The sequence below is a fragment of the Penicillium soppii genome (genome assembly GCF_028829465.1).
Source record: "Penicillium soppii strain IBT 18220 chromosome Unknown utg000005l, whole genome shotgun sequence".
Lineage (NCBI taxonomy): Eukaryota > Fungi > Ascomycota > Eurotiomycetes > Eurotiales > Aspergillaceae > Penicillium > Penicillium soppii.
The window spans coordinates 4,051,553-5,103,857 of NW_026643235.1; the positions used below are offsets into that span (position 1 = coordinate 4,051,553).

General features: G+C 47.1%; 356 protein-coding genes across 356 annotated transcripts; 168 read left to right on the plus strand and 188 right to left on the minus strand.

The window, feature by feature from the left end:
* Positions 1-436: 436 nt before the first annotated feature.
* On the plus strand, positions 437-3,210 carry N7529_007008 (uncharacterized protein; the record flags this gene model as incomplete). Its single annotated transcript, XM_057242535.1, has 3 exons — positions 437-548; positions 602-2,891; positions 2,940-3,210. 3 exons carry the CDS (start codon positions 437-439, stop codon positions 3,208-3,210), a joined length of 2,673 nt encoding a protein of 890 aa, XP_057097894.1.
* A 1,884-nt stretch (positions 3,211-5,094) lies between these two features.
* N7529_007009 (putative extracellular SCP domain protein Pry1) lies at positions 5,095-5,990 on the plus strand (the record flags this gene model as incomplete). Its single annotated transcript, XM_057242536.1, has 2 exons — positions 5,095-5,424; positions 5,481-5,990. 2 exons carry the CDS (start codon positions 5,095-5,097, stop codon positions 5,988-5,990), a joined length of 840 nt encoding a protein of 279 aa, XP_057097895.1.
* Positions 5,991-6,405: 415 nt separating this feature from the next.
* EifCb (translation initiation factor eIF3 core subunit b) lies at positions 6,406-8,818 on the minus strand (the record flags this gene model as incomplete). The annotated part of the gene is made up of 4 exons (XM_057242537.1): positions 6,406-6,834; positions 6,893-8,426; positions 8,497-8,689; positions 8,746-8,818. 4 exons carry the CDS (start codon positions 8,816-8,818, stop codon positions 6,406-6,408), a joined length of 2,229 nt encoding a protein of 742 aa, XP_057097896.1.
* A 1,140-nt stretch (positions 8,819-9,958) lies between these two features.
* On the plus strand, positions 9,959-11,070 carry N7529_007011 (SWIB/MDM2 domain protein; the record flags this gene model as incomplete). Its single annotated transcript, XM_057242538.1, has 5 exons — positions 9,959-9,965; positions 10,048-10,184; positions 10,273-10,722; positions 10,778-10,828; positions 10,885-11,070. 5 exons carry the CDS (start codon positions 9,959-9,961, stop codon positions 11,068-11,070), a joined length of 831 nt encoding a protein of 276 aa, XP_057097897.1.
* Positions 11,071-11,573: 503 nt separating this feature from the next.
* N7529_007012 (E3 ubiquitin-protein ligase HEL2) lies at positions 11,574-14,174 on the plus strand (the record flags this gene model as incomplete). Its single annotated transcript, XM_057242539.1, has 3 exons — positions 11,574-12,152; positions 12,229-12,467; positions 12,530-14,174. 3 exons carry the CDS (start codon positions 11,574-11,576, stop codon positions 14,172-14,174), a joined length of 2,463 nt encoding a protein of 820 aa, XP_057097898.1.
* A 334-nt stretch (positions 14,175-14,508) lies between these two features.
* On the minus strand, positions 14,509-17,386 carry N7529_007013 (MutS family protein MSH4; the record flags this gene model as incomplete). Its single annotated transcript, XM_057242540.1, has 6 exons — positions 14,509-15,932; positions 15,981-16,068; positions 16,120-16,239; positions 16,288-16,437; positions 16,487-16,846; positions 16,895-17,386. 6 exons carry the CDS (start codon positions 17,384-17,386, stop codon positions 14,509-14,511), a joined length of 2,634 nt encoding a protein of 877 aa, XP_057097899.1.
* A 159-nt stretch (positions 17,387-17,545) lies between these two features.
* N7529_007014 (uncharacterized protein) lies at positions 17,546-19,202 on the plus strand (the record flags this gene model as incomplete). The annotated part of the gene is made up of 3 exons (XM_057242541.1): positions 17,546-17,770; positions 17,834-18,909; positions 18,959-19,202. The coding sequence occupies 3 exons, from the start codon at positions 17,546-17,548 to the stop codon at positions 19,200-19,202; spliced, it is 1,545 nt and encodes a 514-aa protein (XP_057097900.1).
* Positions 19,203-20,276: 1,074 nt separating this feature from the next.
* On the minus strand, positions 20,277-20,821 carry N7529_007015 (putative IgE binding protein; the record flags this gene model as incomplete). The annotated part of the gene is made up of 2 exons (XM_057242542.1): positions 20,277-20,600; positions 20,663-20,821. The coding sequence occupies 2 exons, from the start codon at positions 20,819-20,821 to the stop codon at positions 20,277-20,279; spliced, it is 483 nt and encodes a 160-aa protein (XP_057097901.1).
* Positions 20,822-22,548: 1,727 nt separating this feature from the next.
* N7529_007016 (velvet factor family protein) lies at positions 22,549-23,763 on the minus strand (the record flags this gene model as incomplete). The annotated part of the gene is made up of 4 exons (XM_057242543.1): positions 22,549-22,822; positions 22,876-23,361; positions 23,421-23,500; positions 23,557-23,763. 4 exons carry the CDS (start codon positions 23,761-23,763, stop codon positions 22,549-22,551), a joined length of 1,047 nt encoding a protein of 348 aa, XP_057097902.1.
* A 4,724-nt stretch (positions 23,764-28,487) lies between these two features.
* Positions 28,488-30,582, plus strand: N7529_007017 (glutaminase family protein; the record flags this gene model as incomplete). The annotated part of the gene is made up of 2 exons (XM_057242544.1): positions 28,488-28,620; positions 28,670-30,582. 2 exons carry the CDS (start codon positions 28,488-28,490, stop codon positions 30,580-30,582), a joined length of 2,046 nt encoding a protein of 681 aa, XP_057097903.1.
* An 846-nt stretch (positions 30,583-31,428) lies between these two features.
* N7529_007018 (uncharacterized protein) lies at positions 31,429-31,983 on the plus strand (the record flags this gene model as incomplete). Its single annotated transcript, XM_057242545.1, has 1 exon — positions 31,429-31,983. One exon carries the CDS (start codon positions 31,429-31,431, stop codon positions 31,981-31,983), a length of 555 nt encoding a protein of 184 aa, XP_057097904.1.
* Positions 31,984-34,119: 2,136 nt separating this feature from the next.
* Positions 34,120-34,680, plus strand: N7529_007019 (uncharacterized protein; the record flags this gene model as incomplete). The annotated part of the gene is made up of 1 exon (XM_057242546.1): positions 34,120-34,680. One exon carries the CDS (start codon positions 34,120-34,122, stop codon positions 34,678-34,680), a length of 561 nt encoding a protein of 186 aa, XP_057097905.1.
* Positions 34,681-36,760: 2,080 nt separating this feature from the next.
* N7529_007020 (3-deoxy-7-phosphoheptulonate synthase) lies at positions 36,761-38,019 on the plus strand (the record flags this gene model as incomplete). Its single annotated transcript, XM_057242547.1, has 3 exons — positions 36,761-36,803; positions 36,863-36,918; positions 37,012-38,019. The coding sequence occupies 3 exons, from the start codon at positions 36,761-36,763 to the stop codon at positions 38,017-38,019; spliced, it is 1,107 nt and encodes a 368-aa protein (XP_057097906.1).
* Positions 38,020-39,002: 983 nt separating this feature from the next.
* N7529_007021 (cytochrome c oxidase assembly protein COX14) lies at positions 39,003-39,915 on the minus strand (the record flags this gene model as incomplete). The annotated part of the gene is made up of 2 exons (XM_057242548.1): positions 39,003-39,481; positions 39,609-39,915. The coding sequence occupies 2 exons, from the start codon at positions 39,913-39,915 to the stop codon at positions 39,003-39,005; spliced, it is 786 nt and encodes a 261-aa protein (XP_057097907.1).
* A 447-nt stretch (positions 39,916-40,362) lies between these two features.
* N7529_007022 (DUF2458 domain-containing protein) lies at positions 40,363-41,291 on the plus strand (the record flags this gene model as incomplete). Its single annotated transcript, XM_057242549.1, has 3 exons — positions 40,363-40,790; positions 40,846-40,885; positions 41,004-41,291. The coding sequence occupies 3 exons, from the start codon at positions 40,363-40,365 to the stop codon at positions 41,289-41,291; spliced, it is 756 nt and encodes a 251-aa protein (XP_057097908.1).
* Positions 41,292-41,379: 88 nt separating this feature from the next.
* Positions 41,380-42,319, minus strand: N7529_007023 (uncharacterized protein; the record flags this gene model as incomplete). The annotated part of the gene is made up of 2 exons (XM_057242550.1): positions 41,380-41,429; positions 41,626-42,319. 2 exons carry the CDS (start codon positions 42,317-42,319, stop codon positions 41,380-41,382), a joined length of 744 nt encoding a protein of 247 aa, XP_057097909.1.
* Positions 42,320-43,473: 1,154 nt separating this feature from the next.
* On the plus strand, positions 43,474-45,145 carry N7529_007024 (fungal specific transcription factor domain-containing protein; the record flags this gene model as incomplete). Its single annotated transcript, XM_057242551.1, has 2 exons — positions 43,474-43,479; positions 43,544-45,145. 2 exons carry the CDS (start codon positions 43,474-43,476, stop codon positions 45,143-45,145), a joined length of 1,608 nt encoding a protein of 535 aa, XP_057097910.1.
* A 1,241-nt stretch (positions 45,146-46,386) lies between these two features.
* N7529_007025 (uncharacterized protein) lies at positions 46,387-47,134 on the plus strand (the record flags this gene model as incomplete). Its single annotated transcript, XM_057242552.1, has 3 exons — positions 46,387-46,665; positions 46,715-46,973; positions 47,028-47,134. The coding sequence occupies 3 exons, from the start codon at positions 46,387-46,389 to the stop codon at positions 47,132-47,134; spliced, it is 645 nt and encodes a 214-aa protein (XP_057097911.1).
* A 503-nt stretch (positions 47,135-47,637) lies between these two features.
* Positions 47,638-48,629, plus strand: N7529_007026 (cytochrome b5 reductase family protein; the record flags this gene model as incomplete). The annotated part of the gene is made up of 3 exons (XM_057242553.1): positions 47,638-47,899; positions 47,949-48,026; positions 48,079-48,629. The coding sequence occupies 3 exons, from the start codon at positions 47,638-47,640 to the stop codon at positions 48,627-48,629; spliced, it is 891 nt and encodes a 296-aa protein (XP_057097912.1).
* A 1,096-nt stretch (positions 48,630-49,725) lies between these two features.
* N7529_007027 (uncharacterized protein) lies at positions 49,726-51,784 on the minus strand (the record flags this gene model as incomplete). The annotated part of the gene is made up of 3 exons (XM_057242554.1): positions 49,726-51,423; positions 51,479-51,652; positions 51,701-51,784. The coding sequence occupies 3 exons, from the start codon at positions 51,782-51,784 to the stop codon at positions 49,726-49,728; spliced, it is 1,956 nt and encodes a 651-aa protein (XP_057097913.1).
* A 1,313-nt stretch (positions 51,785-53,097) lies between these two features.
* N7529_007028 (putative lipase) lies at positions 53,098-53,858 on the minus strand (the record flags this gene model as incomplete). The annotated part of the gene is made up of 3 exons (XM_057242555.1): positions 53,098-53,507; positions 53,535-53,714; positions 53,738-53,858. 3 exons carry the CDS (start codon positions 53,856-53,858, stop codon positions 53,098-53,100), a joined length of 711 nt encoding a protein of 236 aa, XP_057097914.1.
* Positions 53,859-57,236: 3,378 nt separating this feature from the next.
* N7529_007029 (class I myosin myoA) lies at positions 57,237-61,249 on the plus strand (the record flags this gene model as incomplete). The annotated part of the gene is made up of 5 exons (XM_057242556.1): positions 57,237-57,243; positions 57,306-57,541; positions 57,616-57,661; positions 57,724-60,783; positions 60,831-61,249. The coding sequence occupies 5 exons, from the start codon at positions 57,237-57,239 to the stop codon at positions 61,247-61,249; spliced, it is 3,768 nt and encodes a 1,255-aa protein (XP_057097915.1).
* A 271-nt stretch (positions 61,250-61,520) lies between these two features.
* Positions 61,521-62,479, minus strand: N7529_007030 (uncharacterized protein; the record flags this gene model as incomplete). The annotated part of the gene is made up of 2 exons (XM_057242557.1): positions 61,521-61,652; positions 61,712-62,479. 2 exons carry the CDS (start codon positions 62,477-62,479, stop codon positions 61,521-61,523), a joined length of 900 nt encoding a protein of 299 aa, XP_057097916.1.
* Positions 62,480-64,252: 1,773 nt separating this feature from the next.
* On the minus strand, positions 64,253-64,776 carry N7529_007031 (uncharacterized protein; the record flags this gene model as incomplete). Its single annotated transcript, XM_057242558.1, has 2 exons — positions 64,253-64,623; positions 64,671-64,776. 2 exons carry the CDS (start codon positions 64,774-64,776, stop codon positions 64,253-64,255), a joined length of 477 nt encoding a protein of 158 aa, XP_057097917.1.
* Positions 64,777-65,082: 306 nt separating this feature from the next.
* Positions 65,083-65,793, minus strand: N7529_007032 (OPA3 family protein; the record flags this gene model as incomplete). Its single annotated transcript, XM_057242559.1, has 1 exon — positions 65,083-65,793. One exon carries the CDS (start codon positions 65,791-65,793, stop codon positions 65,083-65,085), a length of 711 nt encoding a protein of 236 aa, XP_057097918.1.
* Positions 65,794-66,663: 870 nt separating this feature from the next.
* On the plus strand, positions 66,664-69,020 carry N7529_007033 (uncharacterized protein; the record flags this gene model as incomplete). Its single annotated transcript, XM_057242560.1, has 5 exons — positions 66,664-66,876; positions 66,925-68,098; positions 68,152-68,263; positions 68,315-68,488; positions 68,834-69,020. 5 exons carry the CDS (start codon positions 66,664-66,666, stop codon positions 69,018-69,020), a joined length of 1,860 nt encoding a protein of 619 aa, XP_057097919.1.
* Positions 69,021-69,718: 698 nt separating this feature from the next.
* Positions 69,719-70,662, plus strand: N7529_007034 (uncharacterized protein; the record flags this gene model as incomplete). The annotated part of the gene is made up of 2 exons (XM_057242561.1): positions 69,719-70,106; positions 70,163-70,662. 2 exons carry the CDS (start codon positions 69,719-69,721, stop codon positions 70,660-70,662), a joined length of 888 nt encoding a protein of 295 aa, XP_057097920.1.
* A 1,100-nt stretch (positions 70,663-71,762) lies between these two features.
* On the plus strand, positions 71,763-72,107 carry N7529_007035 (uncharacterized protein; the record flags this gene model as incomplete). Its single annotated transcript, XM_057242562.1, has 1 exon — positions 71,763-72,107. The coding sequence occupies one exon, from the start codon at positions 71,763-71,765 to the stop codon at positions 72,105-72,107; it is 345 nt and encodes a 114-aa protein (XP_057097921.1).
* Positions 72,108-73,353: 1,246 nt separating this feature from the next.
* N7529_007036 (uncharacterized protein) lies at positions 73,354-75,140 on the plus strand (the record flags this gene model as incomplete). Its single annotated transcript, XM_057242563.1, has 3 exons — positions 73,354-73,665; positions 73,721-74,163; positions 74,219-75,140. 3 exons carry the CDS (start codon positions 73,354-73,356, stop codon positions 75,138-75,140), a joined length of 1,677 nt encoding a protein of 558 aa, XP_057097922.1.
* A 26-nt stretch (positions 75,141-75,166) lies between these two features.
* N7529_007037 (uncharacterized protein) lies at positions 75,167-76,903 on the plus strand (the record flags this gene model as incomplete). The annotated part of the gene is made up of 1 exon (XM_057242564.1): positions 75,167-76,903. One exon carries the CDS (start codon positions 75,167-75,169, stop codon positions 76,901-76,903), a length of 1,737 nt encoding a protein of 578 aa, XP_057097923.1.
* A 1,824-nt stretch (positions 76,904-78,727) lies between these two features.
* Positions 78,728-80,614, minus strand: N7529_007038 (uncharacterized protein; the record flags this gene model as incomplete). The annotated part of the gene is made up of 4 exons (XM_057242565.1): positions 78,728-79,864; positions 79,912-80,222; positions 80,279-80,354; positions 80,402-80,614. The coding sequence occupies 4 exons, from the start codon at positions 80,612-80,614 to the stop codon at positions 78,728-78,730; spliced, it is 1,737 nt and encodes a 578-aa protein (XP_057097924.1).
* Positions 80,615-82,623: 2,009 nt separating this feature from the next.
* N7529_007039 (uncharacterized protein) lies at positions 82,624-84,474 on the plus strand (the record flags this gene model as incomplete). Its single annotated transcript, XM_057242566.1, has 4 exons — positions 82,624-82,821; positions 82,889-84,008; positions 84,068-84,168; positions 84,247-84,474. The coding sequence occupies 4 exons, from the start codon at positions 82,624-82,626 to the stop codon at positions 84,472-84,474; spliced, it is 1,647 nt and encodes a 548-aa protein (XP_057097925.1).
* Positions 84,475-85,056: 582 nt separating this feature from the next.
* N7529_007040 (uncharacterized protein) lies at positions 85,057-86,264 on the minus strand (the record flags this gene model as incomplete). Its single annotated transcript, XM_057242567.1, has 4 exons — positions 85,057-85,553; positions 85,607-85,921; positions 85,993-86,198; positions 86,248-86,264. The coding sequence occupies 4 exons, from the start codon at positions 86,262-86,264 to the stop codon at positions 85,057-85,059; spliced, it is 1,035 nt and encodes a 344-aa protein (XP_057097926.1).
* Positions 86,265-87,723: 1,459 nt separating this feature from the next.
* N7529_007041 (uncharacterized protein) lies at positions 87,724-89,549 on the plus strand (the record flags this gene model as incomplete). The annotated part of the gene is made up of 4 exons (XM_057242568.1): positions 87,724-88,023; positions 88,082-88,433; positions 88,535-88,577; positions 88,628-89,549. The coding sequence occupies 4 exons, from the start codon at positions 87,724-87,726 to the stop codon at positions 89,547-89,549; spliced, it is 1,617 nt and encodes a 538-aa protein (XP_057097927.1).
* Positions 89,550-89,676: 127 nt separating this feature from the next.
* N7529_007042 (GNAT family N-acetyltransferase) lies at positions 89,677-90,366 on the minus strand (the record flags this gene model as incomplete). The annotated part of the gene is made up of 2 exons (XM_057242569.1): positions 89,677-89,909; positions 89,982-90,366. 2 exons carry the CDS (start codon positions 90,364-90,366, stop codon positions 89,677-89,679), a joined length of 618 nt encoding a protein of 205 aa, XP_057097928.1.
* A 469-nt stretch (positions 90,367-90,835) lies between these two features.
* Positions 90,836-91,750, minus strand: N7529_007043 (uncharacterized protein; the record flags this gene model as incomplete). Its single annotated transcript, XM_057242570.1, has 1 exon — positions 90,836-91,750. One exon carries the CDS (start codon positions 91,748-91,750, stop codon positions 90,836-90,838), a length of 915 nt encoding a protein of 304 aa, XP_057097929.1.
* Positions 91,751-94,146: 2,396 nt separating this feature from the next.
* Positions 94,147-95,444, plus strand: N7529_007044 (D-isomer specific 2-hydroxyacid dehydrogenase family protein; the record flags this gene model as incomplete). The annotated part of the gene is made up of 4 exons (XM_057242571.1): positions 94,147-94,294; positions 94,371-94,437; positions 94,492-94,775; positions 94,861-95,444. The coding sequence occupies 4 exons, from the start codon at positions 94,147-94,149 to the stop codon at positions 95,442-95,444; spliced, it is 1,083 nt and encodes a 360-aa protein (XP_057097930.1).
* Positions 95,445-96,776: 1,332 nt separating this feature from the next.
* N7529_007045 (DUF1295 domain protein) lies at positions 96,777-97,866 on the minus strand (the record flags this gene model as incomplete). Its single annotated transcript, XM_057242572.1, has 2 exons — positions 96,777-97,104; positions 97,163-97,866. The coding sequence occupies 2 exons, from the start codon at positions 97,864-97,866 to the stop codon at positions 96,777-96,779; spliced, it is 1,032 nt and encodes a 343-aa protein (XP_057097931.1).
* A 292-nt stretch (positions 97,867-98,158) lies between these two features.
* Positions 98,159-100,949, minus strand: N7529_007046 (putative DNA mismatch repair protein; the record flags this gene model as incomplete). The annotated part of the gene is made up of 2 exons (XM_057242573.1): positions 98,159-100,050; positions 100,100-100,949. 2 exons carry the CDS (start codon positions 100,947-100,949, stop codon positions 98,159-98,161), a joined length of 2,742 nt encoding a protein of 913 aa, XP_057097932.1.
* A 131-nt stretch (positions 100,950-101,080) lies between these two features.
* On the plus strand, positions 101,081-102,742 carry pfa4 (putative palmitoyltransferase with autoacylation activity Pfa4; the record flags this gene model as incomplete). Its single annotated transcript, XM_057242574.1, is given in 6 exon segments — positions 101,081-101,156; positions 101,167-101,578; positions 101,629-101,800; positions 101,852-102,151; positions 102,201-102,279; positions 102,330-102,742. The coding sequence occupies 6 exon segments, from the start codon at positions 101,081-101,083 to the stop codon at positions 102,740-102,742; spliced, it is 1,452 nt and encodes a 483-aa protein (XP_057097933.1).
* Positions 102,743-102,776: 34 nt separating this feature from the next.
* Positions 102,777-103,720, minus strand: N7529_007048 (class I SAM-dependent methyltransferase; the record flags this gene model as incomplete). The annotated part of the gene is made up of 3 exons (XM_057242575.1): positions 102,777-103,278; positions 103,336-103,625; positions 103,676-103,720. The coding sequence occupies 3 exons, from the start codon at positions 103,718-103,720 to the stop codon at positions 102,777-102,779; spliced, it is 837 nt and encodes a 278-aa protein (XP_057097934.1).
* A 2,304-nt stretch (positions 103,721-106,024) lies between these two features.
* Positions 106,025-107,566, minus strand: N7529_007049 (purine-cytosine permease family protein; the record flags this gene model as incomplete). Its single annotated transcript, XM_057242576.1, has 1 exon — positions 106,025-107,566. The coding sequence occupies one exon, from the start codon at positions 107,564-107,566 to the stop codon at positions 106,025-106,027; it is 1,542 nt and encodes a 513-aa protein (XP_057097935.1).
* A 1,383-nt stretch (positions 107,567-108,949) lies between these two features.
* On the plus strand, positions 108,950-109,783 carry N7529_007050 (DUF202 domain-containing protein; the record flags this gene model as incomplete). Its single annotated transcript, XM_057242577.1, has 1 exon — positions 108,950-109,783. One exon carries the CDS (start codon positions 108,950-108,952, stop codon positions 109,781-109,783), a length of 834 nt encoding a protein of 277 aa, XP_057097936.1.
* A 1,322-nt stretch (positions 109,784-111,105) lies between these two features.
* Positions 111,106-112,410, plus strand: N7529_007051 (Gfo/Idh/MocA family protein; the record flags this gene model as incomplete). Its single annotated transcript, XM_057242578.1, has 1 exon — positions 111,106-112,410. One exon carries the CDS (start codon positions 111,106-111,108, stop codon positions 112,408-112,410), a length of 1,305 nt encoding a protein of 434 aa, XP_057097937.1.
* Positions 112,411-114,108: 1,698 nt separating this feature from the next.
* N7529_007052 (uncharacterized protein) lies at positions 114,109-115,960 on the plus strand (the record flags this gene model as incomplete). Its single annotated transcript, XM_057242579.1, has 5 exons — positions 114,109-114,347; positions 114,404-115,063; positions 115,134-115,395; positions 115,443-115,672; positions 115,729-115,960. 5 exons carry the CDS (start codon positions 114,109-114,111, stop codon positions 115,958-115,960), a joined length of 1,623 nt encoding a protein of 540 aa, XP_057097938.1.
* A 362-nt stretch (positions 115,961-116,322) lies between these two features.
* On the minus strand, positions 116,323-119,435 carry N7529_007053 (putative UDP-glucose,sterol transferase; the record flags this gene model as incomplete). The annotated part of the gene is made up of 7 exons (XM_057242580.1): positions 116,323-116,525; positions 116,586-116,724; positions 116,786-117,422; positions 117,472-118,239; positions 118,294-118,530; positions 118,586-119,222; positions 119,279-119,435. The coding sequence occupies 7 exons, from the start codon at positions 119,433-119,435 to the stop codon at positions 116,323-116,325; spliced, it is 2,778 nt and encodes a 925-aa protein (XP_057097939.1).
* Positions 119,436-121,317: 1,882 nt separating this feature from the next.
* On the plus strand, positions 121,318-124,574 carry N7529_007054 (uncharacterized protein; the record flags this gene model as incomplete). The annotated part of the gene is made up of 7 exons (XM_057242581.1): positions 121,318-121,499; positions 121,563-121,680; positions 121,865-122,116; positions 122,165-122,268; positions 122,341-122,678; positions 122,737-123,394; positions 123,443-124,574. 7 exons carry the CDS (start codon positions 121,318-121,320, stop codon positions 124,572-124,574), a joined length of 2,784 nt encoding a protein of 927 aa, XP_057097940.1.
* Positions 124,575-128,504: 3,930 nt separating this feature from the next.
* On the minus strand, positions 128,505-131,700 carry N7529_007055 (40S ribosomal RACK1 domain-containing protein; the record flags this gene model as incomplete). Its single annotated transcript, XM_057242582.1, has 2 exons — positions 128,505-130,277; positions 130,324-131,700. The coding sequence occupies 2 exons, from the start codon at positions 131,698-131,700 to the stop codon at positions 128,505-128,507; spliced, it is 3,150 nt and encodes a 1,049-aa protein (XP_057097941.1).
* Positions 131,701-131,951: 251 nt separating this feature from the next.
* Positions 131,952-132,374, minus strand: N7529_007056 (uncharacterized protein; the record flags this gene model as incomplete). Its single annotated transcript, XM_057242583.1, has 1 exon — positions 131,952-132,374. One exon carries the CDS (start codon positions 132,372-132,374, stop codon positions 131,952-131,954), a length of 423 nt encoding a protein of 140 aa, XP_057097942.1.
* A 1,808-nt stretch (positions 132,375-134,182) lies between these two features.
* N7529_007057 (uncharacterized protein) lies at positions 134,183-136,591 on the minus strand (the record flags this gene model as incomplete). Its single annotated transcript, XM_057242584.1, has 2 exons — positions 134,183-135,575; positions 136,317-136,591. 2 exons carry the CDS (start codon positions 136,589-136,591, stop codon positions 134,183-134,185), a joined length of 1,668 nt encoding a protein of 555 aa, XP_057097943.1.
* Positions 136,592-138,471: 1,880 nt separating this feature from the next.
* Positions 138,472-140,110, plus strand: N7529_007058 (uncharacterized protein; the record flags this gene model as incomplete). The annotated part of the gene is made up of 2 exons (XM_057242585.1): positions 138,472-138,838; positions 138,888-140,110. Coding segments are annotated over 2 exons (1,590 nt in total), but the record flags the coding sequence as incomplete, so codon positions are not given.
* Positions 140,111-140,290: 180 nt separating this feature from the next.
* Positions 140,291-140,665, minus strand: N7529_007059 (uncharacterized protein; the record flags this gene model as incomplete). The annotated part of the gene is made up of 1 exon (XM_057242586.1): positions 140,291-140,665. One exon carries the CDS (start codon positions 140,663-140,665, stop codon positions 140,291-140,293), a length of 375 nt encoding a protein of 124 aa, XP_057097945.1.
* A 2,110-nt stretch (positions 140,666-142,775) lies between these two features.
* Positions 142,776-143,060, plus strand: N7529_007060 (Chitin synthase; the record flags this gene model as incomplete). The annotated part of the gene is made up of 1 exon (XM_057242587.1): positions 142,776-143,060. One exon carries the CDS (start codon positions 142,776-142,778, stop codon positions 143,058-143,060), a length of 285 nt encoding a protein of 94 aa, XP_057097946.1.
* Positions 143,061-144,263: 1,203 nt separating this feature from the next.
* N7529_007061 (uncharacterized protein) lies at positions 144,264-146,543 on the plus strand (the record flags this gene model as incomplete). Its single annotated transcript, XM_057242588.1, has 1 exon — positions 144,264-146,543. One exon carries the CDS (start codon positions 144,264-144,266, stop codon positions 146,541-146,543), a length of 2,280 nt encoding a protein of 759 aa, XP_057097947.1.
* Positions 146,544-148,765: 2,222 nt separating this feature from the next.
* On the plus strand, positions 148,766-149,569 carry N7529_007062 (class I SAM-dependent methyltransferase; the record flags this gene model as incomplete). The annotated part of the gene is made up of 1 exon (XM_057242589.1): positions 148,766-149,569. One exon carries the CDS (start codon positions 148,766-148,768, stop codon positions 149,567-149,569), a length of 804 nt encoding a protein of 267 aa, XP_057097948.1.
* A 1,079-nt stretch (positions 149,570-150,648) lies between these two features.
* N7529_007063 (zinc knuckle domain protein) lies at positions 150,649-151,890 on the plus strand (the record flags this gene model as incomplete). The annotated part of the gene is made up of 2 exons (XM_057242590.1): positions 150,649-150,837; positions 150,898-151,890. 2 exons carry the CDS (start codon positions 150,649-150,651, stop codon positions 151,888-151,890), a joined length of 1,182 nt encoding a protein of 393 aa, XP_057097949.1.
* A 32-nt stretch (positions 151,891-151,922) lies between these two features.
* On the plus strand, positions 151,923-155,777 carry N7529_007064 (uncharacterized protein; the record flags this gene model as incomplete). Its single annotated transcript, XM_057242591.1, has 2 exons — positions 151,923-153,373; positions 153,791-155,777. The coding sequence occupies 2 exons, from the start codon at positions 151,923-151,925 to the stop codon at positions 155,775-155,777; spliced, it is 3,438 nt and encodes a 1,145-aa protein (XP_057097950.1).
* Positions 155,778-156,229: 452 nt separating this feature from the next.
* N7529_007065 (uncharacterized protein) lies at positions 156,230-156,439 on the minus strand (the record flags this gene model as incomplete). The annotated part of the gene is made up of 1 exon (XM_057242592.1): positions 156,230-156,439. The coding sequence occupies one exon, from the start codon at positions 156,437-156,439 to the stop codon at positions 156,230-156,232; it is 210 nt and encodes a 69-aa protein (XP_057097951.1).
* Positions 156,440-157,421: 982 nt separating this feature from the next.
* Positions 157,422-160,844, plus strand: N7529_007066 (uncharacterized protein; the record flags this gene model as incomplete). The annotated part of the gene is made up of 1 exon (XM_057242593.1): positions 157,422-160,844. The coding sequence occupies one exon, from the start codon at positions 157,422-157,424 to the stop codon at positions 160,842-160,844; it is 3,423 nt and encodes a 1,140-aa protein (XP_057097952.1).
* An 87-nt stretch (positions 160,845-160,931) lies between these two features.
* Positions 160,932-161,423, plus strand: N7529_007067 (uncharacterized protein; the record flags this gene model as incomplete). Its single annotated transcript, XM_057242594.1, has 1 exon — positions 160,932-161,423. One exon carries the CDS (start codon positions 160,932-160,934, stop codon positions 161,421-161,423), a length of 492 nt encoding a protein of 163 aa, XP_057097953.1.
* A 3,413-nt stretch (positions 161,424-164,836) lies between these two features.
* N7529_007068 (uncharacterized protein) lies at positions 164,837-165,687 on the minus strand (the record flags this gene model as incomplete). Its single annotated transcript, XM_057242595.1, has 3 exons — positions 164,837-165,291; positions 165,329-165,527; positions 165,673-165,687. The coding sequence occupies 3 exons, from the start codon at positions 165,685-165,687 to the stop codon at positions 164,837-164,839; spliced, it is 669 nt and encodes a 222-aa protein (XP_057097954.1).
* A 1,802-nt stretch (positions 165,688-167,489) lies between these two features.
* Positions 167,490-170,636, minus strand: N7529_007069 (NRPS-like enzyme; the record flags this gene model as incomplete). Its single annotated transcript, XM_057242596.1, has 1 exon — positions 167,490-170,636. The coding sequence occupies one exon, from the start codon at positions 170,634-170,636 to the stop codon at positions 167,490-167,492; it is 3,147 nt and encodes a 1,048-aa protein (XP_057097955.1).
* A 1,884-nt stretch (positions 170,637-172,520) lies between these two features.
* Positions 172,521-173,880, plus strand: N7529_007070 (aminotransferase class I/II-fold pyridoxal phosphate-dependent enzyme; the record flags this gene model as incomplete). The annotated part of the gene is made up of 3 exons (XM_057242597.1): positions 172,521-173,181; positions 173,257-173,399; positions 173,461-173,880. 3 exons carry the CDS (start codon positions 172,521-172,523, stop codon positions 173,878-173,880), a joined length of 1,224 nt encoding a protein of 407 aa, XP_057097956.1.
* A 997-nt stretch (positions 173,881-174,877) lies between these two features.
* N7529_007071 (uncharacterized protein) lies at positions 174,878-175,168 on the minus strand (the record flags this gene model as incomplete). The annotated part of the gene is made up of 1 exon (XM_057242598.1): positions 174,878-175,168. One exon carries the CDS (start codon positions 175,166-175,168, stop codon positions 174,878-174,880), a length of 291 nt encoding a protein of 96 aa, XP_057097957.1.
* Positions 175,169-176,082: 914 nt separating this feature from the next.
* N7529_007072 (uncharacterized protein) lies at positions 176,083-176,268 on the minus strand (the record flags this gene model as incomplete). The annotated part of the gene is made up of 1 exon (XM_057242599.1): positions 176,083-176,268. One exon carries the CDS (start codon positions 176,266-176,268, stop codon positions 176,083-176,085), a length of 186 nt encoding a protein of 61 aa, XP_057097958.1.
* A 950-nt stretch (positions 176,269-177,218) lies between these two features.
* Positions 177,219-178,400, minus strand: N7529_007073 (BTB/POZ domain-containing protein; the record flags this gene model as incomplete). The annotated part of the gene is made up of 3 exons (XM_057242600.1): positions 177,219-177,767; positions 177,842-177,968; positions 178,018-178,400. 3 exons carry the CDS (start codon positions 178,398-178,400, stop codon positions 177,219-177,221), a joined length of 1,059 nt encoding a protein of 352 aa, XP_057097959.1.
* Positions 178,401-179,994: 1,594 nt separating this feature from the next.
* N7529_007074 (uncharacterized protein) lies at positions 179,995-180,228 on the plus strand (the record flags this gene model as incomplete). The annotated part of the gene is made up of 1 exon (XM_057242601.1): positions 179,995-180,228. One exon carries the CDS (start codon positions 179,995-179,997, stop codon positions 180,226-180,228), a length of 234 nt encoding a protein of 77 aa, XP_057097960.1.
* A 978-nt stretch (positions 180,229-181,206) lies between these two features.
* Positions 181,207-182,494, minus strand: N7529_007075 (uncharacterized protein; the record flags this gene model as incomplete). The annotated part of the gene is made up of 2 exons (XM_057242602.1): positions 181,207-181,829; positions 182,308-182,494. The coding sequence occupies 2 exons, from the start codon at positions 182,492-182,494 to the stop codon at positions 181,207-181,209; spliced, it is 810 nt and encodes a 269-aa protein (XP_057097961.1).
* Positions 182,495-185,017: 2,523 nt separating this feature from the next.
* On the plus strand, positions 185,018-185,296 carry N7529_007076 (uncharacterized protein; the record flags this gene model as incomplete). The annotated part of the gene is made up of 1 exon (XM_057242603.1): positions 185,018-185,296. One exon carries the CDS (start codon positions 185,018-185,020, stop codon positions 185,294-185,296), a length of 279 nt encoding a protein of 92 aa, XP_057097962.1.
* A 1,652-nt stretch (positions 185,297-186,948) lies between these two features.
* Positions 186,949-187,845, minus strand: N7529_007077 (uncharacterized protein; the record flags this gene model as incomplete). Its single annotated transcript, XM_057242604.1, has 2 exons — positions 186,949-187,354; positions 187,418-187,845. The coding sequence occupies 2 exons, from the start codon at positions 187,843-187,845 to the stop codon at positions 186,949-186,951; spliced, it is 834 nt and encodes a 277-aa protein (XP_057097963.1).
* A 4,104-nt stretch (positions 187,846-191,949) lies between these two features.
* Positions 191,950-195,244, minus strand: N7529_007078 (DUF3723 domain-containing protein; the record flags this gene model as incomplete). Its single annotated transcript, XM_057242605.1, has 3 exons — positions 191,950-194,418; positions 194,478-194,776; positions 194,827-195,244. The coding sequence occupies 3 exons, from the start codon at positions 195,242-195,244 to the stop codon at positions 191,950-191,952; spliced, it is 3,186 nt and encodes a 1,061-aa protein (XP_057097964.1).
* Positions 195,245-195,543: 299 nt separating this feature from the next.
* Positions 195,544-196,696, plus strand: N7529_007079 (uncharacterized protein; the record flags this gene model as incomplete). Its single annotated transcript, XM_057242606.1, has 2 exons — positions 195,544-196,273; positions 196,326-196,696. 2 exons carry the CDS (start codon positions 195,544-195,546, stop codon positions 196,694-196,696), a joined length of 1,101 nt encoding a protein of 366 aa, XP_057097965.1.
* Positions 196,697-196,981: 285 nt separating this feature from the next.
* Positions 196,982-199,175, minus strand: N7529_007080 (uncharacterized protein; the record flags this gene model as incomplete). The annotated part of the gene is made up of 6 exons (XM_057242607.1): positions 196,982-197,291; positions 197,342-198,446; positions 198,507-198,654; positions 198,702-198,755; positions 198,807-199,001; positions 199,050-199,175. 6 exons carry the CDS (start codon positions 199,173-199,175, stop codon positions 196,982-196,984), a joined length of 1,938 nt encoding a protein of 645 aa, XP_057097966.1.
* Positions 199,176-199,403: 228 nt separating this feature from the next.
* N7529_007081 (uncharacterized protein) lies at positions 199,404-199,643 on the plus strand (the record flags this gene model as incomplete). The annotated part of the gene is made up of 1 exon (XM_057242608.1): positions 199,404-199,643. One exon carries the CDS (start codon positions 199,404-199,406, stop codon positions 199,641-199,643), a length of 240 nt encoding a protein of 79 aa, XP_057097967.1.
* Positions 199,644-200,098: 455 nt separating this feature from the next.
* N7529_007082 (uncharacterized protein) lies at positions 200,099-200,563 on the minus strand (the record flags this gene model as incomplete). The annotated part of the gene is made up of 3 exons (XM_057242609.1): positions 200,099-200,199; positions 200,253-200,442; positions 200,498-200,563. 3 exons carry the CDS (start codon positions 200,561-200,563, stop codon positions 200,099-200,101), a joined length of 357 nt encoding a protein of 118 aa, XP_057097968.1.
* Positions 200,564-200,573: 10 nt separating this feature from the next.
* On the minus strand, positions 200,574-201,893 carry N7529_007083 (ferric reductase family protein; the record flags this gene model as incomplete). The annotated part of the gene is made up of 2 exons (XM_057242610.1): positions 200,574-201,353; positions 201,405-201,893. The coding sequence occupies 2 exons, from the start codon at positions 201,891-201,893 to the stop codon at positions 200,574-200,576; spliced, it is 1,269 nt and encodes a 422-aa protein (XP_057097969.1).
* Positions 201,894-204,975: 3,082 nt separating this feature from the next.
* On the plus strand, positions 204,976-206,778 carry N7529_007084 (uncharacterized protein; the record flags this gene model as incomplete). The annotated part of the gene is made up of 1 exon (XM_057242611.1): positions 204,976-206,778. One exon carries the CDS (start codon positions 204,976-204,978, stop codon positions 206,776-206,778), a length of 1,803 nt encoding a protein of 600 aa, XP_057097970.1.
* A 1,911-nt stretch (positions 206,779-208,689) lies between these two features.
* On the plus strand, positions 208,690-209,428 carry N7529_007085 (uncharacterized protein; the record flags this gene model as incomplete). Its single annotated transcript, XM_057242612.1, has 2 exons — positions 208,690-208,917; positions 208,955-209,428. The coding sequence occupies 2 exons, from the start codon at positions 208,690-208,692 to the stop codon at positions 209,426-209,428; spliced, it is 702 nt and encodes a 233-aa protein (XP_057097971.1).
* Positions 209,429-210,226: 798 nt separating this feature from the next.
* On the plus strand, positions 210,227-211,766 carry N7529_007086 (glycoside hydrolase family 18 protein; the record flags this gene model as incomplete). The annotated part of the gene is made up of 6 exons (XM_057242613.1): positions 210,227-210,370; positions 210,429-210,800; positions 210,849-210,908; positions 210,953-211,022; positions 211,076-211,611; positions 211,668-211,766. 6 exons carry the CDS (start codon positions 210,227-210,229, stop codon positions 211,764-211,766), a joined length of 1,281 nt encoding a protein of 426 aa, XP_057097972.1.
* A 167-nt stretch (positions 211,767-211,933) lies between these two features.
* On the minus strand, positions 211,934-212,259 carry N7529_007087 (uncharacterized protein; the record flags this gene model as incomplete). The annotated part of the gene is made up of 2 exons (XM_057242614.1): positions 211,934-212,114; positions 212,231-212,259. Coding segments are annotated over 2 exons (210 nt in total), but the record flags the coding sequence as incomplete, so codon positions are not given.
* A 38-nt stretch (positions 212,260-212,297) lies between these two features.
* N7529_007088 (uncharacterized protein) lies at positions 212,298-212,667 on the minus strand (the record flags this gene model as incomplete). The annotated part of the gene is made up of 2 exons (XM_057242615.1): positions 212,298-212,456; positions 212,515-212,667. The coding sequence occupies 2 exons, from the start codon at positions 212,665-212,667 to the stop codon at positions 212,298-212,300; spliced, it is 312 nt and encodes a 103-aa protein (XP_057097974.1).
* A 636-nt stretch (positions 212,668-213,303) lies between these two features.
* Positions 213,304-213,969, plus strand: N7529_007089 (uncharacterized protein; the record flags this gene model as incomplete). The annotated part of the gene is made up of 1 exon (XM_057242616.1): positions 213,304-213,969. One exon carries the CDS (start codon positions 213,304-213,306, stop codon positions 213,967-213,969), a length of 666 nt encoding a protein of 221 aa, XP_057097975.1.
* Positions 213,970-215,624: 1,655 nt separating this feature from the next.
* On the minus strand, positions 215,625-216,358 carry N7529_007090 (long-chain-fatty-acid-CoA ligase; the record flags this gene model as incomplete). The annotated part of the gene is made up of 3 exons (XM_057242617.1): positions 215,625-215,965; positions 216,027-216,294; positions 216,317-216,358. The coding sequence occupies 3 exons, from the start codon at positions 216,356-216,358 to the stop codon at positions 215,625-215,627; spliced, it is 651 nt and encodes a 216-aa protein (XP_057097976.1).
* A 17-nt stretch (positions 216,359-216,375) lies between these two features.
* N7529_007091 (class I adenylate-forming enzyme family protein) lies at positions 216,376-217,583 on the minus strand (the record flags this gene model as incomplete). Its single annotated transcript, XM_057242618.1, has 3 exons — positions 216,376-216,781; positions 216,864-217,047; positions 217,232-217,583. The coding sequence occupies 3 exons, from the start codon at positions 217,581-217,583 to the stop codon at positions 216,376-216,378; spliced, it is 942 nt and encodes a 313-aa protein (XP_057097977.1).
* Positions 217,584-218,966: 1,383 nt separating this feature from the next.
* Positions 218,967-222,543, minus strand: N7529_007092 (uncharacterized protein; the record flags this gene model as incomplete). The annotated part of the gene is made up of 2 exons (XM_057242619.1): positions 218,967-221,503; positions 221,565-222,543. The coding sequence occupies 2 exons, from the start codon at positions 222,541-222,543 to the stop codon at positions 218,967-218,969; spliced, it is 3,516 nt and encodes a 1,171-aa protein (XP_057097978.1).
* A 2,176-nt stretch (positions 222,544-224,719) lies between these two features.
* On the minus strand, positions 224,720-226,117 carry N7529_007093 (uncharacterized protein; the record flags this gene model as incomplete). The annotated part of the gene is made up of 1 exon (XM_057242620.1): positions 224,720-226,117. The coding sequence occupies one exon, from the start codon at positions 226,115-226,117 to the stop codon at positions 224,720-224,722; it is 1,398 nt and encodes a 465-aa protein (XP_057097979.1).
* A 1,071-nt stretch (positions 226,118-227,188) lies between these two features.
* Positions 227,189-232,289, plus strand: N7529_007094 (uncharacterized protein; the record flags this gene model as incomplete). Its single annotated transcript, XM_057242621.1, has 3 exons — positions 227,189-228,402; positions 228,455-229,937; positions 229,992-232,289. The coding sequence occupies 3 exons, from the start codon at positions 227,189-227,191 to the stop codon at positions 232,287-232,289; spliced, it is 4,995 nt and encodes a 1,664-aa protein (XP_057097980.1).
* A 509-nt stretch (positions 232,290-232,798) lies between these two features.
* Positions 232,799-233,902, plus strand: N7529_007095 (uncharacterized protein; the record flags this gene model as incomplete). The annotated part of the gene is made up of 1 exon (XM_057242622.1): positions 232,799-233,902. The coding sequence occupies one exon, from the start codon at positions 232,799-232,801 to the stop codon at positions 233,900-233,902; it is 1,104 nt and encodes a 367-aa protein (XP_057097981.1).
* A 229-nt stretch (positions 233,903-234,131) lies between these two features.
* On the plus strand, positions 234,132-237,899 carry N7529_007096 (uncharacterized protein; the record flags this gene model as incomplete). Its single annotated transcript, XM_057242623.1, has 1 exon — positions 234,132-237,899. The coding sequence occupies one exon, from the start codon at positions 234,132-234,134 to the stop codon at positions 237,897-237,899; it is 3,768 nt and encodes a 1,255-aa protein (XP_057097982.1).
* A 3,925-nt stretch (positions 237,900-241,824) lies between these two features.
* Positions 241,825-244,573, plus strand: N7529_007097 (uncharacterized protein; the record flags this gene model as incomplete). Its single annotated transcript, XM_057242624.1, has 3 exons — positions 241,825-241,927; positions 241,993-242,269; positions 242,575-244,573. 3 exons carry the CDS (start codon positions 241,825-241,827, stop codon positions 244,571-244,573), a joined length of 2,379 nt encoding a protein of 792 aa, XP_057097983.1.
* Positions 244,574-245,659: 1,086 nt separating this feature from the next.
* Positions 245,660-246,373, minus strand: N7529_007098 (Hly-III-related protein; the record flags this gene model as incomplete). Its single annotated transcript, XM_057242625.1, has 1 exon — positions 245,660-246,373. The coding sequence occupies one exon, from the start codon at positions 246,371-246,373 to the stop codon at positions 245,660-245,662; it is 714 nt and encodes a 237-aa protein (XP_057097984.1).
* A 957-nt stretch (positions 246,374-247,330) lies between these two features.
* N7529_007099 (uncharacterized protein) lies at positions 247,331-248,000 on the plus strand (the record flags this gene model as incomplete). Its single annotated transcript, XM_057242626.1, has 3 exons — positions 247,331-247,400; positions 247,451-247,899; positions 247,935-248,000. 3 exons carry the CDS (start codon positions 247,331-247,333, stop codon positions 247,998-248,000), a joined length of 585 nt encoding a protein of 194 aa, XP_057097985.1.
* A 1,284-nt stretch (positions 248,001-249,284) lies between these two features.
* Positions 249,285-249,640, minus strand: N7529_007100 (uncharacterized protein; the record flags this gene model as incomplete). Its single annotated transcript, XM_057242627.1, has 2 exons — positions 249,285-249,398; positions 249,452-249,640. Coding segments are annotated over 2 exons (303 nt in total), but the record flags the coding sequence as incomplete, so codon positions are not given.
* A 676-nt stretch (positions 249,641-250,316) lies between these two features.
* On the plus strand, positions 250,317-250,745 carry N7529_007101 (ankyrin repeat domain-containing protein; the record flags this gene model as incomplete). Its single annotated transcript, XM_057242628.1, has 1 exon — positions 250,317-250,745. One exon carries the CDS (start codon positions 250,317-250,319, stop codon positions 250,743-250,745), a length of 429 nt encoding a protein of 142 aa, XP_057097987.1.
* Positions 250,746-254,885: 4,140 nt separating this feature from the next.
* On the minus strand, positions 254,886-255,323 carry N7529_007102 (uncharacterized protein; the record flags this gene model as incomplete). The annotated part of the gene is made up of 2 exons (XM_057242629.1): positions 254,886-255,011; positions 255,069-255,323. 2 exons carry the CDS (start codon positions 255,321-255,323, stop codon positions 254,886-254,888), a joined length of 381 nt encoding a protein of 126 aa, XP_057097988.1.
* Positions 255,324-256,819: 1,496 nt separating this feature from the next.
* On the minus strand, positions 256,820-257,522 carry N7529_007103 (uncharacterized protein; the record flags this gene model as incomplete). The annotated part of the gene is made up of 2 exons (XM_057242630.1): positions 256,820-257,365; positions 257,418-257,522. 2 exons carry the CDS (start codon positions 257,520-257,522, stop codon positions 256,820-256,822), a joined length of 651 nt encoding a protein of 216 aa, XP_057097989.1.
* A 2,249-nt stretch (positions 257,523-259,771) lies between these two features.
* N7529_007104 (uncharacterized protein) lies at positions 259,772-260,040 on the minus strand (the record flags this gene model as incomplete). The annotated part of the gene is made up of 2 exons (XM_057242631.1): positions 259,772-259,881; positions 259,947-260,040. 2 exons carry the CDS (start codon positions 260,038-260,040, stop codon positions 259,772-259,774), a joined length of 204 nt encoding a protein of 67 aa, XP_057097990.1.
* Positions 260,041-265,449: 5,409 nt separating this feature from the next.
* Positions 265,450-267,642, minus strand: N7529_007105 (uncharacterized protein; the record flags this gene model as incomplete). The annotated part of the gene is given in 3 exon segments (XM_057242632.1): positions 265,450-266,661; positions 266,723-267,129; positions 267,147-267,642. The coding sequence occupies 3 exon segments, from the start codon at positions 267,640-267,642 to the stop codon at positions 265,450-265,452; spliced, it is 2,115 nt and encodes a 704-aa protein (XP_057097991.1).
* A 1,216-nt stretch (positions 267,643-268,858) lies between these two features.
* N7529_007106 (uncharacterized protein) lies at positions 268,859-269,804 on the minus strand (the record flags this gene model as incomplete). The annotated part of the gene is made up of 2 exons (XM_057242633.1): positions 268,859-269,751; positions 269,798-269,804. The coding sequence occupies 2 exons, from the start codon at positions 269,802-269,804 to the stop codon at positions 268,859-268,861; spliced, it is 900 nt and encodes a 299-aa protein (XP_057097992.1).
* A 2,270-nt stretch (positions 269,805-272,074) lies between these two features.
* On the plus strand, positions 272,075-272,518 carry N7529_007107 (uncharacterized protein; the record flags this gene model as incomplete). Its single annotated transcript, XM_057242634.1, has 1 exon — positions 272,075-272,518. One exon carries the CDS (start codon positions 272,075-272,077, stop codon positions 272,516-272,518), a length of 444 nt encoding a protein of 147 aa, XP_057097993.1.
* Positions 272,519-274,312: 1,794 nt separating this feature from the next.
* Positions 274,313-274,973, minus strand: N7529_007108 (uncharacterized protein; the record flags this gene model as incomplete). The annotated part of the gene is made up of 2 exons (XM_057242635.1): positions 274,313-274,582; positions 274,641-274,973. 2 exons carry the CDS (start codon positions 274,971-274,973, stop codon positions 274,313-274,315), a joined length of 603 nt encoding a protein of 200 aa, XP_057097994.1.
* Positions 274,974-277,488: 2,515 nt separating this feature from the next.
* N7529_007109 (uncharacterized protein) lies at positions 277,489-277,968 on the minus strand (the record flags this gene model as incomplete). Its single annotated transcript, XM_057242636.1, has 2 exons — positions 277,489-277,909; positions 277,955-277,968. The coding sequence occupies 2 exons, from the start codon at positions 277,966-277,968 to the stop codon at positions 277,489-277,491; spliced, it is 435 nt and encodes a 144-aa protein (XP_057097995.1).
* Positions 277,969-280,139: 2,171 nt separating this feature from the next.
* N7529_007110 (uncharacterized protein) lies at positions 280,140-280,565 on the minus strand (the record flags this gene model as incomplete). Its single annotated transcript, XM_057242637.1, has 1 exon — positions 280,140-280,565. One exon carries the CDS (start codon positions 280,563-280,565, stop codon positions 280,140-280,142), a length of 426 nt encoding a protein of 141 aa, XP_057097996.1.
* A 726-nt stretch (positions 280,566-281,291) lies between these two features.
* Positions 281,292-282,058, plus strand: N7529_007111 (uncharacterized protein; the record flags this gene model as incomplete). The annotated part of the gene is made up of 2 exons (XM_057242638.1): positions 281,292-281,364; positions 281,424-282,058. 2 exons carry the CDS (start codon positions 281,292-281,294, stop codon positions 282,056-282,058), a joined length of 708 nt encoding a protein of 235 aa, XP_057097997.1.
* Positions 282,059-287,997: 5,939 nt separating this feature from the next.
* Positions 287,998-289,099, minus strand: N7529_007112 (uncharacterized protein; the record flags this gene model as incomplete). Its single annotated transcript, XM_057242639.1, has 4 exons — positions 287,998-288,102; positions 288,149-288,342; positions 288,406-288,505; positions 288,590-289,099. The coding sequence occupies 4 exons, from the start codon at positions 289,097-289,099 to the stop codon at positions 287,998-288,000; spliced, it is 909 nt and encodes a 302-aa protein (XP_057097998.1).
* A 1,266-nt stretch (positions 289,100-290,365) lies between these two features.
* Positions 290,366-292,140, plus strand: N7529_007113 (uncharacterized protein; the record flags this gene model as incomplete). The annotated part of the gene is made up of 4 exons (XM_057242640.1): positions 290,366-291,034; positions 291,084-291,682; positions 291,746-292,046; positions 292,102-292,140. 4 exons carry the CDS (start codon positions 290,366-290,368, stop codon positions 292,138-292,140), a joined length of 1,608 nt encoding a protein of 535 aa, XP_057097999.1.
* A 3,126-nt stretch (positions 292,141-295,266) lies between these two features.
* On the plus strand, positions 295,267-297,147 carry N7529_007114 (flavin-containing monooxygenase; the record flags this gene model as incomplete). The annotated part of the gene is made up of 8 exons (XM_057242641.1): positions 295,267-295,454; positions 295,549-295,883; positions 295,939-296,003; positions 296,063-296,285; positions 296,339-296,385; positions 296,435-296,569; positions 296,624-296,829; positions 296,883-297,147. The coding sequence occupies 8 exons, from the start codon at positions 295,267-295,269 to the stop codon at positions 297,145-297,147; spliced, it is 1,464 nt and encodes a 487-aa protein (XP_057098000.1).
* Positions 297,148-297,902: 755 nt separating this feature from the next.
* On the minus strand, positions 297,903-298,347 carry N7529_007115 (uncharacterized protein; the record flags this gene model as incomplete). Its single annotated transcript, XM_057242642.1, has 2 exons — positions 297,903-298,289; positions 298,336-298,347. 2 exons carry the CDS (start codon positions 298,345-298,347, stop codon positions 297,903-297,905), a joined length of 399 nt encoding a protein of 132 aa, XP_057098001.1.
* Positions 298,348-305,370: 7,023 nt separating this feature from the next.
* On the minus strand, positions 305,371-305,996 carry N7529_007116 (uncharacterized protein; the record flags this gene model as incomplete). Its single annotated transcript, XM_057242643.1, has 2 exons — positions 305,371-305,802; positions 305,874-305,996. 2 exons carry the CDS (start codon positions 305,994-305,996, stop codon positions 305,371-305,373), a joined length of 555 nt encoding a protein of 184 aa, XP_057098002.1.
* A 1,966-nt stretch (positions 305,997-307,962) lies between these two features.
* N7529_007117 (uncharacterized protein) lies at positions 307,963-308,712 on the plus strand (the record flags this gene model as incomplete). The annotated part of the gene is made up of 3 exons (XM_057242644.1): positions 307,963-308,127; positions 308,188-308,285; positions 308,355-308,712. 3 exons carry the CDS (start codon positions 307,963-307,965, stop codon positions 308,710-308,712), a joined length of 621 nt encoding a protein of 206 aa, XP_057098003.1.
* A 3,333-nt stretch (positions 308,713-312,045) lies between these two features.
* On the minus strand, positions 312,046-312,725 carry N7529_007118 (uncharacterized protein; the record flags this gene model as incomplete). Its single annotated transcript, XM_057242645.1, has 3 exons — positions 312,046-312,268; positions 312,326-312,343; positions 312,400-312,725. The coding sequence occupies 3 exons, from the start codon at positions 312,723-312,725 to the stop codon at positions 312,046-312,048; spliced, it is 567 nt and encodes a 188-aa protein (XP_057098004.1).
* Positions 312,726-315,477: 2,752 nt separating this feature from the next.
* On the minus strand, positions 315,478-316,229 carry N7529_007119 (uncharacterized protein; the record flags this gene model as incomplete). The annotated part of the gene is made up of 5 exons (XM_057242646.1): positions 315,478-315,576; positions 315,711-315,819; positions 315,929-315,946; positions 316,010-316,073; positions 316,130-316,229. The coding sequence occupies 5 exons, from the start codon at positions 316,227-316,229 to the stop codon at positions 315,478-315,480; spliced, it is 390 nt and encodes a 129-aa protein (XP_057098005.1).
* Positions 316,230-317,280: 1,051 nt separating this feature from the next.
* N7529_007120 (SANT/Myb-like DNA-binding domain-containing protein) lies at positions 317,281-317,744 on the plus strand (the record flags this gene model as incomplete). The annotated part of the gene is made up of 3 exons (XM_057242647.1): positions 317,281-317,483; positions 317,541-317,655; positions 317,709-317,744. 3 exons carry the CDS (start codon positions 317,281-317,283, stop codon positions 317,742-317,744), a joined length of 354 nt encoding a protein of 117 aa, XP_057098006.1.
* Positions 317,745-318,712: 968 nt separating this feature from the next.
* N7529_007121 (RlpA-like double-psi beta-barrel domain-containing protein) lies at positions 318,713-319,384 on the minus strand (the record flags this gene model as incomplete). The annotated part of the gene is made up of 1 exon (XM_057242648.1): positions 318,713-319,384. The coding sequence occupies one exon, from the start codon at positions 319,382-319,384 to the stop codon at positions 318,713-318,715; it is 672 nt and encodes a 223-aa protein (XP_057098007.1).
* A 2,637-nt stretch (positions 319,385-322,021) lies between these two features.
* On the minus strand, positions 322,022-322,765 carry N7529_007122 (uncharacterized protein; the record flags this gene model as incomplete). Its single annotated transcript, XM_057242649.1, has 1 exon — positions 322,022-322,765. The coding sequence occupies one exon, from the start codon at positions 322,763-322,765 to the stop codon at positions 322,022-322,024; it is 744 nt and encodes a 247-aa protein (XP_057098008.1).
* A 7,475-nt stretch (positions 322,766-330,240) lies between these two features.
* N7529_007123 (uncharacterized protein) lies at positions 330,241-331,197 on the plus strand (the record flags this gene model as incomplete). Its single annotated transcript, XM_057242650.1, has 1 exon — positions 330,241-331,197. One exon carries the CDS (start codon positions 330,241-330,243, stop codon positions 331,195-331,197), a length of 957 nt encoding a protein of 318 aa, XP_057098009.1.
* Positions 331,198-334,009: 2,812 nt separating this feature from the next.
* On the minus strand, positions 334,010-334,643 carry N7529_007124 (C2H2 type zinc finger domain protein; the record flags this gene model as incomplete). The annotated part of the gene is made up of 2 exons (XM_057242651.1): positions 334,010-334,485; positions 334,541-334,643. The coding sequence occupies 2 exons, from the start codon at positions 334,641-334,643 to the stop codon at positions 334,010-334,012; spliced, it is 579 nt and encodes a 192-aa protein (XP_057098010.1).
* An 838-nt stretch (positions 334,644-335,481) lies between these two features.
* Positions 335,482-336,027, minus strand: N7529_007125 (uncharacterized protein; the record flags this gene model as incomplete). Its single annotated transcript, XM_057242652.1, has 2 exons — positions 335,482-335,708; positions 335,769-336,027. The coding sequence occupies 2 exons, from the start codon at positions 336,025-336,027 to the stop codon at positions 335,482-335,484; spliced, it is 486 nt and encodes a 161-aa protein (XP_057098011.1).
* Positions 336,028-337,453: 1,426 nt separating this feature from the next.
* On the minus strand, positions 337,454-338,747 carry N7529_007126 (uncharacterized protein; the record flags this gene model as incomplete). Its single annotated transcript, XM_057242653.1, has 3 exons — positions 337,454-337,762; positions 337,814-338,329; positions 338,385-338,747. 3 exons carry the CDS (start codon positions 338,745-338,747, stop codon positions 337,454-337,456), a joined length of 1,188 nt encoding a protein of 395 aa, XP_057098012.1.
* An 871-nt stretch (positions 338,748-339,618) lies between these two features.
* On the minus strand, positions 339,619-339,990 carry N7529_007127 (uncharacterized protein; the record flags this gene model as incomplete). The annotated part of the gene is made up of 1 exon (XM_057242654.1): positions 339,619-339,990. One exon carries the CDS (start codon positions 339,988-339,990, stop codon positions 339,619-339,621), a length of 372 nt encoding a protein of 123 aa, XP_057098013.1.
* Positions 339,991-343,163: 3,173 nt separating this feature from the next.
* Positions 343,164-345,343, plus strand: N7529_007128 (uncharacterized protein; the record flags this gene model as incomplete). Its single annotated transcript, XM_057242655.1, has 3 exons — positions 343,164-343,202; positions 343,253-343,435; positions 344,717-345,343. The coding sequence occupies 3 exons, from the start codon at positions 343,164-343,166 to the stop codon at positions 345,341-345,343; spliced, it is 849 nt and encodes a 282-aa protein (XP_057098014.1).
* A 1,899-nt stretch (positions 345,344-347,242) lies between these two features.
* Positions 347,243-348,028, plus strand: N7529_007129 (uncharacterized protein; the record flags this gene model as incomplete). The annotated part of the gene is made up of 1 exon (XM_057242656.1): positions 347,243-348,028. The coding sequence occupies one exon, from the start codon at positions 347,243-347,245 to the stop codon at positions 348,026-348,028; it is 786 nt and encodes a 261-aa protein (XP_057098015.1).
* A 3,536-nt stretch (positions 348,029-351,564) lies between these two features.
* N7529_007130 (uncharacterized protein) lies at positions 351,565-351,933 on the plus strand (the record flags this gene model as incomplete). The annotated part of the gene is made up of 1 exon (XM_057242657.1): positions 351,565-351,933. The coding sequence occupies one exon, from the start codon at positions 351,565-351,567 to the stop codon at positions 351,931-351,933; it is 369 nt and encodes a 122-aa protein (XP_057098016.1).
* A 411-nt stretch (positions 351,934-352,344) lies between these two features.
* N7529_007131 (uncharacterized protein) lies at positions 352,345-352,572 on the minus strand (the record flags this gene model as incomplete). The annotated part of the gene is made up of 1 exon (XM_057242658.1): positions 352,345-352,572. The coding sequence occupies one exon, from the start codon at positions 352,570-352,572 to the stop codon at positions 352,345-352,347; it is 228 nt and encodes a 75-aa protein (XP_057098017.1).
* A 1,390-nt stretch (positions 352,573-353,962) lies between these two features.
* N7529_007132 (DUF2841 domain-containing protein) lies at positions 353,963-355,629 on the plus strand (the record flags this gene model as incomplete). Its single annotated transcript, XM_057242659.1, has 4 exons — positions 353,963-354,016; positions 354,071-354,272; positions 354,329-354,709; positions 354,767-355,629. 4 exons carry the CDS (start codon positions 353,963-353,965, stop codon positions 355,627-355,629), a joined length of 1,500 nt encoding a protein of 499 aa, XP_057098018.1.
* Positions 355,630-357,538: 1,909 nt separating this feature from the next.
* Positions 357,539-358,153, minus strand: N7529_007133 (NUDIX hydrolase; the record flags this gene model as incomplete). The annotated part of the gene is made up of 1 exon (XM_057242660.1): positions 357,539-358,153. One exon carries the CDS (start codon positions 358,151-358,153, stop codon positions 357,539-357,541), a length of 615 nt encoding a protein of 204 aa, XP_057098019.1.
* A 2,120-nt stretch (positions 358,154-360,273) lies between these two features.
* On the plus strand, positions 360,274-361,374 carry N7529_007134 (uncharacterized protein; the record flags this gene model as incomplete). The annotated part of the gene is made up of 2 exons (XM_057242661.1): positions 360,274-360,657; positions 360,715-361,374. The coding sequence occupies 2 exons, from the start codon at positions 360,274-360,276 to the stop codon at positions 361,372-361,374; spliced, it is 1,044 nt and encodes a 347-aa protein (XP_057098020.1).
* A 2,375-nt stretch (positions 361,375-363,749) lies between these two features.
* On the plus strand, positions 363,750-364,778 carry N7529_007135 (uncharacterized protein; the record flags this gene model as incomplete). Its single annotated transcript, XM_057242662.1, has 1 exon — positions 363,750-364,778. One exon carries the CDS (start codon positions 363,750-363,752, stop codon positions 364,776-364,778), a length of 1,029 nt encoding a protein of 342 aa, XP_057098021.1.
* A 445-nt stretch (positions 364,779-365,223) lies between these two features.
* N7529_007136 (uncharacterized protein) lies at positions 365,224-366,427 on the minus strand (the record flags this gene model as incomplete). The annotated part of the gene is made up of 2 exons (XM_057242663.1): positions 365,224-366,138; positions 366,233-366,427. Coding segments are annotated over 2 exons (1,110 nt in total), but the record flags the coding sequence as incomplete, so codon positions are not given.
* A 1,588-nt stretch (positions 366,428-368,015) lies between these two features.
* Positions 368,016-368,640, plus strand: N7529_007137 (uncharacterized protein; the record flags this gene model as incomplete). Its single annotated transcript, XM_057242664.1, is given in 2 exon segments — positions 368,016-368,479; positions 368,499-368,640. The coding sequence occupies 2 exon segments, from the start codon at positions 368,016-368,018 to the stop codon at positions 368,638-368,640; spliced, it is 606 nt and encodes a 201-aa protein (XP_057098023.1).
* Positions 368,641-369,929: 1,289 nt separating this feature from the next.
* On the minus strand, positions 369,930-370,360 carry N7529_007138 (uncharacterized protein; the record flags this gene model as incomplete). The annotated part of the gene is made up of 2 exons (XM_057242665.1): positions 369,930-370,197; positions 370,317-370,360. 2 exons carry the CDS (start codon positions 370,358-370,360, stop codon positions 369,930-369,932), a joined length of 312 nt encoding a protein of 103 aa, XP_057098024.1.
* A 3,541-nt stretch (positions 370,361-373,901) lies between these two features.
* N7529_007139 (uncharacterized protein) lies at positions 373,902-376,266 on the minus strand (the record flags this gene model as incomplete). Its single annotated transcript, XM_057242666.1, has 5 exons — positions 373,902-374,645; positions 374,696-374,796; positions 374,842-374,845; positions 374,897-374,938; positions 375,109-376,266. Coding segments are annotated over 5 exons (2,049 nt in total), but the record flags the coding sequence as incomplete, so codon positions are not given.
* A 1,537-nt stretch (positions 376,267-377,803) lies between these two features.
* Positions 377,804-378,016, minus strand: N7529_007140 (uncharacterized protein; the record flags this gene model as incomplete). Its single annotated transcript, XM_057242667.1, has 1 exon — positions 377,804-378,016. One exon carries the CDS (start codon positions 378,014-378,016, stop codon positions 377,804-377,806), a length of 213 nt encoding a protein of 70 aa, XP_057098026.1.
* Positions 378,017-380,223: 2,207 nt separating this feature from the next.
* On the minus strand, positions 380,224-381,888 carry N7529_007141 (sugar porter family MFS transporter; the record flags this gene model as incomplete). The annotated part of the gene is made up of 2 exons (XM_057242668.1): positions 380,224-381,739; positions 381,791-381,888. 2 exons carry the CDS (start codon positions 381,886-381,888, stop codon positions 380,224-380,226), a joined length of 1,614 nt encoding a protein of 537 aa, XP_057098027.1.
* A 1,923-nt stretch (positions 381,889-383,811) lies between these two features.
* On the minus strand, positions 383,812-385,855 carry N7529_007142 (putative manganese ion homeostasis (Fr); the record flags this gene model as incomplete). The annotated part of the gene is made up of 2 exons (XM_057242669.1): positions 383,812-385,452; positions 385,523-385,855. The coding sequence occupies 2 exons, from the start codon at positions 385,853-385,855 to the stop codon at positions 383,812-383,814; spliced, it is 1,974 nt and encodes a 657-aa protein (XP_057098028.1).
* Positions 385,856-387,201: 1,346 nt separating this feature from the next.
* Positions 387,202-387,776, minus strand: N7529_007143 (uncharacterized protein; the record flags this gene model as incomplete). The annotated part of the gene is made up of 3 exons (XM_057242670.1): positions 387,202-387,333; positions 387,399-387,554; positions 387,630-387,776. The coding sequence occupies 3 exons, from the start codon at positions 387,774-387,776 to the stop codon at positions 387,202-387,204; spliced, it is 435 nt and encodes a 144-aa protein (XP_057098029.1).
* Positions 387,777-388,371: 595 nt separating this feature from the next.
* N7529_007144 (Major facilitator superfamily domain general substrate transporter) lies at positions 388,372-390,195 on the plus strand (the record flags this gene model as incomplete). Its single annotated transcript, XM_057242671.1, has 6 exons — positions 388,372-388,582; positions 388,648-388,681; positions 388,730-388,894; positions 388,957-389,428; positions 389,489-389,816; positions 389,882-390,195. The coding sequence occupies 6 exons, from the start codon at positions 388,372-388,374 to the stop codon at positions 390,193-390,195; spliced, it is 1,524 nt and encodes a 507-aa protein (XP_057098030.1).
* Positions 390,196-390,595: 400 nt separating this feature from the next.
* N7529_007145 (GFA family protein) lies at positions 390,596-391,112 on the minus strand (the record flags this gene model as incomplete). The annotated part of the gene is made up of 2 exons (XM_057242672.1): positions 390,596-390,786; positions 390,836-391,112. The coding sequence occupies 2 exons, from the start codon at positions 391,110-391,112 to the stop codon at positions 390,596-390,598; spliced, it is 468 nt and encodes a 155-aa protein (XP_057098031.1).
* Positions 391,113-392,211: 1,099 nt separating this feature from the next.
* On the minus strand, positions 392,212-393,756 carry N7529_007146 (cation diffusion facilitator family transporter; the record flags this gene model as incomplete). The annotated part of the gene is made up of 3 exons (XM_057242673.1): positions 392,212-393,555; positions 393,617-393,703; positions 393,754-393,756. The coding sequence occupies 3 exons, from the start codon at positions 393,754-393,756 to the stop codon at positions 392,212-392,214; spliced, it is 1,434 nt and encodes a 477-aa protein (XP_057098032.1).
* A 3,187-nt stretch (positions 393,757-396,943) lies between these two features.
* N7529_007147 (2,4'-dihydroxyacetophenone dioxygenase family protein) lies at positions 396,944-397,568 on the plus strand (the record flags this gene model as incomplete). Its single annotated transcript, XM_057242674.1, has 2 exons — positions 396,944-397,287; positions 397,337-397,568. The coding sequence occupies 2 exons, from the start codon at positions 396,944-396,946 to the stop codon at positions 397,566-397,568; spliced, it is 576 nt and encodes a 191-aa protein (XP_057098033.1).
* Positions 397,569-400,875: 3,307 nt separating this feature from the next.
* N7529_007148 (putative MFS multidrug transporter) lies at positions 400,876-402,561 on the plus strand (the record flags this gene model as incomplete). The annotated part of the gene is made up of 3 exons (XM_057242675.1): positions 400,876-401,058; positions 401,117-401,934; positions 401,991-402,561. The coding sequence occupies 3 exons, from the start codon at positions 400,876-400,878 to the stop codon at positions 402,559-402,561; spliced, it is 1,572 nt and encodes a 523-aa protein (XP_057098034.1).
* Positions 402,562-402,833: 272 nt separating this feature from the next.
* Positions 402,834-404,744, minus strand: N7529_007149 (putative ab-hydrolase associated lipase; the record flags this gene model as incomplete). Its single annotated transcript, XM_057242676.1, has 1 exon — positions 402,834-404,744. One exon carries the CDS (start codon positions 404,742-404,744, stop codon positions 402,834-402,836), a length of 1,911 nt encoding a protein of 636 aa, XP_057098035.1.
* A 1,664-nt stretch (positions 404,745-406,408) lies between these two features.
* On the minus strand, positions 406,409-408,175 carry N7529_007150 (putative oxalate decarboxylase; the record flags this gene model as incomplete). Its single annotated transcript, XM_057242677.1, has 8 exons — positions 406,409-406,539; positions 406,591-407,095; positions 407,151-407,271; positions 407,328-407,395; positions 407,456-407,627; positions 407,684-407,699; positions 407,749-407,838; positions 407,893-408,175. 8 exons carry the CDS (start codon positions 408,173-408,175, stop codon positions 406,409-406,411), a joined length of 1,386 nt encoding a protein of 461 aa, XP_057098036.1.
* A 1,080-nt stretch (positions 408,176-409,255) lies between these two features.
* On the minus strand, positions 409,256-409,468 carry N7529_007151 (uncharacterized protein; the record flags this gene model as incomplete). The annotated part of the gene is made up of 1 exon (XM_057242678.1): positions 409,256-409,468. One exon carries the CDS (start codon positions 409,466-409,468, stop codon positions 409,256-409,258), a length of 213 nt encoding a protein of 70 aa, XP_057098037.1.
* Positions 409,469-410,645: 1,177 nt separating this feature from the next.
* On the minus strand, positions 410,646-412,584 carry N7529_007152 (putative MFS alpha-glucoside transporter; the record flags this gene model as incomplete). The annotated part of the gene is made up of 6 exons (XM_057242679.1): positions 410,646-410,716; positions 410,786-410,956; positions 411,022-411,484; positions 411,532-411,957; positions 412,019-412,318; positions 412,369-412,584. The coding sequence occupies 6 exons, from the start codon at positions 412,582-412,584 to the stop codon at positions 410,646-410,648; spliced, it is 1,647 nt and encodes a 548-aa protein (XP_057098038.1).
* Positions 412,585-415,312: 2,728 nt separating this feature from the next.
* Positions 415,313-415,636, minus strand: N7529_007153 (uncharacterized protein; the record flags this gene model as incomplete). The annotated part of the gene is made up of 2 exons (XM_057242680.1): positions 415,313-415,458; positions 415,537-415,636. 2 exons carry the CDS (start codon positions 415,634-415,636, stop codon positions 415,313-415,315), a joined length of 246 nt encoding a protein of 81 aa, XP_057098039.1.
* Positions 415,637-417,117: 1,481 nt separating this feature from the next.
* Positions 417,118-418,043, minus strand: N7529_007154 (uncharacterized protein; the record flags this gene model as incomplete). Its single annotated transcript, XM_057242681.1, has 2 exons — positions 417,118-417,923; positions 417,974-418,043. 2 exons carry the CDS (start codon positions 418,041-418,043, stop codon positions 417,118-417,120), a joined length of 876 nt encoding a protein of 291 aa, XP_057098040.1.
* Positions 418,044-420,297: 2,254 nt separating this feature from the next.
* Positions 420,298-421,702, minus strand: N7529_007155 (uncharacterized protein; the record flags this gene model as incomplete). The annotated part of the gene is made up of 2 exons (XM_057242682.1): positions 420,298-420,538; positions 420,591-421,702. 2 exons carry the CDS (start codon positions 421,700-421,702, stop codon positions 420,298-420,300), a joined length of 1,353 nt encoding a protein of 450 aa, XP_057098041.1.
* Positions 421,703-422,290: 588 nt separating this feature from the next.
* N7529_007156 (hydrophobin family protein) lies at positions 422,291-422,799 on the minus strand (the record flags this gene model as incomplete). Its single annotated transcript, XM_057242683.1, has 3 exons — positions 422,291-422,332; positions 422,390-422,451; positions 422,508-422,799. 3 exons carry the CDS (start codon positions 422,797-422,799, stop codon positions 422,291-422,293), a joined length of 396 nt encoding a protein of 131 aa, XP_057098042.1.
* A 1,628-nt stretch (positions 422,800-424,427) lies between these two features.
* Positions 424,428-426,282, plus strand: N7529_007157 (eukaryotic translation initiation factor 3 subunit D; the record flags this gene model as incomplete). Its single annotated transcript, XM_057242684.1, has 2 exons — positions 424,428-424,632; positions 424,715-426,282. 2 exons carry the CDS (start codon positions 424,428-424,430, stop codon positions 426,280-426,282), a joined length of 1,773 nt encoding a protein of 590 aa, XP_057098043.1.
* Positions 426,283-426,946: 664 nt separating this feature from the next.
* Positions 426,947-428,367, minus strand: flbB (the record flags this gene model as incomplete). Its single annotated transcript, XM_057242685.1, has 4 exons — positions 426,947-427,409; positions 427,464-428,033; positions 428,083-428,170; positions 428,220-428,367. The coding sequence occupies 4 exons, from the start codon at positions 428,365-428,367 to the stop codon at positions 426,947-426,949; spliced, it is 1,269 nt and encodes a 422-aa protein (XP_057098044.1).
* A 256-nt stretch (positions 428,368-428,623) lies between these two features.
* Positions 428,624-428,803, minus strand: N7529_007159 (uncharacterized protein; the record flags this gene model as incomplete). Its single annotated transcript, XM_057242686.1, has 1 exon — positions 428,624-428,803. One exon carries the CDS (start codon positions 428,801-428,803, stop codon positions 428,624-428,626), a length of 180 nt encoding a protein of 59 aa, XP_057098045.1.
* An 848-nt stretch (positions 428,804-429,651) lies between these two features.
* Positions 429,652-430,689, plus strand: N7529_007160 (uncharacterized protein; the record flags this gene model as incomplete). Its single annotated transcript, XM_057242687.1, has 1 exon — positions 429,652-430,689. The coding sequence occupies one exon, from the start codon at positions 429,652-429,654 to the stop codon at positions 430,687-430,689; it is 1,038 nt and encodes a 345-aa protein (XP_057098046.1).
* Positions 430,690-431,055: 366 nt separating this feature from the next.
* Positions 431,056-433,826, minus strand: N7529_007161 (putative arsenite resistance protein Ars2; the record flags this gene model as incomplete). The annotated part of the gene is made up of 4 exons (XM_057242688.1): positions 431,056-431,282; positions 431,326-431,626; positions 431,676-433,675; positions 433,727-433,826. The coding sequence occupies 4 exons, from the start codon at positions 433,824-433,826 to the stop codon at positions 431,056-431,058; spliced, it is 2,628 nt and encodes an 875-aa protein (XP_057098047.1).
* Positions 433,827-436,074: 2,248 nt separating this feature from the next.
* On the plus strand, positions 436,075-436,863 carry N7529_007162 (uncharacterized protein; the record flags this gene model as incomplete). Its single annotated transcript, XM_057242689.1, has 1 exon — positions 436,075-436,863. The coding sequence occupies one exon, from the start codon at positions 436,075-436,077 to the stop codon at positions 436,861-436,863; it is 789 nt and encodes a 262-aa protein (XP_057098048.1).
* Positions 436,864-436,891: 28 nt separating this feature from the next.
* Positions 436,892-437,173, plus strand: N7529_007163 (uncharacterized protein; the record flags this gene model as incomplete). The annotated part of the gene is made up of 1 exon (XM_057242690.1): positions 436,892-437,173. The coding sequence occupies one exon, from the start codon at positions 436,892-436,894 to the stop codon at positions 437,171-437,173; it is 282 nt and encodes a 93-aa protein (XP_057098049.1).
* Positions 437,174-438,488: 1,315 nt separating this feature from the next.
* Positions 438,489-439,577, minus strand: hapB (CCAAT-binding transcription factor subunit HAPB; the record flags this gene model as incomplete). Its single annotated transcript, XM_057242691.1, has 1 exon — positions 438,489-439,577. One exon carries the CDS (start codon positions 439,575-439,577, stop codon positions 438,489-438,491), a length of 1,089 nt encoding a protein of 362 aa, XP_057098050.1.
* Positions 439,578-444,364: 4,787 nt separating this feature from the next.
* N7529_007165 (uncharacterized protein) lies at positions 444,365-444,886 on the minus strand (the record flags this gene model as incomplete). Its single annotated transcript, XM_057242692.1, has 1 exon — positions 444,365-444,886. The coding sequence occupies one exon, from the start codon at positions 444,884-444,886 to the stop codon at positions 444,365-444,367; it is 522 nt and encodes a 173-aa protein (XP_057098051.1).
* Positions 444,887-445,748: 862 nt separating this feature from the next.
* Positions 445,749-450,713, plus strand: N7529_007166 (kinesin-3 motor protein uncA; the record flags this gene model as incomplete). The annotated part of the gene is made up of 2 exons (XM_057242693.1): positions 445,749-445,812; positions 445,879-450,713. The coding sequence occupies 2 exons, from the start codon at positions 445,749-445,751 to the stop codon at positions 450,711-450,713; spliced, it is 4,899 nt and encodes a 1,632-aa protein (XP_057098052.1).
* Positions 450,714-451,226: 513 nt separating this feature from the next.
* N7529_007167 (uncharacterized protein) lies at positions 451,227-452,596 on the plus strand (the record flags this gene model as incomplete). Its single annotated transcript, XM_057242694.1, has 2 exons — positions 451,227-451,598; positions 451,655-452,596. The coding sequence occupies 2 exons, from the start codon at positions 451,227-451,229 to the stop codon at positions 452,594-452,596; spliced, it is 1,314 nt and encodes a 437-aa protein (XP_057098053.1).
* Positions 452,597-453,660: 1,064 nt separating this feature from the next.
* On the plus strand, positions 453,661-455,224 carry N7529_007168 (zinc-dependent alcohol dehydrogenase; the record flags this gene model as incomplete). Its single annotated transcript, XM_057242695.1, has 5 exons — positions 453,661-453,772; positions 453,853-453,948; positions 454,022-454,249; positions 454,314-454,894; positions 454,946-455,224. The coding sequence occupies 5 exons, from the start codon at positions 453,661-453,663 to the stop codon at positions 455,222-455,224; spliced, it is 1,296 nt and encodes a 431-aa protein (XP_057098054.1).
* Positions 455,225-455,910: 686 nt separating this feature from the next.
* On the minus strand, positions 455,911-456,522 carry N7529_007169 (cupin domain-containing protein; the record flags this gene model as incomplete). The annotated part of the gene is made up of 1 exon (XM_057242696.1): positions 455,911-456,522. The coding sequence occupies one exon, from the start codon at positions 456,520-456,522 to the stop codon at positions 455,911-455,913; it is 612 nt and encodes a 203-aa protein (XP_057098055.1).
* A 2,075-nt stretch (positions 456,523-458,597) lies between these two features.
* N7529_007170 (uncharacterized protein) lies at positions 458,598-460,140 on the plus strand (the record flags this gene model as incomplete). The annotated part of the gene is made up of 3 exons (XM_057242697.1): positions 458,598-458,939; positions 458,990-459,654; positions 459,718-460,140. The coding sequence occupies exons 1-3, from the start codon at positions 458,687-458,689 to the stop codon at positions 460,138-460,140; spliced, it is 1,341 nt and encodes a 446-aa protein (XP_057098056.1). The 5' UTR covers positions 458,598-458,686.
* Positions 460,141-460,313: 173 nt separating this feature from the next.
* N7529_007171 (ankyrin repeat domain-containing protein) lies at positions 460,314-461,416 on the minus strand (the record flags this gene model as incomplete). Its single annotated transcript, XM_057242698.1, has 2 exons — positions 460,314-460,694; positions 460,787-461,416. The coding sequence occupies 2 exons, from the start codon at positions 461,414-461,416 to the stop codon at positions 460,314-460,316; spliced, it is 1,011 nt and encodes a 336-aa protein (XP_057098057.1).
* A 1,069-nt stretch (positions 461,417-462,485) lies between these two features.
* On the minus strand, positions 462,486-462,683 carry N7529_007172 (uncharacterized protein; the record flags this gene model as incomplete). The annotated part of the gene is made up of 1 exon (XM_057242699.1): positions 462,486-462,683. The coding sequence occupies one exon, from the start codon at positions 462,681-462,683 to the stop codon at positions 462,486-462,488; it is 198 nt and encodes a 65-aa protein (XP_057098058.1).
* A 449-nt stretch (positions 462,684-463,132) lies between these two features.
* On the plus strand, positions 463,133-464,266 carry N7529_007173 (bifunctional triacylglycerol lipase/ester hydrolase; the record flags this gene model as incomplete). The annotated part of the gene is made up of 4 exons (XM_057242700.1): positions 463,133-463,645; positions 463,855-463,880; positions 463,929-464,158; positions 464,208-464,266. 4 exons carry the CDS (start codon positions 463,133-463,135, stop codon positions 464,264-464,266), a joined length of 828 nt encoding a protein of 275 aa, XP_057098059.1.
* Positions 464,267-464,511: 245 nt separating this feature from the next.
* N7529_007174 (Dcp1 family protein) lies at positions 464,512-465,495 on the minus strand (the record flags this gene model as incomplete). Its single annotated transcript, XM_057242701.1, has 1 exon — positions 464,512-465,495. The coding sequence occupies one exon, from the start codon at positions 465,493-465,495 to the stop codon at positions 464,512-464,514; it is 984 nt and encodes a 327-aa protein (XP_057098060.1).
* Positions 465,496-466,024: 529 nt separating this feature from the next.
* On the plus strand, positions 466,025-469,189 carry N7529_007175 (phosphatase family protein; the record flags this gene model as incomplete). The annotated part of the gene is made up of 1 exon (XM_057242702.1): positions 466,025-469,189. The coding sequence occupies one exon, from the start codon at positions 466,025-466,027 to the stop codon at positions 469,187-469,189; it is 3,165 nt and encodes a 1,054-aa protein (XP_057098061.1).
* Positions 469,190-469,453: 264 nt separating this feature from the next.
* On the minus strand, positions 469,454-470,823 carry N7529_007176 (uncharacterized protein; the record flags this gene model as incomplete). Its single annotated transcript, XM_057242703.1, has 2 exons — positions 469,454-470,387; positions 470,486-470,823. 2 exons carry the CDS (start codon positions 470,821-470,823, stop codon positions 469,454-469,456), a joined length of 1,272 nt encoding a protein of 423 aa, XP_057098062.1.
* Positions 470,824-471,770: 947 nt separating this feature from the next.
* Positions 471,771-473,252, plus strand: N7529_007177 (pheromone receptor; the record flags this gene model as incomplete). Its single annotated transcript, XM_057242704.1, has 1 exon — positions 471,771-473,252. The coding sequence occupies one exon, from the start codon at positions 471,771-471,773 to the stop codon at positions 473,250-473,252; it is 1,482 nt and encodes a 493-aa protein (XP_057098063.1).
* Positions 473,253-475,019: 1,767 nt separating this feature from the next.
* On the minus strand, positions 475,020-475,810 carry N7529_007178 (single-stranded DNA-binding protein; the record flags this gene model as incomplete). Its single annotated transcript, XM_057242705.1, has 2 exons — positions 475,020-475,149; positions 475,524-475,810. The coding sequence occupies 2 exons, from the start codon at positions 475,808-475,810 to the stop codon at positions 475,020-475,022; spliced, it is 417 nt and encodes a 138-aa protein (XP_057098064.1).
* A 1,947-nt stretch (positions 475,811-477,757) lies between these two features.
* Positions 477,758-483,521, plus strand: N7529_007179 (uncharacterized protein; the record flags this gene model as incomplete). The annotated part of the gene is made up of 5 exons (XM_057242706.1): positions 477,758-478,248; positions 478,306-478,354; positions 478,416-478,803; positions 478,859-481,408; positions 482,386-483,521. 5 exons carry the CDS (start codon positions 477,758-477,760, stop codon positions 483,519-483,521), a joined length of 4,614 nt encoding a protein of 1,537 aa, XP_057098065.1.
* A 668-nt stretch (positions 483,522-484,189) lies between these two features.
* Positions 484,190-485,640, plus strand: N7529_007180 (AP-2 complex subunit mu; the record flags this gene model as incomplete). Its single annotated transcript, XM_057242707.1, has 2 exons — positions 484,190-485,568; positions 485,634-485,640. 2 exons carry the CDS (start codon positions 484,190-484,192, stop codon positions 485,638-485,640), a joined length of 1,386 nt encoding a protein of 461 aa, XP_057098066.1.
* A 611-nt stretch (positions 485,641-486,251) lies between these two features.
* N7529_007181 (uncharacterized protein) lies at positions 486,252-487,025 on the minus strand (the record flags this gene model as incomplete). Its single annotated transcript, XM_057242708.1, has 1 exon — positions 486,252-487,025. The coding sequence occupies one exon, from the start codon at positions 487,023-487,025 to the stop codon at positions 486,252-486,254; it is 774 nt and encodes a 257-aa protein (XP_057098067.1).
* A 3,281-nt stretch (positions 487,026-490,306) lies between these two features.
* N7529_007182 (putative C2H2 finger and ankyrin domain protein) lies at positions 490,307-492,292 on the minus strand (the record flags this gene model as incomplete). Its single annotated transcript, XM_057242709.1, has 2 exons — positions 490,307-492,192; positions 492,244-492,292. The coding sequence occupies 2 exons, from the start codon at positions 492,290-492,292 to the stop codon at positions 490,307-490,309; spliced, it is 1,935 nt and encodes a 644-aa protein (XP_057098068.1).
* Positions 492,293-495,129: 2,837 nt separating this feature from the next.
* N7529_007183 (ankyrin repeat domain-containing protein) lies at positions 495,130-496,197 on the plus strand (the record flags this gene model as incomplete). Its single annotated transcript, XM_057242710.1, has 1 exon — positions 495,130-496,197. One exon carries the CDS (start codon positions 495,130-495,132, stop codon positions 496,195-496,197), a length of 1,068 nt encoding a protein of 355 aa, XP_057098069.1.
* A 1,082-nt stretch (positions 496,198-497,279) lies between these two features.
* On the plus strand, positions 497,280-502,230 carry N7529_007184 (ATP-binding cassette glutathione S-conjugate transporter YCF1; the record flags this gene model as incomplete). Its single annotated transcript, XM_057242711.1, has 6 exons — positions 497,280-497,567; positions 497,641-501,419; positions 501,474-501,628; positions 501,694-501,762; positions 501,819-501,910; positions 501,970-502,230. 6 exons carry the CDS (start codon positions 497,280-497,282, stop codon positions 502,228-502,230), a joined length of 4,644 nt encoding a protein of 1,547 aa, XP_057098070.1.
* A 4,263-nt stretch (positions 502,231-506,493) lies between these two features.
* On the plus strand, positions 506,494-506,769 carry N7529_007185 (uncharacterized protein; the record flags this gene model as incomplete). Its single annotated transcript, XM_057242712.1, has 2 exons — positions 506,494-506,584; positions 506,636-506,769. The coding sequence occupies 2 exons, from the start codon at positions 506,494-506,496 to the stop codon at positions 506,767-506,769; spliced, it is 225 nt and encodes a 74-aa protein (XP_057098071.1).
* A 5,562-nt stretch (positions 506,770-512,331) lies between these two features.
* Positions 512,332-514,023, plus strand: N7529_007186 (uncharacterized protein; the record flags this gene model as incomplete). Its single annotated transcript, XM_057242713.1, has 4 exons — positions 512,332-512,421; positions 512,478-512,679; positions 512,738-513,133; positions 513,188-514,023. 4 exons carry the CDS (start codon positions 512,332-512,334, stop codon positions 514,021-514,023), a joined length of 1,524 nt encoding a protein of 507 aa, XP_057098072.1.
* Positions 514,024-515,652: 1,629 nt separating this feature from the next.
* On the plus strand, positions 515,653-520,423 carry N7529_007187 (uncharacterized protein; the record flags this gene model as incomplete). The annotated part of the gene is made up of 5 exons (XM_057242714.1): positions 515,653-516,240; positions 516,317-516,496; positions 516,549-517,509; positions 517,682-520,133; positions 520,195-520,423. The coding sequence occupies 5 exons, from the start codon at positions 515,653-515,655 to the stop codon at positions 520,421-520,423; spliced, it is 4,410 nt and encodes a 1,469-aa protein (XP_057098073.1).
* Positions 520,424-521,588: 1,165 nt separating this feature from the next.
* On the minus strand, positions 521,589-521,921 carry N7529_007188 (uncharacterized protein; the record flags this gene model as incomplete). Its single annotated transcript, XM_057242715.1, has 2 exons — positions 521,589-521,849; positions 521,898-521,921. The coding sequence occupies 2 exons, from the start codon at positions 521,919-521,921 to the stop codon at positions 521,589-521,591; spliced, it is 285 nt and encodes a 94-aa protein (XP_057098074.1).
* Positions 521,922-521,951: 30 nt separating this feature from the next.
* N7529_007189 (UPF0075 family protein) lies at positions 521,952-523,398 on the minus strand (the record flags this gene model as incomplete). Its single annotated transcript, XM_057242716.1, has 2 exons — positions 521,952-523,130; positions 523,201-523,398. 2 exons carry the CDS (start codon positions 523,396-523,398, stop codon positions 521,952-521,954), a joined length of 1,377 nt encoding a protein of 458 aa, XP_057098075.1.
* Positions 523,399-523,989: 591 nt separating this feature from the next.
* N7529_007190 (damage-control phosphatase ARMT1 family protein) lies at positions 523,990-525,430 on the plus strand (the record flags this gene model as incomplete). The annotated part of the gene is made up of 3 exons (XM_057242717.1): positions 523,990-524,207; positions 524,259-524,375; positions 524,434-525,430. 3 exons carry the CDS (start codon positions 523,990-523,992, stop codon positions 525,428-525,430), a joined length of 1,332 nt encoding a protein of 443 aa, XP_057098076.1.
* A 524-nt stretch (positions 525,431-525,954) lies between these two features.
* N7529_007191 (uncharacterized protein) lies at positions 525,955-527,172 on the minus strand (the record flags this gene model as incomplete). Its single annotated transcript, XM_057242718.1, has 1 exon — positions 525,955-527,172. The coding sequence occupies one exon, from the start codon at positions 527,170-527,172 to the stop codon at positions 525,955-525,957; it is 1,218 nt and encodes a 405-aa protein (XP_057098077.1).
* Positions 527,173-528,132: 960 nt separating this feature from the next.
* Positions 528,133-529,916, plus strand: N7529_007192 (putative MFS monosaccharide transporter; the record flags this gene model as incomplete). Its single annotated transcript, XM_057242719.1, has 4 exons — positions 528,133-528,273; positions 528,349-529,298; positions 529,352-529,607; positions 529,662-529,916. The coding sequence occupies 4 exons, from the start codon at positions 528,133-528,135 to the stop codon at positions 529,914-529,916; spliced, it is 1,602 nt and encodes a 533-aa protein (XP_057098078.1).
* A 2,331-nt stretch (positions 529,917-532,247) lies between these two features.
* On the plus strand, positions 532,248-533,504 carry N7529_007193 (uncharacterized protein; the record flags this gene model as incomplete). The annotated part of the gene is made up of 5 exons (XM_057242720.1): positions 532,248-532,426; positions 532,481-532,604; positions 532,641-532,694; positions 532,796-532,888; positions 533,283-533,504. The coding sequence occupies 5 exons, from the start codon at positions 532,248-532,250 to the stop codon at positions 533,502-533,504; spliced, it is 672 nt and encodes a 223-aa protein (XP_057098079.1).
* Positions 533,505-533,535: 31 nt separating this feature from the next.
* N7529_007194 (uncharacterized protein) lies at positions 533,536-534,274 on the plus strand (the record flags this gene model as incomplete). The annotated part of the gene is made up of 3 exons (XM_057242721.1): positions 533,536-533,571; positions 533,717-533,948; positions 533,997-534,274. The coding sequence occupies 3 exons, from the start codon at positions 533,536-533,538 to the stop codon at positions 534,272-534,274; spliced, it is 546 nt and encodes a 181-aa protein (XP_057098080.1).
* Positions 534,275-535,841: 1,567 nt separating this feature from the next.
* On the minus strand, positions 535,842-536,132 carry N7529_007195 (uncharacterized protein; the record flags this gene model as incomplete). Its single annotated transcript, XM_057242722.1, has 1 exon — positions 535,842-536,132. The coding sequence occupies one exon, from the start codon at positions 536,130-536,132 to the stop codon at positions 535,842-535,844; it is 291 nt and encodes a 96-aa protein (XP_057098081.1).
* A 10,951-nt stretch (positions 536,133-547,083) lies between these two features.
* Positions 547,084-547,894, minus strand: N7529_007196 (uncharacterized protein; the record flags this gene model as incomplete). The annotated part of the gene is made up of 2 exons (XM_057242723.1): positions 547,084-547,678; positions 547,737-547,894. The coding sequence occupies 2 exons, from the start codon at positions 547,892-547,894 to the stop codon at positions 547,084-547,086; spliced, it is 753 nt and encodes a 250-aa protein (XP_057098082.1).
* Positions 547,895-549,210: 1,316 nt separating this feature from the next.
* N7529_007197 (uncharacterized protein) lies at positions 549,211-549,942 on the plus strand (the record flags this gene model as incomplete). Its single annotated transcript, XM_057242724.1, has 1 exon — positions 549,211-549,942. The coding sequence occupies one exon, from the start codon at positions 549,211-549,213 to the stop codon at positions 549,940-549,942; it is 732 nt and encodes a 243-aa protein (XP_057098083.1).
* A 297-nt stretch (positions 549,943-550,239) lies between these two features.
* N7529_007198 (cytochrome P450 monooxygenase) lies at positions 550,240-551,834 on the minus strand (the record flags this gene model as incomplete). Its single annotated transcript, XM_057242725.1, has 5 exons — positions 550,240-550,563; positions 550,619-550,886; positions 550,964-551,108; positions 551,301-551,746; positions 551,806-551,834. The coding sequence occupies 5 exons, from the start codon at positions 551,832-551,834 to the stop codon at positions 550,240-550,242; spliced, it is 1,212 nt and encodes a 403-aa protein (XP_057098084.1).
* Positions 551,835-553,822: 1,988 nt separating this feature from the next.
* N7529_007199 (bifunctional terpene synthase/polyprenyl synthetase family protein) lies at positions 553,823-555,821 on the plus strand (the record flags this gene model as incomplete). The annotated part of the gene is made up of 7 exons (XM_057242726.1): positions 553,823-553,977; positions 554,026-554,635; positions 554,695-555,013; positions 555,073-555,174; positions 555,231-555,291; positions 555,357-555,450; positions 555,501-555,821. The coding sequence occupies 7 exons, from the start codon at positions 553,823-553,825 to the stop codon at positions 555,819-555,821; spliced, it is 1,662 nt and encodes a 553-aa protein (XP_057098085.1).
* A 263-nt stretch (positions 555,822-556,084) lies between these two features.
* On the minus strand, positions 556,085-556,505 carry N7529_007200 (uncharacterized protein; the record flags this gene model as incomplete). Its single annotated transcript, XM_057242727.1, is given in 3 exon segments — positions 556,085-556,234; positions 556,247-556,345; positions 556,464-556,505. 3 exon segments carry the CDS (start codon positions 556,503-556,505, stop codon positions 556,085-556,087), a joined length of 291 nt encoding a protein of 96 aa, XP_057098086.1.
* A 1,515-nt stretch (positions 556,506-558,020) lies between these two features.
* N7529_007201 (uncharacterized protein) lies at positions 558,021-558,380 on the minus strand (the record flags this gene model as incomplete). The annotated part of the gene is made up of 2 exons (XM_057242728.1): positions 558,021-558,236; positions 558,306-558,380. The coding sequence occupies 2 exons, from the start codon at positions 558,378-558,380 to the stop codon at positions 558,021-558,023; spliced, it is 291 nt and encodes a 96-aa protein (XP_057098087.1).
* A 14,028-nt stretch (positions 558,381-572,408) lies between these two features.
* On the minus strand, positions 572,409-573,978 carry N7529_007202 (uncharacterized protein; the record flags this gene model as incomplete). The annotated part of the gene is given in 5 exon segments (XM_057242729.1): positions 572,409-572,546; positions 572,640-572,932; positions 572,980-573,111; positions 573,385-573,892; positions 573,907-573,978. Coding segments are annotated over 5 exon segments (1,143 nt in total), but the record flags the coding sequence as incomplete, so codon positions are not given.
* Positions 573,979-580,378: 6,400 nt separating this feature from the next.
* Positions 580,379-581,484, plus strand: N7529_007203 (uncharacterized protein; the record flags this gene model as incomplete). The annotated part of the gene is made up of 2 exons (XM_057242730.1): positions 580,379-580,404; positions 580,443-581,484. 2 exons carry the CDS (start codon positions 580,379-580,381, stop codon positions 581,482-581,484), a joined length of 1,068 nt encoding a protein of 355 aa, XP_057098089.1.
* A 33-nt stretch (positions 581,485-581,517) lies between these two features.
* On the plus strand, positions 581,518-584,151 carry N7529_007204 (uncharacterized protein; the record flags this gene model as incomplete). Its single annotated transcript, XM_057242731.1, has 2 exons — positions 581,518-582,643; positions 582,731-584,151. 2 exons carry the CDS (start codon positions 581,518-581,520, stop codon positions 584,149-584,151), a joined length of 2,547 nt encoding a protein of 848 aa, XP_057098090.1.
* A 39-nt stretch (positions 584,152-584,190) lies between these two features.
* On the plus strand, positions 584,191-585,693 carry N7529_007205 (Ty1/Copia family ribonuclease HI; the record flags this gene model as incomplete). The annotated part of the gene is made up of 1 exon (XM_057242732.1): positions 584,191-585,693. The coding sequence occupies one exon, from the start codon at positions 584,191-584,193 to the stop codon at positions 585,691-585,693; it is 1,503 nt and encodes a 500-aa protein (XP_057098091.1).
* A 4,546-nt stretch (positions 585,694-590,239) lies between these two features.
* Positions 590,240-590,524, plus strand: N7529_007206 (uncharacterized protein; the record flags this gene model as incomplete). The annotated part of the gene is made up of 1 exon (XM_057242733.1): positions 590,240-590,524. One exon carries the CDS (start codon positions 590,240-590,242, stop codon positions 590,522-590,524), a length of 285 nt encoding a protein of 94 aa, XP_057098092.1.
* Positions 590,525-597,102: 6,578 nt separating this feature from the next.
* Positions 597,103-597,966, minus strand: N7529_007207 (DUF2841 domain-containing protein; the record flags this gene model as incomplete). Its single annotated transcript, XM_057242734.1, has 5 exons — positions 597,103-597,134; positions 597,187-597,369; positions 597,427-597,663; positions 597,727-597,844; positions 597,904-597,966. 5 exons carry the CDS (start codon positions 597,964-597,966, stop codon positions 597,103-597,105), a joined length of 633 nt encoding a protein of 210 aa, XP_057098093.1.
* A 6,876-nt stretch (positions 597,967-604,842) lies between these two features.
* On the minus strand, positions 604,843-605,262 carry N7529_007208 (uncharacterized protein; the record flags this gene model as incomplete). Its single annotated transcript, XM_057242735.1, has 1 exon — positions 604,843-605,262. One exon carries the CDS (start codon positions 605,260-605,262, stop codon positions 604,843-604,845), a length of 420 nt encoding a protein of 139 aa, XP_057098094.1.
* Positions 605,263-606,280: 1,018 nt separating this feature from the next.
* On the minus strand, positions 606,281-606,703 carry N7529_007209 (uncharacterized protein; the record flags this gene model as incomplete). Its single annotated transcript, XM_057242736.1, has 2 exons — positions 606,281-606,500; positions 606,537-606,703. 2 exons carry the CDS (start codon positions 606,701-606,703, stop codon positions 606,281-606,283), a joined length of 387 nt encoding a protein of 128 aa, XP_057098095.1.
* Positions 606,704-612,164: 5,461 nt separating this feature from the next.
* Positions 612,165-613,784, plus strand: N7529_007210 (uncharacterized protein; the record flags this gene model as incomplete). Its single annotated transcript, XM_057242737.1, has 1 exon — positions 612,165-613,784. One exon carries the CDS (start codon positions 612,165-612,167, stop codon positions 613,782-613,784), a length of 1,620 nt encoding a protein of 539 aa, XP_057098096.1.
* Positions 613,785-615,672: 1,888 nt separating this feature from the next.
* Positions 615,673-616,848, minus strand: N7529_007211 (FAD-binding domain-containing protein; the record flags this gene model as incomplete). The annotated part of the gene is made up of 1 exon (XM_057242738.1): positions 615,673-616,848. The coding sequence occupies one exon, from the start codon at positions 616,846-616,848 to the stop codon at positions 615,673-615,675; it is 1,176 nt and encodes a 391-aa protein (XP_057098097.1).
* A 1,028-nt stretch (positions 616,849-617,876) lies between these two features.
* On the plus strand, positions 617,877-619,040 carry N7529_007212 (uncharacterized protein; the record flags this gene model as incomplete). The annotated part of the gene is made up of 1 exon (XM_057242739.1): positions 617,877-619,040. One exon carries the CDS (start codon positions 617,877-617,879, stop codon positions 619,038-619,040), a length of 1,164 nt encoding a protein of 387 aa, XP_057098098.1.
* Positions 619,041-619,438: 398 nt separating this feature from the next.
* On the minus strand, positions 619,439-620,896 carry N7529_007213 (flavin-containing monooxygenase; the record flags this gene model as incomplete). The annotated part of the gene is made up of 1 exon (XM_057242740.1): positions 619,439-620,896. The coding sequence occupies one exon, from the start codon at positions 620,894-620,896 to the stop codon at positions 619,439-619,441; it is 1,458 nt and encodes a 485-aa protein (XP_057098099.1).
* Positions 620,897-626,883: 5,987 nt separating this feature from the next.
* N7529_007214 (uncharacterized protein) lies at positions 626,884-628,256 on the plus strand (the record flags this gene model as incomplete). Its single annotated transcript, XM_057242741.1, has 2 exons — positions 626,884-627,017; positions 627,077-628,256. The coding sequence occupies 2 exons, from the start codon at positions 626,884-626,886 to the stop codon at positions 628,254-628,256; spliced, it is 1,314 nt and encodes a 437-aa protein (XP_057098100.1).
* Positions 628,257-630,030: 1,774 nt separating this feature from the next.
* On the minus strand, positions 630,031-631,821 carry N7529_007215 (uncharacterized protein; the record flags this gene model as incomplete). The annotated part of the gene is made up of 5 exons (XM_057242742.1): positions 630,031-630,273; positions 630,326-630,430; positions 630,488-631,588; positions 631,642-631,715; positions 631,767-631,821. Coding segments are annotated over 5 exons (1,578 nt in total), but the record flags the coding sequence as incomplete, so codon positions are not given.
* Positions 631,822-633,079: 1,258 nt separating this feature from the next.
* Positions 633,080-634,631, minus strand: N7529_007216 (Zn(II)2Cys6 transcription factor domain-containing protein; the record flags this gene model as incomplete). The annotated part of the gene is made up of 2 exons (XM_057242743.1): positions 633,080-634,501; positions 634,560-634,631. 2 exons carry the CDS (start codon positions 634,629-634,631, stop codon positions 633,080-633,082), a joined length of 1,494 nt encoding a protein of 497 aa, XP_057098102.1.
* Positions 634,632-635,399: 768 nt separating this feature from the next.
* N7529_007217 (uncharacterized protein) lies at positions 635,400-636,241 on the plus strand (the record flags this gene model as incomplete). Its single annotated transcript, XM_057242744.1, has 2 exons — positions 635,400-635,683; positions 635,746-636,241. 2 exons carry the CDS (start codon positions 635,400-635,402, stop codon positions 636,239-636,241), a joined length of 780 nt encoding a protein of 259 aa, XP_057098103.1.
* Positions 636,242-648,763: 12,522 nt separating this feature from the next.
* N7529_007218 (uncharacterized protein) lies at positions 648,764-649,806 on the plus strand (the record flags this gene model as incomplete). Its single annotated transcript, XM_057242745.1, has 4 exons — positions 648,764-649,172; positions 649,224-649,528; positions 649,587-649,712; positions 649,762-649,806. 4 exons carry the CDS (start codon positions 648,764-648,766, stop codon positions 649,804-649,806), a joined length of 885 nt encoding a protein of 294 aa, XP_057098104.1.
* A 1,824-nt stretch (positions 649,807-651,630) lies between these two features.
* N7529_007219 (GMC family oxidoreductase) lies at positions 651,631-653,370 on the minus strand (the record flags this gene model as incomplete). Its single annotated transcript, XM_057242746.1, has 1 exon — positions 651,631-653,370. The coding sequence occupies one exon, from the start codon at positions 653,368-653,370 to the stop codon at positions 651,631-651,633; it is 1,740 nt and encodes a 579-aa protein (XP_057098105.1).
* Positions 653,371-655,353: 1,983 nt separating this feature from the next.
* Positions 655,354-657,414, plus strand: N7529_007220 (catalase; the record flags this gene model as incomplete). Its single annotated transcript, XM_057242747.1, has 11 exons — positions 655,354-655,387; positions 655,448-655,580; positions 655,636-655,659; positions 655,723-655,933; positions 655,999-656,091; positions 656,146-656,153; positions 656,205-656,328; positions 656,376-656,663; positions 656,712-656,796; positions 656,852-657,280; positions 657,341-657,414. The coding sequence occupies 11 exons, from the start codon at positions 655,354-655,356 to the stop codon at positions 657,412-657,414; spliced, it is 1,503 nt and encodes a 500-aa protein (XP_057098106.1).
* A 506-nt stretch (positions 657,415-657,920) lies between these two features.
* Positions 657,921-658,224, minus strand: N7529_007221 (uncharacterized protein; the record flags this gene model as incomplete). Its single annotated transcript, XM_057242748.1, has 2 exons — positions 657,921-658,162; positions 658,215-658,224. 2 exons carry the CDS (start codon positions 658,222-658,224, stop codon positions 657,921-657,923), a joined length of 252 nt encoding a protein of 83 aa, XP_057098107.1.
* Positions 658,225-660,441: 2,217 nt separating this feature from the next.
* Positions 660,442-665,805, plus strand: N7529_007222 (uncharacterized protein; the record flags this gene model as incomplete). Its single annotated transcript, XM_057242749.1, has 1 exon — positions 660,442-665,805. The coding sequence occupies one exon, from the start codon at positions 660,442-660,444 to the stop codon at positions 665,803-665,805; it is 5,364 nt and encodes a 1,787-aa protein (XP_057098108.1).
* Positions 665,806-669,133: 3,328 nt separating this feature from the next.
* N7529_007223 (uncharacterized protein) lies at positions 669,134-669,379 on the minus strand (the record flags this gene model as incomplete). The annotated part of the gene is made up of 1 exon (XM_057242750.1): positions 669,134-669,379. One exon carries the CDS (start codon positions 669,377-669,379, stop codon positions 669,134-669,136), a length of 246 nt encoding a protein of 81 aa, XP_057098109.1.
* A 393-nt stretch (positions 669,380-669,772) lies between these two features.
* N7529_007224 (basic helix-loop-helix domain-containing protein) lies at positions 669,773-670,609 on the plus strand (the record flags this gene model as incomplete). The annotated part of the gene is made up of 2 exons (XM_057242751.1): positions 669,773-670,301; positions 670,356-670,609. The coding sequence occupies 2 exons, from the start codon at positions 669,773-669,775 to the stop codon at positions 670,607-670,609; spliced, it is 783 nt and encodes a 260-aa protein (XP_057098110.1).
* Positions 670,610-671,418: 809 nt separating this feature from the next.
* Positions 671,419-671,811, plus strand: N7529_007225 (Proteinase inhibitor propeptide; the record flags this gene model as incomplete). The annotated part of the gene is made up of 4 exons (XM_057242752.1): positions 671,419-671,433; positions 671,494-671,534; positions 671,589-671,657; positions 671,718-671,811. 4 exons carry the CDS (start codon positions 671,419-671,421, stop codon positions 671,809-671,811), a joined length of 219 nt encoding a protein of 72 aa, XP_057098111.1.
* Positions 671,812-672,446: 635 nt separating this feature from the next.
* N7529_007226 (putative extracellular cellulase CelA/allergen Asp F7-like) lies at positions 672,447-673,677 on the minus strand (the record flags this gene model as incomplete). Its single annotated transcript, XM_057242753.1, has 2 exons — positions 672,447-672,857; positions 672,907-673,677. 2 exons carry the CDS (start codon positions 673,675-673,677, stop codon positions 672,447-672,449), a joined length of 1,182 nt encoding a protein of 393 aa, XP_057098112.1.
* Positions 673,678-674,253: 576 nt separating this feature from the next.
* On the minus strand, positions 674,254-678,023 carry N7529_007227 (exocyst subunit SEC8; the record flags this gene model as incomplete). The annotated part of the gene is made up of 5 exons (XM_057242754.1): positions 674,254-676,074; positions 676,131-676,241; positions 676,305-677,290; positions 677,344-677,517; positions 677,579-678,023. The coding sequence occupies 5 exons, from the start codon at positions 678,021-678,023 to the stop codon at positions 674,254-674,256; spliced, it is 3,537 nt and encodes a 1,178-aa protein (XP_057098113.1).
* A 530-nt stretch (positions 678,024-678,553) lies between these two features.
* ampp (aminopeptidase P) lies at positions 678,554-680,991 on the minus strand (the record flags this gene model as incomplete). Its single annotated transcript, XM_057242755.1, has 10 exons — positions 678,554-678,801; positions 678,858-678,902; positions 678,953-679,037; positions 679,088-679,919; positions 679,975-680,020; positions 680,073-680,294; positions 680,352-680,413; positions 680,470-680,635; positions 680,695-680,754; positions 680,811-680,991. 10 exons carry the CDS (start codon positions 680,989-680,991, stop codon positions 678,554-678,556), a joined length of 1,947 nt encoding a protein of 648 aa, XP_057098114.1.
* An 829-nt stretch (positions 680,992-681,820) lies between these two features.
* Positions 681,821-685,100, plus strand: N7529_007229 (putative importin 13; the record flags this gene model as incomplete). The annotated part of the gene is made up of 4 exons (XM_057242756.1): positions 681,821-681,883; positions 681,935-682,128; positions 682,203-682,704; positions 682,776-685,100. 4 exons carry the CDS (start codon positions 681,821-681,823, stop codon positions 685,098-685,100), a joined length of 3,084 nt encoding a protein of 1,027 aa, XP_057098115.1.
* A 2,256-nt stretch (positions 685,101-687,356) lies between these two features.
* Positions 687,357-688,103, plus strand: N7529_007230 (ankyrin repeat domain-containing protein; the record flags this gene model as incomplete). Its single annotated transcript, XM_057242757.1, has 1 exon — positions 687,357-688,103. One exon carries the CDS (start codon positions 687,357-687,359, stop codon positions 688,101-688,103), a length of 747 nt encoding a protein of 248 aa, XP_057098116.1.
* Positions 688,104-688,405: 302 nt separating this feature from the next.
* N7529_007231 (FAD-binding oxidoreductase) lies at positions 688,406-689,905 on the plus strand (the record flags this gene model as incomplete). Its single annotated transcript, XM_057242758.1, has 1 exon — positions 688,406-689,905. One exon carries the CDS (start codon positions 688,406-688,408, stop codon positions 689,903-689,905), a length of 1,500 nt encoding a protein of 499 aa, XP_057098117.1.
* Positions 689,906-690,708: 803 nt separating this feature from the next.
* Positions 690,709-691,593, plus strand: N7529_007232 (uncharacterized protein; the record flags this gene model as incomplete). Its single annotated transcript, XM_057242759.1, has 1 exon — positions 690,709-691,593. The coding sequence occupies one exon, from the start codon at positions 690,709-690,711 to the stop codon at positions 691,591-691,593; it is 885 nt and encodes a 294-aa protein (XP_057098118.1).
* A 177-nt stretch (positions 691,594-691,770) lies between these two features.
* Positions 691,771-693,255, minus strand: N7529_007233 (fungal specific transcription factor domain-containing protein; the record flags this gene model as incomplete). Its single annotated transcript, XM_057242760.1, has 3 exons — positions 691,771-691,942; positions 691,994-692,267; positions 692,361-693,255. 3 exons carry the CDS (start codon positions 693,253-693,255, stop codon positions 691,771-691,773), a joined length of 1,341 nt encoding a protein of 446 aa, XP_057098119.1.
* A 295-nt stretch (positions 693,256-693,550) lies between these two features.
* Positions 693,551-694,069, minus strand: N7529_007234 (Zn(II)2Cys6 transcription factor domain-containing protein; the record flags this gene model as incomplete). The annotated part of the gene is made up of 2 exons (XM_057242761.1): positions 693,551-693,619; positions 693,677-694,069. The coding sequence occupies 2 exons, from the start codon at positions 694,067-694,069 to the stop codon at positions 693,551-693,553; spliced, it is 462 nt and encodes a 153-aa protein (XP_057098120.1).
* Positions 694,070-695,502: 1,433 nt separating this feature from the next.
* On the plus strand, positions 695,503-695,861 carry N7529_007235 (uncharacterized protein; the record flags this gene model as incomplete). The annotated part of the gene is made up of 2 exons (XM_057242762.1): positions 695,503-695,760; positions 695,820-695,861. The coding sequence occupies 2 exons, from the start codon at positions 695,503-695,505 to the stop codon at positions 695,859-695,861; spliced, it is 300 nt and encodes a 99-aa protein (XP_057098121.1).
* A 2,268-nt stretch (positions 695,862-698,129) lies between these two features.
* On the minus strand, positions 698,130-698,918 carry N7529_007236 (uncharacterized protein; the record flags this gene model as incomplete). The annotated part of the gene is made up of 1 exon (XM_057242763.1): positions 698,130-698,918. One exon carries the CDS (start codon positions 698,916-698,918, stop codon positions 698,130-698,132), a length of 789 nt encoding a protein of 262 aa, XP_057098122.1.
* Positions 698,919-701,559: 2,641 nt separating this feature from the next.
* N7529_007237 (cytochrome P450) lies at positions 701,560-703,375 on the minus strand (the record flags this gene model as incomplete). The annotated part of the gene is made up of 6 exons (XM_057242764.1): positions 701,560-701,716; positions 701,774-702,057; positions 702,116-702,400; positions 702,460-702,691; positions 702,744-703,056; positions 703,117-703,375. 6 exons carry the CDS (start codon positions 703,373-703,375, stop codon positions 701,560-701,562), a joined length of 1,530 nt encoding a protein of 509 aa, XP_057098123.1.
* Positions 703,376-704,089: 714 nt separating this feature from the next.
* On the minus strand, positions 704,090-706,215 carry N7529_007238 (uncharacterized protein; the record flags this gene model as incomplete). The annotated part of the gene is made up of 4 exons (XM_057242765.1): positions 704,090-704,248; positions 704,305-705,385; positions 705,460-705,816; positions 705,878-706,215. The coding sequence occupies 4 exons, from the start codon at positions 706,213-706,215 to the stop codon at positions 704,090-704,092; spliced, it is 1,935 nt and encodes a 644-aa protein (XP_057098124.1).
* Positions 706,216-708,253: 2,038 nt separating this feature from the next.
* On the minus strand, positions 708,254-709,338 carry N7529_007239 (pyridoxal 5'-phosphate synthase subunit PdxS; the record flags this gene model as incomplete). Its single annotated transcript, XM_057242766.1, has 3 exons — positions 708,254-708,883; positions 709,001-709,183; positions 709,237-709,338. 3 exons carry the CDS (start codon positions 709,336-709,338, stop codon positions 708,254-708,256), a joined length of 915 nt encoding a protein of 304 aa, XP_057098125.1.
* A 929-nt stretch (positions 709,339-710,267) lies between these two features.
* N7529_007240 (uncharacterized protein) lies at positions 710,268-710,840 on the plus strand (the record flags this gene model as incomplete). Its single annotated transcript, XM_057242767.1, has 2 exons — positions 710,268-710,621; positions 710,688-710,840. The coding sequence occupies 2 exons, from the start codon at positions 710,268-710,270 to the stop codon at positions 710,838-710,840; spliced, it is 507 nt and encodes a 168-aa protein (XP_057098126.1).
* Positions 710,841-711,010: 170 nt separating this feature from the next.
* Positions 711,011-712,687, minus strand: N7529_007241 (origin recognition complex subunit 2; the record flags this gene model as incomplete). The annotated part of the gene is made up of 1 exon (XM_057242768.1): positions 711,011-712,687. The coding sequence occupies one exon, from the start codon at positions 712,685-712,687 to the stop codon at positions 711,011-711,013; it is 1,677 nt and encodes a 558-aa protein (XP_057098127.1).
* Positions 712,688-713,403: 716 nt separating this feature from the next.
* On the plus strand, positions 713,404-714,840 carry N7529_007242 (bifunctional ornithine acetyltransferase/N-acetylglutamate synthase; the record flags this gene model as incomplete). The annotated part of the gene is made up of 2 exons (XM_057242769.1): positions 713,404-713,858; positions 713,916-714,840. 2 exons carry the CDS (start codon positions 713,404-713,406, stop codon positions 714,838-714,840), a joined length of 1,380 nt encoding a protein of 459 aa, XP_057098128.1.
* A 1,772-nt stretch (positions 714,841-716,612) lies between these two features.
* N7529_007243 (uncharacterized protein) lies at positions 716,613-717,986 on the minus strand (the record flags this gene model as incomplete). The annotated part of the gene is made up of 1 exon (XM_057242770.1): positions 716,613-717,986. One exon carries the CDS (start codon positions 717,984-717,986, stop codon positions 716,613-716,615), a length of 1,374 nt encoding a protein of 457 aa, XP_057098129.1.
* Positions 717,987-719,679: 1,693 nt separating this feature from the next.
* On the minus strand, positions 719,680-721,387 carry N7529_007244 (translocon subunit SEC61; the record flags this gene model as incomplete). The annotated part of the gene is made up of 5 exons (XM_057242771.1): positions 719,680-719,761; positions 719,817-720,892; positions 720,956-721,123; positions 721,186-721,286; positions 721,378-721,387. The coding sequence occupies 5 exons, from the start codon at positions 721,385-721,387 to the stop codon at positions 719,680-719,682; spliced, it is 1,437 nt and encodes a 478-aa protein (XP_057098130.1).
* A 592-nt stretch (positions 721,388-721,979) lies between these two features.
* N7529_007245 (uncharacterized protein) lies at positions 721,980-723,326 on the minus strand (the record flags this gene model as incomplete). The annotated part of the gene is made up of 1 exon (XM_057242772.1): positions 721,980-723,326. The coding sequence occupies one exon, from the start codon at positions 723,324-723,326 to the stop codon at positions 721,980-721,982; it is 1,347 nt and encodes a 448-aa protein (XP_057098131.1).
* A 528-nt stretch (positions 723,327-723,854) lies between these two features.
* N7529_007246 (putative cyclin) lies at positions 723,855-724,807 on the plus strand (the record flags this gene model as incomplete). Its single annotated transcript, XM_057242773.1, has 2 exons — positions 723,855-724,106; positions 724,163-724,807. The coding sequence occupies 2 exons, from the start codon at positions 723,855-723,857 to the stop codon at positions 724,805-724,807; spliced, it is 897 nt and encodes a 298-aa protein (XP_057098132.1).
* Positions 724,808-726,530: 1,723 nt separating this feature from the next.
* N7529_007247 (putative L-serine dehydratase) lies at positions 726,531-727,756 on the plus strand (the record flags this gene model as incomplete). The annotated part of the gene is made up of 3 exons (XM_057242774.1): positions 726,531-726,622; positions 726,675-726,728; positions 726,793-727,756. 3 exons carry the CDS (start codon positions 726,531-726,533, stop codon positions 727,754-727,756), a joined length of 1,110 nt encoding a protein of 369 aa, XP_057098133.1.
* A 1,179-nt stretch (positions 727,757-728,935) lies between these two features.
* N7529_007248 (glycoside hydrolase family 32 protein) lies at positions 728,936-731,063 on the plus strand (the record flags this gene model as incomplete). The annotated part of the gene is made up of 4 exons (XM_057242775.1): positions 728,936-729,100; positions 729,165-729,246; positions 729,307-730,130; positions 730,200-731,063. The coding sequence occupies 4 exons, from the start codon at positions 728,936-728,938 to the stop codon at positions 731,061-731,063; spliced, it is 1,935 nt and encodes a 644-aa protein (XP_057098134.1).
* Positions 731,064-733,759: 2,696 nt separating this feature from the next.
* N7529_007249 (uncharacterized protein) lies at positions 733,760-735,664 on the minus strand (the record flags this gene model as incomplete). The annotated part of the gene is made up of 1 exon (XM_057242776.1): positions 733,760-735,664. The coding sequence occupies one exon, from the start codon at positions 735,662-735,664 to the stop codon at positions 733,760-733,762; it is 1,905 nt and encodes a 634-aa protein (XP_057098135.1).
* A 1,244-nt stretch (positions 735,665-736,908) lies between these two features.
* On the plus strand, positions 736,909-738,086 carry N7529_007250 (ATG3/ATG10 family protein; the record flags this gene model as incomplete). The annotated part of the gene is made up of 2 exons (XM_057242777.1): positions 736,909-737,468; positions 737,543-738,086. The coding sequence occupies 2 exons, from the start codon at positions 736,909-736,911 to the stop codon at positions 738,084-738,086; spliced, it is 1,104 nt and encodes a 367-aa protein (XP_057098136.1).
* A 408-nt stretch (positions 738,087-738,494) lies between these two features.
* On the plus strand, positions 738,495-740,122 carry N7529_007251 (Zn(II)2Cys6 transcription factor; the record flags this gene model as incomplete). The annotated part of the gene is made up of 4 exons (XM_057242778.1): positions 738,495-738,907; positions 738,961-739,480; positions 739,541-739,937; positions 740,082-740,122. 4 exons carry the CDS (start codon positions 738,495-738,497, stop codon positions 740,120-740,122), a joined length of 1,371 nt encoding a protein of 456 aa, XP_057098137.1.
* A 1,042-nt stretch (positions 740,123-741,164) lies between these two features.
* Positions 741,165-741,887, plus strand: N7529_007252 (opsin family protein; the record flags this gene model as incomplete). Its single annotated transcript, XM_057242779.1, has 1 exon — positions 741,165-741,887. One exon carries the CDS (start codon positions 741,165-741,167, stop codon positions 741,885-741,887), a length of 723 nt encoding a protein of 240 aa, XP_057098138.1.
* A 685-nt stretch (positions 741,888-742,572) lies between these two features.
* Positions 742,573-743,337, minus strand: N7529_007253 (putative cell wall protein; the record flags this gene model as incomplete). Its single annotated transcript, XM_057242780.1, has 1 exon — positions 742,573-743,337. The coding sequence occupies one exon, from the start codon at positions 743,335-743,337 to the stop codon at positions 742,573-742,575; it is 765 nt and encodes a 254-aa protein (XP_057098139.1).
* Positions 743,338-744,465: 1,128 nt separating this feature from the next.
* Positions 744,466-745,749, minus strand: N7529_007254 (uncharacterized protein; the record flags this gene model as incomplete). Its single annotated transcript, XM_057242781.1, has 1 exon — positions 744,466-745,749. The coding sequence occupies one exon, from the start codon at positions 745,747-745,749 to the stop codon at positions 744,466-744,468; it is 1,284 nt and encodes a 427-aa protein (XP_057098140.1).
* Positions 745,750-746,806: 1,057 nt separating this feature from the next.
* N7529_007255 (uncharacterized protein) lies at positions 746,807-747,607 on the minus strand (the record flags this gene model as incomplete). The annotated part of the gene is made up of 1 exon (XM_057242782.1): positions 746,807-747,607. One exon carries the CDS (start codon positions 747,605-747,607, stop codon positions 746,807-746,809), a length of 801 nt encoding a protein of 266 aa, XP_057098141.1.
* A 1,321-nt stretch (positions 747,608-748,928) lies between these two features.
* On the minus strand, positions 748,929-750,280 carry N7529_007256 (dolichyl-phosphate beta-glucosyltransferase; the record flags this gene model as incomplete). Its single annotated transcript, XM_057242783.1, has 3 exons — positions 748,929-749,273; positions 749,343-750,080; positions 750,170-750,280. The coding sequence occupies 3 exons, from the start codon at positions 750,278-750,280 to the stop codon at positions 748,929-748,931; spliced, it is 1,194 nt and encodes a 397-aa protein (XP_057098142.1).
* Positions 750,281-751,807: 1,527 nt separating this feature from the next.
* On the minus strand, positions 751,808-754,008 carry N7529_007257 (uncharacterized protein; the record flags this gene model as incomplete). The annotated part of the gene is made up of 2 exons (XM_057242784.1): positions 751,808-751,972; positions 752,038-754,008. The coding sequence occupies 2 exons, from the start codon at positions 754,006-754,008 to the stop codon at positions 751,808-751,810; spliced, it is 2,136 nt and encodes a 711-aa protein (XP_057098143.1).
* A 2,433-nt stretch (positions 754,009-756,441) lies between these two features.
* N7529_007258 (putative NUDIX family hydrolase) lies at positions 756,442-757,444 on the plus strand (the record flags this gene model as incomplete). The annotated part of the gene is made up of 2 exons (XM_057242785.1): positions 756,442-756,819; positions 756,929-757,444. The coding sequence occupies 2 exons, from the start codon at positions 756,442-756,444 to the stop codon at positions 757,442-757,444; spliced, it is 894 nt and encodes a 297-aa protein (XP_057098144.1).
* A 138-nt stretch (positions 757,445-757,582) lies between these two features.
* On the minus strand, positions 757,583-758,545 carry N7529_007259 (MutT/nudix family protein; the record flags this gene model as incomplete). Its single annotated transcript, XM_057242786.1, has 4 exons — positions 757,583-757,821; positions 757,886-758,126; positions 758,308-758,400; positions 758,498-758,545. 4 exons carry the CDS (start codon positions 758,543-758,545, stop codon positions 757,583-757,585), a joined length of 621 nt encoding a protein of 206 aa, XP_057098145.1.
* A 486-nt stretch (positions 758,546-759,031) lies between these two features.
* On the minus strand, positions 759,032-759,790 carry N7529_007260 (HAD family hydrolase; the record flags this gene model as incomplete). Its single annotated transcript, XM_057242787.1, has 1 exon — positions 759,032-759,790. The coding sequence occupies one exon, from the start codon at positions 759,788-759,790 to the stop codon at positions 759,032-759,034; it is 759 nt and encodes a 252-aa protein (XP_057098146.1).
* A 1,625-nt stretch (positions 759,791-761,415) lies between these two features.
* On the plus strand, positions 761,416-763,180 carry N7529_007261 (initiator tRNA phosphoribosyl transferase family protein; the record flags this gene model as incomplete). Its single annotated transcript, XM_057242788.1, has 4 exons — positions 761,416-761,686; positions 762,057-762,229; positions 762,289-762,943; positions 763,026-763,180. 4 exons carry the CDS (start codon positions 761,416-761,418, stop codon positions 763,178-763,180), a joined length of 1,254 nt encoding a protein of 417 aa, XP_057098147.1.
* An 87-nt stretch (positions 763,181-763,267) lies between these two features.
* On the minus strand, positions 763,268-764,178 carry N7529_007262 (aldo/keto reductase family protein; the record flags this gene model as incomplete). Its single annotated transcript, XM_057242789.1, has 2 exons — positions 763,268-763,603; positions 763,666-764,178. The coding sequence occupies 2 exons, from the start codon at positions 764,176-764,178 to the stop codon at positions 763,268-763,270; spliced, it is 849 nt and encodes a 282-aa protein (XP_057098148.1).
* A 1,158-nt stretch (positions 764,179-765,336) lies between these two features.
* N7529_007263 (Winged helix-turn-helix transcription repressor DNA-binding) lies at positions 765,337-766,993 on the minus strand (the record flags this gene model as incomplete). Its single annotated transcript, XM_057242790.1, has 5 exons — positions 765,337-765,402; positions 765,481-765,897; positions 765,957-766,072; positions 766,162-766,343; positions 766,416-766,993. The coding sequence occupies 5 exons, from the start codon at positions 766,991-766,993 to the stop codon at positions 765,337-765,339; spliced, it is 1,359 nt and encodes a 452-aa protein (XP_057098149.1).
* Positions 766,994-768,623: 1,630 nt separating this feature from the next.
* N7529_007264 (Zn(II)2Cys6 transcription factor domain-containing protein) lies at positions 768,624-769,339 on the plus strand (the record flags this gene model as incomplete). The annotated part of the gene is made up of 3 exons (XM_057242791.1): positions 768,624-768,852; positions 768,935-769,112; positions 769,168-769,339. 3 exons carry the CDS (start codon positions 768,624-768,626, stop codon positions 769,337-769,339), a joined length of 579 nt encoding a protein of 192 aa, XP_057098150.1.
* A 633-nt stretch (positions 769,340-769,972) lies between these two features.
* Positions 769,973-770,479, minus strand: N7529_007265 (uncharacterized protein; the record flags this gene model as incomplete). Its single annotated transcript, XM_057242792.1, has 2 exons — positions 769,973-770,115; positions 770,347-770,479. The coding sequence occupies 2 exons, from the start codon at positions 770,477-770,479 to the stop codon at positions 769,973-769,975; spliced, it is 276 nt and encodes a 91-aa protein (XP_057098151.1).
* A 1,025-nt stretch (positions 770,480-771,504) lies between these two features.
* On the plus strand, positions 771,505-773,262 carry N7529_007266 (MFS transporter; the record flags this gene model as incomplete). Its single annotated transcript, XM_057242793.1, has 1 exon — positions 771,505-773,262. The coding sequence occupies one exon, from the start codon at positions 771,505-771,507 to the stop codon at positions 773,260-773,262; it is 1,758 nt and encodes a 585-aa protein (XP_057098152.1).
* Positions 773,263-773,780: 518 nt separating this feature from the next.
* On the minus strand, positions 773,781-775,789 carry N7529_007267 (signal recognition particle receptor subunit alpha; the record flags this gene model as incomplete). The annotated part of the gene is made up of 2 exons (XM_057242794.1): positions 773,781-775,499; positions 775,565-775,789. The coding sequence occupies 2 exons, from the start codon at positions 775,787-775,789 to the stop codon at positions 773,781-773,783; spliced, it is 1,944 nt and encodes a 647-aa protein (XP_057098153.1).
* A 243-nt stretch (positions 775,790-776,032) lies between these two features.
* N7529_007268 (protein transporter YIF1) lies at positions 776,033-777,218 on the plus strand (the record flags this gene model as incomplete). Its single annotated transcript, XM_057242795.1, is given in 4 exon segments — positions 776,033-776,329; positions 776,386-776,496; positions 776,507-776,950; positions 777,015-777,218. 4 exon segments carry the CDS (start codon positions 776,033-776,035, stop codon positions 777,216-777,218), a joined length of 1,056 nt encoding a protein of 351 aa, XP_057098154.1.
* A 909-nt stretch (positions 777,219-778,127) lies between these two features.
* Positions 778,128-779,103, plus strand: N7529_007269 (60S ribosomal eL14 domain-containing protein; the record flags this gene model as incomplete). Its single annotated transcript, XM_057242796.1, has 3 exons — positions 778,128-778,520; positions 778,640-778,903; positions 779,047-779,103. Coding segments are annotated over 3 exons (714 nt in total), but the record flags the coding sequence as incomplete, so codon positions are not given.
* A 728-nt stretch (positions 779,104-779,831) lies between these two features.
* On the plus strand, positions 779,832-780,663 carry N7529_007270 (nascent polypeptide-associated complex subunit alpha; the record flags this gene model as incomplete). The annotated part of the gene is made up of 3 exons (XM_057242797.1): positions 779,832-780,056; positions 780,225-780,283; positions 780,339-780,663. The coding sequence occupies 3 exons, from the start codon at positions 779,832-779,834 to the stop codon at positions 780,661-780,663; spliced, it is 609 nt and encodes a 202-aa protein (XP_057098156.1).
* Positions 780,664-781,055: 392 nt separating this feature from the next.
* On the plus strand, positions 781,056-781,837 carry N7529_007271 (F1F0 ATP synthase subunit d; the record flags this gene model as incomplete). Its single annotated transcript, XM_057242798.1, has 4 exons — positions 781,056-781,064; positions 781,148-781,543; positions 781,608-781,694; positions 781,762-781,837. The coding sequence occupies 4 exons, from the start codon at positions 781,056-781,058 to the stop codon at positions 781,789-781,791; spliced, it is 522 nt and encodes a 173-aa protein (XP_057098157.1). The 3' UTR covers positions 781,792-781,837.
* Positions 781,838-782,646: 809 nt separating this feature from the next.
* Positions 782,647-783,690, plus strand: N7529_007272 (uncharacterized protein; the record flags this gene model as incomplete). The annotated part of the gene is made up of 1 exon (XM_057242799.1): positions 782,647-783,690. One exon carries the CDS (start codon positions 782,647-782,649, stop codon positions 783,688-783,690), a length of 1,044 nt encoding a protein of 347 aa, XP_057098158.1.
* Positions 783,691-783,957: 267 nt separating this feature from the next.
* N7529_007273 (uncharacterized protein) lies at positions 783,958-784,212 on the minus strand (the record flags this gene model as incomplete). The annotated part of the gene is made up of 2 exons (XM_057242800.1): positions 783,958-784,131; positions 784,192-784,212. The coding sequence occupies 2 exons, from the start codon at positions 784,210-784,212 to the stop codon at positions 783,958-783,960; spliced, it is 195 nt and encodes a 64-aa protein (XP_057098159.1).
* Positions 784,213-785,582: 1,370 nt separating this feature from the next.
* N7529_007274 (uncharacterized protein) lies at positions 785,583-787,154 on the plus strand (the record flags this gene model as incomplete). Its single annotated transcript, XM_057242801.1, has 1 exon — positions 785,583-787,154. The coding sequence occupies one exon, from the start codon at positions 785,583-785,585 to the stop codon at positions 787,152-787,154; it is 1,572 nt and encodes a 523-aa protein (XP_057098160.1).
* Positions 787,155-787,363: 209 nt separating this feature from the next.
* Positions 787,364-789,430, minus strand: N7529_007275 (aldehyde dehydrogenase family protein; the record flags this gene model as incomplete). Its single annotated transcript, XM_057242802.1, has 3 exons — positions 787,364-788,810; positions 788,903-789,084; positions 789,155-789,430. 3 exons carry the CDS (start codon positions 789,428-789,430, stop codon positions 787,364-787,366), a joined length of 1,905 nt encoding a protein of 634 aa, XP_057098161.1.
* Positions 789,431-789,741: 311 nt separating this feature from the next.
* On the minus strand, positions 789,742-791,306 carry N7529_007276 (endonuclease III domain-containing protein; the record flags this gene model as incomplete). The annotated part of the gene is made up of 2 exons (XM_057242803.1): positions 789,742-790,163; positions 790,202-791,306. 2 exons carry the CDS (start codon positions 791,304-791,306, stop codon positions 789,742-789,744), a joined length of 1,527 nt encoding a protein of 508 aa, XP_057098162.1.
* A 1,087-nt stretch (positions 791,307-792,393) lies between these two features.
* N7529_007277 (amidophosphoribosyltransferase) lies at positions 792,394-794,257 on the minus strand (the record flags this gene model as incomplete). Its single annotated transcript, XM_057242804.1, has 3 exons — positions 792,394-793,604; positions 793,663-794,115; positions 794,173-794,257. The coding sequence occupies 3 exons, from the start codon at positions 794,255-794,257 to the stop codon at positions 792,394-792,396; spliced, it is 1,749 nt and encodes a 582-aa protein (XP_057098163.1).
* Positions 794,258-795,206: 949 nt separating this feature from the next.
* Positions 795,207-797,634, plus strand: N7529_007278 (DNA cytosine methyltransferase; the record flags this gene model as incomplete). Its single annotated transcript, XM_057242805.1, has 6 exons — positions 795,207-795,593; positions 795,665-795,736; positions 795,806-795,868; positions 795,939-796,512; positions 796,574-797,135; positions 797,199-797,634. The coding sequence occupies 6 exons, from the start codon at positions 795,207-795,209 to the stop codon at positions 797,632-797,634; spliced, it is 2,094 nt and encodes a 697-aa protein (XP_057098164.1).
* An 834-nt stretch (positions 797,635-798,468) lies between these two features.
* On the plus strand, positions 798,469-800,283 carry N7529_007279 (putative 2-methylcitrate dehydratase; the record flags this gene model as incomplete). Its single annotated transcript, XM_057242806.1, has 4 exons — positions 798,469-798,726; positions 798,784-799,561; positions 799,617-799,801; positions 799,849-800,283. 4 exons carry the CDS (start codon positions 798,469-798,471, stop codon positions 800,281-800,283), a joined length of 1,656 nt encoding a protein of 551 aa, XP_057098165.1.
* A 121-nt stretch (positions 800,284-800,404) lies between these two features.
* N7529_007280 (putative extracellular exo-polygalacturonase) lies at positions 800,405-801,672 on the minus strand (the record flags this gene model as incomplete). The annotated part of the gene is made up of 2 exons (XM_057242807.1): positions 800,405-801,212; positions 801,272-801,672. 2 exons carry the CDS (start codon positions 801,670-801,672, stop codon positions 800,405-800,407), a joined length of 1,209 nt encoding a protein of 402 aa, XP_057098166.1.
* Positions 801,673-802,335: 663 nt separating this feature from the next.
* pmeA (putative pectin methylesterase) lies at positions 802,336-803,429 on the plus strand (the record flags this gene model as incomplete). The annotated part of the gene is made up of 3 exons (XM_057242808.1): positions 802,336-802,775; positions 802,838-802,950; positions 803,002-803,429. 3 exons carry the CDS (start codon positions 802,336-802,338, stop codon positions 803,427-803,429), a joined length of 981 nt encoding a protein of 326 aa, XP_057098167.1.
* Positions 803,430-803,567: 138 nt separating this feature from the next.
* On the minus strand, positions 803,568-804,537 carry N7529_007282 (uncharacterized protein; the record flags this gene model as incomplete). The annotated part of the gene is made up of 2 exons (XM_057242809.1): positions 803,568-804,054; positions 804,110-804,537. 2 exons carry the CDS (start codon positions 804,535-804,537, stop codon positions 803,568-803,570), a joined length of 915 nt encoding a protein of 304 aa, XP_057098168.1.
* Positions 804,538-805,218: 681 nt separating this feature from the next.
* N7529_007283 (uncharacterized protein) lies at positions 805,219-805,494 on the plus strand (the record flags this gene model as incomplete). Its single annotated transcript, XM_057242810.1, has 2 exons — positions 805,219-805,253; positions 805,296-805,494. The coding sequence occupies 2 exons, from the start codon at positions 805,219-805,221 to the stop codon at positions 805,492-805,494; spliced, it is 234 nt and encodes a 77-aa protein (XP_057098169.1).
* Positions 805,495-805,789: 295 nt separating this feature from the next.
* Positions 805,790-806,905, minus strand: N7529_007284 (zinc-dependent alcohol dehydrogenase family protein; the record flags this gene model as incomplete). Its single annotated transcript, XM_057242811.1, has 2 exons — positions 805,790-806,686; positions 806,738-806,905. 2 exons carry the CDS (start codon positions 806,903-806,905, stop codon positions 805,790-805,792), a joined length of 1,065 nt encoding a protein of 354 aa, XP_057098170.1.
* A 417-nt stretch (positions 806,906-807,322) lies between these two features.
* N7529_007285 (uncharacterized protein) lies at positions 807,323-808,743 on the minus strand (the record flags this gene model as incomplete). Its single annotated transcript, XM_057242812.1, has 3 exons — positions 807,323-807,947; positions 807,997-808,393; positions 808,443-808,743. 3 exons carry the CDS (start codon positions 808,741-808,743, stop codon positions 807,323-807,325), a joined length of 1,323 nt encoding a protein of 440 aa, XP_057098171.1.
* Positions 808,744-809,149: 406 nt separating this feature from the next.
* N7529_007286 (ATP-grasp domain-containing protein) lies at positions 809,150-810,112 on the minus strand (the record flags this gene model as incomplete). Its single annotated transcript, XM_057242813.1, has 1 exon — positions 809,150-810,112. The coding sequence occupies one exon, from the start codon at positions 810,110-810,112 to the stop codon at positions 809,150-809,152; it is 963 nt and encodes a 320-aa protein (XP_057098172.1).
* Positions 810,113-810,467: 355 nt separating this feature from the next.
* On the minus strand, positions 810,468-811,973 carry N7529_007287 (uncharacterized protein; the record flags this gene model as incomplete). Its single annotated transcript, XM_057242814.1, has 2 exons — positions 810,468-811,430; positions 811,485-811,973. The coding sequence occupies 2 exons, from the start codon at positions 811,971-811,973 to the stop codon at positions 810,468-810,470; spliced, it is 1,452 nt and encodes a 483-aa protein (XP_057098173.1).
* A 1,286-nt stretch (positions 811,974-813,259) lies between these two features.
* On the plus strand, positions 813,260-815,706 carry N7529_007288 (non-ribosomal peptide synthetase; the record flags this gene model as incomplete). Its single annotated transcript, XM_057242815.1, has 2 exons — positions 813,260-813,754; positions 813,820-815,706. 2 exons carry the CDS (start codon positions 813,260-813,262, stop codon positions 815,704-815,706), a joined length of 2,382 nt encoding a protein of 793 aa, XP_057098174.1.
* Positions 815,707-815,819: 113 nt separating this feature from the next.
* On the minus strand, positions 815,820-817,475 carry N7529_007289 (uncharacterized protein; the record flags this gene model as incomplete). Its single annotated transcript, XM_057242816.1, has 5 exons — positions 815,820-815,929; positions 815,954-816,127; positions 816,185-816,985; positions 817,054-817,299; positions 817,370-817,475. 5 exons carry the CDS (start codon positions 817,473-817,475, stop codon positions 815,820-815,822), a joined length of 1,437 nt encoding a protein of 478 aa, XP_057098175.1.
* Positions 817,476-819,531: 2,056 nt separating this feature from the next.
* On the minus strand, positions 819,532-819,994 carry N7529_007290 (aegerolysin family protein; the record flags this gene model as incomplete). The annotated part of the gene is made up of 2 exons (XM_057242817.1): positions 819,532-819,844; positions 819,894-819,994. 2 exons carry the CDS (start codon positions 819,992-819,994, stop codon positions 819,532-819,534), a joined length of 414 nt encoding a protein of 137 aa, XP_057098176.1.
* An 838-nt stretch (positions 819,995-820,832) lies between these two features.
* Positions 820,833-821,042, minus strand: N7529_007291 (uncharacterized protein; the record flags this gene model as incomplete). The annotated part of the gene is made up of 1 exon (XM_057242818.1): positions 820,833-821,042. One exon carries the CDS (start codon positions 821,040-821,042, stop codon positions 820,833-820,835), a length of 210 nt encoding a protein of 69 aa, XP_057098177.1.
* Positions 821,043-824,395: 3,353 nt separating this feature from the next.
* On the plus strand, positions 824,396-824,802 carry N7529_007292 (uncharacterized protein; the record flags this gene model as incomplete). The annotated part of the gene is made up of 2 exons (XM_057242819.1): positions 824,396-824,643; positions 824,700-824,802. The coding sequence occupies 2 exons, from the start codon at positions 824,396-824,398 to the stop codon at positions 824,800-824,802; spliced, it is 351 nt and encodes a 116-aa protein (XP_057098178.1).
* Positions 824,803-826,254: 1,452 nt separating this feature from the next.
* On the minus strand, positions 826,255-827,984 carry N7529_007293 (uncharacterized protein; the record flags this gene model as incomplete). Its single annotated transcript, XM_057242820.1, has 2 exons — positions 826,255-827,502; positions 827,562-827,984. The coding sequence occupies 2 exons, from the start codon at positions 827,982-827,984 to the stop codon at positions 826,255-826,257; spliced, it is 1,671 nt and encodes a 556-aa protein (XP_057098179.1).
* A 401-nt stretch (positions 827,985-828,385) lies between these two features.
* Positions 828,386-829,696, minus strand: N7529_007294 (non-ribosomal peptide synthetase; the record flags this gene model as incomplete). The annotated part of the gene is made up of 1 exon (XM_057242821.1): positions 828,386-829,696. The coding sequence occupies one exon, from the start codon at positions 829,694-829,696 to the stop codon at positions 828,386-828,388; it is 1,311 nt and encodes a 436-aa protein (XP_057098180.1).
* An 11-nt stretch (positions 829,697-829,707) lies between these two features.
* On the minus strand, positions 829,708-830,106 carry N7529_007295 (Nonribosomal peptide synthetases (NRPS); the record flags this gene model as incomplete). Its single annotated transcript, XM_057242822.1, has 1 exon — positions 829,708-830,106. One exon carries the CDS (start codon positions 830,104-830,106, stop codon positions 829,708-829,710), a length of 399 nt encoding a protein of 132 aa, XP_057098181.1.
* A 111-nt stretch (positions 830,107-830,217) lies between these two features.
* Positions 830,218-830,619, minus strand: N7529_007296 (uncharacterized protein; the record flags this gene model as incomplete). The annotated part of the gene is made up of 1 exon (XM_057242823.1): positions 830,218-830,619. The coding sequence occupies one exon, from the start codon at positions 830,617-830,619 to the stop codon at positions 830,218-830,220; it is 402 nt and encodes a 133-aa protein (XP_057098182.1).
* Positions 830,620-831,065: 446 nt separating this feature from the next.
* Positions 831,066-833,775, minus strand: N7529_007297 (non-ribosomal peptide synthetase; the record flags this gene model as incomplete). The annotated part of the gene is made up of 4 exons (XM_057242824.1): positions 831,066-832,478; positions 832,508-833,176; positions 833,408-833,707; positions 833,731-833,775. The coding sequence occupies 4 exons, from the start codon at positions 833,773-833,775 to the stop codon at positions 831,066-831,068; spliced, it is 2,427 nt and encodes an 808-aa protein (XP_057098183.1).
* A 70-nt stretch (positions 833,776-833,845) lies between these two features.
* N7529_007298 (uncharacterized protein) lies at positions 833,846-834,661 on the plus strand (the record flags this gene model as incomplete). The annotated part of the gene is made up of 2 exons (XM_057242825.1): positions 833,846-834,306; positions 834,388-834,661. 2 exons carry the CDS (start codon positions 833,846-833,848, stop codon positions 834,659-834,661), a joined length of 735 nt encoding a protein of 244 aa, XP_057098184.1.
* A 742-nt stretch (positions 834,662-835,403) lies between these two features.
* Positions 835,404-835,955, plus strand: N7529_007299 (uncharacterized protein; the record flags this gene model as incomplete). The annotated part of the gene is made up of 1 exon (XM_057242826.1): positions 835,404-835,955. One exon carries the CDS (start codon positions 835,404-835,406, stop codon positions 835,953-835,955), a length of 552 nt encoding a protein of 183 aa, XP_057098185.1.
* Positions 835,956-836,254: 299 nt separating this feature from the next.
* N7529_007300 (uncharacterized protein) lies at positions 836,255-836,707 on the plus strand (the record flags this gene model as incomplete). Its single annotated transcript, XM_057242827.1, has 1 exon — positions 836,255-836,707. One exon carries the CDS (start codon positions 836,255-836,257, stop codon positions 836,705-836,707), a length of 453 nt encoding a protein of 150 aa, XP_057098186.1.
* A 1,214-nt stretch (positions 836,708-837,921) lies between these two features.
* On the minus strand, positions 837,922-838,840 carry N7529_007301 (RING finger protein; the record flags this gene model as incomplete). Its single annotated transcript, XM_057242828.1, has 3 exons — positions 837,922-838,177; positions 838,475-838,654; positions 838,752-838,840. 3 exons carry the CDS (start codon positions 838,838-838,840, stop codon positions 837,922-837,924), a joined length of 525 nt encoding a protein of 174 aa, XP_057098187.1.
* A 960-nt stretch (positions 838,841-839,800) lies between these two features.
* On the plus strand, positions 839,801-843,219 carry N7529_007302 (cation-translocating P-type ATPase; the record flags this gene model as incomplete). The annotated part of the gene is made up of 4 exons (XM_057242829.1): positions 839,801-840,043; positions 840,100-840,365; positions 840,439-842,509; positions 842,563-843,219. 4 exons carry the CDS (start codon positions 839,801-839,803, stop codon positions 843,217-843,219), a joined length of 3,237 nt encoding a protein of 1,078 aa, XP_057098188.1.
* A 2,360-nt stretch (positions 843,220-845,579) lies between these two features.
* N7529_007303 (aminotransferase class I/II-fold pyridoxal phosphate-dependent enzyme) lies at positions 845,580-846,950 on the minus strand (the record flags this gene model as incomplete). The annotated part of the gene is made up of 2 exons (XM_057242830.1): positions 845,580-845,906; positions 845,961-846,950. 2 exons carry the CDS (start codon positions 846,948-846,950, stop codon positions 845,580-845,582), a joined length of 1,317 nt encoding a protein of 438 aa, XP_057098189.1.
* A 415-nt stretch (positions 846,951-847,365) lies between these two features.
* Positions 847,366-849,889, plus strand: bioDA (adenosylmethionine-8-amino-7-oxononanoate aminotransferase; the record flags this gene model as incomplete). The annotated part of the gene is made up of 4 exons (XM_057242831.1): positions 847,366-847,544; positions 847,606-847,699; positions 847,749-849,079; positions 849,139-849,889. The coding sequence occupies 4 exons, from the start codon at positions 847,366-847,368 to the stop codon at positions 849,887-849,889; spliced, it is 2,355 nt and encodes a 784-aa protein (XP_057098190.1).
* A 183-nt stretch (positions 849,890-850,072) lies between these two features.
* N7529_007305 (uncharacterized protein) lies at positions 850,073-850,765 on the minus strand (the record flags this gene model as incomplete). Its single annotated transcript, XM_057242832.1, has 3 exons — positions 850,073-850,440; positions 850,492-850,551; positions 850,618-850,765. The coding sequence occupies 3 exons, from the start codon at positions 850,763-850,765 to the stop codon at positions 850,073-850,075; spliced, it is 576 nt and encodes a 191-aa protein (XP_057098191.1).
* A 1,685-nt stretch (positions 850,766-852,450) lies between these two features.
* On the plus strand, positions 852,451-854,254 carry N7529_007306 (uncharacterized protein; the record flags this gene model as incomplete). The annotated part of the gene is made up of 2 exons (XM_057242833.1): positions 852,451-853,402; positions 853,452-854,254. The coding sequence occupies 2 exons, from the start codon at positions 852,451-852,453 to the stop codon at positions 854,252-854,254; spliced, it is 1,755 nt and encodes a 584-aa protein (XP_057098192.1).
* Positions 854,255-855,537: 1,283 nt separating this feature from the next.
* N7529_007307 (uncharacterized protein) lies at positions 855,538-857,065 on the plus strand (the record flags this gene model as incomplete). The annotated part of the gene is made up of 4 exons (XM_057242834.1): positions 855,538-855,706; positions 855,762-856,166; positions 856,221-856,579; positions 856,634-857,065. The coding sequence occupies 4 exons, from the start codon at positions 855,538-855,540 to the stop codon at positions 857,063-857,065; spliced, it is 1,365 nt and encodes a 454-aa protein (XP_057098193.1).
* Positions 857,066-857,652: 587 nt separating this feature from the next.
* N7529_007308 (putative isoamyl alcohol oxidase) lies at positions 857,653-859,458 on the minus strand (the record flags this gene model as incomplete). Its single annotated transcript, XM_057242835.1, has 3 exons — positions 857,653-858,910; positions 858,963-859,163; positions 859,220-859,458. The coding sequence occupies 3 exons, from the start codon at positions 859,456-859,458 to the stop codon at positions 857,653-857,655; spliced, it is 1,698 nt and encodes a 565-aa protein (XP_057098194.1).
* Positions 859,459-860,731: 1,273 nt separating this feature from the next.
* Positions 860,732-861,973, plus strand: N7529_007309 (uncharacterized protein; the record flags this gene model as incomplete). Its single annotated transcript, XM_057242836.1, has 3 exons — positions 860,732-860,875; positions 860,952-861,448; positions 861,499-861,973. 3 exons carry the CDS (start codon positions 860,732-860,734, stop codon positions 861,971-861,973), a joined length of 1,116 nt encoding a protein of 371 aa, XP_057098195.1.
* Positions 861,974-864,223: 2,250 nt separating this feature from the next.
* On the minus strand, positions 864,224-865,270 carry N7529_007310 (sterol desaturase family protein; the record flags this gene model as incomplete). The annotated part of the gene is made up of 1 exon (XM_057242837.1): positions 864,224-865,270. One exon carries the CDS (start codon positions 865,268-865,270, stop codon positions 864,224-864,226), a length of 1,047 nt encoding a protein of 348 aa, XP_057098196.1.
* Positions 865,271-866,173: 903 nt separating this feature from the next.
* Positions 866,174-867,411, minus strand: N7529_007311 (biotin synthase; the record flags this gene model as incomplete). Its single annotated transcript, XM_057242838.1, has 2 exons — positions 866,174-867,139; positions 867,205-867,411. 2 exons carry the CDS (start codon positions 867,409-867,411, stop codon positions 866,174-866,176), a joined length of 1,173 nt encoding a protein of 390 aa, XP_057098197.1.
* Positions 867,412-871,053: 3,642 nt separating this feature from the next.
* On the plus strand, positions 871,054-873,124 carry N7529_007312 (putative very-long-chain acyl-CoA synthetase family protein (CefD1); the record flags this gene model as incomplete). The annotated part of the gene is made up of 4 exons (XM_057242839.1): positions 871,054-871,063; positions 871,127-871,255; positions 871,310-872,651; positions 872,707-873,124. 4 exons carry the CDS (start codon positions 871,054-871,056, stop codon positions 873,122-873,124), a joined length of 1,899 nt encoding a protein of 632 aa, XP_057098198.1.
* Positions 873,125-874,372: 1,248 nt separating this feature from the next.
* Positions 874,373-875,895, minus strand: mcsA (putative citrate synthase Cit1; the record flags this gene model as incomplete). Its single annotated transcript, XM_057242840.1, has 3 exons — positions 874,373-874,576; positions 874,634-875,776; positions 875,848-875,895. The coding sequence occupies 3 exons, from the start codon at positions 875,893-875,895 to the stop codon at positions 874,373-874,375; spliced, it is 1,395 nt and encodes a 464-aa protein (XP_057098199.1).
* A 1,132-nt stretch (positions 875,896-877,027) lies between these two features.
* On the plus strand, positions 877,028-880,438 carry N7529_007314 (putative mRNA-nucleus export ATPase (Elf1); the record flags this gene model as incomplete). Its single annotated transcript, XM_057242841.1, has 2 exons — positions 877,028-880,324; positions 880,388-880,438. 2 exons carry the CDS (start codon positions 877,028-877,030, stop codon positions 880,436-880,438), a joined length of 3,348 nt encoding a protein of 1,115 aa, XP_057098200.1.
* Positions 880,439-880,867: 429 nt separating this feature from the next.
* On the minus strand, positions 880,868-884,131 carry N7529_007315 (beta-glucosidase; the record flags this gene model as incomplete). Its single annotated transcript, XM_057242842.1, has 3 exons — positions 880,868-883,275; positions 883,333-883,501; positions 883,562-884,131. 3 exons carry the CDS (start codon positions 884,129-884,131, stop codon positions 880,868-880,870), a joined length of 3,147 nt encoding a protein of 1,048 aa, XP_057098201.1.
* A 1,690-nt stretch (positions 884,132-885,821) lies between these two features.
* N7529_007316 (putative IgE-binding protein) lies at positions 885,822-886,486 on the plus strand (the record flags this gene model as incomplete). The annotated part of the gene is made up of 2 exons (XM_057242843.1): positions 885,822-886,064; positions 886,121-886,486. 2 exons carry the CDS (start codon positions 885,822-885,824, stop codon positions 886,484-886,486), a joined length of 609 nt encoding a protein of 202 aa, XP_057098202.1.
* A 496-nt stretch (positions 886,487-886,982) lies between these two features.
* N7529_007317 (malate synthase) lies at positions 886,983-888,602 on the minus strand (the record flags this gene model as incomplete). The annotated part of the gene is made up of 1 exon (XM_057242844.1): positions 886,983-888,602. The coding sequence occupies one exon, from the start codon at positions 888,600-888,602 to the stop codon at positions 886,983-886,985; it is 1,620 nt and encodes a 539-aa protein (XP_057098203.1).
* A 1,068-nt stretch (positions 888,603-889,670) lies between these two features.
* N7529_007318 (glutamine synthetase family protein) lies at positions 889,671-891,382 on the minus strand (the record flags this gene model as incomplete). The annotated part of the gene is made up of 5 exons (XM_057242845.1): positions 889,671-889,701; positions 889,776-890,465; positions 890,523-890,575; positions 890,631-890,887; positions 890,953-891,382. The coding sequence occupies 5 exons, from the start codon at positions 891,380-891,382 to the stop codon at positions 889,671-889,673; spliced, it is 1,461 nt and encodes a 486-aa protein (XP_057098204.1).
* Positions 891,383-891,791: 409 nt separating this feature from the next.
* N7529_007319 (putative short-chain dehydrogenase/reductase family protein) lies at positions 891,792-892,847 on the plus strand (the record flags this gene model as incomplete). The annotated part of the gene is made up of 4 exons (XM_057242846.1): positions 891,792-891,856; positions 891,951-892,490; positions 892,549-892,732; positions 892,791-892,847. The coding sequence occupies 4 exons, from the start codon at positions 891,792-891,794 to the stop codon at positions 892,845-892,847; spliced, it is 846 nt and encodes a 281-aa protein (XP_057098205.1).
* Positions 892,848-893,315: 468 nt separating this feature from the next.
* Positions 893,316-893,699, plus strand: N7529_007320 (uncharacterized protein; the record flags this gene model as incomplete). Its single annotated transcript, XM_057242847.1, has 3 exons — positions 893,316-893,398; positions 893,448-893,479; positions 893,533-893,699. The coding sequence occupies 3 exons, from the start codon at positions 893,316-893,318 to the stop codon at positions 893,697-893,699; spliced, it is 282 nt and encodes a 93-aa protein (XP_057098206.1).
* Positions 893,700-894,813: 1,114 nt separating this feature from the next.
* N7529_007321 (Amino acid/polyamine transporter I) lies at positions 894,814-897,393 on the plus strand (the record flags this gene model as incomplete). Its single annotated transcript, XM_057242848.1, has 17 exons — positions 894,814-894,911; positions 894,961-894,994; positions 895,046-895,115; positions 895,293-895,321; positions 895,373-895,375; positions 895,659-895,773; positions 895,822-895,900; positions 895,957-895,991; positions 896,040-896,068; positions 896,129-896,161; positions 896,217-896,241; positions 896,297-896,498; positions 896,549-896,626; positions 896,687-896,815; positions 896,865-897,012; positions 897,071-897,149; positions 897,212-897,393. 17 exons carry the CDS (start codon positions 894,814-894,816, stop codon positions 897,391-897,393), a joined length of 1,368 nt encoding a protein of 455 aa, XP_057098207.1.
* A 2,648-nt stretch (positions 897,394-900,041) lies between these two features.
* Positions 900,042-900,707, minus strand: N7529_007322 (methyltransferase family protein; the record flags this gene model as incomplete). Its single annotated transcript, XM_057242849.1, has 1 exon — positions 900,042-900,707. The coding sequence occupies one exon, from the start codon at positions 900,705-900,707 to the stop codon at positions 900,042-900,044; it is 666 nt and encodes a 221-aa protein (XP_057098208.1).
* Positions 900,708-901,073: 366 nt separating this feature from the next.
* Positions 901,074-901,734, plus strand: N7529_007323 (uncharacterized protein; the record flags this gene model as incomplete). The annotated part of the gene is made up of 2 exons (XM_057242850.1): positions 901,074-901,384; positions 901,440-901,734. 2 exons carry the CDS (start codon positions 901,074-901,076, stop codon positions 901,732-901,734), a joined length of 606 nt encoding a protein of 201 aa, XP_057098209.1.
* Positions 901,735-906,244: 4,510 nt separating this feature from the next.
* On the plus strand, positions 906,245-907,966 carry N7529_007324 (sugar porter family MFS transporter; the record flags this gene model as incomplete). Its single annotated transcript, XM_057242851.1, has 3 exons — positions 906,245-906,427; positions 906,486-907,222; positions 907,279-907,966. 3 exons carry the CDS (start codon positions 906,245-906,247, stop codon positions 907,964-907,966), a joined length of 1,608 nt encoding a protein of 535 aa, XP_057098210.1.
* A 937-nt stretch (positions 907,967-908,903) lies between these two features.
* On the minus strand, positions 908,904-909,095 carry N7529_007325 (uncharacterized protein; the record flags this gene model as incomplete). Its single annotated transcript, XM_057242852.1, has 1 exon — positions 908,904-909,095. One exon carries the CDS (start codon positions 909,093-909,095, stop codon positions 908,904-908,906), a length of 192 nt encoding a protein of 63 aa, XP_057098211.1.
* Positions 909,096-909,500: 405 nt separating this feature from the next.
* Positions 909,501-910,915, plus strand: N7529_007326 (intradiol ring-cleavage dioxygenase; the record flags this gene model as incomplete). The annotated part of the gene is made up of 5 exons (XM_057242853.1): positions 909,501-909,750; positions 909,805-909,960; positions 910,013-910,155; positions 910,220-910,385; positions 910,485-910,915. The coding sequence occupies 5 exons, from the start codon at positions 909,501-909,503 to the stop codon at positions 910,913-910,915; spliced, it is 1,146 nt and encodes a 381-aa protein (XP_057098212.1).
* Positions 910,916-916,153: 5,238 nt separating this feature from the next.
* Positions 916,154-917,253, plus strand: N7529_007327 (uncharacterized protein; the record flags this gene model as incomplete). Its single annotated transcript, XM_057242854.1, has 6 exons — positions 916,154-916,260; positions 916,320-916,520; positions 916,576-916,740; positions 916,800-916,943; positions 916,997-917,151; positions 917,216-917,253. 6 exons carry the CDS (start codon positions 916,154-916,156, stop codon positions 917,251-917,253), a joined length of 810 nt encoding a protein of 269 aa, XP_057098213.1.
* A 174-nt stretch (positions 917,254-917,427) lies between these two features.
* On the minus strand, positions 917,428-917,694 carry N7529_007328 (uncharacterized protein; the record flags this gene model as incomplete). The annotated part of the gene is made up of 1 exon (XM_057242855.1): positions 917,428-917,694. The coding sequence occupies one exon, from the start codon at positions 917,692-917,694 to the stop codon at positions 917,428-917,430; it is 267 nt and encodes an 88-aa protein (XP_057098214.1).
* A 9,839-nt stretch (positions 917,695-927,533) lies between these two features.
* On the minus strand, positions 927,534-928,124 carry N7529_007329 (uncharacterized protein; the record flags this gene model as incomplete). The annotated part of the gene is made up of 1 exon (XM_057242856.1): positions 927,534-928,124. The coding sequence occupies one exon, from the start codon at positions 928,122-928,124 to the stop codon at positions 927,534-927,536; it is 591 nt and encodes a 196-aa protein (XP_057098215.1).
* Positions 928,125-932,070: 3,946 nt separating this feature from the next.
* Positions 932,071-932,718, plus strand: N7529_007330 (Zn(II)2Cys6 transcription factor domain-containing protein; the record flags this gene model as incomplete). The annotated part of the gene is made up of 2 exons (XM_057242857.1): positions 932,071-932,481; positions 932,587-932,718. 2 exons carry the CDS (start codon positions 932,071-932,073, stop codon positions 932,716-932,718), a joined length of 543 nt encoding a protein of 180 aa, XP_057098216.1.
* Positions 932,719-932,758: 40 nt separating this feature from the next.
* N7529_007331 (uncharacterized protein) lies at positions 932,759-933,154 on the plus strand (the record flags this gene model as incomplete). The annotated part of the gene is made up of 1 exon (XM_057242858.1): positions 932,759-933,154. One exon carries the CDS (start codon positions 932,759-932,761, stop codon positions 933,152-933,154), a length of 396 nt encoding a protein of 131 aa, XP_057098217.1.
* A 939-nt stretch (positions 933,155-934,093) lies between these two features.
* On the plus strand, positions 934,094-934,999 carry N7529_007332 (uncharacterized protein; the record flags this gene model as incomplete). Its single annotated transcript, XM_057242859.1, has 1 exon — positions 934,094-934,999. One exon carries the CDS (start codon positions 934,094-934,096, stop codon positions 934,997-934,999), a length of 906 nt encoding a protein of 301 aa, XP_057098218.1.
* Positions 935,000-938,442: 3,443 nt separating this feature from the next.
* On the plus strand, positions 938,443-939,019 carry N7529_007333 (uncharacterized protein; the record flags this gene model as incomplete). Its single annotated transcript, XM_057242860.1, has 2 exons — positions 938,443-938,455; positions 938,502-939,019. 2 exons carry the CDS (start codon positions 938,443-938,445, stop codon positions 939,017-939,019), a joined length of 531 nt encoding a protein of 176 aa, XP_057098219.1.
* A 723-nt stretch (positions 939,020-939,742) lies between these two features.
* N7529_007334 (uncharacterized protein) lies at positions 939,743-940,438 on the minus strand (the record flags this gene model as incomplete). The annotated part of the gene is made up of 1 exon (XM_057242861.1): positions 939,743-940,438. One exon carries the CDS (start codon positions 940,436-940,438, stop codon positions 939,743-939,745), a length of 696 nt encoding a protein of 231 aa, XP_057098220.1.
* A 1,344-nt stretch (positions 940,439-941,782) lies between these two features.
* On the plus strand, positions 941,783-943,159 carry N7529_007335 (putative secretory lipase; the record flags this gene model as incomplete). The annotated part of the gene is made up of 1 exon (XM_057242862.1): positions 941,783-943,159. The coding sequence occupies one exon, from the start codon at positions 941,783-941,785 to the stop codon at positions 943,157-943,159; it is 1,377 nt and encodes a 458-aa protein (XP_057098221.1).
* An 8,527-nt stretch (positions 943,160-951,686) lies between these two features.
* Positions 951,687-952,873, plus strand: N7529_007336 (major facilitator superfamily domain-containing protein; the record flags this gene model as incomplete). The annotated part of the gene is made up of 2 exons (XM_057242863.1): positions 951,687-952,791; positions 952,854-952,873. The coding sequence occupies 2 exons, from the start codon at positions 951,687-951,689 to the stop codon at positions 952,871-952,873; spliced, it is 1,125 nt and encodes a 374-aa protein (XP_057098222.1).
* A 242-nt stretch (positions 952,874-953,115) lies between these two features.
* Positions 953,116-954,220, minus strand: N7529_007337 (bifunctional methylenetetrahydrofolate dehydrogenase/methenyltetrahydrofolate cyclohydrolase; the record flags this gene model as incomplete). The annotated part of the gene is made up of 3 exons (XM_057242864.1): positions 953,116-953,232; positions 953,301-953,928; positions 953,991-954,220. 3 exons carry the CDS (start codon positions 954,218-954,220, stop codon positions 953,116-953,118), a joined length of 975 nt encoding a protein of 324 aa, XP_057098223.1.
* A 989-nt stretch (positions 954,221-955,209) lies between these two features.
* N7529_007338 (uncharacterized protein) lies at positions 955,210-957,336 on the plus strand (the record flags this gene model as incomplete). The annotated part of the gene is made up of 1 exon (XM_057242865.1): positions 955,210-957,336. One exon carries the CDS (start codon positions 955,210-955,212, stop codon positions 957,334-957,336), a length of 2,127 nt encoding a protein of 708 aa, XP_057098224.1.
* An 11,131-nt stretch (positions 957,337-968,467) lies between these two features.
* Positions 968,468-968,758, minus strand: N7529_007339 (uncharacterized protein; the record flags this gene model as incomplete). The annotated part of the gene is made up of 1 exon (XM_057242866.1): positions 968,468-968,758. The coding sequence occupies one exon, from the start codon at positions 968,756-968,758 to the stop codon at positions 968,468-968,470; it is 291 nt and encodes a 96-aa protein (XP_057098225.1).
* An 82-nt stretch (positions 968,759-968,840) lies between these two features.
* On the minus strand, positions 968,841-970,508 carry N7529_007340 (F-box protein; the record flags this gene model as incomplete). Its single annotated transcript, XM_057242867.1, has 1 exon — positions 968,841-970,508. One exon carries the CDS (start codon positions 970,506-970,508, stop codon positions 968,841-968,843), a length of 1,668 nt encoding a protein of 555 aa, XP_057098226.1.
* Positions 970,509-971,095: 587 nt separating this feature from the next.
* Positions 971,096-972,254, minus strand: N7529_007341 (uncharacterized protein; the record flags this gene model as incomplete). Its single annotated transcript, XM_057242868.1, has 3 exons — positions 971,096-971,301; positions 971,409-972,044; positions 972,104-972,254. 3 exons carry the CDS (start codon positions 972,252-972,254, stop codon positions 971,096-971,098), a joined length of 993 nt encoding a protein of 330 aa, XP_057098227.1.
* A 1,390-nt stretch (positions 972,255-973,644) lies between these two features.
* N7529_007342 (glycoside hydrolase) lies at positions 973,645-977,969 on the plus strand (the record flags this gene model as incomplete). The annotated part of the gene is made up of 3 exons (XM_057242869.1): positions 973,645-976,480; positions 976,710-977,033; positions 977,110-977,969. 3 exons carry the CDS (start codon positions 973,645-973,647, stop codon positions 977,967-977,969), a joined length of 4,020 nt encoding a protein of 1,339 aa, XP_057098228.1.
* A 686-nt stretch (positions 977,970-978,655) lies between these two features.
* On the plus strand, positions 978,656-978,945 carry N7529_007343 (uncharacterized protein; the record flags this gene model as incomplete). Its single annotated transcript, XM_057242870.1, is given in 2 exon segments — positions 978,656-978,850; positions 978,868-978,945. 2 exon segments carry the CDS (start codon positions 978,656-978,658, stop codon positions 978,943-978,945), a joined length of 273 nt encoding a protein of 90 aa, XP_057098229.1.
* Positions 978,946-980,307: 1,362 nt separating this feature from the next.
* N7529_007344 (uncharacterized protein) lies at positions 980,308-980,684 on the minus strand (the record flags this gene model as incomplete). The annotated part of the gene is made up of 2 exons (XM_057242871.1): positions 980,308-980,428; positions 980,488-980,684. 2 exons carry the CDS (start codon positions 980,682-980,684, stop codon positions 980,308-980,310), a joined length of 318 nt encoding a protein of 105 aa, XP_057098230.1.
* Positions 980,685-982,240: 1,556 nt separating this feature from the next.
* N7529_007345 (uncharacterized protein) lies at positions 982,241-983,975 on the plus strand (the record flags this gene model as incomplete). Its single annotated transcript, XM_057242872.1, has 5 exons — positions 982,241-983,018; positions 983,049-983,243; positions 983,308-983,635; positions 983,658-983,853; positions 983,958-983,975. The coding sequence occupies 5 exons, from the start codon at positions 982,241-982,243 to the stop codon at positions 983,973-983,975; spliced, it is 1,515 nt and encodes a 504-aa protein (XP_057098231.1).
* A 218-nt stretch (positions 983,976-984,193) lies between these two features.
* On the plus strand, positions 984,194-985,312 carry N7529_007346 (uncharacterized protein; the record flags this gene model as incomplete). The annotated part of the gene is made up of 3 exons (XM_057242873.1): positions 984,194-984,375; positions 984,469-984,495; positions 984,553-985,312. 3 exons carry the CDS (start codon positions 984,194-984,196, stop codon positions 985,310-985,312), a joined length of 969 nt encoding a protein of 322 aa, XP_057098232.1.
* A 3,194-nt stretch (positions 985,313-988,506) lies between these two features.
* Positions 988,507-988,776, plus strand: N7529_007347 (uncharacterized protein; the record flags this gene model as incomplete). Its single annotated transcript, XM_057242874.1, has 1 exon — positions 988,507-988,776. The coding sequence occupies one exon, from the start codon at positions 988,507-988,509 to the stop codon at positions 988,774-988,776; it is 270 nt and encodes an 89-aa protein (XP_057098233.1).
* A 2,877-nt stretch (positions 988,777-991,653) lies between these two features.
* N7529_007348 (NACHT nucleoside triphosphatase) lies at positions 991,654-994,800 on the plus strand (the record flags this gene model as incomplete). Its single annotated transcript, XM_057242875.1, has 3 exons — positions 991,654-992,620; positions 992,732-993,575; positions 993,660-994,800. The coding sequence occupies 3 exons, from the start codon at positions 991,654-991,656 to the stop codon at positions 994,798-994,800; spliced, it is 2,952 nt and encodes a 983-aa protein (XP_057098234.1).
* Positions 994,801-996,936: 2,136 nt separating this feature from the next.
* On the minus strand, positions 996,937-999,204 carry N7529_007349 (uncharacterized protein; the record flags this gene model as incomplete). The annotated part of the gene is made up of 1 exon (XM_057242876.1): positions 996,937-999,204. The coding sequence occupies one exon, from the start codon at positions 999,202-999,204 to the stop codon at positions 996,937-996,939; it is 2,268 nt and encodes a 755-aa protein (XP_057098235.1).
* Positions 999,205-1,000,805: 1,601 nt separating this feature from the next.
* On the minus strand, positions 1,000,806-1,002,506 carry N7529_007350 (uncharacterized protein; the record flags this gene model as incomplete). The annotated part of the gene is made up of 1 exon (XM_057242877.1): positions 1,000,806-1,002,506. One exon carries the CDS (start codon positions 1,002,504-1,002,506, stop codon positions 1,000,806-1,000,808), a length of 1,701 nt encoding a protein of 566 aa, XP_057098236.1.
* Positions 1,002,507-1,005,317: 2,811 nt separating this feature from the next.
* On the minus strand, positions 1,005,318-1,005,650 carry N7529_007351 (uncharacterized protein; the record flags this gene model as incomplete). Its single annotated transcript, XM_057242878.1, has 2 exons — positions 1,005,318-1,005,401; positions 1,005,468-1,005,650. 2 exons carry the CDS (start codon positions 1,005,648-1,005,650, stop codon positions 1,005,318-1,005,320), a joined length of 267 nt encoding a protein of 88 aa, XP_057098237.1.
* A 498-nt stretch (positions 1,005,651-1,006,148) lies between these two features.
* N7529_007352 (uncharacterized protein) lies at positions 1,006,149-1,006,397 on the minus strand (the record flags this gene model as incomplete). Its single annotated transcript, XM_057242879.1, has 1 exon — positions 1,006,149-1,006,397. The coding sequence occupies one exon, from the start codon at positions 1,006,395-1,006,397 to the stop codon at positions 1,006,149-1,006,151; it is 249 nt and encodes an 82-aa protein (XP_057098238.1).
* Positions 1,006,398-1,007,819: 1,422 nt separating this feature from the next.
* N7529_007353 (uncharacterized protein) lies at positions 1,007,820-1,008,435 on the minus strand (the record flags this gene model as incomplete). Its single annotated transcript, XM_057242880.1, has 3 exons — positions 1,007,820-1,008,128; positions 1,008,201-1,008,355; positions 1,008,423-1,008,435. 3 exons carry the CDS (start codon positions 1,008,433-1,008,435, stop codon positions 1,007,820-1,007,822), a joined length of 477 nt encoding a protein of 158 aa, XP_057098239.1.
* A 315-nt stretch (positions 1,008,436-1,008,750) lies between these two features.
* N7529_007354 (uncharacterized protein) lies at positions 1,008,751-1,009,938 on the minus strand (the record flags this gene model as incomplete). The annotated part of the gene is made up of 1 exon (XM_057242881.1): positions 1,008,751-1,009,938. One exon carries the CDS (start codon positions 1,009,936-1,009,938, stop codon positions 1,008,751-1,008,753), a length of 1,188 nt encoding a protein of 395 aa, XP_057098240.1.
* Positions 1,009,939-1,010,601: 663 nt separating this feature from the next.
* On the minus strand, positions 1,010,602-1,015,277 carry N7529_007355 (uncharacterized protein; the record flags this gene model as incomplete). Its single annotated transcript, XM_057242882.1, has 3 exons — positions 1,010,602-1,011,003; positions 1,011,197-1,014,240; positions 1,014,302-1,015,277. The coding sequence occupies 3 exons, from the start codon at positions 1,015,275-1,015,277 to the stop codon at positions 1,010,602-1,010,604; spliced, it is 4,422 nt and encodes a 1,473-aa protein (XP_057098241.1).
* A 1,588-nt stretch (positions 1,015,278-1,016,865) lies between these two features.
* Positions 1,016,866-1,017,144, minus strand: N7529_007356 (uncharacterized protein; the record flags this gene model as incomplete). Its single annotated transcript, XM_057242883.1, has 1 exon — positions 1,016,866-1,017,144. The coding sequence occupies one exon, from the start codon at positions 1,017,142-1,017,144 to the stop codon at positions 1,016,866-1,016,868; it is 279 nt and encodes a 92-aa protein (XP_057098242.1).
* Positions 1,017,145-1,021,458: 4,314 nt separating this feature from the next.
* N7529_007357 (uncharacterized protein) lies at positions 1,021,459-1,021,695 on the plus strand (the record flags this gene model as incomplete). The annotated part of the gene is made up of 1 exon (XM_057242884.1): positions 1,021,459-1,021,695. One exon carries the CDS (start codon positions 1,021,459-1,021,461, stop codon positions 1,021,693-1,021,695), a length of 237 nt encoding a protein of 78 aa, XP_057098243.1.
* A 10,650-nt stretch (positions 1,021,696-1,032,345) lies between these two features.
* N7529_007358 (uncharacterized protein) lies at positions 1,032,346-1,032,819 on the plus strand (the record flags this gene model as incomplete). The annotated part of the gene is made up of 1 exon (XM_057242885.1): positions 1,032,346-1,032,819. One exon carries the CDS (start codon positions 1,032,346-1,032,348, stop codon positions 1,032,817-1,032,819), a length of 474 nt encoding a protein of 157 aa, XP_057098244.1.
* Positions 1,032,820-1,033,391: 572 nt separating this feature from the next.
* N7529_007359 (uncharacterized protein) lies at positions 1,033,392-1,033,784 on the plus strand (the record flags this gene model as incomplete). Its single annotated transcript, XM_057242886.1, has 1 exon — positions 1,033,392-1,033,784. One exon carries the CDS (start codon positions 1,033,392-1,033,394, stop codon positions 1,033,782-1,033,784), a length of 393 nt encoding a protein of 130 aa, XP_057098245.1.
* A 2,152-nt stretch (positions 1,033,785-1,035,936) lies between these two features.
* N7529_007360 (HAT dimerization) lies at positions 1,035,937-1,036,209 on the minus strand (the record flags this gene model as incomplete). The annotated part of the gene is made up of 1 exon (XM_057242887.1): positions 1,035,937-1,036,209. One exon carries the CDS (start codon positions 1,036,207-1,036,209, stop codon positions 1,035,937-1,035,939), a length of 273 nt encoding a protein of 90 aa, XP_057098246.1.
* Positions 1,036,210-1,036,572: 363 nt separating this feature from the next.
* Positions 1,036,573-1,038,744, minus strand: N7529_007361 (zinc finger BED domain-containing protein; the record flags this gene model as incomplete). The annotated part of the gene is made up of 2 exons (XM_057242888.1): positions 1,036,573-1,037,277; positions 1,038,178-1,038,744. Coding segments are annotated over 2 exons (1,272 nt in total), but the record flags the coding sequence as incomplete, so codon positions are not given.
* Positions 1,038,745-1,041,682: 2,938 nt separating this feature from the next.
* Positions 1,041,683-1,046,064, plus strand: N7529_007362 (uncharacterized protein; the record flags this gene model as incomplete). The annotated part of the gene is made up of 4 exons (XM_057242889.1): positions 1,041,683-1,042,727; positions 1,042,792-1,044,172; positions 1,044,358-1,045,979; positions 1,046,048-1,046,064. The coding sequence occupies 4 exons, from the start codon at positions 1,041,683-1,041,685 to the stop codon at positions 1,046,062-1,046,064; spliced, it is 4,065 nt and encodes a 1,354-aa protein (XP_057098248.1).
* A 239-nt stretch (positions 1,046,065-1,046,303) lies between these two features.
* Positions 1,046,304-1,046,821, minus strand: N7529_007363 (uncharacterized protein; the record flags this gene model as incomplete). Its single annotated transcript, XM_057242890.1, has 2 exons — positions 1,046,304-1,046,352; positions 1,046,421-1,046,821. The coding sequence occupies 2 exons, from the start codon at positions 1,046,819-1,046,821 to the stop codon at positions 1,046,304-1,046,306; spliced, it is 450 nt and encodes a 149-aa protein (XP_057098249.1).
* Positions 1,046,822-1,052,305: the final 5,484 nt, after the last annotated feature.

Genomic DNA, 1,052,305 nt, shown 5'->3' on the forward strand with positions numbered 1-1,052,305 from the left:
GTTGTTCTACTATTCCGAAACAATACGTATGATAACCCCTCGAGGTATTCGTGAACTATATAGCCTGCTTTGTCCCTCCTCTCAGATCGGAATGATTGGGAAGCCCATTGACCATTGACACTAAGTATACAAGTGCGTCAAGCGGTGTAATTCTGCCACCTGGGGGGCGGCGGCGTTGGACCCTGTCTGTGCGTGGGGATGCAGGAATGGGTTGTTGTTTTTGTTTGCAGTTGAGCAAAAGAGTCGAGAAGTATTTAGATGCTGGCAATGTTTATGTGATAATTTGACATCAATTTGACCTAAGTGACACCGTGTCTGTTCACTACTAAGACAAAACGGAGCTCCGCGGGGCCAGCCTGGAGTGAGTCCGAGGCTGTCTCAAACTACGGGCTACCTAGTGCCTTATCTATCCCGATGAAGAGTCCAAGAACACACGATGCCAGGTGCAAAGAAAGGACCTATGGCCACGGCCGGACCACGCAGAGATGTGTTGGCCTCGCTGCGCATGGCATCAATGGAAGACATCTCCAGAGCTGCTCTTCCAGCAGGTGAGTGAGATAATATGGTCATGCTGGGGAGACAATTATTGATAAGAAAACAGAAATCGTATCCTCGATTCTCGACTACCTCGGTCCCGTTGATTTGATCCGAGCAGCACGGTCCTGCAAGCTTATGCACGAGATGGCGTATGATGACACTCGATGGGTACACAAGTTGAAGCGGATCGGATGCTGGGACGAAGTGGATGCCAGAAAGCATGCCGAGCTTCTCTTTGGAACGGTTGCCAATATGGAAGCCGTCCATCAGCAAGAGGAGACCGAGACGGGCGATGGATCCGTTCCTGCAATCACAATTGGCAACAACCCTTCCCATGAACTGAATGATATCTCCGATGGATTCGATAAGATAGAGTTGGTGAATACGACAACGCAATCAAGTATGTTGGAGGAGCTCAGCACCGACCCTGCCTTGGTGGTGTTGAAGCAAGCAAGGTCAATACGAGGCGAGGCTCGCCAGGAATATGGGAAGATCCATGCTGCACTGGCACCTTTCTACGAGGACATTGCTCGAACCGGACCGTCGGATGCGAATCTCGTCTTCACAAAATACAAAGACCCCCAGGACCAAGCGCAAATACTGGCACAACTGCTCTCGTTCTCTAAATCTGATTTGACACCTGGATGGGACGAGCGACTCGAACGCTTACAGGGTGCAGTGTCTATGTTTGAGACTGCTGCATTGAAAGAGTTCCGCCAAGGATATGAATCTGACGATGTCGACGGAAATATGCGCAGATACGCCCATATCCTGTGGACACTCAATGGTGGACAATCTGCCGTGGACCTTTTCATTCACCACAACCACTTAATGACCCAGAAGTCTGACCTCGGAAACGTTGCTGATTGCATAGACTTAGTAACTAGCACGGTTAAAATGGAGCAGACCCAAGCGTTCTTCACACGTCTCAGTGTGGCTTTCAACGATGAGATCTCCATCATGAACCGCGTCTTCCCCCCGGCCTTGGAGGTATCATCCGCTTTCATGGAGAAAGTCGGTCAGGATGTTCTGTCTCCCTTTCTCACCGCAATATTCGATGAGTTACATCGCATCAGCGTCGAGTCATATCTCACCGCAATCTCTGCGACTTTTGTGCAATGCATGAACCTTTCGGAATCTTTACTTCCCATAAAAAGCTCGGATGCCAAATTTGACGAGTATCTGGATAATGTTGTGATCAAGATTTACGAACCACACATCGATCTCTATTTGGCAGAAGAGTTGGCTCATTTCAAAAAAACTTGCGAAGCCACAGTAAGTGAGTGGGACCGGCAATTATCCGAGCAAGCGGCATCAACGGAATCCTTCTTGATGTCAAATATCAATCGACAAGCCGATAAACGAGACTTCCTCACGTCGTTCAAAAAGGTAATCATGATGCCCGTGAACATATTGCCGAGTTTTTCAAGTGCAAAAACAGAGGAAAGCAAAGAGGAAACAGAGACAAACAGCGACAACCCGTTGCAACCTCCCATAAATCCCAATCGGTTCTCAACGCTATCATCACCTGCCCCAGTGACTGTCGAGGAAGTCCCAACCACCGAGCTAGCAGCAAAAGCAGCCATAATGAAGACTAAGATGGAGGGTATCCGCTCCCTATTCAGTATTGAAATTGCCCTTGGTCTCGTCCACGCCGCCAAATCCAGCCTGGAGAGAGCAGCTCAATTCGTACGGCTTGGCGGCGAGCACGGGCGTGCAGCCAAGCAACAGTGCGAGGCGATCTTCGTAACAATGCTTCGCATTTTGGGACACCAGCACGTCATCGTTGGCTTTGACAAAGCCGTTAGCCATCTCTCCAATTACCGACCGCGCGAACAAGGTGAACGCGACCAATCTGGTGTCGAGCCGTTGGTCACTTTCCTGGAACTGGTCAATGTCGGCGATCTCATTTTGCAAATGATGGATGTCTTTTACGAACAAGAATTGATCGGCACACGTTTGACCGATAGAAATGACTTTTTGGACCCTGCAAATAAAGAGAAGAAACGGTTCGAGCAGATGCTCGATGAACGTGTCGCTGCAGGTCTGAATAAGGGAATCGACGTCCTCATGGAAGAAGTGGATTACATCCTGGCAACCCGCCAGCTAGCCACAGACTTCAACCCGGGTGTTTCCTCAGACCCCCACCGACACACCATGGACGTAGGCGTCAGCGAAGTCGCCGCCGCTGTTGTCGACGTGGTCTCCTCGCACACACAGATGCTAGTAGGGAGTACAGACAAGAGTACCCTCGACGTCTTCAACCAAGAGGTTGGTCTCCGCCTCTTCACAGCTCTATGCAAACATCTCAAGCGACAGCGCGTGAGCGTAGAGGGCTCACTCAAGCTGATCAGGTATGTATCACGATCCATCAGTTTGAACTATACTAATTGACGACCCAGCGACATGAACCATTACTTCAAATATATCCAAACTCTGCGCAACAACGAGCTTCTTTTATACTTTACAGCGTTCCGCGAGCTCGTGCAGATATACCTAGTTGACCCGTCCGACGCCAAGGAACTGGCAAACCTCATCGCCGATGCAGATCGCTTCCATGGCATCTGGCGTGTCGAGGAAGTTGTTGAATTTGCCGAGCGCCGCGCTGACTGGTACCAGGTTAAGCGGGACGTGGAACGTGCTATGTATGGCATTGGCTGCAATGTCATGTAAATGGATACCGATACCCCGGGATTGCATAGCTAGTTTTGTATAGATCTGGATATTATGATGTCCTAAAAGAGCTGGAAATACACATATTTACTGGCTTTCATACCCTAGACCCCTATTTTTTTCAATTCTGATGCGCACCGCTTGCCGTTTGATCTCAGAGTCATATTGAGCGTTAGCTAATCTTGTGCTCAGATTTGCCAACAAACAGGCTCAGAGATCTCCATTGGTTTAAAGCATTGGTACCTAATGCCACATCCTTGCACTCATTTAGTGCCTGCTTTTTGACTTAACAGCCTGAGCTATTCCTTCGAAAAGAGATCTCAAATTCTTAGCACAAAAAATGATAATAGATATACTGGAACCTTCCAATTGAGAAGGCCCGTACAAGGGGTAGCCTGCATACAATGGCAAGCTCCACAGCTACAATAGTTGGATGTGGCTGGGCCATCCACCAAAGGCTGTCATAGTTATAGTGCAATTTTTCCAGGGCATTTGGCAGACGAATGTTTACTTGGCCTTCAACGCACTGATGGTAGATAGGTTTCCAAATAGCGCTGGTACGGCGGCTGCAGCTACAAGCATTACTCAGGGCGCGCTAGCAGCCTCCGGTGTCGTTGTGCTGCAGCCATTGCTTATGGCTGTTGGATACCGCTGGTGTTTCAAAGTTCTGTGGTTGTGCAATTGTATCTTTCGGGCTGGAGCCGTGGTACTATTGCGATTGAGAGGGATGGAATGGCGTCGCGCTCTTCCCAACTGAGTTATGGAACCTCACCATGAAATGAGTGCTGACAACCTACAATTGCTAAGTAATCCCTCTTTAAGGCCTCAAACTAATACATTTTCAAGCACCTGCAAATATGACTGAGATAAGTCCGAAGTTCTTATCTCTAATTCTTCTCCAAGACACAATGAAGCGAAACCAGACGAAACTTGATAGTGATAGCGTTGAAGGTGCCTTTGGCTTTAAGTAATAAGTAATAAGTAAATCTTTATAAAATTCATTATCTCACCGAAAACACCTTGGAAGTACAATGTAAATTGTGTCTAAAAAGTCTTGTGTTATACATGCACGTTCAGCCCTAAAAGGATGTGACGTCAAGCATCGGCGGCTGCTGTAACACTCCATTTGCGTCTGAAACGACCATTTTCAGTCACCAGCTTTGGTTGCATTCTAAAACGTCCATGTTACTAAATAAAATGATCGGGTTTATTTCGATGGATCTTGCAACTTTCTTCACCTTTGCCGATCCTACGGTGTTGATTGTGTGCCTCGCCAACTAGTACTTTGCAAAAGATCATGCATCTAATCTCTTGTTTATAGTACATTGTTCCTACAAGCTGAATGGGGCCCAATAGATGAATATCGTCATAATTGAATGCACAAATACCAAAAAATTATTGCATTACCGTCAATATCCCGGCAACGCATTCATCGCCGCCGCTGCCTGAATCGGAGCGGAGCCCTAGTGCTTCTGGTACTGGGTTATTCAAAGACAAAGAACTCTCTCTGTTCACGACCACCAGTTCTCTTTCGACAAATCTACTGGGAATAGTTCGATCATATCTTCAGGTTTTCTAGCGACTTCTTGCCGCGACTGCATGTAGCGACTTCCGCCAGAAATCCGTCTCCGCGACTCGAACAGGTAATTCACTGTTTATAAAAGCGCGAACAGGCACAAAAAGGAACTTCATCCTTTTCAAATTTATCAAGTCCATCAACAACTTCTACCAAGATTGCATCGCCTGGATCTATCAAGACTTCCAAGAACACCAACCACTACTTCATATCGCATCCTTGAAGACAACATCAGCAACCAGGCTTACAACTCCATCTTCTACATACATCTATAACTCAAACAAGAACGCCATATTCACTACTCCGAGATGGGACCCAATTCCAACACCAAAATATGGTTGGCCATCTTGACCCTCCTCACTCTCATGATCAGCGTAAGCGATGCCGAACTCACCACCATAGCCCTCAAAGCAGACGCAGCAGTGGAAACTGTCTGGGTTACAGTGGAGGCTACTGCACGCGCAACACCTACTGCACCAATGCACCCATCCTATACAGACCCCGCCATTCTTCAGAAAGAAGTGCTGGAAGTCTCAAACGAGTACCGCAAGAAACATGATGCCAAACCCCTGATATGGAACGACACCCTCACCCAGTACGCAAAAGCATGGGCGGAGGCTTGTATCTGGAAACATTCGGTACGTCCCCATGCTCACTGGAAAAAGTTAGAACATCATACTAAAGATATCTATAGCACGGCGCCTTCGGCGAGAACCTAGCATATGGATTCGGAAACCTTTCCGCCGCCGTCATCGCCTGGGGCGAAGAAGGCAAGCTATATGAATACGATCCACCGATGGGCAGCACCGAGGAAACGGGCCATTTCACCCAGCTTGTCTGGAAGGCCTCGAAGCAGGTTGGATGCGCCGCTTACAACTGCGGGTATACCGAGCCGGGGAAGAAGACCGGCGACAAAGGCGAGCTACGCGCTCAGGGGTGGTATGTTGTTTGTGAATATTCGCCTCATGGGAATATCGTTGGGGATGACAATAAGTATTTTAAAGAGAATGTCTTGCCGATGGATACTAAGGTTGCTTCGGCGTTGGAGGCTTCGAAAACTGCGGCTGCGACTGCGACTGCCAATACGGCTGGGGCTCAGGGTTCGCACACTGGTGGTGCTATGCGGTTTGGAATGGGCTCGACAGTGGGGGTGATGCTTGTTGCCTTGGGGACTGTTTGTGTTGAAATGGTGATTTACTTCTGAGACATGGGTTGGGATGATAGATATACTTGGGATTTTGAGTTTCTTTATTGGTCTCTTGAACCACACTATTGTTATTGAACATTATTGTTATTGGGAACAGGTGTTAGCATGTAGTTTACAGATCTTTGTTCTCTACAGATCTTTTTACACGAGAATGAAACAAGGTTTAACATCACTAGGAACTGGTTTCGTAGCCATCTTTCATGCTTATCCACATTGCACATTTCGTCGATAGGCGCACCGCTCGATCTATTGAATTTTGGAATGTCCCGATCCTCACAGGGCTTGCCCAGGGAACCTAAAAGAAACACAAGGGGACAGAAGGCTGGGTTCTGGCGCGAAACGCCAGCGTCGAAACAGGGGAAAAAGAGGAGGAACAAAAGGAAACACATTATTTGCGAGAATAAAAACAGATTCATCCAATGACCTCCTCGGTCTCTTCGACGATCTCTTCGACAATCTCTTCGACCACGGAGTCGCCCTGGTCCTCGACAACAGGGGGGGCGTCGCGGGCCGCCTTGGGTGTATCTGCATCTTCGGGCAATCCGAAGACCTCCTTCTCCTCGGCCAGGAGCTCCTTCTCGCGACGGAGCCAGGCGAGCCACTCGCTGAGCACGCGCTTGCGGGTCTCCACAACAGCAGTGTTGGCGATGTCCACGGCGTACTTGTCCTCCTCGTCGAACTCCTTTGAGTACTCGCGGAGGTTCTTGCGCACTTGCTTCTGCTCCTCCTTGCTGAGGAGAGTGGCGGGGCGCGGGCGCCAGAGGAACTGCTTGAACTTTTCGGTGGGGTTCTCGGAAAGGGTGGTACCGGAGAAGGTGTGCATGTTCCAGCCGTTCTCCATCTATAAGGTAGTTAGTATCATGGAAAGAGATTAGAAATGAATCTAAGTTAAATCTTACAGAGTGTGTCCAGACACTGGCGCTGCTGACAACGTAGCGACCAGTGGAATCCCAGTCAATATCGGTGACACCATAGTGCTCAGCGGTCTTCATGAGCTGGAGGTTGGCGGCGAGATCCTTCTCGGCCTCAACCTTCTCACCCTCGAAGTCCATATCCCAGAAGTCCATATCGAAGCTGGTCTGGGAGTGGACGGTTGCGACAATAACGAAACGACCCTTGGGGGACCAGTAGATACCGTTGCTGGTCTTCTTATCGACAGTGCGCACCAGCTTGAAGTTACCGGCTGTGTAACCCTTCTTCTCAGGTGCGAAGAAAGAGACGGAAGTCTTAGGGCCAACGGCGGCGCCTTGTGGTGCCTCGCCGTTTGTGATAGCAACGAATCGGGATCCATTGGGCTCCCAGGCAAAGTTAATGACGGTATCCTTCAGGCTGTCAACAACCTCAACGGGAACACCCTTCTCGCGAACGCGGAAAATCTCCAGGTTGGTGGCCATGGACTTCTTGGACTTGGAGTGACGGTCGACCTTGACGCAGACGTAGGCACCCTGGGATTGCCAGTGCAACTTGACATCGGAAACGTTGAACAGGTTACGGGTACGGACAACCTCCTTTGAGGGCACGCTCATCATACCAACACGGGCGGGGTTGCTGCCGATTTCCGGGGTCCAGAAGCAGAGCAATTGCTCGTACTGCTTGACACCCTCGCGGGTGACGGTAGCGGGAGACCATTCGAAGTCCATAACACCCTCAATCTTGACGGAGGTCTTGTTAAGGAGGTTCATGTTGGGGAGCTCGTAGATGGAGATGGACTGGCCCTGGAGCATACGAGCGACGTACTTCTCATCTGAGGACCACTTGAACGCGGGCCATTGCACCTTCTTCTTGGGTGCAACGTCGCCCTCGATGGCAGCGGGGGCAGCGAGGTCGTGTGAGACAAAGGAACGGAGGGGCTTGCCGGTCTCGATATCCCAGACAATAATGTTCTTGCCATCCTCCTCGTAGGTCAGTACGGGTTGGCCTTCCTCGACCTGGATAGGGCGTGCGGACCACGTCGTCAAGTAGCCCTCGAGCGGGGAGAACTCGATCAACTGCACGAAGGGGTGGGGGAACTGCTTTTGCTTGGAGAAGGACTCGCCTCCCCAGAGTTGGACACCCTGGGGGTGGACGGAGGCGAGGAAGGTTCCCTTGGGGGACCATTGAACGAAAAGTTGTGTCCAGTGGGCGCGGTCCACAACATTCTCTGGGGGGTTGGTCTTGTTGTTCCAGAAGACGCCAACCTTGTCGGCGCGGTAGAGGGCGAACTGATCGCGGGCTTTTTCGTCTCCCATCCACGAGCGCAGGTGCTCCTTCTCCTTGTACGGTTCCAGGGCGGGGGCCTTGTATTCTTCGTCGATCCGACCTTCGCGACCATAACGCTCAATATCCATCAACTTGTTCACGGCCAGGGTGTGCTTCTTATCGAGAGGAACGCCGTGCAGCTGCTTGACGGCGGCCACAGCCTGCTCGGGGGTTTCGTACTCCACAAAGGCAAATCTGTATATCCCCAACAAATATTAGAATATATCCACTGCCCTCCGTATCTCGTTTCAAATCCCATACGCACCCTTCGGTCTGCTTCTTGTCGTTGACGGGCATGAACACCGCATCTTCGGATGTGCTGCCGACGGAGTTGAGTTTTCTCAATAAGAACTTCACGAGCTTCTGTCGGCTGTCTTCGGGCACAACGGGGAGGCCGTCGATGACGATAAATGTGTCCAATCCTTCCTCAACCTGAACTTCATATTGCGCCTTGAGATCTACACAATAACATGTTAGAGAGGGGCACACAGACCATGAGAAATCTTGCACTCACCGGAGAAGTCAATCTCCTCCTCCTCTTCCTCGTGGAGGTCCTGCTCAGACAGGGTATCGAAACTGGGCGCCATGATGGGTATGTGGTAATACCGAGGGCGTCTATAGGTTTCGGAGCAAAGATAGATCGGTGTCGTCCGCTGATGGATTTTCGGGCAGAAACAAATCGCGGACGCCAAGCAATTCTTTGTGCGGACTGACATAATCTCTGAGTCAGCATCGTCCTGCGCGGGCGGGCCCCCGGCGCCTGCAGCCTCACTTTGCTTTGTTTGTTTAGTTTGCACCAGTTTGTCATGTTAGGATTAGTCTATGTATTTCCAGCCAATGATAGATTGCAGGGTCTATAAAACCCATTTGACCTTACCTTCGGTACTCTGATCTACACATGTTACACTGGATGAGTAAAATTAAAACTGTACCTAGGTAAATCGTAAGTGAGATAATTACAGCAAAGATATAGAGGTCATATGGACTGTTGGCAGACAGACTCCATTGATCTATGGCACAACTAGTTATGCAAGTCGTGTTCTATAGTTTATGTCTTCCTACCACTTGAGATTTGACCACTAGAGGATTGATGGAACCATAAAGCAGAATTTAATCAGCCCCAAAAGTTCTTCGACATGACCTAGGAAGAGCTTTCTATAGCAGCAAGTACATATGTACTATATCAACGGACCACCCAACCTTTAGAACTAGCCATATATCTGCAATTTTCTATGTATCAGTGGCTAGTCTTTCTAATTTTATCTATACGCCAAATTCTCTTATGTATCTACCTATTTGATTTAGTTGTAGTCTGCAATATGCCGTGCAGTTAGAGCACTCCAAGCTGCACGTGACCCATTACATAATTTCCCCAGCTTGAGGTCCGTCAATCATCATAGATGTTTCTGGAGAGACGCTCAATTGTATTTACAGTGCTTTTTACTGCATGTCCTACCATCAGCTCTTTATTTGATCCAGGCTTTGTCTATCATTATTCATAAAAAACCTCGGACTGCCCTCATTCTGCCCAGCCTTCTGCTTCCAATGCCCCGCCGGTCTTAAGCGCCAGTGCGACTCGAGTATAGCCCACCTGACAACTCCGAGCTCTCCCTCAGCCAGAATACCCTTTTACACTCCCCGCGATATTCTCAATTGCACCCTGCAAACTTCAAGAATTTCAAAAATTGCGATACAAAGAGCCGACCTTGGTGATTTCTTGCAGCAAGATGTCGTGTAAGCTACCTCGGCGTTGCCCCGGCGCTGACTGCCGGTGCTTCCCAAAGCCTGCTAACCAATCTTTGATTGTGCGCATTAGTATCATTGGAGATTCGCGAAAAGTACACCGCGATTATCGATGATATCTTGGCTAAAAGTGACCTCACCACCATCTCGGAGAAGCGGATTCGCAAAGGTCTCCAGGATGCCGTCGGGCACGATCTCACGCCGCAAAAGGTCAGTCAACCACAGCAACCTGTCGCGCGAGAATTTATTTAAGCTCGCTAGGACAACAAGCGACGAAATATGACTGACATATATCAAGGCTTCAATCAAACAGTTGATCATGGAACGTTTCGACCACTATGCCGAGCAGAATGGCGTTGGTGATTCACCCGAGGAGAATGCTACAAGCAATGGCCAGCGCGATTCTGCTTCAGCCTCGGCTGCAGTGCCATCTCCACCTCCTTCTTCGTCCCCTGTCAAACGCCATACCACCGGCGACGGCGCCTTCGATCCCCCGAGCGCATCGCCGCCTGCTAAGAAACGGAAGCCAGATGATGATGTCGATGCGGATGCGGTCTTCGCCGCGAAGTTACAGGCCGAGGAAAATTCACGCGCTCGACCCACTCGGGGAGGTAACACCCGTCGTGCGGCTCCTTCTAAGAAAAAGAGCAAGGCCAAGACCACAAAGAGGGTGAAGGCTTCTGATGACTCGGATATCGGTTCTGGCGACGAGCCCAAGAAAGAAGTGAACCGAAATACCGGCTTCCACGTATGCGACTCCAAAATCCCCTCTCAGTTTTCTATCAATTCTCATCGTTCTACAGAAACCGCTGAACCTTTCCGAGCCTTTATCCGCACTTCTGGGAGAAGTCACAGTAAGCCACATCACTGTCCTTGGTTATTGGGCCTTCCTTGCTAATGACCGCATTAGCTCTCGCGACCGCAAACTGTCAAGAAGGTATGGCAGTACATACGTGAGAACGAGCTTCAGGACCCGAGCGATCGTCGCCAAATCCGATGCGACGATGCCATGCGTGCTGTCTTCAAGCAAGACCGCGTTCACATGTTCACCATGACGAAAATCCTCAACCAGAATCTCTACAATCCCGATGAATAGTATTGGTTTGGGAGGGTTGCTTTCGATCATACTGGAAGAACAGGCTCCAACCCAAGCCCTGTTTCCTAACGATTCTCCTTGGTCTTTCTTGATAGGTCTTTTTGCGATGCATGGGGATGCTGGCGCGAATTTTGAGCAATTTCCATTCGCCATTTTTTTCTTGTTTATTCCTGATGTCGACATCTGGACCTAACCTTCCACAGATGGTTTGATCCATAGTTCTCAAGGTCCTCGACCCTACTATCCACAGACTCCCCAGATCCTTTGTAGATTGAACAGTTGTAATCGGTAAGAGGAAGTCACGCCCGCGGGCGATGTAACTAATGTCTACTACCCGTGGCCATTGTAGGGGTTATTCCTGTGGCGACTGAACTTTGGGCGAATATGACCAAAATGAACAGAATCAATTGATATAGAGCAGGTCATTTGCTTCATATTTTCCACAGAAACAGAAAGTGACCAGGCTCACTATTGTACATATTGTATATGCTTTGTCTCATCCAATGCGGCATGCGGGATCAGTCAGCGACATCTCACTTTTTCCCGCAACCTCTCCCCCGCCACTCTCCCCAAATTCAGAGCTCTGCAGCTCAAACACGCAGATTATCGGTGCCAGCAGTCTCGACCGTGCCATCCAGAGCCTTTATCCGTTCATTCCCGCAATGGCCGACAACCAGGTCGCTCCAGAATCATCCAGCCAGGGTCGTGGCGGGCGTCGCCGCGGCCGCGGAGGAGTAGCTCCCTCCAACCGTGGAGATTCGCGACAAAATACAGATGGAGAGAAACGTCCTAAGCCTCGCACACGAGGCGGTGGTCGTGGGGGAGGTGATTCCGGCCGCCAAAATCGCACTACCAATCAGACCAACAACAACAACGACACTCAACCAAGAACTACGGTGACGTCTGCAACACAAAAACCAGTCGAAGCTGCCACCGACGATGCAGATGATGGAGAGGTGTGCTTCATTTGCGCCTCACCCGTCGAACATACCTCGGTCTCTCCTTGCAACCACCGAACGTGTCATATTTGTGCGCTGCGGCTGCGGGCACTGTACAAGAATAAGGCTTGCGCTCATTGCCGGGTATGGTCATCCTAAGATTATTTAGTTGCAAACATAACGACTGTTGGCTGGAACTTGAATACTGATTATATATTAGACGGAGTCCAACTATGTTATCTTTACAGATGATCCAGAGCGGCGATACGAGGACTTTCAAAAGAAGGACTTTGCTCGGACGGACGAAAACCTCGGCATTGAATATGAAAATGATGAGATTTTCGAGGACACAGTGCTCTTGTTGCGATACAACTGCCCGGACGAGGACTGCGATGTGGCCTGCTTGGGGTGGCCGGATCTGCACCGCCATGTAAAAACCAAGCATAACAAAGCAATGTGGTATGTCAAATTGACAGCATGTGCAAGTTCTGAATCAGCAGCTGACCACGTCCCCTCCAAAGTGATTTATGTACTCGTAACAAGAAGGTATTTACACATGAGCATGAGCTCTTTACTGCAGCCGAGCTGCGCAAACACGAAAGGGCTGGTGACGACAAGCCTGGAGCGGTAGACCAAAGTGGTTTCAAGGGACACCCCGAGTGTGGCTTCTGCCGTCAGCGATTCTATGGCGACGACGAGTTGTACGCTCACTGCCGTGATAGACACGAACGCTGCCACATTTGTGACCGACGCTCCTCCCACCGCCAGCAACAATACTACATTGACTACAATGCTCTCGAGAAGCACTTCCAAAAAGATCATTTCACTTGTCTTGACCGAGAATGCTTGGAGAAAAAGTTTGTCGTTTTCGAATCTCAGATGGACTTGAAGGCCCACCAAATTGAAGCACATCCGGAGGGTCTCTCTAAGGACGTTCGCCGAGACGCAAGAATGGTTGACCTGGCCGAGTTTGACAATATGCGCACGCCATATCAACAGCAGCGCCAGCGCCGCGGTGCAGGCCGAGGCCGTGACCCTAACGCCGAGCCACTACCACAATCCAGCGCACAGCCATTAACCCGCGCCGAACTTGCATACCAACGACAAATGGCTATCCAGAGCTCTCAGTCTGTCTCAACAAGAAACTTCGGTGGCCAGCTTACCCGAGAAGACGTTCAGCCAGTGCGTGCTCCGGAGCGCTCTGCCGCTGCTACTCCAGTACAGTCTTCCCCCGCGTCACGTCAACCTCTTCCTACTGCAGCATTTGAGAACCTCAACCTGGCAGCCAACTCTGGACCAGCTACTCCTCAAGACCAAGCCCGCCGGATGCGTCATGAGGCCGTGGTTCAACGTGCCTCTAGCCTTCTCAAAAATGATGCCACCAAGCTCTCTGAGTTCCGCAGCAGAGTGTCAAGCTACCGCGCTTCATCAATCTCAGCAACCGAGCTCATCGATTCCTTCTTCTCATTGTTTGACACTTCCAGCACCGAGCTAGGTAAGCTCATCAAGGAACTCGCCGAGATCTACGAGGACGAGCCCAAGCGCGCCGATCTCCTACGAGCCTGGAATGACTGGCGTGCCATCAACGAAGACTATCCGGCCCTCCCAGGCCCCGGTGGGCTTATCCCCGGCATGTCCCCTAGCACCGTCAGCACGGGCGGCAAGCGTGTCTTGCGCTTGAAGTCATCAACTGCCCGATCCTCCCGTTCCGCTGTCGGCAGAAGTGGCGCTCTCCCAACAGCCCCCTCCAACCCCTTCCCCCCTCTCTCAGCTGCGGCCGGCTCTTCATCTCGTCGTGGCCAATCTTCCGCTACCCCTTGGGCAGCAGCACCTCCCCCTCCCCCTATATCCCGCCCATCGCCAGCCCTATCTAGCGGCCCCTCATACTCAGCTCCATCCTCCAGCCGCGCTCCTGCTGCACCCACCCCTCGTGGCGCTGACGCATTCCCGGCTCTTCCGGCAGCGGCCAAGCCTAACGTTCTTATGGCTGGCAAGACTCGCGGTACTGTGCGTTGGAACGATAATCGTGGCCCTGCGCCGACGGCATGGGGGTCAAACCCAAGTTCTGGTACTGCGTCTCCGGCCGAACCTAATTATGACAATGAATCAAGCGGTAAGAAGGGAAAGAAGAACAAGGGAAAGCAAACCCTGTTCCACTTCGGTTAAATAGATTTTATTTCTAGATAGTATCTTATCTTTGCTCCTGTCGCCGATCGACTATTATAGTTGGGAGCACGTATGATCGATCTCATATGTCGGCTTAAATCTGTTGTGGTTTTTTGTTGTACTGCGACTGCAGATACAATGTATTGTACAGAGGTAAATTATGTCATTTTATTTTCTGTGTCTTGTATCATATATCAATCAGGAAATGATGTAGCTCTCATACCGTCATCCCATCCAGTTCACGCCATAAAAGTACAAACGTCAAATATAGAATCTAAAGACTGGAATCATAATGAGACCGATTAACTTACCATCCGCACTACTTTTAGTCTGCTCAGACCAAAACCACACTATCATTTTCGCCATAATCAGACTCCGAATATGGCTCTGATTGCGAGTCAATGACAATCGCCTCAGGAGCACGAGCCTCGTCCATCGCAAGACGATCATCTCCCGAATTCGAAGTTTGAGCTTCGGGCTCATGATCCGACAAATCAGAAGCATGTTCAATACGATCCTCACTTTCATCACCGGGGTTTAGCTCCATCTCCCGGTTGATAGCAGCCATCCTCAAGACGAAGTCATCCTGCAAATTGATCAACAAAGCCCTCAAAGCAGCACCATCCATCGTCCCCTGGCGAGCAAGAATCAGCTGTTCCCGCAAAGATAAAATCAACTTTCGCTTCCGCGCAATAGCCACAGCCCGCGAAGAGCTATTCCGCCGACTCGCCAGCTTATCCATAGTCTCTGAGACCTCACCCGCCCGACGCAACACATCAGGAGGGAGATCAGCAATCCGCGCAAGAACAAGACCATACCGACGGTCCGGGACAGGTCCCTCGGCGATACGATACTGCATCGTCATTTTAGATGCGTCAGACGCAATATCAGCAGCTAGATGGAGATTAATGACGCCACTTCGCTCGGCGAGAATCTGCGCTAGATCGTGGAAGTGCGTGACGAACCAAACCAGTGCATTGCTGGAGATGAGTGCTTCGGCTAGCGCAACGGCAATGGCGAGTCCGTCTGTTGTGCTGGTTCCGCGGCCTAATTCGTCAATAATGACCATGCTCCGCGGCTGGATGTTGCGCAGGATGAATGCCATTTCGCGCATTTCTGCGGCGAAGGTTGACACGTTTGCGTCTAAATCGTCCGATGTTGCTACGCGGGCGAAGAGCTGGCTGGAGATTGGGAAGGAGGCGTACTGGGCCGGTACGAAGCAGCCTATTTGAGCCATGACGGTTGTCAGGGCTAGGGAGCGAATGTAGGTTGATTTGCCGCTCATGTTGCAGCCTGTTATTATTTGGAATCGTGTTTGGGGTGTCGCATATGCATCGTTTGGGATGAATTTGGCAGAGTGGATCTGTTCTCGGATTGGATGCCGTCCTGCTTTGATGGCTAGGGTGTCGGTTAGCTCTGGTCGGGTGTACTCATGTCTCGATGCTAGCTGTGCGAATGCGCTTAGCATGTCTAGCATTGCAATTGCTTCGCTGACTCGAAAAAGTCCGGATACTTCGTTGCACACATCGCGCAGCAGGTTTTGGATGGCGCGGTCGCTCATATTTATTACTTCACTGTGTGAGTCCGTGATCTTCTGGTTGAGTTTGACTAGATCCAATGTCTGACATTCGATGCGGTTTCGCTTGCGATACACGTTGATAAAGATATCTGGCAGTGGACCCGGCTCTGTAGCAGAGATACAGATGTAGTACTGCCGTGCTGTGTCAAACTTCAGGTCTAAAGTCATGTCGCAATTTTCTGGAATGCGTTAAGAATGATTCAAAAGAAAAATTTTCCAAGGCTTACCTGATAGCTTCTCGATCAGTTCTGTGGCATCTGCATTCGCCTCTTTGTAGGTCTGTCTGGCAACATCGAGCAGACTATTGACACCGGCCTGTCTTTTCTTAGCAAAGTTCAAGCATGCCTAATGTTCAGAGGTTTCAACCTTGACACAGTAAATGCGTTGGTTTCGCAGATCAAGTGGCCGAGACTGGTAGGTAACATGCTCATTCAATGTTGTATCAATTAGCTCCTCGATCGCGCGATGACCTTCTGGTGCGCACAGCTAAAGCGAGTCAGTATTGACTGCGATCAACAGCAAATCGATGCCTACTTCGCGTATTGTGAGAAGTAAATCACTTTGCGCCGTTGCAAGGGCCTGGAAGATTTTCTTAATTGCAGACACATATGTTTTGAGCATAATGACATTGTTCACAGACTGCTCGATGTATTGGATGGTCTGTTTAGTAGGAACCAAGATAATCTCGATAACAGTCAGCACAGCTCTGCAACTTTGTTTTCAAATACTCTACCGCAGTCAAGACTTTATCGGCATCAATAAACCCCTTCAGCGTTTGTCTCACAGAGACAAACATGTCTTCTTTGGTTGTGAGATCTTCCACAGCATTGTACCTTGCTGTCAGCTTGCCTCGTTCTGTTGAAGGTTGGAGAATACTAGCCCGGAGCAATCTTGCTCCCATAGGTGTTAGTGTCTCATTGAGCAGTCCATATAGGCTCTCCTTAGACTTCGCATTCTGTAAGTTCTGGATGAGCTCGAGGGATACAATAGTCGCGAGGTCAATTGTCATAGAACCTTGGGATGGCTCGAATCGAATGCGCAAAGAGTGGGACGCAAACGATCGCTGGAGTTCAACTTCAACATATTTGAGAACCTAGTCCCAATGTCAGTAATTCTTTTCATTTTAAACGAGTCTTCATACTGCCGCAAAGCAACAAGCTGCGAAATAGTTCCCACCCAGCGTCACCTTGAGCGAGTCGAGTTCTTCTGAAAAGGAGAGTCGCTCCACATATTCATGTCCTGTTTTTTCGGACCACCGCCTGCGGTCTAGGAAGGTGAAAATAGGTTCAGGCAAGTTCTCCTGGATGATATAGCGAAACTTGGACTCTTTGGCAGTGTTCATAAACAGAATCTCGCTGGGCTCGAAGACCCCGATTTTGATAATTGTCTTCACATAAGTTTGGCTGTCACATATCTGACAAAGAACTGCTTCAGCCGTTACAAGATTGACGAATGCGAGACCAACAGTAGATGGAACACCGCGCGATTCGCTGACAGCACAGATAATGTCCTGGGATGCGACACTGGTGGCTGTTGTGGTTGGTCTTGCAGTTGGGCGTCTACTAGTGCCCCTAGAAACCAATCGAGAAATAGAATGTAGAGACTCCACTGAGTTCAATGAATAAACCGACATTGTGAACTTCACATTGACATTTGAGACGGTTGTATGGAGTAAATGGCCGTAGATGGCTGTAGATGGATAAATCGATAGCGATAAGATAAGCATCGAGATAATTTTGCCCGTCAAAAATTCTCTCTTCCCCCACGACATCAAACAAAATCAAAATCAACCATGGCGACCCTCTATCCTCCTCCCAGCAAGCGTCAGAAGCTCGCTCAGGCTGAGAAGGCCCGTGAGCAGCAAGAAATTGAAAGCATTCCGTCCGACCTGGGCAGTGTCCGAGTCCAATTCTACGATCAAGCAACCGGCCAGCCCACTGGGCCTGCGGTCTCTGTTCCAGTCGCTGATGCCAATGTGAAGAACCTCGAAACTTTGCTGAACACATTACAAGGAAATGTAAGAACTGGAATATGTTACTGATTTGCAATTGGTATTGGTCCTGACAGTGATTGTTTCTAGGAAGATGATGAGCGAGTACCGTACCGCTTCGCCTACCACTCCGAAAAAGAAGGACAAACTATTGACATTCTCCGCGATGTGTACCACTCCTTGCTCCAGCCCGGAGTCAAGACCACCGAAGATACAGTATCTCTTTTCTACACACCACAGGCAGTGTTCCGAGTGAAAGCCGTTTCACGATGCGCTGCCTCAATCGCAGGCCACGGTGAAGCAATTCTCGCAACCTCTTTCTCCCCTATCAACTCATCCACCATGGTCTCCGGAAGCGGAGACAACACTGCACGTGTATGGGACTGCGATACTGGAACCCCGCAACATACCCTCAAGGGTCACACCAGCTGGGTGTTGGCTGTAGCATACTCGCCGAACGGCGCTATGATCGCGACCGGTAGCATGGATAACACCGTGCGGTTCTGGGATGCGAAGAAGGGTACTGCCCTGGGCGGCCCGCTCAAGGGTCACGCGAAGTGGATTACCAACTTGGCTTGGGAGCCTTACCACGTGCAGGAGTCTGGGCGCCCGCGTCTGGCCTCCGCCTCTAAGGATTCTACTGTGCGAGTTTGGGATGTTGTCTCGAGAGTAATTGATCATGTGCTCACTGGTCACAAATCGTCTGTCACTTGTGTCCGGTGGGGTGGTACCGGGAAGATCTATACTGCTTCCCACGACAAGACCATTAAGATCTGGAACCCTAAGGACGGTACTTTGCTGCAGACTCTAGCAGCGCATGCCCACCGTGTTAACCATCTTGCTTTGTCGACCGACTTCGCTCTTCGTACCTCGTATCACGACCACAGTGGCAAGGTGCCCGAGACTGAGGCCGAGAAGCGGGCTGCTGCTAAGAAGAAGTTCGAGGATGCGGCCACCGTCAACAACACCATCGTTGAGCGGTTGGTGTCGGCCAGTGACGATTTCACAATGTACCTGTGGGAGCCATCTACTTCGAGCAAACCTGTTGCACGCATGTTGGGCCACCAGAAGGAGGTGAACCATGTCACCTTCTCGCCTGACATGGCTTACATTGCCTCAGCTGGATTTGACAACCACGTCAAACTGTGGAATGGTCGGGATGGAAAGTGAGTGTCTTCAGTATATCCCTACTTGATGCGTAACTAACCAATTTAGATTCATCACCACCTTCCGTGGCCACGTAGGTGCCGTCTACCAGTGCTGTTTCTCTGCCGACTCACGCATGTTGGTGTCTTCGTCCAAAGACACCACGCTCAAGATCTGGGACGTGCGCACCGGCAAGCTGCGCATGGATCTTCCCGGTCACAGGGATGAGGTCTTTGCCGTCGACTGGAGTCCCGATGGACAAAAGATCGGCAGTGGAGGTAAAGACAAGCAGATCAAGATCTGGCGCAACTAGGTCTACCCGCTTGCTCAAAACTTGCTTTCACTAGCTAGTCTCGATGGCTAGCTATATTTACATTGGAGACGACTGATTAATATCCAATGCGTGGTTGCGACAGACACTTTATATACCCCCTGGGAGTAAAATCCCCGAAGATCAACCCACGTGGGTTCGCTTCCTGTCAAGATTTGGTACGGTGATACTTGGCTGTATACTATCGTGATCATAGACAGAAGCGAGCCGTGGGCCCTTCGAAGTATCTCTGTGTTAGACGGACCTTGCAACAAAAGCATGGAAGTTAGATGACATTTAAACGTCAATTATTGATGACTGTCCAACCTGCCGGGCAGGATATAGAGAAGGACACTTTATGTATTTAGCTGCGTCTCATGAATATCATTTCTTGCACATTCCTCAAATTGATCAAAAGTCGACTTTCAAGGCCTACAGTAGCTTATTGAATGGTGTCTACAGCCCTGGAGATCTGCCATACATAACACGAGGCTGGCATGTATGTACATGTAGGCACTAATCCTTCTAAATCTACCGTTATGTCGAGAAGCTACCATCACTAGGGCATATGGTTTGAGCAGACCACATGTAGCGTATAAGTGTCTATGTAGGAATCTTCCTTTATTTTAAATCAGCCCATGGAGGATATCACTTAGAATTAATTTTTCAGAGTTTCTTCCAATCCCCTCGGATACCTTTTCCGATTATACTACGAAGTACATTAACGCTACTAATTTTAGAGCTGCGTTCGATCTCCCCATTAGCCGATGGTGAGACAAGCGTAACCCTTCTTCACTGCCCCTGCAGCCACCGACGACAATTGTCTTTAACCTATTTTCCAGACTCGAGCAAAACCCAGTTTCTCGAAGCTTGCCATCCCACAATCCTCCTATGATGTACATACACAGATAACTGACTATGACTACCTCACCCACGATGTACTACATACATATTAGATATGTACATATTTACACCAATGTTCAATTCATCGAACCCGAATTAAATCCTTCATTAATTACCAAGCTGATCAACTATGATACACACCGCAAATCCCCACCAAACCATACATAATCAAAATCAAACATATTGCCAAGCAGGCACATCCCCCTCATACGTCAACGCAATAGCCGAGAATCCCAAACAAGCACTAACATCACCCCCAGGCACAGTAGCATTCTGCAATGCCGCGAAAACCTGCCATCTCGCATCGTCCGTAGGACAAGCCATGAACCCACTCGCACCCCACCCGGCAAACGAGTAATGCGCCCACGGCTGGTCAGCAGCGTACTCGAAGGGTCCCTGTGAGGAGCCCGGCGGGATATTCATCGAGTGCGCCTGTGTGAAGCTCAGTGCGCCGTTAGGGTCCACGTAGACCTGCTGGCCGCCGGGAACTTCGGTGTCCTGCAGTGTGGTTATTAGCGTTGCGCTCTTTCCTTCTCTTTGAATGGGGGAGGGGAGCGTACCAGGGCGCTGCCGCCGGGCGCGAAAACGGTCTGGTTGCCTGGTGGGCAAGAGGAGACCATGCTTGGGCAGTAGGAGGAGGTTTCACCGCCGAGGTAGAACTTCTGGCCTGCGGCGTTCATTTGCAGGTAGTGGATTGGGGAGGCGGAGCGGACGGCCATTACGCTGAAGGGGGGTTGGGGGTTGGGTCACTGGCTGGGACGCTGGCTGGGGCTGCGGCCGCCAGGAGGGGGAGAGAGAGGGCTAGGGGGAGGTATTTCATATTGGGTGGAGGTTGGATTGATATTGATAGATTGGATGCGAGTAGATGGGATGGTAGAGATATAGGTGTTGTGGAAGATGAGTGATTGAATTGGATTGGAATGTTGTGATATGGGAGCGGTGCAGGCCCCATTTATATATTCATCCCAGGACAATACTATATAAATATAGATCCGCAAGTAGGAATGCAATTCATGGGCCATCGGATCAGGAAACACGTTCATGAATTTCCGTCATGACTGTCGGGTTTGGCCGCGCCGAGTGGCGAGCTCATTGGACGAACATGTGGATGGGCCTGGTATAGTTTGAGACAAGCAGGTCCCCGGACAGGTTCTACTGAAGCATTTGTGATATAATTATCTCTAGCGAAGTGCGCGCATGCAACGGTGGAGAGTTTGGTCCCTGCCGAGGGAGCTGGGGTTCGCTCTCAAGCGAGATATGTGAGACATGATGGAGGCCAAGGAGGCGGCCAAGACGCGGAGGGGGAGCCCTATGGTGGTTTTTGGTGGTTTGCGGTCGCGGATTGTGGGTTGTTGTGGATTGAGGCCGGGGGTTGCTAGTGGTTGGTTGTTGCTCGGGTGGTTTGGGATCTGCGGTTGTCTCACCATACGAGTACTCCGCTTCTTTGAAGACTGTAATTACATAGTTAGTAACTATAGGTAGTATATTTTTGTCAATGTCTCGGCTGAACTCGCATTCCGGCTAATCTGCAGGTCTTGTAGAGAAAAGAAGAATGTATTACTACTTGCGTCCTAGCGCACGCATACGCAGTCATACCACTGAACAAGCACACTTGATCTAAGAGACAGACATTCCCAAATCCGCAACGAATCCCAAATCCAGCAACACCACCTCCAATAAATGCTACATATTTCTTCTAACAGCCGCCACCGCCACCCCACCATCGACGTACACCAGCACCGGTACATATCTCACGCAACCCCGCGGCACCGGCAGCAGCAGGAGCTCCATACAATCAGCGCGAGTTCCTACAACCGAAGCCTGGCACGTGATGTTTACGAGTTCTGTCGAACGGCATGCACGATGCCGTCTGTGTGCATGGGTGGTTGGATATGGTGAGAGAATGAGGTCAACTGTCACACAGACGTGGCACTGTGCATGTCCGACGCGGATTGCGTGTTGGGGTGGCCAGGGACGGTGTGACAGATTCAAGGTCTAGTGTCGTGTGCCTGGCGTGGAGCCGGAGATCTACAACGTACTGTAGAGATGGTGAGATGAAGTGGGCCACCCGATGGGACTAATACTGATATTCAGGAACGATAGGAATCTGCAGCGATCTACAGGATACGTATCGGATACAGTGGAGATAAGGCACGTCCCCGACCCCACTACCGGGATAGAATTGGATATCAAAACTTTTATTCTAACCGAGAACATTCGATTGGTATGTACGCGCGGGTCGGCCGCGAAGGTATGAATAACATGGCACAAATCCGAGAGCCAAGAGCAATATCGCGCCAGAACACCGTAGCCACGCGCCGATTTTCCCCGTCTTAAGTCATGGCCCGAGCAAGGGAATTAAAAGAAAAAGAAGAAAAAGAATAAAAGGAGAAGAAAGAAAGAGAAAAAGAAAAGAAAGGTAAAAATAGCGATACGCAGAGCGCGTTCAGTAGTCGCCTTCATCCTCATCGTCGTTGTCTCCGCCTCGGCCGCGGGGCTTCATCCCGTCTTTTCGGATGGGAATCTTGATGCCCTGCAACGCGAAGCATTTGCTGAGTTGGGTGCTTTCGATGACACCGGGAAATTTCTTGGCAGAGAAGACCTGGAATGGCTCTGAGAAGACTGAGGCAAGGACGGGGGCTGTTCCGTGGTTGATGACTGGGGCGCCGTTGGTTGATTCAGCGGACTGGGTGCCTACGTCGACGAAGCTCATTTTCAAACTGGGATTTGTTAGCAATTGTTTTTCGTGTGCTTCGCTTCGGGTAAAACTTACCGGAAAGTGCCTTCGGTGCGAACACTCAGATCTTGCAGGATGAACCAGACGCCGATTTTGTTGTCCGGGTCTGTCAGGCGGAATGCGCTGGCGCTGAGACTGCCGATCAGGTTGCGAGTGAACATCCCACCAGGTCCGCCTGAGACGGCGGGTTGCGTGGCGGCGGGCGACATGGCGGGTGGGACTTGGCCTCCGGCGTAATATTGTTGTGGCGGGTAGGTGACTGGCTGCCCGTATTGGTTTGGGTAGGTCATATGTTGACTGCCGTAGTAGTTGTTCATCTGGGGATACCCCGCGACGGGGTATTGACCTTGGCCGTAGCCTGTGTAGGTTGGAGACATGCTCTGGGGCGGAGGAGGATATGAGGAAGACATGGCGGTAGAGATGGAAGGGGATGTTGCGGAGTGCTTGACGAGGTTGACTTCATTGGTGCCGTCAGCATTCCATAGGTCGACGGTGAGCACGTAGAAAGAGGTATCGATCTCACTAGAGGTAGGTATTAGTAAATGTGTGGGGAACGCGCGTGGAGGAAAAAGCAAACATACTTGATATCTATTTCTTTATTTGTGAGCTGATCACGCACAATGAGACGAATGCATGGCGGGGGAGTGATCGGTCTCCGGTCCTGTAAGTTGATTAGAAGCTGGGGGGCACACAAAAATGGGCAGAAAAATCACCCACCTTGTCACCAAATCCGCACATGCGAGCTCGGATTGGTTGCTGGACCACCTCTAATGCCCAGAGGCGACCGCCGTATTCATTCTGGATAGGGGACAGGTGATCGGAAGGCCGCATGGAATTGGGACCCGGCGGGTAGGACGGAGCAGAGATGCGATCCATTGAGAGGGGAGGCGGGACGGGATGATGTCTATCTTCGACGGCATACATGGTATCGGTTGGGAAGGAACCGAGGGTAACTGTTTCTGGATGAACGGTGGAATACAGCTTATACAGATCTGCCAGATCCTATAGCTGTCTTAGTGTTCGAAGGGAGGGGCATATGCGATATGCGACCCCGCGGATGTTCAGACGTCACTGCTGGAGCATCGACGAGCTTGAGCTGGGAAAAAGAGTCCGCGCGGGCGAAACGAGCTGCAGTGTTTTTTGTGTTTTTTTGCGGCGGAAGTTGTCCAATCCGACGTTTGAATATAATATCACGAATGGGATCCGGTGCGATCGTGAACTGGTAGCGGAAAAGCCGAAGCGAGGATCGATTGAGGTCAGAGAGAGTTTTATCGCGGAACCGTAGAATGCGCTCAGGGCGGGGAGTGGCGATATCGAAGGGTTTCAGGGAACGGTCAGAACAAGGACACGCGATCTATCGAAATCCCTGTGACTTGGGTTAGGATCAAGTTCCCAAGTTTCGCGAGTCTTGCAAGTTTCGCAAGCTCCAAGCTCCTCAATGAACGGCACGATGACGCTGTCCAAATGCGGGAGATTCGCTGGGCTTCCACGGATCACCCTTTTCGCGGGAAATTTGTACCAGGTAGAACTCACAAAGAAAGGAGATTGAAGATTATTTAAGAGAGAGAAATAGAAGAAGTAAAGAAAATAATAAGGCGGAAATGGAAGATTGGCAGAGAAGAGTTCAAGGTGTGTTTCAACTCATTTTCTCCCCAAATGAAGAGACGATCCCAGACACCAGACACTCGGGACTACACCATTTGACACACTGTGAGCCTCGTCCGCTTTCGGTCTCCCGCAAACGGTCATCTGCATTCGACTTTTCATTTCTTTTTCATTCTTTTCATTCGTCGAACAAGTAACAAATTTTCACTTGACTCCATTTTGAACCAGACATTGAGAGTATTCTGCCCTGCTGTAATTTCCCTTGCGGTGGGTGATTCTTGGTGTGCACGGACTTGGTTATTCTCTGAACATCGACTCCATAGCTAACGAGCAATTTACTCAATTGTATAAATCTGGATAGAAATGGTATGAGGAAAATTGCTAACTACTCGGTAGAATACTTTATAGATAGTCACATTTACTATTTGTTTATTGTTGTGTTCAGAAACCCTGGAATCACCCTTGAGGGATGACCCAGAGGAGACCGGTCCATGTTTAACAAAGAAGGCACGGATCTTTATTTTATTTATACCAATGTACATACTTGTATAGAAGTGACAGTTCCCCGGTCGTAAATCCCAGTCGTCAGTGAAGTTTTAAACTGCAATCCTCATATGTACGGGGGATCCCGACTCCCACTGCCTGGGTAATTCCGAGGGTCTGGTCAGCTCGTCTAGATCTCATCCTTGATCCCTGACTTGGCCATATGGAGTACTCCGTATGTATAATGTATGTATAGTTAATCTGGTATTGCGCACGTCCCTCGATTTTACATATTCTGATACATTGGAAACATTTGATATATTTGATATATTTTTTGATGGAGGTGAGAATGTCTTAGGCACCTTGGACTTACTTGTCTTGATGAAAAATAGTTACCCCGCACTCACCTATATCACAAGTTATTGTACAACTGTACATAGTATAGCATTTATACGACTGGACTATTGATGAAACTTTTGATCTCATTATGAACACTCTCCTCTAAACTAGGCTCACTCTCAAATCATCGCTCAACCTTGCATTCAATTTGTTCTTCAATCATTCCACAGTCATTCTATGCTTTCCTAAATATACCTACACTACCCACACTCTGACGAATGACTACCCCGCCTTAAATATAAGTCAAATGTACCTAAGTAAGCACCATGGCAAGCTTATATCATGACGCCATTACCGAAAGACTTTGCGAGTCGCTCGGCTCTCGCTTATCGACTAACCACCTCCTTCAACTGAGATCTGATTGCACTTTGACTGATTATCGGTTGAGAATCGGTTGCATATGTTGTCAAACACATATGCACTATGTTACTGCTGAGCGCGGCGGTCTCGATCTCGAACCAGTCTCCGCCGAACAACAATACAGGTAAGCTGGATTCGATTTGATGGATTTTCAATGGAATTACCTCTCTACTAAAATCTCAGACCTTCGTCTGTCGTCACACTCTGACCACGAATTGAGAACCATATGCACGAACTTATATAACCCAAGTGATGAAGTCCTCGTTCAAGGGTAACCCCAAATCCTCAAAATTTAAAGGACAAGAGCCGAAAAGGGTAAGTTATCTGAATTACATTATCATCAGCTTGGAGCTGTTCCTTGCTTCTGAGACCTCGACCTCTATATGGTTCCTTCCATTTTTACTTGCCGGGTCATCGTCGATGCTTCTTTCTCGCTTTTCGCTTCGTTATTTCCAATTTCATTTCATTTCCTCTACTCAATCTAATCACTTTCTACAAGAACCCCAAAATCAGAACACAAATTATAACTCCAATGGGTTTCTTTGGTGTTCAAATCCCGGACCCAGGCAGAGACCAATCTGCGTGATTTGCAACCGCGCTTTTCTATTGCTGAATTGCGACTGCTGCGGCCTATTCATTCCCCGCCCCAGAGAGGACGGCCGTTCGGTTCTAATCACGGTCTTGACTCTGCTTTCTATTCACCTTCCGCCTGGGTCTAAAGGAGTAAAGCAGCACTGCCCAATACCAAGGTGTCGACATCAATTTCAATGGGCAGAGGAAACAGGCAGATATGGGCTGGAAGCCCCGGGAAGACCCCCTCGTGGCTGTCACAAACAAAACAGAGAAATGTGCCAAAACGCGATCAAAAAAGAAGTCAGACTTAACATGGCAATGTCAAAGAACTGAGAGTCCAAGAAGGATGATGGTAAGCCAGCTAAGGGACGGAACGGTCGAACCGACCTCAATTTGATGATAAACTGGAAACTGTGCAACGCGATCAAAGACCCTGGAAATATTACGAAAAGCTGGAACGACATCATACAATGATTGGGCTTGGAATCATTGGTCCGACGATATATATCATGATCAACAGCGTAAGCTTAGTCCGCGGTTAACGGCTCTTGGGCTTTATTCAGATGCACGGTAGTGCCGCTGAGCAAGTGGAGCAAATAAAGGACGAGGAGGCAGAGGCTTCAGTCCATTTTCAAGTCAAATTGATCTGATATGATGGAAAAATGGTTGGATTATTGCAACAAACGCGGCGAGCGGGGGGCCACAATTACTCGAAATGGCTCGACCCTGAATTTCTCACAACGGGAATACAGCACACGGAACAGTAGATCCCAAGTCAATCCATCATCCTTGCATAAGGTTGCCGAAAGACATCTGATCATCGCAGATACGACTCGCCACCAAGTAACCGTCTCCCATTGCACGATGAGATGGCAGACCATCAATTCAGCGCGCATTAAGGAGGATGTTGCCTGACCGGCTCCCAGCATTGATCCGAAACTCTGCCTTGAAGGATGAATGCGGACGGGGTATGATATAGTAGACTTTTCGCTGGCCATCAGCAAGTTCTGTTACATCCTCCTTGACCATTGCCACGCCGATGAAGGACTCAAATTACAGAAGGAAGATACCTGAGGCAGAGAGCCCTGCAATGAAAACCTGGCTGGGTGCACTACCAACGAGGTTTAAAATAAAAAGGGGTTCGATATGTGAACGTCTAAACCTGGGACATCGCAGAAGAACCCGGGAGCAAAGATGCGGTAAATCATGCCAGTTCTATAGAGGTTGAGATGCGAATGGATCCCAAGGGAGAATCCCAACAGACTGGGCCGCATGTTTCCCTCGTGCATCAGAGGCGAAGTACATCGTGCTCGACACATACTTACTATCCTCGTCGCCGACTCCTACTCGAACTGCCCGGAGTGACCCCCGTGATTTTCTTTTCAAACGAACGACAAAAAGAAAGAGAGAGAATCGTGGAACATAGTGATGGCCGGTAATACTAGTTCACTGTACAGCTCACAGGTCAGGGCTTCTGATTGTTGCCGAAGTTTCCATATGATCCATACCGCTGGTGCCATCGATGGCGCCAGAAAATGAGCCAACGAACAAAAGCATTCTCCCAGGCTATTAAAATAAGACGCTCTCATTTTGAGCAAAGCATGCACGATCATTCCAACTCCAACAAATTCGGACTAGCCGTCGGGCTTAGATGAGGGCCCTCTCACTACAGCCGATTTGTCTGAAATCATGGATCAGCCGGCAGATGGTCTGTCTAGAATCATGGATCAACTAGACCGGTATCGACCGAATAACCTAGCCTAGCTCTCCTTTTTTCATCATAATAATATGCATCATCGCCATCTCAAGGAACGAAAGTTTCACAAATCCCCTCCAATATAAGTATTCAATTGTAGGGTTGCGAGATGATCTTCAAAACAGCATCATGGGCTCACTATATTGCGTGCTTCAAGGTGGAGATGGAAGTGTACAACTACACACTGATTTTTAGTACGAGATGTATACATACATCTGTACTTAATCTATAACCAGCCGATTGCCGACTATCGACTTACATCGCACATCAAAGCCCCCTTGCGCAAGGCACACTTGTCATGTTGTGATCGAGGCCACGCCCATTTCTCCATTTCTCGCGTGGTATTTGAAGCCCTGGACTCCCCGGAAACAAGGAATTTTAGACAAAGCAGATTATATATTCAGGAAAACCCAACATATTTCCGACCTTAATTTGTATATATAATAGTCGCGTTGTCGACCGCAAATTGTCGATGTGGTTCAACCAATCTGCCCTGGCAGCACTGTTTGTTGTGATATCTTCACTCTCTCCATGCCAGGCCATCACATACTCCCCAATTAAACCACCATCATACCCACTGGCAGTGCGCAGTCCCTACCTCTCAGGTACGTAGGCCGATCACCCCGAAATTCAGCAATTGACAAAGATCGGCAGCGTGGATCCCCGGAAACTCCGTCGCGTCACTCGGGTCCAGCAGAGCGCAATTCTGGGCCGGGAATGACTTGATCTGGTCTGTCAGCGCGCGTGTTGATGGCGTCGCGTACAATCTCTTCGGCGTGAAAGCGCCCCTGGCTGGATCCAAGGCTGGGACTGTCACAAAGGCCGCATACACGTCCACCCATTCCACCTTCACGGTGGAGGCAGGCGCGAGGACTTTCACCCTCGATTTCTTCTCCCCAGTCTCGCCCAAGAACTACCTTCGTCAATCGCTGCCTTTCTCCTATCTCACTGTCACCCTTGCTGCGGGTGACTCGAGCTCTGTGCAGGTTTACTCCGATATCGATGATAGCTGGGTCGGGCAGGCGAACGACGTAAGCTGGAGTTACTCCACCAAGAACTCGACCCGCATCTTCCAGATTAAAGGCGTTGACACGGCAACGTATTCGGAGAACGCTAACGGTCAAGCTCTGTGGGGAAGCGCCGTCTACGCCACCCGTCCCCCGACCGGTGGCTCGCTCTCCGCTGCCTCTGGACCGTCGGCGTCAGTGCGCCAGAGCTTCATCACGAATGGTACACTGTCTGGCAAGCACGCTGAATGGTCTGCCGATGGCGTCGTTGGGTTCGCGCATGATCTTGGGACGACCGCTGGGGAGATCGCTGTGACTTTTGCGGTTGGCCATGTGCGCGAAGAATCGATCAATTACCTGGGCGCTGCGCAGACGGGCTACTACCGTGCGAAATACGCAAGTACCGTCGATGCAGTCTCGTACTTCTTGGATGACTACTCCGATGCGAACGAGGAGTCTACAACATTTGACAACCTCATTCAATCGACTGGCGTCTCAAGCTATGGATCTAACTACTCAGACATCCTGGCCCTATCCGTCCGCCAAGTCTACGGAGGCATTGAAATCACCATCCCGAATGACTCCCTGGACATAAACAAGACATATGCCTTTATCAAAGAGATCTCCAGCGACGGCAACATAAACACAGTAGACGTCATCTTTGCCACGTTCCCAATCTTCTACCTCCTAAGCCCAGACTACATCAAGCTCCTACTAGACCCAATCCTCGAATACACCGGCAGCACTGCATACGACAAGACCTACGCCGTCCACGAAATCGGTGCCAGCTACCCCAACGCAACAGGCCACCCAGCCACCGGCGAAGAAATGCCCATCGAAGAGAGCGGCAACATAATCCTCCTCACACACGCCTACCAACTCGCAACAGGAAAAACAGACCTCTCAACAACCTACGCGTCCCAACTCTCCCAATACGCAACATATCTCTACCAAAATGGCCTCTACCCGGCCTCCCAGCTCTCCCTAAACGACGCCCTCGGCGAACTCTCCAACCAAACAAACCTAGCCGTCAAAGCCGCCGTCGCGCTTGCCTCCTACGGCGGCTTAACCAACAACGCAACATACACGGCCTACGGCCAGTCCTTCGCCTCACAGATCTGGTCCGACCTCGGCACCGCCAACGGCTCACACTTCCTCCTCCAGTACGGCGTCCAGCCCTGGTTCCTCGTCTTCAACCACTACCCCGCCGTCCTGTTCGACCTAGACCTCTTCGCCGAAGCATCCAACGCAACAGCCGCCTTCTACCCGACCGTCCGGCAGAAAGCTGGCGTGCCGCTCGACGGCGCGCTGGGCTGGGGCCAGACAAATTGGCAATCATTTGTAGCGGCCACGGTCGGTGGCGCGACGAGGGAGACGTTTGTGTCGGATTTGCATGCGTATCTTTCTAACGGGCTCAATGGGGCGCCATTCTCGGATCGGTATTGGGTCGTCGATAGTGGCGAGTATGTTGCTGGACAGGCGTATTCTTTCCGTGCGCGGCCGACGCTCGGGAGTCATTTTGCGTTGGCAGCGTTGGGTGGGGGGGATATTTGGGGGTAGTGGGATTTGATGAAATTCGACTTGAGCTTAAATTTGATGATTGGTGTGTGCAGGAAGACAACGCTGGCTACAATATGTATTTATACATGCGTACATATATAGCCATTTGACACATTTCCAAGACCCATGAATAACTCAAACCCCCCTCCATCGAGATCTAACTAAGCGTCAGAGTCAACCAATATTAGCATGATGTTGTACTATCATCAGCTGGGCAGATCTATACTTGACCCGACAAACTTTAAACTCTCAGGCTGCTACCAGTGGGTCTGACTCTCAGGCGTAACCTAACCTTATTCAGGTAGCGGCCGTTGGAAGATTAACGACAGCGAACTCGAGTATCTTGTTTCTTACGTAGTTGAGAGTTAAAAAACTGAAATGAGTAGCTTACACGTTTGAAGCAATTACGCGTGGTTTTCCAAGAAGAGAAATTACGAGATGAGTAGGGTAGAGCGTCAGGAGATTTGATGTGAGATAAATAGTTTGATGTGGTTTTGGCCCGTAATTTTGATAGTGTTTCTGCTTTGAACGGTAAAATACAAACGAACAAGAGCTGTAATATGATACGTCCATTTACCCCCTGTAAAAGAGTACTTGTTTTCGTTTCTGGCGAATCGTGAATTTGGCAAGATACCCCTCCCTCGTGACCTAAATGTTTAGGATGGTTCCAAGTCGATGCCGACTCATTAATCTTGCCTCCAGCTCATACTCAAGCTCTCTGACGAGCATTTAATCAACAATCTATATTATTTGCTCTATATATCCACCCGTTTCTGATAAACAGCAGACCCGTATCTCGACCTCGCTCCCACATTATATGAACGACCACTCCAACCACGCCTTATGATGGAGGATAACGAAACCTCATCGCACTCTTCATTCGATTCTGTAATGACACCGATGCATACCAGTCTACACGAATCCTACACTGAGCTCGGTTCACCACCGTATCCCGCACAGAAGATAGGGCCACCTTATAAAGGAGCAACTTTCATCATTCGCGATCTTCAGAGGGGCTTCGTTATCGCACTTACGGATGGCAATCTGTGCTTGCTACCTGACGGAAATGGAAATCCATTGTTCAATCGTGGTGACGGGCATGGCAATCACTGGCGCTGTGTGGAAAACAAGGACCGCTGGTTGGGCTTCAAGAATACGGTTTCAGGGGAGTTTATTGGACATGACAATAACCAAAAGCACTGGCGTTTCATAGCAAAGGTAGAAGCCCACAATGAATGGGAATATTTCTGTGTCCGCCATCATCCGAATGGCGGCTATGAGATGCTTGTGAAGCATTGGCATGGCTTTCGTGCTATGAAAGTAGGCGGCACTGACGATAGGGAGCTGATGGTTGCTGGAGAAGGAGAAGATGGAACAGCATGGGAGTTTGTGAAAGTTTAAATGGGTGTTGCGTGAAGTATGAAGAAAACTCAGGATATCATCTACATAGTGTTTATAACTGTAGTCAACCTGATATATGAACCGCTGTGCTCAGAAGAGAGTGGATCTTTTGCTGCTTAAGATGTTGCTTTGCTTGTACCATTTCTCGCCTTTGTTTGCACCTTTCGAGCTTTGGAGGTCTAGGCTTGGGAGCATATGCTCTTGAATCGCTCTTAGACTGTATCAGAAGGGACGAATATTGTTACGGGTGAATACAGAACGTTTTTGGTTACGGTATCATGTGATTAGGATTTGAAAGAATCTTTCTGTGTCAATATCAAGAACGGCGACCCTGAGCGGGACTATAACAATTCCCAGCTATCAGTCGAGGACTTGCATAATAGCGTAGACGTGCACGTCTAGATATGTACATATAGTATTTCCCCGAAATACTCCACATCTCGGGCCCACAGATTATATAAACGTGTAAAAAATGTTTGGCAGACACATCGGAAGATAAATCAATAAGCTTCAATTGTGTATCAATCTTGAAGTTCGAGATGTGGGTGAAGCCTATCACTCGTACAACGTAGACAATGAGATATAGCCGGCGAGCAAAGGAGATGATTAAAGATGATTAACAGTTATATTATCTGTAGAACTCCTTGAAATCTTTACATATATAAGTGATGAGAGATAGAATCTCAAGACATTAAATATACTAGTATCTAGGGATACATGGACCCGCAGACCCGCTTCCCCGGATTCATTTTTCTTTTCCCCACTGGATGTATTATCTCCGATCGCTAGTTTTTCTCCACATCTTCCCGAGAAATTCTTCAGCTTGGAGGAAGCCTCAATGTACGAGAGCAGGGAAGCATTGTTCAAATGGCAGCTCTAAGCCATTAAACTTCCGGGTAGAAGGGTCAAGTCTGAACAATATAGTGGCTGGTTACATTGCACTTTTCCTGGAGGCATTGGACTTCTCAAACGCTCTATCAGCTCCGGGTCAGGATGACCGTTTTAATATCCTTATAACTCTTTTTCATATGTCTTTTTCATCATTTTACGTCAAGGTGATAAACAAATGACTCAAACACGGCACAAACTTCATGGCTTGTGAACACCTTCAATTCTTAGCTTAGTTGCTATCAGCCGTGAGCTCAGTTTTTATCAATCGTGAGGGGTAATAGACCTCCATCCTATTACGAGTCAATATCGGTTACGAAGTTCAAAAGGTTCTGGGTCGAGGCATATGACATCGAGGAGAGGGAGGTACACTGCCGAGATGAGTACGGAGACTTGACAAGCTGGTGAGCAGCCGTCTGTCAATGTCTAAAATTTGTTTGGACGGAGGGTCCAACAATCGACAGGCGGATTTCACAGTTGCAAATCTCAATGAATTCAGAGCTTACAAAGAGGTGGCTTACATGCAACAGCCTACCAAACCCCTTGACCGACCTCTTCCGACACGCTCATCCTTGGACCCTGACTACCTCAATTACAAATAGCATATCCTATCTGACGTCGTTGTGACTGACCAAAGTTTTAAACCCGCAATTCACTTGCTGAGGTTTGACCCTCAGCAACTGCCTTGGTGCCTCAATTTGAGATCGAGTCCGCTAATATTCCCTCCTGCAATCTTCAGGAGCTAATCAACCTCATTAGCCGTCGCAATTTCGCAGTAGATTGCTTGCCATCTGACCTCGTTTTCCTTGATTGCGCCCCGCCCCCTTGCGTCTCACTTCTGCCTCCTATTCCTCTCACTTCTCTTTTACTTCTGTTACCTCTCATATCACTTTACATCTCTTTTACATCTCGTCCGTCTCTCCCCTGAATCCTCTTCACCGGTTTCGCCATGTCTGACAAACGCTTGAAGCTCTCAAAATGTGTCCCTACCCTGGAAGGCCAGTTCAGCTGGCACGAGTGGACCCAGTCCCTGCAGACCTTTGCACAGGCCGAGAACAGCAAACTTTGGGACATCATCACCGGCAAAGAGCCTCGCCCTGTCAATACCACCATCCATGAAGCCAAGTCGGCCATCACAAAGGTACAAAATGTAACCCACTGGAAGGCAAACTCTTCGCCTGCCATCACACCACGGTACCTAGGTGGCCTCTTACTCCCCACCCTCCCCACTCGACTACCAACCCAACCATGAGCACTGCCGCTGATACCCTTGATAACCAGTCTACCTCTGACGCCCTAGCACCTCCGGTTGAGCAAGTCACTGCCGCCACCTTCATCACTCAAATCGAACATCGGCAGCAGGAATGGGACGATCTCAACGCCATGGGGCAGGCAATTATCTGCGCCACCGTCCAAAGATATATGATGATCTACCTATTCGAATGCAAAACTGCATTCGAAGCCTTTGACATCCTTCGCTCTGTTTTCGGCCAGGACCTTCATCAATCCACCTCCGCCAAGCTATCTCGCTGGATTCAGTGCACCTACGATCCTAAAATGAAGGCCCAAGACTTCGTCGATAAGTGGCGTCAAAATATGTTGGAGGTGCAGATGGCTTTTGCTCCGAAGGATCGTCCATCCGCCTCGTTTTGCTACCACATATTTTTGAGCGCAGTTTCCGCTAATCCGACCGGTGCTGCCTGGGTGAGTGCTCTTAATACCAACGAATCGCCCCTGTCACTTTGCGAGCTCGAAAACGCTTTTCGCGACTTATTGGCTTTCGTTCCGCTACAAGAAGGTCATAAGTGATTCTCATTAATGTCGCCTGTGGTCATCGCATTGGGGAGTCTTGTACGAATGAAAACGATGGAGTATTTGTCTTGCAAATGTCACAGGCATAGCGAAGAAGCCTATGATGTCGTAGACAGGTGAAGGCCTGCTCTACCGTAAAGAATCTGGGCCAAGCACACCGCTGATCCGACCGGGAAATGTCTTGTACGCCCCCTTCTCCCCTGATTTCGAAAACTACTTAAACTATGGATACCATATTATTATAGTCGTACCAATGAAACGATGTCGTTTTCTATGAGCCCACGTTCTCTGACCCAAGTAAGTGATTGAGCTGAGTAAAACGCAATATTAGAATTGGTTCCATTGGGCCATCTGACCTCCACACCTTCTAACTAGATAGAGTTACCGCACCCTGCTTAGAGATCGATACCCGCTTTTTATCCCGACCTCGGCGGCTGGAACTTGCTTCGAGAGAGAAGGGTGGACTTTGCGAATCGCAATTTTCAGAAGTTCCACCTACTCCCCTGGGCAGCTTTGTGGCCGATCAATACTCTAGACCCATTGAGTTGGTGCACTAAATATTATCGAATGGATACCAGGTTATTCGTGCGGCTGAGACAGGCGTCCAGTGTGAGATATGATACGCATGCAGCTTGACAGATACTAGGGAGAGCGAAGGAATTCTGCTATCGCTGCAATAAGTACAACGTATATGATGTAAAGGAAGTAAGCATAATTCTCGATACCGGAATGGTATAGCTATGTGCCGCGAGTGGAGTCATAGGTTTGGCAATAAAGTTTTCGTCCGATCGGATCCATTTGCTGTCAGGGGTGACCACATGTAAGTACTCCTACCATACGGAATATTGTTGTAGCATATGAGAATAGTAAAATATTCAGGCAGCCACAAATAGCTACGGAGTTCGTCAAAAACATGGTGACCCACAGTTACCCCGAGGCAAGGAGGTGTGTATAGTTCCGAGATAAACAGGATGACTGGACATGCTTAAAGCTGACCTCAGAGCCGGGTTAGCAGGCAATACTATGATTGTACAGTATTAGAATAGACCTGGGCAATATTGCCGCTATTGCAGCTATTGCAGCTATTGGATTATTGTCCGATCTGAAATTGATTGAATTGATCTCTGGATTACATATTTCACCGATCCGAATGTAGATCAGATCGCCAGATCGCGTGGATCTATATGACACATAACCCTAGGGCGACTTACATCTCATAGTTCATTCATGATATGATTCAGGGGAAATTGTTGTCCAATCACATTGTATGTAAGATGATGTTTGCTCCATACTCAGGGATACGGTGAGTTCAAGTCTTTACGGGCTGTTTATCTTTGCCCGAAGTACACAAAGACCGGCGAAGACCGAGGGATATAGCTACAGTATTGTATTTTTAAGATTGTATATTATAGTAAGAAAAGGAGGTCTCCTTATAATGTAATTTCTTCTACATATGGCTCATACTCCACTTAACACTATCGCCGCTTTACTTTCTACTCCGTGCTATAATTTACATTGTACAGTAGTATACAGCGTAGATACACTGTTGGCGATAGACCGTATCAGTTTCAGATATGACACGAAGTGCAGGTAAGAAAGAGTGGTTTAGTGTCATATACTATAAAAAGGTGATACAAACAAGTACACCATCGTACGTTGTGTGTGGTCATCCCCGGCACGGTGATTGGACTATGGACTTTTAGTATTTAAGGTCGAAGGTACGAGAAATGAGGGGGAAAAGGGAAAAAGGAAACAAAATGCGGAAAAAGAAAGAAAAAGAAAAAGAAATGTATTATACAAGTCATTTAATAAACGAATCAGCCATCAATAGTTTTATGTCCTTGCAGAAGAAGAAAAGCTCGTTGAAGGACTACAAAAGATCAGCCCGCGGTCCCACTTTTGCCTCTTATTTTTTTGCTTCGCTACATTTTCTTCCTTTTCTCCTCGGTTCATAGCTTTTCTTTGTGAGTCATCTTCTTTGGGATATAAATTCTTCTCAATTGGTTCTTGGTGATCTTCATAATTCTTAATACTAATAATTTACAAGACATTCTTTGTTTGTCAAGAGTCCTCAGTCATGCCTCTCGTCAACACTACTGAAGTCAACGAGGACACTCGTGGTATGTCCTGAATGATATGCTTCCTGTGATTTTACAATTGTTAATATTATCATCTCCAGTCCTCGGATACGACCCTTTGTTGTCGCCTTACTTCCTGCAGAACGAGATCCCCGCGGTGAGTCAATGAAATTTTTCCCGTCACCCCACTCTCCGCGCGCAAATCAACCTATAAGGCCACAAAAGACCAAAAAAACTGATAATTTCACAGCCTGCACGCGCCATCGAAGCCGTCCGCGCCGGCCGCAACCAGGCCGTCGAGATTATCGAGCAGCGCGATGACCGTCTCCTCGTCGTCGTGGGCCCCTGCTCCATCCACGACCCAGACACCGCTCTCGAGTACGCCCGCCGCCTCAAGGAGATCTCTGTTAAACTCGAGAAGGACATCTGCGTGATCATGCGCGCCTACCTCGAGAAGCCCCGCACAACCGTTGGCTGGAAGGGCCTCATCAACGACCCGGACATCGACGAGACCTACAACATCAACAAGGGCCTCCGTGTCTCCCGTAAGCTGTACACCGACCTGACCTCCACCGGTCTCCCCATTGCCTCAGAGATGCTCGACACCATCTCTCCCCAGTACCTTGCGGATTTGATTTCGCTCGGAGCCATCGGCGCCCGCACAACAGAGTCCCAGCTGCACCGCGAGCTCGCCTCCGGCCTGTCCTTCCCCATTGGCTACAAGAATGGCACAGACGGCAACCTCACCGTCGCCGTCGACGCCATCGGCGCCGCCTCCCACCCTCACCGCTTCCTGGGCGTCACCAAGCAGGGCCTGGCTGCCATCACCAAGACCGCCGGTAACGAGCACGGCTTTGTGATCCTGCGCGGCGGAAACCGGGGAACCAACTATGACCGCGCCAGCATCAAGCAGGCGCGCGAGGCTCTCCGCTCCAAGAAGCAACGCGAGGTCGTCATGGTTGACTGCTCCCACGGTAACTCCAACAAGAACCACCTTAACCAGCCGCTCGTGGCCAAGGAGGTCTCCGATCAGCTGCGCGAGGGCGAGACCAGTATCATCGGTGTCATGATCGAGTCCAACATCTACGAGGGTAACCAGAAGGTTCCCCCGGAGGGACCTGAGGCTCTGCTCCGCGGTGTCAGCATCACTGATGCTTGCATCAACTGGGAGATGACGGTCGAGGTGCTGGAGGATCTGGCGGATGGTGTTCGTGCCCGTCGTGCGGCTCTCAAGGCGCAGACCAATGGCTCGCACTAAGTTCCTTTCTCTTGGTTTGTCCGAGAGGGTGTGGCATAGATACCTATTGGTACTTGTTGTTTTTCTCGGGTTTTCAGCGGCTTCCTTTGTTATTTTTTTTTCTTTCCTGGATGGATCATGAACATGAGAGGTGTTAAAAATAGGAAGGGTTCGAATGTTTCTGGGAAGAATTCCATTAGTGTGTGTGGATGAAAACCACTCAAGAAAAAAGTTTTAAGATAAGAATGGCATATGATCAGCTTCTTGAATCTCTTTCTTAAATCTTTTCCAAAAGATTTTTTTCCAGGGTGTGTCTTTCTACTTATAAGATTCTCGTTTTTTTGGCTGCTCCACCTGATTCCGCGGCAAAGCGCTCTGCCGGAGCAACGATGGGTCACCTCCCTTTTTGGGGATTAGTGTGACTCAGATAAAAGCGAATAGACAATCTTACTTGATTTATTTCAGCGAAGATCAGTTGTACATTACAATATTGTACAGTATTAATTCACTGGTGGAGTGAGTGGTATGTGTCGTTGTATGTCGTTGGTTGGTGGGCTCTTGTACAAAATTATACTGTATTCGTTGTGATACCTTGGATAGGGTGGAAAGACATCTGGATATAGGAGTTGAAATAGAGCAGATAGAAACAGATCTATGTACTGTACACGATATACATTGGAGGCCAACCCGATCATTCCTTTGGAATGCCAGAGGACCATATTGACTAGAAACACATTCCAGAAAAAGAAAATGAGAAGATATAACGCCGTGAACCCCCTGGGACGATGGAAGCGGACCACGACAAAACTGTGGCTAGCTATGCAAGAGAATAAGTATTGTAGATGGCAAGAAGAGAAGATCGGCGGAGCAGAGGATGGGCCCAGACATCTCTGGTCTGTCCAGTAGATGGTCCGGTCAGATCAAGTCAGCATCAGCGGACAGGCCATGCCCACTCCCATCCAGTCCAGCCATCTCGTTTTGTTGTCGAGTCGGTCATTTTCCATCTACCGCCCCGTCAACCAGGAAGTCCAACCCTTCGTCTTTGTCTTCGCGGCCTGCTCCGCACTCTCGGCAAGAACATCCAATTGACCAGGCGAAGGAGCGCCGGTCTTCGCCGAAGCGGCATCCAACGCCTGCTTAGCCTGCACGGCCGCGGTAACACTACCCTGCTGCTCCGCACCCTCAACAGCCAAAGCCGGTGCAGCAGCACCGCTGTCTTCCATATTCAGCTTCTCGAAGAGGAACCGCTTCGCCTTGGCCCACGGCCTCTGTGCCTTATCTTCCTCGCGCTTCTGCTTGATAATGTCGCCGATCTTCTCCTTCTTGACAAGCTCCTGCTGCTCCGTAGTCGCAGTGCCGTTGGCAATCGCCAGCTCAGCCTGCCTGAGTGTCTCGAGCTCCTTCTCAATCCAGAGCGTGCGCTGGCGCCGGTTGTACATTGTAAGCGAAACCATCGAATAAATCGTAAGGACTCCACAGACACCTAGAAAATACACGAATTAGAATTAGCATAACTCCGAACCGGATCAACGGGGATGCATCGACATGAACGCGGATGGGCCGGTCATATATCGTGCCATGTCCGAGCCAGAACATAGAATCAAACATACCAGACGCAGCAATCAGCGAGTAAACCATTCCCTTGTGCGCTTTGTTGGCAAATCTCCGACCAGACTCAATCCATCGATCCGCGCCGCTTCCCGCAGCCTGTGCCTTCTTTGCAGCGCGAGCCTGCGCTCGCAGTCTCTCCACCTTCTCCTTAGGCGTCTCTGGTTGTCCATCCGGGCCGAGCTGTGGTGGTGCATTCTTCTTGCCCTTTGGTTTTCCGGCTCCCGGCACTGAGAACGCGCCGGTCTTCGAGCTGGCGTACGGCCCTGTGGCCGTGAACCGCGTGGCGTCGGCGGCTGATCGGGACATGCTGTGTGTGTCCGCGAGATGGGGGAGGGGTTTTTAGTGGATTGACGACAATTCGCCTGAGGCAATTGGAGGTTTGTTGTGGGGATGCGAGCTGGCACGTTGAAAACTGGGGTTCTTGAGGTTGGTAAATTTTCACGGGAATTGCGCCAAGACATTCAAACACCTTATGATATTGAACTTCATGATTACGAGCTTTTCTGCAAGAGGGTTTGTTCGGGGATCATTTTATACTAATTAATTAAAATTTCGTCTTCTGCTTATTGTTGTTTTCCACAATCACTCTTCTTACACGTCTATGTCATCGTGGACGTTCTCATCTACATCATCAATCTTCACTCTCCGCTCTCCACCGCTTATCATCTATCCCTGGGGTTGACTTGACAACTCGATACCAATTCTGGAAGCTTGATACCTCATCATATCAGGACATTCTACTGGCTGTCAAATATGAACAACAACACATACAATGCCGAGGACCTGAACTCAGTCCTACAGACTCTCTCAAGTCTAGCACCTCAGCCTCAAACTCAAATCCCCCAGCATACACCCACGCCTAATTCACTAAATTGTACATCTTCAAGTACACATGTACCAACAAGTCGCACTGAGGATCCCCGCCAGTCACAACCTAGGCCATCCTCCGTGCGCCCTTCAGTCTCTAAATCTGGCACCGATCCATCAACCATCACTACATGGCCCGCGGCGCTACGCCATGTCATGCGCACCGTTAGCCAGAATGAGGAGACTCAACTGCGCATTCGTGGAATGATCCGCAGCCAGCACAGCCATGAACGAAATTGGTTCCAGGCCCGCGAGGCTTTGATTAAACAGCAACAGGGCCGCCCGCAGAAGCAGAGGGAGTTGGATGCTGTTTTGTAAGTTTGGATGTTACAGGCTTATGGAAGAGATTTTTGCGCTAACTCTCGATAGGCGCTCGATTGGTGCCCCTGTCAAAGAAGATGATGGCTCGGTATGCTTTCCTTTTATTGTTTTTGCCCGTTCTCTTCTGCCTTCCTCCCATCTGGCCATCATTTCATTGGATTTCTTTCTGGCTCATGGCTTACTGACCATTCACTATCTATATACAGACAGAGCAACAGCTTGCCGCAGAGATATCAGCCTACGATCTCAAAGTCCATGCAGCTGCTATCAAGATGTCAGACGCCCTTTTTGCTGAATTACGAGGGATGGGCATTCCGTTCTTCACGCTCCGCAAGGATCTAGTGCAGGATTCGCCAAGTTCCGAAGGGTCTGGAGGTACTCTACGACAGAACCGGGCTGATTCCACTGCAGCTTCGATGCCAATTACCAAGCCTGAGTTGATGAAACTGCAGCAGCGTATGCTAGAGCTACTGGAGGATTTATGCAAAGAGTAATACATTGTTATGGCTGCTGGACTTTATGATCTGCCCATCCTCTGCACCACTCGACCTGAATAATACTTGCCCAAAGACAAGATGGAAATCAAGGGTTCTTGTCGATGATCTCCAAATTCTTGATTTCGAACAGCGTTGCTATGATTCAGATTAGCATCAGAGTCAACATGGCACAAACGCGAACATGAAAGAATCCATCTACTTCATCGCACACAATATCCAGTTCGCGTGGAACTCCTGCCCAGGTGTTTTCTAATGCAAGCCTCTTGGCGAGGTTGCCACCCGGCCTTCCAGCTTTCCCCGCATGTGATGGAAAAGAAAGACAAAAACTTACTTCCTGTTGGACCGGGACTACCACTGCTCCCCTCCATCTGCAAATCAATAATCAAGTTCAACGGCTCGCCAACCAAACTCCCAGCGTATTGAGTGGTGACCAAAGTGCCATCGAGGTAGAAATTAACGCTAACATCGGCACCATTCTCATCCCGCAACTCAGCTTTCACAGTATGGAACTCGGTCGGAGACGGGTACTCGACGTCCTTGGCCTGCACCTCGCTCGAGGAATTAAAAGTATTGAAACTAATATCTCCAGAGCCCTTCCATTCCGCAATGTCAATCTCCGGAGGCCACGAGTTCACGCCATTCAGCCAGAAAGCAGGCCACGTGCCCTGGTCCACCGTCGCGATGAAATCGGCTGTTAAATCCAGCCCGCCGCCCGCTTCAACGGTAAATTGCTGCTTGGCGTACACCGTGCCGGAGTCATAGGCGTAGTCCGATGCCCCGGTGTATGTTGCGTTCAGGGTTAGGGTCCCCGCGGTCGAGATTACTGCGTTAGTCTCTTTCATTATGGCCGCACCGTTGTGTGTGTCGCCCCATGGATAGCCGTAGTTGAAGTACTGGGTCAGCGAGGCGGTCGTATCGAAACATGATGTTGGAATAAGCGTGGTGTCGCGTTTGGTGTGGCTTTGGTGGCTTGGTAGTGCCAGAGCCAGGTATGGGAGACTTGCAAGAATGTATGAAGAATACATTTTTCGCGGTATCTTTTTTACTGGATAATCGGTGTTACGTAGGATTGCAGGAGAATTGCTTCAACTTATACTTCGACGTAAGACACTCTACTGCGTTTATAGAAAGATCTGCAACGGCATAATATTATCCGTAATCAAGCTAGATGTGCAGGACGAATAATTCTCCGAGTCTTTGCCTGTCGGATCGTCGTGATTCAAGACAATTCAGCTGTAGCGACATGCGCCGGATACTAGGATGTTCATTAATTCGACACCCCGCTCGGAGATGTATACCCATTAGGAGAGGGATTTGCACCCCACCGGAGCTACCGTGCAGATCTTAGATAGCCAGGTACCCGAACGTTGGATAAAGCAAGTTGTTGATTTCTTGCTTAAGGTGAATTTCCCGAGTTGAAGAATTCCCGGGTGCACGTCAGTGGCTGTAAGAGCGAATCTTCCATATGTCAGGGCCTCGCTTCGGAGGATTGCAGATCTACAGGTTTCGACAAGATCATCACGGCCGATCACCCGTTGTTTCAAAGATGTTGTGAAACGACTACGAAGTAGGTCCCTTCTTGGGGACCAGGCGGTTGATCATTTCTTATAGTACAATCATCAATCATCACATGTCGCGGGGTTCTCTCGCCAACAGAGGTTTGCTCCTGTTGCAGCTTTTATTGTCTTGGTGTACTTGAAGGATATTTCAAGCTTATTATGCGTGACACCTTGATGCTTGCTAGGTGCGGAGGTCGGGACTTCGCTCCGGATGTTTCAACAAATGCTAACACCGGCAATTTCCGTCTAAGCTTCACATTGTTCCAACGTTGATATTTTGTATTAAAATATCATATAGTAAATCGGAATGAGAAAGCGTTGTCCAGTACAAAATGAAATTACCAAAACGGAGAGTATTGGATGACGTGCGGGCGGACATACCGCCCGCGTCAATCGCCGACCGAGCCTTTCTTCATTCACCATGACTCCAAAAACGAAAAGTGGCCTGGCATCGCTTGCCTGTACTGAGTGCAGAAAGCAGCACTTGAAATGTGATGGTGATAAACCATCATGTACGCGATGTGCACAAAACGGGCTCCTCTGTCAATATCTACCCTCCCGGCGAGGCGGCCGTAGGAAATCCCGACATGAGAGCCCATATGCACGCAATCCGAATATCAATGTCAGTCATTCATTGTCCTGGAGAATAACTAGGTCCCTGGAGAATAACTCGAACTAAACAAATCACAGACCAGATTTCAGTCCGCAGTCCCTGTCTTGCCAATCACCCCTGCGCAGGCTGCGGAAAATCCCCCGGCGCAATCAGGCAGTGAGACGGGGCTCACTATTCCCTCTGAACCAGTTTCTTGGCCAGTGATTCTCTCGGGAAATGCTCCAGTTCAGCAACCTATAGAGTTGGTTAGCAAAAATTCGCTTTTTGACGAGCGGCTGCCTCGGGTCTACTATGAGAACTTCCATGTCGCCCACCCGGTCTTGGTGCCGAGCTCCATGTATCATGACCGGAATTATCCCCGCTTCCTACAACTGGCAGTGCACTTCGTGGGCTCTCATTATATTTCTTCCGTTGACAGTCAGCCTTATAAAGACCAAGTCACTGCTGAGCTGAAGACCAATCCGGACCGATCGGCTTGCATGGTGCAGGCTTGGCTTATCTATTCCATCGCTCTATATGCTCGCGATGAATGGCAAGAGGCTCAAGAAGCCCTTTCTAATAGTATTGATATTGCTTTGGAGCTCGGCATGAATCGCTGGTCATTCGCTTCATCTGCAAGCTCGGAACGATCTATTGAAGCCGAGAGCATGAGACGGACATGGTGGGAGCTGTATGTCACTGATATCTTCATGGCCGTGCCATTGAAAACCACGGTTTTTCGATGCAGCACCGTGACGCCGGAAGTGGCTTTGCCATGTGAAGAGTCAACATATAATAGTGGCAGCGAAGTCCCGAAGCCTCGCATGATCATCGAATTCAAACGGAGGATCCTCGCCGCAGAGGACACCGTCTTCTCGTCGTTCAGCTATCGTATTGAGGCTACCACGATTTTATGTCGAGTTCTTATCCTCAATCGCATGCGCGACTGTCATCGAGATCATCTCCAAGCCGTCGAGAATGCTTTGGTGAGCTGGATCAACCACCTACCACCAAAAAAGCTCGATATTGTCGATTCATACGGGAACGTCGACGAAATGATGTTCCAAGCCCATGCAACTATAGCCTACGCCGCCATGCTCCTACATCTTCCCCGAAGCGATCTCCCAGCCGTCTTGTCCCAATCCCAGCCAGACTACAGATTCTGGCCCGGTCTGACAGGCCAACTCTCATCAACATTCAGCCGTCTTGTCCATAGCATCAAAGCAACAGAAGCCTCAAGACGAATTTCCGATTCCATCTCCATCTGCCCAAACGTCTCAAAACACACCCCCTTCATCATCCCCGCCCTGGCCCTCTGCGGCCTCATCCAACTTGCAACCTCAACCAGCCACTCAGAAGAATGCTTTGACCACCACTGCAACCGCGTCACTCTCATCTTAGGCTGTCTCAAAAGCACCCAGCGAACATGGAAATTAACCGAATCTGTCTACCACGGCCTCCGATCTTCCGCAGCAGACGTCCTATCAGACTCCATGGCAAAATGGAACGCAGAACCACTCCACCGGTTCACCCCAGCAGCCACAACCCCCAGCGACGACCGTCCCAGCAGTGCAAATCCAGCAGCCGCAATGCCGGACGGCCACGATTTCATGCCGCTGGAGTTCGCTCCGGCCTTCATCGATCCCTCTTGTTATAACGCTTCCTTTTTCAGCGCTATCCCTGACTTCGATATCAACTAGTTCGCTTATACCCGGTGGGTTCCAAAAAAATATGGATACACTTTTCACCTAGCCATTTCCGTGAGTGTCGATCGACTTCATCGTGCAGTAACTGTGCATTTTGGCCGCGTCCAAATGCTAGATACGTAATTATAGGGGTCTGGGCATGACCTCTCAGATTCTCGCGCATTGCTTCAAACGCCGATCGACCGTTCGGTCGCCGACTGTACCTTGTTTCAATGGCTGTGATTGGTTCACAGCGGTGATAGACTCCACCCGGTGCTTCATTCGGAGCATGCGCATGCCTGTGCAACAATTGGCGGTGCCGGTAGGAACTTTCGTAGATAGTACGTTGGTGGTTGATGATACGTTGGCGAGTACGTAGTTCTTGATGAATGGGCATTCTGTAATCAAATTAGGTATTGCAAACTGTTCCCATTGGGTCAACTCTCCCCTGTATTCTGCAGTCTCGCGCTTTGCCCCGTCATACTTCAGCTAGGATGAAGAATCTATGTACGTGTTGTTTCACCGACTATTCCTCCATCGGGATGTATGTGTATCTGTTATCAAGTATCCGGGGATAACCGTGTGTCTATATAACGGACACTGATATGATGCTTTCCTGATCGCCGATGGATAGCAAGTGAAGATTATGCTTGGGCCTGGGATCGACTAAGTTATGTATTTGGACTGCTGATATCCTTACATCATGGGCCACCTGGGCACACGAGACGTGTTGAACAAGATGCATGTCTATTGCGTTAGAATTTGACGCGATGGCGTTATGGAAACAAATTTTATAAATTTTATAAATTGACCCGAGGTTCTTTCGAAATGATTGGAAAATGAGAAGAGAAATCAGAAAATGAGCAGGATTGTTCTTAAAATTGTATTGGAAAATTTTCTAGAACTGTTTTGGGCTTCCAGCCAATTATGGTCTCCAGGGGAGCACAGCATATACTACACGATAGAAATAGTCCAACGGCTTTGATGTGTATTAATATTGGTTATTTTAGATTAAAATAACATGCTTAACGTCATTAGTCCTGGCCGCACACTCTCAGGCGAGACTGTAATGTATCTGGAGTGCTGGAATGCAAGGCATTGGATCAATCGGCGATTGAATTCCCAATTTTGCGATTGAGATCGCACGGGGAATTCAGGGGAATGAAACTCATGCACGGGCTGAAGGATATTTATCTTCGCATCTTCCATCTTCGCGTTTGGTTTCAAGTTTATTTTCATTCTCAACCTTGCTCACAATGCCTGCCGTCGTCCCTCTACTCCCGCTTAGCACCGGCCTCCCGGCCTACAAACACTACGAACCCCAATACAACCTCGACGACCTGGTTCGGGATATCAAGACATATCTAGGAGAAAGTGGCGGTATCTCCTCGGCAGATGTGGATAACGAGTACTTGATCTCGCTGGCACAAAAGTATATCTCTGATCCGAACGACTGGGCCCGTTATTTCTACAACGATACCAGCAAAAACTACACCCGCAATGCTATTGAGAATATCAACCAGAAAGCAAATATCGTATGTCGCATCTAGTGTTCATGCTTGACTTGAATTTAACCCGTCCTAGCTCCTCCTCGTCTGGAATCCCGGGAAAGGCTCTCCCGTCCACGATCACGCCAATGCCCACTGCATCATGAAGATCCTTGCTGGCACGCTTCAGGAAACCGTTTACCGTATTCCTGACCAGGAGTCAGGTCCTCCTGGTCCGCTGGAGATCAAGTCTGACACGAGGCATACCATGAACGACGTGGCCTATATCTCTGACGATATCGGGTTACATCGTGTATACAACCCCAGCAGTGATCAGGTTGCTGTCTCTCTTCACTGTAAGTAGTTATAACTTTTCCAGTATGTGAAATGGATGACTGACAGCTCTTTAGTATATACCCCACCTAATGCCGCCGATTATGGGTATAATGTCTACAACGAAGCCACGGGCAAGGCATGCTTTGTACCGCAGGCTAAATCTGTTCCTCAGAAAGAATGAGGTGGTCAAATGCATTGATCTCGTCTAATTTGTTCTTTTCTTGCATGAGCCACCAGCCTGTCAACTAGATTGATATTTGGATTCGCCTGCCGGCGCTGGCGCTGGAGGCTGTTTATTTAATGAAATAATGACTTCTTTTACTTGTTCAGAATTGGAGTACAATGTAACCATAAACCACATTCAACCAATAAGTTTCTTATTCGCTTTTTCCGGCCCCCATCGGAAGTCTAAACACCCGATGCCGCTGACCGAAGTTCAATTGAGGCTTGAATGTCGGTAGTCGGGCCTCGTTGTCCGTCTGGCTTTTGTCGGATTTTGGAGATCGGGAGGCGGGCTTTGGCGTTGTGGATCTAGAAATGTCGGTTTTGAGCTTATAAGAGATGAACATGCCACTTCTGAGTGATTCTGTTTCGATTCATTCTTCGTTGAATAGATCTACTTCCAAAATCAACTACGTACTGATTCAAGCCCTCTAAATCGCGACCTATTTTTACATCGCAACCATGTTCAGAACACGACTCCCTCGATCCATCGCAACGAAAACAGCCACTTCAGCCATCGCCATACTAGGTGCCGGCGCCTACTTCACCCAATCCAGACTCCTATCATCTGCCCATGCAGAGTCAACCGAAGCGCCCAAGGTCTTCTCGGGCTTCGGCTTCACCACTCTACGCCTTCACAGTACAAAAGAAGTAAATCACAACACAAAAAGACTAGTCTTCGAATTCGCAGACCCATCCGCGAAAAGCGGACTCCCACTTACATGTATGGACCACGGTATCTTAACCAAAGACAGTATGACTAACATCCCCAGCCGCCCTCCTCACAATCACTCGACCGGAGGGAAGATGGCTCCCCGTGCCACGGCCATACACACCCATCAGCGACCTAAGTAAGACACTAAACACCCAAACTCGCTCAACAAAGAAACTAACAACCAGCAGATCAAGAAGGCTACATCGAGTTCATGGTCAAAAAATACCCCAACGGCAAAGCAAGCACACACATCCACTCCCTAGTCCCAGGCGACACCCTCACATTCGCAGCCGCGCTGAAAGGACACGCCTGGACGCCCAACCAAGCGCGTCAGGTCTACCTCATTGCCGGCGGAGCGGGCATAACGCCCATCTACCAGCTTGCGCAAGGAATTCTCAACAATCCCGCCGACAAGACGAAGATCAGGCTTGTTTTCGGGGTTAATACCGAGCGGGATCTTTTGCTTAGAGAGGAGTTGGAGGCGTTCAAGACTAGATTTCCGGATCGGTTTGATTACGTTTATACTGTTAGTCATCCGGAGGATGTGCAGGTGGGTGGAGATTTTAGGAAGGGGTATGTGACTGAGGAGCTGTTGAGGGGGGTTGTTAGGGCTGATGGTGATGCTATGGTCTTTGTTTGTGGCCCACCTGCTATGGAGAATGAGCTGGTTGGCCCTAGTGGGAGGGCTGGGATCCTGGCGAGGCTTGGGTTTGAGAAGGGCCAGATTGTCAAGTTCTAGACTCGGGTTGTCTGGGTAATTGTATAACAGTTGTATCATTATGGATGTGGTGGTCCTAGCGAAAGGCAAGGTATATAGAGACTATTGGTTGAAACCAGCCTTCACAATGTGAAAAATGCTTAATCAATTCAAGTCAACTCGAATACCTTGATTGGCCTTGTCAGACATGAACTAAAAACGCCACAAAGATCGACTCTGCATCCACGTCAATGCAGACGCGGCCTGTTTGGGGCGTCCTCATACCGCACCACCTGTATCATTCCCGAGGCGCAGTTATATTCTTTGCGCTGAAAATTGTGTAGATGCACATGCAATCTGATCAGCGACCTTCAACAAATGGCTCGATCCCAATTTCCTGCTCCCATTCCCCACTGTTCTACCACATTTACCCGTTCGCCCCGCCCCGATGCCTCAATTTTGCGACGATCAGATACCAGCGGTGTGTAACAGAGGCTCGCTAGCAACGGATCTGGCAGGTCAATGGAATGGCCCTGTTTGAAAAATGCAGACCCGCGATATCGTTCGTGGATTGCTGTCTGGACCGAGAAATCCATCCGGCTAGGTATCAGGTTAGAGGGCTGGGGTAAGCAATGAGCGTCTCACTAAGAGTAGTTTCAACTATTGGGTGTGGATCTAAGTCAGCGATCGATTCCTAGAACGTTAGTGTAGACGGATGTGGTTCTCGAATGGCACTACTGCGAATCCGAAACATCAGACCATGAACCGGGGTATCAGGATAATTTGAATTTGAGGATTGTGCACACTATATACAGAGACATGGGATTCGTGAACGAAAGGGAACCCGGGTAGTGATCCCGAGTCAATAAATTACAATGCAGAGGTCAGCTCGAGTCCCCAAACCGAGAGAAAAAAAATAATATAGACATATCTCAAGCACAGCCTGAAAGTAAACAAAAACGCCAAATGGGGTATGATATGCATAGAACGATCATGACCACGGTAGTATATACCGATAGCCTCAGCCATCCCTCTCTTGTTTTGTTGTGTATCGACTTGTCAGTCCTCGGGCGTACCCGGTTCGATATAATGCAAATGCGAAACGGTAATGCTAATGGAGTGAAAGAAAGGCAAAACACTACTCGCGCACTGTGGACGTGAGCCGGATTTCCTCCGTCGGAAGTCCCTCCTCGCTGGGGACGTGCTGGTAGCTGCGCTTGCGGCGACCGCGGATGAATCGCCAGATGGCGAAGCCGGCCCCGCCCAGCGTGCAAACTACCAGCATGAAGATGATGAGGCTGCCGATTCCGCGGATGATGTCGTACGCCTTGTACACGGCTTTGGCAACTTCCTTTGCGTCGGCGTATTGCGCTGCCGAGTGGTCGCTGACTCCGCTGGACCCAGTGGATCCGCTGGAGGTGCTGTCATTGATCACCTCGGCCGTTTCGTCATCGCTGGCGGTGTCGGAAGAAGCCAAGTCTGTGACTTCGTTGGCGGCGGCGATGATGGACGGGTCATCGGGGCTAGGACCAGAGTTGGCGCCTCCCCAGCCGGCCGCTTTCCAGTTGCTTGGGATGCCTGTGCGCATCACGTTGGAAGTGTGCATGACGTTGCCGTCGGCGTCAATGGCCTGTGCAGAAACCCAGTCCATGTAGCCGTCGGCAATAAACATGGTCTCGAAATCTGTCTTGTTGGTCGACCCGATCAGCACGGGCTCGCCGCGATCGTAGGACTGTGCGTAGAACTTCCATTGAACGACGTCCGTTGCACCGTTCCAGCTGACATGGATGAGGGTCGTGGTGTCCTTGTCGTCAGTGCCGTAGACATTTGAGACTAAGTCTGGAGGCGCGCTGGGGCGGCCGGTGAACTCGCCTTTGTATGAGCGGTAGGTCGAGTACCGGTCCGATGCGAACCGGGCAGTCACAAGAAGATCGCCGTTGGGCGCGTGTTCGCTAGAATAGCCGCGCTCGCTCCATCCGACGAAGTAGTTGCCGTTAGGGAGGGGGCGGAAACTTCCACGGAGCCTGGTGAGTCCGCTGTCGGGGCGGTTGATGCGGCGGATTACTCGAGCGGTCATGGGGGTGACGGCGGTATCCAGCTCGATGATTAGGCCGGCGGAGGTGTTCTCGTCGTTGCCGCGTTCGTCGGAGGCATTGTTCAACACCGAGATAACGTGACGAGTGCCGTTTGACGAGACGAACTTGGCATCATGCTGCTTGGAGAAGGTAAAGTCCTGGTCGAAGTCGCTTTCCAATCCGCCCAGGCGCCACAGGATGCTTCCATCCTGACCTGAAATCAAATACAGAGTGTTGGTGAATCGCAAGGAGATCAGGTAGTCACCTGCCTCGTTCTTGTCGACTGCGTTGATGTGCACATAATCCCAACCTGGCTCTCCTCCGGCCGGATCATCCCACGCGTGGAACATGTTCGACTCATGAAGGGCGATCTTGTCGAAGGAGTCCCACTGAACCAAAACCTCGCTTGTGGCGATATCGAGCTCGACAAACCCACCAACCGTAACCCAACTTTCTTCCGTGGGGCGTCCGAAATCAGCCATGTTAATAAGCGCATTGCGATAAGTGCAAGCTAAAGCCGTCTTTCCACCCTCCAAAATATTGAATTCGTGCATATTGAAATCATGAAGGTCATTAATCACCTGAACTTCTTTCTCCACTTCATAATGTTGATTCACAATCGCACCATGGCCCTTCTTCGTTCCGTCGGAGGCCCATCCAACAATAAACGACAGGTGGGGGTTCGAATCGATGTTGTACACCGGCTTGAAATCGAAGGTGTTCTCGTTATCGTACAAGGGCGATCCCGCCCAGATAAGAATCTAGTCAGAATTCAGTCAGCATGGTAATCCTCCGAGTCTTGGAGCCTCGACATACGCCACTGTCATCGTAGATATAGGGTCCGACTTGGTATTGTTGGTATTTCTGGGTGGGCCTTTCGGGGGAGATTTGTCCGTACGGCGCAACGAACCAGTACCCAGGGGCCATGCGCTCACGATCATGGTATTCGATTTCCCATTTCAAGGCCCGGACCTCGGGGAGCTGGATAGGCTATTGGTTAGTGTTGTACAGGTCTGAGGATCTCTGGGTTCAACATACCGTCACAAAGGACATCAAGTCCGAGTCATGACGCTCTGCGACAACATTACTCGATAAAAGGAGTAATAACGCACCCCAAAACATATTGAAGGAATGACTAGGAAGGTAGATCTTCCAGCAATGGCAGAATGCAAGTGAAGGTGAGAATGAAGGGAGACTAAAGCGCCGACGCCAGAAACGACATGAAAGCAAAAGAGGGGCCCGCTAAACAATTAAAAAGGGTTAGTATAAAAAGACAAGAATAAAAGAAAGTCCAATCAAAAAAAGAGCAGTCTTAAAAAGACCGGCGAGAGAAGAGAAGAGAGGCCACGCCGAGTCAACGAGTCAACGTAATGATTTGGTCTTGGCATTGTTTCGAGTGGAGAAATGCACACGAAGTACACGAATCCGCCCTCTAGAACGGTAGTAAGACGACAGTCTTAGCCCCATCCACAGCGGAGTTCCTCTCCTCTCGTATATTTTCCTATTTTCACTTCCGTATACTGCTCCGTAATTATCATTCAGGTTCCACAAACTCCGACTTGGTTAGACCTCTGTTTCGCTGAATCCCCTGCATTCGGGTTCGGTCTTATTTTCCTCAATCAGCCCACACATCGCCCATAGTATAACGCCCACACAAACAACCCAATAAGCGCTATAACCAGCGGAGATTGCTGAAGTTCTTTCCCGGATGCCGTTTTGCCGCGTGTGATTAGCAGGAAAAGATCGTCCAGGGGAAGTTCTTGGCACTTCATCTCGGGTGCATCGTGGAGTCGTTATGGGTGATGTTTCCCCTGACAGTGTCCGCTGCTCCAGTTTTGAACTCCAGTCTGGAATAAGGATTGACATGGACGGCTGAAATATTTTTCCGTGGCTTCAACGACAAGAAAGTAGGAAGATTTTCAAAGAATCTGATATCTTTTTGAATTGTCGGGTTCGGCAATTAGGCGATCTGTCTCAGATCCACCTACGGAGACAACTACTAGAACACTTTTACCGTTTACAATAATAATTTCCGTTGTAAGCTACTATATACAATGTATGCACTGCTTACATGGAGTCAACGGTGGATAAATATGTATTCTACCTACAATTCCACAATTTAGTCTACGTGAGCTGAGGCTTCGCCCTGACTCTGATTCTCAAGCCGTGTGGCTAAACCCCCGCGAACCACTTTTATTATTTATTTATTCAACTTTACTTTAGCCCCGAAGACGCGTACCCCTTGATAGGTGGCTCACCCGTAGCATGAGGCGTATATACCAACAAAGCATTAACAGCAATAAGCATCAAGCCCTCTGTTCCAAACAGATCCTTCCATTAAAAGCCGGCGCAAGCACCTGCTGGCAAACCCGACCAAGATCAACACGGGAGACATTCACAGGCCCGTCATGCGTGATTGAATCGATGGCCAGCGCCTAAGCAAGCTGGTTGTACAACACGCCCTCGTGGGTATAGACGGCACCGGCGGGCTTCGCCGCGCACTCCTTCTGGAGGTGGACGTTTGTCCCGCCGACACTACGCACATCGCTCAGGATGGCTGACGCACTGGGTCCGGACATTGGTTGGACGATCTCGTCGAAGGTCGAGTACGCGGTTGTTGTGGACACGTAGGCGGAGTCGCCTCCGTCTGCGCGTAGCGTGTGGATAAACGAGCTATCCCATCCTTGCTGGAATCGTGATGGTGTGCATACTACTGCTTCTAGGGCTGGGTAGACAAGGGAGCCAACTAACGTGCCGGGGAAGTCAGGACTTCTTGTGATGAAGTCTATCACGACGGTTCGTGTCGATGGCCAGTATCTCTGCGCCCATTGGATGTCTAGTCCGCCTTGTGATCATGATATCTCGGCTGGACTTTGGCCGATGAGTGTGGCGATGTAGTTGATTGCATTTGCGGCATACTCGGCGTTCACTTGGGCGTCGGATACTGATGCTTGTGAAAGGTTCACCCATGCTGGGTCGACGGAGATGGCAGAGCCTAGCTTGCCGAAGTTGAAGTGGAAGGTCTTTCCGGCGGGAAACGCTGACCCTTCTACTATATCACTGGTGTTCGACTACTGTAGCCAAGCGAAAATGAATCTGGGATGTAGATTGCTGCTCGGGGTATATCCTGAGCGATCAAGTAGGGTGCATCCCCTGAATCCTTTGAGAGATAAACCTCTCGACTTGGGGCTGGCATTTGGTCATCGAGTAAGCTCAGCTTGCTGTCCAGATACACATCCAAAAGCGAGTTAAATTTGGAAGGTAAAAGGCCGATCTCCGTGATGCCTTTGGCTACATCGACGATATTAGGTACTTTTCGACACAATATCTTCGAATGCCGACAATGCAGACTGAGCAGAATCCTGTATGGCGATCGAACCAGTTTGTTCAAGCTGAAGTACAAGATCTTGTATGGCATCTGATCTATCTTTGCCTATATACAAGTCGTGCGCGGCATTGGATAAAATGTCGACAAGATTGGTATTCGCCAAGGCGGAATTTTGACGGACGGGTAGCGGAGAGCTAAGAGATCCATATATAAGGCTGATGCCGACAAAAATGGTTTTCATAGCTGATTGATTATCTGGCGTGAGAGCCCCCTCAATTCGCATGACCAAAGTCCCGTCTAGCCAGGAGACGACACTGAATCGTATACAAGACTCGCATTATTGATGTGAACCCCCTCCTCGGCTACAGCTGCCAAGCATTGAGTCGAATCATTGTCCATTCACAGGTTTTATTTGTGCTGTCGTTCTGCATTGGTTGGGGGATCATCGAAACTATTGGTTTGCTTTCTCTTGTACCAAGGTCTGGCACTAAGGCGTCCGCAAAGCTCTGGCCCGTGGCTTCCCGGCTTTTATGGGGGCTCATGCACGAGTTCGAATTTGAGAAAGAATGACCTTCTTCCCGCGTCGTTCGCGCCAATCATTATTTTGTGGGGGTTGATTCAAGGGAATCTAGCGCACTGACAAGACTCTATAGAAAGCCGAGGGAGGAAAAAATGTAGGTACGATAGGACTACTACTACACATTCAATGTACTCGTTTTTACTGGATATTAATGTCATCAATGTCAAATTGCATCTCGAGCCTGCCATAAACAAATATGCTACCGATCTTCCAATAAGAGTCCCGAACAAACCCTGGAGCTCTGCCCCTGGGCAGTATTTTCCTCCTAAACGCACTGTGCCTTACAGGTCAACCGAATTCAATGTAAAGATCCAGCTGTTTTTTGACAAAAGACAGCGTTCCACTATGGATGACGTTACAAGGGTGGATGTACTTGAGTCTTTCCATCAGATAGGTGTTCTAATACACAGCCTGTGAGGTGTCCGACTAGCATTCTTAATGTGCTCTGCGATCACTCCGGGCAAATATGACCGCTTCTTCCTAAATGTCTAGTCTGACAGATATATACTTTTACAAAGCTCGATAGATGTTTTTGATTGGGAGTCCTACCTACATCGACAACTTTCTTGAACACTTCTTCGGGTGGAGAAGTGAGACCTTGTGGATTATTCCCCTTCTTTGGACCTCTAAGTCAATCATAGTGAGTCAAAAGGGGCGAGTTGGGAATTCTTCCACGGGGACATTGATCCACCTCTCTCGAAGGGCTCCTGTAACGCCATATTTCGATAAGGTTGGGGGTCATGGTTTTGATCGTGGGCCTTATGGAGCGGAGACGTAGTCTATCCATGGGTCATGGTATCTCTAGGACCGTGTGTCTTTTTCGTCTAGCAGTAACTAATTGCAAACCGTAAAGGGCCAAAGGTAGTTGTTTGGAAACAATAGAAGGAGGAAATATACATCAGAACTCAGTAATTTCTATCTGTTACTACTTTGTCTGGAATCAGGCATTTGTCCCTCGGAATAGAAGCAGAACAGAAGCAACGATAAGAATTTCGATATTGATATATATAGCTGTAGGCAGCAAAATACGGTGAGTCTCAAAGGGACCATGACAATAGGATCACCTCCACACTCACTGGAACTTATATAGTAGAGCACACTCCCACAGAGCTCACACTGTAACTTCACTTAATAGTCGATTTGTTATATAAGAGGAATAATCCGATAAAAAAAAGGATCGAAAGAGAATTCATAGATCGATCTGGTGGGAAAGAATAAAAAAAGAAATGCGACACCTGCAGGATTCGAACCTGCGCTTCCGAGGAAACGGGCTTAGCAGGCCCGCGCGTTAACCACTCCGCCAAAGTGTCACGTGACAAGAGGCATTATACCACTCAGCCAATTGGGCTGATTTGTAATACTCATGACAGACAAACATGTCATGACTGAGGTCAAATTTGAAAGTAGCAATCTAACATGTTACTTCCAAGGTTCCCTTCGTTGTTTGTTTAGTTTCTTCACCTCTTGCCCTTTAAACCATTATTCTACAACATAGGCAGGCTGAATCTTGCTATGCTGTTGACTCAACATTTTGAATCACATTAAAAATCTATAACCTGGATACAGTGATCTCTCATACACACATGTCAAAAACAAGCGATAGCATCATTGTTGATACATCAATAATGATTGAAGGTAAATTGAAGACCATTCAGCTAATGGCCCGAAAATTCATGGGTGATCACACTGAGCCTCATTTGGATATTGAAATATCGAATTGAATCGAGCTCATGAATGGTCGATCTGAAGCTCTTCTATAGTCAGACGTATAAATAAATGGCAATCGCTAAGCTTTCGCTGAACAACAAGGACAACACCTGTTTCTTGGAAGTCCGTTCAACATCGGTCTCATTCAAAAATGAGCTTTCGTGCCGTCAGACCCCCTGTTGTCGATGCTCCCGAGTCTGTCTCGTTTGCAGTAATGTGTTTCAAGTCTGAGACTTCTTCTGCGGACCAACCCGAGCAACTTGATCTTCCTTAGAATTTCATTCTATTTGATCCTAGACCATGGCTCATCAAGCTGTAGGTTCCGTCCATGATACCCTTAAGACTCTGCAACAATCCGTTCAGCATTCATACGTTGACCCCGTAGAGGTTCCATTCATCTCTGGTTTCTTTGCGTCGGCCCATTTGCGATTTTTCTTAGCTCTCGAGTTTAGTTCAAGCAACTATTGTTTCCACTCTAATGTATATGCTACCAATTAAATTGTAATCAGATGCAGTTAGGCAGTATAGTTCTGGATATGCCCAATGACGTCGGTGCTTCTATTCTTGACCACACGAGCCACAAGCCGTAACGCGCGTGGCTGACATGAGATTTAATGAAAGAAAAAAAGAATTTGTGATAGAAATTGAGCAATAAGAATTGAGAATCACGTTCTTTTATTATTAGTCAACCACTTGGCGAATTTACCAAGCGGATAAATGATACCCAATTCGCCCCCTGAGGCAGCAACGGACCCTGTGTGGCGCAGCTGTTTGCTTTGGTTTGACTTGTTGTACGTAAGTCCCCCCCAGTCACTTTCATTCCTACCTACAGCATTGGTTCTAGACTATTCACTTTTCTTGACTTTGTCTTCCTACTTATCAGAGTCTCCCAACTACGACTCGGTTGACAGGTCACAATTACGAAGCTCGGGCGCGAGAACCCGACAGATTGATACAACATGGTAGGTAGCCTACTCCGCGCGGAATAACCAGATAAGGTCCAAACTGACCCTGCGATTGTGATATAGGGTCAGTCACGACGCCCCGTTGGCGGGGAAAAAAGAGCCGTTTCGGGCGCTCCAAAGCAGTCGCCGATGTTGGCGATGGCCGGCAAGCGGGGGGAAAACCGCAAGTCAAGAAGGCCACCTTTGAGAGCAGCAAGAAGAAGGAGATCGGTGTATCAGATCTTACACTACTCAGCAAGATCTCCAATGAAGCCATCAACGATAATTTGAAACTCCGATTTGAGCATGACGAGATTTATGTAAGGGATCGCTCTCGCACGCGGACTGCGGGGTTGTGCGCGAACACGAGCACGGGCTAACGGGAGAATTATAGACCTATATTGGCCATGTGTTGGTCTCCGTGAATCCTTTCCGAGACCGTGAGTTACTCCGCGATGAGGATACGGTGGTCTATTTGCTAACAGGCTTGCGATCAATACAGTGGGTATTTACACCGATAATGTCCTCGACTCCTATCGCGGCAAGAACCGCCTTGAAGTCCCTCCCCATGTGTTCGGAGTCGCCGAATCCGCATACTACAACATGAAGTCATACAAGGACAACCAGTGTGTTATCATTTCTGGAGAGTCCGGTGCTGGTAAGACGGAGGCCGCCAAGCGGATTATGCAATACATTGCCAGTGTGTCTGGTGGCAATGATTCGTCCATTCAACAGACCAAAGAGATGGTGCTAGCGACCAATCCATTGCTGGAGTCATTTGGTAATGCCAAAACACTGCGCAACAACAATTCATCGCGATTCGGAAAGTACTTGGAGTTGGAGTTCAATGCCAATGGTGAACCGGTGGGAGCTAACATTACAAACTATCTGCTGGAGAAATCGCGAGTTGTGGGCCAGATTACCAACGAGCGAAACTTCCACATTTTCTACCAGCTCACCAAGGGCGCCCCACAAAAGTACCGCGATAGCTTCGGCCTACAACAGCCACAGTCCTACCTCTACACGAGCCGATCCAAATGTTTCGATGTACCCGGGATCGACGATGTTGCCGAATTCAAGGATACATTGGATGCCATGAGAGTTATTGGAATGAGTGACGCCGAGCAGGATAATGTCTTCCGCATGCTGGCAGCTATCTTGTGGATCGGCAACGTGCAATTTAGCGAGGACGATTCTGGAAATGCTGCCATCAGCGACCAGTCAGTCGTTGATTTCGTCGCATACTTGCTGGAAGTTGACGCCGAGCAAGTGAACAAGGCCCTCACGATTCGTCTGATGGAGACTGCTCGTGGAGGCCGCAGGGGTTCTGTCTATGAGGTACCGCTTAACAGGGCTCAAGCTGCAGCCGTACGAGATGCTTTGGCCAAGGGAATTTACTTCAACCTCTTCGATTGGATTGTAGAGCGTGTCAATCAGTCTCTGACTGCCCGAGGATCCATTACCAACTCCATTGGTATTCTGGATATCTACGGATTCGAAATCTTTGAAAAGAACTCATTTGAGCAACTTTGCATCAACTATGTCAACGAGAAGCTGCAACAGATTTTCATCCAATTGACTCTCAAGGCAGAGCAGGACGAATACGCTCGCGAACAGATCAAGTGGACTCCGATCGAGTACTTTGATAACAAGGTCGTGTGCTCGTTGATCGAAGACAAGCGTCCTCCCGGTGTCTTCGCAGCCTTGAACGATGCCTGCGCAACCGCCCACGCCGATCCCAGCGCGGCTGACCAGACTTTCGTCGGCAGACTGAACTTTTTGTCTCAAAACCCTAACTTCGAGGGTCGCCAAGGTCAATTCATTATTAAACACTACGCCGGTGATGTGAGCTACGCCGTCGAAGGAATGACGGATAAGAACAAGGATCAGCTGTTGAAGGACTTGTTGAACCTTGCCCAATCCAGCAGCAACCAGTTCGTCCATACACTTTTCCCCGACCAGGTCAACCAGGATGACAAGCGCCGCCCCCCAACTGCTGGCGACAAGATCAAGGCTTCTGCCAATGATTTGGTGGCTACGCTCATGAAGGCACAGCCATCTTACATCCGTACGATCAAACCAAACGACAACAAGGCGCCCAGGGAGTACAACCATAGCAATGTTCTGCACCAGATCAAGTACCTCGGTCTGCAAGAGAACGTTCGCATTCGACGTGCTGGTTTCGCCTACCGTCAGACTTTCGACAAATTCACTGAGCGATTCTACCTTCTTTCTCCCAAGACATCTTACGCCGGTGACTACACATGGACTGGTGATGTGGAATCCGGTGCTAAGCAGATCTTGAAGGACACCCGCATCCCCCCCGAGGAGTACCAGATGGGTATTACCAAGGTCTTCGTTAAAACACCCGAGACGCTGTTCGCACTGGAAGCCATGCGAGACAAGTACTGGCATAACATGGCCATTCGCATTCAGCGTGCCTGGAGAAACTATCTCCGTTATCGTATTGAATGCGCGATCCGTATCCAGCGATTCTGGCGCCGCATGAATGGTGGACTGGAGCTCATTAAGGTTCGTGACCAAGGACACCAATTACTCCAGGGCCGCAAGGAGCGCCGGAGAATGAGTTTGCTAGGCTCTCGTCGCTTCTTGGGCGATTATCTTGGTGTTGGAAATTCTGGTGGTCCTGGTGCAATGATTCGCAGCGGCGCCGGGATCAGCGGCACGGAAGACATTGTTTTCTCTTGCCGTGCGGAGGTCTTGGCTCATAAATTCGGTCGTTCCAGCAAGCCTGTTCCTCGGATTCTTGTGTTGACCAGTCGACATGTCTTCATCGTCGCGCAGAGTATCGTTAACAACCAGCTTGACATTTCATCAGAACGTACCGTACCCGTCGGAGCTATTAAGAGTGTCGGCACATCGAACCTCAAGGATGACTGGTTCTCGTTGGTCATTGGCGCCCAGGAGCCTGATCCCCTGATTCACTGCGTCTTCAAGACTGAATTTTTCACCCACCTGTCCACTGTTCTCCGTGGCTCTCTCAACTTGAAGATTGGAGAGACCATCGAATACAACAAAAAGCCTGGCAAGTTGGCAACAGTCAAGGCAGTCAAAGATCCAGCCGCTGGAAATGTCGATAGCTACAAGAGTAGCACAATCCACACCAGTGGCGGCGAGCCTCCCAACTCTGTCTCGAAGCCTACTCCTCGGTCGAAGCCTGTTGCTGCTCGGCCAGTCACAAAGGGCAAGCTGCTTCGACCTGGTGGCCCTGGCGGTGGTCCTTCAAAACTCTCCCAGGCTGCTCGCAGACCTGTCCCCGCCGCCCAACCTCTTCCCCGGTCGACCCCCCAGCCCGCTGCAGCACCTCAACCCGCCGCACAGCCCCGCGTCGTACCTGTACCTGTTGCTGCAGTCGCAGCGTCGCACTCTCGCAACGAGTCTACCGGCTCCGTGAGGGCTCCCCCACCACCCCCTCCTGCGGCCCCCCAAGCCTCAAAGAAGCCCACCGCGAAGGTCAAATACGACTTCAACAGCGACCGGGCCAACGAGTTATCCATTCGTACGGGCGAAATTGTACAGATCGTGTCCAAGGAAGGAAACGGTATGTTCAATGATATTTCTCTGATTTATTTTTACTAACTTTTCTAGGTTGGTGGTTGTGCATGAACACAACAACCTCTACTCAAGGATGGACCCCGGAAGCCTACCTTGAAGAGGTCGCTGTGGCCGCCACAGCTAGGCCCGCTCCTCCCCCTCCCCCTGCGGCGCCCCGTGTAACCTCCAGCCCTGTGCCGAATGGTGCTGGAGCCGCTGCCGCTGCAAAGACCAAACCCGCCCCTCCCGCTCCTCCTGCCAAGCGACCCAACATGGCAGGGCGCAAACCCGCGCCCCCTCCTGCTCCTCGCGATAGCACCGTGAGCATGAATTCGGGCGATTCATCCGGCGCTAGCGGTCGCGGCACACCCAATAGTGCATCGAACGCTAGTCTGGCGGGTGGCTTGGCCGAAGCACTAAGGGCTCGGCAGAGTGCGATGCAGGGCAAACATGATGACGATGACGAGTGGTAGATTAGATAGTACATGCAGATCTGTTTATGGTCGGTCGCGGTGTTGGACATTTTCTGCGCTTAGCGTTGGCCTTTTTGAGTTTTTCATGCGAGGCTATGGCATGTGCATTGCATGTGCAGGTCAGCGAGTCATTTTTCCCCCGAGTTTCGGGCTTTCACTGTAGAGCCACAGTTCATTATATACCGTTATTCGCGAGTCTAAAATCAGAAAGTCATCATATCATTCTGGATGGTCATATCTCAAAAGTAGATACATTGCGATCACATAGCATTTACATGAACTTGCTGGCAAGGCTCAAGAGGCTACTGGCACCGCCACCGCTGGAACCACCACCCTGGCTCTTCATGTACATCTTCAGGGCCATCTCAGCAGCAGAGTTAACAGCAGACTGCTTGTCGCCAGACTAGAAACAATCATTAGCATAGGCTTAAACCAAACCTTAGAATGCCATTAAAAACATACCATGTTACCACCACTACCCTGCTTCTCATCCCACAACTTTCCAGCCTGAGCCATAGCAAGCCCAATAAGCTTGTTCTTATCCATACCACCAGAGCCAGAGCTCTCGCCAGAACCACCACCAGCGAACATCTTCAGAGCCTGCATAGCAGCACCAGCACCAACAGTCCCGGAATCATGAGTCTGGCCCTGCGAGCTACCAGACCCATACATAGCCTGGTGCGCATTGGCAGCCTGTTGCTCATCAACATCGCCAGAGTACTGCCCCTTACGCTCTTGGAGGAAGTTCAGCGCAGAGCTGAACAGTGACTTATCCTCGCTGCCGTGGTGCTCCTGCGCGTGGTCCGCAGCGCTGCTGAAGTCATCGTTCGAGTTGCTGTGGCGGCCGCCCTGGCCTCCGTACGATTGTTCCTGGCGACCCTCGTTTTGACGCCCGTAGGATTCGTCCTGGCGTCCGTACGATTGTTCCTGGCGGCCCTCATTTTGACGCCCGTAGGATTCTTCCTGGCGTCCGTAGGACTGGGACTCTTGTCGGTGTCCGTAGGATTCTTCCCGGCCGTAGCCACCCTGGCTTCCGCCGTGGGTTTGTTCACGACCGTATGACTCCTCCTGCCGGCCATAACCGGCGTTGCCTTGGATTTCTTGGCCGTAGCCGCCTTGGTTGCCTCGGTGGTGGCCCTCTTGACGGCCCGAGAACTCTTGGTTGTTGTTTTGGTTGTAGTAGTCGTCGCTGGCGCCGCCGCCGCCGTTGCCGTAGTTATTGTAGGACATTTTAATGTGTGGATTTATGAAAGATGAAGAATGATAAAACTGGAAGATGGCGATGATAGATTTTGAGAGCTGAAAAAGAACAGAATGGAATGGAAGAGCTCAGCTGAGGGGCGTGGAGGGGTTGCGGGGCATTGTTTACGCTAATGTGGATACGTTGTACAGCATTAGCTGCCTTTAGTAGCCTATAGCTTCGATCTGAGATCGACAATTGTCTCTTGATTTTTGGTTTAGAGAAATTTTGCCCAGTTCTGTCGACTTTTCGCAGGCTATGATGTCCACATAAATGCTATATAATCAGCGTCTAATCTTGAGATTTTCTATAACTACTCACTGTAGAACTTATTCCGGCCAATTCAGATTTGTTCACCAAAAATATGAAGTCCGATTTGAAGTGGATCCAAAGACCCTCCCTCTAGGGTTTATTTCGGAATATCCCCGTGAATACATACACAATATGTTTGTCTCGTTATATTCTTCAAGAGGAGCACCTGCTTCTGTTGATGCCTGCAACTCGGCATTCGGCATATGTCAAGCAATGTGTGCCCTTGTGTTACTAGCGCTATAAATATGAGGACTGAGGCTCTCTAGCCTGTCAATAGTTATAGGAAACTTCAATGAATCGCTTTGCTCGCTTAGACCTATCAAACCTGTGTTTCCCGCCAATGCTCTGCGGAAGCGGAATCAGACCTAGAAGCTTATAGTTGATCTTGTATAAGAGACTTGATGAATGTATGAGTAGCAAATACAATCGGGTGTATTGTGGAAAAAGGATATACCTTTGCATAAAGCTACATATGGGAAAAGCTGATGGAAGATGACATTGAAGAGGGCTGCCAGGACAAGCTTTTGAAAGCGACGTTATGCTATATCATGACTCTCTAGATTAGAGTCAGTTATATGAAGAGGGCTACGCTTCAATCTCAGCCAAGTACTTATTGTAGATTGAATTATTATACATAGATTGGACTTCTTATTGAGCAGCAGGTATAAAGAGATATCTATGACGCTAATTTGGTAACATGTTACCCAGGTGGGTATGATGAAAAGTAAACGTCAACACATAATTCTGGTGCTCATGACAAAGATCTAATATTATGGCCGAAGAATCCATTGTTCCACCAGTGTGGTAGCGTCAATTCAATTCCTCATGGCGCCTAGAAAAGGCCATTCATTTGCTTTCATTCAATTCTTCACTCTTCACTCATTGTAAGAGCGCACGAACGCGTTATTCCCTTCGCTCTTCATGAAATTTTATCCAGTGAGGCATTAGTAGACGATAGAGGCAAGGTCAAGAGTTCGTCTGGGTACGACGCACCGGACTTGCAGCGCGAATAAGAGCCTTCGGCACATTGGTGTGCATGGATCTCTATCCAATGGCGTGTCAGTATATAACAGGATCAAAGCAAGACAATGATCCGGAGCTCACCGGATTCGCACGCGAAACACTCTTCATGTACCCTTCAATGCAGTCGATCAGGTATGAAGCATCAGAAACCACAAGAACTGGTGGTTGTTCAGAAACGCCCAAAGACAGGCAATGGTGAAGTGCACCTAAAGATTGTACGGCGTCCACCTGTTCCTCCCCAAGTGACTGTGCGTTCATCAAGTAGACGATGACTGCCAAATATGACAAGTTGCATGCCGCGAAAGTTTGGATTGCTTGGCCCGTCTGGCGTTGATTTCTGCCAGAAATCGAGAGGGGGAAAGGAGTAAAATATTTAAAGTTAACCAATTCATTTAAAGGGTGGTATCAAGTGTCCGGATTGGCTGGGTTTAATAAATCAAATCAAATCTGCTATCGGTCGGAAGTGCGTTGGAAACTTCTTCTACATAGCCCAAAGCCGAGAGAGTCGGTCCCATAGGGGTCCATTCTTCGCGGTTGCGAAGTGAAGAGCTGTATCGTCCCCGCAACCCGAGTACAGGAGCAGGTTCCGCTTCAGAGGCGGCGGAGGAAGATGCTGCAACAGGAATTTGGGGCAGAGATGCAACAGGAAGAAATGAAACAGATGTTGGCATCAAACTGGGCTGACCAAAAGTACTGGCTGCACGCGCGGCAGGATTCGAGAAACGAAAACTCGAAGCAGAAGGACCGAAAGGATTTCTAGGCTGACCGAAAGCGCTCGTTGAAGTTCCGAATGAAGCAGCTGTGAATGATGAGAGAGAATCAGATTGATAGGACTGTTAAACTCACCAAAGCTCAAGCCACCGGTGAAAGCACTGGGCAACACTTTCCCGAAAGCAGGAGGCCGAGCAGATGGGCTCGGGGGACTTGTATTTGGAGGCCCAGACGGTTCCATAGCTGCGAAGTAGATAGATATAGAGAATTGGTTGGTTAAGATATGAGAGGGAAGAAAGAAGTTGAAAGAGGAGAGAAAAGAGTTGATTATGAAACAAGATAGGTTTGCAGAAGAGGAAAGAGCGGAGAGAAATATTGACAGATTCCGCCTTGTCTTTTCTGGTGTCTTTCTCCAGTTAATACGACATGGAGCTTCCAGTCTTTTTGATATGTAAGGGTATCTAGACCGAAGCAATCAAAAGCAAATGCACGCTAAACCCTCTATAACCGGATATCGCTAGTAATGTAAGAACGAGCCAGACAGAAATCACTGGCTCTTCGTCGCAGCCGCCGGAATTTGACTACCCGAGGCAGTAGGCGGTTTAGATTCTAGAGTTGTTTGAACAGACTTGTTATCAGGCTCTGACTTCGTTGTAGTCTCAGTGCTCTGACCAAATGAAAGATAAGACGAAACCCGCGACAACCAACCCTTTGCAACTTCAGGTTCATCGTCTTCTGGAGCTTGCTCGTATATTTCACGGGGCAAGATCCTCTGCGATGCCAACTTGGGCATGTCACCGTGCTTCGCTCTTAGCTGGAGCAGCTCTTTCTCCAACGCGACCAAAGCTCCCCGCGCAGCCTGTTCGGATTGTTCAAGCTCCGCTAACCTTCCCTCAATACCCTCTCGCCGTGTGCTCTCCTTATTGCGTGACCGCCACGACTCGAAGAGGATCAGTCCTCCAGCGACAACGAAGAGGAATGATTCGGAGATGAAATTGGCACCGGACTCAATAGCTTTGGATTCGGACAACGGTCGGATGCGGTAATGTTGTGGTTTGGCTGCCTCTTCCGCTGCAGCCTTTGCTTTTGCTTCTGCCTCCTCTGCGGCTTTGGTCTCGGAGGCGTTCTTAACTGTCGGCATTGACGGTTTGTGTTTGCGGGCTGCGGCTTCAGCGGCGGCTTGCTTTTGTGAGGCAGCGGTGTCGCGGAGAGAACCTAGCCGCAGGCGCATATCGAATCGATGGAGAGCTTGCGCCATCGAGACGCAAACTTTGCGGAATCGTTCATGTTCTCGAGCTTGGGCTTTTATTTGCGACTGTGGGGGTCAACTCGGAAGTTTAGATGAATGAAGCTTGGGAGCAAGCTTACTGCAATGGGTTTTGATAGGGTTCGGATCACTAAAGACGACAGCTTTAATGTCAGCGACATGGCTGGAAAACGAGATGACGAAAATCGAAGGCTGTGAATCACTTCATTGTCTCCGTGAGACATCCAGGCACCGCCCGAACATGATGACTAAGTATACAACCAACCCCACCTTGGAATCACGAGCCAATCACGAGAGAGGAACCCAGATTTCAACATCTCCAGGATAAAAAGAAGCTCTCGGGTTTGTATCGATGTTCTATATTTCTGCCATTTCAAAATTGCCGTTGGTCTCTGACTACCTAGATAACCCATCTACTTATCAGATCACAGCTCAATTCGCATTCATACACATCTCGAGGTGGCTCTCCCTTGGCAGTCGATCTGCTTGGCACACGCCAAATAATAAAATTTGAGCCCACAACAGTCCACAATAGCTCGGAGAGCTCCGAGTGTACAACTAGAGATTCATTCAAGATTCGTTTTGCTTTCCTATCCAATACTTGATATGGCGCAATAAGCTGCAGCTAGGGACCAATCACATCATGCATGCATTTTACCACAATTTCTCCCAACCTCGGAAATTCCATTGAAATGTCCAAAAGTGTCTCAGGCAGTTTACGCTACGCGCAATCAAATCACACCTTACCCAGATAAGCAAAAATAGCCTTCCCTCATTAGCCAGTCAGATGATGTGATTTAGACTACCACGGTTCAGTTTTTACCAAATTATTTTTTGATCTTTGCTTTCTTCATATCAGCCATGGCAGGGGTATTTGAGGAAAGCTCTCCCAAAACGGGGACTGGATACATCGTACAAGATGTACACGATGTCGAAAATCAACCACATGCGGGTCCTTTGGATCCAAGGGACATCACCGAGGACGGGCAGATCGTGACCCAGCATGAACGGCAGAGTTTGATCCGGGGCCTGGGGCAGCGCCATATTCAGATGATTGCCATTGCCGGTGCGATTGTATGTACAACAAATCCGGACAGCGAGTCACCAACTAATCTTCCGTAGGGAACGGGTCTTTTTCTCGGTCTCGGTGGCTCTATCGCCACGGGTGGTCCGCTAGGTGCTCTTCTGGGCTATATGTTTGTCGGCCTAGTCGTCTGCAGTATTCAATTTGCACTGGGTGAGGTTTCAGCCCTGCTACCCGTCACCGGATCCTTTGTGCGACACGCAGAAGTCCTAGTTGATCCCGCGCTGGCATTTGCCGTCGGCTGGAACGTCGTCTATGGCTGCTTTATCAGCGTACCTAGTGAGATCTCTGCCAGTGTGGTTTTGATCCAGTACTGGACGGATATCAACGCCGCTGTCTGGGTGACCATCCTTATTGTGGTGTCTGTGGTTGTCGCCATTTCATTTATCCGCGTCTATGGCGAGATAGAGTTCATATTCGCCATTCTCAAGATCTTGTTGGTTGTCTTTGTTGTTATTCTAGGTCTCGTCATTGACCTGGGTGGTGTGCCTGGTGTACCCAGGCGCGGATTCCACTACTGGAAAGACCCCGGTCCGTTCGTCGAGTATATCTCTACTGGGTCTTGGGGCCGTTTCCTCGGATTCTGGGCTGTCATGACCAATGCAGTGTACTCGTTCGCCGGAGTGGAATCCCTGGCCATGGCCGCTGCTGAAACCAAGAACCCGCGACAGAATATCCCCAAGGCCTGCAAGCGTGTCTTCGCACGTGTGTCGATCTTTTACCTGGCCGCTGTGCTGGTTGTGGGTATGCTTGTTTCCAGCGCTGATGAGCGTCTCGGCTCAGACTCTGGCACAGCTGCTACCAGTCCATTTGTGATTGCTGCTGGTGACGCAGGCATCAAGGCTATTCCATCTGTTGTGAATGCAGTTTGCTTGACCTCTGCATGGTCCGCGTCTAACCAGAGTATTCTGGCGGGAACGAGAACATTGTACGGTCTTGCGATCAAGGGCCATGCTCCCAAGATTTTCTTGCGGACGACAAAGTGGGGTGTGCCCTACATGTGCGTGCTGCTACAAATCTTGTTCTCGTTGCTGGCTTACATGTGTGTTTCTAATGACGCGATGAATGTCTTCTGGTGGTTCGTTGATTTGACCGCTGCTGGTACTTTGGTCTCGTGGATCACAATCGCATTGAACCATATTCGTTTATTGAAGGCAATGGACAAACAGGGCATTCCGGCCTCTGAGTTGCCGTGGCATAATCGTATTACCAGTAAGTTCTGGTCCGAATTTCTTGATTATAATCTCACAACTAACACCTTTTAGGATATACTTCCTGGTTTGCGTTGATCTCCTGTGTCCTCATTCTTCTGACTGGAGGCTTTGAGGTATTCACGACCGGAAATTGGGATCCTGCCTCATTTGTTTCGTCGTATCTGTGAGTCCAATCTACACGTTATATGCAACCTCAGTGAGCTAACCGCAATAGTGACATCCCGCTTGTTCTTGGCGCGTACGGAGGATACAAGTTCTTCCGCCGGACAGAAATCATTCCCTTGAAAATGGTACCGGTCCACCAGGCACTTAACGAGGCCAACAATGACCCGGAGAACATTCCAATCAAGAAGGATAGCATCCTCGCGAAGATGAATATTCTCTGGGGGTAACCTGGCTTGTGTTATATGCGCAGTGATTGTTTTTCTACTAGAGCTTTGATATCGAGACACGAATCAAATAATTTGCATCGATGACTTCTTGCTAAACCATCGCGGGACGTATGATAATTGCCTTCCAGGGACAAGCAGAGCTTCTATTTCGTACAACGTTCTTTGTACAACAACAAGGTTTCCGAGCACATATGTATCATTTCATGGACAGTCAACCCTCTAACCATCACAGTTACAGCCCATCTTGTTATAGTAATCAATAGCATCCTCTCCGCTCTTTGTTTGACCGTGCATGTCTCCGGTACAGAAATTACCGTTTAAACACAGTGGGCCCGACCCAGCGACACCGCCATTGCAATTGTCTCCCTTCCAGGGGTTCCCCAAGCAGAGCTCATCAATAGCTTCCGGATGAGCAGGGCAAGCCAGGACATCCGAATGCTCTTCTCCGTCGCTGCCGGCGCAATCTCCATTCCCGTCGTTGCCGGCAGGCACAGCATAGCCCTGAGGCATGGGTTTGGCCAGGCCTAGGCTGATCATGGCGCTCACGCCGAGAAAACCGAGGAATTTGGTGGAAAAGTGCATGGTGATTTGCTTCTGTGGTTTGGCATTAGCTATGTTTCTTCTCGTGGGCCAACAAGAGCAGTTGGTCATTCAAGATTGTTTCTCACATGTTTATTCTCGTGGGTTCTTGTTCTGGGGTAGGAAATGCGAGGTATATGGGGCCCCTTTTATACATGAATACCAGCGCTGCCGGCTACTTCGCCCCTCATCAGAAGAGATCATGAGGCGAAAAGTCGCGGGTAAAAGATCGTCGTCGCTACATTCACATGGAGATATCGCTTGTCGGGCAAGTTTCAATCCAAAAATGGCTCATAGGATTGCAGCCCGAGCATGATGTTCAATGACTAGTGTCCTTTGTGCCCTTTCATCTTACATCATTGAAGTCGAGTCGATGAGGGTCGATAGATATTTCCGAGGCAATTCGATGGTTTATGTGGACTCCATGGGGGCCATCATTAGCATATAGGGGGCGAGGTGCCACTTTACGGCCCCAACAACACTTTAGTTTGAGGCGACGCCGATCATGACGCGTTGGTTGTAGATTACAAGTTGAGATATCTGTAGTAAACATAGATGGAAGGTGAGGCGAAAGAGAATGTCTCTGTTCTGTTTTCTTTCACTTCCCCAAGGTATATTCGTTTCTTGAATTATACCATTATCTCTCTATGGCTTCGCCAATGCATTCTTCGCCAAAATACTCCTCGGTTCCGAGTGACGATATCGAGAATGGAAATAACATTGAGCCGTCATTAGAGAAGCCAAAGCCCAATGTCAAATCATTGTTGGCAGGCGTCGTGGCAACAATATTAATTGTGGCCGGTATGTTTCTGGGGTTCGAATGGAGAGTAAAGAAGAACGAACCAGCCTTCAATCCACAACCTTCCCCATGTACTGAGCCTGTTCTACGTCGTGAGTGGCGGCAATTGGCTCGCTCCGAGCAAGCTAGCTATATCGAGGCTGTAAAATGTTTGAATAAGCTGCCATCCAAGATGTATTCACATGGTCGGCTTAGTGATGATTTCCCTTGGTCACACCGTCTCATTGAGCATTATGGTTAGTTTGAGCCATTTGTTGACGATCAGTGACTTTTGCTGTTGCTAACAAGTAAGCAGCCCATGATGCCGCCCCCTTCTTACCCTGGCATCGCTACTTTATCCATGTCTATGAGCTGGCTTTGAGGCAGGAATGCGGATACAATGGTCAACTAACATACTGGGACTGGACTCTGGACTGGAAACACCCTGATAGGTCCTCTATCTGGGACGCTGAAACAGGGTTTGGCGGCAATGGGGATCTCAATGGTAATGAGACCGTATTCTCCGGTCGTTGCGTGAGTGACGGCCCATTCGCCGATTACACTGTCTACTATTCCAACAACACGATCAAACCACACTGTTTATCCCGAGGGTTTGGGTGTATGGAGGACTCAGGGAACTTTGATGGAACATTTCTCTCGCCTCGGGCTGTAGAGAGATCCCATAATAAGACAGTCTACCTTGACTTCCTTCTTTCTCTTGAGATGGGTCCTCATAATGCTATGCCCAATGGGGTGTGTGGTGACTTCTTCTCATTTGATGCTCCGGCAGGTAAGCTGAAAAGAAAAAATTAGTTTGCTTTTATTCGTCAGCTAACAAATGCAGACCCCGTCTTCTATCTCCACCATGTACAACTTGATCGTCTCTGGTGGTTATGGCAACAAGAACAACCGTCACGGAAAATGGAATATAATGGAAGAAAGAGTGGCCATTCTGAAGTCCAGGCCTCTCTCAATGATACACTTCCCATGCATGGATTGGCTCGAGAACCTCGAGTAGAGGAAGTGATGGACACACAGGGGGGCTTATTATGTTACAGATACTAGCATGCATACCAGTGAACATAGATTAATCACATTTTCTCATATGTGAATTCATGCCACAAGAAATAGACAAAGCTGTTTAGCTAATGTATCTCAATGGTTAGATCTACTTGACATCAAAGCCTTCAGCATCAATTCAGCCACAGTCGATATTCCCGGACTTGGATGACAAATAATGACTTTGGCGCAAAGAAGCAAACAGAGTGGCGTCTTCCAAGCATTTTTAGGCAATGCTTGTTCTGATCGAGGAAAGTATTCCGACGTAAAGGATCTTTGGCGGCTGAACGAACTTAGTGCAATTTTGATTCCGGTCTCTCGGAATCCTATGATGCTTGTAACACTCAAATCTAGTATCTGATCAAGACTATCCCTCTAGATCTAGTCTGGGGGCAAAATCCCCTCCTTTTGGCCCCATTTAGCCCCCGGGTCTCAACCCCCCTCCGAATCCTGCGTGGGGGTTGCACTCGGTTAAATCGAGTGTATGGGGGCCAAAAGGCCTCTACAGGCTTGGCGTAGAGCTTGGGATGAGATAATTTTAGAACTATGACTGTCGCCTGAGTCATTATGTTTATGGGGTAAATCAATCAACTGGCACAGAATGACCGCAGAAGCTCCGGAGACTACGATCTTTCGCTGTATTACCCAGGCATCCTTGGAAATCTCTAATTTAGTAGAAAAAGGACTAGCGTTGTTAGAATTTATCTCTAAATTTCAAGATATTTCCTATATAAGGTCTTTTCTATCCGCCAGTCATTCACTTGTTCAGCATCCAGTCCTTCATTTCCAATCAATATCTAATTCCACCTCTCCATTGCTTCAACGTACCATATCACTCTCATACCACCATCAAAATGCATTCCACGTGGTACACATTTGGCGCCCTCCTCGCCTTGGCCCAGCTCTCCTCAGCTGTCCGTGTTCACATCGAGAACACCCAACCCCCAGCCAACAAGTACGTCACGCACTGCACGCTTATTGTCGATGGCGACCTTTATGGCTGTGTGGATGGGAGCTCCGAGCCTTTCGACAAGGGCTGTGGTGGTAATTCGGGCGTGGCTACACACACTATCTGTGACTCCGCTGCTGTGGTTATCGACTGGGATACTCTGAAAGTGACGTTCGACAACAATGCAGGAGATCACTCTGAGTGCACTTTGGACACAGATCAACCGGGCGGTGAATGTGACATGCCCTAATTTGGGCCGTTTTGAATCATCTTCCTTGCATATACGCGTTTTCTAGAATTTACTGTGAATTGTTTCAGGAGATATCTGCATTGCTTGAACATTCCTATCGGTGTAATTAGGTACCTAGTGCAGACCAAGTACATGTTCACTGATATTTATATGCACAGATCTTGATATATCCAACATCATAGTATAGCACACAACTTATAAGAAAGAGACTTATACCTATGTAACTTGTGGATGTTCGAACTGCCTTTTTTCGATTTCGTATCTAATTTCTGCTCTTGGCCTACAGTTATTCAGCTATACGGTGAGCTAATTTTGGTGTAGTTTAGATTCTTAGGTTGCTGTTGGAACCCAGACGGGTAAATATCGACGTCGAGTGCGGATATATATCGTCAGAAAAAGAGCGTAGTTACGTATGTGCTAAATAATTTACTTGATTAACGATAATGTCAGACAGTTAAACAGCAGCTTGACGTCCAAAATTATACCCAGGCTATACCTTACATTCTAGGTGTAATTTTCCAAGGAGAAAAGAGAGAAAAGAGACAGATTCCAGAGTTATTGCTTCTGCTCCTATGTAAATCCCTGAGTACTTTTTCCTAAGTCCAGGTGGGCCCAGTGGGTTCAATTTTTTTATTTTCCTTTTTCAAGAGTAAACAAAGATATATTTCCCAACATCACATGGAGATCTTCATGGAAAACATTCAATAACATATCCATGATTCAAATAGACCTAGAGTATATGAATGAAATTTTTTTGTTTATCAATTTATATAGGAATGATTCAGACTAACAAGAAAAAGAAAAAAGGAAGTGAATATCTATGAGCACACGTGACCTCACGGGCCAACGACCGTGTTTATCGATTACCGTTTTGAGCAAACTGTTATGGTCCGGCTCTTGCTATTCTCCATCTTCACCCCAACCCTCAATTGAGGCGCTGCTGTTTGCTTTCGGAGAGCTCTGTACAGTTTTGATTTCTCTTTTTTAGCGCCTTGCATTCGGGTAAGTTGAATCTTTGAATTTCTCTTATTCCATTCTAAACGGGAACCGGCGTCGGGTTGCCGACTGTTGAGCGAATTCTGACTTGATTGTTGCAGGGATACAAAGCCTGCAGAAAATTGATACCCTTTGGAACAACAACACTTAATCACTGTTTTAATGATCTTTACGCTCGATACCCCCTTCGCTGCCCATGCTCAAATTACTGCTACTATCTTAATTCAACGATAAAGTCAACTCGCCAAGAATGGAGGCCCTCTCCCCGCGCTCAACAAACCAACTGATAAAACCAAAGCTGGCCATGGATCGCAAGGCTTTGGAGAAGAATGTTGCACCACCGAGTAACCAGCAGAAGTCTGCGCCGTCTAAGAATCATGCCGACCCACCGCCGCCCATAGTCACAGAGCCCGAGGATGGCGGGGAGCAATACTCGATGGGTGGATTCCTGGGCAAAGGTGGATTTGCTGTGTGCTATGAGGGCACATTGGCACGAAATGGGCGGGTATATGCTATGAAAGTCGTGAAGTCGGAGATGCCTCAAAAGAAGATGGAAGAGAAGGTACGCCGGATCTCTGATTGTCGACCGACTGACGGTAATTGACTTATTATCCCAGTTTCGAACCGAGCTTCAGATTCACTCGAAGATGCGCCACCCTTTCATCGTCCAGTTTTATCGCGCGTTCGCTTTTGAATCAAGCACATATGTTGTCCTGGAGCTATGCCCGAACGGGTCAGTAATGGATATGGTGCGAAAACGCCGTTGTTTGAGCTTACCAGAAGTGCGTCGGTTCATGATTCAGCTCTGTGCTGGTGTTAAATATCTTCACAAACGATTTGTCGCCCACAGAGACTTGAAGATGGGTAACTTGTTCCTCGACCAAAACATGAATATCAAGATCGGAGATTTCGGACTGGCTGCGATGATTCTGTCCGAGAAGGACGCTAAGCGACGGAATACTTTGTGTGGTACACCTAACTATATCGCTCCAGAAGTTTTGGACAAGAGCAAAGGTGGTCACACACAAAAAGTCGACATTTGGTCCTTGGGTGTGATATGGTAAGAGAAATATGAAATCGGAATGTAATTTGTGAAACTGACACTATTGTTCTAGCTTTGCCATGCTTACTGGATACCCGCCATTTCAGTCAAAAACACAAGAGGAGATATACAAAAAAGTCAGGAACTTGAATTACGTGTGGCCCAAAGAATCGGAGACAAACAATTTCATACCCGAGGAAGCAAAGGACTTGGTTGCCGGTTGTTTGAATTTAGTGGACGAAGAACGGCCGGATCCAGATGATATCGTCGAGCACGCATTCTTCAACATGTACGACGGTTGTATTCCCCGTCAACTGGACCCCGCAACTCGATTTAATAAGCCGCTGTGGCTCAAAGACGCTTCACCAAGGGGTGATGCTGTGGTAAGCGGTTACGGACTGGACTCCGATGAGAAACTGCGAGCCTATGTGTACCAGGTGGATGACCCCACCCAGCGATACTATTCCTGCAAGGCAGCATTTTACTCCCTCTGCGGGGTGGGAAGGAAACCCGATGGAATGCCACGGAAATCGGTCGGTAGGAATTGCTCCAAGTCAGCCTTTTCTGAGTGTGATGTAGAGGATTCCAGAGGCTTGCGGCCAGTAATCCCCTTGTCACCGGACTTTGTCTATCGATGGCCACATGATCTTGACGGAGATTGGTGCTTGTTGGAGACATCTCGGAAGGTAGTACGGGCCGACGAGTCGATGTTCAACAGTAGCACGATGTCTACGATGTCTGCACGGAACGTCTCGTCTCGGCCCAACCCCATTGCAGCCTCGCGCACCAATGCCGCCCTCGCTGCTGCCCAACAGCGCCGGATGGAAGGACAGAGCCACGCTGCAACACTGCGACAACAGGCCCGTGTACCCCCCCCTCTCTCCCCCGAAGAGCCCCTGGAATCAGCGATCCCCCAACCTCGTCCAGGCCTTACCGTGATCTCCCACCCCCAGAGCCAAAGGCTTCAGCCGCAGAAGTGCCAGCGGGAGGACTAGCGGATCGTCCCATTCGCACCCGAAGAATGGTATCTGCGTCTCAAGCAACCACACTACGCAGCAAGGATAAGGAAATTGCCCCACAATTGAGCAAGTCGACGAGCATGCCAAATGGCTTGACTGTAGGCAAAACACGCTCTCAGTCTCGGAGATTGGCGGCTGCTGACCAGGAGTTGCTGCAGCCTTCTATCTCTAGCAGGGATCGGCAACCCTCCACGAGGCCAGAGGAACGTAAAGCGATCGCTCGTCAAACATCCTTGCGGTCCACTTCCCGAGCAGACCTCAAAGCTGTGCCAACTCGTGTTGAAAGACCAAGGGACAGCCCGGCTGAGGAAAACGCCCCACCTTCATTAGCACAATCGAGGTCTTCTGGCGGATCCGATGGACTGGGTCGGTCGAACTCGAATGGTATCAGTCGATCTAACAGCAAGACAGCTGGCCGCGCACGTTCGAGCTTGGGGTTGAGTCCACTGTTCCACTCCGAAGATCCTTGTGAGCTTCTACCCAGGACTTCGTTGACTGAAGTCAACACCGACTTGCGTCTTATGCTGTCCAATCTGGTCAACCACGCACCAAGTCGGAGAAGAGGAGGTGCACGCAAACAGCCCCACGCGTATGTCATCAAATGGGTTGACTACACCAATCGTTATGGTATTGGGTATGTTCTGGATGATGGAAGTGTGGGCTGTGTTTTCAAGGGTGAGAACGGGCAACCGGCGACGAGTGTTGTGGTGCGCGATGGCGAGAGACACATTCGTCGGAAGGCTCGCAGCGTTGAAGATGAGAAAAGCGAACAAAAACCAATCTATTATTCAGAGGCCGACCAACTAGTTCCTAGAACAGGACCCTCGGTCGAGTTTTATGAAAATCGGGATGATGATCTACTCGGTTGCCGCGGTATTCGACGAGCATTAATCTCGCCTTCCCTTTTCGATATCAAAACTTCCAGAGCGATGCGACTTCGCAGCAATACTGGAAATGAGTCTGAACGAGCTGATGCCGAGAAAATCAAGCGCATGAAACTAGTCGACCAATTCGGTAAATACATGATCGGAGCCCTTGGTCGCCATGGCGATGAAGGTATCATGGACGCAGACCTACCAAATCATAACAGCGCCCAGTTCATCAAGTTCTATCAGCGTCTTGGCAACGTCGGCATCTGGGGTTTCGGAGATGGAGCCTTCCAATTCAACTTCCCAGACCACACAAAGCTAGTCATCTCGCCCGGCCGCACTCGCAGCTCTTCTCCATGGATCGACTTCTACCACCTCTCACCCTCGGCAGCTCGCTACTTCGCCACAAAAGGCAAAATGCACCCAGCGGGCTTCGACACCCGCGCCGTCGCCTCAGACGAGGCCGCCACGTTCCTCAGCATCGCGAACGGTGATTCCCTCAACTCGACCGAGGACCGCATTCGCGATATCCTCGACGCAAACGCGTTCATTCAGAAAATCGCCTTCATCAAAGATACCCTCAGAGTCTGGATCAAGTTCGGCCGTCTAGGCGGTCGCCCACCCTCCGTCGACTCCTCTCCCGATTCCATGCCCACCGAAGCATTTTGGCAAGGCACACAAGAGCGCCCGCAGCCGAAATCCCCCGGTGCAAAATTCGTCTGGGTCACTGTCGGTGCGCCGGATGGAGATGGCCATTATAAGTCTGTGATGTTCCAGGATGCTCCTCGGGAGGCGGAGAAGCGTGTTGGGATGGAGTATGATAAGGAAATGGATCGATTGAAAGATCGGCTTCGTGCGCTGGGCCGTTGATCTCTTTTTCTTTTGCTATTTATGTTTCCCCTTACGATGTCATGACTTGCTTTTGGTTGTAATGCTTTATGCTTATTAGTAGGATGAGTCCTCGAATGTTTCAAAGTGCATTGGTGCTTTTAAGTGTCAATAATTTTCTTTTCGGTTACTTGCAGTGTATATGCACCGTCCCGTACGCCTAACAGTGGAGTAGTGCTCTATTTTTTTTTTTTTAATACGAGTAGCAAGTAGCTATACTATAACTATAGCAGGCACATACCCAAAGTTGTGCGTGGTAAAGTTACGTTGGTCGGGTTTGTGACAAACGATGCAGATGTGTCAATCTGAAGCTAGTCACGATCCATCAGTAAGTTTCTGGCTGATAGGTGGAGACATGCAGACCCTCAACAACCAATCCTCTGATAGCTCAGCTGGAAGAGCGCCAGACTGTAATTGAGTTTGTCATCTGGATGTCCCTGGTTCGATCCCGGGTCAGAGGAATTTTTTACTTTTGGTTGGAACGTTTTTGCTCTTGCCATCTTTTTGTTACTAACACAAAATCGGACACTAAATTAAGGCCGTTGACCCTAGCATATATACACCTTTGTATGTATCTTACAATATTGTATATCATAAGGTGTATGCTTTGCAATTCTGTTTTAGGAATGAACCGGCCAGGCAGTCGTGAGTCTGAGTGCACTGATCACTTTCCCCATCAACATCTAGACAGCTCTTTCACTTACATTTCATTTTATTCCTTAAGCAAATTTTCCGTAGACTATTGTATACTGAAAATGTTCACACAGACATTTCTCTGACTGTTCATCCACTCTCGCCTTCTTTACTCCCATCCAAACGCCAGGTTCACTAGGATTTCCTTCATGATACGCCCTCTTCCAACGCGAAATTCATCAAGCCAGCATGAATAATCCTGAAATTGCTGACTTCCTGTGCGACCTAGAAGGCACAGACATCACTCTCGATCCACTTCTCCTACAGATACCATAGTGCTGATAATTGAACGTCCGGGAAGAAATCAAGGGTGCACGCCAGCCCAGTCATCCCAGCTGCATTTTTATCCATCTCGCCAAGTCTGAATGATCAATAGGAAGCTCTCTAAACGATATTAGCTAATGAGGCGGCAGGATGTTACCGATGGCCTTGGGCTTCCGTTCGAGGCTGCTAAGTTTCTCTGCCATCGCAAGGAAAATCCTAGCAAGATGGCTTTGATGCGGACCTATTCTCAAATTCCAGTCACTGGCACTCAACTCCAGAGTCCTGAGATACGGATAAGTACTACGGTTTTTTTGTTTGGTCAAGCCATCTCCGAAGACGACAGACTGGGCCAAGGATACCACAGAATGGACTTGGTCAACAGCGAAGTGACACTCCCAAACTCAGCAAGCCTTCCGCCTTGAAAATGGAGAAATCGGGCATCGAACTCTCATCACCATGAGTACAGAATCTACTTGACTATGTTCACTACATTTGGACCGTACCGAATCCTAACCAAATCAGACGTCACTTTCCCTCGACCTCTTCAGTTTGCGCGGAAAATAGAGGAGCTAGGTCTTCGACACAATACCTCTTGAATACCGCAACCGAGGCGATTTCATACTTATCACACGAATTCTTTCTTTGCAAGGATGTTACCAAGGCCTAGAAAACTGCCAAGAGGGAATAGAGGATCAAAGCATTGCTTCGCGGTGTTGGTTTTGTGAGTACAGTCGTCGAAACGAGCTGAGCCGAATGGCTGAGTGTAATGAAATGAGATTTCAATTATCATTATGAGTAACTGTCATTACTTTGTACAGTGTAAACCATCTCCGTGTTGACGACCGCTGCCTACCAGGCCCAAGGCCGAGTCTCCGGAACCATTGCTCGCTCTGCGCGCATTTCTAAATCCTTCTCACTTTCAACAAAAGATTCATCATCCCCACGTAGCCCCTGGTTCGTCTCCAGCTCACGGTCAAGATCATAATGCTCAGTCAACAAGCTCATAACCATCGCGACACCTGAAACCGCACAACAGACTACCCACACCGTACGCAGACTGTCTGTGTATGCTTCCTTTAGATTTGCCTTATCTGCACCATCCTCCATAGCTTTGATAACTTGCACCAATCCCGCAGCATCCTTGCTATAGGCCCCGGCCATAGGAGCCAAACCGGGATATCGCATAAGGTTGCTAAACATGCGATTCTGGAAGACAACGCCACCGACAGCAACACCGATGGCTTGGCCTAGAGCACGGAAGAAACTGAACATGGCGACTGCAATGGCAAGATTTTCGGGCTCCGACGAGGCCTGCACGGCATAGCCAAGAGCAGGGAATAGAATGCCTAGTCCGAGACCAGGAACGATGTTCAAGAAGATCCACCCAACAGTGCTAGTGTGGACTTTGATGAGACACATAAGACCTATTCCGAGTGTCGATAGGGTCCATCCAAGCCAGACAGACCATCTGTATCGACCTGTCATCGTGATCAAGATTCCAACCACCATTCCGCTTGGTGCAACAGTAAACGTCTCAGGGAAGAGAGAGATACCGGAAATGATAGGACTGAACTCCTTCACTGCCTCGTAATAAAGAGGAAGATAATAAAGCGCACACCACAAGATCAACCCCTGCAGAACACTGCCAATAAAAGAAACAGTTGCGGTTCGGTTCTGGAATATCACCGGTGGAATGATCGGATCGGTTGCGAAGCGGTACTCGTAGTATGCGAAAACAAGTAGACCAACTCCACCGACGATCAGAGGTACCAATGTCCGCCACGAGTCCCAATCATAAGATATGCCACCCCAGCTAAGTGGAATCAGGAAAGACGACATACTTCCGACAAATATGACAGTTCCGACATAATCGATTCGACGAAGTTTTTCAACCAGCGAGCTCGGTGCGAGTTTAAGATTTAGGAATAGGATAACGAGTATGCCACCCACTCCGATGAAAGGGAAGTTGATATAAAAGATCCATCTCTGATTTTTTTAGCAGAGAAATCCAGAAATCGGATACGTTGACTTACCCATGAAACCTTCTCAGCGAAGCCGCCTCCAAGGATAGGCCCCGTCACCGACCCAGCACTCCACATTGCACTGAGGATACCGAAGTACTGACCTCGCCATCGTAGAGGAACAAGATCTGTTATAATGACTTCACTCAGCGATATAATTCCGCCTCCACCTACACCTTGAATGGATCGACCGATCAGCATATAGGTGAAATCATTTGCAATAGCGCAGATAACGGCACCAGCGGTAAAGAACAGGAGAGAAATCAAGATCATGGGTCGACGGCCAAAAATGTTGGAGAAGGAGGCGAAGCTAGGCTGGAACACTAGATGAATGTAATATCAGCATCCTAAACGTTTGAAATTTGAGAATCAGACTAACCAGTTGAGCACAACAAAAACGAGGTTCCACTCCAGAATGCTTCGATAGCTGTTCCATTAAGTTCTTGCGCGATATCCTGGCCTGATTAGATGGAGGTTGTCTGAGTCTCTCGTGAGAACTCACAGGTAGAGCCACAGAAAGTGAAGTGCCATCTAGAGCGGCCATCAAAGTGAGGACCGAAAGAGTAAAGAAAACCAAAATTCCTCTTCGGCCCAGAGCAAACTTGTCATCGTCGCTCTTCTTCTTCTTCCCCTTTACAGAAAATGATGATCTGCTCACGCTGTCTTCGTACTCTGACCTGCCAGGTCTATAGAATGGGAAGCTTGAGTCCGCCATGGCGAAAACCAACGACTTTGATGATGGAAAATGAGGTGAATCTGGATGACCGACCTAAGGTGATGACTGAGATCCTACCTCGAAACAAAATCAAATCAAACCGAGAGTCTGCATTATGGATAGATATATAGAATGTTATAACACATGTCCAGACTCCAGTCCACGCGGGATTAACAAACCTCCATACAGAGTTTTGAACAGGACGAAGTGTTGCTCCGTTTCGACCCAGAAACATGGTTTCCCTCAGTTGTGGTTGGTATCTTCATATTGTACTCGGACAATCTGAAGCTCCAGGGTCTCCATGACAGCCCTAGTTGGAGTTACAACCAGGCTGCAGAGCCTTAGTTAGGAAATCGACTTGCCAAGAGTCGGCCTAATTCCACGCCGAGCTTCTCGTCAGCCGGTGTTCGGGATAACTGCATGTGTTTCCAGTATTTTAGATCGGTTTCAAGAGCACCATTCGTTCGCAATTGATGTTTCTTGGTTCATTGGGACTCGACTTTGAGTCGGTCTGTCAATGGCCCAGGCCGATCTCGCGACCGAGTTTACGCCTGGGTTACAAGGAATGTAATACGCTGCTATTTCGCATTGTTTGATCCTATATCCTCGTGTCTATGAGTAGCTTTTGGGAAGAGATAAGTATTTAGAGAAAATCGACTAAATTTAAAATCGTCGGAACGCTGCATGCTGTTGCAGTTCTTTTTCCTTTTCGACCTTCAACATCCAACTGTTGACCATATTGGAACCCTATGTTCTCGTTTGCTATGGATTGTTTCTCCCAATTGAAGAAGACCGGCAGGTCTACAGTAAACGGTGTCTGGTGATTAATCATCAGAAAGGTTGCGGTGCCTATATATCCAGATCACCTGCATCACCTGAAAACTTGGAGCAATTTCCATTCCTAGACTCGCTGTACTCCCCGATTTCATGCGCAGACTAGATAAAACTTTCTGTGAAGTTCGGTAGACTAGAATAAGCTGTAGTGACTTCAATTCTCATGGGAAACCTCCTGTAGTGTCTGAGCTAAGCGGGAGCAACCAATTGCTTTTAGTTTATCCATAAGACGATCACGATTCAGCCCGCAATGTATTATCCAGCTCGATTTCCAAGGCTTACTGAGATTTGCGGCCAAATACATAAAACTAAGTAGGAATTTGTGTAATGTCGATGCTGCCGAGGTCAAATATAACATACAACCAGTAGTTGTAATAAAAAGTGATATGTGGGGGATGTTAAGCTTACCCAGCTACTAAGTTCAATCTATTTCATTTTATCACTTGGTAGCACGGGAATTTATATGCAATTCATACAACATGTGTAAAGCCGGATAAATAGGGCTGCAGGTATATCAGGCACTTGTTTTCCCCGGTTAAACCCAAACTGCCTTGGACCCTGAATCGCGGAGTCAACCTTTCTCTACAGTTGAATAACAAGGATCCAAAATGGAGAAGATTATGATCTTTGAACAAATTACACGAATGTATATCAAACAATTACGCGAAGACTGTGACGGACAAAAACAAAGTATCGTGAAAAATGGAGTGTGTTGTAGTGGCGCAATTCCACACCAGATGACAACATTCTTTTCCAAGGCTTAGCATTGAAAAACGCTCGCTTTGATTTACCCCGCGATATCTAGTCAACTGGACACTGTTCTTCCGGCTTCAACTTTCCGTGTTATAATCACTGTGTACAGACAACTTTCTTTATGGCACCTCCAAGCCAACAACCACTTTCGCCCCTGCATGATTCACACCATGCTAAGCATCTTAATGTTCACGGGACAACAAGATAGAAGTGCTTAGCTTTTGCCATGAGATGCCAAGCATGGAACTCCCGCTATAATTTCTCCGCGGCACGGCTTTGCGCTACACCACAATCAAGCTGGCTTAATGTTGGCCGGCCGCATTGCGCAATTCTAGGCGCAAGGCACGTCGTGAAAAATAACACGATATAAGAACATTCGAAATCCAAAATATGAGCTCTACAATCCAAAGTCAGCATCGAAGATGTCGGGGACAAGCACACCGTCGCTTGAAGCAAAGGAGGCATTTGTCTCAATTGTCCAGGAGCCGACCCAGAAAATCAACGGATCAAGTGGAGTGTTAGCCGCTGGCGGCTCAGTAGAGCTATATGCTCCAATCCCGGAGTATGAAGGCAGACATCGATATGATCCAACGGCGGAATGGACAGAGAAGGAAGAAAAAGTACTAGTTCGAAGGGTAGTACCTCTCCATCTCGTTATCAGCATACACCTTTCTGACGACAATATAGCTGGACTACAGAATTTGTTCCTGGGTTTGCCTGATGTTTTTTGCCCTTCAGCTGGATCGTGGCAATATCTCACAAGCACTATCTGACGGTATGCTGGATGACCTCGGACTGTCGACGAACCAGTACAATTACGGCATGACGATATTCTATCTTTGTTTCCTGTGTGCAGAAGTACCCTCACAAATGATCTCAAAGAAACTCGGCCCGGACAGATGGATCCCCATCCAAATGGTTCTTTGGAGTGTCATCGGTATTTGCCAAGGTGCAGTTACCGGCGAGAAGAGTTTCTACGCTACCCGAGCGCTTTTGGGCCTGGTAGAAGGTGGCTTCATTCCTGATGCCCTCCTCTACTTGTCGTACTGGTACACTAATGCCGAGCTGCCGATGCGGGTCGCCTTCTTCTACTGCGCATCGAACGGTACTGCTATTGTTGCTGCGTTTTTGGCCTTTGGAATCCTCCACATGCGCACAGTGGGCGGCTGGGCTGGCTGGAGGTGGTTGTTTGTCCTCGAGGGCGCTTTGACGTGCATCATTGGCATCATTTCTTGGTTTTATCTTCCCCCGAGTCCCACTGAAACCAAGAGCTGGTTTAGAGGTAAGGATGGCTGGTTCACAGAAAGGGAAGAGATCATTATGGTTAATCGAGTACTGCGTGATGATCCGGCAAAGGTATGCGAAGATCGGATTGAAACCACCGGTACACATACTGACTATTCTAAGGGCGGCATGCACAATCGCCAAGGTCTTACATTGAAACTTCTCTGGGACGCTCTCATGGACTATGATCTTTGGCCGATGTATCTGATCAGTTTCACAATGCTTATTCCGCCCAATCCCCCAACGGCCTATTTGACCCTCTTCTTGAAGTCGCTTGGCTTTGATACATTCGAGGTGAATCTCCTGACCATTCCTGGATATGTGCTGTTTTTGATCCAGCTGGTCTTTTGGTCTTGGATGTCCGAAAAGATCAACAACCGCATGGCTATTGTTCTTTTCTACTCCTTGTGGTGTTTCCCTATTTTGCTGGCACTGGAGCTACTGCCTTCCAGTGCAAGTGCATGGAGTTGGTACGCACTTACTGTGCTGATAATTGGTTTCCCTTACATCCATTCTATCAACGGTCAGTATTTATGCAATCCTCGCATCATTTTACAAAATCTAATTCGTTTCATCTTGCAGTTAGTTTGATATCTCGCAATGCAGGTTCAGTGCGCACGCGAACTGTGGGAAGTGCAGTATACAATATGATTTGTCAAGCAGGATCGATAATTGCCTCCAACGTGAGTCTCTCTCTCTGAGCTTGAAGTGTCTCACATATCGACAATTTGAATTGTGACTGATGAGTGATTTTGAAAAAGATCTATCGAACTGATGATAAGCCTTACTACCGGAGGGGAAATAAGATCCTACTCGCACTTGTGGCATGGAATGTTGTTATGACCATCTTCATTAAATGCTACTATATCCGGCGAAACAGAATCCGTGCGGCAGCATGGGACATCATGAGTCCTGAGCAGAAAGATCATTACTTGGCAACTACCAAAGACGAGGGAAACAAGAGATTAGACTTCCGTTTTGCTCATTAGGTGGAGAATGTGAAAAAAATACTGCACGGTGGTATATTTGGGGAGTATTGTGACGACAATGCTTTTGGTGGAAAGTTGACTAGATGAGTCATTCAACATCAATGTACTCCAATTCTGCATTCTTTTGGCAGCAAAAGCAATTATCTTTTTAATTTTGTGCTCGAATACTGCCATAGATGCAGATATTGGTAAACCAGTGATAAGACAGGCAAGCATGAACGATTTCATTAGGTTAAAAGTCAGACAAGAAAGGCAGCAAGAAGAGCGATTTTGATTTCATCCATATCGGTCTCACCTAGATACTTGTATCACACCAGCAGGTCGCAAGGCTTGGTTGTCGCGAGGTTGAAACATGTCTCAATTTCGTGCATCTGGAATATAGACCAATTTCAATTCCACCGGTCCATACGAGAACACCTAGACCTCGCATCAAACTCCTCATTCTCTGCTGACCGGAAGTATAAGACCAAGTGAAAGACCACTGAATCGTTTTACACCACAGTTCACCGCAGCCCAGCCACCACGTGTCAAATTAGAAGGCTGAAATTTCCCGTCACACAAGAATCTACTCGGCCCTATATCCTAAGAAGCATTTTGCAAACGCTGCCACTCCCCGCGAAGAATTTCAGGCAGCTCTTCCACAATACTAGGTCGAAAGGGTTTCCACCCCAAAATCTCACGAGCACGCCGCGCCCGACCACGAGAATTCATTCCCCAACTGAGAGATTCAAAACCCGCATACTTTTTGGCGCTTTCCAAGTCGATAGGCTCTGCCTTGGCCTCGGGGATGTATCCCAGTTTCGCCGCGGCCTCCGCGGTAGCTTGAGACAGTTTACCCCAGTGGTGTTCTCCGTTCTCGGTGAGGTAGTAGGCTTTCGCGCCCCAGAGTCCGTCATCATTTCGACCCGCGATTGCCGCGTCGATGAGTAATGCGTATACGTCACTCAGATCGTGGACGTGTACGTTGTTCCAGATTGACTGTCCAGCGCCGATGATGGGGCCTTTCTTCAGGCGGAGCGTAACGTTCGCTAGCTCGTAGACTTGACGCCCACGCTGGGAGACTGGCCCTCTTCCTTTACCTGTTGGATAATGAGATCGTTTTCGCATTTGACCTAGGGGTTTAGACTCGTACCGTAGATTGTTGGCGGGCAGACCAGTGCCGTTTTGAGAACATCGGCATACTTGGCCCCAGCATTCAATACGAGCTGGTCGACGTTTCGATGAAATGCGTGGTCGGGAAGGCTGAGTAATTCGTCCACGCCTTCCCAGTCGTTATAAATATGCTCGCTTTCATTGCCGTATTCGTTTTTATCGCTGTCTTCCCACGTAAGGATGCCGGTTCCGCCAGTGTGAAGCAAGTAGCCTGGGTTTTCCTTGCTGTGCCCGGTCACTAGGCCAGCAATGATAGCCTTTGCAGCTCCAACATGGTCGGAAGCGTCTGCGGTGTCTGTTCCGCGAGAGTTAATAATGATTAGCTATGAGTATGAACCTAGGGGTATTTTGTAATCGAATACTTACGCAGCACGATGTCTGCGACGGCACTTTCCCGTTCCAGCAGGGCTGAATCATTAAGATCTCCGATGACCATACGGATAGATGGATACTGAGCTTTCACTCGTTCGGCTTTCTCAATGCTGCGAATAAGAGCTGCGTAGGAGAAGTCTGGGTGCTGAGCAACCAATGTGGCCAGAGAGTCGCCACCGATGTATCCCGTAGCACCAGTGCTTCAGAAATATCAGACTTTGTTTCTTGAGTGATGCACTCCAGACTCACATAAAAACTTTGGTCATGTTGATTTTATCTGGAAGGTGAGACGTGACGTCATAGGATTGCGTCTTTGATGATTGAGGGTCTAATACAACAATCTTGAAAAAGATATGGATTTTGCGTAGCGAATTAGAATGGCTTCTTTACCGTGATGAAGTGACTGAATCTAATGCAGTATGTTACAATTGATCTTGATTTGTCTTCTTTTCAACCCCGCATGTATAGCCGAGTGGACCTATTTATAAGCATCTCTTCATCTTCAAATGAACTCATGCGCTACTTGGCTTTTGATTGATATCATCCCAAAGAAAACATCCTTACATAGAGCAAAGAGATGTCTTGGTCCAAGTATTGACCGAGAGCAAATCTTCCAGGTGATATCTACATAGGTAATGGTCATCTAACGTTGTCGTTCTGTTTTCGAAAATGACAATCCTTCTACCACTTTTATATTTCATTATACATCTCTTTTTACCTCCGTTTATATCTCTTCTAGAGCATAAAGGTGCCGTCTTACGCACATATATAGAAATGGGTGGGTGGGTCACCTTATTGATGCATGAGAATATATCCTAGGAGTAGTGTATGCTATTAGTTTGTGAAAATACCAAACTTCTAGGTTGTGTCTTCGTTTCATTCAGCTTAGTTCTTGATTCTTTGATTTCCGAATTCCAAGTTAGTGCGGGAACCCTAAAACAGAAATCTGCGCCGAGTCTCGGCCTTAGCAAATTCACTCTTTATTCATGATATTCCTTGCTGTCAAATTCCCACAAGACTACAACTGTAGTCAGTTTACAAAAAAGTAAAGCTATGACTGAGCAGGCTGACTCGATATACTACCTCATCTATGGATTCTATATAGCTACACTATGAAACGAGAACATGGATCCAATCTCAAGCCAAGGCTCTATGAAGGTGATGTTCCCCATGCGGAGTCCAATCTAACCAATGGCCACGTAAACGGTTCTATATTTTCCCAAGCTACCACGCTAATCAATCAGCCGATTGATCTCAATCCACGCTGACCTATCGCTCGCGTTCCGAGGTGCCTGGCCCCTTGGAGAAAGCCCTCAAGCCTTATCGAAGGCATGAGTCAAAGGTTTCCATTGATAATTGCCTCTCTTGGCAGCAAGCCCGCGGATCGTAGCGCTTGCAACTTCCACGGAGAATGATACTTATTGCTGCTCGGGCTGCCTAATTCGGTGACTTCCTCGTGCAATTTTGAGTCTAGATGAGTCGGATATGCAATTCAATGGTCCCATGGACACGGAATTCTCCGCTTCCCGCGAGAATGTCCCCATATATCTTTATACCAAAGCGGGGGTTGAGGAATTGGAGGTTAGTTGCTTGAACTAGTTCATAGTCGTTAATACATAACCCAGCTGGGTCCCAGGTGGGGTGCCTTCAAGACTGAGGGCCTCCATTACTGATAGCATCAGTTGCACACTAATCGAGCTAATTAAAATTTGACATCAGCTCATAATGTCGAGCGACAGTGACTGCATCAGACCTGCCAGGAATTTTGAGGCACAGAGCGCATTTGCGTCTACTCTGGTGAACGATGTGGAGAAGGGAAGGCCATCCAAGCCCAGCGAAATACCACAAGAAGAACACAGGAGCCTGCTTGGTCTTGCAATCAAGACCCCTAAGACCCATACCGGAAGCGATGCCGTCTTCGCAGCTAAAGCACAGCTTCTTAATCAGGCGCTGTTGGATATGGGAATGGGGCGTTATCAGTGGCTGCTTTTCTTGATGACTGGCGTGGGCTGGTTTCTCGACAGCGTAAGTTCTCCTGCAAATGAAGGGTGAGAATTCATCTGATCAGAACATTGTCCTGCAGTTCTGGATTATGTCTTTCCTAGTCATCGCCCCATCAGCTGGCAATGAAGCCCAGTTCTTTTTTACGGGCGATAACACGGATTATCTCTTCATCAGCCTTGCTGTTGGACTCACAGTTGGCGGTACAGCCTGGCCCATGATGTCAGATACACTCGGCCGAAAGTGGATGTTCACTAGCACTGTTGTGTTAATGGGAATGGGCGGTCTAGTCGGTGCGGGTATGCCCTCGTTCACTGGACTAAGCGTTGTCGGTTTCGTCGTTGGATTTGCAGTTGCTGGCAACCAAGCAGTGGATGCAATGATTCTACTGGAATCACTACCGGCATCCCATCAATACCTTGTTGCCCTGCAAGGTGTGTTTTGGGGACTGGGTCAGCTGGTTTCGGCAGCAGTTGGCTGGCAAGCAATTTAATCCGAACCCTTGAACAATGGAGATATACTGACAACTTCTCAGGGCCTTCATCGGACTTTATACATGCGGCACTGGCCCGGATGAGGTTAGCACCTCCCAATCAATGAGCAGTAGACGGGCTCTCGGCCATTCCAGCAGTGCCAGTTCCAGTTCATCCAGCAGCGCCTCATCTTGTCACTACGTCAGCAACAAAGGCTGGCGGTATGTATGGTGGATATTTGGCTGCATTACTCTCTTCTTGTACTTGTGCCGATTCGCCTTGAATCTCCATGAGACACCCAAATTTCTTCTCTCGCGTCGCCGTGACGCAGAAGCTACTCAGCTGGTTAAAGACATCGCTCTCTACAACAGGCGCCAGTCATGGCTTACGGAGGCATCGTTCGCGCGGATCGATTCCACGATTGACGTTTCCGAAGGAGAGCTGCGTACCAAGTCTCGATCTAGGGCGCTGTTTTCTTCCCTCGGTCTCTCTGGAATTGCCTGTCTTGTTCTTCTGTGGAGCGTCACGGGATTGACGTTTGTTCTTCACCAAACCTATATCGGTAGCTATCTCGCAGCGCACGGTGTGTCCCAGGTCAACGCTACGACCGTTACTAGATCTTACCTTTATAGCCGATACCTGTATATTGCCCTATGCGCCATCCCAGGTCCGCTGTTGGCGGCACTATTGGTGGAAGTCGGGGGTATAGGGCGCAAACGCACTGGAGCCGGTATTGCAATTTTGACTGGGTTGTTCATGTTTCTCGCTACTGTGGCTCGGTCTCACGATTCCGCGCTGGCATTCGAGTGCATGCTTAATTTCCTTCGTTTCGCCGGGTTGGCTACCCTGATTCTTTATACAGTCGAGGTCGTGCCGACCACCGTGCGAGGGTACAGTCTGGGCATCATGGGGTTCTTTTGGGGAGTTTTTAGCCTGATTGCGTACATCATCACTACTTTTGACAACTCGGCGGGTTCGAGCGGAGGACCAGTTTGGTTCTGCGGCACCGTTTGGATTCTGATGGCTGGTGCGTGGTTGGCACTGCCCGTCGAAACACAGGCCATGGCGGCAGCATAGGCGATGAACCATGTAATGCTGTCGGGGACGTTGACATCACCCCTTGCCATCGAAGAAGGTTCAGTGAGAAGAACAGTACAGCTCAGGGCTGACAAGAAAACATGTTTTCGATGAATCATTCCGAGTCTCATTGGCTAGTAACCGGGCGTATCATGACTTCTTGTAAATAACCGGGGAACGGTGAAAACGTGTAAACACTTTTGAACCCATACTTTTCATACACGGGCTTTCCCTCTGGAGATGATGACAGGTATGCCTCTACGCCCTCCGCATCGGCACGGTCAAGACCCCATTTTAGAAGCTTCGATGCGAGCCCACGGCCTTGATAGGAAGGGTGAACTCCCAGCATACTCAAAGCTACTACAAGTCAGTTATGCGCCATTGATTGATCACCGGCTTCCAGATGTATAATCCGAAAATGGTCAAACATACAATAATGAGGCCTTTCCCCCATCCGCTCCTTATGCTCTGCGTCCATTCTTGAGAAAAATTTCTCGCAGAGCTCCTTATTGCAACTGGGTGCCCAGTCCTCGGGTTCGTGTTTCTGCAGGTCGCGATCGGCAGCGGATGCGGGGCACTTCCAATTCGCGAACGCGACAACTGCACCATCTTCCCCAGTTACTTTGAGGAGAACCTCGCGCCCCTCGCCTGCCTGCGTGGCTCTAGCTTCCTCGCTGAATTTGCGTTCCCACCATGCGGTCACGTCGGGCGTTATCGGGAACATGGTTCTGTTGAAGTCGCCCACAAATGTGGCATAAAAGACTTGCGTCAGTGCGGGCGCGTCAGCAGGGGCCGCCAGCTGAATTTCAAGGGACATCTCGGATATATGTGCTGTATAAAATATTTAAGAGTTGCAATTGGAAAGAAATCGGACACCAGGGAGGTTCAAAGGTTCAAAGACAGGCATCTGGTTTGTTGGCGAACGAGTCATCGCGGGATAATTGTGGAGTTCTGAGGTAACATTTGTTGTGGAGACGTATAAAGATGTTGGGTATAGCCAACTGGAAAATTTTTTCTGAGGCCGATTTCACAATATTATTGCATGACAACCCTACATATCGACGATTGTGTCAAGATCATTTGATGCATTGTGATATTGTTCTTCTGCTCTCAAAATAATGGCTGTCCAGTGAAAACATCAAGTATTGGCAATTTAAACATTAGTGATAAGTACATTAGAGATAAAAATTATGATGGCCACATAAAATGTCTTTGGTGCGCGCGTCATCTGAAAACACAAGGGCAAAGGCATTGTGTCGCGCTGACCGACTTGTCTACAATCGCAGTCACGCACGACGGGTATCATCATCCCATTGCTTCTCCTTATGCAACGCAGTGTGAGGAGTGGTAATCGGACTGACCGGGTCGGACTCACGCCTCGAGCTCACAGCATCTGAATGGGGCATCGTATCCCCGCGCCCAGGAGCCACAGGCCCTTTATATGCTGACTCGTGCGAAGGCGGCAAGACGGAACGGCGAATACGCGGATCATCAGGTTGCTGCGTTTTGTTGTCTGTGCTTTTCGCCGTTTCCATCTCAGATTTGACACTCTGGTACATGCTCTCCACAATGAAGACTTCTTCCTGCACATCGAGATCGCACCCGATTAGACAGAACTCGCGTTCGCGCTGCTCAATGTATTCGCGAATATTCTTCCATTGATTTTGGTAGTTCTTCAGGCGATCGGGAAGTCCAGAACCACGAAGGTAGGTTAGAACGCCAGCCATAATTGTGTTGATAGCGCCGAATGCCGTGACTGCAGAGTGTGGGCCGCTCGCGGCGCCGAGGGCCGTGACAGCCGCAGCGACCACGACCTGGATTCCGAGACAGGTGTTGATGAGAAAGTTGAAAATTTTGTATGCGCGCTGCGCTTTGGTTTCATTGTCGACGACGCGCGTGTAGATGCCTACGTTTGGCGCGCTGCGGATAAGATGACCGGCTTGTGTGAGCGCGGGGACGCTGTCAATTCCGGTTAAGGCGCGGAAAACGAGAAGTTTGTCGTTGGTTGGAATGAGAGATTCCATTTGCGTGGTCGTTACCCGCTTTGGCGGCGGCATCTCCCCTCCATATCCTCCATTTTGTATCCCCTGGGCTTGTGCTGCCGCGTGTGCGGACATTGGTGGGTAGCCTTGTTCTTCGCGATCCAGCGCGGCTTCAATAATCCGGTGAAGGAGTCTTCGGTTAGGTTTCCTTTGGGACATGGCGGGTATCTATTGAGAGGGAGAGGGAGACCGGGGAGAGAAAAATAGTGCGCGCCGCAAACACAGGGGGGAAGTCCTTCATTTTTGTAGCAAAGGTGAAAGCGGGACCGGTAATGTCTTTCGATTGTTTTGGTGCAGATATCCGACTCGCTGGCGATGCCAAGATTAAGCAACTCCCATCCGACAAGGGCTAGAGCGTGGTTAGTTGGACCACAACCGACCTCGACGTGGGATAAGCAAGCTAATCTTCCCTTTAAGGAAAAGGTTGTACACAAAACCTGCAGGGTTCGGCGAGTGGCGGGCTTCCTGGGGCTGCTCCCTATTGTGACAGGTTGGAAGACAGTGGCGGATATTGGCCCGCGCGCACGGCGCAAAGCTAGGTCCAAGAAGAGCCGATATTGTCTCCTTGGACTTGCGTTTGACTGAACCTTGGGCTTGCTGTGGCTTGCTTTGGGTGTGGATCAGCACGGAGCACTCACAGGAAGCAGTCAAGAACGGTGGGGTACCCTTCAAGACTCGAGGAATCACAGATCATGATCGCGATCCAATCCCGTGGCAAGCGATGATCTCTCACACTACTTCTGCAACTTGCTGTATCAAGCAAGCGAAATCTTCCGAACAACACTAGGGACGGGCTATGGATGGAGTAGATTCATACTCGACAACTAGGATCTGGGCGGATAAACACGACCATTTGTCACTTGTGCATGACAGGCGCAGAACCTTGGGTCCGGTGGTTTGAATCGAGATTGGAACACTGCAGATCTGGCATTGTTTCAGCAAGTTCGGTGGACCTTGTTGCAAGGGGTGATGACTCCACATACACGTTCATCTGCCAAAAATTACGCGAATTGCCGATTGTTCACTCGATATCATGGTCGCTAATGGAAATCACCTGAGCCAATAGTTTTGGATTGTCAGGGACTCCTTGGATGTATCAAATTTGGCTCATCGACCAAGCAGCGAATTATCATGAGCGTGGCGCTGGCAGTGAACATCTTTCTACACCTGGATTGGTGGGTCAGCCCCTGAAGAGAGTGTTGTGATGAGTTGGGGCCCAAGCTTTAGTTTGAGATGCACTGTGGATGAGAGGCCGGGTCATGATTGGCCTGTTCGACGCACTTTTGCTTTCAATCTGGTGTTCGCGTGGCCAGCTGAAAGTTCGAAAAAGAGGTCGAAGGCAATTAGTGGAAAATAGAGCTTGACTCAGTGGTATATTGCAAGGGTATCGATATGCGGCGTTTTTTTTTGGTTAGGTTGATCAATTCTTCTATTGATTTTGGGTAATTCTACTCGAATACAACCCCGAGGCTCATATTTGTTTTATCAAAGAAATCAATGGCCATAACCAGGCTATCTTGCGATAACGTGCAATTGATATCAAATCCTGACTGACTGGGCGATCGACATTCCAAGGTTGTTGTATCCATGGGTCAGTTGACTTGACGTCTCAGGCACCAAGGCACCAAGGCAACCATCTGACGAACTGTCGAAGTCTCCAGATGCACGAAAAAAATACGTCCTAATACCCCCATGGCCCTGTGGTCCTTCCTGAGCTTAGTCAAAGGTGTATATATTTACCCATAGATGTATGCGCCTGTTTGGCTGAGCGGTGAAAACAGGCGTTTTTTACCCGACATTTATGAACCCAACAGGACTCTGAGCCACAAATTACAGAACTCTCCTACCTCCAATCCAACTGAGCTCAGCTCAAAGCACGATCTCAAGAACCACATATCCAGAGACACTAGCCCTTCAACACACGAAATGAGTGCTAGAAAGAGAGTACTTTCCCCTAGGAAGTACCTCTGTTGAAGCCAATGACCATAGGAAATCGACAAGAAGCATCACACAGCCAGAACGAATGATAAGCACAGACAACCCACCAAAGCTTCATCCTCTTGCTTGTTAGCCGACCTAGCTACCTGCTCCAATGGCAACAGCCAGCTGATGAGGTGTGTCAACGCAAAAAATCGTCCTAATGGAGCGGCCCCCTTCATAGCCTAGTCAAGAAAGGGTGCACCCGTGAACTTTTCTTTAGTTGAGTGATGAGAACAGGTCTTGAATATCCAACACTCATAGCTTTTTGATGTTGTCAAGTATTCAAATTTATTTATCGTGGTTGTTCTGAGACCATATCGGGGCAAAGTGTCGTCATACCACGCCATTCCCTCTAAAAAGACAAGTTGAGCCCAAAATCGGGGTTCTATTCCAATAAAAAACGTCCATTCGACCCATGCGTTATAATTGACGACCTCGGGAGACCTGGAACTGCTTGTTAAGCCAAAGTGGGGAAATTGATAAGGAAAACCGTTGCCCGCGCCCTACGCCCGCTCCTCACGACATTTTAGACTTGCTTCAACCCAACTCTCTCCAACATCTATCTGCAACCAACGATGGGCGGCGAGAAGGAACTAGAGCGGGTGCTCGTCATTTTCTATCAGCAGCACATGCCTGAGAAGCTACAGAAGGACATCGAGAGCAAATTTCCTGATGCCGAGGTAACAATTCACAAGTCGCAGCAGGGTGTTCCTGTGCCCCCTGGTACGTTGAGATGCATATAGAGATCAATGAATAGATGATCTCATTTTCAAAATTCGATGACTAATTTTTGAATCAGAGGTATATCAAAACGCGACTGTGCTTGCCACCTTCTTGGATCTTCCAGAACTCAAAGATGCGAAAAAGTACGCTGCGCAACCCCCAAATATCAGAACTGTTTGCTGATAATTGAGTTCTAGCATCAAATTGATTCACACTTTCTCTGCTGGCTTGGATCACTTGTTGCACCATCCAATCTTGCGTGAAAGCGACATTGCAATCACTACCAGCTCAGGCATCCACGGCCCTCCCATCGCGGAATGGACTGTGATGAATTGGCTTGTGGCTTCGCGTAAATATGTTTCCACATACGAGGCGCAGAAGTCACACGAGTGGCTGAAAACGCCTGCGTCTACGCGTGATATGCATGACCAAGTGGGCAAAAAAGTGGGTATCCTGGGATATGGAAGTATTGGACGCCAAAGTACGTTTTCAAACACGATAACGCGAACATCACAAACAACGCGAATATTTCAAGAACAGTAGAAACCCATTCTGACAATCCACAGTTGGCCGTATTTCGCAGGCATTGGGAATGACCGTCCACGCTTACACAGCCTCCCCGCGACCAACACCAGAGTCGCGCCACGACAACGGCTACATTGTCCCTGGAACGGGAGACCCAGATGGCTCAATTCCAGCCTCATGGCACCACGGAACAGACCGGAACTCGATCCGCGAGTTCCTGGCCATCGGACTCGATCATCTGGTGATCTCCCTCCCGCTGACCCCTCAAACCACCCATCTTCTCGCAGCCGAAGAAATCACCATTTTGTCTGAAAACTGTCATCACTATGCCAGCAAGCCATACGTGACGAATATCTCACGAGGCAAGGTTATTGACCAGAAGGCCCTCGTTGAAGCGTTACACTCTGGTGTGCTGGGTGGTGCGGCACTTGATGTCACGGACCCCGAACCTCTTCCTAAAGATGATCCTCTTTGGGATGCGCCGAATGTCCAAATCAGTCCGCACGTTAGTTCTCATGGAAATGAGTATTTCCCGCGTTCACTCGATATCCTCAAGGTGAACTTGGGGCGTATGGCTAAGGGGGAACCATTGATCAATGTTTATAAACGGGGCAAGGGCTATTAGCTTTGTCCATGATGTCAAGAATAAAGAATCTGAAGGTTTCTCCTCATTTTCATCAGAGGATCAGAGAGTGAAATTCAAAACGTTTTTTTTTTTGCTTCAAGGTAAGTAACTTCGCACATTGACTGCCTTTTTTCAATAATTTGTTGGAGACATGAACAAGAGAAAAAAGGGAAGAATATGAGAAGAGTTGAGATATGGTTCGTTTCTGCTATCAATCGGGCCTTGAATATTCTCAGTCGTACATTAGCGCGTCCCCAATCTTTTCCGTCCTTTAAGCTATAATCAAACTCGGAGTTCATCAGTTGAAGATTGAGAAGCATGAAAGTCGAGAAATAAGGAAAGCCCAAAACCGTCCGCTCGCGAAACATCTGCTGACAGGATATGTACCCGACAGCTTGTTTCTCGGATGCAGATGCTCACGCATACATTTGCGTCGCACATAAGTTAGATATCTTCGGGAGGCAGGCTGTCATCGTCTTGATCCTTACATGGCCAATTACGTCAAGCGATCTCCCACTCTCCGACATCTGCTTACTGAACCAGTTCCTTACGAAATTGTAGATTGCCCTTCATTGCCCTCTCAAAGTTATCTGACTCGGTCCCGACTTCCAGATCAATACTAAGTTTGTCTATAGCCCGGGACAGTAGCTCTACAGACTCGGTCTAGCCCTGCGATTCTGCGATGGCAGTCTCTCGTTCTTTATCACTCAACACAACCGGGAAAACTGCTGAGGAGATACGGCTCTATACCGATGGGGCCGTGATGCCTACTAAGGCAGCACGTAGGCTGATTAAGTGTGCGTCCTAGGGAAACCCTATCTAGTTGAGGAGATACCACCGGAGTCCGAGATAAGGAAGTTTCGGTCGTACGAAATAACCACCGCGAGGCAAGACTCTCCCCCTCTACCCGCTCCATCAAAATATACTCTGCTCCAATAGGATTATCCGATGTTGTGAAGTATGCTAAGACCTCCGGCATGGGTAGATTAAGGACATCTCGCGAAGAGTCCATCGTAGCTACCTCACCAGCGGTCATATAATGAGGAGGCCCGGCAACAGGAGTGGGATTTCGTTCACGGCCAATTTTTGCACCTGATTTGACTCCAATCGAGGCGTTTTTCTCTGAGTTGAAGGCGTTCATTAGATTTGAATGGTGGAAAACTTAAAGATAGAGAGTGGTTGGAGGAAGGAAGGAAAGAAACATGAGATTACTGGGGCCGGGCGAGCTTTTATGTCAGGGCAACATAGGGAAGACGTCAAGAAACGAGGTATGGCAGCGTTAGACTAAAACCAGTAAGACTAACCGCATGTAGTAATTCACAGGTCCGTACTTTACATATGAAAAGTGCCTCGCAGTGCTTCTTCAACCACCACTCCAATAAAACTGCAACCCGCCAGAACCAATACCCATGGATTCGCCAAGTCTCGGAAGCCAGGCCAAAAGCTGTTATTATCCCTCTGCCATTGCTTAAACTGCTCGTACTTTGGAGGGTCTTGGTACTTGTAACGTTCCTCCTGGCTAGCCTCAGTCTGCTTATCGCCGCCCAAAACACGAAGGAATAGGTAGTTTGTGATGGGACCAAGTAGCACAATCGGGTTCCAGAACCCGGCCATGTTAAGCAATGTAAAAGAGAAATGAATCAATGTGTCGCCCAGATAACTGCACAATCATTAGCAAATCCATATAGCAATTGCAACCTCCACGCCACAAAACATACTTTGGATGCCGCACCAAACCCCAAACGCCATGTCGACACAGATCTGTTCTCTCACGACGATGCAATTCAAGCTGCGTATCCGCCAATACCTCCATCGCGAGCCCAGCGCCAAATACACCAACGCCCAGCGCCCGAACAATGTTCCGCGCATCCTCTCCAAGCGCGAGAGTATTATTGTCCGTATTGAATGGAAGCGTAAATGGAAAGGAAATAACGCTCAAAATGAGAGCTTCAGGCAGGAAGATCTTCACAAACGCACTCTTCCAAAATCCAGGCTCTTTCTTCACAGCCTCGTACCGCGCATCGTCCGTGTCCCGGCTCAAGGATCGTGATGCGATCCGGGAGAAGAGCCTAGTGCCCCATATAGTAACACAGCTCAGAAGGACCTGTTCTGTCCATGGTAATGCATCCCAGGCTGCTCTAAATGGATGGCCATGTTTGTACATATTTTGGCCGATGGCACTCCACCATGCATTGAGGACTTGGGCGGAAGGCCAGAGCCAGTCTTTCAGCTCAACTCGATTGGTTGCTTCCGCTGCAAAGTATGTTGCTAGAGATAATGAGGAGTATAGTCCGAATGAAGGCAGGAGGGTTGATTTTAGGATTCCCACATCGCCTGGTGTTAGGTTCTTTTGAAGGGGCCGGGAGTGGAGGGGGCTAGATACATGGGATTGCAGTGTTGATGAGGGGATTAGGTGTGCCATTTTTAAACACACCGGAATTCATTGAATGGTTAATCGGAAGCCTTTGCTGTTATATAGGTCCTGGACAGGTGTTGATGTCAAGACTATGTAATAGTGGAAATCGCGGTGCCAGGTTTTAGGTTTCAATAATGGATCATTCATTTTCTGGGAAATTAGCAAGATAATCAAATCGAAGGCATAAGAGATGCCGGCTAAAATATATAGCGTGGGTATAGTATGCAAAATTGTTGAGATCGAGAACAAGGCCCAAAACATGGAAGATTCTCATTGCAACATGTCTGGGCTGTTGGTCTCATTTTTCATCAAAGTCCCTTAAGTGTTGAGATATAATGGATGAAAGATCGATTTTAGAGCTTGGTGACAGCGAGGTATCCTTAGATTGGTATTGCTGTTTCAAGATAATTGCCAACCGTTCATTCCAGAGGGGCATACACTCCTCCATGTCGGATGACGAAAACGCAGTAGCCTCATCACCAGTTTGGATGTATAAATCCTCCCATGTGTGCGTTCTGAAAATTTCAGACTCGGGAGACAAGTCAACTTGGCACGTTGTGCCTACATCATGCAGGTTTGAGCCATCGGGTATCCGTTCAAACGGTAGTCGGTTGGTGAGTGGCCTTCGGCCCTTGGCATCATTCGCCGAGGTTTCGTCAACCGAGGAAACCTCCTGCTGGCGCATGAGATACGCCCGTGAATCATGAGAAGATATCTTGATTGCAGAAACAGGCTCTCCTACCAAGGATTGCGATGATGTCAACGCGGCTTTCGCGGCGAGATATCGACTGCTGTGAGTAGGATTCGATATTTGTGTAGGATGCGAGCTTAACGGTCTTTCTCTGTTTTTCAGTTGCAAGCGCTTGTTTTGAATGGCTTCTTTCTTTCTCTTTTCGAAATCTAGTGCTCTTTCTAAATCAGTTGGTTCCTCGTGGTTGTTGTCCCCGTGAAGCTGGGCGGCCCATCTCTCAAGGACCGGGAATCCTCGGCCACTATCCATCGACACGGGAGCCTCTGCATCTTGGTTATTTGAAAGGAAGGTATCAAGCTGAGCAGGTTCGAGTGGAGAACCTCCCATGGAATGAGCCTCAGAGCAAGCACTGCTCCGTTCATCATCATGTCCGCCCTCATGTGACGCGATAGCGGGCGAGCCAAACCGTTCTTGGGCGAGCGAAGAAAGTGACAATTCAGACAAGTCTTCACTCGGGTCTTGGCTTGGAATATGCTCAACGGGAGTTTGCTGCAGTGAGGTTTGCGTGGTTTTCTGGAACCCGGTGTCAAGAGCTCCATTCCCATATCGCTCTCGAGCACGCTCCCTCTCAGCGCGCCGGCCACTTGACATGCGCCTGCTTTCCGGGGAGGAATCAAGCGATCCTTTTACTTGTTGCCGACGGTGTCTCACCGGTGATCCGAACGTTAATCTAGAAGTGGGAGGGCTTGGCAGGTTTGTGGTGTTGGGCGAATGCTGGAGACTTCTTGGTTCGGTCTCTTTTCCCATAGACCCTTGCAGGCTGCCACTTGATAGACCAACGGGACTTGAATTATTGAGCAAAATTTTCTCGCTTCTCGGCGTTTGAAACGAGGCATTAATTCTGGAGATAGACCATGGGTTGACGAAGCTAGAGCGCTTTGTTTTTGTGGTATCTGCTTGACCGGAATTTTCAAGCGCTTCACTGCTGGAGATCTCCACAGGCAAGATGTCATTCTCGGAATGAAGCGATCTCTGTGAAATTGATTTATTTCGTATATCATCCCTGAAAGGGGTTGCAGGATCACGAGGGAGTTGTGTAGCTGGTTTCCTCGCCATCAGCAGCTCGAATCCGGCAGAGACTTGGTCGCAGCTGGAAGCAGTTTCTTTGATTTGTTTAGGAAGGCTCTTCGCTGCACCATCCAATTCTCCGTAGTATTCGCGAAACAACCCATTTATCAAATTTAGAACCAAATCTCGGTCCTCAAACAAGACATCATCCTTTGCCGGCTCAACATTCACATCGTAAGTTCCCCGAGGGCAAAGAATGTGCAAACACATGAATGGATCGCTGATTGATTTGCTTGTCTCGGATTTGGAAGCGGCCACACGAACATATTGCTTGAAAATTTTAGCAATCTCATGTGCAATCCCTCTGCTGGTAGACAAGGGACGGCCATCCACGCTAATATACTGGCCTGCATTGTTGATCTTGGAAGTCTCTAGTTTTATTAGTCGTTATGGAAAAGAAATTCTGAAAAACAATCTCACCGAATTGTGTATTGGGAAGAAAGGCGACTGCTTCATATTGTTCCCGGTCCAATGATTCATTTTCTTTCCCGCTCGCACCTTCGGAAGAAAGCCGTCTCAAGACGCAAGAAGAAGATATTTCCCTGCCGACTACTTTGAGAGCCGCATCCGAGAACGATGGATCTGCGCTTGGTGCATAGGACCAATTGTTGTTCTCATTAGTTGCTTTAAGGACTTTGAGCGATAGCCTCTTTGATGGCTGTGATATGGCATATGATTGGAGAAGCCTTTTTATCCTCGCCAGGGTTTTTGCAGCGCTCTTCAATGTAGACTGCTTGCGAACAGGGATGTGTTTGAGAAAATCTGTGACCCGGACAGTTGTTCCCACTGGGTGGGAGATCCGCTGTGCTCTGTTTGTAAAAGTCAGAAAAAGCCACGAGATCAAAGTTATTTTGTTTGCTTGCCCTGTGACTTCTCCACCCCTTCCATATTTCATACATTGCCCAACAACCTCGGATTTAACTCGCGTGGTGACGCTGATGACTCCGCACATTTCTGCAACACTAGCCAGGGCTTCCCCCCGAAAGCCTAATGATGACCCACCAACTTTTTTGAGGTCATCTAGAGTCTGTATCTTGCTCGTAAAGGCTCGCTTGCAAACAAGCTTTTGGTCCTCTAAAGAGATTCCATAGCCGTTGTCCTTCAGCTGTATGACATCCACCGTATTTTGGGATATTTCTATTTGCAATGATGAGGCTGACGCGTCCAGTGCATTGTCAATAAGCTCCTTGACCACAGAATAGGCGTCTGAGATAACAGATGTAGAGCCGATCGCCCGAATTGTGGTCTGAGGAAGGGCCTCAATCGGCATCATGCACATGAATATCAGAGGTTCATCACACAAACACCCAAGGCACACTCTCAATCTAAAGATCGGCCAATCAGATAATACAGAAGATTCAATCTCTTCTAATGAAGACGGGATGTAAATGTTGATGTAGAATGAACCTGGATTCGACTAATTCCACGCACGAAACCTGGAAAGCTTCCCGAGGTCCATGGGTCCGCGTTTCCATTAGTCAGCACAGCCACGACAAACAACACGTCCAACTTGACTCCTCTCAATGCAACAGCATCGCCCATCAACGCGGCTGAAGACATTGAAATGTTCAGCAAGGGCTTCTCAATATCTCAGCTGGCAATCCCCGCTGTGAGTGTGTTGATCGCTTTTCTCGCTTACTCGTCGCAGTACTTCTTTCTGCATTTCGAATCTGTGCCTCTCACAACAGAGGAGACATGGAAAATTAACATATTCGCTGCATGCATCTGGATATGTTATTATCGAACATGTTTCGTAGATCCAGGTCGACTTCCGAAGACCGAGCATCGACCAAAGCCCAAAGAGCAGGACAGTGACGAAGTCACTGGCCGCCAGCGATGGTGCCGTAGATGTGAAGCCTACAAACCTCCACGGGCTCATCACTGCAAAACTTGCAAGAGGTGAGACAAGATAAATCTCGTTGGGGACTCACGTGCTGACCTTGACGCAGATGCATTCCAAAGATGGATCATCATTGCCCCTGGACCTCCAACTGCGTCTCTCATTTTACCATCCCGCATTTCATGCGCTTTCTATTCTATGCAACTGTTGGAATGTCGTATCTCGAGACCCTAATCTGGGAGCGAGCATCATTTGTATGGAAAAATAGCCATTTGCCCAGCGTAAGTGAATCGGCACGCCGCCTAGCATTTCGAGTTGCTAAAAATAGATAGTACATGGGGCCCACACTGGGACAGCTCATCCACCTGTTTATACTCATGGTGGTGAACACTCTTACTACTTTTGCACTAGGTGTTCTCCTGCTCAGAAGCCTTTGGGCACTAGGATCAAACACGACCACTATTGAAACTTGGGAAATCGAAAGACATGCTACTCTCGTTAGACGCGCTCGTGTGCTCGGCGGGTATCTTGAGGGCCCCGGCGGTATCCGAGTGTATATAAAGAAGCAAGAGTACCCTTACGATATTGGAATTTGGGCCAATATCAGGCAAGGCATGGGCGGGAGTTGGAATGTGAGTGGGGATATACATATCTTTTACATCCAAACTAATGCATCTCTAGGTAATAAGCTGGTTCTGGCCATTTGCTGCAAGTCCTGATCGTCGCAGTGGCTGGGAATTCGAGACAAACGATTTTGAGGGTGAGCTGATATGTCACAAGGACCGGCTTCATTGCTGATCATTTATCTAGACCCTGGTGTTTCATGGCCGCCTCCGGATCCAGATAGGATTCCGATGCCAGCGAGTGCAAAGCCACCCAGTGACTTCCGCATGCCTCAATATGCAACTATACAAGATGAGATTGATGCCTTCAATCGCCGCAAACAAGAAGACATGAAGCGGTTTCAACAGAGCCCGGGGTTACAACGTCGCAAGCCATTCCATGATCGACACAAAGTAGACCATTATCCCGATAGTGAAAGCGATGAGTCTGGTGCCGGCTCTCATAGCGACTCAGATGAGGGCGAGGAGTCCTGGCGAAATGCTGAGGGTGAACGCCTCCGTGATTTCGGGGTGGATGAAGAAGCAGAATTCTACGACGAGGAAGACATTCCTCTTGCAGTCTTGATTCAACGGCGCAAGCAGGAACAATCCTTGAACTGATTATACGCACAATATGAACATAGCATCGAAGCCTCTAGATCTTTTTCGCAATGCCCCTCAGCCGCACATATCCCAGCCACTGGCTTCCATCCTCGCCACGAGTCACCACAGTCTGAAGCACATCACAAATCTCCTTGACAACCGCATCCCGATTGTCCTCGGGGAGAGCCTCCAGGAACTGGGCGCCCATAAGTCTAATCCAACCCTTCAGCCCGCCCTCAGCATCGGTGGTCAGTTTGGTTGGTCGGTACTCAAGTTCAACATTTTCAACATTGAACCCGACTTCTTCCAACGCGCTCCTCATCCAAGTGTCAGATGGGAAAAACCAAGGACTAGTATCTCTAGCCTTTTCGATAGAGATGCCTTGCTGAACCAGTGCATACAGAAGGGCGGTCTTGACCTCTGCGACGTTACCATGTCCACCCATCTCAAACACATATGTGCCCCCCAGCTTCAGGCATCCGTGAATTGCACGCAGTGTCGACATACGTGTGGTTTCATCGCGCAGGATCCAGTGGAGTGCTGCGTTGGAGATGCTGTAAGGTCGTCAGCAGGCGGTTCATAGGAACAATGTATCATAAAGAATTACATACACTTTATCCCATGAGCCATCCACAATCGAGGTCTCTTTCTCCAGATACCGACAGTCGACAACGCGGAAGTTGGCTTTGGGACTTGCGTAGTCTTTGTTGGCCGATTCAATCATTGATGCCGATGAGTCGATTCCTAGCACGGAGCCAATGGCAGGAAGAAAGTTTGCCGTGAATTTCCCATCGCCGCAGCCCACATCGAGAACTTTGTCTGTTGGCTTGGGGTCGAGAGAGTTCAGGAGCTTTCCGACGATTTTCGCGGAGTATACGAAGGATGCAGAAGCAGCGTATGCCTGATTTAGTCAGTCACTGTAGAGGCGTTTTGCCACAGCCGCCTACATACCTCTTCGGACCAGTTGTCATTTTGTGCCTGGGCGTTGGCCGTCATATTGGATTTGACAGATGGATGTATGGGAAGCGGAGAAGAGGTTGCTTGGCGAAGATGATCTCTCAAATTGCGGGACAAAAGCGGTCGATTTCTAGAGCTGCTTTTTAACTAAATTATTGCTCGAGGTATGAAACTCTTGGTGAATTTGAATCACAAACTGGTTCTTTGAGCTCTCTTATATATTTTGTCTATAACTGTAGAGCGGCAAGGCTGCAGGAGAAATGAGGGGGCCGATATCGGACCGGACCTATCGGACGCCTGTTGTATACATAGTTGAGAGCTTTCTTTCTGCGACTTCGCATGACGAAGAGTCATTTCTCTCCATAAAAAAAGATCTAGAAGCCAAAATGAATTTCATTTAGCCAATAATTCCATGGGTATTGGTGGTCAAGGTGGTAATGCGGGGCCATACAGTCGGCGAAAGGCTCAACATATGTTCTTACTAGATATAGTACGATTGCGCAGATTGATTCAAAATTTGGGATGTAATTTGCTGTTCACCGACGTCAACCAAAGCTTTGCATGTCCATTTTTTCTTATCATGTCATCTCAACACAACGACCATGATTGCAGAGTGAATAAACTTTGATGTTGCGTTGTTGTTACAATCATTCTGTGCTTGTGACTGGCTCGAATTTTCGTTTTCAAAGTATTGCATGTCCAGGCACTATAAGCAGCATGGTATTCCCAGGTATATTCTATCGCAAAAGTGGACATTCGATCTATGCTGTAGTTCGAAATAATATGATATCGACCATCAGGAGTTGACGTCACGTAGCTGTGGGGCGAACGGCAAGGGCGGAATTAATCATTTTGATTTCCGTCATTATCACTGGATAAAACCTTTCCTTTGCTAGAAGATATAACGTCGATTCTCACAAGGTTGCTGCATCTTTTGCATATACCAGATCAAATTTTAACATGTCATATCAGGGTCATTGCAATTGCGAAAGTGTTCGCATCACCCTTCCGCAGCAGCCCCCGAACACAATTGTTTGCCATTGGTATGGGATTCACAGTTATTGACAAGGCCGGTATAGTTGCTAATCATTAATGCAGCGATTGTTGCAAGCGGGCGGGTGGCGGTGGTTCGTTTTTTGCCTTGGAACCTATTGAATACCACGACTCTTGCTAACGCTTTCTTAAGCTTTCTCACTTAACTACTTCATCGACGAGAATGAAATGACTGTTGATGATCCTAATTCGACACTGAAGATATCTGCCGATAGGAAGTCACTAACTGTAAATCTTGTCAAGGTATATATTTGGCTATGATCCTCAACTCACTTGACTTATGTTCCAAACAAATGCTGATCAGTGGATCTGAGAACAGCGCCATTTTTGCTCGAATTGTGGGAGGTATGAAACGACGAGGACCATTTGATAACAAAAGCTGATATTTGACCGCAGTCCTGTGTATACCAAGACCCCTAAAGCTCCAGGAAAGGTTTTTTTGAAGGCAAGCTTGTTCCAAATTGTCTCTCCTCCTACCACTGAAGTTTTTGTCAGTAAGCGACATCAGTGGGTAAGTCTTGGAGACGTCACTGAAAAGCATGCTTAAGGGCTAGCGTGTGCGTGATATCAAAAACAAGAAGTGTGACCAATAGATCTTTCCCCTTTGTAGTAAAGACGTGGATGGAAAATATGGCGTCTAGCATAACATATTGGGAGAACATTTGATCGCTATGTAGTTGCGAGCTTGGGATTACAGGCGAATACCGGTCGTCAGAAAAAAAGATGGCAAAAGCAGGGTGACGTCCTCATGGCGGTGCATCGCGTTGTTGGAGTATCTTCGAAGGGCATATCTGGCAACTGGTTTCAAGTAAAACAGTAAGGATGGTTACACGAAAAGTGATTATGATAGGTCAGAGGTATTTGAGTTTGAAGTTGGTCTTTCACTTACCACACTTCAAGCCCTTAACAGACCCAAGAGCCAATTCCATGTTGTAATGAAGCCACTAATATCATATAGCCTGCTCCCGCATGACTTAACGAGCTTCTAGGCAATGACTATTCCATTCCTTTACTGAATAATCTAAGAAAGTATAGATCCGTCTGTATCTTCGGTCACTAGTGTCTTTGAAAAGAATAAAGATAGAGCACGTAGATCGCTGCCAGAATTAGATGTGCATCCTTGCTGACGATGGAGTGCTTCTAGACTGACCCTGAAGCAACGACTGCAGATGCCCATGTCTCACGTGCAAACATAAATTTCCGAGCAGTTTAATTTAAAAAAATTAATTCCATCTTGATGGACTGAAATAAAAAGCCCACACCAACTTCTTAGAGTTCTGTACACGCAATTTATCGACCGAAGTACTGAAGCTCCAAGTATCTTGCCGGTAAATAAGCCAAAGCCGTCACAACGAACGTAAACTCGTTGGCAACGTCACCCCCGTAATCTCCAATCACCGCAGCAAGGGGACCAATGAACCAAGTCTCATCCATACCCAGGCACCACGCCACAACTCCGAGCGAAAAGGCCACACTCGCGCCAATTCCCAACGGAAGCCTCGCCGGGTCGTTCCATCCTTCGAGATCATAGTTTTCAAAGTTGCCCTTGCGGAAGATATAGTGTTCCTGGAACAGAATAACGGCATAACTTGTGCACCAGTATCCCAGCAGACTCAAAAAATCTTGAAGGTATTCGTTCAGCTTTTGCCGACCACCAATTGACAGGGCGAGGATGCAGGCGAAACAGAACAATGTCCAAAGAGACCGAGGAATGCGAGCTAAGGGTCGGGCAAGTTGCTGGAAGGAGATGGCGGAACTATAAATGCTGATGACGTTGACGTTGATACCGGACAAGACGAGGAGAGTAAGTAGGAACTTTGCGAACCCGCGAGGATGAAGCATCTCTTGAATGAGATAACCAATTCCTTTCTCGTATGCGGCGGACCAGTCGGGCTTAGTGTTTAAAGCAGACGCAACCATGCAGCCAGCCACCATGCCGATCGAGGTGGGAATCGAAATACCAAAGGTTGTCATGAGGAAAACCTTCAGACGACTCGTGTTGGCAGGATAGTGGACATAGTAGTCACTAGCCATTGTGCACCACGAGGCACTGGAACCGTAAACAACGGCGATTAGACTGAGAACGGCACCGGAGAAAGAGGAGCCAGTCACGGTAGCCGGAGCCGCATTGTCTGCATATTCACCAGTCTCGCCGTAGATGATCAGGAAAATAACTAGAAAGACCATCCAGGCCCATCTCTCGTAAATCAAAATTGCATTTAACCCGACGCAAGAGATTAACAGGGCCACGACAGCCAAAATAACAATTCCAAGAATCAAAGAGACGTGACCATCGGAGACCGCCGTCAACGCAAGACCTCCAGTGATGCATGCTACAGCAGCCCAACCCATTTGTTGAATACCGTTCAGCAAGGCGACCAGCTTGTTAGGCCACCAACCAAAGCTGTACCGACTAACACTGATTTGACGCAAACCAGTAACAGCGCCAAAGGTCGCGCAAAACCCACTCAGCGATGCAGCCAAGATTGAAACAAAGATGGTAATGAGGATCGATTGTTTCATAGTCAGGCCGAATTCCCAGCCGAGGAAGCCAGTCGCAAAGCAGGAGGTGTTCATCGTGCCACTCGCCCACAGAGCCGCCATTGATATCTCCTCCACCCAATGGACCTCTCTTTTATCCTCAGCACGCTTGCGCTCGATGGCATCAGACTCTATACCGAGTTTTTTATCCAGCCTAGCTTCCAGGGCGCGAATCCTAGCGAGTATACCGGTCTCGTGAGGAGCAGCATCATCAACTGAAATCACCTCAGGTGAACTGTGTTTTTCAGTTGGGTGGCCTGTTGCAAGGCCTTTCTCCGGATCAAAGGCCATGATTCCTGGTGGGAAGCAGCGATTGGAAAAGAAGGGGCAGGCATACTTTTTAAGAATGTGAGTGTGGGGAAAAGATAAGGCTTGTATGGGGGGACGCTTCCCAGCTCCACCTCGGCGCTGTTTCCCAATTTAATAGTTATCGGACTTGTTGAATTGGTCCTATGTAATTGGTTAGTATAACTATTGGCTTCCTGTCGGCTGATATTTCCTACCCACATACGCCACACGGGCCCCTTAATTATTGGGTGGCCACCGGGCTATCTACGGACTCCGCTTATCGACGAATATAATAGAAAAATGGGCGTGAGATTCCACGAGGTAATGTACACATACTATTTGTCTTATTAGTTCTATCTAGCAACTAGAGCACGGGTATTATCTTTTAGAGCTTTCCTACGATTCTCGACCATTACTGTTAGTTGAAAGTCCCTTCAGTTCCCATCGACTAGATATCTGTGGCCATTGATGAGTTGCGGAATTGATTTTCGTCTCCAACGTGGAACGTGAAATCTCAGAACAGATAACAAAACAAGCCTTGCCCAGAGCCTTGGAGCCTTGGCTCGGCTAAGCTAATCTCACCCGCTCTATCTGACGGGTGAAGCCACGTGATAGGGCGCGTGTGATACCGAACGGCACCTTGGCATGAGGAACCAGTTCAGGGCTAGGTGATCAAGCTGATGTTTAACTTGATATAGTTGTGACAGGTGGAGTGTGGCAAATATTGATAGTAGTTCATTAGGCACTTCCTAATAGTCATATGGCTCAACCCGTTCATTATATGATCTAGAATACCTCAGCTATGGTAGACCTAGTTCATAATTGGATCTGACTGATATCTGATTCCTCCTATGAGAGTGCTCAAATCATGTAGTATTCATCGTATCTACATGATTCTATAAAAACATAAAAGTGGCTGTAAACATCGCTGCAATCAATGCCATAAGGCCCTGTGCACAAGTCAATTTACCGACAATTAATGTTGCGGTAGTATATCCTTGTCAGTAGATCTTCGGTAGAATGAAGACATCAAAGTAAAAAGCACGTTATACTGTCATCAGAGGGGCATATAACACCATTTGGACTAAAAGCTTTACGCACTCTGATTGGGCAACATTGTTTCTAGAACACACACAACTCTATTTTAGCTGTATAATTTATGTCATATCGTTTATATGCACCATCCGTCCTGTTCAACTTTTGTTGTGGTGATATAGTCGAAATCCAGACCATGACCAAGTCAACTTGCGGTTGGGGGGAGAAAAGTGTCGATCCGCGGAGAAACTGCCAGCCAACAAATCTGCTTTGACCACCTCAGATAAGCCGATTCCAGCGAAACCGACGAGAACAATGCTGTTCTGCTCAAGTTAAAGATATCGCGAGAAAATGGCAGCCACCGCCCATTCTTCAGATCCAGAGAGACCCTCCGGCACCGTGTTACAGGAAGTCCGATCGCGGCACTACCCGACCGACGTGGATCCCCGCGAAGCGCTCGAGCTCCAGGAGATTCAAACGCATGAAGATAACGAGCTCAACAATTCTACGCCGTCAAACTCGTCTGGCGATGAATATCGCGTCGTAACGCGTCGTACCACATCGCGCGCTCTCGCGGCGCATGCAGATGCCCGACATCGCCGCCAGGCGCGGAAGGGCGCTTGGGGCAAACTCACACGATTTTGGACGCACCATGTTACTTTGACGGTTCCGCATAAGAGTAATCGTGATTATTTTGGTGGGTGTTCACCGCCAATTCCTATTATTCTAGCCCATGTTAATTGTTTTATAGCTTTAGAGAGAACCTTTCTGGCTTATATACGTACCTCCCTTGTTATCACACAGCAAGGAGTCCTTATAGCGCAGTTGTTCCGTCTACAGGCGGCGGAGGCTTTGGCGGATAAGCTTGGATTCCAGCAGGTCGGTATCCCGCTCTCGGTAACTTGTCATAGTGTGGCTATTCTCGTGGCTTTGGTTGGTGCCTATCGATTTTGGAGACAACAGAATGCAATTGCCCGGGGTAAGATCCATGCTGGGGGATGGGAACTAAACTCTGTCGGGATCCTTCTGGGCTGTGTGAGTTCTTTGTGGGATGTAACTGGTAGATTTGAGAGCGTTGCTAATTTGGTTCAGATTATTCTCACAACTTTGATTATATCTATTGCGATTACCGTCGAGATCGGTACAGATCCGTCGAATTTGATCAAACTGATATTGCGCGGATGAATGTCCATGTGAAATATTATGAGACGTTTGTATAATACATGCCTTGGCAACCTCTGCCTTATGGCTAAACGCTAAATAATGATAGTAATGGGAAAATGAATGCAATGCTCGATATCAAAAGCCTGTTTAAATGCTAGCCTTTGACGAGTAAGTATACTGCCCACACCGTGCAAAGTGGGCTGCATCCACATAAAATTGTCAAAAAAAGAACGATGGGTCCGTAGAGCTGAGTTGGCCTTCGTCGCCGCCTTGCCAATGCTGCGATCTGTTGCCATTGAACCATTCGAAGCTATTTGCCAAGATTCCTGGACCCACGAAAGTAGAGACTCTTGTTTCTCAATACACTTCAAGATTCGTACACCGAAATCATAGCGAGCTGTAGATTTTATTCGGTGATTTCCGAGTTGCTTAAAAGCATGAGCCATCCTGCTAAGTTGCTCGATTTCATGGCCTGACTATGGCGACAACTCCATTTAAGTTTATATAGGCGGGTGGCAGAAGCGAACGGTGCTCTGATTGTTGTTTTTAACAGATTTTTCGGGTTTGATGCGTCAGCTTTATTCCATCACTCAATTGATGTGATTTTATTGAACATAAAGAGGATATCAATTCGGGACTACCTCCGGCTAAATGAAGGTAAAGTCATTTAGGCTATAAGAATCCAATCATACGCCAGTATTTCACCGACGAGCCCCCAGAACCCAATGTCAAAAGTCAAGAAACGCTAATCTCACCTAATTGCGCTTTGTTGAACACCAATGCTGGTATTGGACAATTGTTCAAATACGAGATGGGTCGAATTCTCTTATGCTTAATGATTGGGCCCCGCCAATTGGAGAAACCTTACGCGGCTGTTGAGCGGAGATGGAGCCCTTGGCACGGAAGTCCCAGATGGTCTAGCAAAACCAGTTCAAAGTAAAATACGGCAATCCTTTGACCTATACGTATCCCAGTGCATATCCGACGCAGATCCGTGAGGCGGGGTACAGATCCCGTGAGCAGAATATAGCTACAATTAGATCAACGGAAAATCATTTTTGAACCAATTACACACTATCGCGAGTTGGGTGCAGTTTTTCAGAACTTTTGGGGGTGCCCAGGTGTTTTGACCGGCTTAGTCCAGGAATTGGATGGGTGAACTTTTGTGCCCAATAGTATTTATAGATCTGTATAGCACGAGCCACTTCACTTGTTCTTCAATACGTTGCTCACAGGTCAACAACCTGCGTCAGTTTTCATTCGCTCCATTCTTCTGACGTGAAATTCATTTTGACTCTCCAAAACTATCTCAAAATCTGAAGATATCGATCATCTTTGCCAATATGGGTGATCTGGTAGTTCCCACAAAGAAGCGTTACGCCCTAGTTGGCACCGGCGGAAGAGCCGGTCTCTTCTACACCAGCATTGCCAAAGACTTCGGCGAAACTAGCACCTTAGTCGCCATCTGTGATACAAACCAAACTCGGCTGAATTATGCGAAGTCCAAGATCGAAACTCTTACCAGTGGTCAGATCCCTACTTATCTCGCCAAGGACTTTGACGCTATGATCAAAGAAACCAAGCCAGATGAAGTTATAGTCACCACGATTGACCGCACGCACCATACCTACATCGTGCGCGCCTTGGAACTTGGCTGCGATGTCATTACCGAAAAGCCAATGACCATCGATGTTCCACAGTGTAAGGAAATATTCTCGGCTGTGGAACGTACCAACCAAAGAGTCAGAGTTACCTTCAACTACCGATACGCGCCACACAACACGAAGATCTTTGAGCTTATCCGATCTGGTGCAATCGGCACCGTTACAAGTATCCATTTTGAATGGATGCTCAACACTTCCCATGGAGCAGACTACTTCCGACGCTGGCATCGTGATGCGCGCAATAGCGGCGGTCTCCTGGTTCATAAATCAACCCACCACTTTGATTTGATCAACTTCTGGCTTCAATCTAGACCAAAGACTGTGTATGCGCAGGGAGATCTCAAGTTCTACGGCAAAAAGAACGCCGAGGAGCGCGGTGTCACCAACTTCTACTCCAGGGCCCATGGTAGTGAAGCTGCCAAAGATGATCTCTTTGCTCTTCACTTAGACCAGAATACACAACTAAGGTCTCTTTACCTTGACGCCGAGCATGAAGACGGATACTACCGTGACCAGAGCGTTTTTGGTGATGGAATCAGCATTGAGGATACGATGAATGTGCTCGTCCGATACGACGATGATACTGTTTTGACCTATTCACTCACTGCGTACGCCCCGTGGGAAGGCTTTCGCGTCAGCTTCAATGGAACCGGTGGAAGATTGGAAGCCGAAATTGTGGAAAGCAGCTATGTCAATTCTGGCGGGGAGCAATCCCTGGAAGGCGCAGCTGAGAATATCACACTCATGCTCCGACCTCTGTTCCAGGAGCCGCAAAAGATCGAGGTCGTGCAAGCAGCAGGAGGACATGGAGGTGGTGACAATGTGATGCTTCGCGATCTGTTTGGAGAGGTGGAACCGGATGAGCACATGCGAGCTGCTAGTCATATCGATGGAGCTGCTTCCATCCTGACTGGTGTCGCTGCAAATCGCTCTATTCGTACTGGTCAAGTGGTTACTGTCAGCGATATCTTGAGCCTTCCATAGTCAAGTTTAGATTGCCTGGTTTTGTTATAAGTGGAAAGAGTATTTTATATAATAATTTATTCAACGACTATATATAAAGCCTTATTGTCACAGTGCATTATCTTTGTATACTATATAGGCTTCATTATAAAATAGATAATCCCCCTTGCTATTATTCTCAATTTGTAATTACATAACTGTCAAAGTATATATATTTGATAGCAAGGGTAATAAGCCTGGCAACCTTGTGCATGGGTACTGGACTTGTTTCATCTTGCTCCCTGGTTAGGAAACCATGACTTTGTCTTCACTTCATTTCCTTTCAATTGACTTTTTGCTTCTCACTCTGCCTCGTCTTCATTCTCAGAATCTCACAGGATACAGCCAAGTAGGTAATTCTCTATAAGATGCAAGCCATGAAATACTAATGATTATGCCTAACACTTCATAGAAGAAACATTACTTCTTCTCAAATTGATTCCAAGTTATTTACCAACTGTGAGTGAATTCAAGTCCGAGTGGTACGGGCCGCTTTTGAAACAATACTCACGAAATTAATACTGGTAGGAACCATGGACGACAATAATCGCGCTGTACATATCCCGAGCAACGACGATCTAGACAGTTTAATTGTACTTCGAGAACGAGCCGAACGAGCCGAAGAATGCGAGGAGCGACGCCTCGCTGTTTTCCGCGAAGCCCGGCGACTCTGACGTCGTTACCTGCGCCTGATCAACGGCGTGGGTACCAAGTTGGCTCACAACGGATGGCGGCGGCAATCTACGAAGTTCAAACCTCAGACTAATAAACGCGGGTGGGCTCTGATAAGCTGGTAAGGCCATTGGCGGCCTAAGGCCACCACAACAAATTAACTAAACAGTTAAGCAACTTTGACTTGCAAACAAGAAAAGCAGATTGGCTTTCAATTGTGATTTCAACCACCCAACATGAATCTTGGGTCTTTTTGGGCCTCGGGGTTATATATACCGATGGCAGCGGATAGACACGCGAAGGGGTACTAAAGGCCGCCACGTGCGGGGTTAGCCATCGGCACTGATTGATAAAACACCGCGAAGAGGAAAGATAGCGACGGATAACTGTCACAAATGGTATCGGAGGGATAACCGGAAAAGCCGGGGTATGAGCGCCAAGCATTTAGCGTGGGGGCCAATAGCAGATCTGGGGAAGGCGGGTCAATTGGTTGCTACATATCAGAAAAGTCATGAGCAATTTGTGTTGACGCTAGGACAGCTAGGAGCGCCAAGATGCGGTCATTTTAGCACGTTCTATTATCCCTTCTGTGACCAGACCAATCATTACTTGTACAACACTGCGCCGCCACATTTCTCCCCGCATTCCAAGCTAGCACCTTGAAAGGATTTGCTCATCTGACCAGCAACCTTGTTTCATTCTAACTTTGGCTAGGATTCATTGGTGTAAAAATTGATCTGGGGCTGGTATTCTTGTCTCGAGCTTCGGCTCGGCGCCGGTAACCATATTCGTATGTTGATCGACGCTAATTATGTTCAGCCTAATATCCTCTACGAATGGGTGGGCTAGTTTGAGAATAATAAAAAGATAAGATGAGTAGTAGGGATAGATTTGAAAGGTATCCTATTCCCCAAACAACAAAGAAGTAACAGAAAGCTCAACACTGCAAGCAAGCTGTATAGCCACGAAATTATTCATGCTCTGCTTGCATTATAAGCTTCGCCTATCATGACAACCCGCAAAAGCGATGATATTCAAATCGCCCATGACGAAAACCAGGACCTAGGTTATGGTGCTGGGCAGGAAACATATTCTAAGGCTGTGGAATTTTTGGCCGGCCATTCAAGTGAGCAGCCCGATTTCACCTACGAGGAGGAGAAAGCCGTTCTCCGCCGCATCGATTTGCGGGTTCTTATTCTCGTCTTGTGGGCATACTTTTTCCAACAACTAGACAAAAGTACACTAAGGTATTTACTTATTCAAAACTTTTGTCAAGTACAAACACTGATATACCTATTATCAGTTATGTCTCGATTTTTGGAATCGCCGATGATGCCCACCTGGTTGGCCTTCAATATTCCTGGCTTGGGTCCATTCTGTATCTCGCCCAACTGGTGATGCAACCATTAGCAGCCTTGGTTCTCGTCAAGCTTCCAACAGGAAAGGTCTTGGCTTCAGCCATCTTCCTCTGGGGCTCATCACTTGTAATTATGTCGTCTTGTACCAACTTCCCGTCACTGCTTGGACTTCGTTTTGTTCTCGGATCTTTCGAATCTTTGATTGCACCTTGCTGTGTGGCTATTACGCAGATGTGGTGGCGTCGCAGTGAACAGACGCTACGTGTTAGTTACTGGAGTGCAATGAACGGCGTCACATCCATCATAGGCAGTCTCCTAACCTATGGCTTAGGTCATATTCATAGCACCGTTTTATATCGCTATCAGACTATATTCATGTTCTGTGGGCTGTTGACGGTGGCTTACTCCTTTTTAGTTTTCTGGCTCATGCCGGATTCCCCGGTGGACGCTAAGTATTTGAATGAGAGGGAGAAGTTCATCGCCACTGAGCGACTTCGGGCGAACCAGATGGGCATCGTCACTCAAAAGTGGCGCTGGGACCATGTCCTGGAAGTGGCGCTTGATCTCAAGACATATTGCTGGTTTTGTGCCATCCTTTCGATTTCGTGAGTTTCTTCTATTGCCCCAGTAGTGCGATATAAAGAGAAAACACAAGCTGATGGGCCTTCTGGATAGTATTGCGAGTGGTGGAATTACCACTTTCGGTTCTTTAATTGTCAAGTCCTTTGGATACAGCAGCTTTGAGACCATTTTATTCAATATTCCCTTCGGTGTTGTCCAGGTCATCGCCATTATAGGTGCTGGGTGGATAGCCACTCGAACTCAGCGCAAGGGTCTCGTCATCTCCGGATTGAGCATACTTCCCGCAATTGGGGCCATATTGATGCTTACAGTCCCACGAAAACAAAAGGGAGTTCTGCTTTTCGGCTACTATCTGGTATGGCTGAGTTTCTTTGATTGATTTTTTTAAATGGCAGCTTACAGGCGCTGCAGGTTTCCACTCTAGCCGGCATAACCCCGATGCTATATGCATGGCAAGCTCAAAACACGGCAGGCGATACCAAGAAGAAGTGCACCTCGGGCGTTGTTTTTGTTGGCATGTGCGCTGGTAACGTTATTGGACCTCTGCTCTTCTCTACCGAAGATGCACCATTGTACCGAAAAGGTCTCATAGCTGATCTTGCTATGTTTGTTACTGTTGGAGTCCTCTCTGGGTAAGTAAATGTTTATGATTCACATCATTCACCAGATGAACTAACAAAAGGCGCAGTCTCATTCCAATTTACCTCGCTTATCTGAACAAGAAGCATGAGAAAATGCGAGTTGAGCTTGGGAAGTCGGGTCATGTTGCCGACATGTCTATGCTCCGGAAGAACCAACTCAAAGTGAACAAAGCAGCCGAACTCGAGAATGTCCCAGAACAAAAGGCCTCTGTGGCGCAAGACAAGGGTTTGCTGGATGTGACAGATTTGAAGAACGAGGACTTCATTTACGTTTACTAGGCTGATGAACCTATGGCTTTAATGACTAGTACATATATCAGAGGGAGCTGAACGATATTTCTTATATGTCCGATATATCCTTTTGAAATTTCGTGCTTTCTCGGTAGCCACTACATTCTGACTGCAGTTCGCACACCATCAATATTAATTAGGGAATATTAATGGATCATATCCAACAATTCTGACAACTTTCAGCCGAGCGATTGAACAACAATTTGACTTGATCAAATATACACTTGCATTTGTTATATTCTTGAATATGTATGCATACACATACATATGCATGCTATTAGATTTTAGAAGTTAGGTAAATAATGTACAAAGTCACTCATCATAATACATGACAGTCGTCCCCAAGATACTCAATAAGAAACACGGAGATCTTCCTCCAGAAGAAGCCATTTCCTGGCAATTTCTGCTCGTTCATCAGCAGATGATTCCCGCATCTCATCGAGTCCCTGCATTATTCGAGACGCCACAACAGCACTCTCCTGCTTCTTGCCTAAGGAGATTTGCAGTCTCCTGCGAAGTCCGGCTAATGGGTAACCGGCCAGACCCCAGAGTCCTGTTGCAATGAATTAGAATCAATCTTAGATATTGATCAGTGTAGTATTCCCGGACATACCTGCGGGTGGCTTGAGGACAACACCACCAATACCTTTCCCGATACCCTTGGCCATCCCCTTCGCGCCATGGTGCTTGAGACCCTGTTTTGGCTGAGTGACCAAGCCCGTAACTCCGTAATAGAAGCCATCTCGAAGTTCCTAACTCCTCTATCAGCGATCTTCATCACCTGCAACTTTCTTTGGTTTGTCATTCACATACCGTGCCAGCAGCCCTGACTCCACTACGGAATCCGATGACCTTCGGCGTTGCCTTTACTGTCGGGTCGTTGTACAACTTCGGCGCATTGTGGAATCCCTTGGATAAACTAAGAGTTAGGTCCGTCGGGAGCCAGATAACAGTTTTCAAAAGCTTCAATGACATCCGTCTGCCATGAGAGCGCATCTCAGTGAGAGCAGTATTCCGTTGCGGGGAGTCTATACAGCTCATCGTCTGGGCCTTTTCGAGTTGTAGGCTGCGTGTTCTTTCAAGACTGGTTGCGGCTAGCGTTTCGCTCAGCTCGTCATCCTCATCGAGGCTCGTTCCATCGTCGTCATTTGATTCGTCGGATTGGCGATATTCATTGGTTTCATGGAACTGCTCCTCTCCGCTTTCTTCGCTGGACTCCTGGCTTCTTCGGTGGCGATTTCTCCATGCGCAAGCGGCCGCAGACACGGGGTCCCTTTCGCTGTGTGGATGCCCAATTGCACGGCCAGCAGAAATGAGATCCGTTGCCATTTCATAAGGTAGCTCGCCAATTCCGGTCACGAAGTTTGCAATGGCGCCGACGAGTACCTGTGCTCCTGCACTGATTGGGCCGGCGGGGTCGCGCCAGGTGTCGTATTCCGATGAACGATTTCTGGAAAATAGTTTAGTAGACTGGAACAGCTCGCGGTTGGTGAGCTTACAAGACAAGATCGTGAGGTTTTATTTTCTCCATTTCGACCAGCACCGAAGCAGCTAAAGCACTTAGACCAATTTGGGTGTGTTTCACGTGCCATACAGCAGGACGGGATGGGCATATAGCGCATCGAAGAGATTTCAGATCGAGATGTCGGTGGAAGCTGCGTACCCCGTCTTTTACACCGGACTCTTTCTGCATTTTGGCTGCGATCTCCTGTGCCTTCTGTTGGGTCGCAGGTTGAAGCGCGATCTCAATTGCATTTTTCAGTTTTTCAACTGTTAGTTGTTTGTGAGGAATTGGAGCTGGTCCAGCTCGCGCCGTGGCCACTATCCCGCCCCAGAATTGTTGATCGCCAAAGAATGGAACGATGATTGTCGGCCGCCCAAGGGAAAGGCCTGCAGCAGTTGTACCAGCACCGCCATGATGGATGACACATGAGACACGTTGGAAAAGCCAATCATGCGGAACACTTCCAACGATGAGAATGTTATCAGGGACATCCACCTCTTCGACTCCGAGATTTCCCCAACCCTTTGAGACAATGGCTCGCTGGCCCGCTTTTCCGATCGCTTCAAACACAATCTTTGTTAATTTTATCTGGTCATCCACAACAATAGAGCCGAATCCAACATAAATTGGAGTTGGGCCAGCTTTGAGAAAATCGTCGATTTCTTTCGGGGGGTTGTAGTCTGATTTGGCGGGAAGGACACTGAACCCGCAAATGTCAATGTCAGTGCTCCAGTCGCGTGGCTTGGGGAGTAATGCGGGCGACCTGAAATTTCATATTATTAGCACAAGTTATCCTTTTGTGGTCGCTTGATCTTACCAGAGGTATGAATATGGAACTCGGAGGCGATGTATCAAACTGGGCGCTGTGATCGAATCCAATGGGTCCAAAGCGAGGTACTTCTTCCGCCATGAATTCACAAGGTCTCCCAATCCCTCCCAGATCATCATGTCAACAACAGCATAAGAAACAAAATTTGCGACTGTTGGTTTGCAGTCTTGCTGATGGAGGACAGCCAAAGGATGTGGAAATGATTGAGTGGGCGTCCACGGCATTCTAGCACAATTACATCAGCATATAAAACAATGAGGGTCCCATGAGTGATACTCACGTAAACATCATATGTAGCGGAATACCAAGCCGTTGTGCGCAATGAATATGGGCCAAACTCGGCGGGTTGGCAATGATAGCATCGGCAATAAACGGCCGCCGACGATAATCCACAGTATCGCTCCAAGGATCCTCCTTAATTTGATGAAGGTTTGTTCCATCACCAGTCTCAATGCACGATCTCCAGCATCCGTATATAATCTCTTTCATTTCGCGCCGGCGTTTTTGGATCGCCCCGCTTCGAATCGTACTCAAAGCCGGTAGGAGAGACGGATTCTTGACCATGAACGCCATGAGTTCTGCAGGATCTCCGCCGATACTGAAAAATTCCAGTCCGCTCTCAAGAACAAAGTCCCTGAACGCTAGATGCGTTGCTAAACGCACCCGGTGTCCATGCGCTTTTAGCTCCTTGCCCAGCGCGACGAATGGTTGTATGTCACCTCGAGATCCAATGACTTGAATGACAAGGTTCATTTTCAGTGGAAAATTTTTCCCTTCATCTTTTGGTATTGCTTCCTGGCTTTCTTTGTGATGGAGATCCTCTATCTCGGGTTCCCGTTGTGTTCTGTGAATGCGATTCAATAACCCTGCGATACTCGGCTTATGTTCATTGATGTTTATATCAAGCCGACCGTCACCTGCATTGTTTCAATTATCAGTCTTAATTCGCTAGAGACTCCAGTTGATCACGAACTCAGGACTCGGACTCCAGTATTGAGCCCATCTCCGCTGAATTGGATCCCTTCCGGACCCTGGGAAAGCGACCCGTTGACCTCTTCAGGCCAGTCCTCCGAATTTATTGCCTCATGTCGATGCGACCTGGTCCTAGCAGTCGGTGCTGCTGTGGCCATTCTTGGGAGATCGGCTGGCTGACTAGAGCAACGAGCCCGTTCAAGATCGGTACTATGGGTGATAGATCTGTGCGAACGAAATTAAAGTATAAGCAATAGCCGTCGTAAATATTAATATCAATATGCGCTTTTTATTTGATTAAGAATCGAATGCGACAAGAATATTTTTGTGTGTAGTCGATGATGTCAGGGCCTCTCCCGAGCTTCCGGCTTCCCGGTGCTTCCACTGCGGGTCTCGGGACCAGGATCAGCCCTGCGGGGACATGACCCTGTTCAGCTAACGGTGGCCCAAAATACGTACCTCGGGATGGCCACAAAAATCGCTTACTAATTCTTGTTGGCCACCCTTAACTGGGGCCCACTGGGACGCTGTCCATGATAATGATAAATTCAGATTGGATGATCAGATCCAATCTTACCGAGGTAGGGAACTAAGTATAGTACAATTTGGGCCCAAGGCTGAGCTGGGACAGAAAGGCTATATCTTACCTCGGCACTTGATCCATGCATTGTCACATTCTGTTCTTCGACCAACATAACGGTAAAAGTACCAAGGATTTGCAAAAATACACTCTGCCAGTTCCAACCTATGGTGGTAGTGGTACAGATCTGCTACTCGGCGGCCGGGTCTTTGTCAATTTGGATATTCAGTAGGATACATTGAGGGCATAGACCTTAATGTAGTCACCGAAGAGAAATTCGCACCGTTAACAAATCCGATATATGATGTTGGGAAATTTGTTCACATTACTCTGTACGGACTTTTGCCTCGGAGACTGAGTTCCGATAGACTGATTATAATTGCTAGCTGAGTCGTGGTGGAGACCTCGGGAAATAATGGAGCTTCACCCTATACCTTACACCTCTAGTCCCATTGCAGGGAGGTGTGTGTAGATCGATCATGCGATAAAAAATAGTCACCCCGGATGCTACGTATCTCGGAATCACTCCATGCAAGGTGCTTCGATATTGCACATGTTTGTCTTCCTTGAATGATAGTCAGTGACAAAATTTGGGCGATTCGGGATTCGGAGAGCGCTCCTAGAGAGCTTTTATCTTCACGTAGAATGCAAGCCCTGGAGGAGGATCAATGGAATTGAATATATTCCTGATAATAAATTGTGGGAAAAGAAGAGAGAAGAGGGGAGAGCTACAAACAGATCCTGGACTTAAGCGTGGGAGATCACCTGATCCACCCAACATAATTATTGCTTAGAGAATTTCGATAGATATCTATCTTCACTACATACCTAGGTAGCTGTACGTACCATTTTTCCTCTGCCGGGTGGGGCTTTCCTATCTTAGCTGCCGCCGCTTTTACGAGGGCGCTCAGAGTCAGGCTCACTGAGTAAATTTCAGTCCGGGCTCAGACTCAGTGAGCTGCTCATGAGCATCACGTGACAAAGGCGTGAGGTCCAATGGGCGCTCAGTGAGCGCTCACTGATTGTGATTGGATGCTCACTGATTGCTCACTGATTGCTCACTGATTACTCAGACTGATCAGAGCCATCTATTGAGCACTCAGTCCACGCCCAGTCCATACCCAAAGGAGCACTTTGCCCCACAATATTGTTTATTTTGCGATCACTTCTTGATGGCCCTCACTTCTCACCATGCCCCGATTTCTTGAGGTGCGCGATCCTCTAGTCCCGTTTCCCCCTTGAAAAACAACGCACTAAAACACGATGACGCAAAATTGGAAGGCACCGAGCTCATCTATAACGGGGCGATGCAGGAGCAAAGTTTTGGGTCAATTCAAATTACTGAGTTATAAATTGGAACTATTTCCTTGCTCTAAACCTACAAGATAGCTTTATCTATTTTCTACTTCATCCTTTCAGCTCGTCGCCTTTTTTTACATTTTGTGGGAATCTATCAAGCCATGGGTAGAAAAAACTTCTTTGCTCAACAAGATGAGATCGTCAAAGAGAAGCGCTACAAACAACTGCAAGAGAGCAGCTATGTTTTTGGCGCTCATACAGATGAAGACTCCATCCGAGAGAAAGATAAAAGAATACCTAAGACCAAGAGGATGTACTACCATGCTGTTAATCTTTGGATGAAGTGAGTTGACATTCACTTGTACATGAAGTGTATCCGACGAATGAGTTACTTACTTGCTGTTAGGTTCGTTACGCTGCATCGAATCGAGGGCTACAAATTGGGGCCTGGCTGTGCGGTTCCAGACCACACACTCATCAAAGAATTTCTCCGGTGGTACAGTCATTCAGCGCGAGGAAAAAAAGTAAGAATGGACGGCCGGTGATGACATCGGTTCTCAATTGTGCGGAGAGGCTGTTTGGTGGATTTGAAGAAAAAATGCAAATTAAAATTGTGTTGGAAGACCGGAAAGAAATAACCAGTGTAAGCCACTTCATGGATCTTACTTTCTATGTTCCGGAATGGAAGCCAAACTAACTCAGGCACAGTGGGTAAAGAGAACATTAACAGAAAACGAAGGAACGATTGAGAATGTCGAGGATCCAGCTCACAGCTTTACCAAAAAGGATTTTCTCCGAGTTTTATCTTCTATGTGGCGAGCGGATCATCGCCGGTTCATGCCCGGATTGCTCAAGGCTATCATAACGCTAGCTCTTCAACTATATCTTTTCACCGGAGCAAGGATTGGAGGTTTCATCCCACCTCATGAGGATAGAAATGAAAAAGGCCTAAGATACGAGGTGAGAGCACTGCGACGTGGAGATTGTGCGTGGCTAATTGCTAAACAGGACATCGATCTATTTTTGTTTCCATCCTCTACGGCACCTTGGACGGTAGAGTGCAAATTCAACCAAAAGTGGCTCAAAGGGAATCGAAACCCAGACTACACAGTGTAAGTTAAATACAAAAAAGCCTCGAACAGGCTGACTTGAATTGAGAGCTCACTCGCTGACCAAAAGTTAAGGTTCGGAATAGGCATTCGTGACACCAAGAAACCACAATTCGCATCTGGTTATATTCTCCTATCTATTGCCCTCCAGCACGGTGCTCTGTTTGGCATCGAAACGGTGGAAGACTTTGCCAAGTTTGACCTTTCAAGTGGAAAGCCCATGAAACTACGTTGGAAGGATGAATATATGAAAAAGCCTGTTCTCAGAAATGTCACGGCTGAGGGTCCACAAGACGTTCCACTCCATAAGGAGCGGTTTTGTGAGTTGCTGCGTGGAATAGTCACGACCGCTGGATACAGCAAGAGTGTGACTGTTCATATGATTCGGAAGTATCTTGGAAGTGTTGTTGAAGGTAGGGTAGCCACGCTCACAGCTTGTTCAAGGGGCATATTTGCTAATTCCTGACATAGGGAGCCATGGCTCTGCCTTGGTATCTCAGATTTATGGACACAAAGATGCGGGGACATACCCCAAAGAGTACTTGTTACACTGCTCATCGATTGATACCGTCTCGGCCGTTTTGGGAGAAAAAGAACAGTCACATCATATTGAGTACTTCCAAGGTGTCGAGAAGTTCTATGAGCGTGGACTTCCAGGAGAATTGCCAGCTGAAATCGAGGCGAGTATCCTGCAGATGCCAGAACTCGTCGATATCAGACGTCAGATCGAGAAACTTAAGGAATCAAGCGACGACAAGGAGTTTTTAGCTGCCGAGAAGCTGAACTACAGAAAGGCCTTGATTCGACTTCGTCTTGCAGAACTAAAGCAATACCAGAACCGCTGGGTACGAGAAAGACGAGACCAAAGGATCCTCAACAGGGGTAAAGAAGAGCCAGTGATTAGTGACAATGACGTTTCCATGCGGGCTCAATCCTTACTTATGCCCGAAACTGCCCGGATTTCAACCTTGATGTCTTCTGACAGGGAGCTTTCGTTCAATGAGATGCTTCTTTTCGTGGATGATCTAAAAGCTCATTGTGAACGCGATTTCGGGGTGGCTTACCTTCCACGGGAGAGCCCCATTCAAGGTCGCTGCCCCGCTGGAGATTGCCACGAAGATGTCAAACGGTGAGTTGCCCCATTAAATAATGCTGAAATGAATGCTGACATCCTCAGGCTGAAAAAAACCGACAGAAGTGCTCATATTCACAACTGCGTTCGACGTGAGATTGCTTTGGGTCTTCAGATCTCAGAATCAAAGTTGAAATTTTGTTACGAGTGCATGGAATGGTTGCAATCAAGTCAATGGCGAGATCACTGTTTTTCTCATCTCCAGTCATGGAAAACACAGCACTGTGAAGTGATTGTATACCGCCACACAGTCATCCGGCCGGGCTATTGCCCCTTCTGCTTGTGGGACATGAATCTGGATCTCGAACCGGAAGACCGACTGAATCAATGGTCGAAAAGCGGAAATCTGAAGCAACACATTGAAGAGAAGCATATGCTTAGAGACCAGGGGTCCGCAGCGAAGCCAATCTGTGGGTGTGGCCAAGCTTTCGCGGATGACCGTGGCCTTCGACATCATTTGCATGACACCCACAAGCTAAACAAAGCCATATGGTTAAATCCAAAGCTTCCGAGAAAGAGAAAGCGTGCCTGCAAGGCAGAAGCGCAAGTATCTTCCATGGATCCGGAGGAGCGGCCTAAGAGACTCCGCTTTTACCACTATCCGCTTCCGCGCCACGAACGGTGGTCAGACCACATATTTATGCCTGTTCCTGCATTGCTTTCGTACGCTGAGGAACATCCCGAGCAATACTACGGTTCGGGACTCAGTGATACTTCAAGTGAATGCAGCAGAAGTAGCTCAGCTGCATCCTACTTTTCAGCAGCAGATTCTCCATTCAGCTCCCCGCCAACCACCCCCGGTCTCGATGTCATTGATCCTCGGATCCTCAAGCCTATTGGTCTCGACATGGAGGACGGAAGCCAGCCTTACGAACAAGCACCTATTCAACTGAACTCATCCGATCTCTCTATGGATGAGCTGGAGACAAAGAACGAACTCTTCACTTGTTCCAATTCTGCTAAACGATCTAACGAAGATTGTGCCGGCGACGAGGCAGATGAGAGGCCAAGCAAGGCTTTGCGAACAGATTCTCTCATCCCCCCAGCAATCAAAGGCCAAAGAGGAGGCGCGAAGAGCACCATCATACGCAGGCAGCACCCGAAAATAAACTCCCTTATGATGATGAAGCCGGTGTCCCGCTCACCAGAGCCAAGACAAGATCAAAGCTACTTCTGAATCATCTGGGTGATTTGAGTACTCGCAAGCCCCGTCAGAAGCTTAATACAAAAGAGAGACGAAAGCTGCTTGAGCTTAAGGGCCAGAAACTTACCTTGAGGCAGATTGGGCCTCAGTTTGCAGACATAGATACAGCCTTTCTGCGACAGACCTGGCAGGATTTGGAGCTTCCCCAGCGATCCACCAGATCAGGGGCCAATTATAGACCAAGAAACCATGCTCTTTGACAAATCCTTGCCTGCAATGTCATAATGTCACTACTCAAAACTCCAGCGACAGGCTCGTCGCTGTAGCTAATTCATGAAATGGGAGCATTACCTTTGCAAAATTCTCTAGAGGCATCTATCCTAGAAAAAGTTTTTAGTCAGAAAGAAAGTCGTCTGTGCTAGATTTGAAGTTGAGCAGATTCAGGACGGTGGCGAGTGGTAAATGCAACGTGTTCTGAGGAAAATCGATTACAGCCAGCTTGTCACAGTGTAAAAAACTGTTACATTACCATTACATGATTGCACCGCCACACTTGGACCTAGATATCCAGCAGGTATTTACTGAATGTAATGTACCGTAAATGCTATGTCTACGTTTGTATGATACGACATAAATACTGACGTGATCTACTACGGTATACTCTATTTACCTCAAGCTTTTATTTTTTTTTTCGATTGATCGGTATCGCGGGACCATAAGAACATCGAACAGTCGCCACTAAAATTTTGTTCGCCATATCAATAGCTGCCTAGCTGCATTATCCCAGTGGGAATGGTTCCGTTGGTCCCTCAAAGCTAAATAATTCTCTGGTTGGAGCCTTGGAAACAGTGATATGGTCTGTTGGAGCATACCGAAAGTTCGTTGTTTGCTTTCAGATATTATGACCCGACTCTTCTCTCCAGGAAAGTCGCGTGAGACAGTTCTGTTCGGAGGTCCAGACCCCAACCGAAATTCGTTTAGAGATCTTTTGAAAGCAGATATGCCGACCAAATGGCAAAACCGGAACTCAAACCCCGTTCAAATTCTCCTCTCCTGCACCTTATCCCCTATCCCCTATTCCTCATCCCCGGTTCCGTGTTCTCTGCCAGCTTCCCTGTTATATGAGTGCCCAAAATCAGTATTTATTGAATTGTTCATCACGGGCTAGCCACGCAGTTGAATAAGACCCATGTCCCAGCTTATGAACAACTCGATATCGACCGTGAAGGTGATCTCCGATTTGAATGGGGTGATAGCCCCCTAGTCGATAGTTCTCAAGTCTTTCGACTCCCTCAAGAGGCTCGTAGAGGAGACGCCTGTCAAATTCTTTGTTGTTCTCCATTAATTTGAATGCGGTGAGAGTCAACGCGCAGCGAGGTTGCTTATGATGAAGCAGTGGCATATGCCCCTTACGAAGGACAGGAGAAATGGCTGAGGAACATAATAATGCGGGCGCAACAACCGAATGGCCAATGACAACAATTGACTCGTCGCCGTATCACGCGAAAAATTTTGAACCAAAAGTAGTTCTATAGAGGAGATAAAAATATATCACAATTTTTTGAGTTATGTCGCCGACGTGAGACGAATGCTCATGATGAAACGTCACGTGACAGGCGCTAACCAGCTTCGAGAAGGTTCTGGTCAATGATTGGGTGGAGCGGGGTATGAGGGAGTTCGAGCCCGAGACAAAGCGTTTAGCTGTTGGCTGACAGGCCAGCATTCAACAGAAAAAAGCCGCCACTACTGCAACATAGGCACACGTCTCGCGTCAATACCCGCCAAAATTTGATACCATGATCACGTTATATGCATGCTGCGTGGCCTCTACGAGATGGACTGGTGCCTAGACTCACCTATCTGGTCATTCCTGAAATATCGAAGTCATCATTCGACGGAATTTACGCGCCCTTGGCGATTGCCAGTAATGATATTGGCGCACGAGGCAGGCTGTGGCTTTACTATCAGTGAGGCTATAAAAGCGGGCACAGCCTAGGATGAAATACAACGCAGCTCCATCTTGCGATTATTCTCCCTTACTTCAAAGCTTTGAAGTATTGCCTCAGCAGCGACAAACCCATTCGAGAGACCATCTTAGCAAACATGTCTACGGTCAACATGGTGAAATATTATTTTTATAAGGGTATGGTCCCGAAAGACCAAGACCGACTGCGCTAGCTTGTGGCTCTGGCATATCAGACAGCAAGAGACAGAAAACTCTACCCCAAGGCGGTTCTTATTAGGTGCGTACACAATGCATTCGAGCAAGGCGATACTTATATGGCGTTTTTTTTTTCTTGAATCCCTACTAGATGCTAGCTGATGTCTGAATAAATTTGCAGGTCCGAGGTTCATGATACAACCAGTATCAATGGCATACACCAGAAAGATCCTTTGGGTCCACACGTGACTCTTTGCTACAAAGACGAGAATCAACTCCTACATGGGACTCATGTCGCTAGCCATGGCTATGTTCGTGGGAAAGACGATATTGGGTTTGTGGGCGCAACACATGCTGGAGAGAAGACGGACTCGGCCAAAAGGCAACGAGGCAAAAAGACAGTATGGCCATCTTCCAAGCAACTAGAGTCCGAGTCATTCCGCTGAAGTGTATTGGTTGATTAAAGCGGTGATTTGCTCCTGGGGAGTACTGCAAAGTTTAGTGCTGTTTATTGAATCTGATACTCAAGAAATTTTGTCCATTTCTCATAGTCGCCGGGATCTCAGACGTTGATCCACTACTCTGGCCAACAAAGTGGCTGGGAAGTCAAGAAATTAATTTTTGGCAGGAAAATGCGGATAGCTAGTCAAGTTAATTAAAAAGTTGATTACATGGAGCAACTAGAGAACTGTAATAATATATCACAATCTGCACCTGCATCTGCAGAATTGCATAAATCTACTGGAAAAGTGGTTCTCTGATAGTGCTGTTGCCATTTTCATCCCTATCCCTGCATATCAAATAACCTGTAGCTTGACCATTTCCACCAGTACAGATGGCAGAATGCGCAAAGCACCAATCGAAACAGCCCTCAATAAAGCACCATTTACCGACTGCGCTCTTGCACGATGGGCTAAACTCCTCTTGTCAGCATTCGTCTTGTTACAGTCGTTCTCGAAATCGGCTTGACAGATACACTCTTCGTCACTCTTTCTGGCCCCACCGCCAAGGCCTTAGCGCAGATCAATCATTGAGCGGGCCGCAAGAAATTGAGGAATACCGTAAGATGCCCTGAGTATGGTATTGTATTTTGCTCGTAAGATTACACAATGCGTACGAGAATTCAGTGGAATTCCATGGAAGCCGATGTGGGCCTCTGGAAATCATCCAGAGGTGGCCGCCTCCCACCTGGTTCCTGGACGATCTGCTAGATGACTGGTGCTACGTGGACTTCAATTACAAATGGATGAGCAGACAGGGCTTGCTCTTGCAGCAACAGCATCATGCGGACTGCAGATAACGAGGGTATAGTTATTGCCATATTAGTCCGTCCAGCGCGTTTCGTCTTATGTCCTTGAAAATACTACCCACGGATAACTAATATGAACACCTAGCCTTACAACGTTTAACATCCAGCTGCACTAAGTCTAGGGTGCTATTGTGTCGAAGTTGGGCAAAATTTCTATGGCTGTAATTGGATAGATTAATACGAGCTATATCACCGAAAATATAAAACCTTAGGCCCAAATTCAGACTTGACATTGACCTAGATGATATCAGAATGCTGCGTAGGGAAGTCTTCTGTGGTTACCGCACGTAGCGATTTCTTGACTAAGCAGCCTCTGTGGCAAAAGCTAGTTAATCACATGGATTGGCGACTATGTCTACTGGAACTTTATGGAACTTTATGGAATATTCCGCAAGCAGGATAGGGCCGTATAAATCATCTTCTTCTCCCAGGCCCTTCTTTTATAAAGGGATTAGAAAATAGAGGAAGAGGGGAAACAAAAAATCATTAAGTACTACATACAAAACCCAACAAAGGAAATCCGTCCTGATAAGTGTCCCAGGGCAAGTACATTACCGTTTATCTTGAAACAGCTGGGCCGAGACTCGATCGGAAGCCACAGGACCCTTCTACCATTCAATGCTATCCATTGGCTCTGCTCAATAGAGATGTCTGGAGTTGCATGACGTGGATCAGACTTAGGAATGTCACACCTAGATTGGATGTAAAGGGCGCCTAAGTTGGTGTGGAGATATAAACCGCTATGGGAAAATTCGAGCGTAGTGACTTCCCCTTCAACTTCGAAGGTCTGGGTGAGCGCGCCCGTCGCTGGGTCCCAGAGCCGCACTGTCTGATCACTAGAGCCGGACGCCAGCAGGCGGCCGTCGGGCGAGAAGGCCACTGAAGAAACCCAACCGGAATGGCCTTCGAGGGTCTGGGTGAGCGCGCCCGTCGCCGGGTCCCAGAGCCGCACTGTCTGATCACTAGAGCCGGACGCCAGCAGGCGGCCGTCGGGCGAGAAGGCCACTGAATCAACCAAATCTGAATGGCCTTCGAGGGTCTGGGTGAGCGCGCCCGTCGCCGGGTCCCAGAGCCGCACTGTCTTATCCCAAGAGCCGGACGCCAGCAGGCGGCCGTCGGGTGAGAAGGCCACCGATTGAACCAGACTGGAATGGCCTTCGAGGGTCTGGGTGAGCGCGCCCGTCGCTGGGTCCCAGAGCCGCACTGTCTGATCACCAGAGCCGGACGCCAGCAGGCGGCCGTCGGGCGAGAAGGCCACCGATTGAACCAGACTGGAATGGCCTTCGAGGGTCTGGGTGAGCGCGCCCGTCGCCGGGTCCCAGAGCCGCACTGTCTTATCCCAAGAGCCGGACGCCAGCAGGCGGCCGTCGGGTGAGAAGGCCACCGATTGAACCAGACTGGAATGGCCTTCGAGGGTCTGGGTGAGCGCGCCCGTCGCCGGGTCCCAGAGCCGCACTGTCTGATCACCAGAGCCGGACGCCAGCAGGCGGCCGTCGGGCGAGAAGGCCACCGATCGAACCAAATCTGAATGGCCTTCGAGGGTCTGGGTGAGCGCGCCCGTCGCCGGGTCCCAGAGCCGCACTGTCTGATCACTAGAGCCGGACGCCAGCAGGCGGCCGTCGGGTGAGAAGGCCACCGATTGAACCAGACTGGAATGGCCTTCGAGGGTCTGGGTGAGCGCGCCCGTCGCCGGGTCCCAGAGCCGCACTGTCTGATCACCAGAGCCGGACGCCAGCAGGCGGCCGTCAGGCGAGAAGGCCACCGATTGAACCAGACTGGAATGGCCTTCGAGGGTCTGGGTGAGCGCGCCCGTCGCCGGGTCCCAGAGCCGCACTGTCTTATCCCCAGAGCCGGACGCCAGCAGGCGGCCGTCGGGCGAGAAGGCCACCGATCCAACCCAACTGGAATGGCCTTCGAGGCTCTGGGTGAGCGCGCCCGTCGCCGGGTCCCAGAGCCGCACTGTCTGATCGTCAGAGCCGGACGCCAGCAGGCGGCCGTCGGGCGAGAAGGCCACTGAAGAAACCCAACCGGAATGGCCTTCGAGGGTCTGGGTGAGCGCGCTCCATCCTTCCTCAACTTGTGGTAACTGACATATCCAAGTAGGAAGCGACCGCTTGAACTCTCTACGGATTATCCCCGTTCGGGGTGCAAATATAAGTCCTGCACAATAAACTTGAAGGGGGGCCTGATCAACTATCTGGTGATTTTTCAGAACAAAGCGCTTTGCATCGTGAAGGAAATCCGAAATCAGGGAAGAGTCGTTACCCTAAAGCTGTCAGTGCATACCATGTATGATTATCTTCGGAACTTACCGATGTGGACGTTTGAAGGCGATCAAGAATACCTGATACTTCTGACGTAAGGCCCAGTAGGCTCATTGCTTCCACCCAGTGCAAAAAGTGCACCTGGAGAAATAAATAAGCATTGTGCATCATGCCAGACAAGTCCGTGCATTGTAACAGATGATGCGCCCAGTATCGACAGGCGTATTTCAGTGGGGGAGGTATATAATGCTGAATCGAACCATCGCTAATTTCATTCCTTTGCGTGCCTTCGCTTGGCAGTTTGCAGATGTTTTTCTCCAGGCTGTCCTGCATGATCTGACGGCATCGTTCTGCAAGACACTGGTTTGTATATTTTTCATCGATCCAGAATTTGCTTTTGTCTTTGTGGCGATCCAAAAGAAAATCTCGGAATGACAGATGGAGGAGCCTGACTGGTGTGTCGAGATTGTTTGGTACACTGAGCACCGAGTGGAGCTGGTCTAATCGACATTTGACATCATCTGACTCTCTGTCTATTAGGTGGCTTAGGGAGTTGATCGAGAGCGGAGTGGCAAGAATAATGATCACCCCAACTACCTCCTTGAACTCTTTAAGTAATTCCCATGACTCTGTTTTATTCTGTCCAGTGAGAAGTTGCTTTAGCACGGGAATATATGTGCTGTCCATCTTGGACACATAGGTTGATTGGTCTGTCAATATCGCTTCCAGTCGCTTTTGAGGGTTCCATTTTGCATCACCGATAAAACGACATACGGTAGCAGCTGCAATGAACAAAGGGACGGCCCTATCAACCAATATCTTGGTGGCTGCAGCTCCGGGCCAATCTGGTGGCAATGAGCGCCTCTGCTTTAGGCGCAGGAACTGATCCTCAAAATACAAGGATATGTCATGCGCTATCACTGGCTCTTCGATCTCGTGTAGGACCAAATCCTGATGGGCATCGGTGATCCCTTCGAAGCCCAGCCTGATCGGCAACTCAGGTCTGCTTGTCAATAAAAACCGTAGTTGTACGGAAGTTGACTTTTGAACTCGTGGCAAGAGCCGGAGAATAATCCTTATATCGTCTTCTGAATCGCATTCATCTAGAGCATCAATCACGATCACTCTTCTTGTGATCTCTTCTCGCTGCTCAATTCCAGATAGTGGATCCAGTAGAAGTCGTTCAAATTGTTCCCTCAACACCTTTTCCGAAATATTCGGGTCATCCTCAATTGCCCTCTGAACTCGAGGCAGCATTTGAGGTATGCCGATGACCAGTTGCTCGGTCAATGTTGGAAAAAGCTTTTTTGCTGTTTCTCTGTCCTCTTCGCCTCTCCGAAAGAAGAAGCTCGCCCCGAGAAGCTGCTGCGCTTGAAGACGGCTTGCAACTGTTTGGGATATTGTTGATTTCCCTGTCCCTGCCATGCCGCTCAACCAAAATATACATTTTCCGTGTGGCGATTTTGCCCACTCTTCGATTTCTCGAAGCAGGTCAATTCGGGTCCCTGGAAGACATTCACTGTGTTGATTGTCGTAAGAGTCGAATGCTGCTTGTTTTGCAGTCTGTAGTCTGCTGAGGTCTATCTTTTTGTGGATCGAATTGGTAGATCTCCTGAGTCAGCGTCAGAGTTGGCCCTTGATATGAGTAATTTGGAGACCGGATTATGGTCCGCAGCCTACGTTTGATCAACCTGCAAGGACAAAGCAAATGTTGTTTTATACCACTCAAGCTCCATGATAGCAGAATCTACCTCCGACCGTGCGAGCGGCCATTTCAAGGCTCGAAGGCCCCATTTCCTCATCCGTCTTTGCGTCGTTTCCGGATTGATTTTCTCTTTCAAATATGTAAGTGCTGAGGAGCATTTGACAATATTGTCGACCAGGTCTTGCGTAGCAGTAAGTTCATTGCCATCAGATCCACGGATCAGCCCATCGAGAGATTGAAGCACTTGGGCAAGGGCGGTGATCTTCTCTTGGAAGCGCTGAATATCCTGCGTCGCGTTCTTGACGTTGTTAAGATATTTCCCACATATTTGCACGATAGCTCCGGTTAACTGGATAACTGCGATAACACTTGCTGCACCCGAAAGAGGTTCCATGGTAAAAAAGCCTTCCACAGTATGAATAATATCAAAAGTAAAAAGATGCCGCAAGGGATGACAGACAAAATGGAGCTTATGCCCCTCTTTGAGGGGAAGGCGTCAAAGTGAGGCTGAGAGCAAACTTGGACCCTGGTTGGCGCTTGCCCGATCCGATGAGCCACGTGCCTACCACAAGGGGCCGTTCACTTCTGCCCAAGAGGAAAACCATCCAACGATTAACCACGCCCGGAACAACTCAGCTCAAAGTGGCATTTAATAATATATTACGAACAAGGGACAGTTGAGAGAATTGGAAGATCGGTCGAGGGACCTGTGAGTGTGTATTGGGGACTTGTTCTGGACCGAGACGCCCCTTATTGGGTTGACGGCTCTGCCGCCCACGACCAACGCACTTCACCCCAGACATATCACATCGCTTAGGGAACGTGGTGTCTAGACTCGCGGTTCGGAGACCCACGTTTGTTCCATGATATTCTACGGAAACATAACAACGCCAAGGTGGACCTCCGGGTTCGACGGCCGGATTAGTGGGTCTTCGCAAACACCCAGAGGGTTGCCCTAGCAACTGGTTCCCGGAAGATCTCCTAGATGGCCTCCACTTTTCCCCTCAACATAGACACCATAGATTCCCTGTGCCGGTCATCACTCCTGAGGAACCTTATCCCGGATAAGGGACTGACATAGCAAGGTTTGTCGGCAGGATACATCCCAGACCAGGGTTCCGTTGTTTGCTGGCGCCAGTGGAAGACTGTCCCAAAATATTCCAGCAAGCAAGATGGCACCAAACCTGAAACCCTCCCAACTGGTGTTTATTCATCATATGATTTAGAGTAACTCACTAACGACGTCTCAAATGGCCCATGCCGCTGGTTGCAGCAGGCAGTCAATTGTACACATCCGCTCCAACATGCAAGCGTTCGGAAACGTTAGAGCCCCCCGAAATGGTGTCGGACACCCACGAAGTATTACGCCCACCATGCTGGAAGCTCTCTGTGAACATTTGAAAGAAAAGCCGACTTTATATCAAGACGAGATGGTTCTCTTTCTCTGGGACGAGTTTGGGAAGCATGTGACGACTCAAAGTATTAGCAGAGCGCTTGCATCAGCGGGTTGGTCCAAAAAAGCAGCTCGACAGATTGCGAAAGAACAAAATGCGGATTTGCGGGACTACTATATTCACACAATTTCTGCTTTTCAATCATACCAGTTGATCTTTGTGGATGAGTCAGTTTGTGATAAAAGGGCTGGGTTCAGACGAACGGGATGGTCTCCTCTCGGTGTGACTCCGGTTCAAATATCCAAGTTCCACCGGGATAAACGCTATCAGATACTACCTGCGTATGCTCAAGATGGAATTGTATTGAGACGCATTTTTTAAGGCTCTACCGACGCCGATGTCTTCGAGGATTTCATCGAACAGCTTCTTTAACACTGCACCAGATGGCCTGGTCCAAAGTCTGTTCTGATCATGGACAACGCATCTTTCCATCGTACCGACAAGATCCAGCAAATGTGCTTAGATCGCGGTGTTAGGTTGATCTATCTTCCACCTTATTCACCGGATTTGAACCCGATCGAGGAGTTCTTTTCCGAGCTCAAGCAGTACATCAAGCGAAAGTGGAATGAGTATGGTGTAAATCCAAGCCAAGGTTTCGACAATTTTCTTGAGTGGTGTGTTGACGTGATTGGTTCAAGGGTTTCTAGCGCGGAAGGTCATTTCCGAAATGCAGGTCTGATGATTGAAGAACTCTAATCTTTATGCCACAAATATATCAAATTATATATACGCCTTAAAAAACAGACCGTCATAACCAGTTCTCGTATGAGACATTACCTGTCGTATCCACACAACCATTATAGTTGTCAACCCAAAACCTAATGTCCTTCACAAAACGGCGAGCAATACCCCACTTGACACCGCGCTTCGTGAAGTAGTCAGGGTCTTTGTCCTCATCAATCTGGGCCAAATCTAACCCATCATCCAGGGCGACATCACACGCCTTTTTAACCTCGGTCTTCAATTCCTCATCACCTAAGCGTGACTGCTGCCAGGCACTGTATTCTCTTACAGCAACGTCAAGAAAGCCTGAGACATGAAGTTCAGGCATATGGACAGGAGAAGCAGTACCATTCTCTGGAGATGGAAGTGCGGGTAACTCGGCTGTCTGCGGAGCTTGTGCTGGAAGGACATTCGTGATAGTAATAGGTGGGCAGCTTGACTCGGCATTAGGACGGTTATTAGACCTTGGCCTATCAAGCCGTTGCCTCTCCGCTCTATATATTTGTTCGCGGATCATACCGGGGACATCTTCGTGTGATTGCAAAAGCCCTCCACACTGCACGTATTTCACCAGGCTCTCCAGCTGGTCGCGGTACAGCTTGTAGTGCTTCTTTCCATAAGGATCTTGCCAACAATGAGGGCCTGAGTCACAAGACCCAGGACAGCGCATCAGAGCATATACCATCTTCCAGGCGGGAGGTTCCCCCAATATTTCTTCCTCGGCCCCGATCTGTTGGTCTCGCTCTTGGAGCATGCGCTGAGTGGCAGAAGAAGCACCTCGTTTATCAGTCGTCGTGCGGTTGGCGGTGGAGCCCACTGTGTTCTCTGTATAATTGAACGAGATACCAAGTCTCAGCGTCTTGCCAGCAAGAAAGAGATCTCCCCAATCAAAGAGCTGTTTCTCTATAGAGGACCAGTCAACATCGGTCCTGTCAAATCTCCGGGTAAGGCCTTTCTGCCGTGTGGCTGAAACCACAACAGAGGTGTCATCCGATTCGAGTTTCCGATGTGGATACTTTCGAATAAGCAGCTCTTTCAGCTTTGGCTGCAGAAAGAGCCTCCAGTAGAAGCGAGGGGCTAGGACAAGATCTTGCTCAGTATCCTTTGCCACTGTCCTGTTATTGAGTGTAATTTTCCACTCAATTAAGTAGTGAATACAGGCTGGTGGATCCTCATCATAAGTCCGACCTTCCTCCCAGTCGCCGAACTGGAGTAATGGAAGGCTATTATCTTGCGCAGCCTCTTCTTGTGGAGATGCAAGATTGGAAGGAAATGTGCGTTCGGGCGAGGAGTTGGGTGAACGTTGGAGATTGCCAGGTGTTGGTGCATATTGCGATGTATTGTCCCAGGGATCTAACGTTACACCATGTTGGACGTCACAATCATCATTGCTAAAGAGAGAACTTCGCCTCATATCTCTGAGCAAACTGTAGCGAAAGACTTATGGTGAGTGACTATTAGTTGCGGCCTACGCCATTGGCTGCCAAAAAGGTTGTTGTTCGTCCGCGACAGGGTCCTGGTCGAGAGAATGTATTGCCCACGATAATAGCTGATGTTCACTACGGCAAAGAAACACCTGTCAAGATTAATCACCGGCAAAGGGATACAACCGATGCTGCACATGGAGGAAATCTGAAGTCACCTAGCAGAAGACCAGGAACCGGTTGCTAGGCGACCATCCCGTATGGTTTGCAAAGTCCCACAATAGATTTCTACGGAATTCTTTCCATATCTCGTAAGCCTTTCGTAATTTACATACCAAAATACAGTACCATACTGCGCACCTTTTTCGATGTCCATCAATTTGATGAGGCCCGCTCAATGATTGATCTGCGCTAAGGCCTTGGCGGTGGGGCCAGAAAAGAGTGACGAAGAGTCCATCTGTCAAGCCGATTTCGAGAACGACTGTAGAACAGACAGAATGATGAAAATCATCAACCGACCAGGTCTGCCCCGCGACATAAGCTTCAACGTCGTCGACAGCTTCATGCGTCCTCTCTCGCTGTTCTTGCTGATCGGCTATCATCTGATCCTTAAGATCCAATGTCCTCGGTATAGGTGTTCGCGTAGATACAACCTGCTCGGACAAGCTATGAAGCCAGCGCGGATGTTTCGTTCGGCTCATGACGTTGTCCAAATTCTTGACTTGCTCCACATACCTGTCTCCGACGGTGCTCTCATTGGGTAACGTGACGCTAATCTTCTTCCAGGGCCTGATGAAGACCGCATCCATACTTGCCACTTTGGCTTCAATTGTGCTCAGTCTCCTCCTAAGCTCTATGCTGTCGGACATGAGGGTATTCACCATGCCCTGCAGGCTCCGGGCCGTCTTTGTGATGCTAGGGTCGACTGTCCCATTGTCGTTAGACTCCTTGACTGCCACTGGCAAACTGGCACCCCCAATAGCCTTCTCAATTATGCTGAAGTCATCCATTATGTCAGACAGTGGTGCTTCCTTAGAGGAAAGTTGTAGTTCAGTTATTTGTTAATCGACTGGGAAGAAAACTATTAAGAGACAATGGGTGCTGCAAGGGGCAGAGGAGTTTTTTTCAAAATGGTATGTTACAGTTTAATTACTGTATTGATTGGAAGTACTCTTTTCTCCTTGGAGTTGCAAAGCGCATCCTTTGCTTGCAGCGAGATTTTGTCACAGAATAGCTAATGCATGTGATATAGCACCCGTGACGTGGCTTCCTCGCACGCGCTGCAACTGTAGGTTGCTCATCCACCTCCTCTTTTACGTCCTGATTAGAATGGCATGGTTCCAAATTTTCACTTGCAAACAGCGGCGTACCATCCACGTCCACATAATCGAGGCCATGACCGTGGGTCTTGTTGCAGAAATATCGCTCGGTACAAAATTGTGCGTCCTTTCATTGAGTCTGGTTACCGGTCTCCCGACGAGCCGCTAGTTGGGCAGAAGGAGAGAAAGTGACTTGGCTGAAGCACCGTTTGCGCCCTGCCCCATGGTGCAGGATTTTCATCGATTATCCTGAACTCTAACCTAGATATCAGGAAACGACCGACAATACATTCCAGTTGAAAGACCATGATCCACATTTTATCGAAGCCATTTTCCACTTCATGTATGGCTTTGATTATGATAGCAGCGGTGACGATCTTAATCACTTTTCTTCTATGCTCTTTAATATAAGGCTACAACTGGTTCATCACCTGGCAAGGCCGTGAGAGCCTGGTCATCTTCCACGCGTGCGTGTCTCCTGGTCTGGCCCGCTGATCGTTGCCGTGTTCTGTATGTCTTCGGCAAGGGCTGAGGAAGCCCCGTGTGTAAGTCCGCCATCCGTCTGGCATTAGCTCCCATCCGGCACACAACACAATAAAGTTATATCGCAATAGTATCAACCACAACGTCCCAGCCTTTGATATATTCGCGTCTACAGTCAGCTCTTTTTGATACAGTCCCCATCATACAGTAGATCTCGAAATCGGATTCTCCCATGGACACTAACGCGTTATCTCTCGGCGTACCCGAAACCACTCTTACCTGAATATAGCCTCAAATCGCCATCTCCACCTGATTATATTTACTATACAACACACCTAAAACTTCCGGCCCTCCACCAGCCGTCAAACCCCCAGGCAAAATCATCCGCCTCCTCAGTGCCGCATGATCGTTCTAACAAGTAACAAAGAGGATCTACATAACGTGGTACCAACATTACACCTATCAAAGCTATACTTTATAATAAGCTACTCACCAATCCCGTCTTCAATAGCTGAGATAGCTGAATGCAGCGACGGTTGACTAAGCACATCCGCAGGAATTTGCCATTGTTTTGAACCGTGCATGTCCCCTTCATTCTCCCTCAAATTTGTGGAGGCCGCAGGAGAAGCGAATGTACTCAGCTGGCCCCCTGTAAAGTGTGACTGATTCTGGCCAAACCTCGGCAACCCTCTATCCTCATTGGCCAACTCCTTATCGAGACCAAGCTTGATAAATCAAAATCATCGATCTCAATTTCTCATCTCACCCCCACCCACCCAACATTCATTTCAGGATATGGTATTCCAACTAGACTCATAAGTACGGTGTGGTAGTTTGCATCTCGTGTGACCCCTCACCAACGCCTCGGCGATACATAAGCTGCAGGGTCTAGGCGGGCCTAATTCTGCCCCTAATCTATGCCAAAGAGGACCCCATCTTATCGTGCGTGAAAGTGTGTAACAAGCGCGAGCTTCATCTATTTGTAAAACTCCAGGTGCCTCCCGTCAGCTTATAAATTCAGAGTTTCCCTCTCCCCCTATAAAGTGCTCCGCCCTGACCCAGGCAATGTTCTTCGATCGTCGAATTTCATGGCTAAGACAAGCCAAGACCCCGCCACAGTGTGTGCTGAGCATATAGCTCTCAGCTCCTTCTTTTATCAGGTTCCTGCCCCAGTCGTCCGAAATGAAATTAATCAGTCGTCAGTCGAGCAAGGAAATTATGTTTTGCCTTTTTCAAAAGAGCGTGGGCTAACCGAAGTTCTTGCATTCCTGGCAAAAACTAAGGATGGATGGGATCATATACCTGCAGTTTGTGTAGAGCAAAACTCACCTGGAACAAATTTGAATGTCATCCTAGCAATCAACAAAAGAACCTATGCTGATGGAGATGACCTTCTACAAAAGATGAAAAGCAGGTTTGAAGAAATTTTCCACGTACTTCATGATTCAAAATATGGTCAGTACTTACCAATTTGCATCTAAGGATGAACTTTGACAATTTTCAGAAGTTGTAGAGAAATCTGAGGTCCAAAGGGAGATTTTTGCGTCAGTCATCTCAATGTGCTCACCGCGGGTACTATGCCGGTTACGACTCGAGCGGAAGGCAAATAAGAGGCCCGTTCAAGATCTACTGCAGGAGGCCATATTTAGTATTCGACGGATTGATTCTCAGAAACTTCACGGCAAAGGCTTATCACTTACATCCTCATCATTCATCTCAGAGGCGAACAAGGTCATACAACTAGTTGATCGATGGATGAGGCACCAAAATTCGGATGAGCTGGGTGATCTTGTGGAAGGAATACATCACTTGCAACAAACAGCACCACGCTTTTACGATTTACTAGATCTTATCTCGAATCATGACATGGATCCGTGCTCAAGATCCAGTTTATTGAACATCATCAGAAAGGTCTCAAGATACTGGGGAGCCGCCGGACAACTGTATCGAACAGCAAAGGAATTTCCACTGGTCCGTAATATGAAAATTCAACTAGCAAGCCTACCCCAAAAGGCATTCGAAAGTCAAACAAATTCCAGCGAGCTTTCTGAACTATCTTCATGTTTATCCAGGCATGGATTCGCTAAAGGGCAAAAACATAGTTTGTCTCAATTGTGCCGCAATTTGAGAATTGATGAAAAGGCTGCTCAAGCCAGGTATGAAGGAGCCCAAAAGGCTCTTTCAGCACCCAAAATCCACGCAGAAATTCAAATCATCGCTTTTTGCGAACTACAAGCCCTTAATTTGTTTCCACGAGTGGTTAGTTCAAGCAAAGACGCTTGCTTTCTCTGCAACACTTTCATTCAACTATACGAACGAATGCATACCCCGAGAGCCCATAATCGGCTTTATCCCGGCTGGAGGCTCCCGAGTCTGCCACAATTTAGAGTCATTCAGCAGAGACTCAATAAAAGTCTTATTGAAAGTCTTCAGCACAATGTTTCATTAGGTTTGGCTCAGGGGAAGCTGTCTGTTCATCCGTGTCCTAATGAAAGCAATATTCTTACCTCATCGGCTTCGGGAACAACGATGAGTATGCCAGAGCCGGTGTCAGAGAGCCCAGAAGGACATATTTCTTCAATTGCCCCGTCGTCTTTTACTTTGTCCGATGATCCACCTAAATGTGGCCCTTCATTGTCAATCAGCCGACTTTCAAGCAATGAGACTGCATCCGGTAATTCCATTGATACCGTTTACCTGCTTGAGGGAGAACCAGTCTACAATTTTGTGAAATACAACAGACCTTTTCATCTTATTATCACTGAATCTGTTGAAATTCATCTTGGCCTCCAGGATGAACCAGCCTCCACAGCTAGGAAAAGCCCGCTGAGGTATTATATCGAAAGGTTCACACCCGACAGTATCGGATATTTGAGTGAGACATGTTCTGTTGTTGATGTGCGGCAGCTAGAGGGCGAAGTTCAATTTCCACTGTCCGAAGATAATGCATTTTGTCTTGTCGCTGGGGATGTGGTGTTGAAAATCAATACTCATGGATGAGCTGAGGATGAACAGAAAGCAACTTGTCAGGCGCCACTGCGCCCGTAATGGCTTTCTGCTGAGCTTTTTTCTGGTATAGCCAGCCCGAGAAAGACCACGTTGGATGCTGGATGACGACGGTGATATGTTGAACTCGTCCCATAGGAAGTTAGCCATCTCTTCGATATTTAGGCCGGGTGTTTCGGCGAGGTGGTCACAAAGGGCGTCCAGCTTCACAGGAGTAATGCTTGGTGGTGGACTGGGAGGGATTGTGGGAGGATTGGGACTGCCGAACAACCGCATATTCTTGCAATGGAACAGATCATTGAAGGCATCGCTTCTGGTGGTTCTGGTAAGACGAGATTACCAAAATGTGCGATTTTTTACCCGTTGTCTACTTCCCTTCATGATTAAATGTTGTAATGTTCAGCTAGAAAAAAATACCTTGGCCAATAAGTGGGTCAGCTGATCACCATAAATCAACCACTCTCAAAACGACACTGGACTATGTTGCACCAGTCACTTTTGTCTCTGGGATCTTACTATCTCAGGAGACATTTTCATTATTGAATGAAAAAGGGAGGGGTGTACCGTACGAGCAGTATGCCGAGGTTGCCTAGATAACACGGTTCGAATGAACAAAATACACAGAGAGACAAATTTAAAGGAATAAAACACAAAAGCAGGGAGTCAACAAAGTGGCTGGAAAGTCAGAAAGTTGATTTTTGGCAGGAAAATGCGGATGGCTGGTAAAGTCAATTGAAAAGTTGATTGCATACATAATAATAAACAGGTAATTAAGTGATGGCAGGGAGAGTGGAGTGTAGATCCGATGAAATGAACGATCTGCTCAGCCGAGGTTTGAAGTAGACAGTTGTTTGTAGTTACTCGTTTCGCACACCATCACAATTCTCTAAGATCTCAATGTTACCAAATAAACCAAATTGTGAGGCCAGGCCGGTTGAATAACTGTACAAAAAATTGTTTGCATAGAAATTAGTTGACTAGGTTAACTACCCCGTCGAATCACACCCCCCCCTCAGCATCTGGCTAATAAACCTTTTGAATTACCAGCCCGCAGCATTTTCTGTCAGCAAATCCTACTTTTCCTCCAGCCATAACGAAATGTTACTCTTGGCCAGGATAGCCATTTCCCAGTATGTATTTGTTTAATCCATGGTATGTCCGCGTTCCCACACGTCAAAGATACGTAGGCGTGACCCTCCAATGCACGCAAACTCTAGTACATAGACCGACGGCGACTCCCTGGTCACCACTGTTCCCGGCTACCCAGCCAGTCCTAAAGTCCTAGTCGAGTATGTATACAAAGGTCGGCGGGAGATTGCGCATGACAGTTAGGTTAAAAAAAATAGAAGCTGAAACATATTTGCACTACCTAATCGCCTGTTGACCATCCGATTTTTGGTATTCGTAAAGCCATTGGCCGGGCCGGCACTGCAGCGACATCGAAGCGGGTCTGTCAGAGGTTAATTTGGTAAATATAACGCACGAATCCGAGAGCTAATGGGAGGCTATGATTTTTTTGTGTGTTTTCATGTTGTGGCTCATAAGTTGAAGAGTACACCGGTATAAGTAGGGTCCGGTCGCTATCAAGTAAATTGGGAAACATCGCCGGCCATATTGCACACCTCTCAGTAGTGGTTTGAGGTGCCTGCTATGATTCTGGGTTCATCATCTGAGCGTCAAGCGCGAACAAAAGCCATATCTGTATCATCCATAGACGAAGAATTATGCGCTGTGGTCCAACTGCTGTCTAGCCTAGACTCTGGCTCGAGATTTCGGTAATTGAGTTGATAACGGCGACGCGTCTGGCTGGCGGCGAATGCCATTAGTAGACTTTTCTTCTCCGTTTCCGATATGACCTCTTGTCTTTAGCCCAAATCGAAGCTCCATACGTATGAGTCCCGAAAACCTTGTTGTAGCTGTACAAGTCCACTTCCACCTGTCTGCAGCACTTCTCAGTAGCGATCTCCCGTTGCGCCGAAGATAACATTTCACCCATGGTTGAGCATACACCCAAGGCAAGACTAGTAAAATTGAGACAATGAGATTTGATGTAGGTACAGTAGCAGCGATAGATGCAAAGGTATTTTTTGCATAAGTTTAGGAAATGTTGTAACCTTCTATCACAGACAGCGACTGAGTTCCAGTATTCGCAAGAAATGAAGGAAATAAGCAAGAAGGTCAGCATCGCGAGGAGGATCCTGATTTTGTTAGAATTGTTGAAATGGTCCCAAAGACGCGACTGACGACAACGCACTCGAAAAAGTGATGTGCGATTGGATAAAATAAATACTGAACGATAATGTCTCGAAGATAAAGCATCGACTATCGTGACGAGGGAGCTCCGGGGTAGTACGTTCGAAGATTCGCGTGGAGAAGTTGCGGACACATGGCTGTTCTCGCTGGTATTCGTGCTATCGGCTCAACTGCCTACGCTATCCTCCACCTTGTTCACAAGATTGTTGAAGCAACGACGAAGTTCGATGCCGGTAATATGAGCAATTTCGCCCCTAGCTCCTACGGTGGATCGAGTGTCGGTGCGACTTCCGAGTCTAATAAAAGTGCGGCTCGTCCTGTGCGCTACGGTGGTGGTACATCGATTAAGGATAAGCTTTCTGAGGCTCAATGGTCTGCTGGTCGCGCGGTCAATAAAGCTATGTTCTGGCGCAAGTAGATTGCGATTTTGTTCACTTTGAGTTGGAATTCCCCTCATCTTCTGTTGTTATCTTTGGCGTTTTCATCCACGAACTTGGGAGGAATGATAAGAACATCGGCATGGGGTTGTTCGACTCGATAAAACCTATTTTTCAACTGCAGAGAAATTGATTCCAGTAAGCTTTTACTTCTCTGGCTCCCAAAGATGAAGCTCTTCCCTACTCTCTCATAGTTGACCATTATGGTTTTTTCAAGAGCTTCACTAAATATCCAAGAGATGACTTAATAGTAAAAGAAGCCACCGCTTGCGCCGCAGCACGAGAACCACCTCATGTGAACGCAAATTGCAACCCGGAGAAAACGGAGAACGGAGTAGTACATGTAGTGAGGGCATGACTCAGGCCATCAAAAGAATTTATGGTAGGACTTTTGCCCGTCCATGAAGTAGAGGGCCGAGAGTGTAGCCAAGTTGCCGTTAATGATCGCTTTTTTCGACTCATAGCATCGATATCCCCTATTTTAGGGTGCGGAGCCTAGTCTTTTTGCGATATCCGCCATGTAATCTCTCACTTTGCCGAACATGCCAACTGCCTCGCTTGATTCTACCGTTCAAAGGCCTGCAGGGGCCGGAGTGTCTATCAGCCACGCCGCGCTGCCTTTGTCAGCGGGTGCTGATTTTGTTGAACCCATCCTATGTAGAGCCCATTTCCGGCAAGTTTGAGTAAGTTAAACACAATCTCTGTGTCTGTGCATGGTATAGAACAATATACCGAACCACCAGTCAATTTTGGGAGAACACCGTGGCTCGCTTCATGCAAGAGTGATCTAGGGGCCTGAAGCAGCCGCACGTAGTCTCCCGGAGTGCCTGAAATGAGCTTCGCGAGGACCGCAAAATCATACTGAAGGTCGGATTAAACCGTGATAGATTCGCGGGCTCCCGCCGAGGGAGCCGGTCGAGTGGGCGGAGCACCAAAAGGCGACGCCTACTCGACAGAAGAAATCTGCCGCTTGAATCCTTTGAATCCCGAGTGAATTGCCGCCCGGGTGCGCTGAATGAGATAGGAGAGGCGGGGAAGTGAAAAGCTCACGAGTCATGACTCAAGACAGGGGTATATCACGTGATAATCACGTGAGCCACGCGTAAGGTAAACAAGAACTAGACAAGGACAAAACAAGGACCCCCGCACGTCGGAAATGTCTTTGGCAACACTTTAAATTCAAAATGTCCACCGAGGTTGACAAGCTACGACGCCTTCTTGAAAAGGAGCAACGCCTCCGGAGAGAGGATAGGGAAAATTTAGCAGAAGAACAACGTCTTCGAAGGGAAGATAGGGAGAGGACGTCTAAGAGCAGCCTTCCCACATTTCTCGACGGTCTTCATAAGCACCTCTTCCTCGGTCTTGGAGTTCAGCAGGATAAGACACAATCCACGCGTGGGGATCCCTCTAATGCGACCAACAAAATTCGCCCCAGGAAACTCAAAGCCTGGGACTCTTTCGAGAAAGAACAAGAAGAGATTTGGCGATTGCTGATGGACTCTTCGCTCGTCGAAGACAGACTGTTCACTTCTCTCCACACCCTCGAAGAAACAGGAGAAAGCATTCGGCGACAGCTTGTTGGCTCAGAACTTGACCTTAACCATTTTCTTCGCCAAACCGTTGAGGACCACGTTTCGAAAATCATCGAAGAACTCTACCGTGATCCAACACTGCGACAAACATTTGGGTTGAGAGGGTCGATACGATTTGAGAACCACTCCAATACTTTGAGCCCCGAATGGGAACTTGAGGAGGGAATGCAGAATATTGATATTCGTGGTCGGCCACGACGGCGTTCACCACGTTTAGCTGCCCGGGAACAAAGTGCATCAAGCATCGCAGCGACGCGTGGCCCGCGAACTCCGCCTCCAGCGCGAAACAACAGGCCTCGTGCCGATCAGTTCTGCGTTTACAACATTCCCAGTCAATCGTCTGAATCGATCCATCGCGTTGCAGCTTATATCAAGGAATACAAATCTCCGCACAAGGTGACACTAGGCCACATTTACGAAGGGTTGGAGGATATGGACATCGATGAAGTGGTTGAGCAAAAAGAAGACGAAACTTCCAAAGCTCGGTTCCGTCGTGCGATTGCTGGGCTTCTCGTGCAGCCACACGACTACATGGTTCGTGCTGGGACGGAAATGGGAGTGCTGAGTACTGGCGAAGCTGATATCTATCTGCGAATTGGGGAAGAACCTGGGACGCTTTTGTACCACCTCTCGGTTCCCAAGGGAGATGTTGGGGAATTCACGGGCTGGGATCCCCATTCGGACGGCCCTAATCGTCTGCATTTGACCGCCGTGGGGCAATCTCTCGCTTTCACTCTCCAGGCGCTTAAATTGCGGCCTCGGAACCAAGCCTGGAGGCAGCACGCAATCAACTCATTACCCAAGTGGGAAGTTGTAATTGCGGATATTTTAGACAGTATCCCGGATGAGGAGGTGCCGACTTCCGAGTATCGTCCTCCGCGGACGAATGGGTTTCTTCGAATGTCTCCGGTACAACTACGTTGCAGGCGAAACAAATCCAGCCTTGGTGCTTGCCGACCAAGCGGCACACAGGGTGATACTTACGACGATCATTCTGACCCCGATACGCCGAGCCGAAATCCACGGATCTATCAGGACATCGGACGAAGACAGCCACCGTCGACCCATTCAGCACCCGCATCAGCTACTCATGGGCCCTCCTCGGGAGAGAACCATCGGTATTACTGCACATTAAAGTGTCTAGGTGGAATGATGAAAGGGGGCGAGTTAGATCAGACTTGCCCCAATGTTATCGATCATGGAAAAACGCGCCATGTCATAAATGCAACAGCTTTCATCAAACGGTTGCAGCGTCAATTATCTGAGACCGTTAATGCAGATTGCGAAGTGCTGGGTATACACGGTTCTCGAGGTGCTCTTTTGAAAGTTACGCTATCATCACACGGATATACTGTGCCTGCAAAATGCACTGTACCAGAATTTGCGGAACACTTTCGGCATGAAGCTACTGTATACGCCAGACTGCGTCCAATTCAGGGCATATACATTCCTCTCCACCTCGGAAGCATTGACTTGGCTCATCCGTACAGCTACGACGGTATCGCGTATCTCAAGCACATGATGTTATTGAGTCCGGGTGGACAGCCTCTCGACCTGGCACTCAAAGAAATGAGTCAAGATTGCTTAATAGCCAAGATGAAAGAGTCACTCTCGCAGATGCACCGCCTCAACGTTGTCCACAGGGATCCAGCTCCTCGGAATTGGTTCTACAATGCAGAAAGCAAAAAGGTTGTCTTTTTTGACTTTGAAAGGGCGGAAATCCTTAGTTTGCGGCCCGTTCTGCGAATGATCTCACCAAATCGCAAACGAAAAAGGGTATCCCGTGATGGGCTTGATAAATTGCTCCTTGAGACAAGGTTTGCGAGAGAAACAAACAGGGCAGTGCAGGAGTTGCGAGGTTGGACAAAATGAGTGAGAGTCCAATGAACGTTGTCGCAATGTGTCCTGCCATCGCGCATTTGTCTAGCTGAGACACCACATAAAATATCGGATACAATGCAGACAGGTACTTAGTTGGCCATTACGCTCAGACTGGTTCCTCTTTCTTTTATCTTGGAGCTGTTGAGCGTCTGCTTATTCATCAAGCGCTTGTTGTTCCTCAAAATTACTGCTTCAGAGGGCAAAATCTTCCTCCTCTGCCTCGAACCTTGACGCATACATAAACAACATGAGGTCTTGGATGATGGTAGGATTTTGTACACATCGGGTGCCATTTTTGCGAGTGCTCGAAACTTGTATTCATTCTCTTCCAAATTTTCCGCGGAGCAATTGGAGCCGTTGCTATCAGGATGATTAACAAAAGAACAAGCGTTGTTTGAAATATTATTCATCACTCATCACTCTCGAGGTACAGCGTAAGCTCATCGTCTTTTGCTGATGGAAAGCTAAGAGAGTCAACAGTTGGTGAGCGCGTTGGAATTCATGCCGCTAGCTACATTCGAAATCAGGCGCTTCGCTGTTCGGTGTCGCAATACCTAACAGATTCCCAAAGGAGTGACCGTGAAGCGACAAAGCTTCTGAAATCGGTGGCCGATCACCTTTACCGAGACTGGGAAGCAACTGATTCAATTTTAGTGACGTGGCAAATGTCATTAGATTATATACGCCCAATAAAGCCATCTGCTGCGAAGTTGCTTTGTCTTATGATCTTTTTCGATCGGCAAGGGATACCAGAGAACATTATCCGGCATCATCCTAAGGCCAACTGCATCTTAAGCTCAGAATTTCTAAGTGACTTCAGTGACGGGGAAACATCTGAATCTAATTTTGGTCCGGATACTGAAGATGACGTCGCAACACTGAGGGATTATTCATTTATATCTTCAGACGAGAACGGCACTTCACGATGCACCGGCTGGTGCAACTGGCTACGCGCGCATGGTTGAAATCTCATGGACAAATAAACCAAGGAAGAATAAATTCATTAGCACCCTGTGCGACGAGTTTCCCACCGGGGAATACAGAATTGGGAGAAGTTCAGGCCAGTCTTTCCTCATGTCAAATCCGCAATGTCTCAAGGGCTAGCATCACCTGAGTGTCTATAAGAAAGGGCTACGTTGCCTGATAGAGGTGCATGGTATACATGGACAAGCGGTAACATCGCTGATATAAGAGAAATGGCATCAAAGTCAAGAGATCAAAGAACGGCCTTGCTATGTGAGAACCATGAAGAAGCCCTTGATAGCACAGGCATGCTAGCAACAGCATACTGGATTGAGGGCTGGTGGGAGGAGGCCGAGCAGCTCGAGGTGCAGGTAATGGAGACTCGCAAGACGAAGCTCGGCGAGGATCATCCCAACCCGCTGACCAGTATGGCTAATCTGGCTTTCACCTGGAAACCTTCAGCTCACAATGCCGAAGCCATCAATTTGCTGAGATAGTTTAACCATACAGAAGAAAACATTCGGCCTGAACCATCCCACTACTTTTTCTAATTTTGAAACATTGTTAGAATGGGAAACGGAGCGCTCAAAAATGATATCATAGGAAAGCTGGATACTTCAATATTACATATTTACCCAGCTAGTTCTGCTAAAAATGTTAAATTCTGAAAACAATCTTTCTCATACATAATAGATTGACTTATTGCTCGCTGCTCAACATGGAATTGACTTTACGACTTCAGTGAACATCGATGCGAAGAGATTGAGGGAAAGCAGAAGGAAAGTCGTCGACGAGCGAGCTAAGGGCCTGCGAGACGCCCGTAATTTTAGCGGAAGCATTACAAGTAATTTATACACCTATATCACGTGATTATGTATTTCAATGCGATTCAATACGGAAACTGCGCCAAGCCAGAAATACATTAGCGTGTTTCATATTAGGGTTCGAGAAGGATTCTATGAGAGCAAAGTGGTGAAACTGATTTCGATCCACTCTTCGTCGTTTATCGGTCGAGATTTGAAGATGTCTGCCCCACGCAAGACAATTCTAGTCACCGACGCTACCGGCAAGCAAGGCGGCGACTGACCGCGGTGAGTCACACGCAGTCACGCAATCGGACGCGTGAACGTGCATGTGCTAAGATATGACCAACTGCAAATAATGTTCATTTCTTCTGTTGGAACATTTCCACATCGTGCAGGTATCTTTGTCTCCAACGAAAAGCGATACTTTTGCGCGTTAATTAGCCCATGTTGTGTGGCATGGACGAAGAGCAAGTTTACAGCAGACATGCGGACGGCAGCGCTGGTGATGCAGACTACGGCGTGATTGGGGCAAGCTACGCACACTACCGCCAGCCGGATCCTTATATCGCCGAGTTCATTTTGAAGGCACTTGGAGAAGCCAAGACGGTGCTAAACGTCGGGGCAGGCGCGGGCTCCTACGAGCCAGTCGATCGCGACGTGACGGCTGTGGAGCCCTCAGCATCGATGCGGTCTCAACGAGCCGCTGGTCTTCCAGCGGCGATCGACGCAACAGCTGAACGACTACCATTTGCTGATAATAGCTTCGATGCGAGCATGGCGACCTTTACGGTGCATCAGTGGTCGGACCTGAAGGCTGGACTTCGAGAGATGCGGCGCGTATCACGCGGACCAGTGCTCATTCTCAGCTGTGATCCAGCTGAACTCGAGCGTTCTTGGCTGTATGAATATGCTCCTGAAATGATTGCCGTCGAAGCCCGCCGATATCCCGCCACAGATGTCGTCAAAGCCGCCTTAGGAGGTACTACCGAGGTTTTAACGGTACCAATCCCGCTGCACTGCATCGACGGTTTCAGTGAAGCTTATTATGGGCGACCCGAATGTCTGCTGGACCCGGGAGCAAGGCTTGCCAACTCGGCTTGGAGCTTTACCAACCAGGGCATCATTGAACGCTTCGTGAATAAACTTACGCGCGATCTTAACGACGGCACTTGGGATTCACGTTACGGCAAATACAGGAGTCAGGCTTTTTTTGAAGGATCATTGCGGCTGATTATAGCTCGAGCGTAAGAGCGATGACTTTGAGTATATGGTGCTGGCTGGGTCGGACGTGAATAGACCGTAAGTGATGCCCTTTGACCGAAGAGCAATGACTTGGATCACACAGTGCTGACTGGGATGGACATCAATAGGGTGAAAGTGATGCCCCTTGACCGAAGAGCGATGACGTTCAGTCCACACTGCTGAATTGAAGGGGCCTTTAGTGAGGTAGCCGTTCGAAATTCCTACCAAGGTGTACTCCCTTCGAAATGGCTTGATTCTTCAAGTATTGGACACCATCTCATAACATTCGCGCTATCAATCTCCGATTTAACAACTCATTATGTCGGTAGTGTGGACTCAACCTTCAGCTCATTTGCTCTTCTTTTCTTTCTGCCTCGGTATAGGTTTTCCCCGATTTAGGTTTTCCTGCACTGTTATGCAAATGCAAAGGCTTTATTATTCAAATCTTCATCTAGATTTCCCTTCTTATTCACGTAGTACAATATACTCAATGAAGTCATAACTTAGATACGAAGATGTGTCAGCACATTTCGAGTGTTCATGGGGGTAAGCTTCTCGTCGACCGACATGGCACGAGTTGTTTGGGGGCCTGTTTCTATTGGCGAGGGTCGATGACTGGACGCTTACTGTATCCAGCGCTTGAGTAGCTTGTAATATATTGGGTAGCTTGCGAGTGTCAGTTTACGAATGAGATTAAAATCCGAGAGGGGGGGAAAGAGGACGTGAGTATCCATTGTATTTAGATTTCATGTACTTTACCAAGTGGAGCAGCATGTGATATGTCTTACAATACCTTTCGATAATTCGAAACATCCTAGACCGGGAATAGATTAGCCTGTTTCAAACAAGGATTTGGGAAAGAATCTCAGAGAATAAAGTGGTGAAACTGATTTCGATCCATGCTGTACTGTATGGATCCATCCTGTGACTATCGCGTCTGTACATACTGAGTTTCGGAAAGTGCTGTACGGAACTGACGGAACTGATTGGAATCGAAGACGGAACTCATTGGGATTGACGAAAGTCCGATCGATCGCGACTAAAAACTGTTGAGGGTGTACCAAGCGGGAACTAACGACGGACCGATGGCGGACCCACCGGTGGAGGGCCGCCCTCCCACGGGCACGCAAGGATCGACAGGGCCTCCCCCAGCGAAGAACGTTGATTCGCTGACCCTCCCGCGCACGAGAAGACAACCTCATCAGAGAGATGAGACAACAACCATAACACGACCGAGCGCCGAGTCGGCGGGAACGGGATCAAACAACGGGCGCGTCACGACTAGGGAGATCTGACAGCTTATCGACGATCTGAAAGACATTATCACCAACCAGACCACCCTCATCGAAGCCACAAAATCCGAGCTATTTGAAGTTAAACACGACCAAAACGTTCTCCGTGCTCAGAACGAGAAGCTCCACGAGGAGGTACGAGCGCTTCGTTCCCAGATCGACGCGCTTGCGGCAACGCCTCCGACCAGATCATGGGCGGCGGTCGCGGCAAACGATGGTAACCCATCTCCCCAACCAAATTCCCAACGACCGGACAAAGATCAGAACTGTGTCCGAATCAGCACCCAGCGATCGTTTGTGGATCCTAGAGACAATGACAACAGCGATGGAAATACTTTTGGCAGATATCTCCCCACAGAGTCTGCCAACGGCTACATCCGAACGGCCCTATCGAGCGCACCATCTACACAAGACGCCCAGGTTGCTGGGGTAGGCACCACCAAGACTGGATACGTGATTCGGTTCAAAAACCAAGAGTCGGCTAACGCAGCCCGCAGCAACCCTGAATGGCTGCATGAATTGGGTAACAATACAAGACTGGTTAAACCGCGTTTCGGAATCGTCGTCCACCGCACTCCAACGGAGTTTTACGACTTAGAAAATTCAAATGCGCACGCTATCGAGAGAATTATGGCGGATAACGACATGGCCGACCGAGGCTTCGGTATCGAAGACGTAGCATGGTTGAAAAAGAAAGACAAGGCACTATCCAACTTCGCGTCACTGGGCATCTGGTTCGACTCGGCAGAAGGGGCTGATTGGGTGTTGAGCAACGGCTTCCTCGCCGGCCAGAGATACATCGGGAGCGTAGAGCGGTGCGAGATCAAGAGAAAGAGATGCTTCCGATGCAATAGGTTCGGACACTTGGCGTGGTCGTGTAAAGAAACACCGCGATGCGGACATTGCGCTGGCCAGCACGAACGACAGCGGTGCCCCCCGGGCGTGCGAGCTCGATGCCTCGACTGCAGTGGTGAACATCCAACTGGCGATCTCCAGTGTCTGACCCCCGCGACTTCCAACCCTGCTCAATGTTAGAGACGAATCTCCGTGTGCTACAATTAAACATCATGAAATCGGGGCCGAGGATGGAAGCGCTCATCGATGACCGTCAGAGCCAGAACCTGGACGTTCTGCTAATCCAGGAACCTTCCGTCACCGCGTATCGAACACACGTTAACCATAGCGCCTGGCGGCTCTACCGGCCATCCGTTGAAAGCGACACGGCCCGGTATCGCAGCCTGCTATATGTCCATCGAAGGGTCTCGACGTCTTCCCACCGACAGATCCCGTGCAACCACCCAGACCTCACGGCAGTCAAGATTTGGACAGCCGACTCCCAATTCCTTCTCTTTTCAGTCTACATCCCTTCTGTACCGATGCACACGCCCGAAGAGGCATCGGCAGAGCCAGCACTTACAGCTATTCAAAACACAATAACAGATGCTCTCCAGGACGACCGAAGGTTGACAACCGTCGTGCTATCGGGAGACTTCAACCGCCACCACCCAACATGGGGTGGCAACCACATACAACCTAGGTTTATAGAAGACGCAGGCGAACTGATCGACTTCTTCCAAACTAATGGCCTACACGGCTGCCTTCCCCGGGGGACGCCGACATTTTGGTCTTTGAGCCACCCGGGGAGGAACTCCACCATCGATCAAACTGTAACAAACCGGCCAGACCTGCTCGTGAAGTGTCACCTCTACCACGAAAATTATGGGTCGGACCACCGGGCGACTTACTCAGAATGGAGCCTAAGAAACCAGCGCAACCCTACCACTAACAAAAAGAAGGCGTATGATCGCGCAGACTGGGACAAGATTGGCGACGAAGTACTTCAACAGATAGGACCGTGGAACGATGTTAAAACCAGACCGGCGCTAGACGACCTAGTCGAAAGGCTCACGGAGGTAACTGCCACAGCAGTGGATAGATATACACCTAATCTACGACCAACACCGTACTCTAAACGCTGGTTCACACCGGACCTTAAGATACAACAGACCGAAGTCAATCACCCGCGCCGGCAGTGGCAGGACAGCTGCGCGGAGCTCGGACGAGATCACGTCCGCTCCACGACCCTCTTTCAAGACATGCGCCAGAAACGAAGGACTTGGACTCGGGCTATTGAAAAAGCCAAATCGTCACATTGGAAGCAATTTCTAGACGAAGCTGGGGAAGGGAAACTGTGGAAAGCTGCCAACTACATGAAACCACGCGAGGCTTGGGGGTGCACCCCGGCTCTGCGAGTCGGCACCGACGAGCTCACTGAAAATAAGGATAAGGCACAAGCGTTCTTAGACAGTTTCTTTCCCGAGATGGACGAGCCCTACGAGGGCCAGCCAGCCCAGGTGCCGCTACAACTCCCATGGCATCCCATCACCGAAGTGGAGATACAGCGGTCTCTCAACACCGCAAAAGGCTCTACTGCACCGGGCGAGGACGGCCTTCCAACGCTCGTGTGGAAACACTTGTGGAAACACCTCGGAAAGTTGGTCACGCGAATCTTCGCCGCGTCCATCTACCTAGGATACCATCCGAAACGATGGCGGAGCGCAAAGATAGTGGTGTTACGAAAACCAGGCAAGCCAGATTACTCGGTCCCTAGAGCTTATCGTCCGATCTCACTCCTCAACACCCTAGGAAAAATTCTCGAGGCAGTAATGGCTCGACGACTATCATATCTCGCGGAAAAACATGGGCTACTACCAGACACCCAGTTTGGTGGGCGGCCGGGAAGAACCACTGAGCAGGCCCTGTTGGTCTTATCCAACGCGATTGACCGAGCGTGGTATAAACATAAGGTGGTGATCCTCGTGGCCTTCGACCTTAAAGGGGCCTTTAACGGAGTCAATAAAGTGAGCCTAGACGCTCGTCTCCGGGCGAAGAAAATACCAGCAGTGGCAAGAAAGTGGATCGCGAGCTTTATGAGCGACCGCTATACTAGTATAGGATTCGACGACTTCCGCACAGAAGTGGCGCCACTAGGGAACGCGGGATTAGCACAAGGGTCGCCCCTTTCACCCATTCTGTTCGCATTCTTCAACTCAGACCTAGTCGACCAACCTGTCACCATTCACGGCGGCGCATCTGCCTTTATCGACGATTATTTCCGCTGGCGAGTAGGTCGTTCAGCCGAGGAGAACTTAGCCAAGATCCAGGCCGAGGACATTCCCCGCATTGAAGCATGGGCTCGTCAAACTGGGTCCTGCTTCGCAGCCCAAACAACTGAGCTCATCCATCTCACTAGGAAAAAGGGCGAATATCTTCTAGGACAAATAGTTATGAATGGGAAGCCGATTAGTCCATCACCGACCGCGAAGCTGCTTGGCGTGGTTTTCGACCAAGAGCTACGATGGAAGGAACATCTCCAGCAGGCTATCAAACGCGCAACCAAGGTGACTATTGCACTATGCGGGATGCGACACCTACGCCCAGAACAGATGCGGCAGCTCTACCAGGCGTGTGTTACGCCGGTGGTTGACTACGCTTTAACGGTCTGGCATGACCCGCTTAGAGAAAAAACCCACCTACGACACCTAAACACAGTACAGAGGACACCACTGATTCGCATCCTGTCAGCATTCAGAACAGTAGCCACCACAACACTTGAAGTGGAAGCACACATACTTCCAACACACCTCCGTCTCCGCCTCCGAGCCCAGAATACTATCGCACGACTCCACACCCTGCCCCGTGACCACCCTATTTGGGATATACTATCGCGAGCCCAGAAGCGTAGGAACAATGTCGGTTCGTACGCTCGTTTCCCACTTGCAGAAGCAATGAAGACCATGAACTTGGAGAGATTAAATGAACTTGAGACGATTGACCCCCGGCCACTGTCACCGTGGAGAGCCGAGCCGTTTACGGAGATTGAGATCCAGCCAGATCGAGAAACGGCAAGGGAACGGGCCGAGGCCATACGGTCCACGGCCGGAATTCTCGTATATTCGGATGCCTCCGGAAGCCAGGACCATCTAGGTGCCGCAGTCGTAGCTCTCGATGACGATCTAAAGGTCATTGAATCCCAGCAGATTCAAGTGGGACCGATGGACCGATGGTCGGTCCACGTAGCCGAGTTAATAGGCATTTTCCACGCCATCAGCTCGGTGCTTAAGTTAGCACATCAAACCCCATGGACAGCAAACTCGAGGGCGGCGACGAAGACAGCGACGATTCTCTGCGACAGCAAATCAGCGCTACAGGCTATTCAGAATCCCGGTAATAAATCTAGACAACTGATCATCCACGCCATACGGCAGGCAGCAGCAGAAGTTCAAACACAGGGAATTAAGCTCCGCCTCCAGTGGATACCAGGACACTGTGACAATCCAGGGAACGACGCAGCGGATCGACTGGCCAAAGACGCAGCAAGACCGGGCAAGACACACCCCTTCCGTCCTTTGATCACAAGGGAGAAAGCGTTCATTCGCGGTAACATCCTAGCCCAGTGGGAGCAGGAGTGGCAGTCCTCTGCCAAAGGCAGTCACCTTCGAAGAATCGACACCACACTACCGGCGACCTACACCAGAAGGCTATATGGAAGTCTGACCAGAAACCGGGCGTACTTGCTGACGCAACTACGCACGGGCCACAATTGGTTATCCACCTACGCCAAGACCTTTGGCTTCCGCGACAACGATCAATGCGCGTGCGGCGCGCAAGAAACAGTCACCCACGTGCTGGTGGACTGTCCGGACCTGAGGGAACTTCGAACAAAATTGAGGAAAGAAGTTGGCGATGCGTTTAACAGCGTGTCAAGTCTGCTGGGAGGCTCAAAACAAGGTGAGAGAGGTAAACTAGACAGCGTGTCGCGGGCTAGGGCGGTCGAGGCCGTGCTGGACTTCGCTGAGGCGTCACAACGGTTTCAAAGTCGCGCGCCACGGGGGCAGCCTAACATTGCGAACGGCAATTAGGCCAGGACAGGCCTTGACGAGGCTCTAAGTTCGTTTTCAGGAAGTGGAACATTCTACATGTACGTTCTACTTTCTACTATTCTACTATATATATATAGATACTTGACAGAGGTCGGCCTGTTCTGGGTTTAGCGCGACCCGCTCTGCGTCAGTTCCTGGCCCTCCCATTCGTTGGTCTGCTCTGTTTGTCGCTTTACCATTGGTTATGCGAAAAACTGCATACCCATCTTCGGTTTAGCCTATTCCAATCTTGCCCATCTTGCCCAATAGTCCTTCTTGGTTTGCCTCTATAGAGTATATCGCATGCTGTGCCTTTTTTGAGATGTTGGTTTGGTATACTGCCAGCTTTCTTCAAGCGCTGTTGTCTTCCAGCATCTTCAGCCTCCCACGGCGCTTTATATATGTCAAATCTCGCCCATCCGATGCCACCCCGTGAACATTCTGCCGCTGATTTAAACTCCCGTCTGTCTACCAAGTGCTGTAGCCGCTGCCATAACATTCGACCGTTGGCTACGTTCATCAACGACAGAAATATCGAGCTTAGAACCTGCCACAGATGCCGTCGTCCCCAGCCGCGACAGGTCGAGTGCGAGACTACTGCGTCTGCCACTGCCGGCGACACAGACGATTCTTTGGTCCGCTGCAGTCGGTGCATGCGCCATCATCCGCGTTCTATGTTTCTATCTGCCGCCGGTAGGCGCTTTAAGACATGCTTCAATTGCCGAGTGTGTTCTCTATGAGGCCCGCTATTTGAATATACTAACCGCAATAGGAGAGACAACGTGCTGTGCCGATGATATCAATCTATCCGGATACCCCGGCCCTGGCCCAACGCCTAACAAACTCAATAAACACCCCTGCTTTTGCCACTATACCTACGGGTGCCGTTAGTACTGCACAACATGACGTGACACCGGAGGTGGCCCAGACTCACCAGTGCACTTGCTGCGGCGGCATATACCCATTATCAGTTTTTATGGATCAGTCGCGCCGCCCTGAGCCCTTCACCAATTGCGCTACATGCAGACTGCAGATTGGCCGAGTCCCCTCACCAGGCCGCACCGGTATGCAATCATGTTCACGATGTGGTGATCTGCTCCCTCTAGCCCAGTTTATCGACCTAGCACGCCGCCGCCAGCCGTTTAAATTATGCCCGTGTTGCCGACCCGCCGTACTGACACCGGTTGGTTTTCGCTCCCAGTACCGCCCCGGCACTATACCGCGACATGATCTTGGCCGTATGGTACACGCCTGCCGTTGTTGCATGGCTCTTCATTGGCTTGCTGAGCGAGATGTCAACTCATCCCACGAAAATCCTCTATTTCTCGCTGCTGCAAGCAAGGGGCTGTTCAACTAAAACCCATCCAGCCCCCACCACCCTACCTACGCTGGCTATTAACAAGTGAAGATCCTCGCGCAGAAGAGTTCCGGGATCGGATCCGCCAATACAACTCGGTTTTCGCGTTTACCTCTATCTCCTACACTCCGGACCAGCGAATTGAAGGAGGTTATAAACCCTTTATGGTGGCTGGAGAGCTATTTCATATATATGGCCCATTAGAGCCTCAGGGGGGCGTATCTCCCGCTTTTGCTCAACTATGGATGTTAGAGGACCAGCAGGCCACCATCCCAATCCGTAGCGCAATGAAGCCAGCGCGAGGCCAACAGCGGCCAGGTGCGGGTAATAAGAATGGAAATCGGAGTGCGCTTTCCACGTCAGTCCTAGCGCAGCTTACAGATGAGCTAAACCGCTATAACCCCTTCATCAGGATCTACAAAACCGCCCGGGAGCAGCTCATAGAGGCCGCTCAGCACCAGACCCCTATGGATGTGATACTATCCCCAGATCTGCGTATCATTCTGCAGGGAAAAGTCGATCCACGCACGCATAACTTGCCTGCCCGGACTGAGGTAGCGGCGTTTATTCCAAATGCTCCGCCAGACTTCGGTCACCGCACGTACCGGGATATGGTTTTGACCTTACGGGCCCCAGGTACGAATCGTAGCGCACTTCGCAGGGTGGATCCTAGCCATGCGGCGTATCTGCCTCTGCATTATGTGTTGCTTTTCCCTCATGGGGATACCGGATGGTGCTGGGGCCTCCGTTTGACGTTCCGTGACCAGGAAAATGCCGCCCAGGATGAAGTAGACGACTTGGGACCTGACGATGACGAAGTTGTTCCACCAGCTATCCTACATAACATGCTGGATATGAATGCCGACCCGGAGGATAACACTATGGCTTCTAGCTCGGACTGCATCACAGCCCGTCAGTATCATGCTTTTCGTGTATTTACTCGGTCTGCTGACTTCAATCCAATCCACCACGCCTGTCGCCTTGGCCATCAGTACTGGGTCGATGCGTATGCTACTATCGAGCAATCCCGGCTCCGTTGGTTCAGTGGCCATCAAGAGGATATCCGGGCAGATACCTATCAAGGTCTTACAGATCACCTAGCAGGAGCCGTTATTGATGCTGCTACTGAGGGCACAGACACTATGGCAACTCTTCCGGTCGGTCAGCGCGTGATATTACCCTCATCGCATATAGGCAGTCCACGCTTTATGCAAAAGATCTATCAAGATGCAATTGCATTGATCCGTAACTTTGGGCCCCCAACACTATTTATTACTATGACGGCCAATCCAACTTGGGATGAGGTTATACGGGAGCTATTCCCTGGCCAAACTGCTATGGATCGTCCGGATTTGGTCAGCCGTGTCTTTGATCTGAAGAAAAAAGACCTTCTTCTGCAGCTCTGTAGAAAGGGTATTTTTGGTCCTTCCACTGGCCGGTTTTGGACGATTGAATATCAAAAGCGTTCCCTTCCCCACTGCCATATATTGCTCTTCTTGGAAAACAGCGGCCAGTTCTACAACTCGGCGATGATAGATGAGGTGGTCTGTGCCGAGCTACCTGATCCGGCGATAGATCCAGAGCTCTATAAGATTGTCCGTGGCTGTATGGTCCATATATGTGGCGAGGGCTTGCAGGGCCCCTGTACTTCAAGTGACACTACAACAGGCAAAAGTACCTGTAAGAAGCGATTCCCGAAGCCATTCACCTCCGAGACAATCCCGAACGAGCATGGATACCCCCAGTATCGCCGCCGTGACCTCCCTGATATGGCATTTACGAACCATGTCAAGGGCCGTGAGCTTATTATAGATAATAGCCGAGTGGTGCCATATAACCCGTATCTCACGGTCCGCTATAACTGCCATATCAACGTTGAGCTCTGTCGCGGTGTCGAGGTCGTTAAGTACATTACTAAATACGCGTACAAAGGTCCAGACCAGGCTACAGTCCAACTCACCCTCACCGATGAGATCACGGAATATCTCGAGGGCCGCTATATCGGACCGTCAGAGGCTATCTGGCGGCTGCTTGGATACCGAGTCCATGAGGAATTCCCGCCTGTGCTAGCGCTTCCAGTTCATCTCCCGGGTCAACAGCCTGTCCGCTTTCCGACTGGCGCTGATGCTAATGAAATTCGTTACCGGATGGATAACACGCGCAGTCCACTGATGGCTTACTTTGATTACAATACTGTTGCCCGCCGGGAAGGGCGGCAGACTTATCTATATCAGGATATGCTGCGGCACTGTGTCTGGAACCGGTCCCGGGGAGCTTGGCAACCACGAAAAAATGGTACTGTTATTGGTCGCATATACCATGTGAGTCCCCGCGACGGTGAGCGCTTCCATCTGCGACTGCTATTAACGATCCGGCATGATGCTGTAAGTTTTGACGACCTAAAAACCGTAGGCCCTGGCCCCCCGGTTCGAACATTCCGGGACGCCTGTAAGAAACTTGGACTGCTAGAGGATGACAACCACTGGCGGGCCGCATTCACGGAGGCAGTGACTTTCGCATCTGGCAAGTCCCTACGGAATGAGTTCTGTGTGGCTGTCGTGCATGGCGGTGTCACGGACCCGCTGGCGCTCTGGGATGAGTTCCAAGTGCATCTGTGCGACGACCTCCCGCGTCAGTTACAGTTACACGCAGACGCTAACAGAGAACTACCTGCCACTTCTAGCAGAGAACAGTATCTAGACTTTGGTCTGTTTCTGATTGGCCAACTGCTAGCAGCGCAGGGTAAGACGCTAGCGGATTATTATATGCCATCACCGGACGCTGATTGGTCTGCCTTCCAGCCATCATCCCGTGAGGGTCTGCATAATATGCCTTTAAATCGGCTAATCACCGCGGCCGCTGAGTTACGGGATCAACTCAATGATGGCCAACAGATTATCTTCTCCGCTGTGGTATCCGCTGTGATTGATAGTCGGCCTGCTGCATGGTATCTACAGGGCCCTGCCGGTACTGGCAAAACATTTCTCTACCGGGCGATCTATGCTGAGCTGCGGTGTTTAGGCTTCGACGTGGCCCGTATCGCGTCATCTGGCATCGCAGCGACGCTACTACCAGATGGGAGCACAGCGCACAGTTATTTTGGCATCCCGCTCGAGCTACATGAGGACTCGATCTCGAGTTTACGGCCAAGGACTGCAAAATTCCGCCGCCTGCGGACAGCGGCCCTGATCATCTGGGATGAGGTCCCGATGCAGGACCGGTATGCAGTGGAATTGGTGAATCGTCTCCTACAGGATGCCCGTGATAACCACTGTCTATTTGGTGGTCTACCAGTCTTGATGGGTGGTGATTTTGCACAGACCTTGCCAATAGTGGTTCCGTATAGCCGAACTAGGACGGTAGCTGCGTGCTTACAACGTTCGTCAATCTGGCCACGATTAACGGTTCTACAGCTACATCACAATATGCGTCTCTCGCCAACCGGCGTCAATGCAGACTACGGACAATATCTATCCACAATGTCCTATCGGGAGGAATTACAGGGCTCTATCACCCTGCCCCAGTATATCCCCCGATCTGATACAGTAGAGGAGCTCTGTGATACTATCTATCCCGCTACAGCGTTGTCGGCAACCACCGGAGACCTGGAGTTCTTTGCTAAGCGGTCCATTATCACCATCCGTAACAACGCGGTTACAGTGTTCAACGACCAGCTAATTAACCGCATGCCCGGCGATTCGAGTGTTTAGTGGTCCGCAGACCGCGCCCAGAACCGCCCTGGCAGAGATCAACCGACCCTTACAGAACACCCTCAGGAGTATCTACATTCTATCAATATGCCAAGCCTACCGCCATCGAAGCTGACTTTGAAGGTCGGTACACCGATTATGCTGATCCGCAACCTACGCCAAGAAGACGGCCTCTGCAATGGCACCCGTCTCATCATTACAGGTCTATACCAATGGAATATCACCGCCCAGATCATCGCTGGCGACCACAAAGGGGCGGAGCACACAATCCCCCGTATCCCGTTGGAAACGTCCGAAGGCCAGCTATCCTTCACTCTCCGCCGGGTGCAATTCGCTATCCGCCTCTGCTTTGCTATGACGATTAATAAGAGCCAGGGACAGTCATTGAAACAGGTGGGCGTAGACCTTCGTGTTCCAGCCTTCTCCCATGGGCAGCTATACGTCGCGCTCTCGAGGGTGACAAATGTAGCCAAACTATCGATCCTACACGCAAAGAGCTTAGATGCAACGGAAAATGTTGTGTTTCCAGAGGTCTTACAACGCTTCTGTACTACAGCATTGGCGGTAGAAGTTAGTTAACTATCAAATTGTCATCCAGTCACCATCATTGATCGATTTCCAGAAATTATTACGATCGAAATGCACAGAACTCTAGGATAGAGTATCAAAGGAATATATCTCCTGTAAGGTCTTTATATTAACGATCTTCGCCTCTCACCTGATCAAGAATTCATCTTGGAGATGAATCGTTTGAAAGCTCACGAACAGAACACAACAAGCTTGGCAGACTGACATAATGTCCAGTAGCAAAACATATCTATTCCATTAGCTTCAGTACAACTAATCATTATAAATCCATAAACCCACATATTACACAGATGTAACCCTGTCATTCCCTTCATAATAAGAACCGGCCCTGAAGAACCACTAATATGCGTCTATTTAGTCCTCTGCCCTAGCAATCTGCGGCACTAAAGACATTTTACATTCGTACAAGCGTGTCTAACAACCTCTCTTATTAGCTATGAACGGACCCATTACTTTCTCTCCGTATTATAACGCCTTGAATATTCGTCGCTTTTTCTTCTTATACCCGTACTAAGAAATAAATCCTTTATTCGCCTTTCTGCTCTATTTCTACTTGAATCTTCCATATGCCGTCAAATAAAAGCTTTCCTACAGTTTTACATATTCGAGATTTCATTGAACAAGTCGAGCAAGACCCCACACGACCCGGAAAGGGACTTGCTTTACAACTTCGTATTTCACTCAATATTCCCGAGAAAGACACTCAATCAGACGATGTAGAGCAACAAGATATACCGACTATGATCCGTTTCTTCTCCGACCATGGACGATCCGATATATACAACGAAAATTGCTTCGTTTATGCCTGGGGTTCTTTCTTAACAGCCACGACGCAAGACCAAGGATTCCATATCCTTCTCCACGCTCACACTGTCGATCGGTACGTAACGCTCAGTAGTCTCCAAAACACATGCTGAATTTCGCTAGACATCCTGGGAATCATGAAGACTCTGATTCATACTTTATGCACTGTCCTGAGGCTGCACAACCAACCGTAACCTTCCTAGGCGTTATTGATAAGCACGCAGGGGAACTCAACAACGGTTCAACGCTACTCCACTACTGCCTACAAGTAACGGTCTATAATAGTTCTTCTCGAACCCAACACACATTTCCAATCACTATATACTTCAAAAATGGTCCACGGTGGGCAAACTTCCCTTTATTAGCGCCACAAACCTAGATATTCGTTACAGGACGCATATTCGGCACTACTAAAGAAAACCAACAACTGGCCATACTAACGGACGATATACATTTCCTACCCAGTATATCACCGCCTATACCACCAAGTCCAACTTCAGCAAAGGGTAAACGAAAGCGACCCAACCGTTGGGCCCAACGAGCTGGACCCAGCACGCCGTCCAGCTCATCCCAGTTCCATGGTACAATCTCCACCCTTACATGCCAAGATGACCCGTCTACCACTTCTACCGACCCGGTCACTCCTGACCATACGGAACTTGCAATCTTAGAAGATGATGAGGCTCCAATGACATGGCCAGATACGGATGATCATGAACACACTCCCACTGTGACACGACGTTCACGAAGAACGCGAGAAAAAGGCTTACCATAATATGTATACCTGCTCGAAATATACTTTTCGTTTTCACCCTTTTCAGAGCTTATTAGCTTCCTGAGAAACCACCCGAGCGAAGCGAGGGTTGACGGCTAGTACACGGATATATTTAGTTGCTGTAGCCTGCATATCGCTTTGCGAGGGGTCGGGGTAAATGAAATCATCCATCCATCCATCCACCCATCCTGTACCCCTCGCAGAACACTCGCATTCTCTCTCGCATTATGGCGCTCCCTCCGACAAGCATGGCACGGACAAGGTCGGAGAGAGTTGGTACTACAGCAACGAAAAACATGATTGGAATCCCAAGCACAAATGGGATCCCGAATTCAACATGTACCAGGTATTTTACAGTATTATACCCTCAAGAATATATGATATTTTGTCTGGTCACTGCACAAGTTTGCGAGCATTGGAGGGTCACGCCTACATATCTTTGATGAGTGGGAACGCGAACATGCCGTGGATTAAACAAATACATACTGGGAAATGGCTATCCTTGGCCAAGAGTAACATTTCATTATGGCTGGAGGAAAAATAAGATTTGCTGACGAAAAATGTTGGGGGCTGGTAATTCAATAGGTTAATTAGCCAGATTGGATGGGCGATTGAGGGGAGGGGTGATTCGATGGGGTAGTTAACCTGGTCAACCAAGTCCTTATGCAAACAATTATTTTTTACAGGAATTCAACCGGTTTGACCTCACAATTTGGTTTATTTGATCATATTAAGATATCAGAGAATTGTGATGGTCTGCAAAACGAGTAAATAGAAACAATGTTTACTTCAAAACACGGCTGAGCAGCCTGTTCATTTCATCGGAATTACACCCCACTCTCCCTGTCATCACTTAATTACCTGTTAATTATTATAGTTCTCTAGTTGCTCCATGCAATCAACTTTCCAATTAACTTAACCAGCTGTCCGCATATCCCTGCCAAAGATTAATTATCTGACTTCCCAGCCATTTTATTGATCAGAGTAGTAGCCAGCCCTGCGTTGGTGTTTTATTCCTTTGACTTTATCTCTCTGTAACGTATTTTGTATCTAGGCAATATCGGCATTCTGCTCGTACGGTACACCCCTCCCTTTGGCATTTCAATAGTGAAAATGTCTCCTGAGATAGAAAGATCCCAGAGACAAAAGTGACTGGTGCAACATAGTCCAGTGTCGTTTTGAGAGTGGTCGATTGATGGTGATCAATTGACTTAGACTTTTGTCATGACGTTGAGAGATGAAGTTGTTTACTATTTTATCAATACATGTACAGTCGCTGACAAGTTCGGCTTCTACATGATTTACACTCTTTCGCTCTTTCTCAGCGCCACTTTCGGGGACCAGTCTACTAGGAGCTTAGCTCGTTATTTTAGTATTTTACATTCTGTCTGTGACAGGACTATACTATAAATACCGTATTGAATCTCTTCTAATTATGACTAAGCATTCACCTACACACGGAACGGGTTTAGGTGAATGCTTAGTCACAATTATAAATATCCCTTCTTCCAGAAAGTTCGCTGCAAACAAGGCAAACTGTATCATACCTGTGCCTGAACAGCCTGGCAAACCATCTTCTTCTCTCCTCAAAACCCCTTCCTACTTTTCCATGTGCTGTTACCGTTAGGATCATACAAAATGTACAAAGACGCAAGTTCCAAAAAAACCCAGGACCTGCGACCGCTGGGCGAAGGCTTCAATACTAACTTGATAGACTGGCCTGTTACCGATCACAATAATGAGAGTATATCTGTGCCTTCCAGTGCCCCCCCCACCGCCTTCGGGATGGGGGTGCACCACACCGTAAGCCCAATTCTGAAGCCATTCACATTAATTTCTGCTTTTCACCCTGAGTATCTATCCAAAAAGACTCCCCTCCCTGCTGCATAGCCACCACACTATCTGACAAAATAAAACTCTCCCCAGTAGGCGACTTGGGTGGCGGTCGGCCGTACAATTTTGTCCACTGTTTATCCAACATCTTCATCTCTTGTATAGCTTCTTTCTCTCTCCTGGTCTTCATTGATCGATTGGCATCTTTTGTACTGAGTATACCAGAGTCTCCGATCTTAGGAATCTCTCTTTTGGTGATTTGTCGCTTCCGAGGGGCCTGTATCTCCCTCATTCGACTAATTGTATCGCTCATTATCGCAAGCTCTTCCGCCGTACGTTTATGATGGTAGAACGCACGTTGTAGGCCTCGTTGGAGCTTCGGTGTGGGACCCTCTGTATTGATTCTTCTCGAGGTCTTGGGCACTCTTTGGAGGGGTGTTTTCCACGCTGGAAGAAGATATATTCGGGGGAGGTGTTGATTCACCGTATGCACGAAGATCGGGCGCGAAGAGATCTGGTATCGGTGGAAGTGCATCTTGAAGTTTTTGAATAATGGCATCGCCATTTGGAGGGTATATACCACGCTCTTTAAAAGAATTGCGGATAATTCGTTGGTTGAAGGTCTTGTTTCGGACACTCACGATATCCTTGAGGAAATTCGCCTTCCCCGTGGGGATCCTACCCTACTGAAAAATGAGGTTATTTGGCTTGTAATTTTTACCCAGTAAAGATTTTCTTGTCGAATAAGTGAGTCAATTGATTAATTGACCACCCTCGAAATGACAGTAGACCGTGTTGCACCAGTCACTTTTATTCCTGGGATCTTACTATTTTAGGAGCCATTTTCATCATTGTAAATGCCAAGGAGGGGTGTACCGTACGAGCAGAGTGCCGAAGCTGCCTGGTTAACACGGTTCAAATTGACAGAATATACAGAAAGATAAATAAAAACAAAGTCTGAGTTGTGCGGTTTCATCTACCTAGCCAATTGGGTTCTTTATTTTAGGTCCACATCCATTTTTGTGTTGGTTGGTAGGAAAGCAGTCACCTAGTCAAAATAAGTGATATATCTCTTGTGGGCACTTACCGTTAGCGTAGCTCAATAGACCACCACCTTGGACGCTCTTGCTGAACTAGTGGACCATGAAAGGGTCATGAATATGATACGTCCCTTCGTTATTCACTTTAACCCCTGTAAGGTCAAGAAGCGTCAAGTCAGCCTCAATCACCAGTCGATAAAAGCGTTCAACATGGAAAAATGGACATTGTTTCCTCATCCGCAGGAGTCGACATTAACAAAGCCTGATCAGAAGGTCTTTGATTCACGCTTTGAGGGCGTGGAGGCATTTATGTTGGATATTTGCATGAGATACTTTCTCTTAACTGATATTGGAAATATAAATTTGTTCTCGGATGAAAAAGTGGCATTTTCAGAGCTTCCCCAGAATACCAATTTATTCGATGATAACCATGATTCTGACGAGTATACCCTCGATTGCTCGTGGGAAAAGTGGGAAGAAGGCATGACTCACTTTGATCCATCTGATCGTGGGTTTGACGAATTCCTTGTTTATGCATCGTGCTATTGGTTAGAGCATTTGGCTGCTGTCACAGCCCAGACTCTTCCTAGCCTATCCAATGTGGAGAATTTATGTCAAACAGGCTCTACTCGTCTCAATAATTGGATTGAATAAAATAGTCGCCCCGGCTGCGCAATCTTAGCCAGATTCGACTTTCACATTCAATTATATGATCCTCTCGGCATAGTTTCGCTCTAGGGTCAGAAGATATGCTGCGTCATCTTCTTGATAAGTCGAATTTTAAAAATGACGAATGTTTGGAAGAGCCAGTCATGAGCGCAGTTGATCAGATTCTTCAGTGGGGAGATCTCGCTGTCACTTCGCCACCAGCCTGGGCAAGAGTTGCCTGTGCCTGTTGTAAGGGGGTAGAAAGCACATGCAGTTCTCGAAGATTGCCGAGGATAGTGCTGTAGGCGGTGCGTTGGGGGTGAGATCGCGTACCTGATAGGCTGCTTGTGCCACCCGATGAGCATTGTCGAGCTTTTGATTCCCTGGGGGGGATAATCCGCGTCACTCGCCCGAAAGCGGTCTCTTGAGGTGACATGCCTGCTGGAACATTTGAAATACGAGGGTTTTCTTTTCCGCATCGGAGGATTATCCCATCCTACACACTTTAGTCTGAAGTATCAACTTATCAAAGGTGAACAACCCAAGGAGATCTCTGGTTGTTTATCAGGACCAGCGGCACTTGTTAACCACAAAGGTACATCATACACTGCTTCATTCATACCTGTGGTAAGATGCGGTGAAGACCTTAGGTCTGAGGGACTGCTGAAGTATATGAGGTAGACCAGGAGATAGGTGGAGAATACCAGACTTCCCAAACCCCCGGGGATGACTCAAACTGCCTCAAAAGGATCGTATATTCATACGTGCTGCAAACTTATATCTCTGCTATGTCTCGCGGTAGCAAAGGCTCTTTAACTAAAAGCTTTCATTGATCGAAGCAATTCTAAAGCAGAAGTAAGAGATAACTAAATAAAATCTGAAATGGGAGTGAAAGATAACAAAAGTGAAGATGCCTGTGGAATTGAAATCCAGCTAGGGTAATCTCAACATATATGATCAATCCATGACAGGTACGTTGTAGAAACCCTTTCGATTCCAAAACTTGACAAACTGCCGTACCATATTCCCATCTAGTGAACGATATGCAATATCCGGTCGACCTCGCAGAGCCTCGACAGCTTGATCCGCTCGATACCACGGGGTATATTGGCTGGCTGTCCAGCGTGTGAGTGGCCCCCGAACTGGCTCCCGGAACATTGGCATCAGCGGTGCCAATGGTCCATCTGGCTCTTGCTCTTCAGCAACCTGCGCCACCCAGTCATCATAGTCTACTAGGCGCACCGGATACCCAGCATCGTTGAGCACTCGACAGGTATCTTCAACCGTGACTGAATGAGCTTGATCTGGCGAAACAAGGCAATACGAACGACCGAGATTAGCTTTATCCGCAGCGATATGAAGCATCGCGTTGACCACATAGTCAAGCGTCACATATTCCAGTCGTTGAACCAGGCTAGGCCACGTCCCCATCTGAATGCATCCTACCAGAAGTCGTGACATAAAGTCTGATGGATTACTACAACCTGTATCTGGGTCTCCGATCACAAATCCAGGTCTGTAAATTATAATTGGTAATCCGCGGTCTCGCATGCGTCGCACCATAGACTCTGCGGTCCACTGGCTTTGCGAGTAGCCTAAATCAAAGCGGACACCCTGAACATGGGGAAGCAGCGGCCCGTCTTCTTCCACGGCTTCCGTTCCAAGCGTATACCCCGTTGTACCCCATACATCGATTGTGGACATATAGTGGAACCCCTTCCGGCGACCAGCGGCAGCCAGCCGGAGCATATTGCAGGTACCGAGGACGTTGGATGAACGGTGTTCGCGATATGATTCGCAGAAGTTGATCTTTGCTCCGAGATGAAAGATAACGGACGTCCAGTTCGCAAACCAATCGAACTTCTCCTTCCCAACACCAAGGGTCCGGTCAGAGAAATCACCTTCAACAAACATCAACTTCTCCCGCGCCTCTACTGAGTCAGGCCACAAGTCATATTTCTCAAGAGAACGTTGCACACGCATCGCTGCAGACACTCCTTCTTGACCACGAACCAAGCATGCGATCTGCTTGACCGTGGGACGGATCATTAGATCGTGCAAGACACGTCCGCCCACAAAGCCTGTGGCCCCCGTAAGTAACACCCTTCCTTCATCTGGAGCATCCCACTGCGGCACCATTTCAATGTCATCAACGAGGTCGATATCGCCAATCCAGACTTTGCTGTCGTCGGGGGCGTTCTGACGCCTGTGACTTTCTGCGGCTTCGGTTTTGGAAGTAATCACATCACACAGGTCTGAGAGTCGGGAGTTCCGGTTGAGCTTTTCCATCGTAATAATACAGTCTAAAATTCTTTGGATGTGGCCGATCAGCGCCGCGGCCTGGAGTGAGGTTCCGCCGAGGGCAAAGAAGTCATCTTCGTCTTGGATGTGTGGCTTGTTTAACATTTCAGTCCAGATCTTCCGAATCTCTGCCTTGATACGTTCATTCTCATCTGACCCCCATTCTTTCGGATTCAACTTGCTTGTAGCAGTGTGGGATTGGTTGCCGGTCTCTTCTTTGAGTGACTGAAGCTGTTGCTGAAGCAGCTGTTTGTAGTTCACTTTACCTGTCGCGGTGAGTGGGAGCTTGCTGACGAATTCCAGAGTGTTTGGGACCATGTAGGCTGACAGCCGTTCTCTCATCAAGCCAAAAAGGTCCTCTTCGCTTGGGGAAGGCGATGTACCATCTACCACAACAAAAGCTACCAGTGCCTCTGCGCCCTTTGTAGAGAGAGGCGGCTGCTGAATGACAGCGGCACCTTTGATCCCATCAACCAACTGGATAATGCGCTCGATTTCGCCCAACTCAATCCTAAACCCATTGTGTTTGACCTGATTATCCTTGCGGCCGATGAAGTCAAGAATACCGGAGTCAGATCGCCATTCGGCTAGGTCACCTGTTCGATAAAGTCGTACAGTGCCGCTCTGATCCTTATCCAGCCCCTTTGAGGACCGCGGGTTGATCAGATGTTCTCGAGGAAAATCGACGAAGGATGTCATGTTTTCTTTCTCTCGCTTCCAATATCCGAGCGACTGCTGCGGTCCTGCAATGCAGATTTCGCCCTGCTTTCCTGGCTCGTAGATGGCACGATCCTCCTCAAGTAGGTAGACCTCCATGTCGCCCACAGCTCGGCCAATGCTGATTCGATCTCCTCTTGTCTCTGGCGCGGTTACTTCATACATAGTGGCCAGAGTAGTACACTCCGTTGGGCCGTAAGTATTCCACAGATGTTGTGGGGGGCCGTCACTCTCTAGAACTCTCCTCATTGCTTGCACATTTGCTACATCACCAGCAGTAAGCACATGACGGAGAGACCGGTAAGTATCCGGGGATGCGAACGCCGTGACTTCAAATAATGCGGCCATCAGAATAGTAACAGTTATGTGGTTATCTCTCAGAAAACGGTGGAAGGCTTTCGGGTCTGTCGCGATATGTCGGGGAACAGTCACGATCGTAGCACCGGCGATGAGAGTTGCCCATATTTCAAACAAACTGAGATCAAAGCCAGGATTGTTGAACTCGGTAACCCGGTCAGTCTGTTCCAGTGGAGTCATAGGTGTCCGGGTTGCCAGGTGCATAATCCCCGATGCTCGGATCTGCACTGCTTTTGGCTTGCCCGTCGAGCCTGAAGTAAAAAGGATGTGACTCCGGTCTGGAGGGGGGTCCTGCTGCAGGAGCTCTTCCACAGCCACCGATGGTCCGTCCGAACCAAGAGAGATGGGGATCAGCTTGAATCCCGAATCAATCAGCGATTGACGCCATATCTCGGTGGTATTGTTGACGTCAACGATCAAGCGTTCAACTTCGACATCCTGAAGCATATCAAACATACGCTCCTCTGGTAAAGAGGGCGAAGGCTCCATTGGAACGCATGTTCCACTGGCAAAGCGTACTGCGAGCTGAGCCACGACTTGTTCGATACCAGGGCCGAGTAAAATTCCGATAGGCTCTTCTACGGGGGACTTGGTATTGTTTTCAAGAAGTGAGTGCGCTAGGTAGCTTGATTCACTGACAAGCTCAGCGTAAGTCAATGACTTGGATTCGTCGAGAACGGCCAGGGCGTTGGGGGTACGCTGAGCGTGGGTAAGAATGATATCTTCCATGGTAACTCGAGCAACGGTAAGTTTGGATCAGGATTGGTTGTTCTGGTGTTCTGGTATTCTGGTGTTAGCACATGGTGAAAGTGCAAATAGGAATTTGAATAATGAAACCAGAACTGACAGAATGCCGCCTTTTTTAAAGGTTTCTTCAGCACGCGGCATATATGATGATATGAAGTTCTGTACAGCAGCATAACGTTGATGATATCATATAAAAAGCGATATTGCCCGCAGTATTTCTTGTTTTTGCAAAGCACCAAGGGCATATTCCGTGGAAAAGATTGATCATTTGTTGGAAGAACTTATTGTGAACAGGTATAACACAAAGATGACACAGTCAATAATCGTGGCAACTCGTAAGAAAACCTTAAGGTACAATTTGATGATTATGATGACGTGCAACAGGCGCCTAGGCTTCGAGCGTAGTGTTCGTGCGCAGTGCATTTCTTTTTATTCACCTCCAAGTACAAGGATCGGCAGTCAGAACTCGCAGGAAATCCACATATGACCTGAAATAACAGACATTTAACATTTGTGAATCAAACAAAGTAAAAGACGCTACGCTTTGTCCGCTGGGAATATAATTCCAACATACATATAATTGGCGGGTAGACTAAGGGAGCTAGATGAACAATCTGAAAAACCTAGCAAGTGGGGTGAGTTCACAGAATTGGACATGTGCATATGCAAGAGCATCTGAAGTTGGTATAATCATCGTTCGTAAACCGATTTCCACTCCCTTCTCTGCTTTCATTTCCTATCTTGATGCTCCGACTAAACTGAAGAGGTTAAGCTGTTTAATGTGGGAGAGAACTCCAACTTTGTAATTCCACGACCGTGCTTCTCTGAGCGTCAGTCTGCGGCTGTTCAACACATCTAGTACGAGTCTGCTCTTGTTTACATCCTATCCATTAGAAAAAGGATTGAAAAGGTGTCATTCATACCTGATATAGGTCGATCGGGGTTCTGTAAATCCTGAGTGGCAGCCTGCTATTCCTCCGTAGATGTCATTGCTCCGTTGGACACGTTGCATTACAACATCCACGATATCGCTTGCTTATCTTATCCATTTCAAGCTCGTCTGACATCATAAAATATTGTATCTCTTGATAGTCCTGGTTTCTTTGGCAAAGTCGTGCGCATAGCCCGTTCCACTGTGTCGGTAGTCTGCTTTGGGCCTATATTGGGTAGTTCACCATGCATACACATCTTTCCGCTGCAGAAGGGGACAATATTCCGCGAATGAAAACCTGCATTCTTCAGCATCCATGCGACATGATTATCATGGATCGTTTCACATGATATCTTCTGTCCGTGGCTTACTGTGATATGATGAAGGTGTGCCTCATGGGCCTTCTCTCCAAACTAAGATTAATTCACATGATGGCATTAACAGGGTACTTTCCAAGGATTTAAGATAACCGATGACATATCAAATATTCCCGAATGGAGCAGCATACTCCATGCTGGCTCCAGTATGACAACCGATTTCTGTATGCCTTTAGGACTAAACTTCGTGGAGAAAGCGGATAATAGGGGCTTTCTGAATCACATATAAATGAATAATACAGTATCTGCTGCTGGTTATGTGAATTATATCCTGAATAAATTCAAGGCCGAACTGCTCTGACACCATCTCATATTGCCGACATGTCCGTCAATCGCCCTTTATCCGCTCTCCTCAAGACCGTGCTATCACTCCATCGGGCCACCCTATGTTCGGTGTCACAAAAAAGCCTGGGAACCTCAAATACAGTACATTGCTCTTTTCATCGGACATCGGGGCACTCTGGACATGCCCTGACGAAGAAGTGCCAGGCGGCTCTAGAGAATCGTCACCAGAAGGGAAGATTAATCGAGCCGGCAAATCCACAGAGGACTGGTCAGATGGTAGATTTTGGCTCCAACGACACTCTTTCCCTTGCCTCCTCAGGGGCACTGCGCCAAGCCTTTCTTGATGAACTTGCCCAACATCCTGATTTTGAAATTGGTAGTCGATCCACGCGGATCTTTGAGGGGACTACCCCGTACCTTCTGGACCTGGAGGAACACATGGCTCAATTTCACCGAGCAGAATCTGCGCTCTTTTTCCCGTCTGGATATGAGGCCAATGTAGCCATCTGGTCGACGATTCCCCAGCCTGGTGATGTTGTAGTTTACGACGAGTATATCCACGCTAGTATTCATGATGGGATGCGTCAGGGAAGAGCAATGAGTCGGATGTTTTCTCATAATAGCTGTGCATCCCTCCGAGAGTGCCTATTGAATATATGCCAGACAGACCCAGCAGTGGCAAACGGAGAACAAATGGTGTTCATAGCTCTCGAATCGATTTACAGCATGGATGCCGACATGGCACCTGTGCATGAAATGCTGAAGCTGACGAAAGAGATCCTGCCCCATGGTAATGCGGTTTTCTCGATTGATGAGGCCCATTCTAATGGCGTGATTGGCGAAAATGGATCAGGCTACATTTGCCACTACGGTCTCGAGAAGGAATTTCCCATCCGACTGCACACGTGTGGAAAAGGACTCGGCTCAACAGGAGGTAAGCCCGTCGGTGTCGAAAAAACTCTGTGAATGCATTCAATATTTAAAACTTAATTTTCTGACCCATTGGCAGCTGCTGTACTTGCCAATCCCGCCATCCGTTCTTATTTAATCAATTACGCGAGGGGCCTGATCTTCTCTACCGCACCTGCATTTCCATCGCTGGCGGCCGTGAAAGGAGGGTACAGAATTCTGGCCAGCAAAGAAGGCGAGGAGGTGAGTTTCCATGGCAATGGGTGGAGATAGGCTTGGGAGATTTCCACTAATGAATGACTAGCGCCGCACTCGTCTGCAGAATAATATTCGCCGTTTTTATGAGAAGCTCACTTGTCATTCAAAATGGGCAAAATGTGTGTTCGGCGGGATCCTGAGCCTCCCTACGGAGAAAACCTGGGATACTGGTCCATACCTTGTCCCAATTATCCCACTAATTACGGATCTTGGACAAGCAGCGAGCCTTGCTCAGAAATTACAGGACGCTGGTTATCAGGTGAATCCGGTGTTCTTCCCTATCGTGCCTCGAGAAAAGGAGCGAGTCCGGTTGGTGATGCATGCAGACAACACAGCAGCTCAGATTGACGAAATTGTGGATTTGATAATGGGCTGGTCGATGGAACGTCTTGCGGACCAGCGCAGGAAACCAGCTAGTCTTGTGTCCGGTGGGGACATATATCAGAACACACCTTTTTCTGACTGAACATTATCCGATTTTCTTCTAAATGTTGGTAAACTCATCATTAAGAATCACTTCGCTCTTTGCCTTTCCTTTACAACTAGCATCCTCGTCCGAGGCCAGGGCAATCCTTCATAAGGAAAGTGCCTCTAGCTATTTTAAATACTTTCTCAGTCAGATAGAACGGTTTGCAGATCATGAAGATCATACATTGACTTAGGAAAACAATACTTGTTCTTATTATTTCACATGACAAGTGAAGAAAATAAGGCGTGAGTACTGTCATAATCAACAACCCGTTGTAAAATAATAGTTGGTCAGCTTCATAACTATCACCCGATTGTTCAGAATAGGATAAATTAGCGAGTTTTATGCTGGTGCGGATTTGTACCATATCCATCGATGTTTTTAGTCGTGAAGAAAGTCGTCGTTTGTGCTAGATTTGAAGTTGAGCAGATCTAGGACGGTGGCGAGTGGTGAATGCAACGTGTTCTGAGGAAAATCGATTACAGCCAGTTTGTCACAGTGTAAAAAACTGTTAGATTACCATTACATGGTTGCACCGCCACACTTGGACGTATGTAGATATCCAGCAGGTATTTATTGAATGTAATGTACCGTTACGGCTTTTACTCGACGGTCATTAGCACCGTGGTCGTGTTGCCGTCGACACGATGAATGCAGAACTGGTCTGGTCGCGGGTGAGGCGTGTTTGATAGCTGGCTTGTATTCGCTTCAAAGGTTTCATTCTTGCTCAAAGAATTTGTGTGATTGCTAAACTAAATTCCATCACCGAGGCCGAACTCGTCACATGCCGCTGGGAGTTTGCATCATTCGGCTATTATATCATGGACGTGTTCTTCCACCCCAAACCGCTCATAGGCCTCGAGATCTTGCTCACTACTGAGAGGCTTGCGGGCAAATCGACGGCCAAGTCCTTCTAACTCTGATAGAGACGAAAATAAGCGTGGCGCCTGCCCTAGCTCCGACTGTAGATGTTGGCAGACAGACTTGTAGACCCTTAGCAGCTGCTCTGGGCAGTCGGCCCAATGTTCCAATCGAGTTGGGCAGTATTTTCCAGTGGGAAGGGGTATTTTCCAGTGGTTGAGCGAGATGGTGTCTCGACTCGCAACTGGCGGGAGAGAAGGTCATGGCAGTTCTGTAAGAGCTCTGTGAAAGAGGTCTGTTGGTTGCTTTCCTCTGCTTGTCGCCTCCTTTCTGCTTCCTGCCGTCTCCCTTCTGCTTCCTGCTTCCGTCCTTCTTCTGCCCTAAGGTAAAGATCTTTGTAATTTGGAGAGCTGTGGTCGGCCATCGATTTGTTGGAAAGGGCAAGTCATGCTTTAACGTAAGTGCGTCAGAGCCCGGCTGACGATCTGGTCCGATCAGCTTTCTGCCAGTGAATCCCGGGTTTCGGAAAATACTTTCTTCCAGAAAATCAGGTAGGTATACATACTAGCCCTAAGCGGTTAGCGCTTGTCTCTACTCTAATCAGAGTCGCCCGCGATCATTTCCGAGTCAGTTCTCGAAGTACTGATTCATGTGTCACGTATGTAGAATCATGCTCTTAAGAGGGTAAAGAGACATACCTGCATAGTTGAATCCCTCGCCAAGAATAGGCTCTGTGGGCGATACAAAAACTGCCTTCATTGATAGGAACGGCAACGGTAATTTGTTTAGGCATTGCCAGAAGACCCGACGTCGGGTTGAGGTATTTATAGGCAAAGGGCTTGCGTGATCGTGGTAGTCTTTGATTAAGTTCCCGGGTTTCGGCGGGCGTTGATGGCAAAGATGATGGGCACGATCAAGCTTCCCAGCAGAAAAAGAAAAGTAAGTCTGGTTCTTCAGATCAAAACATGCCTTTTTTTACCATCAATCGAAACTTGCTGGAACACCCTAAGGTTAAAACAGCCGCACTGTACGCCTTATTTTCAATGCCCCTGCATAAATGCCTCAAATTTCTGCCTTCACGATAAGCTGGTCTATGTAAAAGATACAAGACATCATTTGGATCAAAAGCTACTGTATTGCCCTAAAAAAAATAGACCTTAAGACCTCCTGATAGAGTTTAAGACCTCTTGCTAGTGTTATTTTTAGAATTGGGTAAGGTATAGAAACAATCTTGAGTTAGTATAAAGAAACCAAGATTTCAAACCTGGCCGCTACTGGGTTACCTAAAGCTTAACAAATTGTCCTTTACATTATTAACCCCAAATAACATCATCTAGCTCAAGCAGCCTGATTTAATTTTGTCAGGCCCTCTAAGACGGAGCTCTTTCCGGTGGATTGATCTCCGACAACGACCAATTGCGGTAAATTGATGTGTTCTCCCACATTGCAAGCGAACAATTTGTCAATTTTTTCAAGCAGAGCAGGGTCCGCTAGCACCACTTGGGCTTCCTGCTTGATCGTCATGGTTTATTTGTTTTACAAGATTCACGAGCGTGATCATACACAGTCGTGATCATACACAGTTATATATAGCTAAGAATATCACATTCCTCGGCACACATCTTATCTTTCTCGTTGGAATGTTGGATTATGTAAGGCAACATTGTACGTCCCTTACAGGGGCGTAATGGGAGCATACTGAGACAGAGCTTTATACCAACTCTTCTTGCAGAAAAATTGCCTTCAAAATGCTACCTGTCATCGTCCTGACCTTGAAAAGGTGGACGACGATTGGTCAGCCTACCTCTTTCTGTCGCCCGGGCGATCAGTGGGTCACTTTCCGGGAAAATTCTAATCGATAAAAAAAAGTCTATCCCTCGCCTCCTCAGCAAGCACGAATACCGGGAGCATGAGGGTTCCTTGGTACTAACAAATGATTCCCAAGGGGCGGGCATGAGGGATCGAGGAACGCCAGTGGATATCCCATGGACCTGAGATAACTTTCTGTCTTCTCAGGAACTGGCAAAGAGATCCATAGTATCCTTAATACTTTCGATGGTCTTCTGGCGCATTGTGGGTGCTCGGCTTGTACCGTTACAGACGCGCTCGAAATCAGTTTCACTACGGACTCGGTACTACTGGAAAGCAAGAAGGAGAGATAGATACATGGGTCACCGCGGCTGTCACTTTTTGGGGGGATACTAATTTGCAACAGTTCGAAAAATGTGCTGTAACTTGGCTCCATCGCCGAGCAAAAACATAGTTTAGGGCTGAGTACATTTCTGTGTGTATGTATGTGAAATCATTTATGTAACTTCCCGTTGGTTCTGGTTTTGATTACATTCTGTTAAGGTCAAGATTCAGTGTTTCATCATGTTTTGTATTGTCTGATCAGTACTAAGTAATAATTTAAAGTCAGGTGCAATTCGTACCGGCCAATGAAATGATAGTGAAAACTACGCAATCTTCTTTCACTAATTCTGGCATTTTGTATGTGCTTCAAGCCCATTAATTCTTGCCAACCTCTCATCGCATTTTTTGACTGCTTCGTCGCCCAGATACATTTTTCCGATGCCCTCCAATTCTCTTCTAACTGGACTGAAGAACAGCAGGTCTCTGCCAAAATGCGGTTCATCATAGAGGTCCTCGATCCAGCCCCAGTCCCAGAGTGGAGACCGGATGATAGACTCGAACAGGTTTTCGACTAAAACTAACCTCAATTCAGTTGAGTTGACCCTTTGGGTATAAGCCTTGCGGACCAATGAGACAAATACATCCTGTTCGAGGTTCTCCACGAGAGTGCGGCAGGTCAAATCGATGGCCATTAACATCAATTCTTCAATATCGAGATAATCGGCCACTGCAAACATGCGTGCATGAAAAAAAGGTATGCTCTTTGTTGGGTGTAAGAGGCCGACGGATATTTCTGTGTATCTGCCTTTGTACAAAAACTCCAATGCGTTTTTCACGAAAAGGGGGTCGTGATCGTCCAGCTGAATCTTTCCGGAACTCTCCGAAGCCTCCTAAACGAACAAAGGGCGTGTCAGATTAGTGAATGCGCAAGAACCTCACAAGCTGTCATCACTCCACCCCTTACCTTGAGATTACCATTGCAAACATCAAGGAAATATTTTGAAGAAGAGCATAAAATAGCCCTGTGTGCAGGGAACTCGTGCTCACCACAAACAAGGGTTACGTCGCTGTAACTCGAATTCAGGAATTGTCTAGTTTGCGTAAGCGAGCACATCAAAGAGCATTGCAGTCGGGTCTTACTCTTCAATTGAACTCAGAATGAAATTTTGGTTGATAAAGACACTACAAGCATCTTTTGGGTGAACCTTATGTGGAGTCGCCCTCGCAAAGAAGCAATCACATGCTCCACCCGCACTCAACTGACTGATAGTGGACTTCTTGCGGCAATTGATTTCCATGAGTGTCGCCAACAAATGATCTCGAAAGTCAGGGACGTTGGCAAGAAGCTCATCATCAACGAGAGTATAGTCATTCGCTTTGAATGTCTGAAGATTGGCTGTGATAACATCAATCGCAGGGGCTCTTAGTGAGCGATAGGTATCTTGCGCATAGAGCTCCTGAATGAATGCTGCAAACTGATCGTGGTCGAAAAGCGCTCCCATAGAAGCAATCACTGCTCTCATTGCGTGATCTTTGAGTCGGTGGAAAGATATCTCCACAGCTGCTGCATACACTCTCAAGTGTAATATGGATGGATGGAAATTGGTCCAATGTATTTCGGTAGATGAGCCTAAAGGTAGTGGAAGGCGCTTCCGCTTCCTCGGGTTGCGGCCAGAACCGTTCAAATCATGGGCATCGGTATAATCGTCCATTGACACAGACTCGGACGAATATTGGCCTTTGTAAATGAACTCCAAAGCTTTGCGCACCACAAATGGATCAAAGCTGGAGAGGGGGCTTTCTTCGGGTGTTTTCTAGGGATCATACTTTGCTTAGCTGGAAAGAGGCTAGGCAATCCAGGATGGAATGTTTCATGCGTTACCTGTATATTGCGCAGCTGGCTCAGGACAGGCTGAACGAGAATTTTATGCACAGGAAAAACCTCCTTGCCGCAGAAAATCGTCAAGTCGCTGTGATCTGGATTGAGAAAAAGTCTATTTTATTTCAAATTAGCTTTCAGTATCTCGTTAAGCCTCACAGCCAAGCTAGAACACAAACTTTGCAACCCGCTCAAGGATAATACGCTTCCGCTTCTCATGCTCATGTAGCTCGCACTTCATCATGTTTAGACGTAAGGTGGAAGTGGATTGAGTAACGGAGGACGAGCGAGGGAATACCAGCAATAAGTATTCCAACTTTTAACTCTGATTGCTTAGCAAGCCTACGGAAAGCTCAAAAATGTTAGCGAAACTGTTATAGTCTCGGCTCCTAGGAGCCATATGGTCCTGGGGTGGGTATCATTGTTTCTGAGTCTCTCATAGATGTATATAAAGTTGGAAACGGTTGTGAATCTGCTCATGATGTGTATCACTCCTAGGACGTACTCGTGCGCGGGAATTTCAAATAAAACGCGCGATGGGTCTTGTCTCGATTTTTACATGCTTATAGGCTCCTGGGAACCGGGAAGTAGATCAGATAAACCGATGGAATCGTCATTACAATTGACAATTTAGGAAAAGGTCCTACCTGTGTGCTTCGTGTATACCTGTCAGGGATATACATGAAGTATACAGGATGTTTGGAGAAATGATCTGCGGGACCCACATGGTGTATATGGGTGCCCCTGAATGCGAGGAAGCTACCTTTCTTTTGCTTCCTCGCGCTACGTCTTGTATCTAGAGTCAACTATAGCCTTCTTTAATATTGATTACTCATTTACGGATACGTGAGACCCTCACACCATGTCCTGGGAACCCCATCGCTCCTAGGAGTACGTCCTCACGATCCTAGGAGCCTGTGATGCTATACTAAGTGGACGATCTCATTTCGGTGATGACCCCAGCATCACATAAACAGTTTCTGGGATTATGTTTTAAAGAGGCATTGGACTCGAAAACTTGTGGCAGTCAATCCTTTCAAACAAACTTCCGAGATGCCTCCACAGAGAAGACAACTGGCGTCGCATCGCCCGAGCCCTTTACCCTTTTCCAGCATCCATCGAGGTCAGTCTGGAACAGAAAAAAATGCGAGTTGCAAACTAACATCGACACAGGCACACAACACCCGGCACAAAGACTTGAGCGAATTTTTACAAGTATATACGCTGAAATGTCAAAAATGCAACATCAACAGGACGAGGCAATCGTTATGCTACGAAATTGCGACGCCATTTTACGCAAACAAGCGACGGACAAAGCTGGATTGGAGAAGCAAAATCGATGGCTCGTTGAGCGCATCAAGATAGCTCATCAAGAAGCTTGCGATCTAGAGTTCAAGAATAGAGAACTAGAGTACCAGCTGGCGAAGGAAAGGCAAGATCGCCCGGAGCAATCCGCTACCAAGCAGAGTTGAAGCAGAGTCGAACGCCTTCTCGACATACCGGAGTTGCTATTTTCCTCCGTTTATGTTTCGATCGTACTCTGAGTTATCCAGAGAACCAGCTTTTAGGACCAATATTAGTAGATTCGGGTCTGGTTGTTGGCTAGGTGAAAGGTACTGCACGCAATGGCGCAAGAAATATATCGAAGGATTACTTAAATGAGGGAACTGATATCACCGACTGGTTGTGCGGGCGTTCGTCGGTACATTGCTGTGCTTGAGCCAGCAAGAAAATGGCCGGTTGGAGATAGAGCCGACTTGTGACCTCTAGAACTGCAGATAATAACTTTTATTGCTGGCCTCAGAAAAGAAATATAAACAATGATATGCTCAGCCTGCTCTATAAGTAGCCTCGTTCTCCTTTCTCTTCACAATCTGCCAGTAATCAAGCAGAATGCCCCCTATCGGGTCGGACTTATATCGAGGGGTTGCTGAGACTTCTCTCCCTAACTTATATGCCACTTGTGTTGCCTCAATCCTAGCATCCTGGTTGATCTATTGGATTGGACGTGATGTGTGGCGCTGGGCATGGCAAAAATCAAAATGTCTTGTTTTTCAAAAGCACTTGACCAGAGCAAGATTAGGACTAATGAACCCATAAATTGAGAGAATCGCTCCGCTAATTAGCACCGAGTGGATTCGTAGGAAGAAGTCACCCTTAGGTAAGCGGACATAAAATACCGGCGCCTTTAACTGCCTTTCTTTAGCAAGTAATCGAGCACTTGAAATGCGCCGCTCAAGGCTATTAATACTTTGCTCATAATTGAATGGTGCCATGGTAATCCCGATGGTGGCGTATCAGGCTTGATAGATTTCAAAAGGTAACTGGAGAGGCTTGGGACACCTCAGCTACAAACCTGATGTTGGACAAGAGGCGAACTACCTGGATGCAAGTGGCAAAAGCCGTATTAATTGTCTAAGCCAATAAGAGCTCATCTAACGCAATAGCGCTCACGGCCCCCAGTTTCCTACAATATTTTGCACAAAAAGCTGTGGATCAAGCGATGATACTTGCATGGAAGGGTGGATGTAAGATAGAGGGATCGTACCCCGCATAGCAGATTTCTCTGGACTCTCAGTCCGTGGCCACATAGACAGTTGAAACCGGATTTCTCCAACGCTTTCCACGTGGTTACCCCGCGAAACGATATCATGTATCTGACCACGCGTTCTGGGTAGATTCCCCAGCATCGATTCAACCCGTGGAAGAAAGAACGGGTACTCTTCCACGACCTCTTTGTTTCCTATGCTGAGTTTGCTGAGCCGAATTTCTATCCAGTCCACGAGCTCAAAAAGGAAGAATGCCGACACGTAGAGGAATATATCATCGGCGCAGGTGTCAGGGGATAGAGGATCCGGTCCGGTCCAGCTGAAGGAGCACCTGCTCTCATAGCTAGGATAGAATAGGCATTCGATGAAGGCAGGCCTCCCGGCCCCGTATCTTGCATGCTTTGGCATGCTATTAGGTTGGACTAAACGGAGACTGTGGTGGTTGGCTGCGAGACAAGGTGGTGGGGTCGGCATATTGGGAAATTCTCTCCAGATTGAATCAAGGTCCAGATCCAAATCGTGGTCTGAAGAGATTGGCTGTCAGCGCCAACACTAGTCATTGAAGATCATACAACTTACCCATTATATCAAGGTGTCCCATTCTTCGGGCGCCGCACGTGCCAAACTTAACAAAGTCGGTTTGTGAAGAAAAGATAAATCGGAGAGTGAAGACAGCATTGGTGATTTAAAGTCTGTATATATACCAGAATGCCTGACAGGCATTTCGCCGGCGTCACCACACGAGGGGAGAAAAGCAAAAAAGAATTAGGAATTGAAAGTCGGTATATTCGACCAAAATCCCTTGTATGTGCATGACTGGTCTCTAGATTGATGCAGACATGATCGAATTATGACGTTCGTTCAAAGTGAACTACCCATTTATTGACCGTGTGCCTGGGAAATGCCCCACCCAAGACCCACCCCGTTCAACCATCCCTTCCTATCCGTTCATTGTCCGCCCATCTAGTTCAACGTAAAACATACAAGTTCAGCGTCCATCACCATTCTGCAATGTTCCAAGAACTCCCTGGTGTACCGAAACAAAGGCTTGACGACGATCCCAAAGCAGCAGCTCCTGGTTATTGCACCATTGCTGGAGCTTTTCGTTCTCTTTCACTAGCCATTTATTGGAGTTTTGTAGGAACCGGCGTTCCTCCTCCAAGCGTATTTTGCCGGCAGACTTGATCATGTAGCATTCCACAGACACAGATAGAGGTCCAAGAGGGCTATTTTAACACAATCTCTGTCAAGTCAGAAGTCAGCGAACATGCACCACCGGTTCATAAGTGCTGATGGCATATGGATTGTGAATGAGGGACATAATGTGATTTGGCTACCTCCGCAGTATCGTCCGGTGGTGTCCGCAGTAGCAGATTCAACAGTGGCCTTAGCCTGTCGATCAGGTTGTATCTCTGTGATGCGTTTTTCACCGGATGTTAAAGACCCCGAGAGCGCATAAATCATGCAATACGAGGCGTTGAGACACGTAAATGGTTCCGTTATGTATCTTGATATTTTCATGATTTCTTCTAAATCTGTCACAGAACTAAGGGCTTTATCCCTGGGGCTCTGCTTCAGCCCTATACTTCAACATTAAGCCGTATCATCGGGTCTAAACGATAACCCAACTTTGACCATGGGCCCTACTTAAAATCGGGATTTTGCGTTCAAGATAAAACTTGTTTGCTAGACTTTATGGAGTTTGTGTGCGTTCAACAAACTCTGGAAATTAGGAGATCTTGAGTCGCCAAATAATGTGGTAGATGCCATGGTGAAAATTGCCTTTCCGTAGGGTCAACATAATTGAATATTGAGTTGAGCAATATGCCCCACCATCGAGTAACAATTGTATTCTTAATTCTGGTTAATTACAGACCCACTAGTCGTGTGTTTATTGTTACAAAGAATTTCAAGATCTAGCAACGGGCTAAGTCAAGGATTGACTAGCGTAGTTCAGAATAGACTTCAAGAAAATATTGAAGAGGAGAAATAGGTGAAACTGATTTTGAGCGGGTCTGTATCTAGTTAGGTCTAGACAGCGCTCATTTATCTGGCAGATTTGAGGAATGACTACTTGTGCATAATCTCCTGTTGTTTGTCTTTGCTTTTGGTCCATATTTTACTCGCTTCGTGCTATTCCATATTCAAATTTAGCACATCAAATACAGCAACAAAACATCTCGATCAGCCATGTTAAAAAGGCCGCGAAGGAAAATGCTACTGCTAGCCAGGTTGCGGTAAACGAATGAACCCCCAAGCTTACATCCGCTCCGATAGTTTTTACAGCACCTGTAATCAGCCCGTAGATTATAGTAACGCTGATGGATGCGCCGGTGATAAAGATAGTTGCAGACTAAGTAATGGTCAGCTCATCACGTCTAGAAACAATCTACCAGGGACCTACCAAGGAAGAAATGATAAGCAATAATTTTCCCCAAGAGTAAAAGACTGCAGTGACGCCGAAGACAACAGCCAGAAACGTGGAAGCGATACCCAAGATGTAAGCTGAGATGGACCATCGAGAAACGTCATGGTACCCGGCAAGGACCTTGTTATTGTCGTCTGGTAGCACCGCCTCAATAGCTGGGGAAACTGAACCAAAAATGGCCAACAAGTCGAACGAGAAGGAGGTACTTGGCTGTGAGCAGTTGGACACTGTTTCCTTCTGGCCTTGGCAATATCCCCAAAGTCCCACAGAGTAGAAACCTGGAAGATGTGACTTGATTTCGTCGGATAATGATTGAACCTTAGCAGTGGCCTGACTCACTGCAGTCTCTGCGGCACTAGAGGCATAAATTACGGCAGTTGAAGCGCTGCTTACAACGCTGTTCGCCTCACTACTGGCTGTGTTTGCGACATCGGATGCATCCACTCCGGCAATACTGAGGGAGCGACGTAGACGAAAGCTCCCAAGCTCTGGGAGATCGGTCAAGTTCACCTGTTATTCTGTCCTAAGCTAATAAGCCGTTGAGTCTATGGGATGTTGGCTTACCCTTAAGAAATACAATTCATTTGGAGATGAGGTGGAAGTGCATCCTACAAAGACGATGACGAGGCATATCAATGCTGATAACGAAAACACCAAAGGAAGTAGCTTTCCTATGTGTGACAGCATCCTTTTCTACCAGAGCGATGTGCCCAGGAGGGGTTTGAATGTGATGATAAATATCCGTGATGTAAGACTCCCGCAAGCACGTGGAATACGCTTTTTATAAGAGCACTAGCGTATGAGAATTGAAACAAATTACAGGAATTCCCATCGAAAGCATTCATTGAAGGGCAGCAATTTTTTGAGCGCCGATCGCAGTTGAGAACAGGGCCCTCAACAATTTGTCTCCAGCTACTTTCGGTTTCATCTGACAGATCGAGCCAAGGCGAGTGACCTCGCGTTGTAGTAGGTACCCTAGAGATATCAATGCCTTGATCAGCCTGGAAATTAAAAAGTGAGTAGCATTCTGGTTTACGAGCCGGCTAACCAGGGCGAAGAAATTATCTCCCTCCACTTTCTCTGGGAAAATAGACCACCACTCACTTTTTATGTCACTAGAGGAATCCCATCAGCACATCATATTTATGTTGGTGTCTGCTTCCAAAATCTAAGTCGAGATGTTATATTGTACACAGAGAAAGCGCTTTATGCCACCAAAGCGTTCAAGTGGTCCAGCGCGCTGTGGAAGTCGGCCCCAAATAAACCCTGCTCGCTAAATCCAACATGCCGCGCTTCACTCAAGCTCAACTGGAAGACGACGAGGGCAAGTTGTTTGCCTATAGTGAGGAACATTTCAAGATGGCCGCACTTATTGATATTTCTCGCCTCGTGTTAGACAAAACCTTCAAACGGCAAATGAGCAACCGTCATAATTGCTTGACAATGATTACTGACTTGCAGAGTAGTGTATACGAAATTTGGAATAGCATGGACTTCGAGCTTACTCGGATTTATCGCTGTCCTACTGCTCCCCATTCCTTGAGTTATCTTTATTGGAGGTGAATGCTGGAGAGCGGAAAGCCATCAACTATCAGTCTGAAGTTGAAGATTTCTGGGGAATATTCTAGTCTGAGATCAAGCCGTCATTTATGATCAATTGAGTAGACTAACTCTACGTCGAACTACCACGCTCTTGCTCTTCCATGAAATTCAGTTAATAAACAAATTTATATTACCAGCCCCAGCTTTTTCTTCCACAAACCTCACCTTTTTAACCGCTTTCCGACCATATTGAGATATTCCTCTTGACCAGGATACAGTAGAAAACTTTTTATCCTTGATGAACATACACTTGATTTTTAGTCCGTACCCAAAACAAGCAGAATATATCTTATGATAATTGGATACTTGTTGGCCACTAATGAACATATGGCATTTACGACTTAGCTGAATAAGAAAGCCATGTATTGATTATGGCGGGAGATCAGATCCTTAGGGGTCAAACTGTTTTCGAATTCTACGTCACCATTTTTCAGTGTGCCTTAGTCTTCAGAGGTTGTATATCACATTACTGGAAAAGGTCCACTCTTAGGTAAAGCCGTGATAACTTCTAGACGGGGACTTGTTTGTAATAAATATGCATGAACTCTCGTTCCACAATTGTACTGTAAGCGAGTGTTCACGATGACAATGACGTCTTCATGATTCTAGAGGCCGAACTACAACGAGGCTGTTTTGAAATCAATCAACCAGATTATCGTCTGTATCCATGCTCTGTCTCGCATCCTTGCCTTTTCTGAGGCCTACTATCGTGAACGAGACTACTCGGAAACCCACTGTGCTTATGTAGCCAATGAACTCACGGCGTTGAACACATCATTGCTCATCTATCAGCAGGCGAAGAACAGAATCGAGACTTGGAATTTAGCTTCAGTGAGGCCCTTCGTGGCTCTGCACTTATATTAAAGTACCAACAATGTCTCAAGCTTCTGGGGCTTTCTATACTTCCCACGTTACAGCCACGCTTTCAATATATATTGACAAGGCGAAAATCAAGGTAAGTGAGACTATCATGCCTTTCCCCCAAAGATGAGCTGCATATACTCTTAGAGCGTGATTGTATACCAATGATCTCATTCGCATTCGTCCCAAATAACGTGCCGAGAAATTGAGTGGCGTCAATGTCTGTGGGATGCAAATTTCGGACCCCACTGTAGTAGACATAAGTTGCTTGATTGAATTAGTGTTTGCTCTATTCCGCGTGAAAATACTTCGATCTACGGCAGAGCACTTTACACAATCACGAGAGAGAAAACAGAAAAGGCAACCAAGGGTGTTCATCTCATTTGCTAAAATCGTAACATCAATGTATGCTGATAGCTTGATAATTTGTAAATGTCGCGGCCGTTACGTACCACATTACCCCTAATGAGCTTCTCCTCAACTACCCAACCGCAAACCAACAAGCTGATTCAGCACTCCGAGTGGAAAGCAAACAAGCCAGAGGACGAGCTTCCAGCAAGCTTCACTTGGTATACTCTCGAGTGGCAACGAAAAAACAGTACATATAAACCATGAAATAGACAATCTTGTAAGATATCCTGACGAATGATAGTATGCACCATTATATGAGGAGTTTGATTCAGATAGCCCATGAGAATCTTGGTATAGATACCCAGAAATTCACACTTAGACACATCGTAACCCAAACATGATCAGTCCTTGAACCAAGCATTTATGTCGAACCCTTTAGCAATGCCGACTATACCGTTCCCATCCACTTCAACATTCTCGATCCTTTGGTATGTTTGACCGGAACCGCGAAAAGGTTTAGTGGTGCCCCTAAAAAGCCGGCCGTTGTTCTGGGTTCTGATTCGCTGTCCGGTCCGTAGCCAATGGATCTCCGTGCGAAGCACATCAAGGAAATTCTGCGAGTCTTCGATTTCATCAGTCTGCTCGAGAACCTCACGAACGATGCCATTAAGCATTTCCCACTTCTCCCGAAGCACGTAATTGTCCCAGTCCATTTCCTTAATCAAGTTTGACATATCGCTCTCCATGGTCCGAAGTACGGTATTTTGCTCCTGGTTGATGTTCTCTGACATAGAGAGGGAACGCAGTCTTGAGAAAAGTCCAGATTGTCAGTTCGCTATAATAGGAATGCAAAGGTTGAAAATAACATACAGGGAAAATTCCACCGCGTTAAAGACAAGCTTTTTCCACCGGTCGAGCCGTTTACTCAGCAACTGCACTTGAAACTCTCCAATAATACCGAAGCTAACACGGTCAAATTCACGCGCTGTTCCATCCACTGGCTGGTCAACAAATCCCCGAAAAACCTTTTCGAATTCATCGCATGCCCTTGCGCAGTCTGACATGTTCGAACAAAGATAGCTTTGAACTTCCTGCGTGGCCCTGGCTGGGGTCGCGTCAGAGGCGGGTAAAAGGCGTTGTAGAACTTCTTCAAGAGAATCCAGTCGAACCAGAAGAATGGCAAACACCTGAGGCGTGTTTTTGGCTAATTTGATATGCTGTTTCAGAGCACCGATATTTATTTGGGCGTCTCTTGCAGCTAGTGCAGTAGCGTCGGACACAGTGATTGAGTTGGCCATTTCCAATGATAGTGAAGCCAATCGAAAACTCGATGAAAAGGGATCAGCTTGAGGTAAAAATAGATTACGTGACAAGATAAAGACGCTGTTTTTCTTGAACGTGGAAGAGGAGGGATGTCCGCTAGGCGAGACCAATCTTAAGTAAAAGTGACTGGCTCAATAGGAGTTTCGCTTTGAGGTGACAGGCGAGGACGAAGGAGGCAATGATAATTCAGCAGACGGGGTGTAGAAGCGGCTTTATAGACTTCTTCCTCTCATATGTTATCAAACATATAGGTCACTAACTTACAGGTTATCCATCTAAGCAAGTTTTGGCTCCGCTCCTGGAGCCTACTACTGCTCAGAGATACCCAATGGCATCCCGAGAAACAAGACCCGAAACAAGCATGCTGCACTTGATGGGCCCGCCCATCATTTGCTCCTAGGACCCATCTACGAGTTCCTAGGGCTCAGCAGCCCTTGAGAATCTATGGGGCGCTCCTAGGGTACTCAATTGGTCGAGATGACTCATGACGAACATAGAGCAAATCACAGGCACCTTGAACCGCCTATCACTTTGTTTTAAATATAGTGCGAGTTAGATGGCTGCGTGATGTCGAAAAGAACAATCTATGCAGCAGGGACTATCTAGCAGGCACCGTAACAGGCGTTCTGAACATAAAGGTAAGCTAAATTCTCTATTATTTGTTCCTGGGAGTCTGTAATCTTTCTAGGATTCTCTACGCAACGTGTCAGAGATCGAGCATATATAGTAGCTTGGGTATTTGGTTGCTGATCAACCATTGCGCCTTTTTGGCCAGCTGGCGTAGTGGTACAACCCAAGCACCCGCGATCCGTCATTCAACATTAACTAGTTGTTCCTAGGAGCAACAATAGCATCAATACAGTATACATTTAGTAGAGGTTTGCACATTCATTCCACATGTCATGTTGCTCCTAGGACCCATTGCATGTGTTCTGGGGTATGTGTACGCGCGTCGAGCCTGGTGATGCTAGGAGCGCTGTATGTCGCCTTCTGCTACAAGACTGGCTGTTGTTAGGACTATTCCATCGACCACCACTTCCAAGATGAGCTATAAATACTGGTTGGATACCCGTAGAAGTTAGATTATCACGAGTTCCACGGAAAATGAGCTATTATAATAAGTCGGCTTTTATTTTTGCTCTGGCTGAGTCCTCAAGCTCATTCAGCGCCCAGTTCTAATCTTGAGATATGGGTATGTTTCTCCAGGGTTCCAAGACGGCCAGTGGGAAACACGAGTCTCGCCAGGAACTCTTCTGAGAGCGTGCCATCCATAACAAGCATGAGGGTTCTGCTAAGGCCAAAGCCCTTTATCATAGGCGCGTGAAACTCTGGATCGGGTACATAAGTCGCCACGACATGTTATTCAATTTTCCGTATTTGCTGGCCCCACAGGTTTCTTGTTGACACCGGAAGGGTTCTAGATAGCTATGAGAACAAAAAGGGGTCTACTGCTCCCGATGCTGACTTGATCAAGGCTTTCATCCGCTGGTAGAGCACGGGTCGAAAACAGTTTCATTATTTTGTTCTCTTTGATGAATTTTCAATCTGTATTATTAGCGATACCAGGGTTAATATAGTTAATCGATGTTGGTAGGTTCATAAAGGTCCAAGCCAGATATAGACTAAAGCGGGTCTGGCCAAGATTTTAGAAGAACAAAAGTGGATAAAGTGGTGAAATTGATTTCGAGCGGACCTGTACGTGTTTTGTACAAGAAGAGGTGCTCGCATAGGCGTGTTGCCCATCATAAGAAGCTTTTTGGTATGTATCGAGGGGTCATATGCTAGGCTTCAGGCAATCGTATGGAATTCGCTATTGAAAGAGAAATTGTTAGAGAAATTTGGGTCAGTATAGCGAGTTGTGAAGGCTAGACGATGCTATTCTCTCACAGTGGATTGATCAATTGACCACCCTCAAAATGACACTAGACCGTGTTGCACCAGTCACTTTTATTCCTGGGGGCTTACTATTTTAGGAGCCATTTCAATCATTGTAAATTCCAAGGAAGGATGTACCGTACGAGCAGAGTGCCGAAGCTGCCTGGTTAACATGGTTCAAATTGACAGAATATACAGAAAGATAAACAAAAAGAAGCCGGGCTAGCTACTGCTCTGGTCAAGAAAGCGGTAGGAAAATCAGAAAATATACTTTTTAGCAAGAACACGCGGAGAGCTGGTTTAGTCTATTACACTTTATTTTTACTTGAGAGGATTTAAGTAATAAACAGGCAATTAAGTGGTGGCAGGGAGATTGGAGTGTAGATTCGACGAAATGAACAATCTGCTCAGCCGAGGTTTGGAGTAAACATTGTTTGTAGTTACTCGTTTTGCACACCATCACAATTCTGTGAGATTTTAATATGACCAAATGAAACAAATTGTGAGGCTAGATCGGTTGAATAAATTAAAAATATGATTGTTTGCATAGAAAACAATTGACCAGGTTGATTACCCCGTCGAGTCACCCCTTCCTATCTCGCCTATGAAATCTGGTTAATGAATCCATTTAATTATCAGCCTCTACCACTTTCTGTCCATAAATCTCCCTTTCCGCTTTCCAGCCACCTTGAAATGTTCCTCTTGACCAGGGTAGCAATTGCCCAGTGTGTTTCTGTTTAATCCTCTTAAACCTTTGAGGCTGATTATTCGGTTCAGGCGTTAGCACACATCGAGAATAACCTTTCTTTTGCGGTTTCAATAGACACACCGTCTGCTAGATCTTATGATTTCATCTTTGAGAGCTCGCAGCGTCAAATTAAGGCTGGTGAATTGAGTGATCATTTAGCTATGCCACTCATCTACTAATGTAGGTCTGCCGATATTTTCCAGTTTCAGAACTCTTATCATTCCTACATATCTCTTCCGGAAAATGAAGGAAAGGGTAAGTCTGATAACGCTTGGCGTGTCAGGACGGTGGACGCCGACTTAGATCTCGCGGAGGCATGCCAACGGTTTTGAAGTCTCGCGTCACAAGGGCAGCAAATATAGCCGGCAACTAGGCCACTGCAGGCCTCGATGGAGTTCCAAGTAGTACCCGTTTTGTCGACCACCAGCTTTGTTTCGAAGATCCAGTATTGACAGGACGGTACTGTACTTGATACTTCTCGAAGAGAATTCTCCTGTGCATTCAGGTCACTGGGCTTTCTCACCTCATACTTTACCACATCAGCAGAAGTGGAGGTGCACCGGTAGATTTTGCGTTGCTTTCCCCCCGATCTGCGCTTGTACCTAGCCATAGCAACGCCTTCTATTTCCGTCTTATTTGGTGCTTCATGGAATAATACACTGGGGTCTCCCTATATTGCGTAGTGCCTGGCGAGAAGGTATTGGAGGATTTTAACTTGGTAATTGAGTTGAACCATGAAAATCTTTCTACCGAGGGAGTATATCTTCATTAAACAACGAGGATGAACTAGAAATTACTAGTTGAACTCAATAAGCCAATGTGGCCTTTATGGTGGCCCCCCAGACTAGCTCACAGACCGACTCACAGACTAGCTCACTATTGGGTTGCTGTCTAACGTCCCCAGAGCGCTGGATACTGACATCCAATAAAAGCCACCGTAGAGACCCGCTGCTACAGCAAGTAGATGATCCAATGAATACAATCATCACTGACCAGCGTCCGGCTAAACCGCCGGCCGCAACCCATGGTCACCTCTAGACCGTCTCAGGACTGGTCTGGGCTTAGAATGATTGGGCTAGAAGAGAAGTGGTTCGAAGAGCCAGTTCATATGACGTGTGGCCCTCTGTGTCCCCTGTGCTCTTCAGCAGGCCATACTGTGACTAATTTCCTCTCAAGAGGATTCTCCTATGAGCCAAATCCTCTTGAGAGAAATCTCTTATTTTCTGCCTTCCAAGCAACTCCTAATCTTGAAATAAGGTAGCTATGAATTATCTGTTGTCAACCCCCTTTCATGTTACCACTTCCAGTATACTCTACATAGCTTTATCATAGACACAAAAGCAGTCTCTCATCTAAGTACCGCTCCTATTAGATTTCTCTCGGGCTGCCATACGTCTTATCTGTAGTAAGCTCTTGTTTCAAGCCACATAGGTATTCACGTGGCCTAAGATGTATCTCATGAGCGCCTAGGATCCCTTCCATCTTCTACCCGGTCTAGTACGCGAGATGCCATCCATAGAAGGTTCTTCTCCTTTACAAGTCGACCTTCGGTCGCCAGCTTCTTTTCCTCGTGCTCGGCCACCACAAACAAGGCGTTGCTACCATCAGCAGTCGCTGCGCGGTAGCATTGGGCCGGCCTTAAGTTGTGTAAATCCTTATCGTACAGTGAGTAATTTTTCCATAAATACTTCTGCGCCACTCGTTCCATCAACGATGGATTAGAGGGATCTATGTGGAGACGGTCAGACCGCCTCCACTCTCCTCGTTCAAGGGACCAGACCTGGATCTCAATGTAATTTTGAGGGACCTGCTCTTCGGCCATCCTTAGTGGCATATGATTGGCCGCGCGGGGTGTATGGGCACGCAGATTTTCAACAACTTGCGGAAGGGGTGGAAGATCTACAACGGGGTCCAGCGATCCTGACCGAACATGTTCTGCTGGTGTCTCATCGGTGATGGTCTCTGAAGCAGCTGCAAGATCGAAGGCTTCCCCAGTCACAGACTCCTGCGGTCGATTTTCAGAGCTCGACGATGATGGATCCTGTCTGTTTTCTAGTCGAGAAGTCTCCTCGTCAGGTGGCTGCCCTGGTAAGCCAAACTCTTCGTTCAGCCGCTCATTTTCCAACCTCTGTTCCAATTGTTCCTGTTCTTCCTGAGCTCTCCTCAAGCCGGCAAGGAATTCATCTAAATTGACTTGTGGGAAATGGTTTGCCTCTGACTCTGGATAAACTCGCCGTACCTTACCATCGACCCATGTCTGTTCATCAGGAGCGTCGTTTTTATCAGCTTCTTCGACTATTGTTTGCTCTTCCTTGTCCTCGACGAGCGGAATTGCGTCCAAAGAGACTCTTGTGCAGTCACTCCTGCTATCTTCAGCATCCAGCACAGCAGAGACATGGGAAGATTGCGTGATAACCATCACTGGTTCGACTGGCTCCGGCTGGCTTTGAGGCCTGACTGACATAGAATTCTCTTCAAGCAAACTGATTCGGTCTAGTATAACCTCGTCTTGATTTTCCATATTTGGAAGTTCCGATTCCGTTGGTTCTTGGTCCATATCCTCCGCCGGGCCCAAGACAGGTTGGCGTATTTGAAGATTTCGCCTTCGTCGACGCCTGGCATCTTCTTTCCGGTCTGTCCGCAATGGCCGCTGGCTCTCACTACCTCGTTGTTCTAAAGCAACTTCAGCCGTCTGCTCCTGTGGTTTCTCCTGTGCCTCCTGAGGATGAGAGTCTGGTGCAGGGGTATGAGTAACAAGGGGGTCATCCTCTTCAACGAACATTGGCGAAGGAGGCATATCCCCCATTCCTTGGCCTGGGTAAGTGTCATCCTCTTCGACGAACATTGGCGAAGGAGGCATATCCCCTAATCCTTGGCCTGGGTAAGTGTCCTCAGCTTGGTTGAAAGTGCTAGTCGCAATCCGTGCAGACTTTCCAAAAAATGCAAAATATACACAACGACGGACGAAAAAGCTGGTGATATTGTCGCCAACCTCAACATCAGCGTGCAAAGGGTCCAAGAACAGCAAGGGTCCATCTTGCTTGTGGGTCCGTGTTTGTGGCTCCCCAGAACGAGACTTTAGCTTCATTGCGCTATCCGCCAGAAGGCCCTGAGGCTGCTCTGGTCGGTCGGGAACTGCCTTGGCGAAGCAGCTCACGATCTGATTGACCAAAAGATCAAAATCCTGATCATCGTATCGATACCGGTTGGGCTTTCGGGCTTGTAGGAGAGCTGATCGTGCGATCTGATGATCGGGTGAACTCTTGATCAGTGCATCGATTTCAGTGGATTGAAAGCCAAGCTGGTGGGCCAGTTCAGCCATCTCGTAAATCGCTCTCTCATCGGGCTTGGCACGAGTTGATTTTGCCAACAACTCGTCATCACTCTTTGGGTCCGGGGGCATCAGCGTATAGTGCCTCATTGCATAAAGCCATATTTGTAAATATCCTGTCTCGAGGCGTTCCATATCAGTTGCCGGCTGGCGTCGGAAAGTAGATTCGGAAGTCTGGATGAGGGAATCCGCGGCCCCTGGAGTCGCGGTTCCCTCTTCTGAGGGTGGAATGAATATTGAACTCATCGTTCTCCAGATCGACATATTGATCGGACCACAGAGCCGCTTGATACAGTGGGCACAGGCCTCCAGGTACTTGAAGTCTTCGAAAAAGGTATACAAAGACGGGATAAGGCCATCATAATTCTGTACTCGGGACCATATGATCCGTCGCTCTTCGTCGCTGAACTCAGCAAATGCTTGGCCGCTCAGGATCATTCCACAGGCTGTGTTCCCATCCGTCCGTGATTTACCGGGTGCCAACAGCTGCAGGAGCTCCACAGTATTCTGGTCGATCTTCTTGAGTGAAGCGTGGTCCGAAGCAACCAAGGAGGACCAGAAATCCCAGATATGATGCAAATAATTTATAGACTCCTACGATGGACAAAGCTTTCGATTAGTACGGTGGAAGAAGCCAGTTTTTGGAAACTCACTTCAACACAGCCGGAGGCTATCAGTCTGTGAACTACACTGATCCTCATCCCACCCGGCCAAAGCCCAGGTATCGTGAGTAGCCTGTCAAAGGCACCTCGAACACGGCGATTTTTCTTGTTATCCAGTTGATTCAAACGCTCCTGGTTGTTGCGCGATAGACGTACAAACCATCGCTCTCTAAAGGTCTCATCGTAATCACCCTCGTATTGTCGAATCTTGCGATAGATTTCACCGTCCGTCGGCTTTCTTTCATTTGCGTATTCCTCCACCAAGGAAGTTCTGAGCTGTGCGCCAATGTCTACCATGACTGTCAGCACATGATTAGCCATCTTTTCTCGACACAGTCACCATCTGAGTAAAGATCCACCGTCCACCAACGATCAGCGGGAGGTAGCACCTCAGCTGCGGCCTGGACGCGGTGACGACCATGAAGTCCAAGAAGCTGCCCTTCCAGAAAACTAATTCTGGGTAGCTGACGAGCATCCGTCGTCAATAGTGATTGCTGTGATAAGTTTGCCTTCCTCAACGCATCGGCGAGATCATGCGGCGATACGATAGCAGGAACATGATTGTCAACATCCAGGCGGCGACAACGATTCTGGCGGAAAACCCTACGAAGTCGATCCAAAGTTTTTGAATCTAGATCCCGAGGCAAAGGAGGATCAAATTTGATGTGGGTAATGCTGACTTTCGCAGTTCCAATATATTTCAGTCGCCGCTCACGTGCCAGTTGCACCTCTTCTTCAGTAAACAGAGCGCGGCTCATTGCACGATAAGCAATGGGAGATAATAGGATCTCACAGCGTAACTCGGGATTGAGCTTCATCTATACTTGTTCGACCAAGTCCAGCTAATCTGCCTGTCGTGGTACTTTTTTGTTGCCACACCCCTGCAGGGCCCTCAGTGACCCTCAGTGACCCTCAGTGACCCTCAGTGACCCGCAGTGACCCTCAGTGACCCGCAGTACATCACTCCGGGAGCCATTGAAAGAGCACGATAAGTAGTGCTTTGCAAAACTATCTTTCTTCACTTTTCTACCTAGATTGCACTATGAGAAGCTTCATCATGAAGTCGAACGCTGACAAGCGAGCCACAAGAGTCCAGCCTTCTAAGGTTGCACTGCTACCGCAGCTTCCACCTGAAAATGAAGGAGTATTGCAAATCTCCAACCCGGAATCGAAGTATAGCAATCACGTTCCCAGTTCCCACCCACACGCAACTAAACCCCCTTCATCCTCACCCCAAGAGCTTTGCGGCAAGGTTATCAGAGATACATCACGAGCCTTGGCTCTTCAAGCAAACAGCCGTTCTGACTCGGATTTTAATGTACGGAATGAGTCTCCTTGGGACACTTACAAGAAATACTACGAATGTGATCTAGCTGGAACAGTCATCGTATGTGTCCAAGCTTCCGATGGGTGTGCTGCACGAGCAATCCGTCCATTCTCAAAAATGGACCGTGACAAAATCCTCAAAATTCTCCGTTCGACAAACCATAAGAATGTTGCTTCCGTCTGGGAATGTTTTTGCACCTCAGATTCCTTGTACACTCTAAGCGAATTTGACCCGCTGTCACTGGATCATATTGTTGCCTGCAAGGCTTTCCCAGACCAGCAACAGCTGGCTGCTATTATGTCCCAGGTTGGTGCCTCAGATGTCTTTGAACAAATCGACCGAATCGTTGACAGAGTGCAGTTTCTGGAAGGACTGGCTCATTTGGTAACCCAGGGCTTCCGTCATACTGCTTTGGATTGTTCCAGTATTCTCATGAGCCTTAGTGGGGAGGTCAAGATTGGTAAGCTGAATGCGTGAACATTTTTGGGACTGTTACCTGACGGAATGAATAGCGCGGATTGACTGCTGCATTCCCCGGCAGACAGACCACACTCTGGCGAAGGATCTTGTACCTGCATCGAGAATCATGATGGAATTGATGCAAAAATACGTCAAGGACGACGGGGCAGTCGGGATTGATGATCTTGAGCGCTGGCAAGCTTGCCCGGCTGCTATAGAATTTCTTTTCGCGATTACCTCGGCCAGCTCATTCGAAGAACTAAGAAATGTTTGTGGCCTGCCCAGTAGCCTCGCTCTGCAATTACTTACTGCTTTTCAGGAACCGTTTTTGACAGAAACTCAATGGTGTCTCGGCGACCTTATCGGCCTTGCTTGGTTTGCTCTGATATCCGCCCGTACGTTCTACTCGTACACGCCGAATTGAAATGAAAATCCAGCGCAAAGAATGGGGGCAGGGTGCACAGTCTTAGGTCTTTGGAAACAGTTGAAACGGAAGAGGACATTCGGACAAAGCGTTTATCTCACACTATAATCAAGCTTTAAAAACAAATTGATTTTCAAGTGTATGACAGCAGGACAAAATATCAAGTACTGACAAATTACCCGGCTACAATAGAACATGCGGGGCTATCAACGAATAAGCCTTCATTTGGTAAAGTTTCACGACACCAGGAGTCCCTAGTCCCATTAGTACTACACTGTCGGAGTTCTAGCTGAGAAAATCTGTCATTTTGCGCATTGCGTCATTTTCTGCGTCTACCGCTTCCCAAGAGTCCTGGGAGAGTTGAACCTTTAATGCTTGTTCGTCCTCATTCTGAATGCGCGCCAATTCCTCGGGCCGGAGAAGACCGACATCATTATTGAAGAGAAATTTATGAAGATCGTCTGTCACTTGTCCAAACATAAGAGATTTTACCATAGATTCCGACGCTTTGAATGTACGCACAGTCCCCGAACGTGTCTTTTGAGAGAAAGCGACGAAAGCCTTTATCTGAGAATTAGTGAACGACTTGCTGCGCCTATTGACAAAGGTCAGCCGAGTCATGCGATGAAACAAAAGGATACATACATGCTGTTAACCAAAGAAGTATTGCCCAGCAAGAGTATGCCGACTCCTAGAGTACTTGCAAGCCTCCACCACCATCTGCCGTGGCGTACATGATAGCCTGCCACCCTATCGCGCCGGCACTGCATCGATTTTGAGTAACGAGGATCGTCCTGATAAGCAGCAAGGATGCTATTCAACACTTGAGTTGTATTGGCCTTTGATGAGGAACAGGAAGGGTGTTTGTTCGGGTGTCTGCAAAGCTCCTCGTAATTGAAGTATAGTAATACCTGCCCAATACGTTTTGCGATGGGGTTCAAATAAGGTGAGTTCTCGTCATCATCAAGTATTCGAAGGTAGTCCGCAGCTGCATATATGCCTCTCCATTGCAACGGAAGTCCTAGCGCCGGCAACTCAAGTGACTTATGAGAATTCCAATGGTCAAATAGGGGATGTAGTATTTGACCGAGATCTTCCGCGAGGAGAGAATGAGCACTGGCGTCGAGAACTCCCTGGGCTCGATTTTCATCGAGCGTGGCATCGCAAGAACGCAGTAGATATTTCAAAGTTTGCTCTGCAGAACCAAGCGTCATTGGAGCGACTGGATGGTCTCCTCGGGTGCTGACAAGCTCGTTCATGCTTTCTGCTTGGATAGCCGAGAGCCGTCCGGCTAAAGAAATAGGTTCCTGCCTCACACCGAGTTCTTCAAATCCACAAAAAGGCGGCGTTAGATAGCATGAAAGTCCTCTATCGACACCAGACGTGAAGAAAGGTGTGGGCGACGCTATCGCGGTGTCTCGCTCCGAACTGGGGACCTTGCTTTCATCTTTATTCAGACAGGAAATAAGAGGCGTCGAATAAGATGGTGCCTCATCACCAGGTGTAAATGTGTTTGCGGGACAGGCAAGAATTAGTTCGCTCATGGGAGACGCACTTTCGGAGGGAGTATCGGTGGTGGAGAATGAGCAGTCCGCAAGGCCAATGTCGGTGTTCTCCGGTGAATTCAAATAATCTCTCCACGATGAAGAATCAGCGCACAATGATGATGCGTCAGGTATCGGACAAGGGCTGGTAGGAGGCTGAGGTGGAAGAAATGGAGCGGGTTGAAAGGCATCAGTGGAACAGTTCTCTTCGTAGACGGTGAACAATTAGATAAGGTGAGAAAGATAGGGATCGAAGTTAGTCTTACCTGATGATACAAAACTATCTTGGATGGCTTCTGATACCAGAAAACCATCCACAAATCCAGCTGACTCGAGTCCGATAGCCACTGTGAGCATCTGAGGCCTCGTCAACTTCCGAAGCTGTTCCAAATCAGCCCCGAAGCGCCGAACAAACTACCGAAAGTTAGAACAAAGTATAGTCACTGTAGAGGGTAACTCACAGCGGAAAGTTGTTTCCTATCCAAAATGTGAGGGTGCACTGCCCCATCGCGTTCCTGATACGTCAGCTACCAGCTCCTGCGAGTGCCTAGGGAGAGAGTGCTCACCTCGAACTGGACCATGACATTAAATGAGGTGTGGCAATCATTTCGAAATGTTGACGAATAAGACGACCCATCGAGGGCAGTCAGCATGTGCCATCGGGTAAAGCCTGCCCATTTAGCGCGCTCCAACACTTCCGCCATCTGCCTCTTATGTAATTGTCCGACCTTTTCCAGGTTTTTGCCTAAACGGTTCACTAGCTATTTCTTGGATAAGTACCATTCACAAGCGATCTGAGATTCACTTACATCGGAGGAGTCATCTTCAGACCACTCTTGACCGCATTTCGGGTAAGAATCCTTGAGAGAGATGTGAGAGAAGTTATTGAGTAAAGGACGAGCATTTACCTTGAGACCGACGTGGAGAAACTTCATTGACGGTTTGAGAGCCCAAAATAGCAACCAATTATTACAGATGAGGAAATGAGGGCGAGTTGTTGCTAATGAACGTAGAAACAGGAGGAGAGGATGCTGTTTGGCAGCTGAGAAGAGAATGCCAGCCTGACCTATTAAAACAAGAGGGAAGCAAGAGGTGGTGAACAGGACTTATAAGAGCTTCGGGGGCGACCAACCCTCCAAAAAAGCAGGGTGCCTAAAATAACCATGATGAAATCGTTGAAATCGACGCAATCGTGGTCCGCAAAGAAGAACAAGGGTGCAAGCGCCGGGTCGCTGCAAGAAAGACTCACGATGCATGCGCCCAGAAAACCAGCTCACGATATTTCTCAGAGCGAGCAGAAATTTTTCACCCAAGAGGAAGTTGAGGGTGAAGAGTGGGAGACTCCGAGAAATGACGGAAGCATGGGCAATGAACCCACCGGTGTTTGCCCCGCTCGCACTTAAGATAATCTCGCCCTCGCGGCACCTCTTCGCTGTACGATCTTGAAGCATATTAGGAGATTTATTTATATTCCAACTGAAGGTAAGTCAATCTCCTTCCGTATCCCGTCCGTCTACAAACTCAGGCTCTGGTGTGGTCGCGTCGGAATCAAAACATGTGGCTAATCAGCTGGCACTACCTCAGTGGCTGAAACAGAACACGGTCAAAAAGGAACACGACCAAAAAACGGAACACAATCAAAAGAGGAACACAATCAAAGAAGAAGCCTTGTGAGAGGATTGAGGGGAGGTTGTGTCCTGCTAGCCAATACTCGTTTCTAGCATCAAGAAAAGGAATGACACTGCAAAATTTACAAGTAAAAGTGATATTCATGAACCAATCAAATAGCATCCACGCATCCGCTATCGAACGTTTAGCTTTCTACGCAAATTCGTAATCGCACATCCGCTTCATCCCTCTACTGAGGCTGATATTCTAGTTCTAATAGCGTAACTCCCTGATGCAGAAAGCCTCTTGCAAGGTCGCGTAAACGATCCCGAAGACCATCGGCTGCGGAAACTACATATAATATTAGAATTAGCAACGGCCAAATGACATGGAAATCTTCTCACCCATTACGAGAGTTCTGCCTGGCTCATCCGGGGTGTTAGGCAGTCTCTCTATTTGGCTCCCAGAGGCTTCGGTTGAAATTATTTTGCGATAATCAGGAACACCCTGGTAATAGCATATTCTTTCGTGCTTTCCAACCGGTGTTCTGCTATTTGCAAGGCCGTGCTCCACGTAAATGGATATACTGAGTATCTAGTAGAGTCTTTTGTCAGTAATTAGTATGAGCTTTGAGGGAGATGCAACCGACATAGCCCTTATCTATTATATCGTCTTCGAGGATATCATCAAGCTGCTCTTCGGCCACGCTCACCATTTCTTCATCATTAGCTTGGGTCTAAGAAGGGATCATAGTAAATGCACACACCGATTGAATCTACCTGCCAGACTAGATGAAGGCGACGAGTATGGGACGTACATGTATTGTAGCCATAAATGATTTTCTTGAGATATGGAATCGATGTCACGATGCCGAACTCGGTCGCAATGATCAGAGTGGTTTCGTACGAATCCACGTCCTCGGTTATTCCATGAGGCCCGGTGAATAAGGCCAAGAATGATATCAAGCTATCTGTGGGCAGGGCACCACGACGTACGAGATTTGCAGAGAAGCCTTTTCGAGGTTGCACGAGTAACTTCAGGGTGTCCTGTTTCCCCTTGGACCAAGATGTGACGGTGAAGGGATGTGTTTGGGTCCATGACCACAAACTGACCGCTGGCATCCAGAGGTTGATGTATTGGCCAGGCTCAACCTGCACTGGGCGTGGTAAAATAATTTGAATATTTGCAGCTGTTGTGTTACAAAAGCTCTCCCTTCGTATGTTTCTGCTTGAGAAGGATATAAAGGCTCGAGGAGCACCCCGGCCAGAAAAGATCCCGTTGCGGTATAAAATAATCACCAATTCCAGAAGTGTCGTTAGCCCTAAGATGCTTAGTGTAACATAGACGTACAGTCTTGCCGAGCCGCTATGGCTCGGAAGATGCTGCAAGGTACCATAAACAAAAACTCCGGCAAATATCTGATGGCTTCGAAGAAAAATTTCGTAGGACCAACGACGAAAGTATGGAATAGAGAAGAAAGCTAGGATTCCGAGTACAGATGCACCCTACGCCTGTCAGCTAGAGTAAATTAATTCTGTATTAAGAAGGGTGCTTACGATCACAGTGAGCAGATTTCGTGTCTCACGGAGAGGAAAATTTAACGTTTGGCCTAGAAGTTCGGCGATGATGTGAAATGACAGCAGAGCAACAGCCATCCAGCCCGTTGCTCGATGAATCTTGCAGCAAGAGCGCCAGGAGATTCCAAGTAACCCTGCCAGAAAACTAAGATGGGCAGCTGATAGAGGAAATACGATGTTGATGAGGGCCAGCTCACTTGCCCTGCGGCCCGAGTCTACGAGCGACTCGGTACGGAAAAATACCAGAGCGATGTTGACGGCGATATAAGAGACATGAAGGAGGACACCAGCTCGGGACCATGGTCCAAGGATACGGTGCCTGCGAACGAGGTCAGGAAGGGTCAGATATCCGGAAAGCAAAACAGAAATTGATTCTGTCCAGTGAAATAGGACATGACGAGTCTGGATCAGAAATAGAGCCAGAAATATACCGCCCGCAGCAATTGCGTAAATGGCAGGTACTTCCATACTCAATATGGATTCATCTGACTGCGAAATCAAATGAAGAAAGGAACAAGCGAGCCCGAGGGAGACGAGAGAAAGAGAGCCATTTTATATTATGAACAGTCGCTGAGGATGGCTTCGCTGCGGTGGGTCTCCCTATGGGAAAAGGGTCGCAGGGGAGATGCACCTCAGTCCTTCAGTTGACTGCGCTGGCCCTCAGGCACCTGGCTGGGAAAACATGATAGCCTGTTCTAGCTTCAGCAAATATAGAGAGACGAGCGAAGTTTGTTCAAAAAGCGAGGGAAATTGTCCTGGAATGTGAATCCGATGTCTTTGTGGCTGTCCCAACCCGTAAAAGTGGGCAAATATATATTTAACTCTTACATGCAAAACCGGTGGCTTAAAGGCCTTTCAAACCTGATACATACACTTATTTACCTTTTTCAATGACCAAGTGACTAAAAAATGGTACAGGAGTTTCAATATCCTCGTCTCATCCGCGAGATCGGGTGAAAACCTAGAAGAAGCTTGGCCTGGTAGCAATTCCCATACGGACGAATCGACGTCCCAATGAGCTCTAGATTATGAAAGGCAAGTTTCGTGTTATTGGAGGCATGCGCGAAATTAATGCGGCAATGTTTAAACTAGAGATTGCCAGAAACATGCCTGTGGTGTCTTTAGGATCATATCAAATGGCCCAAAACGAGGCTCCAACGATTCAACTGTTGCCCCCAAATGGTGATGGCCGCGCGGGACATCGAAAAGTGTGGGTAGCATATGGCTCGGATTGATTATTTCGAAGATTGGATCGCCGTCCCAAAACAGTGGAGGCAGTAGAACAAAAAAGAGTGTCGCGGAGTCTACGTACGTTCAGTACAGTTACGAAATTGGCCATTTTTGTGTCTTGCACAATACTTAGGGCCAACACAGCGCGATGTTGCGGATTTTCCAGTCCCTGGGTAAATTCTGTCACTCAACAGTGCTCTCTAGAAATGTTTATGCTCACCATCGATAGACCATGTGTGGCCAGTTGGCTGTGGGCATATCACAACAAGTTTTGTTGATGTGCCACTACAAACAGTGCGATCCTTTGTTTGAGGGTTAAAAAAAATAATTAATAAAACTCCAGATGTACACTGTCAGACAGATATCAATGTGGTTGATTACTGCGGGACGATTATGATGAACCCTTCAAGAATTTTGCCCAGCCGGTCAATCTCCATTGCGACGAATATTGATCTGATTGCAAAGTTCTAGCCTAAAAGACAAGAAAGGCCGTCAGACATGGGTTCAACAGGAGGGTCGACGCATGGAGAACGCGAGCGGTGTAATTGCAATCAAATATTCCACAACCTTGATGTTTAAACAGAAGCCGTGTAAATCACATTTACTTGAGGTAGAATAAAAAGTATTTTTGGTCAGGAAGTAGCAAACTCTCGACCCAGACCTAAGATTCACAAGCACTCCTTGATACCTTGATACGTCTTAGCAGACCTCGCCATATTGCTTTTTTTGGACCAGGAGTTCACCCACGACCCGCCAAGGGCCGATGAGCCTGTATATTACAGAATATCATTGTAATACAGCCTATGCCACATAGAATCTGGGGTAAATTTGATATTACTGTCATTTATTTTCTTGGGGTCGACACCTGACCCGCGGACTTTATTGAGGTCTACGTCTAAAACTCCCCAGATCATGGGATTTTATGCACTGCTCCTTCATCGTGAGGTGGGTTGGCATTTCTATGGGCTCAAACATCGCAGATTAAAGCTTTCATAGTTTCGGAGACAGGCACAACGAAATCTCGTAGAGTAAGGGACGCTGAGCTCGTGGAGTTCAATCTTCGCAGAATTGGAAGCAATTAACAAAGTACAACGTTAGGATATAAGTAGAAAAGTCGCCACACCACAGGGAATTTAGGGATTCAATGCAAATCTGGGAAACAGGACGACTGTTCGGTTGGCAATCTGAGACTTTTCTTCACTGCTTCCTGCAGTTACTTGATTGCAAAGAGCCCGGTTGTTTAGCTATTGTTAGGTTGCCATGCTTTGCTCTTTATGACCTCCTCACACAGCCACCGTAAGCGTCGCGTGACTTTCTCATAGCTATCCGAGCTAATAGGAGCAGATGGATAAAGAACATCAATATGGGACCAGTCATGCTTTCTCGTGGAGAACAGGGCCCCATCATACTTCCTAGGAGCTTATACCCTTCATAAATTTTACACAAGACCTTCTTCCACTGCCGGAACAAAGAACGCCTGTTTTTGCCCGTTCGGCCAAACGGGTGCACACCTGCTTAGATAAGCCAAGAACCTACGGTGTATCTGTGCGTATGTATTCTTAAACTTGACATGGGGTCGAGGCCTGGGGAATATAACAGAATGGTGGACTTGCCACGGGTCTATCAAGAGGATATTCTGGGTAGGCAGAGTGAATCATTCTTCTAGCAGACTTGGGAGTTTCTGTGTATTATGAAATGGGTGTGATCTGGGGTGGAGGGTGTTTTTTGGCTCATTTCTTTCGGCGTTCAAAAATTATTCTTTTCAACCAATTTGTAATCGGATTTCTGAGACAATCCAATTGTTTAATCACCGGCTGCAAATATTCTCTTGCTCGTTGACCTTCGTACGTTAACCATTGATGCATTGATTCGCCAGTGAATATTGCCTACATTTTGTAAGCCACAAGGCTCATATATTTATCAATATAATTGTAACTAGGTATGAAAGTTCAAAATATCGTAGGACGGCATTTAGTGCCTGGCATGATGCACATTTTGAGGTTTATGACTTGAATTGCAGTTCAGCTCAACTTCCTGCCTGGGATCTATACAGCAACGAATTGGACCTCTGAAAAATGAGCTGTCTTATTTAAATTTAAAAATACTGGTATCTTCGAAGAGCATGATTCGGCTCTTTTGTTCTATAAATTGATTCATGTCTCCCTCATCTAGGTTTCATACCCTGAGAATCTCTCGAGTTAAACCCACGGTACTTTCTATTCATTAATCTTTACAAATCTTCTTCGCTGGAATTACGGACGCATTTATAAAGGCACCTCATACAGTAGTCAATCCACCACTCCGACTTCCACGGAAAACTATGGCGCCGAACGCGCCAAAAGCAGACAAGAAGAGGAAAGAAAAGCCAAATAAAGGCGTTTCCAAGTCAACTAGTAGGCGAGCAGCCATGGATAAGAAGAACGAATTGAAGAAGAGAAAGATCGATCAATCTCAAAATCAGGAGTTGCAAACAAAAAAGCTCAAGGAGCTCCAGAAAAAGATCGATGCGGCCAAAGCACTCATGGAAAAGGAAGAGGATGAGGAAAAACAGCGTGAAAGTGAAATATCAATGAAAGAACTACTCTTGAGCAAAGAGCGGATCGAAAGCGATTTGGCGGCCATCGCTTCAGATATCATGGAAATTGACACAGACATCAAAAACATTGAGCAAGGCGGGCCAATGGATGTCGATGACACTGAAGATAAAAACAGCGGGGATGGTACAGATAGCGGAAATGAAAGCAAGGAGAGCCCAGACCGAGATCAGCAAAATGACACTGCAGACCAACCAGAAACAGAAGGAAATTCATATGGTTCGAGTACGTCTAGTACCGCGGATCCCAAGCACAAGAACCTCAATGACACCAATATTAGCCAAGATGGCTTGGCAAGCCAGCAGCGATCAAATGAGAGCCACCCACTTCCTGAGGCCAGGGTGAATTCTAACGAATTGTTTGTTGGCCAGAACGAGCGACCTAGTGCGACCCAGAATGCAAGCCAGCAGGATCACGAAAGGCCAAAAGATTATAAAGATTATCCCTTTATTGACCTGACTTTGGACGACGACGAGGATGGACCAAATGAGCCACTCTTTGAGGAAGGCACAGTCACGTTGAAGAAGAACCGTGGCAATGGATTTGACTACCTTAACTCATATGGACCCTTGAACTGTGCGATGACCATTTGGAGCTCGAATGGGGCTCCAAATGAAGTGGAAGAATGCACGTTCCTTAAAGGTGATCCTCATAACAAAGCTATGCTCGAAGATAGGACCGGAAAGCTTTTGTACAAGGGCATGATTCGCAACATCAAGAAAGTAGCCTGGCAACCCAGGCGGGGAGGAATTACGATGCTGGATCTACTGGAGTCAGTGGAGGAGCTAAATCCTGAGGTCAAGAAGACAAAGCCAGAATATGTCTTCCCATTTAGTACCGTACTTGTCGACTGGAAGCAAGAGGCCAAACTGCCGCCTCTTTGGATCAGCCGCTCAAACTACAAAAGACTCAGTAGTTCAGCTAAGAAAGAAAGCCTAAGAACAGATCGGAGAATCTACGCGGTAGCTTTAGTTCAGGTGAAGAACTACAGGAACTGGGCAGGAAAGCTACTTGACAACAAGTGGACAGGAGAGCAAAGAGTAGGCTTAGCACAAAGCCCTACTCCATTCCCAGAAACATCAAAGACAGAAGACATCTTGCGTCACGGACGAGGCGACCAAGTCCAGAACAAAAAAAGAGGTGACTACGAAGACCAGAGAACTCAAGGCCCAAGCACGGAACTCAAGACCAACCAGAGCCAGAGCACCCGGAGCCAAAGCAACGAACGCGAGCACAGCCAAGCCCAGAGCAGTGAGATTGAAATCACCCAAGACCAGAGCAATGCAGCAAGTCCTACAGATCCTCCTCAGGTTTCGAATGAAAACCCAGTGGCCCACGAAAAGAAACCCGAAAGCTCTCAGCAAACCTTCAACCGAAAGAAGTTTTTGAACGACATCTTGGGTATGATTGATGATTTCGATACTCTTGAGGCGGAAAAACAAATGCAAATGCGCACTCTTGCGCTGGCCCAATACGATCTCTATAAGCGAAAAATGGAAGAAGGCGGTGCTAAGGAAGAGACGGTCTAACTGAGATCGTTCTTTGAGAAGAAATTGACTCGCGGGCGGGTTAACTGCTGAATCTTCAAGAGTAAACAATGCTTCAATCTGATCATTATATGCACATTGTTTTTGTTCTCTATTTTCTATTTTCTGTTCCGTGTTGTTGATTGAGGACTACCTTAGTTGGCCAAGTTGTTGAGCCTGAATTTGCCATAGAGGCCAAAGATTTTTGTTGAAGTATATGTCTTTATGTACGTTGCACTTTTTCTGACCGTTAATCAAGAATGAAATTTCTGACGCTGTAGTAGCATGGATGGGACTCCATCATTTGTAACAGGGAACATGTAGAGAATTCAATGGTCGCCACTTCGCCGACAGCTTAGAAACAAATGAAAACAAGATCGGGAATATATTGAAGATCTGAAGCCAGCTGTGAATCTTTCCAATTGCTATAAGCTCAGTGGTATATGCACAAGTGGAAGGGCACAGCAGCATCTATCTGGCGTCAATATGCCGATTTGTGGTAATATTCACTTGACCCCGAGAAAGATGCAAAGCTCCTGCGAAGTTTCTTTCGCCAACCTACCACAAGGCCATCGATGGGCGCTTTTCACTCTTCTAAATCTACTGAGTTTTCTGAATAGCTATCTCAGAATAGAAATTTTCCATAAAATACGTTGTTGACGCCGGTAATACTCTATCTTCATGAGCACTGTACATAGTAACAAGAACTTTGATTCGTTTCAGACCATGGAGCAATATCTTTTTCGTCGCCATTGCGCTTAGGGGGATGTGTGGGATATGGATCTTGGCGTGGTGCAGCTGTTATATACTCCGGCGTCTGTGGCCGATCCAGGGCACGTCTGTAATGGGGTGATCGGAAATGAGCGGGTAAGAGGAGGTCCTTGTCTGGTCGATCGATATTCGCGCGGACACTAGACGTTAAGTGATTCCTGTAGCGGTGGCCAAATCTTTCTGCGAGTCGTTCACGAGCCAAAATGCCTCCTCGTTTGAATTTGGCGTGCTGTATCATTGGGCCAACATCTTAAATTTGCTACGTAGGTGCATTTGCAACGGGGTTATACATAAAGTCTACATTGAGGTTCTTGTTAAGACGCTTTGCTCTGGGCATGACTAATGTAAGGATTGATGTTGTTTATACACAATAATGCGCATTCTACCGACACGCTCGAAATCAGTTTCCCATCTTTACTCTCTTCTCTCTTTCCTGAACTCTAATCCAAAACAGGCTGGTCCTTTTAAAATTTAGTAAGTCACAGGAGTTACATGATCTTGAACTGTATTGTAACCATAAATGACAGCATTGTTGGGGCTGTACATAGAGTCAGTTTTCCGCCTCAACTCCTGGTCAGGCCAGTACGTCTAAAGTTACTAGTTCCTAGGAATTATGGGGAACCGTGTCAGAGATCGAGCATATATAGTAGCTTGGGTGATTGGTCGCTGACTGAACATTGCGCCTTTTTGGCCAGCTGGCGTAGTGGTACAACCCAAGCACCCACGATCCGCCACAAACCGAACGCATGGTCCCAGGAATTAATACCCACTCCCAGGAGTCTTTGCATCTTCCCAGGGCTTTCAGAGTTAGCAAGCAAGTGGGGGTATGGACGCGTGACTCGCCGTGAGTGTGATTCAGACCTAATGCATACGCTCACGGGGTGTTGTACATGAACTTGTCTAGTCCAGAGTAACAGCTGCACTGCCCCCTTAGAACTATTTAACGCGGTCCGGGGCAATTTTCATCTTCACAGCTTAGATTAACAAATTGGCGCCTTGTTGTTCAATTGGTGCGCACTATTTTAACATAAAAAGCCCCATCCCCACTGTTCAACCTTTATTTGCAGTGGAACTTTCTCACGTCTTTCAAAAAGGCCTAGCCTCTCACCAGCCGTTTTGTTCGACTCGAACTTTAAATTCAGAATGGCTTCTCACTCAGCTCCGGTTTCAATGCCCTTGAATGGCCCTGCTCTGCTGCAGTGCTTTTTTGGCGACTTTGATTATGTCAAAGCTGTGATGGAGGAAACGTCTGCCATTTTGGCTGTTGAGCCCATAATACAGAAACGATCTACTGTATACATACTATCACCCGTCTCCGCCTTTCTTTGGCACCGTTTTTTGACGACCAGGGCCTTTTATGAAGCTACAGACGTATGAGAAACAATCCTAGCAAGTTCCATTATTTTAGGTTGACAAAACTTTGCAGGAGAATTTTGGATCCTCTTATCGGAGACTCACAGACGGAAAGAGCGTCACTGTCAAGCTATTAAACAAAGCTAAACTTTCTTTCTTTGCCACCCATGAGATATGTATAATTGACAAGAGAGGTGTATACTTGCCTTTCATTTCTACCTCAAATGCAAAGAACACAGTTGTCTGTGGTCCATTGAAAGGGCGCTGGCAGGTCGATGAGCTTGACACCCTCAGACGCCGTGGATGGACTGTCCATCACTACGCCGCTGGTGAGTTGCTTGATGTTACTTCAGATTTGAAGCTGGAGGCGGAACTATCCCTAGAAAATGGCCGTTCATTCCTCGATGAATACAGCGCTGTAATTGAGTACAACGCTGAGGAAGATGACGCGCTGATATCTACGAGCACAAAGCTGAGCGTGAAAGACGACACCGGAATTGAAGTCGATTTACTCGGGCTTGAATTTTAATGCAAGATTACGGGATACACAGTTATTTGAAATGAGATTTAATCTTCAGGATCGAAAGAGTTTCATTGGTCTACAAGTATGCCTTCTAGAGAGCCTCTACGGAGAAAGGTAAGCTAATAAGCCATATGCTAAAGTCCCGGTTGTTCTTTATCTCGTCGTCCAGATACCCATTCTAAGATCTGTGACTCAAAGCCATTTCAGGCAAAGCTGTGTCCTATAAATTAGCTTTCAAGGTCTATGTTGAGCATACGATATTAGACTATGGAAATTGGAGAGAGAGAGAGGGAAAGAGTTACACTACATTTATAGGACCTTTGTTTCACCTGATTCTTTGTACAGAGTTGCTAGTGGTGTCTTGAAGTTGGCTCTTTCAGTTGTTGGCACGCAACCGTGCGCACATTGTGATGAGAAGGGGTGCAATTGGGTGCGTATTTCTTCCCCTTTTTCCGTCATGTAGAGAGATAACCAGTGGAATAATAAACAGAATCCTGGTTAGCTATCCCCTGGTCTAAAAAAAGTGGCCGGGAATGTTGAGGGATGATAATTGATAGGGTCGTCGAACGCGGCCACCAGTATTGGTTTAAAGTATGTACGCCGCAAAGTCTCATCTGTGAACTATATTGAGGGGTTAAATAATGACTTATTGTATGCTACAATGACCAATAAATTGTTTGTCGACCTCGAGTACAACTAATCTAGCTTCTCACTGCCTCAGAGTTATATAAAATAAGACCTTCCCTTTCCGGCGCTTGCTGAACCGACCCATCTCATCGGATATAGCCTTACAAATCCCCCGTCATGTACTTTGCCCTTCCCTTTTTGTTGGGCCTAGCGCGGCTGGCCAATACTGCCTACAATCCCTCCTTGACAAAGATCAATTCAACCGACATTGCTACTCGTGATGTTAACGGATATCGCTCCGTGGCCTACTTTGTGAACTGGGTATGTGTCATTTATATACGCCATTACTGGACCATAACAACTAAGTGAACATGGCTAGGGCATCTATGCTCGTAATTTCCACCCTCAAGATATCCCCGTCGAGCGACTGACCCATGTTCTCTACGCGTTTGCCAATGCCCAGGCCTCTGGTGAGGTAATCCTGTCGGATGACTGGTCCGACACTGACAAGCATTACTCCACTGATTCCTGGGCTGATACTGGAAACAACGTTTATGGCTGTGTTAAGCAGCTTTTTCTACTGAAGAAGAAAAATCGCAATATTAAGGTTCTTCTGTCGATTGGAGGCTGGACCTATTCTTCCAACCTCAGAACAGCCTTTGAGACAGAGGCAGGACGCCAGAAGATTGCTAATAGTTCTATCGAACTGCTGAAAAACTTAGGCTTTGACGGTATTGACGTAGATTTTGAGGTGAGTATGTTATCTTGTTTCTCGGAATTTGACGCTTATATCAGATAGTACCCTGCCAATGATAAAGAAGCGGGCCAATTTGTAGATACCCTACGCCGTCTTCGTGAGGTATGTTTACGCTTATCTTTTGCTGACTCGGCTAAGTATTTCAGGCGCTTGATTCGTATAGCTCAGTCAATACTAACGGCTATCATTTCTTGCTCACTGCTGCGTCCCCTGCTGGTACGTGTATTTCTCTGAAACAAGCTAACTAAACTAGCTAACCCAGATTCTAGGCCCTGCCAATTACCATAAAGAGCATCTCGCTCGGATGGATCAGTATCTTGACTTCTGGAACCTGATGGCCTATGATTACGCGGGAAGCTGGGACACCGTTACTGGACACGACGCCAACCTCCACCCATCCAACGGTAACCCAGGAAGCACTCCCTTCAACACGGACCAAGCAATCGATTACTACACCTCGCGCGGAGTGGCCTCACATAAGATTGTTATGGGTATGCCTCTGTACGGCCGGGCCTTCAGCGACACCAATGGTCCTGGCCAAGCTTACGATGGTGTTGGTGTTGGTAGCTGGGAAAATGGCGTTTGGGATTATAAGGCTCTGCCTCGGCCCTGCTGTGCGGTCACAAATCTGGATCAGGAAGCTGCTAGCTACTGTTATAACTCAAGATCGCGGTTGTTCATCAGCTATGATACCCCCGAGATTGCGCGTAAGAAGGGTGAGTATATCAAGTCCAAGGGCCTTGGCGGTGGTATGTGGTGGGAGCTCAGCGGTGACAAACAAGGTGACGAAAGTTTGATTGCCACGGTATGTCTCACTCATATATGACTTATGACCTTCGAACTAACTTGGGAGTTTGGCAGGTTGTGGATACTGTTGGAGGCACTGGCGCTTTAGACAAGAGCGAGAACCAGCTGAGTTACCCTGCCTCCAAATATGACAATTTGAAGGCTGGCTTTTAATCTTTCTATTGTCTTTGTTGGTATGTAATGACTGAGTTACATTATGGACCGAAATAAGTTTCATCGCTTTGCTTTCATAGAGTCTTTCTCGAATCCTGTTCCGAAAATCCGTTGCGAGAATTGACAGTTAATGGTCATTGCACTGATAGATCTGATTATTCGTTCACATGTCCACTACCCAAGCGATTTGTCCCACACACAAGCTCATGCACGAGATTTCGGTTATGCCACATTCCTTGTTCATATACGTCGATTTCATAAATCATGCGTTTGAGTGCCTCTCGTCTGTACATCAACACGTGTTGCTTCTGACTAATATCGAGATCTGCCAGATCTAGCTCTTTCCCTCTGCAAAGATAGAGTCCATGTCGGGGAGAGTTCTCGAGGTAGAGATGCTATCAGTCCTTTTGGAGATAATTAATTTGACGGTTCATCCACTATTAGAGGATGGAGTTTCCATATACAATATTGAGTCTTCGACTGCCATAAGCATGGTATGTTTGAACATATGCAGCCGTTCGCTGATCAAGCTCAATTCCATTTCTCGGAGATATCAAAATCGCCCGAGTCCGATTCGTGCAAATAGTGTGACAACGAGTGGTTTGTCCACTCTTTGAAAGAATTCAAAACCTGCAGCATGTATCTTAGGTGCTCAGAATTGCCATCGTTATATAAATGTGGGCCAGGGAACTGAGATTGAGGTTGCAAAATATGCACCCTCTTTCTTTCCCGTAATACTTTCCAAAACCCCTTCGACGGAAAGCAATCGACGGTAAAGCTTTTTCGCGTGTTTACCTGTGCGCCCACTAGCTTGTATAACCTCGAAAAGAGCAAGCATGCCGCGCTGTACAGATTCTGCAGCTTGGGCAGTATGTACACCAACACTTGTGAGGTCAGACATTGTGCGTGAAAGAGCTGTACGCGGCGAGATCAAAATCAACTTCCTAGTTACATTGGCATAGGCAAGCTCACTGTATCAAAGAGTATATGTTGCTGTTTATGTCTTAAGACATAGTATCAACGTCGAGAAATAGAAGTCGATACTAAGTTGTAGAAAAAGGGGTTATTTAAATAAAATATACACAATCTAATCCGCCAAAAGCATATAGGCCACTTCATGAAAGGTAACTGGCCTTTTTGCTCCCAGGAGCCAGTCCTACAAATGTAATTTGCCTATTCATGAGCTCGCAAAAGTCCTTTAGAAGCCAAAAGTTCCCAGGAGCTACAGATTCCCCCTGGGAGGTTATATATTATCAATTTCTGGATCCACTATTCGTCATTGATATTTTTACTCACCCAACAAGACTTGATTTCAGATCAACCTCAACCAGGTTCCCGCGTATAAATATCTCGATGATAGAACCTATTTTCTGACCGGCCTATCCCACATAGATTACACGATCTCAGCGTAGAAATTCAGGTATAGACTTCATCTCCGTGAGAAGACTAATTGCTAATGAGCCGAAAGACCACAGTGCCTTGAGCGCATAAGCCTAGCCAATCAGGCTATCTACATCGTGCCTCAAAGCAAGGCACCATGATCAATCGCGCGCTTTTGGATGATGCGTCCAAGAAAACAGGCTCGGCCTCCAGCCCTGTCCTAATCGGCATCGGCAACCACGACAACTCTGGCAGGCAGGACACATCAGAAGAGGATGATTCTGATGGAGACACTGTGCGCTTGAGTACGCCAGAATTCTATGAAATTCTGAGGGATGGAGGCACTACCAGTCCACAAAAGAAATTCGAACTCACGAATTCGCCTCTCATTGTGACACTATCCAAAGTGTATGGCCAAACGTTCGATTTTACTTGTTCCCCCGAGCCTGAATCAACAGTTTCCGCCCATCGGGAAGAAAAAAGACCTGAACTCACGGGAGCTTCCGAAGGTAAGAAAATGGTGTTAATTCGAAGTGGTAGAAAGTTCTTTGAACTAACCGAACTTACCACAGAAGCTTCAAAAAGAAAAGATGAATGTGCTACTTTGACAGTAGAGTCTCGCATAGCATCCCATGGCCAGCCCGGCGTCTCTAGACCCGGCCAAGATGGCGTGTTGGAACCATCGATCAATATTAGGCATATAGCGAATGACAGTCCACCTCCATCCTGTCAACGAGGCTCCGTCAATCCCAAAAGAAAGCTTGAGAGAAAGGCTAATCCTGGAGTCAGGCGATCAAAGCGTCTCATGAGGGAGAAAATTTGAGTGGGCGAGCGGTGTACTGAACAGAACATTTCAAATCCAATTATAACCTCGAACTATTATGATTTAGTTTTCGAAGATAGATTCGACGCTTGGATATGATATTCGTGATCCGTTCCTCAAACCGCTTGCTAGTATACTATCTGCATTTTCCAACCTGATTAAGAGACATGGGCCCCCATGACCAGAGACTGGCGAGTCTCATCAACGCTACTCATCAATGCTTTCATGAACTATTGAGGCTGGGAAGCGGGAAAGCAAGATTTCTGGGATGAAAGCAATGGGGCTGGTAATTGAGTTAGGTCATGGAACAATTGTGATATTGGTCAATCGCAGGCAAATGAGATAGAGTATGTTGGGTTGAGTGTAAAAGTAACTGAATAATCCTTTACTTCAGTTGTTGCTTAACCATATATAATGCCGTGGGGTGCCCCCTTTTTGTTCAACGTCAAAGATGCGGTACTTATTGTCGCTTCTGCGGGAACGTCTGTAACAAGTGGAGAAGGTTGTCAGTCCACCTTGGCAAGCACCTGGAACAGCTAGCCATGCCTGTCCTCCAATTATCAAAACCTAGTACCCCGATCCCTGTCGTCCCTGTCAACAATCTAGTGGGGCGATCGGCAACACCCCTCGCTCCATACTCAACATACGAAACGTCTCTGCAGCCGCAGTATGCACCTCCAAACGCTAGCAGTATGTCTAGGTTGACACAAGAGGCACTTGGGACTAAGGCCTATTTATATGAGCGAGATAACCTCACCGGCGTATGCTGAGTGTCTTTATCGACGGATCATTGATACAGGGTCTCAGTAATTTGCAGCTGAGAGTAGAAAGAGATTGGTATTTGTGGGGGGCTCGAACATAATATGATTGGTGCCATGCTGCACCAATTGAGTATAACGAGGTACTGTGAGATAGTGTTGTCTTTGCTCTACCTTCCTCTTCCCGCTGCAACCACCAAATGCTGCCACTTTTCGTTATGAACAGAACCATTTTGACCTTGTTTTGCTTGGAAATCTTAATAAATTTTTGCCATTTACAAACAAACCTAGTCTCCACCTCCGTTTCTGCTCGGCACTTGAGATATTGATGGATTTTAAACGGTGGATTTGGAATTTCTTATAGGATGAATACTCTAATACATTCCCCTCTCAGGACCTGAAAACCCCCCATCTGTTTCTGTTTTGAGATCATGATAGGGGATCATTTGAACTTCTAGGATTACATTCCAATATACAAAAGCGATCTAGGTGGCCTACGCAGCCCCTTCATTGCAGTATTCAGGCTAGAATATTTGCCTCGCTTGGTTTCCTCTTGATGCCTGATTCAGCCTTCTCTAGGTCTTCATCTGTAACAAAAAACGGGCCCGGATAATAGAAGAAACTCCATGGCATGCTACTAGATTGACCATTGCGTTTATCTGATTGCCGTAATTTGATGGTGTGTTCACGTAGACAGATCGACGAAATTCAATAATACCAGTGACCCCAGTGGCATAGAGCTTGAACATTCTTAGCGTTTGTTAAAGCTTGAAAAGAACCAGCTGGCGCAATCAAGTACATAGCTGCTGAATGGCAGGTTTTTCAAAGTCTGGGAAATGGGATTCCGAAAGTGTGAACAAGACCACTATACATTTTTAACGTCACTAGTACCCATCTTCAAAGTCGGTGCTGGCGAGCTGATTGAATCAATCTATTCCCTATCACTTCCAGCTCGTTCTTCTGGACCTTTCCACTTTCAGTCATTGGAAATCCATCTGGAAGTCCTTTGCATCCCATCCAGAAAATCTGACTAGGACATTTGTGGGCACCAAGTCGAAGTCGTACCCACAAAGCTACCTCAGAGTCCGATGGCCGCGGTGTTTCGAGCCGCTGTTGCAGGAACGCTGCAACGACCTGACCCATAACTGGATCACTCAGCCCAACTACTGAAACACCTGATACGGCCGGGTGCTCAAGTAGGTGGTCTTCAATTTCGCCAGGGTATATATTTTCTCCTCCTGTAGTGTTATTTTAGCGATGAAACCTCTGATTGAAAGTAATTCAGTATGATTTGCTCACCTCGTATAATCATATCTTTGATTCGGCCAGTAATTTCAAACTCCCCCTGACTATCAATCATAGCCTCGTCGCCCGTTCGCATCCACACTGTGCCTTTTTCATCTGTAACCATTGACTGATTGGTCTTTTTGATGTCTTTGTAGTACCCTTTCTGCAATAGATACCCGGAAACATAAAAGTTCTCCACGTTGACCTCGAGGCGCGATATCTCCGGAATCATTGATGACTTTTGTTGACGTATAGGGAAGTATTCGTAATTTGGGAATATCTATCACCTGGCCTGTACTCACATTAGGATTCGACATCAAGCTCGTCGGAGAAGTTTCTGTCATTCCTAAAGTGATACTGGTTAGTCAAAGGCGTCATCCAGCCGATGATGTGACAAACTCCACTTACCATATGCATGGACGAGGTTCTCCGCTCCAAACTCTTCTCGAATATTATGCCAAAGAGATTTGGAGTAGGATGATCCGCCAATCAAGCCTGTCCTCAATCGAGCTGGACATAAATTCTGTGCTCCCAGGTTTCTTGCTTTTAGAACCAGGGAAAACATGGTCGGTGAACCCACTATCCCGGTACATCCTTCCGCGGCTAGACATTGAGAAACAGCAGTTGCATTGAAGATAGTTGAAGGAAAAACAACGCAGGATCCATGCGAAAGACATGCTATCAATCCCAAGACCAACCCTCCGCAATGGAAAAGGGGAAAGGACAACAAATAATATCTCTTTCTGTCAACAGAATCCCTTGGCCCACTAGGTATCCATTGTTGACGATATTACTATATTGAAGTTAGGATAATGTAAGACTTGCAACCTTTGTTAGCAGGGAACCTACTTATGGGATAACATTGCGACCTTGGGAGATCCTGTGGTGCCGCTGGTAAGAAGAAAGCAACATAGTGAGTCTTTTGTAGTGTTCTTTTCCGCTCGCATTAACTGCGAATAGTCAACGGTATCTGCACGAAGCAAAAAGCAATTGTACGACTCAGAGAGCCATTTGGAAGAGGAATCGTTCTCCACTACCACGATATGCCTTAGACTTGATAGCTGATTCTAAATGCTACTCTAGTCAGAGGTATCTAGATAGTCAAGAAATTCCATTGACCCCCGAGTCCCCCTAGTCCTAGAGGTGAATAATGCAGAACATTCTAAATGCCTCTAGTCAGAACTTCGCTACTGTGTGATCATGAGAAACGGTCGTACCAGTCACCCGAAGGGCCTTTATTGCCTCGTGGGCAGTGTATGTACCATTCAGTAGCACAGCAACTGCTCCAATGCGCACTATACCCAGAAACATCTCTGCATATGTCTCACAATTTCCCATGAAGATCCCCACTTTGTCGTTTTTGGCAATTTGGAGGGAAAGTAAGGACCGGGCAACAATATGACTCCTCTTATCTAGCTCGCGGTAAGTCAACCTAGTTGCACCTCGAAACAGAACCAGTGCTTCTCTGTCGGAGAATAGGCTGACTTGTTGGCCCAGGAGCTGCGGTATCGAACATGATGGGGGTATAGGATATGGTAGTCCATGCACAATAGAATTAGTGGAACACATTTAATTCAGAGGCGAGAGGTTATCATTTGCGTAGAGGAGGGCCTTTATGAAAACTTCAAGTCAGGCGTGTAAACCAATTTGCACAAGTAATTATACCGAGAGGCTCACTGATATCGCTTTATAAGTCGAGATACATCTAGAAGTCACTTCGGACGATCATGACAACTCAACTTCTCCAGCGGGCTTCTTGCATGTAATCTGGAACTGCCGAACAGGATCAGGCCCACGACACCCTTGCGCTAGTGAAGATCTCGTGCTTCCCCCGTTTTAGGCCAGATACGGACTCACGCAATAACTGGATGGTATGTAGCGGCGCTTGGCTCGGGATAACATGTGCATATTGTATGCTGATTATAAGTCCCAAAGGGTGTGCATGCATGAAGGGACCAAGCCTCAATTGCGTCTTATGTGCAACCATAAGATAGTAAACATCGTCACTCAAGGGCAATCAATGTATCACAAGCACTGAGACATAGCTTGGCCGTCCTAGAACATCACTTTGCTCATGTTTGTGTAAAACAAGCATGACGGGACATAGCGGCCGATGGGTAGATAGGTGCCTTGATGAGGTATCTTAGTTAATGATACCTAATAACTAATGTATGATGAAGGTTTAACTAGTATAATAAGGCACGTGTCATTGTAATTCAGGTATTTGATCTATGTAATTTTTGCCAGTTAAAAATCAGGCATCATCGGGCATCATCAGGCATCAGCATCTTATGAAATACAACTTGGTGCTGGCCAATCAGGTGATGTCAATAACTCTGGTTTCCATTACCCCTAATTCTGGCAATTTATATATAATTGTGACTAAGCACTCACCTACACCCTGGAGGGGTGGAGGTGAGTGCTTAGTCACAATTATGAGGTCAGAAAGGAGGCTGAGAACCATGTTTGTTTTGTTTGACATATTTTCTCCATAAATTGCTACAACTCAAAGGTATTGTATAGCAATACAGAAAGCTTCATATCTATCTGAGGATCCTGTAAGATCACCTGATTCGATCTCCCTCATATGAGTCCACAACGTAAGTGGGACAAGACAATAGACAGCCGGCCCAATTAATGAGAGGAAAGGTCTTTAGTCTACTGAGTGATACAAAGTGAAAAGACCAAGCAGGTCTATTTAGTTTTAGTGCTTCTTATTCCATTATTGTTTAAGGCTGGATCAAGGATTATGGATCATGGGCAAAGAATTTCAGTATTGAGAGTAAGGACTATAGCACAACTACCTAGGGAGAGAAAACCAATCAAGATATCGGGTAGTGAAAAAAACATTAGTTGAGTATGGTAATGTGGGATCATGGTGAAACTTTAAGCCTCTTGGAAGGGGGGGGGTTGGGAGGTCGAGTGATCAGGGCAATGATGTCCCGGGAGAATTTACGCTATACGGTGGTATCCTCCCCAACGAGCAGCCTGGAGGGCATTTCCGTAGAGTCCACCCAGGGCGTTGACATCGGCTCCTCGCTCTAGCAGCATCTGTGCGATATTGTCGTGTCCCCCGGCACAAGCAGCCTGAAGGGCATTAACGTCGCGTCCACCATAGGCGTTGACATCGGCTCCTCGCTCTAGCAGCATCTGTGCAATCTTGTCGTGTCCATCGGCACAAGCAGCCTGGAGGGCATTTCCGAAATGTCCACCCTGGGTGTTGATATCGGCTCCTCGCTCTAGTAGCATCTGTGTGATCTTGTCGTGTCCTCCATAACAAGCAGCCTGGAAGGCATTTCCGAAATACCCACTCTGGGCGTTGACATCGGCTCCTCGCTCTAGCAGCATCTGTGCTATCTTGTCGTGGCCTTTGTAACAAGCAGCCTGGAGGGCATTTCCCCAGGTTCCACCCTGGGCGTGGACATCGGCTCCTCGCTCTAGCAGCATCTCTGTGATCTTGTCGTGGCCTTTGTAACAAGCAGCCTGGAAGGCAGTTCCGAAATGACCACCCTGGGCGTTGACATCGGCTCCTCGCTCTAACAGCATCTGTGCGATCTTGTCGTGGCCTTTGTAACAAGCAGCCTGGAGGGCATTTCCGTACTCTCCACCCTGGGTGTTGACATCGGCTCCTCGCTCTAGCAGCATCTGTGCGATCTTGTCGTGTCCTTTGTAACAAGCAGCCTGGAAGGCAGTTCCGAAATGACCACCCTGGGCGTTGACATCGGCTCCTTGCTCTAGCAGAAGTTCCACGATCCTATCATGTCCATTCACTGAAGCCCACATAACCGGGTATGTTATTGAATCATCAGGTGTATTGACATCACTTTTATCTACACCAAGTATAGAATGTACCTCCTGTTCATGGCCATTAAATGCTGCTAGATGAAGTGCACTCATTACAGGAGTTTTGTCGTATGGCCTGGCTGCCTGCCAAAAAATAGGAAACCACATTGAGAAAGGTTTCCCACTCATGTCGTATAATCGATGCACTCGGTAGCTTTCTTTTTTGGTTGAAGTCAAACCCATCTTTCGTACGTGATCAGGCCAATGTGCTGCTGAATATTCCAAGAAACTTCGAGTATGTGAGCGCGAGTCGTCTTCATCGTATTCTGAATCCTCCATCAACAAGTATTTCAAACAAATCTCAGCCATCTGATCTTCCGCATCAGTCAGGCTGTTCCAGTATGCGGAATTGGGATTGCTGGAATTTTCCTTCTCAATGAGAAATTCTCTAGCTGTTTGATGGATGAGATAGATTTTCGAGTTGTTCGTAAAGACAAACAGGCCACACCATCGCCGAAGCTTGCCATCTAACCCAATTGGGTCTAACCCAGCCTGTATAGTTACTAGTGATCTTGAGCTAGTGGCAATGCCCAACGCCATAGCCATCTCTTGGATTGTCAGAGGACGCCGTGCCGCCACGATGATCTCTAGGATCTTCTTGACTCTATCCATTAGACCAGCTGGGACTCGACATAGTATCTTCTCATACGCTGCATTCACAGAAGGCGGAATCAGCGTGATCGAATCCTCTGAAGGCTGGAGACTGTCTTTAAAGGTAGTGCGGATATCATCAATGGCTAGATGTAGCCAAAGATATGTACGGTGTTCCATTTGAAGCAGCTGCTGTTCGATTCGATAATGAAGCTCTGGCGACAGTGGCACTGTCTCGGCTAGTTCTCTCACCCGAGTCCTCACCACCTGATCAATCTCTTCATGGATTTGTTCATTCTGCTCTTCCCCCTTTATATGTATATGTGGGAAGGAATCGGTGATGACTCGAAAGTGATCTTGTAAATGATCGTAGGGACGACTAGTGACCAGGAATTTCAAACAGGTTTCCTCTGTTGATGGAGATGGCTGGCGATGAAACGCGTGAAGCTTTTCGACTAACCGGCGCTGATCGGTTTCACGACATTCATCAAGTGCATCGAATATGCAAATCGTCTTGCACGATGTGTCAGCTGATGTTGCCGCCATCAAGATCCGCCAAAGCTCGTCAACTTCTTGTCGGAGCGACCCCCCATTCTTTTCCCAGGTCGGGATGGCATGTGTCAATAGATCAGACTGCTGGCTGAAGAGCTGATGAAGTACCGAACATAGTGCCGTAGCAACATTGTTTTGGTCATCATTGTCTTTGAAGAAAAAGTAGCATATTCTCACAGTTGGGTGAGAGCTCTCTAGGTAATCATCGATTATTGATCTGGCTAAGACAGACTTGCCACAGCCTGGGTCAGCCGACACCCAGAGAAGGTCGTTGCACTTGCTCTCCCACCAACGGATGTACTCAGAGCTCTGGAAAGCCCATCGACAGGTTCCCTCAGCCCGTTTAGGGTTTATGTTTTTTTGCTCCGCGTAGTTGACGACCTTGAACACTTGGTGACAAAGGCGCTGTTGATCCGTCAAGACTCTTGCTTTCTGTTCACTAAAGTGCCGTTCGTTTTGACCGTATGCTTGATCTAAGCGATGTTGGATGTCTTTCAGCTCCTCTAAGTAGTGCCCAGGTCAATCTTTGCTAACGTAATAATAATAAGACTGCGCTAGACTAACCAGACACAACAGCACTTATCCTCTTCTCGGCTTCAATTCTGTTGAGAGGGATCCTCTGTAGAAGGTCTTTGGCGTATGCAGCTGCCACCATAGCTGCATACCCTTGCCACTCTTTGTTCTTATGTGAGTCCGAGTAATCGCAGATACCCCTGATGACTAGACATGGGAAAGTGTTCACCAGCCCCGCTGCTTCCATTTCAAAACAGAGAACGTCTTTTTCTGCAGCTAGTCGATCGCGAATCAAAGCATCCTTCATTAACTGGTTGGCAGATGCAATGAGACCATAGTGAATTGCAGGATTATCTTCATGATCGGACCGCTCACGCCGCGGAAGCCAATTTGAGGCATCGTTTGCACAGGATGCAGCACCGCAATCTAATTCATGGTTGACAGAGGGCTGGAAGAGCCTATCTGTGGTTGATTCCGGACGTTTATATTCGCTGCGCAGCCGAACATTTGTGTCGAGAATAATGTCAATGGCCTCCGTAAGCTTATGGCCCTTTCTCTTATATTGTGCCTGTATTCCCGTCATCGCAGTGCGAAGTGTCGTTGGTGGCTGGTTTAGAAACCGCGTATGTTGAAAACTTTGCCCTTGGATCGACTTGCCAAAGTCGTACTGGAAGACACCACCCTGATTGCCACGAGGCGCACTGACCACGACATCGCCCAGACGTACATCATGCTTTTCGCTTGGTACGCCGCCACCGATGCCGACCATGAGGCCTACCCTGACGTTGTGAAAGGTATTCAGCATGTTCGTCGCTACATTGGCCGCGGAAGCTGTGCCATATTCACCATCCGGCAAGACGGCGATCACAACGTTGTGCTCGTGCATCTTGCCTAATGTATAGTCGTTGGTGTCATTTGGCGACACAAAGCTGGGTTTTTCGTGCTCTTCATCGAGGAATTCTTGTGCGGCAACGTATTCCACGGGCAAGGCGCATATCCAGCCCACAGTGTAGTTCCCAGGGTCCGACATGCTTGCTACTCGAGCAAAAGGCGTCGAGGCTTGCTATACTGCTTGGTTGAGTTTGAGTCAGGGATACGATACGATACACCGATCGCGTATGGTTCTTGAACAATAAAGGTAAAAAGGAGTTTGAAGGGAAGAGAGGAAAAGCTCACAAGGTTTACATGACGGAGACAAACAGAAACTCATCACCACCCCAAAAAGCTCAGCCTCACAGTGGACACTTAGCGCAGCAGCGGGCGGCAAGATGGAATATGCTATTGGTGGGAGGCGCCTTCTCTATCTCCACTCAATCAAGAACTAACACCGGGATGTCAGTCCTTACACTCATCGCGGGAAATATTGATTGCTCTACAATACATGGTTTGTGGAACAAATGGCCAATGAGTAGGATGTTTCTTGAAGTCCCATTTCTGGTAGTGTATTTGATCGGCTATATAATACGAAGCGCAGCAGCGAGCGGCAAGAAGAAAAAACACTATTGGCGGGAACCGCCGCCTCCTTGTCTCCACTCAAGGAGAAAGACAATCACCAGGATCTCGATCTCAAGAAAGCACTCATCCCTCATCTAAATTATCGCTCGATAGATTTCACGGTTCAGAAGATGAATTACTTATCATTACTAGCTTTTCTCATCTTTCATTCCTTGTCCTCGCAGTTATACTATGACAATTGTGGGTCGTGCCGTACCGAAATCTCCTCCCAAGGCATCGTAGACCCACCTTCACAGACGATCCACCAATAGTCAAGCATTTCTCGCCCAGACCTACCAGCCTCGCCAGATCACGTGCATTATCTAAGAGACCCAAAGTAGAATCCAGCCTATAACCAGGCCTATTGAGCATCAGAGTGATCCGACCCACTATACAGAACAGAATGTTTTTAGTTCCACGCTACCAGCAGGATATAAGTCTTTGCAATGTTAAGCAAAGCAAGATTTCCGTATATATAATACCTGGGAAGGCATTATCGTACAGACTAATTTCAATTTATATCAATGTTGATGTTCAGAGAAGAAGTGGCTGAAGGAAGTTCAGACACGTGACAAAACTATGGGTCTGTGCTGATGCACCTCATGCGGTGTTCCACAACAGACCACGTCCTCCTGTGACGCTGTAGTGGGACAGATATGGCGCCAAGACTTGAATCATGGCAGCTCGACCTTATTCGTGACATGATCCAGGATAGCGAGCCGTTCACTAACTCCCAAATTGCCGAAGCCGCCCACTGCACCCCACGGTCCATCAGAACCATCCGCTCGAACTTAAAGTGCTTTGGAAATGTCCGGGCACCACCCAACGGCATCGGCCGGCGACGAACCATTACTCCTCCTATGCTAGAAACTTTGCGCGAACATCTTTTCGAAAAGCCGGATTTATATCAAGATGAGATGGTGGTGTTTTTGTGGGATGAATTTCGTGTGCTTGTGACCGTCCACAGCGTAGGCAGGGCACTGGCATCGATTGGCTGGTCCAAGAAAGCCACACGGCGGATAGCGAGGGAACGGAATGCCGACTTACGGGATTACTAACTTCACACAATATCATCTCTTCAATCATATCATTTAGTGTATGTCGATGAGTCTGGATGTGATAAACGAGCTGGGTTCAGACGGACTGGCTGGTCTCCTTCAGGGGTGACACCTGTCCAAATTTCTCAATTCCATCGCGGAGAGCGATACCAGATATTACCCGCATATGCCCAGGATGGGGTTATCCTTTCGCGGGTTTTCCATGGATCAACGGATGCGGATGTGTTTGAGGGTTTCATACGGCAGCTCCTGCATCACTGCGGTCGGTGGCCGGAGCCGAAATCTGTCATCGTCATGGACAATGCATCTTTTCATCGTACAGAAAGTATCAAGCAGATGTGTTCCGCTGCTGGTGTCAAACTAGTGTACTTACCACCTTACTCTCCCGATCTCAATCCAATCGAGGAGTTCTTCGCTGAACTCAAAGGGTTTATAAAACGACACTGGCAGTCATATGAACAAACGCCGGACCAAGGTTTCAATCATTTTCTCGAATGGTGCGTTGATGTCGTAGGGGCGAGGGAAGAAAGTGCAAAGGGTCATTTCCGACATGCAGGCTTAGCTATTGAGGAGATTTAGTGACTGAATAACTATATTGTTGTTGCTTGCTGCAGATTATACAAGCCAGAACATCTTTCAAATACCTAATAGCGATCATGTGCTTTCAACGAACAAGTCCCCCGCTTCCATGCTACATTTATTGTTTTTGACCCAATATATAATGTCACCAACAAAGCGCCGAGCGATTCCTCTCTTTACCCCATTCTTGATGAAGAATTCAGGATCCTGATCCTCATGAACTTGCAGCAAGTCTAGTCCATCCCCCAGTGCAAGGTCACGGGCTGTACGGAATTCTGCCTTCAATTTCTCATCACTCACTTGTGATTGCTGCCACTCACTATATTCAGCAACAGCAAGGTCACGTAGACCGGGAATATCAAAAACTTCAGCGATATTCTTTCCAGCAAACATGGCCGGCGTGGAATTCGGTGTAGCTGGCACAGGAGAATGAGAAGACGGCGCAGGGAGTACGTTTGTGATATTGATAGGCGGGTAGGTCGTTCCAGTCGTGCAGTGCTTAGATCCTTTTTGCCTCTCAAGTCGCTGTTGCTCCTGTGTATATAAACCTTCCCGTATTGTTTCAGGGACATCATAATGGGAGTTCAACACTCCGCCCTGCTCCACAAAATTGACAAGGCCCCTCAGATTTTGCGCGGTAAGTTTATAGTGCTTTTTGCTGACAGGGTCTCTCCAACAGTGCGGTCCCAGCTCGCATGGTCGCCCAGAGCAACGCATCAAGCTATAAACATGAGCCCAGGCAGCCGGCTGCCCATTAGCCTCCTCTTCAGCATTGATATCTAGGTGTCGATCAAGAAGCATGCGCTGGGTAACTGATGTAACGCCTCTTTTATCGGTTGCTCTGGAGCCAGACTTCACGCCTTGGATACCATCGGTATAGTTAAACGAGATATTGAGAGTTAGCTTCTTCCCAGCTGAGAATAGATCACCCCAGGAGAGAAGTTGCTTTTCCACAGTAGGCCAATCTACATCAGTTTGGTCAAAACAAAGAATGAGATCTTGCTGGGTGCGGCGATTCACAGATACCACGATAGCTGTGTCATCTAGTTCAACCCTCCTTTGCGGAAATTTCTTGCCCACAAGTTCGTTCAACTTTGGCTGCAGGAACAGACGCCAATAGAACCGAGGAGCCAAAACCAGGTCTTGCTCTGTATTCTTTCTGACAACCTTGTTGTTGAGAGTCACTTTCCACACAATCCAGTAGTGCAGATAAGTAGGTGGAGATTCGTCATACGACTTCCCCTCCTCCCACTCGGATAGTTGAAGTAGTGGTATCTGACTCGGCTCCGACTGCCTATCTGGCAAGGCAGGTGATTCATCACCCAGAACGTTGTTATAATCGATAGAGCCAATAACGGGTGGTGTTCTGGGTATATGGTATCCTGGGGTTGGTGCGAATAGCGAGGATTGGTCCGATTGATCAAAGGTGTCAAATCGTAGGTCGTTTTGAGTATCATAAGGGCTGCAGGCCATGCTTCCGGAACTAATGTATAGCTTCGTCAGAAATACTCATTGAGAGATACCGCGGAGCCTGGAGTCTTGAAAGTATCATTCCTGCGAAGCGTACCTGGAGAGAGCGGTGGTGTTGAACACGACAGAGAAACAAGGGACTTGCGTTGTGAGTTGACAGGTAGTGGGAGACCATTGTGCCAACATCAGACATTGTTGCCGCGGGCCCACTTACTCACCCCAATGCTCAGTGAGCATGATCGTGTCGAAGTGTTTTGATAGTTGTAGACTCGGGGGCATTGGGGTATACGGAATTGCACGTGACAGGGCCAGGCTTGGTTGGGTCTCGGCTACCAATCAGTAAGTTGCGGTGTCAGGGGTCGTCTCCTTCACCAGGTACATGCATTACGTTTGTTTTGTTTGCACTATGATCTACAAGGTTCCATGGTATTCCATTCAGGATCGACAATGATTCCCAATTAGGATAGGGCAGAGTACCTTAATCTTGAGGGCATCCCTAATTTATCGGTTCAACTGGTTTAAACATCAAGTCAGGTGTCAATTTACCATTTTGGAAAATATAATGCGGGAGAAAAATGCTCAGCACTTTGTAGGCTGAACTGTGCACAGTACTAGTCTATCATGACCAATAGAATATGATGATTTCTCAATAGTGTCACTTGGATGGTTTCACGTATGCATTTTATTTAGTAATCATTGTGAACTGTACAGTATCTTGAGTAAAATCACAACTGTAACGATACCGTAAGTACTATACAGTACTTGAAGCTGTTGGCGGGGCCTGTCAAATAATTTCCTACACTAACACCTTGGCAGTGGGGCCCGAAAATAGAAAAGCTATGCTTGGGGCGGAAGCTGATTTCGCTGATGACTGTATTCATACCGGGAAGCAGATTTCGCTAGTGACTGTATCTTCCACAATATATGGGAGATCACTTGGAGGTTTTCGAGTTCTACTGTAGAAGAGGTTAAGCCCGAGTCAACGACAAGCCGCACACGTCGAGGAAAACGACTTTAGAGCTTTGCGGAGTGCCACGTGGCGACAATACCGATTTCCTGTACTGATTGAGAGTGATGGCGGGACGGGCCGCGATGCGAACCCCTGAACCGCCCGACCGCGACGAACGCGAAGCTTCGCCACCGCGACTGGCAAGACCGAAACGCATCACCAGACCACCCCGAATCTATGCTCAAGAACAAGAAATCGACAATGAACAGAGACAGACGCGACCTCAGCAAAAGAAGAGGACTGGACCCGAATCTCAGCCTGATAGGGCAACTTCGGATGACTCCGCGACCGAGAGCGACAACCTCGATGTGAACGATTTGGTGAAAGAGATCGCCAAACTCAGGACAGAAATCAGACTACGAGACGAGTTGCACAAGGAAGAACTACAAACAGCCAAAGCAGAGTTCGGTGCTGCCCTCGCCGGGGTCCGGCACGAGCTACAGAACCTGACAGACAGGACCCCGACATCGCAGTGCAACTCCGAAGCGTGCGCCCAGACTGGTCACGATGAAATCCTCCGAGAAATCCAATCCCTACGTGAAGAAATTAGCGCTCCCGCTTTCACAGGTTCCCCGTCCTATGCCGATGTCGCCCGCACTCCCCCGCTCAGCCACCCGAGTAATATACGGAGCCTCTCGACATCGAACACAACACCAACCACGTTCACCGACACACTCTATTGCACAATCGACACCTCCAGGATGGCAGAGAACGAAAACGAGAGGATGTCTGCAGGCTCTATCCGGGCGGCAGTGGAGACAGAGATCCGAGCGACGGCAGACCACACGCATTGGCGTTGTCGCGCCGTCACTGTGGACCCGAAGAACACGAACCGGATTAGAATAGCGTGCCGCGACGAAGCCGAGCACCAGCTGATCAAAAAAGTGGCGGAATCCCAAATCGGTGCGGGGGCACGGGTGCTTCGGGATGAGCTTTACCCTATCAAAGTGGACAGCGTTAACAAAGCCGCAGTTCTGGATGAAAAAGATGAGATCCGTGCCGGAGCAGCAGCCGCCTTCAGCGAGGAGAACGAAGCCACCGTTGCGAAAGTCGCATGGCTTAGCAAGAGGGAGAGCGCAAAAGCATATGGGTCAATGGTCGTCTACCTCACTAAAGGTAGTGACGCACGGAGACTGCTAGCCGACGGGTTCTTCCATGCTGGGGGAGAATCCGGCGTGACCAGCACCTTCGAGCATCGACCACGACCGATGCAATGCTATAAGTGCCAGGAGATTGGGCACAAGGCTTTTCAGTGCAAGAATGCCCAGAGATGCGCAAAGTGCGCCGTAGAAGGCCATCGCCACAGTAGCTGCGACCAGACAGTTCCGAAGTGCGTTCCATGCGGGGGCCCTCATGAATCGTTCAGCAGAAACTGTCGGAAGCTCTATCCGCCACGCAATGAATAAAACGCTCCGAGTGATGCAACTGAACGTGAGGAAACAGGGTGAAGTGCATGAAAGCCTCATGAACGACCAAGATACCGCAAACGCAGTGGCACTAGCGATCCAGGAACCCCAGGCGAGGAGGATTCAAGGCCGGCTCTTGACCACCCCGATGGGACATCATAAATGGACTAAGATGGTCCCCTCCACGTGGAGCGAAGGGAGATGGGCGGTTCGAAGCATGCTGTGGGTAAATAAGGATGTGGAAGCGGAGCAAGTACAGATCGAGTCGCCGGACCTAACAGCGGCTGTCATTCGGCTTCCTGAGCGACGGATTTTGATAGCATCGGCCTATGTGGAAGGAGGCAATGCCGCTGCGTTGAACGACGCTTGCGATCACCTCAGAAAAGCTATCACCAAAGTACAGCGAGACTCGGGAACGGTGGTGGAGATCATGATCATGGGGGACTTTAACCGCCATGATCAACTGTGGGGAGGAGACGAGGTGTCCTCGGTCAGACAAGGCGAAGCGGATTCGATCATCGATCTCATGAATGAATTTGGACTCAGCAGCCTGCTTAAACGAGGCACGAAGACATGGCACGGCGGAGGATATTCGGGAGACTGCGAGTCGACGATCGACCTCGTTCTCGCCTCGGAAAACTTGACGGACTCGATGATCAAATGTGCGGTCCACGGAACGGGGCACGGCTCAGATCATGTTACCATTGAGACCATTTTTGATGTGCCTTGGACAGCTCCAACGCAGACAGACAGACTGCTGCTCAAGAATGCACCGTGGAAAGAGATCAATGCCAGAATCGCGAGCACGCTAACTGCCACTCCGGTGGAAGGTTCCGTGCAGCAGAAGACCGATCGGCTGATGTGCGCGGTGTCGGAAGCGGTTCGTGCGTTGACGCCGAAGGCCAAACCGTCACCGCACGCAAAGCGGTGGTGGACGGCGGACCTGACACAACTTCGTCAGATATACACACATTGGAGAAACCACGCCCGCTCGGAACGACGAGCAGGACGAAAGGTGCCACAGCTGGAGGACATGGCTGCAAGCGCGGCGAAACAATATCATGACGCGATTCGGAAACAAAAGAAGAAACACTGGAATGAGTTTCTGGCCGACAACGACAACATTTGGAAAGCTGCCAAGTATCTCAAATCTGGGGAAGATGCAGCCTTCGGGAAGGTACCACAGCTCGTCAAAGCAGATGGAACGGTTACCACCGATCATGGGGAGCAGGCGGAAGAACTACTGACTCAATTCTTCCCGCCGCTGCCGGACAGCATTGATGATGAGGGGATTAGACCACAAAGAGCGCCAGTGGATATGCCGGCCATCACCATGGAAGAGGTAGAACGGCAGTTGCTTGCAACGAAGTCCTGGAAGGCACCAGGCGAGGATGGCCTGCCGGCAATAGTGTGGAAGATGACCTGGCCCACGGTCAAACACCGGGTTCTCGATCTCTTCTAGGCGTCACTGGAAGAAGGCACGCTGCCGAAACAGTGGCGACACGCCAAGATCATCCCGCTGAGAAAACCGAACAAGGAAGACTACACCATTGCCAAGGCATGGCGGCCGATCTCACTGCTCGCCACATTAGGCAAGATCCTGGAATCGGTGGTGGCAGAGAGAATCTCCCACGCGGTAGAGACCCACGGCCTGCTCCCGACCAGCCACTTCGGAGCCCGAAAGCAGCGGTCCGCGGAGCAAGCACTCCTACTCCTGCAGGAGCAAATCTACGCAGCGTGGCGAGGAAGACGGGTGCTGAGCCTGATCAGCTTCGATGTCAAGGGGGCCTACAATGGGGTCTGTAAGGAACGACTGGTCCAGAGGATGAAAGCGCGAGGTATACCGGAGGTTCTGCTTCGGTGGGTTGAGGCGTTCTGCTCGGGACGAACGGCGGCCATCCAGATCAATGGACAACTGTCGGAGGCTCAGGACCTGCCACAGCCTGGACTGCCTCAGGGCTCGCCCCTGTCTCCAATCCTATTTCTCTTCTTCAACGCCGACCTCGTGCAGAGGCAGATCGACAGCCAGGGAGGAGCAATTGCCTTCGTGGATGACTTTACCGCGTGGGTGACCGGGCCAACCGTGCACAGTAATCGGGAGGGCATCACAAGCATCATTAACGAAGCGCTCGACTGGGAGAAGAGGAGCGGAGCAACTTTTGAAGCCGACAAAACAGCGATTATACACTTCGCACCCAAGGCTCGCAAAGTGGATCAAGAGCCGTTCACTATCAAAGGACAGACGGTGGAGCCCAAAAGCAAGGTCAAAATCCTGGGGGTGCTGATGGACACGAGACTGAAGTACAAGGAGCATATTGCAAGAGCAGCGTCCAAAGGTCTGGAGGCAGCGATGGAGCTTCGACGTCTCCGAGGTCTCTCTCCAGCGACAGCGCGGCAGCTGTTCTCATCGACGGTAGCTCCAGTGGTGGACTATGCCTCGAACGTCTGGATGCACGCCCTCAAGAATCAAAACATAGGACCGATCAACCGGGTGCAAAGGGTAGGAGCGCAAGCAATTGTGGGCACATTCCTCACCGTGGCGACCAGCGTAGCGGAGGCCGAGGCCCATATCGCCGCGGCACGACACCGATTCTGGAGACGAGCCGTGAAGATGTGGACGGACCTCCACACACTACCTGAGACCAATCCTCTCCGCAGAAACACAGATCGGATCAGGAAATTCAGGAGATACCACCGCTCACCACTGTACCAAGTAGCGGACGCGCTGAAAAACATCGACATGGAATCGCTGGAAACCATCAATCCGTTCACACTGGCACCATGGGAAGCACGCGTACAGACTGATGATGAGCCTGTCTCAGATTGGTCAACTGTACCAGGCGGATCAATGCGGATCGCGTTCAGCAGCTCGGCACGGAACGAGCTGGTCGGATTTGGAGTGGCGATCGAGAAACAACCACCCCGCTATCGGAAAGTGAGACTGAAGACCTTGTCCGTCACGTTGAGCGCGAGGACAGAGCACAATCCGTTTTCCGCGGAGCTGGCGGCAATGGCGCATACACTCAAGACACTCGTGGGATTGAAAGACTTTAGGATCACGTTGATCACGAGCAACAAAGGGGCAGCTCTCATGCTGAAGAATCCGCGACCACGGTCGGGCCAGGAATTTGTCTGTCAAATCTACAAGCTGATGAGAAGACTGCAGAAGCATGGAAATCAGATCAGCGTCCGGTGGATCCCCACTAGCGAAGACAACAAACTACTAGGGCTGGCGAAAGAGCAGGCGAGAGCCGCGACGAAAGAAGATGCCATCCTGCAAGGACAGGTCCCCAAAATGAAATCGACGACTCTAAAGATCGCGCGTACCCAAGCAATCCCCAGCAGTAAGCTACCTGAGAGCATCGGGAAACATTCGAGACGAGTGGATAAAGCCCTTCCGGGAAAACACACGCGACAGCTGTATGACCGATTATCGTGGAAAGAAGCGAGCGTGCTGTCCCAGCTCCGCACGGGGATGGCAAGACTCAATGGATATCTCTTTCGAATCAATGCCGCCAAGACAGATCAATGTGCATGTGGACAAGCAAGAGAGACGGTAGACCACTTTCTCTTTCGATGTCGGAAGTGGACCGCGCACCGGACGGAAATGCTGCAATGTACCCACACTCACCGAAGTAACATGTCCTTCTTCTTGGGAGGGAAGTCACCCTCCGATGATCAAAAGTGGAAGCCGAATTTGGAAGCAGTGCGAGCGTCAATACGATTCGCCATCGCCACGGGCCGACTTGAGGCCACCTAGACTTGCCGACGAACTGATAGAATACCTCTTTTTACTAACCCCCAAGCCCTTGTGGCAGACGATAGACGCGCTTCAACTGCCGAGGATAGGATGTTGAACACTTGGAGAAGCGCCTTCAAGCCAGTCTACTGACCAATACTAACCCACAGGGACCGACTATGAGAGTGGAAGCTAAGATATCAAATACGGAAGGAAGTACTGTATGGGCTCCAAGGAGACACGGCGTATACCCAAACATGCATGTATTGGTAGATTAGTGATAGTTGCCCTCTCGGCTCAGCCGCCGGGCGTTAATGAATTGTGTGTGTGTGTACAGAGGATAGGACAAAAACTGATTTCGAGCGCGCCTGTATAGCTTCCAAATTGGTGAAACTGATTTCGAGCGCGTCTGTACCAGTTGAGATATAATCGCTGTACAGGTCTTTGTACGTTAATAAGGACTACTGTCTGTATGACCACGGGCTGGACGAGCCACGTGGCAGTAATACCGACGTCTTGTACTGTGACCAATGGCGGAACGGGCCGCGATGCGAACCCCTGAACCGCCCGACCGTGACGAACGCGGAGATTCGCCACCGCGACTGGCGAGACCGAAACGCACCACTCGACCACCGAACAACTACGCTCGTGAGCAGGAAATTGATACTGATCGGCGGAAGACGCGTTCCCAGCAAAAGGAGAGAATTGAGCTAGGAGACCGGCGTGATGAGGCAACTTCGGACGACGCTGCGACCGAGCGCGAAGAGCTCGACGTCGGCGGTTTGGTCAGAGAGATCGCCAAACTCAGGCGAGAGATCAGACTCCGTGACGAAATACACAAGGAAGAAATTCAGAGAACCAGAGAACAGTTCGGTGCCGCCCTCGCGGAGGTCCGACACGAGCTACAGGCCCTGACGAATAGAAACACGACGCCGCAATGCCACTCTGAGACGTGCTCTCAGAACAACCACGATGCGATCCTGCGCGAAATCCAGTGCTTACGCGAGGAAATCAGTGTACCCGTTGTTGCAAGCTCTCCTTCCTACGCAGATGTCGCGCGCACTCCGCCGTCCAGTTACCCAAGCAACATACGGACCCTTTCAACGCTGAACACGACGCCCACCACCTTTACGGACACGCTGTATTGCACGATAGACACCTCGAAGATGGCAGACAAAGGGACAGGACTGACCTCCGCAGGATCGGTCAGAGCAGTGGTTGAGGCAGAGATGCGGTCAACAGAGGACCACGCGCACTGGCGCTGCCGCGCTGTTACCGTTGACCCGAAAAACGCCAACCGGATCAGGATCGCCTGCCGCGATGAGGATGAACAGCAGCTGGTCAAGAAGGTTGCAGAACAGAAAATCGGGGAGGGAGCTCGGGTCCTCCGTGACGAGCTCTACCCGATCAAAGTCGACAGCGTCAACAAGACTTCCGTGCTAGACGAGAACGGTGAGGTCCGAACCGACGCTGCAGCAGCGTTTAGTGAGGAGAATGAGGCCACCGTAGCCAAGATTTCATGGCTGAGTAGAAAAGAGAGCGAGAAGGCCTACGGTTCAATGGTGGTTTACCTGACCAAACGCATCGACGCGCGAAGGCTCTTGGCCGACGGATTTTTCCACGCGGGGGGATAATCTGGTGTGACCAGTGTCTTCGAACACCGACCGCGACCGACACAATGTTACAACTGCCAAGGGATAGGCCATAAGGCATTCCAGTGCAAGAAGGCCCAGAAGTGCGCGAAATGCGCTACAGAGGGCCATCGCCACAGCGACTGCAATCAAACGGTTCCAAAGTGTGTTCCGTGCGGAGGACCCCATGAATCGTACAGCAAGAACTGCCGGAAACTCTATCCATCACGTCATGAATAATTCTCTTCGAATAATTCAGCTCAATGTGAGGAAGCAGGGTGCGGTGCATGAGAGTTTGATGAACGACGAAGACACTCAAAACGCGGTGGCGCTAGCGATTCAGGAACCCCAAGCGAGGAGGATTCAGGGCCGGCTCTTGACCACCCCAATGGGGCATCACAAGTGGACAAAGATGATGCCCTCCACCTGGAGGGATGGGAGATGGGCGATTCGGAGCATGCTCTGGATTAACAAAGAAGTCGAAGCGGAACAAGTCCCTGTGGAGTCTCCGGACATCACAGCAGCGGTGATCAGGCTCCCCGAGCGGCGGGTCTTTCTGGCATCAGTTTACGTTGAAGGAGGCAGTATCTCAGCTTTGGACGATGCGTGCAACCATTTACGCGACGCGATCACAAAGGTACGACGAGAGACGGGCACCGTGGTAGATACTCTGATTGTGGGGGACTTCAACCGACACGATCAACTCTGGGGTGGAGACGAGGTATCGGTGGGAAGACAAGGGGAAGCGGATCCAATCATCGACTTCATGAATGAGTTTGCACTCAGTAGCTTGCTCAAACGCGGCACCAAGACATGGCATGGCGGTGGACAAAGTGGAGACTGCGAGTCTACCATTGACCTCGTCCTGGCTTCAGAAAACCTGACGGACTCCATGACAAAATGTGATTTACTCGAGACAGACCACGGCTCTGATCACTGCGCCATTGAGTCCGTGTTCGACGCCCAGTGGTCGGGCCCAAAGCACCAAGAGCGACTTTTACTCAAGAATGCACCATGGAAGGAGATTAACGCCAGGATTCAGAACGCTCTAGCCATCCTTCCGTCGGAGGGCACGGTACAGCAGAAAACGGATCGACTCATGTTGGCAGTGTCTGAAGCGGTGCACGCTTTAACCCCGAGGGCGAAACCATCACCACATGCGAAGCGATGGTGGACAGCTGACCTCACTCAACTCCGTCATATATACACGTACTGGAGAAACCGCGCTCGCTCCGAGCGACGGGCGGGGCGAAAAGTCCCCCGGCTCGAAAAGATGGCCCAGGATGCGGCCCAACAATACCACGATGCCATTCGCAAACAAAAGAAGAAGCACTGGAACGAGTTTCTCGCAGACAATGATAACATCTGGAAAGCCGCCAAGTACCTCAAGTCGGGAGACGATGCCGCGTTCGGGAAGATTCCGCAGCTCCTCAGAGCCGATGGAACTACTACGAACGATCACAAGGAGCAAGCGGAGGAACTGACATCCAAGTTCTTCCCGCCTTTGCCAGAGAACATCGACGAGGAAGGAGTGAGACCACAGAGAGCGCCTATAGGCATGCCAGCTGTCACTATGGAGGAGATAGAACGGCAATTGTCAGCGGCCAAGTCGTGGAAGGCGCCCGGTGAAGACGGCCTACCGGCGATCGTGTGGAAGATGACCTGGCCCACAGTCAAGCGCCGGGTCCTCGACCTCTTTCGAGCCTCACTACAAGAGGGCACACTGCCAAGACAGTGGAGACACGCGAAGATCATACCGCTCAAGAAGCCGAACAAAGGTGACTACACCATTGCAAAGGCATGGAGGCCCATCTCACTCCTTGCGACACTCGGAAAGGTACTGGAATCAGTGGTTGCAGAAAGAATCTCACACGCGGTGGAGACGCATGGGCTGCTCCCGACGAGCCATTTTGGGGCCCGGAAGCAGCGTTCCGCAGAGCAAGCCCTGCTGTTCCTGCAGGAACAAATCTATGCGGCGTGGCGCGGCCGGCGAGTGCTGAGCTTGATCAGCTTCGATGTCAAGGGAGCCTACAACGGAGTATGCAAAGAACGACTGATCCAGAGGATGAAAGCCCGAGGCATACCAGAGGTGCTGCTTCGTTGGGTCGAGGCCTTCTGCTCTGAACGAACGGCGAATATGCTGATCAATGGGCAATTATCTGAGACTCAAAGCCTGCCGCAAGCTGGACTGCCGCAGGGCTCGCCCCTGTCTCCGATTCTATTTCTGTTCTTCAACGCAGACCTCGTGCAAAGACAGATCGACAGTCAAGGAGGAGCAGTCGCTTTTGTGGATGATTTTACCGCATGGGTGACTGGGCCCACCGCGCAGAGTAACCGGGAAGGGATTGAAACCATTGTCAACGAGGCGCTCAATTGGGAAAAGAGAAGCGGAGCGACATTCGAGGCCGACAAGACGGCCATCATACACTTTGCTCCCAAGATGCGTAAATCGGACCATTCGCCATTCACGATCAAGGGGCAGACGGTGGTACCCAAAGACCTCGTTAAGATCCTGGGTGTCTTGATGGACACGAGGCTCAAGTACAAGGAGCATATCGCGAGGGCAGCGTCCAAGGGTCTCGAAGCAGCGATGGAGCTTCGGCGACTCCGAGGCCTGTCCCCAGCAACCGCGCGACAACTATTCGCATCGACGGTAGCACCAGTCGTGGACTACGCCTCCAATGTCTGGATGCACGCGTGCAAGGATAAAGCCATGGGGCCGATCAACCGAGTCCAAAGAGTAGGCGCGCAAGCCATCGTGGGGACATTTCTCACGGTCGCGACTAGTGTCGCAGAGGCGGAGGCTCACATGGCTACGGCACAACATCGATTTTGGAATCGAGCCGTGAAAATGTGGACAGACATCCACACCTTGCCGGAAACCAATCCCCTTCGCCGGTGTACAGATCAGATCAGAAAGTTCAGACGATACCACCGCTCACCACTATATCACGTGGCCGATACGCTCAAGCACATCGACATGGAGACATTAGAAACGATCAACCATTTCACGCTATCCCCTTGGGCAGAACGCGTGCAGACCGATATTAATGGGCAGCATGGATCCCCGGCCGAAGCGGGCGGGTGCATGCAGGTCGCGGTCAGCAGCTCTGCACGGAACGAGCTGGTGGGGTTTGGAGTGGCCATCGAGAAACGACCACCTCGAAATCGAAAGCTCAAACACAAAGCGCTATCCATCACCTTGGCTGCAAGAGCAGAGCAGAATCCATTCTCTGCGGAACTGGCAGCCATGGCACATGTGTTGAGCACGGCGACAGGACTGAAAGACTACAGGATCACGCTGCTCACAAGCAACAAAGCGGCGGTTCTCACACTCAGGAACCCCCGACAACAATCTGGCCAGGGGTTCGTGTGTCGGATATACATGTTGATTAAAAGGCTGCAGAGAAACGGAAACCATGTTCAATTGCGCTGGGTTCCTGCCAGTGAAGACAACAAGCTGCTAGGTTTGGCTAGAGTACAGGCAAGAACCTCGACACAAGAAGATGCCTTCCTACAAGAACACGCCCCGAGAATGAAATCGACCACACTCCATCTCGCACGGTCTCAAGCAGTCCCTCGGAATACCTTACCGGCGGACGTCGGAAAGCATGCCAAACGAGTAGATGCCGCACTTCCAGGTAAACACACGCGACTGCTGTATGACCGCTTATCGTGGAAAGAAGCGACTATGCTAGCCCAACTTCGGACTGGCATGGCGAGACTGAATGGATACCTCTTTCGAATCAACGCGGCCGACACGGACCAGTGTGCGTGCGGACAAGCCAAGGAAACTGTGGAGCACTTCCTCTTTCGATGTCGGAAGTGGACCGCACACCGGACGGAGATGCTACAATGTACCGACACTCACCGAGGAAATCTGTCCTTTTACCTGGGAGGGAAGTCCCCTTCCGAGGATCAAAAGTGGACGCCAGACTTAGAGGCAGTACGGGCCACAATACGATTCGCCATCGCGACAGGCCGACTCGAGGCCACCTAACCATGCCGACGAGCATAAATCACCCCTTTCACTCTCCTCTCACTCTAGCCTCACCCACCAACCACCTCGTGCTACCCGTGGTGGACGCGCTTCAACTGCCGAAGATAGGATGTTGAACACTTGGAGAAGCGCCTTCAAGCCAGTCTACTAACCGCATTACTAACCCACGAGCATCCGCTGCGACACTGCATGCTGAGAATGACAAATGCGCCAAGGTCTTGTGTATGGGCTCCAATGAGTCACAGAATTGTATATAATGTGATATGTATAGTAGTTTAGCGATAGTTGCCCTTTCGGCTCAGCCGCCGGGCGTTAATGAATTGTGTGTGTGTGTGTGTGTGTACAGAGGATAGGATATCCAACACTCACGAAATGCTTCATGTTCCACCGCCTTGAAGTTAGTCGATTAAAGATATGACAGCCAAATAGAAAGCCTGTTCATCAACATGGCGGATAGCATTGAATTGTTTCAATCATAAGGTTTCCATTATTTTCATTATAAGATAGTTTTATTCATCTTTTCTACGTAGCCTGTTCCGCCCATTATTAGAAAGGACCTAGCGGAAGGTTATCTAATGCGGACAGTTCATTTTGAGCAAGACCCACTGAAAATTTCGGGCAGTGGGTTTCTAGTTAGAGCGGGCTAAGAAGTGCATGGTCTTGGAAGATTTAGTGTGCAAATGAAGAGTAAGCAACAAGCGGATGCCCAACATTTTCACATCTTGGCAAAGTTGATGGCGTGACTAACCATCCTAACAGGACTTCATCGCCCACTCGATTCTGAGCCATTCAATACCACCAGAAAGGGGAGCCATCTGTAGCTCGAGCCGATAATGCAATATATAGAAATGCAAAACCCTCGAGTGACAATGACACCTTTGAGATTCTACCTTCAGAAGGCCTACGATATATCCCCTAAGCGATGGAACTCTCCACCGCTGCTACTAGTGCAGCAGAACCTTTCATCTCTTATCAAAGTCTTCCAACTCCCAGTTTGAACCGTGCCTGTAAACCTCAAGGCACCCAGACCACTAGCCAGTTTCTGCATTCGGGCTCTCTGGGTTACTCCAAAACTACACCTATAGGCCAGATATCATCTCCATTGATGTATAAAGCCCCAAGTAAATCGCCAGCTTCGAAAACTAGATCTGTGAGGCTGAAACACACCGCATTTCCGAATGCGTTGAGCCATACACCAACAACACCTAAGAAGGCCATATCGTCCCTTCCTTCTCAACAGGTGAAAAAGAGCCCCACTAAATCATACCAGAATGTCCCAGGGCAATCCAGTTCATTGGGGTCTGTGACCAGCCCATCCTCAGGGAGCAATTCTGAATTTAACGGCGCAGGATCAGAACGCGGAAACATCTCTACTGTGACAGCTATCATCGTCCTCGTCTCCTTTATTTGGCTTCTATGGCAGTAATTCCAGCTCTGGTTATTGGCAGTACGCCTGTATACAGTTTGCTAGTACAGGGAGAAGTTAAATGGCTCCAAAGCACTCGTAAGTCCACTACAACAAATGTATCGATCAATTTGCTAATATACAATATAGTTCGGAAAGACAGCTGCAACATGAGAGAAGATCAATGATCTTAGATTCAAATTTCTCAACCAGTGCGGATGCATATTCATGTTTTTCAAGTTCTGTATCTTTTCCAGATCTCGGTTTGAACCTGTCTCTATTCCGCTTTTATCTCGCTAGGAGAAAGGTCAATGATACAAAGGATTGCGATATCTACACTGGCACAGACCATGCGCATAGGAAGGCCTCCTGTAGTCTGGAAGAGAATTTTCTTAACTCTTATCTATATTGGGGTCTAGTCTTTACGATATTCATAGGGGGTTCAAGCAATAAATCAAGCTCAGAAAGTAACGATGAATCACCACTAGGCAATGCTTAAATTAGTCAGAGTATCGTGGTATACAACAGAAATTTGACCAATATTGTAATATCATGCTCTCTAACTATAAGAATGAAGTTGCCACTTTTTAGGACATGCTGACGAAGAATAATGGTACTCTTAAGTGAAGTTTCTGATTCCGGTGTCCTAGGAGAGTCTCAGGTAAATACCCAGAACTATCCATGCAGATCCACCATATATCTGACATTATAGCCCACCGTCAGGGCGATCTCCAAGACTCAAACAGCCACAGTGTTGAGATACATGAGCCTTTGAGATGTCATTGTCTGGATTATCAGGCCTGGCACCTCATGAAGCTCGCTTTCCATGGAAGTCTTCATAAAAGGGGACCACAATTCATCTCGCTTATGAGTGAGTACACAACACCATGTCTATGAATACTAGATGAAAGAGATAGTATAGATAGATAGAATTAAACAATTTCTTTCAGAGTATATGCTTAACATAGATATATGTCATATTGTTTGACACACAGCAGCGCACATACATACAATCGGCGTGGGACGAACGCTAATGAAAATGTTGAGATAGGCTTCTATTATAGCATCATAACGTTTACTACCGCGCTGGTAGATTCATCATACTTCTCATAGCCTGCAGAATAGGTCGTAATTCAACATTATTGTCGATTCGCGGCTGTGAAGCTTGCCGTACTGGCGACTGAGAAACAGTATGACCGAAAAGGTGAATACGGCGCACATCACCGGATTTAATGCGGCGGTTGCGGACAAGATTTGGCTTGTAAGCTTTGGAGGATTGGGCTAATGTCCATGGAACGGAGTAGAAAACAATGGGTCAACTTCCCATAAGCAGATATGAACAAGTGCGACTGCTGAGGCTCAATGCAACATATAGAGGATATATTATTCTGAAGTCTTTCGGCTTAAAACGGAAAGAAAAGGGGTTGTGATCTTCATTTTGGATACCAATCTTGTAGCACGGACGTTGAGTGTGGCTTCGGTGGGAGGTTGACTTGAAATGCACTTGAGGGCTTTTCTGGCTTGCTGCTTGTTGCCTACGAAGTTCTGTTGATTATCTCTGCTTAGAGATTACAAAGTTTCCAACGAGCGTAGGTGCCAGTGCGAAATATTTTCATGAAATAGCCGACTGCATGTTAACCCAAAATATTATTGCTGCTTACTTTTTTTGCTTCGTACGAATCGCCGATTATGGATTTATGGATACTTTTGAACAGCTACAATGTATTTTTAGCTTGACTCACGGCGTGTTAAAAAAAAGAAAAGAAAGGAAAGGAAGAGAAAATAAACGTTCATGCCACCGCATATATACACTTGAGGTGATAGTGAATATAGGCTCCAGGAATTGAAGAGTTTCTAGTTGGAGGCTCTTCCCACCTGTCATACTGTAGCAATAACAGAATTTGACTGAAGTATCAATAGGTTTAACGATTTGAACCTAATGAGAACGATCAAAATCGGCAGTGGAGACTTCACTTTTCAGAATTTGATGGCTGAATGTTGTACTCTAGGGTTCATGAGAACATAATTGCCATTTGAAAAATGAACATTCCGGTTATGAAGATGGGATGCTGCCACCTAGTCAACATAGTTGTCCAAGTATTAGAGTATCCTTCATTATGCGACAGACATTTCGTTTCCAGAGAGACTCCTCTAGTAGTATAAAATGCAGTGGGTTCCACTTCAAGGAGCATATGATGGGTTCACAAGGAAATGAACAGGGCATCTGACACTCGATGCGACTGGAATGTATCTTTTACCGCAAGATGGTCGTAGGTGGTAAATTAAACAATTATGTTATTATTGCACAGTTATTCGTCTCCACGTGTAGACCAGTGTTTTGGTAATATTGACCTGGTTTATATGGCCATAACAAGCTCTTATTTTCTTACAGTTATTGTATCTATAAATGCCTGAAGCGTAGGCTTTACGGCAAAAATATCATTGCCATTAATAATTTGCCATTTGAATCTTTAATCTCATGTACCACTGAAACATTTGGTTCCATCCGACCTGTCAACTATGGCGGAAAGTGACCGTGAAGAGTTCATTTATGGAAAATATGGCCAGGGCTACTCTGCCTCTACGGAAGTCATCCGAGAGCAAGAGTACCCTAATTTGAATAGTATGTCCCCCTCCTTGATACCATTCCATCCACCTGTACTGACCATTATCCTATACGGGATACAGAGACAATTTATCTTGATCATGCCGGTACAACCATTTATGCCAAGTCATTGATCACGGCGTTCTCGCGTGATATGAATTCGAGTCTCTTTGGAAATCCCCATTCAATGTCTGTATCTTCGCAATTGTCCACACGGCGGACAGAAGAGGTGCGAACTCGGGTCCTCCAGTTCTTCAATGCTAGCCCCGAGGAGTTTGATGTGGTATTTGTGGCAAACGCGACAGCTGCTATTAAATTGGTTGCCGACTCGTTTCGGGATTGTGATTCTCGGGGTTTCTGGTATGGGTATCATGTTGACTCTCATACCAGTGTCGTTGGTGTGAGGGAAGTTGCCGAGATGGGCTATTCGTGGAGATCATACAAGGGCGATGGAATATGAAGATGTGAATATTGTATTGCGGACGGAGGAGAGAAGGAGAGAGAGAGAGAGAGAGAGAGCGAGAGATATCTATCTATCTACTCCATGGGAGACTATCCCAATGTGGGATGTCACCTGACATCCCCAACAGCTATCAATGCTTCCAAGATGTCGATGTGGATGCTTGGATCGCCGAGATAGGCACAGCTCAGTCAACAGCGCCCAGGCTGTTCGCATTTCCAGCCCAATCTAACATGAACGGTCGACGTCTCCCAATCCGCTGGTGTGAGCAGATCCGTTCCGCTGCTAATGAAGCAGGGAATGTATTCACTCTTCTTGATGCTTCCTCGTTTGTGTCAACCGCTCCTCTCGACCTAGGTAAAGCAACTGGTGCACCTGACTTTACGGCATTGAGCTTTTACAAGATCTTTGGATTCCCTGATCTCGGAGCGTTGATTGTCCGAAAAAGCGCTGCCCGCATTCTCGAACGACGAAAGTTCTTTGGCGGGGGCACAGTAGATATGGTGATAGCATCCGGAGCGCAGTGGCATGCGAAAAAGGAAACCTCGATTCATGCGCACCTTGAGGACGGAACTCTTCCTTTTCACAGCATTATCGCGCTGGATGCCGCCATTGACACTCATAAACGTCTGTACGGGTCAATGGCGAATATTTCTGCCCACACTGGGTTCCTCGCTAAGCGAGTCTATGATCGACTTTCTGCAATGGTACACTTCAACGACGCCAAGGTCTGTCAGATCTACCAAAAAGGTTATGAAAATCCAGCTTTGCAGGGCCCGATCATCGCTTTCAATCTAAGAGATAGTCGAGGGGAATGGATTCCTAAGACCGAGGTAGAAAGACTAGCCACAATGCAGAATATACAACTGCGTTCTGGGTCAGTGTGCAACCCTGGAGGAACAGCATTCTCTCTTGGATGGACAAGTCAAGAGCTGCGCCGTAATTATGCCGCGGGTTTACGATGCGGCGATGACCATGACATGTTGGGCGGCCGGCCGACTGGCATCCTCCGTGTCAGTCTGGGGGCAATGACCAACCTGGACGATATTGACTCGCTCACTGATTTCATCGAGAAGTTCTATGTTGAGAAAGTACCTCCATTGGTCTCACTACACCCTCCCCTGGATGAAGACAACCTGGCCGCTCCTCACTTTTATGTTGACAGTGTGACTATATTCCCCATCAAAGGGTGTGGCGCATTCAGGATCCCTGAAGGCAAGAGTTGGGAAGTCAAAAGAGAAGGAATCGCATGGGATCAGGAATGGTATCTCGTTCATGCTGGGACTGGTGTTCCTATAAAGCAGAGGGAGCACCCTCGGATGACTCTTATACGTCCCTCTATTGATATCGACCGCAACATCCTTCGCATCACCTGCGACGCCAAGGCTGCAAATGACAAACTAAGCCTCGAAATACCTCTTACATGGAGCCGCACGTGCATGGGTACGATGACTACTCCAGTACGTTCGAGATGCCAAAAACAGCCGGTCAGTGCCTGCGAGGATCAGTTGTGTCTTCGCGCCTACGCCTCACCAGTGGTTTCGTCGTTTTTTACCGATTTCTTAGGCGTATCTTGTACACTCGCACGGTTTTCCTCACAAGACACAAGTCTAGATGTGCAGCTCCCACACCTTGCCAGTACCTGGAAAGATCGGCTTCGGAGATTCACCAGGTTCGGACTCTTCTCGCCCAGTGATCAATTCCCCCGAGAGCGTGGCCAGAAATGTCTGGTCGTGTCCAGCGAAACGTCCCTTTTGATTGTTTCCAGATCTTCTGTCAATTGTTTGAATGAAACCATCAAGGCCAACACCAAGTTGACATCTGGCGTTAGCAGAAATTTTGCTGCAGATGTATTCCAGGGCAACATCGTGATCGCGGAGCGGAACTCTCAGCCAGGGCACGCAGAACAGCCCTACGTTGAGGACAACTGGACGTCCGTTTCTATCGGGCAGGACGACCTTCGATTCGATACTTTTGACCCGTGCCAGCGCTGCCAGATGATATGTGTCGATCAAGCTACGGGCGTGCAACGCATTGAAATACTTGCTGCTCTTCCCAAAAAGCGAAAGGTCGATGGGAAAGTTCTGTTTGGTAGATATGCGGCCATTTCCACAAAGGGAGCCAAGGGTGTTGAGTCAGGGGTGCCCGGCAGCAGGTCGATTATGGTGGGAGATGTTGTGCTGCCATCATATCAGAATGATTGAGCTATTAGAAAGTGGTTTTTACATCTATTGGCTTTCCTGTTGATCCTCCGGCGCTTTGATTTTGGACATTTGTAGTCAAGTGATCTACGACCGGCCTCTGAAGAAGTTTTGAGAGCCGGAGAGTCTATCTGCCTTGATTAATGTGTTGTTTGGGTATTTGTACCGACTTCAGGCCATACAGTATGGAATGTATCTTTAGTGGGCAAATAATGGAGTTTTGTAATCTAGACTAGAACTCACTTTGAAGTGCTATTTACAGATTGCTGTCATTGTAAGTGGTTGGTACTCCTAGTCAACTGGCTTACTAGTCACTGTTCCTTCTGGAGATTTTGGGCTCGAGTCCCAGCGCCGGTACAGCAATAGCCACCCTCGCACCTCTATGGAGAGGCACAACAAGTTGGGATAGTTGAATTATCAGATTAAAGTGGGAACGAGGCCCTTACCGGTGAGGCTCAAAGCTCACTGCAGGAAGTTTGGACTAACTTCAGTCGATCAAAAATCATGTATTTGCACAGTGATGGTAGCCCCGTCGAAACTAAGTCGTCAGGGTAAATGAAACCTCTTTGTATCCCTCCATATTGTAGGAAGTATTTCGTTTAACTATTCTTATCATACTTGACGAACATAAACTTGCGTCTTTTGAGAAGAACAAAACAGTTGAAAGTAGGATGATGAAAAACAATATTTTTGTCGAGCAAAATCTCGATACTCTGCGTGTACAAGTACGAAGGAGAGAAGACCTGAGAACTAAAAGCGAGGCAAGGATTTAGAAAATTCCTGACGATATATATGACCGATTATCAGTCTAATTGAAGTAGCAGGACACCGTGATCTAATATAGGCTGCTGTTTCAACGACATAAAGATAGAAGCCATTCGGTACATATATTACATTATACGAAGGCACCACGCATCGGGCTATCAAGAGAGGATCAGGAGTGCAATTGGAATTGGATCTAACAATCTGTGATATATCCACTATTACCACAATCCTTCGCATTCAAGCTACACTGGAAATATTCGGAGGCAGAATTCATAATTTCCAAGCTCCAGAAGACATGCGGTACAGTGGATTCTGTGTTTTCGCTCAGGGGGTAAGCCCTAATGCCGTTTCCAATACAACTCTAGAGTAACGAACAGCAGTGTATGCCAAAGCCAAGTGCATCATGTAGAGGCTGGACCTCCAGCTACCAAATATGCCTATAGTCTCCAATGGTTGGATCATGTAAACTACAGCACCGAGAGTATTGCATATCGCGAAGCGACCGATGTGAACGGCGAGCAGCGAAAGAGTGGGTACCGTCCCAGTCAGGGCGTGGATGGTTGGAACCAGTGAAAGCAGTCCCAGTGAGACACAGTGGTAAGGGAATCTCGTTCGTGCCGTAGAGATGCTGGGATCCCAAATCAAAAAGTCCACTAAGTTCCCAACGGCAACCAAGGTGAATGCAAACAAATAGCCAAGCTGGATGGAAGGCTGTGCGGGGAATAGCAAGACCACGGCTGGAATCGTTGACGCCCAGATAAGGATCAAAATCCCCCCGAACTCAAGCTTTTGCCAGTTGGCTGCGTCGTCTCCCTGGAACGCAGATATTAATCGGTAAACCAAGCTTGACAAGTACCACAATATTCCGCCGCCGCAAAAAGAGATGACGGAGAGTGAATTAATGATCGCATCTGTAGTTGAGGGGAAATGGAAGAGCAGATATTGGAGAACAAAGAGAGAAAAGTAGGTCAAACCGAAAAGGTCGATGACAATGATGACTGCAGAGTCGCGCAGACTTTGGACTTCGGGGTTGGACATAATAATCCGCTTGCCAGGAGCTTATGATAGCAGGTGATCTAGTGGGTTGCAGCAATTTATAACTCCGGTCGGCGGTAGGTTTAATACAATAGTAGGACCAGTCCCGATATTTTTCACACAGTGACCCGCACAAAAGGCTCTAATACCCTCAAAAATGGAAAAAAGAAATACTGAACGCAGGTTTATAATGGCTTGTTTTTTATGGTCCATCTTCCACAATGAACGATAATCATACCTCCAGAAAGCGTAGCGGGTGTTAGTCCAGCAATTGGTCGGATTCATTCCAATTCAAGGCTTTTGTACAGTACTCCGGTTCAGCGGGGGAAATCTACATATACTGGTTATGGGATACCGCTATATCACTCCCTCGTTTCATATGTACAGTACGAAAAGTAGTGTTCGTGTGGACGTGAATAGATAAACAAAAGCTATTTGCATAGCCCAAGCACCCAGGACCTCCCTTCACCCAAGACGCCCCAAGTGGCCAGGATATGAGTTATGTTTGTGAGTATGATGGTTAATGGCTCTGTTAGTGCGTCTTGGGCACAATAGCCAAGTGGCTGCACGGCACCAGAGGGCTCTGACTGTACTGTTGCCATGTCGCAAGTTGACCAGTTTTAACATAGATGATGACACTTAGTTGCGTACAGCATGATATTTGATGGATTGTGAGAGTCCTAAACTTTCTGCTCCAAATAACCACAAGGGAGGGGCTGATGACCTTCTGGTCTGCCCATAGCTTGTCTGGCCAGCATGTAACTACCGTATTCGAAAAGGCCAATTTCCATTTTCAGTAGCTAGAGGTGTTCCACCTTTTAATCGATAACTGTGTAATATATAAAGCTGGAGCTTATAGCGGTCTCTAGGATTCGAGGCCAATTGATCTTTCGATTCCAACGCTTGAAGATACGATGAAGTCTTTATCCATCAAGAAAAGCGTTTACTAGAACCTATATCATGCCCACGAAGCCCCGCCGCCGACGTCCAAGGCTAAAGCCAGCAACTTCGATCCCACAGTCTGAGCATGGTATGTGTTTTTCACCTCCCCCGAGTCTCAAATTTAATTTATGAACCAAGAATCCCGAACTCTCGCTTCCGCGTTCGCAAGTCTACGATTGCCTGATATACCATTCCAAGCACAACACTATATTTTGAAAGCCTTGCAGTGTCGTTTAGAGCAATGTGGGTTCGAATTCCTCCAGCGATGTTCATTGAGCCAGATCCAACCACTTGAGTGGGGGTATCCGGAGGAGATGGAGTTACCCAAATTCTTCGAAGTACTTCGAAATTGCTTTGTGCTCTTGAACTCAAAAGCAATCATGAGCTGGAAGCATAAAATCACAGAAATTCGCCATGCCGCAGTTCACCGAGTTGCGCAAAACCGGCATTCGATTTGCAAAAAGCTTGACGCCGCCGTCGCGTTCGCGAAAAGCCTTGAGGATTCTAAATGTGCCGAAGATATCCGACTTTTCAAGTTGAGCTTAGATGGCCTATTAGCTGATTTGGATGCGCGTTCCAAACAGCTAGTATGTCGAACCAAGGCACAGCTTTACCTTTGCAGATGCCATCCTCTGAGGCTGAGAAGAAGATTCTTGTTGTTACCAGAAGCCGTCAAAAGAATGGCTGAGCATAACGAGCGTCACTTTAATTCCCTCGTTCAAGGCGCGCTTAGAGACTGCCTTTCCTCTAGAGGTTGGATTCTTTAAATCATTGATTCCCAAGGCTTTACATAATGAATTGTGTACTCATCATCTGCATACATTATCCACACACGACGCCCAATTGGAGGGAGACCCCACTCCCTTTGCCGATCTTTATAGGTATTCTACATATATACTCGGGTCGTCGAACCCGGACACCACTAGAGGAATAGCAAAGTTTGGTTATTATGGGCTTTGTGGAGTAAGGGCCAGTTGCTGATTGTTTCCACATTTGCCGCCAACATCAGCTGAAGAAACAAGGAGCCAAGATATGCGGAAAAATGTTGTCCACAAAGCCCCATTTATACTGCGCACAATTTCTAGATTAATTCTACTGTGAGGGGAAGTTGGCACCGTGTGATCATAGATGGATGCCTAATGTGCCGGCATTGCATTTTTCCTCGCCGAAGTTGATCATAAAGCACTACCATCTAGACCGGGTACGAAATTTTGTTTTGGTCTAATTGCATATCCAATTCCGAAGCGACCTATAACAACTATATATTCTCTTTACGCTTATGTACAATGTACCTCACATAAAGGTGCATATTTACTATTTGTCAGCATGTCTTACAGTACAAAATTGTCAATTTCATGTTTTTATTAAGTTAGAGAGTTTGATCTTACAGTGTAATGATATAATTATGTAGAATGAGATCTTCTTCCGATTTAGACTGGAAGTTGTGTGACTCTTTGGTCAGGTTAGATCTTATCTGGTACAGTGTGGATGGATGGATGGGTGACGTCATTCACCTTGACCCCTCGCAAAAAGAAATGCACTTCGTGTTGCGATGCAAGTATTGTACCAATTGCGTGGAGACCACCTTGGGCTTAGTGACTGCGTCTCGATTCTCAGCGTCCGGATTGATTCTCAAACTTTTTACCACGTATTAATCACACATTGTGCAGATAGAGCGAAGATGCATCAACTTATGTACCACTTCATGAAGTAGACTTCGGCAAAGGGGTTAGCTCAAGAACAGTGTCAGACACGGCCTATCTCTCGTCCTGCTTTTCACGTTCGGTAGTGAATCGTTCACGTTCAGCTCCAATCAGAAGCTATTTAAATTTCGCAGCTACAACATACTAGCACTCTTCTACAAACTCCTACTTGCTTAAGACGAAGCTCTAGACCGTCGCCCTATGTACAAGCCATATCCCATTGAATCTAAGTTGCCGAAACTTGCTCATTGAATTAAATGTTTCCACACTTTTTGACGTTCTGGAGTGTTGAATACAGGAGGTTTGGGGAAGACCAACTCAGCCGAAGAATCTAATATATAGTCTGCGGGGGTTTTGTGGACTGCGGGCTGAGGACGCTCTTTCTAAAATATCATTAGTTTCCAGACGTTGTTCTGTTCCTCAATCCGGAACCTACCATTTGCTCCCTAGTCGGAACAGGCATCTCGGGATGGGAGCTGTATGTATAGATTCGCTTATTGGGCATTTCCATTACCAACCAACTTCGAATCGCGTATAAGCGCCAGAAGTCATTGTGGCGCCGAAGAAGATTGTTGCACCGTTTGCGGAGTTGCTCTTGCTTGACACGACTCAAGGTGGATGTCATTTACGCGGTCTGTGGACCTCGGAGTCCTGAAACGAACTTTTTTAATAGCTTCCTGTGATAAGAAAGAAGAGAGGGCTTTCTCAATTTAATATATCTCCATCATGTACCGGATATGAAAGCTGTTCACTTGGAAGACCCTGTTAAGTCCTCAAAATAGCGACTGCTTTGGCTAATGTTGGGCCGTTTATTCTCAATCGTTGCTTCCTTAACCATGTATATTAGTGAGGGCAAGGTAAAAAGATGAACAGGATGACACTTGATACGTGGAATTATTTTCTGCTGGTGGAGATTTAACTGTCATGATATTGATCTGTACCGGCACCAAATGAAGACCAAAAGCCCTGGTCAAAAGCAAGTTTTGACTTGTGCATATTGATGGCAGAAAAGAAAAAGTGAGTAGCGCAATATTTCGAGCAAATATTTATCTGCCTATGCAAGCGGCAGGGGGAAATAGTGGGCGTTGATGTCTTAACAGGTAGTCCACGCGTTTTACACATGCGTTAAGATATCCCGTTCGTACCTCTTACCAAGCATTGCACCACTCAATTATACTACGACATTGTGCCACCTACGCCACATTCATCTATTTGGCTACATTCAGTGTGTTCTATTGGGCGTGGTATACATAGAAGCCCCGAATGTCTAGAAAATATGTATAGATTCGGACCATATGAGAATGAAACCCACCCCTGGCTGTTCAGACATTGTCCCCGAGTTTGACCGTCTGAAAACCATCAGGGCAATTTATCTCAATGCAGAACTTGTGGCTTTTATCGAAAAGGCTCACTCATCGCTTCGGTCACGAGGACGTTTCAAGCAACGGGATTGTCACAAGAGATCTCTTCTTCATTACGCTGCCATGGGGAACTGTACAAATCTCCTTTTAAATCTCCTGCAAAGCAAGTCAAATGTTGATTCTCGTGACCAGTGGGGGCGGAAATCACTCTCCTGGGCTGCTGAGTACGGCTCATTGGCTGTTGCGAAAATTCTACTGGAGCAAGGAGCAAACGTCAATGCATTGGATTATGAGGGCGGCTCACCGTTGACATGGCTGATTCACGCCGGCAACCCTAAAACGACAAGCCTAGCGGCTACTGAGACTTAACTCAAAGAGAGGGGCGCGAAAGAAGTCAAAGTGAGCGGCATCAAATGGGCCTGTATTTGGGTTCTGACTTATTCTCGCTTACTCCGATACATTCGCCCGCGTATCTAAAGCTCCCGATAACATGCAAAAAGCTGGTTGTACACTACGCCAATACGTATATCAGACGAAGGTCATGAATGGGGCATCTGATTTTCTTGTTTTCTTTCTTTCGTGTATATTTAATCTTGTTGAAGTAGAAATGCAAAGCAAGTTGAATTCAGCACAATGAATTTCCGAATTTATTTTTCATTATTAAAAACTCTAGTCTTGCCTGGCGATCCAAAACTGTAGGCTAGGGAATGTATGTTCTCGTTTCCACTTTAGCCCGTAAAGAGGCTGGTACATTTGACCCCGGATTGTCTAATAGAAGGCTTCGAGTTCATGATTCTTTGTATTGACGATATAATTGAGCGTATCAAGTAGCACTAGGTCTTGCAAAATTTGTTTGGTATGGCCAAAGCCCTGGGCGATGCTTGGAAGCAGGATAAGACGACATATTCATTTCTTATTCTCTTTAGGGGGCAGAGGCAATCTAGCTTGTATATGCTAGATAGGATGCCATAATGCCCTGGAGCCGGCTCCGTTTACTAGAGACTACGTCACAACTCTCTGAGGTAGGGTACAGTAGCGACTAAATACAAAGAAACATGATATCGCTCAAGTTGGAGATTCTTAGTAAACTCGCAATAGAAGCCCGAAAGTGATCATACGTTACAAAAAAGTACAGGTCCGCTCGAAATCAGTTTCACCACTTCATTCTCTTTGGTTATTCTCAAATCTTGGACAGACCCGCTTTGGTCTACATATGGCCTAGATCATCTTGAAAAGTCGAATAGGAAATTGGTGATCAGCGTTGACTAACTATATCAAGCCTAGTGCCTTTATAATTAGAGCCAGAGAAATAATCAAAGAGAACAAAATGGTGAAACTGATTTCGATCCGCCGTGTAACCCTTTCGTAACATCAAGGTTTTAGAGTATTGGTTTTTTCATAGTCAATTACCTGCAAAACGAGGTCGCGAATCATGAAAATGCCGACGTTTGCCATGTAACCTTCTAGATACCGGAATCCTAGAGGGATAGGCTATGTGTAGGACATTGTCAGCTGACTATCGTAGTAAAAACATGTTGTTCATAGTTGACTGACCTGGCTTCGTATCCGCGCCGGCCTTCCTCGGACGAAGATTAGCAGGAGAGCTAGGATTGGTTATCTTCGATGCTGTTAGCCGAGAATTCTTGATATGCAATCGAGAAAATCTGATAAGGGGAGGTTAAACTAAACCATAGGATTCTTTTGAGTCTCAAAAGGCCTTGGATGGATTGCAAGACCAAATATCTAATATTAAGATTAGCACGGCCTTCGATAAGGTATAGATAACAGAACTTACCAAGCTGACAGCTAATGCTAACGTTACCCAAATAGCTGTTTTAGAGATCATGTCTTTCAAGGTCGTCCGATACTCGTGACAACTCAATAGCTTTCTGTCAACGGAAAAGTATTCAGAAGTTAGTACGTCAAGGTGTTAATCTTTGATATTTATATTTTGGGAGACTTTGGCCGTTTACGTTTAAAACATAATTTTTTTCTGGAGCGTATTGTGTGACCGGGCTTACAAAATGAATGTAATCAGTCAAATGGCGGTCTATGCTATTGGAGTTTGAATAACGAAAAATGAGCCAAATGTTAATCTATTCAAATTGAAGCCTTTCCTTCTGAGTATTCAGGAATCGAATGCGGTGCGTAGCTTTTGCCAGGACACAAAAAATTTAAAGAAGCAAATTCCACTCATGTGTGTATGATGACACCAGTTTTCGGATTACATACCGTAAAAGAGAATTTCCGAAGCCAAAAATATCAATTGCTAAACTGCATAAAGTGGTTCATGAGGATCATTGAACCTGCTTTCATCCTTTTGTGCCGGGGCAACGTTGGTACTTTTGCGAGCAGTTTGAAAGCTGCTTACGATACCGAAGCCATAAAATAAATGTGATGGCCGATAGGGAAAGCACGAGTACACTTTTTGAGGGCGTAATAAGTTTCCCCACCCCACCATTTACTTCACACACTTGCATTCGTCGCGCGCTTCCCATCCACACGCGATAAATATGACTGACACCTCTCTTTCCTCCAAATTTCATCGGGGTAATGGCTTTGCTACCTTGCTTTGATTTTTTCCACTTTATTGTTTTTTTAATCAAAACTACGCCATTGGCGGTCATACTTGCTTATTCGAAGGCCAAATTGCGTCGCCAACAATGGGTCTTTGGTCCGCTTGCTGAATTGTAGTACTATAATTAGGGACATCTGCTATGCGAGGAAAATAGGAAAGCCTCACAGAATGAAACTAACACCGTCTGAGTTTCCAATACCTTTTGTCTTATGATCGTTATGCTAATCCATTTGTAGAAGCCAGTTGTCCCATATATCTCTGGGGTTGGTCACGAATCTAGTAGATACTCCATTACTTTTGCCGTCGGCATCAAGAGCTGGAACAACTGCGATTACGGAGACATTCCATGTCCACAGTATTTTACAAAAAGTGACACTGGAACCTGTCGTCCAATCCACTGGTACACGATCATCCTCTGATGAGGAGATCTCCGTTACATTTCTGGAGAAAGGTTTAGAAATTGAAAGCTCAAAACAGACTTTCTCGTTCTTAGAGCTACTACCAACAAATCAAAACAAAGCACCAGCAGTCACCGTTTTCAATGACCACTTTGCCAAGCAGACGATAGCAACAGATGCGCATAAAGCTTCTGGATTGTCTATGAAGTGGGAAGGCAGCCATGATGTGAACGAAGAGGCCGAACCATTCATCCCATCATCATCCTTCGTTACCGCCACAAAGGATATATCGTCAGTTTATAATGCGGCTGATGCTGTGAATGACACCACAATTATATTGTGGACGAGTAAAACTGTCGCCCCCCCGGCAAGCTACATCATGAGTCTCACAGAAGATTCTAGCACGCCTTCCTATTTTCCTCGCCTTCACATGTCTGTATCAAAAATAGAACCATTCAACCTTTTTCATACACCTCCTCACTCAATGGAAGAATTGATCAGGCCGATGAAGCAAGTGCCTTCGCCAGACAGCTTTTTACATAAAGTAGGAGAATCATCTTCGCATGGGTATTACCATGCACAGACGGTGGCGAAGAAACCTCCACCGATCTCAGAAAAAGTGACACACGCTGGAACAACTTCTGGTTATCATTCTGCTACCTCTTCCGAGGGAAGCATCCGGCTAGCATTAGCATCCGCTAAGCCTTTTCCGACCTACATCGAGACAAATTCTGTACTCGCGAGCCTGTCGGGATACGGGACTTTACAAACCGCTTCCCCAAGCCATCAGATAGTCATATCAGCTTTGTCATCCACATATTCTTCCAGAGCGATTCCTTTTACGAGTTCTTCATTACCTGCCTCTCCAACTCTCCTAGCTGCAAACGATGTTGAGATGGACGGAAGCAAAGCATCGCAAATTCTTCCGAAGCAAAGTCTGAAATATATTCTGGGAGTCGTGTCCGGTGCTTGTGTGGTTGCTGCGTGCATTGCTTTCTTACATAAGCCCTGTTATCGGTGGGCCCGTCAAAGCAGAAGAGGCACAATTTTGATTGCACATGTTCCAGAGAGATATGATGCAAAAAGACAGCTTCCCTTCCAGGGTTCTGACCAGCTGGAAATTTCACGTTTCTCTCTAGATTCATGATACTTTTGATAGATAGAATTTTTTCTTAGCGGGATCATGAACACTTTTTTAACCTCAAACCTCAGGCACTGGTACTGTCATATCCAAACTAAACCGTGTTCAAGACAGATGAAAAGGGTGAGGAGGATAACGAAGATAATCTGAGTCAATGGCTGTCTTCATAACCTTGTACCTGAATATAGCATGGTAAGGTGGGGTTACGGATTCCAGTATCTATCTGATTTGGATTCATGAAATTCTTGTCGACCAAGTTCTGCAGCGAACAATCATTGCCTTGGTCTTCTCTAATCAAATAAAAAGATTTATAATAGCTATTTTGTCCCAGACTAAAAGGTGCAAACAAAATAACATTCAGGATGAAGAATTCCAGCGAATTGGATTGATTCTCAGTGGGGGGCAGTTTCCGCGGTTTCCCAAGAATACCAAAGGACCAGGTATTGAATTACTTGGCGACCGTTGAGATTTACGGTCCTTTTGGTGACTGTTTTGAGAGCTTTGATGCCTTGAATACTCTGTTCTTAAACAATTATGTCAAAGTCAGTATTACGTCGAAATGGATGCTGGCTTACCGTTGCGACATCCTCGATCTCGTCATTAAGAATAGTGTAGCCTGAACCTTCAGGGTCTGAGGACTTGGTTGAAACGCCCGAGAGGCTTTCAGAGTCTGATACAACGAATTCTCGATCTTCGCTCGTCTCTGACGGGACATATTCAGAGTCAGGGTCCGAATGCGTGGTGTCCTCGACATCGGATCCACCGGAATCCAGAGCGGTGCCGCTGTAAGAAGACTCATTGTCTTTTGGTGTATACTCCGGCAGTTTCATTGCGGTCAAGTCACGTAATGGGGAAGAAGCTACTAGAGGAAGTTACTGGGGGAAGCGTTGTGATATATAAACCCAGGGTCTCTGTCCTTTTTTCCTTTACTTTGTACTGCATGGAATTCATCATTTCGATGGCAAGTTTAACGGGGGAGTCATGTCTCGTCAATCTGCCATCTGTTGAAACCCATCACAAAGGCCATGCAAGAAGTAGAAACGGAGGGCTTTCTTCCACTTCCAGTACCATCTCTTTCTCGGGCCTTTGAAGCAATCGTCTAAGGGCTATTTGTAAAGTGAGTCGAAGCCAAAAGCCTATGGAGGCTGCGGTAAGACAAAAATACAATTTGAATATATGAGTCAAATCTAAAGTAGCCAGGCAATTCAAATGGCCAACGATCCAAATACTTTCTCTTTCAAGACTGATAAAATAATCCACAAGAAATTTCATCATTACCCAAACCAGGAGGCATAATCCAATTATGCGATAAGTAATCACGGAGGGCGTTGCCTTGACGTTGTAAGGGCTGACCGTTAATTTCATATTCAACGATGATTATGACAATGTCCGCATGTACTATGCAATGGATTCAGTCTGATCTCCGGTCAAACTCTCCAATGAGCTGTCTTCGGGTATTTGATTTTGAAGTAAGTAACATTGATACTGGGGAGCAAAGGAATTCACCGGATATCAATCGTCTGTAGTTACTCGTTTTGCACACCATCACAATTCTCTAAAATCACAATATGACCAAATGAACCAGATTATGAGGCCAGACCGGTTGAATCACTGTAAAAAAAATGGTTTGCATAGAAATTAGTTGACCAGGTACCCCGTCGAATCACCCCTCCCCTCTCGCCCATGCAATCTGGTTAATAAACCTATTTAATTACCAGCCCCCAGCATTTTCTGTCCGCAAATCTTAATTCTCCGCCCTCCAGCCATACTGTAATGAAACGTTGCACACACACACACAATTTATTAACGCCCGGCGGCTAAGCCGAAAGGGCAACTATCTCTATTGTATATTCGTTTAATCCATAGCATGTTCGCGTGCCCGCTCGTCCAAGATATGTAGGCGTGACCCTCCGATGCTCGCAAACTCTACTACGCAGACCGGCGTGGAAAGCGACGGCCAGTCCCTGGTCAGCGCTGTTCCCAGCTGCTCGGCCAGACCTACAGTTCTAGTCGAGTATCCAAAGGTCGGCGAGAGATTGCGCATGATAGTTAAGTTCAAAAATAGAAGCTGAAACATGTGCTAAATTTTGTGTTCTATATAATATATCTTGCGTTTAATCTCCAACTGTCGCCACTTCTTTCTCTGAATCCCAATTTGATGTCTCTTTTGAACGTTTGCCCTAGATCGGTCGACTGCACATATTACAAGAATATATCTCCGGACTTGAATTCTATTCTTAGGGCACTAGTAAATTAACGCGAGAAAAAGGAAAGAAAGAAGAAAGCCATGCAGGGTCTCCAGGTTCTGTTCAACATCACATATGGGTCACTTACGCTGGGGATGGCACGACATGGAAAAGTTTCCAATTTGACCTTTAGCAAGATTAAATCCGATTCCTCTGATTTTGCAACCATCCTCCCACTTGCAAACCCTGATCCGATCTCCCGACTTCCACGGCAGAAAACTTGCAGAAATCTGTGGGCCACAAAACTCCTGAGGTAGAAGAAAAGTTTCCTGGTGTTTTGGCTCTGAGCCAATTTTTTTCAGAAACGTAGAAGGGATGCGGCCAAAAGAATCATTTACTTCATTGTAACCCATGGCTTCGTTCCCTTGGATCCATGCATGGACGATGATTGAGTCCCCGGGCCTCGCTGTAAGAAATTCGTGGGTTTTACCAGTGTATGGTTTGTTCACGAGGAAAATCTGAGGAACGGGTGGAACCTCCAATTGGTTGACATCAGCTGTCTCTGGAGGTTGAGCCGACTCATTGTCAACAGCGTTTCCAGGGAATTTTTCGGTTATTAGAGATGCAAGTCGTTGGAACTCAGGGTTCTCAAATTGAACATTTTGTTCTGCCAGGTACTCAAGTTCCTATGAAAGAAATGTTAGCAAGGAGTTGTATCGAGAAATGGACTAGACTTACAGCATGAAGGATGCGTAAATGCATCCTGGCTTTGCTCATAACGACATCGGTATCACGGCCTTCACGAAGGCTTTCGACATCAGCGCCTGGGATAACGGACGGCATTGTCGATTTGTTTGGGCTCCGGTCTCTTTCAGTCGAAGGACTCTTGAAGTTCAGGCGAAATAATCATTGAGTGAACGGGACTGGGGGATATTTATCCCCTTCCATTAGCACAAAATCAGAAAGGCCTAGGCTATGTACTCCAGCCAAGGAATGGTGCATATGCAGTAGATCAGCTTCTGAATATCAACATTCCAAACCGTGAATGAGTTGGAATGTAGAGTCCGTGAAAGATATTAGGCCCGAGGAGATCCCCTTGCGTCTGGAAACCACCCTAAGTTTTCACTTCTTCCACCAATCCTAATTTCGCATGCTCAGTATTTTGTTCCAATATTTTAGTTTTCTCCCATAGATTGTAGATTTTAATCTCTGAAAACGAAAAGTTTCACCCACCTGGCTATGCCCTATTCTAAATCATTTACCCCCGGGAGGTCACCCGAGCCACTAAAATTCTCTAAGCGGGCTGGAGGGCGGAAAGCTCGCCGTTGCTTATGAAAAGCCCGCCCTCGAAAAGTCCGTTACTGTGACCATTCAGGTTAATATATAGTTCCATACACACAGAGAGTTTCTCTATGCGAAAATACAATAGGTAACAATATGGAGCACTTAGAATCCTGTCATAGCCGCATGTGTCATCGTAGGCGCGAGCAGTGCTGTGGTTTTCGCTGCTCCCAGCCTCGCAACGCCCTAGTTTTATCGAGTATGGGATTCACAACAGGCGGAATCCACGCAGGCATGTAAAAATTCGCAGGAATCAACATATTAAATCTTGTTTTCCGCACCCCGAAGCTCGAATGACCATTCATGCCTAGGTTCAGCAGCAGCAGTCGCTCATGGCTTGATCGGAAATATTGCAGCGGGGAGTGCGATGGCCATAGGACAGAGCGCGGGTGCAGGAGGAAGTGGCCTTGTGATTGTCAATGGAGCTGCACAATTGGGGGTGCTGCGATGACTGTGGTCAGTGCTAGTTTAGCGTGGATCAAAGCCAAACTATGAACATACCTTATACAATGCAAGACCAGGATTCAGGCTATACGCATGGGGCCATTCGTTCGTTGGATTCGGGTAGTCTCTTTTTGTTAAAACTGGGTTTGGGCGCGCACGATATCCAATTAAAATGTGCGTGGTTATCTCCAGGTGAGCTGACTAATAATAAGCGACGAATCAAAGATCAACAGCCCAGGAAATGTGAGGCGCGGGAGGGCCCACTGTCAGTAAAAGACAGTTCAAGATGCTACTTCCATTCCAACGACGCTGTTGGTGTTTTTCTCGTGAAAAATCCCAAGTCGACTAGCAGGCCCCGAACGGCCTGTACAAGAACTCCCCAGCTGGGTAAAGGAAGAAGTGCCCCATAAATACTTACCGCTTAGAATTACTGGCTGATAGATAGTCAATGCTACTGAGCCTAGTAGGACAGTCCAGACCGGAACTCCCACCACGGCCTGTGAGAAAACGTAAGGCAATTCGAGACGGATTTGTACAACGGAAATTAAAAGAAATTGGCCTGTTAGTATTGAAAGAACTTTTCCTCGACCAAGCTCTTAAGTTGTCTGAACGTACGCGGGGCCACTTAGGCGTGAGCTCTACGAACGAGTATCACATGACTGGTCAATGAATAAGGAACTTGGCGATTTCGCTTCAAAGTGGTGACCTGGTTTGTCACCTGTTTCCGGAAAATCTATATGGAGGCTAATTGTGTAGTCCTATCCATGCACGACTTCCTATTCTTTGCGCCGTTCATACTTAGACCCTTTTCAAGTAATATTATAGTCTACGAAGAGTTTTTTTGGTAACCATTTTCCGGACACAGACCACTGTTTCAATGTTGAGTAAACTGGCAAGCTTCAATAGATACCTAGTAGCCGATTTCGAATAAGCGCAGTATGTATGAAGTATATTATGAGGAAGCCGCCCAAATGCTCCACCTTTTAATCAGCAAAATACCAAGTTTCATGGTGTCTGAGCTGGTCTTCGCCATGAGTCCCTTTTTCAAATTATCTGGAAAACACTTTGCCACCAAAGGAAGGGCACGAATAATTCCAGTATACCTCGGATGCTTTTCTGAGAGCCCTTGCAAAATCGCCTCTTGGGTTCCATAATTTGGCAGATCCATCTGCTCTTTGAGATGATGTTGTAGCAGTTGAAGCTGCCTTTTTATGCGGTTTGTTGGATTGCCCCGAGAGCTATGATTGAGTAAGGGCTTTCGAAGTGTCTTCGTTATCGCGTTGCGACCCACTGGCCTCATGAGGTGGTTAGGAGTCACCGAAGAGTTTCCTGTCATAGCTGGATTGGCATTTTGCAGGACGCGATGCTGCTGCTGTAACGTTCCATTGTCTGAATGCGCCGCTTTGCTTTGGCTTAACTGGAGAAAATAAAGGACTTCCTCGCTGAATTGCAAAACTGACAAGTGCTGCAGCTGTGTCTTACCCACATGACTCATGGCACGGTATATGGTGCCCTCTTGATTCAGTGATGGGTGTAGCAGTAAAGCATGGCCATTACAGCCAGCCAAAGGTGGCATTAGGTCACTCAACTCGAGAGACGCAAGGGGGCTGCCACAGTCATCAAGGCTTTGGGTTAACTTATAGTTTGCCGAAGAAGCACTCGGAGGTGCCGGAATTTTGGTAATGCGTTCCATCGGAGATCGTAATAAAATTATTTCACCAAGTCTCGAGATAGCCCTATAGACAGAGCCAGAGTTGGTGCTTACCAACGGTTCTGTGGTTCCACTTGCAGGGATTTATACGGTAGGCTAGTGTGCTCATTATATCTGTTAACCAAGGGAGTTTGATCTCTCATAAGAAAAAGCCCATCAAGAATTCAGCATTTCTTTGAGTTGGTTTGGCGGGCGATTAGTTTAAAAGGGACAATGAAGATTTTGGTGGGGTCTGCAGGCATTGAAGACAACCACCACAAAGATACGTCGGCTTGGTCTGCAGACTTATGATATTTGCCAGTCGCAATTCTGACGACAGTAATCGTTATCTCCCGGTTAGGCGTAGTTATGGCTGAGCTATCCTTGCAGCCTTTCCTCGTTTTCGTCTGCTAAGACCATATCCCAGGGTTTGTTCCAGGAAGTTCTTCGTTTTATCATTTTCCCTTTATCTATTGTTCGCAATGCGCCTAACTTGCTTTTTCATACAGTACTTGGTTTCGCCTGTATTGTACTTCCCTATTACGCACTGGAGTTTGATATGACAACGTTTATATATCACATTTATGTTGCGGGCTTTCTCCCCGCAGCGTATTATATAGGCTCGGTTTACAAGCGAAAGGTTTCAAACACATGGCGGGAGTTATAGAGGGATTGTCAGGATACCTACGCGTACAACATGGATACTCAAGACCATCCAGCGTAGCAATTGACACATGTTTCCTATGCTTTTGCGAGCCAGGATTTGAATACAGGAAGAGGGTGCCCTCCTACACCGATCTTGAAACACTACAGATTCTTAGGATGAGGTTGAAACTAATGTTTACGGCTCCATCAGACAGCTCTTCCTGCATATGCAAAAAAAAAACAGAACCTCAATATGCTTTTATCCATTGGTGGATGCGCCTTTTCCCCTAACTTCGCCCAACCGCTTCACATCGGTGCTGGGTGATAGATGTTCGTTTATTCTGCTATTTTTCTTATTCAAGACCTGGGCTGCATATCAATTGGCAGTTATAAAACTGTTGCCGTGCATGACGCAAACCTATAGTTTGACATACCTTTGACATGCGCCTAGAGACGAACCAGTCAAAATTAGAAAAGAGACTCATTATGCGGTGACATTAAATTGAATTCAAACTGAATCGAAAATGGACTTATCATCAAATTTTCAACACGAGTGCCAACAAGTCAAAACTTTCTCTACATTTTACAATCTGGGGAAATCCATATTCCTCCTTATTCCTACAAATTACTTATTGGTAGTTATTTCGAGCGCAATCTAGGTGAAATCAAACCTGTATATTCGCGATGGAGGAACCTACTTATCTATCCCCCATTTCCATACACTCCACTTTCTTATTTCCGTGGTCGTTGGAACAAGCCGATTTTCGAGGTGAGCTGTCAGAGTATAGCGAGGATCTACACTACGCATCAGATCCGACTCTCATTCCTGAGACCCAAGTTGGAGATTAACGCGAAGACGACGAAGGAATGGCCCGGATAGTATTCTCCAAGAAAGAGAATGCAAGTAATGTGTCAATGAAACTTCTTCGAGACAATTGGGCTTTATTCAAAGATCTCCGCCTTGAACATTGGGTCGAACACGTGATGGAAATGCCCTCGGCAGCCATTAGTCTGTTCGAATCTTATCACCACAGGCTTGGCTTTTCCTTATTCTCTTTCCTGCGTCAAACCCAAGGAGAGACAGAGAATTTTTATTTCGTGGCAGAGGTTTGTTATCCAGTTGAAGCTCTTCTGTGGCTTTCAGTGCGGCAGGTTGACGAGACCAATAGAAAGTTCGACTGAACGATCGCTTCCTTTATGACACGATCACGCATGCCCTTGTGTGCTTCAAGAATGGCAAGCTCTACAGCAAAATGGGCCTGGATGCCTTTGTCATTACCTCTCCCCTCAAAGCTATGCTTTCACACCGGATAAACATGTACTGCGGCGATTGGCTGTACTCAGAAAACGGTATAAGCGCTATCAAACAGGTACCGATATAGCGTAGGGCCGGGAGTTTCAGACCGATACAGACTTTTTCATGGCCTTGAGTGAGAATAGCGCTGCCAGGATGGCTTGGCTCTTAAGTCGAGATACATTTGCAGAGTTTCGCAAAATAAGCCTTTACAGTATACACGAGATGATTGCCACCTCCAATGCCTGGCTTTACGATGGGACCAGCTACACTATGATGTAGAAGATGTTGCATCCACCAAGGAATTTGATGATAAGCTAATGGGACTCGCGGAGGTAGATACCTTGTTCATTTTCATTTGCGCTGGCTAACTCGGGGCAGAATCTAGCAGTAAGGTGGCTGTCATGGCCATCAAGGACTAGAAGTCTGAACTTCCCCTTTGTCTGGCTTGTTGTATGCGGAATAAAGTGTTTTTGAAGCCAATCCAATCCAATTTCATTGCTAGTCCAGCCTTTAGGACTAACATTAAGAGCCCACTGCTTTGGAAGGTTATCGAACCATCTAGCCATAAAGTTTTTGCCCTTAAAGATCATGTATGGTGGAAGGACCCTCCCAGACGCGCAGATAGATTCGATAACAGTGACCCATTCACGATTCCCAGCCTGCAAAACACCTCTCCGACCATGGAAAAATGCCTGCGTAATAACCCTTGTAGTCGCATTGATCCCCATAGCAAAGCCAGATTCATCAAAGTTATAGATATCATCCGAAATAATGCCATTTTCTCGGATTGTTTTCTCAACCAATTTAAACCACTCAAGTATTATGGCTGGGTTCTCATTTTCGGCCCTCTTATAGTCATATTTGCGTGAGAAACGAGTAGTAAGGCCTGGATGCCTCTTAATGAACTCCGTTGGCCAATTTTTACCCACAGTTGGAGGGGTGAAATAGGAGCTAGAATCGCGGGGTTGTAGTAGTAAAGTAGCCATATCTCTTAACATAGAGATTGTAAGAGCTGCACCTCTCTGATCCATAGATATTAACCAATCCTGAATAGATTCCTCTTCAAGCTGAGTAAATTTATACAGAGCTGAGCGAGTATCGGACTGATTTGTTCGCCCTTTGATTCTAGCGCTCAGAGTCGTACGTGGAACATCAAAAGACCGAGCAGCAGCAGCGACCGATGTAAACCTGCCATTTTGAATAGCTTTTATAGCTAATAGGATACGGCCCTCCTGTTCAATGATTTTTTGTGCTTTTTGCGAGCGTTTTGTAGGCATGGTGATCGTTTGAAAACAGAGGGTTACTACGGAGACGAAATTTATGAGGGGGTGACCGCGTAGCCGGGATGACCGCGTAGCCGGGAATCACGTTAGTTATAAATTGCCAGAACCAGGGGTAATAAAAGAAAGAGCATTCTTACATTCTTATTGGCCAGGGCAAGTAGGCATTCCGACACTTTACTATAATATATAACTTGCTGTCAGGGTGGGACATCAAGTTTCACATAAGCGGTATGCCTCAACTAAAAATTTACACATTGTGCAACAAAGCTGAGCCCGCTATATTTAGGTTTTGTGATCTCGAAAATGTCCATTTATACCTTGAAGAGTTTAGTTTCACTTAGGATGATGATACCTGGATGCCGTACGCATAATAAGGTATCTCATCACTCTTGGGCTGCATAAATAGTCAAAGCTTGAAGACAGCCTGGACATAGAGAAATCTGTGAGTGTTAATCCCCGACTTCTGTTATGAAGAAGCGTTCAAACTTACAGGTCTCGCCTAGATCGCAACGTTTGGAGCTTCAGTGGGATGCGTTTGTCCCCTCTCTTCGAAAATGGAGTGCCTCAATTCCAATGCACCAGAACGTCTTATCCAAGCGAATCACCTAATTGAAATTCATCGTCACTTATGGGAGTCGTACGTCTCAAAATCGACGGAATGTCGACTCCTTGGCGAGACACACCAACAACTCCAAATCATCAACATGCAGCTATGCCAAGAACAAAAATATTTAAGATGTCGGCAGGCAGATCAAGAATTACTTGTGGCGTTCTCTATAGATGCACTTCAGACGGCTAAGGGAATACTGAAGAATCTTTTCGAAATCTGCGATAATCATTCTCTTGGTGCCAAAAGTTTGGTTGGATAGATGGTATGGAGGAATGAGGTAAGTCGGGTCAATATTCCATAGAAGTTTGCTTCTGACCCCCTGCCACAGAAGAAGAATGAAACTGATATTGACTAGCACCAGTTCAAATATTAGTGTACCAAGTATCAAATTCCAACAAGTAAATATAAGAATTTCTTCAAATGCAATACTAGGAATATAGTTACTAGCTATACAGTATGTAGGTAATCTTCGATTTCCCTGGCAATTTGGGGAAGCGGTCTAGTTGCAATATTCATTTTGGCTGCTAGTTATACTTTGCTGTACGTGTACCAAAGCTCCTGGGTGAATATAACCCTCAAGAGCTTGTCCGCAGGCGAGGCTATGATAATTTTGTCATTCACGGACACTTGACTCTGGGGCCATTCGGCCTCTTTTCCTATGAGGTGATCAAAAGGCATTGAGTAACTTCTAAAAGCCTGCTTTATAAATCACTATCCAGTTGTAAATCCCAGTATCCGTGACCTATACACTGCTCCATTAGCATACATCATAGGAAGGTAAGCTAGGACGACACCGCTTCGACTGACTAAGATCGGTCCTAGTCTCCAGTGCAAGCAAAATTCAATTCCGGTTATTGGTACTCCGATAGGCGCATCCATCCTCTCGGACCAGTCAGAGAGTCCCTTCACACACCCCGATTGTGCCGCAGTGGCTGTCTTTGTATTACAAACCCGGCTTTTGACTACGAGTGCGAGACGGCTAGTAAATTATCAATAAACGAGAGGACATTTATATCCTGCTTTCTCGGAACTGGAGCGTTGGCAAATGTTGAGCTCTGCTGTTACTCAACCCTCATGTTGCACTTTGAGGTAATTGGAGAGGATAGCCGCAATGAATGTCCCATTGGAACTATCTGACGAACGATCTATTTGCCAATTATCTCGAATGTAACCAATTGATGTTCACACCGACCCGATATATAGCTCCATTGTTGTCACCGCAAAGTAGCCCTTAATTCGGCCGGTATTATTTAAAATACAATAATATGTGAGAAAAGTCGAACTGAAGAAGCTGAGATATGTATCACCCGATGCTTTCAGAGCTCTTCTTTAGTATCAAAAAGAGATGAAGGCAGCATATTCCACAAGAGAATTTTTTCCTCCTCGGAGAACGGCTGTCTGGAATCTATCTTCATCCGGAAGGGCGGAGTCATTACTTGGGCTCCCCATTAGTTTCCCTGCTAGAATGGATAAATCCTGTATTGCTGATCCCAGCTAGCTGGCTCCGCATAAGTGGTTCTATCCTCCATTGGGATATGGGGTACGCTAGAGACCCCCGCATATGACGCCCATGCAAATTCGCCATCTGCGATTATGCCATGGTCTCTTGTCTCTGTTCCCCACGCGGCTTCGGTATCTGTAAGGAGGATGTCGATTTCATCTGGGGACGGCTCGGCTGCGACATTACGTGGAGATAGAACCGGACTGTCTGGTATTCCAGCATCAAAGTATGCAAAAAAGGCATGAAAGACAGAACGACGCACAAAAGCTGCGCTGACTCGCTGGTAATCGCTAACACTTCTCAATGACTCCCTTGAGAGGGCGAACCGGTCAGCGTCTACTGAATCTGTAAATGGCTTTCCGCTTCGTCTCTCCAGACCGACGTCTCCATTGTCAGGTGGAAAATCACTTGGCATGGCTCGAGGAAGTTCAACGGGTTGTAATTGGCTTTCATTGTTGGCGGGAACTTCGAACCCGCGATTACTAGCCAGCCAGAGGAAATGATGCCGAAGGTCCGCCAAGTCATAACTATTATGGCGCTCGTGGAGGCCCAGGCTAATTGCACGCTCAACATCAACGTGTTTTCGCGGGACACGGCGGCGGTGCTCCTTAACTGTCGTCATCTCAAACGCATACTGGAAACTGAAACGCCACAAGTCGCAAAGGTCCCTTTTCAGCAATACTTCGATATATGCGCTTGAGATAAGCCCACCTTCAGAAATACTGTTATATTGGCTTCTCAAACTTTCGTCAATCGTAGGAGCTGGTCCCTCTGCTTCTTCTTCTTCTTCTTGGTTGTCTTCCTCCTCGCTGTTTCTCCTTCGCTTGATCTTCCTCTTCGGCTGGTTGATACATAATTGTCGCATGACATTTTGACATACGTCGAGGTATAGTATGTCTTGAAAGAATGTCTCTAGTGTGGGGATGGGAAAGTCAATGTTTCGCAGATAATGCAAAATGCGATCACGATCCTGAGGAGCGACAATGGCAGGAAACAGATCCTTTTTTTCCATGCCCGTCTCTAAAAATTCAAGATCTCCCTTGGAAACCTTTGGCGCCAGTGATTTGATTTTCTTGATTGTCCCTCCATCAACGGCTGCCAAAATATCATTGTCATTTCCCGCCAGTTTGTAGAAAGTATCTTTAATTTTCCTCAAGTAACATATGATTGGCTACAATTGAGCATTATTAGCTTACCCATGAGCATAAAGGAAGAATTTTGGACAATTTTACCTCGTCACACTTCATCGCCAACAGCTTGTGTAATACGCCGATACTCATGTCGTCCCAAAGACCATCAACTGGAAGAAGATCATCAAACCTTTCGCGTAACAACTTATGTTTCAGTAATGATTTGAGATAACCTCCTTTCCTACTTCGACCCCCTTTCCTACTCCCTGGGGAGCTTTCCAAGACAGCCCACCAGTAATTCTCCGCTGCCTTATTAGATGATTGTCTGTGAGGATATCCTTGGTAAGAGCGGATTTTCCGATAAATTCGACCGTCCGGGGGGAATCGATCGTTTGAATAACTCTCCTGGAGGGTGCGAATGAGCTCGTCACGTTGGCCACCTGAGTACCAGTCAGAATATACAAAATCCTGAATGTCCCGATCTTCATCATAATCCAAGCGGTCATGACCTATATGTAACACTCACAGGCTTCTTCAGCTTCAGTCACGTAGACGTCGACCACGCACCATGGGTCTTCGACATTCAATTCTTCGAACCTCTTTTCAGCTGCAGCGATGACATCTTCGTGATCAAGTACAAATAAATGACAACCGTGAGCTACTTGCAATTCTGGCAGCGGCACTTCTGGTGCTAAGCTTTTCGGGTCTTGCCATTTCACTCCTTTTTCCCATTCGGAACTGTCAATCATGACGGGTATGTGGTATTTCTCATCTAGACGTAGGAATCCATGATAGTCAAAGAGTTGCTCCAGGCGAGCGATATTGGGATGATTCTTAGTGTCTCGGTTGAAGTTTGTGTCAGACTTAAGGTCGCTAAGTCTAACGATAGCGGCTCCCTGGAAGCAACTTTTGCGGTATATGGAGAGTTTGTATTCTTCTACTTCAATTTCACGCTGCTTTGCCAGCTTTTTTCGTATCTTGCGCGAGATCGATACTCTATTTGAAGTGGAAGTAGACGGCATAGTCTCCTTCTTTCTTGCCTTGGATGATGATGTTCTTGTGAATGAAATAATTGCTTGCCAGCCGGGGAGACGGAAAGAAATACTAGGGAGTTGTATATTTATAACATGTCCACTCTTCCTTAATACCTTCACAGAAGCCGCAAAATCTTCGCCAAGGCGAAAGCTCACATTTGAGGTGGACAGCATCCGTCTGAACATGTATTGTTAAAAATGCTTTGCCATCATATCTCCGAATCTGGTGTATTCCAGAGTATGGGCTGCCTCAATTTATCACAAAAATGGGAGGGGTGACTATGAAATATATGACTAAGAGCCAAATGAACACACGAGAGCTCTAAGACATATCTGCACCTGTATTTTGGGGAACTCATAGCTGATGAGAAAACCCAATTGAGAGGCTAGTACCATCATGTTATTATGTGAAAACTGATGGGAACTAACTGATGGCTTCGGGGGTTTGATCCCTTTTATAGAGGACCACAATGCATTCCATTTCCAAGTGACAGTTCCCATAAAGACTGTTAACCCCCTTTCGTCTGGCAAGACGGTAGCCTTTCCGTTACACACTTTATAGCCAACTTGGTTTCTTTCTTTCAATAATATAAAATATGCTCTGGCACACACTGAAACTTCTGGGCAGGTTCTGCCCTTTAGCGCTTTCAGTAGCGGGCTTGATTTGTCTCTCCATAGTGTTTGCCGGATGCACATCATCGTCCTCTCCTTCGGGTTTTAATTTCATGAAGGTACAGTAATATTCGAATTCAGTTATACCTTCACACTCTTGCGACTTGGTTCCCAAAGATTAAACCCGACGGTCGTGAGACCTGATTGGATAGGCGATGAAGGCCCCACCTTTTAGACCGCTTTCTAAACTAGTAGGTGTATCTTACAATACAGTAGTATAGCACCACTGGATGTATATCACACGAAAGTGCTATACGCATGCGAGATTCAGTGTCCAAGATCAGGCGAAACGACATGACTCCTAGGCTTCCTACTTGGAAGCTTCATCTGATTCGTAATATGATAGAAAGCCAGTCCTTTACCACGAGGATGTGTAAACTCAGCAAACACTAGAAAGTTACAGTACACCACGGAAATCCAGCAAAAAGCTCGATTGTTCGATTGGCATTTCATATAATCATCTTCTGTCTAGCATTTCGCAGTTGTTTTACCACGGACACCAGGCGCTCTCCCGATCGTTGATCTGACAAGGCTAAGCCCAGGTTGCAGGTGCTAAGGCCATATGTCTTCCTTTGCCGTTGTATGTCTCGGATTTGGAAAGCCGCACACGTGTCTTCACTTCCAACTCTACTCTCGCTGCCCATTGTCGAGTCATTCGATGATCATATTTCTGCCATAACATGGGTAAAAATTGTACGTCCTGCGCACAGTAATGTCGAATTTCATCTGGAAGGGGTCGAGTGTTGAAAACTTCGTAAGAGCCTCCACGTTCAGGTGCAAACAATCTTTTCCCTTTGTCTTTGGCAGCTTTCCAACTCGCTCTTTCATCTGCAGTCATTGAAGCATCGTTTTCTATGCATTTACCTAGTCCATTCACGTATCTTTTCGAAATTTTGCGCGTTGCAAGCTCCATTAACTGAAGATCTTGCACGCCTTTTAGTTCGATCTGATAGTGGCTGAAAAGAGCATCTGAATCGTTGCGGACGTCGAAAAACACCTTTGGAATAGAAGGTGACTCAAGGATGGCCCGAAGAGTAGTTCCGTTCAGTCCAGGATGAGAGAACGCTTTATCCTTCAGGACGTATATATCAATCAAGAATATTGATTTTTTTGGGAGGACAAAAATTTGCAGAATCGAGATTGTTCCATGTCGAGAGAGGTTGACACCTTCGAGGTCGATATACAAAGATGGGGGCTTTGCCGGCAGACCAATCAAATCTCCTATCAACTCAGCCACCCCTGCACAAGTATCGATAAAAGTAATAGAAGCCTTGTCTTCCAGCGCTGAGCTTTGGAAAGCCACCGTCAGTGATGCCAAGGCATCTTGATCAAGATTCACCGATACTGCATGTGGTGCCTGAGACTGCTCGGTGGTCGGTGTCGGCGTCAATTTTTTTGCACTTGCGAGTGAAGCCGCGGTGATAGCTTTCAATGTCAGCGCAGCTTATCTTCCGTAGCAAGACCAACTCACTCGACATCTTGAGGCTAAAGGCGTCCGAGTCAAGAAATTGAGAGTAGTCAAGATGGAACAGGCAGTAATATCACCAGTGCAGCAACTACTGGTAAAAAAGGGGGAACGCGAAGGCTTTATGTCCAAGGCTACAAATACGAGGCAACCTTGCAGATGAATGAGCGATATCTTGACTTAGATTACTTCCACTCGCGGGCCCTTTATTGGTCATTCATGTGCGCATGCATTCTCTACTCCTCGTTGGAGTATATTTTTCGGCGTTATACAAGTCAAAGAGTCTAGACTAAGCGACTTCATAGCTCACTTGCGACAAAATGATTAAATTTAATACGATGGCAATCTAAATAGCCAATCATAAATATACACGTACTGCTTCGATGGTCTAAGTCCAGAGGAAATACTGTACTTTGTAGCCTGCAAAAGCCGCTGCGGAGCGTGTTCCTGTTTCAATTATGGCCTGCACAATGTGTCGCTCTCTCATTTGTGCTATTTGGTTTTCTGTACGCCGCTCGAAGCGCAATAATTTGTCTACTGAACTGTATTCTGTGGTCACAAAAGCACGTAGGGTTATGGATCAACACACCTTGCATATCTGCAAAGCAAGAGAATAGTTGGCAAGTGAGGCGGGGGCAGACATGATATGGACGACCCCCATTGCGTTTCTCGGTCCAAGGCTTGGCAGGCTTTTTTGTTGTGAATCCGCCACCACGGAGGCAGCAAGGCGACTTTTGGATTGCGATGTGACGATCGTCGGGGCCCAAGGCTTGGTTCCTTGTACAACTTTATAACGCTCGTCCAATGCTGGGGAAGTTCGTGAATTGTGCGCTGGCAGCGGGAACGAAGCTACAGTAGATGATGGCGAGAAAAAGTCCTGGCTTCAGAAAAGATATGAGAAGGCTGTCTAGCATGCCGCAGATTGAATAGCAAAGCGGGGGTGGGTCATCTAAGTCGTGGACTCGTGGCTGTCAAAGAGTGGAATCACACGCACGATAAGGCGATCTCAGGAAGCAGTTCAACTACTGTAGCTGGACCCGCAATTTTTGATTGCCCCTAGCATGTTTCCTTACCACTCATCAAATATTTGCCTTGCAAAGCCCACTTTATCTCATCACTGCGTTCTCAGTATTTATCTAACGCTCAATTTAATTCAAAAGTGTAAATTACCGTCTGTAAATTTAGTGTCTTCGGGTATTTACATTATGTAAACGGGAAATGTGACAGTGTGGGTTCTTAATGATAAGGATGAGGTGCTTTTGTTTTATTCTTTTTGCATTGGGATTATAAAATACACCGCCAGATGGTGCACCAGCGCCCAAATGAAGACCAGTATAGATTAAATGATTTTTAGAACAGGTATCGCGTTCTTCACGTTCTGAACCCTGATACTCCTTAAAAGCTGTCTGGGCGTTTGAAATGTTGACAAGCAAAGCAGCAGGCCAACCCACCGAAATTTCCGTATGGTTGGTAGTGAAAGTAGTTTTGGGTTAATTGGAGTGGGGTGACGCCATTGAGCAATTGTCCTCGGAATGCCAGGGCTCTGGTGGTGATGGTGGAATGGGCGGTTAAGGTGAAGAATTCTTCCATGACGGTACGTTGCGGGGAAGGTCGATCGGGTGGAGCGGCAGGGTTTGGGGGTTCAGTGGTAGAAGGGTGGCAGCGATTGCGCAGAGGGTTTTTGCCCGCCCTGGGGTTTGGAAGTTGAGGACTCATACCTCAGTCATGACCCCTTCAGTATTGGTTCCTACTGTACGGTTTCATTATTTAGATCATATCATCAGTTATGGCTCAACGTGCAGCTAGCAGATTTGTGAGGGTTTTTCGTATCGCGATAAATCGCCTGCGCATCATCATAATATATAATACTTTGATCTATTTCGACCCAATTTTGAGTACTTTTCGATATGAGAAGCATAAGCGGAGTTCTCATCGATTTAAATAAAAGATGCCTCCGAAGTCGCTTTTAAACATGTCCTTGTTCATTGCGCCCCACTGTGTAAATCGGGTAGGGGATACTCCCTTCATAGTCAGCCATAAAGATCCTGGTCATTAGTTGTGCAATAGTGAAATTAAAGAAGATTACAAGCTTATATCTATTGTACTTGATAGAGCATTCTCCTATCATTCCCATTTGCTCTATGGAATCAACCGCCAAGGCGTCTAGACTCCCATTAAAGTCTGGATCCTCTGTCTCCCATTATTCCTTCCTCTTCTAATCGCTGCGCTTTCGTTTCCTCTTTTTCTTTTGAACAATTTTCCCGAATATTTGCGCTCTACGGCATGTCGGAAAGGATTTATATCCCCTGGTCTTCGGCTGAAGAGGTCAATCTCTTGGTTTGGCTGTCGCAGCACCAGCATTTGTCATGGGATGATAAGTCCAATGAGTACTCAGATACCTTTGGTCACTACCGAAGTCCCGAATCACTTCGCGGAAAACAGAATCAGCTGATGAAGGGTATCCGGCGGCAACGGCTCGTCTCAAAACGAACATTATCAGAGCTTCGCCATGTGGCCATCAGCCGGACACGACGCCGACGGCGAAGAAAGTTCTCGGATAATCTTGATTCGCCTCGTACCCGTCTTGGGGATCCTGATTCCCGGGAGCGCCTGCAGCAGCAGCAAGACCGTTCTCACGGATCATCCAGATCGAAGTACCCTCAATTAAGTGAGATACTTGCGCGCGAAGTACAATGCCAAACTGGACGACTGACAAATTTATGGTAGATCCCGCGGAGCGGACACATCTCCTTCAGAACCCTGACGGAACACGCTCTATTTCACGAAGACTTTGGGATATCTTTGACCGAGTGAAAAAAGCATGGTGACACTTGAAATAGAAGACAGAATACGGAATCAATTAAAGTACTGTACACAGTAAATTTTCGAAATCAGCTTTACCTCCAGTCCATTTCTCTTTGTTTCCACTTAGTTAACATCCCTAGCCTACATAGAAAAAGAAGAAGGGCCGCACCTGAGGTGTAGTAGTCCGTATTAGATATCGTTCCGCCAGCCTTGCATTGTCGATGTACCTCCGATGAGCTCGTTTAAATCACAGTAATTTTACCTCTCTGCAGCTAGTTCTTGTCTCTCTTGTTCGGCATATAATGTTACAGTGCTGTTCAATCAAAAGTATGCAGCAAAAAGCAGTCATTAATGTACATTTGCTCCCGCATTCGCGTAATGAGCGTGGGAAGACCCAGTAGGTAAAGCACCACGTCGGAGCAGTCCAAATTCACTTTATCATGCTAGGTCACGGAGGCTTTGCTCTAGAGCGACTTGAAGCCGACGGGCCTCGGAACGAAGGTGGCCAATCTGTGTAGACTCGATTGCTCAGTTAATAAGCTCCTCCTATAGAAGCTGACTGTTATGGGACTCGACGCATCGGCCAACTTGGCAAAAATATGTCGCTCAATGACTTGACGACAGGCATTACAACGAACGTCTTCCGAGCAACCTAGTTTCATGATCAGAGGATATTCTATTAAGTTTCATATGAAACAGACCTTGTAATAAGCAGTCAAGTAGGTTTTTGCTTCAGAGCATGCTTGCTCCTTCATGGAAATTTGGCACAGTCTCTTTCTGTGTTTTCCCAGGGGAGAGTGCCGTTGCAATCGTCTCAGATCGCATCACGCACAGAGTTTTCAATGAGGCCCTTGTAGGCTTCATTTCATGCATTTTGGATATTTTCAGTGTAATAATGATTGTACGTAATTGACTGTCATGTTTCACCTCCAAGAATTTTTTCGAGTTCGTGTTCTTCTGCTTCGATATTTGCTTCCAGCGTGGTGTGGTGCTGACTAGGCGACTAATGTTTTTGCGAACCTTCCCATCTTTGATAAGATACGCTAATACGGCATTCACGAACTAAGAAATAATCTTCGCGACCATCAAGATATGTTCTCGAGCAATTTAGGCCTATCGCAATGATTGCAGATAGAACAGCTCTGTAAGGAGACCTTATTTATAGTTGCCTGGTAGCTCTTGGCCCCTCATTTGATCATGAATCTGTATTGATTAAGTATCGCAGTAATTTCTCTCGCTAGCGGAAGTCATACCTGTCGAATCCAGTCAAGCATTCCCTATTTCGTTACAAATTTTTGTCCACTTTTGTCTTTACCGCCATCTTAGGGGTTCGTCGGGACGATGTTTCTTTTTTTACTATACTGTCTAATGTAGTCAGAGAACTTTTCATTCTCTATATAGATAGGAGCACAGAGACTAACCGAAAATTGTCCGTCTTGTAATTCGAAGAAGCTCGCGCCACGACCTCCGTATGATCTATTAACGCCGGCTTAGATGACATTGTAGTAATTGGTGCCGATATTTGTTAGAAAATGCGTATCTGGTTTGGAGATTTTCGTTCCGTTCCAAGTTCATCAAGCTCTTCATTTACGACGTATATCTTCACGAACTTTAGGAAGCGCACGCTCGATATGTCTATCCCAGTTTTCTTCTAGAAAACATCGCAATGTATCAACTCCAACACGTGAAGGATCCAGTCCCTGCTTCTTCTAAGGTTCAGTGGAAAGATAGGCTAGTTCCATTTTGCGTCGCTCTTCCGTGGTCATACCCGCCTTGAGCTCCGTCGCGTTGGGGTTTTTCAGGACCAAAATCCAAGTTTGAGTTTGGTGCAGTCGTATTGGCAAGCCGAGTGATACGTGCCTCCGTACCAGTGTTGATGGGATTTAGCTTGGTAATTATTCCGACGGTTCGGAGACCATCCTCGTCAAAATGTCGTGCACGCTGGATGATACCCTTGGGTGTCAACGTCGCTGATGGCCGGTATGACTGCAAGGATGATGATCCGAGAATGTTGCAGATAGGAGTCTACTAAATTCTCAACTACCTTCACGTCTTCTTCATACTCCGCGAATAATTTTAGCCCAGGGAGGTCAACAATGGTTGGGTGGGGACCTGAATTTCCAACTAGCTCAAGCCTGAGAGCGTCCACTGCAAACGGCGCGCAAGAGACAGTCACCCACGAGCTGGTGAACTGCCCAAATCTAAGAGACATTCGAAGGGAGTTAAGAAGTGAAGCTGGGGACGCGTTCAGCAGCGTGTCGAGTCTACTGGGAGGCTCAATTGAAGGTAGGAGAGGTAAACCAGACATCGTCTCGCGGGCTAGGACTGTCAAGGCCGTGCTAGACTTTGCTGAAGCCCCATAGCGATTCGAAGCCATGCGCCATGAGGGCAGCCTAATAATGTGAGCGACAACTAGGCAACAATAGGCCTTGACGAGGCTCTAAGTGTTTTCAGGAAGTGGGACATCATACATTACATACACGGATATATATAGTTGCTGTAGCCTGTATATCGCTTTGTGAGTTGATCTGCCGTCCAGACTAAAATACGGATCCGTACCCAGCCAGCCTAGTGGGATGTGGTTTAGATCCCACCTTTGTGAGGGATCAATTCTACTATTACTACTGCTGCTACTGCTTTATTTACATATTGGGATACAGTTCTGTAGCACGGTAATGTATTGAAAAGTTTGAAGTTGCCACAATACTCAGATAACAGAATGTGGCTCTAGCTAATCATGAAAAAATGGCAATGCAACTTAATCTTTTCCAGAACGGCAAATATGATTTGAAACACGATTTTCTCCAGCTAGGACTCGTGCTGTAGGAAGGACCCATACGTTGCACTTCAATTACAGGGTTTTGGCCTGATGAAGAGTGCGTCTGTCTTAATAGCATCGACCCAGTCATGAGGCGCTTTTCCAGGGATCTGTACAGATCCTTTTAGAAAAATTTTGCGACCTTCAACTTTTTGTGGCCAAGCACGGAGAAGCATTGGCGCTGAAGGTGGAACGGAATGAATGAATGATGTGTTGAGGTAAGCAGTGAACGCTGGTTTGTGCTTGTGTTTGCAACAGTCGGCGAGAATATGGTCCATCAAGAGAGCAATATATCCGCCGAACAATTTACCATCGTAGTAGCACATTTGCTGTGAAGGAGTCAGAAGCAGAAGTGATTCTGCCTCCCATCCTAGCCTATGGGGCTTGAAAGTAGGACGGTAGCCTTGAAGTAGAGAACGCATCATTTGGTCAGAAGGGTCGGTGACGGAATGCTGAAGACACAATAATCAGTATACTACAATAAATATCTGCGTCATTGGCACTCACAAGAGGTTGATCTGGTAATTCATTGCATAAATCAACGGGGGATGTTTGATGAGGTTGCGCAAAAGGTCGGCATCCACGAAAGGATTGGGAGAAAAACGCAATCAACGAACGCTTGTACATGTCTGTCGCAAAATTATTGGAACAATGCGAAATGATGATGGGAATGTTTTCGTCAAAGAATAGCGCGCTATATATATTTGGTGGTATCCGCGGGCTATCCCAAAGTATGTTTTCTGTCTTCTCAACTAAAAATTGACCTGGTAATGACGAATTGAACGATGGTGACACTTGGGTAGGTGGAACTGGGTGTTAAAAGATCGGCATATTTAACATTAGGTTTAAAGAGGACCAACTTCTCCATGATCTTGCTTACAAGTATATTATGGTTATCAGATCAACCAGGTCATGTTTATTTTCTTCATGAAACCTAGTTGGAACAGAGGCTACTCAATAGAATAGTTATTTACGGTGTATAAAACGCTGGTCTCACCATTGAGAAGATAGAAATATACAATGATATTTATTCCAAAGGCCGTTTAGCAGGGTATGATACGAGTTCCTAATGAGGTAGGGGTAAAATGACAACATGTTTCAATCAGCTCAGTGCTGAGTAATGCTGCTTCTGATGTTTTACTTCACCGTTTCTATGACAAAGGGAGGATCAATATATATAATAAACCAAACTGTTGTTCAACTGCCCAGAAGTCGTTCGGTGAGAGTTGATTTCGGGGATTAGTAAACTGGTAATAACACCAATCCAATAGCTGGTTTACAAACCGCTATGGCTGAGGCAAAAGCGATTCATGCATTGACTTATAAAGCTATACCCATCAGTGTCTATTTCTCATCGTTTCTGCACTTCTACTTGTCAACGGTCACAGGCAATCAATACAGCCGCCGAAGTGTTCTTATTCTGCACTATAGTATGTTTCTTGTGAAATTCAATAGCAATACTAAAAGATGATCCCTAATAATTCAACAAAGTCCACACTCGATACCCAAAAACAATACCATAGATTGAAAGCCGCTTTGTGTGTGTCTTTGAGAGCGCTAGCGCTAATAGCCATGTTACTTGGCTCTGTGTTAGCTGCACTCATGGGTGGGGGCCATCTTCCGCTTTTTGGCAGCTGGCGAGAGAGAAACGTCGAATGATGCGCAAGAGGAATGCTTTTACAAGTATAATATCCATCTACTTGCGAAAGCTCACCAGTAGAGCTCTTTGAAAGACTAGTTGGTTTTTTTTTTGTGTTGACTACGAGGCTTGCTTATTTGATCGATTGTAAAATTTTTTTCAGAAGTCATGCAATCTATCATCAGCCATGGAGTTGGGTACTTGAACAAGAAGCACGTTCCTGCGTGAAATTAGCGGCTCTCTTACCCTGAAAGAGATGACAAGGGCACCAAAAAGCGAAACTCTGCCTTGAAATCTTGAGTTTTTACGCCCAGAAAAATTATGGTTATTGACAGCACATTCTGGTTATTGACAGTACATTGCATTATATGCCATCGTTCGTTGATGTTAGTACCATCTCGTATGCTATATAGCCAAAATCTTAGGGACAACATTTTAAAGACCTTCCTCGTTCACTTGGGTAGGTGTCTCACACATCGGTGCCGAGGTGCAGCCCTTTGAGCTCCTTAGGAGCCTACCAATACCCGTGCCAAGATTGTCAAAGGCTTGTCTAAAATAGGCCAGTTCTTGTTCTTGTTTAGCGTGTCTACTTTTCAGGTAGTCACGTTCTTGGCACAATTGAATGTTTGCTGTGCGGAGTTCCCCATTCGCGCTCTCAAAACGTCGGCTTTCGGACTCTTTTGCGACATAGGATTCATACAGCCGTCGGTAAAATCTCACGATCTGGGCAGCCTGGTGGGCGAGTTGCGGGTCATCTGGATTCAGTCGCTTCAGCTCCTCGACGAGCGGCTGGAATGGCTCAGCGTCTGAGGCCTGTACCTCGTTTTGGGGCAGTTGTAGATGTGGTGGCTTTAGCCTAGGGTTAGTCCACAGCTGCACGGTGGGCAAAATTGCTGCTTACCAGCTGCTGGCCATGGTCCTCTCTCGCTGGAAATACCGAAGGCTCATTCACGTGTCTTGGCTACCAACCAGTACTTATCAGAGGGGTTCAAGATCTGACAAAGGTGCATGTGCAGACCTTGGACGTTGGTTTGCTCAAGAATATCAATGCCCTCGTTCAGCGGAATGATCTTGATGAGTAATTCATTCGGTTGTCCAGTGTTCTTTTTGGAGGGGTCGGGATGCTGTAACCTGTTTAAAGGTAAATGCACAAATAGGCGCTCTCGCTCGAGTTAAACCAGCTCAATTTAAACAAACTTTTTGGACAACCTGAATAAAACGGGTGTTCTATTTGTCGGAATGATGGATGGGAGTTACGTGTTGGTTCACCAAACCATGCATTATTTGATTGCTAGGTTGAAACGATTTCAAGGTGAAAGAAACGTGACCTCATGTTTATTTTAATTCCCTTTATCTGCTTGTCCGATCTAGCGGAATGCGTCAATTCGGTTGGTGTTATCTTGCGATACTGACGCTCTCAACCGCATGGGAAATCTATATCGCATTCAACCCTGCCAGGCACGAAGTATGGCTACGATAGTTGTGGATCGGCTAAATCCAAGATGTGGCATCTAAATTACATACTTGATCTAGGATAAGAGAAAAAGAGAAGAGTCAATAGTCATAGTATGTATCTATATTGTTCAACCTTTGCAGTCGTTGTCGGAAGCACAAAGATCGTGGTCGCGTGAATTATATCTCGGAGTTTGTTGATGACATCTATTGTAATTCAGAGGCATTTTGATTAATTATCCTATTCCAGAGGGAATACGTGGGGCTATAAATACAGTCCGAGCTCCAAGTTGATTTCGGATCAATTTGCTTCTTCGTATAAACAGGCTTTGTTCCTGATCTGCACCAGCACCAAATCACCACAACAGACCGAATTTTAGGATAAACAATTTCCCGAGCCTTTTCTGACACAGTTGAATATGATCTTCACTTTTTGATACTATTACATTTCTGTAATAGTATTAGAAAATGATGGATTTGAATGGTACTATACGAATTGTGATTCTGATGTTGCCATGTACACAGTTACCCATGTGTCAGCACCAAAGTGTGTTTGATTAGATCGGAAAGGCGGGAGTTTGAGCCCTACGTATTACTTTCTTCCTCGGCCTTTTGTTCGAATCATCTTCCAAAACATTGTGTTATGATCTCTCCTAGATTGCCCACTCAGGGTCCACACATGCAATTCGCGTTCCCGAACGGCCCAAATAGACCGATGATCTAACTTGGCGGCGTCGTGTCGTGTCGTGACGTCCAAGATCTTGCGTCTCGCTCTCGAGGTCTTTTCTGAATGCTTTTTGCCTTGTTTTCAATTGAGGAATGCGCAAGAAATATTTTGGGCTCAAAACTAGCTTGGAATAAACAAGAGTCACCCATCAGGAAACCGGACCATGTTGCCCAAGTCGACTCCACGAGGCATCCAGGCCTTGCCGACGCGTCTCCACGTGAGTTGCTCGGCAGGGACAATATAACAACTATACGCGTGAAAAATTAAGTTCTAATTCTTGTTTGATGGAAAGCTTCCTACTTATCCTCTGCAACCTGACAATCTTCCGACCCCGGAGTCGGATATAGTCCTTCGCTCTGCCTGCCGCTGGCTAGATCCCAAGGAAGGGTGTTTTTATGATTGTACTCCAGTTCGAGTGCTCTACTCTGGTGAGCCGGTCCAAGTCAGCCTCCACCACAGAACTAGAAATTCACAGGGAGAGATGTAGTGACTTACATCAGGGACCGTCCGGCAGCTGACCATAATATTCCTGTCGGGAATCGCCGCAATCAAGACCACGAAGGACAGGAGGGCGAGTCTGGATAGATGTGGTGCAAACATTATAGGAAGAAAAAGTTGATGGGCAAGAAGGCCCAGGACTCGAGGGCGAGGCACTTCTCTATCGAATCATCAGTGCTCAGAAGATGGAGGAGGCCTTGACGTAGATCACTGTTCTTCTGGTCGGTAGCTTGCAACGGCCTACATACACGGGCAGAGGTTCAGCCTCTGTGGAACTACTCATGTGTAATTCGAATCTGAGAAAGGGAAAATGACCGTATTGATTGGGATAGCTACATAACCGCTCTCGTGGAACCTTGGTTACCACAATAGCCCACCCTCGGCGTATTGACTGCACTTCTAAGTCCCACTAGACCTTTCCGCCGCGTATGCGCTTCCGCACCTCACTGGAACTGACCGGTGGAGATTGATGAGTTGCTCTGGGGCGCAGCCGCCCGTGCCAGGCTTGCCGAATCACCTCTTTGGTAATGACTTTATCCTGCTTTTGCTCGTCGTCATCCTGGTCGAGAATTTTGGGAGAAGTCCACCATGCGGACTCAGGGCCCTGAGACGGCTCCTGGCGCATTCGAAGGGTGATACGGGTTTGTTGACGTGACGGGCTGATGTGGATTTCTCCCGTGGTGGCTCTTTCTGCAATCCGGTGCGAACGACCGAGAACTCTCCCCTTCCCCGTGGTCGACGTAGATCGTGCATTAGGCGGGTGGCCCAGGAGGCTAAGTCTCTCCGGGGGAATCTCTTTGTTCTGGCGCGTTCGCTTGTGAGAGATTCGCGCCATCTGTACTAGGCAAGTTGAATGAATATGGATTTGGCACCTGTAGGTTGGATCATGAGAGGTATTTATCATGTCGGAAAGTGCTACGGTTAAACCAACTTCCCCTCATGTTTGAGACGATGGAAGCCACCCTCAGGTTTGCCCAAGTACCATTCCGAAAGTTCTTGTGCGTGTATTCCAAAAATGATCATTTACCATATTGCCTGGCATCGTGGTTGAGAGACTGGCAAGTATTGTTCCACATCGTGGTCGGCCACTAGCCTCATTTTTTAGATATGGTTCCTGTAATCGTTACCCGATTCCAGCAGGTGACGGTGAAGGTGCGGGGCTCTTTTCGGGCTGTACATTACTATGCACCACTTTAGGTTTAAGGCATTCTTTAATTGCGTAGCGTATATTCAAGTACTTGATCCAGATGTGGGGGAAATCATGCGACCCATTGAATGAGAAATTCAACTGGGCTTACCCAAATGATCTTCCATCAATTAAGTTTAGGTCTTACCGGGTAGCAATCTATTATTTAAATAAACAATAGCCAATGTTGTTTTTTTTGACTGATAAACAGGGATGGTTGTGAGCCTCATGCTAAATCATGCGAAGAAAACACTAGTAAACATTTGTGAGTATCTACAATAAACGTCAACACCTAGTCACGGATATTTGAAAGACCATATCAGATATGTATATAGGACACACTACGGTTGTAGGCCAGCCGCCAAAAACGCTCCAATGATACTCTCAAGCAACGAGAAACGTGCGCTGCTAAGGCAGCAATGCCGGGAAGCACTGGCAGCTCATATTCGTAAAGTACCCCAAAATCAAAGGCACACAACCCCAATGGCAACTAATGGTGACATTCAGAAGAGCGATTAGGCCTTACTGTCGCACCGGGTCGGGTCCGATTACAGCCCTCCGCAGCAGACGGCTATGCATGGTCGGTGTCAAAGTCTCAAGAATACTTGTTGAAATCAAATTTGAGTAATGGGACGGTCGGCTTGTACCAGGCGATCCGTGATGCACTCGGGTGCTCGATCGAAGCTGTTAGTCCCCAGATGTTGCGGGAGTCTGATGCAGGCTCCGATAAAAATATGAGCGACGAGGTGAGCCACCAATGTTTGCTGGGTTTCCCAAATGCTGAAGACCCCAAGCGGCCAAGTTCATTGAAGCTTTCTAAGCCATTCGGAACGGCTTCCGAGAGTGATTCTTTCACGGCCACTATTCGACGACTGGAAGACGCAAACCAGGTACTTACTGCCGAACTTGAACGCGGCCAAATATATTCAAAGGAATTACTTGAGGAAAGGCGACAGTGGGAGGCAAAGTATCGCGGAATTTATGAGGAATTCGACAATAGCAAGTCCTTGGTGAAACAGCTGCAGAAAGACCTGAATTTTGCGCACATGGGGATTGCAAAAGCTATGGAGACATTAAAGAACTACCAGCTTCCAGAAAATAAGGAATCGTGCGCACAAGAGGATGCTTCAATTTTACCATAGCGCTCCGTCAAGTCGCTTAGAGAGCTGTTGCCTCTCTCCGGGCAGTCGGTACTCCGGTTTCATGCTCCTGAGCCCTAGTTTGCAATTATATTGGTGAGCTACAGTCCTTAATCAATCTCAAAGTATTCTTAAACTCGCCCTTACCGTTCTGTTTGACTGCTCAATCCGAGTGGTTGCTAAACCCTATGGATCGCCCCCAGAGCCCATAAATCGAACTTTGCGGAGAAATGCTTAGGGGTTGGGTGTAGCGAGGGTGTAGAGAGTGCCATATAACACTCAAATTTTTGGATCCTCTTGATCAATGTCGACAATGTACCGCTGACGCAAGTGCTAGTCGCAAGTTCCCAATGGCTTGTTGAGCGGCAGCCCTGCCTACAACTCTATGCAGACTTTTACCGCCCTTAGTGGGCTGGCCCAATATCTTGACTCTGGAAATTGGGCTGGAGAGTCTACTATGCCCCGCAAAGCACCCTGGTATATCGGAATTTGTCTGCAAAAGATAATATTGAAAAGTGGAATTCTGATGAGGGGTGTCAACTACTTAGCTGAGCGCAACGCACGGCAATAAGTGAGCCAAGGGTCCGGTCTTCCATGCTACCATTCTCTCTTCGATCTTGAATTAACGTAGCCTATCACCCATGAAATGGGTAGGCAAAGCCCAACCGCCCCCCCCTCCCCAACCGCGCTGAATATGGTTAGGCAGAATGCCAACCGCACCGCACCGCAAAACCGCATGGTTAGACCGCGATCAACCGCAGAGAAACCGCAAATACATAACTAACCTAATTAGGCTATGGTAAGGCGCATAAAAGTGCTGACTGATATCAATCCAACCATTTGTTTACAACTGTTTTGGTTTGCAAGATCTAATTTGGCAATTCCTGGTGAGATTAATATATCAGGTTAAGGAAATCTTGTTTAACTTGATTGCATTGTGTAGAATCTAGATCCGGGATTATTTTTTTATCCGCTTCTATACTATCCAAGTGTCTTGGTTTGCTAGAGCCAGTCTAATTGGAACGATAATGAATAGATCGTTTTTCTCACGAATTATTGCGCATAATAGATCAAAGTTCCCAACAGGTTGAACCAAGCAAATACACTGGGGGATCGAAAAATAAAGCATAATTCAATGTATGTAGACAGGTCAACTTTTTTGCTTTTACGGGTTTTAACGGGTACCCGTTTGGGTCTTGGGTCGGGCTCCCAAATCGATACCCGCCCACGGGTCGGGGCAGATCTTAATCAGCAGACCTGTGGGCGGGTTTTGGCGAGGCCTACTTACAATACATTCCGAAATCTTTTGATTGGCTAAATCAAGAATAGACTAGCGTGTTTTAGGATTGAGTTTGGGAAAGAATCAAAGAGAGTACATAAAGTAGTGAAACTGAGTTCGAAGTTCGAGCGCGTGTGTACAGTGACATTTGAAATCAGTTATACATGCAGATATCCACTTTCTGAGTCAGTATCCAATACGACCGACTTCAACCAAAACGGTTTTTCATGGGCTGACAGGAACAGACTGGATCAGATTGTCGTTCGAGCAGGCGCTCAAGTATGTCAGTTACAGACAAAAGAAACCAGTACTGAAGCGTGAGATATTGAGGCAGTCAGAGAGCATAGGTGCATCAGAGAATGCCCCGACACAGTATATGTCCCGGATGGACGTTGACTCAGGACTAGAACAGACCCGCGGGAGTAAAACCACCCTCCGATGCCATTAGTCAATGCCATAAAGATAAAAGCCGCCGTCAGTCGAGAAATACTGGAGAAAACAGCGTTATAGAGCGAGACGCTGCATAAAGCTAATGCTCCAAACACCCCAATGACAAGCACTCGTTCTCCCTTTTCTCTTGGCCAGATTATCAAATAGGTGGCACACACCACCCCGGCCAGTGTGACTCCCAGGATCATGGAAGTGCTTGTTCCACTACTGGTATTTTCTAAAAGCAAGACCGATACGGATGCCCCCCATATATGCAGAATAATTCCAATGTGGTCCAACAGGAGAAAGAAAGGAGGGAGCTGCTTTCTCGAGTCAAGCACGTAGTGACAAAAGGTAGAAGTGCCAAAACAAAACAGATTAGCTGAGAGAGCAATCAAAGCTGCGATCGCATTGCTTGAGGATGAAGAGTACCGAGATAATCGGGTCGTCGAACGCGGCCACCTGGCGGTGTCCGGGTTCCCGGGCGTAATCTCAACCCGGGCGTAATCTCACTTTTCTCCATTCCACCAAATAATTCATTGAATTTAACTAGCATCACCTTCTAAATCAATACAATAAAGATCATCAATCCATTCCCGAGGCCTCTCTTCATCATGATCTGACTCAATTTGCCCTATATCCTCGATTTCTCCGTCGGCAATTGCTTTTAAAATAGCTGCATCCCGCCAGGCTTTCTTCGAACGATTGAATGATTGTAGCCTTTCTTTATCAACCCGGTCATTTATGTGCTTTTTACAATCCTTAACCAAACGAGGGCCTATTTCCGGAAGCCTTCGCTTAGTCTTAGCCGTATCAGACCGCTTCTTGCGCCGTAGAATTCGCACGTTGTCTTCCGCAAACTGAGCCCCGACCTCAGCGAGAACGAGGCCACCCGCTAGTATCTGAGAGAGGCTTTGTCGCACCTTCGGGGAGATTGTCGAGTCATTTTGAATATGCTTTATAACCTTAGTGCTTGCCTTTCTCAATTTTTGTACTGTCTCGGGCGGGGTATTAGGCAATGAGCTTGATAGTGGTGGTGGTGTAGTTCCGGAAGTAATATTATGAATAATAAAACCGGGCATCATAGGTAGATCATTATCCTCGGTCGAAATACCAAGTTTTGTGAGGCCTTTATTAGAATCCACAGGCCAAATACCAGTTTCGCGGAATCCATGTCGAATAGTGCGCGTTGTAAGTGCCGACGTCCGGACATCGTGGATTCCCGCGAAGAAATTTGCCTTTGACCGCGCATCACCACCCCAAAAGGCTTCCTCATTATTATACTTCTTATAATAATGCTTTAGCACTTGAAATGGTGTATCATCGAGCGGTTGGCAGCCATGTGTTGTGTGTGGGATAAAACAATAGGGGATAATTCGTTTTCTCCAACAAAATTCAATGAAATCATAGGTCAAGTGTGAACTATGATTATCCATTAAAAGAAGACGATATTCCCCTTTTTTAACACGGAACGATGTAAATTCGTCGAAGACCTGAATCCAGGCAAAACTAATAATCTCATCGGTCCAGCCGTTCGGGGTTGGCCATATAGTATAGTCGTCGGGTAAGTTAGTGTTGATAAACCAACTCTCCATATGGAATTGACCCTTAACTAAAAACCACGGTGGCATAACCCAACCATCGGCCGAGACGCATTCGATACCAGTAAGGGATTCAGCTTGTCCGCCGGTATTATTTTTGGAATTTCCCCGGGCTGAAACAACGTTCTGGGCCTTGCCTTCGCCAATTCGAAACCCAGTTTCGTCGAAATTATATAGATTCTTCTGTGCAATTCCGTAGGTTTTGAGCGTAATTTGTAGGCGATCGTACCAAGAAACAATATAACCAGGTTCACAAACTTCGTATCGTGCTTTTTCCATCGGCTTTTGCTTAATAGTCTCAAAGCGTGAAGGTAGACGGGCGATAAAGTCGTACGCCCAGTTTTTTCCGAGCGTGCGGGCGGGTTCATGACGTCGAACAATTTGTAGAGCAGCAGCCTGAATTTGCCCTGCGGTCGGGGGAGAATAGGCCTGGTCTAAGGTATCAATCCATAGAATTAATGCCTTCTCTTGCTCGGGGTCTAATGCTTTGTTGGTTGGGATGCGATCGTTTCTAGACTTATGACCTTTGAGGCGGCCCCTCAGTATGCTAGACGTAATGCCAAATTCCCGGGCGATCGCTGAAACGTTAGGTCTCTGGGTAGCAGAGCATGCTGATAAGGCATTGGAGATACGTTCTTCTAATTCTTGAGACATGATATAGAGAATTGGGGGTGTAGTGAATCAATGAAGAAGGTGGAATGGAGAAAAGTGAGATTACGCCCGGGTTGAGATTACGCCCGGGAACCCGGACACCGCCAGGTGGCCGCGTTCGACGACCCGATTATATAGAGAATACAACAGAGAAGGATTGTACTGCCGCAGAAATGGAACTTCGGGTTGACAAAGCCGTTGGTGTGGACGAGCTTGTGTTGCAATGCGCGTCGGGGCTTCGAAGAACAATAGCCGGCTTCCATATCGACAAATAAATAATCACTGAGTATTTTATTGCAACCCAGGTAGGCGAGAAAGCTTTTCGAAGTAGACGGGAAGGAAGGTCTTGAGACCGGTCATAAGGCTCGGGCAAACAGAGTCTTCCTTGGGGTACGCGCCTTCATTCCTTTATTATTCAAAAAGATGGAAGCCCCTCAACTCCGGCACTATTATATCGGAAAATACCAATCTACTTTTGCTCAGGGTGGTGCCATCAAATAAACAGCCCCACAAAACTTGATTATGTTTCACCTGTTCATGCCTGTCAGACTAAATTATGACTAAACTTTACAAGCAGAAAGTATGGATGGAGAAAAGCACACAGATTCTACCACAGGGAAATTAGACGATCTTCACCGAACATACAAGGGGACTAGGAAGTCTCGTCAATGATCAATCTAAATACTACATGCCCTTATCGTCAGGTAGATTGTAGACCAATTCCACGCTTTCACGATATCTCAAGTTATTTATTGACAGCCTTTCTTTATTGAAGACACTATTTAGCACACCGCTTCTGTATGTTCATGAAAGTCAAATGTGGTGTCGAATTTTGTAAAGTGAGCTTTGATCCACATCGCCGTGTGTACATCCCCTAATAAGTAAAGACTGTACATATGATCTAACTAGAGACAATGGGATCATTGTGGGGATAGAAAAGATCAATCATTATACTGGTGGCTAGGTGGGCCAAATGACCTCGCTCGCTCAACTTACCACCGACAATTTGATATCCGGCCATGGTTCACTAGTCCCTTTTTTTCATGATTTACTAGGTAAAAAACACAACAGTATGGCTACTTACACTCTTTTTAAGAACATGAATGGGAAGCCGAGAAATATTATTTGTTTGAATGGAAAAATCGAGGGCTTGTAACTGTTGGTGGTCCTTCAGAATTGCATAGGTAGACCGTAGTCGGACTAAATAGCCCCATTTTGTTGGAGTATCAAATTGAATTTGATGGTAAATCAAACGTATTAGCTTAGGGAATGTCAACGACTGGCCGAGGGCACTGGTTTTGGAGATTGAATAGAAATAAAAAGGCAATTGAGTAATGGCAGGAGTGGGGTGGTAGATTCGACGAAATGAACAATCTACTTCCCCTGACGTTGTTAAATTGGTCTATAATGAAAAGCCTTCTTTCGGCCACCTACACGGGCGTAATATACAAGAGTCTCCAGTGCAATCTTTTTTTGGGAGAGAGACCAGAAACTACGGAAATCTTTCGAATGCACCGGAGAATCATGTATCTGCAGGTAGATAGATGTCTTCGGCGATTTCGGCGATTCCGGTGATTTCGTATTTGGTGGTCCATCCCAAGGAGTAGGTAGCCCTCTGTGTACGTGCGCTATGCAATCTCTATTAAAACTTGTTTGATCAAGTCGGCAGAATATGTACGTGAATGACTTTTCTAGATCTGGTGTAATCGATGCACAGTAGGCTTAGCCATGTGTTAGACAAAAAGGAAATATGCACACAGGGGTGGATCCTGTCTCTAGGTGTACTGACAGGACGGTAGCGCAGATGCCTTCCCAATTAGAGGGGAACGTAAGGCACTCATATACTTCCATAGACACCGGAGGTACCGCCACTGAGAATGCATGTAAAGGTGACGCAATTTGTGATACCCCTCCTATAATACACCCCTCACATCGCAATGTGCAATTATGAGCATATTAAAAGACATGCCGCAAGTCCCAGTTCAAATGCGTGTCGGAAAGTTGATATCGTAATGCGAGGTCTTGCATACAATGTTCACCATGAGCTTTAGTTCTGCCTCACCTTTCAAAGTGGCAAAAAAGCCGTCCTATTTGTTCAGCTTGAATCTTCCTCTGTAGGTTAGGCCAACTCACTAGCATCAACTCGTCTAGTCCAAACGTGTTTAAATTTTGTGGCAGATCTCGAGCTTTTGGGCTCCATGGAAAATCAGGATGAATTTTCTCGTTCTTTTTCATCAACATTTTGACCATCTCCGACAATGCCGTCAGCTTCAGTGTAGCTGCATTCATGTCTTCGGGATCGATACGACAACTACGTTCCACACCAGCTGGCAAGACACTAGTATTAGAGGCTGCAATGACCACACTGCCCAATCAATGGGCTGACCTACCGATCCTGACCCCACCGGATCCCGTAAATAGGACCTCATCATTGGTAAGTGTGGCAAGCGCTCTATCGCAATTGCGGAGGTATCTGATTCCAATAAGGATCTATAAAGCTTCAGTATTGGCCTCGAAATGGGCCTGTGTCTCCCAAAAATGCGAGAGATGGGTTAGATAGATCACTAGACATACTGGCCATACAATGGAGGCGATTTCGTTTTCTGTAAGGGCGTACCTAGATTCTAGGACTTGGGACAAAGAGCATTCGACCGATTCCCACACCAAAAACGTGTGATCTTCATGTTGGTAATGGCGCAGAAGTTGTGGGAAACTGCGGTAAGAAAGGTCGTTGACGGTCTTCACCAGAGACCGTATCGACCCTGGTTCCGCTTTGAGCTGTTGAATATGGACCAACTCCATTATGTCCTCCCTATTCTGGGCCAGGAGCATCCCCTTTCGCGGAAAATTCTCGATGCCTTTGACATATGCCGCCCAAGGGTCTTCGTTCAATGGCTGAAGAGTGGAAGTTTGTACTTCTGAAGTTCGCCTTCGCTTCCGAAATGGTTTCAAAGGTGGCCAAGGGTTTGTCATTGGCTTGGGCTGGGGGAGTAGGATCGGGGTAGCCACTTCTTTCCCTGCAGTGTTGGCTATCGTGGGAAAGAATATCGTTTCCGGCCAAGCGGCCTTCTGATTGGCATCCATCGTAGAAATATCGGTGAAGGGGTTTGAGTTTATTGGGCGGTTTTATAGCGGAAGCTGATATAGCAGGTATTTATCTTACTCCTGCACCCGGTGCAAAGTTTGCTTTTGAAATACCATGCACTAGGCTGATTTGTCCAAACAATGATCTCGCGGTGTATGGTTATCTGAAAAATAGGCCTGATAAATAATGAAGCGTCATTCGGCCGTTCATTCTGGCATTTCACGTGAAAGGAAAACATGCTTCACTCTGCTCTTTTCTGCACATTCTGAGAGTTGAGGAGCCATCACTGGAAAGGCGATGGGCAAGCTCAAATATGGCTTAGCTGATTTTGATGGTCTTGGAAAATATCATTTGATAGTTTCTACAAGTCCGCTTTTCTAGGCTTGTTTGTATTTTTTGCGGCCTAGGCAGCTTAGCAGAGGCAACGCACGGCGTTCATTCCCTGCTACTCGATGGTTGAACTAAGCAGTGGAAGAGTTGCAAAACAGGTTTAGCCTTCTTTCAGCGTCCGCTTCTTTCTTCGAAAATGAATCCTTGTAAGCGTTGAAAAATGGTGGCTATTATTTAAAATTCCCATGGAGCTTGGTCATTCTTGTGGTTAATCGCAGTTGCGGTGGGCGGGCGATCCGGGTGGGTCACTGGAGGACAATGTGCAAAAAGTGGCCAATTTGGCGCTGCCAAAGCACGGCCATGTCTGGGTGGCTGACACGGTCAAATCTGGTCAATAGGCGTATAGAGTTGGCAGATATTAATTTTCCACGCTGGCCTTCTGTTCAATTAATTGAGGGATAGATTGTTAGGTGGTGTGGATTTTTACGCTTTGCTTACTGCGGTGTTTATTCTCGACTGCCGTGATGAGATTCAAACAATTGGACGATCGCTTTTTTGTGTACGGAATCTGCGACTGGAAGATACGCAAAGAGAGAAATTGGAAACCCCCACATTCACTGTTTTCTAGGGATCAGGTTTCCCATTATGGGGATATCCAGCGAAGTATGGAACAGGTGTACCATGGCTGTCATGTTCAAATGTAAATTATGTGTAAATAAACGTGTTAGAACAAGGTTGACAAAGTAATACATTTTACGACCGTGTAATATGAAGTTGAACTAATCACTGCGTTCAAAGAGAAACACCGCCAAATTTTCATCATGGTTGCTTGCTGGTTCCCAGCCCTGCTAATTCATACGCAAATCCGAGTTCCTCACTTAAATGCATGTCCTCACCTGCGGCTGTTCATCCGCTTCTTTTATCTCAGATTGTGAATGTGCAAAGACGAAATGGCGCCCTGGTATATTCTTTCCCCTCTTCTGCTCTCTCTTGTGGTTCGTCTGGTGCTGGAGAGGAGGGTCGCATTGGCTTTGGCTGAAAACATTCTGCTCATTGCTTCCATACAGTATGCAAAGCTCTCTTGGGTGAGGGTTCTGGTAATTGCGGCTATCTTTGTCGCATCTGCTTTCTTGCAGACTCAATTAGAGTATCTTGATTCGGCGCAAGACACATATTCGCATGCAGCTCCGCTACAATGTGCAGCCAAGTCCAGGATTAGCGGGTGTCCTGCGCATACCAGTCGTGATCAAAAGACAGACTTGAATTACCGCACATCTCGAGAAGCACAAGTTCCAAACGTTACTGGCAATTGCCAGGCCGAGAAGACTTTTCACGGCCGGGCTGCGATGTTTCCATGCGATCTTCGACACCTGCGCCGGTCCGGCTTCAAGGACAATTATCACCATTCGTATCTCTATGTTGGTTATCCAGTCGGCCTCCGTGCCTGCTATAGTCCCTTGATCACTGTTGAGCCACCTTTTCGACCTGGCTTCTTGCTGCCCATCAAAAAAGCATGGTTCAGTATCAGACCAGAGGATCACGCCTTCAACGGCGGTGCAAACCTGTCCATGACTCAAAAGTTAGAGGAGTTCCTATTGTCTGAGGTGGGACTTCGGCGGAAATGGATAAAGATCACAGACTAAAGCTTTATAGGGAGAAGATCCTGCCGAGTGGCCTTATGCGTACCTCTTGACGCCCCCGAGTGTCACATGGCAGTTGAATAATCCACTTTCGTTCTGGTACCTTTACAACTCCAGAAGAGAGCTGACTGCAATGATTGTCCAACTTCAGACGTCGTATGGCGAGCGCAGGCTGTGGTTAACGCGAAATTGCAGAACTGAAGCGCCCAGAAATGGCCCTTATTGCTTCAAAGGGAAGTTCGATAAGGATCTACAAGTCTCACCCTTCACGCCCATCGCGGCAAGCTATGTCATTGACTCGTCTGATCCATGTGCGGCTCCTTTGGATAAGCTCAAGATCATGGTAACATTGAAAAGAGGAAGAGAAACAGTCATGAACGCCGTAGTCAACTCCACCGGTCCGCCTCTTGATGCTGCCTCGGCGAGCCTCGGTTCTTCTCTGCTCTTCCTTGTGAAGTGGTGGTGGGTTCCCATGTGCAGCGTGGTAGTTTTCCGGATTCTCTTTAAAGCTGCGAAGATTTACCTGACGCACAACGAAAAGGAACTTAACATCCAGACGAGAGCAGAGCCTAACACAAAGGCTATCGCAAAGTCTGCACGAATGTCTGAAAGGTAAGCTTTAATCCTCGTTCACCCTGCCCCCGGAGACAAGGACAATGATTGACTGCTTTGTAGGGCCTTAGAAAAATACTTTTCTATGATTTTATCCTCTATCGTCCAAAGCCAGTCTCGCATAAAAAGTGTGAAGTACATCACTCCAGGAGAGCACTGTGCGCGAACTCGGGTCATGCACTCACATCAGCAACATTCTGGTGAGAAAGTTCCACACCGTCCTGATGAAGAGGCAAGCAAAGAAGCACTCGAGGTTATTCTCTTTAAAGTCAACACTCCAACCTTCTACTCAAGATTTTTTCACTACAAGTCGCCATTTGCGGCCATGCAGAGTGAACTACTTGATGATGAGCGGACCCGCACGGTGTGGTCGTCACACCCACAGGAGCTTGCCGCTTTGTTTCCGCATGATTTGGCAGACACCTGGCATGGGCCTGTGGATTGGCGTTGGAGGATAATATCCATCCTGCGGACTGCTCCTACAAAGACCAACTTTCCGCGTCGAATCACGTACGAGCCATGCAGAGGAACTGCTTTGACCGACTATTTGATAATGCAACAATGCCCGAGCGACCAAATTCGTGATTATAGACGTACCTTGATTCGGTTGTTCTTGGGGCACTGGATAGGGGGCTTCCTGGTGGGTTCTATTAGAGAGGGAGATTTTGAACTGATTGGGTTAAGCCGGGATGCTATTCTAATGATCTATGAAGCGTTTCTTAAAGCTGGACTTGTTTCATTGGGTATCTTCCTTGCTGGGAGTAGTGCCACCAAAGCGACCAATATTGCCAATCTACTTTTTGCAATTCTTAGCTTGGCAGGGTTAAACATTTGGGCATGTTTGAGATCTGTATTTTGATCCTCGTCAGCGGCATCCAACTGGTTCTTCAAAGACGTGGGATCTCTTGCTGGCGCCCCTCATTTCCGACCGAGTGGGCCGTGGACGATTGGCATTCTTTTTACGAATCTTTGTGGTGTGATTTGGTCGGCGCAAGTCGGCAATGCGAGGATTTACCCCTTCCTAAATACAGTACGGGTGCAGTACCGCAGTACTCAATTCCTTGGTGAAACATTGACAAGTTATGATTCGGGCGCCATGGCCACGTGCCACTGGGTTATCTGCATAGTGCAACAAAGGCCTTGTTACTCTTTATTTTGGAGTGCCAACAAATGCAGCCAGCTCAGAACGGAGCACGAGATGGGCGTGGGGACGAATATGTAATATCACAAACTACACATAATCAGCTAAGTAAGGCAACCAATGGCAGCCAGCAGATCTGGTTAATGTATATTATGCTTCCTTCTACTCCCCGGAGCCCTAGGATTAAATAGTTTAGCCCGTCCCCAGGGCAGTATACATAGAACTGTTATGAGGGGAAGTCCCAGCATTATATCTTGTAAAAATCACAGACAGCATCATGAGAGATGGTCACAGAAAGCTAGCCATGAATAGGTGCCTGAAGAGCCACATCTCAGCAACCAATTACCTTCACCTTTTCCCATCTTCCTCGCGCTCATCTTGACCCACTCAGAGGACCACTAAAGAATTGTCCGATTTCTATTATGTGAGGTTTGCAGGGTTTATGGAACCCGATGTCCGGAAATTGCTCGACGGCTCGGGGAAAAGTCGCAATTGTCTCACTCATTTGTATTATGCGGCACTCGGCTGTCCCCCGGTCTGGCAAGGTATCGAGCTCCCAGTCAATTATGACGTACCCCATCCAAAAGAGTATCACTTCTCTGCTCCTCCAGCCAGGCCTACATCGGGATCTCGTACTCCCGAACGACCAGATGACTATAGCTGGAAGCGTAGAATGACCCCAGACTGGGAGATCATGTCAAAAGCTTTACAGAGTGCAATAGATCAAAAAAATTTATGATTTTATTCATGCCAGAGGGCCGTGAAGTGCCATACATAGTGAACGGCTAGTTTCGATTGACCAGCTTCTCTACAGTCAGCCCGACCTAACACAATGCTTCTGTCAATGCACAGCCCCGTACGTATATCTGAATTGCAGCATAATTCTCCTGGTATTTTCGAGGTACCCTTCTAGAATTCATGCAATCTCCTTATCTTTTCATGTCCCCTGAATTGAGCACATCACCACGTCGTCTGAAATTAAAGAGCCAGACGTTTTGCAAAAGCGGAAGCAAGTCTAGCCTCTTCTTCACAGCCAAATAGAGAGGTTAGAGGTGCGATCTACTCATATGATTATATCAGCCCCATTCACAGTCTTTTGCATGGTCCGAAACTTACATCGGATGATGTAACACATCTTCTCGTGCTTGCTTTTTCAACAAGATCATCATCATCAAAAGCGGATTCTAGCAACGTTTTCTTCGGGGAGCCAGGCCCGGGGATATTCTTTTTTATTGAGTGGGAGGGCGGATTTTCCAAAGCCATCTGTAACCTCAGAGTGAGTCTTTGTGCGTGGCACAGGCAGGCCGAATCTGCCATTTTGAAGTTGACGAGGTGATTTTCTTGTCAGCAAATATGCTGAAGTGAAAGAACGAACAGGACTGCAATGGCAGGAAAGCTCGGCTTTATATCCTGCGGGTACCACGGCAGCGTCATGAGAGACGATGAAGCAAAGGTAGTTACGGACAGACAGCTAAAGAAGTGACGTAGCAAATCCCATCAACCAATGATCTTCAACTTGTCCAATATTCCCACGCTCATTGGTGGCAGCCATGTGAAGGTGAACAAGAGCCCTCGTATCATTTGCCACCATGGTTGTTCTTCCCAGGAACAAATCTGTGATTAGCAGCCATTTACGGTTATGCCTGTTTATGCAAGGGCTCTCAGCGTTGGTGTTGGGAAGACTGCTGTCGCTGTATAATGAAACCTGCTGGCATAGAAACTCGGTCGGCACTGAGGTACCATTTCTCCCGAGCACAACAGGGGAGGCCAATGGCTTCCGAGATGTTGCTTCTCAGGATGCTGGCATAAAGCCAACGTTCGATTCTTGGTTGCAAAAGACGAAACACATAAACAGCCAGGGGACACTTGCAAATTTTACCTATTGAGGGGAATGTTCTCTGCAAGGGCAAATGCCATGTTGTTCTGCAGCCGGATGGAATGCTAAGGTCAAGAACATGGAGGCAGACTCAGGATCTTCAAGAGTGCCACCTTCTGCAGAGGGACACGTCTGGGATGACTCTGGCTGGACTTGGGTTTTGAACGAAAGCACAAACCACGAGGTATGTTTGAATGAAAATTGTGATCCCACTGAGAGGCTGACTAAATTCTTGTTCATCAATTGAAAGAACTGGGCTAATGAAAGAGACCCGCGGTAACTTCCCAAGAAAAGAAGTAAACAGTTCAATTGACCGCGATTTGCTCGGCCCCGTACTGCACCCGTTGCCCCCGCAGTGTCAATCTGTGGCTGTTGATCTTGGGACAATTTTGTTTATGTTTAATAGCTCTGATTGATTATCTTTTTCTTATCATGTCCTGGCATATCTCATCGATAGAGACAGACCCCTCGGGCAATTTTTATGATAAGCTCATGGTGGGCCCGCTCTTATAAATTGCATACCATGATATTTACTACGCTATTTGGTTCACACACAGCAGGTCAGCCATGGAAAAACAAAACAGATTCTACAGCGACGTCGTTATCATTGGAGCAGGCCTGTCGGGAATCGACATGGCATGCCAGCTCCAACGGCAATTATGTGTCAGCGACTACGTGATTTACGACCGCGCTCGAGAATTGGGTGGCGCGTGGGCCGCCAACAAATGTGATTTTTCCGCATCCCCTTCACAGTGGTACTAGCTTACAAAGAGCAGATCCAGGATGCAGTGTTGATATACCCGGAGCTTTATATTCGCTGTCATGGTTCCCGAACCCAAACTTTACCAGCCTTTTCCCGTCCCAGAAGGAGATTTTATCCTACATCCAACGCGTCGCTCGCACTAACCATGTCACTGAACATGTGAGGTTTCAGACCGAATGGAAAGGTGCCCAGTGGGTGGAAGCATCTGGTACATGGCATGTCTCTCTCTACAATTTGAGGACAGGAGAGGAATTTTTTCACGAAGCCAAGGTACTGGTTTCCGCTGTCGGAGGCTATACTAATCCCAAGCTTCCCATTCTGCCTGGCTTGGAGACATTTGATGGCCCCGTGGTGCATACTGCTAAGTGGAATAAGGAGTACGACCTCCGAGGCCTCAACGTGGCCGTGGTGGGTAACGGATGTTTGTTCACACCTATGACTCGCCTATCAGGGGCATTGAAATAACAGTCCTACAGGCTCCGGCTCACAGGTAGTTCCTGCTGTGATCGATGAAGTCAGCAGCCTGACGCAGTTTATTCGGGTAAGTGTTTCATTGCAGCGAGCTTGCTCGATTGATCCTGACTCTGTACGTGGAAGTAGAGCCCGCAATATTATGTCCCGATGCCCATGGGCAATTATCGATTTGGAAAAGTACTGCGCGCTTGCTTCTCCTACATTCCACTCACTTTGCTGCTTATCCGTTGGCTGGTCTTTTGGATCCTTGATACCACACTTGGGCAGTTTTACAACGATTCCAAAGGAGACAAATTGAGAGAGGAGAGAGCTTCGCGCAGTCGGAAGTATATTACGGAGAACGCCCCTGGTTAGTATGTGACAAAATCCGTCGCCACCCTAATGCTGACTGAAGACTTTTAGAGCGATACTGGCCTTTGCTTACACCTGGCTATGACCTTGGATGCCGAGTAAGCGATTGCTTGGACTGTGTCAGGCCGCTACTAACATTGTGTGCAGCGAAGGATACTGGACAATGACTATATCCGATCGCTTCGCAGCTCTAAAATGAAGCTGGTCAAGGACTCGATTTTACAAGTCGACTCGAAGAGTGTGGTGACAGGTTCAGGCGACAAATACCCGGTTGATTTCATCGTGAGTTGCATGTGAAAAGATCATTTTATAGCCCATGCTGACCATAGATCGTAGATTCTCGCGACGGGATTCGAGTTCACTCAATGGAAGGCCGATTCAGTCATAGGCCGGCGAGGAAAGTCGCTGAAACAGCTCTGGGATGATCGAGGCGGCATCGGCGCTTACAAGACTGTGGCGATGAACGAGTTTCCCAACATGTTTTATTTATTAGGCCCGAATTCCGGCAGCGGACACACGTCTGTCCTTTTTGCGATCGAGTGGTGAGTATTATCCTCCAGCAATACCGCCGGAGCTGTGCTAATATTTGTCACAGTTCGGTCAACCTCGTTATTAGGATTGCACGTCCTATACTTCAGCGACAAGCATCGATAGTCGAGGTATGCAAAGGGGCTGAGATTGAGTGGTGTGACACCATACAGACTGCTCTCAGCAAAACGGTGTTGACGCGCAGCTGTTCCAATGTAAGTTGTGTGCTGACCATCGCAATGAACCATGAGCCTACTGACGATCTCCAATGTAGCAATATACCGACCCAAAAAACGGATGGAATTTCTTTTCATATCCTTTCAGCTCATTGAGTTTCTGGGTTGGCACGCGGTTTCCTACAATGAAGCACTGGGAGTATCGGTAGTCTTTATACTCAGTCATCTTTGACTAAATGCTTCGGTGTATATTTTCAGCAGCCTTTGGTGGACGGCATTTCTTTTTTGTTTTGTTGCTCCAATTAGGTTGCGTCATTTTTGGCTCCTTCCCAAAACCACCAATAGTGACATTTCCTCGTGTTTCTGCCAACTTGAATAAGAAATTGCGATACATGATGCACTAAGTAGCTGCTAGGTGTTCCATTTAATGTTCATCTTGTCCACAAAAAGGATACCGATGTATTTCTCAAAACGGTCTCAAGCTCAAAGTTGCTTGAGCGAGCGCGGGCCTCTTTCCGACACATATCATTGAGACACATTGTTGTTTGGTCATGGCTAGATCGAGGTAGCTATGTTAGTTCGAGGTAGCTATGTTAGTGGCAAACAAGAGGCGCAATTCCCGGTATATGAAAAATACCCTATCAATCGTGTGTTAGCTAGATCGAGAAGCAGCTGTAATGACCTGGGTGTCTGTGACAGGGATTTGAACACGAACGGCAGATACAGTGGCTGCCACACTCCAGGCTCACCTTGGCCACCTAAAACAGGGTTTTCCCACTTCCTGGTAATTCAGATCCTAATTACCCTTACGCAGATTATGCTGATTTGGTTCAGGCGGAGTGCGATGTGATTTATTCATGCTATTTGATTGGCTTTGTACGGCGTAATATGGAGACCCACACGAAACTGCATCAGTTCAAACCACTCCCACTACTCAGCTCTGCAGGTGCAGAGACACGGCTGTCGATGAGGTCGCCGGCTTTATCGTCGCGCTTGGGAGGCTCCCCTGACTCCTCCGCCTCCAGCCGCTTCACCACCAAATCAAACATCAAATCAAAAGACTCGGCATCCTCATAACCATGCTTGATACCATGCTCTTTGAATAGGTAGTCCATCATGGATCCCATTCGCCGATTGACCTCATAAAGAAGCTCGGTTAGCCGGACTATTTCCTCCAACTCGCTCCTGGATTGACTGAGCGTTTCCCGTATTGCCACTAGCTCCTGTTCGGCTCTCGCTTGGCGGCGTTCTGCCTGGACGGTGCGTGTATTGAGTGCACTGATAATCCGAAGAGCTTCCTTAATACTGGTCAGCGATATCGCGGCTAAGGGCGAAGAAACTTACCGAGGCATCCATGCCTGCGAGTGAATATTTGGTTTGGTCAAAGAAGGAATATGGGCCAAAGAAGGAATATGGAGCAAGTGACAACTTGGACACTTAGAGAGAAACGGTGCCTTGAATCGGTAAAAGAAGTATGACTCCAATGGCTATACTTATAGGCTGCTTGTTCTTCTTCATCAATTGAGAAGCTAGTATACCTCTTCTCTAATTCATGCATTGATCTTGAGGGTTGAACTTAATAGACCATGTGTACTACCACACGCTCATGATGGCATTGGGCGAGAAGCGTATTTCTGAACGGACCTCACAGAAAACACTGGACGCTATGTTTAATGAACGAACAGAGATGGTGTGGTTAATGTGGTAGAACATTAACCATCAGTAACAAGGCTTGATTACAACTTTTTGAGAATGAAGGAAACTTTAATTGGAAGAGCAGCACGTTGAAATTGGCACCGGTCTCTTTTTCATCACCACAAATCCACCCCAACTTTGCCACATTTGGGACACCACGAAAAATAGCACTTTCGGTTTATAAATACTTGTTCAGTAACTGAAGGCCCTCGTTATAAATTTAGGACAAGAAGCCGCCCTGCTATTTTTGAATCATAAGTGCTTGATCTCATTCTCTCAGCAATTGCTGTCAACCGTATTCAGCATTCCAGATTTCTCTTTACCTATCAACCTTCCCATTCTGCGTCCAGACATACTACTAGCGACCATTTCTCGAATTATGCCTGGTACAATTTTGAAGGTGGCAAAATGGTTTGGGCTGGAGGTGGTACATGTCATCGTCGTTCGTCGGTCTCGTCATGGAGATCTACGTCTTTTCCAGTCTACATTTCCTTCGGACCATCCAACAGTAGGTCTCCTACTAGCTTTTGAGATATCTACTAAGTTGTGTTAGAATATCACTTTGACTCTTGAGGAAGAAGAGGCGAGCTCGTCGAAAGAAGGTATTGAATGGTAGATGGCTAGCTAAAAAAACGCTGGCAAAATCGGCCGCCGCTGTACGTCTCTGCGGAGGAGCGGAGTGGAATAAATATGGGATTGCAGTCTTTGAATAGAACTATCGTACCTTGCAAGCCCAAACTCAGGTTGCGAAGGAACTGAACATTGATTCCCTGAATTTAATGGACGTTGGTGAAACCGAAAACAACAGATTCAAATGGACTACGGTTACACAACTGTCCAGCTGTCTGTGTTCATTTTGGTAGAGACCATACTGCATGTTTGCCCAAACTGCCGCCTGAAGGGTAAACCGTGGGCCGGTCAAATGACAGCCTTCGATTTACGTGCGTAGGTATTAAACAGACTATGATGTTCATTCAAAATACCTGTAGCAGAAAGATCACTATTGTCCGGAGAATTACCCACTCAACAATACAATTGTTTAGTTAGTTGTCCGCTAATGAACATAGAGCTCTTGATCCACCTTCTCCACCTTGCTCATGGTCGAAATGAACGCTCCACGGATGTGAGAGTCACTTCAGTCACGTCTCGATTGATGCCTTGGATATTAATGAGGGTATTCTATCATATAAAACTTCGGAATACCGCACGTTACCGCACCTTCTTTCTTGAGTTCATTCTACCCTCATTCACTTTCCCCATCAGCATGTACATCGGATTCACGATTGATCGCTCGCAATCTATATGAAGTCATCTGGATACTCTTTATTCAAAATTCGGCCGGCTCGATAATCTTTCATTGCTCGATATTCTGCCAAGGTATTCCCACCACTGTCAATCCAAAGCGAGTAATCTAGGCATCAACTCTTCCGTCAACTTTAGCTAACTTTCTCATTCAATAGATGTATTCCGGAAAAGGAGTGCTACGACACCAAGACCATCGAATAAAGGCAACCTTTGGTATCCACGGAATTCTCTGTTCTTTCAGTGGTGCCATTTCACAGCCAGCACCTTCCTTCCGTTGCTCAGCCGTCTCTCTTACCTACAGCGCCATCGCTGAGATGACTGGCAGAACATTTTTTGAAGGGATAGTTGGTCCAAAAAATATTCGAATTTCAATTGGCAATGAAGTCATCGTCTCGGGACAACTCGATAGTCCCATAGATAGTGCGACTCGAATTTCTGGTAAAGTCTCATGGGTTCAGATCTAATGAAACTTCTCATGATATATATCACCGGCAAGTGAACATGCCAGGTCGAGAAATCTGTATATAATGCGAATGTCACCTTTCCTTGCGGTAGGCTTCATAGTAGAGGCTGCTTATGTAGCTTACATTGTGAAATTAGAAGAATTTTGATATTTCCTCGCCCATGGGCAAGCTTAGGGAGCCCGGCGTGGGCTATCGACCTCCTTTACAGTAGCTCTTGCTTGCATGTTTCCCAAGATGAAATACATACATACCTGGCAAGAAAGAAACTCATTTCTACTCTACCTACATCCAGCGGAGTGGTTAATATAGGCTTCAATGCCCAACATTCATGGGTTACCCCTCATCTATCTAATTAAAGCCCCGGGGAAGTAACAGAGACGAACTTGCACATTGGTGTAAGGTGGGAATAGGACTGTGTCCTTACGGCCAGATATTTCAGCAGCTCCAAATTCAGGTCCGGCCGTTCATGCAAGAGATATGCAAGGCTTGGCCGGCACATAAAAAATTGCAGACGAAACGGTAAGTAATGAAGCCCCATTATGAATACGTCGCTCTCTATACCTGACTTACTAGCGAGCCGACATAGCTGTACGATGTCATCTATTCGATCTTTATCCATCGGAAGTTCGGTGAGCGCATATGGGAGCTTGTCTAAGCCTACGAGGCTAAGCGCAGTCATCCCATGCTACTCTCCAAAGAGTTGTCATCGCAGATGCAAAACCAAGTTGTCGGTGTGTTTGCATAAAAAGTCGCATTTCCCGCATGAGGGACTGGCCGGCACTGGTGAGAGACTCATTGTCAACCCACCGATCTTGCTGCTGGTTCAGGATCAGCATTAGTCTGAGTGCTCACCGCGTAGGTCGAGTTGACAGAATTTTAAGATCATCGTGGAAAATATGCAGCTCAACGTCTAGCATGGAAACTGCCATCGGTGCCATCAAAATTGCTTGGAGAACACAAAGGCAAAAAAAATTCTTTGTATTTGCAGGTTTCAAATGATTGAGGAATAAGACGCAGAAGGAAGTAAGCACTGGTCAGTAGGATAGAACCCCTTCGCGGTGATAGATTTCGCCAGATTGACCAGGCGGCCCGGGCAACTTTTTGCATAGACAGGCAATTTCGATGAGTAGGCCGAATAAATGGGGTGGGGATACATCTGTGACCCTTGAGCTCGAGAGCTACGCCCCCAATAAACAGTATCGGAGGGGTAAATAACCGGTATTGGGCTCCTCGTTTGGGAGTCGCAGCTTGACGCTGCTCATGAAAGTTCAAGAGGGAAACATCTACTGCCCATTCTGTTTATTTGATAAAAAAACGGACTTGGCCTGGAGCTTTCATCTCCCGTGCTATTATTCAGCTGGGAGACTTAAACAGCACTTATCCATTTAGTCGTTTTCAGTTCAACAGACGCATACAGTGTTCTTGACATGCTGGTGTTTATTTATTGTGAGGTGGACAGGTCATTGATCGATTAGCTTTTTAACATTTGGATTGCACCAAGCCAATCGACTTCCTAGTGTTCTCATCTAAACGCAAATATGGTTGACTTTTTGGGGTCCATTTATTTGTTGTGTGGCAATGGTTGGTCTTTGGGCTTTTGACGAATTCTTTTTACAGTATCCAGATCCCCGTCATTTTCTCTTGGTTCGAGTGTCCACTGGACACAATCAATGGCGTTCATCGGGATCGATGGCGGACTCTAGTAATACGGTCGTAATACTAATGAACGATATTGGAATATGCATGTCTGATAGTTATACAGTAAACGTAACGCCCGCTCTGTTTTTCGGTTTTCAATTCTGGTCATTTACTCTCTGGCCTTTCTTCGGCCATAAGGTATGGCCAGCAAGAGTCTTGTTTATCTCTACTGACCAATCAATTTTAACGTTTGTGCGGTGTAATTCAATCGGCCTGGTCACTGCCACAACTCAACACTATGTGAACGGCTGTTACTCACTCTTGAAGGTCAACACTTGCGCGGGATGGACGGTATGCAATATGATGGGTGAAGACATTCAAGTGATAAACAGTAATGAGAGGCTACTATTAAAGTACATATAATATTCAGTGTTTATGCTCAAAGTAGAAATTGTATATATGAAAACCATCTGAGAATAAGTGTCTTCCGTCGGGCTGTACGTTTCTAGACAATACAAGGAAATGTTCATGTTCCAGCACGAACACACTGAACAGCTAGACTATGGCCAAAAAAATCTAAGTACAAGGCACAGACTTGGACAGATCTTGGTTTCATCGAACGGCTGCGCGTTTTATTATTGATCTCCAGCACCACGAAAGGTGTCTGTCCGATTGCTGGAGGCAACTACAGCATGAAGTGAGCCCAACGCTATAAGCTGTGGCCTCTATGTGCTTCACGGCGAGCCACGCGAGCAGATAACCTAACGCTGAACAGCTGTGGCACTCTATAAGCTTCACGGTAGACAACGCCATTGTTGATGATCTAGGTGTTCAACACCCCGATGGAACCAAATCAATCGACTTACTCCCCGAATGTACTCATTTCAACGCAGGAGCGGTATTTTTATACGTATGGATCATCTACCGTCTTCATTTTCAGTGAGGTCGTGGCCGCTCTTTGGGCCTTTGGTGAAATATTCCGTCTACCCAGATCAGGGTCCAGTAGACCCCAATCAAGCAACCACCACGTCGTTCATAGGATCGGCCGTGGACTCCAGTGATAATACAGTACATAATAAGAATGAAAGACTATGGTGGTATGTATGTCTCGCAAAAATAGACACAGTGGCCGCCATTTTTTATTTCTATCTTTTTTCTGATTGGTCAACTCTGTGGCAATGACGCATAATCAGCAAATTGGATGACGTTTATTAGCTCGAACCGACCAGTTTCAACGCGCTGTGCTACAGCGCCAGTCTGCAATTAAGCAGCAGAAATGCCTTCAGTCGAACACTCTTTCAAAACCTTCGTTATCTATTCAACCCAAATTAGGAGAAGGGCTAAAACACTGAGCTCGCACATCGTGATCTCGTCCTCGAGCAATCCGAGCGGAATAGAGGTTGATGGAGCACTGGCATACGAAGGCGTGATTCACTTGACGGAGAAACCACAGTGAAGAATAGGCGAAATGAAAGCAATGTGGGCAAGGGTGTGTGTGGACAGTAGAGTTTCGGGCAAATCGAGGAAGTTTTATTGTTAACATCCAGGTCCAAATGGAACTAAGATGGGTCTACAGAAAGACCTGGTATAGGATAGCAGGCATGAAATAAAATAGCTCGGACAGATCTTAGCTTCCTCGGACGATTGCACGATTGAGTAATGATCTCCAGCACCACGAAGAGGTGTCTGTCCTATCGCTGGAGGCATCACGGTAAGTCACGGCGAGCAGAAAACCCAACGCTGAACAGCTGTAGTCTCCTATAGGCATCACGGTGAGTTACGGCGAGCAGAAAACCCAACGCTGAACAGCTGTAGTCTCCTATAGGCATCACGGTGAGTTACGGCGAGCAGAAAACCCAACGCTGAACAGCTGTAGTCTCCTATAGGCATCACGGTGAGTTACGGCGAGCAGAAAACCCAACGCTGAACAGCTGTAGTCTCCTATAGGCATCACGGTGAGTCACGCGAGCAGAAAACCCAACGCTGAACAGCTGTAGTCTCCTATAGGCATCACGGTAAGTCACGGCGAGCAGAAAACCCAACGCTGAACAGCTGTAGTCTCCTATAGGCATCACGGTGAGTCACGCGAGCAGAAAACCCAACGCTGAACAGCTGTGGCCCTCTTTTGGCATCGCGGTGAGTCACGGTAAGCGAAACAAATTTGAGACCCGGGGCAGACGTAGGCTTTATATTTCTTTGTACGGTACTCGAGAAAAGCCACGTACGCAGTTCCGAGTCCAGCCTCCCCAACTCCGATCGGGTACGGTGACTCACTGACATTAGTAACACTTTTGACTCGCAATTAACCACAACACTTTTATCATCTCAAATCCCCTTTGGCACCACCATGTCCGCCACGAGGCATTCTTGGGAGGTTTTTTCGTCCTCGGGCAAAATTCACCAAAGTCAAGTGACTCCAACCAGGTATGGGAAATGAAGCAGATTACTGCAGTTAAATTTTTTATTTTTTTTGCACGTGATTAAACAAAAACTTAATGCGGGGGTGGGAAAAGTCAGTCAGCAATACTCCAAAGGTAAATTGCAATCATCATCGGTCATGAGTGCGTTCGGTTTTCAGTAGTTGTCGTCTATCCTAATCAACGCACGCAATTTGGTAAAGTGTAAACCCATGCCCGTAAGGTGTTTGGTGATATCAATCTCTAGTGTTGATCGCCTAAATTTGCTCTGGTTATTTCTTTTAGCACCTCACAGTCGTTGTTCAAGTGGAAGGGCGATGGGCTCGACCCACCACACCCTGAATATCAGAATGGTTGTGGTTATATTTCCAGCATGAGATACTACGTGTCTTGGGTATTTGAATTGAAAAGCATATTCAGGTACAGGGTACAGGATCAGACCTCTCTGGGGAGCAATCATTGAACAAGGCAAAAAAATGGTTGTATCATTAGCAATATATATTGTGATTGTATATGCTTGCTTCACCGCATGTTCAAATTCATTTACACCATAATTATTTGCCAATTATCATTATTATAGTATGAGAAGTATACCTTGACTATATGGATATCATTTTGTATTGATTCTCCGCTTGTTCCATGAGTAGTTGTTGGAATACGGTGACTATGATAGACGGAAAATGGTGGGATAGATTTGAAGTGGTTGAACCCCCCAATTGGAAAGCTTACATAAGCCAACTAGTTGCTGCGGGCGCCTCGGCCTATTGTTGATCGCCATGGTCGCTTCCCACCCTTTAATGGTGAAATCCAAGCACGACTTCGCCAGTCTAATCATGCCTCCGTGACTTGAAGTGCACAATTCACATTGGTGCTTTGTCACGCGCCAATTGATGCTCGTAACTCACAGGTTCTGGTACACCTCTGGGACGCGTTGCGCAATCTGATAGGAGAATATTGACTGATTTGACAAGAGAAGAAGCTTCGACATGACAGTCGTGGAAAAACCTTCGCATCTTTGCCTCATAACGTCGGTGAGATTGCTCCTGCTGCCACAGTTGCTCACGTAGGCCCTGGATTTCAATTTGGGCCTGGGTGTGTTGATATACAATCTTCTTGTTTTGAATTGCAAGCTGTTGCGCTTTTTCCCTTCGTCTCTGTCCCCTTTTTTTATTGTCTTTCTTGCAATGGCCTGGGCGGCGCTGGATGGCGGACGCTGCTGTAGACTGGTCGGACGGGGTCTCTGGCCATTCTGAGCTTTGCGTTTCTGAGACACTGTGTGCCGTGACTGTCGCCTGTTGGATTTTAGTCGAGAAAAAGTTAACAGCGTGACCAAACCAAGGCGAGCGATATTAGAATGACTTACAGGCATTGATTTTCCGTGCACGGTGGCAGGCAAGCGCGAGGGCTGAACATGAGTGGAGCCCATAGAGTTCCTGAAGCCAATGTTGAAAGCCTGTGGCCGGAAATATGGTACGGGACGGGCCATTGCTGGTAGGCTTGCGCTTCAATCGACTGAAGCACACGGAGGATGGGAGGAGAAGTCTGAATCCCGACGAGGAGTGCGAAAGCCAGTCGATGGGGTCAGGCACGTGTTAAGCAGTCAATCGGACCGTACGCGAGATTCGGAGCTATCGATATGAGAAATGGTCGAGATTGAATGAACAAGTACAAAAGTCAATATCTAACACCGTGCCCACGAGGCTTGCAATAATGAAGCCATATTACTAATTATCCAGAGCTCATTGGATGGATTTGGTTTAGGTAAATTAGGCAAGTGAGGCCTTTCTGTCAAATGAAGCAAAACAAACGGAGTGGAGGCAGTACATGTGAGTTTAATAGTACATGAAACAGTACCTGAACGGTAAATAAACAGTTCTATTGATGACCTTGTTTTAAGATACCTGACCTGGAGCCGACCATTAGGAGCGCGAGGTCAACTGCCGGGGTTTTTATTTTGGGTAGAAAGCCTCAGTTGTGAACTTTGAACCGGGCGTCAGACCTCAGCCTGTTGGATCTCAGGCGTCGTGATTCGCACATTCAATGCCTCTCTCCGGCGGACGTAGGCCCCCTAAACCCAGGTAGAAAAGATTAGAGTCCGCCAGTCAACTTTCAACAGCTTTTCTTCTTCTGTTCCTTGCGTAAGGGGCTTTCATATAATACAAAATTAAGAGAGCTCCTAAAACCGGCTATGATTATATTCATGCCATAATTTTTGTTTAGTGGGCTGTCAGTAAAATACAAATATGAAGACGTAATAAGTTCCATCGGGGTACAAGCGGGGCAGAAATTCAATAGCCGCAATATTCAGATCCACCTCCAATTGTTTGCGGACCGGAGATGGGGCTCCGGAGTATTGATCGACGGAGAGATTTAATTGCTATATTGCTCACACCTGGTAACTTACTCGCATGGCTTCTATCAGTCGATGAAGCCCCAGAGTTATGAGGACAGCTACGGACAAATAGGAAGCCGGCGGGTCGCCCTTATGTCTATTGAATCCCGGAAAGTAGTGCTAGAGCTCAGTGAAGGTGGTGGGGTTGTGTAGAATCAAGGCTCTTTGGCAAATGACACTGGCTATTTCAAAGCTCCGTCTTAATTATCTTGTCGCCATCCCTGTACTTTTCTATTCTGGACATCTTTTGCGACAAAGCTCCCACAAAGGGGCTAGCACGGGAATTCAGAGATGCCAGTCGCAATTAAACCTACTAGTAAAGGTAGCTTTGCCGGTAGAATCCGTCAGTGTCTCATTTCCTGCCACATCTTTGCACTACCTGCCCCCTTAGCTCGCGAACGAGGACGAAAATGGCAATGGCATGAGAAGCTATTGTTAGCGTACCACCGTGTCGTCTTTTTCTTAGTCCTCGGTGCTCGGGTATTGGCCGATATTAATTTGATTCTCTGTCTTGCGTCTGTGGAGATTTCTCAACACGGACACGAATTTCGGTTTCTCGTAGCTTGGAATTTTGTGCAAACGAACATGCTTACACAAGCTCACTCGGATGCCACGGGATATCCTCAACAGATAGTGTTTAACTTCCTCGTTCCGAATCGATTATTCGCAAATACTCGAGCTTGCTCCAATGCGGTCCTCATCAAGATGAGTGACTTGACCAGTTCATTTCCCACAGGTCAAAACACAGCCGTGGGTGCAGCACTCCCTATATTTTGCAGAGAGTGGTTGAGCTTTACTGTCTCCACCACTTATTGTGGATCTGTGAAATGTCACTTTCTATATCCGGTCAGCTCTAAAACTGAGGTGTTGGGGTGTCATTAAACGCGGTGATAACATAATTTGCGTACGTTGACCTGTTTATTATCACGATTGCATTTGTATTTAGATCTGGTTTTGCCCACCTTAAGCGAGCCGAAATACACCCGATTCCTTTTCTTTCTCTTTTGATCTGTTCAGTGCGAATCTTTGTCTTGCGATTTCCGTCGACTTATCGCTCACTATGCCGGAAATGCCAACCGCATCGCGTAAGCCTGCCGTGCCAGCTCCCACCAGGGTTAGAAAGACCAGAGCGTCTGCCACTCGCCCTGTGCGACCTTTGCCGGCGAGCGCCGACAATACTGAATCTAACCCCATCCCACGCGAAGCCCAATTCCGGCAAAGATTGGTGAGTCAACCCCATTACCTTCCAAGGATAGTGATTTGCTGACATGCTCGTCCGATATAGCGGGCACATGCCTCCCGGCCAGAAGATCATGTTCAATGCATCAAGTGGCTTGAAGCAGCCGAACAGGCCCACCAGCAGAATACCGCCCACCTGAGCGAGTGAGGCCAGCAACTTGTTGCGGAAAAAACCCGGTTGTCTGCAAAAGTCCAGCAGCTTACCGCCGAAAGACATAAGGCTGCGGAGGAGGTTCGCCAGTTGAAGAGCGAGAATGTTGCCTTGAAAGAGAGCCTGGAAGCGGCCACCTCTCAAGACCATATGCCACGGGAAGAATACAAGCAGGCCTTGAGGGAACTTCAGAACACCGCTTCGTCCTTAACCGGCCAGATCACGGACAAGATGAATGAAAGCGACCAGGCATACTTTTCCACTCTCTTGCCTTCGTCTGATGTGGCACAAGACTGGCAAGACCAAGATGCAAGCTATCTGCTTGATCCCTCGAATATGCCGCCACAACCTCTTCCGGGCTACTCCTCGTCCAACCTGCCCACGATTCCCCAGCTCGATTCATATACGCACCTGCCATGAGGCATTGCGGTCTCTCTGAGCGAGCGGACCGTGGTGTATGGCTGTTTCTAGAGATAATGTTATGTGATCGGTTAATATTAAATCCTAAATTCAAATGTGTCCTTACACGTAGATTGGCTCTTTAGTTCAGGTATACCGCGTTATCACTGCGACGTAGTCTCTTAGCAGCGGTCGGAGTCTACGGGGGCCGATCCAAAATCTCTGCTCTTAAAAACCCAAGAATTCGCTAACGGGGAACCAATCACTACTTCCGTGATAATCGTATATTCCATCGTACGTCTGCGATCGGATGTCGATCTCCGTCGAGCCGAATCTGACCAAGCATTAAGTCAGTGGAGTATTGCGTTCCGATTGGCGCGAAAGCCCCCCAGATGACATGGAGTTAATTTGCCGTGTTCGGGCCTCCACCAGATACGGCTTAGAGGGTATTTTATCTTTACCCTTATTGGCTCGAAGGATCACTCAGACCCCATCAATATTGGCTGGCAAGCAGGTTTTCAGGGGTTGAGGGAAAACATAGAATTCATTTTCCTTGCGGTACATCCGCGAAATGGCGACAATTATACTGGCAATTCAGAGTGAAAGGGTAAGAGCTCCCGAGGGGCGACCGTTGAGGTATATGCACGAACAAATAGAGTTTAGGTCAAGATTAACATGCATAAGCCCGTGCTTGATCGATCTCACCGTTGCGCCGGCATCTCCCGTGTCTCATCCTGCATGCTTACACGCGATGCCGCATATAGTTTGGTTTCTTTCGCGCGGGCGCTCGCTTAGATTTTGTAATTGCAGTACAGATAATTTGTTGTGTACCATGATCGTTACCTTTTCCCTCTTACTGCATCTCCATCGACGATTGGGGACTTTTCCACGATACCCAATGTGCGCGAAAGAGCTTGAGTTACCTAATGAAGGAGATCGGCGGAGATCGTAGCCTGTATTGGACTTGGCCTGTTTACCTTCGCCTATATCTTACCCAATCGGGCACTCCGACCGGTGACGGTAGATCCGACTATGGAAAATTGGGTAGGAGGGGCACATCAAGTAGCAGATAATCCACCACGAGAACCATGGATCCAAGATTATATGACCCGCAAATAGAACCACACAATTTATAGGGGTTTTCATGTCCCTGTCTTGGTGTCAGCTATTGTGTGAGGCAGGATACAGGAAAAAAGGAAATCAAAAACCCAGACTTTCGATTATTGCATAGTTGGTAGAAGCTGGATTGTATGTCTTCTACTGCAAGTTCTTTATATGGCTACGAAATTGACACCACAAGACATAAGATCGACGGTGCTCTAGCCGCAGGCCGATCAGGCAGGATCTCCACCATATGAGGAAGTGGGCCCAATCAACGTTACATGCTGTCATATCAGCCAATGGAATTAAATAGGCCAAAATGACGACGAATTGACCTTTGGGGGTGCGGTCCTCATTCGGTGGGGACTCGTAAACTCGTTTGGATAGTTTGGATTTATTTTTTATAAACCATCTTAGCCTCCATGTTGGACGGATATGCTAGCATAAGGACCGACAAGGTACTTGGAATTGCCTTTCAGAAGGTTGTATTGGCTACACTGCTGAATGTTTTTCCTGTCATCGTGCTTGGCATGTGTCAGCGTCGATAGCTAAGATATTTGCCTTTCGGGGTCCTCGGAAGGAATGCGGGCGGGAGGGCTGATCAGGGCTGTCGAAGATAGAGTTTGAATTGGCCGCCCTAGCCACAAATGTCTCGGCCGCGGAAATTAGCCGCGCTGTGCTCTACCTATAGCTGATTCTCCGGAAAAAGTATACCTCACGAGACCAAGAGAAATTATTTCTTGACTTGAAAGCCGAGGTTCCTGGGTTCTGGGAGTAGAGATCACTCACTGTCTAGCGACGTTCCTCGAAATGGGTCAAGTCTAGACGTACACAGCAAAAACGGAGTCTGCCTCTCTCAGGGGCTGTTTCCTATCATAAAAAAATGGGTATAGTATGGGGCATGGGGCGGGGCTCGCAAACCTGTAAGGTCCATGCTCGAAGACTGGTGACTAGCTGGAAATTCATTAAAATCGTCCAATGAAAATTCAAAGTCGGCAAAAGTCAAACAGAAAAGAGACATAAAAAAAGACGGGTGGCTTTGTGGAATTCGCCGTTGTATTGCATACTTTAGACTCCCCACGTCTCGTGCGTACGGCATTGGCTTTCCTTTAGGCATTTTTGGCAGCCACCAGGCGCAGCGCAGATCGCTAGTCGGTGAGACATATCGTCTCCCGCTTCTCTCTTCGATTCCATGCGACAGGTAAAGAAAGCACTAATAGCAGATCGGGTAGACGAGGCAAATCATAAGGGGGAACCAGCCTAGCCGAGACTTCCCAAGTGTACCATGGTTCATGCATTGGTATTACCATCGTAAGAGATGTGCAAGCCGACAGAGACTCTACCCCGTTTTCTCAGGATCAGTCACCTCTGGCAGGTGGGCCACAGCGGTACGGGACGGACCACAGGCAGAGTTCCAAGGCAAGCGGATCTGAGAGTCTCTATATACAGTCGACAATACTGCGGTGTGTTGGAGGTTTCAAGATCTTGAAGAAACTAGTTTTTGCTCGGAATTGAAGACAGCAGTTCGCAATAGTAAGCGCAAAGATGCATGTGGAGTGGGAGCAGGAGGAGGCTCACCATGGATTGAATCTGGTGGTAGTCCAGCCTAAGCGATCACTGCATGACTCCCGTCCGAGACGTATTCGCAGGACTGCCGATATACCCGTCACGATGCCCGCTAGTGAACTATATTAGAGGAAAGATTTTCCAAACACGCAAGCGCAAGGATCGAAGTGGGTTGGAAAACAATAGCTTCGCTACACCCTTATGGTTTTCTGATTTTGTGCTTAGCACGCACCTCGTTTAGTTTCGTAGTTGGCCAGTATTTCCCATGGATACAGACACAAACGGCAATGATCTGCGGGCCCTGCACGCGTAACAATCCTCCCCGATCAATGTGGGCCGGTTGTTTTGTTTCCACCTCTCCCCAGTCCAGGTATCATCGTCTCCACAGACGTGCGTGAACCCTTCCCAAATTGGGTTGCGGAGCTCAGTGGCGCTCTGACAGTGATTTGTCACCGAATTCTCAAATTGCATTAGGTTCCTAACGGCGTAGATCTCGGGCCTGACCCGCACGGACCTGGTAGATCGTGAAGCTCTAATGCCGATAGGGGTGTGTACGTATCAAAGTGCGTTGAAATGATCGCTATCGCTTGATTGCTAGGCTCGAACTATCTATCTTCCTAGAAGCGTGGATGAATGATTATGTATGTGTCGCGAATATTGCGATCTCATTCCCTGCTCGTCCTGCCTTTATTCTGCGTCACGCCTAGGGCGTCCGGGTCTTCGCACAGTGACTGGGCTACCCTTGGATAGAGAGTTAAGTTGGCCTCTTAGCATCGCCACCTCTTTTTTTAGCATAGCCGAGTCTTCTCGGAGCACCGAGATTTCCTGGTACCCGCCCTGCATGGTCTTCATGCCTCGTGCCATATCGTCGTTCCAGAGATTTTGTTTTTCGAACTGATGTTCCACGGACCTGGAAAATTTCCATTAGCATCTAGATATCTGGAGCACGTATCAATGGTGCACCCACAGAACTCGGCCGTCTAGACTAGAAAGACATTAGCCTCACGCGTAACTCCCGCATGTAGGGGCATATAGACTCACTCTCTCAAACAGCTCACACACTTGCCAAGAGACACGGGAGCATCAACCGCTCCATCAGGCTCCGCTCCGGGACTATGATCGTCCGAACTTTGGATCTCCATAGCCCAATCGGCCTCTGCTCCATCTCCTGCGTCTCCATCTCCTGCGTCTTCATCCATCGGCACATAGCTTTCTCCCGCGTAGGATTGTGTTTCCATGTCATAAAAGCAGTCTTCGTCTTGGGGAGCTACATCCGACTCGGGAATGCTCCAGACGTCGAAAGGCTTGGAGGCAAGGGCCTTGCGTAGTTGGCTGGAGAACCGGCCAGGATCCTGCAAGATACCCATAACTCAGGTCTTGTGGAAAAAGCGAATGAGAACAAATAAGATAGAAGGAAGAATGGGAAGTTACGGCCAGACCTTCTCACCGATGATGGCGGTCGCACTTGATTTATAGCCCAGATGGGGACGACGGTGGAGAGCTTGGACCAATCCGAGGACTAAAGCTGTATGCCCTGCGAAATTCGGGCGCCATTTGATTTACATGTATACAAAGATATAGTTAGCTAGAAAGAACTTCTACGTCCAGTTCTAGACCCAAGACGGGGGCCTAGAGGAAAAGCTCGATACTACCTTGTGGGCCTTCGGTAAGAACCATTAGGCCTGCAGGCAAAGCCCTTCTCTTCTTGTCCCCAGATATATTTGCGGTGGATGATATTAGAAAATAGCTATCGACCGGGAGAGCGTAAGCACACGAGTAAGGCCTTTTGCCCTTCGTTCCATGGGACGTAGCATTGAGTTGATACAGCTCGGCTTGACTGGAGATCAGAGGTCTAAACTAGCCGTTCCCCTCCGAGAAATTGAAGGACCGGTAAATAGCAAGGCATGGCCAACATTAATTTGGTGACTGTCGTGTAAAATGTATAAAAAAACAATTAATCCATCAAGTGTAGCCTTTTACAACTTAGTCGACCTCGGTATAACCGGCCCCACTTGAGCAATTCGAGCGGACATGAAGCCGATTACCCCCCACAACTATACTATCCTTTTGACCATTGTGGCCAAGAGAAAGAAATCGCGAAAAAAATAAAAAAAAACACCTTTCAAACGGTCTGCATTAAATTCGCCTCGCCAAAGTTGAGGTCGTATTAATTTAATAACCATCAAATATATCTGGGCAGATTGAATCGGCAGATTCCGCTTCAATTTAACTCCTGGCAAGGAGCATCCACCCCAAGAATGGATCAATGACACACTTGTTCAAAGTAGGAGTGGTGACTTTGAGTACACATCAGTTAAATTGGTGCCGTCCGTCGTTGTTCACCCTATGTCTTCTAGTGCCCTCACTGCTTGATTTCATCGCCTACCTTGACGTTTGACGTTTTACTTTTACACTGAACCTAATTACCACAATGTCGAAAGGTGCCTACATTCCTTGGACCGCATCCGAGGAAAACAATCTCGAACGATGGTTATCTGAACATCGCTGGATGTCGTGGGAAAGAAGAGCCGAGGAATATTCCAAGCAACACAATAAAGACCGATCATTCGAGTCGCTGCGAGGCAAATACAACCAGCTTCGGAAAGGGATTAGAAGGCGGCGTCCCATCTCTGACAAAATATCTACACGCACCCGTACGGCGGCGCGTAGGGCACGGTACCGGCGTCAGAGGCTTCCGGAGGGCTTCCCTCCTTGCCCTCCTGTCCTCAGGCTTAAGAGGCCGGATCCTTGGGCTCGCCGAATCTTGCAGCAAGGGCAAATATCTGAAAGTTCACGCCCGCAAGCTTCTGTAGTGGCCTCGCAGTATCAGAATGACCATGAGTCCCTATACCCAGCATATCATGCCCCCCGGGTAGGTAGTTGTGAAGCCAGCATGAACATTGCATTGATGATTGCTGATTGCGCCTTTAGTTTACATTAGCCCTAAGCCAGTCTTTCGACGACGTAAACAGCCACTGTCTGTTACACAGCTTTGGCAGATGATTCGCCGCATCCGCATCTCAACGGGAGAAACGTGAAGTGACTGATACAAAGAGGATGGACAGGCAATATCAAATGGACATGGTGGTTTTATTGAGGGAATGAAGATGTAATAATGCGGATGGATATATACAACATCCTACGATATGAATACAAGTATTGGATAAAGCTTCATTACAGTACTTTCTTGCCCAGTCTTCTCCCATTCTCAAATTCGGCGCAGGGCTTTAGGCCAGAGTTAGTGATGGTGATCTATCCACGAAGGCAGAAATACAGGTAGTGACTTCATGGCAATGGAAGAGGACTGGCCCTAGACCTGCTTCCTGTCCTCCTCCTCTGACCTGTGCTTCTGGATCAGGGCTAATAATTTTGCGTTATGTCGAAGCTTGGTCTTGGTAACCTATATAGCTTCACCATGAGTATCATGCCTCTGTAACTCACGTGATCAATCCCAAACACGCGAGAAGGGATTGTATCTTGTCCGGTATTCTCCCGAAGCTTGGAGCCGAACACCTACTCGAGCTTGGGCAACTCAGATTCTTTATTTTTTCTTTCCAGATCCTCAACCAAGGTAGTGAATTGGATAGTCCGGTCGCTAATCATGCATGCAACCAAGTTGGGCTGTTTGGCCGCCAAGGGTAAGAAAAACGGCCCTCGTACGTAATTACAGGTACGCCTGGAGTGGGCCACGCCAAACCCCGAGGGGCCCGCAATTCAGCATTTCCACGGTTCGTCCCTATGGTTGCTCCATAATATCCCCACCATGATGGGGTATATGACTGGAAATAATGGTCTGGTCGGTTGGAAATCCAAAGCCGAGCAAACATGAATCTAGACCAAACCAAAATGGCAGGTTAATGGAGCCAGAATTGAGAACAGTGGCAATCATCCATGTGACAACTGGAGAAAGTTATATTGGCCTTCTACGCCGTTTGTCATAAAACCTACGAACTCTAGTATACGAATTTAATGACGAATCCTGCGTCTGAAAACTGACGTCAAATAAAAACTATAATCCGCTCAAATAACATCCTCGATATTGCCACCAAGATTCAGATTTAACAAAGCTCGATCAGGGGAATCCTACAGAGATTTGTTTTCCATGGCCTACTTTTCCCACTAGCTGTTGAAAGAAGTACCCATAATGTTGTCTTTCAAGAATTCCTCACTCTCTTCCTCTTCCGTTTCGGTTGAGCGTTCTGGACTGAAACGTGATTGCTAACTCATATAGAATTAGGTTCTGACTTGACCCTAGCACGCCTCTGGCGCGCCAACTTGGGTAGGCGAGCCAAATTTCCTTGAACAGTCCAGACTCCCAACGATTTGCATATGCTATCGACACGTGTTCTCACGCCGAATTCTCTCTCTTTCAAGCCATGAACCTCATCGCGCAGCTGTTCCATTACTATCTGTACCCCAGCGTTGTACGCTGCATACTCTATGAAGCCATTTTCGATTTTTCTGTTGAGGTTTTAGATTAGCAGCATATTATCTATAGTGCTAAGCAGCAACCCCGACCAGAGCCAAAGGAAGATTCCACGGGATGTGATAGCGAGAGGAAGGCACTCACTTGGTTCGCTCATCCAACCTAAGGATTGATTAGTTAGCCAACTAGAACGTGATTTATAGGGCGCATAGATGATGAACTCACTCCTTGACATATGCGACCAAAAGTTCAATTGTCTCACGTTGAGAAGTATTTTGCTGCGAAGACTCTGAATCGCAATCAGCCCTGACCCTGGTATTAACGGCCGTACCCCTGGGTACTCACGGCAAATATTCTCCTCGCTCAATGCAGTGATACCCAGTTCTCTAGGGCTATTTTCACTGGGAGGGGTGCTCTTGAAAGAGGGGTTTTCTGTGTTACCCATTTTGAGAAAAGAAGACGAGTAAAGGTTGCCCGAGTAATACTAAAGAAACAAGGTGCCTTTATAGCGGGCCCTTTGGCACGTGACGAGGGCCGTCAGCTGGTGATCCAACGTATTTCCATCTGTCATACATGCTGGATAATAATGAAAGAAAATGCAAAAGACTTTCTGTTCAAGTCATAGTTGTATATATAAAAAATCTCCTGACAAAACCCCGCAAAAGGTAGGAACAAATTTCTCCATCTCTGCATTATGTTCTTCTTTTCTCCCTCCTCACGGTCAACACATGCGGTCTTCTCAACCAAGCCATCACAGATATATTTTAAAGCTGTAGGCAAGCCCAAGGCACCTGTAGCATTCATATTAGGATCTAAAATTGGCTTGGTAGTGGGCTAGAGAGCCCACTATATTCATTTGGAAAATCTCGCGACCTGGTCTCTAATATCCCCTTAAGCTAAGATTTCTTCTTCAAAAATACTTTCAGCAAATAGCATACATGTATCGATTCTCGCCGGGTAAATGCAATGCTTGGTGAGTGTGCTAGCTATTTGTTTATTGTCAGATTGATTTGTTCCCACTCAATAACCAGACAGACGCAAATCCCACTGAAACTAGCCCATTTGTTTATTAAGGTACCAATGACCCATTGCTGTATTAGCTTCGTTCTGTTCAAACCCCGGCTATTAAAGATCATTATTTGAAAAATAATTTATAATGAAAATTGGACAAAGTAAACAACAATATTCACGGATGCTGCACGAGCCCAGATGTCCAATGTAAAGTTATAAAGTTGAGGAACTCCGTTCCTCCAGCCACGCCAGCACTATACTGTCCAGTTAAAAATCTCGATTTATCAATGTTTGAGGTCATTTAAATGTATTACAGTCCATGCAACTTGTATCGAGGGAACCATCAATTGCTGCCAGGTTCGACTGGTAACCTCTTTCCTGCCTCAGGCTCACCACCATACCCGATGGGCACCCTCAATGTGCGAAATGGTTCTGGTATACGTTGCCAATTCTCGAGAGTACAGAAGCCGACATGTCAGACTCTCATGGCCTCAAAACGGATCTGGTTACCAGAGGAAGACAAAACAATTGTTTACCTCCGAAACCAGGGGAGAGGGTGGCTCGCCATCAGCAAGCATCTTAATGAGAGAAGTTCTACTGCCTGTCGCCTCCGATATCAAAACTACTTGGAACGTTGGGACACTTGGGATGATGATAGCAAGACTCAATTAGCGAAACAGTATCTTAGGTATGCCGTGAGTCTGTCCCCGATAATGTCATTATACTAACAGCTCCATTGCATTAGACACAAATCGGAGCTGTGGTTGAAGGTAGCCAAGGAAATGGCTGTTCCTCCGCGCGCAGCAGAGGGCATGTTTTGGGAGCTCGCGGAGAAAGAGATCGCTAATCGCACTGGCATCGTACATTCACATCGTCTTCGGAATCCTTCATCGAGCTTTGAATTCCATTCTAGGAGCGTTCTAGTCAAGGATGTATCAAAAAGAAGTGAATCGGTCAATTCCACCAAGAAAGCAACGATTCAACTTCCATCGTTAAGGGAAGTTCTTTCTAGCCTTTCTGCATGTCCAATGGTGGTGGAACTTCCCGCAATGCAGTCTTCGTTCATCTGAGAAAACGTCTCAGAAGAGCTGCCATCTGTTCATTCACGCGAGAAAGAATCCATGATGCCAGGCTTCCACCTCAAGGCTTCTGGGGATTTGGGTAAAGATGATAATGGGTATTGGGAGAAGAACAGCCGTTCGATGATATAGCGTTTTGCTCAACGCATCGTGCAATAGTTGAATCCCAATCATTGTCGGCGTTTTGATTTCACCGAAGACAACCGCATTTTGTAACGAAACAACAGCTTGAACATGTTCGATGTTCACGTCGCTAGTCTAATTTCGCGCTGTTGGCTCCGGTGTATTCCATAATCGACGTTACAGGCTCCATTTATTTCCGATTCTTGCACCGGTTTGGATTAGCTCCCATAGAAGAACTTATAAAGGAGCGCGGGCCAGGACAATGGAGGTTTTAGTTTCAGAAGCCTTCTACCTTGTGCTACTTCAAGCTACCTGTCTATCTTAGTTTCGAATACCTTTCATTGAGTCTGTATCACGGCAGCTGATCATGATCAGGACTCTATCTCCGAGCAGCTAAGGATTAGAGACTACATTCTGACATCTTTCCTGGACTGCGATAAAGATTTGAGAATACTACATTTTCTTCCTTCGCAAGATATGCTTCGTTCAGTTCTTGGACTCTCCGAGTCTTACTGGAAGTTACTAGACGAGAATATGAATCTTGTCCGATACCTCGAACTTCCTCTCATGAGCAATACTGTACACAGAGTGCTATCAAATGTCATAACATCTACAGAATACTGCAAACCTGGTCTACGGATTATAGATTGATGTTTAATCCTTATATTCGGTCACCTTTATATGTGTTGTCTGCCGTGCAGCTCAAGATCCTCCTTTATCCAATGTACCAATTTACACCAAACAGGCGACCCTCTTCCAATGAAGATAACTTCTGGAACAGAGCCCTGGAAACATCAATAGACTGATTATCACATCCGGTGCACTTATCAACAACAACACCTGTATGCCTTTTCCCTTTGTAGTTAATATGAACGGCTCTTCTACACTCGGCTCTTGTCATAATACCCTGTGGCAATGCAAGAACTAAGTCACTCTCCCCATTGTTGGTTACTCCGCATGCACTGGGCGAAAATGCATCAGTGGCAGTATCGTAAAATGTCACATCGCCATTGCAAGGGTTTGATTCAGAGCATGGGCCATTGTAACCGTGGCCGCTGCCATCATGATTAAAGGGACTGGTTGTGTGTAAGGAATAAAGATTTGGACTCTGGCTTTGAGCTAGAGAAGTCGTCGGATTCGAGTCTAAATAAGTAGGAGGCAAGAATCCTGACTCTTGGGTCTCGAAGCTTCCAGTTTCGGATAAGGGATGGTTAGGCTGGTTTGTCTGCTGAGTTGCAACTTCGATAGCCGGGGAGCTTGTTGGAATGACAGTGATAGTGTATGTTATGTCAGTCGTGCTCCAAACAAAATTAGTGAACGCTTCAGACACTTCGGCACAGAGGTCTAGCGGAGCCGCTGCAGCAAAATTCCAGCCATAGAGGGCCATGAGAAGGTTGGTTAATACCATTCTTTCCTTTGGGAATGAAATTATAGGTGGCGCTCCTTATAAGCTGAGCGCGGCCCATATGCCGGATAATTAATCCAGAGATCTGCTCGACTTTTGTAATGAACTATGACCTTTCAAGAACCTCATTTTCTGGTCGCCTGCTGTCCCATTTAAAAAGATATTGCATGAGATCTCAAAGCGGGAAGCGACGATAAAAAGCCTCATATAAGTAGACAGAATTTCATTTCAATTCCTTCATCTTTCTAACCTCAATTTGTGGCAGTACCAGATACCATTATTGCGGTCTATCCACCAGACAGTGATGAGGTTTGATGTCTTGCATATCCTAAGATTTGGCGTGAGTGGCTAGAAAGCTATGATTTGACCCATGTCGAATTGATCACTAACCTTTCGAGGCGGAACAAAAGTGGACTGTATCAATCGATCATGGAGGCAAATCAATATAGTAGCGAAACCCCTAGTCCCAAACTTATGAATTATGTGGTAATTCGAAGCAATTGGCAATATAAACTACTTGAGAGGCAGAACAGAAAATATATGTTTGTATGGTTCATGTAGCACACAGGTCCGTTCGAAATCAATTTCACCACTTTATTCTCTTCGGTTCTTCTTGACCCTTGGCCAGACCCGCTTTGGTCTAGATATTGAGGTTGTCGAATAGGAAAAAGGCTAACAGCAAGCACTAAGTAGATAAGGCCTGGCGTCACTAAAAATAGAGATTAACAAATAATCAAAAAGAATGAATTGGTGAAGCTGATTTTGATCCGCCCTGTAGGAAGCCAGCTTTAACATACTCTGTCCAAAAGGCCGTGACTAGAGTAAGAGTTGAAACTGATTACCGCGAACCGCGTACAGTGAATCTATAAAATCAATTGAATGGTATCCTTGGAAGCGTTTAATGCCATACCACCCGTGATCTCCATCGGGACCGGTCCTTAGTGCGCGGGAACTTCTGGGCAGTCCCTGCTATACAGGGTGTGTGTGTGTGTGTGTGTGTGTGTGTGTGTGATATCATTTAACCTGACCCCTCGCGAGTTGCTTTCCCAGCTAGACTATAATACGAATCCGTACCCAGCCTAGTGGGATATGGTTTAGAATCCAACTTCGCGAACGATATGCAGATTACAACAACTATATGTCTCCATGTACGTACATCTGGAGTGTTCCACTTCCTGAAAACGAACTTGGGGCCTCGTCAAGGCCTCCCGTGGCCTAATTGCCGTTCCCATTGTTAGGCTGCCCTCGTGGCGCGCGACCGCAAAACCTTTGTGACGCCTCAGCGAAGTCTAGCACGGCCTTGACCATCCTGGCTTGCGGGAAGGTGTCTGGTTTACCTCTCTCACCTTGTTTTGAGCCCCCTAGCAGACTCGACATGCTATTGAATGCGTCTCCAACCTCTCTCCGCAACTCCCGTCGAAGTTCCCTCAAGTTTGGGCAGTCCACCAACACATAGGTTACTGTTTCTTGCGGGCCGCATATGCACTGGTCATCGTCACTGTAACCAACCTTTTTGCGGTAGCTAGGCAGCTAGTTGTGGCCCGAGCGCAGCTGCTTCAAGAGGTATGCACGGTTCCTCGGTAGGTTCCCGTACAGCCTCCTCGTGCAGCTGGCTGGTAGTGTGTTATCGACCTTCCGTAAGTGACCACCCTTTGTGGATGATTTCCATTCTTACTCCCACTGAGCGTAGATGTTCCGATGAATGAGCACCCTCTCTCTGGTGAGGAGCGGGCGGAAGGGATGGGTTTTTCCCGGACTGGCGGCGTTAATGGCCAATCCATCTACAGTATCGTTGCCAGTATTATCGCAATGCCCTAGCATCCACTGAAGGCGCAGTGCGGTTCCCCCTGCTAGAACGTCGGTGGCAGTCTGGAGGATGCTATACAGGGCGGATCAAAACCAGTTCCACCATTTTGTTCTCTTTGATTATTTCTGTCTCTAATTTTATAGGCACTAGGCCTGATACTGTTACTCAATGCTGATCGCAAATTTCCTATTCGATTATTCAAGATGATCTAGGCCATATGTAGACTAAAGCGGGTCTGGCCAAGATTTAAGAAGAACCAAAGAGAATGAAGTGGTGAAACTGATTTCGAGCGGACCTGTATCGTAGTCTAAGGAGGCACAGCATTAGCTAAGGCATGTACATTTAGATCATGATAGTTGCCCTTTCGGTTCAGCCGCCGGGCGTTAATGAATTGTGTGTGTGTGTGTGTATCGTAGTCTAATAATCGTATCATACACTTGCAAAGTACCCAGGCATCTGGCAATTTGAGTACCATATGAATATAAATGATATTTATGATATTGAAAAACCGAAATTGAGAAACTTAAAACTTGCATAGTTGTAAGAGACCACATCATAAAGCCTAGATAGATGGCGGCCACATTCCGCGGTATACATGCTGAACAGTTTGGCCTTGGACACCCAGCCTGGCGCTCTGCTAATATTTGTGCTTTCTGCCTTGATATCACCACATACCGTCTTCACTCTCATTGCTTTGGGGCCTCTGTGAAACATGTTTTTTTCTGTCTGCATCTCGCGCGTGTGCTTTGACCTTCATTGTATCTGTCTTGTTGGAAAATAAAGGCATCCAATGGTTTGCTCAGATTGCCGATTTATCGTTTGTGTGGCAGTTCAAATCCTATCCGCGAGCAGATTAATGTGCAAGTCTCTTTTGTAGACGGACTCGTAAAGCCACAGTTATGTAGGTCATAATGGCTGTTGCCAACAGTATCATCAGGACCAGTCGAAGAAGCTCTGTTTGTTGTTGGAATATAAGCTTTTTGCTCATCCTCAACAATGCCAAAGCTGCCGTTGATTGTATGGGGTATGCTAACGTTTTTGGATTCTGTAGTGGCAAGGGAGAACGGATAATGAGGTATCGGCGTGGATCCATGATCTTGTGGCTCTGAATAGCCTGATTGCCAGGGTATCTCCCAACCCTCCGGCGGATCAGCGTATCCTTGAACCGAAGCAGAATTTTGATATGAAAGCTGGGACAAAGGCCAATTTGAAGACACCAGCTCTGGTATCGTAGCGGCGTCATAATAGAGAAATGATGGATTTGCGCAATCAGAATCAAGCGCATCACATTTGTCCCAAGTGATCTTTCCCATCGTGGTCATGTCGATACTAGGATCCAGGTTCACTTCAGGTAGGGTGTCGACAATGGTTGGATAATCGCGATTTCGGCAAACATGCGAGCGTTCGGGGGGAATATCGCCAGCAGAAAAACAACAGTGACTGATCCTAGTCGCCTCATCCGACTGTGCTGACCGGTGTTCGATTTGGGAAGATAAGGACAATTCATTTGGATTGCAGAAGACTGTTTCCGAAATTTGGGTGCTTGATGATGACATAGCTTTGGAGATGCCAGCTGGCCCTACTAGAGTGCGTTAATATCTTATTAATTGGCTTTTTCCTCGGGAAGACAATTCTCACCATTGAGAAAATAGTCTTCAAGCCCAAGCAAATTAAAGGCCATCTGAGGTGATAATGCCTGCTGGTCCGGAGACTGTTGCAGATAGTTCTGGGAGTTGTCTGGTGTATCCAGATCAACATCGTTCCTATCATAATACGATTGATTTGCGGTCAAGCATTGATATTCGAAATAGTCCCACACAGAGGAAGATACACGAGCCGGTGAAGAGCCCGGAGGCGAAGCTTCGTGTGTATTGAGCTCTGACGGCGGATGTGTATCGAGTTCCGAAGACGGAGTAAACTCCGAAGTCAACATCGGCATGTGATAGTAACGCCCTGGATCTCCAGTGACAATAGTCTCCGGCATGAGAATGTGTGAGAACACGCACGGTAGTGTATTCAGAAAGACAAAAGAGATGTGTTCTGTCAAATAAAAAGCCGTTGCAAATGATGGAAATCAAGAAAAGCTGATAAAGGGAATGTTGAGAATTGACAAGATAAAATAATTCAAAAATGCAGGGGCATATTATAAGTGGACATCACCTGTTTATCTAAATCGCCTCATGGAAGTAGATGTTTTTGCTCCCAGGAACCAGATTCAAGTGAAAGCTCCACTTCCTCTCATAATTTCCATTTTCCCGTAGAAGTGTGATTCTATAAACATTAAACTATCAATACCCGTTTCATATGCCGTTCCCAGGAGCATAGGCTTCGCTTGATCTCCCTTCACACAGTCTGTCGAGTAGCTCACGGTTGGGTGAGATTTCATTATTTATTTGGTGACTAATCAAGTTCTGTTCTATCCGTGTCTCACCTTCATTGTTTACATAGTTATAGTATTACCATAATCAATCACATCAGAGTGGAGAATCGGGCAAACACTAGCATCCAAGAGGCTTGAAATGATTATGATCTCCCATCATATTACTCTAGGCCTTGTTTTGTGATATTGCTGCGGGATTTCTCGTAATAGCACCCTGTGTCTATGTTTATTTCCATTGTGAGGTTCGTGACTGAGCGATACGCGGCTTGTCAAACCCCAATTATTCTCATATATTTGGTAACACGTATACCTTTCTTGAGGTGCAATGTACTGGTTCGTGTAGACTTGACTTCTGGCGTTCTTGTTTTGTCCTCTTGCCCTCGTCTTTGTTTCTGAAGATACTAGGCTCCCTGGGAGCCAAAGGGAAACTCCGAATAGGATAATTTATGGTGATCAGACCAGGCCGGACTACAAACTCGGCACACAATTGCTTGCGACAAGATACAGGTAGCGTATGCAAGTGTTCTTACGTATCACATCGGTCAGAACTAGCCCCAACAATCACTGCAGTAATTATCCACTGTTTATTTGCCACCGGTGAATCCCGGCCCATTGATCAGGGTAAATTTTGGTTATTATCAGTGTTAGGCCCTGAAGCTCGACAGCCATGCCCGTTTTTTCTAATTCTCAATCTTTACCAGTTCCAACTTGAACACACTGTCTAAGCCGTGCTGGCCGCCTGGAGATTGGGCCATCAGGACATTGGAAATGAGCTAGTTTTTCCGCTTGAATGGACACCATAGCACTATTCGGGATAATACCACTAGAAGGCTGCTGGAATATCCATTTTAAAATACGCTCAAGATCTTTCCTTCGCCCATCCAGCGATAATAGCTACACAGCTTGCCATGCCACTCAGAGCGATAAAAAATGGGGCCCGTTCTATGGTAGTGGGAGGCTTGAGATTATCAAAGACGTTGAAGAACCCGAAAGAGCGTACGTCAACAGAAAGGATGGCGGTAATGTGGCCTTCTCAAAATGGCTATCTGAGACCAAAGGGCACAAAAGAGGCTTCAAGGGGAAAATCATCATCGAAATCAACATCAATAAGGTGATGTGGGAGCAGGTGGAAAATTGTCAATCTGGGAGTGACATGAACAGATAGCAGACAGAAATTATTAATCTAATTATTAACTGCGAATGGCCAGCCAAGATAGTAAAGGTCTTCTCAATAGAATTTACAACAATCAAATAGTAACTATACTATAGAAAAACCAAGAAAGTACCAAGTAACCGCTTTAATAGCTCAGGAGCGGCAATTACATCCTCTGCGCTGTGTGTGTAGAGCCTGCATTCAGAGCACATACTGATTCAATATGGCAAGTAGCTAGCCTCAGGATCAAGCATTCGTAATAACCCTATTTGTATAATGGTGCCTGACTTCAAAACTCCAGCCGATCGTTGGAAACAAGAGCTTTTTCAGACTTGTTTCTCTACTCCACTCTTGACTCTCCTTGAAACTTTGAGCAAACTCTATTTTTTATATGAGCTTTGAACGCTGTCGTGCGACTAAACCTTGTACCACAAGCAGTGCACACCGCATTGGCGTCTAGGCCTCTTCTTTCACGTTCATGACGGAAAAGGTTGCTCAAAGTTGAGAACCGCTTGCCGTTACACCCATGATCCCAGCATTCGACCTGTGCACTGGTAATGCGAGGCTCATCATTCGACTGCGAGACAGAAAATAGCTCTGCAGTGGTCTGCTCACGGCAAGGTTGGCGGTTGAAATCAATATCGTGGTGGTAGTGATGCGCAACTGTCTTTGAAGAAAATTGGGTGGCAAGATTCCCCTTGGGATCGTGAGAGCACAGGAAAGACATTCGAGGCCGCCAGCGTGGAAGTCATGGATGAATAACCGGTTGTGGTCTGTGTGGAGGTTTGTGCTTCCAACGGCCTGGTTGAAGCTTGGTGCTTGGACTCGGGGGTACACGCCGATTGTAAATAGTATGCCCGGCTATTCATCAACAGAGCCGGCTTGCGAAAATCTGCGGACGAAGAGTAACCCCTGCCGTTTCGTTAGGTTACATCATTGGCATGTGATATGACTGAACTCACGCATCGACTAACATTCTAGATGATGATTGAAAGAGAGAGGGAATCTGGGGCCGTAGACCCCGCCTTGGATAGTAAGCCGCTAACTGAGTTTGCTCTCGGTGACAGATGTATCGCTGTTCAGCTAGATTCTTGTCGTAGCTGACCCATGAGGGACATTGAACTCGAGCGGCCTCGAGTGGAGAATTCATGGATCCTGGCGGATGCGACCAGTGCAGGCCTACGAATGTCAGCTGCAACTCGAAGTACTGCGGGTGGGCTCTAACGGGGCATTGAACTGTGCATTAGATGGGCGGGCAACACATTCCGTGCTGCTGCTGCGGCTCCATTATTTCCTACAGCAATGTAGTTACTAGAAGGAATTTCAATCAAAATGAGGCCAAGATTGACGTAACTTGAGGTCACTCCTACTTCGGATCATCTGAGCTGTTATGTCTAACGCTCGTCGGGGAATGGCTCTGGCTGGGTATCTGGCTCCAGCCTCCAAGGTTCTCTTGGTCGATCAAGGTGGTGTCAAGTCGGCTTTCGGAATTGGAAATCCTGGTCTCACTAGCGACCGGGCAAAGACACGCCGAAAGAACTCTTTTGCACGCTGAACAGCAGCGCGGATCCATGTTGAAAGTATAGCTCGTAGGTCTCAGACAATTTTTTTCTCTGCCAGTAGAATGATTTCCGGGGCCCTGAGAATGTCAGTATCATTCGTAGGATTACTCGAGAAAGTCAAAAAGAAAAGCCGCAGAGCAGACGAAATTTCTGGCAGAATAGTGATGATTGACTAGCCGATATCTGACTCTCAGACATGACAAACGGATTGAAAGGGAATATGAAATTAAATCCCCCAAGTAGCGAGGCACTAGGAGGATGAACTACTATTAATCGAGCATTGACATCAAATGAGTGGGTTCTGCCATGACTGGGTCTGATCCACATCAATTTTAACACGAGTACGTAAGTAATTTTGGTACTTTTACGGAAAACATACTGGAGCATCCTGTAATTAGTATGAGACTATCATTTACCCCTGCTTAGCGGAATGGAACTTAATGAGAGAACTGACCCTTCAATCTTTTATTTAAGTGATTCGGAGTTGTATCATGTAGTGATGCCTCTGTCAGATCACAATTTCGCAAAAGCTTATTGGACCAGAAACCTTTTCAAAGTCCAGGAATCTCCTATTCGACTCAAGCTCAGTCCTTGTCTGATATGACGAGTTTGAGACCGATACTGTGAGTCTCCACAGCGCCGGCCAAGGAGGAATGATACTAACGAGCGCAGGCTCAAACACAAGCCTCTTTATAACAATGGACTCAAAAAGAGAGAGGGGGTGCCTAGCCTGGACGATCATTCACGATCTCTTTCCGAAAAAGCCGCTGAATATGCCGGAGTGAAGGCAGGCTTAAAAGTATTGTTTGCATGAGTAAGGAGAACTTCACGCGTGATTTGAATGTGGAGGCAACCGATGAGTGCGAGCACATCAGAATGTGGCGGTTTGCCTATCCATATGGTGGTGACATCTATATCTTCATGAGCTGTTGTCAATGCTCAAAGAAATATCTGCAGCGAATCACGAATCTGAACAAGGTTCTGGAAATGACAACAGTAGTGACTGAAAGACTGCTCAAGGTCTCCAGAGCCAGCAATGTATCCTCATCTTTACAGGAAAGTAATTGCAATCTGGGGAATTGACGCGAAAGGAGTCATCGTTTTGCGAGACGAGTGTGACCTGCAATGTTGAGAAAACGTAAGGACGTTAGATTTCCGCAATCTTGTGAGCTTGTTGATACAGAAAGAAAGTATGCCTTCGGGCATATAGTCCTTTCTCCCGACTGGTGAGAGTTTTGGGCACGTCCACTTGATATACAGCTCATTTCAAACCGGCTTCGATCGTCGCAAAATAAAACTGGCCTGTGGCAAATATCGGAAGTTGAAGTCATTGGTGGTAACGCACGGCAAGGGCTCGGCTTCTCTTTTGATTACTATAGATGTCAAAAGGCTTGTATTGCTGTCTTTGTTGTCTTTTGTCATGATTTAAAAGCGACAGAAGGCTTGTATTGAGATAGTCGAGAGGGGAGCCGGGGGGAATTGGAAGGCCACATGTATTGCGCGTTCGGTGCTTCGGGTAATCGTGGTCTGGACAGATATCATCTTTGTAGAAGAATCGTCAATTCAGGAGACTATTAATTACCAACCAATTAATAGAATGGATGAGGGGGAAAGAAAGACCCTAACCACGAAAAGATCACTGGGACAGAAAAGGACGCAGAGAGTTGAAGCCCTGTAATTGAGCGAGAATCATTCTGGAAGGCCACTTTTCTTCAAGCCGACTCCCTTGGTTCAGTCTGTTGCCTCCTCGAAGCTCCGGTGAGCACTGAGATTAAAGGAGGGATTGAGGGTAGCAGTCCTCGAATTCCGAGATGATCTGATTCTGCAAGCAAGCAGTGATTTTTTGATTCAGCTCAGTAATGTGGTAGTAATTCCCATTGCTCTGTGTATGATGCCTTGGTCGAGTCGAAGCTTGACGCGAGGCATCAAGGAGCATCGATAGAGTGAGCCCTTCCTGGTCGGCCGCTTTGGAGGTTCATTGTGTAATGTGCAAGGGTCATGCTGTGGGCAGATTGATGCTTTTGTCGGATCCAGGCTTTATGGCAGAGAAACATTAGCTGAAATGACAAAGGGTGAGAGTTCGTTTAGTCGGGACGGCGAATAACAGAAACTAAAACTTGCCTGGATGAAGAAGATAAAGAGAGCAGTGTCCTTCTGAAGTGCCTTTACTTTGCGTAATCTTCTCAATGACTTAAAGCTCCATGCGGTTTTGGCTGAGCAGGATTGATTGAGTAATCCGAGATCTAGTACTGGAGGGGGCAGCCTGTGGCAGCCGGAACATCTTTGTCCGTCCCGATCCAGACTTCTACCCGAGCAATCAGTTGCAGGGATAGAGCACCGACTTTCCTTACTGTTGGCCTGATATTATGGTCAGTGGCTGCAATGAGCTAACAGAGGGACCGTTTTACAAAGTGCGAGAAGTCGTAAGCAATCAATGCTGTGGACGACCTAACCGAGCAGATATGAAGTGTACAGCCCCGTCTCATCTTACTAACATCGAGTCACAAAGCAGACGTCTCAGAAGTTGCCTCTTTCATTCTCACAGTTTCCCCATCCTCCACGATCTATAGGTTTAGACGGCGAGCGGGGGATGGGAAACCAATCCCACCGAAATCAAGCACAACTACCTGCAACGGATCTGAGTGAGAAATTTCCCTCTTGTCACCAAAACGGAGTTCAAAAGCTCTGCCTGTATAGTTGCTGACAACCTATTACTTTTGCATAGCCCACAATCCTCAACACCTAACGAAAATGTTTCCCCCGGTCGAACTCCCTTCCCATAACGATAAAGACTGAGAGTGCGGCATCCTCCAAATCAATGTTAGTCGATTTAAGCACCTTTGATAATACCCAAGAAGCCTTTCTTGCCAAGTAAAAGCACAAAGCAGTGGTTCTGATTGATACCCTTGTGGTAAAGTGTCGGGGATTAGCCTACGGTGGCTCGGGAAAGCGCGATGATAGACCCTTATTCGGGAAACTCTCCGCTTCCTCCTTCTAGAGACGCTAGCGTGCAGCATTCTCTGCATGTGGACCAGAAGACAACAAACGAGCGTACGTTCAGCCGCCAAACTTCCTACATCGAATCCCCAACATTGTACGGGTTTACAATACCAACCTATATGTTCACCCGGGTACCAGTAGGTAGCATGCTGGGCACAAGTATACCTTTTGATTCATATAAACTCAGAAGCAAGCGTTGTCTGTGCGAGGATAAAAATCGTAAACGTGTAACTGTTGTAGTGCTGTTTCCCATGATATTGCAAATTTGACCCCCTTTTGTAGCATTACACAGATGCTGCAACTGCTTCGGGCTAAGGTCTAAACCTTGTAATGGTCTTCATAAGAGAACAAGGGACAGTGGGAAGGTCAGTGGCTCCCCTGGGCCTCAAACGGCCGAACAAAGTGAATCGACTCGAGACTTCGTTCCAAAAATTTGCACGCCGAAAGAAAATAAGTATGTGAGGCTTGCTCCCCTGATCAGCTAGTGGAAGGATATACCAAGACAGACTCATTCTGCCTGTTTTTCGGTCACAGGACACCGGATACCGCTCAGTTTCCATATGTGGAGGGATCTGTCTACCTACCCTACCACGCGCTATTGCTGCTCTCATTTCATTCGCGCGAGGCTTCTAATTTGAATCCTGTGCGAGACACTTGTGGCTTTAGGCGCGCCATGACCCAAGCTTCAAAATTACAATAACACAGGCCAACCCCTGCCTGCATCCTATTACGGGGTCAAAAATAGTCCCACTTAGCGTCAATACAAGGTTTTTCAAAACGTTACCGTGTTTTCGAAAGATAGTGCAATATACCAGGCCTTTTAGGGTAACATGGTCGAGGAAGTGGCTTGGTAACCGTTGATGATGCTTCCTAAACCACCTTACTTGAAGCCCGGCACCTATTCATCGCAAAATACCCCTGAGAATCAGATAAAGCATGCCAACTACCATATTGCCCTCTTCTGCTGCAGCCTATACGCCACGAGCGCCGCCCATAGTGGTGATGAAAGACAATGTACCCTGGCTGAAACAGACTCTCAAGCGAGTGAAGCAGGCTAGGCGACCTTTGAACAATCTCAAACAGCAAACCAGCTACCTCATTGAGATACTGACACCAAAGAGCGCAATCTGGGCATTGTGCTCGGTCATGTTGGAGAACACACTTGGGATGACTCACACCAAGCCACCGTGCTCTGTAATGTCAGAAAGCCGGCTCTCAATGATCCACATCGAGGCATATGTCCTGTATGTTGACATGGTCTCACAGAGCGAGGTGGCTTTCAAGTTAACTGGAGAGACAATCAATGGCCTCATAGGATTCTATGAAGAATTTCAATCACTTGATGCAGCTACATACAGGTTGAAGTTGAAGTGGCCACAGAAGCAAGCTCAGCTGGACAAATTACATGACGAGTTTTCTGAAGCCATCAACAAATTCGTTTACCGGACCGATGTCAAAGCTCTGGAAGGATTAGAGAAAGACGGCTCCGGAGAGCTACTAGGTGGTTGCAGCGTCGATGTTAAAGCAGCAATTCTCAACCTTTTTGTGCCATTGACGCCTCCTCCACATGTGGTACATTTTTTGTACCCAGTAGTTCCATGTCCCGATGGGACTGAGCTTGGTATACAAAGACCTATCCACCCGTTTGAGCAAAACCAGTCGTGGAATACTCAGTCAGACGTTGGCACGTCGAACACCAAAAACCACCCAAACTTGGGCGATGGTTTGGACATCATGTATGCCGCAATTTTCCCGGTAGCTTCGGTTGGTAGCCCGCTTTACACTACCGCACCCGTCTTAGGGGGCGAGCCAATTCCTCATACGTCAATGTATAGCTCACTCGCGGCAGCAGACGCGGAGTTTTTTGGTGGAAGCTCTTCTTTCTTTTTTTAAGTCTTGGGCTGAAAGTGGTCCCTGCTGCCTGCGTGTCTTGGATGGTCGCGTTCGAGGCCGTTTGTCAGATTTTTCCGAATTGAACAGGTCTCCATCAAGGAATGGACAGGGAGCAGACTATCCGCTGATGTTGTTGGGATCAATGGACTAGTCGTGCTTTATACGGAGACACCGGAGGTGAAAGAGGAGGGGTTTAATGGGTTTGTGCTTCGTGGTCGGTATGTCAGTGTATATATGCAAAGCTAGCAACTTCATGGCAAACAAGGTATGCGTTGCACATATTACAACGCTCGTGAGGTGACGGTCGTGTTTCAATCAAGGCAACCAAAAAGACTGCTCTTGTGGCATGTCTTGTGTTTACTTGGTTTGCGCAAACGGGCAGATGCGAAGCACGATTCTGTTTGCTCAGGGTATATCAGGTATACTGCCCAACTTGGCCTAAAATTATGTCGTAGACTTTTTTGGAAGGAAATTTGAAGCAGTATCCATAGCATCGCCGGGGTAGAAGGGTAGAGTGACAGTAGGCGGTAATTAAAGGATGTTCGATGAGCTGACGGGCTAGCTTAGATGCAAGGCATATTAGCAGTCGAACCTGGTGGATGCAACGTTTCCAAGGAATGACTCACTGTCGTTTATCTGGTAGACTTTATGTACGGTATGGATGCACAACAGACGGCTTTGAGCATAGCCTTCTTTTCCCATGAGTATTTTGTGATTTTAGATAACAGCATTGGAGGCCTTCGGTGGAATGTGGAAGCGCTTCTCTGTTTTATTGATTCAACGGCCCAGTGTTACTGTAATATGTCCGTTACCTGCGGCTTCCATCGATCATTTGGCAGAAATATCGAGCCGTCCTACCATTCATGTATGCTGGATCCATATCCAAAGAGAGTCTCAATCACGGCAAGAACAGGTACCTGGTCACTAGGGTAGGAGGCGTTGACGCATAGATGAAACGGACCCGCGGAAGAAGGGGAGTTCTGTTCGGAGGGAACGGACGCAGAAGAGGAGGAGGCTAATGGATTCTTGGGGTGCGGTGGGGTGGTGCCTAGTTTTGTTTCAAGATTAGCAAGTTACGGTCTTTTATTATTTTGAATTTCCTTTGCGTGCATTGCAAACGCAATTTTGGTGTTGGTGTCATGATAGTTCTCTTTTAACCATCGCAATCATCGAAGCCGGTCTTTCAAAAATTCTTATAGTGTCCCTCGTTGCAAGTAGTGACAGAAGAGGAGAATAATATCACAGATCCAGTGCATAGCAAGTCAAGCGGGGTTAAGGCTGCGTTGTGAATTATGTAGGTGGGAGGTAGGTGGATGCGAGGTGTGCATGATTGGGATGCTAGTAGCAAATCTCAGCGGCTCAAAGGTGGGTTGATGGCGAGTTGCAATGGAGGATCAAACAAGGGTTAGGCGTGGGCTAGGCTCGCTGAAGATGCTTTGTTTATATCTCTTATTTGTCAATATCTTTGGCTCAGTGTTTTGTTTCATGAATCAACTCACTGTACTACTCTTTATCACAACACAGCTGACGCTTTTCTTTTGTTGCATCTTGGCTTGCCACTTACTTCGAATAGACGGCTTAGAACCTGCCTTTGAAATCCAGATTTGGCTTCTATCAACCTGTTAATTAAAATTCTGAGGTCGAGAACCCAACTTTTGCAGAAGTGATGGCGAGGCATGTGGCGCAAAGACCGACTGATGGTGACGCGAAGAGGCAACATGGGTCTAAGTCTAACTGAAAGTGTCAAATCTCAGTGCAAAAAACACGATATCAGAACCTTCCATCAACATGATTTGTAGAGCTTTCAAAATTCCAGACGCCCAATTTTGGTGGTGCCAACTGACGTGCCGGGTGATGCTCGGTGATAGGAGGAAACGGGACTTGGCCTCGGACCCTATTGGACTGTTGCTTTGTTGATCTCGGCTGGCCGTTGGAAAAAAGAAACACCTTGTTCTGTCATATTTCGAGCTTCTGGGCTATGCAGTACGGTCAGTGTGTTCAACTGATTTAATCAAGGAGATATGGCATATTGGCCTCTCAACCAACGCCCTTCATTATCTGCGCCCCGAAAGCACACATAATGGATGTCAAAATACACATCTTCCCCAATGGTCTCGGTTAAAGAGTCTCACTTAAAGGCTCTCGCATCATAGAGACCTTCGCTTGTCAAAGAAAAAAGTTTCATTACTAAATAGCCACGTATAGAGGGGGCGAACAATCTCGCGGAAACGTTGGAATAGTGGGAATGAATGTCTCTCTGGGTTTCTGCCGCCATCGAAGTAGACGGTCGCGAAATTACTTAGCATGTCCGTTCTGAAGATTAAGGGCCGGGGTTCTTCCTTGTGACAGACAGGTGCCATTTTGATTTTGCCCGTTGAATTGAGCTCTGATCATATGTGGAATGCACTGTAGAAAGTTGGCTGAAATCTTGACCGGAGCTTCGGAGTCACGCCATGCTGATACGCGTTTTGTTGCCCATTCTATAGAGAATGCTCTTTACTATATTAGACTCGTTCAGAAATCGTGTAGAATGTTTACCTACAAGCAGCAATCACCGACAGGACTGTTGGTTGCATAATTAGCAAATAAATCTTGGGCGATATAGGTACAACGTACCGGTCTTGGACGATTAGCCTCGGTTGCCCAATGTACGGGTATTTTGTTAAGCTGTCAGTCACACATGGGCTCAGTAGCAAAGGATGAATGTTTTCATCAGCTTGGACTAGTTTTCCATTTTTCCAAGTCACCCGGTGACAAAATCGATCGCCCCTGGTCTTCATTAGCGTAGTTGCACCTGCCAAATCAGATTTACTTACATTGGGTGCCCCTGCAACGACCATACTTGCCATTCTATGTAGACGGAGTCTGCGAGGTCAGCCTCGAGCTTGTCGTCTGCTGATTGCGTCTCAATAGAAATGACGCGAAAGGATGGCGTCTCATCAACATGAGATTGGTTGTTTTGGGACATATCTGGATCAATCCTGCCACTTTGGGCCCGGGGCTCTGCCTTTCGCAGAGTAGCAGGCAGGGGAGCTTTTGATTCTGAAGTTGGGTCGATGCTTGAGCTCCGGGTAATATCATCAGCCCGGTATTGGTGAGTTCTGGCACTATCCAAATCGTTTTTTCCATTCTGGACTTGGGGCTGGAGATCAGTCTTGAACATCGGCTCGGGCACTGCCCCTGGTGGCGTGAGTCCATCTTGGTGTGCGATGCGAGCGTGGATCTTCGGTGCATCTTCCTTGCAGAATGATGCACCACATAAGCAAATAAATGACTTTTCTTTGGTGTCTGGTAATGAGCGGGTTAGAATAGCTAGGCCTCGGGATTATCGGCAGATGCTTACGGGTGCGCTCCAAGTCTCTAGTCTGCGAGAAATTCCTGCCGCACTGCACACAGAAATATGCCTGTACTCCACGGGCACCCCTTGACTGGAATGCTGGAGACATCTCTGTATTATGCGGAGTGACAGTTTGCGGAGGTATCGGGTTCAAAATTGAGTTGCGGGTTGAGATTGGTGAAACCCTATGATAATCTCTGAGTTTAGTGATGCAATTATGAGAGCTTGACCTTGCTTGCCTGCGTTTTTGGCACAATTCCAAGTCTGGAAGCTCAGTATCTATGAAGCTTCTTTTGAATGAATCATTGCTTTCAGTGGCGTTTCGCAACTTCGGATAGAAAGATGAGCACTCCTTTCCTTTCCTTTCCCTTCCAGCGTTCACAACGTTCATGCCCGATTCATCGGACTGGCTTTGGGGAGCAGTTGCTATTTCCAAAAAATCAGTACAAAATCTTGGGCTCTGCTACTTATAAGGTTGATTACCTTGCTCAGTAACCAGGGTGCTGTGAAGGGGAAGGTCAGATGGATAGTATTGGTGCGACTTGGATGACGTGTTAAATGCTGTATCCGGTGCTATTGGAAGGGGGTAGCTTGGATGGGGTACTGTCGGATATGCGGTTTGTAGATGGTTATAATGGGGTAGTGGTTCCTCTGGCAATTGAGCTTCATTTGTTGCGTATTCCGAAGCCGATGCGACAGGAGTATTCTGAGATCTGTTGACGAAAGCACGTTAGCAAGACGCTATAATGAGAACCGGTGGACAAGATTCCACACAGTTTTGGAATTCGACTTGCCCGTCTCTGGATTTCAAAAGTTGGGAGCAGTGTTCGCCGTATGCCTGCGAATTTCCATAGACTTGCCTCCAACTTGTCACAGGGAAATTTGTTCGGACAGGCCCAGGCCCAGTGATATTCGTTGAAAGATTCTCTGGAATGGTCAGCGTAGCACTAGAGCATCTTGGTTGGAGGTTTCAAACCAGTTTTGGCATTTTCTCTATTATCCACCAGTTGATTTGTGAGGTAGGAGTTGGCTGGTTCCCCAAGGGGAAGCTCATTATGATAGTGCGGACCGTTAGGAGAGGAGAAACTGGGATTTTCGTGGCTACCGAAGTGACGCTGGACCAAAGGAGCATGTGAGGGCTCTAGAGCTAGAGAGGTTGATACTGTCTTGCTACCTAAACGAATTGGAGAGCGTCAGCTTTTAATCTGCATTATTAATGGCCGGCTCCTCTTACGGTGCTGGCCTGTCAGGGATGGCCCTAAATGGGGACTTTGATAGCTTCTTAAAGGAATGCCGGTGAAATTGAACGACGGAGGGTTTTTCGGATGGTCAGGACAACTCAGGCTAAGCATGTATTCAGAGCCAACACCCTCTGAGGTGGTCCAGTGAGGGTAGTGAGGCGCAGGTATGGTAGATGTTAATGGGAGGCTATTAGTCTCCATATCTGAGCGGTAGGCCAGCTTGAAAGTTTTGTACAGGGAACGACGGGGCATTGGCCACTCTTTAATACCAACCACTGGCAGCTTAAGAATTAATAAGCCCTGAACCAGGCAAATGTTGCATGTTTAATATACGACTACAGATTGTTTGACGCACAGGCGCTGCTCCCGCGACTACTCAATGCCACAGAATCAGTTATAGGCTTGACCTTTTGGGCACGTATTATCCACTTGCCAGGCCAGAGTTGGCCTTGGCCCTATGGTCCAAATCCCGGTGGGAATTAATAGATTTGGGTTTTATCCCTCTTAATTCTAGTATATTGTTTTTTTCCACATCAACGAGTGGCGTATCAAGTCTTACGTCTCTGACTTTTAGGCTCTCGATGTGACGAGAGTCAATTCAATTTGCGGCATGGAATTCGGCCCTGCATTTGCAGTTTATTTTGAACCATAACCATGAAGACGGGGCCAAACAGCTCACTTTAGCTGTCAATGAAAATAGTTAAGCAGCAGCCTGCCGCTTTTTCTTTCATAAAAACCTGAAACAGCAGGAAGAAAAAATGTAAGATCAACAATTCGTAAGAAATATACATATGAAGCAATTCCGGCAACCGCTTGGTGTTATTTAATTAAACTGAACACATGGATTCCCAGTGCAGATTTCAAATACAGCTTTGCAAGGAAAACGGCTTCTGTGCTATTCTCAAACAGTCTCCATCCATCTTCAATTATAGTTTAAATGACCGGCTCACCTTACGCTGTTGGTCCTGGCCTGCCAAGGGCACTAGACATGAATTCTCAGAGTTTGGTATAGAAGTACCGGTAAAACTGAAAGACGATTGAGGCTATGTTGTATGGTTGGATAAATTCGGATCAAACATGAGATGAGAGCCAGCACTCACTGAAGGAAGCCAGGAAAGATGGTGAGCGGCGGAAGTTGATGGAAGGCGGTTAGTCTCTATATCTGAGCGGTAGGCCAGCATGAATGTTATTCATACAGGGAACGCCGGGGCATTGGTCCGCTTTTAATGCCAACTAATGGCAGGGTAAGAATTAAAAATAATGACTGCATGGCTGAGATACAGCTACAGATGGTTTGACGCACAGACGCTGCTCCCGCAACTATTAAATGCCACAGAAGCAGTTACCATTTGAGGAGAGGCCTGTAGGTTTTCTCTTTTTGGTCATCTCCACTCCACTTTCCAAGCCAGGGGTGGCCTTTGCACTATGGTATAAAATCAAGGTGGGAACTGGTTTCCATTCCCCGTTGTTCTTGGTCTATCTTTTCCGCATTAATGCCTGCTCTTGCGTTTTTGTCGCGTACAATGACATTGAGGTTGAAGTCATGGTGTAAAAAATCTTTAATTAAAAGGATTGGACTTGAAAGCACGGATAGATAGTTCATTTGCCCGAAGACCTTAAAACAGCATAGTAAAAAGAGATTTGACTTGCAAGTAAAGAACAGAAAAAGCAATATCCGTCAATGTCCGAAGCAAGCAGTAAATAGATAAAAGAACCAATGGTGTTGCCAGTTTTCAACTTTGTAAATTGCATGCCGATCAATCACCTTAGCTGCCAGCTCGAAATTTCCACGGGCTGTGGTACTGAGTGCAGGAAAGAGGAAGTCCATTCCGGGTCTGGTCCTCGCTCGCCACCGATACATCTCATAATTATTCTTAGAATCGACGAGGTAGCCAAAGTCTCCCAAGGCTTTTGTCTTAAAGCCACTTGCTTTGATGCCCTGGATGATGGCTGTTAGAGAATAATAGTTGCGAACACGATAGAGCTCCTGTAGTTCTCTGTCAGATCATATATCAATGGGGCAAAGCGTCAGAACTACCTGGGCCAAATGATCAATTTTCGGAGAAACATCAACCTTAGCAACCATACACTCTTCAACTGCAATGCTGAGGTCGTTCCATCGTGTGTTGAGTATTCGCCGAGCATGATCATCTTTTGCATCGAGGGCATTCACAACGTACTGCGAAAAGAAATCTTGATCTTTCCTCGACAAAGCGTTGGCAAATTCGAACACATCAATCCATTGAATCTGTTCAAAGAATGATGTATCGGTATTGAATGGCCCCCAGGTGGCTTCGGGGGACCTGTAGAGCTTGTAGAACCGATTCTCTAATATCTTTAGTTGTTGTAATATATTTCGAGCGGTGTCGGGGGTCTGGAGCAGTCGCTGCAGTGGCTCGATGATCCACTGGAGTCGTTCATCTAGCTCCGGCTTCACATTTTCCAACTTTCTATCAATTGATGGCACGTGTGGCTTTCTTTGGAGCATAACGCGTTGCAAAGCCTTCTCAATCGCAGCATACAAAAGTGGATCTGCTTCTATTTTCTTCAAACTCTGCACGTTGTCAGATGAATTGTATGAAAAGAAGCTAAGAGACTCGTCGACTTACCTGTTTCAATTCAACCAAAAGCCCGAGATGCTGGAGGTTTCGGATAAACTTGCTGTAAATTTTCAGCTCGAGAACATCGTATTCACAAAGGAAGCCCTCAATCGCTTGCGAGGGTAGTCCATGAGCCCGTCGAGCAAACTCTGTGAAAGGAATATGCGAGAATTTGTGAGAACTTTGTTCTGCAAGCTTGGCAGCTATAGTGTCAGAGTGTTCAGCAAGTGACTGAGACAAGCTCCAATCCCAGTACAGCGAGAATCCAGCACTTTCCTCATGAGGGGAAAACGGTTCAAGTCCCTTCGTCTTGGCGTAATCTTCGTTGTAAAGGCCGAAGTGACAGAGCCGACTGATTGATTTTTGGTCCATCTTTCTGAACTCAAGCTGTCGCCAACATTTTTTTGACTCGGCTGCCAGGTGGTTTTGGTCTTGACGCACATCTTCGACCAAAGGATCTGCAACTTGCGTGGTTGCCGTACTTGAAAACGAAGAAGTTGAATAGGCTTTTTTTAATACTAAAAGCAAATGATGGTTAACATGCAGTCAATAACAACAAGGTGAAGGAGACAAGCTGCCAGGGTAAAAGCGTACTCTTCTCACAATTGGCAGGCTCAGCGTTGGCGTGCATCCTGTGCATATGGTAGATCTACTTTAAGCAAGAATTGGGATTCGATTTTTATATACTAATGCGCAGCCAATTTGTTTCGCGGCAAGAAAGCGACCATCGCTTGCATTAATCCCTGCACGTGCATTATCGACAAAGTACTAGGTTCGTCATCCGTGAATCCACTAAAAGGCCAATCCTTCGGCGCATGAATCTTGGTCTGACAATGCGGAGCATCGCTGGAGAGGTCTTTTCTGATTAGCGCTGGGAGTCCGTGTCCTGTAAATATCGGTCTAGAATCATAGGTACATGTATTTGCTTTTCCATACCGGTCATGATCGGCACCCCTTGTTTCGTGAAATAACTTTTCAATAGAGGATGTCACAATGCCTTGTGGGGCGGTCCAGGTCATCCAATAGACTCGCTCTGCACCGCTGCGGGACCAATAGTATACTAGATTCACCTCCCCCAAACCCAAACACTGTTTGTTTTGCAAATACACATGAAAGTATCACAGCCCTCAAATCCGACACTGGTCATCAATATCAAACCCACAACCCGATTTTCGCGCTTGTGAGCCAATCCGTCACTTCTTCCTTCTAATTGGCTTTGTTCCTAGGACTTATTGTTGCTTTGTCAGAATGATGTCTTAGCAATAACAACAGCGGCAACAGCGGTCTTACATTTGCACTTGAGGATCTCGTCAAGTTGAAAGCATTCGCGGAAATCGGGTCTTCCATATTCGTCGTAGTTGATCTTCAAGTCGTCGCATTCAAGTATTTGTCCCATAGAATTCCCGTAGAATGCTAGGAAATCGTTCTGCTCCTCTGACAGAAGGCTTTTGTGGTGCTCGTCCTTTTCATGCTCGCAGTGCTGCAAGACGCGATCAGAGGTTGCAAACCCACTCATACACAAGGGGCAAGCATAATGTATCCCAGCAAGCTTGGCGATGTGTCTCAGGATAGCATATCTTTCTGCGGTATTATGTGGATCCAAACGAGTCTTCATATCAACAACGAAGCATACTTTGAAGCAAGCGCCATATTCCCGCGGGCCGGGTTTGTCCAGATTCAAAGGTAACTTGTCGACGGAAATTCTCTCCCATCCAATAGCAATGCCCAGGCACTTTAGAAAATTGCCGAAGTCTCCTTTTGTATTCACAGCTCCAAGGCCTTCATGTATGTGATCTGCTTGTTGTCCTTTCTTTCCCTTTCCCTTTCCCTTTACCTTTTCCCTTCCCTTTCCCAATTTTCGACAATGCTTAAAAAAAGGACTGGCTTCAGAGTACGAAGTGAAACACAGGGGGCAAACATATACTTTGTTTGAATTTTTCAATATGTCCTCCAGCAAGACACACTCTGGCCCTTGATGGCCCATTCTCTTGGACGGGTGAGGGTAATCAGCTTGGATAATTGGAGAAATGAACAAGCGACAGTACAGCTTGCCCTGAAGAGGGTGCCAGTAGTTCTTTAAGTAGCTTACAGGGGTCATCCCTACTCATGCCTAACTAAAAAAGTCATATACCTGCGAGGTCTCGCCGCTGATCGTCCCTGTGTTCAATTCCGCAGCCACATTCGAGGCCTCGTGTCCTTGGTGTTCTAATTGGAAGACGAAACGATGCCGATGAAGAATCCCTGCAAAATATCGACCTGTACTTCTGGCATAGTCGGCTCCGGAACTAACGCAACCTCAACCACTATCATAAATTGCATTGTCCTCGTTTCTAGTCGGCACTAGTGTGTAGCTGCTTTGACGCGACAACCACTGAGCCTGATGTCTGGCCGCTGATCATGACCAGATGCAAGTTTCGCACCTCCGGATAGGGTCTTGGATTTCTTTGGAATACGACGCCTAGAAGCAGCGGTGGAGATACAACGCAGGAAATATAGCATCCCCACAGATCTTCGGATTACTTTCTGATAAAAATGGCTTTCAAATTGTTACAATTTCGACGGTCACCAATAGCTTGACTCTCGCCTTCAAAGAGGTACTAGTTTACATCGTGATTTGCTTCCTCATATATCGATCTTCCAAGGAACTCCACTCTGCAGACGACAATACGTACTCCGCCTGGCGGGTTCGATCCCGTTTCCGTAAGTCCGACGATTTGGCCCCTTCCAAGATTTCAAGCGGCTCAATATATACGGTCTCAATGGTCCCATTATCCATCTTGGCAAGAAAAATCAGGCACTTTCGAAGGTCTGGGTAACATTTCAATTCTCCTCCGTACTCTTTTAATATTCCAATACGGGGCGCATTTGCAGGCCTTGTGTTTGAATTCATGAATCTGTCCATTTAGTATTTTGCATCGGCGGTGATCAACGTAGAATAGCTTACTTCTGCAGGGATTGGGTAGCCATTCCGACCAGGTATTTTCGATTGCTGGTTCTTCTAGAAAAGGAGATGCTGGGTTGAATGGTACAAACTTTATTGAGCTATGAATTGAAGGATAAGATGGGCCGATTGGTAAGGGTGGGATCTCGATAATTGGACGCGTGCTGTACTCCAGTGACAGAGGATATGCGGGTAAATTGGATTCTGCCCGTGTGTATCGTCCTCGCTTGGAGATGAATGGCTTCCCCAGAGAGATTCGGTCGAAGTATTTCGTTGGCAGGTTGGGAAATTGCGTCGTGTAATCAGAAAGTGTGGTGAGAAAGCCCATGGGGTCTCAAACTACAAGATAATTTGCCTGGTTGATAGAGACAGAACTTCTGGATTACGCAGAATCTCCGTAGAAGCAGCAGAGCAGCGTAATAGAATGTCTGCGGCGTCGAGGCTGCTATCAATATGCAAGATTATATATCCCCTGAATCGTACCAATGTCCCGTATGTTACTTTGACCATCATCGTTGGCTGTGGTTCGCCAACTTCAGCGCTTGGTGCTGCATGTTGTTGTTTCCTGCATTGGGCCGATTAGATAGATTTGCTTTTGGAGGTCAATGGAAAGTTTTGGTTAAAGATTACTCGACGTACTACAAAGGCCTAGAATGCATTTCCTTTACATCTCTCTCCTTGTTGACCGAATCCTCTAACCGCCACTAAAGCAGGTTGTTTTCCACTGTGATCACGAATGCTATCTTCTAACTGGCTCTTTGCCCTGGGACACGTATTTGTTGAAGTACTCATGCCAAGGTAATTACAGAAAAGCAATATCATACATCACCAATGTCCCTTATGCTACCCCGACCGTCATCATTGACTATGGTTCTCCAATTTCATTGGATCAGATAGACTTGTTTTTTGAAGGAGATTAAAGGAAAGTTTCGATACAATATAATATTATACGATGTACTGAAAAGGTCTAAAGCTCATGATAGTGTGACCTGCCGCGTGGTTGTTGTTTCTTCCATGGGCGATTAGATTGATTTGCGCGCTGATGATCAAAAGTCTTACATAGTCAGATCAAATTTCAGTACCTAGGACATGAAGCCAAACAGATCAGGAAGAGGACAATGCGCGATAATCGAGCAAGAATTTACCACCTACCCTAAGCTCTCGGCTTCGCAAGTCACATTGGCACCATGGCTTTAGCAAAGTTAGGATATTGGGAAGATTGGGAAGATTGGGAAGATTGGGAAGATTGGGGAGATCGGTCCGGAAAGCACGAACCACTATCGAAACCGTCCCCTCCCTCTCCATACTTCTCTCTATTTTGATAAATTCTTTCTAGCAGCACATTAACACCAATCATTTGTGCCTTCCAATATCCTTTTTTCAAAGACATGGCCTATTGTCATCTACCTGTCATAGACTCACATGATAAAAGTCATTCACGCCTCTATTTAAGATTGTGGAATCTTGAAATTTGTTCAAGAAAAAAGGGTCTTGTTTACTTGTGCAAGTGCGTGCGTGCCACAGTGTAAGGGTGGCGTTGCCACGGTGTGGCGCAGCTGACGTAAAGACGGTGGTGGGGTGTTGGGCGATTTTTCTTCCGCAGCCTGAATGTGGTCGGACCAATTTATCAACCCCTCTCTCCTGGATACATTGTTCATCAAGTCGAAAAGTCGCATCCTTTGTTTTGTTGACATTTATTTCCATTCAACTGCTCTTTACCCTGTTGCCCACTTGCCGGCTCTCCATCGGTCCATCGCACATCATTAGAGACACCAAACGCCGACTGAAGGGAAGGCCCATAACGCCTTTCCCCTCCTCCCCTCACAACTGCGAATATCGCAACAAACATGACGGAGTTTGTTATGGCGGAATCCCTGATATCCCTGGTACGTTTGATGAAATACGGTTCTAGAATACCTGACCTAACGTTTCTTAGTGCAGCAGTTGGAAAGAACTGAACCCAACTATTCTTCAAGACTCGAAATTTTTAACGCACCCGTTTCACAACTTCAATGGAGATAACTTGGAGAAAAAGCTTTACTACTCCAACTGTCAAAGCATGACATTTCGAGACGCTGAGGGAACAAGCTTGGTTCTTGACATGAAAGGAGACAAAATGGTATCTGATGACAATAAAAATATAACTTTGTCTACTAGTGGAGAACTTACCCTGCCTCCCCTAGTTTCGGCATACATAAGAGGCGGTAGGGTAAGAGTCATTTCTTAAATTTCCAGACATGCCAGGTTAGGGATCTATTCATATAGTACATTTGCTATATCTGAACCTGCATTGTTTCCAATCCGCAGTCGGATAACTCCGAATTGAGGGCGTCCCCTCCATACCTGCATTGTGACACAGTCTGTCGTATCAACAAGCAACTGCTCTCTCTCCCAATTTCTCAGCTGGCTGTCATCTATACCCCTGCAGATTTCAGTACTGAAGATTGAAGGAAAAGCTGCGACAGACGCTCCTCGTAAAGTGAAATACCCATAATCTGTTTCGAGCTACCATTAGTCATTGCAGTAGGTTATACATTTGTCCTTCTCACCTATTTCTGACGATTCTGAATCTAGACCCTCTGAGCCCATGGTAGACTGTGAAGAACTTGTCAAAGGCATAATCGGGGAATATGTCGAAAGAGCAGAGGCAATCTTTTGACTCCCATTTGGAAATAACATATTGGCGAGCTCATTCGCCTGGCCAACATGAAGGGAAATGACTGCATCTTGAGGTTGTTGACGAGGCATTCGCGTCCTGACATTTGTAGTAGTTTCCAAGAATCGAGTTCCCGCTCCCGTTTCAACTTCCGTTGGAGAAATTCGAACTGCATTAAAAATGACATCACCGAACACACTCCGAATTTTGGCAAAACCAGACAGCCGTAAGGACCAATGTTCGGATTCTTTGCCTTCAGCTCCCGTCACTGGCGGCGGCATTTGCGTGTGCAACAACTGCATGAGCTTTCTGAAATGTACAGTCTTATCGCACCCATACTGCCTCGCTGCTCTCCAAAGGAGCGCCAAAGTTTCGACGTTGAATTGTATTTTTGTTTTCTTCTCGTGATGCTGATAAAATGTTGAGATACGGAAGCCCTCGCAAGCCCTCGGAGAGATAGTAAGAATGAAAGGTATGAAGATATGCACGTCTGTCTCAAAGACTTCCAAGTAGATATTCCGAGCCTTCTTCCGTTGGTGTGCCGACTTGTAATTGGGTTTCTGGCCTTGACTGCTTCTGCGTTTTTTTTTTCCGGTACTGTGAAGGCTATGTTCAAGCGCTCGCCAATAATTTCGAAACAGGATCCCGAAATTGTTTGACTCCTATTAATCTCCTCCCATGTTTCATATACGGGACTTAGTTCACGTGGTGTCGACAGCATGACGTCAGATAAAAGGCATATAGTCAAAAAAAGCCGCGGGGTTCGAAAACGGCCGGGCTGGAAGCAATGGAAGGAAGATTGAGAAGATTGAGAAGATTGAGAAGATTGAGAAGATTGAGAAGATTGAGAAGATTGAGAAGATTGAGAAGATTGAGAAGATTGAGAAGATTGAGAAGATTGAGAAGATTGAGAAGATTGAGAAGATTGAGAAGATTGAGAAGATTGAGAAGATTGAGAAGATTGAGAAGATTGAGAAGATTGAGAAGATTGAGAAGATTGAGAAGATTGAGAAGATTGAGAAGATTGAGAAGATTGAGAAGATTGAGAAGATTGAGAAGATTGAGAAGATTGAGAAGATTGAGAAGATTGAGAAGATTGAGAAGATTGAGAAGATTGAGAAGATTGAGAAGATTGAGAAGATTGAGAAGATTGAGAAGATTGAGAAGATTGAGAAGATTGAGAAGATTGAGAAGATTGAGAAGATTGAGAAGATTGAGAAGATTGAGAAGATTGAGAAGATTGAGAAGATTGAGAAGATTGAGAAGATTGAGAAGATTGAGAAGATTGAGAAGATTGAGAAGATTGAGAAGATTGAGAAGATTGAGAAGATTGGGAAGATTGGGAAGAATGAGAAGACAGGAGAGTGCTAGCGGCTACATACCCACTTACATAAGCACGGCCCATGATGTAGTTCGATGAGTGATTGGTCAATCAAATGCAGTGTTGGGATGATACCAATGCTCCTGGGATACATCTCCGCCTACGTAACAGGGCATTTTTTATTCTCTGACGCGTACTTGTTTGATTGGCTACCATTGGCAAGAGCTTGCTGCAGCCGAAGGCACAGGCTCGTGTGATTTTCGATCATCCTATTGCTTCTCAGTCTCTCATGTTAATATGGCGCCTTCCCTCTTTTGCGCAGGCCAATATTCTTATTAGGCGGGTCTGTATTGGTCCATACTAGCCGACTATGCAGTCTCGGTATAACTCTGCCCAGATTCGTACCTTTTCATCCGAAACACCACAATCATGTCCACTGAAGGCGTTTGCCAATAGGTGAGATTGTTAGACTGTTCAAGAGAACCGTGCGTGTGTGACCATGAGTCATTGGCCAATATATGCAGCCTTAGAATGATACCAATTCCTATGATATATCACCGCTTAAGTAAAGTAAAATTAGTACACGCCTACCAGTTTGATTGGCTACAAATGACAAGGAATCGATGTAGCCAATGTCTCAAACTCATGGAACCTCTCAATGTCCAGCTATCTGTCAGTACCTATGATTTCGTCGATGTCTCTCTTTCTTCTACGATCCGGGGCGGTACGTGCTCCGCTAGCACCAGACTGCGTATGCGATGTACGTAGAGCAGAAGCTTTTGATACTGTGAAACTAGGTGCACAGAAAACAAGGGCCGTGCGAGTAAGCTGCTACATAAGGTAGGCATGTTGAAGAGTTGAGATTGTAAAAAAACATCAGTTTAGGTCATTCCAGTGATCGCTCCCGGGCTTTTGACGTCTCACTTTCTCATCTTTCTACTCCAATACTTCCGTGCATCAATTCGCTTCAAAATGTGTAGCTATACGACTGCCACAGTAACCTACCGCCTTTGCCCCCGAGCAAACAAACATACGATCGAGAAACGTTATTATAAAAAATGCGACAAGGCAAAGAAAACAGGGAAATACTGCGAGGATGCTCTTCATGATCCAACTCTTGGGATCTTCGGAAGTAGTACTCGTGCTGGCCCTTGCCCATACTGTCGGGATTCAGGCATGTCCACTGGCACTGTGACTTATGAATCTGTAAGTACTACTTCATGATTGTCATGGGGAGCATTATTGATGGAAACAGCATTCAATCGATTAGATAGCCGAATACGCTAGGCAGCCTTGGGAATGAGCTTTGAGTGAGAATGTGGAGTTGGAAATTGGAATCCACCTTCAAAGCACTAGCTACAGCTGAAGATAATCTAGTAACTAGTCAACTCATTTTTAGGGGTGTACAGTTCAAGAAACGATTTGTCTCATTTTCGTCCAGCTTTGCAGAGCGAGTACCCTATCTATCAAATCACTCCGTTTTGCTTTTTGGCCAATGTAATTTCGCGAGTATATTACTTATTTCAGCAGTTACATACGTGATGCCTCGATTTATCTAACCGTCAATCATGCAATTATTAATACTGTCATTTTATCTCTTGGGAAGTGTTGGGTCTGGGATCTGGACTTCCCAAAATCGCGGGTCGGGTCGACCAAATAACAGTAGTATGCACGATCTTACACGGTTTTCTATGTAGCATAGGCTGTATTACATCAGAAATTTCTGTTATTACAGGCTCATGGGTCTTTGGCGGGTCATGGGTCAACCCATGGATATCCAAAAAAGCAATATGACGAAGTCTAGCAACTAGTGGATTTGAGAACTTATAACGGCACGTGACCATAGCTATCCCTGTGTCTCAATCTGGTGGCCGTTTGTACCGTTAGCAACTCACCCTTCTCTCCCCCTAGAACATTTCCTCTCGAAAATTCAGCCATTTTTCCTCCAAATGAATTCCTCTTCAAGCTTGCGCCGAGCTGATTCCTTCATTGCGGCTGGTACAGTCTCGGTAATCCATGCTGTCGACGAAAATATCGTTATCAAAGTCCGTCCCTCATCAGGGGATTTCGAACGTCAAGCTTACAATATTGAAATTCGCTGTTATGAGCGACTTGGGTGCCACGAGCACATTGCATCTTGCGAAGTGACCGAGGAAGGTCTCTTGTTGGAACGTGGAACTTGTCTTCGGGCCATGCTACAGAGTGTCAGCGAGTCTGCCATTCCTTGGGCCATGAAGGTTCAGTGGGCGCTGGAAGCCGCGGATGGTCTTGCATATATTCATAGTAAGGTGATCATTCATGCAGACGTTGGCTGTCACAACATCATCGTGGATAATGCCAATCATGTCAAGTTTATTGACTTCGCTGGCTCTGGTATCGATGGCGAAGCGCCTTTAGTCTGCTATGAATGGTGTAGCTTCCAGCCTGGTAATGAAATCGGAATCTGCACAGATATATTTGCTTTTGGGTCAATGCTTTTCGAGCTTGAAACAGGGCGCGTCCCCTACAGCGAGCTGGAAAGATCGCTGGATATGGGAAAGCTAGTGGCGGTTGTTGAGGGGTTGTTTTCAGAGCAGAAATTCCCACCTGTGGATACTCTGGCCTTCGCGTCCGTCATTTCTGGTTGCTGGAATGGCAAATACAACTTAATGGAGGAAGTCCGTCGAGATATTGCACGTTGTTTTGGGGATTACTCGGGGGTAAGGATGAATTGGGCGACATTGGGCGCTGAGTGAAATTTTTACGGCGTATTAGAGGTTGTCAAATAAGTTGGATGAGCCGTAGAAGCTACTTTTTAGTAATTACACATTTTCGTCCAACTCAGACCTCCGAGCTGTTGAATTTGTCAATGTTATCGCGATATGTGCCAATATAAAAATTACATTCAGTTGCCCCATACAGGCATGCAAATCGGCGCGATGAAGGCTGGGAATCCGTGTGTCTGTAGATATCGGTCTAGATTGATGGGTACATTTTTTGTCTTTCCATGCCGGTCATAGTTCCCTGATCGGCATTCTTGTTTTCTTGCATGTTCTTTCCAAACACCATGTCACTAAAGCTGGTGGGGCAGTCAATTTTGGCCAATGAACACATCTGGTATCTCATGCAGGAGAAAGCTTGCGCTGATTTGCCCCCCGTCTTATCCCAATCGCCTGTCTGATTCCAATCCTCCATTTTATGTAACATCCGGGATCAATAGCTTGCTATGCCCATACTTATGGCAATCATGAAATGCTTCAACATCTTGTGGGCGGTGGCTCTGACTGCTACTGTAGCTGTAGGTTGATTCACACTCGAAGCCTTGGGCTGGACAAAAAGGGAAACCAAGCTGGATGTGGATCCGTTTGCATGCCCTCCAGTCGGCATATCCGCTGCTATTGTACGTTGCATCTGGTTACAAATATCTGATCAGGGGATACTGCTGCTATGTTGTATAGGCATCACGATGAATTATCCAATATCTGTAGGCTAGTCTTCGCTGGTGAACAGGTTCAGCGAGGAGAAGTTGTTGCCTATTATTGGCTAACAACTAAGCAAAAGTGGAGATAGCAACGCACGTGAGCTCCGCAGGAAGCGGACTCAGTCACTTTCCTGGCCGGGTGCATAATTAGATTGTTCACACAGCAAAATTTAATCAGAGAGTAGATTACGAGGTGCACTCAATAGTATCTATTCCGTGGATTGCAATGCCTATGCAATTAATAAAATTAAGATGCAATTTTGAGGCAAAATTAGCCTATAAAGCTGGAATATCATTTCTGCAGTATTCTTATAGAAGTACTGGTAAAATTGAATGACGAGGGAGGGTATATCGCATGGTTGGGAGCATTTGGATTAAGCATGAATTGAGAGCCAGCACCCGCTGAGGGGGGACAGGAAATATGGTGAGGCGGAGGTATGGCTGAATTAGATGGGAAACTTTTAGTCTCCATATCTGAGCGGTAGGTCAGCGTGTTTGTTTTTCATACAGTGAAAAACGAGGCATTGGCCCGCTTTTAATGCCAATCAGTGGCAGGATAAGAATTAGAAACAATAAGTGCATGGCTGAGATACGACTACAAATGGTCCGACGCACAGGCGCTGCTCCCGCGACTACCCAACGCCACAGAAGCAGTTGCAATTTGAGGAAACCTGTAGATGTTGCATTTCATTGCTGTAGCTAGTGAGACTTTCCTGTTGGGCTCTTCTACAATACCGCATCGACCATTAACTCACGCTGGGCAATCGGCGCCATCATGTTGGAATCACGCCAAAACCTCTGGCTAGGTTCACAGCGATTAATAGCCGTAATGTCCATCCCGCTGAATAAAATGAGTTTGAAACTTGTATTTATTCAGTCTCAATCAAACTTCATGCCTCAGTTTCTTGACTTTTCTTGCTCTTGCAGCCATCGCAGAGTGACTGAACAGTTTGTGTCCTTTTTTTCTTTCCTTTACAGGGCTTATTCAAACATCGCTGCCAGCCAACTTTTTCTTTCCGCCCCTTGCAGCATAACCAAATGTAGTATAAGGCTGTACACATGATGCGGAATCTTAGAGTTCTTTCAAATTAGGAAGAAGTTCTAGAGAGTGAAAGAACAATATTTGGGCCAGACTCACCGTGCGGAACTTGATATCACAGGTAGAATATTGAACACCACACAGAACTTCTATGTTTTCAAGAGTATTCTTTCAGATTAGCATAAGACTGTGGAATGGGATTGGTTGAGTAAGCCTTACAGTGTAGTGTGCAGGGCGGAAAGTTATAGGAAGGTAGTATAGACTTAAAGATGCCACGCAAGCTTCGTGGGCTTTAAATATGTGTCTCCACGGTAAATAGTATGAGCTGCTCTCTTGCCAATGTTTGATGATGAGCTTGATCTACAGCCCCAAATACCGCAAGACATAGCAAAATACCAGGCAAGATGAGAGCTATCGAAGCCTAGACTACCACCATGTCCAAATTTGTGCTTGAGATTCAAAAGTCTTATGTAGATCAGGCGCTAGTATACAAAGCTTGAAGATCAAAAACAGTTTTAGGCATGATTTTTTTCAGCGAGATTTTGCAAACAACTCCACCTTCCGGCTGCATTGTCACCATATTTATCGATCAATCTGGGCGTCCCTATACTCCTGGTCCCGCCACTTTCCAAAATACCCCAATTTGTCCCCGAACCCCTAGCAGCTTCCAGCTGTATGGATGGATTAAGAAAATCACATTGCATAAAATAAGATGACTCACAGCCCATAATTAGAACTAATGCTTCTTGCTCCCGCTCCAGATATCATCCATGAGCTATCATATTGCCTGGCCAGAACCACTCTCCACTGTTCTACAAACAATTTAAGATACAGATCACCGTGGATCCGGTGGGAGACAGTGAATTGATTGTAAATTCCTCCTGCCCTAAACAGGACAGCCGAAGGTACTAGGGCAGGACTCAAACCTTCCTTCGGCCAAATAGCTGATCAGATGATGTGACCTACCAGAAAGCTGGCCAGTATTAGCCAAGTCAGAACACTGGGGCGTTATTTGGCTCGTGACCCAACCTGTCCGATGCCAAGAGAAAGTCTGTTATCTGAAGCCTGATTTTCACAGGAAGAATGGGAATGCTACCCGTACGGCCGGAAGGCTGAGTTTGAGAATCAGGGAGAGCCCCGTTCTCGGAAATCGCCCTGGCCTCTGCGTGATAGCGCGATATAGTGATTGACCCACCAAAGTACTCTAATTGGGAAAATCTTGCGGACCTTCCAGGGCCTGTTCCCCAACCAGGTGGCTCCGGGTGGCCGATTTTCCGAGTCACACTCAATGATATCTATTCCGCGGATTGCAATGCCTATGCAACGATTAACGAAAATCAAGATGCAATTTGGCAACTTTTTGAGGCAAAGTTAGCCTTCGAAGCTGGAATATCATTTCTGCAGTATTCTTTGCTGGGTGTCAATTTGGACATCCCTGTTTTTTAAGCCTGAAATGTGCCTGCTGTCCTGCAGGCTGTATCACACAGCTCACGGATGGCAAGACAGGGGTTCAAGACGTTCCGCTGGGGCTCCTAGGAGCTAGATCGTGTAGGCTGCTAAAAACCTCTTGTGTCTAAAAATATCATTGGATACATTAACTCAAAACTTATGTATAGGCCAGCTTCGCGGTCTTTGGAAATTCAAGGGCGAGGGACCATTACATAAAGAGTTTCACCCGCTTCTTTCTCCGATTGACATCCGTCAGCGTTGATCCCTTCTAAAGCAGTCCACAGCCTCACATTTGAAGTGCTTTTTTTGCCTTTTCTGCCAATATGACCAGAGTGCAACTTCGCGAAAACCCACCCTCTGTATATTTTATCTTAAAAGACTATGCGATCCCACCGAAACAGATGAGTGGACGTATCCCTTTGTCACTGACACCAAATGGCCTACGCGTTCATTGGATCACGAAGGCTCTGGGCTACCCTCCAGAAGATTCACACAAGCTTGTCGACCGTTGTCATATCTCGAATATTGAACAACTGGGCTCACTTGACAATATAATTGTGGGCGGCAAGATTGACCAGCCTCTGAAATCTATCGATGAGAAAATCACAGATTATACAACCCTTATGGTGTCTTGGCATTGGATTAAAAATTGCGATGGTGAGTTTCTCATCAAACAGCTGGACGATCCTTGAATATCTCTTTAATATATAAGAATAGGAAGCTGTCCGTTCCAAAATGAACTTACACCGCTCTTGTGGAAGGCAAAGCGCTCCTTGAACAAGATGAAAAGTACACAAATTTGCCAGGGAGGGGGAGAAGCCATCACCGGCGAGAAATGGCTCGAAAAAAGCATATCATGAAGGAAAAGAGAAGGCGTTGGCGGCTCAGGCGCAACCGATTGATATACTACCGTGTGGAATCTTTGTGCTAAGAAAGGTAGGATGTTACCGAAGGGTACTGCTTCTGTGTCGATGTTTTTTTATAGACAGACATGTAAAGACTTGCTCAGTTGGATCACTCAGTGGTCTGAGCCCACTCAAATAGCCCAGCACGATTAGTTACAAGACAATCAAGAAAAGCATCATGGTCTTGCACCCCTTCCGTCAACTGCATTCACTCCATTTTGCTGCGTCCCTTGTCACTCCACTTTCCTCCACCCCCTCCATTTTGCTGCTCTTCTCCCCAATCTCCCCAATCTTCCCAATCTCCCCAATCTTCCCAATCTCCCCAATCTTCCCAATCTTCCCAATCTTCCCAATCTCCCCAATCTCCCCAATCTTCCCAATCTTCCCAATCGCTGACCAAGCGAGACCAAAATGAATTAATGACATCAATGGGGCTTTTTGCCGGAGATTGTTGGGCATCAAAAAACACTGCATATCTCGTACAAACTACACGAAGAGGGAGGAAGCATCATTGACTACAGCGCCACGACAAATAAGGGAGTAAACGGAGTAAATGTCCAGGAAAAAGGAAAAACGAGTAGATGGAGAAATCAAGCGGGGCTGAGCAGTGGGTGGAGGAAATAGGAGTGAGAGCAGCAAAATGAAGGGGTGGAGAGAAGTGGATAAAATGAAATAGTTGGAGGAGAAATCAAGCGAAGCCGAGCGCGAGTTGGTGGAGGGAGGAGTAGTGAGTGCAGCGGAGTGGAGAAATGCAGCAAAACAGAGTAGGTGCAGTGAAATGGAGGAGATGGAAGGAATAAATCTGTGGGGATGCGGCTGTTGTTTAGGTACGTATCATCAGCTCCTAGGCGCGTCTGTCATTGGTCCATACAGCCTCAGGGTAAAAACAAAACCAAAGCTCCTAGAACTTATTTCCGCCTACGTAAGTAGCATTGTTTGTGTTCCAGGACTTGGTTGCTAGTGCCGGGGCACTTTGTTGCTGACATCCGAAGATCGAGAACAAAATATTGTTATAAATATACCTTTAATCTACAAATAGTGGAACAGGGATCCTGGATCGGGTCCCAAAGTCTACTGCATGTACCTTTGAAAATGCGCTAATTTTGCTGCATGTATACAATCAAAGAGGGATTCGGATTTTGGATCATTCATGCTGAATTGATGGTCGTATTTTTAAAATTTGTCCTTTGGTCATTCTCACTTTTAAGCCTATAACTGAAAAAGGCTGGCATATCCCCTTCTTATTCTTTTTGGTTTTTATACATCCTCAGCTTGACTCAAGATATTTCATTCTCAACTTTCCCAGCCCCAAGTATCACCTTTCGTTTACTTGGGAACACAAAAAGTGGAGGCTTCCTTTCGTTCCTGCATCCCGGTCACGAACTGTTACTGCGCTGCGGTTATCCGCTTTCTATCTCCATTGAGACACCTGCACATTGTCAACTCCAACTGTGTGAGTACATCCTGCCAATCTTCTTCCGGTTCTGTTAGATCTCGGTTGTCGGAATACCAGCGTTTGTCCTACTGGTTCTCATACCGGAGGAGGAATGGCCTTTCCGCCGTTGGGTGTTCATGAATACCCTCTCCCGGGGACGGACTGGTGCTGCCGAAGGTGCTTAGAAGCAGTTGGCTGACTGTAAATCCACAGCATTGGTACCAGCTTCTTCGCAAGAGTTGGAACTCCCTCTCTCGAGTAACACTATCTGTAAAGAGAACAGTACGCCTCCTGGGCGTGCAGTAGCATTCTTCTTGAGACGATTGCGTCCCCACCGCCTTATCCGCCACGAGGGTTTACAGTAAACCAACAAGCGGAGCCATGAAGAGGTCTGCCTCGGCTCTCGAAGGCCTCCCAGAACGGGGTGATGTTCCTGTATGTTGTTCTGTAAGAGAAATTTGGGTTCCCTCTTACTGACACCCGATTTAGCCAATGATGGCCAACTCCCGCTCATCATTCAGCCCTCCCTGTGCTCACTTTGCCATGATTTATCTTGACTGTAATGGCAAGCTTAGGGTTGATGAATCATCTTCTATTCAAGAGCAAAGTTACACTATATTCACCCCAGAAGTCCGTCGGAACTTCCTCGAGATTCTGGGTAAATATATCGGCTATTATGCCTCTGATTACCGTACGTCATGGTTCCAGCCCCTAAGTCTAATCATATATGCTAATACCAATATGCAGAGACAATGGATACAACTCCCCATCGGGTGAGACGTCGCAAGGGCAACACTACTGCTCTTTCTGTCTGCTACGACCGCCTGACTGGGCAGGACGCTAATAGCGAGAACGCCCCTAGCGAGTCTACCGAAATGGCTCCTCTCTGTATTGGAAATGCCCAAAAGGTCACGGGCTACTATGAAGGTGCCTTAAAGCACTTCCTACAGCTGAACTGCCGCGTGGTTGCCAAGGCATTCATCAAATTCATCGAGCCTCGGAAGCAGGTCCGACACCCTTACAACGGTGGATCTGCCCCCGGTACTACTGGTGACCCAGAAAAAACCAGGCCCGAGTGGTGGCCTTCTGGTGTTATGCACAAGGAGCCCGACCACTTGAGAAAAGAGCGTATGATTTACCTACGGCCTTGGTTATTGATCTACTTTCTTACTTTATTTTCAACAGACCGCATTAAGCTCTTGATTCACATTATCCGCAAGCTCGGCTCTTACGGCATTACTGCCGATAAGCTTATGGATGTTGCTGGTGACACCAAGCGGAGCTTGAAGCACCCATCCCATATCGAGATCATTCACGAGATCCTCCAGGTCCGTAGGATGGAGGAGCGTTTCGAAAGAGGTGAAATCAGCGCCGACACGGTCGTCTACACCATGATCCGCAGCCATAATCTTAAGGGTGATGAAGAAGACGACTCCGCCACCTCAGTGGCTATCATGAAGCCCGAGCACATCAGCCATGTATTAATGAACCCCACCTCATCATTCGAGCAAGCATCTACCTCCTTAACCACACCTATCAACAATATCCCATCAGACTGCTCCCTCCCAGGCAGGTTCCTCATGGCGGAGCCTCTCAACTTCGAAAATCCCGCCCGCCAAGGTCGCCCCTACTACGCCACACCTCCCCAATGTTCCGATTCATTGTCGCAGTCCATGCTCAGCACTCCCATGGCAGCAGAGAACATCAGCCCCCACGACGTCTCGGTCTCAGCTTTCGACGACTCCGCTCACAACACCTACCCAAACTTCACTCTAGGCGTAAGTGGTCACTACGATACCTGGACACCGTCTTTCCGCCAGAACATCTTCAGCCCTGTCGACTACGCTACACAGGCATCTAGTCAGGGTATGCCCCAGCCGTTAATGAACTGCCAGATTCCCATGGTATCGCACGTGCATGACATGTCTCATCGCCATGCCCAGCTGCCCAGCATGGCCTCCATCCGCCAGAAATCCATGTCTTTCTGCACGGGATCGCTGGGCCACCCACATCCTAACGAGATGCTATCTCCCGCACCGTCTAATTGACTGATAGGGTGTGAGTTTCTTGTCCCGAATGTTTTGACTCGAGGACGGCGTTAAAATGGGGCATGGGTATGGGTATAGTGTTACGGACATGCTAGTCACCAATTATATGCGGGACAGCAACTTACTGATGGGCCACCGAGAGCCAACCGATCTATCTGTCATCCAGATCACGTGCAACATCCAATACCCAGGCATCCCCAGGATATCAGGAAAAGAGAAACCACGATCATGCTCAGTGAGCAAGAGCATGATCCACCCTGATCAAGACCCACTTGCAGAGGAAATCAGGTACATAGGTTGTTCTCCGTAACAACAAACCCCTGCACCGCAAGTTGCCATTCTGGGTAAAAGGCAACACGTGACCGTGACTCCCGTATCGACTCCAGGAGTATACGGAGGAGTATACGGCGACTCCCAGATATACCCCCGGGGTAGATCTAGGAGTAGGAACGAAGGATATATAAGGACACTCATTTCATGTACTTAGTTTAGTTCTTCGTCTTCAATTACACATTGTTACTTGTGAATACCTTTGGAACTTCAGAGACTCTTTACTTGATTATAACTTGACACACACTACGACTAGACCAATACCTCGGTATAGATCTATTCGGCGCACTACCTGGCATCGTTCCTCGATACCCTCTACAGGACTCATCCCGCAGTAAGGCCTGTTAGGCAACGGAAAGGTTGAGAGACAGATCGTTGAGGTTGGAAGTCTGCAGGAAACCAGAGAAGTATTTCCCGATTCTATCTAACATAACTGTGACCAGTTAGCTGTGTGTAACATATAGGTATTAACGAACATATGAGTGATCTCACTGGTCAACAAACTTAGGGCTTATCATAAGACTTTGCCAGGGGAGTTGTTGTTGCTCTCTTCTTTTTTTATTTATATTTGTTTACTGTGGTATAAGAACCTGGGTATCATCTTGACAGGTGACGGTACAAACAGGGTCTGTTTGCTGCTTCGTTTTTTTTGAAATATTTGGGTTTTGTTTGATTTGAAGTGATTTATATTCCGGTCTTTAGCTTTGTTCTGTGATTTTTTTCTTCGATTTTCATTCTTTTTGTCTATTTATTTATTTTGCTGTTGGCCTCGTGCTTATTCTGGTTCTGGTTCTTTTCTTCTATTGACCTGTTTACGTACATTTGCGGTGAGACCTGAGCAGAGCAACCATAAATTGGCTCTTTGTTCTCATACCTTTCTAGAGGTATAGTCAATAGGATGATCGAATACTACACGAGCCTGTGCCTTGGCTGCAGCGAGCCCTTGTCAATTGTAGCCAATCAGACCCCGTACCTACTGTTGTTTTTTGTCTTTGGGTAAACAGGAACGCAAGGAAGTATATTGAAACAGAGGAAGCGGTGACGTTTGTAGTTGGCCAAGACCGGGGAGTATGTCAGCAGAGCTTAAGAAGTTGCTTTTTGGACAGTCATAAGCTTTCAAGGCGAGCCGAAAGTTGAGAGGAACACATATCGGAATGAAGTCATACCGACTCAAAGATTTGAAATCGTAATCAGGAGTTGCCTAGAGAGATCACATAAGAGAGCCCAGTAAGAACCACCTTCTTTCATTTCCAGGCTCTTTCCTCGAGGTTCCGCTATGTCCATCTTTTCCATGATGGCTCCATGGAGACCGTATCTATCTTCATCTAGCTTGTGTAAAGTCTTCCCATGTTTTGGCCGCATAAATGTGCGCTATCCTGTGGCGCGCACGGTCTAACCATTAGAATTGATGCTTGAACTACAGTAAAATACAGCGACGATGTGCGGGAATGTGACCATATACCATTTAGTATGGCCAATTAGTCTGACTAAGATTCAATGAGGTAATGGCCCACCCAGGATCTTCATCAATTCCCCACCGATCAAGACCCGGTCATACCCCATCATTCCAAACATCTTCTCAGGGCTTTTGCCCGCTTGGACAAGGCATCTCCCTTTGGAAAATTGCAACTGCTGACTCAAAATGACTTTTAGAGCCTTGGGTGATCAGTAGAGTCCCTAGTGCAGCAGGCTTGCCAATGGCCCAAATGAAACTTTGATGTTCTTTAGGATCCAACTTGATGCAGAACCCATTGCCGCAGCTCGGTTTGGCTGAGACCAGGAAGTGAATTTGAGCAATCCATCGCTTGCTTTTCGGGGTACAAAAAACATCGACCTCGGGCACCTCGCCATGTATAACCGAAATTTCCAGCTTGGTCTCTTCCCAGAACTCGCGGATCAAAGAATCCAGTACTGTTTCCTTTGGGTCACATTTTCCACCAAATGCTTCGTAGAAATTTGGTGACGAGTCATCTGCGGCGCGTTTCCCCAAAAGCACCCCTACTTTCCCTTCCTTCCAGTCGCAAAGCCAGGCCCTCACACTGATTCCGGTTACTTGATCGAGATTTTCCGGGGCATTAAGCTCCGTTTGAAAGCTTTGAAGAAACAGCTCCAATGGCACATTAAACTTTCGAAGACTTTCTGGAACCCGACAAGTTCCGTATGGGGTGACGAGAAGAAAAAAACCGTTGACCATGTTTATGAACGGCGCGGACAATGACCTAAGCCACTATGTGACCAGTGTTAGAATTATCTGCCAACCCATTTGGTATGAGGCAAAGAGACAAACCTTGATAACACGATTTGAGCCAAAGTAATGTGTGGAGGGATTTTGAGAGCTGGATTGACAAAGGTTGGGAATTCGGGCCTTTAACCCATAGTAGGTTCCAGCTGTATTGATGTATTAAGAAAATCACATTGCGATAAATAAGATGACTCACAGCCCATAATTAGAACTAATGTTTCTTGCTCCCGCTCCCGATATCACCCATGAGCTATCACATCGCCTGGCCAGAACCACTCTCCACTGTTCTACAAAACCGTACACCGAATCATGAAAATCAAGCTTGGAATGTGACAACTAAACCCTTGAATGCATTAGCGGTAATTCAGAATGGTAATAAGATTAGCTGTGCTACTCCAGTTTTCTTACAGGGAAGGGAATGTAATGCCGATCCCCTTCCCCATAATACCATACAGCGCAGTGAAAGGAGATCCAGATGTGCGGCAAGGCACTGTGGGCCACCGAATGTTCCAATGTAGTGCTTGCTAGGATATGAATCCTGAAGTGTACCAAAGACTTTAGTTTCCACCTTCCGGAATTGCGGGCTAGAATTCTGAGCCTTTGATCTAAGCTCAGGCTTGCATGCACATTCACCGACTACCAGATGGGCATTGCATATGAGGCTGACTTTCGGTGCTTTGGCGCTCATCAGCAGTGGAGAAAACCTTGCAAAATGAAGCCGCTACCCTGAAGTGGAGATGGCCATGGAGGTGGGTGGACATCAGGAGGAATACGTCAGATTCACTTCCCGGGCCCCCCGGCACAAACAATGATACTTCGTATCGAATGGAAACACCTTAGGCATATTATGGAGACGGTTTTCGATGTTGAGAGGTGGGGCTTGGGTGCGGTCAAGAAGCCTAGCATGTTGTTCCTAGGGGCTGAGTGATCCACTGATGCATAAGCTCATTGGATGGGGAAACATGCAGCATGGCCTTCCAATTCTCATTGGGAATATCTTTCGTGTGTGTCAAGGACCCCGAGATAGCAAAGCTATTGGCTCCAAAATGCAGGGCTGGAGCGAAATCAGAAGTCTGGACGCGAGGTGCATACTTTAGTGCGGTTTGGCGAGCACTCCCTCTACGCCTCCTGATAATAATAAATATGTATTCAATCCCCTTTCTCTGCGATTCGTACTAGTACAAACAAGGTGAGATCAGCTCAGCTCATTTTGGGGTTACTGATATTCACAACCACGACAGGATATCACTATTCTGGGCCGCGTGCGAGGGCTACGAGTCTGTGGTGAAAATCTTACTTGAAACCGAACATGTTGATGCCAACTGCAGTGACTCCAACGGCAAAATACCCCTGCACGCAGCTATTCAGCACGGCCATGAAGCGGTTGTGAAGCTTTTACTTGAGACCGGGCGTGGTGATGCTGATTCAAAATTTGCATGTTTCTTCATGGAAGATCACATGATAGAGGGCCTTGGGTGTAGGATAATTTCGAAATAACGCTGCCTCGTTACCTGCCCAAGTGATCTCTGGGATTATGTTACAAATCTAATGTTTTACACAATGATGCAATGCGTACGGAGCCTCCAGGTACGTGGTAGTCGATCAAAGAGGCTTCGAACTCGTGAAAATCTGGAACATGACCTATCAACCCAGCCGTTGTCTCCACAAAATGCAGGACTGGAGCTGGAACAGAGGTCTAGAGGCGCTGTACATACTCTAGCGCGGTATAGCAAATACCTGCTCTCGGTCTCTGGATGATAGACCTGTTCCGCCCCCTGTTTGAGCCTTGTATATAAGTAACATTTATATGGGAGTAGGTTAGCCTATTAAGATTAATTGCATCTCCATACTTCGATACTCATCCACAACGCTTATATTTGAGAATCCCCTCCCTGTCGTACACAGAGACAACATCACAACAGGCAGGTATTATCTCACATCTCTCGTGTCACCTTTCGCTTTGAAATATTGAAATTATCAGATTGCTAACCATTCACCGAAATCTGCATTAGTTCCTTTGTTGTACGTCAGAGATTCCGTGGCCATCGTTGAAAATAAAAAATCTGCTACAAATGGCTCAAGGCAATCGCGTGAGAAGACTTTATTCTGATCTTGAACGAGCCACTATTGTGAATCCCCAAACCCTGTTAGATTATCTCCTTGCATGCTATCCAGTTTTCCTCATGCTGTCATTCGCCGTGGTCTATATAATCCAAGTGTTCGTCAAGAGCAAGACCGAACAAAAAGACCCGCAGAACAAAGATAGCCAGGTTTCCAGGCAGATCCGGAACCCGATGGCTTTCAGACAGATTCAGCCTTTCTCCCGCAGCGTCAAACAATGCTTCAACTGGCTCTCAGCTGGTGTGCTTGTGACGTTCCTTGCAAATGCGACGATATATACTACCCATGTGTTAATGGCGCGCTCCGAGTGTTGGTGGCGCGGGCAGTCTGCAGTGGTGCGTCTCTATGTGCTTCGTTCAACATTGTTATGTGTTAAATCCTAACAACCGCAGATTTATATCGTCGGCTCTATTTTTGCCTACACAGTTATCCTTGTCAGCATACTCGATACCACCCCGTCCCCGACGGCCGCTCAACGTACATGTTGGTCCTTCGCCATTCCTACCGAGCTCATCATTCTTACAACCTCCCTCTCAATTTACAACTCAGAACATTATGAGCCAGTAGTCGGAGACCCCAACGGAGGCGCGATGCACCAAAGGATCACCTTCTGGGAGTGCATGGAAGCGATCCCCAACGGTGTCCGTATATTGATTCTGGTCTCTCTTTTTCTACTCTACTCTGCCAAGTCCGGTGCTCTCATAGGCCATGACGGAGATTCGGAGGAAGACCAAGGTTGTGTGACTGAGACAACCAGGCTGCTGAACCCTCCGCGCACAGAGATTTCTGTTGTTAATGGTCACGTCTCTGGTTCAACAAGTGGAATTGCAAGACCCGCGGAGCCCAAACCACGGAGTTCCTGGGCACGACCAGAAGCATTACCATCTAGGAGCTATGTGGAGTATCTTAGTGGCTTCTCGCGTTTTTTTTCCCTACATGTGGCCCTCCGAGTTCCCCCGCCTACAGGCTGTGGCAGTGATTTGTTTCCTGCTTGTGATTCTCCAGCGAGTTCTCAATGTGTGGATACCCATTCAGATTGGGACAATTACTAGAAAAAAGCGCAAAAGGTCATTTTCGACATGCAGGTTGGACTATCGAAGAAACTTGATCATTGAATATAAATCTAGTAATGTATACATATTATATGATTCGGCATGTGTTTGGAATGAATATATGAATATGTAGAGCTCATCACACGGATCCCGGAGTCAGCCCATCTATATTGCACTTGCAATGTCTGACCCAGTAATTAATGTCACTAACGAAACGCCGAGCAATACCTCTTTTTACGCCATTCTTTATAAAGAAGTGTGGATCCTGATCCTCATGAACTTGCATGAGGTCTAGTCCATCTTCAAGCGCAGCATCGCGGGCCTTACGAAACTCTGCCTTGAGATTTTCATCGTTGACCTGTGATTGCTGCCAGTCACTATATTCAACAATAGCAAGGTCCCGCAGATTAGGGATTTCGAGGAAACTCGCAAGGTCTTTTCCTGGACACATGGTCGGCACTGGAGTCGGGTGTAGTTGGCACAGATAGAGGAGAAGACTGCGCAGGAAGGACGTTTGTTTGCACGTAGATCTTCACTATTCCATGGTATTCCATTGATGATCGACCACTAGTCCCGATTAGGGTAAATGTCAGCATCTAATCTTGAAGGCCCTCATAAACAAATCTGCGTCTTATTCCTAGCCCAGGGGATCAGAGCAAAATAAATTGAGCCGATGCCAGGAATCTAATTATACGAAACATAATAATGTATATCGATATTTGCGTGTTGATGCTATTTAAGAGTGAAATATTCATGGACGGTTTTTCAACGATCAGTAAATTGAGGGCGATAACTTTCGATGGATCTTCATTAGCCAATCGCCTACGACTTCAATCACGTGCATCATCCAACACCTCCGCACACTCCAACCGAAAAGCCAGTTTCAGAATATAGTTTTGCCGATATTTACCGTCTAGAGTATATGGTGGATGTTATAGCGTAGGTATTTGGTAAACTAAGAACGTAATTCTAGTATCAAATACCTGCCAATACCTTGAGCAGGCAGACAAGAGGCTGAACGAAAATAACAATACGGTGTTGATTGAGATGAATAGTTGATTTAATGCCTCAATTTTGATCCTGAATATCATTCATGGCATTTATTCAGCACCACCTTCGCCGGGTTTCTGCAGAGCTGAACTACCTCACCCAAGCCCCAGGAACACAGAACCCTTTCCCAACATTATGAGCGTACACATTTCTCGCTGCCTTCAGCTCGATTTTCAGCACACGTCCCAAGATACTGCGCGAAGAACTTGGAATCTTCACTCTATCGTAAAATCAGTGAAGTGTTCCAGGTGTATCGAGGCAAAAGGAGCATACTATGAGCACTGCAGAACTTCGATCCACTCTCAGCCCAATCACTACAGCCTTGCTTAACACACCTGATGGCAGGGCTTGGCATCTTGAGTAGGTGAAAGTAGGGGCTTCAAATTGTTGATGGTGAAGCGGTTGGTGTAAAAGGTAGAGTAGAAAGTAGTAGAAATGCAGCAAGAAAGCAATAGAGTTGAAGACTTCTTGTCGATATTCACGAGCAACTCCGGGAAAGAACCTCCTATTTAAGGTCCAGTCTGCCAACACGGATGCAATGCTGTCCGCTGATGCATGCGATACATCAAGCTGGCCTGGTGCTGCATCTGCATCAGTCACATTGCCAAGCGGGACACCGGCCTATGAAGTCCGGTAGCCAAGCGCCGCGGCTGAAAGTGTTTCGCTATCATATTTGATAAGCACGAGGCCAAAGAGTAAATCGGATGCTCCTCGCGAGTCATGGACCACTGATTGTGACAGATATTGCACCTAATTCTAGTCTTCTACGACTACAAGGTCTGTGCGGTAGTTAACGATGGTCATTGCGCCAGTAAAAGACACGTGTCAATCGGACAGGTCTATGTACTTTTGCATATTATTTGGCACGGCTCATTCCTCTGTTTTGCTTTCTCAAGCTACCCACGTTCAATTGCCAACAATGGCAATTTGGGATTGTGATTACGAAGATTGCGACAACCCTTCTGTTCGCACGTATGGGGCCTGTGTCCTTTGTGATCACCATTTTTGCGTGAAACATCTGGGGCCAGAGTATCATACATGCCCAAATTGGGAGGTTTGTCATTCAAATTCTGAGAATTGAAGCAGCTACTGATTTCTTCGGTCTGAACAGGATGAGTGTCATTACGGCCCTGCTGCTCAAGAGGCCGAAAAGAAAGAAATCAATACTCTTATTGGAAAAATCGACATATTAGCGCTCACTCAGCGCGCTAGCAGTCTCCGTAATGGCCTTGCGTGCTCCGTGGCCCAGGGTCTCCAATACGATAGAGCTTTGCGCAGCTCAGTCATGGGAGGTATGAATTATCATATCGAGATTGTATTTGAAGATGGAATCAGCTGGCTCGCGCGCATTCGAAGATTCAACGCTACTTCCCCACACCCCGGAGCTGCGGGATTACATCCTGGGCAGCGAAGTCTCAACCTTGCAATTCTTGAGCAAGACAAAAGTTCCTGTTCCTGCGGTTTTTGACTTCAATCCGGACGAATCAAACCCTGTCGGTGTTGGTTATATTCTTATGGAGAAGTTGCCTGGGAAGTCCTTGCGGTGGTCTCTTGCTTCCCCAAAGCAGAGGCAAAAAGTTACTAGTCAACTTGCGGATATCTACATTGAATTGAAAGGTTTCCCCTTCTCGATGATGGGTTCTTTCGATCAGCAGAACTCTTCTCATATTGGACCCATTGCACGAGAGTCTTTGGCCGACTTTGAGAACCGCCATATGAGAATACTTGGGCCTTATACGTCTTCAGAAGAATATTTCAACGCACACATTCGATTGATATTGGATTTGATAATACGACAAGAATCCTACGTTAACCGCCCCGTCGATGCTTTCCTGATACACCGTTTCCTCCTAGAAATCATCTCCAAAACCATCTCAAAAAATCACCTCGACGATGGGATGTTCTACTTGAAACATGCGGACGAAAAGGGAGACCAGATACTCGTTGACAATGAATTCAACATAACAGGCATTATTGACTGGGAATGGGCGCAGACAGATTCAAAGTCAGCAGCTTTCAATTCTCCCATTGTGCTTCTTCCGGTTGCTGATTTTTACGAGGGGGCTGATTATATCGGAAAAGATGAAATCTATTTTGCCGAGTGCTTGGAAGAGAAAGGACATCCAGATCTTGGGGAGATAGTCAGAAATGGGCGGCTTCTTCATCGAATCCAATTTTGTTGTGGATATGACCTTGACGATTGGGACGGATTCATTGGGCTTTTTTGCGGGCTGCTGAAGATATTGGGCATCGAAGGGGACTCAAACTGGGAAACTTGGAAAGCGGACGCTTTAGAGCGCTATCGAGAGGATCATCAACTACAGCAACTTCTCGGACTGTCCGAAGGTAAATGAAAGCGGATACAGTTTCAAACGCTTAACTTACGCTTTGCTGCGACGACTTTGGCGAGCAGTGACAGAATAGGCAGAGTGTCTTAGTGTGTCATAAGGTTGGTAGAATGTGGACATAATGTTTCCTCGATGAGGATAAATAGATGTCAGGTAAATGAACATTGGCACTGTACTATTTCACCGTGTAATCCTGTCTCGGCGTTTGAAGTCGAGTTTGGCGCTTGGGGCGACATTTTCTCCTCTTTTGGTGTGGACTGCCGCTGGATAGGAAGCAGGCCACGTTGGATGGAGCAGCTACCAAAGTGCAGCTGTAATGCAGAGACGCAATGATGAAAGGTCGCTGCCAACCACTTCATATATAATCTACCTTAGATGTTTTATGTGATAACGCAGCTATACAAATGCATAATGGCTAGACACATTGCGACTACGTTCATTAAATTTTCGCTCATTTTTTCCAACCTCGTAACTCCTGCACTGCCCTGTTAATTTCTCTCGCAAACCCGGTCTCGGACAGCGCTTTATCAAGCCCACCACAGGGTATCCATTTTCGTTGACGATTTGGTGAGATCACTCCCAGAATGGGCCGCAAATAAAGGATTTCAGCCCTTTCAAAGTCAAAAAAGACAACCTTTTTGCTTTCTAGATTGTAAAACCAATTCCGCGGCGCCGGGTCCTTGTGGACAACATGAAGGCGGTGCATATGTGAGAGCGACTCTTTCATTTTGGCTATTAAGGAATCTTGACTCATTTCCCTGAGTGCTAGATCGAGAGGCTGTCCACCCGGACTCAATAGCATCATGTGCTTGAGATACGCGATGCCGTCGTAGCTGTACGGATGAGTTATGTCGATGCTTCCGAGATAGAGAGGAATGTATATGCCCTGGATTGAACGAAGTCTGGTGTATACAGCAGCTTCATGTCGAAAGTGTTCCGCAAATTCCGGTACGGTGCATTTTGCAGGCACAGTATATCCGTGCGATGACAGCGTGACTTTCAAAAGAGCACCTCGAGAACCGTGTATACCCAGTACCTCGCAATCTGCATTAACGGTCTCAGTTAATTGACGCTGTAACCGTTTGACGAAAGCTTTTTCATTAATGACATGGCGCGTTTCTCCATGATCGAGGACATTGGGGCAAGTCTGATCTAGCTCGCCCCCATTCATCAGTCCAAGTAGACACTTCAACGTGCAGTAATACCGATAGTTCTCTGCCGAGGACGACCCATGTGTAGCCGGCTTGGGTGCTGAATGGGTCGACGGTGGCTGTCTTCGTCCGATATCCCGATAGATCCGTGGATCTCGGCTCGGCGTATCGGGGTCAGGATGATCGTCGTCCGCATCGCCCTGTGTGTCGCTTGGCTGGCAGGCACAATTGCAGTAATCTCAAATGCTCCTCGAACGTGTCACGGTCTGCCCGTTCACTATATTCCGCTTGTTTATTACCCAAAAATACAGGGACGGCGGAATCTTGAGCCTTCCGCAGAATTCTGTATACCTGCGCCTCGCGAGAGACTTCTTTCCATAGGCCTGAAGTGGTGCCTTTGCCGATGACCGTGTAACCATGTTTCGTGCAAGTAAGTTTGAACGGGGCACCGTAGGAGCCACAATTCAGTATATACACCACCGACTCCTTTGGATATTGAGGGTGCTGCAAATCGTATTTTGAAACACTGCGGGTCCGACCGGGAAGTTAGCAAAATGTACGGCTACCAATTTGTTGCACGCCTACCACCGCATATCACCCTCCGTACGTAAAAACCTATAGAAACGTGAGAATCGACGCCGAAATACACGTAAATCCTGGATACTTCAAGCCCTACCTTATCTAACAGCGATGTTCGATGGCAATTTGACCGTATAGGTTTCTAGGATGACAGAAATTGGTTAATAATAAACAGGCAATTAATTAATGGCAGGGAGTGTATGCAGATTCGACGAAATGAACAATCTGCTCAACCGAGGTTTGAAGTAAACAGTTGTTTGTGTTTACTCAATTTACACCCTAAATAGTATAGGATCTCAAATATGACCAGATACTTCGAATTGTCAAGCCTGACCGATGGAGAAAATATCTGTTTGTCTAGAAATTAATTGACCGGATTGACTACCCCTTGGATTAATAAACATTTTTGATTACCAGCCCTCAGCATTCACACTCCGCAAATCTTACCTTCCACCTTCCAGCCACGTTGGGTTGGTGTGTTCAGGGATTTGCTATAGTGGCGACCTTTATTGCCTTCCATACCAGAAACACTGAGATGATCTATCGAACCCTAATCACATGACCATCTAATCCTGATGCGATATAGCGTGAATAACAAGTTCTTTACCACCTCAGTAATTATGCAAGGTCTTTTCATAACACCAGTATGAAAGATACAGCCTATGAAAGTCCAGATGGGGAAGGGCTCGATGCAAACCCAGCAAACATGCCGAACGTTGGTCGAAACGGCAATCAGTCCTTCGTCGCCTGTGAATCTCTCAGTTGCTTTTCGGCTGGCACGCTCTATAACCTACTATACTGCCGCATCCAAAACCGCATCAGAGAGCTTCTATTTTGTGCTGTCTGACTCTTTTTGGCCGAAAGAATGAACTCTTATGGAAGACATATTCTGTCTCTACCCCCTGAATTATTGCTGCTCATTTTCGGAAACCTCTCAAACCTTGACGAACCTTTATGCCTCGCAATAACTTGCAAAAATCTTGACAGCTTCTTCACAAACTGGAAAAATCATATTGCGTGGTCTGTCATCGTATGATCAACTCTCTGTCTCTATGCCGATTTCAGCTATGCAAGTACGATACTAAACATACATCAGCGTGCCTCAGAATATCATAAATACGATGCCCCGCTATGTTACTTGGCCGACGTAATGCATGGCAAATACGAAGATATCACGCTCAAAGATCCAAGTCTGCCTAATCACTGCATTTACTATGATCACATCTTCTCGGCCACAACTGAGTCCATAGAGACGATCGACCTTTATCTCCGACGAATCCGCCTATGGTGGAAGCAAGCAAATCAGTGAAGAGGCAACTACATCTTCCACATCAATGAGTACAGGCACGCATTATCATATCACAGCACTGAACATCTCCCTCGGGAAGAGAGAGAGAAGTATCAGGTGGCCTGCTACGCAGACTGTAAATACCAGATTGGCACTGGCCTTTTTCCATTGCTAGAGAGCTCCGAAGGGACGACAGTTTCTCCAGAGAGGTTTTATCGCGCTGTAATGGCTCGCACCCTAGGCACGAAAGCGCTGCAATTGCACGCAATCCTTCCAGAATCCGACGAATCCGATGTTACAGGCAGTTTACATAACAAAATCATGGACATATGGCGTCGAGATTCCGGCTGCACCTTACAAGAGAGCTTTGAAAGTCTTGAACTGTTCGATTATGCGTCCAACTTTCTTCTCCTCAAAGTTTTCGATACGCCTATGGAACACCTAGACTGGGTAGATAACAGTCAAAAGTCCGATATCATGGATGGCCACGATATATTTCTCGACAACTGGATGTCTTTTCACCAACGTCTTCAGTCGTTTTTGACACCATTTGACATTCTGTCCTTGTTTACGGATGGCATAGGAAAGGATAATGAGAGAAAGAAAGTTTCCCTATATTTGCTCAAATATCTGTTGTCGAGTGATGGGTATGGATTCCAACCTGGAATGAGAGAGCTTGAAAAGGACGTGTTACTTAAACTAAGTCAGCCAGCGTCGGAAGCATGGAAAGCTTATCGAAGTCATCAATGGAGGTCGGCTGCCAGAGGACGAGTATTCAACGATGCATTTGACATCACTGACGAAATCATACAACACAAGCAAAGTAACTGGTTCTGGTGGAAAGACCTAAAGCGTGTTGAAAGTCAGCCTGTGGAGTGTTCACTTTCTATACGTGTGCCCCAATTTTGGTTCGTCCCTTTCGATGATCTAGTACGGCCTAGTGAAGAATCGGACCAGTTCTGTTTGGATTATTACTTTGTCCTAAAACATGATCTCAGGGAACGGTTAACGTGAGATTGCGGCAGTTGACACTGTGGCAAGACTAACTTGGAGGATGACTATATGTATATTATTTGCCGACCATTTCCCAAGGTATATATGTGAGAATAAGAGGATATGGGAGGCTGCAGAAGGATAGGCTCTCTGGAAAAGTCTTGTATTGCGTGAGGAAAGAAAAGAAAGAGAGACTAAACTGCGGAGAGGATTCGATATGCTGCGAGCAAACAGAAGAGGCCATAAATAAAGTAGTTAATAAAATTATCTTTTGTTTAGCTTCATCACTCTAGAGTTCGTTCACAGAGCCGATTGTTTGCACATGTCATTGAGTCGCGTGGGGGCGGGTCAAACAAAATAAAAGAATGAGTCCATGAGATACAAATGATGGGGATGTTTGCTGGATTTACATGAAGCCCTTCCTTCCCCATCTGGGCTTTCATAGGCTGTATCTTTTATACTGGTGATATGAAAGGACCTTGTATAATTACTGATGTCGTAAAGAACTTGTTATTCACGCTATATCGCGTCAGGATTAGATGGTCATGTGATTAGGGTTCGATAGATCATCTCAGTGTTTCTGGTATGGAAGGCAATAAAGGTCGCCACTATAAGTATCATAACACGTATCATCTAGAGCGTTGACGAAGTCGTTGCTATATTGTGGAGGGTTGGGGAAATCTTCAGCAGAACGGAGTCACATAAGCAGCAGAAAAGAGAGGGACAATAACAAAAGAAGAGTAAAAGGGTAGCAGGTAGAAGCGAACTGCTAACAGCACTTTACAAAGACAGACCTCCTAGGGCCTAGAGCCTTCAAAAATATCAGCATGACATGGAAATGACAGTCAGTTTGAACCAAATGGCCAGCCAGTGGTCTAGCTACTGCTTCGAGCTGTATATTTCTTGAGACCTCCTGAAAGAGCCTTTTCTGATACAGTAGCTCTGATACTTGCAAGACATGTTCAACATCTCTCAACGCTGCATCAAAGCGGTAGCTTTTCAAAAAGGAAAGGTCACAGTTGAGCTGCGCTATCACGAGCAATTCTGGTGAGGCATGGATCCCCAAAGTCTTCGAATAGCTGGAGTTACTCTTATGTACAGTACAATAGCATCCCCTCTTAGACACAGCAATTTTTTTTCAGCTTACTATTGTATTGTCGAACAATGATCACCCTGATCAAAAGGCTCACTCTCCTTCGCCTTTTGGGAAGAGGCGTCCTCATCAGCCTGCGTGACACGTTTCCTCCAGGATAAGGAAACCAGGTCATCAAACTCGGGGATAATGGAGACGTCCGAGAGATGGTCCACTCGAATCCCGTAGTCCCCATCTGCCCCTTTGCCGATGACGCCAATGTCCAATCTACCATAAATCGAGTCATTGCCCTTCACCAGGAAAAGAGGGTCTTTTATCCTTCTGCAGAGACGGTTGTTATCTGTGTAAAATTTCGAGGCTCGGTAGCCTTACCAGATCAGCTGGCTATCATGACAGGAACCTCACATCAAGTACAACTCCAACCGCGCGTAATATCTTACAGTGTACCAATGAACCCGTCGACTCGCAATGATTGGGTAGTCATGCTCATTCAAAAGCCCGAATACCCTCACCAATGATTCGCACAAGTCTTGATCGGATACAAATGTTTGGATTAATGATATATTTCGCCGCTCTTTCATGTCAAGTTACATCTGGAGTCCAGATGCGTACAGACTGCATTGTCTCTAATCATTATACTTAATGTCGGTTTTGTAGCATTCTTTCCTCGCATGCAACTGAAGTGTCGCTTAGATATCAATGTGTTGTGAGCATCAGACTCCTGGGAGTACGTGTGACGGATCGCGGGTGCTTGGGTTGTACCACTACGCCAGCTGGCCAAAAAAGCACAATGCTTGGTCAGCGATCAAACACCCAAGCTAATATATATGCTCGATCTCTGGCAGTACGTGTGAAGTTTGAACGGTCCTGCGAGCAAGAAGAAAAAACGCCCTTGTTCCTAGGTTACTCCGGACGAGCACTCGGGTATGACATTGACATCTAAACAGCCTGAAAAGCCCTCGGAAGCAAGGTTCGTCAAGACAGTTTCATGAGTCAATATTTGTTAGATGGCCTCTCCATGAGTAAGTAATATAAAGTCGGTGTTACCACGTAGGCCGAAAGGAATATATATAAGTAACGATTGCCCCACACGATAATGGTATCATACAGGATCATACCTGTTTTATGTAACTCTGTTATTACAGTGCTCGCAGCATTGTGGCTGATTTGTCTCAAATCGGTGGCTGTGCAGGCTGGACCAAACGCCCTGTAATTACCTTACACCGATAAATACTGTGAAATTATATTGAATACGAGCCCAGAACATCACTGACTAAGCTGATTACCAAAATGGCCAGGCTATTATCAACCGCGTCACAAGGCGTAATTGCACTTTTGCGAATTCGATTTTCTAAGTTCTAGCTGGTTCTCAATGAGCCCGTTTCTTCCTATATATTAATGCAGAATTATCTTCGGAATGCAGCTGGGTCCTGATCTGCACGAGCCGCAAATCACAACAGTCTAAACTTGTCACGTGTAATCCAACAGCATCGATCTGGCAAAAATATGCAATATAATAGGATAAATAGCGGTACCCTGACAGTCGTAGAGACTTTTAAACAGGTCTGCAATATGAAGCTGGAACTCCGAGGGGCAGTGGGTAGAATACGGCCTTTTGATTGTCTGTCAAGTCTGAAGTTAACAAACCAGGATGCCACGTCTTCGCTCCAATAGATGACATCTTCTTGTTTTCTCGAATATCATGACTCGATTGAAGGCTTTTGAGTCCTACGACAGGAAGAAGTATGGTCGGACAAGCTAGGGCCAGGGGGAAATATGATGCCCATAAGTCAGAGTGAAATGATACAGACTGAACCCTGGCAAACGAGGCTCTCGATTATTGTGGCATGACCAATAACATGTAGTCTGACTAGAATCGTGCTCATCAGTGATAGAAGGGTAGAGGACTCATCTTCATGCGTATTCGTGGCATCTTCAAAGTGTCCCTTTCAGGTGCCGTACTGCACCTGGGACCTTCTGAGTTTCTGAAGGAGTACTATCGTACCATATAAATCTCATCTAAATAAGTAACATTTAGACCAAGTTCGTGAAGGACTCAGATATCTCACAGCCATTGGTCTATGTCGATGTCTAGCAATTGATGAAGCACGGACGTCGCGGATCAAGCTCACATGCATGGAAGGGGCTATCGTTGATCCAGCTCAATCGGGGGAAGCACACCATTTGCGTTTGGGTAAATGAAAGAAAGAGCATGTGTAAGTAAATTGGGTTTTAGTACGTGTAATCAGACCGAGAAACCAAGCTAGGATCTGTTCTCTCTCGGATCTCAGTGGATTTTATGCTACTAAATTCAGTCAGCCACAGGCCCCCTGCAAATTCTCGCAACCCCCCTGGTAAAATAGTGAGAGTCACTTACTTCTTGCCATTAGGTCTTGGCCCTATATGACAAACTCAGAGCTCGGTAATATGCAGGAAACGGTCTTGCAACTCTCATCGGATGGAATAATTGGATATCGACCAGGTTGTCGGTTTGCTTTGCAGCATCAGAAAATCTGCATAATGGTTAGGCTTTTGCTCTGGCTGAGGGGCTGGAAAGAGACAGACCCGGAATGCCGACGGTCGCTTGAACTTATGAGCAGTCTTCATGAGACCTTGAGGAGGAATTCTTGAAACTTGGATATGTTCGCTCTAGGAGGGATTAGTGTTTCTTTTATATACTTTGACTCTCAGCGTCAGCAGTCACAACTCTCACGAATGGGTACCAGCAGTTAAGCTCCTGGGATCTATATCATCTCACCAATTTAGCGCGAAAGGTCTGAGAGCTCCTAGGAAGTCCTATCAGACTTTAGCTAGAATGAGGTATTTTCTTTAGAATGCGTTAGGCCAATGAGGGGCCGCAAATTTCGCCATGGGCGGGTAGATCATCCAGTAGGCATGATCGATGGGTCTAGAATATTTTTGCGGATGTCCATCGCTAGAGCTGAGTCGTATTCCTAGGAGCAAGCGGCAAGCAGCAAGAGCAATAATCTGTTGTTATTCAAGCGAGATATACTCCAAACAAAACAAAACAATGAATTTACAAACTATCCAATTGGGGTTTTCTGAGATATTCCTAGATATTGTAGAACCAAAATTTGAGGGTTGGATATTTTCCGCAACTATGTAGAGACAGTATCGTGGATGCAAGGCTCGGCGAGTTGAATAGTGGCATAGCCACAGAATAGTAAACCCAATGAACGTAGCCCCACTACCAATTTGCCTCCCAGCTGGAGGCGAAACAACCAGGATCGACCGACAAATTGATGACGCCAGCCTTTCGTTGAGGGGACAACGGTCAAGAGTTCTCGTGAACAACTGCATTTGGATGGGGCTAGCGTGGTGCGTTTTATTGAGGTGAGCTGCTGACTTAGCTGCTCCCGCGTTTTGCTCTCGTGCTCAGTAAGTGGATCAGGCTGCTCAGGTCACGCTCGGTGAGTAAGTTCAGACTGCTCAGTGAGCCAATCGGAGCGCTCAGGTCTCGCTCAGTGAGCGAGTCATCCAGCTTATGTAACGATCAGATCATGCTCAGTGAGCGAATCTGATGCTTATGTAATATTCATGGGCGTGCTCAGTTGTACTCAGTGAGCAAAAAGCGGCAAGGCCTGAGCACTAAAGCGGAAAGGGAACGCCAAGAAGTGGCAGAGGAAATCAAGTACGTAGGTAGTATTTCATTTTCACTACATGTAAATATTCTTGATGATCATTGTTACTCGTTGAACCCTATCGACAGGATACATATTATGATACCTAACACAGAAGGTTGAGATGAGATTCCAAGGTTACAATAGCCACCTGATGATAAAAATCGGTTCCAGTCTTTATGACACTACTGGATGTATCTAGTTAGTCAAGCTTAATTGTTAGAGACTATCTAGAGCTTGGGAAATCAACCGAACTAAATCAACAATAATTTGGTCCAAACCCGCGGCAGCTTGAATCTAATGGGATACAGTCAGTAAAGGGATGTTATTGTGTCATTTCGGACATGAGACGGAAGATAAAAAATGAATGAGGACGGTACTAACCTTAGCGCATTCGGGGTCATCGTTCAGAATACCATAGCTGGCTGTCACTAAACCTCTTCCTTTTGCGACCCCAATCAGCATTGGTGCGAACACAAATGGTTCCGAAGCCATGCCAATTCCATCAAGCCCCCAACTTGTTGCGAAATTTATTGCTTGCTGCAAACTTGATGCCCTCACGTCGCCTGTGTGATAATTCCCAGAATCATTGAGAAACAATATCGGAAATAAATCTTGTTTGAGGGATAAAAGTATGCAAACCTCCGGATTGAAGGAGGAGAGCATGATGGGACGACCGCGGCATGTCGGATGTGAGAGAATGCTCGACAGGATGGTGTCCACGAATAAATTCACTTCAATAGCGATTATGTCTGATTTCCAATCAACGGCAGCTTCAAATAGCATAGGGTACTCTAGTAAAGGAATTCGGTTAAGAAGGATACAAAAAGACAGAAATAGCAGGATATCAGAGGTTCTCTTACTAATTTCTATGTTAAGGGCCATGGAGTCGGAAGTTTGAGAAAGGAGTTCATGTAATGTCAGAAATGACTGTTGAATGACTTTCCCTCTAATGTTGCCCTTGAACCCCTTTTGTTTGAACTCGAAAGTTTGCTTCAATTGCTCTGTGAGATGCATGGGTCTGTAATCATTGCTTGCATCCAGAGAATACGATCGCGGCTTTCGTGGGGAAACATCTATTACAGACGGTCTTTGCGGTTTTGATTGAGAGTTGCTGATATGCATATACTAACGATTCAAATTAATACCAATCATTTTGAGCGAATGGGTATACATACCTGTTCAAGACTTAAATTATGCATCCATGCATCTGTTCCTGTTTCGCTAACAAGAAAGTCATGATATACAACAGGTATGTGATCCTTTGTCAATTGAACATCTGCAATCAGTTAATGGAGTTCGAATAGTGTTTTTCCTTTCTTACCGAGCTGTGCCATTATTAGTCAGAGATTCTTAGAGGAGTTTGTTTTTTAACTTACCTCTACCCAATCTGCACCTAAATCCATGGCCGTGAGAAATGACTATAGTCTCGTTAGGCCAGCAGAAAGGGTTCCAAATAAAGATTTATTACCTGTATTGTGTTCTCTCCAATTGACAGGTTCCTTGAACTTGATTTATTTTGGCCGAAGCCTTTCCTGGATCAGCACATGTTTCCAACAATAGGCAATGGAAGTATACCTCGGTGTCCCACAATTTTGGTTCGTCCGCCATTTTTCAGGAGCGTATCTCTTGCTGGTAGAGAGAAATTTGGCTGTGTGAAGGGCTTCACCACAAGAAAACTGAAAGCAAGAGCCCCGATGTTCTCATGAGACCCCATTGACAGAATAGGTATTGTGTAGTCTCGAATGAGACTCTCTCTGGTTGATCCCAAGGCCTGCTTGAGATTGTCCACAAGTGCAACAGCGCTGCCAATGTGTTCATATCGCTCGAGTTTGTCTGCGGTTACGCTTTTGCGGTTGATTTTGAACATTAATATGGCATTGCCAAGATCATTTGTATAGAACGCCCACGGCTTGTTCGTCATATCCTCTAATATAGGCAACTCAACAGTATAGGCCGGTCCCTGACTGCCTATGAGCGAGATTTGAATTGACAACTCGGCCTCAGATTCCGCAATCGACTCATCGTTAAAATGATAAGGACTGCGGCTAGTAGGATCAACACTTTTCTTTGAATCAAAAGACCCCAGATTGACGAGAATCAGACATTGACTCGTCACAATCGGAATTTTCCGAGAGGCAGTAGGTGAAGCCTCTAGATTAGACGGCGTGTAATAAGCAGTGCCGGGGGATACCGACTGTCTCAATGTCCGTGACAGTCTAATGTGACCCCGGAAAGCGGCGTGGTCTAGTGCAGTCCAGCCCCGATGATCTTTATGTCCCACGCTAGCACCGGCCTGAAGAAGAATTTCAACAACATCCATGTGCCCCTCCACCGAAGCAGCAATTAAAGGTGTCCAACCATTGGCTTTCTCGGCTACCGCAGTGCTAGCGCCCAGATCCAAGAGGCATTCCACTAATTCCGTATCTCCATAGCTTGCCGCCATGTAAAGGCCGGTCTCCCCGGCGAACCCTTGATGGTTTACGTCCGACTTTACGGCGGAAAGGTATCTCAAGAATTCCGAATTTGGGTTAGTACCGCTGACAGTAACAGCAAGGAGGGATCTTGACACTGATCTCCAAATATGACTGTCATGACCGCCATTGTGGTGTAGAAACTCAATGAAGCCCCTTGATACTTCTTCAAAGCCGTATGATAGAGCAACACTTAGAGGATTGTTACCAAAATGGTCTTCCAGCAGAATCGATTCAGCAAATGAGAGGCGTCGATGAGCTTCTCCATCTTGCATGTGGCCCAAAAGAAGCTGGCACACATCTTGGAGCCCATATTGAGCGACATAGTGAAAGGTTGTACTTTTGCACATAGTATCTTGTGTAAAGAGTGATGTTTGAATATTGGCCTGGAAAGTGGACACAATGTCTATCAGAAGAGGCAACATATTATCACCTAGTACGGGAACAATCCTTTCAGGGAAGCAGCTTGATATTCGGTCAAGGGATTTGGTAAAGGTCCTCTGGTGGCCGATCCTGATGATAATCTTGTTTATCGCCGAAGAAAGGTAGACCTGAGTAAATTCCTCGTCACTCTGGAACGACCGTAACATTTGGAGAAGCATTTTGAGACACGCTCCAGAGCCATATATTATCGAAAGTTGTATCAATGCAGACAAAAGCTCCTGGTATCGCCACCCCTCCACTCCAGATGTGACTTCAAGATCTCGAAAAGCCTTCTTCAAAGCAGCAGGATTGTCATCGCGGATTTTCAGATGAAAATCATCAATACTACCCACCATAAAGCAAGATTTTGGAGCAAACCCATGCAGGATCAAACAACGTTGGGATGTGAAAGATTTGCAAGATAAGATTTGTGCGATCTTTGTGATCGACCTTCTTAGACGCCCTAGATTGTAGAGGAGTTCGGTTTGACATGAGAATTGCACCGTAGATAATTTCAACTTGGGCTCATCGAGCATCGCTGCACTATGGTGAGAGTTTAGATGTTCAAGCTTTTCCCAGAGCCTTTCGAATCCCCGAGAATTCACGACCCCAAATGATCGCAGCCTTGTAAAAGCAACGAAACATTGAACCAGTGCTTCAAGATGAAAGTTCAATTCAGCCTCATCTGCCAGTTCCCAGCCGGTTTCATCAAGAAACCGTGAGCTCATGGAGATAACCGAGACTTCGTTCCAAATTGTCGAGTAAACTTTGTCAAAGAATACTTGCACATTGTTGATTTCACGAATGAAATGATCGAGTAAAGCTGATTTGCACATCAGCTCATGAAGCTAAAATTCCAATATGTGTTTCAAAGTTGCGCCCACTAACCAGTTACATTCGATGTTGAGTCGCAGCCCACATTGAAGAGCCTGATCCGCTCTCTGAGCCCATGATAATCAAGATAGTTGTTTACCCATACTGGCACTCGATCTCTCCGCAAATTTCTTCCAAATTTCATGTCGTCTTGATTTCTTGAGAAATACTAGGGTCACGGTTCTGGAAAATAATCCTCTGTGAAAGCCCTCTTAGGGGCTGAGATTCATCCCTCGCTAACCCCTCGTATCCTCGTTGGCAGTAGCCACGGACCTTACATATGTATATTTTGTCATATTATATTGACACGTGATGAATCCCTGGCGGTGTGATGGTTGATGATAAGACCTCCAATTTGTTATACATGTTGGTCGCAATTCTGTTCGTTTATCAAACGCCTATCTTATGGCTTATCGCTTATCATCGCCACAAGATAGATAGATGATAAGCCAAAAGCAAAAGGGGTTCACGCAAAATCACTCTATCAAGTCACGCATCTATGTACGCTTTCTCGCGTTATGTTGCCCCGTCATCGGGGTCTGCCGTCGTGCGTCGTGGGGCTAAAACGCCGCTAGTAATACCCAGCTTCGCGAAACTCTTGAATCCAAAATCACCCTCGGAACTGCCCACATAATTTGCTTTACCGCCGATTAGGTTCAGCGGTCGATCATGGGTCCTTCGCTTACCCTCGGAAGTTTCATTACCGTAGCCAAATGGCTGTGCATACATGCAAGGCGTTCGATATATACGTTGAATGAACAATGGTTTACCTGATGCGCTTAATAACGAAGTGGCAGACCTTTTACTGGTAGTGAAAAAAAACGGCGACAGTATTGAATCACAAACACTCCTGAGTCCTGGGTGGATCAGAAGGATCCAACGTTCCACGCCTGTGAAGCTTTTTTACGCCCTGCTTACGCCGAAATGTTTTGTTGGTCCAGTGTAGATATAGGTCCCGGGAGAGACAACATTTTTCGTTGTCGGCGGTTTCTGAGGTTCGTTGCTTCGGCGACGGTAGCATGATAGCTGGAAGCCTGCAAATTGGTTCCCGAGCCGGAGAATGGTGTCCTAGTCGGTGTCATCCTGGGGCCCCGCGGTCTGTTGGTGTATCTTCCCCGCGCCATCCCACATTGGTGGGTCCGATGTCGTCAAGCTTGGGGATTAGTGTCAACCACTTGGTCTTCTGTAGGAACAAACCGGTTGCCAATTACTTTCAATTTAGTTGGTGTAGGGATTCGATAAAGCTAACTTGAGATGTTAACATGTTGTTACCTAGGTATATAACTGAAAGAAATCCACGCTGTATGCTTCCCTGTTGTCAGTTCTCTGATGGTTTCGATAGCCATTTACTTGTTATATCCTTATTCCTCAAGACTTGCATATTTATTGGACTTTATTTTACAGAGCTATACGGAGTGCGAATAAGAATTATGGACAAAAAAACATCACCACAAATAGAACATGTCGAGTCAAGTTGGAAGGCAGACCCTTCTACACTAATACCGGATCCAGAGCAAGAACGTCAACCGTACGGTGCATCCGGAATTCCTACTATTCTCTATGTTCAGCAATTGAAACTTTATTCTAACGACTCAATGAATCAGGTCTCAAGGCTCTCCTAACCAATAAGTATGTAGCAACATGTGCGGCCTTTGCAACAATTGGCGGAGCAATGTTCGGCTACGACCAAGGCGTCGTATCTGTACTGCTCACCATGGAACGTTTACTCTAACAATTGTCCGAAGTCGCAGCCGACGCATCAGGAGCCGGCTTTCATAAGGGTATTTTCACAGCCATGAGTTAGGAGCATCTATCGGTGCGATGAATCAAGGATGGCTCGAGGACACTTTCACGAAAATGGTCTATCTTCGTTGCTGTAGGGGTTTATGTCTTCGGCTCCACTCTCCAAACTGGAGCTATGAGTTTCGAAATGCTTCTCGGCACTCGCTTTGTGGGTGATATCGGTGTTGGCATGCTGGCCATGGTTGCACCCTTGTATATTTCCGAGATCGCTCCCTCTAAGATTCGTGGTACCCTGCTGGTCTTGCGAGAACTTTCTGTTGTCACGGTTATTGTGAATTTCTTTCTATGTTACCTACGCCACACAATTCATTCCTTGTGAATGGGCGCGGCGACTCCCTTTCTTTATCCAGGTACGGCTCCCTCTTTCCTCTTGGCAAAGTCCTCGCTCACCATCCCAGATCATCCCAGCTCTCTTCCTCCGCGCCGGTATCCCATTCCTACCAGATTCACCTCGTTGGCTCGCGGGTCGAGGCAGAGATGAAGAAGCCCTCCATGTTCTCTGCAAGCTTCATGGCGTAGACGCCACCGATCCCCGTGTACTACAAGAGTGGGTGGATATCCGGTCTGAGGCAGCCTACTGCAATGAAGTGATTCTCTACCCTATCCTTTGTGTAGACCTGGATAAATGTCCCCGAGACGAATGCACGTACCTTGGAAGAGATGGATGCTGTCTTCAAGGATAACACGACGCGCCACGAAAAGGAGCAGCGCGCCCGCATCGAGGCTACTATTTGGGCTCATGCGGGTGCAAGGCCGCATGGTGGCCTCGAAGGCGCGCTTCAAATAATATAGATAATTTTAATGCTAGGTCTCCTACAAATCATTATTTTGTTACATGGCGAGCGTTCAATTTATATATACATTGTTAAAGACTGGCCACTTGAAAAATCCAAATTTCATATACTTCACTTATCTTCTCTATAGAATCTAGTCCCCAACTGATTTATAAAAGGATTGGAAAAGGTGTTATAATAAATTCATAATATATTCTAGTATTATAGCAGAAAAGAGTAGATATGACAAAGAAACGTAACTATCCAGCACACGGACATATCAAGTAAAAGCAACGCTCAAAACACATGCAGAGTATGAAACAGAGGTAAAATCATTAAACATCCATGGTATAAAATCAATCAGACATCAGCCTTAGCACCAACGCTCTCAAGGTGGGTAGCACCCTCAGCGCGCTTCTCGCCAGCATCAATCTCAAGCTGAGCAAGATCGCCAGACTTCTCACCAGCAACGTCACGAACATCAGTGTAGTGGACGGAAGGAACCCATCCAACAGAGTTCCAGGCACGGGGAACCTTGGCGTAAAGCTCATCGACCTGCTCAAGGGACAAACCCTTGGTCTCGTAGATACAGGTGTAAACGAAGATAGCGCAGATGAAGCAGAAACCGCCCCAGATGAAGAAGACCTTGGACTGGAGGTTGGCGTTGCCAGGACCGCTGTTCACCATGTAAGGGGTGGCGTAGGCAATAGCCCAGTTGAGGAGCCAGTTGGTGGCAGTGGTGATGGAGAGACACTTGGCGCGGGCCTTGAGAGGGAACAGTTCACCAGTGACGACCCAGGCGACGGGACCCCAGGAACTGGCGAAGAAGAAGATGTAAATGCAGACGAAGGCGATGAGCACCTTGTTCGAGACGTCGGAGTCGACGGCTGTGCCGACGATGGCGACGATGAGTTGAGAGACACACATGCCGACTGCACCGAACAGAAGGAGAGGACGACGGCCCCACTTCTCAACCATGTACAGACCGGGGAAGGTGGAGAGGACGTTGATGATGTTTGTGATGAGGGTGATCACGAAGGAGTTCTGGATGCCGGAGTTCTGGAAAAAGGTGGTGCCGTAGTAGAAGATGAAGTTGACACCGGCGAGCTGCTGTAGACCTTGGACTGCGCAACCGGTTGCGAGACGCTTGCCGAGAGTTCCCTTGAAGATCTCAAGGTAGGTGGCTGCTCCAAGGCGCATTTCGAATTCGTGGTTGGCCTGGATCTCAGCGAGCTCGGCAACAACGGAGGGGTCGTTGACGTCCATGCGGCGGAGACGGGCGAGAGACTTAGTGGCCTCTTCGTAGCGGTCTTGTTTGATGAGGAAACGGGGAGTTTCGGGGAGCAGGATCATGCCGACGACGAGGATGATGGCCCAGGCAAACTGGAGCGCGACGGGAATGCGGTAGCAGCCAGTGTCCATGCGGTCCTTGGTGGAGTTGTTGACGATGGCAGCGAGGAGAAGACCGAAGGTGATAGCCAGCTGGTAAGCACCGACGATTGTTCCACGGATCCACTTGGGGGAGGTCTCGGACTGGTACAGGGGGATGGTGGCAGAGAGGAGACCAACGCCCAGACCGGCGAAGAAACGACCAGCAACGAAAAGAGGGATGGAAGTGGCAACTGTTTGAAGAATGACACCGAAGACAAAGACGAAGCTCTCCATAATCATACCCAGGCGACGACCGAACTTGTCGGCAATGGGGGCGGCGAAGAGGGCACCGAAGAAGGTACCAGCGGAGAGGAGAGAGACGATCATGGAGGATTGAGAGGAGGTAACATCGAGAATGCCATCTTTGGGGTTGACGTAGCCGGTTGAGAAGGTCTCACGCCAGTACTTCATAGCGAGAATACCGCTGATGGTACCTGTGTCATATCTAGACAATTGTTAGACTTGAAAAGTGGAACAAGATCGAGTCGACACATACCCGAAAAGAACACCACCGAATGCAACGAACAATCCGATGAGAATAGCCGGGGCAGCAGAGCCCACGGCATCATCAGGCCTCTTCAAAGCGAAGCCCATTGTAACTTTGAGAAATACTAATTCAATCGAAGTAGATGTAGTAGGTAGTGGAAGTAAATGTGAAGTAGATAAAAGAAGATCCGCTTAGCAAAGTGTAGAAAGTAGGAGTCGGTAAGATGTGGAAGATAGAATGAGTTGATATAGAATGGAAAGATACCCTGAAAACATCGAGGACGATCCCTCTATTTGTACTTCCCCAGGCGAAAATTCAACCACATGGCGACAGCCCGTACCCCGGGCCGGGGGAATAGTCAACAAAACCCGAAAACAGCGAGCGCGGGGGGGCCGAGTTCTGCATGACCAATCTCAACCGTGCATTGGCAGTCTAGTTCCCCATTCCCACGATGTGTTTTTTTTTTCCTAGATGTTTCGAGCCTGGGGATAGGGTTTGGTCCGGCGCTAGTGCAGTCTGGACGAGCCAATGCGGTCTAGAAATGAAGTGGGTACACTCAGCCCCCGGAGGAATCCAGATCGGTCATTGGTCACGAGCGCAAATTGGCTCGACGCCGAACCGAATTTGTTCGAGAAGTTTTGCCCTGAGCCTTGCTTTAGGTCTCTAGGCTGCATATTATTTTTTTGTATATGCCGCTCTTGGATCGGCATCGCCACATGTTGTTGGAATGCTATTGTAGAATGTTGTTGATGACTATTTCGGTGTTTGCCGATATTTCTAACGAGATCTTAGCTATGTTCTTAGTGCGATCGGGACGAAAATAGACAGAAAACACATGACAGGAAAAGTTGGGGATGAGTCCCGGGGCCGAAAACGGGGATGGCCGACCTCACCGATCGGCATCGGCGTGCCGCATCGGGCTAATGGCTAACGGCCCCTTGCTAAGAATTTCTATCAACCACATGATTCTACGATTTTCTCTTGTGCTTTTAGACGCCTTTGAAATTGTACGATAACATTAGCATATACCATGTTCGTCTGCACAAATCATCCTAATTCCAAAAACATACAAAAAAAATGTTGAGAACGCCACATAGTAATACAATATATAGAGTAACGAAAGAATAATAGAGAAATTAAAATAAAACTCAAAACACTCATTTCCCATCTCCAGATTTTCCCCTCTCCCCAGACGGACCACCAGGGGGAAAAAAGTCTGGAGAGACCAATGACTGACCCTAGCAGACTTCGATCCGCAGTAGATGTCGTCAACAACTGCGGTGTCAATCCTGGTCGAGGTTCTGGGGAAGTCTATGTTGTTCACCGGAGCCAGATTGAGAAATAACATTACCAATTAATATAAGAATCTGCTCGTCCCACGGCCTCGCGTGTTTAAGACAATCTAGGCATTCAAGGTTTAGGCTATTAATATTGCTTCTTCATTTTTTTTTTCTCCTGCGGATCCACCTGGGCACTTGCATATAGACTTGGAGAATTTTTATACAATCATTTTGACCGTTTGGAATCTCTTGTATAATTACGAGGTGCCTTCACTGAGAACAATTGACAGTAGAGCCCTGGGAGTACAATATATGCGTTTACAATGTTCTTCAACACCCTGATCAACAAATTTCATATAAACACGACTCGCGCTAAAACCCTAGACCAAAGGCTAAACCCTGTTTTGCGCTATTTTTCCCGTCCCGTGGATTGGACAGACAACCCGAGGCTATCCCGACAATTTTCCCACCGGCGAATCGTCGGAGACACATCTGCATGTACATACGGGGTCACGACCGGGGTCGGGATCTCGGGGAATAAAACCATCCCGACTGAAAAAAAAGTGGCGCAGCTCGGGAACTAGCTTAGCTTTGCTTGTTTTATTTTAAGGCTGAGAAGAGGCATCAGATGATCGAGTAATTTCTTCACTACTCACTACGGAGGACGTCGCGGCTCGGTCGGATTGAAATGCATGTCTATTATTTCTATGCTCGCTGAATAATGAAAAATTGAAGACCCACTCGGTCTAGCTACCAGCGCCAGATTAGGATGAGATAAACTGTCAGCACCACTTGCGCCACATACAGGGTTGATGAACTTATTTCCCCGCAGATGAGGAAGATTCGAGAGCGGGGTTTCGCTGGTGCAGCACGCCACGTTGTCTTTTGCTTTGGGTATAGGTCCATGTCATCATCATCTGCCCGATAGGCGTCTGGTGGGGATGTTGTGCCGGGGTAGCGGGCGGATGCTGTTATCCCACCACGGCTGGCTAGGCCTCCTGGTGCCATGGTGGAGCTGGATGCACCGGATGTGTGGTATTGGTGTGGGAGAGATCGGTACTCTGCAAGGGGGAGGATGAAGTCGTCTGAAGGTGTCTCTGGAAGGTACAGAGCGCGGTAGATGGAGCGCACGATGAGGATGGAGATACTCAAGCCAAGAATAGTGAGGTAATAAATGAAAATTCCCAGCTGGTCTGGGAGAAGGCAGAGGTGGTTTTGAATGGTAGGTGATCCATCTTGAAGTGCTTTGCCCGTCTTGGGATCGATTGGGTGCCAGAGACTAGTCAGAAGAAAGCCTGGGCGGCGGACTCCCATCGCCCAGGAGATGCTTTTAACTGTGATCTCATTCGGCGAGCCATTGAACTCCCGGTGGGAAACTTCACAGTAGTCATGGTCGTCGCCTGAGTAGACTTGCACAACGTTGGGCCCAGCTTTAGAGACCACTTCAGTCGAGATTGTTGGCGTCAAGACATTCTGGTATTGATAACCACCTGAAATGCTGAGAGCGTTGGGCTCATCCTCTTGTAGCTCCTCGTCCGAGGAGGAGGGTGGGTAGCGCTCCCGCAAAGGACCGCAAGGAGTCCCTGGTTTGCGATACAGAGGAACGTGGGTGAGAATGATAGTGGGAAAACCGGCGCTCTCTAGTTCCTGTTTGCGATGTATCGTCGGCTCGGTGGCATCGACGACACGGTAATCAAACATATGTCCGTCAGTTTGGTTTCGAAGCATTCGCAACTCGTCGGTCTCAGCCTTGGCTTTGTGAATAGCCATTTTATCCAAGAAGTCATCTGCTTCTTTCCAAATCGGACGGACCGTACGGTTCTCATCGTTTGCTGTCGGCGAACTACCTGTCAGTGGATCGGGCTGGTCCATCGCGCTCAGCGAGACAGAGTCCACTGAGACAAAGGTATGGTTCCCGATCACATCAACTCGGTTGGTGTTCCCAAAGTAGCTCTCAAAACGGTCACGAACAGGTTCCTGAACTCCATTTCCGAAGCCTAGGTCGTGGTTACCAGGTAGACTTGCAATCAGCCTCCTGCCTCGTCCATCCATGGGCGATGTCCTGATTTTAGCCCATGGGTCCAAGAATATCTTGACAAATCGACGATATTCCTTCTTCCAGAATGAATCTTTATATCCCTTCCACCGATCCTCGGGGCTATTACTCGTAGCAGTAGCCCACTCTCTGCCGCCATCGAAAAGGTCACCAAGAAACAGCACTGAGTCCGGCTCAAGGTGGTCCTGGATCAAGGAGAATGATCGACGCATATATTGGTCGGTATATTTGACCGTTAAAGTCGACACAGGCCAAGGTCGACCCGGGTAGGTATGGGGATCAACGAGCTGAGGGTCTGCGATGAATGCGATGTGATGCGGAGTTGCGTCTTGGGGCTGATGATGATAGTTGTCAGTACAATTTACAGCACGTTTCCAATTGTGACAAGCGCCACTGGATACTCACCCATTCTTCCCAGCTGTCCCAAAGACACTGGTTGATGTGCTCCTCGAATACAGTGCGTTCACCCCACCGAATTGAAAACATCCACAACAAGATGATAGCATTTGAAATAGTGAAAATGCTTTTAATCAATCTCAGAGTCGTGGCTTTGATGCCCGCATCTCTAGTCCTCTTGTATCCCCGACGAATACGGATACCTCCCACGGAAAGCCATTGTTTAATCGCCACTGGGATGGAGTCCCCAACACGACTGAGAATATTTGAGGATTGGGAGCGCTGTTGATTATATGAAGGGAGTGAGGATGCGCCGTTGCTGCGCGGGTAGGCGAAGGTCATGTTTGGTTTAGCTCGGCTGCGGGTTGAAGTGACAGGGTGGCTCAACCCCGAACAAGACAGGGCAGTTTAGCGAAAGGAGCGGCAGGTCATGCTCTGAAAGCACAATGAACAAGAAAACAAAGGAATGAAAGAATTATAATTCGAAAGAACAGATCATGATATGGTGTTTAGAACCAAAGGGGGTTGTTTAAGCTTCGAGTCGAGATGTTTCTAGTGGGTCGGTCACGTGTTATTTATAAAGATAGAAATCGACGTGTATTTATCTTCTCAACAACTTGCATTCTTTTTTCCTTTATAATCTACGAAAGCTATAACTAAATTTTACATACTCTTTGAATCTCCTAAGAAAAAGACCATTTGTCAGTTTAGCTTAAGATATATCTTTGTCTTCTAACCAGTTCGCAGTTTATCCTGAACATTCCAAGGTTTCTTTTTATTAGTAAATAATGAAACAACCCTCTTAAAAGTCTGCAGAAAAGTAGTCTCATGCAATTAATATTTAAGTAAATACTCCTACTTAGGTAGTCATCACTTCTGACAGAATTGCTGTTTTCTTTTCGTGGAGATGAGGTCTCCCCGCACTTTCTGTTCTCGGCTTCCCCGCAACTTTAGATGGTCTACGCACGCGCCATCTAGAGGGGTTTAATGTATCATTGCTATATTCGCCGCCATACCTTATTACTAGCATAATCTGGTATAGACTATCACAGCAACCCAGATCTTTCTCGGCAGAGTTTCTAGAAAGAGAGACTGAGCACTACATCCGATCTGATCTGCCTAGGAGCACAAAGTCAGCAATAGGCGTTTGACCCTGTAAAGATAAGATGCGACTTGGACACAACGGACGATAGCAATCTCGGTATCTGCGTTCGATGCAAGAAATTAGGGCTGGAATGCAAAGTGGACTTCGCATTCCAGAGGACTCCAAAAGCGACGGTACGTAAACCCAGTGTTATGTTTTCCTAGATTAGCTCCAAGAAACTGACTACGTCTCCTCTTTCTACTATTCAGAGCCATTTGAATTAGAGATTGAAGTCAGAGAGCTCCGCTGCCAGTTGGTAGCCGATCAGTTCAGAACTTCCATCCTGGACTCAGTGTTGCCGGTAGACTCGGTAATTGTGCCAAATCAAATCTCGCCTAACCCTAATTGGAACCATCAAGACGGGCTTGACATTTCATGGGTTCGGGATAGAAACTTCACGGTACCGGAGTCGAGCTTTGAAGCTCATGATGCCTTACCCGCCGTCACAGACCATTTTTGGGCGCCGGCTTAACCACAATCCTGTGATAGACATGCCTCAACATGTGCAAACTGCAACAGTGATGCCTCAAGCAAGATCATTGGGCTATGTGACACTATCGCCAATATCGGATTTGAGCTTGCGCCGGGCAGCAGCAGCCGCGTTGAAACGAGACACAAAAACTTCAAGCTGAACGACCGCTTTACACCCCAGATGGCCGCATTGCTTGGTTTGGATCTGATTCTCAATAGTCGTAGCGTGGCAACGCCACTGTGATGATACTTCTCGACAATTCGGGCTACCATGTCTGGACCTCCGTAGCCCGTGTCAGCGTCGGCGATCAGTGGGAATCTGGGATCCAAATTTGCTATCATCTCGGCATGGTTGCGCATGTCGTTCAACGTGGCGAAGCCGAGACCGGGTTGGCCAAGTTCGGATGCACAAGTGCCTGCACCAGTCTGCGGGTGACAGCGTATCAATCAAACTGTACTTGACTGGTTTGAGGGAACGGACGAGAAGATAGGTTGGCTTACTATGTAGAGACAATCAAAGCCCACCTCCAGGGCGATTCTCGCGTTGAACCCATCATAGACGCGTGGTGCGAGGATAATTTGGTTTTCCGCAAGCAGACGTCGAAGTCTCGTCGCAGCGTGACCGCCAATGACCATGTCTTCTGTCATCTTCAAGGTAAAGTAAGAAAACTGGGTCGAGGTGTTTAACGTTGTGAATTCTGGTTTCAAGAGCTGTTGGCGAAGCGGCGAAAAGTACAAGTTTGGATTTTTGAATGCCAACTTCTCTATGTGGCTCTTCTGACCCCTTTATATGCATCATCTCCAAGCTTTAGGGCTCCGATAATGGGCACTTATTCTCTAGCATTGTCTAGCCTTGTCCACGCCAGTCAGATTGAGATACACATCTACCGAATCCGATATTGCTCAATTGCAGTCCATAACCGTAGCTCTTCGGTGATCTCGCCGATCGGCGTCAATACAGTACATAGTAGATGTCCGATCGGTAAGAATCCGCTTGCCGATCGGCAATGGATTTTGTACTAAACCAAAGCTTTTCCCCTTCGGGGCTAGCGAAATGCTTGACCCCGCATGAACAAGGTCCGGGGTACTTCCGTGGGGGAACCATTGTGTTTATATAATTCGTCTTCATGATCTCAATCCTAGGGTCCTTTGAGATTGTGTGATTTGCGCGTTTTCTGCCCTTTCCTCATAAGTATTAACTTGACTTGAGCTGTCTGCCGTTTCTCTGTCAAGGCTCACAGCCATGAGATTCCTTAAAAAAGAATGTCCCGAGGATGCTATCCAGAGTGCGCCCTCGGCACAAGATATCGAAAAGCAAGTGCGTTCCCACGAAGAAAGCCATGTACCTGCTATTGAGGCCCATTCATCAACTATGGAGGCCATCGATTCGGAAATGGAACGTCGTGTTCTGCGAAAATTAGATCTGCGAGTTCCGACGCTGATGGGATTTTTTTGTAAGACCTTAGCATTGCAGAGGAACATCAACTTACTTCTCACTAAACATCTTTCAATACGATAGATTTGCTCGCCTTTTTGGACAGAAGTAATATTGGGTTCGTTTCTCCTTGAAGATGACCCGAATGAAACTAATCGGGCGGCAGCAATGCAAAGATTGCAGGAATGGTGGAAGACCTCTCCCTCACGGGAAATGACTACCCGTGGCTACTCACCATCTTTTATATATCCTACACGGTATTTGAATTCCAGGCTTTGATGTGGAAGATTATCAAGCCACATCAATGGGCCGCGTTTGTCGTGTTCTCTTGGTACGTTGCTATGTGCCATCGACAATCTAGATTGCCGGAAAGAATATTGATACTGCCAACAGGGGCTTAATTTCAGCGTGCCAAGCGGCGACGAAGAATTGGCAAGGCATGATGGCCCTCCGATTTCTCATGGGTGCCTTCGAAGCCGGATTTGGCCCCGGAGTTCCATACCTACTATCGTTCTTTTACCGCCGACACGAGCTGGGTCTCCGGTGTGGGATGTTTTTGTCCGCCGCCCCACTAGCGAACACTTTCGCTGGGGCATTAGCATACGGTATTACCTCAGGCCACGGTGCAATCGCCAACTGGCGAATTCTCTTTATTGTGGAGGCTATTCCGGTTTGCGCGGCCGCACTTTTGGCCTGGTTCTTTGTGCCAGACTCTCCTGCATCTGCTAGATTCCTAAACGAGGAGGAAAAACAAATTGCACGCGCCCGTGGACTTCAGCAAACCGGAAAGACAGATCGAGAGGGCAAGGTACAGTGGAAAGAATTAGCTCTAACATTGCTAGACGCAAAAGCATGGTTCACAGCGGTAAGTCTCTTGAATTATTGGAGTTCCCACAGTCTGTGCTAATCATTATATGCAACGAAGTTGATGTACTTCAGCTGCAATGTCAGCTTTTCGTCCCTTCCCGTCTTCCTCCCGACTATTCTTAAAGAAATGGGGTTCACGGCCGTCAACGCGCAGGGTCTCACAGCACCCCCATTTTTCGCTTCATTTCTAGCGACAATTGCAACTACCTGGCTAGCGGATCGACTCCAGCAGCGAGGACTTGTCATTGCGGTACTATCGGCGATTGGTGGTATAGGGTATGTCCTACTTGCTACCTGTAGCTCAGTAGGAGTCCGTTATTTTGGTATCTTTTTGGCCGCCTGCGGAATATTCCCTTCCATCGCAAATATCTTACCATGGGTTCTGAGTCAGTCGTTCCTTCCTCTTCGACTACATACGGGCAATCGTTCTAACTGTGTCAACTTATTCTAGACAATCAAGGATCCGAGACCCGCCGTGGAGGAGGCATAATTCTTCTCAATATGATCGGCCAATGCGGCCCGTTCCTTGGCACCAACATATTCCCCGACAAAGAAGGCCCTCGCTTCATCAAGGGCATGTCAATTTGTGCGGCTTTTATGTTCTTCACGACGGCTCTGGCTCTGGTTCTTCGTTGCCTCCTTGTTTGGGAGAACCGGCAACTGGACAAGAAATACGGACCGAAAGTCGAGGCAGATCCAAGTAAGCCAAGTGATGTCCCTATTGCCCAGGACAATTACGGTGCCAGTTATCGATTTGTGCTCTAGCTTTCCGCACAGTTTAGGCAGTTCATTCCCGCTTCCATTTTATATACATTCTTGATGGAGCATTAACCAATGGACTTACAACACCAGAATCCATTTTCACCATATTGCGTTAAATTTTTGATGATGACCTGGAAGATCTACTGCCTGTAGGCTAGCCTTGATCTAGCGTTACCCAGGTAGTCTACCCATGGATATGAATCAGCAATTTGCTCGCGTCATCCTCTAATTTTTTACATCGTACAAGCTATGATGGTTCAAATTCAGCCTCAGAGTTCGAGAAAGCAACTGTAACTAATTCATCTCGGCTTCAACCTAAGCACAGCCCAAACTAGTGTTCTTATACAGTAATATCTCCCATCAAAATAACAAAGCTCTCCTAATTACTAGCCCCTCCTCGCTCTCAGGCAGGTGGCATACTCTCGAGTTGTTCGGCGTTTTCCAAAGCGCATAGCCATTTCGGACGCCTTTGGGGATAAAGCTCCGCTGTGGGTCGACATTTTTCAAGATCGACATCGTCGAAGATGCCTACCCTGACTACCACCAATCCTTTTTGAGCTCTCATTGTGTCACTCCCACCGAAAAGATGCATACCTGATATCAATAAGTCATGGGCGTGAAGAATCTGCAAGGGATAACGTACCGCAATCACCGCAGAAGTAGTTTTTTTTACCAAATCCGCTATCAGCAGTTTGGAGTACTTCCTTCGGGGATCCAGTAATCTCAAGATCTGCCTCCTTGACGAGGAAATTGTATGAGAAAAGTGAACCGCTTATTTTGCGACAATCATCGCAGTGACACAACGCCTGTTTCGTTGTCAGTAGATTGCCCTTGCCTTGTACATTTAAATTGAAAGGTGTTAACCGACAACAAGGATCGGCTGGCTGCTCAGCGTCATGGAAATTTTTCCACAAAGGCATTTTCCGCTAGGCATCTTCAAAATAGTGAATTTTCAAAGTGTTGGGACAATGCTGATGTCCAAAGGATGTTGATTCGAAACAGACAAAGTGTGGGGAGTCAGGTGACCCTATTTTTCAACCTTTTAGAAGCATTGAGAATTAGATAGCTGAATCATCTCTCTATTGTGAGTGAGTCACAAAATAATATTCTTCTGCTTGTTTACTCTTCTTTTTCTTGTTTCTCGCCATCCGATATCATTGATTTGCATTGCACTTCCGTTCCTCATGGAATCCAGCAAGTCCACAAGAGAGGACAACGTTTCACCAAAATATTACTTTAATGTTCAAACCACTTTTTAGGCTCTTTGTGGCTTTCATTCGTCTTAATTCGTAATAAGCTTCTAATGCTGCCCAGGTGCCTACGTAGATACATAAGTGGGTATTTTATTGCATGGCTTGAGCCTCGTGCTGGCTGAAGATGTCTACAGCCTAAAGGGTAGCAGGAGGTACAGAAGTCACACAAACATGATTTTCACCTGCGGCGTCACTCGCCTCCATTCTCGCCTAGGGTCGGGTTGATTAGAGAAGTACAAGCTCTACAGGATGGCCTCTTGGAAACACGGTTCGGGACAAGCCGAGATGGCTCGACCAAAGCCCCGGCCCCGGGGCCCCGGTATCTTGGCTGGGGCCTCCAGTAGTTAGCAAGTACCAGTCTGGTGTTCCGTATTGCTCTACTTGCTTTACTTGCTTTACTTGCTTTACTTGCTTTACTTGCTTTACTTGCTTTAGGTAGTGATTTGCGATTATTCTTGATTAGGAATAAGTAAAAGTACATGCAAAATGCAGGCCGAAAGAATACAATAGAATCTTTGTCTCATGATAGGATCATCATGCCATCTTTCCAAGCACAACTTTATCAAAGAAAGTCACTTCTAAGACGACGAAAGATTAAGATCGAGATCGGGGAGAGTAAGCTCCTCTGGATTGACCAATAGGAGAAAGGGATGGAGATAGGGTATCTGAATAGGGAAACCGACAGGGGGAATGTTTTAGGGATCGTGAATAATGATTGAAATAAAAATGAAGGTATGTGGTGATGACACCACATGGGGAATCAAATTCACTTTTTGGGACAGCACTGGCCTCCTCGGGCACAGTTCTCGTCACACTCCAAAAGGCACGCCTGAGAATCACCGTCGCGGACACTGGCAGCACGGCTGGGGAGTACATCCTCAGTACCGCGAGAAGAGGACGCCTGGCCGTTGTCTTCGACGTCACTGTCGGGTGCGAACTCGGGCTGGATGGTGGAGGAGTGGATACCGTATGCATGGAGACAACGTCGCACCTGTCTGGCAAGACGCATGTACCTCTCCGAGCCTTCGCCCTTGATCTCCGTGTCTACCTGGAGATGAATTGATGCCACAATCTTGGTGTCGCTCAATTGCCAGACGTGCAGGTGGTGGGAGCCAATGACACCGGGGAGTCGCTCGATATCCTCCTTAATGTGGTCAATGCTCATGCCAGGGGGCACGGCCTGGAGCAGGATGCGGGAAGCGGCCTTGCATAGCGGAATAGCGGAAGCAAGAATTATCAGTGTGATAACGAGCGAAATACCGGGGTCAACGTAGAAACGCCATTTGTAGTCCGTCAGCCAGATGATCAACGCGGATACGATCACACCAATGTTTCCAAGTGCGTCGCCCATGACGTGGAGGAAGACACCGCGCATGTTGAGATCATGGCCGTGGCCCTTCTTCTGATCCTTCGACTTCGGTTGGGCGTGATTGTGCGATTTGTGGACATCCTCATCTCGGTGGTCGGGGACTTTGACCGGAGCTCCATCCTCGTCGGTGTAATTGGTGGCATGGTCTCGGTGACGCAGAAGACCTGAACGTTCAGAAGGGATCTCATCCTCGTCATGGCCAGTCTCTGAATCAGATGATTGCTCACTGCGATATTGACTGGCCGCGATAATTCCTTGTCTGAGTCTCTCTGGTAGCACGGGAATGTCGTCAACACTAATAAAGGCACGTCCGTTCGAGGTACTGTATCGTCTCGAACCACGGGTGTCGCGACGCTTGCGGGAAATCGGGGAGGCTGGCTCTGTAGTAGATTGAGTGAGAGTATTGCCAGGCTCTGAGAGAGCGACCGGGCTGTGGTCGTGGTCGTGGTTATGGTCATGGTCGTGGTCAGTGTAACCTTCGATGGAATGTTCTTCATCGTGGTCGTGGTCGTGGCCGTGATCATGGCCGCCACCACCGTGACCGTGAGAGTGGTCGTGGAAGAGAACCAATCCAATTATGTTGGAAGCAAGACCGAAACAACCAACAATACAGACAAATCGAGGGTTTTGCACTTCCTGGGGTTCCACCAATCGTTGAGTAGCCTCCAAGAAAATCGACATGCACAGGGCGACTAGGAATACGCCATTGACCAAGGCACCAAGAGTTTCAGCTCTTTGCCACTATAAGGGGTAATCCAGCGGTCAGACATTGCTTTCACCCTTTGTTTGAAGGCCGACTTACGCCATAGGTGTAGGTGTTAGAGGTGGTCTCGCGGTTGGCGACTTTCACAGCCCATAAGCCAACACACAGGGACAAAACATCATTTAGCTGTTTATCAAATTAGATTCGTTTGTGGATAGGTAACTGACTGGGCGTACCATGTGGAAGGAATCGGCGACGAGGGCAAGGGAGTGGACGGCATAACCTAAACAAGTAACTGTTAGAAATTTCCGGTCGCATTGAACGAAGCTGAAAGATACGAACCAGTGATTAGTTCAAGTAGGAAAAATGCTGTGTCAATGACCAGCAGAATCAAGATCCTGTTTGTCTTTGAAAGCCCCATAATAGCTTGAGGTTCGCGCTCGGTGGCGCTGAGCTCAGAGATGAGAAAAACAAATTATTAGCTTTGAGTAACAGTAGGTATTGAAAACCTATAACGTATGAAGGAAAACGAGGAGGGAGTGACAGAGAGTTGGAGCCTAGGAGGGGTTTAAAGGACAAAAAATGAGCAAAGTCGATAGTGCCGGAGAGAGTTAAGCCCGCTGACGCAGTGGACCTCGAAATGACTCCAGGGCGGAAACCCCTCCGATATGGTCCGTGGTGGCGTTACTTTCTTTTATGTGCTCTGGATTACTATGGATTACTTTTATTGTACTTTCATTTTAATTTTTTATTTGTTTTGAGGATTTCACTGGATGTGTATTTTTCTTTACAAAGGGGCAGAGTTTGCAAAGGTCCGATATCGTCTCCAATACCTCACAGCGGGTGATCTTCACTACAGCGGGTTCACGTTCGATCGGTCCAGCCCTGGGAGAAATCTCCCATTGGACATTAACCATTTGCTTGCATTTGGCGACGTCGAAAGTAAACATTGTTATATTGTATACAAGAATAATACAAGGTAGTGCCCATTTGACTGTAAATGAGTTCATATTTACCAACATGATTGAACCCCAACTACCCAATCTATATATCTGCCGCCCTTCGAGGTTCCTCCCATTATATATAACTCGCCCTTTGACCCTTGAACCACATTGTGAATGAACCACACCTTCCAATAGCTGCATGAAACAAGCGCCCAAACTGGGAAATTTCCAAATCGACTGACTTCTGTGGGACAAGCTACTGCATATGCACCGTGTTTTCCGACGCCAAATCCACTTATACTCCTAACCACTAAGGTCCTCACTTCGCTAAAATCTGCAGAGGTCTTGTTTCTAGAATACCACACAATCCTCAAACCCTAACTAGCAAAGGTATATTACTGGCTCGGCACTTCTGACACCATGCAAATTATGCTTATTCTCTCGCAGCCGATCATGCTAGGCGTTAGATTATAGAAACCCTTCAGGGCGAAGCAAGGGCTTCATTCAAGGAAACTGAGATTGGCCTGGGATTGAACAGACTCAACTTGGCCCCCAAATCCATCCTAGATGCCCCACGGTTAGTTAAACGAGAAAACGGACATTTGCCGATGTGTGACCGAAGTCTCTCGTTCATGCCTCCATTACTGAATTGCTGAGAATCACGCTCATGTTCATTGGATCCTAAGAGAAGAATGCCCCGTTCAGTTTGAACAATAGCCTGACTCCACGCCCGATAGTGGATTTTGTGGATCGATACAACTCATGAGGCGCACGCTATATACAACCGAATGTTACCTGCCCGTATCATGAACGTGCTATTCACCGGTGCTATACACGAAATAGACTAGAAAATGCCCAGACGTATGTGGGTGCTACAGTTCTTCTTTGAATGCCGTAGCCTATATGGAGTACCGTAAACTTGTGTACATATTCTGCGAGTACTAGTAATTTGTGGTTGAGGAGCTGTGTGACCAGGGGCACTTTCATATGCAGACTCGGGGATTTTCAACACAAAATTCCATACAAGATACCTATAGATTGTTAAGTGCCTATCAGAAATATCTGGCTGTAAAATTGTCAGAGAGTCAAGTAAACTTCAGAGTATTTGAATGTCAAGTGAGATTTGGGGGGAACGACCTCTGAATGTCCAATGTCCCAAATTGTGATATGGGAATTGCCTTCTGAGTACTAAATAGAGGCCCTGATTCTCAACAAGGCCGGCTGGCCCAATGGCAAGGCGCTTGACTACGAATCAAGAGATTGCAGGTTCGATCCCTGCGTCGGTCACTTTTTTTTACTTCTTTTTGTATCATTTTGACACATATTATTTTCCAGTGTGCGACTCCTGCGCAAAATCTCAAACGAAGCTTATTGTTCATACTATGGTGATTGTTTTCTTATTCTGAAGATGATCAATACCACCCTTCAATTATGATAAGCGATCAACGTGTTCGGTAAAGCGAAAAGTTTATTTTAAACAACAGCTCCAAAGCAAATGTTTATCTGAATGAGTTCGCTGTAGTCGTCACTACAGATCCCATTACGTCTGCCAGCCGAAAAGCCGGACGAAAGAGAGAGAGAACACGTTGGTGTATAAAAGCTTATCTTGATGGCTCAGGTATTCATCCATTCTGGGAGAAAGGAACTCTGTTTCCGACCTTCACTTTGCTTTCTCGACATGGATGGCAAGCAGTGGTGACATTCTTTCACTTAGACTGACTCGTTATATCTACTATAGCTAGTGGAAGTGTTTATATCTTTCATTTGAGGACCAGAAAAGTCATTTTTAAAAAGATAAATATTAGTTCGGAGTGTAGGACCCCGGGCAATCTTTCGGAAAGGCGGGCTACCGATTCGGGTGGCGATTTCCGAAGTTGCTTCCCCCGATAGTTTCCCCCAAGATAGGATAAAACGGTGCTGAACCTAGACATAGAAAACTTATTTTACGAAAGAAGGGCTTGGATATCTTGAAATGCTAATTTAGCATATTCGTGGATTGTGCTTTACATTTTCTCATCTCGCAAATTTCCTCCTCGCGCCTTTCCGTACAGTTCGATCAACCATCAGATCATACTCAGTCATTTGGTAGACATTTACGGTCAAGATTCACAGCCGTTGAGAGGGAGCAACAGAGAGCTGAAAGTAGACTCAAACAAAGCTTGGGTAAATATGACCTGGGGTAACAGACCCACTCGCTGTGTTTTCTGTTTTTATATTCTTACAACTGTGGGGTGATCGTGCATTAATCCTACTGATGTTGAGGGACATATTTCGATAACCACGTAGAGTTCTAAATCGATCGTGATTGAAGAGGACACCGCAGGAGTCATGAGGAAAACACACCGAGACATGGACCTTGTGACCATCATCAACAGGAAAAGCCATTGTTTTTACCCAGCTGGAGAATGTATAAATAGTGTCCTTGATCCGGTCAATTTGGTTCTTTGTAATAGGTTGTCTTCTGTGTAATTTATTCTCCATTATGGCACCACCTTCTTCTGCATCGACTGAAGCCTTACCTGAGCGCCCAGCGCCAGCCAAACTCATCAATCCCCTGAGCGACGTGTCGAAATTGACACCTCTCGAGAAATCTGAGATCGAACTCACCGAAAAGTTCAGCTCACCAGATACCTATATCAATGGGGAGAAGGATACACTTTGGCATCCGTGGATGAATAACCTTGAGCTCAAACCATTGCGATTTGAAACACGAACGGGTACATTTGTTGTTATCCTGAGAAGTCTCGAGGACACTTGGCTAGGCAAGCATCGTCACCGTGGCACAGTGAATGCTGTTACACTGAAGGGAGAATGGAATTACAAAGAGTGTGTTGTGTTCAATGTAACTTAAGAACCCAGCTAACATTTTTCATAGATACGATTGGGTTGCCAAGCCGGGTGACTACGTGTTCGAAGCCCCGGGAGTGATTCATGAGCTGCATATGAGTAAAGGGGCAGAAGTTGTGTTCACTGTCTCTGGTAGCTTGGAATACTTCCATGATGATTACAGTCTGAAAAACACTATGGATGTCTTTAGTTACGCTCATTTGTACTACGAACATTGCAAGAAGAACAAACTGAAGCCGAATGAAGGACTGTGGTATTAGGTTTTCATATATAGCGAGTTTGCTGAATCGATCTGATTGTCTAATGCACGCTTCAATACTCTAGAAGTGTCATTTTGATAGTTCAGCTTGGTATAGTATCCCAGAGCGTCTATCAATTACAATGGCTATGGCTTGGTAGCTCTACTATTAGAATGTCTGATTGTACATGGGTAGAGTTGCATTTGTTAAAGCCATCGAAAGAGAGCACATATGTAGCTATGGTAGTTGATGCTCACAGTTCACCGACCTAGCATTTGCTGTAGTTATGAAGATCTGGACAGGATAAAATCAAGAACAATGACTCTAGCATCTTTCATGTCAATGGTTTTATTACAAACGAAGCTACAGAACAATTCGGCCTGACCTATTGACAATATGCGATTCGCAGGTCACTTTTGAACGAGTCTTCGCCTGCATTGCCGAACCTCAGTCGTTTACCAATTTCCGATTTTATCTTCACCCCACGTTCTCAGGGGTCATCATTGAGTCCAATGTGATCTGTTGATCAATAATGTGGTCAACAAAATTGGGTCTGGAGTTTCGCTATGATGCCCGATGTGGGATCAGAATAACGCTCTTGTACTTTTCTTTCATTTTATATCTTGATCACATATCAAGCAAGGCAATAATGCGATATTGGATAGGTAAGGTCCTTTTTCCTTGTCATTGCTGTTTCTAACAATTTTAGGCTGGTAAGTGGTCACAAATATGACATGTGCGCCGACGCCGACTTACATCCCTTAGCTTAACATGTCGGTTGCGAAAGCTAAAGTGTGACGGAAGACGCCCAGGGTGTAGGAACTGTCAAAAATCGCAAATCGATTGCATTTCAAGTGATCTTGTGTCATCAAAACATTGGCAAAATCCAGCTTTGGCGACTGGCGGCTCACCCGACGTGTTCGAACGTGATCATGTCTGAGTTGATATATTCCCGGAAGGTGACCAGATAAACAGTCTGCAAATCCTATCTTGGTTAGAAAATTGACATGAAATTGGCGATCTAGTCACATCTTTAGACGAAACCACCGCGACCGCGGAAGGATACAAGGCCATTTTTCACGATGAAGAATTGGGGATTAGCCATATTGTTGCAAAGGTGACACCACCATCACTTTTCAACACCAATAACGCCTATCGTGACGATGAGACTCATCTATCTTGGAAGGAGTACCCTCCGATTTTGAATCGAGAATCAAGCATAGCTCACTTGGATATTTCACAGTCAAGCGAACGTCCACAGATACCCTCGCCAAAACACCATACAGATCCTTGTGATATCCCTTTGTAATTGACGATGCAGTACACCATATGTATAGCCCATATAAATTGATAAGCCAATCACCTTTGACTGCTAAGACTCCGGTCTCATTCGATTCTATGACAGAGACAAGGATAAATGCAAGGGATGGTGCTCAAGCACTTCTTTCAATGCGGCACAACGGCTTTGAAATTAGTATTAGTCCCGACGACGAATCATTGATTCCTCCGAATTCTTCATTCGGCAATATTTCTACACCACCATACAAAGATGGTCATAGTAGAGTATCGCCTACCTCACAGGAGATAGCAATTCCTGGACTATTGACCTCTACAGATGATGGAATTTTGCTTCGACAATTCAGCATTGAAGCGGGGACTCGAATGGATTTGTCCGATCTCAAACACACTTTTTCCAAGCAGTTTTGTCATTTAGCAATGCAGGATCCATTGTTGAAAGCGGCAAGCATTTCTTGTGTTGCTAAACAACAATTTTTGATTGGAAAGCTTCAAGACGGAATGCAAATTGCTCGAAAGAATTATGATAAAGCAATCACCCTTCTTATTGGACGACTGGGTAGAACAGATCAACCTTTCGCCAGCAATAAGCTTGCGGCTACTATCATATTTTCCTGTTACGAGCTATTGGACGCTCCGACCGCTGACTGGCAGAGACATCTCGATGGCGTGTTCTCTGTTGGAACACTGTGTAGAGTCAATGGGACATCTTGTGGAGTTGAGAAAGCTGGATTCTGGTCCATTACAAGATAGGGAGGTCGTTTGCGCTATTATCAACGGCTCAAAGCTGAGATTGGATCCAGACCTGTGGGCAGTCGATCTGAATAATATCGGCCAAGGGGGCAGTGAAGACCTGATTAACAACCAGTATGGATACCATGCACAGCCCAGAGACCTTGACATATAATACTAATATCTTTAGGGCGCTTACGGTTCCTGTAAAAGTGGTAAACTTTACGCAGTAATTAAGGAGTGACCCAGATGGAGACAAGGCTATCGAATGGTACACACTAAGGGAGCAGCTCAATCATTGGAGCTCATCGGTGAAAGACCAAGGGTTTATGGATCCAATATCCCAATTTGTGGAAGATGGAAAGGCTTTCATAGACATTTGGTTTGCCATGGGCGTATGTGGTAAGCTCGCACCCCTCCTTTGGCATTGTACATGCAGTCACTGATACGTGGTAACTTCTTCGTGGCAAATGTTTCATCTGGCTCAGATCCTTCTGTTAACAAATAGTCCCTCCGCAGATGGGGGCTGCTTGCTCGCGTTTCGTAGCGTAGAGGTATGTATGTGCCCAATGCGGGGCATGCTCATAACTAATCTGCATAGAAACAATTGCTCTACCATGCGAGGCAAATATGCGGTATAGCCCAAAGCAAGCCACCCACATGGCAGCTGCCGGGTAAATTCAGTGCAGCCCATTTATTGCGGTGAGTTGCATGTCTGTGACATGAAATTTTAGATCCAAAAGAGATGCTGATGATCTCTGGAACTAGCCGGGCTATGTTTCAATGAAATGAAGGAGAGAGAAAGGGCAATTGAGTTGTTGGAAAAAATAGAGAACGAACTCGACTGGGCAGCTAAATAACGAGCTAAGGACCTTCCAAGCTTCGTAGAATATATGACATGAAACAATAAATTAAGTATGAAGATCTCGTTTGGAAAATCCCGAAACCTTGTAACCATCGCGCGGCCAGCCCCACTCCCCGCAACTTCCGAAAAAGGAAGTTCAAAGTAGAAACTCTTGGCATGAATATTCAGCAGTCCACTCGCTCGTTTTCGCCCACAAATCATTTTGCTTTCCTCGTGCAAGATGTGTCCTAACCTTCTAGAAATGGGTACTATTCCTCAGATAATACTACTTCAATGGGTCTTCGATGGGTCTCCCCGTCTCTAGGTACGGGGGCGTCATTGCTTAGAAATATAACCACTTCATTATATAAATCTCCTTCAACCTCTTTTAGTCTAGAGGGATCGGCTTTCATGTCTCAAATTATCCCTACAACCAAACACATTTGATCCGGCCCAATGGGCACACAAGAAGCGTCCTATCCAAAGGATGAGGCCTCACCACAGGATTCAGAGCAGGCCGGAATAGAACCTGAAAGTGCCGACTTGGAAAGACTGGGACGAGAGCGACCAAAATGCTTTCCAGGGCCGTGGTCAGAGATATCATTTTGTATTTCGATTTTTATGTCCCAGATTCTTGCAGTAAGTTGTCAGATTGCATTGACATCTGTGGCAAAACAAATGCTTACGTTTTACCCAGGAATATTACATCTCAGGCTCAAATGTCCTCCTACCCACACTGGTCAAAGAGCTTGACCTTCCCGAAGCCGCCGCAATATGGCCATCAACTGCACTTTCCTTGGTCGTCACTTCGACGCTCCTTATTTTTGGCAGGTTGACAGATATGTTCGGCGGGTATATGATCTACAATGCTGGCGCTATATGGCTCACAATATCCTCTATCCTATGCGGTGTCTCCCAGACATGGTTGATGTTAGTTATTTGCCGAGCGTTACAAGGCTTCGCCCTGGCCGCCTTTCTTCCCTCCGGAATAATGGTCCTTGGTAGCACCTACAGACCCGGGCCGAGGAAGAACATGGTTTTCAGCATCTACGGCGCATGTGCAGCTTTGGGATTCTTTGTGGGTATTTTCTTTTCTGGTCTCTGTGGTGAATATCTCACCTGGAGATGGTACTTCTTTTTCGGGGCTATACTATCCGCCATCACTGCGGCCCTCTCCCTTTTCTCCATCCCAAGGGATTATTCCGAGAAAAGAAATTCGGGTGCCACAATGGACTGGCCTGGAGCTTGTCTTTCTGTTCCGGCTGCAGTCCTCATAGTTTTCGCAATTGCCGACAGTTCACATGCCCCTCAAGGATGGAAAACTCCATACATTCCTCTCTTCCTCGTCCTTGGATTAATAATTCTGGGGGTGATGGTCTATATGGAAGGATGGGTTGTGAAGAACCCATTGCTCCCAGGCGATATTTTCAGGGTCAAGTATATGCTGTCGCTTGTCATAGCATTGCTGTTCTTGTATGGTACTTTGGGTATATTCATGCTCTATGCTGTACTATAGTAAGTGATGTCTCGGTTTCCCATTGTTGATGACCACTACTGACCGAGTTATATAGCATGTCGGACATCATGGGTGCTTCCCCGATGCAGATCGTAGCCTGGGCTGCACCTATGGGAGTAGGTGGTCTCATTCTCTCTGTTGGAGGAGGTATGATCTTCCACAAAGTACCAGGAACAATCCTGATGATCATATCCTGCCTGGGGTATGTGGGATCTGGATTGCTTTTTGCAGTGATCCCTCTCGGTGGAAACTACTGGGCATACGTCTTCCCAGCAATGATCTGCGGAACAGTGGGTATCGACATCAGCTTCAACCTCGCCAATGTCTTTATCACGACCAATCTTCCCAAGGCAAGACAAGGGCTTGCCGGCGCGTTAATTAATTGCACCCTGCACATGGGAATTGCTGTTATGCTCGGATTCGCAGATATAGTTCAAACTCAAACAGCTGACCTAGGGACCCGCCGGAGTTACAAAGCAGTGTTTTGGTATGAAACTGGATTGGCGATAATTGGGTTAATTATCGTGGTTCTCTTCGTGCGGATCCGAGAGGCAAAGAGCGAGCTGACTCTGGACGAAAGAGCGGCAATGGTGGCCGAGGCAAATGGAAGGACCGGTGAAGTTTGATCTGTTTGATACACTTGAAGTCATGTCGTGGCTCGAAATGTTAGCGTTTTTAAGATAAAATATAATAATTATCTCTTTCTTTACATTTATCCGGAACTGGCTATGCCCACCTAGGCGTTAAGCCCCAATTAGATATGTCGACGATACGCTAGACTCTTTCGATCATAATTAAGTCGAGAACGCCCGATTAGATTGTCACAACAGTATATTCACACGGAAACAATGATACATATGATATACTGTAAAAATACGAAACACTGTAACCAGGCATACTATGCCGTATCAACCATCTCGAGGTTTACACCGTGAGGGGCGCGACATGTTTGACGTGCATCCTCAGGCATGGTTGTCCAAATGACTTGTCGAACTTCCTGACCGACCTGCTCAATCGCGTCCATCGCCCAAAGCACGTCGAGGTGTTCATATTCCTCGATGATCTTCGAATGGACAAGGCGCGCATGAGGCTCACGGCCGCTGTGGAAGCGACTCACAAGTCGATGCCCATCAACAAGAGCATCTGACCCGCCGATCCAAAATGCAAATGGGGGTGTTCCCGGGCCGTACCAGTGTTTAGGGGCCCCTGGGCCCAAACATGGGTCCCTGGGATCATCACCGTGCTCAGCAACGGTGTCATCACATAATGTGTTGTTGGTGGTTGTCTCGCGAAGAAGCTCGTCCTCCGTAGACAATATACATTTATGTTTGGCGAAGCTCTCGCTTCCGAGCCACCAGCGCATGGACTCGGCACTAACATACACCGGGGCGAATTGGAACATACGATGGCGCAAGTCACGCTCCCAGCGCGTGTCGGACCAGTCGAATAAAAACGAGAATACCCAGTATGCTAGAGTTCCATATATCTTTGACGGAAGTAGACGGCGGGCGGTCATCATGCAAGGGATAAAGGAATGAATACCGAACACCAGTCGAAACAACGCTGGAGATAGAATGCTCATGAATCGGAAGTATGGTCTACGCACAAGGGGCCCGGCATATACAGCAGGTGCGAGGGCACAGAAAACCGAAATATGTTCGCCCAACTCAGGACGCTGTTCCTTGGCAAGAGCCAAAAACGTCTGTGCGGTGCCTTGGGAATGGCATACTAGACCTAGCGTCTTGAATCCCGTTTCATAAAGCACACGGGAAGTGAGGGCTGCAAGGTCCAGCTTTCCAAGATGCCGGAGGTCCCAAGACCACATGCGCGGGTCGTCAGGTAACAGAGTGGTATGTTCTGGGTCCGAGCCACAGCGATTATTTCCGAGCCAGACATCATACCCAGACTTGCAGAGGTAAAATGCCAGGCTATCTTCGTCGTTAGTGCAAAAGGCACCAGCGCTTTGCAGCAATCCATGCACCAGGAGGACAGGGTATCGCCTATTGACCTGCTGGCAATTCGGGTTTTGCACTTTCGGCGCGGTGAAAACGTGAGGGCCACGTTCACGCCTTTCTTCTGGTGACAGGGTCGCATACTCTTGGGGATCGTAGACATGCCACAAGGTGATAATGAAACCATCTTCTGTCTGCACTCGGAATGTTTCCACATCGAGACCTACTCGACGGGCATAGTATGCGACATCAGCAACAAGTAGATCCTTGCCACCTTCCAATGATGAGCATTCTTTAGCTCCTTGTTCCTCGTCCAAGTCCCTCTTCTGTTGATGGAGGTGCCATCTTCGATCAGCCTCGGCCCGCACTCTCCTTCGTGTACGTTCTTCTTGGTAGAAGACCCTCTGTGTTTCCGGGTCGCGGCCATTCATTCGCAATCCAGTTTCGGTTATTGCGACTCCGGCGATGTGGATGAGGGCCCCGATAAATATACAAGTCAGAAAGCAGAGCGAGAGGAAGAACGAGACGACCATGAGGAAATAGTCCTGGATCCTGATAAACGTAGAACGGGAACCGTATGACGGCATTGGTGGAAAGAGTGGGTGTTCTGTCGTCAAGAAACTAAGATCAGGCGTAGAATGTTTCTCAACAATTGGCGCCCGATCCTTCCCAGCGCGGTTCATAGCTGACCAAGTGCTGTTATCGCTTGTGTCCATCTCCAGGTCGCCTTTCTTTTCGGAGTGCACTTCGGCGGGATTGCAGTCTCGGGGGGCTGCACCGACATGGGGAAAACAGTCATTTGTGTCCGCACGTGCCATCGGCACGAGGGGTTCGAGAGGTATCGATGTGACCGACATGGTCAGGAATCTCAACCGTTACCGGGGGTTCCAATGGGGCATTTTGATGCCTGGTCTGAGGCGCCAGCAATAGCGGAGGGATAGACAAGTCTCAAATAAGAGCAATCGACAATCGGGGTTGTGTTATTGGAGTCGTGCATGCCAAGCCCTTGGTCAAACGGCCAACACGTGACAGCCCAGGAACAAACATGTGATTACGGATCTAATCAGCCATTTAGATATCAGATTCTGGCTACTATAAATAGCACACGGTCCAGCACAAGTATAAACACACAATCGACGATGCTTTAGAAGTCTAAAGATGGTTCTTTAGGTCTGCAATTGAACAACATTATTGTGATAAATTAAGGAGTCTACTACAAGTTCAAATTCTAGCTACCAAAACGGCACTGTTGCTTACAACTGATACACAACTACACCTCTACGCGCCGGGAAGCTAAACACGTATTGCAGTAAGCCTTACCAACACTTTTTCTTCTACAAAAGTTTGCTACCAACAAGAAGTCCACGTTTCAGGGGAATTCGAGCGTAACAGATAGATCTATAACATTATAGCGAGGTTTATATTCATGAATTGATCTGCCAATTTCGTGGTAACACGTGGGTTCATCGCTTGATATGGCTGCTAGAATGCTAATGTACATAGTCAGGAGTTCTCTTAGATCCCGCCCCGACCTACACGAAAGTTGCAATACCGATCCAATTAGATCTACTTTGAATATGCTATCATCTTCTGCAAAGTTGAAAACTACAATAGCTAACCGACTATGAAAGGTAGCCAAGTTCAAGCAAGCTTTAGCAGCTTTCACAGCTTTAGCACAAGCGCCATCCTCGGGTCGCGCAATACAATCACCCAGTGCACTGTCAATAACTCCCCGATCGAACGATGCATGTTTACTGATTGTGATCTCCGGAATGTGCAAAAACAGAAGCCGAATTATAGCCGTGGACTCCCATTTGTTCGAAGTGATTGTTGCTGACCGCAGCAACATCAAAGAAAGCACCGTAAAAGCAAGAGTTTCTGACCGAAGTATTTTAGTTAGGAGTACTGTCGAGCAGAGTCAAGTCGAGAGAAGCACACTACAAGACTACTTTGTTACTGATTGTCGGGTTTCACGGTCGAATTCCAGGGGCATGATTCTCAAGTATGGTATTTGGGACACGGGACAATTCACGGGAAGCATTGAGGATACGGAACACATCCAGCAGCTCAAGGGGAATGATGCCCCAATTACGTTCGTATGCTATTCATCCCCCTTTCCGGATACAGAGCAAGGAGGGTATCAAATGAAGGCCTCTTTTAGCCGGCCAACCATCTGCCAATTCAAAGTGATGTTCCCGATCTATATTCTTCGTCAGTTGCATCTATAAATGTTCGAAATGTTGTTGAGCCGAATTCAAAGGTCGATTACGAAGACAATGATTCAAAAGATATTCATGATGCCGGTACGGATGACAATCAGCTACGTCCATCTTACGAAGGCACAACTGGAAGCTGGTGAGAGACTAGTGACAAGAAATGGCCCTAGGATTAGATAGTCACAATTTGCTTGTTGTTTTCAAGAACACAATATATTATGTACATCGAGTTCTAATGTCATACTATCATCATTCAGATTCATGCCATGCATTTCTGATAATGATCCGATTTTCTTGAAACAAGTTCAACTGCTTGTACCCGCGACAACATATTGCTTCTCTGTCTTGAGCTTACTTAGAGTATCGTTGCTGAGGTTTAACGTATCTGCAATTATCTGCTTCGGTGTGGATGCAATCCATTGGCCAAGGGCCATGTCTGTAAAGTATCATTTAGCTGAAGGCCCACGAGGTCAGGAAAAGCACATACCAGTGAACTGAGGCGCCTGGAGGACTTCCACAAACACCAAATCCACATCACCTGTATTCTCAATATAGTGGCTGTTAGACTTAGGGAAATAACCAACATCACCACCTGCAAAATCGAAAGTGGTCGCAGCATTTGGTGCAGTGAAGAGTGTTGCTCGGCCCTGACCAGAAATGAAGAATGTCCATTCGTCACTAGTAGGATGCCAGTGTACTTCACGCATGCCACCTGGATGAACGGTAACGACTGCCGCCGAAAAGTTGGCAGCGATGGGGAAAGTCAGTGGGTCGACGATCTTCACCGAGCCGCCTGCGACTTCGTGAGCGGGTTGCTCGGAAAAGTGGTAGGAGTAACTTTGAGTGCGAGGAATAATTCCAGATGCCGTTGTTACATTTTGCTTTTCTATGTCTTTGGGTGCTGGAGTACCGCTGAAAATATATAACTCATCTTGGGGAATTTTGTCAAAGGCTGATATGTCGAGACCGAAATTCTTTGAAAGAACTTCCTTCTGTATAGCTTGTTAGCAAATTTGGTACCATTCGGCTTTGACGTTGCGAGCTTACAGGAGTATGGAGGAAGACTTCTGACGCCAAAAATGTGTTGTCTTCACTGAAATCTCCATCGTCGAACACTAGCAGGAACTCAACTCCATCGTCGAGGGCTTGGATGGAATGAGGAACACCCCTAGTAGTCAAAACTTTAGACTTCATGCAAATTTAAATTTATCAGATTACACTTACGGTGGGAAAAACCAGACATCTCCCGCAGCAACGTCATCGATAAATGTCTCTCCATTCTCGTTCACAGCCTGGCGTTGTTAGTTCGTTTTCAACCCATCTTTCCATTCAAGAAAGGGAATTGTAGATACCTGAATTCTGCAAGATCCATTTAACACAAGAGACCATTCAGCAGCCACATGCCAGTGGAGCTCACGATAGCCGGCGGGCTCTAGGCGCATATCCACACCCGCCATCAGTGTTGCATCCGGCATCACATTCACGTTCTCTTGGCGAGCCCAACCAGCTCCATCCTGTCCAAGTCTTTGAATTAAAATGTCAGTTTAGTTGACTTTGTCGATCATAAACACAATAATTACCTGTTATGACTCAATCCTGGAACATTATTAGCCGCGTTCAATCTCCATGTGACTAGTAAACTTACCCATCGGCCATTGCGCATTGATGGTCTGACCATGGTCAGTTCCCGGAGGTGCAAGCTTATCACTATTAATTCTATCGTAGTTGTAATTCCCTGGAGAGTTAGTATTCTTGTATTTCAAAGTCCGAGATGTTGATGAGAACTTACTCGGGCCGGGGTCATCGGAACCCGTGGAACCACGGATCGGTTGGGGATTGTCGGCTTTCTGAAAATCGAGATATGACCCAATATTGGGATCCTCCTTTTGCCCGGGAAGGAGCGTATACTTGATGTCTGGTGGCGAGTCACTGCCCCCCTTATTCGACGAAGAATATCCGATGAGCGATTCGCTGCCTCGCAGTCCTGGGTTCGTAGTATCCCTTCGAGCAGGTGCACCATGCACCCAGGGCAACGCAGCAAGGAGTAAAGTTGCACTGATTTGAAGCTTCATATTGAAGTGCTCGAGACGGTGGGAGGAATTGAAAGGATATTAGGTTGAACCAAAATTAGCTTGGTCATACTGCTATTTACAGGCGGCCTTTTATAAGTCTACCTCGAGTTGTGAACCACTAAGGACAGTTTGACTCCAATTCTATTACGTCTTGCATAAAACCCCCCTCATCTCATGCAATTTCTCCAAAATCCGATAAGTCACAAATGGTGATTCCCCTCATGGCGACGCCAAAGAAGGCAAGGAGCGGGACATAGGTCTGCATACTCCACCATGACTCGCTCTAAATTTATAGTCTGCCAAGGAACTTGGACACATGAGGGGAGAATGGATACCCACGGGAGCGATGATGGATTTGGGATAGGGAGGTTATGCTGCAGGGCCACCCCTCACATGTGGCGATCAAATTGCACAATAGTAACATTCATATTGAAGCTGAAACAGCCTATGTGGATCGATCGCTGCAAAGTTCGGAGTCAAGGAACAAACGGACCTACTTCTACGTACCTCTCAAATTCTGGGGCCAACTAGATTGATGCACGGTACCTGAAGCTATGAGCTCATGATCGATAATGATTGTATTTGATTTGAGGCAGATATGCATGTCCTTATTTCTAAAGCCAACTGAAGCAATAGCTTCGGTGTACCATGCAAGTGGCAGCCATAAAGCAGATGCAGGGATGTATTGAAGCGAAAGTGCATCCGGCAATGCCGGCCAGTAGAACATTCCGCACGGTAACCTCGCCTACAGCCAATTCATGCAGGTCTTAATATATGGCGCGGGGCAGCTATAACAAACTGAAATAAGGCCCACACTGTAAGCAAGGTGTGATCCCGGAAAGGCCAGGCTCTCTGAGTATTTGCGTAAAGCCCCGGCTTGCTGCTTTTGTCAACAGCTTTGTCAAAATTTCATGGACTTGTGACCTATCACACCTTCAAGCGAACAAGCAGCACAAAACGTATGATCCCAGCTGTCACGACGGTAGAAAAACGGGATAGAGAAAATTGCTACTAAGAATAGAACAGTACTATCAGAGAACAAGCTAAGCTTCTTAAGCCAAGAAATCCAAGATAGGCTAGTCAAAAATCAAGCAAGAACTCGCCCATTTGCTTGGCTATGTCAGTCTGGACCGTACTCAGTGAGTGGACTCCAGAGTCGCCACTTGATGTGAACCCATGGATCAGCATGTTATGGTCAGCATGACCTCCGCATGAGGAGAAATGCTCGAGTCTGTCAAAGTTCGAGTTAATTGGGGTCGATCGGCGCCCTGGAATCCAGCCAGTGGAGGCCATTGCGACAATGATTTATCGCAACTTCAACCCTTTCGAGAATTTTGACCTAACCAGTCGGGGAATTATCTCCGGTACTTGATTTCCCGGGCGCCGCATGTAAGGTGAAACTAGCAAGGCTGGAGATGAGTAAGTAGGAATGTAAGCACGGGTTGAGGAAAGGAGGAACATGTGATTTTGGTTAATTTAGAAACAGGGCGCTGATTGCGTAAGCCCGCGCGTTGAAAAGACTACGGGGTATGAAATCGGTATAATTAATGCATCAAGATGATTGGAATGATCGTAGATTATATTCGCTGGATAAAATGTAGTAGGAAAATTAAGTTGTGGGATGTGAGTATGCCATGCCATGACTCTTGGCCCTGCACTCTGGATCAGGATCTATGAGTGACGATCGGGGATTTCCCCACTGCCGACCACAATATCATTGCATATAGTCGTAAGTAATTTGCTGAAAGGTCCGTAAAGGCTGAGCTCTGTGGTGTTCGGGCTCAGTCGGCTAGATGTTATCCACGGCACTGAACTAAATTCGCAATCGACATACGCGTTATTGGTGTTTGCTTCAAGAGATAGAATAATTGATCAATCTATTCCAGAAACGACAAAGGAATTGCACTTGGTCCCACAGGTCCCACAGGTCCCCTCTCCCGGGCCGGCGCGTCCCTGTGGTAAGACGAATGTGCCAGAATCAGCCTTATGAGTCAAAACCAGCCCTATGATGCAGGGAGGTCTCACTAACATCCCTAAATTATTATTGGAGTTTACAAACGGAACCTTGGAATTTAATGAGGTGAATGCGTTGCCGGGTATCCTAGAGACTAATACGTAAGGGATTCATATCCATAGATAGGCATACCTAGGTATGGACCTGTTGGCTTGAAGCCAAGAAAACATTCTGGTGATAACCCTTGCAGTAGATTGTTCATGTTAGCAAAGAATAACCCGAAGAATGTGTGTCTTGAACTCATGCATAAGAAATGCATGTTTACCTAGGTAAGCCAGAAAGAAGTGAACATGTCCTCACCACGAGGCCTGAGTCAAGATTTCAATCTCACCCAAAATGCCTCAAAAATCTGATTTTCCCAAGAGGTTTCAATTTCACTAAATAAGCAGCTGATCTTACTCAAATCTCGCAATAACAAAGAATAATATAATATAGAGCCCGATGCCGAACTAGGTTTCAAGCGAACTCTTCCACATGCTCCGCGAACTGCTCAGTCTTGGCTTCGAAACTGCGTTGATGAGCGAATTCTAACTTCAGATTAGCCATCATATTTGTCCCACTGGTGTGAAAGATTATAAGAATAAGAAGCGACCTACGTTCAACTTTGGTAGACTTGAACTTCCTGGCGGGAACTTGATTCTCGAAAAGCAGATCGATCTCGCCGAACGTGCGATCTTTCGTCTCCGGCAGACGGAACCAACACCAAAGATTGCAAAGCAAGTTAGTGCCCGCGTAGAAAATACCGGCTTTGGCTCCCCAATTCCAAGCTAATCGCGCATGAAATCATATTAGTCAGGCCCCCCATTTTATTCGGAAATGCAACAAATCTTACCTGTTGCAGAAATCATGCGCGGCGTGATCACATTGTGGACGATGCCGGTTAGATTGTACACAAACCGACCAATAACAATTGTCTTATACCTCAATCTTCCTGATGGTGTTTCAGCCACAATCGGGTAACAGGCTGGTCCTACCGTGATCATATTGCATAATGTCGAGATGACCAGGAGGATGCCAATTGCCAGCTGTGCGCTGTCTCCGCTAACCCATCCGAGGCCGCCGATTATCATAAGACACACGAACATGAAAGCCATACCGCTCATATAGATTGTTGCGCGACCGACGTGAGGGAACAGGAACCAGCAGATTATGCCGCCGATGATGTAACATGCAGAAAGAGAGATGTTGACATCGAACGCTTGAATCTCCGAGAAGCCTGCCGCTTCGAGAAACACGACGGAATAACCAAGGAGGGCATTTCCACACAGGATCTGGGCAGCCCAGACAACACAGTTCTGCTCAAGTCAGTACACAGTGGTAAGAGTAACAATAATCAACTAACAATCTCGGTTCTCCGCAGATTATGTCCCTTGAAGCACTCCAAAAAGCTCGCATTTTCTGTTTCCGCTTTCTCCAGCTCCGTCGTGTGTCGAATATACGCCAAAGTAGCATCCACTTCACGCTCCTTCTCCGGGGTATCTCGGTGCAGGCGAAGGAGACTCTTCCTGGCGACATCAAATTGATTCCTCCGGACTGCATTCCATGGTGATTCAGGGGCGAAGTAGGCCCCGACCATAAGAGGAATTGGCCAGATCCACTGTAGTGCAAATGGTAGTCTCCATCCGAGGTCGCCATCGATACTTGCCACTGCTCGGACAACGCCCGATGAGAGCAAGATACCTGCTCCCCAGCACATGCAAACATAGGCTGTTACATAGGGACGAAGGACAGTGGGAACGACTTCACAAGCATATGTTGTGGATAGGGTCTGTATGGTTAAAGTTCTGTCAGCTTGGGTACTATTTTAAGATTGAATCGCCCAAACTCACCTGGAAGACACCCCAAGAGACTCCACACATAGCCTCACCCCATGCCAAAATGGAAAGAGATGGCGCAAAAACTGGAATGAAAATCATCACCATCATCCAACACATGAAGAAAATCATTGTCGGGCGACAGCCAAATCGATCCTGGGTATAGGCATTTACCAATAGTCCAGCAAGTTGACCAACGACCGATGAGTTGGAAAGGCCAGATTGCCAAGAGGCTGGGATAGATTTGATTCCCGTAGCTGGATCCGCAACTCCAAATCGGTGAATAAACTGTGACTGACCATAGAACGACGTGATCTGGTATAGATGTTAGAAGAAACCTCGCTGATAATGAGGAGGATACTAACGATAACCAAATCATATCCCTCCATGATCAAACTAGTAGACAGAAACATAGCCCAAAATACCGCTTTCTTATATTTCATCAGGGCCTGGCGCACGGTTAACAGTCGGTCGGCTGCGTCACTGGCTTCGGCTTGACGAGTAAGTTCGAGGACGTCGGGGTTATTCATTTCCATATTCTGAAGCTCCCGGTCAGTCGGGACGATCTTTTCTGTGGCCATGGTCGATTCCGAAATTCCAGTAAAAAGTAGAACAAGTTAGCAAGAAAAAGAAGTAATAGGCCTATTTGGAGGCTCAAGTTTCAAGTGACCCATTTTTCTTGCATTGCGGGGAACCGACTCTCCATATATAGTGAACATGTAGTTGACATGGAATGTCCGCATAGGGCTGTCGGAACCCCTCCGCCGGAGACCTTGTCTTCATCATACGGCACCGGCACCTATTGGATCTTAACACCGGACAAGATAGAATCCGAAATACATTTTTGCCAAACAGCATCCCGGACGGTGAGTTCAACACTATATTCACAGGATTCGTATTGGTTTCCGGCGGGGGCAGCCAGGTGCAAATTCTCGCCAGTTAGTGGAACAGAAGCACGTTACAATGAAAACAAAGGGGAAAAAATGCAGTTATCGCTGTTTCTCTTGTCAATTTTGCAGTCCGATCAGCCTTGCAGAGATACTACTCTGCTTTAAAGAGAGAGGATAAATTGCATACACTTAAGGTTGGCCCCGCCGGAGTTTAACAGAAAGCTTGGCATTCCTAATGTCAAACTCCGGTGGCACCTAGTACGAAGGTACATAGCGGTAAGGGATCGGACTGAATCATTGCTGGGACTACCGCCTGAAAATGCCTAAGTCTGACAGAAATTCAAGCACTTGAAATACTATGTCAGAGTTTATGTAAAAAGAGATATAAGGGATTATGATTTTGACAATGTATATGATCCTGAATGACTTATTCTCATTCTGCAGACGAGCCGAATGGGAGTGCCTATATATCCGTTATGTCTAAGGGAAGTCATTGCAGATGACAAAACAGAAAGGTACTGACGATGTGTAGTGCAAGTCTCCTATGCCATAGAAACTTGATCATGATGTTTTTATTCATCCGTGATCTATCCTTAACCTCTTCCAACTCCGTCAAGAAATGCAACTGGTAGTGCCTTCCGTCCTCTCACTACCCTCTCCAACACGGTGTTTTAGCCTCTTAGAGTCCTTCCTTGACCCTCTGATATTATCTTGAAAGTCTTCTCCTTCTCTGTCGTGCCTTCTCTTATGACAGAATACCAACATCAAAGATGTTGACTGAATCAAATAAAATTAAGAGCGCATCTGCAAACGTAAAAGATATAAAAGGTAGATAAAGTTCAACTGTGCTGATGGTGAATATAGCACAAGACTCGGCTCATCATATGATTGGTCGGGTAACTGTAGTGTATATAATTGATATCTTAGAGGGCTATGTCCTGCTGTTCTTCTGGGCGTGGGATTGGGAGGGAGTTCTGCAAAAGATAATTGCACGTATAAGAATGATATAATTACTGTTTTATGAAGCCTTGGGCAAATACCTGAGGCCGTGGAATTAATTATAGACTGCTTAAAAATCAATGTTATTCTATTTGAAAAAACTTGGTCTATCATTTCCAACGGCGCTAACAATCTATTTTATTAGAAATCTTGCCCATCACACTTACCTCCTTCAAGCAGCGAATGAATCTCCGAGAGACCATCTTGTCCAATCATTTCCTCTCGCGTTATTTACTTTAATCAATCCTCACCACTAAAGTGAAACTTGGGCCTAGGGGTGAAAGGCGACACGCCAGATAATCTTCTCAATATCTGCGGTAGAAAAACTTCGAAACATCAGCCAACACTTGCAGTGAGCACTCGACCAAATGCAAAGATTAGCTGACTTTCAAATCAACGCGTGTATAAGGCCCAGACGTTCATGATACCCGGGACGAAAATCCCAAACACAAACACAAACGCGGGGTTGCCAAGCCTCTAAGCAGCTAGTGCATGCACCCTTGTTCAATGGAATCATGTCATAGGTCAAAAGAAGTACAGTGACGACTGCTGAGCAAGAAGGTAGATATGATAGGCCAGTAGCAGCGGTTTGTTTACAATGTATCTTCCTTAGGTATTATTGGGGGGGGGGGGGGGGGGGGGGGCTGAGCACGCTCCTGATTTTTTTGGGTTGTGATGGTGTGGAGACCGAGTCTGGGGGTTCTTCAGCTGAGTGGGTCTGTCATTTTTGATGTTCGACTTTGAGGGACCTCGCTGTTTGTACTGGTACTTTGTTTGAAAAGCTGAAGTAAGGCTGCATTGGGTAGTCGTACATTGGAATTTGAATTTCATTGTACTGCGGCATCTATTATTTCAATTTGCCTTTTGTATTTATAACCCCCTGCCTTCGCGCAGCGTATCGCATGATGATCGTTTCTGATTATGAATTGCGTCCACGAAGGCTAGTTTGCGGTCTATTCTGACCCTCTTCGTGCCCAATTTAGTGAAATTTGGTCATTTTTACCGCTTGCCCTTAAAGTCACATTTAGCACCGCGCGGCACACTCGGCTTGACGATGGCATTCTGTCCAAGGCATATCTTCCTATTAAGGGGTTGAATCTGAGCCTAGAGTATTTTCATACGAAAGATTACAGTGATGATTGTTATAAAATGTTTATTGTAATTTCATTGGTAGTATGGGTACAGTAGCCCTAAAAGCAGAAACACCGAGTCCGCGCTACCATTCCATGGCGAGGATAAGAAAGACCGACCGAAGAAAAGAAAGAAAGGCACAGCCCGAGAGGAAGATGGGCCAAGTCATTCGAAACTACCGATCAGACACAGCTGTCTCGGTATAAAGGCGACGATGTACCAAAAGGAGTATTTATGTGAAGAGTAATGTCTTGTGAGAGTGATAGTCGAGGTAGACAGAGCAGCTTCTCTACCTAGCAACACGCTTCAGGTATCGCATAGTGAGAAGCACAGCCGCCGCACTGGTGTACATTCCGCCTGCAGCGGTAATCCAGACTGGACGGTGGACAGCGAAGGAGGTTCGCAGGAAGTTGGCTTCCTTGGGTTGTCTCTCTCCTGTACGTTATGTTAGTTATACTGGATGACAGCGCCGTGATGGATGAGACGGTCGCATTGATAAATGAATTAACGCACCCTGCTGGAAGACACGCTGGCGCAGGTTGTTCAGACCCTGTCTTGAACGTGCAGGGAGGGTCTGGAGTTGTTGAAGGAAAGGGCCCATGACTGCAGACATCTTGGATGTAGTATGTGTGATGAAAGATGGATGAAAATAGTTGACTTGGTGATGAAATAGTGATCAGGCTCACAGGGGAGAGTTTCTTAAGTTGTACACACGGCATAGTACTGAAGAATGACTTATATAGGTAGACATCATCTGACTGAATGCGGGGTTAGATGTCAATGAGGACTGAAAGGTGACATCGGGGGCATCCCTGCACTGTGGCGAGCCAATAGATAGGATGCGTCAGGTAATCATCGGAGTTTCACATTCGATGTGCCCTGTAATAGCCCTAATATGGACGGGATGTCCTGGTGATGATTCAGGTAGGTCTACTCCGTTCCATGGATCGGGATCTATAGAACTCAAGGCACACAATAAAACTGTTGACATCTGGTAAAGTCGAGGATGGACGGCACTTGATGGCAATAATATCCAGTTCCAATTGATAGTGGAGGCAGCGTCAGTCGATCATGACGAGTACGCACTAGCCTTCCCCCACATTGTCATCAGTGAATTGGTCTTGGTTGGCCTTGTGTGGCTGTCATTGGTTGGGTTTGGCGTCACCGATAAACCAAAAGTACACAAATGTACATTTATAACAGAACTATGGCAGTATTGTGTACTATTAAGTACTCGCGACCGTGTACATTCTGACACATGGGCAAATAGGGGGCTACCCTGAGGGGATTATTGCTCTGCCATAGGCGAATTCCCCTGGAATTTTTCAGGAACGAATGGTCTTATTACTTTATACATATGGGGCTCTACTCATGGTATGAGTTCATTTCCAGATTCTAACCACATGATGTAGAATACATACACACTATAGTGAAGTAAACAGTGGCAATGTGGAGTCCGGAGGATTTAGTCAGATCCACAAATCCGGGGATTGCGGGGTGAGTGGGACTGAGCTTAGATCAACTAGAACTTCTTCTCTACAACTGTACCATGTCTATACTAGGCGTTGATGAACAATTGAAATGCTTGGAGACTGACAAGTGCATTCAGAATTATTGTTCACTCCAGTACTCAAGATCATGCGTTATTCAAGGCATAAAAACTTGTCACCTGACATGTACAAGGGCCCCATTCCCAGAACGGATATTAGGGCAAGGGGCTGCCAAGCACGTTCCTTTGAGGAATTATCATTCTTCCGCTCAAATTCTTCCGCTCAAATTTGCTCTAAGACTTTTTCTCATCCAATGAAGAAAAAGCAAGGACTGCCTTTTTCAATAGCAAAATATGAGGAGGCACGCTACCCCTTTTGTTGCTAATAAGGTGCATACAATAAGCTCCTTCAGATTTCAGATCCGATCCCGAAAGATGGCAAAGTAGTCAATCTGAGCTATTGGTGTTTGTCTTCGGCACTCTGATTGAACAGCTTCTTGATCTTATCCTATGTTTGATCGGAGGCTATAGACCGACGCTTGGCTAGTAAATTAAACACTCACATGCAAATTATACCAAAATGTAGCCTTTCTCGGTATTTTTGTTTACCACGCACTAGCTGCATGTTGATAGATCCAACATTTGCAGGGCCAATTTTCATTTTCAGGCATAGCGGACGGATCTTGATATCGAGCGATAGAAAGTTCAACTCCCAACTTGTGGAATGCTTTGACTTCATTTTTCCAGTCATTTTCGCCATCTTCGTTATCCTCCTCATCATAGAACGTCCCGTACGTGATGGTGCGTAGGCTCGGAAGCAGCCCATCCCGCACCTTTGTCAGCAATAGCTCCACTGGCAATCCTTCCTTGTTGAAGTCTTTCAACATGAGGGTCTCCAGGCTGACAGGAAGAGATCGACCAGTAAATCTAAGATCCCGTTCCATAGCATATCCCTGTATTGCTTGCGGGGAGATGGTGAGGTGTTTCAATTTATCCAAACAGTCAAAGTCAGAGGAAGTTTCTGCATTCCAGATGTCCAAGTCGAGGTACTCAAGACCTGTTGAGGTGCTGCGCTCCAGTTCTAGGATGCAGTTTCTGATACTCAATCTGCATTCTGCGGCTATAGTCGGTGTAAGCGATGCACCTTTTATTGTGAAGTTGGTCAAGGCTTCAGGGAACGCTAGAATTTGCCTGACAGTATGGGATGAGATATCACAATTCAGAAAGGTGAGTTCTTTGAGAGCTGTTTTTTTAGACGGCATTCTTGCAGAGAAGGTCTTTGGGTGCAAGCGCCCGATCTTGGCGCCTTGGATATGGAGCTTTTGGAGCTTTTCCATGTAAAAGACGATTTCATTTGGCCCAAGCACCCACCAATCTTGATGGCAATGTTTGCGCTCCGCTCCAAGATATACTAAATATTGTTAGTCTTCTTTCAAAAAGAGTCTCGAGTTTCTGACTCACAAGAGCGCAACCTGTGTCCTATATATTGGGTATGGCACTCGACATCAATGCTTTTCTTCGGCACAAACATGCTGAGCAACTTGTGACTAGATTCTTCCAGTACTTGATAAAGTGGCACACTTCTAAGGCTTAAAATTTCCAAGTTTTCGACCTCCAGAAGAACATCGAGGACAGCATCATGGTTTTCATCATTTCGGGCATCATGGTAGTGGACTTGTAGTTCTCGAACAAGAGACGCCAAGCGAGGATTCCGAATAACTGTTGCAGCAAGCTGCTTACAGCTATCTGGTGTGCGCAAATAAATTGAAGAATAAAGCATAGGGATTATAAGGTCGGAAACTCTGCGACAAGTCTGTGCAAGGCTTCGTAGGCAATGTGGCAATCGCCGCAGGCTTTGAAAGACCATGTCCAGTACTTCAACTGGAAGATTGTGAAAATAAGAGTGTTGGACCGCCATAGTGATTGGGATTTTTTCCTTCCTAACACGGTGCTGAAATGTTGAAATTATTTCCGGCAAGATCAAGCCCTGGAGGCTTACGGACCTAACAAAGCGTGGGGCAAAATAGGGGCATTGACATTTTAGGGGGCCAAATAGAAGTACATCGGTCACATGCATTGTATACTATCCAACAAAGTTAGATCCAGTGTATTCAATCGGGTAGACATGAGACATTTACCTGTTAGATATTCAAAGTTGAAAACGGGTTAGAAAGAGACTCAAGAGAATTTTCAGACTTGTATAAAGGAAATGTGTACATGTATACAAAACACTTGAAAGATAGCAATATAAAAGCATTTCAGCATAGTCAGCCATTCAAATAACGTACATTGTTCTTCCAGCTAAAAAAGCAATAAAAAATCTTTTAGTCATTCATCGTGTTCTACTCGGTTCCCCTCAATAGTTGAAACCATGCTTGAACAAGCACAAGTCCAATACCACCGAACAGCGTGATCACTTGCTCTGTATCAGAAATTTTTGCGGCTGAAAGTGCCCATGGAGCTAGGCCGCAGGCAGGCTTGGAGGGAGACCATTGATAAATCATAATCATGGGTGTAATAGAGTAGGCGAAGCCCGATGCGTTTACCTGCGTAAAATGAAGCCACTAGGTATCATCCGTGTCGGGTTCCATCATCCTGTTTTCCATAAATCTCAATAAGCCCAGGAATTGCCAACCCCAGTTGAAAGCCCGGAAAATGATCACATAAACAATGTTTCCACGAGCGAGCATTAAGGCCTGTCGGAAGATCATTGCGGTGTATGCACTCATCGACTCCAGTAACCAAACCATTTCCATCGGAGTAGAGGGATCTTCGTTTCTCTTTTTGCGCTCCAGCATAGCACAGAATGCGCAGGTCTACATAATGAGGCACGTAACTGAGTATGCTACTGCATATTGTCCGTATATCTCTCCTTTGTGTTCTCGAATGATCATACAATAGAACTAAAACCTCAGGAAATATCACAATGAGCCGAGAGATGTCAAGCGTATTGGTTCGACGGTCAGGTTTCGATAATTGGAAGTGCACTAAGACCTGGTGGAATAAACCGAATGAGACGAGCGCGATGAGTGCAGCAAGGCTAAAACAGGGCCTTAAAGATACTGAACCGATCGACCTCTAGTGAGACGCATGGTCGGACGGACCGATTAAGATACTCTCAGACACATGAGAGAATCGCTCAAATCATAGCGAAGATCTCAGATTCCCTGTGTGTTTGGTCAGTCTGACGACTGATGGCCGGTACACGGGCCTGAAGTAGCTAGCAACTTGACCTTTTCCACCTGATTGTACACATATTGAGAAGCTTTGTTATGTGTATCATCTATTTTTTCAAGTCTATCCACATGGCGACGGAGGATTTCCCAACCACGTTTGATTTTGCGAACTTCGCACTGAAAAAGCTCTTCCGGTTTGTCGTCAGCCGACTCCGTGGTGAAGAATGACATGGAAGAGTATATTCATAAAATGTGAGAGTTAAAGCAACATTGTGACAGTGTTGAAGGTGCTGAAATGTGGAAGGGAGATGTGAAAGGTGTCGGACTGGAGGTCATGATGAGGTAACTACGCGAGACAGAAGCAACACAACAGTGAAGCCACTTTAATACACTACAGATATGTACATAAGATTTCAGATTTTATAAATACTGTGGCAGGAACTTAAACAAATTCAAAAGAAAATGAAATTGTAAGTTCCTCTGGCTGATAATTTGAAAGAGATGTACGTGCTATTCCTCATTTAAAAGCTTCGGGAACATCACATAGAAATCCCCTTACGAGATAAAAATTTCTGTCGACAATGTGCTCGGTTATAGATTGCCCGGTGTTCAATGTATATAATTCGAGGAACCTGCCTTACAAAAATTCTTAGCAAAGTGAGCCGCCATGGAACGAGGGTCCATTTCATCCCATTCATTTTGGGGTACTTTGAACTTGCCAGCACGTTGCTTGAAGATAAGTTCTGTGCGGGCATTTTCCAAAGTTGCTTGCGCCTGGGCTAGAAGGTATCGACATTCCCATAAGCCATATACGCTTTGCATCTCTCTGCGTAGTTGCTTCGACTGAGACCTGGAGAACTGATTAGTGCTTTGCCTTTTGGAACTCTCGATCATGGACTTACCAGTACACATCGTTTTCTCGCAAGTGGACCCCAGTGAGGCGACAATTCCCGAGCCAGAAGGAATCTGCAGCTTTATCACATTTGCCTAGGGGCCGTACTACGGTCACCCCAATCTTTTTCCTATCTTTGGATGGCGCATCTTGTTTGATGGCTACAGTATGGCACTGGAAACATCGTTGTCTGGGGTCATTCATCTTGATCATAGAAGCCAGGGTATGGTGAGGGCAGTAAAAGGCTGGCTCCGCCGTGAGATAGGTTTTTGGGGAGGAAAATTCTATTGTATAGCGAGCATGTAGACCCAACATATTGTGATTGTCGACGGTCAAAACGAAAGCAGCTTGGACAGTCCAGTCGTCTCCACTGCTGAACGAGCAATGGTGAGTGTATCGTGGCTGCCCATCACGTTCAAATTCAAATTGGCGAATTCGAGATTTGGAAGGAGGCTTAGGTGATTTGAGAATTTTCACACAACGTTCTCGTTCTCGAACTGTCCACGCAGTACATGGACATATATCCACGATACCAGCTCCTTTTATGCAACGCCTCTGTATAGGTGGATTATGAAGTGCGTATTCCTTAAACTCATGCCGTGGATGGAGCTTCAAGCACTTCCCGCAATATGCCCAGTAGTAATCCTCAAGGCGAAGAAGGAGCTGGTTTCGTGGCACATCCTCACTGTTCACGCATAGTATAGGAATCCGAATTTGCAAAAGACGTGGGAAGGCAAACTCGACTTGCTTCAAAACCGCGCCGAATAGTCTGAAGAATGCTTTGCAGCTAAGAGTAAGACAAGCTCTGTCTACCAGAGAAAGATATTCGAACACCCTGGATAGAATGGTGCTTTCTAAACATGGTAGCACGGGGGGCTTCAGGCCCTTGATACGGGAGACAAAGGATGCGAGTAAAGGGGTGGAGATCCGGTCCATGTGTAGCGAACTCCTCGTTAGTGGCTTGTTCCTTTTGCTGTTCCGACAGGGAGCGGGCAATATCCAACCAACCCTCCAATATTTCTTCTCCTTTCCATCGCGTAATGAACGACCCACATCTTCCACTTCGCGGGCACGGTACTCGCCTGGGCTGGGAAGCCCAAGCAATATTTTGCGTAAAGGCATGTTGAAATTCGATACTTGTATGGTCGTTAATTGTAAGCCCGGAGCCTAAGTTAGCCAAGTAAATTTGGAGAGATTGTGTCAGATGGAACTGGTGGTATGATTAAGAAACTTTGAGAATGAGTCAAACACTACGTCAAGATGTACATCCTAGGAAGGCATCGGCTTGAACTATATGTCTACCAGTTAGGTACCATGGTACTACATAGGCTAGTACGTAGAAATATTTTATTAACTTGATTGGGTACATTGCGCGTTCTTTCTTTGATGGTTACCATACACATCGATTTATGTCTATGTAGACATTCAAATCGCTTTCGAACATGAGTTATTGATCTTTCTGGTTTTCAGGGTGCTCTATATTCGAGTTGCGCAAATTAGTACCTAGGTAGATGAAAGGCTTCGTTACCTGTAGACATGAAGATTACTGTGTTTCTGACAGGGATTTTGAGCTGAAAATTATATTACTATTACGTACAAGGCAAAAGGCTCGACCGCCCAGAAATGAAGTTACAGTCTCACTGACCAAGTAGAGTTATATAGCCTACTTGCCAGTCAAATATACATATCAAGTCTTTCGACGAGCTTGACTTACTCCTTCAGGGCCGCGCAGCCCAGAGCGACAGTGCCACCCTAGTCCTCAGTCAGTTACCGTTGACCCATGAGATAGCATGGTGAAGTTTCACTTACCAGAAGGTTGGCCTCAGTGCAGCACTGAGGCTCAGTCTCACAGCTCTCATCGTATCCGTGGCCTGTTAAATGCGTTAGTGGATTTTTGAGAGGAAAGCTTCGGATAATGTAAACGTACAAAGAAGACCAATAGATCCAACGATGTTGGCGGCATCAACGCCGAGAGCCAACAAGAGAGGATCGACAATGGGGTCGAGAGGGGTGGCGAGAGAACCACAGCAGAGAAGAGGTCCGACGCAGTCCGAGCACTCGGCCTCATTCTCGAGCTTCTTGCCGTGGAGCGCTGCGGCGGCAGCGTTGACCTTGTCCTCAGTAGACTCGCCGCGCTTGACGGAAAAGTTGTCACCGGGACGGGCGGACACCATACCAGCACCGATGAGGGAAAGGACAGAGAGAGTGAAGAACCTCATGTTAATAGATGGTATTTGCGGTGATTAGGACAAGAAGATTGGTGTCTGGTTTGATAATGAAGATGTGATTGTGATTGTGAATGAGCAATAATCCAAGAGTATCCTCATCCTTATATAGTCTTAAAGAAAGATAACTTGGGAATCAATTGCTTCCCAGTAACCCCTTTACCCAACCTCTGTATACCCTTATCTTCGAGTCCGGGGTCTAGCGACACTCAATTGTGAGCTGTAGACAACAAATCCCGGACAGTGCTCTATGGCAGTAAGATCGGCAAAACTCTAGATAGTAGTTGGCCTTGGCCCCCCTGGAGGGACAATTAGAGGGTCCCACTATATGCCGAGGCACAAACATGCAGGAACAGTGGTTCCTGGTACTAAAAACATAATATCAAGGTCGCGGGCATCCTCGATTGGGTATGATCCAGATGAACTCCAACCGAGCTGTCTTGGCTGTTGATCACTCTTGGCCTATACTCAATGCCATTGAAAGGGGTGTGCAGTCACTGGCTATTAATCTATTTCCAGGTCAAATAGCCAGTGGCAGTTGTCGGTTCGTCTTCTCCATCTACTCTCCGGGTGGGGGAGACCTTATCTGTGGGCCCGATTTCCAGAGGATCTCCCCAGCGCCATCGAATCAGAGCCATCGATATGCCGATCCGCCGCAAGGTACTGGGGAGCCCAGAGCGCCATCCGACCTGTCGATCCGCAGCAGAACTTAATTGGCTATGAATCAAAAAGCAAATCTACATAGTCATCCGAAATTGCCGGTGTTATGCAGTTCAGAATTTGTCATTGATCATATTGTCGCGTATAGCGGTAGCGAATCCGGACACCATTCTTTTCTGATTAGAAGCACTAGAGATAAGTCTCGCAGCTTCGACTGAACAATGCCGAATCAACACTACAGCGTACGAGGGGACTTGCTGAAGTCCCACGGTCTTGGTAGACATCGATCTGGGCGCTAGTTTATCGGGACATACCTCTAACCGAGCAATGTCGGATTTCTTGAAAACGAGGAATCCTGAATCTTGGCTTCTCCTGGTTGTCGTCATGGTGCGCGTTGATCTTGATAAGCGATGGCCGAAAAAAATTACGTGAATATTGTAGATTGGAGCCAAGCAGATATCGGTCCTCGACGCATCTTGATTTGGCTGGTGGCTGAAATTTGAGGGCACCAACGTTTTTCACTTCTTGCATTCCCAGAGTTCAATAATTGACAATAGTCATCAGCCAAATGCTGTGCCGAAATATGAGGTCTTCACGGCATTGGTTTGGCAAGTTAGAACATAAATGCGCATCTTGGCAAAATTCGAAATCATTCATCATTTATGTCATTCGAGCAAGATATTGAAAATCAGAAACATGAAAAGCCATCGAAAGCCATCTCAGTTCAGCTGCTGTTCAGCAGAACAGAGGAGAAAAGGACAATAGAGTGACGGCAGTTAGTATGGATGGCTGTGGCGGTGTATGTGGCGGTACTCTTTATTCGCACCGCCACAGCTCGCGACACAAAAAACTTCCCGCCTCAATATCCACACCACATTCCACGGGGTTATCATTCAACCAACCCCTCTACCTTTTTGATTTTTGAGCAGTTGCCCAGCGCAAATTGCCCATAGATCATCAGAATGCCTTCAACTTCTCTCGCAGACCTGGTGGCCGCCCTCCCAGAGGAGGACTCCTGGGGCCCCTCCACCACTGCCGACAACATGTTGTCTGGCGTACCTTACGCTCCTTTCTCCAAGGGCGATAAGCTCGGCCGTATGGCCGACTGGACAGCCGAGTCCAAGGAGCGTCAGAACCAGCGCCCTCAGTACAATCGTGGTTTCAGAGGTATGTTCTTTTTTCCATCACTTTTTCTTAGTGCCCCTCCACCGCCTTTCGAGTCGAACAGCATCGCTAACACATTAAACAGACCAGCAGGTGTACGGCGCCGGTACCTCCAACCTGTTCACCGTCGCTACCGCCGAAGACGAGTCTTCATTCTCCGTCGTTGACAACACCCGCGTCCAGAAGCGCACTTTCGGCCGTGGAGGTGGCACTGTCTTCCGTGGCCGTGGTGGCCAGCGTGGTGCTGCCAACCAGCGCGGTGGACGCGGTGGCTTCCAGCGTGCCGGCCCTGGTGGTCGTCCCCAGAACCAGTCTGGCTACAACTACGACACCCGCGGTGGACGTGGTGGCCAGCGTGGTGGCCGTCGTTTCGGCTGGAGAGACTACGACAAGCCTCAGCGCATCCGTGAGCCCTCTGTCAACATCCGTCCTGAATGGACTATGCTTGAGGAGGTTGATTTCACTCGTCTGTCTAAGCTGAACCTCGATGCCCCCGAAGGCGAGGACCTCGAGACCTACGGTTTCCTCCACTACTACGACAAGTCCTACGACAAGGCTCCTGTCAAGAACGCAGAGCGCAGAATCCAGTCTCTCGACCGTGCTGCCTACAACGTTACCACTTCCCAGGATCCCGTCATCAACGAGCTCTCCGAGAAGAACGCCGCTACCGTCTTCGCTACCTCCGATATCCTCTCCATGCTGATGTGCGCCACCCGCTCCGTCTACTCCTGGGACATCGTCATCGTCCACCAGGGCGACAAGATCTTCTTCGACAAGCGCGACGGCGCCTCCTTCGATATGGTCTCTGTTAACGAGAACGCCATCGACGCCCCTCTCGAGGCCACCGAGACCACCGGCAAGCAGGACCAGCTCAACACCCCCAACGCCCTCGCCATGGAAGCCACCATCATCAACCACAACTTCGCCCTGCAGACCCTAGTCGAGTCCGACAATGCCAAGGTCTCCTTCGCCAAGCCTAACCCCTTCTATGATGAGACCGAGGAGACCGAGCCCCTCGCCTCCAAGGGCTACAAGTACCGCCGCTTCGACATCTCCCTCGAGCGCGACGATGAGCCCGTCTCCATGATCGTCCGTACCGAAGTCGACGCCGTCATGAAGGGTGGCATCACTGGCGCCGAAGACCAGCACCTGGTCATCAAGGCCCTGAACGAGTTCGACCCCAAGGCCCAAGGCTCCGGCGGTGCCCTCGACTGGCGCTCCAAGCTCAACTCCCAGCGCGGTGCCGTCCTCGCCACGGAGATGAAGAACAACTCCGCCAAGCTCGCTCGCTGGACCACCCAGGCTATCCTCGCCAAGGCAGACGCCCTCAAGCTCGGATTTGTCTCCCGTGTCAACCCCCGCTCCGCGGCTGGTCACGTCGTTCTCGGCGTTGCGGGCTACAAGCCCCGTGAGTTCGCTAGCCAGATGAACCTGAACCTCGGTAACGGCTGGGGTATTGTCCGGACTATTGTTGATCGTATTCGCACTCTCGACTCCGATGAGCCTGCTGATAAGATTAAGAAGTACGTCCTCATCAAGGACCCCAACAAGGCTGTGCTGCGTCTGTACAGCGTTCCTGCTACTACTTTCGAAGAGGATGATGAGGCTGAGATGGAGGAGCCTTCCGAGGACAAGTCCGAGGATGAGGAGTAAATTAACTAAATTGATGACTTATGTGCATACGCACTTTACCTAAAATTTGATGCTTTACACTCTTGATAGATTTGACCAATAATCTGTTTTCAATCAATCATTTCGATATATGTCCCGTTTCCATTCCACAATCCTGGTTGTGCAGCTTCTATGTACAGAGCTATACGAATAGCAAAAAGCTAACTGCACAAGCCGAATGACATGTGCCCTTTTCTCTTTGATTGTACAAATAAACATCATGGTTGGTTTCACTTGAATCCATCCAATGGCCTGACCGGTGGTCTGACGGTATAACCCTTCTCTGAACCATGTAGGGGCGTACAAGAAAAGTCTGTTTCCCTCCGGCAAACTAGGTAGTTTTCTACTATATCCTACCTTGGTACCATACAAAAAGCCATCCATCCCCAAACTGGCTGGTCATGATGGCCATACCTAGGTAGACTACTACAACCTTGAAAATGCTTTGTTCAGACATAGTTTCAAAAAAAAGAGTAATATATTCAGTGCGTGGCAAGGAGGCGATACAATCGCCTTGAAACCAACACACGAAGTTCAAGCTAAAACCACCACCAATGATTTTCACGTATATACAAGCCAACTAAAAAAACACAAACCGAAACACAGCAAAGCCAAGACATCAGATCGTAATAATTTTCCATTTCGCTCAGCCATACATCGAGTCATCGGCTGTACCAGACATACCGAGATCGACCTTCGTGCCGAGCACGCTGCTCAGACAATCTATCAGCTCGAAATCCTCGACCACAGCGCCGAAGCCGTAACAGCGGACTTTGGTGTTGAGGGTGTCGATGATGATTTTGACGTCGTCGCGGCGGAGAGTCGGGTACAGCTCGTGGTTTTTGAGGCATTGCAGGGCCATGATCGGTGTAATTTGGCCTTCTGTTACGAGCTGCCGGCTGAGGTTTAGGAGGGTGCTGAGATTGGCATGGGGGAGGTCTGGGGCCTTGTGCGGGTATGGCTGTTCCGGTGTTGTTTTGGCGATGTAGCTGGGTGGTGGGCACGTGGCCATCAGGGCGTGGCCTGAGAAGGGCATGTCCTCGTCGTCGGCTTCGGTGATGGATCGGCGACAGAGGTAATCTGTGTGTTCGCGACAGGGCCCTTCTAGTCTGGGCGGGATTAGTTTAGTGTTTTTGCTGTATGTTTTTTTGGCTGCAACTTACGTTAGGATGAAGTCGACTTGGAGTTGTGGGTCTGACTCGAAGACGCCGCGCAGACCGGGCACGGGCATCGGCGGCATGGGTTGCATGGCATCTACCGGTGCGCATGATGAATGGTCCATACTCATGGAGTGCTCGCCAGGACTTGTTTGATAGACTTGCTGAGGCGCATAACCGATCGAGGGCGAGATATCTGAATGGTCCATTGTTCCATTGGCGCGTGGGCTCATGTCAGATGTGATGGTGGTCGCCGGGGTCGTATTGTGGTTACTGGTCGAGTTCGTGAGAGGTGCCGATTGCGATGCGGTGCTGCTGCCGGCAACAGGGCTGGAATCGAAGGGCATGGGTGGGCGCTCCGCGCGGCGACGCTCGAAGTCGGCTTCATACTGGATCCCATGTGCTATGAGGATCTCCTTGAGGATCTCGTTCTCGCTCCGTACCGCATAGATCGCCTCCTTCTGCTGATGGATCGTTGCGTTGGCATCTGCAATCTCCGTAGTGTATGCTTCCCGCAACCGTGACACTTCAGTCTCCAATGCTCGCATGTATTGTTCCTTGCGCTCGCGATGTGTCCTGTGAGGGTCAGCCCCGTCCTCACAATAAGATCCTCCCGAGATCCTACCTTTGAGCCTGACGGTTCAACTCTTGTCGCCTGGTCAGTGCAGGCTTGCTATCTGGCTTGGGTCCGCGGCGTTTGGGCTGTTGACCATCTGGGAGGTTCAGTCGTCGTCTTATGGATGGGTGTAGGAAGCCACTCACCTCGCGTGATTTTCTTCTGAGAATTTCCACTGGGGGCACTGCCGCTACCTCCACCACCAAATATTTTGAAAATTTCCGCACCGAAACCCTTGGATAACGGAGTTTGTGGTTCCTCTGTGATGGCTTGCACCGTGCACTCCGGGGCCATGGGCCGGGCCGGAGAGACATCGGCGCGATCGAGTCAGCAATCGAGATCCTAACAAGAAAATTGCGATGGCCATTTTTTCTAGGGTTGTTTCTGGTCGAAGGTTTTGGCTGATCAGATAGAGATATCCCTCAGAGCTTCCGGGTGGCGAAACCCGGGGAGGTCTTGTCTAGATCTCTCCGCGACCCCGGGGTTCACCACCTTCCGGAGCTCCCGATAGTGCGATCGAGGCCAATGGTAACGGTTCAATTAATGTAGTTCATGAAGTGAATCCTCCCTCGCTGGGCTGCATTGCCCTGATCGCACAAGCACCACAGAGTAGCTTTTGTCCAGACCAGAAACCGACCGAAGAGGGTTTGAAACGCAAGGAATGAGACTTGGACTCACCAGAATACTGCATGGCGTGGTCCATCGGGTACACCCCACCACTGACAGCCATGATTCAAGATCGAGGCAAGGGATAAGTTAAGCTCAGAAAGAATGGAAGAAACGGAAGAATGGAAAGTAGAAGAGAATGGAGTATATCAAATTATAAAGGGAGAGTAAGAAGGAAAGATGGAGATTGGAGGGAGAAAAGAGGAAAGTGGAGGAAGAAAGAGATGTGATGGAGAACAACTTGACTGTTTTCCGTTTCTTTTTTTTGGTTCCCCCTGCAGATGATTGCTACTCATATATTACTGTATATTTTGTATAACTATAGTAGATTATAGGATATATATTATATATTATATTTAATATTGAATCGGGTTTTAATTCAAATCACTCTTCTCTAGACAAACGGCAAGGCGAATGCTCCACCTTCAACGGCGAACACTAAAACGCCTAGACTCGACTGTGCGATACCTACTACTACTCCGTACACTCCGTAGTATACTACATATATATAATACTATATGACATTGTATCTTAATTGGACACTTATTCAAACACTCCGACTTTATACATTACATAGTATACCAATCTCACGTTAAATATGTAAAGGTTATCTGTCTATAATTCGGAAACATCCAAGGTCAAAGTACCAAGGCGGTACCCGTTATCTGCAGCCACTCCATAACTGCCAGGGAAGTACCCCGTAAGTAACTAATCATCGGGTACGTGCTCCAGACGAAAAAACCAATCAAACCTCGATTCATCTTCTCAGCTCACATCCAATAGTTTTGTCCATCATTCAAACCAGGAATATATTGGTCAATAAGATTACGCCGATCATTTTAAATTCCAAATTCCAAAAGTGATCCACAATAATTGTCCATTATTGTACAAGATCAATACTACATTACGGCAATGGACGAGATTTTGGTCCATATCGCCGCCCCAAGCACGGCCCACGACGACGCCCGCTATCGGGCCCAAATCGCCGCCATATTGGATTTCCAATGTGCCTCACGCTCTCAAGTCCAATTCCACATCAATAATTCCACTCCCTGTCTACCCGCTGATCTCCAACACGAGCCCTCGCCAATCCGGGAGGCGTCCCGGCCCGCCTTCTCCGATCATGAATGTCCGGCTCCACGCGAGGTTCTAGGCGCAACCCACGACCATGAACATGGTCATAGTACCCCCTTCGAATCCTTCGTCAGCGTCATCCCAGACTCGCAGGAGATCGCCCAACTAGTCTCCTCACACTCTGCAGAACCGCAAGCCCCACTCACATCCTCCCCATCCCCCTATCATGCAAATAATGAACCCACTACGGTCCAACCCGCTGCACCAACATGCAGCAGTAGGTCTGCAACTGCAATTCCAGTCCCAGACTCCGCCGTATCTCTCTATCTACATCTCCATCTTCCCCTAGAAATCCATCCCCCAAGCCCTCCCATCGCCACCGCCCCCTTCAAAACACACATCACGCCCACGCTGTCCATGCTCGCGGAGCGTCTGAAGCCCGCGCGGACATACAATCCATCGCGGCAGGCGCGGAAGCTGGATCCGCTAGAACGGGGGTATTGGTTCGTGCGTTTCACTATCGTGGACACGGACGCAGACACAGACATAGACCTGCAAGACCGAGACCGAGACCCCGTCGCAAATCCCGATTCGGATTCAGGTCCTTCCCTCTTCTGGCCAGCTCCACTCTTCCGTGCTTTTTGGTCTTTCCTTTCTGAGTTCGTAGGGAGGGACGGTCGTGCGGGTTGGGGCGTGTGGTGTATACTTGAGAGGGATGTGTTGCTTTCTGACCGGGTTACGCTGAAGGTGTATGCTTGGGGTGAGGTTGCTATGCATGTTTACCTTCTTCTTTTCCTGGCTAGTGAGCGGCGGATCAGGGGGATGGGGGCTCAGTGGAGAGATTACAGGGAGGAGGTCGTTGTGCAGATGCCGTAGGCATCCTTGGTACTATTCATTTCTGGAAAGGAGTTATTGGGATTTCAGATACCCGTTTGTTTTACTCTATACCCCTACGGCAAGATTTCTTTATTCTTCATTCTGTTATTTTGATAGAAATGGGATATTGTACATGCTATAAATGAGAAGAAAAAGGAAATAGTCCGTCTGGAATGTAAAAGGATGAAAGCCTTAGAAAAAAAGATAATTGTTTTCAGAGATTCTGGGCAAAATGAAACGAATAATAAAAGAAAAGGAAGGAGCCATTGGTTCTCCAGGATGACCTATGCGCCGTGTCGCCAGAATTGAAAGCAATGAAAGTAGAAAAGAACAAGGAAGAAAAACGAAGCAGTGCAAAGAGTGACCTTAATAGTTCAGTTCACCGCTGCCCGCGCCGTCGACTGCATCGAGATCTTCGTAGCTCTTCAAGCTACGGCCCTGAACGGCTTCGCGGGGAGGCATGGGTCCTCCGTTGGATCCTGCCGAGTCGGGGAAAGGATTGGCAGGAACCATTCCAGCAGCAGGGTGACCTGCAGGGACGGTGACAGAGGGCGGCATTCGGCCGTACATGCCCTGCATGCCACGAGGGGGGGCTCAGGCGGCCGTTGCCGTTGAACCGGCGGCGGTCATACGGACCAGGCCGGTGGTTGCGATTTTGACCACGACGCATCGGTCCAGGCTGGTGCAGACCACCCTCGTGGCCCATACCGGGGCCATTCCAGCCGCCGGTGTGAGCACCCATCATGGGCATTCCACCCGGTGGGAAGTTTGGCATGCCGCCATTGGGGCCGTAGGGCATGCTGGCTAGGCTGAAGCCGCGAGGAGTGCCGCTGTGGCCTTGGCCAGATCCGAGTGGGAAGTGGCCATTGCTATTGGCGTCAGATCGGGATGGGGCGATGCGTGCCGGATCGAGGACATAGGCATTCACGAGGTGGAGCTGTGAAAATGTTAGTTATGAGAATAGACCTGGGTAATCACACACTTACATCGTTCTTGATAGTCTCAAACCATTCCGCGTGGCGCTTCTCGATGTGCTTGCGCCAAAAAGCCTCAGCCTTGAAGAGCTTTGTGCACTCGGGCGCCTTGCAGCGGTACTTGGAATCATCTTCCTGCTTCATGTATTTCAGGAGTTCATCTTCCAGTGCCTGGTCGACAGGCTTGCCACCGAGTTTGCTGAGGTCAACATTCTCAGGCTCCAGGATTTGCAGCAGCTTGTCTTCAAAGGTCTTCACCCAGTTGAAAGCACGCTGCATTTGCTGCTCTGACTTGGAACCATGACGCTGGCCACCACGCTTCTCCTGGACAGGCGATGAAGGATCTTCCCCTTCCTCGCTGGGTTCCTTCTTCTTGGATGGGAACGGGTAGCCAAGAGCGCTGGCTCGGGCAACTTCCTTGGCCTGGCTGGAAAGGCCAGTACGTGGGCGACGAAGATGTCCGCCGGGGCACTTGCGACCAAGCTCATGGACAGAATCACTTTCAAAGACACAGAAGAAGCAGAAGTTGTAAACCCGACGGAGGTATTCAACAATGAGATCCAACTTCTTTTTCTTCACCGCAAGATCCTCATCATCCACGTCCTCTTCCTCAACTGGTTCCTTCTCCTCACCCTCTTCAATCTCTCCTTCATCGTCATCGTCTGAGTAACCGTTCTTCTGCTTCTTGGTGCTGACCGGTCCCATGGCAGATGGTTGGAGTTCGCCTTTGCCGCGCAAATCGTCGACATATTCCTCAATCTTGGCAACCCCGTCCACGTGGTCACCCATCTCAGAGTCCAACTTAGAGGCTAAGCGCTTGGCCAGCTCGAGGTCACGATCAATTCGCTCGGGTGAGGAGAACAAATCCCATAAAGCCTTCTTGCGTGGCTGAGCAGGAGGAGCGTGAACTCCCACGTGGCAAACGAAGTCACCGTGGACTGCGTCATGGATTGTCTTGTCGTTGACCGCTTCCAAGGCCCTTTCAGCCGCGTTGACTGTGACTGCTCCATTGGCACCTCCTTCGTGTTCTTGATCGTATTCTTCGTCGCGTCCATCTCCCCTTTCAATTACTGTGTCTGCAGAGGGGTGCAGCATAATCCATCCCATGCGGTGAAACTTTTTGGATGGGTTCGGATCACTGAGGCTGAGCCCCTTGAAACCTCCACTGTCCTCGCCGAGATGCTCGCGGCAAAATTCCTCAATCTTGCTGCGGCTGACGTTTGGTGCAAGTGTCTTGATTAGAAGGGCAGGCTGAGAGAGGGCTTCATCACGAAGGTCCCCGCCACGGACCGGGAGAAGGTCAAGCACGCCCATGGTTTCAGCAGCGGCTGTAGTCTCGCCTTCTTCCTTTTCGACCATGCCACCGGCACCGTCGCTGTCGCCCTTGTAGATGCCTTCAAGGGTAAACTCCCTGAAGACATGGTTATCAATGTCATGCTGCCATTGTTCATACGCGCCCTGGCGGACAGCGATGAGGCGGCTGCGAATAGGATCCCTGATCTCAGGGACATAGCGTTCTTTGAACCATTCTTCGTTGCGGTGCTGCTGCACAAACAGTCTGGCCAGTCGAATCTGCAGATCCACCTTGTAGGTGTCATAAGCAGCCTGGATTTGGGCTCGCTCCTTGTCGCGATCTTCACGCGCTTCGCGTTCACCCTTGACTCGGCGACCGCCATTCTTGGCGCGCTCCTTTTCTTCATTCACGTTTTGCTCGAATCTCCACCACTCGGCGAACCAATTGAAACCGACTTGGAAATCTAGCGAGAGCGGATTGGGGAGCGGGTTGGTAGGAAGGGGACGCTTGCCACCGCTCAAATCTTGTCCGGGCACATAGCGATCGATGTTGGCTACTGTAGGAGAGGGAGCACGTCGGCGATCCTCACGCTCGCGGGCAGCGTGTTCCCGAGAGTTGTTGTAGTGATCCTCTCGGTGAGGGCGGCGGTCAGAAGGCTCGTAGCGGTCAATCACGGGTGAGCGAGAGCGCGGGCGCGCACGTCGACGGTCCTGAGAGACTGTTTTCTGGTCAATTTTGCTGAGATTCAAATATGATTCTAAATACCTACCAGGCGATCGGCGTCTGTATGGTTCGGCGGGAGTTCGCCCCGAGAAGGAATCCGGCTCGCGGGCCCTTCCGGGAGATCCGTAACCTTCGTAAGAATCCATTGTTCCTGTCCAAGTTTGGTGTTTTCTACAGCCTGCGCTGCAAAGGAGTCTCTATGGGTCCAAGGACTCGGCCCAGGGGGATGGAGCGGAGACGAAACAGTCTCAAGCGATCCGGAAGTCGGGGAACGCGCGATCAGCTAAGATTCGGTATCGTCAATATCAGATCAAGGAACTTCATGGAGCGAAATAGCGATGGCGATTGGAAAGTTCATGGAGGATAACAGAGGAATGGGTTCGGGGCAAAGAGAAAGACAAGATCACGCTGCTGCTGGCAACATATTGACCCCAAGCGCGCAAGGGACGAACCATGATCGCAGCAGGTGGGGTTGAGATGGCAAAGAGAGAATATGAAGAAGGCTGCAGGACAGCAACTGTCAAGCGATCAAAGATTCATAGAGCCCCAGCAATGCGCAAAGGACAGAGCAAGGGGTTGGAAAAGCAGGGTCAAGAGAGGCTAATCAAAAGAGGGGAAGAACGGAAGAATAGAAAGAATAGAGCCACCTACAAGAAGCCTCAAGGCGCGAAGGTTGATAGATGGGCAGGGAAGAGAAGAAAGCCGAGGAGGTTGAGGAGCTGGAGAGAGCTGGGCACTTGGCCGAAAAGGGTATGGCGTCACGGGGATAACTGGCGCCTGGTGATTGGTCAGTTCTCAGCAGGAACAAGTCCAAATGACAATCCCCTGCCCTCACTCAATAGGTCAATTCGGGGGTTGAGGATTCTGAATTGTAGTGGTATAAAAAGAGGCGGACAGGAAAAAAAAAGGAAAAGTGAGTAAAGAACTGCAATTCGAAAATAGTGACTTCAACATCTGGAGATGAAGTATACCAGATAACCGATAAAGCCCGAACACTTCTTGTTAAACACATCCTTCATGGATGTCTGCTTCGGTGTTGTACTACCCCTGGCTAGCCCATTTATTTTCTTTCAAATTCTCTTGGCGATGATTCATGCTGTTCGCAAGGCCACTTCCCGGTGGTTAACGCTGGCAAACACGGTGATACGTGCATGGGTCTCTTGGATGAGAACTTAAAGGAACCTTGGAAAAATGAACGAACGGAAATTAGTTCACCTTTCAGGTGCTTTCTATCAGTAGGTCTGTTTGTGTGCTAATTATCAACGTTCTGACCTCGGGGTCATGATCGACATACAGAGCGTAAAGAGGAAGATCAACCATGCACGTAAAGATAGGTCCCAAGGTTTAATGTAAGCAATCTGTGTATCACGCATATATAAGAGGTCCTTACTGCCTTCGCTACCCGTGCACACGGTTATGCATGTCATTTTAACATCTCGGCAATCAAGCCTAGTTTACTAGACCACATCACTGGCGCTTATATGTACAGAGAAGCTATTTAGATTTATTTATGAACTATATGGATGCTGTTAACTAAAGCCCAGTTAAATAGCCTTCAAAGGCCTTTCAAAAGACCATACTAAACAGCTGACCACATGCGGGAAAGAACATCAAGGGAGGACAATTATTTATCACCTACGAATAGAGACGTTATATATAGAGACGAAACATTATGTTATTTCGCGCCAAAGATTGAATACAGATATGACGGTAAAGACACTAGGATAATCATCACAAAAGAAAACAGGAACTATGCTATATATTAGCCAAAGAGGTTGCCAACTTTTCTATGCCGGGAGATGGAGGTGTGATATCTGCCTCCCAGATAGAGTAGGCTAACGTTCCTTATCGAGGGCTCAAACAACATCATCAACCAATTAATGTTAAAAGATGAGATTTAATTCCTTTTGTTTGTTAAATCCCCTAGAGAATGAAGAAATCGCCTAAGGATTGTGATGCGGATAGAAGCATGTCGTGTCTACCTACATATATCGTCCTAGGTCCAACAGGGGCAACCGAAACTCACGGGTAACTTAATAACCAATAACAGAGAGAAAGCAAGTCTCCTCAAAGATCCAGACGGCCAATTCACCGGCGGAACAATTAAACGACAAATCAAAGCCAGCTCGAAAGGCATCCCTGGATCGATCAGCCCCGACAGCAAGAGTAATCCAAACTCTGAATTAGAGCCTAACAAGACTCTTACAATGACTACTTTAATACCAGATCAGTTATCAGCAATATCTCAGTCCAGATCAAAAGTGACAAGATCAATACGTAGTTAAAGGTCAAACAAAAGAACGAACTCCCGGAACAAAAACACAAGCTGATTGGTTAATCAGGAGCCGTCCCCATCACCACACCAGAACCGCGCCGCACTTCAACTAACCGACCATGTCAGGTCTTCTGAATTCTCGCTGGGCACCCAGCGCACCCCAAAGACCAAACTACGCCCCTCGGCCACATGACCATGGCAGCATTCGGCCCGCCGCCCCGTCGCCAGGCCAGGGCTGTCTGCTGCCACCGGCCGAGGAATTGGCGCGGTTTATGAAGATTGTCGCGAGACTGCGATGGAAGCTTCCTTTCCTGGCTGAAGGGTACCGGCTTGCGACGCTGGAAATCGGAGATCGGGTATCGGATGACGTCGCGCACGCTGAGATTATGTTTAAAATTGATTTTCACGAATATTATGCGCTCCTCGAGCGTGCTATTGTGCATTTACTCGCTGTGTTCAATATTGCAGTGGCTTCGTCGCGGGGTCTGGTAAATGGCGCCGCGAACGGAAATGGAAATGGTCGGTCGGTTGGTATTCATCGGTACCATGCCAATGTCCTTGAGGCCTTGCGGGAGCAAACCACGCCTCTTTCGCCTGTTCTTGGTAGTGGGCCGGTCTATTTGCAGTTGCAGAAGGCCAAGGAGCTGCGTAATAGATGGAAGACTGCGGATTTGACCACGGAAGAGAGGGAAAGGCAAGGTGAACGGAATGATACTGTCAAACTGGCAGATTTTGACTTCGAGGGTATTCTCTCTGGCATCTTTGGGGGCCTAGAGGAGGCGTATATCCGGGCGAAGGATCATGTCGATAAATGCGTTCGTCCAGACGACTTGCCTGACCAGAAGAACAAGAACTCCGAGGCAGACTGGGGGTTCATGGTCGATGCCATGGATTGGGAGGCTGTATGAACACTGCCGACCGCATGGCTTGACTTTCATGGGCCTTGCATCACCTGCTGCTGGCGGCGGGTATCGCTGTCCAACATATGAGGTTCGACGACCAAGATCATCAGCGCCGATGTGCAGACATGTGTCTGTCACCGAGACTGGATGGCTGGCTCAAAACTTTAGCTTCGCCTCGCGGCTCCGTTGTCAAATTGCGTTGCAACCTGTGTTTGCTATCGCCGCTGCATTCGCCTTGGTTGTCACCGGGTGCTCGGTATTGAACGACCGTCTAGGTGAAGAAAGAGGCAGGGTGTGCCATAGACTGGCTCGTTGATTCAAGCCAAACCAGCTCACGAGAGAGATGCCATCTCTCACCCTCTCCGATATTTTGCCGCCCTCTCGTTCTATTTCCTGTCCGGTTCCAAAAGAATCTTTTCCAGCTATATTCCCACATCACCAATCAATGATAGATTCTCACAGATACTTGAATTCCCAATTTGTGATTTCGTTCTACCTAACGATTCTCGGGGGCATCAAAGTATCAGGAATGTAGGAGCACTACTGTAGTTACATATTTGCTGGTCCGGCCCGAACATTCGAGGCACTCTTTCACTTCCTGACCCACATGGTCCAGGCTGAACGCTGTCCACGTGTGGCGTGTATCTATATTTGATGTAGCATCGTACTCATAGTCGGAGCTTTCTAGCTAGGCGATTTGAGTGAGGTAATCTATCTCTTTACACGAACGTACCTATAGGCACCCAGAACAGGTATGACCACCCACATCAAACGAGGATCAACTATCAACCTACAGCATAACTACCTGGGCAGGATCTTCAACACTTTGAATAACAGTACAGTCAAGAGATAGCCTGTTGTAAAATCTGCAGTATATCCATAGTTCAAAAATCTACAATCCAATTTCATCCCTTTCATGCCAATCCCGACCAACACAAACAAAAGATAAAAACCAGTAAGGAAATTAATATCAATACTCAAATCAAATTCGGATGCTCATAACACAAACCAGTCTTTCGATGTTTTTCCAGTGATGGAGATCCCCTCTAAAATTCCCAGCCGAAGACCCATAAACCCGCAACACGAGACACCGAAGAAAAGAAGAAAAATGGAAACTTCAAAAGAATATTCATAATAAGAACATCAATGCAAGACCAGACTCACGGAGAATGAGAGACAACTCATGCATCAGAAACAGTGTTCCCAATTATGACTGTTGACCAAGTAAGATTGGTGAAGGCTCAGCAATTGAAAGCGCTGTCTCACGCGCTTTATTCCTTGAATAGTGCGGAGGCTTGGTATTACTCTGGACATCTGCGAGGATCCGCCATTGAGAGGGGAATACGAGAGAAAAAAAAAAAGAAAAGGACAATAGGGGGAATGAAGAAAAGAAGAAATCGTCCCAGCATAGCGGTTATAAACAGACATCAAGGGCAAAGGAGGTTGGTTGTGTGAGATAGGGAAGCAAAAACATCAAAGGGCATAGAAAGAGGGATCCATACACATCGCTCGCTAGAGAAAAGGTCCAAGACATCCATCCATAAAGCCGTGACGACAAAAGAAAAACAAAAGAAATTCACAAAATCACCATTCCAAGACGACCCTGTCTTGCGGTAGAGCAATGCGATTTATCAACCATCCTCGTCTGAGGGCTCGGCGGAGTCTTGATCACTTCCGTCGGCACTGGCAGTCAGCTTCGATTTCTTCGAAGAGTTCACGCCATCGTCGTGCACTTCACTCGACTTGCGCTTCTGTCCGCCGCCGTTCTCAGTTGGCAATGGCTTGCTGAGATCCTCAAATGTGACTGGCTTGCCAGTGACCTTTTCTCGTGTCTCCATGGCGGCGACCTCGTCAGCTGTCAAGAATCGTCCACCTGGACCACGGGGTCTCCGCATAGCATGGTTGTGTCGTGACTCGTGCAGATAAGGCTTGCGACCCTTTGATGTCAAGCGCAACTGCTCTTCGAGCTTTTGCCTTGCTACGCGACGCTTCAGGATTCGGTGGAACTGCTTGGCGTTGACGTACAGGGGCGACTCTTCTTGGTTGCTCCCGGGGACCATGTCCGACGAGGCCTGGTTCTGTTGTACGGAGGGCTGGGGTAGCGGGGCTGCGATGGAGGGGCGACCGACATGGCTCATCACGGGCTGTGCATGTTGGACATTCGGGCTACCGCCGACATGGCTCATGCGGCGTTGGGCAAGTTGTTGATTTGGGGGCATCTGGACCTGGGAACCCATTGGCGGCATCTGACTTTGCATCTGCGGCGATGAACGAGGATTGCGATCCGGCTTCATCTGCATATTGGCCATGCGCGGTGAACCTCGGGCCCCAGGGGCCATCTGTCCACCCATGGAGTCCTGGTGAAGAGGATAAAATTGCCCAGAAGCAGCAGCTGTTGCCATCGCGGCTGCTTGCGTTGGTGAGATACCATAGCCCTGGGCCATTGGTGCAGGCACCCCATACCCTTGGGGGAAGTTCATTTGTTGGTGAACGGCACCGGGTCCATTCTGTGCTTGCTGATAATGGGGTTGCGAAGGGACGATGGGTGAGGTTTGATGAGCGGAATGAGGTTGAATGGGTGCCTGTGCATTGGAGGGGGATCCCATCGACCCAACGGGTGCACCAGCGTTTGCTGGACCGGTTTGGTAGGGACCCGGGATATGAGAGGACGCATGAGGGTGTTGCCCATGGGCCTGTTGGTATTGGGGAGGATATTCCATGATGTGCAACGGGGGATCTCGTCACACAGAGGCGTGCGGCACCGTTTCAGGGGATCGATCTAGTGTGACGACCGGATATTGGGCGGTCACCAATCAGGGCAAAGGGATTGGGTTGAGTTGATATGAGAGGTCCCAAATGGATAAAGGTCCACGGCGGGGTCTGTTTGGTAGATGTATTGGCACAATATCACAGGGCGCGCGTAATGGAAGAGTCAACACAAGCCGGATGAGGGGCAGTAGATGATTCGATGAAACAGGCTGCAGGCTCGGGGCTTCGCGTCAGCAGAGCGCATCGCCGAGCGGTCACTGGTTTCTAGGAGTGGGGATATGGGGAAAAACACAGGGACCAGGCACGTACCTTAAATTGCAGACGCGCACTATGAGCGGCCAATATGATTTCTGTGTTTCGTCAAAAGAAACTCTGAGGTTTGTTTGGCGAGAATAATCTCGAACGCCCCGCGGAGGGTTTGGCTCTTTTGTGCAAAACTGTTAACGCCCCCAGTCGGGTGTAACGTGGTTGGGCTGTGATGCAGCGGTGCCGGGGAACCCCTCGACAAAAGATGCCGGGTTGATGCGTTGTCAACCCCTAGAGCTGATGCTAGATGTGGAGGCTACGCAGACTAATTCAAGCACGGTCGGCAGGTTACCTGTTTTCACGCACTTCCGGTACTCTGCCACGTCCGTAGAAATTGAGGCGGTGCCTTGATGTCAGAATGCGCCTTCAAGGCCAGACTATTCAGTATTAGCATAATTCAGCCTAATCAAACACCATGATGACTCCATGAACAGTGCGCTGTCAATTCGACAGATCATTCAGAGGGAATTGGGGGAGATCCGGGGCGGGTAAGACCGGCCATGGTTAGGAGGGGGGACATGTATGCGTTGGCAAGTTGAGATGCATGAAACATACCTGATCGACTTCTGCAGAAAGTTAAGAAGATTTGAGGCGAGACTAGTCGAATCCAGGGAGCGAATCACTTTTGTCATATGTTAGATGCGACTGAAAGCCCACGAGGGAGATGATGTAAACGTCAGGGACGCGTGTGGATTGGAGCAAAGAAAAAACACAGAAGCACAAGAAACACAAGAAACACAAGAACACAAAAAACGCGCGCACATATAAATCAAAAGAACCAATCAAATGCAAAAAACAATGTATGAATAAAAAAAAAAGAGGTGGTAACTCGTATGCGATAGCATGCGACAATGACACAATGAGAATGTTTTCACGCGTTGTTATTCTAGATAAGACGCGCGTGGGATTGGAGCTTGGGTATACCTTAAAATGCAACTGGATAGATTATCTATTGATAATCTCCGGTTAGGTCTTCCCAAACAATCAAGGGATCCCAGGGTAAACGATGATTTGACCAGGCTTTTAGGGAGGGGGGGAGATCGAGGAATCGTGCCAACGAGAGAGAAGGCGGTGGTTCTGTGCGCAACCGGAGCCACTGATGTCAAGCGGCCGGACAGTTCCGACAGGGGGACAAAGTAATTCCAACAAAATGTAACAACGTATACAATGTATAGCATAAAAAAGGCAAGGAACAAAATGAAATTGATACAAAAATAAGGTGTTTATACAGTGTAAAATGAGAAGAGAGAGGGAAAGAAACGCATAGTAACGAATAGCAAATTGCCAATAGCTCCAATATAACAAAGATAACTCAAAGAATATAATAAGAAAAAAGATGCAAGCAAATCGAACTTACCAATGATAGGTGTGGTAGTATAGATAGTATAGTACCATGTACTTTGATATACTAGATCCAAGCAGGGTTTCACCAATGATGATAAAAAGGGGGAGTACTGTGCGATGGTTGGAGGAGGAACTGGAGAGGGCGGGCAACCAACGAGAAGAGGCAGAAGGAAGAAAGGCGAGGAAAAAGGGCGGATGGGGCAGTTTTGTAGGAGATTGACTGGCCCGCGGTGCTGAGACCGCCTTGCTCCCCGCTGCTAAGGCCGCCTTTTCTGCGGCTTTACCATTCATTACAGTTCATTACCATTTATTACCACTGATTACTTAACATTACTGGTGAATCAGTATCCCCATCTACGTAATTGGCCTCCCCATTGTATCAGCATGATCATACTGTAATATTACAATCCGGCACCTCCGGACTCTCGTCGTGTGTGTGACCCGAGACTCAATGACGCATGCCTTTTACCCTTTCTATATCCTCAAAATGTTGTTCTCCAATATTTACTCTACTTTCTGTACTTTGCTGGGTTTTACTTGACATAAGAATCACTATATATTACAATATCAATCTACTTTGGTCTACTCCGTATACATCTACTAGGTACTATTTACCTTTCTCGGGCTGAATCATACCACAGTTTCGCCTGCATGCCACGCTATCACTCTGCCTCATTTTAATAATCTCTTTTCTTTTTTTCCAAAAAAAATAACCCCCTTTCCGTTCTCGAGATTTAATCACTTATAACATAGAGCCCTTTTTCTCTTCTTTTTTGTACCTCCCTTTCATTTTCCTCTGTGGACACCGAGTATCTCGGGCGTGTGCCCTATTCGGGGAAGTATCATCCACCTCATGTCCCATTCCATCCATGATCCTTGCTTCGAGCTCGTGTATTCCGGAGAAATGAGAATCCCGAACAGGGTTCACTGGGGTCTATTTCTTCACGTTACTTATTTTACTCACGGCGATGTGATGAGATCTCCTTGTGGCGGCAATAAAATCATCTCTCCCGGGCGCCAACATTGCAATCTGGACGGTGGTGACGGCGTAATTTGACACAAGGTGTCGATCTGGCGCCAACTCGGGAGAAACCTCTGAGTATCTGTAGTACTGTCGAGGTTCAAGGCATCACTGGAGTAATACCGTTTATTCTGTGAAATGTGAAAAGGTCAAGACGCAAACCTAATTCACTTAAAGCGATAAGCTAAAGAAGTTGGTTTATGTTAGATTTTATAGATTTACAAATTGTTATCATAATTATGACCTTAAAACATGGCAGTCGAAATTCAGCTCACCGTGTGTTAACCTCGGGCTGAAATCTCCACCTTACGGTGTTGCTTCGGGTTTCTTCGTTTCCATCGTATTTCGTGTCAGCTCAGCTCATTGAAAGAAAAAATCACTTCAAACGACCAAATTTGGTATGTTTACGTTGCGCACTCCTACTATATACTTCCATACTTCCATACTTCCAGGTTTTTCTCCACGTGCATTCTAGTCAACTTTAGTAGCTCCCATGGACCATTCAGCGCAGGCGATATCCCTGATTCGCAGGAACGAATGGGTCCGATCTCCGGAGGGGACCCCACGTGTGGGAAGCTTGACCGCTTGACCTCGGAACCATAGAGATCCTACTATACTGTATTGTAGTTTTTGGCAGTTTTCGTCTGGTAAATATATTACAGTAGATAGATACTATTAGCTATTCAAATCACTGTAAACTATCTTATTCCTTTCTAATTGTCTTAGGTATTTTGGCGTCTTTTCGTAATATTGTCGGTATGGGAGCGTAGCATTCATGATTATATATACCGAAGTATCCGTAAGCTTACATTTTTAAATCATCATTCTTTATGAATAACCGGGCCTTACATTCTTTACTAAAAAAGAACCATCCTTCGGAGGGTCTGGAATATTCTAGTAAAAATTGTAAAGCCCGGTTACCTAGCTATGTAGCGAATCTTCCTTGAATTGTTGAGCTGCCCATAGCGAATGTTCAATGATATGTTAGCCATTCAAAATTCATACACAGGTACCAGCAAAAGTTCCTATCATCAGCAAGAGGAGCGTCTCATCTTGAGCCACAGTTGATAGTCAAGGGGAATTTCCCATATGATCCAAAGCCGTCTCAACCGATCGCGATCCCAAAATAATATCATACAGATAGAAGCTCAGCCAAAGCATCCAAACATACTTTACCCTAGTTCGTTAGGTGCTCGTTTGGGAGAGATTGATACCATTTCCACCTCATGGAGCTCGTCTGCTTTTCGCTTTTTGAAGAGGCTATGGAGCATCCCGAAGATAGTATTTACAAGTTTCAGTAAAAGTTGACAAACAAACACTGGATTTCGATGAGGTGACTCTCACGAGGCTGCGTTGCTCGATAAAACTGAAGCCAGTTTTGTGTTTGCTCCCTGCTTGTAACATTGGGTGTAGGTAAAGCCGGAGGTCTTAATACAGTGAATCAATTAGTTGGAAGAAGAATAGTCCAAGTAGTGCTTTAGAGACTTACCTGCGATGAAAGTTATGGAGAAATACTATCAGTAGCGCATTTAGACAAGGAAGGCCAAACAAAACACAATTTTAAACAGATACTGGAGTCTCAGGATCCATGACAGGGTGATTTGGTGGAGGTCTGATTATTCTGCGAAGACGTAGCTGTTGAAGAAGGGTTCAAGATATGTTAATCAGCTAAAGATTGGTAGGGCACTGTAGGAAATGCTTTATGATATCATGTTTACGGTTATACAAAGACAGTTTGACTATTGCCAGCGTACTTCCGAAATCTAGTATAGCAATTTGACCTTTTACGTTGACTTGGTCAAGAAATCTCAAAATACAAAAAACCGACGACCAACGTATTCAGAGTAATCTAGGGAGTTCATCAATCACAGTGCATAGTAGCATTTGAATTCTGCAACTATGTAGTGAAGCTTTGACCAAAGAGTGAACTCAGTTAAGCTCATTTCGTAGCCGCGAGCAAGATTCGATGCGAATTTGCTGGGTTGAAGTCCTTATACCTCAGTGGTAGCCTCAGTATATCCTGGTGGCTTATCCTTAGCCGGAAAATTGCAATTGCAATTAGATCTTCTAGAAAGAGTATGTTAGAGCATTAGATAGAGACTGCAGCATGTATCGACGATACCTGCGACCCTTGTATAGCAGGACGGAGATGATGGATAATGCCAATATAAGAGGGATGCCAAGTCCAATAGAGGGTCCAATAGCTAGTCCTTTGTTGATAGCCGAAGAGGTGCCCTGGAGACCGCTATCGACCTTCGTAGACAGCGCCTGGACCTTGTTGTCTAGTGCTGTAGAGTGGGCTATTATATCTGCAGTCAAGAGACCTGTTTCTGCGTTAAGCTTATCGTCGATCTGGGCAGCAAGGGCTGCGACAGCTGAATTCAAGCGATGATCCTCTGCGTCGGTGTTGTCATTGACTTTTGAAGAAAGAGCCTGGACTTCCATGCTCAAATTCCCATCTTCTATCTTCGCACCTCTGTCGATCTTTTTAGAAAGATCTTCGAGATTTTGGGTGATACTCTCAACTTCTTTGCTGAGATACTCGATCCACCAATAAATGGTATAGTAGGATGACTGCGAATTACCCATGATGTACTTCGTATATGTGAATCAATCGGATTGGGGAAAAATATTGGAATGAGATTGATACAGACAAAATTTGCGCAGATTTTTCAGAAGATCCTTGAAGAACAAGCTGAAAGAGATGAAAAAAGCCAAGTCGACTCATTATAGTGTGATCATCATGCCGAAAGCCAGAGGGGCCATGGAAAGGTAGATGTCGAAACCTTGGAACCTTAAGCCTTCGAGAGATATTCATGCTGTTGCCCGGGGCTAAGAAACATTCTCAGGAACATCATGTAACACAGGAGTTGGTCTCTAAAGAATATAAATATATGTACATATGTATGTATCTATCATTATTGAAACATTTATAGTTAATCTCAAGTCCTCAGCCCCTTACAGTGGTCTCGGGGTGGTGGACTGATTACTCATCACCACCCCATCTCCGGGGGACTCAGGTGGCTTTTCCGCATGTTGACTCGAGATTCGCATTTTGTTTTCCTTTGTGTCTCGAGAAAACTGACTCTGTGGCTGGTTTCCTCGGTGGTTAACTTTCAACCCTGCAAGTTTGACGTCTCCCCGCGCACCAGAAAAATTTCCCCACAAAAAAACATCACAGACGCGCAACATCAACACTGATCCGATACATGACGTCTTTGTTTACACCTTCGGTTTCGACACTCCCTATAAATTCCTCCAAAACGATCGGCGATCCAAATTCACCAAAATCCGCACTTACCTCCCTGCGACAACCTTTCAAGCCGCGCTCCTTGCGGAGTTTGCGCATCGGTGTACCCCTGTCACCACTTGCATCCCATTCCCTTTCCCCGGTCTACGGATACGTCCATTGTTGACGAACGATTGCCCGTGCATGGGTTAGAGAGCAAATATGGCCCCAGGAGGTGCTGGAAATATTAAGGTGGTGGTGCGGGTACGGCCTTTCAACAGTCGAGGTGAGTCTGAATCGTGGGAAGGGGCTCTCTCTTGGATTTTATGCTGACCACTGCTCTTCCGCATAGAACTCGAACGAAATGCACAATGTATCATTTCGATGAAAGGAAACCAGACTGTGCTCACTCCCCCACCTGGCGCAGAAAATAAATCAAGTAAAGGCGGGAAGGGTGGTGAAGGGAGCAAGGTCTTCGCCTTTGACCGATCATATTGGTCTTTTGATAAGAAGGCATCAAACTTCGCCGACCAAAATGACCTTTTTGACGATCTGGGTTCACCACTTTTGGACAATGCCTTTGGAGGTTACAACAATTGTATCTTTGCCTATGGGCAGACCGGCTCAGGAAAGTCATACTCCATGATGGGTTATGGCAAGGAATACGGTGTCATTCCCCGAATTTGTCAGTCGATGTTCGAGCGCATCACAGCAATCCAGGAGGACAAGCATCTGAAGTGCACGGTCGAGGTGTCGTACCTTGAAATCTACAATGAGCGCGTTCGAGATCTGCTCAACCCGTCAAATAAGGGCAATCTGAAAGTCCGTGAACATCCATCGACTGGACCGTACGTCGAAGATTTGGCCAAACTTGTCGTAGGGTCATTTTCAGAAATTGAAAACCTGATGGACGAGGGTAACAAAGCCCGAACTGTGGCCGCGACCAACATGAACGAAACGTCAAGTCGATCACATGCTGTTTTCACGTTGACACTGACACAAAAGCGACACGATAGCGAGACCTCAATGGACACCGAGAAGGTATCAAAAATCAGTTTGGTTGATTTGGCAGGTTCAGAAAGAGCAAACTCAACTGGAGCCACAGGTGCACGATTGAAGGAGGGAGCAGAGATCAACCGCTCACTTTCAACACTTGGTCGTGTCATTGCCGCACTTGCTGATGTCTCAGCTGGCAAGACCGCGGCAGGCAAGAAGAAAAACGCGTCCATGGTACCATATCGTGATTCAATCTTGACATGGTTGCTGAAAGATTCCCTGGGTGGTAATTCCATGACTTCTATGATTGCAGCAATCTCTCCTGCAGACATTAATTGGGAAGAAACCCTCGGTACTCTTCGATACGCTGATTCAGCCAAACGAATCAAGAACCACGCCGTTGTGAACGAAGATCCGAACGCACGTATGATCCGTGAGTTAAAGGAAGAACTTGCACAACTCCGGTCTAAACTCGGAAGCGGAGTAGTTCCTGGGGCTAGCGGTGCTCCAGGTGCTCCCGCCGAGGAGTATTACCCCCCTGATACACCGCTAGAGAAACAGATGGTCTCTATTCAACAGCCAGACGGCAGTATCACCAAAGTCAGCAAGGCGGAGATCGTCGAACAGCTGAACCAGAGTGAGAAACTTTACAAAGATCTCAACCAGACTTGGGAAGAGAAGATGCTGAATACTGAACAAATTCACAAAGAGCGTGAAGCTGCCTTGGAAGAATTGGGAATCAACATTGAGAAAGGCTTTATTGGATTGAGCACTCCCAAAAAAATGCCCCATTTGGTCAATCTGAGCGACGATCCTCTTTTGGCGGAATGCTTGGTCTACAACATCAAACCCGGCACAACGACTGTGGGACACATGGACCAAAGCCAAACTGTCGAAATTCGCTTGAATGGGTCCAAAATTCTTGAGAAACACTGTACCTTTGAGAATATAGACAACATCGTCACAATTGTTCCCAGCGAAGGAGCTGCTATCATGGTGAACGGCCTGCGGGTTAACAAACCCACGCGACTGAGAAGTGGTCACCGAATCATTCTTGGTGACTTCCATATCTTCCGCTTCAACCACCCCCAAGAAGCCCGAGCCGAACGGGTGGAACAGAGCTTGCTCCGTCATTCTGTAACTACCAGCCAGCTTGGATCACCTGCACCCAACAAAACCCATGATCGAAATCTCAGCAAAACCGGCTCTGAAGTGGATGGCGATTCCAGCCGGGCTGAGTCGCCCATGCCCTCACAACGCAGCCGTGAATCGGATTGGTTCTTGGCTCGCAGAGAAGCTGTCAGTGCAATGGTTGGTCCAGACCAAATCTCACACTTGCCCGACGATGAACTGGACACTCTCTTAGAAGACGTGCAGAGGGTCCGAGCAGGTCGGCGTGGGCTGCCGGACAACGAGGATGATTCCGACTCCATCAGCTCCTTCCCGATTCGGGATAAGTACATGTCCAACGGGACCATCGACAACTTTTCCCTCGATACAGCAATAACCATGCCAAGCACGCCTCAGCAAAACGACGATGAAGACAGTAATGGTATCACACCTCTGAATCAAGTTCGCCAAGATATGCAGCGGCAGTTGGATCGCCGCAAGGAAGAGTTCCAAGAAAAGCTCAAGACAGTGGGGGCTTCGGCTGATCCAGACTCACCAGAGCTCCGCACAGAGCAGGACCGAATGGAGGATGCTTTGCGAGTGGCCAAAGAGGAGTTCGAGGAGCAACTGCGCCAGCAGAAGGAGACTTTCGAGACTCACATTCGCGACATGGGCAAGCCGGTGCCGCAAATATTCGAGAATGGTTTCGCTAAATTGAATGAGCGTGAAATTGAGATTGCGCGCTCAGTGTATGGCCATTGGTCTCAACGGAACTATGTGCGCATGGCCGAGAAAATCCTGCAGCATGCTTCGCTCCTAAAAGAAGCGCAAGTCATGAGCCATATAATGGACAAGAACGTCGTTTTCCAGTTTGCGATTGTCGACCACGGGCACAATATGGAGTCATCTTACGACCTCGTGCTCAACGGGATCTCCGGCGATGAAGATATTCCGCTCGACGAGGCAAAGAAGCCCTGCGTTGGTGTTCGTGTCATCGACTATAAGCAGAGCGTCATCCACCTTTGGTCCATCGAAAAGCTCCAGCGCCGCGTCCAGGCGATGCGTCAACTGCACCAATACATCGATCGCCCCGACTATATCCAGCACTTCAGACTAGACAACCCATTTTCCGAACCTTGTTCACCTCAATATTCCCTGGTGGGTGATGCCGACATTCCCTTGACGGCCGTCTTCGAGACCCGCGTCCAAGACTTTTCTGTTGAGATCACCTCACCATACACCCAAAATGTCGTTGGTATCATTCGGCTGTCCCTCGAGCCGTCATCCGCGCAGGCGCCATCGTCAACCCTCAAGTTCAATGTCGTCATGCGGGACATGATCGGATTTGCAGAATGGGAAGGCTCTGATGTCCACGCTCAGTTGTTTGTCCCAGGCATCTCTGAGGAGGGTGGTGCGACTACCACCCAGATGATCAAGGGATTTGAGGACAGTCCAGTCCGGTTCGAAAGTGTGCACAGCATGAGTTTGCCGCTATCCAGTCCACGAACAGCCGCATTGAAGGTTTGTGTCTATGCGGGGGTAACCTCTGTTCACCTTGACAAGCTTCTTAGCTGGGATGACATGCGAGACTCGGTAGAGCCTCTGCCGCAGAAGCGAACTGCTCCTCGCATTGCTGAGTCCGAATTTTATTCAGAGGAACGACACGATGTTTTTGCTAGGATCCAGATCCTTGAAATGGCGGAGTCTGGTGAATACCTCCCCGTGGAGGTTGTCCAGAGCAACAGTCTTGATGCGGGAACATCCCAGCTTCATCAAGGTCTACAGCGCCGTATCTCGATCAATTTGACCTACAGCTCCACAGAGAGTCTTCCATGGGATGATATCAACAACATCCGTGTAGGCTCTGTTCGCCTACTGGACCCTTGGGGCAAAATCCCAGATCAAGATTTCCAGACTCCCGATGTTCCCTTGAAATTTGTTCAAGATCCCATGGTCAAGGACAATGCCGATGGAACCTCCATGGTCACCATCGTGGGTCAGTGGGACTCAAGTTTACACGGATCCCTCCTCATTGACCGAGTGACGGCAGAAAAATACCGGGTACAGGTGACTGTACGCTGGGACCTAGTCTCTAGCCGCCTTCAGACCCCGGTCGTGTTTGAGGCCGACCAGACCATCCAGATTCAAGGTCGCACATATGTCCGTCAACAGTCGATGTTCAAGCAATTCTGGAACTCGATTCGGGTTGTACATTCGACGACCTGCATGTACTCCCTGGTTATTCGCCCTATTTCGGCCAAACGTGCTGCCGATCTCTGGCGCATGAATACACAAAATGACTATGTGAAGGGCGAAGAGCTCTTGGATTCCTGGTCTCCTCGCAAAGTCTCACTGGTACGAGATTACATTTCGAATCGCAAACGACGGCAACGAATTGCCGAGCTTCATGCTGCTCGGGGCGCTCTTAGTGCAGGAAGCCTGATCGCATCACCCGCTCGTAGTGGAATGTCAACGCCATCGCGCGGAACCGCTCTCAACGAGCGCAAATCCAAACTTCTGCGCAAGTATTTGGATCTGTGGTCACTCAAGCAGGATCCTACCGAGGCGATCCTCATTCGAAGCAACACCGAACCCCCTACGGACGGAGCAGCGCACAGAAAAGCCGCAGACACCAATGGCCTCTCCGACAAGGTTTCACTCAAGCCTCGCTTCATAGCCACCATTCAAACCCTCCCCAAAGCTCCCGACGCCTTGAAGACGGGATACGTGCTTACCCCCGATGACACCAACAACGTCTGGGTCCGTCGTTTCGTGGAGCTCCGCCGGCCGTATCTCCACATCTACTCGGTCCCGGATGGCGACGAGATCAACGCCATCAACCTGCGCAACTCGCGTGTTGACCATGCGCCGGATTTTGCAAGACTGCTAGACGGTTCAGGAGCTGGATCTGATCGTTCGCTATCCACTAAGGGACGACCTAATGTGTTTGCTGTCTATGGTACACAAAACACGTTCCTCTTCGCCACTCGTACCGAAGCACAAAAGGTGGAGTGGATCTTGAAAATAGACGAGAGCTACTTCAACAGCAACAGCCCCAGTGCGACCATGAGTAGCGGTTGATCGGCACCCACGCATACCCCAGAAGATTGATGTTTTGTGCTTCGCCTGCTTCATGCTTTATGATTACACAGATCTCAACCTGCCTTCTACCCTGTTCTTTCATTTCCCAGTTTTTCTTTCATGACCTGTTGAGATACCCCTTGAATATATCGACTCGCGTGGCACTCCATCTTATGTACATAATAATCCGATATAGGTGGGACTATAGATCGATTGTGCACAGTTATTCCTTTTGGACATGATATGATAGATATTGTTGAAATCATCCTGCAATATACCATTGACGACCTGTGAAACCAATACTCTATATCGTAGGCTGTCTAGGCCTAATACAAAAGAAAACCTGGGCGCAACCCATGCGTTGCTATGGAAACAATCGGAGTTGACGCCGGTGACATCAAAGGCCTTGATTTTCAGCTCACACTATCAAAGCAGAAACAAAGTCACTTCAAAACATATGGGAACCTTCAAATAAGAACTTTAAAGGGTGATTTTGGAATTATTCTAGAAAGAATGTTTACCCAACGCCCCTCATTCCGCTTCGTGGCTACCGGCGCCGTGGTGTCTCTCTTTGTCCTTGCATTTCTCGTCCTCGGCAACTCATCCCACGGACTCTCATCCAAATTTAGCCTGAAGACACAAGCTCGACCATATCCTCGGACGTGTGTTTCACCTTCAAACTCCTCAGGGTGGGAGTTCATAGTCGAGCGTGATGGTAATAACCACGGTCTGTCCGAGGACCAGTGCCGCATTGCGTTCCCGAAGTTATTTGTCGAGATCGACAAATCGTCAGAGCTTAAATCAGATAACCGTGTCTCGTACAAGGAGTTGGATTCCCGTACTGTAGATGACGGCATGGTGCGCGGAATCATTGATCGGGGAGAGGTTAGTGAAGCGTTGACCTTAGACATGGGTACATGGCTCTAACTATTCCAATCTAGCTGTACATCGTCGACTATGCACCGATGCCTGTCACAGCATCCCGCGCACGCGCAACTCTAAACTCTCTCCATCGCGCGCTCGCAGCATTCCCAGACCGAGACCTACTACCTAGCATCGAGTTCATTTTCACAACGGAAGACTTCGCAGAAGACACCAAGAACTCAAGCCCTATCTGGGCTTACTCCAAGCGCGACTCGGACACGTCAGTTTGGCTGATGCCTGACTTCGGATACTGGGCCTGGCCAGAAGTGCAGATCGGTCCATACCACGAAGTTCGGCGCCATATCGCGGCTATTGATGATGGACACACTGCCGCGGATGGTACATTTGTCCCTGGCTTGCAGTTTCAGGAAAAAAAGAAACAGCTCATCTGGCGCGGTAGTCTGGCCACGAACCCACCAGTTCGAAGTAAACTGCTCAAATCTGCGCTGGGCCACAGCTGGGCTAGCGTACGGGTGATCGACTGGGATGATGAGAACGACATCCGCTACAATCTCCTTCCCATCGAAGATCACTGCCGGTACATGTTCCTCGCACATACCGAGGGGCGCAGCTTCTCCGGCCGTGGAAAGTACCTCCTCAACTGCCGTTCAGTGGTTATCTCGCACGCCCTCGAATGGCGCGAGGCTCATCATGCGGCTATGGTCTCTTCCGGCCCTGATGCTAACTATGTGGAGGTCGATCGTGAATGGACAGACTTGTCGCGCAAGATCGATTACTTGATTGATAACCCTGAGATCGCGGAGCGCATTGCGAACAATGCTGTGCGCACTTTCCGCGATCGATATCTCACTCCCGCTGCAGAGTCTTGCTACTGGCGTCAGTTGATCAGGCAGTACTCTGCAGCTTGTGATTTCGAGCCAGTGCTGTTCTCTACCGGCCGTGACGGGAAAACTCGGGCTCGAGCTGTCCCCTATGACACCTGGTCGCTGACGCATTGATCAGCACCGGACTGAACTCCATGGTTTGATTTTTATGTTTTGATTTGTACAGGAGCTTATTGGCGTTTTTTTCTTGCAATATTCCCGGCTGGCGTTTTTTATGATGACCCGCATGATATCTGTTTACGATTTGCATATGTATGAAACAAAGATGGGCTATCGACGACTGGATACAAGGTACATATTGTTCATCATCTATATACGTATAGCACAAAGCAAGACGGCTACGACCATAGGGTGTGGAGAACGGGGCTTCCCGTTCGCTTAACGGTACTCAAGCCTACTGATCTACTCAATCAATCTTTCGACATGCCTTTCAGGGCGCATGAATCTCCACTCTCCCATTATTAATCGGCGTTAGAAAGTAGTGCTCTCTATAATGATAAAGGTTAAGTTTCCGTAGTTGCTAGGAAGGTCTCTTAGGAGCTATATATACTTATGTGAAATGATGCTTTTCGGCGAAGGCAGAACAAATGCATACGATACTATCTAAGGTATGGTCTCTTTGTAAATCTGTTTTCTCTCTCTCTCTCTCTCTCTCTCTCTCTCTCTCTCTCTCTCTCTCTCTTTTTCGCATCATCTCTCTCTAAGCCCCTAGCACCAGTCCAGTCCGTATACGTAAGATTAACAGGGCACTATCATTGGTGCTGACAGGATCTAGTGCCTCCCTACGCTGAGAGGTTTCCCCTAATACCTAGCGAGCCCAACCGTCTTCCTACCCTCTTGATTACGGAGCACTTTACGGAGCGCCCTCTTCCCTACGGAGCCCTCTTCCCTACGGAGCCCTCTTCCCTACGGAGCCTTCTTCCCTACGGAACACTCTTCCTCACAGAGCCCTTTTTTTCATAACCAAACAGTGGGGTTCAATGGCTCATCATGCGTTTGATATGAAAGGCCGGAGACGTAAAGATGATGTCAGAAATCGGAGACGCCTCGCTTCCCGGTGAGAAATATATATCCCCTCTTTCATGCGGTTTTGAACCGAAGGCCAATTGATCAAGACGAAAGTAAATCATTACACTCAGAAGATCAACGGGAGCAGAAACTCTCGGTGGACATATACAATGTCTGCCTCGATCACCACAGACGTCAGCAACTATGGGGCTAAGGGATATGGCGACTCAAGCCTTAAAATGAAAGCCTTGACCTGGCAAGGGAAGAATTCGGTCAAAGTTGGTCAGTCATTCTGCCCATCACAATGTTCATTTCAATATTTCGAAACAATACGATTCTCTTGCTTATACAGTTTGTTGTAGTGGAAACGGCTCGCCCGAGGATCATCGATGAAGGCGATATCATACTTAAGGTGACGGGCAGCACCATTTGTGGGAGTGACTTACACCTGTTCCATGGTATGTCGTCAATGTTGGCAGTCAATGGAGTGTCGCTGGATGTGCTAATGCGGTATCTGTTATCAATTTATAGAGGCCATCCCAGATCTCCAGAAAGGTGATATCCTCGGCCACGAGTTCTGCGGTGTTGTCGCAAGCGTGGGGCCGGCAGTCAAGAAGTTTACCGTAGGCGACCGCGCTGTGGCGTCCTTTCAGATTGCCTGTGGAAAGTGTTATTATTGCAAGAAGAAGTTGTCCTCAATGTGTGAGCGGACTTGTTCGAGCGAGGAAGCCAGTAAGCTATATGGGCGTCGAACAGCTGGTATGTTTCCTCTTTGAATGGCTATCTGATGATAGTGAGGCTGTTATACTAACGCCTGTCCTAGGCATGTTTGGATACTCGCACTTCACAGGAGGCTTTGCTGGTGGACAAGCGGAATACGTTCGCGTCCCTTACGGTGACGTGAATCTCCTTCAGCTGCCTGACGACGTCCCCGATGAAAAAGGCCTCTACCTTTCTGATGTGCTGGGAACATCCTGGAACGCCGTTGTTGACACAGGTGTTGAGCAAAGTGACACTGTGGCAATCTGGGGAGCTGGCCCGGTTGGGCAAATGGCCGCTGAATTCAGCTTCTTCAATGGTGCTAATAGGGTTATACTTATTGACGGCGGCCCTGGAAAATGGCGACTAGACTTTGTCAAGAAGGTTCTACCCAAGCTCGAGACAATCGATTATACGAACCTCCTAAAGGGGGAGTCTGTTACCTCCACTCTGAAGAAAATGTGCGATGGCCGTGGACCAGATGTGGCGATTGAGTGCGCCGCTGGTGAGTATACGAAAGGATGGGCTGCTTACTTTGAAAGATTACTAGGCATGGAAACTGATACGTCTGAACTCCTCAATGAGATGATTACGTCTGTCCGTGGGTTCGGGCGTTGTGGTGTCACAGGCGTATATACTGGCTATGTGTGTGGTACCTTTCCTATGTAGAACAATTTTACTAATGTGCAAATGCAGTGTAATCACTTCAACATCGGTTCCTTGATGGAGACTGGGGTCCTTCTCGCTGGCAATGGACAAGCTCCTGTGCAAAAATACTGGAATGACCTTTTGAAGTATATCCAGCAGGGGAAGATCCATCCCCTGCATATGGTCACCCACCGGTTCAAGCTCGAGGACATGGAGACGGTCTATGATTTATTCAATAAGCGCGACCCGGGTATGCAGAAGGTTTTTATCCAGACAAAGTTTTCTGCCCCTCCAGCACCAGAAGCACCCGCTTTATCAGAACTCTGAGCTTCACTGTGCCGGATAAAAGTTTTTGTTGTGGTGCCGCCGCCATTCTGATCAGGTTATCAGAGCGCAGCCACTTTTAGTAGTCCGAGATAGCTTCTTTTCTCTCTTTCTTCTCTTTCTTATGAATCCAATCACTTTATTCAAATACATTCTCTATAGCTTTTCAACAATTTTCCTAACAAGTTCGAATGCTTCACGTGGGCTTCATATCTTTTCCAAGCTAAGTTCGGCGCTCAAACAACAAAATTGTGAAAATGTATCTATTGAATCATCTTGCAGTTCAAAAAAAAAATGGAGATATTGCAAAATGTTCACCTGGAATCGAGGGAGCGTGCCATGTAAGTTCGCTATTCAGTTTTCTTCAAAACAAAACCCCAGACATAAATTTCTAGAAAAGCTTGTTCGCAGTACTGAGGATTTCCCCGTAATGTTTCCCATGGCTTGCGTGCTGAGTAGAGAAGCTCAAGATGTAATTACCCTCTCTATACTATACCTAGTTTATGAAGAGAAAAGCGATGTGTTTGCTTGTCATATTTGAAGTGATACGATGATATGAAGGTACTCGTATAGACATGACTCCAGGACTTTTTTTTTTAGAATCTGAAATTGAACAATTGACAAGATCTAATAGACCCAATGGCTTACTTCAGCCTTCGCGGTCCGAGCGATAAACACTTGCGTGTAATCTAAGCCTCATGCAGAGATAGATTCAAGTCCTGACCGACGACCTTTCCGCCCTCCAGTTGCACCTGTTCGATAGGTTGAAAAGCGAAGAAGACACGTAAAACACCAGAATTGTCTTTCTTTTCAGTCATGTTCCGCCAAGAATGAGCCGTACCTCGTTGAACGAATACATCCCCTTTTTTCAGTATTTTTTTCTCGCCGGAATCAAGGACTAATTCGGTAGTTCCATCAATTACGACACCATAATCGAGGGTCGCTGTTCGGTGCATCGGAACCACTGAGCCCGGAGGTATCTCAATAATTGTGCAGGAGGTGCCGTTTGGTGGATTCAAAGGCGATGGATCCGAGAGCTGGGAGTGATAGTGCTTAATGTCGAGATTGGCCTTGGGCTCCGGGGTTGCAGAAGTTGGAGGGGAAAGTCCTTGCACCGGAAACGTATTTGTACTGTAGGCCAGAGCATAGTCTGACGCTGTGGGCTTGCCGGGGGGAACTGGGAACCCAGTAAATGATACCTGCTCCCTGACCACGTTGCTAAAGATAGCTCGGCCGCTTGTAGAATCATGGGTTGTTATGATCCGACGAAGCGGCCCAGGCTGTCTTTTTCCGGCTGACATATTGGGGTCAAGATCAAGAAAGAACAGGGCGAATACTTAAGAGTATCTTCGGCACGTGTTACGTTAAAACCGAAAAAATTGCCAATTTTGAGCCTAGCAACGTTCGAAACTTATGTATTGAACTTTATGAGGCATATGACTCAAATGTTAGATCATCGTATATTCAATACGTTAATAAAGGATCAATGCTCTCGTCATAGGATGAGGATACCATTGTGACTTTCAATTAACCATCAATTGCTTTACCAATGTCTGGAGTCCCAAGGAATGCTTTTTTCACATGATAGACATGTCCTTATTGAAAAGATTGACAGCCATTTTGTCATCTTAAGGTCATAGTGACCCCATTCGAGATATTAACTCATGAGCACGTCATGGGTGAACGTGAGCATTGTACAGCATTGGGATTACATGGGAGTAAACGTGTTCAGCAAAGTCGCGGAGATAGTCTTGAAAGAAAAACTATTTAGCGATCATCATGGAGCAGTTTCATGAGTAGTCTGCAAGCGAGGTACTGTAGATCACAGCTCGTGCTGCCTGGCCCCGAAATTGCGCCCGGTAATTGCACAAAATGTCAGTCTTAGTTTTCATATCAAACATAGTTAGGTCATATAAACTAATGTATGATTAGGTTCTCTAAAACTACTTTCTCCACTTTGAAGTAGGCTCCACATCGATCGATTAGCAACTTAGTAACCAATCAGAAATTACTTTCAAGCCAAAACCACTATGTTTGTAGCTTTTAGCTCGTCCTAGAAGGCTTATAAGCTACTCGCCGAAACTTTGTTGCTTCTAGGTGACTGCAAGCCAATCATTTTTTAAGCTATTGGTCAGCTGCTACTCCGTTCTCCGCCATAGAATAACGTTGACTATTGAGGAAGGCTAGAGAATTGTTAGATCTCATCCGAAACGCAGATATATCAAATTATGTCGAAGGATTCATGATCCATTATGTTTTTCAATCCGTTAGGATATTCTATGTAGTAAAATGTAGATAGTATAAACCGATATGCAATGCTAGGCTAGTAAGCTCCCTTCACTTAGACATCTTGAAGCCTTAGCTACTAGAAGCCATCAAAAATTAATAAAACGGAAAAAGAGGTGGAGACAGTAAGAGAACTACTAAAGGCCCATCTCTCCGACTGACATTTGGCATCATCTTAAAAGCAGCCTTTCAATGTAGGGGATGATAAGTCGAAATAATCGGTGCTCTTCACTCCCACGACAATAAATCTGCCTTTGACAAGTTGCATATTTAGAGCAATGTGACGGAGCACAATGATTTTGCAATCTGTGTTGCCGTCTGATTGTGTAGAGCCGTCTCGAGACCGGTTCGCTAACGGTTGAAGGGCGAAAAAGCAACAACAAAATGTGTAATGCGTAATACCATATGTACCTGTAGCACTAACATATCCCGTGACCGTTGTGCCCCTCTATACCCATTGTTTCCCCCCAGCCATTCATGCTTTACATCTTTCTCGTTCCATCATCATTTTATCAACATGGCGCGAAAAGCTAAAAAGTGGACCGAGATCGTCCTTAGGCAGGCGATCGGTGAAGCAATCTACAGTCGCCACCTACAAAACAAGCCAATCGATCGGGAAGCGATCAAGAGAAGGTACTTGGGAAAGTGCCCAAAGCCCAAAGCACGTTGACTTCATCAAAGGATTCGTAGACAGGTAAGTCTCCCACCATAACCTTCTGTCCGATTGCTAAAGAGGAGTCAAGCTACGTGGATCAACTCGAATCAAGGCCAAGGAGCGACCATCAAATTGAAACCCCAACAGGGACCCAAGTCTCAAACATCTCATCGCCGGCTTTAACCCCTTCGCACCGGACCATTTCCCAAACTCAGGGCCAACATCCCCCACCGTCGACTATTCACCAGGCGAGACCACCTCCAACGATAGCACCAGGCTCTGTAAAAGATGTCCATCCAATCGCAGGTCACCATGCACTGGGTGACATAGCAGATTTAGTCACTAAGAGTGACACCGATGGCTTGATTAATATCCGTTTAGAAGGTAGTGTTCTCTTGGCTGTGTCATCTTGAAAACTTTCAATAATCCTGGCAGAATTCAAGGAACATCTCGCCGGAAACAATGTCATAAAATCTTCTGGCGTCACCCCTTCCATTCCCTCTCAAGAACTGCAGCGACAGTTTATGACCTCTAGTGATGACCAAGCGGAGAGAAGCAAAGATGCTATACTCAATGAGCATGCTGTTTTGATCTCCCCCTTGCTTGAGCAGCACGGATACAGCCTACCTTCTCAATGTGCACTACTCGGAAGAATTGCTGGACCTGCGAGCGGAATTCCAGATCCCAGAATCATGTTGAATACAAATATTCCCTTTTCCGCCTTTGTTTGTGGCGTACAAGGCAGTGGAAAATCGCACACCACTGCTTGTATGATCGGTATGCTTCCTACTCCGATGCATGAGTCGCTGTCTTTAATACTAATATAGAAAACTGCTCAATGGCAATACCAGCATTGGGAACACTCAAAATGTCTGTTTCAACCCTTGTGCTGCAATTCGATGAGTATACCTCAACAGTGAGCTCGCAACCCAGTGAAACAGCCTTCCTAGCCAGATTCTTGCCACAGTATGCACATGAAAGGCCAGTCCCAGTACGTGTTCTAGTATCTCCAACAAACTTTTACAACCTTCAGAAGATGTACTCTCAAATTCCCAATATTGAGGTTCGACCATTCAGGCTTCAACCTAAACACCTCAATATTACTATGATGCTTTCGCTCATGTCTGTATCTCAAAGCGGTGGGATCCCCCTATATATGGCACAAGTTACTCGGGTCCTTCGGGATATGGCGATGGAGAGTGGCGGCTGTTTTGAGTATTCCGAGTTCCGGTTCCGTCTGAATGCTCTCAAATTGCAACGATCTCAGACACCTTTTCTATACCAAAGACTGGATCTACTGGACTCATACCTTGACCTTGACGGAAAAGGTGTAAGTGACTATTTTGTTGACGGCGGTGTCACCATTCTAGACCTGTCGTGTCCTTTTGTTGATCAAAGTACTGCGTGCATTCTCTTCCGTATCGCTATTGACCTGTTCCTCTACGCGCATCCTTCCCGAGGGAAGATGATTATCGCTGATGAGGCACACAAGGTGAATCCGGTTTATTGCTTTAAAGTCAATAGTATCCGCTAACGTCAAGTTGTTGGCAAACAGTACATGACTGATAGCCCCGCCGCGAAGGCACTTACTGAGACCTTCCTAAACATTATCCGACAGCAACGACACTTGGGAGTGCGTCTAATAATTTCCACACAGGAGCCGACAGTCTCCCCCCGGTTGATCGACCTCTGCTCATTGACTATTATCCACCGATTTACGAGCCCCGAATGGTACAAGACAATTGAAAAGCATATCCCGATAGATAGTGGAAGCACTAGACAGCACGGCGAGCGTGTTCTAGATGGCTTTCGCCGAATTGCTAGCCTCCGGACCGGCGAAGCGATTGTTTTCGCTTCTTCTGCACACCTCGTAGGAGAAGACGGTGCAATTATCAATACGCCACACGAAACCTTCAAGATGATGATCAGGAATAGGGTTACTTGGGATGGTGGAAGAACAATCATGTGTATTCGCTGACTTGACCATAGTACATTGAGTGAGTAGTCGCTCGTTTTTTCAAAAACTAATATGACAACACTAGCATGCTTTGACCCCTGTTGTGGTTGTCGTAGCCTCGATGTCACATCCAATTTCTACCATACTGCTCGTCGTCGTGCAAGAGCTCGTAACTTGAAGAGACATGTTATCCATTAATCTAGAATCAAATATACCTCATGAATGAGGGCCTTGTCAAGCCCCATTTCTCCCAGCAGCGTCGCAATGTTCTTCAGCATAGCTGTTTCCTGCCGCACAGTGTATTTCTTTCCCTTGAATTGGTAGCTGGATTGGGCCCCGTGTTCAAACAAACATCGTACCAATGCTGTATGTCCTTGCTGAACGGCCATATGCAAAGGTGGAGTTCTTCTTGCAACGGTATTTGGGTCGGCACCCCATTTCAACAGCAGCATCGCGATGTCAACGTCTCCGCTTTGGATGGCTCGCTGAAGAGGAGTCTGGGCGATTTCTAGGCCACCCCTTCCACTGGGATCAACACCATTTTCTAACAATAATTGAACCATTTCCAGCCTCATCTGAGAGAGACATTTACGAACAGCGGTATCTTATGCCAAGAAGAGGTCCATTTTGCGAGAGAAGACCCTTCGCGAGATAGAAGCCATCGCACCACATGCAACATCCCGCTCTTGATGGCCTCGTTATAACAATAGAACCAAAGCCATTGCATCTCCTTTTTCGGACGTGTCATGTATTTCTCCAGCACTCCCACCATCTCCACTTTGCCGATTCGCAACACTCCTTCCACGGCCTTGTACAATTCCACCGAGATGTCCTGCCCGGCTTCCAGTAACGGCTTAATCCACACCTCCAGTCGATCCGGGTCTCCTCGCCTTGCGGCTACAACTAACCCACATGAGTTGTTGTAATTCCACCAAGAGCAACTCTGATAATATAGAGAATACCGTGGCACCAGCATCTGGATGATCTCTGGCGTGCCCTCCTTGTATGCCAGATCTACCGGCACCATCCCAAGACTGCTACTCCACATCGTTAGACTGACACCCTGGTCAATTAATGACTGCAGCCCCACATGATCCCCTCGTAGGATTGCGCTAGAGGCAAGCCCACTGGTAAGCGTGAGTTCCAGTGACTCGATCCGCGCACCGGACGTGTAAGTGATATTTTCAACGTATGCTCGATAACGGTGGGGGCTAAATAGAGTCTTGGGATTCTCGGTACTCCGCAACACAGCATCGATCATTTTATCAACGAGGATATGCTTTTCTGCGTCGCTCATCAGTGTGATGCGTGGCATATCCAGGATATCTTGAATCAATTCTGAGAAGAAGCATGGTCGCTCCTTATGGTCTTCAATCAATTGCCAGATAAATTTCCGCCGGTAGGGAAACTTGGGCCACAACTTGAAAAGAGCTGCCCTGTTCACTAGATTGGCGCTCGTTGACCACAGGACTTCGTTGAAGACGCCCAAACAATTTTAGTATGTCTTGCGAATTATGACTCAACCAGAAACCTACTATTGACGAGTCTGGACCGCAGAAGGTCTCGGTAGGGCAGGACATCGGCCGCTTCTCGTAGGATGAGCTGGAGAATCTCGAGAGGAAGCCGTATTGTTAGAGAGACAAATAAGTGCAAGTGCAGAACTAAGAATGAGACCGTAAAAGAGAGTTTAAGGAAGCTAGCAGACTAGTAGAAGCGGAGACTGAGCGAAATCAAAGCTTTTGTCCGATTGGCCAATACCTCATAGGTATGAACTAGAAGTTTACGAAATTAGTACCGCTTGCATTGTTCTAGTTTTACAGGAAATTGAGGCGGTAAATACCTAGCTCGCTAAGTCTCGCAAAATTAGCTTTGGTTGCAATGAAAGCATTAGACTCTTGTGCCTTTTGTGCAAATGATTCTGCTTTCATTCGATCTCGAAGGATCCCTTCGAGTCGCCAGTCGGCTTGCCTGCGGAGGTGCATAGCGGCCACGGGTCAGATTGCGTTAAAATCGAGAATTCGGGAAGTTTTTAGATTTACATGATAATATAGTGGTTTTTATGGTCTGAAAGCTTCATTTTGGCGAACTTCCAAGATTGGTATCTTGATAAATATTCATCCTCAGGCATTAAAATGGATTTTGATTCAATTCGACTCGTGGCCGCCATGCACTTTCACATTGCAAAGTATAACAAAGAGAACGAGAAAAGCCGTTTGATGCGACAGACTCGAAAAATCACGATCGCACTCCTTGGGCCAAACTTGGATGTCTTCAAGAGTAATCTGGAGAGGCTGAAATCGACAACGTTATCAATGCTGCATGTTATCATGTATGCAGGACAGCTTCGCAAGTAAGTCTTTGAGCACTTAATCGTTCAAATGACGATAGTTGCCTGCCTCTGCTTGAATGAGATGCTGCTTGTCCGCTGTGGTAGCCTTGATTATCACAGTGTATCCGGGCAATATGTCAATAACGTTGAAAATACGGTTGCTTTCACGTTGCCGCACCTGTTTGATGACCGCAAATGACACCTGTGATTGCCCCTCCAAATTTGCAGTAGCCATCGTTATGAGCTCAACACGTACAGGAACGATTTTCGTGCAACATTGTTGAAAATATCGTGGTCTTTCTGCTTTTTTTTTCTTGCAATAGCATTTCATTGAGCCCTTTCCTTTCAGCGGACCTGGGCTTTAGAAGAAGACCGAGGCCGTTCATTCGCCCACCGAATAGCTCCGAGTCCAGACCTCTTCACATGGGGCTCCACCAGAGATCAAACCTCACCTCCTATCATTTCTCTTTATTTTCCAGCAATCACTTTTCAGCAATAAGAGGTATAACTTACAGAATTGTTGTTTTATGAAGGTCTGATATCTCTGTCTTGAGCTCCATAACAACAACTAAACAACCCCAGATCAACCCGACAACCACTTGGGCATCTGTCTCTATAGCTTGAATACCGTACAGAATCTACAAGGCACAACCTTGGAACCAATAGGCCAACCTTGGAGATCAAATGGCCTCTCAAATAACACCAAACACATTCTGCACGACAACAGGCCCCTCGCCAAGCACAACAATATTCTTCATATCCGGAAACCCGGGGTTGATCGCTTACTACCACCCCTTCCTATCACTACTCGCAAATTATCTCAAGGAAGATGAAAAATCTTCATTCCAGATCTACGGAGGTTCCCTTGGCGGCTTTGAGATTGGCGAAGACTCACCGAAAGATCTCGATCTCGAAGATCAGATTCTTTTCGTGCAGAAGAAACTCGCTAATCTAATGGATGGCTGCGATGATAACGCCAGTGCCAATGCCGATGTCAATGCCAATGGGGATAGCAACGTAAAGTCCAGACCAAAAGTCATCCTCATCGGCCATTCCGTCGGCAGCTACATAGCCATGGAAATCCTGCGACGGCACCGCGAAAACTCAGGCCCAACTTCATTTGATATAACCGGTGGCGCAATGCTCTTTCCAACCGTCAAGGATATCGCAGCATCACCCTCTGGGCAGAAATTAACGGTGTGTTGCTGTTCCTTTAAAGAATGCAAAATACCTCCTAATCAATCCCAGACTCTGTTATCAGTGATACCCCGTCTAGCATTGGTAGTTAGTTTCTTCGCCCGAATACTAACAGTCTTACTCCCGGTTTCGCTTTTACGGTCCGTAATACGGGTCGTGATGGATGACCCCCGTCCCATGCGCTAGAGACTACGTGTTCGTTCTTGAAGAGTCGGGGCGGTGTGCGGCAGGCTTTGTATGTGATTTCTTTTGTTGTAATGAATTGGGCTAACTTGCAGGGCAGACATATGGCAGCTGATGAGATGCGGACTATTACTTCCGATAGATGGAGCGATGATGTTTGGGGCGTTGCTAAGGCGCACGAACCTATTACTAGGTTGTTCTTTTATTTTGGTCGGAATGATCATTGGGTGGCGGAGCGGACGAGGGACGAGATTGTTGCTTTGAGGGGGAGGGATGGGGGTCCTACGATGGTTGTTTGTGAGGAGGGTTTGCCGCATGCTTTTTGTTTGAGTGAGTCTTTCTTTTTTCTCGTCTTCTTGCGATTTGCTGACTTTGGTAGAACATAGTGATACGATGGCGAGGAAGGTTGCCGGGATGGTTGGGGAGATTGTTGGTTGAGTCTAAGCTTATAGAGTGACATGGTTCGTAAAGATCAGCCAGCTCATAGAGATTTAGATCTAAAATGACCAGAGACATTGAAATTCGTTGCGATTGTAACGGGTATCTCAAGAGACGCGCGCCCATTCCCACCCAGACAAGGAAGATACACATCCCATATCCAAAATGCAGTATGAATAAATCATGAAGCCAGCGCCATGTGAAACAATGATGATTTGAAAGGAACCGAGTAGCCTGAAAACCCTCTACTGCCCTTGTCCAGGGCCTTGATAAGCCAACCCTGCTCGCCGAAATAGGTCTCCTAGCACATCTGACTGTGGCTGTGGTGGTGGATGAGGAGGTGCGGGGATATTTCGAGGCATCGCAGTACCCCCATATGTATGCTGTGGCTGCGGGGGACCCCCCTGATACTCGAGGCCAAGATGATGCGCATGCACACTCCAAGCGTCGTCGTGGGCACGCTGCTGGCCAAACAAATCCTTCAGTGAGATTTGGCGCCCCATGGGTACACTGGACTGAACTTCTTGCAGAGGTGCCGCTTGTGTGGAAGCGGCGGCCGCCGCCGCATGCATATTGCTCTGGCGCATGGCCTCAAGTTGCTCGCGAGCCAATCTCAGGCTGTGTCCGGCATGGGTCGCACATTCCTCAATCATCTTGGCATTGATCGTACGGCTTTCGGCGGTAGAGTTTGGCGGTGGTTCGGAGTAGATCCAGAGACCGTAGATGCGGACATTGTTCGAGCTGCCTTGGTTGCTGGGGACATTTGGGTGGAGGGGGTCGGCGATGCCATGCTGGCCAGTTTCGCCTTCGATAGTTTCGTCGGCTTTGAGAATCACGTATTCTTCTGTAATTTCGACGTTCTCGCCGTCGGTGAGGGGGAGGTCGAAGTTATTCAGTCCGCGGCGGTTGAGGACAAAGGCAGTGTAGCGATCTTCGCCGAGTTCGCCCTGCGCTTCTTGGCAGACGAAGAGAGTACCTTCAACGCCATTCTTTTCCCATTGTTTTGTGGTTGGACTGAAGATATAGACAACGGCGTATGGGGCAAGTGAGAGAATAGAGGTCACTGAGGGTTTGTGGCGGCGGATGACTGAAAGGTTGAGCTCCTCATTCGAGCGTAGAGGTGGCGCAGGCTGCTGCGGCATGTCGGAATAATAAGCTGTATCTGATTCATAGTCGGTGAGGTTGACTGGATTGTGATTGTTCGGTCTGCGAGGTTTGCGTGAAGTCATAATTTCGGTGGGAAAGTGGTGAAGTGCGGAAAGAGCGTTGAAAGCTGAAGGGCGACATATCGTCATCGGTCTCCGCCTTTGCTTATCCGTCAACTCGAAAGCTCCGGTCTTCCCTAGAACTTCTCTTCAGTTGACTATAAGAGTCTTGACTTAATACAGCTCTGTTCTTTGCCTTTTTGGGTCTGTCAACATTTCTCCCTGTCACTTCACTGCTTTCTGCGTGATGACGACACCCCTCTGAGTCTTGGTGGGATGACCTCTGCAATGGAATAAGCCATTGTCGCACTCGCAACATACTGCCAATTCTTTGATTTCTTCTATTTATCTTTCAATAATCAATTTGGCCTTGCTATATCCCGGCGACGATCACCCTGGTCAAGTCTCAACCGCCAGAACCGAGAACCGCGCATGCGCAGTGTCTATACATACGCTGCGCCGCATATATACTATCCTACCGAAATCGGACCGACCATAAGTAATGCAAAGAAGCCTTCCCATTCTTTGATTCAACCGCATCTTTCCATACACCATGAGCGCCAATTCGCAGAAATCATCACCGTCCGCGTCGGAACCCAAGCCCCATGAATCGGAACATCTGGAGGAAATCGAGAATCCCGGGCTCGATGTCCTGTCGCTGTCGCGTGCAGTCAAAAAACGAAAAGCCGAATATACGCGCCGACGAAATATTCGAATCAAGGTCGGCACTTGGAATGTTGCCGCCATATCCGGCACCGAGAAAGACATTGGGAAGTGGTTTGTCGAGGGAGCTGCAGTGGGCGAGAAGTTCTCCGGATCTAAATGCACACAAGGCCAGGAACAAGATGCTCAATCCAGCAAACATGACCAGCCGAAACCAGATGAAGATAAGACAGCACCTTTTCACAGCAGCCCCGAAGAGATAGACCTCTACGTTCTGGGGCTGCAGGAGGTGGTGGATATTACTTCTCCGACAGAGGCACTCAGACCATACGTCGACCCGGCACCATCAAAGCGATGGAAGGAGGCTGTCCAAACCTCGCTACCTTCAGGGTATCATCTTGTCTCGGAAGTTCAGCTGATCGGTCTACTACTTCTGATCTATGCATCGCCCGCCCTTGGGGATAGTGTCTCTTCTATCAGCACCACTTCTGTCGGTACTGGATTGATGGGATACATGGGTAACAAGGGTGCTGTTGCAGCCCGCCTTGTACTGGGCGAAACAACCCGCCTAGTCTTTATCAACTCTCACCTGGCAGCAGGGTCGGACAAAAGTAGTCTTGAGCGGCGCAATTGGGACTCTTCCCAAATCGTTCAGCGTGTCAAGTTTGATGCGGTCTCCTCTGAGGGAGAGGAAACGGAGGAGTCGGGCGAATCCATTGGGGATGAGGACTTCACTTTCTGGTTTGGTGATCTCAATTACCGCCTCGATGATATTCCTGGAGATGATGTGCGTCAAGTACTCGCTCGGCATACCGCCAATGCGTATGACAAAGAGCGCCAGTCAAAACAGTCCTCAGACAAACCTCAAGAACCCATACCTGATTCCGAAGAATCGCCGCCTCCGTCTCCTCTCGCGGAGGATGAGACAAACCCAGTGACCGATGATGAAATCGACCCCCATAATGACCCAGCGTCTCTTCAAACTACAATAGCCTCTCTTCTACCGCATGATCAACTACGAATGCAGCAACATAAAGGGGCAGCTTTCCATAAAGGATGGCGGGAAGGACAGATATCTTTCTTGCCGACGTACAAATATGACGTTGGCAGTGTTGCCATATTTGACTCGAGTGATAAGCAGCGGGGTCCAAGCTGGTGCGATCGGATTCTATTCCGCACCAAACGGGATAGGTTGAAGCATGCGCAGCTCGACCGGGAAGCCGAGGAGGCTCGAAAGAGGGATGAGGAAATGGAGGCACGTGGGCTAGACAAGGCAGTTGCCGATGACAACGTCTTGTTCGAATATGACCCTGATACGGACGGCACGCATAGTGAGGAATATTTGTCAGACGAAGACCAAGCAGATGATGATGTGGCGACAGTTTCGTCGCATGATTCCCATGATCCAATTCATTTAGATCAATATTTGTCTCACCAAGGCATCCTCTCGTCAGACCATAAGCCTCTGGATGCTATCTTCACCTTAAGCTTCGATGCAGTCAATCCCGAACTCAAGACAAAGATCCACCAAGAGGTAGCCCGTGAACTAGACAAGGCCGAGAACGAAGCCCGACCAGATCTCACCGTGGTGGTTGACAAATACGGCGACCAAAAGAACGCAGAAAAAGACCCCAATACTGTCGATTTTGGTGATATCGCCTTTGGTGTGCCGGCTCATCGATCCGTGACAATCGCCAACACCAGCGGTAGTGCAGCCACTTTCTCATTTGCTGAACGACAAAGTGAGAATGACGAAGGCATTCCTTCGTGGCTTAAGATTCATGTTTCTCACTCGGCAGACACCCATGACAATGGCCAAACAACCACTTCTTCGTCTGGAAACCACACTCTGCACCCTGGAGAAGTAGCAAATGTTGATGTTACAGCTCATATTCGCAACACTAAACATGCTCGGCTACTTAATATCAGAAAAGTGAAGCTGGAAGATATTCTAGTTCTCCACGTGGACGGTGGCCGTGATCATTTTATTTCTGTTCATGGAAATTGGTTGCCTACGTGTTTCGGCTGCACTGTTGAAGAACTGACACGCATGCCTGAGGCGGGAGCTCGCAGTTTGGCCAAATCCAGCACCCCGCACCCGTCCAGCACGAATGGCTCCACCGAGAACCGCTTGTCTGCGCCACGCGAGCTTTTCCGCCTCACCGAGGCGATCTCTGAACTGACAGAGCGCGCCGTGGCAGAGTGGAGCATGACAAATGGCGAATCGGAGGAGCATAAAGCACCTTGGGCAACAGATATCTCCGGGGGAGCATGGCCCTTCCAACCTGATACATGGACTCTTAAGGATCCACAGGAGCGTGCTTCTCTGCAGAACCGTGCCCATGAAGCCATCGACACCAACGAGTCCCTCGCCTCGATTTTCCCTCCTGAGGTGCCATCAATCCAGCGCTTAGAGATCCTCTCCGAGACCCTGCTCACCTTCCTCAATTCCCTTGAAGACGGCATCGTGACGGCGCCAGTATGGCAAGGTATGGAGCAGCAGCTGATAGCGCGCGAGAAGGCCAAATCACCACCTCGAACCTGGGAAGAGACTCAAGCATGGGTGCTTGAGAACCTCGCCTACTCACCCGCCCACAGCGTGTCATTCACTTTTGTCACTTTCATGCTCGCCCGCATCGCCAACGAAGTAGCTCCCGTATCGTCCGCTACATCACAGGCCCCGGCCAATCATGGGAGATCAGATTCGGCAAACAAACAATCCGAACCTGTAAACCCAGATCATACGCAGCCTCCTGCCCCAGCCATCGCCGCCACTTTCATCTCAAGTGGCGCATTCCGTCGCAAGAGTCGCTCCACGAGTACATCTACGAGCAGCGCCGATGCCCCCCCTCAAAATCCCTTGCTAGTCCGTCGGCAAGCAGTGGAGACTTCTCTAGCGTCTATCTTTGCGCGTGTGCTGATTTCTGCATCAGTTCCCATGCCATCCAAGGAAAAAGAACGTCGAGCATCTGAGGAGCGGAGACGATCAATTATCGAACCATTTCTCAAGATGGTTGGGGTGGATGATCGGGGTCCTTCAGGTGGTCGATCTTGAACTTGATTCTGATACGAATTGCGATTTTTTTTGCCCTTTCTGAAACGTTCTAGAGCTCTCGTTTTTGACTGTCATAGACTTCCGTCTCACGTTGTATGTCTCAGTGTATAATGTTGTACAAATGCCATTTTCCTCAAAGGAGTTATCTCGCAGAGCATCATTGATTTGCCCTAATTCGCACGATACTCCCTAGACTATGTGCCAGCGAAGTTCATACAAAAGCGCCAATTCGCCCCGATCCCAAACACCCAATCCAAAGCAACCCTAATACATATCTCTCGATCCCGCCACCCACTCCTCCTTCGGCCTCCGCCGCACAGCAGGCCGCGACGCCACACCCTTCCCCTTCCCCCTAGTCCTAGACTTAGCAACCTTCCACCCCACCAAGCCCTTCAAAGCTTCCAAGCCACCGGAAACCGCCCGCCCAGGCAACCCCAGCACCGCAACCCCCACCTGCACTGGAACAACAACACAAGCACAAAACCACTCCAGCAGAACAAGCGCGTATCCCGAGCGCGCAGCCTCCCGCCTCTGCACAGCAGCAGCAGCAGCCAGCGCAAGCGCATCGCCCGCCTGCGCCTCGATCCGCCCGAACCGCTGATCCGTCTGCAGCGCGAAGAGCGCAGAGCGCTTCTCGTACCGCCGCACGGCGCGGTTCAGAGCCTCGATCTCCGGCTGCATGGATTTGCGCACCTCGTCCGCGGACGGATCGGGCGGCGGGCTTTGCTGCGCTGCCGACGAGGCGATGTACGCTTCTAGTTCTTCGAGGCGCTTTGCCAGGTCTGGGATTGTGGCTTTGTCTTCTGTTGGGGTTTGGTCTGCTGGGGCTGGTGATGTTGCTACGATGCGTTGCAGGTGCAGGGTGCGTTGTTGGATTAAGCGCAGGATGTGCGATACTGGGCGCACTTCTGAGGCCAGGAGGAAGATTGTTAGGTTGTAGTTTGAGACTAAGCCTTCGGAGGGCCGGGACAGGCTGCTTCTTATGCCGTGGAGGAGGCAGGTGCCGATTATGGGGAAGACGAAACAGGCTGTTAAAGCAGCTAGTTCGTGGGTCTGGAGTTCTTTGGCTGCTTGAGCGGATTCATGTTCTTGTTTGTCTTGGTCGTGCTTGGACTCTGAGTCTGAGTCGAACGGTTGATCGGCGGGACCTGGAATTCCACTTTCTCGTCGAATTGCTTGCGCCGATCGGTACCAGTCCCTGATATAGTTAGCGACTTTGTATAATATAGTATAGGTAGACAGATAGTAGTTAAGTAGTTAAGTAGTTATTGGTAGATAGGAGGAGGGAATATATACCAAGGCAATCGAACCGACCAGTTCAAGAATATAGCGGCCAACACCAACAAAGTAACATCTGTAACAAAGGCACTTCCATTTTGAAAGAAGATGCCTGCGATCGCAGGCAACAATGCCAGTCCGAGCGGCGTTGAGTGCCAATGCGATTCTTCTAGTGTATGAGCTTTAGATACTCGCGGCAGAAACAGATCATCTGTAGATGATCGGATTGAATTACGGGCTTCCGATAGTGAATCTGAGAGTGTCGAGTTTCGTCGTTGATCCAATCCTTCGCTAAACGTCGCGGCACGCGAGAAGCGTCCGGTCGAGGGGTTCGTGCGGGGAGATGGCGGGTCCATTATTGTAACAGATGTACGAGGTGTACAGTAGATGCAAAGGAGAGCATTGGGGTAAAGTGGGTTTGTTTTTTTCTTTGTCAGAGCATATAATTGCTTTTTCCTGACGTGACTCCAAGTCTGCAGCCGAGGTTGCAATGATGTAGTTGTGCGAAGTTGGGAAACCGGTTCGCAGATCGATCGCTGTACGACGTACTCCGTATAGATTCGCACTCCGAGTCCATTCTTATATGTTACATGTGTGTTACACCAATGTGTAGTCAAATAGAGTATAGAACATACGATATTTGATTTTGGATGTTTTATTTTTTCCCAGTCAGACTCGAAATCCTCTCTCCCTCCCTATCACTCTAAACCCCGAGAGGATACAATTCAGACCAACTCATCATTCATGACTTTCTTTCTTGGAATCGAGTTGCAAACTTAGAAACTGACCTTTGATGCAGAGAAAATCACTAATAGCAACACTGTGTTGGAAATGAATAAGTCGCCAAGACTACGGGTGCTATTGAGCCCCAAATGCGGACTACTTCTCGCCTCATACTATTCACATCTCTTTCTTGTTATTCGCTCTTCACAATCTATCTATATTCTCGTTTCTTTATTCACCTTCTTTACACTTTCTTTGATGCTATTCAACTTGTCTGGGCTAGCCCTAGTACGTCCCTATGTCGCAAAATATTCAAAAGAATGCTCAAGGTCGCTACGTTGAATAAGGCTTGTTTTGCCTTTGCGGCCCATACATTCTTCAAATTGATTCAAGTCATGTCTTGATCTGTGCAGCTCCTGATCCAGATTTATGTTATTCGACTCCGTCAATAACTCGTCAATAAATTGCCTCTAATTGCTTGGATTGCTGGGCTATATACATATTCGAGATGGTATGGTCTCATCTTATATCTACATTTCTGGATTGATGACAGTCAAATTGATGCTTTATCTACCACAGCATGACAGTTCAAGCTCTGTTTCCATACTTCACATCGACTACCGTTATGGATGTCCACAAGCGCTACCCATTGGCCGTCGGCTTGCCAATTCTATCCTCCCTGTCCATTGCAGTCGGGATTCCGCCGTTGATTTTACTTGCCAAGAATCGTAACTACCCTGCAGCTAGTCTGATCTCATGGTCGATTCTTTTGAATCTGTTCAACATCATCAATGCCCTCTGCTGGCCCACAGACGACGTGGGCTCGTGGTGGGACGGCTCCGGCCTGTGTGATATCGAAGTCAAATTCATGGTTGCCGGCTACCTAGGCGTCCCAGGAAGCTTGCTATGCATTTTCCGCAGTCTTGCCATTGTCCTAGACACAGACCGTGCAACATTAGTCCCAAGCAAAAGTCAACGCTGGCGCAAGCGTTTCGTTGAAATTCTGTTCTGCGTCATCGTTCCTCTTGTGGCAATGGTCACCCACATCGCCTACCAAAAGAGCCGCTACTACCTGTACGCCATCTCCGGTTGCGTGAACAACTACGACGAGAGCTGGGTCAGCCTGGCCCTGGCCTACATCTGGCCGCCAATTATCTGCATAATAGCAGCCTACTACTGCCGTAAGCAACCCTCCCCAATTCCCTCTTCTCCAAAACGAAACCCAGCCCTAACACCCACAGTCCTGGTCCTCATCCGCGTCCGCAGATACAGGAACGACTTCGCCAACATCCTCCGCGCCTCAAGCAGCAACCTCAGCAAATCCCGCTTCCTGCGCCTCTTCTTCCTAGCCCTTTCAATGCTAGTCTGCATCCTCCCTCTCCAAGGCTTCGTCCTCTACTACGACATCACCCTCGCCCTCCCCTGGCACCCCTACGCCTGGAGCCGCGTCCATGCAGACGATTGGTCATCCATCATCAAAGTGCCAGCAGCCGGCCACGTCTTTTTCGACCGCTGGACCCCCGTCGCATCCGGCTTCATGATTTTCATCTTCTTCGGCTTCGGCCGCGACGCTACCCGCATGTACCGCACCATCTTCTGGTACCTCGGGCTTGGATACTGCTTCGCAGGTATCGAGCCGCCGTCCAGCACGCACGATAGCGTGCCAAGTCCGCGTGCCGAGTCCGGGACCACCCTTGTCGGGTCTATTAGTTCGCGCGCAAAATCGCTCTTCTCCCGCTCGAACGGTACTCTCGTTGCGAGGGCTTCGACATACCATGATATCGAGAAGGGCATTTGGTCTACTCGTGTTCGTCCTGATTCGAGGCCTGTTAGTCGCTGGAATTGGCTGTCTTCGCTCTCTGGGCGTCGACCCAGTGCTGCTGATTTGGGGACGCCGTTGCATGATCTTTCTGTTGATAAGACTATTCATACTAATGCTTGGGCTAGTCAACGGAGGAGCGGGGACTATTCTCCTGGGCCTGTTTCGCCGGTGCGAACTAAGGATTTCATTCATGTGCGCCAGGTTATTACCCAGCAGAGTGAGGTTCAAGTTGAGGTTTAGGGGGGCTATCTTCATAAGGACTTGCGGGTGCAGCTTGTGACTTAACATTGCCTTTTCCCTTGTCTCTGCATGGTTCTGGACATGTGGTGGGCTTCGGTAGCTTAATATGACTACTCTAATAGTCAATTTGAGTCGGTGTGGCTCACGAACGAAAATGAAATAAGAAGATTTTACTTTCCTATTTTGAATAAGTGCATAGCGCGTTTTTCCGTAATTCAAGAGTCTCTGCATCAGTAGAAATCTATTCATACAGTTCTTGTTTCATCCCATTTCCATTTCACCCAATCTCGACCCTGATTTATACTGAGAGCCACCACAAGGAAGCCAAAAGCCTTCATATGCCCGGCGGAGAGTATAATAAATAGCTCTAGCAGACGCATAGTGGAGCTCTTTAGGTCCATTGGTTTGTTGACTTTACTACTTTCAAGTACGTAATGTAATGGGTATCCCTCGTGCATCTCCAGACCTAGCTGCATTACAAAAGGTCTCATTGAGTTTGGATCAATTGCCTGAATCTTCACTTCAACTCTGGTATGAAAAGCCTCATCGGGATCGACCAGTTCGCCGTTTAAAATGGACGCGTATCTTGCGAGACCGATTGTGAAATCCAGTTCACATTGCATATTGTTCAAGGCGCTTTGATCTCATCGAGCACGCGCAAGTGTGATGTTATCGATGTTGCTGGTCACTATTTGAGCCCATAACTTTGTCAGGAGCTTTACTGTGCGATATTCCAGTACTTTTAACGTCCCCAAAGCTCATGTTGAACGATTCGGCTTCAAAGCTAGAGCCTAGAGGTTGCCCTACATCTTGCTCCAGCCGACCATGGACACCGGCCTCATCGCCAACGAGAATTTTTCGGCTGTCAGATCGTGTTCTGGGAGGTCAAGTCTTATGACCTTTCTCGCTTATGGGTGTTGATTAGAGGATTCATCGACATCGCTTACAAAGTGTGGTTATGGGCGTAGCGTCCTGCGGGAAAAAATACCCTGTGTCTTGCGCTTGAGTACATCCTGCCGGTTCCAAGTAGAAGAGGGGAGGGGAGATTCAATGATGTCGCCCGGAGCGAGTGAGTTTGGAATATTCGCTCCAAGGTCGTCTCTGTCCAACGATTTAGTATACACAACCAATGTTAGACTGTACATCCGTTTAATCAAAAGGTAAATAAACGGTGTAGAGTAAGTTGATAAAATTGAACGGCATTTACCAAATTCGTCCATGAGAATGGCCAGTTGCTAAAGATACGTTCATAAGAAACTGTAGATATTGAAGTATAGGAGAGAAACCGGGAAAGTGAAATGGCACTTATCCGACCCCAGTTGATCAACCTCAGCCATTTCTTGATGGGTCAATGCGCAAAGAGCAAAGAGGTACAAATTTATATTACGATGGAAACGACTCGCAATTTTGTCATCTCAGATATCTGCTAGATGGTGAGATTGTCATCTTTACAGACAAGAGAGCAGGATATGTTCAACAAATCTCCAGGAAGATCCCACGAGACGAGGTGTATTCAGGGTACGGGTACTAGTACAGTATAATCACAAAGCGAAGATTCAAAAATTTAATCATTCCAACCGTAAACGGCTAACACCAGCGACCAAAGGCCTATGCAATGGGCCACCCGGGGAAGTCCACCCGTCAACACCATTATTGAGATAGCATTAAGCTCGATTTAATACATAGCTCCAAAGCTATTTAGTCATGGTTCTCGCCGTTCTCGTTCTCGGCGCGCTTGAGGCACTCAATGGAGCCTGGGAAAGGAGTTCAGTGCTTGCTGATGGGGTGGGAAAGGGAGGTACACGTACGCTGCACAATGTTCATGGTGGTGCGGTTCTGGCCATCTGCGTCTTGCCAGGTGCTCATTCTGGCGTCGCCTTCGAAGTACACGAGGGATCTGTGAGGGAGTTGGGTTAGCTTGTCTATTTTGAATTTTTGATTGATGGGTATTGCAGTGAGCCAAGTGCTAAATAGGCCAATTGGAGATCCTGAGCTCAACATTGAACCTGGAACTATAACAGTACGTGATAGAACCGTGTTCCTGTAGTTGGGGTAGCTTTCCATGTGTGTTTGGCGAGCAGGTTCGCCCATACAGTTCCGCAAACTTTAGATTCGAGCTCGAGCTCTTTTTTCCATCCGAATCAAACCTTCACACGCCGAGCTGCCGTATCACAAATTGGGCACACCCCAACAAGACGAACAAGACAAGATTCCATTATAAACTGGTGCGACCTCCCAACATATATCCCAAAGAAAACATGTTTGACTTACCCCTTTTGCAAGCTAAGGACGTAATCACGTTGAGGACCCTCAGCCGCGAAGTTCGAGATACGGAACCAGCTGGTCTGGCGGTTATCGCGGGGACCGTGGTTAGTACCGATGACGTACTTGACGACTTCTTGTCCGGAGGCAGTGGAATGGATCTCGGGGTTGGCGCCGAGACGGCCGGTGAGGATGACGCGGGCGATGGAGTGAGCGGGGGAGCTGCTGAAGGCGCGGACAGTCTGGGGAGCACTAGCCAAACGCAGGCCGGGGCGCAGAGAAGAGAGGAAAGACATGGTTGAGGTATTTTAGTTGATGATCTTTCGATGGACAACCAGTTGGAGTTGACGTTTGACGCGGAGACGCGGTCATGTGGCAAGCCCCCTATTCACCGCCTGTGGACGCGATCTCTCTCTCCCCCTTGAATACATAACTCTGGAAAGCACTAAGTAACTCTTGATTATTGGTTTGCAATTTTGGTTGCAAATCAAATCATCTTCTTGTTTTCAAGGCATATTTTCTGGTTAGTCTTAGAATCTGGATTTTGGAATGAGTTTTGGCCAAGCTCATACGGAGTGGAAAGCAAATATTACCCCAGAACCCCCTTTTCCAGAGACTGCAGCTCTCGGAAACCTACAGCTATAATTTCCAGGTTCTGAATTCAACGGTGCAAGTCCCGAGTCATCGGCATATAAGAATGGAACTCGCAAAAAAGCAAAGAAAATCAAAAATAAACATGAAGTCTCCAGTTACTAGGACCCGATCCTCCATCGGACAGCAAGTACGCCAGTTTCTACGCCAATTTTACGGCCAGGAACTAAACAGCAACAGAGCCTGATCACGTCACAATCACATATCTGACTATCCCGGTCAACTTTAGGCTTATGCCTACTATGCATAGCCAACTGTACACATTCACTAACCTGGAAATGGTAACCGATAGGTTGATCTTGTATAAAGGGGGTAAACTATCCCAGAACCAGTTTAGAGGAAGCATATGCTGCAATGGCCACCGCTGATTGAGTGAACCAGACCTCACGATAAATTAAGATAGCTGTCTGTTTCAGATGCATTGGCGGCTCCTTACGTCGGCTTACAGATAAAAAGTCAATTAGCGGCCCGACCACGTCGACTCTGCAGAAGGGGCGTTTGCTCGTCAACAATGGCTTAATAACTCAATGGCATAGCTAGGGTCTGGGCCTGCAGGACAATGCGAGATTGGTCAATTGGTGAGTTGCTCATTTTGATCATTTTGGTCAGTCTGGTCAATTTGGTCGATTTGTTCAATTTGATAGATCGCCTGCGATAGCCCCCTAGGTGCGGCGCCACCCGTGAGAAGTAGTCCGAGAGCGAGAATGGCTCGCGTAGATTGTTTTTCTCTTTTTCTCTCTCCGATTTTCTACTTCCTCGCGTTCACCGAGTGGGTTTTATTGATTCGTTAAATGACGGTGAACAGCACCTGCTTAGAGTTAAGGCATGGTGATTTATGACAGCTCAGAGATTATCACATTCTCGCATCAGGCCCCGTGTTATGAGATCTGCAGAAAACAATTTCATTGTTAGCCCGAGAGTTGGCAGTGGAATGTACAATAATAATACAATGTTGGCAAATGAAAACCCGCTCGAGTGTAGATTTGATGGAATGGGTATAACCGCCGAACCCAAGATGGTTAAGCACCGAGTCCACATTAAGGAAATCTTCTGCACTAGCTTGCAATTTTGTGAGGAGACCTGCAAGTGCAAAATAGCAATAAGTCGATCCTTGCTAGATCGGCAATTCGTTCGATCGGTGGGTCACAAAGTAGATAGCTCGCACTCCCACTCGTACAAATATCGTCACTCGCGTGGTTTAGTCAATTTAGGCCCTGTTAGGTCCCTGTCGCCAATAAAACTCAAATATTATATTGCAATGGTCTTATTTTTTTTTTTTTTTTTGCGTGAGCCCCGCTGTATTGTGCTTTTATATGTAGGGAGGCCTAGGTCTTGTCCGCTTGCTTTTTCTCATTATTCCCTGGGCTATGTGTTCCTGACGCTATACACGACTTTTCTAATAATCTATTTTACTTTTATGTCTAATTATTAATATTACTTGCCACCAGCAGACGCGCACTCTGTTGATTTCGCGTGAAATCCCGTTGCCATCGCGTGCTGAGTATGTGAAAAAGTGCTAATCTTACCATAACAACGACCCCGGAGTCACTTTTCCGTTCATCAATTGCAGTTGCCAAAGAAAGCCAGTCGACATGCGGTGGTCTACGATATTTACGTTACTAGTGTCCCTATTTCTACTGGGGGGACTGGCAGCGCCAGCATCGGGCCCCAGTCAACGCGATGTTATTGCCAATCTAGAGGCCAGACAAAATACAGAGTCAGCAACGACGACAGAGAGTGCTGCTAGTGAAGTCCCAACTACCACAACCCGGAAAGATGCATCGACTACAGCGACGGATGCTTCAACGACGGCACAAGCTACTACTACAGGCACTCGCGCCTCAACCACTACCTCCTCTATGAATGCTACCACGACTGGCACAGCGGCTACTGCCACATCGACGGTGCCCTCGCTCGATGGAGCAACTGCTTCGTCCCAGCAGCAAGCAGCGGACTCTACAAGGCCGACTTATTCTGGTGGTCTTCCTATTCAGCCCAATATTACACCCGCTTTTGGCGTTGGAGGAGTTATACTTGTGGCGCTTGGCGCGCTTCTGGCTTTCATTGGAGTTCGTAAACAATGGTACGGAATGGAAATCTGCTGCTCGCGAGCCAAATTTCATACGCTAACATCAAACAGGGTCGCGATCTTCCTCTCAACTGGGTTCCTAACTGCATTGGGAGTTACTGTAAGTAGTGACTATACTGAAAACCAGCAGAGCTGGCGACTGACAACAATTGTCTCGATAGGTCCTAATCATCTACGTCATGAGCCCGCCCGTCAGCAATGCGGTACAAGGCGGCTATCTAGTTGCTGTCTTCTTTACTGGAGCCGTCTTCGGTGGTCTATCTCTCGTGTTCCGAGAAATCTGCGAAGGTCTCGGGTGTCTTCTGGGAGGATTCTGCCTGAGCATGTGGTTCCTCGCATTGAAATCCGGCGGACTGCTTACAGAAAGCGGCCCCAAAGCTGGAATGATCATTGCATTCACTGTTGGATTCTACTCCTTGTCGTTCAGCCACTACACACGACCTTACGGGCTGATCGGTTGCACGTCCTTCTCTGGTGCGACAGCATTGGTTCTTGGAATTGATTGCTACAGCCGTGCTGGACTGAAAGAATTCTGGCTTTATATCTGGGGTATGAATCGAGATTAACATTTGTACAGTCTTGTTCCTTGTGCTGACCTATCTAGGCTTGAACCTCAACGTGTTCCCTCTCAGAACAGATACTTACCCTGTGACGCGTGGTATCCGTGTTGAGCTTGCTGCAACTGTCATTATCGGTGTGCTAGGTGTGATTTCCCAGGTCCGACTTTGGAATGTCATCAAGGAGCGGAGGGCAAAGGAGGAGAATATCCGCAAGGAACAGAACCGAAAGATCGAAGAAGAAGATGCCGAGGCTGGCCGACGCCTCGAGGAAAAGAATATTCAAGAGCGCGCTGAATGGGAACTTATTTATGGTAACGGCAAAGCAGCCGATGCTAAAACCGCCTCGATTTCCGAAACCGCCGTCGACGACTCACGACGTGGCTCAGATGGATTCACGTCCTCTGACAATGACAAGGAAGGCGAGATTGAGCTCAAGGAAATGCAAAGCCCAGAAGGAGAAGCTTCTGATGGCGAGAAGAATAGCATAGGCGAAACTGGAACCCGGGAATTGGAGGCTGTGCCCGAGGAGGAATCTGATCAGCCACAGGAGGGAGATGAGACCCCGGAACAGGGTCCTAAGCCGGAACAGGGTCCTAAGCCGGAAAGTTCTGATAGCAAAGGACCCAGACCTGCAACACCCGTTACTCATGTTCTTGGCGAGGTCAATGATGATGCCTCTGAGAACGGTGCTATCATCGGTTCAGAAGTTGGTACACCGCGTTCGAAACGCTTCTCTGGAAGAGAGGTGTTGAACCGGCTTTCTTGGCGCAACAGCAATGGCGTGATGGTCTCTTCAGAGTCTCAAGAGGCTTTGGTCGCTCACGATGATGCCAATTCATCTGTTCTGGGTGTGGCGGACGAGTTGCATGAAGGAAGCGTCGGCTGCCCTAGTGTTGAATCCGATCTTCAAGCCCGCGTCGAGATCACTGAGCGAGAAATCGATGCTTCGGCGGAGGCGCCAGAGAAGGAGACTGTAGCTGCCGACATAGAGGCCATGTCAAATGTTGGCTCGCAGGTTGTTCAAGGCGCTGGCTTGGGTGTCCTTACAGGCGCAGTAAACCAGCAAGATATCGAACAGGCTATCTCTAAACAACCGAATGTCGATGAGCCTGCTCCTCAAGTGAGTCCCATCAACAGCACTGTTCTTATCGCCGGTCCTGCGGACAAGTCTGGCATCTCTGAAACATCAGAGCATCCGCTTTCGTCTGAAACCCCTGCAACGGATGTTCAACCTGTGGTAGCTGCGTCAAACAAGGCCCAAGAAGGTAAATTTCAGCCCACGTTGCAGCCATCGCCATTGGGCGATCAAAAGGCCGAAAGTGTGAAGAGTGTAAAGGCAGCTAGCGAAAGCCGGCCTCCGACTGCTACCACAGTCAAACCTGAGCCCATCCCCGAGCCCGTTCCAGAGCGGGTCCCCGAACCCAAGATCGAGCCACCAAAGGTTGAGCCAAAAGTCCAGGTTATCAAAAGATTGGATGCATCCACTGTCAAGGCCCTTCCAGAACAAACTTCGAGAGTGGTCCATTCTTACCGCACCAACGAATGGGCTAAGCACCTCGCCGATGCTGAAACCCCCGAGATGGAGCCAATCGAGTTCGAGCCTGAGCCAGAGGTGCAAGAGTCCGACGAAGCTCATGAGACCGCAGCCTTTGTTGATGTCGGTGGCCTTCTTCAAACACCACTCACGGCTCAACCGCCCCCAATTGTGAACAGACCTGAAATCCAGGAAGTGGATAACCAGCAGGCTGCCTACATCTCGTCAACTCCTTCTCCAGAAATCCCCCGCTCAAAGACCCGAACCGGCGCACATGGTCTCACCACGAAAGGGATGCCGCCAGTACCTATTGACCGCAACTACTCATCAGTATCAGTCCCCATGTTGCGGTCAACTTCAGGTCCCACCTCACCCACCCAAGAGCAAGGGTTTACATCAACACGCAATGCATCAACACCCCTGTTAACCATCACAACCCCCAACGAGCCCAAAGAAACAGAGCCATCCCCACGCTGGAGTGGACCACCTCCCCTACTCGCCGTCCGCGAGAACATGGTCCGAAATCGCATGTCCTCAACCTCCAACCGCTTCGACCCCTGGTCAAACCGCAACCAATCTCGCAAGTCCCTACCAGAACTTAATACCGTCATCTCCCCCATCTCCCCACCCCACCCGGTCCCAGAAGAAAGGGACGAAGAACTCGAGCACGCCCAGCCCCACGACGCGGACGACATCCCCCTATCAAAACGCCGCACCATGCTCCAGCGCCAAACAATGCGTTCCCCATCCACAACAAGCCTGCACAGCGTCGAGGCCCAACCCCCCGTCTACCCCCCGCCGGCTCCCGCCGGCGAGCTGAACAGGTCTGCTTCCAGAATGGCGGCGTGGCGACAGTCAGTCCGCGAGGAAATCACCCAAAAACGTGATCCATTGACTATGCAATCCCCGCCCATCAGCCCGGTCAGTCCGGATAGACCGCGTAACACTTGGGGCTCTGTGCAGCAGATGCGCGAGGATTCCTCTGCCCAGCTTGGCAATGCTATTGCGGAGGGGATGCAGCGTGGGAATATGACGGACCTTCATCGTCAGGCGATGAGACGTATGCAGGCTTCGGCGAATCGTCAGCTGTGATTGCTCTGTTGACTTGATACCCTCTTTTTCCCTATTTGCTTTGCGCTTTTTTGTGTGTGTGATTGCGCTCTCCTACGACGTTATGAAGTATTTACTGCGATGTTTATCATCTTTATTAGATAATGTATATTGTCCAGATTATGTTCGGTTATTACATACAGATATATTCTTAATTTCAATTATAGAGATGTGTCGGAGAGTTCATTTTTACTTTATTGGAATGTAGATATATACTACTCTGCACTACCCTTTATTGCATCCAGTGAGATGAGAATGCGGCTTAGGTTTTCTATGAGTTAGTTCCCTATAACGTATATACAAAGCACCCTTAGCAATTGAAAGGTTGACCTGCCGGTGTTTTAAGTCTACTTGCGTCAGTAGTTTCAACAGCTTCGATATTGCCGAACCTGGACTGAAATCGAATGAAATCAATTACAATCAGACTCGAAGCCAATGTCCTTGTTAGTGTATTACCTGTTAGCGTTTGCAGTAGTTTTCTGCATACTACCCAATAAAGGCAGATGAAACAAGGGATTGCGGTGGATTCATCACAGTGAAACCGGGGCAAACGACTTGTCGAATTTAGCCCTCCCTTGAAAGCCTTGGAGATCCTTGTACATCTTTAAAGAAGATGATGCCCTTTCTGATATTGATTTGATATCAACCATTGAGTGGATATTTGTATACGCCAAGCGAGCTTCTATGCCGAACCTCCAAGAGTTTCACTCAAATTTGAGCACCGAAATTAAGTCACACTTGATCTTGATCTAATTTCTGTTCTTATCGCTTCTAATTGATCCCTTTGTTATCTTAAGAGTTGTTGTGCAACTTTGCATGTCCATCTCAAGTTTTTCGCCAATCTCCATCTCCGACATTCCTTCTCCCCTCTCCTTTCTCTCAAAACGGCGTCACTCAAACCCAACAGCTCTCTGTCAAGAGAACCAGCCCCACGTGGCAAACATTCCTTAACAATCCGTCCCGCCAATCGCGCCCCCGTGGAGTCAGCTCCATCGTTCGTTCGCGCCCAGCGGCGACAGTGCGTTCCGATCTCTGGCCCGCCGTCGCTCCCAGCCATTCTCCGCCCTCCAGCAGTCCGCCTCGCAAACCCTGTGAACCACGTCCCTCGCATTACCCCAATCACCCTCCCCCACCACTCAGACGAGAGCCTCCCACTATCAGGCCAATCCCGCGACGCCCACCCCCTCCTCAGCGTCCCGGAGCGACGGCGCAGCCGCCTCACCCCATCCCCAACTAGCCTGATCGTCGAGCGCAGCCACGGCGAGACAGAAAGCGGCCGCACAAGCATCGCCCTTCCCGCCAGCCACAGGCGCAGCGAACAATTCGAAGACATGGCTGCCGCGTTTGCGGGCAGTGCCGCGCGGGACACAGAAAACCTGCGCCCTCCCGAGGCCGTCCACCTCACCCAGGCCGGGACTCGACAAAATGACCGCCCCCGTCACGCCCAGTCTCAGACTTCTCTCCGCTCTCAATCACAGATCGCTTCCGTCCCCTCCCACACCGGCCAGCCGCCCGCTGATGTCGCCGAGGAATTGGCTTGGGGCCCTGCACACCCTTGTTTCCCGCATCTCAACCCGCATGTGCCTATTGGGTCGCATGAGTATATGACTACGCGCGTGATTCGAATCCGGCGAGACTGGATGATCAAGGGCGATTTGGCACCGACGTTTTCAAATCTATACCCCGAGATCCTGGATCCGTTATTGTCGGAGCAGGAGTTCCGCAGGGTCATCTCTACGGTCAATGATGGGATTATCAAGGCGTTTGATCCGTTCAGTTTCAGGAATTGGTTTGACGGCGCTATGGGGTTGTTGACTGGTTGGGTTTGGGACGATCTTAATGGACCTGGCACAAAGAGCCAGCTAAAGCATGTTGAGACCTGGTTGGAGAACTGGAACCGGGAAGTTGGTGCCAAGGATGGCGTTCAGATCTGGAGTTTGCGTCGGACGGCGTATATGTCGCTTGATATCCAAATTCCTGACCCTAAGGTGGGCATCGTACCCAGCGAGGCTCCCTCTGCCACCAATACCAGGCCGAGTACAGGCATTGGGGCTGGGACTTGATTGCCGTCTTTCGTTGTTTACTTTTCTTTTTGTTGTACATTCTTTTACATTGTTGCATCCTCCGGAACTCTGCATGATATCCATACCGCGGCAGCTTGTTCCACACCCATTATACCTCCTCGTCTCCTTGTCAGGTTCGAGGTTTTCTTTTAATCTTGTCACTTGATACCTTTCTTTGATATTCCTTCTGTCATCTTTTGTTTACATACTCCTCTTGTTTCGGACTACACCCTGTTTCTTATACTCCTGTCACCTGGCTTTCTTGTTCATAGCTGGTAGTTACACCGGACGACAACTAGAAAAGCTAATTAGCATTCTGAAACATACTACACTGCATATCTTGAATATGCTGTTACAATCATATTATGTCATATCTATTCAAATTGAGCTTTTCTGTCCGGATAATTTGACCCATTAGAAGTGTTGTGATCCCCATACGGGTGAGAAACTTGAGACTGTAAACAAATATGGCCATAACTAGGTCTCTGCTATAAAAATGTCACTGTTAATTGATTTCTTAGATCTCAATGGCTTGGAATTCTTAGCAAATGCCTCTCCAGCTGTTGACCTCCTTTTTATACTCTGTGCTCCATCCAGGCGGTGTCGATCCACCCCACCCCACCCCTGTTTCCGTAGCTCTTCTCCAACTCCAGGACAACCAAATCACAATGTTATCGGGGATCCTCGTATTTAATCAGAAGGGCGAGAACCTCATCTTTCGCGCCTTCCGCAGCGATTGCCGTCCGCGTCTTGCCGACATCTTCCGCATCCAAGTCATCTCCAACCCGCAGGTCCGCTCGCCGATCCTGACCCTGGGCTCGACGACCTTCAGCCATGTCAAGCACGAAAACATCTACCTGGTAGCAGTGACCAAAAGCAATGCCAATGCAGCACTGGTCTTCGAGTTCCTCTACCGGCTGATCATGCTGGGTAAGAGCTATTTCGGGAAATTCGACGAAGAAGCCGTCAAGAACAATTTCGTCCTGATCTACGAGCTCCTGGATGGTAAGACAACGCCCCTTCAAGTCCCAATTCCAAGTCCCAACCAAGCTAACGACCCAGAAATCCTCGACTTCGGCTACCCCCAAAACACAGACCCAGACACCCTCAAAATGTACATCACAACCGAAGGCGTCAAATCCGCCATCGCCAACTCCCCCACCGACTCCTCCCGCATCACCCAACAAGCAACAGGCGCGCAGTCCTGGCGCCGCGCAGACATCAAATACCGCAAAAACGAAGCCTTCGTCGACGTCATCGAAGACGTCAACCTCCTAATGTCTGCAACAGGCACCGTCCTCCGCGCAGACGTAAACGGCCAGATCGTCATGCGCGCTTACCTCACCGGCACCCCAGAGTGCAAGTTCGGCCTCAACGACCGCCTCCTCCTCGACCCTGGCGAGTCGTCTTCCAACGGCCGCGGCACGGGCTCTGGCCAAGGCACCTCAAAGGCCACTCGCGCCGCGGCAGGCTCGGTCACCCTCGAAGACTGCCAGTTCCATCAGTGCGTTAAGCTGGGCCGGTTCGATGCGGACCGAATTATTTCCTTCGTGCCGCCGGACGGAGAGTTCGAGCTTATGCGCTACCGCGCGACCGAGAATGTCAATCTGCCGTTTAAGGTCCATCCTATTGTGAGGGAAATTGGAACGACCAAGGTCGAGTACAGTGTGGCTATTAAGGCGAACTATAGCTCGAAGCTGTTTGCGACCAATGTGGTTATTCGCATTCCGACGCCGCTTAATACCGCCAAGACTACTGAGCGGACGAGTCAGGGGAAGGCCAAGTATGAGCCTGAGCAGAACAATATTGTTTGGAAGATTGCGAGGTTCTCCGGACAATCTGAGTTTGTGCTTAATGCTGAGGCAACGCTTACTTCTATGACGCATCAGAAGGCTTGGAGTCGGCCGCCGCTGAGTCTTTCGTTTAGTTTGCTTATGTTTACCTCTTCCGGGTTACTGGTGCGCTATCTCAAGGTCTTTGAGAAAAATAACTATAGCTCGGTTAAGTGGGTGCGCTATATGACTCGTGCGGGGAGTTATGAGATTCGGTATGTTTTTTTTCTTGGGTAATCTATATCCGTGTATGGTTCTTTGGCTGACTGGACTGTTTTAGATTCTGATCGTGCCAGCAAGGTTGGGGGCTTGGGCTCTTGGAGAGATCTGACGAGCGTGTTGATATCAATGGACTTGGGTCCGGTTTTTGTTCTATATTTTGTACTTTGCGCAGCACAATGGGTGTCTGGCGTTTGGTGGAGCCACATACATACTGGATTTTGCATAATTATCCAATTCTTCCATTCTTTACCTTCTTGGGCCTATGATAGACAATCCTAGGTCTCATCCGGACGATATTTCTATGAACGTGTCTACAATTTGAATAAAGCATGTGAAGGTTGGTAGATAAAAGTACAAGTCAAGTTGGTAGTAGATAGTAGTACAGATCCCAAACGAGAACCGAAAGGACACATACAGCAGATGTGCAGATTAAGTCACACAGGAAATATAAGCAGGCCCAAGGGAACAGAAAAGCAGAACATATTCACATAGCCCGAAAAGAAACCGGGACTCAAGACATAGATAGAACAATTTGTGCTGGTCAAACGTAGAACCGGAAAAAAGCAGATGATAATACAGGGGTGTTTTTTGAGCAAAGAAAAGACAAGTCAGTCAGTCACAGGGTAGTACAGGTATCATATAATACATCAATCAAACACGGAGATTGCAAATAATTTCAATGCCGACGGAGGCCAACACGACCCTCTCCAACGAGGGAGTGCCACCTATTGCCGACTTGGCTGCGGCCCATTTGGCGCGCGCACTCATCCCACTGTTGTTGGGAGAGGGAGATTCTTTGTAGGACCAGCTCAAGAAGATGCTGGTCTTCTTCAGCAGTCCAGGGCTGGGCCGGGGAAGCAAGCTCCTCTGTTACCTCGATGGAAGGCAGAGGCGCGTCTGGGTCGGTGGACGGACCGAATTGGAACTCCATTCGACGGGCTGGAGAAGGAGGAGACTGTGTGACGGGTGGAGAGTGTAGAGAGTAGAAATCGGTCGAGGCGAGACCAAGAGGTAGTTCGTAGGGGACGTGACGGCGACGCTTGGGAGTCGCGAAGCGCTCGTGCCTCATCTCCATGCCGCTTTCCTCGTCGTCCGTGTCGCGGCGGCGCTTGTTTGCGCCGCGCGCTGGTGCTGGTGGTGGTGTGAGGGCGGCGGATCGGGGTGGTGGTGTTTCTCTGGGGGAGACGGGGCGCACGGCCTTGTGCGATCGCGGTGAGCGACGGGGTGTGTTGAGTGGGAGAGGGCTTTGGAGGCGTTGGGCCTTGACTGAGCGGCGCGATGGGGGCGCTGGCGATCCGTTGAGTAGCGATTGTAAAGCGCGGCAGGTGCCGAGGAGACCGTTGCCCGATGCGTAGCCGCTGCTGGATGGAGGCGGAGTTGAGAAAAGGCGGCTGGGGGTGAAGCGAGACGACCGGCGCACATCGCATGGGAGGGCAGATGGAAGAAGCATTGTGAGAGTATTGTGCGATTGTATCGACGTGGAGTTGGGAAGTGTAAGTCGAAGTTGTCAGGTGAAGGTCACAGTTGCGCGGTCGCGCGAATGTGTGTGTGATTGCGCCGGAGGCAGTTGTGATGCGCAACGACGGAGTTGGGATGGTAAAAAAGAATGGATAAGAGTGTCGTCGGAATGCGATTCGATTTCCAACCGTTCCGGGGGTGCGACGACAAATTGTAGTGTTGATGTTTTGAAGCGAGTGTTGTCAGGGAGAAGAAGTTTGGCGGGGGGAATTCCGAGATAAAGGGATTTGGGCGGCGAACGGTCAAGCGAAACGTGTTGGCTATTTCCGTCACAAAGAATGTACTATTTATATTTTCCTGGAAGTTCAAAAAAAGCTTGTTGAAAGAATGTTGGAAGAGATCTTTTGAGAGATATTCTTTTTGAAACGAAAGTCTGAGGAGTATTCTCACTCTGAAGGGTCTAGTATAGCGAATGTGACTAGATGGTAGGAGACTATGAAGAAGATAACTAGGAGATGGAATGAAGCCCTTTTCTATTATAGCTATTCTCTCTCTCCCTCTCTCTCTCTATGATCTAAAGTCTCCCAGTGAAACAGGAGTATAGTAGGAGAATACTAAGGAGTGCAGGACAAGAGGGATTACAAGCAAGGGCAACAAAAGGCAACAGGCACGAGTGTACCCCCTGAGACATCAGACTCAACACTTTTCCTATTACATTTCCTATTCCGGTTGCAGATCGGCATCTTGCTTTGATTTCCTTTGAATTGGTTGCATTTTGCATATCAGTGTATTGTATTGGCGTTGAAACTAAGGACTGTAATGCCAAATGGCTTGCATCGTGCATTGGGCTTGCATTGACCCTGGCACGAGGCGCATTGACACGATGTCATCGCATTTGATCTACTTCATCCTCTTTAGTGGGCATTGTCGCGGTTTAATAATTCGCTGAAAGAGGAGGTTTTCCAGGAGGTTTACCTCTCCTCTAGGATGAAGAACGCTGACCACTTGAATTATCCTAGACTTGAGCCTTATTCCTGTATACCTATAATCCTATCGTCCTACACTCCTCTGGATATTTTCTGTCGCGAGAATAGAATTTTCACGCGTCAGACGCGTCGCGTAGACGCGTCGCGACGCGCCAAGGATCGCACATGTTTCATCTGCCTTGGCTGACTACGGAGTAGTTATGTACGGAATAACTAGATAGCAGTTGTACTCCATAGACTCGCTATAACTAACAGTCTATGCAGCGATTCTTCAATTCTGCTTGCTTCATGTAAATTGCATGTAACCAACACTATGGTACATTCCAAGGTCAATGCTCAAAGTGCCATGTGCCCTTGTTCACACTTAACGCCCCTCGCCCAGCCCTTGACATCGGAGCTTTTTGTATACTGTAATACATTTTGTAAAACTCTTTGTATAATATCTCCTTGCAGTGTTAGAAACACTCGTGCAAAGATACAGCTTGCATTATCTTGCAGACTTCAACTGCATCTTTGTGGGGTGCAGAGTCGATGCAACGGGCCGAGCTATCTATAGCATTTACTATTTGCAACGCTCTTGTATACCAAGTCTGGTAATATTGACACCCATCATACTGGCTATACTCAATTTTCAGTATCAATTTTTTACAAATATACACACCTACTACCTAGGAACATAGTCACACACAAAAACTAGAAAGGGGTATATTCTTGAACACTACCTGATCACACCAGCGCCCCAGGCCCAGGACTGTTTCCAAAGACCTATTCCTGTCTTCAACCCCAAGTAGAGTGCTCCTTCAGGTGCCCCTCAAGCCCCACAGCCCCCAGCCACCGATCGAAATTCAATCTCACGCAAGGGATAGTCAGAGTCCCGATGGAACTATCCTCATCCAGGAACACTTTCATAGGCCAACAACAAATTTGACCTTCAGGAAACAAAAGTATCAACCGCTAGTATCAAACTCAACAGCACGAATGACCAAAAATCCAAGGCAAAAAAGGTCACGGCTACGTACCAAACTTCCACCCTCCACGTCCAAGCTTCTGCACCCTGCGCCGCCAATGCAAGACATAGCCCCTGGCCACGGGCACTAATGCAGATCATCTCCACAACTCGTTCTTGTTCGTGGAGCTGGAATACTGCCACTCCACTCGTGCCCCGTTATGGTCTCGGTATCCTTCAAGGACACTCGCTACAAGGTTTCAGAATTTAGTTCACATATTGGCCTTGATAGCTTCGCCGACTCAGACATCGTGCAATATAGGGCTTGGGATGTCTCAGCCCTGTTGATATCCTTGTTATGATTTGTCAAATGCGGCTGTGTGGCTTGTCAACGTTGATGCCCTGCCTTCTATTGTCCTTGGTCTTGTGGATCACAGCTGGTGAGGATAGAAGCTGGGTGGCCTTGGTTTTTGACCTACCGGTATAAGCCCTGACGCTGTACATGAACAGTCATGATTTCGATATTACAATACTTCCCTCCACCTTGCTAGCAGACTATCCTCCCGAGTCCATCGTAATACGTTCCCAATCACAAGTCAAGACTCAACCCAGTGACCCAAAGTGAAACAATGTCTCCAATGCAATAGATCACCACTCCACGCTCCTTTTCGAGTTACTCTTAACTTCCCCTGCTCCATCAATAGCCCACATACCAGATCCCCTAGCCACGATCGATAAGCGCGCACTGTCCTCCCAAAGGCTCCAGTCCCAACCAGAACACAGGGATAAGAAAAAGGCCACTCTTTCTCCAGTCAGAGCATCTAATTAGCAGAAGAGCTGCCCTCCCTCCATCTTCAGCGCGTGATTGCATACGGGCGATTATTGCCTTAACCCATGCTCCTTCTGTCCCTGCAGATCACGAAGACAACTATTGACTGTTGGCTGCCTCCTGGGAGTATAGGTGGCGATTCGTAGGTTTTGTCATTTTGCGCGGTGTTGGCACTGGACTGTGAGTGTCCAAATAATGAATCTGCATACTCAATTACTAGCAGAATCACCTTACTCAGGCTCTCTGAGGATCCATTTGTTATACCAACATTCATGCCTTGCTATAATACAGTCTCTCATGGCCAATGCTATCGATTGCCACGTGGGCTTCCCAACCCTAGCGATTCTTACAAGAGCGAGGACCATCCGACAGATGACAAAGACGCTACAAACAGATTTGTGATTCCCGCAATGCAAATGTCCGCAACCATCTACAAACGCTCTTGGCAATAGTTACAAATGGGCATACCAAACACCGCCCAAACCAACAGCGTCACAGGGTATAAACAAGCCTCACTTCCCTTGCATCTTCTTAAACCGCTCTTCGGCAGCTCTAGCCCTCCTCTCCCTCTCTAACCTCATTTTCATCTCAGGCGTCATCCCCCTACTCTCTTCCTCGCGCTTTTCCGCGCCAGATTTCTCAACAGCGCCCACCGTCCGCCCACCAGACTTCGTAGTCTTGGCCTGCGCGGCCTTCTCCGCATCTTCGCGCTTCAGCCGCTCCAGATCCGCCTTCCGCCGGCTCGACTCCTCTTCTTCGGCAGCTTGGCGCTCGCTCGCAGCACGCCTCTCGGCCTCGGCCTTCGACAATGCGGATGGAACCTTCGCGCTCTCCCAGTCCCATTGAGACTCGCCGAGCTCGTGCCGCGCAATGCGGAATGCGTCGCGCGTCGCCCGGTCGCCGGTTAGTTCGAAGGGCGTGCGCCCTTCGTTGTTGAGGGTTGTTGGGTCTGATAGGGTTTTTGTAAGGAGGGCGGTGACGACGGCTGGGGCGTTCAGGTTGGCTGCTAGGTGGAGGGGTGTGGGGCAGCGGAAGTTTTGGGGGGAGTCGGCTGGTGTGAATGTGAATGAGGGTGGGATGGAGTTGTTTGAAATATAAGACATTAAGGCGGGGACCTTGGAGCGGCGGATCAGGGCCTGGAGTTGGCCTGTGTGTAGTAAAGCGGCTTCTTCTTCCTTTGATAGTTTTGGTTTCTGGGGCTGGGGTTTCGGTGCTGGGGTCGATGCTTTCAACTCTTCTTCTTTGCGCTTGGCTTCGGCGGCTGCGATGGCGGCCTCGTCTACCTCGCTGATCTTGACACGGGTCAACTCTTTGAAGCACCGTAACAGTTCTCCTTGTGTGGCGCGCCGGGTATTAATGGGGAATCCTCGGATCCTGGGATCTTTGTTCTTGAGGACTTGTCCGTCGTAGTTATCAAAAAGGATTTGCCGATTTGTCTTTCCCGTAGCGCGAACGAACAACAGCTCGGCGCTATCGATCATCCCGCGCCATTCTGTCAAGGTCTCTCTGATCTCCTTTTCAAGCATAGCTTCGTTGTATCGACGTAGACTTGAACCTGCGGAGTGCGCAGCTCCCCGAGAAGCGTCACTGGCAGACTGCGAGCCACCCTGCTTTCGTCGGGTGGTATATCGGTGGATCGACTTGTGCGCAATAACCCTAGCTTGTCTTTCTTCGACACCACCTTGTTTTCGGTGGATCTCCGGTGCCAACGAGACCAGCATGGCTGCGAAGTGGCCACCGCCAATCATGCACATGAAAATGTGAGGGCCCGAGGCGGCAGGATCTTGCACTTTGCTCGCATTGTTGGTGCGTCCTTTGACTGGAGCTAGCTGCTTTCGGCGCAGCGTATCAACCAGGTGAGCTGGATCATCCTGCTCGGCGGTTGAGAACATCGCCCTGTAGACACCCAAGGACTTGTTGGACGGCAAACCCGAGCTCGAAAACCAGAGAAGAGGATTCTTCGGGGCACCCGCCATATTTGCCTTGCTATACTCTTCGGGGTGGGCTATCTTGGCCTGCTTTTTCAGCAAGGCTGACAACGTTGTCCCAGCGGCTCCATCTCCTTCCTCCTCTTCTGTCTCCGATGACTCAGAGCCGGAAATGGACTCGTCCAGCTCTCCGACTGCCTTCGCAAACTCGGCTTCCTCAAGTAACGCAGTCCCCCGCAGCTGGGATTTGACGTTGTACCGGTGATGGTCTGAGCGGACGTGACTGCGCTGATCCTGTACATTGTTGTAAGAGACCTTGCATAGGGGGCAAAGGCTGGATTTTGCGATGGCAGAGTCTTGTGCTGCCTGTTCAAGCTCTAGTGGAGAAGGACCGGTATCTTCTTCGGCGATAGGTTGGTTTGTGGTCTTGGCCGTTAAACTTGCGAGAAGTTCTTGCGGCAGGTCGTAGACTGTAAAAGATCAGTTTGCAGGCATTTTTGCGCATCATTTTGCAGACATACTATAAAGAGGTCTCTTCAAGAGATCCTCCATTCGAGTCTTATCAGCCATGGCGAACTGTGTGAAGAATGCAGTGTATTGAAATCGCAGTGCCCCTCCAATGACGCTGATGAACGAGGCTTACCGCCTTGAGATAATGCAGGCAATATTCTAACTAGATGTGCTTATAGTCGCTTTTATATGTTGTAAATTGTTTTGACTTGCATTTGACTCATGCGTTAAGATTTTGGCTCAGCCACAGCTCTTCAATTTTATGTTAGTAATTGTTGCTGCGGGTGTGGGCTGTGCTTGTAGATATTTGGGACTAACCAGTCGGCCTCCCTATTAGGAAATTGTAGGCGCTAATGGGCTGTGTTGGCCAATTTTTCACTCGGCGTTCCAGCAATAGTTTACAGATCCTTCTATAGAGGGAATGGATATTTTGCAATAGCTCTATGAGCTACGTATATCCTGCAACCTTTTGATACCTGTTTCATTCACGTGACTTGATTTCATATATGACGTCGATGTTTGCACTGTTTGATTGTGCATAATTGTGACTAAGCATTCACCTCCACCCCTCTAGGGTGTAGGTGAGCCCACACCTGTTAACAAACCCACACCTATTAACAAAAAAACCATTATTTCAATTTCAACCCTATTTTTCAGCCACCATCCCATCTGGATCTATATATTTAAATAGCTCACTATTAGCTTCAAGATAATCTCTACCCCCTGATGCTTCTTTCTTTTCTTTAAGAGCCTGATTGGCGCGGTGCCAATAGTCTCGAACTCTTACATTTCCAGCCTCACGCCGAATATCCAGCTTAGATTCCTTCGAACAACGCTGATGAACCTTCGAATTACCTGCAATTGACGATAAAGGACTCTTAGAAGCACCCTTTACAATGCGCTTTGTCTTTTTGATAGGAATCTTGTGGCTTTGCATCCTTTTTATCGTCTGTTTTGCAAGGGCTAGGTCTTAAACAGCCTGCTTGCCGCCATGAATTGCACGGTTTATATGTTTTTAAAGCTTCGGAAGGTCTAATTCATCGTCTTCGAATATAGTTTGAATCTTATCTTTAACTTTAGAGAATCTTTGATCTAAGTTAGGCGGCGAATTCGTTACTAAACTAGGAAATTCACGGTTTGGTGATGGCGTATAACCATATATTTCAAGGACTGGTTTATCTTCCTAGCCTAGATCAATTTGATCGCATATAATATGCAAATCATAAGGCCAAAGACCGGTGTCTTTAAATGATGATTTAATCGTTTGCGATTTAAATGTGCCTTTACGGACTGTTTTAATGATTTAAAGAAAATGCCGTTTATTATTAACATCTCCACCCTATCGTATAATCTTATTATTCTTTCTTCGGAATTTTTGTTTAAGAACTGAGAATAGCTTACTATCGAGAGGCTGGTATCGATATGTCATTTTTGGTATAAACCACTAAGGTATGATATTAAAGCTTTAACAGATATGCTCAAATTCCGGGGTTCTATAGGATCTATAGTTATCTATAACCAAAACCCTAGGTCTGCCTTTAGCAACTCGCTTTTTAGTAGTATAATAGAAATCTAATAGCCATTAAATTGCAGTTATATCGTCGGTCTAGCCTTTAGCAGTTGGTTTAATAACCCTATAGTTAGTAGGATCATTATCGCCGTTAAACCAGTCTTCCATTTGTTTAGAACCACGCATTAAAAACCATAGATACATAACCCAGCCATCGGCCGAAATACACTTAATTCCAGTAATATTCTAGCCTATTCCACCAGTCGCAATAGTCTCATATTTGCGGGTAGAAGCGACGTTTTCCTTCGTTCCAATACTTAGCTGAAAGCCAGTCTCATCCCAGTTATATAGTTCGTTAGCCTGAATTTTGTTTTTTTTAAGGAATTAGCCATAGACCTCATACCAGTGAACTAATTCACCGTGTAATTCAGCTTCAATCCTCGCTTTTTCCATCGGCTTTTGTGTACGAAGGTCGATATGGGGTGGTAGGCGTCGAATGAATTGATACCCATACATTTTGCCAACCTGCCGGTCGGAACCACAATGTCGTAAAATACGATATGCAGCACCCTTAATATCACTAGCATTTGGTGGTGTATATACTGAATTAAGGTGCTTAATCCAGCGAATAAGAGAGGCTTCTTGTGAGGAATTTAGGGCTTTTTTAGTGGCTATACGGCCTTTTCTATTTGTCCTGCCTTCCTTTCGGTACCGAAGCTTCCACTTCGAGACGCCAAAATGAGAGGCTGCGGCCTGAATACTGGTAAATTGACCTGATTTATAGGCTTCGAGGGCATTTGAGAGAAGGATCTCTTCTTTTTCGGAGGAAATCGGCATAGTTTTGGTGGTGAAAAATAGGTTTGAAATTGAAATAATGATATTTTGTTAATAGGTGTGGGTTTGTTAACAGGTGTGGGCTCACCTACACCCTGGAGGGGTGGAGGTGAGTGCTTAGTCACAATTATCAAACCCGAATATAGTCCATGGGTTGTGCTGGATTTATAAATTGTCATGATTTGTCTGATCATTACAAGAAACAGTGATAATATGACAGCTGATCGTAATATCTGCGAAAAAAAGGCTCTTAAAATCATACATGTACCACTGAAAGAATCGACCTACAAACTAACTCGGAACATAACACGCAAGGCTAGGTTAGGCCCAGTCACCCTTGGCTACCTACATAAGCACGATCAATCTGAACTTCTGCTCTCGTCCAAACCTTAACCGCAAGCCATGACTGGTTGTTTCATACAACTGCCTTAGTTGAGGTGTCACATGACTGTCAGCCGGCACATTAAACGCTTTGGGCAACAATGTGCTCGTCGAATTCTCAACTTGTGCAAGATCCAATCAAACTCGTAAATTGGGCATTTCTACGGGTAATATGTCATCAGGCCAACAGCAGATCACACTAAGTGAGCTCCAACAAGCGCGAGCGCAGATGGCAACTTCCAGGCAACAAAGTACTGGCAGCAACCCACAGATGCAGCCTCAGTCAGGAGCAATGGGGTCCAAGTATGAGGATCTCCCTATCATGGCGCCTGGTGATATTAGCTTTTTCAGCGCAAATCCCGGCTCAATTGGTGAAGTTCCACCCTACTTCAAATTTTTTGAATTCGCCTGCCAACAGGGCCTCCTCGCAGTCGCTCAATCCGTTATCGCCAATGAGAATCCAACACCAGCTTTCCTTCATCATGGCCTTACATGCGCTCTGGCAGCTGGCCATGTTGAGATTTCTCGATATTTACTCGCGAGTGGGGCACCAATTGTCCGCGAAACCCCAAGCAATATATTCTTTGCGCCTTACGAGTTGCATGTCGCCCTATTCGACCTTCTCAGTCAATTTGGCTGGAGCCCTAACATCCCAACCTTCTATGGCGCTGTTTTTCTCCCTAGGACTGTGACCAATCTCCCTCTTCTCCGGTGGTTCCTCGATCTCGGAGCTGATCCCACTGCAGGGCAGCCGCAAACAAGCAATGAACGTCGCGGTGGATCAGGAAACAGGTCATGTGCTGCCCTTGAAGCAGCTGCCGTTCATGGGACTGTGGAAGCTGTGGGTATGCTCCTTGATGCCGGTGCTCAGATAAATTTTGGTATACCACTACATTTGGCTGCTGGAGCTTGTCCCCCTGGCAATAACCCCCATGCTTCCCGTGTGATACCGACCCGCAAATTTGATATCGGTAGAATCCCGATCCTGGCTTTGCTGGTGAGTCGTGGTGCAGATGTTAATCGCAAAGAGGTCTCCCAACATATGGTGGCGCAGTATCCGATTGTCCATGCGGTGATGGCGGGAGCAACTGAGCGGGTTAGGTGGTTACTGGAACATGGTGCAGATCCTCATGCTAGGGGAGATTTCGGTACTGCAATTGATTATGCGCGGGCTATGCGTTATGATAGTATCGTAATGGTGATTGAGGGTTTTCTATCGAGGACGAACGCTACTGGTTGATATTCTATATATTGGATCAGAGATACACCCCCACCCCCGGTCAATAAGTCCTCACCCATTTCTATATTTACTAGCAAACAGCCCTCGGGTGGAGTGCCGATTTCAGTCCTATCTTGGTCCTTGAACTTATATAGTCACATATACCAATTTTAGATAAATTTGGTAAAATTTTAGTATCAAATTTTCAAAATACCTCTTTCCGAACAATCCATTATACATGGCTGTTGAGTGGCAAAGATCAAGATACAATTTCCAAATTGAATTTGAAATATATATAACCAGCGGTCCCATAGATAACTCTTGACCAAACTCGGCTGCAAAACTTTGAAAACTAGCCGTTCTGTACAGAGGAATTACTTGCGAATATAGTTATAAATATTTTGCCATATATCTAGCAAATAATGAATATTAACATAGGTAAAAAATAAGTTGCTATATGAATGTATGAAGGAAAAAGGGCCTGAAATTGGCATTCTTTGCTAGTAAATATAGGAGTGGGTAAAGACTTACAACAACCTATGGGTATACATATGTAGGCATTATGGTATGCTTTACATTTCGGGAAATATTTCAACTACGAACATATTCGAAGTCTAGGAGTCAATTTAACTCTATATGATTTTGAGACCGTTTCATAACATATTCATAGCTATACAATATCATAGTCTGGAATACATAACTGTTGTAGACGCCCCGAGACCGCATTCGGTCTTAATTAGCGCTTATCGCCGACGAATTACGTCGCGCAATAATCCCGGATTTCACGTGACCGGAGAGGCTAGAAAATTTCAGTTGAACCTGAAGTTATTTAGCTTTTTATTCTTTATTAAATAGCTCGATATTTATATGACACAAATATCATGCGAAGTCCTGTAAATGGTAATATAACGAGTCCGACATACTTACAAATGGAATACTTCCGACACAAAACGGTATGCAGCTCCGACTTCCCCGTCCGAGAAAAAAAGTGGGTCCTTGCTTCCTAAGCAACTTGAGCTAAGAGGCTCCTTGACTCCTCCCGTCTTCTCTTGATTCTATTTCCTTTCCCGCAAAGGCATACTGGCCAAGAAACGATTCGAAAAATGCTGGATGGCCAATCCCAGGTGGTCCTAGAGGCATCCCGCCCGGGGAACCTTCTGCATTCCCTAGGATCGGCAATAGAATCCCACCGTCAGCCTTTCTGTACAGATAGCGAGGGCTGGGGCCCTTTCAGCTCATCGCGATTTGATCTGACGCCATGCTTCCTTGACGTGATTGTGGCTGTAGTGGCTGTTTGGGGTACGCTGAGTGGACTGGCTGCCTTGTGGCTTTTGCTGAAGAAGCGAAATCCGCAGCCCGTATCGAAGAACTGGCACTTCTACACCAAGTTGGTAAGTACATACATACCAGAAAGCCCCCCGCGCACGTCATGAGTGAGTCGCTGATGTATTTTGGTTGCGATAGGTCGTTCTCGCTGCTATCACCTTCGTCACCGCTCTGCAAGCTGCGGTTCAAGTCGAGTCAGAGCCCAAAAACTTCCATGCCGATTTTCGCTTTTGGTCCTCGATTTTGACAATTATCTCGCTGGGTGTTATTACCTCGGTCCAATACTTTGAGCACTGGCGGAGTCGACAGCCCAATGGGGTTGTACTGTTTTACTGGCTGTTCTTCATTATCGCCTATGGGATTAAACTGCGGTCATTGGTCGCGCGCAAAGAATACATCGACGGACTTCCTTATTTCGTCTGCATCAATGTGAGCTTGGGACTGGCACTGTTTGAATTTGTTCTGGAGTATTTCGTCCCCAAGAAGCAAAGTGCTTATGATGCCCTCGGAAGTGATGATGAATGCCCTTACAACTATGCAGATATCTTCTCGGTTCTTACGTTTGGCTGGATGACTCCGATGATGAAGTTCGGATACGACAACTACTTGACCCAGGATGATCTCTGGAATCTCCGCAGTCGCGACACCACCAAAGCCACGGGAGACGCCTTGAAGGAGGCGTGGGAAGAACAGCTCGAGAAGACAAAGAACCACAGCGATAAGAAGCCATCGCTGTGGCTTGCGCTTTTTAAAGCTTTTGGTGGTCCTTATATCCGTGGTGCGATCATCAAATCCGGAAGTGATATCCTTGCCTTCGTGCAACCACAACTCCTTCGACTTTTAATTTCTTTCATTGATTCGTATCAAAGCCCGGACCCACAACCTATCATTCGAGGTGTTGCTATCGCCTTGTCCATGTTTGTTGTATCTGTCTGTCAGACTAGTTTCCTGCATCAATACTTCCAGCGTGCTTTCGACACAGGCATGAGAGTTAAGTCGTCTCTGACCGCTTTGATCTACGCCAAGTCCTTGAAGCTGTCGAATGAAGGCCGTGCAACCAAGACGACCGGTGATATCGTCAACCACATGGCTGTTGACCAGCAACGTCTGGCCGATCTGACTCAATTCGGTACCCAGCTCATTTCTGCGCCCTTCCAAATCGCCCTATGCATGGTTTCTCTTTACCAGCTCGTTGGACTGAGCATGTTTGCCGGTGTCGGAGTAATGCTATTCATGATTCCCCTCAATGGTGTCATTGCGCGGGCCATGAAGAAGTTGCAGATCGTTCAAATGAAGAATAAAGACTCGAGAACTCGACTCATGACTGAGATCTTGAACAACATCAAGAGCATCAAGCTTTATGCCTGGAACACGGCTTTCATGAACAAACTCAGCCATATCCGAAATGATCTTGAGCTGAACACGCTTCGTAAAATTGGAGCCACTCAATCGGTTGCCAACTTCACCTGGCAATCAACCCCCTTCCTTGTGTCCTGTTCTACCTTCACCGTCTTTGTGTTGACAAATGACAAGCCCTTGACCACTCAGATTGTGTTCCCTGCTTTGACGCTCTTCAACTTACTGACCTTCCCGCTCTCCATTTTGCCCATGGTTATCACGTCAATCATTGAATCTTCCGTGGCCGTGAAGCGGTTGGTTGATTACTTCACCGCAGAGGAGTTGCAAACCAATGCTGTTTCCTTCGAAGACCCTGTGGCACACATTGGTGACGAGTCTGTCCGTGTTCGCGACGCCTCGTTTGCTTGGAACCGCCATGACGGAGCCACCGTACTGGAGAACATTGATCTCAGCGCACGCAAGGGTGAGCTTAGCTGTATCGTTGGGCGCGTCGGCTCTGGAAAGTCCTCACTTCTGCAATCACTGCTGGGTGACCTGTGGAAGAGCGAAGGAGAGGTTGTTGTCCGCGGCCGCATCGCGTATGTGGCGCAAGCACCGTGGGTTATGAATGCAAGTGTCCGGGAAAACATCGTTTTCGGCCACCGCTGGGACCCCGATTTCTATGACCTCGCTGTGGAAGCCTGTGCTCTGCTCGACGACTTCAAGACCTTGCCCGATGGTGACCAGACTGAGGTTGGAGAACGCGGAATTTCCCTCTCAGGCGGACAAAAGGCACGATTGACACTCGCACGAGCTGTCTATGCTCGTGCTGATATCTATCTGTTGGATGATATTCTTTCGGCGGTTGACCAACATGTTGGACGCCACATCATCAACAAGGTACTTGGAAAGACCGGTCTCCTCAGTGGCAAGACCAGAATTTTGGCAACCAACGCCATCACTGTTCTGAAGGAGGCTGATTTCATTGGTCTCCTGAGGGACAAGACCATCATTGAGAAAGGAACTTTCGAACAACTCATGGCTATGAAGGGCGAGATCTCGAACCTCGTTCGTACCACAATGGTTGATTCAGACGATGAGGGTACTGTTAGTGGCTCTGAGGATCTCGCGAGCCCTAACAGCTCGTCGGTCACAACCACTATCATCCAAACCGGCGGTGACTCGGACAGCGAGGAGGCAGAGCAACCCGGTGACCTTGTTCCTATTCGCAGTGCTGGAAACGGGGAGGCTCGTAGGCGGACTTCTACTGTTACCTTGCGACGCGCAAGCACTGTTAGCTGGCAAGGTCCACGGCGCAAGCTGGGAGATGAAGAGAACATCCTCAAGAGCAAACAAACACAAGAGAGTTCCCAACAAGGAAAGGTCAAGTGGGGCGTCTACGGTCAATATGCAAAGGACAGCAACGTCTGGGCCGTTGGAATCTATCTATTTGCTATGTTGGCTGCCCAAACCGCTCAGGTGGTGGCCAATTTCTGGCTGAAGAGCTGGACTGAGTACAATGAACGCCACAAAACCAATGAGAAAGTAGGCAAGTTCATTGGTGTCTACTTGGCACTTGGCCTGGGATCCTCTCTTTTGGTCATTTGCCAGAACTTGATTCTGTGGATCTTCTGCTCCATTGAAGCATCGCGCAAGCTCCACGAGAGGATGGCATTCGCCATCTTCCGTTCCCCCATGAGTTTCTTTGAGACCACCCCATCCGGTCGCATTCTCAATCGTTTCTCTAGTGATATCTACAGAGTCGATGAGGTACTTGCTCGCACCTTCAACATGTTGTTCGCAAACTCTGCCCGCGCGATCTTCACCATGATCGTCATTTCGTCTTCTACCCCTGCCTTCTTGATATTCGTTATTCCTTTATTTTACATCTACCTCAGTTACCAGAAATACTACTTGAGAACCTCTCGCGAGTTGAAGCGTCTGGATAGTGTCACTCGAAGCCCTATCTTCGCCCACTTCCAGGAGTCTTTGGGCGGCATCTCGACCATCCGTGCCTACCAACAGCAAGCTCGCTTTTTGCTTGAAAATGAATGGCGCATGGATGCCAACCTCCGAGCTTACTTCCCATCCATCAGCGCTAACCGCTGGCTCGCCGTGCGCCTCGAGTTCATTGGCTCAATAATCATTCTTGCATCTGCAGGACTTGCTATCTTGTCTGTTGCATCTGGCGCTCGTATCTCGCCTGGTATGGTCGGTTTGGCCATGTCGTACGCTCTCCAGATCACCCAGTCTTTGAACTGGATTGTCCGCCAGACTGTCGAAGTCGAGACTAACATTGTGTCTGTTGAACGAGTCCTCGAATATGCCAATCTCCCAAGTGAGGCTCCTGATGTGATCTTCAAGCGCCGCCCTGCCATCGGTTGGCCGGCCCAAGGTGTTGTTTCTTTCAACGACTACAGCACCCGCTACCGCCCTGGACTGGACCTTGTGCTCAAAGATGTCAACCTAGACATTAAGCCCAAGGAGAAGATTGGTGTTGTTGGCCGAACTGGCGCTGGAAAGAGTTCACTCACATTGGCTCTTTTCCGTATTATTGAGGGCGTGAATGGAAATATCAGGTAAGAAAAAACATTTGGCCTTCTTTGGGCTATTTATGCTGACTATGTATTTAGTATTGATGGACTCGATGTTTCTACCATCGGATTGACTGACCTTCGTGGCCGTCTCGCTATCATTCCTCAAGATCCAGCCATGTTCGAAGGTACCCTTCGTGACAATTTGGATCCTCGTCATGTTCATGATGATACTGAACTTTGGAGCGTACTAGGTCAGTCTAACTTGCATCCCGTTCTATTTGTCACAATCAACAATGGCTGATTGCGTTTTCTCTAGATCACGCAAGATTAAAGGACCATGTCACCCAGATGGAAGGCCAGCTTGATGCTCAGATTCAGGAAGGAGGTAAGTTACCATGTACGCCTCAAAACTGCCTGAGGCAGATTCTAACAGCACCACAGGCTCCAACCTGAGTCAAGGCCAGCGTCAGCTTGTGAATCTCGCCCGCGCTCTGTTGACTCCTAGCAATATCCTTGTTCTGGACGAGGCAACCGTAAGAGTCTCCTGACTCCTCTGATATTGATTGACAATCCTGGCTAACAACAGCGATAGGCTGCCGTTGATGTAGAGACGGACGCACTCCTGCAGCGCACCCTGCGCAGCAGCATCTTTTCTGATCGGACTATCATCACAATTGCGCACCGCATCAACACGATCATCGACTCCGACCGGATCGTCGTTCTGGACAAGGGGCGAGTGGCTGAGTTTGACACACCTGCAGAGCTTATCAAACGCGGCGGCAAATTCTACGAGCTCGCTAAGGAAGCTGGCCTGCTCGACAGCGACGGCTCTATCTCTTCTCAAAAATCGTAAAAGCCAACCGGCCGCAGTGGTCTCAGGCCCCCGCATTTTCTAGCCATGAAAAGATATCGCTCGACCGGCCAGCCCGCCCAAGAGCTTTGAAACAGCCTCATGCAGCTCTGAGTGGCCCGGGGAGGCCGGGGTCTTTTTGGGTCCTCGGGCCGATCCTACCAGGCCCTGGACTCTCATTGTTCGCTTTCAGTGCTGCCTGCATGGATCATGCCTACGGTTGATCTGTGCTGACGGTTCAAACGCCCCTCGGTGGTTCTGGTGTGGCGCGGGTGTCTGTGCATATCTGCATGTACATGTACTGAGGGAAAAGTTTTTCATTGCACAGCTACAGCCAGGGACCCCCTGACAGAGGAGAGGAGGTCAAAACAAACAGTGGAGAGTGGCTAAAAATTGGTTTCTGTTATAAATAAATCTTCTAACGCAAACTTATCTATCGTCCTCTCTTGTGTTTCATGTTGGGATGGCTTTTGCCTCATACATGTAGATAAAATTGAGTGAATCCGATTGGATTGACACTGCGAACCAGGAGAAAAAAAATAGCGTTTCTGTTTATATTACCTTTTTGACTTGTTCCTATGATCAAATTGTGGCCGTGCACCGCGTCTTGCTTGTTTATATGTGAATAAATCCAGACCCGGAACATACGTAGTAGCTAGAGCCAAAACAGGATTGTGTCTAGACCTCGGAGAACAGCGTAAATCAAACGTAAGTATGCAGAACCGATATTAACAGACACCCTAGACGTCTAACATGATGATTATCTGCAGTAGCGCCTGTTACTAAACGTGGCGGTGACATCCTGATATCCCATCAGATCCATTGAATTGTAGCGGTGAAAGCCCAATGCCAGTTGGCTGCCCACCACTGGCGTCTGTTCGCAGAAATCTGTAAGCCATGAAAAAATATGCCTCAGTCCAGAGCTTTTGGTGTGCTTTACAAGATTATAACGTAGTGAGGGTATATTTATTAAGATTGTCACGACATAATGCGAAACAAGCATGCATCCAAGGGCCTCACCCGCCATAACAGTCATTCCCATTTCTGGTTCGACGATCACATTGACAACTCGGGGAAATCTATATTATCTCAATAGTACATATACGACTCACCTCCTTGCTCCCTGCAAAACAGATTCCCCACGCGGTCGTTTGGGGTTATACTTGCATTGATCCATTGGTTCAGTAGTCCATGTAGCCAGGATGTACACATAAGGGGGAGGAGGCAAACTTGTCATCGCATTCCAAAAACTATATACAATACATAATCACTCAGTACGGGATATCTTCGATTAGCTTTGTGATCTCACAGAGGGGGCAAAACGACCTCGGGAGGGGCAACGTCAGACTCTGAGTAACAACTGCGTGTTAGACTTGAGAGTGTATAGTCTATCTACAACTTACAAGAGACACGAAACAAGATCATCGATCAACACCAAATTATTCCCGTGGAAGGAGGTCTGACCATGATCATGATCGCACAGCACAATTACCACCATTGCCAAATGACTTCACTGAATCTACTATCTAATTGGCTGCGGACCTGCGTCCGGCATTTGTTTCAGCTATCAAGTTTCCAGGCAAGGGATAATTATGATCTGAAAGAGTCATCATGCATTAAGCGGAAGCGGCAAGCGTTTCCTTAATCTTGTTCAATGGGCCATGGAGCCTCGATAGACCAATCAGGAATTCCACAATCAAGATCCTCAGATCCCGGATAAATCCAGGTTGTGTAACTCGCCGGAAAAGGTAATCGCCTTTGCCAGGTGAGGAGATCGATCTTGCATAGCGATCAGAATCAGGATATTTTCCACGCCAGTAACTACACCCCGGAAGCAATTTGCGTCGCGTATCCATAGGTTCGGGCTTGGATTATGGCTCGAACTTGCATGCAGTCTCATACTAGCTCGCCCATTACCATTACCCACATCCTCTGCGGAACAAGCCCTCCGGATAGTTAGTAGTTATGGTTATGGTAAGTGTAATTGTCAGCCAGCCGAACAAGCCCGATTATTATCATATATCCCCGCTTCCCAGCAGGTGATCGTACATATGTACATGTAGGCATTGTGCATCAGTGGGCAATTTATAAGTGATTTGTTGCGAGCGTACGGGTTTCACTTCCGTCATGTCTATTCCTCCACTTCCAGCGCTACCGCGGCCTGGTGGCTCCGTTGCTGTACCAAAATGGAGCTTGTGCGATTTGTATTTTCTAAGAAGGACTGCAAAGGTGGAAAAAGACAAAAATATGACCTGAGATCGGGTTGCATGGTACCTGCTCCAGATTGAGAAAGTCTGCTCCATTTTACCCCTCATGGATCGTCTGGGCCGGGCTGTTCCTCCCTGTGTGTTGTGTAATGATGCACAGGATTCAGATCTGAAGTGCGTTTTCGAGAGATTTCTACAACATTGCTGTGGTTTATAATTTTGTTTAAAGGTGTTGTTGGGGTTCCCAGAGGCGTGGATGATCTACGTCTCTCCTATCATCATGATTATGGGAATTATTAGAAATATAGAACTAGGACTGGACCATTCTCTGAGTCGTGATCGACTCAGCCCTTTGAAGAGGGGCCAGCCACGGTGGATATTTCCACAAATTTGTAGTGCGAAGTGAAAATCCCCTGCACGAACGCACTGTGCACCCGGATTTGCTATAGAGTACCAATGTGGCGGGTTGAAAAACCACTCCTCCCGCACCGAACGCTTAGGCCCACATCGGACAAGAGGAAGTTGGATTAAGTCTATGATAATCATCCGGAAGGGGAAGATAAAAAGTCTCTTGTTGGTTGGAAACGGGGCTGCTCGGGGCTTTTTTCCGACTCTCGGTGTCTGTTTAGCTCAACTTAGTTTGAGAGTGGGTATTATGTGGGCTATGCCTTGCGTCGAGTAGTTCGGAAATGAGTGAATCTAATGGGATTGTGGAATTGTGGAATAGAAGTGGCACCCATATGCTCGTAATTATCTTTTCTTTGATAGATTCATATAGATAGAAACTCACCGTCAGTAGTAAGTAATAGTTAATGAATGCCATGCACCTTGTTATGGGGCATGTGGGCAATATAGGGGTATTTGTCATGCTCCAAGCAGTCATATTCCCCAGCCACTGATCGACTCGCGTGTAAACCGAGGCTTCCCGGAAATCGATTAAAGAAAACCCAATACCTGGGGAATGGGACGTAGGAATGATAGCGGCCTGTCTGGTCGGTGAGGATCTAATTGGTTCACAGGGCCTTGCTAACCGTCGCACTGGAGCCCGAATGTAGGAAGAATAAAGCAGAAGATTCCCGAGGCACAATGACATGGTCCCAGCCACACCACTCGATCGGGGCCAAGCACGGATCTCCAGGGACGATCTTGGGGGCGCCGCTTCGGGCAATTTGTCCGTCTATGCAGATATTTTGAGAGTGAAATGGATATCGGGGAAGAATTTATGATGGTGACATTGGTCCGCGGGTTAGGGATGTGCGGACACTAGAGACTAGACTGGTGGGTTGGGCTTGGTTGCTGGGAGCGGGAGATAGCCTGGGAAAAGTGGAATTTTAATAAACACGAGAATACTACACGCGATCGCCTGCATCAGGATCCGCTATGGAGAAGCTTTGGAGCAGGGAGGGGCCGGGGAAGATTTTAGCTCGTTCAGGAGAGTTTGAACTATCTTCGTTAAGGATTTAGCTGATTCTGAAGACAGGAAAGAAAGGAAAGCTGATTGAATGATTGGCCGTGGGTGAAAGTTGAACACAAAGTACGATGCAAGGACCTCTAGACTTTTTTTATTGGATGAGCCAAATCATATACCAATTCCAATGACTCGGCATTTCCAGGTATTTGGGATTTACCTAGCAAAATATGATGTCAAATTTGATCTCTGAAAGTCCCCACATGGTCAAGTCGAGATATTCGGTAACTCTTGTTGAACCCAAGGAACAGGAAAGCCAGAGCCTTGGAATCTGTGGTTCCACGAAGCATGTTTTTAAGCCTCCTTTTTGATAAGAGTCAGTTACAATGTATTCATAGAATTTATATTCTCCCCTTACTTATGCAGATGATCTCCACGTTGACCACATGAAACAGAGAGACGGCTAACTTTTCCGTGTCCGTATAATGCAAGGGTTGTCTCCTGACTAATATTCGAGGGTCAAGCGAGTCCAGGCGAATAATGGGCCGCCAAGTGGATCGCGAACAATGCACTGGCTAAAAAAGTAAATATTCAACCAATCCGACCCGACCGACTTTACTCAGAGTGCGAACTGTGCAAGGGCCAGGTGTCATGACCACGCTGCTGGGCTCAGAGCGCACAAATTTGGATATCGCGCAGCCACCCGTCAGGGTGAATCGTATTGCCGGGTTCACTGCGCATAGTGATTGACCTAAATAGTGCTATTCAAGCTAACATAATCTAAATTCTTCAGTCTTGGAGCTCAAATTGAGTATCCTAGGCACAGCCAAAGTTGAAATCCCTACGAAGTACACGGAGACCTTTCCCCCCTGCAACAGAATGGAGACGAACAATAGCTCTCTGCAGTTGATCTGCCCCAATCTGTAGGTACATTATGACGGCCCTTCGGGCCGGGCCACAATGGAGAAATAATTAACTGCAGTTTCACATTGCTTTTTTCCGTTTTTGGGACGTTATTATATAACCATTTGGAATGTATTAGGATTATTGAAAGCCACCATCAATTCCATATTTAGAAGGCAATTGTGTACGTCGTATACCTAGGTATACAAGCGATGGCATAGGAGCCAATGCTTGTCGGGATTGGCTGCCTTTAATCAAAAGTAGGTAATGCTGCGATCAGCAATACTATTACTAAGCTCACATCTCGATCTGTTGCTTACCCAGGTACGACGCTTTGCGGTCAGGTGTACACTAATAACTACATATGTACCTAATTTGTCTTTCTGGGTAGTATTTTCGCGTGGGGGAGTAAGCCACGGGTTATAAGGCGTCGCTTCTTGAAACCTCTAGTTTCGAGATGATTTTAAGTAAAAGAAATGAACAGAGGTTCTGCGATCCCAACCAGTTGGGTGAAGAAAAACAATCACACTACTCCGTAGGATCCTTAACTTTGTCCCTTCCCTTGGGATAGTGGGGACAGTCACTAAGCCAAATTTGTAATTTGACAGCTTTAGCTTAGCTTTAGTCTGCCGGGCCGCCAGTTCCGACCCGTTTTCAATGCAGTGGCTTGCTGGGGTTTGAGTCTGGACCCTAAAGCTTCTAGCGAGATTGGACTCTCAAATGGAAACAAGATGGATCGAGAGCTTGATCGGTGACTTGTTACTGGCTCCTAAAGTACACGGGTGTCACCTGTCTTATGAACGCCCCTGCCAACCTTGAATAAAGGTACCATTACATACTTTCAATTGCGGGTCATCGGCTTCGGTGAAAACGCCCCGACAAGAGAGTATTCTGGCATGACGCAATGCCTATTTTTCTCGGACCGATCTTGTTCGATCGATGCGCATCATTGATCGATCGTGCGTGCGGCCCCTCGGGTCTGCACAGCAATACACACTAGTCGGGTGCCTCCCTTCTTGTATGTCCCGAAGATTCGAATAGAGTAGACTATTGATAGGCCTTTGACGTTTCTCAAATACGAAGACACTTTTACGGAACTTCCTCCTGCCTTTGGAATATGCATTGACGGAATGCTCTCGATGATCTATCATTGAAGTTGCCTTTTTCAATGGTACCTGTGCAATAACTATGCAGTCTGGAAACGACGCGATCTTACTCCGCGAACAGACTCATACTTTGTACAATCCCACCCCCTTTCCATACGTTTCTCAAGGTCACTCAAAATTATCTCGATCGATACGAGCCCCAGTGCGACTGTTGGACAATCGACTCCCAAGTCAAACTATAGACATGAAGTAAATCAATAAAGTACGATAGACGGTTTCTTGATGGAGCCTTAACACACTTTCTTTTTGCCTCGTAGTAGTAGTAGGTCTTTTTCCTCCGTAGCGGTGAGCCAACCCAAATGAAAGAAAGGATACCTTTTTTTAAAAAAAACACAGACAATTGACCCGGGACCTTTTCTCGAGCGTTCCAGAAGTATGATCAGACTTCTGAGTGCGGGCACCTACATCAAAACTCGTTTGAAAAAAAGTGTGCTCCGTTACCGTCGATCACCAAACAATGTCGATTATGTCCAATCCCGATCGAGTCAGTTTTGCATTGATGCTATTCTTTTCTCCAGCCCCCACCCCCAGTTTATTTTATTTTTATTTCCCAGTCAGTGCACCCGCTGTCACATAACTGCCGAATTCCATGCCTCATTCTTTTTTTGTACGTTTCAGGGTGATTACCCTACCGAACATCTCCGGAATGGCTCTTTTACTCGATCTGTTTTGATCTTAGCGGCAATGGCGGTTGTTAGATTAATATGGAGTATTTGGCGTTGATATAATGACCAGGGTAAGATGTTTGCTCTTCCTTAATAAAACGCCAAGCTGTCAAACTGTCTCAGAAAGTAGTATTTTAGATGCAAGAACAGGGAAAACCCTACTTAATCACTGTACATATGTATGTTCAATGTGCATTTGGGCCACACTTTCAGCCGACATGTGGCGGTGCTCCAAATAGCTGAGCCACGTGGATAAAGGTACGTAAGGATCGTCTCTGTTTGAACCAATCAGAAGCTTCAGAGCATAGCTGTCAAATGTTTACGGAGTAGCCCTAAAGCAGACAGACCCTGACAATGTTTCTTTAGTCAGAAAATAAAAAAAAGGGGCGACTTTCATGTCTAGGCCCTAAATTCTATAAGAAATAAAAATTTGAAATTGAAATCGAGAATTGAATATTCCGGAGTAATCCGAAATTTTAAACGTAACTAGGACTTATGATTCTGGGTAATACTATCCGATTCTAACAAAGTAGAGTCCACGCTAAAGATGAGTGGTTAAAAAGACAAAGCAAACAAGTTGTTATCGGGTGGGAACGTTGGATAATTGGAGCACAAACAAAGAAAAACGCACAAAACTGACAGAAAACGTCAAGCCAACTTGTCGCGTCAATTTCGACATTGTGGGGATGTCATCGATAGCGGGAACCGTTGATTTCTTAGCGTTCAAGATTCTAACCAAATAGATCGTCATATAGAATAGTCCGAATTTTGCGAGGCCCTAAATTAATGACAAATAGTTTAGCATGCCCTGAAACCTTTTAGTTGCAGTCATCGCTTTGTTCTGTGGTGCTTTACTTCAACCTAAAAGATCTAAATCGACGGGGTCAAGATAGTGGCCTTCGTGTAGATTCTTACGGTCAATGATTGACAGGACTTGCCGTCCAGTTTCATTAGTGTTGTTGGAAGGGACACCAAATGTTGAAATGTTACATGGTTACAATAGACAGTAGTATGCTTCATCGATGCGAGTGATTTCATTGAGTTGACTGATCAGAATGGATATTCGATGCAAAGTACACAATCTGATCGAGATTGTTTGTACAGAAGAAAAAAACACCAAAAAACTCTGCGACTTGCATCCCCGATATAGCGTATATGAACAGTGGGACCGAAGTATGGGAGTACAGATGTATGCCTTTGCTACTCCGTATACAACGCAAGATAGTGAATGACGAGAGAGCATTGGTCGAACTAAAATTCGCAAATTTTTGATCCGCTCCTCTTTTTTTACGCAGGCGTTCAGAGATTCCAGTTTCCTTTTGATTGTACTCCACAATAATGAGTTCTTTGTCCTGGGATCTGATCTGAGACTCTCACCTCATTTCCATCCCCAAGAAAAGCCAGAAAAGCCATCGTAAATCCACAGGAACGGGAGATTTACGCGTTGACAGCAGCTTGGGTCCCTTTCCCCTGGACTCTTAGCACAGATCCAGGGGGTAGGGAAGAATTTTAGCTTTCTGGCCATTCATTGGGCTGTCACAAACGATCTCGGGCGTCAAAAGTACCGGTACTAACCCACCGTGGGATAATTACTCGAACCATTTTGCGACCGGTTTTCTTCCGGGACAGTAGGTAGATCACGCTGTAGTATCAGACGTCAAACTGACTAACTATTAGTTAGCTATCTCGATCTGTCTTAGAGCAATAATCTATCTATTTTATTTTGGTGCCTTTCTTTGATTCGCATCTAGATTTACGTAGACTAGAGTTACAGCCGGACTAGTACCCTTCATGCGTACTTTGTTCTCACACTTCATTTCGTTTATCTATTTGATTTTGATTTGAGGTCTGATCTCAGGGGTTTTGACTATCTTCAGTTGAAGTCTACAAGGAAGCGTTTCTAAATATTAATATGCCACCCCGGAGTTCCTGTCAGTTGGAGATCGACCGGATAAAAAAGAAACAGTGACACTATCGGCGAGTCATCACCCAGGATCCATAATGTTGGGCCATGCACAAGCCGCACCTTGATAGGTTCACCAAGAAATGGAGAAACGCTGGTTCATACGCTGGTTGGTTGAGGGTTTGACGCTAGTTCTCCGGAATACTTTGTTGAGATCCGGCGATCGAATACAAATGTTACAGATGATATTTTAATATTTTTTTACTCCGTAGTCTTTTGTTTTACTTTCGGTACTTGAATATTTTGAGGATCTTTTTGTTTTCCTCGAAATTTTAATGAACATAGTTACATTTACTCCGTACCAAGCAGAGGGTTTTTTGGGGGGAGTGGGTTTTTCTCAGGTCTAATGCACTCCGATGACGAATTTTATAAACCGGAATCTCCGATACACTGAGAGATCTGCACATTAAGAACTAGCACCCACACGGCGTAAGATGGACTTGTGCGTGTTTTCCAGGTATCTGGGTGCCTGACAGCTATGCTAAAAGGATTAATCGGTTTACGCTTATATTTGAATTTTCTTAAAATATTGTAGTTAGATATTAAGAATACTCCCAATTACATAGATAAGATTTTAAGCATGACAAGAGAATTAGAGGTTGCCTTGTCAATAATATTAAGTCATCGAGGGATCTGATCCTCCAAGACATTTTGACAGTACTAGCTGGAAGACTTGCGCCCTTTGTGGGGGAAGATGATCGATAAATCAACGCCACTGAGGGTTTGTCCCGACTTGATGAAATAATAAAATAGTGAATTAAATATTATAAAAAGGATTAGAAATAATCTAATAAATATATATATAATACAAATATATTATAATTAAAAACAAAATAATAATGATTTAATTATGCGATCTACAAATAGTAGAACAGGGATGCTGGATCGGGACCCCCAAAAACTAAACTACTGCATGTCCTTGAAAGCGCCAATCTCGCTGTATGCATACGATCAGACAGAGGATCCAGCTTCTGGGATCATCCATGTCGGTATTGCTGGCCATATTCTCTTCGTTCTTTTGTCACCTTCTCACATTAGAGTCTGGAACTGAAAAGGCTTGCATATCCCCTTCTTAAATCCATAATTTTATTATTGTCCATTTCTGATCTGGATTATATCAACTGCCCTTTTTATTTAAAGATCCCACTTGATCCACCAACTTCAAGATATTTTATTCTCAACTGCTACAACCTGGTTTACTTCACGGGATCATAAAGTGGAGGCCTTCCTTTCGTTCCTGCATCCCGCTTGCCCACAGCAACTGCACTGCAACTTTCCTACTTTCATCCCACATTGAGACACTTGTACATTGTGAACTTGAGTGTGTAAGTACGTCCTGGCGCCAATCATGGTTCTGTTTGCAAGAGCTTGATTGGACCCCATTATGTACCGTTTGTCCTACCGGTTCCCGCACCAGAGCGGGGGATGGCAGTTCCCGCCATTGGGTCTCAATGCCCACTCTAGGACAGACGGAAATTCCCTGTTAACGGGAAGAATATTTTAGAGCAGTTGTGACTGACTGCAAGTGAACAGATTGAGTAGTCCAACACGGCTAAATCCCAACCCCCGCCACTCAACCAACACTATCTATAAAGAGAACAGCCTCTCCACAACTGCGCACAACTGCGCACAACTGCAACAATCGGATATTTGATATCGAGATCTTTTTCCACTTTCGAATATATCAGTGCGTGATTGTGATTGAGAGTCAAACATCTTTCCGAGACGACTACGTCCACTGCTTCTGCCGTAATACACCACAGTCAAGCGTCTTTGATTGTATACGGCCACCATGGTTTACAGTAAACCAAATCCTACATCTGGGGCCATGAAGAGGTCTGCCTCGTCCCTCGAAGGACCTATTGGATGGGATGTTGCTCCTGTATGTTTGCCTACTTATCAATTTGTTGGTATATTCTTACTGATCATCCTGACTAGCCTATGATGACCCACTCTCGCCCGTCATTCCGTCCTCCTTATGCCCACTACGCCATGATCTTTGTTGACCATGACGGAAAGATTAAAGTCGACGAGTCTGTTTCCATCCAGGAGCAGAACTCGACCATCTTCACCCCAGACGTCCGCCAAAACTTCCTTGAGGTTCTTGGTGAACGTATCGGCTACCAGGCCCCTCCTCGTCGTATGTCAAGTCTGATCTAATTTTGGTTTCATTGCCCTAGACTAATAATAAGCTAAAGAAACCTTTGATACATCTCCCCGTCGGGTGAGACGCCGCAAGGGCAACGCGCCTGCCTTCATTGGCTCTGACGACCGCCTGACTGAGCATGGTTCCGACAATGAAGACTTCTCCAATGGATCCAATGAGATGGTTCCTCTCCGCATCGGAGACTCACAAAAAGTGCAGCAGTACTACGAAAGTGCCCTTAAGCACTTCCAACAGCTTAACTGCCGCATGGTCGCCAAGGCATTCATTAAGTTTATTGAGCCTCGCAAGCAGGTTCGACACCCTTACAACGGTGGCAAGCCCCCACCAGGATCAGCCCCCGGTACTACCGGAGACCCAGAAAAGACGAGACCTGAGTGGTGGCCTCCGGGTGTCATGCACAAGGAGCCTGACCACCTGCGCAAAGAGTGTACGCTTACCATTGATTGTGCTGCTTGTTCTCTTTGCTAACATAATTGAACAGTCCGCATTGTGCTCTTGATTCACATTATACGCAAGCTTGGTGCTTACGGTATCACTGCCGACAAGCTGAAGGAGGTAGCTGGCGACACCAAGCGCAGCTTAAAGCACTCATCCCATGTCGAGATCATCTACGAGATCCTTCGGGTCCGCAAGATGGAAGAGCGCTTCGAGCGCGGTGAAGTTGACTCCAACATGGTCGTCTACACCATGAACCGTGGCCCTGGCCCTAAGGACAATGATGACGATGATTCCGCCGACGCCCCGTCAATCACTATCGAAGAGCCTGAACACACTGACCAAGGCTTGATGACTCCTATGTCCTCCGTCGAGCAACACGTCGCCGCCGCTCTAACCACTCCCGTTGAGACCATGCAATCATCTCGATCTCTTCCAGGTAGCTTCTCCATGCCGGAGCCTCTCACATTCGAAACCACATCCCGCCACGACCGCCCCTACTACGCCACCCCACCCCAATACACCGACTCCTTCTCACAGCCGATGCTCAGCACTCCGGTAACCGCAGAGATGATCAGCCCCCATGACGTCTCGGTCTTCGACTACCCCACCCACAACTCCTTCACATCCTCAACCTCCGACCACCAACGCGGAACTCAATACGACCCTTGGACCCCATCTTTCCGCCAGAACATCTTCGGCCCAGTTGACTACAACCCCGCAACAAGCCAGGCCATGTCCCAGCCTTCCCTCTACCAAATGCCCATGACACACATGCATGACATGTCCAATACCTCCATAGACCAGCGGTCCTTGCCTTTCCGCACCGGATCCCTAAGTCATCCCCAGCCGCACGGCATGCCTCTCTCTCACCATGCTTAGAGTGCCAATAGCCGGGCTGGATCCCGATTGACATATGGTTGCGATGAAGAACATGTAATGGGCTTATTAACGAAAATACATGACTCATGGCTTTGAAACAAACTTAGCGCTTGTCATAGGCTTTGTCAGGGAGTTTGTCTTTTTTTTTTTCCCCTTTGAATTTCTTGATTACAAAATTGGCGGGTGCGGGCTCAAGGGGTGCAGGTCCACAAAGGGTTCATCAGTTTTCATTCTGCTTTGGAAATATTTTGGGGATTTGGTTTCTTTTTCATATTCCGGTATTTGGGTTCGTTTTGCTTATTGCTTCATTTTGGTCTTCACACCCTTCTATTCTCCTTTCTTGGTGTTGGCCTCCACTTTTATTCTTGTTCTTTCGTTGATCTTTACTTTGGGGGGTCGTTCGTTGTGTATATGGGGTTTGTCCGTTTTGGATTCCTCGGGGTTGTCAATAAACGAGGATTGGTAGATATTTCAAAAAAATTACTTGCTGTTTATAATATCATCTTTCGATCTCATCTCGGTGTTGCTTTTTCGTTTTGGTAGATTACTAGCTATAATGTAATGTCTTTTGATTTGACTTTATCTGGCTTTGTGCTCTGCTTCTGTATCTGTATTGTTGGCGTCTCAAAAATTAGCCAGTTCATGTGGACCCTTCCTAGGTAGAAGAAAGTCTCAAATATGACCAAGACTGCTCTTTGAATCCATGGACCTCTCAGTCTCTCGCTAGCATTATCGACTCGGAATTGCTGCTTTGGGATTGTTCCCCTTGAATCATTATAGAGTGCCCGCACCTGTGACATTGTCAATCCCCAACGTAAGGTAATATGAAATTGGATTCGGGCCAAATGGCCACGTCAGTCATATCGATGTATTGTTCACCTCCCGAGTCAACATTGGAAGTCTCATGTAGAAATCATAGTTCCTGCGGCCAATCAGACGCCAAGGAAGGGACCGCGCGCTTGGTCAGCGGGAGCGGAGCCACTCCCGCTGAAGCCGAGAAGCTCCGTGATCGCGGAACGTCAGGACATCATTCTCTTCAATCACTTTGCGGCTGGTGTGTGCCTGTATTCCGTCAAAGGGGCCCACTGAGATTTTTGCGTGGCTAAGATAACACCGCCAACCGTCCATCTCCTCACCGGCATCGGCTTGACAAACTCCGAAACGCGCACACCTCCCCAGCTTGAAGAACCCCAATCCATCGCAAGCGACAGCGGCGACACATCAGGCGGCAAGTTTCACTTCTCACGGAGAGAAGGGACTCATATTTCCTTTCTTTACAGGTAGGCAATCCCAATTCCGAGTCCGCTCGAGTCATCCGCTCTGCTCTCCGGTTTTTCTTTGTATCATTTATTTCGCGCGCGCGCTATGGGTTCATCGCGGCGTTATCAAATGAGACTCTATACCTTTGTAACGACAGAACATGGACTGACTTCTTGGTTATCGCCTCGACGACAGATATTACCATTCCAGATATTTTCACAAATCCATTCTACCGTCTATCGGATTTCGAGATCATCCATATTCGATCAACCTCAACGCCCATAGAAACAACACCAAAGATAGGGTGAGCCGTGGGGTCTCAGTCCGACGTGGTGGCCTGTCTAGTTTGTTCCGCTCTTTGCGGGCAGGATGGCTAGCCCATTTAATCCTTTTGCGGGCCGTGGCCAGAGGGGTGGCGCGCAAGGTACACAAGGTGCGCAAGGCTTCACAGGTCGGGGACGAGGAGCAAATACCGGGTTTACATCAACACATGCGCCTAGGGGAACAGGTGCACCACGCGCAGGGCGGGCCCGCGGTCGTGGACGAGGGTCGGCGACGTGGACCGCTCGTGGGCGTGGTCGCGGCGTTCCGAATGGTACTATTAATGGGACGCACCAAGCCGGAGAAGAAAATAGGCCGAATGGGGTGCAGTCGCCTTTTGCACAAGGGAATAAAACCAACTCAATGGCATCGCCTTTCGGGGCGCAACCGACGCAACAGTCCCCGTTTTCCAAACCACCAAACGGGACTCCTCCTTCGACCCTCTCCAACTCCTCATCCTCTCAACCTCAACCCGCCAACCCTTTCTCCCAGCCCATTGCAAATTCCCTATTTTCTCAAAATTCAAATAATATGAACGCCCAAGCCTCGGCAGGCTTAGCCGGTGTGGCACCAGGAGGTGCCGTGCCTGTGGAGAATGCCTCGACCATGAACAGTTACCAAGAAAGATATGAACAAGTCAGTCAACTCATCCACAAAATCGGATCTCGCCAGTACGGACATTATGGAGATCAGAGTCTAATCGGATTTACAGCTTAAAATTGATCGTGCGGCTCAACGCCAAAAAGCGATCAGGGATGGTCAGATGGCAGATCCAAACCAGCCCACCTCTTTGAATCATGCAATCACGCCCGTGGGTACCTGCACTAGCATGTGTCCCGATTTCGAGAGCGTGGAACGCATTGTGCAAAAAATGGTCGACAAGTGTGAAAAGGTAAAAGTCGCATTATGTGTGCCATCTAAAACCCACTGACATAAGCCATTAGTATTTGCATCCATCAACGAACCAACTGCAAAATATGGAGACCAAGATGCTCAAGCGCTTCCGGCGTTCTGCAGCTGGGTATGACGAGCAATTGCCCTCTGACATTCGGACTCCAAACACTCTTTTGCAGACCATGAACTATCTCATGCGCCATGTCCTTAGTGGCAAAGAGCCATTGGCTATTGTCCACAAATTTGTTTGGGACCGGACACGTTCCATTCGAAATGACTTCTCAGTCCAGCAACTTACACAGGAGGCGGATGTCAAGGTCGCAGTTACCTGCCTGGAACGAATTGCGAGATTCCACATCGTCTCTTTGCACCTTCTTTCTAGCCCTGCGAACACGGAGCCATTCGATCATCACCAAGAGCGAGAGCAGCTCAACAATACTATGCTCTCTCTCATGTACTATTATGATGACAACCGGGGTCGCATCAACTTCGCTAACGAGGCCGAGTTCCGCGCCTATTACATCCTGTTCTCGATCCATGACCAGCGACCCGACCTGGAAGCCCGTGTTCAAAAATGGCCAGCGGACCTACTCGCTTCGCCGCGGGTGCAGGTGGCTTTGGAGCTCTTTGCTGCTGCTGGTAACACCTGGGAACCTCAAGGTGCTTTGGATGCTCGCCGGCCGAATGCTATTGCTCAAGGGTTCTACACTCGCTTCTTCAACATCATTAATTCTCCAAGTGTGTCTTATCTGATGGCTTGTGTCGCGGAGGTTTACTTCAACCACATCCGTCAGACAGCCATTCGATCGATTTGGAAAGCCTACTGCAGAACCCCTCAGTCACAGCAATACAAAAACGACCAGTGGACTGTCGAGGAATTGACCAAGGTTTTGCATTTTGATAATGACCAGCAGACAATCGACTTCTGCACCGCTCAGGATCTGCGATTTGCAGAAAATAGCGAAGGCGGCCTTTACCTCGATTGGGGTGACCGTCAAGTCGACTCTGTTGGTACGTTCTTGGATTTTTCTAGCAAAACATGATCCCAAGTTCATCATGTTTGCCATTTTTCTCCCACCCAGCTCTTGTCTCGACCTCTTAACCCCCCTCTACTCCAACCCAATCAAACATGCCGAAAATACTCACATCACCCTAACTTGACACTCAGCTAACAACCTCGCAGATTTTGCACCTTCATCTGACCACTCGTTCTCTGAAACCTATGTGGAATCGAAGCGTGCTGGCCGAACTCTCGTGGCTATAATCCTTGGGATGAGCATCAGAGAAGCCGCCAGGATGGGCATGATCGACCGTAATCAAGTGCCTATTCGAAGTGTGGATTCTGATCAGGCTGACTCGCATGATGGGAACTTGTTCGTGAGCCCTGCTGGCAACCAAACCCCAGCACCTGTGGTAGAAGCAAACATGGACATGTCCTATCCCCCAACTGCCCCGGCTACTGGCCTTCCGAACGTCTTCGACAAACCAGGTCAGACAAGCTCGACAGGATCCCCGGCTTTATTCCCACAGTCAGGAAGCGTCGAACCGCCCGGAAGCGCTTTCCAGTCTCCCCCAACCGCCGGATCTGTCTTCGACAGCAAAACAAACAACCCTTTCCTCCAATCCAAGCCGGCCGAATCATCCACTTCTTCACCCTTTGTCGCCTCTCCAGTGTTGAATCCATTCGCCAAGGCACCAGAAGTGGCCAAAGAACCCGAAGCTCCTCCTACAGCCACTAAGTTGGAAGCGTCGCCTTTTCAATTAAGCTTCCCCAAGCCTGCTGCAGAAGAGAAACAGACTTCCATTTTCACAAACCCTGCCGGTCCTTCACCATCCCCACCTATCTCGAACCCCTTCGCCCTTACCCCACCTGCATTACCCAAGGTGCCAACACCCGCACCGGCACCAGCACCAGCTGCGCCATCAACGCTGTTCCAACCTGACAGCTCCTTGCCTTCATCGTCGACTAGCGAGAAGGCCCCCACTGTGGCTCTGGCCAGCTCTACTTCTATGTTCCCTTCTGTCGCCAATCCTTTCACTGCTTTATCGCCATTCTCGTTCTCGAAGCCAGCGGAGACACCTCAGAAGGATGCTACTCCTGCAGCCCCTACTCCTGCAGCCCCCACGCCTACGTTGTCTTCGCTTTTCAAGCCGAGCGGTTCTCCTCCAGTCTCTTCCAGTGCGTCTCAGAATCCCTTTCAGTCTTTGTCGACTTCCGGTCCTGGTAACTTCGCTATTCCTTCCATTTTCCCAAAGGTACCTACGGAAAGCCAGGAGACCAGATCAACTGCATTGATCACCACTGCGCCGTCTACTCTGTTCAAGACCGACAATATCCCCAAGGATTCGTCAACTGCATCCAAGAATCCGTTTGGGTTTGCTCAATCATCTTTCCCAGCTGCGGCCCTTGGGACTTCTTTGCCTTCAGTTGCTGCTTCGGCGGCTTCATCTCCGCTTTCATTCTCAAAATCCCCCGAGTTCAAGGAACAGTCAAAGGCAACCGAGGCTGCAGAGTCTGAGACTCAACCGTTCTCATTCTCCGCCGCCCAACCCGCATTTCCGGCAAAAGATTCTATCTTTACGCCCCCAAAGGCACCGGAGCCTAAGCAGAAAGCTGAACCCCCAGCTACTGTTTCACCGACAGCCAAGAAACAGCCTTTCATATCTTCTCAGCCATCATCCTTGCCTAAACCAACTGAATCCTCAATTTTCAGAAGCTCTGCGCCTGCCCAAGTCCAAGCTCCGGTCACTGAGTCATCTAGTATCTCGGCTTCTGCATCAGCATTCAAACCAGCTACAGTTTCATGTTCTCCCGCGGTCGCTTCTGCTAGTCAATCTGTCTCGAGCGCTCGTAATCCTGCTCACTCGCCTCCTCAAACCCTCTTTGAGGCCCTGCGGCAACCGAAGATTTTCGATGCCAAATCGTCTACTTACTCCCCTTACCAAAGCCCTACCAACCAGCCGCCGTTGTTTCCAGATGCAACCTCTACAGTGGCATCGGATCAGCAGGGCTCGTTGAAACGTCAGCATGGTGCCACGGATTCCGACGCATCTCACCAGCACAAGAGACGGTCGTCATTGAAGGGAAATTCCACAGCTGCATCGTCTGATGGCTCATTAAAACGTTCCGTTCGCTTTGAAGAAGCGAGCGAACAAGAGCATGCTTCTTCAAAGGAACCGATTGTCTCCTCAGAGCACAGGAGTTCGAAGACGGCCAAGAAGAAGCGACCGATGCATGAACAGACTGAAGGCCCAGCAGAAGAGCAGGGTCCGAATTTTAAGCTAACTAAGGTCTCCGCACCGGAAGAGGACACGCCATTCAAGTTCTCTGTCTACAAGGCCGAAAACCGACCCGTTCCAAAACTTCCGATCCTAGAGAGGCTCGAAAAGAAACTGGAAGCAGCAAAGGCCCTGTGCGAGCCCAGACGCATGACAGAAGATGAACTCAAGTTCATTGAGGAAGCAAGACTAAGACGAGCTCGCCAAGTCGACGAAGACGAAATTGCGCTGTCCCGCGCCCGCATTCTAGCCGAACAATTGAAGAACGGCCCCGGTATTTTCAACGGCTGGACAGGCCCCATCCGGCAGCCCTGGGACGATCCAAACTGGAACCCCGTTGCCCGTATTTTGGAAAAGTACCAACCCCCTACATCCCCAACCCTCTGCCACCGAAACTAATTCTGAGACGCACCCTAGAGGCGGGTATGAGGTTGCTTATGCTCCCGATACCCCGGATCGTCCTATGTCCCGTACTGAGCGCCGGATTCGACACACCGGCGCCCGTGGTCTGGCACATGTACCGTTGGATTTCCAGCGTCGGAGGAGAGATGAGGCGAAGGCCCTTGCCGAGAAGCAGAAGGTGCAGAAGGAATCGAATGGACGGAGGGATGGAGATGCGAATGGCGACTCTTCTCGGAATGTTTAGAGTGGCTCATTCACTCTCGTTGCATGTCATGATTACTTACACTGTGTTTCTTTTCTCTTATGGTGTTTGCCTAGACCTCTAGGTTCATTCATGTATGCATACTATGGAGTTTCATGTATCTTTTTGCTGAAAATAGCGCAAATTTATTCTGTCTAATATTTCGAACTCTTGAATTTTGTGTACTATCTTTTCCCCGGGGGAGAGGCTGAATACGAACTCTATTCAAATAACGAATAGGAAACCAAATCCTCGTCTCAAAGCCCCAAAAACCGTTTGCTTTGAAATCTTGGAGAATATCTGCGTAGACGACTAACAACGGTGGAAAAGGAAACTCGGAATAACTTCTTTCTGCTTAAAATATAGAAGTTCTTTCAACGAAGGTGCATAGCGGCCTGGGGTCGGATTGAATTATTTCTGGGATTGCTTTTTACCTCTGGCTTACCTCCCAGTCGCTTTTTGTTTACCTTTTATTTACTGCTCTTTTGACTATAATCTCTGGTATAGCAATTTCAATATTTCAATTCTCTGCCATACTTGAGTCAGTCATCTTCAGGCAGCAAGTTAATTAAATCTGGCCGCCATGCACCTTCGCATTCTTCTTTCTCCTGTCATTCGTTAAAGCGACAAAACACCTTCGAACCAGGACTTAGTGTCTTGGTCCAAATTATGTAACTAGCCCGACCTACGAAGACTAATTCCCGGACCGCGAATTATGTATAACAAAAAGCAAATCATGTTTCTTCATGCGGCCGGCCAACTCAGACACAATATCCCCAACCTGAGGTCATTGAGTTGCTCTCTTGATCACCACCACTAATGAATCTACATCTCCATCTAAACAGTTGACATTTTCTGGATCTTTTTTTTACCTCCCGCTGGAGCGAAGATGAGCCGGTACCTAGGTATTCCTGCTGCTATTGGCCCTAGTCTGGATTCGACCCCTGCTTGCTTGAATTGATTCCGTTCGTATCCTTTATCAATGAAACAGCTGGTCACACCAACAGCGTCAAATTGAAACGTTCAATTGGCTCTTATAGAAAGGCAACTTAGGGACTACGGAAGAGAGCCTCGATTGGCGATCTGCTGCCACGTATGGTTCAAGGGTTGACAGTGCATATTTACAAATGTAGATTCGTCATACAGCCTTTCGGATTGGAAGGAGTAGCTATGTCTTTTCTTCAATCGTATATCCAACCACATACGACCATAGGGTGTGGAAAACAGGGCTTCCCGTCCGCTCAGCCGTACTTAAGCCACATATAGTACACGGCCAATTCTCAACACGCCTTGAAAATTGAAATGGCAAAAAAGTTTGTCTTAGGGTGAGGTGAGTGTGGGTGATATGGGGGAGAATTCTGGAGACCGAGGTGACAGAGGTGAGAACGGGGTGAGAACGGGATGGAGAGCCATCCAACCAGAAAATATACTTCAAAGTCGATATAAATAGTATATTTAAATCATCCCAGTCTTATACCCTTGTATGCAAGTCATTAATCATACAAACTAATAGTTGCACTTTTACATCCTTCTAAGGCTTCCATTCGGTGTAAGGCCGGTCAATTATCATCTCCTTGATCGTCGGCAACTGGGCTTGACCTTTTCCGAATTCCACTGCCATTGCCATAACTTCTCTCCAACGTAATCCCGGAGCAATCTTACCCGAGATGGTATTCGGAGTCAGCGTGTCACTGTTTATAGGAACAAGAGCAGCACGGCCGAGGATAGCCTCGAGAGCCTGCTGAGCGAACGAAACTGCCTCCTTGGCATCGGAAGGAACACCCGTCTCATCAAGACTGAGAATTTTCGAATTTGGCAGCTGCGCCTTGAGGTACTTGATGATGTTGGGGTTGTGGGCACCACCACCGCACATATAGACACCGGCGATCTTGTCAATATCAATGTTGAACCGGGGGAAAAAGGTGCGGTACTGCTTGACAATGTTCTGGGCGGTGATGCGGGTGATAGTGGCGATGATGTCGTACTTGCTCATGCCCAGATCCAAGCACTCGTCGATGATCTCCTGGGCACCATTGTCACCGAAGGTCTCACGACCCGTCGTCTTGGGGGGCAGATGGTTGCAGTACTTGTTGTTGTCGAGGAACTTGTCGACTACTGCCTGGTTGATGGTACCCTGAGCACCCCACTCGCCGTCGCGGTCATACTCCATCTCGCCGTTGGTGAAGTAGCGCATTGCGGCATCGATGAACATGTTACCCGGGCCACAGTCCCAGTCGACCATGGCATCGACGCCGCCCTCGCTGTCCGGTGGAATAACGCAGAGGTTAGCGATACCACCGATATTCTGGCAGATGCGCCACTCAGTGGGGTGATGAAGGAGGAGGCCGTCGATCAAAGCGACGAGAGGAGCACCCTGGCGGCCGACCGCCTGTTCAGCCATGCGGAAGTCGGTAACTGTAGTGATGTGGGTCAAGCCACTCATGATAGTTCCCTCGCCGAGGCAGAAGGCGGACCGGGTCTCACTAATCTCGGGCATGGAGAGAAGCCAAATGGTCTGGCCGTGCGAGCCGATGAGGTCGATGCTATCGATGGGTACGTTGTGCTTCTCACAGAAGAGCTTGACTGTCTCGCCGAACATGTTGCCGAGCTGGACATTCAGCTGGGACATGAGGGAGGGAGTAGTTTTTGTTTCGCGAAGCATGGTGAGGACGGGCTTCTTGATATCCAGCGGAACGGGGAATTCGTCGTACTATTTTAGGGTGATTTGTCAGTTCCGCTAGAGTTGATTGGAAAAAAAGTCTTTCAGAGAGTCGTCGTACCTTGAGGATCTCCATGTGCAAAGGAGCTTCAGGTGAAGCCTGGCGATAACGAACCAGGGCGCAGTCAATGCCATCCATGGCCGTACCGCTGTTCATTCCCATAACTGTGATGTCGAGGGTGCCATCGGCAACACAACGGCGAGTGCCGCTGACGTGGGCAGAGCCATTGGGCTCAGGAAATCCAACTGAAGTGACCATTTCGTAATGCAATTCGATGACTTTGATTCCAACTGTGTCCAGAGGAGCGAAGAACCACTTCATATACCTTTGAAAACCCGACCCCAATTCGTACTGGGCAAACAACATACCCCCATCATTCCTGATTGCCGAAGTCATGCGCAAGATAGAATGCCGAGAAGGGCAGCTTCGGGGATGGGCATCGCGAGATCCATGACCGAGCCCGAAAAGGAAGCCAGAATTGCCTAATTTGGTATCTTCGAGACGAGGTGCACGGACCGGCACATCCCCGGAGTTGCGAAAAAGTGGAGAACCGTTTAGGCCGTCAGTCGCAGGCCGTTTATGCGACCATTTCCGGTCCCTGCATCCCATTTCATTGGTCGAGAAGATCGTATATGCGTGAATGGGTTTCATGGATAGGATGGGGATGGCGAGTGAATCCCGAGCGCTGGTCAGGGCATCCCTCTCTTTTCCATTAACCAGATGAGGATGATCCGTGCTATTTTCAACTAACTAAACTTACTTAAAGAGTCTCAGCAATCTGCAGTTCCGGCTTCCCTGACCTTGCCCAGTCGAGTCTATCACAATCACATTATCATGCCTTCCGCCACAATGAAAGCTATTCGCTCGGTTTGGACCTCGGATGAGGGGTCAATGGCTAAACAGACGGCCGAGACCCGATGGGCCAAAATCTTTCAGGGCACCGTGGACGATATGGGCGAGACAGCCGCCATGGAGGATATTGACGACCAGACAAGAGTGGAGAGCATCGCCATTCAGATTGCCCTCAAAAACATCAAGAACGAAATTATAAAGAACTATGCCCTTACGTACGTACGTCTTCTCCAAGCGCTGAAATGCAGAAACTCACGATGCGTCAGACTATTGCAAGATGACGGCAAGCCCGATGTTCAAGAGTGGAACAATCAGTTGGCTTCAATTGGCGAGTGCAGTTGGATCAACTGCCCTTGGCTCTTTGGAGAGTGCTACATGTATAGGTACGACTGTTGCTGTCGCAAAAAACTGATCCAAGAATTGCGCTGAAAATCCCACCAGACGTATCCAAGGGATCTTCAACTCCTCAAAATACTGGCAGGACTATGATGTTTTCAGGCGCCAAAAAGACTCTACCTTTGTCAAGTCAAGAGCTGCCGTGGAGGAGCTCGCCAGCCGTTACATGCAGACCATTGCCGAAAGTGGACTTGTCCAAGATGAGAGCAAAGAAGAGGCTAAGAAATTGCGTTTTATCGAGATGACGGAGGTCGCCTTGTGGGGAAACGCCACAGACTTATCACTCCTCGCTAATCTGACTCTGGAGGACTTACAAAAATTGCAAGGCCGAGATGCCATCCAGAAGAGCCAGCGCAACATCGTCGACAATGACACGGACGACGTATGGGCGTATCTTCGACGCACTGCTGGTCAGTCTAGTCGCCAGATTGACATTGTCCTCGACAATGCTGGCTTCGAGCTCTTTACCGATGTGCTCTATGCCGCTTACCTGCTCGACGCCGGCATTGCTACCTCTGTCAGACTGCATACCAAAGAATCCCCGTGGTTCGTTAGCGATGTCATTCCCTCAGATATCGAGTCACTATTCAAGCATCTTGATTCGTCCGATTGCTTCCCAAGTCGCGAGTTTCTCGACCGACTCACCCCGAGACTGCTCAAGTTCTTCCAGTCGGGCGCGATCGCGACCACGAGCGACCCTTTCTGGACGACATCGTTCTCGTTCCACGAGATGCCGTCCAAGGCACCCGCTCTCCTCAAAGAACTCCAGAACAGCTCTCTGGTCATCTTCAAGGGCGACCTCAACTACCGCAAACTGACGAGGGATGGATTGTGGCCTCATACCACGACGTACGAGGAGGCCCTAGGTCCCCTTGGAAAGCAGAGCGGCATCAAGATTTTGGCCCTTCGCACGAACAAGTCTGACGTTTGTGTTGGCGTCCCGACCCAGAGGGAGGTTGATGCGTTGAATGAGGAGGCGCCCAATGGTGCCTGGATCCAAAACGGAAAGTATGCCGTGATATCGTTTAATGAAGGCAAATGAGTTTCCTTTGTCGCATAAATCAATTTCCTGTTATTATTACCTGATGTACCTAGGTAGGCAGTGTGGACGAGTTTACGTCATGGACCATTCTTCTTTTAGAGAATTCACTATCCAACTCGTCGGCCACGCATGCTTCGTTTCCATATCTCGCAGCAATCTCATTAGTTCCTCCCTTTCTGCTGAATCTGTCATCAAGGGACCCCCTGTCAAATGTCAGTAACTGGATTCCACATGAAGAAGGCGGGAAAGGTCTCACAAATAAAGGTGGAATGACATAGCGTGATCAACGACGGCACCGTCGAAGGGGAACTGTTGCATGCACCACAGATGGCGCGAGCGTGCTTCATGACCCGGATCTGATGGTGTCAAAGAGGACTCATTCATACAGCGAAAATCAGAGCTTACATCAGACTCACGAGCTGTGCCATGGACCCCTCTGACTGCAAATTTAGGCGATGGCTTGTAAATGATCAAGAGCATACAGGCAAGATGATAGTATCCGAATGCCATAACTGCAAAGTACATTAGACAGCGCAAAGTATAAGACTTCTGGAACACATACTATGCCAGTCCGCCGTAAACCATATCTCTGGGAAAGGGTTTCCACTGCCCGGAACAGCCTCGCTATACCAGATTGGATCAAAGGTACTGGGTCGGGTGCTCATCCAGCTATCAACGGCCTCGGATAGCTCTTGCCATCGCAACATTCTGGTAGAAGGTTCAGGGTAACTTGGCCCAAAGCAGAAGTGTACCACAGTGGCACAGATCCAAGTCATAGTGTTGGCCCATGCTGTTTCCGAATTCAGATTGCTCAGAGAGTCACATTCGCTCGGAGGGGGGATGAGAACCAAGTCTAAATCCACATTTGGAGACTGCTGATGAACACAAGCATTGTACAGGCACTGACGCAGATACACCCAAAAAGCCGCGTGCCGCAACCTCGGGGCCGAGGGATCCACCTCTCGTCCTTGTGATGCCCGGAGCAGAGCCGAGCAGCCGGCTAGATGACGCTCCTGATCGCTACCAGTTACCATGACTGTTTCAGCCCCCGAAGAGATTAGCCTGGGTGTCTCCTGATGACTCATAGCTCTCTCAGACTTACCGTTCAACTGTTCAAAAACCCGCAGGATGACAATGGTACACAGCAAGATGTCATCGTCGGCAACCGTTTCCGAGCTCAGAAAGAGGATCAGTAGTTCTACGCACCGCTCATATGCCTGCTCGGCCATTTCGGCATCGCCGACGTGCCGGGACGCGTAAGAAAGCACAGCATACAGCAAGATCGGTGATTGCTTGACCAGGATAGGAATTTTCCGAGTGAACTGACGGGAAGCGTCGGTGCAGTCAAGCCATTGCCCGAGGTGCGTGGCAAAGTGGTGTACAAGGTAAGCTTCTCTGTAAGTCAGTGGAGACCCTGCATGTATCGCACCTGCGTGCGAAGCCGGAGACCATGGACTTAAAGAGTCCGGTTGAAGTAGCTGGGAGATCTGGGGTCCAGCCACGTTGAAGTAAGAAGATGTGGTAGTATCGTTGACTGAGGATGCCACCAGAGGCGTGGAAACAGAGCCACTGGTGTGTTCTCGCAGAATAGTAGACCCTTGAGAGTTGTATGGGGATGTTACTGAGGTAATTCCGTGTTGGTGGTTATGAAATTCGGCATAACTTGGATTGGTGGTGCGTTCAGGGCTTGTCGCATTAGCAACCACTCCGTCTGCAATTCCGTGTTCCGGAAGGTGTGGCATTTCATCATGATCATGGCTAGGAGCATCCTTGGGGTCTTTCCTAGCCTGTCTTGGTTGATACGGCCTGATTCTGAAGCGATTGGGTGGGTCTTCTCGTAGACATTGCCGGTTCTTTTTTTGGCATTGCCCACAGATCGGCTGGACTTGGTCGCCTGTTCTCAGGTAAGTATTGCATTTAGACTACATCGAAATTTTTAATGGCTTACATTTGACATGTCTCTTTCGGCAAGTTAGGCTGTGATGAACTTAGCAATGAATAGCGATGAATGACGGAGCTTGGACACTTTGTCGGCAACGGTCACGCAGTCCATAGTTCTGCCTCGCAAACTTTCCGAAAAAAGTCCGAAGGCAAGTAATGTAGATCTGAACTAGCACAGTTCCACTCAATCCTCGATAGGCGAGGTGTATAGCTCGTGTAGTGTAAGGAAAATTTGCGGGGGAAGACTAACCATCCATTTTTGGAGCGAAGCTTTCCCATGTTGAGACCTTTGGGGTCTACCGGAGTCCAAATTAGTGTAAGATTATTGCAAGATTGAGTGAAGTCCGTCTGAAAGAAGAAATCTCGAGACGAGATCAGAGAGTAAACAGGATCAAGCGGAGAAAAGGGTTGATTATGACTTGTGGGGAAGATGGAGAACTCGGGATTTGGGGTTGCGGAGGTGGAGACGAATCTGGAAGTGGCAAACTCGCCCCGAGGCTTTTGGATTTAGAGTTAATTCTATCTCGACCCATGGAGAAATAAGAAACCATGAGAGTTTGCTGGTGTCAATCCTATCTCTATCATCATTCATTCTACGGGAGGAACATACTCATGGTTTATAAACATCCCCCATGTCCTTGATACGAACATGATCCCTTCTCTATCAATAGGGTTGAGTCTCTCTTGGTTTCTATACATTTTCTATCCATTCCAAGTTCACATTGCTCATTGTTTCCCCCCTTAACTCACTGCTATCCAACATGACCCTGAAAGGATTCTGGCGGACGGTCCCTGGACCTCGGCTGCTCAAGTTGATTACTGCAGTGTCTGCCATTGCCATTTCCTATGAGGGTATGAGTCAGGGTGTAATGGGCGCTGTCAATGTCGCCCCAGAATATGGAGTATGTACTGCAGTCCTCTGAACCATGATCTGACTAGAAACGGAAGAGTGAACTAATCGAATATCACAAGTGCAGTATCGCATGGGCTTCGCCGATGAGCATGGTAAAGTCATCAAGCCCTCTCTGCAGGGTGGCATCGCTGCAATGTATTATTTCGGCGCTCTCCTCGGGGCTTTCTGGGCCGGTAGTTTCTCCGATGCCTACGGACGTATCAAAGGGATCTGGATGGCCTGTCTCTGGTGTCTTGTCGGGGTTATTCTTCAGGCAAGTGCCATGAATCTCACGCACATGCTCTGCGCCCGGGTCGTTGCAGGTGTTGGTGTCTCTTTCATTATCGTTATTGCTCCCTCGTGGACCGCAGAGCTGGCTCCGGCGAGTCATCGCGGTCAAATGATCGCTTTGACTTTCCTCGCTAACTTCGGAGGCATTTCCTTGTCTTCCTGGATTGGCTTTGCTACTTCTTTCACCGACTACGCCGGCGGCACATTTCGATGGCGCTTCTGCTTTGCATGCCAAGTGATCCCAGTTTGCTTCCTCGTCCTTGGAACCATGCTCATTCCTGAATCGCCTCGATGGCTCATCAAGGAGGGACGGAACGAAGAGGCATTCGAGATCATCACCAAGCTTCGTGGAGATGGTGACCGCGAGCACTCGGATGTGCAGAAAGAAATTCGCGAAATCGTCGCTGTCGTGCAGATAGAACATGAGACGCAAAGCTCCAGCTATTTCAAAATGTTCTTGGGCATTGGTTCGGGGGATATTCACATTTGCCGTCGTATCCAGTTGGCCTTTTGGCTCCAGGTTATGATGCAGTATGGCACGGGTATCGCGGCGGTCGTCATCTACTCGGGAAATATCTATCGCACTGCTGGCTTTGATGATTTTAAATCAAACTGGTTGTCTGCCCTGTGTATGACCTGCGGTATCCTGGGAACTGGTGTCGCTGCCTTAGTGTTAGACCGAGTGGGTCGTCGCAGGACCCTCTACTGGGGAGCGGTCGCTCTAGGTATAATTCTTTTTACTCTGTGAGTACCAACACATTTTGCCCTTGGCGTTGCTCTTACTGACTTTCCTCCAGTGGCGGTCTGAACCGCGGAGCCGTCAATAACCCAGATAAGGCTGAACAGTACGGAACCGGAGCCGCTGCCATGGTTTTCCTCTACGTGGCTGTCTTCAGCTCTTCCTGGTTGATGATTCCTTTCATTTATCCGACCGAGATTTTCCCGACATGGCTGCGCGCTAAGGGCAACGCTTTTGGTGTTGCGGGTTGGGCAGTCGGCTACGGCGCTGGATCGCTGCTGGTCCCCCTTATGTTCGCCGGAATCCAAGAAAAAGTTAGTTCTTTCCTCCCTTTCCCATATTTTAATTTCTGACTTCTATCTTCTCAGACATTTTACGTCTTCGGTGCCGCCATGTTCTTGTACATCCCTCTCATTTATTGTTTCTTCCCCGAGACTGCTGGCCGCACACTTGAGCAGATCGACTTCCTGTTCGCCAGCAAGAGCGTTTTCGTGTGGGATGAGGAGAAGGAGTTTGCCAAGCGAATGACTCACTTCAATGCTGAAATCCAAAAGATGGAGCTTGAGAATGGTGAAAATGCGGGCGACGAGAAGAGATGCGAGGAATTTATAGAGAAGGTCTAATCAGGGAGATTACCAGTTGCAAGCTAACCCGTCCGTGATTGTATTACTATTTAACACCGCTGTTCTATAACTTACCAATCGCTCAAATCTTACCCCTAATCTAACATAAGCCAGACCCGCTCAGAAATCAGCAATATGTGCCTCGATTTGTCTATACCACTAAATTTGTTAATTGCATTGCACTGCCTAAATACGTCATCACAAAATATGATCCTCAGTCGCAGTGCGGTAAGAAAAATTGCGGGGGATACAAGGACCAGCATATGGTCCAGTCTAACAAAAAGGGAGGCATGTCTCCTAAGTGTTGAGGCTTAGAGACAGCGACTACGATATTTCCTCACTTCATGGCTTTTATCGCTTCGATTTTCTATCTTTAGATCGTTCTGTGCATCTATACCGTTGTTACTGTCTACACAATTTGGCAATGATAAAATATAGCTAGGTGATAGGTAAAGAAGTAAATTTGGTAGCTCCTGTCGTTCTTTTTTTTGTTTGCTAGATGGCACGTTGATGTGCTAAATACATTGAAGGTTGATTTATGGCCGGGGGAATCAACGACTGTAACAGCAGTGAACAGTCTTTCCCGCTATGAGCTTGATAAAATTGTTGAAGTTGCAATTCTAACTTGCTTAATCTGCACGCGTTACTTTCGATTTATTTCCCTCATCAACCTTTACCTTGACCGTGCTAGTATGCTTCGTCAAAAGAGATCAACCGTAGGCCTTACATTGGTATCAATTAGTCCTCATGGGCCGAGAGAAGGATAAATTCTCCTAAAGTAGCAATAGAGGAGTAATGCAAAGCAACACGATATAAAGATGTAAAATGTGTATCGATTCCCGAATATGTTTTAGCGCCTACCTAGGTAATTTGAATGAGAGAAAGATCTAAAACAACTTCAACAACCCGCTGGTATTGCTGCTTCTAACAGTTTTCTGTAATTTAAGAGCAAGGGTGATTATCGTTCGGGAAGAGTCCATTTTGGAAGCGTGACAAGATCTCTTCATCATCCTATAAGCTGTCAAGTTCAAGAAAGACCTCATACCCAGTCATAATAAAGTGAATAGCGGAACCAAGCGCAAAAATATCGGTTACCACACACGCATGATCCCTATGGACTCGAGGCTTATATGACTTTAAGCACTCCCTAGAGAGTCGATCCAGCAATGTGTCTCCATCAACGGACTTCAGCATCCCCTGAAAGTCTGCTAGTATGATATTAATATTGCTATCAAGCAGGAGATTCCGAAGGTTTATGTCACAGTAATAACCCGGTTTCCATGGATATAACTGATTGCTTCGGCAGCTTGTATACACTAGAGGAGCCTCCTATCTAGAGGTATGAATGACTATGATACGATATAACGTTCCAAGAACCGTTAGATACGCGCTAGAGAATAGGACCATTTTCTATGAGGCCTTTGAAAGCGATAATATAACGAGAGCCTTTGAGAACATCAAGAAGCTAGGCCTCTATTTAAGATATTTTAAGACCGTAAACTCATCAATGGCACCGACGAAACACTCGCTACCGCGACCGATAATCTCTATAACCCCTAGGGGGTAATATCGGGGCACTTCGATGAAATCAACAAAGGGCTCAGCATTTACGTGTTTGGTCTAGCCATTCTATAACCATAAGCAATTGACGAAGCCAACAATTACCCCTTGGTACTGTCTTGGTGTCACAATTAGAAAATAAATACAATAGGGATAAATTAATTAAATATTTAATGTCGCGCGTGGCCACCGCTTGACCTGAGAAGCCAAGAACGGTGCTAATCGTCATTCACCTCTTACTTGATAGCTGTGTGTATATGCTAAGGTGCCGAGCGTTTCAATGGTAGGGGTATAATCCAATAACATTCTGTTGTTAGGCAGCTGAGGGGGTTAGTGCAGTGGTCGGGCGACTTGGGTGATTCACCCTGATTCTCACCCATCTATAGCGCACTCTCCCTTCTCAACTTTGCTATCTTAAGATATTTAGCTCTATATTATTTTCATTAAAAAGATAACAACCACATACGACCATAGGGTGTGGAAAACAGGGCTTCCCGTCCGCTCAGCCGTACTTAAGCCAAGTATTCAACGCAGTCAATAGTCAATGCGCCCTTAGTGCTTAAGCGGCACTCTAGGGTGAGTGTGGGTGATATGGGTGAGAAGTCTCGAGACTGGGGTGAGAGAGGTGAGAACGGGGTGACAATTCTCACCCTTGGGGTGACAGGGGCTGATTCACTCTGAACCTATGCCCGTCAAAGACATAAATATAAGCCGCGAGGCCCTTCTCTTGCTCTGCCATGATTTTATTTACATTTCCTTGCCATTCAAACTATGTTCTCCGAAAAGAATCTCCAGAAAGCACTCCAGGAGCGTATCGCACGTGCCGCATCACGTGGTTTCACACGTGAATATCAAAACGAGAAGGAAGAAGAGGATAACACTATCTGCTACCGTGAGCTAGCGCCTGCTACGCTAGGCAAATACGGCTATGCAGTTGGCAATTGGGCTCTGTAAGGTTGACTCGTATTTCACCGATCTTGATCTCTGATTAGTAGCAGATAGAGGCTTTCCCGTAACGAGTCCACAGATTCGAATTTTCCTAACTCGCCTGTCCTAACTCCCCAACTTTTGAAACTTTTCGCAGAGTTTTATATTGTATCGCGCGATAAAATTCCGAAGCAAAAGACGGTTTGTAATGTATTCACTAGCTTTATATCACAGTAGGAGCGAGACACTTCTCGGCCCCTTTCCGATAAGGTCAAGCGGGATGTTCTTAACGTAAGAGGTAACACTTATCCTTCTCTAGAGCTTACTGCTAACATATAAAACCAAAGTATATTAGAACTACCCTAACCGTGAAATACGAGCTCCCTATAAAGTCTAAAGAGCGGTTCCTGGTTAACGGAAAGGACATAGATTACCTGCTGCGACACCTGTTTGTAAATGACTGTCACGATTATGTACACGAGAGAGTACGCGTGCAGACCGGAAGTTCTCTTTCTTTATTTGCTGGCTCGGGTGCAAGAGCTGGGGCTATCGTCGAATCAAGTTCTTATCGCAACACAAATGAATACTTATATTATAAGGTTTATATCTTGATGATTTTGATTCCTGATAACATCAAAACTAACCAATCATGATTAGCACCTTGAATTTCATCTTAAATAGAGTAAGGAAAGGGGGTCTTTGATACGTTAGGTGACAATTGATCCCGAATTCTTAAAAGGATGGCGTTATCGCGATAATACCACCTTATGAGTTTACGAATTATAATCATTCTATTTTGAAAACGCTAATATGAACAAAATTAGGCTAAAGAATTGGTTTAGGGAGCATCCGGTTCTTAGGAAGAGTTTTGTCTTTTAGGTAATCGTTTATGGGGTCGCGGATGGTGCCTTTAAAGGGCATGCCTCTATGATAGAGGTTCTTGCCGCAAAACCACCTAAGGGAAGAGAGTCATTGACCTTAGAGTGGAACGAAACCGTAAAGAATCTCCTATTCTTTAGAATGGTCACTTCTAAAGGACCTAAGTCAATAAAAGCATTAACCTTCTCCTTATTGCGGTATAACTTCACTAGCTTAGCCTAGCGCGATAGGTTCAAAGACTAGTTGCGAGTATATGGAATTCGAGGCGGCGTTGCAAATAAGGTTGACCGTAAGTATATATATGCCGTCGCGCCTTAATTCTACTAAGAAAATCAGTAAAGGCTTCTTAGGCTACTCGTAGTCAGGCTCTTAATCACTAGAGTCATAACACTTATATCAAATATTAGTCTTCTTTAAAGGCATTAGATATATAGGCCTTATTCTATGATTTAGAGCCTAATTACGAATACCGCGATATAGAACAAAGCATGTCTCATTACCGAGACTCGAACGTGCTACTCCAGCTTAATGCAGCTACGATTGCACAATTCCAAAATAACGAGGAAATTGTTAAGATGAATCAGAGAATTGCCCATATAACCAAGGAGATTGCTAGAAGATTAGAAGGAAATGAGGACCTCGTATCCGAACGGAATCGTCTTTATAGTAAGAAAGCAAAAAGATTGCTAGCCTAGAAGAAGGATTTCATCAAAGACTGGTGGGATACTTCATACGCTAAGTATGTGTCTGGGAACGACTTCTCCGAACGCGACTCAACAACTCTTTTTGACATCTACAAGAAATATCTACCAGAGCGCTCCCGTCTTAGCGAGAATCTATTAAAGGAGGCAACTCTAGACAGTGAACTTAGACGACAGTGCCTAGAAGACATGGTTACGATTTGCACGTCGACAGAACGTGCCGTTTACTATCCGGGCATGACCCCCGAGAAAGGCCGCTATCTAATATGTAATAAGTTGATGCTAGAGTGAGTGTACCTAAAGAGTATTAATAGATTAAAAGGTTAATAAGAAGACAGCGTTCCACTATAAGGGAGAGCTAAGCATATCCTACAGTGTCGAAGAAAATCCTTGAATAGCGCACAATACTAGCAGCGCTATAAGAACGAAAAACGCGCCTATCGACGCGTACAGCGCAACTTTGTTCAATTTTGTTATCTTTGCGCTGAAATTTTCCTCGACGAAGATTCCTAGAAGAACCATTGCAAGTGCCATCTCGGTAGCCTCAAACCCCGATGTGGTCTCTTAACCTTCCGCTCCACACTCATTGCCCTAGGTTTCTGTCCATTCTGCTTAGGCGACAAAAGCAAGAAACCAGACGAGAGATTTCAACAATGGGTCGCAAAAGCAACTCTTTTAAATCACATTGACGAACACTTAGGGCCAGCGGACTCTTCAGCCGCAGTCTTCTGCCCTCATCCATACTGCGAAGAAAGGAACTATGTTGACACCTTACATCTCAGGCGACACTTCTATGATGCGCATTCAATCGAAGAGCCTCGGTCAAATTGCGTCAATCGAAAAAGGAAGTGGCAGCTTTAGTCAGAGCCCGTAGGAACTACTTTCGAGAACTTGAGTGATGAAATATTGCCGAGCCCAGAGGATAATTTTCTCACCGCCACTCTGCTAACTACTTCTGATGATTGTGATGATTGTGATGATTGTGATGATTCTGATGATTCTGACGATTCTGATGATTCTGATGATTCGCATATAAGCTCTATAAATGATCTCTTTTTAGAGTTCATGCGCTTTGATGAGAGCACTGAATAGTGTGACGGCTTCGGTACTGACTATCGAAAATCGGACGGTGGAGTTTATTCGTCCCTGGCTATCTATTTAATGGAACATGTTCGAACGATGGAAGATTAACGGCGCATTCCTTGGCCATAGAGTAGATAGATAAATTATTCTGTTTATTTCCCTAGTCTTATCATTACCTTAGCAATGCCTACGGCCGTGGTGAAGAAGTAATGTAATGGTCGGTAACTAGAAACTGGGTCTTGACTTCCTTGCTTTCTTTGTTAAGTCACCTCCCTTTCACGGGCTCGATTACTTCATGTTAGAAGATGTTTAATTTGATAATAAAGCGAAGAAAAACTCACTGACAGTTGCTTAATGATCTTGCGACCGGAGCTCTTTTACAAATCATAGCACCCGAAATCAAGGCCGTTAATAAATGGCCCTGGGTACATGTAGAGTGATATAGATATTGAATTTAAGCGGTCTAGTCCAAAATCTCGGTCTGACCCCATCTAGTATATTGATTTTCTCGGGAAATCATTCAATCTAGAAACTAATATATTGATGGTATACATCAATGACGTACATACAAATTTAGAACAACGAAACATCAGAGATCTCCTTCGCATTCACGCTAGTGATCTAGAAAACCCGTTAGGGAAAAACCGCATCCAAAGAGACCAATATGCTTGTTCAATCTAAGAGCGGGAAAATAAGCCTATGTGATCTATGAATTTCGAAGGGACAAGCTCACTCGTGTAGTTTCTAGAGATTCTTTTATTAGGACCCAGAGCAGCTAAAGATTGAATCCGATGTTGCCGATGCGGTAGATAGAGAAGCTTCGGATGAAGGCGATGCCGATGAAGACGATGCAAATGAAGACGATGCCGATGAAGACGATGCTGATGAAGACGGTGCTGATGAAGACGATGCCGATGAAGATGATGACGATGAAGACGATGACGATGAAGACGATGCCGATGAAGAAGGTTCCAATAGAGAGGATGTCAATGAAGACGATGCTGCTGAAGGTAAGTTGGAAGCAATACACGAGCTGCCAACCTTCAATCCATCCTCTAATGTACATCCTGCTTCGGCTCCATTTTGGTTGAAAAACTTAACAACCCTATCCTTGTTGACCTCTATCCATGCCGCAGGTCGGTCATTTATCGTGCCACAAATAACCACACTCAACCTTAAGTAGCCTTTTCGTGTACCATGTGTAACCTCGCTTATATCTAGAGATTTGTTAATACTAATAGTATGTCAGTGGAGTTATTATTCACCTAAACAACTATTTCCATTAAGGAGGCCAAAAGGTGCTGAGTGTCCCGTGCAGCCATGGTTATCATCCGACCATATCACGCATTAACGGTCGTAATCAATAACTTGGAGAGTGCCACCTAAGGCGGCGCTTATATAAACGCTAGCGAGAAGCAGGAAAATAGAAAGAGCCATTTATATGACCTTTAATAGGATCCAAAAACGATACGAAGGGTAAAGTATCTCTGGACACAAGGTATGATAAAAAGCCACGACTTTGTCTACCATATCTACGGATTTAAATGTTCACAAGATTCTTGATAGATTGAGACAGAACCGTGGCAATAACCGTTCAACCCTTGCGGACACGATTTACGACACGATTTGCGACACCCTTTACGGCACCCTTTATGCGACACTCTTTATGACACCTTGTGCGATACTGTTTCTGGTTTAAGGCACCACCGACTTATGGGCCTAATTTTATTTCTACGAAAACTTACCTCGCTAGCCCCTTAATAGGTAGGTTTATTTATTACGAGTCTATAGGGTCGTAGCACAGACCACGCTACACCGGTGCTTGTATAGTGCCGGGGTTGCTGTGTAGCGGGTCATTCGTGGAATAAGTAACGAGGTGACCCCACAAATGACCGATAACGATTACAAGTTTTATTCAGCCTAAGATCAATCGGATCTAGACTTTAAAGCGCAAGTTATTGTTAGGAATCAATTCCTGCCATTCTTGGTCCTAGATCACGCATCGAAGGTTCCTACAGGCTTAGAAGTAAGGATTATATCATCCAGCAAATACTATATTGACTAAGACTTTCTAGGATGAAAGGAACAGTGTCCTGGTTCTGTGTGTCTTGCCATGATAGCGATTCCCATCGCATAAAAATCAAATTTATAGCACATGAGCCTAGGTCCCATCTTATTTGCTTTTGGTCACATATACTCCCTGCTAAGCGGCGCATCAATATCAATACTCTATGCGCAATTTACTTAGAAAAAACCAACCTTCTATCATCTAAGGAACAGCGGGCATTCATCTCTAAGAAGAAAGAACAAATCATGTTTGAAAGAAACGTTTCTTAGGCGAAACAGGAGTGGGAATTTTAGGTTACTTGTCGTGAATGCTAACGCATCAACGACTCTTTGCGATAGAATAAGGGGTTGTATGTTCAACTTGTTAGTGGAGCTAGTATCTTTTAAACTCTTAGTGCTTTAAATCCTTAGTTCTTAAGACTAGGCGGATCCCTTATATAACCATTACTTAGTGAAATTCAATTAGTCAATTTGAAAGCCTCGATTTGTTGTTATATCGGTCTTTTGGCAGAGTTCTGTCTCTAATCTACAATGCCCATATACACAGATCGGCTTTAATACATAGCTCATTAAACCCAAATTGTCTTATAATAAAATTTATGGAAGCTTAAGAGGAACAAATAACTTAAGTGACGAGAGGATTTGGTATAAGAACCCTCCTATGGGTCTAAATTAGTAATCATAACTCCTTAGAAGATGCCCTATCCTTCTGGCGCTTCCCGGGTCTATTACCTACAGAATCTGCCTTTCTCTTCCCCGTATAAACATCATAGTGTATAACGTAATATCGAAGTTTGTCCGCTAAGATTGTTCCTTCTTGCCCCTTTTCATAGCTTAGATTGTCTGTTTTCCCAACTAGTATCAATCGTTCTTTCAATGCTTCTTCGTACACCTTGTTCACATCCGGAACTCTAAGCCCATACTGATTAACCACCATAAAAATATGATCCCTTACAAGATCTTACAGAGTTGCTCGGAGATTGAGTCCACCATCTAAGGAGAATTTATAGTAAGTTCGCGATTCGAATAGGTAGACAACAATCACTTCTTAATGTGATTTATACCATATCGAAAGGATCTCAGGAACCTTCCGATAAACGGTTATAAAGCTTTTTATTTCTATTGGTTAGGGCATTTCCTTAAATCCGGCCGCCAATAGTGCAATATCACGATCAGGAGTTCCACTTAGGTGGTCATGCATTTCTACTAGCTCGGGGTTAAAGTCTTCTTCTGTCGTATCTAGTACGGAGTTTGTGGGCGGTTAGTGGACTTCTTCCGAAAGCGAGGAATTCGTACGTTCGACTGTAGGAAGCTCCTCTTTAAAATCTATATCTACCTCGATAGATTCGGGGGCGGCTTCGGCAAGCCTAAGGGGACTTTGGGGTGGGGCAGCTTGCCGTTTATCCTAGAGTTGGTTGAATAAAGTTTTTCTAAAAAAGCAGCCGATAATATCTTTTATCACACCAAGCGACGTTACATATTCCGATTGTGGCTGATCAGGACCAAACATTTGGTTAGCAAAAATATTTCTGCGCTACCGATCATACTCATCTCGCGTGGGGCTGTTAAATCGGTGGCTCGCTTCGAGTTCTAGGTCATTTGTCGTGAATTAGGCTGTAGTACCTTCCTCCTCTACATACTTAGGAAGATTCCGCAAACAGCTACCAAGTCTTTTAGACATTAATTACACTCTATGCTCTTCGTATTTATAGAATCCCTCCCTACAAAGAGATTTGAAAAGGCCTTATACCATATGTTGCCCTAAATTTTGATTTCGAAGTAGGCTAATTTAATCGGATTTAAAGCCCAATCGCGAAGCCAATATAGCAAGCTTATTCAAGCTTACATCCTTAGTAGACCATTCAAACCCTTTTCCAATCTTTCTTACGCGGCTTCCTTAGTGGACAAAATGTCTGTAAGCAAAAAGCCAAAGCTATATCATAGATACAGAGAACGAGGTTTCACTCTGCTGAATAGTTATAAATTCGTTCTCTATGGTCTGAACTTCAAGTAATCCTCTAGTTCCGATTATATTCCATTAACTAAGCATGACTTTTTTAAAGCTTCCTTTAAATTTTGGAGGGCAGAGACTATAGAGCGCTCTTGCTAGACGTTCAATGAACAGTGTATCTTAGATAAGTGTATTAAGAGATATTATTCTCCTAGACGTTTAGAGAAGTCGACTCTTGAGTGCCTCCCTGTCTTTAGTAACTCTAACAAGAGGAAAAATTATTTTTGAATCCATGAGGTCGGTGACGCGTTTTCGGTCTGCCAGAGAGATATAAGGTATTAACCCTTTAATATAGTACACGGAATCCGAGTTAACCAGCGACCCGTACTAAGAACCAAAAAGGTTTGCCTATATTTCCTATATTTCGCATAAATAATGATACAAGATCTAGGAAGTTAGCTATGAACAAAACATACGTTTATCAAACATACGTCTAGACATTTGAGTCCTAGCATCCTGGTGATTTGGGAAGATCTCAAAGGTTTCTATAGCCTAACGTAGGGTAATAACTTATCAAGAATGTCGAGCCGATTAGCATCACGTTACAAGCGTCGTATCTATTTCCGCCAATCTTCGGAACCAAGTCTAGCCCACCATTTCTACTCTAGGGCAACATTTTGTGAGATTTGGTATGACCTAAGGGTTCGATATATTTCGCCGATAGTGAAGCTTATACTTTCTATCGATTCCTCGCGTAATTAGGCGAGTGTATCAGTCGAGATATCTAAAAGCATTATAAGTCTTTAAAGACAGCAGACATTTGTTGATATGCCCTACCATCTAAATAGAGATCAACTAGCCATGTAATCTCTCCGAATTTCTCGCTAGCTTTTAAACGATGTTTCCCGTATACACAAGTTATGAGATCCTCTCTTTCTAACAGAAGATGTGGCTGATTTATCGGGTCGAGGAGTGCTTCTCGAGTAAGGTTTGACTTTGTAAGTGCTCTTCCTAAAACTCCCCGTTAGATGGTCGCGCAAACTCTGTGCTCAGGTTCTAGATTACCGCAACCTTTAATTTCAAACATTTTAAGGAGTTTTTCCACATTTTTCTCGGCGATCTCTCGTGTTCCTATAAGATGGTTAGCTTCAAATTAAAGATGCTATAACTTGATAATTACGCATCCCTGATAACTCTATAATCTTTGAATGGCGAGGCTGTTCGTTCGGTGACCAAGAAGGTTTTCGCTTATATCTATTTTTCAAATCTTGTTTTGCTTAGAGAAAAGATGGATTAGAAAAAGGAAGAAGGGCATAAAAAAAAAGGAAGGAAAGTAAGGCCGTGATAACTTAAAATATTCTACGACACTAAAACCGTGTCGCACCAAATGCCTCGCGTATAGGTCCTACCCCCTTATTTACAAATCAGAAAACAGGAGGGAAAAATATAATATAAGAACCCAGTCTCCCACGTATAGGAATACTCATCATTCCTAGCCAAATCGTCCCTATACGTTTAAACCATCTTTCTTTCTCGCTCTTTATTCTATTATCGGCATAGGCAGGTCCCGACAATTGTTAGTACGATTTTAATTCTGATTCTAGAGCTTTAACACATTCGTGCCAGGTCTATAATGATAGGGGCGTTGTTTATACATCTTCTCTAAAGCAGAGTGATTATCTTCGAAATGATGATAGCAAGCTTCTATTCTAGAATAGGTAGGTTCTAGATCATCATTCTTCCCAGTCATTTTGTGTTAAATGGACAACCCATTTACTTTTATAAAGTGGAGGAGCTGCCTGTACAGATTGCTTTAAGCAGTCAGGTGCAAGTGAGGACATAGTTGGCATGATCTATAGAGGGAAGTCGAGACCCTCGAATTACCTTAGATGCTCGTGTCCCGATAAATCCGGCGAGACCAAGGCAGCGTCAATTCAACTCAGTAGGTGGTCATATAAAAGCTGATAATGAATTTGGATTTATTAACCATTAAAAGACTCCGTTTTATCAACCGTGTCTTCTTATAGTTTGGCTTATGGCGTCACTACGGCGACTGTCTCGACGTCGGTCCCCTCCCGAGCCACATCATCGGCAGTGCTAACATCCGCGCTGCGTGTCTAGCTTACCAAGGTGTAGAGGTCAAATTGAATATTTTGTGTCAGATTAGTGCCTAAAGATGCCTGGTCTTTGATCGTTTTCTTATTATAAATAAAGCTATTCCCATCATCTTTATCATGAAATAATTTCCAGTTTATCAAAAGCTCTCTTTCACAATAACCAGATACATGATCAACGAGCTTCTATAGAGTAGGGCTTACTCTCCAGTAAGTCCCTACTCTCTAGTGAGTCCCTACTCTCTAGTAAGTCCCTACTCTCTAGTAAGTCCCTACTCTCCAGTAAGTCCCTACTCTCCAGTAAGTCCCTACTCTCCAGTAAGTCCCTACTCTCCAGTAAGTCCCTACTCTCTAGTAAGTCCCTACTCTCCAGTAAGTCCCTACTCTCCAGTGAGTCCCTAATCTCCAGTAAGTCCCTACTCTCCAGTGAGTCCCTACTCTCTAGTGAGTCCCTACTCTCCAGTAAGTCCCTACTCTCCAGTAAGTCCCTACTCTCCAGTAAGTCCCTACTCTCCAGTGAGTCCCTACTCTCTAGTGAGTCCCTACTCTCCAGTAAGTCCCTACTCTCCAGTGAGTCCCTACTCTCTAGTGAGTCCCTACTCTCCAGTAAGTCCCTACTCTCCAGTAAGTCCCTACTCTCCAGTAAGTCCCTACTCTCTAGTGAGTCCCTACTCTCCAGTAAGTCCCTACTCTCCAGTAAGTCCCTACTCTCCAGTAAGTCCCTACTCTCCAGTAAGTCCCTACTCTCCAGTAAGTCCCTACTCTCCAGTGAGTCCCTACTCTCTAGTGAGTCCCTACTCTCCAGTAAGTCCCTACTCTCCAGTGAGTCCCTACTCTCTAGTGAGTCCCTACTCTCCAGTAAGTCCCTACTCTCCAGTAAGTCCCTACTCTCCAGTAAGTCCCTACTCTCCAGTGAGTCCCTACTCTCTAGTGAGTCCCTACTCTCCAGTAAGTCCCTACTCTCCAGTAAGTCCCTACTCTCCAGTAAGTCCCTACTCTCCAGTAAGTCCCTACTCTCTAGTGAGTCCCTATAGTAGCACAAGATGCTAGTGCAAAGCAACGAAGATACTCTGCGCTATCTACAGCACGTACACTAATATGTAAGCTAGGCTGTAAAACTATACTATCTTGCGTGTCTGAATCCGACTCTTCTCTGACATCGCACTAGGGAGCAGTATATGATGCAAATTGTCTGTGTTATTACTAACGGCCTGTCCCGGAGAGTTGACCACCAGCTAAGCTAGGTACTCTTGGCAGACATCTTTAATGCTGTTTTCTAGATCTATAACATGGTCCTATCAAATCATTCTTGTGATTTTACAATGCCTGTATTTTCTACTGACCTGGTCTTAGACACCTGAAATTCGCTTCGTTCTCTCTCACGGCTTAAGGAAGGCGCGTAAGCTTCTAGTTTGACCCTAAGGCTGAAACTCAGGTTCGAATAACTCGACGTTCTTATCTACGCGTGACCTAACCAAGTTCCTAATATCATGCCGAGTTTGGGCCTGCGCACAAACTGATTTTGAGATGAGTGAGATATTTCGTAGTAGATTGTGAGTATAAGACTTACCTATTACAAGCATTTTCCCTATTTGGCCTTTTATCTCTATATCAAGCTACTGTTCCCAATTAACGTGTCCGCTATATATATCGATAAGCCCATTCTCACCGATATGTTAAATATCGTTCTCCGACTGAGCACGTAGTGGGTCATGAATTGATACGTGAAGCATCTGCCTAGCGTAAGTAAATAGCATCTTTAATATAGAAGTGTGTACTAACGTATCCATTATCTTGCCTAACGAGGACCTATAGTAAGTCTCGCGCACTCTCATAATCACCAACCCTATCTAACTACCAGACGAGTGAGATCCTTTATATGCATATTTAAGCCTTTTCATGGCTATCGAGAAGCTCCTTAATATATGGCAACTAAGCTGCGATGCCGATACCGGTAGTAACTATAAAGATATGTCTATAGTCGCCGACTTTACTATTTAACCTCTAGTTAATAGACGACGGGCCAAATAGGCCATCAATCTAACCTCCGAAGTCTCTGTTTGGCTTAATACGATCAAAGAGTCTCTTCGTGAAACCGGAACGGGGACGAAGTAGGATTAAGATTGAAACCGCCCGGCCATTGATATCGCTCTCCCACTAGGTGATAGTAAATAGGTGTGACTGAAAAAAAAAAAAAGTCCTACGGAAGGAACACCTAGGTTGATGCGTTAACCGGCGCGCACTACCTATAGTCTAGGCAACGATAGTGTCATTCGAGCGACATCACCCACATAGGGTTGTAAATTCATTTAGACATGGCTTCTTCCCACCACCACATTGCGATATATAATGCGAATCAGCTACAACACCCCCGTGATAGCTAGCGTACATATATACACCAGTGGGAATACCCACAAGCTCCCTTCAGTTAACTGAGTGTGCTGCCATATTACATATATCATCGTTACCGCGCACGTAATATGGGTAAGAAGAAATACCTCGTAGACCCTTTTCTTGGCTAGGGGCAAGATTATCAAAGCTAAGAACAAACAGGCGGCCTTTACCAGATTTCAGTATTCAAACACAGTTTGGGAAAGGCGACAAAGCTTACTAGCAGACCGTAGAATTGTATCTCGTTTCCCTAAGAGATCAGCCTCGATCGAGCAACGATTATAACATAAGCCAGAGCCTCGAAGAAAGCTACTAACGCAAATGATCGATATAAAAATCCGTAAGAATAGAGGGATACTCTAAGGAGACGAGCTGTGAATTCGTAACCACCACCCAAAAACATTAGGAATAAGTTAATGAGTGAGAGCTTCGCTGCCCGATTACCAGCATCTTGGATAGAATGAACCCGCACAACATTACAGATGCCAGTGCCGGTATAATAAACAACTGTTAAGATTAGATGCATCCTTGATGTACCTCCAAATTCGAGGAATCGCCAATAAGACCTGGCATAAATCATATGACGTAATAGAAACGGTCGAACTCGAGAAGATAAGAAAGGTGAGGTTGATAAAAATGAGCATATGTATAAAGTAAGACGGTACAACAGGAATGAGGAAGCCGTAAGACCGAGAACTACCCCGTATATTGCCTCCGGTGTAGTCGGAAAATGAGTGACGGCAAATGAAGTCATTTGGGCGAAAAAGCAGAAACTTTCTTCTTTACTTTGGCGCAAACCAGGCGTATCTATACCCCTTCATTATCTTCTCTACTCGATTTCTCTCTTGGCGGCCAGCGATGATCAAAAAAAGCGTATGTTACCTATTAGCACTAGAAGATGTGGCCCGGGTGCATACTCAGTTCTCCGCAACCCTGTTAGTAATAGCTAGTGTCTATCTTAGTTTTGCGGAGCGAAAAGGGGGTGGGTGGAACGCCCGACGGCGAAAATAAAATGCTTGGCGTCCGCAACTCTGCTTTCGTGTCCGCGACCCTGCTTTCACGTCCGCGACCCTGCTTTCACGTCCGCGACTCTGCTTTCACGTCCGCGACTCTGCTTTCACGTCCGCGGCGCTGCTTTCGTAGCCGCTAGTGTTGAACTTTGCCACGGCCCCGTCACAGCCTGACAATGAATATCCCCACTACGGCTTCGGATGTCATCTGCGACACTGGAAAGGTAGCGAAATCCGACTTCGTCATCCACTTACGCCCTAAGGAAACTAACAATGCTTCACCGGATAGAAATTATCATAATGCCTCCTTCAGTATGTACAGTAATATTCGAAATCAGATTTACCTCCACACTCTTTGACTTTGATTCCCGAACCCTAAGTTAGAACGCGCTAATCTAGATATGGTATATCCGTCGATCCCCTGGTTCCTAGAATAGAAGCTGTATTTTACATGACGCGGGTGGGACCTTGCTCTGTGTAATTTACACGAAACTGCAATACACAAAATACCACACTACCCCCTCTTCTCTCCCTAGCAACAACCTTCTTCCTCTTTGCATGACTCCTGAGGGTCATCGAACTTTAGGCTTGTATTATGGCACCGAGACTGCCTCCCTCAAAGCTACATCTCATCCGTGATATGATAGAGAGCCAGTCACTAACCACTACTCAAATGGCTGAAGAAGCTGAGTGCAGCAAGGTTACGATCGTAAATGTGCGCAAAAACCTGCGGCAGTTCGGCAGCGTCCACGCACTCCCAACTCGCATTGGCCGAAAACCAACCGTATCACCGCTAATGATCGATGCGCTCTGCGACCACCTGTCGGAAAAACCGGGCCTATACCTTGATGAGATGGCTGTCTTCCTCTGGGATGAGTTTCGCACTATGATCACAACCTCTAGCATCAGAAGAGCCCTTGTCGCTAACGGTTGGTCTAAAAAGACAGCCCGACAGCATGCTAGAGAGCGAAATGCCGATTTGCGGGAGCTTTATCTCCATAATTTATCAGATTTTCAGTCATATCATCTAGTTTATGTTGATGAATCTGGTTGTGACAAGAGGGCAGGATTCAGGCGTACAGGCTGGTCACCACTTGGAGTGGCCCCCTTGCAAGTATCACAGTTTCATCGTGACCAGCGATATCAGATACTACCTGCTTATACCCAGGATGGGATCATCCTCTCGCGTGTATTCCGCGGTGCAACCGATGGCGCTGTTTTCGAAGACTTTTTATCTCAGCTTCTTCAGCACTGTGGACGATGGCCCGAACCTAAATCTGTTGTGGTCATGGATAATGCATCGTTCCATCATTCGGAACGGATTTCGCAGATGTGCGCGGATGCCGGGGTGAAATTGATCTATCTGCCGCCTTACTCACCAGACTTGAATCCAATCGAGGAGTTTTTTGCGGAGCTGAAAAGCTTCATCAAACGTACCTGGAGTTACTATGAGATGGATCCCGATCAAGGCTTTGATGTATTCCTCGCATGGTGTATTGACACGGTTGGTGCGAAGAAAGAGAGCGCTAGAGGTCACTTTCGACACTCAGGCTTGAAGATACAAGTTTACGGAGCTTAAACCCAAATTCCGGTGGCATTGTAGAAGATAAGTGTTTATCACCCTCCACTACAGTACTTCCCGAAACCAGTGTCACCACTTGTACTCTTTCCTTCTTTCCTTAACCCTAGTTGCCAAGATGTTGTTTCTTACATAGAGTAATCACCTCGATACCCCTCGAAGATCTGGTTTCTAGCTCTAAGATCTCATCGCTGTAAGTTCTCTTAAGATCCTTCCAAGCTTAATCCATCTATAGTATTCGTGGTACAAAGATGACAGCATAGCTCTATAGCGAATTTTTGGATCATTCCCTCACTACTTAGCACGCATTTCGTGTATGGTAGACCCGTTCTTGGCCGAGTACCTATAAAGCCAAAATCGCTCAGAATGTCTTTTATTGCTGGGTGAGATAGTAACCTCACTATGAAATTTGTCAGAGGAGAAGTATGAAATACACATAGATGTAAGTTGGGCATAGGCCCTAGGGCAAAATCTTCATCTAAAGTACTCTTACGTTATGTAATGATATAGCCGGATCACGTAATTTTGCTCTTCAATGGTTACCAAACCGACGTACACGGAGATAATGTCTTCTATTTTCAACAGGCTGTCTTCGTCGAAGGTAGCCTCGCCAAATTCAACATAATCCTCTAAGGGTGGAGGAAAAGGCTTCACCGATTCTGATGGCGTTATTATATACGGCATTCCGTTCAATCAATCAAATTCAGACATATCTGAAAGGATTGTAAAGTTTCCACTCGAAACAAAATCGATTGTGCAACATAACGATAAAGCCAATTATAACTTCACTATTTAACAGTTCGGAGAGACTCAAAAACGGTCTCATTCAGAAAAACAATCACCTATGCATATTTCCTCTCCAGGTCCCGAAGAGAAAACAGATCTTCCCGATGGATAAGCTGCCCCTAATCAAGCTCATCCTGATTCGGGCACGAGACACTAGTGCAGCTGGTCGCATCTGCTGCCACTGCCGCGGCACCCTGCAGTTGAAGGGCCACATTAGAGCAGGTGCTTGAGGATTCGACTTGGCAGATAGGGGTACCACAACAGCTACCGACCAGACACTTGGATCCAGCAGCACAATCCGAATTCGTCGTACAAGCCAGGATACATGCGCCGCCCACGAAGCAGAAGGAGTTATTGTCCGGGTCAAGGCCGCAGGCGCACGTGCCCTCAGGGCAAGGACTGAACGTGTAGCTACCGCAAGTCTGGCCGACGCAGCTAGTAGGGACAGGGGTTACGGTCACGGTGGTGGTGGTTGTAGCTGTGACGGAGGTAGTAACGGTTGGGGTTGGTGCAGTAGAGGTAGTGCGTGGGATGCCCAGACAGGCACATGCAGAGCCATAGATGCCCGGTTGGGTGCATTGAGGGCCTAGGTAAGTGGGCACGCTCGTCGGGGTCGAGGTCGCCTGGAGTGCATTGACTTCAGCCCTGCGCATGACAGCTCCTAGGGTGGTGGTCACGGTTATCGTAGTAGTTGCCACAGTAGTGGACACGGTTCTAGGCTTTTCAGAGAGATGTTTTGCTATAGGAGCTGGATAATAATGTGCCTACTCACGTTGGACTAGGTGTCACTACCACCTTTTGGTAGCTAGAGCAGTCGGCCAGGCGGCTGATGAATGGTGGGTTGATTCCAATTAAGATATTGGCAACACAGGCTAAGCTATTACCGGTACAATGAGGAATGAGAAGACCCTGGACTGACCCAAGGCCCATTAGGAAAAGAACAAACGCGGAATATAGAGACGCCATCCTAGTGCGATATATTGTGTTGCTAGAAGAATGAATAGTGAATGAGTTACACCGCAGGATATGAGCTCAGGAGAGCGATCAATTTCTTATTTATTAAGGCACCTTTGCTAGAAAATACCAGCATATCAATTACTAACGTATTAGGATTTCTGCAGATTCAAACCCGCATGATTAATCCAATCTACATAGGGTCAGCTGCATTCAAATTCAGCCTAGGATGCAGTCCCATAATTCATTCTTGACGTTCCTCCATAGACGGGAATGCTCGTTAATAGGACGCAGCAAGGGCCACGAGATCCATTACAGCAGCAAGCAGTCTAAACTAGGCTTCATCACAAGGCAAGTCTAGTCAGGTCTCAGTGAATTTAGCCGAGCGATCCGAAGGCAATTGACGCCTGACCATGAAATTATAATCGCTAACTCAAATACTTAATGTGCTAGCCTATATTGCATCTACTATATCTAGGCTACTCGCTAATGCTACAGTCTCATTCGACAAGAGAAGATCAATAAGGTCAGTGTTTAGGATTCGGGCTTCCTATAGGCATATATAGTGTAAAATATCGTATCACCTCGTAATCAGACGGAGGTAAGCATAACGATAGTGCGAACGTGTTCAATAGCACGACAACGTATTCTCTAGGGCTACGGGCATTTCAACCTTTCTTTTAGTCGCCTTTAGGCCCCCCGTGGAAACCTATCACTATCTCTTGATTTCAGATAACAATCGTTCAATGACACGGTATCAACTTGATCTAAAGCGTCGCCTTTTCTTAGACAAGGAACGTGCGTTAATCATACTTCGTACGTTCGGCGCTCGTTGCTGTGTAACATGTAAGGCATTCACCCCACATTATGCTATTGGCCCAGATATGCATGAACCCCCATCAACTAGTTACAGTACTGCATGCGTCAAACAAGTCACGATTCTGCAGTATTCTCATGCATGGCTTCCTTATGCCCCAATTGGTCCTTTAATGTACAATTTGATCTCGGTTAGAAATAATACACGTTCAGCTGACGGGGATACTCCCGAAAACTCCAAATATAGACTAGTGCATCTTGGCATTAGGGCTAGAGAATCAGTGGAAGAGTGGAAGTGGTCGCACCAGTTTCGGGACGTACTATACTCAATTCAGGTAACCTGCGCGAGAGTTTCGGACAGTTTTCAGGGAAATACTGTACCCATATATGACGGTGACCACTCCTAGACTGTAAGCGTATTGGGTAGGTATAAGCGGACTATACAGCGGTATTGGAGTTTTCTTGCACTGTGAGTGATGACGGGACGGGCCGCGATGCGAACCCCTGAACCGCCCGACCGCGGCGAACGCGAAGGCTCTCCACCGCGACTGTCGAGACCGAAGCGCACCACCAGACCACCGAAAATCTACGCCCGAGAACAGGAGATCGACAACGAGCAGAGGACGACGCGACCCTCGCAAAAGAAGAGAATCGAACCCGAAGCCCAGCCTGACGTGGCAACTTCGGACGACTCCGCGATCGAGAGCGACGACCCCGATGTCAGCAATTTGGTCCAAGAGATTGCCAAACTCAGGAAAGAAATTAGACTACGAGACGAGCTACACAAGGAAGAATTACACAAGGCTAAAGCAGAGTTTGGTGCTGCCCTCGCCGAGGTCCGAGACGAGCTACAGAACCTGACAGATAGATCCTCGACATCGCAATGCCACTCCGAAGCATGCGCTCCGAGCGGCTACGACGAGATCCTCCGCGAAATTCAATCCTTACGCGAGGAAATCAGCGCTCCCACTCTCACGGGTTCTCCGTCTTATGCAGATGTGGCCCGCACTCCCCCGCTCAGCCACCCGAGCAATATACCTTACTCTGTCGCAGTGCCCACGGAATGCTGTCTAATCGACTTTGCTCTAGCTGTGGACGTCTATTACGTCTGGCTACGGCTATTCAATCACCAAAATGTCCCGCTTGTCGGATTTCCTTGCTCCCCAAATTCTTGTCACTTCCCTCTCTTCTTAATCTCAGTCTCTTAGCAGCGATTCTCATTACAGTACTTTCGGAAATCGGTGTCACCACCTACATTATTGGATCGTTTACCAAACCATTTCGGCAAACCTATAGTCCTGATTGGGAATATTCCCGAACATACTTCGTACAGTAGGGTCAACTATGGTGTTGTATGCACAGTTCAACTAAAGCAGATAGCACCATTCTCATACCTATACGTCATGTTAATCAAACAATGTCAGCTACATGTTCGATCAAAACCCAAATCCCGCCTCTCCAGTTCTGAAGAGGTTGCCCGCAACTACATCTAACACGACCATTGCTTATATTAAACCGGAGCTAGTGACACGAACGTATAAATCCGGTAGTGTCCATACAAATCCGGACTTGACAGTTTGTTCCCACTCTATCGGATCGTTTATCATCTCCAGATCGTAGAGCCAGATAATTTTGGCTAGGGTGAGACGAGCAGTTTGAAGGGCCATCAGACGGCCGGGACATGCCCGCGGTCCAGAGGAGAAGGCACGGAAAGCACGGAAGTTGTCGGTTGATTGTTTGTTAATCCACCTCTCTGGTCGAAATGACTCGGGATTCTCCCAGTAGAGGGGCGATCGGTGCATTGAAAAATTATCAGCGGAGACCGCAACCTAGATAGAGTTAGTGCTTAGTCGAATAGGATATCATTCCTAGGTTATGACCTACGCCTTTTGGCACATAGACACCATCGATTGTCGTACCACAAGAGACTCGCTGCATTACTTTACCATTGACAGGCGGCATCATTCTTAAGCTTTCATTGATGCATGCGTTCAGGTATGGAAGCGAGATAAGCTTGTGATCCGAAATTTCGCCTCGTGTTTGGAAGTTGGATTTGAGCTCTTCCCGGACTGCTCTGAAGGCAGCGGAATCTCGAAGTAGGAAATAAAAGGCGTTATTGACTGTAGTTTTTGATGTTTCGTATCCCGCGCCACTATGACTAGATTAGTGCCTCCGGACCATTTGTACTTCATGTAGCTGATGTAAAAGTGCTCATGAAGGGGCACTTACGCTAACATGACAATGTTTGCTTTTACCTCGGAAGGTGTCAAACGCAACTCGGTTATCGTTCCAGAAGTAAGACGGTCCTTGAAGTTGGAAAGGGCGCTCTCTGGTTCCCAGGCATTATCCTTTGTGGCATCGATAAAGTGCGAGGCTTGTAGAAGGGTTATTCCTTTCATACCTGACCATTCAGCGACACCGGCAATAGCACGTACAATCTTTTGAAACAAAGATCTTCCCAGAATATAAGAGCAACATTCAATGACAATTGACCCGAGTGGCATTATTACTTTCATTTTGTCAAGTTGAACTGTTCTCACATTAGTCTTGATTCCTTTTTACGAACTAGACCCGGAGACATGGATACCTTTGGCCCTTTCTGGTAGCTCATGCCCAAGTACAACGCCTCCGGCGAGGTCCCAAAGTAATGCATCTAAGTAGAAACTGAGATTGAATGACACTTCCTCGCCGGTCAAGCTAGGTAAATGGATAGGGTGCTTGTTGAAGATTTCATTGTGAACGCTCTCCTGAGGACCTCTGACCATTTCGTCGAAGATAGGACGAAGGTCTGTCCTAGCCTCTTTATGATTTTGCTTATTGAATTGTGATATCATTGGTTGGGTAATTTCCGTCACTAGAGATATGAACAAGCCTTGGAGTGAGCCTGACTTGGTTGTGTTCCTATCAGAAAGAGGTCCGTAAATCGTGTTGAAGGCACTGATTGTTGCAAAGGATATTTCGCTAGGTCCTAACCGTACAATGGAACCTTCAAAGATTAGTACTAAAATATTACTGGTGTAAATTGGACTTACCATGCTTCTTGTGAAGCTCTTCGGTACTCTGAGACATACGCCCCGTCCACAGTTTCCAGATTACCCATAGCTAAGTATGCCTGATCAGAAAGTCGGCAATTCGGTTCCGGGTGAATTTTTGAGCATACCGGTTGGAGAGCGACGAGCTTAGGTCCCGGAATTTGGGAAAGTCGCTGAAAATAGCAACGGTAGACGGCGATGAGCACCGCAACGGGGATGAAGCAAATCTAGTAAGATTGGAGACGAAATTAGCTAGGACTAGGCCTTTATATGACCATAAATTCAGCAAGAACTTCTTACAAGTATAGACAGCATATCTTTTGCACGACAATGCAGAGTGGATGTGGAATATTCTACGGTCTTAATAAAAGCTCGCGGAGCGGAAACACCATACAATTACTGCACAATATCAAGAGCGAAAATGAAATTTTGGGGCCAAGCTGGAATGTCACATCTTACATGCAGCTGCATAGAGCTAGCGATATTTCTTTTGGAAACGAGAGTACGTATGCACTGCATCTGATACAATCAACACCCAGGTACATCTGCAGATGCAATGTCTCTTTGCTTTTTCTATCATTTCCCACCACAAATGTCTCTCCTCTACTACATTCTATGCGTTCCTTCAAGGCAAAGGGCGAAGTAATGAAAATCTGTTCAATCATCGGCCACGTTTACGGCAAAGTGGCCGCTGCTTATACAGCCGGTCCTCACCTCAAGAAAGATATCAATCGTCAAACTTATCATACCGTAGTATAGAGCAAGGTTTAGATACTACCAAGATTGCTTACTATCTACTAAGAGAAGACACATCTGGAGGTGCCGTTAGTGAAAGAAGTATCTTTTCCGTCATCTTAGTTCCCATTTTCTGTGTGATTTGAGTAATTCTTTTTATGTCTCCACGGATAAGCTGAATGCCTTATTCAAAGGGCTAATGTTGAGATCTAATAATTAGACTCAAGGTATAGCTCAAAGTGTGACGATCTGATGGGGGTTCTTTGTTCTCACATCCGCTTTAGACGCTGTCTCAATTTGTTTAATCCACTAGACTGTTGCAATGTAGCTTGTAGCTCTGTTTGCTAAAGTATCTGCAATCGATATCTGCAAGTCCAGGCAGTAGTGGACATACTTCACGAAGGCCATATAACTCATTTTGCTTTTCTGTCCCCGGTCTTGGTATTGAAGTACAGCCGGATGTTTCTGCAAGTCGTTTGTTGGTCACAAGTCCTTTGGCTTTGCAGCTGCAAAAATGTAAGCCAATCGATATTCAACCCGGGTGCCTCGGAAGCTCTTTTTGTGGCCAACTGATGTCCGCGCTAAATTTCCATACCCGAAAATGGCAAAAGGGCAACGTCTAGATATGCACCTCCAGTTGTCACTTTTCCATCTGCTCGTCCTGGTGCCAGATAACGAAGACGTATCTGAGTGGTTAAAAATTTTGTTTCAAGGTATAAAGAGATGCCCTGACCTATTGTTACTCTTAATCAAGCTCATTCAACCACATCTAGGAGAAAAGGCGCACTAATATTGGATGATGAAGTTTTCACACTCTGATCTTCTAGATCCCCAAGTGGTCGCCCATACTTGCCCTACCCACCTTGCTGTGCGTAAAGGCAGATACGACTTCATCGCAACCAAAGCCACAGAAGAATTCCTTAAGCAATGGGAAGACATAGGTGGAAAATTCGAAGGAGGTTGCTTATCTTCCAATGGTTCAATCATGACTTTCGGGCTACCCGAGTGCAAACCTGAGAGATTGCCTATCTTAACAAAACTGACCGAGTTTCTCTTTGTTGTGGACGGTATGTTCTTCCGCTTTTCCTGACATGTCCATTTGACTGTTCTATGGCTAAAAAAATGTCCTTTAGACGTTTTTTCAAGCAGAAAATTGGAGAAAGTATGTAATTTCATTCTGAGCTTATGGTCAACTTACTTACCTTCCTAGTCTTTTCCGACAAGATCCCCAGAGTCAGAAGCATTTCTAGCTAAGGACTCAGCTATAGCAACGAGCGACAGTCACCACTTGAAGACAACCGAAAAGCAGCTTTACGCTCAAATGCTTGTCGAGCTTCTGAAAATTGATCCCACGCGAGGAGCGTTGATCATTGAAGCACTCGACCAATATCGATCATGGATTGGAACACGACGAGCAGATGAAATCCAGTCATGGGATGAATGGTACCAATACAGATGGGAAGATGGCGCCTGCCAGTGAGTTATACGCAATCTTAAATAAAAGCAGTCCCTTACTTTTGATAGCCTTTATCTGGCCATTATCATCTACGCCTGCGAGCTTAATTTGACCCAGGCTGATTTGAAAGCCGTTGAGCATATCACTTGGCCTGGAATGGTTGTTACAGCTCTGAGTAATGATATATACAGCTTTGATAGAGAGGCTTCACTGGAGCTCCAGACTGGCGGTAATATAAACAACGCTGTTTGGCGCTTAATGACTGAGCTTGATGTCACGGCCGGTGAGGCCAAGGATCTGCTTCTGCGTGACAAAATGCGCCCACTCGAAACAGAATTCTTGAACAAAAAGAACACATTTTTGGTGGAAAATGAAAGCCAGCCATCGGATCTGACCTATTTTGTTGAACTGGTCGAGCTCATGGTATCAGGGAACTGGTACTGGGGGGTTTCAGCTTCTCGATATCTGAACTGGAGAGAGAATGTCTATCGCTTTGGAGACGTGAATGCTGCTGATCTTGAGTTTCATCTCATTGATGAGACGAAAGCAAAGTGTTCAGACTACCTCAATCTAGCTTCATTGAGGATTGAGGCTTCGAAGAAGCCACAGCTTCTTATTCTGGATAGCGATATATCTAAGAATGACCAAATCGTTCTTGAAAAGCCATTAACAAAAGCCGTGAGTCACTCCTTCACCAATAACTCCAGACAAAACTAAATCTTATTATTTGTGGAAAGATACTTCTCGGACCGATTGAATATATCCAAGGACTTCCATCCAAGAATGTCCGGGGCATACTTATTGAAGCGTTGGCGTCCTGGTTCACAATACCCGAGGGGGTGGTTGACCGCATAGAAAAGACTATCTCATCTTTACACCATGCATCGCTATTGCTTGATGATATCGAAGATCAATCCCCTCTTCGTCGGGGAAAGCCGTCGGCTTATCGCATATTTGGAACATCTCAAACTATCAACTCAGCAAATTACCTTTACGTCACAGCTGTGGAGGAGTTATTACAGTTGCCTACTAATGATTCTCATCGAGCCTTCCTCGGTACGTTCTCGTATATCAGAGCTGACAAAACATGGACTATATACTTACGTTTTAAACAGAGGAAATGAACAACCTTCACATTGGACAAAGCTACGATATCCATTGGGCGCGTAGCTACAAGTGTCCCTCAATCGCCCAATACATGAAAATGATCCAATTTAGTGAGTAAAAGAGAAGGTTTCTTTATTGCACACGCTTATGGATACCGAATTACCAGAAACCGGCGGACTATTCTGTATGCTGGGTCGCTTGATATATACACAAGCAAAGGAGCCAAGGTATGTCTATATATATGATATCTGCCCGTGAATCTTGAGACTATCATTAACTATTGATATTACAGAAAAATTGGAATCGACGACCTCAACAACTTTTTGATTCTTATGGGACAATATTTCCAAATTCGTGACGATTACATCAATCTTACTTCGAAGGCTGTGTGTACTAGCAGTCCTTTTTTCGCATCGAAAAGCTGACGGTGTAATAGTACAAAGATGAAAAAGGATTTGCAGAAGACCTTGATGAGGGGAAGCTTTCTTTCCCCCTGATACATCTTTTGACCCATTCACCTGATCGCCTCCTGATTGAAAATGTTCTTCACGAAAGATCCAAGGACGGAAAGATGTCGAATGAAGTTAAGGAGCTCATCCTGGAAAAGATGAGTCAGGCCAAGAGCCTTGAATTTACCAAGAAGACCCTTGCCTCTCTAAGTTCTCAGGCAAAGAGCGCCCTGATCAAGCTCGAAGAACAATCGGGAGCAAGCAATTTCATGATGCAGTATTTGATTGAGCGACTGGGTGTTGCTTGAAGCATTCGTTCGTAATCTTTATGGTCATGCGTTTAACTTGAAAGAATTTCGGGTCTTTTTTAAGCCCTACGTTACTCTAATTAGCATTCACAATTTGAACAACCTTCTGCAAATCTGTTCATCATTACGGGGTAGAGATCAACGACATTCAAAATACATCTAAATTGTTGGGAATCAAACAGGTCTGACACCTAACATTTATATTGCTCACTCAAAAGAACATTTAATTAGATAGGGTGGAGCGTGAAGAAAAGTCGTGTATATTAAAGATTAATCTGTCCACTTTCGTATTTTAGGCGATTGCCGCCTAGGGCACCAACAATGCGTGTCAACGAGATAGTAGGTAAGCTCCTCCAGGCTTCTAAACCGTGTAGAGCAGGCTGGATGCTTATAGTCGAAATCAAGTTTGAGTCCTTTTAAATGACCTTCAATATGGGAGTGCCATTATGGCAGCGAGAGGACGGATTAAACCATCCTCTTTGACGCTTTCTCTCTCTTAGCACCCAGGCAAAACGGACATAGCCCTAGCTTTATAGGTGCGTTCCCAAAGATCATAGGACCACAACCAAATTTTTCCATATTATGCTTAAGATATTAGCGAAAAACCGGCAAATCTCTCATTTCTTACCGGACATAAATCACCTCAAGGATCTCATCCTCCGAAGGACCGACTTCCTTATGCATTTCGACAGCATCTAGGATCTCGCTCACTAAACTATAATCTCTGAAAGTTTTGTCTACAGTGGCTATTAGTAAAAAGAATGTTAAAAGGTTTAAAAATATAGGTACTTCCTCGGCGTATACTTCGTAGAATACGTGCTTAGGAATCTCCTATTTTGTCTTTCGCTAATATCCTTTAACAAATTCGCGCTCCTAGGTGAGTATAAGCATTATCATACCATCTATAGTCTCGATAGTGAATTCGAAATACTAATGCGGTCAGCTTTAAGTATCTAAACACACCTTATAATAGGCAGCCATCACACTGGATTCTCAGTCAACATCCTTGTTTTCCTCCCCGATCTTCCGGGCTCCGTGTCTCCGAGTGGTTGATTCGTGAACCTCCCCTATACGTGCAAAGGTAAAGCAATATAAGAGCATTGCGGCACTTAGCTGAACTCTGGCCCAATTGGCAGGGCTTCTACGTACCTCTTAATGGTCTCGATACTATAATTAAGTCATCAAGATAGTCAAATCATTTAGGGATACACCGCTATCTTTATTCATTTGCTTAGTTGAGAGAGGAATCTTGACCTTTAGTTCTCCTACGATATACTGTCCAGTATTAGCCCTAATTGATTTGAAAAGACGCGAGTACAAACCTCATTAATTGTGGTCCTAGTGGCTGGTGGAAATTTAAGGTTTCTTTTTCTCTTTATACCAGTGGTAAATTTCATAAAAAGATCGAGGTGTGTCGTCCGACTTTGCTCTTCCTTAACCGGGATCTTTCTTTCTACTAACTTCTCTAACGCTTCAGGTTTATCGGCTAATAAGTACTCGGAGTTAGGGCTACGTCCTATTCTGGACACGAGGTCTCCCTCAAAGCCTTCACTCGGTTATATGCAGACAACAATCTCTTGACTCGGTCTGAGAGCCTTAATGATAGCGATTTGGACGAGGGGCTGTCCGATCCGCCCACGCTTTTATAAATCGTTCCACGTATTGGGGTGTTCTGCTATAAGAAATTGGAAGATAAATCGGAGGAGATCCTAGTTCTCTACATTCGGGTTTCTCGCTTCCAGTCAAAACGGAAAACTATATGTAGAATTCTCAGTTTTCCTATGCTTTTTGCTAATTACTTAATGCAATTTAAACAAAGAATTTTTTTTAGTTCATATTCCTGCGTTATCCTTCATCTCTGACCATTTCCCCGTTATAACATTGTATGAAGAGTAGGTAATTCTTAGACATGGAGAGGATGTTCGTAGTTGCGAGACATCTGATTGTGTTCCCGTTTCAGTCTCTCTAGTTTGCCAAATTTATAGATGTATAGCAGAATGAGAGAGCAGGCAACTGACAGGCCAGATGTAATCACAGTCAAAAGTACCATGATAGACCAATCGCCATCATGAGCAGTATATAAGCTAACAATCGTAGTAAGAAAGCCAGCTAATGCATTAAGAAGCGTAGGACTAACAGCATTAGGAGAGATCTCATATCATTAATGCGCGACACTCATATAAAAATACGATTAATAAGCTAAATATAATTCCCGCGAAATTCCCAGAACAGCCAGCCCATGATCGCCAAACCCGAGACAAACAGTACACATGCCGTCGCGAGAAGCGGAGGATTCTGGATAGTATTCAAAATCCACTCCCCGGCTTTATTTTCGGCGAGGCCATCATGGATTTTGTCGGACTTTTGGAGAGTGGTGAACGTTCCAGGAATCACTAGATAGCCAGCAAGAAGTATCTAGTGGGCTATACTAGCAAGAACGTTGTCTTGCCAGGCAATCGCGTCCGCTTCTAAGATCATTCGTACGTAACTGGATTCGAACGGCTCGTAAGTCAAACCGCCGGCTTGATTGTCGGGATGAACAGAAGATTGAGTCGCCATGTTTTTATTTGTGAATTCGATAAAATATCACAGAGAGGGCAGGCTTTTCTACTTAAGACACCCCGCGGCACACAAAACGGCTCGCAGAAGAATGGAGGAAATAAACTATTATTACAAAAACAAGTGCATAACCTAATACAGGCGACACCCACTTAACGCTCGTTCCAATCTAACAGAAAGGAGGGAATCTCACTATGTACCATTTTTATTGTGGCTAGATCATACGGTGCCTACTTAGAATCTGTTGATCATGGTTTGTGATTATTGTCTACGGGTATTACAGAGACTCAATTATCGTCGTCATTAGCTTGACTTCCGATACGGATGCCTAGAGGTAAGGTTTTGAAATAGTGCCGCTTTAAACTCCACGCCCCCCTAGGGTTGGCAAGATGTAGAAACTCGTCCTTTTCACTATATCAGGGATGCCATAGAGAATCAAGGATGCAAGAGATACTTACTTTTGCCATGCTTTCCGCGGTTATATCTTCCTTACTTTTTTGCATAAATAAATAGGCTAGCCGTGAAAGATGTGACGTATTTAGATTATCGCTTAACTCGAGGACTGCGGCGGTCCGGTCGCTTAGGAACACTACAATTGACCCAACGTCTTAGATATCTTTCTGTATCGTGTCGGCGGAATCTTTTTTCAACAAGTATTCTCCGATATTTGCTTCTTGTGAATTAGTGAAGTTCAAATTAAAAGCTCGAGACATACCAAGCTTGACTTCGCCTTACCAAGTAAGAAGGACATTGCTGAAATCTAGCAAGCCATATGAAGTCTTTAAGGCCGAGTGAATAAATTTAAGCCCTTCTAAGATCTCTTTGCAAACTGTCGCTATGTCTGCGTCGCTGAATTGAACATTTCCCGCAACACAACCAAGACTGATCGCCAAATGCTCATACTCGTAGACCAAATGAAGTTTATCCCTAGATTGGAAGTGATCAATCAAGGATAGAATGTTTCTGTGACTAGCAAATTGCAGTCCTCGAATAGATCGCATCTTTCTAGCGTCACGGCACTTTATCAGACATATAGGGAGGTTCTTAGTGTCTTTTAAGGCTATTATTCCTGTTCTAGCCTAGTCAATGTTGTATGATTTGTGAAACTTGTCGAGTGGGCTTTGCTTAGAAAGGGCATGAGATACACTCTTTTCGCTTGGTTTGATAGGAACACCTATTCGGTGTAAATGGTTTTTCTCGACGGGCTTCTTCGGCGGGCTTGCTTCTCCCCTAGTATCCTGCTTCACATCGTTATCTCTTCTATTGAACTCGGATTCCTTCGCATTAACAATTCCTCTCTTTAACCACAATTGATTTGGTAAAATAGTTTGTCGCTTAGTGCTTGGCTCCATTCCGTAAGTTCTATATCGTGTCACGAAGAATTCAGGATCAATGATCCTGAACCGATTCTGCCGTGTTCCACCGCCTTTCGTAGTTCGTGTTTTACATTGTTTGATTGGAGGCCTCAGGCATCACTACCTTAATTGTTTCAGCGTGTTGTTCTTTCTTTCTTCTTTCTTTCTTTCCCCATGTTTAGTATTCTAGTTGAATGCACTCTTTTTCATCAAGACTTGGCTCGTAACATAATACTAAACATCACCAAAACACTTTACTGAGCAGCACGACTGTACAAACCATCATTGTGATTGGTTTCAGCCCTGCTCAGCCCCACTTCGCGTTCCTTGGCATCGTAGAGCCAAGACCTCCGAACCGAACCGAAAGATCGACAGAACCGACCAATCAGCAGCAAGAATGGCTGATTCGAAGAAGAAGACTCCCCGCATGACTCGGAGCCAGCAAACGAGACTCGCTGACAGCGATGATCAAGAAGAAACGACCACACATGATCCGACTTCGATTGAACTCCCTCCCTCCGACCCTTCGTCACCAATACGAGGACGAAGCCAAAGCACCGGTGCTAGTCTAGTTCATTCGCATCTAAACTCACCAGCGGTACGCGACACTCTCGCTCGGCAGGATGCACGACAGCGCTTCGAAATAATGGTCAAGAAGTACAAAGAGCTTGAAGTCAAATTTAACGAGCTAGAAATCAGGAAGAATGCTATTAGCAAAGAACTTGAAGAAAGCGTCATGCTCCGAGAGCGAGCTGATGAAGAACGTGAGGAAGCGATTGCTCACCTGATGATCGCAAAGGAGAAAGAAAAGACGGCAGTGGATGCTAGAAATGAGATGGCATACCAGCTGCTACAATCAGGAAACCACCAGCGCAGCGCATCGATTGTGGAGGCTGTAGCTACAATCCCTCGTGTTTAGAAAACGACCAAGATGCCTGATGCTCCTATGCTAAGTGATGGCAAGGAAGTTCGCTTCGAAACCTGGCAAACAGTGATCCGACAGAAGCTGCTTGCTAATGCAGATCATTACCCCGATCCGATCCACCGAATGATATATGTCCAAAGCCGTTGCGAAGGAAAGGCACAGTTACATATCGCACCAAGAATGGATCCTGAATCAGCTACTCACTACACCGATGCAGAAGATATTCTCATACACCTGAAAACAGTGTTTGCCAACCTAAACAGGAAGGCCGAGGCATACACTCAGTTCCACAAATTGAAAATGAAGCCAAAGGAGAACTTTACCGATTTTCTGGCTAGCTTTATGCAGCTTGCCGAAGAAGCATGTATTCCAATCGAAAACCGCAAGCAAGATCTTTATCTTATGCTTCCATACTTGCTACAAACCTAGGTGATGCTCCAGAAGAATCAGAACACAGTATCTTTCGATGAATTTGTCTAGATCTGTATCAGTCTGTCCTACGACATCAACGTTCAGCAAGAATCACGATCTGGTAACCGAGCACGAATTTCCAGTTCCGGAAACAATATCACTTCCTCGTCGACAGGTTCAACCTCCACGACTCGAATCAAGAAAGAAAACTCAGGATTCACTCCGTTGCTATTTACTAAAAGACAAACACTGATGAGAGAAGGACGTTGTTTCAACTGTAAGGAGCAAGGCCATATGACTCGTGATTGTCCCAAAAAGACAGGTCCAGCAACCACTGCAGCAATTACTCAAGTTCCTGCTCGCAACCCCTCTCCTCGCATCGAACTGGAAGAATTTGAAAATCAGGATTCGGGAAAAGCACCTGCCTAGGCGAAGTCTCCCTCCTAGGCGGAAAAAAGGTGTCACTTTATTCGTTGAATTTACAGAAGTTACTTAGAAGTCCATATGATAGTTTAGTGTTTAACACAGAGCTCATGATCAATAGACGTTCCTTTTCTATTTCAGCACTATATGATACCGGAGTAGATGGTTCAATTTTCATCGACACAGCTTTAGTAGCTTTGCTATGCTAACAGCAAGGTCTACGAGTTCAGAGGTTAGAAAGGCAGTGCCCAGTGAATGGATTTGATGGTAAGCCAGCTAGACCTATCACTCATGCAGTTATTCTTTCAATGTGCATTGAAGGGCATGTCCACTAGCAGGTACCTATGCTAGTAGCAGATCTTGGAAAACACGACTTGATACTTGGACGAATATGGCTAGCGCAACATAACGTTTTACTCGACTGTCGCCGTCGTCGAATGATTTGGCCACATGAACCAACCTTGTTTGAAGAAGTATGCAACCAGGTTTCCCTTCCCACTCCGATCACGATACTCAAGAAGCCTATTCCAACAAGCACCGCTAGTACGTATCAAGCAGATGCAGACCGACGAGACAAGCTACTTAAACAAAGCATTGACCTTTCACCACGGAAGCATCAAGATCACTAATGGCAGAGAGCAAACCTCGAGAAAATGCAGAGAAATCTGAGGAATGACGACCCATTACTACTGAATATATCTGAGTTCAACTGTCCACTAAATATTAGTATCATCGGTCCTATAGCATATCAGAGACTATAGGCAAGATCACTTTCTGATAAACGCACTGAAGTATTTTCCACTTCGCTTACCGAAATCGATCACATCCTCGATATCAAATCATCATTAGCATTATCAGATCTAGAGATAGATGAGATCCGAGCGACACTGCCGACAGAGTATCAGGACCTAGCAGAAGTTTTCTTAAAAAGAAAGTCAGATAAACTACCTCCGCACCGAAAGGGTGTTGATCATGATATCATACTTAAAGCGGAGGCACAGCCAGGGTACTGTCCATTATACAAGCTTTCACTTGACGAATTGCAAGAAGCAAAGAAATATATTATGGCAAATCTCGACAAAGGATTCATTGTGCCAAGTTCAGCACCATTTGCATCACTAATCTTGATGGTTAAGAAACCCGGTGGTGGACTACGCTTCTGTGTGGACTACCGGAAATTGAACTCACTCACAAAGAAAGACTGTTACCCGCTCCTATTGATTGACGAGGTGTTACAACGGACAAGCAAGGCGAAATTCTTCACTAAACTGGACATCTAGCAAGGCTTCTACCGGATTCGTCTAACACCTAAAGCCGAGGATCTTACCACTTTCCGAACTCGATATGGATCCTTCAAATATAGAGTGGTCCCCTTTGGATTGACCAACGGACCTGCAACGTTCCAAAGGTTCATAAATGACATTCTACGCGAATGTATGGACGAATATGCGGTAGCATTTGTGGATGATATTCTTGTCTACAGCAACACAATTAAAGAGTATCATCGTCATGTCCGAGAAGTCCTGAAACGACTCTAGGAAGCAGGGCTACAGGTGGCATTAAAGAAGTGTGAATTCTCGGTCTAGCAAACCAAGTTTCTCGGGTTTATTGTGAGCACCGACGGCATCTCAGTAGACCCAGAGAAGATCAGAGTGGTTCAAGAATGGAAAGTCCTAACTACGGTAAAGGGCATTCAGTCATTTTTAGGATTCTGTAACTTCTATAGACGATTCATTCAAGGGTATAGCAGGCTTGCTAAGCCCCTTCACTACCTGACTCGGCATGATGTCCCCTTTCTATGGACTGAGCAATGTGAAACAGCCTTTTAGCAGTTGAAACATCGACTCCTTACAGCTCCAGTGTTACGACACTATGACCCGGCGCGACTTACCCGGGTTGAAACTGACGCCTCGGATAACGTGGTCGGTGCAGTGCTCACACAGTACTACAAAGACGATGACTTCTGGCATCCAGTGGCTTTCTTCTCGAAAACGATGCAAGCAGCAGAGCTGAACTATGAAATCAGAGACAAAGAATTGCTGGCAATTGTCCGTGCCTTGCAGGAATGGAGACCTGAACTTGAAGGATTATCCCGACCCGAGCGTTTTGAAATTTTAACGGATCACTAGTCACTGGAATACTTTATGACTTCTCGACAAATGAATTAACGACAAGTCCGATGGAGTGAGCTACTTTCCCAATTTAGGTTTGTGATCAGATACCGACCGGGTAAGAAAAACGTGGTCGCAGATGTCCTTTCCCGGAAGGATACACCTTGTCAAGATACTGGTCGACAGTTCGCATTACTCCCGGAAAGTCATTTCGAATCCCTATCGACATTAACACAGGTCGCCCCATTACAAGTTACGGATTCAATTGTGGATCGTGTCAAACATGCCAACAAGACTAGCTCGGAACTAGAAGAATATCGGGAAATGGCCCGAAAGGGTAGTACGGTATGGACTATTAGCAATGAACTTCTGCTTCACAATGGCAATTTGGAAGTGCCCGATCAGGACGACCTCCGAGCTCGCTTATTAGACGAGCTACATCGACAACCATTGGTTGCTCACCCCGGCATTGAGAAGCTAAAGAAGTTAGTCTTAGCAAGATACCACTGGTCTAGCTGGGCAACCGATGTGAAGAGGTATGTCGATAACTGTCTAGTATGCAAACGGACAAAATCCTGGAGAGATCGAACCCCTGGACTTCTTCACCCCTTAGAAATCCTAGAAAGACTATAGGAGCATCTTACAATAGATTTCCGATCATTCCTAAAGGACCGACATGGATTTGATGCAGTATTCGTTATTATAGACCGCCTTACAAAAAGACCGATATCTATCCCATGCCATAAAGACACTGATGCAAAGAAGATGGCACGTTTATTTATTGACAATGTGATCCGTATCTCCGGCATTCCGTCCTCAATTGTTTCAGACAGAGGTGGTCAGTTCGTTTCAGAATTTTGGACCGAGTTCTGTCGAATTCTTGGTATTCAGAGGAAGCTATCAACAGCTTACCACCCGCAAACTGATAGACAGAGTGAAATTGCTAATCAATATATGGCATAAAGACTACGTCCCTACATTGAACATAACCAGGATGATTGGTTAGAGTGTCTACCAATGGTGGACTTCGCCGCATCAATCTTACCGCAGGACACAACGAAGAAATCACCTTTTTTCATTAAACGTGGCTACGAACCTATCATATCTTTCGATTGGAGAGATCAAGCGACACTAACAACCAACGAGCGCGAGGCATCGAATATGCTCACTCGATTACACGATATTTGGCAAGAAGCAAAACAACAAGCTATAAAGTCTCAACAAATGCAGATCCAGCAGGCAAATAAGCACCGCCGAGAAGTGGATTTCGATGTGAATGACTATGTTTTCGTGACAACAAAGGATTGGTTACAAGACAGACCGAGCAGGAAGCTTTCTCACATGGCCAGTGGACCATACAAGATTATGGAAAAAGTGGGCCACTCATTCAAATTGGAATTGCCCCCATCTATCAAGGTACACCCCGTGTTTCATGCCAGCAAACTGCGAAGAGCAGCTACAACGGAGCCTTTACGTGGTCAACATACCGATCCACCACCACCACTACGTGTCGGTGAAACTGACGAATGGGAAGTTAACAAGATCATGGACTCCAAACTGTATTACAGAAAGCTGCGATACCGGGTCGATTGGCTCGGTCATGATGTCGATCTACAATGGTATCCCGCCGGGAACTTTAAGCATGCACCTGTGAAACTGAGGGAATTCCATGATCGCTACCCTTCGAAACCTGGACCACCAAAGCGTCTGCATGAATGGGAAACTGCATCAGCAAATGAGCAAGTGGTTGATGATCACCCCGACGATAATATGCCTGTTTCCATAGACCAGCAAGCATTCAGGGACTGAATGCAATTTCGCAAGGGGGTTGTCACGAAGAATTCAGGATCAATGATCCTGAACCGATTCTGCCGTGTTCCACCGCCTTTCGTAGTTCGTGTTTTACATTGTTTGATTGGAGGCCTCAGGCATCACTACCTTAATTGTTTCAGCGTGTTGTTCTTTCTTTCTTCTTTCTTTCTTTCCCCATGTTTAGTATTCTAGTTGAATGCACTCTTTTTCATCAAGACTTGGCTCGTAACATATCGGATCCTTTTAGGTTCAATTCATAAGGAGATAGTGGGTGAACACTTGTAGTGTCGCAGCATTAACTAATATCCGAATCTGCAAGTCGCCAGTAAGAGGAAAGCGTCCGACGATACTCTCGGTCACCACAATAATACACTTGCTACCAAAGATTTATTTCTACCAGGTTGGTGCTATCATTGATTTTAGGGTAGTTATGCTATAAGACCTCAAACGGGAGGTTCATCGAAGGCGAGGCTTAGCCTACCTATTCCTATAAGAGTTGGAGATACCGCTTGTAGGCCGATCGACGCCTGAATACTCTATACAAATGAAGACGTCTCTGAATAGAATGGGAGGCAATCCTTCGGAGACTTTTACTTGGCCTAGAGAACGATTCGTGAACAGCTACGAGCTTTACCAATCTACGGTTATCCTAAAATATAAAAATTGCACACAAATTTCATGATTAGAATGCTGTAAAATCTATATTCTCGTCATGGCTTTTGCTATGATCATGCTCGCGAGATATGATCTTCGAAGCCTCTTCATCAGCAACAACATGAGCTGGATCCATGTCCCTATAGAAATCCTCTAAAAATCGAAACTCCTTCGATCTGGCGGCGAAATACCGAGTGAGCCGAGACAAGTCACTCTCGGAGCTTTCCCGAAGGCTTTCGACCTTACTAAAGCTCGATCGGTCTAAATTAGGATACTACTGTTCCTACCAGTATCTCAGCTAAATAGAACATCTTTTGAGCGTTGTCTTACTCACTAGCTTCTCATCACTAGGGGGCCACGATCTATCATCGACTATGTTATAGACGAACGATTCTCGCTAATGATTAATGACCAGTAGACTGCGGCATATCCTCTCCATTGGATATTAGGCTCAATACCATATCCGCAAATTGAGGATAATGGATATTACTTTCATACCATATCCTCAATAAGGATATCCATGGATATCCGCGAGGATATGAGGATATTCTGCGGATATCCGCACTAGCATAACTCTCGCTTGATTATCTACTTAGGGGTCGTTATATGCCTCTTATACAGCTTATTAATTTATTTTTCAGAACAAAAGATACATAGGTTTGGTCCTGACCATACTACTACCCTTATTTATCCTATTTCCTAATGAAATATTAAGTAATACCTATATATTAACCAATATTTATTAGCTTTATTATTACTTATAGCATCAATCTTTATTTTCAAAGTGTATTAGGGGGAAACCATGATTTTTTGTTATTTCACTTTACTTTACTATGGAAATATATATTTACTCATAGAAGAAGTATAGCATCTCTCAGCTGAACTAAGTATATTTAACCAAACTCGCCATTTCCCGGTCAAATTTAGTTAATTTAGCTTTAAATTAATGATCTAAGCCTAACTTTCAAGTATATAATGATTCTAAATAGATTCTCTCGAAGATTACCGGTCGGAAGCTCTAATGTTGTTAACAGCGGACTTAGTGAATATAGCGGCAAGGTTGAGGATATCCAAGGATATCCATGCGGATATCCACAATATATCCTCAATTATCCTTAAATATCCACACCAGTGATTAGTAATAGCCAATCATCGCCATTAAAAGTAAGAGATGTCAAGTACGCACCCGCAACTTACGAGTTACAGCATATTTGCCATAATTCTGATATTTTCAGCTCGTTCTATATATAAGTTTCTCTCTCTCTCTGACATAGTGATCAAGTACACCATGTCTTACTCACAAGCATCTCAATCCCACTACTCCTTCTGCGCTGATTCAGATCTAGGTCTAAATACCGACCTTCTTTATTCAGATGATATCTCTAAGCTTATTAGCAGCCAAACTCTATTAACATCTACGTCTCAAATTTCATCTCCGATTACACCCCTCTCGCTTACGCGTGTTAGCCTCCCTCTTTAGTAGTATTAGGTCCTCTATTCCTCTAAGCCTAGTAGCGAGATAGAAGAATCTCGTAAGCGCTTTATAAGTTAGTGGTTAACTACAGAGTCTGGATTAACACCTAATATACAAGACTCTATCCGTTAGGATAGGAAAAAGACTTCAAGTGTCTAGGACAATTTCAATCAGGTTGCATATAAGAAGACTAGCAAGCTAAAGGTTATATGTATATTATGCCTCTATACCCTTGTTCATCCAAGATATCGCCGTGCTAGGTCATCACCGATGAATGCATATATTAAGGTAGGCACCTATACTCGGAAGCCAGTTACTTAGAGGGTTAATCAGCTACTAAGAAAGATGGTATATTACTCTATTATTAAGATTTTTAATATCTCTTTTACTAATCTTGATAATTATCCTAAAGCCATCGATCCCAAAACACTAACCTTTCTCCTAGGAGCGTCTCGTTAAAGCGATCCTAGACTTTATCTCAACGGCTTACCTACCCTTCCGAATCGTGGAGTATACCCAATTCAAGGACCTAGTAGAGGTCATTCAACAAGCTCAAAGCAAGATCGATATACTATCCGCGCGAAGCATACGACGTTATCTTGATTCTACAGTCAAAAATGACCAGAAGGAGATTCTTAGAAGACTTCTAGATAGGAGTCGCCTTTCACTAGCGCTTGATTACTAGACATCGCCATTTTAGCAAGCTTTTATGGCTATCACAGGCTACTTTCTTAATCAGGATTAGAATTATTATAAAGTTCTTCTTGGATTTAAGCATCTTTATAGGTCTCATACTAGTAAAAATCTAAGTAAGACCGTTACTCAGCTCTTAAACAATTATAGAATCACTAATCGTGTCTTATCTGTGACAACAGATAACGTAACTAATAACAATACCTTAGTGATGAACATCCAAGAGACTATTCAGTCGCAGAGCCAACTAGATACCTTAATCTTCCGAGTTCCGTGTATTACGCATATGATCCAATTAAGCTTAAATAAGCTTCTTAGGAAGCTAAAAATAACGCCACCTAATAAAGAGATTGAACTAGAGTGGCCTAACGAGCGAACACATTCATTCCAGACTAAACAATCTAGCTTAAGTCGGCAAATTACAGATACCTTAAAGAAGGTCAGTCCTCTATCTCCCTTAGGCTTCTAAGTTTATTCTAATAAGAAAGTCTAAGATCCGAGGTCTTACGGTCTTTATTAATACGAGCCTATAACGCCGGGAGTCATTTATGGCTCTTTAAACTAATAAGCCTCGTTTAGTTCCTATTCAGGATGTCCAAACCCGATAGAACTCAACCTTTATAATGCTTAATCGTGCTAAAAGGTTACAACCATTCTATGACCAGTATTATATAGATTATCAGTATCTACACTTTAAACTTGATTAAGAAGAGTGGCGACAGATTAAATATCTTCTTCTTCTCACAAAGCCTTTCTTTAACTTCACCACTATATTATCAAAGACTAGGGATGTTACCACACACAACATCTATAGTATTTATAATAAGCTTTTCTCTCATCTAGATAAAGCTAAGTGTAAGTTAAAGAATAAAGGTGTTATCTAAAAGAAGCATATGCTCCAGGCTCTTTAGACTGCTAAGCGGAAGCTCTTAAAGTACTACACTGCGACTGATTATAAATCATATGGCGATATCTATGCACTCGCGACAATCCTTTGCCCATCAAAGAAACTTCGATATTTCGTATCGTCAGACTGGCAAGGTGATATTAACTATATTAATCACTATTATAAAGTTCTCAAGCGAGAGTTTCAACGATATAAAGAGATACTTCACCGTGATTCAGATAATACAGTCTTACAAGATACCACGAGAGAGGCCCCGGATAATGAATATAGTGATCTAGATACTGCTTATACATCTCAAAACCAGCCCTAGGATAAGCTCTTAAAGCCTAAAGATGATAAGATCGCGAGGTATCTTACCCGCGGGATTAAGATTCAGAAGCCAAGAGCATTCTAGAAAGACTATAAGCTTAAGTTTCCTATCCTTACGAGGATAGCACGGGATATTCTCTCGATCCTAGCTAGTGGTGCAGGCGTTAAGCGATTATTCAATTGCGCTCGCGATATCTGCCACTATCGTCGCGGTCAATTGAAACCAAGTACCATCCGAGGATTAATACTCCATCAATTCGCCACTAATTTTGACGTTGAGCAGAAGGAGATAGAGGTTATTAAGGAGTATCTCTCTATTAGGGAAGCTGCGTTATTAGACCAAGCTCGGAAACCAATGCTCTATCTTGAAACTCTTAAGCCAATTAGTGACAACGAAGAGGAGGATCAAGAGCCTAGCATACAGGACACACAACAGAAGAGGAGCTGCAATAATGATTCAGATGATAAGAGGAATAATGATCAAAGTAAGCAAGTGCAGCGTAAGCGATCAAAGAAACGATTATCTGAATCTCTTAATGAAGATGACGATGACCTTCCAGAAATGCCAATAGATAAGAGTATGCTAGGACGGTCAGGACGAATTCGAAAGCAGCCTAGGTTACCTGATGGATTTCAGATTGATTTAAGGTAGTTGATATTATATGGAGATAACGGAATTTTATTTACTAAATTAAAATCTTGAAAGTTAATGATTACACTATGATTACATTAAAAATACGTAGGAAACTGCATAAATTATACATACTTAAAAGAGTCGTGAGGCTAGGCATGTTTGGCCTGTTTGATATCCACTAGATATCCTCAAATATCCAGAGGATATTAGGTGGTATACCATATCCACAAAATTAAGGATTGCGGATATTGGGTGATATACTATATCCGCAATCTGCGGAGAGGATATGTGGATATCCATGGATATTGAGGATGTTGCCGCAGTCTAATGACCAGGTATACTTTTATATCGCAGAGCTTGACAAGCTTATGAGCTTTGGCTTTCAATGTCTTGGATCGCCTCTTAAATTGGTTTCGGGAGTTCCTATTAGGATCGGGCCCACCTATAGCTTCGAATACTAATATAGAATATAAGAAAGAGGCAACAAAACTCTATAAGTTAGCGACATAATAGAGCATTCACACGGATGGAAATGATTTCATATATATATCCTAAATTTCTCTCCCATTCCTTTACACGCGTTATAAATACATTCCAGGTTTAATACCGGTTTATATAAGTGGGCGTTTTCTAGGATAAATTTCCCCGGAGCCTCCCGATTCGCGCTTACGTCTCCGACCCCTGGCAGAGGTTCGGATTATATCATAGCTCTGGTAAGGTTCTCGGCAAGGAGACCTATGGTTATCATGACCAAACGAAGACAGTAGGCCTTAGCTTAAAACAAAAGATGCCACACTCTCAGGGAAACCCCTAATCCTCTAGCGCTTTTTAGACTTGGTTTGTATATATATATTCACCGTGTAGTCCAGATGGCGGGTTAAGAAAGAAATAGAGTGGTTATAGCATCCACATAAGGGGCAGAGACTGTCTAGACCCCCGAAATCGTCGATCAATCCACAATCTAAGACATAGCTAAGCCTATCGGGGTAAAGATTTTCTAGGGCCAAAATTACCTTTCGAGCCGGTCCTTTACAGCGCACTGACCCGCGACACCAAAATAGAGTTATAGTATTTTCTAGCAATAAACCGATAATAAAAAATAATCTAGAGACGAGTAGTGTAGTTGCCGCATCCTAGGCCATTCGCGCACTCCCGACTTAGAGGAGAACGAGATTGCGATAGTCCTCTATGGTCTCGACAGCGTTAATAGTGTGGGGTGTGTTTCCTAGAGGCACGTCTAGGCGGTGACTATCATTTTTGACCGAATCACTAAGACGACCCCGCCACTTTCTCTAATCGTTATCTGACTCCATAGTAGACATCCACGTATCAAAACCCCGGCGTATAAAACTGTCGCGAAAAATGTGGCGGAAATACGGGGTCTAATTACTCGACTGCGCTTTTCTAGTACCTAGAGACAGCATTCTTATAGACCCGATAGCTATAGGCCAGATTTGGTGTGAGACCTAATGCGCAATTTCCCCTATAAAGTTATACTTTAGTCCACCGTCTTAAAAGGAACCGATTCCCTGTAGATCCGCTGGCGTAAAAAAGCTTGCGATCTAATGGTTAGCTCCACTCGGGCAAAAGACCGTATAGGATCGACCTACAACGGGGCGGCGGCAGTAGCTCTTGCTCTAAAGTTTAGTTAGCGCTAACCGTGGAAGGCGGGGTGCATGTCGGGATCAAGCCTACATTCGCCACATAGTTGGTTCATTTCGTGTATCATCTAGCCGTATTATTCGGAAGTCTAGTGGCATTAGTAGGATACGTGGCGACAATCAACATTGAACTTGCCGTTTCCATCCCTTGACTTATGGGACTCATGGGACTCATAGGACACGTTAAAGTTCCCTATCACAAAAGTACTTGTGTCCCTGGAAATGCTCGTGGTTACCACCCCAACCTTCGGGCCGGAGCGTCGTGGTCTAAGAGGATCGTCTCGGGCGGCGCTAAAAATTCGACGATGCTCACTAAAAGCACTTTTCAGGGCGGCATCGAAGACACGTGAATCGTAGTAGCTGTTATATAGAAGCCACTAGACCCATTTAGCCATGTCCCCAAATATAGATATAAAGCCGAAGACTTGGCGAAGCAGCAGAGGCAAAACAGAAGGGCGTCTTTTACGGAAAATATAACGTGCTAAGGTATTAAATCGCTCCGAGCAATCTGTGACATTCCATTTCATTGCGAATAACCCTAGCGCGATAAGCCCACCTAAAATATCTTTTATTAGGTTTCCTAATTAGACAACACCATAATTGCATCATGAGGCGGCTAACTGACCGGAACTTGTCCCGAGTGCGAGATCTACCACGTCTTATATCGCGTACGGGCGCAGATGTTCCTGCACCAGAAGCAGGAACTCCAACGGAATTACCCCTCTAACCCCACCGCCGTCGATAGTAAGAATTGTAGGGCTTATAGTCGGCGGAAGAACATCTACCACTAACGGCCTCTAGTAGAGGCAACAGAGACAACCCTTAATAGTGAACTGATACTCTAATCCTAAGGTAGGCCTGCCGAAAATCTAGGCACATCGGTCGCACACTGTATGTCCACATGCCAGAACATGTTGCGCAGAACGCAGAAGACAAAATAGACAGATACGACTACTTCGCATACGAGATAACTGACCACTAGAGCACTTAAGTTGTTCTCTACGTAAATTCGCCGAGGAGACTACGTTCTCCGAGAATCGCTCGTATAAGCGCATAAAATTAGATTCAACAAGATCAGTTTCTTTCCCGGGACATATCTCGGGCCATAGTGCCTTGGAAATACGATACGCCGTAATAACAACGGACCGGTACAACGTTCTAAATACCATGCCGGGGTTTATAGCTATCTCATATCAGCTTCAGCCTATAAAACGTTAACACGGGACTGACCAAGCATCTTAGGTATATAATAATCTATAAAAAGCGCTGACGCAATTGTTAGGGCCAATCCCGAGAGGGGGAGATTAGCGCGGTGGCCGATTTCAAGGTAATGCGCCAAATACGATTCTGCGCACCAACTGACTAGGCGATCCCTCCTCGTTGCTTTCACAAAATCGAAAGGATAAGAAATATCCTTCAAGGTGTGTTGGATGGCTAATTAAAATAATGCCTTCAAATGCGTTGCGTTCGGCCGGGCTTGTCGGATAGAAGAGACGGCATCGACTTGTTCTATGATCAACGCTTTGATGCGTTGGAATTTTGTGATATCGGAGAACTTATGGTCCTATAGGTATAAAGATATAGAGCTAGAGAACACCCTAGATAGATCGTTATATCCGCTCTCTTAGATTCCACTGTTAAGTAATCCTAAATCAGACATATCCCTCTCGCCTTTTCTCACCGATGGGCCATAAATAAATATCACCCTTGGTAAATATCGCGAAGAAAAGGAGGACGCAGACCGAAGCTGCAAACAGCTAACTAGAAAGTGCACGACCTCTTCAATATAGGTAGCGTCGTCAATAAAGATGCAAACTACATCTATAAAGACAAATATCAATCGCGACCACAGTACTAGTAGTATTTTGGCCGCTGAATAGTTGTTCCACAAAAGTGGATGGCTAACGCCGGCCTCAAATCTCTTCGCAGTGTAAAACTTGTCGGTGTGCGGAATTTCACCATCAGCTAATAGCACTAGCCGGCGGCTTTCTAAGGAAGCGACATCGTATCGCAATTTTATTGGCGCCTCAGATTCATGCCTTCTTATATTGTTCAGAGGGTAGAGCTGCTGAAGAGCGTGACTCTTGGCTTTCCCGCCGAGGAATACACATAATGATGGATATTGGTTGTCTTGATCGCGCAACTCGGAAACCACACGTTACAGCCGGCCGTGGTCCTGGATTGCAAACGTAGAATCTTCACGGGTGCCAACATCAAGCTAGCTAATGTCTATAGAATTCTGTATGATGAAATAAAACTTAGAAACATGCTTCTCTTGTGCCTTACGGTGCGAATTATTTGAATGCTAACAGTAGTCCTTCATTTGGCAAACGTGTTTCAAAACTAGGGTGATATTAATTAATCAAAGAAAAGCATTCTCACCTCGTTCTCACCCCTTTCTCACCCTAGCCCACTTTAACTAGTATGGATTCCAGACTATACTGTACTTTTGTCAAGAGCCGCTCTGGCCTCCATCAAATCCAAGAGGCAAAAGTTAAACAGGGGTAACAGCGCCGGGGTATGCCATGTCTTAGTCTTTATTAGCCAAGCGATTAAGAACAAAGCAAGAAATATAAGTCGGTATCCGGCATCTAAAACTAATTTACATCCTTCTATTTTGCCTCAAACATGTCTTATAAGGGGTCTATGGCACTCAATGTCCCTGCCAATCTGTGGGAGGCCCCTGATTCCTCTCTATGTTTTGACACTAACGAGACCACATTCTATACACAAGAAAACATTAACTCATATAATAATCTGGATGCTTTCGTTCAATAGCACAATTTGGCCATAGGAAATGAATGTTTTGAGTCTGAAGGGTGCCCCGAACCCACTAGGGCCCCTCTAATGATAGGGCCGTACGGTGATAGATGCGACTATCGATCAAATGGGATTAGGTATCTATTTTCTCCACGTTAATTCCTAGCTAGAGCTAAGAATCTTATAGCCAAACCGAATTGCTTTTGTCGGCCCCAATTAGCACGCACGTCTCCGAGGAGACTGACACTACCTTGCATACGGATACAGAGCTATCTCTCACCTTAAAGCAATTTATGAGTATGATAGGCCAGTTTAGTGTCCTTTCTCAAACGCTAGGCACTAAAATCGAAGGCCTAAATAGCCGCTTCGATGATATGGAGCACCGTTTGGAAAGTATAGAGCACCGTTTGGACAGTATGGTGCACCGAATAGAAAGTCTGGAGGACAGTATGGCTAGATTGCATCAAGAAACGGAATGCTTGGAGGCCAGATTCAAAACTATCAATGAATATCTTCTAGAGGTCATAAGGAGGGAGCAGACGGTAATGCAGGAACTTGGTGAACTGGCAAGTCGCTACCATGAGCAAGATATATAACTAGCATTTGATCACTAGCACATTTCAATTTCGACAATATGCACTGTTATTTTCTAAAAGAGACGAAAAGAAGCCAAACTATACTAAGATTACAACCGGTAGATCTCATAGCTCAGAATTCCTTCACGTCCAATGGTTGTCCTTACACATTTCAAAATCTATAAAAAACCCCTAGCTCCGCCGCTAGATTCGGATCCCTAAAGCCTTAGATACTGCTGCTCCGACTCATGTAGGCGCGCTGTTGCCCGTGCGAGAGAATCTTCTAGGGAGGTGAAGATATCAAACACGCTTTCTTGGAATTAGAGGAGTATCTGTTAGGTCTCTTTATGCCACTGAAGCTCGGCTCTAAGATAGCTCATCTGATACGCAGTTTCTTCGAGCTGGGACTTCAAATCTAGAGATTGTCGCTTTGAATGCTGTAACCGGGACTGTAGTCTCTCTAGGTTAGATGATATACCTCCTAGGTATAAGATTTGATGGTCCGTAGGAGTAATTTCCTCGGATATAGGTTCAAGCCGTTGACCAACATATCGACTCATTGTAATTTGTAGAATATGTAGTCAAAACTAAAGACGAGAGGCTTCGACCTTAGCTTGGTATGGAAACAACTTGTAGAGAAAAAAGGAGGTTTATAGCGCCCTTTTCTAGAAGTATACAGATCTTATCCGCGATGCGCTCTATCACCCCATAACATAAGTAGAGGTGAGACTGATCGGGACGATATAAAGCCACTTACGACACAAAACATGAGACTTGTGTATTTTCTAGAGTATAGACATTAATACTCGAGCATGTCATCTAATGAGATGGGAGTGTTGGATGAAGGATCTATAGGTGATACCGAAAAAGAAGGACTACCCGACGATTTCTGTGATAAGGATAGGCGGCTATAACTCTAACCGTTTTGTAGGCAGCATATCGTTCGTTGTCGTATCGATACGTGTAGCTATCTCGGACCAACTCTGGCCCGTGGCGCACCGCGGCTAAAGAATGTCTCCGTAACTCGGCGTGAATCTTTCCGCGACACCGACATTGACTCGCGACACTAAAAACAACTTATGACACCAGCCAAATCCTGCGACACTGAATCCAGTCCTAAGTTAGTGGGTTCTGGCAGCCCACGGTTACCTTTATTGTATCACCTCCTAAAGAGTTTAGCAACCGATAAAAGAGGCGACTTTTTAGGTCTTCTTAGGCTAAACTAATTATTCAAAAAAATGTCTTCCGGAACCCAATATCAAAATCTAGAGGTAGCGCCGTCACCTGCTACTATTCGTCGAGTAAAGCCTACATTCAATCCATAATACGTAATATATATGCTGATTCATTAATTAAGACTACATCGACACCGCAACATATAACCACGACGTCTTCCTCTTGGTAGAGAAGCTTTTGCGACAAGAACAACAGTCTAAGCTTTACCAAGAACGCTTAGAACTCAGAATCAATAGCGATTCTGTGGCGTATCAAAAATTACACCTCTATTGTAAAAGGTCGATTTCTGGGATACAGCATCAAAAATCGCAGCTTGAGGTTTCATTACGCCATGCGACGGAAACTTGTCAAGCATTATCCTAGAGTCTCCACTTGGAAAGGGACAAAGTGCGGGAGCTTAAGTCTCGTCTCAATAAGGTATACCCAAATATTGAATCATGGTTACATCGATTGAATTAAGAAAAGCAAAATTCCGGATCTGCCGATAATAAGGAAACAATAGATCGTCTTTTGCTAGAAAATCACCGTCAGCGAGAGTCGATCAATTGTCTTCAGTCTATCCTCCATACGCGGGAACAGACTGTGCAAAATCTTCAGTCTACTTTAGACCAGTTGTCTCAACGACTCCCCAAAGAAAATGGGGGGTTATTTAGGTCCTCTGTTCGCTCGTCAGAAGAACCGAATATCAAAATCATCACGAATACACCTTCGACCAAGAGCTGAGATATTAGATAGGATATTTTGCGTGCTACGCGAGGTTCTTCAATCTTATTTCCTCCAAGTTCACATAATAATGTTATTTTTTCCGTTCTAGTAGTCTATATAGGATGGTTGGAAAAAATAATGGACGGGCGTGTCAACCCAAACGAGTCTGCATCTGTGGAAATTAGCGTAGCGTTAAGGAAGCGCTAATGTACGAGATCTTGAATCAAGTAATAGTAGACATTCCTTGTTCCCCAAAACTCAAATTTGAGCCATAACCGGGTCGTCGAACTGCGGCCACCGCCTTCGCGGTGTCCGGGTTCCCGGGTCTAATTGCATCCCGGGTCTAATTGCATTTTTTCCCAACCACCTATTTTTAAAAATTCACTACACCCTCAATTCTTCATATTATGTCTCCAGATTTGGAAGATCGCATTACCAATGCCTTAGCAGCTTGCCATGCTAAAAATAAGCCAAATGTCAAGGCCATCGCCGAGGAATTCGGCATTAGCTACGGCATGTTAAGAGGACGGCTTAAAGGTCGCAAGTCTCGAAACGACCGTACCTCACCCAACAAAGCATTGGAAGCCGATCAAGAAAAGGCATTGATTCTATGGATTGATACCTTAGATCAGGCTTATTCTCCACCATCTGCTGCCCAAATTCAATGTGCTGCGCTACAAATCATCCGGCGCTATGACCCCTCTCGGACACTCGGTAAAAACTGGGCTTACGACTTTATCGCTCGTCTACCACCACGCTTTGAACATCTTAATCAAAAACCAATTGAGAAAGCAAGATTCGAAGCCGCAGATGCTGGTTATGTTATCTCTTGGTACGATCGCCTACAAATTACGATCAAAAACTACAATATTAAACCGAGAAATCTATACAATTTCGACGAAACCGGGTTTCGAATTGGCGAAGGAAAGGCTCAAAAGGTCGTTTCAGCCCGGGGAAATTCACATAATAATACCGGAGGTCAAGCTGAATCGCTTACCGGGATTGAATGTGTATCAGCTACTGGTTGGGTTATGCCACCGTGGTTTTTGGTAAAGGGACAATTCCATATGGAGAGCTGGTTTATCGACACTGATTTACCGGATAACTATACAATCTGTCCAACCCCGAACGGCTGGACTGACGAAATTATTAGTTTTGCTTGGCTTCAGGTATTCGATGAATTCACATCATTACGGATTCAAAAGGGGGAATATCGTCTTCTTTTAATGGATAATCATAGTTCTCATCTGACTTATGATTTCATTGAATTTTGTTGGACAAAACGCATTATTCCTTACTGCTTTATCCCACATACAACACATGGTTGCCAGCCTCTCGATGATACGCCTTTCTCGGTTTTAAAACATTACTATCGCCAGTATAACAACGAGACTGCGTTTTGGGGTGGTGATGCGAAATCTAAGGCCAATTTCTTCGCGGGTATTCATCAAGTGCGGACAACATCATTAACCGAGCGTACAATTCGACATGGGTTCCGAGAAACTGGGATTTGGCCAGTTAATTCAGACAAAGGCCTTGAAAAATTAAAATTGGTGGACAACGATCTCCCCGAAATGCCAGGGTTTATAGTTCATGATATTATATCTGGAACTACACCACCCCCACCATCAAGTTCACTACCAAATTCACCACCTACGACCGTTCAAAAACTCCGAAAAGCGAGTAACAAGGTTGCGAAGCATATAAGAAACGATACTACAATTTCTCCGAAGATCCGGGATAGCCTTACTCGGATTTTAGCCGGTGGACTCGCTCTTACTAAGGTTGGTGCTCAATTCGCGGAGGACAATGTGCGCATTTTACGACGGAAAAAGCAGTCCAACACTGCTAAAACAAAGCGTAGGCTGCCTGAACTAGGCCCTCGTTTAGTAAAGGACTGTAAAAAACACATCTCCGACCGTGCCGACCGAGAAAGACTACAGATGTTCAACAGATCTAAGAAAGCCTGGCGGGAAGCAGCTATTTTAAAAGCGATTGACGACGGCGACATTGAAAACCCGGGTGATATTGAGGATGATGATAGTGCAGAAATGGCCCGGGAATGGATAGATGATCTTTATTGTGTTGATTTAGAAGGTGATGCTATTTAAATTCAATAAATTAGTTGGTGTTGGTGGACAAAAATGCAATTAGACCCGGGATGCAATTAGACCCGGGAACCCGGACACCGCCAGGTGGCTGGGTTCGACGACCCGGTTATAAGGTTTATAGAGATCACTACCTAAAGGAGGCCCGGAAGCTGCCGGCCCATTCCAAACCTTTTATTACACTGACGACCTGCCTCTAAACCGTTTAATGGTATAATGAATGACAAATCAAAGAGCTAATCTCATATTTTCTTCTTTATATTTCACTATCCCGGAATCTCGGCCCATTTCCTATTAGAGCCTCATTTCCTATTAGAGCCCCATTTCCTATTGGAGCCCTATTGCGCTAAACATCTTAATCACCAAACGGGGCGTAAAATTCCGTTCACATTGGATATTATATGGGCCGTCTGTTCCCTGGTAAATGGGACACGGTCTATTAGGCAGCCACGATAACCGATAATAAAATCTACCCCAACCATCAAGGCTGTTATAGCCGACAAGTAGCTAGAGCTCACATCTACAACCAAAGCTAATTATCAATTCTGCCAGGATTCTGAGATAGTGTCGCAGTCGCGGTGGCTAATATAGGATCGCAGTAACAAGGATCGGTGACCAATGAGCGCAGAAGAGCTGTTTGTATTATATAATTCTAGCAGCACTGTTTTTATTATCCCTACGCCGAGTAATTGGATAGAATTTCTTATCCTTACAGAGCTAGGGCGTTAATTTGGAATTTTCGTAATAGGACTTAGCAATGAAACAAATTTTATATAGCATTGTACAACTCCTGTCAGCCTATATGGTTTCTTATTTTGTCTATTCCCACTCAAACAGATAACTTCCAAAAAGATGCATTTCGGTCGTTGCAGTTTACTCTGCGGTGCTACTATGTTGGGGATGTCAGGTGACATCCCACATTGGGATAGTCTCCCATGGAGTAGATAGATAGATATCTCTTGCTCTCTCTCTCTCTCTCTCTCCTTCTCTCCTCCGTCCGCAATACAATATTCAATATCTTCATATTCCATTGCCCCTTGTATGATCTCCATGAGGTTATGAGCCTCTCTTTTCGTTTCCTCTGAGATCCTGCTAGTCTGGACCACTAGCACTTTGTTTTATCTGTTTACAGAACACTTACTTTTATCAAGATGGCGGGATCTGATACCCAAGACGCGCGCCCGCCACCTCCTCCACTTGACAACACTATTGAGCTCACAGAACGCAGGAAGAAACAATCATAGGATGTCGGATTACCCGCCATCGGTCCTGTAACTCTGACAAAGATCTCAGTGCTGGAGGAGACAAGTACAAATGTTGAAGACTGGCATGACGAAGTTTACTGTGTTCTCCGTCCTCTGCGTCTTCACAAGCTGTTGGACCACAAACGTCCACGACCCAAGAAGGGAGACAAAGGTTATGAACAGTGGTCTTACTGGTCTACCACCGTCTCCGGGTGGATTTTCACCCATTTACACTCAAATCTGAAAGACCTGTTACGCCCTACACTCGGTATGGGTACACATGGTTACGCTGAACTGTTAGACAGTGAAGAAGAAGAAGATGAAGAGCACGACATGTACGCCGATGTTTTGATGAAGGAGATCACTCGTGCGTTGCGTGGCGGCAATCTAATCAACCAAACAATCCTCGATGGAAAGAGGTTCCTTCACTTGAAAAGAAACAGTTTCGGCACCGTTAAAGACTACATCACTGCCTTCCGGAGACATCTAGCGATCCTCGAGAAGCGCAAGATTGCTCCGCCACCACTTGGAGCATTTATTCAAATCATTGATCAGCTCGGCAACGAATCACCGAAGTTGAACTTTATCATTGAACAAATCAGCAGGAAGCAGACCATTACTCGCGACGAATTCGATGAGTTCTGCAAAGACCTGCAAGTTGAATCTGACACTCGCGAATCCGGCGAAGCAGCTGCTGCCCGAGGAAGCCGTAACAACAATAAGAAGAAGCGACCCTCGACAACTGCTAAACAGGAAGATGACAAACCACAAAGCCAAACCCCTCGTGCCTCCGAGGACGATCATAAGAAACAGTCTGACAACAATAGCTCCGGAAAGAAGTTCCGTGGAGCACCCCCGAAGGGCAAAGACATTCACCAATACGCGAAGGAAAAGCGCGAAGCAGAGAAGCAAGTGGATGACAACGGTAACTGCAGTTTCTGTGGACTCGGTCCCCACAATGCCAAGAACTGTTACCACCTTGCCGACAACATTGTTGGAGACTGGAAGTTTCACAGGGGTGTGTGGGCATATACTCTTGCGAAGAAGAAGCAAGACGGCTCTTGTGGAATGGCTATCACAGCGATGGCTACTGGCAAAGTCGACTAAAGATGGCTGCTGGATTCAGGTTCCAGAGAAACAATGACTAGCTATTATGGCGATTTCTTCACTTATGACCCTGTCCCCGCCACACATGCATACGCATATCGTGCTGTTACTGGCGAGCGTGTCATCACAAAGGGTAAAGGCATGATCCTCGTCCAAGCCAAAGACCGTAACGGCATCATCAAAAGTGTGCTTGTTGCAGGCTGGTACAGCCCCATAATGGATAGTAGGATACTATCCACAGAACGTCTAAGAAAAGACTGGAATTTGTTTCACAACCTAAGACATGAATGCCTCGAAGAAGAAGACGGCACTTTATTCGGTCTTACAGACACTGCGCCAGGAGTCCCTTACCTTGTTGGCCCATTCAACGACGATGGAGGACGCCAACCAACAGAAAACGAAGACCTCTCTAGCAGTGACGAAGGTTACGAATCCTCACTTTGTGACACAGAGTCCAGTGACGAAGAAGACACTAATAATAATGATGGAATTGTATTCCGAGCGCTCTCCGTAATGGAAATTCACCGCCGTCTCGGACACGTCGGTAAGGCTAAGATGTCTGCAACAATCAAGGATGCTATTATGGTTGAAGACCTTGAAATGCCAAGTTGTTTAGATATCGACTGCGAAGCCTGCCTGCTTGCCAAATCGAGAAGGAAGGTCTCCCGAGAACCCCAGGTTCGAGTCCAGGATGCCGCTTGGAAGTTCCACATCGATACACAAACCATGTCTCCACCAGGCCCAACTGGAGAGAAGTACTGGGTTCCAATCGTTGACGATGCTACCAGGATAGGCAGAGGCATCTTCACAAAGACGAAGGAAGAGATATCTACCCGCATGATAGAATTCTGCGAGGAAATGAAGCTGCTGACAGGTAGATACCCCGGTATTTGGCGCCTCGACAACGGCACCGAATTCAAAAGATTCATTACGTGGGGAAAGAAACGTGGGTTCGTCTTTGAGCTCACTCCTCCGTACACTGCAGAACCAAACGGCACAGCCGAATGGTATAGTGGCTATATCAATGAGATTGGAAGGACCATGATCGTTGACTCAGGACTCGATGAAACGCTCTGGCCATTTGCTCACCAAGCTGCTATCTACATTGTGAACCGTCTTGCAAACAGCGAGACCGGTAAATCACCAATCACCCTCTGGCGTGAGCTTCTTTACATTCAAAATACCAAGCCAACTCTCAAGCATCTACGGCCATAGGGATCCACTGCCTATGTGCACATTCCGAAAGATAAGCGAGTGCAATCTCGGAAGGCCGCACCCCGCGCCTGGAAGGGCTACCTCATCGGCTATGAGGGGGATGGCGGTCATGTTTACCAGATCTGGGATCCCGTGAACCAGGAGATAAAGAGATCTCGTGATGTTACTTTCCACAAACCTAGTGACGAGCATGACGACGGTGAAACAGGGGCTATAACACTTCCCCCTGGCCCTCCGAAGGCTCCCAACAATCCTGGAAATGCAGGAATTTATCAAACTTCATTCATTAGCTCGGGCGAGCAAGCAAAACCACAGTCAACAATTCAGCAAGACCGACCACAGGTCCGAGAAGCTACTCCGGCACAGCCTTCACAGACCATTCTGCCAGACAGCATCTCCAGTTACAAGACGACTCCCGGGATCATTCCCCGAAGAGAGATTCGACAAATTGAACAAGCACCGTCTTTGCACATACCCTCGAGCACACACCTATTCGACAGGTCCACAGCTGCTTCTCGTCCCCGGACTCGACCCACTTTGCTACGTGCGCATACACCTTTGCAGAGAATTACTGAGGAGGTTATTCAACCTCAGCGGATGCGCGCTACAGAAGACAGTGGCGACGAGCAACGAAGAGCTATACTGAATGAACGCCTACATCGACTACAGGAAGATATCGAGACCATGAGCAATGAATGGCAGGATATACGCCAAGAAACTGAGCGCATTGAGGAAAGGATTTCAAACAGATCTACATCTATTGAACCTACTCCTACCCCTGCTGTTGCTACTGCTCCTGCCTCACACCACACGCCAGATAGGCCTCGCTCTCCTCAGGAATACCGATTTCCATTCCCTTCACCAGATCAGTTACGCCTTTACAGGGAAGAGAGTGAGCAAGTGAGCGAGCAGACAGATCAGCGAGCGAATCAGCAGACGGTGATCCAGATGTCTATTGAGAAAGACCCATCTCTAGTGCCACCTCCAGTGCTAGCGCCAGTCTCACCATCATCATCATCGCATGATCAAGTTGCTTCTGTTACCAAAGAAGTTATCTCAGTCAGTTCTACACCAGATCCAACCCTCCCACCCCCTTCACGACGAGTATCACATCGCCGAACCAAGGGATGCCCTCCGGAGCGGTACTCCGACCCGAATCGACCCCTCCTTTCCGTCGAGCGTGCATCGATTGCCAGAATGCAGAAGAAGCGACCACGACTCGATCGTCACGAGAAAACAAGTGCGGAGGAAGGTGGTAACAACGGGGAGGAGGGTGTTAGACAGAGATCTGCGGGATCTGTTAATGATGCTGAAGCCGCGCCTGCTTCCTCGAGAACTGATTCCGAGGGACCAGCAGCCCTCGCCGTCACTGCTCCTGTCAAACCAATCATCATGTTCAATGATAAGCCCCTTCATGGAAAGGATGTCATTATTCCCACCACATACAAATAAGCACAGAAATCCCCTCACTGGGAATTCTGGCACGCTGCTATGGCTCAACAAATCGAGGATCTGAATGCACAAAAGACATACACTCTGGTACTCAAACCAAAACGTGCGAGCGTTCTACCTGGCAAGTGGGTGTACACTGTGAAAACAAACACCTACGGATTTGTTAATACCTTCAAAGCACGCTGGGTTGTGTGTGGAAATTTCCAGCAAAAGAAAGATGACCGGGAAGATTGCTATGCCCCTGTGGTCTCCGAAGCACTGATCAAGATCGTGCTAAGCCTTATTGCTATCTACAATCTGAAATGGAGGCAGGTTGACTTCACTGCAGCATATTTGAATGCTTCCCGTGCTCACAGAGAGGTTGTGTATATGCAGCAGCCCTCTGGTTTCGAATATCATGACGACGAAGGAGGGATCAAGTCCTGGGTGTGCTCCCTAGACCAAGCTTTGTATGGTCTTAGGGACTCTGCATTCTTATGGAACGAAGAGCTAGACAAGACCCTTTGTGGTATGGGGTTCCAACCAATGGAAGATGACCCCTGTGTTTACAAGAAAGGTGTCGGAGCAAAGATGACCATTCTAATGCTTCATGTTGATGATTTCATTGTTGCTGCTCCTTCTGATAAAGAGATTGACGCCGTGATCGCTCAACTAAGCAAGCATTACCCCCTAAAAGACCTCGGTGAACCGAAACAGTACCTTGGCTGCTTGCTGGAGCGAGACTACGACGCCGGGACTATTCGGATGTCCCAGAAAGCCTATGTCCAAAAGATCCTGCACAAAGCAGACATGTTGCACTGTAAAGGAAGGAGTATCCCATTACCGGCGACATGGAACTGGTCCGAAGGCCACGAGGATGCAACCTCGACCCTCGAAGACAACAACGACTACTTGTCAGTTGTGGGAAGTCTGAACTGGTTGGCAATGCGTACGCGCCCCGACATCAGGTTCTATGTTACAAAGCTACAACACAAATCTGCGAATACCACTATTCACGACCAAGAAGCCATGGTGCAGGTCCTTCGTTACCTCCGAGAGCATCCAGATCGTGCGATCACACTCGGAAAGAAGAAGGAGTTACAGTTCTATGCCTATGCCGACGCTTCACACGGAGACAATCTGAACTACAAGTCAACTGAGGGCGCAGTCTGGTTCTTTGGAGGTAGTCCAATCCAATGGTCAACCAGGAAACAGACTATTATGGCCCCGTCAACCACGGCCGCCGAATGGTGCGCACTTGGTCAGCCTGCACGGGACGGCATGTGGCTTCGCAAACTTGCCATAGCCTTTGGTTTTCCCAGAGCAAGCGATCCGTTGGTGATCTACACAGATAACATCAACACTCAGCTACTCTTGAACAAGAAGACTGGTCGCAACTCGACAAGATGGCTTAACATGCGATATTTCTTTGTGAAAGATGCTGCTGCCAAGGGCTACATTGACCTCGAAAGGGTTGAGAGCAAGGCCAACGTGGCGGATGGTTTCACGAAGCCACTCGGAGAAGAAGCGTTCCCCGGATTCATCACACAGCTAGGGATGTGAGAACAGGGTGGAGCGAAAGGGAAGAAATGAAGTGGACAACATGATAGGATTTCCATTCTGAATGGAGCCCTCCTATTGGTTGAAAACCCACAGGATTTCAGAGTGCATTTGTTATTGAATTGAAAAGAAGATCACTTGTTTTGCCTGGTCAACTGTGGAGGATGCGGAGGCATGAGAGCCTATGAGGGGGATGTTGGGGATGTCAGGTGACATCCCACATTGGGATAGTCTCCCATGGAGTAGATAGATAGATATCTCTTGCTCTCTCTCTCTCTCTCTCTCCTTCTCTCCTCCGTCCGCAATACAATATTCAATATCTTCATATTCCATTGCCCCTTGTATGATCTCCATGATACTACGATAGCTAGAAGACAGTGTGCCGGTTTATTTTCACTAAAGTTTCAAGACTACAGACACACAGACAGCATCTGGGCATAGGTATATATGAAATCATGAACATGTAACAGAATGTAACTGATAATTCTAACAAAATCATATAAGGATAAAGAGATGGCGATATTTTGTGCCACCTTTTCGGAAGCCAATCAGGCTCTAGACGGCAGTGTCTCTATGGATATAGTGATACTCACTATCGTTTTCATCCCTGCTGAATCGATACTAGCCAACATTCAAAGAAAGTAAATACTATGGCTGTATTACGGATTCTATAGGGCTAATGAAATATACATTAGCACTGCAGCGCTCGATGCGTATCTATCGGAATGCCTCGACTGCTTCTATGGAAAGGAGTCTCTTTTAGCGATTTCTACCTTAACGCCGAAGGATATTAATTAGAACAAAGATCCAATCTACAACCGGGTAACAGAGATTCTACCTGAATCTTTTGTCCTAATTACAATTGACGGCAGTATTACGGCAAAGCCAGTGTGGCCGCCGGTAGAAGTCATAGTAACTACTAGTATTCTAAAGGCCACAAATGCAGCTACTCCAGCTAAATATCCTTGGGCACTGGATAGCGCCACAGCCTTAATGGTGACAGGGTCAATCGTGTTGGCTTTGGTGCTGGGCTGTGTTAGCTGGAGTATACTAGGGTTCCCTTCTTTCTAGTTCGACCGAAGGCCTATTAACTCCAAATTTATGCGCATTTGATTAGATGTTCGAGCTTCCTGCTTTTCAATTTATGACCTTTGATACTTGAACAAAGAGATCCAAAGACCAAATGGCTATCATTCGTCTGGACAACTGTAAAAGAAAACATGGTGGCACATAAATACAGGGTTATTTAATTTGCAAGTTTAATTTCAGGCATGAGATATGACCACGAGCAGGAAATAGAACCCTTCATTTTCATTGATCGTCAGACTTGAGTGGAAAATGCCTTAAAGGGTTAAGACCTAGCTCTGTGATCATGAACTATATGAGTTATTCCTATAAGCGAGGCTACGGTACATAGGCACTTTTTGCTCGGCACTATGTCGAAAATAGTTGGTTCGAGGTATCCGGAACAGTGTCGCAACATTTGCTGTGATTAGAATAGCAGTTATTACCACAAAATCACAGCTATACAGAACGCATAACGAGGGGAATTGGAAGTATATAATCGAATGCTTATCTCACTCTAAGGAGGAAAAACCTTCTTTGCACTCTTAGATCAGTTCAACCAAGACTCTCCTAGATTTGAAGCAAAATGGGAATTTTGGCAGATCTACCCTTCGAGTTATTAAGATTGATTGTTGTCGACCTCGATTATGACTCCTTAAAATCGTTTTCCCTCGTCAATAAAATTTACAGATCGGTCAGCACCCCGGACATTTTCCGTACCTTCAAAGTCGAGTTCTTAGAATAAGGCATAAAGAGCTTCGAGAGGCTAGCAATTTCCTCTTTAGCGTAGTATGTGAGAGTCCTTTATTATGATGTATCAGAGTTGGTCGACCTATGTATGTGATTACCCAGCTCTTTATTCGGCTCTATACTTATTCTTCTAGTGATCTAGCATTAGGACTATTTTTCTACCTGCATCTACACTCCCCAGGAGTATGCTAGAGATCAAAAAGATTTCTATTGGGCACTTCGAGGAAAGCAGTTTTCCTACAACGCGATATTTGCCTATTTCAAAAGACTTGCTATAGCTCAGAATATGCTTTTGAAAGAGCGGATGGATATCCATATATTTACGGGCTCACTTCGGCATCTCTTTAACCTGAGTACTGTTAAGCTCTCTTTTCATAGAGCCAAAGAGGATCAGCTTCTTTGGTTCGCTAATCGCATATTTCTTAGTTCTAGTGAGAACTCACTTCTTGTTCACCTTAAGGCGATACTTAGGGGGGTGGTTACGGCTTAGGATACCGGACTAGCCTTAAAACGTTTCGAAATTGATGGAATATATTCCAAGCTTACCACCAAGGACAGTAATATCCTAGAAGTTACAAAGGCTGCTTTGGCAAAACTTGAGAGCTTAAAGCTTATAGATAGCCCTAGGTTTCTAGAATTTCTCTCCTCTGTCCCTTTACCTTCTTTGAGGCGTCTCGAACTAGAGCAATGTTGGTCTGTAGGCCTGGGTATAAAATCTTTCTTGCAACCCCGAGATGGGAGAGTACTACATATATTTTTCAAAGAAAAGAATCAGGTTTATTATGAAACATGGAATCCAGATGGTCACTCAGACCTCCAATTGTTGTTTAAATCGTCTTTCTGCTCTAGGAATATTGACCTACGAGAATGCCTTTTACTTATAAGAGATGATATATGATTGTCTAGATTTGACCATCCTTTCCAGTCTAGGACGAACTACAAAAAGCAGATTTCTGAATGACATAAGACTGCGGCACCTGAAACGGGTCGCACGCAGAGTAGTAATACATAAAGCAGTCGAGCATCTATATTATTAACGTTTGATTTCTAAGTAAGATGGACGAACAAATCTAGCTGTCAGGTAATAAGAAGCGGGCTTCTTGGCGATCAACTTGCCGAGCGCGACTCTCTCAGCATATATGTAAGGTCCAGATCCTTCTTGAAATGATATGTATTAATATTTCTAACCAGTCGAGAGAGTTGGAATTAAAGTAGATCCTTCTAAGGTGCGATTAAAGACAGAGGACGAATGTCTCTATGTATAGCAGATAGAAGATCCATCCCTCGAGCATCTTTTTTAGAAGCATATGAGTAAACACTCGATAGGCGCCTACATGCTGCTTTACCGCGAAGTGGGCTAGAAGTTTTTTGTAGTCCCTACAAAGGTAAATCGAGTGGCCCTCGAGGATAAATCATTAAGCTTATTGACTTTATAGTGCAAAGACAAACAAGCGGATTCTGATATTGTTGCTCAAATGTAAGCCGAAAACGAGAGTCTCGCAGAGAAACTGAAGATAGTCCAAGATAAAGCATTTCACTATAAGGAGGTTACGACATAAGCGGAAGCTGAGATTAAAGACCAAAAATCAATCATCCGGGAAGCACAAATGACCATTCATATTCACTAACAGGACATTTCGAACTAGATAGCCGTTGCCGAGTGGTATCAGATGAAATGTTTCCAATGCTTAAATGTATTGGGACAAATGATAGCATTCTTATAAGACACTACATCTAACGATAGGTGGCGAGCGGTGCTCCTTAAGCTTCTTAGGCCTTCGTACTTCTTTTGTCTTACACTTTTATAGTTCTATCTTAAATCTAAGCGTTACCATCTTCAGGGATGATACAGTATTATAATGGATTTGCCTAGAGTTGAGAACGAGGAACTTAAATGAGAGTACTCAGATATGTTACTGTAGAAAGATTCGCACTTAAAAAGCTCTTGTTCTACTATAATTGGTTTATATAGGAGTTTTCACAAAAAGTACCGCGTTCCACGTTCTCACAAGCTTCCTAGGATAATCCAGCCCGTACGCCAAAAGCCGGGCTAGAATGGACCAGGATAGAGCTATATCACATTTGCTTGCTCTTTTGGCCTGTAGCATTTTTTTGGGCCTGCAGCACTGTTTTGGGCCTGCAGCACTGTTTTGGGCCTGCAGCACTGTTTTGGGCCTGCAGCACTGTTTTGGGCCTGCAGCATTGTTTTAGGCCTGCAGCACTGTATTTGGAATCCGCAACCTTGACTCAAGTGCACGAGCTCTTATACCCACTGCCGCGCATCTAAAATTGTATCAAATGATTCTTCTTCCTTTGAAAACATAACACTAAAGACTTTAATAAACTTTAATAGAATTCGTGTTTGGCTATGGCTCGAAAGTCGAAAAAGAGGGCCTAGAGAAATGCCCGTGATATGCAAACACCCGCACCCACGGAAGGGGGCTCCGACTCCGAATCCTAACAAGCTGATTCCTCGAGAACGCAAGAATTGAGGCAAAAGGCTCGTCGAGATAGAAAAGGCAAAACGCCCGAACGAAATGTGATATTTGCTAGAAGTCCAACTCGTTAAGGCGACTTTGCCCTAAATGCGAGTGACCATAAATCAAACGACGGAACGGATAGCGAATTCGGCGATGCTTCTGAATAAGATGCTCCGATTAAACAAGAACCAGAACCACTTAGACGCTGGGTTAAGGATATTATTCGAAGAGAGATATCGAAACATTCAGTAACAATGGTCGAGGAGTTCTTTATAAGCGACGAGCCGAAGTACGAAGAATGTCGTCATTTCTTTAAGGTTCTTAACCAAGAAATTCGAATAGCCAATAAAAAGCATAATGTCGATAAGGATACGGGTACCATTCCCGAGAAAGGCTATAATGCCCTATACAGGCCCTGGCGGCAAGCAGCAAGAACGGCAGAAGCAAACGGCTCCCCGGAGGAGTTTTGGTCGGCTTTCAATAAGACTCGTGATCTTCTGACCCTCTTTAATAAACGACATTATCTTCCTAAGCACTAGAATATCAGTCCGATATAGGCCGAGCAAATAATTAGGACACCAAATCCCAGAATTGAGCAAGACGACAGCTCCACTTCTGACAGGGATGAGCTCTTAGCCAATAAAGAGTCCGGTGCTGAACAAGACAGTGATGTCGATCACGATGAGCTCATAGGTCTTGATACCTTAGAAGCGAGAACCATGAAACAGCAACGCTAATTGAGCTCGGCTAAAGTGTTGTTCTAGTAGCCCAAAGGTACCGGATCCCAGACCTTCGTGCGGTACGGAAGCCGCTCTACGCCGATCTATCGAATTCGGGCTGGGTCACACGAGAGCTACAACCTAAGTCAAGTAGAACGTGTTTTAACGACTAAGACTCGCGGCACTGCTAAAGAGATCGGGACTAGGGATAGGCATCCTGAAGAGTTCTAGAAATACAAACGAAAAGACGTGGAGGACATTATTAGCATCGGTTGGAAGATCGAACAGGATGATGAGCAGGGGCTTGATCCTCTTAACTTGCTCCAGCCCGCGAAAGGCATACTTTATCCACAAACTCGGATTCTCGTCAAATAGAAAGACGGTGTTTTTACTCTAGAAGGACGATCTTTCATCCGCCGTATCACAGCCGGCTCAGCCTTAGACGGCGATAGAGTGATTTATCAAAAAGCCGAAGAGCTTGAGACTAACTATCGCAAAAAGCATAGGTGGAAAGATATCGAAGATGATGATTATGATGATAAAGATAGCAACAGCGAAAGCGACGGCTTAATTGAGCAAGACAGTGGTCGTAGTAGAAAGCATCGTGGCAAGACTGCTCGTCACTCAAACCCACGTAGACCGAAGAAGAGAAATCCTATTAAGAGCGATTATAGTGATAAGAGCGATGCCTCTACTCGGCCAACACACAGCCGCTATAGAAGATATCGCAGCGAGCCAAAACGGAAACCAGCCTATAAAAAAGGAAACGGCTCCGCGGCTAGAATAGAACAGCTCGAACGGGAGAATGAGCAACTGAGGTTACGCGAAGGGGAGCGGAGAGCTCGAGGCAGAGGCGATCGGGGCCGCGCAGTATGATTAACATCTACCCTTTAGTACTGTTGTGAGCCGGTCTCAAACAGCCTAGCAATTTGTTTTTTTCGGTGATTTTGCTTTTCTTTGTTACATCAAGGGGTTCTAAATCTCAAACTCGTTCCCTTCAATAAGCTAGCCTTAAGTTTTCATTGCTTTTATTTTTATTTATAGTTCATTCATTTTAGCTTACAGACTGCTAGATTCAAGCTATTTCCTCAATAATCGCATTTTTCATTCTTCTCCTTAAGCACGTAGACTTCAATATGGATTACTATCAGCCATCTTATGATCGTTGAACCCAATTCTGCCGGTGAAAAAGATCGGGATGGACTGGGAAAAGAGCGAGAGAAAATTGTGAGCAAGATCCAGTGGTATCAACCATAGGGTGAAAAGCTTCTGAGAGGGGGTGTGAGCGCATGTTTTTAACGAATCTCAGCATCTGGCCTATAATGGGATAGCTTAGAATACACACCCTACAACATCCATTCTATCGTGATATAATTTTCCATTCAATACCGGAATGCGCGGGAAGTCTCATATTCATCATTGCCCCTAGATAGAAAGGATTCTGAATCGATCACAGTGCAATGGCTAAATAGAAGCCCGGGAGGAAACTAACGAAGTAAGGTCTAACACTGCCTTAACCCTTCGAAGTCCAACATGATCACTGCTAGATCGCCGAATTTGAATACTCGGGTTTCCCCACTCTAAGGGTCTAGAATCGAGCAAATTGTATAGTTCAAATACATCGCGGTCACTGTCTCTCTAAATCTTGATACCCATATTCTCTTTGTTGACTGTATATACACTTTAGCTTTGATTAAAGAAAAAAGAAAAAACACACTAACCCATTTCACCGTTTTCGTAGGCTTCTTTATACGTTCTTACTGGTATAATGTGGTCCATGATCTCTCGAATTTTGATCATAGGCGAGACTTGTATCGAATTTGATAAGACAATCATCGGAAATTTGCGTAAGGCCACAAGGATGGTGTCGATATTTTCTGCATTTAAACTTAATAGATGATACAATCTTGCTTTAGATATTCTAACCTTTTTTTTTTTTTTGCGCAAAGAGCTTTTGGGCGTGCCCAATATTATAAAAAGCCAACGAAGCTCATCAAGGTCCAGCTTTCTGAGCCAACTCTTGAAGTAAATAGTTATTTTGTCGGTTGCACTCAATGGGATAACTTCAGTATGTAGTTGGGTAGTCATCGTAGAGAGATTCTTGCATAGGTTAAGATATAGGGAAGTGTCGAGCCTTTTATCCCGTAATACATCGGCTGCCGTGAACAGGAGCTGTTACGCATTTCGAATAAGAGACAAGAATTACTATATAGTTCATAACGCGCTTTTACATATCTTAGTTTACTTTATCAACGCTAGATATAGCGATTGATGTATACTTCAGCCAATTGCAAACAAAGAAGTGTCGAGCCTTTTATTCCGTAGTACGTCGGCTGCTGTGAATGACGACCTATAGTACGGTATAGTGACTTTACAGTGAGATGGCCATTACGATCCTTGAATGAGAGCCAGGAATAACTATATGATTCTCAGTCCACTTCGAGTGAGTAGGGTGTCTTATGATTTTACTGGTTGAACGCTAGATATAGCGGTTGTTATATGCTTCAGCCAAAACCATTATTGTACATGGATAATCTCTATCAAAATCCATTGCATTCTATCACTTCATCACGCTGTTCAGAGGATCGTCTTATTCTTATTATAGCGTTTGGGAGTAAGTAGACTGTTATGTGGATGTAGAATATACACCTATCTCCATTGTGGCCTGAATTTTTCCACCGCTTCCCTTGTACCATCATGCCTTTGAATGTCCTTATAATTAAACCATCCAGTTGTTACCTCCTTTCTAGATTGAGCCTCAACCAGCAGATCTGCATGACCCAAACAGTTTTCTTTATAGTGGATAGACAGAACCTTCATCACCTTTCCCTTCGGCATTTTTGGCTCCTTACAGATGGCATGGTCTGACGTTATGTGCGGGTAGGCCGTGTTCGGTTTAGGTCCGGTTCTCTTACTATAGGAGGAGATAGATGGTTCAGTGGGATATTCAGTAGTCTCGTGCTGAGCTGTTAACTTTTGTATACCAAATAAATTTTTTGGCATACCTTCGAAATCCCAAAACATGCGAGTAGTAGCCTAATCATATTAGACTTCGGTCCAGAACTGTTTGCAAAGATAGCGGTTATCGTTAGTGACAAAATATGGATATGAAGCTCATCCGTTAGGACGTATGATATATATGTTTGAATAAGTATTTGGAGACAGAGCGTTGGGTGAGGATAGAGTTTTTAAAAAAGAATCTCAGGAAACTGCTTTAGGAACTGGCTCTTAGACTCGCTGCCACTTTATCAGCACTGAGGACTTACGCACAAACAAAGGAAGCGAACGCAAATTTGATTTGATCTAAGAGGAAAGAAAGGATATTGTGATCTACATTGGCAAAACTCTGGGGAAATAGAACGCACGTAACCCTTGGGAACTAATTTAGAACGCTTATCAATTTTAACGGCAAGGGTTAATACTTCTAGTCTGCTTCGTAGTTGCATACATATGTACGATGAATCACACAAGCTAGTGTCCAATTGTCTCGCAGTAGCCCACTCAGATTGTTGGCTGGGGTATTTATTAGCCCTTGTGCCCCAAATCTGGCTCAGTCACACTTCTGCTTTCCTCCACCTAGTCAGCCTAGCAACCAAGTACATACAAGTTGGTTTCAAGCCAGAATGGCGAGCCCTTCGAGTACAATCGTTATTGAAGATGACGAACTACCCTCAAACTGGCGGTCTGACCTACAATTCCAAGGGACCACCCCACATATATCTGCTGAGCACCCGATCATTCAACGAAGCGATACAGCAAGTGGTAGCAAAAGGGAACCACCTGACACTCTAGTATCGCCTCCTTAAGACGCTCCATTTTCGTGAGCTAATGATAGACCAGGACTTTCTTTTTCAAAAGCTGCGTATGGCAGTCGAACAACACGTCGAAAGGCTGGAACAGAAAGTCCAGGAGCTTCAAGAAAAGCTTTTCACACAGGAACAACAGCATCAAAAGCAGCTTTCCCGACGACCAGTCCTATACTGCAAAATCTGCTTCCAGGCGCCGGATCATTGGCGGACTATGCTATACGGCCACATGACTTGTGAGTCATGCATGGAGAGAGATAATCCAAAAGAATGCCCTGTCTGTGGAGCAAATGATTCGGGATATATAAAATGCTATCCATTTGCAGAATAGGCGTGGATATACTGCTCAAGCCCGAATTTGAGATATAAAGCTTGGAGTCTCTTCGATATAATGGCCGTCCAATGGCTCTAGTTTGTCATTGTATGCCACTACGGCTAGTATCTGCTATATGGTAGACAAACCGGGATTTTGTAGATTCCAGCAATCAACAGATAGACCTTTGTCCTTCTCAGAGAGTGTAAAGGTCCAGCAAAATGTTTGCTCCTCAATCGAAACATACGAAATATCAATGTCAATAGCGCTGAGAGTTTGGATATAAGATGTTTCGTAAATTAAATATTGAAGTACCGGCATCCCTTCAGGAAGCCTAGTAATTTTATGTTGTCTATGCCTTGGGAGTGAAACAGAAGAGGATTTACACGACAAGAGTACGGATTGTACATTCAGTATGATTCTAGAGGTAAGGACGATATCGCCTTCCGGTAGAACGGAATGGTTGCAAAGACATTCTCTGAATAACTTCTAGGATTCCGCTGGTATTTGTATGTCGGAGTTGTTTTTGCGGGGGTTGCAGAGATAAAGAATGATATAGGTCTCGCTAGGAAGCTCGTGAAGATGAGACCCAACAAGCACTAGCTGTGCATTATGCTCTTTAACCATGTTTTGGACCCATTTATCGCTTTTAAAAATTGAAGTCCAAAGCAAAATCCGGCTCCTATCAGATTCCCAGGGTTCTTGGCTAAAAGCTGATAGGAAGTTGCCGTGGGAAATCACTAAGATGTGGCGAGAAACATGGTTAAGCAACTCCCTAGGAAGCGTCCTAACAGACGGGACTTTTGGTTTCTTCGATAGGCTAAGGGATCTCTCCATTGCCCGCATCATTGCGGACAAGAAGGTAAAAATGACTGTCAATATTAGATTTAGGCATTATAAGGGTAGAAATATCTCATATGATCAGGGGGTGTAAAGATATCTACCCTCGCTCTGGCTCCCTAGAATGATAAAGCGCGCTAAATTAAAGGTAAACGAGGGAGTGTAAGCAGGAGTTGACTAGGACTATATAGAAGGTTTTATAGCGTCACTCTATGATAGCACGTGCATACTTCTAAGACTAGGAGTGATAAGTCCACCGGACCCCGTATATAAAACTAATACATACACATAAGCAATATCTCTCATTCCAAGCAGATAAGCTTATACTGCCCCTAGTAGAGCCTCGACTAAGCTTGGTGGCGGCGCGGTCGGCTTCTTAACGCCTGTCGTATCGTAGGCACCACGACTATGAATTTCAGCTTAACTTAATTGAAAGTCTCTACTAAAGATACAAAACCTACCTAGTAGAATGGGCCACATAATTAAGTGACTGTCGAATGGATATCGTAGATTATGCTATAGGGAAACCTGGCTCCTCTTTGTGCTTGGTGTTTTTAAGCGAGATGTGGGGATTGATCTCTCTAAATAAGGAGTTAACTGAGTTTAAATATAAGAATAAAGCACGCGGATGTGTATACCTGAGTGTGATTATAGAATAATGGGCAGCAGCAAATTGCACAGAAAATAAGACAACACCAGCTCGCAATAAGGATGATAAAGATTAGCCCTATATCCATGCTGAAGAGAAAGCGAATTAAGGTATGTATCGGAAGAGGGTATAAGCCTTTTATAACGGACCCAAAAGCTGATTCTGTTTGACCTTACCAATCCGCGAGAGGCCATTTCCGGACTGTATATAGTAGTTCCACACATTTTCCGCTATCAAATCAAATCTATTATAATGATCTCATGCCATTAGCGTTTCTATATCACAAGATTGAAGTCTAGATCTAGGCAATAAAAAACAAGTCGAAACGTAAGTTTTCGGTAGCATCCATCCATTAATAAAGTATGTATGGTCCCTTATATCTATAGATACAACGCTCGGCATCTTCCGTATACCAAACTAGAATCTAGCATAATAGCCGTGCTCAGTTTAGTACCACTATAAAGCATCTCTCTATGAGCTTTAATAGAAGGGGAGACTTGTTTTTGATGAAGTGTAGTCCGCTGGATTCGAAACATCCTAAGTAACTTCTATGTAGCCGCAGTAATATAGATCTGTAACCTGATGGTGATGAAAGTACGGAGTGTCCTGTGAACGTTCTTCATTTCTTTCGTACTCGTAGTGACCTGGATCCGATGCTAGGACAGGCTGCTGAACGGACTGTGTTATAGGAGTGCTGAGTGCAGGATAGGAGAAATTCTTTTGTCGACTGCCAGCTTCGAGGCTTAGAGAGTTGGTCAATTATAGGCTACCTAAGAGAGAGTAGGCTAGCTCAGTATATGACGCGGACGGGCGTTTTTTTATCTGATAATTGTTAGCGATCGAAAAGCACACTCTAGGAGTACTCGGATCTTACCAACTTCACCGCGCTCATATTGTTCCTCTAACTTTCGAACTCGAAGAATCTCATAGATTATCTCGGCGCTATCTTTAGGTTTCAACTTCTTGCTGGTAGATTGAGCAACTTCCGTCAGCTTATCGGCAGTAATCCCATGCTCACCGAGCTCGCACATAATGTAAAGTAGCAATTTGATACGGTCTAATTAGGTAAGGTGTTAGCCAGAATAAGGTTAAATTAACATACAAAAATAATTACCTCGCTCCTTTAGGTAGTAAGGTTCCCTATAAGGTATAGTACGGGGCCACCATTCGGGCTTAGTCTTTTCGGGGTCACGGGTAGTGCCTCCATTATATTGGTGTTCGCGTTGTTTGTGCGGCTCGATGAATTTGATAAATGCCCTCACGATAACGCGGCAGTTGGGCTGCTGAAATTTTTCGAGGGCGCCCTTATAGTAGTCAATAACCTTTCGGCTATCTCCAATTCTGAATTGGACTGTTCTAAAGAGGATTCTATCACGGTTCTCGGCCTAGTGATTTTCGTTGTTTTCGCCTATACCGCCGAGAAAATTCTGGCGAACTTCCGAAGTAAACATATCGTCGGGGTTAACAGACAGAGATACGTACGTCCTAAGCTTGCCATCATTATCGAGATAAATCGTCGCGAAGTGAGGGGGCTATATCATAATTTCAGCGCAAATAACATAGATTCGGCAGTCATAGAATATAAGCGTACAAGAGTAACCTCACGGCCTAGGGGTTCTTTAGAGGCTAAAGCAGACCTCCTTATCGCACACATTGGGATGTTTGGCAGCGGTAATAATTCAACGACCGTGGTATATTCGAATGGGATCTTAGTCACGAAAGATTTCAGAGGAAGTAGGCTCCGAAATGGTTTTTCGCTTTATGCAGACGGGAGGAAGGATAGTGCCTATAAATACTAATAATATCGTTAGGTATGGGTACATTAGAGCCTTACGCATATCCTACCAGCTGGTCTGCTACTTTCGGTCTAATTAAAGCCAAATTTCGATGCAGCTAAGAGCTAGCCAGGTTTGAAAGTCGCATTTATCTGCTGCCATTCTAAGACATCTTCTCCTAGACTTTGAGTCAGGTACTTGGCTTCTATCCTACACAGTGGTAAGTTTCGTAGTCCTAAACTAAATACACTTAATGCTTGTTCGATTATATCATATATCTTTTCATGCTTTAGCTGACCCGTCTATCACTGCTATCTGTTTGTTCATTCGGAAGTGGTTTTTGCTAGGCCTTCTTTTAACAAACTTCGCAGTCGAAACTAAGCTCTTAGTCTCGAGGTATGATTTCATCCTCTTCACATGTACTATATTCCTTTTCGCGCATTTTTGAGCGATATCGCCACACGCTTGGTTCCTCCTTTGTCACGTGTCTATATAGATGTGTGTAGCTCTGATCGAAGCATATGATAGGCGACTATTTGATTCGCACTATATGTTAGCTCGGTGTCTGATATTATGAAATGGTGGTACCACCTTTTAGATCAGAAAGAGGCAGTAATTGCCCGCGTGGACTATAACAGAAGAGTTCAGGTCAGCATAAGTCTTATTATAGAGCTTAGGGGCCCTTCTACCTGCAGAAAATGTATTGTGCTTATACGCGGTGATCCCGATAATAATAGGTGTCATAGGTAGATAAAAAGTATGTTGCTTTAGATTTTAGACGTCAATATACTAGGAAGCCACGGTGCTCTTATAATAAAATCTACAGACTATTTTTGTAGCTGATATATTTTAAAATCGTTTCTCTTGAATTCAGCGATTTCACCGAGAAGCTGAAAATGTGGGACTGGTCCCTACTAGACCTTAATAAGGGATAGGATCTACATAGCTAGCTACTACTCTAAATTTAATAGGGGTAAATATAGATGCTACGTCTATAGAATTATACGGATAGGCCTTTTGCGAGCCAAGTCTTAATAAAAAAGAGTGTATTCAACTAGAATACTAAACATAGGGAAAGAAAGAAAGAAGGAAAAGGAAGAAGCAACGCGCTAAAACAATTAAGGTAGTGATGCCTGAGGCATCAATCAAACAATACAAACCACGTTCTACAAAAGACGGTGGGAGACGGCAGGATCGGTTCACGATCTATAGTCGTAAATTCTTCGTGACAAGGCCACGCTATAAGAGACCCGATAAACATTAAGTGAGGATATGCTTTAGTCAAAAGTATCCGAGTTCTTCTTAATGTCTCACCAAGCTTTTGAGACATCCAATATACCAGTCATTCAAACTGTCGTGTATCTTATTTCCCGAAACTGCTGCCGAGTTTCGTCTTAAATCATACTCCTACCAGTATCTTAAGTATAGGCCCTGATAATAAAGAACTCTTTTCAAGCTAGGGTCTTCTGCCGATTGATCTAGAACAATCGGATCATCGCTACTCAAGGGAATGAATTTTATTATCCCATATGTTCCCTGAACCCGTGAGATACCATACTCGAACACTGCAAGGTCCACTAGCATCATATTTCTATGGTCCTAGGCTTGATGCTGAGCGCTAAGCTCTAGAAGAGGAACGGCGTCAATAACTACATCTTTGAGGCCCTTTGTTTCGATGTCTTCCATAATTTTGATATTGGACGGGAACCAAATTCGCACAGTCTGTTTGGTTTGAGCTTAGTTTTTATTTTAAGAGGAAGGGGTACTCACATATAAGCGGGCCTACGCTAAATCTTTGACGGGTACACTAGAGGCTAAAGAGGAAGAAAAGGTGGACAATTCTCTTGATGTGGTAGGCATGTCTATTTTCGTAGGTTCGAACGCAGAACTTCGTCTAGAACCTGGACCTCCGAATAAAACTGTATCACGGGACGTGTCTGGTAGAAGAAGGGACATGAAATTTGAAAAGATATAACGAACTGTTGCAATACTAAAGCACGCTATCGTCGCTGAATCTGAAGGAATCTGAAGGAGTGGTCTCTTTATATAAGAATCCGAACTGGTAGCTTGGGACTCTGAAATACCTGGTATAGCAGAAAAGCCATTTAATCTAAATAGTGCGTAAGGATCATCGCTAGGCTTACTTAGTAATGCGAGGCTCCTAGGCTCCTAGCTCCTTCTTTTCCTTTAGCTCGGCACTCAAATGTTCACTCGAAAGTATTGCTATAGACTTCCCTCTAACATTATAGGCCTTGCCCTTAGGTGAATCGATCTATTCGATTATTTGGTGAAATAATTTGAGACGCCGCTTCGGATACCAATTCAGCAACCTATGCCTACTACACATATTTTGTTCTTTTAAAGGATTTCGTAGGCCTCGAATATGTTTTTTCAGACGGATAAAAGATGCAGACTTAGCTCCGCGAAAGAATCAATTCAGAGATAGCTGATATAGGCCTTTAAAAAGGTGGTTCTTGAACATGACCTAAAGGAAATCCAGATCCGTAGTATTTCAGAATGGACGACATATAAAGTTAGAAGTGCTATTTTAGGAAAATAAGGTAAGCGATAAGGCTGGGAGTGAAGCCTCAATAGGTCTTGCGCATGGGCCGGAACGATCCACGAAGGCGAAAAGCGGGGTAAGCTTATATGCCTAGGCGCTAGCATAGGTGGAGCCTTTTTCACTGGCTACTAACTAATGATAAGTCGAGAAAGAGTTTATTTCGCGGTAACGTCGGAGGGAAAAAGATGACGGGAGGCTTAACACCACTATATATAGATAGGCATGGGTTGTTAATCGTGCGAAGGGGCCAAAACAACACACTTAACGTAGCTCTTAGACAGGGATTATTAATCGTGCGAAGGGGCCCAAATAACACACTTAACGTAGCTCTCAGACAGGGATTGTTAATCGTGCGAAGGGGCCCAAATAACACACTTAACGCAGCTCTTATATATGCATAACAAAAAAAGCATGTGAGAGCATATGCTAGCGTATGCCATGAATGGCCCCTCAGAGGCTATGAAAAGTGGAAGTAGCTTTGAAAAAGGTTATACGGCTGGGTGCATTAGCAGCGGAAGGTTCAGAATAATTAAAACACCGTGGTGGTGCGGTTTGCAGACGTATTCGCATAGTAATTTTGCCTCCAGTATACAAATGTAGGAAGTTGTAATACATGATTTTGTTTGGGGGTCCTTTTATTAGAAGACTAATAAATATGACTAACTTTATATGCAGCTAGTCAATGTAGATTAAATGGACTATACCTCGCGCATGTGGTTAATAGGACTGATATTATGGGCAGAGTTCCCTCCGTTACAAGAGGCTTTCCCGAAATGAGTAAAACACCACCCTTGCATAGTCATCTCATGTATCACATTCAATACAGCGCAGGAGAAAGTTATAATGTTTTTACTCTACCTATTATTAAGGCAACAATAGTGTGCATGATTTGTGCATTTATCAAATGCGTTAGAGATCTAAGGATCTGCTATCTGGGGTCTCAGCGTCTCAGGTTTCAAGTGCCAACTGATTGGCTATCAATCCCGTTATCTAACAAATTCATAATATTTACCAACCACTCATTTATCCAAGAAAAAAGCGCTCAGGTCAGCCCGTTTCATCGTGGCATCCTACGCACAGAAGTCTCACCTACTTTGCATATACACTCTAAGCACGGCGAACTGCAGTGTGGCGCACGACTTCTTCTACAACAGCTTTTAGCTGAGAAGACTCTACACCTCAAGGCGTATGTAACATTGACTGTACTAGTACGCGCCTAACCACTAAACTATGGTGCTTAGGGCGTAACACAAAACTATATATTAGATGCTATCGCCAGCAGAAGGGTACATCGCCAACATCCGTAAATATATAACTACCTTACCACATTATGTTCTCAAACCGTAACTGATCATGTCTTTAGTAAGACTCAAAGTCAATAGACTCTATATCATCCTTTTTATTCGGAATCATCCGCTAGTCCAAAATGATTTCCACTAGGGCCTCTACTTTCATCGTCATCCCGACACTAGCGGCACAAAATACCATATCACGCAGTAAGGTAGTGGCTGGCTACCCGGCCATAGACCGACCGCCGGTGTCTTCAAATCTTTTCTTCTTATCGGGCTTTTCAGAATTGCTGATGTTCCTACGGGATATGAAAGTCACTTGGATCAGACTTTAAGGACATATAACAATCGGTTAAATATTCTAGGCATCACTTGCCGTGTTTGGCTACTTTAGGTGCTAGCTCTTCTGCAAAAGAGCATTAATAGACAGGTGATTTTGAAATGCAGCAACCTAGGGGCACTAGAGACCGAGGTCAAGAATTAGGGAAACGCAAACGCCATGACTACCGTAAACAATGTCTAGCCGCGGCCATTAGCAGCTTCATCTTTATACGGATTGTAAAGGCCCTTTTTAATGATCAAGGTGTGCGAGGTCGCCTAAAGAAATTGCGAACCAATTAGTGCTATACGCAGCTAGCAGACGAGTGGGCATGTTTCTTGATAAGCTTAAGTGAAGTGGGACTTACTCAAATTCGATTATCTTGCCATCATACTAGACGGGAATGTTAAGAAATGTCACAAGTTCTAAGGTGCAAGCTATCTAATAGCCAAAGATTACAATATTATACATTTACTACCTCTAGCGATATACTTATAGTTTCGCGTAATGTAGTTAAAATGTGGTCGGTGGGCGTTTATTAAAATAAAACAAGAGAAATTACGACTCCCAAAGAGGCTTGTGAAAGAGTTCTGTTTACCAATAATAAGAAGCGCCGGTCAGAGAAGTCAAGGCGTTCTCGCAATCGAGCTCTGCTAGATATAAGTCTCCACCGAGTTGGATCATAAAGCTGTACCACCAAAAGTCCTCCTACGTGAACCTCAAGGCAGTAGTGAAGTCCTAATATTCAGGGTACCAACCTGCCGATTCCTAATCTAAAAAGCCGGTGATCTTGCCCCTTTGCACCAGAATATTATGGTGCTTTAAATCTCCGTGGGTAAAGACTATGCGATAAGGCAAGCTTCCTATAGTTTTGGCTCGATTAAGTGCGTCGTTGTATTCCATGTCTGATAAGAAGCCACCTAACCAAGCGGGCCGGATAAGATACTCATTAAAGTCTTCCTCTAATTCAAACGGACCGGCATAATAGCCAGGTAGGCGAACACTCCTTATTAAGATATCTTAAAGAGAACAAATCCTCTGCCCGCCCTATAGACTTGGCCACCCTCGTATGATCTTTAGATAGCCTTTAAGCTCTTCTAGAACAGAATTTCGATCCTCGTCGCTAAGTGCTTCGTAGACTCGGCCCAATTCTTCCCCGGGCACACGAGTCATAAGAATCGAGATCGGTGCATAGGGTGTGTTAGGATGCTCGCTATAGCAAATCACCCTTAGAACTAGGAGACCTGCCCTTCGCGCAACTTGCATAGACAACACTTCCTTAATCCGAGTACCATCGGACCATTTCAGAATCAATCCGAATAGAAGCTAAGCGATCTGATTATCATAAGAAATTCCGACCCAGCTACAATACGATCGAGAAAAGCGTCTGAGATATTTGTGGAGAAAACCCCAAAATTGACGTAATCGTTAATACGTTAGCCGAGGAGTAGATGGCATTCGGTCGCTTAAGATTGGTTGGACGTTGTCTAGCTATGTAAAATCAGGCATAAGACAGCGAAATGGTAACAAAAGCTTCATTATAAGCATAGACAGAGTTTTTGAAGTGACCAAACCGAAGAGGTTATAAGGAGGATTAGCAGCAGCTTCAGTCTTATAATGCCGGCATAAGAAATAGGGCGGTGTATAACAGATCACATGATGATGAATATATCGCTAAGGCTGTCAGCCAATTTGCTATGAACTAAAACTCTCAGACATTGCTATAGGAAACATCGCCCAAGTCTTTCAAGAGTATATAACGTTGGTAATCGGACTCTCCGATGGTCACGTGCCTCCGGGCTTATAATTTTCTAACGCCTAGTTTGTATCGGGCATCAACCGTATATGCTCTCGTGAAAGGTTCTCTGCCCCGCCGCGTTGACTTTATCAAATCGCTCGCCCCGTACCAGACTGAACCTTTCAACATACTGCGTCAGGACGTTAGCATTCTCTCTCTAAGTTATCATTTCATCTAACTTTTGGTGAAAAGCAGTTGGTCTCTTAACCAGTTCCGCTCACTTATCTTATCTATCCAGTCCTCATCACTCCCGAACGCTATAGCGCGGTCCTTAATAAGCCCTTCGGCACTCTCGAAGTTAAAGGAATTAGCTTCTTAGCTCCAAGAAGAAACGACCGAAATGAAAGAGGAGGAGAAGAATACCTTCAGATACGTGGACAGCGATCGCCATATCAAACTGCGTCCCCTACTAGATGAACTAGGATATCGTGTTAAGGTGAGAGGATCTACCTGACTATACTACTCTAGAGCTAACCTGTAACAGGGCCATGGTTATATAATATATTGCATAACTGGGAAAGCTGAAATTAACGTAACTCCTAAATACCGGTCGTTCTTCTTTCCCCTCACTATCGGTTTAGAAAAAGACGCACCATCGAGTGAGCTACAAGTGGCAGGCGAAACGCTCGCACTAGGTGATTTTATCCCCATTACTAGCCGTTTGGTCCTTAATACGCAGTTGGACTTTCTTATCGTTCTATTACCGGACGCAAATAAAAAGTAGAGGTTACCTGATCATTTGGCATTGAAAGTATTCTTCAAATCTGTCGGAGTGAATACAAACTATTATGTATATATAAGTGCGCCAGTAAAATATCTATCATTCCTATGATAGTTGCCCTCATCTTGCGCCATGACTCTTGAAGTGTCGGATACGTCTGTAGCTGTAAAGTCGAAGCCTGCTGCGTAGCTTATAGATGCCATTATATCCAGCGTATCAGGGAAGTCTGCGCTTGCCTCGGGGTCGATTGATGCCATTATATCCAGCGTATCAGGGAAGTCTGCGCTTGCCTCGGGGTCGACTGATGCAATCATATCCAGCGCATCAGGGAAGTCTGCGCTTGCCTCGGGGTCGACTGATGCCATCATATCCAGCGTATCAGGGAAGTCTGCGCTTGCCTCGGGGTCGATTGATGCCATCATATAAAGCGTGTCGGGGAAGTCAGGGAAGTCTGCGCGTGTCTCGGGGTCGATTGATGCTATCATATCTAGTACGTCGGGATCACTTGAAAATAACATTAGAGTTGATCGATCTTTTGACATATTAATCGGTATGCCGAGATGTGGAAGGTGACTCCCTTCGGCTGTTTGTGATATAACTTCTAGGGTCGAGAACTGCAAATCCTTAGGAGACCTCCGATAATCGAGTCTGCGGGCCTTGCTCGAAGCCTGCCTATTGGCTTCACTGTCTTCTGCGAAATGGGTCAACCTTTTCCATACTGTCCTTGGAAAGCCCTCTATCCACTTACCGTCTTCAAGTTGAATTTGGCTCCTTTCTCTTTTTTTTTTACTTCTTTTTGCAGAATTCGTTAGACGTCGCCTAAGAGAATCTTGTGACGGCTAAAACTGATCCCACAGTTTATTAGAAATGAAATCACCTAACCGATCAAAACCGTTTTTGGTCACTATCTTATCAATACCATCTTCACGAAATTTGCTAATCGCAGGGGAGATGTATTTTGTAAAATGCCTGTCCGTATATCTAGGGCTATATCAGCGATTTTTGATCTAAGCGTTCGGATCTAGGCTCGGCTCACTCTCTCTCCGTGATGTCTAAAGGCATCGTAAGCAAATAACCGGGACCACCTAATTCTGTCGCCTATCTACTATACTTCCGGCCAAGCCTAACGAACTTATTCAGGGACTCCTCGAGTTCCTCTTGCCCCAATTCTAGTGACGATCGCTGGTCTTTTATCTGTTTAGTAAGATCAGAAGATGCTTTCCTGCACCATCTTTCTCCCGTGTGGTAGTCTAGGCCTACTGCCAGGAGGTAAAAGTTACGTAGTTCGAATCGTCGGTATAATGCAAGCAGGTCGGCTTCTTCTCCTCTGTTATATATCTCGAGAAATGCCGACGGCAACCCACCACCTTTTTGAGGAGACTTTCGGCGGATTTTACTGCAAAAATCCCGCGGATCTCTTATGCACTGCGTTAAAACTTCCTAAAGCCTAGGCGATATTGACACTAGGCTATTTTTGAAATTTGTATTATCCAGTTCAGGATTTTAGGATTTCCCTTTGACCTTTGTAGATTCGTTATTGTTGCTGGATTCGTCGACCTCGCTAGACTCGTCGATCTCGCTAGATTCGTCGCTCTCGCTGGATTCGTCACTCTTGCTAGATTCGTCACTCTTGCTGGATTCGTCACTCTTGCTAGATTCGTCACTCTTGCTAGATTCGTCACTCTTACTGGATTCGTCACTCTTGCTAGATTCGTCGCTTTTGCTGGATAAGCTACTAGAACCAGAGCCTTCGGATTACTGAGTTTTATCAATAGGGTCGGTTGGTGAGGCATGTGCTGAAAGGGATGGCAGGTGGTTCTCGGTGCTACTCTGAGTGGGACTCTCGTTATCATAAGACGTAACGTCCGCTGTCTCCTTTTGTTCTACTTGATGTCTGATGCTAAATAGTCTGTAAATTATGGACATTCTAGGTGGACAGAGATACGTGAAATAAATTATGCGGTCCTTAATAGAAAGTTCTGTCTCGATTTTGTCGAGGACACGATCAAGTTAAGCGAGAAGTCTATTAAACTCAGTATCAAGTTGCTTGAATTTGTCCACGATCATCTTTACAAGATTTCCAGGCATAAGAGAATATTCAAAAAAGAGATAAAGTGGAGGCCTACAGACTAGCTGTTATTTACACGGGCCCTACCTGCATGATGCCTGTTTTGAGGAGGCGCAGACTTGAGGACCAACCAGGGGAGCCCTTTTTAGCGCCGGTAAACGTGTTGTATAAGGGTTCCTATACTTGCTAATACGAGGGAGGCATTGAAGAAGAGATATATACGATCTCGTAGGCAGCCTAAAACAATACTATCTAGAGCAGCGCGGACCCCACCCAATTAAATCGACCGTCCTGGTTTGTGGTGGTTATGTATAGATACCAAGACACCGAGCGTTTCAAGAGGAACCAGACAGTCCAATGATTTACACTATAGCTTAGCTAAGAAGAGGGTCAGTGCGGCGGTCGCGCTATGTATTAACCGCACATAAGCCACATATAGTAACAACGAGCCAATCATATATTAGGAAGACTTTAGCTATTACTAAAATCCTTATGTTAGGAACCTGTTTGTTAACTCACGTGGGAATCTCGTAAGAATCCATCTATATGAGTGGATACTTGTCTTTCTGCTTCCTACCAGGCACCCGAAAGCTTTCGAAGTATAACTTTATTCGGCAAGACCTATATTTGATGTTTTTCAACCATTTAGTGCAAAGGGAACAAGGAGCAAATTGAGGCGAACTAGGGTTAACTACTCCTTAATAAAAAGAAAATCATTCATGTGACTGAGCAACAATCCCTACTAAAGCGTGGGGCCAATAGCTATCTGATTGGTGTATAAGATATTATCTATTTTTGTGTATAAAAAAAAGATTTACAGAGAGGGCAAAAGAATATCGCCAAATTGATTTAAGTAGCGAGCTATGAAAGTGATGTTTAGGATATGTTAAGGTATAAGGCTACTCTTATTGTTAATCTTTAAGCAAACCCACGGAGCATCTCAAAGGACGTTCCCACCCCCAACCTTAAAACTGTTTATGATTAGGGGGTATACGTCCCTCACCCCGCATATATATCACCAGGAGGAATTCTAGATACGAGACATGATTTGCGGGACATGGAGAAGGAAGTGGCTATGTGCAGATACCAAGAGACCGAGACCTCTAAGGCTGTTTTAGATAGAATGCTGTAGTCCAATAATATTGAGATTGAGTTCAGCCGAGCGTCATTTCGGGGTCAGTGCGGCGGTCGCGCGACTTGAGTGATTTCTCACCCTGATTCTCACCCTGTCTATAGCGCACTCACCCTTGTCACCCCCGGTCGCGCGACCGTAAAGCGGCGCTCACCCATTTCTCACCCGGGCGACACCCACCGAACTACTGACCGCGTTTAAGCCACACGCCGAATGGCTATGCTAGCCAATCATTTAGTCTAGCCTAGTGGGGAAATAACCGGTCGCCGCTTTGCAGTCGCGCGACCCGGGGTGAAAATGGTGAGTGCGCAATAGAAGGGGTGAGATCTAGCTAAGAATCACCCTAGGTCACGCGATCGCCGTTAGTGTTCCTCTAGTCGAATGGATATACGAAAATTGATTGGATAGAGTACCTACCAATGGAGGTTGTGAGAAGACCAACGAAATTTACTTCCTATACCCTACTGTACAAATTAGAAATAACCATCCACGTTTTCAATTTATTACTTATATCAATATATATAAATGCTATATTTGAATCAATATAAGCAACATACATTGGCCACAATCCACAACAGAAGCTCGTTGGGGAGGCAGGTCTCTGATATTCAACTGTGAGATATTGGCTTAGCAGTAGCCCCAGGAAAGGATCCTTGGTACAGACCATGGTTAGACGGTGGATTGGATCTAGGCTGCAAATGCAATGTAGATGAGGATGAGAGTAGATGAAGATGAGGTTTGGAAGTTTATTCGAAGAGGTGTGGAGGCGTTTATGTAGTCGCGTCAATGTCTTGACAACACTATTCAGGCTCGGCCAGAGAATCTTTGGGCCCTAGGAACGTCAAACTCCTGGGAAGCCCCATGTGGTTCCTAAGAGTGTGCCAATTGCCCCCGGGAGTTGAAATCTTTACGTCCCAAAGATTTATATCATACGTCACATCTAGAGCCTTCGGCGTTGAAGTGAATCGCAACCTGAATCGCAACCTAATGGAAACTTCGGAAGTTCAAAGTGGTCGATCGATATACTTATGGCCCCATCCCGTTCAGGACACTTTTACAGAGCTACTGCATGCAAGGGACTTCTTTATCCTGGAGGTTACTCCCCACTAGCGGTGTGCTATACCAAGGCCCCGGTCCCCCAAACGCAGTTTTAACTAAAGAAACCACACGGCAAGTTGCTTGGGGTGCAGAAATTACATAAGCCTAGCTTGTACAAATCTTGGTATGCAATGCTGTTCTATCTGTCGATGTGTTAACTTATCTTTCTCTTCTAAACGGGCCGTCAAGATTATTATAAAACATGTTTGCGGCACTATGTCGACTTGTGGACATGTGCTCTATAATTTTGTTTTATCACATTCCAAAGAAAACTTTATTTTCTTTGCTTCCTAGAGGTCACGGCTTGTTTTCATACCTTGAGCGTTACGTCCTGTTCCCATAGTCGAGCCAGGAAAAAGAATTATCATTTTTTCGCACGTTATTTCACCACGTTTTCAGCGATACAGTAAGAAAAGGCAGGGCAGGACACAGTACCAAGACAGATCGCCATATCCCCTTAACTCCCCATGGGGATCTAGGACCGTGCCTGGAAGGTTGTATCAGATTCTATAGAAACTTGTCGGGTGAATTTCCAGAGAGTAACTAGTTAGTTAACTAGTTATCCACTGTCTATGTGTAATTCCTTAGTCATGTTAGAAACTCCATAACTAACTAACCGGGTCGTCGAACCCAGCCACCTGGCGGTGTCCGGGTTCCCTGGCCTAATTACAACCCGGGCCTAATTACAAAATTTTCATTTCCAACCATGAATTCATTGAATTTAAATAGCATCGCCTTCTGTATCAACACAATAAAGATCATCTATCCAATCCTGGGCCTTTTCTGCACTAGTACCATCCTCAATTCCTCCTGAATTTTCAATGTCGCCGTCCTCAATTGCTTTTAAAATAGCTGCATCCCGCCATGATTTCTTAGATCGGTTGAACATCTGCAGCCTTTCTCGGTCGGCGCGGTCAGATATGTGTTTTTTACAGTCCTTAACTAGGCGAGGGCCTAGTTCAGGAAGTCTGCGCTTTGTTTTAGCAGTATTAGACTGTTTTTTCCGTCGTAAAATGCGAACATTGTCCTCCGCAAATTGAGCACCAACTTCGGCAAGAGCGAGTCCACCTGCTAAAATGCGAGCAAGACTATCCCGCACCTTCGGGGAAATTGTAGCATCATTCTATATATGCTTCACAACCTTATTGCTCGCTTTTCGTAGCTTTTGGACAGTTGTAGGTGGTGAATTTGGTAGTGAACTTGATAGTGGTGGGGGTGTAGTTCCGGCAATATCATGAACTATAAACCCGGGCATTTCAGGGAGATCATTGTCTACCAACTTCAATTTTTCAAGGCCTTTATCTGAATTAACAGGCCAAATTCCAGTTTCTCGGAACCCGTGTCGAATTGTCCGCTCGGTTAATGATCGTGTGCGCACATCATGAATACCCGCGAAGAAATTAGCTTTGTGTTTCGCATCACCACCCCAAAAGGCAGTCTCGTTGTTGTATTGTTTATAGTAATGCTTTAAGACCGAGAAAGGTGTATCATCGAGAGGTTGGCAACCATGTGTTGTATGTGGAATAAAGCAGTAAGGAATAATGCGTTTTGTCCAACAAAATTCAATAAAATCATAGGTCAAATGTGAACTATGATTATCCATTAAAAGAAGACGATATTCCCCCTTTTTAATGCGTAATGATGTAAATTCGTCGAACACCTGGAGCCATGCAAAACTAATGATTTCATCAGTCCAGCCATTTGGGGTTGGACAAATTGTGTAGTTGTCTGGTAAATTGGTGTCGATAAACCAACTTTCCATATGGAATTGTCCCTTCACTAAAAACCATGGCGGCATAACCCAACCCGTAGCTGAGACACATTCAATACCGGTAAGCGATTCGACTTGACCACCGGTACTATTATATGAATTGCCCCGGGCTGAAACAACCTTTTGAGCCTTCCCTTCGCCAATTTGAAACCCGGTTTCGTCGAAATTGTATAGGTTTCTCGGGCTAATGTTGTAGTTTTTAAGCGTAATTTGTAGACGATCGTACCAAGTGACAACATAGCCAGGATCTGCGGCCTGAAACCGTGCTTTCTCTATTGGTTTTTGGGTAAGATACTCAAAGCGTGGTGGTAGACGAGCAATAAAATCGTAAGCCCAGTTTTTTCCGAGCGTGCGGGCGGGGTCGTGACGTCTAATAATTTGTAGTGCAGCACACTGAATCTGGGCTGTAGATGGTGGAGAATAGGCCTGATCTAAGGTATCGATCCATAGAATTAAGGCCTTTTCTTGCTCTGTGTGTAGTGCTTTATTGGGCGCGGTGCGCTTGTTTCGAGGCTGGCGACCGTTAATGCGGCCTCTTAAGACGCCGTGCGAAATGTTGAATTGCTTAGCGATGGCTGAAACGTTTTTTTTGCTACTAGCATGGTATGCTAATAAGGCATTGGTAATGCGATCTTCTGAATCTGAATCCATAATATAAAGAATTGGAGGTGTAGTGAATTGTTGAAGAATGTGGAAATGAAAAATTTGTAATTAGGCCCGGGTTGTAATTAGGCCCGGGAACCCGGACACCGCCAGGTGGCTGGGTTCGACGACCCGATTAACTAGTTATAAATTGCCAGAACCAGGGGTAATAAAACACAGAGCATTCATACATTCTGATTGGCCTGGGCTAGGTAGCAAGTGAAAAAAGTAATTTACTCTGACTCATTGAAGATACATGGACAAGCGCAAGGCAGCGGAAACATTTCCTAATACGGACTAGTATGTTGAGGTGCGGCCTGGGAAAACAAAGAGAGATAGAGTGCAGGTAAAACTGATTTCGAATATCACTGTAAAAAAGCTAAAAAAAACTAGCACACTTTCAACCGGATTTGTAGGTCAACAACTCCCTTGCGTGCTAGATTTGTGTAATTAGAATGAGGTGCTGTGAGGCCTGGGCAGAGCGTATCCTCCTTGCCGAAGGCGTTTGAGTGATCAGAACATCAGCTCTCAAAATAAGCAAGGTGTTTCTCTGCTTATTACACCGTTTGTGCACAGAAATGACAAGTAAAAAATCGGAGTCGAAAGTTTTCAGAACATAGCTCGCTGCGTTGATCTCTGGATTTTCCAATCCGCCTCAGGTTTTATTTTGGGTGTTATGGCATCGAAACCAGGGAACTATTTATTGATAACGGGCGCCACCGGGTTTCTCGGGAAGGTTGTTCTGGAGGAAATCGTCCGCCAGGAATGTGGTCAAGTCTTTGTATTGATTCGACCAAGGGAAGGACGAGATGCGATTCGCAGGTTTCATGATGAGATCGCATCGTCCCCGTGTCTTGCCCTCGTTCGTCAGGGCTGGGAAGGATCGGTGGAAGTGGTCGCTGGTGATCTTACCCTTCCAGATCTCGGAATCGGCTCCAGATCTGTTCGGAGACTGTCCAGTCTTGTCACACACATCATTAACTGTGCTAGTGTGAAGGCATCTGACAGTGTCAGTCTATCCAACATAGGCACTCAAGATATCACCAACACTTTGAATCTTCTTGAACTAGCCAAAAAATGCAGTCTCCTACGACGTTTTGTACACACGTCCACGGCATACGTTGCGTCTCTGTCTCCCGGGCCTTTGTTTGAGATATTGCAACCACAGTCGAAGCCGGCGAGTACCTTGTACAACGAATTACTGGTCAGTGATGGGAACATCCTCGCAGGAAGCGGTTACCATAATATCCTGACGCTATCAAAAGCCTTGACAGAGAATTTGTTGCTGGAGAGACACGGTTCCGTTCCTCTTACAATAGTAAGGCCAAGCTTCATGTCCGCAAGTTGGCAACACCCTTTCCCTGGCTGGGTGGAGGAAGAGTCAGCATTTGCTGGCTTCATGATCGCATGCGCGTTAGGGCTGATTCAAACCACGGATAAGGATCCTCAGGCGATAGTCGACATCATTCCAGTGGACGAGGTTGCCAAGCGACTGATCGCAGAAGCCTTGGACACATATCGACCATGGGTTCCTTACAAGATCGTATATGCGGTGGCTTCCCTTTGTAAAGGTGTGCGTCTTGGGCGAGCTATCTCCCTTATAACCACACATTTCCAAGCATCTGGTGGTGGTTTGATTTGTCCACTGACAATCCGCTCGCCCAAAACTGGGTTGTCTACAATGGGCGAGACAATGGATGAAAAAATTAAAGACTGTCATTGGACAAAAGAGCGCATATCTCGCATTTTGTCACGCCTGGGAGATGTATCAGACTATCTGGGCTTTTCATACGATTTCCGGCCCTCTGTACCCTTGACGGGGTCATTCAGCATTGAGGACCATATGTTGACCTCGTGTGACTGGTCACGGAAATACCTCGTTTGTGATCTAACACAGGAGTGTGTCCGAGGCCAGCCCAATACTAAGTCACTCAATACTGTTACCCGGCAGCCCTCTCTCGGTAAAGACAGAAGCTTCGCATTTCGTACCGCATCATTGCTGTTTGACAAAGTGCTGCGAAAAATGTATCACGAAGTTACTTTCGACCTCAGCTCATTCCAGAGCGCCCTGGCGAAAGTTCCACAAGGGACTCACCTAGTCATCGTTCCAACCCATCGAAGCTACGTGGATTTCTTGATTTTGCCGTACATCTTCCTAACAAGGACTGACGTCGGCATCAAACCTCCACGTATTGCAGCAGCAGCGGAGTTTTCTAAGATTCCCGGGTTAGGGAGACTTCTTCCTCGACTGGGAGCCTTTTACCTTAAAAGAGGTCAAGGGAAGGCCGATCCTTAATTGTCTGAGCAGATCACAAGTCTTCTTGATGACCAGGAAGGTCTGATGTTTTTTATTGAAGGGAAAAGAAGTCGTTCAAGGCAGTTTCTGCCACCACGAAGAGGCATGCTTCGTTGTCTACAGGCAACCGGAGGAAACTTCACGGTATTGCCCGTAGCAATCAGTTATGACCGTGTGCCCGAAGAGGCCTCGATGGTCAAAGAGCTAAACGATGGCATAACCACTGTGATGAAGCTTCGCAAATTGGCACTCTGGCTGATGAAATTGTTTCGCCAAGAACCACAGCTGGGTCGCTTACATGTTTCCTGTGGCGAACCTCTTAGCCTCTGCGAAGGGACTGATGTGTTCTTTCTTAGCAAGAATATCATGAGGGAGCTCCAGAAAAATACCACGACCTCATCCTTTCATCTACAATGTTTCATTGACCTGAGTCCCACACCTGGGGTTGATTATCCATGGCTGCGTGAGGCAATAGTCGCTCGTGGAGGAATCGTTTTGGATAGCCCTTTGACATTAAGGGATGTGACACGGATTCAACCACTAGTACAAAAAACTTTCCAGTATCACTGGATTCATCTGTTTTTCAATGACTATCGAAGGCTCCTGTCTCAGAACGAGGCGATGTCACACTTTATGGAAGAAAATGATCACATCCGTGCGAAGTTCGACATGACCCTTCCAGAGGATGACAAAATTAGGAATTTCTTGGCCACTCTGTTCAGGCCCATTTGCATCGAGTATGTTAGAACAGCTGAGTCTTTACGCAAGCTTCGCTTATTTCACAAAACCTCTGTATCAGCTGGATTGATCTACTCAAGCCAAGATAGTGTCATAGCCCGATCAGCAATGCGGTGTCTTGAAGCTCGGGGACTGATCACAGAGGCGGCAACCGATAAGTCTGTATATCACATTTCCAGTAGCCTATCTGAATTAGACCTTTTCATACAGGCGTGCAATTTTGGCTGAGGGTCCATATGTTCCAGTTGCTACTGGCTAATGGCAACTCAATCCACGTCACTACTCGGAGGTTGCGTATTCGCTCCTGAAAATCAGTCTGTTGAATTCCTCGGGTCTTAGCAGCCCCATCTATGTAATACTCCATATAGCTCTGTATGACACTGTTTCAATAATTTCAATAATCAACTATTGGCCAGAAATAAATATTATTAGCTTCAACAGTATCACGCTATCTGATCTCCATATCCGAAATTCAACAAAATCTTCAGTCTCATGGAGCTGAGATTTAGGTTAACTTCAAAATAGATGGCGCATCTGTTTATGGAAGAGGATACGATAGGCCGCCTTGATGGCGCGTCGTCTAGCTTCGCAATCTTGTGCTACAGTTACCTTCTACTTACGATATACGGCGCGATCTGAAATGGAAGAAATTGGCATTTTCATGAAGCGACAGGTGAAAAGAGAGAGTTGGCTAATTTCCTACGGAAAGGCAAGCGGCTGTCTATCTACTGGCTAGAGAGGGCTGCTGAACAAAGAAGCTATAACATGCCTTCTATGGGTTTCCAGGCATGATGCTCACATGAAGTCACATTTTAGTTCCCACATCCGAATACGTTTCCTGCATCCATTGCTTGCTTGAACTGTAAATTGAGGGCTAAGATGTTGCTTGGAACAGCCTTGTGAAGAAATTTCTTCCTGAGATTTCCTATGCCATGGTGGTGAGACAGTGAGCCACCGCATCTCAAGATTTCTTCTCGTGCGGCCTCTTCGATTTTCGTGTAAATTGAAACAGGGTCCTCAACTTCGTCCAGATATAGTGCCACATAAAAGTACAATGTCACTCCACTTGGGTATATTTGGCTGATTCGACAGGTGATAAATGGATTGCCGGGCAACCGGCGAGATTGGTGTTCCTTGATTATCCGGGCTTTCACATTTTCGTATAACCCCAGGGCATTGCTCCATGTACAAGAAGTCTCGAATGACTCGGCGAACACCCAAGACTCATAACACAATCACGGATGTACGCAATGGCAAACGTCATTTCGTACCCACGCCTCCCATTTTCGGCTCCGGCCTCTAGCCCATGGAATTTCTTTGCTTTTTTATGAACGATTTGTTGCTGACGTTGCACATCCATCTTTTTGCCCTCGAAAACCAGAGTGCAGGCGGCCATTTCGTGGAGATTGAACCCCTTCACCAACCCCAGATATTTCGCTTCGAACCTGCTTTTTAGGCTGGCCCACAGGGTTGGGGTGGGCTTGAGAGCCTGGCTAAAGCGAAGTTGCATATTGTCAACCAGTCGGATGCTGGCTGGCTGTACACTCTCCTGGGACATTTCTTTCATAAATTGTATCCCGCTCTCGAAGCAGGGGAACACGAACGAACCGTAATATCGCACAGCGGGAAGAGGTCGGAGCTTGACGACCGCAGCCGTTATAATACAGGTGTTCCCTTCTGAGCCAAATATGAAGGTCTTCGGGTCGGAACCGACCGACTGGCGGGGGGCAATATTCGGTGTGAAGGCCAGAACCCCAGATGCTGAGACAGCTTCCACGTCCAACGTTATATCTTCAATATTGCCGTACTGATTCCTCTTCATGCCGCTGGCTTTAGTTGCGATCCACCCACCCAGGGTAGAGAATTCCATGCTATCCGGCTCATGGCCCAGACAAAGGCCATGGTGACCGAGAGCCGCTTCAATGTGACGGCCCACGGCCCCAGCTTCGATGCAAGCTAAGCGGTTTTCCGGATCAACCCACCGTATCTTGTCCATGCGGCTAATGTCAACCGATACAATCATCCGAGACTCGACCTCAGGGCATCGAAGTGCCTGGCTCACATTCGTGCCCCCGCCGTAGGGGATCAAACAGACATCACAGGTGACGGCCGATTCTATGAGCCGTTCTACTTGCCGAACACTTTCTGGAAACACGACCAAGTCAGGAACCCGGCCGATGCCAACGCCAAAATTGATGCTGTACACATCTTCCTGAGTGTGGCCATGTCCATGACGAAGTCTCTGCTGTGCGTCCCAACTCAACTGGCCGGAATGGAAAATTTCTTCAATAGTCTTGAGGAACGCCCGATTGACGATAGGCTTCATTATGGCGGGGGGTATTGGGACAGCCATGGCTTCCCGAGAGGTATGTCGACCCCGAAGACCGAGTTTGCCCAAGGGATGAAATGCGGCAGCACTTGGCCGCTGGAACTGTACCGCGAGCCAGTGATTTCCAAGTTGCCACCATCATTTATTTTGTACTTTGTGTCTGCAAATCCCCAGGTAGAGTGGTTGACTTCTTCTTCGTGATTCGAGCGGCTTTGTGCGCTTTTTGGGTACTGTTGCTGCTGCAAATGGCAGGGAAAAAAACCGAAGCTTGTCATCCTAGGAAAACTTTCGGAGACTGAACGTAGGCGAATTTGTCGTAGATTTCTACAATTCCTCGATTAGTCGTGAATGATGAACAAAAGGTCCAGCTAGCAGGACAGTCAATGCAAATTTAAATGCCCTCATTATCGGGTTGTTCCGGGCAACCATAATGTCACAATTATGCGTAAACCTCGCACAGGTCCTTGCATGACAGGTATTTTATTAAGATCTTGTGAATGAGGTGATTGGGTGAGTGCGCGCAAGGGAATGCGTAATCTGAGGACGAATCTCCCAAATGGACAAGATCGAGGTAAGGCATGGGTATCTCCCAGATCTCGCCAACCAGAAAGATCATGAATTAAGTAGCACGGTGTCAGACGTAGAGCTGAGGGATCACTTTGGAGGTTGATTCTCCATGAACGGACATAGGTGCCTAGGTGGCACCATCCAATCGCCTGCTGTACCCTGCTTCGACGTACAGAAGGCCAGCACCGAGGTGGTAGGCAATTTGATCCTCTATGTGCAAGGGTGCATGATTATAAATGCTATTTTACATCCGTTTCTAGGTTGGCACTCGCCCTCAGGAGCTTTGTTGATCCGACATTCCTACCAATCATGTAGGGTTACTTCAGCCTTAATTGACTAAGTGCCTCAAACCCTGCCCCGAGGGATTTAATTAACCTAACATTCGCACCTGCCCGCCTGACCCTGTTTTTAGTCATGACCAAACCTCCATATCGGTCACCAATCGGCGTGCTGAAATCATGGAAACTCCAGACTACGTGGATTGGTTCAGCAACCAGGTCATTTTTATCACCGGTGCAACCGGCTCACTTGGGGCATGTCTCTTGTACAAGCTGAGCGTGAAGCTTTCCACGCGAAAAATCTTCGTCCTTAGCCGGAGGTCACGAGAAAAATCGCTCCAGACATGGAAACGCACGATACCTCAACAACTTGATCAGGTGCTTGATACCAACAAGCTCCAATTTGTGATGGGAGATGTTACGAAGCCTAATCTCGGACTGTCGTCGAGCGACGTGGCCCTTCTCATCTCCGAGGTGACGGTGGTCCTCCATGCGGCTGGGAACATCAATCTCGCGAATGAAGCCTATGATGCGGTGATCGCCAATACTCTACCGGCCCTGGAAATGACAAAGATGGCCGAAAACTTACCAAAACTGACGAGATTCGTAATTCTCTCTTCAGCCTACGTCAATGCATTTTTGCCTGATGGGCCGGTGTTCGAGCGACTGTATGAGACAAAGGGCCAAATGGCCGACCCGTTTGCTGAACTTGACCTTGTGATGGCCCGTGAGAAGCTCCCAGTGATGGACGAATTTCCTTGGGGATATGCGTATGCCAAGCATCTTATGGAGCGATTATTGCTGTGGGACCCTCGGCGTAAATTTCCCATTCTGTTCATCCGGCCTACCCTAATCGGACCGGCAATCAATCAGCCATATCCGCTGTATGGTCCAGATCAGTCCATACCGTTGAACACGCTCGCTCGGTTATATGCCCAGAGCGGGGGTGGTACAAGGGTTTGGTACAGCCCAACCGGGCGAGACGCAGGATCGAACATCATCGATGAAATTCCGGTTGACCTTGTATCAAATATCCTCCTCCTTCACATGGTTGAGGGATCCACCGGGATTGTTCATGCCGGGGCTCAACTGTATAATTGCAGGAGCGCTAGAGACTTCACGGAGCTGTTGAGGTCGAATTTGTCCCCATCTTCACAATCCGACTTTCCCCATTTTGCTTTTACACATGATCGAAGCATCCCTCAATGTGCGCTGGCGGATTTCTATCACATAGGAAGTCGGGATTGGAATTTTGACTGTTCTCGATCAGAACGATGGAGGCATACCGATGGTCCACTAAGCTTATCATTGATCAACGAGGGGCCATTCATTTTGATCAGATGAGAATGAAGACGCTGATAGGACGTCTTGGCGAGTTACCTCTGGTATCCAAGATTTAATATTGTTGAATTTCTTCCCGTTGTTGCTCAATTGAATGTATGATATATTTCAGGAAATGGACGACACTAGGGGGACAGCTTCGGATCTGGAGCAAATATGATACATGTATGACACTCCCCCCATTAGATATCATTTATGTCTCCGTCATTTTACAAATCGTTCTTCTGTTGTACTCAATAATGCGAAGTGGAATTTCAACGCAAGAAGGATCAAGGAGTAGGCGGTTAGTGTACATGTCCCTAAGTCTGTATTTTTTTCCGACACTTTAGATGCTCTGGTTCGAACATTGCAACGACAAATGGACCACTAAATTCTCAGACTATCGAAAAAGCGCGAATGTCTCACGCTAATTCCAAGCAATCATCAATACATCCATACTTGGCAAACATCAGTTCAGATAGGTAACTTTCATGAGGTTTCCAAGGCTTCTGACGTGCTGCCTTAGGTAACTTATCCTCCGCTGTGACCACATACGTTGAAGTCAGGTTGAACAACCGTCTCGCTTTCATTTTGGATGTATCTTGCAACCTGGGCACAGCCATCGAAAGTTTTCTTTTCTTCAGGTATAGTAGCAGGCGACATGTGAACCGAGCCTTGGCATCTGCCCCCAGCGTCCAGGAGGCGTTGGCGTATCCCATTATATATGAGGCATTTGGGACATCTTGTAACATGACCCCATTCCACAAATACTTTTCGGGTATCCGACATTCCTCTCCGTCAACATACAAAGAGATCCCACCGGCCACCTTCAGACTCAGACCAGTCGCCGTGACGATGACATCTGCGTGCAATTTTTCCCCCGAAGTCAGAACGATTCCGTCATCTACGACGTCTTGGATCGTACCGGTCTTGACGTCTGCTCGCCCCGTGTGTAAGCTTTGAAAGAAATCTCCATCCGGACTAATGCACAGCCGCTGCTCCCAGGGGTTATACTTGGGCTCGAAATGCGGGTCATATGGAATATTTTTTGGCAATCGGGGAGTCACGGATTGACGCAAGAGCCAGCGCACAAGGCTGGGGGCCTTCTGGGAGACTAGAACAAACAGACGGGAAGTGGCGATCCACTTAACGCGGTTGAGCTGGTGGGCTGCGGTTTCTGGCAAGAGGCCGTCGAGGACCGTTCGCTTGTTCTTGTTCTTCATTGGCAGGATATAAGTCGGACTGCGTTGTAGCATTGTAACCAGGGCCGCCTTTTCGGCCATTTTGGGGAGCAAGGTCACCGCCGTAGCGCCGCTTCCAACGATAATCACGCGTTTTCCCTCATAGTCCAACTCGTCCGGCCAGAACTGAGGGTGGATGACAGGGCCCTTGAAGGAAGCCAACCTCGGGATAACTCCCTCCAAGGGCACGTCGTAATCGTAGTACCCTGTGCACAGGATAATGAACCGGGTCGAATAAAGGGTGTTCGTGCCCTCACAGTCTACCTTTAGCGTCCAGGCATAATCGGCTGTGGACCAGTGCGCGGATGTCAATCGGTGGTGGAACAAAATTCGTTGATCAATGGTGTGCTGGCTGGCGGCATCGCTCATATACTGCCGGATCGAATTTCCATCGGCGATTGGATGGTCTTGATTCCAGGGATACCAGGAGAATCCGAATGTAAATAGGTCAGAATCGGAGCGGACCCCAGGGTAGCGGAAGAGGTCCCATGTGCCTCTCAAAGCGCTGCGAGCTTCTAAAATGGCATAGGAGTGCCAAGGGTGCTCAGTTTGGAGGCGATATGCGGCGTTTATGCCAGCAATGCCCGCCCCCACGATGATCACGTCGAACTGGGTTTCAATGGGTATCTCGTTCTTCATATTCGTGGATTGCTTAAGCCTCGGCCAGGGCTCTGTTAGGTTAGAGGTGATCGAAAAGTGCTTCTCGGCTGGCCCTATTCTGCAGATGTAGGATGTAACTGTCAGAATTCGTTAGAGAAATGCCGCGTGACGCTCCTGTAGTTGACACGTACAGTGTCCCCCTTCTGTAGCAACAAAAGTAGAAAATTGAACGGAAGTATGATTCTCTAACAGTTAAAAAAAAAGTCAGTTCGAGATCAATTTTTCCTTACTTAGGATTTTAGACTGAAAGTGACCCCGTGGTCTTCTACAACTGGAACAACACTTCCGAGGTCAACAAAAAACATTGACCGTCGATTAAACCGATAAATGAAATTTATTAAAAGGTGATGTCAGAGGTCTAACTAGGACCACATAGCTCTTGTGGTAAATATTTATGGGATACTACCTACCCATGTCTCACAGTCTGCGCGATTTACTCCTCGCATGAACCACAAGTACCTGGCCCCTTTCTTATGTTTCCATTTATTCCAAGTTGCATTTAGTGTGAAAGCACTTTTTAGGAATATAGTCCCATTACCATTGAATTACCGTATCTTCGTTTGCGAGAACCCTTTGATGAAGGGCCATTTAGTACTAAATATTCAATATTGGACTCTAGTGGTATCCTGTTTTCCTGCTCCGGTAAATCAACTGACATTTACGTCAAGCAGAGACACCTTCGTCACCGTTCCAGCAATCGGCATCTTTTTTATCATTTCAACGTCTATTACTATCACTGAGGACCCCTAAATGCTCATAAGTTCGGCCTCTCGGGATGCTTATATATAAATCAAGATTTGATCTCGAAGAGGAGCAACTCGCGTTTGATAGGACCATCTCGGATAAGCAAGGTCCTGATCAAATACCTGTGTTACATACGTACTAAAATTGCGGGACTTGAATTCCACACTCCACTGTGAATTAATCACGGATTTTCAAAGACAACTTCGTCATTCGTGGGAGCTGTCTAAAATGGGAGGCTGCACATGTGTTTCAGACGAAAATGTGGTTTTTGGGGGTAGTGAGCTCCGGATACTCCCATTGCTAGCCACTGTAACATCCCTTGTGAGTAAGAACACCAATGGGATCTGCGCAAGCGCAGCTAAAAAGCAGCATATTTGGGAGTGCTAGCACCTTACTTCAAGATTGTTTCTCTCTCATTACAGGTATAGATCTTCGATCTCGAGTCTATCGGTCACAAAAATTCAAGAAAGGTAGACAGCTCCCACATAGCGAAGTAATCGGATTGGTACGTATGTGGATGCCCGCTGGTAGCCGAACCTATTCTACTTTATTAGCTTAGATTTTTTATTTGTTTCTCTTAGGACAAATCAATGAAATTCTTTTCTGAGAACAGAGACGGCGAGAAACACAAGAGATAAAGCCTTGACCTCAATCTCGATTCTGGTTTATGAAATATCACATCGACTTCGAATTCTTCTCGCCTAGACCTGGCTAGGAACCGCGGGTGAACCTCACGAACCTCAAGGAGGTTCACCCACCCGGAGGTTAAGGTTCCATGACCTAGAACCTCCGGGCGGTTCTATCTTGGACCGAACCTCATGGAGGTTACCCGCGGGTGAACCTGAGGTTCAACAAGCATGACAAATAGGTAAAAAACGTGACTTAGGGTCAACTACATAAATTATGTAGAAATAGGCTGTATTCTCTCGTAATTATAAAACAGAAGTTCATTAATGTATGCCCTTACAGGAGGATTTAGTGCATATCATGGATTCAGCTTCGAATTAGGGTTTCAACTTTCAATTATCAATGGTTTATATTATATCTATAGTGCAGTGTCTGGTTATAGTTCTGAAGAGTCAAGATTCAAGTAATCAAGCTATATACCCATCCAGTAGTCTCGACTTCTTCCGTATTCTACCGGATGCACGATGCTGCGTATCAGGGAAGTCAGGTAAGGGTGATGCCCTGTTCTTATCTGGTTCCGCAAATTCATCGGCATCAGAGTCTTCCTCATCGTCAGAATTAACTGCAGGCCGCTTTCCAGCGGCGACTGCTGAGAGTAGCGGTGCGTCTGGAGTTGCTTGCGTAATTAATATAGTAGCCGGTGTATCAAGACGTATCTCAATATCCTCCTCATTATCACTAATTGCCTCGAAAGCATGTGTCTAGACATCAAGTGCTTCGGCCGAAGCGGCTATCTCATAGTCCAAAAGATACTCTTAGAGAATCAGCCGCTGCTCCTCCTTAATATCGAATCTTGTTGTACACATGTATAACATAATATCGCGAACAGTCTCTAGGTTTAACGACCCCCGGCGGTAGTGGCATACATCCCGGGCAGAGTTAAAAAGACGCTCAACTCCGGCACCAGTCGCTGGAATTGACATAATATCACGGGCAATACTTACAAGAATAGGGAATTCCCTCTAATGATCTTTCCAGAAAATCCGAATAGATCCTTTGATAGTATCTAATTAGGTAAGGTTAGTTATATGATTCACAAAGTAGGCTTACTTACTTACCACTCTGGAGATATTTGGTGAGCTCGTCGTACTACGGAGCAGTTAATCGTTGTGAAGAATCGCCGTCAAGGGCCTTCTTAAGCTCCGATTCAGTTGTGAATAACTAGCTATCAGATTGTATCATCTCTAATGGTATACGTTGGCTATATCTCTTAAAAAAAGACTAAAGACTCTCGCGGTATTCCTTTCTATAGTCCTTTCCTGTCTTAGGATCTAGGTCCCAATCACTTGTTGAAAAGAACTCCATCTTGCTCGACGGCGCTAGGATCGTCCTAATTATATAGAGATTACCTTCGATACTATCTGTCTCGGCGTAGTATTTCTTTAGTTTCTCTTTCGCAGCATCGAGGGAGGAAAGCATTAACTATTTCTAGGGAACCTTCTTTCGACGAAGCTGACCTATCGATCTTTTAAGATGATCGAAGAGCTTATTGTAAATCCTAAAGACAAGGTGGATACTCGAGTCTTTAGTACGACAAACTAGCGTAGTGAGCGTGAAAAAGGGCTAAAGAATACAAAGCAGATAGTCAATCTGTCGCCACCCCTCTGCACTTAATGTAAAATAGTGTTGATCATAGTCGGAACAGAACTTGTTAAATGCGATATAAAGCCTCTTCGCCCGTCGGAGCATTAGAAATGTCGAATTCCACCGTGTACGAACATCCTGGATTAGAAGAAGCCGTAGCGTATTACTAGGCTAGGTATTCAGGAAGGCTTCCTTACGTTAAGGGCTTCCGTTAATATAAACCGCAAGACCTCGGACCTATTAGGAATCAGAATAGTTAGTATTATTAAATCATAATTTATGATTCATAAATAGAAGCATACCTTGTTCAGAGTATCGGCGATCTCATGTTTCTACTAGCGCGCACGAAGTAAACGTACACGATCATCAGACCATTCTATCTCGGCGTTATCATTCTTTAGCGAAGCCTTGATTTTACTAAGCAAATCAACTAGACTTAATTAAATAACATGCGCAAGGCAGGGCACTTGGACAATCGTAGATTCCGTCTCTATATGTAGCTTCTTGATTGAATCATTCACTGCTGCGATAAGTGTCTTATTGTTAGACGCATTATCAGTTGTTACCGCGAGCACTCGGTCAGCGATTTGGTGCTTTTGTAGGATCTGGAGAACTACGTCCCTAAGGTTCACGCTAGTATGAGATCTAGAAATTGGCTCAAACCCAAGTAGGACCTCACGATACTCCTATTCCTAGTCTAGGAAGTATCCTGTGATAGCCATAAATGCGTGCTTAAATGGGGATGTCTAGCAGTCAAGCGCAATCGACATTTTTGCACCAGATAGGAGCTGTTGTAGTGTCTCTTGTTAATACTCTGTAACGAAACCCCGGAGGCGGTCGCGAATCACCTTTCTTGATGGAACGCTCGGTGATATAGGTGCTAGCCGTGCGTAGGAAATAAGGTCATGGAATTCTTGGTGCTCGACGAAGAGGAAGGGTAAATGTGATATAGTGATTAGGTTTAGAATCTTCTGTTCCTATGTTTGTTGGGTAAAGAGAGGCGCTGGTCTTCTCTCGGCCTAAAATATAGTGAATTCATAATTAGTATTAATATTGAATATAGGCTATTTCGAACATACCGCGTCGCTGAGTAGTTGCTGGATATTACCCTTCTTCGTAATTCGCTGTCGACACCTTGGCCTATCAAGATGCTTCTACATCGATGAGTTTCTAGTATGATTTGTAGCTAGATACGTAAGAACTATACGGCACCGATTGCACATAACGCCAGGCTTTCCATCTTTAGTATGTGCAACTTGTTGAAACCCAGTCTAGCAGTCTGCGCGACGGCTAACCTCCTAGTTTAGCCGCTTTTTCTTGCCAAAATCGGTTTGAAGCCACTAGTTAACGAATTCCGCGGACATGTCGGTAGTAAAGACGATATACTCGTTAATACTATCTGGCTTGATTCGCGTAAGGGTATCTAGGGCCCGAGGTCCTGCGCGAGATCGGACTTGGTTATCTAGAAGGTCTAGAAGGTCTAGAACTGAATCAAACTAGCTTTCGCGTTGGGATAGCGTATCGTTAGGGGTAAGGTATTGTAGCGCGTCTAGAGGTAACCCTTCGAAGCTAGATGATGCGTAGCCGTAGCCGTCGGTAATCTGAGACATGATAACTTTAGTAAACCAGTGTAACTTAGCGAAGATAATAAGGAACTTACTAGTTATTCTGTAGAAGTTACGGGGTCTTCTTAGGGCATCTGTTTATCCCTATTCCATAATGCTCAAATTGATATATCAACTTTTATAAGCCCTATCTATATCTGATTCGCTAGTATAGTGGATCACTATAGAAACGAACCTCAATAAACCTCAACTAACCTCAACGAACCTCAATGGACCTCATCGAACCTCAACGAATCTCAACGAACCTCAACGAGAACCTTAATATAGGAAAAATAGAATATCTAAGTCTAACAATTAGGACATTTGAACCGGATTCACGGTATATCTAGATCAATTAATCTGAATTCTAAAAGACAAAGTGATAGAAGAGGATATAACGGTTTGAATGATATTAAAATAAGGGGAATTGAACTGCATCTTTATAGTTTTCTTGAAGAACAGTAGTTCTACTAATAAAGATACACATACTTTACAATGTCTGCGATATATATATCCACAACTTTACATGCCATTTTATCGATGACCTCTATTGACAACCCACCACGTCGATATCATCGAATATTACCTATAATTTGTAGGTGACCACGCCTCCTATTTACTTTTCAATGAATATATCTTTATAATTCATTATGTTGACAAAGTATTCAGTGGAAAGTCTATTGGTTAACGAAACAGCTGTAAAAAACAGAGATGAATCATCAATTTTATCCAGCCAAAAGAGGAAAGGCGTCAAGAAATTATGTATATGCAGGTTCATGCGGGTCGATGGAGGTTGAACCTCAAAGAACCTCTGGAGGTTAATGGGCGGTTGGAGGTTAGTAAGGTTGGAACCTCACCTCAAGAGGTGAGGTTCGAGGTTCCGGGGTAGGGACCCATGCGGAGGTTCAAAGCCAGGTCTATTCTCGCCTTTAGTTTTTCTGTCATGGCGAATTCAACCTGCCTATCCGTAAAGCGAGCGATCCCGCTAACAACAAGGTTATGTTCTAATTCAACTAGCTCAGAACCGATGGTCTTGGAAGGTCCCAATAACAGCGTGGAGCATCCACCTGAGTACTACCCCCTAGCTTCTGATTGTCAAGAAAGAGTAAGGCTTTCATTACAAGAAAGGATCTTGTGTAACATTCCAGGAATCCAGTTCACTGCACAGGTACAGAATAATGTCAAATATACAATATACATAACTACGCAAGGAGCAAGATATTGGCAGACTGGAGATCGACCGATCACCTCACCACCAGTAATCTACTTTAACTATGGAGGTTTCTTATACCTTTCTTTTCCCTGCACCTATTAATTGTTATTTCCTGGAAGTCGTGATTGCTCAGCATGTGGGAGTACTACGAGAACAAGTCGGTTCTGGTGACAGGCGGATCTGGGTTTCTAGGTACAGCCATCGTCCATCGCGTACTCACGACCACTTCAGTGTCGTGTATCTACTTGATATGTAGAGGAGGTATTGAGTAAGTCTATGGAAATCAAATTATTCATAAATAAAGCATCCTAACAGTATAACTCCTAGGAAACTCCAAGCCAGGTGGAGACAATGGTTACCTCATGGGGTAGTAGATAAACTTTGTGATCCAAATCGCCTGATTGTGTTCGATGGTGACATTCTACTCCCCGATCTGGGGCTCTCAATAGTCGAATTGGACACCGTACGAAACAATGCTAGCATCGTGATTCATACGGCATCCTCTATCAATCTTGTACAGCCATTACACCGCTTGTCAAATTCGATCATCGAAGCCACTGAAATGATCGCAGAGTTAGCTCTTACATTCAAAACACTTGAACGCTTCGTCTATGTATCTACCGCCTATGCAAACACTCACATCTATACTCGGAGTCCAGAATGGGACTCAAAAATCGACGAGGAGATATATGAGCTTTCAACAAACCAAAGCAGCCCTCTTGATGAGTTCGATGAAGTGCGCAAAAATGGAACAAGCCTGGCATATGAAGCGGAAAACTTTCCCTGGGCCTATGCCTATTGCAAACACCTGGCAGAAAGGTTGCTGGTACACCTATTCGGTGATCGTGCTGCAAAAGAAAAGATCCTCATTATTCGTCCGTCCGTCATCGGCCCTTCTCAGCAGCTCCCATTTCCAGGTTATGTCATGCCTATGTCGTCCCCATGCACAATGCTTGCCGCAGCATTAGCCTTGGCCCCACATTGGCATATACGGATTGCAACAAGTATGGAGAATCCATCCCTGGATGCTCATTACGATGAAGTCCCTGTTGATGTGGTTGCAGACCGCCTTCTTTGTCATCTTGCTATTGGATCGCACGGCTGTGTTCATGCAGTTAGCGGGGTCAGGTCTCGAATGAGACTAGAGGCATTCCGGCAATCACTGACAAAGCTTCGTCGGATTCCCTGGGATCTGCGGCCTGTGTGGGTAGCAGGTGATTGGAAATCTCCGGACCAACATCCAATAAGTCGACTGTATGGAATTTTGGGAACTTCATTCGCCTTCTCGGAGGACAGAACAATAGCCATGCGCCAGGCACTTTCTGAGAAGGAGTGTTTGGATCTGCAATTGTTTACAGAAATTGATATGAGCGATCATCTCCTGACTAGGACTGAGCACATTCGTTATGCTATGGATCAATTTGCTCGCAAGAGTGTGCTGGCATGGCTGATAGTCTGGCTCTTTTATTCCAACTATGGTAAAGCCAACTGTTCTGCTCAGCTGTGATGTGATATACTTAGATCTGCAGCCCGTTATCATCAGTTTACTCCCACAACGGTGCACGCTGTAGGCACTATCCGGTAGCAAACGAGTAATTATGCCAGGCTAGATATTTGAGCTTGTAATTCCCTAATAGGATATCAAGTACATACGACCATAGGATATGGTGTAGTGGCTTACCTTTTCGTCGCTCACACGACAACCGATGTTTCGATTCCCCCTATCAGAGTGTCTTTTGCCGGTAGCGCAGTATAAGTGGTAAGCAGCCCGAGGCAACCTATTGATTGACCAATTGGTCATTTTTCAATCTGCAGGCATTAGGCTCGAATCTCAACTCTAGCATAACAATAATTGCCTTTGCGTCATTATCGGGAGACACAACAATCCGGGGTAGTGGAGTACCCCAGTCGTTTCGCAGGTTGGAGTGGAGATAATCACAGGCGCTATCGGTGAGGCTCTAAGTTCACCATTTAGGAAGCTTAGAACAATCTTTATCGATCGGATACATAAATTACTACATAGTTGCTATAGCTCGTCGTGAGGAACGAGGATAAAATTATTCCGCTACACAAATAAGGGATCTGCCGAGAGGGCCACTTATGGCCGCCAACTTGCCGATACTACGAATACTAGCATAAAACTACGAGACGGTGCCCGGCAGGCCACAATCGGCCGCCCAATCACATAAGCCGATCCACCCTATGTATTAACGGACTACGAACATGACCGTGACTCCCTGTCAACTAATAAAATACACTAAATATGCCTTACTAAGTAAGGCGTGCACCTTTTTGGTAAAGTGGCAAAATTCATGTGATTTCTGAGTGCGACACTCCGGAAATAACTCCCAGGGAGTATACGCAGGAATATACGGTGACTCCAGAATATATTCCCCAGCTGTAGATCTGGAGTAGGAACTCGAAGGATATATAAGGACAGTCATTAGCACATATGTATTTTGTTCTTCGCGTTTAATTTACACATTGTTACTTAGAACCTACCAGTTCTAGCTTCACCACTTGCTTCGTATCCAAGACAACCCACCTAACCAGGAGAGGTATCCTGAGTCTCTAAGGTCTTACTTAGTTTCTCAGTATAGCTTGACTACGCGCATTACCTGGCGCTGCCCAACAAGAGTCCAGCCTATAGACCCGAGCCCGTGTAAAGCCTTACGACGGTAACGGTAGGGTTGCGACTGGAACTTGAAGACGAGCCTCGACGTACGTAAACAGACCTACAAGCGATACACACTGTGACCAGCTAGCTATGCGCAACAGGTGAGAAAGCCGTGATTGCTAATATTTTCCCATTCAAATAGGGTAAGACGGGGGGACATCTATTTTTAGAATTCCCTACATATTTACTCTAGTAGTTTCATCTTCTGTTTTTCCAATTACGGTTACGGATGTTGGACTTCCACATATATATTACTAGAAGAATGGAGGTCATCGCTTCCGTCGACTATACCCACCATACGCTGGACTATAGGATGGCCTCCTGATGAAAATGCAGCCGTACTGCAGCGGAATGTCATCCCATAAACGCCTCGATTCTTCACATGCCTAGAGGCTAGCTCTCACCACAAAAGTTGGATTTTGAGGGACACTCGCACTTATATCCCCCCTAACTTACTAGGTGTCTTAACATATCCTGTCTCCCCCAAGCGTATAATAACATCCATTGGTATCCTGTCAGATCTCTCCGTTCTACCACATCATATAGTCCTTCACTTCACTGACTGAAATATCTGTTGAAGTCGACAACACTCAAGCTAAGTACCTGGTCTTTGAGACTGCTGCTGGGCAGCAAATTGTCTATATTTGGGCGCAGAGTGTATTCTAGCACGCTTACCATAGGTCATGAGTAGAGCCGGCATGATCATAGTAACGAGAGAAAGAACTCCGATGAGGATGAATGTGTTCTCGATGCCCATCCCATCGAGCCAGCTGGTCAATGCAAACTTAACAATCATTCCGATGCCGTTGCGGATAAAGACCACGGAGATTAGGGCATCATTGATGATCTGATTTTTTTAGATAGGCATCATGTCATTCTAAGACTTGTCATGAACTTACCAGTGGATAAGTGTCTGTCAGGTATGTTAGAGCGACATCTCCAGTGATCATAAATCCAAAGCCGAAAATTGCATTGCCAACGGCAAGGATAATCCAGTGCCAACCCTATGACGAGGTTATAATGATGTTGATTGTTTGAACGAAAGAAAATACAGAACATACTTGAGCAAGTCCAATACCAAAAACCCAGGAGCCAATAGAGTTACATAGGATGGCAGGGAAGAGCAGCCACAGACGCATTTCTGGCTCGAAGAGACCCTTGTTTTGGCGAGCTTGGACCATAATAAGCCAGTCGCTCAAAAAGGCTATGGTGACTCCAGCGAGGACAACACCAATGAAACCTCCGATATTGAATAGACCAATTTGATTTGGTTCGAAACTGTAAGGTGCTTTGATCAAATTTTGGGTTCCAGCCGCTACGGTAGCAGAGAACCATGCCTGGATTATGCCATATTGGAGCGCCGTGAATGCAACAGCGGGAAACAGAAAAGGGGCAATCAGAGGCCGATAGAAGTTCTGGAGCATCGGGCCGTCGGTCTTCGTCACCAGTGCAAGGCGTTGAAGATATGTTTTGCGAGAGTAGTAAGTCTGGGATTCCATATGTGGGTCAGAGGATATCTCTCCACTATCAGATTTTGATAACGCGCCAACGGCATCTGCACGTTGGTTATTCCCAATCGGCCCCGATCGCGGAACGTACTTGGATTCCTCAAAAAAAAATAGAACCAGCAGCAGATTGGCACCCAGAAAGATGGCGGTTATCCACCACATCCATCGCCATTGCATATTTACTATAATATATCCCGCAGCGATGGGGCCACCCAGTGTGCCCAGGGTCTGCATGAGAATGAAGATACCGTTCATGCGAGCGTGCTGATGCAGGAAGAACAGATCGACAATGGTAATCATCACGATGGCTTCACAAGTCGAGCCTGCTAGACCAGATAGCAACCCAATGACAATCATTTCACCTTCGGACTTGAATTTCGCGTACCAAATTGCAGATGCAAACTCAAGCACTGCACTTATAAGGTAAACAGGCCGTCGACCAAATTTATGCACACAGGGAATGAAGATAAGAGCGCCTATCGCGAGACCTGCGTATGAGGCGCCGCTGGCTTTATTGAAGGCCTTCATGTACAAGTGCAGGTAATCTTCGTATCTCCTGTTTGCGACGGTACCGACATCGAGCAGAACAAAAGTAAATACGACGTATGAACAAGTGAGTCCGAAGTTCACTGCTTTTCTCAGGGTAGACCAGTTCTAAATTCTATTTAGTCGAAGATAGTTTGCAGTCAAGGATGGTTATGCCCTACCAATGGGTCCTCGGGGTCAGCTGAAGGTGCAGGATTGAGAACAAGTTCTTTCTTCTCGTTTCTACTGCTGTTATCTGTATCAAAGTTAGATTTTGCAGGAGTTAATAATTTTATGAGGGACATACGGTCTTCTAACAAATGAGTCCCTGGCGGAAAGTTTTTATAGTCGTCGGCGGACATTGTGGGCACCTGGGTAGTAGGGGGCTGTAGAGAAAGTTTTCAAGATTCCATACCTAAGCCTATTCATCGACAGTTGGATATATCTTGCTTTAATAAAGCCGACGTATCAATGGATCGGCGTTCATTGGTAATCGATTCATCCAATCAATTAACATGTTCATCACTAGGCAAATCCTGCAACGTCATGGTACTTCCATCATGCAAAGAATCCGGGCGGGGGGCCTTGACTTAGTTCTTGGGGCCAGATATGCGATGACCTGGAAGAGGAAGATGAGTTGTACGAGCTATAAAGTACATACTCAAATGTTGTCAAAAATAAATCACTACATACCTAACACTTGTCACTAGGTACTCATGGACGTCATAATTGGAAAGATTGCGACTCTGAGTGCACATGTGAAGAAGAAATCAGCGATGTGAGGAATGAATCACGCATTAGGGCTTGCGTCAGAGGCTGTGAATAATATAGTAGAAGTGATTCCAAAGGGTGCCTTTTTGACCCCGCCACGTCACCACCCGACCGACCCCTTTAGGCTTTGAGTGTGCACTTGCATTATAGTTGCATAGGCTTCCCGGCGCTACAACTCGATTACCACGTTAGGCTAAGCCCCTGTGGGGCGATCGATGATCAGCAAGATAATCTTAACCAGATTTAGTAGGCCACTTGTAGCCTTGGAAGAAGCTAAGGCCTGGGCTTAGATGACTATAGATGAAATCACATATACCGGAATTGCCTTCAGACCTAGGAGTGGCTAATAGAAGGAAAGCTGGTCTGAGTCCACGATTGTTAATTCTTTGTGTTCTACCGGCGAAATAGATCTTCTGTTTTCGCAGCTGCGACGCTACCTTATCCCCCGCTAGGTACACTCTCTATTACGTAGTGCGAATACATCTGCTGCAGTCTGGGCCCTCTCTTACCTAGGTATCTCCCTAGCCCGGTTGATCTGTGTGTTCGCTGTCCAGTACACTCTGTGTGCGATTGCCGTATGCCCTCCCCTCTTCAGGGGGTAAATGACGTCCTTCTTGTCGGCCGATAGATTGGGCTTTTTGCCTCCTATGAGCCTTGAACGTCGTAAGTTATCTTCTAAAAGATACCCTCAAGCGCTGCTCTCTTATTCACGCAATCAGTTAGGAGTTTGAAGTAGATTGAGACATGCGGTTTACAAAGTCCAAAGCTTGGCTAGATGAATAATATACAGTTTAAACGTTGTCAAGTGATAAATCCACATCGTAGACTCTGGAAAGGCGGGGTTTCCAATTAATCTATTCTTTCCTCCTGATCAATTTTGACAATGTCCTCGGCAAGCTGGAGCGCCATTGTAATGCCTGCACTTTCACTGATACCCTTAAGTTGTTTGACGACCCATCGGCGGTTCTGATAGTTGATAGCAGGAGACTTTCCGACCGTGTAAAGGTTCCATATTAGCAGGTACCCGCCCGACACAGTCGGCTCTTGGGGTTTATTGGCATTGGGTAGAGACACAAGCCCTAAACCTTGCGGAACACTGGCCAATATTTCCATCCCTCGTCTTGACATGATCTCAATCGCCCCGTGTCGCTTTTTTTCGAGATTCAGCTGAGACCCATCAGAATAAGGCGAATCGTTTTCAAGAACTTTGGAAATGAGCCAGCATATAATCTCGCAAACGATGATCTCAACCATTCTCGAGTTATTCCAAAGCCTTATCGCCCAAGATGTCTTGTATAGGTGGTATCGACCATTATATGAAATGAATCTCGCGCTCTCACACGATTCCTGGATGATCTTGTACGACTCCTGCTTAGCGAGGATATCAAGAACATATTCGAAGTCGTCCTCAATCGCAATAGATGCTTTTAGAAAGTCAGGCCAAGACTGAGCGCAATGGATGCCATTATTTTTCCTTGCGGCCAGCGCAAAGACAGTCGCACACCGGGTGGCAAGTACCCCGAGTGCCCAGAATGCATCCGAAGGGTCGATATATTTGGCAGCCTCTTCCTGTAGCTCGCGGATATCATTTGGAAAAGGCTGAACGCTATGTATACAGGCAGCCGTCAAATCTGCGCGCACCTGGTTGAACATCAAGATGGCATTCCTACGGGCAAATTGAGATTTACCTCGAGCAACTACCAGTGTTGCAGCCCCCTTGACATGCCGAACCCACGACTCAAAATTTGAGACATGCTCGAAGACTCCAAGCGAAATCACTGACATCAAGGTGCTATCTTTGAGTGACTCGACAGGGGATGACAATGCATCATTGACATGCTGGATCGCCTCAGAGTATTTGGCACGTGCCTGGCAAACAAGCTCAGGCCGACAAGCTGCTAACGCGACAAGACCCACCGCCGCCATACTGGCCAGGAGAGTCGGGTGCTCAGCATCGGCAGAGTAAGCAGTGGGGATATAGTTCAGAAAGCCACGTGAAGGGTATTTACCACCCACAACAAAGTCTTGGAGGAAATAGTTTACGCCTAGATCGCCAAGATTGGTACTCGGGCCGGGGGTCGGTATGGTCAAAGCGTTAATCTCGGTTGCGGCTCCATTAATCTTCAAACGCTTCTTCTCTGAAACCTGCCTGGAACGTTTGACTGTGTCGCTTGTCTGGTCACGAAAAACCAATTCCCATTCATCACGGTACCCAGAGCAAGTTTCGCGCGTGCGAACGCATTGACCACACTGGGGAACCTGCTTGTCGCACTGTGTCGCCGTGTCAATGTTGATGCTATCATCGCTTCAATGGGGCTGAAGGACTTACTCTTCGCTTCACAACTCGGCAATTGCCGCAGCTTCTGGATGTTCGTGCGCGGGGCGGACTAAATGTTGACATATTGAAATATGCGTCGACACAATGGTCGGACTGAAGAATGAGACAATGAAGAGAAAAGGAGGCTGTAATTTGTATGCAATAACAAGGCTTATCAAGCTCAAGATAGCTGAATTTGACTTGGGAATAAGCTACTGTACACAGCCTTATTGAATGTCTCTTGAACGTAAATGGGTGCTCCCGCTCTTGGCGGCCTCGGGAGGTTTCTGTGGAGCTGAGGGAGAGAAAGTGGGGAAAGGCTGAAATGGTTCCTTCAGCCGCCACCCACGAGGCTGCGAAGCGGCCTAATGACGAGGTACTAAATATGAAGATCTGCGCTTTTCAACCAAAAAGGGAATGCTGGAAGCACCGCACCTTGACCACGGCCACTCAAGGCTGATATTTTGGTAGGATGATTGGCTGTCAACCCTTGACAACCCACCCATCCACGCTAATCCTTTTTAGGTAATTTAGATGTTGGTCCAATCGATTCGCAAATTTGAAGATTTAACGATGCCAACAACGCCAACGACGACAAGGAAAACGCCAAACATGCATTTGGTAAATTAGCCTACAGCACACTCACATCACCTACGGGCGCCACCAGTCTAAAAGTACAATATGTGTCGGGATGAAGAAATACAAAAAGGGTCCAGTTGGCCGTCTAAACATTGGAAACAGCACACAACCAATTCTTTCCATACTACTTTCCAGCCATACTCCTCCATCCCCTCACACGTTTTATTCTTACTCTACTACTTTATTCTTACTCTACTACGATTTATCAACACCATGGGTGATGTTACATATAAAGATGGAATCGCCATTCTCCAACTCGGCATTTTTCCTTTCATTCTTGTCGCTTCCATTTTCATCTGGAAACGGACAGGCTGGAGAACCGGCGCCAAGATCTGGCGATACCCCTTCACACTTTCCCTCATTCGACTGGCTGGCAGTATTGCCAGTTTGATTTCAATTAACAATAATTCGAAAAATGTCGAAATTGCCGTTTTTGTGTGCGAATTGATTGGCATTGCACCTCTTTTACTAGCTTATGTCGGAATGCTAAGATTAATGTGAGTTGTTGACAGTGTAGCTCTGCAACATGACGAGAGTGGTCTAACATATGTCTATCTAGTGATTTGGAAAACCACATTCCTCCTCGTCCTCTCGCTGTGGTGACTCTTATGGGCATCATCGGCCTAATCCTTGGTATAGTCGGAGTCAGCAAGGCCCAGTCAACCATTCCAGGAACACTCACCAAAGCAGCCATGGGCCTCTTCTTGGCTGTATATGTTATCACCATGGTTCTGACTGCTTGGTTATTCCAATCATATTCTGTGGCAATGCTGAGTTATCAGAAAAAGCTGTTTCTTGCTATTGCCTTGTCTGCTCCCTTCCTGTTGGTTCGATTGATATACTCAGCCCTAGGCGATTACACCTCTTCTGTGCATTTCTCAATGCAATCACTAATCGAAAATAACCACACCAGTGTCACTGTCTACCTGTGCATGTCTGTTCTGGAAGAGATTATCTCCATGGTCATCGCTATGGTCTTTGGCGTCTTGGCTGTTCTGTCGTCGGACTTTGTGAAGCCTAATCCGGAAGGGGAGGTTGAAATGAATCGGAAGTAGCAATCTTATAGTGTGTGAGCTATCGGACTTGAGAGGCTGCAATCGATTGGCAGGAGATTATCGACCAAAGAAACGAACAATCTTTGATCATTGCGGGTTATAAAAGAGAATGAGGACAGAAGTAAAGAAGTTGATCTGCGTTGGACAAAAGTGGTGCCCGGCAGTGAGCACGTTGCCAAAGGTCATGTGATAGCTTTTCGAAGTATTATTTGCTTATTTCATGTTTTTTTCTTTTCTAATCTTTGCGATTATCTGTTATTTTTAGCGTGTATGTTTGAAACAATTTGCGCCTCCGGGCGAGCGCTCCCACCATACGTTATCTTTAAGGCAAAAACTTTATAGTACGATGGTTCGACGACCTTCTTAAATATTGGGCTCTTAACGTTAGTCCAAATGGCTAGACGAGTAACGAAGTTGGCGTTGATTAGCTTTAAAAACACTTTATTCCGCATATAAAAAGTCAGATAAAAGGGAAACATTGTCTTTTGGTCCTTAATAGCCACGACAGTCATCTTACAGCGACATTCGATAAGATTTGCTAGGAAAACAACATTATACTAATATGTATGCCTCCGCATGCCTCTTATCTTTTACAGCCTCTTGATATTGGTTGTTTTGCTGTGTTAAAGCGCTCTTACGGAAGGCGGGTTATAGAATATACCCGATTAGGCATCGATTCTATCGAGAAAGATGACTTCCTTAATATCTTTCCAGCGGCTCGTAACGATTCATTCAAAGAGTCTATCGTTCAAAGTGCCTTCGCAGCTACTGGTTTAGTGCTATTAGATCCTGATCGGGTACTATCAAAACTCAATATTCGCCTTCAATCTCCGCCTCTACCAGATCGACCAGTCTCACAAGGTTCAAGGTTCAACATCAGGTAGTAATATCTCTACTAGTATCCTTCGGACGACTAAGCAGCTAGAAAAGCGCAAATCTAGGCTTAATTCTGGTCTAAGTTCAGCTGCTGATAAGATATCTTCGCCTACAAAACGTGATCTTCAACAGTTCTACGATGTGTCGGTTAAGCTGGTTCACGAGCACATCTTAATGCAAGATGAGACCAAGCGTTTACGGGAGGGAAATAGAAAGCAAACGAAAAAGAGGGAGAGATCAAAGAAGCAGATACCTAATATGGGTAGTTTAACAGAGCGTCTTGACACCACCCACACCACCGCGATCTCATCGGAGCCAAATGAGGCGTCTGTATCTGAAGCTGTGAACAAATTCATTCAACAGAAGGTTCAGTATCTGGTTAAAGTTAAAAGATATAGCAATGAAAGTCGTGATACAATCTGCCGTCACTTGTTCTCAAACTCACAAGGCACTTTCCTGTCGGTAGCCTTGGTTTGTGAAGAGCTTGCTAAAAAACCACGCTGGCATGCACTTAAGAAGCTAGAGGCATTTGTGCGACGACTCAAAGATCTGTCATGAAGAAAGCTACTTATCAGGGGTCTAGCGAGGTAAAGTGTCATAGAACCCTAATTTAGGCCTGGCGATCGGTGGTATCTCGATTCAAAAACAGTGTCGCAAAGGATGTCCAAAAGCGTGTTGCAAAGGCTTAAAGATTTATTGCCACGGTTCTGTCACAATGTATCAAAAGACGTGTGGATATTTAAATCCGGAGATGTAGTACATAAAGTCGCAGCCTTTCACTATACCTTGTGTCCAGAGACACTATATAGTATACATTTTTTATTCTTCTTCAGCTAATTATAAGTTTCACAGAAATGGTCCTCTCTATTTTCCTACTTCTTGCCAGCGTTTATATAGGCGTTGCCTTGGGGGGCGCTCTCGAAGTTATTGATTATGATCGTCAATGCTTGATATTGTCTGATGATAACCATGGCTGCACGGGACACTCGGCATCTTTTGGCTTCCTTGATGGAGATAGCTGTGCAGGTGAGTAGTAATTCTACTGAGACACTACTGGTATTAACAAAGCCTTAGATATAAGCAAGGTTACACATGGTACTCGAGAAGACTACTCTAAATTAATTGTGGATGCTTGTGGCACAGAAAACAACCAGCCTGCTGCCTGGATAGAGGTAAACCATAATGGGGTTGTAAAAATTTTCAACCAAAATGGAGACGAGACAGGATGTATATTGGAGAATGGATTGAAGGTTGGCAGCTCATGTATTGCTTCCACCTTACCTTCATTAGCATCTTATTTATTGCCGTTCTCTTCAACTACCTTGTCTTCATCTACATCTCCTTCATCTACATCATCTTCATCTACATCATCTTTATCTACATCGTCTTCATCTACATCGTCTTCATCATTCCCGCCAGCGATATCTGTCTCTATCCCTAGCTGCGCAAGGTCCGAATAAGAGAATCGCTAGGACTTTTCCCTCCGAGATTCATGGCAAATGAAGCTTATTTCCTCCCTGTTAGATTGAACTATCTGTCTCTGTCTGCCTTCCTACTATAGTCGCTCAATTAGAACAGGGGTACCTGACTCTGAAATGGGCGGAGGAAAATTCCATAGCAGATAGATCTCTTTGGGTATGGTTTTTCCCTTACGGGTTTCCCACATCACTAGCGTTAATGCGAAAGAGACTATCTTATGTTTCGTTGCTTTAAATGTATATGTACTTGATTATAGTAGACTATCAATCATTTCACTAGTTTTATTTTTAGATGATGCTCTGATCAAAGTCATTAAATGGGCGTACAGTATTAATTAATTTCATGCACGAAAGGCAGTGACCATGCTAGGTTTATCCGAAGTACGATTATGGAGCTGTTCAGAATGTTGGGTAATGTAGTGGAGTAGCTTATACGCCTAGCGGCCTATGCTATCTATATAGTGTCTCACCAAGTCTGACTGACTTCTATAGTCTTTGGACAAGCGCTTACCCTATTAGCAAGGACCACACGGACCAGAATCAAAGTTTTGAGAACCTGATTTAATCAGTAGTGCGATCTGTAGTCAAAATTGTAGTAGAACACCCCTTTATTACAGCTTATATAGCGATACGTGCTTTTTGAACCTCCGTGGGCAGATGTTGATATAGCAGTAATAGCATCAGTTGACAACGGCGCGTTAAAATCCACGAAATGTCGAAAAGGCTAGATAACTTCACCTCAACATAGGTCTCGTCTATTCATTTCCATATGTTATCTCATAACATATGGATGGCCGGCGCTTCCAATCACGCATTAGAAACTTCCGGCATATCGACGCCATGTAGGCCGCGGTGGCGCCCAATAAGTACCCCATTTAAGTTCGAAAAGTTCGAAGGATCATTCTGATAAGGGCTCATTGTTATGTCTTCTAGTCTTTCGTTTTTCCAGGGCCCTTGATTGCACGACAAATCAGATTGGATCCGGGGAGCGGATTTAAAGGTCTGTCCATTGGCCCGTCCAACGGGATCTCACCTGGGTATTGGATGCGTCACGTGATCTGGATGACAGGTAGATTGGTTGGCTCTCGGTGGCCCATCAGATAGTTGTAGTCCCCACATATGATTGGTGACTAGCAAGCATGTCCGTAACATTTTGATGCTTCTAGTTGTGGTTAAGTGCATATGCCAAGATGCCGAGCGTTTCAAGGAGGACAGTGCTATCCAATGATATTCCTGCCGTTGTATAACCTGAAGGGGTCAGTGCAGTGGTCGCGCGACTTGGGTGATTCTCACCCTGATTCTCACCCTGTCTATAGCGCACTCACCCTTGTCACCCCCGGTCGCGCGACCGTAAAGCGGCGCTCACCCATTTCTCACCCGGGCGACACCCACCGAGCTACTGGCCGCGTTTAAGCCACACGCCGGTGAGTTAGTAGTTGGGTGGGTGACCACCAGCGAATCCTCACTGTTGTATGTTCTTTTGAATTTTTCCTTTTTGAAAGGTCAAAAACCAGACGGGCGGCTGGCTTACCGGAGCAATTTTCTACTACAATTAGAGGATGTGACTGCTATAGCTTGTCCCCTAAGCTTTTTTAGCCTAACAATATGATGGATGCAACAGCGTTTGGCATTGTTTGTTTATCTATTTTTGTCACGCCTTTCTAGCTATAGATAGAGAGTGCTCCGAAATCAGTCTAACTTTACGGCTACTACACCGAGGGTAGCTACAAAGAGTTAGGAAATTGCGTTAAACTCTGATCATGTCCTGGCAATCAAGGAATATATTTAGAAAAGGGACAAAAAGTGCCAAGGTGGAGTTTAGCTGGGCTTATGATTCGACAAGGACGAAGGCTATGCAGGCAACCTTTACTATCAAGACAGCGTGCGCAAATCTAGCGGGGAATTAGGAACGACATGTCATAAGGAGGGGAGAGATATTTGCATCAAGGGTCTGGCTCACTGTGCCTAGAACAGAACGGAGATGGGTACGTGTGAAGCTGTAAAAGCTTAGAGTGCCTTATGCAAGTGGCCCACTTAGGGCGGGTCTATCTGAAGTATAGCACAACTATAGCAGCAAGGTTTAAGAACAACGTCGCCATTTGATCTTACTTGCTCTTTTGTGGGCCCTTTGCAACATGCGCTATGGTTGTTCTTTTTTCTGGCAGAAGGGTGATAAAGCTCGATCTGCAAAGCCTGTTCATCAACATCTTCGCAGCAACAAAATTATCTTCCTATGTCATTTGTCTTATTTGAACTTAAAGAATGTTTCAATACACCCACCAAGTGGTGGATTCGCAAATTAAACCTGACATAGAAAAACATCTGTACAAGCGTAAGGAAAGTAAAGATTAAAGACCTAAATTTCCCCTCGCATATGACAACGATGTCTTCTCTGTTACACATGAAACATGCGGTGCGCCCGCGGGGGAAGGGGGGAGGTCAAGCGTTCCTCGACGTAATACCACGCTGCATTCAAGTGTGCAGCACTACATTCTATCACTTGCTGTGTTACTTTGATAAAGCAAGTCGGAAAGATATACCACTTTAGAGATACACCACTTTAGAAGGCTATAAAATTGATTGACGGTTCCCAGGATAGTGAACATCAAAAAACGGTTGCATCTACTAAGTTGGTGAGTGTTCAGGGCCATAAATCGTAGCAGTGTCAAGTAGACTAAAATTCAATTGAGCACATCAAATAAATTAAACAAATTTAGTACCGCATAACGTATTTAACCACCGAGCCGCCATAACCCCCGAGTCGCCACCCCAGCCTAACCCATTGAATTTAAATGCATTTATCTCAACCAAACCGCCATCAATTTTATTCAACTAAGAAATGGTCTATCTGGGCATGTCTCTCTCCTATGCCCTGGCAAGCTGCATATTCCACACCCCCTAGGGGGCCGCGTCCGCGGTCGAATAGCCGGTTCCCCCGCTATGTGAGGGCCAGGGGGAGGTGGTTCAATTACCCCCTCTGCCTGCATATTTAATGTTGAGGTATCTAAAACTGAGAGGCCCTCGGCCGAGGGTATATACCTTCGAGAACTAGTCCGCTTCTGCTTCTTTTTCTCGTTTTCGGCTCGTAACCCGCGTACTTCTTTCTCCAGAAAAGCACTCGATTGCATCTGAATTTGGCAGGCCTTTAGAACATGGTTTATCGCATTATTAAGTGGGCTCGGAGGACTCCGGGATCTCGTATGAAGCAATACTTTGATTGATGTAGCCTGCTTTAGTAATTGTGTACAGTTCGAAGGCGTTTTTGGTTCCCACTCGCTCTCTTGACTTAAGAGGGGGGTCGGGGTTCGAAGGCGAATACTGAGCTTTGTAATTACTCGATCAGGTGAAAAAGGTACTAGACCAGCTGCTCCGAAGCTATTGATAATAGTATCGGATTTGAATGTCTCGGAGCGGGCGGAAGGGTAGGCTTCGAGGAAATCAAGTTTGTTAATATGGTTACTCCCATTCCGCATTTTGGTTTCAACAAGCCGACCGTACGAACGTTTTAGCACCGCAAAACAACCAATATCGAGCGGCTGTAAAAGGTGGGATGAGTGCGGAGGCATACAGATTGGGATAATGTCGTTTTCTTCGTAGATCTTATCGAAGTTCGGGGTTAAATGACTTCCGTGGCTATCGAGTATTAAAAGTCGATATCGACCCTTTACCCTTAAAGAAGTCGATGGAACGAAAAGCTTTTTAAGCCATCGAAGTCCAATTTCATCAGACGTCCATCCATTCGGACTAATCTCAAATCGCTAACGTATTGAACCACCGAGCCGCCATAACCCCCGAGTCGCCACACAGCTTAAAACATGTCCATGAATTAGCACTTAATTAATTCAACCATCCACTATGCCACCAATTCGCCCCTAAAGCTCTCGAAATTCAGTAGAGCAGGAGGGTAGGATATTATTAACAATACAAGCTCTTAAGAAACAAGATATAGCTACTGTTTCTCTCGCTGCTCGCATTTTTTGGCGACTCGGGGGTTATGGCGGCTCGGTGGTTAAATACGTTAGTCATCGGGAAGGTTATCGAACCATCCCTTAATATAGATTCTACCTTTAAAAATCACAGTCGGAGGAAGTACCCATACCGAAGCATTTATACACTCAATCGTAGTTACCCACTCGCGATTTCCAGGCTGTAGAAGCGATCGCCGACCATAGTATTCACTCCTTGTGATAACCCTCGTGGTTGACGTTAATCCCATCGTGAAACCAGTCTCGTCGAAGTTATAAACGTCGTCGGGGTTGATCCTATATTGGATAATAGTTTGTTAGACGAGAGTAAACCACTCCCCGATGATTTTTGGATCTTCGCATTTTACACGCTCATAATTATAACGCCTCGAGAATCTACTCGATAATTCGGGATGCCTTTTCACATACTTTGTAACCCTATTCTCACCGACCGAAGGAGCCGGGGTTATTCCGCGTGATTCGAGTAAAAGATTCGCTATTTCTCGAACTGCAGAAGGCCGAGGGGCTGATCCGCGAGCATCCATAGAGAGTATCCATTTTTGAAGCGAATCTTCTTCAATCTCTGTGAGTTTATGTGAATTTGCGCGTACAATTCTTCGCTCGGTGCGGCCGGAGATACGATCGCGTAAAGTGGAACGTGGTACATTAAAAGTGCGAGCAGCGAGAGAAACAGTAGCGATATCTTGTTTCTTAAGAGCTCGTATTGCTAATAAGATCCTACCCTCCTGCTCTACTGAATTCCGAGAGGTTTAGGGGCGAGTTAGTGGCATAGTGGATGGTTGAATTAATTAAGTGCTAATTCATGGACATGTTTTAGATTATGTGGCGACTCGGGGGTTATGGCGGCTCGGTGGTTAAATACGTTATACTGTGGCATCTTACTATAACGAGTAGACTGCGGCATATCCTCTCCATTGGATATTAGGCTCAATACCATATCCGCAAATTGAGGATAATGGATATTACTTTCATACCATATCCTCAATGAGGATATCCATGGATATCCGCGAGGATATGAGGATATTCTGCGGATATCCGCACTAGCATAACTCTCGCTTGATTATCTACTTAGGGGTCGTTATGTGCCTCTTATACAGCTTATTAATTTATTTTTCAGAACAAAAGATACACAGGTTTGGTCCTGACCATACTACTACCCTTATTTATCCTATTTCCCAATGAAATATTAAGTAATACCTATGTATTAACCAATATTTATTAGCTTTATTATTACTTATAGTATCAATCTTTATTTTCAAAGTGTATTAGGGGGAAACCATGATTTTTTGTTATTTCACTTTACTTTACCATGGAAATATATATTTACTCATAGAAGAAGTATAGCATCTCTCAGCTGAACTAAGTATATTTGACTAAACTCGCCATTTCCCGGTCAAATTTAGTTAATTTAGCTTTAAATTAATGATCTAAGCCTAACTTTCAAGTATATAATGATTCTAAATAGATTCTCTCGAAGATTACCGGTCGGAAGCTCTAATGTTGTTGACAGCGGACTTGGTGAATATAGCGGCAAGGTTGAGGATATCCAAGGATATCCATGCGGATATCCACAATATATCCTCAATTATCCTCAAATATCCACACTAGTGATTAGTAATAGCCAATCATCGCCATCAAAAGTAAGAGATGTCAAGTACGCACCCGCAACTTACGAGTTACAGCATATTTGCCATAATTCTGATATTTTCAGCTCGTTCTATATGTAAGTTTCTCTCTCTCTCTGACATAGTGATCAAGTACACTATGTCTTACTCATAAGCATCTCAATCCCACTACTCCTTCTACGCTGATTTAGATCTAGGTCTAAATACCGACCTTCTTTATTTAGATAATATCTCTGAGCTTATTAGTAGCCAAACTCTATTAACATCTACGTCTCAAATTTCATCTCCGATTGCACCCCTCTCGCTTACGCGTGTTAGCCTCCCTCTTTAGCAGTATTAGGTCCTCTATTCCTCTGAGCCTAGTAGCGAGATAGAAGAATCTCGTAAGCGCTTTATAAGTTGGTGGTTAACTACAGAGTCTAGATTAACACCTAATATATAAGACTCTATCCGTTAGGATAGGAAAAAGACTTCAAGTGTCTGGGACAATTTTAATCAGGTTATATATGAGAAGACTGGCAAGCCAAAGGTTATGTGTATATCATGCCTCTATACCCTTATTCATCTAAGATATCGCCGTGCTAGGTCATCACCGATGAATGCATATATTAAGGCAGGCACCTGTACTCGGAAGCTAGTTACTTAGAGGGTTGATCAGCTACTAAGAAAGATGGTATATTACTCTATTATTAAGATTTTTAATATCTCTTTTGCTAATCTTGATAATTATCCTAAAGCTATCGATCCCAAAACACTAACCTTTCTCCTAGGAGCGTCTCGTTAAAGCGATCCTAGACTTTATCTCAGCGGCTTACCTACCCTTCCGAATCGTAGAGCATACCTAATTCAAGGACCTAGTAGAGGTCATTTAATAAGCTCAAAGCAAGATCGATATACCATCCGCGCGAAGCATACGACGTTATCTTGATTCTACAGTCAAAAATGACTAGAAGGAGATTCTTAGAAGACTTCTAGATAGGAGTCGCCTTTCACTAGCGCTTGATTACTAGACATCGCTATTTTAGCAAGCTTTTATAGCTATCATAGGCTACTTTCTTGATCAGGATTAGAATTATTGTGAAGTTCTTCTTAGATTTGAGCATCTTTATAGGTCTTATACTAGTGAAAATCTAAGTAAGACCGTTACTCAGCTCTTAAACAATCATAGAATCACTAATCGTGTCTTATCTGTGACAACAGATAACGTAACTAATAACAATACCTTAGTGATGAACATCTAAGAGACTATTCAGTCGCAGAGCCAACTAGATACCTTAATCTTCCGAGTTCCGTGTATTGCGCATGTGATCTAATTAAGCTTAAATGAGCTTCTTGGGAAGCTGAAAGTGACGCCACCTAATAAAGAGATTAAACTAGAGTGGCCTAACGAGCGAACACATTCATTCTAGACTAAACAATCTGGCTTAAGTCGGCAAATTGCAGATACCTTAAAGAAGGTCAGTCCTCTATCTCCCTTAGGCTTCTAAGTTTATTCTAATAAGAAAGTCTAAGATCCGAGGTCTTACGGTCTTTATTAATACGAGCCTATAACGCCGGGAGTCATTTATGGCTCTTTAAACTAATAAGCCTCGTTTGGTTCCTATTTAGGATGTCCAAACCCGATAGAACTCAACCTTCATAATACTCAATCGTGCTAAAAGGTTACAACCATTCTATGACCAGTATTGTATAGATTATCAGTATCTACACTTTAAACTTGATCAAGAAGAGTGGCGACAGATTGAATATCTTCTTCTTCTCACAAAGCCTTTCTTTGACTTCACCACTATATTATTAAAGACTAGGGATGTTACCACACACAATATCTATAGTATTTATAACAAGCTTTTCTCTTATCTAGATAAAGCTAAGTGTAAGTTGAAGAATAAAGGTGTTATCTAGAAGAAGTATATGCTCTAGGCTCTTTAGACTGCTAAGCGGAAGCTCTTAAAGTACTACACTGCGACTGATTATAAATCATATAGCGATATCTATACACTCGCGACAATCCTTTACCTATTAAAGAAACTTCGATATTTCGCATCGTCAGACTGGCAAGGTGATATTAACTATATTAATCACTATTATAGAGTTCTTAAGCGAGAGTTTTAACGATATAAAGAGATACTTCACCGTGATTCAGATAATACAGTCTTATAAGATACCACGAGAGAGGCCCCGGATAATGAATATGGTGATCTAGATGCTGCTTGTGCATCTCAAAACCAGCCCTAGGATGAGCTCTCAAAGCCTGAAGATAATGAGATCGCGAGGTATCTTACCCGCGGGATTGAGATTCAGAAGCTAAGAGCATTCTAGAAAGACTATGAGCTTGAGTTTCCTATCCTTGCGAGGATAGCACGGGATATTCTCTCGATCCCAGCTAGTGGTGCAGGCGTTGAGCGATTATTCAATTGCGCTCGCGATATCTGCCACTATCGTCGCGGTCAATTGAAACCAAGTACCATCCGAGGATTAATGCTCTATTAATTCGCCACTAATTTTGACGTTAAGCAGAAGGAGATAGAGGTTATTAAGGAGTATCTCTCTATTAGGGAAGCTGCGTTATTAGACCAAGCTCGGAAACTAATACTCCATCTTGAAACTCTTAAGCCAATTAGTGACAACGAAGAGGAGGATCAAGAGCCTAGCATACAGGACACACAACAGAAGAGGAGCTGCAATGATGATTCAGATGATGAGAGGAATAATGATCAAAGTAAGCAAGTGCAGCGTAAGCGATCAAAGAAACGATTATCTGAATCTCTTGATAAAGATGACGATGACCTTCCAGAAATGCTAATAGATGAGAGCATGCTAGGACGGTCAGGACGAATTCGAAAGCAGCCTAGGTTACCTGATGGATTTCAGATTGATTTAAGGTAGTTGATATTATATGGAGATAACGGAATTTTATTTACTAAATTGAAATCTTGAAAGTTAATGATTACACTATGATTACATTAAAAATACGTAGGAAACTGCATAAATTATACATACTTAAAAGAGTCGTGAGGCTAGGCATGTTTGGCCTATTTGATATCCACTGGATATCCTCAAATATCCAGAGGATATTAGGTGGTATACCATATCCACAAAATTGAGGATTGCGGATATTGGGTGATATACTATATCCGCAATCTGCGGAGAGGATATGTGGATATCCATGGATATTGAGGATGTTGCCGCAGTCTAATAACGAGAGATCGGAAGGAAACTACATGGGGAAGCTAACGTCTCTCGTCGGTGTTACATGATAGGTTAAATATCATGCACTATCAAAATCAGCGTTACCAGAACGTCGAGAGTGGGAGACGGAGGTGATATTTTGCCATATTCATACTGTGGCTCTCAAGTTTGTTTCGTTTGCATTTCTGTGGAAACTTCTAGCCACCATGAATTGTCGTACAGCCACGAGACATAAATCGTGAAGCTTTGAGGGGTGGGATACTAGTATTTCCACGGTTGTACCACCGGTCATGTGGGGCTTCGGGCCCATTCTGTTGCGTCTGTCATCAGGCCCGTCTAGTGGGAGTGAAACACGATCTCCATGGAACAGCATCTACAGCCTGCCTGTTTATATGGTAGTAGAATCTCTCTTAGTCTCATCAAGCGCTATGTTAGCGTCTAAGCCATATAACATTCTAGAACAGACGCTTTTTCGATAGAGTACCTCTATAGATGGATTTTATCAATTGCTCGTTGACGGGCTCGAACTAAAATCCGCTCTACCAACAAATGTATCCACCTACTTCAGATTCTATGGCTTGCCTCGACCTAACCGAGGTATATGCTTCTCTTTTGGGTCGACAAAATCAGAATTACGATTTTCCTAAAACTATACTTTTGTAATAATACTGGAATGGAAGTTTCAATCTTGCTCCAATTCATTCTGTAATGGATAGGAGCTCGTGAACAAGGTGATTGTTCAATCAAATGATTGTGAGTGATAAATAGCTGTATTGTATCGGGCTGCCTAACAGAATCGATGAATTAAGGAACTTCGTCGGATAGATATTTTCAGAGATATGCAAATTCGACCGCTTACGCTGGTTCATTGATCTTGAACATACAAAAAAAAGATATAACTGGGGCGCGTAAATGGCGAATTAAGGGAGAGTCATGAGTTGAGGGAGTGTTCATTAAAGCATCTCACTAAAGCGGATTGACAGGTTTTCTATATCCACAAATCTGTCAGACTTTTCAGTTGTATCACTATACCACCTTGAGCAGACAAGGTTTGGGCTAAATTTAAACTCAGGTCATCCACGCAAGGCAAAACAACAGTGAAAATGGAAGTGACGATCTTCGAGCAAGATCATTACAATCATAGAATCCAAAATTACTCTGCATATTTATGTAAAGAAGTAGGTCAATTTCTTTTGCTTTTGGGGGTTAAACTGAACCCCCCCCGGGGCCGATGGGTTTGCTGACTAAGACCCGACTGTCCAGCCACGGATTGGGGGTTTTGGGCGGGTATTGGCGATGTTTGCATTCCACAATTGGATCCATCAACTTCGCTATTCCAACAACGCCTCCTATGGCCAGAAATGAAAAATGTCTTCGCGGGACTCCAGCTCCTCTAGTGGGACACCCCAGTTCGCATTCGTGACAGGGAACATCCAATCTGAAGCTCGGAGCCATGCTATGAAGGAACACTGGAAGCGGCGACATCAGCGCAATAAAGAGGCGAAAGCATGTCACCAGAGAAATTTATCGCGAAATATGCCTCTCCGCTCAAAGGGCCGCTCTAATGAAGATGTTTCAACATCAGAAGATACAAACAGATCTTCAGGGTTGCCAGAGGTTGGGAATATGGACATAGTCGGGAATCAAGAGAAATCTCCCGGCATTCCCACCCAGCTATTATGTGGTGTGAGTTATGCGCTGTCGAGCTCGAGGCCTGATCCGTTCCAGACGTGTCCTGTTCAATTGACGACCCAGCACCAGAAACTCTTGCATCACTGTGCGTATGAAGACCTTGCTGCATGTGGAAATTTTACTGACGGCATGGTAGGGATAAGCACTCATGCGGCTATGATGTTTGAAGACTTGAGTGTCACTGAGTTCAATCCGATGAAGGATGTTTGGTTCCCGCTGGACCTCTCCAATGCTTCGTCTTTCAACTGCGTCATGGCGCATTCAGCTGCGCACTTGTATCATCTATACGCTGGAACTCCCGCACAACGAGGGTCGAAATCTTCTGATGCCTTGAAATATAAGATCGAGGCTGTCAGGATACTACGCTCTTGGCTTGTTGATCCTAATAAGGAGCTAAGCGATGACTCTTTTGCGGCTGTTGTTCGTCTGCTCACATTCGAGGTATGTCAACTAATAGCGATTTTTACTGTGGGACATTAGCTGATCCAAATTAACCCAGCGATACTGGGGTACAGTGGAAGATTGGCAAATCCACCGTGATGGCTTACAAAGAATGATCGATGCCAAAGGTGGGGTTGAAAAGCTCCACGGGAATTGGCGCTTGCAACTTGTGGTTTACCTGTTAGTATAGCCGGTCACAAGTATAAAGAATTTGCGATACTGATTACTTCCAGTGTCTCACTGATGTCACGACCGTCATGGCTCGAGTCCACGAATAACCTCGAACTAATCTCTCGTCCTCTTCTATCACCCAGCGCTATCCAACAGCCATTATCTTGTGATGTCCATAAGGTCCGCTGTCTTTGGTTGATATCATTTATTCAAGATATGAGAACGTTCATGGGATCATTTTACACTAGAGGGCTCTCTGCCTATCCTTTCACTCATGCCGCCGTCGGTCTGTTGCGTGATAATTTTCTGCTCTCTATTGAGTCTTCCACCTATGATTACCACAATACGGGGTGGGAAGACGAAATGCTTTGGTGTTTATTTTGCATCAGTGTCCTGATGCAGGAGTCAATTTCCGCCCTGTCCGATGGGGACTCAACAACATCCAACGGACCGAATACACTTCATGAATTGGAGATATCCTTAAGGCATTCTCATCATATGTGGGGGCGTTCAATCCACAACTTGCGCTCTATCTTATATGAAAGCCTAACAAGGCTCTTTGAGGAAGGGCAATACAAGGTGAATTATTTCATGGACCTAGTCCAGGTTCTTGGAACGTTGAGTTTGGAAGCGCGCCAGGGAGTCGAGAAATGTCTTCTCAATTTGCTTTACTGCCTTGGGAATACCGAAAACAACGCGCTATTAGCTGAAGATGGATGGTCGCCGGATTCGCTTTTGTCGTCAATGCACGGAAATTAGCGTCTACAGTCATCAAATTTCGGGTTTATTATATCACCCAGTATATTTTCTCTCGAAATGTAAATGGAATGCTGGGGCCGAAATGACGCACCGCTTTACGATTCTTCTGAATCCGGTAATACTAGTTGACCAATCATAAGGCGGTCGATGCCGATGTATGGGCCCAAGCTTGGGCCAACGCGAAGTTCGGAATTGAGACGATGTCAAACGTCAACAACTTGCATTATTGGTTGCTCTTATTACTTGTATATCTCCTTATCTATGAGCTAGACAACCATGGGTCTCACACAAGACGCTAATACCGAGGATCCACTAATGTTCTATTAACCTGTGGGAGCCTAATTTGGGCGAGTGTAGAAGTACCTGGATAAGGCTTGAGATCCCCGTCCATCATGAAATTTACATTTCGAGTGCATTTATATAGCTGCATCCAGTGCACCTGCATTTCAAGACTACATGCTGCAGATTGATGAGTCCCGATAACAGAGGTGAAGTGTAAGAGCCCGCCTGATGGCGTGAAAGTTGGAGACAACCTTAGCGCTGCCATTCTCATGAGCAACTTGGCACTGAACTTTATTCATGAGGTTCCCGGTAGCCAATACCTTGCCAGTTATGCGATTTAGCAAGGTCACTAGGTACCAACGATTGAACAAGAAAAATAATGGACCATGTGACTGACTATATGTGAAACACATGGTACCGATCCTACCATCTCTACCAAGCCACAAACAAGGTAGAGCTCTAGAGGAATATGTTCCAAGGATGCTTAGTTTTCTTAAGGGGTCTCTTTTCTTATGGGGTGTCTTGCTAATGATGGGGCTTCTGATTAGTCCATGAAAAGGGTTATATGAGTTTGGAACTTGAGTTCCTTTCGAAGATATCTTTAACGAAATATCCGCCTCTTTCACTATCTCTAAGCGCCGTAGGCCTTCCTGGTAGTACTAGAGCCTCAATCATATTCAGCGGAAATATAGATAATGACAATTACCAAGCAAAAGTAGAACAAGCCGAGTCTTACTTGGGTCTGCACAGAATTACATGCATGCTTAGCTTTTGAATACTTGTCATACAGTCAATTTGATAGATACAAGTCCACATGTGCGTAAATTATGGCCACAAAATACTAAATTTCAAAAGTAAACATTTTATGGCGCCAACGTACCCAAAGTGACTTATTTGTAGAAGTCAGAATGGTCACGCTTAATAGCATCGGCACCCTTCTCGGCAATCATGTAAACGGAGTTCTGAATCCGACAGTCGGGAATGACAGGGATACAAGATGCGTCGATCACACGAAGATTCTTGATGCCGTGAACCTTGAGACCGGCATCCACCACACCCTGCTGGATGTTCTTGGAGAGACGGGCAGTACCACAGGGATGGAATGAGGTCTGAGAGCGATCGAGCACAGTTCTTTTCATGAGCTTGTCGTCGTGCAGCGGCATCGGGAAGGGGTACTCGTCCTCGATGATGTCCTTGAAACCGTCGCTATGCAGGACATCATAGGCATACCGGATACCCTCGCGGATGGCAATGATATCGAGATCATTGTTGAAGTAGTTGAGATTGATATTTGCTTGCTGCAAGGGATCGCTGCTGTTGAGCGTAACTGTGCCGCCTTCAGAAACAGGGCGGACAAGATCCACCATCACCGTCATGTAGTTGCCCTTACTAGGGGTCGGATAGTGCCACTGGAAGGCACTGCCAAAAAGACAGACAAAGTCAAGTTCGAAATGCGGCTGGCCGTATGGACAGAATGGGTCCTTGTTGTCGTTGGAGGCTTTCGCTTCGCGGTAGAGAGGGTCCTTTTCCAAGTACTTGTCAATCCGGGGGAATCCAACCATTTCAAGGAACCCGGAGCCCAATGGACCACCATGATTGTTTTGGTAGGCTTGAATAGCTTGATTGTGATGTGGGGTTCCTTTACGTAAAACGTAATCGTCCATACCGAAGCCATCTTTAAGACGAAGAACGAAAGGAACACCGGGGTGATCTAGGAGATGCTGCCCGACATGAGGACTATCAACAATCACCGGGATACCGTGCTTTTTAAGCTCCTCAGAAGGCCCTATACCGCTTAGCATCAAGAGCTTAGGAGTCTCGAAGACACCTTCGGAGACAATGACTTCACGGTTGGCGAAGAGATTAAGCTCCTGGCCCGAGCTTAGGATGACAGTAACACCCTTGCAAGTCTTGTCATCGATAATGAGGTTTTTCGAATGCGCTTGAGGAAGAATAGTGATGTTTGGCTTGTCGGCAACACAAAGGAAGCTGCCAGAGCGACGACCCTTGTAAATAGTGTTGACACTATGAGTTAGGCCAGACATAGTGCCGTCGAAAATATTCTCGGTCACTGGATGACCAGTCGATTTCCATGCCTTTGTGAGAAGGTCTCTAAAAGGCTGCATCTCAGGGATAAGTTCCGAGTGAGCAATCGGGATCGGGCCGTTTTGGCCAATCTTCTTTAGCTCCGGCGAGTGTGCATTTGCGTCGTCATGGTAAGTGACGCTTTTCCGCAGGTAGGGAACAAGTGGATCCCATGTCCACTCTTTTCCACCGTACTCCTCCCACATATCAAAAGTGCCTTTGGATCCAGGCGCCCAGGTAAAGTAGTTCAAAGAGGAACTACCACCGAGGACCTTTCCACGCGTGTTGGGCTTCTCAACGCGCTCATAGTCGTCTCGCTTAACCATGGTTGTTTTGAAGGCCCAGTCATACTCACTATCACGAAGTTCCATCGCATTGGAAGGAACTCTGATGGCTTCAAGGTCCTTGGCGTTCTCGACACCAGCTTCAATAACTAGGATTCTAGCATTGGGATTCTCAGCCAGGCGACCGGCAACGACGTTGCCGGCTGTGCCTCCACCGACGACAATGAAGTCGAATCTGGAATTGTCCTTGACAACAGTCATGTTGAGGGGTGAACAGGTTTGAGAACTTGTAAGGAATTGAATTGTATGAAAAATATTTGGGAATGTATTGTTTCATCTACGGAGAAAGGAACTTCGAGACGCCTTTTATATCTGATGGGTTGAGCTTTTAGAAATAAGTAGAGCGAATTTCATGCAACAGCTAGCCCATGCATTCCTTTTGCTAACCCCTCATGTGGCGTCATTGATTTGAGTAGAGCAACAGACAAGCGGATCCACAGACGTGGGCAGTATCTCTTCATTTCCTACTGTTCTCATGGCCATTCTAGCGTTTGCCGTGTGGCGATGGCTTGCACCGAGCCGTCCAGATCATGTCAAGATGTCATGGTTCTGAATTCCATTGACTTGGTCCAGTAGAATGAGTAGAATGAAGAGAAAACCTCGCTTCTCTGTCCATGGGAGGGGTTTGGCGGAACGTGAAATTAGATAGATTGACAGATAGTGGAGCATAACAATTTCATCTTTATGCAGCTTAGGTGGAGCTAGACCAGGTGAGATGGGCTATTCGTTGCGCGTTGCGCCGGCCGTGAATTGACTGAATAATCAACTAAATCTAAATTTGAGACATCGCAAGGGTGAACTGTCAAGCCGGTGAAATCCGAGTGGTCAACTTGAGGAGACTGATGGTTAGACGGATTTGGGTCTGCTTAACGAAGGTGATCACAGGTCGCAAGAGAAAGTGGAGTCTGAAAACCAGTGGTCGGATGTTTGGGAGATCAAGTGTACAGCATTCAGCAGGAGTAGAAGACTTGACGTAAGGCGTGACTATCCCCATGCTAGCCTGAACAGATGAGGCAGTAGCTTCTGACCAGTCAGATATCGGCATGTAATTCAGGATCTTTCCACTACCCAACTTAAAACACAAAACATCGAGGAATAGACTTCAACATGTAGATCTTGCTTCACTTTGTGCAGAGCATTGAGTCGAATTCTGCCCACAGCTCATGATGTACCGTATAAAATTACCCCTAAAGAAAAATCCACCTTTGTGCCCTCTTTATTGGGTATGCGATCCCAGACAAGCTTCAAGAAGTACGAGTTGAACCTGTTTCAGTCGACGGCGCACAACCCAGACCCAATGGAGACCTGACCTAGACCCATCCCAAACCCAGTCATTGGGGCCCCGAAAATCCGGAGATAACTCACTCCGACCTAGTTTCTGCATAAATTGGCCTCTCAGCGGTCATAAAGCCGCTGAATCAGCAGGTTCATACATCTGGGCACATAATTGGTGTTTGCATAGTTCATAACCCAAATTGGGAGTCCCACATTTATTCCTGAAACGGAAACCTCAAACCAAACTTCAACTCAGATTAGGTTGGGCCTGGATCGGGCGGAAAACTAGAGGACAGACTTAATCTACTTCTGGATAGGGTAATTAGCCAATCGGTTGAAGATCGGAAGATCGGCCGGGGGCGGGCTAGTTCGGAAGGTGGGGTATATAGAAAATTCCTAGCTGCTTTAGGAAACGCTGTTCGACAAATCATAGTTGTGTGCCGTATTGTAGTGACATAATTGTACGAGTCATTAAAGCTCATATCCGAAACAAAACCCACATACAGCAAAACAGTACTTCTGACACGATAGTCCTATTAGATCCAACACCCAAAAAGCCAATTAACCCATTTCCTTTTGACAGAGGTGACCCGCTGGAATGTTAGCTTGAGTCATCCATTGAGGGGTAGCTGAAATGGTACGAAAGCAAGGGGTGGCATTTTTGTATGAGGTAGATATCTCGCTCGGCGAAATTGACCACTGATACGGGCGGAAGAACTGCAAAGTAATCAAGATGTTCTGAATGGTCCGCAAATGGATCGTGGAAGCGTCATTCATATTGGGAAAGAATGGCGGAACGATAAAGCAATTCACTGAGAGGTTCATTTGCTTAAATTAGAGAGCCCTGGCTGCTTTATTCTGATGCTTTTCCTTTCCCATCTTGTTTTTTCCAACATCTAACAATCTACCATGTCTGAGGATAAATACTACACTCTTGCGGAAGGTCAGCATTTTGGGGTAGGAGGAGGGATCAGCAATCCTACACATACTGATTCTAGAACAGGATGCCCTTTCGCCAGCAACAATACTGCGGTCTTGATGCGGAATCGCTCAGGGACTGGCGGCCTTGGGCTGCTCCAAGACACTCAGCTTATTGAAACACTCGCGCACTTCAATCGCGAGAGAATCCCCGAGCGGTATGAACAGGTTCATCTACTATACAATACTGATTTTAACTAAATGGTGCTGTAGCGTTGTTCATGCAAAGGCCGTTGGGTAGGTGAAATTGGTTGTTATAGTCGGTTTGCAACACGTTGCTGACTGTTGCTCCAATTCTAGCGCATACGGAGAATTCGAGGCGACCGAGGACTGCTCCGATCTCACTTGTGCGAGCTTCCTTAGCAAAGTCGGAAAGAAGACTCCTATTCTCCTTCGTGTTTCCACCGTCGGTCCGGAATCGGGCTCTGCAGACACTTCGCGGGATGTTCATGGATGGGCGATGAAGATGTACACCGACGAAGGAAACCTCGACTGGGTCTTCAACAATACGGTGAGTAAATTGATGCTTCTGCGCTTTTATACCAAGGTAAAGCGGCTAACTAAAATTCAATCAAGCCTGTGTTCTTTATTCGGGATCCCATCAAGTTTCCATCTGTCAATCGCTCCCACAAAAGGAATCCCCGATCCCATTTGCCCGATCCAAACATGGTAAGTCTCGAACTCTGACCATTAGACGATTCAACATTATACTAATATATGTAGTTCTGGGAGTAAGCCCTCTAGATACAACCATGATTTTCTGCATTAATAACATACTTTAGCTTCCACGTCGGGAACCCGGAAGGCATCCATCAACTCTTGATTCTCTTCAGTGACAGAGGAACCCCACAATCCATTCGATTCCTCAATTCATACAGTGGACATACTTACAAGTTCACAAAGGCGGTAAGGATAACATCCGTAGTGACAACCACCTATCGCTAACTAGTTAGGATGGCTCGTTCAATTATATCAAAATCCACATGAAGACGCGACAGGGCGTGAAGAATTTCACACAAGAGGAAGCAACTCGCGTCGCGGGAGAGGACCCTGATTACATGATCAGAGATATGTTCGATGCCATTCAAAGAAAAGACTTCCCGCAGTGGGATGTTTTTGTGCAAGTAATGAGCCCTTCCGAAGCCGAAACCTATCGCTGGAATATTTTCGACATGACCAAAGTCTGGCCGCACAAGGACTTCCCGTTGAAGAAGATTGGCAAAATGACCTTGAATCGCAATGTGAGCTATTGTTTCTTCCTGCAAATGATGCCTATTCTAACTCTTTAGCCCAACAACTATTTCACCGACATCGAACAGGCCGCTTTCTCGCCTTCCACTATGGTTCCCGGATTCGCAGCTTCCGCTGATCCAAGTAAGTTACATATCAAATGATACTTGAATGACCAGTGGTTGATTCCCGAATCTAGTTCTCCAAGCCCGTTTATTCGCGTACCCTGATGCAGCTCGATATCGTCTTGGTGTCAACTATCAACAACTCCCCACGAATGCTGCGAAAGTCCCTGTTTACTGTCCATTTGAACGGGATGGAGCAATGCGATTTGATAGCAATTATGGTGCTGACCCGAACTACGTTGGATCTACCCTGCAGCCAACACACTTTAAGACTGAGGAAAGTGGCGTTACCTCACAGTCGCTGAGCGTCCATACCGACCACGAGAAATGGGTTGGCGAGGTGTCAACGTACACCAGCCAAATTACCGACGAGGATTTTGTTCAACCTGCAGGTTTGTGGGAACTTCTTGGTCGCGAGCCAGGGCATCAGGACAGGGTCATTCATAACCTTGCGGGAAATATCAGTGGGGTCAAGTCACCGAAGTTGCGTGATGGTGTTTACGGTTCGTTCGCCTCGTATAGTGTTCAACATATGGCAATTACTTACTCTAAACTCTTTGCAGAACTCTTCGGTCGTGTCAATCGAGATCTCGGGGATAAGCTTAGAAAAGCGACGGAGGCCAAGGTTAAGAACTAAATGGCTCGCTGTATGTCCTGTATAATGAGGGAAGACTCTGCACAGGAAGAGAAAATTTGGTGTCTTAGGCATCTATCAAGAACTATCGCAAGTTACGCTCAGTTTACTGTATTTCCATGAGACTAAATTGCAACTACTGTACCACAAACCTCCCGACCTAGTCCCCAAGTCGTGCAAAGCAAATCCGGGAAATCACGCCACACAAAAGCCCTCAGCACCAGTAAAATGAGTTACTGTTTGACCCAGCATCTGGCGAAAAGATACTCGCCTCATAGTCTTGCCACTGCTGGACTAGGCCACAAAAATAACAAATACAGAATTTATGCATTTTCAAAAAGATGTTCTGATAATATAATCACTCTGAAGTGTCAATTTGATGCGTTTCGACATGCCTACTAAGTAGCAGCCAACTGCAAAGGCGACTGGTTGCTAATTTTCCTCCTATTCTCTAAACATAAGAGTGTTCACCCAAGGGAAATTAAGACGGAATCCAGCGAGATATAGAATTACATCAAACCCCCATAGGTCTGACCCTCGGCTTCCAATTCCTTGTCCTTCTCGTAATAATCTTTGAGGGCTTTCTCGTCCTTTTCCAGATAGTCTTTATAGGATTTTGGTTTATCCTTGTTGTTCGACACTCCATTCTTCTTATCAGCGTGACATTCTTCTTCCTCGTTGTGATGATGATGATGCTCGAAAATCCTCTCGAATAAAGGTTCCTTGCCCTTAGCAGGACGTTGGGAGTCTGCTAGGCATTCGTTAGTCCCGCAAAAAGTCATGGATTAAACAAGGCGGCGAACCTTCAGACATGTTGATACTTGATAAGAAACGACTTAGTCACTTTGCGATTTGAGAAGAGAGCGAGTGATACGACCGTGCGGAAAGATATATCACAGTAGACACGACACCCCTTCGCTTTTATACTTTTCTCCGGTCGGTCAAGCTGCGATGACGTGGATGACTCAAAAATGAGCCCGGTCCCAAGAATGATCTCTTGCAGAAAGACTAATCAGGGTCTTGGTAGGCTGCTGGGTTTCCAAGTGGTTAAAATCTGCAGATAGAGAATTGAATGAATGAGGGAGTAAAGAGCCTTGAGGCATGTGGACCATGTTTGATGAAAGATCGGTATATGGTATAAGATTCTCTAGTTTAGATATCCATGGCTCCCCGTGGAATTTAATAATACTCGACTAGATAATGCTGAGCACTCGTCATCTACTCTTTATACCTCATAATATTGTTCAATAAATTACAAAATATATATATATATATATATATATTTTGAATAAGAATGTTCAAGTAATGAATTATTTTTGAGATTGAAAACTGTAATAAACGGACGCAAGAACAATTAATTAGAGAAAGAACCAGCTAACTAAACGTTTCTTCCCCCGCGGTGCAAATGAAACTGGGGACAGAAGTTCTTGATCCACTTTTCTAAATCCGGTACTACTAATTGGCCAATCGAAGGACGTATCTGGCATATGGCCTTGGAAGCCGAGTGAGAAATGGGCGAGAAGGATGAGAGTGCAATAGATAAGGTAAGAAGCTAGGTGAGAACTCACCTTCGTCATGCAACTGGCGCACTGATCTTCCTAGGAAGTTCTTAAGGCATAACGCTGGCTCTAAGGGGCAATGCGCTAATACGGACTTAGGCTGGGGTTATCTGTCAGGTGAATTTCCAGAGGGTATCCACTATTTACTGTAGTTCATCATGTAGTCATATTTAGATCCCTATAAATTGCCAGAACCAGCTACAATAAAATACAGAGGTTTCGCACATTTCTATCGGCGGAGTCAAAATAGCATTCGACAGAATCTATTCTCGGGCAAACATTTGCCCAAGATTGAAAGTGACCAAATTTCTCTTGAGTGGGCCAATTTGTGGGATGATACCGCATATTTTCCTTGCACCACCCCTATCAATCTACGGGGGGTGGTCACCCATAGGTCAGATGCCGCAGTTCTAATATTGATTAGTTCAACATGAATACATCCCTGTTAAGCCAGATCGCATAGATTGAATTTGGAGCCTTGTTTACTTCGTAGTGCTTACTCCCCTACCCCTCTGTACTGCGTCCCACGATGCATTTGTCGCAACCTTACTATTGAATGTCCGAAGGGTGTAAAATTCTTTAGGATAATCAGCATTAGTTATGGCGTGTGTTGACACCTCGATCACCTCCGAACCTAGCCGACGCCATTACCTTGCAAGACCTATTCGGTAGCCTACAAACCGCCGTGTGTGATGTGATTAACAAGTGCTAATCTAACCCAAAGCTGAGCTGAATGGGAGACTCTTCTTCTAGGAAATACTTTCAGTGCAGAGCTACCGTCGCTGGTGATCTTCTTTCGCGCGCGGATATCGCAGACTATTGACGGCGGAGCCCTCCAAACGTGGCGGGCTCAGTATCTTGATAAAGATGTTTTTCACCCCGAACTCATCCAAGGAGTTATCTTTGGAGGTGCCGAGTCCAACGAAGTAACGTTATCAAAGCATCCCAAGTTATTTCTCGAAGCTGGACTCGTTTCACCAAGATCAAGAAAGCGCGACCTTGGCAGAGGCCTCACGCTTGACCTATCAGCCATAAGACCCGAATTCTCTCGAGCCTATGCCGTTGGATATCTTCAAGAACTTTGAGAGCATGAGCGGGAAATTAAACTCATCATAGGATGGCCATTCTGCGGATTCGGGTAACAATTGGACCTACTTTGTACACATAATGACCTATAAAAAGACCACTGGAAGGACAATTGTTGGGGATGTCAGGTGACATCCCACATTGGGATAGTCTCCCATGGAGTAGATAGCTAGATATCTCTCGCTCTCTCTCTCTCTCTCTCTCCTTCTCTCGTCCGTCCGCAATACAATATTCACATCTTCATATTACATCGCCCTTGTATGATCTCCACGAGGTTATGAGCCTCTCTCTTTTCGATTCCTCTGGATTTCAGCTAGTCTGGACCACTAGCAACACCTAACAAAACATATCAACTTCTTTCAAATAAGACCCACCCACCGTCATCATGGCCGAAACCTCTGAGGAGGTCCCCATCACTGACCCTGTCAACCTCACCGATGATGAAGAGAACCAGGCAACGAATTTGCCCGCTCCTATCTCGGTGAACCTGCAGAAGATCAGCATCTTGGAGGAAACCACTGATGACATTGAGGAGTGGATTGAGGAAGCAACCTTTGTGCTAAACCCCCTTTGTCTTCAACAGCTGCTGGATTACTCGATCCCACGACCGGAGAAAGGAGATGCTGACTATAAGAGATGGGTGTACTGGTCAGCGACTGTAGCAGGTTGGCTATATAGCCACCTTCACTCAAGTCTCAAGACCATCATCCGTCCATCCTTGCGTCAGAAACAGAAAAGCATAGGGATCAAGCTAAGTGAAAAAGCCGAGACCATCTACGCCGATACCCTTATGAAAGAGATTCTTAAGGTAATTCGTGGCGGCAACTTGGCTAATCAAATCATTAACGACATTACGAAATTCACGACGTTAAAGCGAAACAGTTTCGCTACCGTGAAGGAATACATTGTCGCCTTCCGGAAGCTGCTTGGCATTCTTGAAAGACAAGGCCATGCACCTACCCCGCTGTTTTCATTCACATACATCATCAATGAGCTCAAACAAGAATCTCAGAAGATCACTTTCATCAAAGAACGAATCACCTCAAAGTCGACTATCACTATGGAAGAGCTCGATGACTTCTGCCTGGAATTACAGATTGAATCTGAAGGAAAGGAAACCGGCAACGCATTAGCTGCTCGAGGCGGGCGTACCAATAACAAGAAGAAGAAGTCACCAAACACCAAGGGTAGCGACAACAAGACACAGACCCAAACACCTGCTACCTCCGAGTCACAGTCCCAGTCTGACAATAACTCCGGAAAGAAGTTCCGTGGTGCACCCCCGAAGGGTAAAGACATTCACCAATACGCTAAGGAGAAGCGTGAAGCAGAGAAGCAAGTGGATGACAACGGTAACTGCAGTTTCTGTGGACTTGGTCCCCACAATGCCAAGAATTGTTACCACCTTGCCGACAACATTGTTGGAGACTGGAAGTTTCACAGGGGTGTGTGGGCATATACTCTTGCGAAGAAGAAGCAAGACGGCTCTTGTGGAATGGCTATCACAGCGATGGCTACTGGCAACGTCGACCAAAGATGGCTGCTGGATTCAGGTTCCAGAGAAACAATGACAAGCCATTATGGAGATTTCTTCACTTATGACCCTGTCCCCGCCACACATGCATATGCATATCGAGCTGTCACTGGCGAGCGTGTCATCACAAAGGGCAAAGGCATGATCCTCGTCCAAGCCAAAGATCGTAACGGCATTATCAAAAGTGTGCTTGTTGCAGGCTGGTACAGCCCCACAATGGATGGTAGGATACTATCCACAGAACGTCTAAGGAAAGACTGGAATTTGTTTCACAACCTAAGACATGAATGCCTCGAAGAAGAAGACGGCACTTTATTCGGTCTTACAGACACTGCGCCAGGAGTCCCTTACCTTATTGGCCCATTAAACGACGATGGAGGACGTCAACCACTAGAAGACGATGACCTCTCCGACATTTATGATGGCTACGTTGATGATGAAGGCTACGAATCCTCACTTTACGGCATAGAGTCCAGTGACGAAGAAGACACTAATGATAATGATGGAATTGCATTCCGAGCGCTCTCCGCAATGGAAATTCACCGCCGTCTCGGACACGTCGGTAAGGCTAAGATGTCTGCAACAATCAAGGATGCCATTATGGTTGAAGACCTTGAAATGCCAAGTTGTTTAGATATCGACTGCGAAGCCTGCCTGCTTGCCAAATCGAGAAGGAAGGTCTCCCGAGAACCCCAGGTTCGAGTCCAGGATGCCGCTTGGAAGTTCCACATCGATACACAAACCATGTCTCCACCTGGCCCAAATGGAGAGAAGTACTGGGTTCCAATCGTTGACGATGCTACCAGGATGGGTAGAGGCATCTTCACAAAGACGAAGGAAGAGATATCTACCCGCATGATCGAATTCTGCGAGGAAATGAAGCTGCTGACAGGTAGATACCCCGGTATTTGGCGCCTCGACAACGGCACCGAATTCAAAAGATTCATTACGTGGGGAAAGAAACGTGGGTTCGTCTTTGAGCTCACTCCTCCGTACACTGCAGAACCAAACGGCACAGCCGAATGGTATGGTGGCTATATCAATGAGATTGGAAGGACCATGATTGTTGACTCAGGACTCGATGAAACGCTCTGGCCATTTGCTCACCAAGCTGCTATCTACATTGTGAACCGTCTTGCAAACAGCGAGACCGGTAAATCACCAATCACCCTCTGGCGTGAGCTTCTTCACATTCAAAATACCAAGCCAACTCTCAAGCATCTACGGCCATGGGGATCCACTGCCTATGTGCACATTCCGAAAGATAAGCGAGTGCAATCTCGGAAGGCCGCACCCCGCGCCTGGAAGGGCTACCTTATCGGCTATGAGGGGGATGGCGGTCATGTTTACCAGATCTGGGATCCCGTGAACCAGGAGATGAAGAGATCTCGTGATGTTACTTTCCACAAACCTAGTGACGAGCATGACGACGGTGAAACAGGGGCTGTATCACTTCCCCCTGGCCCTCCGAAGGCTCCCAACAATCCTGGAAATGCAGGAATTTATCAAACTTCATTCATTGGCTCGGGCGAGCAAGCAAAACCACAGTCAACAATTCAGCAAGACCGACCACAGGTCCGAGAAGCTACTCCGGCACAGCCTTCACAGACCATTCTGCCAGACAGCATCTCCAGTTACAAGACGACTCCCGGGATCATTCCCCGAAGAGAGATTCGACAAATTGAACAAGCACCGTCTTTGCACATACCCTCGAGCACACACCTATTCGACAGGTCCACAGCTGCTTCTCGTCCCCGGACTCGACCCACTTTGTTACGTGCGCATGCACCTTTGCAGAGAATTACCGAGGAGGTTATTCAACCTCAGCGGATGCGCGCTACAGAAGACAGTGGCGACGAGCAACGAAGAGCTATACTGAATGAACGCCTAAATCGACTACAGGAAGATATCGAGACCATGAGCAATGAATGGCAGGATATACGCCAAGAAACTGAGCGCATTGAGGAAAGGATTTCAAACAGATCTACATCTATTGAACCTACTCCTACCCCTGCTGTTGCTACTGCTCCTGCCTCACACCACACGCCAGATAGGCCTCGCTCTCCTCAGGAATACCGATTCCCATTCCTATCACCAGATCAGTTACGCCTTTATAGGGAAGAGAGTGAGCAGGTGAGCGAGCAGACAGATCAGCGAGCGAATCAGCAGACGGTGATCCACATGTCTATTGAGAAAGACTCATCTCCAGTGCCAGCACCAGTCTCACCATCATCATCATCGCATGATCAAGTTGCTTCTGTTACCAAAGAAGTTATCTCAGTCAGTTCTACACCAGATCCAACCCTCCCACCCCCTTCACGACGAGTATCACATCGCCGAACCAAGGGATGCCCTCCGGAGCGGTACTCCGACCCGAATCGACCCCTCCTTTCCGTCGAGCGTGCATCGATTGCCAGAATGCAGAAGAAGCGACCACGACTCGATCGTCACGAGAAAACAAGTGCGGAGGAAGGTGGTAACAACGGGGAGGAGGGTGTTGGACAGAGATCTGCGGGATCTGTTGATGATGCTGAAGCCGCGCCTGCTTCCTCGAGAACTGATTCCGAGGGACCAGCAGCCCTCGCTGTCACTGCTCCTGTCAAACCAATCATCATATTTAATGATAAGCCCCTTCATGGAAAGGATGTCATTATTCCCACTACATACAAACAAGCACAGAAATCCCCTCACTGGGAATTCTGGCACGCTGCTATGGCTCAACAAATCGAGGATCTGAATGCACAAAAGACATACACTCTGGTACTCAAACCAAAACGTGCGAGCGTTCTACCTGGCAAGTGGGTGTACACTGTGAAAACAAACACCGACGGATTTGTTAATACCTTCAAAGCACGCTGGGTTGTGTGTGGAAATTTCCAGCAAAAGAAAGATGACCGGGAAGATTGCTATGCCCCTGTGGTCTCCGAAGCACTGATCAAGATCGTGCTAAGCCTCATTGCTATCTACAATCTGAAATGGAGGCAGGTTGACTTCACTGCAGCATATTTGAATGCTTCCCGTGCTCACAGAGAGGTTGTGTACATGCAGCAGCCCTCTGGTTTCGAATATCATGACGACGAAGGAGGGATCAAGTCCTGGGTGTGCTCCCTAGACCAAGCTTTGTATGGTCTTAGGGATTCTGCATTCTTATGGAACGAAGAGCTAGACAAGACCCTTTGTGGTATGGGTTTCCAACCATTGGAAGATGACCCCTGTGTTTACAAGAAAGGTGTCGGAGCAAAGATGACCATTCTAATGCTTCATGTTGATGATTTCATTGTTGCTGCTCCTTCTGATGAAGAGATTGACGCCCTGATCGCTCAACTAAGCAAGCATTACCCCCTGAAAGACCTCGGTGAACCGAAACAGTACCTTGGCTGCTTGCTAGAGCGAGACTACGACGCCGGGACTATTCGGATGTCCCAGAAAGCCTATGTCCAAAAGATCCTGCACAAAGCAGACATGTTGCACTGCAAAGGAAGGAGTATCCCATTACCGGCAACATGGAACTGGTCCGAAGGCCACGAGGATGCAACGTCGACCCTCGAAGATAATGACGACTACTTATCAGTTGTGGGAAGTCTGAACTGGTTGGCAATGCGTACGCGCCCCGATATCAGGTTCTATGTTACAAAGCTACAACACAAATCTGCGAATACCACTATTCACGACCAAGAAGCCATGGTGCAGGTCCTTCGTTACCTCCGAGAGCATCCAGATCGTGCGATCACACTCGGAAAGAAGAAGGAGTTACAGTTCTATGCCTATGCCGACGCTTCACACGGAGACAACCTGAACTACAAGTCAACTGAGGGCGCAGTCTGGTTCTTTGGAGGTAGTCCAATCCAATGGTCAACCAGGAAACAGACTATTATGGCCCCGTCAACCACGGCCGCCGAATGGTGCGCACTTGATCAGCCTGCACGGGACGGCATGTGGCTTCGCAAACTTGCCATAGCCTTTGTTTTTCCCAGAGCAAGCGATCCGTTGGTGATCTACACAGATAACATCAACACTCAGCTACTCTTGAACAAGAAGACTGGTCGCAACTCGACAAGATGGCTTAACATGCGATATTTCTTTGTGAAAGATGCTGCTGCCAAGGGCTACATTGACCTCGAAAGGGTTGAGAGCAAGGCCAACGTGGCGGATGGTTTCACGAAGCCACTCGGAGAAGAAGCGTTCCCCGGATTCATCACACAGCTAGGGATGTGAGAACAGGGTGGAGCGAAAGGGAAGAAATGAAGTGGACAACATGATAGGATTTCCATTCTGAATGGAGCCCTCCTATTGGTTGAAAACCCACAGGATTTCAGAGTGCATTTGTTATTGAATTGAAAAGAAGATCGCTTGTTTTGCCTGGTCAACTGTGGAGGATCCGGAGGCATGAGAGCCTATGAGGGGGATGTTGGGGATGTCAGGTGACATCCCACATTGGGATAGTCTCCCATGGAGTAGATAGCTAGATATCTCTCGCTCTCTCTCTCTCTCTCTCTCCTTCTCTCGTCCGTCCGCAATACAATATTCACATCTTCATATTACATCGCCCTTGTATGATCTCCACGAACAATCAAGAGAGGCTACCTAGGCGATCTCAAGAAAATATTCGATTACCGCCCATAAATTTAATGAATAGAAAATATGGCCCAATTAGATCACAACACATGCATGACACTGTCATCTTCCCCTGTCGTATACCACCAAATCGGCTATACTCGCCGGTTCAATGCAGGCTCGCAAGTTTTCAGCCGCAAGCCACAAGGTCCTTGCGCTCGAAAATTATGACCTATCTGAGACTCAATATCGCCAAAAGAAACACTATTGCGGGGGATTGATAAGTGATTGCAGCTTTGTACTCAAATGCGACATTGCCCGAATTTCGCGCCACATTATCGGTGCACTTAGCTCGCTAAAAGCGCATGTAATGGCACAATCTCAAGCCCCGGTCCAGGTCAATCACGCCGTTGTATAGATCGTAGTACAGATTGGTACACATCTTTAGTTGCACGAATATTGGCTGCACGAATATAGCCCATCTTCTGCTTCGGGTTAAAATTCCCGCTGTTGCTTTCACTGAGATCGCTGTAGCAATGTACTGGTAGTCCACTTTGGGACTATGTGACCTCCGAGATATGAGAGGCGCGCATTGGTATCACGATATTGCGTCCTTTGTATCGCTTCTATGTCTGGATTATGATCGCAGAGCTCCTGCAATCGCCGGTGTGCTGGCATGTCTTCCGTATCGAGGATGTGGTAGGGACGCGCACTTCCGTAGTATCGGAGATATCTAGGTATGGAGGGAAGAACTTTTTGCTGCGATCGCCTGTAGCGACTTGTGTGCCACGATGGAAATTTAAGATTGAAGCCATGCTTCGCTTGGAAGTCAAGCATCTTCGGATGATATCAGTAAGGTTCTGCCCTTTTTTGTGATGATTTCTTGGTGATTTTACGACTTAATCGACTATAGCTCTCGTTGGACGTCATATTTCCTGCTGGTTCATTGTAAAATTAAACCATACCTTGATCTACTATGCTCATATTCTCCAAGCGGGGACACGGGTTTTAATGACGGCCAGAAGCCTTGGTTTTAACGATAGGGTAGAGTATGAAAATCTCATTTTGCGCGTGGAATCATAGTTGGATTAAGAGCTATATTATTAGACCGAATGATTAGGCGAGTCGTGGACCAACCGCTGGATGACGATGTACACTTTGCTGTAGACGAACGAGGCGTCAGCCTCGAACGGTTGCCTGCACAGCAGGCTACCTTCCCAGACTACTCAAACTACCAATAGTCATTCCAAGTGCTCGGCCTAATAAACTATAATATCCTACAGCTTATATTGCTATTTGCCCCCTAATCAATCCTACATGTTATCTGTATCAACGCGGAGGGAATATGACATGCATCCGAACAATTCTGCTTCATATGCCGCACAAAACGTTCTTTAATGTGCAATATGCTGTTAATTTGAGATATGGTTTGAAGTTGCTGCCTATTGGAGGGATTTTGCGGCATTTACGCTAGAAGGTATGTGATCTCATTGTAAAAATAAATCGGTCGGCTATGAAATGTGTAACGGATTTAGAGTCTTTTCACAGCGATTTATCCGGGGTTTTAATCTGTACCCATGTTCTCCTAACTCAGGCTCTTGGCATTTTAACAAGAGTTAGTCTCGTGCAATAAGTCCCAATCACAATCTGAATGGCCTCTTTGGGGCTCCTCCTCTCTCCCTCGGGCTGTTGAAAGATCTTTAGCGGGCTTCAAATTCTGAGTTTCGAATTCAGGAATTTTCCAAGAAGTGTCACAGGACTGATAAATCTCAACCCAAGATAGTCAGGAGAGGTGAAGATAGGGGATGGAGAATAGGTGTATACCATCCGGTATTATGGCGATCCTCTCTGCGAGTACGCAAGATTAGAAACTCAGTCGCCACAGACGTATCATGTGCAGATGATCCATGTGACAGGGGAGTCAACTTTGATAACAGAAAGACGAAGATCCTCGAGATCGTCACAATCTTCAGAGCAAAAAAGCTCACAAATACTTATTTCTTTCATCCAAGTAGAAATCAAGGGGTCTCATGATCCGATCTTCACATCAACAGGCGGATACAGTACTAGTAAGGACTAGATTTCCGATGCAACCTTGATATAATGGTGGAAGGATGTGAGGAATCCTAAAGACATTCTGAAACATGTGATTCTCTCCCCACCCTAGATCAGAAGTAGATAGGAGTCAAGGAGGTAAGCTTGTTAATTGTGAAAAGAACCGCAATATCACAATCTGGACCAGCACAGGCCCTACATAATGCACAACTTTGTTCCTAATTGCTACCACTGTGCTGGGTTATATTCGTCGTGATTCTTCCCCTCAAGGGTATTCCCATACACTAGTGGATATAGGACGATCACTTGCAGGGAACTAGGACGGGGGTACTCCGGATCAACTGAAAGATCAGTAAGTATTGTCTAGACTCCGCCCATGTACTAAACCATATAGACATTAGTGAATCTGTTTTGCATTCCCGACGGTCCGACCCCCCTCGCAGTGAATGAACAAGAGCCATGATTGGTTTGATCCAAGACCTTTCACGTGATTGAAGAGCCCCTCTCCGGAGGACAGTAACGAATCAAAAGACTTGGATCGGGGTGTGCAGCGGAGGGGCACGGGACGGCTGCACATGACTTGCGATGAAAGATGGAAGCGCGAAATGATTCACGCATTTTAGTTGGTTATCTTCAGATCTTCTGCTGATGCATTCTTCTTTGGTTTTGTTTTGGAATTGGAACAGTTGCCGGGTCTGGATGCTGAGTAAGCGCTTATCCAATGCGGTCAGGTGACTTTTTGCACCTTTGGCTGTTGTGATCCACCGAACCCCACGCAACTCCTCATCTACTCGCCTCGCCACGTGAGCAGTCCGTCTCGACTTGTCCACGATTCTCATATTCCAACGAATCACCCCTTTTTTTTATGTAAATTTGCCGTGATACGGTGGATTTTCAAATCGTTTGCATAACTCGCTATCCATTCTATCAATTTTCAAACTTTTCCATTTTCGCGAGTCAATTTCGAGATTCGGGTTTCGCAGACAACGTGACTTGCGTCTTGTTGAGCAGGTGACTTCCTGTCAGGTGATAGAGAGATCATCCCAAGGTACGGCTCCATCAAACCACCCCATCTCCATTCATATCCCCTGTCACCGCACGTCGCGTCGAGATACTCATCGCGAGTGGTGACCTTCGTGACGATGCCCCCCTTGTGTGACCACCGCTGCCTCCAAGCCATCATGACGCGTTTTTGAGGTGTTCAACCCCGCGAATGCGACATGTTGCGCTATTTGCGAGCGCAGATAGTATCACTGCCCTGTAGACCTTCTCCCACTGCATCGCCCGATCGCGAGGAGACTTCACCGGCGATGACCGGATCTGATGTGACTGGTCTTCGCCGAGATGCCTTACAAGCGCGTCGGGTCCACGCGTCTGTTTACTTCTCGCGGGGTGTCCACTGATCTACCCGAGGATGACTTGATCTGTCAAGAGTCGAATTATCTCATGCTGCACTGGCATTCCTTTTTCACTCCATTCTCTTATTCTCCGAGACTTGTTTCACTTGCCGCCGGCCTTTGTCAAATTCATGACTAACCACCACAGATAGGACAATCGCCTTCTGGGCTCAGCAATGTCTGATCCCACAATGAATAGCCCCGACGATGGTTCGCACAAGCGCAAGAGAACTGGCTCAGAGGATCTAGGTTCCGATCCCCAGCGCCTCAATCGCTCTTCTCACGGCAGTAACGGCAGCATGGGAGATAATCAGCACAACTTTGGCCACAGCCTCAGCCAATATGACCACGGGCTTCCCACTGCCTCTGAATTGAACATTGATCAACAGATTCTTCAGCATGTTGGCCCGCAGAATGGCCTCTCTGATGATAATGCTCTGACCGCCAATGCCAAAGCCGCCCTGGCAGCTCATGCCCCTCAGCACAAATACCCCCCTCCTCCCGATGCTGGTTTCGATGCAAACAACCTCACCCAAGGTCTTTCCTTCGGTGACGAGATCAACCAGTCTCCCATGGGTGGTGGTCACAACCACAACTCCACTGCCGCTGCCGTTTACGCCGCGCGCGAGGCCCAGAGCATGAACCAGAAACCTACCGTCGGTTCTCCTGAATGGCACCAGATCCGCAAGAACAACCACAAAGAAGGTAAGATTTCATTCAGTTTAGGCTCGACACTTTTCTTACTGACCATTTCACCAGTCGAGCGCCGCCGCCGTGAAGCCATCAACGAGGGTATCAATCAGATCGCCCGCCTCGTGCCAAACTGCGATAAAAACAAGGGTGCGATACTCCAACGGGCCATCGAATACATTCATCAGCTACAGGAAGAGAAAAAGCATATTGAGGAGCAGTTCGAAAAACACAGTCTTACCGCCACCCATGCGATCACCGAGATCAGTGGCTCAAACCAAAAGCTGAAGGGGAGGTCGCTCGCCGCAACGGCATTGCCATGAAGTGGTTGCAGCGTTGCCGGGATGCGGGCTTAGAGTATGATGATTACGAAGAGTCCAAGGACCTAGAGTCACTGGAGATGGAATAGGGTGTTATGCCCTTGTTCTGCACGTGCTACGACCCTTGCGTTTCTGGAGGTTAAGACTTGAACATACCCTCATTCTTTTTTTTCTTTTCAAATTTGTTCTGCACTTCACGCATCTTTCCCTTTTCTATCATGTTTCTTGACTCTTGGTGTGGCCTATCATTATCCCTTGATTTTGAGATGTGATGTGCTCGCACTCAATCTCGGTAGTCGATGGTTTCTCCACGCTACCCTTGCGATCTTGCGCGCAGACTTTGTTGTTTTCTTTTACCCCAATGACTATTCTCTGCTCACAGATTTGCGTTTTTTTTGTACGCTATTCGTGCCTTCTTTTTTTTGTTTTCAAGTTTCATCTTTAATGGATGGGTCGGCGAATCTACGGATGGGATGGGTTTTGCCTTGAAATGGAGCTGCGGTTTAATACAAATTTCGATTCAATGCATTATTGTGATCTGTGACCTGACGTAGATGTGGCTTAGGTACATATATATATAGAGTAGAATGATGCGATTAGATTTGATACGCACTAATCTAAGTCCGTCCTAGGTACTATTCTTTGATTGGATGGCTTTATTGGAAGTTCCAAGGTCTCAAAAGGTCGTGCGGAGATCAACAATGCGTGATCGGGGCTTATATTACTACCCCTCCTATGATGTAAAGTCCCCTCCCCCGACTATATCTATCTCTACTCCCGCTCCATTTCCCCTCAAATAATCACAACCCACCATGCCTTCTTATATAGTGAGCATCTCACCAAGAACCTTACAGCCTTAAAACCCCGCAATTTGCTAATGCCAATAGATCACACTCAAACAAGACACTTCCGCTGACGAGGTTGAGGCGTAGGTACACCCCCCAAGTTAAGATCTACCTTTCTAATTCACATTCTTCTATAGCGTCAAGAATGAAGTCAAGAAACAAGGCGGCACGATCGATCATGAGTATTCTCTGATCAAGGGTTTTTCGTAAGTCTTTCGGTATAGTCTGTTGCTCCCTAGACTTGACTAATACCGAAACATCTATAGTGTTACCTTTCCAGAGAGTGCAGTTCACACTCTCGAAAATCACGAGCACGTCGAGACTATCGAGGCTGATAGTGAGGTCAGGACACAGGATTGATACGGCTGTGCATCCATACAATTATTGCGTAAATCGGATATCCATCGCGATACTCCAGTTTGGTTGAATATAAGTTTTTTTTGGAACTTCTGCGAGAAAAACGTACAATATTGTCCTCGATCCACGGTAATCAGGGCTTTTGAATCCTTTAACATAGGGAAATAGTCTGTCCCTCTATCATGTCATCTCCCCTCTAGAACTTCCTCGGTGGTCTATGCTACCCCCTGCTCTTCATTTACCCTTCATAAGTCCACAAATCAAACGTCGGTAGTACATCATTCCCGTGAGGTGACTCATATCCTATAAATTACGCAACATGTTAGTACCAGCAGGTCATTATCACGAAAAGACGCGTTTGAGGGAGCCGTCAAAGGGACTATACACAATGCGCTGTATTACAACGCTTTCTACCTACACCATGGGTCCGATGTAGAGAGTCCACCATAGAATAAACATAGGAATAGCTCATATTTTGGGGGTTTAATGAAGTCGAAGTAAATAAACGTTGTTATAGAATAAAGTACAAGCTTCCGCTGTCTTCCAGCCAAAAAACTCTTGCAAAATAATCAACAGCCAACTAGCTAGCCCAAATTGATACAGCAGAAGATAATATGCAGCAAACCTGTGACTCAAGCTCACAGGTTAGACGAAGCGGTGACTTCAACACCAGAGGAAACCTGAACATCTTTGACAACAACTGTAGTCCCACTTGATCCAGTGACCCGCACATCAACAGTATCGGTACCGAACCCAGAAGAGTTCTCGAAGAAGTTGTACGTAGCACGGGTGGTGGCCTGCCACGAGCTACCCCCATCAGTGCTAACCTCCAACTTAGTAACAGCATCGTTGGCATTGACAACCTGCATGGAGAACCAGTACGCAGAAGTACCCTCCTTATTCTTAAGCTTCAGTGGGCCGTCAAGGTCACATGAAACGTAAGACCAGTCAATGTTAATAATGCCGGCAGAGACATCCGAGAGTTCGGCGAAGGCATTCTGGAAGAGATCGAGGTGGTTGCTCTCGCATTCGGGGCATTGGTCGACGATCTGGTATTGTTAGTGTGGTTCCGGTATGATGAGTATATTTGCGACTTACCATTGCTTTAACGGAGTTACCATTCGGCCCGGTGACGGAAACACAGCGCCCACAGTTTGCGGAGTCGTCCCAGCGTTCGAGGGACAACGCCGTGCCAAATAGTGTGCTTGGTAGACTGTATCCGGAGAACGAGCAGGTCCCGCCTGATACATTGCCACCGTAGAAGGTGGCTTTGCCGGAATTTCCTCCGGTGGATGAGCTTGTGGTTGCGACAGCTTTCACAGCGGCAGCGGCAGTGGTTGCAGCAGCTTTAGTGGTGGTGGTTTGTTTGGGGAGGGCTTGAATAACAGGGGCAGTGGTGGTCTCGGCAGTAGTCTCGGGAGCATCTTGAGTGGTAGAGGTCTGCTCGACGATAGGCTGAATGAGAGGGGCGGTGGTGGTCTCGACTGCAGCGACATTCTCAAGCGACGAAGTGGGAAGGAGAGCAACGGCCTCGGTGGAAGAGATCTCCGCCAAAGATGAGGAAGATGCAGAAGACGGGACTTGTTCAACCACGGAGGGAGTCTGAGACGCCACGACAACGGGGGTAGAAGACGGAGTCACGGTGGGTTCTGTGGATGTTTCAGCCACGGTGACCGGGGTAGGCGACGGAATCACGGTAGGATCAACGGGAGTCGCGGTTGTAGAAGGTTCCAAGTAAATGGTCTTATAGTATACGCTCGCGGTGTAGCCCTTTGGGCAGGTATCATCTCCGCGGGGGCCCAAAGGACCAGCGGAAACAGTAGCTGCGCTTAGAAGGGCGGCGACGGACGCCAGACAAAGGTACTTCATTGTCACAGAAGTTATGTTCAAAAATGAATGTGTGTGTCCTAGGACGATATATCGAAGATTTGAAGTATAGAAGATACGAACGAGTTGACTCGAATGATCGGACGTGCTGCTGCACTTAAAGAATGGACGTCTGGATCAGGGATTCCAGATACGAAATGAATACTGTTCCAGACAGAAAGAAAAGAATGGGTGAGAAAAGATGGAATGAAGATAATGGGAAAGTCGGGCGCTTATAGATCATAAATCACAAGTCTAGGCGCCGTTAATTAACGTGCATGAGTACCTAGTTTGAACTATCGAATTAATTAATTTACACCAACAATCGGAGATGAAACATGAAACATAACGTGGATCAGCAACCAGTATCGAGGCTCGGGAGTAACCGAAAAGGGCGTATGGCCCATTGTGTTAGACCGGGTTAGGGCTAGTGGATATTGTTTAAATTAAAGAGGAAATGACAGTGAGTCAAGGTGGAATGAGATTTCCTTTTAGCCTATTAGATGATTTTTAAGCCAGGGTTCAAAAGAAAACTAAGGATTCGCATGTTATTCCGATTACTTAGGGTTCAATATACCCCTACCGTGCATCCCACATAATCTCATTCAGCCTCAGCAACGCATCCGCACTGGCTTTCTTCGCCGACATAAAATCTTCCCGACTCTCTGTTCCGCGCGGGCCGCGAAGAATCTCAGAGAAGCAAAGGTCAACGAGAACACGCAGCTCGTCGTAGGTGAACGGTTCGCCATTTCCAGCAGCCAAGGCCTTGGCACCTTGTGATGCGAACGCCTCTTTCTCATCCTTTGAATAATCCAGGGACTTTTCAGCGCCTTCAAGGAACCAGTCTAGAAACTTCGCGCTGCGTGGTAGGGCGACAACCTCCTCAGACGCCTGTGCGTGTAGATCTGTTGCCGAAGTCGGCGCATCACCAGCTGGGTCGATGATGATGTTTTTCAGGTTTTGCTGGAGAACAAGTACATCGAGTTGTAGACGTAGGGCTCCGTTCTCGTTCATCGCTCCGATATACCGGGTACTTGCGACGAAGACGCGGTCGATAAATCGGGCCAGGCCTGATGTAATGAACCAGCGTTCAGCAGAACCCAGGTACGTAGAGATATTGGTATCGAATGCGATGAGATCATTATTTAGCGCGAGAATTGTGGGAGATGCAGCTGTTGGTTGGTTCATGATTATGTGCCACCAATTTTCTGTTGTATTTGGGGAAGGAGTTGCAGGCTCGGAGTTTCGCAATGTGGGTGGATTAGGTCCAGACATAGTTCTTGTCAACATGTGGATGATACCACACCGGATGTCCACATGCATTGTCAGAAGGGCGGTTGTACCAAGGCCGCGCAATGACTGAAGGGTTCCATCAAAAGCAACGGCGGTTTCGCGGTTAAGCGGCAAATGAACCGGGTTGTTGATGCTATCGCGCTTGGGCTTCGTAGATCCGAACAAAGTCCATCTGCGAGAGGGCCTGCCAGTCGCAGTCAGACTTGACGACTCGGCGTCCGCAGTATGCTCAACCACCTGGCGGATTTTTGCTAGGTGACTTCCAAGCCACTGCATGCTGTTGTACAAGAGAGAGAGCGAGACGACTGTCTTAGGATCCGAGATGATATCGTATGGTTCCAAGGGCACCTCGTTTGTTCGCTTGAGCAGGAGGTCGATTTCCGTATCGATCAAGGTTTGCTTTTTGCTCCCGGCGCCTTTCCAAAGTTCATCGACTGTATCATGGATATCGCCCGACTCGGCAAATAATGCTGCAGGCTTCAATCGGACCTCACCACCATGGTTGCGGGCAGACACTTTAGTGACCATTGCTTTGTACCATCCACAACACTTATCATAGTAGGTCACGATCTGATCAATGAGTAATTGTGTGAACGCTTGATCATGTGGAATACTCGAAAGCATCTTGCTGAATTCGCGAACAATGGACATAAACTTGACCGTGCCCTTGAAGATCGGCCTAGGAGAGACCTTCGACCAATGAGGATCCTCCATGAACGCATCAGCAGCAATGAAGCTGAGAGTACACAGATCTGTCACAGTCTCATCCAACTGCGGCAGGAAGACATTGACCATGAAGTCATCCAAAAAGGAGGTTAAGGTACCCAAGGAGATCTCCGAATCAACTGGAACGATATCCTTAAGACGCTGGATGAAAGATAAAGAGGGAGGAAGAAGAATTCCCATGTTGAATACACTTGGCTCGAGCAAGATCTTGTGCCCAGTCCCTGAATTGCCTTTGTTGGACTGTGCAGTATCATTTGTCGCAGCTTTGGACCTCGACTTGGAGACAAGCCCTGGCACCGAGGACTTGAGAATCTCATCGAGCTCGTCTTGCTCCGCTTTCATCTCCGAGTTGTGCTCAATATCAGACAGCTTGAACAGTTTCTATGAAGATGGTCAGCTCTCAAATCCAGACTGTGGTCACTTGGGATTTTACTGACCTTGTTCTTATCACGGGTGCTGGAGTATACATGATGCCGAGAGTCGACTTCTTCTGCTCTCGATGAAGAATCCCCGTCGGTCGCAAGGTAGTCATGCATGAGTGATCGGATCTAGCGAAGGAGGAGGTCAGTAAGAACATTCAGTGATGTCAGATCAAGTTTTGATTGTCTCACCTCACTCTGCAGAAGCTTCCACAGCTCTTTAAATCCGCCAGAAAGTGTCTCACTTTTAATAAGCCCTTCGCGCTCAACGATTGCCGCAACGACATCATGAAGAATGCGGTGGCCTTCCGCAATCGCCTCAAACTTAGCATACAGTGCCCATAAAAACTCAGAAAGAACATGTCCTCGTTTCTCAATGATTTCGGTGGGAAGGCTGGACTGTTTGTAGTTGTCCTGGGCTGAGAAACTTTTAGTGGGTGCCGGATAGCGGGCATCAACCTCTGCATTGGTCTTGTCCACCACAGCAAATAGTTCGACCGGGAGGCGCTGTTCAATTCTATGCACCGCAACATCCAGATGCCCCATCTTGTTCAGGGCCTCGATTAACAGCTGTATGTAAGAGAAAGTATCGGCCTCAGGGTTTCGAGAAGCATCCTCGACCATTGGCGTCAACGGGTCAAATTTAGCCAGAAAACTATAAACCGGTCGTTCCCAAGATCGATTACCAGACCAACTAGACGTAGTCGATTCGCCATCGGAGGTCGGGGTTTTCCACCGATCTGAACAATAGGGTGATTTGAGGTATAAGTGATCATGCAGCTCTTCGATCAAGATATCCGTAAGGGATGTTTCTTGATTGATGAAATAAGCTCGAATATCGGACAAAGCGCCAATTCCTTCCAATTCCGAGCGCCGCAGGACTCGGAGACCAGTGTGGAGGACATCCACCGCTGCAATGAAGCGCTTGTCTGAGATCTGCGATTCGAGTTTCTCGGGAAGAGATTGAATCTCTTCGATTTGAGTGAACAACTGAACAATATCGTCGTAATTCTGAGAAGATGTTGCCAATCCTTTCAGTTCAGGCTTCGTGGATATTAATCCGGATTTAGCTTGATCCAATGCATGTCTCAAGCTGCGCACTCGACTTTGCGAGGAAGAAATGTTGGACTGGATTTTGTGGTAAGTTCCGATGGAACTGTTGAATCCCTGATGGTGTTCTATGACACGAAGCATCAGTATCGACTTTTTCCGGGCCGTAAAGAGTACCTACCATTCACGATGGCCTTCAGCGTCTTTTGGATGTCATTGTACATGTGCATGAAGTCCTCTTCTCGGTCCGCCTTGCCCAATGTACTCGTATCCATCAGACTCAGAGCAACGTGTACTGGAACACACTCGGCATCTGTCATAAAGTCCCAATCGCGTTGGATCGATTGCAGGATCGCTACAAACATCCCATTTATTAGCCATTGAACATCGATAAGTATCCAGGAAGGAACACAGACTTTCAATGGCCTGAGCCTCCCCGGAAGTATTGCTCCTCTTGACCACCGGGAAAGCATTCCTCTCCTGGTCCCTACGGTCCGCATGGTGTCTCTGATCCCTCGGCCGCTCATCCAGGTTTTTCGTATCATGTTCCCGAGGTCTCGACCGAGACCGCGAGCTAGCCTGCGAAGGCTGCTGCCGATCGCGATCGTGATTTGGCTCATCGCGCCGACGCTCGGGGGACCGGGATTGACTCGGAGACAGAGCAGGTGGCTGGGACGAGTCTTCATAAAAGCCACCGTATCCGCCAGGGCGGCGATCCGATCGACCTCCGCTTGATGCTCCGGCAATTCGGCCACTGTATCCGCTCACCCCGAGACTGCTGCTGCTTTGTGCGTCATTTGCGTCGTACCGGCCGGGGCCGGAGTAGCCGTACCCATGTCCATATCCGTTTTGGCCACTCATCCCAGTGGATGTTCTCTATTCACGGGTGTTCGGGTTCGGGCTGGGTGCTGGTGGGCTGCGACAAGGGGCGAGCGTGGGGTCGCGGTTGGTGTGAAGGGGGGGTTTCAGATCCTGTGGCTTGCGCGCGACAATGAGCCAGGGCCTTTTAGCATTATTGGCTGGGTATTTTAGTGTACCGGGGCAATTTGGCGATGACTGCACGTATGATGGTGTTGGAATGGACAAGGGCGGAGTGTCGGGCTCCACTGGAGCTTCCCGCATTCCACTGGCCAGTTGTCTTTTATACTAAGTGTACATGAAGCTCGATCAATCTACACCTTGTGCAGGTACAATTAACTAATCACCAGGATATTTTGTGTTGACCTTGGGCAGCTCGTTGGCATTTTTGTTCGTAGAGGGGGTTTTCGGAATTTAGAATTATGTAGCCAACACTAGCATGCAAAATATATTCTGTACCACCACACAATGCAGTTCGATCTCATCGGGATCACTGCCACTCACTCAATCATTACATTTATACTGCCGTTGACTTATTTGGAGATGGGCCGAGTCTCACGCTCGAGCCACGACCGAGTTAGATCGTCATTTTGGAAGTAGTGTTCTGTCTTGGCCCAGATCTCAGCGTGGTAGTCGTTTACCCACTTGAGCTCAGCGTCGCTCAGTAGCGAAGGTTCGATTAGGTTACGACCGATAGGAGTCATGGTAACGTGTTCAAAGCCAAGCCATTGCTTATCGCCAAATTTGTGGGGAGTATCAACTTCGCGGCACATGACAATGTCTGCAGACAGCAGTGTTAGTTTTCCTTCAATCGCATTGAGGTTTGATACAACTTACTCTCGATTCGAATGCCAAATTTGCCATCCTCGTAGTATCCAGGTTCTATGGAATGTAAGCTTCAAGTTGCAGGTATCATACAAAGAAAGACGAACCATCTGAGATAACATTTCCGGCCGCGATGGGCACTTCGGTGTACTGAACCCGAGTTCCAATACCAATAGGGCCCTCGTGGACGTTCTAAATGGCTATTAGCAATGTGGCTAGCGCATAATTGAAGATTCTTTTACCAAATAGGAGCCAACTCCGTGGCCTGTTCCGTGGAGGAAGTCCAAGCCTTCTTTCCACAAGTGCTGGCGCGCCAATACATCAATGGCGAAGCCACTGGTGCCCTTGGGGAACACCGCCATGTCAATTCCAATGGTTCCCTTCAAGACCAAGGTAAAAGCACGCTTCTCAAACTCGGTGGGGGTACCGAAGTGGAACGTTCTCGTGGTGTCAGTAGTCCCGTCATAGTATTGACAACCAGAATCACAAAGGTAGATGGCATTAGGGTCAATGATAGAACAACTTCCCTTCTCGGGCTTGTAGTGAATAACAGCACCATTAGGTCCAGTCGAAGAGATAGTGTCGAAAGAAAGACCAGCAAAAAGTTCGTGCTTAGAGCGAATTTGCTCAAGCTTGTCAGCGCCGTCGACTTCATCCAGGACAGTCTTCTTGTTGACGAGTTCGTTTTCAAGCCAAGCAAAGTACTCGGTCAAGGCAGCACCGTCACGAATATGGCAAGCCCGCATGCCCTCGAGTTCGGTCTCGTTCTTGATGGCCTTGGAGTCTGCGACGGGGCTGCGGGTTTCTTCGACTTGCCCTTCGCCGCCTAGGCTGATGCTAAGAGCCCAAGATGCTTTGTTTGAGAGCAAGAACTTGGCGGCATTTTCACCCGCAGCTTGGCTTCGGGTAGCGAGAGCTTTGGCGTCGGCAAAAATGGAGTCGTATGGCTTGACGATAACATCTTGTCCGAGATGGGCCTTGACTTCTGGGGTCAACTTGTCATCCTCGACATAGATCTCAGCCGTGGTGGGTGTAATGACGACATATGAGAAAAACACAGGGTTGTACGGGATACTAATTGGGGTCAGTCAATTAACAATGAACCTTCTCGTGGCATGTTTATTCTTACTCGGTTCCTCTCAGGTTGAACAGCCAGGCGATTTCATCGAGCATGGCTATGATCCGTTAGTCAATCTGCGGGTGAGGATGTGATCGAGGTGGTCATACAGATAATGAATCCTGCCTTCTTCCTTGACTCAAGATCCTTACGCAGCTCGGATACTTTCTCCTGGAAAGTCTTTCCGGCATACTTCTCCGGGTGCACTCGGACCTTCTCACTGGGACGCGCGGGGCGCTCCTCACCCCAAACCAAATCGATTAGGTTTTCTTGGAGTCCAACAAGAGTTGAGCCTTTTTTCTTGAGAGTCTCTGCCAATTTCCGCGCGCCAGCTAATTTATATTAGTTTCACTATCCACATCGACGTATTCGCAGACAGCGATACTTACCCGCAGTGATCAGAGAAGGATCGACACCAACAGCCTTTCCTCCCTGGGCCTCCTCGGTCGTCCTGTTGTACCATTTAGTTTCCAGCCTATATCGCCCATAGTTGTTGTCTGCTCATACCATTCCTGCCATGTGGGCACACCCTCGACTCCGCCTTTTAGGAGCTGCCAGTTGTTATCCAGTTGCTTTGCGGCTTGGTTGAAGTATCGACCATCGGTGGAGAGGGCGGCCTTGCTCAGAGAAATAATCGCGGTACCAGCAGAGCCAGAGAATCCCGAAATGAATTCTACGCGGGGTATTAGCTGTGAGCGCGGGCCGACGAATGGAAGGGGGACGATTGCGGACCTCGGCGGGCGTCACATGGCGCAATGTACTCGGACTGGTGACTGTCTTCTGAAGGAACAACTGTATGAAGCAGTAAGCATAGGCTTAATAAACACGAAGCATAGATGATATCATACTGTATACGTCCACCTTGTGCTGCTGCATTAATTGCCTCAGCCTCGAAAGGCGTTCGGTGGTATCGACGGTGCCCATATCGACTGAATAGCGCGGACCGAAGGCAGAAAAGAATCTTGGGCGGGATACAGGCCTTGGCGATCGAAGAAATGTGCACAGACGAATTGAACGGGAGAAGAGCATGAAGTGTCTGTTTCCTTGACGTTCCAAGGTTGTAGGAAGCAAATCACGAGATAAGTACCTGATAACGCGTTAGTTCCGCAGTGTCGTGTGGCCTTCTTAGTGGGCGATCTCCGTCCTCATACGGCTACACACGGCCCACCTTGTGTTTGCATGCATTGGACAATGACTTTTACTAAAGTTGACAATGATATTACTATTCCAATTTGATTTCTACAAGGACACAACATAAATTCTGAGTACATATATTACACATGTGTGTGTATATAACCAAGTATTTACTTACCAATAAGTGTATAGGAATATATATATCAATGTGTGTGACCCTTCTATGTAGCTTTGTGGGCACCTATGAGGTAACTTAACAACGTGCACCTAGAACCCTGGATACATTGAGATCTGAACCTTCTAGCTAGGTGAAAGATTGACGGAAACGAAAAGATTTGTTTGCTATAACTAGCGAACACCGAATGAACTTGATTATACAGGTGCAAAGGGATATCGGAAGGGCAATTGCATGAGCAAACATCAATTTTGAGAATCTTAGATCGAAAGCTTATGCAGTTGTTCCGGTCTTGTTTCATATTATGCAGTCTGCCTTTAAAGACTCCAATCCAGTTGTATCAACAGACGCATGAATCTCGTATAGTTCGAAAATGTGAGATCAAACCGGGGAGCTAAGACATGAACCCCGCAATCACCGCCTGATAGACCGCCTTTATGCTCATTGGTTGATAAAAGCAAACATCCGGTTCTGCCTGTCTTTGTTCCCCCCGTGCTTTCTATATGTACTTTACTTCTCTTTTTCATATCTCTCACGCAGAAAGACAACATGGCAACGTGGATGTCTAACGAGGGTCTTGGAGCCAGAGAGTCAATCTCAGAAGCTCATATGGTATCAACCGTATCCACCCTTTCAACATATAACTTACTAACAAAGGATCAGCTAGTGACCGAGCTCTACAACCCAGCAAACCAGCGAGACCCCGCCAAGATTAATGAGATTCAGGCACGCCTTCAGCAACTTCAGAAAACTGAACATGCCTGGGTGATTGCCGATTCCCTTCTGCAAAGTGAACACTCGGCCCAGAATCGTTTCATGGGAGCTCTCACCTTTACAGTAAAGATCAATGTCTCATGGTAGGGCCAATCCCTCCGAACTTGCCCCTTCGATACCATCTTTGTCCAAATAACCAGTCGCTTATACAAAACAGGAACGGACTCGACGAAAGCAGCGCGACGGAAATCATGCAGCACCTGATCAATCGGTTCGTTCATATGGTCAACAAGGACGAACAAGGAATGGTTGTGCGGAAGCTTGCCTCAAGCTTAGTGGCGATTTTCAGACACCCTGTCACGCCCTGGAAACAAGCTGTGTGGCAGTTGGCTGCAAGCCTCGTGCATGGTGGGTACGTATCCGAAGAATTGGCCAGAGGCGTGGATTTCCAGGAACGTATACTGCCGGAGCTGAACCAAAATGGATCGGCTGCACTTCTGTTCTTTTCAATTGCACTTGCTGAAGAGGCACTTCGGTTGGATTCCGAGCCTCAGGAAGGGGCTGCAGACACCTCCGCTCTCCAGCGAGCTTTGTTGAACATCAAGGATGGGCTGCTTCTAGTCCAATTCGTTCTTAATGGCATGATGCAGCATGCGCAAACAGCTGGAGATGATGCGGTTGATGTGGCACTGGGTGCCGAAGCTATGAGCTCATGGAAGGTCAGTCATCAAATAAACATACTGGGTTTGGCACTGTTGAGAACATATTTACTGATAGATATTATTGCTAGACGTGGCTGGGTGTTCATGGAAATCGCCAGCGCTCTACTGCTGAAGATGTCAACGTATTGGCTGTCGTATGCGGGAAGACTGTCATCGGGACACTGCGGGTACCTAGCTTGAGTGAGACGGCAGCTTCCACTTTGACTCAAGCCTTTGAAAGCCGCCGCTGGGCCTTTGATGATGACTCGCTACATCTCATCGCTGGAATTCTCGCTGATTCAATCGTAACAGCGCATATTGTAGCAGTGAGCAATGGCGACGAAGGTGTTGAGAGTATGTCTTTCGTCGACCTTCTAATAGCCTATGTCTCACATCTGCACTTGGATGTGTTCAGCGACCCCATGTCGCCACAAAATGAAGCAATTCTTCTCCTTGTTCACAGGATATTCAAGACCCCGGGCTATGCATCTATTGACGATCTCGGGACCCCACGCGTCTTGGAGTTTTGGAACGATATCGCCGAGAGCCTTCCCGACCAACTTGAGCCCGATAGCCCAAGATATGGATTGATCAAATCCCATTTGGCTGAGGTGGTCATGAGTGTCTCCAACAAACTTTTATACCCCACAGCCGAGGATTTGGAGGATTGGAGTGACGAAGAGCGCAGTGAGTTCGGCGCTTTCCGCCACGAGGCCTGTGATTACTTGCTTTCAGCATACCCAATCATGGGCGTCGAGCTGGTGACCGTCTTCCAGAGAAGCGCAACGTCCCACCTTCAAGGTGAGGATTGGCGCAATTTCGAGACTGCCATGTTTTGTATAGCCCAGCTTTCGGAAGCTGTGGACGAGAATGGTCATGCAGACCAGTGTCTGGATGCCATATTTGGCAGCGATGCTTTTTCCAGGCTTTGTGCCGGTGGTGAGACTGGAATACCACTCAAAGCTCGTCAGACTTTGGTTGATTCATTTGGAAAGTATGAATCATACTTTGAGCGCCACAGTTCACTACTACCAGGTGTTCTCAACATTCTCTTTGAATCTCTCAACTTTGAACTTTGCGCTCAGGCAGCTTCTAGGTCCATCCTGACTCTCTCAAAATCCTGCGCTCGCGTCTTGACCTCGGATCTGCCCGCATTCTTAGACCAACTAGATCAATTTAGAAGCAAACCAACAGCCACTGCCTCTACAATGCCCAAGGTGCTGGAAGGTATTGCGACCATCATACAGAACCTGCATGCCGACGTGGAAAAAGTCCAAACACTTGAGAGAATTCTCGGCTTTTTTGTCCAGGAAGCTAATACAGCACGCGAGGAAGTTACTGGTCCTGCTCATGAACATGGTCGTCTACGCGCACACCTTGTCTTGAGCTGCATTGCCAGTATCGGAAAAGGCCTTCGCTCGGAAACCGAAACCGTCAACATCGACGATGTGCAAGATGAGAGTCCCTATCCTCCATCATTCTGGAATTCAGGGCCAGGCGCCGAATCTCAGCGTTTGATCATGGAAACGATGAGGCTTCTCATCGTCGAGTTCCCCGTGGACAACGGCATCATCGAAGCAGCTTGTGATATCTTGAAGGCTGGTTATACAGAGCGGGCAGGCCTCTTTGTATTCCCACCCTCGATGACAGTAGACTTTATCAAGAGCTTCCCCCTCGGTATCTCAGGCACAGATGTCATCATGGCGACTGCATCGTCATTCTTGGCATCTCACTCTTCCCACGCGATGAATATCCGCAATGAAGCCGAGGCACTGATTGAACACGTCGCTCGACTGTTTTCTTCAATGCTCCAGAACCCAGACATGTACGACCCCGAGACTGCCAATGCCGGCATTGACTTCTTAGCCCGTCTCTTGCCGAACTACTACCCTATCCTATTGACTCCCATGAAGTCCGACCAGAGTACCGAGTCCCCTCTCGTCGTGCTTCTCCACTTCACACTTCACGCATTAACACGTCCCGAGCCACTTCCATTGCGATCTGCATCCGCATTCTGGGTCGCATTGATCGATCTCCGCGGCACATCCCCCGAAGCAATGAACATCATCGACTCAGTCCATCAAGAATTCGTTCCCCGGCTATGCTACACAATCATCCAACAGATAGCAGGCCAATGTGCAAGATCAGACCTCGTCTCTTTGAGCGATGCCCTACGCCGTACCATTTTTAAGAAAATGGGACTAGCACGGCCGGCCCTAAAAGCCGCGCTTGAGACCTTGAATGCCCAGATCACAGATCCAAATGGTCAGCGAGTGCCGCTTCTATCAGCACAGGATAAATCCCGGTTCTTAGAGTCCCTTGTTATTGCTCGAGGTGCGCAGAAGCCGTCCTTAGACCTTGTTAGAGCCTTCTGGCTAAAGTGTCGCGGGATGAACTTCGATTATGCACAGTGATTAAACTTGCTATATGATGTGATGATTGGAGTTGATTGGTTCTGCAACTTCGGTTCGTTCATTTTTAGATATCCATTTGCATGAGATGCGCGGTTCGGCTTGATTTGATACATTGACATTTATATTTACGAGATTATTTTATATTTGTTGAAAGCATACACTTGCTTTTTTGGTTCAAATACTATGCGCACTCCCGATCTCTTTTTGTACCGTATAATACCGGACCATTGCATTACGATGAAGCTGTGTTTATTGTCTGGATAGCGAACTAGTACTCCGTACTCCATACCCTAGTGCTCAGGGTCCGGCCATTGGAATCCCTCTATTGATGTCATCCCCTTGAAAAGGCACCCACACCTTGAAAATGGACCCTTTGTCTCTATCCATTGGCATTGTAGGCATCCTACCTTTGATTACTAGCGCTATACTTACCTCCAAATAGTACGTACAAGATGTGAGGTCGGCGAGAAAGTCAATTGCGGACTTAATATTCGAGCTCAAAACGCTGCACTCCAGTGTGAGTGACCTGCGCGACCTCCTGAATGGCGATATTAAACGATAGTGCTGTGCAATTCCACGAAAGTTCGGTTCTCTTGACTTGCTCCGCTGCGTGCGAGGCAAAGCTGCAATCGCTTTGTAAGAGGCTGAATCAAGAAGGCAACGAGAAAAGAAGCCGCTTACTGTGGCCTTTCACCGAAAAGGAGCACCAAAAGACAATACAGGATATAGGAATTTTTACCAACTGGATGCAATTTGCTTCGTCGGTCGATGGCTGCCGGCTTCTATCGCAGACATCGAACGATGTTATGAAGTTGATAAGGCAGCAACTAGAACAGATCAATACAATCCAGGCGCTCGAGTCGGAAACTCCTTCAAATTTTGAAATTGGTTCAACAACAAAAGCACGCAATCCAGATCAATACTGAACAGAAGACTAGAAGGAGTATTCTGAACTATATATCAACCGTAAAGCACTATCAGTAACACCAGCTGATCCAAGCGTCCAGGCTTCTTGACTCTAGCTCTAGCGAGACTTCACCTGTCGCTTACTTCTACTTTGATCACCAGGATCAGTCTACTCAAAGTACGTCAGCGGTTCTATATTGCATTCTAAGACAACTCCTCGAGAAGCTACCGGCAATTCCGAGTCCGGTGGTCGAACTATATAACAAGAGCGGTCACCAGGGCCCAATGCCTCTCCACGAGAGCAAAGACTCCTCACTGGTCTTGTTTCGAGCCTTAAATGTGCTTGTGTAGTGTTTGATGGACTTGATGGATCTGAACATAGGAAGTCATTTATTCAAAGCATTCAGAATGTTGTTCAAAGCCGCCAAATCCGTTTGCTTGTCACGAGTCGGCCTCATATCCGAGACCTAATAGATTTGTTTCAGCAGCATCCGAGCCTAAAGATCGAGGCCCACGAGGAAGATCTCAAGACGTACCTCTACCAAGGGCTCGAGCAAGGAGAAATACATTACATCGCGGATCAAGGCTTTTTGGACAGACTGGTTCAGAAGCTGACAGAGGGGGCTGATGGAATGTAGGTCTCTCCCCCCACCAATCCACCGTACTTTTCCGTCAGCCTCGACATTACGTAGATTCCCTGACAAGAACATACTGGGTTTCTTCTTCCGGTTCTACGCCTCCGCACCATTCTCAAAGAGCCCACTCTCGGCGACATGGAAGATAGAATAGCAGACATGTCTCAGAGTTTCAGCGATGCATTTGCAGATACCATCTCCCACATTCAACGGCTTCCCAGGAGCTGCAGCCGGCTCGGTATGGATGCTCTCATGTGGCTTGCTCACACAACCCAGGCAATGACAGAATCAAAGCTCAGCGATACCTTGAGTATTCACAGTGAGCGGGCTGAGGTCAATGCCAAGTATCGCCCAGCTTCAAAGACCATCATCGCTTGCAACAATAGACGTGGAGGGTCATGTACGGCTTTCACATTATGCCATACAGGAATACTTCACGGAGCATTCGAGAGATCTCTTTCCACGAGCCAAAGCCATGATTGCAGTGACTTGCCTTCGCTACCTTGTGTTTAAGAACCTCCAGGATGGACCCTGGCAAACTGAGAGCGAAATCAAGTCTAGGATGGAAACATACCCCTTTCTCGCATAGGCCGCAGTGTTCTGGGCACGTTTTGCCCGCCGGACCGAACCCGACAGGGAAGTGTGGCCTGCACTGCTCGCCTTCTTCTCCTCTGCCGCTGCTACGGCCGTGGCAAATCAAGTGCGACAGTATTCAATGGGCCTCAAGCGTAATTATTGGAATGCGGACGAGTGCGGGAGCTTCTCAGCGCTCCACCATGCGTCACGCCACGGACTCAAGCGGGTGATTAATTGGGTACTTGAAAGTGGCATTTACAGCGTTAACGAACTAACACGGATGGGCACTACGCCTGTAATCCATGCCGCCGCGGACGGGCACGTGTTGACGACCCGAGGACTGCTAGCACGCGGCGCTAATCCACACCTTCGTAACTGGTATGGTGAAGCGTTGCACTGCGCTATCGAGTCGAACAATGCGGCCCCAGTGCGCGAGCTTGTCCGCTGGGGAATGGATCCCGAAGGTGGCGTCGGGCAAGACGGGCGCACCTATCTTTCATGCGCGATGGACGAGGACGCGGCCGAGGCGTTTGCGGCGCTAGTCGACCTTGGCGCCGAAATTGTGTTACACAGTGCGCGCGGGCCACACAGCCACATGTTTTTCACTGCAGTACTTTATAGCTGCGATGAGATCGTCGCACTGATGCTGGAGCGGGGATGGGCCGACATTGGAATGAGAGATCCCGTGGGGCTCACAGCAGTGCACTATGCCGCTGCGTCCGGGAATTGGAAAACTGTAATTAATCTCCTTGAGGCTGGGGCCGATATCGATGCGATGGATGAAGGCCAAACGGCTCTAGATTGTGTGGAGCTGGAAGGCAACAAGACTATGGCGAGATTGTTGCTAGACTTGGGGGCCACACCTTCGGGTCGAACACAGAGGTGACATTTGACCAGATTTTCTAGGCCTCATTCAGTTCCTCCATGATTTTGTCATAACTATATAGGAATATAGGTGTGCTAAATCCATTCTAAATAGGGTATAGTGAGATCAATAGCCTTAAAGGTTTGGGACGAACCCAGGGGTTTGGTGGATCACGCTAACGTTCTTTAGCTAGGAGCTACTCGACCCGTGGATCGATCACAACAAACATTGTTAAAGGGGGACCTTCGGGCCTACTTGTGAGTGAAAGCTCTTTTTTATTCGTAATATCCAAAGCACATCTTTGGCTGAGTCCATTTCACTAAATGGGCAATACCACCAGCATCGCCGCTGGGCGTGACTGTCTGTTATCCGCCGTTGGAGGTCATGCCGCTCATGTCGCGTTCCAAGATCACCTTCTTTACCAGGCTACAGCAGTCGAGACGTATAATCTGAATATTCCTGTTACCCCGGCAGCAATTACGTACCCTCAATCAGCGGACGAAATAGCTGCTGTGGTTAAGTGTGCCTCGGACTACGACTACAAAGTGCAGGCTCGCAGTGGAGGCCATAGTTTTGGCAATTATGGTATGGCTCTGATAAAAGTGGTAGATGAGCCGGCTGGCATCCAGATGACTGACTCGGACTTGGTTCTAGGCCTTGGAGGAGAAAATGGTGCTATCGTGGTCGATATGAAGCACTTCTCGCAATTCTCCATGGACGAGTCGACCTTTATCGCTACCATCGGTCCCGGAACAACCCTAGGCAACCTTGATCTCAAGCTTTATAATGCGGGCAACAGAGCAATGTCGCATGGTATTTGTCCGACCATTCGTACCGGCGGCCATCTGACGATGGGCGGATTGGGCCCCACAGCCCGTCAATGGGGTCTAGCACTTGACCATGTTGAGGAAGTCGAGGTGGTGTTAGCGAACTCGAGCATTGTGCGGGCGTCGGACACTCAGAACCAGGATGTTTTCTTTGCTATCAAAGGTGCTGCTGCTAGCTTTGGCATCGTCACGGAGTTCAAAGTGCGTACGGAGGAGGCCCCTGGCCTGGCTGTTCAATACTCGTTTCAGTTTAATCTGGGAACTCCTGCCGAGAAGGCGAAGCTTGTCAAAGATTGGCAGGCGTTCATAGCCCAGGAGAACCTCACATGGAAGTTTTACTCGAACCTGGTTATCTTCGACGGCCAGATCATCCTCGAGGGTATTTTCTTCGGCTCGAAGAAGGAGTACGACGCACTTGACTTGGAGAAAAAATTCCCCGCAAGCGAACCCGGAACTGTGCTAGTCCTGACAGATTGGCTAGGAATGATCGGCCATGGACTAGAAGATACTATTTTAAAACTGGTTGGAGATTCCCCGACCTGGTTTTATGCAAAGTCACTCGGATTCACCCCCCGCACGCTTATTCCTGACATTGCTATTGACGACTTCTTCGATTACATTCACAAAACCAACGCTGACACTTTGGCCTGGTTTGTCACGCTCAGTCTGGAGGGTGGAGCTATCAACGCCGTTCCTGCGGATGCCACAGCCTATGGACACCGCGACGTGCTTTTCTGGTTCCAAGTTTTCGTAGCCAACCCACTTGGCCCCATCTCGCAGGCCACATATAACTTTACCAACGGTCTTTATGATGTTCTGGCACAGGCAGTGCCAGAGAGTGCGGAGCATGCATATCTTGGATGCCCAGATCCTAAGATGCCCGGTGCCCAGCACGCATACTGGCGTAATAACCTCCCAAGATTGGAAGAGCTTAAGGCGGATTTAGATCCAAAGGACGTTTTCCATAATCCGCAAGGCGTTCAAGTTGCCTCATAATAGGACCTTGTATATAATATTTGGGGGGATCCACGCTTTGTACCGTGTATCCCCCGTCAGCAGGCCATCATCGGAGACTACGGAGACCACGGTTAAGTCTGGGTTACGGTGAAAAGGCCGAGCCTCTCGGACTTTTCGAGCGAGGATTGAAATATTCTGCGAATAGTCCGAGCCAATTTGGATATAAATAATACTAATTGTCAAGAGAGCTGCAATATAAATCTCGACTCCGTGTCTTGTTCAGGAGAAATTATTACTTTTTGTGTTCAATCAACTCTCGGAATGTCTACCTCACAAGTATCAATTGGCCGGGCTGCGCCCAATAGCCGCTCCGAAGGGCCTGATCGACTCGAAGTTGAAAAGCCAACCACAGAATTTCCAGAAGGCGGCGCTCGAGCTTGGATGGTGGTTTTAGGGGCATTTTGTGTGTCTTTCTCAACCTTTGGATACATGAACGCTTTTGGGTGGGCTCTATACTCCGCAAACCTTACGGTTCCATAAGAAAATTTAACTGATGCATGGCGCAGAGTCTACCAGGATTACTACACCGAACACTTTCTTTCCAATGAGACTTCATCCAGTATTTCTTGGATTGGTTCTGTGCAGGTCTGTTTTCTTTTCTCTGGTAGCCTTATAGGTGGGCCATTGTTCGACCGATATGGCGCTTCGGTAAGGACTTGAAATGTCTTTTTGTTAGGCGATCATTCACTGACATACTCTCATGTTAGATTATTCATGTACCTGCAATTGCCATCGTGCTATCAGTCATGATGACATCTCTGTGTAAAAATTATTATCAATTCATGCTTGCCCAAGGGGTCTTGGGTGGGAGTGCTTCTGGCATGCTCTTCGCCCCCGCCATGACCTGCGTTAGCCACTATTTCCATAATCGACGTGCAGCAGCCCTCGGTGTGACAGTCTCTGGATCTTCCATCGGGGGAATCATATTTCCCATTGCCCTGAGCAATATGCTGAGAAATCCATCCTTGGGATTCGAATGGTCTGTCCGAATTGTGGGGTTCATCATCTTGTTCATGATATTGATCGCAATGGTAACTATTAAAGGGAGACTTCCTCCTCGTCGCGGCAAAATCCTCTTGCCGGCAGCTTTCACTCGCGCTCCTTTCACTCTCACCACACTTGGTGTCTTCTGTATGATGTGGGGACTTTTCACACCATTTTTCTATCTTCCGCAATATGCCCAGTATTATGGCATGGAATCGCAGCTTTCATCTTACCTTTTGTCGATCCTCAATGCTGCCTCCATTTTTGGCAGAATATTGCCAGGTATGATTGCGGATAAGATTGGTCGCTTCAACATCTTGATCATCAACAGTGCCTGTACAGGGATTCTACTTTTGTGCTGGATCGCGATAACTTCAAATACGTCAATCATTGTCTTTGCAGGGCTTTATGGTTTCTTTTCCGGCGGAATCGTGTCGCTAATGTCTCCTTGCATTGCCCAAGTGACGCCAAGTTCGGATCAAATTGGCACTCATCTCGGCATGTCAATGGCCATTATTGGCCTTGCTGGTCTGACCGGAACTCCAATATGCGGTGCCTTGTTAGAAAGATACGGAACGTACACACAGGCTGCAGTTTTCAGCGGCGTGGTGATGTTGTTCGGAGTTGTCCTTGTTACCGCGGCGAGGTTTTATCTGCAGGCAAAGCTTCTGGAAATTGTGTAAACCCATCTCGAGCCTCCTCGAGCGGGTTTCAATTCAATTTGTATTATAAATGGGATCTGCTTTCATTAACTCCCACTGAGTGAAAGGACTTTGAAGTGACATCATCATTTTCGGGGCGATATGCTTGAGCAAGGCTCATTTGATTATACATGGAAGAAGCTGAAGTCAGTACTGTCATTAAAAAATCCCAAATCCTCTGAGAACTGTCCGATCTTCGTCAGTGGCTGCAACACGTCGAAATCTCAGGAACCAGTTACATACCATTGAGCCGAGTAGTTCAGTCGCGCCGTCGTGGAGCATACAGCTTGCATCCTCTGGTAAGTGAAGCCCACGTGAAATTCCATTATCGCTAGAGACAATCAATATTGATTTGGATGGTGCTTGTGAATATAACACTTACATTGAACCTAGCAGAGAGTGGTCTGACTGGATGGCTGCCCGTCGCGTCTGCAGTATTGTGCAGATGCGGATCACTCTATCTGCTGCCTCTTTGTCGGACGTTGCGCATGACTCTGGCCACAGCTTGGACTTGACTAATCCAATTACCATACTGAGGAGGTAATATTCGTTTAATCCGTGAAATGTCAAGTCGAGCCTCTTTTCTAAAATCGGTAGTACCTGCTCAACAGTGGTCACGAGAAATGTCGAGATTTGGGGCAAGATTGTCATTGTAGCTGATTGAATTGAACCTTTCGACTAATAAGTTATTCTCATCTCGTTGGTGCACCCAAAAAAGTGTGAAGAAATGGGATTGGCCTTTTGCTTACCTTGAGGTCCAAAGGTTGTGTAAATTTCATGGCAGATACTCAGTGCAGCAAGCACCAAGCCGGGCTTGCAAGCTTGTTCCGGTACGTTTCCATCCTGTATGAGCTTTTGGTAATGGTCAAGAGCCTTCAAAGATGCATCCAGTCTTGCACGTCGGCAGATTGTAGATTTGAATGATGGCGTGGCTTGGATTGCAAACTGTATATGCAACAAGAGTGCATACTGGTGCAAGTAAATATTCAGTAATCTCTTCACGTACAACATAGTCTGCTGCTGTCGCGGATTGTCTCGGAAATTGCTCCATTCTGGAATATCCTGGAGTGCTTTTTCTAGCCCCTCCCCAAGGTGTAAGACCCGGTCAAAATCATTTTGCTCCGTACATCCATTGACGAATGCACACACTTTCAACCTGATAGGCAGAGAGCGGTACATATGGACCTGGAAAGACGCTTCCGTGAATGTAGCGAGCGGCATACTTTCCAGGAAATCTTGGCCTGATTCCTGGAGCTTGTCATCGTCGATATTCAGCGGTGAAATTATGTTAAAATCTTCCGCTCTGATGCTTGGGGGCATCCCCCTTTCCACAGCGGCCTGGATATCGAGCTCAACGATTGTCATCCACAAGCGCCGACGCATCTCCCGGTCGTAGAGTGATGTTCTCTCTGTCGATGGATATTCACGGTGATATCCTGCTGCCATAGCCCACCGGACCAGTGCCCCGGTGTATGTCCAGAAAGAACCCTCCTGGATATAATTTGCACGCTTCGCAATTAGCAAGAGACAGTGAGTCGCCAAGGTGTCCCAGGATTGAGGAGGCTGATTAGTCGAGGAATTGAGCCATGACTCCGCAGCCTCAATCCAATCAAGTGCATGGTCATGGACGGTTTGTTGACTCATATTGTTGACGCATATTTTGGGGTGAAAGCTTGCAGCGGCTGCCGCTACCAAGAGGAACTGCACCAAAAAGGAAGCCGGCGTGCAAAGTGGACTGGTCCAGTGGCGATTGTAATCAGCTATGAAAACCGATATATTGAGCACTCGGTGTATGATCTCAAATCTGTCAATATAAGTTTGGACGAATGTATCCGCGACGGGTTTCAAGGGAATCAATTGCCTCAAGTTGTCTCCAAGCACAGTATCGTGCACTAGTGGACGAGGCTGATAATCATCATTGGCCAGAGGATAAATCTCGTCACGAAGGGTGTTGATCGCCGGGGTTTTTGGTCTTGATTTGAACGATGTAAGATTGAAGCTCGGCGAACTGTCACTAATATTGAGGAGATGTTCCATGTTTGTTAGATAACATGGTGTGGCATACCTGTTGGTAAAGGTTCAGGGGGTAGCTATACCCATAGAACTTGGTGATGGTCCCTTGTCCTTTCAAATGGGTCATTTTTCCATTGCAGTCAGAGGAGGCCCTAGGTTTTCCCGATGTCGCTGTGGATGAGACGGGAGTTGGTGAGGACGTTGTCACGACGCTAGTGCTCCCCGAATGGCCATCGTTCAACACTCCATTTACTGACGGAAATTTCGCTGGGTTACCACGGTAGGTGCAGCCGTCATTTCCTGCCTTTGAGCAGCGACTGCAGGATGGAAGCTCTCTTCCACATTTGAGCTTTCGCTGATAGCACTGAATACAGGCCAATGGGGGACGTCGCTTCTTGGCGCTTGGCTTGAACACACGCTGTGAGCTGATTGGCACACGGTCCATCGTTTGGCTTGAGATTGATTTTGACATTACTTGTAAGTTCGCATGAGAAATCGCCGAGCGGAAGTCTTTACGTCGGGTTATGGTAGCGTCGGTGATTTCGGCTCGGCAATTTCGGGCTCTCGGCAATTTACACCGATTTAAGGGGACTTCCCTTGACTCGCAGCAAATTTTGTCCCAATATCATGAATGATTACGATTCGTTGTGGGGTATCAGTAATTGGGTGAAGCGACATAGAGCGACGAACGGCCATGAATATTGGACGGTCAATTGTTAGATCGGTACCTATGACGCTATGTGTCTATTCTTCTTTCTTGGTCCAGAAACGTCAGAAATTCATCTTCTGCTCGTACTCCTCCGGCGACAAAGGTAACAAGTCCCTATGCTCCCCTCGCGTGACCTTCCTTGGGGTATCTTTAGTCTACTCCTCCACTGCAAGTATTGCAAGCCTTCTTGCAGCTCTTTGAAGACCAGCGCTTCTCATAGTCCCAATGCTGGTATTGGTAGTCTGTGGTTCGATGTATTGCGAAGGATCGGTCCAGAGAGTGTAGAATAGCACACTAAATTCTTGGATAAAGGCAGTCTTATCAAGAACTACTTTAAAGAAGTGATAGAGGAGCGGGCGGATAGGGAAGTTACGTCTAATCTGAGGTAGTGCCCGTCTAACTGAACCCGCCTCAAAAGTCATAGGACGCACTGATGGTTTAGCGGGCTCCTGTCCACTACGAGCAGGGTAAGAGACGTTTTGGCTCAATATTACAAAATAATTATAGAGAGAGAGAGAGATAGGGAGATCACATGCAGCAGCTTACTAGTTTGTAAGGTGAGCTCATGGCAATTTCAATGGCCCTATTGATTGCAGCTGTAAGGGGGCCGACCGTTAACGCATTTCAGTCTTGGCCGCTATTTCTAGAGACTAAGAAGGGATCTTCTTTACATTTATATATTTTGATAAGATGATATATTTCAATATCTTCATATTTGTTGAGACACATTTCACAATCAACTTCATGTAGATAAATCAGAAGGAAGAAAAGACGATACAATATTGTGCTGCGTGAATACATCTACAATAGCTTCGTCCCTGAGGTTGGCAGCTGCACGGTTGATCGTCATTTAAATCTGAACAAAGATGGGATCTAATTGCATGATCTGAGCGGGTCGATTGATACTAGTGCATCTAGCTCGATTTGAAGAACCTAAAATCTGACCGATCACTTCCACTCTATATTTAGTGTTGTAGATCACCTCCTCTACGGGCAAGTATCTATCTGCAATTCTCCACAACTAGCTACGGGGTAGATATTTTTCATCGAGATATTATCGTTAGTATTTAATAAAAAGAAATTCCCAGTACCCGCTGTCGATTCATCATTTCCCCTAACTCCAGTCTTTCATTCATCCAACTTCCATTCCACTCCTTCAGCTTTCCACAATGTACACCTCCAGCATCATCATCTTCGCCCTAAGCGCTCTGACTGCCTCTGCGGTCCCCGCGACACCCTCTCCTCTCCTCTCGCTGAAGGCTTACTGCCCCGGCAAGTACTTCGTCAACCCTCAGTGCTGCTCTACCAACCTTGGAGTTGCCGCATTGGACTGCAAGATTCCCTCCGGTGCTCCCTCCAGCCTTGAGGACTTCCAGAGTACCTGCTCTGCTGAGAAGCAAACAGCTTTGTGCTGCCTCATTCCTCTCGTATGTTTCAGTTCATCATGAGCGAATGTTAAACTATGATATCTAACCCAAATATATAGGGTGGTGCCGACCTTGTTTGCCGTGAGCCCCAGCAGATCTAAGGGTCTATTGGCGAAGACCTTTCCCACTTCTTCCAAGTGTTCGAATATCCGAACCCCATCCCTTATCTTCCCCAACAGTCAATATGAGAGAAGATCGGTGAATATCCTAGGCTAGGATAAAAATTTCATGTACATAGTAATCTATAAAGTGCACAAGCATAATCAGATCATTACCTATCATCCCCGGTCTTCCTCTTCCCGCTATTATGCTTACTTACCCTAATACTATATTTTCAGGCGAGTCGTTCTCGTTTTCGTATATCAGATGAGAGGATTTATACAAAAGTCTCACCACAGAGCGTGATCCTTATCCGGCTAAATGCCGAATGGGCATGAACCTTCATTTCCGTGCTCGCTCTTCCTAGAAGACTTTAGCTACTCGTATATTTTGGCCTTGGCTTGATTCAGGAGCATTTTCGTATTATCGTATTTGTCACGCCTCACGAACAATTGACTGCACATAAGCCGAGTATTCTGTACAGCCAATAGTCAATGCTCCCTCAGCACCTAAGCGGCACTCTAGGGTGAGTGCAGGTGATATAGGTGAGAAGTCTCGATACTAGGGTGAGGGAGGTGAGAACGGGGTGACAATTCTCACCCTGAGGGTAATAGGGGTTAACACACTCTGAACCTATGCCCGTCCTAATAAAAGACATGAATATAAGCCCCGGGGCCCTTCTCTTGCTCTGCTATGAGTTTCCCAGCCAATCAGGCCTAGTTATTCCGTGCTAAAGATATTACGATACACCGTACAGGGAGGGGCTGAGGGCGGTCTGAATATCATGCCAAAATACAGCGATCAGGCTGGTACCAATGTTGAGCCAAATGGGTGCATTAATCTTTGGCTACTATAGGCCCATAGCCCACTATGGGTTCGGCTGTGGGCTATGCAGAGCTCAAGACGTGAGCGTAGTGCAGTGCAGACGGGTCGATCCAGCATGGGAGCCACCAGCAACAACACCGACCACACACAGAGTGCTAGCGAGGGGATGGCCTCTAGGGGTACTATAGGAGAGGTATAGGGGTGTGTATTCTAAACTAGTAGCCACGCTTGCTATAGCACACATGCTGACATGCAGACCGTTCCGGTATGACAGGATGTCTTTCCCCAATACACTATGTATGGTCAACACTGAAACTTCTTTATCAGACATCTAACATTTTATTGTTTACAGGTAACTTTTGGGATTATGCTCTCTATTCTCTCTATTATATCTCCCTTTGCATCGGGCGAATAAGACTTCTAGCTCCATTTTTCTGGGTAATTGGTGTTTATCCTTGAAACTTTCCAAGGTTCAACTAAAGCCATATCAGTCGTCGGCAAAGAAAAAATCACACTCAAGATGACATGCCGAAAGTTATAGCGGTTAACAGGGGGGAGAAAGGCATTCGCGCCCTGTGGCTGACGGGAAGCCTAGTATGCAAGATTTTGCCATTGAGCATCCTATATGAGTAATTGTTTCTAGTTGTGACGACATTGGCTGTTGATAAATTGTGGTTATGCAGTTGGACATCACTTTATTTCTCACTGACGCGCAATTCAATGCTGCAACAGCGATCGCCTCATCCCATGTTCGTTTCTTTTAGGCCATATGAGCTGGTTGGCTCCCATTGGCCCATCTTTGACCACATACCCTCAATTCATTGGTAGTTCTGAGACAGCTCCGTTAAATGAGCTACGGATTCTTCACTTACGGAATTGAAGAAGTGCTGAACGCGCGTTCATGGAAAATATCCTCACTCACGAAGGCTGCGTATGGCTGCGGCCCCATCGGCCCCGTCGGCCCCGCGCAAACACCGGTTGTGCATCGTGGAGAAATAAAGAGTGTCTGTAGCTATGCAGATCCACTTAGTCAAATCGGCGGAGATTGACGGACTTAACGAGCCAGATTTGCCGAAGCTTCTTCGCAATAATGGCATTGTCGGCGTTAGTAAATAAAGCTGGAGAACCGAAAAACCCTCCCTGTCTAAGACTTCGCCCATTTTTGACATTACTACCACAATCCGCACGACCAGTATATGACAAAAGTTACCCGAATTTTACGGGCGATTCGGCCTACAGACTACATGAATCAATATCAACCTTTAACCTAGACCACGTGTACTCATATGTTTTTTCACTTCCGGGGGATATGCACAGCGCTTCTATCCATGGATGTCTTTAGAAAAGACATTGACTGGGATTGTTGGTTTCTTTATAGTCCCTTCAGATATTGAATTTGTGATGTAATTGACTTGGTGTGTTATTGGATTCACTCCTGGTAGCAGCTATATATCGTTGAAGGAAGGGGCAAGACCAGACAAAATTCGTTGAAGCGAGGCCGCGACAGCATGAGCAAAGTGTTGCCAGCCTTGACCACTAGAGAGTACTCGAATGGCTTCTTTCAATACGCGGTGGCCATGGTTTTTACCATTCAAAAAGCCAATACCGGCCATATGGGGTCTTCTCATCTCACCAGTGTCCACCCATTTCACCCAGTCAGTCTCATCGAGGGACTCATCATCAATCTTCAGCGATGGCCACATTGCGCTGTCTGGGTCTGGTGATATTTCAAATGTACGCCCATAGAACCAAATATATAGCGTTGCGAGGAGCACGTAAAGTGGATCACATGCCTCGAGCCATTTTTGGTTCCGAACCCGCCGGAATACTTGTGCCGCATACGTCAATGTTCTTCGGGATCTCTGAGGATCATGCCGTAGTCGTTTTTCCAATTCTGCCAGGCTGGTTTCTGTATCCTTCTTGGATGTCATCCAACCAGAAGAAACATACAAAAGCGTATAGGGGATATGATCCAAAATCCTGGATATAGAGTAAATCTTTTTCATAGCAGAGAACGTCCCGAATTCGGAAGAAGCTTCATCTGGTGCTAGTCGATATTTATGGAGCTTGCCTGCAATATTTGATATTGCCTGGTCTGCAAGCATCGTAGTCTGGTGAGAATGAGTAGTGCATATAACCTCAATGGCAGGATCTAACCCATTCATGGAGCCATCCGTAGGTGCTGGTTTCAGAAGTTGGAAGAGATATCGCTCTTTTGCGCACGCCGAAATCATGGTAAACAAAGATGCCGAGCTTCCTAATGATAACATAAGTTCTTTACCCGAGTTCATGGCACTGAGGACATCCAAAACACTTGGTGAGTGAGGCGGCACTGATAATGTTAATTGAAGCATCTAGATATAGCTGGGAATGCTACAAAAAACTTACAAGTATCTGCTTGCATCAAGTCCCCTGTTTCAGTAAGATCGGAGCTTTGCCAGAACTTATCATCGCAGGGCAGACAGGCATGTAGCTCCGAAATTGAGATCAGAGGAGCGAGATCGAAGAAAGTCCAATGTAAGTATTCAATGTCTTTTTCGGTGAAAAAATCAGTATCTGAAATGCAAGGTGCTGAGAGTAAGGACAATGAACTCACACCAAGTAAAATATATCACTCTAGCCCAAGATTCCCGTGCCACCCAGTCAGACGAGCTTTCCTTGACTGGATAGGATTTTTGAGGAGTCCACCCGCGGTGCAAAATAGATTGGGTCATAAACGGCCGACACATATTCACAAGAAGACTACGCAAATACTGTGCTTGAGCCAGGGCATGGTGTCTTCCACAGAATGATAAAGAGAATGTACATAAAATTGTTGCCTGAACCAACTGAAGATCATGTTGAGGTGGGCGGTCCAGCTTAATCTGGCAAATGGATTAGCTCAAAATTCTGCCTGGGGCAAAAGAAAGGAGGAGATGAGGAAAAAACCTACATGTCTAAGCAAAGCACGTCGTAGGGCCTCCAAGAGAGCAAGGCTGCATTGTCCCCGAGATGTGACTCTGGAGTATTGGGCGCCTATTGCAGCAACGGCGAGAAATAGACAAGAAGACCCCTGTCGATATTGAAAGGTGCTTTGGTGCAGAAGATGGAAGCCCGGATGAAAGAATTCAAAGTAAAGTTGCACAAAGGCATTGATTACTTCGCGGCGCGGAAAGTTGCCATTTTTTTCCGAATTTGAGGCCGGGACTGATTCATGATAGAGTCTTAAGAGTGCATCATAATCCGATTTGGACACTTCTGCTACATGACAATAGTCTTCAGAAACAAGTAGATCTGTATCATCTGGAGAGAACTGTGGGAAGCCAGGAATGGAGAGTTCGGGTTGGTAACCCTGAAATCTCATAGGTGTCGCAGGGTTTCGCTGTCTCATAGGCTCATCTGACAGTCTCTCAGGCGTACTTATAGTGCCACTATTCTTCATCCGCCGAGGTGTCGATGCAACCGGCTCGTCGGGGTAAAAGCTAGTGTTCTCTCCAAAAGAGAGAGCAGTGCGGTCACCGTAGAACATCACATCGCTGGTGTTGGTGGGGCAGATCTCAAAAGGTGAGACAAATGGGAATGCAAAACCTTGCGGTATCCAGGGAAATTCATACTGAGTTAGTGGATGATTTCCACCGACGATGGAGGCATGTGAGTCTGGGTAAGGTGAATAAAGGTGGCCAGATAGATCGCCTTCCTCGATCTGAGAGCATTCTAGATGCCCAATTTGGGGTTCACCCGTGTCGCTCTTGGATGTTTCAGAGGACTTTGCAATGTGACAAGGCAGGCCTCGGTGATTACAACGATCGCATGGTTCTGTTCCGCTACAACGTTGCTTGGAACGGGTACATTCACTACAAGCTTTTAGAGCCCGCCTAGTCAAGCCACCGTGCTGTTGATCATGCGTCACTGTGTGTCGCTTCAGAGTGTCTCTATTTGGACCACATTAGCGAAATACTGGAGATGGAGATTCTGGCCGTCACACTGTCTTGAAAAGCATTTACCGCAATGGTGGCATGTAAAAGGTTTCATTTGGAGGTGGCGGCGAACATGGCGGTTTAGATGCTCCCTTCGTTGGAATTTGATTCCACAGTGTTCACATCCGAACAGGAGTTGTTGAGGGAGAGCTGATTGCATGGGCATTGAATTTGGAATACGATTCTGGGAGGTCTTGGGTGTCAAGGATGATGCATGGAGTTAAACGAGAGTCGCGAGGACTATGGCATGTGACACTGGGATGGAATATCGATGGGACAGCTTCGGTGTACGTTGGAGGAACGTTTCAATTAATGTCGGTCATCACCCCATGTCTACATACGGAGTGCGGGTTTGAAGTCGGACTTCGGAGCTGGAAGCTCCGTACTTTTGTGAGGTCCTATTGGACACCTTACCTTAGTTCCCGCTTAGTCATGGTCACGGATTTAGCCCCCATTCCTAATTAAGTATGAAAGCGGTCGATCTCACGCACCTGCTTTCACTGAACTTTGAGTGCATTCCTCAACCTATCTTAATCGATCTCCTTTCAACTTGCCAATCATCCAAGTCGACATATATTCAAAACACCAGGTGCAAGCAAACCCCTATCTGGCACTATGAGCCAATGTTAGGTAGGGATAATATGATAACCACAGGTTGAAGACGGCAAAACTAATGGTACGACTGGATAGAATGGAGGTATTTCTTGCCGAAGGAGAGTAAACTACATACATGTATCTTCCTTGTAAGTCTGTGGGATTGCATGGCATTTGCTTCCATTTAGATCATCTGCAGGTCATCGGAAGGAGGAAGAGAGGATTTCAGTCGCGTCCCGGTATTGATTCTGAATAGCCTTATGTTGTAAGTTGTACCGTAACAGCCATGTGGAAAAGTGAAGTGCCAGGACCATCGTATTTGAAATCAGCAACGCGGCTTGAATGTGACCTGAAACCCAGGATCTTCATACTGCAACGTGAATCGATCCTTTCGAACTCCAATATCGCTTTTTGATCGCAAGCTCATTTTGAAGTTACGCAGGAGATATGCTAGCGCAATGATGACCTCAGCAGGCGCAAGACTGAGAGAAAAAGTTAACAAATCTCCTTTGTTGAAAGCAGATGGCTATAACACTCACTTTTGGCCAATGCACATCCTGGCGCCCTTTGAAAAGGCGCAGAAATACTGATCTAGTCCTTTGCTCTTAGGACCGATCCACCTGTCAGGTCGAAATTCACGGGCATCTGGGCCCCATATCGAAGTGTCTGTGTGCATAGTATAGGTAGAAATGGAGACGATAGTACCCGCTGGTACAACTTTGCCATCAACCATGAAGGGCTCCGTGAGAGAATTGGGTACAATGCGAGGAAGCCGACCTGGAACGGCCATTCCTAATCGAAGTGCTTCCTTGACAGTAGCATTCTGTGCAACCGTTTTGTTAAGATTGTTCGAGTGCGAAAGGAAGCACAACATGACATACCAAATACTCCAATTTTTCCAAGGCCTGAAGAGGAAGTTGGCCATTCTCGTTTACCGGGAGTGAATCAATTTCCTCTACCAACCGACGCTCAACCCCGCTGTTGCTTAAGATATGGATCAACCCAGTTGTCAAAGTAGATGCCGTAGTGTCGGCACCGGCAATCAGGATATCCATCGCCTCGGTCACCTGTTCCTCATACTTGACTGTCTCCAAGTTGTCAAATACCACTGGATGGTCGGGTTTAGATTCGGACTTCTGCCAGTGACGCAAAGAGTCTTCAGCAAACTTCGGCTTTAGTTAGCTAATAACACGCTACTCATTTTTTGCACAGCAAGGAATCGTACCTTCAACATGTCCAGCAAATTTCCAATGTCCGGACTTAATTTATACACAAGGGCTTGCGGAATGATATTGGTGAGGTGTCGAAGCCATGGCTTATACTGCAGGTCGGGGATGCTTTTTGAAGCGGCGTCGAAGCCCTCCAGAAACCAAGAGCGGAAACCATTCTGATCTTCTTCAATAAGGCCTCCACTTCTTCCAAATGCAAACTGGAGGATGACCTCAGTGGTCATTAGCCTGATAGGAGTGTCTGTCAGCAATGGGAAAACAAGATCATCATGTATTTTACCTGAAAGCATCATAAACATTGAGTGGTCCATTTCCTGCTAGAAGATGGATTTTCTCAACAAGCATGCTGATCTTTTGTTGAATGATGGGTTCCAACTTGAACAATCCAACACGAGAAAAAAGTGGATTCAGCATTCGACGGCGCTCTTTGTGTAGCACAGGGTCACACTCCGCAAATACAGTGTGTGGCGTGTTAAATCCGTCGTAGAATGCAGCGTATTTGGGAAAGGGGCTGGATTGATTGTAGATAACTTTGTATAAGTTAACGTCGCTGATATGGAGCTCATTGGGTCCGATGCGAAGGGCCTGGGTATCTAGTAAAGAGTCACTTTTGATTTCAAACTATCTGTCTGGTTGGAAAAACTTGGACTCACTGTATTCTTTGTGAAGTTTTTCGAAGATTTCTTCTGGGAAGTCGCTTTTGGTCATTTGGTACAGCCATGTCTCGGATCTGGTTGCCGCACGCGGTCCCAAAAATCCGCAGAGAGGGTGAAACTTTGCGTTGTAAAATGCAATGAGCTCTTTAAGAATCAAAGAGACAGCAAGGACGAAGCCAAGACCGACTGCAAGAGTCGTTCCCAGATCCTGCGGCGCGTAGACGCAGAGACTGCTCAATAGCCCGGAATGCAGCATGCCTAGGTACTGATCTTATATTCTGCAATGTCCAGGGATCGATTACGAAGGAAAACCAGCATTTGGGCCAAAAACTTGAGGAGCTTTCCTCAGTTTTATACCTTGCGTCTTGTCGAAAATAATATCAACGGATAAAATAGTGAGACTAAGTGGGTATCAAACTTTCGAAGGAAAAGAGAAACATGTTCAGTTACAAATCCTAGGACTAGTCAGAAGCGAGCAATTAGCAGCTTAGACCTTGAGAGTCCATTTTGCAACTTCCAGAATTGGTTTAGTGATGGAAACCCCCCCCCCCCTCCTTCCAGATCGGCCCCGTCGGCCCCGTCGGCTCCATCATCTAGCTATTGCGAGCGTTGTGGATTTTACGTTACCCCTGTATTCAAATTATTGACCTCTGGTTTATCTTGTACGCGTTGTGGATTGTACGTCACTCTCTACTTCAGATTATTGGAGGCTATTTCTGTCTCGGTCATAATGGTTCTGGCTCAAAATGGACCCGAGCAACGATTGACTTTTCCCACATTAGGGTGGATGAACGTTGTTACGGGACCAGAAAGGCCGCCAGGACCCCACGGAGTTCAGAATCCAAAGATAAAAATTGACATTAAAAGGGAACAGATCAGTCCTCGCAAGGCTGCCTAGGTATAAAGTATGCCAAATAATAGTGCTCTGGTCTCGTAGAGGCCAGAAATCCCAATGGACGGAAACAGATATCTAAACTATGGGCACAATAAGACAAGAGCTATCCTCCCCTCTATCAAAGCAATGGATGATGTGATCGCCAGCGTTTCTTCCATACAAAGGTTCGACACCAGGGAGAGGGAAAGGAATCACCGGATTCCCTGACACCGTGAGCTCCATAACACTGCCTTTCTGTAACTCAGAATTAGAATAATGGTAAAGTATTGTGGTATCGATAGGTGAAATACCTTCCAGTACATGCCGTATGGTCGCAGGGGAATTTCCACCGCTCGTTTCTCTCCTTTGGCCAGTGGTATTTCCTCTCTGTGCTCATAGATTGGCTCAAACAATGTGGAGGATTGGCTCTTCTGCGTCGAATGACTGACTCGAATTCGGCCAGCGGGCCCCCAGTGGAAAAGCATACCCACCTTTGAAAGCCCGAAGTGCCAATCATGAAGCAATTTGAGCAAGGTCAGAACGACTATGTTGTTAGGTCGAATAGTCATGACTCCGCGTCTGCAAAGTGTCTTTTCATCAACGCAACAAACTTGAACAAACAAATCCATGTCGGACTGAGAGGGGCAAGACACAACTAGTCGGGCCATAAAATGTCCAGTTGTTTCCATTTCCTTGGAAATGACATAACGAAATGTCACTTTTCCACTCGTCGAGTTGTAACGCGCCAATGATGGCCCTTGCTGCTGTGTGAAAGGGGACATTTCTCCGTTGGAAGACAGGTAAAGCTTCTCGTATCTAGTTCGAGCCAGTGGCCACTCCAGTTCAGCTCTGTTCACGGTGTCATCGAGTCCGGACAGGCCAAGATTGAGTATGCTTAGGCGAATTTTAGGTGTTGCCAGCCAGCCATTTTCGGTATGCCCTTTCAAATAGTGGTCAAAAAACCTCTTCAGATCACGACAACTTGAATCTGAGTAGTAATCCGGCCATTCTTGAGAATTGTTTACCCGCAGCCATTTGGGAGTACTATCCGGAATCATTCTGAAAGCACGGAAGGTCCCAGGTGTATGGACTGGGTTGGTCCAGGAAGCAACGACATAAACTGGTACGTTGATTTGATCTGGATTTGACATTTTGTCTTCCCAGTAGGGGTTCCAGAGGCCGCCTGTCTTCTTCAGTGTAGTAGACAGATCTTCAAGCTCGTTGTAACTTGCAAATTGCTCTAAAATAACATTATTATTGATACTGAAGAAGCCGAATACTTGGCTATGCAGCTCAAAGTCCACACAGTGGGGCCGTAATCTTACCAACGATTGAGTCGTGGAAGTTCGACGATGGAATACTTCCTTGGCATATTGTATCGCGATAGTGATCCTGAAGACCTTCCCTGAACAGATATCAGCACAGGCGAAGTCAATCTAAGAATTTCCTTTGAAGGGAGATCTTACCATGGCGCAAGTGCAGCGAGTCCTTTGGGCCTGAGACTGCCTATTTTCCACTGAGCCATAGCCAGCCAACTGTTTCCAGTCAATGCCACTTTTCCGTTGCACCAGGCTTGTTCGGATACCCAGGTGACAAATTCTGCACCATCTTGAGCTTCCTGGTGTCCAAGAATGAGGAGTTTGCCTTCCGAAGTGAACGCGCCTCGAGTGTCAACATTGATCACAGCGTAACCCTCGGCGCACCAAAATGCTGGATCAGGACCTTCCCATTTTTCAAGTCCGGACAGCCACTCCTTTGGAACACCTGCACGGAACGGGAAGTCATCCAAAAGTGTTGTGCCCATTTGCTTTCCATATGGACTCCTGTCATTGGGAATTGTTAGAATGTTACATATTTCTGGATGACATAGCGAGCATAACATACCACGCAACCAATGCTGGCACTCTATCTCTGTCATAGAGCTGTTGTTTCAAATCCCGTGGAAGGTTAGCGGGAAGGAAAATGTCGCAATAGATTTTGACTCCATCTGACAGGATCATCGGCACGCTCTCGTGCATGACGATATCAATTGGTAAGGCCCTGGCGCCTGACTTCACTTGTTGTCCCTTTTTGAACACCGTAATGCGCTGATGAAATCCCGGGAAGCGGGCTTTTGGGTTATCAGGTGAGAGGGCATCGCGAAATTCAAGGTATTGTTCTGCTTTCTTCCTTGTTTTCATACACTCCTTTAGGAAAAAGGCATGGGGTTTCTCTTCAGACATGGTGAAAGTCAGACAGTGGATATATTCAATTTGTTTGGATGAGGATCTATATATAAATAAAAAGGTGGACTTTGATGTACATAAATGGCTTGGACCCCATCCAGCTAGCATCGAGTGATCATTTACAGGACCGGCGGGACATGTGGGGTTCCGACGGGGCACCAAGAAATTATAGTGAGAATCTGCGGGGGTGGAAATGCCTCTCTCCTCATAATAAACTAAAATCTAGTATGACCAAGACGGTGGGTTTCTAGGTATCAATGGCCCGATGACCACTTGCATTATATGGCGACACTCATGTTCGATCATAGATACAATTTAACAAATCTAGGGATATAGGCACAATTAAGCGATTTGCTTCTCCACTCCTAGGCACTCGAACAGATCAAGGGGATTCTTACCATCTGGAACAATATCCCCAGCCATCCTCTGCAATTCGATCACTGTGAAGGGCAAGACCAAGACCGCATATAACCCATCAGAACCATTGACATCTGACCGCCTGAGGCGGCTACTCAGAGTACAGAAAACTTTGCCCCTGGCCTTCTCGAAGTGAATGCAGGCTACTTTTCGACCATGACAGACAAACAGCATCCTGCCGATGAGATTTTCAATCAAGCCGGGGCTGCGATGCAGGGTGGACAAGTACTTAGCTTTGACGCTATGCGACAGACCCTATTCTTAAACTTTTCCATCACCTACAGTGTGGAGTATACGGTGAAACTCGAAGGTTTCTCCCAGATCCTAGAAATGGAGTACCTCAGAAATACTTTTGTCTTCCATCCCTTCAGGCGACCAATATACCATCGCGCAGAAAGTTGGCTGGATGAAGAGGTGTTCAGACACTTGTTGCTAAGGCAACTTACCAGGCTGGAGGAGTTGGAAATGGACCAGGACACAAAGGGGACTAACAACAATATGTTCAAAACTATCAAACATCAAAGTGCGTAGGTGACAGACGATGAACTCAGACCATTCACGGTGTGCTGACACGATAATGGGCTGTTTCACAATCCAGATGACGAGGTTGATGAGGACGTTATGAGGATGTCCAATAATTCCCCACAAGCAGAAGGTATAGTTACAGAATCGCAGCGTACCTAGGTACCCAAGTATTCAGCTCGAAGCATACAGTGTTATAGGGTTTCGTTCCAAGTCAATTTACGGGACAACTTGATCACTTGAATCTGCGCCAAGCCCGCAATGTTATAGAACATTCCTAAAACGAAAGAAAAAGGCCATAAATAGTGTAGACGTAGTAACACTTTTCTTTCCACTCATATGACCAAAGCTGCGCCAAAAAAAGGCACCCAGGCTATATGTACCGGCGAAGAATATTTAGGTAGGTGAAGGTCCGCTAAGATTGCTGCTTTGCGTCATGTTAATGCTATTACTGTAGGGAAAGATAGCCGGAAACGAAGAAAGCGATTTATTATATGTAAATACGACCAGCATGCATATCACTCTATAATCGTATCCCGCGGAATTGAGAATGAACAAACTAATAAAGTCATCCTATACAATATTGTATTCCGCGATTCCCCGTCAGCGGGCCGTCGTCGGAGACTACGGAGACTACGGAGTAACCAAAATAACAACCGAAGTCCCGATTGGCTATTTATTCTCTAGTTATGGGTTAGTCACGGGCAAAAAAACGCCACTGGAGACTTCTGCTATCGGCACATCTTCCCCAGACTCTCGGTGACGGCTAGTTCGGCGCGGCTAGCCTATCAGCGTATAGATCGGAGATCTACACTGAGAACCTTTCGGTGAGTGAATTTGCTTCATTTGACTCATCCAGCATGTGACCTGATTTGAGTGAGATCTACCTCTGAATTATAGGATGTTTGGTGAGCGTAAAATTAAATGGTGATCATATGCAAACAGTCCTACTTTACTACAAATTGGTCCAAACTGACAAGATATAACTTGAAAATCGTATAATGTAATGTCACGTAAGACATCTGCTCATGGCTCATGTACATATAACTTTTTAGGCGCAATGATAAATGCTAGAGAAAAAAAAGAGAAAGCCCATCTACCACCCACGACCAGCAAGTTTGTCGCCCTCAGGCATCTGGCGGACATTGATACCAACCATAGCCTCACCAAGACCCTGGCTAACCTCCGCCAGCACCTTGGGATCCTTGTAGTGAGTAACAGCCTGGACGATAGCACGGGCACGCTTCTTAGCATCACCAGACTTGAAGATACCAGAGCCAACGAAGACACCATCGCAACCAAGTTGCATCATAAGCGCAGCATCAGCGGGTGTGGCAACACCACCAGCGGCAAAGTTAACAACAGGCAGACGACCAAGTTCAGCAGCCTGGCGCACAAGCTCATAAGGAGCCTCAATCTCACGGGCAAATGCACGAAGCTCAGGCTCGGCATCCGCACTGGCAAGAAGGATTCCACGGGCCTTGCTGATCTGCGCGTTGACAGTGCGCATGTGCTTGACGGCCTCGACGACATCACCGGTACCGGCTTCACCCTTGGTGCGGATCATAGCAGCGCCCTCGGAGATGCGACGGAGGGCCTCGCCGAGGTTGCGGCACCCACAGACGAAGGGGACCTTGTAGTCGTGCTTGGTGACGTGGTAGATGTCGTCGGCGGGAGTGAGGACTTCAGACTCATCGATGTAGTCGACGCCAATGGCTTCAAGGATCTGGAGGGAAACTGTTAGTTATGGCGTTCGTTTCTTTTTACCCCCGCCACACGGATCGCCCCATTGCCCCTCCCCCGCATGGAGAGAGTGCAAGCGCTAGACGTGCAATTGACGTACCTGGCATTCGACGAAGTGGCCAATGCGGGCCTTGGCCATCACAGGGATGGTTACTGCCTCCATAATCTCCTTGATCATGGTGGGGTCGGACATGCGTGCAACACCACCCTCGACACGGATATCGGCGGGGACACGCTCGAGGGCCATGACGGCAGCGGCACCAGCTTCTTCGGCGATGCGGGCCTGGGAGTTGTTAGTTTTTGCTTGCAATTGAATTGTCAATTCAGGGGACCTACCTGCTCTGCGTTCACGACGTCCATGATAACGCCACCCTTCAACATCTGGGCGAGGCCGGCCTTGACAGTGAAGTCATTGCTCTGGGTACCGTTTGCAGCCATTGTAAATTATGTATGGAGTTAAAATACTGAGAAGGGAAGAATAAATAGAAAAGAAGAATAAGAGAAGTAGAAGAGATAAAAAAGAAGAGAAGAAGAGAAGAGAAAGTGAGTCAATATGAAATACACTTTCTCAAGGTTGCCTCAGGCCAATCATGCCCGGTGTTCCCCTCGCCCAGCTCCGCATGTTTCCCGAGGAGTTGTCCGATTCTACCCCGGTGTACACCAGACCGCCTGCTCTCTGTGGAAGGTTCGCGGTAATTCTTAGTCACATGTCTAATCACGGCTTTAAGCTAAGCCTTGGCGCCTAGGGTCTGCTATGGCTGCCTATTTGGGTTGACGAGACAACGTTTTTGAGGTTATAGCGTGTAGATGGGGCATCTAATTAAGCGGGATTGCTAGCCTTGGAGTGGAGGGGTGTTCAATGGCTTTGATCACTCGTGACTCATAGGCTTATTGAACAAGATTCATAAGATGTATTTATTGGATAGCTTAGATATGCATAAATTCTTGCTGGGCTTTGTCATATACAGGATGATTATGTAGACGGCGAGACTGAGAAGAAACCCGGTATTTTTTCATTATACCTACAGACGCTAGCTATCTCCAATATGAGCGTATACACTTATGTACATGTAGTCACTAGCTCCCATATTACAGCATTGCCTAAAGACACTTTTTTTATAGTTTATAATCTCCTTTGTATAGATAATACCCAATGACCCGCATAGATCTGCATACAGTATAAGCTATTAAGAGCCAAGGGTACAAAAGTTCTAGAAAAAGAACTTCGGGAGCCTCAACGGCCCCAGGGTGTTACGTGCATATCCTTGGTGACGTCACACTGTATTATCCAGCTCCATCTCCAACTTCCAACCCTCTACTCCGTGCTACCAACTCAACCACTCAATTGCAAAAACAAACCAATCAACATGGCCTTCAGACTCTTCACTCACCAACCAACAACTCTCCTTCGCCTCGGCCTAGGCGTAGGAATTGGACTCTCAGCAGCAACCCTCCACCCGCTATCCCCCTTCCGCGCCGCACCAATGCTATGCGACTATGCCGCGCCGCATCCCCAACAATCAACCCTAAACAAAGACCCAGGGTGGGCCGTGAATTCCGAATCTGCACAAAAGAGCCGGCCACGGACCGGGCTGTTGAATCCACAGACTATGCGGCAGGTTAGCCTGGGAAGTGTGTTGGGGTTGGTAGCGGGTGTTGGGCTGAGGGCTTTCTCGAAGGCGCTGGTTGTTATCTTGGGTATGGGGGTTGTATTTGTTGAGGTATGTCAAGTCTCTTGGGCCTGGGCTGGGATATTTGGTTTTGATCAGTTGTGCTGATGGTTGTAGTTCGCTGCTTCCAAGGGATATAATATCCTTCCGCTCCAGCGGATGCAGAAATACGTCAAGAACGTCGATTTGAAGCGAGCTATGAGTCAAAACCGGCCGTTTAAGATTAGTTTTGGTGCTATGATGGCTATGGCTGCATTTGCGAATTTCTAGGATTGTTGATTGTCCAATGTACATATATCAAAGCATGTTGTTCTAGGCATAATTTAGGCTGGCGTTTTACGCCGGCGTCCAGTGATCGATCCAGTTTGAAATTGGTAAAAGTTCATTCGTACAGGGGTATCATGAGTCTTGATCTATGCCAGATAAGGGGGGAATCTCTACTACCCTAGCACCAGATCCTCCAGTACACCTTCCATTTCATCCTTTGAGAGCGGAACCCCCAAGATCTCCATGCCACTAGCGTCCATACGCGAAGTGATCATCTGGTGGTCATGGAACTCCTTTAACAAGGTACGGAACATCATCTCCGAAGATGCGACAAACTCCTCTGTTGCCTTCTGGTAGAGCATACGGAACTCGATACCAGTTTCCTCGCCGGGCTTGCCACTCTCCGCCGGAACCTCCTCGTCAGACTGGTGCCCGTCATCAAATAGAGCAACCAGCTCTGTTAGCAGGACGCGGTAGAGGTTGCGTGCGTTCTCGGGAAGACTCTTGAGCACGAAGCCGACACCGTCCTTTCCGCCGACACGACGGCCCTTGCGGCCTAAGAGGGAATTCACTTCTTCGACGATATCGGTCTCTGCTGAGAAGGGGAGGAAGGTGGTGCAGTCATGGAAGACGAGGTTGAATTGGTCGCGCAAGCTAATGTCCCACATGACGGGGAAATTGGGGGTGTCGGCCGTGACGAGCAGGCGGATGCGTGGTGTTGCCGCTAGACGGGCGAGGAGTGCTTGGTTGGCTGCGCGGCGAAGGGGCGGGGCGTCAATCGAGTTGATTAGAACGGTGACGGGTTCTTCGTCTTCCGCACGAGATTTGAGCACAGACTGCAGGAGTTCAAGGACTTCGGTTGGCTGTGCGCCCAGCTTGGATGGGGCGCTTTCGCCCATTACGGCTGCGACGATCGTGGCGAAGATTGTGCGGATCGAAATACCTGGTGTGTAACCATTGACGATTATGATGTGGGGAGTCGTAGTGGCTGATAGGCGGTGGTTATATATCCATTCTGCGAATTGGTCGACGAGTTTGCGCTTCGAGCCGTATCCGAACAGGCAGATGCTAAACCCTTCGTCGAACTCAAAGGCCCATTGTGGGAAGGACCGGTGGTGCAAAGACAGCAGATATTCCTTCTCTTCTCTGCACGGATCCTTATATTGCTCGAGCTTCTCAAAGTATTCTTCATGCGTTAACAGCGGCACTTTTTTCAAAGTGGCATTGGATGTCTTGTTCGGACCGGCGCGATTCTGGAAAAAGTATCGTTCGTGTGCAGGGAGTTCTCCTTCGGGCGTTGGGGAACGCTTGTTCATCGCGCCTTTTGGTCGTCCCGCACGGCGCTTGGGCTTTTTCGCGCCATTTTCTGAAGCCTCTTCTGGCTCAATGCTCTCGGCCACGGGGTTCTCTTTGTCGTGTTCATCGCTCTGAAGAATTTCCTCCGCCAAGCGCTCTGACCCATCCCACGCGGCGTCTTCATCCTGCTCAAACAGCACTCTTGCACTCTTCTTTCGTGCCGAACGGTCTGCGTTTTTCACTCGAGATGGGGTAGCCGCAGTTGCGGTCTTGGGTTTTGTAGGCGTGGCGAACAAGCGGCGAGCACTTGATTTATGAGTTGGTGTTTTCAGGCCAGATTTTTGCAACGGGGTCGCAGACACATCCTTGGCCTTCTTAGGCGTTGATAGGCCCTGCTGTGTTGGTGGAAGATCGTGGGAGGCATCGTTGTTCGGGGGTGCCTGGTTTGGCGCGCCGCCGTTCAGGGCGCCGTTGGACTGCTCTAAGGCTGTTCGGCGTCTTTTGGAGGAGATATTTTGCGGCTGGTCGCCGGCATCTGAGAGCTTACGCTTCATGATGATCTAGTCAGAATAGGGTGCACGGAGACGCGACAGGAAAAGGAATCAACAATACCATCAGATCCGGAGAATGTGCACAGGGTCGGGACGCAAGGGGGTATGAGCTTCACTAGGGAGCTGCAGGTCTGACACTGGAATGCACTTAAGGGCTTAATTGGAACCTGGGAAGATCCTGAATGGAATCTGTAGAATTTCAGGGTTGATGGCGCGGATGAGTTTCTCCGACTCCGTCAGATTTAAAGATCTCAGTATAGCGATAGCATGGACACTATCAACTTGAATTGCACAACTTTGAATTGCTTTTTTACTCCGAAGCTGCAATTGACTACTACGATATTCTTTATTATGTAGAAACCGTTTCTTAAGTGCTTGGACGAAAAAAAAGCCGCTCAGTCATGTGAGCAGGTACAAATAATGAGAGTAGTTTATGTTTCCAGCTACTATACTACCTAATAAATAACTCATAAGCCAAATCAAATCATTTTCAATCACAATTCCAACTGCCAAATATATCGCGTGCAACAGCATCACATTATTGTGGGCTCATACCGCGCAATTAGTTGCCGAGTCGGTATCTCCGACACCGGGTACTTTATCGTGACTCACGAAAGTACTCTCTTTCCTACTCAACACAATCTACGAGATCGTGTCTATAGGCCAGGAACAGCCGTAGAAAACACAGACAGATGGTTCCAACAACCCAATCTGCCACAATGGCGAATTCTCTCGCCCGCATGGTCAAGGGCCAGGTCCGATGCTACTCCGCACCATTGGACATGGCCATTCCGGCCTCCAAGCAGCGCTACATCCCCACGAGCGGCACCTACCCCCAAGGATTCCAAGTTTCCGGTACCCACGTCGGTGTCAAGGCATCCAACACCCGGTTTCCGGATCTGGCGCTGATCTCGTCGGAGACGCCTTGCTCCGCCGCCGCGGTGTTCACCACGAACAAGTTCCAGGCTGCTCCAGTGCAGGTTAGCAAGAAGACACTGGCCAGTCGGAAAGGAGATGGAATTCGAGCTGTCGTTATCAACTCCGGCTGTGCCAATGCCGTCACTGGAAAGGGTGGATTGGAGGATGCCGTTGCGATGGGAAGAAAGGTCGATGAGTGCAGCGGCGTCGAGAACGACAGCTCACTGGTCATGAGCACTGGTGTCATTGGACAACGGTAAGCCTCACACTACATCCGCACTCCATACACAAACTAATAAATTAACAACCCCAGTCTGCCCATCACCAAAATCCTCGACCGCATCCCAACCGCGCACAGCACCCTCGCCTCCACTCACGAAGCCTGGCTCACCACAGCCCGCGCAATCTGCACAACAGACACCTTCCCCAAGCTCCTCTCGCGGACATTCACCCTCCCCTCCTCAAACCGCACCTACAGCCTAGCAGGTATGACCAAAGGCGCCGGCATGATCCATCCCAACATGGCGACTCTCCTGGGCGTCCTGTGCACCGACGCCCCTGTCGAGTCCGCAGCCCTGCAGTCAATCCTCAAGCACGCCGTCAACCGCTCCTTCAATTCGATCTCTATTGACGGCGACACGAGCACGAACGATACTATCGCCGTGCTGGCCAACGGCGCCGCTGGCGGCGAGACCGTTCGCGAGCCTACCGCCGCTCCTAGCGCGGATTATACTGCTCTCAAGGGTGTGTTTACTGATTTCGCACAGGAGCTATCGCAGCTTGTTGTTCGGGACGGTGAGGGCGCGACTAAGTTCGTTACTGTTCGTGTGCGCAACTCGTCGGACTATGACTCTGGGCGGTTGATTGCTTCTACCATTGCTCGCTCGCCGCTTGTCAAGACTGCGCTGTACGGTAAAGATGCGAACTGGGGGCGCATTCTGTGCGCTGTTGGGTATACGCAGGGTGTTGCTGAGGGCGTTGTTGTTCCTGAGCGCACTTCAGTCAGTTTCCGGCCTGTTGACGGTAGTGAGACGCTGAAGCTCCTTGTTGATGGCGAGCCTGAGAGTGTCGATGAGGAGCGGGCTAGTGCTATTCTTCAGAATGAAGATCTTGAGATTGAGGTTGATCTTGGTGGTGGTGAGCAGGGTGCTGCTGGCTGTGGTGGTGAGGATGCTGTCTATTGGTTCTGTGACTTCAGTCACGAATATGTGACTATCAACGGTGATTACCGGACTTAAGAGATATATACTAGCATTCAGTTCCTAAAAGCAAGGATTTGATTTCGGATTTACAGTAGCTAACAACTTGGGCTTCTACATGATTTACACTCTTTCGCTCTTCCTCAGCGCCACTTTCGGGAGCTAGTCTATTATGGGCTAAGGCCGTTTATCTTAGTGTTTTACCTGTCGTATGCCCATGACGGGACTATACATCAACACCGTATAGAATCTGTTCTACATCACACCACAAAAGTGTTAGCACCCTCGATCAAGATTCTGCCGACAATCGCAATTTCACGTCTACGAACAGTATACCCCTATCAAAAGGCGGTATAGAGTGGGGTGCTAACACTTTTGCCGAGCCACTGTATAAGTATTCTCCTTTGACAAAGTTCGCTGCAAACTAAGGAAATTGGAACCGAACTGTGCCAAGAGAATCCAGCAAGGTCAGATATCTACAGTGGGGAACTGTCTGTATCGCAGATGGTACAGCCTGCAATCTGTAGCAAACATACTATCCTGAGAATCTTGTTTGATACACGGACATTTGGAAGCGTTAAAGCACCGCCTGGCAAGGGTGGTAGACTGCGAAGCTTCAATCTGACTTTGCTTAAAGCTCTCTGTAATAACCTGCTTGAGAAACCCAACTAGCCATGATGAGATGGTGAGTTTCCTGCGGGATGAATTTGGCATCTAAGCAACCAAGTCCAGCATCAGTCGCGCTCTTGCATCGTAAGGCTGGTCAGAAAAGACATTCCGGATTAATGCCAGAGAGCGTAATCTGGACCTCCGTGATGAATTATCCTACTTTATCGCAGAGTTTTATTCGTGCCACCTTGTGCATGTGGATGACTCTGGGTGTGATTAAAGAGTAGATGGATAGTGGATAACACTACGTGCTCATAGGAATGGAAGAAGAATGATGATGATAAAATTATCTAAGAAGGTGGCCTGGATACTCAATTGATACGAGCATGCCGGTACGGCAAACATCATGAAAAACGGAAGGTACATAATGCATCAGAATAGCATTCAAGTGTCCCAATCTCATCGCGATCAACGATATCAGATACTACCCGCGTATGCTCAAGATGGCATAGTTTTCTCGAGTGTTCCGAGGCTCAACTAAAGCGTGCGTGTTCAAAAAATTTTGTTGAGCGACTCCATGGCATTACGACATATGGCCTAAGCCTTAGTCTATTTAAGTTATAGACAACGCATCGTTTCATCACACCGAACGAATAGAGTAGATGTGCTCAGAAGCCAGTGTAAAGCCAGTGTATCGACCTCCATATTCTCCAGACCTAAATCCCATTAAGGTTTTCTTTGCTGAGCTGAAAGCCTTCATGAAGTTCGAAACTAATGTCACTAGTTGTCTGAAGCGGGGTTCTTGAATCTTCTGTAATGTTCTTGTTTGTGGTGAAAGGCAGCACTGGCAATTATATTGAGGGATGCGCTTGAAGTCACTACTGTACTACCGACAGGCTTGGGCTTATTATTGTAAAGTTAACCAGCTGGTATTTGAGTGAGTGCTTTTGTAAGAGTAAGTAGGCCTATCAACATGTCATATCATTCCACGTTCAGCCTAGAGAGTGACAACTCCACCACATACAATCAACAAGCCCAAGGAAACCCCACCGAAACTTTAGATGCATGTGGCACAATTTATCGATGGATATGTGTCGTAAAGCCAAGCCAAGCCAAATACGAAGGAAGCAGTAGAGTGGAAGAGCGGGGGGGAGCAGCACTACATTTCTTCTTGCTTTCCTTGCTTTCCTTGTTTTTCTTTTTTAGCTGGAGGGTTTAGCAACCAAAAGGACCATCTCATTTCCCACAGAATTAGCATGGCTTTGGAAATGAAGTCTCAATCGAGAAGCAAGAGTTTTCTTGATCAAGTCATAATGGGGATGCTTTTTATGCCAAATATCTGCCAGTAACTCCGCAGCAACCGTGCATCGCGTGGCAAGATCTTTCTCGGGAAATTCGTAGTGTGCGCGAATTCGACGTAAGGAGATATCACCAAACCCGTGTTTTTCTAAACGCTGTGCTGCGATCTTCAGGATGTAGCCTTGGTGACTGATTCGATGGGAGCGTGCCACGGCGTTCAGGTGCATCACTGCCTCATTACCGGGTGCTCCTTGGAGAATCATAATCTGGGAATCACGTCGATTCGTCACACGCACAATCTCCTGGATGGCCTTGTCCAGTCCTGCGGTGCTATCAAATCTCCAGGGGGCTAAGACAGCATTGAATATTTCCACCGAAAATGGGAGGCTTTCGGTGGGTCCTGAGAAGACCTGGATGTTTCCGAGCCTTTTATAGCAGCTAAGATCATTTGCTTGTCCAAGAGCAAGCAGTTTCTGCCCATCTATCAGTCCTTCGAATAGTGCTTCGAGATCTTTGCTGACCAGACGATCGGTAAAAACATTCATGTTGCTGATGAGGCTAGTGGGCGTCAGGACCACGGGTAGTGGATATGGCCCTAGCAGCGGCTCAGCCTCGACCCTTCGCGCGAGTACATAGTAATGAGCTTCTGGGTCCGTATACTGTGGACCAGCCGGACAGAAGAGATCGTTGACGGGCTCGGATTCAATCACAAATCCAGCGCTTTGAAGCAGTCGACACCATCCGTCTTCCGAATAAAACAACTCATTGGTGTAGTTACCCATCCACAGCTTCCCAATGACCCTTACGCAATCCCATGTGGGATCGTACGAGCACTTCTCTGTTTGCAAACTGGTGCTGGGAGTCACTCCAATGGCCAAGTAACCGCCGACTTTAATCCACTCGGAGAACTTGAAGACCAGGGAGTATAGCTCGCCGGGCGTGAGCTGGAATAAGGAGAGAATAGCACATGCTCCATCATAGAGCTTAGGGGGGCTGAAAGTCTTCATATCGGCTACTTCATAAGTGCCTGGGACTTGAGATTGGGCGATCTTCACCATAGCAGCGGAGATATCAATTCCATGAACATCGTGTCCTGCCCCTGCCAGGATCTCCGCCACTGGCTTTCCGGTGCCGCACCCAATATCTAGGAGTTGGCTTTTGGGGGGCAGTACCGTGACAATTCGATGCACAAATGTGCGAAGTGTGGGATTGTTGGCAAAAGCAACTTCGTAACCTGCTGCCAAGTCGTTGAAAAGTGTTTCTGGATCGACCGTCATGGCGGAATCGATTTGGCGATATTCAATTGAGTATTTGTAGGAAATAGAATGTAGTATGTATTTCAATTGACTCTGACGCGTGTAGAAATTGATTAGAATAACTCTGAGTCCACGGGTGGGGTTATGATTGAATATATATAGAATTCAAAACACTACCAAGCCGGTCAAAGAATACTTGAGTGATCTCTCTGCTATTATCACGAGACATCCCGCCATCATTCTTCTCATTGTCTTGCAACGCAAAGAAGCCCTCAGCTTGATCCACGGCATTGCCTCACCGCTAGTCCACTCGCAGTGACTAAAATTTTAGACTTTTAGTCGAGATGAACCTCTGCCTTCTGCTACAACACTTTTTGTCCCTTGCTGTCAAAAGAATTTTCTCCAAATCATTCTAATCACAAGGTTCGACGATTATAAGTTGCCTGTGCTTGAGGGAACAGGATTCTGGTTTATATATGAGTCACCTGTTTCCCCCTCACTTTACCTTAGTCAATAGTCTGTCGTTGACCATAAACGATAGATCAGAAGTTGCCTGATCTGCTGGAACAGGGTACAGTAGAGTTCGAAACCAGGCTATGCCTTCGACACTCATGCTTTCTTTCCCAGCGCCCCGCTACCGCGCTAAACAAAATTTGGTTCCAAGGTTGGGGCTACTCCTCACCACCCTTCATTGATGCATGTTTGGTAGTATGGTGTCTGTACATAGAGAGATCTATATAGTAGTGGTAGCCTGCATTTACCCAACTCGACTAAAATACGAATCCGTACCCACCCAAGTGTGTTGTGGTTTTATAATCCATCTTCGACGAGGGGTCCTGCCTGGTAAATGACTTACTGTAACCACACACAGTTAAAAAGGACACAGATTGAAGAATGTAACTCAATAACAGAAATCTGATATCAATTTCTATGGGAACCAGAATGGACATATAAAACTCTCGAACTAAGGAAAATTAATGAAATTGACACTTTTGTAGCACATGTTGACAAGGAGCAATATGTATTTTGATGTGCTGGATTCTCCAGGCATAGATCGGTTCCAGTTTGCCTGGTTTGCAGCGAGCTTTCTTGGAGGGATATTTACAGTACAAATTCTATACGGTGTTGATGTATAGTCCCGTCACATACGACAGGTAAATACTAAGATAACGGCCTAAGCCTATGATAGACTAGCTCCCGAAAGTGACGCGAAGAAAGAGCGAAAGAGTGGAAGTCGTGTAGAAGCCAAACGTGGCAGCTACTGTACAATGTACAGCAATCCGTTGATATCCACATGGGACGTTGAAGGGATTATGGAGTATGAGAACGAAGACAGATGATCATGGCGGATTGATATATGATTTTGGTTTTCTAGACACATATGGTTACAGGGCCCTACGCAGGGCGCTTTTCATCGATAGCCACCATCTATCGAGCCAAAAAAGAATGCCGCACTTTTCCCAGCGTTGGGAGAGTGTTACATTGTTACTTCTGTGTCAACGAAAAGGCTCCCAGAGCAAGGGCAGGTCGGTACAGTGGTCATACAGACCGAGCCGTCAGTGGCGTATTGCAACCGAGCCACAAAAGACGATGGCTATCCATTCACCTAAAAAGTAAAACGAAGCAGAAAAAAAGAGACAAAACTAAACACAGATGTTGCAAAGAATCAAAGTGCTGATCCTATGTCATGCTGCTCGTGAAAAGGCAGTCTCGTTTAGCTGCCGGGGACGAGGCCCTTGAGGCCAGCGCCGATGTCACCCTCGCGGGCGGCAATTTCGAAGTAACCGTAGATGATACTAGAGGGACTGTTAGCTGGAAAATACAGAAATGAACGCTGGTTGATGAACGTACGTCACGGCAAGAAGGATACCAGTACCGCTGCCGAGGGCACCGAGAAGGTCAGAGGCGACAGAAAGACCACCAATGCAAGCACCACCGAAGGCGGCAGCAGTGGGGATAACACGCTTCAGCTCCTTGTACATGCTTTGCTCACGGTGACCAGACATGACGAGACCCTGGTCCTTGAGCTGCTTAGCAACGTCACGGGGAGCGGAGCCGGAAACCTCAATCCAGGTCTTGGAAAAGAGGGCGCAAGCAACGAGCATGAAGGTGATGTACACCGCAGTGTGGATGGGATCGAGGAGAGCCTCCTTGAAGTTGAGAGGAGGAGACATGTAGTAGGCAATACCAGAGGCGGCGTAAAGCTGGGCAGATCCCTCACGGGGCTCCCAGACTCCGAGGAGCTGGACGAGGATGTTCTCGGAGAAGCGAGAGTACAGCATCTGACTGATGAGGAAGATGTTGGAGCAAAGAGCGGACTGCAGCATGATGGGCATGTTGGAGGTGTAGAACAGGCGGACGGGGTATGAACCGCGCATGCCACGCTGGCGGGAAGACTTGACGGGGATCTCAACGCGGAAGCCCTGCAGGTAGATGACAGCGGCGAAGACGACGAGGGTGGCCAAGAGGTTCATAACGTTGGGCAGGTTCTGGCGGTAGAACGCCTCGTACAGAGCGCGCTGCTTGTCGGGCCAGGTCAGGAGAAGGTGGAAGAGAGCAATGATGGCACCCTCGAACTCGGGGCCACGGCCGGTGTTGATGGTCGTGGGGGAGAAGGCCTTCCAGACGATAGACTCGCAAATGTTGGTAGCGATGAACAGAGAAATACCGCTGCCGAGACCGTAGCCCTTCTGGAGAAGCTCGTCGAGCAGAATAACAACAAGACCAGCAACAACGAGCTGGACAATCAGGAGAACACAGATACCAGCACCGAGGTCACTGGGCTGGCCGTAGAGACCAGTCAGGACGTAGACGCAGGCCTGGCCGAAGGAAAGAATGATGGCGAAGAGCTTCTGGGCGGTCTGGTAGAGCTCGCGGTCGGTCTTCAGGTCGAGGTTGACGTCGATGAGGTGGGTACCGGCGAGGAGCTAGGACACATGGTTAATTTTCTTGTAACTCAAATTTCAATTGATTCCTGGTTTATCGCATACCTGGAAGACCATGCCGGAGGAGATGATAGGGGTGATACCCAACTCCATGAGAGTACCACGGTTACTGGCCAGCATCATACGGAGCCAGTACAGGGGGTCAGAAGTGTCGGATGAGACGATACCGTAAAGAGGCATCTGGCTCATGACAAGGAAGATCATGAGGGTCAACTGAAACGTATTTGTTAGCATCCAGGCCGGTTTCGCGTAGACGGAGATTCGAGGCGACGTACACCAGTCCACATCAACTTCTGGTTGAAGGGAACCTTAGTCTCAGGAGCTGCCACCTCCGGGAGGAGGGGCGTAAAGGGCTTGATCAAGTCAAGGAAGCGTACTATAATACCCCATCAGTATTGGAAGATCCATTGAGGCAATTCGAGATGGATTGTCGCGATCGCGTGCGATGGGAGGATTCGGGGACTCACGGCCGCTCATTGTGGCTAACTTGCTCCCAATTCACTAAAGAAGTAGAGAAAGCTGGAGTCGAGAACCAGCTGAAGGAATGAAAGAATATATTAAGAGAAATAAGAGAATAAGGAAAAGGGGTGAGGTTGTCGAAGAGATTGGGGGGGAGGAGGGAAGAAGAAGACAGAAGAGGTTCGCTGGCCACTTTTCGCTTCCGCGCTAATTAAGGCCACTTGGTCTTCGCCGCAACCACCTTGACTACTCCTACTGACTCAACAATCAGAAAGGACAACAAGATATTTACTCTCTTTTGATACAAGTTCAATTTCAATTTTCCGGCACCTTTTGACTAGAAGAACTCAAAGTGCGATGGTTGTTGTGCACCCCCCAATAAAGCTATCCCCACACTCCAGAGGCCACGGTACTAACTACCTGATGTTGGGCTCAGGGTCTACGGGGTAATGTATAGTCCAAAAAAATAATGATTCACTTTTGCGCTGAATATCTCTGATATTCCGCTCCAATAACTATTAAAATCCCTGGGTCCTATAAATCTATGCCAGCATTGTATAAAGATACCTTATGAGATCAACGTATGGAAGCGCAAAAGGACAATCTAGCTTCAAGGACCGACGAGCCCCAAGCAATCGTCAATCACAACTTCAAGTTCGCCCAGCCGTGTCTTCAAACCCCGGTTCTCCTCTTTCAAAACACCCATCACACTCCAAGCCTCAGAAGCTGGCACGCCATAACAGTTGTTACAATTCGCCGCGTTGTTGCCAGTGAAAGAGCTTCCTAAACGCGTTGAGGCAAGACCCTTGATGACTCGATCATACGCGGACGAACGAGGAGGCGCCGGTCCATTCGTAACCGCGACCAAGTTCTTCTGGATTGTGGATGTTGGTGTCGGGCCAGTCGGCGTAGACAATGCGATCTGAGAAATATTGGGAGACAGGGCCGCCATGGTAGAGGTGGGAGACTCAATACCCTCACGCTGGGAGAAAACACTCTCCGCAATGCTTTCATCCCCAGACTCGAAGCCTGAATCGCTGGTGAATGTACTGTGGCTAGCACGTTTGCCGCCACGGCGAGGAGTTTGGAGCGCCATGGAGGGAACATCGTCATCCGGGGGTACTGTGCGCATGGTAGGACTGCGACTTCGGGACTCGGTCTTCCGCATACGTTTCTCCTGCTCTAACTCCTCGACCATGGCCTGCATGGCTTTCTCCTGATCCAGTACCTTGGCTGCCATGCCGTCCAGCTGCGTCTTTAGGTGGTCGACCCTTGAGCGAGTTTCTTCGAGCTCTCCTTGCTTTTCGTTCTTATCTAGCATTGCCTGGTGCATGGCGAAAGTACGCTGCTTGTAAGCATCTTGCATGCGTCGTAGCACTTGGTCGGCATGTTCTCGTAAGGCATCCAATGCCTCGTCATTGGTAGAGTCGGATTCGGGTAATGATAGAGCAGCAGTGATGTCGAGGTTAAGGAATTCGTCGTCCGCGAGTTCTGGAAAGTTGGGTTTGCTAGGTTGCCGACGCAAGCCAAAGAATGAGAACCGATTTGTCGCCGGTGTGGAGTGTTGTCGTGTATGTGAGACGGAAGCTTGTCGTGCATCGACCCCTGTTCTATCTGAAGCGTTGGACCCCATTTTCAGTCCCAACTCCACTGGATCAGATTTGCCTTGGAACCAGTCTGACAAGACCCTGGCTCTTGCTTCGAGCTTCTTCTTCGGGAAAGTTTGCGTCCAAGGGGTATTCTTCGGATGGTCTGATATTGTATCGCCAAGTTCTTCTTCGAAAAGCGGTGGTCTTGCAATGTACTCGGTGTTTGCTCGACGATGTGAAGGTGGATTGTTCAACCGTTTTGGTGAGGTCAACGGGACTGTCGATCTTGGTGTCAAGGCAACGGTCTCGTGAGACTCCGTACCATCGGAATGTAGGGTGACAGGAGCGTGTGAGAGATCGAAGGACATGATCTAAGGGGAATTATCAACCGTACAAGCTGATAGGATGAGAATGCCACGTCGGTTTAGGCCTCAATGTGGCGCTGTGCAACCTAGAGAGGGGGGATTCGTAGGGAGTAGCTAGGTATGATTGCAGGGCTGATCAACAAAGGATAAGGCAGATCCCTTCAAGTAGTCAAAATGATGGGAGAAAAGAGTACTCCGTAACAGGACTGGAGAATAGTGTATGTTTCACTCAAGTTAACGAATTGCTTAGTCTATTTTTTTCAAAACGGAAAATAAGAAAAAGCGTCTATGAAATCAAAGAGGCTGGGGGGATGAAATAGCGGTGGCTGAATAGAAAGAAAGCTCTCCACCTCCGCGAGCTCCATTTCTTTTCTAATATTATAACCGGCTATACGGGGCAAGTCGCCTCCCACTATACTACTTTGGCCAATTTGATCTATTATTGCTATCAATTACCTCGCGTCCGCTCCCGTTGTGCATGGTTTCAGCTGCACGAGGATCTGCGTCATTGCACGTTCTTCGTTCTCCGTCATGACTCCAAACGGTTTGAAGCATTTGTCCAATGCCCTGGCAACCCCAGATCAGCTCTCCAATTCATCGTCATCGCTTGATGGTGTCCCAGCCGACCTTGAAACCACCATTCGATGTGCAGGCGCTCAGCTCACACAAACTGCTGGCGTTCTCCTACATTTGTCTCAAAACATCATCGCCCAAGCGATCGTAATCTTCACGCGATTTTGGCTTGGCGCTGACGGAGGCAGTCTACGAATCTACTCAGTCAAGGTAAACCCAGCCCCTTAAAAACCATTTGTTGCCTGTTGGTCCGCTAACCGAGCCAGGATGTATCCGCTGCAGCTCTCTACCTAACAGCCAAGCTCTCCTTCCAACCTACCTCCCCCCGCTCCGTACTTAACGTATACACTTTCCTCCTATCCAAGGATGCCTCACCCTTGTGGTTCGTGAAACAGGGCGGCGCGCCTGAAACTCCTCCCTCGCCTGAGACGTACATTTTGTCCGAAGGCGGTTACCAGACCGCGCGGCAGGTCCTCCTCCGCACCGAAACGGTTATTCTGCGCACCCTCGGCTTCGATACTCACGTTGCTTTACCTCATACGATTGCATTGACATATCTGCAAACCATGGGCGTGACGAAGCCAGCCGTCGCCCAACGTGTGGTGCAACATCTCAATGCCGCCTTACTCTCGCCGCAACTTCTCTATCTCACCCACCAACCCAATGCCCTGGCTGTGGGCGCCATTTATCTCGCCTCGCGTGAGGAGGGTGTCAAACTTGTCGACGGCGATTGGTGGGAAGTCTTCGATGTTGATCGCGAAGAACTTGGCTTCTTGGTCGTGGGCATGAGGAGCATGGAAGGGTTTATGCGAGCGGAACTCAATTTGTGGAAGGACAAGTCTATTCCGATGGTTCCAGATGAGGTGGATGCCGAAATTGAGCGCCGCCGAATGATGGAAAATGGCGAGTGATTTGATTTTCGCTGTTATGAAAATTCTCAATTCCCATCACGAAAAGCCTGGGTGGGAGCTCCGCAGAAGCCTTACCAGATTGCATTAGGCATGGAACGGGCAGCTGCCATCAAACTCAACAACTTCACCAATCATGTGTCGGGCTCAACGGTCGTTGTGCGCATCCAAAAGGATTCCTCGTTTTGGACACCTAGCACTAGTCATGAGTTTCCCATGATCTTGCGGCGGTAAGAGCCGCCAAAAGATGCATTATTCGGGCAATCCTGGCAGTCTCCGAGGGACCTTGCGGCCTGTCAAGGCGAAATTACACGCCTTTTCACCGAAAATGCCCTTGTGACTGCAGCCTTCTGTTATAGATTAGTGCGACTATGCCATGGAATCATTGATGGTTATAACAGCTAGATTTTTTGAACAAAGTTGAGTTCACTGGAAAATTCCAATATTAGTGCCACATTCAATTGCCACCTTTTCTGCCATCCAATGTGAGGTTTACACTCACACCGGGAACCCCTGTTGCGAAAGTACAATCCGGCCACTGCTCGCCGCAGGATTGCATATAGGAGAAAAAGTAACTAACAAGACCCATCAACTCGGATATCTATCAATCTAATCAGCTCGCCCGCATTTTTCGCATGATGGAGAACGTAGCTCGCCAGCATGCAAACAATGAAGCCACTATATTCGAGCAACATCTTATTCAAAATCAAACGAGACATACGACCATTTCACTCAATAAAAGGATGAGTGTTGACGAAAACATGGGCATTCTTAGATGCAAAAGCATTTGGGTCAATGTTGCCCGCCTCGGTTGCTTCTCAGAGATCAGACTTTAGCTCACGGATCATTGCCTTCATAAGTAGGGAAGCAGTGATGGATGAGAGAATGCGTATAACCCTGCATTGACTTCGTGTGGACGATATATGCCGCTGTATTTTTGCCACCGGGCGGGAGTGCCGTCAACGGCGTCGATTTGGTGAATTAGGATTTGATGTGTTGTGGAGAATGATTTCTTCACTGAGGTCTTGGTCGCACACGCAGAGCTGATTTATGATATTTGCTGCTGCATTTGTGTACTGCACGATCTCTCGGCTCTGCTTCAATTCTAAGTTCTGTTCATCTGGTTCCTCGATCCCAATTAACTCCTGGCCGCTCAATATCGTGGGGCAAAGCTTTGAGTAATGTCGAAACCATTTCCAGCTCTCTCGATCATGTTTAAACCATAGATCATGTATGTGAGACTGTTTAGTACTCAATTAAGAAGAGCGGATGGTCCTGCCTCATGGGTATTGACCTTGCAAATCTGGTTATAGGGTCAAAGTCGTTACGTGCTGTTGTATCGCTGTAGAAGTCCTCGTCCAATGTACAAGTGAAGTGTGTGCCCCGTGGCGTGGGCAGATGCAACAATCTTGGATTGTATTAATTGATCAGATCTTCTGCAAGGTTAACACAGCGAGGCAGAATCTACTAAGTCCATGGCTTCTACGATGTATCACAGTATGCACGGTCTTGGTAACTCAACCGGTGGGACCCACCGGGCCCCACTCTACACCCCATTCCACACTTGCGAACAAGCCCATGTCAAATGAAGGGCGTCGGCAAGGAGGCACAAACTGATATAAATTACTGGTCAGCCCAGCGACCAAGCTAATATATCTTCCCAACTTTCGCAAGCAAGCACATCTTTTTTTTAGAGAATCTGTATATTTGCCTCGATCGCTTGAAAATGGGACATTTCGACCCAGAGCACGAACTGAAGAAACCCTGGATTGAAACCCCTTTGATAGAGTCGGCGACACTTTCAAAGGCTGCTGGATGGTAAGTTTGACCTTTTCTATCCAAAGCTCAGAACACTGAAGAGTAAATCCAGTCGAATCTTCCTCAAAATAGAGTCGCTCCAACCTTCTGGCTCATTTAAATCACGGTACGTTCGACATTCTATATTGCGGCGTGCCAAAATGGAAACTAGATCTGATAGTTTGATTCAGGGGCATTGGAAACCTGATCCTCAAATCTCTTTCCCATCCGTTGAACGCTGGCAGAGCCCTACATTTTTTCAGCTCGTCGGCAGGCAATGCGGGAATGGCAGCAGTTATCGCCGCCCGGGATCTCGACTGTCCCTGTACGGTGATTGTGCCCCTTAGTGCAAAGCCTATGATGATCCAAAAAATACTCGCTGCAGGGGCTTCGGATGTTATCCGCCATGGAGCTAGTTGGTTTGAAGCCGACGCGTATCTGCGGGAAAAGTATATCGAAAACCAAGACAGCAACTCAGATTCTCCCACCAGGAACATTTATGTCCCGCCATTCAACCACCAAGACATCTGGCAAGGCGCGGGGACTATGGTTGATGAGATAGTCAAGCAATTACCTCCAAGGCACTACGGCAAAACCGATACTTCTGATTCGTTCCCGGCAGATGTAATTGTTTGCAGCGTTGGTGGTGGCGGGCTTTTTAACGGAATTGTCGAGGGCGTTGAGAGGCATTTACCAGGCCATAAACCGGCAACATTTCCCAACGAAGAGGCTCAGAAAGTTCGGATTCTCGCTGTTGAAACAGCCGGGGCGGATGCGCTGGCGCATTCACTACGCAACGGTTCTCTGCACACCCTACCTGCAATTACGTCACAGGCAATTACCCTGGGGGCCCTCCGCGTGGCACCACAGACGCTGAAAAACGCGCAATTTCCTCCGCCTGGTATCGAAGTCACCAGTATTGTGGGTACCGACGCTGATGCGGCGAGGGGAGTTGTGCGTTTGTGCGATGAGTTGCGTTTAGAGGTCGAGCTAGCTTGCGGGATAAGTGTTCAAGTTGGCTTAGATAGGCTAAAGGAAGTCATAACAGACTTAACACCGGAAACTCGAGTCGTCATCGTTGTTTGCGGAGGAAACGACGTTACTCCTGAGATGATTACAGACTACCGCCAGAAGCTTGAGAATGGTTGGCGATGAAAGACGATTGGAGTCGATTGTTCATGTTCTTCTAAATAGAGTCTATAGGTTCCTCTCCTGTCAATTAACACAGTTCTTTCCCCCACTCTTCAACCACTCGATACTTCTCCCCCACAGCAGAGCTTTCGAGTAATTCGTTATTCATCCATGTAGCAATCACACCGAAGAGATCGTCACTTCCAGGATCTAGACGACCCTCACGAGCAATATTTCAAAAGCCATCCAAATAAATTAGCTGAAGACTTCAAGATCCGAAAGCTTCTTGATCCGCAATAATTAAGTATATCCTCGTGGAAAGTTTGTGTAATTGTATTGCAAGCCTCTCAATAATGGCATCTCGGCTCTCGCGCCACACTTCATGGCTTTCTTCTTTCGCTTCAGGAAGTTGTGTTTTGAAATCAGAACGTGCATGGTCATTATAATCCGGGCTACGGGATCGCGGTATCATCCAGTTATCATCAACCTCGGGATATAATGGGCCCGCAATTCGGGAAGAATTTCGTATACACGCCGCCAGCCCGGATAGAAAATATCATGCATTGCAGAATCACAACGAAAGACTTATAGCATGCCGCAAATTTGGAAGATATGAAGTTCAAGCCGAATGACACTATAAAACGAAGATCGTTGCCTTCTGGGGCAGGGCTAGACAGCAGGGACATACTGCACACAAGCCACAAGCCGGTGAGTCAGCAATTGGGTGGGTGACCACCAGCGAATCCTTACTGTTGTATATTTTTGTTTTTGCACTTCTCGCGGATGCGTGTGAGTAATAACGGGTGAGAAGTCTAGAGACTAGGATGAGAAGAGAGCGCGGGGTACAATTCTTACCTAGGAGTAATAAAACGCGGCTAATTCACGAAGACTCGGGAGATTCTCGGGGATTTGTAACGCCAATTCATTCCGGCTGACTGCCATTGGCTGTGAGCACCCCAGCATCCTCGTCGGGTCGGTATTGAGTTGCTTCCACCCCGATCAATATTTAGGTAGCTTCCCCAACCCATCACCGTCCTTTAGCAATTTGCGGGGGGAAGAATGAAACCCCCGTGGACTTAGACTTCCACCACCCGAAGATATTACGATGAAACCCCGGGGAAGTAAAATATGACATTTGCCCTTCGACTATAAGAAGGCGCTATCAATCCTCACTTGGATGGGCGAATGATCTAAACAGCAGCTATGGCCCTGAAGACAGCAATTCTCGGTGTGGTGCTCGGTGTCACCGTCTCAACCGCATGGGGTCAAACCCTGACGGAGGACATGGTCGAGAAAATGGGAAACAATAGCCTTTTCACTCGTTGGAGACCGTACTCCCACTTTTTGGCCCCTGCAGGGTGGATGAATGTATGTCTCATTTCCAATTCCGAAACGTCCTGGATGGACTAAGTGGCACTAACCATTGAACCAGGACCCTTGTGCCCCTATGTACGACCCGGTTGAAGGCATTTATCATATGCACTACCAGTTTAACCCCAATCACGTCAACTGGGGTACTGTTTCCCTCTCCTAGCTGTCTAGCAAGATCCTGGCTAAATGTCTCGTCCATATAGGCAACATATCGTGGGGACACGCGACGTCCAGCGACCTCATAACTTGGACTGATGTTGACCACAACCCCGGCAATGGACTTGCAGGATGGCAAGACGGAGAAGCGAAGTCAATTGGTACAACCAACCTGACTACCGACCACCACGATCCATCGATGTACAACCATCTGGGCATTTTTTCCGGAACAGCCCAGCCCGTCAATATCTCTGGTGAAGTTGATGGAACAATTCTCGCCTTCTACACATCCGTTTCAAAGCTGCCAACCTCGTATACCTTACCCTATCTGCCTGGGACCGAAAGCCAAAGTTTGGCATACTCCACCGATGGTGGAGTGACATGGCAAGAATATGCCAACAACCCAGTCATCAGCAGCCCACCTGAAGGTTGGAACGTCACCGGCTGGCGGGATCCCTTCTACCTCCCGCTTCCCCAGTTGGACACACTACTAGGCAGCTCCGAGCCTCACTACTATGCCATACTTGGCTCCGGTATTAAGGGCTTTGGCCCTCGCATGCCCTTGTACAGTGCTCCCGCGTCTGATCTCACCAATTGGACTTTCCTTGGTACTCTATGGGAACCCACAGCGAACAGTACCTTGGGCTCGTTGGAGGAAACCGGATCGTATGGGTTCAACTTTGAAGTTTCCAACTTTTTCGCTATTGACGACCGCTACTTCGTCAGCATGGGTGCTGAAGGAGGCGAGGTCAGCTTCCATGACCGGAGGTGGTCTTTGTGGAATGAGGGAGAAATTTCCAGGCGTCCGAATGGTAGCATTGCCTTCAACCCTGTCTCAGGCGGTGCGACCGACTGGGGTATTCTGTATGCGGTAAGATTCAGATCATAACTAGAATATGCGATCTCCTCGAAACGATGGAATGCTAACATGACCTGCCAGATCACCTCGTTCAATGACACTAAGAACAACCGCCGTATTCAGTACGGCTGGGCAAGCGAGGACATGGACAACTTCGGCATCGTGCAGCAAGGCTACCAAGGGGCGCTGTCCTTGGCCCGGGAGCTCTTCATCAAAGAGACCAGCGGTGTGGCCCACAACCCTGCTGACGCCACCCCTGGCAACTCCCGCTATACGTCAAACTCCAATGGCACCTGGACTGCAAGCACTCTGGGCGTGCGCGCAGCCAGCGATGTAGTTGCGGGTCTTCGCCGTGGCTCTTGTCACACCAAGTCTCGTTGTAGCAAGAAGGTGTGCAGCAACACCAGCAACATCCGCCTGCCCAGCACTCTCAGTAATTCCTATGAATTGAAGCTGCATATTAAGAGCACCACGGGTGTCACAGGTGTGACGGTTGCTGCCTCGCCCGGTCGCGAAGAGTACACGAACATCTACTATGATCCCTCCAAAAAGTCCGTCGTCTTGGACCGCGCCTACTCCTCCCAGATCAAGATGTTCCCCAACACGACACTGGCTGGGCACTTTGAGCCCTACCAGATGGCAGGATACCATGGCGGTAAAACTATGACAGAACCGATCGAAATGAACATATTTGTTGACGGCTCCCTCGTCGAGGTCTTTGTGAATGACCGCTTCGCTCTCACTGGCCGCATCTATCCCAGCAGGGAGGACAGCAATGGCTTTGCTTTGTACAATGCACCCGGCGTCAGCGTCAAGTACGGAGACATTGAGATCTGGGATGGCCTGCTCAACGTCTGGCCCGACAGACCCCTGAACAGCAGCTCCGAGCTCGTCTTTGACACTCCTGCCGAAACTAACAACTACACTTGGTGGGTCGGGAACTAAAGAAGAGAAAGCAAAATTGTGTCTCCATGACATAATTTCTCAGTATTGTACAAAGCTGTCGGCCTTTGGTTGTACTCTCGGTCTTTTTGAACACTTCAGCCTATGCGTCAGAGGTGAAGGGATTAACAGATCTATACCAATTCTGGTTATCATGTATAAAACTGCTGGAGTTTCTATCACCTAGGGGTGATAGGGGTCAATTTACCTAGCCCGTTCCAAGCAAATATATAAATAAAATTCGAGCTCCGGGCCCTTCTTTGGTAAAGGGTATTGTGATTATCAAGCTCCATTATCTATGCCGACTTCAATGGCTGACAATCGGATCTATGCACCAATGCAAATAAAGGAGTCGTACAATCCCGACCCTATACTTTATGGTCAAATCCGGATGCCGCGATAGAGTTATGCTCTCTTGGAGGTGTGGAAACTTCCTTGCTGCTTGCGCTGCTTTGAAGAAGTGGCGTGTTTTGTGTGACCCGATCGATCGTCAAACAGGTTTGAAAAGCTTCTTTCTTGCCACTGAGCTTACAGCATCGACAATTCTTGCCAAATGTAAACAGACTTAGTATGAGGTTTGAACCATGAGTTATGACGCTTGTTACGTAGAGACGTAGAAAGGGATGTATATAAAAGGCCTGCTTCTGCTTCGTTTCAATTCACAAACGGATTACAACTCGAATTCAAAGATTACTTCTATGGAAAACTCACCTCAGTCCATTTTGGACAGCCTAGATGGCTCCCATATCTATATTCCTTCTTTGGAACGAATGTTTACACATTGGCCCTTGGGAGTAAGCTCCCATCGAAGGAGGCTTGAGTGTGCTGTTGATACTAGGATTGATCTGTCGGTTTCTGAAAACACGCTTAAAGACCGGGAAGTGCTAGTTCACAACTATGAACAGGCTATGCCAAGGGAGGAACGACATGTACGCATCCAAGATGAAGGCCTGTGACTTTGCCTTGTTTTCTGCTGCATTGTGGCCCCAAGCCACTTACGAACGACTCGAAACAATGGTACACTTCACGATGTGGGTGTTCATGTGGGACGACGAGATTGACGAAGCCACGGGGACACTGTTCAATCAGCTTAACGCGGCGGATAACTTGCGGAAAGACACACTACGCTATGTCCGACAATGTCTCAGAATAAACGAAGTAGAAGGTGAATTTGAAACTGATAATTTCATTATTCGCAGCTTTGATGTTATTGGTCAGGCGATTTCCGAGGTCTTTGATCGAGGCAGGGCTCCATTTTTATCAAAGTTCTACATCATGTCTCTTACATGTATTACATCAACGGCAGAAATTCTTCGATGAAGTTGAATATTTTATCCAACGCTGTAAAGAAGAGCAGTATATTCGAGTTTATCAACAACATATCACACTGGAGAAGTATAGCCAAATGAGAATCGGCACTGTTGCGGCGCCGATGTTGATAGCGTTGAATGAGTTCGTATTCTGCTTGAATGCTATCTTTTTTCAACGAGCTTAGCTTTTTACTTACATTTCCAGGTTTACCACCTAAGTATCTCTTCCAAAGGAGCTTGCAAACCATCCCCAAATGAGGGTTCTATCGGACCAGACCTCTCTCATTGGAGCGTAGTAAGTTGATACAAACTACCCTGTCAAGTAACGCTAATAACTCAGTATCAACGACATATTGTCCGTTGAGAAAGAAGTCGTACGTTTAGGCCGCGTTGATTGATTATTATGGCTAATGAAGAACAGGCCAAGGGAGCGCCATGCAGTCTCATTCCCCTGCTATTTGCTCGCCATGGAGATATCGAACGAGCAATGAATGAAGCAGTTGAGACATTCCAAAATTCCGTCAATTCTTTTGATTTCACCGCTAAGGATATGTACTCCGCAATCCGCCATGATTCGATTTCGCTCTCAGCTATGAATGGGTTTGTCCAATACTGCAAACTAATGTGCACGGGTCTTTTGTATTGGTCGTGTGTCCTGCTTCCAGCCATTTGAAGTTAAGAGCACCTAGCTAATGTTATCTTCTTAGACTGCGGAGTAAGAGATATGGCTTGGTCACAATTCCTCGAGACGCTGAGGATGGGTTTTACCTCTCCCTCGCCACAAAGGTATCTACAGATGATTCTGGAGAAACCAAGTCCAGTAATATTAGATCTGCTATCGGATTGACGCATATTGTTCCTGTTATATTCGTGTCGGTTCTTATGATTGTTGGTTGGGTAAGATACTGATCATTTAAGAGGGGAGATACTGTCAGGGGAATTACAGGCTGGAGTCCATACAGCGTATAGATTGCTGCAAGGGCTGCAAAGGTGTATAAAGGCATCATAATAGTTGACTGCCCACATGTAGGATTGAAAATAGTCTTACCTAAAAAGTGGGCGGTCCTGTTGCTCTTTGAATGATCAGATAAAAAGTTGGACTAACTTCAAAATTGAAGAATCAACATTGATTATCCTTATTCACCGTTTCATAATCCGGCTTGGCTTCAGATCAACAGAAACCCACAAATCTGTGGAACTTTACGGCCGATGGGATTTAACCAGAGCCGACATCGATAGGAATGCTACTTTAAAGGGCCAACCCCTTGAATGCAGAGAAGGTCATGTACTTAATAAGATAAATGACCTTGGGATTCATTGCGAGCAAAAATTGCTTGTCTTGCTCTATATAAGCTGTTTATACCCATATAAGCATGCACTACACCTGCTTCAGTCTCTGGTATCCATATTAGTCCACCTCGCCCTCAAGCCATGTGCTGCTGCCTTCGGCTTCCGGTCTCTTGTGAAAACACCCTTCTTATTACCGTCCACCCGCATAGTACCAATAGTAGTCTGGAAATCAGCAAAGTTCCAAACCTGCTCACCAGCCATAGATCCAATGCGATCAAACACCCGATGATACATATCAAGCATCTGAGTCTGGAACTCTTCGCTCCAAGGCAGACCAAGAACGGAATGGAACCCGGCAATAGTATCCGCACCGTACTCTGTCATGATAATCGGCCTATTGAACTTCTCTTCCCAGCCCCGAAGCTCCTTTTCAAGGGCTACTTCGGCTTCTGCCAGGTCCCCAGTCTCGGAATACCACCCGAAATACCGGTTCAGACAACTGACATCAAAGAGATCAGAGATACGGTCCTTCTCAAACGTTGCCATGCCGACATTGGCGAATGTAATCGGACGGGTTGGATCAAGCTTCCTGGACAGCTTAGCTAGCGGTTCGAAGTATTCGCGTGCTCCGTCTTCTTGGGATGCGGGCTCGTTGGCAATAGACCACATGACAACGCTAGGATGATTCTTGTCTCGGCTGATCAGCTCGCGAATTGCTTGCTTGTGAGCCGCCTGGGTATTGTTGTTGATACCCTCCGGAGTAAAGGTTTGTGATTCGCCCCCAGACAAGCCTAACAAAGCAATATTCAGGCCCACGGCGGGTGTTTCATCGATGACGACAATACCTTGTCGGTCGGCAAAATCCATGACCTCCTCGGCATAAGGGTAATGTGAGGTCCGGAAAGAGTTTGCCCCGATCCAATTCAGGAGCTGGAAATCGTGGACCATGTATGCTTGATCATGTCCTTTGCCGCGCACCGAGGTGTCTTCATGTTTGCCAAATCCGGTGAAGTAGAAGGGCTTATCATTGATGAGGAACTTTGTGCCGCTGACCTTGACGGTGCGCACACCCGTGGCAAGACTGTAAGTATCAACCACCTTGCCATGCGTATCCACGATGTTGGCTTGGAACTGATAGAGATAGGCGGCACCGGGTTGCCATAGCTTGACTGAGTCAATTTTAACAGTCCCATGAGCCCCAGAGGCATTTGCAACGGTCTTTCCATCTTCGTCAATCACTGAAATTTTGATCTGCCCATTCGTGTGGTTGGCAACTTTGACGTCATAGTTGATTAGACCATTTCTGCCGTCGACATCAGTGACAACAGTGATATCTTGGATATGTTGGCGAGGAAGAGAATAAAGCCAAATAGACCGGGCAAGACCAGCATAATTGTAAAAGTCATGGTGGTAGGTCTGTGTCCTCTTGCCAGTGAACTCCCCTACTGAGATCTCTCCGGGTGGAATTGTCTCATGGGTGAGCTCATTATTGACACCAATGGTCAACCGAAACTTCTCTCCGGCGGCAACAAAGTCGGTGATATCTGCTTCAAATGGCGTGTAACCACCGACATGCCCAGCTAGAAGATGGTCGTTCACATAGATACGACCTTCGTGCGTGGCAGACTCAGCTCGTACAAGATATCGCTCTTTAGACCAGCCTTTTGGGACGAATACATCGCGCTGATAGTAAACCCATCCCACGTGGTCGTGAATCTTCCGGTCGACAAAGATGTCATTGTAGGAGGCTGGCACCGGACATTCGAGGCCCTTGGGTAAAGGAGCTGTCCAAGGCTGGGCTGTGTCGTTGGGACCAGACGCGAGAGCGAATTTCCACAGACCATCGAGGCTCACAAGCTCTCGGAGAGGGTTTTGCTGAGGTTTGAGCTTGATCAAGGGTTGCTCAACCTTTGTCGGATCGTTTACTTGATACAGACTGGCTGTAGGGACACATAGAGAAGGAGGAACAATAGACAGCAGCGATAATCCTGCAAGGAGTTTCATGGCTGCTTGAAGAGGCAGCTGCTGTCCAGCAAAAATTGTTTGGGGTGTTTGTCTTCCAAAAGTGTTCCGAGTTGATTAGTTAGAGAATGATAGAGAGCTGTAAACAAGAGATTATATAGATCTTCAGAAAACCATCGGCGAACGAGGCATCTCCGCACCGGCAACTGACTCGCTTGGCATACTAGCTTTACCCAAGCATATTGGATAATTCCTGGAAGGATAGCGTGAGTTATTTAGTAACACAGACTGTCGTTGGTGGCCCGGGATATGTTGCCAAGATGCTAAGCCTGTATTTCGCGGGGGTGGAGCCGAAGAGCTCAGCATCTATGCGTCAGTCAGACTCTGTATCGGCAATTATCTTATCCTCCTCCACGTCGGTTATTGATCGACTTAGATTACTAGGTATTCTGGGATTGTGGAGGCGGAACTTTTAGACCCTTTGTAGCGAAGTATAACGAGTGATTAATGGACCCTGACTGGAGTGTAGCGGTTCGTTGTTGATTTATGCTGCAAATTGGGTGTATTAAGAGCCTTTATTATACTTGACTGGTTTAAACAATAATTAACTTGGGTTGATATCTGGGGCTCAGGAGAGATGTTAGGACTGGGGAGCGATCAACAAACAGGAGCGGTATCGACAACATGCATAGTGTCTAACAAGTCTGAATATGTCTCATGTTGAATTCTTCTCGCTGTATGTTCAGTCGCTAGGTGCTATTCAAAATATGTTTTATGTAAAAACATTGAAGGTATAGAATGGTATAGTTGTCGGGGGTGAGGTGGGTTAAGGTTAGAAAGCAAACATAGCAAACAGCCCTGTATCTCCAGAACACTTTGCGTTGAATTAGGCGTTGAAGAGATCAAATACATTGATTCATACATACATACATCCCTACGTACATGTGTAGGCTATAAATTTAGTAAGTAAGCCAGGCTTCGGACATCATATGCCAAACAAATAGGTGCTTCCTACCCGAGCAGGATTGCCTTGCAGATGAATTTAGGCTTTGAATATAGGTTTTTATGGTTATTATTGGCCTCAACTGCTTCAATAATTTCATTAATGGGGCTTCCATTTCAATGGATACGTACATTTATGTATTGTAGTCAACAACATCTGATGCGATTCAAAGATATTCACCAGACTTCAGAATGACGCGGATCATGTGCTCCACCTGCTTATCGTTAAATGATTCCCCCCCACCGAGTTCCCGTATTCCACACTTTCTTCTCACAACATCACTATGAATATTTTACATTCTACACTCTCAACCTGGCGGGATCGCCTGGCGCCAGTGTCGCGCACTTCAACCTTCCGAAACACCGGTCAAATCACCCCCGAGGAGTTCGTTCTCGCTGGAGATTATCTCGTCTACAAGTTCCCCACATGGTCTTGGGCCGATGCATCGAGTCCAGCAAAACGTGTCTCTTACCTCCCACCCGGGAAGCAGTTCCTAGTCACCCGCGGCGTGCCGTGCCACCGAAGATTGAACGATAACTTCGCCGGAGATGCAGGGCTAGAAGATGAGATAGTGAGGGACTTCCTCTCGGGCGGTGATGGGGGCGAGAGCGCCGCGGCTGGCGATGGAGAGGATGGGTGGTTGCGGACTGCTGGAGGTCGCGATACTGCCGGTGACCAGGATAAGCAGGAAGCTCGGATTCGCGACGTTCGGACTGTGGATGAATCCGGCAACTTGGGCGAACAGGAGGATGACGATGACGATGACATCCCCGATATGGAGGATGACGATGATGACGAGGAAGCCATTATTCGCGAACCGGCCGGGCAGTCGGGTACCACACAGTGCGTATACATATCGCACATTATCGTTCATTCCCTACCTAGGCGTCTTGCTAACGACTGACTTCCGTCTGCAGATCTCTCCGCACTTATACCCTTTACATTACATACTCTAACTTCTACCGCACACCTCGTCTCTACCTTTCCGGGTATCTATCGGCGTCAGAACCCCTTCCTCCGCACCTGATGATGGAAGATATTGTCGGCGACTACAAAGACAAGACCGTGACGCTAGAAGATTTCCCTTGGTTCGAGGGCAGTGTCAAGATGGCCAGCGTGCATCCCTGCCGCCATGCCTCTGTCATGAAGACCCTTCTGGATCGCGCCGATGCCGCGCTCAAGCTCCGCCGTGATAAACTTAAACAAACACAGTCACGCGAAGAAGCGAACCGACTTCTGCGCGCAGGTGGGAGTGGACTCGAAGGCTTGGTTGATGAAACGAGGAACCTTTCCCTCGCTGACCATCCACAGGGTCAGCATGGCGGAGATGAGTGGGAGATGTTGCAGCACGACGAGGAAGAACAAGTTGCTATCCGGGTGGACCAGTACCTGGTTGTGTTCCTCAAATTCATTGCCAGTGTGACACCGGGCATTGAGCATGACTTTACTATGGGCGTATAGTTTTATTTTCGAGGCTTGTTGCTACAAACCCTTGCTTTCTATTCCCCTATATTTCTCGGGCAGAATGTATTTTGTGATTTCCTCCCCTATCCCAATTTCCCGATATGTGATATGCATGACATGACATGACATGAGTTTGGCGTTGATTAGCTTACGGGAAACTGAATTTTCAATTATTTTCGCTTCCTCTACTCAGTAGATTGCCTCTGTTGCGTACATCGTCGCGTTTATATTGTGGACTTGGATGGACGTCAGGGGTGTCATTTGCTAACGTGTTTTGGAATCATGCAGTCCGCCCAATAGATTACCTCCTCTCTTCCCCATTATTAACCCACCGGCACTAGCCCCATAATCATCTCCAGGGAAAAGAAGAAAATAAAAGAAAGTCCGCCATTTTCCAAAGAAGTAATGTCCCTGCGTACGAGTGCGACGGGCGAACATCAGCGCCTAGGTCCAGCGTGTGACGAGTGCCGACGCCGCAAGCTGCGCTGCGACGGGCAGCAACCGCAATGTGGGGTTTGTCGGGATACAGACAATGTGTGTGAAATCACACATCGAGGGACTCGAGGACCAAAGAAAGGTCATCTGAAGGCGCTCAAAGGTCGAGTCGAGCAATTGGAAGCTATTCTAGAGGACCGACAACCACTCAATACCACGGAGCCGTGCAAGCCCACGGCGGCGCCTTCTGTTCCGGAGATTCAGCCTCAGCCTTTTGGCTTCCTATCTAACCCAGCTTCTGATTCTGATGGATTGTCTTCATTGTTCCCCTTGCCGCTTACTAGTAATTATATCCCTCTCACTGGTGTTTTGCGGACTGAATTGTAAGCAACATCCCTATAGAAAATGTATATGACCACACTAACAAACCTGCCAGAGATCAGCTCTACTTGGATCGTGTCCACCAATCAATTCCCATTCTCCACCAGAGACGTTATCTGTCCTGGTCCAAATCTACTACTAAGACAGCATCGCGAACGTGTTTGCAATATGCTATGTGGACTTTGGCTTCCCTTCTGTCAACTCAGTTCCGCGATATGGTCGATCCACTTTATCAAAAGACAAAGCAGATGCTGGAGCGTCTCAGTCTCGAGGCCAATAACGATAGCAACGTGACTACGGAGTTTGCACAAGCATGGGTGCTTGTAGTAATATTTGAATCAATGCGAACATACCATCGACAGGCGTGGATGAGCGTTGGCCGGGCTTTCCGCTTAGTCCAAGCCATGCGGTATCATGAGATCGACAGCCCGTTGGAAAGAAAAGAGCCGCCCCCGTCTCTGACAGGTGACTTGATTGAGGTTGAAGAGAGACGCCGGGTGTTCTGGATGGCCTATTTCCTTGATCATATGATCAGTATACGCGATGACTGGCCCATCACATTGAACGAGCATGTGGTAAGAAGCCCGCACGAAAACAGATCTCACCGAGAAAGAGACTCATCTGACTGTTCCCAGATCTGCACTCGACTTCCAGCTCCAGACACAGAATTTCAAAATGGGCACCATCAGCTGGGACCTTTCCTATCGGAAGCCATAACAGACCCTGATCTCAAAGTTCGATCGTCGTTCAACGAATGTATCATCTTAGCTACTATCTGCGGGCGTAGTTTGCTCCAAAGTCAGCAATACCACATATCCAAGGTCTACGGAGGTATGGCGTTAGACTGGACAGGGCAGCATCTGTGGCTGGAAAACCTCCTAACGACAAGACTTCCGGTCTTGTCGCACTCCGCGGATGCCTACAGCCCTCTGATGCTATTTGCCAGCATCCTTGGTCAAGCTACCGTGATATACTTTTGCAAAACCATGATGAACTCTACAATCACCTTCGACGACGAAATACAAGCCACTGGTGAGCTGTTTAATCATCAAAACCGAGCCCTTGAAGCTTCTACAAACATAATCTGTCTCGCCTCGAGACTACGTGATCTACCATGTGCCAAGGTAGGCCATTCACATCCGCACTAAACCATAGCCTGCTAACTATTTGCGGTAGATCCATCCACTGATGCCCATGCCACTCTTTTTGTGCGCTGAGTTTCTCTACGCCAACATGCATACTGGCGAGCCATTTCAAAGCCGTCTCAGGGAGCTATTCCTTATTCTCAGAGAACTAAAAAATGTCAATAATTACCAGGAAAGCTATTTGGAATTGCTACCCCGGTCGTGTATATCTAAAACGAGTGAGCTGTTTAGAGAGAGCGCTGAAGGCACTGCCGCACAATAGTGTATAATAATGAGACTTTTTACCGCTCTATAAAGATAGAACTACAATTGAATAAATTATTTGACAAATAAAGAAATGAAATGAATAGCTACATATACATATTAAATGTATTGAATATGAATAGAGACTGGTCAAGAGTCTCGGGGAAATAGTCGGAGAAAAGTTTCACTGTAGGCTCCAACCCGCGACAATAAACTATTTCCCGAGTAACTAGCTTGGGGGCCAAAAATTCGAGTTGAATAATCAATAATATAGCTATCTTGGAAATTAATTTGAAATCCAGCGCAGACTTTCTCTCCCTGAGACAACCATGTAGAAGCTTTACTTTCTATCGCACTAACTTACCAATCAGCTAGCTCAATGCAATGCCATCATCTTACAGTGCAATGTGCTCTATGTCGGCATCACGGGGACCGATTGACCGTGATGCCGATAGTATCTACTTGCTTCACAAACATCTCCTCGCAGAACCAAAGTGTTTGTGCCATTAATATAAGATGGTGCCGCCCTTTGCTCGTCGATGCTCTCTCCATCCATATTCATACTTGTCTGGTGATACTCTTACACATATCTTGCACTCGTGGGTGAATCTCAAGAAGAGATCATACAGCCCCAAATTCCTCCCAGATCGCAAGATGAGTCTCATTGGACGAGCAAACACCGCTCTCAATTTAAATCCCGTCACGGGCGTTGACGAAGCGCTCTCTGTGCACGGGTCCGATTGGCTCTGGGCCATCACAGCCATCTATGTTCTTTCATTCGTGGGTATTCCTCTACTCTCTGTACCCTGAGCACCAATCCTAACATGATTGTACCTTACCCTTACCCACGTCACTCACACATACACATTGAATGCAGATTATCCTCCTAGTGCTCTCCTTCGCAGCAAAAGAAAGCGAGAGAGTCTTCCACTATCTCTTCACCTTCGCTCTCCTAGTTGGTGCCATGACCTACTACGCCCAAGCATCCGATCTTGGCTGGAGTGCCGTCCAGCAAGTCGATAACTCGGGCAATGGCGTCGTCCGCCAAATGTTCTATACCAAATACATAAACTGGCTCGCTGCCTTTCCATCGCTCATTCTCGGACTAGGACTCGTATCTGGCGTTTCCTGGACCACTATAGTCTGCAACATCGCTATCGCGTGGTATTGGGTGATAAGCTACCTCGCAGCAGCATACACCACCACAGGCTACAAGTGGGGGTTTTTTGCGTTTGGGACATTTGCGTGGCTCATTCTCGCCATGAGTACCATCAATGAGAGTCGTGAGGCTGCGGCCTTGGTTGGTGTTGAACGAGACTATACTTTGCTGGCGGGGTGGTTGAATTTGTTGTGGGTGCTATATCCCATCGCTTTTGGTTTGACTGATGGCGGCAATGTACTTGGTGTTACCGGTGGCTTTATCTTCTTTGGTGTACTTGACGTGTTGATGGTGCCTGTTTTGAGCTTTGCTGTGTTGTTCTTCGCCCGTGGCTGGGATTATGAAAAGCTGAACATTGCTTTCAGTCATGGTCGTCCGAGCCGAGGTGAGACTGGGGTGAAGGATTCTACCGCCAACATTTCTGCGGGTGCCTAGAAATTATGCGGAAAGCTTGGGCTGCGGGGAATGAGGATTGATCAAGAATGGTTCTTGGGCCACTTCTATTCATTTTTCGGCTAGGATGGAGGCTATTGCCTTGATGAGCCATAGATTAGCTAATTTGGCTACATATAATTGTTGGACTAGATAAACACACTTTCTCTTAGAACTATTGCAAGATGTGAAAGAATGAGATAATCCACTTCTTACCTAGCTACAATGTTGCGACTTTTACAAGGAAATGATTACTAGAAGAAGAGCCATACATTCTCACTGAGTATAATAGGAAAACAAAAACAAAATGCAAAAGTAACCACAGAAAAACGCCTGAGTGCAAAGCACGCCTGGCACCGAAGCCCCTCAACAATGATAAATAAGAGTAAGTAATCGAACAGATAGGTAAATAGAGAATCCGGCCCTGATACACGAGCACAGATGGTACATGATATCCGGTGAGTACACCAGCCTCGAAGCAGCATTATAAAAAGTAAACAAGGAAGAATATAGTGAAAGGGTGTACACGATCAAGTAACAAGACAACAAAAGCAAGAATGATTCACAAGTCCGATCAATCGTCGATCAATCATAAGCATAGACAAGATAGACGATACCACCCTGTCGCGGACAGGCGGCTCGACACTCGCGCGGTTCGTTTACGCCATATCATTCGCCAGATGGAATTCTAGTGGAAGAAAGCCAGGATGACGGGAACTGCCACGGCTAGAACGGATGCAGGGGCGAGGGATGAGCCTGCGTTGAAGACGGGCATGGTGGAGTGAGAGGGCGAGGCGGAAGGAGCAGAAGCAGGTTGGGGGATGAGAGGAGTGGATGGCTTGACGATGGGAACGGCGGGAGCGTAGGCGGCGGGAGTCGTGTGGGGGACATAGATGGGTGTGGTGTAGGTTGGCACCATGGGAGCGGGAGCGGCAGGCTTGTTGGTAGGAACAATGACGGGAGCGGCAGGGTAGTTGGTAGGAACAATGACGGGAGCGGCAGGGTAGTTGGTGGGAACGATGACAGGAGCCCAGGTTTGGACGGAAGCAGTGGTGGTGGGGACAATCACCACTGGAGGCTCGGGGCAAGGGTAGCCGTCGTGGTGTTCATGTTCGCCTTCACCAGCGTTGACAAATGGTCCGCCAGGGATGCCAACATTGACGCCTGCGCCGGCGGATTTGTCGTCACCAGCAAGAGGACCACAGGGGCCGCGGTGAGAGCTGTGGACACCTTCTCCGACATTGACGGAGGGGCCGCCGGGGATGCCGACATTGACGCCGCTGCCGGCAGAGAACTCGCTGTTGCCGCCTTCGTTGGTGGTCTCAGAGTGGTTGATGATGTCGGGCACTGGGAGACCGGGTATCTGCGGAGCAGGAGCTGAGAGAACGGTAGCAGGGCCGAGAGTGAGGAAGAGGCACATGAGGCCAGAGAAGTTGATAGTGGTGGAGACCATTTTTGCGGTAGTTTTGATGATAACAAATAAAAGTGTATAGAGAGTGTGCTTGATGTAACGAATCCGAAGATAGAGCGATTGAGTTGAAAGAGATTGAAAGATTGTTTTAGAGAGTGAGAAAGAGAAGAGCGAATGGCTGTCAAGAGACTGTAAAAGACTGTGATTGATGAGGATGAAGAACAAAGATGGAGGCGTGAAGATGCATCCTTATGTAGTTTTCGAGGCTTGTGCCATCTATACACTGGGGGAGTATCGTGGGGAGAGCCAAGGGCCGTATGCAAGAACAGATAGGAACAGATAGGGAGGTTTCTGCAAGGCGCGAACTAGTCCTTAGTGGCACTGAGATCTAAGAAAAGCCACAAGGGCAATGATCTGCAAGGCACAAGGCCCCGGATGGTGCCGAATGGAAGGAATGAGACACATTGAGTCTTAGAGGACTTTGGAACCTAGATTATGGAAATTGGGGCAGGCAACATGGTTCACTAGCACGGCGCTGCAGCTCAAAGACCCATAGATGGCCTTAGCGAATGTAAAAAGCTTATGCGCAAGCCAGAGTCCGAGCATCCGTGCTGTCGAAGATCATGTGGGAGATGATTGGCGGAATTCATCATCTAGCGTGAATTAGAGTGCTCACTATAGAGAAAAGTCAACACGTGGGACCGAATGGGAAGCAAGGTTGCAATGATGCAAGGAGCGTCAATAAGGCTCCTAAGGATTAAAATTCTCCTGTAGGAGAACTTTGAAAGGGACCAATCAAGATAGGAGAATGAAACCAATCCCATCCATCACATGCAAGGAACTTCAACATCTACTGACAAGAGACCGAATCGCAAAGTTACTAGGGCTAGGGTATCTGTCAAACCAGGTAACCCTAGAAACAGAGAGAAACCTGACCGGAAAAGTCAAACAACTGGAACAATTGAAAAAAATTGAGGTTATATTGCACATATCAGGATAAATCATAATCTCATGAGGTATTTCGCCAGGAAATAAGAAAAAACAAGGAAACTGTGACATCTCTGGGATATGCAGATGATATGGGGCCAGAAAAGAAACATATGGGGATCCAACAACACATTGTATAGATCACAAAAAAGGTCAAAGCGTATATTGAGCGTTCATTTAGATTCAACTCAGATTTGAAATACCAAATGCTGTGCCAAAATTAGTGGATTTCCTGAACTTGATCCCAGGCTCCCTGTCGCCTGTGGGAAACTCAGTCTCGGGATCAGACTCATTGGGATCTGCCGATGCATCCGAGCTGCCGAGTATATTCTTCGCCTGCACAAGGAGTTTTTGATCTAGGAGTTTTTGATCTAACTCATTCAAAAAATCTTTATCGTGCTCTTCATCATTGATAAGACCAAGAGGCCCCTTCAGAGCGGGATCATCTGGCTGATCAGGCAGATCCGGAAAGTAGGAGATCTGGTTCTCGGAGGGTTGATTGACATTGGTTGCCACGGGCGCAATAGGGGCCTCCTCGCTCTGGTCGGCAACCTCAAGGGGAGAACCTTCTTTAGTGGAGCGTTGGCTATCAACGTCCTCGATGACTTCCATCGGGGTGTGTCCTGCATTACGGAGTAATCTCTCATCGGGTGGGCCTAATTCTGACAGCTTGAGCTTGAAACTGTTTCGATGCTCCATTCCGGGCCTTGCAGGTGTCGCAGGGGCGGTTTCAGAGTGTACAGTTTCCAGGGGCGACGGGGAGGGCGGCGTGATCACTCGAGCGACCACACCAGGTGGCAATGCAGTCGATTTGAGTGTGATGCCGTCTAGGGTGCTGTCGAGCTTTTCGATTGGCACGGGCAAGCTGACGGGTGCTCCAGATGGATCTACGAGCTGTCCTTGGGGTGAAAGGGCCCGATCAAGGGACGGCGGTTTCCCACTTTCAGACATCGGCGACAGATGCCCTTGATCTGGAGATTCATGATCGAAGAATACCCTTGTTGGTTGGCTGTTTGGACTTGAACCCTCCCACACCTGGGCTGTGAGACCACTTCTATTGTTGAGTTGTGCTGCGCCGAGCACGAGTCTGGCCGCATCTGGCCCCAATTTATGGTTTCTTTTGTTCCCCTGGTCCTTCACCATCGCCTCCAGCTCGGTGATTTTTGATCGAAGCAATGCGCGCTCTTTTTCCCATAATCGTCTCTCCTGTGCAAATAATGTCCTCTCCGTCTCGAAGTTCACTCGTTGGCTTTGAAGTAGTGCGCGCGATTGGTCAATGTAGGAGGTGTCCATGGCGAAAGAGTTTAGCAGCGCGGAGTCGTGGAATGCGGTTCGGCCGTATCCTGAGATAATCGGAGGGAAAGCAGCAGAGACCGATTTTGTGCGGCGGGCAGGGGTTTCGGAAGGAGAGAAGCGCACTTCTTTGTAGAGGCTTCCGTGGCCATCTGGAAGCTTTGTGGACTTCATAGCGGTGGAGATGTTTTTCCGTAGATAATGAAAATAGCGATTGCGATAAGGGCGTTTGATATATCCTCAATATTTTACCAAGCGAACACAGTGCCAACATGCACAGATTTGTAGGCTTTTTCAAAGATCCAGGCTACAAACAACCAGTGGAGCTAGAGAAGCGGTCAAACACGAATAATCACTCAATTCGGTCCAGCTGCAGCTTATGCGGGCCGGAAGTGTGTACGACGTTCCCGATACGCATGTGAAGCCTGACCCCGGCGGGTTTGGGGGTGAACTGGTTGGGCTTATATTGGGTAGCCTTCAGGTACAAGTCTCAGGGACCAAAGAAGAAGTGAAAGGGACATGTGGAGGAGTCAAGAGAGAGTGGAGTAATTTACAACCTCGGGAGTTTTGTGTTGTTAAGTAAACTGAGTCATCCCCACACACACCCGTGGACACACACACTAGACTCTGGGGAAATGGAGAAAATGGAGAAGAGAAGAGGTTACATGAATTAAATCATTGTTCCAAGGTTTAATCCTAGAATGAATAATCACTCAAAACTGTCAAATGAAACATGAACAGAAAACTAGAATCTAGAAACATGTCAGTCCGTGAACAATTGAATGACGTCAAAATATATTTCTTCTCCAAGTAGATAAAGAACACTAATGTGCAACCACATCATATATTGTATAATCGATGAAGATCTGATATCACTTATCTACTTAGGTATATGATCTTGTAGATCGTACCTCTAGTTCTTTGTTTGGTCTCTACATACAACTCCACGAGATATATATCCTGGAATCGAACCATATAAAACAAGAAAAACGCACCAGTGAGATTAGAAAAAAATCAGAACGCCCTTATTTCCCGCCATTTGCGCCAAACATGCACAAATTCTTCCAATGACATACAGTTGACCGGGATAATCCCCCTTTCAGACCAATCGGCGTTGGAACGTCATAGCGCAGGACAACTCCCATTAAAACACGAGACCAACCCCCCTCAGAAAAGATATCAGCCGTGCGCAATAGCAATGCAGATGCACCAAAAGAGAAAAGCAAAAGAATCATAAAACAGATGACGTACACCGAAACCGGCTTGGCGTGACCAATTTCTTCGAATCGGCAGAAGAACAACCCTTGATAACCCGCCGATCATCCAATGATCGAGGCGGCGACCGACTCCTCCAAACAAACTGCTGAGCCTCTTCAAGAAGATGCTGGTCCCCATTCGGTAACGGAATAAAACTCACATCCTTACAAAGCGCCCCGAAACGCGTCGCAAGATCAAATACCCCTCGCGCCGTGAGATCCCGACCCCCAACATTAGCAGAAGGGTAATAGAAGCGCGGATCGAGATACAGCAGTGCACTATGCCAGCAGGGCAATTTCTGCGAGAGAGTCCGGCCAGCGTGCTCGTATTCTCGGAGCGTGCGCTTCGGCACGCCGTTCTGCGTATGCACGAAGAAGAAGACTTCGAAGCCCACGCTGTGGATTCGGGCGCGTGCTGTCGCGCTCAGCGTATCCAGGAATTCATCTAGGCGGTCTAGATTGAAGGAGTTGCGGAAGAAGATGGTATGCGTTGAGTAAAGGTAGTCTTCTGCTTCGTCGTGGATTTGGCGATTCACTGCTAGAAGTTTGCGAGTGGTGCCGTCGTCCCCTTCCCAGCGAGGATTCATTTTTAGGGCTCTGTATTGGCCACGAGATGTAAATGTTTTGCCGCGATCGTCTACTACGATCATTGGTTTCTCCAGGTACTCGTTTGGTACGGAGAGGGCATATTCGTAGATTTTGAGACGTAGCTCTGCTGGAAGTTGGAGGAGAGGCGATGTTATTGTGTCACAGTTTGGTTTTTGTGTTGATGCCATCTCAATTGAAATTTGTTTGTAGCTTGAACACAGCTATCAATTCCGGTCATAAAGAAAGAGAACCGTACCACTCGGGAAGTATGAGTCGCCACCGTCAGAAAATTTTCGACTCGAAAATGAGAACCGGCAACGCAAACTCTTCAAAGCTTGGACTTTATTTGTTTCAAGATGTCTTGTGGAATTGATCGGGATCTGATCACGGAAATTTATCAAGGGATAACTTCGCGAACAAATGGGATAATATACCAACGTTGGAAACGTAAGAATCAGACCACATCCACGTCCCATAGCTGCCTTATATACCACACCGGCTGATCGCGATCCCAACATACCATACACCGTAGGTAAGACCCTATTACTACAATGAGCACTTCGCCGAGATCAGGGACGCCGTAAGGGTCGGCAAACTTCAATCTGATGCGCCTTCTCCACTCGATTACTTACTCGAGTCGGGTGTGTTCCTAAAATCAAACATAGGTCAAATCAGCATTTGCTCATACCGATGACGTCTGTCTAGTAAAAATTTGTAGTATCTTGCATGATCGATGAAGATCGTCCCCTCCACGATCATTTTTGCGGGTATGCCGGTAGTTGAAGTGGAGATGTGATGAGAAGATGAGAACTCCACTAGGAGCTTTACATCCACTTTGTGATATAATTGTACTGTACTCGCGTAGCTCAAGATCGCCATTCTGAAAGTATGATTTGCAATTCCAGGCATAGCAACCAATAGTTACTGTCACACACTGGCCACCCTTGGACCGATCCCCTACTGCAGTGTACCCTGATGAGGGGAGTTGAACTGCAGCTCGGGGTTGCACAACGGCTTTGGAGATATGCTCAAATTGACGATTGTCTGGTAAATCACATTTTGTGCTTGGTTCTTGGGGGCCGAAAGAAATCCAATGTTCGGCGTTCATTTCGATTTTATAGTTGGCCGAAGCCGAGGGGTGTCCGAAGACATAAATTGCAAAGCAAAGAAGCGAGACAACAGAGTAGATTTCTATGAAACATACCTGCAAAGTACTTGCATCAAACATATACTCAAAAGATAAAGTTGCACAAGGATCGTCAAGCTCTAACCTTACCATACCCTGCATTCCCGATTTGATTTGCACAGTCGTCATCATGCATTTCTAGCGAGGGTTTTCCAGACACAAAAGAGAAGTGCAGCTAAGGCAACCGCCCTGAGAGAACGTATCCCCAATCCGGCATCAAAGCCAATCGCCTAAAGCTCAAGATGCAATGCAATGTATTCGCCGTGAAGAAAAAATAAAGCCGAACAAAATAAACCCCCAAAAAAACCAGGTCTCAGACTCTATCATCGCTGTCTATACACACCCATCGACCAAGCCGCCCGCAGAACGGCCAATCCCCAGGCCATGCCAATACTGTCACGCAAGACATTCAGCTTGCTACCCTTGACCTCCCTCCATCCTACAGGCACCTCAGCCACAGGGATATGCGCAAATTCAGCGAGCATGAGCATTTCCACATCGAAGATCCAGCCCTCGGAGTGCATATACGGCACAATATAAGGCAGCGCCCCACGCGAGAAAAGCTTGAAACCACACTGCGTATCCTTCACAGTAGCAGTCTTAGGCGGCGTCATCAGCCACAAGATCAAATGGAAAGAATGCATCAAGAAATTGCGAAGCTTAGATCGCTAGTAATCGTTAGCCTTGCACATTCCAAAAACCCCATCAGAAAGAGAAAAAATAAAATAAAATCTCACCTTAACGACAGCTTCGCTACCAACCATGTGTGCGCGCGAGCCAACAGCCACCGCACGACCCTTCTTATCCTCAACATCCCTCGCAGCCCCAACAAGCTTCCCAAGATCATCGAATTTACTCGCGCCATCCGCATCTGCAAAAACAACATATTGCCCCCGCACATGACGCATGCCATGCGTGACGGCGCCACCCTTCCCGCGATTCCGCGTCAGTGTAACGACGCGGATCGTCCCAGGTGGGATATGGACGCCCTCGGCAGCCTGCGGCGTCCACGGGCCAGCGGTTCCCTTGGGATGGAGGGAGAGCTGGTGATCGCGCGCGAAGCGGAAGGCGACGTCTTCCGTGGCGTCTGTGGAGCCATCTGAGACGAGAATGATTTCCCACCCGCGGTCTGGCGAGTCTGTGGACTCTGTTGTGTCTGGTTTGCGTTTGCGCATCGAGCGCGTCTCGATCGAGGGCTGGGTTGCTGTGCCATACATTCGTTCCAGGTAGTTTACTGCCTCTTCCAGCATGCCGCTTAGGCGGTCTTCTTCGTTGTAGGCGGGAATTACGACGGACATGAAGAGGTCGGCTGGGGCGATTGCGGGTTTGGGGGTTGTTGCGTTGAATTGGTCGAGCCAGCTCGGGAGGGGTTCGGGGGTTGTGACTGTTCCATCTTTGGAGAGGGTTCTGTAGGTCTTTTCTTCTAGGAGGGGGTCTCGAGGGACTGGAGCGACGAAGAATATAAACACGAAGAACTGTGTAAGATATCACGTTAGTGTTTTGCAATTGGGATGATGACGGTACCGCGATCTGGCTTTATGAGCGGGGAAATATGTGAACTTACCAGAACCAATGATCCGAGAAGGGTGGCTATAACAGCCGCAAGTAGAATCTCAATTGGGACTTGAACAACGGTATTGACGCATTCGCGACATACTTCGCCCCAACTTGCCATTGTGAATTCAAACGCGGAGAAGGGAGAAACGCGAATGCCCGAAGGAGAGAGGCAAACACTTCAGCCAATGAATTGCTGATTCATAGAATTGAGAGACAAAACTTGAGCTCCATCTATGTCTATACCTAGGTATATAGTAAAGAGAAATAAAAGAAAGAGGGGAGGGGAATGTTGAAGTAATCGCCAGCTTGGCCTTTCGGCAACGCGCAAGCTCCCGAAATAAACAGCAACTCCACACCCGGGGCCACTACCTTTGATTTCTGATGCTTACTCGTCAATAGTCTTATTTTAGACACTTTTAAAACTGTCGTTTATTGATTTTTGCACGTATTCATGTTGCGTTTATACGCGTGTACATTGGATCAAATCGGACTTTGTCGCATTATTGTCGCATTGTCTGCATTCGAAACAAGGAATCTAGGACGTTACTACAATTGACAAGGTTTGATTTTTTCTCAAGCAATTATCACTGAGGTTATCTCTTAGGGGCAAGGCCGTTCCTCAGACAAGTGCTTGATTATGCTAGGAAAATCCCTGATGCTTCTAGCTGGCCAAAGACAGTGAGAAATCCATTGCCTTGGTCCCCGAGAGACGGCACAAGGAGCATCGTCCCAACTATTCAGAACAGGAAGGGATTATACTTACGACAGCAACAAGGTCGAAAGCAAAAGGCGAAAAGGCAAAGCAAGAGACAATAAAACCACCTGGGGATGGGGAAGGAGTTTATCAAATTATACATATTTACCTACACAAAAGCAACTACGAGTCCTGTAATGGTTATTATTGTGATTCCTTTAATTTTCTTCTCATCTTAGATAAACTCCACTGTGACTTGTTCCTTGGCACATTACCACAAACATACCTATCTCAACCCCATCAGAATCCAGCACTGCTTCTTTGTAACAACTCTGAACCATGATCAGGTCAACACAAGACTGATCCAGAAACAAATGAGCCAAAGGTTCCCATCCAAACAAGAGAGCTCAGATAACCTTAGAAAGAAAAATTTATCCTAATTCATGGGTACTGAGGAAAGCTATGGAAAGATCTTGAGGGTATCCTTGAGCCTGGAAGGTATTGAGCCAGGAAGGCATTGAACCAGGGAGAAATTGAGTCAGGCAGGCAGCCAGGTAGGCAGGCAGAAACCCTAAGCCCAGGATAGCCAATCCAATGGATTCACGGCAAGACTTCGGAATGAAGCCCGGAACAGTCCAGTCTCGGGAGTATTCCAGATGGGCGGTTCAGATGGTTTGATACTCCTGTCTGTCATGTAGTCGTGGCTGACTCTTGATTTCTACCTGATATCAAGAACGAAAGGAACTCCATTCTGGGGCTTCGTACGGGAAACGAAAGGGCCTGTGGTGGACACTTACTCACAGATCGAGTGAAGTGGAGTGGCCATGGGGAGAAAAAAAGGATGAAACTTCTGAATTTCCACCAGCTCTGAATGATTCCCGTCAAGAGTCGGGTACTCAGTACTTAGTCAGACTCACGGCAATGGTCAGAGCCGGTGGTTACGACCATCTTTCAGGCTTCTTGCATTTCTTGATCTGCTTGCGCTGGCTGGGTTACCACTGAGTACAAATTGCCACTGAGATAGTTGGTAGATTCAGCAATCGGCGCATAGTTGTGTGCTAACCAAGTCGGCGTGAATATTCGTGTTGTCGGGTCGTACGTGATCCAGCGAGTGAACTGCGAGAAGTGGTGGTCAGTTCGGTTTGATAAAACGTAATGAAACATTGAAGGGCAAGACAGACAGTTGCAATCCGCACTCCCAGCCAGAGACATCGATGTAATCTAGAAATCACTGTAGAAGGCTGTTCGATCGATGGTCTCTCGTCCTCACAAGGAGCCCCCTCGAAGAATTTCTCCGGGTAATAAAGCCTGCTCCAAGCCTGTCCTCTGATCAAAAAATCCTCCGGTAATTGCTTTACTGCTGTATCTTCCAGCAGCGGAAATAATTCATTTTCAATTTTGGATAGGTCGGTATCCGGTGTAAACAAGCCGTTCAGGTACGATGCAACTGCCATCCACGGAACCAGCGGCTCAAGACGTTGGATCGCAGCCGGATTGAGTGTGAGACACCACACGAATGCCATAGAGATATGCACGCCCGGGTACATGTTTGGGTCACCTGATTGACCAAGCATGACGATCAAAGTGTGGAATGCGAGAGAGCTCGCTCGAAACGCAAGCTGAGATGAGATATCTGTATATGTAGCTTTAATCGGCGTCGCACCAGATGCCCACTCCATCGACAATCTGTAATCTTCTGCTGACGCGGTGCAGTTCTTAAATGGGAAGTCTTTGGCCATAACTCCATCTTCGTGTCCATATTGAAATATCGCGGCGATATTACAAGATACTATCTGAACACCCTGGAGTCCTTGCCGGCCCAAATGGTTGATATCCCTTTGTAAAGTCGAAAGGAACCAACTACTCCGAGAAACGAACTCCTCGGCCGGGGCCTGGGTGATAAGCGCACCATGGGCAGCCACAAAAGAAGTAATCAGATTTTGCTTCTTAGTGGGCACGTTCATATGCGGGGTGATCACTTGGACCATGCTATCTCGCGCATTGGGAAAAGGGCGTATACTGATCAATGCCTTTGTGTAGTGGAAGATTTGCTGAAGAACATCTGAGCGAGCCAGCACGGCAAGATGATGTTGGATGCGTCCGGTTTCTGGAGTGTGTTCTGCATCTTGGTTATACCAATACCTGGACACTCCAGCCCAGAGATCACGGTCTCTCTTATCGAATTCTTCAGCGGCCATTCGGTAGCGGGCCAAATCGCCCAAACATTCAATCCACGTCACTTTGAAACCAGAGACACTCTCCAGCAGGAGTGTCATCATCGAGTAAGAGAAATATATAAAATCGAGCATATACTCTATCGAGCCTGGAAGCTTCTGGCGCATCAGTTCCAAGAAGGAATGAATTGCGTACCGCCACATTCGCGCTGGCATGGCGTACTTTTCAGCAAGATGTTTCAAGACTGGTCCGGCTGATGGATGTTGAGATGCTAGAAGAAAGTCGTGATGTTCGTAGAGAAGCGTTTTGTGCGCCGACCCAAGGGCCTGCCATTGGAGTGTCGATAATTCGGCCTTTGATTCCATCTGCTGTTTGTCGATTTCAATGCATTTTTTCTCCACCATGACTAGACCCTTGTAGATCCCCTTCACTTCGTTGATCAGTTGTTCTTCTGTGATGGAATGGGTCTCAAGTTGTTTAAACATCTGATAGGGCTGTGCTTCCTGAGCAACCGCCTCCGCCATATCCACATCTTCGTTTTCTATTAGTTCTTTGATTTGAGGTTGTGTATGATGAAGCTCATTTTGGTTTTCAGAGCTTTGGTTGTCTCTTTGACTGTCCACGGTATTGGCATGACCGACAACAGGGCTTGTGAATGATCGTTGCAGTTCCGGACGCGTCGCGAAATCTTGGTGGGTTTTTATTTCCCGTCTGGGTATACAATCATTCTTTATCTTCATCTGGTGGCAGGCCGATGCTGACAGTTGTCGCGGAAGTCGGGAGACGCGGAAGCTATCCCTACGGCGTTTGCCGATATTGTTTATAGTGGTGCGAATGGGACTTTTAATTGCTCCCTTACCGTGACTACTGATGGACTCTAGAGTGCCACCAGTAGAATGTGGACGATGGGATAGCGGTGGGCTAACCGAATAACAGGTTCGGGTGGTCGCCTCCTTGCGACGAAATAATGGCTCCATTTCACTTCATCTGGTAAACTTCAGCCAATGCTAAAAGAGAGAAAAAGAAAAAGAAAAGAAAAGAAAAGAAAAGAACAGGTTATAGGCTCACATTTCCTCAGATTCATTTAATTTTGGACACCAAACTTATATAGATTACAAAAGAAAGAGGGGAAACATTGGCAGTAGTTTAATAATTTATAAACAAATTGCCTAACCCGCCAAGGCAACCTGCGCTACCCGGGCGTTTGGACTTCCATGAGATCTTACCTGCTTTACACTTCCACGTTTCTTTACTTTAGTTGCCTCGTCGCATTATCATATTACTTATTACTTTCTTCTCCTTTTTCTCTGCACCTGTGTCATGGAACATTCGAACCTTTTTGAGCCCCTAGCTTCTCCAGATGTTCTATGCGTTGTGCTCAGGGGCGAAGCAAAATTGATCAGCGGGATCAGATCTATACGCCTCACTGCTTTACTCAAAGTCTGTGGGCCTACAAAGAAAAGCAGAGAGCCAAAAATATACATGGATTTATTTATTTATTTATCCAAACACAGCTGGTTTGCTAAAAGTCATAAGAGCCTCACTCAACTGACCATGTCTACAATGTAAAGTTCAAATCAAAATTGAAACTCGGCATTGCCCAACGGGCCTTGAGTTACGTCCCCAAACTACCTGGTTCAACTGAACATGCGCAAGCTCCCGATTCAGCAAAGGGTAAGCCTATGGGTCAAGGAGCCCTAGAGGAAGCTCTACCCTTGCGCAGCGCTAGGACATTTGTTTGACTGGTCACCGCTCTTTGGCTCCCATCGCCGAAATTCAATCACACCGATTCTTTTTCACACAAGTTTCAGCGTTCACTTATGGCGATTTTGACCAAAGAGCTTCAAATCTGGCCTTGGCTTGTGAAGTGGGGACTGAGATGGGGCGTACAAGGACTCGCTCTCGCATTGAGCATTGGGTATCATGCCTTATGCACTATGTATTATTCAATCCAATTTCTCCTATTATAATCCATATTAAGATAAATCCTCGAACAGGCTTTTGATTGGCATTTTCGGTGAAGCATGTGGACACCTCATTAGCCGCCTTACAATAAAAGCGCGAGTCGTTGGTTTTCCTCGGATGTCCGGTGATGTGCAATCATGCGACTTGGAATCAGGCCCATGTACCGGGTTCCCAAGGGATGTCCACGAGTATTTGACCACATGGTCAGGTTCAAATTGTCGGGAATGTTCAGGTGATTTGGATTTACTGGGATTCGATCGACAGCTATCCTGCTACCTAGTATCCCCCTACCGATGGAGTACTCCGTAGGCAGCATCTCGAAATGGTCTATTCAACATTGAGTAATTTTTATAATTAGAAACAAATACAGCGGTGGAACTGAGTCGACTTAGGCTGCAGCACTTTATTAAGTGGCTTGGCATGACGTCCCGATATTATTCTGCCGAAGGAGGCTGTAGCCTAAGCGCCCGTACATTTCAAGCTTACACACATGTACCTTTGTACTATAACTAACTAGAAAATATAAACAAAGGAATAAGCCAGCTACGTCGAGCCGTCCAACCCTTGTGCTACCAAATCTAATCCGCCCAGGTCGCATTTTACAGAAGGCAACCAACTCCACCAAGATCTAGCCCCATTGAAATCTAGGAGATGTAAGGAGTGATGATTTGATATCGAAGCTACCCAAAACGCAATGACCAATGCATATCAAATCCACATACCCGGGTGAAGAGGAGAACCCGCTCTAGTACTGCTCTGTAATATAAGCTTGCATGTATATGCGAGGGCTAGCGCGCGGGGGAAAGCAGTTTTACCCGGGTTTCTGGACTGCAGGGATCTTACAGGGATTAACTTGGCTTTGATTATGTGATTGATAGTCATCTCCGGGGCTAGCGAATATTTCATAATGCACAACTTGGGTAAATTCGCTCTCGGTTCTTTCGAGAATGGCGGGTGTGACCTTTAGAGTATGAGGCAACTTTTCACATGTAACTTGCATAGGGGCTTGATAAGACCTCACATTGTACAGAGTATACCGTGACAAAAATCAAGGTTCTTGCTTTGCCTGGCATGATTAGCATCGTACAGAGTGGAAATTCTAGGCATAGCCAAGGAGGATTACGAGCATGTATCGTGGGATTTACTTGAAATGTTCCACAAGGGGGTTTCCCAGCCACCGGGTATTGTCAAATGTATTAGACTACTGAATTGTACGGAGTATGTGGGCATATTTTGTTTGCACTCCCTAGGAAGACCAACACAAGAGTAATGATAAAATTCTCAAATAATTAAGAGCAAAAATAATGAAGTTAACGATCTCCACATGCTCAACTATCGCGACGTCATACCAAAAAGCAAATCAATGAACTTCAACTTCTCCAGCCACCAATATCCAAGCAACACAAAATATACCCAGAGTAAACAAAATTAACGAATTCAACCGAATGAACTTCCTGCGCCTTACCACGCGACACCTCAAATCAACACATCCCACCAGACCAATGACCATGTCAACATTTAAAATCCCAGGATCAAATTTCCAAATCAACAGCATCCCAGATCTAAGCAAAGAAGACCTCCTCTCCTTCCCAGCCTTCAAAACCTGGATATCTACACTCCAACAATCCCTCGCCAGACAAAATCACCCCTCTCACGAATTCCACACAGACCCATATGTCCTGCGGAAAATCGACATCCAATCCATTGACCGCTTCGGCGGCGCGCGCCTCGGCTTCGTCAAATTGAAGGCTGATGTATCCAATAGCGGGGGCGAGACCCTGCCCGGAAGTGTATTCTTGCGTGGTGGCAGTGTCGGCATGCTGGTGAGTGTGCCCAACCACCCGAATTCGTCCCTTGATTCGATGGGATTTGGCTTCCCATCGCAGAGCTGTTTTCTATCATTCGTGCGAAAAGCAACTAACATCCACTTAGCTGATATTGCAACCCGATGATGTTGCTAATCCGACGGAAAATGATAAGCGCGCTATCCTGACTATCCAGCCCCGCATCCCGGCGGGCTCTCTGGCTTTCCCGGAGATTCCGGCCGGCATGCTGGATGATAGTGGGAGTTTTGCTGGCGGTGCAGCTAAGGAGATTCAGGAGGAGACTGGGTTGGTCGTTGAGCAGGGGGATTTGATTGATATGACTTCTTTGGCGGCGCAGGCGGCGCAGGAGCCTGGACAGGGGGAACGGCTTCAGCATGCTGTTTATCCTTCGGCCGGGGGGAGCGATGAGTTTATTCCGCTGTTTTTGTGCTTGAAGAAAATGCCGCGGACAAGTATTGAGGAGTTGCAGGGGAAGTTAACGGGGCTTAGGGATGAGGGGGAGAAGATTACGCTTAAGGTTGTTCCCTTGGGGGACTTGTGGAAGGAGGGATTTAGGGATGGGAAGACTTTAGCTGCCTGGGCTTTGTATCAGGGGTTGAAGCAGGAGGGATTGATTGAGTGAGTAGGCAATGAGTAGGTATGGTGAAAATGATTAGATGTTTTAATGTAGATATGCGTGTGTGCATATTGGAGATCTGCTTTATGTGCGAATAACGAAAATGACCCGCCAGTCGGCGCTGATCATTGGCACAACGAATGCTCACAGCTTCCACTTCTTCGCCAATTCAATGCCCTCCGCAAGAGTACCGATCCGAGCATCGATGGCATAGCCTTCTTTTTCAAGTCTCTCCAATTCATCAAACAGCGAGCTTAAAGGCACAGTAAAGCACTCAATGAACTCGTTCTCCTCAAGCTGAGGCTTCGGGTTCTGGTTCGCAGGAAGAGACATATCAACCTTAACATGAACCATATGCAAATTGGTGTTACACATCCCCGGATCTATCAGAGACACCAACAACCGTCAGCTCAACCCGACCAACCGAAAGCCTCAGACACAACTCACCATTAAACATAACGGGGCTCGTCTGCTCCGCTTCACCAACATAACCGGTTTCCTCAAGCAGTTCCCGCACAGCACACTGCTCAGGCGTCTCACCTGCATCAATCAACCCCGCCGGAACCTCAATAACCACCTTATCAATAGGCGGCCGATATTGCTTTTGCAAAAGTAACTCCGAACCACCCTCCTTGCTGAGGATAGCGACGATTCCGACGCCATCGAGCTCCACACCGGCTGGTCGTGTCTGGTAAACGCAGTTAGCATCAAATTGGGAAAGTGAGGCTCGATAATGGAGATGCGGGCATTCTGGTGGTTGCTTTGTGGGGAACATGGTTTGGCCTCGATGCATCAGGCATCCAGTTGTGCGAACTTGGTCACGTCCGAGCTTATGTCAGTCGTGTCAGAGCGGATAGGATATATCTCACCGTGCGCTCGGCTGATTCCCATGTTCGCTGGACGCCCAGAGGGTCAGTGTATGTTGTTTTCACCAAGCGTGTCCAGCGGGCTTCGTCGGGGTTCTGTTGGAGAGGCTGGTCAATAATTGCCGGGCTTTCAGATGAAATATCTTGGCTGTATCAATCTCAAGATCGGGTTATTCAAGGAAGTTTAGCATACCAATGGGCCCCGCGAGACAGTCTTGGAGTCAAGTTTCGAGGTTGACATGCTGGATTGAACTGGAAAAGTATCCTAGAGCTTTGAGACAGTACTACTAAGTAGATCGTCCAAACTTGTCATCAATCGATGTGTCGTCAATGTGTATGAGGGGTGATCGCGGGGTCAACTCTTATCTCTTATCTGCTTCGTTGTGCTCATTTGCTCCCCGCAATCTTCGCATTGCGATCGGCTACAATATTTATTCTCAGTATACCGAGTAATTACACAAATAGACTGATGGAGAAATTGCTAATTGGTATCTCATTGCGCAAAATAATCTGTCCATTGGGAGACAGAACTCCACATCAACCAAAAATTGTCGCTCTTTGGTCAAAAGAAGTAAAATTCACTCCTTCCGGGTTGGCATGGAGATGAATAAGAAAGATCAATAATCAATAACATACAGAGTGTGGCAAAGCAAAAGAAAAAGCTCCATAACGACCATACGCTCGCTATCATAACATCATGGGCGTAGAAGGATCAGCAGAAAGACGTTCAAAGACTCGAGTTGACCTCGGCAGTGGTTCCATTCTCGATAGCCCGCAAACAGTCCTCGAACTCAGACCAATGCCACATGACAACCTTTGCACCAAGCTCAGTCAAAACCTGAGCCATCTTCTTCTGCATCTCTTCGCCGACGTAGCTACCGACATAGGCAATGACCGGGATACCGGCGCGAACCGCAGAGAGTGCACCGGACTTGCTGTCCTCAATGGTTACAGTTTCCGCGGCAGTCTTGCCAACCTTCTCAAGGGCGTACAGATAGATAGCGGGATCAGGCTTGGAAGTTGGCTTGGGCAGAGAGCTAGCAGCGCTAAAAACCTTGTCGTGGTCGAAGTACTTAGCCTGGTCGACCTTCTCGATAGAAGCCCGCACGCGGCGCAAAGCGGAAGAAGAGACAACAGCGAGACCGTACTTCTTCGACGCGAATAACTTTTCCAGTTCCTCGCTGGCGCCCTCGCAGGGCTTGGCCTTGGCCTCCAATTTGGCGATGACCTTATCTTCCTCCTTGGTGACGTATTCCTCTAGCTTGTCTGCCGGGATCTCGAACCCGAACTTCTGCTGCAGCGACATCATCATGCCGCGGAAATTCTGGCCGACGAAGTCTATGATCAGCTGGCTGCCAGTGTAGCGCTCGGAGATGTAATTGGCTTCTAAAATCTCATTGGCCAGGTCGGCGCAAGCCTCGAAGGCTAGCTCCTCGGAGAGGACTAGAGTGTTGTCGCAATCGAAGAAGATTTCTGTGATCTGCATTTTGTTAGCGTTGGTGATGCTTTCTTGGGATATTCTGCGATCTTCGAACCTTGGCCATGGTGACAATGCGGAAAGTAGATCCGGAAGTTTTGTTTATGTGATCGGAGAGAATGTGACTGCTGCGAGAGTGCAGAGAAGTATGCTTGATCTATTGTGGTTTATTGGAAAGTGGATGCAATGGTAGAAAATGATAACGAAGAGCGCAAGTAAAATTGGGAACTCGGAAGTATTTAAGTCGAGGCAAGTGCAAGTGCCAACTAAAGAGCATGACGCCGCGATGTCCAATCGAAACTGGGCCAGAACGGGAGGGGATCACTGACGTGGGGGTATATGTACTAGATACTTTACTTCAGGCTGTAGTTTACATAATTAATGTAAGTATCCAGTACATATAGTCTGGAAACATGGCCAGATTTTCAGCCAATCAAGATACAATACAGTAATCCTCTAGTCTTTTTCCGGTTTAGCGTTTCTTTTTTTACTCCGAACACAATATTCCCAAATGCCTTGGTTTCACTTATTCACTAATTCTCACCGGATTCTTCCATCGCCTTCCATTTTCTTGAATTTCAAGTTTAAAAGTGTCCTGAAAAAGAACATTGTAATCTTGGGATATTCTCAGTGCTCTCCTCTGCTCAAGTGACTACAAATTATGCATGCATTTCAAAGTTACCTCCTCACCTGATGTCCAAAGTGTACAAGAAGTCTAGGCGGGCCACGGACTGCAAAATAGGTTTCTAATTGGGTAAGAGTACCATTTTTCACTAGGCCCGAACTCATCCTGCACGGTCATGCCTCCGCCTACTCTATATTCCCAGTGGAATCCGATTTGCAATGAAGCCCGGGGTACGGAATGGTTAGGAGTCATATACAAGCATGTGCATACAGAAGCCCAAGTTTCGCCCGTTGGTCAATTTGCCCGTGGTGTCTTGAACAAGCTAGTGCGGTAAGATCTTCATGTAGGTAATATCAGCACTCGGACTCAAAAGGTTGCTTGGCGCGGACTAAGAGAGAGCGTTAGGTTGTAGATCAAATATGTAATATATTACCCTCGGCCCCGGGGTAGCACTATTCCGACTTCGGTGAGCCTTGAGGGATTTGACAGTTTTATATCTCATTCTTTTATGGCCAGGGTCTCAAGTTTCCGCTAACTTCCCGTGCTGGGATTGTCCTCAAATCCCGCATATTGTGGCTAAACGGAAACTGTCATTGAATGAATGTTGACCCTAGAGCTTTGACTTCACCCTCAAACTTGCCTATTTGCAATCTCTAGGCAGATTTACACAACCAGGAACCGTGTAGTAACGATGTAGTGCAGCCGTTGTATACACACCAACCCGGGTCCACTTTGTCCAACACTGATTGGCCAGGTTCAAATCGCGAACGCATCTTCTGTTCCACAACCGTCCCTCTTCGCATTCGATGAAAAGCACCAAAAAAAAAAAAACAAACCACAAAACCTTTCATCAAGACAAATTGAAAAATTCGATTGAATCACTACATTCGTCTTGGGCCAACCAACTAATCTGTATAGGCTGCCCGCAGAGCCTGTACAACCCGGAGCACGACCCGGCAGAACATCAAATTGCCTATACTTGGCAGCACCAATCGAAAAGAAGTGTAACATGGGGTCATCGGCAGCGTTCCCGACACTGGAGTCGTTGCATTTCCCGTCTGCTCAGCAATCAATTTCGCAAACGCTCTCGTCTCTGCGTCGATCAGCACTCTCCGTCTCTAACCGACTTCAGTCCATTGAAACCGATGCCACTTTCGTGGAAGAAGTCGCTGATCACTATGGTCTACCACTGGTCGCTAATGAGCGCTGCGGGAGCTGGTATATCTCACCGACGACTAAAACCGGTAGTGCTTATTTCAAAAGCACCGATGGCCACTCCGGTGTGTGGAACTTTAGCCTTCGGAGGCTGAATTTTCAGTTGCTTCCGCTTGTCAGGGATCATGGAGGGTAGGTCGATCTTCTTTAATCTGTGATTTCTATTGGGATTGGGCTGTGGGATGCAGTGGCTCATGCTAGTATTTGTAAATTGAACCATGAACAACGGCTACCCCACAGCATGATATCCTCAATGATTGACAAGAAATTTGAAAGCTGACCGTGGTACCTCCTTCAGCTGTGTGATTGTGGATTCAACCCGTCGAGGAAAATGTATGTACTCCAATTTGCAGCATCCACGCAACATGAATCACTCTCCTGGATGGGCGCCATGCATAAGAACCGCCCAAAAAACCCACTACTAACCTGCCCCAGTAATGCCAGACGCATTGTCAAAGACAATCCCAATCTGGAGTGCCGTGCTAAACCGAGCTCTGTTCCCATCCGAAACTGCATACCACCCAGTCAGCCTTCCACCAAACTACTTAGGCAAATCAGAAGAAGCGCAAATCGAAAGCCGAATCGAAGGATTCGTGCATTCACTCAAGGTAAACAACCCCCCAGCCTCACCTCCAGGTAAAGCACCCAAAACTAACCCAACACACAGAGCCTGAAACTCGATCTAGACAACCTACGCCAACAACTCGGCAAACCAATCAAAGTAGCCTGGGCCAATAGAACATATTTCCACCCGGAAGTGGAAAAAAGCGATGAATACTGCCTACTGGTTCTCTGCTCTGCGTCGAGGCGCGTGCACGGCGCTGAGATGTCGGAGGGTGGATATATCCAAGGCGCAGGTGACGATAGTGAGGGGTGGGCTTACGGGCTGACGCCGCCGGTTTTCTGGGCGAATCGAGGTATTTTGAAGAATACGCCTGAGGAAGAATTGCCGGAGCTTATCAAGCGGCTGGTTGGTGAGCATAGGCTGCTGGATGTTGCTCAGGATGCGACGCGCATTGCGCCGACGGGGAATTTGTTCATTGCTTCGACGAGGTCGGTTGATGCGGCGAGCAAGTATGATATTGTGATTGACTGCAATGGTCCGGCCGTGGAGGGTGATGTGAAGAGGCTTGGGCTGGGGTGTGATTCTGGGAAGATGGGGAGTCGGGATCTACGGAAGTCGTTGGACAAGGTTCGGGACTTTGTCGGTGCGCGACTTGGGGAAGACTCCAGCTTGTCTTTATTGGTTTTTTGTGAGAGTGGGAAGGATCTTTCAGCAGGAACGCTCTTGGCGATCGTGTGTTTGTTTTATAACGATGAAGGTATGTATGCAATGCCCTTGCGGGTGATGTATTCAAGCGCTAGATCAAACAAGGAGGATTAACAGCTAAACAATTCTCACAGGTGGCTTCGATGTCTCGCTGAGCAAGCGTTCAATCAGCAAGCAGTTCATTCGACAGCGTCTAGCCTGGCTAGTATCGTCGAAACATGACGTGAATCCGTCTCGAGCCACGCTGCAATCTGTCAACTCCTTTTTGATGCAGCCACCAGATTATTGACTTCGAGTGATTTGATGTTATGTATGTGGTTATGCCCAGGTTGGCTTCGAAACGCCGCGGTCATTAAACTCATGGTCAATGACTGCTTCATTCATTGTTGACGGCCTCGACAATAGCACCTGCACTTCCCTGGTCCAGATCGTTCAGCACAGCCATGTCCTCCACGTCCAAGTCAAAGTCGAAGACGTCTGCGTTGGCGACAATTCGCTCCGGGGTATCTGACTTGGGCAAAGGCACCCATCCCTTTTGCAGCGCATAGCGGATCAAGACCTGCTGGGTCGAGTGGCCATTCTTCTTCGCAATCTCCACCAATGTGGGGTCATTGGCTTTGTAATTCCGCACGATAGGTGAATAGGCCTCAACGATAATACCATTCCTCTGGCAGTAATCATCAATAACGCGCTGTTGGCACCATGGGTGGAGCTGCGAAATTAGAAAGTCAGAACCCATGACCAAAGATAACCAATTCAAACAAAATGCCTTACCTCAATTTGATTTACATGAGGCGGGAATACCTGGGCATATGAGCGCATCTCTTCGATATGCCCAACACCAAAGTTACTAACACCAATGCTCTTCGCCTTGCCTTCCGCATGAAGCTTCTCAAGCGCTTGCCACAACATCTTGCGCCCAGCAGAGCCGGAGCTGGAAGAGTGAATCAAGAATAAATCGACATATCCATCTGGGCCACTGATCTTGTGCACAGAAGCAAGCAGTTTATCATAGGTAGCTTCAATCGAGGCCGCGGGGCTGAGGATCTTAGTAGTGATGAAGACCTCCTCCCTGGGCATGCCGGAATCGCGTAGCGCCTCTCCAACTTCTGCTTCATTGGCGTAAAACTGCGCGGTATCGATGTGTCGGTATCCCGCGTCCAATGCCTTCCGGACAGACTGCTTGCACTGGTTGGGCGGGGAGCGGTAGACGCCGAATCCGAGGCGCGGAATGCGCTCGCTCGACTTGGGGAGGGGAAGGGTGTCGGTGATCTTGAAGACGTGCATTTTGTTCTTGCGATTGGATATTTGCGAAGCGGAAAAAATTGTTGGAGCTGTGAGTCTTTCAAAGATCCCCTCGCCCCGCTTTGCGAAAATGACCTCATTTTCGATGACTAACAAGCACCCTAAGAGCAATTCGATCTACAAATGCCGCCATTCTGGTCAATTTGTGGATTAATATATACATGGCTAATTCTACTTCTTTTATTTTTCAAACAAAAACATACTTCCGTTGTAGCCGGTCTTTGGAAGGCCCTCCATCAACTGGCTTCTTGGGCACTGCAACACCGGGCTTATCGGCAGCAGCTATGCTTCTTGGTGGCCTGACAATGAAACACCACTAGCAGAACAATACCCTGGCTATTTGATTCTCTACCAAGTGTTATTATTGGTGCAAATGCTCACAGTTGTGTCAATAAACTTTCAGAATACTCCAACCGAGGCGCAGATTGTACTAGTAAGTGAGCACACCAGATTTACAGTTGATGTAAGGGCTTTGGAAGAACTGTTCAATGGTCACAATATTCCAATTGATGTACATATTTCAACGATGTAATGCATGACTTGCAATTCTCTTTCCCAAGTGAGTTTATTTGTTCCACTTCACATTCGTCACCGATATAATACCATATCGGAGGGGGACAACGACAACTGAGATCGTTGCTGCAACTCACCGTGACGAGGAATAAGTCATCTTGGATGAAGCATATGAATGAGATCTTAGTTGTCTCACGAATATGAGGAGGGCATACTTGTCTCTTCTACTGGTGTCAACGAGGACATGGATAAAAAAAGGGTTGAAATGTTGAGGCAAGGAGAGCAGTGGACTAACAATTGTGTGGCTAGTGTCCAACTTGGGTCGCCGAAGAAGTATTGACCCATACTAGGGAACATTTTACGTCCTCCGGTTCTCCTACAGATTCCTCTTCTCAAACAAAAGTAAAATAGATTGGTCTTGCTCTACCGTGCAGTTGCCTCATTACATCTGATGGACTCAAAGGAGCACCATAACTGCTCTGAGCAAAGAAGCGGTAGAGAATCGCTTGTTAGGCCAGACTGAGACGCGAAATAAGGCGCAATTAGGCCAAGGAAACACCAAGGAAGGTAGATCGAGTGCTGAAGTGGAGTCCCCACGGTATCTAAACCTCGACAGATACCTCCAACCTAGCTGGCGTTAAGGTGAACCTCTAGTAAGCCCACTCCCGTCGGATTATCAAAGGCTCTCACCACCTGATATTAATTTTAGCCATTAGTCGGCAAATGCACTATCAAGGAACAGAAGTGAATGAGATAAAGAGGATCACTTACTTCATACCGTGGATCCGCCTGTTTCAGGAGCCTCTCAAACTCCCTCCTCGATCTCTGCTTCGCGCCTAAAACAACCATCATCGTCATATCAACCTGGCGCAGATGATGCTCTATATGACGGGCCGTCGAGCCATTTTCCGGCAAAATGACCTCATTCAACAAAAGCGGAGTACCCGGAGCACATTTCTCCAGGGCCGGGACGATTGCGCGTGTGATCTTGATTGCATCAATATCATTGTAATTGTGTAGACATTGTCGAAGAAGAAATGCACTGGCGTCGTGAACAGGTTGAGGCTCGAAGAAGTTGTGACGCTGGAAGGTTACGCGGCCCCCTAGGCTTGATAAACTTTCTTCTCTGGCTTGGGAGAGCATTTGCTCCGAGAGGTCTTGGACGATGAAACGGAGAGATGGGTATTCCTGTGCGCTCATTGTTTCTGGTTACTAGTGTACCATAGGCGGAGAGGTAATTAACGTACTCGAGCGAGGGCGATGGATATGTGGCCTGAGCCACCACCGATGTCAACTACTTTGCCCGCTTTCAACGATTCCCATGGGAAGCTGTCGTGCACAAGCCTTGTAACCTGGCCGTCCACTACACCGCAATAGTTAGATTGAAACTCGTTAAAAACTGAAGTGGGAAAAAGTTGGTGCATGGGAAGCAACTGGCGAGAACGGACTCACACTGTGACCATGCAACCATTGCTTGTGTGAATCTGGCTCCCTTTTGTGGATTCTGCTCATAATATGCGTATGCGGGTAACTCGAACCTAGCACAGAACGCAGAATTCTCATTGTTTGAGACGTATGAGGAACGGTCGATTTGTGTTGATAGCTCAGACGCCGCTTTGAACATCTCGTCCATCCTATTGAAACCACCTTCAGCGTTAAACTTCAGATTTATCCAGCTTCTTTGCCTCTGAGCGACATAGACCTACTGCATGTGTACCATAGCATGAAAATCCTTATCACTCGCCATAACAGCAGACATAGCTGTATGCCTAAACACACCGCTCCCAGTTCCAACTTCCTCAAATATCCGTCGCGTAGCTAAAAAGCGCAGCAGTCTCGTTGTTCGATCCTCATCCATTTTTGCTTTGTCTGCAAGCACCGCCGCATCAATGCTTCCCTGTAGCGGAATATCTCTGAAGAAGCCTCGCTCAACTGCAACCTGCAACACCGCGAGGTCATAATGGGAGAAAGCATAAGTGCGCAACGTGTTCTTCGGGCCATTTACGAGACGGAGCAGGTCTAGAGCAGTGTCGTTGAGGCTTGCTCGCAAAGATTCGTATTCTGGTGTTTGGGGCACGTCTCCAGAAGAGGCGCTGAAGTTGGGCTCCGTGTAGTTAGATGCGTTGAAGCAGGAAGATACTCGTGTAGATAGTTCGGAGATTTGTTTGGCGAGTAAGATTATGGCTGATGTGTCGTTGTTGGATAATGGAGGCTCATTGGCTAGCGATTGATTGTTGTATGACGAAGCCGCCTTGGATAAGTACTTGAGGTTAGGACTGGCCATGTTGGATTGGACAATTGTGGATGTATTGATGTATAGATTATACCGTCTGGCTCAAGTCACCTTATATATACCTATGGATGTACACAGCCATTGGGTTGATTCCTCCACCTGTGCATTTTGCACCAATTTATAAGCACAAGGTAACATCGCGACCATTTCGGGGTTATCGGCACCGCGTAGGCCGAATAGCTGACGATATCATCCTGGTGAATCCTTCTCGGCCGTGGAGGTCGGTCTATGCTGGGGTCTGGATGCAAAAGGACTTGTGCGTCCGCATCAGCAGGAGGGCACAGTGACAGGGCCCCTAGAGTGGTTCGGACTGTATGGACAAGGGTGGTGGTGGAATGGATGCTAAGTCGTAGCGTGTCGAACTTTACCGCTCAGCTAATAACGGTGTCAAGACACTATTCCTAGCTGATACAATATCTTTCATCCCCGACACACCCCGTAAGCGCGGACAGACTTGCATGTGCATGCTGCAAGATACGTAGTGTCTTACATTGGTCTAGCTACCTGTCTGTGTTAGCCTATCCAAGGACTTTTCTCGTGGCCATGCCGAAAGCGTTCGTATCTTCTAACACCGACCTAGCAAACGCATTTCTTCCTGTTCCACATCCAGAATAGGGTGATTGGAGGGACTAGGACATTTTGTCTGGTAAGTACTAACAATGATAATAGTAATATATTATATGCGACTTTCGTAAGTTACCTTAGTGAGCAGCTTCCACTTGGAAGTCGGTGCAGAGCGTTAACGCCGAGGGATCAATTTCGGATATTCGGATAGGTGCGGGTCTCCCGTCGCCAGCATGGATATCGGATGCAAGTCCAGGAAATTTGGCCCCAGTTCTAACCACAATAGGCCAAAGCAGAGTGTGGTCCGAGATTTGTACGATGTAGAGTTTACCTTTTCCTCCTGAGGATCCCAATTAGGATAGTGGATCTGCGACGTCGGTGGGCCGGCAGCGTGACACGGGCCCTCGAACTAACAACATCTAACGAGTTGCAGCATATCCGTAGCCGCTAGTACTAAGTGAACCAATTGAATGATTTGATTGAGGAACTATCCTGGAGATCGCTTGAGAGCGTCTCTCTTATCCTCAGGGGCCAGTATTACGTGTTGCAACGTGTTACAACGCGAGTGTTCCGAGTTGATCATACGAAAACATATGGCGGAGTGGGTAGTCGCAAAATACCCTCTCTCAGCTCGACAAAATCTAAATGGGCATTCCGTACTATCTACTAAAACGACATGTGAACGCCATGAGGACTTGGAATCCGCACAATCTTTGAAGCAGTTGCGATTGGATCAGTGGGTGGCCAGATCGGGGTTTATCTGGTGCATCGAACTTTTATGTTGTTGTTGCGCAACTCAGTGAGGCAACGAGGAAGCTCCTTTAAGTAACGGGTGAGTCGCTTGAGACTAAGCCTTATTAGTCCAAAATGGGATAGCGCATTCGGGCGAGGAGAACCCCACTTCACACCATCCGACCCCAAATCGGAGCCTCATGCTGCTTAACGTACAAAGCTTGGTAGCAGGACAAAATAGCAAAACGACCCTATCGGGCTCTGTATGTTTACATTCTCAAACAGATTCCCGCCGATTACCTCTAGGCGGAACGTAATAAACACGATGGCGTCTATGGGTCCCTCCAGAAAGCCTCAATCGCAAACGCAAGTGACCTCGTCCCAGATGAAGCGAGCAACGTGCAACTTATGCCGTGAAATCAAGGTGCGCTGCGACCTGGAAAAGCCGCAGTGCCATTGCTGTCGCAAATCAGGCCAGACGTGCGTGTATTCCTCGGGCAAGACAGACAATGACGAGATCATGTCGGCGCTGAATCTGCTTCACTCCCGTCTGCGTAAGTATGCTCCAGATGCTGCCTCGCTAGTGGATCTCTCGGTGTCAGTCGTTTTTTGTTGGCTTTGTGCTTACAACAGCAGTACAAGCGGAAACGACACTCCAGGAACAATGCCTACAATTCACGACTCAGTCTATGAAGCCGAATTCTGCCTTATCCCCAAGCTACATGTCGCAGAATTCCCAGTTTGCGTATGACCTACTGTCACAAGGTGATGAAATGGAGTACTCAAATATGGTATTCCCAGAGTTTGACCCGAGGTACGCTCTTCTATGATTCACTCCAGAGCTATACCTGTGCTGATAGCCTCTCTAGCGACTACCATCAGCCACCCGCCATGATCGATGTTGTGAACAGCTCTGGCACAGATGGGACTCCTTCAGAACTAGATTTGAATACGGCCAACCTGAAAGACAATCCCCAAGGCCCCACATTCAACCAACTGTTCGAGCAACCCACTCCCTTTAGCGGGTTGGAGCAGCAGTAAGTACCCCACTATGACAAAACCGTGAACATCCCGTCTCATTATGCGCCATACAGATACCAGCCGTATTTCGATATAGTGCAGAAACACATAATGCTAATAGGCCAGCAGGAATTTTTGCAATCCGTCGTCCCAATGGAGACGCACCAATGCATGGCCCTAAAAAATGCCGTAGCTCTATCTGGCTCCACTGCGTGTGAAGAAACAGCGCTAGCCATGGAGCCGTACATAGCAGCCCGATTCCATCTAGAACGAGCCGAGAATCTAGCCGATAGCCCTTCTTTCTTACCTTGAGACGGTTCAAGCTTTGGTTCTTGTCTCGAGGTTTGAGTTTACTCATATCAGCGGACAGAAAGGGCTTCTATCTAGTCTTGATAAGCTTTCTATTAGGATTATTGCTTATCTCGATGCTCCCAGGGGTTCAACCACCAGTCACTCTACAAAACCCGAGGGGCTCGTTCCTTACTTGTTCTACCCCAGGAACATTATTCAAAGGGGCAGGAGGAATATTACTCCTTTCTTAGTTTTCCCCATAACAATCCCTAAGAAATAGGAACTTCCACCCACCCACCACCCATTTCCTCAACTCCGCCACGCACTCTGACAACGAGCAACAACTCTGGCCCATTGAAAGAGTCACGAATCATTTAAGATGCAAAAATATTGACCGACGCAGGGATCGAACCTGCAATCTCTTGATTCGTAGTCAAGCGCCTTGCCATTGGGCCAGCCGGCCTTGTTGAAATCTTTGGTGCAAATTTGCATTATGGGGCTGCAGACTTTTTAGGGTTACCACATCCACCTATGCTCCACCTAACCACATTCGGTCAATTTCATTCTCCCATTTAATACAGTAACAGTATAAAATGTTAAGTAACTAGTTGCTCAATAAGTTTACATGGTTCATTGGCAAATAAAGTGAAGAAAAATGAAAAAGACAAGTGGTAGCCATGTCAGTAGAGAACATATACAATAAGCAAAAAAAGAATCTCTCCCTCGGGGAATCGAACCCCGGTCTCCCGCGCTTATCGGTGTTAATGACAAGCGGAAATCATCACCACTAGACCAAGGAAGATATAATGGTCGAGTTACTGCTCGGCCACTTGGCTGGTTGATATGAAAATCTGGTAATGTATGTTTCATGACCAGCCGCGGGATGAACAAATGTATCAAGTGAGAATCTATATCCCCACTGTTATATAAATCCTAAGAATTAATGTTTTTATTTTTTGGCTTGAGTGATTTATATGTCGCTAATATTGTAAAATGAAGTAGGGGGCTTCTTTGAAAGAAAAAAAAATAGAATTTAACGAGTGATAACCTAGCAGAAGTAAGTATGTGTACTCCGTATAGCTCAGAGCCTTTCAATATGAACTTATGCAAAGTTCGAGATCAATTATTTCAATATCATAATATACAGCAATTTATTGTATGCAACCATTCTAGGAGGCGCTATAAACAACTGTCTCAGTATACCAATTGTGCCTGTTTCATGCCACAGGACTAGGAAGTACAATCCCCACACGTTATGACCGAAGGTATTAATCACGTAGTCTACTTTAGTGATATTATCAATATAATGTATTGTCCCCTCGATAATGAATTATCGCAAAAATACGATTTGAGGATTTGGCCCTGATAAGCTACCAACTGGACAGGTACAAATGTACATGTCTGCGTATGCGTGTCCTACTACATGAAATCTCTTGGCCCCCACTGTAGCCTTTCGAAGAACAGTAGCGAAATATGCATTGTGACACAAGATCGGCACCTGCAAGGGCTATTATTTGATCCAATTACAATAGAACAAAACTAGAATTGCATGAATAATTGCGCCACTGTTGCTGGCCAGAGTAAATGACTCAGCAACCCCGGACGCTTACATCATCTCACTTTCCCTGCTTTCCCGATTGCGGTCTTTTCCTAGTCATTGCAACTCTCCTAAACCTCTTGTTGCTTTGTATTTGTTAGAAAACTACCTTTCAATCATCCTTTATATCGAAGTTATCCTAATACGCAGAGTACCAACCACCAACGCAGCCTGAAATCTCACTCATAAGCTCTCACACGACATAGCTACGCCTACACCCGGACCCTCGATACCGCCCTCAATCGCATGGTTGACTAGAGACATCCTTCGATTTTAATCTCACCGGTGTGTTGCCAGAATGACGGGCCCAGACCGGGCTTTGCTCAATCGACGCTCCTCAACGCAACATTACCAGACCTTCGATACCCCGCCGCCCAAGTCGCGTGGTCGACCGAATTCGGGCCAGTCCGAGTCCTCGGCCGATGGATCCCACGATCTCCACCATGAACCCGTTGATCCCCCAGGGACATCGTCGCCTCTGCCAAAAAGGCAGATGGCTGTGCTGGCCATGATCGCCTTGGCCGAACAAACGGCATTGAACTCCATTAGTCCATATCTCCCCGATATGGCTTCGACGTTCCCCGAGGTGGAACCGTCTCAGGTCGGTGTATATGTGGGGACCATTGCTTCGGCTTTTGCCTTGGCTCAGTTTGCCACGAACTATTTCTGGGGTTGGTTATCGGACCGCATTGGTCGCAAGCCGGTTATCTTGCTAGGAACTTTGTTGACGGCACTGTGTTTCGTTGCGTTTGGGTTTTGTAGGACGCTCGGACAGGCTATCGCGGTGCAGGCCTTGATGGGTGTGGTCAACGGCAACCAGGGCCTGGTTTCCACTTGCCTCGGAGAAATCACCGACCGAAGCAACCAATCCCAGGCTTTTACTTATCTTCCCGTGCTATATGGCATCGGAGGTATCACGGGCCCTCTCTTGGGAGGACTTTTGATTTTTGAGACAAATCCTTTCACCGGTAACAAGAACCCATACCCATATCTTGCACCGAATATTCTATCAGCGGTTGTCCTTCTGGTGGACTTTGCCTTAACGGCCCTCTTCTTGGAAGAGAGCCTGGAAGACGCAGAAAGTCTTCCTAGGATTGGGAGAAAGGTGCGCAGCCTATTCGCCTGGTTATGGCAGTTTACCGGTGATTCGCGTCATCCAACCTATGTTGCGGCCGCACCCGGGCCATATCCGCCCGGCCACCACGACTCAGAGGTTGAAGATCATGACAGTGATCTAGACTCTGCATCTGAGGTGTCAAGCTTACTTGGTCACCATGAGGAGCTTAGTTGGGATGAAATCTTCACTCGGGACACAGTCTTGCTTCTCTTGACATACCTGATCTTCGCGTTCTGCAATGTCTCGTTCAACTCGCTGTTCCCCATTTTTGCGCAAGCCAAGCCTCCCGCTGGACGGTCACTTACACCGTCTGAGATTGGCCTTTCCCAAGGGTTTGCCGGTATTGTGACTATCATCTTTCAAATTTGTATCTTCAATCGCCTGCGCGATAAGATGGGCAACCGATGGTCCTATCGCGCAGGGCTCTTTGGCTTTGTTGTCTCGTTCATTTTGATGCCCTTCATTGGTTATAAGAGCCGGTCAACCGATGATCTGACCGGCAAGTCGGTACTCATGGCCATTGAATTGTGCCTCGTGTTGCTGGTCAAGACCATTGCCTCTGTGGGTGGTTTGACCAGCGCCTTGCTCTTGGTAAGCAATGTTTATAGTTCCTACAAGTCTCTCACAACTAACCCACATATCCAGATCACCAATTCCGCACCAAATCATGCCGTCCTTGGCGCCCTCAACGGTCTTGCACAGACCCTTTCCGCGGCCGGACGTGCTGTAGGCCCATTCCTATCCGGAGGACTTTTCTCCCTCACCTCTAAGATCCAACCCAAGGGAGAGGCTCTGGCATTTGGAGTCTTCGGCGCTGTCTCGTTCATCGGGTTCGTCATGAGTTTCGGTATTCGCGGCCGGTCCCTCGAAGCAGAAGGCTGGGGCGAGGATAGTGAGGATGGCGACAAGTCGGACGACGAAGAGACGAATGGTGCTTGATATGTGATTTACAAACCCGTTCAAAAAGCTGATTTAACGATATGACGAGTTTTTGCTACCTTTCAGCCTTTTCGCATTTGAAATATATATTGGTCCGTTTTGTGATAGATCGTTGTTGCATTGTTTGCTGAGCTAAATTCTGTTTGATCTACCTTGAACCCTGAGAGATGTCATGTATAGAATATCATTACTCTAGATTTACGCTTTTCCCAACTTTCCTTTGAATTCTAATTCCTGTAGACAAATTCATACCTCAAGCATTTCCAGGTGGAGATGCGATTCTAAAGGCACCAGCGTACGAGGTAATAAAACTTAGAAGATAGGAACCAACCATGACCGACGGTGTGTCCAGGTCAATAACGTGGTGCCCAGTCTGCGGGATCTTGGCAATTTCGCAGTGTTTTACTGAATAGGATAATCAAATTATAAGACAGAAACAACGGCTGCAAGGGGAAAATAAGGGCAATATATGAAGCTATGAATATCAATTGTGAACATCGTCATCGGCTGACATCACCTCACTTCATCAACAGACTAACAGCCCAGGGAACACTTAGTCCCCGCAGGTCTCCGTAGTGTTGTCCAACACCCAAGAACACAATAGGAATACCAGTAGCGTGGACCATGCTAACCAGTGTTCCAACCATGTCGCCAACAGTGTCACATTTGCTAATAATGAATCCATCCAAGTTCCGGCCCTGACCAAAGGCCTGGTTGAAGTTGCGGGCCTGCATCACACTATCTGTGCCGACCAGCGCCTCACCAACCATGAATATCTTATCCGGGTTAGCGAATTTGGCGAACTTCTCCAGTGAAGACATCAGTCGCTGGTCGTTGTGTCGGCGGCCGGCAGTATCGATCAAGACAACATCGAACTTATTGGCAGCCGCGTAGTCCACAGCATCCTTAGCGACGTTCGCTGCGTCCTTGCCGTAGCCTTTCTGGTAGATTTCCACGTCACCGGCATTCTCACGAGAACTCAGTTCCTTCAAGCGGTCTGCGTGCACGCGGAGTTGCTCCACGGCTCCGGAACGAAAGGTATCGCACGCTGCGATGAGGACACGGTACTTGTTCTGCAGGAGGAAGTAGCAGATCTTGCTCAGGTTGGTCGACTTGCCAACACCGTTGACGCCAACAATGGACATCACATAAGGCCGAGGCGCTTGCGCTTTGGTGGTGGGGGCGACCACGGCGTTTATCTCGCGCAGCAGGTCCAGGGAAGAAGTAGGCGTCAGGATCTTGCGCAGTGATGATTCCATCGCCACGCGCAATGCCGCATCGATACTTTGGAAGTTACCTGTCTTCTTGCCGACCATTTCACGCTGCACTCCTTCGCAAAGGCGGACGGCGGCTTCACGCGCAACGTTCTTCTTCAGAAGATGCTCTTCCATTGCCTTCAGAGGCTTGTCAAGATCGGACTCCGTCAATACCTTTCCGCCAACAATGTTACGGAAGAAGCCGCCAATCGCATTGAACCCAGTGCCAACAACACCAGATGAAGCAGCCCCTTTGGACTTCTCTGCATCTGCCTGTTCCAAAATCGAATGGACTTCCTCACCCAACTCCTTCAACACAAACTGGCCCTTGCCCGTTCGTCGACCCCAATCATCTGCGGAGACAGCTTCCACCGCTGGAGCGGCAACCTCTCCTTCCTCCGCGGGAGCAGAATAATCGAGGATCTCCCCATCATCCTCATCTGCCATCCCGCTAGCATCCCACTTGCGCATCTTCTTGGCAGTGTTCTTGGCGGGCTTTCCTTTTCTGGCGTTTTCATCGCCAGACGAAGCGTGCGGGCTTGCATTCGCAGCCTTGCGCGCTCGTCGGGATACTCGACCTCCAGGTCCGGCCTTGGCAGTGAGCAGATGACCCTGGGGGGTCGAAGATCTAGAAATTTCTGGTGTGGCTGGTGGCGTACCCTCGTCAGAGGTCGCCCCGGCGTGCGCAGCTCTAGGCTGCGCTTTCACCAGGCCGGGGACTGGTGGTGGCGGAGGTCCTCCGTTGTCCGATGAAACAAGCGGGTCTTTCTTTTCGCTTGCCTCTAGAACATGTTCACCTACGAACCCTGTGTTATCTTCCAGCTCTCGGACTTGCTGATCAAAGTATGGGTCGAATCGATAGGTCAGGATTCTGACGCGGTTTCCTTTCACTTGGTCTTTGTAGAGATCGATGAAGATGGTCGAGATATTCTCGAGAAGTTTATCGATCCAGCCGAGGTGAAGCAGTGATTGATAGACGGCCTGTATGAACTTAGAGTTAGTTCTCCGGAATGATAATGGTGCACATGCGCATGCGACAGACATACCACGAAGATCAAATCGAATTCCTTCACTCTCTTCCACTTCAATGTATATTTCTCCTTCTTGAATGCCGGTGAGATGCCACCGGCTGTGGTATTTTGCGGTACAACCTTCTCCTCGATAAAGACGTCGTTGATCAGGCTGTTAATGACATGTGCGCCCACTGGAGCATACGACTTGGACCAAAGGACCACCCCTGAAGTGGTCAAAATCTCAAAAGCCTCTAACATTGTGAATCCAGTTAACGTGAATGCGAAAGAGAAAACAAATAAAACTTTAAACGCGAGAAAGAAGACGAGGTCGGACTTGGTGGCGGAACGGGGCGAGGTGGGAGCTCGGAAGCGGATTGGATCTTCAGCCACGTATAAACACCCGCTTTCCATTATTCTTCTATCCTCTGCTCCCGCTTTCCCCGTCACACGCTCACTTCCTCGCCACCAAATCTTCTCGTCTTTTTTCTATCTAGGTGCATTATGTATCGGGGTTCGTTCGCTCCCCCGCCCGCGCAATCGCCCCCCCTTCATCACCCAGTCCCACAACATGTCTCGACAGTCCCTATGATGCGCTCACCTCCACCGCCAGTTCCCCAACAACCCCCAAGTGCTGGATATGGCGGGAATCCATATCAGCCATCGCCGGCTCAGGGCGGCAGTGGAAGTTACGCGCCTGGGCCTGGGTTCGGTGGCTTCATCAACGAACCCACGGCACAGATGGGTTTCCAGGTTGGCAAGAGTGCAATGGCTGCTGGACAAGAGTACATGGAATCAAACGTATGCACTCATAGCTGATATTCCTGGGGGATGTATAGCTAACTCGTATTCTACAGTTCAATCGCTACGTCTCTATACCCGCCCTCAAGCACTATTTTAACGTCTCCAACTCCTACGTCCTGAACAAGCTGTTGCTTGTCCTCTTCCCCCTGGCGGCACAAGCCATGGTCCCGACAGCAAGCCCGAATGGCATCTGCCTCCACCGGACCAGACGGCCAGATCATCCAACAAAATTACTCGTCCATGTTCCTTCCTCCGCGCGACGATCTCAATTCGCCCGATATGTACATCCCCGTCATGGCTCTGGTTACATATATTTTGTTATCGGTGCTATTGGCTGGATTCCGGGGCAACTTCCACCCTGAGCTTCTGGGTTCGATCACTACTACAGCCATCGCGGTGATTCTCTTCGAGATTATGTGTTTGAAGCTGGCAACCTACATTCTGAGCATCAACAATGACTCGCAATTGCTTGATCTCGTGGCTTATTCAGGGTATAAGTTTGTGGGAATCATCGTCACTATGGTGGCGGCTGAGATTTTGAATCCCGGCCAGGGAACCGGAGGCTGGGTTGGTTGGACCGTCTTTGCGTATACCTTCTTGGCCAACGCATTCTTCTTGGTACGTAATCGACTCCGAATCTAGCTCCAAGGCAATGGGGCAGTTGCTAATCTTTGAGCTTTAGCTGCGCTCTTTGAAGTATGTGTTGCTGCCTGATTCAGCTGACTCCGCCATGCATGCTGGCTCAATGCGCCCCGTGGCTCGGTCCCAGCGCAACCGTCGCACCCAATTTTTGTTCGTCTACTCCTATGTCGTGCAGTTCATTTTCATGTGGGTTCTCAGTCGGGAGGGACCGTCCGCGGCATCTAAGGCCTCTGCGTCGCCATAAGTTCAGTATGCAAAGCAAGGAGGATCTCCGGTGATATAGACTATTAGCTTGGAAGGAAGGCATAACATGAAGGACGGCGAGTGGATTGCTCTGGGTCATTTGGTATTACGGCCGAGGTAACGATATAGCACGACTTATTGTAATCAAAATATTTGCGTTTGTATGTCACGAAGAGTTGCATGATGCGTACCTACGTAGATATAGTAGTAGACCGAGTACATATTACTTGAATTACACTTGAAACTACTGAAATGATGATTGGAGTGATAAATGTCTTGCATTGAAACTAGTGATAGAGTTATTGACCCGTCATCTGAAATCCTATAATCTTCTGAAGGTTAGCGACTAGTCAAGACCAACATGTCAAGTAATCATGTGTAAGGTATGGAATGTCCTCAGAGATCTTGGTAGTTATGGTAATTTCACAGCCAAGGCTCAATTACTATCTAGGCGTGATAAAGTTTATAATCATCGGACAGGGGGGAGTGTTTGGTGATGACTTGGGCGTGAACGTACCATATGAAAGGTCAAGAGCTGTTCGAGACACTGGAGTACAAGTCCAGTCGCGAGTCTAAATCCTAAATCTTTGTGAAAGTCAGCGCGAGGTTTCTCGAAGCATTGACAACACAACAAGAATGTGATGATCCATATCAGAATATGTAAGAAAATTGAATATCATACGACAATGCTGTATAGAGAGCCCCGGCGAGGGCCTCACAGACATTGGGTCAATCGCAAATTACCGCATCATATGAGGATGAGGATTGAAGGATAGGAGATTTTTGAGCATACCTTAGTGAACTGTAGCAGAGCATGTGATGTCAATTTCAATGTCGAGAATCATAGACCCCTCATAAAAGTCTGAAGCTGAAGCTTAGAGCTGAATAGCTTGTAAAGATCATCATCAGCTGTCGGCGAAAAAAAAACGCAATAAAAGCAACGGGATCGGAAAATAGTTGTTGCGAAATCTTACATCAGCAGAGCCCTAGAACTGCGAGTGGCCAGTTAAGCGAGAAATCGGTGCGAGTTGTGGGCACATCCGAATTTCGAGACCAACTCTTGACAATTGAACTCTTTCGACAACTCATTCGACTCCATACCCAAGTCGACCGTGAGTATCATTCTCATCATTCCTATCGAAATCGCGACGCTGAATTTTTCATCCAGAATTTCGCCATGGCCGATATCGATGTCAAGGTCGCTTCCTGGAAGCTGGTTGAGGTTGGCCGCCTGGTGCTGATCCGCGCCGGTCCTTACGAGGGCAAGCTTGCCGCTATTGTCGAGATCGTGGACCACCGCCGTGTATGTGGAATCGCCCTGTGATACGGAATCTGCGAAATATACTTGAGAAAATCGGAATTTCGGAAGATTCAACAAAAGCCGGAATATGTATATTGATGTGCGATTTTTTCTCTCTACAGGTCCTCGTTGACGGTCCCTCCACCGTTGAGAACAACGCCGTGCCCCGTCACGTTCTCGCTCTCTCCCACGCCACCCTCACCCACTTCACCATCCCCAAGCTTCCCCGTGCTGCCGGTACCGGTCCCGTTAAGAAGCTCTGGGCTAAGAACGAGATTGACGGCAAGTGGGCCAAGAGCGCTTACGCTCAGAAGACCGACCGTGCTGAGCGCCGCAAGAACCTCTCCGACTTCGAGCGCTTCAAGGTTCTGCGCCTCCGCAAGCAGGTACGTTGAAACGGGACCATCGGAGAAAGGCTAGACTCAGGGGCATATATCTTCATGCGCTGAGACTCAATCTTATCTGAATGGATATTCCTCTGGGGATATATCGAATATATATAAATGGCAAACACTAACTGGTTTTACAGGCTCGCTACGAGGTCCAGAAGTCTTTCGCCAAGGTTCGCGCTGCCACCAAGGCATAGATGATTATGAGGTTTCGGTGCATGGGTTGAAGGAGGTGTCCTGGAAGGGTTTCCATTGCTGGAAGGACTCTGGCAAAATCGCTGTATGCATTAATCAATCAACAGCAAAAATGATTCAAAATCCTTGATATCCCGGCAAAGGGGCCTTTTTTGTCATTGATTTTCTCTCCCGTCCAGACTCTGGATATCATTTTTATTATATCTCTACGGGGATAGAATCTGGCTCTACCAAAAAGAATAGAATGAGAGCAGATGCGTAAATAATGATCTTGTCTTATTATCTCAAAGAGGTTCTAGAATCTATAAACACAAATTAGCGCCAATTTATATATCTATATAAAAAAAAGATATATAAATAATAGATATCTATAGATTGATACATAGTAGAAATGGTGATGGTAGATTCCATATAGGGCAATGTGTGGCCCCGGGGGGAACTCGCTAATGATTTTCGGGTTGAATTGCGCACAGCTACACCTTCAACTTCAACAAAATCCATCCCCATCCACCACAGCTTGATATTTATCTCTCAGGTACGTATGGCCATTGAATTCAATGAATTCTCGCCTTTTCGACGTCAATTTTCGCCGTTTTCCGAGTGTTGTGCGATTCGTGGGGAGGGGGTTTATCCGACTCAACCCATACCGCCTCAAACCCTGACGGCATTGCGAAACCAACACTAACCAACTTTTTTTTCTATCTCTTTAGGCCCCTTAAACACCATAAAAATGGCTGACCCCCGCGTTGAAGAAATCCACGATGACGATGTCGTCAAGAACGTCGAGAGCGACTCTGACTCTGGCTCCGAGGCTGGTGATGAGCCTAACATCCCCGCCGGTGCCTCCGTCGCTGTCCACTCCCGTGGTGAGAAGAAGGCCCGTAAGGCCATTGGCAAGCTCGGCCTGAAGCTCGTTCCTGGCATCACCCGTGTCACTCTCCGCCGCCCCAAGAACGTATGTTCTCCCCATGCGACCGACGTGACAAATTTCTACCCCGCCCACCACAATGTGACTGGTTTCAGCTGCAATACCCGCTCTATCAGTTTGCAGGACTACCAATGGGATAGAATGTCATGTTTTCTTTAATTTGCATAGATATAGAAGCTAATTGTTGGATTAAAGATCCTCTTCGTTGTCAACCAGCCCGAGGTCTACCGCTCCCCCAACTCCAACTGCTGGATGTATGTGGAACCCCAATTGAGCTTTCATTGGACTCATTGCTAATCACATTCACAGCATCTTCGGTGAGGCCAAGATTGAGGACCTGAACTCCCAGGCCCAGGCCTCCGCCGCTCAGCAGCTCGCTGCCTCTGAGGCTGCCGGCGACCACGCCGGTCACAACCACGACGAGGAGGAGATCCTCGGCAAGGGCAAGGCCCCTGTGGAGGATAAGAAGGAGGAGGAGGAGGATGATGGTGAGGAAGTTGACGAGGCTGGTCTTGAGTCCAAGGATATTGAGCTCGTCATGGCACAAGCAAGCGTTTCCCGCAAGAAGGCCGTCAAGGCTCTCCGGGAGAACGATAACGATATCGTTAACTCCATCATGGCTCTCAGCATATAATGAGTGATCGGTTTTACCGATTAGGTTCAGGGACTTGAGTGGTAACAGACCATATGTTCGGTTATAGCTCATAGTGTACACAATTCAGCCCAAAAACAATTGAACCCACGATTGACTCAACGAAGTTTCAAAAATGATGAATTCCAATTTAAATTTACAATAATGAAGTCTAATTATATCAAAATCAATGATTATCAATTCAATTGCTGTTTTCTATACTCCGTACATATGTATGTATCCTAATATGCACCTCGCGGACGGTGGAATTCGGGATGGGCATCACGTGATCAGAACAATCCAAACCTTTCCGGGTCGCTCCCTCGTTCGGCACCTCCCTGTACATCGAACTCCCTCTCTTCTCCCCACCTCCAACCTCTATCATACCCGTCACAATGGCTGCTGTATGTTCTGATCCTGTTCCTCGACTTGAAAAATACCCAACCTATCTGGACACCACTCACTAACCCCCCTTACCCGAAAACAGCGCAGCGCCGCTACTAAGATCGACTGGGCCAAGGTGTCGACCTCGCTCGGTCTCCGCGGTCAAACCGCCGCCTCCCTCCAGTCCTTCAAGAAGCGCAACGACGAGGCTCGCCGCAAGGTCACCGTCCTGGCCGAGCAGCCCCAGACCGTTGACTTCAGCCACTACCGCGGTATCCTGAAGAACAAGGCCATCGTCGACGAGATCGAGAACCACTTCAAGACCTTCAAGCCCGCCTCCTACGATGTCAACCGCCAGCTGAAGGCCATCGATGCCTTCGAGTCCCAGGCTGTTGAGAACGCCCAGGCTACCAAGGGCAAGGTCGAGGCCGAGCTGCAGAACCTGCAGAAGACCCTCGAGAACATTGAGACTGCCCGTCCCTTCGAGGACCTCACTGTCGTACGTACCTCTTTTGCAAAATTGCGGGCCAGCGTGGTTACTTACATGAGTGTTTTGTTTTTAGGACGAGGTTGCCGCCGCCCAACCCGAGATCGACGAGAAGACTGCTTCCCTCGTCTCCAAGGGCAAGTGGATGCCCCCTGGCTACAAGGTATGTGCAGATAGCTTTTCTTGGTCTTGTTCTGTATGTTTTATACTCATGCTCTTTTTCTTTGCAGGAGCGCTTCGGCGATCTGTCCGCCGTTTAAGCGTGGACTCTTGTGGCCTCAAATCCGCCTTGTTATCCCTAGCTTCATCACACTACGTGATCATGATTTTTGGAGCCAAGATTATGACTATTCAGCCAGTGTATGATCAGATACCTCCGATGGTGTGGTGGGGCTGGGATGTGTATAGAAACAATACATTGTCGTTTCTGCGTTCATCAATCAATTTCCTCGTAATCTCGTAGATCGGATGTTTATATGGCGATCATAGAACAGGCAAATAAGTGAATACGGCTGTAAAAATGATGATAACAAGCAAACAAACAACGAATTCAAGCAGAGAAGCTTTCTCCAGAGTCCACGGGTGTTGATCGTATAGGGAAATGCTAATAAATCCATGGATATCGTGGTTATATATAACGAGCTGGGGAAGAACATTCACCAACCTCCATACTCAATTTTTGATCCGACACCTAATAACCAAGGGGGATATTTGTTCTCGAATCCAACGAGAATAGCATGCAACTAAAAATCAACCTTGGAAGCCACCTACATATTGCCCGCAGAACTCCAAAACAAGCCAAAAGGTCACGCCAAGACAAGTAACTAACCTCACTTTACCCACTTCCCCTCCCCCTCCTCCAGCAATGGACCAGTCTCTCACCACCTGGGCATTACTTTGTTTTCATTCGAGACTACGGTGAAACGCTTCGTAAGCGGTTGCAAAGACGTTATGCGCTTGCAATACCCTACAGTCCCATTGACATGACCCATGTCTTCTCATTCTACATTCGACAGTATACCTTGATTCGACCAAGCTAGCCCGGAAACCACCATCTTGCCCTGAAAGCTACATGCACAAGCTACATGCTGTATTAAATCCATCACATATCGCAAATGGGCTCATCGGACCCGTTGCCAGTCTCGTGCTCGCGCCTGGAGTCCCTCCCCGTCGAAATCTTGCAGTTGATCTTCCTCCATTGCTTGGAAATTAACCTTCCGCGTGCTTCGCATCGTCTTGGCCGTGCACTGTCTTCGCAACTGCTTTATACTTGGCTTGTGCGACTGGCTTTTAGTAGTACCAATCCCGGCTCGCGGGAGGGGTTCTTTACCCCGGAATTCTTGCCGCCACCGTTGGACTTTTGGGCGTTGGCTTGGGAAGAACGACAACAATTGCAGACTGGCTTGTTGGAATGTCGCTGGTGCACTTTACCGTTATTGCGGAGGTGTCAACGTGAATATGTTGCACATGCTATTCGACGCAAATGCGCAACTTTGGTCTTTGGAAGCGAAGATCAAGCTCTTTTATCGAATCTAGACTCTAAGTTCGATAATTTGGACAATTGCGACTGGGCTCCAGATGGAAGCCGTGGGAAAGGCGACATTGTGATCCCTGCTCGATTTGAAGAAAGTTTGCGCACGCCGTCATCCAAGAGCGTCGACCGCAAAGTCGCAATTTGGTTCCATTTCGGCGCGTTACAAATCCGCGAACCAAATGAAATTTACTATGAGAATGACCTTTTCCGATTACCTTGCTCAGTGGCTATTGGACCAGGTCGTATCCCGGATAAGATATTGCGCTCGCCTTGGTCAGATGCGCAGTTCCAGTTCTTGCAGTTGCTATCTATGGATTTTTATCTTGACGAGGATGAAGTCAGTCCAGATCGCTCTCCGGAAATCACATATTGGCTCATTCGACAGCGCAAGATTGAGCCTTTTCGTCGATTACTGTGCATGGCCTTTCGCACTGCTAATTGTCGCATTCGTGCTCGTTGGCCATTGCAGCCTTTTCATTATTCCCTGGCTCGGCGCTGTGGGAGTGGATCTGAGGACCCTTTTATTAATTTCATTCTCAACGAGCGCTGGGCTGATATACCTGCTAATGCAAAGAAGGACTTGTTGCGATATATTGAGTCGCCTCCGCTGCGTGACAGACAGTGATATTCTGGTGTAAGGTTCGGTTCTCGTATTTATATATTCGATCTTAAACTACACTACAATTTAAGAAATTTAAGAAGCAAATGTGTATTTCATGTCCCGTTGATTAATTTATTCGGATTCATTATTCAACATCAACTGCGCGTCAGGGTATAAACAGAAAGCAATTGCAAAGAAAGACGCGCCGGCATAACAATCGTAAATCCCAAGGCCAGCCCTTTTATCTTCCATTCAGGAACTGGTTGTCTTCAAATGTGGCGGGCCTTGGTGTTAGACGGCTGATCGACGACCGCGCCGACGTTTTCCACAGTAGCCGCAGGTGAGGCAGGAGATGATCACATCGATGACGGTGACAACACCGCTGATGATAGCATGGCAAATAGAGCCGATGGCATTGACGATGGCCATGAGACAGCTTCCAATAGCGCGGAAGACACTTTGGATCTATAGATATATGTTAGCTTTGCAACATGGAAAGATGGGGAAGTATAGCGTGTAACGTACGCAAGAGACGACGGCACCCATGTTGAAGATGCAGAGAGCTTTGGCTTGTATGAAGGTTGATTTATTTTGGTTGGGATGTAGGGGCTTCTGAGCTGGAAGTGGCGTGTGTATGAACAGTAGGATCACTGAAAGGATGCATGATGGAGAAGAAGGGTGGACAAGAGGTTTAAATAAAAAAGAAGGGTAATGACGATCGTCTCAGACAAGGCAAATATTTCTTGGTCGACCAGCTTAGATACGTAACTGGCGTCTAAAAGGGGTGATTGATTGACAGTTCACGCAGTTAAGCTATTATCATTAGGGATCAGGTGCATACGCCAGTGACGTAGTTGGGGAGCTATGACAGGATTGCAGAGTTGGATAAAGAATGAGAAAAGGAATCTGAGAAACGGAATTCCAGAACCAGGAGACAGTTGTAATTTAATTAGAGCCAATAGTTACGCGAGGTACTAGGGTGTGGTTAACTTGATTAGAATCATTCCGTCATATTGAGACAGTTCCCGTTCATTCCTTGATTTTCAACTTAATTAAGGTACAGAAAATTTCTGCCTTGTGGAAATTAAATGTGAGCTGTTGAACTAGTAATTAGTACTAGCACTTGAAATGTGGCAACATGTTCCGGGATTTAATTTATTTTTCGAATGCTTTAGACCAACGGTTTTTTTCTTCTTTTACTTCTCATTCATTGTCTTTGACGTCATTTGATATCACACTATTCCTAATGGGCGGGGTACATCATGTGATATCAAAACCCTCCAGTGCCAAGCCCTAATGGCAAGCCGTTTGCTTTTCCGCCAATCAGAATCTTCGTTTGGCTTGTACACTTCAATGTCGTATGACTTCCTGTCCTTGACATGATATATTGACTAGATGTTCCCATTTTCAACCATGTTCATATCCTTTCAAGGCTGTCAGTATATTCCTTATTGCTATCTGCTCTCTTGTCACTCTCCGGTAATGAGGGATAAGTCGAAAGCCTAGGAGCAGATAATACATTCCAGTGTACTCCGTAGCAAGATAGCAGATATATACATCTAGTGGCATGTCATATATAGATATGTTCTCTCGGTCTCCAGTTGATCTGTTTATTATCTGGTGTGTTCATCTCTACTCTTATACTTAGTTTGACCATGCTACCTTGTATATAGACCAGATGCCTGCTATTTTGGGATATGGCGCAGTCACGTGAACCAATCGCAAAAGCGGCGTCCATCTGTAGCCAAGATAACGGAAGCCCCACTGGCAAACATTGTCCATTTTGCGGAAAGGCGCATAGTAGAAGCTAAGTATTTTGTATACTTCGATATACAATGCTCTATGGTTCTTTAACACGAAATTAGTCGCTTAAGCTTACATGCTGAGAATCCAGACCCTTGACGCGCTCTCCCCTCATGAACCCCACCGACACGCCTGGGACAAGGCTTGCTCCACCTGAGCCTGCATCTTTAGATTCAACAACAACTCCCAAGTCCAAACGTCGACCAGGTCGCACTTTCAAGAACCCAATTCGAAGCAGCTCGTCACGGTCATCCCGGACATCGCGGTCGAGATCTGGTCCCTATGACCGTCCCTCCAATTCGCCTCGACCGTCATGTCTACAAACTCCCAATCCCTCCAATACCAGGATGTTGTCAATGCTAGAGGCCCTCCCCGCCGAGGTGATCGAGCAGATTTTCCTACATTCACTGAATCTGAACTTCCCTCGGGCTTCACCATATCTCTCTCGCGTCCTCTCCCGTGAACACATGTACCGCTCCCTTATCCTTCTCGCTTTTTGGGATGATCCACCCGATTGCCCTGGCAGCGCAGCTATTGATCAAATGATGGTTGGACCGTTGGAATACGTACCTATTTCGGAGAATGATCGTATCCGCTTACAGAAAGAAATCTTGAAATGCAAGTGGTTAACGGCGGAACGCGTGCGCGAACAGGTTCCCACAATGCAGATCTTGACTCTCCATCGGCTTTGGATCAACGCCGGTATCAAGGTGAACGAGGATCAGCGAGAAGAATTTGAGAAATTGCTCGCTCGGGAGAAAGATACGCCTCACATTTTCCATGGTCAAGGACCGGCCAAGGATAAACTTACCGCTTTGCTTCTCTCCAAGCATGGCGACTTAATTAAGAGGTCGTACCCGGATATTGAGAAGCCAGGACCACATCAGTATCGGCTCCGTATCACGCCAATGGTGTACACTGAGGTCCGCTGTCCAAGTCTGAGAATTGTTGTTGACATGCCGGCGCTCACTTTGTTCGAATTCCCGGACTATCTTCTTCGAGGTCGTAGTGATGGTTTCCGCCCCGAGGACGTCGCATTACTCGAAGTGCTGCGGATAAGCTCATTTAACTGGCGCATCGGCGAAAACCGACCTACCTTGACCACACTTAACCGCAGGGCTCTGAATGAGGGAATCCAGAACGCAATCCGCACCCAGAACTTCAATGCCATGATCTCCCTCCTCAAGATTGACGAATTCGTCTTTCGCTTCGGGGCTGGAAACAGACGCAAAGGGTACTACACAATCCCCCGAGAGCACTTCTTTGCGGTTATACGTACTGGCCGTGACAAGCCCCAGCTCAATGCGGCTTTCTTCGAGGCTTTGCTGCGCGCCAGCGCTGAGTCTATACCCACAAGGTCGTCTGAGATGACTGAGTGGATTGTCGATAACATGAGCCTCGCGCAAAGCCAGCCGAGTGCTTACACCGAACTCAATTACAGGCTTGCGCGTTGGTTATCGGATTTCCAATTGCGCCTACCCGGGCAAATTGAGTGTCTTAACAACCATCTGGTTGGCCAGCTGTTTTTCAGTGGCCAGTTGGATGTTGCGGATGTAGAGGGTGATCGTTATAACGCTGAGGTTCTTTATCCCCAACGTGCGCCGCATGGAAATTGGCTTAAGGAAAGTTCATTCCCGGTTCGGGATCATTGGGTGAAGGGTTCGGGTTCTCCTCTCTTCAATTGAGACACGGCAGGGGGACCTGATAAGGATTTATTTTAGCGCTATACCCATAGACATCTTGATGCAAATCAGTCCGATATAGATGAGAAAGAGAAATGTACTAAGATTAAATGTTATGAGTACAAATGAAATCTTAAACAGTGCAATTTGCACTATATAGTACACAGAAATTGTGTTACAGGATTTTTAAATCGATGGGCAATGCAGTGCAATCACATATTGCCCAACAATCTCAGGATACCAGCAATCCACCCACCAAGAGTATACTGATATCCAGTCTCAACAACCCCCTTACACATCTCCCAAGCTTTATGTCCGTCGTTAGCACCATATTCACCCTCCCGCTTCTGGATAGGGTAGTCCACACGCGGGGGGATAGCAGTGCCAATGAGCGTAGGGAAGCGATCAGCACAAATAGCCTTGGTATTGCACAACCCACGCAGTCCCTCCTCACCCGCAAACCGCCCATACCCAGATCCACGCACACCCCCGAATGGAAGCTGCACGGCGTAATAGCTGCCGAAGTCGTTGATGGCTACCATTCCAGCGGAGATACGGGTTACACAGGCTTGGACGTCTGCCTTGTTGTGGCCGAAGACGCTTGCGCCCAGTGCGTAGGGCGTTGAGTTTGAGATGGCGATGGCGTCAGCGACGGACTCGGCACGCATTACGAGGAAAACCGGCGCGAAGAGTTCGGTTTGGGCAATGCGCATGTCCCGCGTCACGTCTACGAGGAGAGTGGGTGAGAAGTAGTGCCCATGCTCATGGACCGGGTGGTCGTGTTTAGTACCACCGGTGAGGAGGCGGGCGCCTTGGCTTACAGCTTCGTTGATTAGGTTTTCCAGGTTGGCAAAGGAGGCGGGGGAGATCATGGCGCCCATGTCTGGGGTTGTGCTGTCGAGGAGGATGGAGCCGAGACGGAGTTTTTGGATGCGGGGCGTGACGATCTCGATTAGGCGGTCGTAGGCGCCTGGGAGGGCGATGATACGCTCTACACCAATGCAATTTTGGCCGGCTGATTGGAAGACGCCGCGCATGAGGATCGAGGCGATGGAGGAGAGGTTGCGGAGAGTGCGGGAGTCGTCGAGGATCACGGCTGGATCTTTGCCGCCTAGCTCGACGCAGACAGGAATTAGAGCCTTGGCTGCCGATTCGCAGACTTTGTGGGCGACGGGTCGGGATCCAATGAATGTCAAATGCGCGATGTCCGGGTGAGAGGTGAAGGTGTCTGCCACTCCGGGGAGACAGACGAGCATTTGAACAAGGTCGCGCGAGTAACCGCAGCTAGAGAGCGCGCCGCGCACCATGTCGAGGAAGTAGGTTGTACACCATGCCGTTTGTTCGGATGGCTTGACGACGACTGCGTTACCGGTGAAGAGCGCGCTGATGACGGGGCCGATGAAGTTGTGCAAAGGGTAGTTCCAGGACACACAGGCACCCACCACACCGAGAGGCTCGTATGTGACCATGTTCTTTTTGTACATCATCAGGAAGTTGGTCGGCCGGCGTTCGGGCAGCAAGGCCTTCTCGCCATGGTCAATAGTCCACTTGAGCTTTTCCACTGTCACAAGGATCTCGCCGAATGAGGCGTCCACCTTTGTTTTTCCCGAATCGAGGCAGCATGCGGTAACGAGGTCATCTTGGTGGTCGAGAACGTATCTGCGAGATGTTAGCACAAGCCCCAGGTGGTCACCAATCCCGGCGGAGTGCGTGCAACAGCTCCAAGAACAGAAAAATTCAGACCCACGTACTTTAACAGTGTCCGAAGAACCTTTCTGCGCTCCACAAAAGTAGATGTGGCCCATTCGCGCTGAGCAGCACCCGCAGCCCGAACGGCCTCGTTGACATCTTCGACCGTGGCAGGCTTGATTCCGTTACCAAGGACTCTCCCATCGGCAGGACAGTAGCTCATAATCAACTGGTGGTTCCATTTCTATGATTGCCAGCCGTTAGCTTATGTAGATCACATACAATGCAAAGCGAAACCCCGGACTCGTACTCACCCCCCGAACTTGATCCTGCAACACCATCTTCCGCTGCCCCTGGACCTCCTCCCATGTCTTGCCTCCATCGCTCTTGCGGACTTCAGCTGGGATTGGCACATTGAACGCGACGGCTGCCTCTCTCCGACTCTGGATATAGAGGTACCCCACATACACGGCGAGTAGGGAGGCCAGCGCGACTCCGATATGCGGCACATACTCCTCGGATCCGGAAGGCGCGTAAGCCTCCAACAGAGAGCGCAGCGATGGCGGAATATGCGATGCCAGACAGTCCATGGCGGATTTGGTGTAATTGACCCCTGTGTTGCAGTTGACAGACGGAGAGCGGATTTAATGTTTTTCGCTGATAGGCGATAACACGCCACATCAAGTATACGATCGGGCGATCAGTATTTGCAGCGTGAAGTGATTCTTCGAGGAATGAAAATCCGTGTCTTTAAGCTAAAATTATAATAAATCGTACCCGAAAATATCGTAGAAGGATCGCTAACAATATATAGTACAAATATTGGGGGCCCAGTGTGATGTGTGATAGATCATGCAATCATCCCTCTTTCAAATACTTCTTCTTGGCTTCCTTTGAAAGATTAAGGTGTATACCCGTCACTCATTTCATCGGCGCTGGAAAGCTCGCTCTCCTCAGTTGCCTCTTCAGAGTCACTGTCCTTTCGCTTGCGCTTCAGCGGACGCTTAAGAGGACTCTTCGCTCCATTCTTTTTAACCGTAGTTTTCTTCGGCTTGGAGATTGGAGCTGGTCCGTTTCCCTTGCGCTTTCCAGTACGAGTCACCAGGTGATCAATGACACATCCGTCTTCCCATCCATCGCTAGATTCGCCGGTAATCGCCCGACATCGGGGACAGCTCTTTCCATGGCGGATGAAGAGCGAGTGTAGCGAGTATTTCAAGTGATCGGGGATGCGCACTTCCAGGTGGCTGAAGGCAGTGACTTCGTTTGCCTTGGCAGGAACCCATCCCAACCAGCGACAGAGTCGGAAAATGTGCGTGTCAACTGCGAAGCAGGGTCGCTGGAGACAAAAAGGACCACACAGGCGGCTGTCTTCGGGCCGATTCCTGGGTACTTGATTAGATTGGTCATGGCTTCTTCTGTAGAGAGGTTGTGGAGGTGGTTGAGAGAGAGAAAGTTCTGGTCTGCGCAGGCAATCTCGTATTCCTTGTCTTTTTCCGCTTTGTCGGGTACCAGCTTGGGAACGGTGTGGTCCTTGGATTCTGCGTCCAAGAACACATTTCGTCGGGCTTGATTGTCTTCATGGACTATGTCCAAGATGGCTTTCAGATTCTTGCTTTTGATGTCGGCTAAACCGCCGCTTTTGATAGCCTCAAACACGTCTTTGACCGTGGCCTGTCGTACGGCTTCCCAGTTCACACTTCCTTTACCGATGCCTTCTGAGAGAATGCCGAAGCGCTGCACCAACCCGTTGAAAGCCCTGGCTGAGTTCTTGCCCGTGGTAGCACCGCTGAGAAGAGTACGGATCAAAGCGTCCAAAACGGATGGAACCTCGCCGCAACCAGTGACAGTTAAAGAGGGCTCGGGAATAGTTGTGGGAGCAACAACTTCACCGTGGATGCTGGAAAGTAATCTATTGACCTCTTCGCACTCCTCGGAGGTGGGGCGAGTTAATTCAGGGAAAGGAGAGACGCCGGGCGTCAAGCCATAAGTGTTCTTCTTGGGCTTTCGTCCGGGGATGGTTTGGAGCTTTGTTTCTGTTTCGACCTTGGTGGTGGCTTTGTCCACTGTGTTTTGGAGATTGGTAGCCAGTTCGATTGTGTTTTCTTTCAGAGATCGGTTCTCCTTGTCCGACCCAGCAATTGAAGCTACAGGCTTTGTTTCTGTGGGCAGTGGAGTCGACACAGACCCCAGATTATGGGGGAGCTCACTGAGGAAACCTGGATCTTCTTGTTTAACTGCGCCATTGGAACTATTGAGTGATTGAGCTTCAATGACCGTAGTCATCTCGGGTTGGGGTGGAGAATCAGAGACTTTGCTAGTACCAGTAGAGCTAGGACGCTTCCGTTTGGTTTCTCTGATCACCTTGTCATGGTTTACTGCTTGTTTTATGGGAGTGCTGCTTTCAGCGACCAAAGCAGCAGGAGGAGCAGCCCGAACTGCAGAGCGAGTCACACGGCGTTGCATGATCAAACCGGACAGCTTGAGCAATCAGACATTCGATAATAGGTAGAAGAATGAAAAATCGATGAGAACTATAGCAAAAATTGCAGTTGAGAAGATCAATTGATACTCAACAGAATGAAACTTGATTCAACTTGATCCCATTCCAATGATCGCATGGTGGGCCAACGATGCAAGTGTGACTCTGTGATTGGTCAGTTCGCGGACATGTCAGGTGATCCAAGCTTACTTAAAAAACAGATATCAGATTACTAAGAACTAGCTAATACATAGACAGATATTCTTGAAGGTTAAACTCCAGGCCCCGGGGTCTATGCTATACTATATACCTACATATGTGGGTAGTAAAGAGAGAACCTATTAATTTGAGAAAGATCTCGATTAAATCTACCTAGGTAGGTATGTAATAAAATGACATAATAAAATAGCGGATTACTCTCTGGAAATTCACCTGACAGTGGTTATATCTAAACCCTACGGATTTATATTGCCAAAATGGGAATTAATGATCCCGACAATCAGATCTAATTTATTGCAACCCCTGCGTGCAGCCACACAGGATATAACCGTGATTAACTCGGTCCTAGCAAACATGGCCTGTAATATTAGCTGCTACCTCTATGAGTGTAGCCTCTTTGCTGCGTGTTGCTGGGTTAGTTTCTTACGCAGCTACTGGAAGCTCCAAATTCAGTCAAGCCTTTCCTCCGTTGACCAGCGAGAACTTGCATGATGGCGATTACGTATGATCAGAACCAGCTGCGTCGCAGTTGTCCGATATTGAACGAGATCCCAGTGACTCGCTTCTTGCCACGGTTTTTGAGGATCCGGATCCGAGCCGAGCAATGAAGAAAGGGCGGAGATTATTGGTGATACCTTTTCATCAACATTTGATTGTATTTATGTTCTGGCTCATAAAAGATGATCGAGAATGTACTCGAGACATCGGGTATTGGTATTTCCATGCATTTTCACATTTGGCAAACCAGCCATTCAGCATGTAAATTCTATGCTCTTTCAAACGAACGCCCAGACACCCGATGCAAATTGCCATAAAGGCAGATAAAAAAGAAATAAATCCATGTACTCGTAATCATGCATCATGATGGTCAGCCATGTTGTGGATGCTAATATCCATGCGGTCAGAGACCATGGGGTTGGGGTGGTCTTCAGTGTTGCCAGCTTTCTGCGCAGCGGCAGCAGTGATAGAGGACTGGTCTTCGTTGGCGGGGATGATCTTGCCGTTGGTGTCCATGGCGACGCCGTGGGCAGCGATCTGGAAGTCGGTTATGTTGGCGAAGCCGTGAGAAACGGCTTCCTTGGCCTTGTCGAGAGCCTTGACCTTGCGGCCTTCGCCACGAACGGCCTCGAGGTGCTCAAAGTAGCCTGCGGAAACAGGAGTAACGTAGCTACCGCAGAACACACCAACCTCAAAGTTGTTGGGTTCAGTCTGTCCGTTCTCACGGGCAACTTCCGCGCAGGCATCCTTGAGGTCGGGAAGAGTTTGGAAGACGACTGCCTCTGCGCCAATGTGCTTGGCGATGGCTTCCGCATTCCGGTTGTGAGCGACCAGCTCTTGGGGAGAGGCAAGGTCGATACCGTAAATATGAGCATGTGTGATCTCAGGAGCACAACTGGCAAGGTAAACCTTCTTGGCACCGGCTTCTCGGGCCATGCTGACAATCTCACGACTCGTGGTACCACGGACAATACTGTCATCAACCAGCAAGACGTTGCGGTCCTTGAACTCGGCCTTCATGGCATTGAGCTTGCGGCGAACGCCCTTTTGCCGTGTCTTTTGTTCCGGCATGATGAATGTGCGGAAGACATATCGGTTCTTGACGAAGCCCTGGCAAAAAGGCTTCTTCAGGATTTCTGCCACATTGGTCGCGGAGGTAGTGGCAGTCTCGGGAATAGGAATGACAACGTCAATGTCCTTAACGACCTCAGGGCCGAGGACTTCGAGAATCCGAGCGCCGAGGCGGTCACCCATGCGCTGCCGGCTACGGTAAACGCTGATTCCGTCGATGACAGAGTCGGGGCGGGCGAAGTAGACGTACTCGAAAATATCGGGAGCGTAGTTCTTCTTGGGCGCCACCTGGCGGAAAACCGGCTCAGTGCCCTTGGCAATCATGACAGCCTCACCGGGCTGAATGTCACGCAGGTTGGTAAACCCAAGCTGGTCCAGAGCCACGGACTCGGAGGACATCATGTAGTCCATACCAGGTCCATCAAGTGACTGGCGGGATCCCAGAATCAGGGGACGGATACCGTATGAGTCACGGAAACCTAAGATACCGAAGCCTGCGATCGCGGTTAGCATTCATGTAGATGAACAGGACGAGGACGACGATAAATTTACCAGCAAGCATAGCAGTGCAAGCCCATCCACCCTCGCAGCGCTGGTACATGCGGGTCAAGCTGGCGAAGATGTCCTCTTGGTTGACACGAGCCTTCTTGGTCTCACTCAGCTCGTCAGCGAAGACGTTGAGCATGAGCTCACTGTCACTATCGGTATTGATGTGACGGTGAGCTTCGAGATCCAAATGCCTCTTAAGTTCACCGGCATTGATCAAGTTACCGTTGTGTGCAAAGCAAATACCATAGGGGCTGTTGACATAGAAGGGCTGAGCTTCGGCATTGGCACTGGATCCTGCGGTCGGGTAGCGCAGGTGACCAATGCCCATGAAGCCAGGCAGGTTGGTCACCTTGGCACCATCATGGAATACCTTGGCAGCCATACCGTTGGCCTTCAGCTGGTAGAACCGACCCCCGGACGCACATGTTGCAATTCCGGCTGCATCCTGACCACGATCTGTGCAGAGCCTTTAGTCTCGCGATCGCACTTGTTTATCTTCTGGCCGAAACTCACGTTGGAGAAGGTAGAGTGCTTCGTGGAGATCCACGGCAGCCGAAGATGAGGGGTTCGCTTGAATTAACGCAATGATTCCACACATCTTGACGTGGGGTAGTCCTGAATCGAATGAAGAAAAAAAGGTTAGCACCAGTATCATCCATTGCATTCACATCATCAAGTAATAATTGAATTGTCTCAGATCAGACCAGGTGTTTCTCCGCAAAAAAATTAGGAAGTCTAACATCTATAAAAAAACCAAAATTCATCATAGAGACAGGGGAATAAGCAGTAAAAAAAAAGACGCAAGTGACATACCAAGACCAGATCACGGTTTAAAAAAGGAATGGGATGAGTATCAAAGAATGGTCATCACCAGGAAAGCCAGGAATGAATGACACCCCAGGAAGTCAGAGAAGAGAAAATCTCCATAGTTGAAATTTGTTTTCTGTGGTTTGGTTTGGTGGACCAAATTTTTTTTCTTCCGGCGTCGGAGCCAGTCAGAGCCAAGTCACGTGAATTACACTGAGGGGCCTGAGGTGTAAGGCAAAATATGGTCTGTGCGTGGGAGATCCACTACTTGTAACCCTATAAATCCCAAAGGGGAAATTTATACGGAGATAGATATTTGGATAATGCATGTATACATCTTCAAAGCTGATGGATAGTGTGACAGCGAACTAATGAAACGCCACAGCTTTATATATCTGTCTTTGAATGCCCACAGACATATATACCATCCCCGCTTTGTTGAGCAAATAGAAATAGAAGAGATGAGCCTGCTGTACATTGTATAGAATTGTAGTTTACTTACCAACTTCTTGCTGCCAATTTTGAGAGCCATCTGATCTTAGGCCTGGATTACCTTGAAATACCTCGTATCAATAGTATCGATAAGGAGAAAATTCGCCTTATCTGGTTTTTTTGAGAAGTTGGTGATCTGCAACCGAGCTCGTCCTTACCCAAGTCTTCTTCCATTTCCCGGTTACTTTGATTCTTCAAATCCCATCTTTTCATACTGATTCCTCCTGAATATGTTATTCTCCCAAAGAATGGCGTTTTCCATGGATCGACCCCGTTATTCGCCTCGTCGCTTGGAATTCGAAGAGTATACCCATAGCGGTATGACAGGAAACGAATTCGGGAAGATGACAACATTTCCTGTTGATGATGTATGCATGGATGACTGGCCCCCCGCTTCAAGCCCATCCGTGAAGCAGGGGGTCTCTCACAGATTCGTACGTCCCGGAAACAATGGCGGCATGGTAATTGATTTGACCGGCGACGACGACATCGTTGACGACATCGTCGAGGACAACATGATCAATTTCACCTCCGCGGATCTCTCTAGCTCCACCGCTCTTGCGATTCAACAAACTGCTTCTCTCAATATTTCTTCAATCATGAATCGCTTTGTCAGCGACAGCTCCCTTGTAGAGGTAAGTCTTGATATGACTCCGGGTTGATAGCCTTTGTTTGTCCTTCAATCGCTAACAAAATGGCAACATAGGCATTGCAAAGGATGGACGTGGACCTGCCGAATGCAACTGATCGCCGTACTCACGCTACCAGCCCCAATCAGGTAAGTCAGGCGTGGTGCTTCAACGTAGATCCTGTTGTTTGTTTCAATCGCTAACAATGGGACCAACAGCCAACAGCCGACTCCGATGTGGAAATATACAATACCCCCGAGGTCTCCTTCATTACTCAGCGGGTAAGTCGATTGTTGTGCTTGAAGACCAGCTATCTTAATTGCTTCAATTGCTAATTATGAGGCCAATTAGGAAATCCGCAACCTGACAAACAACACGGCCCCCATAGGCACTCGATCTTTTTCATCGATTATCGACTTATCTAGCGAGAAGCCTGGTTCGCCCAACAAGACCTCTCCCCGCAAGAACGTTGGAGAGGTTCGCAATGTCCCGGAAAAAGAGCCGTACACCCATGTCATGAATGGAATCGTGTACAAGCCCGGTATGTGCATTGAGTTCAAAGACGGATCCTTCATGAAGGTGACCGAGGTCATTCCCCAGCCAGAGAGCTTGTGCTTCGCTGGCTGGCGTCTTTATCGGACAACCGATAACCAATGTGACACTTTCCTGCCCAAACTCCGCAATGAGCTTGTTTGGCTCACTCAGAAGGACGGGCTCATAAGCTCCGATAACATTAAGCGAATTGTCAACATTCGTTTCACCAACTACCGTGTTCCCTTGCGTGAGAATCCTCCGATGTTGACTTGCCGTCTTAAGTTGACTATGCGCCAGGCCGGCGTGATCATTGTGTGGAGTCGGGCCCCTATTACTGCTGACGACAATGCCATTGAGTATCTTGAATACCACGATGCAGACCCTGGTTTCCGTAAGTGGTCCAATGAGCTTCGTGCTGAATGGCGAGGGGGAAACTGTGCCGTTCGGCGAAGAGGAGAAGTCCACCATGGCCTCGGAGAATGAGCGCAAGGGCATCATCGAACTCGAACCTGAGCGTACATACTCCTTCGGTGACGCCTATTGTGGCGGTGGTGGTGTGTCCTGCGGCGCAAAGCAGGCTGGTATCAAGATCAAATGGGCCACTGACCGGGATCAGCATGCTCTGGCCACTTATGAGCTCAACTTTCGGGATGTGGAGATTGAGCGCGCGGACTTTTACGATTTTCTGACCAATTCCCCGGACTTCCTGCGGGTAGATATTGCTCATTGCTCTCCGCCTTGCCAGACTTGGTCTCCCGCTCACACAGTCCAGAGCAAAAATGACGATGCTAACTCTGCCTGTGTCTTCAGTGGTGTAGACCTGGCCAGGGCGACCAAGTGCCGCATTCTGACCATCGAAGAGACCTCTGGTCTCGTCAATCGCCATGTACTGGTTTTCAATCGGATAGTGCTAAGCCTGCTGGAGCTTGGCTATGCTGTGCGGTGGTCAATTTTGAGTTGTGATCATTACGGAGTTCCCCAGGAGCGTAAGCGAGTAATGGTTATTGCTTCAGGGTAAGTTGAAAATGAAAGACGAGAGAGCTTTCAGAAATCAAGGTTAATTTGTGATATTCTTAGACCTGGTGAGGTTCTGCCTCATTATCCTGACCCCACTCATGGAGACCCTGGTTATGGCAGCAACCTTTCCCGCCGCGAAAACATTCGTACCACTATCGGCCAAATCCCCGAAGACGCTGATGACCACAATCTCGCCAGAGTCATCACTCGGTGGCAGAACAGCCACCGGGAGTCATTCTCCGCCGACAGTCTGGCCCGCACTATCACTTGCGGAGGGGGTGAGTTCAACTATCATCCCTCAGGCACCCGGGCCTACACCGACCGGGAGATGGCTATGCTGCAGACTTTCCCCATGGACTACCAGTTCTCGGGGAAATGCACCCGCAAGCAGATCGGTAATGCCGTACCTCCTCGCTTCGCCGAGGCCGTTTACGGGGAAGTGATCCGGTCTCTTCGGGAGACCGACAAGGAAGAGATCGAAGGAAAGTTCAAGTAGGGTGAAAAGAGGGGATGGTGAAGGGAGGAAACGCGATTCGTTTGGGGGACCTGGTGGCTGGGGAATGCAGATCCCCATGTGGGCAGAGGTCAGCCGAGGGCGCTGCGAATGTGACCGATCGGTGATAGCCGTTTGAATTCGAATTCGAATTTCTTTTTTCTTGACGTTTTGTTCCCAGCCCTAGAGATACTCCGATAATCGCTGTGTAGATCGTAGTCTTTAATCTATTGGGAGTTCCTACTAACTAGTTAACTGGTTGTAGTTATAGTTTGTATACCCTTGTTTCCCGTAATTCCGATGCTCGGCTCTTTGAGCAATTGTAAGTGTGAAAGCACAGAATCCGGTCAATTGAAAAGTCAATTGTGCAATTGTCCTATAAATGGGAATGAAAATATACGTTGTATTTTTCCCATAGAACAAAAGCCACAGAAAATGTACATCAAAAACAATATTTCCTTCGCTTAGGTATACTGCCATTTTCTACACTATCAAAATCGAAATTCCTCATGTCTTTTTACCTCTCTTGTAAGAGTGTCAAGTATTGATGAAAATAAGCTAACCAAGTTCGATAGTAGGGTGCGATCAGCAACCCCGGTGTATGGAGTAGCTGTAGTGAATGTTCCCCTTACCCGACAGTAACCGACCCTCGGCAGGATGAAGTCAGCATAACATTTGTCCTTCTCCGTACTTTTCTCCCTTTTTCCCCAAACATTCTGACTTTTTGAACTTCCCTCTTCTTTCTTTGAAATAATTTCCCTTCTCAATTCTTTATCTCATTGGGGTATCTTGAATTGATCCTATTCCCCTATTCCTTTCTCTCTCTCTTCCTTCATAATGTCACTGCCCGCAGTGAGACGCCTGACCCACTCGTCTCCCCGCACTTTATCCCGCATCTCCAGACTGCCCACTTTGGCTTCTTCCCTTAACATCGCCCCTAGAATTTCTTTTTCTGTTGCTCGCACTTCTCGCTTCTCAACAATGGCTGCCCGTCAATCTGCCGCTCCGGCGGTGACTTCCGATAAGGCATATGACACTGAAATCCAGGACATGGCTAGCTACATCCACGACTACAAAGTGGATTCTGACTTGGCGGTAAGTGGCTCGGCTCGGTAATACGGAACCTCAGTTGATTTTGAAATTCGTGACCAGTTCGATACTGCTCGTCTGGTCTTCCTTGACACTCTGGGTTGCGGTTTGGAAGCTTTGAAATTCAAGGAGTGTGCCAAGCTGCTCGGTCCTGTCGTGGACGGCACTGTTGTCCCCAATGGTACCCGTGTGTTTGGTACTCCTTACCAGCTAGACCCTGTGAATGGCGCTTTCAACATTGGTGCTATGATTCGCTGGCTCGATTACAATGACTGCTGGCTGGCTGCTGAGTGGGGTCACCCCTCCGACAACCTGGGCGGTATCTTGGCTGTGGCCGACTGGATTTCGCGTACCAACCGTGCTGGTGGAAACCTCGGCAACGGCAAGATCTTGAAGATCCGTGATGTTCTGGAGGCTATGATCAAGGCACACGAAATTCAGGGTGTCTTGGCTCTTGAGAACTCTTACAACAAGGTCGGCCTTGACCACGTTGTTCTGGTCAAGGTTGCGACAGCCGCTGTCGTTTCCAAGATGCTGGATCTTACTGAGCAACAGACTGCCGACGCTATCACCCAGGCTTGGGTGGATGGACAGTCTCTCCGTACTTACCGCCACTCGCCCAACACTATGTCCCGAAAATCATGGGCTGCTGGTGATGCCTGCCAACGCGCTGTGAACCTGGTCCTGAAGGTCCAAAAGGGCGAGGGTGGTCTTCGCACTGTTCTCACTGCTCCTACTTGGGGATTCTACGACGTTCTGTTCAAGGGCAAGAAGTTCCAATTCCAGCGCCCCTATGGCAGTTACGTCATGGAGAACGTTCTGTTCAAGGTCTCCTACCCGGGTAAGTAAACTAAGAAGACACCAACGATAAGCATCAGCTAATCCATTTTTAAAAGCCGAGTTCCACTCACAGACTGCCATTGAGGCCGCTGAGAAAGTCAATGCCAAGCTTGCCTCCATGGGCAAGAGTGCCAAGGACATCAAGGAGATCACCAACCGCACACACGAGGCTTGCATTCGCATCATCGATAAGCAGTTCAAGGAGATGGACAACTTCGCCGACCGTGACCACTGCGTGCAGGTTGGTACCTCAGAATTTGAACATTGTGCTTTAGCTAACTCTAATAGTACATGGTTGCCACCATGCTTGTTTTCGGCCGCTTGACCGCCGCCGACTACGCCGACGGTTCCGAGGCCGCCACCTCCCCTCTGCTTGAGGATCTCCGCAAGCGCATCCGTTGTGTTGAGGACACCAGCTTCACCACCGACTACCACGACCCCACCAAGCGCACCATTCCCAACGCGCTGACCGTCACCCTGAACGATGGCACTGTCCTGGATGAGATCGCCGTCGAGGCTCCTCTTGGTCACCGTCTCCGTCGCGAGGAGGCCAAGCCCGAGATTCTTTCCAAGTACAAGCGTCACCTTGAGGCGCATTTCGACCAGGCCCGCGTCGATGAGCTGATGAAGGTAGGCTGGGATCGTCCTCAGCTGGAGAACTACGATGTCGACCAATACGTCGACCTCTACGTGAAGGACAAGACTATCACTCCCTCCAACTAAACGAATAATTGGTCTGGTGCGCTTTCATGGTGTCACTACCTGTATGATGAACAGCCGTTTTTTATATACCGCAAAATTGTATAGAGTTTCTTGAATATTTTCCCACCCGGACAAGCTCCTCTCACCCCGATGCACCCGCCGTGCAAGTAATCCCCAGATCTGAAGGCGTATTTGCACAGAGCACATTACCCTTACCAGACGGCGCCAGAACAGTATAGGAACTAACCTTCACATCACAAGTCCCCTCAGATCCACAATCCAAATTCCCCGTAACAGCATCGTACTTCCCACTCGTCGTGCCGCTAATATTATCAAAAACAACACCCGTCAAATCCGCCTTCCCAGGGTTTTTAGCGCAGTAGGCACTATCCTCCCCATAACAACTCTGAATTTGAATCGCATAATCACATCCATCAACCACAACTCCACTAAACGTGACATTGCTCACAGTCGATACTCCATGCGATCCACCAGACGGATACGTCTTGATACCCACCGCTTTGGTCGAGTTGATCATCGTCGCCCCGGACACGTACACGTTCTTCACGAAATCGTCAGAGCTTTTGCCCAATGATCCAACGGATAACCCGTGACTTCCGGTGCAGGTTATGCCTGTCACAGTGATACCATCGGCACCGGGTTTGAACGCTACGCAGTCGTCGTCGTTGCGCACGTTCACGTTGCTGATTGTTACGTCTGTGCTGGCGCCGATATCGAACCCGTCGGTGTTTTTGGGCTCGTTGGTGCTCTTAGATGTTGCGTCCATCTTTAGGTCGCTGAATGTTACTTTTTTGGAGTTGCCTTTGACGGAGTTGAAGACGTTGGGTGGGTTCTTTTGCCGCAGGTTCGAGATCTCGATGTTTGATCCCCCTGTTATGTAGAGGAGAGTTGGGCGGGCATAACTGCTGTCTGCAGCAAATAGGTCCCATCTATATACATAGTGTTAGTGGGTTAAGGAGAGATAGGAAGATGGGATTATGTGGCATACGCATTCTGCCCATTGCCATCGATCACTCCCTTTCCAGTCACGGATCGGATTTTGATTCCGTCAATGTTCTTGATGTTGATCATTGCCGTGCGCCCCTCCCAGTAGTCTGTCGATGAACTGAACTTCAGCAGACCTTCGACTTGGAAGTCACAGCCAACACAACCGGCGAAATCTAGCACGCTGTTCAGGTAGTACGTTGTCCCCGTGGGAATGACGATCGTACCCCCGTTGCCGCATGATGAAATCGCCGACGTGATTGCCGGCACATCGTCTGTTGAGGATAATCCGCCTGCTTTGGGTGTGCAAGTTGAGGCGCGGGCACTAAGGGATTTCGTTGACTCCGGTAGTGCCAGAGCTGATGCGATGAGCGCGAACGCTGCGAGAGAAGTTTTCAGTGACATAATGCTTTGGGTGTGTCAATTTTCGTTCGCTTTTTACCTGCGAGTACGTTTATTTATGGCTTTTTGATTTCACATGCAACAATATAGCTCGATGTTTCAGACTCGAACCATCACGGAGAAATAGCCGGATGTGAAACGTCTGACCCCTGCCCCCTATTCGAGGAACATTTCCAGTACAGTGATGATCATTTCTTGATTCTAGAGGTACAGGAACAGGTTGCAGAAACTCTTTTGTTCATTGACCAATAGGTTCTTGGTCGCAGATTCTTCGGCATTGATTTCCCCGGATCTAGAAATGCACTGCATACATGCACTACGCGACATCTCGCTTAAAGCCACATTTTCTCGTGAAACAACCCTCGAGATAAAGTGACAGGCCAATAAAATACCAGTGGATATATCTGCCTAAATGAATGAACCCTGCATGATGTCGCCCGAAGGAAACTTGTTATTTATGGAAATATCTCGGAGTGGAGAATGTGTCTCAACCACATTGTATAGCTCCGGACCGATGTGGATTCCGTGATAAAATCAGTCCCTTGAAACGAATTTGCCGTGACTTAAACAAAAAGGGGACTCTTTGCGGAGCCCCGTCAGTCTTGCATATAATACCCATCGAACCGCACATCTCTCGACGATCATCTTCCGGAAAATCCTTACCAAATGCATCTTCACAAGTCCCTTCTCTCAGCCCTATACCTCGGCGCGGGCGTGCTTGGTGCACCGACCGAGTTGATTCGTCGTACGAGCAGGACTACTGCGCCCTCGGGCTGTTTGACGGTCGGATCCAGTGGGAAATACTCCACCATCAGCGCTGCTATCACTGCCCTTGGCTCTTCTTCAAATGCTGCTTGTATCTATATTGCCAGTGGCACATACACAGAGCAGATCACCGTTAACTACGCTGGTACTCTGACTATTTATGGTCAGACTACTGATACGGGGACATACAAGGACAACACTGTTACTATTACCCATACTATCTCTTCGTCGGAGGCGGGTTCTCTGGACAAAAGTGCTACCATCAATGTAGTCTCGGATGGATTCAAGATGTATAACATCAATGTTGTGAATGGCTATGGAAAGGGTTCACAGGCTGTTGCGTGAGTATTTTCTGACATCCCTGACTCTACTTTGATATTATAACAGTGGCTGACCATACCAGACTCGTCGGAAACGCGGACAAGCTCGGCTTCTATGGATGCCAATTTTCGGGATACCAAGATACTCTATACGCCAAGGCTGGAACACAATACTATTCCAATTGCATGATTGAGGGTCAGTTCTCTTGCACTCAAACACTTCCTATATGATATTGACAATTTCCAGGAGCTGTGGATTACATCTTTGGTGATGCCTCCGCCTGGTTCGGTGAATGCGACATCGTCTCCAACGGCCCAGGAGCCATCACCGCCAGCTCCCGCGAGACAACCACCGATACTGCTTGGTATGCGATCGACCACTGCAATGTCAAGGCTGCTTCCGGCACTAGCATCGATGGCGATGTTTATCTCGGTCGTCCATGGCGCGTTCTGTCTCGCGTTATTTACCAAAACTCTAACTTGGGTAGTCTGATCAATTCCGAGGGATGGACTACTATGGCAAACGGTGCTACACCGTTATATTATGAGTACAATAATTCCGGAGATGGGTCGAATACTTCAGCGCGCAAGTATGAGACTTCTATCTCGGCTGGGGTAACAAAGAAAACTGTTTTGGGAAGTGACTATGGTGATTGGATTGATGCGAGCTATTGAAGAAATAAGTGATATTTGGTCTTTTCCATCTACATATGTACACAAATATGCAGGTACGTATATAGCTATGAATAAATGTTTTCTTTAAGAGTTTCGCTATTACTTTTCGCCGATACTGATAAAGAGCATGTTATTAGGTTAGAAAATATTCAACGTGTTCATGTGTGCCCAAAAATTCAAACAAAATGAGACTTTGAGCCTCGAAGCGCCGCTAGTGGCTGTAGTTGGAGTAGTTGAAGCAGTCACAGAGGCAGACTGAACTGGTGCGGCGTTTGACATTGCTGCAGTTGGTGCTGAGGTCGTAGAAATAGCCACTTTGGTGCTAGTCGAGCTGGTGAACGATGAAATATCGATCATGTCGTTCTTGGTCGAAGTTGCGCTCTTGCTAATGGAGCTTACATCGCTTTCACCATCGCCGCATTGGACCACAGTTTCCCAACCGCCAGCAAAGGTCTTCTCCCAGTATGATGATTGGGTACCAAGAGCAAAGTAGCTGAAGAAATATGCTGAGCCAGGTTGCTCGTGTGCATTTTGGTAAAACTTGACTGCACACTCGTCGCTGCATGGGAAGTCGGTTTTGGCCCAATCGTCGCTCTCGGGATAGGTCAAGTAACAGTAATCAGACCTGCGCAGATATAAGCACATGCACTCTGAGCAAAACCACTATGTAGCGAACTTACCCGCTCTTGGCACAAGATTGGCCATATTTGTACTGGAAAACCTCGCCCACGGTGGCCATGGGAGCCTGATAGACATACTTATTCCCGCTGGAAAGACCGGCAAGATCGCCATCCTCGCCGCATGCAGACTTGACATTCTTGATATACTGCGACAATGAATCACTGCATGTCGTGCTGCACATAGCCTGCAAGTCCGAAGGTTGCGGGTCGAAGTCAGGATCCATAGACGCCACGATCTTCAGGAGGGTTTCATCGCAGTTGATACTGGCACTGTAGGCATCCTTGCAAGCCTGCGACGTGGTGTCTGCCAAGTCCTTGGTTGTATAGTCCCAACTAGGACCGGAAGTGTTGAGACTGAACGTAGCAGTCGCCAGGCCTATAGCAGCGGACAGGGTAAAGAGGCGAAATATCGTGCTGGTGGGGGCCATTTTCCTGAGAGTTTGAAAATGGTGACAAGAACAAGGTGAAGTAAGTTATTGTCGATAGTAAGAAATGAGAGACAAAAGGTGAGGAGGGCGTGTCTTTGACAGAAAATATCACAACCTGAGGTAGGCCGCGGCCTATAAATAACCAGAATTATTCAGACTCGAACAGTTACAAGCGAGCTTTCGGTCCTATTTTGGAGCCGCTATTTTCTTAGATGGCCCGCAAATTTCCAGGGGTAGTTTGCAGGGGTAAATTCGGAACTATGAGCCGCAAACCCTGTAGCGTAAAAGTCTGATGGATAATGTGGACACTGATGTATGGGAATTCCATAGGCCTGAAAGATCTTACTGTTACAATATAGTTCCATTCAGCCTTATACCTATCACATACGACCATAGGGTGTGGAAAACAGGGCTTCCCGTCCGCTCAGCCGTACTTAAGCCACACGCCGGTGAGTTAGTAGTTGGGTGGGTGACCACCAGCGAATCCTCACTGTTGTATGTTTTTTTTGTTCGTACTATGTTTAATGTGTGGTTTGCGTTTTCGCGATTAAAACAGACAATTGGGCCAAGACGCTATACATATGCTATAATCGTAAAGACATGTAAATTTTTGAACAAGGTGACGAGGGCACAGGTGCTTTCGTCGGTTTGATCCCAAAATATGTTTCTGAAGAAGAAAAAATGTGTCGGAATAGTCTAAAATCCCCCCAAAGTCCGTACGATCATGCAATTGTAACATTGACTTTCATTCTCTCTAGTTTCCCAAGTATCATTGCGAAGCTCGAATCCATCGTTCTCCATATCTTGCGTGTGTTCCAACACTTCAATGGCACTACAGTCGTTTTGAATGCCCCCGATCCAACGGCCAGCAGTATACGGGCGATTATGACTCCTGGCGAGGTCATGAAGGAGATGGATCGCCAGCTGCATTTTCGGTGGCAACGCGATCCGACGTAGTAGGTACATTGCGTTTTACACTCCTCCGCGCGTTGAATAGATGCCCGAATAGAGAAAGTGGCAAGAGGTGGCTGTGACTGGGAGCCAAATACTACTTCTAGTTACTTGTACTTTTTTGATCCTATGGTGTTACCAATACTGATCAGTTCGTGGAATGACAAAGGCAACAATATAAAACATGAAATAATTCCAAATAAAACGGGAAGACATGTGTAATCCTCAAAGTATTGTCGAGAGCACGAATGGAGCAACCCATCAACACCACAGTGAACAACCCAAGGCCACAAGCTTCGATCTAATGATCAATCCGAATCAAAACTTTGGAAAAGTGTTTCTTTTCCTTGAGGCGCCTGTACGCACTCTTCGCAGCAGCAAGCTCAAAAACCACATCATCTACCGCAGGCAAAATGCCCTTCTCGTCAATGAAGCGAACCAACTCTCGAAATTGGTTGCGACTAGCTGCAAGAATCCCACGAATAATACAGCTATGCAACAAAGCCGCAGACATTGGCACCGCCTCCGTGGTCTCACCAACTCCACCAACAACCAGAATGATTCCATCCACCCGCACAGCCGCCAAAGACTGCGGGAGAGTTTCATTGCCACCAACATCAATGACGAAATCAAAACCTCTTCCACCTGGAGTCAAAAGGCGAGCCTCCTCACCCCACTCCGAGTTGGTCCGATAATTGATAACATGAGTCGCACCCAGAGCTTTGAGGCGACTCGCTTTCTCCTCACTCGATGTGGTAGCTATAACTGTAGCACCAGCTGCGACAGCGAGCTGCAGAGAAGCAGTACTGACCCCGCCCGTACCTTGGACAAGTACCCATGAACAAGGTCCAGCTTCTCTGCCCTTCAAGCCGAACAGAGAGTTCCATGCAGTGGTCCATGTACAGGTTAAAGTCGCTGCATGAAGCAAATCTAGGGACGTTGGTGCATGGACAAGACCCGCTTCCGAGTAAACACCATGGGACCGAAGTGTGCCGTCAGATCCTTGGCCGAGGCAAGGTGGGACATCGGCAAACCCAGCAAGTGCATCGTCGCCACGAGATTCCACGAGTTTGGGCGAGACGTGCGTGACGACTCGATCCCCAGAACGAAATTCACGAACTGAGGATCCAACTTCTTCGACAATGCCGGCGCCGTCACAGCCCGGGACAATAGGTGGCGTGATTGGTCCATTTACACCCTGAAGAAGGTTAGCAGGAACATGGGCATTGTGAGGTCCGCCTAAACATACTATTGGTCCTGCGATGACTAGCTCGCGATAGTTCAAACTCGCAGCATGCATTCTAACAAGGACCTCATGAGGACCCAGTTCCTGGGAGGATGGTATGATCAGGTCTTTCTGGTACTCAAGAGAGGTTTCAAAGCCTTCTTGGCCGGTCAAGACCCATCGTCTGGCCATTTTTCAAGTCAAAGGAGGATTGCCTGGTCTCAGGGAGATGAAATGACTCAAAGTTGTGACGTCAGAAGGTAATTATTTTGCTCTGGGGGGGGGGGGGGGATGAGGATGCCATTTAAGTATTGTCGCGAGCGCGAGGAGGCCCCGGGGTCGTTGTTCGCTTTGATAATCTCATTTTCCTAATTGGGAAAATCAGATTGGGTGGAGCTTTAGCGGCTTACGTGATTGGTTCCTCAATAATTTGGCTCAGAGCTCTAATAACATCAGTTGAACTGCTCCCCTCCGAATTTGAAACCAAAATTAGTGAGCCTTTTCTTTTTGGGGGACATTGAGAGGCGATTTGTAATAAATCTTGACCGGGGCTTCGATTGGATAATGTAATGTTGATCGGGGACTTGTGTTCAAAGATCCATTCTTCTTTCAAAATTCAAGTTCAGCCGCTACATGATATAATTCCCTCCAGAGAGCTTGAAACCGCCCCATAAGACCTACACTAGACATGTACCTATCTTGCAGTAGACTAAGTGGTTTGCTCCAACCACGTAACTGCATTGCTCGCACCTCTCTTGCCAATGTGTTAACAAACCATGACCTTGTGGGCGACCCCTTATCTGCAGCAATGGCCCCAATCATGAGCTGAAAGGAAGTCAAATTCATATAGGAGCACCCTTTAATCGGAAATCGGGATATTGATTCTTTCATCTCTCCCGCAAGAAATGTTAAATGCGCTCCCGACTGGGAAGGCCAAAGGAGATAAAGCACTAGTTCAATCGCTCGCGCAGTGGCCTGAACGTATGCGTCACTGATAGCTCGAAGAGCCCGTACTTGGTAATGTAGATTGGCCAACGGCTCCTCGATTTCTTGAGCCACAAACGTCGATTCAAATTGGTGCTTGTGATGGGAATCGATCACTTTCTGAACCTGTATAACACTGTCGCATATTGCCTTTATGTTTGAAATTCTTTGATCATCGTAGTCGATCATTACCTTGAGAATGCGCTCGTGATACAGCCGTGGGAAACTGAAGATGGCGTTGACGGAATCCCTATCAGAATTGTTAGCCAAGCACAACTAATGACTAAAAGTGCACAAACTGGACAACAAGATCTTTAAGCCATGATGGTGGCGGTTCTGTAGTTCGAGATTGTCTGTCTTCGATAATATGCGCCAGTCCATCTATATGTATATTCCAAGCAAGGTCGTTGTTTTCCAAAGATGCCCCAAACGCCATTGTGATGACTGCTCCAAGGACACCGTCTGTCCGAGTTACTGTAGACATTATTCGGTGCTTGATGAGATTGACAGCTGCATATGAATGTCGAGTTGCTTTCAGTTGACATGAGTTATCTGGGGACCAATGTCGCACAGCTACAGCCATTGAAGCTTCGATCAGCGCGGGGTCCGAGGCAATCAGATTAAACCAGGCTGCTTCGCTTGTGCTACCTGGAGAGTGTCTGCCTTCCAGGAAGACAAGCTCTTGCAGCTTATGAACTGTAGACAATGAGCAGGTTTTGAGGATATTTGAAAATTATTTGCCTACAAGTTCCTGCATCGCGAGCTGGGTCGGGGCAGGTGGATATCGGCAAAGTGATATTCAACTTGCTTGTCGAGGTCGTGGGACTTTTGCTCTGCATAGATAGCTCGAGTCGATCCTTCCGCACAGGAAGATTGTCATTTTCTTTTGTCCTGGACAGCTTAGCGCATCTAATCTGCTGGCGTCTTTTCGCGAAATTAGTTTTCGTGATATGCGCCCTCATTCGTCTAGCAGTGGACTGAGAGAGACTCGACGCCCCCGTTGTATTCAAAAATATGAAGTTTGGTTGCTCCATTTCCGGGACCATGTCGAATGAATGAAAGAAGCCTCAAAATTCACTTATACACAAGCAGAAAGGAAGTGAGGCTGTAATTGGCCTTGGGCTTCTTTCCCAGTGTTGTCCCAAACTCGAGTCAGGGTTCTGATCCATGCCCCGGTGCGCAACATTTCTGACCAAGCTGCTTACCAAGCAGCATTGAGCGTAATGTCGGGTGATCTTACTTTATTGGTAATCTTCTACAAACCTCCAATCAGCCCTTCTCACGCACTTAATAAAGATTGTTTATATAGCGTTTTAGTTGTTTTTTTCTTACGTTACTACAACGAGAATTTGGCACCAGATATGAGGTCGTTTACTATGAAATAGCCGTGGGCGAAATTATCGGCTCGATTTGATATGGGTATGGAATTGATAACAATCGATTGCTCAGGTACTATTTCAACAAGAGAGAAAGCATCTCTTGAAGGCCCTCCAGTTCGAGATAAAGGCAAGGCTCAATGGCCTCGATTTCCATCAAGATGAAGGCGGTTTCGTCGGTCACCAAACCATCGATCCGTAGGTATCCCATCTTACCCGTTGATCCCTTCCCGAACCACATTCTGAGGGTGTCGAAGATAGTATTCACCATTGACAATGTTCTCTCCTCAATTGTATTGATAGGCTGGGGACAAAGCAGGCCACCGAATTGAGGCTGACAGCGGAATTCACCACTTTTAGGGGATTTCAACACAACGTGAGAAAGCCGATCCCCAACGAAAACAAAGGAATATTCGCCTGTGGCGATGGCTGGCTCGAATCGCTGTATGACTAACGAGCTTTGTAGATCACCCTTCGTGCATGAATCTAGATATGCGGTATCGTCATTCGATAGTGCTGAAATATCTGAAATGAGTCGGGTATTGTTGGAGGACGCAGATATAGACGGTTTGAGCACAACAGAGCCGGATAATTGAAACATCTGCAGTCGTTGGTGCAGCGCGGATGGGGACGAAAATTGCTCTGCATCGAGGATCTCGGTCGTGGGTATGTCGAACCCAGCTCGTTGCATATCAAGGAGATAACTCTTGTCCATGTTCCATTTGACTAGGTCGATATGGTTCATTACGCAGGGAGGATTTGCCCCATTTCGATCTATTTCTATTGCTTTTTTGGCTGTTTCCAGAAATTCTCGAAAGGCAACAGGATGTTGAATGTAATCTTCGGCCCAGAGGAAAGTCACTAGGTCACTATCCAGGATGGTGGTGATGATGTCCTCGTCTGTCCAGCGTTTGATGGTTACTGAGGCACCCCTTTTCGAGAGATGAGCTGGTAACATATCATTCGACCAATCGTCGTCAGAAACATATTTCTGGATTATGTGTGGTGGCACGGTAGTCAAAAAAAGGATTCGCTTCATTTTCCTATGTTGTGGATGGGGGGCATATCTTGGTCTTCGCACTAGAACACGAAACCCCAATGAGCGAAGCTGGAAAACTTTGCTCTTGCTGATTAATGGTATTATATTATACCCGCGAATTATTTATTACAGATTATACGTTCTTTGTACATATGTAACTAGAAATTTCCATGCTGGTACACAAGTGTGAATTCCTTTCGCAGGATGCCCAATGACTGCCCAGTTACCATTTATGTAGCCTACCCCATTCATTGCAATGGCTCCTCTCATATTCACTAACAACAGAATTATCTAATCATATTGACTCGACGTCAAGCCATTCTAAAAACGAATCAAAAACAAAATTTGGTAGGTTCTATAGACAGTTATGAGCGTGGAAAGCCCTTGCACAGTCCTCAGTGCCACAGTACCCCAAAAAGCAAGTTCGACACCAGTCCTCTACAATCGCGTCAATTCCACAAACCCAACACCACAGCGGCGCTGTCCCCAGCTGTTCTGCTTCCTGGGACAGGGATTGCCGGAGGTGCTTAGCACCGGAGCCAACCAAATAAGTCTCGATCGCTTGATCATTAACAAAAGCAGTGCTATTGAGCTTGGGAATCCACCGTGCCCAAGAACTGTTCCTTCTAAATGCCGCCGAGACGAGAAATTTCTTGGAAAACTCACGGTCGATGGCAATAAAAGCGCCTAGCCCGCGTACAATCTCATTTCCGTGACCCTTTTTTCCAGAATAGCGATGGATGAATTTCCGGAATGCAACTCCGATCTGCTCACTTCTTGCTGGCCAATCCTCCGCCTCGGCCACGTTCAAAATCCCCAAGGCCTCAATTAAAACTGGAGTAGCAATGGGCCTGGTTACCATAGAACGCCAGAATCTGATGGACTGTAGAATCAGTTCCCGCTTATGAAAAGCTAGGTGTTGCATCATTAGGCCATCGAAGTTGATTGCAATGCCGCTGACGCCCATTCCTTTGCCAAACGCAATCATGTCAGGCTGAAGGTTTCCCTCTTCGAAATACTCTGCTCTTTGAGAGGCCAAGGGCGCTCCGCATCGTATTGCGGTCATAGCCTCGTCCACGAGAAGACAAATACGTGCGTTATCGCAGCAGGATCGCAAGAGGCGAAAGAACTCGGGAGGAAATACAGTTCCATTTGAGGCATCCACCAGATCACAGATAACCGCCACACAGCCTTCATTTTTAGCGGCAATCAGCTTGGTCAATAATCTGTCCTCGGACGAGAAGTCACTTTGACTGATAAAAACCGACGAAGGGCCCGATCCGATAATTCTGTATTCCCATTCATTTGACGAATGGGCCTGTATTGCTGGTTATTTACTTGCAATCAGCCACGGAATAATGAAGAGACTTACTAGGGGCCCATAAGCACTGCCATAAATTCCCTCCACAATGGCCAACTTTGGCGCCGTGATATGTACATCGGTCCAGCCTAGTAGTTCCCGTACAAATTGATGAACTTTGTCTGGCTCGGGATCATCCTTAAGCAACGGCGACAATGTGGGATCCTCCACCACCAATGGGCAAGTTGATGCCGTGTTGAGAATGAGGCTTGCTATAGTTGTTGGTATGAGTACATCGCTCACATGTGCGTGAAACGTGATGGGCCAGTATCCCCCGAAAAAGGACTGGAAACGCTCAGTATATTCGTTCAGAAGAAGATGATACTGTTGTTCAACTTTGGCGGGATTTACGGTGTAGTCTTCCCATACTCGGCGAGTGCGGTCGTCGTTCATGAAGCCGCTGTTCGAGTATATGGTGCCCCAGGCATTGTGAAGATCGTGATCTAGAGGGGGTTCCACCGAGCTATCGCCATTGGAGGTTGAGCTTATGGTGACAGTCATGATGCAAACAGGGAGTAGATGTAACGATCTTGGCTACAGTCAGGGTGACAAAAAAAAAGAGGGAAAGCGAGGAACACATACTCTCGATAACCCACTCCCACGGTTTCATTGCCTGGATCTCGCTCGATGATCTTCACCCCATTTCGACCAGCTGAGCGACCCAAAAATACCAGGAGTGGATATCAGTTATGCGAAATGCAGCGATGATAATACGAGAAAGAGGAGTCAGTATAGGACATAGCCTAAACCTGTCAGGAGTTGTCACAATTTCAGTCTGCCACAACGGAGCTAGGATGTCTTTCATTCTCGTATGCACGCTAAGTCGCGGTCTAGAATTTGTGGTTGAACAATTCTGTGCGAACCGGGATGCCTTGGCAGCGAAAAGGGACGTTCGTAGGACTACTCCTTACTTTCGTTGATTTTGTCTGTTTGGAATCCTTTTCCTTTGTTTCCCACTGTCCCGATAGATTGATACACATAAAAAATTGAAACGATCCATACTTATTTTTCTGTCAACAATGGAGCTTCAAAATATGTCAAGTTCGGCGCCCCCTGAAATAACGAGTGGCGGCCGACTTTCCACAGCCAGGTAAAAAGATCGATCGCCAAAGCGCCCCATCGAGATCGGCAGGTTGAATGGTCACTTTGATTTGACGAGTCAGATTGACGGGATTTAGAACATGATGAGGAATTCTGAGCTTGTGTGCGGGGGTGAGTCTGCTAGTTTGTTACATCACCATAGTTGTACACCGTATGTTGGCCGCAGGAAGAAATTGAAGTCGGCATACAAATTACCGTGGGTAATTCGATAACCATGCACCCTGTATATTAGCGCGGGCTTTAACGCATTGTGTTATACGGAGTAGTACCCTTGATTGGTAATTTATTGACTTTTCCAAAATTCTCGGGATCCTCCTCCACTAAAGCTAACTACACTATCTCTGACTCAATGGGTACATTCGTCGGGGGAGCGAGACAAAAGAGAAAAGGAAAGAGAAAGAAAGAACATCTGAGTATTTTACAATATTGGATCTAAACCCTTCAAGATTCGTGCAAATTATTGGTATTCTCCCGGAAATAAGATTTTCTTACCGCTTGTAATCAAGGCACTACCTAACTACATACAGAGTAGGTACATTTTCCGGAAGTAAGGTTGACGGGTTACGGTGGGCGTAGAATCTCTTGGGTAGGTGTCTCAGGTAAGGACCTTCTCAATGAAACAGTATTCTGCGCTCCAACAACCCTCTGACCTCCTCCCCCTGTCGCTTGTTTCTCGAATACAAACGATGGCTCCGAGTTTGTTAGACTCCAATAGGTCGGCCATCGAAAGTTTTATAGACCATCAAACCACTGAGTCTGTTTGCTCGTCTGATGGCTTCATTGGACTTGAACTGGGCCACTACTGGGCCAGCACGAAAGAGACTAAAGTATCGGTGGCGCCTATCAGGGAATCGACTTTTTTGAAAGCCGCATGGATTCTAACCCTTCGTTGCTTCCACCCAGATGAGGTGATGAGCTTGAGCTATGTTGAAGAATCAATTCCGAGATCTAATCCCCCAGTCGCTTTCACCGTGCGAGTGAATCCAGATTGGGATGTATCGTCACTTCTCAAAGCTTTGGAGATGAAGGAATTCGGCACAGTGACAAGTTCACCACAGTCTTATGGCGCTCGACTTTCGGATCTCCCTCAGTCCCGCCACGTTTGCAATTCAGCACTCAGATATGTAACGATACCAGACCGACTGTTCACTCCATCGACTTTACTAGATGAAACACTAGAGGTAAGCGGATCTTTGCGATGCATTGGCTTTCATAATCTGATCCCTTGCCACCATTCACCATCTAGCTTGTTGTTGTCAAAAGCAATGACCGGATGAGCGCTAGCATCAGGAACTCGGAAAATGTCGCAAACTACATAAACGACAGCATGTTGTGGACATTTCAACAAGTCCTGCATCAAATTACCGCTCATCCTGTGAGCTTCAAGCTCGAAGCGATTGACTACTGCCCGGAGCCCCATCGAAAAATAATTAAGAACCTTACGCGGACGAAAGCGACATCTAGTTCTAGATGTCTGCACGATCTAATCGTGGAAAATTGCCACCAACATCCAACAAAACTTGCAGTTCGCTCATTTGATGGCGACTTGACTTATCAAGAGTTGGATAATTTGTCGCACCGACTGGCCCTTCACCTCAATCGATTGGGCGTACAGCCCGAGACTTTTGTTCTGAGTAGCTTCCAGAAGTCAACGTGGGCAATCGTAGCGCGATTGGCCATTTTGCGGGCAGGAGGAGCCTACATTTCGATTCACTCCAGCAATCCACCAGCCTATCTCAACTCAGTGATAAAGCGCACCGGTGCTAAGATTATGCTCAGTGACCTTGGCTTTGCAGAACAATTCCGTAACACAATTGAAATGGTCATTGCAGTCAGCCCTGAATGGCTATGGACGCTTCCATTGGGACCGCAATCAGCTCCAAGTCAAGTCATTCAGCCATCTAATGCTTGCACGGTCCTGTTCACCTCTGGGAGCACCGGCAGGCCAAAAGCCATCGTGCAAGAGCACCGGTCCTACGCCTCCGCTATTAGAGACTACGCGCACAACCTCGGTCTGGATGAGAACACCAGGTTCTTGCATTTCGACGATTACGCATTTGACATTAGCAACTTGGAATTTTTGGTTCCTCTTATTGTAGGAGGTTGCTGTTGTGTACCAGGTCCGATGAAGACTGTTCAGGATCTGGCCGACAACATCCAAATGCTCAACGCCAACATTGCTTTCCTCACACCTACCGTGGCCATTAAAGCAAAACCAGAAGCAATGAGCAATCTCAAAATTCTATGTGTTGGCGGAGAGCCTCTTCCGAAAGATCTTCTGAGCAATTGGGCTGAAAGCTCAACAAAGCTGATCAATCAATTTGGCATGGGCGAGGCAGCAGTTTGTTGTGCATACAATGACAATGTACATGACCCTACCAGTTCGCCTGCTACTATCGGGAGACCGTCTAGTGGTGCAATCTGGATTGTCGACCCAAAATGCCCAGCAAAGCTGATGCCAATTGGCGCCGTCGGGGAGATTGTGATTGAGGGGCCTCATCTTTCAAGGGGCTATCTTGACCAGGACCATCAAGCATCAGATCGCACTAAGCCAGCTGGCTTTCTTGCGGAGATACCGCGCTGGTTGAGCGAGCTTCATCCAGATCGACAATCTATCCGTTTGTATCAGTCAGGAGACCTGGCACGCTGGACTCCTGAGGGACGAATTGAGTACATTGGACGGAAAGACACAATTGTAAAGCTGGATGGGTGTCGAATTGATGTCATTGAGGTCGAGCACCTTGCAAGAAAATCTCTCACATCTAAAGACGCCATTGTAGTAGATCTTCTCGGTGTCATTGATGGTAAAGAAGATCCATGTCTTGCTGCATTCTTGTACCTCAGTGATCACCCAGAGAACTCCGAAACGGAAGAGCTCTGTCTCAAAGACGCAAGTCAAGATCATACGGCCTGTTCAAAAGTGGCACAGATCAAGGAAGTCCTTGCCATATCCCTCCCGCTCTACATGATCCCGACGTTGTTTTTGCTAGGTACGCGAGTCCCGCGAACACCTTCCAAAAAGACTGATCGCAGAATGATCCGACTGTTGGCACAAACTTTCTATGCCAAGGAGCGTGAGACACGCAGCAGCCCCACCTCCCATCTTGGAGGCACACAGCTTCTCCCTCCATGAGGCTTTCGTCTGACATGGAGAAAGAGTGAATACATGCTGCTCATGCCAATAGCAATTGACCAGTTATGATATTGCTATTAGATAAACTCTATATAAATGAATTTACATTGACATCACACACTTAGCTGCTCTACAGACTTCGGGCTGCGGGAGCCCAAGAAGAACAGAGCGACGCCACCTGCTATCAAGCATATGACCCCTAGAACGATCAGTAAACGGGACCCTTTGAGCTTTCAAAGCAACTCACCAAGACAACATTGCAGCTCGAAGTATCCGAAGGTTCCGACCACGATCTCCGCCAAAAGAGGACCGGTCATCAACCCAGTCATCCAGGTCATGCTAGTCACAGCTATGGCGCGAGAATAGCCCCCATTGGGACCAAATTTACCGGGTTCACGCGCTTCAAGTTTATCAATCACTTCTAAAGGGGTTCAACCTACCTTAGCTTGTGAACTGTATATGGCCTGGGCTCACTCACCAGTTGCCTCAATAGAGCCTGCCCCGTTCAGGAGGGACAACAAACATCCGATAGCTGCCATGCAACCCACGTAGACGATCTTTTCCAAAGCTTCATCTTTTGCCCATGAGAAGAGATTGTCACCAGGAATACCCAAGACTACGACAAAGGGCACCAAGGCAAAGAATCCCACCGCCGTCGGAGTTCGCGATCCTATCCGGTCTTTCATCCAGCCGACTGGAGCTGCCAACATCATGCCAGGGCCCTGGATTAAGGTGAATAGCAATCCCACATGAAGGGCTCTCCATCCAAATGCACTTCGCACATGTACTGCCAGAGTACTTTCGAAACAGCCAATCAGTACGGCGAAAACGTAAGCGCAGAAAATCCCCGCAGAGAAACGCGGTTCGCGGAGCAGGCAAATGTGGAAACGCCATCCCTTCAGCTCCGAAGGAATTGACCGATTGGACTGTTCTCCGGCGACGGTGGGCGAGCCATTTTGTAGCAAAGGCTCTCTCTCCTGGACCTCCACTGCTCGCCGAAGTTTGACAGTTTTTTCTATCATGAAGAGACGCATTATGATATCCACCAGGAGAAACGCAGCCGCGCCTGCCCACGCGCACCAGTACCCTCCCGCTTCAAACAATAGACCTGCGAGTACCGGCCCGGCGGTGGTGCCTGCAGCTGTGAGTGTGGAAGTGAGACCGGCGATCTTGCCCATGTGCTCTGTTCCAAGATTCTCAGCCATAGTTGCCATTCCTATAATCCACAATGCATTGCTAGTGATACATTGGAAGAGTCGACCAACAAACAGCCACACCACTGCATACACAGTCAGCTTGGGTATGAACGCGACCATTGATCACCAGCAAGGAATAAAAGAAACATACACTGGGTTGTGAGTGATAAGCAAGCCGTACTGATCAAAGCCAGTATAAGGAGGGTCAGTAAGAGCGTCTTTTTGTTGGAGATCGCGTCGGCTATCGCCCCAATGACTGGACTCGAGACTATAGAAACAAATGCTCCTTCCATAAGAAAGATGGATGTGTACCTCTGGGTAAGAGATGGGTCTAAACCGATTCGATGCTCCAGCAAAGTAGGTAGCAAAGGTATCATGAAGGCAAAAAGCAGTTCATCTAAGCGTCATCATAAGCGTTAGCTAAATTTGATGCTGAGCCCATCTCTGTCGTACGCGTTGTCACTTACCAGTGAACAATGCCAGACTCATCGTACTTATAATAAAAGTATCGGATGATCGCCAGCGATGACCCCATGGCGCGTCATGCTGCTCTTCGACGCGATTTCGAAACATTTTACTTCTATTGTACCTCACACACGAACTTCTGCAAGGCACATGCTGGGAAGATTAGAGCATAAAGAAAATTCGGCTTATCAATACGAGATCCAATCTTTCGGAAATTTATACCAAGATTATTTTAGGGGATGAGGAATGTAATAAATATTATTATGAATGGGGCGTAATCCTTACAGGATCGCCACGCCGAACACCTGTTCTTACTCGCCCCTTGTGAGCCGATGCACCAACCACAGGGCCAACGCTGCACTGAAGAATTTATTTGTCAGCCAGGAACAATGCAGGTCCCCAGATTCTACACGTACACAGTCCGTCGCCCTCCGATCGACATTTAAGTGGTCGGCAGCTTCGGGGATTCTCAACCAAATTCTCACCCCGCCTATAGCGCACTCAACCTTTCACCCCCTGATAGATTATATTTCTTTTCAAAACTGCTTCCACCACATACGACCATAGGGTGTGGAAAACAGGGCTTCCCGTCCGCTCAGCCGTACTTAAGCCACACGCCGGTGAGTTAGTAGTTGGGTGGGTGACCACCAGCGAATCCTCACTGTTGTATGTTTTTTTATTTTGCTTTTTGCTGTCCTTTATAGATCTTACGGGTGAATGAGAACTAATTCGTTTCGTCATGAAATTTCTATTTGTTTTTCTCCAAGGATGTCTTCGCTTTTCTGAATGCAACGCAACATTAAACCAAAATATATCGAAAAAAGCCCCTAAGTGGACCAAACTAATAACCATGAACAACATCCTCTAGTTCAAACCGCATGTACAACTTATGAGGGTCGGAATCAATGTGGAAATTAGAGATGCTAGCAAGTTGCTTTCGGCCTTGACCCCATACGCACAGAACAAAAGCCCCAACAACTTTGCCAAATCCAGTACCTACCAGAATCTGGAACTCGGGTGAGGAAGATTTCCATGTCTGCAGTGTGCTAGATGGATATTGAAGCCCTTGGGATTTATACCTTGTGGGGGACACATGAATTAGTATCCGCTTCGTCGATGTTAGTTGCGAATACTGACCGAGGCTGTCCAAAGGAAGATCTAGCTGATAAGCAGCTTAGGTGAGTTCCGAGATGTATGGATCCTTGCTTCTGTTGGATCGAAAGATATCGTCAAGGAAACCCACACCAGGTCCGGTACGCCCAATTTACCAAGTTGGTGGACTCTCGTCGCGCTGTGTAATAGAAATATTTCGATATGCAGAATCGTCGTTGCTGACGTTGAGAGCAGTAAGCAGTTTTGCATTTAGCTGCACAGGTTTACTATCGATAACATAGACTGGGTGCTCGGGCTTATATGTCAAAGTGAAGGCGGACTTTGGGCATGGGCAGTCTGATTCATGTGCATTTTCAATCCACCTCTGAAGGGCTTGTCCCTTGGTTTCCCAAGGAGAAAATTCGGCGACCATTCTGTCCGACGGTAAATTCAAAGTGCTATGAAAGACAGTGTGGGAATTGGAGTCGCCAAAAATGTCTGCTCTTAATGAAAGAATGCAAGGTCTAGAATCGGGAGCACTCTCCCGCTTTATATGCTCAAAACTGAGACAAAGCTACGGGAATGCCAATCTCTGTATGTCGCTGGCATATCTTATAGCGAAAGATGAGAATGAGATTGGAACTCAATTAGATGGGATAAAGAGGTAAAACTACCGTCAAAGAGCGAAGGAACAGGAACCTACAAAGAACAAAATGTCGCGGTCGGGACATGCATAGCAATGAAAGGATACGAAAATTAGCCTGGATCAGCTGCCGAACATGAATTGCATTATCTCTGCGTTTTTGGACACGATGTTGTGGAAGGCCAGTTCCTCCTGTATGTTACCATTTCAGTGATAACCATTCCCTAAATGGAAAACTAAGGTATATTGAGAGTGGATTTGAAAGCTGGGTTCTGAAGCCCATTAATTTGTGATAACCGGTAGTGACTGGTGTCGTTTAAAACAAACAGACAGAGGCAAGCTCTCGGGTTGACGCGGTGTATTGACGCGAAGAATAGCAGGGGGGAGTATGAAAACTCAACATTGCCCCCTTGTGGTAGTTGCAATGCACTACTTCTTCTTGGGCAAGATATCCACAAACACGTGTCCGAGAGGTCCTGCCTCTGAGCTCCATCCCCCATGCTCGATTCTGTACTTGTCGCTACTGTCCAACACCTCGACCAAATTGGCGTACTTTCCTCCTCTGTTCTCCCAATGAAGTTCACAGATCTTGTCATTCTCATGAAACAAGTCAAGGCGGCCCTCACTGCCCCGACGGCTCTGGGCACCAATCTCGCCAACACCATCGGGGGCGATCACAATTTCGTCGATTTCCTCCTCAGTGAGAGACTTGCGGCGATCATCGACGTTGTAGAACTCACCGCTGTCATATATTAGTAGAAATATGATGAATCTCCGGAAACAACAAATACCCTTCAATGACAGTGTTCTGGACCAGAACATCGCCCTTGTCGAGGTGACCCCGAATGTGGAATGAGACCCACTGAGAATTGTAGTTGTTCAGGTCGCTCATATTGTTCGTGTTGTAGATTTGAGTAAATGGTAGATTGAAGTTCACCAAGAGCTCCGGAGAGGAGGTTGGTTTAAATAATGGCAATTACCCCACAATATCAGTGATGTAATTCATTTGACCAAATCGGATGTTGTGGTGACAATCGTATGATGCCATTGGCCCACGCCAACTCGACCCATGGGACTACCCGAGTTCAACTTTGCGGGGAATCTCATGAAATCATTACATCCGTATGTATATATGTATGTACATAGTATGTGGATTGATTTACTTTGCGAGCATCTAGGGATTCATATAGCATTTTTATCATTGGAAGTAAAAGTTGATGAAAAATATTGCTAGTCAATTTATCATCTTACCAGTTTACTATATAGGCTGACGGACAACGCCATCTCCGCAACTCACGTTGACATAACGTACGATATCCATCCAATCACATTGTTCCAACTTGCTCCCGAGTTCGTAATACTATATTTGCCTCTCTTGGAACCGCATATATTTCGCCGTCTTGGAAGACTTCGTATGAGATATCGGTGTCATCGATCCTACTATATAAACCCACCCTAGTCAGATATTGTCATAGTCAAGAAGTCGGGCTCCCCTCAACAAAAGACCGGGCAAAAATTACATACGGTATCAGGCCGAAATGTTGCAAGGAAGTGAGCCACAGCAGTACCCGTGACCAGCATCGAAGGCACCCTCGAAGTTGATATTATGACATCCATCGCTGGTTCTCCAGACCTTGGCCTCGAAATTATAACCTCCGGCGGGGATTTCCTCAAAGCTACTCCTATGTAAGCGTATGTCAACAGGTTTATATGGGTAGCATTTCCGCTTACTAGACACCGCATTCAGTACTCGTACAGGCATTGAAGCCACCAACGAGGAAGCCGTTATACTTGGATCCAGTTGTATAATCAACCAAGTAAAGATTCTGGGAAATTTGACCACCCTCGCCTTGGTTGTAGGCATCGGCACTCAACTGACCGTACCAGGCAGCTGCTTGACCGGTCAAGGCGAAAGCACCGAAGACAGCGGAGAACTTCATATTGACTGAGTGGACCGATTTGCAAAAGAATCAATATTTTGGACAGCGCAAAACTTTATAAGGGTCAAAGAGAAGATTGAGGATTGATATTGAACAGAGCTTTCGGTATGTGGGATTTATGGCCTATTTATACCATGTTCCGTTACAAAAAGCCATTGTCTTACGGTCTCACATTATCAATCTACTAACTGCTTTCACACTTTTTATCAACAAGGGTGGTATCTTGAAGAGCCACTATGCAGTCTTAGCGATGCGGGCTGCAACTAGCGGAAGGAATTTATATTGATGCCGTGAGCGCTGTACTGGCAGCTGTTGGTTGTGTAACTAAGACAAATGTACGCCACAACACCTGCGCTATACTCCATTGTCTACGAATATGTATATGGTAAGTTATAATATAAACAAGATAAATGGGTAGATAAGCACAAAGACTTTGAAAACATGGTGTTCAATCTCTGAGAAGTAAAGGAAAAAATGGAAGATGCGATCATTGGTCGGTTTGGGTCAAGACATGCAGGGTTCTAGTCTTTATTAGCATGTTAGGGTACTTCCGGCGTATAGAACCGTAGTGCTTACTACATTAGGACTAACGACTCCCTAGGCCTTAACTCGCCAAACCCTTAATTTCGATCGAGGAGTTTCCTGTTACTTATGCCTGGATATGCTATAACCCTGTACCGGTCGGGATCACAAATAAACAACAGCGGTTATTTCGCAGCCCTTTCACAATATGAAAATTTCATAGTTATTTATTCTCAGGTTGGGTCAATTTGTTTAACCCTTTTTTAGAAAAGTCCGGTCAGTGGAAAATCTATCATTAGCCAATGCAGCGGGCAAAAAAGCTAGCAATGCACCAGCCATCGTAATTGCAATCTATGCTATGGGGTACAATCTTTTCTCAGGGTTCCGGTACAAAAAGCAGGAGAGGTGATCCATATTCTAAAAGTAGTTAGTGGCCGCAGCCTAAACCCAAAAGAAACATCACGCATGTAGCATGGTAGAAAGGCAATAGAACCCGACACAAATAATAGGCCGATGTTTGTTCGTTTATATTTCCACCAGTAGCGGCCAAGACTAATAAGCCTTCTGTCAAGCATTTGCCTAGAAAGTAACAAGGGTATATCTAAGGGTAACAATTCGTTCGTACTTGATAGAGTAAATACACGACCAGCTCGGCTCCCCACTGGAGAATGTATTAATCTTTGATAAAGTTTACGGATTCCTGGGCACTTGCGCAGTTATTGATTGTTACTTACATATTTACGTACTGACTACCAACCGCGCTCGCAATACTCGCCCTTCATAGGAGAAACAAAATAAATCAAAGGTAGCCGTCTACATTGACTCAAATCAGATCAAAAATAAGAACACCAAAACATACAACAGTGAGGATTCGCTGGTGGTCACCCACCCAACTACTAACTCACCGGCGTGTGGCTTAAGTACGGCTGAGCGGACGGGAAGCCCTGTTTTCCACACCCTATGGTCGTATGTGGTGGAACAAAAGGAGTTGCAATATATATAGACCTATTAGCGCTAGCTTATTATGTAGGTGTGACAATGGTAAGTATACTAGACAAGGTGACAATCACTTGAGCACCATACTTTAATATAATTGCACGAACTGCGTATTCTCTTGGCTGTGTGTTGCACTCGTCCTCCGATCCCGGGGGACGCGACCGAAAGAAGAAATACTGTATATTGATTTTACCATTAATATAAACACAATCTTTCCAAGACTTCTCGGCCCTTTTTATCTAGATCTGGAGATTTTTTCAGGAGGCGCAAATCCTTCAAGAAAGCCTGTGCGTCATCATGCTCAGATGTCAATTGGCCGGTCTATACTTGATCTCTGCGCATGAAGGCGCGTTCGCCCTACACTCCTTCAGGATAATCATTTCTGTGCAGTGGGGCTGCAAATCTACCCCCGGGCCGACATACCGCGTGAGAGCCCTGTCGATACTGGCTGATGGCGCTTGCCTCAATTCCGAGCCGAAGGTGATTGCATCAAATTAACATAATGATCGGACTGTCTTGGCCATTATTCTCTTCAGCCGGTTCTTGCTCAGTCAGTGCTGTTTATGTAGCAAAATAAACACTTTTCATTATATCAATCATGATAGTCACAGTGGTAATTCCCATTTAAAAAAAGTAGGTTCGTTTTCCTTCCAGCGATGAAAATCATTTGGTCACCATCAAGCAAAGTTGTTTCTTTTGTTTTTACAGGATGACTTCAAGTGCCACAGGCATAATCAAAGTGAAAGGTCTCGCAGGCGTTTCCTCATTCAGGAACTAGCTGATAAGTTCGACTTTTATACCATTTCGGAAAATACGCAGACACCGTCCAAGACCAGGCAGACATTGGGGGTGCTAGTAGTCAATTCCGGGTAATGAGCTTATGCTATCCAGTACCCCTGTCTGAAATGATTATTCAATAGCCACCGCGGTTGTCAATTCCTAGGTGTCCAAGATACCCTCATATAGCAAATTATTTTGGGCCATCTAGGTGATTGGACCTGAGGGTTTCGGCCTTTTGGTGGTTTTTTCAATAACGTTGGAAGTCAATAAATTGACATGGCGCCTGCGAGCTGGCAAGATTCCCTTGATATATATCTTTGTATCTATGCGAAAAATTTGTCGAATGAGCCACTCATAAAGTTGAGGTGACTTTTCAGTGGGTAGCATGAATTCCTCATGTTTTTGAATTAGCGATAACATCATATTGCTGCAGGCTCATCGAATTTAGATAGTGACTTCACAGCCGTCAATAGCTCTCTCATATCGCAAACAACACTTATGATCATTGATCAAGTACGGTGACTCGGGATCGCGGGATGGATAGTTCCAGTGCTTTGTGGTTTTCGGGGTACTGCAGTGCCGAGAAACAGTACTTGTCAAGGCCTAATTACAGCGTATCCTATCTAGTCATGGAAGAAACGAAAAAAATGGACGGAAATGACTTTCCATAAGGTAAACTGCTTGTTAAGAAAAAAGAAGTTGATCTGTGTTTTTACCGTCTTGAGCCCGCAGAGACTATAGTGGAGGACTTGGGAGTAAATGTTACACTGCGAGGTGATCCTTGTCACCCCATGGAAGACTCGGGAGTTAATATTACACTACGATGTGATCCTTGTCACCCTACGGAGGACTCGGAAGTCGATAGCAAATAAAGAATCTTGATCACCACGCATAAAGGCTTCTCTGATTAGTCGAGAAGGCTTTGGCGCATTTGTTTACTAGCTGTATCTTCAGTCTAATTATAAACGAAGGATATTATAAAAGATTCGCCAGATTTCTGTCGAAACATTTGAGTTCAAAATCTATAAGCTTTAATAAGATAAAACATACTCAAAATGCTCATTTACGTCGGTAACATCAACTACTCTCCTTATGCCTCCGACGAGGTGTTCACCGTCGTCTTCAGAGATAACATCCAGACCGAAGATAAGGTCTCTGTCATCTTTCAATGGACTAAAGATAGCTCCGGACGACAGAAGGCAAATTCTATTGCTCACGGCACTATCAATAAGGTGTCTATTAATGGTTCTGGGGAGAAAGAAATCGAATTGTTCTTTAATCAGAAGGATAAGACGTACTATTGGTAATAAGCACTATTCTGATAACGAACTTAGATTTTTTGCTAACGTTGTGTTGTAGGTATAAGGGAAAGGTGTCTGGTGACAAAATGACACTGGCTATGTGGAATAAAGGGGGAGAGGAGGTTGCGAAGAACATTCAGCTGCAACTTGATTTTATCTGATGAAAAGGATTAACCATGGAGTTTTTCTCGCTCTTGAGTCAGGATTGATCTGAAATAATGCGAGGATATTTACACGTAATTTTAGTGTCTCTTGTTGCAGTAGTAGAAGTAGGAAGTAAATTTCATTACCCCGACCCCTCGCAAAGTTGAAACCCTCAATTAAGGTACAGCTGTGACAGTAGTCTTCAAAATCATGGAAAGATCATGTTACTTGTAGTCGCAGTAGCAGCTCATCCTTTTTTCTGCCTAGTGGAGTGCAGCCTGACAGGCAGCCACTCTTGCAGATCTATATATATCCAGTGACCTGGGATCCCACTCCCAAAGCGATATACAGGCTACTACAGCTATAAATATCCTTTTACGTACCTGTAGAGTTATCCACTTCCTAAAACCAAACTTCCAAAGAGCCTCTTCATATGTACTGAGTGGCTGGTGCTATTTCAGCATGACACTTTAGTTGCAGCTATTTAAACAAAGCTCTAAACCTTACCCATTGGCTAGTGGAGACAAAATGCTGGTCGTGGGATGATTTATTTCGGACAAAGTGAGCCGGGCTCAAACTCTGGAATCTGACTTCTAGCTCTCAATGCCGCCCTGTACTTTCACTACATGACGCGCTCACCAATTACCAGGAAACGACCAAGCTGGGATGCGTATGTTACAAGATACCCCCGGAGTCTAATTCAATGAGATAATATCGAACACAGGCAGCAGCCTAGCCGAGTGGTGAACCAAGTATCGAGATTAAAACCTCTTGGGAATTCTGTAAACTTTTTATTTGAACCTTGATATTCACCTTCGAAACTCGACACCTCTGCTGAGCCGAGGTAGCGCCCAACCCCCTTTACCGAGAAATAACTACTCTGGCAAGCTTTATCGATTATGGCCCTACTCCAAATTAGATCTAAAAACCCTAGCCTGGCATTATATCAACCTATGAAAGGCTTCTAGCCCTCGATACAAAGCGCTCTTTTACTCGTTAAGGAAGATAAGGAATTAAGGGCGGAGAACAAGAAGAAGAAGAAGAAGAAGAAGAAGAAGAAGAAGCAAAAACGAACTAGATCTCGAAAGCAGCTATCTTCTTACGAGAGCTTCTCAGTTTAAGAAGTATCCAAATCAATTATACGGCCAGAGGAAGCAACTAAAACCCCTCCCCCCTGGGCCAAGAAGGCCTTCACCATCTTTACAGCAGCGAACAAGAGCATTGATTAAATGCGCAGCAACCTTGGAAGTGAAGACTTAAGGTACAAGAGAAATATATGTCTAGGTAGACCTAGATAGGTTGTTTTATTAAAACAATAGCGTTTTGATTAATATAAATGTCGGGATATACTAAACTGTTACAATTTCAAGGATCACCCATAAAATCTGAATGAAAGTGAAAGATCACCCGAGAAATTAAGATACAGAAAATAAATTACGTGAAAAAAAAGCATTCAATGGCCATCACAATTATTCGTCGTTCTGCGTACCTTCTGTATCGTGCAGATCCCCTATATCCTGCCCTATATCCCGCGAACTCTGTGCATCCCCATCCATTAATCCCTGAAGGTACACTTCCATCCAGTTATAGTCGTTCTCTGGTGTGTCATCAGAGACTATAGTCTCATCAGGAACAATTTTCTTCAGAACTTCTCCAATTTTGTCGTCCTCCGATCCAATCTCAGCAGTTTTGAGCGCTAGATTATCCCCAGAGTTCTCAAGCACCAGGCCAGCAAATTGAAAAGATGTGCTGGGTCCCATATCATTCAGAGATAACTTCCTCGGAGCCTCTGGTAAGGGCGCTTTCCACTCCTGATCCGCTTGTGAAGAGCTGACGGCTGCTGTCTGAGCTTTCGGCTTCTCCGCACTTTGCCCCGGACCTTTGATGAGATTCCAATGCTGGAACTTCCTAGCAGATTCAATTTTCTGCAAGGTTGCTTTTCGCTTCGCTTCATCTACCACTGGCCTAGCTTCAACATTTGGTTTTATCGGAATGTCCTTCATCTCAATGCCGAACAAGACGACACCCGATTTACCAACCCATTCCACTGGTATAAATTTCCTCTGCTCATGAGCACTTCTCTCAATCTCCTCGCGTATATGTATCACTAAGTCTGCGGCTATGTGTAGCCCGCGTAGGGTGTCCTCGAAGCTGTCCGGATCCGCGATTGCGGACCATGCCAGTGGGAATGCAACAGCCGCAAGAGGACCAATGAAGGGCACGAAGCCAACAGCAGTGGTCACAGTATTCTTGATAAATTGAGAAATCCAATCATTGGCTTGAGCAGGTTTCCATTGGATAGCTAGTCCATAATTAGCACTGGCCACGTCGGTCCAACTTAGATCAACCGAGGAAGTAAACTTTTGTGGAGCCTCTTTTGTGGATGCTAACCCTCGGTTGACCATGAGTATACTCCTGGAGGAGAAAGCGTTGGAAGACCTAAGGCATCGAGGCAGTGAGAGCAGGTTCACTAGTGCTCGTATGTTGATTGCCATAGTCTGTTTTACATCTGGTTGTAGACCAAGTGTAGCATCCAGATTCAGGGTCTGGTCATGGTTCACTACACGCCAATTATCCAATCTATCCTCCCAATAGGATAGGACTTGAACCTCTCGGGTGGTGGCGAAGTTCACTTGAAGGAATGTGCACGCTTCGGGATAATCTTCAGATGCCTGATGTGCGATAGGAATATATAGTCCACGGATATATGCCAAGCGCTATTAAGCGAATCAATAAGTGTCTTCCATTCCATGTATGACATAGATAGAAAACTTACATCTATGAGAACCCAATCTTCACCAGTTGCCAACATCGGCATTGGTATCATCATGAACCATGACTCCAGTGATGCTCCCTTTTCCTGATCTCTAAAGCTGTTTCCATTGGTACAGAGATCATGCACGGCATGCCTGTATTGATCATGATATGGTTTCTTACCATATAGAAATGAAATATTGGTCCAATTACCATAGACTGTGTTCCACCAGTCACCCTTCACTACCTCATAGTTTGAGCGTAGATGAAAGTGCCGATCCTTATCATAATCACTTTCGTAGGAACCATGGAATGCTGGTTTATTTCGGATGTACTCGACCATCATATGGGCGTAGAAATGCTCAGGTTTGTCGGCATCGTACGTGGATGTCTTCAAGGCGGAACGCTTGAAGAAGCACTCGCCTTCGGGATATGCGGCGGACATATTTACTGAATCTCAGAGTCACGTCAAATTTCGAAAAGAATTGTGCTTACGCTGCAAGACTGAGGTTCAGACAGATCTTACGGCGATTTAAATGTTGTTCACATACCCTAGAGGAATGAGTTGATTTCAAGTTTTTGCAACGTAGTCCATCTCAGTGTTTTAGGTGACAGGCCAATAGCAGGTAGGCCGACGATTAAGATTTTCCGATGTTGAGTGTTTCAATGTAACGCAGTGTAGGAATAAGATTCACTGTCCAATGACATATAGACCGACCACGAGATGATCGAGAGGCGTCGAATCAGATCTGTTCCACTCGCTTCCGGCTTCATGGAGACGCATGATCGTCAGGGAATTTCCGCCAATCTGGAAAACGTCGCTCTCAAATCCGACTTGGCTTGATTCTAGTCGAAGAACAGTGGCAATATCTTCTCGGCCTCTGTGACCGGCATGCGATTTTCGACCGACATTTTTCCCCTGAACTGCAGCATATCCTCAGGAGAAAGACCTACAGATAGCTTGCAAAGTCGTTTCCGATCCGCCTTCCCGGTACTGGTGCGGGGAATGCGTCGTACTGGGAGAAATCCAGATGGAATCATGTACGCCGGAAGCTGATCTTGGAGGGTAGCCTGCATTTCCGCCACAAGGGCTCGAAATTCGGCGCTAGGGCAGGCCAATAGTTGACTCTCATCTTGTGCCGAGGGTTTGACCCACGAGGGCTTGACCCACTCGTTGCCCCAAATGAATGCGACCAGAGCGGGCGATTTGCTTTCCGCTGTCACCAACTCCACAATCACGTCCTTGATGTTTGGACTGCACTGCAGGATCCGGTACTCAATCTCCCCCAGCTCAATGCGCTGACCTCGCAACTTGACCTGGGTGTCTCTCCGTCCCCTATACAGTAATGACCCGTCCATGATCGGGTCATACTGCACGAGATCCCCGGTTTTGTAAACGCGGCGTTGCCCTCGGATTTGACACAACCATGCTGGTGAATTCACAAAGACTGCAGTTGTTTTTTCTTCCTCGTCGATATACCCCCGACCAACAATCGGTCTTTCAACTACCAGTTCTCCAACTGCATCAATCGGCAATAAGTTTTCGTGGTTTTCCGGGTCAACAACCCAGCTGCACGCAGAGCAGCTTGTCCCAATATTACTAGGTTCTGACCCAGCGGTGACTTTTAGTCGTTGCACGCTAGCAATAGTACATTCGGATGGCCCATAGGCATTGATCAATTGGACCCGATGAGCCCATGTCAACATATCATCCTGTTTCATCGCCTCACCGCAGAGAATCAGAGTCTTGAGGGTGGTAAATTGCGATGGATGTAAAGTGCGGACCATTGAGGGTGTCTGGTAGAGATGAGTAATGCCAAATGAATTAGCACACCCAACAACATCAGTGGCTCGATCTGTTTCGTGGGGCACACAGACACATCCACCACTGACGAAGGGGAACAAGATCTGCGCGAAACTTGCGTCAAATGCATAAGACGCAAACTGAAACACGCGAGATTTGCGATCAAGAAACTGGGAATTAGGACCATTGAGGGCATTGGTGGCAAAGCTTCGATGCTCAATGACGGTGCCTTTGGGGGTACCAGTTGAGCCGGAGGTAAACACAGCGTACACGGGATTTGATGGAAGAGCTGGAGATTTCGGTGATGCCACAGTCGCAGTAGGCACCTTCGTATCAGCTTCAGAGTCCCACATTGTGATAACTTTCAAACCTGACAGGCCTTTAAGCTTTGGTTGTCAAAAGAAGACACTAGAACTGATGCCTTTAGCTGGCGACAGATGGCGCCGGTACGTTCCAGGGGATGAGAGGGATCCAGCAGGACAAACGCAGCACCTGATTTCATGACTCCTAACATCGCTACCGCCGTCCACTTGGACTTTTCAAAGTAGAGAGGAACGAAATCTTCCGGCCCAACCCGGTATTCTGCGAGGTGAAGTGCGAAAATGTCAGATAAATGCCCCATCTCTCTATAGCTCGGATCACCGTCCCATGCAGCGATAGCGGATCTGTCAGGTTGCGCCACTATGTGCTGCTCGATGAGATCATGAACGCACATCTCCACTGTTTGAGGAACTTCCTTATTCCAACGATGCAATTGAGTCATATCTGTTGGAGAAACGGTAGATAAGCCACCACTTATGGGTTCCTGAGGCGGTGCTACCTGAATGTACGCCAGGACACTTGCATATTGATTGAGAATCCTGTTCACCTGATCTTAACTGAGAAGACCAGGGTTGTAGTTGGCGCTGACGTCCACGGCCGCCTTAGAAATATTACATTCAAGTACAAAATCGTAGCTGTCTAGGCTGACGTTGAACCCACCTTGGGTCAACTTCCCAAATATACCAGGCAGAGGATCTTTCCGTGGCTGGATGACGAGGAGATTGCGGAGTTTCGCGGCGGAGGCACAGTATTCTCCTAGCTTGCTCAAATGCTGCCGTCCCATGTGGTCGAATGGATAGCTACGTACAGCCTGCTGCTGGATTTGGAGGCACATCTCTTCAATTGATTTGGTGGCATCGAAAGCGACGCGTGAAGGCATGATGGTAATTAACGGGCCAACAATCCGATCAACGCCTTCAACAGGTATATTTCGATCGGATGAAACCAACCCCATGATTACATCTCGGGAATTGGTGTACTGGGAGACAGTAATTGCCCAGGCAAGGTGAAGTACAGTTGCCAGAGTGATTCTTTTCGGGTTTGTTCCTCCCAGGGTGATCGATTTCACCACAGTCACCTGTGTATCTTTCGCTTTTTGCGATGAACCACCTAATACTGGGATGCTGGGAATGGTGCAACAACGATATCGTTCAAGTAACTTTGCCAGAATTTTTCCATATCCCAACGGCTCAATTGCGCCAGATAGTTGATAAATGGTGCAAAAGGTTTGTATGACAGAGTATGGCCCAAATAAGCTTTTTCAACTTGCCCCAAAACCAATGGCAACAACCAACCATCATATATTGAGTGATGCTTGGAAATGAAAGATCTAGATTGACGCTCCTCAAGAATCAATTTGATTAAAGTGCGACCAAGACCAAAAACACCCCGAGAGTCATCTTAATCGATTGCAGTGGGATTTCCCCAGGCTATGCTTTGTCGAATAACGACCTGAAGTAATCCTTGTTCAGTTGCAATGATCCTTGTTCGTAGGATTGGGTTGCGTGCGATTGTTTCCTTCCAGGCAGCCTTAAACCGAGAGATGTCAAGATCGACTGGGAGCTGCAACACAGCTTGACTGGTGTACATCTTGTTGTACTTTGCTGTTATCGCTATCATTCCTTCTTGCGCTGGTATACATGGATATGTGTCCTCAAACTCATCAGCTAGCACATCACACTGTGCTTGCGCTTGCTGGATTGCAGATTCCATCGTCATCGAGCCTGGGAGCAAGGTGAAAGGAGAGAATACTTCTAGTTGCGCTTGTTCTGTGGAACACACTTCGATCGACAGCGCTAAATCTGCTAGGCATGGGGCAGCGAATACGTGCTCAGTTTGTAGACGAAACCCTTTATCGCGAGCCCGAGCAGTTAAATTCATGGCGGAGATCGGGTCCCCCCCAAGATGAAAGAAATTGTCTTCCATTAAAAAGTTCTCAAGAACCAGGATCTCCTTAGTCAATTTATACAAGGCTTGTTCTATTTCTGTCGATGGAAAAATTTTGCCTGTCTCAGGTAACATGAATAATCCCAGCTCTCGCCTTGAAAGTGCAGAAGCTCGCGCGCAAATCAGCCTTTGGTAGGTTTTTCCAGAGGCAGTGAGGGAAAGAACAGCGAGTGGAACGAGTATTGAGGGAATCATATATCCGGGCAGGCATTTCCGTAAGATAGTAATAGCCAGCTCTGCCAGCTGCCTGAACTCAGCTGATGGTGCGGCAAAAATATCAGCATCATCGGACAATCCAGAATTGGTGCTCGAGTTTTGCAATAGTATAAATGCGACTAGAATAGGTTGGCTTTTGATATCTGCTGGCGTAATGATATCAACCATCACTTTCTCCGCGGTGCAGCCGAAGGCTTCTCGAACAGCGTGCTGCACTTCCTCCAGCTCTAGCCGTTGTCTGTTGAGCTTCATCTGGGCATCTTTTCGACCAAGATATCGTATCCGCTGACCATTGGTGTATTGCACCAAATCTTCAGTTCGATACAGTTTCCCGTAGGACCCACCACGAAAAGTAGGTAGCCATGATGGTAGATCGATGAAGGCCGCCTCTGCCTTTTCCGCATCACTAAGATATCCGCGTCCCACTATGGGACCCTCAATAAGAAGCTCGCCAGGAGCGCCAATAGGCTGTAGTTTGCCTGGGTCACTAGGATCAGTTATCCAATAAACGGCACCAGTTCCATACCCAATCAAATGGGCATCTTGAGGTCCCTCTACTTGTGACAGAACATCTGTAAAGGCTGAACACTCTGACGGGCCGTATGCGATCCTCCCGTTTCCATGGCTGAAGGGATGCAGAGACATCCTCCGCTGATGAGAGTGTCCAAAGTTTCTGATACCGACGCATTGAACGAATAAGAGGCAAACTGAAAAACGCAACTTGATGGTCCGAGGTCATATGGTTCAATATGTCCTTTGGCGGAGGATGCGTATGAGCAATGGGATATGACAGCACACTTCGGCTTTCCCGTGGAACCGGAGGTGAAGGCACCATAGAGAGCATTCTGGGGGCCTACAATTGTCTCTTCGGTGCTATTCTCATCATTGCCTTTAGAGTATGCCACAACCCAGTTCGACAGATCTTTGCCGACTGGGATCGTGATACAACCCAGACTGCGGGCTTTTCCCGTCAGGTGCTCTGAACATAGAATCATTTTAGCCTCGACCTGATTACACATTGTCTGAAGGAGTTGAAGAGGTAATGCCGAATCGAGGAGCACGAATGCCCCGCCGGCTTTCATTACCACCAACATTGCCAGGACTGTCCATTTCGACTTTTTAAAATACAAGGGCACAAACGTTTCAGGCTTCACGCCACGGATACGGAGATTTGATGCCAATTTGTTTGATGCACGTTCGAGCTCACGATATGTCATGCTCCCATCCCAAGAACAGACTGCGGTTGCATTGGGGCGAATTTCACACTGTCGTTGGATGAGGTTGTGAATTGTGGATTGCTCGGCCAAAGGGACGAGGTGGTTCCATTGACACAGGAGGTCACGGCTGGCCTGTGTGCAAATATTGAGGTTGTTGATTTTAGCTGACGGGTTCTCAATTATATGGAGCATGGCCTCTGCGAGTGTGTAACGGCCTGTTCACAGGATAAAATAGAAGACCAGAACCCAAATGAAATGGAAGCAGTCTCATCGTTGATATCAATATTGAGTGTGACTTTAGACTGAAGTACTCATCATCAACGGTGTGCACATAAGTTAACAGGCGAATCTCTCGCGACTTACATTCAGCTGTATGGGGTTTTGAGCATTTTTTGTGATGACGGAGTTGAAGAGATTCAATTGGTAATCGCCCACAGTTAATCTCTCGGAGTTTTGCAGTTTGCCGTTTCGAACCAATGCCAAAGGAATGTCCCCCGGTGACACTTGCACCGAACAATTTGCGACTCGGTTGTCGTTCTCCTGTGGAAGTTCATCTGCAACTCCGAAAACCAACCACTCGCACGCAGTGTAATTGTAGAGAATCACAAGCCAACCAGCATAAACAAAGTGAGCAGGCTGGATATCAATGCTCCGACAAAATTTCTATCTTGAGGTAAGAGATGTACCATCTCTCGCTTCTGGATTTCGGACCAACCCGAGCCTTCAGCCATGTCCACCTTGGATGAGCTCCTTAAGCGACAAAGACCGGGACCATCGCAAAGGTTCCAAGTGTAGCCTTGTATGTTCCTCGCACAGGATCTTTACAGCTGGCGGAAACCTATTCCAGCCACTCCACTGACTAGATCTAATTCTATCATATGCACCTCCAACACTCACAACACTTTAACCGCCGTTCTAGGTGGAGACATCTTAATTTATGCTGGTGCCCAGGTGATCTCATACAGTCAGGATCATTCAAGGAACTCCAGGGATCGCTCAATTGGCTACACGCCCAGCTTCATCTCACTAAAATCGTCATTGCCGGTAATCATGAGCACCTACTCGATTCAAAATGCGATGACTCATCCAATCGTGCAGTCTCCCGATCTGAGCGGGCTTGGCTCGACTGGGGCGATATCATCTAACTGGAAAATGAGGAAGCAACGATTTGCTGTCCGAATTTCCGTCAGCTTAGGGTACATGGAAGTCCTTACTCTACGCGCAACGTTAAATGGGCCTTTCAATATCCCCGAAGCCAAGACGTTTGTGATATATTGATATCAGATGGAATTGATATACTTATCACCCACGATCCCTCACTCGCTCATCTTGACCTACTAAAGCTTGGCTGTGCCCATCTGCTACGACACTATGGAGAGTGCAACCAAGACTGGATGTTATTTGATGGACTACAAAAGGCGTACGAGTGCACGATCGCTGATGGAGGAGGCCGGGAATCTTCTCTTTACAGTATGGAAGTTTGTTAAGGCATATTTGGCGCCGACTGTGGAATCAAAATGTTTGCCGGTGAAAGCATCCATCGTTGGTGGCCTGCGCGATAATGAACGGAGGCAAGCGTCAGAATCATTATTGGACCTGTTTCCCTACTACCTGTAGTTGCACTCGCTGAGATAGTGGCGGTATGTGATCATTATTACAAAATACCCCTTAGGAGCTTTCCTTTCCTACATTGTACACCGCCAAGCCGCCTACTAGCGGATCTTCGACGCCTGTCGACGGTCGCACATCGTGCTAGAAAAAAATAGTGCCGTCGATCATTGGGACCGAGCGATCGGTCATAGACTCAATGCACATTCTATATCACCCTAGGTAGCTGCCACCATTGAGTTATTCCTTGTGGCTAATATCTAATTTTAGCATGCCTTGTATCGGGGTTCAAACATTGATTTATTTTATCAAATAACATAGTTTATGCCCTTGTTAGGGTGGGTCATGATCGAATTGTTATGGTCCACAACACAGGTGGGGCATTCCTCAGCGTGGACAGGTCTCGGGAATAAAAGATGCAGGATCTGATCTCCCTTGCGTTAGATTGTCTAGCAGTATCGTGTTCTCCTTTTTGAGAGAAACTTAGGAGATCCGATAGCAATGAAACCTAGCCAGAAATGGCGTGCAGAGTGGAAATCCCAACGCGAGGTACAGGTGAAATATTTAACTAGTGTATCCACTAAAGATCATATCCAATAAGTTGGAGCGATCAAGTACTCACTCTCGGAATGCTTGCCAAACCGATAATCTCAAGTCGTGTTTGTTTCAACATATCTTCTTCATATGTGCATTTACACACCAAGTTTCCTCACGAAGCAGACCTCATCAACGCCCCTGCTTTGACCTGAAAATGAAGCTCGATCTCGATCCGCCTTTGACATCTAGTCAGGGATCTGAAGAAACTTCGCAATATCCCTCCACTACGACACCTGCATGCCACGAGAAAGACAATACACTAAAGAGCCCAAGCGAATGGAAAGACGCGATACATATTCTCTTTGGCCACTTTGGTTGTTTCAATTCCTGGGGTATGGTCAATAGCTTCGGAATCTTCCAGCAATACTACACAAACGAATTCCATTGGTCATCTTCAACCACGTCTTGGATCGGAAGTATTCAGATTTTCCTTCTATTTGCCGTCGGTGTTTTTGCCGGTCGTGCAGTGGATGCGGGTTACTTTCGATCGACTCTCTATCTGGGCATTTCCTTTCAATTGCTCGGTCTGTTTGCTGCTTCCGCCGCAAAGGAATACTGGCAGTTTTTACTAGCCCAAGGAGTTTCACTTGGGCTTGGCCATGGCCTTATCTTCGTTCCTGCGGTCGCTGCTGTGTCATCATATTTTCGTCGATGGAGAACACTTGCCGTGGGGCTTGCCTCCGGGGGGCTGCACTTGGTGGGCTGATATATCCAGCTATAGCTAGTCAACTGCTATATAGCGTAGGACTTGGTTGGGCTCTGCGAGTGATGGGCTTTGTCTTGTTTGCCACATACATCCCATCTCTTATCTGGGCTCGAACTGCATTTCCACCTCGTAAATCTAGCGCACTTGTGGAATGGTCCGTTTTTAAAGAGGTTCCTTATACATTAGGTGTCATAGGCTTCTTCCTCATATACTGGGGAATTTCTTTTGCCTTCTTTTACGCGGGCAGATTCGCGCAGGACATCCTTGCTGGATCTCGGGAAGATTGTCTTTACCTTCTAATGATCATCAACGGCTGTGGCTTTTTCGGTCGCATCTTTCCAAGTCTCCTCGCCGACATTAAGTTTGGATTACTGAATGTCTTGGCGTGTTTCACGCTCTTCAGCAGCATTGCTATGTATTCATGGCAACGCGTCGAATCCCTTGAGACTATGTACGTCTTCGTTGCATTCTACGGTTTCTTTGCGGGGGCTGTCCAGTCTCTTCTCTCGGCATTATCACCCTGTCTCACGGCTGATGTACGCAAACTCGGAACCCTGATGGGTATGATGATGACCATCGTCGGATTCTCGGCACTCACCGGAACACCTATTGCGGGCGCCTTGATTGAAAAAGCCGGGGGGAGCTACATATATGCTCAAAATTTCACTGCATCAGCCATGATGGCTGCAGCCCTTTGTATTGCCGGGGCCCGAATCTCTAAAACAGGATGGAAGCTTGCAGCGAAAGCTTAATTTCCAGAGAATGAATCATCTTTCGGTTACATTAGGGTCAGGGTTAGTTCTAGGATCGGACGATATCTTTATTCGCTTTCTTTTACTTGTATCTATCATCTTTAGACTCTCTAAACCATACACATACGATCTTGATGGAAATGATTACATACATAGTAGATATATTTTCTACCAAGGTCCAAGTGAGTTAGGTAGCTGGCACTACACTAATCACTGTGCCTGTTCCGATCCACTTATGAACTGACTGGCTGGTGTAAACGTTCAAACATGACCGTACGAGATTGTGCCCTTTGGGGATGGTAGATCCAGGTTCAGATTATGGGTCCGGGAATTTACCTTTTTCCTGTTTTCTACTTTGTATAGTATCTATTGGAATGCCAAAAGGCACCCACACAAAGTGCGGGTGCATCAGCCTTATATTGTCGTGTTTGATATTCTTAGAAAGGAAGAAAAAATGCGCTTCCTCGTTGTTCTTATACGAATTGTCAAGAGTTGTTTACTTTACGGCAGCATTGTGATGAAAGCTTTGAACGTGAGTGAAAACTGCCAAGAAATTATCACAGGTACGTGGACATGTCAGCATCTATCTTCGAAAGCCAAATAACTTTAGCTATGAGAAAAGAATCAGGGGTATTATACTTCAGACTCTGACTTTGATCTCGATACCAAGACCACTCACATTATAGCCAATCTGGCATAGCCAATCTTCTATGTGTTTCATACCCTGTCTGCTGTTATTCATTTTTTTGGCCCGCAGTTCCTTATTCGCGAAGTATTTTGAAGCCCGACAGTGTAGGACTCAGTCTTTCCACGGCACTCTGTAATGGGATGGCTTAGGCTGCTGTCAAAAAGCGAATGGGCCCGGGTCATAGAGGGTGGACCAGTATGATAACCCTCACCTCGCTCTCGCCTCACTCCTAAAAATTGCCAGTTGTCAAATTGCCGTGCCACTACTTCGTAAAACAAAGGGGTCGCTAGGGCTTCTCCTGTAATAGGTTAGTAGTCCCATTTTATGGAGCGAAAAAGCAAGAAAATCATTTTTTATCGTATTGGATATCTCAAAATCAAAGCTAGAAAAACTAAGAGAAAAAAAGAAAACAAGATCCGGGACTGAATCCGCCGGCGTTGAAGAATGTTAAACCACGCCGACCGAGGAGTGACAAACCCTCCTAACAAGGAAATTCGAGCGCCGATGTGCCCACAGTTTCCGGAAATTATCCTCGTGCCTCGTCTGGCGAATATGAAGCTTGGCAGATCGGGCACTTATAACGACGGTACTCGAACCAAGACTTAAGGCACTCCAAGTGGAAGGCGTGATTGCAGCGGTTCAGAACGAGGATTGAATCGGGTGTAGCGTGATGCGCCCCGCATGCGCAGAGTCGTGGAGGTGGATTATGTGCGTGGGCCAGAACGGTTGGGTCGGGATAGGTCAGATATGGAGAAGACGCTAGGGAGCAGAGACATATAGAGCTGAGTAGATTGATTTGTTAGTATCGCTCATTCTAGAAGGTTCAACCGATTTGGTGCTCGCTTGTTTATCTTTGTCTTTCAGCAACGAGGGGTATTGGCATTGGAAATGCGGGCGAAACGTGGTTTTGCCCAGAGGTGCGACCCGTGTCGACAAGACATCGCCGATCCCCATAGGGCGGAAGGGCCAGAGCCCAGCCCTGGTGGTCCCGCAATACATCATCGAGCCGCGCCAAGGAGTCAAGGATGGGGGCCGGAATCGGAGACCGGTGGAACAAGAGACAAATATATTCGACTCACCAAGTATCTTGGTCAAATTGCTGGACACAGGCCGGTACGTTTTGCTCTTCCAACCACCGGTCAACGGAAATTGGTTCGCCGAGTACATTCTGCATCGGTACCTGATAAAATGGCGGGAGCACCCGGGTCTCAGCCATTGCCTGCGTCGCTGCACGTCGTCGATGATGCCACATGATCATGCTAGAATATCAGTGAATCATGGATCAGCACGTCAGAACTTCGAGAACACTTCGCATGCATGAAGCGGGGGCCAAGACATGTCCGTGCAGGTACTCACATAGGAATCATGCTGATCAACGAAAACAGGGCAACGGCCCCAATCACAACCCCGATTATCTCCTCTCGCGGTATAGAGTCGTCCGCCATAAGTGGAGGATCATGGACACACTGGGTCCAAGCGAAGAAGATATGGATACGAGATAGACTGAAACGGAAAAAAAAAAACAAAAACAAAAAAACAGAACAAGGAAGAATTGAAGTATCGCCCAAGAAGGCTCCCAGGGTCCAATGGGAGTGAAAAAGTAGGACGGTGCAACCTGGATCGGATCACTCGGGTCAATTATTCAATGTAAATTGTGTTGGTGTATTCAGGTACCGTGTCCCCAATAATTTTACCCATTCTTTGAGGCAGAAATCTGAAATAGATCCAAAAATCAATCAGTTTGCCACATAACTTTCATCAAAAATCCCCCGGAGAAGTGGGCGGATTTGAAGCGGAGGAACTCTCAGACCTCGGCCCGCCAAGAAACCCCAAGAGCCAAGAACCAAGATGCCAAGATACCAAGAAAGGGAAATAAATGAACCAGGAATCGAGACGAGACCTGTTTTGCCAAGAATACCCCGCACCAATAAAAGTCCAATGTTTATCGCGTGGTAGTTTGCCGAGACAGCGCCTAGAAGTCGTTTGCGTCATCACCAAAGAAATCAAAAAGTAAGAGTAATGCGCCAAGGTGAGTCCGCTTAATACCGATTGTTGGTTATGAGTTTTGATTGGTGATACTTATCATAGAACCAGGTTGATTCCCCAGACTTCACTTATTCTGGGCCATTGCAACCGAACTTCTTCCGGACCAGATACCCGGTCATACTGCTTTCGCCATCGGAATAATTTAGATCTTTGATCTTATTTATACTCGGACATGTCCCACTGAAAACGAGGGAACTTAGAGAGAAGTTATACTAAATACAAAAGAAGTACTTGGGTAATTCTGCTTGGTGTATGGACTCTCATTCTCTTGCCGATACCTATTATATGACGCCCCCTTAGAGCCTCATAGAAAGTACCATTCAACACAACTAGAAGAAATCACCCTCCCCCTTTGCGATATGTCGCAGGAAAGAGAGAAAGGCTCTCCTGCCGACAACACTCAACAATTCCTCTCCCAACCCGCCCACAGTCTCTCTTATGAAGATACCATCAAAGAACTCGGAACCAACTCTGATGATGGGTTAACCTCCGCCGAGGTCAAAGAGCGATTGCAGAAATATGGCGAGAATATGCTGGAAGGAGACGAAGGTGTCTCTTTGGCGAAAATTGTCATTCGGCAAATCGCCAACGCCATGATGCTGGTAAGTCGAGACATGAAGAGAGTAATAACGTGTGAAAAGACTGCTGACCAAAATAGGTTCTCATTATTGCCATGGCTGTCAGTTTCGGTATTCAATCGTGGATCGAAGGAGGATTCATTGCCGCCGTCATCGCCTTGAACATCGTGGTCGGAGTGTATCAGGATTACGCAGCTGAGAAAACCATGGACTCTTTGCGATCCCTCAGTTCCCCAACTGGTGTGGTCTCGCGCGATGGAAAGACTGCTACAGTTGCAGCAAACGAAATTGTTCCTGGTGATATGGTCGAATTGAAAGTCGGAGACACTGTCCCTGCTGACGTCAGGTAAGTTCCCGGCGCCGGATCCAATATACCTTCCTGATATTCTTTTCCCTCCATGTATCTAACTCATCGACAGGTTGGTCGAAGCTTTCAACTTCGAGACAGATGAAGCATTGTTGACTGGCGAGTCTTTGCCAGTTCAGAAAGAAGCCGAAAGTATTTTCGACGTCGATACCGGCCCAGGCGACAGACTCAATATCGCCTACAGCTCCTCAACAGTGACTCGAGGCCGCGCCCGCGGTGTCGTCGTGGGGACTGGTATGCGAACTGAGATCGGAGCCATAGCGCAGGCACTCCGTGGAACTGACTCCAAACGCCGACCTGTCAAGCGTGGACCCGAAGGTGAAACAAAGAAGAGGTGGTATGTCCAGGCTTGGACTTTGACGACCACCGATGCTATTGGCCGGTTTTTGGGTACCAATGTTGGCACACCGTTGCAGCGCAAGCTGTCCAAGCTGGCTCTATTGCTCTTCGCCATTGCCGTTATCTTCGCGATCGTTGTGGCGGGCTCGAATGACTGGCGCGGTGATAGCGAGGTGATCATCTATGCGGTCGCTACTGGTCTTGCTATGATCCCGGCTTGTTTAGTGGTTGTTTTGACTATTACTATGGCCGTTGGAACAAAGCAAATGGTTAAACGCAATGTTATCGTTCGAAAGCTCGACTCTTTGGAAGCTCTTGGTGCCGTCACCAATATCTGCTCCGATAAGACTGGTACTCTGACTCAGGGTCGTATGGTTGCCAAGAGAGCTTGGATTCCATCGGTCGGAACATACTCGGTCGGTGCCTCCAACGAACCTCTAAACCCTCGCGATGGCGCTTTGAGCTTGTTACCCGAGCCCCCCATCAAGGCGGTGCAGGATAACCTTGGAAGTGAAGCAACTCCGGAGGAACTACTCAAAGACAATGATGCGCTCAAGGAGTATCTCGACGTTGCCTCCATGGCTAATTTGGCCCACATTCACGAAACCACCAACGATGGGTGGCAGGCTCGTGGCGAGCCAACCGACATCGCCATTCAGGTCTTCGCGTCTCGTTTTGACTGGGGTCTGGACCGCTGGACAAAAGGAGAGAAGCCCACCTGGTCGCAGAAGGCCGAGTATCCTTTCGACTCCAGCGTCAAGAAGATGTCTGTTATTTTTGCGAAGCGCGAGGATCACTCAGAGAAGAAACGCGAGATGATTTTCACCAAGGGCGCCGTCGAGCGCGTTCTGGAAGCTTGCACCACTATCAAATGGAAATCGGATGCCGACGCTGTCCCCATTGACGACGAAATCAAAGACGAGATCCTGAACAACATGGAGGCTTTGGCCAAAGAAGGGCTTCGAGTCCTTGCTTTGGCCGGTCGCGAGAATACCTCACCCGCGAAAGAAGGTGGAGATCCCCTTCCCCGAGAGGAGGTTGAGAAGGAATTGTCGTTCTATGGACTGATCGGTCTTTATGATCCTCCTCGCCCGGAAACTGCCGGCGCTATCGCTCAATGTTACAAGGCTGGCATTTCCGTGCATATGGTCACTGGTGATCACCCCGGCACAGCTCGTGCTATCGCTGCGCAAGTCGGAATTATCCCCTCGAACATGGATATGATTGCCAAGGATGTTGCCGATGCAATGGTCATGACGGCCTCTCAATTCGACAAATTGACTGAAGATGAAATTGACAACCTGCCCACTCTCCCACTGGTTATTGCTCGATGTGCGCCTAACACAAAGGTCCGCATGATCGATGCTTTGCATCGCCGTGGTCGCTTTGTGGCTATGACTGGTGACGGAGTGAACGACTCTCCCTCCCTGAAGCGAGCCGATGTTGGTATTGCCATGGGACAGAACGGCTCTGATGTGGCCAAGGATGCCTCCGAGCTGGTGCTCTCTGATGATAACTTTGCCTCCATCATCAACGGTATTGAGGAGGGTCGTCGTATCTTCGATAACATTCAGAAGTTTGTTCTCCATCTTCTTGCTGAGAACGTTGCTTTAGCTTTAACCTTACTTATCGGTTTGGCTTTCAAGGATGACAGCAACCAGTCTGTCTTCCCGATTGCACCTGTTGAGATTATTTGGATTATCATGATTACCTCCGGTCTCCCCGATATGGGTCTTGGAATGGAGATTGCTGCTCCAGAGGTGATGGATCGTCCACCACAAAGCGTGTGTCTCTCTAATAACTCCCCTCAGCCAGTTCATACTAACAAGATCAATAGAAACAAGGTATCTTTACTTGGGAAATCATCATCGACACTCTCGTATACGGCGTCTGGATGGCCGCCCTGTGTCTATCAGCCTTCGCACTTGTCATGTTCCGCTGGGGCGATGGAAACCTCGCCACGGGCTGCAACACACAATATAATGACCCCAACAAGCCCTACACTTGCGACACGGTCTTTCGCGCCCGAGCTACAACATTTACGTGCATGACCTGGTTCGCTCTCTTCCTCGCCTGGGAGATGATGAACCTCCGCCGCAGCTTCTTCCAAATGCAGCCTGACTCCAAGCGCCGCTTCACCCAGTGGATGCATGATATCTGGCGCAACAAGGTCCTCTTCTTTGGCATCATGACTGGTTTCGTTCTTGCCTTCCCCATCTTGTATATCCCTGTCATCAACCACAGTGTCTTCAAGCATAGCAGTATCTCCTGGGAGTGGGGTATTGTCTTTGTTGAGACGGTGTTATTTTTCCTTGGTATCGAGTCTTGGAAATGGTGCAAGCGCGTTTACTTCCGTCGCCAGGACCGAAAGGCTGCGGCGAGGGGTGATCAGCCTGGTGAGAGTCGCGTTTTCAGAGATTTCAGTCGCTATACCACCATAGATCGTTCTGATACCCAGGCTAGTGACATGAAGGTTGAGAAATCTATGGTTTAAATGTTGTGCGAAATCATTTTGGTCGAGCGTTGACCTGGTTAGATAGATTAACGATATATTTTGCATTCGGGGATACCCATCGATTTCCGCTATCATGAGACATTAGATAGATAGCAGATAGTTCATAGCATTCAATTATCGTTTCCACTGAATCCATGTTTCGATATCTTGGCCTTCATGGTGAACAAGATACAAATGATAACTAACTTGTCGATGATGGTCCTCAATCCATACCTGGATCAAGATTGATATCATCACTACGAGCCATGAAATTTATTTGCCGGATCAATTATATTGGTAACATCATAGAATCTTGCAACACATGATGATCATTGATCAATTAGTAAGTAATATCCATTCAAGTAACAACATAACAACTTTTGAGTACGAATATAATCATCATTAGGTTAGTAATGTATCCCACCTGGGCAGTGGCCTTAGAGACATTGAATGTCCGGTTGCCAATCAAACAACAACCGAGAAAACAAGCAGAATTTGCCCTTAGTACCTAGGTAGCATTGCGGGCTGAGCGGACAATAAAGTCGAGAGACAGTGAAAGAGGTTCAAGCTATACCTTTAGTCTTGGGCCTGTGAACCTCGTGCTTGTCCTCGGGGTAATCCATGTCTGTCCAGGTCTCCCGAAAACAGGCACCCTCTTGAGCGAAGTCACAGTCTCCTAAATCAGAGCAAACACAAAAAGCGCCATGATGATTGATAGCACATCCGTTACATTCAGGTGGCGAGCCAGGGGCAGTATAACTGTGACGCTACCGATCACAAGGCGCATAATGAGACGAAAAGGCTAGAGCAAACATTAGAAGCTGGCGTGGTGGTAACGAGAGTAGGATACAAGAATGGCTATCAACATAACTTGTCCAAGATCAGAGTCCCCGACTCGTCGTTAGAGTTGTGCAGCAGATCAAACACATATAGCAAGACCATGCCTGTACCTAGCGTCCCACAAAGGAGCCACCGGTGTGGGTCTTCAAGCTCTTTCTCAGCGACCGACTGTGCCACAACATGGCCACCAGCTAGCAAACTACCAATGAGCGGTAGGTGGATCAATGCTCAGGGAAAAGCAGTGTAAATCGAGTGACGCAGGGGGGTGGGTTGTATCCAATGCGCCATCGGCGTGGGCATACAGCCAATTCAAACAGAATGTAATGACTACTGTCCAAAATGCGCATAAAAGCGGCTCGTTCAGTCCGACTGCAGCATAAGAGCCGACCACGATCAAATATATGAACTCGCCCAGCGCGATGATATAGAATGTAGCGAACCAGTCACTTTCATGGCCGATATCCACTGCCGTTTACCATCTCATGCGAAGAAGTCTCTTGATAGCTGGTGAACAACATAAGATCCAAACAACGATCCGATCTCAAGCGTGATGGCAATAGCAGCAGCAGCGATTCTAACGCGTATCGAGACCGAGTCGAAATATAGGGGGATGTAAATACACAAGGTCAGGCTAGAAAGAGCAACTCAGAGGCGCTGTTGTGGACGATGGCGGTAGCTGAAGAAGGAGTAGAGTAGGTGGGCGAAGTTGCAGGAGACTCACGCGACCATGTACGATACCACGGTGGATCGCATGGCGCTGATGTCTTCAGCGGCAAGGTTGGGGGGGGGGGGGGGGGTTACCTTATACCACCAATGCGGCCATAACTCGAGGAATTGAAATCGCGCTGCAGAAGATCGTCGGTGTTGAAACCGTTCATCAACTCGCGCAGATCGCTCCACACATACCATGATGAGGCCAGAATTAGCTGTTGGGTGTTTTAGCCTTGTCGCGTCTTGGAGTGGATGACACAACGCGATATCGGAAGAGCCAACTCACAATGTGTTTCACCTACTTGAAACCAGAGATGTTTTCAGCAAGGGTATCAGCGAAATTTGAAAGGATCGCGACATAGAGCAGATCGAGAAATAGCTCGAATCGCCCAGCTTGTCACTTGCCGTCCTGACGGCGCACCAACTTTCCATCTTCGAACCATTGTAGGGCACGTGGTTGACTGAACAAGAAACGAGGATATGATTGTCCCTCTGATTCTAAGAGGGTCGACCTGTCTCAGTTGTATAGGGGGTGAAGTTGGAAGAAGGTAAGAGTTGGAGTCAAAGGAGAATCGAATCTGAAAAGCTTAAAGACGATCTTTTTTGGCCCCGCCGTTCATCGAATCCCATCTCGCACTTGACTAGATTACTCAATCATATACATAGATATGTATGTATATAGTATTTGGTATATAATTCAGACATATACTCCAGTTCATATGCACATAATTTTTACTCCCATTCCTAAGGAAAATATGGTGATGGGCATTTTCTTTCAAGAGATATGTTATACACCTCCGGGGCCGTTCTCATAACTTGAATACCTTCATATTACTTTGATCCAACCAAAACTGAATGGTCCGCGCTAGCCCATCGATCTCTGTTTCTGTGTTTCCTGCATGTAAACATACCCGCACCCGTTCCTTGCCTTCAGGAATGGTTGGCGGCATGATGGCACGCACGACAAATCCTCTTTCTTGGCAAAAGGCTGCAAGCTGCCGGGGTTGTGATGTTCGGAGAGAGATAATTGGGGAAGTGGGGAAGTGATCAACCTCGAACATGACTGATTTGTATGTTTGCAGGCCATCCAGTCGTTCTCGGAGGTGGGATATCAACCGTTGAAGTCGGCACTGTAACTATTATCGATATCAATAGCCGATTTTGAGAAAGACTTGGGAAAGTTTACTTACTGATTCGGTTTCTCCATTTTGCAGAAGCTCATAGGCTGCGCGAATCGATGCCAGGAACGGGAATCCCAAAGCTGTCGTGTAGATCAAACTCCGGGCATAGTTGATCAAATAATCCCTTGTCTCTGGCCCACAAAGAACCATAGCTAACTGAAGGTCATTCAATCGCTCCTTCTCAATATCTGCCCACGAAAACATACCTCCATGACTGGCGAGCGCCTTCCCGAAAGTGTGGACACGTATGAACATCCGATCCTGAACACCGAGCTCTTGAACAACACCCGCACCCTTCGGCCCAAACACACCAGTGGCGTGCGCCTCATCGACATAGAAATATCCGTTACCGTGGGGTAAAAGTTCATCCACAATTTGAATAAACTCCTTAATGGGAGCCACATCGCCATCCATGCTATAGATGGACTCAATGACGACGAACACATTTCGTGCGCCTCTTTCAATTTCCGGATCTTCACTCATCTGAACCAACAAAGTCTCTCTCAATCCAGTCGGCGAACTATGAGCAAACATTTTCCGAGGTCCGGCTCGTGATAGACGCATGCCCTCGTGGGCACTGGCGTGGATGAGCTCATCATACAGAATCACATCGCCTGGCTGAGGAATGCTGGATAGTACTCCAACGTTCGCATCATACCCGGAATTGAACAAAAGTGCTGTCGGGGCTTGATGGAAAGTCGCGACATAATTTTCGAGTTCTTCCGCATATGCCGAATTCCCGTCTAATAGCCGGGAACCGCCGCTGGCAAAAGGAAATGATGGTGGTGTGTTGTTTAGTAAGGAAAGAAATCGCTCCCGGTATGCGGAAGATGTTGATAGTGAAAGAAAGTCGTTGGAGGAGAAATCCACTGCTGTCCGGGGCAAAACTGTCAATCTCCGACGGGCAGATTTAGCTTCCCGCTGCGACAATGCCTCGGAGAATGAGTCAACGAGGGTTTTGGACGTTGAACAAGATGGTTTTCTCTGTGATGAACTCATGTTGGCCATTAATTCAAGATTGTTGAGTCATGAGATGAAAGAAGAAGTCTCAATGGCACATAAGTATATTTCGGTGTTTGTTCCTGGTGCCTGAGCGCGTCAATGATCATCCACTTTATGCTGTGAACCGAACCGTTGACAAAGATTAATGCGTCGCAATTTGCATCAATTCAAAAGAACCATGTTCTCATCAAGTCCCAATATTTTTTTTCAACTCCAAAAGCCAAAGTTCGTTGAGAAAAAGCCCAACGGGACAAGAATATAACCTCGGTGAAAGGGAGTTTGTGGAGTTTGACGGGGAAAACAATGATTCGTTCGGGTAACTCGTTGACTTCCCTTGTCTCCCGACGTCGATACTCCGTACTCAAATGTCAATATCAAAAGAATATTCAAATATTCATACTATTGATTCATTATGCCTGTAGGGGCAGCGTTATGGCGTAATTTACGCGCACATCAAGTCTACGGCGCTAACACTGACGTGGGGAAGACCATCGTCTCCACGGTGTTGTGTAATGCCGTTCAACGACAGAATCAACAAGCCGCTTTCCTCAAACCTGTGTCAACAGGTGCATTGAATGATGCTGATGACAGGTATGTACCATTGACTTGAAAAAACACCATGGAATGTTCAATTGCTGATCTCTCATCTCAGACATTTAAAGCGCTTCGGGGCGGGAACACTCACCAAGTGCCTCTACCAATTTGATGACCCAGTTAGCCCGCATTTGGCGGCAAAAGATAAAGTGGTATGTTGAATAGTGTTGATCATCATGATCGAAGATCTAATTCCAGTAGGTCCCACGCGATGAGGATCTCCTCGCCTCAATACACAAGACGCTGTCCGGTTGGGCCCGGTCGGACATTGACTTCGCCTTGGTCGAAACTGCTGGCGGCGTACACTCTCCAGGACCCAATGGAAACTCCCAGGCGGACTTGTATCGACCTCTCCGCTTGCCCATTGTCCTAGTGGCGGACTCTCGTCTAGGAGGTATTTCCTCTTCCATCTCTGCCTACGAGTCCCTCCTACTCCGCGGCTACGATGTCTCATCGGTTCTCTTGTTCCGGGACGAGTACTATCAAAACCATGAATACTTGCGCGATTACTTCCAGCGCAAGAGTATTCCTTTAGTATCATTGCCCGCACCACCTCCTCGACCATCGCAATTGGATCCCAACTCTCAATTAAGGGATGAGGAAGCTATGCTCAACTACTACCAAAAGTCCGCAAAAGAGTCGGAAATCCTCCGCCTCTTGGAGGATATGTCGGTTAAGAATACTGAGCGCGTCGAGCGCCTGGAAGAAATGGCGGATCGTGCCCGGGATCTGATCTGGTACCCCTTTACTCAACACCAAGGCATGAAGGCCAAGGACATCACCGTAATCGACTCCGCACATGATGATTACTTCCAGACATTCGGCCGTGGTCAATCTCAATCACAAAGCGAACTGCGCCCGACCTTTGACGGCTCTGCCTCCTGGTGGACCCAAGGCCTGGGCCATGGTAACCCCGAGCTGTCGCTTTCCGCTGCCTATGCCGCCGGTCGGTACGGCCATGTAATGTTTGCGGGCGCAGTTCACGAGCCCGCCCTCTCGCTAGCGACTGATCTGCTGAAGGCTATTGATAACCCGCGTTTCAGCAAGGTTTTCTACACCGACAACGGAAGTACTGGTATGGAAGTCGCTGTAAAGATGGGTCTTCGTGCATCTTGCGACCGGTATGGTTGGGACGCGACTCAGGAACAAATCAGTATCTTGGGACTCAAGGGCAGCTACCACGGTGATACTATCGGTGTCATGGACTGTTCGGAGCCTTCGACATATAACCAGAAGGTTGAGTGGTACCGTGGCCGCGGTCACTGGTTTGATTTCCCTCTCGTCAAGATGGTGGGCGGGTCTTGGAAAGTGGAGGTTCCAGAGGAGCTGCAGGCGGACCTTGGTGAAGATTCTGACTTTGCTTCTTTGGGCTCGGTCTTTGATCTCACAGAGCGCCTTGAATCTGCCACGGCCAAGCGCTACAAGGAGTACATTCACCGCACTGTTGAGGGTCTCGTCCAGCGCCAGGGGATGAAGTTCGGTGCTTTGATCTTGGAGCCTATCATCCTCGGCGCAGGTGGAATGTTGTTCTGGTTCGTATCCAATCGGTATTACCCCGTTTCTTCAATTTTATACTAATGACCATGTACAGCGACCCCTTGTTCCAGAGATGCTTGACCGATGTGGTCCGCGACCACCCTGAACTGTTCTCCGACAACGCCTCAGCCCCTAAGCAATCTCCCTCATGGTCTGGCTTGCCCGTCATCTTCGATGAGGTGTTCACCGGACTTTACCGCCTCGGTCGCCCGACCTCCGCTTCCTTCCTGGATGTCCACCCCGATATCGCAGTCAACGCCAAGCTCCTCACTGGCGGTCTTATCCCACTCTGCACCACAGTAGCCAGCGAGGAGATCTTCGATGCCTTCTCTAGCCCGGAGAAGAGCGATGCTTTGCTTCATGGCCACAGTTATACCGCCCATGCTGTTGGTTGTACGGTTGCTGTGGACTCCCTGAAGACCATGGCTAAGCTTGACTCCAATGGTTCTTGGGATGCATATCGGGAGGACTGGAGCAACGGCTCTAAGGCGGCTACACATGCATCCACTCCTGAAGTCTGGAGTGTGTGGTCGCAAGGCCTACTTCAGGACTTGTCTTGCGCGGAATCAGTGGAGAGTGTCTTCGCTATTGGAACCGTGTTGAGCATTTCGCTACGTGATGCAGACGGTGGAGGATACACCTCCAATGTTGCCAAGGGGCTGCAGCAGAGTCTGGCGGTTGGAGGTGATCAATTCAATGTCCATTCGCGCGTCCTTGGAAACGTTCTATACTTGATGTCTAGCGTTACATCCAAGTCCGAGTCATTACAAGAGATGGAGAGTTTGCTGCGATCGGCTCTGGTCTAGGGGCATTAGATAAATACACATATGGCCATTTTAATTGCGTCCTATGAATACACCCACAAGAAATTGCTTTGAATCGTATATGCAATTGTTCTCATGGAGAGCAATCTATGAAGGGAAAATCTGTACTGAGTATCCGATATCGATACATGCCATTGACTGCACAACACTAAGATTGAAGAGAGATCACACATTCGATGGGGCAATGGACCTTATGGAGACGGCATAATACTCACCATCTCCATCATCCTCGTTGGTAATATTCCATTGCAGAGAATATGCCCCGTCCTGCGTCTGATTCTCCTTGGCATAGAACAGAGAAGTGTAGTCACCCTCGTCAGTCTCCACCAGCAGGAAGTGTCCATACCAGACAAATTTCTTGGTGACTTGGTCCGAGGATGCATCAGCCGTGAAGCCCACTTGGTGGTCTGTAGAGTTGGCACTTGGGATGAACAATTCCTGGTTGGAAAACGAACCCGAGGTGCGTCTCTTGCCGTCAGATTCGGTGCCGTTGGTTGGGTTGCCGACTAGAGACCCGGAGGATCCAGGGGTGACTGTAATAGGGTTAGAATAAGATAACCACTGCGATTTTATAGTGTGCTTACATGTAACCTGGCCAACATCGGTTGCGTTGGCTGGCGTGTGATTGGCAATGACCGCGATTCCTTGAAGGTTATTGTCAGTCATTGCTTCTATTTGAAAGTACACTTCATTCTCAGTTATTTTCTCACCATGGGCGTAATATAATGGAAGTCCCCCAATGTTTTCGCCATAAGCGTAAAGACTGTACGAGTCCGAGCTGCGTTGGTTGAGAACTCCTGCAGATACCGTGGAGGCAAAGGTAACAAAGCAAAGACCGAATGGCTTTGTCCACATCATGACTTTGATGAGAGATAAGGAGAGGTCAGCTGGTATGTATCAGTGTGAAGAAATGGAAAGTAGTCAATGGAAGAGATAGGCCGAAGTAATAACAGAAAAATGGGCAATTCTAGGTGTCAGCAATGCCATTTTGGTTGTAATTTAGTACACGCAACCTTCACAGGGCTCATACACTATAATCCAACGAGTGCAGTTCATCTAGATCGCTCTAGAGCTCCGCTGACTGCTCTGGGCTCCACCGAGTCCTATCGAGAAGACCGACAGTTTAGATGGAGCTTCAGGTTGAAAGGGTAAATGAGGAATCTCAAGGCAGACAAGAATTTTTCCATGCAACTCGCAACTCACTTGGCAGAGATGGAAATATAAAAATAGAAATACTGCAGAGCACGAAGATGCGTAGCGACCAGGGGTTAATTTGATCTATTTCTATGATACTGTACGCCTTTTTCATCGCTCCATACAAGCATATTGTAACCATTTGTCATATTATAATCCCTTACATCTTTTTACACCTCTTTTTACAAATTCAAGTGCTTTAGTCTTCTACCAGACTTAAGTCAAACATCATAAGGCAGCAGTTCTAGAAATAATTCAAGCCGACCCCTGGCCGCTATGCACCTTCACAGCAGAGCTTGCGTCGGAGCTGACGTTTGCGTGTGATCTTTTTCCCAAAACATCCCGCGATCTTGGCGTGGTGGGGCTAAACTATCTGTGATAACTTTGTTGATCTACTTTATTTTGGTATTTTGCCCTCCATGTTGTGAAGTATTATCATGCATCCGTGGAATATTTCTATCCTTTTTGATTACTGCACTCTTCCAAACTATTAGACATATCCAGCGTTTCACAGCGCACAGCGGGAATATCAAAATCTAGTTGCAAACCGACAATCTCACCTTTAAAGGCACGACTAGAAGAGTTAGGGCTATAGAATGATCCTGTTCCATCTTGGATGTAACATCTGCAGTCAGATGCGCTAATTTAACTCTAATGCACACAAAATTGAGATATGCATGGGTATTAGTGCGGGTGCGGCCCGGCGTTCCCTGTGAGCTTGGTTTGGGGCATCAGGCCGCGTAACCTTAATTGGCTATGCTTTGGTACTCGCAACTCCTCACCAGGAACTCTTCAGAACTATGAAGCATATATAGCTTTCTATAGCGGGAATATAAAACCTAAGTTGTAAACCGAGAACCTCATGTTGACCGGTAAAACTGAAGAGTTAGGGCTAGAGAATTATCCTATTCTATTCTTAGATGCAATATCTATAGTCCGATGAGCTCATCCAACATTAGTGCAAAAAGTCCCTAATATGCATAGTTGTTAGTGCGGGCGCGGTCCAGTGTTCCTTGTAGGCTTGGTATGGAGCCACCAGGCCGCGTAACCTCAGTTAGCTGTGCTTGGATTGGATTCGTCAACTCTTCACCAGGAATCCTTCCGAACTATGAGGCATATACAGCTTTCACAGCGGGAAAATCAAGAAGCGACAAACATGGGTAATCGAATCAGCCTAAGAACGACTACGACATCATCTACTCGTCTAAATAGACGTTTACCCTGTTCACTCGGGCCAATATAGATTCCCATTATCTCTCACACCCGTCCAAGTTTCCTCGTTCATACCGAAGTTTGTCTTTCCTTACATGACAATCCTCCATTTTTGATCACTCAAAGATAGCGGCACTATGAAAGCCGTCTCGGCGATCTCCCTCTTCTGCACTTTGGTTGCAACTGCGTCCGCGAGCATCACCAAGTCATCTTCGATTCTTCCATCCCCCACTTTATCCACCCCTATTCCCTCCTCTTCGAGCAGTGATTCGTCGATATGTTCTGGAAATACAGCAACTACGCGCGATGAGTGGTGTGACTATGATATCAACACGGACTATACCACCACCGTCCCGGAAACAAATGTTACCCGCGTGTACTACTTCAATTTGGAGCAAGTGACAGTTTCCCCCGATGGTCGCTCAAGATCAGCCGTTGCCATCAACGGGTCTATCCCCGGTCCCACAATCGAGGCCAACTGGGGAGATGAGGTCGTTGTGCACTTAACCAACAGTCTTCCCGATTCCCTACAGAATGGGACTAGCATTCACTTCCACGGCATCCGTCAATTCTGGACGAATCAAAACGATGGCGTTGTGTCTATTACCCAGTGCCCTACTGCGCCCAACAACACAATCACCTATAAGTGGCGTGCGATGCAGTATGGCACGACCTGGTATCATTCCCATATTGGCTTGCAGGCTTGGGAAGGTCTTTTTGGTGGTATTATTATTCATGGACCCGCTAGCGCAAACTATGATGAGGACAAGGGCGTTATTATCATGAACGACTGGGATCTCAATACGGTTGATCAGCTCTTCATAACCGCTCAGAAGGATGGCCCCCCAACGCTTGATTCTGGGTTGATCAATGGAACTAATGTCTTCGGATATGATGGCAATGCCAACCAAACTGGTACTCGTTTCAATACCTCCTTCACGGCCGGAACCTCATACAGACTTCGCTTGGTGAATGCAGCGTGTGATACTCACTACAAGTTTTCAATTGATAATCACACCATGACTGTCATCGCCAATGACCTCGTGCCCATCCAGCCATATGAGACAAACGTTCTCAACATCGCCATGGGTAAGCCATACACACTTAATTTCCAACCGTAACGAAACTGACAAGATAGGACAACGGTACGATGTCATCGTTCAAGCAGACCAAGTCTCCGTGGCCAAAAACTTTTGGCTACGAACTATCCCCCAGAATGCCTGTTCGGAAAATGCAAACCCCACGAACATTAAAGGCATTGTGTACTACGGCGACTCACCCTCAACACCATCAACAACAGGCTATGCCTACACGGACAGTTGCGATGATGAGGCAATGTCTGATCTGACACCTATCATCAGCGAATCTGCATCAAGCCCTTTCTACAATAAATCTGAGCCAGTCTCCCTCGGAAAGAACGGGGCTAGCCTTTTCCGATGGAAACTCAATTCAACCTCCATGCACGTCGATTGGGAAGACCCAACTCTTTTGGAAGTCTACGATGGCCACCACAGTTGGGCCAACGTCAGTGGCGTCATAGAAATCCCCCACAAAAATGTGTGGATTTATATTGTCATCGAAACTACCCTGTCTGTGCCACACCCCATTCATCTACACGGACATGACTTTATCATCATTGCCCAGGGAACTGGGACTTACTCAGGCGGTGTGACTACTTTGGCCAACCCGCCGAAACGGGACACGGCTATGCTGCCAGAGAATGGTCACTTGGTCATTGCGTTCAAGACGGATAATCCCGGTGCTTGGTTGATGCATTGTCACATTGGATGGCACACTGCAGAAGGATTCGCTCTGCAGTTTGTGGAACGATACAGTGAGATCAAGCCATTGATTGACTATGACGATCTTCACGATAATTGTAGAACGTGGAGTGCTTTCCAGAATAAGCTGAGTGTGGAGGAGGATGACTCGGGGGTTTAAACTCTGGCTTACGTTTGGATTCCTCACAACCCGGGGTCATCCGGGGAAAGTTTGGAGATATAGGGGCTGGATTGTGTGTGGAGTGATGTACTCCAAGTCCTGTTTCTATTTGTGATATGTTGTCCCAATTCGGAAGCTGTGATATAACTATTTATAATGGATTGTTGGGTGTATGGAGAGGTGTTTATACAATCAACAAACCTTGTGCCAAGTAACTTAACGCACTCATTCAAGCAATCTTTAGTCACTCGGAAAGGCGGCAGCCGCCGCCAAATTCCAGTTTCAATGAGATAAAATCATGCTCAAAATGTATGTACATTGGTGCATTGACCCCTGAACCGGTCCAACGTGTAATCGGCATTAAAATTCCGACATCCGTGTTTGACATAAATGCCGAGTACCTGAATTCAAAATGGTACGGGTAGGGCGTGGGCGTTTCGGCGGTCCCAAGCATAAAGAAACATTGGCAAGGCTTGACAAAGATTTAATTTTTCAGTGGCGAATAACCGCTTCATACCGAAAGGTACCATGGTTTCATGATTCTTTGATTTTCTTTTGGCCACTGGACCCTGAATAATCGACTTGCCATTACATTTTTATTAAAAATCTGAACGTCAAGAAGCATACTGTCCACAGGCTTACAAAGTTGTTTTGTTCGTACTGTACTCGGCTTTCAATAAACAACCTTCAGGATTTCAACGCAAGATCACCCCATGAAAAATGAATATAAGTCTTGGCATTTAGTAACAGCTCCAAATTATACAGACTCGGGATTGGCCATTCATCGAAGTTAGCGGCTACCCTCGGCCAGCCACGCGAGACCGGTGATTCTAATTGTGTAATAGAATTCCGAACCGAGCACATGATTGGTTTAAACGTCGGCGAGTGGATCAAAAGTCCCCACCCTTAAGTCCGGAAGTGGACCGGCCGACGCTTAATTTTTGTCAATGTTCCCTTTTGATGAAAATGAACCTTCAAAGCTTTGCAATTGGAAACCCTGAGCCCCAATTTAAACGTACATAATATGAATATGAAATAGAAATTCGATTGCCACCGATAAGCATGATACCCGCCCCTTCCAGAAGTCCCGGGCCCCAGAATTCCGAGCCCCAACTTCCCATACGCAGGTAAGCTCTCGCGGGGTGTCTCGGTTGACGTTGAGAGATCCACCTCTTGGCTCGAGAATTTTTCACACATAGAAACGCGTTGGCTCGCTCTCTTCTTTCCTCTTCTTATCCCGCTCTTACCTGTTCTTCCTTGTCTGGTATATACGCGTCGGCATCATGATTCTCGATGGAGTGACACCGCAACACGACCGGACCGACTCCGAGTCTGGTTATAATGAGAAAAAGATGGAGCAGGATATGGCTCCTCAGTATCAGGATGCCTTTGGTGACGAGGAAGGCGCGGAGGTCAAATATAAGACTATGAAGTGGTGGCAGACCGGCATGTGTGAGTATATCCACGCGCGACTACATCTACATGGATCACCTCTGACATTGTCTAGTCATGATCGCTGAATCCGTCTCCTTGGGTGTGTTGTCTTTGCCTAAAACTTTGGCCGAGCTGGGTCTCGCGCCTGCTCTTGTCCTCATCATTGGACTGGGCATTCTCGCTACATACACTGGTTACACAATCCACCAATTCCGCGCGCGGTACCCCCACATTCAGAATTTGGCCGACGCTGGTGAGGTCTTATTCGGTGCTTTTGGACGTGAGCTGTTCGGTCTTGGCCAATTGCTCTTCTCGATTTTCATTATGGGTAGTCACATCTTGACTTTCAGTGTTATGATGAACACTGTCACCGAGCACGGCACTTGCACCATGGTTTTCACCACTGTTGGATTCCTGATCTGCTTCGTTTGCTCTCTGCCCCGTACTATGAAGAATATGACTTACATTTCGTGCATGTGTGAGTTAGCCCGACTTCCTACCTGCTGAAATCTCCACTAATCGTCCCATATAGCCTTCTGCAGTATCCTGACTGCCGTGATCATCACCATGGTCGCGGTTGGTGTCCAGAACCAGGGTGGTGTGGACCTTAAGGCCACCATTGATACCGATCTGTTCCGCGCTTTCAGCGCTGTCACCAACATTGTGTTTGCTTACTGCGCTCACGTTGCCTTCTTCGGTCTACTCGCTGAGATGGAAGAGCCCCGGGATTTCCCCAAGGCTTTGATTATGCTCCAGACTTTCGAGATTGTCTTTTACACCGTTGCTGCCGTGGTTATTTACTACTACGTTGGTCAGGAGGTCACTTCTCCCGCTCTTGGATCTGCCGGTCCCGTGCTGAAGAAAGTTGCATATGGAATAGCCATTCCTACTGTACGTTCTCCACTGATTAACTGATTCCTCACGTTCCCCAACTAACATTCGCAGATTATTGGTGCTGGTGTCGTCAACGGCCACATCGGTCTCAAGTACATTTACGTCCGCATGTTCCGCGGCACTGACCGCATGCAAAAGCGTGACGCAGTTGCCATTGGCTCTTGGGTTGGTATTGCTCTTACTTGCTGGGTCATTGCCTGGATCATTGCCGATGCCATTCCCGTTTTCAGCGATCTGCTGAGCCTTATTAGCTCCCTGTTTGCTAGTTGGTTCAGTTACGGTCTTGGTGGTGTGTACTGGCTGCACATCAACAAGGGCAAGTGGTTCTCTTCTCCTCGGAAGATCGCACTCACCATTTTGAACTTTTTGATCATCTTGATTGGTGCTTGCATGTGCGGTCTTGGCCTTTACGTCTCTGGTAAGGCTATCCATGACGATGCCTCCAACAACAGCTTCTCTTGCGCAAGCAATGCCGAGGTTTAAGCGTGCTGTTTGTATAAAACATTCACGATCTATATTGTGTTACGCTGTACGATACTATTCCATCTGTTCATATATTTCTTTTGCATATAGATCTTAGCATTGCTTAAGCATTATTTCCATCTACGACATTTCACTACATAACTACAAAATTATCTATTTTGTGACATAAAACATATGCATAATATCCACCACGCCCCACCACATCAGCTATAGCTGCTTAACGGCCATACCGCATGAGAGAAAGTGTGGTCCACTATGCCTCAATAGGCACAATTCCGTTCGTTAGACTGATCTAAATTTTCGTCGTTGCAATAGATCCGAAAGATAAGCTAGCGCCCTAAGTGGACCAACAAATTCCAACCATTCAGGTGGATTTAAGAACGGTGGGGCAATATTCAAGGGCAGAGAAATCAAATCGATTTTGTGGGAATATGAATCCCCTCCTCAAAGTACACTGGTGATCTTATTACTCTATGGAAAAATGTACACTATTAATGCCTAAATCACTGAATAATATATTTGCATCGCTTATCTGCGTCGCGTCATGAAACATCTCAGAGGTATAGCCCAAATTTGGCTCAAGCACATCACTGGGTCTGGCATTCAGAGCGGCACATGCGACCAGACTCCGAGACAGTCCAGGCATCACTGCCAACAGCCTTCAGCGCGTAGAAGAACGAGGTGGGATCCCACTTTTGCTTTACAGTCAACAGAGGTTTGTAGTTGCTGCCGAAGAAGGTCTCCTTCCAGTTGGGTTGGCGGAAGTCGCCTTCGTTCTGGTAGCAGCCGCTGCCGGGAGTGGCGGCTTCGAGCTGGGGGACGTATTGGTTGGTAATCTTGAACTGGTCATCGACCATCTTGGACCATGGCGCAGTCTCGTTCCAGGGTGTGCCTATCTGCATGGTCACGGCGGCGTTGCGCAGAGCGGGGAAGATGGCGTTGGAGACATTAGCAGGGGCAGAGACATTCATGCCAACACCGACAGCAATCACACCGGACTGAGTGATGTTACGGAGAGCAGCAGCAATGCCGTTGTAGTTCTGCTCCAAGTTCTCGCGCTGGATCAGACGGCCACCATACTGGTAGGAGGCCACAGCCAGGTTGCCCCAGGGCAGAGGACCCATGTACTTGTTGTAGTGGTCATAGTACGAATCGTACTGGGTGTAGGTGGCCTGGTACTGGATGCCCATCTTGGTGAGGGCCGAGGTGAAAGGCTTAAGAATAGATATGACATCATCGGTAGTTTGGTTGTAGGCAGTGATCGGGGCAATGATGAAGACCTTGGAGGTCATCTGGTAGATGACAGTAACACCCTGGTCGACCATGGCAGGCAGCAGAGAGTGGAACTGGGAGACAGCCTCGTAGAAGGTATCGGTGGTGATGTTGGCCGCAGTGAACTCGAGGGCGGCACCAGCGATGGGAGCATCCTGGTGAGCTTTCACGGTCATGGAGACGACAACACCGTAATTACCAGCGCCACCACCGCTCAGAGCCCAGAAGAGATCGGCATTCTCAGTGCGAGAGGCCTTAACCAGCTTTCCAGCAGCGGTAACAACCTCGAACTCCAGAGTGTTATCGGCACCAAGACCAAACTTGGTGCTCAGAGCGGAGTGACCACCACCCTGGGTGTAACCACCTGCGAGACCGACTGTGGGGCACTCACCAGTGACGACAACGAGATCTTTGGCAGAGGCAGCCTCGAGAATCTGGTAGCCGACCACACCGGCAGCGACCTTGAATGCAGGACCCTGGTAGTAAAGTCCAGACCAGTTCTGGTACTCAATATCATTCAAGTGGTGAGTCCAAACAGAAAGGGCGCCAGCACCAGTAGAACGTCCAAGGTAACTAAAGTTGGTTAGCATTGATATAAAGCCTCGTTGAGGCGGTCGAGACTTACTCGTGGCCGGTGTTGCGGATGACAAAACGAATGTTGTGGTGGCGAGCGAAGTTCACAGCAGCAATGACCTGATCGCTAGAAGAAACGTTCACAGCGTAGTTGACGTAGTTACCAAGCTTGCAAGTTTGAGACTTGGCGGTGAAAGGGTCGCAAGACTGATTAGCAAAGAAGGTTTGCATTACCGACGACGAGGAGTCGAGGCTATGTGGCGATTAGTCTCAAATTTACACACACGATAACAATACAATATCACTTACTGAGGTTCTGGCTTAGTCCAGTTGGCCTTGACGACGGCACATGCGGCGGCATCATAATTGGGTGCGTGACAGGGGCTACCAATGGGCACGGTCGCAACCAGACGACCACCAACGGTAGAGTTCAACGAAGCCCAAGCCGAGGGAGCAGGCCAGCAGCTATCGGTCGGCAAACAGTGGCAATCAGACGCAATTGCTGAAGCAGCGAGAGCCACGAGGGAAGCCAATGTCCAGACCTGCATGGTGGGGAGAAAGTGTAAAGAGATAGTTTTGAAAATGGAGTTGGAAATGTCGATCCCTCTCTTTTACTTATATACAAGACCTTCACATTCCTCGGTTCTTTCTCCTGGCTAAGGTGAATAATGTTGACTCTAGATCAATTCGGAGATGTTCCCAAGTGCGTCTAGTCAAATTTGGTTGTGGATGATTTCACCGGAGTTGGAGCCGAGACAAGATCGGGGCCGAGTTGGAAGAGTTCATCGCACGGCCACGCGAGAGCGATCTACGGCAATTAAGGATCGACGGGAACCGAAAGGTAGATACTCTTCCATGGATATTATATCCGTTCGAACACAATATCAGGAACATGACAATCATACAGATTGTCAAGGTGGTTGTTTTTTTAGGGTTTTTTGCCATCAGCATCATAAATTGAACTCAATAATATTGACCGCAATCTAAACCGGAATCCGACGGAAATGGCAGTGAGAGAACCGAGATCCGATCGATCCAATGGCACAAGCAATGCAGATATTATACCTCCAATCAAGTGGCTTCTTGTGGATTTAACGCATAAATGCGCCACCCACAACACCCGGAGGCTCAGCCTTAACCAGAACAATACATATGCAACCTCTCCCCTTAATCAGTTACACTTTGGTGGCTGAAAAGCTTGCATATTACGAGCATGTTCGCATATGACTTTCCCTTTCAAGGCACTTCCGAGAATAAATGGAAGAAATTTGAGAAATGTCTTGGAAAATTTTTAATATAGAGATTAATATGTTAGAATCTGGGTGAGTGGAGCTCTACACCGGATTAAGAAACCTGTTCTTATATTGTGATCCCATTGGTCGAAAATAGCTGAAAAAAGTGAACTTGAACACAAAAAAAGGAAAACAGAGGAGCAAAAGGAGGGCACAAGACGGAAATGGAAATATGAAATTCAAATTCACTTTCTCTTTCACTTTTACTTTCAGCTAAAAGTGGAGTTTGCGTATTTCCAAGGTCGACACAGACCAATCCATGGCCCTTTCCGCATACCATTCTAAGGCTTTCAGGAGAAGCATCCTTTTCATTGGTTGTTCAACAAGTTAATCCAAGGTTCTCAGTACCTGTAAATCACTCTATCCGGGGGTAATAACCGACTGTATGTGGACTCGCCAAAACTTTTGGTCACATTATCTCAAAAGCATAATGTATGTTTCAACTCGGCTTGTGGGCAACTGATTTTCATTTAATTGTTTCTGATCGCCAGAGCTCAGTTTGAAAATGTTCAGCTAGTTTGAAACCATCATGTCAACAAATCTTGGACCACCCTTAGAGAAAGGGATATGGGCCGCGGTGATCATCGCCGCGGTGATCGTTATTTTGCGAGTCTTTGCTAAATTCAAGATCAAACGGTTTGGCATTGACGATGGCCTGATGGTCCTCGCGGAGGTAGATCTTCCCCAGCCTCGAACTAACTAGTTCTTTCCACTAGTTACTTAACTAACATTTTCTCTTCTTTGTTTAGATCCTCGCCATTGTATCAACAGTCTTCTTGACTTTGTCTGTCAAACATGGTTTCGGCAAGGATTTGACCAAATTAGCCCGACATGACCAGGAAGCCGTCCTGAAATACATCGCCATTCAAATTCCAATCGTCACTTTCAGTACTACATTCGCTCGCACCGCTTTCATTATTTACCTCCTTCCTCTACTCGGGACCAACAAATATTACCAGGTGGTCCTATGGGCTTTCCTGGTCATTCAATTCGCCGGCAATACCGTCTCTGCCGTACTACCGCTGAGCATCTGTCGCGATGTTGCTGCGCTGTGGGATCCAGAAGTCGCGTTGACGACCACCTGCGGAAACTTGAAGTCAGTGATCGATTTCGCCTATTATTCTAACACTTTCAACTCCGCCACCGATCTGTTTTTGGCTGTTGTCCCTGCCGTGGTTTTTTGGAATTTGAACCTCAAACTGCGCATCAAAGTCAGTTTGATCGTCCTGCTTAGTCTGGGTATTGTGTATGTACATCCGGATTCTTTCTTCACATCGCAGTATACTGATTGTGTAGCGCAATGGTCGCATCCATCATCAAAACAACCAAACTCACCTCGCTACCAAGCATCACCAATATCGGAGCCAGCGGCGGCATTGAGTTAATCCGCTGGGGTTACATCGAGAACACCATTATCATCATCACCTCCTCCATCCCTTGCATTCGCCCATTGATCATCTCGTCTGTGCGCAAGATCTCCAGCGGAAAGTATTCCCGCTCCTACGAGCTCAGTGGACCTTTCACTGGTCGCAAATCCGGTGCGCACCCAAACGAGACAAATCAGTCGCGGCGCACGCGCAGATTCAAGCCTGATGTTGAGAATGGCAGCGTTGAGCGCATTCTAGATCACAGTCAGAGCGCGCATACTAGTACGTCTGTTGGCGGTCATCCGGATTCACCTACTTTCTCCACACCCGGTATCACGAAGCAGGTCGAGATTTCGGTTATTTCCGACAATGGTCGACCTGCACCGGAGACGAGAAATTACTGATTAGGAATTGTTGAAAGATTCTTGTTTATATATTTGGGTTGTTCTAGAATTTGATGTTTTGAGCTTAGCATATGCCGTCATGAATATACCATTGTTAGGACCGTGTGAACTGAGCTGCGAAGGTGCATAGCGGCTAGGGGTCGGATTGAATTATGTAACTCTTATTAGAAAACAAATAAGAGATGATTAAAAAGTGAAAAGAGGCGTGAAGAGGTATACGTTCAGGCAGCAATCTACAATCAATTCAATTCGACCCCTGGCCACTGCGCACCTTCGTACCGAACACCTCACTAGACGAAACGAGTTAGTATCTATGTTAGACTGACATATCATCGGGACAAACCAATCCATTTTGCTATTACCAGCCCTCGTATTCGGCTTACTGAAAGCTAGAGCGGGCAGGTGGGATTTCACAGGGGGCCGGGGGGGAAGGGTGGTTGTGCAGTTCATTGATATCTAGTGCCGGCAGGCTGGCCTTCATTTGGCCAAAGGTGTAGAAATCTAGAACACACTAGTTCATGTCAACGCCTCTGCATGAACCAACGCTCAGCTCGCATCTGCGGTACTGGTGAGACATCACACAAAAGTGGGCTGCAAAAAGAACGGCACCGGCCTTCCAGAAAATCCTGATGGGGCGGTTCTCACTAGATCTATCCTTAGTCCGGCTCTAAAGGCACACTCGAGCATTTTTAATAAAGCTAAAAAGGGAAACTTGTGTTGATACGGAGTATACTAGAGAACGCCGGCAACACCTGCCTAAACACAAAGAACCAGAGAACAACAACAAGGTGCACACAGAATGTATGTTATTGTATCCAAACCCGACACCAGAAACTAGTACTCGAGACACAAGGCCATATCTAGGTACATACCCCACAGGCTGAAGGGAAGGGCTAAGGGTTCGGAGGTTTGCCGAAGCACAGTCCAACAAAAATCGATAGTTAAGAATAAGCTTCCGGCGTAATGCTGTAAATAGAGCAACGCACAGTTCTTGTCGGAATGTTTGTGTGGATCGCGATCTATTCGGGCTCTTGATATATATATGCACTTTAGATGTTCACATCTATTTGTCAAGAATAAGCTCAAACGCTGGATAACTGACCTGCCTGTTTGGGAAGACCATGCAACTCTCTACCTATGCTTATACATTGAACAAATCCATTATGGCCAGAAATGTCTCACAGATTTTGGCGATATTTTTGATTTTTTGATTTTCCACTGGGGACTATATATCCAAACTAGGAGCAGATTTTGACCGAAAATTTGGCCCTGGAGATGACTGAGCTAAATCAAGCAGGTTGATTGACTCGATTGCAGACTTCCTACTACCGTTGATATCTCGAAGGCGCAGTTTACATGATAAAAGCGCTTTTTGTGGCAGCTATAATCCTTCGATGAGACTCGTCGGAATGTTTGTCGAGGCATTTGGAGGGGTACAAACCACTTGCAAGTCTAGCCTCGAGATTTGTACGCTTTGGTCAACTATCACTCTTTTGTGCGGAGTCAGCGGCCGCCTTTCGCTCATAGACAATGACCCTGATCTTGACCCTTCTCCTATTTAACGGTGTGTAGAATATAGCTGCCATGCAAAGTTTCAGCGTCTATCTTTCGCAGGATTCACCTCGGCATGTGGGTTTGCTATGCTCTCAGTGTGAATCCGACAACCACCGAACACTGCGGGGTGATGGAGCATTCACCACCTTTTGACTTGGCAGTCAAACCAATGAAATGTGTCTATGCATATTCCAAAGCTCAGAAATCTTCCAAGGTTTGTTAGTAGATGTTGTTCGAATTCCTCACTTCATTGCAGCCTCAAAAATTCTAAGGGACAAACAGTTCCAGATGGAATGATAGCCTGGGCAAATTACTTAGACTATAAATCCTCCAGGGCTGGAGGTAAAAAAAAAGACAGAAAAACAACCAGGTGTACTCACGACCCTAGGAAGATCGAGCTCTTCATCAAGTGATCTATATATCGGATGGAAATTAAAGCACCAAGTTAAGTAATTAATCGGTTGAGTTTTGAAAGTGAAGATACATATTCGATCAGGAGCCACAGCAGGCGCCACCTAAACATCCATATTCGACATCCTAAAACCACCGAAAGGTACCTAAAAAGAAAACCAAATTGAAAAAAAGTGACAATATTGTGTATAAAATAAAATTAAAGTCTAGCAACATATTTCATAAAGAGTGGGCTATCCATGGATGTACAGCTACTCAAATCAACAGAGAAATCCCCATCCGACCTCAAAACAACGGCATTGTAGCCGTGTTTTCATAATCCACATTCTCAGCCACAGACTCAATCCTCTCCGTGCAAGTTCCAAAGATCCGATCCCACAACCGTGTCTGCTTGCCATAATTGTGGCTCTTGCGCCAACCCTTACGGTGGTGCAGATCGTGGTCTTCGATGACAATGTCAGCGTCGAACATCTGTAACAGCCAACTCAGCGTAGATGGCACGGTTAGATGCAACCGCAACCCGCTGTGTCCGAACACTTCCGCAAAAGCAACGTAGTTGTGACAGATCCACCATTCGTAGAATCCCATCGGCAGTCCCATTAGCCTCAAACTGAAGTATGTCATCATCGGCACGCCCACCATGTCGAAGAATTCTTGTTCATGGTCTGCGTACGCAGCCAGTAGGGGGTTTGGGTGTTTGGTTAGGTGGTGTGTGCGGTGGTATTTCCACAGATAGCTCACGTCGTGCATGAGCCGGTGATACCAGTAGAACCAGAAGTCGAGGACAATGCCGTATAAGCCGATTTCGAGCGGCAGCCACCTCCATGCCATCTCAGACGGTCTGGATGTTTGAGTGTAGGAGAGGAAGACGGATAGAATCATTCGCGAGCCGGTGGTTTTATACAGCGAGGTTACTACTTTGGCGATACCAACGTCTGGCACTCCATCACGTTCGTGTTTATCGCCGTCAAGAAAACCGTAGATGTGTCCCATACGACGTAGGACATGGACTTGGTAAATGACGATAGCGTTGAACACGAAAAAGTAGAAGTTGAATGCCGTGATAGGACCGACGGTTTTGCCGGTGAATGCCATGTAAGTCTCGTGAAGGAGCAGTGGAACGGCCGAGTAGAACAGAACCCAGCGCTGAAGAGACCACTGAGGCATAAACGGTATTTTCTCATCTTTGCTGTGGACTGGCACCTCCTTATCCAGGTCGATGGGGTGGACATTGAGCGTGTCTAGCAGATAGTGATTGAAATTCCACGTACTGCGAGGGGCTGTACGCCATGTTGATCTCATGGAATCTTTCGATAGTGGTTTTGAGTCCATGATGGGTGGTTTGAAATCTTGCGGGCTTCCATGGTGGTGGGAATTTAGTTTATATCTTTGGCCTAATAAGGGTTACCGGTACATGTGAATAGAGTTCCATGATGTGAAATCTTCGCTGTGGATCATTTCTCCCCCAACAAAACCTACACATCAAATGAACAGGAGATCATAAAGGGCCGTCGCCAAATTAGCGACGATCGGCATCCGCCGCATGTGAATTTCCCCGCACAATGAGGCCTCGGAGGGTCAGATAGACGACTCCTGGACCTTGAAATGGAGTCAGTCGTTGTGGTGTCATTGCAACCGAAAGGGGAATCATTGCGATCTAATGGGTGGATTTTGATCTCTGCCTAACAATGAGTATAGACGACGTGGGCCGAAAGGTTGAATCGACAACGTGCACTCGGCTTGAGCCTCGGTATTGCAGCATTTGATCGTGGAGAGTGGAGTAGATATCATATTCGATTGGTTCAGGTGGTTCTCGGCATTTTTAGGGTGTTCGCTAATGCTTCTGAAATCATGTTTGCTTAACCCGGGGTATGGGGGATAATAACACTAAAGTCGGAGATCGATGAAGAAACGTCAATTGTGTAGAAAGTACTGTACAGTGCATGCAGTGCATAAGCCCTGAATCTTTATGTTATTTGATTGGCCGGATCACATGATCAGGAGCAGGATCTGAAGTGCCCGACTCCTGGAATTGCTGACTTCAATGTTGCTTACATTTGTACTTCATTACTTTCAGTCTAGGGAGACACTTTTATTGAGAAATCAATTCTCCCATGCTTGAAATGATGCTCTACAAAATAATCAATCGTTGACAAATTGCATTTGATGGGATCTACAACATAACTGTTGGCTCAGTCAGATAGACATGACAGATGCTATTTAAAAAAGAAAAATCTAAGAGCTCGCTGCGACCGGCGCAGCTGTTTCTGGCTGCGGAGAAGGTGCCGCAGCATCGGCACTAGCAGTAGCCTTGAGTCCAGGCTTCTCGAAACTCTTCATGGGGTAGTAACCCCAGCGGTCGAACATAACCCGATCCTCGTCCCAGCCGTTGCAGTCGGTTGTCAACATCTTCTCACCGGTGAACACAGCGTTGGCACCCGCTTGGAAACAGGCGACCTGCTGCTCCTCGGAGAGTGCGATGCGACCGGCGGCGAGACGGACAATGGTGCTAGGCATCACGATACGGGCTGTTGCGACGGTGCGGAGCAGTCGGTCGAAGGGGATCATCTTGCGGTCGCCAAGAGGGGTTCCAGGAATGGGGACAAGGGCGTTGACAGGGAAGGATTCCGGGTGGGCGGGCAGGCTGGAGACGGTGTGGAGGAGACCGATACGGTCGGCGTCAGTTTCGCCTAGACCGAGGATACCACCGGAGCAGACATTGATTCCGGCATCGCGGACGTGTGAAAGGGTCTTGAGGCGCTCGTCGTAAGAGCGGGTTGTGATAATGGTGGGGTAGAATTCGCGCGAGGTATCGAGGTTGTGGTTGTATGCGGTCAGACCGGCATCCTTCAGCTCCTTGGCTTGGTGCTCGTCGATCATGCCTAGGGTCACACAGACCTCCATATCCATCTCACGGATGCCGGAGATCATCTGCTTGACGTTTTTGAGACTGGTCTTGCGGCCGCGCATGTCACGCCAAGCTGCACCCATACAAAAGCGAGTGCTGCCGTTTGCTTTGGCATTGCGGGCCTTGGCGAGAACGTCGTCGACAGGGCTCATCTTAGTGGCTTTCAGACCCGTGTTGTGCTTGGATGACTGAGCACAGTATGAGCAGTCTTCACTACATCCTCCGGTCTTGATGTTCATCAAAGTGCACATCTGAATAGCCGCGGGATCATGGAATCGGCGATGAACGGCGGCCTGGATGTTGTCAGTTAGCCTCCCCAGCTGGGAGCAGTAAAGAAAAAAAACCTAATTTCACTTACAGCCGCATATGTGAGTTGGCTCAATGGAGTCTCATAGATCTGCTTGACTTCATCTCGAGTCCAAGTGGTCCGTGGGGCGGTAGCACCCGTAGCGTCGGTCAATGTAAGAGGGATGCGGTTGGACAGTGAAGCAGGACTGGGGGCACCCTGGACAGTCCCGTAGGATCGCACTAGCGTGCGAGGCAATGACCTGATAGGGAGAGACATAGTATAAATGCGATGATAATACTCCTTAGGGTGAAGAGAGGAGAAGGAGAAGAAGATAGAGGACCAAGGCCAAGAGGGGTGATTCACCGGCGCGACGGTTATGACAATCGACAATCGTGTGGGGAAATGATTTACTGCTGATTGGACTTCAAAACGAGTTAAACTGTATGCTCCCTGGCTATTATTCCATAAATATTGTCATGGTGTTATTTTTCTCAGCGGCTAATGATTATTTAGAGCGCCAGACCGAGGGCCTATACCGGGGGAAGTAGGAACTCTGTTGAATTCTCCGTTGAACATCTCCCGTTTCCCCCTCCCAACATTAGTGTAGTTAGCTGTAACCTGGACTCAATTGTTTATTTTCCCTCGGAGATCATTGTTGGACTTGGATAGCCCGTTTATAACCGGAGTGCATTTGCTAATTTCCCCTGTTTCCCCTGTTTCCCCTGTTTCCCCTGAAAATAAGAAAATTATCCCGAGTATTATTTCAAACATGCATAATAATATACAATATTGTAACAATCATAACAATGTAGTCATCGTGTGTGTCAAAATGAAATTCTTCTACCGTTTGCGTCACCGATACCCTATGAATCTCCACTATATCTGTATTGGCCAATAATGACATTGTTATTACTGGTCGATCGGACAAAAGGAAATAGAAAAATCATTGGGGATCAACATTTCTGTGAATCTCAACATAAATAATGTGAATTATAACAGGAATTGATAAGAATATCCATGCATACGTTGTATGTACCTAGGTAGTCATCCATTCTATCCAGATCAGGCCACCTTTATTTAATCTACTTACGTAGTACAACGTATACTTATGGTTTGGAGTACTAGAGCACCAAGTAATGTCTTGTTAAAGCTAGCAAGTCAAGTTGCAAGATGCAAGTTCATAATTCGCTATTCAATTTGTTTGAATGAAGAAGAGAACCATTATGACTACAAGTACGGAGAAACTATCCCTAACTATAATTATACGATCACTTCCAGCTTTGTAACGCCGCATTTGGACCCTTCTGTGAGGCAGTTTTGGAGCGTATCAGAGCAAGTAAATTTTTGTAGCATTGAGTTTCATAAAATCAGCACAACTTCGGCACAATGACTTCTGACTGGTCATAAATATCAAGTTCCAAGTTTCAAACAAGTAAAAAGACTGCTATCGGCGGTATACGCTAGCACACGCGCGTGATATCTGCCCTTGCTTTTTCATGTCAGTAGGTTCGATGAATTCTGTTCTACGAAGTCGGAACACTCACTTCAAGGATGTTCTCAGGGAATTTGAAAGTATATTTGATAGTATGTATGTGTTCCGGGCTCAACGGGACATGGTGTCGATGTATCCTTGAGGAATTTATCGCAGACATCTACACTCACACTGAAAAGTGGTGGGCGATCAAGGCCATCATCACCATTAACCCAGACCTCGTATTGAGCGAATGCCCCCCTAGTGATTGACTTGGTGGTGTTTGCTTCAATTGCGAGGCTCACAGATTTACCCTTGGGGACCTTGGCCAGTAATGGAAACAATGTGCTTAATATGAACCTTTTTGGTAGTAGGCATACGGAACAGGAAGGTCGGGCTCGATATACAAATTTTCAATCTGAGCGCCAACGCTGTCTGGTTTACGTTTGGACCATCAAAATGTTTCCTGAGCCGTATCCTGAGCAGTGGCATAGGTCAATATAGAAGCGAATAAGATAGAAAAATACATATGTGGGTGGCATTCACACGAACATCTGAGACTGCGAGTAGGATATCAAATGAAGAAAAGGAACCTATCGGCTGCGAGGGTAGTTAAATTTTGAAACGAAAGAGTCCGGTTAAAAGACGGTATCATATTGGAGCTGGAATCGATTGGATTGCAAATCTGCTACACATACGACGTGGATATCAAAACGTCATTTGATGGATTTAAAATGGACTCAAAAATGTTTTCTATGGGTTTTTGGTTCCTATGAGAGAATTTGAATACTAAGCGCAGGTGATAGCTAGAAATATTCCAATATACAATCAATAGAGTATGCACCTCGTGCGTTTCAGTTAGACCTTTGCATTGAGAAGCCGCGGGAGCTAATCAACAACACATAAACTAGCAGCGTATGGTTCTTCTGGGGACAGTGTGAATTGTGGTTCAAAACCTTGTGTTTGCAAGCAAGGGATCTTCATTCCGATTAATTAACCATAATCAGGTGTATAGTCGTCGACCAAGCCCAGCTGTACTGAAAATCGAAGACAGGTACCGATTGCCTCTATTCTTCCTTCAAGATTAGATAGATGTCTTTTAAATCCGCTAGTTCATGGTCATTCATATTGTGGATCCCATCAAAGAGTCCAATGAAAAGATAAAATGTTGCCTCTAAAGTTACCCCTTGCATGTACCTCATCAAGGCACCTTTTTATTCCCCAAGTCAGTGAATATTATTTGGCCAGTAGAATTTCCTCAGACAGGAAAGAAGCCTGCTCCAGTAATGGGTTCATCAGCTATATGTGTACTGAGCACGCGCCTCGTAGGGCCCTCGGTGTGAAAAAGCATACTATCATTGCCGCTTTTTATCTAGATCACTACCTAAATGGTAATGTCAAGGGCGTTCGTGTTGAATTTTGGATCATACGAGGTTAAAAAAGAAACCCAATCCAGTAATTACCTGGATAATCGCCCTCTTCCCTACGATGTAGCCGTGCGTTGATCATTGCAGGTCTTACCAACAACGAAGAACATTCATGGCAATGTAACGCACTCAACATTGGACAGCATATGTGAGCATGAATGTATATCGAAATTTATTTATACCACCATAACAACTCAGTTGTGGAGATCACATCTCTAACACAAGCGCTCAGCTCGTAGTGGTTTGTTTGTGTTCCCAACTTATCGGAGTCATGGAATAAGCATGCCGGAGGGCGATCACCAACTCGCATCATCACGCAGAAGCCTCAGACATTCCAAAATACAAAGATTATACCTTATGGATTACATGATGGTGCGAACGATGTGGATTTGGATCATTGTACCGTGTCCGGCATTCAATCAACGAAAAACGCTATTGGGCTTCACTTCGGTGGACTCGGTGGATTCTTTCTAATTTCAAAATCAACCAACATGGATCGGGATATTGCCATCTTTCATCCTCAATAATTTCAGAACCCACAATATTTGGTTGTTCCATTTGAAGCAAAACTATGGCAGGTATGGCAGATATGTTGGATTATAGCTGACATTATGACATGGTGCACAAATATTTACCGAGGCGATGGAAGAGATGATTAGTTTGTAGTTCCCCGCATTTTCCAGACCTCTGTGTCGCCCTAATTTGGCACTAAATTGGTGGACTAACCGGGTCTGGGAGGTCAAATTGTTGAATTTAGTGCGGAGCTTCATGATGTGCCGAGGATGTCCCTGTGGGGGTCCATTAGACTCGGTAAACGGCAATGGCTCCCCTCAACTCCACTTGATTCAAGGTCTTGAGTTATATTTGACATTCTCTTGTTCAAGGTTGCTTGCTCCATTTAGAGGAATTTTGTTTTTCTTGTTCACTTAGTTGAATCTACTTGTTTTCAAGGGTTGATCAAGACTTTCACCTCGATTCCTTCTACAATTTGTCTTCACCTTATTAGTACGGAGTTGAAAGATGGATATAGGTGAGACATGAAGCTAAAGATCTGAACATATTGCTATTTCAGTACTAAGTTCAGTCACTATAGGAACCGCTGCCGCCGCTCTCCTGGGAGGAGCCACGGTCGCAGGATATTTGAACGCTAAATTCCATTTCCAGAAAGATATATCGGGTTTGCTGTCGATGAAGCGAGCGGAACGTGAATATGCCACTGCCGGTGGGTCTGAATATTTGCTGTTTCTCTTTGAAAATGAGATCTGACCAGTCCCAGTCAAACACAACCGGGGGAATCCTTGGTTTGTTCTACTAGAAACGGTGAAACGTTACCCCGATATGATTTGTCTCTGGACCCGGGAAAGATCATACACATACCGCGAAGTGCAAGATCAGGCCTGCCAATATGCGCATTTCTTTTTGTCACAGGGTGTGAAGAAGGGTGATCTCGTTGCTCTATATCTCCAGAACCGCGCGGAGTACATGGTCGCTTGGGTGGCTCTTTGGAGTATCGGTTGTGCTCCAGCAGCTATTAATTACAACCTTACCGGTGATGCATTGATCCATTGCCTGAAGATCAGCAATGCCAAGATTCTTATTGTCGATGAAGATTCCGGCTGTCGTGACCGCGTGGAAGAATCCCGGGATACCATTGTTGGGAACCTGGGAATGAAGCCAATGACTCTGGACGAATCACTCAAGGCGCACATTGGTACTTTCCCATCGACTCTGCCACCAAAGGAGATGGCAAAGCATGTTGAGGGTAACTTCCCTGCTATTCTGTTATACACCTCGGGAACGACGGGTCTACCTAAGGGTTGTGCTTTCACAATGTCCCGGCTATACACTACACTATATATTCGTCGTGCTCTCATTAGAGACACACCAGGACCGGGTGGCGATCGCTGGTATAGTTGTATGCCCTTGTACCACGGCACTGCGGCTATTACTATGGCCACGTGTATGGTGATGGGAGTGAGCATTGCAATCGGCCCGAAGTTCAGCGTCAGTAAGTTCTGGACGGACATCCGGGATTCAGAATCTACTCTTTTCGTCTATGTCGGAGAAACTGCCCGCTACTTGTTGGCACCGCCGCCATCACCCGAAGATCGCAACCACAAGGTCCGCTGCATGTACGGAAATGGTCTTCGACCAGATATATGGGAGAAGTTCCGCGAGCGTTTCGGAGTTCCTGAAGTTGGAGAATTTTTCAACAGCACTGAGGGTGTCTTCAGTCTCTTCAACTACAACCGTGGTCCTTTCACATCTGGCAGCGTCGGCCATCATGGTCTGCTTTTGCGCGGGATCATGCATAATGTCTTTATTCCCGTTGCCATTGACCCGGAGACCGGCGATATCATGCGTGATCCCAAGACGGGCTTTGCAAAGCGTGCATCATACGAAGAAGGCGGAGAGATCATCGTCAATATTCCCGGAAAAGATGCTTTCCAGGGGTATTGGCATAACGATGACGCCACCAATAAGAAGTTTTTGAAGGATGTCTTCAAAAAGGGCGATCTTTACTACCGCTCTGGAGATGCCTTGCGTCGCCAGAGTGATGGTCGTTGGTACTTCCTCGATCGTCTTGGTGATACTTTCCGCTGGAAGAGCGAGAATGTGTAAGTGCTGCAGCGGTCTAGAGATTGGAAAGGAGCTCACAAATAATCCCAACAGTGCTACTGCGGAGGTATCAGAAGTTGTAGGGCAATTCCCGGGCATAACCGAGGCAAATGTGTACGGCGTCCGCCTTCCCAACCACGAGGGACGTGCCGGATGTGCGGCGATTCAAATTAGCCCTGAAGCACGTCAAACATTCGACTACAGCGCGCTTGCCAAATTCGTCCGCTCGAAGCTGCCAAGATATGCCGTTCCGGTTTTCCTTCGGGTTGTCGAGAGCCCTACGCATATCCACAACCATAAGCAGAATAAGGTACCACTCCGTGATGAGGGCGTTGACATTTCACTCACTGGAACTAAAGCACCCGAGGGCAAGGATGACCATTTCCTATGGATTGCCCCTGGGAGTGACACTTACTCGCCATATGGACAGAAAGAGTGGGATCAATTGTCGGGGGGCGGTGCTAGATTGTGAGCGACCACAAGTAGAGCTTGCATTACTATCAATCAAAGATTTCCACGTTCTTATGAAAATTGAGTTAAAAATAGCACAGTTAGAGAGATCTCTCAAAATTCGAAGCTTTGGCCTATAATTACCCATAACGAAGCAAAAACGGCAACTGATCGATGAGGTTCTGTCACGCCGCAGGTTGTCCGACAAGGGTAAGCTCCCGTTTTAGCAGCTCGAAACAGATCATTCCTTCAATACCGTTCATTCTTCTGACGGTTGACGTTCTTCGACTAATGTCCCTTCCTTCCAACGTCGGTCGTGTAGAATCCTTATTCCTCCAAATTTCGAAGGACTGGTGGAGATTTGTATATAATGAGCCCTATCTCTATACGGACGGAGACTGCGTTGAGGACCCTATCATTACACAAATGGAATACGATGGTCTCTGGGTATTCCTAGAGTGAAATATTTGCTCCAAAGCGTTAGTCATCAAGTCAAAGTTTGGATCTTTGCTATGGTCAAGGCAGACATAGCATAAATCCTGCCCAAAGGTTCCAGTCAAGTCTACTGGCTTGATCAAAGCCTGTATCTCCTGATTCTAGCTTGAGAGACAGCGAGAGCGGAGAATGTACACAGCAACACACCCTTCGAGAAAGGCGACGCTCGGCAAAACTCCGCTGAAGAGAATTTCTTCAAAAGGTCATACTTATAGGCAGCTCATTTGGATAACATGATGATGAAGACAATGTACAAATCCTCTGCGAGATACGCCGAGTGCTGAAACCCGGGGTTATATTGGTCATTGATATTTACTGCCTCTCGAAACATTGCTGTGGGACGAAGATCTATCGATTGCGTATTTCAACCTTTTCAAACATGTTACTCTTGAAGGGACGAACCAGAGTTCGGGAGCTTTTCACCTTTTCCTGCCCGTGTCAAAGATACGTGGAGCAAAGCTGAAGTTGGGGAGATTTGATTGATTTTTTCGTGTCTGTATCGCTCTCGATAGCATTTAGGTAAAATATTTCTTTGTTCTTACTTCCAATTCATACAGACGTGGAATGCTCTACAACGTCATAACATATAAACCGATCAGGCGTTTTACTAAACAGCTAGTCTATGGTACTGTCTCTGGTTCTTCAAACAAAAGGACAAACATGAAGGGAGGAAAAGGCCGCGTAGCCACCGAGGGATAATGTGGGAAAACAAGAAGAGAAAGCATCGCTTGACATTGGGATCATCGGAGGTTGCACCAGGCTACCATATCGGAATTTATTTCTTGAGCAGGCCCAGGAGGTTAATGCTCTTAGGACGCTCGATGGGCATGCCCAGAGCACGATCCCAGATCAATTGGACAAGAGGACCAAGGGCACGGCTGACACCGAAAGTAACAGTGTAGTAAAGGGGCTGTTGGAAGCCGTAGTGGTGGAAGAGCACACCACTGGCAGCATCGACGTTGGGGTGGGGGTTCTTAGTCTGTGGGGAAAGATGTCAGTTTAAACCATTTGTATGCTAGGGCACTATTTAACATACCTTTCCGTGCTCGGTAAGCACACCAGGGGCGATTTCAGAGTTTTTCTTCACCAGCTGGAACACTGGGTTGGCCAGAACATCAGGACGAGTAGCGGCAAATTCCATCAAAGCCTCGAAGCGAGGGTCGGGCTTGCGCAGGACACCATGGCCGTAGCCAGGCACAACGCGACCGGACTTAAGAGTGTCCCAGAGATATGTACGGACATCCTCATCGGTGAACTTTGTTCCGATTTTGTCCTGCATAGCGATCACCCAACGGAGAACCTCCTGTGCAGCCAAGCCGTGCAAAGGACCGGCAAGGCCAAGGAGACCAGCACTGTAGCTGAGGAAGGGATCGCTCAGGGCACTGCCAACAAGGTGGGTTGCGTGGGCAGACACATTGCCACCCTCGTGGTCACCGTGCAGCGCGAGGTAAAGACGCAGAAGATCATGGAAGTCACCGTGCTCGGCACCACCCTTGCCGAGCAACTCGGCAAAGTTGTGTGACCAATCTTGAGCGGCGTCCAGCTTCTGGTTACCAACAGCATCGATCTCCTTGGGGCGGAAGACGAGTGCAGCTACTCGGGGGATTTTGGCAAGTAAGGCGATGCTATCATCAAAGGTGGGTTCCCAGTAGTCGGCCTTGCTGATACCCTTCTCATAGGCTTGGGCAAACTTGGATTCGGTGTTCAAGGCTGCCACAGCAATTGAAAGCTGGGTCATGGGGTGCATGTTCGAAGGGAAAGATTTGATCAAGCCGAGAATATGAGGGGGAAGGTCGGACTTCTCGGCTAATTCACGAGAGAATGCGCGGACTTGTCCCGTAGAAGGCACCTGGCCAGTCAATAGAAGCCAAAACATGGCCTCAGGAAGCATCTCGGTACCAGTAGTGCCTTTGGGGAGCTCCTGTTGGCAATCCTTGATTGTCTTGCCGTGGAAACGAATTCCCTCGTCGGCGTCCAAGACAGAACCCTCCCAGAGTATGGCCTTCAAACCACGCATGCCACCGATAACATTGCCTACCTTGACCTCTCCAATTACTTCGTCACTCTGTGCCTTTACCTTTTGAAGGAGTTCCCGCTTAGCCGGAATGACTTCCTTGAGGGTGGTTTTCAGATCCGGCTCCGCGGTCGCATAGTGACGCGAGAGGACTGGCCGTGCTGCCTGTACAGTATCAGACTTGTATTGGGATTTTTATATGAATTGATATGAATTGCAAAATTGCGTTCACTCACCTGGGCGAGCTTGGAAACATGGCGGGTTGATCTCCAGCTGAGAGCCATACTTGGGGTCCGGGGGTGGATTTTGTGGGGTGAATTGCGGGGAGAGCAGAATTGAAGCTGAACAAACCGCAATTGAGGTTATTTTGAGCTTTCTAAGAGGAGAATATAAATGTGTGAATGCGCAAAATAAAACACAACAGTCGGACTTATGCAACGATCGACCATGCAACTCGGTTGAACGCGGGGGTACAGGGGTGCACAGGGGGGTTGTCTCTACCGAGGCCCGGGGCGGTTGCATGCGGCCATATGTCGGTTCAACTTGATCCGCTTGACGCTTTAATTGGTTGGAACCTTGGAGTGATTCTATCTCACGATGTGTGTGGGTTTGAAGACTTATGGCTACAGGGCGGATATTCCTGATCTCTCACTGTTCTTTTTAAAAATCTCTTCTGTAGACATTCCGCGTTGTATAGACTGCAGTCCAACTATTCGGTCTCGGACCCTTTCCGGGTTGATGGAAATAGACCGGTGTTCTCGGATCTATATGTGATGTGTGATATGCAATATATACCGAGATCAAACATCCATTTACCCGTGTAATTCTTCCATTGAGAGTACCTATGTATGTGTGGCAGGTGCCACATGATCTATATGCCGGTGACAATGATGATGACGTGGAATCTGGACACCTGAGGCCTGATTTATGTTGCCTCAGGCTGAAAGATAAGAGTACAGGCAGAAAGTCACCAAGGCAACAAGGCAGCTATCGCCAACCAATCAGAAGCATCGATTGAACCCCCTTGTCATCTTATGGCGGCGAGGCCTCCACTGATTGGCTGACTCAGCCCTAAAAAAAAATCAGCAAAGATAATCAACAGAGAGGCAAAAAAAAAAGTGCATTCGTTTGTTTCTGACAACTCTCCCCTCTTTGTGTTTTGTTCGTGTTTTTGTTCAAGGATTTAGGTGTATACGAAGAGTGTTGTATATACTTGATTCAAAAGTCCTTGAAATTCTTTGTGCGCAGACTTTGCACTTTGCACTTTGAACTTTGCGCGCTTTGATTTAAATTCTTAGGGTCAAATTTGCCCCTCCTGCCCCCTTAGACATTATTTTCTGAGGGTTTCCTTCCTTTACTTTCGATATCTCTTTTGGATATCGATACTCGACCTTCGAGTCTTTGATTCTTTGGACGATGCCACACACTGTCGACCCTGAGTCCGCCATGCCGACCATCGTCGCAAAGGGCCCCTCCGGCGTGCCCCCCACCTCCGAAGAAATTTCCTCCCTTCTCACTACCATTTTCACCTCCGAGTCCTCCCAACAGTCCCTCGATGGAGCTTATGCCTTGGCCAACCTGCTTATCCAGGGTGCTGGAACTGCCGGTCTGTTGAACTACAATGTCTTGGCCGAAACCCGGAAGGCCGCTTCCGACAAAAAGAATGGTGCCAAGCGCGAGAGTGCCATGCTCATTATTGGCGCTTTGTTCGAGCGTTTCCCTCGAGAGTTCCCTCTCAGCGAAACTATCTTCCTCTTGCACGATGGAGGTGTGTTCGACATTGCCCTCGACGGTTTGGCCGACAAGGGCGCCGTCGTCCGCGATGCTGCCCAGTACGCCATCGATGCCCTCTACGGCTGTCTCAGTCCCGAGGCTATGGTCAACGGACTCATCCCGGCCCTTGAGCGCTACCTGAGCAAGGGCTCCGGTAAGTGGCAAGGTTTCGTCGGTGCCTACAAGTTGATCGAGAAGATGGCCGTCAAGGCCCAGCTCGGTACTGGCACCATGGACGAGGAGCGTCAGAAGGATCTGCTGCGTGATGCTATGGGTAAGACTCTCAAGGAGCTCATCCCCATTGTCGAGTCCGGCATGCACGACTTGAAGAGCGAAGTGGCAAAGCAATCTTGCAAGACCATGACCGCCCTTACCACTCTCCTGTCCAACGACGACGTTGCCCCTCGTATTCCTCTTTTGATCCAGACCATGGAGAAGCCCTCTGCCCAGACTCTGCAGAAGGCCATCCACGCCCTCTCCCAGACTACCTTCGTCGCTATCGTTACCTCCCCCGTCCTGGCGATGCTTACCCCTCTGCTCGCTCGTTCCCTCAACACCCCGGCTACTCCCCAAGAAACCCTCCGCCAGACTGTTGTCGTTGTGGAGAACTTGACCAAATTGGTTCACGATCCTGCCGAGGCCCGTACTTTCCTTCCCAACCTCCAGCCCGGTGTCAAGTCCGTTAAGGATGGTGCTTCTCTCCCTGAGGTTCGTGAGCTTGCCACCCGTGCCCTCGATGTTATCGAGACCGCCATGGGAGACAAAGACCTGGCTACTGGAGCCATTTCCAAGACCACATCTGAGGAGGTCTTGGTCGTGCTGAACGCCAAAATTCAGGAGCACGGTGGCCTCAATGCCTCTGTCGATGCCAAGCTCCAGGATCTGGCCAAGAACTTCGTTGCCAGCATGGTCCGCGAGGATATCAACGTTCGCATGCACGACCGTATCACTGGCTCCATTGAGCCCTACCTCCGCGGCCTGATCGCCGACGGAAACGCTGAGGCTGTTGCAGCTGCTGTCCAGGCCCACTACATTGAGCAGGACGAGATTAAGTACGGCAAGCCTCCCCCAGAGGACCCCAACGACGTTGAGATTGTCAACGCCAACTTCTCCCTCGCTTACGGTGGTATGCTTTTGCTCTCCCACACTAACTTGCGCCTGCTCAAGGGCCATCGTTACGGTCTTTGCGGTCGCAACGGTGCCGGAAAATCTACCCTCATGCGCAGTATCGCCAACGACAAGCTCGAGGGCTTCCCTCCTCAAGACCAGGTGCGCACTTGCTTTGTGGAGCACAACCAGGGCGAGGATGCCAACCTTACCATCTTCGAGTACGTGTCCAAGGACCCTAAGATTGCTGAGCAGGGTCAGAAGCACATCTCCGAGGTTCTGATCGAGTTCGGCTTCACTGATGGCCCCGAGGGTCGCCAGTCCCAGCCTGTGGGCTCACTGTCTGGTGGTTGGAAGATGAAGCTGGCTCTTGCCCGTGCTATGCTCCAGAAGGCCGATGTTCTTCTGCTTGACGAGCCTACTAATCACTTGGATGTGGCAAACGTCAAGTGGCTGCAGGAGTACCTGAAGTCTCACACTGAGATCACCAGTTTGATCGTCTCTCACGACTCCGGCTTCCTCGATGAAGTCTGTACCGATATCTACCACTACGAGGGCAAGAAGCTTGTCTGCTACAAGGGTAACCTTGCCGATTTCGTCAAGGTCAAGCCCGAGGGCAAGTCGTACTACACCTTGTCTGCCTCCAACGTGCAGTTCAAGTTCCCCCCTCCCGGTATTTTGTCTGGTATCAAGTCCATGACTCGTGCTATTCTGCGCATGAGCAATGTTTCCTTCACCTACCCGGGCGCTTCCAAGCCCTCTTTGCACGATGCTTCGCTGTCTCTGACTCTTTCTTCCCGTGTCGCTATCATTGGTGGAAACGGTGCCGGAAAGTCTACCTTCATTAAGATCTTGACTGGTGAGACCATTCCCCAGAGCGGCAAGCTTGAGAAGCACCCGAACCTGCGTATCGGTTACATCAAGCAGCACGCCCTGGAGCACGTTGAGATGCACTTGGAGAAAACCCCTAGCCAGTACCTCCAGTGGCGTTACGCCAACGGTGATGACCGTGAGGTTTTCTTGAAGCAGACCCGTATTCTTACCGAGGAGGACAAGGCTCAGCTTGAGAAGCCAATTGACTTGGGTGCCGGCTTCGGTCCTCGTCGCATCGAGGCCCTGATTGGTCGTCAGAAGTGGAAGAAGTCCTTCCAGTACGAGGTCAAGTGGGTGGGTCTTCTGCCCAAGAGCAACACCATGATCTCGCGTGAGACTCTGCTCGAGCTTGGCTTCTTCAAGCTCGTCCAAGAGTTCGATGATCACGAGGCTTCCCGTGAGGGTCTCGGCTTCCGTGTCCTCGACCCCAAGACCATTACCAAGCACTTCGAGGATATTGGTATGGACCCTGAGATCGCCAACCACAACGAGATTTCTGGTCTGTCCGGTGGTCAAAAGGTCAAGGTCGTGCTGGCTGGTGCCATGTGGAACAACCCCCACTTGTTGGTCCTGGACGAGCCGACTAACTTCTTGGACCGTGACTCCCTGGGTGGTCTGGCTGTTGCCATTCGTGATTTCAAGGGTGGTGTTGTTATGATTTCTCACAACGAGGAGTTCGTTGGTGCTCTCTGCCCCGAACAGCTGCACATCGCCGATGGTCGCGTTGTTAGCCGTACCAACAACGCCGTCAGCCTGGACCGCTTCGAGGACAGCGCCACCAACACTCCCTCCGCCCCTGGTACCCCCGCCACTGGATCGGCTAACACCAGCGCTGCCCCATCTGCTGCTCCCTCCGACAATGAAGGCGAACTCAATTTCCGCGCTAAGAAGAAGAAGAAGATGACCCGTGCTCAGCAGAAGGAACGTGAGACCCGCCGTCGTCTGCGCTACATCGAATGGGTGAGTTTTCTTTTGTCTCCTTTCTCTTATATTTCCGGCAACTTGCTAACTCAATATCTTTAGTTGAACTCACCGAAGGGCACCCCCAAGCCCGTGGATTCCGATGATGAATAAACGCACTTGGACAACATTATGATTCGTAATCGCTAGGAGAGGGTTTCCTTTCCTCGCATCATGAGCACCATGTTAATGCTTTGGTCTGCATTCTGATAGACGGTGTTGGGGCGTTTTGTTTTCATTTGTCTGGCATAGATTTTGTTATTCGTCGCCTTCGCGAGTATTGTACATGTTTCGGATAGATACTTCAGTGCATTTACCTTGCGAAAGCAAAAGTTATTTATACTTATCCTTCATTCCACGTTCACTTCCAAGAACACTCTGCCATAAGGATACTTGGCCGTTCGTGTATGAAGTTCTCCGCAAGTTTATTCGTAGATATTTAGCAACAATGTTTACGCCATGTGCAATACCTTATAGTCCTGGTATGAAGTCTACCCTGAGATCTTGAAGACAGGCTTACAAGTACAATGCGCATTTTGCAAATCAAAATTCCACCACAAGTGGTAAATCTCTAGAACTCCGCCCAGCCCAAATTCGGAACTTGCCCTCTGTCGGAAGAATCCAGTTCTGCGAACGAACACTCCAGTAACTGAGATCTTTCCGAGTCAAAGACAACTTGACCGTCCTGGTCTCACCTGGTTGCAGGGCGATTTTCTCAAAGTTCCGTAGAACTCGTTCAGGGAACTCGATCGTCTCCCGGGACCAGCCTAGTCCACGGTGTTCGGCGACGTCTTCGGGGAAAGAGACGTACACCTGCACCACGTCTTGTCCGGTTCGGGAACCGGTGTTGGTGACGTCAATAGAGAGCTCGAGCATCGCTTCGTAGAGTGAGGGATTGCCGCCTGGTCCACCACCTGCAGCAGATGGTTGATGGTGTTTGTTATACCCTTCCGGGTAAGAGTATGGGCCGGGGTCTGTTCCCTCCAACGACTCAAGGTAGGGATAAATGTATGTGCGGAGAGCGCGGAATCCGGCAGGGAACAGACCAGTGAAGGGGTTATCCCGCCTGTTGTCGTATTCTGGGGGCTCGACTTGATTTCCCGGGCGAGCAGAGGGATACTGGGTCTTTTTCTGCAGCCTTTCAATGGTAAGAGTAGAGTAATCGAAGGTTGTGTAAGATAGGCCAAACCCAAACTCGAACCGTGGAGTGATGTTGAACTTGTCAAAATAGCGATAGTCGATATAGAGACCCTGGTTGAGGTCGACTTGTGGCACTGATGAGTCTTCATGTTCATATTTCACTTGAGCTCCTGGGCCATAGTCTTCCAAACTTCGTCCGATGGTATATGGCAGTCGGCCACTGGCGTCAATCTCACCAAACAGCACATCCACAATGGCATTTCCGCTTTCTTGTCCGGGTAAGTTAGCATACAGCACAGCTTGTACCCCAGGAAGGTCAATCCAAGACTCCATAACAACTGGACCGATGGAGTGCACAATGACAACTGTTTTGCCTTGGCCGCCGCCGCAATATTTGGCCACTCCTTCTACCAGCTCAGTGCCATTCTTTTGCAGAGACAGGTTGCTTCGGTCAGCATCGACGCCATCGCTGCGGATGAATCCTTCGCCTCCGTCGGCATTTACGAAAACCAAACAGAGATCCTGCTCTACAAGGTCCTCGCGTCCGACGTTATTGGTCAAGTAGTCTCGAACATCAACAGAGTCCGTCGACCACGCGTCTTTCAATGCCTCCCACGGACTAACCAGGTAGGGGAAGTCTACAGCTCCGCTTCCCCAACCAGAACCCAGAGTGCCTTTGTTGCACCCTCTGTCTGCACAAGCATTTGGGCCTTCCCCTGGGCCTGCATCTTCGCCATAAACACCAATCTTGTATTTCCTAATTGAGACAGGGTGCTCGCGTGAGAGAGGAAGCGTGTTGTTCATGTTCTTTAGGAGAACAGTTCCCTCTGCTGCAACCTGGCGAGCAATACCAGAATGTGCGTGAAGGCCATTACCCTGCGCGTCAACATATTTATTGACCACACCGGTAGCGTCATTATCTGGCGATCCTTCGTGTAGATGTCCAACTCGCTCTTGTGTCCAAGACGAAAAGTTTGGACCGCCATCTCCTTCTGGCGCAGGTCTTTCCCATGAATCTTGTCGTAAGTGATACCAAGCAGCAACGATGCGAGTGACCATATCATTTAACCGCTCCATGGGAACGGAGGTATTCAATGCTGCGCGTGTCAGTTCACTTCCCCACAGTGGAACACCATCAGTCCAATGCAGACCATCACCAGGCATGCTCATATCCAGACCACCAATCGCGCTGTTTACGCCTGAGCGCTGAGCTAGCCAGTCTGACTGGACAAACCCCTGGAAGCCGAGTTCGTCCTTGAGAATACTATTGATCAATTTGCTGTTCTCGCATGCGTAAGTGTTGTTGACCATCTGGTAAGAACACATGATGCTAGCCACGTCGGCCCGTATACTCTCGGCAAATGGCCAGGCGAAGACCTCGTGTAATACACGATCATTGATGTTGGACGACAGTGCATCTGGCAGTCCCCACTCAAAGGACTGTCGGAAGTGCTCTTGCTCATTTCCCACAAAGTGTTTAGCCGTGGCCATGACTCCATTTCGCTGTATACCCCGGATGGTTTCTGCGGCAGCCACACCCTGGAGTACTGGGTCCGATCCGAATGCCTCCCAATTACGACCTCCAGCGGGCATCAGACCGAGTGGCCCCATGGAAGGCCCGAGAATGACGTTCACTCCTTTTAGCCGCGCTTCATTTCCAAGTGCAGAGCCCCGCAGGTGCATCAGCTCTCGGTTCCAGGTAGCCCCTGTGGTAATCCCAGCGGGAAATGCTGTGATTTGTCGCGCGTATCTGAGTCCTAGTGGGCCATCTTGTAGGCAAAGCGAGGGAAATTTGACAAGTTCCGCGGGTCCTATACAAAATTCGAGTTAACGCAAGGTATGAATAGTGAGAACAAATAGGAACCGACCGGTATTTCCAACACAGAGTCCCATTTGCCAGCCCGTCCCGGTTGTAACGTTCACTTTCTCCGCGAGGGACATTGCCCTGACCATTTCTTGAGCCTTCACATAGCTTTTCTTCCACTGTTCGATAGTGCCACCACGGGGTGTGGGGTACCAGGCGTCGGTTTCCTGTGTCTATTAGAGGCCAAATCCTGGCAATATCAAAGGGGAAATCTTGAGCAGAAAGCGACCTACAAATTCACCCTTGGCCGATTCAGCAGAGGACCAAGGTAGACCCTTGATCGAAAGCCACACAACCACTATAGCGATTGCAAGTAGGGCGAGGACGTTCCACCACGAGTGCAGACGAAATAACGACCTCCAATCAAAGCGCTTGGTATCATCTTCACTCTTGCCGCGTTTCAACAACCATCCCTTGTCCGATGGGAGACCGTAGTCGTCGCTGAGAGCAAGAGATGATCTGGTCGAATCCCCGTCTTCCAAATCTGTGTCGAACGCATCGGGGAGGAAGTTGCGATCTGAGGCAAGAAGCTCTTCAATGCGTCTCGAAACGTCGCGTTCGTTCTCGTGTACGTCGATTGAATTGGAGGCTGGGTCATTCGATTTGGAGCTCGAAGGCTGTAGCTCGTCTGTTTTCAATAGCGAAAGTTCCACGTTGGCTTCATTCCCGTTGAATGATTCGTCTCCACTTGGTGTATCACTGCCATCATGTTGCCAGCTTTCGTCAGATGTTGACTGTTCGAGTAACGCGTTATTGGAGAACCTGACTGAGCGCGGGGCTCCCTTGGCGTGTGAGGGAGCCATTCAATGTGCAATACCCATGATCTTGCAATATATCTGAGAATTAATCGCTGTGCAATGTTGTAAGTAGGTATATCGTAATGCTATGAGACTACCTAGGTATCTGCGATGGCAAAAATCTTGGTCACCTGATCTCCATCAATAGACCCCTTTTTTCTATACTATTCACATCTTCTCAATTAACATAATAGCAGAGATGAAGCAATAGTTTGGTATGAAATTGTGGAATTATTAATTGATTACAATGTGAACTGTAGCAGAAAGGTATAAACATGCATGATCTATTATTATTCCAATACTATACAGTATAGTAATTATTCCTACTGCCTAAGTATCAACTCCACATTATTGAAGGGAAAATAGCCACTAACACAGTCTAACATTCTCATGCATACAATATTCTACCCTTACTTCTAGCCGACCTGCTCGTACACTTGATCTTCTGTGAAATCCAAAGCAGGAAAGTCGAAATTTGAGACAATCAAGTGGCAAATCTGTGGCTGTGCTAGTTTTCTCCGAGGAGACATTATGTATATGTTGTAGATTGTATGTATTGACCTCATAGTACATAATTAGATATTATACAGTAAAAATGTAGTTTATGTATGGAGTACCTAGGTAGGAATTCATGTTCTGCAGCAGGTTGACACCACTATCCCAATCAAATAAGCAGAGAGAATGCCAATTATGAGAGCCATGATTGTATGGGATATGTGATTTATATTCAATCAACACCAATGGGTCGTTATCTACATTTGCATAGATAGCCATGTGCAACTGACCTTGACTTCCCAGAAACTCTTGCCATTTACGATATTGAGACCTCGGGATAGAATCGACTTGGACATAAACTAATGATGTCAAGTGTGGTATATCCTGAGACAAAGTGGAGAGCGTGGAGCCCATTCGGGCGCAGCTAAGAGGTTAACATTTCATAAATTTTTTCCCTCGTTCCTGTTATTCTTAGTGACTTTTTAGTGTATCTTAGTCTTCTTTAGCGGAATCCCGTCGAAGTTCCGAAGCCACACGTCGATCTTTACTTGCCCTTGATCTTACCTGATCTCTTTGAAACAACTCTTAAGTGTCTTCCATTGCGATCTTCAGAGCCCTGCCGTGTGTCTGTTTGAGATCGATTAAGGTGGGTTTTCCTGATTCGATATATATACTCCGTGGAAGTAAGTGGATATGTTTTGATCAATCATAATCAAATAATTGGTACATAATGAGTAGGATATGGATTCGTTTACATAGGCCGTTTCCTCCGATCTTCTATTAGTGGAGCTTCTGCAGCTCTCATCCTGTCATATTTCTGAATGTGAGACCCTGAATGGACTATTTACAAACTTGGACCATGTATTAAAAATGTCTACCTAATTTTGGCTATCATTGCTACCTGATTCGGCTTTCAGCCCATCTCCGGAGGTCTCCATCCCCGGGGCCGCATTTACCATGGCTAAGCTTAAACGGGTTCTTCTCCTCTGCTTCTTCCAAGGTTGTTTGCTATGCCGTCCCTACCGGACTTCAGTGATGTCGATCGGAGGATTGCTAGATTTCTCAGGGTCCGCTTGTGGAGTTGTAGCACGCCCCTCTTCCCAACGTTCGCATATATATCTCCCTGATTCCCTCTTCATTGATCCTCTATAGACTCTCTCTCTCTTGTTCTCAATTCCAATTGCTTCCACTCCCGCTCAATATGAAGTTCTCGGCCCTTCTCGCTCTCGCCCCTCTGGTGGCTGCCATCCCTGGCTCCAAGCAGGCCAAGAGCTCTGATGCTTCCTTCAGCGTCATCTCCGCTCGCTCCGCTTCTCCAGTCCACCTTCTGCCCCTTAACGCTGCTGGCAGCTACTTCTGGCTCGGTGGTAATGCCCAGACTTACTCTCCCGTCGAGGGCATTCCCGAGACGAACCAGACTGTGATCACTGGTGGTCACTACCTTGTATGTTTTTTTTTCGCTCAAAGCACGTATACAAGTCTTTGCTAATATATATCCAGGACGTTGTTGTCCCCGGTGGCCAGGCTATCTTCGTCGACCCCAAGGGTGCTCTTCGTTTCACCTCCCCTCACTCCGCCTATGAGCCCGAGGGTTCCTCCGACGGTCCGTTCGACTACACTCCTGGCACCACTTTCGGTCACTGGAGCTACACCGGCCAGGGTGCTTCCGGCTTCATGGCCTGCCCTACCACCAACAGCACTACTACCACCCGCCGTGCTCGTCGCGCTGCTGCCGCCCCCAAGTACCAGGTCTTCGCTGCCCTGCAGAACGCCACTGTCCCCACTGGCAACGTTGCTGACTGCCTCGGCTTCGATGCTCTGGCTGTCTCTGCCAACGGCACCGCCCCCACTTGGGAGTATATCTAAATTATTGAGCCTGGAGCTTAGCGCAGGGATGTACAGTGTGACTGTTTGCCGTCATCATGATTGGGATAGCGAGGAAGAGGCAGTCGATACTTGAGTATTGCTGTTGATCCTACCTTCTGTTAGATTGTATAAAGATTGTGATTACATTGTTTTATTGTTGACCAACCCCTGCCACTCGTTACGACATTGATTATGCGAACAAATCTATTTCTGATTAGACATTTAATCAAACTGATCTTCAAATATAAGCGTCCACTGGATTAAATACAACGGTTCAGTTAGATATACCATGAGCTGTCGGATTGGTCAATGGCCGTCAATGGACTGAACATACTAAGAGATGACTTGCACAGCCAGTTGAGTACTTACGATCTATCTACACAACACAAGGGAAGGTTTGAATGAATGATTGTTATACAACTATGCTAACTCCAATTGATCCAATGAGAAACGAAAAAAAGGAAAGGGTATTCATCATCATAAAGCCACACTCAACTCAAAGCTTAGCAGCGCTACCAGCAGAGGAGATCTCATTGTACAGCAAACTGGTCAAGAAATCCGCATAGTCCTCACCAGTAACCTGGTTCGCGAAGTATCGCGCAGCGAGCTGGAACTTGTTGCCCTTGCCGCCCTTGGCAGCAAGGCTATCGGCCTGCTCTTGCAGCAGACGGAGGGCAAATGCCTTGTCCATCCGCTTGCCCTCGGCTGTGGTAACGTTGTGCTTAGTCCATTGCCACAGCTGGCTTCGGGACACTTCGGCCGTTGCTGCGTCTTCCATGAGGAAGTTGATCGGTACGCAGCCCACGCCGCGGAGCCAGCCTTCCATGTAGCTCAGGCCGATGTTCAAATTTTTGCGGATGCCCTCTTCGGTGATCTTGCCGGGAACGTTGGTGTTGAGAAGATCGTTGGCGGTGATGTTCACTTCCTCGCGGCGGACAAACAGCTGGTTGGGAGTTGGCATGTACTTGTTGAAGACGTCCGAGGCGATGGCGGCCAGAGCTGGGTGAGCCACCCAGGTACCGTCGTGGCCAGCGCGCACCTCGCGCAGCTTGTCGGCGCGGACACTCTCCATGGCCTTGTCGTTAGCGGCCGGGTCGTTCTTGATGGGGATCTGTGCGGCCATGCCGCCCATGGCGTGCACACCACGGCGGTGACAGGTCTTGATGAGGAGCTTCACATAAGCATCCATGAAGGGCACGGTCATAGTGACATCAGAGCGGTCGGGGAGGACAAAGTTGGGGTGCTGGCGGAACTTCTTGATGAAGGAGAAGATGTAATCCCAGCGGCCGCAGTTGAGACCGGAGCTGTGATCGCGGAGCTCGTAGATAATCTCATCCATCTCGAACGCGGCGGTGATGGTCTCAATCAGAACGGTTCCACGAATGGTACCACGCGGAAGACCAATATAATCCTGGGAGAGGTTGAAGACGTCATTCCAGAGACGGGCCTCAAGGTGAGACTCCATCTTGGGCAGGTAGAAGTAAGGTCCGGCACCACGGGCAACCAGCTCCTTGGCGTTGTGGAAGAAGTACAGACCGAAATCGAAGAGACCACCGGAAATGGCCTCACCATCCACGGTGAAGTGCTTCTCATCCAAGTGCCAGCCACGGGCACGGGCAATCAGAGTGGGCAGGGTGCGATCGGTTCGGAGCTTGTACTCCTTGCCAGCCTGCTTGAAATCGACCTGTCGGCGAATAGCATCGTATAGGTTGACCTGACCATTGACCATGTTATCCCAGGTGGGGGCACTTGAATCCTCGAAATCGGCCATGTAGGTCCAGACATCAGAATTCAAGGCGTTCACCACCATCTTGCGGTCGGTAGGACCAGTGATCTCCACACGGCGGTCCACCAGACCAGGAGCTGGGGGAGCACCCTTCCAGGCGTCATTTTCACGGATATGCTTGGTCTCGGGAAGAAAATCGAGGAGGTTGCCCTTGTCAATCTCGGTTTGGCGATCGATACGACGTTGGAGGAGAGACTTGCGAGTAGTGTTGAAGGTGCGGTGTAGAAGAGCCAGGAAGGCACAAGCTTCTTTGGTCAGGATCTTGCGAGCGTCATTATTGATAGAACCGAGGATGGCCACATCCTTAAGCTGTGTCTCGACGTGAGACATATTGAGGAAGGTATATGCGGGGTGAGGTATAGATCGGAGGGGTTATAGATGTGTTATAATAGAGATGTAAGGTACTAGCGATATCCCATAAGAAAGGAAATTCCAAGAGGATATATAAATTGAAGGGAATGAAGAATCGTTTGAAGAACACCAGTAACAGCTATATATGATAACTCATAATTGATAATTATGGAATTTCCCCCTTCAACCGAAAGTAGAATACGTCAGAGAGAGTACAGAGAGACACCGAAATGCCGCGGCTGTTCGAATTGATCCACCGATAAGCGGACTGCCGATGCCCCGTAACAATCTGTTTAACCATTTGACCGCTGAAAGCTCTCTGAACTCCCCCGGCTGCCCCCAGATTTCACTGTGAATCGACTTTTCCTCGGGAAACTCTTCCTCTCGGCCGACATTTTCCGTTTTCCGGGTGATTTTCACTCTTTACTATTGAGTCTTCGGCTTCAAAAAGGTGGTTTCCCCCCCGATTCACTCGGGATACGCCGCATACCGAGTCCTATCATCGGCTTTAGTGTTGGTTTCGTGTCAATTCTCTCGTCCGGAAGACCTCTGTGTTATATAGGATTTACTAAAAATTTATATTATTTGACCGTGACGATAATCACCACGGATATTAAAGTCTGATTGAATACTAAACTCTGAAGTACAGCTATTATCCATGTTGCTTCCTGCTTCACCCGATGGCTGTAAAATGCTCCCCGGAAGTCCAATCAGCCGCGGTAGGGTAATGTCTTTTTTTCTCTTCTATCTACTTACAATTTACACAGTGAGAAGCTCTGAACCGAAGCCGAATTATTCCGCGTATTCTATGAGTTCATAGACATGTGACGGCATGTGATGTTTTCATATTTACATACGGAGTACGGAGTCACTATAACTACTATAGTTAGCTGAAGGACTTTGTTGTATACGGCAAATCTCGATTGATGCTTAGTACATGAAATCATTTATATAACTATATATATCCCGCAGTATTCCAGCTACTGCTGAAATCTTACTAGATCTAGTATGTGACTATGTGCAGATACATTGGAATATATCCGCCATTTACACCGTCTCAATGTATCGCTTCACCTCCCTAATTAAAAAAGGTCAGCATTCAAGGATTCAAACCAAGTCAATCCAACTCGTAGAGAAAAGAAAAATACATACCAATCAGTCACCGCCTCCTCCCACAAGCGAACCTCGTGCTCCCGAGTGCCCGCGAAGTGCTCGACAAATGAATCCCCAAAGACCTCCCGCGCAACACTCTCCGGTCGCAAAAATGTAGCAATGGCTTCCTTCAATGATTTGGCCAATCGCACACCTTGATCACTGGCACCCCCCATGTCTTCGCCGCGGGCGAGGGGCGGCACGGGGATCTCGAGCTTCTGCTCAACTCCTCGCCACCCCAAGGCTAGGATCGCGGCCAGCACAAAATGAGGGTTGGTGTCCGCGCCGGGCACCCGCACCTCAAATCGAGTCGCTTTCGCGCTCGCCGTCGGCGGGGTGATGAGGCGGATGGACGCCGCCCGGTGCTCGAGTCCCCATGAGACCGTGACGGGGGCCCAGAAGTTCTCCACCAGTCGTTTGTAGGAATTGATGGTCGGGGCCAGGATCGGCATGATGTCCGGCAGGCCGATGAGAAGACCCGCCAAGAAGTGTCGCCCCAGATCGGACAGATGAGCGATATCGGGATATTGAGGGGAGGGATCCGGGGTATCGCGGATGAAGGCGTTCTTTCCGTCGGCCGTGACCAGCGAGATGTGCATGTGCCCACTGTTGCCAGGTAGGCCTTGTCGAGGTTTGGCCATGAAGCACGGGGTGATGCCATGTTTGATCCCGAATGCCTTGACGGTATATCTATCCGAACACTATGGTTAGCCCATCAACGCGACCAGGTTGGGAAGGGATCCCTACTTGAACAACCCAGCCTTATCGGCCATATCCTTTGCCTCGCCGAATTGTAATGCCTAACCCGATGTCAACTTCCAACGTGACCCATGTCTTTCTCTCCTACCAACTCACGGCTTCGAACACTCCCGGTCCACTTTCGGTGTGCCACCCCTCAATATCGCAACGGAATTTCTCGCAGGCGTCGAAGATCCCATAGTAGTAGTCTTGGTTATGGAGAGGCCGAGTTATGGAATACCCAAACATGCCTTCTGTTAATGACGGAAGCGCATCGGGAGGATTGGTCTGGAGGAAGGCGGCCGTTGCAGACGCAGCTTGTTCAGGGGTTGAATGGTTCCCCGGTGTGCGAAACTGGTAGAACTCATATTCCGCTGTGAAGATCAAATCCGTTAGCCATTAATTCAAATTAGACACAAGAGGTGGCGGTTGGACATACCACCGGCCATAGCCCGATACCCCGCGGCCTCGGCTTTCGCTGCCGCCGTCTTCAGCAATCCGCGTGGACAGGCGCAGACTGGCTCTCGAGTATCTGGGTCTAGGAAGCTAATGAGGAAGAAGGGCACATTGTTCTCCCATGGAATGCGACGAAAACTGCGTAGATCTGGAACTGCCACGAGATCTCGATATCCGTTCTCCTTGTTGCTGATGGTCAGTTCCTTGTAGTAGGTTGCATCATGTTGGTCCCAGCCGAAGATAACGGAGCAGAACCCGAAGCCTTCGGTGATGATAGACAGAAACTTGTCTTTCTTCATGAGCTTCCCGCGCAGGATCCCATCAACGTCCACTCCTGCCACCTTCACCTTGGTATCATTCTTAAGGATCTCAACAACATTTTCAGGTGTGACCTCAGGTTCTGTTGTTGACATGACTAGAAATGGTATGAAGGGTAAAGAGTGTATGAAAAGATGAATCAGAAAACAGGTCAGAAAAAAGGAAAGTAAGAAAGATAACCTCCAGGGCTTTTCATCACGAGGAACACATTCGAGGGGCCGAAGCTCAGGAGCTTATCGGTTGACGCTATTCCGCTTTAGGACAAATAGATATCGTCACCGCCTACATAATCAATGGATGGGATTCAGGACATGCCCCGCGTATACTTTTGAAACTTGATATTGACACATATATACGGTTTTCTTTACATACCGAATTTCCTCATATCTGGTAAGTATTGGAAGTCTAAACCAATGTCGATGTGTATTCCCTTGAAACATTTCTAACTAACCCCTTACTACCCACTACCCCAGGCATAACTACAGCTCCCACAATAGTTCAACAATGGCTGCAACTACTCCCCAAGGACGCCTTCAAGGCAAAAATGCTATCATTACCGGTGCAGGCGGGTATGTACCATCTCCTTTTTCTCAACAGTCTCCCAGCATTTATTCTATTCTATTGATTATAGAAAAACGTCGCTGACCCTGTAATCTCCATTAGCGGCATTGGTCTCGAAACCAGTATCCTCTTCGCCCGCGAGGGCGCCAATGTTCTCATGGCCGATGTCTCGGAGGCCGCTCTCGAAAAAGCATTGGCCAAGGTAAAGGAAGTCGTTCCCGCCGCCCCTCGCGTTGAATCGATCCGCTGTGATGTGTCCAAGGAGTCGGATGTGCAGGCAATGGTCGAGTCACAGGACAGCTGGGGAGGCACCGATGTGATCTTCAACAACGCTGGAATCATGCATGCCAATGATGCCGATGCCATCGATACCCCCGAGAAGATTTGGGATCTTACACACAACATCAATGTCAAGGGTGTCTGGTTTGGCAGCAAGCATGCCGTTCTCAGTCTGCGTCGTCACAAGAAGGCCCGTGGTAGCATCATCAACACGGCCAGTGTGGTGGCGCTAGTTGGTGCTGCTACTCCTCAGTTGGCGTACACTGCTAGTAAGGGTGCAGTGCTGGCGATGACTCGGGAGTTGGCTATTGTTCACGCTCGTGAGGGATTCCGTTTCAATGCTTTGTGTCCCGCCCCCCTCAAGTGAGTTTCCCCCAATTGTACAGATATATCACTGGCAACTCACACAATCTTTTCTAAGCACACCCCTTTTGCAAGACTGGTTGGGTGACGACAAGGATAAGCGGTTCCGTCGTGAGGTGCACTTCCCCACCGGTCGGTTCGGCGAACCCATTGAGCAGGCCCACGCCGTGGTATTCCTCGCCAGCGACGAGAGCAGCTTCGTGAATGGAACTGACTTTGTGGTTGATGGTGGAATGACTAAGGTAAGTGTGTTGGAAATTTTCCCGTGTTATGTCTGAAGCTGACAAATATTACCCCTAGGCCTACGTGACCCCGGAGGGTCCGGCCACTCCTGCGCCTCAGAACAATGGCCACTAAATTAATGGAAGTGGTCGAATTTATTTTACTCTCATATTCTAGTTTTCGGGGTTTAGGCATTATATAAATGATTTTATGAAGATCCACGGATGCCAAGATTGAAGGTTGATTCTTGCTATACGACACGACGATTCAATTATGATCAGATTTTCGATACTAACTATCCACACTATTACATATGTATAGTTAGGTAATATTTAAGTAATATCTAAGTAAAATTTCACATCCGAAAAATCATGCTAGTTTTGCATCAAAAATGTTGGATGATTGTAGATGTATATTGTATGATGCTACTACTATGGTATGATCACACAACACTACGGTATATAGAAGACACCCCCGACCTTCCCCACGTCATTTTCCCCTCCCCGCATTCCGCCCCCTTCCGCTCAAACGCCTTCACACAACTCTTAACTTGATCTTTAAATCTTAAACCAAGTACAATCGCACGCACATTATATACACACCATGTCTCAATTCGCTCTCGGTTCCAAGCCATATGGCAACCATTCCGGTCCGAGCTTGAAGCTGAAGCCCAGGAACGCCCGGGTGTAAGTTTAACCAACCCCTTTTTTTGGCCATTTACTGACACTTTTCAAGACTGATTCCTCTAATGGCCACTGCCGGTCTCGGTATGTTATTTCCAGGTTTGTGTATATATGCATATTACTGACATGCACACTAGGATTTGGTGCTTACAAGTATTACATCGAGGCCAAGTCACGGAGAGAAATGTCCATTCTGGAAGAAGAGAAACGCCTGGCACGAAACCAACAGTTGATGGACGCATACGGCGACAAAAACAGTCTACATGACGTTCAACAAGCCCTCGATACATATAACGTTCAATGAACGAGATCCCACCTGACCGACGCTTCACAATGCTGGTAGTTTTGAAGTGAAGGATGTTCACATTGGTTTATCTGCTCGACTTGCGCTCCATGGAGTTTGGGAACTGCCTATTGGTTTTTTCTTTCGTTTTCTTCCGGTGGACTGGTGCGCCGTCCCCATTCGGCGTCGAGATTGTATGGGCTTGCTTTTCATCATCATCATCTTTTTTTCAAGGAGTCAATGTTGTATCAACAATAGGAACTTGTATTTCGTGATTGAGATTCAGATTGAAATCAAATGAGTCAGTCAAACTATTTCCCGCTGTGCACTTTGCACATTTTCTCGAGTGCGCTTTTCTCGGGTGCGCCCACGGTAGTGCAGTGTCAGCGGTGGCTCAAGCCCTGGAGGATGCTGGCCATCGCTTAACTAGCTTATGGGCTTGTTGTTGATAATAGAAGACTGAGATACATTGCTTTGGAGTAATATATAACTAATATACAAAACAATAACAAGTTATCAATTCTTATCTTAAACCGCCTGTCCACACCCCGCTGATATCTTTTGCTCCGTTCCCAGTGGCTTTTAGTGTCAGGAAAACCCCATAGTGGAGACATACATAGTATAGAGATGCAGTTGACAGCGAGATAAGGATTATTATTGAAGTGAACCATCAATTTGAACTACCTAGGTAGCTAGGTAGACACCGGAGTTGACCAATAACCGATATAGTTTTTACTCTCAAAGTATCTCGCCAAGGGTAGAAGCATGTTAGCTCAATGTTCCAAATGAAAATATCCTGGTTCTGATTTGATTCACACTTCAAGCTATGTAATGTCGGGCAAGTCCATGCGAAGATCGACGAATACAGACGAACTAATCAACTTAGCGTTTAAAGGAACACATGCGATAAGCGAAACAGACCGATAAGGTATTTGCTCGGATTGCCATCCGCCTCCAATTGTTCTGATGTCCTCGATATCCGGTCCTAATCACTTCCCCGCATACAACTGCAACCTTGTCCGGAGCTATCCGTAAGGGGAATTGTCTGGCAATGCCTTCCTATTACGTTTGGATGGAAAATACTTAGATCGCACCTCTCCCCTGGTGATTTTGGCCAAAATTCTCCGCAAATTTGATGGACTCCACAATGAAGGACGGCCCACTCGAAGGCGATGATGCTCGGTTGGCAGCTATGGGCCATCGGCCTGAGCTTCAACGTAGCCATTCCACTTGGTATGATCATAGAACGATACAGCAGAGCCTCATTCTAATCGGGTTATAGGTCTATGCTGGGGTTGGCCTTTGCAGTTCTTAACGTTAGTACAAGATGGATTGCGACCGGATCATCTAGCTTACCAAGAAAATAGTCATGGACCGCTCTTTCGGCCAGTTTGTCAATCAGTCTCACATCTGGTGGAAGCACCAGTGTAATATGGGGTAAGGTCAAGCAAGTCACTTCCCTTTTGGACTTCATTGACCCATAGATTTTAGGCTTGGTGACAGCTGGATTCTGCAATCTTTGTATTGCATGCTCATTGGCTGAATTTCTTTCGGCATACCCTACGTATGTTTACAAAATCTTTGTATCATACCCACCAATTAATGTCTTTGCAGGGCTGGTGGACAGTATCATTGGGTTGCAGGTGAGTCTCCCCCAACTTGTCATCCTGGACCAATACTAATCCCAATCCCAGCTAGTATGTTGAAACAACGCCTCGTTGGGAGTCAAGCTAATATATGAGAAGTTGCATGGCCAAGAACTGTACCAATTCTATCGTGGATTACTGGCTGGATTAATGTGGCTGGCTGGGTACGTAGACCAACTCTTCGATCTGACACCCAAGCTAATGAATCTCAAGGTTGCCCTTGTTGCGACAAATTCGCTTCTTTCCAGCCAGTTGATTGTTGGCATCATTTCTGTTCTCCACGAGGCAAGAAAGCCCACTCCGTAACATTGGCTTGCACTAATTTTGAATGCAGAGTTATGTTCCCCAACGCTGGCATCAATTCCTGATCTATATTGGATTGACTTTAGGATCATTCATCATCAATGCATTTATGAACTCCATATTACCGGTCATTTACCGCGGTGCTTGTACGTTTTTCTCTACCTGAACTTAAGTTCATTTCTCACAAAATATAGTCATGTGGTCCATTGGAGGCTTTGTGGTTGTGTCGATTGCTGTTCTTGCATGCGCCTCTCCTAACTATAATTCAGCCTAGTATGAGCCCCCTCTGGGAGTCGGACACTGATACGATCATCAACTGACATATATAGTTTCGTGTTCTGTGACTTTATCAATACAACAGGATGTACGTTTGCTAAAATATCATATGATGATAGTTGCTAACCAGCATCAGGGCCCGATGGAGTCGCATGGCTTCTAGGAGTATGTTGTCGGAATTGAGACCCTTTGAACGACTGAAGTCATATACTAACAAACTCCCAGCTGCTTCAAGGAGGCCTTGGAGTAACGGCCTTTGTAAGTCCATGAAGATTGTTGTCAAGTTGATAACAACCCCACTAACTGTGTCTAGGATGCGGTAGCACACATGATCGAAGGTGAATGACTCCCTGGCATTTCGGACATTCTTAAACTAATGCAAAACAAACTCAGAGGTACCAAATGCTGATATCGAAGGACCGAAAATTATGGTTTCTTGTGTGGGCATTGGAACTGTTACAGGCTCCATATTTTTGATAGTCCTTCTATTTGTCGCAGGGAACATGGAACAGGTCACAACATCTGCGGCCGGTCCTCTCTTGCAAATTCTCATCGACGCTACTAAAAGTAACGCGGGAGCCATCTGTCTTTTGATGTGAGTGAGGAAAATTCCCATCTTGCACTGAGATTCTAATTCAATCTTAGGCTGCCTCTTGTCTGCTTGGTCTTCGCAATTATCAGTGTTATGACAACCAGCAGCCGAATGATCTTTGCTTTCGCCAGGTAATACCAAGCCCGCTACAAATCGTAACTGAAAAACAAACACTCACACATCTTCCATAGAGACGGTGGTCTTCCTGCCTCTCGATTCTTTGCGACTGTCCACCCGACCCTCAAATTACCACTCAATGCGTTGATCCTGAGCGTCATCGTGGTTATCGCGTTTGGGTGCATCTTCTTGGGCTCATCGAGGTAAGACTTCATCCGTCAGAAACCACTCAGCTATACTGACCGAAACCAGTGCCTTCAACGCTATCATTTCTGCTTCAGTTGTCGCACTTGACATATCCTATGGGATACCAATTGCCATTAATTGTCTCCAGGGGCGCAGATCGCTTCCCGAAAGAAAATGGAAATTGCCCAACGCCGTCGGGTGGTTTGCTGACTTGGTATGTTCTGCTGAGAGCCCTCAAACCTGATTGTAAAATTTTCTCTGATTATCCTTAGGTTGGATTAACCTACATCATCTTGACCACCGTCTTGTTTGTTTTTCCTCCTTCGAGAACCGTTACAGGGAGTAGCATGAGTGAGTCTTTTGCTTGAACGAATTTCCTCCGCAAGCATGTCACTAATCCACTTCTGCTTCAGATTATTGTATTGCCGCATTTGCAGTAATTGTCATTATATCCGTGTTTCAGTGGATGGTAGATGGGAGGAAGAATTTCGCGGGGCCGCGTATCGATATGAATATCGATGCACTGGATAGTGTATCTATGAGGGAAGAGACTGAGCCCAACATCCATGAGAAAGGACGTATCGGGCCAGTATAACCCCCTGCAAGGATGAGCGAGCGTTGCGAATGTAGCGCAATATCGATCTTCAAGATTAATTTCGGCTAGTATTTAGTCTTTTTTTATATCTATTACTTCTTTAAAACTAAATGATTCAAAATTGTATTAACTTAGATACCAATTGTTAGACTGACCGAAGATCTCCAACATCTCCGACCCTCTTGAACAAAGGTAATCGATTGGATCATTCCAAACCAGTCTCCTCCGCGGCTTGCTGCAGGATGATGGTTTTCAGGACCGCAAATAGGCCAACCAGACTATCAGGTAATGGTTCCACCCGTCATACGTGGCATCGAGCTGACTGTAATGGCGGAGAAATGGCTCTTAAACTGGCCGTGTGGGTGCGAAGAGCACAAGAAAGATGACATGAGGAGCTTCTTGCGTGAGCACGGATTGGACTAGAGACTTGGATGAGATAAGATAGATGCGGCGCTTTTCTTTCCCACTGAGAATCATTCATACCGCATTGACGCAACGCAGGCGTGCCGTCTTCGGACGAATGATGGACGGCCACAATATATAGTTACTAGAGCTGCAACCAACCTTGGAACCTTTATCCACACTTCCTGTGCAGGTCGCTAGATCGAAAATTGTGAGTACGTGGCGTCCTTGTTGCGTGCCACTATTTCTCGCATCGTTCATAGCTTACCAGATATTGCATCGATCGAACACAGCCAGAGCTCTTTGGACGTGTACATATCAACTGCAAAGAATAGGAAAATCGGCTCTTGGAAACTCTATAACCACCTATAATTTATAAATTCCTCCATGGTATATGTGTGCACTTTATATAGCAAGCCGGTCTACTAAAATTCTAAGTAGGTTTCAAAATTTGACTGCAATCTTTTCTTTCAAGATGTGCTGGTGTAAACACCCCGCACCTATGTACTTTTCCAGATGCAAACATTCAGTGAACCTGCCGCCGGAGTCCACTCGTTACATGTGCACAGAAGCCATGAGCCGCTCACCCCGGAATGGTGCGATTTTGTTCAAAACACCAGCAAAGCTTCCAGTATAACTCGTCTGAATCTTGCCCCAATTGTCGGGGCAAACCCGGGGCCGGAATGGACAGCTCAGCCCCTATTGATGGTAGGCAATTTAGTGCTATTCTGGTTGGCGCTTAGGCAAGGCTTAGGTGGCAAGGTCGTTACAGATAACTATGCTGCATAACTGCTATTGGGATGAGTAGATGATTGTCGAAAGTCATATACCCACCTGAGATGTCTGAACCAATATTGAGATAAATTCTTTCCAAAAATATATACAATACCTAGCCGTGTCTGTCACAACAACAACCGTAACTTTGCAATGAAAAATGGGGGGCTTCTTCATTCAAGGCCGCCATACTAGCATGTTCTCCATGCCAAATTTCTCGATGATACAGCTGCAGAGAAGACTTTCTACCAAAGGAAGCGCTTGCAAGTTCGGCCAATGTAAATTTGCCCGATCAAAGAATTAATACTCATGAACGCTCCATATAGTAATTGAGTGGACGATGCAACCAAGATGAAGAATCTCAATTTGCGCAGTCAAATCATTTTCACATACGGTATCCACTTCGGCCATTGACGGTAACAAGACAGACTGACCGAAGCCCACAAGCTTCAGTTCGTCTTCAATTGCCAGGATCTTGCGGAGAGCGATATCATCTACGAGTATAACTCGAGAGTGCACATAAAATACAGACTTGATGAGAGAAAAATTCAATCAATCTTGAGGAACTCTTGCAGCTCCGAATGAGTCTCGACGTAATGCTCAAGATTGCCTTGTCTCGCGAAGGCAGCTCAGTCCCATATTGAGATGCGCAGGACCGCGTGATGATTCCTTTGTAGCTACTTAGGCGTTCGTAGACCCGTATCTCATGCATCAATGTTTCTCGGTTAATGTTGTTTATATTTTGTATCGATGCGGTTGAGTTCAGAGACCTGCTTGAAAAAATGGTATTTGCTTTCTTAATTACACGCTGCTCATCGATTTTAAGAACTTTTCCGACTAACCCATACCTACTACGCCAAGCCCGACGTAGCGATCATGGATAAACTGTGTACGCAGGTTTGTTGCTCCAGAAACCCCAGTTCGAGAAGATTGAGCTTCCTGTGACATGTCAGAGCAAAATTCGCAATAGATTGGAGCAAACACACCTTGGGTGTTGACGTTTCGTGGTATCTATTGACCTTTCCGTGTTTTGAGACCCTGGCTTTCAGCTGGCAACAGTAGACGGTAAACGCCGCGAAGAGAATAGACCAAATACAGGGCTGAATATAAGACAGCATCTATGAGGGATATACCAGGCAAATAGGCTTCGTTGCCAGTACTTCCATGGCGTTTCGAAAAAAATAAGAAGCAGTGTTATACGCCCTTGGAAACTCTTCGGCGCCACGTTGTCTAATCACATGCCAAGGTGGACGCGAAGCTTGTGCTTCCAAGATGGAAATCCAAGCTAAAGCACAACTAGGAGTTCTGATGGAAGCATGTGGATGATATGATGATCTCCTGCAAAAGTCTCAGGTCCAAGTGCGGGTGATGGGGGTGAACCACCTCTGCGTGGTTGGCACCATCCAGGGGTGTCAATGATCCGATATACTAGTGTGACATACATATGTACAATATCTCGCTGTTAAGTCAATTTAAATCAGACCGGGAACGAATCTCTTTGTTGATCGGTGCCAATTATTCCACTCTTGTCCAAACTTTTGTCTTAGCATGTCTTCCTCATCCAATACCCTCAGTCCGATACCCCCAAAAGTGGCTAATATGAGTGCCACAGTCGTGGTCAGCCCCCACCCTTGTAAATGACTAAGGGCCAAGTCAGGGATCCAGCAAGCTGGTGTTGCATCCCATCTCATAAATAGAGCAGAAGTTCCAATGAACACCAACCCTGCCCCAGTGTAGCTGGGATGCTGGACCCAGCTATACACGCCTGTGGTCACTAAATTTTCCGGCGACGCTAAATGGAACGTAAAGTATTTTCCAAGCCCGCCGTAGGCTGACAAACGTATATATGCTCCAATGTAAATGAAGAGGAGAGACGTGATGGACAATCTATTCCACACGAAAAGTTCCGGGCTAATGTTTTGAGATTGAGGGCACACTTGCATCGTGTCGACAGGGGTGTGGCGAACCACCGTCAGAAGGGCGTGGTATATAATAATACCGAGGGTAATTCGGCGCGCAACAGCGGGGAATGTCCCAGCCATAAATCTCAGGCGATCACTCCGGTGGCGATCATTCCGTTCTGGAGAGGGGTTGGGCGGCGTGGCGCAGAGGACGCTGAAATAACCCGCCGCCACCATGGCAATCGCAAGCAGGATTGAGGTTACTTGCCTCATGCCCAGGTGTTCGAGGGTAAGGAAGGGTTCAAGTAAATGGATGGAAATGTATTATTTGAGGGGTGCGTTTATTTGTACACCACACTAAGCCCTACTAAGCCATCACATGACAGCCACTTGTACCCTGTTTTTTATATGGTAATCCTGCGTTCCTGTTTCTTAGTAATCCCCATAGTAATGAGAACACACCCGCGCCACTGAATTAAATCTCCATTTTGAAGCTATATACATGCCTTTTAATGATCTGTTTCGGTGGTACAAGGATAAGACTAGTTCTTACAACAGTCTTTCTTACCCAGTAGATTAAACCCTCTCTGCCATAAGACCGAGATGGCGTCAACGAGCATTCTGCCCTTCCCCTATCCACTCAGTCCCGGGACCGACATATGCCACATTCCCAGAATCCGGCGAATTCTTGAAAAGGATCAGAAACACGTTGAGAGATTCGGCCAACGGATGTTCAGTCGGGCTGAACTGCCCGGTTTCCAAGAGCGTTATGACAAAGTGCTACAACAAAGACAAACGATGTCGGCTCATGCCCCCATCCAAGGAACTGATGATAGATCCAATATCATCAGTGATGTCCAATATTCTCCATATGACCGGGAGCTTTTGAAATTGTCAAATTGGATGGCTGGTCGGTAAAGCGCCCCCTGTCCAAAAAAAATGACAAGAAAGCAAGCTAAAAGCCACTAGTTTCGCAGCCAAAGAAGCGGCCAAGAAGGCAATGTTTCCTCACCGCCTTGCTTGGCATAAAGCTGAGGTGTTGACGTTGCCCGGGAGGAGAAAGCCAGTACTGGTTATCCATACATCGTCTCCGAAGGCAGACAGTCATGAGAACGAGGATAGAGACCATCAACAGCTGAGAAGACAAGCCGCGCAACATTCGATCAGTCATGACGGGGATTATGCCACTGCCAATGTGTTGGCGGTCAATTGCTTCTCAGTGTTCTCGGCTATTGAGACATTAGAAGACAGAGAGGAGGTTTAATATTATATACTTAACTTTAGAGTTAGCACAAATGTTTGGGTACGCAATCAGGGGATGACTTTATACTGAATACTCCTACTGGCAATAAAAACGATTGATGAAAGTTTATAATGCATGTTCAATTGTTCAACATCTTTTACAGAATGGAATGAAAGCGATGAGGATCTTTGCTGCGATTGAGGAAAGGAATGCCTTATCATATAATCTGGTAGTGAATAGAGATTATATTTTCAGCCTTGTTGGAGTTGTGTAAATCCATAGGACGAGAACTGGGTTTTCCTCAACTAGCCAAGCACAGATTCATGCTTTTCAAAGTCCAACAAGGAATTTTCTTCGGTGATGTTTAGACTTTTGAAGAACATCTACTCTGCTATACGCAAGAGATTTTTAGCAAGCTTGGATTTTTTAAATTCTTCTTTGATCTCCAAAGCCTGCGTGGCCTGCAGTTTCAATGGCGTTAGTTGTTACACGCCATTGAACTTGCCCTGCGCTATCGTTCTTTCAATGTACTTCGAAATCCATGCTAGATTATCTCTAGATACTCTTTGTTTCTGCTATAAGTGAATCAGCTATTAGAAGCATTTCTGTAAGACGTAATGGCCTCTGACATAGTGTAGCGCCGATAAAATTCTACTAGAAGCTACCAGGACATGGTGTAGTATTGTGTCATACAGTGAGACCGACCTCCATTGCTTGGTGACCAGACCCCAATCCTGATCAAATGATTGTTGTAGCTCTTCGTAATTGGCAGTTGCCACTGCGCCCGTCCTTTGCTTAAGTATTTTGGATACCAAGTTTACCTTTATTCTCTCTCGCATTGTTTCCCAGCGCCCCATCTGAACCACACCATTCCGAGTTGGGCAATAGTTCCACCCAGCTTTTTCCTGCCGGTGTATCGCTGATGAGCCATGATAAATCGCGTAATTATCATTCTTAACATCTAGGATATTCCTTATGTTAGGAACTTTTGGATCGGGTTTAGATCAGGCGAATACGGTAGCAAGCACAGTAACTTGACCCCGGCATTTAAGCGTGGCTCTTTATCTTAGTCAGTATGGTGAGCAGACAGATAAAGGCATTGATGAGTAGAGTCAACATACACTCCTTGCGCAAGTGGTTAGGTTGCTTGTGCTCACTGCGTTCGATTCGATTGATGGGATCAATGGCAAATGGGTTAAATTTATCACAGACTGGGGGATGATCGTCGACGATGTTGAGTTTGATTTGGTTGCTATCATGTTGGGAACCGGCTACAGTCTTGGAGGTAGTGCTGACCGCGGGAGCATCGCCATATCTGGGCGTGGCAGCAAAACGTTACAACAAAAGTGGCAGAGTGGACTGGCATCCTTCCAAGGAGTATCTCTAAAGGGCTTTCCTAATCTGTTCTTTCCAGGTCCGTACTAGACTGGTGTCTCTGCGAACCAAGTTTATGCACTAAACCAACTTGCCGTCCATGTCGCCTATATCATATCGGAAGCAGGGAAGGTCCACCAGAAACCTCGAAGCCTGGGCAAACCGGTTTTCGGGTTTAAAGTTGAGCCTAGTATTGCCGCAGAGGAAGAATGGACGTTGAAATATTGTCAATGGCCGGAGCACTTAGAGGAAGTCTCAATTGCACCCCGGGATATTTGAATCGCAAGGGACTTCAGTTGGATGAAGTCCAAAGCGGTCTGGCGACGTGATTCAGCGTTTGGGGACAGGTTATCAATATTTACGTCCAAGAAATCGAGCCTTGGCAAGCGCAGGGTGAACTGATCGGTCTCGAGATGTGGTCTCTCGCAAATGTTAACCTTCACTTCCACTGTGAAAATGAAAAATTTTTAGAATGATCGAGGCAGTCAAAATGGTTCAGTCTTTTCACAAACGAACACCCGACAGCTGTACCTACGTAAATGTGGCGAGACACAGGTAGGGTAGCATTCTCAATAAGAATTGACTTGGTCAAAAACATCCAGGTTTGACTGACATTTTATCGTCTTTTCTGGGCCTGTAAGAATCGACCAATAGAATGACGGAAGGAACGACAAAAAGAAAGTGTTTCATTGACGACTCATAGTCCGCAACCCGAATTGTGAGCCAAAAAGAGTTTACATAACAAAGAGTGTGCTGGATTCAGCAGCAATCCCATCTGGCTATAGATGCTTTCCCTTTGTCAGTCATGATCCTTTATGCTTTTATGACTTTGTCTTCAGGGATCATGCATGATCGCATTCCTTTGATGATCCATTAGATAGATAGATACGAGAGGCCTAAGCCCAAGATATATCACCTCTATTAAAATTCACTTCTCTGAAAAAATGAGTATTACCTATTCTGCAGCTGTAGTGTAACCTCATCAAGAAGAAAACTCATTGAAATTAAGGGAGGTTCACCGGGTGCTTAATGCGGCCCTCGGCGTTCGGCGAGACCAAATTCTGGGGTAGTATTCCCCGGGAATAAAAAACCCGTGGGAACCGGAGACTACTCCAGAAAATCCTATACTCCCCAAGATATCTCGGGAACAACCGAATCCTCGTTGGTCAACAAAAAACCAGTAAAGTATAATATAGACCACCCGCGATTGAACAATCTTCTAACGGAAAGTGTTCACCGGCATGTTGAGAAATCCGGAGAAGGGACCCTCGGCTCTTGACAGGAGCCGTTTCTCGGTCGGAATGCCCAAGACTTTGTCCAGAACATCGGGCCATATGATCGTACCGTACTGTGCCCACTGTTTCATTTCAAAGGAACATGGCATGTTCCCACGTAACAAAAAGTAATAGACCGCAGCATTTACTGCATTTGGCTGCTGGAGAGTGTCAGGGGGCGGAGGTTTCGGTGGCTTATAATAGAAATGTTCGAGTTTGTGTGCTCGAATAGGATGCCACAATCAAAACTTGTAGATGGCAAGTATAGTTCAAGAGCACATCCGATAATAGCCCGGTATTGTGGCGATACATAACTTCGCATATGTATCAGTGAGAAAAAAAAACTTCGGATCCACGTGAGAGCCAAGAAGAAACGCGGAGATGAAAAGGTTTGACGGCTAAAGTTTCCTTGGAAAGTGGTCACCTCCGCGTGTGACTGGCTCCTTTCCCCGGAGCGAAAGCCATGAGAAATCTTGTATTTCTGGGGTTTGGTGGAACTCCCTTGGCACTGAAGACTGGTTCGGTTATGCCCGAGCTGCGCGAGCCATAGTCAAGTCGACATGTTGATCGATCAGATTTAGGTTGACCTTGTACTTTTTATTTTCTCTCTTTTGTTTCTCACATACATGTACGTATTCTGTAACAAGAACATGCTCATGGAAAGTAAATCGCTCGGAACACAGAAAATTTTGACTCACTTTTATGACAAGGTTACTACTGCATACGCCGTAGTCAGCCCGCCTTATGCCAAGACCCTTTTTTTCTTACTAGAAAAGAATGGACAGTGTGATTTCGTGGCGTTCATGAAAGTCTGTGCTTTACACGGCTTGCCTTCAATGTGACATTGGTAAATTACTAGGATAGGATTCCGAGTCCTATCATCAGGTTCCATGTTTACGTATGAATTGTCCTAGGTCAGCAGAGAGACTCACGCGACGAAGTGAAGCCGAGCCATTATGAAAATAACCTTGGACTCATAGAGTCTAGTATGTACATATTTAGAAAAAAGGGACTAGTAGTACAAGATGTATGGAAAAGAAAGGTAGAAAATTCAAATAATACCAGGGAAAAACACGGGGAAAATCGAACAAAGTAAAGGAAAAAAAAAAGAAAAGCAGACAATTCTTTCGAGGCACGTGGCGTACGGCCCTAACTCAAATAAGCCAATCATAACTGATGTCCCCGCGGACTCGAGTCCCGAAGTGGCCATCTCCGGAGCCGAGTAGTGAGGGTTCGGGTTAGACCCGAGGCTCTGTTTGGCTATTGTTTGGCGGTTTTTTTGGTTACGGTGGATTATCCATGGTTCTAGATGTGGACTTCTGGCCAATGATCGTTAGAAATATCTACCACACAGGGTCTTTCTTCCCCCAGACACTTAAAAACCACACGCGAACCAATCAGAGTCTGCTTAAGCGATTCACGGCTTGAGCCGTGCAGTAACTTCCCCGGTTTCCCACTGCCGTGTATTAGTCGCGTGGTATTCAATAAGCGATGACATTTCCAGGGCCGACTTGGCTACACAGGCCCCGTTCAATGCCATTCCAGCCGATTTTGGTACTTCAATTCTTGCCGACAATAATAGACCAACCAGTCTCGGACTAGGTGTGTTTATACTTTTTGGTATTTTTGGGGGTTTCTTTGGACATGGAATGCTCTTGGGATTAACCTCAAGCGGCACTTCTCCTCAGGATATAAACCTCCCTTTCTCCCCCCGTCAGTCTCAATTTCTTTCCTTCACCAACTTTCAACTTACTTCCTTTCATCTTACTGTCAACGTTCCTCACTCGTCCTGTTGCTAGATCTCTTAAGATCCAACCACCTGATTCCTATTGGCCAAGGTTTCGAACACACTTCATTTGAATAAATCAAATCGACTAGCTACCATGCCTGGTGGTGCAGTCATTTCCGCGCCTGCGGACACTCTGCGTGTCGAGGCCCCGGTCACCTTCAAGGCTTACTTGCTTTGTGCCTTTGCTGCTTTCGGTGGTATCTTCTTCGGATATGACTCCGGTTATATCAGTGGTGTTTTGGGAATGGAGAAATTCATTCGCCAGTATGAGGGTCTTGTTAGTATCGCCTTCATCATGGATGCCTCTCGACTCTCACTGATTCTCGTTGGTTTAGGACCCTGCTACCACCCCGGAGTCGCTTTTCGTCGTCCCTGCTTCCCGAAAGTCCTTGATCGTCTCTATTCTCTCTGCTGGTACCTTCTTCGGTGCTTTGATTGCCGGTGACCTGGCTGATTGGTTTGGTCGTCGGACTACCATTATCTCTGGCTGTCTTGTCTTCATTATTGGTGTTGTGCTGCAAACCGCCGCCAGCAGCCTGGGACTTCTGGTCGCGGGTCGTTTGATTGCCGGATTCGGTATTGGTTTTGTCTCCGCTGTCATCGTTCTCTATATGTCTGAGATTGCACCCCGTAAGGTTCGTGGGGCCATTGTCTCTGGCTACCAGTTCTGCATCACTATTGGATTGATGTTGGCATCATGCGTGGATTACGGTACCCAAAACCGAACCGACACTGGCGCCTATCGTATCCCCATTGCTCTCCAGATGCTCTGGGCCATCATTCTCGCTATTGGTCTCTTCCTGCTCCCCGAATCCCCTCGCTTCTACATTCGCAAGGGCCAGATGGACAAGGCTCGCGAGGCTTTGGCTCGTATCCGCGGTCAACCCGCAGATTCTGAGTTTGTGGAGCTGGAACTGAATGAAATCGACGCCAACAACCAATACGAGCTCCTGGCAATCCCCCAGGGCGGCTACTTCACTAGTTGGTTCAACTGCTTCCGTGGCAGCCTGTGGCACCCCAACAGCAACATTCGCCGCACTATCTTGGGCACCTCGCTTCAGATGATGCAGCAGTAAGTCTACTCCACCTATTCTTTCCTTTATGTAGCTGGAAACTAACCATCTACAGGTGGACTGGTGTTAACTTCATCTTTTACTTCGGAACTACTTTCTTCAAGCAGCTTGGAACAATTCAGGATCCTTTCTTGTTGAGCATGATCACCACCATTGTTAATGTCCTTTCCACCCCCCTATCCTTCTATGCCATCGAGAAGTTCGGTCGTCGCCCTCTCCTTCTTTGGGGTGCCTTGGGAATGGTCATCTGCCAATTCATCGTCGCCATCATCGGTGTCACCGATGGCAGCAACCCGAAGGCTGTCAGCGCGATGATCGCTTTCATTTGCATTTACATCTTCTTCTTTGCCAGCACATGGGGTCCCGGTGCTTGGGTTGTGATCGGTGAAATTTTCCCTCTGCCTATCCGGTCTCGTGGTGTTGCGCTCTCCACATCTTCCAACTGGCTCTGGAACTGCATCATCGCCGTTATTACACCTTACATGGTGGATGCGGACAAGGGTAACCTCGGTGCCAAGGTCTTCTTTATCTGGGGTGCGCTGTGCACCTGTGCCTTTATTTACACCTACTTCCTCATCCCTGAGACTAAGGGCCTCACCCTGGAGCAAGTCGACAAGATGATGGAGGAGACCACTCCTCGTACCTCAGCCAAGTGGAAGCCCCATTCCACCTTTGCCGCCGAGATTGGTATGGTCGACGAGAAGGCTGGTGTTGCACCGACCGTCACCCAGCAGGAAGTCTAATCTATCACCGTGGTTTTCTTCCCATGACACTTTCTAAGGCTGTTGCCCACCTTAGCTTTGGCTCACTGTAGACAGTGACTCTTGCTGCTATTGCCTCTATCATGCGTTGACGCTTTCTATGTGACATTTCTCTGATATCCACGAAGTTACATGTACCATAATCTTCTAATAACTTTCCTTTGGATTTCTCCCTTCATGTGCTTCCAGCAATATAAAATAGTGTCGCCACCGTGACCTTGTAAGCCGCCCAACTAGAGAGGAAAATAGAGAATAGTGGGACAATTATCAGCAGTCAAAACATACCGCCCTTCCCAAAAGTTTTGACAGCCTTAAGCACCGGCAGATCTTTGGTACAGCAAGCAATAGCAAGGCCTCGTGATACCAATAAGTCAGCGCCTTGGTAAAATCTTTACTTTTGCTTTGCACACAGATTTTGACAAGCGTTTGGGCGCATGGTTATAATTTCGACTGGCTTGCATGGAAAACTTCAGATAATGTTTATTTAGGTCTATAAAACTGGCTCCGAGGCTGCTCATTTATATGGCATAGTGGCAGATTTACCGTTGGCCAAGGTTCGGGAGCCAAGATTTCGGAGTTGGATTCTCCGCTGACTGTTATGCAGGGGACGGGGCCGCCAAGACCCTTGAATACGTATACCACACACTTTAACATCAAGCGTCCACGAAGCCCCTGCCTGATTGTTACAGTGCATATTAATTTTATTTGAAGTTTGATTGGAGCATATCCACAAGGAATTTACCTGTCACTCTGTTCACCCTATCCGTGCTGAGTTAGGAATAGAGTAGTTACCTTTTTACCCAGATACGATAGTGCACCGCCACCAACGGACAAAAAAGGGCATCATATTGATTGCTAAATGACCATGTAGCCATTCCTGAGTGCATTTGGCTTCAAACGGTCGTTCCCAAGTTTCATATCAGTGACCGAACCAAAGCTTGCCATCTTTGTCGATCGCTTGAGCCGAGGCCCACTCAGCCCAAGCCTTGTTATCGAGCATCAGACTCGGTACGGCCCATGATTTGCTTCGGTTGAAAACAGCCCAAACATGAATGGCTCTTTTCCGCTTGGCAGGGGGCACTAGTAATAGCATGATCGACGGTGTATTCATCATAATTTGGCTCAAATCCCTACCGAACCATGGCATGGCCCCTTTCGCCATCGATCGTCGACATTACTCCGCAGAACGCCTTCAATTCATTGATGGACTGTTAGAACTCCGCTGCGGGGCCTGCAGCTTCTACAAAGCCTGTCCGCTGAGAAATCTTCCATGTTTCATTTGTCAAAGCAGACAGAGATTCGTCAGCTTCATAACGAGACTGTTTAGGACAAGAGGAGCTATTCTAAATGGGGCTTGCCTCCGCTGTGGATATCTTCCGTAGAGCGACGGAGAAGACATAAAAGGCTTCCACGCTGCCCAGCTATGGTGTTTTTGATTTCATTCAATTCACTCTACCTTCCTTTGCAGACTTTCACCAGGCTTCGAACATCTTTCGCTCTCATTGACACACCAATCATGGTTTATCTCGCATCAGTTTTTGCCGTTGGTCTTGCTGGACTGGCAAGCCTTGTTTCCGCTCATCCTGGACACGATGTCAAGTCCGAAGCTGCTGAGCGGGCTGCCTTCCTCAAAAAGGCTCCTTTTCAATCGCGCAGCCTTGCCCAATGTGCTTCAAAGCTCAAGGCTAGAGGCCATGAAAGCCGAAGCGTTGCTCGCCGTCAGCATGCTGTCAAAAACTTACGTGCCAGTCGCGGCCTTGCATCTAGTAAGCTCCGAAGCCCTAAAGCCTGAGCACGAGCTAGCACTAACAAACATATAGCTGGTCATTATCTCAAGGCACGAAGTCTCAATAGCACTTTGAGTACCTCGCACCACTCTAGTTTGACCGGAGTGGACTCGTCTACCGATCCGAATGTCTTGTTCGGCTCCGAGGCTACGTGTATCCTTGGACCCGATGTGACCCAAGGGCCTTACTGTGAGATATAGTGTTCTTCTTTGGGATATTAGCTTATACTAACGTTGTTTAGATGTCACTGGTGAACTCGTTCGCGAGAACATCGCGGAGACTCAAGAAGGTGTTCCACTCTATATGAACATCCAGTTGATCAACACCAACACCTGCGAGCCTATTCCGGAGATCTATGTGGATCTGTGGCACTGCAACTCTACTGTGAGTGAACACGGGTTATCTCTATTGTTTACTGGCACAAAGCGCGTATTATTGACTCTCATAGGGTGTCTACTCGGGCATTGTCTCCAGCGGCAATGGTGACTCTTCCGATGAGCTGAATATCAACTCGACTTTCCTTCGGGGTATTCAGGAGAGTGATGAAAATGGAGTAGTTCATTTCCAGTCTACCTTCCCTGGCCATTACACCAGCCGTGCCACTCACATCCATGGTATGGCCCGAACCCAGCATCCTTTTTCTATCTCCAACGCCACTTTTTTCAGATGTGGTCTTTAAGAGTAACTAGAACATTTGCTTACTATAGTCACAGTTCTCACCCACCCTGCTAATGAGACTGAAGTTCTTGCGAATGGGACCATCTCTGGACTGTACACCTCGCACTCGTCCTATGTTGGCCAGCTTTTCTTCGACCAGGATCTCATTGCTGCCGTCGAGGAGACTTCGCCATACTCTACCAATACCCAGGACTTGACTACTAACGCAAACGACTCAATTCTAGCCGAGGAGGCTGACACCATTGATCCCTTTATGGAGTATGTCTATCTGGGCGATGATGTTTCTGACGGAATCTTTGCGTGGATCTCTGTTGGTATCGACCCAACCAAGGATAGTAGTGTTACCCCTGCAGCCTACTACACTGAGCAGGGTGGTGTTGAGAACGAGAGTTCTGGTGGCATGGGTGGTGGCGGCGGCAGCGGCGGCAGTCCCCCTGGCGCTTCCGCCACCCGCGGTTTCGCCTAAACTAGGATTTGTTTCGCTTTACGCGACTATTGGCTGGGACAATATTGGTTTGCTCTTTGTGTTTTGGAGAGCTCTCTGACTCAGTAATTGCCCATATCATATATTGCTGTACGTTGCGTCTATGTTACAATGAGAGATTATTTATGCGAGACTATTTATATCTACACATGAAACAAGTTCATCATTAGCTCTCTTTTAGAACAATGCAATGGTCTAATTGAGTTAAGGTAAAACATTCGCTCTTTAGCAAGAGATTAAAAACGTTGTCTAGTAAGGTTAAATCGGAATACCCTAGTAAGCTGGGCCGTTCTATTGCCAAAGGTGATTCGAAGATAGATGTATATGCAACAACCCATCGATGGATCCACTCCTTTTTAACACCTTCCAACTGAATCTCCTCTCTGCCACTTCTTGGTCTTCTGTTTACCGTTTAGTGTTACAATAGTCCGAGTTATTTGGAGGAGGTGAGTCGGCTCTTGAGTTTCTCCAAGATTTCATGACTAACGGAAGCTGGCCCTCTGATCGGTCGGAAGGGGAATCACGGATGGAAAGCGATCTGGCCGTGCTATTTGGCCTTCCAGCGTTTTGGAGGGTAAGAAGAGGGCATTTGGGAATCCTGGAGATGAGAATATCAGTGCCATAATTCTAGGAGAGTAGGAGCAGAGCAGGAGCGACCCAGGCTGTACATGCGGAAAGATTTCCAATGTTGGAAATGTCAAAGTGTTGATACAGTTCTTTGGCCCCGCTCGATTTTCTGGCTGCCATAACTCGAGAGATATGGTGAGTGAGGTCGACTGGTGGTGCTGGGGTGGTCAGACTTGCACTCTCTCGCAGCCCAAGAGAGTTAGGCTCTACATTTGCTTATCGTTCTTTCTCTGGTGTACTCCAAGAATTCTTATCTAATATTTAAATGTTTCGATAACTCTCCTCATTCCCTTCAAGATCAATCATCTTTTTTGGTCTATACGTCAATTTATTCGTCAGAATCTTACGATCCGCACAATCTAGGAGAACGAGCTACAATCCAGCCAGCCATCTGGATCGCCTCCATGTCCTTAAAGGCTACCGACCATTCCAGTCCTCAGCGCAGTCTCTGATTGCCTTACTGGCTGGAGCTCTGTTTGCCAATATCACCACCGCCATCCCCGTTGGGACTAGACAACCTATCTAGCGTCGCCACGGGCCGAAATTCGCAAATTGAGCTGAATTCTGACCTTGTCCTCTGTAACAGTCCTGCAAACCTAGCTTGGTATTTGATATGAAGCGCTTCGAAGATTGCGTCGCGGAAGACCGACCGCTGGAAGTGGGAGAGGAGCTCACTCTACTTTAGACCAGTCCGGAGTGGGAGATGGTGCATTCCTTTCAGTTCTAGTGTAATGCCAGCGTCAGCCATTGCCGGGAGCTTATTTCGGTGGCTTCTCAGATCGAGCCCTCGGCATAGCATCGATACTGGTTGCATGACCACATTCGACAGTTGGTGTAGAAGCGGGGGGAGGTGATGGAGTGCAGATCTCGCACATATCCAGCCAGTCCCTCGCTTTTGACCAAACATCCCAGTTATCATATAAGGAGTTTCTTTAATTTCTAGAGGTCAAATTTTTGGTAATGGTGGCAGTCACTTTGAAGCTTGAGTGTATCCTATCTAATAAGATACAAGCAAGGGACCAATTTAGTCACATAATATGACTGATTGAACAGAAAAGCGTATCTGCATGTATTCATATTCTGTCGCTACTCCTACTGGAGAGGGGTTCTTTGCGCAAGGAATTCCGAATGAATCAGAATCGATAGACAAAATCATGCTTCCTGAGGGTTCGGGGATGATGGTTGGGGGGTATAGGGCAGTCAGCGCGCAGTCCCATCGATATCGCCTGGCAGATCTCGTATTTCATCCGCTAGCAAAAACCTACGATTCGAGGATTTGCAATTGGACTTGGCAGACTTTGTGCAACATTGTGAAGTGAAGTCAAGCCTACCATCTGCATCAACATCAATTAAGGATTACGTTTTGCGTTGCATGTATCAAAGTGCATCGCTTGTTTTGTAGCCAGAATTAAAACGCATATCAATGCGGCAGAAATGTGTAAAAGTAGCAGCTCATGTTCATCCGCCAAAGGGGCGATCCAACCAATATAAGCAGACTCAGACCTCCCATTTTCTGATTTTCCTGTACTTACTTTTTGTACATACATGTCACACTATATACCATCCACCAAGATTTAGCCACCTCGAACATATATCATAATATCATCACCGTGGACAAGGATAGCCCGTAGTCCACCCATCCATAGAATAGGTAGTTCTTAGCTCGCCCAAGGCTTTGATCAGAAGATATCATGTTCTACAAAACCATTTAGGAATGCTTATACTAAGCTTCCTGACCTAGTGCTGCGGGATTTTACCCTTGGATCGTGAATATGCTGCCGTCTCAGTTTCAGTAGTGATCTGATAGGCGGAACACTTAGAGCGATTAGTGCCACAGAAATCTCCACCATGGAGCAATAGTATATGGGAATAACATCCCAGGAAGCATTGTGGCCTTTATAAAGTAAGACCACATAGGCCAGTCGCACAGCGGCCGCAACACAAGCCCTGGACCAATGTGAGTTTTGATGCCCACCCCCGCCCACGTTCATATTAGAATTTAAAAACTTACACAAATCCAGCCGAGGAAAGGAAAACGATGATAGTCAACTTCTTGGACCAAGCGAGGTGGAGACCTATCTGACGAGTCAATCAATGGTATTGTAAGTCTTTATTTGGCTCTTGATGGGACAACTGACCGTAAATGCTCTTGAGAGGGAGACATACGACCCAAATATTCGTAACAAGATACACAACAGCAACGTCACACCAAAAGGCCAGAGTTGCAATGCAGGATATCCCCCCCTGATCGGAGGGGCCCCAGAGCCTTCCCACCGGTTTGCACTGAAATATTGCAGCACATATGAATGCAATACTTAGTGCGACGATAATAGCAATTGAGATCGTAGTCCACATGCGAAGGTTGGGAAATATGCGGCGATAAAGAAACAATATTGAAAGTTTAATTAGCCCGCTAGACGTTGTGTATAGAACCTGAACCGCTAGTCGTATCTTCATATGTGTTGACTATAGTCCTTAATGAAACGAGGAATAAAGAATTGCATACCTTCCCCAGGGTGTCATCATCGAAGTTTTCACTGGACTCAGGTGCCCCTAATCCATGTAGCACTCCTCCGGGTACTGTTAGCATCATGCTCTTTCTATCGAGTAGGTTCTTGCTGACCTATTGCAATGGATGCGAGGGTTGCAATGGAAGTAGTTAAAGCCGCCAGAACACACCAATCATCCTTCCCAGAAGTCTGTAGAATGAGGAATCGTCCAATAAGTCTGATTAACACCGAGGTCGTGGCGACGAAAATTAAGGTAGTTGACACGGCAACGAGAGGTACCCCTCGACTTTTAGTTTCCTTGAAAAGATTTTAGCAATCTCATGCCTGACAAAGCCTACTTACTGGGTAAGTTACCATATCAGAAGCTGACATTTATGAAAACTTTGGTCAGAACAAAGATAGCGGACGCCGATCGGAAGAGGCTTATCAATGTATATTTCGCACGAAGGTCAGATATGGACCACCGATCGGTGGTCATGACGTCACGATAAAATCAACTCCAAAATTTCCCATGGAGCTTATTAGCTAGCTGCCCAGAGGTATGTCTAATCAATTCTAAGTGGTCTCAAAGCGGCCATTGGTGAGCATGTGAAAAAAAGAAAAGAAGTCTAGACGTACCAGATGTAATTTGGCCTATATCTGACTATCCGTGATCCACTTGCTTGTTTGATCAAGCCCTAATACGGCAGCACGTAAATGAAGGATAATTCAGAATTATAGGCAAGTAAACAGGGGTTTGAGCATTTTATGAGTGATCTGAGGATGTTGAGTCTGCAGCTATCTTCGCTTTCCCAAGCTTTTGAGTCAGCTCGGCCACCTGCTCTTCGAGCAGGTTATACTGGATTGTCAGCTCATCCAAAATTTTGTTAAGTGTTTCGGCAAGCCCTGTAAGCTCGTCTGTCATACAATGCTTTCGCTCCCTAACCCTGTCTGGAATCTGGACAGTACGAATATATAAGTCCTTCCGGATGCTGGGAGAGCTCATGAGCCTTGCCAGAGGGCATCGGCGGAGTTTCTATCAAGGAGCAGGGGAACCTTTCTTCTTCGTATTTTGTTGGATATACTCGGCTATATCTGTGTGACAACCTTGCGCTTTTATTCCCGGCTGGTCGAAGTCTTCGTTGAGCATACGGCATGCACTAAAATATTCCTCTTCTAATGCACAGATCCACGGTTACTTTGCCTGTAACTCCTATTCTTGACAGTATGACACTGGAAGACGCGCGCTTTTCGCGCATCAGCCCTAAAAGAAGGACTGAAAGATAGAAGAAGCATTCATCTTGCTGATTGATCATGAGATGCAAGGTAGAACAATAACGACCAATGAGAGAGGAAAAGCCAGACGACTGGGAGCCACGATATGGAGGAAGTCAATCAACCTAAGTTGCAAATTAATTGCTATATTTCAAATACATGAGTATATCAACTTATTAGGACGTTACGTACGGACTAGCCGTAACCCGAGGCGGCATTTTTACCATCAGCATTATTAAAAAGCCATGACGCCATGACGCCGATTGTTTTGGCAGACTTTATAAAATCATTGTTAGAGCAGGAGACGGGAGCCAGGGCAATATAACACAACATCCCGGTTTCAAATGAAATCCGACGTAAGCTCGAATCGTGGTGGCAAGGATCTTTCTTGGCTTTGGCCCGGCTAATGGATATCCCTGAACTACACTTCTAAAATATTTCACGGTTGATTTTACAACTTCGCTTTGGCACCAAAAAGCTTTAGGAAATTTCGAGTTGGAACATTTCTATGAGTGATCCCTCCGGTATCTTTTGGCGAAGGGAAAATTGACGTAAGGATGACGACGCGAACCACTTTGGTTTTGACGTCACCAACAAGCCGTAACAAGTATATATCTTGGGCTTATAATTCATGAACAATTGAATTTTTTCAACACAGTTTCGCGAAAAAAGGCACAAAATGTCTGCTCACGAAAATACCTTCAAGCCACCTCAGGCAAGCCAGAGTCAAAACAAGCCTGGGTATCTAGATTTTTCGTTCTTTTTGGTTTTTACTGTTTCAAAATGCGAATTATACTGACCACCATCACCCCGAAGATTGGAACAAAAGATGGCACCATCCAGCGAGGTCACAAAGCTGGATGGGAGCGATGGGCCCACTGAATATATTGGCGCGAATAAGCTTAAAGATAAGAAGGTCCTCATCACTGGCGGAGAGTATGTTCCATATTCAAGCCCTAAGTCTCCAATGTTTCATTTGCTCTGACATATTCTAGCTCGGGCATCGGCCGATCAGTGGCAATCTTGATGGCGAGAGAAGGCGCCGACATCACTATTGTTTATCTACCGCAAGAGCAACGCGACGCGGAAGACACGAAGAAAATGGTTGAAGCTGAAAACAAAAAATGTCACCTCATTCCTGGAGACTTAAGGAAATATGAATTTTGTCGTCAAGCAGTGGAGGAACACCTTCAGCAGTATGTGCTGCGCGTTACTTTTTGCTGAGTAGAATGCTGATCTGCCGCGCAACAGGCACGGAGCCCTCAATGTGCTTGTTAATAATGCGTCTAAGCAGTATTCGTGCAGCAACTTTGCTGAGATTGACCTCGCGAAAGTCGAGGATACGTTTCAATCGAACATTTTGCAGATGATTGCGATCACAAAATACGCCCTTCCGCACATGTCCAAGGGCGATTCGTATGACATCTTACTTGATACTATTTGCAATTCCCGCTCGACTAACTCTTCCAACCCAGAATCATCAATAATACTTCTGTGGTGACATTTCGTGGCACTAGCGGCATGGTAGATTACGCCGCGACAAAAGGTGCTATTGTTGGGTTTACACGATCCCTGGCCAAGCAGCTCATGCCCAAGGGCATTCGCGTCAATGCGGTCGCGTAAGTGCCCAATAAGATTTCCTTTCTGGTGCCATTCTGCTAACACGGATAAGCCCTGGAGTCATTTATACTCCTATCCAGGCCGACACACGCGATGCCGAGTCAATGAAAGACTTGGGCGCAGGTAAAAGCTTAGGTCGCCCTGGTCAAGCGAGCGAAGTTGCCACGAGCTTCGTTTTTTTGGCCACCCCAGATTCCTCTTTCTACTGTAGGTTTTGCTTGATTGAAATGGCACTGATACAACAACGAGGCTCACTAATCACTGCTCATAGATGGGCAAATTTTGCACTGCTATCCGCTAGGCGACTAGGCCTTTTAAATAGCTCAAGATATGTTGTGGGGGCCGTTGGCCGCCAAGCTTATCAGCTTATCAGAGCGCAGCCACTTGTTAGTCTGAGACAGTTTCTTTCCTCTCTTTCTTATGATTTGAACCACATTTTCTAGATATCTTCTTTGTAGCAATTCAACATTTCTAAAGTAAAACTCATTCATCATCCTCATTTTCACCGCTTGCATTGTAAACAGTATCCTTTCCCGGACCGGAAACTGACTGACAAATCTCATCCATGGAGAAGTAAGTGAGCTGCCGAGCCCTCAGCTCATAGAGACTGTTGATTGGCACTTCCATGAATCCCCGATACAGATTGAAGCAATAGCTGCTACCCTGGATGTAGGTCGGATCAATCATCCCTGCCAGCCCCATCCTGCTACGCATGCCGATCTTACTAACACCCCGCCGGTCTGTGGACATAGCTTGAATTGGTAATGAGCTGGCAAGTCTAGTCCAGATCCACCAGACCTATGAGCTCTTCCGGACTTTAGGCATGGTTGAATACAGGATGTGCAAAATGTATGTGGGAACCTAAAAGTTAAATTTGCAAATATAGAACTATCAAAGGTATCTATGAGCAGCAATATAGCTATTAAATCCTTTTTTACTCAAGTTCCTCTCGCGTGGAAGTGTAAAAACGCTCGCGTAACCTTAATTCTTCGCATTCCAATTTTTCATAGTGTAACGGAGTGGATCCTGAATCTTCAGAGTCCTGTCATAGAGACGGGTTATCGCCAGCGTGTCACTGTCGATCACAGAGCGTACTTTGACCGCCACTCTACCCCGCTCCTATCAATGATAAATAGTCCATTCTTGGGAACTTGGAAGTTCCCCAAGAATCAGTCTCTGTACTATTCACATAATACATCTGTTCCGGAGCCATCTTCGTCTTACCTAGTTGACAGGCCCTATCCTGTAAACACTAGAACCCCCCTATACTTTACACATAGCATTCACTCGGCACATTTTGGCGCCTTCGTGCGTAAAGTGCTGCACCCCGCGCTGCTGCAAAAGTTAGATCTATCGCGAGTTAAATTTGGCTGTGGCAGGGACAAGCGAGAGTTCCGATATAGACTCTCTGAGGGAAGCTAGGAAGCGAGGGTGCGTGACGCTTTCGTTAGCTAGCAGGAGATGCGTGATAGTATATTCGGACCCCCGAGGAAGGATCTGGACTTATGAATGGACACAATCCTAAAATTAGACCTGGCTAGGAACCGCGGGTGAACCTCACGAACCTCAAGGAGGTTCACCCACCCGGAGGTTAAGGTTCCATGACCTAGAACCTCCGGGCGGTTCTATCTTGGACCGAACCTCATGGAGGTTACCCGCGGGTGAACCTGAGGTTCAACAAGCATGACAAATAGGTAAAAAACGTGACTTAGGGTCAACTACATAAATTATATAGAAATAGGCTGTATTCTCTCGTAATTATAAAACAGAAGTTCATTAATGTATGCCCTTATAGGAGGATTTAGTGCATATCATGGATTCAGCTTCGAATTAGGGTTTCAACTTTCAATTATCAATGGTTTATATTATATCTATAGTGCAGTGTCTGGTTATAGTTCTAAAGAGTCAAGATTCAAGTAATCAAGCTATATACCTATCCAGTAGTCTCGACTTCTTCCGTATTCTACCGGATGCACGATGCTGCGTATCAGGGAAGTCAGGTAAGGGTGATGCCCTGTTCTTATCTAGTTCCGCAAATTCATCGGCATCAGAGTCTTCCTCATCGTCAGAATTAACTATAGGCCGCTTTCTAGCGGCGACTACTAAGAGTAGCGGTGCGTCTAGAGTTGCTTGCGTAATTGATATAGTAGCCGGTGTATCAAGACGTATCTCAATATCCTCCTTATCATCACTAATTGCCTCGAAAGCATATGTCTAGACATCAAGTGCTTCGGCCGAAGCGGCTATCTCATAGTCTAAAAGATACTCTTAGAGAATCAGCCGCTACTCCTCCTTAATATCGAATCTTGTTATACATATATATAACATAATATCGCGAACAGTCTCTAGGTTTAACGACCCCCGGCGGTAGTGGCATACATCCCGGGCAGAGTTAAAAAGACGCTCAACTCCGGCACCAGTCGCTAGAATTAACATAATATCACGGGCAATACTTATAAGAATAGGGAATTCCCTCTAATGATCTTTCCAGAAAATCCGAATAGATCCTTTAATAGTATCTAATTAGATAAGGTTAGTTATATAATTTACAAAGTAGGCTTACTTACTTACCACTCTAGAGATATTTAGTGAGCTCGTCGTACTACGGAGTAGTTAATCGTTATAAAGAATCGCCGTTAAGGGCCTTCTTAAGCTCCGATTTAGTTGTGAATAACTGGCTATTAGATTATATCATCTCTAATGGTATACGTTGGCTATATCTCTTAAAAAAAGACTAAAGACTCTCGCGGTATTCCTTTCTATAGTCCTTTCCTGTCTTAGGATCTAGGTCCTAATCACTTGTTAAAAAGAACTCTATCTTACTCGACGGCGCTAGGATCGTCCTAATTATATAGAGATTACCTTCGATACTATCTATCTCGGCGTAGTATTTCTTTAGTTTCTCTTTCGTAGTATCGAGGGAGGAAAGTATTAACTGTTTCTAGGGAACCTTCTTTCGACGAAGCTAACTTATCGATCTTTTAAGATAATCGAAGAGCTTATTATAAATCCTAAAGACAAGGTAGATACTCGAGTCTTTAGTACGATAAACTAGCATAGTAAGCGTGAAAAAGGGCTAAAGAATATAAAGCAGATAGTCAATCTATCGCTACCCCTCTACACTTAATGTAAAATAGTGTTGATTATAGTCGGAACAGAACTTATTAAATACGATATGAAGCCTCTTCGCCCGTCGGAGCATTAGAAATGTCGAATTCCACCGTATACGAACATCCTAGATTAGAAGAAGCCGTAGCGTATTACTAGGCTAGGTATTTAGGAAGGCTTCCTTACGTTAAGGGCTTCCGTTAATATAAACCGTAAGACCTCGGACCTATTAGGAATTAGAATAGTTAGTATTATTAAATCATAATTTATAATTCATAAATAGAAGCATACCTTGTTTAGAGTATCGGCGATCTCATGTTTCTACTAGCGCGCACGAAGTAAACGTACACGATCATTAGACCATTCTATCTCGGCGTTATTATTCTTTAGCGAAGCCTTGATTTTACTAAGCAAATCAACTAGACTTAATTGAATAACATACGTAAGGCAGGGCACTTAGATAATCGTAGATTCCGTCTCTATATATAACTTCTTAATTAAATCATTCACTGCTACGATAAGTGTCTTATTGTTAGACGCATTATCAGTTGTCACCGCGAGCACTCGGTCAGCGATTTAGTGCTTTTATAGGATCTAGAGAACTACGTCCCTAAGGTTCACGCCAGTATAAGATCTAGAAATTGGCTTAAACCCAAGTAGGACCTCACGATACTCCTATTCCTAGTCTAGGAAGTATCCTATAATAGCTATAAATACGTGCTTAAATAGGGATGTCTAGCAGTTAAGCGCAATCGACATTTTTGTACTAGATAAGAGCTATTATAGTGTCTCTTGTTAATACTCTATAACGAAACCCCGGAGGCGGTCGCGAATCACCTTTCTTAATAGAACGCTCGGTGATATAGGTGCTAGCCGTGCGTAGGAAATAAGGTTATAGAATTCTTGGTGCTCGACGAAGAGGAAGGGTAAATGTGATACAGTGATTAGGTTTAGAATCTTCTATTCCTATATTTATTAGGTAAAGAGAGGCGCTAGTCTTCTCTCGGCCTAAAATATAGTGAATTCATAATTAGTATTAATATTGAATATAGGCTATTTCGAATATACCGCGTCGCTAAGTAGTTGCTAGATATTACCCTTCTTCGTAATTCGCTATCGACTGTAAGACCCCGTTACGAGGGTCTTGGGACTTAGGTGGATTCGGGCAATAGAATGGAGAAAGCAGTAGACAGGTTCAATGCTGAACTAATCGCTGGAGTCCAAGACTCCAGCCTCTGAACTGTTTATATACAAATGTGGGGTCATGTGAGGTCATGAGCCCTCGCATTGCGGGTCTCAGCCCTGGGTCCAGTTCGCAGGTGCGAACTGGCCATCTCGCAGTCTCACATAGACTGCGAGATATATATCGTCAGACCTGCTTAGTACTTGGGTCCTGACAATATCCCCCTCCTTCACAGGGCGCGGCCCGCGACCGTTGTGGTCATGTGCAGGCGGCTAGAGTGGTCCATTAAAACCATGTGTTAGATGGAAAACCTCACTGCGTCAGTGAGGAAAACCACCATCATGGGAAAAGGTTTTCCACTTCCCTGTGCGTGGCCTGCATCTCGCAGGTTCGCCACACTCATGGGTTAGCCTAGATTTCCAGGCTCGCAGGCAGACTTGGGATGGATGCCTCGTCAATGTTGAGGTGTTGTGCGCGTGCGCGCGCGTCCTTCGTTATCAGGCGAGAGGGTTGATAAGATCAGAGGGAAAGTGCGCTGTTTGTTAACAAACAAGGAGACACCCAATTTGATGTCAACAATGTGTTCTCCAACTTCTTTCTTCTTCTCTCCTCATCACCACCATCATCATCGTCATGTAAGTTGTTGGTCCTGCATCCCCATTTTCTAGTTTTGTCATCTCTTGTGACCTTTTGGCATCACGGCGAGCCATAGTTCTCGCAGCTGCGCGTTTTTTGGGCACAGTTTGTACGCATCTTGCGTTTGTTGACGTTGCTGGGTGGCTCGTGACGCGCGCATGCGCGCCACTTAGTCCCATCTTGGTACTTGCCACGTGTTTTGGCGCCGATCTTTGGCGCGGGTCACCCCTTTTTTCTCAGGCACCGACCCGGTGCGTGTTTTGGTTCGCAGTAGTTAATGAAGTGGTCTTTTTGGCAGGTCTTCCTCTGAGGAGGATTTTGTTTCGCCTTCGCGCCCCCGGCTTCGCCGGCTCAGTCTGGCTTCGCAGCTAACCCCACCCTGCGACAATGTCCGGGTGGTGGTCCCACAACGCCTCCGTCGGGAGGGTGGTACAAATGTGCCTCCCGATGGGAATGAGACCGATTGGTCCCAGTCCGATGATGGGTTCCATTGGGTCGCTCCCTGCCGTCGCTGCTTGCGAGCGATAGTGAGGGATAGTCCCCGTCGTTCAAAATCAATGTCTCTTGCGCTTCGCGCGCTCACCATTAATTTCCTTCGTAGGTTGCGAACCTTTCTTCGCACGTGGCGAAGTTTTCCTCGCGTCCTGCGAGTTCCGTTTCTCGTATACATCCAGTGCTTCGGTGTTCTCGAGACTCTCTCTCGGTTCCCAGGTTGCCTCCGCATCCTCGTATCCTCGCCACTTAACCAAGTAAGTGCGGGTCTTCGCACCTCTGTGCGTAAGGATCTTGTCGATCTCATATTCGACATTTCCGTCAACATTGACGGGTGCGGGTGCGCTCTCCGCGCTCGGAACTTTTCCTTTATGCCGTTCTAGCACCGACACATGGTGCGTGGGGTGTAGCAACCTGAACCGAGGAGTCATGCGTAGTCGATACGCCTGTGTTCCAATCCTATCCAGGATCTCGAATGGACCTATCATCTTGTGGTCTAATTTCGCGCTTGGTCTTCCCGTTGCGAAGTTCTTTCTTCGCAGGTACACCCAATCTCCAATCTTAAAGCTCATTGGGGTGCGCTTTTCATCGTAATGCCGCTTCATAGCTTCTTTAGCTCGGACAATCTTGTCCCTCATGAACGCGCGCATCTCCGTGATCTCGGCAACCCGCGAGGCCGCATCCGTATGATGCTCCTGTGGGTATTCGAGCACACTGCCTCGCAAGTCCGGCCGCCAGCCCATCAATGCTTCGTGGGGTGCGAGGCCGGTCGTCGCATGTATACTTCCGTTGTACGTGAACTGCGCGATTGGGAGCCAACGTGCCCAGTCATCCTGTTGCCAGTTCACGTAACTGCGCAGAAAGTACTCGAGGGTTTGATTCTGCCGCTCGGTTTGGCCATCGGTCTGTGGATGGTAGGCCGTCGAAAGGCGCCTTTTAACTGCGAGTAGCCAACAAAAAGTAGACCAGAATTCACTCGTGAATAAGGAACCTCGATCACTTACTAGATTCTCTGGCATACCCCATAGGGGTATCATGCGATCATATAACAACTCTGCGAGCTCAGGTGCGTCGATCTCCTTAGTGCATGGGAGATAAAGAACATACTTCGTGTACATCTCGACGATCACTAGGATAGCATCGTAGGTGCTCCCCCGCCAGCTTGACGGTGGCAACCCGGTGATGAAATCCATACTAACCCATTCTCCTACCCTCACCGGCGTAGGAAGGGACTGTAACGAGCCATACGGCTTGTGCCTGCGAGCCAGGTTCATTTGGCAACTGGTACACTCGCGCACATACTCCCTTACGTTCTCAGTTATTCCATGCCAATAGAATCGCCTGCGAACCGTGTCAAGGGTGCGTTTCTCAGCATAGTGCCCTCCTTGGGGATCACTATGGTGGATCCTCAGAATCTCTTCGCATATAGCGGGAATCTTTGGGATAAAAACGCGGTCATTCATCCTGAGTAGTCCATCGGACGTTCTTCCCCAGGCGGATCCGTGAAGCCTCGCACCGTCGCTCTCACCCTCCAATCGACGTAGACGATCTCGACACGCAGGGTCTCTCTCCTGCGCGGCTCGAATCATTTCTACCATGGAATCTTTGAGCTGAGTGGAATAGGCCGTCTCGCCTAACATGGCTACACTCACTATGAGGCGTGGCACCAGGGGGTCTAGAATTCCTGTATCGCCAACGACTAGGTCCTCATCTGCAGCAGAGCATTCCCTCCGCGCAGGCATCTGCAGTCCATCGCAGGCATCCACATTCTCGACATCAGTCCCACTGGGATTCTGATTCTCTCGCGAGTCCTGTCTTCTCGACGGGTCCCCTCGCCGTGGGCAGTGGTTCTCAGAGACACGTTCCCTCGACGCACTGGTTCGCATGTGCGCACTGGCGCCCCCGTAGGTTTGACATGCTCTTTGGGGTGCGAGGTCTCTGCCTTCGCACCCGCCGTTATTGAAATTTTTCACACACGCCGTACGCGACGATGGCCTATCGTCGTAACTTCTCGGTCGTGGCGTACGCAATAACGCTCTCTCTAGGCCTACGGATATACTCTCTCCGTGCCCTCCATCATTATAATTTTTCACACACGCCGTACTCGACGATGGCCTGTCGTCGCATTCCGGTCGTGGCGTCCGTAATGATGGGTCCGGGTCAGCGAGGCTACTACCTTCGCCCCCTTCGCCGCTGTAACTTTTCACACACGCACCCGCGGGTCGTGGCGTACGCAGCGACGGACTAACTAGGCCTGCGAGGATTCTTTCCTCGCAGCCTTCGTCATTGAAATTTTTCACACACACCCTTCTCGGTAGTGGCGTACGCAACGACGATTCTACTGGGTCTGCGAGGTCGCTACCTTCGCACCCTCCACTATTGTAATTTTTCACACACGCCGTACGCGACAATGGCTTGACAATGCCAGTTGCTGGGTCCATTACTGGCCATCCCTTCTGAATCAACATGTTGATCGCAACTGCATCCCTAGGGGACTCTTCCCCTAGGCTGCTTCGCAGCTTCTCCTGCAACGTTGGCAGTAGCGAGTTTTCCAAAAACTCCCCTTTCTTGGGTGCGTAGTCTGGTCGACGACTCGGCGCATCCGCAGGGTTATTCTTACCTGGGCGATGCTCAATCACAAAATCAAAGGCGGCTAGCTTCTCAGCCCACCTTGCCTGACGCCTGTTCAACTCCTTCGTCGTCATGAAGTAGCGCAGGTTGGCATGGTCAGACAGCACTACGACGGGAAACTTGCTCCCCTCCAAATAGTGTCTCCAATGCTTAAACGATTCAACAATCGCAAGCAGCTCCGAATCGTGCGTTTCGTAGCGAGTTTCCGCCCCTATCATTTTCCTCGAGAAATATGCGATAGGGTGCCAGCGGCCTTCGTGGTCCTGCTGGCTCGCTATCCCTGCGATTGCGAACCCCGAAGCATCGGGTTCGATCCTAATCGGTTTATCAGGGTCGAAGTGTGCGAGGACAGGCGCGCACGTAAAGCGCCGCTTCAGTTCCTCGAAGGCCTCTCTGGCCTCTGGTGTCAACTGGAATCCCTGGGTGCGCTTATTTAAGCCTTTCACCCCTCCAGTCTTCTTAGTTAGCGCGGATAGCGGCGCCGTAATACGCGAATATCCTTCGATAAATTTCCGATAGAAATTCCCGAAACCCAGAAATGCCTGGATATCAAAGACAGACTTTGGTTCTGGCCATCCTAGGATATTCTGAATGCGCGCAGGTTCCATAGAAACCCCCTCGGGCGATATCACGAACCCTAAGAAATTGACAGACTTCGTGTGAAATGCGCACTTCGACAGTTTAGCGTATAGCTTAAACGTACGGAGCCTCTCTAGCACCATTCTCACATGTCGAGTGTGCTCTTCCTCAGTTTGCGAATATATAAGAATATCATCGAGGTAAACCACACAGCAAACGTCGAGCAAATCACTCAGTGCGCGGTTAATATACGACTGAAAGGTCGCAGGTGCGTTAGCCAGCCCAAATGGCATGACTGTATACTCAAAATGTCCGTAGCGGGTGCGAAACGCTGTTTTCCACTCATCACCTTCGCGAATGCGAATCCGGTGATAGGCATCTTTTAGATCTAATTGCGTATAGATCTTCGCACCTGCGAGACGGTCCATCGTCTCGCCTACCAAGGGTAACGGGTACCGGTTCTTTATCGTTAACTCGTTCAAACCCCGGTAGTCTACACATAGTCGCAGCGAGCCATCCTTCTTCGGCACGAAGATAATAGGCGCTCCAGCTGGACTCTGAGAAGGCCTAATCCAGCCTCGCCGTAGACACTCGTCTATATACTCTCTCAGAACTGCGAGCTCTTTCGCAGACAGAGGGTAGATCGGCTTATGCGGGGGTTGCGCACCCTCTTTCATATCGATCGCATGATCATGATCCGCATTCTCAGGTAGTCTTTCTGCGTTCGCAGGATTAAACACATCCTCGAACTCCGCATACTGCATAGGGAGCGCTCCTCCACCCGTTACCGCAGCAAAGAACGGAATTGCCCTCTCCCCAGCGAGGAAGCGAGGATACACCGCTAGCGCATTTGCCCCAGAGAAAATATCTGTCATACAGGCGGCCGCAGTTATCCTTTCCGCTTCCCGATGCGAAGTGCGATAGCGCCAGGTGCGCGTTCGCCAGCAGATATCTGGATTAACATCTGTTAACCAGTCCATACCGATGATCATGTCGAACCCCGACATATCAACGGCCTCGCAGGTTAATTCGTGGTTTCGCACCACGCCTACGCTATCACGCATCTCTAGATCTAGATCGTGCGCGCCGTACGACTGGACATCATGTCCGTCCATCGCAATAACAAGTCGAGGGGGCGTAGCACTATCTTCGCAGTGCTGCTTAGCCCAGCGCTGATGGATAAAACTCCGCTGAGCTCCGCTGTCGATCAACGCCCTTGCGAGTTGAGTTCCCTCGCGGGTCGACACTTCGACCTCGCACTCAAAGGCCCATTCGCTTCGCCTCTCTGTTTTTAAGCCCAATGCTGCGGCGAACCCATGCATTGGCTTTAACCATTTTTTGTCTTCGGTGACTGATCTATAGGTGCACTTAGACAACTGTGTGCATAATGCCCTTTTTTCTGGCAGTTATAGCAAGTGATGTAGGGGTGCGAGGTCGCACTCGTGTCGAGGTGATCCTCCCTTTTCCGTTTAGAACCCCTGTTTCTTTCATCACTGCCGCCATTGGAATTCTTTTCATGGTTCCGGCCCCTACGAGCCATCCCCGCGGGCCGTGGTCCCGTGTTCGATTCCGCACGGGTGCCCGAATTATCGTTTGTAATTCGCGAACTAAGGTTGGCATCATTTTTGCTCTCAAACCTAGTCGCTTCATTTTTTGTTGCTCGCTTCCTTTCCGGAATCTGCGACTCAACTGTGCAAAGGTGCGCGATATAGCCGTCGTATGTTTCTGGCTGTTCCGGGTATTTCATGGCCTCGGATCGCACCTGTTCTTGCACCTTCGCCCATAGGTGTTCCTTGCGATGTACGTCTCCGTACGGGTGTCGCAGGCGTCGATGAATCCCATCTAGCTGCGTTGCAAATTCGCGAACACTCTGGGTTGGTTTCTGATACGCTCGGTGATAATCTCGCACAGCATCGCGATAGATGCTTTCGGGATCGTTAACGAAGCGTAGGCAGAAGTCCTAGAATTCTTCCCAGGTCGGCTGTCGGGTGAGCTTCTCAACGTGAGATTGCCACTCGTTATGTCTGTCGTCCGCGAGATACTGCGAAGCTGCGAGCACCTTATGCGGCGAATATGCGAACCAGACAGGGTGCGTATCGAAGTAGTTACGCAGCCTATTCTGGAACGTGTCGTATTCTTGGGTCGAGCGACCGTGGAACGTTTTGATGCGAGTATCCTCACGAGGCGCGTGAAGTCTGGTAGCCTCAATACGTCGCAGTGCGAGGGTCTCCGGGTCGAGATCCTCGCTACGAGTCTCATCCTGCGAGGGGTTGTTTAACCCTTTGAGTTTCTGGATGATTTCTCGTTTCTTTTTCTCTGCTTCCTTCGTAGCGAGCTCCTTCTCGAGCTCTTCCAGGGTCAGATTTTCGTAATCAACCTCCATGTCCACCGTACCGTGAGCGGTACCTTCTTCGGAGGAAGTGTCGTGCCGCGCAGGTTCACTCTGCTGAGTCGGCACACCGATATCGATCGGGAAATCATCGTCTCCTTCGATGACTAGGCTCGGGTTCCGGCTTCGCGCCTGGAAACGGGTACGGTGAGGGTGCGACATGGTTGCGAAGGTCCTTCTATCGGGCAAATCCGAAGTGTTTTGAGCGATTAGAACTGTAAGACCCCGTTACGAGGGTCTTGGGACTTAGGTGGATTCGGGCAATAGAATGGAGAAAGCAGTAGACAGGTTCAATGCTGAACTAATCGCTGGAGTCCAAGACTCCAGCCTCTGAACTGTTTATATACAAATGTGGGGTCATGTGAGGTCATGAGCCCTCGCATTGCGGGTCTCAGCCCTGGGTCCAGTTCGCAGGTGCGAACTGGCCATCTCGCAGTCTCACATAGACTGCGAGATATATATCGTCAGACCTGCTTAGTACTTGGGTCCTGACATCGACACCTTGGCCTATCAAGATACTTCTATATCGATGAGTTTCTAGTATGATTTGTAGCTAGATACGTAAGAACTATACGGCACCGATTACACATAACGCCAGGCTTTCTATCTTTAGTATGTGCAACTTATTAAAACCCAGTCTAGCAGTCTGCGCGACGGCTAACCTCCTAGTTTAGCCGCTTTTTCTTACTAAAATCGGTTTAAAGCCACTAGTTAACGAATTCCGCGGACATATCGGTAGTAAAGACGATATACTCGTTAATACTATCTAGCTTGATTCGCGTAAGGGTGTCTAGGGCCCGAGGTCCTACGCGAGATCGGACTTAGTTATCTAGAAGGTCTAGAAGGTCTAGAACTGAATCAAACTAGCTTTCGCGTTAGGATAGCGTATCGTTAGGGGTAAGGTATTATAGCGCGTCTAGAGGTAACCCTTCGAAGCTAGATAATACGTAGCCGTAGCCGTCGGTAATCTAAGACATGATAACTTTAGTAAACCAGTGTAACTTAGCGAAGATAATAAGGAACTTACTAGTTATTCTATAGAAGTTACGGGGTCTTCTTAGGGCATCTGTTTATCCCTATTCCATAATGCTCAAATTGATATATCAACTTTTATAAGCCCTATCTATATCTGATTCGCTAGTATAGTGGATCACTATAGAAACGAACCTTAATAAACCTCAACTAACCTTAACGAACCTTAATAGACCTCATCGAACCTTAACGAATCTTAACGAACCTTAACGAGAACCTTAATATAGGAAAAATAGAATATCTAAGTCTAACAATTAGGACATTTGAACCGGATTCACGGTATATCTAGATCAATTAATCTGAATTCTAAAAGACAAAGTGATAGAAGAGGATATAACGGTTTGAATGATATTAAAATAAGGGGAATTGAACTGCATCTTTATAGTTTTCTTAAAGAACAGTAGTTCTACTAATAAAGATACATATACTTTACAATGTCTGCGATATATATATCCACAACTTTACATGCCATTTTATCGATGACCTCTATTAACAACCCACCACGTCGATATCATCGAATATTACCTATAATTTATAGGTGACCACGCCTCCTATTTACTTTTCAATGAATATATCTTTATAATTCATTATATTGATAAAGTATTCAGTGGAAAGTCTATTAGTTAACGAAACAGCTATAAAAAACAGAGATGAATCATCAATTTTATCCAGCCAAAAGAGGAAAGGCGTCAAGAAATTATGTATATGCAGGTTCATACGGGTCGATAGAGGTTGAACCTCAAAGAACCTCTGGAGGTTAATAGGCGGTTGGAGGTTAGTAAGGTTGGAACCTCACCTCAAGAGGTGAGGTTCGAGGTTCCGGGGTAGGGACCCATGCGGAGGTTCAAAGCCAGGTCTACCTAAAATACGGTTTAATCTTCATTATTCTCGAGAAGATTATCTAGGCTTAGCTCGTGGTCCACGAGTTACGCCTTAAGACTTAAAACGTAAGGGAAAGCTTTACTAGTAGTAAGTCTATGATACTAGTGTAAACGAGATTATGGTTATAGGAAACTATAAAAACGGTAGGAGCTGGATAATTTATATAAATTCATCCGCGCATTAGAGAGGATCTAGGTAGTTGATGTATAAATTATAACCGTTCGCTATATATATAATATTACCTTCTACTAAGCGAGAGGGGTAATAAACGCTATCGCGTAGCTATGTGCGTAAACCTAGGACCCGGAGTATAGCGTTAACTGTAGCCGGGCTTAGCGCCTAGAAACCCGGCTCTATAACGGTAACCCTATCTAGAGGCTAGGAAATTGCCTTTTCGTGAGAGCGTGCACCCAGGTCAACACACGCTACCAACTATGCCAAAAAGACCACTATGTCAGCCGTCAGGCTAACATGCCTGGGACCGATACATTTACTCCTCAGTACGCACATTGCTAACAACACCATGCCGTTACACTTTTTGGTAGCGATTTTTAGTTTTTACAGTAAATCACTACTAATTTCGACACTATTTGCTTTTATCGGTCGGCCTAGTTTCATGTTTAGCTAACGTTACTAGTCTCTCTAAGGTGACCCAGTCTCTCTAAGGTGACCCAGTCTCTCTAAGGTGACGAGACGCTTAGGAAGAGATATCTTACTAAGTAGGATAGAATGTTATATATAAAATTTCGAGTTAATTACGGTAATGGCTTAGATATAGCGAGGCGTACTATAAGCTACGTATTCCGGGTTCGCCCGAATCTTAGCAACCTTGATAAGAGTTTTATTATAATAATTCACTACGGCCGCCCTAGATACCATTAGATATTTTCCTTTATAACAAATCAAGGAGCGATATACTTACCTGTATAGAGGTGTTAGATCGAAGCTAACCCTGGGTGCATCGTAAATGGTCACGGGTAGGTACATATCACACATCCACCACAGAAGTCTATAGTCATGTGATTAATACAGAATCTCTTATGAGAGGGAGGTTAGAGATTAGTACGTCTTAAACGTCGAATAGCGTTAGATCGTTCTCTGCTGTTACATAAATACCACTTTTCATCGACCAATAAAGATACCGAAAACTGTCTTTCGTTATCTTTTTTTTTCGCTATGTATGTATCTGATTATAGATATCGGGTCGGATTAAGATAGACCCGGTCTCATGTAGTATTCGTAAGGTAATGCCGACACCTTGTTACCTCGAGTCGCAAGTCATGCAAAGCTCAGTCCTTCCAGATTACATTTCCAATCTTCTAACCTCAAGAATATCAAATTAAGAACTCATGAAATTGTACTATATCTAACCTGAAAACACACGATGCTGAATATATCTTGCCGTAGATATACAGTGAATATTGCAGATGTCGTGCTTCGAGGCAAAATTGTTTCGTTTGTTTAGAGGGGAGTATATATTCGAACGAGAGATCGGGAGAGAGAAGGAGAACAAGTCAAAATCGATGGTTATACTCACCCTAATCACATCGTATTTTGATGAATTGGTATTTCGTCGGTTTCTCCTCTTGGCGCACGCCCCAAGACCTCCCATTGACGAGTCCAATTCTCTGCTATCTCTTCCAACCTTAATTGTGACTTAAGCAAGTGGGATAGATATAGATGCACAGGAATGTCTTACTCCAGCGTGGAACATACCCGTGGACCAGATCTATATGGGACCCGATAGCAGGGACTTAACACTTACGGTAACCTTGACGAAAAATTAATTGGGAACCATTAAAATGCAGGATGCAAGGCATTTCTTTTAATAATAATACAAGAAAAGAGAGAATAACATCGTCGCAGTTTGGCCCTCAGGGTGACGTTAGTTCCCGCAGAATGTCGACATTCAGGCTGTGGAAACAGAGGTGAAGACCCCCTACTTCAAGCCACTTCTCCTCTTAGCCTTTTTGATAGTCATCGATACGACTCTATTGAAGAAAACTTACAATAAATAAAAAGGACAAATACGCAACCTCAATCCCTGCAAGTCTTGGGGGGCCAAATGGATTGGTCTATCACGCAATTTGCAAAGAATTTGCCAAATCACCTGGATGCCTTTAAATTCCAAAACAGAACATCGCTGTACAGCGAGGGAAGAGGTATATCGAGCTTAACCAAACCATGCTATACAATGTCGCAATATAATCGCCGCAAGGGTCGCATTCCAGGGACCCTAGTCTTAAACTGGCAGTCCGGAGAGGCGCCTAATGGGAAATCATCGACCAGAAGACCCATGACTGCCTGCGAGGCATGTCGCACAGCCAAAGTCAAATGCGATGCACAGGGAGATTGCAGTCGCTGCAAAATGCGCGGCTTGGAGTGTCGCTATGCCACTCGCGGCTCGCTGGCGAACAGTGAGCCCAGGCTGGATTTTGTGGGGCGTAGCCAAGCAAACCCCGGCCAAGAAGCAATTCACGGACTTACTGATCTCCCCAGCGATATTGACTCTGGGTTTCTGGATGACTTATCTCTACACAATGCGTCGGACGCAATGGAATGGGGGGAGGACGCGTTCAACAAAGCCCTCGAGCATTTCGACAGGGTATTTCCTGATGCCAACATAAATGTAAGATCTCCAGGTGGCCTTCGCAACTAAACCTTTTGGCAATTTCGCACTAACCAATTTTAAGACATCTGATCTAAACAGGCAGATTCTTCCGGAAGACCCCATTTGTATCCCCGAAAACTACAATCTCAGTCCGTGTACTTTAACACTCCCCGACTCGATATCGCTGCCTTCAGTATCGAGTCACGGAGACACCTCGGCGTGCTAATGTAGGACGAATCTTATCGTGCATGTTCCCCGTTTAGAAGACACCATGCAAGAAAAGCCCAAGCCACGCTTAGATGCAATATTCAAGGTCACAGAAGATGTCATTGTGAGCTGCCAGGCTGCCATAAACTGCAGACGCTGCAAGATCGGACCCGTGGATCTGGTTTGCATTGTGGCAGTGTTCCAACAAACTGCTGCGTGCTTCGATCATATTGCGAAGTCAAGCCTGGATGGCAGCATGAAAGTCGGCGTCGGCAGCTATGAGGTTTCTGTGACGGACGATATCATGTTCAAGCGCATGCTGGTCATGAACCATATCAAGCAAGCCAATAAATTGTTGGATTCAATGAACACCCTCGGCCAAAGTCTGTTCTTGTCGCAACATGGTCTGCCACGCAACACGATGAATCGCTCTCCAGCCTGTCTCAACCAACTAAATTGAATTATGTCAGAGAGGTCGCTACGAATTTCAGGACTCTCTTTCGGTTGATTACAGACGTTTTCGATGAGTGTTATAAGGACGCTGGGGGCGAGGGTATTCGATGATTGGAATGTTCAATATTTTTGCATCTCGGGAAATCGACATCTAGAATCGTTGATCCGGCTTCCTTGGATGTGAATGCTAATGTTCATAAATTCAAAGTTTGACTTCTTGATTCGGGTGGTGGTGGGCCATGAGGATTGGATCCAGCCACAGCTGGAGTACGATGCTTCTTTGGTTGAGGGTACGCTCCTCCAAGAGGTAGCGATGAACTTCTGGCAGAGGATTCACAATATATTCTTAGGAAGAGAATGATTCATAGTCATAAAGCAGCCTTTCGAATATAGCTAGCAGCCTATCCCACGGGGGCAGCTGCAGTCGAGCAGACTGCAAGTGAAACTCTATTTTTTACTATGGGGGAAAATGATTGGAAATATCCCTTTCGGAATCCGCGGATCCCGTGGGATGACCAACCGTTCCCCACTTTCTTAAACTATTCCTAAGAAATGGAAACTTTGCTTCACAATACCAGCGTAGAAGGATTAATAATTGTATATGAAGTTTGGTAATCGTCCTTGAGAGTAGAGTCCGCAGTAAAGTCAATTTCATGCATTTCCACGCTGCATTGCCTATTTCGGCTAAGGCTGACCATTTTTCTCGATCGCAGTATGTTTCCATCCATTACTATAAAAACTGCTGAACCCTCTTCCAGTTCTATGCTTTTTTCTGCAAGCACCTACTTATTCAGTCACCCTGCTAAAGTCACTCAAACTTCCATCTGTCCTCTTTGCTCATCTTCACCTTTTGTTTACTTTCACCAAGTATCGGCCTGTGAGTACTGGCGTTGTCCGCCTATATTGATTTAATACTGATTGTGCTACCGGAAACCAGTTTGCCAACATGCGTTTAGCAATTGCAGGTTCAGGTGACCTGGCCTGTTATCTTGTCGAGGAGTTCACCGCAAAAGGCCATGATGTGGTGGTGTTATCCCGCAGCCTGAAACCTCGATTCAACGGCTTTCCAAAGGTGACACAGGCGGTGATTGACTACTCAGTGGAGTCAATTCTTAATGCGATTTCGGATTGCGAAGCCATGATCTCAGCGATCCTCGACTATTCAGAGGGGTTTGTAGATGTACACCTTGCCCTGATGGAGGCGTGCAAGCAGAGCCGCATCTGCAAGCGCTTCATTCCCTCTGAGTTTGGGGGCAACCTTGAAACACACCCCCATCAGCCCGAGTTCTACTTCCGCACGCGCGAGCCTGTACGGAAAATGCTTCGTGAGCAAGCCGAGCTAGAGTGGACATTAGTTTCTGTGGGCTGGTTGATTGACTACGTCGTCCCAAGCAATAATCGATATCTCAAGGATATTGGGCCTGCGTTTCCAATTGACGTTGCCAATCAAAAAATGGTCATCCCAGGCACTGGACTCGAGCCGTTCAATGTCACATGTGCCCGGGATGTAGCGAAGAGTCTTGTCGCTTTGTTGGAAAGTGCCAAGTGGGACAAATACACCTACATCACCGGGGAGAAGACATGCTGGGCCGAAATTAGTCGCATCGTTACCGAGAAGTATCCTGCGCTTTCTGTATCTCATAAAGATGTGGCGAAAATAGAGCAGGAGGCGATGAGTGGAGGTGATGACGCTATTTTCGCTGAATATCAACTTTTCTCTGTCACGGGAGCAGCTTGTTTCGATGATGCCACGGTCCAGGATCAGAGGGAGAGATATTTCCAAGGGGTTCACTTTCGGAAAGTCCAGGATCTCCTTGAAGCTGTTGATAAGGACGATCAGATCATAGTTTGATTGTGTTCGAGAAGCTTCGTGGTTACAATGCAATACATAGCCTTCTTTAAATCTATCATCAAAACTAGATATGTACATGTTGTCATCACGGTCTTTGCAGGCATAGAACAATGAGAAAAGCCTCACTCTTTATCACTTCAGCGTGGTCCGGCACTTTCTGTCATTATGTTAGGCCTTGTTACTGAACACCTAGTTACAAGCTGGAGCATGCAGAGATCAGGCTGGCCAATCCGGAGTTCGTCACAAACTATGTACATGTATTTGCACTTCCGTATACTTGGCTGACTCGCGTATATCTTACTATTTGAAGTAACGCACGTACAAATTGATGTACAATATCGGCGTGCAGATACTAAGGCTATTACACGCGGTCAACAAAATGCCAAGATCGAGTCTCGGCCAGCCTTGGGAATTCTGGTACCTGGGTCCAGATATGATGAACCGTAGCTCAGCTGCCCCGAGGCGATCAGGTGCAATGCCTACTATTTTCAAAAAATTTTAACCTCAGAACTGGCCAGATTTATCAGACTCAGCTTCGCACCTAAAAATCCCTTATTTCATGGGCTGATAGATTTGAAGCTTAGCAAGTCCTCAAATACTGATTTATGTTGCATAACACTTTATTAGCTCGTTCACTCTCGCGGGCCATTTATGCTACAAGTTTATAAGAACGGGAAGAGTTTCAGTTATACAGCCGCTGCTCGGCCGCAGCAGCACACTTCCAGCACTTCTCTCCTGGCTGTGTCAGCGCGGGATCAAATTCAAATACAGCGTCTATTTCCATCTCTTTCCTCGCGATGATCTCTTTGTACCTGCTCTGTAGTAATTGTGTGGCAAGATGTAGAGTAGCCCACTCCCTGGAGGAAATGGTGTCACAAATCAAGATGCGGTCGGAAAGCGTTTGTAGGTATTGAATTGTATCGTTGATCAGTTTCATACTGATGGTTGCCAGGCTTGGAACTCTCCTTCGATGCATCTTTTGTGTTGCCAGATGTGGATGGCCTATAGCGTGAGATGCAGAGTAGCGTCGATATCGCTTTTGTAAGAGAGTTAGGGATTCGGCAGTCCCTCTTTTCGGGTTTAGTGGCGACAGGTCTTGGCTTTTATCTTTTGTGACGTTTTCAGGCGACGTAGAGTCCCTTGAGCTAGTAACGGAGGTAGCCACAGAGGCAGGTACGGACCGCTCAACAAATGGCTGTGAAATCCGGTTTGTGCAGACCCAATTCCCGTGAATGAATAGGCGAACGACCGGGCGGAATTTCCAGCCGATTTATTGTCTCAATGAAGAATTTCGCTAGCCAATGATTCCTCAACAGGGTGTATTAAAGAATAATACTAGCTTGCTATGAACCACCTTTTAATGATAGTCCTTGTTTTTCATATTGATTGAAGAAGGAAGTGACTCTGTTGATTTCCCTGTGATTGTTATTCTTAGATTCCTGTTATGCTGACTTCTGATCGATAACCGCTTGGTTCATTTGCACTGATAAGACTGTAGTAATGATGGGTTCTCAGGGTACAGCAATGTGAGATTAAATAGACTATAAGGGCAACCCGTGAAGTTTAGATATTTTGGAATAAAACGGCAGCCTTCACTTGTATAGAATAACTCGTTGACAAGTTTATTGTGAATTAGGCTTACTAACGCGGGGTTCTATGAGCACTGTGAATGTAAATATGTTGCCTCCAGCTGCGGGGCATACGTGGAGCTCGGATCAGGGATACCTTAAGCCAGCCGCCGCATGTACCCACATGGCGCCTGAGTAACCAATTGAGAACCCAAAAGGATATTCCCAGGAGCAGCATGAGTGCTAGATCGAAATTGGTCATGTATAGGAACGTGCAGACGGTAGTTACATTTCCGACGCATGGGGGTTTTACTGCTTCCTAGATTTAGCCTCACCGATATTTACAATGAGAATAATGACTGGCCGATATTCTGCTTCGTGATTTCCAGGAGCTCTGGGGCTCTGAGGGCTGTTGGTGGTAATCCACTATTGTCGTGGTGATATGGAGTAGTGGGATCATTACTCAGTGGGTAGGCTCACCCCTCCAGTATGTTTAACGAACTACTTTATGTTGGTAAACGGTGTGTGAAAGTTGATACTGAAGATGAACAGGGAACGGAAACAGCATGTGAATTCCCATAGAAGAACTATATCTAAACACTGTTGCTTATATCACTTCAACAGTGGAATTCTGTCAGAGTTAGTCAACCCTATTCCAAGGGCTATTGATTGATTATCCGCGTTGACACAAGCGGTTGCAGTTGTTTGTAAGCTAAAGTAGAGGATGTTTACTCGAGGGAAAGCAGCTTTTTCTCCAAGAGATCAGACATATTTTCCGAGACACATTTTCCGAGACCCCCAGACCATGGAAGAGGAATGTTGCTTCAACCTGAAGCATTCTGATCGAGGAAATGCCAATATGAATTGCCACTAAGGTAATGTGCAATGAGAAAGGCGTTGGGCGCGGTTCAATATCAGCCGAATCGTTTATTGAAAAGAGGGCCTCTGTGTGAAGCGCACACAGCACATATCAAGTTCACAGTATTTTGATCTGATTCAACTTTCTGCCTCTCACTTTTACTTTGTATAACTGATCCCCTGAGCAATACCCGCCTCACCTTCTTGCAATCAACAAATCTGTTCTTGCGGACACAAAATACCTCTAAGTACTACTTGGGCCATCATCTGAATGCATATAGTCATTATTTTCCTTACCATCATCTGGCTAGCTCTTGCCAGTCTCATTTCGGCCACTGCGCACTTCGCGATTTTTCTATAAGACCGCGCAATATCCGACCTCGTCAGGCCTAGCGACACCACTCTAGGCATCATATTTCAAAATCTTATGGACGACGTGCTCGGAGACACGGTAATTGTGGCCCTCATCTCAAGCCAGTTCGCTGTTTTTGGGGTTATCCTTATGATCCACCACCCGAAGACTACAAATATCGAGATTATGATGAAAATTTTCCAGGAATCAGCCTAATCAGGAGCATTGACTTATACAAACAAGAAGTATGAGGAGGGTTGCCAAGGGTTGATTTTTCAAAACACTTACCCCGATACTTGGTCGGGTCTGCTCCAATTAGATATGCCCACACATCAAGCGGGTTCAGTGGCCTCGGAATTTGGACCCTTAATACTACCTACATCCCCTTTTGGCAATTCTCCATTGAAGGAACAGGATGAAAAGACCGTGCGGCTCGGCATCCCGGCATCCCCTTCACTCCATAGATTTTCAATCTGTGACAATAATTCCCGGTTGCCACGCAGTAATCACCCGGATGGGATCGAACAGTGCTGTCGCCGTGTCAAACTAGATGCAGGTAGTGAAAGTTCGAAAGGACGAACCTGAAGTCGTGTTAGCAGTCTAATTATTCAACTCCAGAATCATAAATATAAAGCCCTGGCGATAGCCATGAATTTCACTATCACATGTCTCCGATAAGTCCGGACTGTTGAGGTACACTTCCCAACTTGCACTTAATCAAAAGATTTCCTTGTCTCTGATGTATCCTTCTTTCGATACGTGACAACAAAGATCCTCCCTGCCATTCTAGCCCTTCAGCTCCTATCTTCAGCCAATGTCGCCGCATCCTCGGGCTGCGGCAAGCAATCTACTCTCACCAACGGAGTTCACAAGATCAATGGACGCGAGTGGATCCCGAAACTCCCCAAAAACTACGACCCAAACAAGCCACATCACCTCGTCTTCGACCTCCATTGGCGAGGCGGAAATATGAACTCTGTTGCCAACGGTGACAGCATTCAACCCTGGTACGGTCTCAAAAGCCGAGAAAAGGGTAGTGCCATCCTGGTGGCTCCCAATGACGAGAATGCTGGCTGGGTCAATACCAGCGGCGAAGATGTGGCACTTATCGACGCCATCATGAAGCAGATCGAGGGTGACCTCTGTGTTGATCCGACCTCTCGCTTTGTGACAGGCTTCAGTTGGGGCGGTGGGATGATTTTTGCGCTTGCTTGTTCGCGGGCAAAGGATTTCGGGCCGTGAGTGTGTTGAGTGGTGGGTTGATTGGTGGGTGTGAGGGCAGCCCTCTATCGCTTACTTGGGTATTCATGGCATCAATGATGAAGTTCTGCCATTTTATGGGGGTGTGGCTCTGGCGAATAAGTTCGTTGGGGTTAAGATGTGCCAGCTAACAAACATCGGCAAGTCTTCATCTGGCAGTGGCGGTTTGAAATTGGGGCTAGCGCTTGATCGTGCATGGGTTTTTACTGTGTATTTTCTAGTGATCAAGCCACCGAAGCCACCGCCCTTCGGCATTCAGTAAATAGGCAGCATATCAGATTCATAGAATTACAGGCACTAGGAGTTCTTTTAGCCGGCACTCACTCTCGAAACTTTTAAGTGCAGCGTAGCGTTAAGATTCGGGATTTTTCGGATTTCGATGCATAGTAGCCCCGATTACCATTTTATAAGGCTGTTTAGATTAGCAAAAAGGTGCGATGATACACGAAAGCCCGGAGAGTCTTGGCGCAATATTTAAAGGAGCGGGAGCTAAGAGCCCAGTAGAGCATTGAGAAGGATGTGACCTCAGTTCTGTCTTCCATCTGCGTGACCACTTCTTTGAAATCACGCTACCCAAGTAAAGTAATAAAGATGTCCAGTAAGAGGTAGCCACACCCTACTGTGCTAGGTTCTTTCCGATTGAACTGGCAGCTATTAGACCAGTGGTTCCATCGCTATGGGCCATTGCTTGAGATTGTCATTCATTTAGTGCCAGTTCTTTTTGATAGCCAAAATGACTTGCTTTGTGACCGAAAACCCCTTTTTTTCAATATGGCTAATAAACCTCAGGATCCGATATCTGTCCGACTTGCGTGCCATCTCCATTCCAATGGCGTACAGAACAGGTGCATAGATTATAGCTTCGAGATGGAGATGTTGGAGAGAACTCTCAGCATGACTCAATGCAGAGATTGCTTGCTCGTAGCTCAGCTGAAGTGGCATGACAGGCAGTTCACATTCTAAAGACAGCCAGCATGGATCTGAGAAAATATGTGAGATTTCGATTGTCGCAGATTGGTAGAGAGTGAGCATGACATTCCCAAATGTCCCGAATTCCTGGTGTGAATACCAAAGGACGCAGGCAATCATATCACGTTGAAACTGGGAGGCGATGCAAATTATATTGATTCCACCAACATTGCTTTCAATCCTGTATTTTTCATCCACACTTTGTTGTAGCCCGGTAGGGCTAGTCAGTGTTTTCCATTCTATAGCCCACCATTGTAATTGAGCCCACATCTCGAGGTCTTGAGCCAAGCGGTCAAGAAGCTTGTCCTGACATTGTGCTAACGTAGTACCTTCCTTGGTAAGCAAAAGCTTCCTGGACCCAAGGAGAGGTAATTGACTAGACACGTCGGCGTTTGGGTCTTGTGGGAGACAGATGGCTCTCAAGGCATTCATAACTCGAGCAAGTGTGCTCATTGACCTCCCAAGCGGGCTATATGAGAGACTTAATCCTTGGTGCCATCTATCAAAAGCGGAAAGCCGACGAACACAGGAATCCCATAGCTGTCCAGAAGGGTCCACCAGTAGCTATTCGGTTCATCAGTTTTAAGCCAGACGTACAATTGAGTATTGGGGTTAAGTTACCTCAACAAAGCTCAGTAGCAAAGCGCAGATCAAAATCACCGGAGGGTAACTGTTATTTTCCATTGGTTGAACTTCGGCTGCAACAAAGTTTCGCAATCTTTGTAGCGAGCGAAACAAGCTTCTCTTGTCTGTTTGTGAGACCGATAGTAAATTTGGGTTCTTCAATGCATAATATCCGCCAAGTAAAGACACAGTGTCTTGCACGAGCACGTTATCATACAAAAGAGGTGCCAAACAATCCGCCGCGAATACCGTGGTTAAAACTGGAGATGAGCCCACGGCAAAGAAGAAGGCACGCTTGTAATGCTCCGATGTTGGGACAATGGGGCTCCTGCATATAGCCCAACCAGCTGTTTGGTGGCTTTGGATCGTCTGAAATTCTTCCTTTGGCACGCATATCGAGTTGCAAGGGATTTCCTTTTGTTTGCAGGCAGTACATGGCCTTGAGCGATCACACTAGATGACACAATCAGTATAATGTAGGCAAATATAAAAAGGAGGTTCACACCTTGATGTGATCTCTTCGACAGGGTTGGCATCGGTAACCGAGGCGGCGCCTGTCCCTGGGCCCACACGTCATCTTGCCACAGTCTTTATATCATGCGTAGGGGAAGGTCTTTAGCCAGGGATATTTCACCTAGTCATCAATACCTAGTTGCCTACTCACAAATTTTTGATTTCCACATGGGGCGGGTTCTTGTCGAACGAAGCACGAAAGATTGTGTTCTGCGGAGAAAATCATAGATGAGAAGATCAGCATCTGGGCATCAGCACTTGGATCCACTTTCGCAAGACTATGTCCTAAGACCGCCTAGCGCGAAATAACGATCAAAAGTGAAACATCTCTTTTGTGAGCCATGGAACAATACCACTAGTGGAATCCACTTTCGCAGCATTCATTCCGAATATCACCCCGAGACATAATCTTCCACTCGCAAATATTACCATAACGATGTTTTTATTATGGCCGAGCAGTTAGGATATAGGAGAAATTATAAAATGATTTGCAAAGCTGATAGCCTCTCCCATTGTGTCTTACTATCATAGTTAAGTACCCTCTCGGGCCTCTATAAAGGAGCCCTCAGGCCTTGCATTTGTTTTCTTTCAAGAAGCTCACAACTTCCTTGAACAAAGGTCTCAGCCTTTCTCCACGCCATGGCTTTCAAATTCTATGCTCTGACATTGGCTTTGATGCCCTCCATCCAAGCCATACAAGTCGCAAACTTCAATGTTTCTGAATATATTGCTAGCAAATACGGTTGTGACTCAACTTGCTACGAAACTTTTCGAGAAGGTATAGCTGTTGATCGCGCTTCCTACGGCGCAATCTATGACGCAGGTTTCTATGAGACCGCCCATAACTTTTCCAACTCGATGCCCGGCGATGCTCTGAAGTTAGAGTCAGTCAATGCCACTCTCCTCCATGATATCCCGAAGGGAGTCACTGCCTACAGGTTCCAATATGTGTCACAAGATCTCGATGGCAGAAAGGTCCCAGTCACCGGTTTCATTGCTTTTCCTTATGCCAGCAGGTCGAATGGCCTTGTGTACCCTACAATCGCCTATGGTCACGGAACATCCGGTGTGTTTCGAGGCTGTGCACCTTCGGCTATGCCAAGCTTCTATGAGTATGGCAGCTGGGCCTTCTTAGTCTCACGTGGATATGCAATTATCGCCACAGACTATGCCGGGCTCGGGAACAACTATACCGCCCATCAATACCAAGCTTCACCAGCACAGGCTCATGACTTGTACTACTCAGTTGCTGCAGCTCAAAAGCTATTTGGCCACGCGCTCACGGCCGAGTGGATGAGTGTCGGCCACTCGGAAGGAGGTGGTGCAGCTTGGGCTCTTGCTGAGAGCTCTCTGCTGCAGAAAAACCCCCTTTCGCTCGGAAAGTACCTTGGTACGGTTGCTCAGGCACCCGGAGTTCGAATGCAAGACATGGCACTTGCTGCTATTCAGGGCTCATCTTCATCCGGTGTTGTTTCGACTCGTGGTGTTCTTGCGGAAGCTGGATGGCTCGCTCTCGGCTTGCGAAGCACTCTTCCCAAAGACCCTCAGACTTGGCTACAGCCTAAATTTCGGAAGCGTCTTGAGCTTGCGACACTCGCTCAGGCATGCTACGCGTCAATGAGATCGTTAGTTACGGACCTTGATATTACTGATGTGATCAACATCTCAGACCCAAGCCTTCACTTTGCCCTGGAGAAAATGCAAAACATCACCGCCAGGGGCGAAGGCAAAAGTGCCCAACCTGTCTTTATTGTACAGGGACTTTCCGACGTTTCGGTGCTTCCGCAAGTGGTCGAGACCGCATACAATGCTAGCTGTCAATCCGGAAATGAGGTTCACCTACAAACATATCCTGGCATCGACCATGATCCGGTGATTCCTGCTTCGGCACCAAGTTTCCTTCAGTGGATTGACGATCGTTTCGATGGCTTCAAGACAACAGGCAAATGCAGTAACACGACGGTCAAACCATTTGACTATATCAATATGTACGCTCCGAGCGACGCCTCTAACTAGAGTACCGCCTGTGCGCCTGCTGTTTGTTGCCAATTTTGAGATTTAAGCTGTGTTGGGATGGGTGCATGTTTAGGCAGTGAGGTTGATATTGCTTCCTGATTATTCGAGTCAATATCTCAAGATGTTATTTGCTAGCTAGTTAGCTAATTAGTTGTGAAAGCTTTTTTCTTCCTTCAAATCAAGAACTCTCTTGCTATCGGCCTTTCGCCTACTAAGTTTCAACTAAGAGTAAAAGTGCCACAATTTACAGGAAACTCGAGTCAATAAATTCCGGGGATTGAATAGTGCGATAAGAATTGGGCCTGAGTCATATACGGTATTGAGACGAAAGGCGGAGGAGAAAGTTAGCGAATGGTAGAAGGAGGAGTGACTGAGACAACGAGTAAAGTGAGATAGAGAGCGGGCCAAAAAACCATGCCTAAATCTTCGATCCCGCCTTCTTAATCAAAATTCTGTCCTAATTCTTTACATAAAGTACATAAACCTGTTGAACAAAAATAGGGGCGCCCCGTGTCAAAGAGACGGTCAAACAGCAGTATGAGGTGCAGGACTATTCAGTTGCTCTAACAAAGCCCAATCCTTTCAAGGACGTGTTGTCACGGACATGTGTGATGGCAGATCCATTCCCATAGCACACTAAGTATATCTCGGATACCGGCTTATGTGTGACCCTGGGTAGTATACAGTGGAAACTCTGGTATGACAATCTGATTGATTGTCATAAGTGGTCTTTTTGGTAAATGCGCCATTGAGAGTATTCCTTGTTTGATAATTAAGTCCAGAGCCTTAGTTACCCTTACAACATGCCAGTCACCAATCACATGTGGAGACTGCGACCTACAGATGGGCCACCGATGGCCAACCGATCAATCTGTTATGCAGATCACGTGTAACATCCTATACTGGGGCATCCCTTGTACGAGTCAGGGGAAACCACTAGGACTTAGGAGCCGTTTCTGGCCCCCTATACGCAATTATAAGTTTTACTTAACTGTTTCTTTCTAATATTATATTTAAATCTATTTTATATATGTTACGAGCCAAGTCTTGATGAAAAAAAGTGCATTCAACTAGAATACTAAACATGGGGAAAGAAAGAAAGAAAGAAAGAAGAAGAAAGAAACAACACCCTGAAACAATTAAGGTAGTGATGCCTGAGGCCTCCAATCAAACAATGTAAAACACGAACTACGAAAGGCGGTGGAACACGACAGAATCGGTTCAGGATCATTGATACTGAATTCTTCGTGACATTTTATACTTATAAGCTATTATAATTTAATATATAAAGGTTTTACTAAAGATTCATACTCTACAATATAGACTTAAGTTATTTATCAAATCTACTATAGACTATTGTTACGCACAGCTAACTGGTCACAGTTATATTAGATAGAATCAGGAGATACTTCTCTGATTTCCTATAGACTTCTAACCTCAACGATCTATCTCTCAACCTTACCGTTGCTGAGCAGGCCTTACTACGGGATAAGTCCTGTCGAGGGTATCAAGGAACGATACTAGGTAGTGTGTAATGGTCTTTGGGGCCATACAATGGGAGACAGATCACTAAGACTGCCAAGCACTCTTTCCAACCTTTGGCCTTTTCCCATCGGGGTTTTGCCTGGTTGGTTTTAATGAGGCTATGCAGGACGAGGAGTAATGGATCCGACCATGTAACGGGAATGTTCCGTCTACGAAAAGAATTCGGACGTAGTGTCACCAACGAAGATGGAATCGCAATAAGTTATACCGAGAGAGATAATATGCCCCTGGGAGCTTCGTCCAAACGGGGCATAAAAGGGGGATAACTCCCTGGCCCCTATCTGGGGGACAAGAATTAGTCTCTGTACAAGAATACTATATCGTTGACGCTCCTCCACTTATTCATCACCGATCCATCATTGTATCTTACCGGATTGACAGGCTGATCGCCCCTGACCTGGTAATCTTCTTACACTTTTCCTAGTATCCTAGGGATACTTAGGTACTGGGTATCGCACGTGACTTAGATAATAGATAGATCAATTAGCTCTTAGTGGCCCATCAGTAGTTGCGGTCTCCGCATGTGATTAGTGACTAGTATGTCCATAACACGTACGTGACTTAGATGATAGATAGATTAGTTATGTGAAGGCATGCGCCCAGGCAACACACGTCTACCAACTAGGCCAAAAAGACCACTATGTCAGCCGTCGGCTGACATGCCTGGGACCGATACATATACTACTCAGTACGCACATTGAACCCGTGGATCAGCCACGCCGTTACAAGTTAGCTCTTGGTGGCCTATTAGTGGTTGCGGTCTCCGCATGTGATTGGTGACTAGCATGTCCGTAAAACTAAGGAGACATTATTACGGAAGTCTTCACTAATTATAATAACTTCAAGAAACGACTCTTACAGACGTTTGGGGATATCGACGCTAAGCGAACCGCAAAAAAAAAGCTTCGGCGATTACGATAAAATACTCCCCGTATAAGCCGCTACGCCGCCGAATTTTAGTAAGTTATCTCGTACCTAGACTAAGACGAAGATACGTATATTACTACCTTTGAGGACGGACTTGAAGTCTACATTTACAAAGTTCTATTTGCTCAGAACCTCATTTCATTCAATTGCCTAACGGTTATTATTCTTCCTTCCCTTTGAATAGTGACCGTGATCACTAACCTTTACTTTTAACTACGGTCAATCTGATAGAGTCTTTTAGATGTTCAATCGACAATATATAACGATATATCGAGCAATGTTCAGGCAATGAATGTCTATAAATAACATGGGAACACATTAAAACAATCTAAGCCCCTACTGGACTAGTCACCTATTCACTATGGATCGAGTTGCTGTCATCACGGAAACACTAATGCGGAGTATTGAATAGAGAGGTCTTGATGAAGGTCTTAGTGACAGTGGTCTATATAAACACCGCATCTCCTTCGCCTAGACAGTTAAATCCTGGCTCCCATCTTTCCTCGGATGGAAAAAGCTCGAAACAAGTGCCGCCGACCCTATCATACACAATCAAAAATGGTATCTACTATAGTTGAGAATCATTCAAATACCATCCTCAATTCCGATGCTAAACCGATGTCCGCCATACTTAACCCAAAATCGCAACCCATGTCGACCAACCTGCCCTCCTTAACTTCTCTGACCTCTCCAACCCACACAGCCCACAACTTCCCTACTAATAATCCACAACTAACCTATGCCTCCGTACTTCAGCACTCGACCATATCTTCACCGCAATCGACATCCAAAAGACACGAACCGGCTAGTCCTACCAAGCTCACATTCACAATTGAGATCTCTATCGTCGTTTTCAGAATAAGACGCCACTATACTAGCTCGAGAATAAGATAAGAAAATACCCGGCTAATCGAACCCGCCATAAACCGGCATTTGCAACAAAGTCGTTGTTCAGATTCTTAAACTCGGTATTAACAGTGTTCTCACGGTTCCTAGCAGAAATGCAGCATAAAGCGATCAGTTGCTGTCCGTCAGATTCGGATATGTGTTACAGCCGCGCTATGAGGGCAGTCTGACAACACAATCGCAAGTTAGGTCACGGGAGGCCTCGGTGAGGCTTAAGTTCGTTCCAGGAAGTGGTGACTTTTACGTGTACGTGCACGGATATATATAGATGTGGTAGCCTATATGTCGCATTGTAAGCCCAAATTCTAATACACGACCTACCAACCTGAGAGCGGATTCGTATTTTGGTCTAGTGGTGAAATCAACTTTGTAGCGAGGGGCCAGGGTAAATGCTATCTATCTATCTATCCACCTACCTACTGTGCTTAAAGCATTTGGCCCGTAAAAAGAACAAATACTAACAATTATTTTCCTCCTATCCCGGTTGAATAACATTCTCGGTACTACTACCACAAGTATCCAAATCCAATATAGATCATTCAATCATCAAGGGAGTGTTGCATAATTTCTTTTTCTCCACCGTATCATCGAAAGCTGCATCAGTTACCCAGCTCCCTGCTAGAGCAGCACGAAATCTATGACAACGAAAATCTTACGATGTTGATCTTCGAGCTTTGGCATTTTGTCGCCGAGATTTTACAATTTTCTATGTTTCTAAAACAGCTTATCGATTATACTTTTGTATTCTTCGGCTTGCGAGGTTTTGCAAATTTCCCTTCCAGTCGATTGATTAGTAAAGCCAGAAATCCAAGGATGGCTGAAGCGTACCTGCCATTTTCGATCGTTGACTCGTTGATCTAATGAAGAACTTTTTCTTGAGATTGTTTTAAGGCATTTTGCTGGTCATGTTCCATGATTACTAATGACAAACCTCATGAGAGAATGTGACCCTAGCGACTTACCAGAAAAAGCTGGGCATTTTCTCAGGCAAGCAGTCAACGAGCTTTTTAAATTGAGAATTTCTCTAGTGGCTGGAATATGACTTTGGGTATTTCAAACAATCGCCTAGTTGTTCCACGGTGGCAAGGTGAGAAACGCGAATTTAAAGGTTTTGGGCGAAAAAAATGATACGTCATAGAGCTCTTTGGTACCAAGGTGTAGAGCGGCCAGGGGTCAGATTGGGTATTTTTGTCATATTGATGCCTGAAGATGCCTGGTTTTTGACCGCTTTTTTGACCGCTCCATACCATGTATTGTAAATGAAGCTATTAACATCTACATATTGTAAACGAAGCTATTCCCATCATCTTCATCATCTTCATCATCATTATACTCATCATACTCATCATCTTCATCATCATCGTCATCACCCTTATCCCCGTGTAGCTATTCCTGTCTCCATTATGCGCCTACGCATTGATCTCGACCCCTATAAAGACGAGATCCTTGATCTTCTCGCTCACGAGACCACACATGAAGTTATTCGCACTCTCCTGCAAGACAAATACCACATTACAATCAGCCGGTCGGGTCTGAAGAATCGCCTCCGAGAATGGCAGTCTACACGTTCTACCCTTACTCAGCGATCCGATATTCAGGACCGAGTTCGAGAACTTTTACCTCGCTACAACACAAAGGAGATTCTCACGATCCTCGATAAGGAGGGTACGCCTTCTTCAGAACGAACTGTGCGTAGAATTCGGGATGATCTCGGGATCAAACTCCGTCTATCACCTACAGAGCGTCAACAAGAGCTCGGTGATGTTGAAGCTATATTGATGAATGAGAATATGATTGGTGATATTGAGGATTTTGGCCGCCGAAATCTCTACCGTCATCTCCGTGCAATGGGACTTTTTTACACTGAGTATATATCTTACTATATTATGTTATTATGACTTGCTAATCTCTTTATTAGGAAGCAAGTCGTTGACGTTTATCGAGTCCTTCGCCCTGATGCTATTCACAGTCGACTCCCTGGTCAGCGACGACCACGGATCAATTATATCTCTCCAGGACCGAATGATGTTTGGCATGTTGATGGACATATGAAGCTTGAGCCTTTTGGTATAGAGATCTATGCTGCAATTGATGGCTACTCTCGATATGTTATCTGGATATATGTCGGGCTAAGCGCTCGTACTGCAATCAGCGTTCTTAGTCAATGCTTAACAACTTTTACAGACAACGGAGGGTTCCAACCAAAAAGAATTCGATCTGATCGAGGCACCGAGACTACACTACTTGCTGATGCACAATATGAGCTTCGTAAATTAGCAGACCCGACAGTGAAGATCAGCGACTGTTACCTATATGGTAGGAGTGTTGATAACCAGCGGATCGAGGCATGGTGGGGACTATTATCAAGAGCATGCACTGGTCTATTCCATGTAAGAAACACCGATACCGACACTAATATTAATACTGATATATTAATAGGAGTATTTCCACCATCTCCATCGCGATAACCTTTTTACGAAAGACTGTATCCCCGAGCAAGTGTCTCTCCTTGCTATCTATATGCCAGTTATTCGACGCCGGGTATATTCATACACCAAAAACTGGAATACGCACCGCATTCAACACCAAAATTCACCAGGTTTTGTATCAGGGAGGCCAGAATTTAATTACTACTATTCTGATGTAGCAGACCTTCGCTGTCCAATTGACCTTAACGCGCAGCTATTCCAATCGCTAAAACAAGATGTACAGCTATGGAATCCTAATGAATATCTTCCTCCGTCTACACTCGCTTGGTGTCAACAACAGCTTGCTGAAATTGGGGAGCAGCTAGCGGGGATACCGTTCAACCCTGAAGATCCGGGAATCTGCTTTGTTGGGGATCAACAAGCGCCATATCGAGCGGTGTACGAAGCACTTCGGGTGCGAGCGTTTGCACACTGGGATGCTGGTCGAGATCCAATACTCGACGTTTGTGCTAAGCCAATTGGCGCTGCTAATTGGCGGCCAAGTGTCTCGGAGGAGATATAATGTCTCGGCAGTAAGTGGTTTGGTTATTATTATAACCCTCTCTATTAAATAGAACTAACTAGGAATTTACGAAGATACGTTTCTCATCTATCTCATTATGTCTGATATACCCTCTGCTGCTGCTATTGCTGCCTTTATTACTCAATGGCGGGAAATGAACTCAGTAACGCTTTCGCCAGCGACCTCAACACCACCGACATCGACAGCGACATCGACAGCAACACCGACACCGACACCGACAGCGAGCGCACCTCCATCTTCGGCCCAGCTTACGGGTATACCATTCTCCACACTTCGCGGCACAGTCAGCAGTACTCGGCTTGCTTACGGTCAACACCAGCAAGCTACTCAACAAGTAGAGCGGGAGGTGTCATTTATTGTGGTGTTTTATCTGCAAACAAGCCCAGATAACACAGAACCAATCCCAAATGGTATAGCATCATGATCTATTATCGAGGACTTAGTTATACTAACTTATTGTGATAACAATAGCTACGACTACGATCCGGCTCCCTCCCCACGACCTCATCGGTGATATCGACCATCTAGTACGGGAAAAGATACTCCCTGAGCTACCTGGGATCGTGACGTTTAAGGCTGAATACACAGACAAGTTCTATCTCGCTGACGCGATGATGACGGGTGCAGGGAAGAAGCTTCTTCCTAGGTGGGTTCCAGGAATTAAAGCAGACTTCCTAGGTACGGCGAAGCAGTTCGTGGAAACCATTCGCACCGCGAAGCTACATATTGTTGTTGCGCGGTACGAAGGGCAAGTGTGGAATTGGCCGAACACAGAACTCGTTACAAGACCCCCTCGGCCAGCGACACCAGCGCCAGCGCCAGCGACACCAGCGCCAGCGCCAGCGACACCAGCGCCAGCGCCAGCGACACCTGAGCCAGTGTTCCGAGTACCACCATTTCCACCTTCCTCACCAGCATCACCAGCCTCACCAGCAAGAAGCGTCCAGGTTATTAGAACAGTGCGGAAGCGAGGTCGATCTCGACCCCATGAGCTAACTACACCGCCACGTCGGAGCCAGCGGAGGAGGGTGCAGAGGTGAATACAAAGATGTGGTGGAACAATACAGGGGTGTATGACGCTTTATGTGGTGGGAATGGCTTCATCGCCGGGTCCTAGGGGTGCATAACATTTTGTGTGGTGGGAATGGCTTCATCGCCAGGTCCTGCGGGTGCATGACGTTTTGTATGGTAGGAATGGCTTCAATATTGCAAAATACGCATTTTTGTCAAATGAAAATATATTCAACGCCTGAATTTGGGAATAAATGCAGTTTTGTCAGAAAATAATTTCTTCAACGCCTGAATTTGGGGATAAATGCAGTTTTATGTAGTGGGAATAGCTTCATTTTATTAAACTTGAGCATTTGGGCAATTCTGGTACTTTGCTTAATAAGGCACTTGTCATAGTAATTCATGTATTTTAATTTCTGCCGGTCTAAAATAAGGCATCTTCAGGCATCAATATGACAAAAATACCCAATCTGACCCCTGGCCGCTCTACACCTTGGTACTTTGGGGTCCCTGATCCACTGAAATTCCTTAGCACCAAGTCCGGGATCACCGCGGCCCGGAGAACTTTGTTGAAAATGTAAACCGCGGACTTGTAAATTACCACATGCAGTTAGTTTTACTTCTTTGGGTTTAGCACCTCAATACCTGTGCTCCTCGAACGTTGTGGAGGCCCCTTTATCCCCGGTCCAATTCCAACGCAATCTGCACCTTTTATTGCGCTGATCAGCCGTTGCTTGGCATTACGAAAAAAGACGCGGGAAGAGTCTAGTGCAAGGCAAGGCTGAAAGTGCTTGAAGAATTGACTAATTTTCATTGGAGGAAGATTGCGGGTCCCTGCAATCCAGAAATTGGTGTTGGAGAAAGATCTCCAAGAAGGTACAAAATTGATGAGTCAATAGGGAATCCTGGTGGTAGCCAAGCAACCAACCCAGAGCGACCCCCATAAATCAAGCCTGCCTTTCGGCTGAGGCTTCCTTTCATATTTTTCTTGCTTCCCTCCATTCATAATATCTTATCCTTACTTTGGCCTCCTTGGCAGTCCCAATGACCGAAAAGGATACGGGGACTGGCGTGCCCAACACTCCATCACCACCATCAACAATTCTTGATCCCCCACCGCCGCCAGATGGGGGGTGTTCATGCATGGACACAGGCCGTAATGGGCCACTTGGTGTGTTTCAACACCTGGGGCTACATCGCTAGCTTTGGTGTATTTCAAGCCTACTACCAATCCGAACTCGGAGTTTCGCCATCCGCCATTTCATGGGTGGGATCGGTGCAAATATTTCTCATCTTCTTCATTGGGACCTTTTCCGGCCGTGCTCTAGATGCCGGTTTCTTTTACCACGTGTATTATGCTGGGGTGTTCTTGCAGCTGCTCGGGGTCTTCATGACTTCCCTCGCCACCCGCTATTGGCAGCTTTTCCTTGCTCAGGGGATCTGCACAGGTCTTGGCAGTGGCTTGCAGTTCTGCCCAGTAATGGGACTCGTGGCCACATACTTCTCCAGCCGAAGGGTCTTTGCCCTGGCTTTTGGCTTGGTCGGAAGCGGGACCGGTGGTATGCTCTTCCCGGCTCTTGTCAAATCCCTCATATCAAGTATTGGATTTGGATGGACAGTGAGAGTACTAGGCTTTGTGATGGTGGCTACAAGCATCCCAGCGACTCTATTACTCCGGCCACGACTACCTCCACGTAGATCGGGCCCATTGGTCGACTGGATCGCTCTCAAAGAACCCACCTACATTTTATTCATCCTCGGGATGTTTTTCAACTTTTGGGGGCTTTATTTTGCTTTCTATTACGTCGGAACTTTCGGGCGCAATGTCCTAGGTTTGACTTATTCGGATTCGGACACGATCATCATCGTGACGAACGGAGCTGGTATAGTCGGACGGCTCATCCCTGCCTACCTGGCGGATTGCTATTTCGGGCCCCTCAATACAATCATTCCTCTTACCATCGGGGCTAGCATAATGATGTTATGTTGGGCCGCCGTTGACTCGAACGCGGGTCTTTATGTTTTTGCTGTCTTGTATGGCATGTTTTCCAACGGTGTCCAAGGCCTATGGCCTTCCACACTGTCTAGCCTGACACCGGACCTCACCAAGACCGGAACACGTATCGGTATGGGCTTCACCATTGTCAGTTTTGCCTGCTTAACCGGTCCACCTCTTGGCGGCGCTCTTATTGCAAGGTCGCATGGTTACATCGGAGCACAGGTTTGGGGTGGTTTGTCTTTTTTCTTGGCGCCAGCATCCTCGTTGCTGCTCGGATGTTGAAGACTGGAACAGTGATCAAGGCCAAGATCTGACTCACTTGGCATTGTGTCATCTGCGCAGACCTGCATTGTCTTAATTTCAAGGTTGCCTGTGTAACTTTGGAAAACTCTAGGGGGGGTAAAGAAAAAACTTCATATAAGCTTTAATCTGATTTCTCCTGAATTTACAATTTAGTAAATAGGCAAATGAAGTTCAGTCAAAATTCGATACATTTGAAAAGGAGATAATGTGAACTATCATTGCCCCTCGAGGAAAGGAATGAGCAGTAAGCTGCCTAAGATGGGAGCACCTTGGTGCACTGGAGAAGATTGTCCAGTAAGGCAGCAATAGTCAAGTTCCCAACGCGGGGCACAAATTTAGAGGCCACTTCGAGGATTTCTGTATCAAAGTTCTGCATAAATTTGAGGTTAAGATAGTTTCGTCACACGCATGAGGCCCACTCGCATGAGGCCCACTTACCTTGGCGGAAGCAACGTTGATGCAGATCGTCCCTCTCTGGATCCATTTCGTATTCACCTTGAACGTACGGTGCGGAACCGCCGAGATGATCACGCCAGACTTTTTCACGACATCCTGAAGGGTCCACTCAGTTGGCGTACTCCGCACCTCGGCTACCCCACTTGTCAGACTAGCTTGGTAGATCTGGACCCCTATAATATCAACACTATAGACACGGGCGCCTTGGCTCGCTAACAGTTGGGCGAGAGGTAGCCCGACAACATCGGATCGGTTGATGATGCAGATATCCCATCCGTTCAGCCTTTCCCCCTCGGCTAGACTCCGATCATAGATACCCAGCCAAATTAAAATAGATTCCACTGCTTTCGCCGTGCATGGCACTAGTGTAGGCACCAAACGGGGCCGGGCTGAATCCTCTATTACTCCGTGAGAATGGGGTGAGTGGGCCCGATTGAGTCCCTCCACATCCTTTCGGGGATCAACCGTGCTTTTGATTTCATCATCTCTCGCATCTCCGAAAATCGGGTAATATACCATAATGCCGTGGACAAATGAGTTCTCATTAAGCGCCTTGATGTACGTTGCCACATTTCTGGGCGTCAAACGTACCAGGCAGAAGTCGATCCCACTAAGGTTTTGAATCAATTTGAGGAATTTCAATATTCAATCGTGTTATGTTCGGCTACTCACATATTATGGCATGTTTCCCGAGTCCATTCTGCATATTGATGCGACCCAGCATCATCGCTCGCTAACAGGGCAGTGAGACAAAGACGGTTGGGAAGGCTTTGAAATCTTTGCGCAAGCTGAGCATATATTTCTTTGGTCAAGTCTTCTGGGAAGATCGTTACGCCGAGAGTCTGAGGAGCACGCATGATAATATCTTGAATTGATTCTGCGTAAGGTTCAACTTGAATCATTGCAATAGCGCTGTTGCCAAGTGATGAATGAGCCTTGAGTGGTGCTAAACTAAAGGATGAGAGTTTTATTTATTCAATATGCGCGACTTGGCAAGCTATATGTAGTAATATGTGGTAGGGACGTCCGATATTGCGTGTTTTCCGTTTTACGTAAATAATCTAAGCTTCTCGAGAGTTATTTCTGCATTTTTACGTCCTCTTCTGTGTCATGGTCATTAGCATTTGGTAATTGAAATTCGTCATCCTAGAGAGATGATGCTGAAACGTGGGGACTCCTGCAGGTAGCTCATTTTGTAGACGGAATAGTAAGATTTTGCTCTAGATCTGACGCTAAACTGCATGCTCCTGAAGGATTAATTGACGCGCGTGTTGTGCATTGGTGGGAAATCGTCCAGTATAAAAATTCTTGTTTTCAATCGTGGAATGATCTTCATTCTCCATTTCTCGTATGAATGGCGTATTCATGAGTGACTGCATAATTAAGTGGGTATGATTAGGCTTTTGCTCCATGTTGAGGCAATCACATCATCACATTACTCCGAATGCTTCATTCTGGCGCCTGTAGTTTACTAAATTTACCTCACATTGTTGTACGACAATTTATTTCTCCTCAACCTAGAAACTGAATCGCGTGAGGGGTAGCCAGCTAAAAAATTGGGCGTGCTTATGTTGAGATATAAAGTTGGACTTCTGGGCCCGAACTAAGCCTATGTTTTGAAGAAACCCTGAAAAGAATATCAATCCATCCTCCATCCACAATGGTTCAGATTCTACCTCAATCATTTTCCTCTTCTTCTACACTTCCATCCCTTTCACCATTCAGCATTACGGTGGTGGGAGGCGGTGCAAGCGGACTCGCTGTATTTCTTCAATTGATTGAAAGGGCCAAAAATGGAGACCATCTTGGAAGAGTTGTTATTTTAGAAAAGAGTCGGATTCTTGGCCCTGGCCTAGCATATTCAAATTCCTGTTCAGGAACAATCTTGAACATGCATACCGACACGATGGGGCTGTATTTTGATAAGCCTCAGCACTTTACAGAGTGGCGGACAAGCCTGAAAGAAGGCGAATTTCCCTCGCGGCTGAACTATGGAGAGTACCTTCAATATACATGGGCGCAAGCAATGAGCGTAGCTGAGCAGGCTGGGTTGAGCGTTTCCGTCATCCATGAGGAAGCCAAAGCAATCGAACGATTGAGCGATGGTGCTTTTTCTTTGGCCCTTTCCAATGAAACAACACTAGTGTCACAGGCTGTCGTTCTGGCCCTTGGTAATTTTACCTCGGTGTACAATTCCCATCTGCTCAACTTACCGGGATTCTTTCCGAGCCCATGGCCTCTATCACAATTCAAATCTATTCCACCTAACTCTTCGGTGATTATCGTTGGATCTCGCTTATCTGCTATCGACGCTGCAACCTACCTTTGTGATAATGGTCATAAAGGAACGATCACTTTGATGTCACGCGGCGGCCGGCTGCCTCGAGTTCAAGGAGACCAGACTACCTATTCGCGTCGGTACGCCCTGTACGAGCTTGCTAAACAACTTGAATCGGACCCGGACGACAGTTTTATTCAAGTCACAATTGGTCTGATGGCTGAACTTTCACAAGCAACAAACGGGGATTGGAGCTGGATCATTGATGATTCATCTCCAGAGAGGCAACTACGACAGGACATCAAGGCTGCAATGACCAATCAAGTGCAGTGGCAGGCTGTTCTTCGAGGCACGGCTCCTGTTGTGGAACGATACTGGACTCGACTATCCCCACGAAGCCAACAGCTATTCATGGAGAAATACCACAGTACATGGATGAGGTTCCGTCATGGAATACCTGTGCAAAATGCACAAAAAGTCGTCAGGATGCTAGAAAGTGGGCACCTCAAGATTGTCAAAGGTGAGAGTGTCAGATGGGATGGTACGTTCAAAGCAGAGACCTCGTCTGGAATTATCGAGGCCCCGTATGTCATTGAGGCAACGGGCCAAGAGTGCAGTCTCGAACGTATTCCTTCGCCGCTTCTCCGATCTGCATTGAAGAACACGCTGATTACCTCCCATCCAAGGGGTGGGATATCTGTGGATTTTGACGACTTGAGCGCTTCACCAGGGCTTTACGCCATCGGATCCCTCACATGTGGTTCACATTTCTATGTGAGTGCCATCGACCGAATCGCAGCCCATGCTTCTCGAATTTCCTACAGTTTGACGCAAAACCCTTGTGCCCAATCGTTACACGTAGCAATATTCTGTGGGTCAGATCTCTTCTCGCACCTCATGGTGAGCGAAATGGTCCCTCAACTTCTTGCTGCTGGTCATGTTCCGTACGTCTTTCTTCCGGAACACAAGGCTAGTCGCATTGCGGCATTGTTTGACCTTAGAGAGCTGGCTTTCTTCGAACGAGAATTACTTCAGCAGTATATTTTGCCTTATTTCAAGGATGATCTTTCATACGGCGCAACGCATCAAACTGTGCACCAGCTTCGCGCCAAATACGGAATCCTCGTTGAAAAAGTACCTAATGTCAACAAGATGTCTTTCATAAAGACGCTTGACAAGCACCACATCAGTGTCGGGTTGTCAGTGCGCTGCTATCAGCGGTTTAAAACAGACATCATTCGATACTTTTCCAAGCCCCGACGCCTGATGAATCTTCACCCCGGCGCTCTGCCTGCCTACCGTGGAGTTATGACAACCGTCCGCGCCATGAAGAACAAGGAGATCTATTTCGGGTATTCGCTCCACGATATTGATGAGAACTGGGATGCCGGAGATTTGATTGATATTCGAGAGCATCCCATTGACTATTCTAAATCGATGCTAGCATTTATGGCGGATCTCTACAAAATGGGTGTCGCCGTTTCGGTGGCTGCATTGGATAAAATCTCCAGGGGAAAAGAACTATCCAAAACCCCCCAGAAGACCGAAGCAAGTGGGTACTATACGTTCCCAACTAAGGAGGAAATGGAAGATATTAAGCAACATGGAATTCGCTTGGTTGATTCTCAGAGCATCGTTGATATTATCGTGGATTCATTCGCGTCGCCGAAAGACCAGGAGAAATTCCGCACATATATCGAAGCGGCTGTGCAAGATTGGTATAGGCGGAACTCGGTTTGAGGGTTATTTCTTGCCGGAGAAGGGGTGACGGAGTTACCAAGTCAAATTGTTGAATCGCAAGTCACAAGTAGACGAAATGCATAACCAGTGGGCCTGAAACGCAGCATGACTGGGCCGAGAAAAAAAAAGCTATTTCAAAGATTCTATCATATCGAAAAGGTCAATGCGATGCGATTGTACGAAATCATAGGCGATTGAAAAGAATAGTAACTCTAAAGAAATTGTCCCGACAGCTGCCGAGACTGGAAATACAGGAGAGATGAGGACATTTGAATTAAAGCCCGCCAATTTGATGGATTTAACGACGGTGACTAGATTATTTGCCTACATTTTCCGACACAGACAGTCAGACCTGTGTCTATAATAATGGGTCTTGACTCGTAGAATATCAAAACGTGAAATTAACATACACAGTCTACAACGCTCTGGATATGCATCGGACATTGCCTTTGTTTCCAATGCTATGCTCAGTGAATTTTCATGCTAGGTCAATGCGCAGATTGGTCAATCCTATGATTGGGGTGCGCCTTTAGGACCCCTTTATTATTGAGAAAGAGATGTCGGTGAATTGCCCGCAAGTAACGTGGATCCTGGTCGTTCCGGCATCCCGGCCGTTCCGGCAGGCACTTCAAATTTGCTTCCCCTCACCAAGCCTCCTATTTTTAAACACCTACCATGCCTCCAATCCGCGGTCAAAAAGCTCAGAAATCAGTTGAGCAGGAAGGCAGAGTCCTACTAGCAATTAAGGCTATCAAAAATGGCCGGTTTACCTCCGTTGCTGCTGCTGCTCGCTCTTTCGAAGTCCTACGATCTACGCTACAAGACCGGATGAAAGGGGTAACCAGTTGGTCTGGCACAAGGGCTATAGGCCATAAATTCACCCAATTAGAAGTAGACCTGGCTTTGAACCTCCGCATGGGTCCCTACCCCGGAACCTCGAACCTCACCTCTTGAGGTGAGGTTCCAACCTTACTAACCTCCAACCGCCCATTAACCTCCAGAGGTTCTTTGAGGTTCAACCTCCATCGACCCGCATGAACCTGCATATACATAATTTCTTGACGCCTTTCCTCTTTTGGCTGGATAAAATTGATGATTCATCTCTGTTTTTTACAGCTGTTTCGTTAACCAATAGACTTTCCACTAAATACTTTATCAACATAATGAATTATAAAGATATATTCATTGAAAAGTAAATAGGAGGCGTGGTCACCTACAAATTATAGGTAATATTCGATGATATCGACGTGGTGGGTTGTTAATAGAGGTCATCGATAAAATGGCATGTAAAGTTGTGGATATATATATCGCAGACATTGTAAAGTATGTGTATCTTTATTAGTAGAACTACTGTTCTTCAAGAAAACTATAAAGATATAGTTCAATTCCCCTTATTTTAATATCATTCAAACCGTTATATCCTCTTCTATCACTTTGTCTTTTAGAATTCAGATTAATTGATCTAGATATACCGTGAATCCGGTTCAAATGTCCTAATTATTAGACTTAGACATTCTATTTTTCCTATATTAAGGTTCTCGTTAAGGTTCGTTAAGATTCGTTAAGGTTCGATGAGGTCTATTGAGGTTCGTTAAGGTTAGTTAAGGTTTATTAAGGTTCGTTTCTATAGTGATCCACTATACTAGCGAATCAGATATAGATAGGGCTTATAAAAGTTGATATATCAATTTAAGCATTATGGAATAGGGATAAACAGATGCCCTAAGAAGACCCCGTAACTTCTATAGAATAACTAGTAAGTTCCTTATTATCTTCGCTAAGTTACACTGGTTTACTAAAGTTATTATGTCTCAGATTACCGACGGCTACGGCTACGTATCATCTAGCTTCGAAGGGTTACCTCTAGACGCGCTACAATACCTTACCCCTAACGATACGCTATCCTAACGCGAAAGCCAGTTTAATTCAGTTCTAGACCTTCTAGACCTTCTAGACAACCAAGTCCGATCTCGCGCAGGACCTCGGGCCCTAGACACCCTTACGCGAATCAAGCTAGATAGTATTAACGAGTATATCGTCTTTACTACCGACATATCCGCGGAATTCGTTAACTAGTGGCTTTAAACCGATTTTGGTAAGAAAAAGCGGCTAAACTAGGAGGTTAGCCGTCGCGCAGACTACTAGACTGGGTTTTAACAAGTTGCATATACTAAAGATAGAAAGCCTGGCGTTATGTGCAATCGGTACCGTACAGTTCTTACGCATCTAGCTATAAATTATACTGGAAACTCATCGATGTAGAAGCATCTTGATAGGCTAAGGTGTCGACAGCGAATTACGAAGAAGGGTAATATCCAGCAACTACTTAGCGACGCGGTATGTTCGAAATAGCCTATATTCAATATTAATACTAATTATGAATTCACTATATTTTAGGCCGAGAGAAGACCAGCGCCTCTCTTTACCCAACAAACATAGGAACAGAAGATTCTAAACCTAATCACTGTATCACATTTACCCTTCCTCTTCGTCGAGCACCAAGAATTCTATAACCTTATTTCCTACGCACGGCTAGCACCTATATCACCGAGCGTTCTATTAAGAAAGGTGATTCGCGACCGCCTCCGGGGTTTCGTTATAGAGTATTAATAAGAGACACTATAACAGCTCCTATCTGGTGCAAAAATGTCGATTGCGCTTGACTGCTAGACATCCCTATTTAAGCACGCATTTATAGCTATCATAGGATACTTCCTAGACTAGGAATAGGAGTATCGTGAGGTCCTACTTGGGTTTGAGCTAATTTCTAGATCTCATACTGGCGTGAACCTTAGGGACGTAGTTCTCTAGATCCTATAAAAGCACCAAATCGCTAACCGAGTGCTCGCGGTGATAACTGATAATACGTCTAATAATAAGACACTTATCGCAGCAGTGAATGATTCAATTAAGAAGCTATATATAGAGACGGAATCTACGATTGTCTAAGTGCCCTACCTTACGCATGTTATTTAATTAAGTCTAGTTGATTTGCTTAGTAAAATCAAGGCTTCGCTAAAGAATGATAACGCCGAGATAGAATGGTCTAATGATCGTGTACGTTTACTTCGTGCGCGCTAGCAGAAACATGAGATCGCCGATACTCTGAATAAGGTATGCTTCTATTTATGAATCATAAATTATGATTTAATAACACTAACTATTCTGATTCCTAATAGGTCCGAGGTCTTACGGTTTATATTAACGGAAGCCCTTAACGTAAGGAAGCCTTCCTGAATACCTAGCCTAGTAATACGCTACGGCTTCTTCTAATCCAGGATGTTCGTACACGGTGGAATTCGACATTTCTAATGCTCCGACGGGCGAAGAGGCTTTATATCGCATTTAACAAGTTCTGTTCCGACTATGATCAATATTATTTTACATTAAGTGTAGAGGGGTGGCGATAGATTAACTATCTGCTTTGTATTCTTCAGCCCTTTTTCACGCTTACTACGCTAGTTTGTCGTACTAAAGACTCGAGTATCTACCTTGTCTTTAGGATTTATAATAAGCTCTTCGATTATCTTGAAAGATCGATAAGTCAGCTTCGTCGAAAGAAGGTTCCCTAGAAATAGTTAATGCTTTCCTCCCTCGATGCTACGAAAGAGAAACTAAAGAAATACTACGCCGAGACAGATAGTATCGAAGGTAATCTCTATGCAATTAGGACGATCCTAGCGCCGTCGAGCAAGATAGAGTTCTTTTTAATAAGTGATTAGGACCTAGATCCTAAGATAGGAAAGGACTATAGAAAGGAATACCGCGAGAGTCTTTAGTCTTTTTTTAAGAGATATAGCTAACGTATACCATTAGAGATAATACAATCTAATAGCTAGTTATTCATAACTGAATCGGAGCTTAAGAAGGCCCTTAACGGCGATTCTTTATAACGATTAACTGCTCCGTAGTACGACGAGCTCACCAAATATCTCTAGAGTGGTAAGTAAGTAAGCCTACTTTGTGAATCATATAACTAACCTTACCTAATTAGATACTATTAAAGGATCTATTCGGATTTTCTGGAAAGATCATTAGAGGGAATTCCCTATTCTTACAAGTATTGCCCGTGATATTATGTTAATTCTAGCGACTAGTGCCGGAGTTAAGCGTCTTTTTAACTCTGCCCGGGATGTATGCCACTACCGCCGGGGGTCGTTAAACCTAGAGACTGTTCGCGATATTATGTTATATATATGTATAACAAGATTCGATATTAAGGAGGAGTAGCGGCTGATTCTCTAAGAGTATCTTTTAGACTATGAGATAGCCGCTTCGGCCGAAGCACTTGATGTCTAGACATATGCTTTCGAGGCAATTAGTGATGATAAGGAGGATATTGAGATACGTCTTGATACACCGGCTACTATATCAATTACGCAAGCAACTCTAGACGCACCGCTACTCTTAGTAGTCGCCGCTAGAAAGCGGCCTATAGTTAATTCTGACGATGAGGAAGACTCTGATGCCGATGAATTTGCGGAACTAGATAAGAACAGGGCATCACCCTTACCTGACTTCCCTGATACGCAGCATCGTGCATCCGGTAGAATACGGAAGAAGTCGAGACTACTGGATAGGTATATAGCTTGATTACTTGAATCTTGACTCTTTAGAACTATAACCAGACACTGCACTATAGATATAATATAAACCATTGATAATTGAAAGTTGAAACCCTAATTCGAAGCTGAATCCATGATATGCACTAAATCCTCCTATAAGGGCATACATTAATGAACTTCTGTTTTATAATTACGAGAGAATACAGCCTATTTCTATATAATTTATGTAGTTGACCCTAAGTCACGTTTTTTACCTATTTGTCATGCTTGTTGAACCTCAGGTTCACCCGCGGGTAACCTCTATGAGGTTCGGTCCAAGATAGAACCGCCCGGAGGTTCTAGGTCATGGAACCTTAACCTCCGGGTGGGTGAACCTCCTTGAGGTTCGTGAGGTTCACCCGCGGTTCCTAGCCAGGTCTAATTAGAAGAGGAATCAATCTAGGATTGGTTAATCTCTATGGATCATAGAGGTGCTGCTCTCACGATCGCCATGTTAAGAGATATGGCTATTTTACTACTCGAAAACCGTGGAGATCATGCCCCCTAGACCGTTAGTAAGAATTGGCTAATATAATACATTAAACGACATCCCGAGCTTTCTAGTCGATTCTCTCGCAAATATGACTATAAACGCGCCTTAATGGAAGATCCAAATATCATTATTAAGTGGTTTAAGCTTGTTAAAAAAACGATTGCTTAATATGGTATTACTTCCGATGATATCTACAACTTTGACGAATCGGGATTTGCGATGGGAGTTAGTGTAATAACGAAGATTATCTGTCGGAAGCCTGAGAAAGCAGGCCCACTTGTTTGTCGTGTTTGTTCATTATTCAGCAAGTAAATTACACCTATATATAAATTGCCAGAATTAGGGGTAATGGAAACCAGAGTTATTGACATCACCTGATTGGCCAGCACCAAGTTGTATTTCATAGTTATGAGCCCGAATAGCCATTTCTGAACCAGAAAAACACATCGATTACAGCAATCAGATCATCTGATAACCCTAAATCGACCACTTGCTGGTTCAGAACCCCTTTTGAACCACCGATTGTGCATCTTCTGCAACGCCAACACACCCATACCCCATCCTCGCTAGCAAGCGATACAGCAAGTGATCACTACACTTCAGCAAGCATGGATGCGTCAACACTCTCCGCCATGAAGGGCGATAAACTTCGTGAACCAGCTCAATGGAGCACTTGGTATGCAAAAGCCAGGCGCTTCGCCCAACTGCGCGGGGTTTGGGAGCTATACAATCCAGAAGTCAATGAGGATGCACTCCCTAAGCGCAGTACGGAGCCGGTAGAACCAGAATACCTAGAAGACGGAGATGATAAGGAGACCCGCAAGTGGCGAGACCGCTTCGATGTCTATAAGCTTGCTCTCTCGAAGTATGAGAAGCAGACCAAGGGATTGAATGATGTATACGAATATATCTTTGCCACCCTTGACAGCAAGTATCATCGCTCCGTCATCACCAAAGAAACCCCGTATGATGTGCTTGTAGCGCTGAAAACACGGTTCGCAAGAAGCAATTCTTATAAGGAAGAGCTACGCGACAAGTGGGAGCAACTTGCATCGCAGAAACCCGGGAAGGATGTCGACCAATGGATCGACAAGTGGGACACACTGCGGCAAGAAGTCATTAGCGTCGGCATCAGGGTTGATGATGAAGATGCAGTACGTTACTTCATCAAGGCTGTGAAGGAAGTCCTGCCAATGTGGTGGCAAGCGGAATACACTGCTGTCATCCTTAATGAAGAGAAGCGTGATATCAATCAGCTTATCGAGTCCTTTCGCAGTATCTACCGCGAAACAGGTGCTAAACCATCACTGTCAGCACCAAAGGCCTCCTTCTCAACCTGGCAAGGGCATGAGGAAGCTTCACAGCAAGTGGCAACAATCTCTACTGCAAAGTCTAAGAAGCCAAAGCAGACTGCAGAGACCCCGTTTCACGAACGGTCCTGCCCATGTGGAAACACACACCCACGTCATAGAGTAGCAACTTGCTACTACATACGCCCTGATCTGATACCTTCGGACTTCACTATCAGGGAAGCCACGAAGAAAAGAATTGAGAAGCTTCTTACCGCAGAGCCAGAATGGCGTAAGTGGATTAACGAGGAAGTAAGGAAGGACAAAGAACGTTCAACGCCTAAGGAAACGGCGGATTTCACAACGGTACAGCCTGACGTTAGCGCTCATCCACCAATAGTAACACTTGCAACCATACAAGTGCCCTCAGTAGAGAGCAACCGGGTGCAGCAAGTCCATGCTGGCAAACCAGCAGAAAGAACTCCTATCTACCATGTCAAGCCAGTCGATAAGAGAATTAAGCAAATGCCTGATCTTAAAGACCGATGGATCCTTGACTGTGGATCAAGTGTGCATGTGTGTAACAACAAGGGCTGGTTCGAAACTATAACCCCATACCAAACAGAGTTAGCAACTGGCAACTCAATCACCAAGGGTGAGGGGATTGGAATAGCAAGACTTGCTGCAAGAGATCCACAAACCGGCAAGCAACGAATCATACGTCTTACCAACGCCTTGTATGTCCCAGGGTGCCATACCAACCTAGTTTCATATGCAAAAATGAGGCGACTTGGTGTGAAATAGTGTCAAGATACAGATACCATCGTCGACCCAAACAACCTGCAAATCGCGAAATTGCAGCTAGTGGACCTAGATCTGTGGGTATTCGACTTGCCAAGCCACAACAGTGTCAATGCAATAACCAGAAAGTCAGAGAGACCACAGAAAGCGAAAGGATCTATGGAACTATGGCATCGCCGTCTAGCGCATATCAACACAGATGCGATTAAGCAAGCTAAGCAAATGGTAGATGGCATCGAGATCACAGAGGATAACAAGGATGAAGAAGTCAACTCACCTTGCCGAGTCTGCAACCTAGCAAGAGCACCTCGACAAATCTCTCGCCGACCAATTGGACGCACGTTTGGAAGATTTGGAAGAATTCATTTCGACCTAATACAGATCCAGCCAGCAGAAAACAGACATAGATGGATGTCACACTTCTATATCGAGGGAGTGCGATTTCACTGGATCATGACATATGAACTAAAGCCAGAGTGTCAGCTTGCTATCGACAAGTTTATAGCACTTGCTAAGAATTGGTGGAACTTGCCAATTAAGGTGTTCATGTATGACAACGAGACTTCGGCAGGAAGCACCGCCGAACGATCCATCTCCAAAGAGGGCATCATTATCCATCACTCTCCCCCGGGACATCCAGAGATGAATGGATACAGCGAGCGTGCAGGTGGAACAATCATCACACGTATGCGTATGCTCATCGTCGAGGGCCAGTTGCCCAAAGGTCTCTGGCCAGAGGCAGCAAGTGCTGCAGTATGGTTGCTGAACCGTACACCCACCTTCGTGAACGATGAGAAACGCTGGATTGTGCCGTGGGAAGAGGTTCGACGCGAATTCGCGGGCAACGAGATGCCGAGAATCAACCTAGCAAACGTTAAATTGTATGGCAGTTTGACTTACTGTCGGATACAGAAGCAAGTGCAATCTGATAAGATGGCACCGAGAGCCGAGATTGGCTTTCTAGTAGGCTTCGTGGCATCAAATATCTGGAAAATCTGGTTCCCATATACTGGAAGAGTGCAGGTTGTTAGAGATGCGGTGTTTGACGAGAGCCGCAAGTACACACCTAGGTTCGAGCGATATCAACAATTGCCAATGCCAATTATCCAGGAACCATATGTGCTTGATGCAGATGAAACCCTCAAGCTTTACCAGCGGATATCGACAGCAAGAAGTCAGGAGGAGCATCAGGAGCCAGAGGAAACGCATCGGGAGCAGCATACAACAACTGAAAACCATCAGCAAGCTGCTCAAACCGCAGATTCTCACCAAGACCAACACCAGCAAGTCGAGCTACCACGTAGCAAACCGCAGGAGGATGAAACCAATACTCCTCAGCAGGTAGAAACCCCACCACAACAAATGGAACGCCATAAAGATATGGCAAGAACCCCATCGCCGACGCCAGAAAGGCGGATTGCATCAGCAAGTCCCACAGAAATCCCAGGTGCTTTCCCAGAAGATGTGCCACTCCCACCAACACCACCAAACGAGGTTTTTGGGTCAGATCAGGGGGTGGAGACGCAGCAGGAAACGCAGCAAGTAGGGGATCAGACCCCTGAAACCGTGGAAACGTCGCAGGATGATGGAGCAAGTGACGATGAAGTCGCACAACAGCTGCAAAGCGAGCTACTGCAGCCCACACAAGAGATCTTTGGTGACGTTGATACTACCAATATCATGAGCGGCAAAAGAACCAGGCGAGCAAGGCAAGACAATGACTATGCTGCTTACTCTACGATACAGCAAGAGCCACCAGCAATGCTACATGCCTTCGCAGCAGGGCTGTATGCCGAGAAGCCAGAACATCGACGACACCGCGATGACCTCCCTCCTATACCAAGAAACTACAAAGAGGCCATAAACCACCAGTTCTCTGAAGGTTTTATCGCAGCGATGAAACGAGAGCTAGACAACTTGCGCTCAAAGGCAACGTATGAGGTGATAGACCGGCCAAAAGACATCAGCAAGCAAGTGCTTCCTCTCTTATGGATTTATGCATACAAATTTGACCAGGATGGCCACTTAATCAAGTTAAAAGCACGCATCTGCGTCCGCGGCGACTTAGAAACCATCACCCAAGAAGAGAAGCGAGCAGCGACACTTGCTGCAAGGACAGCACGCATGATCTTCTCCCTCATCGCCGCATACGATCTCGACGTTAGGCAGCGCGACGCTGTTACCGCATTACTGAACTCGCGTTTGGATAAGGAGACATACACACAGATGCCAGAAGGTTTTGGGATACCGGGCAAGTCATGGAAACTACAGCGAGCTCTATACGGTCTACGAATTTCGCCACGCTTATGGCAACAAGAAGCAGCAAGTGTACTGCGAAAGTTAGGTCTCCAGCAAGTGCCGGAGGACCCATGTGTGTTCGTTGGCACCGGAATCGTTGTATTCTTCTATGTCGACGACATACTTATTGCTTGCCATCGCACAGCGAGAGCAAGAGCAAAACAATTAGAAAAATCACTTGAAGAGCACTGGGAACTGACTGATCACGGAGAAGCAGAGTGGTTTCTTAATATCCGGATCATCAGGGACCGTGCACAGAAGAAGTTGTGGCTTTGTCAAGATAGTTACATCGCAAGCATTGCAGCGAGATATAACTTGACAGAGCGAGCGCCTGTTCTTACACCCTTACCGGTGGAAGAACTACGCAAGTACGAGGGCGTTGCTACACCAAGAGAAACACATCTGTATCAGCAGAAAGTGGGCTCAGCAGGTTATGCAACGACCATTACTAGGGTTGACGCAGCAAAGGCTACTGCTAAGCTCGCGCAATTCCTAATGAACCCAGGACCACAGCACCAGCAAGCTGTCGATAGGGTGATCTGCTACCTTTACTCCACCCGGTTTCTTGCCATTGAATATGCCGCAGGAATCGAAGATATGGAGTCGATCCAGATAGCAAGTGACGCGTCGTATGGGGATCATGAGGATCGGAAGAGTTCTGCTGGATATATCTGCCAAGTGTTCGGCGGGCCAGTAGACTGGAAAGCCAGCAAGCAGCCAACGGTAACGACATCTACTACCGAGGCCGAGCTGCTGGGACTTTCTGAGGCTGGCAAGCATCTCCAATGGTGGAGAAGACTGCTGCAGAATGTTGGCCTTAAGTTATCCCACCCCATCACCATCGACTGCGACAATGAGCGCACGGTTGCACTCATTAACAAGGAGGATGCGGCGTTCGATACGAAGCTTCGACATGTCGATATTCACTATCACTGGGTTAGGCAGGAAGCGCAAGCAGGAAGGATCACCGTCAGATGGGTGCCAACGGCACAGATGGTCGCTGACGGGCTCACCAAGTGCCTGACTCGCCAGAAGCATGAAAATTTCATTCGCTTGCTTAGAATGGCTGATGTAGGTCACCTGATCACCTAGGCCCAGAAGGGAAACAGAGGCTGTTTCTGTGTCTATTACAGAAATGGGCGTTTCAAGGGTCATCTTGCCCAATCTGCGCAAGATGAGGGGGTGTGTCGGAAGCCTGAGAAAGCAGGCCCACTTGTTTGTCGTGTTTGTTCATTATTCAGCAAGTAAATTACACCTATATATAAATTGCCAGAATTAGGGGTAATGGAAACCAGAGTTATTGACATCACCTGATTGGCCAGCACCAAGTTGTATTTCATAATCAAACAATGTAAAACACGAACTACGAAAGGCGGTGGAACACGGCAGAATCGGTTCAGGATCATTGATCCTGAATTCTTCGTGACAATTGGGTGCTCACCTCAGGTGTTATTTCAGCTTCTAGCTGGGAATCTCGGTCATTAATCATTCTCTTTGTGACTGAAGATTTACCTCTCTTCTCTCTATGCTAACTGGCGGATAAACAAGTGCAGTCTTCTACGTAGTTGAAAGAGACAATTTGAGCGAGTCTCTTGCCACGAGAAAATAACTCGACTACATCCGGAGCTGTTTTTTCTCGATGGCAGTCAAAAAATGTCCGTCTTGTTGAAATGCTTGGTCAGATCACGCCGAGAACGGTCGTTGACTGACACAACCAAAACAGACCTGACCCTTTTACCGCGGGAGATTTTCTGTCCAAGGACATTCAGTATCTTCTTCTCCAAAAACCGCTGCCAGTAGGCACTTAGATCCAAGGCTAGGTCTTCTTCTTTATCCTTCACCACGGCCTTGTTGTTGACGGTGACCCGCCATTCAATGAAGTAGTGGATACAGCTAAGTGGATCCTCATCGTAAATATTAGGACATCTGGACAACATGCCTCATACATCTACATGAATAATAGAGAGGAATCTATTGTCCTCTTGTTATGCTTCATGATATTGTTGCATATGCAAAGTTTTAGACGACTAAAGCCCCCATTTCTGCGAGTCTTCTAGGGTCTGGCTCTTCCCCCTGGTGGTTTGTAATAGACCTAGCAACACCGTCTTGGTTGAAATTCAAGCCGCTGGTCCCCGGAAGTTGGGTATTTGCAAGGCCCGGATTGCACATCTCCATCTGCAGCTGCATGATCCATCTTTTGAGTGATATATTCGCTCTCTCAGCATCGAAACAGAAATCTATCAAGGATGACTGACCCCTGGTAGGATCGGAATAGATCTCTGGCCAGTTGATCGAACGCCGCGCATTTGAATACGGCTGTGCATCCGGCTGCCCGCGTTCCATATATAGGTCATCTTGCAAAATGATCTCTCTTCCACGGTAACCAAGACTAGACAATTGGACAAACTGCAGCTTGGGGCTATCTGCCAACAACTCGAAGCTTCGCTTCCAAAGTTCCTGGATCTTATTGATGACTTCGAGCGACAGCGAAGAACCCCAACTACTCCTCTCTTCTGTGAGGGGGCCTGGATCTCGTGCTCCGATTATCGCATCTGTCAAGCTGACGTTCTTCATACTCAGTCGCCTCAAGGTTGGCGCTGCTGTCCGAAGAAAGCGCTTGAGATTCCCCACTGTCAGCTCAATGGAATGAAGATGAAGTTCTTCTAGCTGGGAAAACCGGATGTTCTGGGAGAGATCCTGAAAATAGAGAGGAGACAATTCTTCCAAGGGACTCCATTGAGCGAAGGTCAGAATTTTCAATTTGGGTGCGACTGTGACCAGCATACTGAGAAGACATTTGAAGGCATCTTCATCGAATGCTGTGTCGTTTTCGTTATCTTTAACACGAATGCACATATGTAGAGTCGTTAGGTCGGTCAAGAGCGGTAGCAGTAATTGATACTGTGACACTGACAGGTTTACAGACCCTAACTTCATGCCACATGCTAAATTGCCGCACGTGTGGAGGGCTCGGGCCTTGTGGCTAGATTTGATTATAGCCTTGACCACCTGTGAAAATGCTAAGCCCAGAGGTATGGATAACATATTCCGCTTGAAACTTGTGAATGTTAAATGAACACTCATATCATCGTTGTTGAACTGGTTCTTCAGTTCACGTAAGCCAAGGCAGCGAAATGAACGATAGTTTGCTTCCAAGAGGAATTCAATGGGGTAACACCGTAAGCCGACTGTGGTGGCGTTTTCGAGGCGCGGCAGGCATTTTTCAAGAACCGGAGCAAGTTCTGAGTCGAGAATAGCACGATGTTCTTCTAGTGTAGCTTGATAAGAGGTGAATAGAGCGTCAAGCTCAGCCTCAGCATTGTTTGATGTTGATTCTTCCCTTTCACCGCGCATCATCCTTAACATCCTTCTCTGCTTCCGCAACGACAATCCCGGACTTTTGAAACTTTCCTTATTCTTTTCTGGCCACCCCTCGAACAAGTTTGGGATGATCCGAATTTCTCGAACCGAGCCTCGTAAGGTTTCGCTTTCTGCAATATCCTCCAGATTGTCAAGGCTTTCACGGGTGAGAAGAAGTGACAAATTTTTGAAGTAGCGCGTTGCATAGGCTTCCAGTGTACTGCTATGTATTTGGTGGCAAGTGATTCTGAGCGCACCCCACTCCTGAGGCTCCAGATATTCACAAATATGAGACAATATCTCTGGAGGCAGGATTGTGATAGACATTTTTCACCAGTTTATTTAGGCCACACAAAGATATGCAGCATTCCAGACGAATGAATAGTCACGTGAACGTTTAGGGATGGGGTTGGAATGTGGAAGAGACTGGTAGAGAAGGGGGGTTTCGGCTCAAAATATTGGAAATCCTATGGAATGCCGATAAAACGCTTAAGTAATCATTACATGTCACTCTGTGGTGCTGACCCGAGCACCGTTGGTGGTCCGGAGTGGATCATGTGATAATTACTGGAGATCCTCCAAGGCTATTTGTCGCCAGGCGCACTACATACACTAACGCTAGCGCCCCACTATTCAGGGCCCACCCACACTTAATCAGCGAGAGAAAATAAACTAATCTTGCAAGCGATTGAAAACTAAATGCCTAGTGCTTTTCCGTATCCACAGTGTTTCTTTTTTAGGAATGCCTGTAAAAATATTTGCAACTCGTGATTAAATATCCGCCGACACAACAGCCGGAACGATACATAGTACCATACCTCCCCAAATATTTGACAAGTGATTTAACAGCCCATTGCTCAATTCCCAGTTGAAGTCATATTAGAAATATGATTCAAGGAACGGTATCGCCCCATTTAAGAATGGTCCCACTTTTGAAGGAAACCAGCATAAAACGTGGCCGGCGTGTCGGTTCCCACGGTTTGGGAGTTATAGTACCACCAAGCCAAAGCAAAATGGACATAATTTTCCGTATTCTGATAAGCGTACTTTGTCACAGTACTTCCATCTTGGGTGACTATCCAGGGACTGAGCGCCATACTTAGACAGTCCGTCATATCGTCTGCATGTGAATGTACAATCAGCATTTGTTATGTACGAGGCCGAACGTAGGAGAAAAGGGAGGGGGGGGGGGGGGGGAGGGGGCGGATTTCAAAGGGTAGTACTCACAACTATGATCAACAATCATATTTTGTCCGCTTATCGTGCCGGCTGTGGTCACATCCCACCTGGTCACCATGTGCAAGATTTCATGAAGCATCACAGTGCACATAGGCTTGACAAACGATAGTTGTGGCCTGTCGATCAAATCCTCGGCTACGGTAAGAATTCCAATATCACTCAGCCGGATATTACCAGCCGAGGTGGCATCGGCCGTGCTGTCCCCCAACCTATTGGGGCAAATCAAAACAAAATCCGAGAGTGCCTCTCGATAAACGGGATAGTTTAAGCCATCGAATGTTAGACTTTTCAGGTCCGCAGAATTGCCAAAGGAGTTAAGCCCTTGCAAACCACTGGTATCGGAACACATAGCATCCGCACTGAAAGTCGTGGGGGATAGAAGATAGTAGTTGTTCAACGATGGAACGTAGTATGGTACCTGTGAACCTCCTATGTAGCTCGCCCAGTCGTGATACATATCTTTCACTGTCGCGCGGGATTTCAATAGCTGCCCAGCGCTATCAATCATTGGAGTGTCCCATCCAAATGGCTCTCCAAAATCACCACAGAAGAGATTTGCTGGAGATGTCCAAGCCTGGTACGCTCCGCCATTCGTAATGAGAGATTGGAGACGAGTGATGTGCTCTAATTGGAAATTGTATACTATCAGTAGCTTTTCTCTTTGAGAATCCAACATTGCTTACCTGTGACAACAGTCCAAGCAGTATTACTCTCTGCAAGGAGCGCTCCAGTGCCGTCAAATTTAATACCAAACCAAGCGGTGAAGAGCTCTCGAGCCACGATGGTCTGCTGCGTCTGCCCTGTTTGCTGAGCCCATTGAACTGCGTAGAGCATTTGGGTAGCAAGAGTTGAGAAGTCGTCGGTATAATTGTTTAGCCTCGTTGTGTACGATGAACAGTCCCCATAGCTGGGGAGAACGGAAGGGAGGTTGAACAAATCAGAGACAGTGAGAGCTGCAACATTACTGACCCCCAAGCATAAGGAAAGCCAAGAAACTATTTTCCTTGACCCCAACATGGTACCAGCGAACGAGTGTGAGAAAATAGATTTCGTCAAGTGAGAAGGACAGCCTTCGCTGCGATAATAACCTTTTCATGTAGCTGCAAAGCCTCTTTATGCAGGAGAGAGAAAGCATCGGCTCTTTCGCCGTTCTCGATCCTTCATTTTGTGTTTTTTTACTTTTTTTTCCACTTCTGATATCCTCCACTGCCCCCTCAATCTCGCTTATTACTGGCTTGTGGACATTGTGGTAACTAATTCCATACAGTGGCAAGCTATCTTGATTTAGTATTCGTATACTGAACGTCAGTTGAATACAAGTGGGAACGAGGCCCCGGGGGCCATAGGGGCCATAGGGGCCAAGCTCGGACAATCCCCGCTTGGCTTTAGCATCCGACCCACTAATCACATCCCCTGGAGCAATTCATTTGCCCCTAGGATCTTTAGACAAGTTGGCTAAGCTTTCGCCAATCATGGCCAAGATGGATGAACGTCGTCCGCGCGTCAGATCCACCGCTTATGGAGAAAGGGAAAACTCAGGGACGGACGAAAACCAATAAGAGCCAGCAAGGCGAAATATATTCAGTTCGGGGTCTAGTACTAGTACGATGCATACTCTCCGTACTAGTAGTATAGTAACTGCGCACTCCTAACTACATACCAGATAAATCCCGCACTGTAGCCGAGGTGGATCGATCCTCTTCGCCTCTAGATTTCAATTTTCAACTTCCAACACGGACTTCGAGATATCATAGGCTGAAATGTGTCCGGCTAGTGGTTAGTACTCAATACAGTCAGAATTGGGAATCCTAGCGGGGCACGCTCTAGCGTAGAGAAAATTTTCAACCTCGACAGAAATAAACACTAGCGAGATAGTAGATTTGATCTTTGAAACGACGGCGTCTTGGGACTTGCCACATTGGAGGATTGATAGAAAACTTGCAGTAGAGAATGGCTAGTTCAGATATGGTCGGATTAGAGTGTTGATGAGAAGTAATTTTCCTCAGAGATTTCTGCGTTCATATTCAATAATTCATCTATAAGAGCCAGGTAACGGGCCCGCATTATTTCCAACTTCAACTCAGATCAAATTGCCAGACTTCATGTCTATGGCAACTGATTCTTCACTCTTTTATTGATTTATTTCTTCACTTCCTCTCTTTGTATCTCCTTTCTGCATGGTACCTGAATTATTACCTCGTGTCCTGAGATCACCATAAACTCGATGCACTCCTTCCTCGGGGCTGCGGCCTCCATTCTGGCCCTCAGTGACTTTGCTGGTCACGCCGTTGCGACCAGAGTTGGACGACCAGCACTTTGTCCAGACAGCTGCGCTAGCTACAACCCAGTCGATTGGTTCACTTTTCGAAATGTCCCACAAGTCACTCGATGCAATGAGACTATGCTCCTTGAGTTCAACATTTTCAATGACCTGAATGACCCCCAGGTGCATTCCACTCTGCATGTCTGCGCTTCTGGTGACCTCAACAAATTACAAAAGTCATCTTCTGTCAAAATTGCGTCTTCCTCCGTTTCAACCAAGAAAGCAATTACATACCAGATTGGTGCTTGGGGCTCTAGTCCTTCCGAATCTGGAGGAAGCAATTATTCTGAACTTCTGGATGCTTTGCAAACCTATCTGACTGGGAACCCACAGAAATCAGAAATTTTTGGATATTCCAATCAAGTAACCGCTGGTGTTTATTTGGGTGGCAGTGTTCAACAAGTTTCCAATGTTGAATTTGCCATTGAAAAACTTCGAAGCTTCCTTTCCGACACCACCTACAGCACTGCTGCCATTCAATACTGTGGATCTAGTTCCAACGAAACAATTGGTGTGGCGGTTGACCTTAATGGCGAGATTCCAACTGTTCAACAATACGTTCAAAGCTGGCATGGAGGAAAGTGTCTGTCAGGCTTCGACAAGAGTACAACCGGCAGTACATCTCTGACATTCTTGGGTACCCATAACATGGCAAACGGAACACACTCAACACATTCGCGAGTCTCGCGTGGCTCTCATGGGTCTCACGGTCATCGCGTATCTCACGGTCATCGCGTATCTCACTCTCATCAACGCAGAGATGATACATGCACATACAAAGAAGTGTTTTCCGGGGATACATGTGACAAGCTAATCTCAGACTGCGGAATTACCTCTGACGAGTTTTACGAGTATAATACTGCATCAGACCTCTGTACGGGACTAGTACAGGGAGAGTACGTATGCTGTTCCTCTGGTTCGCTGCCGGACTTTTCGCCATCTGCATATTCGAATGGAACATGCTACACGTACAGTGTGCAATCTGGAGACAGCTGTTCTAGTCTAGCCAGTACATACAGTCTCGCCCAAGCCAAAATCGAGTCTTACAACAACGAGACATGGGCCTGGTATGGATGTAGCGAGCTACAGGCCGGTCAAAACATCTGTTTATCTACAGGCAACCCTCCCTATCCCCTGCCGATTGCCAACGCAGAGTGTGGACCTCAGGTTGCGGGAACGGTCTTTAATAGCACCAATTCCGGGGACTGGGAGAGCTACAACCCATGCCCTTTGAATGCCTGTTGCGACGCCTTTGGCCAGTGCGGTATTACACCAGTTTACTGTAATCGCACCTTTGCGGACAATAACAACCCTGGAACCGCAGCGAATGGATCATACGGGTGTCTTTCAAATTGTGGAACAACAATCACAAACTGGGCAGTTCCTCCTTCAAGCTTCTACAAGGTCGGCTACTACGAACCCACTAGTATGGATCGATCCTGTCTCCAGATGAGTCCGCTCTCAATTGACACATCTGTATTGACTCACGTCATTTATGCATTTGGCAATATTTCTTCGGACTTCTCCATCAATGTGAATGGATATGAAACAGAGTTTTCGGAGTTCATGGAACTGAAAGACGTCAAGCGTGTTATGTCCTTCGGCGGCTGGGATTTCTCTACCGGGGTGGATACATATATGATCTTTCGCGAGGGAACTGCTGCAGCACAAAGATCCACCTTGGTAGAGAACATAGTTAACTATGTTTCTGATACCGGTCTTGATGGTATCGACATTGATTGGGAGTATCCAGGCGAGCCAGATATCGCAGGCATCCCGGCCGGAAGCGATGACGAAGGAGATAACTACCTTGCTTTCCTCAAAGCGCTCAAGGCCGCCCTGCCTGACGACAAAACTCTTTCAATTACGGCTCCGACCTCGTACTGGTATCTCCAAGCCTTTCCAATCTCCGAGATGGCAGATGTCGTGGACTTTATTAACTACATGACCTACGATCTGCATGGAATCTGGGATGAGGGAAGTACCTGGGCCGACAACGGCTGTACAGCCGGAGACTGTCTATTCTCCCATGTCAATATGACCGAAACCGAATGGGCCCTGGCCATGTTGACCAAGAGTGGAATTGCCACTAACCAAATTATGGTCGGAGTAACTAGCTATGGTCGTTCTTTTGAGATGTCTGAGGAAGGCTGCTATACCTCCAGCTGCACTTGGACTGGCGCAGGAAGAGCAGGAGAATGTACCGATACTGCGGGATACATTTCGAATGCAGAGATCAACCAAATTCTCCAGACCAACGAGAACTCTAAGGCTTACTCGGATGGAAACGTGACTGACTTCATCGTCTACAATGACACCCAATGGGTCGGCTATATGACCAATGATACCAAGACTAAGCGCGCAGCCTGGTACGAGGGCTATAACTTTGGTGGTACAGCCGAGTGGGCCATTGACCTCGAGGAGTTTGTGGATAAAGATGAGAGCTCGTCCGGTAGCTCAGGAAGTTCAGACAGCTCAGGTGAGACAGCAACACTTACGATCGATCCTGAAGTCTGGTCACAGTCAACTCCCGCTGTTACCTGTGCGCCGCCCTGTTTGATGGTCATGCCCCCTCTACCTTTGAACTCGCACACCACTATCTCTTTCCCCCCATCCAGCGGACATCTTACTTGGAGCTCACTTGGGTCCTCCTCATACACCCTCAGAGATGGAAACGTCACTATGCTTTCATATTACGACAATATCCTTGTCCCATGGGTATTCAACATCGATCCTGGTACGCTATCATGTTTCCCTATGAATCATACGCGCACTGGTATCCTAAATACTGACCTGTTGATATAGTGACAACTAATTATATTAATGTGTGGAACCAACATATCTCTGCAGGTCAGACAGCCGTTTACCAGACGAGTTCAGTGACTCCAACGCCTTTCGCTATCGTTTATACCCCGTGAGTCCCAAATCTTAATGCCAGTGATCCTTTCTTAGCAGGTCAAGTCAAGCTAACCGAAGCAGAACGGTCGGAGGCTCCACAACCGTCATCGGTGGCACCTCGAGCGTTATCCCCGGATTCGGTTATTCCTCTGGGATTGTAACCTACACTACTAGCAATTACACTGGTGTATGGGGAGGTACCACATCCGTCAGCGGTGGAACCACTCAGACTCCGCAGACTTCAACTGTGACACCTTTGGCCTACCCGACAACCACCAACAAGACACCCGACCCGACTTTGAACACTAAGACAACCACCGTGAAATCGTCTTCCGACTCCTCGAGCTGGGGTCCAAAGGCAACCTCCAGCTCTGAGCATACAGGCACACTGTGTAAGTTTTAGAAACCGTCTCAAATTCTCTTTTAAAGATGCTCCATCTAGAATCATTTGACTTATCAATTATTTAGGTACAATCAATTGCCTTGGAGGCTGCTTGATCTGTCCTCCGGGTTTTAGTACTGAAAGTGGTGACGATGGCGGTGACGATGGCGACGACGACGACAACAACGATGATGACAAAACAACCATTACAGAAAGCGCATACACAACTACTATGACCAAAAATGGCAAGGTAACCACCATGACCGAAAGCGCCACGACAAAGACCGAGACAAAGAGTGAATCTGCCACCAGCACCGAGACCACAAGTACGATCACAGTCGGCATTGCAGTTGGTACATACACTGCTTTCGCGGAGTCAATTGGTGCCATGGACGCTACGACATACCCGATGGCAAGCCTCACATCACTCGCCTCGCTAATTGCTAAAGAGTTCTCATCTCTTTATTCCGCTGAGCAGTACTCGCTCACAGCGGGTCTGTACACAACATCCACATCGACAAAAACCACATCTACATCGACTACTTCATCAAAGACATCCACAACAGACGCTGCGACTGCCACACCCTCGGAACGATTCATTATCGCTCTCGCTGAAGATGACAACGAGCTTGGCAACCCATACACCTGGGAATTCTTTGATCCAACATATAGCGAGAGCTGGAGCGTGTGTGATGATGTAGGTGGAGGTGAAGAGGCACCCTCATCTGGCGAGGGCCTTCCGGATGGCACTTTCGATATCTCAGTCGATATTCACGGTATGAGTGACTGTGTTTATGTGGGTACCACTGATGCTGCGGGCACATTCACTTGTCCCGATCTCACATCTGATGTGACGTGTGAGAAGAGTCCAGACACAAGCACAGGCACATGCTATGAGTTCTCAGCTCCGGTTGAGGTTACTCCCAAGATTCAATGCTCTTGGTAGATTCGATTGAAAATTGATTTGTTTCCACAGGCAAATGGTGCAAAGTCAAGGAGATGTTAGTGACTGTGATATATTTATACATTTTAGACAGTGTACTTTAATCAATTGAGATAAAATATTCCTCATTCAATGTTTGTTCAAGGAAAATTTGATGGTCAACTTAAGAAAAGTGATCTATATTCTACAAGGAATTCAAATCTAATAATTAAAAAGGAAGGATCTAGACTTACATGGACATACATACTCGGAATATGTGAAGCTATTCCGAATCCGAACATAACCCCTGACCGCCCTAGAAGTATACGGCAGAATGAAACACACTATACCCCATTGGGAAAGTTCAAAGGACCTAATAACTGGCAAGAAGAAAGGAGCTGAAATACCCATAGTCTACCCCCCTTTCACCCATGAATTACTAACATTCAGCTTCAATGTTTGTCCGGACTTGCCGGTTCAATTGGCCAATTAAGTAGCCTCTTCCCCGCTATATAGCATATGGTCGTTGAGTCGCCACGCCCATAATCTTGGAACGGCAAAGGGTTCATATTGTACCCATGGACGAAAAACACCACAAACGTCAAGGAACTACGAGTATATGAACCCATACTATGCCCAGATGATCTATATCCATGCCAACATTCAGATAAATATTTTGCATCTCAGTGTTCATTGTATAGCTATCTACAATGGAATCCACTAACAAAGTCACGAACGGCGAGAACAACGCGCCCCGCTCGGATTCTGCAACAGCCGCAATAGACCACAGAGAAGAAGACCCCATCCCCCTGGAGAACGAGACAAAAATCGAATCAACCGAATCTGCTGCTTACGATGCCCTAGGGTACAGCTATCCAATCTGGCGAAAATGGCAGATCCTCTATGTAATATTTAAATCTAGATATCAATTAATCTAAACGTAAGTCTCTACGCTAACGGTGTCTCAGCCATCGCGAAAGAGCACAATATTAACGAGTAAGTCGCTAGAATCCCATAATTAACCTTCCTCTACGCCTATGCCTTCGGATGTGAATTGTGGGCTCTATGGAGCGAAGAACTCGGCCGATAGCTAACCTAGTAACTAAGCCTCCTCCTTATTAATATTTAGTAATTACCTTGCGCGCTTACGCCGAACTTCGTAATCTATATTGTGGATCGTCTACTTAGGGGCTTAAGTATAGCTAGTGGATCGGGAGAAAGCTACTATATAGGCTACCTATAGCTACGAAGTTTCAAGCACTGCCGACAGATGAATTTTTCCTCGCTGGGAAGATGACCAAGGCCGCTAGGGGCAAGCTTACTCCTCAATGGATCGAAGGCATTACGGATAACTTCGACGGCTAGGTAAAGGATCTTCTTGCAAGAATGCCAAATCAATCGGCAAGACTTTATGTGGTGATTGCGCGAGAAACGCAAGAAGAAACTGCAATTGATAATTCACAGGATTGCATCGTCGAGGTCGACCTAGAGCGTGCCTCGCTAAGTCCAACGCCCCTCGCAGTCCTATCACCATCGCCACCGCCCCTTACAATCCCATCGCCACCCGCACCCGCAATAGTGCGCAAGCGAGGTCGGTCGCAGACACAGGAGGCGGTTACTCCACCACGTCGGAGCCAGCGGAGGAGGATCCGGAGGTGAATAATCGCGTGGTGGGACAATTTGGGGGTGCATCGCGTTTTGTGTGGTGCGAATAGCCTCAGCGCCAGGTCTGGGGGGTGCATAAAGTTTTGTGTGGTGGGAATAGCCTCAGCGCTAGGTCTGGGGGGTGCATAAAGTTTTGTGTGGTGGGAATAGCCTCAGCGCTAGGTCTGGGGGGTGTATGATGTTTTATATGGTGCGAATAGCTTCAGTTTCATTAAAGTGCGACACTATAAAATCTACAAGAACACTTCCCTCTCGTTGGTCGAGCTAGAATAGAGAAAACATAGAAATTGGTTTGAAAATATTCTCAACGCCAGGTTTTGGAGATGCATGCAAATTTGTATGGTGGGAATAGCTTCATTTTATTGAACTTAACACTTGTGCAATTTATTTACTTTGCTTAATAAGGCTCTCTGCCAGTTTTAAATCAGGCATCCTCGGGCATCTTAAGGCATCAACCTTACAAAATCAGGCATCCGGCCTTTGGCCCCTATACACCTTCGTACCGCCCCCAAACTAGAAAACACAGCCACCGTGTTTTCTCATTTCTGACAATCCCTGGAAGAGAAAGCCATAGACATGCACTGGCCGCAACTTAAGTACATATTCTCAAGCCTTGCCTTTGATTTGGAGCCACCAATGCCATTTTTAGCTTCCTCAACACGGCCAACACAGTCGCTCTGAGCCACTCAATACCAGATCAAGCAGATCTCACGACTACCTCAGAGTCTCGCGCGAACTCCATGATAACATAATGCTCATGCGAGACTTTGACTTTGCTATTTTGAATGAAGCCATCATTCTGCAAGCAAGCTAAAACCCTGATATAATGTTAGCACAAGAGATTCCCTAGAGTAATTGTGATTAATCTAAGACCTACCCTTCAGTATCAGCCCGTACCTCTACCCACATAGATTGTGTCCTTTGGTCAGACCGCCAGCAGTATTCAATAGCTGAGGTTAAAAGTAGTGCCAGATTCTGAGCCCTGCTGAATTCGTCATTTCCGATGCAGAGCCGAATACCTCGATCCTGCTCTTTCGCCTCGTCAACCTCGTGACCAAGGCAATCTTCGCGCATCCAGAATACCTCGAAATAACTGGATCGACTTGCGTCGCTTTGGATCACTTTTCGCAATTTGAAGAACTTGTAGAAGACAGAAAGCCCCAGACAGATCACCAAGGTGACCCCTGTGACAATGGTTGTCACGAGAGCTATGACGGACCAGTCACCGCCTTATGAAGCGCAAACATTGACGATCGTGGTGAGCAAACCAGCCGCTGTATTTAAGGATGCTGGCCTTCAATTCAGTTAGCTCTAGGTATTTCATTTCGAGGGGCTGCCTTACATAAAAAGCTTATTAGTCAACCAAGAGTAGTTAGCTTTGTACATTTTGAATAACCACCCTAATACAGTCGCACCAGTGACTAGGAATAGGCAGGCAAAAACAAGGAGCGGAGGATTTTGTATAGTTCTCAGGACTACCCGCCCTGCGTTATTCTTTTCCAATGTCTCTTCTACGCTATTTGATTCTTTTAACGAGGTGAAAGTGCCAGGGATAACCAAATACCCTGCAAGTAGCACCCAGTTTGCTCTACTGGCGAGTAGATTATAAATCCAGTTCATCTGCGCCTCTTCTTTAAGCATCCTTGTGTATGGTGTCTCATTTCCTGAGATCTCATGGGATCTTGCTTGGCCCATGCGCTGATCTTCGATCGTGTCGGTGTGACATCGTCGTTGGATCTAAGTTTGGAGAAATTTTAGTAATCGAACCATCGTTCTAATGAAGTCAGCCGTCAAAGAGGCAGATTATCCACACGTCAATCGAATTCGAACACCTTAAATATATATACTATTACGGAAGATCGGATGAAGTTAAAGAAACGTATCGTGGGGAAATAGGGTCCCTCAAGCTTGTTAATATGCAAGTAAAGTAGGGTACCATTTCTTTAAGCCTCCCTCATATCCCAGACTATCTTTACTGAATGCTGCCCTCTTTTATTTTGCAACTAAGTTTGAGAAATTCCGTCTCCCACATTTTTCCTGGTCAATTGTGATTTACCACGAGAACTAACTTTGCTTGGCCAAGAGCTACCATTTCAGGACCCATCGAGTCAGCCATGGCTTCAGTATAGAGAAGATTCGCTTTTAACTGGGAATAGTTGGAATCTTGCTGGCCTCATTGAAATGAGTAAACCAGTTTTCTAGCGTCGGAAGTTGGCCGCTGAAAAAGAGATTATTTCAAGATGGTAGATTACCCCTCTTCTAGATGTATATCAATGGTCATATTCAATTCTAGCCATCGTTTTCTACTATCTTTGGTACGACGTTTTTCTTGTTTTCGCAGTGCCACATACCTTTTTCTAGAATAGCAGCAAAGCGATCCTATTCTCATTTAAAAAATTGCAACGAGATGGTACCCATCCATTTTACTAGCCAAACCGGCATCAAACAGATTCAAGTTCATGTAGTTCGAAATCATCTTTGAATACGCTGCAGAAGTAAGAGTCATTGAATTACTTGTATTTTTTGACTATCAGAAAGATCATTCAAAGCCATGCTAACATCCTACTAGTATTTAAAAGCTTGTTGACCTTGGGGCTCCTGATTTTTTCGCTATCTTTCTTTCAGTTTCAATGGCGGCGTGGCTAGATCTCGTCTCGGACTCCATAGGCTGGACCTTGGTAGACACTGGAAGAATGGATGAGCTAGTGCAAGGAATGAGCCATCCAAGTACACAATTTCCTTCGGTAGTATATTTCGCAGGAAATGGTAGCCGGATCAAGGCACTTCGCGCGCTCTTCCCGCACAACAACGTTACTCGCAGAGGACCAGCTGGCCTAGCCCGACTGCATCTGAGTACAAGGACTGCAAACACTCAGCATCCTGTTCTTTTGGTGGAAAGCTGCCTTTCTAGTGTTTCCGGGGTGGGTGAATCGGGTCTGCGCCGCTGGTCATCGGACAATCTTCGACGATATCGCATTCTTCAAGACCGGTCTCGGCGAGTACCGGAGATTCAGCAGCAAGTCATTTCGCAGATGCTCTTGCCATGGACAAATCTATTTTGTGTATTTGTAGATACTCACTCTGAACTTCGCGACGCCTGCCAGCTGCTTAATAGACATCGCCGAACTGTAACAATCGGCTCCGAGCCCACTATAGATTCAATGCGTACTGTGATAGTTCTAATAGCTGCTCAAGGCTCCGAACTTGAGAATGTTTCCGAGGTTTTCCATGAGCTTCAGTCCACTGGGATACCTAGTAAGGATGTCATAGTCCTAGATCTACGCGACCGGTATGAATTATCCCTAACAGCAGCTTTTGAGCCATTACGCCGTCTCATTCTCAATGGAACACAAGACGTCCGGACGGAACAAAACCGTCAAGGGCTATCTTTCTCGGCTACACACCTGAGTACCCTCTAGACATGAACCCTGCGTCTAGAAATCGGGTCCTCGGACGCTGCTGTTTTGGACTGCCTTGAAGTTGCACGAGAGAATCACCGGCTTAATAACATTACGACAGAATGCTTAGTCGAGTTCTTAAACCAAGCAAACAACCATCCTTATTCCCAAGATGGAATTCATGATTTTATTGCATCGGCGTTGTTAATGAATGCCTACCCACCTGGAATGCATGGTGAGTAACGTACTTCTTTATTATGGAACCCTCCCTTGGTTAAGTGTAGCGCTAACAATCACAGGCTTCCATCTAGGCCTTGTTTTCAATACTCTTTATCGCAGGCACTATTTGGAAGTATGGCGTACTCTAGGGGATAACGACGAGAAACAACATTACAATGCCGTGTTTGCTCATTTTACGCGGTTCTTCCGTTCAATGAGTCCAAGCAGGTCGTCTGTAAGTATCAGAAAGGACGCATTAAATACTTATTACCTTCAATGTAATGGGTTAAGTTCAACAACGACTTGTTTCTATTGCTTATGTCGATCACCAGAACATATGCTGGCGTGCCGGTATGCAATCTGCGATACCTGCGTTGTGATTTTTGGCACTCCAAACAAAAGCGCTGCGTATCACTTTGACATTGTGAAGTGCCCGTTGTGCCACGAGACTTCTTAGCTTACGATCCGTTAACTACCGCCCACGAAACGACCCCTGGTGCTTAGTTTGGACGGTGGTGGGATTCGTGGCATCATTCAGCTGGGTCTCCTACGAGCACTGGAAAAGCGGCTTGGGCATGGAATGCGCATATCCGATATATTTGATCTATCTAGAGGGACAAGTGTTGGTATGTGGCAATCACGGCATTCAGTTGTTTCATTCTTTTCCTTTCTGCCTTTTCCCGTTCTCCTACGGTGACTCCTGTATTTAGATTATCTGACCATGAAGCAGGGGCACTTAACGAAATAGATCTTATTCTGAATGGCTTATCGGCTGAAGATAGCTTTCGGAAATTTCCAGCTTTTGCCAGAAAGGTCTTTCAACTAGCCTTAGCTCCCTCGCATAATTTCTTAATTTTTAGTTGCGCCAAATGGCTAAAATGTGTGGCTGGCTTCCTGGCAGATGGTCAATATGATAGAATACAGCTGGAGAACACCCTCAAAGAGGCAATTGATCTAGAGCGGCGAATGTTTGATATGAGCACAACTCGGACTGCCGGCAGTCGAGTAGCCATCATCACAAGTCGTATCTCCGATGGGAAGGCCTGTGTACTAGCAAATTATCGCGGGGTTGGTCGACGCCTAGTCGATTCGGCGTACGAGTTTTTGAAACCGGAAGAAGAAAGTCAGAATCCATTTCTATGGGAAGCGTGAGTGCTGTTAATCTTATATTACTACATCAATACAAATGCTGAAAACATTACATTCATGTCTTCATAGAGCTGACTCTTGCCATTTTATAGTGCTCGGTGCAGTGTCGCTGCTCCTTGGTAAGCCAGTTCAATCAAAGACTACCTATTACATTGCTCAAGTTAATTGTCAAATAGGTTCTTCCAAACGAAAACTCTCCCTAGATTTGGTCCGTTGCAGGATGGGGGAGTGCGGGCCAACAATCCCTTGGCAATTGCACTGAAGGAATCCGCTACTATCTGGCCATCGCATGGAACACCTGATTTGCTTGTATCAGTTGGTACCGGTCTTTCTATTCCCGAGTATAAGGCTCAAGATACCCCTCTAGGGAGTATTCTTCAAGACGGAGCTGTTCCGCGCATTATCAGAGCAGCCATGTCCTCGCCGTCCATGGATGGCGAGCAGGGGTTTTCCGAGGCACTCAATTATGTTCCAGACCGTATGAGAGCGCATATATTCCGACTCAATCACGCTCTACCTTGGCCTTTACCTAGGCTAGATGATGTGGACAGATTGATAGATCTTGCTGAATCGTCATACAGCGTCCCAGATAAGCTCGTTCGTGCGATACTGGCCACAGGCTTTTTATTCTTGGAATTAGACGAAATACCTATCAAAATGCAAGGAAGCTTCTATTGTGAAGGCTCAATTCTCTGTTCAAGCCCTGATGCTGGTGATTTGATTAAGAGGGTGCTCCTTGAGTTCCCGGGCGCTCGGTTCCAAACTGGGAGCGGATACCATCTTGGTCTGATTGCCAACGATGACGAGTGTCGGGGATATGGCTACTATCGTAAAAAAGTGGCTTTTACAGTTAATAGTCTGGAAGAGATTATTTCAATTGAGATTGCCAACTCTTCTTTCCGGCATAAAATTGGTGGCTTTCTAAAGTCGATGTAGGAAATTCTGGAAGATCAACAAGCTTACGCATGTTTTGGACGTGCTGACCATTTAGAGAATTGTTGGCCCCCAAAAAGAATGTGCTATTGCACTCGTGGAACTAAACGACGGGTCCAATTTTTGGAGCCTTGCCCGGAGAGAAAGAGGCGTCGGTTATAGTATTCGATACTTAGACAATTGCAGTCATTGATTATGCTTAACCCTTGAGCCTCTGGTGTGCTGAGATGAGACAATTTCTACTATTGACTTCTGGGAGATTATCGTTCTATTTATAGCAAATTCCCCCAAAATTGTATTTAAGACAAAGACATCTTTCAGCCCAAGTCAACTAAAGCGCTTGAAAATTAGACTTGCCTCTAAAAAAAAATGCAATAATATCTGGGGATCCGCGAAAAGCCTTCTATCCGAACAAAACGTGTAAAAAATGCGATGTCGAATAATAGAGTTAATTCTTTATGTTGGTCTCACTTGCTAGGTACTGTGTACACAGTTAAGTGAACAAGGTTTTGCCTTTAAAGCGCAAAAGTAGATTGTATTGGTTGTTATTGTCTTCGTGCGAGTTGGGAGTAGTTTTGTGTGACTCGACCAGCATATGCAAGGGGGAGAAACTGGTATGCACCCGCCCTAGCATATGAAGACTCATATGTTCCAACACTTTAGATGAAATTTCAAAAATCATAGTAGACTATTACTTTGAGATTGAACCAAATATTCGACAGAGCTACGCTGATTCAAAATATTGGCTAAATTTAGGCTTCAGTGCCAGGAGAATTATTATCTGAGACTCGGAATACGGATAGCAGCAGTCGTTCTTTTTTATTGAAATTACCGATTATTGAAACCCGATAACAAGTGAGACCACATTCGTAAGTACTACCTCAGCGAGAACATTTGGGGAAAGAAACCCAGGTAATTTGTGAGTGCATTTCATGCGGGTGTCTCATCCGGGAAAAAAGAATGCCACCCTATTTATTCGCTCCTATCACAACAATCCAATAGAAGTTTTTGAGTGTTCCAGAAAGGGCAATTGGCGCGATTAGCGTCGGCAAGAATGTAAGCAATTTCAGGGCTTTAAAACGGAGTCTTGTTCCTTGCAAAAATATTCATCTTCATACTCATTCTCATCATGTCCTCGGAAGCGACTAAGAATCGCTTTTCCAGTGGCGCTTCTTCAAGCATCTACAGCCGGTCGCCCAATTCACCAAAAGATATTTTGCCAGATGATTCATTCCGCTTCCTACCGGACATGACCTTCTAGAAATCAATTCATTGGACCATCAGATTGCCTTGGTTCGTGGCTCTACTATAGCTTTAGAAACTACCCGCAAACGTCTACAAGAATCCAAGGACAGACGCAGACTCTCGCTGCCAGAACTACGCCAAGAAAAGCTCCGCCAATGGGAATTGCAAGAAAGCGAAAACCAGTTCTATCGCTCATGCCTTGATATATTCCATAGTTTATCCACAGCTGTCGCTGATGTTTCGGAAGGCTTGACACTGCAATATCTCTTTGAGCTAGAGGCCAGTCCTGTAGGGAATGCGCGAGTTTCGCACGCGATCAAATCCTTATGCGAGGCTTTAGAAAAATCCCGTGTGCAGGAGGCACGAGCAGAGCGAGAGTGGAAACGTCAATGGAATGTTCCACGAATTTGTAATCCTTCCACACGGTGGATTTAGCGCTAAAGAACTTTTATCAGCAGGTTATCTGGAGTGCGATGAAACAAGTATGGATAAATCATTCCTCAGCTGGCTAAACTAGCCTTCGTAGTATGTTTTGCTTGGCCAATGAGAACTGGTCAAGAGGACAGGTTTAAACCATTTCGATCACAATGGTATATCTCCCAATGGATTAAGCTTTTTGAAATAAGTCTGAAAACCGGAGAAGATTAATCTTTAACATGGCGTACTCAACTTTTGGCATTGGAGCGGCGGGATTTAGCCTTGGCCGTCGATTGCGGGGCTTCATAGGCATGAAATAGGTCTTAATGGGTGCTTTCTTTTGGGATATAATGTTATCGCATGTTGGAGCGAGAGAATTCCTTGACTAAATGAACTAAGATTATATAGAGAGCTATATCACTTCCCCACGCTCTTTGTTCTATCAAGATTCAAAATAGATATTTTCACGATTTACACAGCCCTGGGCCCTAAATAGGATAGGTTTTGAAACACTGAACAGATCAAATTCAATTGACTCGAGACCGCTATCACCAGTGAGACATAAGAGACCTTCAAGCAAACTGGGTTTGGCAGAACGCTCCCAGGATACGATCCATCTCGGGCGTGGTCGTAAATTATGATTCACTAACATGAGCAACTTGGCACTGTCGTTGCCACGCTCAATGAGGACCGGGATATCTCTGATTTTCTACAAATTTGGATCGGCCGAACAGATCAATTGTCTGTGCACAGAGCTGAGTTCATTAAAATATTTTATACCATTAGCTTGGTTACCGACGAATCCACCAGAGGCACGAATCAATGAGCACGAATTCTAGATCAGCCTTAATCCTGTGTGTCAGCATGTCCGCTCTGGAAGCGAATCGCAACCCAAATTACGTTACTAGGTTGTGGTAGCGGGTTTTCTAGGGTAAATGTAGGCGGACTCGAAGCACTAAGCTGCCGAGCTTGCTTGCTGTGTGCAATGGATGCCGGGGCACTGTAAGAAAACAAATGACATAGAAACATTCATTCAGCTTCCTATAACCTTCGGAAAACGCAAACCCTCGCAATCGTGTTCACGCACCATAAACACAAAAAGGAGACATTCCATACATGGAGCCATCTCTACAAGTCAAAATATAAAACACCACAATTTGGATTCCTCAGGCGACGGTTTGACAATCACCGTCTGTACGGCTAATGATCTGATTATCAAGGCAATAACAAAGGCCCTTTTGTAAATCCGCAGTCCTGTAAAGCTGATTAGCTTCTAATAGTATGTCAAAGTCTACATTTGATCAACGTACTTGATGATGCAGATGCTGGCAGTCGTTAAGGAAGTTCCTCCTGAAGAAGTTATAGTTGCAGTTGTTGTAGTGGGTTGAAACCTCGTAGAAGTCGGGAGCTGGGGTTTGACCAAGGACCCAGAGGGAACAAACTGAGAACTTACCTCTGAAGTGCTCATACTTGAAGGTACTGCAGTGGCAGATGATGAAGTGATTACCGAGGATTCTACTACTGTCGAAGAGACAATGGAGACCGAAGAAGTACTCAGCTCTGAAGTGCCCATACTTAGAGATGTTGCAGTGGTAGACGATGAACTAGTTGCCGAGGATTGTGGTACAATCGAAGTCCTAATGGGAACCGAAGAAGTAGTCCCCTCCGAAGCACTCATATTTGAAACTACCGCGTTGATAGAGGATGCAATAATTGCCGAGGACTTATTAGCTGATGTAGAGGATGACGCTAACACGTCATTTAGGGTAGAACAAGTGCAGCCTGACTCAGCCGAGGATGTCTAGTCCGATTGGGACTTCTTAGCCAAGACCACACTCCTGGACCCTTTTGCAGTGTTCTTGTTATTTGTAACTGATATCGAAAATTCGCTGCACAGAAACTTCGAGCCGTCCATACCTTGCAATAGTCAGTCATTTGTTAGTTATTGGGAGTTGCATACCAACAGTTCATAACAGCTGTCTCTAAATGATCTGTACAGTTCTCGGAAAGCAAGAATGATCTTTCGTGACTGCCCAAAAGATACTGTGCAGAACTAGTCATGTTTCTAGCTACCTCCCAACGATTGAGTGTACTACAAGTGTCTTCAGCAAACTGCGACGCCTGGAGGTAGGCATTGACAGTGGAGGCTAGCGCCAGAAAAAAAAGTCGAGGAGTCATAAGGAAAGATGGTAAGTAAGATTTCTATAAACGTTTTTGGCTTGAGGATTCACACTCTGATAGAGCCTACCCTAAGCCTTTTATGTGTTTCTCCAATGTTCGATGCCCAAGGGAATTCAAAACTACACACCATTACAAAAGGAACTCAAGAAATGCTAATTTTATTACCGATGAAAAATGTGATGAGTAAACTATTTTCAGACAAGGAGCTAAAATGCTGCCTGGAAGGGAAAACGTATATTGATGGCTCCTACACATCACATTTCGATGTGCACTTTTGAATAATATTCAGCGGGCTTCTCATCTCAACAAGAATATTAGAGCACCTGTTTTAATGTTATTGTTCTGTCATCCTGGTACAGCCGTTCTCGAAATCGGCTTGACAGATACACTCTTCGTCACTCTTTTCTGACCCTACTACCAAGGCCTAGCGCAGATCAATTATTGAGCGGGCCTCATCAAATTGATGGACATCATTAAAGGCAACAAGTATACTACCGTATCCAAGTATCTAGATTACGGAACGCTTACGAGAATAAAGTGGAATTCTACAATGAGGCTCTGTAAATCATGCGGGATTTTGCCTAGCAACTGGTTCCTGGACTTTCTGCTAGGTGACTTTTGCGATATCCATCAATTTGACGCGGCCCGCTCAATAATTGATCTGCGCTAAGGCCTTGGCAGTGGGGTCGGAAAAGAGTGATCAAGAGTGTATTTGTCGAGCCGATTTTGAGAACGACTGTACGCACTACTCAGTCAATTACTGAATTGTGGCCCATACAACTACATAACAATACAACTACAGCACCTTACACATGCTACAAGAAAAATCTTCGAGAAAGCTATTTGACTTTGAGCTAGCTGATTTATGCCTATCCCGTCTCATTGGAGCAAAGTATTGAAGCTATGCTACAGTAGATTTCGAAAACGGATTCCCCTGTGGACACTAACGCATTGTTCCTCGGCCCGTACCCGAAACTACCCTAATCCTTTTTCGGCTAAAACGGTAATAATTATATCCTAAAAATAGATCCGTTTGAATTCAAGAACCATCTCATTACGTATGATACTGTATATTACATGAAACCCCTATACAGCGCTATCTTGGTGCCTCTACATGCTTGACATTCCGTCCTTCTGCAGCACCACGATTTGAGTAGAACCATCTGCACAATATGGCACCGAACCTACCTCTGTCGAAGTTATACTTTATTCGTGATACGATACAAAGTCAGTCACTAACCACGTCTCAAATGGCTGACGCAGCTGAGTGCAGCGAAAAGACGATCAAGAATACCCGCAGAAACCTGCGACTATTTGGACAAGTCCATGCCCCCTCAACTCGTATCGGTCGAAGACGAAGCATAACACCACCGATGTTAGAAGCGCTCTGTGACCATTTGCTGGAGAAACCAGGCCTGTACCTCGATGAGATGGCTATCTTTCTATAGGATGAATTCCGGATGCTAGCGTCAACCTCTAGCATTAGGAGGGCCCTCGTATCCAGAGGCTGGTCTAAAAAGACTTCCAGACAGACTGCTAGAGAGCAGAATGCTGAATTACGAGAAATTTATCTTCATAACCTTTCCGACTTTGAGTCGTACCACCTTGTTTATGTTGATGAATCTGGATGCGATAAACGAATTGGGTTCCGACGAACAGGCTGGTCACCACTAGGTGTAGCACCTCGACAAGTGTCTCAATTCCACCGTGACGAGCGTTACAGGGAGGATCGAAATCAGTTTCACCACTTGTTCACAGAGATTCTTTCTCGTACCCTGTCCCGAAACACGCTATACCTACTACGGTTACTCTGCCCCTGAACCCCTTTCTTGGCAGTATTCCAATACAGTTGTAAATAACAGGCTAAAAATAGCTTCCGTAATAGACTCGTAATCTCTCAGTGGTTTCTAGAACGCTGGTCTACCAAGCAACGTAAACAGACGGGTGCCTACTCGTTTGATGTCATGGCAGGAGCCCGAATCTACATTCCGCCAATCACTTGCCCTCGAGTGAGCACTGTGAATGAGCAAGTTGTATAGAGACGATACTGTATTCAAAAAGGGCAATTGGTTCCTGACTTGATGCCCCGGAGTCACATGATGATGAGGCTGAGGACGTGCCTTGCCCGGCTGAGATTCTCGTCATGAACTACTAGGAACTTTTTGAAAACAGCTTCTCCTTGACGTCCGCCTATCCATCGACTATTATTCACCGCGGTCTCTCTCGTCTGGCCAAGACAAGCCAAGATCTCTGGTTATACTAAAAGAGAGTGTGTTTTGAGTAGTATTTCGAGTACTATTTTGCGCGTCTGAACATTCTGCCTAGTCGAGTCGTTTTCCATCCAACATGGCTGAGACCCCCAATCTCAGGCAGAGCAATCAGTGTTAGCACAAAGAAATACTAGTCCCGAAACATCCTTACGTCGAAAGCGACTTCATCATGACGCCTACACTATCGGGTGGGTGTGCGCCCTTTCGAAGGAACAAACGGCAGCCATAGCCATGCTAGATGAAGAGCATGAAGCTCTCCCGATCCCTCGCAATGACCATAATGCGTACACCCTTGGCTCAATATGCGGCCATAACGTCGTAATAGCCTGCCTACCGAACATGGGAACTAATCCTGCCGCGACCGTTGCGACCACGATGATCAACACGTTCCAATCAATCAGGTTCGGGCTCATGGTAGGGATTGGGGGTGGAAATCCGTCGAAGGTCAATCTGGGTGATGTAGTGGTCAGCCAACCTGTTGCTGACTATCACGGGGTAGTACAATGGGATATGGGGAAGTTGGAACGGGGTGGGCAGTTTGTCCACACGGGCTCGTTGAACAGACCTCCGAACGCGCTGCTCAATGCGTCGAATCGGCTGAAGAGCAACCATGAGATGTATGGATCGAAAATAAATGAGTACTTGAATGATGTGGAAAGGAAAATCCCGCGACTGGCGCCAAAATATACCAGACGTGAGTGCTTGGAAGACCCATTATTAGTACCTGAAAGGGTGCGTCGGACTCCGTCCGAAGTCCACTTCCTGTCTAGGTTATGGCAGGCGATCATCACAGTTGTCGCATATTTTCTTGGTACAAGGGCCGTTGGTCCGGTAATCGAAGAGAATGGACAGTTATTAGAGAAATTGGAGGGAGTGAGGACCCAAAAAGAAGTCAAGGTGCACTATGGCTTAATTGCATCCGGGAACAAAGTGGTTAAGGATGCTCAGTCTCGAGACTCCCTTGATAAAGCATTTGGCGGGCACTTACTATGCGTGGAGATGGAGGCAGCTGGGCTTATGAATGACTTCCCATGTATTGTCATCCGAGGTATTTGTGACTACGCGGACTCGGGAAAGGAAAAATCCTGGCAAGAATATGCTGCAGCCGTGGCCGCTGCATACGCAAAGGAACTTCTGGGATGTGTGCAGCCTAGTGTTGTTGACGCCGAGTCTTCAGCAAAAGCTATCTTAGAGAAGGGTTAGTACCTAGCTACCTACATGAATATACCGGCTGCAGGTGTCTGAAGTATGGGCAAATACATAAGACTAAAAAATAACTACACTGGAAAACAGTCCTGACGAAAAGTAGTTCAACAACAGATCGACAGCGTGCAGCAGACGGCGATTGCAACAAAAGCAGCAACTGATTGCATCAGGTCGGACCTTTATACTGATCAGATCATGCGCTGGCTTTGTCCCCCGGATCCGTCTACGAACGCCAATCAAGCGAGGACGCTCCGCCATAAGGGGACGGGAGCGTGGCTCCTGGAGCATCCTGTCTTCCAGTCGTGGTACTTAGGGTCCCATCGACACTTATGGCTATACGGGCTCGCGGGATGTGGAAAAACAGTTCTCAGTGCAACTGTGCTTGACTACCTCGCGCAGCGAACCGATGGTCTTATCCTTAGCTTTTTCTTTGACTTTAATGACATCGCAAAGCAAACTTTGGAAGGCGTGTTGCGCTCGCTTGCTTGTCAACTTTACCAAGGTGGGATTGACTCTACAATTCATCTTGATGCTTTGCTTCAAGCACACCAGAATGGTAAGGACCAACCTACGACCAAGGCGCTCTGGGTTATGGTTTTGAAGATGCTTATAGCCCAGAGAAAGGTCTATATCGTTCTAGACGCATTGGATGAATCGAAAACCAGGATTGATGCTATTGAGTGGATCAAAGATGTGGTTTCTGGGCCAGAGTTGGCGTATGTCCAATTGCTTTTAACGGGACGACCTGAATTCGAGTTTCTGCGCCATATCCCCCCTTTAATAGGAAATGAAAACTGCCAACCACTTGATCAGTCTGCTGTCAATTCCGATATCCGATCGTGGGTCACAGCACAACTTTCCCAACGGCGTGATTTTACAGAGAAGCCCTTGTCCCAGGATCTCCTTGAAGAGATTCAGAGGAAGGTCGGCGATGGGGCCGACGGAATGTGAGACATTACTGGTTCAATCAATATTTTTTTATTTACTTACGCCCTGCTTAGGTTCAGGTGGGCGTTCTGTTAATTGGACAGCCTAGCCAAATGTCCGCACGAGGCAGCTATGGAGGAGGCTCTCGTATCTTTACCACGGACCTTAAATAAGACATACAAGCGTATGATTACGGCAATACCGACGGAGCGTAAAAATGACGCAATACGTCTCCTCCAGTTCCTCGTACACTCCAAGGAACCTCTCAAGCTGGCCGAGGCTAAAGAAGTAATAGCAACGCCGATCGAAAATGGATCGCAGGGGTTCAACATCAAGCGTCGATTGTTTTGCGAGACTGATGTTTTAAGTTACTGCCCCGGTTTAGTGACAATTTTTCACGCCACCGAAACAGAATTACATCTTGCCCACTTTTCCGTCAAAGAGTACCTCCTAGGAGAGAATGACTACACAATTACGACCGCCAGCATGTCTATTACGAGGACGTGCTTAACTTATCTTACCGACATCAACGGTAGTAAGAGTGAGATTAGGCGGGATTTTCCGCTGGCAAGATATGCGGCGAAAACCTGGACAGGTCATGCTGCGTTAGCTCAGGCCTCCAAAGAGATAGTTCGAGCAACAGTCACGTTCCTAGAGAAAGAAAGGACATTTCAACGTTGGGCTCGTTTGTATCAGGCTGATAGGTATTGGGATGAAGAACCTGGACCTGCTCGAGGCTCGAGGCTATACTATGCTTCCTTCGATGGGCTCGTAGCACCCGTAAAAGAGATCATTGGCAAAGGAGCGGACGTCAACGCAGAGGGCGGCTATTATGGCAACGCTCTCCAGGCCGCCTCGTATCAAGGCCATCAAGAGATTGTCAGACTGCTCTTAGACAGGGGAGCGGACGTCAACGCAAAGGGCGGCGAATGCGGCAATGCTCTCTATGCCGCCTCGGCAAAAGGCCATCAAGAGATTGTCGCACTGCTTTTAGACAACGGAGCGGACGTCAACGCAGAGGGCGGCGAATGGGGCAATGCTCTCCAGGCCGCCTCGTATCAAGGCCATCAAGAGATTGTAACAATACTCTTAGACAAGGGAGCGGATATCAACGCAGAGCGCGGCCGTTACGGCAACGCTCTCCAGGCCGCCTCAGCAAAAGGCCATCAAGAGATTGTCGCACTGCTTTTAGACAAGGGAGCGGACGTCAACGCAGAGGGCGGCCGTTACGGCAACGCTCTCTAAGCCGCCTTAAATGAAGGCTATACATGAATTTTAAAGCTGCTCTTAGGGACAACTGAATGGGAATGGAAATAGATAAGGAACGGAGAACGAATGGTGAGTCGGAAACGGACAGGGAATAGTAAAGAAGTCGCTGGATATACGTAGATGCGACAATTATATTCTTAGGGTTTATGTTTACATTGCATTTTCTAGTTTCATGTGCACTTTCCCAACCCATCATCCTATCAAAAATCTAACTTAGTGCGTACTCTTCGAACGAAAACGACCTTAAAGTTCTATTGAGTTTCGGAAATAAAGTAAAAATCTAAGTACAGGTCCGCTCGAAATCAGTTTCACCACTTCATTCTCTTTGGTTATTCTCAAATCCTGGACAGACCCGCTTTAGTCTACATATGGCCTAGATCATCTTGAAAAGTCGAATAGAAATTTGGTGATCAGCATTGACTAACTATATCAAGCCTAGTGCCTCTAAAATTAGAGCCAGAGAAATAATCAAAGAGAACAAAATGGTGAAACTGATTTCGATCCGCCCTGTACATTTAAGTGTCATTAATTAGTTATTTCTGGTATCAGTGTTACGAGTAATGAGTGAGCACCAAACACGTGATGTAGCCTTTCAGTACGATTCAATACTTGCAACCGAGCTAAGTCGGAATTAGATTAGTGTGTTTCGAAAAAGGGTTTGAGAAAAGAATCTCTATGTGCAAGTGGTGAAACTGATTTCGATCCTCCCTGTATCAAATCCTGCATGCGTACTCCCAAGATGGTATTTTGATTACTCGCGTCTTTCACGGCTCGACGGATGCCACTGTGTTCGAAGACTTCATCGATGAGCTCCTTCGTCATTGCGGGAGATGGCCGGAGCCGAAGTCGGTTCTGGTCATAGATAATGCATCGTTTCACCGCTCTGAGCGGATTTTAAAGATGTGTGCTGATGCGGGAGTCAAACTGGTTTATTTGCCTCCTTACTCGCCAGACCTGAATGCAATTGAAGAGTTTTTCGCTGAACTCAAAGGCTACATAAGACGCAATTAGAGCTACTACGCAGAAGATCCTGACCGAGAATTTTCCTCCTTTCTCGAGCGGTGTATTAATCAGGTTGGGACAAGAGAAGCTAATGCTAGAGGTCATTTCCGGCACGCCGGCTTGACTATTGAAGAATGGGATGACTGAAATTCTACTCCTAACAGCACCATCCCATTGAGCGAATCACATTGCATTGAGTCTGTCAAGCTGCTTGCTGCATCTGTGTTCTGGCTTCGTAGTTTCCTGTCTTAGACAAGATCCAAATCAATCCAAATGATGCCAGTAGAGCCAACACAGGAGCAGAGAAGCAACCTCGTCTCGGACGAAGTCCATGGCTTCCACGAGGCGGGGCAGTCCCCCGAGCAGGGGCAGTTCCATGAGGGGGAGCTGATCCACCACCATGGAGGGCTATTTCACGAGAAGAAACACTTGTACTAGTAATATGGCTTCGAGTAGTGTCATCTCGACAACATTCTCTATTGCTCCTTTCTATTTCTTGCCTCTCTTGCTTCTTCACCTTTCTCCTCGCGTGCCTTCGCCTATTTGATTCCTCGTTATCTGGCCGAGGGAAAAAGACTGAGCCGCTGCCGACTCGCCAGTGAAGGATGTACTAAGTTCTTTGGCTGCGCAAAGATGGAGTCGACAAGCGAATAGTAACATGTGGAACTGGGCTTGGATCGTGGCTACTTATAGTGGGATGAAGGCCGTTGCTAGAATCATCCAATGAAGAGAATTTTTACCATGTTACAGTGCTTGCGGAAATCTGTGTGACCGCTCAAACTCATCCACCCTTTATCAAGCCTTGGACGTCAAGTCCAATTATACTATATTGAGAGCAGCCACCGGATATGAAGATCTGTGTTATTAATTTACAGTATTTTATGCTACATAATACGTTCCATCATGTTTCATCGTATGAGTAATGCTACTTAATTGGCTGGATTACTAGAATACGTAAAGACACCAGCCTTTTTTAGATGAACTCTAAAAACCACATATATTACAACGGCATACAGAAGATGATAGTCTGGGTTGCGGTACCTGTATACCAGAGCGATCATTATTTAATGATAACATGATAGAGACGGCAAGCGTGAGAAATATATTCAATTAGATCAAGGTATACCAGTATGTAAACGAAACTGCTATAAGCCCAAACGAAAGAAGACAGTACATTGAGATTGGGCCTAGGAGAGCCGTTAGAATTGCAGCTGTCGATTTGGGTGCGGTGACTTTGGATGGCAGATAAGCCACGGAATCATGCGATGGTCCGTTCCCACTTCTATGGGTATTCGGCGCAGAAAGTTTATCAACGAGTTCTCTCAACTTCTCTGGTGCTGACGAAGTGAGCGGAGACTTTCGATCAAGCATATACGACACTTCAAAGGTCTTATGCTCTTGATTTGGGTGTAATCGACTGTGGAAGGGATACTTCTGCACGCAGGACGAGCATAGATCCATATGGGCGCAGATACTACACACAAAGCGAGAGCCGTTGATAAAGATTTTACATATGCCACACGTAGTCTTGTACATGGGGGCGCCAATGACAATCTCCTGAGACAAATGCAGCTGAAATAGATATTGGGCATTGTCTGCGTCGCTAACAAACAATAGATAGCGACCTAACTGCTGCAAAAGTGGCCATGGGAAGTGCAGTTGAGACTGAAGAAGCGTATCTGAGATTTGAAGGATGGATTGACGAACAGCAAGCTCTTGGGTATTATCAGGTGTCGCAACAATTGAAGGGTAGTGCTTTTGGATTTGTTGCACCAGGCTTTCGTTTCCAAGTACCCAGTCTAGGGTATTTCTGCCGTAACCATCTAAAAGAGAAGGATTGGCACCGAGGTGGAGGAGATTTGTGGCAAATTCGATATGGCCGAGACAAATAGCCAGATGAATGGGGGTTTGTAAAAGTTTGTCCTGGGTATTAATAGGGGAGAGGAGCTCCGGAAACCTATGGAGAAGGTTGAGCCTATCTTTCGAGGCAGCAATATGAAGAGGAGTTTGGCCAAGTTCATCTGCAAGCAACACATTTGCGCCAGCGTGAAGAAGCATTTGAACTTGATCAGCATGTCCCTGATAAACAGCCGCCAAAAGAGATGATCCATATCTACCACCCTGAGCGTTGACATCGGCGCCAGCGTCGAGGAGCATCTGCACGATCTCACTGCTTTTCCCGTATGCAGCAGCAGCCTGTAGGACGTTTCCGTATGTACCACCCTGAGCGTTGACATCGGCGCCAGCGTCGAGGAGCATCTGCACGATCTCACTGCTTTTCCCGTATGCAGCAGCAGCCTGTAGGGCGTTGCCGTATCTACCACCCTGAGCGATGACATCGGCGCCAGCGTTGAGGAGCAACTGCACGATCTCACTGTTTTTACGGACTGCAGCAGCCTGTAGGGCGTTGCCGTATTCACCACCCTGAGCGATGACATCGGCGCCAGCGTCGAGGAGCATCTGCACGATCTCACTGCTTTCCCCGTATACAGCAGCCTGTAGGGCATTGCCGTATCTACCACCCTGAGCGTGCACATCGGCGCCAGCTCCAAGTAATCTTTCAACGACGTCCTGATGTCCTCCCAACGAAGCTTCTTGTAGAGCACTTGCGCCTTTACCCATTGTTGCTTCAAGCTTCACACCTTCGAGCAGGAGCCATTCGACAAATTTCGTATGCCCAAAGCCAGCCGCCTCAATCAATGGCGTTCTTCCTTCCCTATTTATTGCTCCACAATCCGCTGCTTTCTTATGCAATATTCTTCCCCCTGTTATATGACCGTGTCGCGATGCCAAATGGAAAGGTGTATTTCCGCCTTCGTCTTCCCTCGTCACGTCCTCGCTGTTCAAAGACACACGCTCTATGATATCAACGAGATTTGCGGCTGCCGCTATATGAATGATTGTGGTTCTTCTTCGTGGGCACATTGGGCTAAATGGGTCAAGAATCTGGTAAATCTGGATCCATTGACTTATCACTTGCTGTAGAATATCATGGTCGTTCCGTAGCATCAGCACACGAAACTGAGCAGCCTTTTCCGCATGAATGAAGAGGTTGGTAGTGGCGTAAGCAACTAATGGGTGGTTCCGCATAAGGTCCTCTTTCGTCGCCTGGGAATCACTCGAAATATCTCCACGTACACGGAGTAAGGCCAGATAAACAAGATAAGAACGATAGAGATTTGCCTGACATTCTAAGAGGATGTTTTCTCTTTGTGATACCGGACTGCTGGCACCGATAGTATCACTTAAGGTAGCTAGCCCTTTCGCGCGCAAGAAATCATTGACTGACTGGTGTACCACTTGGACAGTGTCATTCGAAGCTCCGCTCAAGACGACTTCCGCTAATCCACCAGAAAGGACCTTGATCCTTCGCTTCATGCGCTCGTCGCTTTCAACAAAACCATAGATCTTCTCCCATGTCTTCGGGGCACGCGTTATTTAGGCATTATTTCCTGCCAAAGCATACCGCATTTCAACCACAGTCAGTGGACGCTCAGCCAGGCACACCCATTGAAACAGTAGGAATGATTACTCCAAGTTCCGCACTTCTATCACGTCGTTCAGAGTGTACATATACACATCTTCCAGGCCAGCCGGGACCTCGCGTAACCAGGAACAGATGTCATCGAACGATTCCCCTTCATCAATCCTGGATCGGACAAGAGGCATTACAAGACGAGCCCATTAGAACACACCATTGGCTTACTAGATGAGTTGTTCCATCAGCGTCTGTCTCTTCTCTTCGCTAGGGCTGCCTTCGACCTCTGTCTCGGCAAGTATATCCTTGATGTATATAGCGATGTCTTTTTGATTATGCTGTTCGACATGTATCTCCATGGTCTGGGCACTTCCTATGATGGGATAGTGTCGACATGAAATGCAGACTCGAATCGCAGCGTCCCTTTTGCTGCTCGGTTAATGAGTCGATGGAAATACGCTGCGAGTTGTCGAGCAGACTCAGCTCCGGTCTCATCTAGCACATCGACAAAAACCGTTACATGTTATCGACTAGCATATGCTAGGATGACAGCCGCCAGTAACTCTTCTAGAACCCCGTGTGTCCATTCCCACTTACCTTCGCCGTATCCAAACTGCCGACATCGTTGTTCATAGGTCTCGCATACCTAATGGCGCACGGTCGCATCGCGAACAAATAATTGGTTCAGTAAGGATCGAAGCATACCCAATGGTATACGTTGCATCTCTGTGCCCCGCGCAGTAAAGAAAAAGTCGAGCTGGATGCCCTGGTTACCGTTCTGTACACTCTTGAGTTTGCCGTGTAGGAATAACATCAATGTCGATTTACCCGCACCCGGTTTGCCCTTAATCCATAGTAGACCACGGGATTCGCTCCTCCAGGATTGGTACTTTTCCAAGTCCAAAATCCATTGGCAGGTATTGGTATGACATGGCTCGACATTCTCTCTCCGGTCTAGCATCTGCGGAAATGCCAGTGACTTGAGTATCTCTACCACTCTGGTAAGTGAAAGTCTCTTTGACAGATACGGGGCGAAGCGAACCGTTATCTACCCTCTGCTGAGGGGTTTCTGTTCGAGCTGGCCCTAAAAGAGGCGTTTAGTCAGCTAACCCGGACTTGGATAAGACTTCAATAATTGTACCGGATAAAACATTGATAACTCCGTGGTTGGTCCCAAATTGAGGCCCCAAGCTGTCGTTACCAAACGAGATTGAATTCATAGTCAATAAGCGGTGCGTACTATGATGGTGTTAGTGAAGGCCCCAGGCCTCAGAAAATGGGGGGAATTCTCAGCCCCATGATCAGCTGACCTTCTGCCATGAAATGATGCACTTTCTCTAGCTTCAATAGCTAGATTTTCAAAAACTGATTTGCGTTTAAATTAAGTGATGTACTAATTGTGACTAAGCACTCACCTCCACCCCTCCAGGGTGTAGGTGAGCCCACACCTTTTAACAAACCCACACCTATTAACAAAAAAACCATTATTTCAATTTCGACCCTATTTTTCAGCCACCATCCCATCTGGATCTATATATTTAAATAGCTCACTATTAGCTTCAAGATAATGTCTACCCCCTGATGCTTCTTCTTTTTCTTTAAGAGCCTGATTGGCGCGGTGCCAATAGTCTCGAATTCTTGCATTTCCAGCCTCACGCCAAATATCCAGCTTAGATTCCTTCGTACAACGCTGATGAACCTTCGAATTGCCTGCAATTGACGATAAAGGACTCTTAGAAGCACCCTTTACAATGCGTTTTGTCTTTTTGATAGGAATATTTTGGCTTTGCATCCTTTTTATCGTCTGTTTTGCAAGGGCTAGGTCTTGAACAGCCTGATTGCCGCCATGAATTGCACGGTTTATATGTTTTTGAAGCTTCGGAAGGTCCAATTCATCGTCTTCGAATATAGTTTGAATCTTATCTTCAACTTTAGAGAATCTTTGATCTGAGTTAGGCGGCGAATTCGTTGCTGAACTAGGAAATTCACGGTTTGGTGATGGCGTATGACCATATATTTCAAGGACTGGTTCATCTTCCCAGCCTGGATCAATTTGATCGCACACAATATGCAAATCATAAGGCCAAAGACCGGTGTCTTTAAATGATGATTTAATCGTTTGCGATTTAAATGTGTCTTTGCGAACTGTTTTGATGATTTGAAGAAAATGCCGTTTATCATCAACATCTCCACCCCATCGTACAATCTCATTATTCTTTCTTCGGAATTTTTGTTTAAGAACTGAGAATGGCTTGCCATCGAGAGGCTGGCATCGATGTGTCATTTTTGGTATAAACCACCAAGGTATGATATTAAAGCTTTGGCAGATATGCTCAAATTCCGGGGTTCCATGGGATCCATGGTAATCCATAACCAAAACCCTAGGTCTGCCTTTAGCAACTCGCTTTTTAGTGGCATAATGGAAATCTAACAGCCATTGAATCGCAGTTGTATCGTCGGTCCAGCCTTTAGCAGTTGGTTTAATAACCCTATAGTTGGTAGGATCATCATCGCCGTCAAACCAGTCTTCCATTTGTTCAGAACCACGCATTAAAAACCAAGGATGCATAACCCAGCCATCGGCCGAAATACACTCAATTCCAGTAATATTCTGGCCTATTCCACCAGTCGCAATAGTCTCATATTTGCGGGTAGGAGCGACGTTTTCCTTCGTTCCAATACCTAGCTGAAAGCCAGTCTCATCCCAATTATATAGTTCGTTGGCCTGAATTTTGTTCTTTTTAAGGAATTGGCCATAGACCTCATACCAATGAACTAATTCACCGTGTAATTCAGCTTCAATCCTCGCTTTTTCCATCGGCTTTTGTGTACGAAGGTCGATATGGGGTGGTAGGCGTCGAATGAATTGATACCCATACATTTTGCCAACCTGCCGGTCGGAACCACAATGTCGTAAAATACGATTTGCAGCACCCTCAATATCACTAGCATTTGGTGGTGTATATACTGAATTAAGGTGCTCAATCCAGCGAATAAGAGAGGCTTCTTGTGAGGAATTTAGGGCTTTTTTAGTGGCTGCACGGCCTTTTCCATTTGTCCTGCCTTCCTTTCGGTACCGAAGCTTCCACTTCGAGACGCCAAAATGAGAGGCTGCGGCCTGAATACTGGTAAATTGACCTGATTTATAGGCTTCGAGGGCATTTGAGAGAAGGATCTCTTCTTTTTCGGAGGAAATCGGCATAGTTTTGGTGGTGAAAAATAGGTTTGAAATAGAAATAATGATATTTTTGTTAATAGGTGTGGGTTTGTTAACAGGTGTGGGCTCACCTACACCCTGGAGGGGTGGAGGTGAGTGCTCAGTCACAATTAGCAACATTATATGTTTAGCGTTGGTCAACGGAACTGCCCATTTCGTGCCGATTATGCCTTGGGTGAGCGCTTAATCAAACAAGAACGGTGTCAGTAAAGCGCTCAAAAACCATTATTGGTAGGGTAGCGTCCAAATCAACTACTGGAGCAAATTGGTATTCTTAGGACATGAGGGCCGAGGCGAGTTTCGTTGGACCGCAGTAATCAGTTCTAAACTCACTCAATGTTCTGGGGGCTACTGTACGGAGTAGAGTTATTTTGTGCGGGCGGCTAGGAGTGCCCAAAGCGGTGTGCTATATCCAATCATCCATCGCCATATCTCCCCGCCTATTGAGATTTTCTTCCCAGAACATTCCATGAGGGTATACGGTAATTTACAATGACTCATTAGACACGAAAGCCTGATACGTTTTTTACTAAGATACGGCGAAGCAGGGGTTGTTTTCTAAAGTAACCCAATACGGATTAGGGTAGTTTAGGGTACGGGCCGAGAAACAACGCGAGAGTTCCATGGGGGAATCCGTTTTCGAAATCTACTGTACCCGTCTGGATTGAGATATCTTAAGACTGAAAAGGCCCTTCAGAAGATGCCACTATCAGAGAGGCTCTTAAAGCTGTTATTATGATCACATTTCAAATTGCATTGGTGTTGTGCGCAATCTTCGCACAGGCTGTGAGTAGAACATAAAACGTTAGGAATAATTGCTTTAAGTGCTGATGTCTCGCAGTTTCCTTCGTCAACAATGATATTTGGGAATTGAAGCCAAATCAAACAGCGTTATTCAAAATTTAAACTGATGCTGGAAGGGACAAAGGCTAGTAATTCGAAGTCTTATACGCTACTACCTTTGAGGCTCCCTTTACATATCCCAGAACTTGGCATCCATATCTCTCTGCGTCGTTACCCTCTCCGGAAACGCCAGAGGTCTACGAACACTGCGAGATGTACTAATGCCACCGATAGAAGCCAAGTCTTTGGGAGGTGCAACAATTAACAGTCGCATTCCAAAGCTGGGCAATTTTTCAAAGTGCCAAGAGTGAGGCACAATCGTAGCATCTGGCCCACAATCCCATATGTATTTTCTTTGGTGCGTAGACATCCGGAAAATTAGTTCCAACAAATAGCTTTATATCCACTCAAAGGCGATATAGCATACTCAAGCAACAGATCCACTGAAGTGCACAACAATCATTTTATATTAAGAGGGAAGATGCGTGTGGGGTCAAACCTCATTTTTGATTGTTTCTTCCTTTGTGTGATCATAGCAACTTTAGAGTCTGCTCGCTGTTGAGGGTCGCGAGCTCTTCGCCAGTGTTTCATCCGGTACACAAAGGTTCCTTCTCGACATGCGAACGCTTTGTTACAGAACTATTTTATATGCTTCTGAATAAAAAGTCTTCTAGGCGGTACGTAATGATGGCTGGCTTTTATACCCCTACCAAGCTCTTACGCCTTGCCCTTCCCAGAAACAGTTCTTCGAATACTCATAGAAGACTTTGGCCTGTGTGAATATTCCCTCACCGCTTAATATCAGCGGAAGAGCTCCATTGCTTCAATCACTACATGAGCTCTTCGTATCTTCGTTGACGCCACCGTGATATGACTAGATATTGACGCAATGCGGCCAAGTTTGATCATCCTCCTCCATTCTGTCTGGAGGTCTTTCATGCCGGGCACTCACCTCTGGAATTTTTTATAGTGCTCTCTGGTAGCTGGTATGATCTGCCAAATCACACCTGCGTGTCGATTCTATTGGATCGTACACTCGAGAAATGAAAATTTCCGCTTCGTCATCATCAAGAAGCGTATCTACAAGTCGTATAAAAATCTGTTCTTTCTTTGATTTGCCCAATTCTAACAAACAGACGTAAAGGTTTCGCGATACAAACAAACAATTCATTAACGCCCGGCGGCTGAGCCGAAAGGGCAACTATCACTGATCTACTGTACATGTCCATCTGTGTATGCTGTGTCTCCTGAAAGCCCATACATAGAACCTTATAACATATAACATTTCCAGAAAGCAGTATCGCAGCGAGTTTCTCGTGGGTTAGTAAGTGGGTTAGTAGGCTGGCTTGAAGGTGCTTCTCCAAGTGTTCAACATCCTATCTTCGGCAGTTGAAGCGCGTCTACCATGTGTAGCACGAGGTGGTGGGTAAGTAGGGTCGGAAGAAGGGGTGGGGGTTATGTTGGTCGATATGTTCAAGTGGCCTCGAGTCGGCCCGTCGCAATGGCGAAACGTATGGAGGCCTGTACTGCCTCTAGGTTTGGCGTCCACTGTTGATTATCAGAAGGCTGTTTTCCGCCTAGGAAGAAGGATATGTTTCCTCGGTGAGTCTGCGTGCATTGTAACAGTTCCGTCCGATGTACAGTCCACTTCCGACATCGGAAGAGGAAGTGCTCTACGGTCTCTCTTGCTTGTCCGCAATCGCATTGATCCGTCTCTGCTATATTGATCTGATTGAGATACCCATTGAGCCTAGCTATGCCGGTTCGGAGTTGGGCCAGTACGCTCGCTTCTTTCCACGTTAGGCGATCATATAGCTGCCGGGTGTGTTTGCCTGGCAGTGCGGCATCTACTCGTTTTGCGTGTCTTCCTATGTTCACTGGTAGCTCACTGCTGGGGACTGCTTGGGACCGTGCGATGTTTAATACTGTGGACTTTATCCTCGAGATGTGTTCTTATGGGAGAGCATCTTCTTGTGTTGCAGTTCTGGCCTGTTCTTTAGCCAGACCTAACAGCTTGTTGTCATCGGTAGTAGGGATCTAGTGGAATATGATGCGATTTCCATTCCTCCGCGACCTTCTTATCAGCTTGTACATCTGACAAACAAACTCCTGGCCAGACGGTCGTCGGGGGTTCCTTAGCGTGAGCACCGCCGCTTTGTTGCTTGTGAGCAACGTAATCCTGTAGTCCTTGATTCCCACTATCATTTTCAACACATGTGCTATGGCTGCTAGCTCCGTAGAGAACGGGTTCTGCTCTGCCCTCGCGCCTAATGTGATAGAAAACATTTTGAGCTTCAACTTTCGATTTCGAGGTGGCTGTTTCTCGATCGCGACTCTAAATCCCACTAGCTCGTTCCGTGCCGAGCTGCTGACCGCGATCTGTATCAACCCGCCCGCTTCAGTCTGAGGTTCATATTGTCCGTCAATATTAGCCTGTATGCGTTCGTCCTAAGGGGCCAACGTGAACGGGTCAATTGTTTCTAGTCTCTCCATATCAACGTGCCTAAGCGCATCTGCCACTTGGTACAGCGGCGAGCGATGATATCGTCTGAACTTTCTAATCCGGTCTATACCTCTGCGGAGCGGGTTTGTTTCAGGAAGGGTATGCATGTCCGTCTACATCTTCACGGCCCGTCTCTAGAATCGGTTCCGCGCGGTGGCAATGTGGGCCTCCGCCTCCGCTACGCTGGTCGCGACCGTGAGGAATGTCCCCATAATAGCTTGTGCTCTAACTCTTTAGACTCGATTGATCGGCCCCGTGGCTTTGTCCTTACACGCGTGCATCTAGACATTAGAGGCGTAGTCCACAACTAGCGCCACCGTTGATGTATATAACTGCCGCGCCGTTGCTGGGGAAAGGCCGCGAAGTCGCCGAAGCTCTATCGCTGCCTCTAGGCCCTTAGACGCGGCCCTCGCTATATATTCCTTGTATTTCAGTCTCGTGTCCATCAAGACACCCAGGATCTTGACGTGGCTTTTGGGTACAACCGTCTGTCCCTTGATAATAAACGACTTATGGTCCGATTTACGCATCTTGGGAGCAAAGTGTATGATAGCTGTCTTTTCCGCCTTAAAAGTTGCTCCACTTCTCCTTTCCTAATCGAGCGCCTTATTGATAATTGCCTCGATTCCTTGCCGGTTACTCTGCGCGGTTAGCCCGGTCACCTATGCGGTAAAATCATCCATAAAAGCGACCGCTCCTCCTTGGCTGTCGATCTGTCTTTGCACGAGGTCTGCGTTGAAGAAAAGGAATAGGATCGGAGATAGGGGTGAGCCCTAAGGCAGGCTAGCTTAGGGCAATCTTCGGGCCTCAGAAAGCTGCCCGTTGATCTGGATAGTGGCCGTTCGCTCTGAGCAGAATGCCTCGACCCACCGGAGCAAGTCATCTGGTATGCCTCGCGCTTTTATCCTCTGGAGCAGTCGTTCTTTGCACACTCCGTTGTAGGCACCCTTCACATCGAAACTGATCAGACTCAACACCCGTCGGCCACGCCACGCGGTGTAGATCTGCTCTTGTAATAGCACAAGCGCCTGCTCCGCGGATCGCTGCTTTCGGGCGCCGAAGTGGCTGGTCGGGAGCAAGCCGTGTGTCTCTATAGCGTGCGAGATCCTTTCCGCAACCACCGATTCTAGTATCTTACCTAGCGTCGCGAGGAGCGAGATTGGCCTCTATGCCTTTGTAATGGTGTAATTTTCTTTATTCGGCTTCTTAAGCGGTATGATCTTCGCGTGTCTCTATTACGTCGGTAACGCGCCTTCTCCTAGTGACGCCTAGAATAAATCGAGAACCCTGTGCTTGACAGTCGGCTATGTCATCTTCCAGACTATCGCCGGTAGACCGTCTTCACCCGGTGCCTTCTATGATTTAGCAGCAAAAAGCTGTCTTTCGATCTCTTCTATGCCAACCGTAGGCATCCTCACTAGCTCTCTCTATGGTCTCGTCCCTTCGTCTTCAATCACGTCCGGTAGAGGGGGAAAGAATTTGGACAACAGCTCTTCTGCTTGCTCCTTATAGTCAGCGGTGGTAGTCCTATCTGCTCTGACGAGTTGTGGTAGCTTCCCGAATGCCGCGTCTTCTCCCGATTCCAGGTACTTAGCGGCTTTCTAGATATTGTCGTTGTCTGCGAGAAACTCATTCTAGTGCTTCTTCTTTTGCCTGCGGATGGCGTCATGGTATTGTTTTGCCGCATCCTGGGCTATCTTTTCGAGCTGAGGTATTTTTCGCCCCGCCCGTCGCTCCGAGCGAGCGCGATTGCGCTAGTGTGTGTATATGTAACGGAGTTGTGTCAGGTCGGTTGTCCACCACCGCTTCGCGTGTGGCGATGGTTTCGCTCTTGGAGTTAAAGTATACACTGCATCCGAGACTGCGGACATCAGTCGGTCGGTTTTCTGCTGCACTGTGCCTTCCAACGGAGTGGTGGCCAGGGTGCTCGCGATTCTAGCATTAATCTCTTTCTATGGCGCGTTCTTTAGAAGAAGTCGTTCCTGATGCTTCGGGGCTGACCACGGTGCATCGAACACCGTCTCAATCGTCCGGTGATCCGAGCCGTGCTTAGTCCCGTGTATTACACATTTGGTCATTAGGTCTGCCAAATTGTCGGAGGCCAGGACGAGGTCAATTGTGGACTCGTAGTCCCCATACTGTCCTTCGCTATGCCATGTTTTCGTGCCTCGTTTGAGCAAGCTACTAAGAGCAAATTCACTTATGAGGCCAATGATTGGATCCGCTTCGCCTTGTCTTCCTAAGGACACCTCGTCTCCGCCCTAGAGTTGGTCATGGCGGTTGAAGTCTCCTATAATCATGATGTCCACCACGGCGCCCGTGTCTCGCCGTACCTTTGAGATTGCCTTTCTGAGGTGATCGCATGCGTCGTCTAGCACCGTGGCGTCTCCCCCTTCGACGTAGACCGATGCTATAAAGATCAGCCGTTCGGGTAGTCGGATGACCGCTACCGTCAGATCCGGGGACTTAATGGCCACTTGCTCCGCTTCTACATCTTTGTTGACCTAAAGTATGCTCCGGATCGCCTATCTGCCTTCCCTCTAGGTGGAGGGTACCATCTTCGTCCATTTGTGATATCCTATTGGGGTGGTCAAGAGTCGTCCCTGAATCCTCCTCGCCTAGGGTTCCTGAATCGCTAACGCCACTACGTCCTTGGTTTGTCCGTTATTCATTAAGCTTTCATACACGGCACCCTGCTTCCTCACATTTAATTGGATTATTCGAAGTGTCTTATTCATGACGTGGTGGGTAGAGCTTCCGGCAATTCTTGCTAAACGACTTATGTGGCCCACCGCATAGAACACACTTTGGAACCTCTTGATCGCAGCGACTATGGTGATGACCCTCCGAGGCGCACTTTACGCACTTCTGGGTCTTACGGCATTAGAATGCCTTGTGACCAATCTCCTGGCAGTTATAACATTGCATCGGTCGTGGCCGATATTCAAAGACGCTGGTTGTCCCGGATTCCCCTCCAACGTGGAAGTATCCGTCGGCCAGGAGCCTCCGCGCGTCGGAGCCTTTAGTGAGGTACACGACCATCGAGCTATATGGCTTCGCGGCTTCCTTACTGCTAAGCCACGTCATCTTAGCGACTGTACTTTCGTTTTCTTCACTTAGTGCTACGGTTGCTCCAGCCAGAATGGCATGGTTGTCATCTAGCACCGCAGCCCTCTTAACGCCGTCGACCTTGATCGGGTAGAGCTCGTCCCGGAGCACCCGGGATCCTGTTCCGATCTTTTCTTCCGCCACTTTCTTGACCAGCTGGTGCTCGGCTTTATCACGACACGCAATCCTGATCCGATTAGGGTCTCTTAGACTCACGGTGACCGCGCGGCAGCGCCAGTGGGTGTGATTATCCATCGTTCGGATCTCTTTCTCGATTGCGGCCCTGATTGAGCCCGCGGATATCTTCTTATTTTCATTTTCGGTCATCTTCGAGGTGTCTATCGTACAGTACAAAGTTTCGGTAAAGGTGGTCGGTGTCGTGCCTAGCGTTAACAGTGTCCGTATATTGCTTGGGTAGCTGGTTGGAGGAGTGCGCGCGACATCTGTATAGGATGGGGAACTCGTGGGAGCGGGGACGCCGATTTCTTCGCGTAAGGATTGAATCTCGCGGAGAATCGCATCATGGTTGTTCTGAGAGCATGCCTCGGAGTGGCATTGCGGTGTCAAGGGTCTATCAGTCAGGTTCTGTAGCTCGTGTCGGACCTCGGCGAGAGCCGCACTAAACTCTGCTTGGGCTTTTAGTAATTCTTCCTTATGTATCTCATCGCGGAGTCTGATCTCCCTCCTGAGTTTGGCGATCTCTTGCACCAGATTGCTGACATCGAGGTCGTCGCCCTCGGTCGCGGAGTCGTCCGAAGTTCCCACGTCAGGCTGGTCTTCGGGTTCGATTCTCTTCTTTGGTAGCGGTCGCGTCTTCCTCTGCTCGTTGTCGATCTCTTGCTCTCGAGCATAGTTTTTCGGTGGTTTGGTGGTGCGCTTCGGTCTCGACAGTCGCGGTGGCGAATCCTCGCGTTCATCGCGGTCGGGCGGTTCAGGGGTTCGCATCGCGGCCCGTCCCGTCATTACTCACTCGATACGGGAGGTCGGTATTTTCGCCACGTGGCACAAAAAGGCTATCACTGGGCAGTCGCTCCTCGGTCTACTCGCCCTTGTAGATTGATACCTATCCGTGATACCTTACTGTGGAGTACAGTTCAATATCGCGGGTTCTATATGGGTACAGTCTCACCGAGATACAGTCCCTTATGTCTTCCCCAGTTCATATATGGGTACAGTATTTCCGGAAATCGGTGTCACCCTGTGGAAGATCCCTCTTGTGGAAGATACAGTCACTCACTGTGGAGTCAAAAAAAATGGTACCGTTTCGCGATACAGTCACTAGCGAAAACAGCTTCCTCTTAAAGACTGCTTTTCGTTTCTTGGGACCCGCTGCCAAGACCTTAGCGTAGATCATTGATCTAACCATTCTAAAGTTGAGGGCCGTTACCAATATGCCGTGTAAGATACTGTACCTCTCGCGGTAATATCACATCCAATACTGTAAGAATTATTCACTCGAAAAGCAGTCATCGATGAAGAATTGGATTTCGCTGGTGACTGTACACGATGCGCAGTGACGCAAACAGTTGTGTTGGCTGTCTCCCCGTCATCTAGGTTGTTCTGCACAGGTAACGATCTCGGACAGAAGTTTTTCATTCGTACCCCCATAGTTCTAGACTGAATATTTTAGTTGGCTGGTCGAAGTTGAGCCTCAAAAAGCATGAGACTGATGGCTAGGGCCTCAGCAGCAATTAGACATCCTGTGATGGCGAATCCATCGGAGGTTTTATCTAAAATCGTAGCCCACAGAATTCCAATTAACCCAGCGCCCACAGCACAAGCTACAGCAAGCACTGTGATTCTTTTGATAACCCAGCTCTCAAGACAAAGAAGGCCAAAGCCATCCTCCTCGGAGAGTTCTTGTATAAGAACCTCCACCCATATTCTTTGACCCTTGCTCCGTTCCGGAGGATTCATAATGATGGAGCAGAGATGCGATTGGCCAGCACATGTCGCGAGTAGCTTTGACAGAGGCATGTAATCTTCAGTGATAGCTGGTTGGTCAGGATCTGAGTAGATAAGTTCATACTACTAAGTGTTAGAGATTCGCTTCTTGAATGTTAGACTGGATTTCTTATTTCACCTTGACGGGCTTTACACCTTGTAGGCCCTTCAGAGAATATCGGCGCAATCCTTGACATCGCCTTTGTTTGTATGCGTGAAGAATGTCAGATAATAGAATATAGTCGCTTATTCTCTTAGTTATTTGGACCTTGTGCACTGAAAGTCCTCCAGTGTTAGCCCTGTAACACAGTCCAAGTTTGAATCCTTTGTTGTAGTGACCGATTGCACTTTCGAGGATCTGAGCAATTGAGGTTGAACCAGCAAGGCTAGCATAATACAGAACAGTCCTAGACAAGCTGTCTTCCTTCGTGGGGTCTGCGTTTGCATCAAGTAATGCCGTAACCACGTCAATTTGACCTGATTCAGCTGCCATGTGCAAAGGCACCCTAAGATCTGATTTCGACGCATAATTAACGTCGGCTCCTGCTAAGATCAGAATCTTCACCATATCCTGATTTCCTGCTGCAGCAGCATAATCCAGCGCATTTTGTTTCAGGTAAAATCGGTCATCTATTGAATCCAGCATTTGTAGTGCTTTTTCAACATTTGCTCCGGAGGCAAGAAGCAATTCCAGAAGATCGCCATTCCGGCATTGGGTAGTCAAGGAAAGGGCAGAGACGCTACCAGCCGTCAAGTTGACATCGGCTCCGTGCTGAAGCAGCATCTGCGCAATCTTGACGTATCCTCCAAAGCAAGCAACCTGGAGGGCATTTCCGTAGCGTCCACCCTGGGCGTTGACATCGGCTCCTCGCTCTAACAGCATCTGTGCGATCTTGTCGTGTCCTGTGTTACAAGCAGCCTGAAGGGCATTTCCGTAGCGTCCACCCTGGGCGTTGACATCGGCTCCTCGCTCTAGCAGCATCTGTGCGATCTTGTCGTGTCCTGTGTTACAAGCAGCCTGGAGGGCATTACCGTAGCGTCCACCCTGGGCGTTGACATCGGCTCCTCGCTCTAGCAGCATCTGTGCGATCTTGACGTGTCCTCTGTTACAAGCAGCCTGGAGGGCATTACCGTAGCGTCCACCCTGGGCGTTGACATTGACTCCTCGCTCTAGCAGCATCTGTGCGATCTTGTCGTGTCCTCTGTCACAAACAGCCTGGAGGGCATTTCCGTAGCGTTCACCCTGGGCGTTGACATCGGCTCCTCGCTCTAGCAGCATCTGTGCGATCTTGTTGTGTCCTGTGTCACAAGCAGCCTGGAGGGCATTTCCGTACTCACCACCCTGGGCGTTGACATCGGCTCCTCGCTCTAGCAGCATCTGTGCGATCTTGACGTGTCCTCTGTCACAAGCAGCTTGGAGGGCATTTCCGTACTCACCACCCTGGGCGTTGACATCGGCTCCTCGCTCTAGCAGCATCTGTGCGATCTTGACGTGTCCTCTGTCACAAGCAGCTTGGAGGGCATTTCCGTACTCTCCACCTTGGGCGTTGACATCGGCTCCTCGCTCTAACAAAAGTTGCACAACCCTATCATGTCCATTAATTGAAGCCCACATGACTGGATATGTTGCTGTATCATCAGGTGCATTGACGTCATTTTCATTTACACCAAGTATAGAATATACCTCCTGTTCATGGCCATTGAATGCCGCCAGATGCAGGGCACTCATTACAGGAGCTCTTTCGTATGGTCTGATTGTCCTCCAAAAAATGGGAAACCACCTTGAGAAAGGTTTCCCACTCATGTCGTATAATCGATGCACTCGGTCGGTTTCTTTTCGCATTGAAGTCAAAGGCATGTTTCGTACGTGATCGGGCCAATATACTGCTGAATATTCCAAGAAACTTCCACTAAAGGAGCCCAATTCACCTTCATCGTATTCTGAATCCTCTATCAACAAGTATTGCAAACAGATCTTAGCCATCTGATCTTCCGCGTCAGTCAGACTGTTCCAGTATGCACATTTGGGATTGCTGGAATCTTTCTTTTGAATAAGAAAGTCTCTGGCAGATTGATGGATAAGATAGAGCTTGGAGTTGTTGGTAAAGACAAATAAGCCGCATAATTGTCGAATTTTTCTCTCTAAATGAGTTGGATCTAGCCTAGCCCCCAGTATTGTTCGTGCCTCTGAGTAAGTGGCAATACCTAGAGCGACAGCCATCTCTCGTACAGTGAGGGGACGTCGTGCCACCACAATGATCTCCAAGATCATTTTGACTGTATCCATTTCATCCGCCTGGACTCGACTAAGTATCTTTTCGTATGCTGCATTCACAGAAAGCGGTATCAGTGTGATCGAATGCTCTGCAGGCCGGAGGCTGTCTTTGAAGGTAGTACGGATATCATCAATGGCTAGGTGTAGCCAAAGATATGTACGGTGTTCCATTTGAAGCAGCTGCTGTTCAACTCGATGATGAAGCTCTGGTGACAGCGGCACCGTTTTAGCTAGCTCTCTTGCTCGAATCCTCAGCACCAGTTCAATCTCCTTACGGATTTGGTCATTCTGCTCCTCTCCCTTGATGTGTACATGTGGGAAAGAATCGGTGATTGCTCGAAAGTGATCCTGTATATGATCGTAGGGACGACTGGTGACCAGGAATTTCAAACAGGTTTCATCTGTTGATGAAGATGGCTGGCGATGAAACGCTTGAAGCTTTTCGATTAACCGGCGCTGATCGGTTTCACGACATTCATCAAGTGCATCGAATACGCAAATTGTCTTGCACGAGATGTCAGCTGCTGTTGCCGCTATTAAGATCCGCCAAAGCTCATCAACTTCTTGTCGAAGGGTCCCCCCATTCTTTTCCCAAGCCGGAATGGCATGTTGTAATAGATGAGGTTGCTGGCTGAATAGCTGATGAAGTACCGAACATAGTGCCGTAGTAAGATCGTTCTGTTTATCATTGTCTTTAAAAAAAAAGTAACATATTTTCACAGATGGATGAGAGCTGTCTAAGCAATCATCGATTATTGACCTGGCTAGGACAGACTTGCCACAGCCTGGGTCAGCCGACACCCAGAGAAGATCGTTGCAGTTGCTCTCCCACCAACGGATGTATTCAGAGCTCTGGAGAGCCCATCGACAGGTTCCCTCAGCTCGTTCAGGGTTTATGTTCTTTTGCTCCGCGTAGTTGACGACCTTGAACACTTGGTAACAACGGCGCTGTTGATCTGTTAGGACTCTTGCTTTCTGTTCACTAAAGTGCCGTTCGTTTTGAGTGTATGCTTGATCTAAGCGATGTTGGATGCCTTTCAGCTCCTCTAAGTAGTGCCTAGGTCAATATTTGCTGATGTAATAATTATAAGACTGCGCAAGACTAACCAGACACAACAGCACTTATCCTCTCCTCGGCTTCAATTCTATTGAGAGGGATCCTTTGTAGAAGGTCTTTGGCATATGCAGCTGCCACTATAGCTGCGTACCCTTGCCACTCTTTGTTCTTATGTGAGTCCGAGTAATCGCAGATACCCCGGATGACGAGACATGGGAAAGTATTCATCAGCCCCGCGGCTTCCATTTCGAAACAAAGAACGTCTTTTTCCGCGGCAAGCCGATCTCGAATTAGAGCATCCTTCATCAACTGATTGCCAGAAGCAATCAGGCCATAGTGAATGGCAGGGTTATCTTCGTCGTCGGCCCGCTCACTCCGTAGTACCAACGTTGACGGATCAACTGCACATTTAGCACAGCCTGCTGGGTGATGGATAACTTCGGGAAGAAACAGCCTATCGGTAATTAGTTCTGGCTGGGTGTACTTCCGACGTAGTCTCATGTTCTTTCCAAACATGCCGTTGATAGCCTCCTCGAGCTGATGCCCTTTTCTCTCGTATTGTGTTCGAATACCCGCCATTGCAGCGCGCAATATAGCTGGTGGCTGATTCAAGAACCGCGTATGCTGAAAACTTTGGTCCTGGATCGACTTGCCAAAATCGTATTGAAACACACCACTCTCGCCACCGCGAGGCGCACTGACCACAACATCGCCCAAGCGAATATCATGGCTCTTGCTTGGTACACCCCCGCCAATTCCGACCATGAGGCCGATCCTGATGTTGTGAAAACTGTTGAGCATATTTGTCGCTACACTAGCCGCGGAAGCTGTTCTATATTCACCATCGGGTAAGACAGCGATGACAACGTTGTGTTCGCCCATTTTGCCTAACGTATAGTCGTTGGCATCGTTTGGCGACACAAAGCTCGGTTTGTCGTGCTCTTCATCGAGAAACCCTTGTGCGGCAGTGTATTCCACGGGCAAGGCGCAAATCCAACCCACAGTGTACCCCGCAGGATCTGACATGGCTTCAACGCGAGAAAAAGCCGGACAATGAGTTACCCGCGTGACCTTTCTAAAGCTCTGACTTCTAGTGTGCAATATAGGCCTAACTCATGGAGGTAACATATGCTACTATGAGCAAAGGAGAGCGGAGGAGGCTTGAGAGAAGGAAAGAAGCCCTCTAAGACCCAGCGAAAATTTTGCCAACCCGAGAGGCTCAGCCTCATGATGAACACGACGTGCTGCAGCGGGCGGTTAGAGAAGAGACGCTATTGGCAGGAGCCGTCTTCACCATCCTATCGAAACCAAGAAATGCCAAGACCACCTTTGGAATGCACTCATCTTGCCCAATTTATTGTGTGATGTAATTGACGGCTTTAGGCAGAGATATCTGACCAGTGTAACCTTTCATGAAGTCTCATTCCTGGGGAAGTCTGTTCTGCTGAATTGGCAACGGGGCGCGCCGCACCGAAACCTCAAGGCCAAGTTTCGTGGACCCACTTCTACCGGAAGGGTCACCAATAGTGAATCAACCCTGCCTTGACCTACCTGCCTCACTAGGTCGCGTGTTGTCTGACGGCATGGAAATACCATAATCCGGTCTATCAACCTACAGAATATTCTATGTTATTCTTTGGGGACAAGGAGTCACTATTCCGGGATTAGGGAAAACATCATAACCTTCGAATCATGAGGGCCGTCACAATTCTCCGTCTTGGCCTAAGTCAAGTTTCCACAATATAGCGGGAATTAAAAAACTCTTCGAATTAGAATTAGATGCAGGGGAAATAATGGATTATAATCTGACATTTATAACTTGATGCGGTTTAACGGATAATTATTCATAAAGCAGTAATTTGAGGCAACAACTATCGATGGATCTTCCATAGCCAACCGCGATGCAAGACACTGATCACGTGCATTATCCAATGCTGAGTGTGATCCCCTAAGGTTTCCAGGTTCTGCTGTGTCAGCAGAACCTGAGAGCGGAAGTGGGCCTAAGGCATTCTGATGCCTTAGGCACTACTTGCTACATGTAAAACTGGGTTTCTCACTAAGCGATGCCTTGGCATTATTATGTAATTTACTATTATATACTCGGTGCCTCGGGCATCCAATGAAAACCATCTGATCCTTAAAGTATCACATGAGCATATCCTAACCAAAAACCATGCCTCCAAATGTTGAGTACATTTGAAATGGTAATTTTGCTGTAAATTACAGCCCACTACATTCAGGAAGGATTTTATATTGATGCCCGTTGAATAAATATTTGCGCTAGTGCCTTGGCAGTGGGTCCCGAGAAAAGGAAAGCAAATGTTAGGGAGGAAGCAGATTTCGCTAGTGACTGTATCTCGGTGACAATATGCATGCAGTCTGAATAGGTAAATGGAAACCACTATGTTTCTCTTTCTATCTGAATCTCTAATCTGAGAAAGGGATAAGGCAGGAAGAGATGGGCAAATTCAGCTCAAAGTGGATTAGTGGATCTGGTTAGATCGTAAATATGAATCCATGCAATTCGCAAAATTCCCGATATGACTTGGAAATGGCTTGTGGATACGCAAGTACTCGGAAGATATATTCCTTCAATTCTTAGTTGTCGGCTGACTCAAGTAGTAGATCGGAGGTTTTGCCAAGCTGAGTGGGACCTTTTTTCCTGCTTTGACAGCTTTGCTACTGAGTTTTGCAATTCGGTGGCAATATGGTGGATGGGCAGGAAATCATTTGATGGAAATAGTGTTTCGTATTGTTGAAGACAGCGCAGGTAGTCAGATGATTGGGCCACCAAGTCTTGCAACTGCTTGAGAAGTCCATAGCAGGTACGGTAGTATGAATTGTCGGTCTGCTGCCGACCGATCTCACGAACAATTTCGGCGATCTCCTCCATAATTTTCATCTAAAAGGAATCCTTGGATCTGAGTATGTAGTAAGTATTACTATAAAGCGGGATCTATTTGCTTACTATAATGGTTTCTCTATGAAGGATCGGTTTGAGACCAGCGATATAGAACGAAGCGCCGTCACTCTTCTCTTGCAACCTAGATCACCCCTCGTATTTTGCAGGCCGGTGAACTAATATTGCCAGCTATAACTTAGTTCAATTCCGTCCGAACTCTAGCTGTGTCAATTGAGCAGCGAGAAGTACAATCTTGAGGCATCCCCCAGTGGTGCAGCCCCAGGGAACTGATGCTTGTGAGAACTAAACTCATTGTTCTATTACATACCAATGTATTCAGCTACGTTAATCTCATGTTTTTCATCTGATTGAGTAAATCTTTGAACGCCTTTGACTAATGGGCCTTCATCATTGTTATTTTCTATTGTGTGAGACTTGCCACGTAACCAAGGACGACACCTGATTACAGATACAAAGCTTAGATTAAATGGTAAACAAGAAACTACCTTTTAATTTTGCTAACCTTGGCTCAATATTTATCACAGTGTTCATTTAAACACTGTTTAGGTCTGCGGTTATCCCTGCATCCCCTACGTTTTGTGAAACTCAAAGAAACGTATGTTACTCTTCTCGTGTTTAATATCAAAAATAAATAGAAGAGGTCCCAACCTGGGCATGGCAAGTGAAAAAAGTTTTTGGCTTTTTATGCATTAGAAAACCACTGCCTTCTCGGCAGCATGCTTGAAATTATGCCCTGCGAAGTAATTTTGGATATCGCGGACTGGGTTTGTCACCAAATGTGTATTTTTCCTCCTTTTCTCACAACTTCTTAGCTGCTGCCTGGCGACCTGCGTGCTTTCAGTCAGGTTTGTTCGAGGGTCAATTCCATTCTGGTTCCCATGATCTATCGCACTATCACGTTTCGTGCTGCGAGTGAGTGGGCGCTAAATGTACTCGATATCGATTCATTCTTTTGGAACCATGCGCGTCCACAAGGCCTTAGCTACCTCCAGCATACCAGACACCTTAATATACAGGCCCCAATATGTATTACCCGGTTTAGCCGTTGTGCAAGTCATAGTATCTTTCGCGCATCGGGGCTGACACAAGCCTCATCTACCCTCGGCACTTGCGATGAGGTAAAGGCGCATCGCCATTTTCTGGATGACGTTGCGGAGCAAATGCATTCAGTCTTCGCATGTCTCAAAGAAAATAGCCTCCGTTCATTCCAGTAAGTCTTTTGGTCAGGAACTGCTACTTCTCTTGCCTTTTTAATACTCAATTGTATTAGGTGGGGTTTAGGCACCTGCCTTCCAGCAGGTATCTTGGACAAAAAGGGATACCTTTGTCGGCACCAGAAGAGCCTTAATAGTATTTCGCTCATTACGGATGGGACTTGCCCTCAGGCAGGAGGTGCCCTGGATGGTCTCTCCGAGTTCTTATCATTGAAAATGTTAAAGTGGGAAGGTGTTTAGCAATCTGCTGAAGTCGACTCTATACGACGATACATCCGCCAAAATGCTGCACAATTGACAGATCTGTCAATTGGATTTGTCAGATGTTCTGATGCCTCGGATCTTTGCGAAGAGATTTTTGGGCAGCAATCGAGGATATGCCATTCAAGCGCTCTTCCTTCGCTCTCATCCTTAGCACTGTCCAAAATTTCCTTTCCGCAAAACTTCCGGCCGAGTCCGGCACTAATATATGGCCCGCTCAGAGCTTTGGTTCTGCGTGAATGTCCGAATCAACTTCACTTCCTTACTTCCTTGACTCGCTCAAAAGGCACGCCACAACTAGAGCTTTTCGAATTTTCGAGCGACAACTTGCTTGATGGTTTTGGCGAAGATCTGACTCCAGTCTTAAACTTCTTGGTCGCTTTCAAAGGACTAAGGCATCTGTTTCTGAGGTTGTCGAACTTTGAGGATCCCTCTCGAGTTGAATCAGTTGTCAGATACCACCGATCTACACTTGAGACCCTTTGTTACCACGAACGTCAACTTGGCCTTATTGATAATGAAGGTCTTTTCGAAGAATACCGGGATGTGTCACCGCAATGGATTTCCGGTCAATGGGACATCCTGAACCTATCTTGTCTCACCGCTCTAGCCCTTTGTACAACTCCACCTGTCGTGGTAAGTTATGAGATTTATGTTGAGAATAAGTTGTTGCTAATCGTCGCAGAGGCTATTTCTTGAGCCGTTAGCCACCGGTTCCACCATCAAGGTATTGCATATTCGGTTCAGTGGGTCGGAGAGGCTCCATAGAGACATCCCACATGAAATCAGTGCTCGGTTACGGACAAAGCAATCCAGGGATATATGTCAGAATCACAAGATCGAAAGTATCGGGCAAGGTTATCATCATAATAGCTGGAGCGATCTCGCAAGTATCATAAATGATGACTCAACTTCGCCTGCCATCTGGGATATGAACTAGTCAGACGGTGCAGGAAAACTCCTTTCGGCCTCTTCCGAAGCGGACGAGTTTGTGTCATTTGCCGAATAGGCCTTCGGACCGACTGGTCTTCCAAATTTACAGATCCTGGCCCTCGGAGACTTTTCCGACAAAGATCGGTTTAAAAAACAGCAGTTTCTAATCAGGCGGGGATGCCATGAGAAAGAGCGTCGATACGGAGACTACCAGCGACCCGATTGTGGCCATGAACCTGACATAAGTCACTCCTTCTTTGCTACCAGCACCGCAGACATTCAGATCTGGGGGGGTCTTCCGGTTGATGGAGCTCGACTTCTTTCTGCATGTCTAACCAGTGGGTTAATTGAATCACCTTTTGAATGGTAGCTAGGTTATTATGTACTTATTGTAAGCTACTCACTAATGATTAACTGGAAACTAGATGTTGAATTGTGTTCCGTAGGCGGTGTTATCGCTTCCTCTCTTATGGTCGGCAAATAAAATGGGATCTCGAATCGAATTCACCGGTCTTCATCGGCCCAAAGTACTATATCCATATCTCTCCTAAGAGAAGTTCATGATGTCAACCTTTTTCCGGGCTTGCATGTCCTGTTACTAACGGGACAGACATAAGCGATGACATCCAGATCTTCCATAAGTAGAAACAGCTCACTAGGTCGAGTTTGGCGCATCAGGTATTTTATTGTCCGCTCTCCTACTCATCGAATTTCACTTACTGAAATATGTACTGCACAGGACATTTCGAGCCCAATGACAACTTCAAACCCTTTTAATTTAGATCTTGAAGCCAAATTCAATACAGCTATACGTTTCTTTTATCTTATTGATTGTAAAACCAGAGAAACCAGAGGGGGTGGGAACCGATGGGAACTTACTGTAATGTACGCTGACTCATTGAAGATACATGGACAAACGCAAGGCGGCGGAAAGACTTCCAAATAAGGACTAGAGCATTCGAGGTGGAGCCTGTGGTAAACAGAGAAAGATTGTCGTTAAAATTGATTTCGAATATCACTGTACTCGCCGGACCTGAATCCAATTGAAGAATTTGTTTGTTGAACTGATAGGCTTCATAAGACGAAATTGGAGCTACTACGCAGAAGATCCAGACCGAGAGTTCACCTCCTTCCTCGAGCGGTGTATTAATCAGGTTGGGGCGAGAGAGGCTAATTCTAGAGGCCATTTTCGGCACGCCGGCTTGACTATTAAAGAATGGGATGGTTGAAGTTGTGCTTCTACAGTACGTCCCGAAGCTGGTGCCACCAACTACACTCATCAGTTGATTCCTAATACCAATGCCAAGACAAACTAGTTTAGATTGAAAGATTTTGCCGAAACACTCCTGTCAGTTAGTTGTGTATTTCTTACGTATAGTCAAGCGTGTAAATAAGCAGTACTTTATCTTTACACATTGACAGGACGGTAACCTCTACCTACATTCGGTGAGTTGTCCTCTAACAACCTCTATCTTCATCATTCTTACTGTTTTATCCTACTTGCTTCTACAACGATTTCAACGAAGCATATCTTCATACGCCTACCCTTGCCTACGTCAACATTATTCTTAAGTAAGACTACTTCTGTCTACGATCAGGGTCCCTCAGTCTGGCCTCTCTATATGGGAGGTAAGCACACGGAACTGTTAGCATGTCATCTTTTGTAGACAGTCTTAATTTATTGTCTCCACGAGATAAAATTCCTTCGTAAGACGATATTTCATATTTTCTCAGCTTGGTGGCCACTGCTTCGCTGGTCAGCGAACCGTGCTGATTCCAGAGTCATCAGTGAAACCCGCGACATCTCATATCACGACAACATCGATTCCTGAAGCGACCGAAAATACGGAACATAACGATCGTGTTATAGCCCACCATGCCCTTTTCCATCTTCAACTCCAACGCGAGCAACCTTTCAATCCAGAGTGCCATGAAAGCCTATACTCACGCCATGCAGGCCCATATTCTGTCCCAAATCTCGTCTCTTGGTCTAAGCAAAAATCACGAGATCAGCGACAGGGACTCCGACGATGTCCACACTAGCGGTGTGCTTTGCCAAGGCCCTGGTCCCCCCAACGCAGCTGAAACGGAAGAAGCCGCGAAGATGGCATAATAATGATGCTACCTGTGGATTTTTACTAACGAAACGCGTTGATATTTAACTTTTATTTTTCTTCAAGACGGGCCGTCAAGATTTGTTGCAATAGGTTTCTGCGGCACTATGTCGATTTGTGGACATTTGCTTCCTCACTCTGCTTTACAGCGTCAGAAGATAACTTTATGTCATTATTTAGCTTTTATATCCTCACACATCATACTACCACGTTTCAGCGATAAGAAAAGGCAGGTCATGCACGGTATTACCAAGCTAGATCGCCAGATCCACTTTCCTGCACATGGGGATTTAGGACCCTGCCCAGAACGTCGTATCAAATTCTATGGAAACCTACTGTAATTTACGCTGACTCATTAGACACATACGGGCCGAGAAACACAGCGTTAGTGTCCACAGGGAAATCCGCTTTCGAAATCTACTGTAAAACCCAAGCAACTGCGATCCCTGACAAATGCTCTCAGTGTACCGGATCTCACTCGCGAGACATGATCTGAAATACAGTAAGTAATCAACGTATGTCTCTACAGTAGAAGCAAAGAGAATGGATCTCTTTACTTTCACCTCAACAAACCAAGTCTCTTTTGATGCCTTTTTACATGATCAACATTTGTTCCTGCAGTTGTGATTCTTTCCGTCGATAAGCGGTGTATTGCCAGTTTGGGACTAGTGTCACTCTGAAGCTATACTCACCGAATTGAGAAATATACAAAATGCTTGCAATATAAAGAAGGGAAGAGTGACCGATCAATAGCATCCGACCAGTGGTTCAAGTTTGCTGTTATAAATATTCTGGCGCTAATGTCCACACCACTTTAGAACTGAGTTTCACATTTCCCTAAGTTAGGAATGTGTCTTTTTCCATCCACGAGTACCAGACTTTCTCTGGCTGAAGTACTCCTGAGTTTCTGCCGTTTGACTTAAATCAATGGACTTTATAGACCTCTCGGTCTGCTCAAGCTCCTGTATAGAGCGTTGTATCTTTGGAGATGGAGCCCCTTTTTTTTCACGAATCGACGGAGCTTTTGTCGAATAACTTCCACATTCAAACGCCTTATACCGGGAAATTGACGATAAAATATGGCGAGGATCTCTTCCCAATCCATTTGGAGGTCAACGTAGTGGTACCACAGAAAGTACATATGCTCTTCGGCATATTTCGAATTGGAACCAAGTCCTTTCCTGTCGCGATTTGCGCTATAACGCTGATCCACAATAATTTTGTCCTCCTGCGGCTGTTCTGGATACAGTGGAAGAATTGATTGACTGAGTGTAGGGAGTGTATGATGATGATACGCCGAGGGAGCAATGTCACTTCGAACGAGGTACGGAAATACTGAGCAACTGGTATTTGATTCGGCTCTCTCTTTATTTGAACATTGCTGTTGATGAGAGGATAGTGAGTGGCTTGCATTCTCGGGTGCTCGAGGTAAACGTGATGATTTTGAACCGTTTGGCGAGAGACCGAAGAAGGCAATGTTCCCATTATTATGCCGCGGGTTTAATAGTGCACCAATCGAAAGCATTTTACTGAATGTAACTCAGAAATAGTTGCTTTTGTCTCATCATGGTATGTTTCTAGCAAGGTCAGAATTTTCTTTTGCTTTCGGTTGCTGTGGAAGCAAATATATCGCAAGGGCAAAACTCGAAAAGCCGAACAACAATAATGTAGATAAATCTCGTGGTTTCCACCAAAACTTATAACATTCTGGACTATCAGATTCCTATTAATGTATGACCTTGTCCCGGATGACATGGGTGGCTGTGGAGATAGAAAGAAGACAATGCACATGATTCAAAACAAGAAATGGTCATCGGATTGGTAAACTTCGGCAAGAAGCCACTTCAAAGAGGCTCGAGTTGACATCTCGTAGTGTGACATGTAGCTACCACTCATACATGAGATACTGGATTGGAGGTTTCATGGAGATCGGATTCGTCCGCTGAACGGCTAGAGCAGGAGTTTCTTTCGAATTGAGCGATGTTCAACAAGGAACAATCTGTTGATCTAAACACAAAGAAGAGAAGAGAAAAATCGTGGAACCTATCAATACTCAGAATTCAAAACACGATTGAATGAATTTGGACAAGGGCGTATATCTAGAACTTCAGGATAAGGTCCGAGAAAATTAGAACTAGATCTTCCGGAAGTAAAGGACCTAAAAGGTTGGTTCTGTATACGTGTCCGGATGGCAGTGTGTCACCTCACGGGACTATTACAAACCGAAGGAGATTGACACGCACATCTTCTAGCCAAACTTTTTCTACCCTTCATTCCGGACCTATCAAATAATACAAATAGAACGTATATCTTGCATACGTATATTTTAATCATTAAAGTACATTGAAGTTAATACCCATTCATGAGATGATAATACAGTGTCACCTCGAGTGCCTCCATGACCCTGCATGGTGGCAAAAGCTTTCGTACTACATCTAATAAATATGCTTTGTCCAGCCGTTCGATGGACCAATTGTCAATCAGTAGGTATCACGATTCTAGCATGATAGCAGGCTGATCGAAAAGAACTCCTTGTTACACTGGTCAAACTTAGGCCTCATGTTTTAGACAATGTCAATCAGCTAATTGTCATTGATAATCACCGATATGAGTGCTCCGATTGTCCAACAAAATTCCATTCCACGATGATCTGTTTACCTAGGGCATAGCAACCAGATGCTAGCTATTGAGAATATCATAATACTCAACCAATGAGTACCGGAGTTATGGGTAAAGGAGATCGTGGCCTCAGAATCCCGTCTGCGAAACTGAGACGGAAGTGAGGCGCCACTCCCAGAAATGAGACGGGACATCAAGGACCGGAGAATGATAGCTTCGTCACATTATACGACCCGACAGCCCGATTGCTGCGGCTAAGTCTCTTTTAGTCAACTGTCACCTGCATACTTTAACTAGTTTGACATGTAGTTGAGGTCCAGAGCAAAGAACCATTTTCTTTACTTCTGACTGAATTCAAAAAGGGCAAATAATATAAACCAACATTCAGAAATTTTACACAACACCATCGAGCCATCAACTAATTACCCACAATGACAATCTACCACCTACTGTGTTCGCCTTCGAGTAAAACAAATCGTTGGCAGAATTTGCTCTACACAAAAACAAAAACCATGTATGGCCGTCTTACCATTACTAATGAGCGGTTGCGCTCATTAGTCTGTTTCACCCAACACAAAATATTCACCTAACACGAAATTTTACCATTACTACCATCTCCAAATACAAATATCTACACTAAAACATGCCTCAAAACACCCCAGTTTGTGAAGAAGCAATGCTTAATGCATTAGCTAAATGTCATACCGAAACGAAACCCAACCTCTCCGCCATTAGCCGTGAATTCAATGTTCCATACTATACATTGTACGGTCGATTTAAGGGTGCCGGCAGTAGAACTTCCACCCAGCAACCAAATAGGGCATTGAATGCAATTCAGGAGAAGGCATTGAATGGAGTATTGCCCTTCACAATGCATATACCGATCCCTATCCAGGACTCATTGAACGCACTGCAAATTCCATTTTACAACGCTCGGGTGAAGATCGGACTGTTGGCAAATCTTGGGTCTACCGATTTATTCGCCGGCTATCCTCTCAATTCCGCTATATTACACAAAAGCCTAAGGAAAAGCAGCGGATAGATAGTGATCATTCTGGTGAAATTACTCAGTGGTTTTATCATTATGGTGAACTACTGAAAAAGCACCAATTTCTTCCGCACGAGATCTTTGATTGGGATGAGACTGGCTTTGTTATCGGCCAGGGAAAGCGTCGAAAAGTTGTTTCAAAAGGTTTAAATGCGGAATCACCTGCTGGTGTTCAAGCTGAATCAATTACTTGCATTGAATGTGTATCGGCAAGTGGTTGGTCAATGCTACCGTGGTTCCTTGTTAAGGGATCCCGACACCAAGAAGAATGGTATACATCAATTGATATTGATGAATTCCGGATCCGACCTACCGAGTATGGCTGGACTAACGATACCGTGGCATTAGAATGGCTTAATTCATTCAATGGAGCCTCGAAGCCTCTAATTCAAAAGGATCGACCGAGGCTTTTGTTAATGGATGATCATCATTCACATTGCACACACGAGTTCATGAAGTATTGTGAAGTGAATAACATTATGACATGTTACTTTATTCCGCATACTTCTCACCTCGTACAACCCCTCGATGGCCAGGCATTTCAAACCCTTAAACATCACTTCAAAAGCACGAATGATGAGGAAGTTATGTGGGGTGGAAGTGCGTCCGATAAACGTGACTTTTTCCGGATGATTGGCGATGTTCGTCGGCGTTCATTAACACAACGAATTATTAAATCCTCGTTCAAATCAAGGGGTATCTACCCTATAAATGCGAACTTAGTGATTTGAAACTTTGTTAGCGAAAGAGAATGAGGAGAGCCTTAATCTTACGGGATTTGATAACCCCGACTGTAAGAAGATTACCAGGTCAGGGGTGATCAGCCTGTCAATCCGGTAAGATACGATGATGGATCGGTAATGAGTAAGTGGAGGAGCGTCAACGATATAGTATTCTTGTACAGAGACTAATTCTTGTCCCCCAGATAGGGGCCAGGGAGTTATCCCCTTTTATGCCCCGTTTGGACGAAGCTCCCAGGGGCACATTATCTCTGTCGGTATCACTTATTGCGATTCCATCTTCGTTGGTGACACTACATCCGAATCCTTTTCGTAGACGGAACATTCCCGTTACATGATCGGATCCATTACTCCTCGTCCTGCATAGCCTCGTTAAAACCAACCAGGCAAAACCCTGATGGGAAAAGGCCAAAGGTTGGAAAGAGTGCTTGGCAGTCTTAGTGATCTGTCTCCCATTGTATGGCCCCAAAGACCATTACAACAGTATCCATGTTTCTTGAGAGTTATAATCCCACCGTTTGTGTAATTTATTATTGCGATACATTTCGAAAATTTCGAAAGTTCATAATAGAGTTCAAGAATAAAGAGAAGAGAGTGAAAAGTGAAACTGATTTCAAACGCTTATGGCGGTCGGTCATATTCTGTTCTGTTTTTACAGAGGTCCCTATTTCTCTAAACACTATGCGCGCCCTTTGAGACAATATAGTCATTGTTTTTTTTTCATCCGATACCCAAGTCAACGTCGGGGAAGCGCATCCCTGCAATATAGGCTGCACGTGCAATCACGCGAAGAGACTAATCATTTAGCATCCAAACGGACCCGAGATGTTTGCTACGTTTATAAAGATGACCCCGCTTCCTTTTCCTCGCATTTCCTTGCGAACTGTCTAATCCGGCTTCATATTGAGTTTCTCTTGTAGCAATAAACGGCATTTTGAAATGCCTGAACGCAGACCCCAACCATCAACGCCACCGGGACTACCCACTGCGCCTACGGACAGCCGAAAAAAGCAATATTATCCTGCCGGAAACAAAGTGTATTTCTGCCGCAAGGGAGGTGAGAAGCTATAGGCAGATTTGATTGTCAGTATCCTGATGCATGACTAGATACCGAATGGCGTACAGGGGTGGGTGATTGATGACCAAACATCTAGCACACAGTTACATGTGGTATGAAGACTGATCCGCACTGCGAAGTGGCCAGAACTCGAAGCCGCACGCATACATTGGATCGTTCTCGCGTAAGAGAAGATACTAATTACGCAAGACTTCTGGACCCAACTATCAGTATACGAAGGTCAACCGATGCCAACATTGAGTAATGGTTGGCTAGATGCCTTCCAAAGCCGGGAATCAATTCGGAATCGGCTACAAGCTGGTGAAGATGGAAGCACCGGAGTCCGTAAGTGAAGCTATGATTCCTATCCGGCATGCACTCGAAGGGTATCATCTAACAGATATCTTTAACTGTGATGAGACTGCACTTTATTGGAGACGAACCCCTGATCGAAGCCTTGCTACGAAGAATCTATCGAGAAAAAGCAATAAAAATCAAGGATCACAGCATTTTTTGCTGTAACTCCGACGGTTCTGAGAAATTGATTCCGTGGTTTATTGGAGCGGCTCAAAAACCCCGCGCCTTTACTGCCGCTCACATCAATATTAATAACTCTAATCTTCAAAGGAGATCGAATACAAAAGCATGGATGGTTGGCAAGATCTTTGAAGAATGGCTTCGATGGTTTGATAGCCAGATGGTTAATCGCAAGGTGGTGCTTCTTATGGACAATTTCTCTGCGCATGAATCCGTAGTAAAGACTATTAATAATAGTCTTTTACCACTTCAAAACACCTTGATCATCTACATTCCGGCTAATTTAACGAGCCAGTTTCAACCATTAGATTAGGGTATTATCAGAACCTGGAAGGCCTACTGGAAACGCCAGTGGGTAGGATTTATGGTGGCTGAATTTGACGCAGGCCGTGATCCTATTCAATCTACGAATGTGCTTGAAGCATTAAAATGGGGGATTTAGGCCTGGCAATTTGATGTTTCCGCTCAAACTATTGCTAATTGCTTTAATAAGCTATTAACAGAGAAGGGCGAAGACTATCGAATACAGCAGAAGCGGATGAATGAACTTAATGCTGGTTTGGCTAGGCTAAGGCCTATATTACTAGACCCAATGAGCATTGAGAACTTCCTTAATCCTATGGATGAGGTGGTGCACGATGGCATTGAGACTATAGATGATATAGTGCTAGCCCAGTTTACCAGAGATGATGATAATGGTGAAGATACAGATGCAGAAACCATACCTGAAACCCCCCTGGTTCCGATACATGATGCCATTCATGCATTGGAGACGCTTCGTTTATATGAAGAGCAGCAGGATCGGGGCGAAACGCAGTTTATAACTAGCCTGTATAAACACGAGAGGTTAATACAGGATAGGAGATTAAATGCACAAAAGCAGAGGGATATTAGGGGCTATTTCTGTATGTAAACCTGAAATATATATATATATATATGTTACTATAGTGCGATACCTGGTTAGTACGATGGAAAATGGCCAAACCAACTATATCGTACTAAACCGGTTTTACTGTATATTAGTTCTGGTTGTGTGCCGAGCGGGAGCTAACTGAGCGAGGGAATCGCTCCCTACTGGTCAGTCTCTGCGTATCCACTGATCACCTACTGCGACCCGCTGTCACACCCGATCACGGGACTCACCCCTCCCTTCCCCTGAAGGTTCACTGGATGCTCTGATCGGTATGAGGCTTAACTGGATGGACAAAGACCACACTTGATGGGAAACGATAAATTCTTTTCTTCAATTGGCATGGAGAGAGAAAACAAACTAAGTACATGTGTGTTCTGTGATTGACCCCTCTTTGGTCATGTGACAGGCAGAATCTCAGGGCGGACCCAAAGTCTGCACTGTCACTAACCCCGCACCGATGACGGACCCACCTACGGGAGGGCCCGAACCCCTTCCCACAAACATCCAAGAAACCCACTTCAGCTTCTCAGTTGAGGACTTCTAACCACGCTCATCGAATCGACCAACGCTGACCTAGAGGAGGTCAAGCATGATCAGAACATCATCCGAAACCAGAATGAGAAGCTACATGAGGAAGTCCGAGCGCTGCGGGTGCAGGTTGAAACTCTCCCATCCACACCGCCGCGCATATCATCAAGTACTTAGTTCATAGAACTTCGGTCAATTCCCGAAAGTCCTCTTGCTACATACACGATTTGTTTGCTACATTGCATGTTTGCCCTGAAAATTTCAAGTCCATCTAGGAGTCTCATGTACGGGACTCTAGACATCGAGAATCATAGAAAAACTATGGAATCCTCCAAATTTTCAATGTAAATTTGCTCCACCAAACCTGGTCAAATGGACTTGAAAACGGAGATTTACAAAATCTACTATTGGGAATATAGAAATCGAAGCTATTATAATATCCGCTGATGGGGCACGCTGACACTCTGTAAGAGATTTAATTTTGATCACGAAAATCAAAAAGGGTTTAGTGCATACTTAGATAAGCGCTTCAGTATGGAAACCGATCAGAACTCCATGCACATTCCATTTATAAAAATTAAAATTAAAAATTCTAAATGCTAGGGTAACAAAGCCTAGGTGTAGCACTAGTTTCAGGTCTATATAGTTATGGTTGCTGAAAGTCGAAGTCGAGTGCTCCGTACCGGTAGGCACGCATCAATGCCACTGGGTCATGGCTCAGGCCACCACCAACAGCTTGCCACGTCTTCCGCAACTGTGGATCTAACGCCAGGCCCTCAATTTTAGTGGGGAGTCAGCGATCTGCTGATGAGGCAAAACATGGGCCAGATGCCACCAATGATTCTGAGCTACGATGCTTTGACTTTTAGAATTATAGAACCGATAGAAATAATCATCTATAGTTATCTAGTAATAGAGATATCACTGGAACATCATCGATAAAGGTTGAGATTATAACGTTCTAGGAGCTCTCAATTGTTGATGGGGTGTACCATGTACGGACACGCACCAGGGTACGCGGGAGCCCGCATAGCGGACCAATGATCGCGCGCAGAACCGTAGTGAGCCCTCATTACACTTGCGACTAGAGTAGAGGGTATAGAATCTGCAAAAAATTTTATTCTTTGACTACCAAAAGTTATTTTAAATGAGAGAATGGAGAAAGGTTTGTTCATTGTTTCCACCTCTATAAAGTAGAATGGAGAAACATTGCGGAAGGTACTAGACAGCCCAGAAAGTCTGAAGACCATCGCACCCCGTTCTGGTATAAACAGCACTGCCATTCCCTATCCCAACACCATCCCTAGATATAGGCCTCAATCATGACGTTAGATCAAACCCCTAGCAACCTTACGGGCAACCGAGCTAGCGTCGCAGGGACGACGCTGTGACAACTTCTTAAAGTGACAAGAAGAGTCCTTACACCTGTAAACCAGCTGCCAAGTGCCGTCATTGTCCTCAACCGACTCAGCACCCAAGCGGCTAGGCAGCTGACAGTAACAACGATAGTTATTGTCATTTATACCTCGACAGTCATTCCAATAAAATTTATGGCAGTCGAAACATTTGTAGTACCTACGGCCTCCATTACCGTTCTCCTTCTCTTCCTGGACAGAAGCGAGTTTCAGGCGCCGACCACAACATATCTTCCCAGTTGGGAAGTACTGTTCATCTGTCATGTCGCAAGACGTTTGACCCTAACCGATGTCAGCGGTGTTCTTTTCACCAAGGGGACGGGCTTGAAGAAGGCTACCTGGTCCTGAGTGTGTAATGGCTTCCTTTTCCCGACGTTGTACTTCAGAGAATGAAACAGGCAAGGAGGGGGTAGCGCTCCTATATACTTGACCAAGCATTCGTTACTAGTAGGCTTTGCCGATTGGCTGACAGGCTACATCCCACTAATGTCATTCGTTGTCCATTATTGAACACCTGCAGGCGCTTACGATGCCGCACTGCGCTGGCACCAGTGATCGTTCAGAAGCGGGGGTCGACTTGTGAGCCAGGTAGGGGCTAGTTCCAGACAGATGCCATGTGTGCCCGTTTCTATGGCTGGGGAAATGAGTCATAGGGTTTCTTGCATACACGATAGAAGGGTCGACATTGACAGGGATAAGGAAAGTGCGGGCTGACTGGTACAGACGACTTCGTAAATGAAAACGTAAGGCCAGGTAGAAAAAGGGTTGTCAAACTTTGGAGTGTTAGCACGTAGACATGTCAGAATAAAGGGACATAGCCGGGTCGGAGGGAATTGGATAAACCTTCGCATAAATGGTAGACCGACGCGTCTTGTGTTTTGAGTTTTGACGCGTCGCCAAATCACGTGCTCCGGGAAGATGCAAGTGCCATTTCTGTCATCTCTCATATCCATGCCAGGTTAGCCTAGCCGTCCAAACCCTTTCTAGCAATTTATGTGGGCATAAGACTGACTAATACATGCGAATCTATAACTAGTGTCTCCTTCCTCCGGGTGCCCACCAATCCTGGTGCTCCAGGAGCTTCTCATACGGGAGTCACATGACGATGAGGCTAAGGAAGTGCCTCTCTGGCCAAACTGTATTTAGTTAGTCACATGTGTACCCGCTTTGCTTGTAGCTTTGCCCATCTCGTCTTCGCCGTTAGACGTGACGACAAAACTTAGCTGTCCATACTGAACGTTAACCACTGAATTGCTTTTTGGGCGCTCGGCCAGTCCCAAGCTTAAATTCTTTACTTTTATGTCAGCGACAGCTCCTCGTATGTATCACGCCCTACCAGCTCGTCTATGATGGATTCTTCCATCAGGTCCGCGCCGGAGTGGGCAGTGTCGCTTCCTGCTTCGCCTATAAGGGAGGTCCCTCTCGAGGTCCTCCAGGGAAATACAAGGAAGACGATTCTCCTAGGTTACACATCACCTATTAGCGGACCAATCAAAGACCTACACAAAGCTTCGCAGCAGCCGAGCAACAAGGAATGACCTCTCACTTCTCCAAACCCCTCATATGGTACAGCACATAGTAGGTTGGAGGAAGTTCATTAATATTCAGCTTAATGCTAGGGCAAAATTAATTTATTCATTTTTTAGAATATGCCATTTCCTTGAAGTGCTTTCCCTCAATTTAAATTCGTTACAAGCCAGCCCAGTCCTGATTCCTATTACACCTTAATATTAACTACGCAAGGAAGTTCTTTCTGCTCGCGCTATATCTCTGTCGCTGATTTTAATTTAGAATGGCTGAGAAGGATATTTCCTCTCTGATCAATGAGCTGAACTTAGACTCAACTCAGCGGCATCACACATTTATCCAACCTTTGAAAGAGGACGATGTTTATAAGCCGAAGACTCACATAAGGCATCGCAGTCAACCCGGCCGTCGAAGATTACGTGACGACTACACGTCACCCCAGCAGAACCGCACTCCAACCCATCATTCAAGACAAGAGAGGCTGGCTCTTAAAGCCAATAACTCTGCAAATACCACAGAACTATCTTCATCCACGAAGGTCAACTTTGACTCTGCACCAAAATTGGACATACAGAGTGCTTCTGCTGAAGCAATCGCAGCAAATGATCCACCACCATCAAAAGTCAAACCCTCGCATGTCTACATAGTTCAGATCATGTGGCCCTCTGAAGAGGTCGAGGGGGTCTACTATTCATCAAAAAACGCAAATAGCCGAGCCATGGAATACCTCAATACATAACATGGTATCAATGCGAGCGATATATCGGAAAAGCGAGGGCGTTTTGGCCAAGCTACCACGACAAGTAAAGTTGTGAAAAGAATGTGGACGCATACAGGCACTTTGTAGATTCTCACCCGTGATGGGACTCCTTGGATCAGACTCTTGAAGAAACCGGTATACTCCTACCATGTACGATATCTTGACCACGACTTACGACAACCACAACCATGTAGACCTATAAGTGGCACTTTCATCATGATAAAATGCCCTGGCATTCCAAATATTCTATCCGAATTTTCATAAATAGAATAACCATGGAGTTATGGTCCGTTGAATCCGGTCATTTTTGATGCCAAAGTGCTTATCTAAGCATACACTAAACCCTTCTGAATTTCGTGGTCAAAACTAAACCCTTTTTGATTTTCGTGGTCAAAACTAAACCTCTTTCGGAACACGGCATAACTATCTGATAGATTCGATTCCAGGTTCGATTCCTATGCTGACTGGATCTCTCTGCGCCCCTATTCGTATCACTTGAAAAATATTCCTGCCACGTACTATCGCATCAAGAATGCCTACACTAGCTTATTATGGCACTACCATTAGATGTTCTAACGCGAAAAAGAGGACGACCGCGAACATATACATCTACTAAGGCAAAGCAAGTATCGAATGTCACGCAACGGCGGAACCGGCGACAGTCTGCCCGTGCTGTATATCGTGCCCAGCAATTCGACCAGCACTATTCCACCACAGTGCCCCTATCCACTGATATCAATGAACCTCCGTCAATCTATTTTCCTCCCGGGGAACTCTCTATCGCCACTGAGGTTGAGCAACTTCTACCGCCTCTGAGCCCCGACCTTAGACTATGGGAACCACCGATGCCTAAGATCCCGCCGATAGATAATGAGGTGCTACTAGAATCCACGAGTGATATAGCTAACGATCCTGCTCTAGCAATCTCGCCGGACAGTGTATAAGAAGGGACTACCGAAGCTAGTCCTATACGAGGGATAACTGAAATCCCGGTTCAAGCGACCGAGCCGTTTGTGGTTCCACCCCCCGTGCAATCCGAAGACTTGACAACCAACGCGGCTAGCAATATCCATAAATTAGCCTAGCTTCTTACTGACCAGCTTCAACAACACCATGGCTGCTACCGCCAGTGCCATACGCAGCAGGAGAGTGAACATGGCATACAGCATACGGAGCATCTCGGTCTAGGAGAGTATATAGACCGGATTCAGGTAGATGGGGGATACCCAGATGTTCTCAGTGCCGCAACAATGGCTAGACGTGAGGACAACCTCGCAGGAAAGACCAGCGCAGCCCGAAAACGGGAGATCTATACCGGGATAAGTCCGGCCACGCCTGACGCTCGTCCAGTCCACCTCTGCCTTGCCGCCGACTATAAGCCAGAACGCCTAACGGCGGTGACATTTGATATCGATAGTATTGTTGGATTCGCGCACAGCCTAGCAGTGGCCAAACTTAGAGTGCGGTGGAACTCGACTCAGATGCCTGTCTCTGATCTTCGTTCGAGCCTATATCTAAATCCCATTCCTACTGTAACGGAGTGGATCCTGACTCTTCAGAAGTCCTGTCATAGAGACGGGTTATCGCCAGCGTGTCACTGTCGATCACAGAGCGTACCCTGACCGCCACTCTACCCCGCTCCTATCAATGATAAATAGTCCATTCTTGGGGACCGGGAAGTTCCCCAAGAATCAGTCTCTGTACTATTCACATAATACATCTGTTCCGGAGCCATCTTCGTCTTACCTAGTTGACAGGCCCTATCCTGTAAACACTAGAACCCCCCTATACTTTACACCTACACACTATATTAGAAGCAATGGTCGCGCTCATCACGTCCGACGGCCGGTACATAAGATCCCATATTATACATTTAGGCGGTTAGTCGGATTTAAGGATATATCCCTTTACTTCCTATTCCCGCGGCTATACCGGGAGGAGCAGCAATCCAGCCGCCTCCGTGATGATGACTTTCGGATCTGGATAGACTAGATACTCCTCCCTACAATCTACCGCTATCACGATGGTTCGCTTGTCTAGCATTATCCTTCTAGCTTTGACCACAGCCGGCTAAATGCTACGGCCCGGGGTGTTGAGATGCGCTCGTAGCGAATGGATCCAGTCGCTCGGGAGTAGCTTCTATTCTATTTCCTCCCATCAAATGCACTCTCGCTTATATGGGCAAGTATTCTAGAGACCATCGAGAGCGCTGGACTCTAGCAATTCTTGGACGTGACCATCCTCGTCTAAGGTAAAAACCTGAAGACATTGACCAAAGCAAATACGTGGGACGGTATAATGCAAGAGTTTGCCTAGCATTGGGGTAACACGATCGACGAGTCTCATCTCTCCGATCAATTCTACATCGATATTGGGAAAGAGACCTATCCTACTAGGCCCTCATAGGTTGGTGGCGTTGGACTCGACGTATCTAGGCACCGTTCGGACGGAGAGCCCCTTATAAACCAACTAGTGGCACAGACCATCCTCTAGCGGCGATGCTGCTTAGAGTCGTATACTAAGTGGATTAGGCAGTAGTATCCTCCTAAGTCCTCACGTCCAAAGCAGCAGTTTTATCCGATCAGCCTACTCCACGACTCGGGCAGCCTCACACTAGAGACGTATCGAGCCGCCCCGTAGCGGCAGGTAGGCCTTCTCTATACGCAGCTTTATTCGAGCGTTAAGGAGGTTTTCGCGGTAGGGGATGTATACCTATTTACGAACCCGGCCGTAGACACCTTAGCGCTAGACCCCTAGCTACGTAAGACGTGGTAGTATGTCGGAGGAGGTCTTAGTCATGACTAGACTGCGACATCGCCCATGGACGGGCTGGTGGGCATTGCCCATGGGCCTTATGTAAGCGGGCAATGCCCACCGTGGGCATGCCCATGGACGGGCCCTACCCTTAGGGCCTATAGCCCATGGGCGTCGTGGGCGCCCATGGGCCTTTTTAGTAAGCAGAATTCCTTGACCTCGTGACTTGCATTATTTGTGCATTTTAGCTCTGTATTTTTAAGTAATTTGATTACATGTAGACAGCAGTGGCATTGGCATACAGTAGGTTTAACAGGCATTTATTATAGACATACATTCACACTAATACGATACAAATTGATCATCACTAGGTTTGCCACGCTTCCTTGCTTCTCTTAACCCAGGGCGCCTTTGAGTGCCACTCTCATCTCCATAAAGAGGGAGATGAGGACTGCTCTCATCTTCGCTGTCGACTAGCTCACTTCTCTGTCGCTTCCGCGCACTTAGCACTATAGAAGGACAAGGAAGCTGACTCGCCATTACAAACTCGTGCTCGATCAGTCCGACAGGATCATTATCCTCGCAATCCTCACCATCGCTGATTGGTTCAGGCATATCAGTGGTAAGCTCAGCCTCTCTCTGTTCGTCTGCTTCTTATATAGAATCTAAGGACATATCCTCATCGGGTAGATCTTCTATTTCAATGTCGAATTGGGTTCTACACCGGAACATCATGATATCCTGGACTGTCTTCGCACTCAGCCGCCCACGCCGGTAGTGGCAGACATCCCGTGCTGAATTAAAAAGACGTTCAACTCCAGCGCCTGTTGCGGGAATAGAGAGAGTGTCGCGAGCAACACTTGAGAGAATCGGGAATTCATTCTCATATTCCTTCCAGAATTGTAAAGGATCGACTTTTCTCCTTGCTATAATAGGTATAAGTATTCCCGCTCGTAATAATAGTGAATATAACGTACGCTTTTCAAGATATCTAGCGAGTTCGTGCTCTGATGTTGATAGATTGGAGTGAATGTGAGGCCGAAGGTCGAGGAGAGCGTCTAGGTCACTTGTACTGGCTAAGTGACGGTAGGGGGGTTGCTCTCCTCGTAGGGATTGTGTCTGGGTGTGTCTTTGGGCGTAAGGAGCTATGAACTGGCGAAGCGTTTCCTTGTACTGATCACTCCATTTTGTGTCGTTCTCCGACGTACCCCACGCCTTACTTGAGAAGAAGTGAAGCTTATGCTGGGGTGCAAGAATTGTTCCAATCGCGTAGAGACTACCATGGATCTCTTTCGTCTTTGTGTAGTAAGATGAAAGCTTTGCCATCCCAGCATTGAGGGCTTGTAGCATCGCCTTCTTCCAAGGTATGGTTTTCGGAGTGAGTCGTGCGATCGATTCCTCGAAGTGCTCGAAGAGGGCGTTATAAATACCAAAAACATGATGTACCGTTATTTCTTTGGTCTTTGAAAGCACTGTGGTAAAGCGGTAGAAAGGCTCTGTGATATACAGAAGGTAGTCGACCTGCCGCCATTCTGCCTTACTAAGTTTGTATTTCTGGGTCCCAATATTATCACAGTATTCATCGTAGGGCTTGCTAAGGCGTTTCGCACGACGAAGTATTAGGAAGGTTGAATTCCAGCGTGTACGGACATCTTGGATAGGCGCAAGTTTCGTTCTATTGGTCTGGAGACGGAAGAAATCATCGCGACGTTAGGGGCTTGCATTAATGAACACAGTAAGCCCTCGAATCTATATATTTATTAGGTATGTTAAATAATAAAAATAGTAACATACTTACCTTAACAAGGGTTTGTATAATGACTTGTTCACTCTGGGAAGCACGGAGCGATCGAGCTTGGGCTTGGGCTTAGACATCTGAAACATTCCGATCTATAATATCGTTCTAGGGATCGGCCTTCACTGATCCAAGTAGCTCGCGAAGGCTTAGCTGGATAACATGTGCAAGACAAGGGATTCGAACAACCACTGGGCTATTCGGTAGTTCAAGGGAGTCAATAGAGTCTTGAACTGCCTGTACCAAAGTTGTGTTATTTGATGCGTTATCTGATGTAATCGCTAACACGCGATCAGTAATATCAAGCTTCTTAAAGATCTCCATAAGCACTTCACTTAGATTCACACCAGAATGCGCCCTATCAAGTGGTTCGAAACCAAGTAGGAGCTCACGGTAATTCCAGTCTCGGTCGATAAAGTACCCTGTGATCGCCATGAATGCTTGCTGAAAAGGCGATGTCCAGCAGTCAAGGGCGATTAAGAGCTTCGCATCTTTTGGTAAGGTAGCGAGAATTGTATGCTGCTCCTCATCGACCAATTTCTTTAGCCGGCGTTGAGCAGTGCGAGGATGGAGTAAAGTAGGTTCAGCTGGAGCCTTTTGTGCCATTCGAATCAAGGAAGCAAACTGTTTCCTCTTAAGTATCCGGAAAGGTAGGTTTAGACTGGTAAGACATTCAATCTGCTCTCTTTCCCATTCATCATTCGAGAATTTTGAGATATAAGAAGGCTCTAGTGCCTAATGTATAGTAGTGTTAGTTATCTTAAAGGGTATAATCATATAAGACTTACCGATATATGCTGTATAGTCTCTTTAATCGACCGTTGTGTAGACTTGCTTTTACCACCCTTTTGGCATCTACCTGAGGTCATATGCCGCTTTAGTGTGTTAGTGCCGCTTTGCTTCGCGCTTGGATGAGGCAGTGTGGCCCCACAAGTCCGACACATAACCAAAGGTTCGCCTGTAACATAATGTGCTACCTGGTCGAAGTTCTCCCAGACATCCGATGTGTGTTTTGCATCCCATCGTAGCCTTTGTTGTGTCTTAGTATCGCTGCCGCGTACTGTTGTGCGCCACCACTCAATAAACTTTGCTTTAGACGTGTTGTTCATCGCGTCGTAGAGGATAAACTGCTTTCTCCGATCGGGGCCGATACGTTTGAGGGAGCAATTAAGAAGGGCCGGTTGAGTGAACTCAGACTCTATCACTGATATAGAAGTCTGTTGGCTGTTAAAGAGACTAGGATCAATATTTAGATCAAGGTTAGGATCAAATATATCGTCGACGTAGGAGAGGTCTGGTTGGGAGCTCGGAGGAAGCGAAGAGGGCCCTGCGGTATAGGCACTAGGTTGGGACATAGTGAATATAATGTAAGGGACAGTGTAAAGACTAAGGGAGAGTGTATGATATTAACTTACATTAGGCAACTTGCGAGTCGCAAGTTGCGACTATATGAAAAGGGGGTTACTAGTAAAAGGGGTGCTTGTATAGATCTGATATATCATAAATCAAGTGTTGACCCACTATCCTATCCCACGGGGGGGGGGCGAACTCTGGCAGAGTTCGCTGTTAGGGCTTCCGGTTCCCGTCTGCGATTGGCGGAAAAAGAAGTGGGCCCCGCCTGGGTTCAGTCTAACTTGCGACCCAGGGTTCAGGATCCAAATCACCCCCGTTCCGTCTATAAATTTGCATAGTTCTAAGTGAGCATAGATATTATCTCCCATTTCGATCTTAGTCGCGCCGGCGTACTGGTTGTGGAGAACCTGGCGATTGAAAATCGGAGATGTTTTGATGGGGTGCGGGTAAGGAACTTGGCGGGGTTGCGACCGCGGCCTCAGGCATCACTTCCGCAATTAATGGAGGAGCATGGGCCGTCGTATCACCTCAACCATCTCCGTCGACCGGGATCAGGGGAGTTAGTAGATAGATGATTTGGGGGTTGGATCCGATCCCCAGTTACGGTCGGAATGACTTTGAAGTAATTTTACCGTAGACTTTGTGTTGAACATTCACCACATTCACGCACGCACTACTATACATACATCATTATCAGCCGAATCCACTTCCACTTTTAATAATGGAACATCAACTTTTTCACCGGCCGTCGACCGACCCAGTTATCGTCTGCAAACGATGCGAGCATGCTGTGAGACCGCGAGAGGTCTTGAGACATCTTCAATCACCCCACCATCGGCTTCCTATCCCACGGGGGTACCTGCAGTCTTAAAGACTGCAGGTTAGGGTTTTCCCTTTACTATGGGAGGAAAAGTGGGTCCGTCGTTAGACTGCAGGTTCTTTTCGTCGTTAGACTGCGAAGGTCTAGAGGCCTCGGATCGCTCTGAAAATTTAGGAAGTTAAAATGGCATATATGAATTTGCCCCTATTGACATCGGAGTATGCACAGCCCTCTAGTTGTTGAGAAAATGGTGATTGAAAATGCCGGGTTTTTCGAGATGTTTTGATGGGGTGCGGGAATCTGGAGGTGCGACCGGGGCCTGAGGCAGCCACTTGGTCACCACGATAAGATAAGCGGGTCGCATCTTGACTTCATGTAAACTTCGCACCCCTACTGCCGAGGCCTACAGACCTCTGATCAATCTGAAATTTATAGAGGTTATAATATAGATCGCTTTATATATCTTAGCCACTTTTTACACTATATGAATATATATATGTGGGGTGGAGGGTGATCAAAAATGGGAGATGTTTTGATGGGGAGCAAGAAAGGCTTGGCACTACAGCCATACAACACTCCCCATTCCCATTATATGCCATTCATAGGATTCAGCCATTGATTTTTTTCACCACATTCACGTTGCTCACACTATATATAGCATTCAGGTTATTTAGCTATTCCTAAAAATATGCCATTCACACCATATATGCTATTCATGTTGCTTACCACATTCACGTTATTCACCTATTCATGTTATTCACCATATTCACGGTACTCACCCATTCATGTTGCTCAGCTATTCGTGTTGCTTACCACATTCAAGTTATTCACCTATTCATGTTATTCACCATATTCATGTTATTCACCATATTCATGTTATTCACCACATTCATGTTATTCACCACATTCATGTTATTCACCACATTCATGTTATTCACCACATTCATGTTATTCACCACATTCATGTTATTCACCACATTCACGGTACTCACCCATTCATGTTGCTCAGCTATTCGTGTTGCTCAGCTATTCGTGTTGCTTACCACATTCAAGTTATTCAGCCATTCATATTGCTTACCACATTCATGTTATTCACCACATTCACGGTACTCACCTATTCATGTTGCTTAGCTATTCGTGTTGCTTACCACATTCATGTTATTCAGCTATTCCCACCATATATGCCATTTATGTTGCTTAGCCATTCATGTTGCTTAGCCATTCATGTTGCTTAGCCATTCATGTTGCTCACCACATTCACATTGCTCACCACATTCATATTGCTCACCATATTCATATTGCTCACCATATTCATTTTATTCAGCCATTCAACCCATATTAGGCTGAGGGCCCTTCCTAGCTGGCTAGTGGGCTGCTGAGCCTGCCTGGGCCGAGAATAGACTGAAATGGGATCACTGCTATGCCTGGTAGCTAATTAATGCCCTGGGCTGAGCTGAATGCCCTGCCCGGCCGGCCAATGGCGTGTTGAGCCTGTGTGGGCAATGAATGCCGTGCCTGGCTGGCCAATGGCGTGTTAAGCTTGTGTAGGCAGTGAATGCCCTGCCTGGCTGACCAATGGTGTGTTGAGCCTGTGTGGGCAGTCAATGCTCTGTATGGCTGGAAATGGACTGAAATAGGATGACTGCCATGCCTAAATGGGCCGAGGACCCTGCCTATGTGCCTCCGCCTCGTACAGAAATTCAACACACAGATCCTCCACCCCTCATCTTCTCCCTCACACACATCCCCCCACACAGAGATTCAACACACACATCCCTAACGATCTGTATAGGTTATATAGGCAAAGCAAGACTGAAACGGGATGACTGCCCTGCCTAGGTGAGCTGAGGGCCAGCCTATGTGGCTAGTGGCAGCCCTGCATATGTGGGGAATCAGTGGTTGACCTGTCAATCTAAGGCCCGGGCCGAAACGCACTATGTCGATCATCGTATTCTATATATAGTGTGTGCAGGCGGGGTAACGGGGGCTGAAACGATGCCCGGCCTATATTAAAATTCTTCTCACATTAAACTGCCTGCCCTTTCCACTCTGCTTTTCATCTGATTTTCATCTTAGTTATCCTTCACTGTTTGCTTTCATTACTTACCCCCACTACCACAATGGAACATCAGCTTTTTCACCAGCCATCAACCACGCCCGTGATTGTATGTAAGCTATGTGAATATGGTGTTCGACCAAAAGAGGTTTCTCGCCACCTCCAATCTACTAATCATCGGATGCCGAAGCCAAAAGCGCGCCAAATTGCCGAGGCAGTTCAACAATGGGAGCGTGCGGCGGAATGTGATGAATGGCAGCCGCCATTAGCGGTTAATCAGCCCGTTCCTAATTTGCCTGTATATTCAGATGGCATTTTATGCGAGCAAGGCCCGATGTGCCAGTTTGTTGCCCGGTCAATTGGCACTATGCGACAACACTGGCGTGATCATCACAGCTGGGTAGCTCCTACAAACCGGGGCGGTCGTCGGCGGCAGCATACTTCATCAGCTGCGGAGCAACAGATCCAACAATTCACTCGTATCGTCCGATGCCAACGCGCGTTTAACCAGGGGCCAGGGTCCCATTACATCCGCGTTCAAACCCTCGGAGCCGAGGCCATTCCCGGGGCTGATTTGTTAGCAATGTCTGATCATAACAGTGAGGTGATTGATCAGATGGAAAGAGCATATGCCGAAAGAGAGGAGCTCCCCCAGGTGATCGTGGCTAGCCAGCGAGACGAGACGAATCCATGGCTTCGGAGGACCCAATGGGCCGTCTATCTCCAGGGGATCAACCCGCACGACCTAGTGGACTGTGTCCGAGCCCCCGATCCCGAATCTGTTGATCAGACCGAGCAAGCTGCCTATGCAATTTGGAATTCAATGGCCGCTGTGGCTCGCATCAGCCAGTTGATCTGCACCAAAACGAGCCACACAATTCGGTGCGAGGCTGTTCGGACTGAGCGGGATCGCCTGCCACATCAACCACTACAAGCATATATGGATGCTGATAACGTTAAGCGACACACGATCCCGTGGCAGCAGATTCTCATGTTTTTCACGCGCACGCAGGCCCCACACGACTGGGCTAGCCCCCACTATAAGTTGTCAAAACGCCAGCGAGTGGCATGGACCACACTATGGAGACTAGCCCAGCAGGTGACCCATCGTAGGCCAGGGCATAGCAGGCCATTCCAACACAGGCCAGGGCAGGGCAGGCCATTTTAACACAGGCCAGGGCAGGGCAGGCCATTCTAACACAGGCCAGGGCAGTGAAGACCTGAGCAGTTCGGACCAAAGCAGTGTGCATTCAGGAAGTGATTCCGAGGACCAACAGGACCAAATCACTAGCGAATCCCCCTTTCAGCTCACACCCCTTGACTCCGCCTGTCTCGACTTTTGCATTGAGCTGTTAAACCACCGAACTAAGGTCGAGGACTATGAGAGCGCGCTCATCTGCGCTAGCGCGGTGCTTGGACGTGGAGAGGCAGGCTGGGGCACTGCCCAGAGCTATCCTCCAATCTTGTCAAAAGTGATCAAGATTGCTCGGTTTATGGTGGTCCACAAAGCATTAAAGCTAGACCCAACGGCCGAGAAGATGATTCACCAACTAGCTACGCATCAGATGGCTGGCGAATGGGATACAGAGAGTCCGTTAGATTCGCCTGATTTCACGTTTCTAACGCAAACAACGGACGATTGGTTTTACAACGATAACGATGGAGATCAGGGGGCAGCACAGCCATCGCACTTTGTGCAGTTTAGCCAGGGCCACACACAGGGCCACCGCCAACGATCATTCCGGGAGTGGGTGACCGAGATGGTCAGCCAGTTTATGGTCCGCGGCACTAACAGTCCAATGCAGTGGCTGTTAGATCTACGCACCTACGGCTTGAAGATCCATTATAACAGCACCGCCACAGGCCATGTTGGCTGGATGAACCAAGACCAGCTGTTATATCAACAGTACAGTTTCACTATGGGTGACTTCCGCGGCTTTACCCACGCCCTCGTAAGCTCCACACGCCAGATACTACACGAAGAGCTCCTGTTTAGTCAGGCTAGCTCAGTTCCCACGATCCCGTGGCAGGCTATCTATGATGATCCCACCGAGACCGCGCACGGGTGGAGCTTTCTAAAAGACACTCGTACGGTATGGCCTGTGGCCGGTGCCGAATGGATGGTGAATCGGGTCCGAAACGAGAGACCACTCCAGCAGCGTTTCATCGAGTCTAGTGCCGGCCGGCTCCGAATGTCGAATGTGCACAGTTATCTCCAACGGGTAGCCCATTTCCGCGAGAAGCTAGCCATTGCTGTCCACGTCAGCGGAGGCCAGCCTGCACGGGCACCAGAGCTGTTAAGCATTCGGCACTACAATACTGATAGTGGAGGCCACCGGAATGTGTTTGTCGAAGATGGTCTGGTAGCGTTTGTTACGCAGTACCACAAAGGGTTTTATAGTACGAACGACGTGAAGGTTATTCATCGGTATCTACCCCGGGAAGTAGGTGAGCTAGTGGTTTGGTATCTATGGCTAGTGCTGCCGTTTGTGGAGAGATTGGAGGCGTACACACAGAAGGTGCGCGGGGAGGCATCTGATGCTGAGACGACTGGGTACGTTGGATATATATATACCCTCCTCACACACACACCCAACACACCCAACACACAGTTCAACACAGAGATCAACACACAGTTCAACACAGAGATCAAACACACACATATGTATATATGCCCCCCCCTCTCTCACACCCACCCACCCAACACACACATATATACACTAACACATTCACTACCAGCCCCCGTCGACAGGCATATCTATGGTCCCCTGACCCTGGCACCGGCCGGCAGTGGTCCTCGGAGAGACTGAGAGAAGTGCTAAAGCGAGAAACCACCATTGGTTTGAACGGGCACGCCATCAATCTCCATGCATACCGAGACATCGCCATTGGGATCAGCCGACGATTTATGCGGCCATCGAGCATTTTCCCCAATAATGCCCAACAGGACAGTCGGGCCGAGGCATCCCAAGAAGATGACGAAGATGGGATCAATGCCGAGCAATGGATGGGCCATATTGCCGATCTCCAAGCAGCCCATTCATCCCATGTGGCCGGGATGATCTATGGCCGCGGGATCACCGAGCAGCCCGGTACAACGGCCCACCGGCGAGAGATGTTTCGGCTCAGCAGCACCGATTGGCACCGCTTTCTAGGCTTTGTGTCCGCTGATGACGGAGGGGCCGAGAGCGCATTGGGGCTCGCGCAGCCTTCGCCATGGCAAAAAGAAGCTGAGATGAGCCGCACGGAGCGCCGGTGGCAGCTAGCCCAGGCCGCCATCGAGCCTGAGATGCAACGGATGATGGGCAACACCGGGCTACGGCTTCGAGGGGTGCAGGCACCGGCATTAGCTGCCATTCAACAGGGCCAGAGCCCAGTGGTGGCTGTGATGCCCACCGGCGGCGGCAAGAGCCTGCTATTCATGCTACCCGCGTGGATCAGCCCCCGAGGGGTAACGGTGGTCGTTGTGCCGTTAATTGCACTACGGGGTGATCTCGTCCACCGTTGCCGGCAGCTCGGCATCGCATGTGTGGAATGGGAGAGCCGGCGGCCAGCTGATCAAGCATCCATTGTACTGGTCACGCCCGAATCGGCTATTACGGAGGACTTTATGACGTTCTTAAACAGGCAGCGGCTCGGCCATCGGCTAGATCGAATTGTGATTGATGAATGCCACGTTGTGCTAAATGACCAAAGCCAATTCCGGCCTGCTATGGCCCAACTAGGCAGGTTGATTGTGGCCCAGGCCCAGATGATATATCTAACGGCTACGTTGCCCCCGGCAGCCGAGGACCAGCTATTCCGGCGTTTACGGACTACCCGCGAGAAGGCCCATATGTTTCGAGCGCGGACCCATCGGACTAATGTTGCGTACCGGCTCTGGCAACCCAACGTGCCGAGTCGGTACCGAAACGGCTACGATTGGATCGAGCGTCCCGAGATCGTGAGATTCATTCAGGACCGTGTTCGGCGTGCCCGCTGCGCGGCTGGCCGAGTGGTCATTTATGGGCCCACTACTAAGATCGTCGAGCACATTGCCCAGATCGTAGGCAGTGAAGCATACCATAGCCGAGTATTCGATCGTCCGGGCGTGCTAGCCCGATTTCAGGCTGATCCCACCGGCGTGGTGGCCGCAACTAGTGCGCTAGGTATGGGGGTTGATATCCCCAACATCCGGTGTATCATTCACATCGGGGTGCCGCGCAGTCTGCTAGACTACGCGCAAGAGAGTGGGCGAGCGGGCCGGGATGGGGACCGCAGTGAGGCCATTATCATTCAGCCCGAGGGGTTCCAGCGGCCAATATGGGACCAAATCCATGAGGACCCCATCAAGGCTCAGGCGGAGCAGAGCCGGCTAGATCGTTATATATATAACGGAGGGTGTCGACGGGTTATTCTCGATGAGTATCTCGATGGGCATCACAGGCAGTATTGCGGGGATTCTGAAGCCATCGAGCAACGTTGTGATGGCTGTGATCCGGAGTGGCTAGCTAACGAAGAAGAGCTTGAGAGTGAGGTGGCGAGTGAGCTGGCCGTTGGGGGGGGACAGTGATGGGGGCAGTGAGATGGCTAGTGAGAGAAACAGCCCAGCCCAGGGCCCAGCCCCAACATATAGGTCGGAGCCCATGGAAGATATCCAGTACGGTTCAATTGAGGCCAGCCACGATGCCCAAGGACCGAGGCCATTATCGAGCGAGTCGGAGGCCAGTGGCCAGCGCAGTGATAGCGAATCGACTACGTTTCGATCCCAAGTTCGATCCACCAGTCCAATGTATCGGCGGAGTGATGAACCAGGCAGGCACCACTTAGCCGCGCCAGAACGGCCGGTGCAGTCATCAGGGCATTCAGGATCATCATTACCCGCCCAGCTCAGCCATTCAGCCCAGATCAGCCATTCAGCCCAGATCAGCCATTCAGCCCAGATCAGCCATTCAGCCCAGATCAGCCATTCAGCCCAGATCAGCCATTCACGCCCAGCAGCCCAGCCAGGCCATTCAGGCACAGCAGGCCATTCAGGCACAGCAGGCCATTCAGGCACAGCAGCCCATTCAGGCACAGCAGCCCATTCAGGCACAGCAGCCCATTCAGGCACAGCAGCCCATTCAGGCACAGCAGCCCATTCAGCCCAGCTCAGCCATTCAGCCCAGCCAGGCCATTCAGGCCGGCAAGACCCGTTATTACCCGCAAGTTCAGCTCCGTCCATACCAACAGAGGCCGCCCAACGGTTTCAACGCCAGGACCAAGAGAGAGAGGCAGCCCGGGTGAGTTACCAGCAAGCCCGCCAAGAGATCAGTGCCGGGCTCGAGTTTTTACAGCAACAGGCGCAGTTATGGGTCGGACGATGCTGGTTTTGTGCCCAACGCGGGCTTCATGACCAGCATGACTTATACGAGTGCGGGGCACAGGCACAGTCCGGGTACACATCGGCAAAGAGTTGGTGGATTCGTGTGCGGCGGCAGATTAAATATGCGGTATTCGCCGGGTGCTTTGGGTGCGGGATGCCACAGGCGATCTGCGATCGATATATTAGTGGCGGGCAGGGGCAGTGTATGTACCGGGGGCTGTTATTATCGGGGGTGGCAATGATGGTGTACAGCGAGGGCAGTGAGACAATTCAGGAGGCGTGGGCTCAGCGGCTACAAACACAGGGAGTGCAGATAGAGAATGAGGGTGAGCTTGTACGATTTTTGGGATCCCGGTTTGACGGAGATACGGTGCAGCTAGTGCACGAATATATATGGCTTCGAAGGAGGTGGATCGAGTATGGCGAGAGGGTATAGGGCGAGTTCAGATATATATAGGTGAATTCAATAAAGATGTACGGGAGGTATCAGATATATTACTAAGAATTCGGCAATATAGAGAAAAAGGATAGTGTAGAGGGGGAATAGCTTAGGCAGGGCATGAATCACCAACACAGGCTATATAGGACATTAATCGGCCATGGAGGGCATTCATTAGCCATGGAGGGCAGGCATTAGTCAGGCAGGGCTGGCATTAGCCGGGCAGGGCATTCATTACCAACACAGGCCATGCAGAGCATTCAATAGCCATGGAGGGCATTCATTGGCCATGGAGAGCATTCATTGGCCATGGAGAGCATTCATTGGCCAGAGAGAGCATGCATTGGCCAGAGAGAGCATGCATTGGCCAGAGAGAGCATGCATTGGCCAGAGAGCGCATGCATTACCACCACAGGCCATATAGAGCATGCATTGGCCAGAGAGCGCATGCATTACCACCACAGGCCATACAGAGCATGCAGTGGCCAGAGAGAGCATGCATTGGCCAGAGAGAGCATGCATTGGCCAGAGAGAGCATGCATTGGCCAGAGAGAGCATGCATTGGCCATGGAGAGCATGCATTGGCCAGAGAGAGCATTCATTGACCAGAGAGAGCATTCATTGGCCAGGTAGGGCATACAGAGCATGCATTACCAACACAGGCCATGTAGAGCATTCATTAGCTATAGAGAGCATGCAGTGGCCAGAGAGAGCATGCATTGGCCATGGAGAGCATGCATTGGCCAGAGAGAGCATGCATTGGCCAGGTAGGGCATTCATTGGCCATAGAGAGCATTCATTGGCCATGGAGAGCATGCATTGGCCAGAGAGAGCATGCATTACCAACACAGGCCATGTAGAGCATTCATTGGCCATGGAGGGCATTCAATAGCCATGGAGGGTATTCATTGGCCAGAGAGAGCATGCATTACCAACACAGGCCATGCAGGGCATTTATTGACCAGAGAGAGCATGTATTACCAACACAGGCCATGTAGAGCATTTATTGACCATGTAGAGCATTCATTGGCCATAGAGAGCATGTATTGGCCATGCAGAGCATTCATTGACCATGGAGAGCTTTCATTGGCCATGGAGAGCATGCATTGGCCAGAGAGAGCATGTATTGGCTAGAGAGAGCATGCATTACCACCACAGGCCATGTAGAGCATTCATTGGCCATGGAGAGCATGCATTGGCCAGAGAGAGCATGCATTAGCCATAGAGAGCATGCATTGGCCAGAGAGAGCATGCATTAGCCATAGAGAGCATTTATTGGCTAGAGAGCGCATGCATTACCACCATAGGCCATGTAGAGCATTCATTGGCCATAGAGAGCATGTATTGGCCAGAGAGAGCATGCATTGGCCAGAGAGAGCATGCAGTGGCCAGAGAGAGCATGCATTGGCCAGAGAGCGCATGCATTACCACCACAGGCCATACAGAGCATGCAGTGGCCAGAGAGCGCATGCATTAGCCAGAGAGAGCATTCATTGGCCAGAGAGAGCATTTATTAGCCAGACAGGGCATACAGAGCATTCAATAGCCATAGAGAGCATTCATTAGCCAGACAGGGCATACAGAGCATTCAATAGCCATAGAGAGCATTCATTGGTCATAGAGAGCATGCATTAGCCATAGAGAGCATACATTACCAACACAGGCCATGCAGAGCATTCATTGGCCATAGAGGGCATTCATTGCCCGCCCAAATCATCCCATCATTACCACCACAGGTCGATCATTACACCATTCACACCATTTATTTGTAATATAGGCAGGGCATTGATCACCGGCCCAGTCATGCCATATAGGGCAGGCATTACCCACATAGGCGGGGCATTTAGCACAGATATATACAGTATAGCCACCACATTCAGGTAGGGCATTCATTACGCACATAAGCTATGGATTCGTTACCGATATATATAGTATAGCGATCACATTCAGGAAGGGCATTAATCAACCATACAAGGCAGGCATTACCCACATAGGCAGGCCATACATTGATATATATATAAGAATGATCGCATTTAACAAGGGCATTCATTAAAGATATATATAGATCAGACATCACATATAGGAAGGGCAATTATCGGCGGTGGAGTATTACCATACGGAGCATTCATTACCGACATAGGCAGGGCAGTCATTAGCCATACATACCGGGCATTCATTGGCCATATAGGGCATTATTCACCCAGGCAGGGCATTTGTTAGCCATAGAGGGCATTTATTACAGATATATATAGTTTAGACATAGCATACAGGGGGGCATTTATCGGCGGCGGAGTATTACTGGGCATACGGAGCATTCATTACCAACCCAGGCTAGGCAGGCATTACCAACACCGGCTCGGCAGGCATTACCGGCGCAGCTCAGGCATTTCGGGCAGGCATTCCCCATATAGGCAGTACAGGCATCACCGGCCCAGGTCAGCGTTTCACAGCATTTAGGCCCGTCGTTACCAAGCCCGGTCAGGCGGTGTATATATCCGGTTTTATTATTATAAGCTCGCGTAGGCAGGCAAGGATATTAACAGCATTTTACATATATATATAGCTTCGAAGAAAGTACATTGAATATTCGGAGAAAATATCGGCGAATATATATTCATTTATATATAGAGTATATAATATATATATACATTATAACTTCCGGGTAATCATATATCGGAAAGGGTTTAACATCGTGGTTCGGTTAAGGATCGATATACATATAGCGATATATATATAAAAAGGGGATTTAAAAGACGAGAGGAGAGGAATATCAGTAATCGATACGGACTAGTAATAGATAGACGGGTGAGGGTGTTTCATTAAGAGAGGGGTAAAGGTTTGTAATCAGGAGAGGGGTTAGGGATAGTAATAGATTCAGGGGTAAGGGATAGTAGTAAAGAAAGAGAGACGGGATAGTAAGAAGTCAAGAAGATAGAATTATAGTATAGCTCGGGGTAAGGGTTTACAGTATAGCGAGGGGTCAGGGTTATAGATAAAGGGGTAAGGGTTTTAGACGAGGGGTGAGGGTTTTAGATAAGGGGTGAGGGTTATAGTAGTTCCAGGGGTAAGGGTTAACAGTGATAGCGAGGGGTGAGGGTCCGTAGCAGTAAGGGTTGAAGTCGTTACCAAGCCCGGTTAGGCAGTATATATATCAGGGTTAATATTATCGGGCGAGGGTAGTCAGACAAGGGTAAAAATGGTATATTAAATATATATATAGCTTCGAAGGTAGTACATTGAATATTTGGAGAAGATACTGGCGAATATATATTCATTTATATATAGTATATAGATTATATTTACACATTATAAGTTCCGGGTAATAACGTATCGGAAAGGGATTTATAGGATGGTTCGTTTAAGGATCGATAGACATATACGGATATATATATAAGAGGGGATTTAAAAGAGGGGAGGAGATTAAGGAAAGTAATCGATATAGATTAGTAATAAAGAGACGGGTAAGGGATAGTAATCGATTCGGGGGTAAGAGATCATAGTAAAGAAACTAATACGGGATAGTAAGAAGTAAAGAAGATAGAATACGAGGATATTAAGGAGTATAGAATTATAGTATAGCGAGGGGTAAGGGTTTATGGTATAGCGAGGGGTAAGGGTTTATAGTATAGCGAGGGGTCAGGGTTACAGATAAGGGGTGAGGGTTACAGATAAGGGGTAAGGGTTACAGATAAGGGGTGAGGGTTATAGATAAGGGGTAAGGGATAGTAATAGATTAAGGAGTAAGAGATAGTAGTAAAGAGAGGGACCCGGGATAGTAATTCGTAAAGAAGATAGAATACGAGGATATTAAGGAGTATAGAATTATAGTATAGCGAGGGGTAAGGGTTTATAGTATAGCGAGGGGTAAGGGTTTATAGTATAGCGAGGGGTCAGGGTTTTAGATAAGGGGTGAGGGTTATAGTAGTTCCAGGGGTAAGGGTTAACAGCGGTTTTCGAGGTAAGGGTCCGTAGCAGTGTAAGTTCAAGTGGTTACCAAGCGCGGTCAGGCAGCATATATGTCAGGGTTTAATATTATGGGGCGAGGGTAGTCAGGCAAGCGAAAAAATGGTATATTAAATATATATATAGGTTCGAAGGTAGTACATAGTATATAACGAGAAGACAGAGGCGAATAAATATTTAAAGATATGTAGTATATATCATATATCGGTATTATCCGTTCCGGGGAATGATATATCCGAGAAGGATTGATAGGGTAGTTAGGTTTCGGATGGATAGATATAGATATAGAGAGGGATATATAACAGGAGGGGAGATTCATATCAGTGGTAGACATCGATTCGTAATTGATAGAGGGGTAAGGGACAGTAATAAATTTCGGGATGCGGGATAGGAATCAGTAAAGAAGATGGAATATCAGGATATTCAGGGATTTGGAATTATCATATAGCTCGGGGCAAGGGTTTATAGTATAGCTGGGGGTGAAGGATAGTTATAGTTTATAGAGGGTAAGTTAAGGTAATAGATCAAGAATCGATAGTATATGGAAAGGTAAAGGATAGTTAAAGATAAGGAGTAAGGGTGATAGATAAGAGAGGAGGGTGATAGATAAGAGGTAAAGGATAGTAATAGATTAAGGAGTAAGAGATAGTAGTACAGAGAGGGATCCGGGATAGTAATTGATACAGAAGATCGAATGCGAGGATATCAAGGGGTAAGGGTTTACAGTACAAGTCGGGGTATAGGATGGTTATAGTTGATAGGGAGTAAATTATAGTAATTCATCCCGAATAGGTAGTATAAAGAAAGGTAAAGGAAAGTTGTAGATAAGGGGTGAGGGTTGTAGATGATTGGTGAGGGTTGTACATAAGGGCTTAGGGCTTAGGGCTTAGGGCTTAGGGCTTAGGGCTTAGGGCTTAGGGCTTAGGGGCTTAGGGCTTAGG